Below are 1,153,433 nucleotides of genomic sequence, written 5' to 3'. Positions count from 1 at the left end.
GTCACTCTGTGTGGAGCTGCATGAAAGGAAAGAGCAGCTGTTTCCGGGCTGGAGCGCTCCACGTCCACACGCCCCCTCAGTCTATCAAAATGTTCGATTTCTCCTCAGAAGCACTGTCTTCTCACTGTCAAAGACCTACGCAAGACTAATTTCCTTCTCTTCTTTACTTTTGCCCAAGGCACGATGTTCAGTTTAGAGTTCGATGCTTTTTTTTAAAAACTTCTAGATGCGGCTGAAGCCACAAGAGGTAATTGCTTCACTTGGGGACGCGGAGCGTTTCCCGCCTCTCACCAGCTGGCCTGTGTACTGCATTGCAGCTGCGCACTGCTCATCTGAGTTTCCAGACAGAGGAAGGGGCCCGGAGGCTAAGGAGCTTGCCTGAGGTGTGATGGCATATACTAACGCTCCCCAAGTCCCAAGTGAAGGATGCTGTCCATATTCCCCTTCTTATTTCGGAGGAAAGTAGAATCCCAGCGCTACACCCAAGCTGCTGTTTGGCAGGATGGTGAAAACATTTGGTTTGGGGTTTTCATTTGCCAGGAGATCAAGACCCTTTCTTTTCTCTCTCTCTCTCTCTCTCTCTCTCTCTCTCTCTCTCTCTCTCTCTCTCTCTCTCTCTCTCTCTCTCTCTCTCTTTCTCTCTCTCTCTCTCTCTCTTTCTTTCTTTCTCTCTTTCTTTCTTTTCGAGACAGGGTTCCTCTGTGTAGCTTTACACCTTTCCTGGAACTCGCTTTAGAGACCAGGCTGGCCTCGAACTCACAGAGATCCGCCTGCCTCTGCCTCCCGAGTGCTGGGATTAAAGGCGTGCGCCACCACCGCCCACATAGCTCAGCCGTTAAAGGCTAGGCTCACAACCAAAAATATAAGACCCTTTCTTAGAACAGACCTGATCCCAGACCTTTAAAGTGACTCCCTTTGTGGCACAGAGCGGGTTATAAGCCACAGCTCTGCTTTCTCACGCTGCAGCCAAGTAGTGGAGACTCAGTTACAAACTACCATCGGGGCCAGCAAGCCCAACAAGCAAAGACACTTGCTGCCCAGCCCGAGGACCTGGTTCCATTCACGGGTGCACCAAATGTGCAAAGAGACAACTAACTCCTGCCAGTTGTTCTCTGACCTCCACATGTGCCACACACACACACACACACACACACACACACACACACACACACACACACACCACACACACAAACGTACACACACATGTGCACACACGTATACACATGTAAACACACACATATGCACACGTGTACACACACACACCAAACAAACAAATAAATGCAGTTAAAAAATAGAGACTAACGATAGGTACAGGTGAGTCAGACGGCTCAGCAGGTAACTCCGTTGCTGTGCAAGCTTGATGATCAGAGTTCAATCCCAGAACCCACATGAAGATTCGAGGAGAGAAGCAACTCTACAGAGCTGACCTCTGACCCTCATACATGTGCTGCGTAATATAGATGTCTGTAAATCCATGTGAACGCACATGATAATAAAGCTTTAAAAACATTTTTAAAAGCACCAAAGCTACCCCTCACTGAGAAGTTTTTAGGCAATAAGATTTCCATTTTATTTTTGAGAATTTTGTGCATTGAGCAAAGGGGAGACAGAGCCGGTCTGATGGGTGGGATGACGTGTCCTGGTGAGGGGTCCTTTCTCATTCCACCCCAGCGCCTGGAGGCTGACTTCCAGAGTGGTCACTGCTGCGTCAGTGAATGACTCAGAGCCTCAGATTTTAAAGGAAGCATTAAATAGACCTTCTTTGACCTCAGCAGAAGCAAGCCGTCTCGGCATATCCCTGTGCTCCGAGCAGGTCTCTCGTCCTGTGACTCCTGTCCTCAGCAGTAGATGGGCTGCACCTGGGGAATCAGCTCTGCGTAAAGTCGGCCTTCACCCAAGGCGACTACATCACTTCAGTTGTTCCCTCCCTGCATGCATGGCAGGAACACAGAATTCCGGCATCAGCAGCAAGCCAGAGGTACCCTGCTCAACCTCATGTTGGTACTTAAGCTCTCATGCACACTACTTTCAGATTCACTCAGTGGGAATCGCCCTAGCCAGGCTTTAAGGCTAATCCCTTCTTTCCAGGGGCTCTGAAAACTGGGTGGCTGGCTGTTCTTCTATTCTATATATTGAGACATGGTTTTATGCTGGAGGTGGAGGGGTAGAACATTTGCAGAGCCCGAGTGAGACCCTGGCCCACATCCCCAGCACAGCAAAACCAAATGAAGTGGCCAAGAAAACAAATAGAAAATGTGTTTAGAAGGAAGAGCTGTCTGCCTGTCCATTAAGACTGGACATCGCTGTCTTGGAAACTGCTTGCCATGCAGGTTTTAACAATTTATATGTACTAGGTAGAACTGAATCACTGAAGCCACAAATAGATTCGCTCAAATGTGACTTCTAGGGAAAAGATAACTTTTCTTATTTGAGGTGGCTGATCTCATTCTTTGGGACAAGACCTTTTGCCTTCTTGAGGTAAATAAGGTCACAGAAATCCTTGGAGTCTGTGAGGAAGAAAAGGTAAGGAAAAAAACTCTAATCCTTTCTCATCTGCCTGCAGCCAAGTCTTTAGAAATATGGTCTTTGGTCATTGTTAATACATCAGTTCATGTTGAAATGATTTTGTAATGTTAATACTGATTTATTTTAATGAACTAGAATCTTTTTCTTCTACTGTATGATTAAAGTCCTGTTAAATCAGAGAGGCCTTTCATGCCTCAGGAGACACAAAACCAAAGAAAAAGTCACTTTGGAAATGATGCCCCAAAGCAAAGAGAAAGGAGCCACATAACCACAGAATGGGGGAGCCACGTAACCACAGAACGGGGGAGCCACGTAACCACAGAATGGAACCAATAGGATGGATCTGTAAGACAGAACTGTTCAGCTGGAAACTCTACCTTGACTCCACTCTCCCTTACCTGGCACGTTCACCTCCTTGCTTTAGTTTGTAAAATTGCCCCACCTCAGGGAGGCCCAGTTAGTACCAATTAGTCTGGTTTCAGCACCAATAGTAGAAAAATAATGGGAGGCGTCTCTCAGATGCAGTCTATGTGAGAAGCTTAAAAATTTATGATAAGGCTACACATGGTGGCCCATGCCTTTACAGAATGAGTTCCAGGACAGCCAGAGCAGAGTGAGACCCTGTCTTGTAAAAACCCAAACCAAAACAAACACCTGGATAGAACTGGACCTGTGGCATTAACCAGGAATTCCAGCCTTGGAAAGGTAGAGGCAGAAGCAGATAGAGGCTAGCTTTGGCAACATAGTGAATTCAAGGACAGCCTAGGCTACATTAGATTTTCTCAAAAAACAAAAGAAAAACAAAAATTTTCAAGCATGGTGGTCATTATGCCTTTAATGAAAGCACTTGGGAAACAGAGGCAGAAGCAGGAAGATCAATGCAAGTTGGAGGCCAACGTAGTATGTATATTGTGACCTCCAGATCAGGCACAAGTGTAGAGCCAGACTCCCTCTGTCTCAAACAATAACAGCAACACACACACACACACACACACACACACACACACACACACACACACACACACTGATCCAGATTTCACATTACATTATGAAAGCTGAATGTGAGGGCTGGGGTGGTGGCCCTGTGGGTAAAAGTACTTGCCACACAAGCTTGAAGACCTGAGTTCAAACCTTAGAACCCATGTAAAAAGTCAGATAGGCTGAGTATAGTGGTGCACACATTTAATTTCAACACACAGAAGGCAGAGGCAGGGAGGTCTCTGTGAGTCCCGGGCCAGTCAGGACTACGCAGTGAGTCCCAGGCCAGTCAGGGCCACACAGTGAGATTTTATCTTAAAATAAATAAATAAATAAATAAATAAATAAATAAATAAATAAATAAATAAATAAATAAAAGCCAGATGGAGTGGTGAGGTTCTATAATCCTAGCTCCTACAGCAAGATGGAGCTGGAGACAGGAATGTCATGGACCAGCTAAGGTACACAGCACAGCAGTGGAACCAAGAAGGACCCTGCTTCAATCAGGTGGAAGGCAAGACAGTTACAAGCCTGCCATGCTAACTAGAGTCCCTTGGTGCCTGTGACTGAGAGAAGGCCCTTGCCCAAGGACTCTGGATAATAACAACGACCCCAAAGACTCTTGCTCCTTATTCTTGACAATGAAGCGCAGGTTTACAGTGTTTATAACAGTAATGATATAATATAATATAATAACAGTAATGATATAATAATATAATGATGTCATTGTCAGGTAGAGGTCGGGGTACCTGGTAACACTTGTTTTGACTATACATTCAACAGTTGTTTTGGTTCTATATCTTGGCATGATCAGGCTCGTGGAAAGTCCTGAATGTGATACGAGAGAGACATGACTGTTCAGGGATGAGGGGCTAAAAGGCACAATAGAACCATGGCAAGGACAGGACAAGATGGTGTTACCTCAGCCATCTTGAAATCATGAAAGCGGTCCTCTTATCTCCACACATGTTGTATACAGAGTGTGTGTTATGAATTATCACTCGGGGACTGGGAGGGGGACCCTGAGGGTACCCCACTTGTGCAGGGGAGCATGCAGGCAGATGCAGCGGCGGGCTAGGCAGGTCCACGCTGTGTGGGCAGGGCAGTGGTGGTGGCAGCCAGTAATTCACAACCAAGACCTGCATCCACATGAAGAGTTCATTATAATAGAGAGATGAAGAGGCAGAAAGACAGAGGGGGAGGGACCCTCACCTCGTGGGAGGAAAAGCAGGAGAGAGAGAAAGGGTAGAAGTTCTTCCTTAAGAAGAGGCTTCTACATCCGGATGTAGTATGGCCCCAAGGGGCGGGATCAGAATATTAACATTTCTCCATTTTGATTATCATAAAAAGAGGTGAATTATGGGAAATCGTGACAGTATGTATACAAGTATGCCCCCTCGGCTCCTCCACGTGAACATACACATATGCATACAACAACAAACTCACAAAGCCAAAACCCTAAACATAAAAATAATTCAATTCTAGAACTTAGAATAGAGAAATGGTGGTGTTACTTGGGAGTGGAAAGATTGATTCAACAGAATGTAAGGAAAAGAAATGCTAACCAAGGAAAAGATTGACCATGGAACTTCAGCAAAATTAATAGTTTTTATTATTAAAAGACAACATTAAGATTAAAAAGACAAACCACAAAATTGAGGGAATGCATTTGTAATGCACAGGAATCACCAAGGCCTTGTGGCTGGAATACTTAAAGAACCACTGATCAATATGGAAAAGACAAAAGACTTTAACATGTAGGCTAGGCTGGCCGGCCAGTGGCCCAGGACTCAGCTGCTGCCCCTGCTCCCCAGCACTGGCATTGCGAGTGTGCTACCTTGTCATGTTTTTAGAAGTGGGTTCTGGGGCTCAATTCAGGTCTTTGTGCTTGCAGGGCGAGCATCTGCTATTTGAGGCATCTCCCCAGCCTCTGCTTGGATGTGATTGACTAAAGTACGCCATAGCATTGCTGCATGACTGCATCCAAAGAGGCCAGCAGAGTACAATCTACCCAACAGTGAGAAAGATGAGATGCAGAAATAGTAGCAGAGTATCTGACACCTGTGGACCTGAAGGAAACAGCAGGCATCTGCAGGAGAAGAGAAGAACACTGTTGGTACTGACGGAATAACAAAAGACAGGATGTGGAGGGTGTGGTTCAGCCAGGGGGGACAATCACGGATGAGCATGGATAAGGGTAAGGACTCCAGGAGCTCACTAATGTTTTTTGTTTGGTTGGTTTGGTTTGGTTTTGGTTTTTCAAGACAGGATTTCTCTGTATCCTTGGCTGTCCTGGAATTGACTCTGTAAGCAAGTTGGCCTCAAACTCATAGAAATCTGCCTGCTCTGTATCGCATCTAATGCTGAGATTAAAGATGTTAGCCACCACTGCCGAACACTAATGGGGCGTTTTAAGAAGGAATCTTGCCGGGCGGTGGTGGCGCACGCCTTTAATCCCAGCACTCGGGAGGCAGAGGCAGGCGGATCTCTGTGAGTTCGAGGCCAGCCTGGGCTATCAAGTGAGTTCCAGGAAAGGCGCAAAGCTACACAGAGAAACCCTGTCTTGAAAAACCAAAAAAAAAAAAAAAAACAAAAAACAAAAAACCCAAAAAAAAAAAAAAAAAAAAAAAAGAAGGAATCTTTTGGCTTATAAAATAGGATGAGCTGTAACAGGTCTTTCTTTGAACCACCAACTCCTTACTAATGACAAAATTAATTTTTATTAATTATGAAAGCTTGGCCTTATCTTAGGCTTGTTCCCAACTAACACTTAAAACTTAACCCATCTGTTTTCATATACATCTACCCTGTGGCTAGTTACCTCTCCTTAGTACTGTACATTTGTCTTTCTCTAAATCTTGCTGACTCTCAGATTCTTCCTCTAAGTTATTTTCTCTTCTTGGAAGTTCCACCTACCCTCTCCTGTCTAGCTATTGGCTGTTCAGCTCTTTATTAAACCAATCAGAAGGTGTCTTAGGCAGGTGAAATAAAACAGAGATACAACATCGTACAGTGTGATCAAATACCCCTCAACATTTCCCCCTTTTTGTCTAAAAAAAGGTTGTAATTCTAACATAGTTAAACTATATACAATAAGAACAATTATGAGAGATATAAGAACAGCATTCATAACATCTGGTCCATTTGTATTTGGCAAATTTAGAGAAAGTACTCTATTATCTATCCTATCCTGGTGTGTCCAAAGTTTTATACCTAAATCACTTTCTTCATAACTTGTATCACCAGTCTAAAAATACCCTTTTAGTCCTTAAAACATTTTCTTAGATAAACAATTCAAGCTTTTATGTCTCTCAACCATTATAAACTTTACATCTCTTTTGTGAGTTTCTTTTCTGAATTTGGTAACAAGGAAAACAATAACTATAACTATCTAGTCTTCAATCCCATCAGAGACCTGAGAAGGATAAAATATTACATGAGTAAACAGGAAGGGCAGAGCAGGCAACTTCAAAAACTATAGAAATGACAGAGACAGATGACTGCCTGGACAGTTACCCAAGGATCCTCTGCAATGTTGGGACATCCATCTTCAGCTTACAGGCCTGGAATATCTGACAGACTTTTCTGTGAAGCAGAAATTTTGAAAGACTATCTTACCTTGTCTTGACAAAGTTCAGCAGTTAACTTCCTTTGTGTCTTCCTTGTCTAATTTGGACAGCATACGGTCAGCAGTCAAGGCAAGGGTAGTTTCTTGCCCAGTGGCTGACTTTGCCACAATAAAAGTAAACTCTATATGGAGTGTCTTTGATTCTCATCATCTTCTCTGAAGTAGATTGGTGCTTCAAGAAGCAGATGTATCTCACTGTCATGAAAAGCCTTATGATACTAAAACATTTTAAATTTCATATTATGTAGACCTCTGGCACATTTGAAGACCACCTGTCTATCTAAAATACATCTCTGTTTAACCTTGAAAACATACTGAACATGACTACAAGTTTGATTGTTATAGATGATTAACTACTAACCTGCATTTCTTAATCATCCTAAACAATTTATAATACTAGCTTTCAAGGACTAGAACTTTACATTATATTTTTAAATGAACCACATAGGTACAATACCTTAAATAAGAGTAGGTACATACAGTATGTTATAACAAAAATAACCTTAAATTTGTATCAATATATAAAAATCCATACCAATTTAAAATATTTGAGACTAGTAGTTGCTTTTTAGTTTAAAAGTAGATTCAATTATCTCCTCTTTTATCATATCATTTCTATATCCCTCCCTTTTTTACTAGATAGGAGAGAAAGGATAGAGGAAAGAAAAAGAAAGAAAGAAATCCCTTAATTTAACCTCCTTTGTTTAGTTTCCTCCCTGAGTCCTTGCAACCACCACCACCACCCCCACAAACAATGACAGACATCCATAACCTACCAACCAACCAAAAATCACCCATTCCACCTCTCAAGAATGTGGGCATTGTGTTCTCTAGACTGCTTCCTGTTGTCTGGGGACGACAGCATCTTTAGGGGACCCTGAGAAAATTGAGATAACGGTAAAGTCCTGGGGCAGCTAGCTGTGTCGTTTGTTGTCCAGTCTCTGTGTGATGGGAAAGGGCAGGGCTTAACTAACGTCCTGGCTGGACTGGTCTGTGAGGCTGCGTCATCTCAGCAAACAGCTTTGAAGCTGTTCTGGATGCAGAATTTTGAAGAAACTGCAACAGAGGCATTCTGAGAGGTTGGATCACCTAGGCTACCTGTCTTCATTGATGTTGGGTCCTTTTGTTCTGAAAACAGACAAACTTTTAAAGGTAACATACATACCTGCATTAACACAAGTATGGAATGTGTGTGTACAAATCAGATAAAGATGATTCTCTGTTCTATGTTTGAGCAAGTAAAAGGCATCTATCAACTTTATAAGTCCATTTGGACTACATAACCAAACTGTAATATGAATTTCCATCCATTCCAAATGAAAGGATGGCATGTAATAAAAAGTTATGAGGACTCTGTAGCCAACAAGATTTATCATGTCTGATCCAGTCTCAGAGCTGATCCTATGTAGGGGGATCAGCATATGTGTCACCTGTCCTGTAGTCTTTCTTGGTTTCTTCCTTCATATCTGCAGCCAAGAAATTCCAGAGGTCTCCCCCAGTCGAATATGATCTTTATTAATTTTGAAGGAATCCATAGCTTTTTGTTTCCTGTGGAAACAAGGCATAACCTCTCCCCCAATGTAACACATTTCCTGACTTCTATTCTGAAGTTAAGACATTCTTAAAATATGCAGGGTGGTTTAATTCAACAGTTTTTCTACTATCCAGTGTCTCTCAGTAGCTGTTGTTTTTTGTCCATTAACATTAAAAAAATAAAGTTAATAAAGCACTATATAAGGTCTAAACATCCTGTGTTATAATATTTCCCATCTTGTTCTTCTTATATTACTTTACTCTCTCTTTCAAGGCTTTAACCTTAGTCTTTTTAAACTACTATTTATTTTTTGACAATATATACCCATTTTCTTTTCTTTCTTCAGCACTTAAGCACATTGTTAAGCATACTTACCTGTTCAGAGGTTTTCACAATCTGGACCTGGATTTCTGCATGCCTGTAGCCTGTCTCTAATCGTGTGAGCCAAGCCTTAAGGCCGGGACACCTCTGTGTGTCTGCAGGCTCCTTTTGTGGCTCAACTTAGCACGTGGCACTGGCAGCTGGCTCTGCCTGCCTTAGGTCGGTAAGAGGCAAGCCTCATGCCCATGGGCATCAGCCAGCAGCCATCCCAACTCACTGCATCAGGTGTTTGTTCAAGTGCTCAGCTGCACAGCAGGGCCTCTTAAAGGAGCCACACCTCTGTATGCTGCAAGCCCCAGACTGCCTGAGACTGCAGTTGCTAGGCTCTAGTTTCTTAGGCCCAACGCTTGGATATATGTGCCTCCATGTTGAACACCAAATGTAACAGGTCTTTCTTTGGACTGCCAGCTCCCGAGTAATGACACAGAGACTTTTTATTGTTTATGAAAGCTTGGCCTAGTTTAGGTTTGTTCCCAACTAGCATTTAAAACTTAACCTGTTTATATTAATCTACATTCTGCCACGTGTTTGTTACCTCTCCTCAGTACTGTATAACAGTCTTCCTTCACATATGACAGGCCAATCTCTTGCCTCTCAAATTCTTCTTCCCCTGAGTTCCTCTCTCTCCCACTGGAAGTTCCCACCTATCCTCTCCTGCCTAGCTATTGGCCATTCAGCTCTTTATTAGACCAATCAGAAGGTGCCTTTGGCAGGTGAAGTAAAACAGACTTGGTGTGAAGTAAAATTTTACCCGTTGTGATCAAATATCCTGCAACAATGACCATTTAAGTGGCTATTGCCCATGTGTTTTCAGTGAGAAGGTTCAGATAAAATGAGAAGTCAGGGCTGATGGGGTGGCTCAGTGCAAAAAGGTGATTGTGGCCAAGACTGAGAACCTGAGTTTGATTCCTACATACCATGATGGCAGGAAATCACCCAATGAGAGACCACAAAAGGAGACTCAAGATGAATTTTGAAGACTATCAGTATCTAGGGATGTGTTGTATAGTTTTTTGTCAACTAGACACAAGTTAGAGTCATTTTGGAAGAGGGAACTTCAATTGAGAAGATGTTCTCACTAGATTGGCCCATGAGCACCCAGCCCACTATGAATGATGCTACCCCTGGGCTGGTGGTCCTAGATGCTATAATGAATCAGGCTGAGCAAGCCATGGGGAGCAATTCAGTAAGCAGCATCCTACATGCACAGGCAAGGACTTAAACAACACCTTTGGATTGGCTGGTAAGGTAGCAAGCAGGTGGTCTTTGGGAAAGTCACTTTAGTTCAGGAGTGAGACAAGAGACCAGGGAGATGACGGGAATGGGGGAAGGGGTGTGGTCAGTGTCTAGGAAGTGGGATGAAGAAGGGCTAGGAACAGAGTTTCCAAGTGTCATTGCTTCTCACCATGTTCAAAGCTTGTAAGGCCTCAGTTTAGAATTTTCCATTGAGGAAGCCAGTTAGTTTACCTTCTTACTAAAATGAGTTTGTGCTAGTAATTTACTACGAAATTAAATTATTTTGAGACAGGGTCTCATGTAGCCCAGGTTAGTAGCTAAGGATGACTTTGAATTCCTAGTCCTCCTGCTTCTGCTTCCCTAGTGTTGGGATTGCAGGCACGCACTGCCACAGACAGTATATGCAGTGCTAAGACTGAATCTGGGCCTTGTGGTGGTTTGAATAAAAATGGCCCCTACAGACTCATAGGGAGTGGCATTATTTGAAAGGATTAGGACATGTGGCCTTGCTGGCAAAAGTTTGTCTTTGGGGGTGGGCTTTGAGGTTTCAGAAGCTCAAGCCAGGCCCAGTGTCTCATTCTCTCTTCCTGCTGCCTGCCGATCCAGATGTAGAACTCACAGCTCCTTCTCCAGCACCATGTCTGCCTGCATGCTGCCATGCTTCCTACTAAAACAATAATGGACTGACCTCTGAACTATAAGCCAGCTCCAGTTAAATCTTTTTCTTTGTAAGAGTCACTGTGGTCATGGTGTCTTTTCACAGCAATAGAACCCCAAACTAAGACAGGCCTTGTGTATGCCAAGCCAGTTCTCTACCCACTGAGCTACATCCTCAGGGCCATTTCCATTTTTTTTTTTTTTTTTTTGTTTTTTGAGACAGGGTTTCTCTGTGTAGCTTTGTGCCTTTCCTGGATCTCGATCTGTAGACCAGGCTGGCCTCGAACTCACAGAGATCTGCCTGGCTCTGCCTCCAGAGTGCTGGGATTAAAGGCGTGTGCCACCACCGCCTGGCTGGCATTTCCATTTTTACAGCATCCTTTCAGGCTGTGTGGACTGAGAACTGTCCACATCGCAGGTGGGGCTGTCAATCCCGACAACTCTTTCCTGCAGCCACCAGGGCCTGTACCGATGCAGACAACGGTCAGAACAGGGCTGGATGCAGCCTTCCTTTAATCAAGTTGCTGTGTGGGTTGCAAAAATGTTGCAACAGGGTGAAGAGCGGCTTTGGAGTCCCTCACACGGTTTTCTTTGAGATGGAATTGTGGGCAGCATGTGACTCGGATTATTTAGTTGTTTTCCTCAAATGGAATTATTTTAGAAGCAAAATGTCATTGTCGTTGACGAAAGGATAATATCTTTGATCTTTTTAAGGGAAAAAGTTTCCATCATCGCACTGTAATTGGGAGGTCAGGGAGGATCTGTTCCCACACACGCCGCCTGCACTAGACTTTCTTACTTGTGTTTGGATCAAGTCCCAGTTGGCATCAGACAGAACCACAAGCCCCCCCATCCCTTTGTGAGCTATCAAGATCAATTTGTGAGTTGTAAATACCCAAATTCTCTCTAAAAGAGTCCGCTGAAGTTGCCCTGGGGCCAAGGGATGAGGAATTGCTTAGAATTCCTCCCAGGTTGAAATCTAACTTTCAAAAGGAGCAGGAAGCAGCCTGGCCACCATAAATCACCAGGAAGCAAGTGTTCTGAGGAGGCCAGGCTTGATATTAATAGAGGCCATGTTTTGTTCATGCAGAGGAAAGACCTTTCAGTGTGTTGGGCACAGAGAGACTCAAGAATCGCTCTTGTTTTGTTTACTTGAACACGTTGCTTCCCTAATTGGAGCTGGTTGCATTCAAATAGCCCAATTACGTGCAGCGTCTGTAAGCTCCACACATGTAAGGCCACCCAGTCTACTTTTGTTTCTATGTCAAGGCCTTTGGCTAATTCAGCTTTTATTCAATGGAAATAAAAATGTAGCATGTCAAAGGGCTAGTGTTTGGATTCTGCATAAAAGGTCCTTTCTTATTTATTTTCTCCTTCTTTTCCTCCTCTTTCCCATCACCCCCCTTGCCTCTCTTCTTGCCTCTCCTCATCTCCTTCTTCCTCCTCTTTTCTGGTTTTTTCTTTGAGAGGGGATCCACTATGTAGTGCACGCTGACCTCACACTCATGACTTCCTAAGTGCTGGCATTACAGATATGCACCACATGGGCTCTGCAGATACTTTCTTAGTTTAGTGTTAGTCATTAGACAAGAAAAGGCAGAGGCTTGGGGGTCAGAGAGTTGACTCCCGACTCTCTCTCTGTGACTTCCAGTGATGGCACTGATAGATGAGCGAACCTCTGTGGATCAGTTTCCTCGGCGTTCACAGGCAGGTTCGGGGCCGAGGCTCTGTCTAGCACTTCGCTGATGTACAGGCTGCTGTGGCTATGTAACTATTACACCAAATTGGTTGGCCTAAAAGAACAATCATTTTTTTACCATACCACCAGATTCAGTGGGTCAAATACCCACACAGGTCTCAGCTGGGCAACTCTTTAGCTTCTCGAGTCCATAATGGATGTCACTCAGAGGTGGACAGCTGGCAGATGAGCTGTGCTAAAGGGCTCAAGACAACTTCACTCATAGTCAGAGCCACAGATGAATTCATCTGTCAATCAGAGTGCCTGGCTACTGCCTGATCCTTGTGGTGGTCTCTCTAGCTGTTAGCCTCCAGTGGTCTAGCCTGGGACACGGCTCCTCACAGGGGAACATCCCAAAGGAAATGGATAGTTGTGATGTAGTCTTGGAAGCCAGAGTTTCCTTTCCACTGCCTGTATTCACTAACCTTGGTGTTTCATGGAGAGACATTTTACTATTTCCCCACTCTGTTTCATTGCTTTGTGGCGGTCACTGACTTCGGGAGGCACATGTTTGATGGTTAGGGGCTGTAGCCCTGCTGGCTGAGTGCTTGCATACCACAGGAAAAGCTCTAGACTGGATTCCTACTCCGCATAAACCAGGGATGGTTTACACACCTGTAATCCTAGCACTCAGGAGGTAGAGGCAGGAAGATCAAAAGTTCAAGTTCTTTCTCAGTTAAACAGTAAGTGTGAGGGAAGCCTGAGCTACATGAGACTCTGTCTCAAAATAAGTAAATACATAGATAAATAAACAATGATGCTGAGATTACAAAAGCTTATTTTACACATTATGATCTGCATGATAATATTTATAAAATTCATGAAATGACAAAGTTATAAAAATTGGGACTGGATAGGTGGTTTCCAGGAATTTCCAGGGACTAAGGATCAAGAGTGAATGTGTGAGACCACGGAAGGGCAACAGGAGGAATCCCAACCATGACAGACATGGTGTTCGTCTTGACTTTAATGTCTAAGACCTAGTTGTGACTTTTTGTGCCATGGTTTTGCAATATGGCATCCTTGAGGGGAATTTGATGTAGAGTACACAGGATCCCACCCTGTGTGACTTCTTACAACTGTATCTAAAACAAACAAGGAACTACAACCCCGCATAAACCTAGTTTGTCAAGTATTTAGACATGCTGTAGTGGGTGTGGCTAAGCATGTTGTCTGAGATTCATGTTTGCCACTATGATTAAATATCCCAACAAAAAGCAACTCAAGGAAGAAAACATGTTAAATCACAAATCCATCATATCAGGAAGCTGAGGCTGGCAGGAGTTTAAACTAGCTAGTCATATCCACAGTCAAGAGCAGAGAGAAACCAATGCATGCATAATCAGTACTCAGTTTATTTCCTCCATTCTTATACAATTAAGAACTCAAACCCAGGGAGGGGTGGCCCAAGGTGGGTTGGGTCTTTCCATATCAATTAATGTAATCGAGACAATCTTCCACAGACATGCTCATAGGCCAACCTGATCTAGCCACACACTTTCTGAGGCTCTGTTTCCAAGTGATTCTAAATTGTCACATTGAAAATTCAAGCTAACCATCACACCTGTCTCACAGGTCTATAATATAACTGAGTGCCTTTAGTGAATCGTTGACTTGCCAATCAGTATTTCCATTTATGCAGTTTTCTACTGTGTCTGTGTGTTGTTTCACATTGTACTGGAAGAGAATGCCAAGGTTGTTCATCTGCGTGCCCTGTGGAGCCAAATGACTGAGGAGAACTGATAGGTCAAACGATCACAGCAATTAGAGCTGCAAGGAACCTCAGGAGATGAATGGGTCCAGGTTCCTTATTCCCCAGATGAAGAAACTGAGGCTTGAGTACTTACTGTTGCTTTTGGACTTCATGACGTTGAACACTGGCAGTCTACATGGATTAAAGGAAACAGTAATGGCTCTCTTGCAAACAACCCTGTTCAGAACACCCCTGCGGGGTCCCTGCCCCAGCTTAGTGAGCAGTTACTCATTCTGCGGATGACACTGTCCATCTGTCTTAGAAGCCAATGTTCACCCCACAGGCTCTCACTAACAAGTGTCCCCCAATTTTACCCACCTCTGTGTGTGTCTTTGCTCCTTGACCTTTAAGACTCCCTGGTGCCAGAGCGTCTGCAGCCAGAGGATCAAAGACCCTCAGAGAAGTAACCCATGCTTAAACAAGATGAAGATGACTGGGTGAGTTATGAGGAAAAGGCAGCTAGGGGCCCCAAAGCCCTTCCTCATCTGGAAAATGCCTGAACTATATCCCAAGAATAAACATCAAGCCTCAAGACCTAAACACAGGATGAGTCATAGGCAGAGCTAATATTAAAAGCTCGTACCTCCTGCCTGCGGCTCCATGCTCACATGCCATCCCCTTTCCAAAAGGTTTCAATGTGGCTGACCCAAAGGACTCAATCAATAGCTTTGACAAAGATGAAAGAATGAAACAGCTTGTAATGGAAGATAGGAATGGAAGATAAAGAAGGAAACAAAGAGAAGAAAGAGTTAGGTATCTGAGTCCTAGAATTCCATGTCGATTCTGTCTCAGCTCCCTGGCAGGCACAGCGACAAGAGTAACCATTGCACTTGGTGGTTTTCGTGTTGTAAGAGAGCCCAGCTGGAGAAGCGCTGTGCTCTCTTTCTATTTCTCTCTGGGAGAGCTGAGTCCACTGGAAATCTTGAACACCAAGGCATCTTTATATTTTGAGGACGTCTAAAGCTTACTCTCTGGTTCATGGTCAAAGTGCTTTTTGGTAAGCATGATGTCGCCGCCGCCCCGCCCCCCCAGTGCTGGCTGCGGAGTCTACTTAAAGAGGATAAACCCATTTTCATTCCCATTCTGTCTGCTTGCCACTGCCCTTTCTTTACAAGCCCCAGCCAGGCCCCACTGTTTAGGCTCAACCTCAGAGCATTCCTTGAATATTTCCTAAGCCCTCTCTGGTTACCCAGGCCCTTTCCCTCCCCAGTCACACAGAGCTAGTCACTAGGATATTTTTGCAATCTACTACACTCAGCGGGGCATATAATCCTTGGCCATGTTATCTCAGGCGCCCCCTTAAGAGTCCCTTGACAAATAAAGTAACCTGAGTCAAATTAAATCCTTGTTGATTGATTGGCTTGAGCGAGGTGCTCTCGGCTGATCCCCCTCCTGTCCAGGCTGCCTGTTGCAAATAGACATTCCTTCATATCTGTGGCCAAGCTCTGTGTTTTCCTTCACGTTGCTCCCTTGGTCTGTGATAGCATCCATTTCTCTGTCTGAAGTCATAATTCCATTGAGCTTATCTTTTTCATGAAATTTGCCAAACAAAGCATGTGAGGGCTTAACATTTTACACTAGTGCGTGTATTTTAAGTCCCAGGATTCTGGACATGACAGCTAAGTTTGGCTCCTTTGTTTCATGTGTGGGAAAACAGAGGCCTGCCCTGCCCCCCCCCCACCCCCCCAGGGGGAAAGGCTTTGCTTTCAGCTCTTTTATTGGTGTGTAGTTTGGTCAAATTTCTTTATGGTTTATCTTCTAGATAATCTCTGTTTTATGGGCTGGAATTTTTTGTTGTTGTTGGTTGGTTGGTTGGTTTTTTTTTTTTAACAAGTATTTATTTGTGTGTGCACATGTTCATATGTGTGCATATGCCACAGCATGTATGGAGGTCAGAGGGAAGCTTGCCAGTAGATAGTGTGTCCCAGGGATGGAACATGGTCTTTACACTTAGTGGAAAGTTCTCTCCCCCAGTGAGCCTCTTGCTGGCCCTTGGGCTGGGAGATTTACTTTTCAGAATCAATTTGCCATATTAAGAAGACACAATCTGGTGCCCTATGTATTCTTAATCAATAATAATTCAAGAGCTAAGTGAAATCAGTTATCATTATTAACTTTCTATTCCCCTCCAATCTGAAAGGAATTAATGACTTCATAAGCCAGGGTCACTTTTTAAAAACGTTAGCCACGTGGGTATTCAAGGCAGAATTCACAATAGTAAACTGCTTCTCTTTGTTGAGCGTCAGTCTTCTTAGAACAGAGCCAGTTCCAGTCTCTCTCGTCACCTGCCAAGTCCTACATTGCCATTCACAGCTTTAACATACGAGTTTAAAGCTGGAAAGAGTTGGTACTATAACCATGAAAGGCCCAGCAAAGTAAAGACTACCCATGCGGGTGCATCCCCTGTCCCTAGGCTGCCAAATGAGCGACGGAGTCTTGTTCATAAGAAGGTGGGTTAGAGAACAGACAAACAAGGAGCTTTTGTAGGAGCTTCTGCAAACAGGAGGTGGGCAAAGTGTTCCGAACAAAGCAGGGTCATCCTGGAAAAACCCAGGAAGCTTTGATCTTCCGCCTCGCCTAGAGCAAGGTGAAAGGGTAGTTTGCAATGAGTCTAATCTGTGTATTTAAGTTAAACAACACTTTTAACCTGTGTGGACAAGCCTGAGGGCTATTCAAATGGTGACAAACACAAGCCGCAGATTTGTGATCAAATACACCAGTGTAAGATGAATTCCCTTTCCCTATAGGGTTAACTGTAGAGGATCAGAACTGCTTAAAGGGAGAGATCAGAGAGCAGAAGAATGCCAATTTGGCAGAAAAATAAAACCTCAGTAATTGTGGGCATTTAAGTAAAATTCTTTCTCTCCTCTCTAGATTTGCTATGCTCCCTGGCCATACAACAGCTCAAGCTTTCAATAGATCTTGGGGATAGTGACTCATTTAAGACATGTTTCTGCCCCCCCCCCCAAAAAAAAAAAGGGTGGGGAGGAGAAGACGAGAAGACTGGGTTTTGAGCCCTCCTGGGTATGGGTACATCTCTCAGCTATGTGTGACTTTCCCAGACAGCATACCTGTCTCTGCCCCCCACCCCCCACCCCCCACCCCGTTACTGTAAAATAACCCCCTGAAACCCAGATTAGGTGGGCCGCCTGGTACTGGCTCAGCTGCTGCAGGGTTGATCGGGCATGAGTGGGACAGTCCTTGTAGTACATCACCCCATCAAGGAGGCTAGGAAGTGGCATTGTAAAAGCGATTTAATGTCAATTGTTTTTTGAAATATATGTTCAAGTGCCAAGGAGCTGTCATCTTCTGTCTTACCTGTAGTCAGTGTTTGGTGGCTTCTGCTAACTTCCAAGAGGGGCTAAGTGGGTGGAGCAAAGAAAAATGACAAAGTTCTAAAGCTGTGCCTTACAGCCGTCTTGCAGTGTCTACATGGGGTGTGACAAAGGGAACAGACAGTTACAGGAAGCGGCCACCAAGCCAGTGAGCAGAGGTGGACCAGCAGGCCATTCTGATGCAGCCTCTCTATGTGTTGGCCAGAGCCCTTGAATCCTTGACTTGATTCAGGGCTGGAGCAGTAGATGGGACCCAGGCCAGGCTCTGCCATTGGGGAGGCCAGCAGCACCACCACAACTGTGCACACTGTACAAGGTCATGTGGCCAGGCTGACGCCTAGTCCAGGGCTCCTGTTCACTGAGCCAACTATGACCTGTGTTCACTGAGCCTCCTGTGACCTGTGTTGGGGCATTGAGGGCATCTTTTTGTCAGTCCTGAGAAACGATCCCTATGTGTTTGGGGATAGCCACTCAGGAAGCTGATTTTGTCCAAGCCTCATAATCAGGCAAGTTCTCAGACTTAGACTTCTGAGTGTCCCCCACAAGGGGGGTGGGTGTTCACATCCTCACAGGACGACTTAGGAAAGTCTGGACATCCGCTCCAAATTGTGCCCAGGACAAGGTCTTTACAGCTGCTTCTGCTGGGCTGAAACGTCCCCTCTTAGAAGGAGGAGGGCAGCTCAAGGAACTCACAGGAAGGTTCTAAGTCTCAGGAGGATCACATAAGACTCAAAGCTGATTCCTCACCCTCCAAGTTTATATAAGTGAGTGATAGCCGAGGAGAGAAGATGCTCCTGTGGAGGTGCCGGCAAGTTGTACAGGGACTTGTACGCCCAGTTTCTTCGGCTGCTATTACCCTCTCCATCTGCGTGAACAGACCTTGATGTGCACATTCCAGGTCAGTGCAGCACAGAGCCCTATTGCTGGTCCCGGGACCGCGGCTTGAGTCAGAAAAGCCCGCCCATACCAGGATTGGCAGTTAGGCACGGAAGCAGGTTTTAATCTTAATTCCTCCCCTTGGACCAGCCATAGGACTGACAATAAACAGTAGCGGACCAGGCTGTAGACACTCGCCCTCTCCTGTTCTCTCCCCCGCCCCTCCCTGCTGTGCTCTTACGCCTCGGCAGATTCTGGGGCTCACCAGCTGCCAGGCCTCGCTAGTCATTTTTTTTTTTCCTTCATGGATTGTCATTGCTTCACTGCATTGCAAGAAAATGATGTCATAGTGTGGGGCCCGGGTCCATTTCCGGGCTTTTAACCCGAGACTCGTGACCTTTCTCAGCTGTCTTGCTCTTGGAGAAAATGAAACACATTGAAATGTACAGGCCAGCAAACCTCAGAAAAGCCTCTGCGCCTCCAGGATGCCGCTAACTTCTGCAAATACATTAATGACCCAAACACCTTATCTGGGTGTCACATCTGGGACATGGCATGGACCCCCGTCTGTAAAATGGAGAGGAAATAGGCTTCAGATTGTGTCTGCAATTTCCTGGCAGCAGCCCTTTCTTCCCTACACTGGGTTTAATTACTAGCGACAATGTTCGGTGAAATCCGGCCTCCCGGCACGGCTTTTGCTCTGAGTTTTACATTAAAGTCTGAGCGAACTTAAATCTTCCACACTGCACTTGTGCCTCCGTGTCTTAGGTCGGGTGAAACCCCAGCCCGAGTGACGTTATGGAATTATTTCCTGGAATGTCAGGGCTGAAACTGCCCTGTCAGGAATGACTCTGTTCTTTCAGGACTGAGAAAGCCAGGCTCAGACTGCATCCTTGTGCCAGGAAACCGGGGCTCTCGGGTCATTTGCATACAGCCAATGAGAGCCATCTACTGTTTTGAGGAGGTCTTGGAGACTGTATGACGACATCCTGGAAAAATCTCAGCTGGGGAAAGGGGATTTTTCCCCCCTTTCCCTCAGCCCCATTTTAAATAGTTTCCTTCCCACAGCCCATGTGTCCACACTTGTAACCCCGCCCATTTTCCTGCCCAGGCCCCTGCCACTAGCTCAGGAATCTCAACAGCCACACAAAACTGGAAATGGGCTGTTTAAAACAAAGGTGCCATATTCGTTCCAGTTCGTAAACTAGACATTTTTGGCACACAGTGGGGGAGAATTAACCCTTTTATTTCACCCAAGCAAGGGCACAGTAAAATAAATGCCTGTTCTTTTCTGCGTGACCAGAATGGCAAGCCCTAACGTGTTGATACCCAGTGTAGTTCTTAACATTATGAATGGGGTTCTGGTTAACCTAAGCCACTATTGCACGGTTTCACATGATACCACAAAAACTGGGTATGTTTCCTGACTCTCAAATTGTGCACATTTTCTACAAATGTTCTTCCCTCAGTTCTAGAAAGCAACTACTGAACTGTCCAGGTCTTAGAGGGGTGTGGTAGCAGCCAGAGATCTGGTTTGTTGATAAAATGCCCAAGGGTCACCTTAAATTATTTCAGCATAGAGTGGGACATAAATAGGAAGGAAGATGTATGCATATAAATAAGCAGGGTGTCCAGTGTTTAGGGGAAGCTCAAACGTTATTAATTTGGACATTATACTGACAAGTATAGAGTCCCTACGTGTGCAATCACCAGACCCATGGCTAGAAATCTTATCATTCCATTACGAGACAGATAACAGTGTGTTGACTGAAGACCTGGGGCCTCGGAGGCGTGCACTGGATTGCTAGATAGCGATGCCTCAGCTCCATGCCCTTGAACAAGTCATGAAGCCTCTCTCAAGTGCAGATATTGCATCTGTGAGATGAAGGTGTTTATGTCTTATGTCTAAAATGTTATGTCTAAAATGTTTACTCTGAACTTGTCTGTTTTCAAATGAGTGGAATCCATATTGGCTGACGTTTGAAGACATCTACTAAATGTGTTAAATGGAGTTCAAACCCTAAACTTATTCTGTGTGTGTGTGTGTGTGTGTGTGTGTGTGTGTGTGTGTGATATAGGCATGCATGTGCCACACAGTGCATGTCTGGAGGTCACAGGACAACTTTGTGGAGTCAGTTCTCTCCTTCCCCATTAAATGCATTCTGGGAATAGAAATTGGATCAACAGGATTGATCACGGAACAACCTTACCATCTCTGGATGTTTAGAGAATCCCAGGTGTATTGGGCTTTCTGCTGTCCACTTTGCTACTGGAATCTCCTTGGTTTCTCTCAGCAAGATTATGAATTAGCTACTGATAACCCCCTTTGGACCATGAGGAAATGGGAGAGTCTGCCCTAAAATGACAAGGAGGAAGTCTCCCCATGCAGACACTTTTCATTCCAAAGATCTGTCCATGTTCTGTTACAGAACACCTGTGTGTTCCAAACTGTGCTATGTAATGAAATCATCACAGGAAGGCTTCCTGGAGCTGATGGCTGGGATCGAACTATTCCCAGCTCCTACAGGTTCCCAGGGCTGCAGGTGGTACTAAGCTGAGTCAATGACTCAAAGCCCACCACACTGAGCTGTGGAGAGCCACAAACCAAGACCAAAATGGAGAGAATCTAGGAAGCACCTTTCTGATCCAAGTGAGAAAGAATGTCTCCATTGTCGTCGAGCTACAGCTGCAGGGGGGCCTCTTGGGAAGAGCCGTGCTGTGAGGGGCCACACAGATCCTGCAGCACTTATTGAGAAATTGGCCTACCATGGATCTAAGGTTCCTTCTAACTACAAAATGATTTTTATTCGTTTGTGTGGTTGGTGGTTTTTTTTTTTATTGTAATTAAAAACTTATTTATGTGTGTGTCAGAGAGAGTTTAAAACAGTGCCTGTGTGGAAGACAGCAGACTGTGTGGGAGCTGATTCTCTCCTTCCGCCAGCTGGGGCCCAGGGATTGAACTCAAGTCCTCAGCCTTGGTAGTAAATGTTTTTACTGGCTGAGCTGCCTTGCAGGTCTGCTGTTGGGATTTTTAAAACGGGGTCTCACGTAGCTCAGGCTAACCTCAAACTCACTATGTGACAGAAATGGCCTTGAACTCCTGCCTCTCCTTCCCGAGTTCCGGAATCACAGGTGTCACTGTCACACCCAGTTCTGTGGAGTGCCAGGGAATCAAACCTAGGCCTCACACATGCTACAGGTGAGGTGACCGACCAATGGGGGTGCATTCTCAGTCCGTAAGTGGATTGTTAGGAGAGCCCAAAACAAGAATGGGAAGAGGGGTGCTGAGTGAGAGGGTGATGTCGCCCTGCAGGCCACAATTCCGTGCTTTGTGTCTTGAAGATTTAGAGTCACATTGGTGGTGGCAATGAAGAAAAACTGAGAGAAATGTCACCTAATTTATGTGATATGGGATTGCCATCAAATGAAGCTCCACCCGAGGAATAATAAAAATGAAAACAAATCATTCATTGGCTATACATTTATAACATAGACTTTCGTATTTCTATGGCAACAATAATATTCAGTTTCTACATCATAGTGTGAACATTTCACAATGTTAGTGGGAGGACCAAAATACACTGTTGTTTCCATTTTATGTCATAAGAACATAGAGGGGGTAAGTTTAGAGAACACAACTGCTTGGTAAATATTTCAAAATAATGACCACAAATAAGGCCAATTCAAGGGGAACACAGCTCCAAATTTATTGCTCATTCTTTCCACCCTAGGAAGGAAGAAAAGGGAGAACTATTTATTTGTACAGTTTATCAAAGAAAATTCATTTTTGCTTCTGACATTTAATTCAACCATTTTTATGTCCCAGAAACACTGAAGGATGACTCAAATAACAGCATCAGGGAACCACTTCAGGATTTGAGGGGCATCAGCAGAGAGAGTCAGAGTGGCGCAAAGAGTCTCAGAAAGGTATAAAAAAGAAATACATGCTCAATAACGACAGGGCAGGGGCACAGCGCACCAGGCTGCGGTTGCCGCTGCGGCAGGGGCTGGATGAGGGAATGCCGATTGCCGCTAAATATTTCTTCTGGTCATTTGCTGTTTCTTCCGTCTGGATTGGCGTGGGGCTTTTCAAAAACTAACAGGAGATTAAAGGGAACTTTCGGAAATCTTTAATTGGGAGCCAAGAACTTGAATTTGATTAGAAGTGAGGGAAGGAAGCGAACATTTCTTACGCACTTCTCCAGGACTGCGCGGGCCTTCCTGGTCTCACATTAGAAATGATGCCATCCTCGGTGGTTGAGGATGGGGCTGGCTCCATTTTCCAAAGAGGAAAGTAGGCTCAGGTGATTTGATTCCGAGTTGCTGAAAGCTGCCCCAGTACCCAGAAGGGAGGGGTTAGAGGAGATGATTAAACCCCAAGCTGCCCAAGGAGGGCTGGGTAAAAAGCCAGGAAAGGCCGCAGGTGCCTTAACCCTCGCATTGTGGGGTGAAGACAAATGGACCCTGGGGCTCACCTGCCTGCCAGCCTAGCCAAAACCAGCAAACTTCCAGTTCGGTGAGAGATGAGACATCTGATGTGACCTCTGTTCTGTGTGTGGGAGCGCGCGCACGCACGCACGCATGCGCACACGCGCACACATGCACACACACTCATATATATGCATTCCCACCCACACACTGTGCCACAGAGCGTTAGTGCTTCTCTGTGCACCCTTAATAATGCTAAAGCAGCTCTGCAGACAACCACCGCTCCTTGAGTAGAAACCCCAAACCATCCCCTTATATTCCTTCCTGGAAGTTTTTCTTGAGAGCAAGGGCATAGTAAATTCCCTGCAACACGCGAATTGTCTTTCGACTTAAAGTATGACTACCTGATTACCGCAGGCTTAAGTGAGAGCTCAGCTATAGCTAGGAGGACGTAAAAACGTAATCGAGGATTGCACGCTGCTACCCGTGTGACCCCGTGCTCCTGTCTCGCTTTTCCGGCCCCTTTGCTTTGATGACCACCTTTGAATACACTGTTCTATTTTTAAATGGCGTATGTCATTTATTCTCTGTCTCTCCTGCTCGAAGGTGGACTGTATTCTTGGTGTGTTCAGTGCATGTCAAACACTTAAAAGAGGGACTGACACGTTTTTCTGCAAGGAGCGAGATGATGCATATTTTAGGTTTAACTGGTCACATGGTCTATGACACTGACACTCTTGCCTCTCCAGGGGACAGTAGCCTCGGACAGGGGTGGCTGTCTTCTAATAGGACTTTGTCTATGGACATGGAAATCTGTGTATGATGGGACGTTGAAGTGTCATGAAATTTTGATTCCTCCCTCCCCCAAACATTCAATATATATATATATATATATATACACCCTTGTTGTTAAGCAGTGTGCTAAAAGTACAAAAAGCAGGATCATGTCTTGGATTTTTTAATAATGCTAGGAGAGTACACAAAAGAAGAAAAGTAGCTGCGTTGGACCCCAAAGACTGGGGTGAACTGCTTTCTTAATGTCCAGTGTCTTAATATTTGGTGAAATATGTCTTTAAAGTTTAAAGGAAAGTGGAAAATTAAATTGTATTTACACTTATTTAGTCTACATACGGAGGTGGAGACATGCATGCCGCTGTGTGTACAGAGGTCAGAGGCAACTTTTGGGAGCTGGCGCTCTCCTATCATGTGGGTCTTGGGGACAGAACTCAGGTCGGTAGACTTAGCAGCAACCTTTACCTAATAAGCCTTATCTCTGGCCCAGAAATTAGACTTGAGAATTAATGTTCTTTAATATAATCTATAATAATAAATAATAAATAGAACTATTTTTTAGAGCAATAATTTCCTAAGGACAGAGTTTCTGTTTTGTGTGATGGGAAAGCCCCACAAATGGACAGTAGTATCAAGACATAATATCATGAATATAATAAATCAATACAATTAATGAATATAAATATAGTTATTGAATGAATACTATGAATGTAATCAGTGAATACCACAAATGTAATTAATATCACGAGTGTAATTCATGCTACTGAATTGTGAACTTAAAAATGGTTAGAACTGCAAATAATATGTTTATTTAAAGAAATAAGGTGGAATGTAATAAAAAGAATCAGGTGGAGTGTAATCACCATACATTATATGTGTGTCTGAAATTGAAGACAGCGATGTTCTAAAATAGGAAGTGGTGATGGTGTCCTGGGCCTATGAGGATGCTGGACTAAAGTCTATCAAATTGTGCAAACAGGCAAATTGTGTACTATGTGAATTATTTGTCAATAAAGATTTTATGAAACTAAAAAACAACTATTTTTAGCTTTAGATTCATAACTTCCCAGAATGCAGTTGGTCATCTCTAGCCCATGGTCTATAGTTTGCTAACCCCTGGTCTAGAAAATAGTGCCTAGAACAGAGTAGGTGCCTAGAAAATGGAGTACACTGTGATTGGCCGAATGATAGCCCCATGAGGTTTCTATCAGATTCCCCATCAATAACCAGCATAGTAGGTGCTCCACACTGCCCTCCAGGTCTGAATAGCAGGCAGAACCCTGAATGTCTGCATGAGCCGGAAGGGACCTCTCACACATCCCACATAACGAGACCTTTTCCGAAGTCCTCTACGAAGAAGCCATCGCACCATCGAATTGTTTGGATGTCTACTTCAAGTCCATCTATAACACTGACAGTAGGATTATGTGTTTCGGCAGGGTTATGGCGCGGCAAGACCGTGAACCCAGTGCCGAGGAGGCAGAAGTGAGGGCTCCACCCTGAGTAAAAGGCTTGACTCTGGACTTTGTCTCCCCACACTGAACCAGTTCTCTCTCACTTTATACACAATTGTTTGGGGTGTAGAGACAGCTCCGTTGGTAGAATGCTTGCAAGCGTGAGGACTGAGTCCCATCTCTATAAAGCACATGAAAACAAAAGCTATGGATGGTGGCACTTGGTCACCACAGAGCTGGGGAGGCAGAGACCCGATGAAGCAAATGCACATTATTATTAATGCATTTATTTTTGATGTAATCGTAAATAATTTAAACTACAATAAAATGATGAGATTTTTATTTTATTTTTTTATTTTATTTTTTTATTTTTTTTGGTTTTTCGAGACAGGGTTTCTCTGTGTAGCTTTGCACCTTTCCTGGGTCTTGCTCTGTAGACCAGGCTGGCCTCGAACTCACAAAGATCCACCTGGCTTTGCCTCCCAAGTGCTGGGATTAAAGGCGTGCGCCGCCGCCGCCGCCGCCGCCGCCGCCGCCGCCGCCGCCGCCGCCGCCGCCGCCGCCGCCACCACCACCACCCAGTGAGATTTTTATTTTTTATGAATGCTTTTACTCTATTTTTCTGTGCTTAGGGTTTTCATGAGATTGTTCTTCACTGTGAAAAGACTTTGGCGGACCCAAACCATCTAGATTACTTTGTTTATGGAAGAGGAGGCCCCACAAGAGAGCGGACGGCTCAGTTGGTCAGAATTAGGCCTGGGTTTCCTGGGCTGGGGAGACAGTGCAGGTGGTGGAGTATTTGCCTCACAAGAACAAGAACCTGAGGTCAATCACCAGACACCTTGTGAAAACTCAGAGCTTCCTGGTGCACACTGGAGAGGTGTCTTCCTGGTGCACACTGGAGAGGTGTCTTCCTGGTGCACACTGGAGAGGTGGTCTTCCTGGTGCACACTGGAGAGGCCTCTTCCTGGTGCACACTGGAGAGGTGTCTTCCTGGTGCACACTGGAGAGGTGTCTTCCTGGTGCACACTGGAGAGGTGGTCTTCCTGGTGCACACTGGTGAGGTGGTGGTCTTCCTGGTGCACACTGGAGGGGCGGGCACAGGAGGAGCCTGGTGCTCACTGGCCAGTGGTCTAACCTGCTTGCTGAGCTCCCGGCCAGTGAGAGCTTGTCTTAAGGGAGGTGACTGGCATTCTTGAGGATGACACTCAGCATTGTCCTCTGGCCTTCATACACACACACACACACACACACACACACACACACACACACACACACAGAGAAATACACACGTCTATACATTGAAATAGGTTTTAAAAACCTCAGGTTTGCTGACCAACTCTCAAGAAATAACTAGAAAGAGCCGTCTGTACTGTTGTGTTGCCACTTATGAAGACTTAAAGAAGACAGATTTCCCAGAAAGAATGAAATCCTTGTCATTAAATCTTGCCATCTTGCTTGGGCATTTTCTTGAACTTGCTTTGTTGTTGGTATTTTACTCTTTTGACTCCTTCCTTCCTTCATTTCTTCCTTCCTTCCCCACTTCCTTTTCCCACCTCTTCCTTTAGACAATCCTTGCTATATGTCCCAGGCTGGCCTCGAACGCAGTCCAGGTTGTCTCAGCTCTGAAGTGCTGGGATTGCAGCATATACTGATACATACAATTTGAAAGTTTTTTTTTTAATAATTTATTTTATGTGCATGGGTGTTTTGCCTCCATGTACATCTATGCACCATGTGTATGGAGTGCCTGTAGAGGCCAGACAAGGGCATTGTAGGCCCTGAAACTGGAGGTACAGATAGTTGTGAGCTGCCATGTCAGTGCTGGGTATGGGTGAAATTATTAAGGCCACTCCACGTAGTTAAAAGGGAGGCTTATTTTGTGGGGTAACTTACAAGTGAGTGGATAGTTTACAGAGTCTGAGAAAGTCGCAGTCCCGCAGTGTTCTCTGGAGAACTCTGCTCGGTCTAACTCCAGCATCCAGGGTCCAGAAACCAAGCAAGCCCGCACACCTGGATCTCAGGTCTTCAGGGTCCTCTCTTGACCCTGCCTTGTAGGCGTGACAGTTACCGAAGCCTCAATGGGGGTTGGAACTTGCAGATCAAAGCTGGAATGGCTACCCACTACAGCTGGGTATAAAACCTGGGTCCTCTGGCATAGCAGCCAATGATCTTGACCATTGAGCCATCTCTGCAGCCCCCAACTTGAATTTTTAAGCATGCAGTCATCCCTTAGTAACCCAGAGGATTGGCTCTAAGGCTGCCTTTGGATACAAAAATGTATGCTACTCAAGTCCCCAATATAAAGTGATGATGCTTCCCCCACATTTTTGATTTGAGAATTTGGAGTTTGAAAATTAAAACCCATGTCAAATGAGAGACAACGATATTATTTGTAAAATGAATGAGTTGTCAATAATATTTTGAGACCTAGGGCCCGGATGAAAAAAATCAATAGAGGAGATTTATTGGTTCGCTTAACAATCCCCCAAAGTGCAATCTTTTTTAAAAAGTTAGTTTTAAGATCAGATATTATCCTGGGAGTGAGAAATCAGAAATAAATCAGTGTTGAATTGCCATGGCCTCTTCCATCAAAATTTGAAGCCTGTCAAGATGCCAAACTTCCAAGAAAATGTTAAAGGCACATCACTGGGCATCCACATGGAATGCAGAGTTAGCACAATCTGCTTGGTCCAAGAATGGCTGGAAGGGAAACAACCTCACTGGCTCAGCCCTAAAGAGGACAACTATGTCACACCCTTTCCACTGCAGTTCCCGGAACATCAGGGAAGAGGGAGGGGAGAGACAGTGAGAGACAAAAGTCAGAGGACCACTGTGAATCAGCGTCTTCTGGGCACGACAGGGTCATTGAGCTCATAAACTCACAGCAGCTGTGGTTGCCTGAAGAAGACCGATACAAGAGCTAGCCAGTCAACACTCCAGCATGGATGAGAGGTGTTCGCAGGGCCCCACCCCCACCCGAGGAGCTACTGGAAGTTGATGGCTGTTGGGGAAGAGAGAGCCAGTTTTCTTCGAGGTTGATGACTACGGTACGTTTACCCGAGCTCCAGTGGATGACCCAATACCTATGTGCACACAGGCAGCACTAACTAAACGGACTCAGTGAAGAGGAGCAGGGGAGGAAGGGGAGGAGGGGTAACGGAATTGGGAGGGGGTCTGGGAGGAGGTGGAAAGTAGCAGGTGCATATGATATAAATACATTGTGTTCATGTATACAATTACAGAAGAATTAAAACAACAACAACTTGTAGTGAGGGTAACAGAGACAGCCCCCACTTACAAGAAACTCAGACTCAGAAGAGCTGAACACACCAGGCTGTGTCAGGGCTGAGGTCTGGATGGTAGCTTGAGGATGAAGGGGTGGCATAGAGGGATATTGTCTTAGTTCTTTTGCTGTGAAGAGACACCATGACTTCCGCAACTCATATAAAAGAAAGCATTTAATTGGGGCTTGCTTATAGATTCCGAGGTTTAGTCCATTATCACTATGGCAGGAAGCATGGCAGCAGGCTGGCAGACATGGTGCTGGAGAAGGAGTGGAGAATTCTACACCTGAACCTGTAAACAGCAGGAAGAGAGAAACTCTGGGCTTGGAATGGGTTTCTTTAAACCCCAGGGCCCATTCCCAGTGACACACATCCTCCAACAAGGCCCCACCTCCTAATCCTTTCAAATAGTGCCACTCCCTTATGACCAAGTATTTAAATCTATGAGCCTATGGGGGCCATTCTCGTTCAAATCACAACAGATATAAAGCCAGGGAATGATTAAAGCAGATTTGAACTTGATAGAGATCATTCTAGAATCCAGGTTCTAGAATGGACATAAAGGACAATGTTCTAGAGAGAGAGAATATGGAGTGTAGAACCTGACTTAGTAATCAGTGTTTCAAGAAGACAATGGAGACTTGGTAGCTGATCTCAGGTGTAAGGAGTCTGGGAGAATGTCAGGTCTCTGACTGGACCCAGTGTCACAAGTGCTGGGAACTGAGGTGGAGTTTACAGAAGAGGAATGGGAACCTGAGAGCAGACCCCCAGAGCCCCAGCAGCATCTTGGGGATCAGTTGATGCTCCTGTGAACACCTGGAGGTGGTGTCCAGGAAGCAGGCAGCAGGCAGCAGGGGAGGGGGAGGAGGAGAGGGAGAGGGAGAGGGAGAGGGGGGGAGGGGGAGGGGGAGGGAGGAGAGGGTATGGCTCATTAGAACAGGACAAGGGACTCAGCTGTAGAAACGGACTGTGAGGCTGAACAACTTGAAGGTTGGTAAGGAGGCCCCATCCTTAGAGGTAATCTAAGTGAAGGAGGGGAGACTGGGAAGAAGTCGTGGAGAAAAGGGGGAACCATGGGTTGATGCAAGGACATTGAAGGGGAGGTGCTCTAGGCAGAAAGTGGTCAACGGTTTCTAAGGCTGTGGAGAGGTCAAGGAACACACACTTTGGCAAGCATCCATCGAACCTGGCCACCTTTGAGTCCTTGCCTGAGCTCTTCATCATGAGAGAAAAGGAAAGCAGAGATAATTGTGATGGTTAATATTGTCAATATGACTGGATCATCAACAGACAGGCCTCTGCACACGTCTGTAAGGGAGTTTCTAGAGAGAGGTGGAAAGACACACCCTAAATGTGGGCAGCATCGCTTCATTGGCAAGGACCCCACACTGAATGAAAAGGAGAGAGAGAGAGAGAGAGAGAGAGAGAGAGAGAGAAGCAGCGCAATTCATCTCTCTCTGCTTCTCCCTACAGGAGCAGAGTGGTCAGCCACCTCACACTTGGGTTATGATTCCCCCACCGTACCCCGAGGCTGGGAGCCCAAACCAACTCTTCCTCGGGCGGTCTTTGCTGGGCATTTTGTCATAGCAACAGGAAAAGAAACACGTACACGAATCATTTCATAATACTGAGTTAAATTAAGACTCTTACAGCCCATGGCACTGAACACTGGGTTTATTATGAGTTCAAGGGCAAGGCACCATTTGTATGGACTGTGTAAGCAACTCAAGTCTGGAGTATTCCAGGGCACCTGGGGCTGGCCCTGCTGGCCTCTGCTTTCTCTCTAGTACTCACAATGGCTTTTTATTAATGGTAAGAGACTTGGAACTGTTTACCCCGTAAAGATTATGACTCACATTAAAGTCTGTCATTCAGTTTCACCTCTTGTGATCCTTTTGCGTCTGTATGCTCCTCTGTCTCCACGGTAACTGTTGCTGAGTCCTCTAGGTTCCACCTTCTGAATTCTCTGTGCTGCTGAATCTTGGTTCTCCACCTGGCTGGATTAAAGGCCGTCCAGAAAATTGGCAAATCATACTTCTGGGCATGGCCGTGTGGTTGTTTCCAGAGAGGATTAGCCTGTGGATCAGTGAATCCAGGGGGAAAGACCTGCCTTGAAGGTGGGTAGTACGGTCCAGTGGGCTGGAGGCGCAGATGAACAGAGATGGGAGAAGCCTGTGCGCATGCCCCGCCCTACTGAGTGGGCACCCTCCTTGCGGCTGCTATCAGACTCCAGACTTTTGAGCCTTTGAACATTTTGCAGACTCTCGGTGGGGCCCGCCGGCAGACCTTCAGCCTCATACTGGAGCTGGGTCATTGGTCTCTTTGGTTCTGAGGCTTCTAACTCCTCGGACTCAGCAGCCACTGCTTTCTCTAGCTCTCTAGCCTCTGACAGCCACTGTGGGGCCGGACTATTCAGTAGTTAATCTTGTAAACCCAGCTTAACATGATGTGTAGGGTCTGTTGGGCTTGTTCCTCTGAGAAGTCTGCAGAAAACAATCTCTAAAATGTGCGTCCTCTTCCCCGCTTCCACAAGGCATCCCTACACCAGACACCGCTGTCTCTCTCCTGGACTCTTGCTCCCAAGTCTTCTGCTCCTTTAGTCTCCGTTGGTCAGTAGAGCGCAAGGATGCATCCCAGGTCTCTCTTCCTCTAGCTTTATTGTAATTTGCGGTGAGTGCGTGGTGGGAAGTGAATGTGAATGATGAATATCTGAAATAATACTTGAGTTTATGAATGTGGACATTGAAGAGGAAGACCATCTTCAAAAGGTAAATAAAAGCTCTGTCAAAGAGGCTCTGACTATAGTACAGCCCGATGCCACAGCCCCTTTTCCACTTGTGACATGAGGTCACCCTATGGTGACTTCCATAATGGCCACACTAGTTTACATTTCCACCGCAAGTACAAGGGTTTCTCTTTCTCCTAATCCTCACCAGCGTGTGTTTTTGATGATAGCCATTCTGAGTGGGGTGAGATGGAATCAAAAAAACAGCTTAATCTCATGTTTCCTCAATGACTAAGGACACTGTGTATCTTTTCAAATATTTATCGCATATCTGTATTTCTTCTTTTGGCGACTGTCAGTTCATTTCACTGGTCCATTTATTGATTGCATAATTTTTTGGTGTTTAAGTTTTGCGTGGCTTTCTATATTCTCTATACTAATCCCTTGCTTGGTGCCTAGTGGGCAAAGACTCTTGGCCATTCTGTAGGCTGTCTCTTTTCTCTGTTGATTATTTAGGGAAAGTATTTTAAAACAACCCTCCTCCTCCTAGTCGTCTCACAAATAAACTGGAGACAACATATCCCTTATCTATCCAAAAATATAGTGGAAAGTTGTTGTTTTCCCAGACAGCCAACACAAAAATTCTTGTCAGTTGATATGACAGATTGAATATTGGGTAAAGAAAAATTTTGCTCTGAAGTGGTTTAAGTAGAAAAAATTTTAAAATAAGAAAGTGGTTAGAGTGCTCTGGGAGCTGTGAGTAGACATGTGCTTCTCACATAAGTAATGCTTCTAGTGTGTCATGGGCTGATGCTGTAACTCAGCAATATGATGTAACCTAGGGACACATCAGTGTATTCAAACAGGGAAAGCGCCATGCATCCCTTAAAACAAAACAGAACAAAACAAACAAACAAACAAACAAACACCTCTTTTTCTACTTGCTTTTACACAGTGCTCCCTTCTGAGGTCTCAGAATACTATGTCTGAATAACGTGTCAGAAGAAATGAAATTTTACTTCAAAGTCATAAACTGTGAGAGATCTGGAAAGCTCTCTGGAGACTGGCTGTCCAGAGCCCCTCCAAAAGATGAGCCAACTTAGGCCACAAATGACTGATGTGTGCAGAGCACAGCGATTCGGCCCACACAGTCCTCCCATGTCCTCAGGCCAGGGAGAGTCACGGTCTCACTCCTTATGCCCATGCTCCATTTCTCACCCTCGTTGTGTCTCTGGTTTTCTTCCTCCTTGATTGTGAGGCATGCACTCAAGTATCCTGGGATACCTAGCCAGGATTCTTTAACATAATGTAAAGTAGGAAACCCACATTGGTACCTTCTGACTAGAACTGGATTCCTTTGGTGTTTTTTAGCACCATTATAATCACCCAGGAATCTCTGGAAGTGTAACCAGTGTTCATTGAATTCTTTCACACTTCTTTGGGTTTTTAAATCAAGATTCTACCTTGTGATATGAGCATATTTTATGTACATGTGAGTGTGAGTGTTTGTGTGTGCACACACATGTTTGAGTGCAGAGGTGAACATTCTCCTGTGTGTGCATACCTGCGGATGCCAGAGGTAAGGCATTGAGTGTCTTCCTCAGCCACTGTCTACCAGCTTGCCAATCCAGCCAGCCTGGCACATCAGTAGGCTGAAGAAATTGGCCTGTCTTCTACCTAATGCCGGGTGGGTACAGATGTGTGCTGCTGCACCCAGATCTTACAGAGGTGCTGGGTACAGATGTGTGCTGCTGCACCCAGATCTTACAGAGGTGCCGGGGTACAGATGTGTGCTGCTGCACCCAGATCTCACAGAGGTGCTGGGTACAGATGTGTGCTGCTGCACCCAGATCTCACAGAGGTGCTGGGGTAGAACTCAGCCCCTCATGTTTACATGACAATAGCCATACTGACTGAGCCAGTACTCCAGTTTCCAAATTCTTCTTTTTAATGACAATAATAATAACAATAATAATAATAATAAATCCTATCGTTTTAAACGTTTTCTCCTCTTCTTCCTTTCCTCCTCCTCTGCTTCCCTTCCTTCCTCCCTTGTTTTTGCACTCAAAACTGAACCTAGGCCTCAAGCACTCTAAGAGTTATATCCCAGGGGTTCCTCTTCACCTTTTAAAGCAGGGCTTCCCTAGGCTGGCCTTGGGTTCACTCTGTAGCCTTGAACTTTCAGTCCTCCAATGGCAACCTCCCAAGTAGTGGCCACCAGCTCCTGATTATCTTTTAAATGTGCTTAATATCTATTCAAACATGTATTTGTTAATACTACTTTACATTACGGTATGATAGACAGGAAAATAAGTCTGCAAGGCTATTTCAAGTGAAAAGGTGAAGCTGTGGGCATGGCAACTGACAGCAGGTTTCTAACCTGAAAACTGACCAAGCTCACTTGTCAGGGACCCAGCCCCCCTCCAGCCATCCCACCCAAGTCTCCTGCAAGAACCACATCCCTCTCATTTCCCCTCTCAAGCAGCTGTCATCTTTGGTGTGTCCCCACTGATGAAGAGAAATACAAGCATCCTAAGAACATCGAATGTTCACTAGTGGGAAGCCTCAGAAAGACTGCCACTTGGGAGTGAGAGAAGTATGTCTCTGCAAGGTCACAGGATTGATGATACTCTACCTGAGAGGGTACGGTGGTCAGGGGCCTGACTGACCCTGCAAGAGTCAGACTGGACCAGAGTCCAAACTCTGCAAGAGTTTATGGGGCCACCTCAGTATTCTCATCTGTGAAATGGGCACATAAACTTCTGAGTATTGAGGGACAAAGAAGCAAACACATGTAGATAGTACCTGTAGCTAGCTAGTAACTACACCAACTACCTGCAGCTAGCTAGTAACTACACCAACTACCTGCAGCTAGCTAGTAACTACACCAACTACCTGCAGCTAGCTAGTAACTACACCAACTACCTGCAGCTAGCTAGTAACTATACCAACTACCTGCAGCTAGCTAGTAACTACACCAACTAGTACCTGCAGCTAGCTAGTAACTACACCAACTAGTACCTGCAGCTAGTGATTACACTTAGTAAATGGCTGGTAAACAGCGCCTACTATTCCTCTCCTATGACGGGGCTTCATGTTGCTGCTCTTTCACAGAACTTGAAATTGCAGAAATGGGAATACCTGCATCCTGATTCTGTCTGTTTGTCTGTCTTCTCTCCCTTCTTTCTCCCCTCCCCTCTCCTCCTCTTTTTCCTCTCTGCCTCTCTTCTTCCTCTCCTCTCTCTCTCTTCTTCCTCTCTCTATCTCTTCTCTCTCTCCTCTTTCCCGTCTATTCTCCCCTTCCCCTCCCTCACTGCGGGGTGTGTGTGTGTGTGTGTGTGTGTGTGTGTGTGTGTGTGTGTGCCTGCCTGCCTGCATGCCTGCCTGCATGCATGTGCAGGTACCATAACCTGTGTGTGCACATGTGGAGGCCGGAAGCTGATGTCCGCCAGTGTCTTCTATCTCTCTCTACCTTGTCCTTTGAGACAGGTCTCTTACTGAACCTGGAGCTCAGTTTTTCTGCTAGACTGGCTGGCCCATGGGTCCCACAGATCTGCCTGTCTCTGCATTAGCAGTTTAATCACCCCAAAAGCCATCTCCCCAGCTCTGTGATGATTCTTCTAGATTCACACTTCTCTATTGACCAATCTGAAGACAATGCAATAGACCATAAGAGGGAGAAATACAGTGGACTCTGAGTGTACGTGGACCTATCTCAAGCCTGCTCTATCCGCCTAAGGAGATTCTGCTCCCAGTATTCCTACAAAGATCTTACTGGAGTTCAGTTTGAGGCCTCAGGCCCTAATACAAGAGTTATGAATGAAACCCCTCACCCAGGTTCCTGTAAGCAAACCCAATTAAACTCATTGAACCACGGAAAGAACTGAAAACATAAAACCTGAAGGGAGCCACTGGGAAGAGGAGGGGTTTAGTGGGAGGGGACAAGGGAGAGTGATGGGGGGGGGGGTGATCAAAGTGGACTTGTCACATATGAAAACATCACAACGAAACCCGTGAGTAATTACCATGAGTGATCACATGAGTACTAACAGAAATTAACAATAGCTTCCGGTGAATCCAATTCAAAGAACTTTTGCAGAAGCTGTGTGTGGTGGACCACACCTGTCATCCCAGCACTTCAGAAGCAGAGGCAGGAGGATTGCTGTAAGTTCCAATCCAGTCCCATCCACATAGTGAGGGCCTGTCTCAAAAATATATCCCTCCCAATACATTTATATTTGTAATGAGGCAGAGAAATCTACTCACGCTTTGGGCCATTGCGTGGCAGCTTATTTATCTTCTACTGTGGGAAAGAGCCGCCCATCAATAAATATTTTGCTCAAGTGTCTTTAAATTGCACGTGAAGGGTTTACCAGCATCTTTTATGTGAAGCAAATACATCTCCATTCATTAAAAAAAAGCAAAGCCACCATTCACATGACAAGGGGGGGAAATGTTTTCCTCCCCCTTTTCATTAAAAAAGCCACAAAACATAACAAAAAATAATGAAAGAAAAAGGAAAGGTGCCATCGCACCTGGCGGGGGAGGGGTAGATCAGCTGCAGGACCTCCTGCGGGGGGCCAGCAGTCGGTGCTCCCCTTTCTCAGAACTTCATTGCTGGCTGGAGCAAGACTGCAGGCTATTCTGCTTACAGTGTTTCTGGCTTTGGTGTCCTACCTAAATTGTGTGGTGCTGTGTGGGGCAGCGGTCCACCCTGTTTGTGCAGCCCAGAGTCCTTCCCAGCAGGGCATGAAGTCAGGAGGGCTGCCCATGTCTTTCTAAGTCTTCAGATGCTCCATGCCTCCTTTTCTCAGTGTGTTTGGTTGGGACTGAGCTGCCCTTTCTCCGTGTGACCTGTAACAAGATCACCTCAATTCTATGAAAGACAGTTGTGGAGGAGGGAGGGGGTGTGGTGATGTCCTAGGAAGTGCCTGGCTCATTTCTGAAAACTCACAGGAGAAAACCTCAGAAGAATGTTGGTTGGTAGAGAACAAGTGTGCCCCCCCCACACACCGTGTTCTCCCATCCCCTTCAAATCACTGTTTTCTTTACCTTTCTTTGCTTTTCAACATAATAACAATTATTATTGTGTACATTAACAATGTGCTTTGATTGTTGCTTTCTCTTTTTAAAAGACAGTGCCTCCAACTCTCACAATGTGTGATAGTGCTGTTTTCCCAAAGAACAGCGGTGTTCAGAGTGACACTTGAAATTGCCATTTTAAAGAGTTATCAATGTTTTACTTGTAAGAAAACAAAAGTACCAGCCAGGAGCATGTTTCATGAGATGCATCATAGTTTAAATGAAAATTTAGGGTATTATTAGGAAAAATAAAAACAAACAAAAAAATTACTCAGTCACTTTCATTACGTAGAGAATCTAGCAATACAGGCTGGTGGGATGGCTCAGTGGGTAAGGGTGCTTGCCGCCAAGCCTGAAGACCCAAGTTCCAATCCCGGAATCCACACGATAGAAAGAGAGATCCAACTCCGGGAAGATGGCCTCTGACCTCTACGTACACATGGAGTGTATTACAGTTGTCCTGGGCACCTGAGCATACCCCCAACAAATAAATGTAACAAAGGGGAAAAAAATCTACCATTGTAACTGTCGGTGGGCTCTTCACAGATGGAGGATCTACCTAGGTAGATCACTGTTTTCTTCTAAGCCTGTTTTCTGAAATTTTGATAATATATTAATTTCACTGCTGGAGATTACATCCAGTATTTTGAGATGTGCATGGAGACAGGCTGGCTTGGGCTGTGCAAATGTGGGTAGGGGGCAGGGTCCCATTGTGTCAGCCCCACAGAGTGGCTAATGAAACTCGATCTGTGCCATTCTGGATAAAGCAAGGTCAAATCATCCAAAAATGCTCCCAAGGGAAATGTCACTTAGTAAATTTATCTAGATGTTTACCTAAATGTGGTGCTGCATTGTAGGCAGTTAGGGAAATGGGGACTCTGTCCCGAAACCGCCCTAAGAAGAGACTCTTTTATAAAGAATGCGGTAGAAGGGTCTGGGGATGAGCTCAGTCCATAGAGTGCTTGCCTAGCATGCAGGACACCATGGGTTCAATTCCCAGCACCTCATAAACCAGTGTGGTGGTTCACATTTGTAATCCCAGAATTTAGGAGGTCAGGGCAGGAGGGTCACAAGTTCAAGGTTAGCCTTGGTTACATTGCAAGTTCAAGGCTAGCCTGGGTTACTTCATATCTTGTCTTAAAAAAAAAAAAGGAAGGGAGGAAAGAAAGAAATAAGTTATAATGCCAACTCTGACATCTGTGGTCATTAGACTTTCCCAGGATGTGTGTTATAAATGCATATTGTCTGTGCTCTTCCCCAGAATTCTACATTGCAGAGTCAGGTGGGGTCCAGAAATTTGTTTTAATAACCCCGAAGGCAGGCATATTAGAGCCTTCTGTAATGACAGCACCCTGGAGGTGAAGGCGGAGGACCAGGGTCATCCTCGGCTATGCAGTGAGTTTGAGGCCAGCCTGGGCTGCAGGAGATGCTATCTCAAAGCAAGTAACAAATGGTCTAACCTGCCTAAGAGCTTCTGATGTCATCTGCCCTGAGAAATCATTACAGTTGTCGTGGGCTCTATGGACCGAGTGACTTCCATGTTGGCGCTCTTTACCTCTGGCCCCATGGCTCCCACCCTTCCCAATGCTGTGACCCTTTAATACAGTTCCTCCTGTCATGGTGAACCCCAACACAAAATTATTTCGTTGCTACTTCCTAACTGTGATTTTGCTAGTGTTATGAATCATAACGCAAATATCTGATATGCAGGCTATCTGACCTGTGACCCCTGTGAAAGGGCTGTTCCAGCCCCGAAGGGATTGAGACCCACAGTTTGCTGCTTCTGTTTCCTGTTCGTTTTCTCTCTCCAGGGACTTCAGGTAGCCTCCCGGCACAGTCTCTGAGCTCACTTACCAAATTCTGCACCCAGGTTTTTTTTTTTCCTTTCTCCCTGCCCTCCATTTGCTAAATGCAGGTGTCCTGAGCCTTCTGCATAAGGGGGGCAGCCATGTGCCTAGTGAATCCCCTATGGTGGGGAATTATACAGCCAGTACTTCACTGGCTCTCATAGCCATAGGTTACATCTGACAAGAACTCTAGAAAATGTGGGCTGTTCACCACCTGGGTGGAATCTCAAGTCCTGAGTTCCCAGGTGCCCTAGCAGTGCAGGGAGGGAGGTAATGTGGGTTGGCTTGCCTTGACTTGGCAAGCCTCCCTGTAAAATCAGCTCTGTTCTAGGAATGGACAGGATTTCCTTTGCAGACTTATGTAGAAGCCGAAGAGGACGGGACTGACTCCTGTATCAAGAGTGCCGACTTCCCGTATTCCTGCTTTGCTGGTTGGAGTACACAGAATAGAACTGGGAGAAAATAAGGCAGCATTGCCTGACCCCGGGAGATAGACATCCCACAGGCGGAGTCGGCAGTGGGAGCATTTCCGCCTAAGGAAGGCTTTTCCACGGCAGAGGATTAACAGAGGCCACGCCTGGAAGAATTAGGAGCAGAGGTGGCTTTTCCACCTTGAGGTCTGCTGCCGTGGGGCTGGGGCTGGGGCCAGCAGGCCAGCAGTAGCAATGGAAGCAACAAGGCAGGCCGAACTAAACGGGCTTGGGAGGAAGGTGCCTGGGTTCTGAACTGGGTTCTGTCCCTAAGCTGAGTGATCTAAGCAAGTTGTGTTTTTCCTGGTTTGTTTGAAACTGGTCTTATGCACCTCACGAGGGTTGAACTTGTTATTGAGCCAAGGATGACTTTGAACTCTTCATCCTCTTGCTTCTGCTTCCTAAGCTGGAATTACAGATGTGTGCAAACCATACCCCATTTTTGAGGTGCTTGGGATCAAACCCAGAGCTTTGTGCATACCAGGCAAGTACTTTACCAACACACTATGCCTTTAAATGAACCGGTTAAGCAGAACATACAAACTTTAAGATGTAAACAGCACCACACAGTCCAAAGTTGGCTAAGACCGTGCATTAGTGTTATAACTAGCTCTCTTGGAAAAAAAATAAAAAAGCGCAGCTTGGTTTGGGCTATACGAACTTCTCTTTCATAGCCCAAACAAAAATACTGGGTATTGTTTAGCCACCAAATTAAAGCATCCACATTTGACTAATATTTAAGGCATAAAGGATGTTTCTACAATCAGATTCCACAACGCTCTTAATATTCTCTATTAGAAAAAAATGTCTATGGTAAAGCTTAAGTGGTAAAATAAAGTAAATCATTAACTTTATTCTGTTTAAATTGGAGATGTACAATAAAATGTGTTGGCAAATATATTTCCAGAATCAAATTCGCGAGTCCGTCATCAGTCAGCTCACATGTGACTGTGCATGTTTGAATATGTGCATTTGCATGGTGAGAACGTTTAAGACTTACTGCTTAAGGAACCCGGGGAGACAGCTCAATGGGTAAGAGCACCTGCTGTGCAAACCTGAGGACATGGGCACCCCATAAAGGCTGGGTGGAGACAGGCAGATCCTGAGAACTCACAGGTGTCGGGGTCAGCAGGAGACCCTGTCTCAAAGGAGACCGGAGGGGAGCATGGAGAAAGACACCTGACATTGTCCTCAGGCTTCCACATGTGTACATGGGCATGAGCACCTCCAGTTCACACATGCACACTCACAAGATTTCCTTCTGAAGACCGGATGTGTTGGCATGTACCCACAATCCCAGCATTTGGAAAGCTAAGGTATGAGGATACAGAATGTGAGGCCAGCCTGGGCCAAGTGAACTCATGCATGCACATACGCATGTACACACACACACACACACACACACACGTATGCACATGTGCACATATACACACATCATACACACTCGCACACACATGCACACACACAAAGACATGAAAGTAGAAGGGAAATTAATGGAGAAGGGGCTCAGTGGAAGAGAAAAGGGAGGCAAGAGAAAGAAATGTAAGGTAAACATGATCTAATATATACATGTATGAAATTGTCAGTTAATTTAAAAATTAAAAAAAAAAAACCTAAAAGGAGATAATACCAAGAGGTGAGAGTATTTATGAACCATTGTCTTATTCCTATGCACAGCTTTAAAGTTCTAGGTTGAAAAAGAAACTGTCAAGTGGTGCCCACTATTGGAGAATAAACCAGTTATAAGCTGGACCCTGGATACCATGGCAACAGATAGAGGGAGACCAGGCAGGGATCCCACACAGTCCTTCACCGTTCAGGACTGAGCGAGGCCCAGTCTCCCTTTGTTGGAACTCACATGTATGTGTCCGTTCCGCAACAATCTTGTAGAAAGCTTGATGAACAGGCCGAGGGACACACAGAAGAGGGTGAAGCTCAGGCCCAGGTCCAGGGCTTGAAGTGCCAGGTGGTATTCTTCATAGTGGAGGGGGTCCACACAGACTGACGGAAACTTCGTGTACGGGAAAGGAAAGGCGACTGCGTAGCCAACGTAGCCGGTCCCCGCAGCCCCTGAGAAGGAGTAGAAGCAATATGGACCAAGGAGGGCAGATTCCAAGGCTATTGCAAAATGAAGTGGACATCCCAGAATGCTCAGAATTACAAAGGTGAAGCCAGCTTCCCACTGAAAATAAGCAGAAACAAACTGTCACTTAGAGGAAGAAACCACTGTTACTGGAGGCCATTAATCTCCTCTACCTGGAAGAGGAGAAATACACACAGCTTTCTATCCCATCTACACTCAAGACTGAGTTTCCTGTAGCCCAGGCTGGCCTCAGATTTCTATGTTGCTAAGGTTGGCCTTGAACTCTTGGTCTTTCCTGCTTCTACATCCCAAGTGCCACACTGGATTACCCCCCACCCCACCCCACCCCACCCCATGCTGCCATTTAAAATTTAGACCTACGGCCTCTGTATGCCAGGCTAGCACTCTGTCCCCGAACTCCACCGCTGGTTCCCTCTACCTTCCTTTTAGGATCTGCTGTTCTCCCTGCTGCCAATCTATGCTACAGGAGAAAACCACACAGCAATGTGAGCTAAAATGAAATCAGTTCAATAAAGTTTTACTTGTTTATTTCCTATCATACTCAGAGTGCCTGTTGATGTTGGGAAACACATCCCCTCTTTGGACCTTGCGACTCAGGGTGCCATCTGCGGCTGGGGAGCATGACGCTGCTGAAGAGCCTCTCAGAAAGGCTGCCTTTCAGACCTCATCCGGACCTTCTCAGTCCGAGCCTGCGTTTTAGCTCAGGCTCCAGCTGACCTGTCCACGGCCTTGGCCACGGAAATGAGGCTACAGTAGATACCACACTCTTTCTGTAGAGAGGGAAGAGCTGACTCGGTGCCGTTCATACAAGCTGGCTTGGAGTTCTCATCCTTTCCCAGATCTGAGAGCTCGGAATGTGACCTCCATCCGAGGAGTTGTTGAGGCTGGGGGTAGAGTGTTTGTCTAGCAGCACTGAGTCCGGGGTTCACTCCATACCCCCCAAACACACACACACCATGGGCACTTACATTATTGAAGCAGGGGAGCCTGTTCTTTAATTTCTACAACATTAACTCAGGGCACTGACACGGGCCCAACAGTAATCATGAACTTAGAGAAATGATTTAGAGTAAAAACTGGATAAAATTACATTTTAAACATAGTTTATAAAATTGGGCAAGGTGGCACATGCCTGTAATCCCAGGACCTGGGAGATGGAAGAAGGAGGATTAGAAATTTGAGGTCATCATCATCAGCGCGCGCGCGCGCACGCGCGCGCAGGCACACACACACACACACACACACACACACACACACACACTCACGACTGTCAAATCTGCTGTACCATCCCTGCTGACATTTTTGTATTTACCAAGTGTCTCTGGGTCCACTTTCTGTGAGCAAGCAGTACAAGTGCCCCAGCTGTGATGGCCTGTGAAAAGAAAATTGGAAAAAAATAACATCCACAATCGAAGGGACCTCTGCAAAGAGTTCAATCTGCCTCACAGCTTGACAACTTTATCACAAGCTAGAAGGCAGAGCAAAGGGTGAGACGGATTTATGACTCTGATCCTTTCTTCTTGTGGGAGAGGAACTGTGTGGACAGGGAGGAGACTAAGACATTAGAGTCACCAGGACGTGAGTCACGCCAACTCATTTTCCATTCTCTGTTGCCTTTGCCGTCATGGCCACCACCTCTGCTACGGTCAGGGTGACACCATTAAATTTGCTTCACAGGTCTTGCCCTGCGCTTTGTGCCATGGTTTGGATGAGAAATGCTCCCGTAGGCTCGTGGATTTGAACACTTGTTTCCATGTTGGCGGCACTGTTTGGGAAGGGTGTAGACCTTTAGAGCCTTGCTGGAGGTAGTGAGTAACGCCCACTGGGGCAGGCCTTGGTGCTTACAGTCTCGCCCCACTTCCTGCTTGCTCCCTTGCTTTCTGTGTGGGGTGACAATGTACAGAGCCAACTTCCTCCCCCTCCTGGCATGCCACACCTTTCCTGCCATCATAGACTGGAACCCTCTGGAACCATAAGCCAAGTAAACTCTGAAGTTGCTTTTGGTTATGGTATTTTTTAATCACAGCAACAAAAAGTACCACATGTACAACTTTTAAATTTTAAGGATTTTTGACATTTATTTATTTTTATTTGCCTCTCTCTCTCTCTCTCTCTCTCTCTCTCTCTCTCTCTCTCTCTCTCTCTGTGTGTGTGTGTGTGTGTGTGTGTAAGTCAGATAAAGTGATGGGATCGGACCTCTCCTTCTGTTCTATGAGTCCCGGGGACTGAACCCAGGGTGGCAGGCTTAGCTGCAAGCATCTTCGGACCTCTCCTTCTGTTCTGAGTCCCGGGGACTGAACCCAGGGTGGCAGGCTTAGCTGCAAGCATCTTTACTTACTGAGCAATGTTGCCACCCCAACATCCTGTTTTTCATTTTTCCATCAACTTCATAAAGCTGCAAATAGGACAAACTGAAATGGAGACCTGTCTCCATGCCCCAAATCTTCCCTAGCAGGGGTTTGGTCTTTCACAACCCGCTTTCTTTTGATTTGGGGGCCTTGACCTGCTGATGGGATACAGACACATGACCTCTGTTTCCTAAATGACAAAGACAGCCATTAAGATGGATGTACATGGCAGGGCATTTAGTGTCGTGGGTGCAGTCATGTCCACTTTTATGAAGAGTTTTTCTCTATAGTCCATGTTTAAAGAAAGAGGCCCAAAGTAGAGAATGAAAGTAGTTAATAAAGGAGGAAATGGAGTGTCCAGAATGTTGCAGTAGATAATGGAAAAAGAATCTCTGAGCTCATCTTGGATTCATCATGAGGTCTGATGAAGGAGCCGTTTGTGGTAATTGGGACTAAGAATCACTTATCCACAAACCACAGAAATCCTTACTCTCAATCAAAGCGTGGGTTCTGAGGTCCAGATAGAAAGCCGGGAGGAGATGATTGGAGTGCAGAAAGGTTTAAAAACAGCACAGTTTTGATTTTGACAGAGGAATAAATATGATGGCATGCACAGAGCTGCTGGATTCAAGAGGGGAATGAGAGATTCTCCCGTGTGATCTAGTGGGATGCTGCTTGCAGAGTTCCAAGTTTGGTGTATTTACCATTTTGAAACTTGAATTTAGAAACTGGGAGAAGGAAACTCCCGCTCATGCATGGCTCCGGTTGCCAAGCCCAAGATCGCAGACTTGGCGTGGGTCTACCATGAATGTCCCGGGGATAAAAACAGGACCATCTGTAGTCAAAAGAAGTTCCTGGCTTGATTCTGCAAGAGGCACCTTTCCAGGGGATGTTCAGGAGGCAGAGGCGGCACACGCAGAATAGTTGGGGAACTAAGGCAGAGAAATGGAGCCCTGGTGTCTAAGCGTCCAAACTGACACCTCGCTGCCTGTCAGCAATCAGAGAGTCAGAAGCAGGAGACTTGCAGGCTTAGCTCTGGAAGACAGCAGCCATGATGGGATGCTGAGACTCTAGCTTGCCTTAAGTGTGCTGGCAGCAGTTTCTTTCCTTTTCAAAGTTGAAAAACGCTGCAGAATTGCAGTTTCCTGTTATTTTGCTCACAGCAGCCAACTTGAATTTTGCCTTGTTTACGCACAGCTCTGAAAAAGCTCTTTCACGGAGTAGCAGCCTAGGATACGGCTGTTCAGTAACTCATTAAATCCACTTGGCTGATGGGATGGGCTGCCAGAGCTGAGCACACCCATCTTCCTGATGCTGTTCCTGAATTTAGATAAGAAGAGGGAAGAATGAAAGGGGAAGAGATCTGAGGGTAGGGAACGGAAGTCAAGAGGGAAAAGGAAAGGAGGAAGGAGCGGGGTGTTTGGGAAGTGCAGGGCTGGTTGATCAGTGTGGTTTGAGGAAGGGCAGGAAGGCCGGAGCCTGGGGTAGGAGAGAGCACTCCTCCCTCTGCCGGGCTGTCGGCCTGCTTTCTGGGGTAATTGTGAGCCCTCCACTGGACCTTCATGCTGCTTACAGACAGTACGCAGTTCCCAGAAGCAAATGAATTGAAGGAAGCAATTTCAGAGGCATCACATGAAGATAGGATATACAGCTTAGTCACTTACAAGCATCTATTGTGGGTCTACTACAAGCAGTGAGGTAATCACGATGCAGATAAAGTAACAATAGCAAGTCTTCATTCTGATTAAAATAGGGCAGACACGGTGGAAAGCACTCCAGTGTTAACACGCTGAATCGACTCAACGAGGCTGAAGATGTAGTTCTGTTAGCAACGTGCTTTCCCAGCACACAGAAGCCCTGATTGTGGGCATGGTGGCACACACTCGTAGTCCTAGAACTCAGCACACAGAGGCAGAGGATCAGAAGTTCAATGTCATCCTCCATTACACAGAGTCTGAGGCCAGCCTGGGCTGATTGTGACCCTATGTTGGTTACTTTCTGATTTCTATCATAAAATACCCTGACAGAAAGAGCTTAAGAGAGGGAGGGCTACTGTAGCTTACAGTCCCAGGAGACACTTTCTGCCGTGGACGGGAAGACGTGGCGGAAGGGAAGGCATGGTGACAGACAGGGAAGGCGTGGTGACAGACAGGGAAGACATGGTGACAGACAGGGAAGGCATGGTGACAGACAGGGAAGGCATGGTGACAGACGGGGAAGGTGTGGTGACAGACAGGGAAGGCATGGTGACAGGGAAGGCATGGTGACAGACAGGGAAGGCGTGGTGACAGACAGGGAAGGCGTGGTGACAGACAGGGAAGGCGTGGTGACAGACAGGGAAGGCGTGGTGACAGACAGGGAAGGCATGGTGACAGACAGGGAAGGTGTGGTGACAGACAGGGAAGACATGGTGACAGACGGGGAAGGTGTGGTGACAGACAGGGAAGGCGTGGTGACAGACAGGGAAGGCGTGGTGACAGACAGGGAAGGCGTGGTGACAGACAGGGAAGGCGTGGTGACAGACAGGGAAGGCGTGGTGACAGACAGGGAAGACGTGGTGACAGACAGGGAAGGCGTGGTGACAGACGGGGAAGGCGTGGTGACAGACAGGGAAGGCGTGGTGACAGACAGGGAAGGCGTGGTGACAGACAGGGAAGGCATGGTGACAGACAGGGAAGGTGTGGTGACAGACAGGGAAGACATGGTGACAGACAGGGAAGGCATGGTGACAGACAGAGAAGGCATGGTGACAGACGGGGAAGGTGTGGTGACAGACAGGGAAGACATGGTGACAGGGAAGACATGGTGACAGACGGGGAAGGCATGGTGACAGACAGGGAAGGCATGGTGACAGACGGGGAAGGTGTGGTGACAGACAGGGAAGGCATGGTGACAGACAGGGAAGACGTGGTGACAGACGGGGAAGACGTGGTGACAGACAGGGAAGGCGTGGTGACAGGGAAGGCATGGTGACAGACGGGGAAGGCGTGATGACAGACAGGGAAGATGTGGTGACAGACAGGGAAGGCATGGTGACAGACAGGGAAGGCATGGTGACAGATGGGGAAGGTGTGGTGACAGACAGGGAAGGTATGGTGACAGGGAAGACATGGTGACAGACAGGGAAGACGTGGTGACAGACAGGGAAGGCATGGTGACAGACAGGGAAGGCATGGTGACAGACGGGGAAGACATGGTGACAGACGGGGAAGGCATGGTGACAGACGGGGAAGGCGTGGTGACAGACAGAGAAGGCATGGTGACAGACAGAGAAGGCATGGTGACAGACAGGGAAGACATGGTGACAGACGGGGAAGACATGGTGACAGACAGGGAAGGCATGGTGACAGACAGAGAAGGCATGGTGACAGACAGGGAAGACATGGTGACAGACGGGGAAGACATGGTGACAGACGGGGAAGGCATGGTGACAGACGGGGAAGACATGGTGACAGACAGGGAAGACATGGTGACAGACAGGGAAGGCATGGTGACAGACAGAGAAGGCATGGTGACAGACGGGGAAGGCATGGTGACAGACGGGGAAGGCGTGGTGACAGACAGGGAAGACATGGTGACAGACGGGGAAGGCGTGGTGACAGACAGGGAAGGCATGATGACAAACAGGGAAGGCGTGGTGACAGACAGGGAAGGCGTGGTGACAGACGGGGAAGGCATGATGACAGACAGGTAAGGCATGGTGACAGACAGGTAAGGCATGGTGACAGACAGGGAAGGCGTGGTGACGGCAGGAGCAGGCTGTTCATGTTGCGTCTCTACTCACGATGCAGGCAGTGGACAGGAAATGGTCCTGAGCTACAAGGCCTCAACATCTGTCCTGCGTGACTGACTGACTGTCCAGCAAGGGTTCCTGTCCCAAAGCTTCCAGGACCTCCTCAAATAGTGGCACTAGCTGGGGCCGAGTGCTCTAACCCCTGCACTTTGGAGGGACATTTCACATCGAAACTAGACTCTTTCCTAAAAATAGCATTAAATAAACTGACGTGGAGCTGGTCTCCTGCTTTTCAGAAGAGGCTAAGAGGCTGTATAAGATGAAACAGGGCACCAAATAACCGCATGAGTCATGATTCCAGCTCTCACTGGAATTTGCAGTCTAGATAAAAAAACATAATGTGCACATACAAACGTCCCCATTGAAGGGACTGAGGAAAGATGGCTCAGTACCTAAGAGTGTGTACAGCTCTTACAGGGGACCGGAGTTCGGTTTCCAGCACCCATGGCAGGCAGCTCACACCTGCCTGAAAGGCCAGCTCCAGGGATAGGATGCCCTCTTCTGGCTTCTGAGATACCTTCTCTCTGTGTGTCTCCCCCCCCCCCCCTACACACATTAAAAACAAAACAGCAAATTTACTAAAAAAAAAAAAAAAAAAAAAAAAAAAAAAAAAAAAAAGCATAACTAGATAAGAATGAGAGTGTGGCACAAGAAGCATTTGGGTATCAAGTTTAGGAGGACAAAGAGAGCCTGGAGCAAGTCTGGATGGCTTTGGTTTCCATGGCCATGACCAGCGAGGGCGTGCCTGGCTGGAGGGCTCCCCTGGCTGGAGACCGTCATCTGCAGAGGTGAGGAAGCGACACTGAGCTTGGGGCACAGACAGGGGGAGCCAGCCTGCAGCAGGGTGGGATCTTGGTGGAGAAAAGCAGAAAATGAGAGTTCAAAGCTGTGTTACGCAGGGTGAGGAGGACCTCAGCAGTTACATGTGGGGTTTGTCTGGGATGGTCAAGCAGCTCTTTGAAGAAGCTAGCCTGACTCACACGGGTTTAGACATCTGAGACAGATGTTTCGTGCTGGACTGGAATGGGTGTGGTCTCGGGGTCCCTGCAGGACCCTGGTCTTTAGACTTCAAACTCCACTTAGATACAAATCCTTTTTTTTTTTTTTTTTTTTTTTTTTTTTTGAGACAAGGTCTTGTTACCCGAGTTATTAGAGTCAGATCCTGGACCCTGGCAGCACTAACAAGCCATATCAGCCACCCATTCTCCCAGTGGGGAGAACAGAGAGGTCCATCCCCCTCTGCCAAGTTCATCTGCAGGACCTTACTAGGAGGTTTAGGTTTAAACAGAGAGCCAGAGGTAGGCAGGCATAGGTGAGCATAGGTGGCTGGTCAAGGTGTGTTCCTGCCGTTGTCCCAAAGTTGTCTGGGCTTCCTGGGGACACTGCAGTTACTTACAGTGCATTGTTCCGGTGGTCTCACAGTCTAAAGGTAGGGCACGGTGTCTCTTTAGAGCATCCTCACTCCTTCTAGGCAGTGTCGCGGGACTCAGGTCGGCCTCCAGCTCAGCGGAGGAGGACTTGGAACTTCTGCTCCTCCTGTCCCACCTCCCAAGTACTGAGATTCTGCACCACCATGCCAGTCTGTGTGGTGCTGGAGAACCAGACTGGGGCCTCACAAGCACCCTCCCAACTGAGCCACAGCCTGAAAACTACCAGTCTAATTTTATATCTAATACATTCAGTGCCACAGCCTCACTGTGCGGCAAACTCTACCATTCTCTATTCCATTGTATTCTATTCATTAAAGCTGCTGTTAGCTACCCAATACGGTTTTATAATCTGCTAATGCATAGATCCCTAAGGTTTGACCTTTCAGGGTTGCCTAGACATAAAATCTTAGCAGGGTGGAAAAAGGGAGGTGCACAGTGAGGAGGAAGAGGAAGATGTACGCTGGGACACGTGTTGGGAAAATTTATCGTCCCTTGACAGGTGATTTAAGCAGGGCTGGTCTAGGGTATTGCTCCACAGTGCAGGTCTGGAGGTGACAACACGACATTCTCTGGTTTTACCAGTTTTTAGCGCCAAAGCTTGGATGTTGGCAGGATCAACAAGCTAGACTAGGCCAGCTGTCCTCGAAAGGCCAAACAAAATGACAGTAGAGAGAAAGGCGATCAATTCAGTGTGGTCATGTTAGGAGGAAGAACAAGTATAGACCCTCCAAACCCACTTCTGGTCCCCACATGAAGTTTATCTTCAGATAGATGGTAAGAGGTGTGAATAACGGGGCACTCTTGTTCAGGCTGTGCACCCACTATGACTGACCCATCACTCTCTGAATTCACATCTTTCTATCAAGTGGTTTGACAGGCTGTAGAAACTGTGTGGAACCTTCTTATGGAGGTGGGTTACAACCCTGATGCACCTTTTCCTTCCTTCTCTCAGCGTGGGATTCCTGGGGGAATTCCAATTCCTTGGGGTCCATTGTTTCCATAGCTTGATGGCCAAAGGGAGGGGCAAACCTATTTGTCTTTAGAATCTCTTCCCTCTTGCCAGAAGTGGTAAGTGGGAGCTGCCTAGCAAGCACTGCTGAGGCCCCACCATAATCCAGTGCTGACCCTGCCATCCACAGATCCCCAGCACTGACCCTGACATCCACAGATCCCAGCACTGACCCTGCCGTCCATAGATCCCCAGCACTGACCCTGACATCCACAGATCCCCAGAGCTGACCCTGACATCCACAGATCCCCAGCACTGACCCTGCCGTCCACAGATCCCCAGCACTGACCCTGTCGTCCACAGATCCCCAGCACTGACCCTGACATCCACAGATCCCCAGCGCTGACCCTGACGTCCACAGATCCCCAGTGCTGACCCTGCCGTCCACAGATCCCCAGCACTGACCCTGACATCCACAGATCCCCAGTGCTGACCCTGCCGTCCACAGATCCCCAGCACTGACCCTGACATCCACAGATCCCCAGAACTGACCCTGACATCCACAGATCCCCAGCACTGACCCTGCTCTCTCTAGATCCCCAGCACTGACCCTGACGTCCACAGATCCCCAGCACTGACCCTGACATCCACAGATCCCCAGCACTGACCCTGCTCTCTCTAGATCCCCAGCACTGACCCTGACATCCACAGATCCCCAGCACTGACCCTGCTCTCTCTAGATCCCCAGCACTGACCCTGCTGTCCACAGATCCCCAGCACTGACCCTGCCGTCCACAGATCCCCAGCGCTGACCCTGACATCCACAGATCCCCAGAACTGACCCTGACGTCCACAGATCCCCAGGGCTGACCCTGACATCCACAGATCCCCAGCGCTGACCCTGCCGTCCACAGATCCCCAGCACTGACCCTGCCGTCCATAGATCCCCAGCACTGACCCTGACATCCACAGACCCCAGCACTGACCCTGACGTCCACAGATCCCCAGCACTGACCCTGACATCCACAGATCCCCAGCACTGACCCTGACATCCACAGATCCCCAGCACTGACCCTGACATCCACAGATCCCCAGCACTGACCCTGACATCCACAGATCCCCAGCACTGACCCTGTCATCCACAGATCCCCAGCGCTGACCCTGACGTCCACAGATCCCCAGAGCTGACCCTGACATCCACAGATCCCCAGCACTGACCCTGCCGTCCATAGATCCCCAGCACTGACCCTGCCATCCACAGATCCCCAGCACTGACCCTGACATCCACAGACCCCAGCACTGACACTGACATCCACAGATCCCCAGCACTGACCCTGACATCCACAGATCCCCAGCACTGACCCTGACATCCACAGATCCCCAGCACTGACCCTGACATCCACAGATCCCCAGCACTGACCCTGACATCCACAGATCCCCAGCACTGACCCTGCCGTCCACAGATCCCCAGAGCTGACCCTGACATCCACAGATCCCCAGCGCTGACCCTGCTGTCCACAGATCCCCAGCGCTGACCCTGCCGTCCACAGATCCCCAGAGCTGACCCTGCCGTCCACAGATCCCCAGCGCTGACCCTGCCGTCCACAGATCCCCAGCGCTGACCCTGCCGTCCACAGATCCCCAGAACTGACCCTGACATCCACAGATCCCCAGCGCTGACCCTGCCGTCCACAGATCCCCAGGGCTGACCCTGTCATCCACAGATCCCCAGCGCTGACCCTGACATCCACAGATCCCCAGCGCTGACCCTGCCGTCCACAGATCCCCAGAGCTGACCCTGACATCCACAGATCCCCAGCGCTGACCCTGCTGTCCACAGATCCCCAGCGCTGACCCTGCCGTCCACAGATCCCCAGAGCTGACCCTGCCGTCCACAGATCCCCAGCGCTGACCCTGCCGTCCACAGATCCCCAGCGCTGACCCTGCCGTCCACAGATCCCCAGAACTGACCCTGCCGTCCACAGATCCCCAGCGCTGACCCTGCCGTCCACAGATCCCCAGGGCTGACCCTGTCATCCACAGATCCCCAGCGCTGACCCTGCCGTCCACAGATCCCCAGGGCTGACCCTGTCATCCACAGATCCCTAGCACTGACCCTGACATCCACAGATCCCCAGGGCTGACCCTGTCATCCACAGATCCCTAGCACTTAACCTGTCATCCATACACACCCCCAGTGCTGACCCTGCTCTCTCTAGACCCCCAGTACGGACATCGCTGTCCATAGATGCCCAGTGATTCGCACAGTCTGAAAAGTCTACTTTAGCAGAAAGAATTGAGTCAAAGGTCATTCTTGGTTTGAAATTGATTTCCCAACACAAAGAAAGGGAAGTTGGAGAAGAAAGAATTGGTTTGGATGACTCATTTGTTTTTAGACAGGCTGACTATAAAGAGACTTAGACTACTCAAGTGGGAAACTAACCATTGACAAGGATCAATTTGCTTACCCCGACTTCAGCCAAATCACCAGCATAGCACTTCCTTTTACAATCTCATTTGGGGGCCTGTGAACGAGACGGCTCAGCAGGTGAAGGAAGGCTCTGGTGACCAAGCTCCAGACCCGAGTTTGATCCCACATGGTGGAAGGAGAGAACTGGCTACTGAATGTTGTTCTCTGACCTCCACAGGTGCTCAGGGACACCCATGTGCATTCATACACACAGTAAATGAAGTGAAGAAATAAAATATGGTAATAGATAAATAAAAACTGTTGACCAAGACCTTTAGCCAGCAGCCCATCCTCCAGGCCAGTGGTGTTTGATTAACACCTTGGTCTCTCTGTCCTTCAGCATCACCCTGTAGACAATGTCTGATCACCTCGTCTGTGCTCAGCAAAAACCCCATCATTTCTCCTTGCTGTTTCCGCTTAGTAATTTCCTATCCACTGCCCCACACCCTGCTCCTTGACCTACATTCTGTCTTGTGCTTTAGTATCTGGAGTTGAACTTGGCCCTGCACCGAGGTTCCTTTCTCCATTCTGCCTCAGTATTGAATAAACCCTGGCTTCATTATTTTACCCACTGCCAAACATTGTCTTTCCACTGCTACTCTCTGGTAGATGGAAGTCCCATGACTGCTAAGCCTCCACCTAGCCAGACCCCTTCTGTGACAGTTAGAAGCCTGCCTCAAGCGGAACCCTGGCCTTGCATTAGCCAGGCACCGGGAGCAAGGCTGTGGCTTGTTTCAGGCCAAGACCCTAGACTCTCTAGATATGGGTCCTTTGATGGAACTCACGGGATCCAGTCTCTTCATCGGAGATGGCTCTGCAGGCCATGTGTTCCAGGATTACTAGGGCTCTGCCCTGAAGATGCGATGACCTGCTGGCTGCATGCTCCATAGCAGCTGACGCCTATAAATAACCTTGCTCAGACATCCCAGGAAAATCGTGTGCCATGAGGCTTTCAGAACAGAGTTAGGAGGGTGTGTGGACCAGAAGGTGGGCCTGACTTCAGAAAGTCTTGACTAAAAGCTTTGAACAAACACAAGGGACAGGGTAGGGTCAGCACTGGGGTATCACATGCAAAAGAACCCTCTTCTACATCTCCAAAGAAACATGGAGTCATTTGTAAAGGAAGTGACAATATGATTGAAATATACAAGGCATCTTTTCACTGGAGGAGGATGTGTCTCAGCAGCAACTGAAGAAGTGATTGGCAGGGGCGGTGTGGAATAAGGCAGGGGCCTTCTGAAGCTGACCTTCATCAGACAAAGCTGAGCTTAGCAGGAAACTCAAGAGGAAAAAAATATTGTTGTTGGAGGAGTGAACACTCCATGCTTTCTCTCCCTGGGGGTTTCTCCTGCCCAGACCAGCCTCAAGTGGAGTCCTGGCAACCTAACCAAAGTTCCACTCCATAACACAGTCTGTGTCGCCAGAAGGCAGGGCCCAGGAGTCACCTACTCAGCCCACAGTGGCCATCAAAGGCAGCAGGCGGCTGTCTTTGTTCTAAGCTCTGGAGATAGAGTAATAAAGAAAACAGAAGCAGAACCCTAATCTTGTCCGATGCACAGTAGGTAGTTAAGTTATATCGTAATGGAGATGGGGTGGGACCACAGGATTGGGAACTGCAGGTCGAGGCAGGGGTTACAATTTTAAAGATGCTTTTTACATTTGCTTTATTTGTTTATTTTGTGTGGGGCTGGGGCAGTGAGCACATGGGTACCACGGCGCATGTGTGGAGGTCAGAGGGCCTCTGATGGGAATTGGTAGGTTCCAGGTATCGAACTTGGGTCTTCCAGCTTGGGGACAAGCACCTTTACCTTCTGGGTCATCTCTGCTGGCCTCTAGGAGGCTGCAATTTAAAACAGGGTGAAAGAGGGAAGACTTAGGTGGAGAGGGACATTTGACTGGGGGCTGATGGGGGGCGTAGCTCACTGGGGTGCTTGCCTGGAGGCATGAAGCCCGGCTGGACCTCCAGCGCTGTGGAAGCTGTGTGTTCTGGAGCTGGCTTGTCCTCCAGCACTGGGAGACTGGAAGTAGGAAGGTCAGAAGCTCTCGGCTTCATGGAGAGTTCTGGAGCAGCCGGAGACACATTAGATCCTGCCTTTGAAAGAGTGGTTGGTGTTAGCATTTAGGCATCTGTAGTGGCCTGTTCTTAGGGTCCTGACAGGTTATGTCCTCGGCTTTATCTGCAGAGCACCTCTGTGTGCTTTCACTACATTTCCTTATAAAAGGCAGGCCCTAACCACCTCTCATCTCTTTCTTTTTCTTCGAGTCTCTGCCCCCTTCTCTGCGCTCCCCTCAATAAACCTCCCACGTGGGCCTGTTGTATGATGTGACTCCTTCCCACATTTTTAAAATACAACGGTTTGGGAGCCAGCCAGGTACAGGAAGATTTTAGACAAAGATCCCCCAGAACAAAGGCTCTGGGGTAAGACACCCCTGGGTGTTCTTGAAATGGCAGCCACGAATGCGAAAGGGCATTAGGCCCCGGAAGCTGCGCTCCCAGGAACAGGATGGCAGAGCTGGCAGCCACTGGGTAAGAACAGAGTTTGGACAGGGTAAGGGAAAGGCTTGGTGCTAGCTAGCAATTGAGTCCAAAGCTCTGGTTAGCAGTCTGCTCAAATTGCCTTCATCCTCACCAAGTATCTTAGGATTAGACAGTTGTTCACATGCTCTCTTTCTACCCATGAATGTCCCCACAGCACAGGGGGAAAAGCAAGAAGGAAGTCGTTGGATGAGACTCCTGCTTCAGACCACATCGTAAGACCGTTAAAGTCTGACATTGAACACAATCTACTTCCCCACACCTTGCGTCTCTGACTCCATGCCCAACCCCGGCTTGCCTGCCTCCACCTCCTGAGCCACTCAGTAGTAGCTTGCCAGGGACACTCATGTCGTTTCTCTTGGCCTATGCCTAAAATTCACCTTCAGCCTACATCAAATATATATAATCTTAGTCAAAACTGAGTCCAGTGTGGTGACATTAGCTTGTAAGGGATGGACAGCTACATAATAATCAAAGCCTCACTCGTAGCCCAGGCTGACTTCCAGCTCACAGTCCTGCCTCAGTCTTCTGGGTGCTGGGGTTATAGGTCTGTGCCACCGTACCTCATAAGAATGTTTCATTGTTGTATACATGACATACAAACACACATGAAACAATGCTAAGAAAAATCATGTGCTTAAAATTTAATTAATAGAAATTCCTGCTCTAAATTCAGGATTATGATTTTCTGCAGGATATAGACGTCTTTGAATTATTGGAAAACTCTGAACTGATGTATTATTTTACTTCCCCTTTCCTCTCAACTCCCTTTACGTCAGTATGTTAATGAAATATGCCCTACCAAAGCCCCGTTCCAGATGGGACAGGCGATCCAAACGCTCCATCCTGTGTACCAAAGCTTGCAGGAAAAGACGGGGAAGAAGGCCATGACTCCCGAGAAGACACTGAGGCTCCCGAGAGTAAGCAGGGTCCGGCCAGCAGCCTGGTAGAGGCCCTTCATCTTCCTCTGTGACGTGAGTCTTTGCTCTGAGATATTTGTTACCAAAACACGAGGGTGAGCCAGCCCTCCACAAACATAAGTTTCTAAGAGACCGTGGCTGCGATGTCTGCAAACAGGAGCAGCGAGGTCCCGCAGACAATAGTCATTGTCTCCAGAGGTGAATGGAAGGAATGATAGAGCTCTGGGTGTAAGTTAGGCAGGATAAACTTTAACGCGTCCTTTTTCAGAGAGAGCGGGCGACTGATTTCTCATTTTGGAGTGGCTGCCTTGACTCCCTTCGTTAGCTGTGTCCTGGGGAGTGACCGCTTCCTGGCCTAATCAGATTCAAAGGTTCACTGACTGAGCTAATTGTTTCTGAACTCAACCTGCCTGGTGGTTCCAGCATAAAGCCACATCCTCTGTGCACAATAGAGCCACATTCCCAGCAAAAGTTCCCACAAGGCAAGGCAAGGATCACACACACCATTACTTGTCGCTTTTCATTATATTTAATTTAAACGGTTTAAGCAAACAAGTCTTTCCTTTCCAAGTTTAATTCCATACAGTTATTTATCATTATTATTATTATTTTAGACAAGGTCTGGGAACTTGCTATGGTGATCAAGTTGGCCCTGAATTTTTGGGGATCTTCCTGCCTCTGTCTCTGAAGGGCTGATATTATAGGCATCATGCTCAGCTATTTTCAATTTTTTTCTGCTCTTCCAGAGAACCTGGGTTCAATTCCCAGCGTCCATTTGGTGGCTCACAACTGTCTATAACTCTAGTCTCAGGAGATCTGATACCCTCTTCTAGCATCCTTGGGCACCAGGCATACATGTGGTACACACACATACATGGAGGCAAAATAACCATATACAAATAATACATTTTTAAAGTAATTACATCTATCTGCTATGTGTGTGTGTGCATGTACATGTGGTGTGTGTGTGTGTGTGTGTGTGTGTGTGTGTGTGTGTGTGTGTGTATGTGTGTGTGTGTTGAAGGGGGATACTCATGCCATAGTATGACAACTTGCAGAAATCAGTTCTCTTCTCCCCTGATGTTGGGTCCTGGGTTCGAACTTAGGTCTTCAGACTTGGAGGCAAGTGCTATCTCATTAGCCCAGACCATGGGCTTGAAGTCAGGCAGAGAAGAGGCTGATTCTGGTTTTGCCCTCTACTAGGTTTGTGTCCTAAAGGAAGAATGAGCTACTTAATTTTTCTGAGTCTGTTATCTATCACCTTGGGGACATTAGGCTTGACTCTTCCTGACCAGTTTGATAAAGTTTCCAAAGGGCCCTCCCACGTACAAGAGAGGGACACCTCTCACCAGTTCTCCGAATTCCCCCCAACCTTTCTGTCTTCTGATCTCTAATAGCCATTCCACACGTTGACCCAGATTTCGAAGCTGTTGCATCCAGATACACAGAGTCTGGGAAAACTGCTCAGACTGTCTGGCGTGGCCACTGTGCCCTGGGTCCTCTCAATGCCGTGGGCTAGATTTTCTGATTGTTTTCTTTCTACATAAACTAGAGATGTTCCTGGAGGGCAGAGAACTTGTGAGTCTTCTGCACCCAGAAAATATGCATGACCTCTCTGATAGCGTCTATGGAGCAGATCCACACTAGTAAATACTTGTGGGATCAATTCATGGAGATGTTAGCTTGTCCAGTCTGCATCTGGGCCCCAGGGAGCTGCACAAGGGTGAGCGTATGTGAGTTCAAGTTCACCAGAGCTAATGTCGAGGCCAGTTTGTTCGCTCATGCCGGGGAAAGGGTCTGGGGGAAAGACAGATTTGTCTGCATTTGTATTTGGTTGAGCTGTTTTGACTTTTCCCTTCACTTCTTATCTCAAGATTACAGCTCTGTGGTGAGCTAGCACATTCCGGGTCAGCCCACTCTGCTGTTTGCACGTTTGGAAAACAGTCTGTTGAAATCCCCCTGTTAAATAGGACACAGTACAAAAGATGGCAAACAAAGACAGAGTGTTTTCGTTTAATTTGGGGAGACTTTAAGTGCCTATAACATTCTGAATTAACACAGACTTTGTCAATGTAACTTCATTAGTGGTTAAAAGCTGTTACCACTAAATATGACCAAGAAGAAGTAAGGTGGAACTAGGGACATCCCCCGCCCCATGATTTCCAGAGAGGCTGGACTCATGTTAACTTTGGTAAAGCAGGGACGTCTTTCAGTGAGAACGGAGGTGGATGTGTGCCTGTTCCCAGCTTCCACTCTATCAACCACAGCTCTGTACCTGGGCACCAGCAGTTACCAGCGCCTTCTCCTTCTTGGCACCAAAATTCTAGAACAGGAATTCTGTAAATTCTAGAAGGAGGCAGAGTCAAAACCTTCCCTTCTCTCCAATTCAAAGAAAGCCCAAGACCTTGGCTCAAGAGAAAATGGTGGAGGCTCCACAAGCACTTCAATCCCACTTTGCCACTAAAGACAAAATGAAAAAGAAAAAGAAAAAGAAAGAGAAAAAAGAAAAAGAAAAAAAAGAAAAACAGGCGAAAGCAGTGTTGGGTGTGGGAATGCCTGTAATCCCAGGACTTGGGCAGCTGAGGCCGGAGGATCAGTACTCCAAGATCAGCTTGGACTACACAGTGGATCTCTACCTCAACCCTCCCACAAACAAAACAAAATAAAACAAGCAAACAAAAAAGCTGACATTTGAATCCAGCTCCCTCCTGCACACTGCGCACCATCGAGCAAGGGATCCTAGACTCACCACGGTTGGGTGACGGCAGAGATGCTGAGGGAGATTCTGATCCCACCATCCTGTACCTTTTTAAATAATTCCTTCGCATGTAGTCCCTGTGAATAACAACAGCCCCTCGGGTGCTAGAGTTTTAGAGTTTAAAAGGGTTCAAAGCTACAGGAGAGATTCATTTCTATTAAAAAGAAATGTGTTATTTTTAGTATTGAGGAGTAGTCACCCATATAGTCGACAGAGCACACACATTCTGGTGTCAGAAAGACCCCAGTTTGCTGGCTTGGGGGCGCATTGCCTATAATCCCAAGGGAGGCAGAGTTAGAGGATCCGGAATTCAAGGTCACCCTTCACCAAGCAGCAAGTCAGAAACCAGCGACATGAGACCTGTTTGAAAGTGGGTGGCAGTGATGAGGATAGCCCAGTAGATGAAGAGCTGATGAGTACAGACCAGGACTGGAATCCCCAGAACTTACATGTGTGAGTGTGTGTGTGAATATGTGAGTGAGTGGTTTTTTTTTTTTGTGTGTGTGTGTATGTGTGTGTGTGTGGATTGTGTGTGTATGTGAATGTGTGTGAGTGTGTGTGTGTGTCTGTGTGTTATTGTATGAGGAATGTGAGTGTGTGTGAGTATATGTCTGTGTGTGTGAGGAGTGTGAGTGTGTGAGGGATGTAAGTGTGTGTAAGTGTGTGAAGAGTCTGTGAGGAGTGCATGAGAATGTGTATGTGTGTGAGTGTATGTGAGTGAGTTGTGTGTGTGTGAGTGTTTGTATGTGTGTGTATGTAATCCTGATATTCACTAGGCAAGATAGAGACAAGAGAAGAGTATAAGAGAATTTCCTGCAATCAATCAAATACCAAAAATTAAAAGAAAATAACGCTGGTAACGGCAGCGTAGTAACTGACTGCAGCAGGTTCATCAGAGGATATTAAAGGGAGAGAATGGCGGTGGAGTGTGTTAGTTGCCATAGTAACAAGTGGTCAAACTATGACCCATAACAGAACAGACCGATATCACTGCCTCCTGATACGACAGACTGGCCTGCACAGGGTCACCTGTACTGCATTTGCGCAAGAATATCTCCATGGAATCTACAAAAAGGAAACAATTAGATAAATTCGGGTACTAGGGACATTTTATAAATGTCTGAACTCTTCAGCATTATTTAAATATTAAAATCATGAAAAAGAATAAGAAGGAGGTTGGGACAGTTCTGGAGGTTTGAAAATTTCAAGTTAAAAGTTGAGTGTGAGGGCTCCGTGAGCTTTGATGATGTGGATGGGCTGATGGCGCAGGGATGCGCGGTTCCGTGAGCTTTGATGATGTGGATGGGCTGATGGCGCAGGGACTCGCGGTTCCTGAGCCTCCTTCAGCAGCCAGCGGCAGCCTGCGTTCTAGCCGAACACGGAGCCTGCACACTGCGGGGGCACACTGCGGAGGCGACACTGCGGGGGCGACACTGCGGAGGCGACACTGCGGGGGCGACACTGCGGGGGCACACTGCGGGGGCGACACTGTGGAGGCACACTGCGGGGGCGACACTGTGGAGGCACACTGCGGGGGCGACACTGCGGGGGCGACACTGTGGAGGCACACTGCGGGGGTACACTGCGGGGGCGACACTGCGGGGGCGACACTGCGGGGGCACACTGCGGGGGCGACACTGTGGAGGCACACTGTGGAGGCACACTGCGGGGGCGACACTGTGGAGGCACACTGCGGGGGCGACACTGCGGGGGCGACACTGTGGAGGCACACTGCGGGGGCACACTGCGGGGGCGACACTGTGGAGGCACACTGTGGAGGCACACTGCGGGGGCGACACTGTGGAGGCACACTGCGGGGGCACACTGCGGGGGCGACACTGTGGAGGCACACTGCGGGGGCACACTGTGGGGGCACACTGCGGGGGCGACACTGCGGGGGCGACACTGTGGAGGCGACACTGTGGAGGCGACACTGCGGGGGCGACACTGTGGAGGCACACTGCGGAGGCACACTGCGGGGGCACACTGCGGGGGCGACACTGTGGAGGCGACACTGCGGGGGCGACACTGTGGAGGCACACTGCGGGGGCACACCTCACACTGAGAAGTACCTTTTCATAGACTTCAGGTCCTTTCCAAAGAGCCCATTTCTCAACCATTCAAAGCCTTTCCGGTGTTCGTGCACAGCCTGTTTCTTCTGCTTTTCCTCGTTGGTCAGGTTCAACTCTGAGTAAACTCTCTTTCCTCATAAGAACCGGGTCTAACAGAGGGCAAAGTTCAATGTTCTTAACCCTAACTGGAAACTGGCAAATTTCAGTTTTAAACCCTCCAGTCTGTAGGATATTTGGACCTACTTAGAGATTGCTGCACCGACCTGTGCTTAACCTAATTCCAACTATGTCTGCTTCCAATATATGTCCCCTCAAGTGTTCTGAAATCATCTGGACTGTTTTTTCAGGGCAAGACAACTTGACTGTCGCCAGCAAGCTTGGACAGCTTGTCGTCTGTGTCAGCCCGGTCTCTTCAGGGCCTGGAGCAGCTGTGACTTGTGCCTTGTCCCAGCCAGCAGCCTCCTGCAGGCCACCCTGGGCACTGTCCTCTGCAAAGGGCACTCCCATCTGCCATGGAAATGGAGAAATCACCAAAGGAGCGGTGCTGTGACGGAGGAGGGGTCGGGAACTCAGGCAGCGGGGAGGGAGAGACAGGACGGTGTCTGAGGAGAGAGGTGTGGGAAGATGGAGAGGGCAGGAGTGAGTCAAAGTGGACCACGAGGAAGACTCCAAGTCCGCATCTGGAAAGAGCGGCTCTGGGGACACAGGAACCGCGGAAGCTGCAAACTGCTGTGTGCAGGTCACGAAAGGCTTAAACAGTGGGGGAAAGGGAAAGAAACAGAAAAGGACCAAAGTGAGCAAATCCAAGGAGGAAGACGCTCCAGGAGCCCTGAAAACTCCCAGATTTTGTTTGTTTTAAAGATTGCTTTAAGGGAGGAAGCTGTGATTCACGTGTGTATGCAAGCACATGCTTATGTATGTGTGTGTTTGTATGCGTGTATATATGTATGTATATGTATTTCACCATATAGTCCTGACTGGCCTGGAACTAGACACGTAGACCAGGCTAGCCTTGAACTTGCCACCCAAGTTCTAGGATTACCCCTATGTACCACCACCTGAGGCTTAGCCCATCATTTCACTCCTTGTTTTGACATGTTTAAAACAAAAACTGAGAAAGACCCAGATTCCCCTGTGAGCCGGTGGCAGCGACTCATTGCGGGCACCTGAGGCATTTGGTGTCAGGGAGTTCTGAGTTCTGCTTTCTTGACTCTGGAGGTGGAAGCTTTTGTTATTGTCCACTAGGTTAGTGTGTAGCTGTTTCTCTGTCTCTCCCTGCCCCTCCCGCGCCCCACCCTGTTGTGTGTACGTGTGAACATTTTCCCAGGCGTGTAGAACGGCTCGGGCTCGCGTGTCTAAGCACACACGGGAGGAAATGCTGACACACGAGGGAAACCAGAACATCAGATAATGAGTTTACTCCCACATTCTAAAAGGAACTGAGCGAAGAGACTCCTTACTGTTTCTCCATGCCACTCCCACCAAAGTCTGTTTCCACACACAGATATTCACGGCCAGGTACATGGCTCGCTGAGAAAAACTAAAAAAAACTAAAGGTAAAAGGAGAGAGCCAGTTCCAGAGTCATCTTTTTACCTCTGCATGTACATCACGGCATGTACCCCCACTGATAATAACTCATACTATCTCACTCAAAGTGTGTGTGTGTGTGTGTGTGTGTGTGTGTGTGTGTGTGTGTGTAGGTGTGCTTGCCTGTATGTATGTGTGTGTGCATGTGTGTAGATGTGTTTGTCTGTGTGTATGTGTGTCTGCATTTGTGTGCAGGTGTGTTTGCGTGTGTGTGTGTGCATGTGTGTGCACGCGCGCGTGTGTAGATGTGTTTGCCTGTGTGTGTGTGTATGTAGGTGTGCTTACCTGTATGTATGTGTGTGTGTGTGTAGGTGTGTTTGCCTGTGTGTGTGTATGTGTGTGCACGCACGTATGTGAATAACTTTTAACTTTCACCTGGAGTATAGCCGAAGACCAAGCTTCTCAGTACTTCAGTCCTTGGTTCCTGCCCTACATATGAACATGGGCTTGAATGTCTGCTGTATGGAAGTTTCCAGAATACAAACCAAAACCTCCTGGTGGAACGAGAACAGAAGAATGACCTCCCGTAAGTTCTAACCCTTCCTAATCTTGGTATCCTCAGTAAAATGTGGAGCTAGGATTTGACAGTTTCTGAGATGCTCTGAGTTTTTGCGGCTTAGGTCCCCGGGAGCAGAGACACCTGTGCCACCCACTGCCTGCCCCTAAGAAGCCTTCATTCCTCGCACTGTGGTCTGGAAAGTGGAGACCAAGTCACTGAGCTCCTCTATATGCAAGCCAAAGGCAGCAAGACCTGAGTGCACTGGGATTGGACCAGTTTCTCCTTGTGTGAGACATTTCACCCAGCATTCCTAGGAAGAAGCTTCCCGTTGACCCTGGGGGAACAGTGGCAGCCACGGCAGCCAGCAGCTGCCTCTAAACACATAGTAGCTTTAGCATTGCTAGCCTCAGCCATGGGCTAACGGTTGTCTGTGCTGTAAAGAAATCAACACATATGAGCAGACATAGAATCACTACTCTTTTCCATCTTCTTTAAAAATTTTTCTTTTATTTTTCTTTTATGTGTATTGAAGGTTTCACTTGCACGTCCACCTGTGCACCCGTGTGTGCAGTTCCCACAGAGGCCAGAGGAGGGCATCAGATCCAGGAAGGACCAGAGTCACAGATGGCTGTGAGCTGCCATGTTGGGGGGAGGTGCTTTCCCCAGCTTCTTGAGAAGAGCTTAAAGGCAAGTGGCTGGCACAGATTGGGTAGAACAAACCTCTAGGAAAAATTATGATAATTTTGTACTGGTTAATTTTGTTATTTGACAATTTCATACATGTACACAGTATATTCTAATTACTACCTCCGCCACGCCCTCTCTTATTTCTGTCCTCTCCCTATCCCCCACCCCACACCATCACAGCCCTTCCCGTCCCTTCCCAGGCTCACGACTTTGGGTTTTGTAACCTATTTAGTTAAGCATCTTTGTGGCTGTTGGATTGGAAGTGTCAGTGGGTCTGATGGGGTCCTCGATGGATGAAGGTGGTGATTGCTCCCTGATTCTATTAGAACAGTTCGGCAGTGGGGGGTAGGACCCGAGCCCTCCTCCATCTGCACCTGACCACTGAGTGCGGGCACGGGCAGCTGCTGAGAGCTCGGGGTTGCCACGGCTGTGTCTTGCTCAGAAGTGGAGATTTTTGCGGACATTCTCCCTGCCTTCCAGCTTCCTGCAGTGTTCTCTGAGCCCCAGAAGGGACCATGTAAATGTCTTATTGGACCTCTAGAAGTTTGCGATCAATCTGGAAACAAAGTCCTCTTTCTGTGCTTTTCAAATAGTGTTAAAAATACCAGAAGCTCCACTTTCCTGTTTTCACACAGGTGGGGAGGCCAGGTGAGGTACAGGTGTATAAACAGTTGTTCCAGCATCTCACACCAGCATCTCTGCTCAAAGCTTTCACCCAGCTCTACCCACTGTTCATGGGGCTCTAGTGTTTTTTCCTGTTGTGACCGAATAACTGACAGAAAGCAAGCGTGAGGGAGGGTGGGCTTGTTGGGGTCACAGTTCAAGGTGACACAGTCCACTGTGCTGAGGAAGGCATGATAGCAACCGTGGAGGCAGCTGGTCACCCTGCACCCACAGGCAGGAAGCAGAAGGGGATCAGAGAGAGGGACCAGGCTGTAAAATCTCCAGGCCCGCCCCCAGTGACTCCCTTCCTCCCATGAGGCTCCATTTCCTAAAGGTTCTGAGACTCAGCTGGGGACCAAGCATTTGGACATATGAGCCTGTGGGACACATTTCATACTACGACACAGTTTTATCTCACCTGATTTTAGCCTTAAAGTTCTTGGGTTCTGTGTTGATTGTGTGTCTTCCCCCACTAGAGGGAAGCTCTGTGAAGGCAAGGCCTTTATTTTAGTTACCGCAGACCAGATCCGAAAACCATGTCCAGCCTGGAGTACAGGATCAGGGCGGCTTGTTGGACTGATAAACTAATGAATGAATGAATGAATGAATGAATGAATGAATGAATGAATGAGACCACTGCTCCTTACAAGCACTGGTACATCTAAGGCATCTGCCATAGAAGCCAGCTCCACAGGTCTCCCCTGAGAAACACGGGGTACTGGGTCCCTTCAAGCCCTCCAGCCTCTTCTCCCCGAAGCCCACAGAGAAGCACAGGGGTTGTCTTCAGGGAGAGGAAGGACTCCACTGTACGTGGAGGACTGCGCTGTACGTGCAGCACAGGCATCAGATACAGGCACGGGAGGAAGAGCACGGTGGTGACCGGGCTGGGATTGCCTTGGCCTCGCTGTGAGACACAGGCTTGTAATCACATGACTTGGTGTTGAACAGAAGACTCAAGGTCAGACTAGCCTCCCAAGAGTACAAGAACTTTCACCCCGAGAGAGAGAGAGAGAGAGAGAGAGAGAGAGAGAGAGAGAGAGAGAGAGAGAGAGAGAGACAGAGAGACAGAGAGACAGAGAGAGAGAGGGGGCTCTTAGGTGTACTTCTTTAATCCATCAGCGGTGCTGATCTGTGAATCAGGTCTTGCTCATGATAATCACATGGGGCTGTGGACGTCAGTTGGTAGGCTGTTCACCTAGCAAGTATGAGCCTTGGGTTCCACCCCTCCATTGCACAAACCTGGTGTGGTGGTACACACGAGTAATCCAAGCATCTGGGGGTAGAAGCACAGGGATTAGGAGTACAGGGTCCTCATCAGCTCCATAGTGAGTTCAAAGCAAGCCTGGGATGCCTACAATCCTGACAAGAAAGAAAGAGAGGAAGGAAGGAAGGGAAGGAGGGAGGGAGGGAGGGAGGGAGGGAGGGAGGGAGGAAGGAAGGAAGGAAGGAAGGAAGGAAGGAAGGAAGGAAGGAAGGAAGGAAGGAAGGAAGAAGGGGGAGGGAGGAAGAGAGGAAAGGAGGGAGAGCGGGAAGGAGGGAGGGGAACTGACTATGTAAACTCCTTCTCCCATCTCCAAACAAATGGTATCGTGATCTCTTCTGAGACACAAAAGCTGACCGTCTGAATACACCCTTCGTGTGTAAAGAGTTGGGTCTCACGGCAAACGTCACCTCTGGTGACAGCTATTGCATGAGCGTTGTATAGGAAGGCTCACAACAGGAAACAGGAGCATCTGTGAAGCTTCTAAATGACAAGGGCCTCCATCTCTTCCTCCCTGTCTGTCCAAAGCACACTGACAAAGCAGTGGCCAAGCAAGGCCACCTTGTCTAACAGGCAAGTTCACTACAAAGAACGTGTGTCACCAACAATGGGAAGCGGGGAGGAATAAGCCACCTGAAGAGTCACAGACAGAGCCAGGGGGACATTAACAACTAGCCACGCTGAGCCTGTCCGTCCAGGGAGTGAATCCGTAGTTAAACTCCCACGAAAAGGCATCCCCTGGCCGCCAGCCTCGCCTTCAAAGGGCCTCCTGTCACCACGCCTCTGCTGTGTTCGCGGTTAGCACTAGGTGCTGCTCTTCTGCTGTTTATAGACACGGTTTTCTTTGCTAGGTGGCAGGAGCCTAACCTCCCAATTACACTCTTTCAGTCATCCTCTGCCCGCACACCCAGTGTCGAGTTCAGCCTCCTCTGAATGGAGGAGATGTGACATGCTAATCCACTGAAGAGCAGCCCTGGAAGGAACGATCCATACATGCTAGGAAAGGCTACTCCACAGTTAGACTTTTGTAATTGTCCTAATTCAAATATTTACTTAAACCCTGTTTTTATATTATGCACAGTTCAAGGGGAATGACAGTGTCAGCTGTGTGTTTCCTGGAACTGACCGTCTGCCGCAAGGCCACAGATAAAGCTTGTTTATGGAAAAACAAAATATGAAAAAAAAAAAAAAAGACCCTGCTCTTTGGGGTTTATACTCCCACACATACTTGAGTGGGAGAGAGGACAGTGTTCCAGGACCCTTCCCTCTGGTAATGAAAGGCAGAACTGCTTTCACTCCATGCGGGGATGGATGCACCAGGGCTCAGACAACTCGTCAGCGGCTTTTCTCACTGCCGGACCTGACACCTGCCGGATGCAGTGTGAGCAAAGACGCCTTTGCTTGGCTGATGGTGTAAGGGACTCCAGACCATCATGGCAGGGAACACGTGGTGATATGAGGGGACATTCCCTGTCATCCTGTCGTCGTCAACAGCCAGGACGCAGTGACGAATGCTGGCCCTCAGGTGACTTTCACCTCCTAACTAAATCTTGGGACCCTAATCCATGGAATGGTGTTACTCACATTTAGGGTGGATCCTCTGACCTTAACTAATTCAGTGTAGAAGCTCCCAGATAAACTCAGATATTTGCCTCCCTGGTGTTCTGGATCCTGACAAGTTGGCGATATTAACCACCGCAGAGTGTTTAGGAAGAGAACAAATTCTCAGTTCACCCTTAAGTTTTAAAGAACCAGTAGTCGTGGTTCTTCAAACCAGATGAGGCAGGGGAATGGCTGTGAACCCTCAGCTACAGTGTCTCAGAGTAGCAAGTAAACAAACGGACAATCGAATAACAACACGTTTTTTTAAGACTCAAAAGTCCATGTTTCTGCCAGGCGGTGGTGGCGCACACCTTTAATCCCAGCACTCAGGAGGCAGAGCCAGGCGGATCTCTGTGAGTTCGAGGCCAGCCTGGTCTACAGAGCGAGATCCAAGACAGGCACCAAAACTACACAGAGAAACCCTGTCTCGAGAAAAACCAAAAAAAAAAAAAAAAAAAAAAAAAAAAAAAAAAAAAAGTCAGTGTGTCTGCCCAAGCCCTCGGGTCGCTGCTTGGTTCTGTGGAGTTAGATAAACTCAGGTAGGTTTGGCACGGCGCGGAGATCCAGGGCCTACAAGTGGCTGTACGTAACAAGACAGCACACAGCTTATTGCTGCTGTCCACACTGTTTTCTTTCTTTATTTTTGTTCTTTACCGGTAACTATTTACAGTAGCAGCAATCGGGCAACATGCTCATAGCACTCCTAGAGTTTGGCTTTTATTTTATTGTTTAGTTTTGTCAGTGCCATTGGATCTTGAAGCTTTATGCAGGTCCTTGTGCTAAGCAGGAAGACCTACCTGAGTTCCAATCCCAGCATCTGTATCTAAAAAAAAAAGCCTGCTGGTATCACAGGAATGTGATACCAGCGCCGGGGAGGCACGGGCAGGAGAATCCTTCCGGCCGGCTGCCAGCCGGTATAACTGAGTCAGTGAGCCTCAGGTTTAGTGCAAGAGCTGGAGAGCGACTCAGAAAGGTACCTAATGTCAACCCCTGGCCTCCACACACGTGTGCACACACGCACACACATACGTGCACAGACAGACAGAAAGGGGGCGGTAGGAAGGGGCCTGAGAATGTAGCTCAGTCAATAGGGCGATTGCTAGCACAAAGCCCCAGGTTGACTCGTCACTTCATAAAACTGGCCTGGTGGCACATACCTGTGACCTCAGCACTCTGGAAGTGGGGGCAGCACGGTGCGAAGGTCACCCTCAAGAACGGGGAGCTGAGCCACAGGCCAGCCTGGAATAGATGAGATAATGTCTCAAAGATGTTTGGGTGGGACGAGAGAGGGAGGGAGGGAGGGAGGGACGGAGGGAGGGAGGGACGGAGGGACGGAGGGACGGAGGGACGGAGGGACGGAGGGACGGAGGGAGGGAGGGGGAGGGAGGGAGGGAGAATCGTGGAAAGACTGAAATCTTAATTTTATTACAGAGCTTGGAGGACAATGGAAGGAAGCCGTGAAGAGCTAGCTGCTGGGACCACAGCACAGACCCTTCAGTCTGTTCTGAGAGGATTTCTTCTCATTTTTACAGTGCTGGCCTAAGGGTTGATGGAAATAAATACTTAAAATCTGGCTCTTTAACAAACTCTTCTCCTGGCTTTCTCTGGCCACAGACGCGGCCCTTCTTTTCTGAACATTCTATTCACTTCTGTCATTTGACGATAGAACGGTGTGCTGGGGTACTTTGTGGGGATCAGTCAGGACGTTTAGAAATGGAGTAGGCTTTGTCTCCATGCCGTCCTTGTCGAGTCCTTCCCCCATCCCCACAGCCCGGGGACACACACATGAGCAGAGGAGGGACGCAGAGAATGTCGTCAACCCTCCTCCACTGCTTTCATGACGTGGCTATCAAAGGTGGCCAGAGTGGCCAGAGGTCAGCTCCTGACCCTGCTCTCTTCAGCCTCCAGGAAAAGATGTTTATGTATCCATCAAATTATCGATTTCCTGTAAGAACGGGGAGAGAATTTCTGAAAGAAGTCATTTTGGAGATAAATGGAAGATTAATGAGAGAGAATACAGAGTGAGTAGGCTGTGCCTGCTTGGATAATGTGACTTCTGCAGAGCTAGGGCTGTGGATGTGCTCACAGGGGTAAGAAATGTGGAAGCAGGATGGGGAGATGGTAAAGTCTATGCTACTAAAGCGCGTGACCCTTGTGCGGCAGTTTGGAAGAAAATGGTCCCCCAAGGGAGTGATACTATTAGGAGGTGTGGCTTTGTAAGAGTGGGTGTGGCCTTGTTGGAGGAAGTGTGTCACTGTGGAGACAGGCTTTGAGGTCTCATGTATGCTAACGTTACAGCCAGTGTCTGAAGCCATTTTCTGTTGCCTACAAGTCAAGACATAGGACACTAGGCTCCTTCTCCAGCACCATGTCTGCCTGTGTGCCACCTTGTCACACCATGATGACAATGGACCAAACTTCTGGATGTAAGTCACCCTAATTAAATGTTCTTCTTTTATAAGAGTTGCCATGCTCATGGTGTCTCTTCATAGCAATAGGAACCCTAACTGAGACCCCTCATTGGGATCCCTGGCACCCACATGGAAGCCAGACACAGAGGCTTGTGTTTATAACCCAGGACTGGGTGAGCAGAAGCAGGATGTGACCCCTGGGGCTCTCTGGTCAGCCAGGGTAACAGAACCTGTAAGAGACCCTGTCTCAAAAACCAGATGGGAAGCTATCGAGAGGGCTCCTGACACTGACCTCTGGCTTCTACACACGCACACATCTAGGCACATATCTGTGGGCACCTACATACAACACACATAAAAATCCTGTGAAAATCGACTTATATTTACACATATGACACACCCACAAATTACCTAATATTTCCTCTCAGGTGTTCTTTCTGCTAAATTGATCAAAGCTGTACAAATCCTGGTGTGTGGGCGTTTTAAATGTCACCAATTAATCTCCTCCATCCCTTTCTATCCACCAGCAGGTTCATTTACATAATTCCGGGCGGTGACTGTGAGTCTTAGTCACTATTAAAAGTTAGTTACAGTATGGTTTGACAACGATTTTCCAATTTTATTCCAAACTTGAGACAAAATTTCATCTACTAACAGTGAAACAAACGCCAACATTCCTATCCTGTTGCCTCATTGTTTTATTATTCCCTTCCCTCATAGTGAATTTTATAAATATTGAAAAGAAACATGTTCTGCGCTACAGAGGCAAGGCTACACACATGCTATCCCAAGCTGCAACCCCCAGAAGACATCCACTTCAGGCCACATAGAATTCTCCCACTTCCTTAATTCAGAAAAAAGCAATTCCAAAATCCAATGACATGCATTTGGGGCCAATATGAAACCATGGATGGACTTTGTGTGTTTCTAGTGCTAACGACTGAGTCCAGAGCCTCCTGCCCGTGTGGCCGAGACTCTGCCTGTTACACTCTCCACACCCAACCAAGGATTTAATGGAGTTCAGCCCCGGGGACTGCTTGATGTCAGGTAAGAAATGAAATCTACAAATCATAGACTTAGTGATGAGAACCAACCATGTTATCACAGGTGCTACTACAGGGGCTGAGATGCTTGGTCATTGAAGGTGCCTGCTGCCAAGACTGGGCACCTCAACTGGGTCTCTGGGATCCATGTGGTGGAGGAGAGAACCGACTCCTGAAAGCTGTCCACACTGGGGCCATGGCACATTTGTGCCTCAGCCCCACACCAAATAAGTAAAATATTTTAAAATATATGTCCACAAAGAAAGAAAAAACTTGATAGAATTATGCATTATCCAAGTACTTTTTTCCCCCCAGACAGGGTCTCAGGTGGCATAGTAGTGCATTCCTTTAATCCCAGCATTTGGGAGGCTGAGTTCGAGGCCAGCCTCATCTACATAGTGAGTTCCAGTACAGCCAGGGCTGCACAGTGAGACCCTGTCTCAAAAACAAACAAAGGAACAAACAAAAAGAGACAGGGCCTCGTAGCTCAGGCTAGCCTTGAAGTCCCTGTGTGCCTGACTCGATCCTCTGCTTTCAACCTCCTGAGTTCTGGAGCTGTGGGCATGGATCACCAGGAGTGCTTGCCAGGAGTGTTTCTGGGTTGTTAGGTGAACCAAGGGCTTCATCATGCTAGCGAAGCCCTCTACCAACTGAGCTACAGCCAAGCCTACATTGGATCTTGGTAAGTCAAATTTCCCATTAAGGAATGTGGAATAGATTTATCAAACTCTACACTTATTATAGTTTAACTTCTTGGACGTTTTTACCTAATTTTCTGCTTTATTGAAACCATTATAAATATTTAATCGGGCGTTTTCATGCAGTTTCTACCTGCAAATTTAATGAACACAGTATTTAAAATTCCCACCTAAGTTGTTCAATGGTACTTCACCCAAGACTGTTCCCTGGGTGCTTGACTCCTCCTCCAAGCTTCCAAACTAAGGGGATATGAGCACAGGAAAAAGGAAAGAGTTAGGTATAGGGGCTTATGCCTGAGGAGGCAGGAGGGTCACAACTTCCTGGTCTATAGAGTGAGTACTAAGACAGTCAGGATGATAGAGATGCTGTGGGGAGGAGAAGAGGGGAGGGGAAGGGAGGGGAGGGGAGGGGAGGGGAGGGGAGGAGAGGGGAGGAGAAGAGAGGGGAGGGGAGGAGAGGAGAGGGGAGGGGAGGGGAGGAGAAGGGAGGGGAGGAGAAGAGAGGAGAGGGGAGGGGAGGAGAGGAGAGGAGAGGGGAGGAGAGGAGAGGGGAGGGGAGGGGAGGGGAGGGGAGGAAAGGAGAGGAGAAGAAAGGGGAGGGGAGGGGAGGAGAGGGGAGGAGAGGAGAGGGGAGGGTAAGGGAGGGGAGGGGAGGAGAGGAGAGGGGAGGAGAAGGGAGGGGAGGGGAGGAGAGGGGAGGGGAGAGGAGGAGAGGGGAGGGGAGGAGAGGGGGAGGGGAGGAGAGGGGAGGGGAGGAGAAGGGAGGGGAGGGGAGGGGAGGAGGGGAGGAGTGGGGAAGGGAGGGAGGGGAGGAGAGGAGAGGAGAGAGAAGGGGAGGGGAGGGGAGGAGAGGAGGGGAGGGGAGGGGAAGGGAGGGGAAGGGAGGGGAGGGGAGGGGAGGGGAAGGGAGGGGAGGGGAGGGGAGGGGAGGGGAGGGGAAGGGAGGGGAGGAGAGGGGAGGAGAAGGGAGGGGAGGAGAGGGGAGGGGAGGGGAGGAGGGGGGAGGGGAGGAGGGGAGGAGTGGGGAAGGGAGGGAGGGGAGGAGAGGAGAGGAGAGAGAAGGGGAGGGGAGGGGAGGGCCGCTCTCTTCAGCGGTATAACATTGGAAAGTTACCTACCTTTTTTTGAACAGGGTTCACTCAGTGTGTGGCCCAGATGCTGTGAATTTCTCGCTCTTGCTTCAAAATCCCCAGTGCTGGTGTTGCTAGGATACATTAGCGCCCATGCCAGACATCCCTGGTAAAGACCGATGTGGGTTTTGTTTTCATGCATGTCTATATGCAAGTGTGTGTGTGTGTGTGTGTGTGTGTGTGTGTGTGTGTGTGTGTGTGTGTGTGGTACCTGCCCAGGCCAGAAGACAGGCACTGGATGCCCTGGAGCTAGAGTTACAGGTGGTGGTGAGCAGATAGATGTGGATGCTGAGAACCAAACTGCGGTCCTCTGGAAGAACAGCAAGCACTCTGAACTGCTGAGGCATCTCTCAGCCCTGCAAATATTTCTGAAATTAGATCCCTGTGGTCTGTAGGACAGAGGAGGCTGAGTGCTGGCTTTGCATTGAAAGAACAAATGTGAGCTAGTCACGATGCAATTTCAGCACTTGGAAGTTATAAGCAGAAGAATCAGGAGCTCAAGGTAACCTTCAGCTACAGAGTGAGACTGAGGCCAGCCTGGGATACATAAAGTGTGTGTGTGTGGTGGTGGTGGGGGGGCAGCACAGTAACCATCTTCCATTCTGCAATTGTAAGGACCAGTGTTTGGATCCCAGCATCCATTTAACAAGCCGGTCATTCTGCAAACACCTTGTAACTCCAGCTCAAAGGGGAGCAGAGGCAGGAGGGTTAGGGCAATTGCCAGCTTCCAACAAAGCTCGGAAAAACCTGAGCTCCAGGTTCAGGGTGAGATGCTACCCCAAAGGAATAGGCAGAGTGATAAAGGATGCCTGGCACTCTCTTTTTATCTGAGTTCATGAAAAGTTTTCATGCCTGCACACACACTTGGGTGGACACAGATGAAAACAGATAAAACACAAAAAATGTTAATGAATCCTTCTGTTTGAATGCAAAGTAGGAATTGAAAATTGGGATAAAATACAAGCATGAAATCAAACCACACACCAGCACCTCTTAGTCCTCTCACATCTCACAAGGCCATCCTTGCTTGTGAGATGGTCTTCAACTACACCTAGACCTTCATCACTTATTCTCCATGGCACATTTGCCAGAACTCTGACCCAAAAGCACTTTCCTGTCTCATTCCTTGTCTCCTCTGCAAGTCTGTAGGGTGGGACTAGTACATGGGCCTCAACTGTGACTATCTTCTAGACGGTTTTCCTTTCAAGGTTGCTTTTCCTCCATTGAACTCAGTAGACTGAAACGTGGCTTTCTGCATTTTTGCCAACCAATGCTCAGCCCTAGGCATAAAAAGGGTTTTGATTTTTACATTCATGTTGGAGTTACTGTTGCTTGAGTCAGAATCTCAAGCAGCCCACATGGTTCTCAAAACTGTATGTAGCCAAGAATGATCTTGAACTTCTCATGTTGGAATTGCAGGCTTAAGCCACCATTCCTGGGTCAAGCTCAAATTTTAATTATTTTTTCACATTTTATCAGTTAAAAACATTTTAATTAATTTCACAGTATTTTATTATTTAGTTGTACTATAATTTACATAAACATAATTATAAAATTTTTATGTGACTTCTACTTTTATACTATAATTTTCTTTTTCCTTCTTCCTTCCCCTCCCTCTCCTCATTCCCCGTCTTCCTGCCTTTCCTTCTCTCTCTCTCTCTCTCTCTCTCTCTCTCTCTCTCTCTCTCTCTCTCTCTCTCTCTCTCATTTTATTGAGGCAGCGTCTCATTATGCCCACGGTGGTCTTCAAGTCACCATGTGGCCAATCCTAATCCTTCTGACTGCTCTGCCTGCAACTCTCAAGTGCTGGGATTACAGGTTTGTGCCATCAACATTGGCATAATCTTAATTATTTTATGAACTGGTAACTACTACCTTAGTATAAAAAAATCCCACAATTGAGATTTTTAAGACAAAACATTCAGAAAAATATCTTAAAGTATTGCTACATTAGCTTGAAGAACTTTCCAAATATACAACGGTCCAAAATGATAGGTTTTACTTTATTTATATTTATATTTCTCTCTTTTTTTTTTTTGTCTGCTTGTTTTGTTGACTTTTTTTTTCTGATAGAGTCTCTCTATTATGTAGCCTTGGCTGTCCTAGAACCTCACTATGTAGACCAAACTGGCCTCGAACTCAGAGATTCACCTGCCTCTGCCTCCTGAGTACTGGGATTAAAGGCATGCCCACCAAGTTGGTTAAACAACTCACTGGTGGTGGCTGCCAATGGAGGAGAGTACTGATCAGAAGAATTGGAGGCCATGGTTACCTTTTTTAGAGCTTTATTGGGAGAGATGGGGGAGAGAGAGAGGGAAGGAGGGAAGGAGGGAGGGAGGGAGGGAGGGAGAGAGAGAGAGAGAGAGAGAGAGAGAGAGAGAGAGAGAGAGAGAGAGAGAGAGAGAGAGAGAGAGAACAGGATGGAAGGAGCAGAAAGGAAAGAGAGGGATGCACAGGGGGCCCACCCGCTTTTTAGGCTGGGACGCCATCGCAGGCTGATGATGTAAATCCCAGACTTTCGCTTATTATAAAAAGCAGGTAGATGGGAATAGGGGCATTGTTCCTCTCAAAAACTGCTTCCAGCTGACAACTGGACATCAGTTGGCTCTTGGGGGAGTCATCCGAGGTAGACAGGCATTGTGGGATGCTGTCTGTTATCTGTTTGCTCTGGAGACATGTATCCCTCTTGGCTGTGGCTGGGAACTTTCTGTTTGACAAGATGCTGGTGACACAGAAAAAAACTTAGAGAGATAAAAGAATCATTATTATTTTATGTTGACATTTATCTGAGGTAGATCCAGCCTGTGCCTATGGATTTTGAAACATGTTAAATTTTATCAAAGACAGATTATTTTAAAGCACCTGTTTCCTTTATTAGTTTGGCATCCAGGAGACAGGTGATCAATTGTTAAAAGCATCTGACAGTAATAGATGTTTATATTAAAGTCTTTTTATAGTGCCCAGATGCTTTTAGGTCTGGGGGTGTAAATACCTTTAGCTGTTACAGTTTCTTACTTGATGATCTCTGGACTCCGGTTCTGTGGTGGTCCTGTACCATTAGCTGAACAGTGAGTTAGAACAGGGAACTGAGAAGAGAAAAGCTTGTGGTGCATGAGAATTTGTTTTTTATATTTTGGAATTAGGGACAAGGCAAAGATCGGGGCCCTGTCTGTATGCACATGAGAAACACAGGCAGTGGATCTGGAGTGAAGCAATGAGCTCTTATTTTAGGTGGAAATCTTTTTTTTATTAAGTAACTCTGAAAATTAAATCTGGTGAGGTGGGTAAGGCTGTCCTCTGTACCGGACAATAAAGGAGAGGTGGCATCCCAAAACTCCCAGGACTGAGTCAGTGGCTCTGGTGTTCAGAAGGAAAGAAACGGATCGCTTCCCTGCTGTGTTCTGGGTTCCCTGCCATGTCAGTAGCCAAGCCTAGGTCTGTTGGAGGTCTTAGCTTGATGTGCCCATGCATCTTGGCGCCTGGGGGCAGTCAGCTGACTGTCTTTCTAGGTGGCACTTTTAACAAGGCTGTTGATGGCCTGGCAGGGCATTCGCTAGCCCATGGCCTTTTCCTCACTTAAAACAGGGACCCAACAGCTTTTGGGAATCAGCGAGTGCCAGCACTTGGCAATTTTGTTTTCGGGCTTTTATCTCTTCCCTGGCACACCTTAAATGCCACAGATGACTCTTTTGCCTGTGGGGTCAGGAGCCTTGCTCTCCAGATGCTTAAGTTTTAGTTGGGGAGATCTGGGGAACAAGAGACGGATTTTACTCTGTGTCCTGAATTTTTTTTTTTCCTGATGATTGATGGCTTAAGGACAGCTTTTGGAAGATCTGCCAGTAGGCAGACTATAAACCAATCCTTTTGGAAGACTTGTCTGAGGCTATAAGCTGATTTTTTTGGCTTAAGAACCATCCTGACTACTGTAAACTTCTTTGTATCTTAGCAGCTTCCAGACCCATCTGTGTCTCTCAAGGCACTGTGAGAATGAGTGGGTAGAATTAAGGTAAGTTAGGGTGAGTCGTAGAGCCTGCCCACTGCTGTGGATATCGCTATATGTAAATAAATCTGATTGGCCAATAGGCAGGACTAACAGAGGAAAATTGAGGTAGGAGGAAGGAGAGGAGAGACTGCCTGGAGCTGCCGCCAGGACAAGGAAGATGTAAGGTACCAGTAAGCCATGAGCTACGTGGCAAAGTAAAGATTAATAGAAAAGGGCTAAATATAAGAGTGAGAGCTAGACGATGATAGGCCTGAGCTAATGGCCAAGCAGTTTAAATAATGTAAGAGTCTGTGTCTTTATTTTATAAGTGGGCTCTGGGACTGGTGGGACTTGGTGGCGGGAGCTGGAGAGAAATTCTATAGCTACAGCCCACTGCCGGCAGAAGTCAGACAGAAAAGGTTGCACGTGGCAGACGCAGAAGTGGGGAAGGAGAAGGGTTCAGAGCTTCAGCAGAAAGCTTGGAGATAAAGTAACTCATTTGCCCACTCGCTGGCAGAAGTTCCCACGATGCTGGTATGCAGCCAGGTTTACTGTGCCCGCCCCTATCCTCCAATGTAGGTGGCAAATATATTTTATCTGCCCCTTTGTCTCATGGCTGTAGTTGAGAGAAAAATAAAAAATTAAAATAACAAACCAGGATCAGACTACACTCTCGGACGTCCCTGAAAGTGGAGAGAAATCTAAGAATCAGCTCAAGTCACGAGTCCTCTTCAACAAGGGATCGTGAGGGCTGCTACTGTACTGTAGTTGGTCCACAGTTGAACCCTAGACAGCATTTACTTCCTCATCAGGAGCAAAATGTGCCTGCCGTTGCCAGTACAGCCCGAGGACAACCCCTGGGGTGTCCGTCGCAAAGAATATAGCTCAGACTACAGCCGCGAGAACAGCAGACTCACTGTGAAGAATCATGGCGGTATCAGTAGTGGTAGCTGTGTGTGGGTCCAGCAGAGGCGGCGAGGGATGCACATGCCCTCACGGTCTCGCGGTCTTGTTGGATGGGGGAGGAGGCGGCAGGTGGCAGTGGTCATAGCAGGTCCTTGGTGCTCAGTGGTGTATCCGAGTCCGAATGGCACCAATGTTGGTTAAAACGGTGCTGCTCGTGGCTGGCCGCCACCTGCAGCGGCCATGCTGGTCGAGGAGAGTGCTGATCACAAGAATCATAGCCTTGGTTACCTTTTTAGAGCTTTATTGGGATGGGGGTAGAGAGGGAGAGAAGGAGAGAGAGGGAGAGAGAGGACAGACGGAAGGCAGGAACAGAAAGGAAAAGGAGGGATGCACAGAGGGCCTACCCGCTTTTTAGCCTGGGACTCCATCCCAGGCTGATGACATAATTAAGGACAGAATCCTTACACACCATGCCTTATTTATTTATTTATTTATTTATTTATTTATTTATTTATTTATTTATTTATTTATTTATTTATATTTGAGACAAAGTTTTACACTGTAGCCTAGGCTGACCTGGAATTCCAGCTAATCCTCCTGCCTCAGCCTCTGGAGTGCTAGAATTGTAGGCCTGAGCCGCCAAGCCTGGACACTCAAACAGTTACTTCATACATGTCCTTGGATCCTGGTCACCCTATGTCACCTCTCTGGCCCTGCTCCTGCCTGTCCCTGTCTTTTCCTCCTTTCACGTCATTCATTTTCTAGAGTTTTGTTTTTGTTTTTTGGTTGTTTTTTTTTTTTTTTTTTTTTTAAATGTCTGTGTCTGTGTCTCTGTGGGCAGATGCCCACAGACTCCAGAAGAGACATTGATTGCTCACAAGGTAGAGTTACCAGCAATGGTTGTTAGTTATTTAGCTACATTGTGTTCTTACCCTACAAGGAAGTGTCACAAAACATGACAGAATCCGCTTATAGAGTTTATTAGAGATAAAGGGATAGAGAGTGTGCAGGCCTGTGGGAGAGACTCGTGCGTGGAGAAGAGGAAGAGGAGAGAGAGAGAGAACCGGGAATATGGCACTCCGCTTAAAAAACCGGCTGGGGGCGTGGCCAGGTCACGTCACTACTCCACTTGTGTGCGTAGATCACATGGTCACGTTGAGCGCTTACGTAGCCATGTAACATCACAGATTCTGGTCACGCGAGATGCCTTGGCCAGAACTTGCTAGGCGGAGGTGTCCGGCCTGACCGGAATTGGCTAGGCGGAAGTGTCCGCCTGTTATATGCGACCGTGGGGGGGCAGGGGGCGTGTTGTGAACCCTTCAATGGTGAACCACCTAACGTAGGTGCTGGAAACTGAACTCTGGGCCTCTGAAAGAGCATCAAGTGCTCTTACCCGCTGAACCATCTCTCCAGTTCCCCCATTTTTAAAAAATAAAATCCAGGTTCTATGTATGAAAGAAACCATGCAATCTAGGGGCTTAGCTACATTTGTTAAAAAGCACCAACTCCTCCTCCCTTGGGTCCATGAGGTCTGAACGCAGGTGACAGGCAGGCATCTGTGCCTGCATGTGGTTACTGAATACCCAGGGTTTGGGGATTGTACTACGTCCCGTGTGGAATATCTGGGGGGAAAAGTCTATGTACACTATGCTCTTATGTCTGTTAACTTTGTTTCTCTAAGACAAAATTCTGTCAATACAGCTACAGCTCTGTCAAGCATTCAGGATGAGAATAAATATAGATACACCAAGCTCTTTATCCATTTACTTTATTTCTCTGGAATGAAATCCTGTCTCCATAACTTCATTTCTGTCCAGTTCCTTAGCTCGTAGTTCTGCTAACTCCTATGCTTCCAACCTCATCTTCATCCTCTGTTTCTTTATTCTCCATTTCCACTCCTGGCACTCAGAAAACTCTACCCGAGATCTGCTTACCCTCTGTGGAACCTGTCTTCCTCTCTTTTTTTCTGGCCATGCCCTTCTGTCCATTTCTACAAAAAATGCCTGTCCTCCTCTCCCTGGCCACACTGGTTCTCTGCCTCTTCAGGAATGTTCCTCCACCCTACCTTCCACCTTGATATGTAAAAACCTTTTTTGTTCTCAGTCAATTGCTCTGGAGAGCCACTAGGTCTCAAGGGGAGGGATGGTCTGAGCTTCATTAGCACAAGAAACAAAGCTATGCATCTCTAGCCAGCTTGTCTCTTAGGCTCAGCAGGGGAGTTAGTTACCTAGAAGTTCAGCAGGTCTGGAAATATTTGGGCATGCAGGAATTTCATAGCAGAAGACAGCTGAAATATTAAAGGCTGGATCCCACCAAATATTCATAATAAATGGCTTGCCTCTTGACAGACCGTTGGCTGGTCAAAGTATAGCTTTAATACACAGCTGAATCTCTATAAAGGCATTGTTGTGCCCAGATCGTGACCCCCAGAGAGACCACCAAAGACGAGCATGCCGGAATGCAAAAGCAAGGTTTAATTCTGGATATCCAAAAGCAATACAAGCCTAGGCAGGGACTTCGTCCAATACATCCAACGCAGTGGAGGCTGGAGGAAGCGCCCACCTGTCTGCAAGCTCAGTTTTTAAAGGGAAAAGTCACAAGGTTACATCATTTAGGGGTGCTAGTACAGGTACAATTCTGATTGGCTCGCTTCTAGGGACTTCTAGAAATTACTTCTAAGGGAGTGGTTGCCCGCCACCATTTCTCATTGGCTGCCCTCAGGTGGGGGCATTTCTGTGGTCAGTTACCCTGGAAACCAGGGAGAGGACATTCCATAGTCTGGCAGGCATTACCTCGTGACTATCTTGTGGCTCTGTACTTTTACACTTCCTGGTTTCTGGAATCTGAACTGACTGGTCTCAGTAACTTCTGGCCTGTTCCAGTAACTTATGGCCTGTAGCTAAAAGGAGCAGTCTTAGGCCTTTAGTTTTGGGGTGAGAGCATTTTGGTCTTATTTTGGTTCCACATTTCCCCCTTCTCATGTGCCTAATGGAACCCAATCATGGGTTTTGGACAGTTAGCTCCTAAGTATCCCTCTCTAATAATGGCCATGTATAGTTAGCCATCTTGTCTCTATGCCAGGGAGTTTTCTTTTGACCCAGCATTTCAGCCTTTTCTGAACAGGGAACATGGGTGACGTTCTCTCTTCTGGAACTGCTTCGAGCTGGCATTGGGGCGCCGATGTCAGGGGGCCCCAAAAGGCTGAAAAGCTAGTTAAAGACTGGGCAAGGGGGCATTTGTCAGAAGCATGTAGCTGCCTGACCCCATAGGGACAGGGAAGAACCATGTTAGCTGGGCTGGTCCATGTCAGCTTTTAGCAAGTCTGGAGCTCAGTCGTCTGGAGCAGTGGAGTCAGCGACTGAAACCTGGAGGTGACTGCCAGCCAAATGGAAATCTGTTGAGACAAATTTAAACTAGGAACAGAAGTTAAAATTTATGAACTTATTTGGAACCCTTAGGTCCATACCCTTAGTAATGGGAAAATCAGTAGTCCCAAGACCAGGAGAGAGGAAAAATACCATCTTTAGGAATACTTATCTGGGGTCCTTTTGACCTCTGCGAAGTGGGTCTAGGTTTTTATGACTCTTTTGATCCTTTAAGGCCTACTTACAAAATGACATAAAAGTTTTAGATACATTAGTATTACCAATCTATACTGAAATCCATATTGTCTGTAAAACACCAGAAGTGGACTCATGCCTTTGAGTTCCAACAAGAACTACAGATTTGGGTTAAAAGCTTGTGCATTTTCCTTCTGTCCAGAAAGCCAGGTATAAATTGGACAGAGATTTTTGGCCTGGTGAGAGGCACTTTTAGGTTTACATTTATACATATTTAGATGACATCTAAAACAAATCCAAAATATTGAGCTTGTGACTGAACAGTAAGTAGTCATTGCTCTACCAGCTCATCAGGACTCCTAAATGTTAAGCTCTGAACCACAGAACAGGAGAGTAATCTGAAACTTATCTCATTTTGGACTCATATCTGAACTTTTATGACTTACTTACACTTTTATATCTTAGAACATTTTCCTAAAAGTGAGCTAACAAGAAAGCTATAGCCTTGCATGAGGATCTGGTTGATGCCGCCATGCTGGCCAAGTTAGAGCTAGCCTGGCCATCAGTACTGTCAGAGATCTGAGAAGGATAAACTATATCTGAGTGCAGACCAAGAAGCTTCCAATCCTATAAATTACAGGGACCAATCCCTACCCAGGTCTCCATACCGTTGGAGGCACCAGTCAGAACAACATCAATCTTCTTCCACCATCAGGTCCATAAGGCAGAGTAAATACTCTGTAAATATTCCTGTGGAATAGGGACATGGAAGACTGACCTTGATCAGGCAAAAGGGTGTAATCAATTCCAGTGTCCTACTGCTTGTCCACAGTCTGGCCTGGGTCCTGGTGGCAGGCATTTCACTGGGGCATCTTGCCCTGTGGTCAGCGTTGTCATAATCCAGGCAGAGACGTTGTGGTGCCTTGTACGTAATCTTCTTTGGAGACCTTGGGTCACTGCTAGGATCTGGAAGCCTGTCTGATATAGTAAGCTTTTAGATCAACATTTAAATGCCATATTCTGCAGGTCTCTGAAGTATGAGGGCTGTCCAGGCATATCTGAATAGACAAACTTTGTTTCTAATTACTTGTTTCAAGCTAAACCCTGAAAACATATGCAAGGGACTGAGTAAATGAGTAAACTTACATCAGTACTTACTTACCCTGACTACAATTAAAAAGCTTGATTACTTATGACTGACTATTTATGTTCTCTAACAGTCTACAATAAGTAGCCTAAAAACAATGCTTTTAAGTTGAAGCTCTTCTAGCATCAAATACAGGTTCAGTAAAGAAACCAAAACAAAATATCATTATACAACATTCTTAAGCCTGAACGTACCTTGGGTAAGAAACATTTTTTAAGCCATTGGTTTTTAACTATAAAAACTGTTCTTAAAAGACTGATATCTCTCAAATGTCATCCGCCACTGCAACTAGACTCTTTTTGGAACTCTAGTCCTGCCATACATTTGCAAACCTCAGCTGTTTCCTATGATTCCTTTATGTTGCAAAGTTTGGCTGCCAGAGCAAGGTATATTCCTGTGTATAAAAGCATTGATGTGCAGCTTTAATATTAATCAAATAAACATATGTTGCCATCTATTTAAATTCTCTAGAAACTTGCTGTTGAACACTTGGTAAAGACATAAGTATTAGGTGTTAACCCGAGTAGATCTTTATAACCTTAGTAAAAGATGGCTGCCAGCCACATGGCTGCCCATGAGGTCACCAGCCAAGATGGAGGGAGCCACGTGGTTGCTGTTCAAAGCTCATTTTTCTAAGCAATAATTACTTGCACACATACACACAGTTGGATCCAAGTTACACACATACATACATACAGTTAAAGCTTGCTTACATTTTCAAGTCACATGCCTGTATACATACACACATAAGCAGTTTGCAAAATCATTAGCCATTCTTAAGATGAAAACCAATAAGAATTAACTTTCAAATTCAGTATTTGCAGGTATAAGAAACCATAACAAACAGTTTACATCACATCCCCTCTGACCTTCTACAACCTTCCATGTACCCTCAGTCCGTTCCTTTGATCCCTCAGACATTTACTCCAGACAAATTCCACCTTTTTTTCCTTCAAAACAGAAACTCTTACCAAAGTCTTTCTTGTGATTTCCCTCAGTACTCTAGAATATATTGTAAAGTTACAGTATTTAAAACAACAACAGAAATACATGCATACACCATAACAAGAAAACTCAATTTGCATCAGCACTGTACAGACAAACTGTTGGTGACATTCCATTCTTGGAGCCAGACCTTGATCAGGTTTTAGCCCCAGGGCAGGTCTTGGGAGCCCCACCCAACAGCTTGGAAGAGGAGGACGGGGAAAGCGGGGGGGGGGGGGGGGGGGGGGGGGGGGAAGCATGCACCATGGAGACAAAAGATTGCTGTTAACCTCAGATTTTCAAGAACATGAGAATGACAGACTGAAAGTGACTCCACGCCCTGGCTGGGCCCACAGACCTGTAGGCCACTCCTCAGCTGTGACCCTGGAGGGGCAGTTAGTTCTCCACCAGCCCCCACACTGAGCTCCTTGAGGCTCCTGCTGGCTCCTGCCAGCTCTGCCCCGTGTCCACACAGGAGCCCAGCCAGAACCTGCCGGCCATATCTGAGCCCCACAGTGTTCACAGCCCGCTCTAGCACAAAGCCATGCCCAGTTCCCATGCAGCCAAGCCTCTACTCCACAGCTTTTTGAGTGAGCTGGGGCCCCGAACCCACTGCATCTAGACCCCGTGATGCTCACGGGCCGCCTAGCCCTCTCAGCGGTGCCCTGGGTCCCCGAAGCAGCAGCTGTGCGGCCGCTGCCTGCCGGCTGCTGCCTGCTGCCTGTGCTCTGGTCAGAGAGAGCAAGGAAGCAATGTTAGGTTAGTCTGTGCCAGTTCAACCACCGAAGGGGTCTCCATCCCTTCGGCTGGCAATCCGGATCACAAGTCCCAATGCACACACAAGCTCAGGCATAAAACACTCACACATGTGGCCACAGTTCTCACACATTTATACATTTATGAAGGTATAACAAATAACACTGACGAACAAGATAGGCAGACAAAAAGGAAGAACAAGGGCCCTACAGATGGTCCAGGCAGACAGACGAGAGTCCAGAGAGGGAGCCTCAATAATGCCAAAGACCTACAGATGGGACAGGGAGAATTCAACAGAGTCTCCCGATCCCCAGATGGATCCAAACAGACGGACCCCTCATGGGCATCTCCCGATCCCCAGACGGATCCAAACAGACGGACCCCTCACGGGCATCCTAACAGACGGACCCCTCTCGGGCATCCTATGACGGGGGGACCTGTAAGGACCCCCGCGTCCTGATGAGGGGTTGGAACGTCTTCCAACTCCTCCAGGTCACCTTACAGGCGCGTCCGCCAAGGTGAGCCTGTCAGATTCAACCGCCGGCTTCGGATAAGAGAATGAAAGTAACAGGAAAACACAGACAAGAAAATGGAGCGCTCTTACCGATCGGTGCAGATGGACCTCCGGAGCTCTTAGGTGTCCCGGCGGGGGGTCTCTGGGGATCCCGGACGAGCCCCCAAATGTTGTGCCCAGATCGTGACCCCCAGAGAGACCACCAAAGACGAGCATGCCGGAATGCAAAAGCAAGGTTTAATTCTGGATATCCAAAAGCAATACAAGCCTAGGCAGGGACTTCGTCCAATACATCCAACGCAGTGGAGGCTGGAGGAAGCGCCCACCTGTCTGCAAGCTCAGTTTTTAAAGGGAAAAGTCACAAGGTTACATCATTTAGGGGTGCTAGTACAGGTACAATTCTGATTGGCTCGCTTCTAGGGACTTCTAGAAATTACTTCTAAGGGAGTGGTTGCCCGCCACCATTTCTCATTGGCTGCCCTCAGGTGGGGGCATTTCTGTGGTCAGTTACCCTGGAAACCAGGGAGAGGACATTCCATAGTCTGGCAGGCATTACCTCGTGACTATCTTGTGGCTCTGTACTTTTACACTTCCTGGTTTCTGGAATCTGAACTGACTGGTCTCAGTAACTTCTGGCCTGTTCCAGTAACTTATGGCCTGTAGCTAAAAGGAGCAGTCTTAGGCCTTTAGTTTTGGGGTGAGAGCATTTTGGTCTTATTTTGGTTCCACAGGCATAAGAAGCACGAGGGAGTATCTGTTAACCTACCCTATCTCATCCCTCTTCAGAGCTGATGACACAAATATGCCATTGTCCTGAACCATTTCCAGTCAGGTTCCAGAGCAATCTCTCAGCTTCCAGAATCAGCTCAATCAGCAGGACAGACATTTCTCAAGTAAGAACAGTCCTATGTGATCAGAAGGCTGCACCCTGAGCACAGCAACCTGGAGGAACCACACTGGTCCCCTTTGTGATGGCAGTTAGCAATTAATCCAGCTGGGTCATAGCTGATGCCTTTCATCCCAACACTTGGCAGGAAAGGCAGAAGAATGGCTGTAAGCTCCATGATAGCTTGGACTACATGAGGTTTGAATGAGGATGGCCCGCACAGGCTCACTTCGAGCAGCACTGTCAGGAAGTGTGTCACTGGGAGTGAGGTTTGAGGTTTCAGAAGCTCAAGCCAGGTCCACTGGCTCTCTCTCTTCCTGATGACTTTGGATCCAGATGTAGGACTCTCTGCTCCTTCTCCAGCACCATGTCTGCCTGTGTGCCACCATGCTTCTCACCATGATGACAATGGACTAAACCTCTGAACTGTAAGCCAGCCCCAATTAAATGCTTTCCTTTGTAAGAGTTGCAGTGGTCATGGTTTTCTTAACAGCAGTAAACCCTAAAACAGACTATAAAATGAAACCTGCATCAAAACAGAGGAACAAACCCAACCACCTTGCAGGACCAAGCTGAGACAACAATGGATACAACCACACCTTGATAAAGACTGCTTAGTTCTGTACACCTCCTGGCCCCTACAATTCTGTTTAATGCAAAGCTCCTGTCAGCATTCCAAGACAATCTTGAGATCGCTGTCTCCCTTCCCATCTTCATCTTCTCAATGCGTTGTGCAAACTTCCTTCCTTTGTTTTCTCCGTCGCTTACCTGGCTGCCATTTGTTTACTTGAGACAGGGTCTCAACATAGCCCCAGATAGCCTAGAACTTGCTATGCAGAAGAGGCTGGCCCAGAACCTTTAGTGATTCTGCCAACGCCTCATGTGCCACAATGCCTGACATCATGCTCATTTCTTTAGTTGGCATGTTGGGATGGGTGCCTGAGCCTTGCTTTGGGGCCCTGTAGAAGTGGGACTTGAACCCCAGTTGTATCATTTGGCTTTTTTATTTTTCACTTAATGCAGTTATCTCCATTGCCATCCTTGCTCCAGCAATGATAGAATTTTCTTCTTCATTATGGTCAAATAAAACTCCATTGTGTATGTGACTGTTATTCTTGGTTGTCAACTTGACTATATCTGGAATGAACTACAATGTAGAAATGGAGGGCACACTTGTGATCTGGATCTCAAGGCAGGAAAACATATGCCTTTAATCCAGATCTTGAGGCGGGAAGGCACACCTTTAATCTGGGCCCCACCTTCTGCTGAAGTCTATATAAGGATGTGGAGGAAGGAAGGCTTCATTCATTCTTTATCTGCTTGCTCTCTCCTTGTTAACACATCCGTTCCTTCACTGGCACTGGAGCTGACTTCTCCAGGATTCCAGCACATACAGAAGACCATCTGAGACACCCAGCCTCACGGGACTGCGCAACTACTACATTCTTGGACTTTCCATTCACAGCTAGCCATTGTTGGACTGTAGCCTTAAGTCAGTCCAATAAATTAATATATATGAATGTGTATGAATAGGTATACATATGAATATGTATATGTATATGTGTGTTTCTATCTAATATATATATATATATATATATATATATATATATATATATATATATTCATTCTGTAATTTCTGTGACTCTAGAGAACCCTGACTAATGCAGTGTATATACACCACATTTTCTGTAACCATCCCTCTGGGCATGGGTTCCCTACCTGGGCTACTGTGAATAGTGCAGTAATAAACATGGGTGGGCATGCATCTATCCTGAGACTAGGTTTTTATTGTTCTTACTTTTGTTGTTTAGGATATTTTTGTTTTTGTTTTTTGTTCTATCATGAACTTTTGGCACACACATGCACAGACATACCCACACTTTGCACACACACACACACACACACACACACACACACACACACACACCAGTGTCAGTGTTAGAGGAGCGCACCACCATGTTAGTTTGTACTGTGCTAGGATTTGATCCAGGGCTTGGGCAGCTAAGTAAGTACTCTTCAAACTGGCCAAGCACCTTCACACCCTGCCCTGTTTTGATCAATGTCTGGGGTGTTTGGCAAACAGACCACAGCCTGTTGGCACCCATTGGCCTGTAGGGCCACCACCAGCAGTTTGTGCTTCCACAGAAGCATGGCACACCAGAGGCCTATTAATACTTGATGTCGATGGTGCTTCCCAGTCACTCATCCCTGTAACGTATCAATTCCCAGACACCTCCCAGGGCGGAGTGGGGGCACCTCCCAGGGCAGAGTGGGGGCACCTCCCAGTGCTTGTCCAACCCATTTACCAGCCAGTTCTTCCTTTATCACAATGAACCCTTACGTCGAAGCTCTTCACTTCAAGGATGTTATGAGTGAGAAAAATTGAGAGTTGGCTGGATTCTCCTTTTTTTGCCAAACTGAGGCTTGCAAGGGATGTCCTCACTCTTCCTTTCTTTTGGGCCACAGTGTAGACACCACCCACAGTCCTGATCTAGCCTGGAAGGGGCAGGTTTTCTAAAACAATGTTTACTTTTGTTGCTTTGGCTCTTTTATTTTATTTATTTATTTATTTATTTATTTATTTATTTATTTATTTTTATTTAACAAAGGTCATAGATCCCAGACTAGTCTCTAACTAACCAAGGAAGACTTTGAACTCCTGATCCCCCTGCTTTGACCTACTGCATGCTGGGGACTACAAGCACGTTTCACCAGGTAGTGCACATTGAACATGGACTTCGCACACAACATTCTCCTGGAATGAACGAGATCCCAGCCCACAGGTTTCCATTTGTCCCCTCTGCCCTCTTCCTCACTACAAGCACATGAGTCCCTCATTTAGAAAGTCACAATGCAGCCTCTCTGAAGACGGTATTTCTTTGAAGGGACTCCATTCATTTTTGTCTTCAGTAGTAATGTGAAATTTTGTTGACACAGAAGTAATTAATGCAAGGCTTTAAATTTACATTGCTTATTATCCACATGGTCTTACTGGTGTGCAGCCAACTGACTGAACAGAGACAAACACTAACAGAAAAGGAAGAGAAGGAAGTGAAATGACTTCTCATTTGCTACTACTAAATCCGAACTGTTCTTAGACAAACATTATAAAAATCCACCACTCTTAAAGACTAGCCTGGCTATCTTTTTTTTAAGTAACAGATCTTTAAGTAAATTTCTACATTTGTGTCCTGGTACATGTGAATGGTGTGACTGGCAAGATGTGTGTGTGCAATCAAAGAACAACTTGATTCTCTCTTTCCACCATGGGTCCTGGGCATCCAACTCAAGCCATTGGGCACTTTGCCTTTGGAACCATCCTGCTGCCCCAATTTTCATGGTTTTCAATTTATGCATACTTTGTATGAAATCAACCTATTTCTATAGGTTGTAAGCCTGTAAAGTCTTTATATAGTAGGCAAAAGATTATAATCAGTGTACAAAGGAAAGATTGCTCACGATGTAAATTTCAGGATCTGAATTCAAACCCCAGAAGCCAACTAAACAGTCAGGTATGAGAGCCTGTGGCTGTGACACCAGCACTGGGGACAGGGATGGGGACAGAGGACAGAGGTGCTCTGGAGTGTGCTGGCTGCCAGTCCAGTGCGGGTTCACACAGAGAGATCCTGACTGAAGCAACAAGGCAGAAGACCACAGCAGAGACCCCATGTCCTCCTCCGGCCTCCTTGCGGTCACACATAACCAGGTAGTCACACATCTACAAAAATATGAATAAAATATTTCTCAAGAGATGCATTTATGTTACTTGTAAAATCAGAACTCCTAGATGTAAATATGAAGCTATGCAATTCAAAGGACAGAGATGATTTCATAATCCCCTGCAAAGTGGGAAGAAAATATTAGATGGTTTTAAAACATAAAAATTGAAATATTGCTTGCTACTTTTTTTCTGTTATGGGTCTTTATTTTCATAAAAATGCAGGTCTCCCCATACACAAGTATTCACAAACACCACTTGCTGAGTTTCTTTTGTTTTGTTTTTGTTCTGCTGTGGTTTTTTTTTTTTTGTTTGTTTGTTTGTTTTGTTTTGTTTTTTGAGACAGGGTTTCTCTGCGTAGCTTTGCGCCTTTCCTGGAGCTCACTTGGTAGCCCAGGCTGGCCTCGAACTCACAGAGATCCGCCTGGCTCTGCCTCCCGAGTGCTGGGATTAAAGGCGTGAGCCACCACTGGCTGGCATCTGCTGTGGTTTTTGAAACAGGATCTCACTAGGTAGTGCAGGCTGACCTTGAACTAAGCATCCTTCCTCAGCCTTCAGGGTGTTGGAACTGCAAAAGTTTGCTGCCCTGCTGAACAAAATATTAAATACTTATCACATCTTTTGATTGACAAAACCATTATGCAGGGAGATTTCAAAAGATATTTTTACTTTTTATGTGTGTGTGTTTCCTATTTTGTTTTTATGTTCTATTTTCCTTGGCTGAAACAGGCTGAGGAGGGAAGGGTTTATGGGACAGATTCTGTTGTCCCTCTTCAAGGGAAGTCAGGGCAGGAGCTCAGTGCTGGAACCTAGAGGCAGAAAGAAACTGAAGCAGAGACCTGGGAGAATGCTGCTTAATACTTTGCTCTCCGGCTTGCTTAGCTCTCTCTCTTACTACAGGCCAGGCCCACTTGCCTAGGGATGGCACTCCCCACGGCTGGGCCTCCTGCATCAACTAGCCATAAATTTTAAAAAAGTACTGAGAAGTTATGCCCACTGGCCAATCTAATGGAAGCAATACTTCAATTAAGAGTAACTCTTCCAGCAGGGTATGGTGGCACATGACTTTAATTCCAGCACTCCAGAGGCTGAGGCAGGTGGATCTCTGAGTTCAGGGCCAGCCTCATGTACAGAGAAAGTTCCAGGACAGCCAGAGCTACACAGAGAAGCCATGTCTCAAAAAGCCAAGGAATTCCCCTGTCCATGTGTGTCAAGGTTTGTGTCAGAATGACAAAAACTAACCAGCACCGTGTGTGTGTGTGTGTGTGTGTGTGTGTGTGTGTGTGTGTGTGTGTGTGTGTGTGTGTGTGTGTTGGAAGGGAGGTACATACCATGGCATGTATGTGGAAGTCTGTGGACAACTTTTTAGAATCAGCTCTCTCCCTCTGTCATGTGGGCAGGAGTCTAATGCACATCAGTGCTGTGAACAAAGCACCTTTACCTGCTGAGCAATCTTGCCAACCCTGTGGAGACATTTCGCTAAAGTGAAAACAATAAAAATAGTGTAAGGGAAACAATATAGGAACCAATATGAGCAAGTAATTTTGGAAGAATCAAACTGCACAGTATGGGATGCAGAAAAAAATCATATAGCTCAGGCTTATGCTAGAATCTGCTTAATTAAATACTACAAGCACTGTTATACCTATAATTTGATTAAGCACACATGATCAATGGTGGAGCTACCAAGAAGTCAGAATATTTGTTGAATGGCATGGCAGTAATAGGCAATGCTTGTTACAGGTATTTAGTTAAAGATGGAGCTGCAGACAGATATGGGCTAGCCTTGTACAATGAAGAGCTGACTCTCATGCCCTATTAACTCCAACAAAAAACAAACAAAACGAAACAAACAAATAAAAACCACCTTAGTTCCCGAATCCAGAATCTAATCTTACTTTATATATAAGCTCAAAAATGTTGTTTGTACATACGTATTGCATTTTTTTCTGAGATATGAAACTAGTGTATAAATTGAGGGATACTGTTTTATTTGTTTGAGAGAGTTGCTTAACACCAAGTCTTATTTATTCAGCAGCCAAAACTGTTCATAACCCATTTAGCAGCTGAACCAGGGTTGAGTTGATTTAGGGTTGTTTTAAAAATCTGGCACCGGGGCTGGAGAGATGGCTCAGAGGTTAAGAGCACTGGCTGCTCTTCCAGGGGTCCTGAGTTCAATTCCCAGCAACCACATGGTGGCTCACAACCATCTGTAATGAGATCTGGTGCCCTCTTCTGGCCTGCAGACATACATGCTGGATACATAATAAATAAATAAATCTTAAAAAAAAAAAAATCTGGCATGGACAGCAGTGCTTTCTCAGTGTGAAGAGGAGAAGAAAAACGCATACCCTCTTCCCCTTTCCAAAGGTGGTCCCTGGTCCCCGGCTCAGGGAGCTCAGTGCTCCCCTAGTTTGGTGTGAGGCTGTGTGCTTGGTTCCTTGTTATGCAAAATAAATGCAAAAACCAAATGTGCCAGGCTTAGTGGCTTGTGCCCTCAATCCCAGCATTTACTAACTGCGGAAGTACAGCTGAGTTTCAGGCCCATCAGCTCCAGACCCCCAAGACCAAGTTCTCAGCACAAAGGGGATTTACTTGCCTCAGAGGGACAGAAGGCAGGGAATAAGAGACAGAGACAGGAGAGAGGGAGGAGGGAGAAGGGGACAGGGACAGGGAGAGGGGGAGGGATTGTCCTGGAGTGGTACAAGGACCGCCTCTGGGTAGAGAGGAGGCAGACGTGGCCCATAGGAAAATGGCGGTTTGTAAAGGTAAAAGGGGAAACCTCCGTGTTAGGATGAGGTGTTTAATACCCTGACGGGCATGTTAATTAGGGTGGCCGCAGAGGGCTTTTGATTGCTGGACTTCAATACTTTGATAGCTGGACCTTGGTGGTCAGCCTCAGGAGGAGGGAGTTGTCAAATGGTGGTGGCCTTAGGAAGGTAATCTAATGGTTTTTTAGCAAGGCAGACGGAATGCAGACAAGGCCTGCCAGAGCCCTGTTCACCATGTTCAGGACAGCTACAGTCCCTTCACCTTTTCTCAGAAGAAACAAACATAAATAAATACACAACTTCAGACCCTAGGCTAGCAATCACTCATGTGCTTGCTAGAAGAAACCCACCTCAGACCCATGAATCAGAATGTGCATTTGATTAAATTATTCGAATCCACAATTAATAAATTAATTAATAGTTTATTGTGTTCTGAGAAAGGGTCTCATCCAACCTAGGCTGGCAATAAACTCAATGTATAGCTGAGGATGACTTGGAATTCCCACCCTCCTGCCTACACTCCCAAATTCTAGAATTAGAGGCTTGCTCTACCTCCACTGCGTCATGGGTTGCTGAGAATGGACCCCAGAGCTTCGTGCATGCTGAACACTGCACCAAATGGGCTATATCCCCAGCTCCCAGAAGCCACATTGTAATAAGAACCACCAGTGTAGGCACATATAAATATAAGAGGTAAACAGCAGTTAGATGAGAATTATACCTCTCACATCAAGCCACATTCATCAGACACAGTGCAGACATCTGGCTCCCTTGTTATACAGAGTGGTCGGCAGATAATTTTGCAGATACTCTGTTTTATTTTAACTCCCTTTCTGTAATTTCTCTTTTATTATCAGTGTGTTATGTTCATTTTTGAAAGGATGAGTTAATTTCAAGATAATAAGGGAGATAGTTCCATTAGAAGACACACTGCTCTGTAGAGCTGAGGACCAGGATGTAGGCAGAAGTTTCTCTCCCACCAGCACTTTCAAATAAACACACTGAGGATTATACTAATTACAAATACTCGGCCCATAGCTCAGGCTTATTATTAACTAACTTACATTTTAAATTAACCCATGTTTCTTATCTATGCTTTGCCATGTGGCTTGGTACCTTTTCTCAGTACGGCATGTCCATCTTGCTTCTCCCTGCTTCTCAAGACTCCTCAGAATTTGCCCTTCTTCCTAGAATTCTCCTAGTCTGGCTCTCCTGCCCAATCTCTCCTGCCCAGCTATTGGCCAATCAGTTCTTTATTAACCAATGAGAGTAATACATATTTACAGTGTACAAAGACTGCTCCACAGAATTTCCCCTGTTTGGTCTAATTAAAAAGGAAGGTTTTAATTTTAATATAGTAAAATTATGTGCACAAAACAGCAATTAAGTAAGAATTACAATTACAATATCTAGTCCATTTCTATTTGGCAGAATTAAGGAAAATACTCCATTATCTATCTTATCTTGGTGAGTTTAAAATTTTACATCTAATTTACTTTTTTTTATCATAACTAAGGAAAACAATAAATATAACTATTTAGTCTTCAGCTCCATCAACATCATCAGAAGGATGAAATGTTACCTAATGATAGGGACATCAGGCCACCTGGGCAGTCACCCTAAGTTCTTCTGTGATGTTGAGGCATTCAACTCTGGCCTACAGTCATGGTATATCTGACATGCTTTCCTGAGAAGCAGAGAGTTTTGAAGGATTGTTGTACCTTGTCTTGGCAAAGTTTGATCGTCTCCTTTCTTGAGTCTTTCTGGTCCAGTTTGGACAGTAACTGTCAGCAATTGAGGCAAGGGCAGTTTCTTTGGCCACATGGCTAGTTTTTGCCATAAAGAAAGCAAACTCCATATGGAGTTTCTTCAGTGCTCATTATCTTCTCTCAAGTAAATTGGTGCTGTCAGGAGCATACATGTCTCATTGTCATAAAAAAAACCCTTATGTTATCAAAGCATCATAAATGCCATATTCTGTAGATCTCTGAGGTATTTGAAGACCACCTGTCTATCTAAAATGTATCTCTATTTGATCTTGAAAACACACCTAACATGACTGTAAGTTTGACTATAATAGATTACTATTAATCTGTATTTCTTAATTATATGCTATATTTTTAAAATGAACTGCATAAACATTATACCCTAAACAAGAGTAGAAACAATATAACAAAATTAAGTATAAATTTGTATTAAAATATAAAAATCCATACTAATGTAAAATATTTAAGACTAATAATTGCTTTTTTGCTTTAAAAGTAGATTCAATAATCTACCCTTTTATTCTATCATTTCTATATCCCCTTTTTCTTTTCAGAAAGAGATTCTTGAATCTAATCTCCTTTGCTCAGCTTTTTTTTTCTGACCATTACTAATAACATCTTGTAACCAACCCCCTTTAAATGATGACAGATACCCATAACCAATCTTTTGGGATTGTGGGCATAGTTCTCTAGACTACTTCCTGTTATTTGGGGGATCTGGTAATTTTTGGACCCTGAGAAAATTTAGAATATTGGCTAAATCTTGACTGTAATAGTCTGTGAGGCTGGATCATCTCAGCCAGCAGCCTTGAACTGTTCTGGACGCAGAACTCTGAGGAAACTGCAACAGAGGCACTCTGAGAGGTTGGATTACCTAGACCATCTGTTTTCATTGGTGTCTTGTCTCCTTGTTCTGAAAATACATAAACTTTAAAAGGTAATATACATATCTGTATCAATACAAGTACAGACTGTACACTGTGCACAAGTCAGCCAAAGATGATATTTTGTTTTATGTTTGAGAAGGTAAAATATACCTTCTCAATAAAATATATTTCTTGTAGTTTTTTCTAGGTTTATTTCTTATGTTTGTAGCCAGGATTTGGAGGGGGGAGGTTTCCTTGATCAAACCTGATCATCTTTACCTTTAATGAATCCACAGCCTTTTATTTTCTGTGGAAATAAAACCAGAATCTCTCTCTCAAAGTAATATATATTTTGACTTCCATTTTGAAGTCAAGACATTTTAAAAATATGTAGGTTGGTTTAATCCAGCAGCATTTATAATCAAAAGTCTCTTAGCAGCTATCGCTCCTTCCTCAGCAGTCAAAAAATTCAGAGACAACAAATAACATACAGTTTCCGAACTCTCTGTGTATTTTCTATCTTTATGTGGCTTTTTCTTTTATATTACTTTACTCCCTTTTTAGGACTTTATTTATCATTTTAAAATTATATTTTTTAATCTAAGACTGTATATACACTTTCTCTTCTCTCTCCCAAGCCTATGTGTGGTGGTAATCTAATTGTATTGAAATATTATTCTGATTTGTACTGAAATATTAATTTGATTGTATGTTAATAAATAAAGTTGTCTGGGGGTCAGAGCTATTAGAGCCATAGCAAGAGTGTGGCAGTGGTGGCACACGCCTTTAATCCCATAGATATCTGTGTGTTCAGAGTCAGAGCTATTAGAGCCATAGCAAGAGTGTGGCGGTGGCGGCACACGCCTTTAATCCCATAAGATCTCTGTGTGTTCAGGGATACAGCCAGCATTGGAGACATATGCCTTTAAGACCTAGGGGGCTGTACATTCAGACAGTGACGAGGCAGTCATGTGTTTGGGTTTACAACCAATGAGAAGGCAGAACAACATACTTTAAAAATACGAACGGACAGGAAGTAGGTCTCTTTTCGCGAAGCTGGGACAGCAGGAGGAAGGGTGAGATTTTAGCTCTGAGCTCTGACCTCTTGGCTTTCTCTTTTACATTGTTTCTGTGTTTCTTATTTAATAAGACGGTTGGTTACATCTACACCTATGTATATTTTTAATCACACTGTAACCCATTTAGAGGTTTTTTCCCCCATTTGACTCTCTCTTTATTGCGTATCTATAATCTTTTTCTGACTGCATGAACAAAACCCACCATGCAGCATGCTGGCGTAGCTTGCACTGGCAGCTTAAGCCCACAGGCAGCAGCTGAGAGATGTCTCTGGGTACCATCACCTGTGTGAGAGACTGTGGGAAACCCCCAAGCATCTTAGTTCACGAGGTACTGGAAGCTGCCAGGAGATGTGTCTCTGTACTGTGGCCAACATGAGAGACACCAGACTAGGAAGCCAAGTTTGGCTTTGTTTTTGTGTGTTTAGAACCTTTTAAAAGCTTTTTCAGGTCTTATGTGGATTTACACAGGATGGTGGGTGCTATTTGTAGGTGGAGTTTTCTTTCCCAAGTAATCACACAGAGGCTTAGCCAATAGCTCAGTCTTATTAGTGACCAGCTCTTACAATTTAAATTAACATATTTCTATTAATCTATGTATTGCCACGTGGCCCACAGCCTTACCCGTCCTCCAGCATGTCTTGCTCCCTCTGTGTCTCCTGGCAACTCCCCTGACTCCTCCCTTTTCCTCTCAGCAGTCTCCGTTTGGCTGTTCCATCTATACTTCCTGCCTGGCTACCAGACAGTTAGTTCTTTAATAACCAATGAGAGTAACACACATTCACAGTGTACAGAAGGATTATTCCACAGCACCAGGGAAGAAGGGGAAGTACACTAAGGAGGAAATGTATCACCTGTGCTCAGATTTTGAGAATAAAGAGAGTGTTATGCAGACAGGCTTATGCAAAACCTGTGCCAACACAAGTGAGGACAGAATGCTACTTTGGCTGCAGTAAATTTTGGATCCTTGGATTTTGTAAATAGCACCATAAAGCACTCCCATTGCTTTAATTCAGTGCACAAAACTCTTGCAGCAAAGATACAAAGTCAGGAGTCTGAAAACGGCTATCTAATGTCACTGACAGAGTACTAAGGTGCACAGACCGAAGGCTGTCTAGGCAGCCAGTGAGACAGCATGTCTAGGTATGTTTGTGAGGGTGTTTCCAAGAGAGATTTGCATAGGAGTCCAGTGACTGAGTAAAAGTCACTTAGCAGTGTCTTAGTTTGGGTTGCCTTTGCTGTGATGAAACACTGTGACCAAAAGCAAGTTGGCGAGTGTGGTAGTGTGAATGTAATTGGCCCCCATAATCTCTCAGGGAGTGGCACTCTTAGGAGGTGTGGCTTTGTTGGAGTGGGTATGGCCTTGTTGGAGGAAGTGTGTCACTGTGGGGGCGGGATTTGAGGTTTCCTATGCTCAGGTTGTCACCCAGCATCTCAGTTGACTTCCTGTTGCCTGTAAGATGTAGGGCTCTCAGCTATTTTTCCAGCACCAAGTCTGCCTGCATGCTGCCATGCTTCCCACCATGATGATAGTGGACTAAACCTCTGAACTGTAAGTGAGTCCCCTCAATTAAATGCTTTCCTTATAGGAGTTGCTGTGGTCATGGTGTCTCTTCACAGCCATAAAAACCCTAATCAATAAGAGGAAAGGGTTTAAGTGGCTTATGTTTCCACATCACTGTTTATTATTGAAGGAAGTCAGGATGGGAACTCGAGCAGGGCAAGAACCTGGAGGCAGGAGCTGATGCAGAGGCTGGGGAGGAGAGCTGCTTACTGGCTTGCTTCTCCTGTCTTGCTCAGCCTGCTTTCTTTTAGAACTGAGGACCATCAGCCCAGGGATGGTACCACCCACAATGGGCTGGGCCCTCTTCCATCAATCACTAATTAAGAAAATGCCTTGTAGGCCTGCCTATAGCCTGATCTTATGGAGGCATTTTCTTAATCAAGGTTCCCTCCTTTCAGATGAGCCCAGCCTGTGTCAAGTTGACATAAAAACTGTTCAGCACACAACAGTTTGGTGTGTCCAGCAGAAAGAACAAAATGGCAGGGGCATGACTAGTTGAGTCTCTCTGAGGTGGGACCTCCATTTTCTGCTCTTGGGTGCCTGCATGTCTGCTGGATCCAGCCAAACTTTCAGACAGTCCTTGGTATAGGGGAGTGTGGATTGAGAAATAGAGACATGGGAAATAGAGACATAGTGTAAAGGAAAAAAACAGACACACAGACTAGCATAGGAAGGGCTCTGGGTCAATACCACAGTCTCCCCGAGTTTATTCCTCATGGGATTTTTATACACCAGCAAGGGGAGAGGCAAAAGAGCTCGCTCTCTATCTATCTATCTATCTATCTATCTATCTATCTATCTATCTATCTATCTATCTATCTATCTATCATCTATCTATCTATCTATCTATCTATCTATCTATCTATCTATCTATCTATCCTTCTATATCTCCCTATATCTATCTATCTATCTATCTATCTATCTATCTATCTATCTATCTATCTATCTATCTATCTATCTATCTATCTATCTATCTACCTACCTACCTACCTACCTACCTACCTATCTATCTATCTATCTATCTATCTATCTATCTATCTATCTATCTATCTATCTATCTATCTATCTCAGACACTCTGGTTCAAGGTACAAAGTACAGACAAGTGTAAATACTTCCTTAGTTCTCAAAACATCTAGTAGCCACACCTTATGGCAAAATATCCTGTAATTAGGTTTTGAAGTATAAGACACCTGGTAACCATGCCTTTGGCCAAAACATTCTATTATGCAGTATTGCTGGGCAAAACAAGCTCAGACTCTCTGACCTTGAGTCAAGATGGAATAGGCCACCCTATGGAGTCTCTGTGGACCTCCATGCATGTCTTGTTGAGAGCTGGGCATGAATTGGGACTTAGCAATTGCCTGGAGCTGTTCAGTCAGCTTTCTAGCCTTTGGTTTGGGAATAGCGCAGTGCGGAACTTCTCAGCCTCTGTACTGTGTAAGCCACTTCCTCCTGGTAAATCTATATCTGTCTGTCTGTCTGTCTGTCTACCTATTGGTGTGTGTCTGTTTGTCTGTCTGTCTGTATGTGTATATGTGTACAGGAGTTGTTTCTCTCCTTCCATCATGTGGGATCCTGGGATCAAACTCGGGTTGTTGGACTTGGCAGCAAGTCCCCTTATCACTGAGTCATCTCACAGGCCCCTAAATCTATATTTTGTGTATCTCTATATAGTCTATTGGTCCTGCTGCTTCTATGGGTATGGTCTATAGTTAAGTGTCAAAATATTAGTCAAATAACACACACACACACACACACACACACACACACACACACACACACACACACACACCATGCACCCACGAACACAAATTTTTCTGTTTTATTTTGTGCTTCCCAGGAAGTCCTGGTTCCCAGGAGTAACATGAACTCATCTGAAACAGAGAGGAGACTGACAGGTGCTGTTCCTTCAGCCGGATTGTGTAAGAAAGCTGCCTTGACTACCTTACAAGCTCAGGGCATGCATCTGAAAACATGGTTTTGTGTGCCCACAAGGTCCACGTTTGAGTGGGAAAATGAAAATTATGGCAGAGATGAAAATGATCTCTCTCCACCTTGGTTGTTAACTGATGTTTACCAATCAAACACTGCCCATGATTCTCTGGAGGTCCAAAAAGATGAAAAAGTACACAGGCAGGGACCCAGATCAACCCTGAAAGATGCCAACATCACTAAGGGAAACTTGTAGATGTAACCAACCGTCTTATTAAATAAGAAACACAGAAACAATGTAAAAGAGAAAGCCGAGAAGTCAGAGCTCAGAGCTAAAATCTCACCCTTCCTCCTGCTGTCCCAGCTTCGCGAAAAGAGACCTACTTCCTGTCGGTTCGTTTTTTTTAAAGTATGTTGTTCTGCCTTCTCATTGGTTGTAAACCCAAACACATGACTGCCTCGTCACTGTCTGAATGTACAGCCCCCTAGGTCTTAAAGGCATATGTCTCCAATGCTGGCTGTATCCCTGAACACACAGAGATCTTATGGGATTAAAGGCGTGTGCCACCACCGCCACACTCTTGCTATGGCTCTAATAGCTCTGACCCTGAACACACAGATATCTATGGGATTAAAGGCGTGTGCCACCACCGCCACACTCTTGCTATGGCTCTAATAGCTCTGACTCCCAGACAACTTTATTTATTAACATACAATCAAAATAATAATTCAGTACAATTAGATTACCACCACATTTCCCCTTTTCTATTTTAATAAAAAGAAAAAGAAAGCAAAAGGTTATAACTAACAAAAGAAAAACTATATACAAAAGTACAATAACTATATACAATATATACAAGTAATAAATACCTAAACAGGTATTTGACAAATCAGAGAAAACAATTCCATTATCTATCCTATTTTGGTAAATCCAAGATGTATCTAATGCACTTTCTATCCTAATTAATTTTCAACTATAACTAACTAATCTTCAACCATAACTAACTAATCTTCAACTCCCTCAGAGACCCAAGAAGGGAACAATAGTAGCTAACAAAAATAAAAACAGGAAGTGCATGCAAGCAACTTCCAAAAAATTTTGTGAGTTGACAGAAACAGCCAGCTGCCTGGGCAGTCACCTGAGGTTTCTCTGCAGTGTTGGGGCATCATCTTCAGCCTATAGGCTTAGTGTATCTGACAGACTCATTTGTGAAGTAGGATGTACACAAGGTCAACAGTTCAACCTCACATTGGGTGAGAGCAGTCCACGTACCAGAAACACCTGAATTCCACTAGTGTCCTGTCATGATTCAGGATTTTAAATTCTGGAAATTGTTGACAGTTTTTTAATTCAGCTGTCCATTCTTCTTGGCTGTGTATATATGGCTTCATCTCAGCATCCCCTTCTTCTCCACATCCCTCTATTAAATGCCAGTCTACTTTTGAGAGGCATGAGCTTTCAGCTGCTGTTCCATTGTACAACAGAATCCATCGGCCCTCTGCCTGTTAAGCTGCCTTCGAAGAAAAGGGCACCGTACCTTTTCCGGATGCGAAGGCCACTTCAGGGATGGGGCCATATTGTCCTGGCCTCAGAAGATGCCTTTTGATAAAGCCATAACCACACTTGTTTTGGCAAGAATCAGTAGTCCCTTGTTTCGTGATCTGTCTGTCCATTTTGTCCTGTTGATTCGAGGATACTTTGTTGTCCAGTGGCTAACTTTTGCCAGAATGAAAGTTGACTCCATATGCAGTTTCTTCAATGCCCATATTTTCTCTAAAGTAGATTGGTACTGCCAGGAGCCGACATGTCTCAAAAAAGAAAAATTTTCTAAGTTATTAAAACATTTTAAATGCCATATTCTGTAGATCTCTGAAGGGTTTGAAGATGACCTGTCTAAAACATCTCTGCTCAATTTTTAAAACATATCTAATATGACTACAAGTTCTATGATAATGTCTAACTACTAGCTTTCATTTCTTTATATCCTAATAGTTGATAATAATAACATTCAAGGATCAGAAATTTGCATTACATTGTTAAATGGATGGAATAAATACAATTAGAAATATACATATAGCATTTTCTAACAATATCAGTTTCAAATTTGTGTACAATATAAAACAATTCAAGCCGGGCGTTGGTGGCGCACGCCTTTAATCCCAGCACTCGGGAGGCAGAGCCAGGCGGATCTCTGTGAGTTCGAGGCCAGCCTGGGCTACCAAGTGAGCTCCAGGAAAGGCGCAAAGCTACACAGAGAAACCCTGTCTTGAAAAAAAACCAAAAAAAAAAAAAAAACAAAAAAAAAAACAATTCAATCCAATGTAACGTATTTAAAACTAGTAATTGTCTTTCTCTTTTCTTTCTTTTTTTTTCTTTCTTTCTTTCTTTCTTTCTTTCTTTCTTTCTTTCTTTCTTTCTTTCTTTCTTTCTTTCTTTCTTTCTTTCTTTTTTTTTTTTTTTTAAACAAGAACCTTAAATCTAATCTCCTTTGCTTAGCCTTTTTCCTAACCCTTGACAATAACTTGTAACCAACCCCCCTAAATACTGAAAATTATCCCAGACCCAAAACCCATTAAAAAGACCAAAAAACCACCCGCCCCACACCACCTCTTTGGGAATGTGGGCGTCGTATTCTTAAAATTGCTTCCTGCTGGGTATGGGCAAAGTTTTCTTTATCCTGAAAGAAAAATTTTAGGTTAATTGTCAAATTCTAGGAGAGGTAACTATATCCTTCATTATCCAGTCTGTGTATAATGCCAAAGTTGAGGGTTTATCTCAAGTCCTTATTCAAGTAGTCTTTGAGACTGGATCATCTCAGCTAGTCATCCCAAATTTGCTCTGAGCACCTTGTAGTTCAAAGCTGATCTATGGATGATGTTTGTCAGCTTAATGATATTATTATTGTCCAAGTGGAATTGTTGTTGTTGTGGGGCCCCATCTTCTTTCTGGAGACTTCAGTTGATGTTAGGCCTGGCCATGATTTCCTGCAGAAAACTGATAAGAGACTCGAACACAAAAACATATATATGCAGCTAGCCTTTTTTCTAGAATTAGTACTCTATGTGACCATTCATATCTTAACAAAGTTTAAAATGTATATATATATATTAATCTTGTAAATTTTGATATAAAATTTATACTTTGAGAAAAGTTTAAAGAATCAGAATAGAATCAAAGAGTTGAGATTAGTAATAGAATAGTCCCTTAATTAATTTTGCTTTTGTCCTGTACCATAGCAGAAGATGGCTCTTATTCTGGCATGATACAGGGAGTTTGCATTTACCTTTTAACAACATGCTTGATTTTAAAGAAGGAGAGAGCCATTCTCCAACTCCAAAGTCAGCTTTAAATTTTAATTGAACTGGGACTATTAGAAAACCAAGAGTGTTAAATCTTTAGAGAAAAGCAGAAACAAACATTTAGGAAGACATAAAATTTTTTTAGATAATATATACCCATACACCGTTTCACTCTGTTTCTTGGGATAGATGATTTGTCCCTTTTCTTCAGTTGTCTCATTTGTCCAGTGTTCTTCAGATTCCTTAACCTTCATTCTCCTAAAAGACAAAAACAAAAACCTTTCCCCAAGACTAATTTTGGGGATGTTTCCTTTTGACAAGTTATTATCTGATTAAATGAAAAGGCATGTTTTATTGATACAAGTTAGTTTAAATTGGATGTTCATGCTGGTTGATGAACTATCACCTCCTCTAATTAAGAGGTCTCTCTTGTTCAAATCGAACCTTTATCAATTTTGATGGTACCCACAGCTTATCTTCTCCTGTAGAAACAAAAGCAAAACCACGTCCCCAATGTAATACATACCCTGGTTTCCATTCTGAGGTCAGCACATCCTTAAAGTATATAGGCTGATTTAATTCTGTAGTTTTTTCTATTATCCAATGTCTCTCTGCAGCTGTTGTTCCTTTCTCATTGGCATTCAGAAAATTCAAAGTTAGAAGAGCATTATGCAGTCTATTTCTGGGGGTTTTTGTTACCCATTTCTGTTTATTTAGCATATCCTTTAGAGTTCTGTTTGATCTTTCTATAACTGCTTGACCTGTAGGATTATGTGGTATGCCTGTAATATGCTTTATATTGTAATAAGCAAAAAACTGTTTCATTTTAACAGAGACATATGATGGAGCATTGTCAGTTTTGATTTGTGCAGGTATACCCATGATGGCCATAACTTCTAGCAAATGAGTGATTACAGAATCAGCTTTTTCAGAACTCAAAGCAGTTGCCCATTGAAATCCTGAATAAGTATCGATAGTGTGGTGTACATATTTCAATTTTCCAAATTCTGCAAAGTGAAACATGTCCATCTGCCAGATTTCATTTCTCTGAGTACCCTTTGGGTTACATCCTGCTGGTAATGGCGTCTGATTGTAGAAGGAACAAGTAGGACATTTCTTTACTATTTCTTTGGCTTGTTGCCAGGTTATGGAAAAATCCTTTTTTAAACCTTTACTATTAACGTGATGTTTTTTATGAAATTCTGAGGCCTCCAGCACATTTCCTATCAATAATTTATCAATTTCATCATTGCCTTGTGCTAGAGGGCCTGGCAGACCAGTATGGGATCGAATGTGAGTTATATATAAAGGATGATTCCTTTTCTTGATTGTATCTTGTAATTGAATAAATAGTGAAGTTAATTCTGAAGCATCAGGGATAAATTCTGCAGTCTCAATATGTAACACCACTCTTTCAGCATACTGAGAGTCAGTTACTATGTTGAGAGGTTCTGAAAAATCCATTAATACCAACAGAATAGCATACAATTCTGATTTTTGAACTGAATTATACGGACTTTGAACCACTTTACTTAAATTTTCTGATTTGTAACCTGCCTTTCCTTCTTTGTTGGCATCTGTATAAAATGTACGAACTCCAGATATGGGTTTTTGCCGTACAATTCGAGGCAAGATCCAATCAGCTCTCTTTATAAGATCAATTCTATTGCTTTTGGGATATTTGCTGTTAATTTCTCCCAAAAAATTACTGCAAGCTCTTTGCCAAGGTTCACTTTCTGTCCATAATTTTTCAATGTCCTCCTTAGTTAATGGTACGACAATTTCTGCTGGGTCTATGCCTGCTAATTGACGAAGTCTCATTTTTCCTTTGTAAATCAAGTCAGAGATTTTTTCCACATAAGTTTTTAATTTTTTATTTGGTTTATTTGGTAAAAATATCCATTCCAATATAATATCTTCCCTCTGCATTAATATTCCAGTAGGAGAACGCCTAGAAGGTAAGATAACCAAAATGCAATCCAGCTTTGGATCAATACGATTCACGTGTCCTTCATGCACTTTCTTTTCTACCAAGGCTAATTCTTTCTCAGCTTCAGGTGATAATTCTCTTGGACTATTTAAGTCCTTGTCACCTTCTAAGGTTTTGAACAAATTAGTCAGTTCATCATTTTTTACCCCAACAATAGTTCGTAGATGAGAAATATCTCCAAATAATCTTTGAAAGTCATTAAGAGTCTGTAGTCTATCTCTCCGAATTTGCACCTTTTGGGGTCTAATTTTTTGTAGCTCTATTTTATATCCTAAATAATTAATAGAATCTCCTCTTTGTATCTTTTCAGGAGCAATTTGTAATCCCCAGCGAGGCAAAATTTTCTTTACTTCTTCAAACATTATTTCTAAAGTATCTGCATTTGAGTCAGCTAGTAAAATATCGTCCATATAATGATAAATTATAGATTTAGGAAATTTTTTACGTATCACTTCCAATGGCTGTTGTACAAAATATTGGCACAGAGTTGGGCTATTCAACATTCCCTGTGGGAGGACCCTCCATTGAAATCTTTTAACCGGTTGAGAATTATTATAAGTAGGCACTGTAAAAGCAAATCTTTCTTTGTCTTTTTCTTGTAAGGGTATTGAAAAGAAACAGTCTTTTAAATCAATAACTATGAGAGGCCATCCTTTTGGTAACAGAGTAGGCAAAGGCATCCCAGATTGTAGAGAGCCCATTGGCTGAATTACTTTGTTAATTGCTCTAAGGTCTGTTACCATTCTCCATTTACCAGATTTCTTTTTAATAACAAATACAGGAGAATTCCAAGGGCTGGTTGATTCTTCAATATGCTGAGCATTTAACTGTTCTTCTACCAGCTCTTCTAAAGCCTGGAGTTTCTCTGTTGTTAAAGGCCATTGCTGGACCCATACAGGCTTGTCTGTTAACCATTTTAAAGGTAGAGCTGTTGGTGTCTTTGGAAGATCATCAGTTATTGTGCCCTGTTCTTGTATAATATGGATGGCTGGTGACCACTCATTAGAACAATATCTTCTAATATTTCTCTCAGTAACATGTGCTAGTTTATGATTTGTTTCTGAGATTGGAGGGATGTTAATCTGAGTATTCCACTGTTGCAACAAGTCTCGACCCCACAGGTTCATAGTTATGTTAGCCACATATGGTTTTAATTTTCCTCTCTGTCCTTCTGGACCTATACATTCGAGCCATCTTGCACTCTGTTTCACCTGAGATAATGTCCCAATTCCTAACAGTTGAACGTTTACCTCCTGAAGAGGCCAAATTGGATGCCAAAATTCTGGTGCTATTATGGTAACGTCCGCACCTGTGTCTACCAGACCAGACAACAAAACACCATTTATTTTTATCGTTAATTTTGGTCTTTGTTCATTAATAGAAGTTTGCCAAAAAATTTTCTTTATGTTTTCTCCTGAATTTTCTATTCTCTCTGTTTCATCATTCTGACCAGCATGATTTATTCCAATAGGCATTTGGTTATTTAATCGCTCTCCAGAGCAGGCATTTCCTCTATGGCTGCCGGAAAGGTTTGAACTGGATTTGCACTGGGGGCCTGCCTGAGGCCCCTCTGGGAGTTTCCCGAAGACTGAGGCAAAGGATTACCCTGTCTGTCCTTTGTTGATCTACATTCGTTGGTCCAGTGTTTTCCCTTACCACACCTTCTGCATACTCCAGAAGGAAGGGGCATTCTGTTGCCATTGTTCCTTGAAGAAACATTGTTTCTGGAAATGACCTGTCTACAGTCCCTTTTCAAATGTCCTTGCTTTCCACATCCAAAACATCTAACACTCCTCAAACCTTTTGAAATTACTTCTCCTACCCATGTATCATCATGCTCAACAGCTTCAACATTAATTGTTTCTCTAATCCAATCTTCCATAGGTGCAGATCTTGCCCTTAATGGCCTGATTATTCTTTTGCATGCTGCATTCGCATTCTCAAAGGCCAAAGATTCAATTATTGCCTTACCAGCTTCTGAATCCGAGACCGTTCTCTTTACTGCTGAAGCCAGTCTTTGTAAAAAATCTGTAAAAGACTCTTTTGGGCCTTGCTTCACCTTTGTAAATGACTCAGATTTTTTTCCTGGTTCCTCAACTTTGTCCCATGCATTCAAGGCTGCCGTTCGACATAAAATTAGGGTTTGGACATCATATAAACATTGTGCTTGTGCTGAAGCATATTGGCCTTCGCCCATAAGCTGATCCTGGCAAACTTGTATTCCTTTATCCCTCCATTGTTTTTCTATGTTTTTAGCCTCCTCCTTAAACCAAGTCAGAAATTGAAGTCTCTGGCTGGGTTCCAGAACACCTTGTGCGAGGTCCCGCCAGTCCTGTGGTACTATCCTATTATATGTTGACCAAGTGTTTAACATTTGCTTTACATATGGGGAATGCATGCCATAAGATACTATTGCCTCCTTAAACCTTTTTAAATCCAACATTTCAATTGGAGCCCAAGTATTTTGTGTAGCCATTTGATCAGGCATCTGCTGTACTGTTACAGGATAAATTAAGGGTGACTGTGTGAAAACAGGCTTTCTTTCTGCAACCTTATGATCCCGACTTGAAACAACTTCACTGTTAATTTCTTCTGTCTGAATTTTTACAGGTTTAACAAGTTCTTCTAAAGCTGTTATCCTGGCACTTAAATTGACTATCTTTTTAAATATTAAAATGTGGATTATTATAGTGATAAGGTGCATAATTCCACCAATACTAATATTATATAGTTGTTCCATTGCCAGACTGCCTAAAATTTCGAACAAAAACCAATTTTCTTCCAATGTACACATAAAACCCATTTGTTTTTTAATGTGGAAAAAATTCTCTTTTAGATAGTTTCCTTTAAAATATCTGATATATTATGACTTACCAAATCTGCGTAGAACAGTAGAAATCCGAGGGGATTTTCAAAGCAGCCACCTAGTGTCCCAGGTGTAAATCCAAAGAGAGAGAGAGAGAGAGAGAGAGAGAGAGAGAGAGAGAGAGAGAGAGAGGAAAGAGAGAACGCACAAGAAAGCGTAGCTGGCTAAAGCTTAAATGCAGCCACGTGTTCCCTCTTGTGCCGAGTCAAGGCTTGGGTCTGGCTTCCTTAAGCTCTGACCACGTGCGTTGGCTTTACAGGCAGGGCCCTGTTCGGCAGGGCAGGTCTGAGTTGTTTGTAGCACCGGCTTTAGGCAAGCTGCTCACAGACCTAGGCCCGGGCTAGAAGTTGCTACCCGGACTAGGACGCTGGCAGCTCGGACTAAGAAGCCGATCGCCGCCGGCCGCCGTGTGCCGCTGCCGCCGCCGCTGCCATCGCCGCCGCCGCGGGCCACCTGCCGCCCTTGCGGGAAAGCAGACCTGCCGCCAAGCCAAGCAGTTTTTAATGGATTCTTGTCACGTTGGGCGCCAGATCTCACTACAGATGGTTGTGAGCCACCATGTGGTTGCTGGGAATTGAACTCAGGACCTTTGGAAGAACAAGCAGTGCTCTTAACCTCTGAGCCATCTCTCCAGCCCCCTTTTTTTTTTTTTTTTTTTTTTTTTTTGGTTTTTTCGAGACAGGGTTTCTCTGTGTAGCTTTGCGCCTTTCCTGGAGCTCACTTGGTAGCCCAGGCTGGCCTCGAACTCACAGAGATCCGCCTGGCTCTGCCTCCCAAGTGCTGGGATTAAAGGCGTGTGCCACCACCGCCACACTCTTGCTATGGCTCTAATAGCTCTGACCCTGAACACACAGATATCTATGGGATTAAAGGCGAGTGCCACCACCGCCACACTCTTGCTATGGCTCTAATAGCTCTGACTCCCAGACAACTTTATTTATTAACATACAATCAAAATAATAATTCAGTACAATTAGATTACCACCACAGAAACTTTATGACAATCCATACCATTTCTAGTCCTTGTTTTAATTGAAAACATTTGCTGGTACTGCAAACATGATTTCCTAAATCTGAACTAAATCTGGAGAGTGTGAAATCAAATGTTTGTGGAGATATTTGCTTAGGAACTGTAGAGTGTTAATGTGTAACCATCTTAGGGTAGATGATTTCAAGACCTAAAGGTGTGATATTGGCTTTCCAACTAAAACATCTCATCTTATTCTCTCTTTATCTAGGGAAGATTGAATCACAGCTTGATGGGAAAGAAAGTTTGTCTTCAGGGCCTATCAGACAGCACAGTGGTGGAGGCTGTGTATGCAGGCTTGATGGCCTGAGTTCCATCCCGAGACCTGAGGTAGTAAGGAGCAACTCCAGAGAGATGTTTTCTGACCTTCACACATCCGTACTTTGGCATGTGAATATTGTATGCCCACATTCCACATACAATAAATAGATACAATTTTTAAAAGAAAAACTGTCTAACTTTGGAACAGAGTGCAGTCTGACACACATATTAGCCTAATGGTAGAACCACAGGTCAGACTGAAAAGACAAATAGAGCATTGTTTAGTGAAAGTTTAAAAATGCTGGCTCTGGGAACAGCTCAGTGGGTAGAGTCTGCGTGTAGCTTGCCTGAAGCTCTGGGTTCAGTCCCCAGCACCGGGAAAACAGAGGCATGGTGACACATGCCTTTTATCCCGCCGCTCGGCAACGGTGGGAACACGGAGCAAGGTCGTTCTCAGCCACATATTTAGTTGAAAGCAATCTGGGGTACACGAGAAACTGTCTCAAAGCAAAAGAAACTAACAAAAGCAGTAACGGGACTTTGGTGGCTCACTGATGTCTCTCCTAGTTCATCCCTCCATTGCTCAAGGGCTTTTAACCCCAGCCATCTCTCCAGGCCCTATTATTGATTTGGTTAGACAAATTCTCACACTGTAGTTCAGGTTGTCCTGGAAATCAGTGTGTAGTCCAGGCTAGCCTCAAACCTGTAGTAATCTTCCTGCCTCAGCCTTCCAAGTGCTGAGGTCACAGATAATAACCATGATATGTGGCTTATGGCGGTTTTTGTTTGTTTGTTTGTTTGTTTGTTTGTTTGTTTTCTGCTCACTTCATGGAATTTTTCTGGGAACTGGCCACAGTTGCTTTTATAGTAATTTGAGTGCAGCTGGAGTAAGACATTGGCATACAACTGTTTTGCTCTAAAAAGCTTACTCACTTTTAAATGTCTTCATGCATATTTGCTTATTTAATATTTATCTTAGTTTGCCTAAGTGTGCAAATCTTAAACATACAGTTCAAAAAGTATGCCAACAGCAGAACTTTGGATGCTAGTTTATTTATTTATCTGTTTTTGAGATTGGATCTCAAGGGGTCCAGGCTGAGAACAATTCCCTTTGGGGCTAGGATGATCTTAAACTTCCTAATCTCCTGCCTTTACCTCCCAAGTTGTGGGTCACAGGTCCATGTCACCATGTCCACCCTGAGACTCTTGAACTGTCATTAGATAGGGGGAGTTGGATCTCTTTGGGTCTTCTGGATATAAAACATCCACAGGATTGACTGTGGGGAACTAAAAGACTTCACTTGCACATATAACTTTTAGAAGCAGGGTGTCACATGATTGACATCCCACAGGCTGCCTGTTAGTACAAGAATTTAGGAAACTTAGAAACGTTGTACAGAAAGCTAAAATAAGGTTATAGTCAGGAACCTCCCTAGGCCCTTGTAGAATATTATTTTAAGGTGTGTTACTTTTGTTTATGTTGCATTTGTTTAACTCTGTGAAGCTGTGTTGCTGTGCCTGTCTAAAACACCTGGTGGTCTAATAAAGAGCTGAACGGCCAATGGTGGGGCAGGAGAAAAGATGGGCAGGGCTGGCAGGCAGAGAGAATATGTAGAAGGAGAAATCTGGAAGGAAAGAAGGGGCAGTAGCCAGAGAAGGAGGAGGACTCCGGGTCCAGCCACTCAGTTACACACAGAGTAAGAGTAAGATTTACAGAAGGAAGAGAACGGAAAAAGCCCAGAGGCCACAGGTAGATGGGATAATTTAGGTTAAAGAAAGCCTGCAAGAAAAGCCTGGGCAATCATAATTAAGAATAAGCCTCCATGTGTGATTTATTTGGGATCTGGGTGGTGCCCCCCTAAAGAGCAAAGCCAACAATACACCCTGGCAATGTCTGCACCATTTCTCACTCTCTCTGGAGGCTTTGAGTCTTTTTCATAGCTGTTTCTGTTTTTAAGTTTTGGTTCTCAGCATGTGATTCTCTTCCATTCTCTATGCCCTTGTGGTTGAAGTGACTCATGCTAGCAGATGACTGAGGAGAAGAGATCTTGCTCTACACCCTGTGTCTCCAGATAAATATGTCCATATTGCCTAATTAACATTGATTTTGGATACACGGTCTCATGTAACCCAGGCTAGCCTCAAATTTGCCATGTAGCCAAAGATAGCCTGAAGCTCAGGCTCTGCTGTCTCCTGGGTGCTGGGATCCAGGTGCGCACTCCCGTCTTGTGCAGTGTTGGGCTTCGTGCATGCTGGGCAAGCGTGCTGGGTAAGCGTGCGATCACGGAACCGCACCGCTACCCCTGATGACCATGAATAATGAAGTGCCTGTGAGTGAATGAAAGGTGAAAGCAGGTGGGATTAAATAGAATGACCCCCATATAAGTCTTGACCCCGTCAGTGGAGCTGTTTGGGTCGGATTAGGAGGTATGGGCTTGTTGGGGTGGGTGTGGCCTTGCTAGAGTAGGTGTGTCACTGGGGGTGGGCTTTGAGGTTTTAAAAGCCTGTACCAGGCCCACTCTTCTTCTCTCTGCATGCTCCTCGGATCAGATGGAAGCGCTCAGCTACTGCCTCAGGGTCGTGCCTGCCTCCCTGCTGCCAGGCTCCCTGCCAGATGATCATGGACTAATCCTCTGCAACTGTGAGCAAGCCCCTGCTTAAATGCTTCCTGCTATAAGATGCCTTGGTCATGGCGCCTCTTCATAGCAACAGAAGAGTAACTAAGACAGGAGGAAGAAAGGGAAGGAAGAAGGAAGGGGGGAGGAGGAAGGAAGGAAGGAGGAAGGAAGGGAGAAGTGCAATGAATGGTTGTTTGGTGGAGTGGGTGACTTGGGGATCATGAAGAGTATGCCAGAGAGAATCTAGGGGACAAGCAATGGCTTCGACTCTCCGTGTCTGAAGGAGAAAGATACCAGGGCTCAGAGTCAGGGCAAGGCAGGTGAATGGCAACACCAGACAGGCTCCAAGGAGTCAAAATAAAATTGGGAAGCCCAGCATCATGGTCTTGGCTATACAGTGAGTTCAAGGCCAGCTTGGGGTAACTTGAGACCCTATCTCATTAAAACAAAACACACAGAAAGCCCTATAGTTGTCTTTTGGCTCTTCTCTTGGGGGGCATGCCACCTAGCTCCCTAATAAATCACACACAGGGGTTTATTCTTTTTTTTTCGCCCCCAAGATAAAGTTTCTCTGTGTAGCTCTGGCTGTCCTGGAAATCACTCTGTAGACCAGGCTGGCCTCGAAACAGAGATCCACCCACCTTTGCCTCCCAAGTGCTGAGATTAAAGGCGTGCACCACCACCATCCAGCTAATTCTTAATTATCAATGCCTGGCCTCGGCTTGGCTTAGTTTCTTGCCAGCTTTCCTTAACTTATTCTGACTGCCTTTTGCCTCAGGGCTTTTCCCATTCTCTAGCTTCTGTAAATCTTACTCCATGGCTCCCTGTGTAGTAGGGTGGCTGGCCCCTGGAGTCCTCCTCTGGCTGCTAGCTCTCCAATCCCTCTTCCAGATTTCTCCTTCTGTTTGTGCTTTCTGCCTACCAGCCCCACCTATCCTTTCTCCTGCCTCACTATTGGCCAGTTCTTTATTAGACCATCAGGTGTTTTAGACAGGCACAGTAACACAGCTTCACAGAGTTAAACAAATGCATAAAGAAAATATAAAGAAAGGTAACACACCTAAAATATTCTACTACAAAGCTCCCTTCAACTTATAGCTGGGAAATCTGCTGCATCACCATCTCTTGGTTTCATTAACGTCTCACTGATAAGCAGTAGTGCTAATCACTGTTCTCTATATTTATCGACCATCTATATCATTTGTTCAGAATGATGAGTCTGTGTTCATCACCTGACTTCTCTCTCTCTCTCTCTCTCTCTCTCTCTCTCTCTCTCTCTCTCTCTCTCTCTCTCTCTTTTCCTTTGAGACAGGATCCTACTATGAACCTCTGGCTGGTCTGGAATTCACTGTATAGACCACACTGGTCTCAAATCTGTAGCAATCCTCCTGCTTCTGCTTCTGTGGTGCTAAAATTACAGATGTTCATCAGGATGATCAACTTATTTGTGTATGTATTGACTGATTTTGTTTTAAAGTTTTCTGACATTTTTTATTTATTGGGGAGGGAGGGAGAGATGGGGGGGAGGGGAAGGGGCCGGGATGTGCCATGCTGCAGATGTGGGAGCACTTGTACATGTGGAGGTCAGAAGACAACTTTCCCCAGGGATGAACTCATTTCAGCAGCTTTGGTAGTTGTCTCATTTGCTTGATTTACTGTTGTTTTGAGACAGGGTCTCCTGAAGCCCAGGCTTGTTTGGAATTCAATACAGAGCTGAGGGTGACCTTGAACTCCTGATGCTCCCACCTCCACCTCCCAAGTGCTAGGATCATAGTCATTCACCAGTAGGCCTGGCTTTGGAGAGTACTTTTGTAGTATCAGGGAGTCTTTAAAATGTTTATCTACATTGGTTTTCTTTTAACAATCTACCCGAAGAGTTAAGGGATCTTGACCCAGGTGATAAAGCCAGTGTTTTTCCCAGCATCATTTGTAAACTGCAAACGATTCTCAAAGTATTCTAGAAACCATAAGGAGGTAGTTATACTCTTCAACCATTTAAACTATATTTAAACAAAGTTTAATGACAATTAAACTTAATTTATAAATAGTGAGAAAAAATGATTCAAAACTGTCTGTATAGTATTTTTTTCAGCATACTAAACTTCATATGATTTATTTTAAAAGATTACTGATTCCAGATAATTAAAAACCACAAACTGTATGGCAGCAACTATAATACACAGGTTTTATTTTTTTTTAGGGTTTCTTTCATTATCACATAACATTGGAATATAATTTTTAAAAATACAAATGGCATTTATAGCATAAGGCTCTGTGATAGAATCAGCAAATTAAAGATAAACATCAGAAAAAGGTTCTGAAAAGTGAGGCGTGTCCTGTTAGAATTGACTTCTTCCTTTCTAACAGTGACTGATTTACAGATACTAGTAGGTCCAAACAAAAAGTTCTGGAACTCCTAGAAAATAATTAAACTTCAGTAGTAGTTACTAATGAGGTTGGACTATCATGGCAAGCTAACATTTAACCTGTTGGTACCCAATGGCTCCTTTTTAGAGTTTATTACACTTGAAACAATATGGCAGAAATCTCAAAAGTTTACTCATTAAATATAGTTTAATTTTTTTACAGATCTCCTTTTGAAAATTAATTCATATATGCTGCAACTTCAGAAGTTTGAATTCAAACTCAGGTGTGAAGGCAGTAGCCGGGAAAGCCGTATCTGGGTGCTCTGTCTGTTTTCTGTACCAGTCAGTACATGGCTCTCCTGTGATACAACACAAAACGGTGATCCTAAACATATTAAAGTAAAGGCAGAAAATACATTGCTAGTTGAGGCAGATCATGCTAAAATATAATTCACAATGATTAGTTTGTGCATTTATGATGGTTAATAATAGTTTTAATCAATGAAATTAATATAAATTAGATTTGCAGCATTTTTACTGTCTTTTGTACGAAGCATAAGTTGCTTTGAAAAATAAGACTGGAAAAAGTGAATGACTCACTCTTTTCTCTTCATGTTACCCATCCAGCCATATAACTGCAAACAAATCAATACAGTACCAGGATTCTTCACATTAAATGAAGACAAACACAAAGGAAGTAGATAACAGGTGAACTGCCAGTTACCATCAACTCAAGCTTTTTAATAACATGAAGATTACAAGCCAAAATAAACATCTAATTTAAAACTGCTACTCAAGATAACTCGGTTGTCCTTTTACACTTTGAGACTGGTAAGAACTAGATCTTTAAAAACCTGAAGAGGAGTTTGTCAGAGGAGAAAATCCTCCTCTGCTTTAAAACAATTCAACTGGTTAGGATCCACACAACTCTTGCGCTTGCTGGCATGGAAGCAGGTATTCTGTCAGAGAAACAACCCATCTCCCCAGAAGCAGTTTCTTCCAGCCAATGTACACCAATATAAATCTGCTTACCCATGATTGAAACTGCAGTGACCCTCCAAAGAGCAGCTCGGGACACGTCACCCGAAACGATCTTCCAAATCATTGCTAGCTGAACTGCTGCTGGTCATGGTGGTTGGTGGCTGTGCAAAGTTCTGTGGGTTAAAGAAGGGATTTCCCTGCATCCCAAAGGCAGCCTGGCCCATCACATTCACCTGTGTGCCCACTGCTGTGCTGCTCATACCGGGGAGCCTTGAGGAGGTACAAACTGATTCAGCCACTGATTGGGTTTCTGTTGGGAGAGCTGGTTCATGCTAACCTTGGGTTTCTGAGGGCCCAAGAGATTATTAAGGGCAGACCTAAAGAAGTTTTGGTTCCGACTGACCAGCATGTTGAACCCTGAATTCTGAAAGCTCATGTTGGCATTTAGGCCATTTGTCAAATTTCTCTTTGTATTATCAGTTGGTGTAGAAAACATCATGCTGAGGCCCATGGAAGGAATGGACGTGAAGGTACTTGAAGCAGAAAGCTGAGGAGTGCTAACAGTAAGGCTGGTCAAAGAGGTCACGCTGTCCATCAGCCTATCTGTCAAGTTCTTAGTCTGTTTGATGGGTGCCATGGGCGTGTGGACTTGGGGCTTAAGCAGCTGCTGGCTTTTCAGCTTCTGGGCTTGCTCCTGTTCTTTTGCTAATTTCTGTTTTTCTTCAAGTGTAAGTGATGCTCTTTTCTGTTTATTCTGCAGCCCATCTTCTTTATTTTCTGATTCACCACCAGTTAGAACCTCTGCTCCAATGTTGTTGAAGACCTCGTCAGTCTGACTTCCAGCATGTGTAACGTTTGTCTCCTCAGAAGCATTCATTTGATTTCCTATGTCCAAAGACCTCTGCTGCTCCTGCATCACGTGAAGCTGCTCCAGCTTAGGCCTGTGTTCAGACTCCAGTCTGCTCAGCATCTCCTTTATGACAGCAATGAACTGAACTGATTGAGATTAAGGTTGTTTTCAATACTCAGGGGTATGAGATGAGGCAGTACTTTTCCAGCCAGCTGCTCTTTGGTGATTCCCAATTTCTTATGAGTAAAAGTACATTAATAAATAACTATAATTCCCATGAGGACCACAGGCTCCTTAGAGGAAATATGTTGTAAGAAGGGTAGGATATCATCAAGGACAAACCATTCATCCAAATATTCCAAAATCTTTCCTAAACACACTAATAAATTCACACGGACAGCAATGTTTGTAAACAGGTATTTTTAAGTCTTAGAATCAAAGCATTTTTCATGGAAGGGTAGTCTATAAGATTTGCAAAAGTTGGGATGATGTTTAGATAGAGCTCCTGGATCTGAATGGAAGGAGCCTCCAGGGCTCTGTAGACCATGGATAGGACACTGTTCTTTATCTCATGGGGGGGAGTTGTTAGGAGTAAATCCACTTTTTGTAGAAAATTAACAAAATCTGGATTGGCTCCTGCTGTTTAAATACAGGACCAAATTCAGGTAGAATTAATTTGACATATTCTTCTTTGGTACATTCCTCAGCAACCAGTGAAACATTAGGCAAAACAAAGGGGACCATATCCAGGTTTACAAATTCTGAAGTCAAAGTATCCAAAATTCTCTGCATGATGACACGCTTAGACAGCTTTGGTAGAACCTTTGGCAATCCTTTGAACTGTGATTTCTGAAGATTATCTCTTTGGAATAAGGTATCAAAATATTGAAGTGTGACTACACCAACATCACCAAAGGAGGGAATTTTTGTCATTTGATCTGTATCAGTTCTTACAGTTGGAGTTACATTTAGCAAGAGTTTCACATGTTCACCAACTTCCTCAGGTATACTTGTAAGGGAACTAGATCCTAAACGACTCAACTGATCCAGCTGTCTACTGAAACTCTTATAAATATCTTGCTTGTTGACTTCAAATATAGTTTTCCTTTATTAAAGACAGCATACATAACAGTTCCTAAAGAGTACATACACTGGCTGTTTCACAGCTCACGGAGAGGGTGTGTTCAGAAGCCAAGTATTCAGGATTTGGAAGACACAATGATGGTAAGTTTGGGTCCCACTCTTTACAAGGAAACTTGGGCTCTTGCTCAGAAGGATTGCTTAATGACCCACAAAAATCAAAACCCATTATTTTCCAGGCTCCGCTTTTATTCAAAATTATGTTTTCAGGAGCAACCTTTCCACGAACCATTTTCACACTGCTATGCAGAAATGGTGATCGTTCAGAAACCTGAAGCAAGCCGCACTTCGTTTCTGCGTCATAAAGTTTATACTCCTTAATGTCTGGCGATATTGAAGAGGGTAGATTTCCCAGTTACCAAAAACATTGGCTAAACTGGCAAAAACTGCTTCTGTACAAAATGCCAAGCAATCCCTTGACTCTTCTGAAGGATGCTGGACAGTAAGAAGTTGAGGGTGGTGTATGTAGCCTGGTGAGCTGCTGGACTCCTCGTTTTAAAGAATCAATGATTTGATCCTTTTCAAATTTTTGGTATTTATCAATCAGCTTTTTATCAAAGACAAAAACAGCCACTTCCTGTTTTGTTGACTTCTCTGTGCCATTACAAATCTTCCATGCCAGCCCACTGCCGCCACTGGCAATGTGTCGCCCACAGCAACTTCTCCACTAGTGACATCAGCACTCTTCAATTTATTAAGCATGGACACCGTGGCTGCAGTACTTGGGAGTTCAAGTTACCTTGAAGCCCGCTACCTGGAGGGGCGGTGCTGGGGCCCGTCCCTGCCACCGAATGCTTACTCCATCTCCTCTGGCACTCACTCCCATGGCCGCAGAACACTGAGACTGAGGAGTAAAGGGGGAAGGGAGGGAAGGGACCAGGGACGGGGAGGGAGCGTAACAGAGGGGGAAGAGCACCGAAAGACCTGCCTGGTCCGACTGTCTGTATAGTATTGTGCTAAGGTTACAACACTTATGCACAAAAGAGAAACTTAAAGGAAATGTCCCCACATGTAAAAATGAGTGTGTATGTGGGAACTGTATATTATTTTGATTAAGTTTTTCCTAAAGAATTACTGCCTCCCTCAGGTTCTCCCATAAAGGTCTCTAGGGGTTTAAAAGAAAATGGTCCCCAAAGGGAGTGGCACTTTTAGGAGCAGTTACTTTGCTGGAGTAGGTATGGTCTTGTTAGAGAAGTGTGTCACTGTAGGAGTGGGCTTTGAGGTCTCATATTTGCTCAAGCCACTCCAGACTCAGACCACTTCCTGTTGCTAGTGGGTCAAAATGTAAGGACTCTCAGCTCCTTCTCTAGCATCATGTCTGCCTGCATGCTGCCTTGCTTCCCACCATGAGGATAATGGCCTAACTAAACTTCTGACCACAATTAAATGTTTTCCTTAAGAATTGCCATGGTCATGGTGTTTCTTCACAGCAATAGAAACCCTAATAGAAGCTGGTACCGAGGACTGGGGTGTTGTTATGATAGGCTTGACCATAGTTTTGTTTGAAGGAATATGGTCCTTGACACTGTGGATTAGAAAAGCAGTTGAATGTTTTTTTTTTTTTTTGGTTTTTCGAGACAGGGTTTCTCTGTGTAGCTTTGCGCCTTTCCTGGAACTCACTTGGTAGCCTAGGCTGGCCTCGAACTCACAGAGATCCGCCTGGCTCTGCCTCCCGAGTGCTGGGATTAAAGGCGTGCGCCACCACCGCCCGGCGCAGTTGAATGTTTTAAGTGCTGCTTAATGGGCCATCCTAGTAGGAGCCTGGAAGACAGTAGTGCTGAGTGTGCTCTGATGACCTGTGGAGGCCTGCCTGCCTCAAGAGGCTTCAGAGGAGATGAATTTTAGTAAGTTGCTTAGAGGACCTTTTTTTGTGTGTGACATTTTTGGTGAAGAAAGTGACTGCCTTTTGCCCATGTCCAAAGAGTCTGCCTGAGGCAAAAGTGAAGAAATTTGGGTTAATTCCCTTGACAGAGGACATCTCAAAACAGCCTACTATTGACTTTGTTATGTGGTTAGTACAGGTCACTCTTACATAGATTTATAATAAAAAAACAGCAAGAAAATGTAAACTTTGTATAAAAAAAGAGCACCAGGAAGTGGAATGGAGCTAAACCCTGTGTTCAAGGAAATAAACAGATTAAGAAATGGAATAAAGGGAGTGGTAACCTCAGGGCAAGACCTCACCCAGCTAAATTTCCAACTTGAGCAAAGGAATTAAAGAAAAGTTTAGAGCTGGGTGTGGTGGTGCACACCTTTAATCCCAGCACTGGGAAGGAGAGGCAGGTGGGTCTCTGAGTTTGAGGCTAGCCTGGTCTACAGGTCCGGTTCCAGAAGAGCCAAGCTTGAGCAGTGAAGGAAACCATGGAAAAGAAAGCTGGTGAGGATTTCGTTGAGTGAGGGGGCCATGTTCCAGCCTCAGGAACCCGCAGAACTTGGCAGCTTTGGCCATGTCCTTCTGGCTTTAGAGTGAAGAATAGAAGAACGGGGCTATGGAATCGCCCTCCACAGCTGAGGAAAGCTGCTGAGGCCAGGCCTGTGTCAGGGATGTGCCTTCATGGAGGCCCAGAGAAGCCTTTGTGTGAAGCTGTGAAGTTGAAGCCTGGATTACCTTGGAGACCCCAAGATTTTAGAAATGCCACAGTCGTGGGACACCTGCCAAGGAGAGCTGCTAACAGGGAGTGGAACCAGTTCAAGAGAAAGAAGTGTGCTGCAGTCAACAAAGCTGAAAGGAGTTGGAGATCTGAAGAGCGTTTTGACATCAAACTTGGAGATGGAGAGGTTAGAGTTTTGGTCTTGTTTCAGTCCAGTATCTCCTCACTAGGCTCCCTTTCCTCCCTTTTGGAATGGTAATGTATATCCTGTGCCGTTGTATGTTGGAAGTATGTGATCTGCTTTTTCATTTTGATTCTATAGGGGGTTACAGTGAAGAGATTGTATGAGTCTCAGAGACTTTGAACTGAGTACTTTTAAATGATGGTAAACTGTGGGGACTTTTGAAGTTGGACTGAAGGCATTTGGCATTATGATATGGCTATAAGGCTATGGGGGCCAGGGAATGGACTGTGGTGGTTTGAATGAAAATCCCCATAGGCTCATTGTTGGTTAAATGGCTGGCCACCGCTCACAGCGGCCATGCCAGCGGAGGAGAGTGCTGATCGGAAGAATCAGAGGCCATGGTTACCTTTTAGAGCTTTATTGGGAGGGAGAGGGAGAGAGAGGGACACACACACACACACACACACACACACACACACACACACACACAAGGAAGGGGCGGAAAGGAAAGAGAGGAAGGGGGAAGGGGCGCACAGAGGGCCCACCCGCTTTTTAGGCTGATGATGTAATTTAGGACAGAATCCTTACACTCATAGTGACATTACTTGAATAGATTAGGACTTGTGGCCTTGTTAGAGTAGGTGTGGCCTTGTTAGAGGAAGTGTGTCACTAGGGATGGGATTTGAGATTTTAGAAGCTCAAGCCCGGACCAGTGGCTTGCTCTCTTCCTGCTGCCTGCCAATCAGATATAGAACTCTTGGCTCCTTCTCCAGCACCATGTCTGCCTGTGTGCCATCATGCTTCCCATCATGAGAACAGTGGACTAAACCTCTGAAGTGTAAGCCAGCCCCAATTAAACGGTTTCCTTTGTAAGAGTTGCTGTGGTCATGGTTTCTCTTCACAGCAATAACCCTCTAAGACAGAGCTCATTGCCCGAGGTAAGTCCACAACATCTCTGAGGACAGTAGCAATGATCTATGGCATTCTAGTTTGTCTAAAACTCACGTTCGCTACAGCTTCACCTCCCTGTTGGGTGACAGTACTTGTTTTATTTATAGTTACAGTTAACAGAAAGAGCTATTGTTATGTGTTAATGGCAAATGTTTCCATGATGACTTCTAAGAAATCAGGATGTAATTTTACAGCCTGGTGCTTTCAACCAAACACCTCACATTATCTAAAGACAAGCTTGAAAGAGTGCCGTGGTGCACAGGCCCACGCTTATCACATCCCTGAGACTAACAAACCAGAGAAAGGGAGGAGGAGGAGGCGGCTCGCGGGGCCTTCCAGTTACATGCTTGTCATAATCTTGCAAAACTCCTCTTAGGCAATACCCTGTTTGCTCAGAAGGCTGTGCATATAATTGCAAAAATCTGTCAGAATCATGGGATTCTAAAGACATCAATTATTTATGTCAACAAGGAGAGGGGGATGGCTGCATGATCTTGGATCATTAGGAGTGATGTGCTCAGAAGAGAACGCAGTTCTCGAGGGCGGGGAAGCTGCAGGTTACAGGAAAACTGAGCCCCACACTGTAATTTCACCACCCCTCTGTCTGGACTGAAAGATTATATTTTTCATTTCGTGCGCTGCCATGGACATAGTAAGACATTATGTAACTGGGTCTGTCTCCCTGTGTAATAGTCAATAAACAGTTTCAAAAGGTCGATGGCGTTAGTAGTTTGATGTGCAGGGAACTGTTGCATCTCTGGGCATGGCTGGATGCTGTGTTGTGCAACCAACTTGGAACCGACCGGTATTCAAAATTATATTCCAAAAGGGTTTCTATTCAAACCACATGGCCACTGGCTTTGATGACGACTATCTTAAGTGGGCCAAATAGCAGAATCGCTATTTGGACAGTTCCATAGGTATAATGGGAATTTCTCATGTTTTCCTCCCATTTTATTTTTATTTTTCCCTCTAAGATTTCTGAATTAGACCCAGTACTGATGTCAAGTGGGACGGAGAAGTGTGGGTGTGGGGTCTGGGCAGTGTGTGAGCTCCACCTGGTCTTTATAGCCAACCAGGTGTGTAGCAGAGACCTATCTAAAAACAACAAACAAAACCACCCAACCTAACTGAGCACACACACACACACACACACACACACACACACACACACACACACACACACACATGCTCAGCGAGGGTGGGCAAGGAGGAAAGAGGGGACTGGAGGGGAGATTTCTATCTTCTGCAATCCTAGCTGGGCGGACAGGCTGGTTCCTCCACTCTCTCCAGACTCCGATTCCTTACTTGTAAACAGGCGACAGCACCCACGGTCGGATTAGCAGGAAGGCCACAGTTGGCCTCCACGAAGCCCCGTGTTAAGTTTGCCCCTTCAGGCTAGGAATATTTCACCCGTTGGCTTGCTGTTGGCTTGTAACATGCGGCCGGCCTTGGCGACTAGATGTCATAGACATGAACCGGACTCAGAGATGAGGGAAGTGAACTTGGTAAGAACGACGCTAGCGTGCGCCCCGCGGATAACTGCGGCTGGGTTAGGAAACTTGGGGAGAAGAAAGTGTAAGAACCGAGGCAGTAGGAAGGCCGGCGGCGGCGGCGGAGGCTCTGTCACCGCGGCTGGCCGGCGCCGCCCCGCCCCACCCAGCAGACGGGCTGGCGAGTTCCGGGCGGCCAGTCCCCGCGCCTCCCCCTCCTCCAGCCGCCCCAGCTGTGCCAGCTGCGCGGGACCCCGAAGCCACCGCCGCCGCCGCCGCAGCGTGTGTGCCCGCGCCCCAGGCCCGCAGGTAGGAGCCGCCCGCCGGGGCCAGGCTTGCGGGGCTTCCGAGCACGCAGGGCGTCCCGGCCCTGGCGCTTCGTCCCGCCTCTCCTGGCCCTCTTGGAGTTGATCTCAGCAGCCGTGTCCCTGGAGGTTCCTCCTCCCATCTACATCCCCCCCACCCCCCCAGTCTTAATTCCTGCAATGTCTGCGCTGGCGAGAGCGGTGCACACTGTGGCCGCAGGCGAGGACGGCTGCCCGGAGTACAGAGCCGGGTCAGCTGCTGGTGCCCTAGACCCACTGCACCCTCAAGTTCCTGCAGATCCCGGGCGAACTCTGCAGGATGCACCCCACCCCACATCCTCCAGCCAGGGTGCAGTGAACCTGTACGCTCCCCCTAACTAGATCGTCTCGCGCTCCCCGAGCTTGTTAGCGCTGTGGGCTGACAGGGATGGCGATGGCACCAACATCCCGGGCCAACCAGGAAGTGCTGCATTCCAGCGGCTTAGAGTCCAGCTGAAGCGCAGTCCCAGCCACTTAGCCACACAGCTGCTGCCTGGGGCCAAAGATGTGCGGTGTTGACGTGGAGGAGCGACAAGGGTAGCCGCGAAGATTTCACAGGGCCTGGGTTAGAGGGTTGTTATTTTAGCTCTGACCCAAGATATTTCAGACTGAGTTCTCTGGTCAGGGAGTGAGGTCCTCCAAGTCACGGGACTGTTTGAAACAGTCTCTGTAGCCCAGGATGCCCTTAAAGGCTATGTAGCAGAAGATGAGCACAGTCTCTGTAGCCCAGGCTGCCCTTAAAGGCTATGTAGCAGAGGATGAGACTCCTGGTCCGCCTACCTCCACCTCTCAAGTGCTGGGATTACAGGTCAGGACCTTTTACGATTTTGCCAGGCCCTTCCCCAGTACCCTGGGGCTACCTGCAATGCCTATGTTGGCACACACACACACACACACACACACACACACACACACACACACACACACACACACACACACACCCTGCCCATCTCAGATCACTGCCTTCTTCCTTTGTGAAGCTCGAAATACCAGTACTATCTTAAGGACCCCAGGAGCTCCCGCATTTGACCACTTCTAGGTCTGTCCACGGAATGAACAGATCTGTCCATTAGCCAGGCCCACCCGGTTCAGCTTGGCCAACTCCTTATGGCCTTCCAAGGGCCCCTGGAGACTAGTTGCCCAGGAACATCAAGCGAGGTATGTTAGTGGCGCTGGTAGGGAAGCCTGAAAGGGAGCAGGGAATCTAGTTTGAGCTATTCTCTATGACTATTTATGCAAGAATTTCTTTCCATAGTCAATGCTTTGTGACACACAAGTGAATTTGTACTCAGTCATTTAGCTTGAATTTGTAAGCAGCCTTTAAATGGTGTGTGGGACCTTTTCAACTATTATGTAAGCTAGTATCTGAATTTTTATGAGCCAGTACAATTAGCTTTCCCAATAAAAAGTGAGTGGTGAAGGTTTTGAGGTGGTATCCTTGCTGGTTTGTTTCTGGCGTCAGTGTTGACACACACTGGTGTCAAGTTCGCTACAGGCTCACTTAGGTTTATTGGTTTACTGATACCTACATGAGTAGTATGTAGTTAATTCAGAATTCTGCTCATCAGAAGTTTAGTTAGTATGTATTTCTTTTTTTTTTTTTTTTTTTTTTGATTTTTTGAGACAGGGTTTCTCTGTGTAGTTTTGCGCCTTTCCTGGGACTCACTTGGTAGCCCAGGCTGGCCTCGAACTCACAGAGATCCGCCTGCCTCTGCCTCCCGAGTGCTGGGATTAAAGGCGTGCGCCACCACCGCCCGGCAGTATGTATTTCTTAATCTAAAATTGTAAGTGGTCTTACGTAACCCTGTAAAATAGACACATCACAGCAACAAAATCCATCAACCTTTAGCTTCAACATATTTTAAAGATTTACTTTGTTGTCCTATTTTTATTTTTTCTCTTATTTTATTTTACATTAAAAATGTTTTTTTCATTTTACATACCAACCACAGATCCCCCTCTCATCCCTCCTCCTGCTCTCCCCACTCCTGCCTCCCCCGCCCCACCCCTTCCTCCAACAGGGTAAGTCCTCCCATGAAGGGACAGCTAAGCCTGGTACATTCAGTTGAGGCAGGACCCAGCCCCTCCCCCCTGCATCAAGGCTGTGCAAGGTGTCCAGCCACAGGTAATGGGATCCAGAAAGCCAGCTCGTGTACCAGGGATGGATCCTGATCCCATTGCCAGGGGCCGGCCCCTCAAACAGAGCAAGCTACACAACTGTCTCCTGTATGCAGAGGGCCTAGGAGGTTCCACAGCTGTTGGTCTAAAGTTTATGAGTTCTTTGAGCTTGCTTCAGTTGTCTCTGTAGATTTAGACTACTAGCAATAGTGGTGAGGGTGCCTGAGCTGGCCTACCCTGGTAATCAGATTGGTGAATACCCTGTCATGATAGAACCTTTATCCAGTAACTGATGGAAGCAGATGCAGAGATCCACAACGAAGCTACCAGGCCAAGCTCTGGGAGTCCAGTCGAAGAGAGGGAAGAGGGATTATATAAACAAGGGAGGTCAAGATCATGATTTACTTTATTTTTAATTTATTTAATTATTCACATTTAATTATGTGAATATGTTTGTCCTGGTGTGGGTGGGTACATGCCTGAGTGCTGTTGCCCAGCTGGGTTCTATGAACTGAACTCAGGTCCTTTGCAAGGGCTGTGTACTCTTAATGCTGAGCCACCACTCTAGTCTTGCTTCTACAGGGTTTTAAAAAAGCTTTACATTTTACTTTTACTTTGTCAAAGTACGCGCATGACTTTGCCATCTTAACAATTTAAAAATATGTGTTTGTTTGCACTCAATGTGTCTGTCCCGGTGCTCATCCACTTCACCCCCAAGCACGTCTCGGCTTCCTTGCAGGGATTAATAACACTTAGTAATCATGATTACATTGCAAGGTTCAGTTTTCTCACTGAGTGAGGTCGGATTCCTTTTTCACAGCTTTCTTTAAATGCACTTGAAGAAAATCTGTTTTGGGGATATGGTTTCTTGTATGACCCTGGAACTCACTATGTAGGTGAAGATGACTATGAGTTACTCCTCTTTCTGCCTCTGCCTCTGCCTCCCAAATGCCGGAATTATAGGCCTGCACCATCATTCCTAGCTCAAGAAATCCACTTTTCTTTTCATGTGGCTCAGGCTGGCCTTGCTGAACTTGATGGGTTGCAGATGACTTGTGCCTCTGAACCTCCCTGCTTCTACTCTTAGTGCTGGGGTCACAGGCGTGCACCACCATACCTGTCCACCCCGAGTGCTGGGGTCACAGGCATGTACCACCATACCTGTCCACCCCTAGTGCTGGGGTCACACACATGCACCACCATACCTGTCCACCCCGAGTGCTGGGGTCACAGCCATGCACCACCATACCTGTCCACCCCGAGTGCTGGGGTCACAGGCATGCACCACCATACCTGTCCACCCCGAGTGTTGGGGTCACAGCCATGCACCACCATACCTGTCCCCCCCCCCCCCAGTGCTGGGGTCACACGCATGCACCACCATACCTGTCCACCCCGAGTGCTGGGGTCACAGGCATGCACTACCATACCTGTCCCCCCCCCCCAGTGCTGGGGTCACACGCATGCACCACCATACCTGTCCAACCCCCAGTGCTGGGGTCACAGGCATGTACCACCATACCTGTTTTGTGTTGTACGTGTCAACTGAGCTACAGCGACATTCACTTTTAAAGAGGAGTGATAAAAGCCATAGCCAGATAGATGGTGCTTAGCAAACCTTACCTCCAGGGGTGAGGAAGTCTGTTTGAGAGTCAGGTGGTAAGTTAATTTGAGTTTGCGGTGGAAGCACTTTGTGAGTCTAGCTCTCTAGAGGTAGGAACAGGGAAGGGAGTTATTCTTAGTACTTCCTCCTCTGGATATGTAACAACAACACAATCTCACTCACTTTGTCCGTTTTAGTAGTACAGTGTGTGAGCCCAGGTAATGACACATTTTTAGTACCAAAGACCTTTCTGATGAAGCAAGTCACTGGATTTAGCAATTTCCCATCCTCCCCAGCCATATGCTAAAGATAGTGTCAGAGGACCCAGCCATGAGATATGGGTCTTTAAACCTGTGGTTCCACTGAGTCACCGTGTGCAGGAGAAAAGCAGTCCTATGGAAGGCCAGCTTTGTGTTTACACTCCTTTAAATCTCAATGGCACAAAGGAAATGTATTTGCTAAGGTGTGGTTAAAAGATGTTTCAGGGTTCAGATGAGGAGCAGAACCTCAGCTTCCGGTAAGCCTGGGACATTTCTGATTAGAAAGGGAATCACACGGATTGCGTCATATGGTTCAGTGGGAATGCGTTACAATGCTGTTTTCCCTGAACTCAATGCAGTGTCAAATCTGGACCCCAGATGTTTTGGTGATGGGTTATTTGACAGCAGCACATGTCACATAACTGTTCCACAGGATCACAGTTTTTTTCCTGTTGTGAAACTTTATCAAGTTTTAGATTTATTGAATAAACATTAAAATGATAAATTAAGATAAATTGATAATTTAAGCAACACTTACATGGTGTCCCTTGGTTTTGGACACACTGAAGACATCTCCTTTACACAGCTAAGGCAGTTAGAGGCAGCAGAGGTCACAGTAAGCGTGAGGAGAGCTGGGCTCCAGCCCAGGCCCCTCACCCTAGAGCTTTTGTATTGCTGTTGCCCTAAGAGATTTAGTCCTGGAGTCTACCTCCCTAACAAGCCACCTTGCTAGGTTTTGTCTCATTTTGTCCTTGTTCTTAGGCATTAATAACATGTCAAAACTGCAAGCATCATGCAGCTTGCACAATCAGTTCAACTCCTTTATTTTTGAAGAGGGAGGCACAATGGAGTGTGGTCATGTTGCTGGTGGGAGGCTGTGTCTACTACTGGACCAGGTTGCTCTAACCCCTGGCTGTGAGGAGTAATTAAATTATCTCATCTCATCTCATCTCTCTATCTATCTCTCTATCTATCTCCCTATCTCCCTATCTATCTATCTATCTATCTATCTATCTATCTATCTATCTATCTATCTATCTATCTATCTATCTATCTATCATATAGGCCAGGCTGGCTTTGAACTTGATAGCTGTGAGTTTTGAGCTTTGTAGTTCCTGATGACTTCTGATCCTCCTGTTTCCACCTCCAAGTGCTAGGATTACAAGCCTTCCTCACCATATCATGGTTTTATGCAATATTGAGAACTGAACTCTGGGCTTTAAGCACGATAAAAATGCATTCTGCCAACTGACTGCACCCCTAACACACTCCAGTGTGTCAATAACTGTTATGACCACACTGGAGCCCATTTGCTAAGTAAGGGCCCAGGTTGTATCAAGAGGCCAGAGTGGACTCTTGCACTGATTCTGGGCCATGGAGGTGTTGCCCCAGATTTCCAGTCTCCTTCCCCAGATGCTTCATGGTTGGTGACACTGGGCTGTCTTCTGCATGAGGGGAACTTCTTATTTTGTACTTAATCATTTTTGAGCATTTGGGATCTGGAGTTGGAAACTTTTTGAAAGCCTCTGACGCACAGAGGAAAATCAGCCAAGAGCAGCAAGGAGTAAAAATAGCCTGCGTTAGTTCTTCAGAGGTGAGTGAGAGTTAGTCCTGCCGCTAAAACTTACAAACTGTGCATGTATATGTATTTGGTTTTTCAAGACAGAGTTTCTCTGTGTAACAGTCCTGGCTGTCCTGTAACTCACTCTGTAGACCAGGCTGGTCTTGAACTCACAGAGATGCACCTGTTTCTGCCTCCCAAGTGCTGGGATTAAAGGCGTGCGCCACCGCCACCCAGCACAAACTGTATATTGAAAACAGAAAATGTTTATATTAAACAGTGACTCTTTTCAAAGCGAGCTTCTGCAGACAGCACCTTTAGAAAAGGGAGGCTGAGCATCAGCACAGGAAGGAGAAAACAGCTATGGGCACACAGTGTGGAGTGGAGGCAGTGTGACGGAACCTTTGACAGGTCTCTGGGAAAAGCATGGGGACGCCCAGGAAGGGCCAGGCTTGGGAAAATCAAAGGCATTGACTGTCTTCAAGTGATCTTAATGTTTAAACTGTTGCTACTTATCCTAGTTTGCTTTCTGTGATAACCACCACCACCAAAAGCAACTGGGGCAGGAGAGGGCTTATACTTTATAGTATTACTGAAGAAGTCAGGGCAAGAACTCAAGACAAGAACCTGGATGCAGGAACTGAAGCAGAGGCCACAGAGCCATGCTGCTTACGGACTTGCTCAGTCTGCTTACTTCTTTCTCCTCCTCGTCCTCCTCCTTCTCCTCCTTCTCCTCCTCCTCCTCCTTTTTCTTATTTTAAATGTATTGATTTTACATCCCAGCTGCAGTTTCTCTTCTCTCCTTTCTCCCCAGCCGCCTCTGTCCCTACTCCCCAATCCACTCCTTCATTTCTGTTCGGGAAAGGGCAGGTCTCTCATGGATATCAACAAACATGGCATATCAAGTTGCAGGAAGACTAAGCATGCCTCCCCCCATGTATTAAGGTGGGTCAAGGTGACCCAGTATGAGGAGCAGGGTCCCAAAATCTAGTAATGGTCCCACTGTTAGGAGTCCCACAAGAAGACCAGGCTGCACAACTGTAACATCTATGCAGAAGACCTAGGTCAGTCTCATGCAGGCTCCCTGGTTGTTGGTTCCATCTCTGTGAGCCCCTGTGAGCCCAGGTTAGTAGAGTCTGTGGATTTTTCTTGTGATGTCCTTGACCCCGCTGGCTCCTATAATTCTTCCTCCCCCTCTTCTGCAGGACTCCCTGACTTCTGCCTAATATTTGGCTGTGGGTCTGCATCTGTTTCCATCAGTTGCTGGATGAAGCCTCTCTGATGACAATTGGGTTAGGCACCCATCTATGAGTACAGCAGAATATCATTAGGGATCATTACATTGACATTTTGTTTTTCCTCCAGTTATGTTTGGTTCTATTCTAGGTCCCTGGGTCATCCAGCCTGTGGGTCCTGGCATTCCAGGCAGTGTCAGAGGTGGGCTTTCTCTCCTGGCATGGGCTTTAGGCTAGACTGGTCCTTGGTTGGCCACTCCCTCAATCTCTAGGCCACCCTTACCCCAGCACATCCCGTAGGCAGGACAGACTGTAGGTGGAAGGTTATGTGGCTGGGTTGGTGGCCCACTCCCTCCACTGGAAGTCTTGCCTGGTCACAGGAGATGCCAGTTCAGGCTCCACATCCACTATTGCCTGATTTCTTATACAACCCAGGACCACTGCCCACAGTGGGCTGGGCCCTCACGTCCATCATTAACTAAACGTGCCCCACCGGCCTATCTGAGGGAGGCATTTTCTCAATTGTGGTTCCTCTTTCCAGATAACTATGAGACAACAGCAACAAGCTAACCGGCACGTTAGTTAACCAACAAAAGCCACGGTGGAACCGTGTCCACATGTCCCTCTCCTTTATGCCGCCGTTGTCCAGGCGGGTTTCCGGATGGCGTGATGGTGTTGGAATCCCTTCATCTGCATTGATTGCTGTCTGAGGCCAGTGCAGTCCTGGAGGCCACAGATGGCGTCTTCTACATAAACAGCAGTTTACTCACCATGGGTGCTGAATGAAGCGGTCAGTTAGTGGTGAAGGGAAGTGGCCAATCACTGGAGACCCACGGGCATGTCAGGCAAATTAGAGTGTCACGTTGGTGTTTTGCTTACCTGTCCCTCACGGTGCCCTTTACTACTGTGTTCTGGTTTTGTTGTTGTGACAGGGTCTCAGAATGCGGAGACTCACCTTGAGCTAACTCTCTGTATCAGCTGAGGCTGACCTTGAATTTGTGATCCTCCTGCCTCCACTTCCCATGGGCTGGGATTGTAGGCACAAACCTTTATACCTCAATTATATACTGTGTGTGTGTGTGTGTGTGTGTGTGTGTGTGTGTGTGTGTGTGTGTGTAATTTCATCATTATCACCATTTTTACAATAAAACTATGTAAGCTAAGGTAAAGTAAAGATACAGGATTTGGGGGAAAAGTAAGACTATTTTATTTTTTGATCCTAACATTGCAGGGTTGTCAAAAATATTTTTTAAAAAATGGAGAGAGGGATGTGTTAGAAATCCACCCAGCTCCTGTTACCCCAAGCAGGAAAAACTGCCTGTTAGGGTGCTGATGATGGTGAATGTGTTATAATATTTATTATTGTGGGGTGTGTGTGAGTGTGTGTGTGTGTGTGTGCGCGTGTGTGTGTATGTGTGAGTGTGTGTGTGTATGCGTGTGTGTGTGCGCGTGTGCGTGTGTGTGCATGCGTGTGTGGTGTGTGTGCGTGTGTGTGGTGTGTGTGTATGTGTGTGTGTGTGGTGTGTGTGTGTGGTGTGTGTGTGTGTGCATGTGTGGTGTGTGTGTGTGGTGTGTGTGCGTGTGTGTGTGGTGTGTGTGTGTGTGTGTGTGGTATGTGTGTGCGTGTGTGGTGTGTGTGGTATGTGTGGTATGTGTGGTGTGTGTATGTGGTATATGTGGAGTGGCGTGTGTGTGTGTGTGGTGTATGTATGTGGAGTGGCGTGTGTGTGGTGTATGTGGAGTGGTGTGTGTGTGGTGTGTATGCAGTGGTGTGTGGTGTATGTATGTGGAGTGGCGTGTTGTGGTGTATGTGGAGTGGTGTGTGTGTGGTGTGTATGCAGTGGCGTGTGTGGTGTTTGTATGTGGAGTGGCGTGTGTGTGGTGTATCATGTGTTCCTATGCGTGCCTGCAGAAGTCAGGCAGCTTTTGGGAAGCGGTTCTCTCCTTCTCTGGCCTGGGGAGATGGTCAGTGCATAGAAGCATTGCCGCAGAAGCTTGGGGCCATGAGTTCACCCTTGACCACCTTGCCTGGCCAAAGACAGTAACTATCTCAATGTGGACGTGTGTAGCCACCATCTCACCTCCAATTCCGTGCCCAAATCTGCCAGTGACCAGGCAGGACATATCTGGGTGTCCTGTCCGTGTCCTCACGGGAAGCGGTGACTTCAGGCCTCCAATAGCCGGTGGGCATGGGGTTCGATCCTGAGAGCTCTTTTCCCAAACTCATTCACATATGCCTCAGTTTCCTCACCTGTATAGTGAAGATAAAATAGCCCTCTCACAGCACTCTCAGGAAGTGCAGGAAACAATGTCTGGGCAGCGTCTAGAGCCTGGGACATTGAAACGGCACCATAAACGCTGGTTTCTCCTGTTTCATTCGCTGTGTTCTTCTCAACCCCCACCCCCAGTCTAGCAGGAGAAACATGAAAATAAACAAGCTAAGTGGAGTCTGTGCTGGAGTGGACAATGGAGTATGGCCCGTGGGCATGTGAACTCAGCAGAATTAGTGTGTTCAGGGAAGTTCTTGGGTGAGAGTGGGCTTCTCTGAGACTCTCGTGTAGGAGTCAGGGGAAGATTCTGATGGCAGAGCTGGTCACACTGAAGACTGGAACCACGTGCCTTTGGTGATTGCAGTTTTAGGGTCTGAATGTTGACACTGGCCAGATTTTCTCTCTCTCTCTCTCTCTCTCTCTCTCTCTCTCTCTCTCTCTCTCTCTCTCTCTCTCTCTCTCTCTCTCTTTTTTGAGGCAGACTCTCACTATGTAGCCCAGGCTGTTCTCAAATATGTGGCTAGCCTCCTGTTGCTGCCTCTCAAATGCTGGGATTACATGTCTGTGCCACCAAGCCCCACTTAATTTTCCTTAATCCATAAAGATATCATAGTATTTAATTGAATGAGCGTGATTCACCACTGTTTTCCAGTGTGTGTACATATGGACATGTATTTTTCAAGTGTTTCAAGAATAAAAAAAACAGTAGGGTGTACTGTCGATGGAAGAGTGAGCTGGCTCGGGCTATCTTGAAAACACTCTCTTCCTATTCTTTAGCTTCATGAGAAGACCGCGCCTGGCAATATCAACTTCCCATTCCCTGTAGACATTTTGAACCTGTCTCCTGTGTGTTATGTGTGTGCACTGGGGAGGGGTGGTGGCTGTCCTGTCGCTTCATCATGGCTGGCCTTGGCTGTACTGTAACAAGGGGAATGCCACGCCTAGCATCCGCCCCAGATCCGGTTCCAGGGATGGCAGGGTGGAGGTGGGGAGCAGAAGTGACCCTCCCACTCAGGACACAGCAGGGAGAGCTAGTCGCCAGGGCTGTAGCTCAGGGCACTTGCCCTGCCTTCGTGAAGTCCTAGGCTCCTGTCCCAGCACTGGAGTCCCCCCTCCTCCAAAACAAAACAATAGGATTTCTTCTTTAGGTCAACAAATCTAAATGCAAACAGAAACCACGGTAATATCTCGTGGCAGAATAGAATCCATATGATCATTTCACAAAGAAACTTGGCAATATGTTTAATATAGGCAAGTATTTTGATTAGGGAATATAAATGGAAATAATCCAAAGGAAATAAAAATGTAGAGGAGAACATATTTGTTATAGTATTTTGTAATAACGATTTCTTACTTTTTGACACAGAGTCTCATCTAACCCGCATGGGCCTTGAACTCACTGAGTAGCTGAGAATGACGTCACTCTCCTGAGTCCTGGCCTCTACCTCCCAAGTGCTGAAATTACAGATGTGTGGCAATTTGTACCAATTTAGAACAATAGCATCGAAGCTTTTGTAACTGATAGAATTGGTTCATTCGGAGAACTGGTTTTTATTTTTCTCAGGAATTTGATGAGCTAATTGTGAAAGCATGTTCTTAAAAATCAAGATTTCTGGGACTGATGAGACGGCTCAGAGGTTAAGAGCACTGGTTGCTCTTCTACAGAACCTGGGATTGATTGATTCCCAGGACCCACATGGCAGCTCACAGCTGCCTGTAACTGCAGTTCCAGAGGATCCAATGCTTTCTTCTGGCTCCATGGGCACTGAATGCACATGGTGCCTGGACTTGTATGCAGGCAAAACACCCACAAACATAAAAAACCCAAAATTTCTGAATTAAAATTCCTAAATTTACATTAAATAAATTATATTGACAGCAAATGCTACAACTTCTGAAAACCCATCTTTTACTGGTTATTACACTCACTGCTTTCTGTTTTTCTGAAATTATATATGTTGCTTTTGTGTAGTAGAGATGCTGTAAGTACTGCCTATGCCTCTCCCAGCTACATGTTCTGTAGTGATGTACTGTTGGTAGCTTGAGAATAATTCTGGTGGGAATGTGTACATCACGGAAACTGGCGAACACTACAGCGAGGCTGCCCTTCCCCCTCCACCTGGGTATTAAGCATGTGTCGGCAACCCAGGCATGTTACCTGGGTATGACACTGGAGCTATCCACTTCCTGCTCCTGCTCCACGGGCCCAGTTCTTTTCTCTTACCTGTCATGGTGCTTTTGATCTAGAGATGTGGTTGGCTAGAGAGGAGTATGTGTAGTTATGCAACATTCTCTTCTCGTTTTCTACCCACTGGAACAGGAATAACAGATACTAAGGATTTTAGTCCAGCTCAGCCCTCAGTTCTGCTGGTCCCATTTGGAGGCAACAGGATGCTTCTGACCCGCTCTTTTCCCAGGAAAAGCTCTTACTCACCTCAGTGTTTCCAAAGTCTTCCAAAGAAGTCAGCAAGGAACTTATCAGGATACAGAGATTCCTCCAAGTCTCATGGTGCACCCATAAAATGGAGATTCTCAGCGGTGGGGGATGGGACTCAAAGGAGTACATTGTAAGTTGTTGTGAGATTTTGGCCACCCCTCACTGTCTGCTTGGCCCCTTCTGAGGGTTCTTCCTAAGGAGGCCCCTGGGCCTGTGTGCCTCTCAGCTGACTTGAGTGCTGATCTGCCTTGCTTGATAGCCTCAATTTTTATGTTTAGATTCAAATTCTGGGCCTGAGAAACTGTAACGAGAGGCCATTTGTGCGTTACCCTGTTACTAACGCCAGGCCTTGTTCCTCATGCTGACTTCTTTGGAGCACACATTCCTCCCTCAGGCACCAGCCTGTGGTGATATTGTGTCCCCCTATATATTGTGTACCCTAATATATTTATCTGGGGTCAGAGAACAGAACAGCCACTAGATAGATATAGAGGCCAGAAAATGGTCACACACACACACACCTTTAATCTTAGCATTCTGGAGGCAAAGATACATCTGTATCTCTGTGAGTTCAAAACCACACTGGAAATAGCCAGGCATGGTGGCACACACCTTTAATCCCAGGAAGTGATGGCAGGAAGCAGAAAGGTATATAAGGCATGAAAACCAGGAACCAGAGCCCTTTAAGCTTTTAGGCTTTTAGCAGCAGTTCAGCTGAGATCCATTTGGCTGAGGACTCTGAGGCTTGCAGTTTGAAGAAACAGGGTCAGCTGAGGAGTTGATGAGGCGAGGTGAGGAAGCTGTGGCTTGTTCTGCTTCTCTGATCTTTTAGCATTCACCCCACTATCTGGCTCCGGGTTTGATTTTATTAATGAGACCCTTTAAGATTCCTGTTACACTGGCTTTTGCCACAGGTGGAGATCAGCCGGGAAGCGGGTGGATTTCCATTCCTCTGCTGGACAGCAGTTGGTTTTGACTTGGCTGCAATGCAGCCGCCTTTCTCTTTCAGGAGGGGTCTCCTCTCTTACGTCACGCTGTTCTCTCTTCTTTCTGATGGGAGCATCTCACCCCCAGTTATCTGCACAGCTTGTTTTTTGTGTCCTCTGGATCAATGACAAAATGGTCAAATGTTATGTTCCTAGAATAACATTGAAAACTGCCTTCTGTCGCAGTCCACACTGATGTCCACTGCCTTACCTGATTTTAGCCTTTTGCCTCGGGTTATTTCAGTGCTAGCCATTTCCACACAAGAACTTGAGCTCCGTGAGAGCAGGAGCCTGCTGTACAGTTTGTGTCCATTAACTTTTGTGAGATGAACCTGCCTGACTGCATATCATTAGATGTGTCCAATATAAGTCTTCACCCTGGGTTCCTGAGCCACACATCTGCTTCTCTCATCTTCCTCACAGATACTCAATGCTGAGAAACTTCTGCAATGTGGAACATGTACTGATGTCAATGGACAAGAAAGAAAACCTGGGATTTTCTCTGTGGATGCCACCTTTCATTTTCAGGAAACTCACAAGGACTTGATTCAGTCGCCCGTATTTGTCCTGTGGGTAAGTAATCTGTGATGGGAGGGATCGAGTGAACTGGAAACAGTATGAAGTCACTGTGACAGGCTTGCAGACCTTTTCCTTTCTCGTCTTCTAACTAGTTTTTAGTTGGGATGTTTCGGATTAGGAGGCCATCTCTCACTTATGAACCACCAGGAGGCTAGAAGTATGTGTTGGTCACATGTGTCCTGACTCACCTCAGCAGAGGAAATAGAATCAGGCTGACTAACGGTGAGGTAATTTCTGCAGATCTGTTGCAGACAAAGTTAATAGATTACAATGAAAGCCTTCATCCTGCATTCATAGGGGGCCCTGCTCCTGCTGGCATTGGGAAATCTACCAAGCAGTCTTTGGTGCCGAGCACTGTTAGGTGCCAGTGAGTCTAAGCAGTGATTCCTGCGGGGTAGTGCTGGCAATCTAGAGCTTGCAGATGTGAACGACCTCTGGCCTGTGGGCTGCATGTGGCTGAGAACAGATACGCATTCAGCCCAACACAAATATGTAAAATTACTTGAAACAGGAGAGATTTTTTGAACAGTTCTTGGTAGTGGAGTTTGTAGATGATGACATCATACCAGTGTTGGGATATCATAAGGCTGGGTGTACTGCATGCATCCATTGAACCAGGACTGGACTGTGTAGACGAATCAGGCCAGACCACCTGAAGTGGGCTGGTATTTTGACCTGATAGTAGAGTTCATCCTTCTTTGGTAGTGATCTTCAAACAATATGATGAGCTTAATGTTTATTTTTCCCTAAGACTGATGTGTTAAAATCCCCACCCTCAAGGCTATGGTGATATCAACTGGCATCTTTGGGCAGCGGTTAAATTCCGATAGCTCTTCATGAGTAGGATTATTGCCTATTCCAGGGTACAGTGGGATGGGACCTCATACACACAACAATAATATGTAAAGTATTTTTTATATACTAAAAAATTGTGTTTGTTTTAGATCTACAGATAAGTTATGGAGGAGATAGAGAATGTCCCCAAAAGGATACCAAGGGGTGTTAGCCTTTGGCTTCTCTGGATACATGGGTGAAGGTCTCTATTGGGCCACACATTACATGGCTCCTCTGTGTATGGTCATCTGTAATGTTGTATCCCATCACTAACTAAAGTTCTTGCTCTGCCTGTGTCCTGTCTAGGACACCACCTCACAGTTGGCAATTTAGTAGTGACCCGCTTCTGGGCTATGCTGCCCCCCTTTCCTTGTTTCTGATGACCTTGGCAGTTTTGAAGAGTACAGCCTAGGTGTTTTGTTGAATGCCCATCATTTGGGTTTCTTGATTTCTTATGAACAGACTGGGACTGAGGGTTTGGCGAGGGAAATCACGGAGGTGAAATGCCATTCCCTTGACTTCAGAACAAGACACACATGATCAGACTGACTTCTGAGTGACACTGACCTTGACTGCTGCCTGAAGACTTGTTTGCAGCTGTTTCTGTTATGAAGCTATTTTCTCTGCCCTGTTAATGGTGCACACATCTTGTGAAAGCAGTCATGTTTGGGGGCAAGGTGTTACTGGACACTCCTTAGGAAGATGAGTAGCTACTGAAATGTGGTGATATTTTGGTTGTGCTCTCACAAATAAAGCTTGCCTGGAGATCAGAGTGGGGAGCAGACCACTAGAGGCCAGGTAATGGTGGCACACACCTTTGACCCCAGCACTTGGGAGGAGGAAACAGGAAGTGATATGGCTGGGAGGAGAGAGGAAGTGATAAGGTGAAGGGGAGACAGGATCTTGGTCCCTTTCAGTCTGAGGATTCCTAGAGGTAAGAAGTCTTTCTAGTGGTTGCCGTTCTGCTTCTCTGATCTTTCAGCTTTCACCCTGATATCTGACTCTGGGTTTTTATTATTAAGACCAATTAGAATTCATGCTACACTGAACTTTGGGATTGTGCATAGAAGATTTGTCTTAGAACTCATTTACTTATTTATTTATTCAATTATTTATATGGTATGAACTAATGCTATTTATCTTATGCTTTGGGCTATTATCCAGGGCTATCTTTCTAATTTAGTTATATTTTGCTTTTGAACAACTTTTTTTTAAATTCTACTCTGGTGTGTGTGTGTGTGTGTGTGTGTGTGTGTGTGTGTGTGTTTTGTTGGGGTGAAATTCAGTATGTTAGGCAAGATTTCTACTACTAAGCTATATCACCAGCCCCTGTTAAAAATGTTAATTATTTCTTTTTTATTTTTAAGATTTATTTATTTATTTATTATGTATACAGTGTTCTGCCTGCATATATACCAGATCTCAATATAGATGGTTGTGAGCTGGGAATTGAACTCAGCACCTCTGGAAGGTCAGTGCTCTTAACCTCTGAGCCATCTCTTCAGCCCCATTAGTTATTTCTTAATATGATAACTTCTTCTTAGTCCAAGGACTCAGAACCTGTGAGTCTTCTGTAAACAGAATGATCACGTGTTTAGTGAGTAGGAATGACTAGAAGTGATGATTTTTACCATCACCACCATTATTAATTATTGCAGGGTCTTCTGTGACTCAGGGTGGCCTTGAATTTACTATGTTGAAAATAATGATTTTAAACTTCTGATCTTTCTGCCTTTACCTCTTTAGTGATAACATTACAGGGGTGTATCATCATACCTGGTTTATGTGGATTGGAGGTTGAACCCAAAACTTTGTGTACTCTAGGCGAGCACTCTACCAACTGGGCCATGAATCTAGAAGTCATGAATCTTGTTTTATTTCTTTGTCGTAGAACATAAGTTAAGCTGGTCTGGGAGAAGGTCAGAAGCTGTATTTAAATAAGGCATGGATTTCATCTGGTCTGTGGTCCCTGTGGCTGCAGCCCTGGGAGCTGATAGGGAACAAGGGTGACGTCAAAGCACCAGTAGAAAGGTCTCAAGCTGACTGGGCTCTTCAGACCCTGAACTGGCCCCTGGGCTCCTCAGCTACCCTGGATCTTCTTCCCCTCAGGGGGCATGCCTGGAATTGTTTCCCCAGAAGGAGGCTGACAGAAAATGCAGGCCCAATGCTCGGGGCTGGGACTTGCTTTAGCAGAGGATGTCCAGGTGGCTGATCCCTGGGCAGTGTCCTCTCTAGCTCTTTCACAGCGTGGCCTCTATTTCCTCTGTTTCTGGCCACCCCAGCTCCTGCCCTTCTGATTCTATGGTAGGCCAGTCTCACTTATGTTACCTGGATTTGGTGGCCTGAGAGTGGTCTCCTTACCTTAAAGTCTCTTTCAAGAGTCAGTGACATTTATATTTATCTGTTATTTGACAAATGAACCATAGAAAATGATAACCTGATGGCACTTTTGAAGAAAGAGAGCACTTAAGAGGCAATGAACCTCTCAAATATTCTAGCACTGGAATGAAGAAGAATAAATTTAGCCAACTTCAGTTCACTTTACATAGGAGACCCAAAATAAAGAAGTTTAAAAACTTATTCATGGTGGTACATGCAACCCTTTTCCCATTAGTAAGATGCTTGTGCATGCCACTTACCTTTCTGGTTGGTGTGACAGAATCCTTGAGAAAACAGTGAAAGGAAGGGGGGGGGTTGTTTTAATTTGAGGGTGCAGGCTGTCATGGTCGGACAATCACTATGGCAGGAACTTGAGGCAGCTGGTCATATGGCATCCACAGTGAGGAAGTAGAGAGTGAGGAATGTTAGTGCTCAGCTCCCTCTCTCCTTTTTATGCAGCTTGGAACTCCAGCCCATGGACTGGTGCAACCTATGTTTAGGTGGCTATGGAGGTTGGAAGAGGATGTCAGATCACCCGGGGGCTGTAGTTACAGGCTATTGTGACTTGCTGAACATGGATGCTGGGAACTCGGGTCCTCTGCAAGAGTAGCAAATGCTCTGAACTGCTGAACCATCTCTCAGGTCCTGATAGCTATAATTTCATGCTGAGGTTTTGGACTTTGTCAGCAGCATAACGGTGTTTATGGACAAGCATAGTGTAATGATGGTTGACTTGAGAAGAAAGTGATTCCAGGAGAGCAGTTAAGAATTATTTAGACAGCCCAACCCAAATGTAGGATGGACTGAAGAAGAGCCCAAGGTAACATGCAAACAGAAGTTTTCCTGTGTCTAGCAGCCACTTCCAAATAATCACTCAGAGGCTTATATTAATTACAAATGCTTGGCCAGTAGCTCTGGCTTATTACTAACTAGCTCTTACATTTAAATTAACCCATAATTTTGTTCTATGTTAAGCTACGTGGCTTAGTGCCTTTTCTTGGTGTGGCATTCTTATCTTGCTTCCTCTATGTCTGGCTAGTGTCTCATGACTCCACCCATCTTCTACCCATCACCCTTTGTTTGGCCACCCCATCTATACTTCCTGCCTGGCTACTGGTCAATGAGCATTTTATTAAACCAATTCAAGCGACAAATCTTTACAGTGTACAAGAGGATTATTTCACAGCATTTCCCCCTTTTTGTCTAATTAAAAAGGAAGGTTTTAACTTTAACATAGTAAGATTATATACAACAAAAACAGTTATTAAGTGAGAATTACAGTAACACTATCTAATCCATTTGTATTTGGTAAAATTAGAGAAAATACTTAATTATCTTATCTTGGCAAGTCTGAAGTTTTATATCTAATTTACTTTCTATTATAACTAAGGAAAACTATGATTACAACTATTTAGTCTTCAACTCCAGCAAAGCCCCCAGAAGCATGAAATGTTACCTAATGATAGGGACCTCAAGCTACCTGGATAGTCACCCAAAGTTCCTCTGCAACATTGGGACATCCAACTCTGGCCTACAGGCCTAGCATGTCTGACAGACTTTCCTGTGAAGCAGAGAATTTTGAAAGACTGTCCTACTTTGTCTTGGCAAAGTTCAGCAGTTGTCCTTCTTGTATTCTGCTGGTCCAGTTTAGACAGTAACTGTCAGCAATTGAGACAAGGGCAGTTTCTTTGTTCACATGGCTAGCTTTTGCCATAAAGAAAACAAACTCCATATGGAATTTCTTTGATGCCTATCATCCTCTTTGAAGTAGTTGGTGCTGCCAGGAGCAGATGTGTCTCACTGTCGAGAAAAGTCTTCAATTATTAAAACATTTTAAATGCCATATTATGTAGACCTTTGAAGTGTTTCATGATTGCCTATCTATCTGAAATTATCTCTGTATGACCTAGAAAACCTAACTAACATGACTATAAGTTTTCTATTATAGATAACTATTAATCTGTATTTCTTAATTATATATTACATTTTCAATGAGCTACATAAACATAATACTCTAAACAAGGGTAGAAATATACATACAGTATAACAAAATTAACTTTAAAGTTGCATCAATAAACTAAAATCCATACTGATGTAAAATATGTAAGATTAACAGTTGTTTTTTGTATTAAAGTAGATTCAATAATCTACCCTTTTATTCTATCATTTCTATCCCTCGCTTTTCTTTTTAGAACAAGATCCCTGAATCTAACCTCCTTTGTTTAGCTTCTTTTCTGACCATTACCAATAACAACTTGTAACCAACCCCCCTAAACAGTGACAAACATTCATAATTTATTTTTGAGAATGTGGGTGTAGTGCTCTAGACTACTTTCCTATTGATTGAGGGCACTGATAATCTTTGGAGGACCCTGAGAAAATTCAGGATTATGATTAAGTCGTGGCTGGAGTAGTCTATGAGGCTGGGTCATCTCAGCTAGCAGCCTTGAAGCTGTTTTGGATGCAGAACTTAGAGGAAACTGCAACAGAGGCACTCTGAAACATTGGGTCATCTGGGCCATTCTTTACCATCAGATAGTTTTCAGGGTGTCTTCCTTGATCAGACCTTATTTTTGTTAACCCAGAATGAATCCATAGCCTCTCATTTCCTGTGGAAACAAAGCATAACCTCTTCTCCAAAGTAGCATATCTTTTGACTTAAATTTTTCAAGTCAAGACATTTTCAAAATATATAGGTTGGATTATTCTAGCAACATTTATAATCAAATGTCTCTCAGCAGCTGTTGCTCTTTCCTCAGCTGTCAAATAATTCAAAGGCAACACAATAACATACAGTATCCAGACTCTCTGTGTACTTTCCATCATTAGGTGGCTTTTTTTTTTTATATTGCTTTACTCTCTTTTTCTTTTCTTTTTTTCCCAGAGCTGAGGACCGAACCCAGGGCCTTGTACTTGCTAGGCAAGTGCTCTACCACTGAGCTAAATCCCCAACCCCGCTTTACTCCCTTTTAAAGGATTTTATTATTTTAAAACTATATATTTCTTTTTTATGACTGTCTATACCTTCTCTTTACTCTTTCAAGTCTATGTATATTTTTAAACATACTGTAAATCATTTAGAAGGTTTTTTTTTTCCCCATTTGAATCTGTCTTTACTGAGTATCTCTATCTTTTTCTGACCACATGGGTCTTTAAATTGCTAAGCAGCTAGGACTAAAGTGACAGCTTTGGCAGCTGGCTTCACCCAGTTTCTTGGTCTGTGAGAGCTTAGCATCATGGCACAGATACTGGCAGGAGTCATGTTTACTATCCCAACTCTGGGGAGTTTCTGGGTCCACAGTGTCACCAAGTAGTATGCCACCTGCTGCTCATAAACTCCATTTAAGTGTTTGGTAGCAGGACCTCCCAAAAGAGCCGTCTGTGCTGCCAACATGAACGGAGGAGCAATGTCTTAAAGGAGCCACACCTCTTTTTGCTGCTAGTAAGCAGCCTACACAAGAAAATGCTACTACCAAGAAACTGTGCTTAACTCTGTTCTTTTGTGTGTTTAGAATCCTCTTTTTAAAGCTTTCTCAGATTTTATATGGAAATTCTTGCTCCATGTTGGGTGCCATACATAAATGGAGGTTTTCCTGTGTCTCACAGCCACTTTGAAATAATCACTTAGAGGCTTAATATAAATTATAAATGCTCAGCTAGTAGCTCAGGCTTTTACTAACTAGCTCTTACATTTAAATTAACCCATAATTCCCATCTATGTTTAGCCACATGGCTTGGTACCTTTTCTCAGTACAACATCTTCATCTTGCTTCTCTGCATCTGCCTGGTGACTCCCTATTCTGCCCTTCCTCTTCCCAGCATCCTTAGTTTGGTTGCCCTGCCTGCACTTCCTGCCTGGCTACTGGCCAATGAACATTTTAATAAACCAATTCAAGTGACAAATATTTACAGTGTACAAGAGGATTATTCTGCAGCAGTGGCAAGTACAAAGTCCTCTGGTGCACCTGCAGCAACTGTGGGGATTGCTTCTTCTTGGTGGTGAGGGTGAGATAAGGTCAAAGGAAGGAAAGATGTAGTCAGAACTCCTTATTTTCAGAAATATTTCTATAGACTGCCACCAAAGTAATACGCAATTCCAGTGTTATCCCCAGCTCCTTATGACTCTGTTCAATTTTCAGGAACGTTATGTGTAAGATGTTAAATGCTGCAATGATTTAAAACTAAGCACAATGGATTATATTAAGTCTACAGATGACAAAGCACTCAGAATTTCATGCTGCTTTATGATTTTACATCCTATTAATGCCTCTGCTCTCAAGGACACTTTTGTCTATTTTTCAATGTAGAAACACTGTGTACCATGCTGCCACATTCTCCCCGCTCTCCCATAGGCTGAACTTGACCATGATGGGAGTGCATCCACGTGGAAACTGAAAAACACTCTACACCACAGTTGGTTTTGGTTGTCGTCCTAAGAAGGTGATGGGTAAAGTGCTGACGGGATGTGTGGTGCCTGCAGTTGTCACACTGTGGATAAACAATTGAGGAGTATTCTTTTAGCAAACGGATTCATAAGCCAGATGCTTAGTGAACACCTGAGGCTCAGGAGTGTCCCTGGCTTCACAGGTCCATCTCACACTAAAAGGAAACATGGGGATCTTCTTTTACCATAGTTCGGCTTTGGATAAAAGAGTTCAGCAGAACCTAACAGGACCCAGTAGAATCAATTACTACATAAACTTTATAATGAAGACTATTTTATATTTTATTATTTAGAAATTGTACACTACGTATTTTTATCTAAGCATCTTTACAATAGACGTGTGCATACAGGTACACATAACTACCTATGTTTCTCTGTGGAGGACTAATGATAGATAGAGCTGAGATGTAGAGCATGTGCCTAGCATGTACAAAGGCCTGGCTTCTAGCCCTAGCTACACTCCCACCCAGTATAAACCAGGTGTAGTGGCACACTCCTGTAGTCCTAGCTTTTGGGAAGTGGTGACAGGAGGGTCAGATATTTAAGGTACCAGTTTGGGCTACATGGTGAATTCAAGGCCAGCCTGGGCTACATGAAACACTATCTCAAAAAAACACAAACAAACAAACAAACAACAAGACAAAAACCAAATCACAGTAGCCCCCTGTGTTGGCCTCCTTTTTTCATACCTTCAGATCCTCTCACATTCACCTTTGACTCCCACCGTTGCTGGCAGACAGTTCTATGAAGAGTCCTCGCCGTCACAAACAGGGCCACTAATGTGTCACTGTGGTGTTCCCCCCCCAGAAGTGGGGGAGGGGCACTTTTAACTGATGGCAGAAAGCGGCTGCTCCCTTTTCTTCTCTAAGTGAGCTGTTCTGAGAGGCATCACAGAAAGCTTCCCAGAGGATCCCAGGGTTCCAGCAGCCAGAGGTTCCAGCCTAGGCCATTGCTACAGAACTTCCCTGTGCGGGACCGGCCCCCATCCTTGGCCACCCGCCTTGGTCCTTTATCCTGTTTCCTGTAGCCACCTGGCATAACTCGCTGACACACAGGAGGGCACAAGCTCTTCATCACTGCAGAAGTAGTCTCCTGATCAAGGCCTCTGTTTCCCTCCCTTCCACTTCCGTTATGCCACACCTGGTCCCAAGGAGCTTAGAGTCTTGCCGTCTTCGGTGTTCTGTTCATGCTAGTCCCTCTGCTTGGAATTCTTTTAGTATTACTATTATTAATTCATTTTTATTTTACATGTATATGTGTTTAGCATGCATGTGTATATGTGTACCACATGCATTCCTGGTGCCCAGAGATGACAGAGGAAGGCATTGGTGAGCTACATGACATGGGTGTTGGGAATTAGACTCCAAGGGCAGTATAGACTCCAACCATTGAGCTATCTCTCCAGCCCTGCTTCCAAGAATTTCAGTGCTTAACAGTGTTTGGGAAATTATGGGATTCTGTCATTATCTACAACCTCAATATCCCAAGAGAAGAAACTGAAGCTCTAAGTGGAGAGGACCAAAGTTTTCAACACTGACTTAAGGCAGAGCTGAGCCCTTTCTTTTTAGGAGCATCTGTTTCTGGCTCCTGAAGTGTCCACGCATCTTTCCACTCTGGTCCTGGGAGTCTATTGAACTAAATGTTTCCTCCTTCTACATCCCAAGATGAATGGAGTCCATTTCTACTGGGATTCTTTATTGCCTGAGACATTTTGTTGCTCTCGGAAGATCAGACAATAACTTACTTTTACTCAACAGTTGAATCTGGTCCCTCCAGCATGTGCTGACTCTGGTTTTAGTTTGTTTGTTTGTTGTTTGTTTTGTTTTGAGATACGCTCTCAGTGCACTATGTAGTTCTGAAACTCCCCCATGCAGATCAGGCTGGTCTCATAATTCACAGAGACCTTCCTGCCTTTGCCTTTTGAGTGCTGGAACTAAAGAAATGTGCTGCCACACCCAGCTTTGCCAACCAGTTTTTATAAGTATTTATGATGAATGCAGTGGAGGACAAACTGAGGAAGAGTTGTTCCTTATTGAGAAAGAGTTCGTAGGTACTGGAGATTTAATTCAGTGGTAGAGCTGGGTTCAAACTCAGAACTACCACCACTACCAAAATCAGAATGCAATAGCAAAGAGAGAGCTGTTTATGCATGTATATACCATACATGGTATGATTGGGATGTGAAAACAGATATATGAAATATCTGCCCTACTATAGAAAATACGCCTAGCTCACTTGCTAAACAATGCTCACATTTACAGAAAGAGAAGAACAATCAACATGTTAGGGAAATGACACCCTGATGTCTACAGCTTCCATTTCAACAGCGTGAGGAAGTTCTTACAGCCAGGTCCTGTGGAGCTGTTCATATCCAGAAGACCCAAAGGGACCCGACTCCCTTTATCTAGTGACGCTTCAAATATCTCCAGCCAAGAATGCTGGCACGGGCCTATAATTCTCGCACTTGGGGGGTGTAGACTGGAATATCAGGAGCTCAATGTCACCTTCATTTTGGCTTTGCTAAACTCCTGTATCCATAGCCAGCTTGTGATTAACAATGGGTGAAAGCAAGTCCCCTGTTTCCTTTTCAGTGTAAGGATGAAACGAATCTGAAGCCGACACATCTCGGCTCAGTGTTCACCAAGCATCTTGCTTAGGAATCCACTGGTTTTCTAGAAGAATACTCAATTGTTTGTTTATTCACATTGTGACAACCACAAGGACCACACGTCCCCTCCGCATTTTGCCTTTCACCTTCTTAGGAGGACACAGAAATCAGCTGCGCACTCCAGTGTTTTTCAGTTTCCATGTGGACATGGTCAGCTTACGGGACAGCGGGGAGATTCAGCAATGCAGTGCCCAGCGTTTCACACTGGTAAACAGACCAACGTGTTCTCGGGAGCGGAGAAATTAACAAGATGTAATTCATAAAGCAGCAGTCAATTCTGAGTGCTTTATTGCCCCCAGGCTTAATAAAAGTTAGTTCAATTTAATTTTTAATCATTGCTACATCTAACAAGTGACTCGTAACATTTCCAAGTTTTCCTCCAGAGCCCAGGACACCTTTGGAGTTGTGTTTGACAAGATTACTCTGGTAGCAATTTGTAGAGATGACTTGCAGAGGAGGGAAAAGCCTGAGTGAGAGTTATAAGGGGAGAACATGAAATGGCCTTAAGAAATGTCCCCAGACCCCACTGGCATGAGTTTAAATGAAGTCCAGGTTAATAAAGAACAGCATGAAGATCTAACTGTAGCACCAAATCCTTTCTGAGGCAAGATCTTATTCATGTAGCCCAAGCTGACCTCCAGCAACTCATTCTTGTAACCATTGCTGGCCTTGAACTTGATCCTCCTGCCTCTGACCTCCCAAGTGCTGCGATCTCAGGTATGTGACTCCAGAGTCCTCTTTGAACTTAATTTGTTCTTGAGACAGGTCTCATTGCATAGCCCAATCTGGCCTCAAGCTTGTTATCTCCCTGCCTTAGCCTCCCAAGACACTGTGATTTGCATACATGGATCCACCCCCCTCCCCGGGCAGGACCTTTAATAAAACTCTGCTCTGTGTATTCTTGGTGATGTCTTGGAGCCATCTCACAGTTCTTGGAGCCCCACCCCATTCGCAGTCTTTTGCTTTGCTGTCTTCTTGGTGACCGTCCACCACCTAAGCTGGTCAGCGGTCAGGACTTGCGTTCTCAAGTGTGAGTGTTTGTGTGGGAGGACTCTAAATGATGCCGGGATCTGTCCGTGCTCGGCAGCACGGTCCGGTTCCCCATGTGGACAGGAGTCTGGAGGTGCTGGGTTTGGGTCTCTGTGACTCACATCAGCCTGGGGAGAGACGAATTCTTTCTGTGGCCTCTTGCTGCAGTAGCTGCTGGAGTCTGCCATTGGGCAGGAACACAGCCTCTTCCCCGCTCCAAAGGTCCTCACAGGCTCTGGGCTTAAAGCCCTCCCTCTCCCTTTGCAGCTCCCCAGGGACACCCTGGTGACCAGGATCCCAGGCCCATTCGCGCTACTGGAATGTAGGCAGTTCCTTTTGAGTTGTCCCACACCCCCCTACGTGTCATAGACGACATACAGACAAGAGATAAAGATGCGACTGTGGCCCTGGTTGCATGGTGGGCCATGGCTTCAGTTGGAATGCCGCTTCGGCTCAGGCATTGACAAAGAGGGAGGACCGCTTTGAGATTCGAGGTCATATTTGATTTGAACTTGAAGTAGATGCCTGTGGGAATCCAGAGGGTCCTGGGTATTCCGGAGAGAGAACAGAGGGAGGGTGGTGGCGTTTGGAAGAGGGAAGCTTTGTCTAAGTTTACAAACGTCTCCTAGACTCCCCTCTCCGTGGGAACACAGAATGGCAAGAGACTTGGGTGCCAGGACGACTTAAGGAGATAGAAGAACTCTAAGCCACACCAGTGTTGAAGGGAGGGTTTTGGCCGAGAACCCGGGCCTCCCCAGCCAGGACCCCTGCCGAGGAGAGCTCTGAAAGGAAGCAAGCAGCATAAACCAAGGGTGGGCCAGCACTGTGGCCCAGGCCGGGAACAGGCGAGCACTGTGCTGTTCATCTATTCAGCGCCGGATCACAGCCTGTGAATCCCTCCCTCCTGCCCCCGAGATTTGCTGCAATATGGGGAATGGCCTGTGAGCAAGAGGACATTTGACACCTCTGTACCCTGCCATGCTTTGATCCAGCTTTGATAGTCAGCCTTAGGAACATTTACACAAGCTGAAGGATGGGAAACGTCACTGTTTTCCCTGTTTGATGTCTCTATGGGACTCATCTGTCGTCACTACATTTCCCCCTTAGTCACGGGCCTGATATGTCTTTCCTCTCGTTTGTCTCCTGTCTGCTGTGTCTGGCAAATTCTTCACTGTAATTTAGTGACGCCGTAGATCTCAAGCTGGCCAGATTGTGTGTCACTCCTGGTGTTTATGTTACCAGGCATGGAAAAAGACCCCCGAGCAGATAGGCTTCTGAATGGCTACACGGTTGAGTTGGCATTCAGCAAAAAGCAAGCTGGAGAGGTGTGAGATGGTTCAGAAGAGTAAGGTGTGTGCCACCAAACCTGATGGCTTGATTCGATTCCTGGAACCCACGTGCTGGGAGGAGAACTGACTGCCATGGGTCTCCCTACTTATGCTGTGATACATAGAGAGAGACTCACAGAGACACAGAGACACACACAGGCACACAGGCACACATGCACACACATGCGCACACACGCGTGCACACACACGCGCGCGCACACACACATGGACGCACAGGCTAAATAAATACATTTCATAGCATGCCCTGGACATGGTTGTTGGTTTAGGAAATAAGATGACTCTAACATGAAAAAGACAGAGCCTTATCTGGAGCTATAGCAGAGTAAATTTTCTACAGCCAGATCTGTTGTGCGGGCGAGTTTGGCTATAACCACAGGCTTGCTGTATGAAATTCTATTCCATGGGAATTAAAGTTTGTGGCTTTGTAAAGGCATTTATTGAAGATGGTAAAAACTTTTCTCATATTCTTTTGCCAAAGCCTAGAAGCGTGGAAAAATAAGGATGGCCCTTTTGCTGAGGCTGTGTGTCTGCTCTCATCCCCTTAAACATTTAATGTGTGCCCTGTGCACCGCAGAGAAGTTGAGCAGTGCTATTCCGTATAACGTAGCAACTTAAATGTAGAAGTCTATTGCTAAGAACATGGGAAAGTCAGAGAAGGACATTTAGGAATGGCGTTTTTCTGAGTGTCACAGGTCCCAAGGCAGTGTTCAACTTCTCTCACAAAAGCAGTTTAGAAGCAGGCACTTGAGAGCTGGCATGGTTAGCACTAAGGGACCTTCTGCCTCTGCACCTCTCCAGTGCGATGTCTCCAAGGTGTGGTCCTTGTTGGAGACGGAGTGTGGTGCTTGACGCGTCCACTTCACACTGTGGGCAAAGACTGACGTGAAGGCGAGGGGAGGTCCTAGCTCCCAGGAAGGGCCCGTCTCGTCATTCTTACATGGTCACGTCTCACTAGCCAGAGCTTGATCACCCCAGCCGCTCTGCCTAGCCGCACTCTGAATCTCTCGGTTATTTTGCACGTGACTTTCAAAAATTTAAGTAACATTCTTGTCTTCTCTTTGTCATTGTAGCCATACACTAAGAAAGGTCCCCCGTGGAAGGGACTTCTGGGTGTCTTTCTGAACGATTTCACATCTTTGCTGGGTCCTCTCATCTGTAGTAATTGTATGTCCGGAGCTGGCTAAGTTTGCCACAGATGTGGGGTTACTAAATTACATGTATTTAGGGGTTTATTACAGGGGAGTGATGTACTCACCTGCAGGCTTGGCTAGGCAGCTAGAAAGAGGTAGTGCAAACAGAACCAGCGGAAGTGGGGGACCGGAGTTGAGGAAGTGTGCAGGTCCTAAAGGACTGTCAGCGGATAACTTCAGCCTTGTCAGGGGATGACTGTTGACTACGGAATCTCCAGGATCCCTTCACAGCAGCTGACTGGAAACTAGGGAACATTTTGTGTGTGCTCATGTGTGTGTGCTCATGTGCACACACCATAAAACGACTGCTGCCTCCTTCCCTGTGTGGCTCTGATGAGACAGTGATGTAGTGGCTGACCCTGATTAGATACACATAAGAAAGGGCACTTTGGGGACTGTGGTTCATCCCAGTGATATCAACATGTCACATATTACTATTTAATTGCCAAGGAATGACAGATATGGGGTAAAACCTAGTCAGGAAATGAGTATTTCCTCATTTCCGGGCACTGACAGAGCTTCCCGGATGCTATTGTAGTTATTGCCTCTGACGGTGATGTGGAACTAGTTGCGCAGCTGGGTCTTTTTACAGCTTTGTTCTATTTTCCGTGTATGGGTAGTTAAGACTTCTGTTTCTATGTTGATGAGATGAGTGAAGAGTTTCGAGGCTCATCTGCCATTGTGAACACGTCCAATGCAGCAGTTAGCATTGTTTTTATAACTAATAGAAACACAGCTCAGTTTTTATTTTATTATTATTTTTTTAAAGATTTATTTATTATGTATACAGTGTTCTGCCTGCATGCCAGAAGAGGATGTCAGATCTCATTACAGATAGTTGTGAGCCACCACGTGGTTGCTGGGAATTGAACTCAGGACCTCTGCAAGAACAGCCAGTGCTCTTAACCTCTGAGCCATCTCCCTAGCCCACAGCGAAGTTTTTAACTGCTCAAATGTTTCTCTTTATTATTTTGATATTCTGTATACATATGCTAATTGATCTTGTTCTTTATTTTTTAACATTTGTTTGTGTGTGTTCATGAGTGTGTGCATGTGCATGAGTGTGTTTGTGTGTGTGTGTGTGTGTGTGTGTGTGTACTTGAAATGCCACTGTGCTTCTGGGGAGGTCAGAGAACAACTTTTCAGAGTCAGGACCCTCCTTCTACCATGAGGGTCCCAGAGGTCAAACTCAGGCCATCATGGTTGGTAGCAAATGCCTCTGCCTACTGAGCCATCTCGCAGACTCATTCACGACTTTCTCATGATAAACCATACATTCACGATGGGTAAAGCCCTTTTAGGTACACTTCACCATGTGCAACTAAAGACTAACATTGTAGGCAGTTAAAACATTGTATGCAGCAAATGTTACCAGGCATTTTCTATCAACAGACTGTTTAAAATACTCAGGTTGCTTTATTAGTTCAAAGTTTAAAGCAAAGCAATCCTCTATAGTTATCTTGAATGTTATTCCTTTAAAATAATCCCATGCCTCCATTCTTGGGTGCCAGAAGTATTGGGTAGAAATACAGCCACTTAGATAATGGAAACTGGCATTGAGTCAACATTTGGGAGGTTTTGGGGTCCAGTTATTTTTGTTTGCTTATGAAAAGTGCAAGTCAATGTTCTATCAGATTTAAGTTGCTTTTCTTTTTTTCTTTTTCTTTCTTTCTTTTTTTTTTTTTTTCTCTTGAGCCTGGGCATCTCCACATAGCCCTGGCTGTCCTGGAACTTGCTCTGTAGACCAGGCTGGCCTTGAACTCACAGATCCACCTGCTTTCTGCTTCCCAAGTGCTGGGATTAAAGTCATGTGCCTCCATGCCCAGCCCTGTAAGTTCCTTTTTAATTGCATTTCTATGTACTTGTTTTTTGTGTGTGCCACAGCAGACACAGGGTGGAGAGGAGCTTGCAGGAGTCTGCTCTCTCTTCTACCCCAGGAGTCTGCAGTGATGCATGTGTGTGCTGCAGCAGTCACAGGGTGGAGAGGAGCTTGCAGGAGTCTGCTCTCTCTTCTACCATAGGGGGCTCTGCAGGATGGAACTCAGATTCTCAGGCTCTGCACTCGGGTTTCCAGTGCCCATACCTGCTGAGCCTTCTCACAGCCCACCAGATTTAAATTCTTGGAAAAAGAAATGAGTAACTAGTTGCAATTTTTTTTTTTCATGCAGAGGTGGTCCGTTAGTTTGGGACTTTCTGCCCTATCTGGGTCATTTCTTCCTTCAGGTGCCGTTCTCATTGGAGGAGGCATTTCACATTCGAATCCCAACAGCTCTCAGCCTGTAGTCAGGATTCCATCTTTCCTGTGAGCTTACGTCATACGTGAGTCTCTCCCCATGTACAGACCATGTCTTGACCCAACTTTCCTGTAGCCTTTCGCCCTCCTGATTTGGCCAGCCTGTATGAAAAACGTTCTTGCGGCAGCAGCCTTACCTCAGTGCTGTGTCTCCCCAGCTCCCTACCGTCTCCTGGAACCCTGGCCTCGGGATTACCCCGCCCGAGCAGCAGTCTACGCAGCTGTCTGGCTGCCTGGCCTGCTGGGGCTGTTGATTGCCTTCTTTCCTCCCCTGTGTTCTTCCCTGAGCACCATAACACACTCTGCTCTTATGCGTCTGGCCAACTCCTCTTTGGCTCAGTGAGTAATGTGGGTGCTGACCTTCCTGTCTCCCCGCCTTTCTACTCCACTAACCCCTTCCTCGTATGTACCCCACATTTCTCACTGCAGCTGTCAGCCCTGGACCTTTTACCTCCTAGAGCACTGCTAATTTCCTGCCGCCAGATTTACAGTTAGGAGGACTTCCCAAAACTCAGATTTGAGCTTAAAACCTTCTACGCTCCCCATTCGGTCCAAATCTGCCTCCCCCACGTCCCCTGTCTTCCTCTCCAGGGGCTAGCACTTGCCTTGTGCACTCTTGCCCCAGGGCTCTTTCGGTAGGCTGTTCTTCCTTTCTTGTAGATAAGCATCCTGTACCTTCGTAGAGTCTACCTTGATGCGCAGTTTCCTGCGTGCTGAGTCATTTCTACTCTCTTCCCTGTTCCTAAAGTTCTGTGCTTTACATACTGTAGGTGTAAGTTTCTCCGCTGCCTGCCTGTTCCCAACTACTCATCAACCGCTTCCTAGATAATTGACTTGGAGGTTTACTATTTACTTGTAAATGCTCAGTGGGTAGCTCAGGCTTATTACTGAGTAGTTCTTACACTTAAATCAACCCATAATTCTTATCTATGTTTAGCCATGTGGCTCAGTACCTTTTCCCAGTACAACATTCTCATCTTGCTTCCTCTGTGACTGGCTGATGACTCCCAACTCTGCCCTTCCCCTTCCCAGAATTTTCCTAGTCTAGTCACCCTGCCTATACTTCCTGCCTGGCTATGGCCAATTCAAGTGACAAATATTCACAGTATATAAGAGCATGATCCCACAGCAGCATGCCTTTGTTGGTTGGGCCATGGACACCTCCTCCTCCATGAGTTCTCTGGCTTTTTGAGGTCCATTTCTTTGTCAACCTTGATCCTTCAGAGTCTACAGACTTTCCAGCACATAGTAGGTATTCAGTGGTGCTTGGAATAAAGGGTCTGTTTGCAGATGCAGAGCTTGACATGGTGGCTCATACCTGTAACCTCAACATTTGAAACCAAGGTAGGAGGATTTCAGTGTGTCAGAAGTCAGCCTGGACTATGTAGTAAGTTCTAGGCTAGGCTCAGCTACAGGGTAAGATGCTGCCTTAAAAAAACCCAAACCCAAACCAAACCAACCAGCCAACCAACAAAAAAAGATGCAAATTAGTCCTTCTGGTAACAGAAGATTTTTATCTATTATTACTATTGGTTGATTTAGACAGGTCTCAATTTGTACCCCAGGCTGGCCTTGACCTCCCAAGATCTTCCTGCCTCAGCCTCTAAAGCACTGGGATGGCAGGCCTGTGTCACACCCTTAGCCGACAGCAGAGAATTTGAGTTCAAACAAGTCAGGAGTAGCCCGGGCAGGAGAAGCAGCTAGATGAAATGTAATAAATGCTCCTCTTTGTCTTCTCAGCCTGGGCTTGACAGTGGGTGCTTTGATACGTGTGGAAAACCACTGGCAACTCTCAGAGCTCTTTGTTCCATCAGGGTCCCTGCGGTCTTTTCCTGGTCAGTTTGCAGGAGACATGACGGGTTTCAACAACATTTCAGCCACGGTAAATAAGCATTTGCCGCGTTAGTTTAGCGTTTGCAGATTGCCTGTTGCAGTGGTTCTCAACCTTCTTAATGCTGCCACCTTTTTATGCAGTTCCTCATGCTGTGGTGATCCCCAACCATGAAATTATTTTCATTGCTACTTCATAACTGTAATTTTGCTACTGTTATGAATTGCAATGCAAACATTTTTGGAGATGGAGGGTTGCCTCTGGGGAGAGGAAGGCTGAGTCAGTAGACGTCAGCCCACCATCCAGGGAGCAGCATGTAAAACCAAGAAACACGTGGTGACATATAGGTTAACAGAAATTGGCTGAGTTGAAGTGTAAGAGCTAGTCAGTGGTAGACCTGAGCTAATGGCCAAGCAGTTTTAATTAATATAAGCTTCCGTGTGTTTATTTGGGTCTGAGCGGCTGGTGGGTGAGAGAGATTTGTCCTGACTGCGAGTCAGGTGGGACGCAGGAAAACTTCAGCTACTGTTGCCAAAGGGATCTCCACCCACAGGTTGAGAACCACTGGCCTACTGGGTTTCCTTTTGCCCCAGTTTGTGTGTGTGTTTGAGACAGGGTCTCTTGTAGCCTAGACTACCCCTGAGCTCCTGATCCATTGGCCCTGTCTATTGGTTCTGATTTATATTTGGGAAGTGGTAAATGGGTTAGTAGGGAACCAGTATCAAACCAAGTGGTTTTTTGAGTCCCTTGGTGAATGAGTTCAATTGGACAAGGGGTCCTGGGATTCCATGCCTTTAGGACCACTCCACACTTCAGGGTGTTGGTAGCTGGTGAACCTGGCCTCCCTTTCTCAGCAGCTGGGAACCTGAGCGTCGCGCTTGTCACCGCCCGCTGTCACTCTTTTCAGAGAGAAAAGGCAGCTGTACTCCAAGCTCAAAAGCTAATTTTGTTCTTAAGGCTCATAGTTATAATAGTTTCTTTTCAAAAATCATTGTCAGGGATGGGGTAAAACTCAGCGATCAGGGTGTTTCCCTAATGTGAAGGAACACCTGCATTCCATCCCCAGTACTACATAAGTCAGTCAATAGTAGTAGCACCCACCTATAATCCCAGACTCAGGAGGTAGCCATGAGAGGATCAAGAGATCAAGCTCAATGTTGGCTGCAGAGTAAACTGAGGCCAGCTTGGGCTATTTGGGACCCTTTCCCAAAGGGGGGTGGGAATCTTTGTCTTCTTTTTAGAAGCCAACTTAATTCTTATATCTAAATTTCATTAACTTATCAGGGGAATATATTAACTTTCCTCAAATGATAATCCAGGGATACCTTTATTACTATTATCACCCTTATGCTCTTTGCATTTATGTGTGTGTGCGCGCACAGGAGAGAGAGAAAGAGAGAGAGACAGACAGACAGACAGACAGAGACAGAGCAACTACTTCCTGGAGTCAGTTCTCTCTCTTCTCAGGCAGGTGGAGCTCAGTGATCAAATTCACCATGTCAGTGTTGGTGGCAATCCCTCCTACCTACTCAGCCGTCCTGGCCAGCCCCCACGGATATCATTCCTGTTACCAGGAAGATGGCTTCTGTCTGTCAACTTGTGATAGCGTCCTCTATGATAGTCTGCCCACCCCTCCCAGTGGGCATACTCCATACCGTGAATGTTAACACAGGGAATGGTCTTTATTTTCTTTTCTGGGTGTGGTGATGTGAGAATGAGTCATAGCATGTGCAGATGTGTTTCAGAAACCTTTCCAGGTGTGCAAGTCTGTCCTCTTTCCTCACAGGTAAGCATTATGTATGACTAAGAGGCTGGTTTTCTGTGTTTGTTTGTTTGTTTGTTTGTTTTTGTATGGCTCTTATAGTAGGGGTGGGAGATAAGTATTGGCCACTTGGGAGCCCCCAGGCATTTATTTCACAAGGACAATGGAGATATTGCCAAGGGAAGAGGAAGAAAGGGCAAAAGAACTCAGGGTAGATGGTGTGTTCCAGTGCCGGAACCCAGCCGACAGGCCTGTATTGAAGGCAGATACCCATAATCTAATGAATCCTGACTCAATGGACAGAATCACTGAAAGCCTGGCCAAGTGATGGTTCATGGGAACTTCTGCATGGCAGGCAGCGTTGGGGACCTCCGAGGAAGCCAGAGGTGAAAGAGCAGAATGGTCGTGATTGGCCAGCTTCCCCAGGGTAGGGACCACATCTATTTTTGACCTGTGCGGGATGCCTAACACCCTCCTGAAGTTATGCATTCATCAAAACTGTTTAGCAAATTGCTGGATGGAGGCATGGATGCAGGGGCTGGAAGGCTTGAAGTGATGATAACTCGCCAATGAAAGGAGTTAGTGTGAGGCATTGCAGGTGCTGAAAATTTACTTCAACTTCTAATGAGGTGCGGAGTGGTAGAGCAGGACTCTGAATCTTTCCCAGTGGCCTCTTTGTGTGTGCATACAAGCACGCGTCTTTGTGCACACGAGAACACACACATACACACAAAATTTTAAAAATAAAATAAATGATGAGAATACACTTAATGAGGATGGGAGGGGGGTCTGGTCTGTCAGTAAAGTCGCAAGCACAAAAAAACTGAATTCCATCCTCAGAACCCACATTAAAAAGTCAGGAATGGCGCAGTTTGTGATGCCAGTGCTGGGAAGCGCGGTCAGGAAGGTCAGCAAGGCTCGATGGTCAGCCAGCCCCACTGAAGCTGCAGGTTTCAGGCCAGGGAGAGACTGTCCCGAAGAGAAAAACACCAGACAAAACAAGAGAGAGGCCATCCCCTGAGGATAATAACCCGAAGCTGACCTCTGCACCTGTGCACACACCACATCTGTACACAGGTATAGTTGTACACACACACACACACACACACACACACACACACACACCACTAAGATGCACTTAATTTAGCTACCCTACCGAACCACACAGGACACTGCAGAGTACCCTGATCACATGGCGGACAAGAGTTGAGGAGGGCTGCCCCTGCCGAGCATCATTAGAGATCATTTGTCACTAACCCAGCAGGAGATCCAAATCCAGAACTGGAAGGCCAGTCACTATTAAATGCACTCGGCTTTGACATCGTGGAGAAGCTGAGGAAATGGGCTTGAACTGTGTAAATGGAGGACCGTCTTTGTGAATGGCCGCAACCTGTTGTGAGAGTTGGGGAAGGAAACCAGGTTGTCGTCTTTCCTTGTATCTGCTGTATATGTGCATGTATGCTTATATAAAGACCCGACCTTTACTGGGGTGAGCAGACAACACAGCATCCTTAAATAGCATCCGGTCACATATTTCTGTGGGATGGAACATTAAAACTGTCCTTTGTGCTTCGGTGCCCTCTGACCTTCCGCGTTGTTTAATTACCCACCTGGCAGATGGGGCTCTAAAATGTAGACTCCGAGTCCTGTGCCTTGATGTGGTCCTTGGCTGTCCCTCCTTGGCTCAGAAAGATAAGCCAGGACTGGGTCTTTTCTTTAGTTCTGCGGGTTTGCAAATTCACTTCTGCTGATTCAGCCCAGCACAAATGAACCATGGATTTGTTTAAAGTTAAACCGAGGGCTGGTGAGATGGCCCAACAGGTAGAGGAGCTTGCTGCCAGCGGGCAACCCAGGTTTGACCCTGGAACCCACGTGCTGGAAGGAGAGCTAGCTCCCACAAGTTGTCCTCTACGAACACCAGAACACACACACACACACACACACACACACACACACACACACACACACACACACACACACACACACACAGAATACATAAACTATATTTTAAAAGATTAGCCACCACATTTATGATTATTCTCTCTGCCTCTCCTCCTATCAGAATTCCAGCAAACCCCAACCGTGTTAAAACAAGCTCACACAGCACAGCTCTGAATGTTTCCCAACAGCTGAGGATGCCTAGAAATGCTCACACAGCTCTGATGATGTGCAGTGGGGCATTTCCCCTCCGCCCCTCACCTTTCTCCACTCAGCACTCTTTGGCAGTCACATCATATCCCCAGTGAGTCCATTGTCTTATCTTCCTTCTTATCTTTGTCTCTTCCCCTAAACCTACACTTGCTCCTTTCTTTCTCAACTAAAGATCTCATGTGCTATGGAGAACTTGGATGTAGTCAACAAGAAGGACCCTATCTCCCCCCCCCCCCACACACACACCAAACCCTCCTGTATCCATCTGTCATTCTGGTCCTCTAGGCCCTGGTCTTTAACATGGTGTGTTCTCCTGAGTTACATGTATCTTACCCCAGGTACATCAGTCTATTTCTGCCAATTCAGAATTCCACCTCCTCCTACATCTAGCATCATTAGACTTCCTTAGCTTTTTTGGATCATTTTTATTTTTCATAGATTCCATAGCAGCCTCCTTAAATATCTCTTCTTGAATCATGTTAAATGAAATAAGCTAGGCACAGAAAGACAAATACCACTTTTAAAAATTTTTTTTTTAACATTTTTTTGTTGTTGTTGTTTTGGTTTTTCGAGACAGGGTTTGTCTGTGTAGCTTTGCGCCTGTCCTGGAACTCACTCTGTAGCCCAGGCTGGCCTTGAACTCACAGAGCTCTGCCTGGCTCTGCCTCCTGAGTGCTGGGATTAAAGGTGTGTGCCACCACTGCCCGGCTAAAATTTTTATATAAAAGCTAAAACATAGATGTCCTAATGTAAAAAGGAGACTAGTGCTTCCCTGAGCCCAGGAAGGGTGCTGAGGGGAGAAGACAGAGAGACGAGGATTAGCAGGCACCAGGATGCATTTCAATGGGAATATTAACATCTGTATTCTCTATATAGTACAGTGGGATAATTAGGGTTGGCATCAGTTACTATTGCCCTGATAATGGACTGGAACCTGTAATCCAAATATACCTTTCCCCCAAAAATTGTTTTTGGTCACTGTTTTATCACAGTAATAGAAAGCAAACTGAGACACATGGCTTTTTACCCTTCTTCATTAAGTCTCTCGAGAGGGGCATTTCCCCAGAGAGGCCTCCCCTGAGAATGACACCTGAAAAGTGTGCCACCTCTCTGCTCCCCATTGTTCTGACTCCCCTTGCTCTGCTCTTCATGGCATGGAACATGGCACGGTTTTATATTTATGTCTTTCTGTTGTTGTTTGTTTGCTTGTTTTCCTTTTTACTGCCGAGATCAAACCCAGGATCATGGCCTGCTAGGCAAATGCTCTACCACGGAGCTGTATCCTCAGCCTGCATGCTGTAATTTTTGTTAGTCTGTTTTCCCTCATAGAACATCATCTCCCTGAAGGCATGGGCTTTTGGTTTTGTATCATTAATTCTAGTAACAGTGCTTCTTACTACATAGTACATGTTAAACAAGTGTTGAATGAATGACCTCGGCCAAGACAACATTTCTGGCTTCATTTTCTTCATCTGAGAATGGAGATAATAACAGTATCTATCATATTGGCTGAACATGAGTGGAAAGTAAGATATGGAGTATGGTGCATATTGGTGCTATCACATTGCTTATTTTGTGCCTGTCAAATAATAGAGACAACTTAAATTGCTTAGGATCAATCGATATAAATGAATGCCATGGGGGGTGGGATTTGTCTGTAATACACTTTACAGGGATTGCCTTCAGAGGTTTAAATTGGAATCCACAGGTCCTGATGTCTGCACAGATGGCCCTGATATATGATGGCCTCACCTAATAACTTCCTACTTTGTGACATGACTGTACCCACAGGCCATCCTGTTTTCTTTTAGTACAGTATTCCTTAAATGACAAGATATTAAATCTTTATCATAAAGTAGGCTTTGTGTTGTTTGACTTTGCCAAACTCTAGGCCTATGTTAAGTACTCTAGGCATCCTTATGATAATAAGTTAATGATAATCAAGCCAAATTAAATAGAATGGGGCACAAAAAATGGTAGGGGATTTGTTGGAGAAATGGGTTTTGTAGAAGAGGAATGAAAAGATAGACGGGCAGTATTATCAGAATATATCATATATTAAATTATGAATAAATAGTTTCTGAATTATAATGCTGTCCGTCTAGCTTCCTTTTGAGGCAGGTCTGACTTCCATTCTTTTTTGAGACAGGTCTCATGCAGTCGAGGCTGGCCGTCAACTCACTGTGTAGCCAGTATGACCTAGGATTTCATGTGTGTACCTGCGTGCTTCGTTTGTGTGGTGCTGGAGACCACACCCAGGGCTTGGCTCATGCCAGGCAAACAGTCTCCAGCTGGGCCACGTTCCTAAGCCCTAGTCTGGGGTCATGTACTTGACTCTCAGCATTTTCAGTGTCACCAGGTCTGTTGGGAGGTGAGATGGCGACGAATCAGGGGACAGCTGATACATGGTGTGGGGGGTTAAGTGAGTAGGCTCCCACAGGCTCGTATGTTTCAATACTTGTCTCCAGTTAGTGAGACTATTTGGGAAGGATTAGGAGGTGTGGCCTTTTGGAGGAGGTGTGTCACTGGGGTGAGCTTTGAGGTTTCAAAAGCCCATGCCCTACCTACCCAGTCAGATCTCTGCCTCATGCTTGTGGATCAAGATGTAAGCTCTCAGCTGCTGCTCCAACACCATGCCTGCTGCCTGCTGCCTGCCGTGAAGGTCACGGATTCTAACTCACCCGCTGGAAGTGTAAGCCCTAGAGAACCTCTTTCTTCTCTGAGTTGCTTTGGTAATGGTGTCTAATCACAGCAATAGAAAAGTAAGTAAAACACATGGAAAGTTACGTGCTATGCCACATTTAAAAGGCCAGTCTGAGTAATGCAAAAACCTGCACTCGGCTTCTGGCTAAAGAGCATGGGCAACAGGAATCCCTTTCTTAAATCGTGTAGGGAAGGAAGGAAATGATTCTGAGTGACTGGCTGAGAGGAGAAATTATCCTGGGCTTGTTGCCCGTTGAGTTTGTTCTTCCAGAGAGGGCAGGGCCTGGGTGTTACCGCTTCCCCCTTCCTGTACAGCCATGTAGACTGCATAGTGTTCAGGCGCCCAGAGGAGGGTGCAGCTCTTCTGTTGCTGGAGCCCAGGAATATAGCTGACTGTGACCTTGAAGTTCTGGTTTTCTATCCTTCACCTCTAAAGTGCTGCAGTTACAGGTGTGTACCACCAAGTCCCACTTATGAGGTGCTGGTGGCCAAAGTTGGGGCTTGGCAGAGGCTTTGTAAGGATCCTACCCAATGAGCTGCATTTCCCTTCTGCCTTTTATTTTTAACTCATAGATTGCCCTATGGGTTAAAGCGAAATCACCATTAATGTGAAAAGAAAGTATGCATAATATATGAGCAGCCTGTGAACTGAATAGTTTATTTTAAAAAGGCAGGTTACCTAGTCAAACTTGAGACAAAATTTTCTTGAAATTATACTGTTTTGTATAAAACTACAGTAATATAGAAAGGTTAAAGAGACCAGAGAGATGGCACAGAGCACTTGCTGTTCTTTCCGAGGACCTGATCTTGGCTCCCAGCACCCACATGGCAGCTCACAATCATGAGTAACTCCAGTCCAGAGGGCCTGACAGAGGGCACACACACACACACACACACACACACACACACACACACACACACACACACACACACATACTCAAACATATCCACATAGATCAAAATAAAACAAACCTTAAAAAATCCCAACATCTGCTTTAAAGAGTTTTACACAGAAGGATTTTCAGTTTTGTGCGATCAGTCCTGCGAAGATGGTTACACTTCGGAGGTTAGACTAGGTATCAAAGTAGTTAAGGAAATAACCCTGTGAAAGTAAGCACAGCAAAGTAAGGTCCACGAACAGGAGGGACCAGGACAGCTGCTGCAGACAGGGTAGACACGGCGGCGGAGACAATGAGGAGCATTGTCCTTTCTGGCCATCCTGCAACACGCGTCACAGATAAATAACAAATGCCAGTTGGCGGGCACAGAGAGGAGAACAAAGCCCATGCCAGCTAGCCCGTCTAATTCCAAACTAATTGCTTTTGCAGAGGCTTCTGTTTGGGTTATGGACGATGGAAAATTAAGCAGGTATATACTGTAAATCTCATGATTCGCACGTTGGAAATCAGAAGAGCTGTGGCTAGAAGCCTGGGAGAAGGGTGGGGTCATCAGTAAGCTCTGCACTCACTGGGACTTCTTATGATGGGTTCTGACTGGTGTGGGGGCGAGGGTGGGCTCTCCTGTGTTCATGGACGGGGATCCACTTTGTGGGTGACAGATACCCCAAGCCAACAGGTCTGGTCCAGTGTGGGGGTCAGGGAATGGTATTGTCTTACGAGGCAGCTTCTGCTGAGGTTCAAAGCAGGCTGGGATGCCTGTCTTCCGGTCTGAGTGCTGCACAGAGCTGAGGAGCTAGAAGAAGTGGAAGTAGGTTGTTTCCCTCAGTGAAGAGATGAATATTTTTATTAGGGTATGCAGTCAGGGATAGAAGCAATGTGAGTTAGGAACCCTGCTTTTGGATTCTGAAACTGAATTCTGGCTTCTACTCACACTGGTGTTTTCTCTTTTAGATTTTTATTTTATTTTTGTGGACAAAGCATGCTATGGCATACATGTGAAGGTGGAGTTAGTTCTGCTCTTCCACCTTTACACGGTCCTGAGGAGCAAGCTCAGCTCACCAGGCTTTGAGGCAAACACCTTGACCCGATGAACCACCTTGCCACCCTGGGGCTCCTTTTCTAAGAGTCCTTTTTTTTTTTTTTTTTTCAACACAGGGTTTCTCTGTGTAGCCCTGGCTGTCCTGGAACTTCCTCTGTAGACCAGGATGTCCTCAAACTCACAGAGATCCACCTGCCTCTGCCTCCCGGGTGCTGGGATTAAAGGTGTGCCCACCACACCTGGCTATTCAGTCTTTTATGACTTCTCCTTTTGTTTTTAAACATTCTTTTTCTTTTTTACGGCAGGACTCATGTTACCCAGGCTAACTTCTTTGAACTTAGTATTTAGCTCAGGATGGCCTTAAACTTCTTTCTTTCTATCCCCCCCCCCCCCAACAAGATTTCTCTTTGTGGCTCTGGCTGTCCCGGGACTCCTGCCTTTCCCTCTCAAGTGCTGGAATTCCAGTCATTCTCCTCCACACCACATGATCTTAACCTTTTGACCCTTCTGCTCTTCCCTCTAGAGTTCTGATGTTACTGGCATGCACTACCACACCTGGTTTATGTCTTGCTGGGGACTGAACCCAGACCACGTACCTGCCACATGCTGAGCCACGTATGTGCCACATGGGTGCTCTACCAGCTGAGCCACCGCGGCCCTACAGATCAAAGCCTTCTGTGTGCCATGGGGACCTTTGACATTCTAATAGAGCTAATGAATCTCTTCAAAGAGAATAAAGGGATTCATTAGCTCTATTACTGCATAGAATTGAATGTGTTAAAGTGCCTAGGACTACAAAGTAACTCAGTAACTGAGAGTTGCAGATCCGACAGGAAATACATATTGCAATCAAATCCTGTGGGATCCTCTTGTTTAAAGTGCACAGTGGCATCGAGGTGGTAGGTCTAATGACCACCTATTGAATTTATGATGCATGGGCACAATACTCTGAGATTTTAGTGACAGCTGTGACATGTCCTGAAGTCATCTTTGACTTCTGTTAATGACAAGTTACAAGAAAGGATGCTCTTTTTAAGTCAAGACCACATTGATTGATTTATTTGGTCATGGCACCCATACAGAAGGCGAGTACAGCTATGTTGAATCACCTGTCTCCTCCACCATGTAGGTCCCTGATAGACCTCAGGCAGTCAGGATTAATGGCAGGCACCTTTACTGGCTGAGCCATCTCCCTGGCCTGAATTTGGTGCATGGCTGCAAACATTTGTTATTGAAGGAAGTACTAAATCTCAATTCAAGATCAATGAAAATAAAACAAACTTCAAACCTAGATCTTAAATTTTGTCTGAGGGCCTCAAAACCCAAGGGCTGCCTACAGGAGTCTCAGAACTCTAGGTCCACTTACAGGAACCTCAGAACCCTAGGGCTACCTACAGGAGCCTCAGAACCCAAAGACTGGGTACAGGAGCCTCAGAAACCCAAGGGCTGCCTACAGAAGCCTCAGAACCCAAAGACTCGGTACAGGAGCCTCAGACTCCTAGGGCCATCTACAGGAGCCTCAGAAACCCAAGGGCTGCCTACAGGAGCCCCAGAAGCCTAGGGCTGGCTGGAGTCAAACCTTCCTCCACAGGCTGCTCTGTCTTGGTTGGGCTTCCAGCTGCACACCTGCCTGGCTGGGTGCAGGACTGGAGCTGGAGCCTCCTGGGCCATACTGGACCTTATCTTTGGGAGACAGCAGGACCTGGCCTTCCACAACTGTGCTGTTCACGGCCACCCTGGCTCTCCTTGTTCCCCATCCTGTTCTTCTTGTGCTCCTTTGCTCTGTGAACAATGTTAATCCTCTGCTCAGCTCAGCTCAGCTCAGATCTGTGTTCCTGAGGGAGCATGGTGCTATCAGGCTTAGCTCTGCAGCCTCCTTTTTCTATGTTTCAAATGGGTTTAGATTTGTGTGTGTGCGTGTGCGTGTGCGTGTGCGTGTGTGTGTGTGTGTGTGTGTGTATGAATGTATGATGTGTGAAGTGGGGGAGGCTTGGAGGTCACGAGCCCCCGATGTGGGTGTTGAGACCTGACCTGAAATCCTGTGGAAGATCAGGACGCACTCTTAACTTCTGAGCCATTTTCCCAGCCCCCAGCCCCTGTACAGCCTTATTTATTATCAATTTATTTGTATGTATATGGGTGTGTTGCCTGCATGCATGTCTGTGCACTACGTGGGTGCTCAGAGGCCAGGAGAGGGCATTGGATCCCCTGGAACTGGAATTACAGATGGTTGTGAGCCACCATGCAGGCGCTTGATGTGGATTATGCTCATTGTTAATAATAAAGCTGATTTGCTGATGGCTGGGGAGGAAGAGATTGAGCTGGAGAGTCAGACTAGGAGAATTCTGGAAAGAGGAAGGTTTGTTATGAAACATGATGTAATGTATGTGCTATTTAAAGAGTTGCTATGTCATGGAGTGACTGTCTTATAGTATAACAACAATTATGCTGTGAAATTGTAATTCCTTAGGGATAATGGCAAGAAAAAGTTCAGACATGTTTAGTACAGATATGTTTTCCTCACAACTCTTCTCCATCTGAGGTTGGTTGACCCATAGATGTGGAGGTTCAGAAGCTCATGGTAAGGACCAGTGACTTTCTCTCTAGGCCTGACTCTGTGGCTGTGTGGCGTCAAGACACTCGTCCTTGGACAGCTCTGCCCTCTGGAGTTCACCAGGTCCAGTTTTGCATTGGGCACCTGGCATCCATCCCCGATGCAGCAGGATCTTCAAACCTGCATTGCTCATTTTAGTCAAATCTTGAGCTTGTTTAGATGTTGCATCCCAGTGTAATTTCATTTTGCTGGGTTTTAAGTATTTTCACCCTCACGGAAGTTGCCATCAGGCTTGGATTTTAGAAACATTAACTTATATGACACTAAAGGCAAGCATACTCCTGGACACACCCGTGGAGGTCAGAGGACAACCTCTCAGGCGTGGGGGTTTATCGTCTACTTCACCTAGCCTGAGAAAAAGTCTCTGTCCCCTGGTCCCCATCCCCTTGTGCTGTGTGCCCGGCTGGTTGGCTCCTGAACTATTTGGGATTCTTTGTTTCCATGTCTTTGAGAGATTATAGACATGTGCTACCATGTCCTGCTTTATGTAGCGTCTTGGGATTGGAACCCAGATCCGTGTGTTTGCACAGTAGGCACTTCACTGAGCCGTCTTCCCAGACTGAATCCTTTCCCCTGCATCATTGAGACAGTCTGGAGTAGCCCAGGCTGATGTCATACTTTGTAGCTGAGCTTCGGTCCCCCCTCCTCTTCCCTCCCAAGTGCTAGGATCACAGGAGAGCTACCACACCTGCTGATTCTAAGAGCAAACCCAGAGCTTTGCACACTCCAGGCAAAGCTTCCTATATCTCCATGCCTAGAAGGAAATAAATTCTGACAGAAAAGATAAGTCCTAAAGATAGACTTTCTCTCTTAAGATAGGGTTTCAGTGTGACCAAGATCCTCCTGCCTCTGCCCCCTGAGTACTGGGATCACAGGTGTGCGCCACCACACTCGGGGAGAAGAAACTGCAGGATGAAGGAGGCACAGTCCCACCACCAGCTCACCTGGCTGCCTTGGGGTCTATTTGTACATTTCTGTTTCAAAGCTGGTGCCAGGGCGACAACATGACTTGTAAGGGGAGAAAAAAATTATTACAAGATAGAGGTGTCCATGGGAATACAAATCATCAAATATGTTGGCCAGCTAGAGCCACATAACAGAGATGGCTTTATGTTTAATTATGTTTTGGCATCAACATTCTGGAGAAATATTCTACTTTTGTAGGTGAAAAAATCTTAATGATTCCTAACAGCACATCACTTGTGACACCAATGTTGTCTTGACTGGTTCTTCCTTCCTGTTCTTCCAGCACCCAGACTTCCCCTGAGGTCTGTTACCACAGTCCTGGCTTCTCTTGTTTCTGCCAGCAGGTGGGGTACTGGCTCTTTTTAAACCACGAGCTCCTTACCTGCCAGAGGCTGGTTTTCCTCTCAGTGCCGGGATTCTCCAGTTAAACCCTAGCCTGGTGAGGGAGATGGAGGTGGCTGGTAGGTCTGAGCTGTGTCTGGGTTTCCTGCCTGCCATTGTTGAGCTAATATGCTCAAATCCCTTACGTAGGTGTTGAGTAACTTAGTTTTAGCAGAAATCCATATAAGTCTGCTTGGCAATGAGTTAATCAGTTTTTTCTTGTCCTGTTTAAGTCTGTGTTACAGTATGGAGAAAATCTGGATCCATTATGTTAAAGTAGATCTTATTTAAATAAATTAGAACTTTATTATAAGAAAGTAGCTAGTCCTTGAGATTGACATTGTTCCTGGGGTTGAAAAGTAGGGGTCACTTGTATTTATTGTGAGTGCACTATGTTAAAAAGCTGAGTGAGCAGCATTGTGGAACTATATTGACTCTGTTTTATGGTTTATCCTCTTGAAAATTATCAATTACATTTTTGTAGAATGAAAACTAAATTTAGATTGTTTATTTTGAGACCATAGTATATGATATTGAAAGATAATAATAAAGTTAACAATATCTCTAACATTTTATCTTTTGTGAGTCCACATGCGTTGGAGTGAGTCTGACCTTGTGAAGGTCAGGGGATGAGCCCAGGGAGTCAGTTCTCTCCTTCATATTTGGTCCTGATCAGTCATCAGGTTGGCAGCAAGTGCCCTTCTGGAGGAACTGTCACCCTGGCCCCTTGAAACAAATCTTTTTCGGAAATGATAAACTGATGTGACAAAGTTGACTTATATTTGCGGACCTGACTTAGGAAGTCCTTTGACAGATTTTCCTTGTGAACAGTATTAATTTTTGAGCTTTTGTAAGTAATGTGGTTTTAAGTTTCTTCTATATTATGTGAAAATTGAAAGCTAGCGATAGTATGAGTTTGATTCTCAGAAACAATGCCGCCATACATCTCTCTTATAAAACATGAAATTACAGTGCTGTATGGTTTCGTGATCAGCACCACTTATAAAAGTCATTTCATGGCCCCAGTGGGGGTGGGGGGAGACTGTATTGCCCTTGTTTAACGTGAATCAGCCCCTTAATGCGGTGTCTGGGGGAGAAAGGGAATGAGAGTTCTCTTTGTTTAAGTGTGTACATGGCTTTTCTTAGGCGACCAGTGCAAACCCGAAGACTCCCTAGCTCCTTCTCCGCCAGGCTTTTCTTTCACACAGCAGTGTCTATTTAGCATATGGGGTGTGGTTTCGACTTCATTACCGAAGCTTATAGGCTAAAGTGCTCAGTGGGCGTGGCCGACTTGAATTGCTTTTAGGGAGCCTGCCAAAGCTGAGCCTGGAACAGGACGGCTTTCCCTGTTTATGTGGATTCTTGGGGTAACAGTTTCCCCCCATCTCGACTTTCAACTGCTTTGGACATTAGTTTATAGGAAGGATTCGTTCTTTAGAGTAAAATGGAGCGACTCTGTTTGCCAGGGGCCTCAGGTTAGTACGCTTTGAACTTTCTGTTTTGTGTCAGATTTTCTTTCTGTGACGGCAGGGAGATGGTGGCCCACAGGAGGAGGCTGGTGCTGTTGCTGCTTTAGAAGAATACTTTTGAGTCCCCTGATCCTGTGGGGCTGGATGTTACATTCTTCTGACTAAGAAACTTTTCTGTCAATCTAAATGGAGCCAAGAGGAAATAGCATATGTGTGTTGGAGTCGTAATTTAAAGGGTTGTAATTATTTGTAAGCATTTTTTATTTTGTCATGACTTTCTCTGTGTCCTTCAAGTACAGCTAGGCAGAACTCTGATTTTTATGCATAATGATTTTATTTTAGTTTTTGAGCTAAGCAGTGTGTTGTATTCTAGTAAGCCTATTTTCTCTCATTTTACTTGCTGGATGCAGTTTCCCCTGGGGCCTACTCCTCAGAGTTACAGTGGATCAGGTGTCATTTCGTTTTCACTCTAGAAACCCTGGTGCTTTTCTAGACTGCCTTGTGAAATGCCTACAGAAAAACCGATGTGGATAGAGCATCCCGGTGGGCTCAGAGGGGACCCAATTTCTCACTGGTTTGCTGTTGTTTTCATTCACAAGTAGCTCCCTAAAATATGAGGTCACCCTAAAAAATAAATGATTGTAAAATTGGAGTATGATGTGTGAGACATGAAAGTCATGTTGATAACAATAAAGAAATGAAGCCAATAAAATTAAGTGCCAAGAGAATAGCTCTCTCAGTTTCCCAGAGTTACAGAGGTAGGGAGCAATTTTGCCTCTGTTCATTCGCCCTGGAGCCATCTGGCATGAGACCACTCTGCAAGAGGGCTTCCACTGGACACTGCTTGAAAGCATGTGCCTTTGGGAACTGTGGCTTCTCCGCATTGTATGTGTAAGCATGCATCGGTTCAAGTGGCTAAACTAATGTTTTAAAATATGCTAATATATGCAAATATGTGTCTATCATTGCCTCTCTTCTCTTTGTGTTTCAATGGGACAGGCAGTGAGTCAGCATCTTCTAACATCTTTTTCTTTTTATTATTTTTAAAGATGGAGGGAAAAGGGAAGCAGAAATGCGTGTGTGTGTGTGTGTGTGTGTGTGTGTGTGTGTGTGTGTGTGCGTGCGCGCATGCGCGCGCACGCGCGCGCCTTTAAGGTGCTAAACTTAAAGACTCTTGATATTTCTTGTCTATGCTGAAGCTGATGCTGTAAAGTGTAGGCTGTGAGTCATTTCAGATTATAACCCTGTACTTTATACCCCTCAGACAGTGCCACAGTTACATTATTGTCCCCACCTCACCAGGGACTTCCTTTAACCTCAAATTCACCAGGCAACTTTAGCTTCCTAAAAAGACCAAGATCGCTCTGGCTTTCCTATACTGCAAGATACACTGTGTGTATGCTCCTACTGCATACGGCCATGCTGTGATACACTGTGTGTATGCTCCTACTGCATACGGCCATGCTGTGATACACTGTGTGTATGCTCCCACTGCATACGGCCATGCTGTGATACACTGTGTGTGCTCTCACTGCATATGGCCATGCTGTGATACACTGTGTATGCTCCCACTGCATATGGCCATGCTCTGATACACTGAGTGTATGCTCCTACTGCACACGGCCATGCTGTGATACATACACTGTGTGTATGCTCCTACTGCATACGGCCATGCTGTGATACACTGTGTGTGCTCCCACTGCATATGGCCATGCTGTGATACACTGTGTGTATGCTCCCACTGCATACTGCCTTGCTGTTGTGTAGTTATTAGTTATTAAATGGGATGGTGTTCTAGAGAGGGTTTCTCTGTGTAGCCCTGGCTGTCCTGGAATTTATTCTGTAGACCAGGCTGGCTTTGAACTTAGAGATCCGCCTGCCTCTGCCTCCTGAGTGCTGAGATTAAAGGCATGAGACACCATGCCTGGCTAAATGCTATTAATTTAAATCTTAAAGAGAGCATTTATCAATCTGATTATTGATACCTGGTGATTTTTAAAGAAAAATATCAAAGTCATTTCACTCATTGATGACTTAACTGTGCTAAGTGAGTATGCATAAATCTTCAAGCCTTATCTTATGAGTTCTGGCAACCTCAGCTTGTTCCTTTGTACTTGTGAGCTTTTTTATCCAGCAATGAAAACAGAGTAACAATGCACCTCTGGTTGAAAATAGAAATAAGCAAAATGACAACTAACTTAATAAGTGGGAAAATACCTACAAACCAGATTTTAGGGGCTTTTTCAGAGCATATACACATGAAAGTACGTGTTCTCCAAACATAAGGAAGGAGTATGAAGGCTATGCAGCAGAGTGTTCAATATCTGAAAACCAGGGCTGAACTATCTAAGCAATCTAGACTTACACCTTATAGCAGTCATATGGTTCTCATCATCTTGGCAGACTGGTCTAGCACACCCTATATATATATATATAGCACACTGCATATTTGGCTCAGGTTAAGCAAACATCAGCATCTGGCTGGTTCTATACCATCATATCTCAAGTTGAGCTTTGAACTGGTTAATTTTTATCCCACATCTGGTTTCCAGTCAGGGTGCTGGAGATGTCCCATGCCCATGAGGCAGTTTATGACCCAAGCGATGACCCAGAAGCATACAATGTTAGTTTTTCCTTTAGAGTGAATCTAAGTCAAGGTTGGAGACAGTCCACGGGCAAACTGTCCCACCTCAAGCCAGCCACACCGGAAACACTGAATCTCATGGTGCCAGAAGGAAAGGCCCAGACGAAAGGCGTGACTAGCGGAGAGTGTCTGTGCTGTTGGACGGCTTTCGTCAACACATCTCACTTAATCACGGAATCCCGTTCATTCTTCAGATCACCCCCTTCCCACAGCTGTACAAGATCTGGGAGGCCCTTGAGCCACAGTGTGTGGTCCCGTCAGATTTTATTTGGGGACCAGAGTAAACATTGCCATCCTTAACCCCACGGTTCTTGCCCTTCACCCTGCTTACTCAAGACACTAGCACGCAAGGCCTTGTGCTCATACACCAAACATGGAGGAACAGAGTAATCCCATCCACCCAGGGAATTCACTGTTTTCAGAATGACAGTAAGAACTAACTTCCCAGGATCGCAAAAACTGAGAGTCTGTCGGGGCTTAACAAGCCACGCCCTTACCAGCTCAGAAGGATCTGGAGAAAGCTGGAGCTGATATGTCCTGGAGTGGTGACAGGAATGGTCACGTAGGAGCAGTAACAGAGGTCATAGCAATGATAACTGCCCCTCAAAAGGCAGTTCCTGGTGTGGCTGCTCTTGTGAGCCTTTCATTCCAATCCCTATCGACTGCCAAAAGCTTGGTTATCTAAATTATCCCCATTTACAGTTAGCCACTGCCCCAGAGAGTCCAGAAGGGCCGAATCAGCCACAGTGCTGTGTCCTAGATGAAGTTCTGTGCTGGGGAAGACAGGTAGGTTCCTGTCTTCCCTGCTGTGTATTAGTAATGACAAGTGATCACGTAAGTGCTGACTTCTGTGCTGATATTCCCATCAAAGGTACCTCATCGGTTAACCGCTGTCACTCAGGAAGGCATGCCCTCCTTGTCCTTTCTCCTCTTAGGTACGCGTGAGTGTGTGCTGTGCCTCCCTCCCTCCTTCCCCTGTTGGTGACAATGGCAGTGACTAATCAGAGTGTAGAGATTGTCTGTGGCCAATAAATAAGGCCAGTGATGGGCTGGGGAGATGGCCAGTTAGGTAAGTGGTTCTCACAAGCCCGAGGACCTTAGCAGTCATGAAGGGAAAGGAAAAAAAAAAGCCAGACCCAACTGTGCTCACCTGTGGCCCCAGCACTGGGGTGGCAGACACGGGAAGATGCACTGGGTTTGCTGGCCTGCCAGCATAGCCAAATCAGTTCAGAGAGCAAGTAAGGAAGATACCTGACTTCGCCTCTGGTCTCCAGAAGCTCCCATGCGCATGCTCACCCCACCCCCTCCCCAAACACTGCCTAAGCTAGAGGTGGCCAGTTGGTGTGAGAATGAGCTCTACTGGATTGCATTCTGTCTTCTACTGACCAAAACTAGTCTTGGAAATTCTTAGACTTTTTAAGGCTAACGTTATCAAATCACTAAGACTAGGAACTTTTTCTTGTTTAGTTTTCTGTCCTCTTCATTCCTGCCCAGCATGACTTCCTGCTGATACAGAGAGCTTGGGTTACCTTGCCAGTCCTCTGGGTTTCTGAAGCCCTACAGAAAGCCAAGAATATGAGATGCGAAGTTTCCTTTAAAATGCAAAAATTCATTTAAAAATGTTGGATGAAAAACTTATGCTTGATTTAGCTAAAACATAAACATTTGGCAATACATTAGAAAATTTAATGAAACATGGTGGTGTAGTCTGAGTAGATTTGTTTGTATGTCTCTGCCTTTCAGTGGTCTGTCTGTCTGCCTCTCTCTCTCTGTCTTTCCCTCCCTCATTCTGTGTGTGTGTGTGTGTGTGTGTGTGTGTGTGTGTGTGTGTGAGAGAGAGAGAGAGAGGGGGGGGGGGGGGGAGAGAGGGAGAGAGAGGTGGGGCTCGTGTATCCCAGATTGGCCTCAAACTCAATATATAGCTAGAATGGTCTTGAACTTGTGATCCACTTGACTGTCCCTCCTAAGTGCTAGAGTACAGGTGTGTGCCACCATGCTTAATCCACACAGTGCAGGGTCTGAGCTCAGGGCTTCATGTGTGTGAACCAAGTTCTGCCAACTGAGCTCCCAGTCCTGGCCACAGGAGTGAGTATGGTAATCTCAAAATTTTAATTTAAAGTTTTCCCTCCTTCTCCTCCTTCCCCGTCTCCTCCTTCTCCTCCCGTTCCCCTTCCCCTTCCCCTTCCCCTTCTCCTTCCCTTCCCCTTCTCCTTCTCTTCCCCTTCCCTTCCCCTTCCCCTTCCCCTTCCCTTCTCCTTCCCTTCCCCTTCTCCTTCCCTTCCCTTTCCCCTTCTCCTTCCCTTCCCCTTCCCTTCCCCTTCCCCTTCCCCTTCCCCTTCCCCTTCCCTTCTCCTTCCCTTCCCCTTCCCCTTCCCCTTCCCCTTCCCCTTCCCCTTCCCTTCTCCTTCCCTTCCCCTTCCCCTTCCCTTCCCCTTCCCCTTCTCCTTCCCTTCCCCTTCTCCTTCCCTTCCCCTTCTCCTTCCCTTCCCCTTCCCCTTCCCCTTCTCCTTCCCTTCCCCTTCTCCTTCCCCTCCCCTTCCCCTTCTCCTTCCCTTCCCCTTCTCCTTCCCTTCCCCTTCTCCTTCCCTTCCCCTTCTCCTTCCCCTTCCCTCCCCCTTCTCCTTCCCCTTCCCCTTCCCTTCCCCTTCCCTCCCCCTTCTCCTTCCCCTTCCCCTTCCCTTCCCCTTCCCCTTCTCCTTCTCCCTCTCCTTCCCCTTCCCTTCCCCTTCCCTTCTTCTTCTTTTCTTTTTGAGACAGGATATCTCTCTATGTAGCCTCATCTGCCCTGGGACTTGCTGTGTAGATCTGGCTAGCCTCGAACTCACAGAGATACACTTTCATTAGCCTTGCAAGTGCTAGGATTAAAGGATGTGCCACTGTGCCCAGCTAAGTTTTTCTTTAGTAGGGATTTTATTATTATTATTATTATTATTATTATTATTATTATTATTAGTGTGTGTGTGCAATCCAGCTGTCTGTGTGGCCTGTGTGGAGGCCAGAGCTTGTTGTAAGGATGGCCTCCTCCATTACCCCTCCATTTTGTGTCTTTCTATTCTGAGTCCCGACCTCACTGATGCTGGAGCTCACTACCTTAGGCTATACTGTGGCCGTGGACAGCGAGTGTGAGCCCTCAGGACCCCGTTATGCCTGCAGTGCTGGGGGGACAGGTTCGTGCCACTGCCTGGTGTCACATGGGAGCTGGGGATCCACACTCAGGTCCTCATGCTTGCCCAGCTTTATCCCCTGGATCATCTCCCAGCCCAAGAATTGATTATTTTATCAGACAAGTCAAAACAGATTGAGGTTACAGGAGAGAGTTCAGGTAAGATGACTTTGTACAGGATGGGAAGATTTTACTTAGTACTTGAGACATCAGCCTAGGAAACACCTTCGGGTGTTTCCCACACAGCCAGTGCATTGTTTGGTCTGACAACAGTGATGACGTCCTGAGGCATCCTTAGAGAAGGTGGGATAACGAAGGTGGGAGACACCTGGGAACAGCCAGCTTTCTTGTTCGGTGTTCCCATGTAATAGAGGTCACTGAAGGTCAGGGGGAGTGCGCCCTCAGGGCCGCAGGTTCCAGTACACTCCTGGGAGCTTCGAGTTTCTTCCGCGTCTCCTTGCTGCTGTTCTACCCTTCCCTTCTGTCCAGTCTAACGCACTTCCCTGCCAGCGACGGAAGCACTAGTTCTGTTTATTCCAGCTTGGGAAAAGCCAAAATCAAGTCAAGTGTCCAGCTCTTACTGACGTAGTAAAGGCCATCCACCACGGCAATCTGCTGCTGTTGTAGCCAGGAAATGCGGCTCCAGTCACCAGTCTGCTCCTCGGGCAGCAGCCAGCTGCTCAGGCTGCAGCCTGGTGGGAATTTTCTTCCTGCAGGTACCGGCTTTGTCGCTGCTGCCAATAGTGAAAACCTCCTAGTTTAGAGAGGTTGACTAGCTGACCTTCTCTCTTTGCTGTGTCTCCAAGAGAGTGTCCTTCTGCTCTGCCAAAACAAAAGAACCCATACTGCACAAAGTCCCTCCCTACTACTTCCTGTGTCTTTATAGTCTTCCAGGTTTCCCTACAACTTTCTGTGATTACTTTCTGAACTCAGCCTTCTGACCCAAGGTTGATTTTATTTAAATTAACACAAATGCAAATGGTGTTTACAGAATTTTGAATATCCCACAACACTCAAAGGATGGGTCCGTGAGCATGTCCTTACTCTGTGGGTCTCTCTGTTTTGGTGTCTGGAATGGTGAGAGTAAGAAAAAGGATACAGTGTTGTCACCTGTTTTACTAGATTAAGTCATTTTGTCTTTAAGAGCTCCAGAATTCCTTCCCTATTCAATTTTTTAAAAAAATGAATGGGGATAGATAATTAATATGAGATGGTTGTAGGTTATGTTGTAAGATTGTTGGGTAGACCACTAGTATCAATTGTCACCTTGGATAAATGACCTACTCTGGAAGGTTCAATCACAGTATTTCTAAAATAGAAATAATAATACCTGTATTTACTTCAGAGGGTTTTTTTTTTAATGACATAAAATGCTCATCACAGTGTTGATGCATTACATATATTGAGCAAGTATTTTCATTGAAAATAAACTGGTGGGTGCTATTTTATTTCCTTTGTTTGGAGTTTGACTATATTCCACTAAGGATCTGAGTTAGTTGCAAGGATATCTATAGACTACTAAATACAAACAAGGGAAGGAAATATGTAAACAAGCAGAACACTGTCATCAAGGGAATATGTAAACACTAATGACAGCAATATTTATAAGATTTATGTAGCTGGCTTTCTTTCTTTTTCTTACTCCTTTCTTGCTCCATTCTCTTCTCCCTCCCTCCCATCCTTCCTCCTTTCCTCTCTCTCTTTCCTGGGGTGCTGGTAGTTGACTCTAGGACCTGGCACATGCTAGGCAAGTGCTGCTGCCACATCGTGTCCTCAGCTCTTATCCAGGTGTAGGCGGACTTTTCCCCCATCTGCCAGTTCCCAAATAACATACACGGAGACTTAATATTAGTTGTAAATGCTCAGCCAATGGCTCAGGCTTGTTACTAGCTAACTCTTACATTTAAATATTAACCCATATTTCTTATCTATGTTTTACCCTGTGGCTTGGTACCTTTTCTCAGTATGTATGGCACACCCATCTTGCTTTTCTCTGTGTCTGCTGCACCTCCTTTGACTCTGCCCCTATTTCTTCCCGGTCCTTAGTTTGGTTGTCCCACCTATGCTTCCTGCCTGGCTACTGGCCAGTCAGCTTTATATTAACAATAAGAACAACACATTTTCACAGTGTATGGGATTATTCCACAGTACCCAGAAACCTTTTCTTTTTCTTGTTTTAATTATATTATTAACTAATTTTGTAATTGTTGTTGAGATAGGATTGAGACAGGCCTGGAACTTTTGGTGTAGACCACTAGGCTGGCCCTTGTACTCAGAGAGAACCACCTGCCTCTGATACCCAAGTGCTAAGATTACAGGCATATGTGAGCATGCCCAGGCACAGCAGGTTTTCTGCAAACTTTTCTTTTAATATCTTTCCTTTTGAGACAAGAGAATAATGGGCAGACATGATCAAATGACAGCCCAGGCTGGGAGAAATGTTGAGCATGTTTAGTCTGTTCTCATACCCATAGGGAGTTCAGCACATAGTGCATGTGTGTGTGTGTGTGTGTGTGTGTGTGTGTGTGTGTGTGTGTGTAGCATAAGCACTTGTGAATTAACTAAAATCAGAGCCCAAACTGTCTTTAAAACTATACCATTAGTAATTAACTTTGCCTAGTCAAGACAATGAGTTTTCCTGATAATAGTTCTGGTTCATAGACGGTACTCACACACACTCTCATTAATAGCCCGTCTCCTTGATTCTCATTATACTTTCTGCATAGAAACACCAACTCCTAAACAGACAGACCCCTGTCACAGTCCTGGCCTTCTCCCTCCACTGCACTTGTTCAAACATTCACAGTCTTGCTTATTGTCTTTTGAGTTATGAATTCCAACCTACCTGCTTTGGTTTCCTGGAATGTACTTTTTATTATGGATGCTCAGTAATCTCCTGTGTGGCTTCAAGGCCTCTTTACAATGTCCCTTTCTAGGGGCAGACTTCCCGAGCATTTGGATTGAACAAGTAGTACAAGTGTGTGCTACTCCTACACCCAGAACAGGAGCACCTGGGGATTAAAGCTGTCAGGGCCTTCTCTTGAGCTCGGCGGGTTGTGGATTGACGTCCTGAAGGAAGCAGTGGGCTTCTCTGTGGTACAAGGCTGGGCCCCACCTACCACCTTTGCTCAGAGAGATTGAGATGCGATTAGCTAGACGTTTGACAATGTGGCCAGATACCAAAGTTCGTGATAGAGTTAACTACCAGTGTTTGAATCCATGCTGATGAGCTATAGTCCAAAGTCACGTGTCTGGATAACAGTCCGACTTGAGCAGCAGCTCATGGAGTATGGACAGAGATTGTTGCTTGGTGGATGGAGGGTCCTTCGAGAACAAGTGTGTTACTGAGACAACAAAGGAGACAGTCTATCTGAACAAGAGTGGTTCTCACCGACTGTTTGCTGTAATACCTAAAATTTTGTTCATGTCTTAGGGCTGGGTAGGTAGATGAGTTGGCCTAGTACGAGGACCTAAGTTTGATCCCTGGAAAAAATACACTTACACATACACGTACACACACACACACACACACACACACACACACACACACACACAATCACATACCTTGTTCTGATCTGGGTTCAGTTCCCAGCACCCACTCACTGGCTAACAACTATCTGTAACTCCAATTCTAGGCACCTGGTGGTCTCTTCTGGCATCTTCAGGCACTGTATACACATGGTGTGCAGATATACATGTAGGCAAAATACCCATATAGAAAAAAAAAACAAAATTAAAGTAAATCTTTTAAGAATTAATTGATTTGGGGCCCAACTGGATCACTGTCTATGGAATGAGCCCCATACTAGTGGTGGCACACATGGATCTTCTACTCTGAGAGCTGACCCTTGAACATGACTATTCTATGAACCCGAGAACCCCACAGCCCAGCCTCTCTCCCTGAGTTTCACTTGGCCAGTCTCCTCGACGTAGCCTGAGTCTGCCTTCCCAGGCTCTTGCTGAAACGCTAAACCCTGGCAAATGCATCTTCTTTTTCCTTCTGTCCTGGTGGGTTGGGAAGCTACTTCTGCTCTGAGTGGTCCCCAGAGGACTGGCCCAGGTCTGCGGGAACATGGTTGCTGCAGAATTCTGGAGCTAAAGTGGATGCACTTTCCTCTTGGAAGTGCTTACATGGATGACACGTTGTATTTCCTGATGCCAGCTCACTCTCGGATGTCTGGCTGGATGACTCTGCTGAAATACTCACACTGTGGTGGCTGGGGTAAGGATGGCCCCACCCCATAGCCTCATGTTTGCATGCTTAGTCATCAGGGAGTGGAACTACTTGGGAAGGATTAGGAGGTGTGACCTTGTTGGAGAAAGTGCATCATTGGGGGTGGGCTTTGAGGGCTCAGAAACCCATGCCAAGTCCAGAGTCTCTCTCTCTGCCTGTGGATCAGGAGGCAGCTCTCAGCTGCTGCTCCTGCACCATGACTGCCGCTGAGCCCCTGACATGATGATAATGGGCTAAACCTCTGAAACTGTAAACAAACCCCCATTATGTGTTTTCCTTGTGAGAGTTGCCTTGGTCATAGTGACTCTCCACAGCAATAGAACAGTGACTAAGACACACTCTATTTTGTCCTCTGGAGCCACAGAGGCAGTATCATACAACCCTAGCTTTGGGCTATTGGAAAGGCCTCTTGTTTTATTTCAGCTGAATGGCCCCAGACGCTGCCAACTGCACCTTGTAATACTACAGCTTTCAGATATTGATATTACAGCTTTCAGATATTTCAGCGTGATGGCTCTTCTCAGACTATCTGTGGTTCCCTCTTTGCTGTTCCTACTGAATGCCATGTTCCAAGTACAGCTAGACTTGAGGCCTGGTTTCTCAGCTGCTTTTCAGGGCTATGGCCTGCATTCTAATTCATCCGTAGTCTCCATCAGCACTGAAAAAGCAACACTATTCACACGTGCCACTTTTTATAGTTACAAATTTGAGAGAGGGAGGGAATCGAGGGAGTGAGTTCATGTCGTCAGGCCTGGGGGCAGGTGCCTTCACCCACTGCGCCATCTTGAACATCCCATTGCGAGGCTTTAGTAGGGTCTGTTGCTGGTGTTGTTTGGACGAGATTGTGGGGCTGGTATTGAGACTCATGAGTGTGGTTTCTTCCTGACATTGCCCTGACCTGTAGGCTTGCCAGGTCAAGGACTCCTTCTCTAGTTAATGTGTATCTGGGTTGCAGTGGCCTCTGGACTTGGCACTGAGTCAGATTCCTTGGCTACACTGCCCCAGATCTGCTTCGTTTCCTGATGGCCCTTCAACTTCAAGCTCTACTGTGATGCAGTTCCCAGATAATCTCAGAAGCCAAAGGACAACTCTTGACAGGTTAAGAATGTGGAGAAGTCAGGGGCTGGGGAGATCATTCCCGGGAAAGAGTGTTTACTGTGCAAGCTAGAAGTCCCGAGTTCAAACCCCAGCACCCATGTAAGAAAATTAGACATGGCAGCTGGGACCTGTAATTCTAGTGCCATGGGGAGCAGAGGGGGAAGGGTCACTGGCACTTGTTGGCTGCCAGCGAGAATTTCTTCCTGTATATTATGCCTTTTCTTAGTTCCAAGAAGCAGTCTTGTAACCAAAAAATAAATATAATTTATTTTATTAATGCAATTTAAATAAATGTGATTTATTTTTCTTAATTTTATTTTATCTTTAAGGCAGGGTTTCATGTAGGTCAGGCGAGCCTCAAACTTGCAATGTAATTGAGGATGACCTTGAACTTCTGATCCTCTTGCTTCTACCTCCCAAGTGCTTGGATTATAGGTATGTGCTACCATATCAGATTTTATGCGGTGCTGGGATTGAACTTGGGCCTCATGCATATGAGGCGGGCACTCTATGTCCTCAGCCTTTTAAAGTGAGAATGAAGAAAATGGCGAGTGAACATGTTCCTTGCAAGGCCTCTGTAGGCAGAGCTCACAGTTTGGTCTCCCCACTAAAGAGCTGAGCTCAGCCAGGTGCTCCTCTAGCTTCTGACTCACCCTCTCATAGAGAGGCAGCTGCCCTTAGATTTGACACTGAATTTCCTGTCTCAAGGTGACATGCCACTGAACTTTATTGAAAAATATCTCACTTAAATCCAGTATAAATTGAAGCTCAAGTTAGGCTTACTATTGCACATGTGTTTATAAATGTGTACTATTCAAAATGGTGGCTGGTGGCGTGTCCTTGATAGGAAGTAATTCCTGCAGGTGAGGAGGGTGATGTGCCTACACCATGAGCTGTCAGCGTGCATAGCTCTGTGTCCCTGAGGGCCTTCCAGAGACGTGTGTGTGTGTGCGTGTGTGTGTGTGTGTGTGTGTGTGTGTGTGTGTGTGTGTGTGTGTGTGTTGTGTGTGTGTGTGTACATGCAAACTCCCCATGCTGATGGGGAGGCTGGGGGCCAACTTTGGTCTTGTTCTTTGGAGTCCTTTGTACTGTATTCTTTTCTTGTTTGAGCCAGTCTCTCACTGGGAACTCAGGCTCACCGATTAGGCTCGGCTGGCTGGACAGCAAGCCCCAGAGATCTGCCTGTCCCTGCTTCTTCCCAAGCGCTGGGATTCCAAGCATCCACCTCCATGCCTGACTACTTACTGGGTGCTGGGGCTCCAGACTGAAGCCGACAAGTGCTTTACCAACTGGGCCGTCCCCCTAGTCCTGGCACAGTATACTGTTGTTTCATGAGGCTTCCAAGACACAGGTATTCAACTTTCAGAACCGAGTGCAATTATAGAACATTCCATAGACACGATGTGGTGTTTTGGTTTTGATTTTGTTTTGAGACAGGGTCTCTTCCGTGTTACCCAGGCTGGCCTCACACTTGAACATTCCCTGCGGATCAGCTCTTGCTCTCTTGTCAGTTCCTTCCAAGGAAGGTCTCTGGCAGCCAGGCAAGCTGGTTACAGTCTCTCTAGTGCCCATCTCAGTCCCTCTTCCTTCTACATCTCTCTCCCTATTTTAAGGAGGTGTGTCACTTTGGAGCTAGTTCAAATCACCTCCTGGGAACTGAAACTGATGTACACATAGTCCCTGAGCAGCACCTTGTTAAAATGTGCATTTTGGTTTTGGAATGTGGCTGAGATCCTGCTTTCACTATGAGTGACTGGGAGGTCTGTGTGCTGCTGGCCAGCTTCTCGGGAGACAGGGCTGGACAGCATGAAAGCTTTCCTTCTCACTGGTCAGGGAGCCTCGTACGTTTACTGACCACTCTGATTACTCTGGCCAGTTCCTAGTGGCCATGTCCACTGAGTATAAGACCTCTTCCATCCTGTCAGCCATTGAGCAGAAGAATCACACATGTCTGTTAGTAATCTCTGCAAAGCTTGACTTGTTCATCCAAAACATGCACACAGTATGAAAACATACTTTTTAGTGTTATCGTGCTGATTAAATGAAATGTTGAGTGTAAAACACCTGCTAAGTGCTTGCTGAACATTAACAATCTAAGGAAATTCAGGAAGCATTTATTGAACACCTACTACATGAGTGTAGTAGCATGTAAAGAGTAAAAGTCAACCATCTAACTTTGCTATGGCTTTTGTTTTAATTTGTGTTGTTCTGTTGGGACAGAGTCTCATGTAGCCCAGGCTAGCCTTGAACCTCTAACCCTCTATCTTCTACTTCTAAGTGTTAGAATTAGAGTTTTGTGCTACCATACCCAGCTGGGGAGTTTTTGGTTGCTTTTTTTTCTTTTAATTTAAAAATTATATTTACTCTGTGTGTGTGTGTGTGTGTGTGTGTGTGTGTGTGTGTGTGTGTGTGTGTACATACATGTGCCTGTTATACCACACATGTGGAGATCAGAGGACAAATTATAAAAGTTGGTCCTGTCCTTCTACCATGTTGGTCCTGAGATTCGAACTCAGGTCCTTGGGATTGGTGATATGCATTTTCTCCCACGGAATCATCTCACATGCCCTGTTGTGTTTTTTGGAGACCAGTTATGTAGCTCAGGCTAGCCCTGAACTTGTGATCCTCCTATTTCATCCTCCTAAATCAGATGTAAAACTTGACTCTAAGGTCAGTTCTCTTTCTGTCTGTGATGGCTGGCAGTTTCTTAAATTGAGAGGCCACATTAAAACAAAGCTTGTTGTCGACCAGCTTTAACTGCATGAAACCCGTGGGCTAGAGGACAGTGGACGAAACAACATCTAACTTCAGAAAGTTTTTATTAGCATATGTGTCAAGTCAACACAATAACATGCTGCACTATTATAGTTCCATACATGTGTATAATGTATTTTGATCATATTCAGCCCCAGGACTTTCCTCTCCTCACACGCCTGTTGATTCCTTCCTCTTCTGTACTCGGTCCCAGCTGCTTTCATGCCTTTTGGATCTAACTTTTAAAAACAAAATATCTCTTCCGTTTGGTTCCATGAGTTTGAGAGCATTAGCTCCAAACATAGAAGTTAAAAGCTGGTGTTTGTTTCATTCCAGTTTGCTTATGCGTGGTCTTCTTGCTCGAGTAAGTTGGGAAAGGACGGCCTGGTCAGGCTCTTCTCTGCTGGATGATTGGCACACACCTTTTAAGATGGTTTATAAAGGCCCTGCCTTTGCTGACCTAATGTCCCAGCAACCTTGCAGGCTGCCTCTGTTCCAGCAGCCCAACCGCAAAGTCACACAGGCGCCCTTTGGGAGCTGTGATCCTCTGCTGTTACCAACCTCTGGTACCTTTCTTTGGAACCCTGTCTTACAAAGGAAATGACCACTGATTCGGAATTTTTTTCTTCTTCTTTTTCTAGTCATTGAGACTTATATGATGCTCTTTCTAAACTTTTCATAGTGCGCTGTGTGATAAAAACTTAAAAAGATACTAGTCTGGGGGAAGCACCCCAGCATGATTCTGTGTTGGGGAGAACACAGTGTCTGAGCAGCGTCTTCAGCCACTACCTCCCTAGTGCTGAGATTATCTTTGAGCACCACCATGCCCAGCTCAAACTGTTTGTCAATATTTTTTTCCTCTTACATAGTTGAGCAGATAACAGAGACTTTTTTTTTAATGATTTATAAATGTATTCTATGTGATGAAAATAACATCAGATCAAGAAATTATTTCTACATTGGAATAGTCTACAAATTGCTATTTGTAAAGATACAAACAAACAGAAGGTATCCAGGAAGGCAGGAAGGAAAACAGATGTGGAGATTTAAGAATCCAGGGTTGCTGGAGATACAGCTGTGGGTGCTGGGAACTGAACTCTGGCTGTGAGCCTAGCCTTTAAAGGCTGAGCCATTGCTCCAGCCCAATGGAGAACTTCTAAACTCTCTTAACGTATGAAATTTCCTAGTTACCTTGTGACTTTTTATTAACTTTTTATCAGTGCTGTTTTCAGGGATGATCAATAGTCTGTCAACTGTGTCTCCAGGTTGGTAAGCCTGGCACTTCCTTTACCATGTTTCCAATTGTTTCTTCTCTCTGAGGTCATGTTACACACCCCGACCTCTTGGCAAACACACCAGAGTTGAACTCTTGTGTCTGTGTGTGTGTGTGTGTGTGTGTGTCCCTGTCCATCTGTGTGTATGTACGTGTGTGCAGTGTCTAGAGACCAACCTCAGCTGTAACTCATTCCGTAGGTGTCGTACACCTTGTTTTGAGGTCTCTCATGGACCGGAACTGCCAGCACCATGAATCTCCTTCCCCAGACTTGGTATTACAAGTTCATGCCTCTATGCCCGGCTTCTTGTATTTGTATCATGAGTTCTGGGGATCAAACTGGAGTCCTCACTTTTGCAAGGCAGGCACTTTGCCAACCGAGGTCCCTGAGTCTGCCATCACAGGCCTAGAACTGGACTCTGCTGACCCCTCTAAGGCATTGGTCTGCACAGCTGGAGGTCATCTGGAAACCATTCTCCCTGGGAGGGACTTGGAAGGCAGAAGGAGCTGGTTTTCTGCTTAAGCAAAGAATGTTTCTGTATTTGTGAGTGAACATCATTGTTTAGAAGGATAATAAAAAAATAGGCAAGTGAAAGTGATGTTTCTTATTCTATAAAATCCCATTCTGAGCAGTCAAAATTTTCTTGCTGAAAACCATTTAGCTGCAAGTCCTCAGGACCAAGACCACCCTGCTGAGGTCATTGGCTGTAAGACCCTAATACCACCTGCCCCTACCCAATGCCTAGCCATAAAACACATTCTCTTATGTCCTTAAACCTGCTGTGCTGAGGGAAAGAAAATATTGTGGTCGTAGAAGAGATATTTAGCACTGGGCAGGACTTACCAGCCGTTTGATACAGAGAATTAGGCAAAGAGAATTGCTAAGAAGGAGTCCCAAGATTTCACTCCATGAAGCTGGGCAGATGACACTTCTAAGTTATTCAGGAAGCGAGCAAAAGAAGAGGAAATGTTTTGTGGCTAGAAGATGAAGAAATCTGTTTTGAGGCTTGGGCTGTGACTTGGTAGAAAGCTTGCCTTGCATAAATGAAGCCATGGCTTCAATCCCCAGCACCACATGAACTGGGTGTGGTAGCTCAAGTCTCTTACTTGGCAGGTAGGGGGAGGAAGATCAGAGATTCCAGATCATCTTTGGCTACGTTCAATTATGTCACAAAATAAAATAGGAAATAATGAAATCTATCTTGGGCATAGTGAGATGAGATAACTTATAGAGTTGGCAGCGGGAGGTTCACAAGCAGGTAGATGTTAGGACTGACTCTAGGAAGCAGAACATGATGAGACAATTACTTAGGAAAAAGGCTTGTTAGGGACAATTACTGAGAGTCCAGTGGGCACCAGTAGCTGTCAGCACAGAGATGGCGTCTGTCCATAGGAGTCTGCTGGGGGACAGAGCAAGTGGAAAGAAATGCACTCTGTGGTCATTTCATTTGAGACCATAGAGGCACCCATAAAAGGGAACACTGGGGTATATTTTCACCACTAAAGTGGAAGACATCAACTGGAGAAGTGTGCAGAGTAATAAATAATGAGTCCAAAGTCTTGAAGAACCTTAGTGTGCAAATGCTCTACAGCATCATTGCAGCTGCTGGGAGGGAAGAGGAAATCTACAGCATTGTGGGAATCCAGCTGAGGGAGGGATGTGAGCAGGGTGGAAGCAAGACTGCAACAATAGAAAGGCTCCATGAGACAAGCATGGGGTGGCAGCCTGCAGACTTTGCAAGTCCGGGTGGCCATGACCTTTGATGCAAGATGTTTGGTGGAGGGTGAAAGTGGAGAGAGATAAAGTAGAAGGACCAAGGAGGCACTTCCTTAGGAGATCGGCCTTGGGGGAGGGTCGAGAGAAACATGGTGGAAGGTCCACTGACTAAGGGCTTTCCCCAGCCACACTGAGAAGATTTGGGTATGGGCCAAGAAGGCAGATGGTTGCATTGGGTTGGGATTGGACGGGACAATAGGACATACAAGTGGAGGTTTGGGGCAAGAGAGGATGATGCAGTTGGCTCCATGAACAAGAGCATACTGATGGAGAGTCCACAGCTTGTTGGATTCTCAGTGTTGCTGGGTATCAAGGGCATTCTTAGATAAAAGTGGCCTGCAGAGTTTTACTACCATATACCATTGTGAGTTTCTGGTTTGAGGTGATGTGTGTGTGTGTGTGTGTGTGTGTGTGTGTGTGTGTGTGTGTGTGTTTTACATCTATCTGTCTGTATGACTATCAGTTGTCTATCTGATGTGTTTGTGACTTCATTCTCATGAGTAGTTTGGTTAGGTACAGGTCAGGAGACTGATTTCCACATAGCAGGTTTTGATGAGGAGAGTGTAAAGGGAATCGGCCCACCAGAATCTGGAGGCAACAGAGAAATCAGTGACCACGAACCTCAGAGGTCAGGATCTGGGTCTCAGGCCGGCTGACAGTGTCACCATAGGCACTTTGAGCCATCGCTCCTACAGATGGAGGGAACTGAGAAGACTGCTGTTTTCCCAGTTCAGTATAGACATGAGAACTGCACCTGTTCTCTGTCCTGCTCGTCCCGCGACCTCTAAGCCTTGTTTGCACCCATCCATTCCCTGTTTCACACCCAAACTGTGACTGGGGGCCAATAGAAACCAGGGACCTGGGACCTAGACATGGCCTTTCATTTGAAGGGGCTCAGTCTTCTAGAGGGAACAGAGCCAAGCAGAAATGCATGCATCCACACTCAGAAAGGCATGCACTCATACTCCAAGGACTCACTGGGTTGTGACAGAGGCATTAAGGAAAGGCATATGACCCTCAGCCATGCCCCAGGAGGCTTCCTGGAGGAGGAAGCATCAGATAGGTCCACCCAGATGACTGAGTCTTATCCGACAAAGTGTTTAATTGCCTGAGATCCATACCCCAAACCCATGTTTAAAAAAGAAAAAAAAAAAAAGCTAGGCATGGTGGTGCCATCCTGTACCCCTTGCTGGGGAGGTGGAGGCAGGCAGATTCCTGGGGATTACTGGACACTAAGCCTAACCTCTTTGATAAAACCCAGGCCAGAGGGAGACCCTGTTTCAAAATAAATAAGGAAAAATGAAAAAGAATGGCTCCTGAGGAAAGACACCAAAGGTTCTTCCACATACACAGTGGTTTAATGGCTTCCACATACACAGACATATGTGTGCACATGAACACATATACAACATACATGCACACAAAAAAGGGGGTCTAAAGAAGGCCAAGCCCTTCCTCCCTGGGGGGAGCGGGGGTTGCAGTCTATCCAAAGGCTCCGGACTGCAGAGTGAAGCATGTCTGGTCCCGTCCAGCTGAGCAAGGGAATGGATGCTTTCGGAAGTGTGACCGTGGAGTCACAGTAAGAGAGTATGTTAGTAGAGGGGATTGACCAGGTAATGGGTGCTTAAGTTTTTTTGTTTTGTTTTGTTTTTGTTTTTCGAGACGGGGTTTCTTTGTGTAGCCCTGGCTGTCCTGGAACTCACTCTGCAGACCAGGCTGGCCTCAAACTCACAGAGATCTGCCTGCCTCTGCCTCCTGAGTGCTGGGATTGAAGGTGTGCACCACCACCGCCCAGCAAGCGTGCTTAAATTCTAAGGGATGAGGGAAAGCCAGGAAGGGCTAGAAACAGTTCTGCGCAGCAGAAACGGCTCCTCCAGAGGTTTGGTAAGGAAGTGTTCATTGTCCAGGTAAGGTGGGAGAGGGAGAAGTGTCATTCCCAGAGTGCCCTCTCCACTGCGAAATAGAAGAAAGACGTTGGTCATTCACATCCCGACACAGTCTGGTGCTCAGCACTTAGCGTCTGCTCAACACACGGCTGTGCTGACAGGAGGCTTGGTCCCTCCTTAAAGTGACCAGGAAGCAAGATGGTGCTGCAGCGGGCTGGAGAATACTGACCCTGTACCATTGGTTTGACTACCTGCCTGCCTGCCTCCCTCCCTCCCTCCCTCCCTCCCTCCCTCCCTCCCTCCCTCCCTCCCTCCCTCCTTCCTCCCTGCCTCCCTGCCTCCCTGCCTCCCTCCCTGCCTGCCTCCCTCCTTCCCTCCCTCCCTGCCTGCCTTTCTCCCTCCCTCCCTTCCTCCTTCCTCCCTCCCTCCCTGCCTGCCTCCCTCCTTCCCTCCTTCCCTGCCTCCCTCCCTCCCTGCCTGCCTGCTTCCCTCCCTCCCTCCTTCCTCCCTGCCTCCCTGCCTGCCTCCCTCCCTCCCTCCTCCCTCCCTCCTTCCCTCCTCCCTCCCTCCCTGCCTCCCTCCCTCCTTCTTTCCTTCCTCCCTGCCTCCCTGCCTCCCTCCCTCCCGCCCTCCCTGCCTCCCTGCCTCCCTCCCTGCCTCCCTCCCTCCTTCCTTCCTTCCTCCCTCCCTCTCTCCCTGCCTGCCTCCCTGCCTGCCTCCCTCCCTCCCTCCCTCCCTCCCTCCCTCCCTCCCTCCCTCCTTCCTTCTTTCCTTCCTTCCTCCCTCCCTGCCTCCCTCCCTGCCTCCCTCCCTCCCTCCCTCCCTCCCTCCCTCCCTCCTTCCTTCCTTCCTTCCTTCCTTCCTTCCTTCCTTCCTTCCTTCCTTCCTTCCTCCCTGCCTCCCTGCCTGCCTTTCATCCTCCCTCCCTTCCTCTGCCTTGGTTTTCTTTCTGTCTCTGTTTGTCTCCCCCTTCCCAGTCCCCTTCCCTTCCTGCTCCTATTTTTGGAAATCGGGTCTCTCTTTGTAGCCTAGACTGTCCTGGAACTCACACTGGAGCTCAGGCTGGCCTTTAACTCACAGCAATCTTTCTGCCGTAGCCTCCGAATACTGGGGTTATGGCCCGAATCCCACACCTTTCAGAACTTTCTGAGTGAGCCTCCTGACCTGTCTGTGAAGAAGGCTGTTCTCAGAGTAACTCTGATCCTTAACCTAGTGAGGGACAGTGACACTTCTTGAGGGAGGACTGAACTGGTTCTTTCCAGTAAGCATCCTGTCTACACCCGCTGGGTGGAGTCTGGAAGCTGAACAGATTAAATCAGCTTCTCCTGCCTGTCTGGTTGGCTTGCTGACACATTTGCAGAGGTGATTCAAACTTAGGCTTTGGAAAGAATGCACTCCTGAAACGTGTTTGGGCAGGTAATGTGTGACGAGGCCAACGTCTGTTCTCTTCTGTTTCTTCTGCATGGCTCTTAGCCTCTGTCTTCTCAGGACACTGAAGGGAGTTGGGCTAAACACATGCCCGGGTCATTACGTGTGCTGGCTCTAAAGAATACAAGGGTTGCTTACTGTGGCTGACTAGCAAGCCATGCTTCCATACCTTTGAAAACGTGGGCTCTAGGGATTAAACTCACATGCCGCAAGGCAAACCCTGTAACTCAATCACCTCCCCAACCCTAGGCTAGATTTCCTTTGGAGTTGATAGCGTTTATAAAGTTTGGATGCAAAGACTGAAGAAAGAATAGTAGTGGGATCAAAGAAAAAAATGGGCTACAATCCTGTAGAGATGTCTACCATCAGGCGCCCTAAGGGATTCTGGACAGAATTTTCCCTTATTTTCATCTCAGGTTCCTAGGGCGCTCACCACACAGTAAGAGTGAAGGAGCCATGAGCAGGTTACCCCAGTTCAGTCAGGAAGACTGCTTGCTGGATTTGCTTGCTGGAGCCGGAAGAACAGCGGTTCTAGGTTATTTTTCTGTCTGTTCGGCACTGAGGAAGCAGGTCTGTCAGTTGGTTTTAATTTTTCCCTTCATTTGACTGGACTGTTAGTGCCCAATGATTGACATGCTGTCCCTTTGGTGACAGTCATTGCTAACTGTTCACACTCACCTGTGCTGACGTCAGACTGTGTCGGGGACAGGGGCAAGTATTTTATATGTACTATTCCATGAGGTAGGGTTATGCTAGGATGAAAAAAACCAAAGCTCAGAGAGCTTAAGCAATATAATGTGGTGTAATATATGACATAAAAAGTGATACATTATAGTATAAATGAAGTAATATAAAAAGCAATGCAGTACACCATAAGTGAAGTAATATAAAAAGCAATGCAGTACACCATAACTGAAATAAAAGGGTGCAGTTCCACCACTAACGAGTCAGCCTCGTTGGGAGAGTGCTAGAGTAGCATGTTGGAAGGCCCAGGGTTCTAACTCCAGAATTACATAAGCCTGGCATGGCTCACTCCTGTAATCAAAGCAATCAGGAAGTAGAGGCAGGAGGATCAGAAGTCCGAGGCCATCCTTCCACACGTACGGAGTGCAAGGCGAGTCCTCACATTGGTTGTGAATAAGCCTAGTAGTGTAAGGATGGATGAGAGGCTGAGGAGAGGCTCCACTCAGTAGATTCAAAGTCTTGCCTTGAATTCAATTGACTAGTATTTTTTTCATTCAGAAAATAGTTTGCTATGCACTTCTGTGGGGATGATCCAGCTGCCCCCACCCCCTGAGTTCACAGAAGAGGTGGAGGCTTGTCCACACTGACGTACAGGTGCTTCCAAAGCGCTTCACTGTGGAGTGCAGTCAAGGGCGCATTACCATCTGCTTTCCAGGAATGAATGCAGAAAGCAGAAAGTCGTCAGGTAGATGGGTTGGGGGGGTGGGGAGGTGGAGGGGGGGCAGGGGCAGGGGGTGTTTTAATGTGTTAGAAAGTACAAGGGTGATGGGAAGAGCAGGCCCGCAGGGACAGTGTGATGGATGATGGTACCTCATTCACCCAGTTAATCATTACTCAGATTATGAAATAGCCGTGCGTCTCCCGGAACCCGCCCCACTCACACCTCAACCCTAACCCTATGACGTGTGTTTTGAGCCACTTTTAGCTGGAGGTTTCACTGTATCTTTATCATTTCCCTATTGACCTCTAGAGTTACTTCTGTTATTGCAACAAAATACCTTGTGTATAATCCTGTCTCTGAAATCGGCGTGCTGGGATTACAGGTGTGTGCCATCACACCTGGCTAAAACATAATTTTGCTGTCTTTATTTGCTGCATAGCTTTTTGTTCTTTTGTTAAAAAAGTACCCCTTACACTTTTGGGGGGGATGTTTTTTTTTTTAGACAGAGTCTCTGTATTAGACAGCTCAGGCTGTCCTGGAACTCACTATGTAGACAAATCTGGCCTCAAACTCAGAGAGCTCAACCTGCTTCTGCCTCCTAAAGACCCCGTTTTGGTTCTTTTCTTCTTTTATTTTTGTTCTAAGACAGGGTCTCGTGGAGCCTGGGATAGACTCCAATGTTCTATATCTCTGGGGACGATCTTGAACTTCTTGACACTTCTAACCCTGGAGAACTGGGATTATACCCATGTGCCACTTGTGTATGATGCTTGGCCCTATAGGGGGTTGTCTGCGCTCATGGATGCGTGTTTTACTTATCCAGTTACTTTTGATGTGTGTTTCAGAGCCCATTTGAATATCCTCCATGAATACCCTCATGGAGGAGATGTTTCATGACTGTACCTAAGGGAAGACTTGTGGAGCGGTGGGTTGTGGCATCTTTAGGTTCCCTAGCTGCCACCACATTGCTTCAGCAGGGTTGTCTCAGCTCACATTCTGACAGCAGTGAATGAGTTTCGTTTCCCGACGAGTGTGCAGTGGCTGTGGGCTTGCAAAGTGGGGAAATGGCTGTTGTTTTGGTGTGAACACTACAGCCAGCAAAGGCTAACTGACCGGAGAGCTAGTTCTCTGCCGCTACTTTCTTGAGATGCTGATATGAACCCAAACCTACCTGCTATTTATTACCTCTGGATCTTTTTCTTTCATATTTATAGAAATTTTTATGTTCTACTTCTCTTTTCTCTCAATCTGGGGATGCTTTTTAAATTTATCAGGCTTTAAACTTCAGTCTGAATTGCTCAGCATTTCCATGGTGACTTTTCTATTTGTTGGTTTGCTGGTTGATTTTCTGGAGACAGGGCTGTGTTACGTAGCCCAGGCTAGGCTCAGATTGGCTTCACTTCTTCTGCCCCTTTTCCCCTGAATGCTGGGATTAAAGGTGTGAGCCCCCATCCTGGGTGTGGTCTGTGATTTTTGTGTTATGCTAATATCCCTTCTCTCAAGGTCCTAATAGCATTTTTTTATATTTTATTTAAAAGATTTAGAATTTTGTTGCATACATTTAGACTTTAATACTAAAAACACATGTTGTCTACACAAAGGACTATAATCTGGAAGTGTTTTATGGGAAATCTCAGGGAAAGAACTAATTTTACTTAATATTTCTTTATGAATTGTCAGTTTTGACATCACTTACAGAAGAATCTAATCTCACTAAAGTGTTCCATCATTGTCACATTGAGAAGCTCATATTTACATGCCGGATTGGGGGATCTTTATTGGTTCCCAGTTGTTTTAATATACCTTTATATTCCTCCAGGCTTGTAACAATTATTAATATTTATACACACACACACATATGTATGTATTTTAGAAGAAGGCACATCTTATCTGCTTATTTTAAAACTTCTAACATGAGGTTTAGTATTATCAGGGTCTGTGGGATACTATATGGAATTTGAAATAGTAAATTAACATTGAAAAGCAAACATTCAAGACCACAGTTTTTGAACATCTGGGCTTTCGTTATCTTGTGCCTTCCATTTGTTTATTCTTTTGGTTGTTCTTAGGTTTTGTTAAATGATCGTGCAAAACATTCCAGATAAATAAGTTCAACTTTTCATTTATTATCACTGTGTATGCACACACATGTATATATATGGGCACCTGTGGCATGGTACATGGGAAAACGAAGGACAGTCTGTGAAATTGGCCTTTCCACCCGTCTTTATGTGGGTTCTAAGATCTAACTCAGTGGCCAGCCTTTAATGGGAAATGCCTTTACTTGGTAAGCCATCTCTATGGCCCCTTAAAAAAATGAGTTTTACTCTTCATCTCCTCCTCTTTATCCTTCTTAATCTAAGTAGGGTACTCCATGACTGTGATGTTAGTGACTACACACAATCATATAGGATGTTCCTAGGGTACTCCATGACTGTCTGTGATGTTAGTGACTGCACACATCATGTAGTATGTTTAGTAGGGTACTCCATGACTGTGATGTTAGTGACTACACACAATCATATAGGATGTTCCTAGGGTACTCCATGACTGTCTGTGATGTTAGTGACTGCACACATCATGTAGTATGTTTAGTAGGGTACTCCATGACTGTGATGTTAGTGACTGCACACATCATGTAGTATGTTTAGTAGGGTACTCCATGACTGTCTGTGATGTTAGTGACTACACACAATCATGTAGTGTGTTTAGTAGGGTACTCCATGACTGTCTGTGATGTTAGTGACTGCACACATCATGTAGTATGTTTAGTAGGGTACTCCATGACTGTGATGTTAGTGACTGCACACATCATGTAGTGTGTTTAGTAGGGTACTCCATGACTGTCTGTGATGTTAGTGACTGCACACATCATGTAGTGTGTTTAGTAGGGTACTCCATGACTGTGATGTTAGTGACTGCACACATCATGTAGTGTGTTTAGTAGGGTACTCCATGACTGTGATGTTAGTGACTGCACACATCATGTAGTGTGTTTAGTAGGGTACTCCATGACTGTCTGTGATGTTAGTGACTGCACACATCATGTAGTGTGTTTAGTAGGGTACTCCATGACTGTCTGTGATGTTAGTGACTGCACACATCATGTAGTGTGTTTAGTAGGGTACTCCATGACTGTCTGTGATGTTAGTGACTGCACACATCATGTAGTGTGTTTAGTACGGTACCCCATGACTGTGATGTTAGTGACTGCACACAATCATATAGGATGTTCCTAGGGTACTCCATGACTGTGATGTTAGTGACTACACACAATCATGTAATATGTTTCTCAGATGCTCTCACACCAAGTTTGGGTGTTTGTGTATTTTTCGGGGCTGGGGACCTTATCCAGGGCCCCAGCTTCCATCCCAAGCATCACATGGAATTGGTCTGGTCGAATATGCCTGTAACTCTAGCACTCAGGAAGTGGAGGCAGGAGGATCAGAAGTTTAAGGTCATCCTCAGCTACATAGTGATCTTGAAGGGCTCTTGGGCTCCATGAGACCATACTTCAAAAACAAACAAACAAAAACAGCAATGCCAACAACGAAAGCCTCCTAGATCCTTCCAGCATGGAGTCCAGTGTACTGATCTGTACCCAGTCCAGCTGGACACTGAAGTTTTCCTTATTGTTGTTCTTCTTATCTCTGACCCTTGAGTGAGTGTTTTTGCAAAACATTTACAGCTTATTCCACGATTCTGTGTCTGTGGTGGAAGTGGGCACATGTGTTACTTTAATCTGTTCTGTTCCCAGATGTTGGTGGCAGTGCTTTGTGGGGTTTAGTGGGTTGGTTTTGTTGTTTTTGAGACAGAATCTCTCCATATAGCCATGGCTGTCCTGAAACTCTGTGCAGCCCAGGCTTGCTTCAAACTCACAGAGATACCCCTGCCTCTACCTCCCAAGTGGCAGGATTGAAGGCGTGCACCATTTCGCTCAATAACACTGTTTTCTCTAGCGCGCAACACCAGCTCATCCTCAAAATCCAACCCTTACTGTAACATAAATTGCTAAATGGTCTTATTAATAAAACAAAAACAAAAACAAAACCCAGAGCCAGACATTGGGGTGAAAGCTGAAAGATCAGAGAAACAAGCCAGCCATATTCTTACCTCTATGAAATCCTCAGCCTCAAGAGAGTGAGTTCCTATTTCCTCACACCTTATATTCTTTTCTGTGTCCTGCCGTATTACTTCCTGGGATTAAAGGCCTGTGTCCTTCCCAAGCAAAGATGTGAGATCTCAAGTCCTGGGATTAAAGGTGTGTGCCACCACTATGTCTAATCTAGTGGCTGGCTCTGTCCTCTGATCCCCAGACAAGTTTATTAGGGCACACAATATATTGGGGTACATAACACATCACCACACCTTACTGCCGTTTCCTGTGCTTGGGCAGAGTCTCATAGTTCTTAGAAGAGCTAATGCCACAGAATGAAGCTCATTTTAACCTGGGCCTCTTTCACACACAGGATACAGCCCTGTTTGCTTTCTGTTGCTATGACAAACACCGTGGCCCAAGCAGCTTTGGGAGAAAGGAAAAAATTATGTCTTTTTTTTTTTATTTATTTTTATTTTATTTTATTTTTTTGAGACAGGGTTTCTCTGTGTAGTTTTGGTGCCTGTCCTGGATCTCGCCATGTTGACCAGGCTGGCCTCGAACTTACAGAGATCCACCTGGCTCTGCCTCCCGAGTGCTGGGATTAAAGGTGTGCACCACCACAGCCCCACAAATGATGTCTTCTTACAGTCCATCATGAAGGGAAGCCAAGGCAGGGATGCAAGCTGCTTTCTGGTTCGCTTCCCTTGCTCAGCCAACCCTCTTATACAGCCCCGGATGGGCTGCCCAGTGATGGCGCTGCTGAGTAAGCTGGTCCTTCCCACATCAGTTATTAATTAAGACAACACCCCATATACACCCCCACTGGCTGATACGACAGAGCCAATTCTTTCATTGGAGTTCCCTCTTTTTCGCTGTTGTTGTTGTTGTTGTTTTTCAAGACAGGGTTTCTCCAAGTAACAGTCCCAGCTGTCCTGGAACTCACTCTGTAGACCAGGGTGGCCTTGAACTCACAAAGATCCACCTGCCTCTGCCTCCCGAGTGCTGGGATTAAAGACGTGCACCATCACCACCACCACCTGTCTTGGGGTTCCCTCTTCTTAGGTGTAGCAACTGTGTTGTCTCAAGAAGCTTCAGTAGATGTTTCTGTGTTTACCAGCACTTGTGACAAAGTGTGAGAGCTAATTAATTAGCACCAAGAATGCCCGGAAGACGTGGAACCTGTGAGTGTGTCGGCTTCCTTTGGGTTGTAGGTGACCTGATGGGTCACTGAGAGTGCTCTCCAGCACTTGGGAGGTGGAGGCAAGAGGGTCAGGAGTTCAAGGGCAGCCTAGGCTACTTGAGACCCTGCCTCAAAACAGTCTTAGCAGCTAACCAGCCAAACACCCCTCCCCCCTTATCCTATGTGTATATGTACATGTTTATTTGCTTTTCTCAACAGCGTGAGGTCTGCAAGGAGTAAGAAAATGAATTGTCCACACTGTGCTTGGTCCAGCTGCGCCAGGTCCAGGAGTCTGGCTTACAGTTCTCAGTTCTGAGCCCCCAGGTTCTGCCAGAGCTCAGCTGCTGCTGGTATTGAAGTTGTCCAGAGCTGTTCTCTCTTGCTCAGACATGTGATGGGAACAGTGTGGGGGCTGCTTAGGATCTCAGAGCTGCATCCCCTTCTCCACGATACCAATCAGCCCTGACTGCCAAGTACGGGCCAGTGTGACAGCAGCTTGCGCAGGTGGCAGGTGTGGCTCTGGCTGCTTTGGCCATCGTCACCACCATTCTGGCCACACCCTTCATCATGCGTGCTTACCAAAAAGTAGCCCTCTGCTTCAGAAAAACCGATTTAGTGGATTTTCTGAATCACTGAAAGGAAATAATTCCTTTATGCCATCTCAGTGCTGGTGCATGCTATTTGTGTGTTGAGGGGATGTATTTATTTTGTCCACCCAAACATTGGTGGGCTAGGTTTATTTTGTTGAGATGTTTATATCACCTTGCTTAGTATAACTTTTCCCACGAGTAAAGTCTTTTCCCATAAATTCACCTGCAGTCATCACCCTTTCTTGAAACACAGTGTGTGAATATTCAATTCTTGACCATAAAAAGTTGAGTACTTATTTATGTGGTAATCTGAATGACAATGAGCACCATAGACTCATATGTTTGAATACTTGGTCCCCAGTTGGTGGAACTATGTGGGAAGGACTAGGAGGTGTGGCCTTTGTTGAATTGTGTGTTGCTGTGGGCAGGCTTTAAGGTTTCAAAAGCCCATGCCCTATCCAGTTATTCTCTTTCTGCCTGGTGTTTGTGTCTCCAGATGTGAGCTCTTAGCTACCGCTTCAGAGTCATGCCCACCTGCCTGCTGCAGGCATTCCACCATGATAGCCATGGAGTCCAACCTTCTGCAAGCATAAGCCCCAAGTGAAACACTTTCTTTTTGCCTTGGTCGTGGTGTTTTGTCCCAGCCATTGAACAGTCGCTAAGACCATTTAGGACAGACAGGTGTGGTGTTCTGAAGCTTGAGCATGGTTTTTCGTTGTCAGGTATATAAAGAATGTGTTTGACCACTGCAGTGGTTGGCCCAGAGCAGGAACTCAATGAATGTAGATACCACTTTCCTGTAACAGCTGGATGTGCTCTGGAAACAAAGCCAGCTAGAACTGAGACAAACTGGAATCAGCTGGTTCCTGCAGAGAGGGCAACACTTAGATCTAGATACACCAAATTAAAAGAATTGGAGAACTCATGCCAGGTAAAATGCACCTGAGATAGCCGGGCAGCAGTGGCGCACGCCTTTAATCCCAGCCCTCGGGAGGCAGAGCCAGGCTGATCTCTGTAAGTTCGAGGCTAGCCTGGTCTACAGATTGAGATCCAGGACAGGCACCAAAACTACACAGAGAAACCCTGTCTCGAACCCCCCCCCCCAAAAAAAAATAGCACCTAAGACACCTGAGATGTTCAAAAGGTTATCCAAGTAGGTCCAAGGATTTAGGAAATTTGGTGGTGAATCAAGAAGCATCTTTTTTTTGCTGCCTCTAGGGTTGTCCCTTTTGGAATCAATGGCATCTGTGGGAACTGATTGCTGTTTCTATGTCCCAAAGCTGCTGTGGTTGCTTGGGATCAGTATCAACAATGGTTGTCAGGGATCATTATCACAAGTATGCAAATGACATACAATACCAATTGAGATTTGCTAATGGAAAATTAAGCATGGACATGGAGAGGTAGCTCATTGGTTAAGAGCCCTATCTGCTTTTCCAGAGAACCCAGGTTCAATTCCCAGCACCCACATGGTGGTCCACAGCTGTCTGTGACTCCAGGCACAAAGGATCTGATGCCCCCTTCTGGCCTCTGTGAGCACTATGTAGTTGTGCTGAGCAGGTATACATTCAGGCAAACACTGACACATAAAATAAAAATAAAATCTCAGAGGAAGAAACTAGAAAATGAGCCATGTAAACACCTCCAGGTCACTGTAGGCATCCTTGTGTCTTTAGCTGGATAAGAGAAAGAGTGTATCTTCTGGCTCCTGGGCTCACAGGATCTGAGTTCAGGTTACTTATCACCGTCTTCTCCAGTCTTGACACCTTTGGGGGAAAATCATACCGTTGTTAGACATTTGCTATGAAGGGTTTACCATGAAGCCTAGGGAGAAGGAATGGAAGGTCGCTCTGGAATTGCCACATCAGATTTGATGTGGAGTTCTGAGAGAAGACAGCTCTAAGTGGAATCACACTTAGCACCAGCCAGAAGAGCAAAGTGCCCACCCAGGCTCTGGGCAGGAGAGGGATGTGTGATTCCACGGCACATCATCCGCTCTTCTTGGCATGGTTGCAAGGGCAGGGCACAGTTGAGACGGGCCAGTGACTTTCAGGTCAGCCAGAGCTCAGCTGGTAGTTGGGATCACGAGAGTCTCAGTAGCACTGGTTTGTGAAGCTCTTGTCAGGACTACTTGAGGTGGCACAGGAGGAGCCCTTGGCAAAGACCTGGTGTACTAAGTTCCCATGGCAGTTCTCTGTGTTGGTTGCCAATGACCCATGCCCTTCATGTTGTCTTCTCAGGGCCTTTCCCAAACCAGGTCATTGCATCTGAGGGCCTCTGCAGTTTAGGAGGAAGACATTTTCCCAAGGTCTGCATTAGATGGCCTGTAGATGACAGAGTCTCTGTGGACAGCTCACTGATTAAGTAATTTAGTAACAAATAATTGCTGAGCATGTGTTCTGTGAGATCCGAGTGGTCATGGCATTGCCCCATCCTTCCCCAGGAGTGCCACATCTCCTGGAGGGGACAGATATGTCCACCCTCAGAATGTCACTTTAGTTCAGTGGACAGGGCTTCTTAATGTGTGCATCATAAAAGGACACTCACAGGCCGAGAAAAATATATGCAAAATGCTGTGTGAGCACACCTGTGCATTTTCCCTGGGGCTTTAGGCTTATAGGTATCACCAAAGTTACAAAGAGGACTGGACTCCCACGTTAGTTACTTTTTTCACTGATGAGACACTTGGCAGAAGCCACTTAAAGAATAAAGGGCTTATTTGGGTTCACAGTTTGGGGGTACAACCCATCATTATAATGAGGAGGCAGGCGCTTCAGGTGAGTGGTCACATTGAGTCTGGAGTCAGGAAGCAGAGAGAAAAGGATGCTGAAGTTCAGCTTGCTTCCTTTTCTTTATTCAGTCCAGGCCCCAAGCCCATGTGTTGGTGTCACTGACTCTGAGGGGTCCTCTTCCCAGCTCTGTTAGTCCTATGGAGAAACTCCCCTCCCCCACAGACATGTCCGGCTTGTGTCCCGGCAATTCTAGACCTCGTCAAGGTAACAGTTGGTATTTCAGCACTGCTGTGAGGCAAGCAGGAGACACTGTCATGGCAAACAAGTGGACAGTCCCATTTCAGGACGAAGCAAGACTTGCATGAGCAGAAGGGAGGGCAAAGGCACAGGCCAGGGAGGACGAGGGGTCAGGGTCTTGCTGGCTTCTCTACAGTTCGTGTGGTGCAGTCCAGAAGTCAGAGGACTTGGCCGGTAGGCAGAGCTGGAAGGACAGCTGAGAGGTGGCATGTTATCTTGGGCGGCTAAGTAGAGGTGCAAGGCCGGACGCTGCCTATGTCAGCCTTGAAGACTAATACAACCAAACACGTTTACCTGTGCATAGCTTCTCAGTACATTAGAGGGCACACTTGCAGCCAGGATCACCCTTGCCTGCCTGTCACAGCTCCTCAGCTAGGAGGGGTGATGGAGGACTCAGAGGTGGCACTGACCTTCTGGAGTTGATGGTGTGGGTCGGCCGCTGACAGTGAGGACAGAATCACCATGGTCATCTGACATTTAATTTAAAATGTTAAAAATTAATTTTACTATTTTCAGTGTATGGGCATTTTGCCTGAATGTATATCTGTGTATCATATGCTTGCATTGCCTGTGGAGGCCAGGAGGGGGTGTCAGATCCCCTGGAACTGGAGTGACAGGTGGCTGTGAGCCACTAAGTGGGTGCTGGGAATTGAACCCAGGTCCTTGGGAAGAACAACCACTAAGCCATCTCTCCAGCCCCTGACATTTAATTTTTTGATGAAAGGACTTAGTAGGTTTCCCACTGATCTTTGTGGATATGATATTCTTAAAATTTTTTAAGATCCAGCTGGGTGGTGATAGCGCATGCCTTTAATCCCAGCATTCAGGAGGCAGAGCCAGGCAGGTCTCTGTGAGTTCAAGGCCAGCCTGGTCTACAGAGTGAGATCCAGGACAGGCACCAAAACTACACAGAGAAACACTGTCTCCAAAAAAAAAAAATCTAAGATCCAAGTAAACATTAAAGTTTTTTTAAACATGTTTTATTTTTTCAAAACATATAGTTTGGGAGATAAAATGTACCAATACTTTATTCAAAGTCAGCTAACCTCAAAAAATATTTATTCAAGGCTCACTGTATCACTGGAGATTTAGGTCAGGTTTTGAATTTTCAGTTATGAATTTTATGCTTTAGGGAACATCAAGTCTGTTCTATATAAATAACTTCTGTGTACTCATAGGGAGGTCTGTGATATGGATGGTCCTGTCATCATGACTTATGGGAGGCCATAAATCCTTTTAATTAATATTCTTTCCAATGGTTTAATTATAATTCACATTCATAGTTATGACTTGGTTTTGGACTCTGAAATCCATCATGCTTATTTCTCTTGCTAAGCACAAATAACACAGAAAAATCATGGAAGGACCCTGTAGATTATACAGGAAAAACATGGAAGAACCCTGTAGATTACATGGAAAAAAAAATGGAAGGACCTTGCAGATTACTCAGAAAGAAAGCAGAAACCAAGACACTGCTGTCTTCACAGAATGCAATGCTAGAGCTTTTACTGCTATTGTTCCTTTTTAAAATTAGATTTATACTTGTTTTCTTTTTTCTTTCTTTTTTTTTTTTTCTTTTTGGTTTTTCGAGACAGGGTTTCTTTGTGTAGCTTTGCGCCTTTCCTGGAGCTCACTTGGTAGCCCAGGCTGGCCTCGAACTCACAGAGATCCGCCTGGCTCTGCCTCCCGAGGGCAGGGAATAAAGGCGTGGCCACCACTGCTGGCTTTACTTGTTTTCTATTAAATTTTTTCATATAATGTGTTTGCTATGCTTTAATCATATTCTGAGTAAGAGTCTCTCAGTGACCTTTTCTCCTCTGCCTCTAGTGGCAAATGGCTTCTGAACTTGGAGTTAAGGGTTGGCTCCTTCACTTCCTGCACATGGGACTCTGTCCTCTTTCTTAAGCCACTCTTCAGCGTCTGGCTGCCAGTGGGGCCCAGCTTGTGCCCCAGATGGCTGTGGAATTGTACAGTGCCTGACTTGTGGGACGTACTCGGCAAATGTTAACTAATGCTAATGTTTACTTTAGCATCAGTAACTACGGTTGGCAATATTAGTGTTATTTTAGCTAACAGAATGTTTATGTGTTTATTGTGTGAGAAGAAAAATAACTGATCTCTTTCCCAATCCTGTTGAAAATTAAAGAAAAGCAGTGGCGCACACCTTTAACCCCAGCACTCGGGAAACAGAGGCAGGTGGATCTCTGTGAGTTTGAGGCCAGCCTTGTCTACAGAGTGAGTTCCAGGACAGCCAGAGCTACATAGTGAGACCCTGTCTCAAAACAACAACAACAACCATCAATTTTCAAGAATTTGAAGAGAAAACCCTATTTCTCTGCTTCCTTCACTGAATGATGAAAATATTAAATGGTTGCTACAAAAAGTTTTGATTCTAATATTCAAAACCAGAAAAAAGAAGAATGAAAACAACCTTATTTACCTCCTAGATAACATGCAAACTGATTCCAACCCAGCTGCTCTTACCTCCTCTCTGCCTCACCAACTCTTCTTTGTACAGAGTGAGCTAAAGACCCACAGTTCAGACTTATCAAGAGAAAGAGAACCCACTGTGTTATCTCAGACATAAACACTAAAGGGCTCACCCCACTGCTGGGCAACCCCAGCTGTAACTATGGCAACTGCTCTCCTCCAAGATAGATGGCTCTAATTGAAATCACACAGAGGAACAAACCTGGCCTCACTGTTGATTCTGAATACAGCAGTAAAATTGTGGGATAAAAACTCATGAAATGGTGTGGAGTCCAGTAAAGCAATGATGCTCAAGTCATGTCTTCTATTTCCCACTGTTAGTGCTAAATTTTTCACAATCTGATGTGTCCCCAAATTTTAGGTCCCCCCAAATTTCTTATCCTGTGTTATAAATCATGGAAATTCTGGAAGCTTGCCTGACATGTTTCCATCACTGTAGTGACCATGGGTTCAGATGATCCTCCCCAAGGTGTGGTATTTAAACTAGAAGACATCTCTTATTGTCACATAGGCTTCATAGAAAAGATTAAATTTCTAGTCATTCAAGCCATAAAATAAAACCAATGCTTGTGAGCCCCAGTAACCAAGTTTATAGTATGTTAGAAGCAGCCAAATCCACTTTAAACAGTCAACCCTCCATAGAAGAGACCATTCAATGGTTAGTTAGGAGCCAGTGGTGGTTTAGGTAAGAATGGCCCCCATTTAGCCAAATTAGGCTAATATAGTTGAATTCTTAGTCATAAGGGAGTGGCACTACTTGAGAAGGATCGGAGGTGAGATCTTATCGGAAGAACTGTGTCACTGGGGGTTAGGCTTTGAGGTCCAGTGTCTCCCTTCTCCTGTAGTCTGTGGATCTGGATGTAGGACTCTCAGCTACTTCTCCAGGACCATGTCTGCCTGCATGTCACCATGTCACACCATGATGATAATGGACTAAACCTCTGAAACTCTAATCAAGTCACAATTAAATGTTTTCTTTTGTAAGAGTTGCCATGGTCATGGTGTCTGACCAAGACAGAGCATGTTTACTCTTGCAGAAGACCTGAGTTCAGTTCCCAGCAGCCATGTAGGGTACCTTACAACACCTGTTATTCAAGCTCCAGGGTCTTTCTTTGGTGCCTTCTTCTGGATTCTTCAAGCACTTGTATGCATATATTCATATACAGACATACACATATTCACATAATTAAAAAGTAAATCTTTAAAAATATAAGAGGTGACCCTGATACAACTTGAGTGCCCTTGGACAAATACCTAAATGTCATAAAACAATCATACCTCTGAAGTATTAAGTAACAAAATTGTGCTTATCATACAATAGATGCTTTATACTAAATAATGTGGGTTTCTTTCTTTTACTCTTTCTGTTTTTCTTTTTTTCCTTCAGTTTTCACGTGTTAGCTTGCTTCTTTTCTCTTGGCTTGAACCAATGCTTTTCCCCTACTTACCCCAACTTATAGAATAGTCTTTGTATATTAATTACACTTTATTTTTAGTCTACATTTTTTTTTTCCCAAAAGGAAGGTCATTTGGAACAGCCTCCCTTTGCTGTTGGGAACAACAGCAAAGACTCCCTTTCCTATGATGAGGAAGTTGGGAAAGTTAAACAAGTCTATTTAATTAATAAGTAAAAATCTCTAAAATCTTTAAAAGTTAACAAATGACAATAATATGATGTAATTTCTGATTTGGTTTTCCTTATCTCAGTTCCTCTTACTTCTCATTACCTTGTCTTTGAAATAATGCAAACTTGGCTCATGGTTGGTTAGCATCTAACAAGTGGCTCTTTGTTGAATTAGGAGAAAAGGAAACACGTATTTTAATTGTGGCCCAAGGCAACACCTCCCCAGTGGGAGCTGAACAAACATTACTTAGATAATTCTGGCTGGAAGGCATTCAGCCACCTACTCTCTTATTTAAATGCAAAACTATCTGGAGTAATTCCTGGAGATAGGAAGATGGTTAAGTCAGTTATCATGGAGGCTAACCAACTTCATGGCATCTTTTATATATAGTTAAAGCTTTATTGTTAAAACAACCCTAGGGATGAGATTTGCAGATGAGGAAGCTAAGACCCTGAGGACTGAAAGGGCTCTGTCCTGTGAACACTAAGTTGTAGGAAATTTCTTTTCCTGTTCATGCCATTGCAGTCAGCATTTATGTGTGAGTATCACTTTCAAGGCAATTTACACATTTCCCAAAATTAGAAAGATAAGATGGAAATGAGAGAGAGAAAGAGAGAACTGAAAGGAAGATATACAGGCAACCATAGCCCAATAATTTGGCAACAGTTGGGGTTGGAGAGATGGCTCAGTGGTTAAGAGCACTGGCAGCTTTTCCAGAGGTCCTGAGTTCAATTCCCAGCACCCACATGGTGGCTCACAACCATCTGTAATGAGATCTGGCGCCCATGCTGGTGTACATGCAGGCAGAACACTGGATGCATAATAAATAAATAATTTGGCAGCAGTAAGGTGTAAATTTAGATGTAAGCTTCCTTACAGTCAACAAAAAGAAAGGAGAGTGCCTGGTTACTCAGTTCACAGGAACTCGGATGTAGAATCACATGCACAGGGCAACCCAGAACCTCCTTCCTCTACCTGTCTTTGTATTTCCAAACAAGGTCTCTACCAGCCACAGCCACGTCAGAGGCGGTGGAGACAGTGTGTCTAGGTTTTGGAGACTTGTTATCTTAAGAGCTGCCTAAGTTGGCCCACATGGCATACCCAGCCTCTCCGTGGGTATGCCACGGAGGAAAGAATCCAGCCAGGTGTCCTCCTTTCGGGAAGTTCAAGGCCTTGGAGCAGGCCTGGGATGAACTTGAGGTTATGTAGCTGTTTCCCTAACCCACACAGCAGGTGTTCCTTGACTCATCTGCACATTTCCTAAAATTTGTATTTGACCTATCAGTGTATACATGTGAGTGTGTGTGTGTGTGTGTGTGTGTGTGTGAGCGTGTGTGTGAGTGCCACTGCACACATGTGGAGGTCAGAGGATGACTCCTAGGAGCTGGTTCTCTCCACTGTGGCTGAACTCAGCTTTGTACTTTGACTTTATTCGCTGAACTGTCCACTGGCCCCATCTTTATTTTCATTCATTGCTTCTCACACACAGTGAATGCTAAGTTACTGCTTGTGAGCTGCAGTAGACAATGAGCATGTGCAGAACAGTTAGCCTCGTGAGACTCCTCTCAGCTTAGGCCTGGTTCTATCAGAGATAATTTCTATATTGGGCAATATGGACGTTCCATCCAACTCTGACAGCAGTGCTCAGGGCTTAAACTTCCGCATTTTAAATGGAAAATAAAATCTGTGTGCAGTCTTCTCCCTGGGTGCTGATGTGCAACGACTCGTGTTATGAAGTGTCAGGATGAAATAGAACCAGCTTTCATAATCCCAACACCTCTGGTATCTTTAGGAACAGGTGTATTAATCTGTTTCCTTCCAAGACACGTACACCACGGCTCATGCATGGTCATGTCCAAAGCCTCACATCTCCAAGTGAAGTTAGCTCCCAAGAAAATGTAGGCAGGTTACACTGTCATGAATTTTATTTTCTTTATTGCGTGTGCGTGACACGTGTGTCAAAGGACTTCCGGGTGTCAGTGCTTGTCTTTCCAGCGTGGATTCTGGGGTCTAACTCAAGTCATCAGACTTGGGTGACAAGTTCCTTTACCCACTCAGTCATAAAAATGATTTTTACATCTGAAGGTTTGGATGTGGACATTTCCCTTGATTTTTTTTTTTTAGGAACTTGTTGATTATTTTATGTGTATTTTACATTTTACATGTTTCTCTCTCTCTCTCTCTCTCTCTCTCTCTCTCTCTCCTTCCTTCCTTCCTTCCTTTCTTCTTTCCTTCCTTCCTTCCTTCCTTCCTTCCTTCCTTCCTTCCTTCCTTCCTTCCTTCCTTCATTTCTTCCTTCTTTCTTTATTTTGGGTCTCACTATGTAGCCTTGACTGGCCTGGAACTCACTATGTAGACCAGGCTGGCCTTGAACTCACACAGTGCCTGCCTCTGTCTCTAGAGCACTGGGATTAGAGGTATGGGCCACCATACCAGGCTATTTTGTGTTCTTAGTTTGAATATATTTTGTAAACAAGGAGGCATGTCTTTGTCTCTGAAAAAGCATCCCCATCACTCTCTAGAGTCTCTCCTCATCTGGTCAAGTGTATAACATGTGAAGAGAGGAAGGCTGGCATTTTGTTCCAGGTCGAGTCCCTTTTCTTTCTTTTCTACAATTGTTTTGCTCCATGTTAGCCAATGAGGTAGGAACTGTTTAAATGTGATGCAGGGAGATGAACAGAATGGTTGTTTGGATATGCAGGCCCCACCTATACTTGGTGTCTTTGTCCATGCTGTAGCTAAGCCTGGTTTTGAATTGTGTGACAGGGATTTCCACACAACCAAATGTGTCTGAGTGACGCCTCTTCTTCCTCCTCAGCCCCTCTGCTTCCCTGTCAGAAGCCAGCATGTCACTGAAAAGCGAGTCCAGGGTAAACACTTCGGCACTGCAGAAAATCGCCGCAGACATGAGCAATCTGATAGAAAATCTGGACACCCGGGAACTCCACTTTGAGGGGGAGGAGGTGGAGTATGATGCATCTCCTGGAGACCCCAAGGCTCAGGAAGGTAAGGGCAGATGATGGAGGGGTCAAGACTTCCTCAGGGTTGGTTGCAGGGCACAGTGGTAAATAACAGAGGGAGACCACCGTCCTTGGAGAGAGGGCTTCCAGAAACTTACTTATATTAACTATGATTTTTTTTTGATGTTTTGTTTGATCATGAGTCTGTCTCTTTAAGACATTGGTCACTCTGAATGACCAGATCCCCACAGTCTATCTGACCGGATCCCATGTCCTCCAGCAGCTCTAGGACAGAGTCAGGCCATGCTGTCCTGTGGCTTCACAGCCCCTACTTTATGGTTCTGCCCAGTGTCTGGCTTATGTCCTTGCTGTGTAGGCTAACCCAGACTGAATCACAAGGTGTGAAACTTACCCAACCGTGGGAAGGATACAGATGTCATTTTGTTCCTTTATTGTGTTTCTCTGCCTGCCTTTCTCTGGGTTTCTCTGTCACCCTGTGCTGGTCAGCGGCCACCCACTCGTCCGTCCTTTTGTTTATTTGTTTGTTTGTTTCTTGAGACAGGGTTTCTCTGTATAGTTTTGGTGCCTGTCCTGGATCTTACTCTGTAGACCAGGCTGGCCTCAAACTCACAGAGATCCACCTGTCTCTGCCTCCTGAGTGTTGGGATTAAAGGCGTGCGCCACCTGCACCTGGCTCACCTACTTTAAACTACACCTCCCCTGCCCAGACTTTAAGAGGCAACCTCTCTTCCCCTTTAAGGCTCCATCATGAGTCTCTGATCTAATATAGTGTCCTTAAATGCTCTCCCACCTCAAGGCACAGTCATGGCTTCCTTGGTCCTGAGGCCCTCTCTCCTAATAAAGCTCATTCCTGGGCAGTCAAGTTTATGTCAGCTCCTTTCCTAAAACAATCCTGCAGCTCTCCTGGATCAAACTCAGGTCATCAGGCTTGGCGGCAGCGTCTTCACCCACTGAGACCTTTCATCAGCCCCATCTTAGGTTTTAAAAGGTGCAGGCCTGGAATAACCCTTCCTCTCTGTTCTTTGCAGAGTACATCCCATTCTCTTCCATTTACAACACTCAAGGATTTAAGGAGCCCAACATCCAGACCTACCTCTCCGGCTGCCCCGTGAAAGCACAAGTCTTGGAAGTGGAGCGCTTCACGTCTACCACGAGGGTCAGGGCACTTTGGGTTCATCCGGTTTGGGTTCTTGCCAACTGTGTCAATAAACAGCCCCGACTCCAGATTCCTTTCTCCCAGCTGTGATGCTATTAGTTGAGCTTTAGTTACCACTTCCTGTAGTTGGGGGTTTTTGTTTGTTTGTTTGTTTTTGCTCTTTGCCCTTTGGGGGCCTGCCACCCAGCTCCCAGTCACCCAGAGACTTATTCTTACTTACAAATGCCTGGCCTTAGCTTGACTTGTTTCTAGCTAACATTTCTGAAATTATCCTGTCTACCTTTGCCTCTGGGCTTTTATCTTTCTCTATTCTATGTATCTTTCTTTACTTCTTTCTCCTTGGCTGCTTGTGTAGCTGGGTGGCCGGCCCCTGGTGTCCTCCTCTCCTTCTCTTGCTCATCCTCTTCTCTTTTTCTCCTTCTGTTTATTCTCTCTGCCTACCACTCCTGCCTAGCTATTGGCCGTCCAAAGTATCACAACTTCACAGAGTTAAACAAATGCAACATAAAAGAATGCAGGACATCTTTGCATCATTAAACAAATGTTCCACCCCCAAAAACAAATGCAACACATCTTCACCTAATATTCCACAACAGCTTCCAAGTTCTCCCCACATCTCAGGATTGCACCTCCTTCTCATATACTCTTCATTATTAGCCTCTTCTTTTTCCCCCTTTATGAACTGTCTCCTTGTTGTTGGAGATGGGGGTCTCATGGAGACAAGCCTGGCACTCATCTCTTGATCCTCCTTCCTCCGCCTCCCCAGAGTTGAGATTATAGATAGGTATGAGCAGCTATACGGCTACAATGTTTCTTAGTTTTAGTTTGGATAGCATTCAAGGGCAGGTGAGGTGGTTTCACAGGTAAAGGTGCCAAGCCTGAGACCCTAAGTTTGATCTCAGAACCCAGGTGAGGGAGTGAAGAACTGTTCCCGGGAGTTGTCCTCTGACCTGCACTTGAGTTCTGTGACATGGGACATGCCCACAGGCACACAGACACTTACAAATACAAGAAAACACAAGAAAAGAGACAAACAAATAAGAACAATATCATTCAAGGCAATTTATTGATTTAATAACTGGCAAGATGCCGCTTTCTCTCCAGTTCTTTTCACTTGGGCTTTTGGGTTATATTTATCAACTCTCAATCCTGACAGATGGCTAACTGGGGTGCCTGGTTAACACATCAGAGCAGAGCTGGCCCCCAGGCTCTCCCAGCATCCCTCAGTGCCCACCTGTTACAGGGTATGGCTGGCACACCCTGTGCCCTACTGCTAACTTCTCCAGCCCAGGGCTGGGCTGCCCTTCCCTATATAACCCAGCCATTTGGCTACCCAGCCTTCTTTGTCTACCAGTTCACTCTCCTGGCTTTCCCCTCCCCCGCTCTTCACAGGGCCTGACTCAGGATCGTGTTCACTCTGTATTTTCCCAGATGTCCCTGCCTCTGACCATGCTCTCCCTTTTATCTACCATAAACCTTCTCCACCTAACCTAGGAGCGTCATGTCCTTCCTTTTTATTTCTTTATTTCATTCAAAGTCCATTCTAGCTGAAGGCCACGTATAAGTCGAGAGAAATTATACTTTTCCTAAGGCTTCTTTAGCAAGAAAATCTGAATGCTAATTATCTCTTAAAAGAAAAAAAAAGTCTGGATATTGGATTGTAGATGCTAGATTCAGAAGCACTGCTGAGAGAATTCTGCTGGCAAATGTCTGATTTGCTTTTGGGACCCCCTCTTCAGCTCCCTGGGTCCCACCCATGCCCCCTACATGTCACCCTCAGTCCCTGGAGCTCCACCCTCAGTCTGGGACTCGTCCTTTCTGTAGACTGTCCTTGGGAGGCAAAGCTGAGCCCTCAGAAACAGACCGGACCAGGAGAGGGTCGGGTGGCTGCTTGCTTGTTGCTGCTTAGATTTCATAGTAGTCAGGTGACCTTTGTCCCCCAGGTTAAGTTCTAGTCAAGATTGAGTTGGCCACCACTGGCTTCTGCCTCCAGGGACACACAGAGTCATAACCTTTGTCAGGGGCCAGTTGACTTCCGCCTCCCGGTCTCTTGAGGGCAGCTGGGCAACTGTGCTTTCCTGATGGTTTGGAGGCATGACCTGCCTGATTCTGCTTTGCAGACTCCAGTTTACACTACCCTGGTGTCTAGCCTCTGCTCTGGCCTCTTTTCTTTCCTTCCCCCTCTGTCTCTGTCTCTTTCTCCTGCTCTTCCTTTCTTTCAGAGATAGTCTCATGTAGCTCCAACTGGCCCTTAAACTTTTGACATATTATTGCTATGTACCTGAGAGAGACCTTGAACTCCGCCTGAGTGCTGGGATTCTAGGCCCACATTTCCACAATGGGTTTTTTTATTCACTGCAGGGCTTCTGAGTGAAAGCCATGCTACTGAGCCCTGCTTTAGGCTTTGTGTTAGGGTCACATCTCTCTGACGAGCTGTCTCTCAGATGCTCTTTGCCTCTTCTCCGCCGCCAGATCTTACATGGCAAGGCATGCTGTATTGGGTCTATGCCCACGCTCTGGAGCGACTGCAGGGCTGAGTTGGTGTCTTTGCTCTGAAACCTTGAGCACGTTTCTGATCCTCTCAGTTCCTGCACCCTCACCCGAACACTGGCTCTAACAGTGATCACCCTCTGTTTTTCCTATTGTTAATCCTATTGGTCAAGAATAAGACCACTACTACACTTTAAGGTCAAATTTGAAGCAAGCTTTAATTAAATACTGGCCAGGCTGATGGACTTTCTGGCCAGGTCCATCTCTGGTTTCTCAGAATATGGCACTGAGCACATTTTTGCAGGGGCTTAAAAAGATAAAACTCATAATTCAGTGTATTTCTGATGAGGTCCAATCAGGGGCAAGAATACATCCTGACTTACTTCCTGCCTGCATCCTTCCCACCTACACCCAATCAGGGGCAAGCGTACATCCTGACTTACTTCCTGCTCATGAACCTCCCACCCAAGTGTGATCAAGCACATCTGGTGCAGATGTGTTGAACAAACTTGTGGCTTGCTATCTCCCATAACAATGGCCTCCAGCATTTCAGGAACTCTGTCCTTGGGCTTGTAGATTAGAGACATTTTTGTTTCATGAACCGCTTAGGCATAGTAACTGAAACTCAAAATGTAACTTTGGCTCTCACACTGTAAGGACTTAGCACTAGTACTGACAAGATCATGCTCGTGTTATGTGCTCAAAATTACAGCAGCTTTCTCTACCCAGTGTTCTTGAAGCCTGGCAGTGCCTCAGGCAGGGGTTTGGGTAGCCAAGGCTGGACCTTGGGATGTTCTTCTTTAGAAGAAGGGGCGGTATCATGGCGTGTGTCATTTGTTTAAGACAGAGAGGGCTAAGGCAGTGGTCCCACCTGCCCTGAGACCCTTTCTCCTGTCTTCTCTCAATCTGTCCATGTGTGACCAGGGCCGTCGGTGCTTATCAGGGTCTCACTCACTCCTTCATTTCTGGTGTGCAAATGTATGTGGGTGTGGTACAGCATCTATACATTGAGGGGGAAGGGGGGAAGGGTTGGCAGGGGTTTGTCTGTGTGATACAGAGCTTGTTTCATGTAATTTATCATGTGAACATTTAAGAAAATATTTCTATAATTGGTTACTTTGGAAAAAAAAAAGTTACGTACAAAGGTTCACAAGTCTCAGCTCCCTAACGGAGATGCTCTGTACAATGAATAGCCACTGGGAAAGTGGGAGTTGGTTTTCTTTAAGGGTGTGGTACCTGGTATGCCCATGACGCTCCTGTGGGTGGCCCCCTCACATGAGCATTTGGGCACAAATTGAACTGGGTGGGTTATTAAAAAACAAAAGAAGAAGAAGGAGGGAGGTGAGAGGAGGTAGAAGGTGGGGAGTGGATCCGGGAGGAGTTAGGGGGAGGGTCCAGGGGTGAATATGAGCAAAATATACTGTATGAAATTATAAACAAATTAATAAAGATAGTATAGTTTAAAAATGCTAAATACTGACACAAAATAAGTAGACTGAACTTAAGTGTACGCTAGCTGTTGTTTGCTGAGAAGTTACAGAACTTCCCCATCGAAGATAACAGCCATTTTCACAACTGCCATCTCTGTAGGTGCCGAGTATCAATCTGTACACTATTGAGTTAACACACGGGGAATTCACGTGGCAAGTGAAGCGGAAATTCAAGCACTTCCAAGAGTTTCATAGAGAGCTGCTCAAGTACAAAGCCTTCATCCGAATCCCCATTCCTACCAAAAGGTAACACAGCAGAACTAACATAGTTACCCCACTGTGCATGGATGGAAATGTGTTTTATTCTTTCCATAGGCTACCTATTCCACTTGGGGCAGACCTTTTCATTTGCATAGCTCTTTTAAAAGTAAGTCACCTCAGCTGCATGCTTTGGTGCAAGCCTGTGGTCCCCAGTGCATGGGAGGAGTGGACAAGAGGACCAGGATTTCAAGGCTAGCCTTGGCTACATAGTGAGTTGGAGGCCAGCCTGGACTACATGAGAACATTTTAAACATTGACAGGAATGAAAATAATAAGCTCTGACATGAAAGATGATATGAGAAAGTCAAAGTTTAGTCTAACAGCTGCTTGTATTGTATGTGTGTCTGTATTTTAGACATACTTTTAGAAGACAAAATGTCAAGGAAGAGCCCCGAGAGATGCCCAGTCTGCCCCGTTCATCAGAAAACACCATCCAGGAAGAACAGTTCTTTGGCAGGAGGGTGAGTCTTTCTTTCCCTGTTCTGCTTCTTTGTGAAAATGTAATTTTGTGTCTGTGTGCATGTGTGTGCATGTGTGTGCATGCGTGTACCCAAGCACACATATGGCATGTATGTATAGTGATCAGAAGACAACTTTGTGGAGTCAGTTCTCTCCTTCCATGTTTTCACGGCTTCCCAAGGTCAACCCCAGGTCTTTAGGCTTGTGTGGGAAGCCCCTTTACCTGCTGAGCACTCTCTCTGGCTCTTGTGTGGTCTTGAAAATCCTTTCTCAGCACTATAAGGACCTAGCACCTAAGGAGGGGTGGAGCAGCGGCCGTCCCCACCCCCACCCGCTGATGGCTGTCTTGGCTTCTCTGGAAGTTAGACATCTCCAGGTCTCCCGAGCCAAGGAGGAGGCAGAGTGCTTGTTAGGTAGGTTACGGAACAGCGTCCTCCTGATGGAAGCTTGCTAGGCATGAGGGGAGATGAAGACGCAGCATATGCTAGTAGGTTTTGAGATCCACTCCTAAAAAGCAGCCATTCCCACCATTTATTCGATTGCTAAGAGCTCATTTTAAATAATGTGAAATCATATTCCTGCTCCTTAGATGTGGTGGTTACGGTCTGAAATCAGCAGGACGGAGTACAGACACAGGAGAGAGAAGACACAGGTCTCGGGTGTTTCTCCCCCCACCCCCCCATGACTGCTGCTACCAAGGCAGGAGACAGATTTGTATTAGTGTATTAGTAATTCTGTCATTGTTCAGTCTGGTCTTAGAACCTGAAATGTGTATGATGCAGAAAACGGAGAACACCCAACTAGTCTATATGAAACCCTGTTTTAAATTAAAAAACAAAGCAAAACCAAAAAAACTTACAAAACCACTCAGCTAGGAGGCAGTGACGTGAACCTTTAATCCCAGCAGCCAGGAGGCAGAGGCAGGTGGATCTCTGTGAGTTCAAAATCAGTTTGGTCTACAAAGCAAGTTCCAGGACAGCCAGGACTGTTACACAGAGAAACCCTGTCTCAAGAAAAACAAACAAACAAACAAACAACCCACAAAGGCTTGTTAGCCTAAGGTTAACACTGCCACCTGACAGGGTCTCTCGGAGAGCAGCCTCTGCCGGCAAGGGTTCTAGATTAGGTTTGCTGATGAGTCTCAGTGCCCATGGAAAGAACAGGCCTCTGGCTGTGAGTGCGGCGTGACCAACCGTGACCAACCACCCCCATTCCTGCCACCAGACTTTCTGCTCCACAGTGGACTGTGTTCCCTCAAACTGCGGGCCAGAATAAACCCTTTCCTGTTGGGTATTTTGTCAAAACAATGATGGAAGTAACAAATGCAAAGACCTAAGCATACAGAAAGTTAAATATTACTAGCAGGAAGAGGTTTAAATAGCACCCCAAGAGAATGATAGGTGTTATTGTTGTATTTTAAAAGAACAGCAGGAAGGAGTCATACCATACAACAGTGCCTATGTGGGAGATTTACTGAGGGGAGGGCAGAGAGAAGGGGCAGAAAGGGGGGCAGGGACCAGTCCCTGGGGATGAGAGCACAGGGAGGGAGGGAGGGGGAGGGGAGGGGAGGGGAGGGGAGGGGAGGGGAGGGGAGGGGGAGGGGAGGGAGAGGAAGAGAGAAGCCTTTTATAAGGAAATGCAGTGAATGTGCACAGGGGTACTCTTAGTGGCTGCAGTGGGATGTATCCTGTCAGCACCCTAGGGGCAGCCAGTACAGATGCCTGAACGCTAACAGTTACACCTTACTGCCTAATGGTAGAAGATAATAAAATGACTGACAGAAATTAAAATGAGACCTGATCTCATCATTGTGAGCGTTGAAATTTTCTACAGTCATGATTATGTTTAACTGTATCCAAAATATTTTTTATTGTAGAAGCAACTGGAAGATTACTTGACAAAAATACTAAAAATGCCCATGTACAGGAACTACCATGCCACGGTAAGTGCCCTTCAGGGATCTTGGAGGGACCTGTAAGGTCCTAAACTGTAGCTGACTTTGAGTGATTTCATGAACATAAGCGCTTCTGGTTCTTGAGCTGTACTCAATTATTAAATACAAAATTGCTTTGGCAGTCGATCTGGATCTGGTTCACAATGATGACATTGCTGTTTTTAAAATACTGAGTAGAACTTGGTATGTCTGTAGCAAGAGATTCAAATCAAGTTGGAATGCTTCTATGGGCTAGATACCTAGAAATCAACCCTCTTCTCCCTTCAGATTTTTAGAATGAAACCAAAAAAACACTTTAACGCAAACTGTCGATCAGGGTTGCAGACATCCAGATTAGTTGGAGCATAATTTCACGGCCGTCTGATTGGTGTTTTCTTCTGAAAGTGAGAAGCATGGGAAAACCAGGTACAGAAAGAGGTGTTGCAAAATGTAAGAAAAGAGGGAAGAATGTTTGGCCTGAGAAGAGCCACAGAGAGCCTGGAAGGCTGCAGCCCGCCAGCAGGAGGAAGCGGGCTCTGCAGTGTCAGCAAACAGAGAGCTCTGCTTCTGAGAGGCCCTTGAATGGGGAGTGGAGTGTTTTTAAAAGATTCGCTCTCAGTTCTGCTGAGGTCTGAACAATGGCAAATGCCTGGATTATAACATTTCTCTCTGGTAGCACGGACTGTGAGGTTGTCCACACGGAAGTGCTGCATGTGGAGGGCATGAGTCTGCGCAGGTGTGACCTGGCCTTTGAGGATGGTGGCGCATAAACAGGGGACTGAAGAGCGGGGAGGAAGGGAAAGTGCCTGGCTCCGCTGTTTCTGTTCAAGAGCTTCCCTTCAGCTGTCTGCTGGCCCGAACATACACCCAGATGGCCCGGGAGCCAGACTTCTGATGCTTCTGCAGTGGCCTGCAGTGCGGGGTCACAGACTCGAGCCTTTCGAGGTTTGGTAATCCTGGCAACTCAGCAAATCCAGCCGTGTGGGTTTCACCTGCGGCTCTCAAGAGAAGGATGCCGGAGGTCTTACTCCATGTGGGATTTAGGAGTCTGTGGTGTCAAGGAACTCCACTGTTTAACCAGGAAAGCAGTTCCCAGCTGTGTTCTCTGAGCTCAGGAGTTCTGTCCCTCCACTGCAGAGCTGAGCCACTCTGACCTGACGGCCGGACGCACTGCCCTCTTTCTCTTGCTCCTCTGCCCCGGACTTGACCTGCACCATTTCTTTTGGCTTAGAAGCTCTTGGTCAGCTCAGTCCTCGCTCGCTCGTTCCAGCTGCCTTATTACATTTTAGATTGTAATGTGGAGTAAAGGATGTGTATATTTTAAAAAGATGTTTGGTTTAATTACTTTTCCAGTCACAGAAATCTTTGCAAATTGAAGCCACATTATATTTATAAACCCCGGGGTGCCTTATAAGCACTACTTTCAGAGGAGAAAAACTAGCTCCCAACCTAATGAATGGACCCTTCCTGCTTGTTTCTGATGGTTGACCAGATAGTCCCTCCAACAGCTGCATTCTCCCTAACGATTCAAGCAAGGCTACAATTGATCTTAATTTGCTAACATTTCCGTTCATGGTAAATTTCACCCAGCCTGAAGACTAGATACACAGACTACATATCATTTTGTAAAATTATATTACTGTCTATGTTTTTCCTGTAATAACTGAGAAATATTTAAAGTCCCAACTGCAAAGGGCATATTGCAAGTTATTTATATATTTTACAATGTAACATGCTTCTACTTTATAAAGCAAGCCTGTTTGGAGCTAACTCAAGTCTTCTTCTTTTGTGTGTGGTATATACATGTTTAGAGGTTTACTTGTGTGCATGTGTAGTGACCAGAGGTTAACATCATATGTCCACCTCTGTCTCTCTCCCAATGACTTTTTGAGACTTGATCTCTTACTGAACCTGGAACTCACCAATTAGCAAGGTTGGCTGACCATAGAACTCACTCCTTCCAGGTCTGGGATGACAGGCATCTGCTGCCATGCCCAGGATTTTATATAGGTGCTGTTTACATGATAAGTACTTTACCCACTCAGCCATCTCCTCAGCCCTTAACTCGGGTCTTTAAGACAAACCCTGGGCCACAAGTTATTGAATTTCTCACCAGTACCTGCCTGGTGGTGATTACTCCCAGGGTCCAGAAGAGATGCTACTGGAGGCTGGAATCTAATCTGAGGGATATCAGATGAATCTAAGCACACCAAGCTCTTTCATCCATTCACTTACTCTTCTAGGTCAATCCTGTCTTCACAGCTTCTTTTCTCCTCTCACACTTAGCTCCTCTCTGTCCCTTTTGCTTTCTCTCAGTGTTCTTAGTTCTCCCTCCAGTCTCTATATACACATTTCCAGTCTATATACACATACAATCAGCAATTCTCTGGCCAAAGCAAGCTCACAGGGCTTGAATTTTTCAGGGTCATTAAGGCAGATAAGAGTTTATACCAGGCAGTGACTGTCAGGCTTTCTTTATGACTCAAGGATGAACTCTTAAAGGGAAAAGCTCAAATGAGAGGGACAGGGACCTAGAATCAATCTTGGAAAATCCAAGAAGGGAAAAGGGGGGATCCGTATATAGTATTGCATTCCTAAGTGTGGTTAGATAATGAGCTGCTTAGTAAACCGAGATTCGAGTAAAAGCAGTTAAACATTTGTTAGTTTGAGGCAGCACTTTCCTATCTGCTGGCAGGGGAAGTGTTCTGGGTTGCCAGGCAACCTGCATCACAGCAAGATGCACCTGGTTTGTAAAAGTCCTTTCCTTCTGAATTAATGCTAAAGGGGGCATCTTGAGAATGAGTGATAACATTTGGGCTATGGGAAAGAGGAGAAAATTAAGCTTAATTTGCACAAGAAACAAAACTTTGTACCTAACATCCACCTGGCCTTGGTGGGTTGTCTCAGTGAAAATATTTACCTTATCTCAGGAACTAACAGATAGTCTGAATGCTTATCCATCTGCAGTCGGTCCTTGGGCGTCTGAGAAGTATCTCAGCTAAAATGCTTTTGTCTGGGGATGGCCCTGGCCAGGTGTTGGCTAATGAAGATAATTACAGAAAGGCTGACTTCTGAGTCTAATGCTAAGAGGGAGAACAAAGGCCTGAAAAAGGGGGTCTTGACTGTGTGACTGCTGTCAACACAGTTGGGAGAAGTTACCAAGTACCCCAATAGTATAGGGGAAATTGTGCCCAGTGAGTGATCAAGCACACTGTTAGTAGTTCTTGGGAAAAGAATCAAATGGGAAAGGTACAGTAACACACAAGAGATATGCTGTAGGAAACAGCAAGTACATTCAAAGCCAGTATCACCAAGACTCCGGGAGTCTCGGCTGTCTCCTCTGGAACAGTTCTGGACACTCGCAGATAACAGCTTTTGCCATTATCAGCTGAATTCCTACTTCATGTCTGCGGCTCACAGCAGTAAGTTAAGGGATTGGATAGGATGTGTGTTTAACTCTAGGACTGTGCAGATCTGTATATAAGGGCTGGGGATGGGCACTCAGTCGATAGAGTGCCTGTTCCTAGAACTACACAGACCAGCTCTTGTGGTGCATGCCTGTAATCCTGGTAGTCAGGAGCCAGAAGAAAGCAGGAGAATTACAAATTCAAGGTCATCCTCAGCCTCATAGTTGGAGGTCACCCTGGGCTAGTTTCACAATGATGAGACTCGCACCTCAAACAAACCTACAAACAAACAACAAAATAAACATTCTGTCTTTGGAACCTGTATTTTTTAACAGAAGTTTGGGTGATTCTCCTCAAGAGGATTTGGGAACTAAATTATTGTGCTACGGCATATTTTGGCACAGGTGAAGGCCTTCAAAGGCCCAGGAAAGATTTGCTGTTAACAGTGCTGGCTTAAGAGGATTCACCAGAGGGAGCTGGCTGGGCCTGAAAGTGCTCGGTCTAGTTTGCGTAGAGGTTTTGAAGCTGGCCATTCCCTCTTTCTTTTACACCATCCTTTGTTGATTTTGTGTGCAGAGGACTACCTTTCCTCCCAGGATATTGGAGACTTTTTTTTTTTTGTCTTTATTTCCTCTTCCAGCTCTGACAGAGTAACCTAGCTTTCAATGTCAGGCTCCCCAGGGGGATTGCTCATTAAGTTCTCCTTACTAATTTGTACAATGGCCAAATGTGTGTGGATGCAAAAATGCAGTGCTCACCTCAAAGGGAATAACAGATTATTCTAGAGTCAAATATGAGTGATCACGTGGTGGGATCTGGCTTCCCCAGATGGCACGTTCCCCCGTGGAAGTAGTGATGTGAGATTTCAATAGTTACAGAACAAAGAGAGTCCTCAGGAAGGCAGGTAACCACAAAGTGGGGACAGGACATAGTTTTGGGTAATATTTGATGAGTTTCTTAGCCTTTGGACTTATGGGAGCTAGTGGTTGGTTAAGTTTGCACCTTGAAGCCTTGATAGTCACAAGGAAGTCTGGTCAGGCACGGGGATGACAATGACTGGCTTTTGAAGGGACACTAAATAGTCCAAGATAATTTGGCTCTGGTCTGCAATGTTCTGTCTCGCCATAATTCGTCATTTGTGGAATCTTTAACTCAAGGACAGTGTTTCCCTCTTTTCACCATCCTTTTTAAGAACGATCACAGAGTGTTTCACTTCTATTGACATAAACGCACACATGTGTATACACACACACACACATGTGCGCACGCACACACACACACACACACACACACACACACACACACACAGTGGCTATCTGACTGAGCTGTGCGACACCACACAGAAAACTGCAGGTCTGAGATTGTTCTGGGATTGGGTGTCGCCCAGAATCCACAATTGGGGCATTTTAGGGGCTGACTGGGAAATGCTTTTCTCTCAGGAAATAAAGGAAGTCGGGTAAGTAACAGTAAACGTGTTGTTCCTCTTAAGATCAAAGTCTGGACGTAGAACACAAGGCCCAGTTTCTGAGACAAGTCCCCAACTGCTGGGGTGGGCTTAGCTTGAAACCTTACATAAAACAAAAACACCTCTCAGATCAATAATTCTGAGTTCATGTCTCCCTCCCTTCGTAGGGCAAGTAAAATTAACTGGAGAGGAGGAATAGGTGAGGAATAAAGAGATACAGTTTCCATAGCAACAGAGAGAAGCTGTGTTGATGTGAAAGGCCGCATTTTCAAATTGAGTGGTTTGTTATGTTTCCATGACTGCATCTCAGCGGGGTGGACACGGGACCTTTGTGGACCTCCTTCTCTCCATAGCTTGGACTTCTTAGTCTTCTACAGCTGTGTAAGCCGGTTTATACAGGAGAGAGGCAGCTGTCCTTGGAGTGCCTGGGCATGCCTCTCCCCATGTCTACCCACATGTGGTCCTGCTGGAAGCTGTGGCATCCTGTCTTACAGCTTCCTGTTCGGCCATCTTTTCAATGTTGCTACTTGAGGCATGACGGGGGCCTCCTTGCTTCCCTTATAATACAAAGATGTCCGAAAAGGACAATGTGGACATGCTTGACAAGTCATCTCCACAGCAAGTTGACATGGAAACCTTCATACTCCCTCATTTCCTTCATTTTGCTGGCTTTTAAGTATCCAGTTGGTAAGGCACAGTGGCGTTTTGTGCCAGAGACCCCTTTCTGCCCAGCTCCAAGAACATTTGTAATTGAATTGGCTGCAACCGCTTCTTCCAAAATGAAACCAAGACAATATTGATTAGTTTTTTTTTTTTTTAACGCCCTGTGGGATACTCTTGGGATAAATTGGTTTTAAGTCTTAGTTTGAGACGCACCTGTCTCATTGGAGGACTGAATTCTTACCATTGACGAAACACCGAGAAGGTTAAACAACATAATCCTTTCAACATTTATGCTTTTTTTTTTAACCTCCCACTTAAGCCCTGCACATTGTACATTTGCTTTCAGTATGACTAAGTCTATATTAGAAAGCTCACGGCCGGACCAGCCGCTCCTCTCTGGCTGTGCTGGCTCTCCCTCCAAATCTCTGGTCGGCCTTTCCTAAGATATCAAGACCCGCCCCCTTTTCTTTTGGTATGCAATGCAGCTTTGAATTTATTTTTTAAACGTGTGTGTGTGTGTGTGTGTGTGTGTGTGTGTGTGTGTGTGTGTGTGTGAGAGAGAGAGAGAGAGAGAGAGAGAGAGAGAGAGAGAGAGAGAGAGAGAGAGAGAGACACTTTGGGCATATGTGTTCCACCACACACCCATGAAGGTCAGAGGACGACTTCCAGGTGTCTCTTGTCTCTGTCGTGGGACCTGGAGGTGGAACTCCGTCCTTAGGCCGGAGCAGCAAATGCCTGCGCCCACAGAGCCATCCTGCTGGCCCTTCTCACTATGCAGCCTTGGCTAGTCTAGAATTCACGGTATAGACCAAGGTGACCCGAAATTTGTAGCAATCCTCCTGCCTCCGTTTTCTGAAGAAACTTCTAAGTTTTAAATTAACATGCAAATGAGATGGCTCAGTGGACAAAAGTGCTTGCTACCGAGCCTTATCTCCAGGTCCACACAGCAGGAGAGGCCCATTCCCACAAGCTGCAGTCTGACCAGCACAGGAGCCGTGGCCACTGAGGATGCGCACACACGCACACACCCCAAATAAACAAAACTATTTTTTAAAAAGAAAATATCTATGTATTAATGGACACATGGTTCCCTTAGGTGTTTGAGAGGGTGTCTCCATGTCTCATGTAGCCCAGGCTAGCCTCATGCTTGCTATGTACTAGAGGATGAACTTGGCTGAGACCAAGCTCTGGAATTACAGGCATGCAGTGCCACACCTGCTTCCTGTTTGTTTATTTATTTTTGTTGTTGGTTTTTGGGACAGAGACTTGCTGTGAAGTCCTGGCTGACCTGTAGCTTGCAGGGATCTTTCCCTTCGTCTCCTGAGTGCGGGGATTACAGATGTGTGGAGCGCATGCTGGGCTGCTTTCCTGGATCACTGCTTCCACATCTACTCTTCCATTTAGGAGCTCTGTCAAGTCAGACGAGCTAGGTGTCCCTCAGTAAGGCTTTCTCCGGAGGCAAACCAGGACAGGCATTATCTGTCTGCTCCTTGGAGATGAACTGAAAAGCTGAGGTTCAGGATTCTGAAAGATTTTGGGTCTCACATTCACAATCTGTCATTTCTAAGTAACTACATTTTCCAATTGATTTTTTTCACAAATCAGACAGAATGTGTAGAGCGGAGTCATCATGTTTTATATAAGAAATGAAAACCCAAGCCCTAGACTTTCAGAATCCTTAGTTTTAAAAGTGTTGTGTGTAGTCAGTGGGGAATTTTAAAAAGTTATTTAAGTCCTTTTAAATTTGAAAAGTTTACTTTCTTCAAGAAAGACACTCAAGAGTTTGACTGAATCTCGAAAGTCCTGACAGATCTGAGGCAGCTCTTTTTCTTTTGCAGGGCTGATATTAGATATTTTTAAATACATATAAACAGCTCAAGGAAAACCACTGTTTCCTTTTGTTAATCCCAGTCAGAAGCCAGGTACGGCTTCCTCTGACGATCCAGCCCCACCCTGTTCTGAGGTTTTAGGACTGTCATGTGACTGGCTGAGTTTCCCACTGGACTCTGTTGCTTGTGCAATCCCACATCTGCTTCCCCGCCCTGGGCAAACAGCTTTTCTGTCGAGGGTTTCTGTTTTGAATACACTGTGTGTCCAGAGACGAGACTGAACTTGTGATGCCTCTGCCTGCCTCCCCAGTGCTGGGACTGCAGGCGAGGCGAGGGCAGAAGCCAGGCCTCTGCCCGCCGGGCCCCTTCCCAGCTTATCTGTTCCCATCTGCTGTGGCTGACATGGCCCAAGCATCTCTGCCACACCTGGGCTTAAGAGGCTTTGAGGAGAAACCTGTGAATTGGGAGTGTTCCATGTTTAATGCTAGTTGTTGTGAGCACTTTTCGAGACAAATCCCGGCCTGTGTTAAGCCCTGCATGCTGGAAGTTCCCGTTTCCCTGCCTTCTTGTGTGTTTGCAGTTTGCCCCCACTTCACTATTGTGTGCAGGGAACTCATCTGAATAAGATAAATGCGGAGCTGGGGGTGGTGGTGCGCACTTGGTTCCAGCACCCAGGAGGAGGAGGGCATGGGGTTTGAGGTTATTCTGGGCTGCCTAGGTAAGAATCGTCTCAAAATCAAAACAACAGCACAACAACAACAACAACAACAACAACAGAGAGAGAGAGAGAGAGAGAGAGAGAGAGAGAGAGAGAGAGAGAGAGAGACTTTGGTCCGACTGGATGTCAGTTCTACTACCCCACGCTATATGGTCTTGGTGACTTAGTTTCCCTAAACTGTGGATTGGCGGATCAGAATCTTTGTGCCAATTTTTTTCTCTTTCTTCTTTTTGAGACAAGGCCTTGTGTAGTCTGTGCTAGCCTTGAACTCACTATATAGCTAAGGATGACTTGGAATTTCTGGCCCCAGATCTCACCTCCCCAGTACCTAGACCTGGTTTTATATTTCTGGCTTGTATTTACAGTCTTGCCAGCTACAGCCCACCCACTTGTGTATCCCCCAGTCTGTGTTCACACTGCAGGGGGAAAGTTGTGCATTTGTAAAAGGCGTCAAGGGCCCACAGAGACCAGAATATTTGTCTGTTTTTGCTGTTTTGATGCAGAAGAGCTCTGCCTGGCCTGGCTGTTAAGCGTAGTCTCCTTTTGAAGTTGGGAAAAGGCAACCTCAAAGCGTGTTTAAGAGAACTTGTGAAGAGCCACCTGATGCGGTGTAGCCTGCAAAAAGCCCTTAGTAATGGTATCGGTGAGAGTCGTCATCTCACCGAGCAGTAATCCCACCAGTGGGGCTCTAGCTCAGGCCTGGAAGCCCACATTCTCCAGAACCTGAGGAAAGTTCGAGGCCTGGCGGTGTGGTTTCCATCACGCCTTCCTCCTTTTCTCTGCATTCTCTGTCCTTTCCCATCCCTCGTCCCCCTCTTCTGCATGCCCAAGATTAGCCTACCTTCCTTCTAGAACACTCGCCCTCCACAGGCTCCGAGTGTCCCGTCTCTCCATCCACAGCATAGCACTTTCTTAACTGCGTGTTTAATATGCAGTTCCTTTCCTTTTTTTCTTTTTGGAAACAGAGTCTCATGTATCATGTAGCTCAGGCTGGCCGTGAATGCACTTCACTGTGTAGTCAGCTTGACCTTGAACTCCTGATCATCGTCACTCCTCCTGCCGAGTGCTAGATTACAGGTGTGCACTGCCACGCCATGCCCATGCGCTCGGCACTTTCTCTGCGCGGTGTTGACCCGTCCAGTCTGTAGAGTGAACTGAAGCACTTACACCCGGTGGCACCTCATACGTGGCTCACACAGCCCATCGTGTCCTCTGTTCCTCCCTTCCGTCTCCCTCCCTCGTGTTTTCTTTCCTTCTGATTTATTTTGTTTACTAAATGGTTTTTTGTGGTTTCTTTTTTCTTTTTTTTTTAGACAGAGTTCCTTGATGTAAGCCAGCTGTCTTTCATCCATGATTTGGGACCAAAGGGCCTGTAAGTTCCAGGGCTGGGTCTTTACAGGGAAGTATAAAGAAGCTGGTGGGTATGCATGCCTGATACCACAGCTGGAGGAGGATGGGGCAGCTAGGTCTTCCTGGGGCTTCTCCCGCCAGACTAGCGTGAGATGCGCATATGACACAGAGTGCCCCCTGCAGGAAGCAAGGGTGGCAGCTCTCTCATCTTGCTGGTGTGCTGACACTGCCCCTTGTAAGCCACCAGTGGGAACGGTCAGTACACAAAGTATCCTCACAGCGGTGAGGGATCTAATGCGCAAGACGCCTCTCCCGTCACTTAAGCAAGCTGTTACAACTCCTTTTGAGACAGGGTTTCTTCGTGTAGTTTTTGGTGCCTGTCCTGGATCTCTTTCTGTAGACCAGGCTGGCCTCGAACTCACAGAGATCTGCCTGCCTCTGCCTCTTGAGTGCTGTGTTACAACTCCTTTTAATAAGTATTTAAAAGTAATACTTTGTAACACATGCTGTATAAATAGATAGGGAGTTTACTCAGTGGCTACTTTTCCTTCTCAATATTAGGGTTTGCTCATATAAAGGGTTTACCCTTTTCAATGATTATTTTTTATTAGTTTTAATTACATGTACATGTATGTTAGTGTGTGGGTAGATGCACTAAGTGCAGGTGCCTCTGCAGAGTTCAGAAGAGGGTGTCTGGAGCTGGACTCACAGGTGGCTGTGAGCCGAGTGATGTGGGTGCTGAATCCTCCACAAGAGTAATGGGTGTTCTTACCCGTGAGCCATCGCTCCAGCCCCAGAGCTTACACTTTTCATTTTAGTTAAGTGCAATCCTAGTAGCTATCAAAATTATTTTTTTAAGTTATTGTTATTGTACATCTTTCAAAATAAAGATTTTTTTTTGTTGTTCTTTGGGTTTCTTTCTTTCTTTCTTTTTTTTTTTTTTTTTTTTTTGAGACAGGGTCTCATGTTGCCCAGGCTTGCCTAGAACTCTTTTATGTAGCTGAGGATGATTTTGAACTGCTGATTCTCCTGCCTCTACCACCCAAATGCTGGGATGATAGGCACATGCTAGTATGCCCAGATAAAAGTATCACCACATGCATAGCCAGTAGCTTTGGTCTCCTTTTTCATATGGCCCTATTGATACAACTGCATGTGAAGCCATGTGGAATGTGCTAGACTCTGGGGAGCCCCCAAATCCCATCTCAGCTGCAGCCACAGTGGCCGCAGGGAGGATTTAGCCTTGAGATCCAGGAGCCATCGTGTATAGATCCTACGTTGTATCTGACAGAATCATGGCCTACAAATGCCATAAGGGCTACATTTGGCCGAGGTGCCTGTCAGGGCCTCTGCTGATGTGCCCAGGCTCATAAAGGGAGCTGTAAGCAAGTGGAGGGTGAAGGAAGGGGGCGGGGAGTTATGTGAGAGGTGGTTTATATAGTCCCTGGCTGTGAGGCTGAGCAAGGCAAGTGTGAACTGTAAATGTGAACTTGATGGCTTAATGTGATGTCTCCTTCAGGGAGGGGATGATCATGAAAAGATCCGGGGGACACAGGATACCAGGGTTGAATTGCTGTGGCCAGGGAAGAGCCTGCTACCGATGGTCAAAAAGGTAGGAGTTGGGAGTTTTGTGTATTTGATTGAATAAACTGAGCATTTGGGTGTTTATATACTACTGGCTTTGCTGGTTTTGTTTTGAGGTGTAGCCCAGTCTGGGCTCAACCATTAGGTGTCTAGGTGAACCTTGAACTCCTGATTGTAACAGTACTTTCTTATTGGGACCGCCAGGTCACAAATAACAACAAAGAGACTTATAATTAATTATTAATCTCAGCTTTAGTTTAGGCTTGTTCCTAACTAGTTCTTATAACTTGAATTAACCCATATTTTCAGTTCTGACACGTGGTTTGTTTCTTATCTCCATACCGCCCATCCTGCTTCTTCCGCATTGGGCTGCCATTCTTCTTCCCAGGGTTCTCTCTCTGCCCAGAAGTCCCGCCCACACCTCCTGCCTAGCTTTTTATTACACCAATCCTAACAGTACATCCTCACACAATGTACAAATACCACACAACACCTGGTACTTGCTCCTCCATTTCCCAAGTGGGGCATTACAGATGTTTACCACCACACCCGGCTCTCACATGTGACCTTGCAGCTCCTTAGAATGTAAGCAATGGTGTAGGAAAGCCAGAAACTCCCATTCGAGCTGTCTTCTTACCCTCAGCTGTACAGAACCTCAGGCAGAGGCCGAGCTAAGGGCGTCAGGGTACAAGGGAGTTTGTTAGAGAGATGTGAGGAAGCAGCAGCGGAGGAAGACAGGTAGAAAGAACAGGGAAGGGAGCTCCAGAGGATCATGGGTAACCTAGCCACGCACGCAGGGAGAGGATGAACTTGCAGGGCTTGGCGGCCGTCAGCGCATCTCTTCTCCTCCTCTCCTGGAGGTGGTTTTCCCAGCCTCCTATGGCTCTACTGGCCACTCCTCCTCTTTTCCCCATGTCATCTGCTGTGAGCCAGACACAGCTTTCTACACTTAAGCTTTGAACCCCAGTGATTTTTTTTCTTCTTAGAGACTCTGGGCTGCCAGAGTTCTGCAGCGTGTGAGCAGACTAGACTAGAAGAATTAGTGGAGTCATCGGTGGTCAGCACCACCTTGTTGGGATGACTCAGACTTGCCAGTAACTAATGATTGAAGGAATCAGCTGACACTTGGACAATGTGACTGTGGGTGTGCTGTCACCTACCAAAGTGAAACAGCCCACGTGATCCCAGCATCGTACATTGGACACAAAGGCACACACAGCAGGAGAACTCAACATTTAAAATGAGTCCATGGATGAATTCCTACTGAGGCTGCTAGACACTGTAGAAGCAAGCCCTTGGGCTCACGGAGCTCTGGGGAAAATGAGATCATATGTAAATGGGGAGGTAGAAATGGCGTGGATTTAAGTGGTGTTGGGGGTGATGTGGGAAGACCCAGGCACTGTGATGACGAGGGGTCTGGGGTCGCAGCATCGACTGTGGCCCCAGGAGCCCAGTCAAAGGCCCCGAGGATCCAGTTCTGAGTTCACTGCCCTGGAGGAGCACTGACAGCAGACAGGACGGGAAGATTTTGTTACCCATGTAAACTTTGGAAGGAATCATGTTTCAGTCGAAAAGCCGTGATTCTTCCTGGCAGGAAATTCTGTCATTTTAAATTTGGTAAATGTGTGGGTAGATTCTCCAGCCTCACCTCCATAGTTGCATGTCCTGAGTCACAGCTGAAGAATTTCAGGTATCAGACATGATAGACAGATGGCAGCCTTCAGAGGACAGTGTGGGAGTCTTCCATACAGCTTGGCTGGTGTTTAGAAGCATCAGGAGTTACTTCTAAAGGCGACATTCATTCACAGTGCTTAGTTCTCAGTTTTTACACTTTTGGCTGGTCATGGTGGTGCTTGCCTTTAATTCCAGCACTGGAATTGGACTGGAACTTACAACAGTCCTCCAGCTTTGTCCGCCCATGTGTTGAGATTGTAGGCATCAGCCACCACACACTGCTGGGGCCTCAGTTCTTTTTTCCATGAAAGCCTAGGAGGCTCAGTTCCCTTTGTGTGCCGTGCCCCCAGGTGCATCACCCTAGTGGATAGCCGCAGGCTTGCTCTGACCTTGATCATTTTCCTTTAGTTCCTGTATCGTGCACCAGTACTTCCTTTACTGTAGGCTGTAGTCGCTTGTTTGTACTCATACTCTTTGGGGGCCCACCACCCAGCTCCCAAACAATCACATGGAGACTTATTCTTACTTATGAGTGCCCAGCCTGTGCTTGGCTTGCTTCTAGCCTGTTTTTCTTACATGATTCTGTCCACCTTTTGTCTCTGGGCCTCTCCCTTTCTCTGTTCTAGGCACCTTTTACTTCTTACTCTGTGGCTGGCTGTGTAGCTGGTGGCTGGCCCCGTGTCCTCCCTCCTTCTGCTTCTCCTGTTCTTGCTCCTTCCTCTTCTCTATTCTCCCTGGCTGCCAGCCCACCTATTCTCTCTTTATTAGACCATCCGGTGTTTTAGACAGGCAAAGTAACACAGCTTCACAGAGTTAAACAAATGCAACATAAAAGAATGCAGCACATCTTTGCATCATTAAACAAATATTCCACAGCATAAACAAATGTAACACATCTTCAACTAACATTCTACACAATAGGGAACCTGCCCCATCTCCTTGTGCCAGTTGGGAAAGAGGCAGCCTATACGAGAACCCAAATGAATACAGCAAGACTATATAGAAGTCAACGGAGATTTGTCTACATTGTCTGTACTCATAAAGCCCACTGAAGTACGCCATGGCCAGTAGTTTTAGTAAAGAACTGTTCTAGATTTATTTTACATTTATTTACTTAGTTTTTGGAGGGAGGAGTGTGAGGGGGAGGGCGTGTGATCTTTAGCTTTCAGCCCCTCACTGTGGCCTTAGCTCACGTCCTGCTGTCATTGAACACACACTTGTCCCCGAACTCGAAGTGTTCCTTCGCTTCGGTATCTGCTTCCTCTCCACTCTGCAGGACAACCTTGGCCCTGCTGCACTGGTTGGGATCCTTCCTACCCTCGATCGGACCCTTTGCAGCGGGGCCGAGGTGCTCCTCCTGCACCGCCCAGTCCTCCTCCCCTCTAGCACCTACCCATTTATCCAAAGAGGGTCCTGGCTTCTCCCTCCAGGAGGCTCGCTCGCCAGCTCCCCTGGGAACAGATATCTGCATGCTTTCCGTTGGAGAGATGTTTACACTGCCGCCCACTGCCGCCCGCTCCTCCATTAGGAAGCTCTTGAGCGCTGGATTGAACGAAGTGCCTCTGAGAGCTACTTGTGCACTGTTGAACATCATTCATTAATGATCCTTCAGCCAGAAATACTTTGAAATGAACAGCAGAATATGTGGAGTATTGGATGTAGCTATTAAATTTTCTAGACTCAGTTGCCTTTATGATGGTTTATGTGAGCAAATACCACTCCATTCTTCAGTAAGGGGCTCTTCAGTGCTTCCTGTTGACATCAGGGACATTCTTCCAAGAATGAATGAATGAATTCTTTTTAATTGCTTGGTGTCCACACACAAGCACAACGGAAAGGCTTGTTTTGGAGTAATTACCCTCCCTCCTGGGAATCAGACCCTGTGCGTGCTAGGCGAGCGAGCATTGTGCCTTTGAGCCACGGCGGTAGTTCTTGTTCCATGGCGGTCTTGAAAAGGCACAAATGCCCCAGGTGAGACATGACATCAAGACTTGAGTAACAGTTCATTCTCTTGCTGCAGCCCTGAAGCCCCTGTTGTCTCCTTCCAGGTGGTTAATAGTGAAAGACTCCTTCCTGCTGTATATGAAACCAGACAGTGGGGCCATAGCCTTCGTCCTCCTTGTAGATAAAGAATTCAGAATAAAAGTGGGAAGGAAAGACACAGAAACCAAATACGGACTTCGAATCGATAATCTTTCAAGGTAGAAATTTCTAATGTTTAAAACTTATTTCTTCCCCTGTCTATTCAAGGCCAAAATTTTCTCTTACCATGAAAAAGGAGTAAACTAGATTTAAATGTTTGTAATTGTTGCTTGGAGCTCCTCAATCAGAAGTAATAGAACTTACGAGTGCATGAGTGTGTGTGTGTGTGTGTGTGTGTGTGTGTGTGTGTGTGTGTGGTAGGTGCATATGAATTAATACAAGTGCTTGCAAAGGTTAAAAGGGGACATTGGATGCCTTGGAGCTAGAGAACAAAGTTTGGCAACCCATCTACCAATTTGTTGAATGAATCAATTGGTAGTTTGCATTTTTAAAGTAATACAGTTTTATATATTTAAAAATTAATATATTTTGTTAATGAACATCTTTAGAGTGATTTGATCTGCAAAATTTTGTCTGTGTACAGATTTTGAGAAAGATATCTTAAGAAGATACGAAATGTACATTTTTATATATTTTATTAGCAAATACATTATGTGCTGCTGTAGATTTCTTTCTGGCAGATGTAATACCATGAAAAAGTTGTGTGTGTGTGTGTGTGTGTGTGTGTGTGTGTGTGTGTGTGTGTGTGTGTGTGTGTGATCACTCTCATCCATATAAATAGTCATCATTCCTCTTTGCACAGTTACAATAGGCATGTATCTCTCTCTTTAATACGTGTGTGCAGCTGTGTGTGCCTGCATGCATGGTTGTGTATGTGCATGTGTGTGGGGTGAGGTGGGCGAAAACAACATGGAGCTTCCTCCTTCTCTCTCAGAAGGTAACTTTCAGGATTGTTATGAAATGCCTCCTTATCTCCACTGGCCACACCAAGTAGATCTGTCAAAATCCAGGCTTCTCCTGTCTCCTTGTCATTCCAGCCAACAAGACCAGCTTCGCCTTTTACTTAGGGCTACTGATCTCTGTTTCGTTTGTAAACGCCCCTACTGCAGCCTTTGGTTCTGGGTTGGCAGTTCTCTTTGTAATCCCTCTCACATGTTTATTTTTTTGCCTCCTCCCTCTTGCTCCTTCTATTTTTTATTCATCCATTTATTTGTGTGTATGTTTGAGTCAGTCCTTTCCTTCCACTATGTGGGTCTGGGGGATCGAACTCAAGCTTGTCACGAAGCTTGATTGGCAGGTGTGTCTACCCACTGAGCCATCCCACTGGCCCTCCTATTTTTAAAAAGTATTTTTTTATGATTATTATATACATGTGTGTGGTGTATGTGTGAATAGGGGTGCACGTGTGCCACATCACACATGTGGAAGTCACAGGGAAACGTTGTGAAGTTGGTTCTCTCTTTACATGGGTCCCAGGGATGGAATTCAGGTCACCAGGCTTGTCCTGCATGCTTTTGTCTGCTGAGCATCTGCCTGGCTCTCAGTCTCTTCCCCTCCTCCCCCACTGGGCTGAGACTCCTCTCTCCCACACAACCATCTTCCCAGAACAGCTCTGCCCCAGGGGAGCTTGACCCCAGGCGACTTCTGAGCCCTCTCTTCTGTCCGGCATGATCCATTGCTACACCTGTTGGGGATGCTTCTCTCCCTCCCCAGCCCCTCTCACCTCCCTGTCCCCACACCCTACCAGCCCTTCACTGGACGGTAGCTCTCTAAGGCCAGCGCCGCCTGTGAAGTATTGAGGGGCTGTTTGGACACCTGTGCTCTTTATAAATAATTAACTGCAGAATCTGTGCATAGGGCCCCTTCCTTGCTTTCCATGAGAACTGTTGTGTACCCCCCCACCCCCATAATCAAACCAAAGCAGAGCTTGCTCTGCCTTCTCACTGGGTCCTGTTTCTCAGCATGGCGTAGGGCAGCCAGTGCCTGCACCTTGACCTTTGACCTTCAGCGCTAGGTAACCTGTCTTCACTCTTGGTAATAGCCATTCACTCTGACACTTGGGATAAAGTTTTGTTTTTTTCTTCCTGTAATCCACTAGAATTTATTCTCAGTATTTTTAATTCTGTAACAAGTTGAGGTGGCTTGCTCAAGTGATAGAAAAGCCTAATGTAAACTGGCTTATTCCAGGGCAAATTAATTAGCCATGTTGGGCGATTAGTTCTCAAGATAAATTACACCATTAAGACACATTTCCTAGGTTTCCTTAGCTCTGGAATCTGCCTCATCCTCAGACCAGTCCCCTTCTAGCCACAAGAAGGCTGCTCACAGCACACTCAGCAGGAGGGAGGGAGGGAGGGAGGGAGGGAGGGAGGGTGGGTTTTTTCATACCACTCTGTTCTCAGAGCTGCTCTCACTGGGTGGGACTGGCTCTAGTGCCCTTGTCCCAGCCCACTAGGATGAGAGGGGTAAGGGATGCTGCTTTGTAGAGCTTTGCTGGATTCCAAGGAAAGAGACATCCCCTAAGGACAGCCGAAGCCAGAGGAGTCAGTGTAAAGCGACCTGGGCTGGAGGAACTCCGGCAGAAGTGTGACCTCACTCTGTACCTTCTCCACATCCCTCCTCATCTCCCAAGCAGTTCAAGGTCTACATCAAACGCCTTCCTGTGTGTCTGCCTGCTTGAGTGAGTGGGGAGCCTGACAAGGAAGTTCTGACCCAGTGAGTGTCCTGAGGAATTCTACCAAGGTGTTTAGAAGCTTGCTTTTTCAAATGTCCATGAACTAAAAATGTCAATTCATGTTTGCTGTCGCTTGTTTAATCTTGAAATTTGTTTTAAGAGCTAGAACTCAGAGTAAACCCCCAGCACCTGCTTTTGCTTTTCTTTAAAGGACACTGATTTTGAAATGTAACAGCTACCGGCATGCTCGGTGGTGGGGAGGAGCCATAGAAGAGTTCATTCAGAAGCACGGCGCTGACTTTCTCAAAGACCACCGCTTCGGTTCCTACGCGGCCGTCCACGAGAACACTTTAGCTAAATGGTGAGGTATTTTTGCTCACAGGTGTTCATCTACTATTATAATGGTTTAAATTTACCTGGAATCAGTCTCAAAACTAAACCAGTGGGTTTTTTACTCAGTGATGGATCTTACTTAAAGGTATGATCGCAGGTCAGTCTTTCAAGTTTGGTTTTTTGAGACTCTTTAATGGTGAGCTTACCTTCCTTTAGATTTTGAAGTTTCATTTGTTTTGTGAGATAGGATCTTGTGAAGTCCAGTCGGACCTTGAACTTGCAATGTAGCCAAAAATGACCTTGAACTCCTGATCCTCCTGCCTCACCCCCAACACATGATTGCAAGCCTGCTTCACTGTACCTAGATAGAACTCTGATTTCTAAAATCAACTTCAGGACTGGGTACATAGCGAAGTTACAGTGTTTATTTAGAATGCATGAATCCCTGGTTAGATCCCCAGTACCCCATAAAATCAGGCATGGTGGCACTGGTTTGTAATCCCAGCAACTGGGAATTGGAAGCCAGAGGATCATTATTTTAAGGTCATGTTTGGCCCCGTAATCAGAGGCCAGTCTAAGCTACCTGAGACCCAGTTCTAAAAAGAAAAACAAACTCTAACTTTATGTATCTCTTAAAAGTACAATGGAAGTTTATTTAAATCATTTATGTTTTCCACCCATGGATTTGAGTTGGTCTGCTTTTAGGCTCAGCTGAAAAACCTGTATAACAAGAAGGCTCATGAGAGTGATTGACATGCTGTAGTCTAAACAAAGAAGGCTGAGTCTATCTCCTAACTGCCTTTCCTAGGTAATAGATGGAGGCAAGATCATGTTGTCAATCTTGTCTCCAGTTACTCAAAGGAAAATGGCAGTATGTAGACTAGGTAGAGCCCTCTACGCTTTGCCTTAGCCTAGGATGTGTTTACTTTACTTTACTTTTTTTTTTTTTTTTTTGGTCTTGTTTTATTTAAAAAAAAAAAAAAAAAAGAAAGAAACGAAGGAACAAAACCTTTGTCTTCCAGGTATGTGAACGCCAAAGGCTACTTTGAAGATATCGCAAATGCCATGGAAGGTGCAACAGAAGAGATTTTTATCACAGACTGGTGGTTAGTATCTGTCCACGAGAATGTTGTCCGGAAGCATCTCTGTTTAGAAATGTGCTGTTGGAGAATTCCACACTATGGAAACCAACAGTAGCCATGATGGCTCGACTAAGTCTCAACAGCTAAGTAGCAGACTCCAGCAAAAGACGTTTCCAAAACTGTCCTTCAAATGTTATGTTGGCTGCTTTTCTAATTGCTGTGACAGAAATAACATGAAGAAGGGCTTGTCTTGGCTCGCAGTTTGAGAGCACAGTCCGTCATGCTGTGGTAGGTGGGCCTGGTGAGAGGCACGTGAGGGCACTGTCACTTTGTATGCGTGGTCATGAAGCAGAGGAGATGACCCCGTGTCCCTCACACATTCTCCTCTTTATTCCGTCTGGGATGCCAACCCGCAGATGATGCTGTCCTGTATTTAGGACAGCGTCTTCCCATCCAGTTAACCCAATCTAAAAACTCCTTCACCGAACTGCCCAGAGTTTTGTTTCCTAGGTGATTCTAGATTCTGCTAAGTTGACAATCAGCGTTAACTACTGCAAGTGTCTTCTGAAAGTATTCAGCTTGAACGGTTTTGGAAGCAGACATGCAAATGTTTGTGTTGGTATGCTCCTGTGCAAGCATGGCTGTGGAGATGGCAAGTCCATCCTCGTTTAGCTGTCGTCTTCCCATCCCTTACTGCCCCTTCACTCGATCAGGGAACAGCTCCTGCACTTCCTCTCCGACACTCAGACAGCTGCTCTTGCTCCTGCTGCCGAAAGGGCCTGGGCCGCTCTTGGCATTCCATCAGATCTTAACCTTTCACCTGTGGTGAAAACCGCCACGGGAGTCATGATGCTCACTTTACCAGTCACTGGAAATCTCATGTCTAAAGCTCCTTAGTTTTGGGGGACTTGGATCTGTGGAGTTGGTGTGGGCTTTGTATGTGTGGTCTAGACTTCAGTTCCAGCACCGTCATCTTAGAACACTGCAGCCCATCACAGATGCCAGCGTGGCTGAGATGGAGATGGAAATGGCCTGGACTCTGATACCCTCATAGGAACTGAAGTGAATTTCTAAATCCACTCTACCCTCTTTGAGAGACACGGCCGTGCTTTGAAACCTGGGTTGACTGGAATTCACGGTATGGCCCAGGCTGGCCTTTAACTCACGCAGTCCTGCCTCAGCATCCTGAGTGCTGGGATTGCTGACTGGAGCCATGCCTGGCTCTGAAATTCTGCTTTTGTCTCCTTCTTCCTTCTTCCAGGTGTTCTTCGTATGCGAAGCTTGAAAACAGCTTCCTGATTTAGTGTTTTAGTCCTAGATTGGGGGACAGGGGAGAGTGGTAGAAATGTGAACCCATTTTCTGCTTCTCTTCAGTTCTATGGAAATCTGAAGCTTGCTTCTCCAGATATAAAAATGTCTTCTTCTAAGCTTCCATACTCAGGCTTCCCTCCACATCATCTTACATTTTCCTAGGCTAGTTTCATAGTTTTCAATATTTTCCCTCTTGGTTGTTATATCGAATAATTTCCTTTTTTCTAAATTTACATTTTTTACTTATTTTGTGTGCATGTGTAGGTTTGTGTATGTACATGCGTGTGCCACAGCCACCACACGTAGAGGTCAGAGGATAACGTGCAGCAGACAGTCCTCTCTCTTCACCATGTGGGTCCCAGGCCACCAACTCAGTCATTGGGCTTGGTGGCCTGTGCTTGTCCCTACTGAGCCGACTCCCCAGCCCCAGTGCTTGATGATTTCTGGGCAGCTACCTTCTTAACCTTCATCCTGGCATTGAGCTTATGAAGCAAAGTTTGGTGTTTTTGTTTTTTCTATTTTTGTGGTGATTGTCTTTTTATTTTAGAATTTTATGATTCTCAATATCTTCTGTTTCCCTGAGGATTTTCCTCTTCTGTTCATCTTTATGTATAGTTGCATTTTTAATAATATCTGATAAGGGATTAAACTAGATAATCAGTCCAGTAAGATGACTCAGTGGGTAAAGGCACTTGCCACCACCATGCCTGGTGACCCAAGATTCAGTCCTCTGATCTCCAAATGTGCACTGGACGGGCGCATGTGCACACATGCATGCAAGAACACACACACAAACAAATAAATACAATTTTTAAGAACATGTGATGTAAATAGTGATAATCTCAGCATCCACAGTACCTATTGTTGTTATTTATTTCATGCAAGTTGCTTTGTTTTGTTGTTGCTGTGTGCACAGTATTTTTTTTAAATTGTATTCTAGAAAATTTGACATGCTGGTGTAAGACTTGGAATCTTATTTAAATCTGTGGACAGTGTTTTCTTTCTTTTTTTTTTCCATTTTTTTTTTTGAGACAGGGTTTCCTTGTAGCCCTGGCTGTCCTGGAACTCACTCTGTAGACCAGACTGGTCTCAAACTCAGTTCTCACAGAGATTCTCCTGTCTCTGCCTACTGAGTGCTGGGATTAAAGGTGTGGGTCACCACCAGCCGGCCTTTTTTTTTTTTTTTTTTTTACTTTTTTGAGACAGGGTGTCTCTGTGTAGTTTTGGAGCCTGTCCTGGATCTCGCTCTGTAGACCAGGCTCGAACTCACAGAGATCCACGTGGCTCTGTCTCCCGAATGCTGGGATTATAGGCATGCGCCACCACCTCCCAGAGAGAGTGTTTTCTTTAGCAGGCCATGGCCTCATTTGGATTAGACAGAAAGTTCCAAGCAGCATTTGGAGTGCTTAACAATTGTTTTTAGATTTATTTATTTCATTTTGTGTGTATGAGTGTTTGCCGGCATGTGTGTATGTATGTATATGCATGGTATGCTGGGGCAGAAGAGGGTGTCGGATTTCCTAGAACTGGAGTTTTGGATGGCTGTGAACTATCATGTGAGTGCTGGGAACTGAACCTGGGTCCTTTGCAGGGGCAACAATCCCCTTAACTTCCAGGCCATCTCTCCATCCTCTAGGGGTGGGGTATTGATACCAGTTTAGCCTTTGCTCTGCTGTTGTCTGGGCTATGTAATGTGCGCCATCTGGTGGTCGATCTGGGGCATGGCCGCAGTCTATTAGTTCAGCACCTGGAACTCCTTAGATAAATTTTGCTGTGGTCAAATCCCCTCAGGGACAGCCTGGGAATGAGCCAGGAGACCATAAACAGCTCCATGGGACTGCTTTCCTGAGCTCTTCTCTCTCCACTGTCACACAGCTGTTTTCTAATTCCTCACAGCTTCCCTTGTTAGTACACTCTCTGGAAATGGGAGTTTTGGCTCACCCAGCCCTAACATGTGATCCTGAAACAGTGCCAATGTAGGGAGCCCTTGGGGACTTAGGTCACCCTCTTGGGATCAGTTCTGCTCTAACAGGAATCTTCTGTGCCTGTGGGCTCTCTGCTGCTGCCCCGGCCTCTGCAGGCAACCCTGTTCTTTCTTGTCAAGCTGGAACCAGAGTTCTCTGTGCTAATCCCATTTCCAGAACAAATGGCCAGTAAACTTAGCACTGATTACACAAGCTTCAAATTCCTTTTCTGCCCTTCACTGCGCCTTTCAATTAATGAGTATTGCATGGTTCATTTCATTTTTTTAGTAGTGTTTTGTACTGATCTGCATCGAGCTCTTTATAAAAGCACATGTGTGTGCTTGTGTATGCGTGTGTATGGTGTGTATGGTGTGTATGCATGTGTATGGTGTGTATGGTGTGTATGTGTGTGTATGTGTGTGTATGGTGTGTATGGTGTGTATGGTGTGTATGCGTGTGTATGGTGTGTATGTGTGTGTATGGTGTGTATGGTGTGTATGCGTGTGTATGGTGTGTGTGCTTGTGTATGTGTGTGTATGTGTGTGTATGGTGTGTATGCGTGTGTATGGTGTGTATGGTGTGTATGCGTGTGTATGGTGTGTATGGTGTGTATGGTGTGTATGCGTGTGTATGGTGTGTATGGTGTGTATGTGTGTGTATGTGTGTGTATGGTGTGTATGGTGTGTATGGTGTGTATGGTGTGTATGCGTGTGCCACAGCACCCAGGTGGAGGACGGAGGAGAATTGCAGAGTCAGTTCTCTTCCAGCACACAGGTCCTTGGGATCGAACTCAGGTTGTCAGGCTTAGCAGCAAGCAGTGAGCCGTCTCACCAGCCCCTGGGGGGCGGGGCGGGAGTCCTATATGTACAATTTGATAAATTCCTTAGTAAGCACTTCAATTTTTAAAAAAATATTTATTTTTATTTTTTGTACATTGGTATTTTGCCTGCATGTGTGTCTGTGTAAGGGTGTCAGATTCCCTAGAACCGGAGTTACAAACAGGTGTGAGCTGCCTTGTGGGTACTGGGAATTGAACCCGGGTCCTCTGGAACATCAGCCAGTGCTCTGAACCACTGAGCCATCTCTCCAGCCTGTACTCCAGTTTTTTAGGGTCATTGTAAAAGGCAGATTTTTGTACATTGGCTTTATATCTTGTGACAGTGCTAAATTCACTTATTAGTGATGGCAAACTTTTTGTAAATTCTGTGGGGTTTTTCTCCTTACATGACATGACCTGTGAATGAAAATTATTTAACCTCTGCATTTCAAATTAGTGTGCTTTATATTTTGTACTCTTGTCTTAATGCATTGGGTAGAGTCACCATAAGATGCTGAGTGGTCGTGGAAGCATTGCTACCTGCCACTCAACATTAAGAGAATTCAGACTCTTACAGGGACATGACATGGGGGCACATATTTAACACGTGCTCTTTATTGAGGAAGTTCATTTTTTATTAAAAATCATTATGTGTATATGTGTACGTGTGTATGGAGGGGGGTGTCCACATAGACTGGAGAAGGGCATCGAGACGGAGCAACAGGCAACCGTGGGTCCTCCAGCGTGGGTGCTGGGATCTGAACTGGGTACTTTTCAGCAGCAGGGGGTGCTTGCCCTGAGCTGTGAGACATCCCTCCAGCCCTGAGCGAGCTTTCTATTTGTACTTTGTTAAGAGTTTTGATTGTGAATGGATATTGAATTTTCTTTATTTCTGCATGTTTTGTTCTGGTTTTAATTTTTCTTCCTTTTTTTCCAGCTAATGTGAATTACACTAGTTTTCAAATTTTAAAAATAGCTTTCTTTTAATTTTTAGGCAGAAAACTTTTTTTTTATTCTTTTATAGACTTTGAAGGTTTTATTTTCTAATGTATATTTTCTCTTGAGAATTATTTTTTTTTTTTCGAGACAGGATTTCTCTGTAGCTTTGGTGCCTGTCCTGGAACTCACTCTGTAGACCAGGCTGGCCTCCAAATCACAGAGATCTGCCTGGCTCTGCCTCCCGAGTGCTGGGACTAAAGGCATGTGCTCTTGAGAATTTTATACATGTGCACAAAGCATTTTTACTATATCCCCCTCCAATTCATCTTAGCCCCTCATTGTATCTCAACTTCATGGCCTCTGTTTTTAATCCACTGAGTCTAATTAGTGTCTATCTGTCTCTGTGTGTGTAGAGATGTGGGGCTCCCCTCAACTTCATGGCCTCTGTTTTTAATCCACTGAGTCTAATTAGTGTCTATCTGTCTCTGTGTGTGTAGAGATGTGGGGCTCCCCACTGGAGCTTGGCTAATGCCAGGGACCACACCCCTACAGAAACTGGACTCTCCCCAGCAGCCAGCAGCTGCTCCTCATCTGGGGGTGAGCTTTGTGACCCCTACCTCTACTGGAACTTTGACTGGCTTGATATTGTGCCTGTGACCACAGCTGCCGTGAGCTCCCGCTGCAGCCGGCCTGTCTGTCCGGGGCACTTCACAGCAGTCACGGCTATTTCTGCCCACTGAAGCTGTTTCTGTTTGTGGTGGTTGAAACAGGGCATGCACGAGATTTCCTCCAACCCTATCTCTTACCCATCCTGCTGCTTTCACTCATGTGAGGACCTCTTGGAGGCCTGTGTTCCAGTACAGAAGGCTGTGGGATTAATCCTCCACTTCATCCCGCTCCACCAGGCCTCCCATTTGGGGGGAGACCCCATTACAGAGGAGTTACATCAGATGGAGACTGGGCTTAAGTTGCCTTTAGACCCCAGCAAAGGGGTTGTGGAGAGTGTGACTCTGGAGGTATCCTTAGATACCTTGTGGCTGGACTATAAGGGAGACGAGCACAGGGGTAACTTTCACCTTCACAGAATTTAACCCACCTCCCAAATGTTGAGATTAGGGGTGTGGGTTTTGAATTGGTTTGATTGGACAGAGTTTCCTCTCTGAAGCTGTTCATGGCCTTGGGGCAGAGATCTGCTGCAGCAGACTTGGTGGCATGTGGCTAAGGCTGGTCTCCGTGGCACAGAGAACATCATCTTGGTTTCAATCCCTTTCCTTTTGGTTTGTGACTTCAGGTTAAGTCCGGAAATCTTCCTGAAGCGCCCAGTGGTGGAAGGCAACCGCTGGAGGCTGGACTACATCCTCAAACGGAAAGCAGTGAGTATTTCCACAGTGTTCACACGAATGTTTTTACAGTCCTCATGTAAGCGTGAGGCTAGCTCATAGCTGGAGTGCTTGCTTAGCCTGTGTGAGGCACTGGCTGGGTTTTATTCCAAGGAGCACAGAAAACCAGTTGTAGTGACACACACTTTTAATGACAACACTTAGGAGGCAGAAGAAGGATTAGGAGTTCAAGGCCAGCCTTGGCAGTATGGCAACATCAAGGTCAGCCTTTTCAAACTCTGTCTCAAAATATATTTTTTTCAAATATGCCTGTAACTTTTTACTTTAGAGCTGTGGTTCTCAGCCTTCCAAATGCTGTAACCCTTTAATACAATTCCTGATGTTGTGGTGATCCCAACGATGAAATTATTTCCATTGCTACTTCATAACTATACTTTTGCTAGTGTTATGAATCATAATGTAAATATCTGATATGCAGGGTATGTGATATGTGACCCCTGTGAAAGGGTTGTTCAACACACAGGTGGAGAACCACTGCTTTAGAGCTTACAAACCAACACACTCACACAACACATGCACACACAAAATACATACATGCACATGTGCACACACATGGGGGGGACTTCCTTTTTTCCAGTTCATTTTGGAGAAAAGGATGTGGTTGGGAGTCAGGTGTGGTCATGTGCACCTGTAACCCTCGAACTGTGAGGCAGATACAGGGACACTGCTGGCTGTTGTTGCCTGCCTGGCTCTGGGTTCAATGAGAGATCCTGTTCCAGAGGAATAAGATGGAGAATGACAGAAACGAGACATTGATGTCGTTCCCTGGCCTCCACACACATGCACTTTGGCATATGCACTAAACAAGACCTCCTCCCAGAACACCCATTACCCCCCCCCCAACACACACACACACACACACACACACACACACACACACACACACACACACACACACTCACCTATCAGGGAAGATGTTAAGGACTGTGGGTTTTGGGTCTAGGCGGAGGACAGTGAAGCTAGCCCATAGATTCTAGGTGAACACTGAGTATGTTCTTTTTGTTATGAAAAACGAACAGTTGAAGCAGTGTAGCTACATTTATATTGTTAATGAACTCTGTTTATGTGACTAAATTAGAGTAAACCTGATTTATCACTAATCTTCTAATTAGGAAATGCTAACCCTTTTGCTCTGGCTTGAATCTGTCTTCCTTTTTTTTCTCTTGTGAAGCCTGTTCTCACAGATGTTTGGAGTCTGAGTTACTGAGAACAGCATTTCTACTCCTGGAGTCCCCACACCTCCTTCCTCCTCTCCCCTGTCTCTCTAGCTCTCCACCCACCCTCTTCTCATCCCTTCTTTCACTGTCCTTCCCTTACCTTCCAGAGAGTTTCCACAGGCATCAGTACACAGACCTCAGTGCTGATCCTGAGGAAATATGACATTTCCTTCTATCTGTCCAGCATGGCTTTGATGGATAGTGTAATCTATTCCATTCACAAAACGGGAAACTCTGAGGCTGAGAAATTTAATTCACATATTCCTTAAATAGCTCAGTGTATCTGTGATGAGCTATGTAGGATGCAAATCACCAGGAAGCCTATGATGGCAGATGTCTTGCCAGCCCACCCCAGCTAGCTCTTACTGAAGACTCATGTCCTAGGCTGAGACCTAGCCTTACCAACCAATTTCCTATCTGGTCAAGAATCTCGAATACTCCCCGCCCCCCCCCCCACACCACACACACACCATTTTTTTCTCTGTGAAGCAGCCCCTTTCCTAATTCTCCTTAAGATTCCATGTCAGCAAACTTTTCTAGGCTTGGCCAGCAACCTTCACTCACACTGGGAGACCCTCCCCCATAGTGGTTGTCTGGACATTAAATTTCTTTAGTTTTAGTCAGCATGAGCTTGTTGAATGCCTCCCCATATTTAGGAGCGTGACTGATCATAAGGGCGTGTATGATAAACTGTGATTCTTAAGCTGGGGAGGCGTAAAGATCTACACACATGTGCAGCTCCCCTGTGATCCACACGTGTGCAGCCCCCCTGTCCTATAGAGAGACAGACTTAGCAGACACCCCGGTCTTCTGGCTCTTAAGATCTTTCCGGCCCTCCTTCCATGATCTTCCCTGAGCCTTAGATGTGGGTTTCATTGCAGATGTCGCTCTGGTACTGGACAAGCACACTCAGCTGTTCTCTGTATCATAGCCTGTTATGGCTTTCTGTAATAGCCTCCATCTGCTACAAAAGAAGCATCTTTGATGAGGGGCAAGAGTAACACTTATCTGTGCATATCAGGATGATTTGTTTAGAATGCAGCTAGACATTGTGCTGGTTTAGGAAAGTGGCATTAGTATGTTCTTTGACATCCTCACTAACCATGGGTAGTTAGATCTACAGGCCATTAATGATTGCTGAAAAAAGCAGAATCATTTTTCCCTAGAGAAGAGCCAAATGGTCATTCAGTACCAAATGGTCAACCCTAGACACACATACAGATAAGTGACACTCAATGGACTCAACAGCTTCTGTGTGTGTGTGTGTGTGTGTGTGTGTGTGTGTGTGTGTGTATAACAATAACAAGGAAAAACAATAGAGATCATATATGACATTAGAAGGAGGGTTTGGAGGCCGAGGAGGGGAATAGTGTGATGGGGGCAGAGTGTGATAATATGGAATTGAAGATGATCAGAGTACATCACACTAGTGTGAAATGTCAGAATGAAAACGCTTTAGTTTGTGCATTTAATAAATGCTCATAAAATGAAAATGAAAAGGAAATCCATAAGCATATCAAAAGAGAAAATAGCCACATTCAGGGGGTGGAGAGAGAACACTAGGCAGGCCCCTCAGGAGCATCTCCCAGCTGAGGGCTTTGGGCAAACTTAGGGTGGGCAAACTCCACAGGTGCAGCAAACACTGAGAAAACAGGGGTGCTCTGTTAGAGCAAGGTGGCAGGGTTGGCCGGGCTCCCCCTGGGGCATGGCTGCAGCTGGGTGTGGGGCTGAGAGCCACGCCGTGGAGTGGACTTCCTGATGAAGTTAGGATGTTTACAGGTGGGTCAATAAAGTGGGATTGGGATGTGGTAGAGTGTTGTTAGCTGTTTTTTGTTATCTACAATGGCTGCCACTTAAGCAATGGCTTTGGCCACAAGGGCCACAGCCTGAGGGGATTTTGTTTGCTCAGGCACCAACTCTTTCAAAGATACTAAGGGAACTTATCTAAATTTAAAGAACACACGATTCAACAATTTAGGTGGAATTTTGCTTGTTCGGAGAGACTGAATAACTGGTAGCTAACCTTCTCCCTTTGCTGGCATCTTTTAAAAAAAAGCCCAGCATCCTTCTCTCAGCCTCCACTTAAAAAACCCTTCCTACATGTGGCTCCTCCTTACCATGTCCTGTCAGTTACTTGCTGACTCAGTCTCCTGCTCAAAGGTTTATTTTATTTAATCAAAGACATCTTTGAATTGTTAATAAGAGCAGTAGGAAAAAAAATGTAACACACTTTCAAAATCGTATTCCCTGACATTTCCCCCCTTTTTTTTCTAAATGAAAATGAAAGGTTTCAACTTTAACATAGTAAGACTGTTTACAATAAGGACAATTATCAAGTAAAGATTACATTCACAATGTAATGAATTCCAGTTCATTTGTGTCTGAAACATTTAAAGAAAATACTCCATAATCTAGTCTATCTTTGTGAATCCAAAATTTTATACCTAATTTACTTTCTATCATATCTAAGGAAAACTACAACTATAACTATCTAGCCTTCAACTCCATCAAAGACCCCAGAAGGGGATAGTATTATTTGAGTAAACAAAAAGTGCACGGCAAACAACTTCCAAACACTCTAGCAATGACAGAGACATCTGACTGCCTGGACAGTCACCCAAAGTTCCTTGGCAACATTGGGGCATCCCTCTTCAGCCTACAGGCCCAGAATATCTGTCAGACTTTTCAGTGAAGAAGGAAATTTGAAGACTGTGCCACCTATGTTGGCAAAGTTTGTCAGGCACTTTCCTCTGTGTCCTGCAGAATGTCTGGCAGTTTCTTCTGTGAAGCAGGAACCCTGAAGGACCATCCCACCTTGTTTTGGCAGAGTTCAGTGGTCACTTTCCTGTGGGTCAGGTATGTTCAGTTTATACAACATACTGTCAAGCAGTCCAGGCAAGAGCAGCTTCTTGCTGAAATGGCTAGCCTTGCCACATTGAAAGCAAACTCCATAAGGACTTTCTCTGATGCCCATCATATCTGAAGTAAATTGGTGCTGCCAGGATCAGATGTGTCTCATTGTCTAAGTTAGCAAAAACATTTTAAATGCCATATTCTGTAGGTCTTTGATGATCATCTTTCTAAAATATATCTCTATATGATCTGGAAAGCATACCTAACATATCTATAATTTTGATTGTTATAAATGACTAACCACTAATTTATATTTTCTGATTATCCTATATAATTTATAATAATGGCTTTTAAAAACTAGAACTTCACCCTACATTTCCAAATGAACTGCATGGGCACAATACTTCAAACAAAAACAGAAACACATATACAACATGATGTAACAAAAATAATCATAAATTTTTATCAATATACAAAAATCCCCCAAACAAGAGCAGAAACACACATACACTGTGTTGCAACAAAAATTACCTTAAATTTGTGTCCTTACAAACACAAAACATTTTAGATCAATAGTTGTCCCTTAATTTATAGTAGATTCAATAATCTACCCTATTATTTAAAGTAGACTAAATAATCTACCCTTCTATCTTATCATTCCTATATCCCCCTCTTCTTTTTCTTTTTCCAAAGAGATCCCTTAATGTAATATCATTTGTATAATTTCCACCCTTGCCAATACAAGTAATAATTAATAAACAACCCCCCAAAATGAAGGCAATCACCCATGAAACACCAAATGACCAAATACCATTCTCCCCACCTCTTAGGGATGTGGGTATTATGCCCCCAAAATTACTTCCTGTTGTCTGGGGGTGATAATACCCTGAAAAAAACTGAAATATTGGCCAATCCTGAGAAAACCAACTGCAACATTTATTGTCCAGCCTCTGTGTAATAGGAAAGTGCAAAGCTTATCTGAAATCTTGGCTAAAGTATCCTATGAGGCTGGACCCTCTCAGCAAGCAACTTTAGAGTTGTCTTGGCAGTCTGATGCTGATCTTTGGGTTGTTCTTCTCCCTTGAATGGCAATACCACAATCCCTATAGAATCATCATTGTGGGGCCCCATCTTCTATTAGAGAAGTCAAAGGTCACTGTTACGAATGGTTATGGTTCACTGCTGACAACTTAAACATTTTAAATGTCATATACAGAATAGTCATAATTTATAGCTAATATTTACATCTATGGAAATTTTTAAATACTTAAAGCCAAAGGATTATGAAATTATTGACAATAGAAAAGTCCCTAAATTTTGGTTTTCTTTTGTCCCACATCAGGTTGCTCTTCTGACATGAGACAGACATTTTGGATTTTCCTTTAAGAAACATGCTTGGGTTTAGAGAAGGACAGAGCCATGCTCCAACCCTAAAGCCTGCTTTAAATTTTAATTAAATTGGGACTATAAAAAGACCATTTGCCTTTTATAGATGTAAAGGACAACAAAAACAAGTATTTAGGAAGACTTAGGAAATTTCATCCTGTTGGAAATATACCATACCATTTGGCCAGTTTAACTCTTAGCTATCCCTTCATCAGGATGGCTTTCCTGTTCAAATCTCTTCTTTATCGATCTTGATGGTATCCATAGCTTCTCTTCTCCTGTGGAAACAAAAGCAGAACCTTTCCCCTAACATAAAATATAGCCTGGTTTCCATTCTGAGTTTAATACATCTTTAAAATATATAGGTTGATTTAATTCATCATTTTTTTCTTTATCTAATGTCTCTTTGTAGCTGTTGTTCCTTTTTCATTACCATTTAAGAAATTTAGAGTTAATAAAACATTGTGTAATCTACTCTGGGAGGTCTTTGTTATTCCCTTCTGTTTATTAATCATTTTTTTAAAGTTTGATTAGACCCTTCTATAACTGCTTGTTCTGTGGGGTTGTGTGCTATACCTGTAATATGATATATGTTATAATATTCTAAAAAGTTTCATTTCACTAGACAGATATGCTGGAGCATTGTCAGTTGTAATTTGTACAGGTATACCCATAATGGCCACTGCTTCTAATAGATGTGTAATTATAGAATCAGCCTTTTCAGAACTCAAAACTGTTGCTCATTGAAGTCCTGAACATGTATCTGTGGTGTGGTGTACATATTTTAATTTTCTAAATTCTGCAAAATAAAATACATCCATTTGCCAAATTTCATTTCTCTAAGTACCCTTTGGGTTACTTTCTGCAGGTAGAGTTTAGTTACATAAGGAACAAGTAGGATATTTTCTTGTAATTTCCTTGGCTTGTTGCCAAATGATGGAAAATTCCTTTTATAAACCCTTGCTATTGACATGATTTTTTTTAAAAATTAAACTCTGAGGCCTCCAGCACATTTCCTATTAATAACTGATCAATTTCATCATTATCTTGTGCTAAAGGACCTAACAGACCCATATGGGATCTGGTATGTGTTATATATGAGATGATTCCTATTCCTGACTATTTCCTGTAATTGTATAAATAACAAAGTTAATTCTGACTTATCAGGAGTAAGTTCAGCAGTTTCAATTTGTAAGGCAACTCTTTGTGCATACTGAGTCAGTAATTATATTAAAAGGTTCTGAAGAGTCTAATAATATTATGAGAATAGCATTTAATTCTGATTTCTAAACTGAATCATAAGAGCTTTGAGCCACTTTACTTATTTTTTTCTGATGCATAACCTGCCTTTTCTGATTTATTTGCATCAGTATAAAATGTAGGGGCTCCAGAAATTGGGGTACCTTTTACTATATGAGGTAAAAATCCAATTAGTTTTTTTTTAATATAAACTGAAATTGCTTGCTTTTCGGATAATTGTTACTTACCTCTCCAAAAATATTACTGCAACCCTTTGCAGTCTTCATTTTCTTCCCCATAAAGAAGCAATTTCAGCATTAGAAAAAGGCACTACAGTTTCTGTTGGGTCCATTCCTGCCAACTGTCGAAGTCTTAATTTTCTTTTTAGAATCAACTCAGAGACCTTTTCCACATATGTTAATTTTTACCCTGTTTGTATGGTAAAAATATCCACTCTAAGATAGTATTTTCCCTCTACATTAAAATCCCTGTTGGGGAATGCTTAGAGGGTAAAATAATTAGAATGCAATCGAGCTCCAGGTCCAAACAATCCACATGTACATCCTATAATTTCTTTTCCAACAAAGAAAATTCTCTCTCAGCCAGTTGATAATTTTCTTGGACTATTTCAGTCCTTGTCACCTTTTAAAGTTTGAAACAAATTACTCAGTTCTTAATTTGTTACTCCAAGAGTGGGCCATCGATAGGAAATGTCTTCCAGCAATTTTTGAAAGTCATTAAGAGTCTGCAATTGATTTCTCCTGATTTGTATCTTTTGGGGTTGAATTTTTGTAAACCTATTTTATATCCTAAATAATTAATAGAATCTCCTCTTTGTATTTTTTCAGAAGCAATTTGTAATCCCCTGTAAGGCAAAATTTTCCTTATGTCTTCAAACATTTTCTCTAAAGTATCTACACTTGAATCAGCTAGTAAAATATCATCCATATAATGAGTGGTAAATTATAGATTGAGAAAATTGTACATGAATTATTCCCAGTGGCTATCTAACAAAATATTGGCACAGAGTGGGGCTGTTTAACATCCTTGTGGGAGAACCTTCCTTTGATATTTCTTAATGGACTGATAATTATTTTAAGTAGGCACCATGAAGGCAAATTTTCTCTATCTTTTGCTTACTAAGGTATAGTGAAGAAAGTCTTTTAAATCAATAACTATAATAGGCCAGGAGAGAGATCCTGCAAGCCTGGCCCTCTACCTCTTGTTGCCCGTTACCTGGCATGCATTTGTCTTTTTCCCTCAAGGTCCCTGGCCTTTTACATCACTGGAATGGCTTCTCATAGCTTTCGACCCACAAACCCTGCTGCGGTCTCTAGTGAATGAACATTACAGCTTGATGATAGTGTTGTGTTTTCAGATTAGATGCTTTCTGTAGCTTGTAATCTTAAATTGTGGGTAATGATATGTTTTAATTTCCTGAGAAACAGTGATACTATGAAGGGTTAATGGCTCCATGGCACATTTAGTGGAGTGTTCTCCTTCATCTCACTGCACTGAATTTGTACTTTGCTCATAAAACTTTTAACATTTGGACCATTCCAATCTGATATGTCATGTGCACATGAACATTGCTTCTCATACATAATTTAGCTTCTGAAAGCCACATGCTAAATTAAAAAAGAACAGGGTGTGACATAATATTTATTTATCTATCTATCTATCTATCTATCTATCTATCTATCTATCTATCTATCTATCTATCTATTTAGGCGGGGTTTCTCTGTGTAACAGTCCTAGCTGTCCTGGAACTTGCTTTATAAACCAGGCCAGTCTTGAACTCATAGAGATCTACCTTCCTATGCCTCCCAAGGGCTGGGATTAAAGAGGTGCACCACCACTGCCAGCTATTTTTGTATTAGTGTGTCACAGAGATCCATAAGGTTGATTAAAATTAAACATTTCTCTTCTTTGTAAAGTTAATTTTTTAATATTTTTAAGAAGAATCTATAAATCTGTCTGCCTTATAACTGATATGTAGGTCAACATCTCTTATAATAGGGTATTTTGTTTTTCTGGTGACAACTAAGTTGATAATACCATCTATCCTAGGCCTTCTGATATCTGATGTTGTCATTAGTGCCAGCCAATCTTGACAGCACATTGTTGATGGCTCAGGTACCCTTGCCTCTGGTTACCACAGCTCTGCTGTTAGGACACTAGGAACTGAGAACGTAAGTTGCCTAAGTTATGGTAACCAGAGCTCTGCACCACAGTTGTGTATGTTTCAATCTTAGAAATATGAGATTGACACCAAAGGAATTTTCCAGAGCAGTAAGCTGGCAACAGTCACAGGGTTTGCATTTCACACTGAATTTGTCATCCACTTGAATTTTTTTTCCTCACAAGACTGCAGCTGTAGTCAGTTGTCAGAGGGAAAGATGTCCGCACTAGAGAAGGGAGAGAGTGATACCCTTCTACCCAGAAAACCGGTGGGATCCTCAGTAGGAGGCTGGGATGGCTTACAGGGGAAGAAAAGGAGCATCTTTAACCTCCAGGACCATATTTAAACAAAACTGGATAAAAAAATACATAGGTATTTGTGCTATGGTAGCCCAGTGTTTCTTATCTTTAAATAGTGAGGATATGATTTCTGCTTTTAAAATTTTTTCTTAAATTCTATTTTAAATTTATTTGTGTGTGTACACACATGTGTGGACGTCAGAGGACAACGTGAGGGAGTTGTAAGATTCAAATTCTTGGAGGCTAGTGCCTTTATCTGAGGAGCCATCTCACAGCCCCATGCCCCCCTCCCCACTTTTTTGAGATGGAATCTCATATAGCCCAGGCTAGCATGTAAGCCCTGATCCTCCTGCCTTCCCTTCTCAAGTGCTGGGATTACAAATGAACACCACCACACAGGGACTTTAACATTCATCATTTGGTTCTCCTTCTCCTACTACTGCACCCGAAGGGAAGTTCTTGGCAAACAATGAATTCTTCCTCTGGGAGGGTTGTACAAGATAATGACAGGCGGCAGACAGACTTGGCTGTGCTTTGGAAATGCTTGGACCATGCTACTCTGAATAAAGAGAAGAAGCTGGCCATGAAATGGGGTCCTTTTGATTGCCACTGTATTTTTTTATTGTTTTCTTGTGTGTTCTGTGTGTCCAAAGCCCCTGAAGTTCCCCTGTGTTGGTCCTGTTGTGCCACAGTATCTAACGACAGGCTCCTTAGGAGGAGGACTGAATGTGTGTCTGCAGTTCTTCAATTCACTCTAGAACTTTGTTGCCTCAAGTTCAGCAAAGATAAGAAATGGGTTATTTCACAAAGGTCCCTCCAGAGAGCTTTCTTAATTATTAATGGTGCCCTTCTTCTTCTCTGAGAAAAAGCAGTTTCCTAAAGGGTCTTACTGTGTAGTCCTGGCTGGGCTGCAACTTGTCATGTAGACCAGGCTGGTCTCAAACTCACATAGATCCACTTTCATCTGCCCTGCAAGTGCTGGGATCAAAATCCCGCCCACTGTGCCTGGTCTGAAGTTGATTTTTATGTAGGATGAGAGGCCAGGATGTAGCCGAAAGTTTTCCTTGTCCTGTCCAGCTCCTGCAGCCCTACAGTCTGCAGTCGCTCAGACCCAAGTAAACACACACACACACACACACACACACACACACACACACACACACACACACACACGCACACACAGGCTTATATTAATTAAAACTGCTCAGCCATTAGCTCAGGCTTACTACTGACTAGCTCTTACATTTAAACTCAGCCCATTTCTATTAATCTATATGTCTCCATGTGTTCTGTAGCTTTACCTGTGTGTCATTACATGCTGCTCCCTAGACGGTGGACTAGCATCTCCTGACTCAGTCTTCCTTTTCCCAGAATTCTCCTTGTCTGTTTATCTCACCTATACTTCCTACATGGCTACTGGCCAGCCAGCATTTTATTAATCAACCAATCAGAGCAACACATTCACAGTATACAGAGCAATATCCACAGTACTTCCCCCTTTCTTTTTTTTCAAAAAGGAAGGTTTGAACTCCAACATAGCAAAAGTACAGATAAAAAAATATCAAGCAGGAATTACAGTTACAATATCCAGTCTATTTATATTTGGCAAATTCAAAGAAAATATTCTATTTATCCTATATTTGTGAGTCTAAAGTCTCATATCCAATTTATCTTTTATCATAACCAAGGAAAATTATAACTATCTAGTCTTCAACTACATCAAAGAGCCCAGAAGGATACAATATTACCTAAGTAAACAGGAAGAGCATTGCAAGCAACTTCCAAAAATCCAGAATGACAGAGACAGCTGCATGCCTGGACAGTCGTCCAAAGTTCCTCTGCAACACTGGGGCATCCATCTTCAGCCCATAGGCCTAGAGTCTCCAAGTCACTTTTCTGAATGTCCTGTAGAATGTCTGGCAGTTTCCTCTGTGAAGCAGGAACCTGAAGGACCATTTTGTCAAGCAAAGTTCAGTGGTCACCTTCCTATGGATCCTGTATGTCCAGTTGATGCAACATTTTGTCAAGCAGTCCAGGCAAGAACAGTTTTTTGCCCAAATGGCTATTTTTGCCAAGAAGAAGATAAACTCCATATGGAGTATCTTCAATGCCCATCTTTCTTTCTGAAGTAAATCAGCACTGCCAGAAGCAGATGTGTCTCACTGTCCAGAAAGTCTAAGTTTTTAAAACATTTTAAATGACATATTCTGTAGGTCTTTGAAGTGTTTGAAGATTACCTTTCTAATTGAAAAATATCTATGTGTACCTAGAAAATATAACATGACTATAAGTTTGACTATCATAGAAGACTAATTATTAATATGTATTTCTTAATTATCCACTACAATTTCAAATGAGCTGCATAAACATAATACCTTAAACACAAGTAGAAATATACATATGTATAACAAAATTAACTTTAAATTTGTATCAATAAACTAAAATCTATACCAATGTAAAACATTTTAAACAAGTTGTTGCTCTTTAAAAGTAGATTCAATAGTCTACCCTTTCATCCTATCATATCTATATCCTATATTTCTATATCACCAGGATCTAGTTTCATTCTTCTACATCTTGAACCCAGTTCTCCCAGGACCATTTGTTGAAGAGGATGTCTTTTTGCCAATCCTTTTTTTGTGGATGTTTTTTAATGTTTTGCCACAAAGCAGATGGCTGTACTGTGTGACTAACTCTGGGCCTCTCTCCTATTCCACTGAGCTGTGTGTCAGTGTTTTGTGCCAGTCCCCTGTGGCTTTCCTTCCTCTTGCTCTGTGGTGTAACTTGGAATCAGACATGGTGATGCCTCAGGCATTGGTTTTTTGTTCAGCATTGTTTGGTGATTGAGGCCTTTTACACTTCTGTGAATTTTATGAATTTTAGAATTTTTCCTTTTTTCTGTGAAGAATGTCATTGGAATTTTTGTAGTGATTGTTGTTGAACCCATAGGTGGCCTTTGGGGACACAGCCATTTTCACAAAATAAACTTTGCCAATCCTGAAACATAGATCTTTCCCCTTTCTTCTCATATCCTACCATCTTATATATCCCAGGCTGACAGTGAACTCACTATACAGCCAAGGATGACCTTGAACTTCTAATCCTCCTGCTTCATGCACCACCACACCTGATTTATGCAGTGTTGGGGAATGAACCCAGGGTTTCCAGAATGCTAGGCAAGCACACTTCCAACTGAGCTACACCACTAGCTTGTTGTCTTTAGTGAATTTCCTTAGAGTTTTAAATGATCACTGTAGAGGACTTTCATTATTTGGTTAGGTTAATTCTGAGGTAATTTTTTTCTTTTAAGCTTTTTTGTTTGTTTGTTTTTTGAGACAGGATTTCTCTTTGTAACAGTTCTGGCTGTCCTGGACTCACTCCTTAGACTGGGCTGACCTCAAACTCACAAAGATCCACCTGCCTCTGCCTCCCGGGTGCTGGGATTAAAGACGTGTGCCACCACCACCCGGCTTCTTTTATGAATAGCACTGTTTTACTGATCATTATCTCTGCACAGTTGCTGTTGGCATATAGGAAGGCTACTTCAAAGAATTACTTTTAAATTACAAACTTGGCCTCCGTCTTCTGTAGATTTGGCTTTTGGTTTACCAAAATAGCTTCCTTGGTTTTATAAGCCTGCATTGTTACAACAAAGCCAATGGCCTTATCACAAAGGAACGCTTGCCTTTGCCATTTATGGAGTTTATGGTTATGCTATGATATGGTGCACACTTTGCCATTTATAGAGTTTATGGCTGGGTTGTGATCTGGAGTGCATTTTGTCAACTATGGAGTTCATGGCTGCCCTGTGATATGCTATGCAAAAGGGAAGAAATCACTGCTTTATTATTATGTAGTCTTACAGGTAGAAGCACAAGTATATAGGACAAGCCCCATCAAAAATAATATTTATATAATCACTTCCTTATTAGTCATTGGTATTTAAGATAAAAGGGGGCAGAATTCAAGTGAGAAAAGACATGGTATGGAAGAAACTACCAGGTGTAATATTTGGAAGGTGTTGGTGCAGTCCATGAGAGTTAGCATCTTTATCTCAAAAATCTACCAGTTAACCTGCTGAGTGGGAAACTGCAGGTTTTAGACCAAGTACCCAATTTGCAAATACTGTGCTTCATGAATATTAATATTTTAAGCTCAAGAGGCAGAATTTGGAGGTGCAGTGGCTAAGAATGTTAGCTATAAAACCATGAGGGCCTGAGTTCAGATCCATGACCACAGGGAACAAGCTAGGAAGGGTTTAGTGTGGACCTTTTACCCCAGTGCTGTAGAGCAAGAGACGGGGGCCTGCTGGGGGTATAAAGCAGGCTGCCTCAGGGAATGGGGAAGACAGTGATAGAGGGGACACACAAAGCCTTTCCGTGTTGTTCACACACAGGCAAGTGCATGTGTGCCACACAGCACCACACCTATGGGCTCCAGTGCATGGGAATGCATGTGTGCCACACAGCACCACATCCATGGCTCCTGTGCATTGGAATGCATGTGTGCCACACAGCACCACATCCATGGGCTCCTGTGCATGGGAATGCATGTGTGCCACACAGCACCACACCCATGGGCTCCTGTGCATGGGAATGCATGTGTGCCACACATCACCACACCTATGGGCTCCTGTGCATGGGAATGCATGTGAGCCACACATCACCACATCCATGGGCTCCTGTGCATGGGAATGCATGTGTGCCACACATCACCACACCTATGGGCTCCTGTGCATGGGAATGCATGTGTGCCACACAGCACCACATCCGTGGGCTCCTGTGCATGGGAATGCATGTGTGCCACACGTCACCACACCCATGGGCTCTTGTGCATGGGAGTGCATGTATGCTGCACATCTCCACACTCATAGACTCCTGTGCATGGGAATGCATGTGTGCTGCACATACACCACACGCACCCATACTCACAAAAGAATTAGAGAAACACTCTCTAAAAGCAAAAGCAGAATTTTATCCACTTGAAATAAATGAACCTCAGGGAATGAGGTCAGGTTTATGCATATATTACCTAGGTTGAAATTTTGGGTTATAAACTTTGAATTTTACTTTTCCCCCCAGAGACTTCCTTTTAGCACTGGCCATAGTTCAGTGATAAATTTTAACATATTTAAATAGAAAAATATAGCCAAATGCTAGAAGGGGAATAAATAATCTCATTTTCCCTGCCTCAATTAGTGTTTTATTACAGAGCACTGACTGACCCAGGTCATCAAAATCAACCTGTTCCCTTCTTGCCTACATTTTTATGTCCTTATTTCTTTATTCAAACTATATATTTCTGATTATCTTTTTAAATGTGTTCACTTTTAGTTTTTAATTATGTTTGTTGGGTAAACATGTATAGATATGCATGGTGCCTCAAAGGCCAGAGAAAGGCATGAGATCCCCTGGAGCTAAGCTCTCAGCTGCCTGATATCACACTCTCACCCTCAGCAAGAGCGCTACAGGCTTGTAAGTGCTGAGCCATCTCTCCAGCACACCATTCTTTAAAATATACATGTATTAGTGTGTGTGTGTGCCATATGTGTGTGTGTCTGTGCGCACGCGCACGTGCGCGCGTGAGTGTGCACGTATGCTGTAGTGTATGTGTAGAGGTTCTCTCCTACCACAGGGGTTCTAGGGATCAAACTCAGGTCATCAGCCTTGGCAGCAGTCACCTTTATCTACTGAGCCAGCTTGTCAGCCCCGCACTTTCACATTTGATTGCACTAGTAATTGAATAGTTATAGTGAGCGATAAATACGTTCTGAAGGCCAGGCGTTAACTGGAGAAATGGAATTATGTATGTGTATGCACATGCATGTCCAAGCAAGTGTATGAAGCATGTGTGTCACACAGATTAATTTTGACTATTTTTTCCAGAACAACAGTGCATGTTCTAATACATTGAATAAACACCTGGTTGTAAAGCTAGCGACCTTCCAAAACCGTCAACTCATCTCAGGCATAACTAGCCAGTGAAGCGATGTGGTCTTATAAGGAATTCACACACTATTTAGTGTTGGCAGAATAACACTGGAAACTGTGTATTTATTCCCATTTTCTGTTGCCTAAAAGCATGGACTCTTCCTGTCATTTGAAGTTGTATTGTGAACACATGGCTCTTGCTGGTCAGATGGAACAACTCGGTAGGAGTTCCCCGGGCACTTGCTGATTTACTGTGACATGAAATGGCCCCAACAGCCCTGTCTGTTTTTCTTCTGACCCACAGTCCAGGGGCAGACCTGTGTTAATTTGTGTGTCCACATCACAGCTGCTGCTACAGTGAAGTCCTTTTGCTAGTAACACGGACATTAAGAATCTAGTTGTGAGTTAAGAGCTAGCACATTCATTTTTGAAGGTTCAAAAGTGTCTCCTTCATTTAAACCTTTTTTTTTTTTTTTTTTTTTTTTTTTTTTGTGGGCAAGAAAAATTCTACACAGTCTCTGCCCTGAGACATTTAGGACACATTTGGCACTAGCTGCTGCCTCAAAGGCTTGGGTCACAGTTCTCCTGAATGACAAGCACTTAGGGGTGTCTAGAAAGGCACTCAGGCTGCTGGGCACCTTCAGGTGCTGAGGTGTTGGTCTCTGCATCCTGGATTTACAAGCAGTCCAGCACCAACACTCTTGGATTGGACCTATGGGAACGAGGGTGGTTTTCTTTTGAGATAAGATCGTATGTAGCCTAGGCTGGCCTTGAACTCCGGTTCCTCCCGACTCCACCTCCCCAGTGCCGGAATGACCAGTATTTGACACCACACCTACGTTTCTGTATTTCCTGTTTGTGTCTTGACATGATACATGCCCTTGCTTGCACTGTCCGTTCACTGACTATTTTCGCACCAGTTTATAGAACGAGGGAGCTCCGACACCGGGAAGGGGGGAGGGAGGGAGGGAGGAGCTCTGACACCGAGAAGGGGGGAGGGGAGGGACTCCTGGCCCTCCAGGCACTCATTCCTCTTTCCTTTGACAGCAACAAGGCGTTCGGATTTTCATAATGCTCTACAAAGAGGTGGAGCTAGCCCTCGGAATCAACAGCGAATACAGCAAGAGGACTTTGATGCGTCTGCACCCCAACATAAAGGTACCGGGTACCAGTGCTCACTGTGCCACAGGAGCCTTCTCCATATAGATTCCCTTAGTCTTCATTTTTGAATGCACAGCACCCAACCCTCAGAAATGCAGTGTTACACTGTGTTGTTTTGCTTTTCTTAGCACACAAAAGGATGAGTATCTCATACCTTGTTTCTGTTACCTCCCTCCCCATTTCCTTTGCGCAGCCTCCTTCCTGCTCCCCCTCCCTTCGTCCTCATAGCACCCTTTATTTTGCTTTTATGTCACATGTATTTCCACACCCTCTTTCCCTCTCCCTGTTCCCTTCAGACTTCTCTTCCCCTCTCATAATCCCGTTTCAGTTTCTTGACCCTACCCCCCCATAGATGTGCACATTTATGAATGTTTAAATCTAGGATCCACACATGAGAGAAAACATTTGGTATTTGTCTTTCTAGGTCTGAGCTACTTTACTTAATATAATAGTTTCCTTTTCCATCATTTTTCTGAAAATGTCATTATTTCATTTGTTACTACTAAGTAAAATTCTGTCATGCATGCCCCGCCTTCAGGGCTTCAACGGGTTCTCAACCACCTTATGGAGGGAATGTAGGGACAGGAGATACAAAGGAAAGACACCAAGTCTAGATTCTGATCAAGGTGCAACTTTATTTCTCTTCCAGAAAGGTTTATATAGTTTCTGCAGGGTGGGGGGAGCAAGAAGCTGTCATCTGCATAAGGTGGGGCAAGCTAACAGGATGTTTGTATAGGATGTTTACAGGGTGAGAGGGTCAAGGGCTCTGACTCAATGTCCTGTTGCTAGGCAACCTGACTGTAAGATGATCTAGTTCCCTGTCTTATTGGGGGGTCTATATTTTTCCACTAACTAGAGATTCTGTCCTTGTCCCTGACACATGCATACATACCACCTAGTCTTTATTTATCTATTGATGGGCATCTGGATTGGTTCCATTTGCTTGCCTTTGTGAATAGAACAGCAATGCACATGGGTGTACAAGAGTCTGTGCGGTGTGGCTTAGTTCTGTGTATGCCCAGGAGCACAGCAAGCCCCATGGCAGCCTTCATTTTAGTCTCTTCCCTCTCTTCCTTCCTTCCTTCCTTCCTTCCTTCCTTCCTTCCTTCCTTCCTTCCTTCCTTCCTTCCTTCCTTCCTTCTTGTTTTTTTGAAATATGTTCTCACTATGTGGTCTAATTGGCCTGGAGCTCTCTGTAGACTGGGCTAGCCTCTGACTCACAGAGGTTCTCCTGCCTGTCTGCCTCTCCAGTTCTGGAATTAAAGGCATGCACCACCTCTCTAGGCTTAGTTTTCTAGAGAGACCTCCACACTGATTTCCACGGTGGCTGTACCAGTTTACCCCACCAGCAGTGACTGAAGCTCATCTCTCCCCACATGCTCTCCAGCATTTGTTGTTTGTTTTCTCAGCTCTTCCACCCAGCCAAGATGGAATCTTCAAATGGTTTTGTGTTTCTTTGATGACTAATGATGCTGAATGCTTTAAAAAATATTTTTTTTTTCTGGGCCGGGCAGTGGTGGCACACGCCTTTAATCCCAGCACTCGGGAGGCAGAGGCAGGTGGATCTCTGTGAGTTCGAGGCCAGCCTGGGCTACCAAGTGAGTCCCAGGAAAGGCGCAAAGCTACGCAGAGAAACCCTGTCTCGAAAAATCAAAAAAAAAAAATTTTTTTTCTGAGACCTGTCTGTTCAGCTGAAATATTTCCTTATACTCCCTCTGTTGATGGGAGTGAGTAGAGCTTACATTTCTCAACCTAACCCTCATAACTGAAAATGAAAGTTGAACAAAGAACTTGCTTCCTGCACTGTTTTATCGAGTTCTGTCTGCTCTCCACACTGCCAAACCACTTGGACGTAAAGTCACCACCCAGTTCTCTGATTGCTGATAGCAATAGAGACTTCTTCTAGGATTTGAAATTCTGTAGATTTTTAGATCAACAGTATCTAGTGTGAAATATTTGGAAAAGCTCCTTGAAATCTCATTAGACCTAAAATCGATTGAGAAATATTATTCAGCCATTAAGTCACAAGACTTACTTTCTAGCAGGCTTCAAATATGTAACAATTATGTGTCTCACTTGGTTAAAAACCAGCCAAGAGGATAAGAGGATAAGTCACCTTGCAGCGTCTCAACACTCATTTACCAGGTGTGATTTCATGACACTAGCAATTGAAAAGAATACAACATTGCAGATTCTCAGAAAATAGATCTACCTCAAGACCTAGTGTAGTTGGAAGTTTTCCTGTGTCCCGCCCAGTCCTGCAGCTGCTCAGACCCAAGTAAACACACAGAGGCTTATATTATTTTTAATCTATATGGCCCAAAGGCTCAGGCTCCTTACTAGCTAGCTCTTACATCTTAAATTAACCCATTTCTATAAATCTGTACCTCACCACGTGGCTTATGGCTTACCGGTACTTTACATCTTGCTTCTCCTGGAAGCATCTGCTTCACTCTCCTTTCTCCTCCCACTGTCTCTCCTGGATGTTCCCACCTGGCTCCATCCTGCCCTGTCATAGGCCAATGCAGCTTTATGTATCAACCAATCAGAGCAATACATATTCACAGAGTACAGAAAAATATCCCACAGCAACCCAGTTATCCCACTCCTGGGCATGTACCCGATTCATCCTATCACAAGGACACATGCTCACCTATGTTCATAGCAGCTTTATTCAGTATAGCCAGAAACTTAAAACAACCTAGATGCCCCTTAACTGAAGAATGGATACAATATGGCACATTTACACAATGGAGTATTACTAAGCTGTTAAAAAAACAGTGACATCATAAAATTGGTTAGCAAATGGATAGAAATAGAAAAAAATCATCCTGAGTGAGGTAACCACTCAGGATGACAAACCCAGAAAGACAAACATGGTATGTACAGACTTATATATAAGTGGATACTAGCTGTAAAATAAAGGATAATCATCCTATAATCCACAGATCCACACACACTAAGTAACAAGGAGGGTAGATGTGGGGGTATGCATGGACCTCCCTGGGAAGGGAGATAGAATAGATTTCGTGGGTGGAGTGGGGGTGTGTAGGGATGGGAAAAAGGAGGAGTCAGGTGTGGAAGAGATGAAGGGAGCGAGTACTGGGAGAGGCAATTGAAATGGGAAGGCATTTTTAGGGATGAGGTGTTGTTACTTTCTTGTTGGACTATCTTTGGATATATAGTCAAATAATGACACAAAGACTTCTTATTAATTATGAAAGCCTTAGCTTAGGCTTTTTCTCAGCTAGCTCTTATGACTTAATCCATATTTTTTAATCTAAATTCTGCCACGGGGCTCGTTACCTCATCTCCATACTGCACCTCCTGCTCCCTCTGTGTCTCACTGGTGAACCCACCTTTCTTCTTCCCAGAGTTCTCCATCTGATGGGAAGTCCTGCCTTTTCTCTCCTGCCTAGCTATTGGCCATTTAGCTTTTTTATTGCACCAATCAAATGGCGCCTTGGGCAGAGACACATCTTTACAGTGTAAACAAACATTCTGAAACAGTGAGGTGGAAACTCCCTGCAATCCACTAGGGTGACTAACCCTTGTGAAAAAAATGGAGGTGGGGGAGAAAGAAAAAAATAAGAAAAAAAATACAACAAATGACACCATCAAGGACATGAAGAAGCAAACCACAGAAGAGGAGAAAATATTTACAAATCATAGATCTGAGAAGCAGTGTGTTTCTAGCCTATACAGAGTCCTTGTACAATTCAACCATTAGAAGACAATTTAAAATGAGCCAAGGCTCCGAAGAGACACTTCCTAAGATCCCAGTGGCCAAACCACACAAGAAAACATTACTAAGCATCAGGAAAGTGCCAATCAAAACTCCGGTGAGATGCTGCTTCACACCCACTAGGCCAGCTATAATCAGCGATCAGGTAATAGCTAGTATTGCTGAGACGATATGGGGTGTACATGTTGATGGAGTGAATAATAGTACAGCTGCTTTGGAAAACTATCTGCTAGCTCCTCAAAAGTTAGGGATACAGTTACCGTATGATCTAGCCATTGGGCCTCTAGGTCTGCACCCAAGAGAAGTGAGACCAAGATCTATGTACAGACAGACTCGACTCACATAGACATGTGCTAGCCATAGTGCTCCAGTGCTCGTGACAGCTAACAGACATGGACAACTGGAATGCTAGGCAGATAATAAGCAGAGGAACAGAACTCCGCTCTTTGTTGTTCAGCCATAGACATGAATGGACTACTGAAAGAAAGATCCCCAAGAGGGAGGAGCTCCTAGAACATTACAGGAAGGAAGCTGTCAGATGCGGCATAGCGGCTCACCCCTGTGATCTCAGTGCTTGGGAGGCTGAAGCAGAAGAAGAATTGCCAGAAGCACAAGACCAGTCTAGGCTATGCCCTAAATTCTAGATCAGCCAGGGCTGCTTAGCGAGACCCTCTCAGAAAGGGGGGTGTTGTGGGGGGAAAGAAGAGAGAGAGATATGCACTGCATGTCTTGTGGAAGTAGGGGGCTTATCTGTGGTCAGGAAGATGGTCAGCAAGAAAAGGGAAAGAGAATGAACGAGAATAATGTATGACATTTACGTAGAACAACTTCATCAGGAAACCTATCACTCTGTATGCTAACTTAAAAAATAAAATTAATCCAGGTAGTAATGGTACACGCCTTTAATCCCAGCATTCGGGAAGCAGAGGCAGGTGGATCTCTGAGTTCAAGGCCAGCCTGGTTGACAGAGTGAGTTCTAGGACAGCCAGAGCTACACAGAGAAACCCTGTCTCAAAAAAACCTAAATAGATAAAAAAAAAAAAAAAATTAAGTTTTTAAAGGAAGAATTCAGGCTGACATGGTGGCTCACTTCTTTAATCCCACCACTCAAGGAGGCAGAGGCAGGAGGATCTCTGTGTGTTTGGGATAGCCTGATCTATATGATGAGCTCTAGATAGCCAGGCCTATATAGTGAGCGTCTGCTGGAGAAGGAGAAGACATCAAATTTGTCCTTAGAGTCAAAGGAAAATAAAAGAACATATCAAAGCTCATAGGACTTGGCAACAACAGTGTAAAGGGGAGATGCTTAGCGCTCTGAGTTCTTCATCAGAAAAGAGATAAGGTCCCCAAATGTCATTTAACGTACAACTAAGGATCCAGACAAAGGAGAACAAAGGAACCCTAAAGGCAGCAGGAGGAAGGGAATCCAGATGAGAACACAGATGTGGCACAGCCAGAACAAGGGGAAAAAGAAAAAAATCATCCACCAAAACTTGGTTCTTAGAAGGATCGTCCAGTTCAAGAACCCTTTAGTCAGAAGAAGAAAGAGAAAAAGAAAAACCTCTAGTTTCTGAAGACAAGAAGAGAAAGTGGGGCTAGCATGAAAAGTGATGGGAAGGATTCTAAGATTACTGTGAACAGAGGCATGCTGGGTAACCAGGTGAACCACACAAAACCTGCCAGAGCTAGTCCAGGAGAAGGCATGAGATCTGGATGGGCATAGCTAGGTAGGAGATTGTGATCAGCAGCTGAAAAACCTCTCCCATGGGAAAAGCATGGGGTCCTTGTGATTCCATCGCGGTGCCCTGATGAGTTCCACCCAGCATTTAAAGAAGCGTTAATATCAGTCATTCTCAAGATTGGCTAGCTCAATACCTTGGTAAAATGGCACATCAAAACTGCTAATGCAGTAAATTTTGTGTTTTATGTATTTTACTATAGTAAATAAAAGCATTTGCCAACATTTTTGGTGTCTTCCTACTTACAAACATAAACATAAGACAGATCCAATAGGATCATGTAGGGAATCACCCTGAAAGCGGCTTCTCAGTGTCTCCAAGCACTTTTACATAAGGAGTTGTACAGGTATCTGTGTGCTCATATCATCGGAGTACAATATAATTTACTAAACGTCTTTCCATAAATGCATGTTGGCTAAATATTCTATTTATTTACTTATTTATGCCAAGGGTAACTATTGGAGGGGATGGAAAGAGAACTCTAGCTGTTAACTTGATAGCCTTAATGATTGCCCTTCAAGTCAAATGCCAGCTCCCTCAAACCACTTCATCTGGCTGAGGACTTAAACCAGAAGAGGGGGGATGTGGGGCCCACGCTTGGAATGTCAGGGACAAGAGGATCTCAAAAGACCAGCCAGGTTAGTCCTTAAAAAAAGAAAGGAAGGAAGGAAGGAGGAGAAAAGAAAATAAAGGAAAGGAAAGACTGGATAGAAGTCTTTCTCTGCTAATACTGAGAATAAAATTTGAAGTTTGAGGGACTTTCTTAGGCATATGTAGAACACATTTTTGTACCTGAATTTTATTTTAATGTTTACAGGGAGAAAGCAGACCTATTTTATTGTGATGTAACAGACATTTATAAACCACCTTCTCTGTGGATTTCTCCAGGTGATGAGGCACCCAGACCACGTGTCATCCAGTGTCTATCTGTGGGCTCATCATGAGAAGCTTGTCATTATCGACCAATCGGTGGCTTTTGTGGGTGGGATTGACCTCGCCTATGGAAGGTGGGATGATGATGAACACAGACTCACAGATGTGGGCAGTGTGAAGCGAGTCACCTCAGGACTGTCCATGGGCTCTCTCACAGTAAGTACCTGTCACCTCTGTGGGACAGCACAAAACGGACAGGCTTGTCTAAACCCATATGAATAGCATGACTGACCCCGTGATTCAGAGGTGGCATCCAAGAGGTGTGATGGACATACCCACTAGCCTGCTCTACCTGCCTAACCCGGAACCCGGCCTCGTTCAGCTTCTCTCCCATAGGGAGAGAGAGCGTGAGGTCGGTGTAGCGGTTTAGTGTATGCTATTTCAATCAGCTCCCTGGTTTTCTGTTCAAAGTAGGAATTTAATTTTCTATTTGAGAGAAGATGTTCATGAACAAAAATGTGTGACAGTTGGTACTTAGGTTAAATAAGAGTAAGAAGCCCATCCCAGGAAGCTTCCAGAGCTTCGTTTTGTGCACTTCACTTATAAGAGTGTGTGCATTTGTTTTTAGCATTTCCCTACTTACGGATGCAAAAATCAGCAGATCAGTTTGGGGTCACTTAGAGTGAATTGGAGCAGGAAGTTACCTAATAATTTCCCAGAGCCCTGCTAATCAGGAGCTGCCAAAACACTTGTTCTGGGTTTCAGCTCTCCACTGCCAAAGTGCTGTATCCTATTCAAAGATGTCGTGGGCTCTTCTTACTTACTGATGGTTACGTTGTGCTGGCTTCTGAGGGTTGAGAGGAAGAACAATGTACCGCCTAGACAAACGGGTTAGCTTTTCTCATCGAAGTGACCCAAGACTGGACAAGGGACGCAAGGGAGGTGAGGCTGCTTGGCCACAGGTTAGGTACAGTCCATGCTGCTGAAGGTGTGGAGGCAGGAGCTGGACTCCTGCTCGTCCCATTCCAGCTGCAGTGAGGAAGCTCAGAGAAGACAAGCCCTCAAGCCTCAAGGCCCTCCCCCAGTGGTTCGCCTCCCCCAGCAAGGTTCCACCTCCTAAAGCCTTCCAAAACACTGCCACCAACTGGGAGCTAAGTGTTCAAACAGCCTGTGGGGAACATTTCTCGTTCAAGCCACAGCAAAGGGTAACAAAGAAAATGATTGACCGGGCAGTCAGTTCAGTAGAGCAGTTGTGTAGTTCAGCAGTGGATTTCAGTAGTGTAATTAGTGTGAGGTAAAAGGGTCAGAGAAGGAAATTTTGAGAATTTTAGCTAGGTGTGGTGGCACGCACCTTTAATCTCAAAATGTGGGAGGAAGAAGCAGGTGGATCTCTGAGTCTGAGACCAGCCTGATCTACATAGAAAGTTCCGGGACAGCCAGGGCTATGTAGAGAGACTCTATCTCAAAAGCAAAATAAAAACAAAAGAATCTGACTGCAAATCCCCACCACCCCATGGCTGACCTGAGACTCTAAGAGTTTGTTCTGAGGGAACCACCACTGTCTGTAAACCTCCTCTCAGCTCTACTGAAGTGAAAGCCCATTGCATGTCACACATTTTTTTTTTAATAACTTTCTCAGGCAGCAACAATAGAGTCTATGGAATCCTTAAACCTAAAGGATAAACACGAACCTCATAAAAACGAGCCCGTCATGAAGAGTCCAGATGAAACAGACGGCAAGCTGAGAGGGATAGGAAAGCCCCGGAAATTCTCCAAGTTTAGTCTCTATCGACAGCTGCAGCGTCGCCATCTACACAGCTCGGACAGCGTCAGCAGCATCGACAGCGCCTCCAGTGAGTCACGCCTTTGCTGGAACGTCTCGGGGCTGTGCTGTGACCCTCGCAGCCGGGCCTTGGCCGACCGCTTTTACAAAATCTGTGGTGGCATTGAGTGAGTAATGCCTCAAGATGGCCATGCCGCCCCATGTGACACCACGGCACCTCTGGCACTGTTTTTATTTTGAGACAGGGTCTCACGTATCCCAGGCTGGTCTCAAACGCACTATGTGGTAGAGACTGATCTTGGGGTCCTGTCCATCCCACCCTAGATCACAGGCAGGCACCGAGATGCCTGTTTTATAAGGTTCTGGGATTTAACCAAGGGCTCTCTCTCTGCATGTAAGCAAGCACACTACCAATTGAGGTCCGTGTCTGGTTTCCTCATTTAAAAATGTATTTATTTATTATCAATACAAAGTAGTCATAACGACCACTGTTGAAACTTTTGATGGTCCCATAATGACTAAAGCTTTCTAAAATATGACACACTATAAAGGGAAAAGGAAGGCCTTAGGTATACTTTACAAACCTTATGTAGAAGAAATGTATTTCTCTTTTCATCCAGAAATATATCAGTAGACATCAGATATTCTATATCTTATGAGTTGACTATTCTTTGCAAATCTTGCTTAGAGCTCTGTGATTTTCTATCACACTAGCTCCCATGGCTGTTTCTGTAGACCTGTTTATTTTAAAAATGGTTAAGCTTGCTTTCAAGTTTAGAAAATTTTATATAGATACATACATATATATGTAAACGTTTCTTTGTAAAACAAAAGAGAACTCTCAACTTTCTCCAGGTTATTCTAACCACTATAGAAGCCACCAGAATCTAATCCATGGTTTAAAGCCCCACTTGAGACTCTTTCGTCCTTCCAGTGAGTCCCAGCAGGGGCTGGCTGGGCACAGCACTGGTAAGTGACTCGCTAGTGTCAGGAGCCCACGGGCTTCAGCTTCTGTTGCTTCTCCTGCCATGTGAGCACAGTGAGTGTGTGTTCAGAACGGCTTGCTGCTCAGTCTTCGTGTCCCGTGTTAGGTAGGACCTGCTCCATGTAAGTGCAAGCTCTGTGCTTCTGAGAACCTACACGCCAGTGGTGGAGAGAAGAAAACATGCTGAGCAACCCTGGAGCACAAGGCATGCATTCACAAGCACACACACACACACACACACACACACACACAGGTGTACAGTTCTGTGCAAGGCCCTTGCTGACCCAGAGAGATGTTTCCAGTAGGGAGCTTGTCCTCTGGGTCTGACAGTGAGGACGGGAAGCTTGAGGGGTAGGTGAGGATGGGAAGCTTGAGGGGTAGGTAAGGATGGGAAGCTTGAGGGGTAGGTGAGGTCGGGAAGCTTGAGGGGTAGGTGAGGATGGGAAGCTTGAGGGGTAGGTGAGGACGGGAAGCTTGAGGGGTAGGTGAGGACGGGAAGGTGTTGCAGGTGAAGGGAATGATCCCAGCAAAGGCCCTGAGATGGAAAAGACCAACATTTTACCGGTTAACAGGAAATGCCACTTTCGGCTGAGACGTGGTGACGGGTGTTAAGAGGACACACTGGGGCACAGAGTCCCCGAGAAAGTGGGGAAAATATGACTTGATTTGTTGAAAAAAATCGTGAAGGTTTTGGTAGAGCTATCATGTTTTCCACAGGATGAGTTAGAAAATGTTGTCTGATTCCTTTTATGAGAAGAATTTATCAGGGCCTAAATTATGGAGGTGGGCATGGAGATGATTTGGCAACTCCTCTGACCTAAGGATGAGGAATTAGCACAATAAACCAGCAGCCGAGTGTTCAGCTGCTCCCACACTGCCCTGGATGCCTGTGATGCCTGACAGGAACATGATCTCCTTGTCACCGATGAGAAAACTTGACCCTGATGGCAAGAGACTCACTTACCCAGTGTAGTCCCAGTTCATCCGCGTCTCACACTCAGTATTTACGTGTGGAACTTAGCAGAAATGCAAACACCTGGTCCATTTGACCTCGGCTTGATCCCAAGGCTAAGATTTTGTTCTGCTAGATTAAGATGTGGGAGACCCACTGATAGGCCGGCATGAATCTCCAGGGAACCTGACTAGTAGGGCTGGAACTTAGAGAGTGGCTCCAACGTTCTTTAGGAATCCAGCTTTTAAATTGTTTTGAATTCTATGTGTTTATTTTTGTGTGTACATATGAGGGTGCCTAGGTTACTATGGTGACTGTGCGGAGGTCAGAGAGGACTTGTAGGAGCTGGTCTTCCCTTTCCACTAAGTGGGGCCAAGGGAGTGAACTCAGGTCTCCAGGCTTGGTAGCAAGCTCCTTTATCTGCTGAGCCATCCCATGGACCCAGACACAGCAATTTTTAAACTGCATTAACTATATGTAATGAACCAAAGCTCAGTGTAACTGTTAATCTTGTAAATTCTATTGATACCCACTTAAAAATAGGAAACGTTATATGGGAGGTGTCTCAGTTATTTAACATAAGGCTAGTTCTTGATTGGCATATAAGTTCATGGCAGCTTTCATTTTTGTCTGTGCCTGTGTGCACCTCAGTGTTCTGAGGTCTGGAGGCTTCCGGGTTACCGAGAGGGGACAAAGACAGGACAAAGACCTGCAGCTCTAAGTATTAAGAAGCATTCTTAATTAAGCAGGCCTGGAGAGCGGCCATTCTGGTGTGTGTGTTTGCTGCTTTGTAAGTGAGGTTCAAAGTGGGATAAAAGAATGAAATTGCTGAAGTGTGAAAGGGTCTGCCCCTTGACAGTCAGTGGGGGGCAAGGGGTGGGGGTGGGGGTGGGGAGCAGGTGGAACTGAGGCACATTAGGCCAACCCTGGCTGTGGGTGTGAGAGACCCACAGTGATGCTGCTGGGAAGTGTCCTTGACAAGCATTTACAGTCTCCTCCACTCACTGACTGGAGACGTGTTTATTTTAAGAGAAAAGAAGGAAGTAAACCACCCACATTTTAGCCTCTGGAATTGATAAGGAAGTAGGGGTTGGGTCATCCTTAATGAGACAGAGCAGCCATTAAAGCAGAAACTCACATTGTTCTTTAAAGATTTATTTTAACTTTAATTATGTGTATATTTGTGGTGGCTGCAGGAAGCCAAACTCAGGTCGCTGAAATAACAGCATGCACGCCTAACTGAGCCAGCTCTCCAGCCCCTTGCATGCTTAATTGAATAAATGTGTACTGAGCCCTATGCCATGCCAACCACCGTCCTAAGTACTATGAATGAAATTAAGGTAATAAGGATGGATGTTACACACACTGGCCGTTGCTTGTAGTATATCAAGCAGTGATAATTATTACAGTGGAGACCAATGGTGTGAAAGCAGAGGGGTGAATTACTCTTCTTAAATAACCTGATTAAAGAATGATATTTATGGGTTGAGTTTGAACTAGACATCAAAAAGGAGAGGAGGAGAATAAGAAACTTTGGGGAGGTGTCCTAAGCCAGGAGCAATAGCAAATTCAAAGAGTGCAAGGCAGGGGAACGATTGGGATGTTCTAGAAATGTGGCTGTGGAGGTGGGAATGTTAGACAAGCAAGAAGGTGGGGACTGGATGGATTATAAGCAGCTTTGCAGGCTACTGTAAGAATTTCATCTCTGCAGAAGTCAGTAAGTCATGACTGGAAGGGAAGCCACATGGAAGGGACTCCCAGGATGCCTTGCCGTGCGTGCAGAGGCCAGTATGCAGGGTACAGGTGTGAGGGGTCCCTGCAGGTGTCCAGGCAGGGGAATGAACTGCATGAAGAGATAAGTATGAAAACCAGGTGCAGGCTGACTTTGTTAACCTGGATCAGACTCCAGGGAGTCTAAAAAGAGACAGTTTCTCTCCAGTGTACTTAAGCCCAGTATAATTTGGAAAAAAAGTTTCTTGATGGAATACAATCCCCTGTGCACAAAGAAGCATAATTACATTGAAACTCAACTCAGGGCACACGTCATTTCCTCCAAGAAGATGGGTTCTAGAGATAGGCTGCCTGTACTAGCTTAAGGGCCTAAAGTTCTGACCTGGTCTGGTCATACAGATAGTGTAGACGTCATTTGGGCTGTTAGGCACCGTCTGGTCCTGATTGTATGAGTTCCGGGGAGCCGCTGGCCATGACAGTCATTTAGATTCCTAGTCACCTCCAGTCCTGGTTGTAGGAGCTGGATACACCTGGCCTAACAGGTAACACAGATCACCCTACTGTTTATCACTCCCAACTCTCAACTTTCGGGGTGGAAAAACAGGTTTTTCATCTTTCTTACTGGAAAGACAATCCTGTGTGCTTAGCATTCCTGGTTTCTCTGGAGATCTGTGGGTGCAAGGGCCTCCTTGCTGTGCTTCCAACACAGGTAAGATCACTGCAGGGTTCATGCAGAAAGACTGCGCTAAACTTAATTCCTCTTAATGAGGTCAGTAACCATGGTAGATTCTGTAGTAAGTATTTTAATTCAAAGAGCATTCAGCCCCCCTCATGGATTTTTTGCTTTGTTTTGTTTTTGTTTTTGAGACAGGGTTACTCTGTGTAACAGCCCTGGCTGTCCTGGAACTCACTCTGGCTGGAAACTCACAGCCTCAAGGATTTTTTTTTTTTTTTTTTTTTTTTTGTCTTTTCAGAATTATGTTCTAAGGGTGGTGCCAGGTTTCTATTGCTTTGCTTGACACTATTTTAAATACAATATTTGATTCCTCTTATACTTGGGAAACATTTGCTGAGCTTTCTTTTGTAAGTAATATTGAGCAGATCAGTAAGCAGGATTTCACATTGATGGGGTGGTAATGGTAAGTTAAGGCTTCTCCAGACTTCTCTGGGCTGCAGTGCACCGGGTGCATAAGACGCCATGTTCCCTCAAGAAGCTTAGCTCAGGCAGGCATGGTAGCACGTAGCTGCAGTCTCAGCTTTTGGGGAACAGGGCCAGAGGACTGTGGCAAACCTGAGGCCAGCCTGGCTTCCACAGTGAGTTTGAAGCCAGCTAAGGCCAGATAGGTCTTGTCTGAAAACAAAACAAAACAAGACAAGGAAGAAAACCAGCTTATTGTCTGATAGCTGATCGTGAAATAGTTTGAAATCTTTTACTGATTAGCATGGTGGTCAGCACTCTTGCTGCAGGTGAAACCTTCTTGACAGACTCAAGACAAGGTCGCAACCCTTCCCACACACTTGGAAATCTAGAAAGCTTGAAGACTGAATATTTCAAAAACACATAGCTCATTCAGGACCTGGATTGGAACTACCCTCAGATATGAAAATAGGTTCAAAATGTAGGGTATTGAGAATGTAGCTCAGTGGTAGAGGCCTTGCTAGCACACATGAGGCCCCAACACTACAAAAGACTTGGAAGGCAGAGACCGAGAAAGGAGAGAACAGTTGTTTCGGGATAATGTTCTATCTTAGGGCACAGATTTGAAAATGAATACTAAAAGAACTTATTTTCAGTTTTCTTTTTTTTTTTTTTTTTTTTTTTTTTTTTTTTTTTTTTTTGGTTTTTCGAGACAGGGTTTCTCTGTGTAGCTTTGCGCCTTTCCTGGAACTCACTTGGTAGCTCAGGCTGGCCTCGAACTCACAGAGATCCGCCTGCCTCTGCCTCCCGAGTGCTGGGATTAAAGGCGTGCGCCACCACCGCCCGGCCCATTTTTCAGTTTTCAAACTTAAGTATGAAGTGGGACAAACCCACAGAGGTCTACAAGAAACCCTGGAGTCAGACATGGTCCAGAATCTAGAACGTGCTGGGATATAGAAAAGTGATGTCACATCCATGGCCTGTGTTATGTGGCACTCACACCAGGCTCCAGCAGTCCAGGGCGTGTAAGCAAACTGTACATATATGGCCTGAGCCGGACAACGCAGTCAGGATAATCTCACATCAGTTCAGGTCAGCTTCTGATAAAACATGAACCGGGAACACACCATCGCGCTTTTAGAGTTTGGGAACTGGGAAGTTGTGGATTCCTTTTGTTAGGTCCAGGATCACGAAATAATGGAGGACAGACTGCCAAAGTCTATTAAAACAGGAGCAGACTTTATTACAGAAAAAACAGAGATAGAAAAGAAAATCACCCCAGGCCACAAAAGCTTATCAGCTAGCTGAGACCACAGCCAGGGGTCGGGATTCTGAAGCTGTGGCAATGGAGGTGGGTTCTGGCCCCCTTTTTATAGCAAGAAATAAGCATTAGGCATGGACAAAAGAATTTGTAGAGCTTTTAGAGACAAATTGCTTCTTAGGTTTTACAGTTTTCCGTTAACAAGGTTTTAGAGGGTTTCATCTAAATGATCGTATATCCCTGCAGCCCTTCCTGACACAGTAAATTGATGATTGTCCAAACCTGCAACTTTCCCTAACATAGCTGAGTTCCCAGAGCGGGAGGAATACGAAGCAATGCAAAGCAGGTTGTCACGGAGAACTCGTTAAAAGTTAACTTTGGCTTTGGTAATGAGTGGTAGGGGGCTACCGAAAAAGAGCTAACCCCAGGACTACAGAGGGCAATCTTTAGTAAGAAAAAAACCTAACATTTGGGTTGCTGACAGAGCTGCCCATCATAAAACACGGAAGGGCCCAGGTAAAGGTTAATCCCCATTTGCTAGCAAAGCTGACGACTGTCGGCGTCCATCTCTTAAGCTTATAATTTTTTATTCCTATATTTTTATCTTACTCCTATATTTCTGGACCCTTCACTTTGAGTAGACTGGGCTGGTGGAGTCTGTCTAGGTCAACTTATGGAGGCTCCAGTGAGTCAGGCTGAAATCTTCTAATTCAAAAAATGCTGGAGAACACCATGGTGGGGTGTAGCTGAAGTTTCCCTGTGTCCTGGCCAGTCAGCGGTCAGGACAAATCTCTCTCACCCGCCAGTCCTGCAGCCGCTCAGACCCAAGTAAACACACAGAGGCGTACATTAATTATAACTGCATGGCCGTGGCTCAAGCTTTTAGCTAGCTAGCCCTATATCTTAAATTAGCCTGTAACTATTAATCTATGTATCACCACATGTTTTGTGGCTTTACCTGTGTGCCATTATATGCTGCTCCCTGGATGGCAGTCTGGTGTCTCCTGACTCAGCCTTCCACTTCCCAAAATTCTCCTTGTCTGTTTATCCCGCCTATACTTCCTGCCTGGCTACTGGCCAGTCAGCATTTTATTTATTAATAATAATAATAATAATAATAATAATAATAATAATAATAGCAATGCATTCACAGCATACAGAACATCCCACTACAGTGGAGGGAGGGGGTGGTGGTGGTTAAAGGTAAAGATTCTTTGAAGGATATACTTGATGTAAAGGGATCCAACTAGGTTGTGCCAATGTGCTCAAGACTGAGGTAGATGGAAATTTCCTGAAGAATGATTAGACTATCCTTATGGTTTCAGAAGTGGTGATGGGAGGAAGATAGTTGGGCCGAGTAGTGGAGAGCAGCACAGGCCCTGAGAGGCTGGAACTGAGTTACCCATGGAGGGATTGATGCTGCAGGATGCTGGCAATTTTAGTGTTAGGTGTGACAAAAAGAGGTGACCTCAGCAAGGCCTGGAGACTCCTGGCAAGAACAGAAGATGCCCTTGTGCAAACTTTGGCTGCTGGCAGACCAGGGCATAGAGAACTGGCATGGGGCACCAAGGAGAGAGACGAAATTGTGATGATGTCATTCGGGAGCCAGATGTGGTGCTGGTGTGCCTGCTCACAGCTGTCCACGTGTGCACAGCTGCCTCTGTGTGTCTTGAGGAGGACTGCCTCCTCAAGAGGAATAGTTGAGACTTGGCTAGAAACAAAAGCATATTTGAATTGCGGGCATCTGAATTCAGTTACTGTTAGGGTCGTTTTCTGAGACTAGAAATTTACTTTCATTTTTTTTTCAAATGATAACCACCTATCATAATATTTCAACAAGTGTATGGGTGTCTGTGTTAGAATCTTAGCTTCATTTCTCAAGTTGATGAAAATAAATTATATTTATACATATGTTTGCAGTCACCACACACAGCTAATACTGTGTCTCAAACTTAATAGTTACATTTGTGTCTCTTAATTTTTTCCTACAGGGTGGGGGTGGGGGTGCACCCATGCGCATGTGGCATGGCAGGCCTGTGGAGAATAGAGAACAACTTGAGGGAGTCAGTTCTTTCACCTTGTGAGCCCTGGGATTGATTCAGGGCCCCGGGCTCAGTTGCAGGGACCTTTGTCTACACAGCCAGGTCTCTGTTTCTGTGTTTTGTCAGTTTGGGATCGACTCATCATTTATTTTATGTTCTCACTCTCTGTCCCTCCTTCCTTACCTCCCTAGCTCAAGTCTCCCTTCCCAACAAGATCCGTGCTTGCTATGAAGCGCCTGCAGTAGCCCGCAGCCCACACATGCTCTTTCCTTTCAGGTGTGCACAACAGGAAAGCCAACAGCTGGGAGAGGACAGTAGAGGTCTGCTTCAAGCAGTAGTTGCTTCTGTTGACATTGACACTTTAAACCATTTTTCATTCAGTATACTTAGTGACCTTTGGAAAGTTAATTATTAATTTTGAGATAGAATATTAGGTGTGTGGTGACTGAATAAAAGTATTTGTTCTGCAAACATTTATTAATTACTTCCTGGATACTGGGAGCCACAGCAGATGGTGAAGGGATACGGTGCTGACTCTGAGGAGGGAAATCCACTCAGCATTTTATGCAGTTGCATGGCCTGGTCAAAGGCCTGGGGAGGGCATTTCCAGACAGGACAACATCAGTGCTGGTGACGCCACTCCCTGAAGGGGTCTGCTCTGTCTCTCTTGAGGTTGGGATGATGTGGCCTATAGTGAACGACTAAGAGATCAGGCCAAGGGAGGGAAGAGCATTGTACACAGAATGGGTAACACGCAAACTGCACAGAGGCAGGGCGGGTCAGCCTGCAAAGTATAGTGAAAACTAGGGCATGTTGAAGCCTGGGGCCAGGTGAAGGGAGGTTGGGGAGAAAAAGACAGATGGCTGTCGGATCGGGAGAGACTCCTACATACGCTGATCCCTTAGTGCTTGAACCACCTGTAGAAGGGAGCTGATTCCAGAGAGGGTTTTCAACAGCTTCGCATTTCACCAAGACAGTCCTGGGGTGATACGGCAGTGGAAATGTGGGGTGGCCAGTAGACTCTCACTGGCCTCTTCAAGTGGTACTATTATTATTCATTCACCAATCATTCCCGCACCCCACGCCTGCCTGTCTGACGCCTCTTTTGTGCCTAGCACTACCTTTGTGGTTTCTGTTCGGCTTCTCCCCTGCTTCGTTGTCTTTACGACTGACACATCCCTGAGACCTTTGCACTGCTTAACTTGAGGTGTCGGTTCTTAAGTAGAGTGGTCCGCTAGGCTCCTTGTGGAATGCTGCTGCAAACTGCCGCTTTGGTGCCTCGATTGTGAGCTTCCGTCTGTTCTATTTCTGTGGATGATGTTTGTGATTTTAGGAGTATAGAATGTTAGAGACTGAAAGATCATAGCTGTCATCTAGGGCAAATCATACTTTCTACATGGAAGGCTGTATGACCCCCAAATGTAGAAGCCTGGTGTCTATAGCTAATTCTGGGGCTGGAACATGGACTGCCTCTAAATATGAGACTCATGCTTTTTGAGATGAGAAAGGCATGAATATCCACCATATTGGGAAGGGAAGAGGTACCTGGCTCCTGTTGCCTCTGTCTAGTGTGTTCTCATCCTCATCTGGCTGTAGTGTTCTTGTGGCGCCCCACATGGGGAATTCTTTCTTTACTCTGTGGTCTAGTCTCCCTGGCCTGGTAGGCTTTGAGAATAAGCTACTCAATTGCCAAGAACATTAACTTCCACGGTCTAAGGACGACTCTGGTTAGAGCCTACATTGCTACCTAAAGAGAGCCTCGAGAGGGTTGATCAAATGGACACAGGCTGTCCTAGTGACAGGATCCGGGAGGAAAAGTGAGGGACGCTCTGCGGGCCGACCCAGCTCACAGTCTCTGAGCCAATCTTGCACTGTTCACAGACACTGGCTCCATCCGAAGTGTGCAGACAGGTGTGGGCGAGCTCCACGGGGAGACCAGGTTTTGGCATGGGAAGGATTACTGCAACTTTGTCTTCAAGGACTGGGTTCAGCTGGACAAGCCTTTTGCTGGTGAGTATCGGGAGGAGGGTGGCTTCAGGCTCTGCTGTGTTTTTCACTCTGAGGCATCTCAGCAAGTACGCATGTACATGATCCAAATGCCTTCTGTTTTGTTTAAGGTTTTTATTTGCATTTATTGACCATATGTACATTTTTGTACATGTATATGAAGTACTTTGGACCTACCCACCCCCATCACCCTTTCTTCTCCCTCCCGTTCCCATTGGCCCCCTTCTCTTCCCAATGAGAAACCCTTCTACTTCTGATGGTCCAGTGAGTTTAATTAGGTTTGCATGGGTAAGGGGTCACTTACAGAAGCACAGGTGACTCCCAAGTGGCTACACCACTGAAGAAAATGTCATTTCCTTCCCTGGCTGCCATTAGCAACCTGTAGATCCTCGATGAGGAGCCGGGGCCTCATGGCTGTTTATTTTTGTCTTTGAGGTTTTGGTTAAATTTTAGAGATCTGATTTGGTCATTACCTGTATGAGCTTTTTGTTGTAGTGGTAAGAAAAAAAACATAAAACTTAAAATTTCCCACAGGTATATTTTAGGGTAATAAACTGAAATTTTCCATCAGAGGGTAGCCTTCTTTTGGTCATGTCCTTTTGTATTTATTTTCTCTGTCTTTTTTTATTAGAGGATGTATCTTAGATAATGATTGTGCTTATATCTAAGAGGTGGCCAGTATGGTGTTGTGCATATAGATAGCCTGCTGTTATTGCCACAGATCAAAAGGAAAATCTTATCAAGCATGCAGGCTTAGATTATTTGTACCAATTCACATCTTGCCTTGTCTGTAGATTAATACTGAGTATATATTAGGGTTAGTGGAGTGGGTAGATGACTGAATTTCTTGATTGAAGATCTGTGTTTGCCTTGAGCATGACTATGTTGTATCCTGGTTGAGTTCAGAGTGTTTTTGTCCCCTGGCGCTGAACTTAGTGATGTGTCCTTGCCTGGTGGCCCTGGGCAGATTTCATTGACAGGTACTCCATGCCCCGGATGCCTTGGCATGATATTGGTTCTGTGGTCCACGGGAAGGCAGCTCGTGATGTGGCTCGTCACTTCATCCAGCGCTGGAACTTCACGAAGGTATCAATGTTGTTAGCACTTGGCCCACATTGGTCCCTGGCTGAGGAGAAGCTCAGAGGCTTGGCAGGAAAGGACTGCTGTGGCCACATCTGTGACACCACCTATTGCTGGGGATATCATTGTCATAGTGTTGGGTTTCCGAGTACTACAAAAAAAGGAAGCTGTCTTTTGGAGTATTATGACAGACAACTCCAGATGTAAAGGGATAAATGCGGCAATCACATCCTGTGAATTTAAGCCTTTGAACCCCGTAAGCAGAAGTGTCAAGTATTTGCAGAGACAGGGCCAGTAGGTATGTAGACAACTACTATAGAATCTGCAGGGCTGTTTAGATGAGAGGCTCAGATCCTGTGCTGGCCTGGCCCACCGCTGGCACAGGACCGTGGAGCTGGCTCTGAGCAGGGAAAGCAGAAGCCAGAGCCATTTCTTTCCTCCAGATGGAACCCACTTACAAGCTAGCAAGCAAGACCCTAGCATGCAGAAATTCAGCCTTGTCATTGGTGCTGTTAAGGCCCCCTACATTAACTTAAATAATGATGCTGTCTGCTCTGATAACCTGGAAAAGAGACCTAGTTGAGTTACTTCCATGAAAAACTTAGGGTATTAGTTTACTTACTATTCATGTGAAAGTTACAAAAAAACATCAGTGCAGTATTTTAAATTCAAGTTTGGAGGGGATACCTGAGTAAGCAAAGAAATATTACTTTTTTTTTTTTAGTTTTTCAAGACAGAGTTTCTCTGTGTAGCCTTGGCTGTCCTGGAACTAGCTTTGCAGATCAGGCTGGCCTTGAACTCACAGAGATCCCCCTGCCTCTGCCTCCTGAATGCTGGGGCTAAAGATGTGCACCACCACTGCCCGGCACAATATTAGTTTTAATCTACTGTACTGTCAAAAATAAAAATATTGCTAATATTTACAGTTGCTATGCTCCCATGCCCTGATCCTGGGAGGATAAATTAATACAACACCCAATAGTATTTTAGGTATAAAATCTTTTCCTGCTGGGCGGTGGTGCACACGCCTTTAATCTCAGCACTGGGGAGGCAGGCAGGCGGATCTCTTTGAGTTTGAGGCCAACCTGGACTACAGAGTGAGTTCCAGGAAAGGCACAAAGCTACACAGAGAAACCCTGTCTCGAAACCGCCCCCCTCAAAAAAAAAAATTCTTTTCTCAGGAAAAGTATTTCCACATCACTTCTGATGGTTCACATACAGCCAGAACTAGTTAAAATGCTAATTAATGGTACTAAAAACATTGTTTTTGAGACAGGCTTCCTATGTAGCCCACCCTGGCCTGGACCTCACAGTATTCCTCCTGCTTTAGCGTCCAGAGTTATAGAGTGATAGATGAGCTCTGAGTTCCTGAGTAATATGATCAAATCAGGATCCTTAGTCCTATTTTACTGTGAAGATGTTTAAAATGAAATCATGCCTAATTGCTGTGGTAAGACATTTACAAAATAGTAAGACAAAATAAGAATTTCATTTTTGCAATTTTATATCGCCGTCACTGTGGGTTACATCTAGTTTTCTCCTACAATATAAAAGCATGTATGCCTGCCACCAAGGCAGAAGAGAAAGAGGATGCAGGAAACAAAGGCAGCTTCCAGCTTTTAACTTAGAAAAATCCGTTCATAATTATTTTGCTTCCAAGGGACCTGCATTTCTTTTCTTGCATCCAAGTGAGGAATAATGGATCTTGTTCCTCGTTTGTAACTGTTTTGAATTTGCCTTTTCTGTTTCAGATTATGAAGCCAAAATACCGCTCCCTTTCTTACCCTTTCCTGCTCCCCAAATCACAGACCACTGCACATGAGCTGAGGTATCAGGTGCCTGAGGCAGTCCCCGCCAGAGTGCAGGTGAGCAAAGGGCTGCTGGGTAATGTCCTTGTGACTGCCACCTTGGCTTCAGATTTCCCAATAAGCGTTTTTTTTCTGAGGCATGCCTAAGTGGATCTTTGAAAATTCAGTGCTGTATTTACTCTTAGTGAATTCAGTTCCCCATCTTTCCAAAACTCTTGCATTATGTCTAATAAATGCATGACCTCATAAAGGCCACAGTGCAGTCATAGCTGCTCCTATAATCCCTTGAGGGGTTCCCAGAATTCCTTGAGAGGTGACCCTAGCAACACTTACACAGTAAACCTGGGCTGGGGCTGCTTAAGCACCAGGGATGATGCTGAAACTTGGAGTCTGGGAAGGGAGTTCTCATTCAATCGATTTAGTGCTTAATTAACCAAATACCTTTTAGAGGCCCTTTTAAAAGAGTAGGAAGTTGTTTAATAGAGTCATAAAATTTTACAGCTTCCATTACAACCTCTCAAATTACAAACAAGGAAACCCATGACCAGCAGGACTCTGAGGTTTATCCAGGGCCACCCACTGCCATGGATCCAAGCTCTGGCCCAGTTGTACACAGTTGGCTCCCTTTATCAATGACTTCTCCCTTGTCTTGAAGTTATCCAGGGACAGAATGAGGGTGGGCCACCTTTGGCTTTGCCTTTGCAACATCAAAAGCATTGTTTCCGCCAAAGCCCAGTACCCTGCTCGCTGTTCTTGTCTCCAGTGTAGATTGACCTAATTCAGACAGGGATTCTAGTGACCGTGCTTTTATAAATGAAGTGTCTAAATCTGTTCCTTTGCACTATGTGCAAGCACAGGCGTGTGCCTACCAAAAGTAAAATCACAACAGAGACAAAATAACACAGTAAAAAGAACAAACCAGGGTGGAGGAGATAGCCACACAAGCAGGAGGCTCGGAGTGTGAGCCTCAGAACCTCTGTAAAAAGGCTGGGCATTAGAATGTGCGCTTGTAATCCTAGCACTGGGAAGGTGGGGACCGAGGATCCCGGGGCTCACTGGCCAGCCAACCTAGTGAGCCACAGGCCAGTAAGAGATGCTGTCTCAAAAAATTAGGTGGCTAGCTCAAAAGCAATAATACCCAGGCTTGTCCTGTGGCCTCCACGTGAATCACACGTATGTGCACGTGTACCTACCCACACAAGGGTAATGCACCTAACCACCCACATGCAAACACACAAAGAAAAATAAAAAAAAAGGACAAACTTGAGAAAAGCTCCTCTAGTAGATATGTGCTCATCCCAGTTTTCAGAGAAAGTAAGGCCTTCAATTTGGAAGCACAGAGAGCTATACACTTGCATACAGGTTGATGAATACTTTATGAACCTATTTAATTTATTCTTTGTAGATAAGGAGAGCTTACTCATTCTGGAAGATGAAATAAGGATGCTGGTATTAAGAGAAAATCAGGATTTAAGATTTGAACTTGCAGCCGAGAGGCAGCGGCACACGCCTTTAATCCCAGCACTTGGGAGGCAGAGGCAGGCGGATCTCTGTGAGTTCGAGGCCAGCCTGGGCTACAGAGCGAGATCCAGGACAGGCACCAAAGCTATAGAAAAACCCTGTCTCAAAAAACCAAAAAAAAAAAAAAAAAAAAAAAAATTGAACTTGCATTAAAATTGGTGTGAGGGTCATCTTACTGAAGCTAGCTTCTGTTAAGTATTGGTCAAAAATGTATTGTTGATCTGCTGTGGAGATGGCATGAGGTGGGAGTGTCTGCTGCCACACCTGATGATTTGAGTTTGATATACTACACTCATGTGGTGGAAGGAGACTCCTGCAGGCTCTTCTCTGATCTTCACATCCTTCCTGTGTCAAGTGTGTGCCCACACACGTACACACGTCATTATATGATTTTATATAGATAGATAGATAGATCTCTCTATATATATCTGAGATATTTTTATCTCATTGCTGATTACATCAAGACTCAGCCAGCATGTTTAAATACCATATGTTTTATATAAGCATATGTTTAAGCACCATCTGTTTACACTGTAAGCCATCATTTGCGACCTGAGAGGAGGGGATAAAATACAATATTTGCTGCCTCTGGAAACATTGTTTCCTGGGAAGAGACAGTAGAAAATTCTTTTGGTAACTCCTCTGAATGTCCAAAGAGCTTGCTAACAAGGAGGGACAAGGCTGGTTCTTGTGCCTGAGGAATGAGACCACCTGCTGTAAACCACTGTCCTTGGAGAGGGTAACGGAGCTAGCTAGTGTAAGGCCAGAAGAGGGGTCTGAAGATGACGGTCAGTGACCTTGAACTTGCCCATCACCAGTGAAGATTAACCTATGACAGCTTTCCTAAACTGGCTTTTGCCTGTGAAATGCTGATAAGGATTTCACAGAAAATGGTTTTCCAAGGCTTCTTCACTAACAAAAAACAAACAAACAAACAAAGAGAAGTTGTGCCTTCATTATGCTGATATGTCAAGGAGCCACTGAAGGGCTTATGTGCCATGGGGCCATTTTCAAAGTTTATCGACCTGATTTCTCATTTTATTTCTTCTCATCTGCTTCGGTCTGAATCCACTGGAGCTTGAGGCTCACAGGTATGAAGAGCTTCCAGGGAAAGCCAGGGTGGTGGAGACGCTGGGAGTACTAAGGGCACTGTGGGGCTAAACCAGGAATGAAGGCAGGGACGCGACCGAGCAGACGCAGACACCCTGAAAATGAGGGCAAGGGACTGAAATGGAGGAAAGTTAGCTAAATGTCGCTGTCCATCCCTCCACAGGACCAATAATGGGTAGTGAGGAGTAGAAAAACTAGTACACTGAGAGTGCTGGAAGGCAGCTATGGGGCTGTGCTGGGAGACTACACTTGCCTGGCATCATTAAGTCCTGGGCTTTGATCCGGAAGACTGCACAGTCCCTCAAGAAAACTGACTTTCTCTCTCCCCGAAGCAGCAACTGCCAATTATCCCCTTAGCTTTGTGACCACCACATGCCCATGCTAGGATGTTGTCTGGCTTGGTCTTATACATGTAGTTACAGCCACTGGGGGTTCACAGACGCAGCTACCCCTGTGTGTGGAGAAGACACGATGAGACAGATGTCCTGTGGAGGGCTGAGCACTCCACAGCCCCTCAGTCTCTGCACATTGATCAGAAAGGCTACCTACTGTCCCGTGTGTGGCTCACAACCCTGGATATACTGGCAGCACTAGGGGGACACAGTGGGTCTCAAAAAACGCCACGTGAAGTTGGGAGGGAATGGTGTAGCTAGGGAAGGGACTGGAGGGAGGGAATGAGGAATCGACTTGATCAAAGCGCAATACCTGTGTATATTAAATCCTTTAACAATTAAACAAACACAGCATGGTGGTACACACCTATAATCTTAGCACTGGGAAAGTAGAAGCAGAAGGAGCAGAAGTTCAAGGTCATCCTTGTCTACCTGATGAGTTCAAATCCAGCCCGCGGTATGTGAAACCCTGTCTCAAAACAAAGCCAAAGAAACAAAGATCCACTGCTGGGCAACTCCTCATGGTTCTGCCGGTGTCGGCTCTTGATGTTCTCTCTACCCAGTGCTTCTCACCCTTCCTAAGGCTGCGCCTGTCATACAGTTCCTCATGGGGTGGTCATCCCCAACCTTAAAATTATTTCTGTTGTGACTTGTAACTGTAATATTGCTACTGTTGTGAATAATAATGTAAATATCTGATATGTGGGATAGCCAATACCCCTAGTAGAGTATCAGAAGGGTTGTTCGACTCCCAAAGGGATCATGAGCCACAAATTGAGAACCATTGCTGTGATATTTCAAAAGTTTTCAAGGAAGAACTTGACTTTGGAATCATTAGAAGGGTTCTAAGTCAAAATCCTTATGTCTTTTATTTATTGAAATGGAGAAAAAGAATATTTGACATGGTAAAGTAAATAATTGAGAAAATTCATTGTAAATGTATGTTTCCTGTCCTGACCACCTAATCCCAAATAACTTAGAGGCTGAATATAAATTATAAATGCTCTACCAATAGCTCAGGCTTGTTACTAGCTAACTCTTACACTTAAATTAACCCATATTTCTATTTATGCTTTGCCACATGGCTCATGCTTGCTACCTCTTTTTTTTTTACATGTCCTGCTTGCTCAGCAGCTAACTGGTGTCTCTCCTCACTCCACCTGCCTTCTTCCCATCATCCTCAGTTTGGTTTTCCTGCCTAACTTCATGCCCAGCTGACTGGCCTGTCAGCTTTTCTTAATCAATGAGAGTAATACGTATTCCATAGTGTAGAAAAGGATTGTTCCACAGCAATTCATAATTAGCCATTATTCATCTGCAGAAAGGAACCCAGGTATTAATATGAAAACCCTTGCACACTCTTCCACAGAGGAGTGGTGTGGCCAGGCCAAGGAGAGGGGAACTGCACCTTGTGGGATGGAGACCCATAGGCACTGTCACTTCTGAGAAAGTCACCCAGACCTGAGAACTGACTCCAGCAGCTTCTACCAACTCCTTTGTGTGGTTCTCTTTAGTGCTGAGAATTCTAGGAGCCTTCCCAGGACACTCGGAATACACAGCAGAGAAAGGCGGGAAGACCTGGGGAGAAGTGAGTAGGTAGGCTGGGATGCCTGCTCACAGAGGATAAAAGGGTCTTGTTCTCTCTCATAATAAATAGACCACTCCCATTGCTGTTTGAGATGCATTAAGACAGGGGTTGCTTGGCATTCTTAAGGTCAATGAAAATGCCCACTGCATGTCAACACCACTGATCCTTTTTTTAAAAAATTAAATTGGGCAGCTTATCATTGAAACCATTTTAGACAATCATGCTGAAATCCCTACATAGATGGAGACAAATACCTCCTGCCTACAAGGAAGGGGGAAACAGTGAAGGGGGAAGAGAAAGAAATGGAAAAGAAAGTTTATAGGCAAGTAAATGACATCCAAATTATACTGCTGCAAAGTTGTTCCCACAGTTGGGCTAAATGTCCAAATCACACTCGGTGGATGCGTTTAGAGAACAAAAAAGGTGTTGTATTGCAGGTGGGTACAAAGCAGAGCAGGAAAGGGGGGGGGTAGGATCTGAACACAGCACTGATGCTTGCTCTCCACCTGGCCATGCTATCTGAAGAGGTGCTGGAAACTGGGTGCTAGGTTCCTGCTGGAGGAGGTGGTCACCGGGGGCATTCCTGGGCGGTTATACCTTGTCCCTGAGCCTTCCTGTGTGTCTGCTTCCTGGATGCCGCGAGGTGAGCAACTCTGCCTTTCCACGGGCTCCCTGCCCCGTGCTCGGCTGCACCATGGCCCAGAAACAGTGGAGCCGGTCTGCCTAGACTAGAACCTGTGAAACCATCAACTGGTGTCAGTATCTTCTCCTGTCACTCATCCTTACGGGTGTCTTGATCACAGCTAAGAGAAAAAGCAGCTGTGTGCACTTACATGGATGGCAATTCCCTGAATTCATGGGGTTGGTTTTCCATTTACAAGCTAGGTTTTCATGGATCACCATGTGCGAACATGGGTCTTGGTGAGCAGCAGCTGCTTCTGAACAAGGAAGTTTTACTCCATGGCCAGCACTCGGGACTGCTTGTAGATTCCTTATTTATTTTCAACAATGTATGAGAAGTACTTCTGCCCAGCTCCGGTCTTTGCAGATATCGGAACTAAAGTTTGGTAGTTTGAAACAAGAGTAAATGATACAGACATGGTGGTGCCGGCACTTAAGAGGCTGAGGCAGGAGGATGCCCACCAGTTCAAGACCACTGTTGGCTATAGAATGAAACCCTGTCTCTCAAAACCAAACAAACAGCCTGCATGGGTCAATGATGAGAATGGACCTTGATTCCCTGCAGTCTGGCTCCAGCTCTGAGGTTATAAGTGCTAAAGGTGGACACTGTTTCCGGTATGTCCTAGGGTGACTGTAACCACAGAAGCCCCAGCAAGGTGACAGTGCTTCCTCTGTCACATCCTTTAGGACCATCTCCCATTGCCTATCTTTCTTTTGTATCTTTTTGGTTCCCCAAAGCACCCAACCATACATATCCGCTCCCACCCCACCCTTACCCAACCATACATATCTGCTCCCACCCCACCCTTACCCAACCATACATGTCCGCTCCCACCCCACCCTTACCCAACCATACATATCTGCTCCCACCCCACCCTTACCCAACCATACATATCCGCTCCCACCCCACCCTTACCCAACCATACATATCCGCTCCCACCCCACCCTTACCCGACCATACATATCCGCTCCCACCCCACCCTTACCCAACCATACATGTCCGCTCCCACCCCACCCTTACCCAACCATACATATCTGCTCCCACCCCACCCTTACCCAACCATACATATCCGCTCCCACCCCACCCTTACCCAACCATACATATCCGCTCCCACCCCACCCTTACCCAACCATACATATCCGCTCCCACCCCACCCTTACCCGACCATACATATCCGCTCCCACCCCACCCTTACCCGACCATACATATCCGCTCCCACCCCACCCTTACCCGACCATACATGTCCGCTCCCACCCCACCCTTACCCGACCATACATATCCGCTCCCACCCCACCCTTACCCGACCATACATGTCCGCTCCCACCCCACCCTTACCCGACCATACATGTCCGCTCCCACCCCACCCTTACCCGACCATACATGTCCGCTCCCACCCCACCCTTACCCGACCATACATATCCGCTCCCACCCCACCCTTACCCGACCATACATGTCCGCTCCCACCCCACCCTTACCCGACCATACATATCCGCTCCCACCCCACCCTTACCCTGAATGTCTCTTTTTTTAAACACTGTTTTCTTTCTCTCCTTCAAGACTGCCTTCTTCCTTTGGCTCTGGTAAAAGGCTGTTCTTGTGAAAATTGCCTAGCCAGTTGATCAGCAGGCCCTCACAAAGGGGTTGTTAGAGGGAGCTTGAGAAGGAGGCAGAGGCCTAGGTCCATGTCTTCACTTCCTTGACTGTGGTTGTTTTTAGCCCAGACTGGAAGAGCAAGGCTCAGTCTTGGGAGCGCTTCCTTTTCTCCTCAGACTCTGCCACTTGGGGGCATCCTCAGGAATGGATGCCAGCCTCACCCTGAGGGACAGGCACACACACACACACACACACACACACACACACACACACACACACACGTTTTTGTCCTAAGCAATCTTTGTCCATAATTCACTTGGACACTTAGGGAAGTAACAAGGAATTAAAATACATATTATATTAAATATATATATATATATATATATATATATATATATATATATATATATATATATATAATGTGTGTGTGTGTGTGTGTGTGTGTACATACCCACACTGAATTTACAGGGAATAGAAGCATTCTGGTGAAAAAGGAAAAACTTGGTGCAGACACTAGGAACGTCCTGAAAGTGTTTGTGGGAGAGATATTTCTATTCTTTATGTATTCCTCTTAGGCCCATTGTATGGGAGGGGAAAGGTTGTGGTTAATGAGGAGGCTATTTTTAGTTTAAAAAAATAGGACACTGTGCAAAGGAAAATTTCCAGTCCTAGTTATGATTTTGTCACTAAACCATCAAGTCCGATTTATGCCATTTTCATGTTGTGTATTCAAATTTGAGGTCTGAGAAGTGTAAGCTAGATCTTACTTCCAGAGCATTTGGGGAATTATTTTGCATGTGAGGGGATGGCCCCAGGGCTTGTCTCTGTTACATTGTTTCAAAAACTGAAACATGAGACAAGCTGGGAGGCCGATGAAACAGAAGGAGCAGAATGATTCTTAAATAGAAAACAAACAGACCCATCGACACATGCTTGGTGCTCTTGCCTACTGAGAGAACTTTCCAGACCATCGAGGAGGGAACGGATTACAGTGGCAAACACGTAGGCAGGGCCGAAAGGAAATTAGTTTCCATTGCTCTTGGGGCAACAGGCAAAGTTTAACTAATTAGAAGGGTGAACGACCAATAATCCCAGGTGATTTTTTTTTTTCTTTTGCCTCTCTTGCTTAAAATCTAACTTTCAAGCTTGTCCCCAGATGATGACTGCTCTTTTTTTTTTATTTTTTATTTTTTGGTTTTTTGAGACAGGGTTTCTCTGTGTAGTTTTGGTGCCTGTCCTGGATCTTGTTCTGTAGACCAGGCTGGCCTCAAACTCACAGAGATCCGCCTGTCTCTGCCTCCCAAGTGCTGGGATTAGAGGCATGCGCCACCACTGCCCGCCCCCACACTGATGACTTTTAACAAGCACTAGCTTCGCATTTCCTTAGGCTGGTGCCTATTATTTTAAAATTACTGTTTTACCAGACCTGTCTATAGATAATATATGTGGAACTGATTGTCTCCTGGGTTAGGTTCTATAGTCTTACTTCAACCGTCCTCTTAACTTGAGATTTCAACTGACTCTGTGAGGACCGGTTTCAACATTCATTTCAATTAGAAACAACAAATCTAGCTCTCTAGTTCGGCTCCCTTCCTTCCCCTTTCACCCCTCCCCCTTCCTTTTCTTCTCACTCCTACTTCTGTGAGACAGGGTCTCCTCAAGTCCAGGCTTGTCTTAAACTCACTGTGTAGCCAAGTTAAGACTTGAACTTCTGAGCCTCCTGCCTCCACTCTCCAAATGCTGGGCTCTCAGGTATGTGCCAGTGACATCTGGTTTATGGGGTGCTAGGGATGGCAAACACTCTCCCAACTGCTATATGCTCAGGCCTCTGATGATTCTTCTGTGATGATATGCAGTTGCTTAAGAAAACCAAGATGTGTATACTAAGTGAATGTCATACTGCACCAGTTAAAATCCTGGAAGGACTACCAAGTGAAAGTCATTTAGTGTTGGGAAGGCCAAGGGATGCCTCCAGCGTTCCCCTGCTCCCCGCGCCCCCCCTCCCCGCCCTGCAGCCATGCACTGCCACGGTCTGCTCTGTATCATCTGATCTGCCATAGCTCAAATGCACCTGCTAATGCTGTCATAGTTGGTCAACAGTTGCATCCTGTTTACTAGGTATGAGTCTTGCTGATACACATGTCGTGGTCATTAATCTCGGCCCTGCAACAGGGTCTTTGACCTGTATGCAAGTGCAGCTGAAGGACTGTCACAGGGAAAGAGGATGAAGTTGGTTGTAGTGACCCGAATAAGTCTTGAAATATTCCTCGTAGGAGCCACAACTTAAGTCTTTAAGTTTCAAATGAAAATGATCCTGGATGGAAGGGTGTTATTTTAGTTTGCTTTTCTGTTGCTATGGTAAGTGCCATGGCCAAAAAGAAATTGGGAGAAAAGGGTTTATTACATCTTACAGGTTTCAGTCCATTGTCCAGGGACGCCAAAACTCGAACTGAAGCAGGGACCACGGGGAATCAGCTTACTGGCTTGCTCCCTGGCTCCCATTCACACCATTTTAATACAGCCCAGGCCCACCTGCCCAGGGGTGGCATTGCTCACAGCGAGCCTGGTCCTCCTACATCAAGTAGAACTCAAGGAAATGCCCCAGAGACGTGCCCACAGGCCAGTGTGATGCGGCAGTTGTTCAGCTGAGGTTCATTCTTCCCAGCCGTGACAAAGGACAAGATTCGCTGTCACAAGGGTATTGTCCGAGTGTGCTCTAACGCTCCCTTGTGTCACGTGGGACTCGAGCCACGCTAGTCATTGGTTTAGAAGGAAAGGGAGCGACTCTGTTGTCTGATGTTCGCTGGCTGCTGATTTCTGTCTTGCAGCTGCTCCGATCTGCTGCTGATTGGTCCGCTGGGATAAAGCACCACGAGGAGTCGATCCACACTGCCTACACCCATGTGATAGAGAACAGCAAACACTACATCTACATTGAAGTAAGTACGTCAGCAAGTCAGTTAGGCCGCCTGCCTTCCAAGTGTCTAAGTTCCCAGTGCTGTGACAAACACACGACCCAGAGCAGTTTGGGGGAAGGAAAGAGTTTATTTGGTTTACATTTCCACGTCACAGTTCATCGTTGAGGGAAGTCGGGGCAAGAAGTTAAGCAGGGCAGGGACTTGGAGGCAGGAACCAAAGAGACCATGGAGGAACATGGCTTACTGGCTTACTTCCCATGGCTTTCTTACACTACCCAGGAATACCTGCCCAGGGTTGGCAATGTGACAATGCCCCATTGAAGGACTGGATGCTCCCGTATCAATCATCGATCAGGAAAACGCTCCACAGAATTACTTGCCCATGAGCAATCTGATGGAGACGTTTTCTCAATTTAGGTTCATCTTCCTAGACAACTTTAGTTTGTGTTGAGTTGGCTAAAATCTAAGCAGGACACCAAGTATCATCTAAGACTGTAGGGACCCCATTTCAGGAGTCCGTATTAATAAGCATAAGTTGAGTTATGAAGGATTCCAGGGAAATACTGATTGAGGTCATTTGTATTTCCATCTCCCAGCATACCTGAATTCACTCTGCACCATCTTTAATTCAAGACTAATGGAGTCTTGCAAGCCCTTGTAGTACTAACATCTATCAGCTTATATATATATATTTTTCCTGGAACAACCCCAGCATGGATGTGGAGTTTTTCACTGGGGTATGGTTAGAAAGTCTAGCACGAAGCATGTGCTATTTCAGGAGAGCACACACATGCACACGTGCTCATACACACACACACACACACACACACACACACACACACACACACACACACGTACGTGTGCTGTGGGGAATCCTGGTGTAGGGAAAGACAGGGAAGGGAATGTGGGAATGGGTGATGTGAGGACGTTAAAACTGAGAGCCACTCTTCATGATAAAGCCTTTCCAGACCACAGACTATGTTCATGAGAAAATCTGAGAGCATCAAGATTTTACTGTGGGAACTTTAATTGAACTTCAAAGTAGATACAGAAATAGTACAAAACTCTTTGGAACCCCTGAGAAAAATAAAGAATCCCAATAATGGGGGGAGCAGACCAACACTTATCTCCATCCTTTATCCTGGTTTTATTTTTCCATTGAATAAAAATAGAATGTTTAGCCAGAAATGGATTGTCGGGAAAACCATGAGCCTTGTTTTCCCTCTCCTGGAGTCCTGTTACTCTTTCTTCCCTTACACAGAGTGACAGTTGATTAAAGAGCATCAGCAAACAGTTGTAGCTTTACTTATTTCTCAGACCTGGAGAAAGAAAGCTAATTCAAAATATTAGCAGCCTAAATGCCTGTGTGTCCCACATGGGATCATGCCGCAGATAACAGACATTAGTGGAAACCGGGGAAGTCCACTCAGGGATTTGATAGAACATTTGTTATCATTAACTGTGAGAATGATGCTGTCATTGCAAAAGATGTGACAGTTGCCTCATCCAGCATCCAGTCATTTGTTTCTTTTTTTTTTTTTTAAATAGCCTTAATACCAGCATCTTAGTTACTCTTCTTGTTGCCATGGTAAACAGCTAACAAAAGCAATTAAGGCAGCAAGGGTTTTGGCTGGTGGTTCTGAAGGCTACAGTCGGTCATGGCAGTGAAGTCAGGCTACAGGAGCAGGAGGTGTCTGGTCACATGACACACACAGTCAGGAAGCAGGGTGATGGATATGGGTGCTCAGCTCCCTTGCCTTTTTAATCAGTCTGTGGTCAGTTTGTGAAACGGAGCTGTCCACACTTAGGGTGTGTCCTACCACCTCAGTTAACCTATTCTATATAAGCCCTCACCAACATGCCCATGGGCTGGTTTCCATGGTGATTCTAAATTCCATCAAGTTGACCGTCATGACGATTACAACCAACTTTTCTTGCTCATGCCAGCATGGCATTGAATGAGGTCAGCAATGTGGCATTCATGTGGGCATTCATGATTATGGGCATTTCTGTGGGTGATACTCATCAAGGTAAACAGTTAGTATGTACTTTAATCTTCAGAAGAAAAAAAGAAAGAGAAAGAAAGCAAGCCATGGCATGTGGCAGTCTGTTCTTGTAGCTGATGAGGCATGCTAACTTTCTTTGTAGCAAGAGTTGTTCAAATCGTGTCCTCAGAAGAGGGTCTGCACAATGCCTTCCTGCAAGTTGTCTCCTGGAGCCATTGTGCCCATGTGTTCCCTGCTGTGTAAAATCCTGTGCACTCATAAAAATGGCACTGCTGTCAAAGGACGCAAATTTACTTCAAGTTATTCCTTGAGATGATTAGAAAATATTGCTTGAAGATTCATTTTGTTAGAAAATTACAGTTGTGTTGTAACAATCTGGATTCTATTTCAATAGGCAGTACTCATAATATTTATTGGTTGTTTTTAACATTCTTTTATGCAGCAATAAAAATCCTTTGTATCATTAGGATAATGTAGCCATTTTCTAACAATAGTTTTAAAGAATATTTTATAGATCAATGAATAACAGAAGTGCTTAAAAGAAATAAAACCCTTTTTTTAATATATATATATATATATATATATATATATATATATATATATATTAGAGATTTCAAATATTTTTTATATATATTTGAGAGCCAGGGAGATTACCCCCTGGAGAAAGTCCTTTCCATGTAAGCTTGAAGGATTAGAGTTCAAATCCTTAGCACACACATAAATACTGGGTGAACTAACTTCCTGGAAGCCTACCCTCACTTGCAAAGTAGAAACAGGAGATCCCCAGAGCAGACTGGCAAACTCTCAGCAAGTTGTGGATTCAGTTATTACTGAATCCAGTGGATTCAGGATTAACAGTTGCCTTGTTAATAAGGTGGAGAAAGATTAAAGGTGACTCCTGAGGCAGGCTGGAACCTCCACAAGCACACATGGGCACTCTGACCAGAACAAACACATGTGCATACACACATGACCATGCACACCACACAGAAAAAAAATTCCTTGAAAGAGATTTGCAACTGTTTAAGATAGATGTTCAGGGTCAGGAGAGACCCAAAGACAGAAGACAAAGTGAAAGCAGGTGCTAGGAAACACTGGAGAGACCTGGGCTGAATGAGCAGGACTTCTGTCAGTCAGGATGCTTGTCAATGTAGAACAATGTTTATCACAAGCATGTGCACGGTGTAGGAATCAAAAGGAAACCTAACTTAGAAATGTCCTTAGCATTCTAAGAATGTAATTTCAACATTTGTGTTAGGAAAGCCACATAGCCTTCGACTTGAGGAAGATGTGCTATTCACAGAATGACGTAATGCTCATGAGACCTGGGATCACATGACACTTTCCATACCCAGAGCCATTTGCTTTCCTCATGGGGTTCTCTGGCCTCAACATATCCATGTGTTAACCATTTTTTAAATAATCAGTATAGTGTTTGTTCCCTCATTCTCCACAGCTTCCAGAGAAAACAAGGCCTCATACAATGTCTTATTTTTCTCACAGAACCAATTTTTCATAAGCTGCGCTGATGATAAAGTCGTGTTCAACAAGGTGGGCGATGCTATTGCCCAAAGAATCCTGAAAGCCCACAGGTAAGGTTCGCTTTGAACAGCACTTGGAGCCAAACTGCTGGAGCTGCTCTTGCTTTGGTGAGGTGGTTACAAAAGCTTGGGTTGGGATGGACTCTGCTTCAGCTGTCTTGGGAGTCCGTTGCTGTGAAATATACAGTTTATCTTGGTGGGAATCAGAATTTTTCCAGGATGCAATCAGCTTCCTGGCCTGCCTTTTTTTTTTCTCACATATGGGGTTTGTGTTCTGACTTAATTCATGGCAGATAGTGAACTATGCTCACACAAACCAAACAAAGCAGACAGAAAACGTTGCCACAGGGTTATATTTCAATTCTTGTTCCCAAATGTCATATTTCTTTAGCTCATAGAATTATTTCTCAACAGTCTTATTCTGAACATATCCATATAGTGTGCAATCCCCCCAATAAGCTGAATAGTTCATCAGCTTAGCGTATTCTCAAAGTAGATGTCGCTCAACCAGTTTTGTTATGTTTATTTTGATAATGATGCTACTATTGCTTATGTGTATGCACATGGTACCCATACACCGCACATGACATCATCCATGTGTGGAGCTCAGAGTAGAGCTTCCGTGAGTCAGTTTTCTCCTTCTTCCATGTGGGTTCCCAGGATCAAGCTCAGGCGGTTAGGATTGGCAGCAAGCACTTTTTCTCTGGCAGCTTTTTATGAGTATTTTCTTCCATGAATTTGTTTTCATTTAAAAAAACGTTTTTGTTTTTAATTTGGTGTGTGTGTGTGTGTGTGTAGGTGCACATGCCCACGGAGCTATCTTACTGTCCCGATAATTTTTAGTTTTATCTGGTAATATCTGTGTCTTTGAGTCCCTGTGAGTTGTTTTTGTGTTTTGGGTGAGTTAGCAGCCCACCTTCACTGTGTTTGTGGAGATAGAGTCATGCCTTAGCATTACTGGTTGAACAGACTGCACCATCCCTAACGCACCCCTCCATGAGTTGTTTTGGCTTCTGGGACAAATGGTTTTGTTTGTGGCTAATTTGAACTCCATGCAAAAGTAGCCAAATCAGCAGAGCCATTACACCTCACTATTTAAAGCCTTTGAATGTATGCAGTGAAAAATGTCACATTTATACACAGTTGGAGACAAAACCATTTTTCCATCTTTTTTCACATAATATATAGGGATTTTAGAATGAATGACATCTTAATGGTAATTATCAATATTTTCTCTCTTTCATAGTTTTTATTTACATCATCTTATTGAATCTTCACAATTGTGGAAGTGGGTCTGGTAGTTGTGGATGCTCAATAGATCATATGATTTGTGCTGTTATTTATTTTTCTTGTTGCTATGACAAGAATGCCTCCCAAAGCAATTTAAGGCAGGAAGGCTTTGCTTTATCTCATAGTTTGAGGATCCAGTCTGCCACAGCGGGGAAGGATGGCAGGATGTGAGGTGATGATCTGTAGTCAGAGGCGGACACTGGTACTCAGCTCGCCTTCCTTGTTTTAACTCAGCCCAAGGCCCCAGTCAATATTAACCATCAATATTAACCTAGTCAATATTAAACGTCACACTTGTCTAGGTTGCTTCTCAGCAATAGGCCACACTAGCTCCAAGCCCCTAGTCTTCGGGATTTTGAAGGACCAAGTGCTTCCTGATAGCAAATAAATATGATCTATAGATGGTTAGGAAGGAAGGTGTGTTTACCTCATGGGGTTTCCTCGAGTGGAGATTACTGGGGTGGGCCTCTATGGCTCTTTCCTCTTCACCAGTCACTCGGCATACTGATCCCAGAGATGGGAAGGAATGGGCAGGTTCCTTTGGCCCAGGAAGGGTAACATCTGGAGAAGGCTGTCACTGTGAGTCTGCGGCCAGACCTCTCAGCAGTGGGGATGGCTGTCTCCACCCCGTGCTGAGAGGGTCTGGCTAGGCCTGCATTCTGTGCATCTTGTGGGTGGCTCAGCACTGCTCACTCTGCACTGCTCGTTAGAATCCCCACCAGGCTTCTGTCAAACTGCACAGTGTGTCCCAGCCTCGCATGGGCTGCATTGGATTACAGTTTCCTAGAGGGAGGCCATTGGATTGTGCATTGCTGCAAAGATGGCCCCAGGCACAGCCAATTGTGTGGCTCTCATCTGGAACACTAGAGAGCTGGGAATAACCGTATCTGTGTCTGGCTTCACAAGTGACATTTACTCTTTACTCTCTGGATACTTTTTAAAGACACCAGAAAGGATTTATAAACAGCCTTGCTTGCAGTTGGGCATACATATGCACACAGAGATCTCTCACATTCCTGGTCTCCCTAGTCTCTGGAGCAATTGGGGGAATTTGAAAGAATTCATTATTTTTCTATCAGCTTCAACATTTCATTGATGCAGAGGTGCCTGCTTTATTTAGAAAGCACATTTGGCAAAAGAAAAAAACAACACATGGTCTTATGAAGTTGTAGTCAATCACAGAACAGTATTAAGTTGGCAAATGAGTTTGTTGCCATGAATGGTGGGTAGAGACTTTTGGAACTGTGATTAACTGATAAATGCGATTGAATGAACGGGAACGTTCATCTCTTAGTTCCCTATAGGTACCTGCAAGCTGGGGTTGAGAGCCTAAGAGGATATTTTTCTGTGTGTATGTGTACACGTATGAGAGTGAGTGAACGTGTGTGTGTGTGTGTGTGTGTGTGTGTGTGTGTGTGTGTGTGTGTATACAGGCCAGAGGATAGCCTCAGCTTCCATTCCTCAGGTGCTGTGGGCTATCACTAGACAAGAAGATTGAATAATTGATTAAAACGTATAGAAGTATTCAAGTCAGAAATGCTTTAGAGTGTCAGTACTTCAGACTGAGTAGAGGAGGTAAAAGACCTCAATTGAAAGTATGTCCAAGAGAAAGGTTGAACTTAAAAAAAATCAAGACCAATACTGAAATAAAATGTTTACGTTAAGCCAGGCATGGTGGTGCATGCCTTTAATCCCACCAGAGGCTAGCAGATCTGTGTGAGTTCAAGGCCAGCCTGGTCTACATAGTTCTAGGATAGCCAGGCTATACAGAGACTGTCTCAAAAAAAAAAAAAATTAGGTTAACATTGATGCTTCCTCTCTCTCTCTCTCTCTCTCTCTCTCTCTCTCTCTCTCTCTCTCTCTCTCTCCCTCCCTCTCTCTCTCTCCCTCTCTCTCTCTCTCTCTCTCTCTCTCCCTCTCTCTCTCTGTCTCTCTCTCTCACACACACACACACACTCTCACACACACACTCTCTCACACACACACACACACTCTCACACACACTCTCACACATACACACACACTCTCTCTCTCTCACACACACACACACACACTCTCTCTCTCTCTCCCTCTCTCTCTCTCCCTCTCTCTCTCTCTCTCTCTCTCTCTCTCACACACACACACACACACACACACACACACACACGCTATCTACCTACCTCTTTTTCTTTTTACTTTTCTTTCTTTTCCTTTCTTTCCCTTTCTTTTTCTGTTTCTCTCTGTCTCTGTCTCTGTCTCTGTCTGTCTCTGTCTCTCTGTCTCTGTCTCTGTCTCTGTCTCTGTCTCTCTCTCTGAGGCAGTTTCTTACTAGTCTAAAATTCACAAAGTAGACGAGGCCGGGTGGCCAGTCAGTCTCGAACATGCATCTGTGTCCACCTCCAGGCAACAGGATTAAAGTCATGTACGATCTCACCTGGCCTTTTGAAACGTGAATTTGGGGGTTGAACTCAGGCCAGGTCACCATGCCTGAAGGACAAGTCCCTCACTGATTGAGCTGCTACTGCAGCCCAAGAACATTTTTCTCTACCGTTTCAATTCTCATCTAGAAAGTTGATATATTCCTAAAATTCTAGTATTTTAGAACAGGGAAGAAAGAATTCATGGCATTTTCTGATCACACATTTCCCCAGAGATCCTGTGAGCTGATTCTGAAGGGAATCCTAAGAGTGTGGAAGGCAGTGTGTTAGTTATTTAGCTGCGTTGTGTTCTTATCCTGCAAGGAAACGTCACGAAACACGACAGAATCCGCTTATAAGAGTTTATTAGAGTTAAAGGGATAGAGTGCGCAGGCCTGTGGGAGAGACACGTGCGTGGAGAAGAGGGGCTGGGAAACATGGCGCTCCACTTTTAAAACCGGCTGGAGGCGTGGCCAGGTCATGTCACTACTCCACGCGTGTGCGTAGATCACATGGTCACGTTGCGCGCTTACGTGACCATGTAACGTCACGGACCCTGATCACGCGAGACCCCTTGGCCCGGAACTTGCTAGGCGGAGATATCCGGGTCCGCCGGGTATCCTAGCTACAAGAGACGCCTTGATCCGGAAATGGCTAGGCGGAAGTGTCCGCCTGGTAAATAAACCCTTCACAGTGTCTGTCTCAGACTGTACCTTTTGATTTTACTCAATAACCTGAAGTCTGTGGGCTAGTGTTCTTAGGCAAGGTCACGACAGAACACAAAGCCCCATTTGCAGGCTGCCTGAGGTGGGGACCCATCTTGCTTTGTCCCTGCTCCTTCTCTTCCTTCAGAGATCTCCCTTGCCAAAGACACATTCTTAGCAGCATGTGTAGCAGCATGTATTCTCAGTGGCCAGAGAAGGACTAGACGAGACCACAGAGCAGATGCGTGAAGTGGCAGCCAACTGCCAGCCCTGAGCAAGGAACATGGGCCTTAGCCAGGGCCCTCCCACCTCGGGTCGATCTGAGTCCCCAAGGTGCCACCTCTGCTAGGCTGTCTTATTTCTCTGCCAGCCTTGGAATGGAGCCTGGTCCCAGTTCCCCAGAGCCATTTACTTCTTATCCGCAGCCATCCTTCTTCAGAGAAACAGGATTCTGCCAGGTCTCCGTGATGTGGTCCATGACCTAGATTCTCAGCCCATGTTCATTCCACAGTAAATGAAGAGAAGCCCGGGGAATTGCTGCAGAAAACATCATGTCTGCCCTAATACCTGAACCTGTCTCAGAGTTGGAAGCAGCCCCAGCCCACTTGAAACGCGCTTTTGACAACCCAGATGTGTCTGGGCAGGCAGGATAAGTCATAACCCTCTGTTTCAAATCATCTCTACCATGTCTGAGTAACCCAAGGGATGGACATAGACCAACTGCTACAGAGAGGAACATTTTAAGGCACTGTCTGCCATGAATGAATGGTTCCTGGGACCACCTCGGGCCTGCCTATTTCGACATGCAGAATTTCCCTGCTTTGGTAGAAAGCCAGGGGGTGAGAGAGTACATCTCCTGACTGTCACCAGGAACATGATGCACAATGACAATGGCAGTTGACTTGTGTCTGTTAGAACTGACCAGCATTGAAAACCGTACTGTTGAGCTGCTTTTAAAAACACGCAGTTTTTAATAATTGTTTAGCCTTCCCAGGTGGTTCTCACAACTGTGGGGAGTCATAGTTGGCAAGTGAATGGCTGCTATGAGTGGCCAGCAGTGAGCTCTAGCATCCTTGGGACCAGCTGTCTGGGGACCTAGGGCGCTTTCCTACTGTGCTAGCCACAGATACTCAGCCGCCTTTTCAGTCTATTCGATTGTTTTTCTAATGCTGCTTTTTCATCAACAATAAGAACAATGCTACATCTACATGAGTGTTTATGGTATCAGTCAGGTGACAAAGCACCAGTTAATGTGACGCCATTGCAGCATTCCAGGCCCATGTCATCTGGAAACACACTACATACCTTAAATCAAGAGTATAAAGAGCCATAACCGCTAAATCAAAACTCTTATTTGTACTAGAAACAAAGATTCCCACTAAAAAATGTTTAATCTTCCCTGTTTTAAGTTGTTAGATGCATACTATAGAATAAAACTTGCTTTGAAAAAAAAATTATTTTTAATTAAAAAAAAATCTTACTTTAGTTTCCAACCACTGGCTCCCAACTGAAGTGTTCCGCTTTTGGGGACCAGCCGGAACTGTAGCAGATTTTGCTTTCTAGCTGACTTTTCTATTTCTCTTTTTAAAATTTTTATTGTGTTTATTTGTTTGTCTATGTGTGTGTGTGTATGTGTGTGGTTACACACATGCCACGTACATGTGTGGAGATTAGAGGACAACTTGTGGGGGTCAGCTCTCTCCTTCCACCACACGGGGGTCTTAGTCAGGCTTGGCTGCAAGCACCTTTCCCCACCAGACCGTCTTGCAGGGATCTCTCATTGAGATGCCACACCTCGAGGCATCATGAAGTACTTTCCAGCGCTGTCCTGTCAGGTCAGTTTAGTTCTGCCTTGGGACAGGCTGCTGCCCACCCTGTCATTCTTGGGTGATACAAAGGTAACTTTAATTTTAATTGAATTAAACTGTTAGGGGTCTCTTCTGAGTCTTTCTGATAGGTGCTTTTCACGGATTGCTTCATTCAGTCGTCAACTTTTGGGACTGGATATGGAACGCCTCTCCCCCTGGAGAGGAGGCATCTGAGACTAAGTTACTCATACAAGGCTATTGATGGGGGTACCGGGACTCAAACCCAGTCACCAGGTACTGTGAGATGTCTCCCACAGGCTCATGTGTTTGAACACGTGGACCCTACCCTTGCTGTTGTTTTGTGCTGTGGGTCCTTTAGAAGGCGGAAGCTCAGTGGAGGAAGTGGGCCGCTGTGTGTAGGAGTCAGTGTGGTGGTGGTAGTTTGACAGTTTCTCATAGTCAAGATGAACCTTTATCTCACTGTGTAGCAAGGATGACCTTGGGTTTCTGATCTTCTTTCCACCCCTCATATCCTGGGATTACTGTCATGTGATACCAGACCTGATTCAGGCCGTGATGATAATCCAACCCAGGGCTTTATGCATGCTGGGTAGGCATTCTGTCCTGTGAACCACACCCCTAACTCAAGCCTTAAAGTTTTATAGCCTGGCCCTGCTTCCTGTCTACTCTTTCTGACTGAGGAGGCAATGTGACCAATGCCTTAGATCCCTGCCACCATGTCCTCCCCACAAGGGACTGTGTGTCTTCCCACCATGACGGACTGTGTATCCTCCCACTATGACGGACTGTGTGTCTTCCCACCACGACGGACTGTGTGTCTTCATATTGTAAGCAAAAATAAGTTGTTCCCTGTGGTAGTTTGAATGTAATCAACCCCCATAATCTCATAAGGGGGTGGCACTATTCGGAGGTGTGGCCTTGTTGAGTAGGTGTGGTCTTGTTGAAGGAAGTGTGTCACTGTGGAGGCGGGCTTTGAGGTCTCACATATGCTCAAGATGCCACCCAGTGTCTCAATCTACTTCCTGATGCTTTCTGATCGATATGTCGCCAGCACCATGCCTGCCTGAATGCCACCATGCTCCCCATCATGATGATAATGGACTGAACCTCGGAACTGTAGACAGCACCTCCGTTGGATGTTTTCTTTTAAAGGAGTTGCTGTGGTCATGGTGTCTCTTCACAGCAATAGAACCCTGACTGAGACAGTTCCTGAAGTAGCCATTGTCGGGTCTTTGGTCCAGCAATAGAAACGTAACTAGGTCTCCAGGACTTTAGCGTCTTCTCCTCAGCACCAAGCTTCCAACTTCCCTTGTTTCTAAGGAAGCAGGCAGTTTTTAATAGTTAAGCTTTCAAAAAAGCCAAGAGAGCTATTTTATTCAAAACCATACAAATATTTTGTTTCTTAAAGTAATTATTTGGTGGATAAAGTTTCTTTCAGCAGAGGATATCTCTATCCTATAATTTTCATATCCTGTAATTTTGTGCCGTGGAAAGGCATGCCAGACAGGGTGCAGAAGCCTTGTGCTGAAGAATCGGAGCTGTCGTTATCAGAAAACGAAGGGAAACATTTTCAGTGTGACAATTGCTAGCTCTTCTTTTTTTCCCTTGTGGGCTATCTCCCAAGCTCTAGAAAATGTTTAGAGGTTACCCCAGGGCACAGAAGATAAACCCCGCCAGGAGATCATTTGAAATCATTTTCTTGCTTTGATTTTATTCCAGAACAATCTTAGGAATGGTCATCTCGGTGTCTAGATATAAAAAGGAGACAAGGCTGGGCCAGCAATCATTTTGAGCCTGAATTTGTGTCCCGACTGAGATGGGACAGGATGGAGAGCAGTGAGGCTTAATGATTTTGTGGGGTTTCTTTTGGGGATATGTCTTACCAAACGTTATCAAACCTGGGGAAAAGGTGAAGTCAGATATGCTGGTCTAACCCAACCTGTTTACATTTCAAAGCTTGCCATTTTCAGCCGGGTGGTGGTGGTGCACACCTTTAATCCCAGCACTTGGGAGGCAGAGCCAGTCAGATCTCTGTGAGTTCGAGGCCAGCCTGGTCTACAGAGTGAGATCCAGGAAAGGCTCCAAAGCTACACAGAGAAACCCTGTGTCAAACCCCCCCCCCCCCAAAAAAAAGCTTGCCATTTTCAAAAGATGAACTTGAAAATACCCCTGTGTGTGTTTCAGGTATAGCATGATCTATCACAGCTTACACAGCCTCTTCTATGGTTGGTAAAGATCAGTGTGAAGTCATGTTCAGGACATTCCAGCATACTGGTAGATTTAGGCCAATTCCCTCATCTACAAATGGGGGTAGGGCAGAAGGATTTATTGCATCTTAAAAGATTTGCCAAACACAAAATTAAAAGGGTTATGCCCCGAACTTAGAAGAGGCTTCAGATCTCAGTCCAGCACGACTGATCCCACCACAGTCTAAAGTTCCCTCTCTACAAAGTCCAGAGGCGCCCCAGCTGCAATTGCTCCCATTTCTGGTGGTGTTCATCATTGCTGCATAGTTCACATCCTCAGTGTCTCCCAGTTCACAGTAAGGAACCTCCCACCTCAGCTGCTCATCCCTGCAGAAGCATGCTGAGCTTCTTTGGGGGTTTCCCTACACGTCCTGAGACCCAATCCGAGCTGACCCGCTTCTCCAACTGCTCTCCATGCTGCCGAGGGGCTCAGGCAGCAGGGAGGAGGGGTTGAGAAGGAAAGGGTCTCATAAAACATAGAAAGAACTGGAGGGGAATGGAGAGACCATCACCTACGAGGCGGGACCACTCCTCTGCTTTTAAAGGTGCAGACAGCTTTACAACAATAGGAATATTCATCTTCAGCAGCCCACAGCCATGGGCTGGAGAGAGAGCTCACTGGGTAAAGTAGTAGATTGGCAAGCATGGAGACTGTTCACATGTCCCCACAACCTACAGAAAAAGGCTGGGTGCAGTAGTGCAGGCTTGTCATCCTATTGTTGGGGCTTCGGAGACAGCCGATCCCTGGAGAGCGCTGGCTGGCCTCGCCCGGCTGACAAGTTCCAAGCCAGGGAGAGACCCTGTCTCAAAGCAAGTGGACAAGGTTCAAAACAATGACACCTGAGTTTGACTTCTAGCTTCCATAGACATATGTGGACACATGCATATGCATTCACAAACACACACACACACACAGAGAGAGAGAGAGAGAGAGAGAGAGAGATGGGGGGAGGGAGGAAAACTTGCAAACATACAAATAAATGCAAAAAAAAATCATATAAAATAAGTAAAAAGAAAATGGGCTGGGGCCTGCTCTATTTCCTCTGGAATTCTGCTCAGGATGGAAGAACAGTTTTCAGTAGCTCGCTCTTACTTCTTTTATTCTTAATTTAAAAAAAAAAGACCTACTATTTGTTTTTTGTTTTTTCAATTCAGGACTTCTCTACACAGCCCTGTGGCTGTCCTGGAACTCACTCTGTAGACCAGGCTGACCTTGAACTCAGAGATCTGCCTGCCTCTGTGTCCTGAGTGCTGGGATTAAAGGCATGAGCACCACTGCCCAGCAAGACCTGTTTTTATGCATGCATGTGTGTCAATGTGTGTAGGGAGTTATACATGAGTGCTGTTCCTGTGAAGTCCAGAGGAGGGCGTAGGATCCTCTGGAACTAGAGTTACAGGCTCCTCTGAAGGAGCAGCGCACACTCCTAACCCTGGCACCATCTCCAGCCCCTGTGCTTACGTCTTCATCCTCCTGCCTCAGCTCTCAGGGTCTTTGTCTAGCTCCCTCATTCTGAAAGGACACTTTTTTGTGTCCTGGTTCCTTTCTGCATCACCACCCTAGGAACAATGCCTGCTTCACAGTTCCAGGTACCGAGTAAGGACGTTAGCACATGCAAGAGAGTTGGCTGGGCGTCGAGGTTAGCTGCCATGTTTGTGTTCTCTTACTGCTTTGCTTGGGCCCGTTTTAAACATGGCACCTGAAATATTTTGCTATTGAGCGGTTCTAGCTGCTATAATGTAGCTTAGTTGTCTTTCTATTGTTGGACATTTATTTCCATTGTTTAGCTCTTATATGTCACATTGCCATAAGAGTTCGTGAATTTTAGAAGAAAAATTCACTTTAACAAGAATCTTGAAGATGGAATTTTATAAAATTATATCTTAACGCCAGTGGGGAAAGCAGCTGCTTGCTTGACCATTCCTTACTCACGGCTCGTTCTCCACCCGCTCTCATGCTGCTTTTAAATACAAGTCATCCTGCAAGTTAGGGACTTCTTTCCTAGTGGCTGCTGATGCTCTGGGGGTTCCGTGCTTCCAGAGAGATTAGAACCCTAACAGCTGGAACCACAAACTGGACATACTGACACACAGGGTTTCTCTTCTTTGACTTCCACTCAACTTCAACCTTGCTGGTGAAATTCCAGAGCCCCCCCCCCACAACTTATTAACAGCAGTGAAATATAAGTCATTTTCCTAGTTTGAGGGACATGCTTAACATTTTCATCATCCAGGAAGCTAAGAACCACCATGTCAAAAGCAGCCAGAGGCCTCCATAGGACTGAGAGAGAGCAGGAAGCAAGGTCATGTGGATGTAGGGTCTCACAGAGTACAGACTGCAAGGATGCTTTACGGGACTTTCACATGAGTTCTCCATTTTAAAGTCACTCTTTCATTGTAACAACCTCAGGGACCACAGGGAGCCATTTCTTACAAACATCACCACCTAGACTGGGCCTTCAAGAGTGACAGTGTTGAGGAGTGACTTATGTTGCACAATACTATCTATCTATCATCTATCTATCTATATCTATATCTATCTATCTATCTATCTACCTATCTATCTATCTATATATATATATATCATATATATAGAAGTAATTGTTTCACATACTTAAAAAAAAAAGTCAGCAACAATTTCACTTCCTGTGACTAGAGCGGTGATTTCAACATTAAGGGTCAGCTGTGCAGTAGACTGTCCTGCCTCCATCATGTTCTCCTGAGGAAAGGGTTCTGGGACGTACTATTAATGATAAAAAACAACATTCAGAAGTGTTCACAACATTCTAACCTTGTGTGGAAGAGAGGAATACATACATGTGTTTAGATCATGGACTACTGTGTCTACAGGACCACAGAGGTCACTGCGTGCAAGACTCCTCAGGGACAGGAACAGAGGTTGGGACAAAAGTAGGGGAAAGGTTTTGGGGTTTTCTCTGTATAATCCTCTTAGATTTTGCATTGTATTACTCACTGGAAAGTAGGATTTATTTTTTGGTTCCTCTGAGTACTAAACATAGAATAACCACATGACTCAATGCTTCCATCCTTGAGTATGTACCCAGAAAGAACTGAAAATGGGTCAAGCACACATGATATGTCAATACTGACAACTGAACTTGGTTTTTGTTTTTTGAGGTGGGTCTTTCTCTATTGCTCAACTCACCTAGAACTCACACTATAGACCAGTGCAGCCTGGACCTCCCAGACATGGGCCTTTCTCTGAGTTCTGGGATTAAAGACATGTACCGCCGTGCTCTGCCTAATAATGCAGCTCTGTTTCCCAACAGCCACGAGGCAAAGTCAGCCTGAATTCCCACCAGCAGACCCAAGTGTATGCATAACACAGGATACTGTCCGGTCACAAAGGGGAAGGAACCCCGACACATGCCATACCGTAGATGGACCTTGAGAGGACTATGCTAAGAAAAACAAGTTAGACCTAAAATGACCCTTATGTGCAAAATCCAGACAGGCAATTCATAAAAACAGAAAGTAAGTCCCTAGAGATTACCAGGGACTCTGGGAAGGGAAATTTCTATCTATGATGAAGAAAAGCTTTGCACAGGGGAGGTAGTCACATAAAATTATGAACACAATGATGAAGAATCATATATTTACAATGGCCAAAATGCCCAGTTTTTTATTTTATATATTTACCATAATGAAAATTAAAGTTAAATGTAATTAAGGAAAAAATACCAAGTACCTACAGCTTGACCTATTCTCCACTGAAGCATTCTTTTGATGTTACCCCCACCCTCACCAGCTAACAGTACTCACTGAGAGCATGGGTACTGATGATGCCTAAAATAGAAAGCTATGTGGACATGCACCCTGTGTGTTGGAGCAGGTCAGCCACTATGGAGCGAGGCACAGAGCCCGTGGGTCAACCTCCTGGCCACAGTCTGTGGGAAAGAAGAGGCCAGTGTGACCCGCTTCTGACCGAGGTTTCAGGAAGCCTCACGGACCAAGGTGACCTAGATGTGAAGTCCATCCTGGGCTAGGAGCTGAGAAGCCAAGCTTCATTAGCAGGGGTGGGGCGGGGTACAGTGGCCATCACTGGGGTGGTTGTGGAGGGTCTCGCTGGAATATGATTTTATCTTGAAAAGCAGTGGAGGCTAAATGGTGTGGTCCTTAAATATCCATTTTGCACACATCTGGACTTTTAAATGCTGCTGTGGGGAAACGGCTTCCGGCTTCCTGCTCTTTTCCCTCGTCCTGTTTACCGTTTAAAGACTGTGCCTTCTCTCCTAATCAAGCAGATAACTCAGGCTGTTCATGTTTTCTTTCCAACCCAAACTGTGTTTGCCATCTAGTGAGTAATCCTCGACATTACAGCAGCCTACTTCAAATGCCTCATTTCTCAGCCCAGCCGCCAAGCGAACTCCACACTCTGGTCCCAACAGTCACTGACAGACACTCTGGTCCCCTGACCGTCACCGCCATGAATATGTGGACATTCAGGCACATTCAGCTCTGAGCCATCCGAGTAGGGATATTCTCACGAGAAGGGGCACTTCTGCTGTTCATAAGATGTTCTGACAATTAAGTGTTATAAAAGGTTTAAGCAGGACGGCACACGAGAATTAACCAGCAGCGAAAATATACTCAAGCAAACTTTTTGCGCACTGAGGGATCCTCGCTCATTTCCAAGTTTTCTCTTCTCCCTGTGTGTTCTACAAACAATTCCAGGGGCCTCAGCTGTCTGGGACTCCCACAGTAAGAGCTGCCACATGAGCTATCCGACCTGTGGCCAAGGAGAGCTGCACACACAGCATTGAAAGGGAAATGAGGCCTGCAGATACTGTGTTATATGTGCTGGGGGTTGAAAATGAACCTGGTTGGGGCTGACTCGGTGGGTAAAGGAGCTTGCCACCAAGCCTGGTGACCTAAATTCGATCCCTGGAATCCATGTAAAGATGGAAGGAGAGGACCAACTGCATAGAGTTGTTCTCTCCATACATTGGCTGTAGCATAAATCACACACACACACACACACACACACACACACACACACACACACACACACACACACATTTAAAAAAATAAAATAAAAATAACACTAGTCACTCAGAATTCTTGAAGAATCCCTGGAAACAGTCTGTGGCTAGATCCTTAGAATTCCTAACTAATGATGACTATTGTGGAAAACATCCTGAATCCCGTGTGCTTGCTCCTTAGACATGGGCCCTGGGAACCCAGTTATAAATGGAATGCCTACAACTTGCCGAGCTGTGAACTGACTCCATATGGCTGTAACTTGTTTTATATGTGTCTATCAATCTATATTTACACGTGTGGATATGTATATTTAAATAAGGTAGAATCTGACTTAAAATCACACACACACACACACACACACACACACACACACACACAATCGTTGTGATAACACCTTTTCCTTATCTTTGTTGTAAGCTGCTTCTGACACCCTCTTCCATGAGATCCAGCAAGACTTGCTTTAAACCACCTTCTGTCCTGCAAAGGACTACAATATAGAAAAGAAAGCAGACACAATTCCAACTTCACTGCCAAGTTGAGTTTATCGTTCAGCATAACAGCGATAACCGGGATCCAAGAGCCATCCGAGTTGAGCAGAGGCGGCTGTGTGAAAGCATTCTCGTTGTCTGCAAAGCCCCGCGACCTGCTTGACTGATGATGATGTAACTGTTACTTGGTGTGTGAATTTCTGTGCATGTGGCTTTTGCAGGGAAGGCCAGAGATACCGGGTGTACATTGTGATACCACTGCTGCCGGGATTCGAAGGAGACATTTCCACAGGCGGAGGGAATGCTCTACAGGCAATAATGCACTTCAACTACAGGTGCCCGATTCCAAACCCTCTGCTTTGATCTTTGCATCATGCGTGTGAGCCTGGGAAGCGAGCTGCAGGATTTCCACACATTTGTTCAGCATTTTACTTTCAAACTTTAGTCTTTTCTAAGTGGTAACATTCAAATGTCACAGTCATACATGATGGTTCTGTCTGTCTGTCTGTCTGTCTGTCTGTCTGTCTGTCTGTCTCTCTCTCTCTCTCTCTCTCTCTCTCTCTCTCTCTTTCTCTTTCTTTCTCTCTCTCTCTCTTCCTCCCTCCTACTCTGCTATCCTGGATCTCATTTTGTAACACTGGCTGCCTGGAACTTGTTATGTAGACCAGGCTGGCCTTGAACCTCAGTGTCTCTTTTATATTGATTTTTAATACACGATATTAATGAAAGAATATCTTTATACCACTGATCCCTTTATTTTTTTCTGTAAGTAGAGAAAAGTAAAACAAGAAGTATAAGTGCTAAAAAAAAAAAGTCTAAGTGCTAACATGATACAATTTGAGTGCATTCAGTTAAACGGCGCGGAGATGGCAACCGGAATGTTTCCTTATAAGTTTCACACTTTTCTAGTCTTCCTTTTTGACGCAGGAGGGGAGAATGAGACTTTACAATGGACCAAACAGAGAAGGGCTCAGTGCCTTGGTCACACTTGGGTGGAGGGTTATATGCCCCATGCTTGGCTTCAGAGAACCCCAGCTGATCCTGATAGCACGGTTTGAGGGCACTATGAACTCCCCACAGCTGAGGATGGCTCAATATCTGATCTTCTTGCCTCTACCTCCCCAGTGCTGTGGATTAAAAGTGTGTGCCGCTTGCCTGGTTTGCAGGTCTGGGGATGAACCCAGGTCTTCACGCATGGGATTACAGGCATGCACCACGATGCCCGGCTGTTGGTTTCTTTTTTCCACTGGCTCTTCCGACTTGTGTCTGCATATCTGCCAGAGTTTGAAGTAAATATTGGTGCTGATGCGGTTATCCCAGGGGCCAGTTCACCTAGTTACAGTGAACACCTTTTTTCTACATACTGAACTGAAGATGGGTCCATATCTAACGTTATCTGACTTAGTACATAACCAAAAATGTTTTTGTGCGCACATGTCACTAACATGATGTTTAATTAATTGCTCTCTATCTGCTTTCTTGGCAATTCAAATATTGCTTTTGGAATATTGTCAGTTTTGAGCATTTCCTATGACTATTTCTTTGATTTTTGAACCAGCTGAAAGACACATTTGGCTGCTGTTCAGCAACCCAAACCTTTTGTTATACAAAAGCATCTCTATTTGCTAGTGTAGACTTTAATAATATCAGCCTTTGCAGGCATAGCTGTATTTTTAATTACATTCATACAACAGGCAGATGGGACATAGAATTTTGGTTTTTTTTTCTTTTAAAAAAATTTATCATCCAGCTCAAACATTTTCTACTTTAATTTTTAAAGTTTTTATTAGCATATGCTAATTATAAGTGGTGAATTTTTATTATAACATTTTCTTACGCACATACAATTTTAATCATATCCACTCCCCTTTATTCCCTTTTGTCCCCTCTCACTTCCCCTCTCTCTTCCCAACTAGTCTCTCATCTGCTTTCCACCCCCACCCCCCCACCCCACCCTCCACCCCACCCCCGCCCCTCTCATGAACCAGTGAGTTCCATCAGTGCTGTTTACAGGAGCACACATGAGAGGTGTTTTTTGGACATGAGTCTTCCCAAGACTGCGCCACTGAAGAAAATGTCCCCCCGGAACTGTGTAACCCTAGGGCAGGGGTGGCCTCCGAACCCCTTGCTTTTCCGTCATTTAGAGTCATCAGTATTTAACAGTCTCGAGGAAAAAAAACCATCAACAGAGCCGTTATTTAAAACTTGATTTTTCACATTTACAGATTTTGCTTATTTTGATGGAAATAACCCTGTATAATAGTCTGCTTACTTCTTGGTGCTCTGACGAGCAAGGGTTTGCCCCTTTCACCCCAGAGAGCAGGACGATTATGTAAACGCTCTTATCTTCAAAGACTCCTCAGTCTTATTTTTGCTATCACAAAATTTCCTAAGGGAAAGTTCATTCATAGCCCATCTCTCTTTTTGAAATCTGGTATCAATTTTATAACTCTTCTATTGACTCACATCAAAATAATTATGTCTTCTCAGTAACATTACAAAAGTATTTCCTATTGTGGTTTTAACTTTTGAAAGTGGGTATAGCATTTTCTTATGAAAGTACTTGTCTTGTTTTTGCTTGGGTTAGGGTTACATCCACAGGTATTGCTGTAAGACTTGGTTGTTGGAATGTCTGTAACTATTCCTTTACATGCTTTCAGAACCATGTGCAGAGGGGAGAACTCTATCCTTGGACAATTAAAGCCAGAGCGTAAGTAGTTTTTCTTTTCTTCTGTGATTGTTTCTAGGAAACATCAAGAGTTAATAGGACTAGATATGAAGATAAGGTGGCAGCATCTATTAAATATTTTCCTTGTTTTGACCAATATGTGACAAAGTAGCTTATGGGAGGGAGAGGTCAATTCCAGCTTACGGTTTGAAGGTGCAATCTGTCATGGCGGAGAAGTCATGGCGGCAGATGCTGTGGAGGCTGGTCACATTGAATTCAGTCAGGAAGCAGAACAGGATGAATGCTGGTGTACCCTTTGTTTTTTTGGTTTTTCGACACAGGGTTTCTCTGTTTAGCTTTGCGCCTTTCCTGGAACTCACTTGGTAGCTCAAGCTGGCCTCCAACTCACAGAGATCCACCTGACTCTGCCTCCTGAGTGCTGGGATTAAAGGCCACCACTGCTCGGCTCCCTTTGTTCTTTTTATTCAGTCTGGAACCCACTCATGGATGGTGCTGCTCACACTTGACCTTCCTTTAACTAACGTCATCTAGAAAACCCCTCACTCACACGCACCTCAGATCGTAAACAAATTAACTGTCGTGGTATCCATGACTGTCCATGTAGTGTTCTTATAGAACTTTGTTCACCCAAGCTTCTTCCCAAAGTGCTCAACTTAGGTAAACCACGTTTTCTCATTAAATTGCCCAAGCCAACATTCAAATGAAAACACTTTGCATGAGGTGTATGGAGGAAAGAGCTCTGCAATGTTTTCATTTCTATCATTTCAGTGATAACTGAGGAGCCTCATGAGGACTGTCTACTTTATTCTCAGCTTATCCACTACCACAACCCCATATAGGTCATCCCTGTTGAGAATTATCTGTTTAAGTCTGTACCCCATTTTTAATTGAATTACTTGGGTTTTTGATGTCTATTTTCTTGAATTCTTTATATATTTTAGTGATCAGACCTCTGTCAGATAAGGAGATGATCTTTTCCCATTCTGTAGGCTGCCATTTTGTCCTATTGATAGTGTTCTTTGCCTTACAGAAGCTTCCCTGTTTCAGGAGGTCCTATTTATTGATTGTCAATCTTAGTGTCTGTACTACTGGTGTTATAGTCAGGAAGTAGTCTCCTGTGCCAATGTGTTCAAGGCTATTCCTTGCTTTCTCTTCTATCAGGTTCAGAGTAACTGGATTAATGTTGAGGTCTTTGATCCACTTGGACTCACGTTTTGATAGATATGTGGTAGATATGCATCTATTTGCATTTGCTACATGCTGACATCCAGTTATGTCAGCACCATTTGTTGAAGATGCTTTCTTTTCTCTATTGTATAGTTTTGACTTCTTTGTTAAAAATCAAGTGTCCATAGATGTGTGGATTAATGTCTGGGTCTTTGATTCAATTCCATTGATCAATGTGTGTTTTTTTTGCCAATACCAAGCTGTTTTTATTACTATAGCTCTATAGCAGAGCTTGAAGTAGGACTGGTGAGACCTCTGGAAGTTCCTTTATGCACAGGATTCTTTTAGCTATCCTGAGTTTTTTGTTTTTCCATATGAAGTTGAGTATTGTTCTTTCAAGGTCTGTGAAGAACTGTATTGGACCTATAGATGGCTTCCGGTAAGATGGCCAGTTTTGCTATGTTAAACCTAGTGATCCATGAGCTCATAGTACTTTCTTACAGCCTATACCATAACCATTTTCCATAATATTTGAGACAACTGTGGATAAAGAAGGAAACAAACCAAGGTACCCCCTTTCCCTGCTGTAGTTCTTTCTAGAAGTACATTCTTTTTTTTTTTTTTTTTTTTTGGTTTTTCGAGACAGGGTTTCTCTGCATAGCTTTGCGCCTTTCCTGGAGCTCACTTGGTAGCCCAGGCTGGCCTCGAACTCACAGAGATCTGCCTGGCTCTGCCTCCCGAATGCTGGGATTAAAGGCGTGCGCCACCACCGCCCGGCTTAAAAGTACATTCTTAAATGGAGGAGAGAAAAAGAAAAAAGAGTGAGAGAAAAATATTCGTTCATCATATATATAAGGGACTAGTAGTCAACTGAAAGAAGCCAGGCACAATAGGCCATGTACCGTATATGGTTACATTTTTTATGAAATGTCTTTAATAAGCAAATCCATAGCAATAGAAAGTTCTATAGTGGTTGTTAAAGCCTGGGGAGAGTAGGTAAGATCAGATGCCGATTAGATGGGCCTGGGAGTATAAAATATCTTAAAATTAAGTAGTGGTGATGGTTATACAGCCTTGCGAATATGCTTTTTAAAAATCTACTGAATTGGGCCTGGGAACGCAGCTCAGTTGGCACAGTGCTTGGCTGGCTGTATAAAGTCCTAGGTTCAATCCCAGCACCATATAAACCTGTAAAGGTATGCACATCTGGAATCCAAGCATTCAGAAAGTAGAGGTAAGAGGTCAGAAACTCAAGGTCATCCTTAGCTATGCAGCATGTTCAAGGACAACTTGGGATACATGAAAGATGAATCTCAAAAACTCTGCCTAAAACAAAAAAATCTGTGGGGTGTGGCAGTGCTAAACCTTTGATACCAGCACTTGGGAGGCACAGGGGTCTCTGTGAGTTGGAAGCTAGCCTGGTCTACATAGTGAGACCTTGTCTCAAATAAATAAACTATAAAAAACGCCTATTGAACTATGCACTTTTTGTTTGCACTTATGGGATTGAATAGAGAGGCTTACACACGCATATAAGCACTCTGCACTGAATCCACATCCCCAGCCCTGTGTATACAATTGGAATGGGGGAAGTTTCATGCTATGGAGGTTTTGGAGACATTTATAGACTTTTATGACTTTTTAGGGGATTTGGTAGCTTTGAAAGCCATGGGTTTAGCTGGATGTGGTAATCCACATCTTTAATTCCAGCACTCAGGAGGCAGGGGCCGGTCTCTATGAGTTCAAGGCCAGGTTGGTTTACATAGTAAGTTCCAGGACAGCCAGAGCTGCATAGTGAGACTCTGCCCCCCCATCCAAAAAAATAGATCGATGAAAGAATAAATAGGTGTAAACTTCCCCACAGCAGTGGTTCTCAGCCTTCCTAATGCTGTGACCCTCATGTTGTGCTGACCCCCAACCATAAAATTATTTTCATTGCTACTTCATAACTGTAATTTCACTATTATGAATTGTAATGTAAATATCTGAGATGCAGGATATCTGATATGCAACCCCTAAAGGGGTCCTGACCCACAGGTTGAGAACCACTCTCCTGCAGGTATATTATGTATGCTCACATGTGTCTATCAGTGCTGTGTATTTAGGAAGTTTTCACTGACTGTCTGTTCAGACATAGTTATGCACATCACCTAACTACCCAGGAGAGAGCAGATGTCCCAGAGTATCACCTTCATCTCTATGGGCTGATGAATCAATCTATATAAAAGACATATTGATACGGCAGAGTAGGAAAGGCATCCCAAGCTGCCTGATGGGGGCTTGGAAAGTGAACATGAGATTATAGGAGAGTGAGGAATCAAAGCACGATATTGTTTCGTTTCTCAACTGTGAAATGTCCTGAGCTTAATAGAAAGCGCTTTCCTTGGCTCCAGCCCCCCCCCCCTTTTTTTTTTGCCTTTGCATTCAGGAGAAATAAATTGGATTTTAACACAAGAAACAATTTCAATGGCAAGCCTGCTTGGGGGAAAGTTTCTAAGCACGCTGGGAACAAGTCAACATAGGGCGTCTTGGTGGGGGATGTCCAGATCCTGAACACGGGGAGAAAAGACTAATTACACAGGGCCCTTTTCTGACGCAGAGGGTGGCGTTGTTGGTTTGGCTTGTTAGTGCTGGTGGGTTTGAAGGCCCCAGCAGCCTGGCTGCCCTCTGACTGGGTGGCTGCCCTCTGACCGGGTGGCCTGCTCTCTGACCGGGTGGCTGCTCTCTGACCGGGTGGCTGCCCTCTGACCGGGTGGCTGCCCTCTGACTGCATGGCGGACTGCAGTGCCCAGAGGTTGGCGCTCCAGTCAATTTGAATAACAAAACTGCAACTGTGAGGAAGTTAAATGTCCTGAAAAGAATTCCAGCCCCAGCCAGTCTCCAAGCCTATACTCTCCAGAGACCTAATGTCCAGTTTAAAGCATTTCCTTACCATTTTTATAATTTTTGTAAATTATAACCTTTTAGGACCAAGTAAATTAGTGGCCAGGAGTACTCAAACAGCATTATAAACTTCAGACGTCACTCTGAACCCTAATTCCAGCCTTATAGGACAATTTCTGGGGCTCTATCTGTCCTTTCATCCTGTGTGTCCATCTGCTGACATTTTATCACCCCCCACGTCCCTTCTCCTCCACTGCTCTCCTCCTCTTTCCCCTTCCCTTCCCCCCTGTAACTTCCCTGGGGCTTTAAATACCTCACCTGAACCCCACATGCAGCTGTAATCTGCCTTTAGCAAGTCCTGCGAGATGAGTGAGGACCTATGTCTTAAAATGTTACACTCTGGATCACACGCCTGCCCTAGATGATACAGAGAAATCCAAAGTTCAGGCACTTATGATGCCAGGCCGTGTGGCACAGTGCTGGTGCTGGAGAAGTGTACTTTACAGTGCCTGTAAAAATCAGGCCTTTGTAGAAGTACTTTCCAGAACTGTATGGACACAAAGGACTTCAGGGAGGACATACTCCCTTCTTTTTAATCAGAGGAGATGTTTTGTTTGTTGAGACAGGGTTTCTCTGTGTCGCCCTGGCTGTCCCGGAACTTAGAAATCCCCCTACCTCTACTTTTGAGTGTTGGGATTAAAGACCTGTGGCACCATTGCCTGGCCAGAGGAGGTTTTCTAAAGGAAGTAATGGTCCATGTCCAGCCTCTTGATATTGCCACCTGCAAAATTCATGCTCAAGAAGTATGGAATTAAGTTACAAAAAATTGTGTCTCTGTCCCATCCCCCCCAAATCAATGTTTTAAGTATGTTTGTGATTTGTGTTGGGCCTTGTTCATACTGTCCTAGGGCTCATGAAACCCACTGGCTGCAGGTCACACACACCTAGAACTTAAACGTTGTTCTAATGTAACACTAATACGTGGGGTGTAGAATTTGTGAATATTTAATGTCTGTAGAGCTTTCAGAAGTAAAAAGCACCAGTGCATCAACACAGCTCTGAGATCATTCACGTACATTCGGAGAAGGTGGTCTGTCAGTGATGGACTCCCTGTGAGTACTTAGGAATAACTTTCTTTCCAACATACCTGAACTGAAAAGAGCATCCATGGCAAAGTAGAAAACCTAAGTAATAAATGGGGCTCAGCAAACAGAACCTGAGTTACCAATGGACCTATTGCCATAATCTCCTAGAGAAAGATACAGTCTCAACTTTTCTTTCTGTTAGAATTCATGACAGCTTGGCTCCTCTCCATTTGTTCTGAGTCTCAGACTTTGTGCAGGACACCTGTGAGGGAGGGGACCATACAACCTTGTGACCGACACTCAGACCATGTAGTGACTATAGTTGGTATAGAATGCAGTTCTTCTTTCATGGCAAGATGAGTGAGCAGCTATTTACAGTACAAACCTGCTACTGTTTGCTTGAAACAAAATCTCCCAGTGTCCAGCATAATAAAGCTTATTTTCTTTTCCTAATATTGATCTTGAAGGGAGAATTTTTAAAAATTCTTTGACAATTGCACACATGCATATGATGTATTTTCATTTCACCCTTTGTGGACCCCTCCCATCTCCTCCTCCTCAACCAATCCCACTCCTGCTTTCATATTGCTTAGTTTTTAGTGACTTGCTGAGGTTAGTCAGCATTGCTTGCAGGAGCGTGGGCAGCTTAGCAGTGGTTACCCCCTGAAGAAATGGCTGCTCTTTCGCCAGCAGCCAAGCCCGTAAGTGCCAACAGCTCTGGGAGGACGGCGCTCTCGCGAGACCCTCCCCCACCTATGATGGGGTGTTGATGGGGCCCCTTCCTGTACAGGAACCACAGTGACTGAGTTCCTGAGCACAGTGGCCCTGTCGTGAAGACAGAAGTTCACGGCACTCCGCCCCATCCTGGGGAGGAGTATTTAATTGGCAACCGTTCCAGGTAGTCAGCCGACTTAACTGCCACCCAGGACTGTGCTACAGTCATTCAATGGTTTTGACAAGCACTTGTCCTCTGGCTAAAGCTGCAGCGGGTGTCAGCTGAGACAGAAGCAGCCGTGACACTGAAATCTTGTGTTGTCCTTCCTGCCTCCACACATCAGTAGTTAACTCACCAAATCATGGAAGGGCTCTGATTGGAGTAATTTCTAGATTGCCTCAGCCAAAGGCAGGAGACATTCCAATATGATTTTGTTGTAATGTAGTCATTGTCCTAGTTAGCTTTGACGACAGCCTAGAGTCGCCTGAGGAGGAAACCTCAGTTGAAGAGTTGCTTACCTCGTGTTGGCCTGGGGATGTGTCTATGAGGGACACTGACTGTTAGTTGGTGTGGGGAGTCCAGTCTGATGCGGGCTGCACCAACCCTGGGTGGTGGTTCCGGGATAGATATGACCTAAGTGTAAGCCAGGAAACAAGCCGGAGAGTGAGCTGGCCAGCATCCTTCCTCTGGCCTCTGCTTCAAGTTCCTGCCTTGAGTTCCTGCCCTGACTTCCCTCAGTGATGGACTGTGACCTGGGAGGATAAGTCAAATAAACCCTTTCCTTCCCTAAAAATTCTTTGACAGAATGTTTTGTCATGGCAATAGAATAAAACTAGGATATTCATTCAAGTTAATAATATAATTCCCTTTATCATAAAAATTCCTGGCTAAATTTTGCAAAAGATTACACACACACACACACACACACACACACACACACACACACACACACACACACAACCTGCTTAAATGGTCTATGTGTCTTGGAAAGCAAAACTGACGCACCTTTGTTGGGCGTGGTCATATTGATCTTAGCGTTTTCTTCTTGGCCCCCAGTTGGTAACCAGTGGATAAACTACATATCGTTTTGTGGGCTGAGAACACACGCCGAGCTGGAAGGGAGCCTGGTCACTGAGCTCATCTATGTCCACAGCAAGCTGCTAATTGCTGATGACAGCACAGTTGTTATCGGTAAGTATGAGGTCTGTGCCCACACTCCTGCGCCTCGCTTGTCCTTGCTTTTCCGGGCGTCCGTGGCAGCTGAGATTTGTCATAGAACACCTCCACTGTTTCGGCGACATCCTCCCTAACCTGTCTTGTTATTTAACCTTTCCAGAATTAGAGATCCAGAGCAACGAAAGGGACTTTGTGCACTCACAGTATTTAGAAGCAGAGGCCAGCTTGAGTGTGTTTCCACCAAGAGGGTCCTGGAGACTGAACTCCAGTCTTCAGGCTTGGCAGCAAGTGTCTTTATCTGCTGAGCCATGCCACTAGCCCTCATTTGATTAATTCTTTAGTATTCCCTTATTTTTCTTTGAGTCCAAGTGCCTAGAGTTCTGGGATCAGGAGGACAGGAAATCAGCAAGGGAACATTTCAAACAAGAGAAGCTTGTGTGTGGTCTGTGCTGATCCCACATCATCTGACCTTCCCTACAGATCTAGGGTCAGGTCACAGTCAAGGCCGGAAGGATGCTAAGGTCTTGCTGTCAGTGTGCTTACCGGTACTTTTCCTATGTTTATGTTTTGGATACTCTCAATCAAGGTGTGGAACTGTCAGCTTTGCTGATCCAGGTGGAAGTGGAGGGAGAATTGTGTTTTAGTAAAATGACATAGTCCTGTTTTAAGATCAATGTCCATTCTCCACTGAGAAAGGGAAAAAAATCTCATAACTAGCAGTAATGAGATGTCTTATCTAGAATATAGTTTGGAAAAATGTATTTCTGAAGCAAGGGTATGTATCTCAGTGTGTATATAGGTGCATACATGTATTTAAATGTCTGTAAACATAGCTTGAATATCTGTATACATATACACACATAGGGAGGAAATGGATTCTTTTTTTTTTTTTTTTTTTGGTTTTTTGAGACAGGGTTTCTCTGCGTAGCTTTGCGCCTTTCCTGGATCTCACTCTGTAGACCAGGCTGGCCTCGAACTCACAGAGATCCGCCTGGCTCTGTATCCCGAGTGCTGGCATTAAAGGTGTGCGCTACCATGGCCCAGCTTGGATTCTTTTAATATTTGTGCAGAACTGTTTTTTTAAAAAAGCATTGTATTCCAACATCCTCTACTCAATAGCAATGGATCTCAGCCTGTGGGTTGTTCCCCCAAATTTGAATGAGCCTTTCACTGGTGTTACCTAAGAGCATCAGAAAACACAAATATTTATATTATGATTGGTAACAGTAGCAAAATTACAATTGTGAAGTAGCAACAAAAATAATTTTATGGTCGGGAGTCTCTACAACATGAAGAATGAAAAGGTCATAGCACTAGGAAGATTGAGAACCACTCTTCTATAGTGACTTATTATACTGAACAAAACATGACTCCAGACAGACCAAAGACCTCAACATAAAACCAGGTAAATGGATGGAGCTATGAAAAAAAAAAAAATCATCCTGAGTGAGGTAGCCCAGATCCAAAAAGACAAATATGGTGTGTATCGAATTATATGTGAATGTTAGCTGTTAATCTTCAGTAGGCAGGCTACAATCCCTATAACCATGGGAATTAGGGATAGAGTAAGAGGCTAGCAGGTAGGGATGGATCTCCCTAGGAAGAGGACATGAAATAGATGATTATGATGGACAAGGTGGGGACTAGAACTGGAGGATCAAATGTGGAGGAGGAGGGAAGAGGTGGATGACGGAGGGAATACAGGGAGGAGCATCTAAACAAGGGCTGCTAAGGGGTGTACAGAAACCTAATACTGCAGAAGCTTCCCAAAATATCTACAAATACGGAGGTGATCTCATCGAAATCGCCAAATAACGGGGAAAACGGAGCCCCAGCTGGCGTCTCTCATACCCAATGAAGCCTCCAGTACTGTGTTCCTCAAAAGGCACCCAGAACCTGTAACCACTCTATGTACCCCATATCCCTCCTTCCTCTTCCTCTTTTTTATGTAGAAATGAGGTATGCCCCAATCCTGCAACTCGTTTTCTGAGTTTGATTTTCAGAAGACAGAAATATTTAACAGAAAGACTGGATGTAACACACTTATCAGTCTTTCCCTGTTAGTATTGTTTATTAAGTTCATCTAAGATCTGGAGCCTAGCTAGGCAACCTGCCCCAGGACTGGCTGTCTCTGCCTACCTTACACTGGGGTTGCAGGTGGATCTCCGTGCCTGCCCAGCATTTACATGGGTTCTGGGGATGTGATCACTAGTCCTCATTTTATCAAACCTGAGGGTCACAGCCTGTGCCCCAAGCCACACTCCTTAACAAGTCAATTAAAAGAGCCAGTTTAATAATGGAAAACAGAGAGAGAGAGAGAGAGAGAGAGAGAGAGAGAGAGAGAGAGAGAGAGAGAGAGATTGATTCAATGTGGCCATCTTAGAGGGAAAAGAGACCCAGCAAAGCCCCCAAGTCCATCTTCAGGGTTCTGCAGTAAGACTGAGTTTTAAATAGAGAGCCAAGGTTATGAACATCTAAGCACTGGCCATCAAGGTGCAGCCCTGCCCACGCTGACTCATCACTGTGAGCTTCAGTCTCGTGTTGTAAGGTGCTCTGATAAGTTGTAACAGCCGTGGAATCTCTTGCCAGGAGACAAGTTCCGGTCTGGGGTGACCTTCTTTTTCTCCCAGCATGGGATTTCGGGCTGGGGGCCGGGGGGGGGGGGGATTCCCATTTCCTCGGTGCCCACTGTTTCTACGGCCATTTCTATAGCCATGTTGAGAGACCTGGCATCTCTGGGGAAGATCTTCCCTTCCTGCTAGGCCTGTTAGGCTGGCTCGTGCAGACAGCACTTGCTTCTGTCTCCGACATTTCACAACGCCAGGAATGTACTCCTGTACTCCTGCCACGGGAGTAGGGGGCAGCTGCCATGGGAGGGGGTTGGGGTTAGTGGATAAATATGTGGGGGCTCCAGGCTGGCTCCCACACCACAGGGTTCTGATCTTGGCTAGAGAAGCACCACCCACCCAGTCCTGCAGACACAGTCTCGGAGTGGCCTCTCTTAGGGCAGAAGAGAGCCAAGTCCCCAAAGAGCATCACGGGAATTCTGTTCAGACACCTAGGAAGGAATGCCTGGGCTAGAGAGGGGGATGCTGTGTTCCAGTAAATTCTCCCCACCTGCAGCCCTGGTCTCCCCAACACGGCTGCCTAAGTAAGACCTGAACCAGCATAACACCTAACATGGGAGGGAAGTCTCACAGGGAGAAGTCTCTTGCCTAAACAAAGAACCGCAGGCATCTAAGGGATGCTGAGGGTGGGAGAAATGGTCCTCTCGTGGGATCATCACTGGTTATCCAGTACCAAATGGTCAGTCCCGGAATCATATACATTCAAGTAACACTAAATGGACTAAGCGGGTTGTGTTCATGCATTTATACATCCAACAGTATCATTATTGTTATAGGTATATGCAAATACAACAACTGAAAAGAGGCCATAAATTTGAGAAAAGACAGTGGGAGGGGCATTGGAAGGGCTGGAAGGAGAAAGGGAAGAGGGGAAATCATGTGCTTATATTTTAATTGAAAAAAAGCTGCCAAACCTCATGGTGTAATCCTAAAGCTAATTAGTACATATGTATGCCTTACCGTGATCCACTACTGTATTTCTTCTATTGTGAGGAATCAGGTAATAAAAAGAAGTCCAGAGTACACATCACAAAATAAATAAATGAAAGCTTAGTCCTTCTCAACTGAAAGTCAACATCCTTGGTGAACTGAGGTTTTCTCTTTAGACCAGGCTGGCCTGGAACTCACAGAGCTCTGCCTGCCTCCCGAGTACTGGGATTAAAGGTGTGCACTACCTCCCTGAATTGAGGTTTCAAAATAGAAGGAAACTGATACCAAAGCTGCTGCCTGCCACCCAGCAGAGGTGGAGAGTCTCGGCCACCAACGGCAGACTGTATTTCAGATTAGCCGGTGACTGTGAAAGCTCTCCTGCCATTTAACATCCCTTGTTGTGTAAAAGCTGAAGACCAGAAAGCTTGTTCTTGTGTTTTGGTTTTTGTTTTTAAACAAAAACAAAACCCCACCAATTTCTAGACTGAACTGGTTGGTGTGCCATTTTCTTTTAACTCCTTCATGATTCAGTTAACCAGCATCCTTTGGGATGCAGGTAGAGAACTACGTGAAACAGTCAGGAGAACGTTTTGTAAACAATAGAAGAAAGCTCTAGTGTTAACTAGAGTCTTCCGGGTTTTGTTGCAGCAGGCTTTGTCAGACTGCCAGCCCCCGTATTATGATACCGGGACTTAACGTTAGTTATGAAAGCTCAGCTTTACCTTATGCTTGTCCCACTGGCTCTTAGAACTTAATTTAACCTGTTTCTCTTGGTCTTCATTTTGCCTCAGGGCTTTTTACCTTTCTTTCATTCTATATGTCCTTGTCTGTCTGTCTGTCTGTCTGGCCCTGAGCATCTCCCTCGATTTCTCCCTCATTCTCTCCTTTCTTCTCTCGTCTCTCCTCTCTTATCCTCTCTGCCCACCAGCCCCGTCTATACATCTCCTGCCCAGCTATTGGCCACTCAGCTTTGTATTAGACCAATCAGGTGCCTTAGGCAGGCAAGGTGAAACAGCAACACATCTTTACATAATTAAGCAAATGCAGCATAAACAAATGTAACACACCTTTTCCTAGTTAAACAAATGCAACACACATTTACATAGTTAAATATTCTGCAACATAAACAAATACAGCATATCTTTATATAGTCAAAGTAATATTCTATGGCATTCTGTAGGTTTTTTACAATTATTTTCACTTATGTGTATTGTGTGTATCTCTGTATGTGCACACATGTGAACAGGTGTCCATGGAGGCCAGAGGGAGGCATCAGGTCCTCTGGGTCTAGAGCTACAGGATGTTGTGAGCCACTTGAGGTGGCTGCTGGGAGTGGACTTGGGTCCTCTGGAAGAGCAGGAAGCGCTCATCACTGCTGAGTCGACTCTGAGCGTGCTTCCTGCCCTTCAGCCTTGGCTTGTTGGGTCAGCCCCTCATGGTAGAAAGATGGCTGTAGAGGGAATCTTCTGGAGCCAGTATCCAAGGGATGGGGAAGATGATAGAAAGTTCTGCTTTCTCAGACGCCCTTGGAAACTTTCCTTCATGTTGTGTGGTCCAGAACCATGCCAGGTGCCATCTGCTAAGCTAATCCCTGACAAAGAGGGTGACATTGTGATTCCAAGCTGCTTTAGAATAATCAGGGCCACACTTGAGCAAATCCTGAGGAGGCCCCTACCTCCCTAAACTACACCTTCCCTAGATAACTTTGACAAAAGTGGGGAGTCATGAGCCAGAAGCATGGAGTAGGGCCGGCCGGCGGCCATGGCTGTCATGAGAACTCGTTCTTTTCTGTTCTTCCTCCTGTTAGGTTCTGCCAACATCAACGACCGGAGCATGCTGGGAAAGCGAGACAGTGAAATGGCCGTCATCGTGCAGGACACAGAGACGGTCCCCTCGATGATGGATGGAAAGGAGTACCAAGCCGGCCGCTTCGCCCAAGGACTCCGGCTGCAGTGCTTCAGGTGAGCCTAGAGCGCCAGGCTTGTTCCTAGTTCACAAGCGCAGTGCTGGGGCTCCGGTGACCCCTCCCCCTTGGCACTCCTGCTGTGCCAGATTCTTTTTAAATCTAGAACAATGTCTCTCAGAGCGCAGGACATACGCACGAGTATAGAAAATGACTCTAAACATACACACATTGTTTTAGTAGCCTGCCGTCTTTATGGATAATAGCACAAACGACCATTTTAAAGGTAGTCAATTTAAGGTCAGTCCGGATCAAACCATCTAGGTGGCATTTGTTTAAGTTTTTAAAGTAACTTCACTTTTAAAATCTAAACAAACAGGTACTTCCGCAGGTAAAGGCACTCCCCACCTAGCCTGATGACCTGACATCAATCCTCTCAGCTCACAAGGTGAAAGGAGAGAACCTTTGTCACTCACACATGGGGTCCACATGGTAAAGGAGAGGACCAATTTCCACAGGTTGTCCGCTGACCTCCACATGCACTGTGACATGAGCATCTTCAGGCACACAAAATAAATTGTGAGGATATGATAAGTATTGCTAAAAGTATTTTAGTGGCTGCTGGCATCAGATTTAAGTGTGAATGCTACATTTCCCAAGTGTAGCACAAATCTTAAATGGTCTTATTAATAAGAACAAACCTGGAGCCTGGTATTGGGTTAAAGCTGGAAGATCAGAGAGACAGAACAAGCCACAGCTTCCTCACCTTACAACTCCTCAGCTGATCCTGTTTCCTCAGACTGGAAGCCTCTGAGTCCTCATCCAAATGGATCTCAGCTGAACTGCTGCTAAAAGTCTAAAAGCTTAACCAGCTTAGTTCCTGGTTTTCATGCCTTATATACCTTTCTGCTTTCTGCCATTACTTCCTGGAATTAAAGGCTCTGTTACCACAGCTGGCTGTTTCCAGTGTGGCCTTGAACTCACATAGATCCAGATGGATCTCTGCCTCTGGAATGCTAGGATTAAAGCCATGTGTGTCACCATTTTCTGGCCTCTATATCTAGTGGCTATTCTGTTCTCTGACCCCAGATAAGTTTATTAGAGTGCACAATATTTTGGGGAACACAATATCACCACACCCAAGTTTAGAAGGATTCTAGACATCAGAGATCCCTTGTTCTCTACAGGACAGACAGGCTACTGAGGGCTGTGAAACAAGGACTGTGTAACCCTGAGGGATTAAGTGGGTTCTCGGCTCTTCGGCTCCGGCTAGGGTTAACTGCCCCCAGCTCCTTTAGTCTATTAGCAACAGTGGTCCTTCTAAACCTTCTGGATCATCTCACTCCTTTGCTCACTACCATGTAGCTCCTTACCTCAGAACTAAGCAAGGACCAGGTAAAACCTTTCCAGATGTATGAATCTGTATGGTCTGTCAACACCTTGTCCTCTCTCCCAGCTGTAGACCTGGTCAGGAGGTCCTGAGGATTCTAGAACTGCCTTTGCTGTGACGTCACTTCATTTGTGACCTATAGGGGTCTCTGTGACCATCAGGGTGCCAATCTGAGTAAGGCAAGAAGGAAATCAGGTTCAACATGACTTAGCCAGTATTGGTTCAAACTACCCTGACCCTGAGTAGTTTATTATAGGCATATTTAAGTACAGTGCAAGTGTGAAAAACATTTCCTGTTGTAACACAATTCCTTGTGCACAAGGAGGCATAATTACATCAAAGAAACTCTTCTCAAAGTGCGGCACTTCTTCCATCAAGGTGAGTTGTAGAGATAGGCTACATGTGTTATCTGAAGAGCTAGAGAAGGATCGGATGTGGCCTCAGTACACAGATAGTGTAGAGGTCATCTGGGCTATTATCCACCTCTTGCCCTGTTTGTGGGAGCTCGGGGGAGCCCCTGGCCATACAGATAATGCAAACATCACCTAGACGATAAGCCACTTCCAGTCCTGCCTGTGGGATCTTGGTGTGGCCTGTCGCTACAGAGATCATAAGTCACCAGGTTATTAACCAGCTCTGCCCCCAGCCTTCTGGGTGAAAAACAAGTTATACATCTCTGCCATCAAAAAGACAATCCTGCATTTGGACATTCCCTTTTCCTTAGTGCCTGTCTGTGAGAGCAAGGACCTTCGAGCTCCCAGTAGTGGCTCCATGGTGTGACGCACCAGTGCCCCGATGTAGCCAAGGGTTGTGCCTTGTGCTGCTTGGGGAGGGGATGCCTGTGACACCATTGTTAATGTGTCGTTGGCAATGACACCATTGCCTCCATGTGCTAATGGTCCATTTGGCGACTGGCTCACACCCGGAGAGGACATGTGCTAAGGATGCTGCAGTCCTCGCCAATACAACAAGCTGTCTTGATGGCCATCCTGCTTCTTCCTACAGTTCTGGCAGACATGCTCCCCAGATTTAGCTTCATTCCAGACAGATCCATTCTTTGCTCTCAGCTCAAAGGACTCGGCAGAGCCATGCCTCAAAATACGTCAGCCCCTTCCACCACTTTCACTGATGTGTTTGTCCCTTTATCACTGTGTGTTTGGCCCCGTGAGAATCCTTTCAAACCATTGGCTTTACAGAAAAGCGCTGCTGGGTTGTTTTGTTTAGCAGGGAAGAATTTAGAATCAGTACCCTGCTAGTCAACCCACTGGCTTCCCATTACAGCATATACAAGGAAATCATCATTTCACTTTTTAAGCTGAAAATGTCATGTCCTTTCCATTGTGGGTGAACCTAAGTATTCTCTTTAGAGTGGCAGGCTTCTTTATACATCTTTAGGCATACACTAATATAGAGGGACAGGAGTCTGCTTTACAACCAATTTTCTCTTGTAGAAACTTGGCAAATATAAAATACCATCAAGAAGGTAAATTCATTTGTAATTCCACCACCCAGTGCCAATAATTTTTAGCTTTGATTACATAAATTGCAAAGGTTTATGAATGTTTTTGTATATGTGTCCACTGAGTAATATCTAGATTAGTGTGAGAATAACTTAAAATGTTTTTGATACATGTATGGAATGTACATATGTGGAGGTCAGAGAATAACTCTGGGGAGTTAGTTCTCTCCAGCACCTTGCTGAGGCAGGGGTCTATTGTTTCTGCCTTGGTGAGCACTCCACAGTTGCTGACCTGTGAGCTCTTGGGAGACTCTCCTCTTCCCCCTCCCGTGTCACTGTAGGAGTCCTGGGATTAAAGGTGTGCACCACTGCATCCTGCTTTTTAAATGGGTTTCAGAAATCAAATTCAGTCAGCAGGCTTGTACGGCAAGTGTTTTTTCTGATGACCATCTCTCCAGCCTGAGCAGATGTATCTGCTCAAGCCTCTGACCTTTCTTGGTGATGAGAACATTCAAAATCCTTTCTTCTAGCTTCTGGGAAGCTAGTCCACCATCCAAAGTCTCCCATGAAGCACACCAGAACATCTTACTCCTGTCTACAATGGCTTAGTTCCCTGTGACCAACCTGGTTTCATGACCCCTTCCTTGATGCCCCGGCACTGGTGACCATCATTCTGTTCTCCAACATCTGTTTGGTCTTTTCCATATTCCATCTACGAGGTCAAACCATCCCTGTCTTTCCATGTGGCTCATTCCTCGATGATCGCTAGTTCTAGCTGTGTTGTCATAAATGACAGGATTTCACTCTTCTGTGATTCAGTAGCATTCATTTGGATGGACAAGCCACATTTTCCGTATTCACATATCAGCTGATGGACACTTAGTTTGTCTCTGATTTTTGGCTCTTCTGTGTAACGTCGTAACGAACATGGGAATGCAGTTGCTCTGCATACTGAACTAACTTCTCTGGATATAACACAACAACATGGGTGGGATCATACAGTTCTACCTTTAATTATTTGATGGACCCCTGGATGGGTTCTCATCCCTAGCAATACAATAAGGGTTTCCTCTCCACAGCTCACAGTATGTTGACAGTTTTAACATTTGCCATCTAGCAGTCTACTTTTTTGTCCACTCCTGTATTAATATATATTCATCTATTTTTAAAAACAAAATTTGAATTTTTCAGGTCCAGAATATTCTTGATTTTTAAAATTTATTTCTTATTTGTGTGCACACATGAATGTGAAGGCCAGAGGACAACCTGTAGGAGTCAATATCTCCTTTCAGGTTGAGGGTCCTGAAAATCAAACTCAGGTCTTTAGACTTGAAGGCATCAGCTTTGCCTGCTGAGTTATCAGGCCAGCCCCTGAATAGTCTCTTTTTTCCCTTTCCTTTCCCTTCCTTTCTCCTCTCCTCTCCTCTCCTCTCCTCTCCTCTCCTCTCCTCTCCTCTCCTCTCCTCTCCTCTCCTCTCCTCTCCTCTCCTCTCCTCTCCTCTCCCCTCCTCTCCTCTCCTCTCCCCTCCCCTCCCCTCCCCTCTCCTCCCCTACCCCACCCCACCCCACCCCACCCCCCCCTCTCTCTCTCTCTCTCTCTCTCTCTCTCTCTCTCTCTCTCTCTCTCTCTCTCGTTTGTTTGTTTGTTGTTTGGTTTTTCCGAGACAGGGTTTTCCTGTGTAACAGCCCTAGCTGTCCTGAACTCATGTTGTAGGCCGGCCTTGAATTCACTTGCCTCCCAAATGCTGGGATTCGGCCCCTGAGTATTCTTTATTATTTAAGGGCCACACATGCTTTTCCATGTCAGTAAGTGTTATCCTGTAGCATTTTAATGATTGCATCATACTTCATGTGTGTATGCCATAATTCCTTAAAAACATACCTGTATGTTTGACTCAACTTTTTGCTAATATGAAAAAAAGGTAAATATTTTTGTTTGCTTCCTTGTTTTTTATATGAGCAAAAGAAGGGACAATTTTTCTCAGACAAAGGAAGCTGTATCTGCCCCAAATTCCTTCTTAGGTCGACTACAACTTAACGGCTCATTCCTTCTATTTCTTCAATATCTCTTATTGCAGTTCATCTTAGCCAACTTTTAATTTCAAGTGGAATTTTTAAAACATGTGTTTATTAATCAAGAATACTTGATCTTTTGTGAATTTGTCTGGCCTTTTCATGTTCTTTGCCCATTTTTCTGGACTATTTAACTTTCTTTTAATGACTACTTGTTTTGTTGAATATGGTTGAGCAATTTCTTCTTACTCCTATTTAAAGTGAAATTATTAACCCAATTTCCTAATTTTTTCCTTTACTTATTTGTCAAGAATGTGTTCCCTAGCCTAAGATCAACAGTTACTCTGGGATTTTGGTTTTTTGCTTTTTTTCCTAGTATCTGTTTCCGTTTTGTGTTTTGCATTTAACATGTATAGCTTCTTTTCTATTTTTTCTTACAGGGTCTTATTATATAACCCAAGCCGACTTTGAACTCAAAATCTTCTTGTTGGTGGTTGTTTTTGTTCTTTTGGGAGTCCACCACCCAGCTCCTGAATAAATCACACACGGAGTTTTATTCTTACTTATGAATGCCTGGCCTTAGCTTGGCTTGTTTCTAGCCAGCTTTTCTTAACTTAAATTAACCCATCTGCCTTTTGCCTCTGGGTTCTTTCCTTTTCTTACTTCTGTAATCTAACTTTCACTCTTACTCTGTGGCTTGCTATGTGGCTGTGTGGTTGTGTGGCTGTGTGGCTGGTCCCTAGCATCCTCCTCTCCTTGTTCTCTTGATCTTTCTCCTCTCCTCCCAGATTTCTCCTTCTACTTATTCTCTCTGCCTACCAGCCCCATCCATCCTTTCTCCTGCCTTGCCATTGGTCATTCAGCTCTTTATTAGACCATCAGGTGTCTTACACAGGCACAGTAACACAACTTCACTGAGTTAAATAAATGCAACATAAAAGAATACAACACATCTTTGCATCATTAAACAAATGTTGTACAGCATAAACAAATGTAACACATCTTAAAATAATATTCTACAACACTTTCTGTCTCAGCCTCTTTCATGGTGGGACTTCAGGTGTGCACCACCATGCCTCTCAGAGTAGCATGTTTTAATGTAAGAAATGAGACAGAGTCTCTAGATTTTCTTTCCCTCAACTTGTCAAGAGGTGTGTGAAGTAGTACGGTTTACCTACTTGTTTTTAAACATTTGCTGTTGTTTTGTTTGTTTGTTTTTGAGACAGGGTCTCCCTATTTAGCCCTGGCTGGCTTAGAATTCATAGAAATCTGCTTGTCTTTGCCTTCTGAATGCTGAGTTAAAGGCCTGTGTCACCAGACCTTGCTAAAATAGATAGATAGATAGATAGATAGATAGATAGATAGATAGATAGATAGATATTTTTTGATAGAATCTCATGTAGCCTAGGCTGGCTGGAACTCACTGTGTAGTTAAGGATGACCATGACCTTCTGGTCCTCCTGACTCCACCCACCAAGTGCTTGTGTGCTAGGTGTGTGCACTGCATTCAGAAGTTTATCTGATCTTAAATCTTCATGATACTGGCTGTTGAAATTCCTGGCCACTTCCCCAGCTACATGACCGTGCATGCACTGTCTAGTAGCCAAACAAGAGGCTTAGTCATCCCAGGGCCTTACTTCCTACATAATCTGTGTGCTGTGTGATCACGTAATTTGCGCACAATGTGATCACGCAATCTATGCGCATGTGCAGGAGGAACCTGTAAAAAAGTGGATTCTGTCTATCCCTGTCCTCTCTTCTTGCAAATCATTTCCCATAGGCCTAAGCACCTCCTTCTATTTCCTCCCCTAATAAACTCTTACAGTGCGTTTTGTTGTGCCTCGTGGCTTTTCTTCCATGGTAAACAGTGCCACTTAATGAATAACATTGCGCTGCATAGTAAATACCACTGGCAATGCCATGTATTTCAGCTTTCCTCCCATCTCCGTCACAGCATACTGAAATCAGTTTCTCACAGGCCAGTGTGACATCATTTTCATTTTTGTGGCCTCAGCTTTTAACGTTTCTTTTTGTCACACTGCTTCCTCACTGTAGTGTTTTCTTTAGAACAAATTTGTCTATTCTAAATGTTCATCCTTTCTCATGTACTTTAGAACTACTTACTCAAATTCTCTCATGTCCTCAGTTTTCTTTTTAACTGGCAATATAGCAGATTTATAGATCAACACAAAATAATTGATGTCTTTGTAATATCAAGTCATCTTACTGAAGAAAAAGGAGTGGGCCCTAATTTATATGGTGTTTTACTTTCTGCTTGTCTTTGTCTGTCTCTCTGTCTCTCTGATGTGTGTGCATGTTCATGTGTGTGCATGTGCCTGTGTGTGTGCAGGTACCCATGTATGTGCAGGGGCTTGTGTGTATGCATGCATGTGGAGGTCAGAAGACAACTTCACGTGTTCTTCCTCAGGTGCTGTGGAGGGCTTCACTGGCCAGGATTCATGAATTAGGCCAGGCTGGCTCCAGCAAGCCAGGTCTCACTAGCCTCACCAATTACACCAGGCTGTCTGGTCAACCAGGAAACCCCTGGGGTCTTCACCCCTCCAGCACTGGTTACCAGCACACACCACTGTGGGTGTGGGGGATTGAACTCAGGTCCTCGTGCTTGCAAGGCCAGGCCTTTACCAACTGAGCCGTCTCACCATGCCCAGCTCCTTGTTCTTTACTCAGGTTTCAGGATTTTCATAAGGAGGATTGATCTTTAGTAAAACTTCATTTTACCCCTTTATGATGATCCTTTGCCTTTCATGAGAAATTAATTCCAAGGTATGTTATTTTTCCTGGACATTTTTACACTGTCTTCAAAAGGCAGTTGTTCTTGAACAACAATTTTAACTTTGCCTCAGTGGCAAATACAGATAATATATTAAAAAGCACCACACACACAAAAAAAAATCATGTCAGTTTTCCCTCCCTTTATTGGAAGTGTTCCCAAAGGTAAATATTGTAGCCTAGGGCACAGCCATTTTCTCACTTTAGCATGCAGCTTCAATCCATTTTCCATCTGGGCTATTTTTGAACAGAAATTGAGAGACACATTTCAATGTGAAATCAATTCTAAATAGAGACAGAATCAACCACCAAGGTTCTGCACTGAATGTCACAGCTATGTGCCAAACAGCCCATTAAATCCTAGGAAAGTATCCCAGCTTTACAGATCCAACCATCACTCACCAGAAGCCATGGGCCACACAGGCAAGCTCAGGACCACTTGAGATGACAGATGTGCAGAATGGGAAGAACAGAGGTAGTTTTGGGCAATGTTTCTGCCTCCCTAATTTTGTGGTTAAATATCAAATGCATATAGACATAGAAGCAAAGTCATTTTCTTTCAAATCTTATCCTCAAAAGATCACCCAAACTTCATATATTTATGTTGCTCATTTTCATGTAGTTAATGCTGACAAGGGAAATACTCTAGAACTTAGTACTGCCTGTTACAGACTTGTTTAAATAGCTTTCCTACAAACAAGTCATAAACTGGTGGACACATGATCTCACCTCTTATTAAAGAATGAACTCATGGGAACACCTCACATGCTTAACTTTCACTGTCTTCTGTGTCCCAAGTACTCTTCTAATTAATTTATTGTCATAGCCTCTCTGTTCTTCCGAGTTGGTGACTCAAGTTCTGCTTGGATTCTCAGCCGCTAGCCAGGGCTGTGCAAACATTGTGTGGGTCGTTTCTTTTTTATAGTTATTCTCATGTAATCAAAAGAAACATTATTTGAAATAGAAATGGAATTTTTGAGGTTATAAAATTTAAGAATCCTAGTATACCCCGGTGCTAGCTCCATTTGATTTAGAGAGATTTTATGTAGCAGAAAATCCAGAATGAGATGGAAGTGAGTTGCCTTTAATACCTGTGAAATAGACTGAATTTTTGCGCAAGTTTTTGTTGTTGATGTGAGGAGAATGTATGGTGCAGCATAATTTCAAATTCTTTTTCCCCTCCTCCCCCACTCCAAGACAGGGTCTCTCTGCAGCCCCGGCTTTCCTGGAACTCTTTGTAGACCAAGCTGGCCTGGAACTCAGAGGTTGGCCTGCCACTGCCTGCTGAGTAGTGGGATTAAAGGCATGCTCCACCACTGCTTGGTTCTACATATTCTTTAACCTAGGAAACTTTCATTCTGGAATTTCTCCAAATGATCGTAGAAAATCACCAAATGTTACATATTATGTCTAAATTGCATTCATTATGATGTTTGCTCATAATAATAAGAAATTGGAAACGATACAAATGTCCATCATAAAATAATTGGTTACATAAACTGTACGTGCTGGGAAACTCTGTATCTATTAACAATGATGTAAATCTGCATTTGTTAAACACAGAGAGGATAACAGCTGAATGGTGTCCGCATTATTAAATCACAGTCATTGTGCTGGTTGACTTTCCTGTTGTGGTGACCAGACAGGTGACAAGAAGCCAGGCTAAGGGAAGGGGTTTACTTTAGCTTACAGTTCAAGGGACACAAAGCCACCATGGTGGGAAAAGCTAGCAGCAGGAACATGAGGTGCCTGGTCCCATCCTTTCCCTTATCAGGGAGGGAGGGAGGGAGAGACAGACAGATGACAGATAGACAGAGAGGGAGAAAGAAGGAGAAAGAGAGAGAGAGAGAGAGAGAGAGAGAGAGAGAGAGAGAGAGAGAGATAAGACCCACTGAAGTGACCCATTTCCAACAACACATTTCCCCTCCTAAAGACTTAGCTCTTGAAGATCCTACAATCTTCCCAAGAAAAACCACGACCCCGCTGGCAGCCAAGGGGTCTTATGCCTTATGTCATAATTGCACAAATGCATGTAATTGCACAAATTACAGGTAATTGCACAAATGTGTGCAGGGTGGTCACACAATCAGCGCACACGTGGCATAGCTCTGTAAGCCCACCTGCTCATGTGCAGGGGAATCCTTAGGAAGCCGGACACAGACTCCTCTCTCCTCTTCTGCTCCCCCCCCACCTCTCTCTCCTGCACATGTCCCTGCCCCAGGCTTGGCCACACTCTCCCCCGCTTCCTCCTAATAAAGCTCGGATACTGGGTTTTGTCGTGCCTCTGACCTTTCCTCGCACAGTAACAGCACCACTTATTTAAACCAACACTCACAGAGGGATGAGAATAGCCAAGCCATACTCTCTCAAACAATTTGTATTCTATTGTGACAAAAGGACCTGTTGAAAATAATGGCATAAAATATTGCAAGTTCTCCAATAAGAACAAAGCACGTCAGGAGAACAGCGGGAAAGTGCTGGGCTCCCAGCATCCCCTCAGGACCAGCAGAGGGCAGCTATCCTGTTCTGGATCTTAAAACATCGAAGCTGCTTTGTCTGGACTTGATGTGATGGCTTTTGCTTTTCTTATTATTTTTTATTTTGTCATGTTTGGTTGTTATCTCTAAGGAGAGACAGAAAGGGAGTGGATCCAAAGGGGAGGGGAGGGGTGGTGGGGAGGAACTGGGAGGAGAAGAGAGAGGGGAAATTATAATTAGCATATATTTGTATGATAAAAGAATCTATTTTCAATAAAAAGGGAAAAATGAAAACAACAAAAAACAAAACCGCTAGATCCGGAGCTGGTAACCCAGTGGAAGAAGGGAAAACCTCTCTGGCCATACCCTTCTCTCCTTTTCAAAACACACTCTGTTTGTGACAACTGTATTTAACTCTGCTTGCCAGGGCTGACTGTTCACTCTCATTCACCAAATTTAACTGTGTAAAAGGAAGTCATGCTTTTCTTACTCACTTCTATATCCAAGAGTTGAGCATGGTGCTTGGCCCAAGGGGTGGGAAGGAAGATAAAAGGGATGGGTAGAATGGGATCCGGGGTGGGGGTGGGGAGATAAAAGGGGTGGGTAGAATGGGATCGGGGTGGGGGGGAGATAAGAGGGGTGGGTAGAGTGGGATCTGGGGTGGGGGGAGATAAGAGGGGTGGGTAGAGTGGGATCTGGGGTGGGGGGAGATGAGAGGGGTGGGTAGAGTGGGATCTGGGGTGGGGGGAGATAAGAGGGGTGGGTAGAGTGGGATCTGGGGTGGGGGGAGATGAGAGGGGTGGGTAGAGTGGGATCCAGGGTGGGGGGGAGATAAGAGGGGTGGGTAGAGTGGGATCCGGGGTGGGGGGGAGATAAGAGGAGTGGGTAGAGTGGGATCCGGGTGGGGAGGGGGTGTAAGAAGCAGGGAGGGAAACAGAAGTCCCCTCACAGGACCTCTTACCAGCTGTATGAACCTGAATAGGTTTTGTAATCTGCCCCACTTTAATTCCTTTATCTGTAAAATGGGCATAATTACAGCTGGCATTTAGTGAGGTAATCCTTGGAGAGGGGCTTTTCACATTGCCTCCTGGCCAGTGTTTGGGTATGACCCTGGGTTAAGGGTCCAGCAATCTTGGGTCACATTACAAGGATTTTTCTAGAACAAAATAAGGCTTTAATGGGTTTAATGGCCTCTTTGTCTTTCCTTGCCAAAGATCCCTGTCCCTGTGGTTGAACTGCCTTGCTGTTACCACTGGTAACATCTTCTCGTCACTCATTTAGAAGGCTCTTGTATTTCAGGCTCGTCCTTGGCTATCTCTCTGATCCAAGTGAGGACCTTCAGGATCCTGTGTGTGACAAATTCTTCAAGGAGATTTGGGTTTCAACAGCAGCTCGGAATGCTACCATTTATGATAAGGTGAGACTTACTTATCCCTCCTCACCCTTTTTCTTTCATTCTTATCACAATTTTATTGATACAGATAGAATATTATTAGTATAAAATAATCAATATACCTGCCTGTTCAGTCCCCGAAAATGGGGAGAAATAGAGAAAAAAGACATTTTGGTCATAATGGGCTAAATCTGCACATGACCCTGTGGAATTACATCTCTTGGGTACAGGAATGATGCTGATTCTGTAAGTTCCTGTCCTCCTTTTTATGCAACACCTACTGAAATATACAGGGGTAAAGTGCTGTGGTGTCTGAACCATATTTCAGTTAGCAAAGCGTTACATGTTAACAACTGTTGACATGTGTATCTTTCAAAATGAAAAATTAGAGAAACAGAACTTGGAATTTTCCCCTTAGCCAGGCATGTCCAGGGAAATTCAGGGATGGTTATTATGTTACAATTTCCTTCCTAGCAAGCATTTCTTACTGCTAGTTTGTCTCTAGTCTGTGCCTAATGCACACCACAGATGATAAAGGAAGAAGTGGGTGTGGCCTTTTAAAATGGAAACAAATCTAACAATTTCTTTGTAGCATATAGAAACAGCAACTGTTATTGGCTGGTTTGGTTGGTTGTTTGAAACCAGGACTTACTACATAGCCCAGAGGGTCTTAAATTTAGGATTCTCCTGCCTCAGCTCCCATGTGTTAGAGATTACAGATACATGCCACTACACCCAGATGTAAAGAGTAACCCTTAAGCCTGTGCTTTGACATACAATTAATGCTTCATAAGACAAAGGTTTTGCCTGTTGCAATGAATATCTTCCATAAGGAACACGTGCTTGTTTTTAAATAAATAAATAAATAAATCAGTTTCCAATTTGTATTTTAACAGGTGTTCCGTTGTCTTCCGAATGATGAAGTACACAATTTAATACAGTTGAGAGACTTTATAAGCAAGCCCATATTAGCAAAAGATGACCCCGTTCGTGCTGAGGAGGAGCTGAGGAAGATCCGAGGCTTCTTGGTTCAGTTCCCTTTTTATTTCTTATCTGAGGAAAACCTCCTGCCTTCTGTAGGAACCAAAGAAGCCATGGTGCCCATGGAGGTTTGGACATAAGACAAATTCCGTTGCAAGTCAAGGATTTCTAACCTGAAGACCACATTGCATATGGTGACTTCTTAAGGACTTCACAGCCAAACTCAGGCCTGATGCACTCCTGTGACCAACCCACTGGACTCTTTGGAGTGAATGAGGGGTCAGTGGTCACACTGATATAAGGACTCTCTGCATAAGCAAGCCTTTATCATGTGTCCTGCCTGTCCTTGAGAAAAGTGGCTATATTCTTGTTGATAGCATATGTTCAAACAATACCAAACACAGATGCAAATTACATGATACATATCAAAAACCCGTCTCCTTTGCTAACAAGAATCTGCCTGTAACTGTGATTCAAACTGCCAAAAGTTGCCTGAACTCTCTTGTTCTCTGATGCTAATTAAGGCAGCTGGGGCCCACCAGGATGCCCTCAGCTTGTCCATACAGCCCTGTTTAAGAGACTGCTGATCAATGAAAGATGTGGAGAGCCAATTTGAGAGTGCCAAGGTTCCAGACGATGCTGGAGCCACATGGTTCTACACGAGGGTGTTTAGTAATCCAAGAAGGTGCTTTCTGTTCCTTTTCAGTCACTGCAGGGACAGAAGAGGCTTTGCCTAGCCACCTGCACCAGGCGCTTCTGAGGCAGCAACAGTGGCTCTTGACAACAGGAAGGCATCAAATTCCAATACTGAAGAAGAAATTTCCCTTGGTTCCCAAAGATATTGCCAAGCTGTGTCCTTATCATTGAGCCCCCCTGATAATATCTGTAAACGTGTGCCAGGTACACCAAAACATGGCAACCAGATAAACACAGATAAAACCTCCAAGGTGTCAGTGGGAATCCAGTTCAGATCAAGGACAAGATTCCCCACAGTCTGTAGAATCCCTGCACCCTCAGCCACCAGATTGACGACAAAGCTGGATTTCTCCATAAGCAATCCAATGGATGCAATTTGTCTTCCAAAAGAAGCAGAGGTGTTATAATGCCTTCCAGCTGACAAGCAGGAGTCTGACCTTATTTACCCTTCAGTCTTTCTGCTATGTCTTCTTTAGGGAAAAAGTAGTTGATTATAAAGATGAGCTACTTTGCTTGCACTGATAACTATGCAGTAACATTCCAACATGGCTTCCAAAGAAGTTGCAATAGTAATTCACGTTGTCCCAGTCTGAAATGTGGATATCCACTTTCCCTTTCAGATGGTATGGTGTCCTTTATAGACCAAATTTCAGGGTTCCTCTCACATCCTAGGAGCATCTGTGGGTTCCTGGAAGCCTCAGGTCCTTTGGGGTTCTCTTCAAAGCAACTGCCAACCCACGTTTTCATGAACAAATATGCTGGTTTAAAAGATGACATAGGACCACAAAACCAGTGTTATGGGTTAATAACAAAGTGACAGTCACATCCAAGGGAGGATGTCACCCCTAGGGAACATTCCACAAATGAGGTGCGATTTGTAATCAACAATGGAAATCAATCTGTTTTTATGAATAAATAACTTATTTCTTATATGGCCAAGGATGGTGAGATGATTTCATTCTATAGTTGTAGTGAATAAGACCCTATGCAGACAAAGATCACATTGCATTTAAAATATTCAATGTGCATGGAATATCTAAAGATCCATTGTGTTTTATTTAAGAAAAATTTTAAAGTTTAAAATGGTCAACTAGCTGATTCTTGGTTTTGTGCCCAATGTTCTGATACGATCCTAACGGACTGGCAAGAACCCCAATGAGTCATTTACTCTGACCCTTCCCCACTGTGTAGACGAGGACACTGAGCTTGTATTGGAGGAAGGAATGATGTAAGCCTGCCCAACAGATGTGCAGTGGGTTGCTGTGGCCAACATCAGCCTCTCTTCACTTCATGCTTACCCTGGACTGAGGACATGCAGCTGTCAAATGGCTAACTTATGCTGTGAATCCTGTGATCTGTGTTATTTGTCTCCACCTACTAGAATGGGAGCCGTAGACAGCAGGAACTCCATGGGTTGTTTAGTTTTCAGAGCCTGAAACAGTGCCTGATGCAAAGGAGATGCTGATGAATGTCTGTGGAGTGAATTCATGATCCAACGAGCTGAAGACCACACTGACTCTCCCTGCTGGTTTCTGTGGAAAGTTTTCCTACTGCATCTTCTCAAAGATAAGATGCTTACCTGCAAAGAGATGTACTTGGAGGGGCCTTGTGGGAAATTCAGTGTAATGAATACCTTCGTATGGTAACTGTTTAGAGTTCAGCTGTCTACCAAGATGCCTAGGACATGGTCTCCACCACAAGCTGACTGCCTGCCATTCTCTGACACCACCCCTGCCTTCTAGAAATTACATTGCCATATCTGAGAAAGACTTTAAAATGTGACTAGTTTATGCCCTGAAAAGCTAGTTCAGATCTGCTCAGCATTTCTGATTAACCACAATCTTTTTAAATGCCGGTCAGCACTCACCTGATGTTCTGCCAATCTCTGTAACAATCTTTGTTTTCAAGAAGCAAAAAAGTCTATTGTTAGAAGAAGTGGAGTAGGAAACGGTCAGACCTGGGGGAGCTGCTCTGGACATGCACCAAGCCGAGGGCTGTGGTAGCGAGTGGGATGCAGCAATCCCCTTCAAATCAAGTATCCATGAAGTGGGGTGGCCTTAATCCTGAGCCACAGTGCAGCACAGAGAAACTTAAGGGACTGATTATTGTGCGTCATATTGTGAAATAAAAATATTTGTTTTTAAAGTGCTTTTCAAAGACAATTTTGTCAGTAGGTGGTCAAATTCTGTACAGTAATCTCTTATGTAAGAACTTGGGCAAACTGTAATACACTGGGAATTAACACAGCTGCGAAGACATTTGCCAGAATGAGTTGGGAGAGCTGATTTTCTGTGTAGATGGTAAAGTGTTTGCTGCATAGACGTGAGGCCGGAGTATGGGTTTCCGGTACCTACACGAGAAGATGGGCAGGGTGGCCTTCATCTGTAACCCTGGCACTGGTGGGAGGAGACAAGTGGTCCCAAGGCTGTTGGCCAGCCAGTCAACTCATTCCAGAAGCTCCGGATTCAGTGAGAGACCCTGTTTCAAAATGTTAGGTGGAAATCGGAAGGGGAGACTCTCCAATGTCTTTGGTACTTCCAGACATACACTTGTATGTACACACACACACACACACACACACACACACACACACGTGTATATTCATGTACACACACACAGAGTCTACATTGCTTTTAAAATATTTTTAGGTCAGTATATGAAGTCATGGATTTTCTCCTGACATGTTCATGCACAGGTGTCATTATACTTAGTTCTCATTTGTCCCCTCCCTCACTGTGCCCTCTGTCTGGCTCCCGCCCGTCCTTCCCCAGCACATTCCATTACCCTCTATTTCGTCCTTTAAGAATCTATAGTTTTTCCTACAATCATTCCTTGTCTCTAACCAGAGCGCCTCTTTTTAAGAACATTTTTTTTTTAATTTTATCTGTATGTAAGTGTCTATGAGCATGACCATTTGTGTGTGAGCCTGTGGAGCCTGGAAGAGGGCGTTGGATCCTCAGGAGCAGGAGTTACCGGTGGTTGGGAACTGCTTCTTCACATGTAGAAACCATTTTAGATGACAAGCAAGTTCCCTGGGAAAACAGAGACCAGGCCTGGTGTTTATCTGCTTAGACCGCAGAAGTCCGAGATCAGAGTCGCAGCATGGGCGGGTTCTAGTCAGCTCGAACTCCAGGCCTGGCAAAGGCCACCTGTCACCATGCGGCCTCTTCTTGGTGTAAGCAAGGGGCTGGGGTCAGGAGAGGAGACGAGAGAGGGAGGGATGGGGACACACACACACACACACACATGAGAGAGAGAGAGAGAGAGAGAGAGAGAGAGAGAGAGAGAGAGAGAGAGAGAGAGAGAGAGAGAGAGAGAGAGATGCTGCTTTGCTTCCTGCTAGGCCTGAGTCCATCGCAAGGCCCTCACCCTCATGACGTCTAACTAATGACCCTCCAAAGACCCCTCTCCAGACATCACACTGCAGGTTGGGGGTTCAGCAGAAGAATTTGGGGAAGGATTCAAGCGTTCAATGTAGAACAGACTTCTGAAATTGATCGTGTTTAGCTTACACTTTCAGTCACTGATGATCACTGTTTTAACCCGGACTTGCTCTTCTTCCCTCCCTGCCTCAGATTAGCGTGTTAGTGTTTCAGCTGCTGCCACCCTCTGTGACAGAGCTGGAAGGGACCCTGCATGTCTCCTCGGCTCCCTCTACCCTTCCTCCCAGGAAATGGGGGAGAAAAGGGGATTTTGAGTGAGTTCATGAATATGTTTTCATTTCCTCAGAAGTCTCTCTGAGGTCAGTTACTCTAGGCAGTTTGCAGATCTGAAGTGAGCTGACCCAGGCCTGAGCCTTGGACACTTGAATCTGGAAATGTGCTGGGAAAGGTGCTCAGGGGCGTCTGGCACAGAATAAAAGTCTGTGCATGTGTATGTGCAGGTGTGCTCACTAACCCATGAGTGCACGTTTAGGATGTCTTATTTTATTGCCCTCCACTGTTTCTTTTGTTCACTTATTGATTTGTCTTTAGACAGGGTCTCTCTGGAACTGGTGGTTGCCATTTTGGCTCGGACGCCGGTCAGTGGGCCCGAAGATGCACCTGTCTCTGGCTGTGCATCAGCACCGGACTTTTACCCGAGTTCTGACTGGCTGAGCTCAGCTCACCACGCTTCCCAAGCAAGCACTCTACCCACTGAGCATCTTCCCAGCCCTGATTTGAGTGTGAAGAGATGCTAAAGAAGAGCAAGTCCATTATGTGATTCCTCATGATAATTTTATTCACACATGAAACATCCCTGCTTCTCACATGTTTGGAAGGACTCAGCACACCAGGGCAAAACGTTAGACTCCTGAAATTCCAGCAGTAGAAGCAGAAGGGTTGCTTACCCCACAGTGAGGCCAAGGCCAGCCTGGGCTACGCAGGACTGGCCTCAAAAACAAAAACCTAAAAGCATCAAACTTTCCATGCTTGAATTTAGATTTATTTCATCTTTCCTTTTTACCATTTATGACTATTAATTTTAAAAGCAATCAAACATTGTATAAAGGGAAATTTGTTGCAACAGTCACTTTAAAGTCAAGTTGGATAGAAGTCCAAGCAAACCATGGATTTGATTACCCTCTGTTTCTAAGCAACGTTATTTTTCACTTTATTCTAGATGGATGCGGTTCACAGTGTGTTGTTCTAGGCCTGCTGGATTCCGGGAAGCTGGACGTCATGTCCTCCTCCTGACTATTCACTTAGATTAGTCATAGAAAATGGCATGAGCCCCAAACACCAACCCTCCAGTGTTTTCAACACAAAGCTGATGTCCTGCAGCTGGAGCGCACACACCACCAGCAGCAAATGCCAAGTGGCAGCGTCACTGGACCTGTCAGGCCTCTGGCTGGAGGCTTGTCGAGTCCAGACTGACCTCCTAGTTTTGATCATTGGCTTTTACTAGGATGAACCCACACACAGTGCCTTACATGCCGAGTCGACACCCCATAAATAATAAATGTTACCTGTCCTTAGGGAAAGGCTTTCTGGTCCTTCTACAGAAGATGCAGGGGGACCACCTTGACCAACAGATTCAGGGGCTTTTCATCTTCTCCATCAGCTGAGTTGTCCAGCTTCCCTGTCCCAGGGTCCAGAATTTTGCAATGTGTTTGTCTTAGGAATGCAGTCACGTCCTTTGGGGAAGGAGACTCACATGGTTTGGGTTCTGGAAAGATGGGCTTGGCTGAAGCAAGCTTCCCCAGCTGAGGGCTTGTAAACAGTGCGTCTGGACATGTGTGCAGCTGGAACATTGCACTGGGCTGGGTTTGTCTTCTGAGAACTGAAATCAGGGACGTCTGTGTCCCTGAGAGTGTCCATGGGCACCGCAGATGATACTAACATCTGGCTTTGCTATGGATCCAGAGTTTCTGCACATAATACCTCGGCTAGTTTTTGTTGTTGTTGTTGTTGTTGCTGTTTGGTTTTTTTGTTGTTTTGTTTTTTAGGATAGAAGTATGCATTCATTATACAGTTAAAATTGTGGTACCAGCAGCATCTGTTTGAAACTGATTTCCCATTCTGTGTAGGGATATCCAGAGTCAATAGGGCTGAGATAGAGATGGCACCACGTGTCCCTGACATCGTCCTCTCCACACAAGCAGAGCCCCAAGGAAGGCCAAGTTCAGAATCACAGCACTCTCTGTACCACAGGCTTCTTCCATGGGAGGGGCAATGACGCAGGGACTAACTCTAACCTAATCCTTCAGTTTATTCTAAAAGATGATTGTGGCATCCAGTGATGACACATCGAACAGCACCCCATCAAGGTACTGGGGAAAACCAGTGAACAAGTCAGACCAGGGCGCCCACTGCCCTGTGCTCAGCAAACGGAATGGAAAGTTACTTCCACTCTCTAAGAACAGTGACCAGAACAAGAGGCACCTGAATGCACGTGGAGGCACGTGGAGAGGCACGTGGAGAGGAGAGGCACGTGGAGAGGCCAGCCCAGACCGGTGTATGAGGAGCACCATTCTCTGAGGACACCAAGGGAAGCATAGTCACCGCCCACAGAACAACTGCTGATATGAGGAACTTCTTGGGCTGCAGCCTCCTCAAAACACTTCACACTGTCCGTGTTTTCCCGGACCCCCCCCACCCCCCCCTTTTCATCTCCCTAACACTTGGAGGTACAGGAATGTCCCCCTTCAAGCTCATGTTGATACTGAATTTCTGTTGAACCAACATGAAGAGATGGAACCTTCCTGAAGAGATGATTGATCCCCCAGAACTCTGCAGCTGTGAGTGGATCGATGCCATTTCCAAAGGGCAGGTCAGCGACAGCAGGAGTGGGTTCATGAAGACGGAACACAGTCAGTCCAGTCTTCTCTTCCTGTCTCCAATGAGCTCATAGCCCTTCTGCAGTGGCCTAAGGCCAGATGTTGACATGTGTTCCTGGACTTCCCAGGCTCCAACACTGTGGACAAGTTAATTTGTATCGTTGATAAATTTCCCACTCTCTTTCTAGTAGCAGAAAGTGGAAATAAGACAGCAATCAAATGATAGTAATCTCCAGGTGAGGGGTCTAAGCTGGAAGGCAGACACAGGAGACTGAGGTAAGAAGATATTAGATGTTTTTGTCTCTATTTCTATTATGCATCCATTGTTGATGGTAGAAAGAGTCCAAGCCAGGTGGTGGTGGTGCACACCTTTAATCCCAGCACTCGGGAGGCAGAGGCAGGCGGATCTCTGTGAGTTCGAGGCCAGCTTGGTCTACAGAGCAAGATCCAGGACAGGCACCAAAACTACACAGAGAAACCCTATTGAAAAAAATAAAAAGAAGAGTCCAAACTGATGCCTTACCAGCTGGAGAGAGAGAGAGAGAAAGAGAGAGAGAGAGAGAGAGAGAGAGAGAGAGAGAGAGAGAGAAAATTTTGAAATTCTTCTCTACTTGTTTTAAGTGTCTAGGGATAGAGCCCAGGGCCTCAGAGATGGCAGCGAGTACTTTTCTATGAGGTATATTCCCAGACTACCTTTCTACATTTATTCAGAGAATGGGGATTCCTGTTATTTTCCATTTTGTTATCTGGTACAAAGGTTGTAAGCAGGCTCACAGGCCATGCCTAACCCACAGATATGTTTAGCTGAAGCGAGCAATGTTGTCTAACATTGAGGATTAGCTGCCAAATACAAATGGGGGATTCCATGTAAAATTTTGGTTATTGGGCTTATGGAAAAACCAAGATATCTAGATGTAAATGACCCACAGTATTGATTCCTACAGGAAATGAATACTAGTTCTTCCTTTTATGTGGATGTATACCAGCCAGGTCAGCAGAGAGCTTCCCATTACCTTTTGGGTGCTAGACATAGGACTTCCTTTGACAGATGTAAATTGATGTGAAGATGTTACAAATCTTCGCATCCAGGCTCTGAGAGAACCATAGCATCCTCTCTTAGTGTCTTGGAGTGATGCCACCATGAGAATGAGAGACCGTGTGGAGAAAAGGGGGTGAGATGGCAGCCGACATCAGATGCCAGATGCAGTGAGGAGGCCATCAAGGCCACTTCAGATCCAGCCAACCTGCCTAGGAGTCCACTCAAAGGATGCTGCAGCTGAACCCAGCCCAAACTGACTCACAGAATTAGGAGCAAGTAAAACTGGCGCTGACTTAATGCTTGTGACACCACAGTAGCTCACACATAGAGACAGATTTCGTCATGACATTCTGATTATCCTTTTACACATTTTAATTTCTCCAAGACCTCATGTTATTCAGCGTCTAGTGCTGCTACCTAAACTAACCCACATAATTTTTACACTTTTTGTATAACACATTTATAACGGATGAACATATTATAAATGTACAACTTGATTAGCTTTCACAAGTTGAACGAATACATGATCAGCACCCACATCAAGAGAGAGTGAGAGAAAAAGGAAAGAGAATGAGACAGAAAGGATTAAAGGAAATTTTAAAAATTAAAGAAAGGAGAAAAGGGACATGGAGAAAGAAAAAGGGAGAAAAATGAACGAAGGAAAGAGAGGAGAGAGGGAGGAAAGACCCCACTTCTGTTTGTCTGTGTTCACAACCACCCACCCGTCAGGTCCATTACCGCAATCAGAGTTCCCTGATGGCCGCTGTGCCTGTGGTGAGACCAAATCTCAAGCTGGCTATAATTTGCTCTGTAAGAAATTCCAATTAGACTCACTGGTTCACAAGTTAGACGTGGACGGAACTTTTTATTCGAGCTGTCATTGCTTTGCTATCTTGAATGGAGAGAAGTATAGATAACCTTGAAAATGTCAAACAGAACTGTCACTTTGGGAGTTCCCCTCACACGACTTCAGCCGGCTGTCAGGAGTCGGAGAGGGATGGAGGAGGAGGAAGGGTACCAAGGGTGAACATGAGAGGATCCGCCCTGCATGGCTTCAAGTAGCCAGAGGCAGGCTGAGGGCTCATGCAGCGGGCATCAATAGCATCAGGTAGAGTGATAGTTAGTATAGCCATTACGGGCAATAAGTGGCTTCCTCAAAGAATTAAACATAGAGCTGCCTACAGTCCAGCAATCTCATTTTTGGTATGCTGGATATATATAGAGGAAATGAAAGCAGTGTATATTGTGGTTTGAATGAGAAATGCCCTCCATAGGCTCACATATTTGAACACCTGGTCACCGATGTTGTTTCAGAGATGGGGGGGGCGGGGTGGTGGTGGTTAAGGAACCTTTAGAAGGCAGAGACTTGCTAGAGGAAGTACCTCACGAGAGGCTGTGTTTGATAGCCTTGTCCCACTTCCTGTTCCTGCTGCCAGCCTTCCCAGACTTTAGGGACTTTGTCCCTCTGGAACTACAGCCAAAATTAACCTTGTTCTCCTCAGCATTGCTTATCAGGGCATTTGATCACAGCAATAACACAGTAACGAATACAGTTCATCAAAGAGGTATTTGCACCTCATGTTTACTACGGTACTATTCACCAAGGCTAAAGTCCAGAGTCAGTCTCTGTGTCAACCTATGACAACTGTCTCGTTGTCAACTGAATTGCCTCTGGACTCAACCAAAACCTAAGCTGCAGATGAGCGGGGGAGCTTCTGTAAGGGGTTTTCTTACTCAGACCATTTAAAGCAGAAAGCCCACCCTAAATCTGGGGAGCACTTTCTGGGGGCTGACCAGCTCAGAGGCCATAGAAGGAGGAATCTTCTGCTTTTTGCCTGGTTGTCTTCACTCTTGTTGGCAAATTTATCTACCCTGTTCCTGTGGCCAATAGTGAGTACAACTTACTCAGGATTCCAATGTAGACTGAAGACCAGCAGCTCTCCAGGAATCCTGTAGTACTCCAGTGTCTAGATTGGGACTGCTGAGACAGCCCAGTGAGCTGAATTCTAAGCCTTTCTGTCCTGAATCGGTTATTGTTGGGCTACTCGGACAATTGCCTGTAAGGCAATCTAATAAATATAATTCAATTGATGTATATTTATTCTATAAGCTCTATTCCTTAGATGCCCCTGAATGATACAATACCTATCAACAGATGAATGGGTTAGTGAATAAAAAGACTTTATATGTATATATCACACTACACATGCACATTGTGTTGGCTAGTTTTATGTTAACTTGATACAGGCTTGAGTCATTTGGGAAGAGGGCATCAAAAATGCCCTCACAGGTTTGCCCACAAAGCAATCTGATGAGGGCATTTTCTCAATTGATGATTGGTATGGGAGGGCCCAGCTCACTGTGGGTGGTGCCTCCCCTGGGATAGTGGTCCTGGGATGTATAAGAACGCAGACAAGTGAGTTGTGAGGAACACGTCACTAAGAAGCACTCCTCCACGGCCTCTGCTTCAGTTCCTGCCTCTAGGTTTCCGCCCTAAGTTCTGCCTAACTTTCCTTCAGTGATGGAGTGAGATGTGGAACTTCAGGCTGAAATAAAACCTTTCCTCCCCAAATTACTTTTGGGCATGCTGTTTTACCACCACAGAAACCCTAACACACACACACACACACACACACACACACACACACACACACACGTTATCTGACCATTATAAAGAAGGAAATCTTGCCATTTGTGGCAATGCAGATAAGTAGAATCTGCTTGTCAGATGCCAGGCATGGGGAAGATGGGAAAGAACTGGCCAAGGTCACAAACTTTCAGTTAAAAGATGAATTTCTGAGAACCAAATGTACCACGTGGGGCTGTGGTTGTTTGAGTGAGAATGACACCCACAGGCTTGCACATTTGAATACTTGGTGTCCACTTGGTATAGTTGTTTGGGAAGGATTAAGAGGTGTGGCCGTACTGGAGGAGACATGTCACTGGGGATGGATGTTGAGGTTTTACGTGCTGTCTTTCTTTGCCCCCTACTCACAGGTCAAGATAAGAGCTCTTAGATGTTCCTCTGCTCTACCATCATGGACTCTGACCCTCTGAAACCATAAACCAAATTAAACACTTTTTTTTTAATGAATTGCCATGGTCAATGTGTTTTATCAGAGCAATAGAAGAGTAACTAAGATAGAGCTATCATAAATAACAACTATGTTTTATACTTAAGAGGGTAGATCTTAAATGCTCTCACCCACAAGTACTCATGTGAAATAATGTATATGTTTGGCTGTGTTAATCATTTATTGTGTCTATGTATACAAATTATCATATTATATATCTTAAATATTCACAATTTATTTTATTTTAAGATTTTTAAAAAAGTTTTCTGTGTACAAATATTCTGTCTGTCTGTCTGTCTATATGTGTTCCATTTTTGTGCCTGGTGCCCATGGAGACCAGAAGAGGGTGTCAGGTCCCCTGGAACTAGAGTCATAGACAATTGTGAACCAATCCCCAGTGTTCTGCAAGAATATCAAGTGCTCTTGACTGCTGAGCCATCTCTCTGACCCCAATACACACAGTTTCTGTTTGTCACCTTTCCCAAGAATCCTGGTGGCAGCAGAGGGTGGGGGAATATAGTAACTCTTATCTATTACAGGTATCGCCTCCTTTCCCTGAAGGTACTATCTTCCTTTTCACACTCATTTAAGTGGATTATAATGCTGAGCCTGTTGCTCTAAGAATGTGAAAAATGAACTGAAAGGTTACCATCTTTCCCTTCTCCTCCCTGCGCTTAGGATACGTGAGGCTGATTACACCCATCCGTAAAGCTTGGAGCAGAATCTGAAGAAATAGGAGCTGTTTTTCTTGTTAGAATTACGCAATAGGGAGTGGATTGTATAAATCTTTCTTTGGTATTTAAAAAGCCTCAGTTGTTATTTTTAAATTGTGAAATGTTGTTAACATTATGATAATGGAATTAAATGTCAGGTCAAAAATCTCATTTAAAAGATTATGAAAAATGAAAATGAAATAGTTTTCCCATGATATTGGCTCTCTACTTTCTAGACAATAGGCAGAAGGGCTGGCCTAGATCTGTGCCAGCAAACTGTGTAGGCAAATGCTCAGTGATTTGGGAGAAGCAAACAGGAAGTCTTTGCAAATCCAGACATGCTATTTCCTGAACTTCTTTTTCATAATGTTTTCTCATTCACAAGAAAGTTACCATTGAGTTCTCCAGGCAGGTATGCAAAGACCCCCCATGTAAGGTAAAATGAGGGGTTCTTGAGAGGCAGCTGGACTTTCTGTCTCTCTATGCCTCTTCTTCCTACTGTTCTGCCCATAACAATGGCCCAGCTCTCTACACAGACCTCCCTATGCTTTCAGATTGGTCTGGGGTGTCACTGGATGATAGCCTTATCTTTTATCATTTTTGTATGCTTGGCTTTTCAATATCTGGATTTATTGTTCCATCCCTCTCTCTTTATCTCTGGGTGAACTCTGCACATGGGTCTCCATTGCAAAGGATTCAGTTAGCAATAGTCTACCACTCAGGAACTATTAAGATCTCATTTCTTGCTTGATTTGCTTTTGTCTTGGTACCCCAGTCATTTCCCCCCTGCCATAAGGGACATTTCTATGAATTTTATGTTTATCTTTTCACTTCAATATGTTGCAAAATGTATAATGTTTTATAAATTTTGTTCACACAGTGGTATACATCACATCCTATTTGTAACATAGAATTGTATCAAGATTCAACTCCTTAAGATAGGCAACTCTGTTCTTTCACATTAACTCACTGTGTTTTGTGTTGTGCAATTAGCACATTTTCACTCAGTAATTCCCAAAAATTGACACCCAGGTACCTCCAATGATGCACCACCAGAAACGCACTAAGGTGAAGATCTTTACACCGTGGGGCTGCTCGAGTGACCTCATAACATGGTGGCTGGCTTCTCCAAGAATGAGTGACCTCATGATGCGGTGGCTGGCTTCTCCAAGAATGAGTGACCTCATGATGCAGTGGCTGGCTTCTCCAAGAATGAGTGGTCCATGAGGGGAAGCAGAGCCATGTGTCTTTCATAACCTAGTGTTGGAAGTCACACATTATTTGGAGTATGACATTCTGCTTGTTATACTGGTCAGTGAGAGAGCAATGTGCAGCTGTGTGAACGGAAGGAGGAAGGAGCATGGTAGTCTACATGGAATCTAGCATCCAAACGATGCCCTTCCACATTAGAGCACTTGCCTTGTTCGAGTATATGGATTTCTTCCCTTGTCTTTGTGAGTTGATGTTCCTTGGGAGTCTCCTGCTTCCTCATTGTGCACTTTCTTCCCGTGTTTATAAAGCCTCAAGCCATAGTCTTCCTGTTCCCGTTGGGTTCTCTTCCAAGGACAGTCAAAGAACTGCGAGTCCCAGCCTAGCCAGGTGGATGCGCTGAGCCCCAGGTGAGCTGGGGCCGCACAGAAGGAATCTGTTTCCAAAAAAATTAAGTTCATTAGATACAATATATATTAATGAACTATGTGGCCTTTCATTAGATGTCAAAAGAGAGAAAGGGAGGGAATTGGCTTTGACGTTTTATGTCAGGGAAGCCACAAAGAAGACTTGCCTTCTGAAAGCAACATTTCACTGCAAACAGAAGTGCTGCGTGGAAACACTAAACATCATGCTTTCCTTTTGTTTCTGCTAATTTGAAGCTTCTGGGTTGTTCATGGTTTGAGATAGTGATGTATATTGAAAAATACTTATGGTCAGGAATAGTAGCGATGTCGTGGAGAACTAACTATCTACTTTATCACTCACAAAAAATAAGGTGTATGAATTTATGGCTATTACTTTTTAACCTGGTGAAGAAAAACTGCTGTTCAGCACAGATGTTGGTATCGCATTCAAAGCTGGAATATACGGGAGTATTAAGAGCCTGAGGAAGAGTAAAATTCTCCCCAAGTGTTCCTTTTGTGATATCAGCCAGAGACAAATGAACTGAGACTCCCACCTGAGTTTACATAATGGCCACATGTGTCCTTGGTGCAGAAGTCAACCACTCCAGCATAGCTTTTCAACTTGGCCCCTCATTTCCTCTTATTTCCACATGCCCAGTATGTTTGAGTCCTTCAAAGATGACTGAGAGACCATTAACAACACCCTAAGAAAACCTGCTTCCAGGCAGGCACACTCTCCACTAGTCAACGTGTGTCTGATCTGGAGACAGGAGCCAAGAGACCACCAGTCTATACTGTCCATAGACAGCACCAAAGCCAGTCCGCCTTAAGCCAGACTAAACAGATTATGTGTGTGTTGCTTGATTTTTAGTTAGGGATGAAAATGAGAAGACATGAAAAAGCTGACTTTCCATTACAGATCAGGTTTCTGATTTTATTGTTGAAGGAGCTGAAGCAAGGACTTCTGGTAAGGAATGGATCGATCAAGCAGTTTAACCAAAGTGCTAAGAAAATTGCCAAAGTTGGTGTTAGCTACTTTTTGTCACTGAAACACCTGAGCTAAAACAAAATTTTGTCTCACACTTTGTGGCCATTTCTGTCTGTGGTCTATTGGCACCATTATTTTCGGGCCTGTGAGGCAATGAATCATGACAGACAAACAGGGTAGCAAGCTGCTTGCTCTATGGCAGTCAGGAAGCAGAGGGGGAGGAAGAGGAGGGGCCATTGTCCCCCATATACCCCCAAGAGTTTACTCCAAACTTTTGATTAGGTTTCAATAGCAGCAATGGGAGACTAAGCCATTATCACATGGACTATCAAGGAACATTCTAGATTTAAACTATAGCAAAGCCTATGTCCAGGGCTAGAAACTGCTTCAGGAAGATCTCAGAGTTACTGTCTTAGATGTGGCATGTTTGAGTGACAGTCACCCTGAATTTCCTCTTGTAATTTATTCCTCTGAACAACAGCAAAGGAATCGGGGCCGAGACAGTCCAGGCCTCGTGACGTGCTACGGCGCAACAAGGGTGGTTGTGGAATATTGTTTTAAAGTGTGCTGCATTTTCCCACTGATTTTGTTAACAGTGCAAAGACGTGTTACATTTGTTTGATGAAATACAATTAACCTGCAGTCAGGAGGCTGAGTCAGCATGTAGCTGACAGGAAGTGGTACAGAGGAGCCATGTATAGCAAGGGTTCTTAAGTAGGGGCTGAGCAGAAGGACACTCAGTGTTTTGGGAAGACACCAGCAAAGGGAGAAGGTTAGCTACTTGCTATTCAGCCTCTCTGAGTGAGCAGAATTCTCCCTCAACCTGTGAATCTTGGGTTCTTTAGAGGTGAATTGACTCATCAGTTCCTGGAAGCCAGGAAGTATCACCGTCTGTTATCTGCAGATAAAAGAAATACCGAAGCTAGTTATAGAATTCCATTAGAGACAAAGGCCTGTGCACTCAGGGGAAAGCTCAGGGATTATTTGTATTAGTTAGTTTTCTCACTGGTATGACCAAGTTACCAGACAAAAGCAATGTAAGGAAGCATTTGCTTCGGCTCACAGTTTGGAAGGATACGGTCCACCATGGGAAGGCCAGGTGGCAGGAACAGGAGGCATCTGGTCACACTGTCTGCAGTCAGGAATGACTGAGAGCTGAATGCTGGTGCTTCACTTACTCTACTGTTATTAAGTCTGGGACCTCAGCCCACACTCAGGGTACACCCACCCCCTTCAGTTAAATCTCTGTAAATCCTCTCAGAGGCATACCCAGTGATGTGTTTCCTGGGTGACTGTTGTTGGGATTCTGTCGCACTCCAGCTGCATGACCGCACATGTGCAGTTTAGGAGCTGGGCTAGGAGTCTTACATCATCAGTGCACACTGGTGATTGCATGCTATGTGTGCAGCATGGTCACGCAATCTGTGCATGCATGGCATAGCTCCATAAGCCCACCTGTGCATGTGCACGAGAATCCTTAAAGAGCCGGACACAGACCCCACCCTCTCTCTCTGTTCTGTTCTCCCCCCCCATCTCTCTCTCTCTCTCTCTCTCTCTCTCTCTCTCTCTCTCTCTGCTCTCTACATGTGTCTCTACCCCAGGCCTGATTCTTCTGCCCCTCCCCCAATAAAGCTCTGATACTGGGTTTTGTCATGGCTTTTGACCTTTCCAGGCAATAACCAGCACCAGTGACCAGCACTGCTTATCATTTTTAAAACCATCAACTGTAAATCTCACTGAGTTCACGATGAAGACGAACTGTTGCAGGCACATGGTCCTCAGCCTTTGCTTTGTGCAAAGCATTAATGATATGCATGATGCTGGCCCCTATACATAAGAGCTGGTCACTTTTAGTCAGTTTGCTGATTCAAATGCTCATTTCTTCCATAACCACCTCCACATACACACTCAGAAACCGAGTTTTACCAGCAATCTGTATTTCTCCTAACCCAGCCAAGTTAACACATAAAAATCAACTACTAAGGAAAACATGTTAAAGAACAACTATGAACAGCCTGGTTACTGAAGTGCCATTGGACTCAACAACACAGAGGACGTTTGATCTAGAGGAGACTTGGAAGCCCATGCCTCCCAGTGGATGACATCACATCCATGTGCATATGGACAGTGCTGATGGGGTTCAGTAAGTTAAAAATAAATAATTATACAAGGGGAAAAATACTAGGAAGGGAGATGTGCTTATGAATCCTGGAGAAAGCTGGAGTGAGGAGAGAAAGTAGATAAGATCAAGGTTCATTCTATACACATATGAAATTCTCAAGCAATAAATAAAAGAAAACCTAATGGCTAACTTTTTCTCTGTGTGATGTTTGCCACTTTGACACAGCAGGAAAGAGGATTTCAATGGAGGGATTGCCTCCATCAGATTGGCCTGTAGGCTAGTCTGTGGGGGCATTTGTTTGATTAATGATTGGTGTGGGAGGGCCTGTCCCACTGTGAGCAGTGGCATACCTGGGCAGGTGGGCCGGGCTGTATAATAAGGTGACTGAAAGGAAGCAAGCGAGTGAGAAGCATTCCTGTGTGAGCTCTGTTTCGTTTCCTATGTTCGGGTTCCTTCCTTTCGGAAGTTCTTGCCTTGGCTTCCCTCCGTGATGGACGATAACCTAGAAGCCAAATAGACCCTTTCTTCCTCAAGTTGGTTTCGGTCAGCATTTTATCAAAGCAAAGGAACCAAAGTAGAACGTTCTGTCTGCCCCCCATCCCTCCATCCATCAAAGCAAAGGAACCAAAGTAGAACGTCCTGTCTGCCCCCCATCCCTCCATCCATCACTCCCCCCATCCCCCCATCTGTCACTCCCCCCACCCCCCCATTCGTCACTCCCCCCATTCCCCCATCCGTCACCCCCCCCATTTCTGTGCGGCACTGGGAATCAAACTCGTAGCCCTTATGCATGCTAGTCAAGTGCTCCACAACTGAATCACAACTTCAACTCAAAATTTTATATTTTATTCTCTCAGCCTCGGTCATCTATAAGTCCCACTTGAAACATAAAGATTTTTTTATTCATTTCTCCTAACTTTCATCTTTCAGATCTTCAAGACAGGGTTTCTCTGTGTAACAGTCCTGGCTGTCCTGGAACTCACTCTGTAGACCAGGCTGGCCTTGAACTCACACAGATCCACCTGCCTCTGGCTCCCAAGTCCTGGGATTAAAGGCGTGCACGCCACCACTGCCTGGCACCTTTCAGATCTTACAATGCTTGACTTCTTAATTTCATTGAGCCTCCCAACCCTCACTCTTGTGAATTCATTTTTAGTCACCCCTAGCATGGAGTCTACAGTGATTTTCAGGGTTTTAAGCTTCATGCATCTTTACAGTCTTTTTTAATGTATCAAATATATAACAGGGGTCTGAGATATCCCAATCACTATTCTGAGACCTAAGAATACAGTTAGCAATGGCCAAAACAGACCAATCCTTGCACACAGAGTATAAAGAGACAGACAAAGCTAGAAGGTAATTTCAAGTGGGACAGTAATATAATCTATCATCTCACTTAGGAGGCAGGGTCAGGAGGATCAGTTGAGCCCAGTTCAAGATCATACTGGGTAACATCACAAAGATACCATTTCAAAAATGAAAAAATAATTTCAATGGGACGTAAAGTCTGAAAGTGAGATAGCAGTAGAGTGTGGGGAGTACTGAGTATGTGTCTCCCCAAAGACAATGTGCTCTTGTGTGATCCGGGAGAATATCTCCTGGGAAGTGGCATGTCACAGACCTGGGTGTTGAGAAGGAGCCAGGCATGTAAAACTGTAGATGGAGATGTTACAGCCAGAATGGTAAGTGCTGAGCCAGGGCTGAACGAAGAAGCAATACTGAGAAACAGTGTTGGAGACGTAAGCCAGGTAGGGTTTCTAAGTCTTATTTCAGAGTCTGAATTTTATTCTAATTTTCAGAGAGGAATGAATTGGTATTATTATGATATGATGGAATCCCAGTGGCTGGTGAGGGGCAGAAAGGCTTGGGAGGCAGTTGGTTGGGTTGTCATGGTTGACACATTCTTGAGAGCAGACCCAAGTAATAGTCTTGGGTGCAAACAACTTGTTTGGGAGATGATCCCAGGAAACAGAACAACATGCAGGTAAGTGAGACAGGAAAGAAAGCTTGAACCAGCAATCCACCACCCCACCCCACCCCACCCCACCCCACCAGGCACAGCAAGGCTCTTTCCCACTTCAGATGTGTCATTTGTGGCCTGAGAAAGACACAGAGAGGCTTGGTCACTTGAGGAGAGACACTTAGTGTGCATGAGATGTGTCTCCAGGTAATTAGAGGGGAGCTTGGACTGCCGGGTAGAAATGTCTACATGTCTAGGCTGTAGTTTCATCATTCAGTCAACGCTCCTCTGGGGTCACCATGAAGATATTTGCAGAGGCAAGAAAGGTCATCCCCAGTTGATTTTTTTTAGGAAGGGAGAGAACCCCAGAAGATCTGAGTGAGCTGAGTTCAATCAGGTAGCAGAGGCCTGTAAGAATGGGACACTGTTGTCACAGATCAGAAAATCTACAGGAAGTAGCTGCTGATACTACTAATGCTGGCTGGAGGAACAAAAAGGAGGGGTAGGTTTATGAAACCTAGATTAAAGGAGAGGACAGAGAAGCAGGGACCAAGGGCTCTGCAAGCCCTTCTGGTGACTGGAACCCCGAATAAGGCTCCTCACCTTTCCTAATGGAGATACAGCAGTCTGCCGGTTTTTTTTGAGAATGGTGGCCTGGCGTTCTCCACATCACTGGATCTTTTAAAGCTTTGCATCTGTCACAAACCTGCCCAACCCAGGATGAGTTTTTTACTGTAATGTTTTTGATGTTCATTGCTCTCGTAGATCTTTCAAGTAGTTCATTCACTTTGATGACCCAACCATATTCCACTGAATAGCATACCAAAATACATTCATTAATTTCTCCGATGGGCATTTGAGTTGTTTGTACCCACTAGCCATTATAAACAATGAGCATCTCTCTGCAAGTTCTTTGCAAAGGCATATCTTTTCTTCTCTGTTTTATTTTTTCTTAGACATTCACTTGGAGGTGGATGTGCTGTCACATGTTAACCCTGTATTTGACTTTTTGAGGAGACAGAGGACTGCTTTCAAAGTGGCTATATGATTTTCCCTTCTCACCGACATGTATGAGAACCGCACATTCTCACCGACATGTATGAGAACCGCACATTCTCACCAGCACGTGTTACTACCTCTCATTGCCCTGACAGCTGTCCTCGTGGCTACGAGGTAGCGTCTCAGTGAAGTTCTCAGGGGACTCTCCTGGTGGCTGGTCAGGTGGGGCATCTTTTCATTTGTTTATTGGCCGTCAGGTATCCTCTTTAGAGAGGTACTCATCCCAGCAGTCTCTCATCTTTAAAACTGCTTTGTCTCTTAATGACTGAGTTCCACACGCACTTTATATGTTCCAGATGCATGGCCTCTGTGCTCTAGACATTGTTTCCCTGTTCTGTGATGTGTGTTTTCACTCTCTAGATGGTGTCCTTCAAAGCAGGAGCTTCTACTTTTGATAAAGTACATTTTATCTTTTCACTGTTGGTTGTGACATCAGTGCCACAGGTGAGGATCCATTGCCAGTCCCAGGGCCACAGAAACTTGCCCCAAGGCTTCTTTTTCCTACGAGTTTCCCGACGTCGGCTTTCATGTTGGTCTCATCCATTTTTGGTTTCCCTGCAGATGATGTAAAATCAGGGTTCAACTGTACTCCTGTGCATGTGGTTGTCCTGCTGCTTCTGCACCCTTTGTTGAAAGATTCACAGGGTGCACAGTAGGTGTCTTTCTTTCCCATCATGAGAGTCATGGCTGATTTTCTGTTAAAGGTTAACAAGAAGAAAACATGAGTTTATTTAATCAAATACTTATATACATGCGAGCCCTCAAAATAGAAGAACCAAAGACTTGGGGGAAACTTTCTAGTCATTATGCTTTGAGAAATTTGTGCTGGTGTGTGCTGTGGATATCGCTCTATATAAATAAACACTGATTGGCCAATAGCCAGGCAGGAAGTATAGGCGGGACTATCAGAGAGGAGAATTGAGGAAGGAAAGGGGAGACTGCCTGGAGCCGCCGCCAGGACAAGGAAGATGTAAAGTACCGATAAGCCACGAGCCACATGGCAAAGTAAAGATTAATAGAAATGGGCTAAATATAAGAGTAAGAGCTAGACAATGATAGGCCTGAGCTAATGGCCAAGCAGTTTAAATAATGTAAGTGTGTTTATTTTATAAGTGGATTCCGGGACTGGTGGGACTTGGTGGGAGCTGGAGAGAAATTCTCCAGCAACAGGTGTGACTGGGTAAAAGGCTGTGATCTAATGATGCAGTCCTCAGAGGATGGCCTCTGCCTGTCTACTTAGATACTTCTTGAACTTTCTGTGTAGCATTTCTTCCTTCTGCTGATAAAGCAGGGCCCTTTCTGGAATGAGGGTCTTGGGATGTACTCTCAGACAAGCTAGGCCAGAGGATGATGCATTGGCAGCTCCCATGGAGACAGGCAAGGGAAGACTAGAGCACTGTTTCTGGTTTCTGGGACCCTCTCCGGGGAAGAGGAACTTTGGTTTCTGTAAACTACTTTGGGGTGAGACAACCAGGCAAGAGGTCAAAGGCTGCTGCTGAAGCCTCCTTTAGTTCAAAGTTCTCGGTGTGGCAAAGCCAGATTTGGGGGAATCATTTTTTTTTTTTTTTTGGTTTTTCGAGACAGGGTTTCTCTGTGTAGCTTTGCGCCTTTCCTGGAACTCACTTGGTAGCCCAGGCTGGCCTCGAACTCACAGAGATCCGCCTGGCTCTGCCTCCCGAGTGCTGGGATTAAAGGCGTGCGCCACCACCGCCCGGCGTAGGGGAAATCATTTTTTGAGCCCTAACAGACTGCTCTCTTCCAGCCCCCTGGCTTTGTACTCTTGTTGAAAACCAATTGCAAGCTATCCATGAATTTTTCTCTGGCCTTCAATTCCGTTTCACTAATCTACATGCCCATGTAACTGTTGCTTTGTGGCCAGTTTTGAAACTGGAGGTGAGTTCTCCAAATTTTCTGGTTTTCCCAAGACTATTTCAAATACTTTGGATCCCTTACCTCTACATAAATTTAGGGATCTGCCTTTGATTTCTACAAAGAGGCAGCTAGCACTCACATGTAGGTTACATGGATTCTCTAGTTGAGTTTGGAGAGTGAGACCCTTTGAACACTAACTACTAAGTCTTTTGTTCCGTAAATAAGAGATGCCTTCCCACTTACTTCCATTTCCTTCTTCTATTGGGGTTCCACAGATTTTCTCTAGTTTTAGGCTTTTGGTTAGATCTAACAGTACATATCTTTTTCATGTGTATATTCCTCATCTAGACTTATTCTAAAACATGGGACATAGCTATACTTAAAAACTATTCATTATCTGTCTGAAAAGTAAACTTAATTGGGCAACTCCATTTTATCAGGTAACACTGCTTTAAAAATCACCAAAGAGCTCAATGAATCACGTGAGCAGAGAGCCACGCTGGGCATCCAAGTGTCCAGGGGCTGAACAAAATAAAAAATATGTGGTATTATAGAGAAGCAAAGCTCCGCTCATCAGAGCTAAGGCCAGTTCCACCACAGAAGCTGCCTTCCTCCTGGGAACGGCTCTGCCTTAAACTTTACTCTGAAATCCCACATTGCTTTGAAGAAGAAAGTAAACATTTTGGAAATGAGTGCTGTTAATCTGTGCTTTCAAAAAAAAGAAAGAAAGAAAGAAAGAAAGAAAGAAAGAAAGAAAGAAAGAAAGAAAGAGAGAAAGAAAGAAAGAAAGAAGGAAAGAAAGAAAAAGAAAAAGAAAAAGAAAAAAGAAAGCAGGAAAGAAAAGAAAATATTTTGGCATTATGTGTCCAGAGCAACAACTGTCATCAAAGCTGCCTCCAACCTTCTTGGCAAAAGCTGAAATTGCCCATGTTGTTTTATGACATATTACTATAGTTACCCACTTGAGCTCTCCTGAGTATTGCTTATGTTTAACAGAAAAAATTAATGATGTATCTATTAAGAAATAACTCCCAAGGTCAAAAGCCTCATCTGAACATGACCGTAATTAACATGATTGAGAATGAACAGAGTCGACAAAGATTAAAAGGTGATGGGACAGAGGGCCTGGGGTGTGGTTTCTGTGCAAGCATGGAGGCCTGCGTTGGAATCTCCATCACCCATGTAAATAGCTGGGCAAGGCAGTAAGTGGGCCTGCAACCCAATGCTGTGGTGGGGGAGGCCAGAGAATCACTGGACCTGCTGGGTTGCAGCCTGGTCCAGGTTCAATAAGAGCCCCTGTCTCAAAGGAATAAGTCAGGAGTTATATAGCAGGACATCCAGCATGGTCCCCTGGTCTCAGCCACCACACACACACACACACACACACACACACACACACACACACACACACACACACGGATGATGGGGCAGAGAAGGCACGTATGCAGTGAGCACACACAGGAGAAGGAATGTCGTTTTAGAGAACACAGGGGCCTATCAACAGGAACTTTTGTAAAGCAGGATGGAGAAAACAAAGACATCTTTGCAACTAACTTTACAAAACAAGATTTAGGTGATCTGGATGGAGCTGCAAAAAAAACCATGGCTAGTAAGGACCCTGAGACAAAGATACAATATCTCAGGCAGGTCAGCCCAAGACAAACATACCAAGAGCCTCATGGAAATGAATCAACAGAAGTAGGCAATGCTCTTTAGCAGGGAATGAACTAGACCTTCAACAAGAACTCTTCTCTAAGTTACATTAAGAGTCTTACCAGCCTTGAGTGAAGGAATGCTGTGGGTGGTACTGTACACACTTAATTGTGCCTATGCTGACTTTAGGGGGGATTTTGTTCTCTATATATTTGATTTGCATGTCCAGGGACAAGAGATAAGTAGCAACCTGCAGCCCCATCAGGAGACACAGGTCAGATGTCAGTCTCTTTCCCTCTTCCAGGTGTTTTGCAGGCAGCCATCTTTGCCAGGTCCACACTCACGACATTGAGCCATTTTACACAGACAGACCTTAATGTCTAGGAGAGTTCATCTTTGTCCATGGAGATCAGTGCTTATTCTAATTCAATGAAAGAGATTTCTGTGGGAGCCCAGCTGGAAGACTGGCTCCCACATTTTACCCCAGGGTACTCTTGAGGAATGAGGGATAAGAGATTTAGATAGAAGGATACAGAGGAGAGAAACAGAAACACAGGATAGCCTTGGGAGAGCCTGGATCCTTATCCACCAGCCCCACCTGACTCTTCTAAGGGGCTATTTATAAGAATGTCCAAGGGTGAAGCAAAAGATGCCCCCCCAGCACAGCCAAGTGTAGACCCTTTCCAATTACCACACGTGGTAACCACACGTGTGGTCAAGCAATCCTCTAATGTAGCCCTGCTGGGTAAAGCAAGCTCAAATCTCACTAGGAAACTTTTGTGGGCCTCTGCAACTCCCTCTTCTTGATATAAAAAAAGGGGGCCCCAAGCTCCTTAGATAGACTGTGCCTGTCTTAGATCATCCTTCTTGATTAATTTTACATTAATACATTAGGAAGTTATCAAGAAAAAAGTTGCCTGTCTTTGGCTACCAGCCTCTGTTAAGGGGGGGGGTACTCTCTGACCCAGGTCTCTATTAAGAGCTTGCAAACACCCACAGTGATCTCCATAGCCACCACACCTCCTAGTAAAGGAGTAGAGGATAACAAAGATGGCATATCCTTATTGGAATGTGTCTAAGATGACTACAGCAGTCTCAGCTGCACCAAGCCTTTTTCGTGGATCAAAACTCTCTACTAACAGATGTTCAATAAAACTGTAAAGAGACTATTTTGATTCCCAAGAGAAAACGGTCATTTCAAATCATTTCAAAGTATCCACTCAAGTAAACATAAATCCCATTCTAATTATAAAGACACTTTTACAAACTAACTCAATTGTGGGAGGCCTATCCCTTTGTGGGAGGCCTACCCCTTTCTAAACAGAAACAGGAGTGGAAACTTATAGAAAGAAGACTGAAAAACTCCCCTAATTATGACATCTTTGCTTAAGTTTTCCAGGACCACTGAGATCATAAAATTATATTTTAAGCTATCATTATATTTGAAAGTAAAAGAGTAATAAAAACTCCAAGATGCTTCTAATGTCACTGACTTGGTTTATCCTTTAAAAATTAATTTTATCTAATTTGTCTGGACTAGACAGATATTGATGGAGTAATAAAAACAATTCTAGTATTAACTTACATTTAACCTTTACACATTTTACAAACTTACATTTCACAATTACACTTTTTACAAACTTATACTCAAAAGGAAACTCTATAGGACTATTTTCCAGACTTTAGCACATATCAAGAAGAGATTTCTTAGAACTCTTTACCAAACTTATATTCAAGAGAAAACTCTAATAGCAAACATCTAGAAAGAATCTCTTAAGAAAACTAACTCATTTTCTTTCAACAAGACAGAGAGTATTCAAATCATGAGTTACCATAGGAAAAATTATAAGTAAACTCAACACTGCTTTATTTCTGAAAGTTCAGAGTTCATGGTCAGCTTTAATATCATTCAGAAAGTTACTCCAGTTCTTCTGGAGAAGCATCATTGGAGCTGATATTTCTCTGTTCCACACATCATACCAAACTCAGGCAGCCAGCAAGCTTCTGAGAACAATTTCCCCCTTCTTAATTTTTAAAAGCTGTTTCTTAAGATTGCCATGGGCTCTTTCCACTATGCCTTGCCCTTGAGGATTATAAGAAATGCCTGTTTTATGTTCAGTTCACCATCTTGCTTTTTCAAAGCAAATATTCCCACCTGACAGGCAAGCTATTTTCCTGTTTCTCATTCCTTGGAGACAAGCTAACAAAGATTGTGGAAAAAAATAGCATTTTCAGCTGAAAAACACTGAAAAAAGAGAGTTTGGGGGTAGTGTAGTACTGGCATCTCTGTTACAAACTTCATTTCCCCAACTGCCTTTCTTATATCATCACTACATTTCCCAAGCTACTTTTTGAACTACATTTCCCAGGTTGCCTTTCTAGGTCTGGGAGAAAACTTCCATTCACATGGTCTGTATTCAAGTTTTTGCTTTTACCACAGGAGGTTTTTGAGTCAAGATTTTGCTTTTTTACCACAGAAGACTTCTGTTCTCCCTGTGCTGGCATTGATAGGTGTATTTCCTTCACCTTATATTGTCCCTGGAGCAGGCTGCATCTGTCTGCTGCACACATTTGGACAGGTGTTTTGGTGCCAGAAGCAAAAACCCCTCAGGGCTTGCTCCCCCTCCTTGCTGGATCAGTGAAAGTACTTGCTATAAAACTTTTTCACCTTTTCAGAGAGATTCCCTCCTGGATAGATCTTTGTCTTGTCCTGGCTTGTCTCCTCCCCCAGATACAGAGTCCCTGCTACCACCACACTGCTCAGGCTCTGCTAGCTGCTTTTTCCACACCAGCACCCCCAACCAGGTCCTGCACCACCTCTGCTGTGGCTCTGCTGGGCTTTCTGCCTGCACTTTCTTGGGTGTAGACTCTGGTTGCAGGTGATTATGGATGCTGTTTTTTAATACTGGCTTGAAGGAGAGACAGGACTAGCAGAGAGGATTTGCGATATTCCAAGAGTTTTTTTTGTTTTTTTTCTGGGGCAATTGCAGGTGATTTGCCCATTCTGACAGATATTTCCAGGTGAGTTAAATTTTTGCCCTTACAAAATAAGAAAAAATATGAGAAGAAAAGACGTGAAGAGTTTCCAGTTTTTTAGAGAGAGAATACTAGGTTTTTCCCAAGAAAGCTTTCAGTTTTTGAGAGAAATATTACTGAGTTTTTCCCAAGACTTAGATTTTTCTGATTCTTCCCAGGAGTTTTCATTCACAGTCTCACAGTTGGAAAATCAAGGACATAGTTCCTCTGTCTTGTTGCTTATCTTATCCTAAGCTTTTTCTTACCTCATATTCCTAATTCTACTCTTATTCTAAATTTCTTCTTACACTATATTCCTATAGTCTACCTTACATTTTTTCTTAGTTTTATAGATAGAAATTAAGAGAGATAAAAAGAGAAAGAAACCTAGATAGAGAGAAAATATACGCTGCAGCCTCACTTTTCAACTTCAGCATTCCACCATCTAACTTTCACTCCTGAGAATAAAATACCATTGCCTTTATTCTTAATTCCTTATCAGGCATAACTCCTTATACCCTGACACCCCCTCTCCCTTTTCACCAAGTCTCTGTCCCTGTTCATGGCACTATCTGTGGGAGCCCAGCTGGGAGATCAGCTTCCACATTTTACCCCAGGGTACTCTTGAGGAGTGAGGAATAAGAGATTTAGATAGAAGGATAGAAATAGAAAGAAACACAGGATAGCCTCGGATGGGTCTGGATTCTTATCTACCAGCCTCTCCTGTCTCTTCTAAAGGGCTATTTATAGGAATGCCAAGGGGTGGAGCAAAGACCTCCCCCTAGCTCAGCCAAATGCAGACCCTTCCAATTACCTAGAAACCATGAACATGGTCAAGCAATCCTCTAATGCAGTACTGCTGGGTGAAGCAAGCTCAGATCTCACTAGGAAACCTTTATGGACTTCCACAGATATCTAAGCAAAGTATCAAGCTTTATTTATTCTGTAAAATGATTTTAGAGTACTAAGTAATGGCTTTCATTACGTCATTTATCTATGTAATATATTGAATTACACTTTGCTCATACTTGCTCCCCACTACCCTTTCCATTTTTCCCTTCTTGATCCCCTTCCTCCTGCAAATAGTCCCCTCTGTGCTTTCTTAGCACATACACACACTGATATGTAGATTATACATTAGAAAGCATCAGTATTTTTTCTTTCATCCCTTTATTACTCTCTGTTCCCTACCCCTTTGTTCATCTATATATTCCACATATGAGAGAAAACAAGTCAACTCTTTCTGAGTGTGGCTTGATTTCTTTAGCTTGATAATCTATAGTTCCACCCATTTTCCTGCAAATGCCACAACGTTATTTTTCTCTATGGCCCAATAAAACTCCATCATGTATGTATCTTATTTTTTTTTAAAAAAATATTTTTTGTTCATTTTACATACCAACAACAGCTTCCCCTCTCATCCCTCCTCCTGCTCACCCCCTCCACCACCTCCTGACCCACCCTCTATCCCTTCTTCCTCCTGTGGGGAGTCAACAAAGCCTGGTACCTTCAGTTGAGGCAGGACCAAGCCCCTCCTCCCTGCATCAAGGGTGAGCAACAACCATAGGTAATGGACTCCAGAAAGCCAGCTCATGCACCAGGGATAAATCCTGATCTCACTGCCAGGGGGCTCTCAAACAGACCAAGCTATACAACTGTCTCCTACATGCAGAGGGCCTAGTCCAGTCCCATGCAGGTTCCACAGGTGTGGGTCTAAAGTTTGTGAGTTCCTACAAGTTCGATTCAGTTGTCTCTGTAAATTTCCCCATCATGATCTTGATAACCACCCCCCCCCCCACGCTTCCCCCCCCCCCCCCCCGTACCCGTTCATATATTCCCTCTTCCCTCTCTTCGACTAGACTCCTAGAGCTCAGCCTAGTGCTTAGCTGTAGATCACTGCATCTGCTTCCATCAGTTACTGGATGAAGGCTCTATGATGACAGTTAGGGTATTCACCAATCTGATTACTGGGGTAGGCCAGTTCAGGCACCCTCTCCACGACTGCTAGTAGTCTAAGCTGAGGTCATCCTTGTGGATTCCTGGAAATTTCCCTAGCACCATGTTTCTTCCTATTCCCATGATGTTTCCCTCTATCAAGATATCTCTTTCATTGCTCTCCCACTCCATTCCTCCCCCAGCTCCATCAGTCCATTCCCTCATGTTCTCATCCCCCATCCCCTCTCCTCTATTGCCCCCCTTGTCCCTGGTTTACTCATGGAAATCTCATCTGTTTCCCTTCCCAGGGTGATCCATGTGTTCCTCTTAGGGTCCTCCCTGTTTCCTAGCTTCTCTGGAGCCGTGGGTTGTAGTCTGGTTATCCTTTGCTTTACATCTAGTATCCACTTATGAGTGAGCACATACCATGTTTGTCTTTCTGAGTCTGCGTTACCTCACTCAGGATGATATTTTCTAGTTCCATCCATTTGCCTGCAAATTTCATGATGTCATTGTTTTTTACAGCTGAGTAATTCTCCATTGTGTACATGTACCACATTTTCTTTATCCATTCTTCAGTTGAGGGGCATCTAGGTTGTTTCCAAGTTCTGGCTATTATGAATAATGCTGCTACGAGCATAGTTGAGCAAGCATCCTTTTTATTTTTATTTTTATTTTTTTTTTTGGCTTTTCGAGACAGGGTTTCTCTGTGTAGCTTTGTGCCTTTCCTGGAACTCACTTGGTAGCCCAGACTGGCCTCGAACTCACAGCGATCCACCTGGCTCTGCCTCCCAAGTGCTGGGATTAAATGCGTGCGCCGCCGCCGCCGCCAAGCAAGCAAGCAAGCAAGCAAGCAAGCATCTTTGTGGTAGGATTGAGCATCCCTTGGGTGTATGCCCAAGAGTGGTATCTTTGGGCCTTGAGGTAGATTGATTCCCCATTTTCTGAGAAACCACCATACTGATTTCCAAAGTGGCTGTACAAGTTTACACTCCCACCAACAGTGGAGAAATGTTCCCCTCGGTCTACATCCTCTCTAACATAAGCTGTCATCAGTGTTCTTTATCTTAGCCATTCTGACTGGTGTAAGATGGTATCTCAGGGTCATTTTGATTTGCATTCCCCTGATGACTAAGGATGTTGAACAATTCCTTAAATGTCTTCCAGCCATTTGAAATTCTTCTGTTTAGAATTCTCTATTTAGATCTATAGCCCATTTTTTACTTGGGTTGTTTGGTATTTTAATATCTAGTTTCTTATGTTATTTATATATTTTGGAGGTCAGCCCTCTGTCAGATGTGGGGTTGGTAAAGATCTTTTCCCATTCTGTAGGCTGGTGTTTTGTCTTATTTACTGTGTCCTTTGCCTTACAGGAGCTTCTCAGTTTCAGGAGGTCCCCTTTATTAATTGTTGCTCTCAGTGTCTGTGCTACTGGTGTTATATTTAGGAAGTGGTCTCCTGTGCCAATGCTTTCTAGGATGCTTCCTACTTTCTCTTTTATTGGGTTCAGTTGAGGTCTTTGATCTACATGGACTTGAGTTTTATGCATGGCAATAGATATAGATCTATTTACAGTCTTCTACATGTTGATATCTAGTTATGCCAGCACCATTTGTTGAAGATGCTTTCTTTTTTTTCCATTGTACAGTTTTGGCTTCTTTGTCAAAAATCAGGTGTTCATAGGTGTACAGATTAATGCAGTATCTTCGATTGAATCAATGGAATTCAATTGAATTCCATTGGTCCACATGTTGGTTTTTATGCTAATACCAAGCTGTTTTTATTACTATAGCTCTATAGCAGGGCTTGAAGTCAGGGATGGTGATGCCTTCAGAAGTTTCTTTATTGTAAAGGATTGTTTTAGAGGTCCTGGGTTTCTTTGTTTTTCCACATGAAGTTGAGTATTGTTCTTTCAAGGTCTGTGAAGAATTGTGTTGAGATTTTGATAGGGATTGCATCGAATCTGTAGATTGCTTTTGGTAAGACTGCCATTTTTATTATGTTGGTTCTACCTATCCATGAGCATGGGAGATCTTTCCATTTTCTGCTATCTTCTTCAATTTCTTTCTTCAAGGACTTAAAGTTCTTCAAGGACTTAAAGAAACACAAACCTTTCGCTTGCTTTGTTAGAGTTACCCCAAAGTATTTTATATTATTTGTGGCTATTGTAAAGGATGATGTTTCTCTGATTTCTTTCTCGGCCTGTTTATCATTTGTATATAGGAGGACTACTGCTTTTCTTTTTAGTTAATCTTGTATCCTGGCATACTACTAAAGGTATTTATCAGTTGTAGGAGTTCCCTGGTAGAATTTTTGGGGTCACTGATGTGTACTATCATATCATCTGCAAACAGTGAAAGTTTGACTTCTTCCTTTCTGATTTGTATCCTCTTGATCTCCTTTTGTTGTCTTATTGCTCTAGCTAGAACTTCGAGTACTATATTGAATAGATATGGGGAGAATGGACAACTTTGTCTTGCTTCTGATTTTAATAGAATTGCTTTGAGTTTCCCTCTATTTAACTTAATGTTGGCTGTTGGCTTGCTGTAAATTGCCTTTATTATGTTTAGGTATGTTCCTTGTATTCCCAATCTCTCGAAAACCTTTTGCATGAAGAGGTGTTGGATTTTATCGAAGGCTCTTTCAGCATCTAATGAGGTGATCATGTGGGTTTTTTCTTTCAGTTTGTTTATGTGATGTATTACATTCACAGATTTTTATATGTTCATCCCTGCATCTCTGGGACGAAGCCTACTTGATCATGGTGGATGATTCTTTTGATGTATTCTGGATTCAGTTTGCCAGTATTTTAGTGAGTATTTTTGCATCAGTTTTCATGAGGGACATTGGTCTGTGATTCTCGTTCTTTGTTGCATCTTTGACACACATGAATCTTTAAGAAAATTAAGGAGCTAGGAAAACAGCTGATAGATTCCTTTGACTGAGCAGAGAATGGAAATTATCTCATTCTGCTCTCTAGGTGGCGCTAGAACCCAAACTTGAGCAGCACCCTGGCCTTCCAAGTGCCTAGTGAACAAGATCGTGGTTCCCTAAGGGTTTGTTTCTATGGGAAGATTTCAGCCAGCCCATGTCTTCTTAACTCCAGAGGTTCTCTTGAATTAACCTTGCTACACAATCAACTCCCGTTGTCTTCCAGACTCACTCAATTTCTTTTCACAAATTTTCTGAATTTTATTGGCTAAACCTTCAAATTAAAGAGGTTCAGTTAACTGTGGACAGAATAAACATGGTAAAAAAAAAACCACACAAAACTAATTACTGTATTGTTTAGGAATGGACATAGATATGGTTGAAATAATACAGAGCAAAACAACAACAACAACAACAAAAAAAAAAAAAACAACACCTCATGAAAATTCAGGGGAGTGATTTCAGCTATTTCAACTTGAGTGACCTAAAGGGCAGATAAGCACTTAATTATTCTTTAAATTGCATATATTAGGAAGTTGTATATATGATAGATATCACAATAAACAAATATTTCAGATTAGTTTTTCTGTCCCTTACAGCACTGATCATGCTAAGTACATTTCTAAGAATCCCTCTCCTTCAGGAGCCGGTGATCTCTACCAGGGCCTGGGCCTGTTTGGGCTCCACTTCCCACTGTAACCAGTCCTCGGCAAATGATGGATCAGATCAATCCTTTGGCATCCCACCAGGCAGTGGTTCAGCCATATGAAACGCTCACCCACTCAACCCAAGATGGCTTGCTGCACGAAGCAGGAATGTTCTACCAATGTAGGCCTCAGATTTCAGTCTCTGGAGCCAAGGACTGAGACACAAAAGTCTCCTCTCCACCTCGACCTTGTCTTTCTTTAGGTAGTGTCCAGGGCTGGGGCAATAGCTCAGCTGATAAAGTCCTTGTCATACCTGAGTGCAATCCGCAGCACCCACATAAAGTGCTAGGCATGTGCCATGTGCTTGTATTTGAAGTGCAGAGGAGGCAGAGGCAGCAGGATCCCTGAGGTGTGTGGGTCAGCCGACATGTACTATTTGACAGGCAGCAGGCCAGTGAGAGCTCCTGGCTCAAAACCTCGGAGCTACACCTTCAGATGACCTCTCAGACACATAACTGCACATGCACGCACATACACACTTTTTCCCAGTAATGTCCACTCTAAGTTGGGTAGAGCGCATCTAAATGTTCACCCAGTGTGCTGGACCATTATTGGCACAGTGACACAAGCTGGTGACACATGCTCAAGGCTATGTGCTTTTCTGGAGGCCTAAAATAAGTTTGAACTTGTGGAGGTCTGGTTCTTCTCCAGGGCACATTTGGAATTCCTTTTAAAATATTTTTTATTATTATTTTTAATTGTGTGTCTCTGTGTATTCAAGTGCAGTGCCTGCTGAGGCCAGAGGCAGTTGATACCCTGTAGCTAGAGTTCCAGATAGCCGTGGGCCACAGACAGAGCTGGGCACTGAACTCTGGTCTTCTGCAAGAGCAGCAAGTGCTCTCAACCACTGAGCCATATCTCTAGTCCTCACCCACTTTTTAAGGACAAGGTCTCATGTATCACAGCACTCGGGGATGGCCAAATACTATGTTGCTGGAGGTGACCTTGAACTTCTGATCCTCCTGCCTCTGCCTTTTGAGAGCTTGGATTACATGTTGAGGTAGTGCCCGCGCTACCACCACCCGTTCACCATGTCCGAGCGAGGGGCTGTGGATTAAAAAATAGAGACAAGAGACAGCGGGTCATTTGCCTCAGCAGAATCCCGAATGCCGTTTATTGAAAGAGGGAGGAAACCTTAAATACAGGCTTACAGCACAATGGAGGATCCCCGGAGGGCAGAAGTTCACTACCCAGTGTTCTACATTCTTGCATCTAAACTGTTTACACCAAATGCAGGATACACACAAAGAACCTCGGGTGAGGGTTCAGGAACAAGGAAACCGGCAGGGAATCAGCATAGGGAGGACATCTGGTCAAGGTCGGCAAGCAAGGCAACAGCTACCCAAAATGGGGGGCCAGGGCCCTACAATTACAGACTTGTGCTACCACACTTTGTTTATGGGGTGCTAGTGATTGAACCCAAGGATTTGTACAGATTAGCCAGCTCTGGGTGTCTCTATCGAGTTGTAGTTCTAATACTCTCAGCACCTGAGTGCAAAAGTAGGTGAGAGAGAATCAGCTCGAACTGCTTGTTGACCGTCTCACCAAGAGAGGCAATAGAAAACACTGGCCACATCGGGGAAGAAATGCAGTTGAGTGTCCTTGCCCACAAAGTCAGCTTTGGTACTGGCTACAGAAGTCCGGGCCGTGTGCAGTCTAGCCCCAGCTCAACCACTGGGCTGGTCTTAACCCTGCCAGGAGAGAGTGCCTGCCTGCAGGCTGGTGATAGGAGCTTCCAACACCACACTCAGGGGTTCAGTTTGGTCCCTCGCTCTGTTCCTCTCCAAGGAAGGGGGTAGAGAGGGCATAGTTCACCTATTGTCCTTCACTCAATGAGTTCTCAAAGTATTGGATGCCGAGAGAGCCAAGAGCCCGCAGCACAGGGCACGTGGGCCTGTCTGAGTGGCAGGGACACGCAGTGCCATTATCTGCCACCCTGACCTCCTGCACAACCACTTCACTGTCTCCATGGGTGGCTGGGTTGATTTTTCCAGAAGGTTTGTGTCTTGAAACGAGGACTGGTAAAGCCGTAGAGAACCCCGGCTGGGAATCGCACAAATCCACTACTGGGTCCAGAGAACTGCTCGCTAGTGAAGATATCTCCTCCAAGGGAAGAACTTGAAAAACTGCTCTGTCCTCCTGGAGCCCTCTCTGGGTGGAAACAAATCAGCTCTGAAGAATACAATGCCACCACTGCTGTAAAAAGGTGCTATTTAAGCAGCATGGGAGTAGCCTAAGAGAAATTAATGCAAAATCAATGCGGGCCTGTAATTTACATCTGCTGCCTGATTCAGAACAGCTCCCTTCCATAACTGGAAATCTATGGGCTGAATTCTGGGCTGACTGGAAGGAGCTTTGTGTCTCCCAGCTTGTAGCTGAGCAATCTGTCACCAGGAGGGTAAACCTGTAACCCCCAGTCAGAAGAAGCTGGGCCCTAGTATTAAAAAAGAAAGAAAGATAGAAAAACAGAAGGAAGAAGCAGGGAGAGGGAGGGAGGAGGGAGGGAGAGAGACAGAGAGAGACAGAGAGGCAGACAGAGAGGAGAGAGAGAGAGAGAGAGAGAGAGAGAGAGAGAGAGAGAGAGAGAGAGAGAGAGAGAGAACACATCTAAAATCCACACCCAAGGACTCACGCCTGTTTGCGGTCTAGTGCTCAAGTCTGACCTTTACCCTCGCCTGCAGTCTCCCCGCCCTCCATGTTCTGAACTTGATATAGTGCCTAGAAATCTCGAATTGCTCCGTGTTGAAGGTCAGCAGTTCTTGCCCCAAGAAACACAGTCATGTGGCCCCTGAGCTGAAGCTTGGCCTCTCACCAGGTCCCTGGACCCACACTGACCTGCAGTGGGCCTTGTTGCTGCCCTTCAGCATTCTGGGCACAAAGTAGATTTGTTTTTGTTTTTGAATATTTTACTTTTACATATTTTTGTTTGCGGGTTTCGTGTCTGTGCAGGTACCCAGGTAAGGCAGATCCTGGGGAGCTGGAGTTACAGTGGTGTGAGTCATCCAACATGGGTGCTTAGAAACCAAGTTAGGTCCTTGGCAGGAGTTTCACAGGGCAGAGAGGAGAGGACTAAGGAGAGGGCTCTGACGCCAGCTGGTCTGGCCTTTGCTGAGGTACCGTCCACCTTGGAAGCAGTGGGGTGAGCAGGGACAATGTGGGGTGAAGGGATGAACAGGCAGGGCCACTGACCTCTCTGCCTGTGTCACAAAGGGAAGTGGGTAATGCCTGGTGGAGACATCAGGAGGTTTTCACGCTGCATGGTTATTTTCCAGCATCCATGTGTCAGTCCAGCACTGATACCCAAGGAAAGAATTCTGACCTCACTCAAGGTACTGTCTTCCTAAAAATGACTTAAGATAGGGATTCAGTAAATATGTGTGGAAGGAAAGCAACCAGGTATCCCTCTGAAGCGGCCATATAAGACCAGGAAAATCGAGGTCCCCTCTTGGGGTTCATAGTCTCTTAGTGAAAGAATTTAAGAATAGACTCAGACAGACACTTGAGGACAAGTTACTTATCAGAGTTTAAAAGGAAAGTCCCAAAGCAGGTAACCTGTGAGTCTCGGCCGCCAGATGGAGGATGGGCAGGGAAGGAAAAAGCAGCAAAGAACAATGCCATTTGAGTTAAAGCAACATGGACGTCAGCCACGTGACAGACAAGTCACCACGTGGTGGGGGAGAGAGCTTCAGAGAGGGAGTAAAGAAACCTACGGTACCAGAGGAAGCAGTCGGGCTCTGGCCAGGATCAGAAAGAAGGAGAGAGACAAGAAAAAAGGGACAAGTTTACCTGAGTCGGGACTAAGACAGACAGACAGACAGACCAACAACTCTCTTGGCAGCTTGTTGGGACTGCACTAAAAGGCTGGAATCTGGAAGGAAAAGTACACCATCTCATTAAAGGGATAATTGCTCCCCCTTCTCTAGTGTGGCTTGAGGTGAACCCCATGGGATGGTGGTGTCCACATTTAGGGTGACTCTTCCCTCCTCACATAAACCTCTCTGGAAATCCTCTCGTAGACAGACCCAGAGTTCTGTCTTCCTGGTGATTCTAAGTCCCGTCAGCTGGACGCTGAGAATCGGTGGGCACGGGCAGTAAGGCGTATTGGTAGGGTTCGGAAGTGACCGGCCTGGCTTAGGGGTCTGCGCTGGGCTGCGGCCTGGACGGGCGGCTCAGCAGGTAAGAGCTCCTGCTGCCTTTGCAGAAGACCCTGGTTCAGTTCCACCCGTGTCAGGTGCCTCTCGAGTGCTTATCACTCCAGCCTCAGGATGAGCATCTGCCATGTTCATTCTTGAGGGTACTGATGAACACATACCTACACGTGAGTGTGTGTGTGTGTGTGTGTGTGCGTGTGTGCAATTAAAAATGAAATCTCTGTTATAAATTATGCAGTGAGTCACTTCACATTTCTAACTCTCGGTAGAATTTCTACCCCGTTTCTCTAGAATTAGAACAATGGCTTGAAACCCCCCCCCCCCAAAAAAAGAGTTCTTGACTATGGCTTCTTGTCTTCCTGTCTAGGCTGTTATTTGGGGGGGGGGGCGGTTATCACAGGAGCCTTCTATGTCCCTCTTTCTCAACTGTGAGTCTGCTGTCATTGATACCACTGCAGGAGAAACTTTCTTGTCCTTTACAGTCAGCGGGAACACAGATCCTGGACACCCACCTGGCCTCCAGTGTCCACACGGACCACTGACCTCAGCATGGTCTCCGGTGGCAGCCCAGCCCACAGACATCCACATGGCCTTCTGCAGGAGCATGGACCGCGGACATCCACATGCCCCTGGTGAAATGTTTCACCAGCTTCTAAAACAAGTAAGGCTTGTTCCCTTGAAGATCCAGGGTTGAAGGAGCTTAGGAGGAGAGGGTGATGAAGTTGTTTGTCTTTTCCTAAGGTCAGGTCCTAAATTCATGTGTCTCTCCCTTCCTCATCTTAGGCCTTGAGGCAAATCACATGGTTCTTGTCTCCTTTTCTTTAACTGAAAAAAAAAAAGAAGTGGGTCTTTTTTTTCATCATCTCCCACCTGCCTTTCAGTGCTTGAGGTTTTGAGACCAAACTCCATTTATACCTCCAAATATTCTGATTTGTCCTTTCATTGGGAGTATTAATCCTTTCTAGAAGCAGGGAATAGATGAGCGTTCTCCAAGTGGTTCCAGCAGAGCTCAGCACCAGGGCTCGGCACCAGGGCTCGGCACCAGGGCGCAGCAGGTCTCGGGCCATGTGACTTGGGCTATCAGCAATGTCTAGACATGTTGGGGTTATGGAATTAACCAAAGAGGAAGTGTAATGACAGAAGGGAGAGATGTTGCCAAACACCTACCATGCATAGGACGGTGCCTGCCACAGCGAACGATCATCTGGTTTAAACAACAACTTCCCTTCTCGACTGACGAGTGGAGCTCTGCTAACTACAGCAATGTTCACCTCTAGGGGCCCAGAGCAGCCAAAGCCCTCTGTACTGTCTGTTCTCCTCAAGGCTCCCTCCTCCATTCCCTGCAGCAAGCTGAGCTGAAGTGTGTGCGACTCCCAGGCTCTTTCCTCGGGGTGGGGATTCAAGGGAGCATTGGGGCCTTGCTTGTCATTAAGTTCCCACGACACAGGCTCATCCTGAGATGGCCCTTCCTACAGGACTGTCTGCCAAGTCTGCCTTCTGTTCCCCGTCTGGTGATGGTATAGCATCAGACTTACCTGGTTAAAGAACAATGTTGGCTTGCTGATTTCTTCACTGGGGACAAGCCCCAGACAGTTGCATCGGGAAAATCCTCTGAGCTTGCGTCCTCGTGGGACACTCATAGCCTCAAGCCCCACAAAGACCCTGTGCTAATGGGGTGGAGGTGGGAGGCACAAAGTCCAAAGGAAAGCTTCCCCTTCCTCCTTGACTGTTGACTCTTCCTCTCTCTTCATCCGGGTACCATCTCCTGCCCTCTTCCTCACACTCTCCCCGACAGCAGAAAATCCCCTGAGGACGAATCTTCCCATGTCCTTTGGGGACCGTGTGCTGATCACTGCAGAGAGCTATGGAAAGACGATGCTTAATCCAAAGCTATGACCACCCTGGCGGTCCTTGGTGTCCCCAAGGGTCTGACAGGCCAGATGGTGACTCGGTGGTGACCACTTGGCTGCCTCAGGAAAGGTTGGTATAGAAAAGCAAGCAAACAATTCACCACACACTGTTCCACATTGCCTCATGGAGCTCACTATCCCCTGGTATTCTTTTTTGTTTATTCATTTTCTTAGACACAAACATAGCCTGGCAGGTCAGATTGTCTGTGGAGCTGAGAACGACCTTGAACTCCCGGTGCTCCTGAGTGCTGGTCTCATGAGCATGTGCCACCTTGTCCAGTCTATGCAGTGCTCTGGTGAAAACCAGGGCCTCCTGCATGCTAGACAAGCACTCTCCCAGACAGCCACATTGCCAGCCACACGTGGTACACTGTTGGAGCAACCGGGTAGCGTAAGATTGTAGGAGGGAAAAATCCAAACAGCAAACCCAGACCAAACAGAAGGTAGGAAGAATGGAATTCCTCTGTGTGTTTTATTCACTTGCTTAGTTGAAGGCAGCGTCTCAAGTAGCCCAGGCTATCTTGAATTGGTAACTGATGATTGACCATGAACTTCTGATCCTCCTGGCTCCACCTCCCCAATGTTGGCAGTCTAGGTCCTTCAATCTCCTTGCCTTATTTTCTATCACACAATGGCTCTCATAAGTGGCATACACATTTCCTAGGTCCATATTTCATTTTATATCCATCTTGGCATACAGCCAAATATATTCTGTGGTTTTCTACATCTGTCCCTCACACCAGTGTGCAGTGGTCAGTGTTATCCCAATTTTAATATAAAATAATGGAGAGAGAATAATCAGCATAACCCAGAATAATCAAAGACTTCAAGGAGGCAGAGGCGAATCTGATCCCAACTGTAGCTGTGATTAGAAGGTTACATCACGACGCTTCCTTCACAGTATTTTGTGTTCGGTGAATAAGTGCGCCTCTTTGTCAAAGACATTTACAATAATGTCAGTCCAAAGAACAAGACAAGTGTCTTCTGGGTCAGTGGCTTTCTCTGCTGTTCTTGTCCCTGCCTCATAGTTACGGAGGTAACCATAAGAGGCCTGGAATAGAGGGACTCCAAGTTTTGTCCCCAGAACAGCCACACCATCAGCTTTTAGAGCAACTGTTCTCAACTTTGTGGGTCATGACCCTTTGGGGGATAAAATGACCCTTTCACAGAGATTGTCTAGGAGCACGGGAAAACACAGATATTTACATTATGATTTAAAACAGAAACAAAATTACAGTTACAGAGTAGCAACAAAATAGTTTTATGACTGGGGGCCACTACAACGTGAGGAACTGTGTTCCAGGATGGCAGAATGAAGTTGAGAATCACTGTCTTAGACACTCATTGGAATCCAGTGTTTTCTTTCCCTTCCTCCTTCGTCTCCCTCGGAGACAAGGTCTCATGTAGGCCAGGATGGCCTGAAACCCATGTACAGCCAGGGATGATCTTAAATTGAGTTTCCTGTGGATTCCTCCCAAGTGCTGGAGTTACAGGCATGAGCCACCACGTCCAGTTCATTCGGTGCTGGGGGTAGAAACCAGGGCTTCCAGCACACTGGGCAGGTACCATGGGCTACCGTGTGAGCTGCCTCTCAGTTCAGAATTCAGTTTCTTAAAATATCACAGCCTGTGTTCTGACAAAGCCTCCAGGTGACTTTAGTGCTCTAGACCTTGACAGTCACCGACCTGGGAATATGTTGTCGCTACATTGCCCTAAGTGTGAGGTGGGGACAAGAGCAGTGGAGGAAGCAGGAATTAGAACCAGTGCAACTGAATCAGAGGACGCTTTCATCTGAGATGCGGGGGGCAAAAGGGCCCAGCTATTTACTGTACACAGAACTGTGTGAAGAACACGGACTACCCCTACATCGAATTAGCTGGAAACTGAATGATTTGCCCCTGATGTTCAGTTAACCTGTCTTTGTCCTGCCTGTACTGTGCCAGGACCGTCCCTACCTCTCATGACCCGCGCTCTTCCAACTCCCATCATCCTCCCATTCCCATGTTAACTCTTTGCTCTGATGTTATTGTGTAGCTTCTGGAATAAAACCCAACTCCTTAGTTTGACATTCAAGAACCCTGAAAATATTGCACTCTGAATATCTCTCTCTCTCTCTCTCTCTCTCTCTCTCTCTCTCTCTCTCTCTCTCAGGATGGCTTGGAATTCCTTATTTAGCTGAAGGTGACCTTGAACTTCTGGAGCCTCTACCTTTTAGGTGCTACAATTACAGGTCTTAACTACCATGTCCAGTTGGTGCGAGGGGACTGAAGCCAGGACTCTCTGTCTGCTGGGCAAGCGCTCTACCACCTGAGCTCCACCCCAGCCCTGAGCCTAGTTCTTATTCTTACCTTTAAGCACATGGCACTAAATCATGCAGTTTGCCACAGACTCAACTTTCCTACCCCACAGCTTTTGTTTATACAGTTTCCTTGGACTAGAATTGCTCCATGCCAATCCTTCCAGGTTGGCAAAGGCTGGCTCCCATATCACGTGCTCCAGGACTCTCTCTTGATCCTCCTAACTACGGACTTGTTCACAGGATTTGTCTTTAATTATATGCTTGATCGTGAACACGCTTTCTGTGTCTCCCACCTGACAGCAGGAAGACAGGTGTTTCTCCCTTTCCACCGTTATATTTTCTACAGGGACTCCACATTGTGGCAAAGCTCAACACACCATTGATGTGTAAGTGTGTGTGTATGAGTATGTGGAATATGTGTGTACATGTTTGTGTGTGTGCATGTGGGACTCTAGAGGCCAGAGGTTGGTTTTGAGTGTCTCCTCAGTTACTCTCCACTTTATTTTTCGAGACAGACAGGGTGTCTCACTGAAACTGGAGCTCACTTGCTCAGGTGGACTGGCTGGCTTACAAGACCAGAGATCCCCTTGTCTCCTCCACCTCTCCGGTGCTGGGATTTCAGGCATGTGTTTTTACATGTGTGCTGGGGGAATGTTACACACACACACACACACACACACACACACACACACACACATACACGAAAGACTTTCCATCTCTTCTTTTCCTAAAAGTTCCCATCAAAATCAGTGATACTGGTTTTCTAACAAACTGTTGTCTATTCAGGTTTCAAAATGAGGCCAGTGCTTCAACACAAAGTTACCAGTGGAGAGAGCATCAGCTGAAGATGATAACTGTTCCCACGGTATCTGCAGTTTCCGTACCAACATAGAAGGAACTTTCAGATTGTGCTGCTAACCTCCGGGAGGAGCAAAATGGAGAGCCGAGCCCTGGCTCTTCTCCTGCCAAGCGAACTTAAAGCAGAACAGACTCTCCAGGGAAGACTCGGTGGAGCCTTGGCCGTCTCCAGTGAAAATTGCTGCCCTGGCTTGCATCCAAAGATGGAGAGAGAGGGGAGAGAGAGAGAGAGAGAGAGAGAGAGAGAGAGAGAGAGAGAGAGAGAGAGAGAGAGAGAGAGAGAGAGAGAGAGATTTTCTTCCTAGACAAAATTAGCAATGTATTTAATGGAACCCCTTCTGCTCCATCTCGACATTGCCATTCGGGAGACTTTCCTCATGTGGGCTAAAAGATGAGCAAGGGACATAGCCTTCAGCCACGAGACACTGAGCAGAAAGCAAACGGAGGCCCGAGTTTCCCTTTCGGCAGGGAGTCAGTTGCCATGGTGAGGCAGAAGCCTTCCCCGGCTTCAAGAGCAGAGTGGTTCTGATTGGTTCAAACAGGCCTGGCAACTCCAGGATTAGAGCGGCATCTCCCCAGTCACAGGCTCCGGGCTCCCAGCTCCAGCGGGCAGGCAGGCGGGCGGGCGGGGCTGTGGCTCCTCGGCCTCAACAGTTGTGTTTCCTGATAGAAATTCAGCAGTCTTCCCAGCACTTCCGTTTCCTGTTGACCTGTGGTGGGTCTGAAGGAAGAAGGGGGAAACGGCCTAGCACCCCAGGCACCGACGCCGGGTTCCTCTGCCTCTGCCACCCGAGCAGGACTCCTTCCTTGCCGATGAGAAGGGAATCTTCCTGCTTTCCTCAGTCCTGGCTTTCATGTGTTCTGGCTTTGAGAGATGAGTCTCTGGGAGATCCTCTCCGTTCATTCAGTGTTGAACACTTGCAATCCCAGAACTGAGGAGGAAGAGGCAAGAGGATGATGGTGAGTTTGAAGCCAGTTCAAGCTACATAGAGAGATCCGATTTGAAACACAGAAAATCTCTACGCGTAGCTAAGTGGTAGAGAACCTGTGTGCATGGTGCACTGGACTGAGAGCCCAGCAGGAAGAAAGAAAGAAGAAAAGAGAGAGAGAGGAAGAAAACAAAGAAAGAAACCTTCCACCATACAGGCTAGAGAAAATGCCAAACACTTTCAAAAGTTTGCATTCTTTACACCAAAGAGCTCTGGAACCCACAACCCAATCACGAAGGGGCTCACCTCAAACCTCCTTGAGCATCAGAACAGTGAAGGGTGAGCCACACCTGATCTGAGGAAATGCTGCAGTTTGTGTAAAGGACAGCTAAGCACTAGGGAGCAGACTGAGAAGTGTGAGAAGCAGTGGAAAGGGTCGTCTGGTCCCCACAGCACTAAAGGAGATGTAGAATACGCTCCCAGAATTAGGGCACTTCAGACCATACGAATTATTCATAATGAAGTTGACCCACTCTAAATATAAACTCCCTTCTTTAAAAAGCTCCAAGCCAAAGTTTGATGCAGTGTATTAAAAAAAAAATTGATCTCTAGGGACAGGGACTGGTCGATAGCATTTTAACTTCAGTGGGTGGCCAGAGTTGAAATCCTCTTCCCTCAATTCTCAGTAGACACTGTTACACGCTGGCACTGTGCTCCCAACACATCTGTCAGTGTGAGACTGGACCATAGCTCCGGTTAACCCCAGAAACCGGCTCTTCTTAAGAGTCTATCAGATATTCAATGTAAATTTGCTTTTTATTTAAGCCAGCTAATCATTTTTAAAATTACACCTAAGGACCTTGGCCCACACAAAGAGTAGCATCTCTGATGCTGAAACAGAAGTTCTCTTCTCTAGCTGTGGTTTATCAATTTCTCCAATAATGTTTGACATCGCTGACCTGTTACATCTTTCCTAAGGCCTGTCCAGACATTGGGCATTTTGTTACCATCCCAAAACTCAAGGTCCCAGCCACTCCCTTTCTCATTCCTCCTTCCGTGGTGTCTAATCTTCCCAACTCAAGATGACCTCATTTAATTCTGGGATGGAGGTGGACCTATCTCCAGCCCCATCTCTCCCTCTGACACTCAATACCTTCATATCTGGCATCTAGGCAGACACAGCATCTGCTGTGGGACATCTCACAGTGGATTACTCAGACTTTCCGTCACTGGGACAAACACCTGAGCAAAACACCTGCAGGGGGGAAAGATTGGTTTTGGCACACAGAGGTTTCAGTCCTTCATGACAAGGAGGGTGTGACAAAGTAGAGCCACTGACACCTTAATGGCTAGGAAACAGACAGAGAAATTCTTGCAGATCCCCCTGGAAGGTTTTGTTTGAAGGCAACCCCAAACTCATAGACGTTGCCGGCCTTCCTAGGCTTTCCTTTGAAATCTGGGTGGAACCCATAATGATTCTGTAAGCTCTCTGTTGCCTATTCTCCAAAATCAGCATCGCGTGGATGAAGCTGAGATCTATGCCGAGATCTGGGCGTGCCGGGGATTTAAGTCACACATGGAGATCAGCCAGTGACTAGTGTGAGAAGATGGGAGCTGGCTCTCGTGCCCTGAGTTAATTCACACTGACTTGTGACAGTGTTGACATGTGATCTGACTCCAGAGCAATCTGTTTTGTTGGTATTTACCTAAAATTTCACTCTTGCCTTGTGCCTTCTTCGTCCGGGATCTCAATTCTCTTACTGGAGTCTTGATTATTCAGTTACTCAGTGGCCCCCCCCCCTTAGAGGTCTCAACTAAAACCTTCAGATTCCCATCCTCTATGAACCTGGCCATCATCTCGAAGTGGCTGAGACCTCTTCAACCACAGATATTGCCGGTGGCTTCCCTTTCTAGACTGCGTTATCCTGCAGGTTCTGGGAATGATATTCCTCCTCCTGCTTCCTTTGGACTAGAGATATAAGCTGTCTGTTGGTGCTGTTGCTTGGGCACTGATCTCTTAGCCTTAGCAATATATCCCAAGGGGCTAATGGGGGAGAAGTAAGGGTGATGAATGTGGGGATGGGAAGTATCCCCATAGGTTCATGTGTTTGAACACTTGGTCCTCAACCAGCGGCACTGGTTTGGAAGGTGGGGCCTTGTTGGAGGATGTACATCAGTGAGTGAGCTTTGAGGTTTTATAGTCTGGCTCCACTCAGCTTCTTCCCAACTGCAGGTGACATGCGACCAGCTGGCTGTTAAACAGAATCCTTCTCTATTAAGCTGGTTTCATCTGAGTATTTTATCACAGCCACAGATAGGAAACTGACCTGGGAAAGCAGGTGTGGGGCTGCCACAGTCTTCCTGCCTGGCTTGGGCACTGGCTCAAAGCAGGGCATGTAGTTTATGGCCTTCGTATAAATGAATGGAATTCAACAGAACAGCTGAGGCTGGAGGTTTGCTAAGGTCTCACACTTGGGTTAAGGATGTATACTTGAAGGCACAATCTGCATTCAATCTTAAAGTTTTATTACAGTGTGAAGCAAAACTAGCTTATTTTCACATTGAAGCAAGTATTTCTTGGTAGTTGCTATGAAGGTAAGTGACAGCAAGTTTTTGATTTGTACATTCAGGTTGGTGAGAATAACTGAAGGGATGTTCCAGGGGCATAGTGCCAGAGATCTGATCTCAAGGCATATGTAATAGGATTAGAATATTTTCATCTCCAGCTTCCATTTGTTTGTGAATTCCTTCACCTTATGTCAGCATGCGAAGCTATCAGTAGTTGAATTCTAGTTAATTAAAATTTGGTGCCAGTGACAACTGGATCTGGTAAAATTCTTTCAACTGTATTTCAGCCAAGATCTTAAGCCTTTGTGCCCCAAAGCTCATGCCCAGCTCCCAAATCCTTAGTGACAGACAAGTCACCCGTTTTCCCGAGTGCCGGCTGAACTGGGTGCTAACTGTTTCGAAGGCTGTCATCTACCTGGGCTGTTTGAGAATGTTTCCTAATTGAGCATGGATCCCCAGATGCTACGGCTTTGTCTTTCATTTTCTCTACCTCTTTGTTTTTCTCTAAATAGCCTAAATGCTCTACAATTACACCATGAAGATAGTGCTTCTGATGTATATTCTAATCAAATGCCCCAAAGACAGCGTGTGTGTGTGTGTGTGTGTGTGTGTTCTCGTGAATGTGCATACATATCAAGTCTAGATATATCAAATCTAGAGGGCAACCTCATGTGCTGGTCAACAGACACTGTCCAACTTGGGTTTTGTTTATTTATGTTTAGAATATTTTAAAAGATTTATTGGCATTTATGTTTCATTGACGTGTATATGAAAGGGTGAATGTATGTGTGCCACATGGCCAGTGGCCACGGCCAGAAGAGGGCACTGGATCTGAGCTGGAGTTGCAATTGGAAGCTGCCTGACATGAGTGCTGGAACCAGAACTCTGGTCCTCTGGAAAAGCAAGCGGTGTTCATAGCTGCTAAGCCATGTCTCCTGAACTCATTAGTGGGCAAATCTGGCTGGCCACTGAGCCCCAGGGACCTGCTCTGCCTCTCTTTGTCTCCTTAGCACAAGAATTACAAGCGTGTGTCCACATGCTCAGATTGTTTTTGTGTAGATTCTGGAATCCATCACAATCTACAAGAAATTCACAAAATCTACAAAAACAAAATCGGGTCCTCGCCCTCGCAAGGCAAGCACTTTCCTGACGGAGCTATCTTCCCAGCTCATTTGAGAGCTGCATAGGGAGACAGTTTAGGGGTCTCTGTGGCCTCAGTCTGTCCAGACTAGAGTGATGTGGACAGAGGTGCTGCTCTTCCACCTGACAGAATTCTGCTTGAAGAGGAACGCAGCATGAGAAATGAGCTCCGGGCATTTGCTCCTGTACTAATCTTTCTGTTGCTGTGATACAACATCATGGCCAAAGCAGCTTAGAAATGGAAGGCTTACTTTGAGTGTCCAGTTCCGGAGGGATACCTGTCCATCACTATGACACTGGAGGAGGGAGCTCCCATCTTGATCCACAAACAGGAAGCAGAGTGACCTCATGAGGACAGTCTTTTGAAACTTCAAACCCCCGACCCCAGTGACATACCTCCTCCAGCAAGGCCACACCTCCAAAGGCTCCTCAAAGAGCCATGGACTGGGGTCCAAGTCTTCAAACGCCCAGACTGGGGACATCGCATTCTAACCAGTGCAGCCCTCTCGTTGACATGCTCTCTTCCTGTGTGGTGCTGCTGAGTCTCTTTAAAGTGGGAGGCGCAGTATGAGGCTGCTTAGTGTGTATCTGTCTGTTTGTTTTTTTAAATTTATTTTTAACAATGAAAATACTTAGGTTCTGTCTTTCCCAGCATGGAACTTTCTCCCATAGAAACCCCTTATCAACACAGGGCAAAATCTTGAGATCTGGGCAACACATTGCAACTTTTTCCAAGAACACTTTCAAATCTAGTGGCTCTCAGTCCATCAGTAGATTTTTTTTTAAAAGGAGATAATAATAAGGGTATGAAAGAGTTGTTTTTCTCAAGTATTTATATTAATAATGAATATGAGCAGGTGCTTATCCATCATGCATGGCTGGGAATCTGAGATTTTAGTTGTATGAAAAGAAATCTCTACCCGTGGCACTCTACTGTTCGGCAGTATCCAACGCTCTCTCTCTCAATAGTTAAATCTGAAGCATCCTGGACAAATGTTCCCACCTCCCTTATGCCACTGAAAGTTTTATTACAAGCAAATTGAATGACACGAGCTTGTTGTCTTTGCTTAGAGCGATGTCATCATTTGCTGAAAAGGAAAGTTGACTTCATGAGCTGAGACCAGGATGACCTCAACAGCACTGTGACAGCTATAATGACACAGAAGAGAGAAGTCTCTGGAAAATGAGAAGATGGGATATTTGGGCGGTGTCTAAAGGGACACCATGACTGAGGCAACCCTTAAAAAGAAAATGTTGAATTGAGGGCTTACTTATAGTTTCAGAGGTTAGTTCATTATTTTCATGGCAGGGATCATGGTGACTGATGGGTAGACGTGGTGCTGGAGCAGTAGCTGAGAACTGCATCCTGATCTGCAGGCAGAGAGAGACAGGGACTGGAGCAGGCTTGTGCGTTGGAAACCTCATAGCCCACCCCACTAACACACTTCCTACCACAAGGCCACACCTCCCAGTCCTTCTCAAACAGTGCCATACCTTGATGACTAAACATTCAGATGTACGAGCCAAGGGGCCATTCTCAACCAAACCACCACAGGCAGCAATCTAGGAGACACTATGCTCCCTTTGTTCCAGTGGGGTGGCCTGCTTTATTCCTGGGGGGAAATGAACTATTTGAGAATGAAGAGGTGTCAAGCGGTGGTGGCATATAGCTCTGACCCCAGCACTCAGGCTGGGATAGAAGGAATGGCCACCAGTTAGAAGCCAGTCTATTCTATACAGCCAATTCTGGATCAGCAAAAAGCCTATCTAGTGAGCTCCTGTTCAAAAACCAACCCACAGTGGGGCTGGAGAAGAGGCTCACCAATTAAGGGCACTTGCTGTTCTTGCAAAGGATGTGAGTTTGATTTCCAGCACCCACACTGAGTGGCTCATAACTGCCTGCGACTTCAGCTTCAGGGGATCATGACATCCTCTTCTGGCCTTTGAGGGCACACACACACACACACACACACACACACACACACGCGCGCGCGCGCGCAATAATAATAAAAGTAAATCTTTTTTGTTTTGTTTTGTTTTTCTAGACAAGGTTTCTCTGTGTAACCTTGACTGGCCTGAAACTCACTATGTAGACCAGGCTGGTCTTGAACTCAGAGATCCGCCAGCCTCTGCGGGTCAGGATTAAAGATGGGGGCTCTCATGCCTGGTTAAGAATAAATCTTTAAAAAAAAAAAAAGCAAATGAAAGAAAGAATGGAGAGGGGGAGAGGAAAGGATGGAGTAAGGAAGGGGAGGGGGAGAGTTAGGGAGGCAAGGAGGAAGGAAGAGAGGGAACGAGGAAGGAAGGAGAGTGATTGGTAAATTATTTCTTATGTGGCTCATGGAACCCTCCTAAATTCAAAGCTGGAAACTCTACAGTTAAAGATTGTTCTGTGATGGGCCTCTCATCACAGACCACGCCTATCTGTTTGGTCAGCAGATCCTTAAGAACACTCATCAGCTTGGGTCATGTTTAAAAGAAATAAACTGTAATACATATATGTTCAGACACAAGAGAAAATTCTAGGTGCCAGGGAGCTTAAGTTTACTAAAAGGAAGCTTTTGTAAAAGAAGCTGTTTTCCCTGCCCTCTAGGAGTTCCACCCGGACCTAAGACCACTTTAAAGACAGAGCTCTTGTGTGCACATGTGTGTGGTGGTGGTGGGGGGAGCTCCTGCGACACAGAGCTGCTTTGTGAGGAGAGCCTGTGCCTTGGACACCCTCAGCAGCTGTGTGCCCTTAGGTCACTGAGCACCAATCCCCTGCTGAGGAGGAGCCCCAGCAGATAGCCACGCACAATGCCCACAACCAGGCCTGAGCTCACTAATGGCCAGATGTGCTAAAGGCCCAGCAGTGTGGGGATGTACGAATAGGATCCTAGGTTTTTAAAGTTAAATTCAAGGGAGAGGGCTGTGGTACCCACTGCATTTACATCCTGTGACCTCCTTTGTCGGGGACCAGCTCCCACATTTATTTATCCCAGGGACTCTTGAGGAATGAGGGATAAGAGACTTAGGTAGAAATAAAGAGGGGAGAGAAATGGAGAGAAACACAGGATAGCCTCAGGTGGGCCTGGATCCCAGAGATTTATTCCAAAGGGCTATTTATAACAATGCCAAGGGGAGGGGCAAAGGACCTCCCCCTTGCTAGTTTCAGCCAAGTGTAGACCCTTACAAATACCTGGTGCTCGGGGCTGTGGTCCAATCATCCTCTTATGTAGGCCTGCTGGGTATAGCCACCAGGAAACCTAGATGGCTCCAACACTTCTCTCTCTTATTATTGATTCAAGTCTTTCTCCTGAAGAGTGTCCTTGCCCTCAGCCGGCCTCCCTGAACCAAGGAGATAGAATTAGAAATAAGTCAGCAGCTTAAGCTGCATAAGATCACTTCCTATAAACAGGAGCTAGAAGAGACTCTCTGTGACTGGAATGGAGAGCGGGCTTTAGGGGATTTATAGGAAAAAGCCTAAGGAGATGACGTCATCATGCCCAGGAGGGAAGAGTCTGGGAAGTATAAAGACCTAACTCAGAGCTGCAGAGTGCTATAACTCTCTTGCCTGAGTGTTGAAGCCCAATAGCCCTAGGCTCTACACTACCAGGTATCAGAGTTAGGGCAGTGTCACAGATGTTCTTGGCCGGGGATGGCAAACTTCAGTGACTAGAGGGGCCAGGAAGAGACAAGAGTGAGTGAAGACCAATAGAGAAAGGTAACAAGGGACGAGGGGCTATTATAGCAAAGCTGAAGGCACATGCCTTAAGAAGACCACGCAGGGAGCTGGGAAACGTCTGTTAGCAAAGGACTTGCTGGCCAAGCACGAGGACCTGAGTGCAAAACCCAGAAGTCATGTAGAAAACAAAACAACCATAAAGCATAGAGCAGAGCAAACCCAGTTTTCCCGGCTCTGGAGAAGTGGAGGCAGGAGGATTCCTGGAACTTGCTAGCCTAGGCTGCTTGATGAGCGGCAAACAGGTAGGAGACATAGTCTTTTATTATTAGTCATTTATTTTTCTTCTCTCATACATTACATCCTGACCACAGTTTCCACTCCTCCCAGTCCCTCTTCCACCCTCCCATCTCCCCCAGATTCACGCCTCCGTTTTCCTTCAGGAAAGAGCAGGCCTGCCAGGGATATGAACCCAACACGACATAACAACTTACAATGAGACTAGGCACAAACCCTCAAATCAAGGCTGGGCAAGGCAACCCAGTAGGAGGAAAAGGGTCCCAAGAGCAGGCAAAAGAGTCAGAGACAATCCCCACTCCCACTGTTAGGAGTCCCACAAGAACACCAAGGTATATAACCATAACAAACATGCAGAGGACCTAACTCAGACCCATGCAGGCTCTGTAGTTGCTGATTCAGTCTCTGTGAGGTCCTATGAGCCCTGATTGTTCTGTGGGCCATGTTCTCATAGTGTCCTCAAATCCTCTAGATCCTGCAATCCTTCTTCCCCCTTTTCTGTGGGGTTCCCCTGACTCTACCTTGTGTTTGGCTGTGAGTGTGTATCTGCCCTCATCAGTTGCTAGATGATGCCTCTCTGATGACAGTTGGGCTAGGCATCGATCTATGAGTATAGCAGAATATCATTAGCAATCATGTCATTGACTTTTTTTTTCCTTCATTTTGCTAGTCCTGTTTGGTTCTATCCTGGGTCTGTGGGCTATCCTGCCTCTGGTTTCTGATCATCCTGGCAGTGTATGGTAAGGGCTCCCTCATATGGCATGGGCCTCAATTTGGTCCACACATTGTCTGGCCACTCCCACAAGTTCTGCACCACCACCACCCCAGCACATCTACAGGCAGGGCAGACTGTGGGTTGAAGGTTTTGTGGCTGGGTTGATGTCCCAGGCTCACTGCTGGCAGTCTTGCCTGGTCACAGAAGAGGCCACTTCAAGCTCTGTACCCCCATTTCTAGGAGACCTCACTAGGGTCACTCTCACATCTCAGGGAGTTTCCACTGCACTAGGTTTCTACCTAGTCTCCCCAAATGCCCCCAGTACTAGTTGTCTCTCTCAGTGCGCTCTTCCTCTAACCCCCCTCACCTGATCCCATCTGTCTCCATCTTCACCTGTCCAAACCCGCCTGGAAGATCTATTCTAGTTCCTCTTCCCAGGGAGATCCATGTATCCCCCTTGAACTTCCTTTGTTACTTAACCTCTGGGTCTATGGATTGTAACATAATTATCCTTTACTTTACAGCTAATATCCTCTTATAAGTGAGTGCATACCACATTTGTCTTTCTGGGCCTGGGTTACCTCGCTCAGGATGACTTTTTTTTTCTAGTTCCATCCATTTGCCTGCAAATTTCCTGATGTCATTGTTTTTAACAGCTGAGTAATACTCCATTGTGTAAATGTACCACATTTTCTGCTTCCATTCTTTGGTTGAGGGACATCTAGTTTGTTTCCAGGTTCTGGCTATTATGAATAAAGCTGCTTTGAACATAGTTGAGCAAGTGTCCTTGTGGTAGGATGGAATGTCCTTTGGGTATATGCTCAGGAGTGGTATAGCTGGGTCTTGAGGTAGATATATTACTAATTTTCTAAGAAACTGAGATATTGATTTCCAAAGTGGCTGTACAAGTTTGCACTCCCACCAGCAGTGGAGGAGTGTTCTCCTTGCTCCAAATCTTCCCAGCATGAGCTGCCAGTTGTTTTTGATCTTAGTCATTCTGACAGGTGTAAGATGGAATCTCAAGGTAAACAGAGGCTTTTCTGTCCCACCTGGTCCTGTAGCTGCTTTTAAAGTAATCACTCAGAGGCTTAATATTAACTATAAACTATTAGGCCTCTTACCACTTAAATTAATCCATTTCTATTAATCTATGCTTTGCCACGTCTCATGGCTTTACCTGTGCTCTAACACATATTGCTCCTCTGGTGGCTGGCTGGTATCTGCTCCTGGCTCCACCCTCCTTTTCCCTGTATCTCTGCTTGGATTTCCCACTTGGCTCTATCCTGACTTGCTATAGGTCAAAGCAGCTTCTTTATTAACCAATGGTAATAAAACATATCCACAGCATACAGAAAGACCATCCCACAGTATCTCAAAGTAGTTTTGCTTTGCATTTCCCTGATGGCTAAGGATGTTGAACATTTTGTTAAGTGTTTCTCGGTCATTTGAGATTCCTCTGTTGAGAATTCTCTGTTTAAATGTCTACCACATTTTTTAATTGGGTTATTTGGTTTTTGATGTCTAGATTCTTGAGTGTTTAGTCCTATTGATGATGTCCTTTGCCTTACAGGAGCTTTTCAGTCTCATGGTGTCCTATTGATTGACTGTTGATCTTAGTGCCTGCATGATAGGTGTTCTGTCCAGGAAGTTGTCTCCTGGCTATTCCAGTGTGTTCAAGGCTATTCCCCACTTTCTCTTCTATCAGGTTCATAAACAGGTATCTGTTTTATGTTGAAGTTTTTGATCCACTTGGACTTGAGTTATGTGCAGGGTGATAGATAGGGATCTATTTGCATTCTTCCACATGCCGACATCCATTTGACAGACCATTTGTTGAAGATTCTTTCTTTTTTCCATTGTATAACCCTGACTTTGTTATAAAAAAAAAAGTCGTATGCCCATAGGTGTGTAGATTTACATATGGGTCGTCGACTAGATTCCATTGGTCAACTTCTCTGTTTTTATGCCAATACCATGAAGTTCTTACCACTATAGCTCTGTAGTACAGCTTGAAATCAGAGATGGTGATTTCTCTGGATGTTCTTTTATTGTACAGGATTGTGCTGTGGGATGTTCTGTATGTCCTGTGGGAGCCCTTCTTGGGTTCTTTGTGGTGTTACCCAGCAGGTCCGCATAGAGGATGATTAGGACCATGGGCCTGAGTGCAGGTGTCTGAGATGGTCTGCACTTGGCTGTACTGGGGGATGGTCTGTATGTCAAGTTGTTCTGATTGATCAATAAATAAAACCTGATCTGCTGTGGCTAGGCAGGAAGGATAGGCGGGACTAACAGAGAGGAGAAATAAAAGGACAGGAAGGCAGAAGGACTGTCTGCCAGATGCCGCCATGACCAGCAGCATGTGAAGATGCCGGTGGGCCACCAGCCACGTGGCAAGGTATAGATTTATGGAAATGGACTAATTTAAGCTATAAGCACAGTTAGCAAGAAGCCTGCCACAGCCATACAGTTTGTAAGCAATATAAGTCTCTGTGTTTACTTGGTTGGGTCTGAGCGGCTGTGGGACTGGCGGGTGACAAAGATTTGTCCTGACTGTGGGCAAGGCGGAAAACTCTAGCTACAAATGGCGCCCAACGTGTTGGCAAGAGTTTCCATCTAAAACTTGAGAAAAAAGATTCTAAAACGGAGCTAAAAACAGTTCCTAATTGTCTCTCTCAAATGAGCGGCAGCTGCCGGTTTGAGTTACTGGCGGGTTCCTGGCGTGTGCACTTGACCTGCAGTATGGCGGGAATGAGGCCTCTGCAAATGGAACATTAAGCAGCGTGGTGGATTTAGCCTTTGCTAGTACAAAAAAAAAAAAAAAAAGAGGTTTCTGGGCTACACACTGCTTGGATAAAAGTGTAGACCCACTATTTCTGAGACTTGATGGCTCCCGGCTGTGGGACTGGCGGGTGACAAAGAATTGTCCTGACTGTGGGCAAGGCGGAAAACTCTAGCAACAGGATTGTTTTAGCTATCCTGGGGTTTTGTTTTCCCACGAAAAGTTGAGTATTGTCCTTTCAAGGTGTGTAAAGAATTGTGTTAGGATTTTGATGGGGATTGCATTGAACCTGTAGGTTGCTTTTGGTGAGATTGCCATTTTTACTATGTTAATCCTACTGATACCTGAGCATGGGAGATCTTTCCATCTTCTGATAGCTTCTTCAAGTTCTTTTTTTTTTTTTCAAAGTCATACAAGTCTTTCACTTGCTTGGTTAGAGTTATCCCAAGATACTTTACATTATTTATGACTATTATGAAGAGTGTTATTTCCTGGATTACTTTCTCAGCCCCCTTTTCATTTGTGTATAGGAGGGCTACTACTGATTTTGTGAAGTATCCAACCACTTCACCAAAGGTGTTTATGAGTATTAGGTTTCAAACTCTGGGAAAAATGGCTGAGGTGTCTACTTAACATATTAAAGTGGGCCTGGCTGCCAGGTTCTTCCTGCATCCCTCAGGCCCTACCTGTCATAGTCCGTCCCCCCCCTCCCCGCGCTCCCCCCCTCCCCCGCTGGCATAGCCTGTGCCCTACCCTGAACTCTCCAGCCCAGGGACTGGGCTGGCCTTTTCTCAGCTGCCCTTCCCTGTATAATCCAGACATCTTGGTTCCCCTGTTCTCTTCTGGGCCTCCTGGCGGCTGTACCTGGTTCCCCTCTCTCCTCTCCCTCCCCCTCCCCTGTCTTCTCAGGGGGCTCAAAGTCAGGTCCACTCTGGACTCTCTCAGATGTCCCTGCCTCTGGGTATGCTTGCCCACATATCCATAATAAATTTTCTCCTCCACATACCTAGGAGTAGTCATGTCCTTTCCTTTCTCTTTTATTTCTTTTTTATTTTTCTTCATTTAGTGTCAAAACCCAGGATTGAACTAGGGACTTTTAAATGTAAGAGTTCCCAGTAGAATTTTTGGGGTTGCTTATGTACACTATCATAGCATTCGTAAAAGACAATACTTTGACTTTTTCCTTTCCAATTTGCATCGCCTTGATTTCCTTTAGTTGTCTTATTGCTCCAGCTAGAACATCAATTACTATATTTAATAGATATGTGGAGAGTGGACAACCTTTGTATTGTTCCCAATTTCAGTGGAATTGCTTTGAGTTTCTTTCCATTTAATAATGTTGGCTATTGAATTGCTGTAAATTATCTTTATTATGTTTTGATATATCCCTTCTTCCCCTAATCTCTCTAATACTTTTATCAGAAAGGGGTGTTGGATTTTGTCAAAGGCTTTTTCAGCATCTAATGAGATGATTGCAATTTTTTTCCTTTCAGTTTGTTTATATGGTGGATTACATTGACTGATTTCCATATGATGAATCATCCTGCATCTCTGGGATGAAGCCAACTTGATTGTGGTGGATGATCTTTTTGATGTGTTTTTGGATTTGGTTTACAAGTATTTTATGAAGTATTTTTTCATGTTCATGAGGGAAATTGGTCTGTAATTCTCTTTCTTTGTTGAATCATTGTGTGATTTGGGTATTGGAGTGACTGTGGCTTCATAAAATGAATTGGGCAATTCTGTTTTCAGAATTGTTCCTTCTGTTTCTATTTTATGAAATAATTTAAGGAGTATTGCTTAGGCATTGATCTATGAGTATAGCAGAATATCATTAGCAATCATGCCATTGACTTTTTTTTTCTTTTTGCTGTCCTGTTTGGTTCTATCCCGGATCTTTTCTTTGAAATTCTGGTAGAATTCTGCACCCAAAACTTCTAGCCCTGGCCTTTTTTTTTTCCCCCACTGGGAGACCTTTAATGACTGCTTCTGTTTTGTTAGAGGTTATAGGTCCATTTAAATTGTTTATCTGATCTCAATTTAAGTTTGGTAAGTGATATCTAGAGAGAAAATTATCCATTTCTTTAGATTTTCTAATTTTGTGGAGTACAGATTTTTAAAGTATGTTCTAATGATTCTCTGAATTTCCTCAGTGTCTGTTGTTATCTTCTCCCTTTTCATTTCTGATTTTGTTAATTTGTATAGTCTCTCTCTGTCCTTTTGTTAGTTTGTGTAAGGATTTGTCTCTCTTGTTAATTTTCTCAAGGAACCAACTCCTTGTTTCATTAATTCTTTGTATTGTTCTTTTCATTTCTATTTTGTTGATTTCATCCCTCAGTTTGATTATTTCCTGCCTTTACTCCTCTTGGGTGTGTTTGCTTCTTTTTGTTCTAGAGCTTTCAGGTGTGCTCTTAAGTTGCTAACATGAGATCTCTCTAATCCCCTTATGTAGGCACTTCATGCTATGAACTTTGCTCTTAGCACAGCTTTCTTAATGTGTCCCATAAGTTTGGGTATGTTGCACATTCCTTTTCATTGAAGTCTAGGAAGTTTTTAATTTCTTTCTTTATTTCTGCCTTGATCCAGTGGTGATTCAGTAGAATGTTGTTCAATTTCCATGAGTTTGTAGGCTTTCTTTTTCTCTTGTTGAAATCCACCTTTAATCTGTGGTAGTCTGATAGAATACAGGGCTTTCTGAATTTTCTTGTATCTGTTGAGATTGCTTTGTAACTGAGTATATGGTAAATTTTGGAGAAAATTTTGTGAGGTGGCTGAGAAGAAGGTATATTCTTTTGTGTTTGGGCAAAATGTTCTATAAATAGCTGTTAGGTCTGTTTGGTTCATTATATCTATTAGCTCCAGAATTTCTCTGTTTAGTTTTTTGTTTTGTTTTTGTTTTTTGATGACTTGTCCATTGGTGAGAGTGGAGTCTCCCATTATCAATTTTTTGAGGGTCAATGTGTGATTTAAGCTTTAGTACTATTTCCTTTACAAAGGTGGGTGCTCTTGCATTTGGGGCATAGATGTTAAGAATTAAAAGACCATCTTGGTGGATTTTTCCTTTCATGAGTATGAAGTGTTCTTCTCCATCTCTTTTCATTAAATTTGGTTTGAAGTCTATTTTGTTGGATATTAGAATGGCTACAACAGCTTGCTTCTTGGGTCCATTCACTTGGAAAATCTTTTTCTAACCCTTTACTCTAAGATAATATCTATAATTGATATTTAGATGTGTTTCTTGCATGCAGCAAAATGATGGATCCTGTTTTTTACACCCATTCTGTTAGTCTTTTTATTGGGGAATTGAGTTCATTGATATTGAGAGATATTAATGACCAATGATTGTTAATCCATGTTATTTTGTTGTTGTTAGTAGAGTTGGTAGTGTGTGTGTGTGTGTGTGTGTGTGTGTGTGTGTGTCCCTTCTTTTGGTTTTGCTGGTATGAGATTATTTTTTGTGTTTTCATGGGTGTAGTTAACCTCCTTGGGTTGGAATTTTTATTCTAGTACCTTCTATAGGGCTGGATTTGTAGATAGATATTGTTTAAATTCCACTTTGTTGTGGAATAATTTGTTTTCTCCATCTATGGTGATTGAAAGTTTTTCTGGGTATAGTAGTTTGGGCTAGCATCTGTGGTCTCTTAAGTCTGTAGCACATCTGTCCAGGCTCTTCTGGCTTTTAGACTCTCTGTTGAGAAGTCAGGTGTAATTCTAATAGTCCGCTTTTGTATGTTACTTGTTCTTTTTCACTTACAAATTTTAATATTTTTTCTTTATTCTGTGTGTTTAATGTTTTGATTATTATGTGGCAAGGGAAATTTCTTTTCAAATAGGCCCAATCTATTTGGTGTCCTGTATACTTCTTGTACCTTTATAGGCATCTCCTTCTTTAGGTTAGGGAAATTTTCTTCTATGATTTTGTTAAAGATATTTTCTGGGCCTTTGAGCTGGGAATCTTCTCCTTCTTCTATTCATATTATTTCTAGGTTTGTTCTTTTCATAGTGTCCAAGATTTCCTGGATGTTTGTGTCAGGAGTTTTTATGTTTATTATTTTCTTTGACTAATGTATTCATTTGTTCTATCATGTCTTCTATATCTGAGATTCTCTCTTCCATCTCTTGTATTCTGTTGGTGATACTTGTGTCTGCAGTTCTTGTTCAATTAACTAGATTATCTATTTCTATAATTCCCTCAGTTTGTGTATCTTTATTGCTACATTTTCAGGTCTCGAAGAGTTTTATTAATTTCTTTCAACTGTTTGTGTTTTCTTGACTTCCTTTAAGGGATTTACTCATTCCCTCCAATTTCTTGTTTGTCTTTTCCTTATTTCTTTAAGGGACTTATTCATTTCCTCTTTAAGGACCTCTGCCCTCTGGGTTGATTATAGGTCTAAGTGCTGATTTCTGAGTTTGTCTTTGTTGGGTGGGTGTTTTTTCCCTTGGTTTCCATTTCCTTTCTGGTCTTCCAGCTGGAATGGCCTTTGATTGACTTGAGGGTCTCCACCTGAGTTGGGGACTGGAGTTTTGATGGCTGAGATGACCTCTGGTCCAGTTGGGGTTCCTCTGCAGGAGTAGGGGGCCAGCATAAAGTGATGGGGAGGGCTGGGCAGGCACTAAGGGAAGACGGTGATCAGTTAGGTGGACTACCTGAGATTCTGGTATCCTGTGTGGCCTCTGGTCAAGCAGGGAGCCCCCACCAGAGCTGGGGACAGGAAACTGACAGAGTAGATGGGAACTGATAGTGGGGTTTGTAGGGGCTGCCTATCTGGAGTTCTAGAGAATAATGTGGCTCTGATGAAGCAGGGTGCCTCCACTGGAGTTGGAGGCCAGGACATGATGACAAGGAAGGGAAGGCCAGCTGGGGGTGGGCGGGGTGGGCACTGAGGTCGTGTTGGTGGTCTGAGGGAAGGGTGGCTACCTGGGGTTCTGGCTGCCACTGGGGCCTCTGGTGGATCAGGGGGCTTCTGCCAGAGCTGTGGGCTGGGATGTGGTGACACGGAGAGTGAAACTTAGTTTTGAAAAGGAAGAAAGTTGGACAACACCTGATAAACAACTTATAGAGTTCTGCTGCCCCCCCCCCACACACACATTGCTGCTTGTAACATATAGATAATCCAAACTAATTTTGTGAATGAAGAAATAAGGGCTCAGAGAAGTGAAATGACTCACTGAAGTCATATAGCCAAGTCCTAGCAGTAATAACAGCCTAGACCTTGGCCTTCCTACAGCACCATGCCACCTCTGCAGCTCCTTGGGTGGAGGTGGCCTCACTGGAGAGCCCCTCTTCTTGATTATGGCCGCCAATGTGGAGCATTTTACTGAGATCTAATAACCCATTCCAGTGATTCCACACAGATTCCAGTTTGCCTATCAAGTCAGGCCAGTCATGCTAGCTCACTCATGGCCTTCCTCACACCTGCACATCTCCCTTTGATAACATATGAAGAGGTTCCCCTTACTGGAGTCTTTCCTGGTATCATTAGGAGCCAGGGAAGCCTCAGTATACGACATCAGGCAACAAAGCCATCACCTGCATGGAAAATTACGGAGCAAGTTGTGTTGATCATCATTTCAAGTTTGCTGGAAGTTACCCTTACATTCTCTCTAGGACAGTGAAGGCGTTGAAGTAGATGTGAAGTGCTTCAAAAATTAGGAATAATAGTGGGTTGGAGAGATGATAGTGTAAGGATTAAGTCCTTAATTACGTCACCAGCCTAAAAAGCGGGCGTGCCCTCTCTGTGTGTCCCTCTCTTTCCGCACTCTCTCCTTCCATATTCTTTCCCCACTATGCGTGTGCACACGCGGCCTCTCTCTCTCTCTCTCTCTCTCTCTCTCTCTCTCTCTCTCTCTCTCTCTCCCTCTCCCTCTCCTTCTCCCTCTCTCCCCCTCCCTCCCTCCCTCCCTCCCTCCCTCCCTCCCTCTCTCTCTCTCTCTCTCTCTCTCTCTCTCTCTCTCTCTCCCTCTCCCTCTCTCTCCCCCCTCCCTCCCTCCCTCCCTCTCTTCCTCTCTCCCTCTCTCCCAATAAAGCTCTAGAAAGGTAACCATGGCTCGTGACTCTTTTGTCACAGATACATCAAGCACTCTCCTCCTTTGGCATGGCGCTGTGGGCAGCAGCCAGCCACAAGCACCGCTGCTTAACCAACAGGTGGCTCAGTAGTTAAGAGCACTAGCTGTTTTTACAGAGGATCCAAGTTTGGTTCCCAGAACCCATGTCTGGTGTCTTATGACCACATGTAACTCCAGCTCCAGGGGATCCAATGCCCTTTTATGGCCTCTGAGGGTAATGCATGTGTACGGTGCATATTCAGACAGGCAGATATGTATAGACACAAACAAAGATTTAAAACACTTTTTTTGTTTGTTTTAGAAAGAGGGGCTGAAGAAATTAGTAAAATAGTTTATAACACATTCCACTGAAATGCCACTTAAGATTTCTGTAGTTTTAAATGAGTCCTTCGGCCTCTCTGGGACCTGGTTAGCCCATGTTTAAAACCATAAAACTCTAGTTTCCCAGTGAGCACCCCAGCACCAGCCTTCTCCTGCTGCTTCTGAAAGAAGCCCTAGATCTAAAAAGAGAGACCTTCCTTTCTCCCAGTACTCACGCTTCAAGCTGTTGCTTGGCCACAGCATGAGCACATGACCTAAAGAGACCCAGGCAATGTTGTAGCCTTCTTTAGCAAATAAAATAAAAGAAAAAGAAAAGAACCACTTTGAAGTAGCAGCAAATGTCTTAAACATGATAAATAAATACATTTCCAGTTCTTTCCACCAAGGATTAACTGGTACAAAGCTAGAAGACCAGACAAAATGGGACAACCGTTTGCAAACTTTGGACCATGATAACGACTTCTAAGAGGACAGAAGTGTAGGACGCAAGCCTCCCTCGATTGCCATCGTGACTGTGGTGGTGGGAAAGAGACCGGCCCCCACAGGCTCTTAGATTTCAATGCTTGGTTGTCAAGGAGCAACACTGTTGGAAAGGATTAGGGGGTGTGGCCTTGTTGGAGGAGGTGTGTCACTGGGGTGGCTTTGAGGTTTCAAAAGCCTAAGCCAGGCCCAGTGTCTTTCCCTTCTCTGCCCCAGATCAGAATGGTAATGGACTCAACCTCTGAAACTGTGAGCAAGGCCCAGTTAATGCTTTCTAACAGTTGCCTTTGTTACAGTGTCTCCTCACAGCAATAGAGCATTGACTAAGTTCCAGCCTGGATTGTTAGATGCGGATCAGGTGAGAGAAGAGGGGAGGGGTGGGGAGGAGGGAGGAGAAGGAAGGGGCAAGTAAGAGACTGAGATTGCAATCAATCAAGCTATAGAGAAAGGTAGCTCAAACCTTTGCTGATACTGAGCATGTGTATGGGGAAAATATGAGGCTGAAAGCCTGGGAAATGTCCACTCTCCCATAAGTTACGACAGACTAGTACATCAGGCACTAGGAGGTGTGGAGAGGGAATCTGTCCCTAATGAACTTAAATTAACCCTGAAACAAAAGTTCTTCTGGATCTAGTCTACCAAAAGCAAAACTTGAAGGAATCCAATTGCTTTCAAGTAAGTTAACTGCCTGTTAGAATGAAGTCCATTATTTAACGACAAAGACCTCCCCCACCCCAAATAAAAGAAAACAAACAACAAATTCAGTGTCTACACCTAAAAAAAACAAGTAGGGAAATATGACCCATGGTGATGATGCCATTAATCAGCTGGATTGTAACACTGGATGTTACAGAAATCGTGGAGTCCGAGGAAAAGACCACGAGACTGCCCTTCATAGGAGAAGACCGCCACCAGTCCTCCTTTGTGTTATAAGTGTAAAATTATCGAAATCTGATCAAACTCCACCAATTCGGAAAATGATATTACATCATGACTAATGACAATTATCCTGTTGTCATTTACTGTGGCAGTGTTAAGATGACCTATCCACAGAAGAATAAGTGAATTCATTAAAGATATTTATCATCTAAAAAAAGGAAATGTTAGCTATGAAACCCAGGAAAAACCACAGGTCCTGTACTAGCAACACTTCCTACAGAGCTTGGGAGGAAAATATGCCAGCTGTCATGGAGGCTTGCTGGAGCCTCCGGTGCCATGCCTGGGGACCTGTGACTTCAGCTGCCGTTAGTGGATGACCAATGCCAGCAGCACTCTTCCCATAAGAGCTCAGCATCCCCAGGAGACTAAGTCACCACTCTCCCAGAATACAGGCCCTGTCAGGTGTGCTGATGTCACTCAGCCCTTTTGACCAAGATGGAAAAGTCACATTCTAAAGGTCCCTGGGGATCCCAAGCTGAGCCTGGATCTTAGCTGAGTCCATTTCAGGCCACTGCTTTTGAGTCCTGTCTCCACATTTCCTTCGAAGGTTCTGCCTTAGCTGCCTCATGAAATCACTCAACTCCTTCTTAGGCACCTTGGAGGAAAGCTGACCTAAGGTGGTTGATGCCAGGACTGACCTGGGAATCATCTTCGTAAGGGTGATGGGATTCTGAAGTCTGTTCACATCGCACTGACTTGAAACCTAGAGAGCAAGAAGGAGCGATGCTGCATACTTTGGGAGAGGCCTTTCCATGTCAGCAGTGTTGATCATAATCCCGGAAGACTGCAGTCTCAGAAGCTGCAATGCTAAAAGCCTCAGTTCCCATTGAAAAGAAGGCTACAAAGAGATGAGAAGCCTAGCTGGGGTCGGAACGGGGAGTAGTGCTTTTCTGTTGTATCCAGGATAGAATGCACCGTGTTAGGCAGAGTGAATTACCTGGAAACCAGGTAAATCACTGTTGGGTGTGCTGTGAAAATGTTTTGTTAATCCCACTGATTGAGAATAAGACTACTACCACAGTTTAAAGTCAAATTTGAAGCAAGCTTTAATTAAATACTGGTCAGGTGGATGGGCCCTGGCCAGATCCATACCCAGCTTCCCAGGAAATAATCCAGAATTAAAATAACCCAGTTTGCAGTAGCTCAAGAAGGAAAACCCATAATTCATTGCATTTCCCATCAGGTCCAGTCATGGATAAGCTTACATCCTGATCTAGCTCCAGTCTACATACCTCCCCCCCCCACACACATGATCGAGTCAAACAAACTTGTTTAGGGCAATGAAAAGCATGTGGCTTGCTATCTACCATAAACAAAGCCTCCAGCGTTTCAGGAACTACCTGTCCTTGGGCAAGGAGCTTGCAGATCAGAGGCATTGTTGTCTCATGGATCTCTAAAGCATAGTAATTAAAACTTAAAATGTAACTTTGGCTCTCACAATTTCCCCAGGGAATCCATGTAAGGATTTGACTTGACTAAGTGGAGAAGATACACCTTCAATGTGGCAAGTCCACTCTACTCTGAGATCACAGAGAATTGGCATACTGAAGTGAGGTTAGCATTCAGGCATCTGTACTGGCCTGCCCTTGGGGTCCTGACAGGCTACATCCTCAGCTGCAGCCACTAAAAACACCTCCTGTGCACATTCTATGTTTCCTTATAAAAGGTGGGCCTTGTACACCTCCTGTCTCTTTCTCTTCCTTCCCTCTCATCCCCAGCGACTGGTCTCTGGCCCTTTCTCACCTCTCCCCTCAATAAACCTCCCACATGGGCCCTGTTGTATGGTGTGACTCCTTCCTGCCGTTTTTAAAATACATTTGGTGCTGTGACTGGGATAGGCTCTCCTAGGAGTCTGAGATGTGCTGGGACCCTGGAACCTGGTCCACATGTGACAGCTCTACTTTCCCACCTAACGGATCACTGGGACTCTCTATCCAACACTGATGAATGGTAAGACCCCCTTCTTCACTTCTGGCCATTTCCTGTGAATGAGGCTTTGTTTCTCAAGCACGGTCCTCATCTTCCGGCTTTTCTCAAAGTCCTGGTACCAGGTGACTGTGTCTCACTCAGGCTCTTAGCTGTTTTGGATGATGGTCCACTGAGAAGCCTGTGCCTTCTTGTCAGTCCTTGCTGAATTTCTGAGACACTAAAGATTCCAGCCCTTGGATCTTCTCTTCCTGATTCATGGGAAATGCGCCTACTTAAGGGCCAAGCCTATCATTTCAAATGGCCTCTTTTTGGCACATCATATCCTGGTATTTCACGGGGCCTTTGCAACTTCTGCCAGCTCCAATAGATGGAAGGGGTACCCTGTTTTCAAGCTTTTTCCAAGTCCTCTCTCTTCTTTCTTCCTGCTCTGCTCTGCTCTCAATAGCGCCGAAGCCTGCAGCTGTGAATCCTGTTAAGCTGCTTTCCCCTGCCCAGCCTCTGCAGTTACCTCATCACCTGTCTCCAGGTCCTTTTCCACGGCATGTGCACCTTTAGAAATGCCCGCCAGGCAGAGCTCATTCTCTCTGCCTCGTCTCGTGCCCCTTCCTCCTCTCCTTGCCTCCCATCCCCTCTCTTGCCTCCTCTCTCTCTCTCCTCTTCCTCCTCTCTTGCCTCCTCTCATCCCCTCTCTCTCTCCTCATCCTCCTGTCAGCCTGCCTCTCTCAAGTCCCCACTCCGATGCAGACTTTCACTCTTCCACCTTCGGCCTCCCCCCCTCCCAGTAAACCTCTCGTACTAACTCTGTTGTGTGTGGCGTGTTTGCTTAGTGGCATATGTAGCTGAAATTTTCCTGTGTCCACCTGGCTCTTGCAGCCGCTCAGACCCAAATAAATACACAGATGCTTATATTAATTAAAACTGTATGGCCTAATTGCTCAGGCTTCTTGTTAGCTAGATCTTACATCTTAAATTAGCCCGTTTCTATAAATCTATACCTTGCCATGTGGCTTGTGGCTTACTGTTACTTTTACATCTTGCTTCCTCTGTGTCTGGCTGGTATCTCCTCCCTCAGCCTTCCTGTTCCCAGCATTCTGTTCTCTCTTTGTCCCGCCTGTACTTTTTGCCTGGCTACTGGCCAATTAGCACTTTATTTATTAACCAATCAGAGCAATACATTCACAGCATACAGAGCGATATCCACAGCAGCATACCTTGGCAGGGTCCACCACAGGTACCCACTTCACGCTGTGACCTTATCTGCCTGCTCCACCTGCAGCAGATCTGTTTTCTTCCACCTGTAACAAATCTGTTTTCTCATTCACTGACAGCTTTGCCTTCCATTCTCCGGTGGGGCTGCCAGCCTCTGTCCATTCCCCTGGATGTGAGACTGGCCTCAGTATTCCTTAGACTAGGCAGTCAGGGAACCGAGAAAGAATTCTCCGCTTCCTTTTTCTTTGCTCCAAGACCTGCTTCTGTCTGTCTGCTTTCTCTTTCTAAATGTCCTGTCTAGGTCTGCTGCAATGTGGGAGTCAGAGATGGAGAACTCAGCTTTGTCTTGCTTAGCACTCACCAGTTTTCCCTTTCTTTTAATTTATTCAACTGCTGTTTAATGTGTGTGTGTGGGAGACTTGGATTTAACCCTATATGTGTAAATGTAAGTGGGGTTTAATTCTGCATGTATGTGTATGAAACTTGGATTCAACTCTGTATATATGTGCATGTAACTATTGTTTAGAAAAACATGTTCTAAACAGCACAAATGTGGCTCTACTCCATCTCAGCTGGTGACCTCATCATGATGTAAGCAGCCACATGGCTGGCAGCCATCTTTTACTAAGGTTAAAGAGTACACCTCTTAGTCTGTTCATTTTATCTCCTTCTAGAGTAAGCAAGCAACAAGCCTCAAATATTTGGATTAGTGTGGACTTTTTGTATAATGATAGAAATGTAAAGCTATATCTGATTCAACTCTGGTTTATAATATACTCTATATGATAATAAAAATTTAAAGTTATAAAGATCTATTCAGATTAACAAAAGCTAACTTAGAGATTTACACCCGTGTCTTTGCCAAGTGTTTGACACCAAGCTTCTAGAGAATTTAAACAAGTGGCTACATGTTTGATAAATAAGGTATTAGATAAACAAGATATATATCCTATAATGGAGTTTCTGGTCCCTGAGAGGGTCCTTTCCCAAAGTTGGACGTTTGGGCAGAGGCCCCCATGGCCTGTCCAGGGCAATGCTGGCCTCTGCTCTCACAGTCCCTACTCACAGGCCCTTTTCTCCTGCTCCCATTAGGCCCTGGGGATCTTTCCCCCATCACTTTTCCTTGCCTCCTCAGAAGACAGCCATATCAGTTTGCTACAAACTTGTTCTGTTTTCACCTATGGAATGGCTATTCTGGTTCTTTACCAGATCAGAAAAAAGATAAACTCAGAACAGATCTCAATGTAACTTTTTACTACGGACTGCCCTCAGTAACCAACCACCTGTGTCTCCTGGTACATGGGATAGAAAGAGGGTGTCAGAATGATGCTGTTGTGATGGGAAAGGACCAGGTGCTTTAAGGCTTGTCTATGTGACGATAGGAAAGCTTAAGTGCTGATAAGAAGAAAGTGATCTGAGATGTATAAAAGAATGAAACATGTTCCAGATTTCTCTTTTGTTATGTTACTATTCACAACCTTGACATTAATTGGTGGATATTAGTCTAGCTTTGGCAGAGTAAACACTATACTCCACCACTATAGTATCATAGCCACAAGTTCAGGATTTTAAGTTCCCTTTGGCTGCTTTCTAATGTGTCTAAAACTTATCTCATTTTGTAAACTCAAAGTTCTTGTGAGCTCCAGGAAGTCGACTTGGGTCTACTTCGAACAACATCTTGCCAGGTCCAAGCAGCACCAGACAATTCCACAGAGCCCAGACAGTGAAGTGGAACAGCCAGCTACCCCAGGACATGCACCCTAGCTTTCTCGGGTCCCCAAAGATGATCAACACCCCCCAGGTCAGTAGGAAGCAGTTTTGAGAAGACGGCGTTCTCATCCTGGCCTCACCTGTTACCCCTTTCTAAGTCCTCACCTTTTTATAATAAATAAAAGGGAGGAAGGATTGTTAGCATTCAGGCATCTGTACTGGCTGCCCTTAGGGTCCTGATAGGATACAACCTCAGCTGCAGCTACTAAGAGCATCCCGTGTGCATTCGCTATTTCCTTATAAAAGGCCGGCCTTGTATACCTTCCGTCTCTTTCTTTTCCTTCCCTCTCATCCCCAGGGACCGGTCTCTGGTTCTCTCTCCTCCCATCAATAAACCTCCCAGGTGGAACCTGTTGTATGGTGTGACTCCTCCTTGCTGTTTTTTAAAATACAACAGGTAAACTGGTCTCCCCAAGATCTGGGAGACCAGTTAGCATCCCATCTTCTCCTCCTTGGATATCAGAACTCAAGGCTCACCAACCAGCATCTGGACTCCAGTGTTTAGGGCACTGCCACCAGAACCACCACGACTTGGTCCTGAGGCTTTCAGCACTGACTCATCATTTTATTACGGGTGTCCCTGGTCCTGAGGACTTCAGACATGGACTCACCCGTACCTTCATACCATCAATACTCAAAGGCCACTGTGTAGCATGGTATGGCATACATGGTACATCGGTGTGCCAAGGGTGACTGCCAACAAGCCAGATGACCTGAATTGGATTCCCAGGACCCTCGTGGTAGAAGAAGAAGAGACCCAATTCCTGCCATTTGTCTTCTGACCTTCACACAGGCACTATGGCATGCACATGCCCCTGACTAAATAAGTGCAACAAAATGACCAGTCTACTCTTTGAAAAAAAATATTGAGACTCCCTTAATAAGTGACAGATGCCTTTTTTGTTTTGTTTTGCACATTTTGAAGCAAGATTAAAATGTCTTGATCTCTGCTCATTGGGCGGCTGCATGTGTAAGGCAACTTTCACATTTTAAAATCAGTCTTATTAAAAAACTTAGGTTGTCTAACATGTTGATTCAGATGGTCACAGTTATAAACCTAGGTGCACACAATTACTAACCATATAGATATGTGTTGGTTCATTTTACTAGGTGTTGTAGTTTAAAAATAGCAGAAGGCGACCTTAGCGGGTTGGAGCCCGGGCCACCGCAAATCACACCATACAACAGAACTCACTGGGGCATTTGTTGGGGGAAGGGAGAGAGTAGGGGCGCAGAGATGGCCTCTGTTGACAGGAAGTGGCAGGGAAGAGAGAGCAGGAAACGATGGAGCTTCCTTTTTATAGGGGGTTTAGCACATGCACCTAGGGAGAGCGCTACGCCGGGGCAGAGCACAGCTGCTGAGGTATTCTGTCAGGACCCTGAGCAGGCCACTGCAGATGCCTGAGTACTAACACTAGGTCTTTAAAAATTGTGGTGTGTGCGTGTGACTATGTGTGAGTGTGTGGATGTGTGCCTGCAAGTGCCCAAGGAGTCTAGAAGAAAGCTCCGGATCCCCTGGAGCTAGAGTTACAGGTGGCTGTGAGCCACCCAAGGTAGGTGCCAGGAGCTCCAGGCTTCTGCAAGAGCAATACATGCTTCTATCTGTTAAGGCAACGCTCCAGCAGCTCTTGCTTTCTGACCTCCTCGTTTAGATAATGGTTCACTTGTTCACATCTACTGCCTTGGGCAGGAGAGTGCTTGTACTTGCAATGTGTCGCTGCTTTCCATTTTATTGTTCACAGTGCCTTGTAGGTGTGCTCAACTTGCAGCCTATGGGCCATGCATAGCCAAGCACGGCTATGAATGCAGTCCAACACAAGCCCATAAGCCTATTTTTTAAAATTTGACATATTTTTGCAATGTTCTTTGTGACTCAATTGCACAGTTCAGGTATGAACTTTGTAGATGACAATATGTCTTCATGTCAAAAGGTCGCACAACCCTGAAAGTGTTCGATCATAATATATATATATATATATATATATATATATATATATATATATATATATTTATATTCAAACACTCCCACCTTTTAAAAATGAACCCAAATATATTTTAACAAGTTCTTAAACTGTTATTTTACAGAATAACATTTTTAGAAGTTTGATCTTTGGGAATCTTAGGCTTTTTGAGAATCTTAGCATTTGGAACTACAGTGAAAACCTATGTGTCAGAGGATGGGAAAAAATATCCAAGTAAAATTCAAGGCTTCCCTCTCAGTGAGATTCTGGAGGTGCAGTGGTTCAGGGCACGCTGAGGGACTTTCAAGAGTGCAGACCTCATTATTGTATCTGGACCATCCAGCAACCAAGAAGGAGCCACTGCACCTTGTGGCCCCTTTGGATTTTAAAGTTGCACATTCTCCATTTGTGTGTGTTGCCCTGTGAATTAAAAAACTTAGTTCTGAGTGAGGCCCAGGACAAAGCAAGGTTCTGCTAGGCAGGCTTCTAGGTGAAATTCATTGTCACTTGAGGTATAGCATCTAGCAGATCCTTGATGTCAAAGACAGAAGAATGTTGGTTGGAGTCTTTGAAGTGTCCCCATAGGAGAAATGCAGCAGGGGACCTGGGGACTTTGCAGCAAAACCATGCCATCCTATATAGTTAACTTCCCTTCTCCTTCCCCTTCTGTTTAGAAATAGTACTTTGCTTGCTGCTAGGCCTTAGAAGAGCCTGAACACTTCCCATGGGTCATAGAGTCAGCATGCAACGTGAGCTGCCAGTCATGAAAACACTGCTTAATGGGCCATAGAGTAGGAGCAGGGAAGGCAGGTGTGGTAAGAGTGATTTCACCTGTGGGGGCTGGCTCAAGAGGTATCAGAGGAGAAGAATTTTAGTATGTTGCCTGGAGATTGTTCTGGTAATATTTTGGTGAAGAAAGTGGCTGCTTTTTGCCCTTGTCTAAAATGTCTGTTTGCTCTTTGCCCTTGCCTGAAGAGTCTGTCTGAGGCTAAAGTAAAGAGTTTTGGATAAATTCTGTTGGCACAGGAAATCTCAAAACAGCCTGGGATAGACTCTGATTATTAATGGTAACTCTAATGAAGATTTATAATGAAAAGGAGCAAGCTGAGCGGGGTAAATCACAAAATGTAAAATCTAAGGAGAAAAGGAGCACCAGGAAGTGGAATGGAGCCGAGTCCTGTGGTTCAAGGAGATAAACAGACTAAGAAGTAGAATAAAGGGATTGGTGACCTCGGGGTAAGAGTCCACTCAGCTGAGTTTCCAACTTCTGAAAAGGAATTATAGAAAAGCTTAGAGCTGGGTGTGGTGGTACAGGCCTAAATACCAGCACTCCAGAGGGCAGAAGCTGGAGGATCTCTGAGTTTGAGGTCAGCCTGGTCTACAGAGCAAGTTCAAGGACAGTCAAGCTTAGGCAGTGATGGAAACATCAAAAACATGCCTCTGTGGCTAAGGAAAGCCACTGAGGTATCAAGAGTGTCCTTGGGGGTATCCCTGCATGGAGGCTTAGAGAGGCCACTTCATGAGGCTGTGAAGGTGAAGCCTGTATTGCCTTGGAGACCCCAAAATGTTAGAGATGCCAAAGCCATGGGATACCTGCTGAGGAAACCTGCCAACAGGAAATGGAACCAGCCCAAGAGAAAGAAATACATTGCGGTCAGCAAGGCTGAAAGGAGTTGGAGATCTGAAGAGTGTTTTCGTGTGTTAGACATGGAGATGCAGAGTTTGGAGTTTTCTGTCCTGCTTTAGTCCAGTATTTCCTCACTATGCTCCCTTCCCTATGTTTTGGAACAATAATGTATATCCTGTGGCATTATGTGTTGAAGGTATGTGATCTGTTTTTTGATTTTGATTTTACAGGGGATTACAGTTAAGAGATTGCATGGATCTCAGAAGAGACTTTGAACTTTGGACTTTTAAATGAGTTTGAGACTGTTATAGACTATGGGTACTTTTGAAGTTGGACTGAATGAGTTTTTGCATTATGATATGGCTACAAGCCTTTGGGGATCAGGGAGTGGAATGTGGTGATTTTAAAGAAAATGGCCCCCAAAGGGAATAGCACTATTAGGAGGTGAGGCTTTGTTGGAATAAGTGTGGTCTTTTAGAGGAAGTGTGTTGTAGTGGGTAGCCATTCCAGCTTTGGTCTGGAAATTTCAACCCCCACTGAGGTTTTGGTAACTATCACGCCCACAAGGCAGGGCCAAGGGAGGGCCTGAAGACCGGAGATCAGGACATGCTCATGCTGCGCTCTCGTGCTGCTGGGAGCCCAGACGCTAGAGGTGGACGGAGGAGAGTTCCACAGAGAACACCGCTGGACTACTGCTGTGTCTTTCCCAGAACCCTCAACCTACCTATCCCTTCATTTGTAAGTTACACCATTAAATAAATCTCCTTTTAACTACGTGGAGTGGCCTTAATAATTTCACCAATAGTGTGTCACTGTGGAAGTGGGCTTTTGAGGTCTCATATATGCTCAAGCCATACCCAGTGAGACAGTTCACTTCCTGTTGCCTTTGGGTCAAGTTGTAAGGACTCTCAGCTCCAGCACCAGGTCTACCTGCATAGTGGCTTGCTTCCTGTCATGACAATAATGGGCTAAACCTCTGGACTGTAAGCAAGCCACAAAAATTAAATGTTTTGCTTCATAAGAGTTGCATGGTCATGGTATCTCTTCACAGCAATAAAAACCCAAACCATGATAATTGTACCAATTATCTTCAAAGAGAAACAGTATTTGAGTGATTTGAGCACAAAGATGCTCCAAAGGAAAAGTAAGTCATGTGAAAAAGTGGACCAAATTCCCAGGATCCTCACTTCTGCCTCTTTCTTCCAGCATGCACCTGAGGGGCATTCATACAGTCAGCTGACAGAGAAAAGGAAGAGTCAGGTCAGTTTCATACATGGTCTGACCACATGTACCCAGGCACTGCCTGAGGGGCGGCAACGCTGAAGGTCACCTGCTGTGATAGTGTCAATTATCAACTTGACAGGCTCTAGAATCACCTGCAATGGACCTCTGGGCATGCCTGTGTAGATGATTATGTAGATGATATTAATTAAGGTGGGAAGATCTATCCACTGTGGAGGCTCCATTCCCCGACTGGGATCCTGTTTGTATAAATGGAGAAAGGGTGCCGCAGGAGCACACATTCCCCCTCTATGTTTCTGGACTGGATGTGATAAACTGCCTTGATGTTCCCACCATGATGCACTGTAACTGAACTATGAGCTGAAATAATCCCCTTCTACCTTAGGCTGCTTTTGTCATGTACTTTCTTATCTAACAAACCAAGAAACTAAGACTCCTGCAGGATCACCATGAAGGGACTCTTCCAGCTGGGCACTGCTTCAAGGTTGTTTCCTTGGCTTGGAAGAAGAAATGACCTGGTGCATGATTATAGACTGACTTATGGACTGTAACCAAAGGTTGGAGGGTTAATCAAAGACTTGGAAGGAACATGCGTGGAGAATTGTTAACAAAGAAATTTAAGGGTGATGAGTATGGATGGGCAATAGAGGTGAAGAGATTTGCTCCAAGCTAACGTCCACTCAAAGGTGGCTGGCATGGTGTAAACCTGGCTGGATGAAAGTATACTCAGGTTGCTAGTACAGCATGATTATCCTCAGTATTCCCATCAATTACTCTCAATGTCTCCTTAAGCACTGAACACATTCCTCTGGTTTGGTATCTAATGAACATGATTGTGGTCTTCTGCACCAAGTGTGGCTGGGAGGGTGTGCTGTTTGTTCTATGGGCACCAAGACTCACAACGAGCTCCGAGAACCCTTGGGCCTTCAACTTTAGACTGAGGTTTAGACTGTTAGCTTCCTTTATTTTGAGGCCTCAGACCTGGAGTGAGCCATGCTGCTAGCTTGCTACCCTTACTGGTGAGGTGCGGGACATTGAACGCAAGCTGGATCTGAGCTGGAAGTTTTCACCCTGCTAGCTAGCTTTCATGATGCCCAAAGGAGCTATGTATGGATGCTGCTTGGGGAGAAAAGTCATCAACAGTGCTTTTCAGCTGTGCATCCCACAAACTACGACCTGCAATGTATGCTCATGGGGGTAATAGAGGAGAAACTACCCTGAGGGCATCCAACTGCTTCCTGATCAGATTTGAGGCCCCCTCCATAGACAAAATTAGCACCTGGTGCTGCAACCTGGTAATGATCCTGCAGTTGGAAAGGTTGTAGGCTTTAGGGGAGAACCTGCTACTCTTATTTTACTACAGGACATGGCTTCACACTACTTTCCACTTTTATACCTATACATTAGCGCTGATCTCAGAATTCATCAGAGAAGCTTCCTTTTGCAGTGTGAAGCAGTTAATAAAGAGACTCATAACCGATCAGTGTCAAGAGTAAGTGATTGTGGAGCCCTACGTGGGGCGTCTGTATCAGCCTATGGCTGGGGGAAGATCGTGGAAGAAGAGGTGGAAAGAATACACGAGCCACAGGTTGGGATGGAATGCTGAGAAATGGGGTCTCCTGGACACGATGCTCATGCAATCACTGCAGCATTGTAGCCCACACAAGAGTGGCCCATCATCATCTCATCACGAGACCCCACCCCGCACTGAGAGTCTGTGGGGAAAAACCAGGGCTCCAGAGATAGCTCAACAATTGAGAGCATACTGGTCCTGCAGAGGATCCAAATTTAGTTCCTGGTATCTGAGTTGAGCAGCTCACAACTGTCAGGCCCCAATGAAACTCTGGACAAAAGGCCAACTGTGGTGCCTATCAGCATAGCAAAGCGTGGCTCCTCTCTGCTCTTCTCATCCTGCCCTTTACTACAAAAGCTCTCCAGCCCAGGGGCTTCAATTCCCTTCCCCCAGCTTTCCTTTCCTGTACAACCCTGCCATGTGGAGGTGTTCTCTTGGCTGTCCTTGCCTTGATTGTTCTCTTGTTCTCCCCCCCACCTATCCCTCCTTCCCCCTTCTCTCCAGGCTCTCTCTTTCCCATCTCTCTTCTCTTGCCCCCCCCATTTTCTCCCCCTGCCCCCACCATGGCCCAATTCAGTCTAGACACTTCCAGATGCCTTTGGCAGTTCTCTCCCTCATACTTACAATAAAATCCTTCTCCTCAGCCACACCTTGAAGCCATCATGCCATCCCTTCATTCAAGGACCACCTCCAGGGAGATCTGATGACATTGGCCTCTGAGGGCACCTACAGTCCCATGCATAATCTCACACAGTGACATATATACATACACATAATTAAAAATACTAAAAATACATCTTACAAAAAAGACAACAAAGTAGGAAGGGATGGTTGGGAAGAAAAGGGCTATAAGGGAAAAGAATGAGGGGGAGAGAGGATGACGGGGGGGGGGTAGAAATATAGACATGCATGAGATTGTCAACAGGGAAAAAGGGGATTAGGGATAAAACCCAGTTACATTTGAGTGCCAGTAAGCATAATCCTTAAGCTACTACTCCTTAAGGGTAAATTTAACTTATTGGAATTTGTGCTCTTCCAAGTGGCAACAAACAGCCCAGATTTTTTTTTCTAGACAAAATGAAATAAAATAATAAAATATAAAATCACAAAATTGAAAAGTTGTAATGATAAATTCATTGGTTAAGTTCCCCGACTATTTCTAGAAAATTATCACATTTGCAGTGGTATTGAGAACCCCCACATTACAGAAGGCCACGTGACTTGTTGACCAATCAGAGTCAGAATGTGTAAAAGCAAAATCAGCTTCCTTAGGGTTTTAGGATTGCCTTTCTGAAGACACAGGTTCAGACTGCAGCACTAAAGCAGTGTTCTAGCAAAGGTAGGGAAAGTGGAAACTTACACAGACAAGTCAGTGTGGTGGCGCACGCCTTTAGTCCCAGCACTCAGGAAGCAGAGGCAGGTGGGTCTCTGAATTGAGGCCAGCATTGTCTACAAAGCAAATTCCAAGGACAGCCAGCGCTACACAAGAAACCCTGCCCCGAAAAACAAACAAACAAACAAAATGAGTTTGTTAGGACAAAGTACTTACAATTGTTGTAAGAGAAACCTCTATTGACCTTGGAAAAGAAAGCAAAGGCTTTCTTTAATTAAAGGTGGTTTTATCAGAATTGATTTGCAGTACACTCAGTTGGTATCATCCCAGTAAGATCTACTGGAGAACAAATAATTGTGGAATGAAATGTCATTTGGCAGACTATTAAAAATCAAAAGGGCCGGGCGGTGGTGGCTCACGCCCTTAATCCCAGCACTCGGGAGGCAGAGCCAGGCGGATCTCTGTGAGTTCGAGGCCAGCCTGGGCTACCAAATGAGTTCCAGGAAAGGCGCAAAGCTACACAGAGAAAACCCTGTCTCAAAAAAAAATAGAAAAAAAAAAAAAGAAATTGTAGCCGGGCGGTGGTGGCGCACGCCTTTAATCCCAGCACTCGGGAGGCAGAGGCAGGCGAATCTCCGTGAGTTCGAGGCCAGCCTGGGCTACCAAGTGAGTTCCAGGAAAGGCGCAAAGCTACACAGAGAAACCCTGTCTCGAAAAACCAAAAAAAAAAAAAAAAAAAAAAAGAATGTAAAAATCAAAAGGAACTATTGTAGAATATTATTTTAACTAGGCAAAGATGTGCTACATTTGTTTGTGTTGCATTTAATTATATAAAGATGTGTTGCATTTGTTTAACCTTGCCTGCCTAAGGCACCTGATTGGTCTAGTCAAAAGCTGAATGGCCAATAGCTAGGCAGGAGGAGGATAGGCAGGGCTGGTGGACAGAGAGAATAAGCAGGAGGGGAAATCTAGAGAGGAGAAAAAGGAGAAGAGAACAAGGGAGGAAGAGAGGGACATGCCTGGGCCAGAAGCCAGCCAGCCAGCCAGCCAGCCATGGAGACAGCAGGAAAGTAAGATATATAGGAAGAAAGGTAAAAAGTCCCAAGGGGCCCACCTGCACTCAGAACATCCCTACTCCCTAGGTTCAGATACCAAAGACCCAACCCAATGACACCCCTTTCCACCCCACCACCCACCCACACTGCCAAGCCAAGGCCCTGCCCCCACACCCAACAGATATCTTCTGCTGAGGTGCAGACCATGCCAGTCTGAAGAACAGATAGGTAAACTCAGAGACACCCTACCAGACCATAGGCCACCAGAACTCCAGATAGGTGGCCTACCCATGGATCTCTTCCACTCTCTCAGTGCCCCTGTTCAATATCCCGAATCTTCACTCCCCTCCTCCTCATCATATCCTACCTCCAACTTCAGTGGAGACCCCCCCACTGGACCAAAGGCCACAATAACGACCAGAAATCCAGCCCCCAACTTGGATGAAGACTCCCTGCTGGACCAGAGGTCACACCAACTGCCAGAAATCCAGCCACAAAGACCAGAAGACTAAAAATGAAACAGAAACCAAGAAACAAAACGCCCATCCAACAACTACAACTCAGAAATCAGCACCTATCACCCAGCACAAAATTCAAGTACAAGTGGATCAAAGACCCCCAACACAAAACTAAACACACTGGGCCTGACTGAAGGGAAAGCAGGGAATAGCTTTGGATGCACTGGCACAGGCGACAACTTCCTGAACAGAACACCAATAGTGCAGATCGACAATTAATAGATGGGACCTCATGAAACTAAAAAGCTTCTGTAAGACAAAAGACACTGTCAATAGGACAAAGTGGCGGCCTACAGAATGGGAAAAGATCTTTATCATCTCCCTATCTGACAGAGGGCTAATGTACAAAATACATAAAGAACTCAAGAAACTAGACATCAATTTAAAAGTGGGGTACAGATCTAAAGAGAGAATTCTCAATGCTACAATCCACAGACCTAGAGAGGATAAGTAACAAGTAACAAGGAGGGCTCAAAGGCTCTAGGAAGGGGAAACAATAGATTTCAAGGTTGGACTGGGGGTGGGTGAGGATGGGAACAGGAGGGATCAGGTAGGGGAGGGGATGGAGGAAGAGAGTACTGGGAGAGATTACTGGATTTGGGAGCATTTGAGGGATGAAGTAGAAACCTAATGCAGTAGAGACTCCTTGGAATCTAAGAGTGACCCTAGTGAAACCTCCTAGCAAGAGGGGTTATAGAGCTTGAGGCGGCCATCTTCTATAACCAGGCGAGGCTTCCACTGGAACACCAACCCAGCCACAAAACCTTAGACCTGCAATTTTTCCCTTCTGCAAATTGTGCTGGGGTAAATGTGGTGCAGAAATTGTGGGAGTGGCCAACCAGTAAGTGATCCAGATTGAGACTCATCCCACGAAAGGGAACCCACAACTGAGGGCCAGAACCCAGAGGGTGAACAGCCCGGAGAGTCAATGAAATGATTCCTAATGATATTCTGCTATACTCCTAGACTGGAGCCTAGCATAATTGTCATCAGAGAGGCTTCACCCAGCAACTGATGGGAGCAGACACAGAGACCACAGACAAATGTTAGACAGAGCTTGGAGAATCCAATGGAAGAGGGGAGGAAGGACTGTAGGAGCCGGAGGGCTTGAAGACAGCACAAGAACACAACCCATGGAATCAACTGAGCAGGGTTCATAGGGGCTCACAGAGACTGAAATGTCAATCAGGGAGCCTGTACAGGTCTGACCTAGGTCCTCTACATATAAGTTATGGTTGTGTAGCTTGATGTTCTTGTGGGACTCCTAACAGTGGCAGTGAGGATGTCTCTGACTTTTTTTTTTTTTAACTGTTCTTAGGATCCTTTTCCTCCTACTGGGTTGCCTCACTCAGCCATAATATGAGGGGAAATGCCTAGTCTTATTGTAACTTGTTAGGCTATATTTGGTTGATATCCCTGGGAAGCCTACTCTTTTCTGAAGGGAAATGGAGAAGGAATGGATCTGGGGGATAGGGAAGGTGTGTGTGAGGGAACTGGGAAGAGAGGAGGGAGGGGAAACTGTGGTCAGAATATAATATATGAGAGATAAATAAATAAATAAATAAATAAATAAATAAATACATAAATACATAAATACATAAATAAATAAATAGGAGCAAACTACCAATACATGTAGTAATGAGAATGAGTCTTATATCTTGAATGACAGAAGTCAGATAGGAAAGGGTCAGACTTGAACTAAGCCCTGAGTTTCAGTCAGTGGAAAGGGTAGATGTTGAACATGGGTGGGAAGGGTGGATGCTGGACATGGGTGGGAAGGGTGGATGCTGGACATGGGTGGGAAGGGTGGATGCTGGACATGGGTGGGAAGGGTGGATATTGGACATTGGTGGGAAGGGTGGATGCTGGACATGGGTGGGAAGGGTGAATGTTGGACATGGGGCAGGCATTTTCATTTGGAGGAGTTTTTTGAGCAAGGGTTGGAAGTTGACAAGTGAATGAAAATGCTAGGATTGCAAAGTGAATCACCTGCTATCCTGGGATGAAGGGTCTCTGGGTGTATACACTTGAATGTGTCCATGTGCATTCATATGCCTACATGTGTGTGTGCCTATGTATAGCTAAAAGCATATGAGCCTTCTTTGTTTAAAAAGTATGTCAACAGATGCCAAGGATTTTACACAAAATTCTTACCAAATTCTATTGCTTCCAAGTATTTGGTCTATTAAACTAATCTCAAGTGGATCCTGCCTAGTCCACTGTAGACAGATAACATGGACTACACTACCAGGGAAGTCTGCACTTTTCCATAGACACCACAACTTGAATACTTACACCATCAAACAGGTGGAGCAGGGAACTGCTGAAGAATCCATGACATGGGGATTCATGTCATTTAAGAGGATGGTTGGCCATCTGAGCCCATGCAGTTTCCTCTAGAGGCTTTTCATCTCAGCAAGGTGACTGCAGGCAGTCAGTCCCTCTGTGCCGTCAGGGCTGGCCTTCAGAGGGAACAGCTGTAGAACATCTTCTAGAGAAAACGTTAGGAGGGCTTCCTGGTGTACAGACTGGAAAACAGCCTCCTAGTCTCGGTCAGTTCAGCAGAAAATCAATTTTGTTATGGTTTAGCAGGGAAATACATGAAAGACTCATGCCTAGAATGAGTCTAACTCATGCCTTCTAACTTTGAAGGAGCCTTTGGATATATATCCAAGTTCCCAACATGCTGCAGCACATTCCAAAACATATTCAGGTTGCTTTCTTCCTTTCTTCCAAGGCTCCAATAAAATTAAACACTTGATCTGATGTTGGGTGTGTGTGTGTGTGTGCACGTGCATTAGTATTTTGCTTGCACATATGTCTGTGTGAGGGTGTTGGATCACATAGAACTGGAGTTACAGACAGTTGAGAGCTGCCATGTGGGTGATAGGGACTGAACCTAGGTCCTCTGGAAGAGCAGCCAGTGCCCTTAACCACTGAGCCATCTCTCCAGCCTCATACTTGGTATGATCTTAATGCTTGTAGGAAAGAAAGAGGAAAAGGGGGCAGGCAGGAAGGCAGAAGATACACTCTGTTGGATATAATGAGAGTAACCCACCATCTACATTGCCTACAGAATCGCTCTAGCCATAAGAAATTGTGTGGCAAGGAGCCTGGTCCTGGCTGTATGTACCCTCTGCGGGTGTGCATCCTGTTTCAAATGCTCTGGCATTTTAGATTCTTTCCTACCAGAAGGTCCATTGCACGAGAATGAGTTCACACTTAGTATCTCAGTCTGGTGGCTCATCTTGGACTTGGATTGGTGTGTCCTGAAAGGGCTCTGTTATCAGGGGTGGTCTGGAGGGCAGGCAAATAGCTGGTCTCCAGAGCAGGCAGAGCTAGCTCCCCGAGCAGGCTGCCTGAGTCAAGTATGGCCTAGTCGAATGCTCTTTGGTTTTATATTTGGAAAACTCTGTAAGTTTTTTTATTTGTTCTAACTAATGGATACTTAACAAATACTTATTGCCTTTCTTTTTTTTTGGGGGGAGGACCTTTGAGACAGGATTTTTCTGTGTACCTCTGGCTGTGCTGGAACTCATTTTGTAGACCAGGTGGACCTTGAACTCACAGAGATCCTCCTGCCTTTGTTTCCTAAGTGCTGAGATTAAAGACATATGTCATCACCACCCAGCATTTTTTAGTCTTTTTAAAAAAAGGAGAAATTGGGGCTGGACAGATGAGATGGCTCAGTGGTTAAGAACACTTGCTGCTCCTGCAGAGGACAGTCATTGGGTTCCCAGTGTACATACTGGGAGAGTCACAATTGCCTGTAATTCCAGCACCAGAGATCCTGTTTCTGCCTTGCCCCCCAGGTTCACAGATGCACGCCACAATGCCTGGCTTTCCCCTCATGCTAGGTTCACAGATGCATGCCACAATGCCTGGCTTTTCCCCTCATGCTAGGTTCACAGATGCATGTCACAATGTCTGCCTTTCCCCCATGTTAGATTTATAGATGCATGCCGCAATGCCTGGCTTTCTCCTCATGCTAGATTCACAGATGCATGTCACAATGCCTGGCTTTCTCCTAATGCTAGGTTTACAGATGTATGTCACAATGTCTGCCTTTCCCCCATGCTAGATTTACAGATGCATGCCACAATGCCTGGCTTTTTTACATGTGGCCTGGGGATCCAGCTCAGGTCTTCATGCTTATGCAAACCTTACTGACTAAGCTATCTCTCTTTGCTCCTTGTTTTTCTCTTTAAAGACAGCATATTTAACACATTGCAGATGCATTAACTTTGAAATCACAGCAACATGGCCCAAACAATCACCTGACGTTCATATTTTCCTCATAGTATACATCATGTCCTTCTTGACCTTATGACCTCTAGATTAAGAAAAGGATGATATTTACAATTTACTAAATAGAACAAGAATAGGATGATATTTAAAATACAAGTTGAAACAAGAAAGCAGAGTTTCACCTTCATTTGACCTTAGCTGGCAATGTACTTGCCAGGCGATGCAAAATTCCCAGCACTTGATTCCATTCCAGAATAATCATGAAGGTACTTCAGGCATTAACTTGGAGCTGCAATACACATGGAGTCTGCAATAGTGAACTGAACATGCACACTTGTAGTTCACACTCTGGGAAAACCTCCCTTTTATTCATTCTCTTTCAGACTGCCAAGGAGGTGGTTGGTTGTCATGGCAATGTTGTGAACTTGACTGGATCTAGGATCACCTAGGAGATAAACCTCTGGGCGTGTCTGGAAAGGAATGCTTAGATGGAGGAAGAGCCATCTGACTGCATGCGGCACCATTCCATGGGCTGGGATCCAAGACCGAATAAAAGGGAGAGTTGAGTACCAGCATTCATCTGTTTCTGACTCCCGACTCCAGGCACAATGTATGTGCCGCTTCATACTCCTGCTGCCGAGACTCCTGCACATGATGGGCTATACTTTCTAGCTGTGGGCCATCTTTACATAGTTCTTACTACAGCAACGAGGCCAAATGGCTAATACACCAGGTGTAGTGACTTTTAGATTTTAGAGGCCTTTGGGGTAATCACGTGACCATTTTCATACTTCCTAACTTATCAGCAAATAAATTTCTCAGTTCAAGTCTTTGTACCTACTGAACTGGAAATCTCTATGAGACGTGACTGCTGCTGATGTCATCAGCCACTCAGTATGAATGGATGAACCTGAGAACTGTCCATGTTAGGGAGACCATGTGGGCTGTGGAAAGGGAAGACTTGGACCCAAGCTTCCTCTATGAGTACCAACCCCTTTGTCTCCGTACTGCCTCAGTCATAAAACCACCTTCTACTTTTTTCTCTCACCTTAGTCATGACCTCTGCTGTGCCCCCAACTCCAGCCATGAGCTCTATTACTCACTTCAAGCCTTAATATAAAATAACTCTCATCAGTTCAAAGTTAGAACACATGGAACAGAATAGATTTTCCTCTCCCAACCGCTGCCTTCCTGCTGTTATCCAGACAAAGGTGAACCCACACTAGAATATAGTATCACTCCCCTTTGCAATTCCGTTCTTTTCTCTCCGTCCAGTAAATACACGTATATAGTTAACCCTTCATGTCAACAGCTCTGCCTTCCAACCCATCTGCTCTGTTTCTCAGGCCTCAGCCACTGTCAAGCTCCATTGGTGCTATGCCATCTCTTCCTTCCACTCATCCCATTTGTAGATGAAATCATTGTCCTAAACTCATTCTGCCCAGGTCCAGTAAGTGGCTGGAATTTCCCATTACACAATACTTCAAGGATCTCTTTTGTGGTGTTCAGGGACCTTTACAATCTTGGTCAACTGACTTCCTCTTCTCTCCTCCCATAGAATCTCCTGCCAATCATATGTTACCATGATAAAACAGAGGCCAGCCTGATTGATTTGGATCAGTAGGATTAATATAGTAAAAATGGCATCTTACCACAGCAAACTACAGATTTAAGGCCATCTCCACCAAAATTCCAACACAATTCTTCACAGATCTTGAAAACAATTTTCAGCTTCATGTGGAAACACACACACACACACACACACACACACACACACACACACACACACACACACACCAGGATAGCTAAAACACTGAATAATGAAAGAATTGCTGGAGGGATCATCATCCCCAACCTCAAGTTGTACAATAGATTTACAGTAATAACAACCACATGGCATTGGCACAAAACAAACACATTTAGCCAATGGAATCAAACTGAAGACTCTCACTAAATCCACACATCTATGAACACCTGATTTTTTATATAGAAGCCAGAAATACACACTGGAAAAAAGACAGCATCTTCAACAAATGGTGCTGGTCAAACTGGATGGCCGCATGTAGAAGAATCCAAATAGATCCAAAGCCTTGAACTCATTAGCATAGGAAAGGAGTTTCTGAACAGAGTACGGGCACTAAGATCGACAATTAATAAATGAGACCTCACAACACTGAGAAGCTTCTGCACAGCAAAGGACACCATCATCTGGAAAAAGTGCCTGTCTTCAGAATGGGAAAAGATTTTTACCAGGTACACGTCTGATACAGGGCTAATATCCAAAATATGTAAAGAACTCAAAGAACGGAGATATCAAAAACAACAACAACCAATAACCCAATTTTTTTTTAAAAAAAGAGTACAAATCTAAACAGAGAATTCATAAAAGAGGAAACTCATATGCCTGAAAAACACTTAAAGAAATGTTCACCATTCTTAGTCATCAAAGAAAGGCAAATCGAAACTACTTTGAGATTTCACCTGTCAGAATGGCAAAGATGAAAACCACAAGTGACAGCTTGTGCTAGTGAGGATGTGGCATGAAGGAACACCCTCCAATGCCGGTTGGGATGCAAACCTGAACAGCCACTATGGAAATCAGTGTGGCGGTTCCTCAGGAAAATGGAAATCAGTCTACCTCCAGATCCAGCTATACCACTTGGGCATACACACAAAGGATGTTTCATCCTACCACAAAGACACTTGCTCAGTCATGTTCATTGCTTCTTTATTTTTAATAACCAGAAATTTGAACCAGCCTAGATGCCCCTCAACAGATGAATAGAAAATGTGATTTTCTTTATCACATTAAAAATGAAGTCATATTTAAAAAATGAAATTCACAGGTAAATGGATGGAACTAGAAAAAAAACATCCTGAGTATCTAGGGCCTAGAAAGATAAATATGGTATGTATTCACTTTTATGTGAATGTCAGCTGTTAAGTCAATGATAACCAAGCTACAATCCACAGAACCACAGAGATTAGGTATAGAATAAGAGACTTGAGGTGGGCATATAGATCTCTCTAGGAACGGGAAACAGAATGAATAGTTATGGATGGATGGGAAGTACTGAAAAGGGAGGATCTCATGGGGAGGGGGAATGAAAGAGGAAATATGGGGAGAGACAGCTAAAATTAAGGACCATTTGAAGGCTAGTATGGACACCTAATGCAGTAGAAGCTTCCTAAAGTATCTACATATATGAAGGCGATCTAAAGGAAATTGTCAAATAATAGGGGAGCTAGAGCCTCAACTGGACAGCTCTTGTCACCAAATGAAGCTTCTAGTACCAGGATTAGGTTACATCTAATTGAGTTGTTGACTAAAAGGGTCCTCTGGGAACCCCCAAATAGCTCAGACTATTGCCAAGACTACAGGTTGCTCTCCACAAACTGACATCAAGGCCCTATTGCTGAAGAGAACACTTACACAACTCATTGAACATGGAGAAGTCAAGCCAGTGCCTTTAAAGAGCCTTCACACTTACGTCCTAGCATCTTTGGTATGGTACGATACCCCAGCCTAACTGCAAACCCTTTGCTCTACAATGGTGACCTGTCTGCAAGATACCCTAGGGCAACGGTGGCCAAAGCTGGTGGGAGTCACCAACCAACATCTGGTTTGACCTAAGGCCCACTCCACGAGATGGAACCCACACCTGACACTGCCTGGATGACCAAGAACCTAAGACTAGCTAGCCCAAAGACCTAGGTAAAACCAAATATTACTATTCTACTAAAAGAACATAGCAATAAAAAGAATGCTAGTGACATTCTGCTTTACTTACAGATTTGTGTCTTGCTCAGTCATCAATCATCAGAGAAGCTTCCTCCTACAGCAAATGGAAACAAATCCAGAGACCCACAGTCAGACAACATGCAGAGAGTGAAAGACCTTGGAATACTCAACCCTAAACGGATGTCTCCATCGAATGCCTTCCTCAGGCTCAGGGAACCCTATGGAAGAGGAGGTAGAAAGAGTGGAGGGGACAGAGGACACCAGGGAAACAAAGCCCTTAAGGCAGCAGGATCAATGCACCTAAGAACTCAGAGACAGGGCAGCACACACCAAGCCTTCATGGGTCAGCACAAGAAGGGTCTTAGAGCTAACAGAAGTGGGCACATGCCCAGAAGCTATCTCCAGTTGACAACCACTCTCAAATGAAAGTTGAGTTTTCTCTAAGGGAGTCTCACTGGAGAAACAACTCTTAGGGGTAGAAGACATGCCCAGCAGCAGACCGCCACCAGACAACATACTCAAGGGCATCTTTGGAGGTGCCTTGTCTCATCATGTCATCTCAGGGCTTTTTAAATTTTAATTTTTAAACAAATATATATATATTTGAATGTTTTGGGGATTCCTGAGTGTGTGAGTGAGTGAGTCTCTGTGTCTTTATCTGTTTTTTGTGTTTTTTCTTGGGCTCTTTTCTTCCTGCTTGTTCTTTCCTGTTCTGATGTGTTAGTTCTTGTTTTATCTTATTTTATTATTATTCCTCAGAAGCTTGTTTATTTTCTAATGAGAGAGAGAAGGTGCGTGGATCTGGGTAGGAGGAGAGGGAAGGAGGAACTGGGAGGGGGGGACTGTAATCAGCATATATTATATGAGGAAAAATATCTATTTTCAATAAAAGGAAAAAAAGAAATTCTGAAAGAATATATCTAAAACTTAAAAATAAAATAAAGCCAATTATGAAAATACAGCAAGACCTATGTGTCCTTGAAAAATACTCATTTTCTCTTTTTGGCAGGACCCAATCTTATCTTCCTGGCAGGGTCTGAAGTGGGGAGGAGCATCATAATTATGCTGCCATTAATCTTCATGCACTGGTTCCACTCTCATCAGCTGTCTTGATAACCTTACAGTGGGGTTCACTGCTAAGGTTTCATGAAGCTATTTCATGAAAATGTGGACTTTCTGGATGAGAAGCCTCCAGCTTCATTGTGTGTGCTCTCACGGAGCTGAAGGCACGTTTTTTACCCCATTTTAATTTCTTCTTCTTTCTCTTCTCACCCTTAGGGATTTTAGATAACAGACTTTATTAGCTGGGTTCCCGGGCTTGTCTTCCTCAAAGCGTGAACTCCTCTTCAAACACAGCCAAGGCCCTGCCTTTGTGCGCATGCCAGTTACAGAAGCCCAAACAGGCAGGTGCGGACGGTTCAAGTCGGGCTGCCTGTAGAAAGCTTGTGAGCGAGTCCTGCTACACACTGGCATGACATTCCCAGCAGCAGAACAGAGAAGTCATGTCCATAGTCTGCAGATAACGCTGCAATTCTAAACACTGACCAGTACAGAAAACCTAATCCTTTATTTTGTTTTGTCTTGCTTACTTGAAGATTAAGTATGCCTGCGCCGAAAGAGGCTATTTATCATGGTCTAATCTTCATTCCACTTAGAAAGACTGTTCGCACATTGTGTACCAAAAGGAATGTGCTTAATTAGAAGGTATTTGTTGCTGGAATGCGCATTTTATCTGTGGTATCTAAATCCTCAAACACATTTGTAACCATCTCAAGGATGTGCACGAGGAGCTGCAGATGGATAGCTCAAAGGGCATCATACAATGTCCTGCAGGAGATCCCGGAGAAGATTTCACCCCCCGCCTGTGTCCACGCCTGCCATTGATCACGTCATTGATCAGAAATTGACTTCTTGACTGACAAAAACCATGTTTGTCACAGAATTATTTCCTGACTGTGAGGTGGGAACTCTGAAAGAAGTCACTTTACTTTGCTGAAATGGGGATACGAATTCCAGCCTTGGATTTCTTTCGGGTAGCTTTGAAACTCAGATGGGAAACTGTCATGAAAGTATATTGATGGCCAGAGCCAAGCCATCTGCCTGCCGGTGTCCTGTATGAAATTCTTCCTGACTGGCCAGGTGTGGTGCTTCATGCTCAGAATCTCAGCACAGGGCGGGGCGGGGGGGGGGGGGGGGGTCCTGACACAGGAGATCTGTCCTGAGGCCACCCTAGTCCACATGAGGAGGCTCAGGATAGTTAGAGGAAGATCCTGTCTCAAAAGACCAAAGTCTTGGGCTGGAGCAATGGCTCGGTGGTTAAGAGCGTGTTCCAAGTTCTGTTCTAAGCCAGCCTCACAACCACTGCGACTCCAGCCCCAGGGGTCCGACGACATCCCTGACCTAAGGCACCTGCACACATGTGCACACACCCCGCCCCCAGACACAGATGTGCACAACATTAAAAATAAAATACTTTGAAGTAGGAAGCCCTTACTGATTTAAAGAAATGCACACTACATAGTTCATTTGCACAACTCCATCACCATCTGTTTGTGAGCCTTGATGTCCTTCCTATCTGCAGCTCTGCTGGATAAGTAACCAGGGCAAATCTATGAGTACATCTTTTCGTGCACTGAAAAGCATGGGACATGACTGCTCAGAGTGCATTAAGGTTAAAATATTCTAGAATAAGAGCTTCTGGTCCTTTGATTAATGGACGTCTTTATTAAGAAAATTCACTTGCTGTTTGGAAAGAGAGCAAGACAGAGAGGCAGTCTCTGCCAACAGGCAGCTAGCGTGGCTGTGTGTGGTAATTAATTTTAAGTGGTTTATACTGGCAGATCAAAGGAGCATCCTAAACACAGCAGATACGATCCTAGCCCAGGTGAAACTGGAGTGGGCTGAAACCAGCCCAACAAGCCAGATATAAAGAAAATTGAGAAAAAGACTCAGGGCAAACGGGAGGGAGACCAGAAATCCTTAGGGCTTTTGGCTCAGGCAGGCCTGCCTTCCACAGGCAAATACCTGCTTTGTTCTCAGAATATTAAATATGCATGTTTGGAACAAATGCATGAGTTGGCCTTCAGTAGGACTTCAGTAAGGTGTACTTTACTTTAGCAACACTAATCTTTGCATTTCACTGACGTCCTGGTGTCGGGTTGAACCTGCCACCTCGTACAATCCTCACAGCATTTCTATTGGGTGGCAGTAGGGGCCGTGGCTGCAATGGGCACGTATCCTGCCTGCCCGTCTGCCTACCTACTGTTGTTGAATGAACCACTGAACTCAGGGCTTTAAACAATGATTTCTTATTTCTCACGGACCTTAGTTAACTGGGCTTAGATGAGAAGTCCTCCTTCAAAGCAGTAGATATTGGTTACGCAAAATTGCCAGAACTAGAGGTATCTGGTAACTCCACCGGTACCTGGTGTCTACACAGCCTTTCATGCTTGGCTGTCTTCTAGCTGAGCTAGACAGACCATCTGTGCCCCGCTGCTTCAGCAGCTTCCTCTCTCCAGGTCTTTACACGCTTCTGGGTTGCCTCAATTTGAATGTGAAACCTTCCGCACAGGTTCCTTTGTTTGAATGGGTGTGTGGCACTATTTTGACAGGTTGTTGGAACATTTAGGAGGTGGGGCCTAATTGATGGAATTGGTTCCTGGAGGTGAGCCTGGATGTTTTACAGCCCAGTTCCTCTTCCCGTTTGCTCTCTCTGCCTCCACTTGGGTATGAGCAAACTCCCGTGGCACAGCTGTGAACATTCCCTGCCACCATGCTCTCTCTACCACAATGGACTAGGTCCTCAAATCATGATTCCAAGTTAATCCTCCTCCCCTAAACTTCCTGTCAGGCAGTTAGTCTCAGAGGTCAGAAAAGCAACTAATGCCACAGCAGTCTCAGAACACTGGGCTTCTTAGTAAAAGATCCAAGGGACCAAGGGGGAAGCTGCGGGGCCTCTTTTAATCAGGCCTCAGAAGTCTCTGAGTCACTTGTAGCGATTCTTTTGTGAATTCTAAGACAAGTTTATTGGAGTGTAGCAGAAAAAGCACCCCAGGGCAGGTGAGCTGTAAATCTCAGCAGCCGCCTAGAGGAGGAAAATGGAGAGAGGAAGAACAAGGCCTTGCTGTTTGAATGGCCAGAGTGAGGTCTGTCTCAAGGCAGCAGGCAGCCTCCCGGCAGGGTGCGGAGCTTTGGAGAAACAGTAAGGCAGCCCAAATTATCAGAGAAAGCATACTTCGGTTCTGGTCAGCGTCAGGAAGGGACAGAAAAGGAAAAAGGCTGCCCTACACCTTTCTGAGTGCTGACTGATTCTCTGGGTCAGAAGTTAACTACAGGGCCAGGACCAAGGAGGAGATCTGCAGCACAGATGTAGACTGGAGGAGGTATGGCTCACCCAAGGATGGCTGTCTTAGTTTCTATTACTGTGATGAAACACCATGACCAAAACAACTCAGGGAGGAAAGGGCTGACTTGGCTTACACGTCCATATCACTGTTCATCCCTGAAGGAAGTCGGGACAGGAACTCCAACAGGGCAGGAACCTGGAGGCAGCAGCTGATCAGAGACCATGGAGGGGTGCTGATTACTGGCTTGCTTCTCATGGTTTGCTCAGCCTGCTTTCTTATAAACCCAGGACCCACAATGGACTGAGCCCTCCTTCACTGATCACTAACTAAAAAAATACTCCACAACTAGATCTTATGGAGGCATTTTCTCAACAGAGGCTCCTTCGTCTCTGATGACTCCAGCTTGTGTCAAGTTGACACAAACGTAATGAGCACAATGGTCTTTTAAGACTAGCAGTAGCCAGGTGGTGATGGCGCACGCCTTTAATCCCAGCACTTGGGAGGCAGAGACAAGCGAAGCTCTGTGAGTTTGAGGCCAGCCTGGTCTACAGAGTGAGTTCCAGGACAGGCTCCAAAAGTACACAGAGAAACCCTGTCTCAACCCCACCCCCCAAAAAAAGACTAGTAATGTGTGTGTGTGTGTGTGTGTGTGTGTGTGTGTGTGTGTGTGTGTAGAATAACAAGTAAAAATATACATTGTATAGCAAATCATGTACAGGTGAGGAAATGAATGCTTTTCAAAGTCATGTGTCCAAAGTCAAACACCTAGAAAGTAGGTAAGAAGACATTCAAGTCCTGTTTTCTATGTAATTCCTGTATGCTATGCTTGACCTATGAAGCAAAACTACAGAAAATGAATTAATTTACAAAACAATATAATACTTATTAAAGTGCCATACAAAAGTGAGGGAGGGCTCTGAGTAAAAAAAGAAATAAAAAAAGGAACTGGTCCTGGGTTCCAGATGAATAAAAAAAAAAGAGAGAAATAAAGGACATGACTGTTCCTATGCATGGTGGAGGAGAAAGTTTATTGTGGATAAAAGGGAGAGTGTAGCCAGTGGCAGAGACATCTGGAAGAGTCCAGAGTGGTCATGACCCTGAGCCATGTGAGGAGAGGAGGGGAAGGAGGCAGGGAGAGAGGATGAAGAGGGAAACCTAGAGATCAAGAGGCCAGGAAATCCGAAGGAGGATGGGGTAACCAGAATGGCTTGATTATATAGGAGGGGAAAGCTGTTGTGGAATGTTCTTTTCACTGTGTGAAGATATGTCATTCTGATTGGCTTAATAAAAAACTAAACAGCCAATAGCTAGGCAAGATTTGGGAGGCAGAGAATGCTGGGAAGAAGGGCCGAGAAGTCAGACAAGAAATGAGTTGGACACACAAAATGAGATGGAGGTAAAAGCCATGTGATAGAATGTAGATCAATACAAATATGGGCTAATATATGTTATAAGAGCTAGTTAAAAACAAGCTTAAATTTTGGGCCAAGCTTTTATAATTAATAGTAAGTCTCTGTGTTTTGATTTGGGAGCTGGCAGGAGGGACAGAAAACTCCACCTACAAAAGGCCTCTTGGGGAAGGGGAGCCCAGCCCTTGGATTGGGGTAGTTTAGGTTAGGGGATGGAATATGGCAGCCAAGAGAGCCCTGTAACAGGTAGGGACTGAGAGATGCAGGGAGAACCTGGTGGCCAGCACCCACTTTGATATATTAATGGGTACCTCAGTCATTTGTCCCACACTCCAGGCCTCTAAAACCCCTGGAAAGCTGAAGTTTAAAATAAACAACATTGGGCTTTGGGTTAGAAGTCCAGATTTGAGTCCTCATCCTACAGCCCTGGTCAACTGATTCAATCTCTTTGAGACTCAGTTTCCTCAAAGATAAAGGAATCTTTATCTTCAGCAGTCTTCCTCTGGGAGTAATAAAAAATATGTGACTCGAGCTTGTTCTTCTTAGTCATGGAGTATTATCTGCATCGTGGGCTTCGGTCAAGAAGAAATCACAGACCAATAAAAGGTGAACCATAGGCAGGTTAAGACTTGATGGGCATAAGCCAAGAGGGCATCAAAAGTGAGCTCCGCCATCCTTGAGGTCTTTTTCCCGCTACCCCATGGAGCTTTTTCCACCCCACTCTTACTGACACTATGTGGTCTTATGAAATTAGAACAACCTGCAGCTCTGAGGAAAATACTTCTTTCACAGAATGGCAAGACACTGTTTTGTTAAGGACTAAATAGTGCACGAGTGTTCAAACAAAATCTTGAAATTCACTCCTTAATATCTGTTTTTCTTACCTTGACTTTGAAATGCTGGATGTGGATAGATATGCTGATAATGCTACAGGGGAGCTACAGGGAGCTACAGTTGAAGCTTGACTTCACGTCAGATGAACTGGAGTCAGAGTCCAGTAGCAGAGTCCTGCAGGTGGAGATGGGTGGGGATGGAGGACAGTTCAGTCAGGTCCTTTGCTGGGCCGTTCAGCCATGTCTGAAGCTGAGAGAGTGCAGCAGCTACAGATTTCAGTTCAGACTCACAAGGGCTTCCTGGGGAACAGGCAGTGTGGCTGTCAGGACCAAGGGGTAAAGACAGGTAAAGAAAGATCTGATCTGTTTCTCCTTTCTTCCTGGCACTCTTTACACTTGGCATGTGGAAGACTAGCTGGGTTCTAAGGTGTTACACGGGACGGGACGAGGAACCTTTGGACTCTGCACAGCGTTGTGAAAGCTACCTTGCTTTCCTGCAGGTGGGTAAACATACGACACAGAGCAGCTGACTCAATATAATCTGTGCATAGTATTGTTTCCTGGACCACTCTTCAAGGATTTGTTTCATTCCTTTTCCATGGAAGCATCGAGTGGTTAATATTACCTGTGAAACAAATGTAGCTTTTTTAGACTTTAAGAAATGTTAAATACCAAGTCAGTGGTTTTTTTTTTATATATATATTCCTAAAGTTATAATCACCATCACTGACTTCATGGCATTTTATCACACAAAAATGAAACCTTTTCACAGTCACTCCCCACGTCCTGAGCCCTGGTCCTCAACAATCACTAATTTACTTCATGTCTCCATGGATTTGCCTATTCTTGGTGTTATATATAAATAGAATTATATAATAAGTGGTATTTTCTGTTTTTCTTTTCCATTTAGTATGGCATTTTCAAGACTCACTCATGTTACAGGCTATATAGTCTGGATTTCTCTCATTTTTTATTGACAAATAACATTCTATTTTATGGGTAAATCTATTTGTGTTTATCCATCCACCACTTCACAGACATTTGAGCTGCCACAGTTTTGGACTGTTTCCAATAATATTTCTGTGAACACTTGTGTAAGAGTCTTTGTGTGGTTATATGTTGTCAATTGTCTTGACTATATAGTGTGATGGTTAATTTTTGACAGTCACCTTGATGTGATTTAGAATCCCCAGAAGACACATCTCTAAGAGTGTCTGTGAAGATGTTCCCTGTGGCAGGTAACTGCTGAGAAGACTAACCTGGGATGTAGCACCATCCCATAGGCTAGGGTCCCAGACTGAGTAAGAAAGAAAATGAATTGAACACTAGTACTCACTTCTGCTTCCTGACTCAGAAGATGCCTTCCCACCATGTGACCAGCTGCTTCCTGTCCCTGCCCCATGCCTTCCCACCATGTGACCAACTGCTTCCTGTCCCTGCCCCATGCCTTCCCACCATGTGGCCAGCTGTTTCCCACCCCTGCCCCATGCCTTCCCACCATGTGACCAGCTGCTTCCTGTTCCTGCCCCATGCTTTCCCACCATGTGACCAGCTGCTTCCTGTTTCCTCCCCATGCCTTCCCACCATGTGACCAGTGCTTCCTGTTCCTGCCCCATGCCTTCCCATCATGTGACCAGCTGCTTCCTGTCCCTGCCCCATGCCTTCCCACCATGTGACCAGCTGCTTCCTACCCCTGCCCCATGCCTTCCCACCATGTGACCAGTGCTTCCTGTTCCTGCCCTATGCCTTCCCATCATGTGACCAGTGCTTCCTGTTCCTGCCCTATGCCTTCCCAACCATGTGACCAGCTGTTTCCTACCCCTGCCCCATGCCTTCCCCACTATGATGGACTACACTCTCAAAACCTGAACCTAAACAAGACTTCCTTTCTTAACTTGTGTTTGTCAGGAATTTTGACACAGCAACAGGAAAAGCAAGTGATATAGAAAAGCAGCTCCAGGACTGTGTTGTTGCTAATATTAACCTGCCCATGTTGTTCTTGGGCCTTTGGAACTGGTTTACAGGAGGAATGTGGAGGCTAGAGAAGCCTTAGAATTCTGGAATCCCAGTCTGATGGGTCACTCTGGGGGCAGCTTGGAAGACCATTAGGCTGAGACAAATACAAAGAATGGAGGTCCAGCCCATGAGGTTTCAGAGAGGAGCAATGACTCTTTCAGGAACTGGGCTAGGAGCTATTTTGTTACATTCTGGGAAATAGTATTGTTTTATTTTGCCCACGTCCTGAGAACTTGAGTGAAGCTGAATTCAAGAGTAGCATTTGGAGGAGGAAATTCTAGGCAAGAGAGCATTCAGCATATGGTATGGTCCCTGTTCACTGCTTACCCAGAGCCACAGTGAGACAGAGTAACAAGTGGGGCAGAAAGATGTGAGAACTGGCCAGATTGGTAAGGTCAGGAGCCTGAGAGACTCTAAAATTGGACACAAAGCTGGTATAACAGCAACCCTAACTGTGTAAGGTGTGTATACAGCAGTCCCAACTGTGTAAGGTGTGTATACAGCAGTCCCTAACTGTGTAAGGTGTGTATACAGCAGTCCCAACTGTGTAAGGCGTGTATACAGCAGTCCCAACTGTGTAAGGCGTGTATACAGCAGTCCCAACTGTGTAAGGTGTGTATACAGCAGTCCCAACTGTGTAAGGTGTGTATACAGCAGTCCCAACTGTGTAAGGTGTGTATACAGCAGTCCCAACTGTGTAAGGTATGTATACAGCAGTCCTAACTGTGTAAGGTATGTATACAGCAGTCCTAACTGTGTAAGGTATGTATACAGCAGTCCTAACTGTGTAAGGTGTGTATACAGCAGTCCTAACTGTGTAAGGTATGTATACAGCAGTCCTAACTGTGTAAGGTGTGTATACAGCAGTCCTAACTGTGTGAGGTGTGTATACAGCAGTCCTCACTGTGTAAGGTGTGTATACAGCAGTCCCAACTGTGTAAGGTGTGTATACAGCAGTCCCAACTGTGTAAGGTGTGTATACAGCAGTCCCAACTGTGTAAGGTGTGTATACAGCAGTCCCAACTGTGTAAGGTGTGTAAACAGCAGTCCTCACTGTGTAAGGTGTGTATACAGCAGTCCTAACTGTGTAAGGTGTGTATACAGCAGTCCTAACTGTGTAAGGTGTGTAAACAGCAGTCCTCACTGTGTAAGGTGTGTATACAGCAGTCCTAACTGTGTAAGGTATGCATAACAATAGCCCCAACTGTGTAAGGTATTAGCCCATTTAACAGAAACCCCACATTCTTCACTGATGCAATAGGAAAGGTCCTCTGAAGCTGAGACCTTATTGACTAATTACTAAAGGCACTAATTTATAATTTGTAAAAATGTAAACTTATTTGAAAGAAGACACCTTGAGCTAAAAATGCTAAAGGGGTTCTCTGCTCAAGAACAGCTTCCTAGGAAGTGTTTCATCAGTTTACCTGCACAGAAGCCACTCCAGCTGCAGGAGAGGGCCAGACTCCACCGTGAGATGGTGGTAGAGCTTGGCAGTATTATCCACATGGTGTAGGTTTATAGGCTGCACAATGCCTAGTACAGGGTCATGAAGACTCCAGCCATGGTCTCTAGAAAGCCCATGAGGTAATGCCATGTGGAGCAGGGTCAGCTGCTGTAGGGAGCCGCCATTCTAAGATGGCGCTGGCTTCCTGGTAGCCTAGCTGTAAACAACTCCATATTTGGCTATGATGCATGAGTATGGTAATTGGCCTTATGTCCTCAGCCTATCCCGTGGCTCCCCGTGTTCGCATTCTGGCGGGACCCAATCACAGTACGGCACGTTTGCCTGATTCCCTATATAAGCAGCTGCAGTTTAGTCCTCGGGGCCCCTCACCTCCCGCTCTCCCTTAGTCAAGAGGCGCTCCAATAAAGTGTGTTCTGAGAAGGATCCTCGCATGGTGGTCGTTCTTCCTCGCTGGCCGAGGAGCGCGCCGCAACTGGTGCCGAAACCCGGGAAGGTAACTTCGGACAGCAACTGGTGCCGAAACCCGGGACGGGAAGGAAACTTTGGACACCAGGTGAGGGGTCGAAGAGGATTCAGAACTCAGCACACGGAGCGGTGACATCGGTAAGTTCTCCAGGAACGGTGACGTCGGTAAGTTCGCCAGGAACGGCGATGACGTCGGTAAGTTCTCCAGGTATGCTGATTGTTGGGATAAATCCGTTTGTGCTTGCTTTTGTGTTCATTCCTATGACAATTGTTGTTCTTCTTTGCTGTTTTGTATATGCATGTCTCAAGGAAGAACGCAATGTGGAAATCATTAGAAAGGGACGCAAGGCATTAATTAAGCACCAGGATAGTCTATCAGAATCAGACGTTAAAGGGGAGAACTTAAGTAGGCCTAAAAAGGAAGGATATCCAGTATTAGACGGTGAGTTAGACCCTGATGAGGAGGAGGATTTAGAGGAAGCTGCCGCTGAATATGAGGAAGAGAGACATGGGCGGCAGCGACCTCCTCCTTATAATGTTTCTGCTGGGGTGAATGTGGAACCAACGGCGCCTTCGGGACCACATCCACCCTCGGCAACACCTTCGTATCCGCAAACAGGTGGAGGTTGTCATTTTATCAGGAGAGACACCTGGGCGCGGCTAGTGTCTGCGTTTCCAGTCTTTGAAGATCCGCAAACAAACAACAGATATCATGAACCTGTGCCTTATAAACAATTAAAAGGCCTGGTAGAGGCTGCTCGAGCTTACGGAGTAACAGCCAGTTCTAGTGTGCAGTTTCAGAATGGTTCCCGAGCAGTGAATTTGTCTAAACGAATGTCCAGTTATCTTATAGGAAATTGGTCCGGAGAATTTGAAGAGACCTTGGAGAAACTGAGAGTGGCGGTGGTGACCATCAACTCCACACGAGTGGACCTCAGCATGGCAGAGGGACTGTCCTCCTGGATTGCTTCTACCTTTTCCCTGTTTAGAATGGGTGGGGTAGGGTATATTTTTGGCATGCTGCCTTGGAGGATGCATGTTTTGTCTGTGGTTGGTCTGCCGTTTGCGAGCACGTACAAAAAAGGACAAGGTCATTATCACTCAAGCATTAGCCACTTTGGAGTGTGGCTCCTCCCCCCAGATCTGGCTTTCTGCCTTAAAGAACAACTAATATCCACATAGCCTTTGCACCCCTGGGACTGGCAGTCCATTGCACTCGGGAAGGTATGTGGACAACTTTCACATACTTGTATTGAGCACAGGATGCCAGGCTCGTGCACTGCACTTGAAGTGTAGGACATTTTCCTTCCTTCAAGGAGAGCAGGTCTGACTGCATATGGAGTCACATAGCCTTTGCACCCTTAGGACTGGTTAGTCCATTGCACTTGGGAAGGTATGTGGACCATTGTTACATGCATAGCCTTTGCACCCTTGGGACTGGTTAGTCCATTGCACACGGGAAGGTATGCGGACAATTGTTACATGCATAGCCTTTGTACCCCAGGGACTGGTTGGTCCATTGCACTCGGGAAGGTATGCAGGCAATTATGCACAGTTAACTCATCCTCGATCGGTCAACACATCATGAGGTGGGGACCTGATCGGATGAAATACTTGTGCTGCAGAAATCAGACCTATACTCTCTCCTGCCGCTTAATTAATAAAGAGGGGGGAGATGTAGGGAGCCGCCATTCTAAGATGGCGCTGGCTTCCTGGTAGCCTAGCTGTAAACAACTCCATATTTGGCTATGATGCATGAGTATGGTAATTGGCCTTATGTCCTCAGCCTATCCCGTGGCTCCCCGTGTTCGCATTCTGGCGGGACCCAATCACAGTACGGCACGTTTGCCTGATTCCCTATATAAGCAGCTGCAGTTTAGTCCTCGGGGCCCCTCACCTCCCGCTCTCCCTTAACCAAGAGGCGCTCCAATAAAGTGTGTTCTGAGAAGGATCCTCGCATGGTGGTCGTTCTTCCTCGCTGGCCGAGGAGCGCGCCGCAAGCTGCCCTGCAGTGAGGCTATGGTAGTTTGAACAGTAATGGCCCTCACAGCTCGGTATGTTTGAATACTTGGTCCTCAGTTGGTGGAAGATTAGAAGCTGTGGCCTTGTAGGAGGAGGTGTGTATCTGGTGGTGACCTTTGAGGTTTCAAAGGTTTCGCTGTGACCACTGTTCTCACTGTGCCTCCCAGCTGTGGATCAAGACATGAGTTTCCAGCTGTGCCTTGCTGTCATGCCCTTGTTCATCATCATAGGTTCTAACTCCCTGAAACTGCAGACCAGTTAAATGTTTTCTTTTATAAGTTGTCGTAGTCGTGATATTTTGTCACAGCAGTAGAAAAGTAACTAAAACAGAGTCTCCTAGGGACCATTGCTTGAAATTATGCAAAGGAAACCCAAGTTTCGATGGGAATCCAAGGGGGTTCAGCTTTGATATTCAATCTACATTATAACTGGTATTTATCTTCTTCCTCTCCTGGGTGCTCCGTTTTGATTCCTCTATCTCCTAAGTAAATTTTTCCCTTAAGAAGTAAAGAAAATTTATTTGTGTAAGGATAAGACATATGGACACATGGAAATGAGTAGTTGTAGGAAACAGTTAAGTCCTGAGTGAACATGTGTTGTTGACATAGGCCCCTCCGTGTATGTCAAGGGCCCCAATGCCTTAGACCCAAGAGAAATGGCAGAGCCTTTCCTCTGTTCTAAATGCTAATGTTGATAGTGTGTGCAGAAAATAGCTAGGGTAGCCTCCCCAAGGTGTCTACGGCCTAAAGTCTGCTCCCCTCCAGAGACTGCTTCTCTGAAGACTAGCTAAACCTGCCTTTGGGTTCAGCCGTATACCATAAACCCTATCTCCTTGATTTAGTTATATCAATAACCCCACCTCCCTGTTAAATCATGTATAACAAACACACCCAGCTTCTGGGGTACTGAGGATACTCCATCTGAGATCCCAGTCCATCTAATCCCAGATGTCCTGTGCACTGAAGAATCAGGCATTTCTTCATATTTTTGCCACTCCAATCAGGTCAAGTACCTGGAGCCATGCTGGACATGGCAAATACTTATCCTTTCAGGGAAGGGCCGTTAACTCTATACGTAGCTTCTGTTTTATCCCAGTTTCTTTTCCAGCTGCTATGACAAACACCTTAACAAAACAAGCTGAGAGAGAAAAGGCTTATTTGAACTTACAGTTCCAGGTTAGTAGTTAGTCTGCCATTGTAGAGAAGTCGAGGCCACAGGACCCTGAAGAAGCTGGTCACTCCCACAGTCAGGAGAGAGTGAATGCATGCATTCTTAAGCTTGTTTACTTTTTCAATGTTTATATTCCATGTTCCAAATCCAGGGAATGATGCTACCCTGAATGGACTGGGTTTTTCTGCACAATTAATGTAATCAAGACAATATCTTAAAAACATGCCCATATGCTAACCTGATTTAGTAAATCCTTCATTAATACTTTCTTTCAAAGGAAGGAAGGGAGGAAGGAAGAAAGGAAGGAAGGAAGAAAGGAAGGAAGGAAGGAAGGAAGGAAGGAAGAATAAAAAGACTGGACAGTGGTAGTACATGCCATTAATCCCAGCACTTGGGAGGTAGAGGCAGGCATATCTCTGAGTTCAAGGCCAGCCTGATCTACAGGGCAAGTTCCAGGACATCCAGGGTTACAGAAAAACTTTATATCAAAAAACCAAAAAACCAAAACCCAAAACAGAGATTCTCTTCCAAGGTCAGTCCAGATTGTGTCAATTAACATAACTATGACATAATTATTCTTCAATTCATTCATTTGTTGGCCAATCAAAACAAAAAAAAACCAAACCAAACCAAAATCCATAATTTCCTATGTGAAAAAATGTTTACCTGAGGGCTAGCTTTATATTCAGATAAAATTAATACATAGGTCTTGCATTATAAAATATCTATCTCCAGATATGTATACAGAAGAACTTAGTATAGCATATAGTAGCAGTATCCTCGGGGCAGGATGAGAAGGTGGGTGAAGGAGAGCTAGAATTCCCCAGACTTCCTCAGAGGGGTAGCCGTTGAGCTGAAGAAGGTTGATGGAAACATGGAGTGAACATTCCTAGAAGAGGAAATCCATAGCACAGCGCACAGAAGGGAAGGCCTGGCGCCAGCAGAAGCTGAGGCTGGAGACACTGTTCGGGCTTCTGAGCATGGAGACCGGTGTGGGGCTCCATCATGGGAACAACGGAGGACCAGCAAAGAGATGGACTCCGAAAAGCAGCAGAGGACTTGAATTTTATGCAGGAAGCTTGCTGTGGTAAGGTTGTGGAGGATCTCCGTCCCAGCGTGCGAGGGACACGGGCCGCTAGGAGGCTCTTACTGTTGCCACAAGCAGGTTCCAGACAGTGGTGTGTGTTTGGGAAAGAGAAACTGGATTCTAGCATGGAAGAACCATGATGAGATCTGGGAGTGGAAGCTGATTGGCTATCGGAGAAGTGTGTGCTTGCACATGTTCAAGCCAGAAAAGAACACTGGACAAGAGGCTGCTGGGGAAATGACTCAGAGGTTGATGTGCTGGCTGTGCACATATGAGGACTGGAATTCATACATGCCTGATGGGTGTGTTTGCCTGCCTGGCATTCCTGTGAGACTAGCCGGCTCAGGGAGCTTTGGCTTTAATTGAGGGAGCCTTCCTCAAAGAATAAGGTGGAAGGTATATGAAAGATGAATCCGACATTAGCCTTGAGCCTCTACATACACATGCACATACATATACATAGTTCACATACACACAAACATATGTGCATGCACACAGAGTCACAGACACACACACACACACACACACACACACACACACACACACACACACACACACACACACACACACACACACACTATGGACAGAAGGTGGGAGTGTCCTAGGGAATAATGTCCAGGTCTGATCACAGAGGTGTTTGAAGGCCAGGCTGGGCAACATAGATTGTCTTCCCATTCCCCAGATGGCTATCTTTATGGGAGGCATTTGAAATGGGAAATAACAGCATCAAATGAAACTTCAACCAGTTTGGAGAATGTGGAGAGTTCCTCTTGGGTCTTGGATATTTGTTCAGGTGTGGAGGTCACTGTGGTCACTGGAGAGCACAGAGGACAGCGGCTCTCCTGCCAGATCTCTCCTCCCCATTTATTATATCCCAAGTCTAAGGTAGCAAAAGAGACTCTTGGTTAATGTCAAACCAGCAGATTGGACCACTGAGCCCCCGAGAAAGGACTACAGCACTCTGAGTGACATGCCACCCACTTACTAGTCCAAACCAGTTTCAGCTGTTTGTGTGTGTGTTTTCTTCTGTCCTGTGTGTCTCCCTGTGTGGTGGAGGCTGGCCTCACATTTACTAGGTATCCCAGCCTGGCCTTTAATTCATGAGTCCCCTGCCTCACATTCTGGAGAAGTGGGCATAAACCTAAGTACTGCCATAACTGCTGCTTCGACTAACTTCTTCAGAGTTCGTTGAGGCGCTAGTTTACAGCGTGCGGCTTCCTAAGTCTGCCTGCTAGTCTAAGCAAATGTTCCCTTTCTTCTATCTCTCTTCCACACGCTTCTTTAACATGCAGGGCGTCACTCTTTCTCTGGCGTGCCCCTCCCCACACGTCACCACGTGGCTATCCCCCATGACGGGTTACCTCAAACAGCATGCCTTTTCCTCTTGCTTTGCTCCATTTTCCTCCAGGAAGCCTGGCCTGGGTTAAACTCCAATAAGATTGTTCTCGAGCTTCAAACAACAAGACATATGTCAACTCACAAAAAAATTGATGCTGCTGGGTATGATGGCCTGCATGAGCTATAGCAGACAAAATGAAGGAGAAATGAATGCAATCAGCAATATATTTATGGGCTGTCAGTCTTAAACCTTGTAGAAGATCCAAGTAACTCTCTTCAACTGCATTCATGTGGGAACTTTAAGTCAGTTCAACGGGGGACTTGGCAGCCATCAACTAATCTGGATGTTTCTATTTTGCCTTCTTGGGAAATTAACAAGCAAAGAAAGGCTAGCAGACAGAGTAGCTGGAGTGACTGGAATGTGAGCAGCTCAGTACCTGTGGTGGTTTGAAAGAAAATGGCCCTCAAAGGGAGTGGCCCTACTAGGAGGTGTGGCCTTGTTAGAGGAAGTTTGTCACTGTGGAGGAGGGCTTTGAGGCCTCATATATGCTCAAGCCACACCCAGTGAGATCACTTCCTGTTGCCTGAGGATCCAGATGTAGAACTCTCAGCCCCTTCTCCAGCCCCATGTCTGCCTGCATGCTGCCATCTCCATCCATGATGACAATGGACTGAACCACTGAACTGTAAGTCACCCAATTAAATGTTTTCCTTTATAAGAGTTGCCTTGGTCGTGGTGTCTCCTCATGGCAAAAGAAACCCTAAGACAGTACCCAAACTACCTTAGCTAAGGAAGCCGTGGCTCTTTAATTCTAAGCTCCCTCTACTGATTCTGAAAGGAGACGTAAATGACAGAAGAGACCATCAGCCATAGAATTCCCCCTTTCAGACCCTAGGAGGGAGCAGGGGCTTCTTTCCCTTCAGTTTCATTTCCTTGCATACTGCTTGTCCCCCAGAGTCCCCCTTCTACAGTGTGAGCTTGTAGTGATGTCACTGGATTCCTTGCTGTATCATTTTGGTTGACTACCTGGTACTTACCAGCTAACGGGTATCCACATGAATGTTCAAGCCAAAGCGAATGGGTTTACAACAGGTTAAAGGCCCTGACATTGAGGTCGGTGCTCAGCTATATTGCTCACCTGTGTTTTCATGGATAGGCCATACTTTAGCCTTTCTGAATCTTTGATTGATCATATGTGAGGCAGTTGTGAGGTTCCACTCACTTTTTAAGGCAGAAAGGGCCTGTATTGTCTACACCTAATAAGAAGAGTATGAAAGCAGGCAAGTTGGGAGATGAAGCCTTCTCGAATGTTAGAACAGCAGAGTTCTAGCTTCTGCCACAATGTCCAAAGGAGACAAGACAGAACACATCACTTCCATTTCTCTGCAATTGGCCAGTTCTCAACACTTCGTGTTTACAGTTTGGGTGCAAATGGTGCGCTGTCTCCTTCCCTCCCCTTCCCTGGAGAGCAACTTTTAAAGCACAGCCCACATGTCAACACATTAGACTAAACAGGACCTCACACTGCTAAGTCAAACTAGTGCGCACCCATCGCTGATGCACACCCTCGCCAAGTGCGCATCCATTGCTGTGTGCTCATCCATCACTGAGTGCGCACCCATCCCTGTGTGCTCATCCATCGCCGTGTGAGCATCCATCGCTGTGTGCATATCCATTACTGTAGATTTAATTGCATCACACACACACACACACACACACACACACACACACACACACACACACACACCATATCCAAGTCCTAAACCTTGATGCCTATGATCATTAGCTCATTCTGGATAGGGCAGCTTCCAAATCCAGGTGATGGTACTTCTATAAAAGAAAGAAGAGGATTTGACCAAAGACACAGACACATCCAGGGAAGAAGATCACATGAGTAGAGGTGGAGACGGGCACTCGGATGATGAGGCAGCTAAAAGTCAATATGCCAACAGTTGCCAGCAACCACAAGAGGCTAGAGATGGGTCTGCTGAAACTTTGATGTCAGGATTCAGGTCACCAGAATGTGACAGAATAAAGTCGTGTTGTTGTGAGACACCAGATGTGTGGTAATTTGTTATGACAACCCTTGAAAATTCAGAAACCTGCAAATGGCTTTTTTCCCAGGGTGCCCAGGGTTTGTTCTTAGCCCTCCCTGGGGAAACTTTCATATCTAATCTAGAATATGCATTTTTCAAGCAATGCTTCAAAAGAATGAGATTTAGTCTTTATGGGCGCAAAGAAGGGACAAACGAGGATGAGCAGGAGTTAAGAATAAATAAAAGAGATGACAGCCAAGAGCCAAGCAGGTCAGTAACTGTGGGCACCAGCAGGGTGACAGCTGGTAGCTTGGCCGGCCCCTACTTCTAGCTGAGGGGAACTAGGTGGGACTGACATTCCCAGCTGCTGCCCAAGACAGGTGTCCTAAAACCAGCCTGCCTTGGACAGTTGGAAAGGTCACCCAATGTCAGGACATAAGCCAAGGCTGTAAGTACCCAGATCAGGGTCTTGCCAGGCCTTTGGTCCCTCCTTCTGTCTTGCCTCGCCAGGGCTCTGCGTTTGCTTTTGTTTGCTGAGGCTCAGATGGAATTTCCTGAAAAGTCCTCTTCAGCCTAAGTTCCCAGTTTCACTCTGTAACCAGATCTCCACTCAGCCATTAGAAATCATTCCATCTTGTCCCCTCTGCTCCACCGTCTATATCCTATGATCGAAGACAAGTTCCCACTAGAAAGTCAGGCTCCCCCATGGCCCTGTTGAGGTGAACAGGAATGTGGACATTCCACTGGCCATTCAGAGAAGTACAGGGGAGCAGCAATTGCTCCTCCCTCAACCTTAGATGAGGAGGAGAAAACTAGGGACCATGAGCAGTTTTAACTAAAACTTCAACCTATACACAGCCAGATCCAGAATCATCCTTGAAGTCCCTCTAGGCACAGGGCTCCAAACAAAGCCTCTGGGATTTTAGAATTCGGGGACCCTCTGGATGTGACTGAAGGGACAGGAAATGGCCAGCGAGAAGGCATGTAGAGAAAGAATCTACTCCACAGACTCTCGAGGCCTGAGACAGTCACTCTGCACTGTCTGCTGGGGGAGGGGGATGGAGAAGAAGACATAGGAAGAATGAGGCTTTCTCTCTCATAAAGACCACAGTCAAAACACAGTCAGCATTCACAGCCAGCTTCAGGCAACACATTCCACCCTCTTACTTCACCCACTCCCCTTCACTTGACCTCTACTGTCAATCATTGTAAGATAGGATCTCCCTGTGCTCCGAAGGCATAATCCCAGTGCAAATTTAATGAATAATTTCGAGGCTCTTGGTAGTCATTTCCAAATTACTTTTCTGAAGTAATACATGATCAGTGTAGGAGAGTAACCACATTGTCCCTCCTTTTCAGTGTTGAGTATTGCTTTTCTTTATTATTTCCCCACATGTTTTAGATAACTGGGGTTTCTGGTGAGGGTCATTCTTCTTTTAAGTATAGTCATTGGGCTGTTCAACATATCCAATTCATCTGCCCTTGAAGACTTAACAGGTTGGGACGGATTGTTACAGGAATCTTAAAAGTTCTTATTAATAATATCAAACCCGAGGCCAGTTATTGGGGTCAATGCTGGTAGATCAGAGAGACAGAACAAGTCATAGCTATCTCACCTCACCAGTTCCTCAGCTGGTCCTGTTTCCTCAGACTGGAAGCCTCTGAGTCCTCATCCAGAATGAATCCCAGCTGAACTGTGCTGCTTCAAAGCCTGAAAGCTTAACCAGCCACATGCTTACCCAGCCAAATGCTTCTAGTTTCTGGTCCTCACGCCTTATATACCTTTCTGCTTCCTACCATCACTCCCTAGGATTAAAGGCTTGCTTCCTGGGATTAAAGGCGTGAGTCACCATGCCTGGCTGTTTCCAATGTGGCCTTGAACTCACAGAAATCCCGGATGGATTTCTGCCTCTGGAATGCTAGGATTAAAGGCGTGTGCTATCACTGCCTAACTAGTGGCTTTTCTGTTCTCTGACCCCAGATCAGTTTATTAAGGCACACAATATTTTGGGGAACACAATACTACAATGAATTTCTCCTCCAGAGCTAGTTTTGGCCACAAGACTTGCTTTAGCAGAGAAAAATGAAGAGTCAAGAGTCAAGCCGTGGCTTTGCACATTCCATACTCTCTGTCTGTATGATTAAAAAGGAGTCAAGATGGAGCTTCCATCATCCAGGGACCCTGAGTGAGCGTGGTGACCAGAGTTCTTCAGCCAAATCACGCTTGGAAAAAACCTGGGTGGAAATAAACCTTAGACATCACGGAAACTCAAAATCAGCTGTTATTGCAGCATCACTGATAATAGCCTGACTGATGCAATTCTGTGTATTTGTGTGTATGTGACAACTAGGTAAATGACTAATCAATATCATTTGACTTTTGGAAAACACGTAAGTTAGTACCAACTGGAAGTAATTCTAAAACCAAGGAACGCATATGCCTTTATGACCAATGGCTTCTCAATTTGAAAAAATTTCACAATTAATTTTGATAAGTAAAGTGAAGAAATGAACTTATTTGATTTATGTGATGATTCACTTTAATTTTCAGCTTGACACAACCTAGAACCATATGGGAAGGGAGACTCGATGAGAGATTGCTTACACTGGGTTAGCCTGTGGCGTATCTGTAGGGACTAAGTTGACTGATGTGGGAAAACCCAGTCCACTGTGGGCAGTACTGTTCCCTAGTAAGGGAGTCCTGAACTGTACATGAGTTGAGAAATCAACGAACAGGCCAACAAGGGAGCAGGGGCGCAGTCATTTCTCTCTGCTCTTGACTGCAGATGTACCATGACCAGCCATTCAGTGTTCCTGCCTTAACTTCTCTGAGATGATGAACTGTAACTAGAATTATGAACCAAAATAAACCCCCTTCTCTTTTAACTTGCTTTTTGCCTGGATATTTTGTCACAACAAAAACTTCCATGATTAAGGTAAACCATGAGAAAATACCAGAAATTCAGAAAAGAAGGAGCCGGCCAGCGCTGAGACATTGAACTTACTACTATCCGTTCCTATTTCTCTCCATTACTGCTCGTTCATAGGATCCATTTCTATTTTGCTCTGTGGCCTGCTGCTGCTGCTGCCCATGGAACACTGCATTCAGTGTGGTTTAGCCAGCACCAACCCCCCCCCCCCCAGTCTCATGAGGAAAGGTTTTTTAGAAGTGTCACAGAAGACGTCTTCTGGCAACCAAGCTTGCTTCTGCCAAGGAATGGAGCATTTTGTGTTTGGATCCCAAGTAAGAAGTTACTTTTCTTTTCAAAAGAAAGAGACTAAATTATCTTTCTCAAGGCCACCGGGGCAAAAATACACCCAGGAGGTGTAGAAGATCAGGCCAAGCCACAGCAGTGAGAGAAGAGAAGTTACAGATGTAGCAAAAAGGAGCTATGCTGTACACCATAGGGTTTCTGCACAGACCAGAAATCTACCAGGGGACTCACGGATGTCGGAGAGGCGAATCTCAGCACTAGGTCTAGGATCTGGGGTCAGAATCCAAAGGGAACCACAGAGCTTTAACAATGCAAAGAGGAAAAGATCACTCCCAAGACAACTAAGCATTCCCATAATCATAACGATGACAGAAATTTCAGCAAGGACAGGGAAGGGGCTCCCAAGGCCCACCCCCAGCTAAATAGCTAAGGGAAGCTGCTGGCTGCTGGGGAGAGGGAGTCACTTTGCTTCAGAGGTATGGCCCCTAGCAGGTCATGTATGGTCCAGATGCTCCTACACCCCTGCACACACTGGGACCACTAACTGGACCAGCTTAACAATAGAAAGGACACAAACTGGGGAGGAGGTGCTAGTGTGGGGTTCGTGGAGGAGCTGGAGAGGGAAGCATGTGCAGGGGGACATGATCAACATACACTGTATGTATGTACGAAATTCTCCAAGTAAATAAAAATTCAAAAAATCATGATAGATCTCTCTCCTGAATGGCACTCTCTGTAGTTAGACATATATATGTGAACATATTCCATATATGTATACTTCATTCTCAAAAGTTGTTTTTCTGTCTTGAAAATTTTCAAGTACCAGAAATATTATGGGTATTGTTCTATAGAAATCTAAGATAATTGGACTGGTAGATTCTTCATGTGAGTGCTACAGTGAAAAGTCTAGTTTCATAATGGATAGCACACCTATGTACTATGTCTGTGTACATGTGTCTCTGCTAAACCACACCCTGGGAAGTGGTGTTACGGTGGAGGCAAAGAGTTATGGTTGAAGCCTGATTTGTCCTTTGCTGTTGCAGCATCTACAGAGGCCTTGATGTGACTAATAGAGAAAATAATCAAATGTTAAAGAAATTATTGGAAAATTATAAATAGAAACAAGTTTTAGGTTCAAATTTTGAATTATGAACACACAGTTTTTACATAAGAGAATCACAGGAAGAATTTATGTGGCCTGATTTTTAAAAGCTTTCATTTTAAAGCCATTCTTAATGAACATAAAAGGGAATTTTTATTTTTCAAAGTCAGAGCATCAGTTGGGCCGTGGTATAGCTCAATGACAGGACACTTATCTAGCATCCATGCAGGTAGGTTTGCTCCCTAGCACTGGAAAAATGAAACCAAGAAGATCCTGAGAAACTTGTTGGCTAGGTTTTGCGTAGTCACAGAATGTCTATTAGACAGTGTGAGGCACAGATAGGAAAAGAGACTACAACTCTGCTCTGCAGAGTATAATGAAAACCCCAGAAAACATGACAAGTTCTCCTCATGTATGTTTGTAAAGTAGGACCTGCTCCTAGGGGTCCTGGCATTGACTTTGAAAGGTGCCTTAACACTGATCTTTAAGATTTGTTGAATATTGTTACATGACAATTTACATATGTCACCTTTACCTAACTGTGTCAAGTCAGGTAGGGTAGACTCTTATATGATGGTTCTGACTTAATCCCCCTCCCCAATGTTCATAGCCTCCCATAGCCCCTCCCACACAGACTCTGGCCTTTGTCTTGCGATTTTGCTTGGCTAACTGAGACACTGGAAACAAAATACAAGCAGAGGCTGGAAAAATGCTAGGACATTACATTTGTCCTCTCAAGACCATGTTGCTACCACAGAGGATACAAGATGCTCTGTAGAATGAGAGGCCATGTTGGAATTTCCTTCCAAGCTCCAGCTGAATGTTGCTAAGTGACACATACAAACAAAGCAGGTTGAAGAAATCCCAACCTACAGAATAATAAAGCAGAAATAAATCATTGTGGTTTGAAGCAGCATGTAGGCGGAGCTTTTCGTTGGGACCACCGGTCAGCTTTGTCCTGCCAGCCAGCTCCCAAATAACCACACAGAGACTTATTAATTATAAATGCTTGGCTGGGCCCTCTGGATAAGTGGGACAGATGTTTAGCTTGAACTGTTTAGGGGGCCTCCAGGCAGTGGGAATGGGAACCATCCCTAGTGCATGAAATGGCTTTTTAGAGCCTAGTGCCTATGGTGGGACACTTTGCGCAGCCTTGGTGAAGGGAGGAGGGGCTTGGACCTGCCTCAGCTGAGTGTACCAGACTCTGCTGACTCCCCATGGGAGACCTTGCCTTGGAGGAGGTGGGGATGGGGGAGGACTGGGGGGGAAGGGCTGGGGGAGTGGGAGAAGGGAGGACAGGGGAATCTGTGGTTGCTGTGTAAAATGAATAGAAAATCTCTTAATTAAAAAAATAAGTGCACAATAGAAAAAGTAAATAAATGCTTGGCTGATAGCTTAGGTTTGTTTTCAGGTAGCTCTAATAACATAGATTAATTAATTTTATTAATATATGTGCTGCCCCGAGGCTCATTTACCTCACATACATACTTCCCATCCTGCTCACTCTGTATCTCCTGGTGTCTCATCTGACTCTATCTTTCTTCTCTCCAGCACTCTCTTAGTCTGGTTCTCCCATCTACCCTTATCCTGCCTAGCTATAGGCCAGTCAGCTTCTTTATTAACCACAGTAACATATATTCACAAAGGAATATTCCACAGCAGCACACTGTGGGGTCATTTGTAATATAGCAACAGACATCTAAACTATGAGCAATACAATTTAAAACACAAAGATATGCTAATTGGGCTCAGGTACAGTTGCGATTTTTCTTTGGGCCACCAACCAGCTCCCAAATAAAGACATAGAGACTTATTATTAATTATGAATGCTCAGCTTTAGCTTAGGTTTGTCCCACTAGCTCTTTTAACTTAATTTAACCTCTTTCTATTCATCTGCATTTTGCCTCGGGACATTTTACCTTCCTTTCATTCTATATGTCCTACTTTCCTGCTTCCTCTGTATCTGTCTGTCTGGTCCCCAGTGTCTCCATTTTGTCTCTTTTTCTTTCTTCCCTGAGCCTAAATTCCTCCTCCTACTTACTTTTCCTGCCCACCAGTTCTGCCTATAACTCCTCCCTCACTGTTGGCCATTCAGCTTTTTATTAGACCAATCAGGTGCCTCAGGCAGGCAAGGTAAAACAACAACATATCTTTACATAACTAAACAAATTCAACCCTTCTTTACAAAGTTAAACAAATTTTCCACAATATAAACAAATGCAACACATCTTTACATAGTTAAACAAAATTCATTGTGAGATATTTTACTAAGATTTGTAGCTCCAAATATACTCCAAAGTTCCCTGGTTTTTTTTTCCCTGGAGGCTCCCCTAAATTCCAGATCTGCATATTTCCTTGGACTTCTCATGAGCATCTCAGATCAAACTCTTGACCTTCTCCCTCTACCTGCTATTCCTCTGAGTCCTCCATCTCAGAACATGGCATGAGCACCCTACTTCTTACACAGGCCATAAATCAGGACTTCTCTACTTACATAGAGCCAATCCCCAGGAAATCCTGTCAGGAGTGATGTCAGAGCACACGTGTGAATCTGATCCCTGCTGGTCACCACCCTCCTTGATCACCACGGTTCCAGCTAGGATGAAGAGCTACTACAGTAACATCTAGATATTCCGGGAGACGGAGAGGGCGAAGAATGGTACCGGGAGGACAGAGGGAAGATAAAACAGCTCTTGAAGAAACCCTGCCCAGCACCCTCTCTGATCTTCAGGAAATGAGGCTGGGGTCTGTCAGAAAGAGAGGCCTGCTAGCTCTCCCTCCTCCTTCACAGAAGCTGTACTCATCTCAAAAATAGCACAGTGTGGGTGTCTATGCCGCACAACCCTTGCCATCAACTCAGAGAGAAGGAAGGTTCCAATCGGAGGTGACAAAGGTCCTGAGCAGGCACAGGCTTTCTCTGCACTTTGAAGTATTTCCTCACGATTTTAATGGTCTCTTCCTCAAGAGAGGAGATCCGGACAGGGGAAGGTTAATTGACTAAAGGAGGCCATGACTTCCAATAGAGAACATTCTTTACAAAAAGAAAAGAAAAGCGCCATGATGTGTGAACCCAATAAATAATTCATTGGACTGTCTATTCACAGACTAATAGAAAAATATTGGAGTAGGCCTGCATGCCAATCAGTCTGCGGCTAGTTAAACAAACACCCTGTGCACACATGACCTGTAAAACCCAGATTCATACACTAATTGTATGTTTTACCCAGGAAAAGTACAATGTCTAGTAACTTCACTTTAGAGACTATTAAAATCGCATGGCCTTGAAAAGGTTGCCTTATATCTTGTAGGCCAGATCCAGGGCTGCGTAGACATGTCCCTCCCAGTGTACATGCAATAGCCAAACACTCAAGTGTCACTTTGGCTACATTCACATTCGTAGCCCTTACGGAGGAACACCGAGAGCTATGATGCACGTGGGCCTCCAGGAACCCTCCAGACTTCAGCGGGGCACAGCCGCAGCAGCAGAGGCAGAGTGAGCTTCTGTCAGCACCCCAAGTTCAGTTCCAGCAACTCTCACTTACACCAAGTCCTTCCTTCCTGGCTTTGTAGGACTTGAGGTGCAAATGGAATATGGACGATACAGTCCTAGGATGCTCTAGGAACTGTGCTAAAGGATTCATATACCTTTTATTTTCCCTCTCGGTCCCCACAGCAGCCACCATCCTTGCTAAGATGACAAACTGACAGAACCGGGGTCATAAAAGGAAGCATCCAGGGAGAAATTACCGCTCTGGTTTCTGACAAACCCAAATTGGGGGACATTCTAAGAAGGATCTTGGCTGTGCTTTTGAAATGTGTCAAGCTTGTTAAAGAGAGTGACACTGTGAATCGACCTCAGATCCAGGGGACAGCCAAACAATTCAACAGAACACAGGCTGTGGCCCGGACCAGGTGCTGGACCAGAAGGAAGGCATTCGCGAGCAGGACTCAAGCGGACCTGAGACCTGCAGGTCAGGAAGTGAGGTCTCACCAGTGCTAACAGCTGCTGATGATCATGTCACTGCGGCAGGAAGTTAATGTGGGAACCTATGAAGGCCATTAAGAAATTGTTATGTCATTTTCTAATATCACAGTCTAAAGAATTACTTGAAAATAATGTTGTAAATGGAAAAAGAGGAAAAAGTGAAAGGAAAACACAAATCTTGCTATGCACCAGGGTTTGGGGATCCTGAGGAGGTGTGACCAGATTCAGAAAGATGATTGTCTTACAGTAGCTGAGGATAGCGTCTAGAGTTTGTCTCTGGAGTGTCTTATCTAGAACATCAGTTTCTCTCAGGGATGCATGGCTGTTGGAGTCAGAAGGGAATGCAGAGGGGCTTTGAGAGAACAGAGGGAGTCTGCAGAAAAGACACTGGAAACCCAGAAAGGCGTGGGATTCGTGTCACACTTACTGTTAGCAATTAGAAAACTGATATTAGAAACCGGGCATCCCTTCTGCGGCACTTTCCATTCCTGAAAGGGCGCATCAAGGCGGAACTCAAGCCTGGAGTCTATAGTGTGAGCGGCCAACTGGTCATGTGACCCGACCCACTGGCTAGAGAGTTGCTTCTAGAGCCAGAGCATAATTCACTTATTCCCTCCTTCAGGAGATATTTTATCAAGAGTCCCCAATGCCATGTACTCCTTGAAGGACTAAAGAGACAGCACTTATCCAAAACACAGTCTTCCCACCCTTGTGGACAGATCTGGGTACTGGGCTAGCCTCTGCTACAAGTGACCTGCAAGGCAGACCTGGATAGAGCATCAACCCCACAGCAAGTGACCCGAATGACCTTGGATACATCCCAGCACTTCTCAAAGCCCCCATTTGCTCTTCCACAACACAGAGAAGACACAATTATTCAAAAGATGTTCTGACTGTTAAATAAGAAGGGACATCTAAGCTCTTAGCATAAATGCCTAGCATGCAAGCAGTCATTAAGTGTTACTTGTATTCTTTTCTCCATAGCCTGAGAACTATTTCAACTATAGTTGTTTGTGGGGATATCCCGGTACACTCAGAAATTCTGTGGAATATTTCTAAATGCATCGAAAATTCACATTTAGAAAGGTTGGCTTTTCCAACAGAGTAATTTTCCATTTCCCACTCCATTTCTTTGTTAGTTTCCAAAGTAGATAAACAATAAAAAGAAGGGCAAGCAAGGCTTAGAAAATTGGTGCTGGGAGAGGAATTCCAATGGGGGCTGTAATATGCAGAATGTCTGATAGGTTTTGTCTAGATTCAAATGAGCCTGTTTGTGGAGGCCGGGCATGATTTGAATGCTGCTTCAGCCAACCCTTGATCCTTTCCACAAATGGAAAGAATAATAGATAACCGCACACACAAGCAGCTAAGCAGAACCTTCTAGTGCTGCTGGGTGCAAGCTTCCAGCTCTTCCTTCTTTGGTACAGTGCTCTGACCTTTGCCCTCTTTACACATTGCTCATTGGCTGGCTCCCCAGGAGCAGGGGCAGACGGAAACTTACTTTCTTCCCCTCCCCGCTCCCATAACACTCAGCAAGAGGGCTTTAAACAAAGGATTTCTTCATAAACTGTAGGTTAAATTCATTCTGAAGAATGAAACCTTTGGCACAATCCTAGGTAAAGCCCAGTGGCAGTGAGGAGCAACCCTGATTCACTCAGAACCTGATCTCGTCATGTACAAGTGATCAAAAATCATACGGGAAAAAGTTCACCATTTTAATTGTCAGGGAACTGTAAATCAAAACTGTTGTGAGTTGCCATTCTGCCTGAATGGCTTTACCAAAAAGGAAAAACCAGTCAAAGCTGATGAGGATGCAGAGAAATGAGAAGTCCTATATATTGCTGACTGGAATGTAAACAAGTAAACTGTTATAGAAAAAGGGTATGAAAGTTTCTCAATTGAAATCAGTATATGACTCAGCAGTTCCAGTCAGCGTATCGAAGAGACAGGATAGCCCCAGCACTCCTTGCAGTAGCTGAGATTCGGAGTCAGACAAAGGGTTCCCTGTCAGATGAATGGATACAGAAAATGGGCTCTGTACGCACAATGGAATATCATTCTGCCACACGAAGAATGAAATACTGTCATCTGCAGCAGTGTGGATGAACGGAGGAGAGTGTGAGCGGCAAGCCGTGCCCAGGAAGTCTCGCTCTACATATCACCACTCACATGTGGAAACATGAGCTTGTCTCAGCAGCAGAGAGAACAGCGACATCATACAGCTGTGCCATGTGAGGGACAGGAGACAGAGGGAGTCAGACAAGAGTCACCAAGTTAGAGAGGTGAACTGTTCTAGACTTCCATCCTACAGTAGGGTGACTCTGCTCAACTACCGAATACTCTTTATATGTTTTATGTTCTGATTCTGTATTTATGCAGAGTATGGAGGACACTGGTGTGTCGGGGTTATTGGACAACTTTCAGGAATCAGTTCTTTCCTTTCATCAGGGGCTTCCAGGCCTCGAGCTCAGCCCATCAGGCTTGGTGGCGAGCGACTTAACCCACTGAGCCACTTCTCACAACTTTTATATATTTTATAGAGAACTGGAAAAGGGGAGTTCAAAAGCCCCAGTACAGAAGCAAATGTTCCAGGAGATACACCAATAGCCTTGACTGGATCATTACCTACTGTCTACATGTACCATGCTATCCATCACATTTTACTCCACAAGCATGCACAATTACCATGTTATATATATCCCCATTAATTCTGATATATATGAATATATATATATTCATATTCCTTGATATGCACAGGCAGTTGCATATTTTTTTAAGTGCCAGATGATTAAATGGGACATGTAGCTGGAGAATTTCTTTCCAGCTCCCGCCAAGTCCCACCAGTCCCAGAGCCCACTTATAAAATAAACACATAGACTCTTATATTATTTAAACTGCTCAGCCATTAGCTCAGGCCTACCATTGTCTAGCTCTTACTCTTAAATTAACCCATTTCTATAAATCTATACCTTGCTACAGGACACTGAAAAAAAAATGACCAAGAGACTCTAGCCCTGTTGGCTGAAGACAGATGCTCCAACTTTACAAAGGAACATGAGGTGACTGTCCAGGCTGTCAGCTGTCTCTGTCTACCCTGCAAGACTCCCGAAAGTTGCTTGCATCTTTCTCCCATTTCTCAGGTAATATTATATCCTTCCAAGGTCTTTGATGTGGTTGAAGACTAGATAGTTGTAATTTCCTCAGTTATGATAAAAGATAGGTTAGATATAAAACCTTAGACTCACAAATATAAGATAGGATATCTTCTTTCATATTGTAACTGTAATTCTTGCTTGATAATTGTTTTGTCATATGTAATTTTACTATGAAAGTTAAAACCTTCCTTTTTTTAAAAAAAAAAGAAAAGGGGAAGTGCTGTGGATATCATTCTATATAAATAAAACACTGATTGGCCAGTGGCCAGGCAGGAAGTATAGGCGGGACAAGGAGAGAGGAGAATGCTGGGAAGTGGAAGGTGGAGTCGGGGAGACACTGCCAGGCGCCGCCATAACAAGCAAGATGTAAAGATACCAATAAGCCACGAGCCACGTGGCAAGGTATAGATTTATAGAAATGGGTTAATTTAAGAGTAAGAGCTAGACAATGGTAGGCCTGAGCTAATGGCCGAGCAGTTTAAATAATATAAGAGTCTGTGTGTTCATTTTATAAGTGGGCTCCGGGATTGGCAGGACTTGGCGGGAGCTGGCAATGTCTCCCCCACTCCGCCTTCTACTTCCCAGAATTCTCCTCTCTCCTTGTCCCGCCTATACTTCCTGCCTGGCCACTGGCCAATCAGTGTTTTATTTATATAGAATGATATCCACAGCAGGACAGCTGGAGCTAAATCATGGTACAGGTATTTTACAGTCAGGTGCCCCACCTCGTAGTTCATGGCATTTGTCAGGCCCAGATGTAAATTCTTGGAGAAAAGAACCTGTGTGACTGAGGTTGGGTCAGGGATGTTCTTCAGTTCCAGCCAGCCTGTCGTCAGCAGGAGCCCATAATACAAACAAGCTTCCTGAGGTCCCATGCCTGTGACTGCCCAAGGCAGTGTCTACAGAGAACACAGGGAACTCTTACATCGTAGACAGGCACTTACACATGTTTTGGAATAATGAAAGACAGCTTGCAAAGATGTAAACCATGCAGGACTTTTAGAAGCAGATATGTGAGGAGGTGGCCTAGGGAAGCAGGTATGGAAGTCAGGTGAAAAAGAGGTAGGATGGGCATCCCCAGATCATGCTATTAGGAAGATGGAAGATATTCAAAATCTGGCTATGAGCTACCTTGCAGCTCATGTGCACATGTGTAAGCACACACACTTGAACATGAACACACACACACACACACACACACACACACACACACACACACAAACACACACACACCAGTGCATGCCATGCACATGAAAGAAGAATGAGGAGAAAGGGGGAAACAGAGGGAGTGAAGGATGAATGAAAAATGAAGCATGCAATTTCTCTATCCCAATCACCACCAGAAAGGCAAGTTTCTTTGAAAAGAGAAAGTTGAGGAAGGTGATTTCTCAGTCACCTGGCAGTGCCCAATCTGCGGCTAGGTGAGCAGTGTTCACTGACCACCCTGCAGCAACAAGGACAGTGAATTGATCTGGCCTCCAGCCAACGCCGAGTGCAGTGGGAAGGGAGAGTAGAGAGGATGGATACATGTGTTCACCGTGGGTGCTCAGAACACTGAAGTCAACATCAGTCAGAACCATGTTATTTTTTGAAAAGAAATCCTCTACTTAAAATTTCCCTTAATCCCTCTCCGTCTGTCCTCCAGCTACAATCCCTCACCCCTACCTTTTATTGTCAAAGTTGGGTTGTTTACTCACATACAAACCTTTTAGTTAACTAGACAGAAACTACATCAGGGCTAGTCTTAACAGAATCCCAATGAAGTTGTTTGAGGTTCTCTGTTTAACTGACAGTGTGAGATGTGGAGGTGAACTGGAAGGGAACTTCTCTTGACAGTCAAGGCTCCACCATTAGAACTCAGTTTCCAAAAGCCTGTATCCTTATACTCCTCTACCTAAGCCTGTCTCTAAAGCAGATGTCTCCCAAGTTCTGTCCCTCTAATAGGTCCTCGGCAAATAGGTAATGTCTATTTCCTTGAATTGTGTAGAGTCAATCAAGTAAATAAACAAATCTATCCATCACAAACACACAAAGATGGAAGTGATTCAGCTGCCTATTTCCACAATGCATAAGCAGTGGGAACTGAAGTTGTGTGTGTGTGTGTGTGTGTGTGTGTGTGTGTGTGTGTGAGCAGCCACACCCATGTTAAAGATTCTACAAGGCCAAATGACTGAACTTTGTGACCAAGAGCACTAGAATATTGCACACCAGAGGCAAATTATCTTGGGCTATTTTTAGTCACCTTGAAAGTCACTCATTGTCTTCCCCTATATCTGACCTAACATCCTTTTGACTATCAAAATCTTTAAAATGTATTCTTAAGAAGCCACTTGCTTCTCCCAACCCAAAGGCTGAGAATGTCATCAGAGCATCTGAGGCCTAAGGCAAAGATGTCCTCACTTACTGTAACATGCTGTCTTCCTTAAGGTTTCTATTGTTGTGATAAAACACCATGACCAAAAGCAACTTGGGAGTGGGGTTTGTTCTTGTACTACAACCCATCATCAAAGGAAGTCCGGGCAGGAACCCAAAATAGGAGCCTGGGATGAGGAGCTGATGCAGAGGCCTGTAGGAGGGTTGCCTACCGGGTCGCTCTTCATAGCTCCCTCAGCCTGCTTTCCTTCACAACTCAGGACCACTCAAGGTTGGCACTGCGGTCCGTGAGCTGGACCCTCCCGCAGACTTGCCTACAGGCCAATTTGAGGCATTTCCGCTTCCCAGATGACTCTAGCTTGTGTCAAGTTGGCAGAAAACACCAAGCAGGACGCCTGCCTACTCAGTGTTCCCACCAAGTTCTTTATTAAGTGCCTTGAGAGGCTGCAGAGACAGTCGCTAAGAAGACACACTGTTCTTCTGGAGGACCACAGTTAGTTCCCAGAACCCATGCATCAGTAACTGAATCTCCACGAGGGATCTGATGGCCTGGCCCCCAAGGGCACCTGCACTCACATACACTCACCCTCTTCCCCCACCACTCACAGGTAATTACAAATAAAATAATTTATAAATGATTTGATTGGTGGTGCCCTTTGTTTTGTCAATGAAAAATTTCCTGAGACTGTTCCTGCATTGGAACATAGTATTAGGGCAACTGGACTCCATGTTTCCTGGCCACGGTTACTCGTGTTTGTCTCCAGAATAAACTAGTTTGAGGCAAGCGGTGTTTGGGGGTTGACAATAACTGCTCATGCATAGTTCTATTTTAAGAGCACACCCAGACCCAGACTTTCCCTTCTCCTATAACATTTACTGGGCATACTGAGCAAGTTTTGGTCACTCCAAGGCACAGAAAAGGAGACAGTGGCCTTGTAAGGGCCTGGGTCTGAAAGCCAAACAGGCCCAGATTGAGTCCTACCCTGCTAAGTAATTCAACCTCCCTGCCCTCCCAGTTTTACCTCCTCTGAAATGGAAACCTGAATGCTTCCCTGTTGAGGGCAGAGATTATATCAAGATCAGCAACACCACTCAATGCTAGAATTCCTACAGGCTGAAAATTGAGACCTCTCAAAGTAGGAGGCCCTCTTCAGTGAAGGCGATTACCCCATCCATCCAGCAATCTATTTGCAGCTTTGATTTCATTTTTCTGCTCTGTTCCAAGTCATGGGAGCAGCTCTTCAGTCAAGGCAGGCAGACATGGAGAATGTATGATGCGAAGCAAGCTTCCTCCTGAAAGCCTTCCTCCACAGGCCTCATTCTGTGCCGCTAGAGAATCATGCACAAGGCTCCTGGTTCAGCATCCCCCAAGCACTTGAACAGTCAGAGCACTGGAAAATGGGAAAGGAGTCAACCTTCTCCAGCAAAGGAGACCCTGGAGGCCTTCACAGTCTTATCATCCAGATTCTGGCTCACAGATGCAGATATGCCCTTCTGTGCTCGCCTCACCATACTGCAGCTCAATCCAGGTACATCTTTCACATCCTGCCCTTTGGAACTTGTAGGGTTCCAAGGCTCTTGCCTTTGTGGCCTAGGATGGCTGGCCCAACAGTCTTAGGACTCTTGCCCTCCTTCCTGAGAGGACTGGCTCTGTTCTGGCCACCCAAATTATGTATATTTGTTTTTAATACCTGGGAAATTTATGAAAACTCAAAGAGAAAATGTCTTGTAAACTGCCCCATCTAGAGATCCATGAGGCCAGCTGAAACCCAAGCTGTCTGGTAGGTAACACACATGCATTCTTTATCCCCTTACCCAAAACAGAGTGTCATGCCATATCATAGTGTATGAATTTTCACCTTAAAATACCTTATAAACATTTTCTCCATGCCATCATGCACTTCTTTTCATTCTGTTTCGGGCTCTTCCTTGATCGGACCTAGGATGAAGGCAAGAAGCTAGAAATTATGGGTCCCACCTGGCTAAGAAATGACTGTCTTCACCTGGATGAATTACAAACTTCATCTTAGCCTCAAAGGCTTATGACTTCAAGCAAAGTAGTGTTGTTTGTTTTTGTTCTTTTGGGGGCCTGGCACCCAGCTCCCAAATAAATTACACATGGAGGTTTATTCTTAATTATAAATGTCCAGTCTTAGCTTGGCTTATTTCTTGCCATCTTTTCTTTCTTTCTTTCTTTCTTTCTTTCTTTCTTTCTTTCTTTCTTTCTTTCTTTCTTTCTTTCTTCCTTCCTTCCTTCCTTCCTTCCTTCCTTCCTTCCTTCCTTTCTTTCTTTCTTTCTTTTGGTTTTTTGAGACAGGGTTTCTCCATGTAGTTTTGGTGTCTTTCCTGGATCTCACTCTGTAGACCAGGCTGGCCTCGAACTCACAAAGAGCTGCCTCACAGACATCTGCCTTTGCCAGCTTTTCTTAACTTATATTATCCCCATCTACCTTTTAACTTTCTCTATTTCTGTATACTTTCCATTATTTCTTACTCCATGGCTTGCTGTGTAGTTGGGTGACTGGCCCCTTGCATTCCTCTTCCTTCTCTTGCTCTTTCTTCTTCTGTCTCAGATTTCTCCTTCTATATATTCTCTCTGCCTGCCAGCACAACCTATCCTTTCTCCTGCCCCACCATTGGCCATTCAGCTCTTTATTAGACCATCAGGTGTTTTAGACAGGCACAGTAACACAGCTTCACAGAGTTAAACAAATGCAACATAAACAAAAGTAACATACCTTAAAATAATATTCCCCAACAAAGTAGGGGGGAAAGAGCATTGAGAGACAGACTCTCTGTGATGCTCAGGTTCTCCCAAGCTCACACACATATAATCTTTATAAGGACAATGGCATGACCTTTGTAATGACCATCCAGGGTCTCCATGCACACCTACGGTTACTCTGCTACAATTCATAAAATTTTCATCAGTTTAGATCCTAATATTTCAAGGATTATTTCAAATTAAAATATTTTCTAATTTCTTGTTTGATCTATAGGTGATTAAAAAACAATGAAAATGGAGATAAGATAACCAACTAGCATTGCCAGAAGAAAATGGGGTAACTATATCTCATCTTTGTCTATGCCACACACACCACTATGCACAACATGCAACTATGTTGATAATAGTTTCACATGTCACATTTTTCCACAAAATACTTTAGTGAAATTGGTTGCACAAGGTTTAAAATCCAAAGAGTACCTGAACATGGGATCCTAAGGAAGACATTGAAGCCCTCAATTAAAAAAGAAAACAAGACACTGTGCATGCGTGAAGAATTGAATGAGAAAGTGAAAATAAAAGCAAACTGAATATGTGGCATGCAAATGTAGAGTAAGAAAGACAGGTTTTCCATTTTAAAATTTAATATATGAGAATTTCATATATGTATACAATGAATTTTGATCATCTCCCCCCTATTTCCTTCCTTCACCTCTCTCTGGATCTTCCCATTATGTGCCCCCTCCCAACTTCATAGTGTGTGTGTGTGTGTGTGTGTGTGTGTGTGTGTGTGTGTATCCCCCTGTCTGTTCAGCTAGTATTGTCTACATGTGCATGTGTATGGCACCCTCTACCAAAGCATGGAGAACTTATCAGGACCCATGTCCTCAGACACCCTATAGCTCCTCGGTCAGGAAGGCCTCAGAAGGCCTTTCGCTCATCCATGTCATCCATGCTGGGGTTTGGACTGGCTTGAACTTGTCCAGGTCTTGCAGAGGTAACCACATCTGCTATGAGATGTGAGTGTAACAGCCTGACATGTCCAGCAGCAGACAGCAGATCAACTACTCCCCATCTTCTGGCTCTTACATTCTTTCTGATCGCTCCACCATGGTGTTTCCTGATCCTTGGGGTAAGGGAGTTGATAGAGCTTCCTCACTGAAGACTCTAGGACATAAAACATGCAAATTCCTTTGAAAGGAGAGTGCTTGAAGTAGGCATGGCTCTGGTGCACTCTGCTTGAACTTGACCATACAGGTTTTCCCAAGTACAGCTGCGTAAGCTCTCGGAGGCCGCTGCAATGTACCGACATCCAAGGAGGCAAGGGTCCACCTCAAGCTGACAGCAGAATTTGACATTGTCCACATGGTACCCTTCTCACAGTTATTTATAGTGTAAGAGTTCAGATGCATGGAGGCTTGTCTAAAGGAGAGAGTAAAGAATCCAATGATACCACACAACATGTAGCAGGGCTCAGCTCCCGGCATTGAGGCTCTGCCGAGCCTAGTGCATGGAGCTGTGAGTTGCAGTAGAGACCCCAGGATGCTGATGATGCCAAGAACTTCCACCAAGGATTGTTACAGGCATCAGGTTTAGTCAGCTTTACCAAAAGCCTATGTGTGCTGCGGGCACCAAGACAATAGGGTCAGGGACCCAAGCCCGTTAGAGGGCAGGCCATGCCGCCTAAGCTGTAGATCTGGACACAGAGCTCCAGATTTGGGTGCTGTCCCTTTGGTACTGGTGTTCCTTTGGTTTGGTTTATGTTTACCAGCCCCCCAGTCCTCCTGTTGAAATGGGGGTGCTTACTGTGTGCCACTGCAGAGTGGCTGTAACTTCCTTTAACGACATAAGGATTCTGAGAGTTAGACTACATGCATCCGGCGTGATGAGATGGTGGAGCCTGTGTGTCCAGGAGTGCTATGGTACAGTTTGAGTCTTACATGTCCTCAGCAGGTTTATTTGAACATTTGGTCCCTTGGTGTTTCTTTTTTGGGAGATTATGGAACCTTTGGGACATGTGGCCTAGCTGGCAGACTCAGGCCACCAGGATTAGCCTTCGGCACTGATAGCCCAGGCCACTTCTGAGCCAGATCACTGGTTACTAAAATGTGACGAAGCTGCCTCACTCCATCACCTTATGATGGCGCTCTCCCAGCAGCCACACTGTCCAACCATGAGGGCCACCTCTGAACCTGTGAACCAAACCCATGAGCCTCTCCTTCCTTACGTTGTTTCTGTCCAGTGTTTCAGTCACGTGATGAGAGAAGCACTGTGACTAATGTGGTAATAGGTTTTCCTGATGAGAGCAAGGACAGCGCTCTGAACAAACTGGATGGAAACACATATTTAGTCACATAATGATAAGTAAGCCACCATAGTTAAAACTGCAGTCCTCCTTGATTTGGGATAAAAAAAAAACGATGTTATGTTGATAGGAAAAAGTTATCTTTTACCTTAAAACAATAATATTTATTACTTTATACAAATATTTAGAACACTAAGTCCACAGTGGAAAAATAACAAAAAGGATTCTCAGGGCAAATTGCTTCTAACTTTTGGATCACCTAATGCTGACTTTATTTACTTAGTCATGTTTCACTTCAATGATTAATATGCATTTCCATGAAGGCTGAGGCAGGAAATATGTGTGAGCAGACAGCTCATTTATTTTAGACACCTCTCAGATGTATGACGGATTGCTAAACAGTCTGATTAATAAAAAAAAAAAAACAAACCCAAAAACCTGGAGCCAGATATTTGGGTGAAAGCTGAAAGACCAGAAGAGCAGAAAGAAGCCAGCCATGTTCTTACCACTTGGAGATCCTCAGCCAAGAGACCTACTTCCTGTATACCCTCGCTTATATGCCTTTCTGCTCTGCATCTCACTTCCTCTCTCTGCCCAGCTACATCACTTCCTCTTTCTGCCCAACTCTGTCACTTCCTGTCTGTCTGTACAAACCTCCAGACCTGTAGTGTTGGAATTAAAGGCATGTGCCACCATGCCCGGCTCTGTTTCTAGTGTGGCCTTGAACTCACAGAGATCCGAATAGATCTCTGCCTCCTGAATGCTAGGATTAAAGGCATGTGCTACCATTGCCTGACTTCTATGTTTAATATAGTGGCTGGCTTTTTCCTCTGATCCCCAGATAAGCTTTACTAGGGTGCACACTATATTGGGAGAGACAATATATCACCACACTTGGAAACAGCTAGAAAACTGTAAGAAGTAAACTTCCCCTACAAGAAGCTGACATGGGCTGGCATTTCTGGAGAGCGGAGGACACCAAAACCTCGTCAAAGGGGAAGAGTTTCTATGGGACAGTGACTCTTCATTGTCTACTTGACTGAACTTAGAGTCCCCAAGGAGATTTACCTCTGGCTGTTTTCAGAGATTTAATTGATGGGATTGTGGGGGCCCATACTGTGGGCTAGGGATCCAGACTGATCAAGAAGGAAAGCGGGAGGAAGCGAGTCCACTAGCCCTCTGTCACTCTGCTCCTGACTGTGGTGGCACTGTGACCACATGCCTTGAGCTCCTGTTCCCACACTGTCCACCATGATGGGCTGAAACCCTTGTAAAACCGAGAGCCAAAACAAACCCTTCTTCCTTAGCTGCTTCCACCAGGCATTCCACTACAGCAGCGAGGGAGGTCAGCACAAGCTCCCTGCAGGATTGCATTCAATCCATTCTCCTCTTTCTTCTGCAGTTCTAGGCTCAAGAACCCAGCCGAACAGCCTTCCATGGCTACAGAAAAAGCCCCAAAGCCTATGAGTCTTCATAACACAAAGGAATCTGTACTTCTGGTAACAGAAAACATGGCCCCATTGGAAAATAGGTTGACAGTTTCCAAACAAATTAAATTTACAGTTCCCATACGACCCAACAGTGGGGAGATTGGAAAGGTATCATAACATGAAAACTTCTTACACTAGCACCATTATTCATGACAGGGAAAAAGATGAAAACATCTCCAAATCTCTACTTATGAATGTGTACATAAAATGGGTCTGCCTAGCACGCTTATCCGGCCGTTAGGAGGAGTCAAGGGTGGGGAGACGGCTCGGCAGGCGAGCAACCCTGATGACCTGAACCCATGTCAGCCAGCTGCAGTAGCCTCAGCTGTAATCCCAGCTGTTACAGTGAGGGAGGGAGATGTGGAGGCAGGAGAATCCCCTGGAAGATCACGTGCCAGTCAGCCGGCACACAGCACGGAAGAAATGACCTGAGAGTTTCTGACTTAAAACCAAGGAAGGAGAGAACCAAGTCCTCAAACTTTGTTCTCTGACTTCCATGCATGATGCTGTGTGGCACATACAGGTGTGTGTACTTACACACACACACACACACACACACACACACACACACACACACACACACACACACTAAAATATGATCAGATAAATTTTCAAATGAGAGTGAAGTACCCAGACATGAGACAAGACACAAGCACCTTGAAAACACCCTGTGATGTGGAAGAAGCCAGGCACAAAAGCTCACGTATTCGATTTACAGGGAATGTTCAAAATAGGAAGATCTATAGTTTTGTGTACAAAAGTTCTGTGATGCAGAGAAGTCCATTAGTGGCTGCCCAAGGCTAACAGTAGGAGCAGGCTTTCAGGCAAGCGTCTCTGCATCCAACATTTTGAACTTTAGAGTTTTTAATCAAGTATTTTAAGTTGATTTAAATGTTCTCTGCTGTACAACTGAGGAATAATAATAAGGCAAACCCAGTGTGGTGATTAAATTGAACAATGGAAATAAAGCTGCAGACATAGGGCACAGAGTAGGAAAAGGCTGTCATTGCCACTGCTGTGCCTGTGGTTATCGCTGCAGAGAAAGAACATGGGGTGATGAAAAGGACACGGGGTGCAAAGGGCCAAGCAGCAGAGAGTGGGCGCAGATTCGGGCTGCAGTACCCATGCCTTTGTCTGTAATTTGATTATTATAAGGTACAGAGGTCTGCTTGAATTACATTCCAACTGTCAATACAGAAAAATGCGTGTTTGGAAAAAGCACAATGAAAATGAGAATGTGCAGGAAGAACTGAGCAGAACACAGGGCTCATTTCTGAAACGCTGCAGAGAGACCTCAGCCCCAGAACCTCAGCCTTGGAATCACGTACAGGACCTCAGCCCCAGAACCTCAGCCTTGGAATCACATACAGGACCTCAGCAGAAGGACCTCAGCCTTGGAATCACGTGCAGGACCTCAGCAGAAGGACCTCAGCCTTGGAATCACATTCTATGGAGAGTGAAGTTTCGCGGACATCTCTGGCAAACGTCTGCAGACATTCTCATTTAACCCACACGATAGCACCACAAGGTCAAGAGCTGGTGTCCTGATTTAAAAGTCGGGGAGGGAGGGATCTCGAGGTGGTTTCGTGGGTAATTTGCTTGCTGTGCAAGCAAGAATGAGGACCTGAGTTCAGATGCCCAGAGCCCAGGGAAAGCTGGACCCAGTAGCGTGCACCCATAGTCCAGCATTCCATGGTAAGATGAGGAATTCAAACAGGCTAATTCCCAGAAACTCACGGGTCGGGTAGCCTATGCTGCAGTGAAGTGAAAAACAAAAGATCTTGTCCCAAAGGTGGCATGAGGCCAAGATTGACACCCTAGGTTGTCACATCCATAGCCACACCATGACATATGTGTGATTGCACCCAGAAAGTGCCAGCATACACTTACATACACACACACACACACACACACACACACACACACACACACACACACAAATAAACACACACACACACACACACACACACACACACACACACACACAAAAAAATAACAATAATGTAGAAGTGAAGGGTGTGGGTCAGTGGCAGAGTGCTTACCTAGCCTGTATGAAGCCTGGGTTTGATCCTCAGCACTACCAATAGTCATGCATTTAGAAGAATTTATATTTAGAAGAGCCAGTTACTTTCCCAAAGTCATACACCCAGGAAATGCTATACTACAGTGGAAATGCAAGTCTATCGAAATCCAAGCAAATGATCTGGGGAAAAAAAAAAAAAAAAGCATTGTCGGCCATAGGGGAAGGTGTAAAGATAATTCATCCTGAAGAACGGGGTTAAGCATCAGCCAAGACTGGGACCTTGCACACATCTCAGCCTTGTTCTTTTGTGTCCACCATGCTTAGCACCCAAGGGACAATATAACAGATGTACACTGTGAGACATCCCTGAGCAGCTGCCCACGACTGCTGCATCCATGTAGGGGAGGCAGAGGCGCACAGTGTGTGTGGTGAGGGTTGGAAAGCGGGAAGAAATGGAAAAGTGGATCCTGGAGGATGTGACAAAGAATACAGTAGAGATAAAAAAGGATCAGGCGTCAGTACCCAGCAGAGCCCGGCAGTCTGGAGAGCTGAGAGTTTGGCTCATGAGGAAGGGAAAAGAAAAGGTTACCTTGGTCCTGGAAGCCTGAGAGGTTGATAGTCTAGATCAGTGGTTCTTAACCTTCCTAACGCTGTGACCCTTTAGTACAGTTCCTCATGCTGTGGAGACCCCAGCCATAAAGTTATTTCATTGCTACTTCAGAACTGTAGTTTTGCTACTGTTAGAAATCATAATGTAAATATCTGCTATGCGGCTGCTGTGAAAGGGTCTTTGGACTCCCAGAGGGGTTCTACTCCCAGGTTGAGAACCACTGGTCTAGAAGGACAAAGTATCCCTTAAAGGTCCCGTGTCTGAGCAGAACAGTGCTGTGACGTGGGAGAATGGGAGAGGAGGGTGGGAGAAAGCCACAGAAATGCCTCACCGACTCCGCAGGTTCACCAAAGACGATGCTGAGTGCTTTTCAGTGCAGAGTTTGTGTGGGAAAGAAAACAGATCAGTGATTGGCCTTCTCAGTTCAAGAACCAGAATGCCGACAATTGTGATGATTGGGTGATGAAAGTGATAGTGTGCCTTAAGTTCCAAGCAGGCAAGAGAATCCTGCAGGGTTCTTGGTTTGTTTGTTTTTTTTTCTCTATGATTGGAAAGAGAAAATTAACTGTTCTTTTCAACCCAGAGTCATATTAGTGTTGTTAGTAAGTACGTGGGTGTAGGGCCACCCACAGGAGAATGGGCAGCTTTCCAGGGTTCATATCCTAGAAGAAAACTGACTCTCTCTTCCCCAGCAAGAGTCAACTGCAGGTTGCTTCTCAGTCAGGGGTGTGGTCTCATGACCACCTCCTCCATCCATGCTGGGATTTTGACAGGCTTGATCTTGTACAAGTCTTGGGCATAAAACCACAGCAGCTGTGCACTTAAGTGTGCAACAGGAAGTTGGAAGGCAGATGTGGTGGGGTGATCATGGCAGGAGTTATACATGAATATATACAAAATTCTCAAAGAATAAATACAAAATATGTATTTTAAGAAAAAGAAGAGAAAGGCCCACCCGGCACCAGTCAGCTGGGGCAGGAGCCATTATGATGAGCAAATATATGGTGAAGACATGGGAGAGAAAGAGAAGCGCAGTGCGTCACGTGCTGTGGAGGGAGTTGGAATTGAAGAAAGTGGTTAGGAAGAGGTTGATGTGAGTGTCCGTCACTGCAGCCTGGAGCCACGGTGATGTCCTGGCCTGGGCTGCTGCTGAGTGTGGTGATAATGTGTTCCCCAATATATCATGCACGCTAATAAACTTATCTGGGGGTTAGAGAACAGAACAGCCACTAGATATAGAGGCCAGAAAATGGCGGCACACATGTCTTTAATCCGATCACTTGGGAGGCAGAGATCCATCTGGATCTCTGTGAGTTTAAAGCCACACTGGAAACAGTCAGGCATGGTGACTCACGCCTTTAATCCCAGGAAGTGAGGGCAGAAAGCAAAAAGGTATGTAAGGTGTGAGGACCAGGAACTAGAGCTGGTTAAGCTTTCAGGCTTTCCAGAAGTAGTTCAGCTGAGATTCATTCTGGATAAGGACTCAGAGGCTTCCAGTCTGAGAAAACAGGATCAGCTGAGGAATTGGTGAGGCGAGGAAGCTGTGACTTGTTCTGCTTCTCTGATCTTTCAGTGTTCACCCCAATATCTGGCTCCAGGTTTGATTTTATTAATAAGAACTTTTAAGACTCTTGCTACAGCTGAGAGCCATGTCTCAGTCTATGGCCCTGCCTCAGCTAGGGTCTGTGTTGATGTCATGGCTCCTGTTACCACTGAAAGCCATACAGGATCTGGACACCACCTAGGGCCATGTAGGGTCTAAAGAGCCATGCTGCTGCCAGGATCTTGATGATCTGAGTGACTGTGCTGTCACCTGGGGCCATGGTGATGTCTAGGCCCAGGCTGCTGCCAAGGTCCATGTCTGGCCCATGGTTTTGCTACATCTGGGGTATGTGCTGATGTCCATGGCCCATGTTGCTACTGGGAGCTACATGAACCATTCATATTGAAAACCAAGGGCCATGCTGAGCTGGCCCTAACCTGCCCTTGCCTGGCCCTGAGATAGCTGGTCTTGCACCTCCCACCCCTCATCATGGGTGCCAGAGAGCTGAACCCAATGACGAGGGCTGGATCCACCCCTGGCCTGAGGAGTATGGTCCTGGTGGAGGTCCTGACTGACCAACTTAGCTATCATCCAGGCCCATATCTAGTGCTTTGAGTTGACACTCCCCAACATCCACCCCATCTATGACCTACTGGAACGAGTGAAGAAACTGGTCATGGAGAACCATAGCCACGGGATCTCCATGAGTTGGGGCAACAGCAGAGTATCCAAGAGGAGTTTCAGTGAGGGTCCAGTGATGATGGTGTACCAGAAGTCAGAGGCCTAAAGACAGACCAACAACTCATTGCCATGAACATTTGCAAGTAAAGCTGTTTGTGACACACCGCCGCTCTCAGGGCCACTCAGACAGATGAAGAGATGATGGAGAGGCAGGAAAGATGGAGGAGTGGAGTGGTTTCTTTTAATTAATTTTTGTTTGTTTGAGGGGCACTGCAAGGGGTGAAGGGCAGATATGAAGGGACTGGTAAATGGGTGGGATTAGGGTGCATTCTGTGAACTTCCCAAAGAATCAATAAAAAATTATGTTTAAAAAAAAAGAGAAATGAGAAGAAAATGGAAATGGGAACATGCTTCTACTTACAATGTATAAATTATCCCTTGCTCTCCAGGGAGAACTGGCCCGAGACCCTCCTTATGGATAAAACACAGAGGGGCTCAAGTCTTTTATATAAAATATTGTAATATTTGCTTATAATCTGCACACATCTCCCATGTTGTGATCTGGATATGAAGTGTTCCCACAGAAGACTCCTGTCTAGCTGGGGCACCATTGAGAAGTATTTGAATTATGAAGTCTCTGAACTAATCAATGCCCACTGACATATTCATAATTGGACGTCATTACTGGGAGGAGACTGAAACTAAGTGGAACCTAGCTGGAGGAATTAAGCCACCAGAGGCACTCCCTGGATAGAACACAGCTCCCCTGGCTTTCTCTCACTGCTTCCTGGCTGCTGCGAGGTGAGCAGCCTCCACCATCTTGTTCTCCCCCCACCACGGTGTTCTGCCCAGCCTCTGGTCCCAAGCAGGGGATCCAGCTGACCTTGGACTGAAGCTCCTCCTCCCTCAAGCTGTTTTCTCAGGAGCCTGGGACACAGCAACCAGAAGTAACTGACAACCACCTGATGGATGGTACCCACTACAGTGCTGATGTCGTACAAATGGCTGTCATGCTAGGTGATGGGGAATAATGTTTTCAGTCTCTATGTAAACAGCTCAGAGGCATTTTTGCCAAATGTTTTCACAAAGGGCTGGAGGCTGCAGGAAAAGGGATGGAGGGCCAACTGCATTTTTAATTTTGGAAGGAATTATCTCCACTCACAAGTCAGCTTGATAGTAACTTGTGGATTTCTCCTTTGACTGTAAATTCCAGACTATAAATACCTCAGCATACCCGGAGGCCATTTCCTGTGACTCCCCTACACCAGTCAGACCATTTCATATGGTTTTGAAAACTCACCAAAATGAGTGATGGACAAGAAAAGCCAGTCTCAAATTCATAGATATGAAAGCTTTGTCTCCAACTAAAATTATAAGAATATTTTAGCTAATTATAAACCTGAAAATCAAATCTGAAATTTCTAAAAAATTTCAAATTATTATTTTTTTTAAAAAATGATCTTAAGAAAGGTAGATTACTTGAAATAAAAATTTGACGAGATATATTCATAGAAGCTTAAAATCCAATTATACATTTAACAGTGTATTAATAAATAAACATTCAAAAATACTTTGTGATATCACCTATTAAATAGAGCTTTCAAATCTAAGCTATCAACCAAAACCATTTGAAAGCTAACATGCTTTTCCCAGTGTGAGAAACATGCTGTTGTTGTATTGTTGTGGAGATGGTGTGTGTATGTGGTAGGGTACAGTGTATGTATGGGTGCACAAGTATGTACAGGTACATGTTTATATCCTGTGGGTGGAGGTCAGAGGTCAACACACGGAACCTTTTAAGTATCTTAATTCAGATCTCTTAGAAAATATGGAGTTACAGACTGGCTGGGCTGGATGGCCAATAAACTCCATAGATCCATTTCCCACCACCTCCCATCCCCCACCACCTGCTACTACCGCTGTCCCTCACCCCCCCACACACACCGGCCACCACCCCTGAAGTTACAGATACACTCCCACTGCACCTGGATTTTAGGAGGATTTATTTTTTAACTTTTAGCTTAGGCTGGCCTCAAACACAGAAGTCAGCCCAACAAAGCTAGAATTGTTCCCCCCGCCCCCAGAAGGGTGATGATATCAGGAATCTTAACATGCACCTCATGTTGTACAGCACACATTACCAACTGTAGCCTAGACCTTGCCGTAGAGATATTTGTCAAAAGTTGTTATACAGTGATTAATATTAGTATTCCTGGCTGAATAATGCCTAACAGTTCACCCAGCTATTTCCTATGTATTCTCCATTTTTTCATTATGTGTGCTTGAGCATGTCTGTGTGGGGTATGTGTACACTCCCACACCATAGAGTTTCCCTTAGAAGACAGAAGAGGGTATTAGATCTCCTGGAGCTGGAGTTACTGGCAGTTCTGAGCTGCCTGACTGGGAACCAAGCGGTCCTCTTCAAGAGCAGTAAGTGCTCTTAACCACTGAGCTATCTGTCCAGTCGCCTATACATTTTTTTACCCTCACAAAAATGTCAACATTATTAGGCAGCTCTGCAAATGTGGAAATTGGACAACAGAGTAAAATTCTTAGTTTTCAGATTTTTTTGGAGCTTAGAAATTTCCTATTAAGAAGTCAGCTATACAGAATCAATAAGGACCAAAGTGTGTACTCTTTCAGGCCCATGCAACTGGGACGTCACTTCCACGAAGTGCCCTGATACAGCCAGAAGACCACCATTGTCATCTGAGGGGAAAGAGCGTGGGTTACAGATCGAGACAAGCCTGATTCTGAAGCCGGACTGAACGTTCATAAGTCAAATATGAATCAACAGAGTATTTCTTTAGCTGTACTATTTCACCGAAATTTCAGTCTCCAAATTTGTAAGGCGAGAATGATAGTTCTGTAGGATTCTCCCAACTATAAATTGCTAATGTAAAGCATTGTCTCCCTAAAAAGCTGGGTGATTTTCTAAAAGATTGAAAGATTCTTGCAGAATCTAGGTCTTCTGCTACCAAGGCTAAGGTTTTTCCACTACATCATGTGACTACAGACTATCTTCCCTGCCATGTCCATGGGTCTTGGCAACACACAATGTTCTCTTCTACAGAAACAAGGGAACACGCAGATCCTATTGATAGTGGCCTCCTTGACCACAGCAGAGTGAGAAAGTGCCATGTGCTCCAAATCCAGGTCCTAGCCTTCAGATGGGCCTCAAGTACTCCATGAACAAAAATGATAAATGTGCAGATGTGCATTTTTCTCTAGTGATAGGGTCAGTAGTGTCCAAATGATCAAAAGCATCCAGCGAACAGAGTTCAGAACTCGTGAATTGAGTACCTGCTCTGATCTTCATGGAGTTTGACCTTCCTTTGGTAAAAAGAGCCCAGGGGCTGGTGAGGTGGCTTCCTCCTCAAGCCTAGAGACCTGCTCCTCGGAACTCACATACAGGGGGAAGGTAAAACATCTCCCTAAGCTGCCTTCTGACTTCCACACACACACTGGCAGGCGCATCCCTCACACACCGACGTATACACACGATAATACTAAATAAAGAATACGAGCTGTGTGAGAACATCCTGAGTTGTTTTTAAAGAGTCAAGGCTTGCCCCTTGTTCTGTTCTCCCTCCCCCCCCCTCCCTTGCTCTTCCTTCTCTCCTCTCTCTTCCTTCCCCTCTCCGGGCTCTTCACCTCTCTCCACTCTCCTTGCCCTCTCCCCCTCCCTCCCCCCTCCCTCCCTCCCTCCCTCCCTCCCTCCCTCCCTCCCTCCCTCCTTCCCTCCCTCCCTCCCTCCCATCTCTCTATCATCTATCTCTCTATCACTATCTATCTATCTATCTATCTATCTATCTATCTATCTATCTATCTATCTATCTATCTATCGATCGATCGATCGATCTATCTATCTATCTATCTATCTATCTATCTATCTATCATCTATCTATCTATTGTCTCCCTTCACTCAGGTTCTTGTTATGGGCCACAGGCTGGCTCTCACCTTACAGTCGCCCTCCCTCAGCGTCCTGCATGCTAGGATTACTGGCAGATACTAGAGGTCCCTCCAGAGATCGTCAGTCAGGGTCATCCAGTCTCTGCCTGGGAGAAGGCTCTTTTCCAAATTTTACTAAGTTTAAGAATAATCTAAATACAGCAAGCAAATAAAGTGTGGCTGGACATTAGATAACACTAAGAATGAACCATGGTTGTTTTTGTTAGGCGGTAGTAAAGCAGAATTTGTCAATAATTTAATTATGCACAGAAGAAAAAGTTTTATTGCCATAAATCGTGTGTACAGTGCAAGGAAAAGGCCGTATCAAGTCCATTTTATAAAAAGGGTGACTGGGGCAATGCCTGAGAGAGTCTGAAATGAAAGAAGGCCTGACGTTTGCTGACCTGAGACTGGGAGCCAGGTTGATAGTCAGAATAACCCTTAATTTAATGTTCATCAGGAAGGTGCTTGAATCTCCAATTGTGGTGCTAATATCTCTGAAGAAGGTAGCTCTGAATAAGTCATGCAAAATATTCTCTCTGAGCTGGCTTAGCATCGCATTTCCTCCTCAGCGTGACAGCGACGTTGTGGTTTTCCTGCCCCTCCTCGGTTGCGCTTCCAGACCACTGAGAAGTCATGAAGATGTGGCCCAGCTTCCTACACGCCCTGGCATTGGTGACTCTTCTCATCACTGTGACAAAATAATCCCGAAAGCATCAAGGAAGGAGGGCTTACTTGGGCTAACAGTTTAGGAGGACAAACTTTCATGTTGTGGAAGGCCTGGTCACAGGAGCTGGAGGCATCTGGTCGCATATCTGCAGTCAGGCAGCAGAGAGGAAAGAATGCTGCTGAGCTCTCCTCTTTCCCCTCTCCTCCCCTCCCCTCCCCTCCCCTCCCCTCCCCTCCCCTCCCCTCCTCTCCTCTTTCTCCTCTCCTCTCCTCTTTCCCCTCTCCTCCCCTCTCCTCCCCTCCCCTCTCCTCTCCTCTTTCTCCTCTCCTCCCCTCCCTTCCCCTCTTCTCCCCTCCCTTCCCCTCCCCTCTCCCCTCTCCCCTCTTCTCTCCTCTCCCCTCCCCTCCCCTCCCCTCCCCTCCCCTCTCTTCTCCTCTCCTTCTCTCCTCTTCTCAGTTAGACCCCTCTGGAAATGCCCTCATATGTCCCAAGGTGTGTCTCCTAGGCGACTCTAAATGGGGTCAAGTTGACTGTGCTCAGCACCACAGCTCTGGACCCAGGCTCTCTGACTGTGGACACATTCTATTATTCCGACTGTGGACACGTCCTATTATTCCGACTGTGGGCATGTCCTATTATTCCGACTGTGGACACATTCTATTATTCCGACTGTGGACACGTCCTATTATTCCAACTGTGGGCATGTCCTATTATTCCGACTGTGGGCATGTCCTATTATTCCGACTGTGGACACGTTCTATTATTCCGACTGTGGACACGTCCTATTATTCCGACTGTGGACACGTCCTATTATTCCAACTGTGGACACGTCCTATTATTCCAACTGTGGACACGTTCTATTATTCTGACTGCGGACACGTCCTATTATTCTGGGACAGTTACCGAAATGAAAGAAGCAGTGTGGGTGTGTCGCTGCTGACTGACTTACATGTCTTACAGATTCTACTGGGACTTTGCTCATTGCAACACGCAGCAAGCCCTTCACAATGCGCCATCCCACTGACGCCGCCTTTGGTCCCGGGTTGGGCCAGTGTTTGTTGTTAGCTGCGCCTCTCCACTGTGAAGCCGCTACCTCCTCCTCTCCCTTCCCAAACTCTGGTTTGGAAGGTCTTCGCTCAGCACAGCCTTCATTCAAGTCTCTCTCCTTTTATTGAGATACATACTGAAATATTTATAGATGAAATGATATGATGTCCAAGATTGGTCTTCAAATACTCAACCAAAAAAGTGAAAGCATGTGTGGGGCGAGGACATGATGGAAACGAGGCATCGTTGCTGCTGCCTGTTGAAACTGGTGGTGCCAAAGAGAAGCTAGATAAACTCACGTCCATCCGAAAACAAAGCGACTGCAGGCTGTGATGGAAGAGGGTGGCTCGAGTGAGCTGCGCCATCTGTTTGGGAGATTTAACAAGACAATGCACTATGAAATGTGCTCACGACTAGCCCCTCCCCCACCGTAACAATCTGTGAGCAGAGGATACTGCAGGTTCAACCTGTTAACGTTCCACATTCTTAGTGCTGCTTAAAGGTGACGAACAGCCCGACCGCAGAGAAGCCAAGAGCTTTAAACATCTCCCGGCAAAGCTGAGCTACTTTAGATGGGCGATCTTATTATAGTCAAGCTGTCCTATCACAGTGCCCTAAACAAGGTGGCTTAGAAACAAGCTTATTTTTCTTAATTCGAGAGAACAGAAAGTGTAAGAGCAAGGTACCAATAGGTCCAGTGTCCTGTTTGAACCTGTTCCTCAGTGGCACTTTCTTGCTGTGACCTCATGTGGTGGAAAGGAGGAACCCTCTTTCTGGAGTTTCTTTCCCAAAGACACTGATCCCATCATGAAGCCCCACCCTCAGGACCCAGCAATCTTCCCCAGAGCCTCCCCTTTATGCTGAACAGTAACAATTCAACATGCAAATTTGAGGAGGCACACACACACACACACACACACACACACACACACACACACACACGTTGTTTGACCCAGCAAGAGTCTTTGGTATGGTTCTGCTAGAGCTTCCAAAGGTCCAGCGTGAGGTGACCGTGCCGCCTACAGCGTCCATGAGTTTCTGGGTAGAAGACAAACCTATGCCACTGTCAGCGCTTGCTTCCTGAGAGCTCGCCAGTAACTTCAACACAAATCCAGAACCTCCTTCCAACCAGATTTACATCCTAGTTTTCTTCCTGAGCATCCCCAACCCTGCTCCTGAAGCTCTCCTCTGAGCCCAGCCCTTCTGTTCTGCCTTAACCTATGTTTCATTGTGTTTATCTCTAAGACTGGTTTCATCTCTTGCAGAGGTATAATCTCCTGTTACTTTTATTATTTGCTGAAGGTAAACTAATAGGGCCTTGCTTATCAGAAGTGCTCAATTCTCTCCCCATTACTCATCTGTCATGTGGTGGCATGAGGGAGGAGAGCTGGCCCTGAGGTCAAAAGGGCAGAAGAGCTGACCCTGCCTGCTGCAACACTCGGGAGAGCAGGCCCTGCACCTCGCCTGGGCAGCACAATAGAGCCAAGCCTGTTGGCAGAGGTGTGGGCGAGCCAGCCCCAAAGTTGTTAGCATGAGAGAGCTGTCCCCATTATTCATCTGTCACATGGCAGTATGGACAGGAGAGAGATGCCCTCACCCCCACCCCCTGCCCATCAGCGTCTGAGGCAGGTGGGAGAGCTGGCCCTGCTCCTCAGCAGCAGCAGCAGCAGCAGCAGCAGCAGCACTCGGGAGAGTGGTCCCTATGCCACACCTGGGTAACCCAGTAGAGCTGACCCTGAATATGTTGGTATGGAAGATCTGACCCTGGGGACGGAAAGGCAGGAGTACTGGCCCCTCCCCTTTCTCATCTCTGCAAGGGGTAAATTTGTCAAAGCAATGCAGGAGAGCTCACCCTGGTGGTGAGGACAAAGGAGAGCTGGTGGGCTGACCAACCCTGCAAGTACCCAGGCCCAGAACTAGAGTTATGAGTTGGCCCACTCCAACATCCACCCTATCTGTGATCTGCTGGAGCATGTGAAGGGACCAGTCCTGCAGACCCAGAGCTGCAGGATCTCCACAACACAGAGCAACAACAGGACATCCAAGAGGAGCCCCAGTGAGGGCCCAGCATCAATACTGTAGAAGAAACCAGAGGCCTCGAACCAGACCAATGACTCTCTGTAGTGAACACTCACAAGCAAAGACACACGGATAAAAGGGTCTACCGTGTGACTCACTGTGTCACGCTGCAGCTTCCATGACAAGGTTGATTTTTTTTTTCCTTCTCTCTTTTCTTCTTTTTTCTCTTAAATTTTACTTAATTGGGGGGCAGGGGAGTTGCAAGGGCAGAAGGTGGACACAAAGGGACAGGGAAATGAATGGGATGGAGATGCATGATGTGAAAGACACAAAGAATAATTTTTTAAGTGCTTGCTAAATATTTAGGAATGAGGAAGGAGACACCTGAGCAGTTACTCATTTAAAGGCAAAGATTCTGTAATCTTGCTCGCCAATATTCTGTGAATCAGTGTGTTCCTCGAGCCTTGATCCCTCTCATGATGGAATGCACCATGTTTAGAAATACTGTGTAAATGAAAAGAGCAGAGAGTATCTCGATGACTTGTATTCAAAGTGTGTTTTGATGAATGGATATGCACACATGCAGGAATTTACAATTTTTTAAAAAGTTGTTTTTGTTTCTTTGTTTGATATTTGGATTTTGGAGACAAAATCTCATGCATTCCAACTTCACACTTTTTCTTTTGCATATGTGTGTCCATGATCACACATGTGTATGTCAGTCTGCATTTGTGTAGGGGAATTTGTGTGCTAGTGCTTGTACTTGTGTGTGTGTGGCAACCCAAGGTTATTCTCCATCTTAGACATTGAGTCAAAGTCTTTTACTTGAACTGGAAGCTCACCGACTGAGCTAGCCTGGCGAGGCAGCTTGTTCTGGGAACCCTGCCTCTGCCTCTCATACTGGGTTCCAGGTGGATCGACCTGGATTTTACAGGGTGCTGAGAAATTAAACCCTGGTACTCATGCTTACACAGAAAGTGTTTTAACCACTGAGCAACACCCCAGCCTTGGATTTAGAGTTTTTGAAAATGATGACTCTTGTGGTGGTATTCTAATTGTACTAAAATGTGATTTTGATTGTATGTTAATAAATAAAGTTGCCTGGGGGTCAGAGGTATTAGAGCCATAGACAGAGTGTGGCGGTGGTGGCACACACCTTTAATCCCATAGATCTCTGTGTGTTCAGGGATACAGCCTGCATTGGAGACATATGCCTTTAAGACCTAGGGGGCTGTACATTCAGACAGTGACGAGGCAGTCACGTGTTTGGGTTTACAACCAATGAGAAGGCAGAATGACTAGAAAAAACGACTTACACACAGGAAATAGCTCTCTTTCAGGAAGCTGGGACAGCAGGAGGAAGGGTGAGATTTTAGCTCTGAGCTCTGACCTCTTGGCTTTCTCTTTTACATTGTTTCTGTGTTTCTTATTTAATAAGACGGTTGGTTACATCTACAGACTCTAGAACTGATTTGTCTTTCTCTCATGTAGCCCAGGCAGGCCTCAAACTTGCAATGTAGCTAATAATAGCCTCAGACTTTGAATCCTGTCTCATCCACCCAAGTACTGGACTTACAGGTGCGCCGCACTACGTCCGGTTTCTGTTACTCGGTATGGAACCCAGCATTGCGCACCTTAGGCAACTCCTCTCTCCACCACTGAGCTACATCTCCATTCCAACAACTGATGTTTATTGGCAATTTTGGCATAAGTTTAGCCAGGGACTTTGGTTTATTATTAGAACCAATTAGTTGTACAAAATCACAATTTTAAAATGTTGACATTTAGAAAACTCAAGACTTATTCAAAACTTATTGGCTTCAAAGTGACTAGTTCTTTCTGCCTTTACTGGTTACTTCACTAACCGCATACTTTACTAGTTCACTTCTTAGTGAACACTTTTATCAAAGTGCTTATTAGAGGCATTTAATATTGCAAACATTAGACTAGACACTAGCGAAATAGAGATGAACTCAAGAAATATCTCTGTAGTCAACAATTCCACAGCAGAAGAGAAATCAAGACTACAATATAGTTGTCATTCTAGGGCTTTGAGATGAGTTCTCCCATGTCAGCCTTAAGATGCATGCATGCCGCCGCTGGCGAGACTTTGATGGAGCCTGAGACTTTTCTTCTGCCCCTTTGGCCAGTTGATCAGAATAATCCCTCTTTGTTCCTTGGCTTCTTCGGCTTAAAGAGCCCACTCTGCCAAACTTCCTGGGCTCCATTTTCGGCACCTCCTCCCACACTGGAGCCACAATGGCAAAACAACGCAGTTAACTTGGCACCGTGAGGCAGCCCACACATGAAGGGAAATATAGCCAGTTGGGTATCGCAGTTTCCTTAGGATAAAAAGCACAGCACAAGTAGAGACAACCTTCAGTGTCTGGGGCACAGTGTGGTCATGTGGAAGGAGCAGGGGACGGGGAATCTGGTGGGAAACAACAGTGATATAAAGACAGTCTTGCTTTTTAAGTACCCCGCCCCGAAGCCTGCAGGCTTTCTCAAAGCGCTTTCCTATATGAGCTCCAGGGCACTGACCCCTATCTCCTGGTGTCTCTGGACCTTGATTTCTTTACCTGTAAAACCCAGGGGTTGGACTTGGCTAACTCCAAGGTCTCTTCCAGATTTGATAGAAAGTAGATATAGCATATCTACTATAGAACTTAATGTCGAGGTCCAGCTGGGCTCCCGTCCCCGCCTGAGCTCTGGATACCACATGGAATTGTGTCATTACTAATATGTGGATATGAAATAAAAAAGTAAAACTCATTTTCTGTGTATGGCTGAATCAGGAAAAACTTAAATGTAAAATTAAACAGGTAATGGTTCCAAAACAGGTTATGGGGTGGGGTTGGGCACTGGGGTGGCAGGAACACAGCTAGTGACGGAATTAATGCTGTTTCATCATTTGTATTAGCGTGTGCCTGGTCATGGGGCAGACATGTGCGGAAGGCTTGCTATCGCATGTGAGGTCCTAGGATTGCTGGGAGAGAAGCTTGGCTAGATCACAAGTGAGCTTAAAACTTACTTAGGACTTAAGAAGAGCAAACAATGGCAACAAAAGCATAAACAATTAAAATTCTGTAATAAATATTGAAGGATTCCAGCTGCATATTAAAATTTCTATGCATATTGGTTGTTAGGAAATTCTCAGGGAATGAAAACAGAAAATGACATTTTGAAAGTGCTTGCCAAATTCCTAGTAAAAATAGTGTTCTGTATTTAGAGAAAGTGTAATACTGGTATTTTAGATAAAGTGTTGTGTTTGTCTTTGGGATTCATAGTGCCAGATCATTAAGAAAATTGCTCCAAACTCATTTAATAAAAAGAGATATATTCACAGAGCACTGCCATTCCCAATGGTAGGTAAGAGATTTTTTTAATAACATCTGTCTATCAACCATCTATTTATAATCTGTCTACTTATCTATCATCTGTTTTTATATATCATCTATCTATAATCTAACATCTATCTCTCTTTTGCCTACTTATAATCTACTGTTTTTATCACTCATCTATCTGAAATCTATCTATCTATCATCTTTGAGGAAACAGGAAAGAAACAAAACAGTCATATTATTTCTGTTTTAAAATTTAGCCTCAGGCAAGTCCATCTTTAGGAAGTTTGTTTTCTTATCTGGGACTGGATTATCTAGCACACAGTACAGAACCTGTAAGTGCCAGCACAAGACAGATGAAGAAAGCCAAAGAGGTCAAAGCAATTGGAAAATAAGGCGGAATTCTCCAAGCGGCTCTTTGAGAGGCAGAAGATAGAAGTAATGCCAGAGGGGGGCAGAAGAAGCGTAGAGCAAGCCTAGGACAACAAGAGACTGGGCCTTCCATTTTTAAAAGAAGTGCTGGTCAAGGTGATGATAACTGTCTCATCAGACCTCTGGGAACAAGTTTCCGTACACCAGCGAAGAAGGTCTAAAAATTGTGGATTTTATATTTATATGGCTCTGTCACACATGTGGGAAAATGGTCTGAAAATGTGGCCTCTGTGATGTCTTTTGAAGAGGGGTTATCAAACTTTATGGCTTGGTCAAATCTCTCAGTCTGGAGAGCTGAAAACCATGTATGTTCTTAGTTTGCTAGGATTGGTGTGTGTGTGTGTGTGTGTGTGTGTGTGTGTGTGTGTGTGTGTGTGTGTGTGTGTGTGTGTGTGTGTGTGGTCTGCTATCAATGTCTGGTGTCTTCCTTGGTTGTGGTTCACCTTATCCTTTGAGACAGGATCTCCTATTGAATCAGGAGCTCATTGGCTGCCTGGGCTGTCTCCAGCTGCCCAGGGCTGCTGTTCCTGTTTTGCCGTGGATGCTGGGGATTGAACTCGGGTCCTCATACTTCTGTGGGGCCACTTTACCTACTGAGCCAATCTCCCCAGTCCTTTGTTTCCCACAACACAGTGTTTGTCTTTTAAGGAGGAAGTTTATTATCTGTACTATGGATGGTTGTGGATCTTTGTGCTAGTCACCATCTACTTCAAATAGAGTTTCTCTGATGAGGATTGAGAAATGTATCAATGTGTAGTGGAACAAGAAGTCACTAGAGTTGGTTCCATGTCCATTTAGCAGAATAATAGTTCTTCCCTAAAGCCCATGACTGGAGTAGCCACAGGTCCTAGGCCTGATGATGGATCCAGGTAAGGGTTTCATCTTGTGGAGTAGGACTTAAGTCCCCTCGGAAAGTAGATCAGTGTTCCCACGATAGTCACTCCACAGTTGTACCAGTGGGCATGTCCTGCCAGGCCAGTCATTACTGTAGTACTCAGGCTTCACAGATGGAGAGACCGATGGTTACTTTCCTGTCAGGTGGCACGCATGGGCCCACAACCAGTCGAGGCACAGAGACCACGGCACTGAAATAGTCAGGCCCAAATTGGGCTTCTAGATCACACCGTCTTCTTCAAAGGGTCAAGGATCACTATGCAAGAGCGGGCAGGAAGGGTGTGAGAGTCAGCGCTGGAGGATGACTACAGGGAGGCTGTTCTCAGAACACAGCAGAGCAGCAGCACACAGGAAGTCAAAGCATTTGTGACAGCGTGCTCAAGATCTGTGCGAGCTCAGGACAGAAAATCGCAGCGTGGAGTGTGGGGTGGGAACGAATCTCAGCCCTAGCTGAGGTGCTATTGGCAACTGGTAGCTCTGGGGAGGTCCGTTTTCTCTGAGAGTGTTAGCCCAGGTGGGTCCACCACACTTCAGTGGAAGGCCGCCTGTCCAAGAATATTGGGCTGATGAGTTTTTTTAAAAGACACAAAATAGGGTAGATAGGGAAAGGGGAATCTGGGGAAATTGAGAAAGGCGGGTAATCAAAACACATTGTAGAAAATTCTCTAATAACTAATAAAAATGAGGGAAAATAATAAAAAGAGAGGAAAATTTAAATATGTGTCCTTATTTTAATACACTTGCGCTCATACCTGCTATACCAAGCAACTCCTAACTCTGGCTAATGAGAACAAAAAGAAAGGCTTCTGGACACATAAAGTGAGAATATAGCTTCAAGAGCATGGTAGGTTCTGTCCCCTAAAGTACCATAGCACTGACTTCTGTCTGGCTTGCTTTTGTCATTGTGACTAAATGCTCCTTCCATTGCACCTGGGAGGATTTGACAGTGGTAGGATTCAAATCCCATGACTTCTAAGACTCGGTCATAAGAGAGAATACAGTCTCCCTGGTTCTCATCCCTGCCTTTGCACTGCAGCTACTGGGTCCGGGAGATCCCTGACGTTCCCCAGGAAAAGACGAGGATGCACCAGCAGAGGAACTGGACCTCCCCGCCGTCATCCCTGACTGGATAACCTGATAGCCTAGTGTCAAACTGACGGGAAAGTGGATGAGCCAGGTTGTAAACAGGCCCTCCAGCGCCCATAGAACAAATGAACTTCCTCTCCAGTCCTTACTCAGGTTGTAGGTTAACCTTCACGGTCAGCTCAACTAGACTTAGAATCACCTAGGAGACACATTCCCGAGAAGGGTGTTTCCAGAGATGTTTAACTGAGGGTGTAAGATGCACCCTAAACATGGGTGGCACCACTGTGGGCTGGGGTCCCAGCTTGTACTAAAAAAAAAAAAAAGTCAAAGCAAGCTGAGCACCAACATTCCTCTCTCCCCACGTCACACTTTAGACACAGCCTAACCATACCCTCAACACTGCTACTGCCACGCATTTCCTGCTGTGATAGACTGTACCTCAAACTGGAATCCAAAATAAATCCGTCTTTGGCTGGACAGGAGCAGGAAGCAGGACTTCCCATTCTGAGGGGATGGGAGGCTCTCCCTTGGAGGCACCTGATGTGTGTGAGGTGCTGGGACAATAAACTCTAGCCACTTCAGTTTGCTGCTTTTCTTCAGCTTCAGAATCGGTGATGGGGCGCCCACTGTCTCAGCATTAGACATTGCCAGCCAATGATGGGAACGCTGAGTAACAACCCCAGGAAAAGAGGCAATTGCTGTAAAGGAATGCGAATGAGGGAAGGGTATTGGTTTTTATAATCTCAGCTGTAACAGCGCTTCAAACGTAGTGGCTTTAAGCAACACAGACAGGACTTCTTTAGTACACGCATTAGTTGTTTTTCTCATTTCTGTGACAAAACGTTTCACAAATGCAGCATCAAGGAGGAAGGATCTATTTAGGCTCATGGTTTGAGGGTACAATAAATGTGGTGGAGAAACAGGCAGCGTGGCTGGTCACACCACATCTGCATCAGGAAACGGAGGGACGTAAGTGCTGGCTGGCTGGCTGGCTGGCTTTCCCCTGTCTTCTCTTTTCTCAGGGTAGAGTTCATTTGTTCAAAACGGTTTCACTGTGAGCAGGACCACATGTGTTTCTGCTTCTTTGGGGAACTTGGTTCCTCTCTCTTTCTCAGCTTGAGGCCTTTCATATTCCTGGGCTTGGGCCCCTCTTCCTTCACTTTTAAAGTTTGCATTTTCTGGTTTCTTTATGTGTCACATGAAATGGGAGGTGGACCTTTCTGTCCTGCCCACCCCACCCCCCATCATAGCTACCAGTTGCTTCCCGAATTACCACACAGAGGCTTATATTAATTATAAATGCTTGGCCAGTGGCTCAGGCTTATTACTAAGTAACTCTTACATTTAAGGTAACCCATATTTCTTATCTATGCTTTGCCACATGGTTAGTGGCTTGTTACCCCATTTTCTACATGCCTTGCTTCCTTGGCGGCTGGCTGGAAGGCATCTGCTGACTCTGCCCTTCCTCTTCCCTGTGTCAGGCTGTCTTGATCAATCTCTTCCTGCCCAGATATTGGCCAATCAGCTTTTTGTTTTTCTATCTATCTATCTATCTATCTATCTATCTATCTATCTATCTATCTATTATTTTTTTGAGACAGAGTTTCTCCTTGTAGTTTTGGTGCCTGTCCTGGATTTCACTCTGTAGACCAGGCTGGCTTCGAACTCACAGAGATCCACCTGCCTCTGCCTCCCAAGTGCTGGGATTAATGGCGTGTGCCACCACCACCAGCTCAATCAGCTTTTTATTAACAATGAGAGCAATGTACATTTACAATGTACAAAGATTGTTCCACAGCAGTCTGTCTTTTTCTAGATCCCTTTCTGCCTCTCATTTTCACTCTAAAGGAAGGTCTTGATTACTTTGGGTTCATTCTGATAAATAGGAACATCTCTCAGATTTGGGGACTTATTCACACCTGTGAAAACCTCTGACTTTTAGGTAACATAATCACTGGTGACAAGGACAAGTGTGAACAGTGTGAGGACTATTGTCCTGCTGACTGTAGCAGAAAAAAGTAGAATGGATGCTCTAGGGATTTAACTACCTAAAAACATGGCTGTTGCTCAAATTTTAAAATGGTCTTATAATAATAAAAAAAAAACCAGTGCCTGATATTGGGATAAATGCTAAAAGATCAGAGAAACAAAGGAAGAAGCCCAGCCACGTCTCACCTCACCAACTCCACGAATCCTCAGACTAAATGTCTCTGAGTCCTCAGCTGAAAGGGGTCCAGTTGAAAAGGCCTCCAGGATAAAGGGCTTATGCTAAAAAGCTTTAGTTCCTCTCTCCTCACACCTTATATGCCTTTCTCTGCCCAGCCATGTTCCTTCCTAGTGCTGGGATTAAAGGCGTGTGATTCCCAAGTACTGGGATTAAAGTTCTGTGCCACCACTGCCTGGCTCTGTTTCTGTCCTAGACTGAATCAATCTCATGTAGTCCAAGCTGACTTTGAACTCACAGAGATCCAGATAGATCTCTGCCTTCCAAGTGCTAGGATTAAAAGTGTGTACCACCCCGCCAGGCTTTATGTTTGATCTAGTGGCTTGTTTTGTCCTCTGATCTTCAAGCAAATTTTATTAGGGTCCACAATGTTTCATCACACATGGCAGTATTTACAGTACTCATTCTGCTTTATGTTTTTTATTTTATTCTTTTATGAAACCTACTGGGTAAACTTTCCTGTTTTTTTCTATTAAAACAGATTGCCCATAAACATTCCATTTATATTCATTTATGTGGGGACCATTACAGATACTATGCACCATTAGCATGTATTTCTGTATTTAGAGATGATACTATTTATAACCTTGAGACAAGATGAAAATCTTGTTTTGCTTTTTTTCTCCTTTCTCTTTTACTATCCTATTATCATTGTCTGTAGTTTCTCTTTCTCTTTAATGCTTGAATCAGCACGATGAGGAATTAAAAGATATGGGTTGACAAGACGTCTCAGTGGGTAAAGGTCCTTGCCACCAAGCCCCATGACCCTGAGTTTAATCCTGGGTCCCACATGGTAGAAGATGAGAACCAAATACTGCAAGCTGCCCCCTGACCTCTACATGTACACTATGACCCACACATACACACATGCATATAAGTAACACATATAATTGAAATTTAAAAAATTTTTCATTTTCATTTTTGTGTAACAAGAAGGATTTGGCTATAAATAACTAAACCAACACATGTTTGAAAAGTGGGACCAATATAATCCACAATAAGAAATTCAGACAGATTGTTCCAGGTGGGTGAACTGAGTGACTCTGTGATGTCACAAAAAAGTCCAGTGCTCTGCATTTTTGTTTGTTTGTTTGTTTTCTCAAGCTCTGTCCAGCTAGGAAAAAGACTTCTGTAAATTCAATGACTGTATCTTCATACAACCCTGTCTGAGGATAACACATTAGTTCTCCCTCGGGCAATCAAATGTCTCAAAACAACAGCACATTTTATCTCTTGTGCTTTTGGGGTATCAGGGGTTTGGGAGCAGGCTGGCAGGGTGGCTACAGCTCAGGGTCTTTCCTGAGACTTGCCATGAGAATGAATGGTGAGTGCCAACACCTTTGGCCTTGACTCAGGGTGGAGGTCAAGTTCAAGATGATTCATTCACATGGCTAGCAATGTGCATGAGTGTCAGCAGGGTATGGTGGCCAGCTTCCTCTAGAACAGTGTGGCTCACTGAGGGTGATTTCTATTCATCAGGGGACCCTTTATGGTTTTTTTTGGTTCTCACAATTGGGAAGGTGACATTGATGTTTACTGGGTCAGATAAATGATTCTGGTTACTCTCCTCTACTGTCCAAAAAAGCCCCCTCCCACAACACAGAACACCAAGCCTCAAATGTCAGCAGAGCTAAAGCTGAGAAACTGTGTTACAGAACAAGTGATTTGAGAACAAGCTAAAAGTTGGGCATATCAGTGCCACTTTGAGATCTCTGGCAGCAATTAACCATGCACCTCACACACAACTGAGCTGGTATGATAATGAGTATTCAGAGACAGGTAATACCTGGGGTGCACTCACCAACCTAAGATAGAGCACCTGTGTGGCCTGGGCAGGTGTCTCCATGACGGGTAAGATGATCTGCTGACGTCCCACGCAACCCAAGTCAGAAGCTCATTTTTTAATAAAAGGAGGACCTGCAGGGCCCTGGCCCCCGTTTTGGGTAACTGTTGCCTTGCTTGCTGACCTTGACCTTGATGTCCTCCCTATGCTAATTCCCTGCCAGGTTCCACCCTCCTGAATGCTTAAGGGAAGTTCCTTGTCTGTGTATCCTGAATAATGGGTGTTAACAGCTTAGATGCAAGATTGTAAAACATCAGTAGCCAACTTCTGCCCTCCGGGATCCTCCCATTGTGTTGTAAGCCTGTATTTAAGATCTCCTACCCTCTTCAAGAAATGACATTTGACATTTAAAATTAAACATATATATATAATATATATATTATATATATATATAATTGAATGAATACTGTGAATGTAATCTATGAATACCACAAATGTGATTAATATCACGAGTGTAATTTAAAAATAAATAAATTAAAAAAAAGTTGGGCATATCTTTTATTTCCTAGCTTTGGAGGGCTTCTGTGGTCTGTCTTGGAAGGATTCATGGGAAAGTGTGAATAGTAGGAGACTCGGAGCACTGGGAGCCATCTTGGGACAGATACCACCACAACAAGCTTCTCTCGAGTGTCAATTACCTTCCCTTGTTCTCCCCATATGCTCTCTTGTCATTTTGTCTTTAAAAAAGATTTATTTATTTTTATCTTATCTATGTAGATGTTTTGGCTGCATGCATGTCTTTGTACCACAAGCAAGTATATCTAGTGTCCCCAAAGGGAGAAAAGGATCATTGGATCCCCTGGAACTGGAGTTACAGATTGTTGTTAGTTGCCACGGAGATGCTGGGGATCCAGCTAGGGTTCTCTAGAAGAGCAATCAGTGCTCTTAAACTCTGGTCCATCTCTTTAGATTTTTGCTATAATTTTCCAAGAGAAAAACCATGCCTATAACTCTCCACAGACTTCACCTCTCATTATCCAGTGGGATAAGCATATGTTTAGACCAAACATAAAGAGAGAGAATAGTCTTTTGGGGTTGAGCTTGGGTCTTTGGAGCTGGGGAGAGCCTATACTTGTAAAAATATTGAGAGTAAATTTTCAAAATCAGTTTATCAATAATGAAGGAAGAGAAGAGTTTTGAGTGGGCAACAGAATTGTCTGGACTAGGGTAGCTCAGTGGTAGAGTGATTATCTAGGATGTGTGATGCTCAGGTTCCTTTATGAGCCACTTTCCAAGTTTCCTTGTGTTGCTGTGATAAAATACCCTGGAAACAAGCAACTTAGGGGAGAAATGGTTTATTTTATCTCACAGTTCCAGAGTACAGTGCAGAGGCCACAGCAGTAGGAGCTTGAAGCGGCTGGACACATCATATTCATAGTTAAGAGCAGACAGAAGTGAACGTGACCATGTTTACTTATGCTTGCAAAATTCAGACTTCTCTGTCACCCTTGATGGGCTGGATCTTTCTACATTTATTAAGGGAATAAAAAAAATTCCTTACAGGCATGTGTTGCTGGAGGGCTTCTCTCCAGGTTCCACTAAGCCCCGCAGTCCCACAATCCACGTATAAAATAATCACTCAAACGCTTATATTATTAATAAACTGTATGGCCGTGGCAGGCTTCTTGCTAACTGTTCTTATATCTTAAATTAACCCATTTCTATAAATCTATACCTTGCCACGTGGATGGTGGCTTACCGGCGTCTTTACATGCTGCTTGTCCTGGCAGTGGCTGCAGTGTCTCCCCCTCCTTCTTCATGTTTCCCCAATTCTCCTCTCTCTTTGTCCCACCTATACTTCCTGCCTGGTCACTGGCCATCAGTGTTTTATTTATATAGAGTGATATCCACACCAGGCATGACTAAAGGTCAAACTGATCTAGGCATCTATCATTTAATCTCTCTCTCTCTCTCTCTCTCTCTCTCTCTCTCTCTCTCACTCACACACACACACACACACACATCATACATGCACACACTCATACACACACATACATACACATGTGTTGCTTTTCTTATCCCTGTCTTTTGTATCACATATCTTTTTTAAAGATCTTTTTTTGTTCTCTTTGGTGGAACACATTTTCTAACAATAACTTCAAGAATGATCATTTTCCTAATTGATTTCAGCTATGAACTTGACACAGCCCAGAGTAAATCTAAGGGAGTCTCAGCTGAAGGGTAGCCTGGATCATATTGGGCTATGGGCATATCTGTAGGCTCTCTCTCTCTCTCTCTCTCTCTCTCTCTCTCTCTCTCTCTCTCTCTCTCTCTCTCTCTCTCTCTCTCTCTGTGATTGATTGATTGATTGGTATGAGAGGCCTCTGGCCAAAGTGAGTGGCACCATACCTAGGCAGCTCTGTATAAGAAAGATAAATGAGCAAGCTAAAGGGAGCAAGGCAGTCAGCAGCATTCCTCCATGGCCTCTGCTTGATCTCCCTTAGTGATGGACTGTCATCTGGATGTATAAAGTGAAAAAAATCTTTCCCTTCCCAAGTCACTTTTGGTGGTGGTGTTTATCACAGCAAGGACAAAGCAGACTGGAAGAGTTAGTCCTCTGAATCCTCATCCACCTGAAAATGCCCATCACTGTTTTGTGCTCCCGGTCAAGTAGAGTTAGGTAAAGCATTATAGTTTAAAGCATCTCCCTTAGGACCGCTGGCTCAGGCTATCTCAGTGCTGGTGAGAAGTAGGCGGCCCAGTTAGCAGTTCCTTGCGGCTTCATGCTCTGGAATTCTACAATGATGTGTTGGAGTGTGACATTCTGTTACGCTTTTTGTTGGGTACCAAGCAAGAACTTTCAAACCAAGGCACCGGAACAACTTCTACTGTGTTTTGCTCTTTATCCCCCCCCCCCCCCCCCCCCCCCCCCGTATATGATACCCATCTCCGGTTAGATGCATATTGGAACTTCCGGATGTGTCTCCATGTTCTTAGGTTTTCTGCTGTTGCAACAACAACAAAACAAAAACAAATGAACAAACAGCCGGGCCTACTCTCTATCATATACATTTACCCCTCCCTTAGCGTCAGTGTCACATGGTGGTGAAGGGCCTGAGTTCAAATCCTGACCCAGCCACTTATGATTGTGCTGCTCTGGGTAAAATTAAACCTCTCTGTTCTTCTGTTAGTCTCATGCAAAATCTATATGCTAATAATGTTGGCTACTTCGTTAGGCAATAAGTATTAAATATGTAAATACCTGGATGTTTTCTTAGTCCACGTTGACTACCAAAATAAACTGCCTCAGAGTAGGTCATTTTAGATACTACAGAAATGCATTGCTTATGTGCAGAGGCGGGAAAGTCCAAAACAAGGCACCAGCACTGGAGTCTGTTAAAACTGCTCCTAGAGAGGACGCCTTTGTGTCCTCAAGGGCACAAGGGCACTGCTTTCCTTCACAGGGCTCTGCCTTCACGTTCTCATCACTTTCCAAGGTCACTGTCTCTTCACACCATCACTGTTGAGCTCATTCTTCAACATTTAATATTAAGGGTTCCACAAATATTCAGGCCACAGCAAATGCTTAGAAGAATATGTATGATTTATTATATTGATAATAAAATTATTATCTTAATCCACACAATTATATTAACAATTACTTGTTCAATCTACTATGTTTTTATCTCAATATCGTCTTTTAAACGTTTTTAGGTGTTTGTGTGTGTGTGTGTGTGTGTGTATGTGTGTGCGTGTGTGTGTGTGTGTGTGTGTGTGTGTGTGTGTGTGTGTGTGCATGTGAAGCACAGAGGTCAACATGGGATGCATTTCTCAATCACTCTCCACCTGATTTTTTGAGACAGGGTCTCTCCTTGCTCCTGGTATTTGCTGATTCAGCTAGACTAACTGGCCTGTGTGTCCCAGAGATGCTCCTGACTCCACTTCCCCGTACTGGGACTGCGGTATGTTGCTGCAGTAAGCCGTTTTTGCATGTGGGCACTGGGATTCAAATGCATGTTCTCAGGTTCCTGCAGCAAGCAGTGCACCCGCTGGGCCATCTTCCTAGCACCCATAAACCATGATTAAATAATCCTTTAATTAGTTTTGCAAAACACCATGTTTTATGAATGCATGTCCTGGATTATGCCTGGATTTAAAAGTGCACATTATAGGACTTTCTTGGCGTATTATCTTGGGTCTTGATTCAGTTTGTGGATTGAAGGCAGTGTCTTTCTTCTCTAGTAATATATTCCAGTGAACCATCGGTGACTGGGAGGTTGCCCATGTATGCTCATCTTTGTGTTCAGAACTCACTCGCTTATCTGTGGTGCTGTTCTGATTGTTTGCTTTGCTGTGTGTGGTCGAAAGAGGACTGTACAGGGCTTGGGGCATGCAGGCAGTTTGGGGTGGCCTTGTGTGTTCCTGTTTCTTCCAGTAATTGGGGACCAGCACCCAGCGCCAGCTTGCCTGGCTGGTCCGAGCACCTATGCTCAGTGCTGAAGCCGAGGGAGGAGTGTGCAATGCATCCCCAGCTATCACTGTATGCTTGAATCACCTTATCCTTGACCGCCTACAAGCTTGTTCGTCTCTGTGGGGTGAGGGCTTCGTGTGACCCAGGCTCTTCAGGGCCTCGCATGCTTTTTCACAGAATGATCTCCATGAATGGATCAGTGAATCAATGTTGTCCCTGGTTACTCACCACAATACTCACGCCTGTCCATGTAGCCTCAGTCTGCCCAAATCTTACCCATACAGATGGCTGCTTCACGGCCATCCAGACTTGCTGACTGAGGTCATCCAGACAGTGCTCTGGATAGGTGGCCAGTTGATGTTGCTTGTTTTAGAATCTTAATGTATGTTTAAAAATATTTTTCTGAGCTAGACGTGATGGCTCAGCACTTGGGAGGACCAAGAGTTCAAGGTCATCTTCAGCTATGTAGTGAGTTAGACGCAAACCTGGGCTACATTTTCAACCCTACACATGTTGTTTCTGATTTCCACATTGTGATTTGAGTTGGCACATGATGTATTAGTAAGCAACACTGAACGTAACAGGGAGAAGATGACCTCCTTTGACTTCTCTCTTTTAGAAATACTTTTAAGATACAACAATATTTCAAATACGTAAACATAACAAGAGCAATACATTAAATGCCCATCACTTGCAATCCATGTTTAACAATTCTGAGCATCTAACAGTACTTGCTTCAGCTTTTCAAAACAAATCAAGCCTGGTAGCTACCACGTGCTTCCGTGCCTTCCACCATTTCCTCTTCCTCCTCCTCACTGCCCAGTTGGTCTGTGCCCTTCCCGCTGGGCTGTTGTTATCCCATGTTACTCCACAGATAAACAGCAGCCCGGCTGCTTTCCTGGCTCTTCACGTAGGCCTGAATGGTCTCGGCTCCCCCAGTCCCTCAGATCTGTCAGATCCCGATGCCCATGTCGCTTTGCTGTTCTCTTTCCCCTGCCAGTTATCATCACGTATCTACAGCCGTCTTGGTTGCTGGCCCCTCGTTCCATGCTTCCTGTCTGCCTTTGTGAGGCGGGGCTTTCATGTTACCCAGGCTGTTCTGGAAGAAACTCAGAGTCTGGCGGAAGATATAGTCAACCAAAATGTAATGGTAGAGATTTCAATTCCATTATATTTAATTGCATGATTTCCTTTCTATAAGAGCAGGTGTGTTTAGTGTTATGGAGTATTCACCAGAGAAGACAGCGTGGACACGGGTTAAGCCAACAGAAAGTCTTTACTAGTCAGCCAGCAACTACACTGGGTGTTCCGGATCCCAGTGTAGCCCTGAGCCTTTCTTGGGGTGAGTTTTTAAGCATACACACACACACACACACACACACACACACACACACACACACACACACACCAAACCCAAACAAACAAACAAAAACCATGTCCTAGGTTGACACACCTCAGTTAACAAGAATAGTTAGCCAGAAGCATAACTACAGAAGCCCAAAAGCAAGGTTAGTCCATTCAGAGACTATCTCTATGGATGATGGACTTTGATGGATCGGGTCTTTGCTTTAGTTTTAGTTGGTGGTGCTGTTTACGTGCTGAGTTTTAGAGCCTGAATGGTACTTCTATCATGGAGTGGCTTATGCTAAGGTCTGGGGACTTCTTTTTACAGTAGTGATTTATGCTTTCTTTTAAATTAGACAAAAGGAGCCGGGCGGTGGTGGCGCACGCCTTTAATCCCAGCACTCGGGAGGCAGAGCCAGGCGGATCTCTGTGAGTTCGAGGCCAGCCTGGGCTACCAAGTGAGCTCCAGGAAAGGCGCAAAGCTACGCAGAGAAACCCTGTCTCGAAAAACCAAAAAAAAAAAAAAAAAAAAAAAAAAAAAAAAAAAAAATTAGACAAAAGGAAAAAAAAACTGTTGATAAGAGCACAGATTGTATTCGGACGGAAAGAAATGAGGCCATTTATGGTGGAACAGCTGAAATCTTTAGGTACCTGGTCTAAAGAAGGGAGTTTGATGTTCCTTCATAGGGCACGCAGAGCTCCGCCCAATCCCACCTCAGTTTTCACCTGGTCCCAAGATGTACCACCCTTCACCTGCGCGGCTTCCTCCTCCTCACTGTCCCTTACTCTCTAGGGTGGTTGCCGATCCCTCTTTAAGTAGCCAACTCTCCTGCCTAAGCCTGACTCTCAGGCTTCCTCTCTGGCTCAGAGGCGGGCCTTCCTCAGTAGCAACCACAACACTATGTACTATCCTGAACCAACTCTACACCAAAGGAGAATTTTGTGTCAGTTATTAGGGCCAGGGGAAAAGATCTTTTTTTTTTGGGGGGGGGGGGTGATGTTTCCAGGAACTCTGTATTAATTTTCCACAGGAAAAAGTGTCTATCTCCTATTTTCAAGTTTGAAGTTTTACACATCAGCCTGCTTAGGAATTTCAGTACCTAATCTAAAATGGCTTTCCTTCACCTGGAGACATGTCACCTGCTGCCTGGATGAAGGGTGAGAATAAAAAGATAACACACAAGGGCAGCAGCGGTGGTGGGAAAGACAGCCTTTATCCATTCCTTCACAGTGGCTCAGGGGTCGGCACCCAGTACCTGAGCCGAGTGACTTCATCAGGGGGTTCAAAGTCAGATAGATCCCTTTAGATATTTTAAAACATTAAAAAATGCTCAGCATATAACCTTCAGAGGCGCAGCTCCCCGACCACTGCTGACATTTGCATGCTATGGGAACAGCCTTCTTAGCATCATGGTGCGGTTCTACCGAGCATGGATTCACCAGAGTGAGTCCAGGACAAAACAGGCCCGCAGACCCTCGCTGCATTAGCAGGGTCCGCTCGTTGGTTCACTTGACGTATTCTGAAGCTCAGTTCACAAGTCATGATTTAAGAAGTGGCAGCAGCTCCGGTATTGGTGTACACTTGTAATCTGAGTACTTGGGAGGTGTTTGCAGAATGAGTTCAAGGCCATCCTCTGCTCCACAGTGGATTAGAAGCCACCCTGAAGTACATGAGGTCTGGTCTCATAACCAAACCAAGCTAACCAACCAATAAAATAAATAAAAGGAGCCTCTTCCCCCACCCCAAAGAAAACAAAACAGAAAGCAGAGTCAAAACCAAAACCCGCAATGCACTTGGCCTCTGGTCTTAGATGTGAAAGGACCATTCTCCGAGCTACTGGATTGAAGGGAGTGGGAAGAGTTCAGTATTAATGTTTTCTTCAAACGTATTTTGCCGGGCCGACCCAGGAGGGAGGAAGGTCTGCGCGGGGGCTGGGGAAGTGACTTCACACTTTTGATAACAGAAAGTCCTGTTATCACTGCAAACACCCAGCTTTTGAGTGAAAAAGCAGCGGGCCAAGTCAAATCGCTCGCATGTCACGTCTTACTCTCCCCAAGCCAAACTTTCTCCGTCAATCCGGGTAGGTCACTGGGGAAAAGCCGCAGAGAAGGAAACGCTGGCTTTGGCGGCAGTGTGTCGCCCAATTAATGTTGGTCTGGGAGTCACCTGAAGCCTTCGAGCTACTGCACCCAGGGAGCAAGCTTGCTTTTCAATTCGGTCATTTCCATGGGGAATTGCGGCACGCGCAGGTCCTGGGTGTGGCGATGTCGAGATGGAGCTCACATCTCCAGGCTTTCCACCTTCTGGCCAATCTACCCAGCTGAGAGAACCACGGATGATCCGGGCCTGCCTTCCTGCAACTCGGGAACGGCAAACGACCGCGACCCCGTGGCCACTGCCCGGTGCCAAAGCCGGGCTGCGCGCTCCGAGCGTGTGAGCTTCTCCCCAACCGGCTCTGCGCCGGGAGGCGGATCCCCTTCCCTGCGCACAAGTCCTTATATGCACCGGTTGCACCGGCCCGCCTTTACTCCAGCCCCACAAATAATTAATGGGGGACGGAGGACGGTGCTGTCTTTTCCCGCTGCCTCTCCTCACCACCTTTTCACCATTAGAGCATCTGAACCCAGTCAAGAAACCCCAAGATGCGATCGAAGGGCCATTTTGGTGCATTGCACAAATTGGACACATTAAAAAATAGCCTTCGGGTCCCTGCACAGCGAGGTTCAAGATCGGCTTTTCCGATTCAGCACTATTAACCCGCAAAAGCTGGGGCGGAAAGGGTGCGCGCCCCTCCCCCACCCTGGCTAGTGCAGAGGGACCCGGTCAGGAAGCGCGGCCTCTCCCCAGTCGGAGACCACGCCTCCTCCCCCCCCACTCCTCCCAGGAAGCGGTGATAGACAGTTCTGTGTGGTTCTCCACCCCCACCCCCCCAGCTGAGTGGAGGAGTTGATATGTCTCATTATAACAGCCAATGCAGCCGCCATCCACGCACAAGCAAAGAAGCATGTCCCATTTAAATACACCCACGCAGCCCCAGCGCCCTTAGCCGATCAGGGCGCGCAGCCCACACGCACCGCGGCTCCGGGCTTGGAGATCCGCGCAGGTCGGGCTCGGGATCCCGCGGATCGACGCTCTCGGAAGATCGGCATCGGACTCTTGTGGGGCCCGGGTGGGCGGGGGAGGCTGGGCCCCGGGCCTCTCTGGCGGACAGCCGCATGAGGACGCGAGCGAAATAGACCAGGGTGGAATTGCCAAGGCAGACGCTTCGGGGTGGTTTGGTCCATTTCTCCCGCGAAGAGTCGACATGGCGAGCGACTCCCCAGCTCGCAGCCTGGATGAAATCGATCTCTCCGCCCTGAGGGTGAGCAGAACGTGTTTTCTCCTTTCTTTCCAATGGTCTGGGGCTGGGCGAGGGAACGTGCCCTGGCTTCCTGTCCTGATTCCGGGGCAGCGGATGGGGTTCTAGGCTGAGCCTCTACCCCTACAGCAGGGGCTGGGCTGCCCTGGTGCTCCTCGGCTCTTCCCCGGCTCCGCAAGGAAGCTGGTGGAGCTTATGTCAGTTTCGTCTTCGGTCGGTGTAAGAGAATTACATGAAAGGCGTGTGTGTGTGTGTGTGTGTGTGTGTGTGTGTGTGTGTGTGTGTGTGTGTGTGTGTGTACCCGAGCAACCGTCTCCTGCCAAGGCGCGAGACCCGACTGCTCCTGGATGCAAAAAGAATCTCTTCAAGAATAAAGGCACTGGCCCCTCAGGGTTGCCAGCTACCTGCAAGATGCCATCGTGAGCCTAGCTGTCCCCACCAGCCGACCCTGCCTCTCCAAGGGACAACAATTGCTGTTCCGGGCTGGTCTGGTAGATGGCCACTGGCTGGCCTCCCGGGTTCTGCCTCCCGTGCGAGGGCTCCGGCTCCGCGCTTCCCCAAACGCCAGTGTGCACTCACCTTTATCTGCGGTTTGAACTCAGCCCTGCCTGTGCCTTTCTAGCTCGGTGACTGTGACCTTTCAGTTTTATGGCTGAACTTCAGCAGGTGAAAGGGACGCTTTAGCTGCTTCTCCCCACCACACCGGAACTCCCTGGAGAGACTGTGTGTGAGTGTGTGTGTGTGTGTGTGTGTGTGTGTGTGTGTGTGTGTCTCCCGGGTCTGTGACCAGTCCTTTGTAGAACACCTTCCCTTCCCCCAGCTCCTCTGCTTTGCCTTTACCTTCTCCTGAAACACCTCAGACGTCGTTCCATTGTATTGAATACGACTTTAGTGATCTAGAATCCATTTTGCTGTTGTTTGGAGATCATACTGCCAGGAATCCCACTGCAGCTTCGACGCTTCCCCACCCCCACCCCTAATCCCAGCACACTCCTTCGGGGAAGGGAGCCCAGCGTTCTTGCCATTTTAATTAGATGCTGCCTGCCAGGAAGGGGGTAAGGAGGGGTGGTGGCGGTGGCAGCAGGGATCTGAGGAAGATTGGACACCAATCTCAGTACGACTAGTTTCCTCCTCTCCCAAACTAAAAATAAAATAAAGAGCCAATGCATATGTTCGATGCCCCGAGGGTAGGTGAGACTGAAGGCAGGTGGCTCACGTCACCGACTGCCAGGATGGGGGCAAGTTCAGTGGTCCTCCGGAACACACTGTTAGACCGATGCTCAGTCTTGGGGCCGTTGATCTGTGTCTCCTGCCCTTACCTCTTTCTCTACAGACATTTATAAATGCTACCTACCTGTCTGATCGAAGTGGTACTTTTTCTTCAGGCTCTGTGAGCCTCTGTTCTGCCCACACCTTGAATCCTTGGCCCTTTCCTTATCTTTTGGTCCAGAGAGACAAGGATTCGGAGAGGCAGTGCTCAGGTTGAGAACGGACTGCCCTTTGAAACGGGCTGCGGTGATAGTGGGGCAGCAAGAGCTCATTCATGCATGATTACAGTAAGCTGACTGTTTCTCTAGAGCCCGAAGGCCACATCCAGAACCAGTGGGCAGCCGAGTGTGGGGGCTGGGAGCAGAGTGGGTGCTTCGGGCAAGCAAGTGTATGTGTGGCTCCCGCTTGCCCACTGTGCCCTCCTTTACTCTCTCCGGCTGGGAGTTACTGTGGGTGAGTTAACCAGGTGGACCAGTGGCCCAGACTTGGGGGAGAAGGAGTGGCTAAGAGGTAGGCCTGAACAATGAGCCAGGCTTGTGATTTAGCTGAGCCAGAACCATAGCATCATTCTCCCTGACGTGATTCTTAAGTTGAGGGGGGGGGGTTGGCTCCTGTGGGCAAGATGCCCAGCACAGAAGCTGCCATCAGAGCTACTTGGTTCACACCCCGGGGAGACCTGTGCCCTGCAATCTGTGTGTGGAGCAGGTATCTTTGCATGATGCCCTGGGATCGCTCTTTGTCACCCAGGAAGCTCAATGAACTCTCTGCCTGCACTGGGGTATGCCTAGAGCTCGGACTACAGCTCCTGGGGAGTCTGGGGAGCTGCTGGCTGGAAGACTTATGCAGATGGGCAGACACTTGTACTCAGCAGGCCTGGGAGCTTCAGGCAGTCTTGGGGTGGAGGAGGCCTGCAGATAGGTTTGTCTCCCAGGGCTAGTGGGTGGGCCACACACATCAGAGTGTAGAAGGTGACTGGCTCCCCAGATTTGGAGACGTTGATTCCTGAGCTTGCAGTAAAGCCTGTAAGCGATCACCTCCTGAGGAAAAGCCTGACCCCTGAAATGCAGGCAAGGTCAGTGAGTCAGCCTGCCAGCCCCTCCATGTTCCTGTGGCTCTTTAATGTATACAATCAATGCTCTTTGTAAACCCTGCGCTTGGGGATTTAAAGGCAGCTCCTGTCTAGAGAGGCCTTTCCCCTTCTGACTTTGGGGGCTCATTGTTCTCAGCCAGTGATCCCAGACTGGGCCCCGTCTAAAATTCCCCCAAATAGCAACAATGCATAACTCAAACCAGAGCAGCCAGTATCCCTACCACTTAAATCACACAAGATTTGGGTGTTGGGTTTTGTTGTTGTTTGTTTTGTTTTGTGCGTGTGAAATGAAGTGGGATCTTTCATTAGAAAACAGACCATCAGAATTCAACGTATTGAGTCCTCATCTCAGGGTTCATGAAGCTCAACTGAATCTTGGGTGTTGGGTAGGGATGGGTTCATAGATGAACGCTGGAAAAGAACTGGCCATTCCTCTCATGTGTCATCCAGGAGACTGAAGCCCAGAGAGGGGAAGTCTGTTGTCCAAGGTCACACAGCCAAAGGGGAGATAAAGCAGCTGGAGCAGAGAATCTATGGTTCCCGAGTCCTCAGTCTTCTTTCTAAGACACATCATCTGTAGCTGAAAAGGAAATCAGTGGCATGTCATCTGCTTGGGGGTCGGGGGAGGGGGAAGCCAAGAGAAGTCATTGGACCAGGGTCAAGGAATTTTTTTTTTTTTCATAAAAGTGAACAACCTGCTAGAAGCAGAGAACTTACCAATGCAGGTGAGCAGAGCTATTAGGCACCTTTGGAATTTATCCTGTCCTGCCTTCTTTCAGTCCCTTCTTCACAGGCAAATGGCAATCTAAATCACGTAGCACAGACAGTTGCCCTGCGTGGATAGCCTCTCAGTAACCCATCTCCATCTGAACATGTCCCAGGGGTCCTTCCAGACACACACATTATTCAGATGCCTCTGTGTGTGAGGTTTCTGGCGTTCATGCATGCTTTGTACAATCACTGTAGATGCGGATATTACATACAGTATTATGGACATAAACTCTGTCTATGTGGGTGTATGAAAATGTGTGTACATGCACACTGACTACTGCAAACAATCCCCTATTCAGACCTGGGCTTGAGTCATGCCTGCTTGAGACATCCCTGTATTAGAAGATGAAATTATCCACCATGATGCTCGACTGCCTCTGAGCGGAGCTGGCCAGAAAGCTTTTTGAAGATTAGCATGCTTCTGAACTGGAGCACACTGGCTCTCCTCAGCTTGGCCCACGGTGTCAGACATTCAAGGTCAGGGTGCTAATCCTGTACTTTCAGCTTGGAGCAGGACTCAGACACACTTTTCTGTTCGAACAGCATGAGATGCCTTACACCCACATTTCTATGCCCCCTGCCTTCCTGGCCTCGCCATTCTCAGTCCTCTTCCTCTCCTCCTCCCCATATGTGTGTGCAGTGTAAGCATATGTAAGTTGGTACATGCATGTGCACAGGTGTCATGCATGTGTGTGTGCATGTGAATGTAGAGGCCAGAGGTCAAGGTCGGGTAACATCCTCTATTTTTCTTACCTTTTTTTTTTTTTTAGTTAATTTTTTATGTATTCATGCATGCCAGTGCACCAAGTGCCTCTGGGAGCCTGCAGAGGAGGCCAAAAGTGGATGTCTGATCCCTAGAGCTGGAGGTAGAGATGGTTGTGAGTTGCCATGTGAGAATCACACTCAGGTCCTTCAAAGAGCTCTCATCTCCCTTTCTACTCTCACTCAACCTGGAGCCTACTGTTGGGCAAGACTTGCTCGTCCCCAAGCCCCAGCAACCTTCCCATCTCCACCCTGCCTCCATACCCATCCCTGCCACAGACAGGTGTTTTTCTGTGTGTGGCTGCTGGGGATCCAAACTCAGGTCCTCATGCTTGTGTGGGAAGCACTTGACCAACTGAGCCGTCTCAGACCCTAACCATGTCTTCCTCCATCAAAACCCAAATTGAAAACTTGATCTCACTTGGAAAGCTTGCATCTCTTGACTGCAGACTTCATACTTGTGTTACAAGGGGTGTGAGGTTCTCTTTTTGCCTCCTCACAAGAGGTTTGTTAAGGGCCATGGAGTCATTTGTGTTTGGATGCCTCCTTAGTTAAATAAATGACTGGGTGAGTGGATGAATGAAGGGCTGAGTATATGCGTGAATGAATGCATGTGTGAATGAGGTGGAATGGCCACGAGCGTCCGGATTCTCTGTGCACATCCTGTAAGTTCTGTGATTTGGGGCATGCCACTTAAGTGTCAGCAGCACAAAGATGGAAGGACAGCTGTTTGTCTTCATCCCCCTGGGGTCTAAAGTCAAAGACTCTATGGCAGAGCATCTAAATCACAAGGCAGCAAACAAATGGGTCATTCGATAGAACTTTATGGGAAGCTCCAACTCACCAACATTTGATCCCAGTGACTACGCCTGGCAGAAGATGCAGAAGGATGCTTTTTGTTTGTTTTTTGAGACGGGTTATTAAGATACAGCCAAGGATGGTGTGAAACTCACTCTGTAGCCTAGACTGGCCTTGAACTGTGAATGCTTCTGCCTTAGCTCCTGAGTGTTGGGAGTACAGGCATGTGCCCACCGTGTCTGGCTTAGAAGGCACATCATTTGAGTGTGTGTATGTGCATATGTGTCCATGCCTGTGGAGGCCAGGGGTTGATAACAGGTTTCTTCCTCAACTGTTCTTCAGTGAAGATGCCTCTTTTCAATAGCATTGAAACATCATTATGTGCTCACGTAGCCTGGTACACTTTTCTCGGGTCCTCAGTTGAGCTTGGTTCTAGGATAGACATCCATTCTAGAGGAGAAAGGACACTCAGAAGCCTTTTAAAGATTACTGTGTTTCTGGACTAGTATCATTCATCAGCCTTATTTGTGAAAGCACTTTCTCTTTCTTGTCGTTTTGTATGGATGACCCATTATTCAAACGCACACACTATATCATGTCTTTTCATAGTTTTTCTTTTTCAGAGAGAATGGAATGGAGTGGACACTTAAAAGATGATACATTAATAGCCTTGTGCTTAAAACCTGGTCAGGAGTCTCTTAGGTCTTAAAGAATTCTTGACACTTTATTAATTCATTGCCCCAGAGCACTTTATTAAATTTGGTCTACAATAGGATTTTGGTAAAGTTGTATGGACTGAGAAGGGTATCTTAGGTTGACAGGGCACAGCAGTTTCCCTCTAGATGACTTTGTTGTTCCTCCCAGACTGTGAAATATACTTTCTTTGCAATGACATGGCCTCTTAATAAGATAGGATGTATCAAGGGCTGGAGAGATGGCTCAGTGGTTAAGACCACTGGTTGCTCTTCCCGAGTATCCGGGTTCAATTCCGAGCACCCACATTGCAGCTCACAACTGTCTGTAACTCCAGTTCCAGGGGACCTGATACCCTCACACAGACATACATGCAGGCAAAACACCAATGAACATTAAAAAAAATAGGATGCAGCATCAGTTAGCAGAACATCAGTGAAATAGGCGTAAGCATTTTTAGTACTCATTATTAACCGGAGTAATCTTTAATACAAGGTCTAATACAAGCCTTGGTTTGCTGTTTGCATAATTGTCTACTTAGGAGGTCATGGGGAATTTCATTGATGAAAGCACTTCAGAAGCTGTTCCTGCTTCAGGTATCCCCTCCCCCCATCTCTAAGGCCCCCTGAAAGCTAGTCACTCTGAGTCTTGCTGGTTGGCCCTTTCTGCCTTCTGCTCCGAATGAATCCATACCCTCCCTGCTTTGACATGGCTCCTCTTTCAGGGGGAGCAGTCTTTCCGGGCTGCTGTGATGGAATCCTGGCCGTCATGCCCAGCTGGGTGAGGCATTCTTTATGCTTCTGACAGAAGCTGGGATAACTGGAGACTGAGAGATGCTTGAATGTCACATTGCTGTTTCCATCCTGGGGGCCAGGGTAGTTCTTTTAGAGGGAAATCTAAGCTAGTTTGTTAGCATTATGCTGAGAACTTCAAGAACATCTCCATGATATTTTTTAATTAAATGTTCTTCTGTGCATATAAATGTGAGGTTCCTATGCGGAAAGCTTGTGGACCTGTGGGATGGTTTCTCCCATTAGGATTAGAAGTTTGCTACCTTTAGAAAAGATAATCCCCTCTGCCTCTTCCTACTTGTTCAGCCTGAGCCCAGTTGTCCCAACATATCCTGAATCCTGAAAACAAACTTTCCCTCCACTTCAAGCATCAATATTCTTTCTGAACATCTGTTGTTTGATCCGATTGTCTCTGCTCTTCTCTGTAGCTCGTGGAATGAATGACTCTTCCCTGGGCAACACTCATGACCAGACCCACCTCCTACGTCTCCACCCCAGCCTTCCCCTGACCAGCCTCATCACGGCAGCCATGTCTGTCTTTTAAAGCATGGTCTGTTTTTTTTTTTTTTTAAATCAGGCCTTCCTTGACTTCCTAGCCTATGGACCAAAGTCCACACTTGAGCAAGGTCTAAACTAGTTGCCATTCAGCTGGTCTACCACCATGCTCTTTCATTTTAATAGCCAGCTTCCTACCAACACAAAGAACAATTCTTCCACCTGATAGAGTCTCCTTAGGGCACATCCTACCTTATTGTCCTTCCTGGTACCTGCTTCCCCAATAACAAACATACACAGGCCACAATTTTTAAACAGGTGTCCTTTTCTTTTCTCAAGTACAAGTTCTCTCTGCCACTTACAGATCTGACCTCATGCTTCTCTCCCAATACTCAGGATGTGCCTTCTTAGATCACATCTACTAGACAACAAGCCTCCTGAAAGCAGAGTGCATGTTGTGTCTCCCAGGGAATTCTCTCCAGGGTTTCTCACACAACGAAAAAATAGACATCATATTGACAACTATACATGGGCAGTCCTTTTAGAGGATCTGGAGGTGGGGCTGCCTACAGAAGATACAGAAACTTCAGAAAAGCAGTCCCATACTGGCCGAGGCACAGTCTCAGGGAACGTGCGTTCAATTATGCTCTGTAGGTAGCATGACTTGAGGGGACACTTTTTATGGAGAGTACACCTCCAGTGGATGCCTTGATGCCTGATACATACAATGCAGTTTTAGAAACAGTAATCATGAGAAATACAACGCCAAATCCTGTGTAGGAGAGTCCTTGTTTCTAGAATTTTCTTATCTCAAAAATTGCTTCAATTTCTTCATATTCTATCCTGAGAGATTTCATATTCTGAGAGTTAGAATCTAAAGGCTGGTTGTGTGTGTGTGTGTGTGTCCACATACTCACACCAAGGTGTTTTCAGTATTTTTTTTAATATCTTTGTGATGTTTAGGACAGCTTTTTATTGAAAAATAATAACAGGTAGGAAGGGTTATATTTCTGGAAATCCACTGGAAGATGACCTTAAATTTTTATCCTGACAGAGATAGCAATGGGTGGAAGGGGCTTGGAGATGGTAGGAGGTCTGTACAGGTTGGTTTTTGTCAAACTTGACACAAATCTAGATAAATCTGTGAGGAGGAAATCTTTGTTAAGAAAATGCTACTATAAGTTTGCCTGTAGGCAAGTCTGTAGGGCGTTTTCTGGATTTAAACTGATGTGAGCGGGCCAAGCTCACTGGGGGCAGTGCCACACTTGGGCAGGTGGTGCTGGACGGTCTAGGAAAGCAGGCTGAGCAAGCCTGGGGGGCAAGCCAGTATGCAGTGTCCGTCATGGCCTCCTTCTTCAAGCACTGCCTTGGCCTCTCTCAGTGGACTCAGGATATATATGTCAGAGGAACCCTTTCCTCCCCAACGCTGCATTTGGTCGTGGTCTTCATCATAACAATAGAAAGGGAAGTAGCACAGACTCACAGCGTCATGCTGGAGCATCCTTGTGACATGGCAACGCTTTTTCCCAGACAGAGTAATTTCAGTGGACAAGATAAAAGCAACGGTCTTTGAGGATGTTGTCTTGGAAGTAACACATCACAACTTCCTGCTTTCTTATCTGTAATTCAGGTTAGCCTTAGTCAGTGGGGAAGGGCACTACATGGAGTCATGTTGCCAGAGCCAAGCATCACCAAGTGCCTACAACAGAGGTTTGCTCTGATGCATTATCTCTTCAGATTGTGAGAGCCATGTGCTGACTCAGGGGCAGGTCTTTCCTATTTATCTCTAAGTCACCCACCCTTTGAGTATTTAATGCAGGTTTTTATTGTCTTTAAAATAATTATGACTATTTAGAATTACAAAAAAATATGTGCACCCCACTGCATCTAGAGCTTTGCTTTTAAAGAGATCTTGCTGTATGCATTATTCCTGGTGTTTAAAACATTGCCTGACACATGGCACATGATAAATACTCAGCAAGTAAATATTAGTCCAATTCATGAAGTTAATTATTTTATGTATAAAGGATCATATTTATTCATGTTGCCTCACACATCCAAAAAAATTGTGTGCCAGTTTCTGATAAAAGTAGACCACAGGCTAAAGCCATTGAATCATTCAGCTAAGGAAGGATGAAATGAAAATCCACACATCTGTCTATCAGTCTTTCTACCTAGTGCTTAGTGATGCATCTTATCTCTTCTGTAAGTAGGCACTGGAGCTCAGAGAAGTCCCCTCTCTTGCAGAATGAAGCCCCCAAAGCAGAGCTGGGGTCCGGTTCCTCCACATCACTCAACTGGTTTGCTAACATCCAGGCCATCTTAGAAAATCTGTTTTTCCTGCAGTACAAAAATAAACTTGGCAAAGTGTGGCCACAAAGATGCTGGCAAAGTTGCTTTTATATAGAAATAAAACATTCTCACTTGTTAAGCGTTCAGATCTCTGTAACTGTGGGGCGGAGGAAAGCACAGCCAGGTTCGTAGTATAGGTGAGTATCTCCCTAGACCGTGGTGCAGGCTCACCGGCCAGGAGGCTAAGACAGAATGTTTACAAGCTTGAGCCCAGTCTGGACACAGTCTTTACACCCTATCTTAAAACAAAAGAAGTTGTGCACCAGGGGCCCTGTAGCTCAGTGGTGGGGAGCTTGCTTAGTGTGAGCAAGGCTCTGGACCCTGTCTCCCTCATTGCATAAGCAAGCAAGCAGCCCATTAAATGAGTAAATGGCTAATATTTATGTGCCAAGAGAGTCTAACTTTAAGAGCTTGAAATACGTGTAGGGGCCAAGCCCTTGTGTGATCAGGGCGGCCCAGGGATTCCAGTGTCCAAAAACGCAGACTAAATGTGAGCAGAAACTGCTGGATTGTTAAAATTTTCTTTAACTGAAGAAACAAAGTTTCCTCTTCATTTCATTATAAAAGCAACTCATGGCCATTACCCAAAATTTTGTAACAATGAACAAGCAAAAAGAGGTTCCATATGGTTCTCATGATGACCACTGATATACTTCGATATACGAATTAGTAACTTTTCTTATGTATAGCTAAATAAATAGCTTTAAAAGAATTAAGATTGTATTTCATATATTAGCTGAAACCTGTTGTGTTAACTTAACCATCATCAAGGCCTCATGGTACAGGCCTGTAATCTCATCTACGTGGAAGGCTGGGGCAACATCGTTACAAATTCAAAATCTGCTTGAGCTACAAAGTGAGTTCAAGGCCAGTATGGGCAGCTTGAAGAGAGACTATGTTTCAAAATAATAATAATAATAAAAAGGTGGCTGAGGATACAGTATGCTGGTAAGTGTGGGCAAGGCACTCAATTCCTTACTTGCAAAACAAGCAAGCAAGCAAACACACACACAAACTGAGTCATCAAGCTTTCCCCATGCTATTGATGATTGTCTCTGATATGGTTTTTTAAAAAAATCCTCCTTTCTTGTAGGGTTTGAAGGAAAAAGACCCTACAAGCTCATAGGAGCAGAACTACTAGGCAGTGTGGCCTTTTTGGAGGAAGTGTGTCACTGGGGTGGGCTTTGGGGTTTCAAGTGCTCAGGCCAGGCCCAGTGGCTCTCTCTCTTCCTGCTGTCCACTGACCCATATGTAGAACTCTCAGCTCCTTCTCCAGCACCACGTCTGTTTGTGTGCAGCCATGCTTCCCGCCATGATGATAATGGACCAAGCCTCTGAACTTGCAAGCCAACCCTAATTAAATGTTTTCATTTATAAGCGTTGCCATGGTCATAGTGTCTCTTCACAACAATGGAAACCCTAAGACATTACTATAGGATATTTTAAAGTTACATAAAATCGACAGAATTCTGGCATATTAGTACTTGGAAAATAATTGGGCAGCTCCTCAAAATGTTAAATTTTAGAATTATGATTTGACTCAGCAATCCACTTTTAGTATATACCCAAGTTAGAACATGTATCCATACTGAAATGTGTATGGATCTTTAATGTAGCTCTAAGAAGGAAACCAATCTCCTATCAGTTAATGAGTAAGTAATATGCAGTTTATCACATGTTCATAGTTTTTATTGTCAGCTTGACTCAACCTGGCCCTAGAGTCATCAGGGAAGAGGGACTTAAATGGAGGGATTTCTCAGATCAGATTGGCCTGTGAACATGCCTGTCTCCGTTGAAGGTTAACGTGAGAGGGCTTACTATGGAACCTGTGGGCAGTACCATCCCTAGGCCATGGGTCTGGATTCTGTAAGAAAGCATGAGCCAGTGACTAGGCCAATACAGCATTTGTCCATGGTTTCTGGCTGAGTTCCTGTTCCAGCATCCCTCAATAATAGACCATGACCTGGAACTACAAGTTTTTTAAACTAGGTTTTCCCCTAAGTTGCCTTTGCCCATGGACTATCACAGCAACAGAGAGCAAAGTAGAACAGCATATGATGGAATAGCCTTTAGCAATAAAAGAAAGTGCTGATTTGTGCTACCATATGGATGAGCATTAGCCCAGTAAAAGAAGCCACACCACCTGTTGTATGACTGCATTTCTGAGAAATTTCCAGACTAGGAAAATCCATGGAGAAATAAAGTGATTTAGTGATTGCTGGAGCTGATGGTCTAAATACTCTTATTCAACTATGTAAATACAGTAAAAGTCACTGGTCCACTTCAAGAGAGTGAACTGTATGCAGTTTGAATTAAATCTCAAAAATACTCTTATTAAGAAAACACACACACAAAGTTGGTAAATATCTCTGCCTTTAGCATTCCTCATGATGAATCATGTTTCCACGGAGCTCCTTACCACTTCATCTTCCATATGATCTTGAAAAATCATATTATTTCATTTATAAAGATTTTAGTATTTATCTTAAAAATTCATGTCTAGAATTGTTATCATAACTAAAACATACTTAGTAGACTTTTAGTCAATGTTTAATTTTCTAATCATATTTTTAGAATATTTAGAATTTTACTACAAAGATGTGTCATAATATTTAATTCTGATTGATGAAGTTGGAGACCATATCAAGCTTTTTGACCCTTATAAATAGTATTTCAATAAGCATCTTTATAAATAAGTTTTTTCGTGCCTCCCTTTCCCTAGTGTAATTTCTTGGAAGTGTAATTTAGAGTAAAAGCAGGAAGGTTCTCAACATTGCTAATTTCTTTTCCAATTTCCTAGGATGTATGTGATATCATTTGTAAACAAATATGAAAAGCTTAGAAAAAGCAATTAATTTACCAAAGGAAGGGTACAGCGCTGCTAAATGGCTGAGCATAGGGCTGACTCGTGTCCCCAAAGCCACTTCCCCACTGGCACCCACGTAGCTGTCATTTCGTGGATGACCCTGGTCAGAAGGTCAGAACTAGGAGAACTCAGTGTTGGGCACAAGTTCCGTCTCGCTATTAGAAGTTATTTTCTGAGGATTTCTTCCTTATGATGATACTGTTATCTTAACCAACAAACACCAACTCAGAATGCAGACCTAATCACACGCTGATGTTCTCTCACCACTCTCCCTGTGCAATGCATGAAGGAGATGTTTACAACAAATCTGCCGTTATTTTTGGAACGTCCTCCAGCAAGTTTGTTTTAAGTGACTTGTGGTGCCAGATTCAGAGTTTTGTCATTTTTAGGAATCGGAGAACGCTGCATCTGGGGGTTTGACTTAAGATCGCATATGATCCAGAAGCCAGTAGAGAGGACTTTATCTCCCAGAGAGTTATTTAAAATCTTGGTTATAACATACTTTTTATAAGAATTTAAGTATTTCAGGATTACAGTAGAGGGTTTAGAGTATAGTTTAGGTGGAGAATTTGTAAGGCCCTGGGTTTGATCATCAACTCTGCAAGAAAAAAAAAGATTACAAGGAGAAAAGGAGAAGATGGAGAAGAGAGAGAGAGAGAGAGAGAGAGAGAGAGAGAGAGAGAGAGAGAGAGAGAGAGAGAGAGAGAGAGAGAGAGCTCGCATTCTGGAGTACACCCTGATACTCCGCCTGGTTTATAAGTAAGAAACTATTAAAACTGGAACAGTTCTATGGCTGTCAGTCATGTGGGGCCAACTGCTTTGATTTACTAGCTTTTATGAGCCAACCCTCACCTTAAAATGCCTACAAATTATTTACGCCCAGGGTAATATGCAGAGCTTCACATGGACATGGTTTCAGCATTTTTACCTCTAGGTATTTTTGAGCTGCCTGTAATCAAGTTATAGCAGGGAAGAGGGTGGAATAGGTTGTAAGCAGTAATTGCAAACTATATTTAAACAATAATAATAATATTTAGCATTTGTGGGGTACTTTATATCTTCAAAGTAGTCGCAAACATTATCCAATTAAACACCCTCTCTGATTATAATCTGGATAGAAAATGTAGTTCATTCCCGAACAGAGCATGAGAACGCATTTGGAAGTTGGTGCTGACTATTCTTTGGAAACCAATGCAACGCTAGGCAGTTAGAGAGTGAGGTGTTCGGGGTGCTGGGTTAAGCCTGATGGTGGCCTTGGCACACACCTGCACTTCATTGATGCCCTTGCTTGACCCAGCTGGTTGGGGTGATCTGCTCATGTCAAGACTCATGTCAACTGTGACTCTGGTCCTCAGAGATCTGAAACACAAACAACACTAATTTAGAGCTGAGTTCCTATATTCTAGTGTGTGCCCTGGCCTGAGATCAAGCTGCTGTAGTGAGTTAAATGGAGTAGAGAAAGGCACGGAGGCATGACTGTGCCCCGTGGCTTCCTAATTTCTTTTGGTAATAGACTAGATGGCACAGTCAGATACATCATAAAGAAATGCATCGAAGAAATGAAACATCTCTAACGTCTCCAGTTTGACTGTGTTAAATACTTCTCACTGCTTAGGACACAGGTCTGAGCATTGTCTCCTTATGGGTATAACTTCATGTTTGCTGAATTTTGACAGTGATCAGAACAAGGACCCATGCAGTTTACCCAGCAGGGAACAGAGAACTCAGCAGCGTGGATTCTTAGTAGATGGTATCCTGTGCATTATTATTTTCCCTTATCCCCCTCTTTTACATCTAGTGCATTTGTGCATATCATTCATGTAGATCTGTGTGAGGGGGTATGTGTGCATGCATGTGGAGGGGATCTCCCCACCGTAAATTTAATGCAGGGTTTCTCACTGAACCTGAAGCTCACAAATCCAGCTAGATGGGCTGATGAGTGAGTGACGCTAGGTGCCCACCTCTCCCCACCCCCTTCCCCAGTTCTGGTGATACAAATGCATGCTACCAGGCCTGGCTTATTACTGGGGTCCTGGGAACCAAACCCGGATGCTCATGCTTGCAGAGCAAGCACCTTACTGACTGAGCCATTGCCCGGGCAATGTTATTTTGTTCAGTAAGTTTATTCAAGATGCAGAAAAACCCTAGCTTCTCACGGTTAAAAAGATGTAACCATCTGGTGTCAATCTCTTCATGGAAATAAGGATTTAATTTAAAGCCCCAGTAGGTGTTGACATTTGCCTGAAGGCTAAAGTAAAAATTAAAAAAAAAAAAACAAAACTTCTGGGCCAGCAATATAGCTCAGGGAATAAGGGCACTTGTTGCTAAGCTGACCTGAGTTCAATCCTGGAGCCAGCATGGTGAAAAGAGAGAATTAACTCTTAAAAGTTGTACTCTGACCTCTGCATCCACATGTACATGTTCATGTGCACATACATACACAAACATAGACAATCATTCAATCAATCAGATGCTTAAAAATGGAATCAATATTTGCATATTCTCAGCCCTACTTCTACTTGCAGACTGTGATGGTTGCTAATTGTCCACCTGACTAGAATCTCCTGTGAAGGGAGTCTCCAGTAGGGATTGTGTTGACTAAGCTGGCCTGTGGCATGTCTATGGCGATTATTTTGATTAAATTAATGGAAGTAGTAAGACCTACCCCCTGTAGGCAGGGGATTCTAAACTGGGTAAGAGAGGAGTGTAGCTGAAGTTTTCCTGGTCCTGCCTGGCTCCTACAGCCCCATGGTCAGGACAAATCTCTCTCACCTGCCAGTCCCACAGCTGCTCAGACCCAAGTAAACACACAGAGGCTTATATTAGTTATAACTGCTCAGCCAGTTATAAGCTCAGGCTTATTACTGACTAGCTCTTACATTTAAATTAACCCATAATTCTTATCTATGTTTAGCCACATGGCTTGTTACTTTTTCTCAGTTCTGCCTTGTCATCTTGCTTCCTCTGCGTCTGGCTGGCAACTCCTGACTCAGCCTTCCTCTTCCCAGAATTTTCCTCATCTGCTTATCTTCTCACCTATACTTTTCATATGGCTACTGGTCAATCAGCATTTTATTTGTAAACCAATCAGAGCAATACATATTCAGAGCATACAGAACATCCCACAGCACTTTCCTTTTTTTGTCTAATCAAAAAGGAAGGTTTTAACTTTAACGTAGTAAAATTACATGTAACAAAACAGTTACCAAGCAAAAATTACAATTACAATATCTAGTCTATTTGTATTTGACAAAAATACAGAAAATATTCTATCTATTCTATATTTGTGAGTCTAAAGATTCATTATCTAATTTATCTTTTATCATAACCAAGGAAAATTATAACTACCTAGTCTTCAGTTGCATCAAAGACCTCAGAAGGATATAATATTACCTAAGTAAACAAGAAAAGCATTGTAAGCAATTTCCAAAATTCTGGAAATGACAGAGACAGCTGTCTGCCTGGACAGTCGTCCAAAGTTCCTCTGTAATGTTGTGGCATCTATCTTCAGCCTATAGGCTTAGAGTTTTTTAGTCACCTCTCCATGTGTCCTGTAGAATATCTGGTAGTATCCTCTGAGAAGCAGGAACCTGAAGAACCATCGCATCTTACAAAGTTCAGTGGTCATTTTCCTATGGGTCCTGCATGTCCAGTTTATATAACATACTGTCAATCAGTCAACGCAAGGGCACTTTTTTGCCCAGTGGCTAACTCTTGCCACAAAGAAAGCAAATTCCATAATGAGTTTCTTCAATGCCTATTATCTTCTCTGAAGTAGATTGGGGTTGCCAGGAGCTGACATGTCTCAATGTTCAGAGAGTCAAAATTCTTAAAACATTTTAAATGCCATATTCTGTAGGTCTTTGAATTGTGTTCGAAGATTATTTACCTAATTGAAATATATCTATGTATACCTAGAAAACTTAATATAACTACAAGTTTGATTATCATAGATGATTAACTATTAATCTGTATTTCTCAACTATATACTACAATTTCAAATGAGTTGCACAAGCAAAATACTTTAAACAAGAGTAGAAATATACATACAGTATAACAAAATTAACTTTAAATTTGCATCAATAACTAAAATCCATAGAAATGTAATACATTTTCACACAAATTGTTGCTCTTTAAAAGTAGATTCAATAATCTACCCTTTTATCCTATCACATCTATATCCTATCCCCCTTTTTTCTTTTAGAAAGATATTGACTATGACCAATAACAATTTGTAACCAATCTCTAACAAAGACTAATATCCATAATTTACTTTTTGGGAATGTGGGCAAAGTTTTCTAGGCTACTTCCTGCTGATAGGGGGTGCTGGTAGTCTTATGGGGATCCTGATAAAATTTGAGTCAAGTTCTGGGAATACTGGCTATAACCTTTGTTGATAGGTACCATCTGTTAAGGTTCAGGAGGTCTGGCTTGATGAAATCTGATCCATCTTAACCTGGGACAAATCCATAGCCTCTTGCTTTCTGTGGAAACAAAAGCAGAGCCTCCTTTCCAAAGCAACATATCCTTAGATTCAAATTTTGAAGTCAAGATACCTTTAAAAGGTCCAGGAAAGGCTCAAAGCTACATAGAGAAACCCTGTCTCGGAAAAACAAACAAACAAAAAATACATATTGGTTTAACTCAGAAGCCTTTATAATTAAATGTATTCTGAAGTTAAAAATCCCAAAGACAATATAATCCAGACTCTGTGATTTCCATCTTTACTTGGCTTATTTTTTATATTACTTTTACTTTCTCTTTAAAGACTTTATTTTTTAAAACTTTATTTCTTTACATAACTGTCTATATTCCTTCTCCTCTCTCTTCCAAATGTATGTAAATTTTTACACACATTGTAAACCAATTAAAGTTTTATTTCATCTAAATCTGCCTTATTGTGAATCTAGTGCTTTTAACTGCAGTGGTTAGTACTGAAGCAGAAGCCTTGGCTGCTGACTCCACCCACTTCAGCTTCCCCATATGACCACCAGCTCTGGGAGCCATGAGTATCAACAACTCTTGGAAGCAGTGAGTGTATGCCTCCATCAAAGCAGCATATAGCCCAGAAACCATTTTTTTTTTTTTCTGTACTAGCAAAGGCTAAATACACCACACACCATGCTGTGTGGCATGGAGATGCCTCTGTGTACTGTAGTGGGAATCCACAGCCATGCTGCTTACTGCTTAGCTCATGGCAGCTGGCGGCCAGCTCCATCTCACAGACCGCTGTCAGGAGATGAGTCTGTGCTGCTGCTGGTATGAGACTGCGAGACTAGGAAGCCCAGTGTGGCTCTGTTTCTGTGCATTCAGAATCTTTAAACTTTCTTAGGTCTATATGGCTCAAAGCCCCACATTGGGCACAAGATGTAGCTGAAGTTTTCCTGGTCCTGCCTGGCTCCTGCGGCCCTGTGGTCAGGACAAATCTCTCTCAAGTGCTGTGCGATGTCTTTCTGTATGCTGTGAATAAGTGTTGCTCTGATTGGTTGATAAATACAATGCTGATTGGCCAGTAGCCAGACAGGAAGAATAGGCATGAGGACAAGCAGACAAGGAGAATTCTGGGAAGAGGAAGGCTGAGTCAGGAGTCACCAACCAGACACAGAGGAAGCAAGATGACAAGGCAGAACTGAGAAAAGGTAACAAGCCATGTGGCTAAACATAGATAAGAATTATGGGTTAATTTAAATGTAAGAGCTAGTCAGTAATAAGCCTGAGCTAATGGCCAAGCAGTTATAATTAATATTAGCCTCTGTGTGTTACTTGGGTCTGAGCAGCTGTAGGACTGGCAGGTGAGAGAGATTTGTCCTGACCATGGGGCTGCAGGAGCCGGGTGGGACCAGGAAAACTTCAGCTACAGAGGAGAAAGGGAGAGAGCAGCAAACATGCATGTATTGCTGTCTGTTCCGGATTGTGGATGCCATATGACCACCTCCCTCCAGCTCCTGAGTCTTTGACTTCCCTGCTATAATGGATCATAACCTGCGACTGAGCTGAAATAAATCTTTTCGTCCCTAGGTTGCTTTTGTCAGTTTTTGTTTTGTTTTTGTTTTTGTTGGTATTAGGGTTTGAACCTAGGACCTTGCACATGCTGGGCAAGCATTTTCCTAGTGTGCTACATCTCTAGGCCTTGTCAGCTGGAAAAGACACTAAGTCAGAGCCTACGTCATTACTGCTTTGTTTGTTTTTGTTTTGACCAGGATAACAGAATGTGTCTGTGGATTTCCTTATTGAGAAACCCAGTGAATCTCATTGTAACAACCCATAAACACTTCCATCTCAGTCCCAGAAGTGCCCCATGTTGTTATTCAATCCCCAGTTGTTAGATAAGCAAACTGGTTATGTTGCCTGTCCGTTTGTTTGGAGGGAATTTGATGCCAATGATGGTTGTCAAAGCAAGTGTATGTACAGCTTGACACTGACTATGCATCCAAACTTTATTTCACACACTACTAAGGAAGTTGCTTTTGGAAAGGCCAATTGATGATCTCTTCTTAGAACATGTTTATAAAAGGGAAAAGGGATGGTTTGTCATGAAAATCAAATCTTGTTGAAGATGACTACATCCTCCCCAATATTGGTGACTTGGGGGAAGAGTTCCAGCTTTCTTAGATATTGAAGTGTCAGGGAGTTAGTTGCTCAACCATTTTTCGTCAAGACTATTAGCTGCTCTCAAAGAGGGTAGCACATTCAGTCCCCTAAAATATCCCGATGGGAACATGGGAGGGATAGTTATTTTCTAGTGGCAGTGACTTCACCGGAACTTGATCTGGACTCCCTGTCGCTCCTGGTGCTTGTGATCTCTGTAGAAATAATTCAGACTATACAATAGTGCTGAGTGTAGAGTAGATCACATTCCCAAGGGGCGAGAATGGACAATGGCCAAAGAGGCCACTGTGCCAAACTACATTTTAGGCAGGGTTTCTGTTATTTCGAAAGTCTGCCCGTGGGGCTGGGTTTTGTTGCTCAGTTGGTAGAGTGTCTGCCTAGCAGCACAGAGACCTTCGTTAGATCACCAGTACACACAGATCAGCTGTGGTCATGCATGCCTTCCCTCCCAGCACCTGCAGGAACAGGTTGTCCTCAGCTACACAGCAAGTTCAAGGCCAGCCTGGTCTACATGAGACCCTGTTTCAAAACAGTAACGATGGAAATGCCTGCCTAATGTCTCATATGTTTTCCTTATATCTGACTAGCTACCTAACAGTGATGCCACAGGCCTTGTGGGAGGAAATGATGCATTTGAAACTGCTGCAAAGCCTTTTGCAGGGTTCTGGTCCTGGGGCCTAGATGCTAAGCAAAGTCAAAACCAAGCACTTTCTCTTCCCAAAATTCCAGTCCCCTCTTATCTAACAGCAGGCCTAGAATCAGGCAGCGAGAACTCCACTTTCTTTCTGGGCAACAGAAAGAGCTCTGTGCTGCCTGCGTGGACTCAGCACCCAGGCGCTGCCTGGGTCAGCCATGGCCCAGGTGTGTTCATCCTCTCTCCTAGGGTGGCTATGAATTTGGCCCAACACAATTATAAGCTTACTATGTTATGAGACTGGAGGGCTGGGCTCTATTTTGTAACTTGATTGCATGTTACTCAAGCATGAACTTTGTAGATGGCCATGTCATCATGCCACAAAGTCCAAAGTTTGTATGTGCCTGGAATTTGGGGTCTGACCATAGTCTGTTTTCTCAGGGAGTACTTGAAAGATGTAACTGGCACTAGTATTGGCTGTAGCCATCATTTCTTGAATCTAATCAATTTTTGTTTAGGGAGGAGAACTATAGGTGTGGCATTTGGAAGGTCACGTGTTTTAGAGGAGGGACTGGAGGAAAAGGAATAGTGTTTCTTTAAGTCTTCATAACTCACTCCCAGTTTCTCCTTGTTTTTCTCGAGTGACTGAAATCTTAGGGGACCTGCCCAGCTGAGCACCTAATCCTCCCTGTCACCAACTGCACTCCTAGGTAATTACTTTAGGTCCTCACTGCTAGAAATGAGAAGGGACCCTCCCCAGAGGAAGCACCTCTGTGAATACAAGGAACTGTGCAAGTTCAGTGGAATAGGGTGATACTTGAAATAAGACCTCAGTGAAGCCAACACGGGAAACCTCACCCGGCCCGGACACGGACAGGATTGACAGATTGATAGCTCTTTCTCGATTCCACAGTGGTGGGTTTTCTGTGTGGGAAGAGGGTGCAGGCTTTGCCACATCTCTCGTAATTCACGTGAATGTCTGCAAAGTGATGGCTTTATGTTAACTTGACACAAGCTAGAGGTATTTGAGAGGCAGGAACCTCAATTAAGAAAATGCCTCCATAACGTCAAACTGTAGACAAGCCTGTAGGGCATTTTCTTAATTAGTGATTGATGGGGGAGGGCCCAGCCCATGGTGGGTGGTGCCATCCCTGGGCTGGTGGTCCTGGTTCTTTAAGAACACAAGCTGAGCAAGCCATGAAGAGCAAGCCAGGCATTAGCACCCCTCCATGGCCTCTGTATCACCTCCTACCCCCAGGTTCCTGCCTGTTTGAGTTCCTGTCCTGACTTCCTTCGATGATGAGCAGTGATGTGGATGAGTCAGCCAAGTCAACCTTTTCCTCCCTGACTTACTTTGGTTGTGGTGTTTCATCACAGCAACAGTAACTCCAGCTAAGACACAAAGGGGGCCTGGTGCATTCAAAGCTTCCTGTGACTATTAGGCTCTCTGTCCTGTGAGGCCAGGCCTCTATTTTCTTTTCTGCATGTGGTTCTCTATTTTGTGTCTCATCCTCTGATACAGAACTAACAGTCTCAGACTCAAAGAAACTGGCTTCTGACCTCCTGTGCTTGTGGGTAATTTGTAGGATTCACAAGCAGGGTTTTGTCCTCTTTGGGACTCTGTTTCATGTGTGAGGCACATTCTTGTTTGTCTTGCTTGGCTCCTTGATAACTCTCTTTTGATAAATGTTTTATCCCTATGATTATTACCTTTGGCACTGACTTGGTATCACCATTTTAAGTATGCTTTCAAATAACGTAAAAAATGCATTAAAGGGTAATTTGGAAGGTGAATAAATTGTGAGACTAAGTGAACTCTGCAGTTCAAAGGTCATCTTTTTTTTTTTTTTTGGTTTTTCAAGACAGGGTTTCTCTTGTGTAGCTTTGCGCCTTTCCTGGAACTCACTTGGTAGCCCAGGCTGGCCTCGAACTCACAGAGATCCGCCTGCCTCTGCCTCCCGAGTGCTGGGATTAAAGGCGTGCGCCACCACCGCCCGGCTTCAAAGGTCATCTTGACCAGACCTCAGCTATGGTGCATCCATAGCAGAAATATAGATGAATTTAAAGGTACAGCAGACCTTGGAATGTGGATAAACTGGTAGACTTCTGTGTTACAGAGAGGATAATAGCGTGGGCCAATACCTGGGAAAATAGTTGGGCTTATTTTTGAAAGATTAAATGGAAACTTTCTATGCATGATTCCTGTTCTAGATACCTACATAAGCAATGTGAAAACATACCGCCTTTTAAAAATGTGGACATGACTGTTGGTTGTAGAGTTAATTCTTATTGGTGAAAAGGTGGCAAAACCCCTCAAATATCTTTCAACTGACAGAAAGGGCAATAAAATATGATTCTAAGCAATGGAATACTAGTTGGCAATAAAAAAGAAGTGTGGATACATACTGCAATGTGAAAAAATCTTTTAAAAACGCCACAAAGGGAATGAAACATGGATGTTGCTCGTCATGTGATTCTGTTTGTCTGCCTCTTGGAGAAAAGGCAAACCCAGAGACGGAAAGCAGGCTAGGGTGAGGACAAGACTGCAAGTGGCATGATGGATCGATCTCTGTAGAGCAACAGAGACGTGCCAAAATGATACGAGCGAGTTTGGTGGCATCTAAATTACACCTGAGTCAAGCGGGAAGATGGACTGTGCTGGACTGCGCTTTACATCAGGACCAGCTCCACTGCTGCATGGGCAAATCCCCTATCAGACCACGAAGTGAAATTTCCAGGAAGTTCACCTCTTCACCACCTGAAGGGGGCAGACTCTGGTGCCGCCTTGTGCTTATGTGTGTGTGTGTGTGTGTGTGTGTGTGTGTGTGTGTGTGTGTACATATGTGATTGCACATGTGTAATAGTTATACTGTTGCACAGGACATTCATAATGTTACATGCATTATAAAAGGTACAGATTTTAGATCTGTTTGCCATTCCACACACCCTGGACCACTGTTTCATTGAGTGTCAGTCATCTCACTGCAGCTGCATTTTACAGTCACCCACGAATTGAATTTTAGAGATGTGGAAGCTGACGTGTGCGTCAGGCAGCTTTGGATGTTGTTCCTCAGGTGCTGTCCACCATATTCTAAGAGTCTTCCATGGACCTGGGCTCACCACATAGGCTAGGCTGGCCCACTTGAGCCCCAGGATCCCATCCATCTGTACCTTCTCAGCCTAGGAATTACAAGTGTGTGCACCTGGCTTTAAAAAACCAAACACAACATTTTCTTAAAAACAAAAGGGCTGGGGATTGCACTCAGGCCTTCAAGCCTATGTGGCAGGCGCTGAGCTATCGACCACTGCTGCTTTCTACTTGCCTGCCTGGGATCCTGTGCTCCTGAGAGTGTGTTGTATTTTACAGACAGAATTATGGCTTCCTTCAAGGTAAGGAACTACAGACAATGAAGCCTTGCTCAGAGGAAGCAGGGCTCTGGAGCCAGGACCAGGATGCCGTGTCTGCGGCCATTCCTTGCTAGCTTTCTCCTTTCTTCCTTTCTCGGTGGCGGGTGCAGCGTCTCCTCTCTGCTGTCCCTCCAGCCTGGAATCTTCTCTGGACCTGGTAGTACCAGGCCATTTGTCTCCCGCTCCTTTCCCCTGAAGGACATTGTAATCCCTCGGAAGGCAAACTCTGTCTGCGTCCTTCTGTCTTTTCATTCAGGAAATGAATACTTCTTGTGACTCACAGCAGAAGCTCAGCTCCCACCTTGGCAAGTCCTTCTGTGAGCTGACCACTCCCCACCCCTCTGTGGTGTCAGTATCTCCCACCTACTCTCGCTCCATAGGCAAATCACTGTTCCTTCTGTAGTTTTCAAATCGTCATGAGTTACAGAGTGAGTTTAATGTGTTGTAAACAATCACCTCTTAGGGAAAAAATTAGTTGTACTACAGTAGAAGATTCCCACCATGTGTGCTGGTTAATTGTCAAGTTGGCACAGCCTAGGATCAGCTAAGAGTCTCAATGAAGGACTGTCCGCATCAGAGTGACTTGTGGATGTGTCTGTGGAGCATTGTCTTTATTACGTTAATTGATGTGTGAAGAACTGCCTACAAGTGAATTTGGGTTTGAGTCTTGGATTATGTAAAAAAATAAAATAAAATAAAAAAGGGAAAAATGAGCCGAGGAAAGGCATGAATGCATTTATTTCCCCCTCTCTGCTGCTTGACTGCAGAGATCATGTGACCAACTGTCTCAAGCTCCTGCCATTGTGGCCTCCCCAACAGTGAGGGCCTATAACCTTCACTCGTGAGCTAAAACCCTTTCTCATAAGTAACTTTTGTTGGGGCATTTCATCTCAACAACAAGAAAGGAAACAGAGTCACTCTGCATCTATTGTGTATCACTTTAGCCTGTAGATTCTATTTCTTATGGTGATTGCTGGCCAGATGTTTGGATTTTCACTGTTCTTGCTTTAGCCATAGACCGCGTAAGACTCAACTAAGGCATCCACTTTACAAGCTGTAGCTGAGGAAATCACACCTGGAAGCTACAAGTCTGTACCCCTGCAGCATCCACCTGCATCCATCTACAGTGCCAGGGAACTGTGATCAGCCCACTCCTGCTGCCTGTCTAGCACACTTAGGTCTCTTACATCTCCTAAAGGGTAGGCATGGTGAGGGCTGGCAGCCAGGGACACACGAGCTGCCGTTTATCCAGAGGTGGAATGGTGTGTCCTTCTGTTGAGAATCCCTCACCTGATACCAGCTCTGTCTCAAATGGCACTCCATATTTTAAAATTTATTTAGCTTAGAGGAATTAGATCCATTACTTGCTACTTTACATGACGTTCAATGATGTTTGATATCTGCATAGCGATTCCAGGAGGACACGATGCTCAAAGCAGTTCCTTTCATTGAAGCAACAGCAATTTCCAGTGTTCCGGGAGCAGGAGCCCTGTGGGTCACACTGGAAGGTAGCAATCACGGGGAGATGTGGGGTGGTAGCTCTGGTAGGCCAAGGGAGCTGTTGTGGACCGTAGCAGCCACTGTGGTCCAGAACCCCTGAGAAATGAGGGAAGAGGAGACTCAAGCTGTTCAACAGCTGGGACAGAGCTGGCCAGGAGTTTGGTGCCAAGGACCACTGTGGTCTTTCCTCCAGACTGGCAGAGTTCTGAATAGAACAAGCAGACACAACGCTGTCTACGAGGTATGGAGATACTGGAGAGGCGGGGAGAACTGAGCCCTTACTGCAGAGTAGTTAGATGGCAGGAGGTGCATCGAGCTAGCAGAGACTCAGGGACCGTCTGTGCCAGGTGCTGGTGCAGGGCCTGGCAGGCAGGTGGTTTAGCCAAGAGCTCTTGTCTCAGTTAGGCTAGGGCGGCCATGCAGTGATCTCTGCTCCTGGAGTTGGTCATCAGCTCTGCAGTTCTTACATCGAAGGAACACATGACTGTACTCAAATTGATCTGCAGTAATTCATATAGTAATGATAGAATACTAAGACTTACTACAATAGTAATAACGGCAGCTTTATTATTCATCACTATATTTACATTATAATATTCCACATGTTATAAAAGGTACAGATATGTTATACCATTTGCTGTGTGATAATTACTGGACTAACCCCATAATAGCCACTGAGTTGTCTTATTGATGGCATATTTTGAAGTGATGTGCTATTCTAATTTTATAGGTGTAGAGACAGGTGTTTCCAAAATGATAGACCCTGGTTTTGAACCCGAGTTGGGATGAATTTTAAAGCCTAGTAAACGCAGACATAAAATGAAAACTCTGTGTTATTGTTATACCCCATTTTAAAATTATATAGTGGAGGCACCTTTTTAGTGGCAGAACTTTGGTGGGCATTCCAGGGAAGTGTGTTCTTTGTTTAGGAGAGATTTGGGACTCTGGAATTGTATTATGGAGCTGAAATGAGGCGGGAAATGAGCCTGGAACATGAGGCCAGAATAGTGGCCCCAGCAAGGGAGCAGCTGGGATGTAGTCAATGCTCCACACCCTAGCTTCGCCCTGATCAGCTAGGAAGCTCTGTCACTTAGACACTCTTGTATTAACATCTCAGCTGCAGTGGTCCTCAATCTGATCCCCAGGGTAGTTGTAGACTTTTTGTCTTGCTCTGTTTATACTGTGTCACCCGCTTCTCTCATTTCACAGCCATTTGACTGCATAGCCATTAGTTGTAGCTAGAGTTTTCCTGCCTTGCCCACAGTCAGGACAAATCTCTGTCACCTGCCAGTCCCACAGCTGCTCAGACCCAACCAAGTAAACACAGAGACTTATATTGCTTACAAACTGTATGGCCGTGGCAGGCTTCTTGCTAACTGTTCTTATAGCTTAAATTAATCCATTTCCATAAATCTATACCTTGTCACGTAACTCATGGCTTACCGGCATCTTTTCATGCTGCTTGTCCTGGCAGTGGCTGGCAGTGACTCCTTCTGCCTTCCTGTTCTTTATTTTCTCCTCTCTGTTAGTCCCACCTATACTTCCTGCCTAGCTACTGGCCAATCAGTGTTTTATTTATTGACCAATCAGAGCAACACATTTGCCATACAGAACATCCCACAGCAATTAGTGCCTTTAATGATGAGATTCCGAAGGGCAGGGCTAGTGTGGATTGACATCTGTGTGTTCCATCACTTGATCAGTATACAGTTCACTGTGGGGAACATCTCCTGTCATCCCAGTCAGATTCTTCATCCTCTTAAACACCAAGTGGAGAGGGCACTGTTGTAAAGTGTGATGTGTCCTTAACCTTTAACAGGAGGGATTGTGATCTCATAAAACTGGACCTTGAAATGGTGTGGGGACTCCTGAGAAATGGAAAGACCCTGCCCCAGGCAGCATTTGACATCATTCTTGGCTCTGTAGAAACTCCCTAGGCCTTTGCATGCCAATGATAAGAAACAGAAAGGGTTCTCCAGGTGGTAAATTGGCCTTCGAGCTATTTCTGTTTCCTCTTCAGATTTTATGGTAGTTCGTTAACACAGCATACCATAAAACCAAGTGTGGGCTTCATAAGGGTTGCATAGGACAAGATGCTGTGAGTGAGAAAGTTGTGTTCATTGGATTCTCCAAGACCTTGCCTGAGATTCAGCTTTCCTAGGCCCCAGCAAGAACAGAAAGATGGCTGTGCCTCCTCACGGTGTAGATAGTGGCTGGCCAATTAGCTAGCTGCAAATTGGTGACTTCTTTTTTTGTCTGTCATCAGAGTATACTGTAGGCATCCAGAGTTTTGTTACAGGAAGTCATCTGGAACCTTCTAAAGCAATGATTCTAAACTTTCCTAGTACTGCAACTCTTTAATAACAGTTCTTCATGTTGTGGTGACACCCCAGCCATGAAATTGTTTTTGTTATTACTCCCTAACTGTCATTTTGCTACTGTTATGAATCATAGTGTAAATATCTGTGTTTTCAGATGGTCTAAGGTGACCCCTGTGGAAGGGCTGTCTGACCCTACGTTGAGAACCACTGCTCTAAAATGTGCTTCTTAGAAGTCTATGGAAGGGATAGGTGGTATTTCTCTAACGCAGGCCTTCACATGGAGTTCGAGGGTGGGCCTGGTGTGGAAGGAGATGGCTCAGAGGTTTCAGACACAGGCAGGGGTCAGATGGTGGTTCTAAAGGAGCACTGACTCATGGGCACCTCCTGGCTGCTGGGGGAGACAGGCCTGCATGCGGCCGGTGTGTTCTGGGACAGGAGAAGCCCACCTTGTTCTTGGCTCTGGTGTTTGAGTGCGCAGAACCGCAGTCCTGGAAGGCTCTGAGTCGCAGGCTTTAGCTATGAATCAGGTTCCAGGGCTGGTGTAAGAGCCCCTTTTCTTTGCCTGTGACGACACTTGTGTGTTTCTTTCATTTCTACCTTCTTGGCTTTGGTAGGCTTCAGCAAGACAATACAACGTCCTGTGATCTCTCTGGCTATAGGAGGAGAAGGCTGGGCTGTTTAATATCATTCCTGGCACAGGGCTGCGTGGTGGAAGCTTTAGTAGCAGGTCTTCAGAACACCATTTAGTGTAGAAATCTATCATGCCTCCCATGCTCCCCGCCGAGTCCCCCTTGTTACACTCCCTCCTTTTAAAATGTAGAGAGGTCTGTGCTTCACAGTAATCAACTGTGACTGTAATAGACTAGGGCTTCATTGGCTAGAGTCTTTGAAATCAAATGTATTAAATCAACTCTTCCATTCTCAGGTATTAATGAATAGAGATTTCACTATAAACATGGGATTGATAGAATCCAAGCTTTTATATGTTTTGGGGCAGCAATAAAAGGAGTGGGAATTGGCATGGGTGTGGCTACACTTATTTCATTATTTTAGGAGATTGAGATTACTGGCAACCTCTCTAAGTGATCCCGGCCTGGTGAGTGCAGCGAGGGTCGGGTAAGAATCCAAACAGGAAGGTTGAGGCCGACGCAGGCTCCACTGCGGATTTGTGCAGAAGCGGCTCATCTTCAGCCTCTTCCCAGGCCTTTCAAAGCCAGGCCAGCAAATGACTAATGATGGCCCTGGTGGGGCTGGGGTTCTCCAGATGACAGCCTGCCAGGGAACTCTGCTAGACTTTTTTTTCCCCCAATTTCACAGAGTCACCTACGGGAGAGGTGGCCATGAGATAATTTGGACTCACTTGTGAACTTGTAGCTGATCTCATTTCTTTCAAGAGGCCTAGGATGCAGAATATTTTAGAGGGTCCATCAAAGTGGGACCCTGGATCTTCATATGGGCATTATAGCCTTTACAGCCTGCAACTGGTGTTGTAAAATCTTTTGGCTTTTTTTATACCTGTGTGATGGACCTAGTAATATTTGTAGCCATAAGGCTACTGCAGGAATTAAAAACCTATGTCACAGGACAGCATTTATATAATGCAGGTATATAATAAATGTTTAATACATTCAATGCCAGTATTGCTCTTTTAAAAAAAATTAAAATTTTTTTGGGAACTTTGTTCATGGACACTATATCTATATCATTCCCCACATCAGACTCCTGTGTCTCCCCTCCAAATTTCATGGTCTCTTCTTTATTGTTTTTACATGTATGTACATACATTCTGCTCACATGTATATGGCTTACTGAGTCTGCTTAGCATCGCTCGTGTGTATGCATGTCCAGGCCTGACTGCTTGGGATTAGAAACCTATGGAGGAGATCGTCCCTGGAGGAAACGGGCTCTTCCTCTTGCAGCAGCCATTAGCCATTCGAGCTCTTTATGTAAGAGTGCGACCTCTGTCGTTTCCACTCCGCACACTGGCATGTCAACTGTTGTCACTATACTGATCTTCTGCGCAATCACATTGTGGAGACGTCATGGGAGCGTCTTCCTTGTCATGCCTAGGGGACACTGGCCACAGGTGTCCAGCTCCTGTGGCTCTAGCAATCCTCCTGCCCCTCTTCTGTGGTGTCCCCGGAGCCGTGGCTGCAGGGTTGTGTGGCGGATGTATCAGATGCCCCTCTTTTGTGGTATTCCCAGAGTCTTGCATCCTACAGTCTCTCCCGCTCTGCTTTTGGCCAGTTATGGATCTCCGTACTAGTCTCCACCTGTTGCACAAAGAAGCTTCTTTAATGAGGGATGAGAGCTAAATTTATCAGGCTGAGCCAGCCCACAGGATGTGTGACCCAGACTAAGCCAAAGGTTGGGGTCTGTGCAGGCGGGTGAAGGCCAGGAGGATTCACCAGACTGGGCTGGTTCACAGTCACCTCACTATCCCTACCCCTTAAAAAAAGTTTCTTTAGTGTGTTTGTGTGTTTACACATGTAGCATGCCACACAGCACACATGTGGAGTCAGAGGACAACTTGTGGAGTTGGTCCTCTCCATCTACGTGAAGCCTGGTCATCGACCTCGGGCTGTTAGGCTTGGCAGCAGTCTACGGAGCCATCCCCCAGTCCCTTGTTCCTTGTTAGCTGAGCTCAGGATTTCCTTTTGGTGTTTACTCTTCCAACATGCTGGGATGGGGGCAGAAATCCCCCTCCCAGTAGGGAGAAAATAGAGGAAACCATGACATTTATAATGATTCCATTATCCTCTTGATGAAGGTTGTAAACATTGACTTAGTTTCTATTCTGTGATAAACACCATGAGCAAAAGCAACCTGAGGAGGAAAGGGTTATAGACTCTGGGTTACAGTCCATTAATGAAGAAAGCCAAGGCAGGAACTCAAGGCAGGAACTTGGAGTCAGTAACCCAAGGAAAAACCATGGAGGAACACTGCTTACTGACTTGCTCCCCAAGGCTTGCCCAGTATAATTTGTTATACACCCCAGGACCCCTGCCCAGGGGTGGAACTGCTCACAGTGAGCTGAACCCTCCCACATCAATCACTACTGAAGAAAATGTACCACAGATAGTTTATATGTCAATCTGATAGAGGCAGTTCCTCAATGGAGTGTCCCAGACATGTCTAGGTTTGTTAACAAACCAACCAGACAGCAAGTCATGTGACTCAGCTGTTTATCTATCTACCATCTGTCTATCTGTCTATCTGTCTATCTATCTATCTATCTATCTATCTATCTATCTATCATCTATCTATCTATCTATCTATCTATCTATCTATCTATCTATCTATCTATCTATCTATCTATCTTTTTTTTTGAGACAAGGTTTCTCTGTAGCCCTGGCTGTCCTGGAACTTGCTCTGTAGACCAGACTGACCTCAAACTCTGAGATCTTCCTGCCTCTGCCTCCTGGGTACTGGGATTAAAGGTATTCACCACCACCCAATGACACAAGCTGTTTAATCAGGGAATGGGAGGAGCCTCAGTAGATGCTCTTGAGAAAGTTCTCCTCACTTTTATATGTGGACTTCTGAAAAGAGACTTTCCCTGATTGGATGTGGGTCATCTATAAAATCTGATAATTTGCTCTGGTTTGTGGCAGCTGTCTGCTAACCATCCCTGATGAGCCCAAAGAATCACAGAAAAACCAACACAGGTGCCACCTTGGTCAGCTCTACTGATTGTGATTCAATAGCCAAAGCTGTGAATTTCTAAGGAAAAGACTTTTGGTTCATGATTAGGGAGGGCTGAGTCCGAGGTTGAATGGTCTCATTGCTTTGGAACTCTGCTGGAGGGGCATGTCATAGCAAGAGCACACAGGAAGAAAACTATTTACAGTGTGAGTGGAAGCGAAGCCTGGCTGAGAGATTGGGGTCTTCCTTCCCTTCAGGGGCCGAACATCAAAAGACCTCATATATACCTACCTCTCAAAGATTCCCTCAGCTCCTAATCATGCTTCCCGAGGGAGCAAACCTTCATATGGACTTTTGGGACATCCAAATAAACCAGGTCAGGTTCCTCAGCTGTTGATCAGCTAACCCAAGGGACTCTGGGACTGATCCAACTCCAGCATCCTGTTTTATACTACAATGTTAACACTGTTTACATTCTCTTCATTGTGCTTTCTATTACATGCAGTTGCAAACAAACAAAGAAACCTTAGTTAATATGTGTTCATGTTAAAGAATGATACAAGGGCATCAGAGTTAAGATAAGGACTGATTATTAATATAACAATTATTATTATAAACTTAGCCATCAAAAGAAGAACATATATCGGAGAAATAAGAGTAAATAGGAAGTAAACCAAAACAATATTATGAATGAATAAAAACATTTCCATCAATAATAATTCAGAAATATAACTGGATACAAAATAAATATATTCAGATCAACAGCATTCTTTTTTAACTATTTTTTTGAGGTGGGGTCTCGAATAACAAAAATTTTAGTAAAAAATCTTCAGGCCCTATATGAAGAAAAGAATTAAAGTCTGTAAAGAGACATAAGGAAGACCTGAATACATGCAGGTATTACATGTTCCAGAACAGAGAACATAGAGATGCAACGTGTGTGTTCTTCCCAGTTCTATAGGGATCTAATGAAAGCAGCAGGTAGGGACTGATGAAAAGGACTTTACGTTTCATCTGGAAGGATAAGGTAAGGGTGTTACCAGTTGTGGTGGTGAATACCTGTAACCCCAGCATTTGGAAGATGAGGCAGGAGGATCAAGAGTTCAAGGTGACTACATAACAAACATGAATTTCTTCTTTTTTCTTACACAGCTCCTTTAACAAAATCCAACTTGAATATATACGCCAACTGTCACTTAATGTGCTCAATGTACAGCGGAATTTAGTGAGACTTCATTTCTTACCATGATCTCACGCTTCTCCTGGACACCCCAGAACTTTATTGTTTTGCCTGCTATCAGTTTAATGTTATATGCCCTCTTTAAAAAAAAATACTTATAGCTTTAAATTAAATTGTAGAGATGTTGGACTGGAGCACAGCTCAGTAGCAGAGTACTTGCCTTGAATGTGTGAGGCCCTGGGTTTAGTTCCTAGCAGTGTCCCCCACTACCTTAGTAAGGGTTTTGGATGCTGTGAAGAACACCATTACCAAGGCAACTCTTATAAAGGAAAACACTTAATTGAAGTGGTCCTTACAGTTTCAGAGGTTCAGTCCATTGTCATCACGGTGCAGAGCATGGTGGCAGGCAGGCAGATGTGGTGCTGGAGGAGTAGCTGAGAGTCCTACATCTTGCAGGCAACAAGAAGTCAACTCAACACTTGGTGGTAGTTGTCTTGAGCATAGGAAACCTCAAAGCCCACCCCCACAGTGAAACACTTCCTCCAAACAAGGCCATACCCACTCCAACAAAGTCGTACCTGCTAATAGTGCCACTCCCCATGAGCTTATGGGGCCAATTACAATCAAACTCCACACCCACTGAACTCCAAGTATACAAAACCAGAAATGAAATGAGAATAGTAAGTTGAACACATGCACTGTTTTTCAGGGCACGTTTTGCCTTTTGATTATTACAGAGTCTTCATTTCCTGCTGTTTTTACTTCAGGTCTCTGAGGGTTGTTGTTGCTGTTGTTTTTCACTTAGCTGGCATTTGTCTCTTGCCTGATTTTGTTTTGTGGTCATGTTTTATATATGTGTCATGTTTTATCAATGCATGTATAGCTCAATGTTTTTTCTTGACTTTTTTCCTGAGTAATAATTGGAGACTGTAGTCATTTTGTACATTACCGAACTTTTAGGTGGCTCATAGGTGTGTGTTGTCACCCACAAAAAGGAAGTGTATGGTTCCTTTGATAGAGTACATTGGTGTTAACTTGGTTTTCTGTCTAGTTAGTTGTAGGGATTTAAAAAGCAGTATTCGAAGTTACTTTTGTTGTTGTTGTTGAGTACACATATACTTTCCTTCAGCTGTTTTGATTAGAAATCAGTCCATGTGTGTTCCCCAAGACCTGAACTTGGTCTCTTAGCCTTTAGTGTTCTTGGTTTTAGCTCCGTTCCTGTGTTGACTTTCCTGCTGTTAAATAGTCACTGCTGAGTCTGTCTCCTTGGACTGCATGCTCCTTATGCGTTGCATTTTTAGGTTTTTGTGTTTTTTTTTTAAATTTCTGGACACACCTTAATCTTTTTTTTCCCATCTCAAGGAGGCCTTCCTTTTCATAGTATTCCTCCTTGAGAATGCTGGGAAAGCACATTCTAAAAGATGTATTTATTTAAAACATACTAAATTACTTTGAGTCAATTCTCTCCCTCTACCCTGTAGGTGTAGGGGATAATGATTTCACTCTTCTCATTTTTGTGTGGATTGAATAAACGACACATAGAGGTAGAACTCAGCTGTAATGCTATGCTTACATATGACAAAAACGTACCCTTTAATATTTTAATATTTTAAAAGTTAATGTGTGAAAATAACAAGTACTATACAAAAGTGTCAAAAAGTCTATAAACCCCCATTTTGAGGGGGCTTCTATTTACTTTTTGGCATGCCCATTTCATCTCTATTCATTAAACAAAACAACTATATTAAAAGAAGTCCCTGTGTGGAACCTTGGACATTTTGACAGTAAAATGTTGTGGTGATATATTGTGTCCCCCAATATATTGTGTACCCTAATAAAGCTTATCTGAGGATCAGAGGAAAAAGCCAGCCACTACATTAAACATAGAAGTCAGACAATGGTAGCACACACCTTTAATCCTAGCATTTGGGAGGCAGAGATCCATCCGGATCTCTGTGAATTCAAGGCCACACTGGGAACAGAGCCAGGTATAGTGGCGTATGTCTTAAATTCCAACACTAGTTAACCATAAAGGTCTGGAGGTCTGTACAGAGAGACAGGAAATGGTAGACCTGGGCAGGAAGAGGAAGAGATGTAGCTTGGTGGAGAGAGGAAGTGAGATGGCAGGAACAGAAAGGCATATAGACGTGGGTGTACAGGAAGTAGCTCTCTCTCTTTGGAGGCTGAGGGTTGATGAGGTGAAGTTGGCTGTGGCTTGTCCTATTTCTCTGATCTCTCAGTTTTAAACCCAATATCTGGCTTGGTTTTTTTTTTTTTTAATTAATAAGACTGTTTAGCAAATTGTCTTACAAAATTCTAGACGTTAAGTTTAGAAACTGATGTGAAGACCCAGCACAGTAATTACTACTGTATTCAGCCTGAAGCGAGAGAACCAGGAAACACAAGAAATACTAATTCCAACACATTTCCAGTGTTGATCATTCTTTCTCTTCGTGAGATAACGTATTTATTGGGGTTGTTTTATTGAATTTTTCTTAAATATGGTCGTTGAAAGAGGCAAAATGCACAGAGCGGTCCTGATGTCAGTTTTCTGTTAGTGCAACAAATTTCTGAACAATGGAGCTTTAAAGAGCTGGCTTTTGCCTTGACTCCCAGGGTCGCAGATTTCTGCCTCTCATTTACTGACCTCTGTTGCTCTGGAGAACGTGATGAGACCGCAGATCCTGGCCGAGCACATGGAAGACGGACTCACTCACCTGGGTGACTAGGGCGGGAAGAGGAAGTGGCTGAGGTCCTGAGACAGGCCTCTCACGGCCACACCTTTTAAAGGCCTCACCCTGAGCCTTGACGCCTGGGCCTCCTGGAAATACTCAAGATCCAAATCGGGGCCATGGCTATCTTTAAGTATACGTGGAACTCGTCTTTACTTAGTCTCTGGAAGCAGATGTTGAGTTCAGGGGGGCTTGGTTCTGCTTCCCATTTACACTTAAGGTCTAGTCTTGAGAGGCGTTTTTATTTAGTCACCATTTGAATTCATCGTTTAAACACTGCCTAAAAACTTCACAACCTTTTTTCTGAAGTTGAAACATAAAAGAAATACAAAGGAAGAGCCTTTCCTAGTTTAAACAGTAGTAACTTGGTTATGACTAATAAAAATTATTTATTTACTTAATACATACTTAAATGATCTTTTGATTAAATTAATGTTAATTTATTTTTGTTGATTCCTGGTAAAAACAAGGGTGCTTTTGTTATTTAGTTTAATGGCTTTTTGCTTTATTTTTCAAAAGCAAATGCTTGGAGATCAAATTCACCTGGTGTTTAGGTTGATGAAATTGCTGGAAACAGCATTTGTACAACTGGTTTCCAAAGAATAACTATGTCATGGATAGAGCAGTTGGCCTTGTGTGCATCGTGTGTCTGGCGAGATAAAGCTTGTGAGGGAGGGTTTCTACGGCAGTGCTTCTCAAAGTACCACGGTTAGTCTCACCTGGAGCGCTTCTGGAGTCGTCAGTCGGTTTAGTGGAGGGACCAAGAACTTGTCTTTCTACAACGCATTGCTGATGCTCTGGTCTCGGGCCGTGGTTCTAGTCACTGCTGGGGTCACACAGGGATAAGGAGAGTGAATTCTGGGGTGTACTGAGGAGGAAAGCTGCCAGCCGACTTGCTTGGGATGAGTGTGTCAACAGCTTCCTAGGAAAGGTGGGGTTTGAAGCCGGACTTTGATCTGTGGGCGGCATAGGAGAGGAAGGGAGACCTGGAGGAGTCAGCAGCCAGGGGACTGTGTGACAAGGGTGTGGAGGGGCGGCTGCAGAGGGCTTGTTGAACAGTGAGACCCTAAGAAAGCAAGCTGCTGCCTGAACAGTAGGAGAGGACAGGACAGGACAGGCTGCTAGACACTGGATTTCTGAAGGGCACGTATATCCTCAGGAGCTGGGTATTGTGGGGTCAGGTGGTTGTTCTATTTGTAGAGTTTTTGAGGAACTTCCCATGCATAGCTGTCGTAATGTTCCTGTGAGGGTCATTTGAACAAAGCAGTTGGCTGTGGAGGGACAGTGAAGACAGAGCACGTAGCTTGTCTTGGGGCGTTTGCTAGGAAGGCCACAGAGGTGTGGCTTGTGGTTGTGGGTGTAGAGCTGGAGCTCAGAACACAGGTGACAACTAAATGCAGAAGCCCAGTGGGTGACAGACTGACTGGCCTGTTAACTGGTCACCGAACTGGGTGCTGGAGCTGCTATTGGAAAGCCGTGGAGAACCTCAGTGTAGGGTCTTGCGGGTGCAGCCTAGAGGCAGAGAGGGAGTTCAAAGGATAGATGCCTAAGAGAAGAGAAGGAAAAGGAAGAAACAAAGAAAACAAGACAAACTAGGGAAGGAGGGATTGAAACCAATTGACAGATCTTACCACGAAGAGAGTTTTCAGGAAGGAAATAGTTCCATAGGACTAAAGCGTTGTAGCAGACTCACAGGCAGGGAGGAGTGGTTTGAACGCTCCCCTTGCCCTGCAGGGGTGTTGCTGTGGGGAAGGAGTGTGGTGGGCGTGGTCCCGGAGGAAGCCAAGGCAGCGGTCACACAGCGGTTTTGCAGGAAGGTGTAGTGTCTGGTTGAGGAGTGATTAAGGCATCAGCTTTCACAGGCTGGGTTCTCTTCTGAAAGTGGCAGGAGCTTTGGGGCTGACTGTCAGGGACAGGAAGCCGTGACAGGCAAGATAAGGCCTCACCCTGCTGTCTGGCTCATTCCAGTGACCAGCTTGTCTTCTTTGGAGTGCCTCAGTGCCCAGTCCTTGGGAGCCGTCTTAGACTCTATTTGTTTTGATCATTAGATCTATCACCAAATCCTGATGGCACAGTATTCCCTTGAAACATTGACTCAGGATCCGACTGTTTCTATTGCTCCCAACCAATCACTGTCTTCTGTCCTGGATTATTGGCCCTCGACTTCCAGCTGGTCCTTCTCCTTCCTTGAGGCCAAGTATATTCTATTCTCAACAGAGTCTAAAGTGATCCTAATAAGCTTAAGTTGGATCATACAATTGATACAATTGCATAAAATCTCCCAGGGATTCCTTTATCACTCAGCAAATGCACTTTTACCCACTGAGCCGCACCAGGACCTCAGTGCCGAATTCCTTACCAGTGAGTGATAAAGCGTCCTCAGGTCAGGTCCCACCCACCCCCCCTTTCAACAGCACACCCCGCACTCATTCCTGGGACCCTCTAGGCTGGTTCCGCTCCAGCCTTTCCCAGAATGCTCTTCTGCAAACACGGGCATGGTTTCTCACTTCTGGAGAGTCTTCGTTATCTGTTTTAGAGGGCCTTCCAGGGACACGCCTTGTAAATCATAGCTCCACAGGACACGACACCTTCACTACTGTATCTTTAGCTTTGAGTGTTTTACTGTCTGTCTCTGCCTGGTAGACTGTAAACGCTGAGAGGGTAGGAATGTTCTGCTTGATTTTGTTCATCACTTCCCTTTCAGTGACTACAGCATGTCTCAGAACTTAATGTGTGTGGAGAAACAAGGATACGGTAGCTAAGGGAGATTGGTCTTAGGGTGTCCTAAGAGCTAGTGCTTGTTATGTGATTACTAGATGGCATGTACTTTAATATCATACCTTAATATAACAATTTATTATTGAATAATACCATACCTTAATTAAAATTTTAACTTATATTAGATTAAACATTATATGCTTTCAGTTTTATTATTGTTCTTTAAAAACTATATATACGTATACGTCTATAGGGTATGTGCACAGAAAGGCAGGTGTCCTTGGAGGCCAGAGCTGTTGCATTTTCCTGGAGCCAGAGTTACAGGCACTTGTGAGCCTGTTGGCATTGGGAACCTAATGCTGGTCCTCCACACGAGGAGTAATTCTCTTAGCCACTCGGCTCTCTCTGCAGTCCCCATGTTTATTTTTAAACTGATGGTCAGAAAACGCACCAACAGGATTCTAGACATTGTGTAATGTTTAAACCTTTGTCTCTTCAGTGCTGATCATTTCTATGTGGTGAGAACTTTCCAAATCCTTTCTTCCAGTTCTCTGATGTCCAGTACATAGCTGTCATCTATAGACACTCTACTATGTACTGGTACCCAGAGCTGCTCAGACCTCTTCAGTACCCAGTGATGCGGCAGACACCCTGGATGGTGCTGTGTTTCAGTCTAAAGCTGCCTTGTGTGGATTCACTCCACTCCACTGCATAGCTAAGGAAACCGAGTACTGGGGAGGTGAGGAGACTGTGAACTCGGCTCCTGTGTCTAGGTACTTTATCCCTCTGTCCTGTGTATGGTTTGGAGTGGCTGTGGTCATTTCACTGACCCTTGAGGACCTTGCACGTGCTTCTCATTTCTTGGATGATTTGCTTATTGTCTCAACTCCTCACTCAACGATTCTTGCGGGTAGAACACAGCCAACATCTGGATTCCACTCTTTATTGATTGACCTTCGGTGACCTTTGCCTCTTCCCACCTCAGCTTCCTGGACTGTGGCTGGACTTCAGAAGTCTGTGGTCCCGTCAGGAAACAGCACACACTTGATAGTGCTGGGGTGTGGGGAGAGGGATTAATGGACAGGAGCCAGGGGACAGGGAGGTGGGGGGAGGGGACAGCAGAGGAGGCTTGGGAGAGTTTAGAGAAGACAGGATTCACAAACTTTTTTTTTTTTTTAATTCTGAAAAACATTACCAGTGGGCTATTAAAGGGTAAGTACTATGTGGTAGGTAATATGGTATCTGAATTTGTATTTGTTGCAATTTGTAGATAATGTAGGTATGCATGCTTCTCTTAAAAAGGAGCTTCAGAGACACTAAAGAGTTGGCAGTTGTATAGATGTGAACTAGTGTTGCTATTTATATTACCAGCATGCATTTATCTGAGAATTATTAATATATGCACCAGGCTTTTGGTATTTGCCATGTTATTCATTTACTTTGTTTTTGTGTGCATTGATGTTTTGTCTGCATGTATGTCTGTGTGAGGGTGCCAGATCCCCTGGAACTGGAGTTACAGACAGTTGTGAGCTGCCATGTGGGTACTGGGAATTGAACCCGGGTCATCTGGAAGAGCAGCCAGTGCTCTTAACTGCTGAGCCATCTCTCCAGTCCCTTGTGAGGTTATTTAAAGTACAGTTTTTGAAACTGGTTTATGTGTATTAAAAACAAGCATTAATTTCATTGTTTTCTCAGAAACACAAATTAATCATTTATTAATTGAGCCGCACTCAAATGTATCATTTCAGCTTTTGTAAATTGAAGAGTTCGATTTCAAAGGACTTGAGCGATTGCAGCCATTTTCCCTACTGAGTACGGCATGCCCAGGCTTTGACAGCTGTGCAATAAAAATGTCGCTGCCATGTTGACACAGTGTCACACACTGGCTCACGTACTCATTGGCAAGGCGTCTGCCACTGTAGCCATGGCAGCTTTGATAGCACAGGCAGGTTCATCCCGGGCTTCCGCGGTGGTTAGAATCACATGTTTTGGTTGGAGGGGATTTGGGATGGGCCAGGCAGATGGACTGCTTTGTCCAGAGTTCCAATTTGTGCAGGTGAAGATGCCAGGGTACACAGGTTCCGACTGTTAAAGCCAGTGGCTTATGAACCGCTAGTATGTGGAGAACTCAGCCCTTTTTACTCAAGGCCAGGATTAGCCCAGCCCCAGTGATGTGCTTCCTCCAGCAAGACTCTGTCTCTTAGAGGTTGGGTAACCTTCTTAAACAGTGTCACCAACTGGGGACCAAGTATTCCAGTCGGTGAGCCATGAAGGACATTTCTTATTCAAACACAATAAGGATTTCCAATTTATTTGTGTGTGCACATGCATGCATGCAGGAGTGGTCGGAGGGTAACGTGTGAGAGTTAGTTCTTTCCTTTTACGTCTTGGGTCTCAGGCATTGAACTCAGACTGTCAGGTTTGAAGGCAAGCTACCTTACTGGCCCATGTTTCTTTTCTTACAGTTTCACTGAACTATGAGCTCACTTAGGGTCCCATGTTATGTATATTTGTATTGCCATGCCTAGAAGTCTTCATTAATAGATCTATTAAGAATTTAATGAATGCCTTGGTCCTCAATGGAAGTTTATTTCTTTGTTTCTGAAAACAGTTCTTAAGACATGTATGAAAAATGCCCCCTAAAAGCCATTTGAGAAAGTAGAGCTTAGAAAACAAAATGAGTACGTGAAGTTCAAGCTGGTCACTCAATTCGTTCTTTGAATACATTAGTATGTTTTTATTTATAGTCTCGTTCAGTAGTTCACAGCGGTAGATGGTCACTTGTCAATGGCGGTGTGATTGTGTGCGTGTGTATAATATGCAGATAAGGACTTTTACATCTTTGTGTGCCTAATGCTAATTAGTCCACACTGTCTCAAATGAATGTTTCCAGAGTGCACTGAATTCTGTGTTCTCTAAGACTTCCAAAAAGAATTCATTCAGTGACAGTGTACTCACACCATCTTTCCAGAATGTTCTACAGTTAGTTCAAGCTGAGTTCTGCCCTTTTTACTCATGCTCTGAATTCAGTGTTGCAATTCAGCACAAGGCCCAGAGAAGTTAAGTCTTTCCCACAAACTTCCTTCCATTAATTGGGAGAGATAGGTTTTCTAGATCCATGTCCCTGCCTGTTTTCTAGTAAAACAGGCTATGTGTGAGGTTAGCATCTCCGTGTGTCAGCTACCGACCTGGGGCACAGGTGGCAGTGAGGTGGATGTGGCCTTCCGACAGGTGCAATGGCAGTGTCCTTCTGCAGTCACCGAAAGGGGCAGTGCACACCGAGTTCAGTGACGGCATCCCCTCCACAGGGGGATAGAAATGGCTCCAGAGAGAGGGGGGTGCTTCCTCGCTGATATCTGGTCACTGTCTCCCAGGAGATCCAGTGTCACAGTGATGCAGTTGCCGGGATTCTATTGTGTAGCCTCAGGTACTGTACTTTGTTTCTGAGGTGAGCTGTGCTCACTCGTGAGTAAGCAGGCATGTGCTGGCAGGGTGCAGGTTCTACAGCATGGTTAGCAGGCATGTGCTGGCAGGGTGCAGGTTCTACAGCATGCTTAGGACCTCGGCCAGTTTCCTAGTCTTCCATGGAACTGGCAATTTATGCGTGTCCTGGTCAGTTTTTATTGTGAGCTTGACACAGCCTAGAGTCACCTGGGAACAAGGAACCTCAATTGAAGAATTCCTCAGATAAGATTGGCCTGTATCCATGTGCTTGAGAAATTGTCTTGAATGATGATTGATGCGGAAGGGCCCAGTACCCTGAGGGTGGGACTCTCCCTAGGCAGGTGGGTCTAGACTGAAGAAGAAAGCTAGCTGAGCATGAGCCAGTGTGAGTCAGTAAGCAGCATTCCTCCATGCTTTCTGCTGGAGTCCTTGCCCTGCCTTCCCTCAGTGACAGACTGTGACCTGGAAGTGTAAACCAAATAGATCTTTCTTCCCTGAGTTATTTTTGGTCATGGTGTTACCCATAGTAATAGAAACCAAACTAGAACAACATACAGCACACAAGTAGTGTGTGAGCCCTGCTTCCTCAGCTCTGGAGGCGCCTCCCTGCTTTACTGGCTGGTTGGTGGGGTTGCTCCACAGAGCTGGGAACAGAACTCTCATGTCTCACTCTTGGCCCAGAGTTCTTGCCGTGGTTTCGAAGTGGAAGTTGACCTCAGCCATGCTGGGAGAGATGAGTCCTGGTTTGAATGTTGTATTTTTCTGTTTGACTGCCTCCTTCACCTACCCAGCAGCCTTACTGATTGTTCGTTCCATGGTTCATCAGCACAGTTAAGGTGGAGGTAAATCTGAAATTAGTTTAGGCTAGAAACCTGGAGTAGGATATTCAGATACTTCTCTTCCCTGTGTGTATTCCCAGAGACCCAGAGATAGATTGTTCGATCTCACCAACACTTACCAAATGCCGGTTCGGTAGAAGGTCTTCATGATGAGGGATGGAGTACATAATCAGTCAGTGAGTAGTGAAGACTTGCTCTAGGCACAGCCCAGTCCTCGGAGTATTCTGACCACCTGGAAGTCTGCTGTAGTCATCCATTGGAGGCAGATATCTAAAAGCTGTACTGTTTTTCCCCTTGAGTTCCAACCATATCCATGGTGCAACAAACATTGTGGAAAGTGGTCCTGGCTCTACTGGAAAGGGACAAATCAATGTTCCCTAGGGTGAGTGGATGGCTGCTATCAGGTTTACACTCAGGTATTTATTTGTTTGCTTGTGTGTGCATGTTTGTGTGTACGCATGCACCATGAGATGAGCTGAGGTCAGCATTCAGAAGTTGGTTTCCCCTCCATGTGTGTCAGGGACTGGGCTCATGTTCGGCCTAACCCCAGGGACCTTTACCCTCGGAGACATTCGCCAGCTCCAAGGTCTCAGCTTTGGAGCTGGTTCACTTTACAAAACTTTAGTCTATGTATCTCCTCTAGAGGTCTGGACATGGCTGGACATGTTGGGCACTGTGCTAACTGTCGTCTAGTTTTCTGCCAACTGATGGAGACTGCACACCTCCCCCAGACTTCTGGGTTTGGGGAACTGGAGAAGCAGAGCCAGGCTTGGGCCTCTACAGCTACTGAACGAACCCAGGGCTTCCTTCCAAAGGTCTTTATACTCCCATCCTTGGGCAGTCATCTTATGTGTTATCCATTTATCACTTTAATAGCTTTATTTAGACAATGTGAAAACTACCCACTCGGATGACACAGTTTACCAGCTCTTTAGTCTTTTACAGAGATGTTCAACTGCCATCAGATCAATTTTGTAATGTTCTCATCACACCCCCAAACTGCAGACCCAGCAGCAGTGGTTATTACATCTCCTCAGTTCCCTTCCACTCCAATCCCAAGCAACCAGCAGCCTGCTTCTGTTTCTCTAGATCTGCACATTACACATGGCAGTAGGTGACCACCTTCCACCGAGAAAGAGAGGCCTCACCAGGCTCTCACTCTGTCAGTCTTCATCTGCATTAGTCTTCCAGACGGTGCAGCAATCACGTCTGTTATATAAGCTGCCCTTTCTGTAGTATTTGCTATGACAGCTGACTAGTACATGCCCTATATCCTTTGTATGATGAGATAGTATACTATTACATATGGAAATACCACATTTTGCTTATTTTCTTAATAGTGAATGGGCTTTTGGTTATATCTCCCTTCCATTTCTTCCTCCTCCTCAAACCTACCCTTAAGCAACCACTAATATACTTTTTACAAGATTTTAACTTCAGTTGTGTCTGTGTGGGGAGTTGTGCACATGAGTGCAGGTGTCTTAGGAGGCCAGAAGAGGGCATTCTATCCCTTGGAGACCAAGTGACTGGAAGTTATGTGTGGGTTCTGGAAATGGAGTTCAAATCTTCTGCAAGAGCAATACTTGCTCTTAACCATCTCTCCAGCACTGTGAATCCACTTGTTATCTGTATAGAGTTTCCTGTTCCGGACACTTGATACAAATAAAGTCATCTAATATGTGACACAGGACCGGTCTCTTTCATTTATATTGTTTACAAGGTTCATCTGCATGGTAGTGTTTATCAGAACTTCATTTTTATGACTGAGTAATATTTCACTGTATGGAGATTTAATATTTGTTTATCTCTCCATCAGCTCCTAGACATTGAGCTGTTTTTGCTCTTTGGCCATTATTAATAATTTTTCTAAGAATATCTATGTACAGATTATTTGTATCTGTATCTAAAAAAGAAATTGCTGTATCATGTGGTTTGGGTCATGTTTCAGTCTCTTGAGTGTTTTGTTGTGTTTGTTTGTTTGTTTGTTTGTTTGTTTTGAGTGTCAGTGTTCCCTGAGCAGGCTGAGCACATGCTTTATCACTGACCTGCACCCCATCCCTGAATCCTCAAGGTTGTATAAACCCTTCTGTAAGTTGTCAGAGTACCCCAAATACATCAAGATGGCAAACTAGTCTAACTGCTTTGTTTCACAAGTGAGGAAACCTTAATGTCCTTCCCAGGTTGTTCTTCTGGGAGGTGCCTGGGCCAGGATCAGATGCGGGATCTTGTTTTCTCCCAGGCTGTGCCTTGGGAGCCTCTCAAGCAGGGGCAGTTCTTAGAGGTTTGATCAGTTGCTGAGGTTAAAGCCACTTACTGTATTGTTTGCTGTTGGCTGAATCTATTCAGATTGACATTGCAAAATCAGGTCAGAGTGTTTTTTTAAGGAATACCTTAGGGAAAGCTTGCCTTTCAAAGCACTTAGGTTGTGACAAGTGGTGAGATGGGTCCCCACTCCATGGTGTTCTTGGGCATTGTCACAGAGGGGTGCTAGTACACGGTGAGAGACAGTGAGCAGCCTTGACTGTAGGGAGGTAGGTCAGAAGGAGCCTGATGACCCTGGCATTTAGAGAGGTCAAGATGAAAAGGGAAACAAAGTAGAAGTTGAAAAGTGGAAAGAAATTAGGATGTTACCATAAGATGCTGCCTTTCACAATGCTCCAGTCAGTTCAACCATTGTTCAAATAAGTAACTGTAAGAGTTCTTGAGGAGGGTTGGAGGACAGGATAGAAAAGGCTGCTGTAGATCCTGGTGCCAGCACGACCTGTCAGGCAGTGTGGTGACACAAGGCTCTTCAGCAGAGATGGATGAGAGCGTTTACAAGCTCCCGCTAACGGCAGTCCGTACCATCTCAGCTTGAAGTAAGGCAGGATGCCCATCTACCCTATCATTTATCCAAGTTTTATTTATGGAAAGATTGCCTTGACTTTCCCATTTCTATTTCTTCAAAAATATTTCTTCACTCTTGTGAAGAGTGATTTATTTTTAAGAATTTCATGAAATGTTTTTCAGAGGAACTTGTAAAATCTCAAATATATTAGTTCTTTATAACACTTCATAGCATAGCACTATTTAGAACCACTTAAAAACTCAAGGACTTAGTCATTTTGGGTGTATATTAGAATAATTAAAAAAATTCAACACCATTTATTAGCTATGTGCCCTGTGTGAGCCATTGTTAGTCAGCCTCATAGAGGGAGATCAGCCAAGTGTCATTCTTACTGTCAAGGAATTAATAATTTAGTGGCTGAGGTAGCTTTTAATAAGAACTTCATGACATGTTATTTTTGAAGGGGCACTATAACATACACCACAAAAGGCAGGCTTAGGGAGCACAGTTTCCATGATCATCTCATTTAAAAGCATTTATAAAGCCCGTCTCTTCCAGTTACGTTAAAGACAGCCTGTGGAGGCTAAGTCCTGCTGTTTGGGAGCCAGATCCTACTGTGACGTCCACACACAACAAAGGACGTTATAGACACAGCAGTGCACAGTGACCGCCATGACTGGTGGGCAATGACCAGGTGTGTACTGCCTAGACAGCTGGAGAAACTGTCGGTTGACATCCAACCCCCTGTTTCTTAATTTTATGGTCCCCTGTCTCCCTTGCGATCCTGGATCTAATCTCTAATCCAGTGAATTTTCTCTTTTTTTCATCTAGAAGAATCCTCTGGCCTTCGTTTTTCCTGACATGAACTTTTAACGTTTAAGGAACCCTGGGGGGGTGGGAGGGCTGCCTTGTAGAATGTCCTACATTATAGATACAGGATCTTTCCTTCATGACTATGTTGAGGTTGGAAATGTTTAGCAAGTGTACTTCATAGCTGGTAGTAGGTAGCTAGTGCCAGACTAGGGCCTGTGAGGTAGTTCTCCTTCACCTGGAAACTTGAGAACTAAGGTGGACTTCCTTTACATTCCCTTTCCCCATTTCTTCGTCGTCGTCGTCTTCTCCTCCTCCTTCTTCCCATTTCTTTTCTCTTTCCTCTTTCTTTCTTTTTTATCCCTTCGTTCCCCCATCTCTCTTTCTTTTTTTCCTTTCCCCACAGGGTCTCATGTAGTTTTGTTTTGCTGTTGTTCTTTGGTTTTGGTTTTTCAACAGCGGTTAAGAGCATTGACTGATGTTCCAGAGGACCAGGGTTCAATCCCCAGGCCATCTGGTGTCTGCTCATGGAGTTTTTAATTTGTGAGGTAGTGGAGGTTCACCATGAACTCCCCATTCTCCTGCCTCTACCCTCAGTGCCAGGATTACAGGCACCACCACGATAACCTAGGTAATTTATCTCCTCACTTTCCGCTCACCCTGAGGTACCCATCTGGTAGACTTGCCTTAGCCAATAGCCAACGAGCAGCCTCTTGGTTGAGAATGCTGGCCATTACTGAAAAATAAAAATAAAACAGTCTTACCACATGAACGGCATTAGCACACAGAAATTGGACACAAGGCTGTTTTGGCCTTAGGAGTCTTCCTCCCTCCCTTCCTCCTTCCCCCCTCCCTTCCTCCCCCCCCCCCCCCCCCCCCGCCTCCTTCCTTGGAATCTAACCCCAACCCCAGACTCTGCTCATGCCTATGCTAATACCTAACAGTGAACTATATCCTCAGCTGCTTTTATTGTTAACATTTTTATTCCATTTATTTATTTGCTTGTTTAATGCTTGTGTGTGTGTGTGTGTGTGTGTGTGTGTGTGTGTGTGTGTGTGTGTATGAGAGAGAGAGAGGGAAAGAGGTTAGAAGACAGTGCAGAATATTTTCTTTGTGTCCACTCTGTGGGGCTGGGGTTGCTTTAGGCTATCAAGCTTGAGGGCGAGCGCCATTAGCTGCTCAGCCATCTTGCCTATCCTATTTTTATTCTTTTAATTTCGTATTAGAATCCTTTCAAGTGATTTTAACAGGGAAAGTTATAGGCTCTGTTTCTTCCTCAAAATGTTTTTTAAGAGCTTCCTTGTGTTAGCCACAGCCCTGGGCCGGAGAGCCTGTGGTGAAGAGTAGGAAGCCCAGTCTTGGCCAAGCTTCCATTCTGTGTGTGAGAGATTAGACCCTGGAGGCCCTCGGGGGCGGGGGGGGGGGGGAAGCAGCAGGGGAGTGGCCCCAGGTGTGCTGGGTGTCCGTGGACCCGATGGTTGATGTCCTCTCTGGGGAGGTGACATTGTGCAAAGTTATCCTCGTGATCCTGAACAAGTCAGGACTGGGAACAGCCTCTTGAGCAGTCTGAGATGGGAATGACTCGGTGTCTATGGAAGGACCGAGCAGCGAGCCGGACATCTGGAGACAAGTAGGAAAGGAAATTTGTGCCCAGTTTGGCGACAGAATCCCAGGAGGCTGGATTGTATCTTTTTATTTTACCACAGGAAGTCAACAGTGAAAGACCTGGGAAATGACTGGTATGACACGGAGCCTCTGCTTGTCTCCACTTGGGGTCTGCTCAGACACCACATGGGGTCTGCTCCGCACTGTAGCTCTAAGAGGATACTGCAAGCGTTTCAGCAAAAATGTAAAATAGCAAAGTCTTCCACTCCTCCAGCTGGACATCTCTTTGTAACGATGTACAAATAGTTTAAAATGCCCTGGGGCCTTAAGGCTAGTATTGAAATAAGAGTTGAGAAGTCTTAAGTTAAGAACCAGCAGCTTGTTATGTGGGAAAGCTCTGGAACTTTCTCCAGCCTGAGAATCCCCCGGTACCATGCTGAGAAAGGTCCAGAGTACTGTGAGTACTGAGTGTCTGATGGGAAGGCTGGAGAGATGGACTTTGTGTCAGCTGTGAACACTGTGTGAATGTAAAGTACTCCAGGAGTTCCAGGGTTTATCACCAGTTAGACCTTCAGTATAGTTTTGCTAATTAGGGCTGACTGCTACCAATCTTTCATTTGAAAATGAAGAACAAACAGTTATTTAAAAGTAAAATATTTGGGGCTGGAGAGATGGCTCAGTGGTTAAGAGCACTGGTTGTTCTTCCAGAGGACCCTGGTCAGTTCCAGCACCCACATGGCAGCTCACAGCTGTCTGTAACTCTAGTTCCAGGGGATTTGACACCCTCACACAGACTTATGTGCAGGCAAAACACTAACACACATGAAATAAAAATAAATTTTAAAAAATTTAAAATTAAAGTATTTCCTCGAGTGCAGAATCTGACGAATGTACTTTAAATGACCCCATGGATTATTCAGCAGTTCCCCCAAACCCATGTGTGAACTGGGGCAAAGGTCACTTTACATTCTCCTTTGAGGCTGCTGGATATCTTCATGCTGAACGAGAGTCCACCATGCTTTTCAGGGTTGGGTTAATAAACTAGAACTGCTTTGTGTGTCTCAGAGAAGTGAAAATCCATCCCAGACAATCAGCAGAGACTTATTGAGTCTCTAACAAGGACGGATAGACAGATGGACTGGTGGGTAGCCTGTATACCCAGTGCCGTGGTGGATAGGGAAAAGAGGCTATGGGTAGTACATGTAGTGTGTGCTGCTGTCACACTGCTGTGACCAAACAACAGTCTAAGGGACACACAGTTTATTCCGGCTCACAGTTTAAGACAGGGACAGGCCAGACGATGGTGGCGCACACCTTAATCCTAGCACTCAGAGGCAGAGGCAGGCCAAACTCTGTGAGTTCAAGACCAGCCTGATCTACAAAGTGAATTCCAGGACATCCAGGAGTGTTACACAGAGAAACCCTGTCTTGGAAAAACCAGAAGAAAAAGAGGCAGGAGAACAGGTCATCCATCATGGTGAGAATGTTACTGTTGGAAGCTTGAGATGTCTGGCCACATCATGTCTGCAATCAAGAACAGAGTGAAGAGGGAGGAAGAGAGAGGGGGGGAGAGAGAGAGACAGAGACAATCAGAGAGAGAGATAGAGAGAGAGACAGAGAGAGAGACAGAGAGAGAGACAGAGAAAGAGAGAGAGGAAGAGGGAGGGAGAGAGGGAGGAAGAGAGGAAGAGGGAGGAAAGGAGGAGGGTGAATGGAGAGAGGGAGGAAGAAAGGAATAAGGGCCTCCCTTCCTCATTTTTATCCCGTCTAGGACCCCGGGCATTGGCACGGTGCCACCCACATTCAGAGTGGGTCTCCCCTGCCCAGCTAAACCGTTCTGCAAACAACCTTGTACAAATGTCCAGATGTGTTTCCTGGGGATTCTAAATCCTTGCAAGCCAACAATGTGTGTTAACTATCACATTTAGCTAATACCATTTAGCACTTAGCTATGCCAGGCAGGAATCCTCTTCTTGCCATACATGGTAACTTCAGTTACTAGCTCACTTTATGGGGGTGGGAGTTATGTTTAACAGATTAAGTCACTCCTCAAGGTCTTCCACCCAGAATAGGCAGCACTGAGATTGACACCAGCTCTCCCTACCAGCCTGCTCTTTTTCAAGTTGTTGCAGTACACTGAGGAAAGATTTCCTCCCCGAAGGAGGCTCACCAAACTAAGGTCAGAAACAATGCAAAAGAGAAAGCCAGACACGTCAGAGTCTAGAAGAACTGTGGGCAGAATGGGCCATGGGGAGCTTCTTGGAAGATGAGCTCTTTAGCGGGGTCTTGGCAACGAGGGCTGGGTGGACCGATGGTGCACCTGTCACTCAGCTCTGGGAGATACAGGGGGAGATCCCAGGAGCTTACTGACCTGCCAGTCTAGTCCAGATGGTGAGCTTAGTGAGAGACCCTGCCTCAAAAACTGAGATGGAGAGCACTAAAGGAAGACACCCAACATCAGCCCTGGCTTCCTTGTGCATCAAACACACTGGTGAGAGCACCTGTGTGCACACACACTCACATCAACAAAATATATACACTTTCTGATATCATCACCTACTTACGCATGCTTAGGTAAAAAGTAAAAGGGAAATAAACAACAATTGCTTGACTCACAATCACAGATTATAGAAACTCTCTCGGACTTACCCCAGCCCGTTTTCACAGAGTAGTCAAGGTTGTGGCAAGGGAATGTTCTCCAAGATGCCTCTCCTGTGGTACGGGGATGGACTGCTCATGTTCTCCATGCTTCTGAGTCTCCTTCTTCTTCATGGCCTTCATTATTTTGGTTTTCCTGTTTTCTATTTGACCTCTGTAACAAAAATATCTTCCAATTACTTAAAACTTACTGTGTTCTGAGAGGTTTGTGACAAGGAACCAGTGTCACATGGCCAGCACAGTGATAGCTGGAGTTGAATTACCTGACTTCACCTAATCCCAAGAGCTGTGCTCCTTTTATACTTTGCAGGTAGAAGAGAATCATCTTTGCCCAGCCCAGCCTGTTGCTTCTAAGTGCTCTGGGCAAACAGGGTCTGTTCTCCTTAGTTGTGAAATGGGGGTTGGTGATAGTTTCATAGTGCCCAACTGATGTATTAGAGAAGTTCAATTAATAGCACTTTGTGATTTGTAAAACAAGATTTATTTTTACTTCTGTGTACCTGTCTACACAGGTGTCTGCCCCCTGTGTAGGGGTCCAAGGAGGCCGGGAGAAGCCATCAGCCCCTGAAGGTAGAGCTATGGGCGGCTGTGACATGGTCAGCATGGGTGAACTTGCGTCCTCGGCAAGAGCAGCCAGTCTATGTTTCTAACCGCTGAACCAACTCTCCAGCCTCCTTTCTGTGATTTGTAAAAATCATTATTTTCTGTCACCAAGTCCTTCTGTTGGCGTTACATGCTGGTCTGCAGGAAAAGGCTTCAGTGACGGCAAAAGGAAAGAGGAATGTCTTTGAAAATTCGTTTCCATTTGTGCATATTAATTTAAAGACTCTAATTAGCTCTGTATTTATTCCCTGGGATTTTCTTAACCCAGTTTCCACACGGGTGCTGTTCACTCTCTTCTCTCTGTGCCGTCAGCACTGATCTCAAGCAGCGCAGCTTGTATACTTAATGGTGGCCAAGCAAGAAGGAACCGAGCTCCCATCCGGGCCGGACCACAAGAGGGGACAGGATTCTGATCAAAGGAAAGCGGGTTGCTAGACTCATTCCTCAATATTTTGACCTTGCGAGGCAAGAGTAGATTTAAGTTGGATGGTTGGGGTACTGAAGGAGTTTTTCAGCAGATTTGATATACACTGTTATAAAATCAGACACTCAAGGTCAAAACCCCCTGTTCTAAGTAGCAGTTATCAAGAAGGGGACAAGAAAAGATTCTGAGAAAACTAATTCCCATGGACTTAATAGTCACTGGGAACTGGAAGGTCCTCACCTTGTCCTTTGTGTGTTCTTCCAAGGCCCAGAAAATCAGAGCTATCCATTAACACGTTGCTGGTGGGGATGCAGCTCTGTGTAATTGCTAAGTTGGCCTTTCCCTGAGCAACTCCCTCCTTGCCTGGCTTTAATGAGCCATTTTATATGCAGATATATTCTATGGTACTAGTAGTATTGATTTCTGGTGCTAATTTAAAATAACCCAAAGTTATCCTGCTCCTCTAAATGAATATTCACAATGAGAATTCAAATGCAGCGTGGCATCTCCAGTGCTCTGAAAATCTGTCTGTGATGCCGTAGTCATCTTTCCCTTCACCTGGAAGCCCACCTGGGAGGATGAGCTGTGCAATCTGTCAATGATCGGAATCTGAAGTGAAACCTATTGTGCCTCCGTGTGAATACTAACAGCATTACACATTACCCAGAAGGCTTTCTTAAACGCGTGTCATAAACATGTAAGTTTGATTACCATCAGCAAACTTGGGCCATTTATTTCACTTTTCCTAATAACATCCCCATCTTTCTTAGAAGCTGGTAGCAAAATGAAAACACTTGAAGTAAGTAAGTAGTACAGGTGAGCAGTGCCTCTGTCTTCCAGTGTTAATCTCTTCCTGCCCCTGGGGAGCGGGTGTTTACATGTGCACAGATCCAGCCCACAGGGCTTCACTCTGCTGTGGCTTAGTGATAGAGGTCAGACCAGGCTATCTCAGCATTTAATACTGACTGTCCAGTCAAGTCTTCCATTGGGAAGTTAGGCCTGTGCCGTTGCCTGGGTCAATGACTTTGTAGACATTTAAAACATGTCAGTAGTGCGTCTTTAGCAGCTTTGTGGCAAAGTCTTTCAGAGGATGGAGCTGTCATTCTGTGCTCTGGGAGCAGCCAGCTGCCCTGGAAGAAGTGTGACTACATTGAGAACACCATACTGCAAGGAAGCCCAAGAGACTCACTTGGAAAGGCTGCATGGCGAGAGACGCCAACCGGGCTTCTCAGGAGAGGCAGACACGCAAGAGAAAAAGCTTTCAGATAATCCCAGACTCCAAAGCCATGAAAGATAATAAAACTGCTATTTTAAGCCATTTTGGGGTGTGGTGTATTTTCCAGCATCTGAGAAGCCAGGAGATGCCTGACTACTCACAACTGTGTATTTCTGTTTCTGCAGTCAGGTACTGGGATCTCTTGAGTGTGGCTTTATCAGGGCATATATACATTGCTACTTTTCATTTGAATTCCAATTTCCTTCAATTTTTTTTGCCTTGCTTATTTAAACAAAATTGTTATAAATAGAGATTTCTAGTTCTCTGGCATGATATTCATGTAAAGCTACTATTGAATATGTAATAGGGAACGCTGGTTTGGAAACGGAGGAAGAATTCATATCCGTAAGTTGATAAAAAGGAGAAGAATAAAATGAAGATGAGGTGGGCAAGGAGTTAGAGATGAGCTAATCAAGGAAGCTCAGCTTGGTGGCTGGGTCTCCTGGTGGACAGAATGTGCCTTTGTGTTTAGCATCCTGGAAGCTGCCTCTGGGCTCTTCCTGCCATGAAGCTGAGGTACCACAGATCTTGCCGAGTTGACACACGTGCACTATAAACGGCTCTGCATCCTCAGAAGACCCTGGCTGCATTATAATATCATTTGCATTGTGATCTTTAAATTCTTCTGTAGGCTTCTCAAGAGGATCATGGGTAGAACCCTAAAAGGGAGATCTAGATTATCTGCCTTGATTTTGACTTAATGAGTACTTTGAGTTTTTCACTTCATAAGAATAAAACTTTGTTTACTCTATATGAAAACAATCCTTTGGCTTTTTTTTTTTTTAACAAGTAGAATGGAACAAAGCCCTAGTGTGGTATTTTAGCTCTGTAGCTAGACTTCCCTTCTCTTTAATGACAGAACTTTCTCAAGACACAGAACATAAACACAGTGTGAACAATGTTGTGTGCACTCCGTCATCTTCCCGAGGAGTTGATTTAATGGATGGGTATAATGGAAAGTAGGTCTTGTTACGATTCTCGTTTTACTGTGAGACAGGTTTTTCTTTTATCTTTAGCCATTTATGGACATGATGACATCAGCACATGTGCTTCAGAGTAGATGGGCCATTCTGCATGTTATGAAAACTGACTCAGAACAGAGACTGTGGACGCAGTCATGCGGCCCTGAGCTCTTCGCCTCCCGGACCACTAAGTGATGGGTTTTTGCTTTAGTGAAGCCTCATGGTTGGGATTGCATTTCCAGCTCTTGGAGTCATGTGTGTTTCAGAGTGGCAGGTGTTGATGTGCCCCTGGGTCAAAATTGGGAAGACTGACATGGAACACGAACCTAAAAACACCTGTTACATTAAAAAACATTTAACCTTTGGATGGTTCTGTTTCTCTGGAAAATGGAGACGTGAGATCTTTTGTCTTCTGACAGACATGTGCTGATTTGCAGAAGGTGCAGCTGCCTGTCTCTTCTTCTGTCAACCTTAAAAAGGGCAGGGGAAGACAGGGGAGGGCAGGGAAGGGCAGGGGAGGGCAGGGGAGGGCAGGGGAGGGCAGGGAAGGGCAGGGAAGGGCAGGGGAGGGCAGGGGAAGGCAGGGGAGGGCAGGGGAGGGCAGGGGAGGGCAGGGGAGGGCAGGGGAGGGCAGGGGAAGGCAGGGGAGGGCAGGGGAGGGCAGGGGAGGGCAGGGGAGGACAGGGGAGGGCAGGGGAAGGCAGGGAAGGGCAGGGGAGGGCAGGGGAGGGCAGGGGAGGACAGGGGAGGGCAGGGGAAGGCAGGGGAGGGCAGGGAAGGGCAGGGGAGGGCAGGGGAGGGCAGGGGAGGGCAGAGGAGGGCAGGGGAAGGCAGGGGAGGGCAGGGGAAGGCAGGGGAGGGCAGGGGAAGGCAGGGGAGGGCAGGGGAGGGAGGAGAGGGAAGTGAGAGGAGAGAAGAGACTCCCAGATCTTGGGAGGGCTGTGATCCCAGCACTGGTGGAGGTCATCTGTCTTCATATCCTGCTGCACTTAAACAAATGCACTCTCTGTTTTACAGCGACAGGATTGTCACCTGGTGGTAGTAACTGGAGGGTTTGCATTAGCGGCAGCGTCCCTGCGGCTCAGCGGGATGGATGCTTGCTCCTGTGACATCCCTGCCACCGCTGTCCTTCTCCCTTCTGTCGCCTCCCCAGAGTCTCAGGTGCAGGTGTGGTTTTGAGACATCACGGAGCAGGCTGCCCAGGCTGGTCAGCCAATGCACTCCTTCGCTATCCTTGCTTCTCATCACCGAGATTACAAATGTGTGCGCTACCATGCCTGACTTTCTTATGTGGCTTTGGGGATCTAATTCAGGTCCTCATGTAGGCAGGTCAAGCACTCTCCCGACTGGACCATCTCCCTGGCTGTCGGCTTTTCTGGGGTCCTCACTTGCCCCCTCTCTGGTTGCTTTATACCACACACCTGCTAGTTCCCATGTAGCCCCTTCTGAGCTCTCATCAAACTGGTGCTGTTTTTATCTACGTACATTTTTATTTTAAATAGTGCTTCTCAGCGAGATATTCTTTTCTCTGAAGATTAAATTTCATTTAACAGAACTGTGGGCTGAAATTGTAGAGGAAAGCATGCTAACCTCTTCCTTGGTTCTCCATGGTGTGCGCTGTAACCTGCTCCACAGAGCACAGTGGAGTCAGTTTCTCCATTTCCACCTTTAAGCTAGTTTAACAAAATGGACCCACTTCTGGATTGCTCCTCCGCACAGGGCTCGGCCTCTGTGCTGTTCCTGTTGTTGTCTTTTCAGATATTTACTTCTTTGTGTGCTCCCTTCTTTAGCTTTTCAAGATATCATTAGTAAGCTAAGTGTATGAAAAATACCATCCAAACAAAGCACGTGAAAGTCTCATTTGATAATAATAACACATTGCCACTAGATTATAACACTGGTAATTTATTATACACCTATCACTTGAATAATTTAAATCCTGGTTACTTTTTTTTGTTTGTTTGTTTGAGACATCATTTCGCGATGTAGACCTGGCTGGCCCAGAACTTGCAGTATAGACCAGGCTGGTCTTGAACTTTCAGTGATTCCCCTTCCTCTGCCTTCAAGTTCTGAGCTTACAAACATGTGATGCCAAACCTCACAATACCGATGACTCTGAAGGAGGGCTGGCTGGCCACTCCATCTTAAATATGTTACATAGTTACTCTTAAAAACAAAAGTATCTTATAGGGACACTGGATTTAATCTTATAGAACTAAAGAGAGTGTTTCATTGTTTGTCTGAAGCATCCCACCTACCAAATGTTCTCCTTATTTATATTTACTCCATTGGACTCCTGCTCCTTGAGTTAGACGGTCTCCATTCCAGTTCTCCACTCTCACTCATGTGGGACCTTAAAGAACACGTCACTCACCCTTCCTCTGCTCACACTCAACTGTAGAAGCGGAAATGGTGGTACTTGCCTGAAATTGCTATTGAGAGCATCAGATCAGCCAGTCTGTGTGAAACGCTCTCCCAGCTTCATTGACTTTCAAATCCTACTGTGTTGAGGGCCATTATACCTGACCCACTGATTTAAAAACACGAGGCTGGGGTTCAAATTTATAATTATTATATTAGAGATTTTAATTGAACCGAAGTGCTGTTGGCTAGGATAGACGAGCTGCCATCGATAGCGAATATCCTAGTGGAGTGGAGAAATTGCCCAACTGGCAGCCAAACAGCTCCGATTTTACTCCGACTTCTGTCAATTATGAGGTTGGGGGGAAATCACTTAACTGCTGTGGGCTTTAGACTCCTCTCTGCGGAAATGGGCAAAATAATATTTTCCTTGCCAGGCTTATCGGACTCTTAAGAGAATTAGTTAGCATAATCAATGAGAGAATATACACACATATATATTTAAGAACGGTTTGTTATTCAACTGCACACGCTGCAGTTGTCAAGCAGGAGGCGTGGCTGAAGGCTGGCAGGGATTCTAGATTTCTCAAATTTTCTTTAGCTCATTTGTTTTTCATTAAGAATTTTAAGGCACAAACTATCTTTAGCAATAGCCAGACATTTGTAAGGTCCGATTGCTCTAGTTCTTCTATGTGTGTTTTAGAGCTTTGTTAAATTTATGAACTGAGGAGCGTTATCTGCTCCTCACAGCAGATCTTAGACTTCTTCCAAGGAGGTGAAGGGTAGTCATGTTGGCATTTGATGGAGACGGGTTAGGAATCCTGAAGTCTTTCTGGTACATAGTCTGACTTTAATAAAGTTCTCAGGGTACCCCCGTGAGAAAGGACTTACAGCTGATTCTTATGGATATGCGCACGTCACACTGCACGTGCTCACCACAGCAATGTGACCAGGAGACAGAGCCATGTTTCACATGTCCATCAACTGCAAATGCTTCCACCCCCATCTCACTTCCCGAGCTGAAGCTGTATTCTGTGACCTCTGTGCCTTGATTCTCTGCGGACGGACGTGTGTGATGCAGACAGCAAGGTGCAGGTCAGCAGCTGTCCCTGGGAAAAGAAGAGGCATGGCTGTCAGCCCACCGTGGCTGTGGGAAATGGCAGACACCCCTAGTTAGTCTTAGAATTTACGGCTTGTTTTTGAACAGGCAGCATATTCCCGGGTTTGAAAACCAAGGCATCAGAAGGATGTGCTACTTCAAGAAGCCTCACTTCCGCCTTGCCCTAATGGATCGTTTTTCCTCCCCTGCTTCTATAACATGTCACTTGCTGGTGTCTTTGGCTTCCTTGTGCAAATGGCTCTGTTCCGTTCTCTACTCACCCCCTTTTCTAACACAGAAGCACTGTCCATGGTTTGTTAACAGTCTTCTCTCCCCTGATCTGCCTTCACATTCTTCCTGACGTCTGGCCTGTCCTCTCATAATGTCTTTAGCTACAGCAGGCAGGGACCCACCTCACCTGCTATCCCCTCTTTTATAGTCTCTGCTCAGGTCCATTCTGGACTGCCTGACCCACGGCCTGCCTTCTTGGGGTGTCCTTCCACCCCCATGTGGACCTCTCATTTGTTGGCATGTCCCTTCATGTCCACCAAACATTTTGTTCTTCTTTATTTACTTGCTTATTTTCACAGTGTGTATCTTTCAGTAGCTCTCACAGAAGGGGTAGAAATACTTTAGACACTATATCTTTGAACATAATTCCTGTGTGCTCATGATGTTTTGTTATTCTTATAGAGAACTCAAGATTACAAGTTAGACTTTACTGGCAGCATATAGAGATAGTCACTAGAGGTAGTAAGAAGCTAACACATTTTCCTAGCTATTTAAGTTTCTTCCCTAAATGGGATCGTGGATGTATGTGTCCTGGTTATATTTCAAAATGATTCTACCTATAATGGAATGCAAAGAATGATTTGTCTATACAGAAATGCTGAAACTTGGAGAGACATTCTTCAATTTGGGTCTCGTGTCTTTTTTTTTTTTTTATCAAGGGTGCCTCTTGAAGATGGATACAGTTCAGCTGGGGGACTAGATCTTACTGAGAGGATGACAGTTTAGACTTTATTCATGATGTCACTCAATTTAGGAAGAAAAGCCTCCATATCTGCTGCCAGTGTTTCCGTTAGTTCTAGAAACCCTGAGTCGGGCTGCCTGTTCTCCATTCCTTTTCACTTTCCTTGTCTATGCTGGGTGGTTCACAGCCGCACTGTGGAGCCACTGCCGACTTTGAGAAAGGATGGTTGGCATGTCCCTGCATGTCTATCCAGCAGTGAAGACATTCCCCTTCCTGAATACTCCTCCCTCCCTCCCTCTCTCCTTCTCTTTCTGTGTGTGTGTGTGTGTGTGAGAGAGAGAGAGAGAGAGAGAGAGAGAGAGAGAGAGAGAGAGAGAGTGAGAGAGAGTCTCATACTTGCTTCTTAATTCTGTTTTCCCTGTGTCATCTCAGTCCCCACAAATCCTTTTTGAATGAAGTGGGGACAGCAATAATGGACTGTAAGTTCGCAGGTATCTTGTCGTCCCCCCCCCCATAACTTTCACATGGGCTTTCTGAAGAAAACATTACTTTCCACTCAACTAAAAAAATTATTTTGTGCTGACGTATTTGTCATAAAATAGTACGTTATCTCTAATCATTTTCATGTAACCACTAGCTAGTCAGATGTAGTAAGTGGGATATAGAAATACATGGTTGTTAGCACCTTCTGTTTAAGGGGTTTCGCACCCCATAAAGCTTGTGACGATTCCTCTGTTAACATGTTGACTTATACGAGTCCCCAAGAGAAAGAGAACAGACGTGATATTTCAGTTGGTTCTAGGAATAAATGGAAGCCGCGGCAATGACAAGCTAACATTCATGGCGTTCACATTCGGAGTCAGATGCTGGCCTGTGTTTCAATGCACCGTTTTACTCTCCCATTGGCCTCGTGAGGTTGCACTGAGCTGCTTCCTTGCCCTGCAAGTGCCTGAAGCTCCCATTTATAGATTCATCTGCTTCTTATTTGCCCTTAGCCTGCTAAGCGCTGCTAGGACTCACCCCAGGGTGCACCTGGGCACTATGCAAACCCTCATTCTGATCTGCACCAGAGACTCTTCTAAGCCTTGTGGCTCCTGGAGCCTGCTCCTCCTGCCTTCTCTCCTGGATCTTTTTCTCTTCTAATGAAGAGCACGTCTGCTCTTATTCTGTTCTTCTAATTGGTAGTTCTTTTTAAAGAATCGTGTGTGTGTGTGTGTGTGTGTGTGTGTGTGTGTGTGTGTGTGTGTGTGTTTGTGTGTAAAAACAACCTCAGGTGTCAGCCTTCACATCCATCCTGTTTGAGACAGGATGTCTTGTTCAGCACTGTGTGAGCCAATCCCACCGAGTGTCCAGAGATTCTCGCATTTCTCTCTCTCCCTTCTCACTGCAGGGTCACGGGAATTGAAGGCTGGTGCTCTCCTGCACCTGGCTTTTCTGCATGTGCTGGGGATCTGAATTAGGTGGTCAGGCTTTCAAGGCAAACACTTTACCCACCAAACATCTCCACAGCCCCTAGATGATGATAATTGGCATCACTGGGCATGTGCACCTGGGATGTTTGGCGATTCCTCGGCCTAGCTTGTGTCCCTGAAGAAGATGGCTTCATGGGCCTGTTTTAGAGACCAGGAGACTCATGTGGGTTGCCCGCTAAACAACCACTGGTCATGGCCCAAAGTCAGACTGCCCCCTCCAGCCAGGCTTCATCTCTCCACTTCCAGCCCCTGTTGCCTTCTTTTCTTAAAGGCTACATCACTCTGCCTGCCGCTCTTTCTACTTCTGAAATGTTGACTGTCCTCCCCACCCTCTGCGCCCCTTGCTGTAGCTGAGACGTGAGTTGGGATTTATTCCCCCTCACTTGGCAAGGACCTTTCTCCAGAAAACCCCTTGAAGAGTTTACAGTGTTCAACTTGTCATTCCGACATTGTCATCCCTAAATCTCACTCATCAGAGCCCTCAGCAATCACATTTAAGGGATGCTCTAGGACAGCAGATGTGCATGAGTATCACCAGGAAGAAACGCCTCTGGCAGGATTCTGAATCCAGGCTTTTCCATGGGCAGATCGAGGAAAACAGCAGACACTTGGCATGATGTGTTTAGAAGCTCATTGGTCAGCTTTTACAGCACAACACAGATTTAGGCTTTCTTCTTAAGCGGGGAGGTGACTTTGGCTTCCAGATGTGGTTTCTACCAACTCTAGAAACTCCACAGATCCCCATGTCCTCTTTGAGTCTGCGAAGCCTCTCAGAAGCTGCCTAAAGGTCTAGAACCCCACTGTGGGTGGACTCCTGAAGATCCTGCTGTGGAGGAGTGGGCAGCTTTCTGTACCTCTCAGCAGGGTAGCTCAGGGCTGAGCCTGCTTCTTACTGGGTTGATTTTTTTTCCACCCACATGGCCAGAGTCTCTCCCCTCGCCCAGTACTAAGTAAAGCCTGTGAGAAAGACTCCTGGAAGAGAACAGAGAGTAAAACCGTCCTCCTGTCTCCGCCATTGCCTGCTCAAGTCTGACACCACTGAAGCTGCTGGTGGATCTCCACCACCGTGCCCTGAATTTGTGCCAACAGTCACGTGCGTGCTTTCAGCAGTGGAATCTGGGTCAAACTGTGTAGTACTGCCTGCTCTGTTGTTGTTGTGCTTTGGTCGTGGTCTTCGCTATGTGGTGATGAGCATGGTTTTGTTTTTAATGACTGCCTGGCATTCTATCATGGAGGTATTCATAATTTATTTAACAAATCCCTAGTTGTGGAACATTTAGGCGCTTTCCAATTTGTGCACTTATGAATAAATAATGCTACATTTAATAACCTTGAGCACAATTGCGTGTGCGGAGCTGATTATTTCTTTAGGGCGTGTTTTTAGAAGCTGAATGTTGCTGGGTTTCAGGACAAAATCAGCACTTGTGATTGACTGCATTCTAGTAAACCACCACAGAGGGAGAGGAGAGGGAGGGAGGGAGGGCGGAACACTGAGACTGAGATTCAGGGGCTCAGGATGGTTTTGCTTCAGATCCTCTAGACAAGGACTTGAAAATTTTTTCCATTCACCACTCATTTTCACCTGAGATATCTTTATGAGACAGTGGACATATAGATATATAAAATATATAGATATATAAAACACAAACTGAACATTAGTGATCATAAAATTGTACTGCTTACTGAACAGGAAGTAAATTTGTACTCTAATGAGATGGATATGCTTGTTTATTTTTACATAAATAATTAAATCCTGGCTGAGGGCTTGGCACTGCAGGACATGCAGAGAATCTTCAGCATTTCAGAGTTGATCAATCATTGATTTTATGACTGTCAGTGCTGAGGATGCCACTTCACAGGAGTATATAATACAAAACAACAGACGTATGTTTAGGGGCATTTCAGAAAAGGTCGGAAATTCCTTCCTAATCCTAAATCAAAACTCATATAACAGTTTTTCTTATTGTTGTTAATGACACCCAGATTAGCATCTTAAGTAGAATTTTTAAAAATCATCTTTTAACACAATCCAATCGAAAGATATACTACTAATTTGATACTAGAGCAATGATGATGGGGATTAATAAAAGTATTTTCCATAATTAAACTGTTAGAACCCTGTAAGAGCAGAAAGCTTTGTGTGTACAGTAAAGCACTGCAGGGCATAGCATCCAGTCGTCCAAGCTGAGCAGAGTGTTTTAGGCAGCATGCATTGGTGCTGAGCATCACCACGGCATGTCCTGTGCCAAGTATATGTATTGTGTTCCCAAACAAGAGTGGGGCCAGCGACATAGCTCAGCAGGTAAAGGTGCTTGCTGAAAACCCTGATGATCCCAGTTCGATCCTCAGTCCCACACAGTAGAAGGAGAGAACCAGCTTCTACAGGTTGTCACTGACGTGTGTCGTCCTCTCCTGCCCTCAAGAAATAAATAAATGTAAAAGCATTAAGGCTGCAGCGAAGTCACGTGAGCTTTGTCGGGAGTGCTTTGGGATTCGTTATGAGCTTGATTTTGAGTTCAATCTTGGGCATTGCAGGTTCTGAAAACTTTTGCTGTTAATTTTTTTTCATGACTTCATTTGGAGGTCACAGGCCACAGTTTAAGAATCAGGTTCTTGACTGTATGGTGGATTTCTGAAGAAGGCTGGAACATTTTTTCAGTAGTCTGGATATTGGCAGCTGGGCCACAGGTGAAACTGGGCATGCGTTCTCAGAATGATTCCACATTTGCTAGTGGCTGTGTCCTAATTTTTGTTTTGTTTTGCTTTTGTTACCATGATAAAATATTCTAGCAAATACCAAATTGGGGGGAAAGGTTTCATTCAGGGTGTAAGTGCCAGGTTATAGCCCACCACTTTCGGGGGAAGCAGTGGGGACTTGAAACAGCTTACCACATCATATCCACATCAAGAGTGGAGAGAATGAATCATCAGTACTCCCTTGCCTGTGCTTAATTTGGTTGCCCCACCCTTAAAGAGTTCAGGATCCCCTGCCTAGGGCTTGGTGCCACCCACAATGGTCTTGGTCTTCTCACATCAATTAATTTAATTAAGACAATCCCCTAGCGCAGGCCGACCCAGCGCTGCCCGTCTCTCATTGAGGCTCTTCCAGGTGATTCTAGGTTGTGTCAAGTTGTCAATAGCTGACAGTCACGGGCTTCTCTTCTGAGTTTTCTTAGTTCCTTAAATGCTTTAAGAAGTGTTGAGCTCTTTTCAAAAGGAGCAATGGCTCTAATTTTGTTTTTGCTGCTGAGATAACACTGACCGAAAGCAACTTACTGTAGAAAAAGGTTTATTTGCCTTACATTCTCATACACAGTGCATCGTGGAGAGAAGTCAGGCAGGAACTCAAGGCAGACATTGGAGCCGAGACCATGACCTGCTTACTGGATTGCTCCACATGGCTTGTTCAGTTTTCTATACAACCCAGGGTCATCTACTCAGGACGGTATCATCCACAGAGGCCTGCATCATGTACATCTATCATCAATCAGGAAAACACTCCAGAGACATAACCACAGGCCTGTCTGATGGGGGCTTGTAGCTACAGTTTTCCTGCCTTGCCCACAGTCAGGACAAATCTCTGTCACCTGCCAGTCCCACAGCCGCTCAGACCCAACCAAGTAAACACAGAGACTTATATTGCTTACAAACTGTATGGCCTTGCCAGGCTTCTTGCTAACTGTTCTTATAGCTTAAATTAATCCATTTCTATAAATCTATACTTTGTCACATGGCTCGTGGCTTACCGGCATCTTCACATGCTGCTTGTCCATGGCGGCGCCTGGCAGTGTCTCCCTCCGCCTTCCTGTTCTCTCAATTCTCCTCTCTGTTAGTCCTGCCTATACTTCCTTTCTGGCTACTGGCCAATCAGTGTTTTATTTATTGACCAATCAGCAACACATTTGACATACAGACCATCCCACAGCAGGGGCTCCCTATTTCCATGTGACTCCAGTGTGTGCTCAGTTGACAAAAGTTAACCAGCATGGAGGGGCTGTTCTCTGTCAGGCACTGCGCCCTACCTCTTGACTCACAAGAAAATGAGCTCTTGGGCATCACACGTGCAGTGCCGGACACAGGAAGGGAAAAGGCATATGCAGATCAGCAGTGCTGTGGGTACAGTGAAGAGTCTCCAAGGACAAGAAACCCTGTGCTGTGCTGGGCTGTGGTGGTGACATTGATGCTGAGTCTTAAAAACCAGGAAACGTTTCTTTCATGGTGGTGGGGAAGTGTGCTATGGAGAGGGAACACTGTGTTTAAATGCATGGGATTGTGGTAGTGAGTGACCCGTCGGGAGCACAGCAGCAAAGGCATTCCTCGGGGTGCACTTGGGCAGATGTCCAAGCTCTGCTGTACCAGAGGCTGTGTCTGTGCAGACTGTGACCCCTCAGACCTAGGCCTTGAGCCTCCGTCACTGGTTGGTTCATCCACTTACCTCACATGTCAAGGCTCACATTACTCTGACTTGTGTATGTGGTCTAAGGATAATGGCAGCTGTTGGAAGCTGGACAGAGTACAAATTGTGAAGGGCTATGTGGGACAGACAAGAAGCGTCTGGGTTGCTTTGGCAGCTATTTGGGGACAGTTGTTCCATCTATGACAGAACCGCTATGCGGAGATGGAGGGTACGTGTCCTCATGTTGTGATGAACACAGTAAGTTGCTGTCGTCTTCTGCTGGCCTAACAATCCCACGGTGTCTGCTCCCCTCCCATCCACCCCCAGAACGCAACCATTTGCTATTAGCTGTGTACTTCTCTACTTCACACTTCTTGGAGGAAAATATTGCATATTGGAATTAGGCAGTGGAAGCTTTCGCTTTCTGAGTCTGCTTCAGGTTGGCAAAAGGTGACAGTCTAAGGAGGAATGATGTGAGAAGTGCTAATGGTGAATCGTTACTTATCTTGTGTCTAAAGTGCTCGCTGCTTGCTGTGACTGGTGTGAAGAGAGTCAGCAAATGGGAAAATTGTGTTCTGGCCAAGGTAAATTAAAACTCCTCATATCACAGTGATGCTTTATTTTCTTTCTCCAATACTCCCTGGTCATTTATATCACTTTCATCTAAAGCAGTATGATTAAAAATTGAGTAAAAATGCTGGGGTTTCTATTGGAGAGTAGACTGATTTCCTATTTGTTTTGTTTTATGTGTTTTTCTAACAATTGTAAATCTAGACAGAACTACTAATATGTAGAAAAGAAATGATCGGGTTTTTATTACATTGTAGAAATCCTTTCATAAGTAAACTTTACATGCTAATGTCTGGGAATTATACACACTTTCATCTATAATTGATTTATTCTTTGAAATGTAAATACATTCTATAAACACTGTTATATTTCTGTGTTTCAAATATAAACGTAGACTTTTTCGTAATTGGTCATTTTTCAGGAGGTAGTTTATTTTATAGTTTATTTTTCTGTCTTTTTTAAACTACTCGAGCTTCACTTGGGATTAGAACATGTAGTTCCCAGGAGCTGTCTGCATATTCTAATCACAACAGGGAATTCTGAAACCCTGCTTTCCAGAGCCTTCGCCATACTTGGCAGATCAATGGTATCATCTGAGTCAGACACCCGGACTTTCCCTGTTACCATTCAGATGCATTTCTGTATCACCATCTTCTCACCCCGCCCCCACTCTACACAGCTAACAGGACGGTAAATGATGTGCTCATTGGTGGGTCTCCTTCTCTGTCCGTCAGTCAGTTTATGGCCCACACGAGAGGTGTGCATCGACCTGTGAAGAACATGAACATGGTGGTACTCAGTGGGAAAATCAGAGTCCGGTGCCCTTTGCATGGCTGGACAGGAGGGCCCAGTGACTGACACGCAGAGCTGTGGTGATTGTGTGAGTGGATGGGTTTTGCAGGTGTCATGTTTCAGAGGCTCCAGGGAACCTGTCACCCCTGTCTTTCTTCCTTCTTCCTCACTGTCTCTTGAATACTCCTGAAAATTCAGACTTTTGGTAGAGAGTACAATTCTTATCATTTTTATGAACATAAAGGAAATGACAATTAAAATTGACCATGCTTAGTGGAAATATCAACACATTTCTGTAAATTCTCACTCTTGGTCCATTATTATATTTGACTTTCAGTGGTCTTGTCACCTAAATAATGGCCCACAAACACAGTGAACCAAGTCTACAAAAACAAAAACAAATATCTTTAGAAATGGCATCCAAGAGAATGGCCAGGAAGGGAGGAAGGCTTGGTGTTATGAGGTTCACCTCTCACCTTCAACAGCCAGAACTCTGAAAGCTGTTGCCTGCCCATCTGTGAGCTATTGGTGTGTAACTATTAAAGGTTGATAAGATTTTCTACAGGCATCGATGGTCTGCACTTGGCTGGGTAGCTTGGTTTGGCAGCCTAAAGCATTTGATACTTTAATCCCTTGGGCTTCCAGGAGTAGTGAGCTAGTAAGTCTAGCCCCTCACATGGTTAAACAGTTAGCACAGGACTGGGTGATACTGCTTTTGGCTAGTCTGTGTACAAGAGAAGTGAAAACTTACAGATACACAAAGCTTCGCGTACAAATGTTCGTAAATTGTTATTTTTGAAAGACAACAGGTAGAATCAACCCAAACGCCCATCAACTGAAGAACAACAGATAAAACAAAGATATATATATGATATATATATATATATATCATATATATATCATATATAACAGGTAGTTATGTATTTGTCATGAAAGAGAAATAAAATATAATAAATGCTACTGCATGAATGAACTCGGAAAACAATATAGTACATGAAGGAAGGCAGTTACAAAAGCCTGTAAATTGTAAGATTGCATTTGTGTGCAGTGTTCAGAACAGGAAATGTGTAAGGAAAGTGGACCAGTGGTTGCTTAGGGCTGGAGTGAAGAGTGTTAGGGATGTAGGATGACAGCAGAAGCCTGTGCTGGGCTTCTTAAAAATTGCTTGTGACGGTCACATATGCTAAAATTCACTGGATTATTTACTTCAATTGAACGATGGTGTGATTTGTGAACTGCATCTCAATTAAGCCATTTGAAAATAAAGCAAGAAGTGATAAAATTGAAAAACCTAAAATTCAAGCTTTTTTGCATAGGATGTAAGGTTGGGGCATATCAAGGAGGGGCATCGGAAAGACTCGTAGTGGTAATATGGGGTTTCTAAGATGAGTTACATACATGTTCCTTTGTTCAATTTGCTACTATTTGTATTTAAATTACACACGTACATCATAAGCACTGTTGGAATTTATGATGCATTTCATGAGTAAAAAGATAGAAAATCATAGAAAAAATTGCAAATCAATATAAAATTAAACAATCATTCTGTGGGGATACAATATTTTATCTGACTGTCGTTCCTCATCACCACAATCTCCATCTGCTGTAATTCTCGAATGCTGCATACATCTCCAGTTTCCTAGTCAAGAAAACCGGTCATAAGATGTGGTCTCTGTCTCAAGAAGGTATTGGTAATTGTGTCGTAACTGAGACTGTGTTTGGGACCTGTTACAGGAGCTTACTGTGCCATCTTTAATCCTATAATGACGTCATGAGTGGGGTTCACGACCTCTTTTTACTAAAGTCAGAACTAGGTCTTGGAGAGATGAAATGTTCAGAATAAAAGAAGGAGTCAGTGGAAGATCTTAATTAAACCTGTCTGTCAAATGCCTGAGTCTCTGCTTCCTCCATGACGATCTGTTAGCGTGTGTGATGCTCATGTTTGGTGAACTGAAACCCACCCTGTCTTGACATACTTCATAAAAATAGCATGTCCCTCTTTCAGTTGAGAGTCACGATCTTTTTTCCTTCTTCATCAGACAAAGTGACTTTGCCAATCATTGCCTGGTTGATTTTGTAATGCAGGGAGGATTTACTTTTTAGATATGAAATTATACGGCATATGTGTTTGTGGATGTTTTTATATTTCCCTTAGAGTTTTAGCCATGTTCTCTCCTCTCCTCTGACAGACTCACCTGTAGATTTCTAAGCCTGGAATATTTGCCAAGCTGAGGATCTATTTCTGAAAAAGAAGCATCACCGTAGAGGAGCAGAAACTTGGGTGGTTACTCCCCGAGCACAGACTGTAGAGGCCAGCACTCTTGCTCTCTCTCTCTCTCTCTCTCTCTCTCTCTCTCTCTCTCTCTCTCTCTCTCTCTCTCTCTCTCTCTCTCTCATTCTCTCTCTCTCATTCTCTCTCTCTCTCATTCTCTCTCTCTCTCTCTCTCTCTCTCTCTCTCTCTCTCTCTCTCTCTCTCTCTCTCTCTCTCTCTCCAGAAAAATGATGCTTGAGTCTGAGTCTGGAGGATGCAAAGCTACTCTGGCTGTTGCTGACCGCCACATGTCCAGGATCTCATGAACCTAGAAGATGATGTTGTGAGGTTCACTCATCCCTCTTCCCAGTACTCAGGCTTTGATCTCCAGTTCCTTGAGAGGCAGTGTGTGTGTGTGTGTGTGTGTGTGCAAGGGTGGGGGTAGTGTAACAGCACTGTCGTAAAGTATAGCAGGCTGAAGACATCCAAAGTAGACATTTCTTGATTCCATTAATTGAGGTGAGAAGACCTCCCGTTGAATGCTGACTCGATCTCTGTGTTTGGGTCTTGGATTGCTTAAATATGTCTACATGAATTCTCTCTTGGCTCCTGTCTTGCTGCTTCCAGTTGCTGATGCCTTAACTTCCCCACAATGATGAACTAAATGTGTGCCAAATAAACCTTTATCCCCCAAGGTGACTTTATCATGGTATTTTGTCACAACTGGGAAGGGAACTAAGACACATCTTTTTGGTCTGTATTCAGGGTAGAGCTGGAATAAACAATTACTGGAGAAATAAACACTACACTCAATCTCTGAGTCAGAACTTCCCTTAGGTGGGCACATTTTGAAAGAAACCTCTGGTCGATTCCCTGGGGCCCTTGCCCTTTTCGTAGGGGCGACAATCATCCCTCATAGAAAGAATTTGGGGTAAAAACAGATTTGAGAAATGAAGAAACACTTGTGAGAGAGCAACACTATTATTTCATTTCTACTTCAATCTTAGCCATTGAAGGTGTGTTGTGGGGCCCACTGACCCCCCACCATGGGACCATCGTATAGTTCAAGAAATAGAGTGTAAAAATCAGTGAGAAGGTCACCTTATGCTTGAAAGAAATCTACAGGGACAACTTAGAGGTCAGCCTGGGAGACCTCACCAGGAGGAGGATATGTATCAGCACCGTGGCAAAGGTTCGCCATGCCTGCTCTCTCAAGCCCCAGTTGGGTGTTTTTCAGATCTGGGTCCACCTTGTCTGTTCTTCCCAATACCAACTCAGTGGGATTCCAGCCAGGAATGTGTAAAGACAAGGGCAGCTGAGTCCGCCTTGACCTCTAGATTACAGTGTGCTTCTAAGGCTGTTTGGCTCCAGTTCACACCGTTTGCAGGGCTTCTCCACAGGCAGAAGGCGGCAAGCAGGCCGCAAAGTGGAGATGCATTCTTAGCATTCTCCACGTGTTTGTGCTTGTGCGGCCCAGGCAGAGTCGGTGCTCTGAGCTGGGAAAGCGCTGGACCGAGGTGGTGGGAAATGCCGTCCCCTTAGCATAGCAAAGTGGCCTCGTCTGTCCCTGGCAGTTCCTAGAGATGTGACTAGACTATGCCACACCATGCGGAAGGGGGAAGGCCTGCTCTTTCTATCGGAAAATATGACAGAAAGATTAGGGACCCTCTTTCCTTGGAACAAGTTAGGATGGTTCTGAAGCCCACTTGTTTTGGCTGTGAAAATTCAGTCAAAAATAAATCCACTATAGATAACTAAAAGAAAAGAACAATTTTAAACACACACACACACACACACACACACACACACACACACACACACACGGGAGTAGACAACGAATTATAATTTAAGAAGGAAGTTAGCATTTGGAGATTATATACAACCATAGTAAAACATGATGGATCACAGAGATGTAACAAGGGAGAGGATGAGCTTCGGGACTACTGGGGAAGTGCATTGTGGGAAGACAGAGATACTAGAGAAGCTAATAGAAGGCAAGGGCCACTTCCCCAAGGCTAATTTGTGCAGATGTAGGCCCCTGCCGCTTGCAGCGAGAGGCCTCTGTCCTTGGCAAGGGTAGCAACCATGGTAAAGAGAACTTCATTCCCTGTTTTTAAACAGATATGGAGAGGGTAGAGTTTCTTCTATATCTGTCATTTTCCTATTGCCTTCTGTTCAAAATTATCCTTATGCCAAAGTACCAAGTTGTGGAGTGGAAGACCTTGGTTCCCTTCAGTGCAAAGGTTTTTGCTTCTAGCTCATGCATGTGTGCACACTCCCTCTCCACCCCCTCCCTGAAAGACAGATAAAAATAATTTCTCTCCCAAGGCCTGTCTAGGTAAAGACAGTCACCCCAGCGGTGGCGATCCATGTCTATGAGCCTTGTTCACGGCACATGCTTTCTCTGGAAAGATGTTTCAGAGTGGAGAGGGAGACAGTTACATGTGTTCTTAGGCTGCCCTCTCTCAGAGCTGTAATAGCTCAGTTTGTTTCTTCCCTTATAAAATGGAAGTGAATGCACCACCTCTCTAGATTGTGTTGAGGGTCTGTTGAAGGGTCAACGAAAATTCTATTAGAGTGCTCTGTGAGAATCAATGCTTGGACTTTGTTCCCTAAAACAAAAAACACACAGACACAATATCTAATTTCAGGAAGTTCTCAGATACCAGAAAACAAAGGATAAGAAGTATGATATTGAATATAGCTACAGCCTCAGAGCAAACAGCGTCTGGACATTGACCGCATGAAGGATAGGTGGTGAGATTATCATGCATGCTCTCAGCCATGCAGGAAGACAGGGTGACAGGCTTGGACCCTGGTAGTTTGATGGCTAAATATGCCAAGAGATAAGACCATCATGTCACCCAGCCTAGTGCCCTCTCTCTGGAAGCCTATGTCTAGCCAGGCATGGCAGTTTCTTGGCGTCTTCTGCTAACCTAACTGATACATTTAGTTCTATTAATTGAGCGGCTGTGTGGGAGACCCCATGAAATAGGGCCTCTTCGGAAGAGTTTGTAAACAGTAATTGCTCCATCCACTGTGGAATGAAGGAGAGGTTGGAAAGCCTAAGGAAGAGATCAATGGCAGTTAGAGCAACCAAGGCATCGGATGAAGTGGCAATCCTGCACTGTTATTACTTATTATCCACTTTGGGTCCTTTGTATTGCTTTCAAAGATGGTTATTAACACTGAGCAGAGGTCTGACGGGAGCATATCCAGTTAGGTGGCATTTTAACAGATCCGTGAAAGTGCTGAGAGTCATTACACAGCCTCTTTTACCCAAGGCTGGCCAATAGGACAGCCTGGCGTCTCTTTAGTCATCAGTGCCGGAACACCAGATGTGCTGGCAAACTTTGCCACCAAAGGTGCATGGAAGCCTTAAGCACTCTTCAGATCAGGACGTTGCTCATGCTCAGCTCCTGGGGGACCGTTCATGGTATACTTCCATCCTGTTGTAGTGTATGGGAGTAAGATTTGCACTAGTTATCTGTCTGTGACAACATGCCCGACCAAAGCGACTTGAAGGAAGGTTTTTCTTGGCTCACAGTTCAAAGGAACCTTGTCACGGGGAAGTCTTGATGGGAAGAACTTGAGGCAACTGGTCCCATTGTGTCTACGATTAGGAAGAGAGCAACAAATGTTCAGTTCATTTTCTCCTTTTTATTCAGCTCAGGATCCAGCCCATGAAATAATGCCACTCACAATTACACTGGCCTTCTCACTTCAATTAATGTAATCGTGATACTCCTTGACAAACATGCCCAGAGAATGACGTAGTCTAGGTATGTTCAGTGGCTCATCTCCTTGGTAACTCTAGATTTTGTCACATTAACAATCAATATTAGCTACCACATGGTTCTTGGGGTTGGGTTCAGAGACTCACCAGCTGCTAGCTTCCAAATGGAGATGATGGATTGAGAGAAATGGGGTATCATCTCAGGAGATGCTGCTGGGGTGTTTTTTTTTTTTTTTGTTACAGTCTAATAATGAATGGCTTTTAAGTCTTGTGACCCACTGCGTTGCTAGGTGACAGCCGTATCACCGTCTTACCATCTGACTGGCAAATGCTGGTCAATCCCCTAAGTACCCTTCTGTAGGGACCCATCTGCAGCCACCCCTCAATTGTCATTTGAAGTTGGCAAGGGAAGGACATTATCCTCCCCAGACACAGCCTCAAATGCGTGACTCTGTGTTCCATTAACAGATTCATTGGCCCCTAATGATGAGCTTAATGGCAGTGTAATATCTATCCATTACGAATGTTTACCTGGAGGCGCTCAGAAGTTCTCACAGCAGGCCCTCTGCAAAGGTTAGGTCTTCCCAGTGTTCACTATTGAGAACTGGGGTTGTGACTTTTCATCCCCGGAGTCCCAGTGTGTCACACAGCTGGTATACAGCAGGAGTTTGGAAAACACTTAGAGAATGATTAATGTCCTATTGAAAAACCATTCATGAATGCTGACACCAAATGTGGGGAAATGGTCTCCCCACCGTGTGTGTGTGTGTGTGTGTGTGTGTGTGTGTGTGTGTGTGTGTGTGTGTAGAGGGAGAGAGAGAGAGAGAGAGACCTGTCAAGGATACTTCTTAACATTTATCAAACTTCACAAAGTAAAGTAGCTTGTTCACAGTCAAGCAGGGAATAAATGATGGCAGGGCATGAACTCTTAACAAAAATGATATCTACAATGCTGATGCTTCTTCTACCTCCCCTTTTTGGTGTGTGTGTGTGTGTGTGTGTTGTATGAATGTTAGCATGTGTGGGCACACATGTATTAAGGTACATATGTGTGGAGGCTAGAGGTGGACATTGGGTTTCCTCACTTTACTTACTGAAGCAGGGTTTCTCACTGAGCCCAGAGCTCACCATCATTTCAGTAGGTTCACCTAACCAGTTTGCCTTGAGGATCACCTGTCTCCATCTTTAGAGGGCTGGGATTATGGGAAGACACTCAAACCTACTTGGCTTTTTACAATAATAAAATAAACACAATGACAATTGCAGTGAGACCTACCCAGCGTTGAACGTTCCTGTCGAGTACAGCCATCTGGCTTATACCATAGAATTCTGGCCACCAAGAACTCTGTACCCACAGTACCATCTCCCTAGCCCCTTTCTACCTTTTTATACCTAATTCTAAAAATGTAAGCTCAAACATTTAGGGTACCTTAGTTACTTCTAAGTACTCTATCTTTTGTGGCACAAGAAGAGTCCTTGTTAATACTGTATCCCCATGGGAAGTTATGATTATTGTAAAAGCGAGGCTTCAAGCCCTGTACTTCCAGAGCACAGGTTTCTAGAAAGACAAGACCTCTCTGTCTTCTCCAGCAAGGTCATCAGTTAGGAGAGATTAACCTGGCCTTTTGACCAGGTGGGATGAGTTGGTACCAGGACCAAAGGCAGCCCCATCTCTGTCCCTGGCTACTGTCTGTGTGGGACACTAAAAGCTCATGGGAAACACCAAAATGCATGAATTCAGCTTAATTATCTCATATTATTTTAGGAGATGCTTAAACTAAATGGAAAGGCTCATCAAACTAAATAGTTTATTCTTTGGAACCTTTGGGAAAATCTACCTCCTTCCACCTTCTCCACCATGAATTATTCTGATGTTACAGTCATGGAGAGGATGAAAACTAATAATAAAGTAAGAATAATGATAGTAACTGAAATAAAGACTCTACCCAGGGTTTACCTTTCCCTTCAGAGTAAAGCCAGTGTCTGACCAGTATGAGGTCGCCACGCGACCCTGATGCTCCCTGTCTAGGTGGTCCACAGATGAGCATGGGTAAATCCTCAGCAGGGAATAACACAGAAGCAGCCCAGTGGCTCAGAACTTGGACTCTAACAGAACTTCTCCCAGTTCTAATCAGAAACTATAAATTGTGATTGAACATGGGTGAAATAAGGAACATTTGCTGAACTCAAAAATGGGGATACACATGGTACAGAGGCACCATGTGGTGCTGAACGTGTTTGCTAAAATAGCCCTGTTGGGGATGCTGAAAATCAGAGACCCTAGAGACACGGGTGTGTTGACTGATAGGTGTCCCTCGGTAGCTTGAAACTCATTAATCTCTTTGTGTTTGATTTTCAAAATGTTACCAACTTTCCCATGTTTAATATATTTGAAAGCTAACCACACACCAAAGTGCCTGTGGGAAGCAGGCCTTCATGGAGGATGGTCTGTTTGTGGCTTCACAGATGCTCTGTCATGGAGCTGCATCTCTCCAAAGAAGGAAGGCACACATATCTTCTATGGACATTTCTTTACTTGACCAAGAGAAAACATGAATATTCCCTATCTTTCCTGTTGATCTTGGTCAATTATTAACCTGATTGACAATCCTTAAATGCCTCTATGGCCTGGCACTGTGACACTATCATAATTACATGAGTCCTTTCTCACCTATTTCCCTTTCTTTGTGTTGTGTATGGCATGTATGTGTGTGGTATGTGCACATGTGTGTAGGTGTGTGTGATTACACACAGGCCAGAGGAGAACATCAGCTGTCCTGCTCTGCCGTTATCCACTTTATTTCTTTGAGATAGGGTGTCCTATGGAATTTGGAGCTAGGCTGGTGGCCAGCAGGCTCCAGTGATTTCCAGCCTCTTTCCTCCCTTGTACTGGGATTACAGGCATGCATGGCCACACCAGGATTGTTATGTGGATACTAGGGATTTGAACTCAGGTCCTCTCATGCTCCAGTGAACATCACTAAGAACACTAGGATGATGCTCAGCTTCTGATTTGGGGGGAAGAAAAGTATAATAAAGGAGGAGAGGCAGTCGCCAACACATTGTTTCAGCATTCTACATTGATATATCTGCTTCTTTGTTGCTGGCAAGGAGTGTAACTTTAAACAGAGATTTGTTTTTTGAAAAGACTGGCTTTGATTCCTCATGCCTTGTGGGTCTTCCAGTTTGCCATGGACATGTGTGGTCAACATCCAGAACCATTTTCCTCATGAAAGAGTTATGGCATCACATTTTCACATAATCTAAAGTTATTCATCTTCTAAGTGATGTGATTCTGGGCTTCAGTCATTTTCCATATAAGGGAAACCTGCAATTAACACTTTTGGTTTTGTCAAAATAATACCAGTGAAGGGCAAGTTCACTCCTCACTTACCCAAGTTCTGCTTGTATTTCAGAGGCCAGCAAGATGCCACCTTTCCCTTCAGCCTCTATTGACTATGTCTCTGTCAGTCTGGTCTCTTCTGTCATAACATTTCTGCTTGGCCGCCTGCTCAGAGTGCAAATCCCAATTACCACCCCTGTTACTAGCTATATTTAAAAAATATATTAAACATGGAAACATGTTGGTATCAATTTTAAAAATAAAGCTGAAAGTCGCTAGTGAATTTGTTTAGAGTAGGGCTCTTGAGAAATAGTTTATAGCAGTTATCAGCCAAGTTCCTCTACGTTCTGTGAGAATGATGCCCAACACTGCCCTTCTGTCTCAGGCTCCTGTCCTGGCAGCCCTGAGCGTCCATGGTTCTGGCATTATTCTGGGTGCTGAGGGCCCTGGGTCTACTGGGAATTCCTTTTCTCTTGGGGCCTGGCACTGGCATCACTTTCCAGTGCTCTTCCCCATCTAGGACAGCCTCAGCTTTCTTGTTACCGTGTCGAAGCAGGGCCAGTTGTGCCCTTAATAACTCTCTGCGTTCTCCATTAAAATCCCACCCTAATTTCATGTACTCACTTGTTTACTTGTTTGTGTGTGTGATGGTGACATCTTAGGGTTTCTCCTGCTGAACAACACCATGCCCAATAGCAACCTGAGGAGGAAAGGCTTTCTTTGGCTTACACTTCCAGGTAACAGTCCATCACTGAGGGAAGTCAGGGGCAGGAACTCCAACAGCAGAAACCGGGGGCAGGGGCTGATACAGAGGCCACGGAGGCGTGCTCCTGACTGGCTTGGTCTCTGCGGCGTGTGTAGCCTGATTTCTTAGACAACCCAGGACCACCTGCCCTGCCGAGGGCAGCACAAAAGTGCAGGGCCTTCACACATCAATCACTGGTTGAGAAAACACACCATAGGTTTGCCTGTATATCCATCTTGGGTGGGGAGGCGTTTTCTCAGTTGAGTTTTCCTCTTTCCAAATGACTCTTGTGTCAAGTTGGCATAAAACCAGCCAGCATAGAATACGTGAATGTTAGTGTGTGGGGGTGCATGTTTGTGTGCAAGTGTATGTGTGTGTGTGTGGGGGGGGGGTCAGAGACCAACTTTGAGCATCATTCCTCAGAACCATCAACCTCATTTTCTGAGAAAGGGTCTCTCACTGGACTCGAAGCTTGCTGATTAGTCTAGGGTGACTGGCCATCAAGCTGAAGATCCTTCTTTCTCATCGTCCCCAGTGCCACCAGGAACTGTGTGCCACCGTGCTTAGTTTTTTTTTTTCTTTTTTTTCTTTTTTTTGGTGGGTGCTTGGGTATTAAACTCAGGTCACGCTTGTGCAGAAAGCATTTTGCTGAATGAACTGTTTCCCCAGCCCTTTCTACCTCCAATTCCTAAAGTGGGTAGACGGTGCATTATCCTGCAGTGGCCTAAGTGTGGGCTTCTTCATCTAGGTGTCCTTCAAGGGCAGCCACCTGTGAACAGGGTCTATCTGTGATGGGCATATTTTATGCTAGTAATAAATGATAAAATGGTACCCAATTATTGCTTTGTATTTGGCAAAGTCCTGTCATCCTTTTTATTCATTTCCATTTAGTGCAGCTCAGAGTCAGGCAGCCTGCCAATATTCCTCTTTCTGTTTTATCAGAAAAGAAACCAAGGGCTAGAGGATTTGAATAGATTTGCTCAAATGTCAGAGAAATTGTAAAGGATGAAGTTAGTTTTGGTCATATGCTCTTTTATGCTATAGTCTTTTCATAGTTCTTCATTCATATTACATGCTTCATCAATTGATCATTACTAATTAGACACACTCTTTGTTACAGTGTCTGAAACCTTTGTGACACTGAGCAATTATTGCCATCCACTTATAAGAGTTTTGAGTAGTGCCCTGCCTGATTCAGTGAGAGTCCACTCAGCATTGTCCACAAGTTCCCTTTCCTGCCATTTCTCCACTGGGTAAAACTTTGCCTGTATTTTGGAAAGATTAATATGTGTTTGAATCATCTGGGATTAGGTTAGAATATTCCTTCTGATTCAGCAGGGTTGGGTGGGGACAAGTCATATCTTACCAGAATCCCAGGTGGGGCAGTTGCTGCTGACTACGGACCTCACTTTGAAAAGAAATCTCAGGTTAAGAAACTCCAAGCTCAAAGAGATGGCGATTTTCTAAAAATCACCTATCCGGTCCTGGAAAGCCCCATTTGAACTCCAACTTTGTTCTCTAGGGATCTGTCTTCTGGGGCAGTGATAGATAGCAGACAAGGCCATCCGTGGGCTATACTTGAATACAAAATTTACATTCAGAGAAGAAGAGGGGAGGAACTTCAGCATGAAATATAGCTGTTGCATTTTTTATATTTTCTGTATATCTCTGAAGCAATAGAATATGATGTTTGTTTTTCAATATTTTGTTGAAATATGTATTTCTTCATTAAATAAAGAACCATGTTCTGAGTTAGACCTAGGAGAGTGGGGAAAATCTTTGATTGACAGATGTAATGCTACTTAGTTTTTGCCAACTTGACACAATTAGAGGCACTTAGGACCTGAGAGACCTTCAATTGAGGACTTGCTTCTATCATCTATCAGATTGGCCTAGAGGCAAGCCTGTGGGCCTTCTCTTTATTCATGATGGATGTAGAAGTGTCCAGTCTTCTGTGGGTGGCAGATTGGTGGCCCTGGTTGTATAAGAAAGCAGGCTGAGCAAGTCATGGGAGCAAGCCAGTGAGCAACACTCCTCCATGGCCTCTGCTTCAATTTCTACTTCTAGGTTCAAGGCTTGAGTTCCTGCCTTGGCCTCCCTTCATGATGGAACAATGGAGGTGTATAAACCAAACAGACCTTCTCTTCCCCAAGCTGCTTTTGATCAGGGTGTTTATCTCAGCAACTGAAAGAAAACTAAGACAGATGGGATCAATCTGGATAAGAGGGGAAAAAACAAGAATAAAAATAATTCACAAATTGGCAGGACATACCCACTGAGGTTGTGGCTGATGCTGGAGGAGAGGTATGCTGTGGGTTTAAACACAGGCCTGAGGTTGGAGATGGAGTAGCCAAGTGAGCCGCTGAGAAGTTTAAAGAGGGTCCATGATAGCACACCGTAGGTGTGCAGGAGATGAGCACAGTCCAGTTTAGTGTAATCTAACAGATCCATTGCCCAGGGCACAGCACTGACATGCCCATAGCATTCTCTGGCTTGGGTATGGACCTGGTATAGACCACTGGATTAGTACATGTCAACCTTTACCATCTTTAAGACTAAGCCTTTATTGCACTTACAGCAATAAAAGATATCCTCCCTGCCTTCCCCCTTTCTAAAAATTTCCAGGCTAAGAAAAGGCTGTTTTTCTGCAGGCCAGTAAGAAACATTTTTAAAGGAAGCCTTGTTCCTTTAGCAGTGCTTTGCAAGGGCAGAGTGGAAAGCAGTCAAAATGCAATCCGGGCTTGAATGGAGCCTGGTTCTTTTCTTTGTGAGAATAACCAGCTTTTCAGTCAGGTTGCCACGGTGGTGAGGAGGCTATCTTAGCTGCTAGGTTACCTTGACAGTGACTTAAAAAGCATGTTTTGAGTTCAATGGGCAGTCAGAAGACTTGTAGTTCTCCTGTTTTTTGTGGGGTACAGAGACTACAAGACCCAGCATGCTTTGCTCTTGACCCTATAGGATGTTGTCAGCCATGTAAAAGCAGGTACCATCTTTTGAGTTTTTATGGCTGTCTTAGTAAGACTAAGTCTCAGAATTTGTGTGTTGTTAGTGAGCTTGGCAAGGGTTTTCTAAGACTATCTTCACATGCTGTAGGTTGGAGATAGTAGGACCAGTTTGGTTATTGGATGTAGTCTTAGGATTTTTCTTTTCTTTCTTTCTTTCTTTCTTTCTTTCTTTCTTTCTTTCTTTCTTTCTTTCTTTCTTTCTTTCTTTCTTTCTTTTTTTTTTGAGTAATTTTCCTCATAAGACTGATGCAGAGGTAAAATAACAACTTTCATGAAGTGCCATCTATAGTTTTTAGGGCATACAAATATTTAGTGAATAAGTAGTTTGTCTCAAATACTGTTTTGGAGACCAGAGAGCACTATACAACATGTCTATTATTATTATTATTTTTTTTTAGATATTTCTGTCATGGAGAATGACCTAACTTTTGCTAAGATAACAAATTATCTTAGTCATTTTCTCCAAGTGAAGTTTAGTTTTTGACCATGCCATATTGTGATCGTGGGTGAGCAGAGGACACTCTCCCTCAGGGCCCCGAGGACACAGACCGATGGAAGCTCCATGTGCAATGCATGTCCATAGTCATCACAATAGCTCAAAGTGGTTCATCACCCCCTTTCACAGTCCACCAGCAGAGTGAGTCATGTGTCCATACCCAGCTTCAAGAAGTATTGGGAGAGACTAGAGAGATGGCTAATCACACTTCTTGCTCTTGCAAAGAACCAGAGTTCAATATCCGGAATCTGTCTCTGCTGACTTGCTCACAACTGCCTGAGACTCTCGCTCCAGAGGACCTGATGCCTCTGGCCTCAGAGGTCACCTTTACTCATGCACCCAGACCCCCACACAGTCACACATATATACATAATTTAAAAATAAAGTATTTTTAAAAGCTCAGGAAAATGCCATTTCCAATACAGAGAAGGAGGATATGACATATTTGAACAGTTGTAATGACCACCACTTCTACTAAAAGACAAAAAGGCTGGTGTGCAAGAAAAGTGTAAATAAGCATGGCTCGTTACATAGAGGTAAATTTAAACCCTGAGCAACCATCTTCAAAGCAGATCCATTAGAATCTACCTGCACCAGATAGAAAAGCAGACTCTTAGGCTAGGAAGATATTTTACCTCTCTCTTACAATGAAGTCAGACACAGGCAGACAGTGATGACATGGAGAGTCCATGGTCATCCGAGTCTTAACTCTGGAATATGATCTTCATTCTTAATTCGCCTCCGGATCAGAAGTGCCTACAGGGTTCCAGGTAAAACATCTGTATTTCAGGCATCTGGAAAGAGGAGGGGAAGGGGAGAGGCAAAAACCGCCCTTCTTTAGCTGCTTCAACCTCTGAGCAGTCCTGTAGAATGCCCTCCAATAAATCCGCTGCTCTGCCGTGGTGGTTAATATAATCAACCTGACAGGATCAAAAATCACTGAGGAGACAAACCTCGGGGCGTGCCTGTGAAGGAGCTTCTAGATTCGGTTAACGGAGGTTGGATGACTCACCCTCAATGTGGGTATCACCAGGCCTTGGGTTGGGGTTCTTGACCAAAAGCAAATGAAGGGCCAGTAAGTCCCAGGGATCCTCCTGCCTCATCTCCTTAGACTGGAATTCTAGGACATGCTGTTGTGCTCCACTGTCTTGTGTAATGTGGGTACTTCAGCTCTGAATTCAAGTACTTGGATTTGTAAAGCAAGCGTTTTGCTGACTGAGCAATCTCTCCTGCTGCCCAAACTTACCTGACAAGGGAAATCTAATATTTTATAAATTCTATGAAACTTATCATGACACAAGGAAATTAAGCTATACCTTAATTTGCACAAACTTGCCTTCAGGTGCTCATCAGATAATACAAAGTTTCCTATTCCATTATCTGTCTTGCAAGACCAACAAACCACACACACACACACACACACACACACACACACACACACACACACCCCATACTAGCTTAGCCACAAGCACAAAAGCTTTGGGTCAGGGGGATCGAATACAAATGAGGCCCTACAATCAGCCAACAATCTGTCTGAGTTGATAACCAGCCATCTGTACCATTAATGGTGACATCAAGTGATGTACTGGGATTGGCTTGTATCTTCTTACGACAGATGACAGGCCCTTCCCCTGGTATCTGTTGACACACTCTCAGCTGTTCCTACATGGCCCTGGGCCATCCCAGTCCTCCCAGGATGTGAGAGAATCAGAGGAGACCCAAGCAATCAGTTTTTGCCTTTTTGAAGACCCCAGAGAAAGGCCTGAATCATTGGCTTCATGGCTGTGTCCAGTCTGCCCATCTTGGACCCTTACTGTGGGTCCTTTCTGTGGTCAGGAGGGGTCTATTGGGATTATATCTCCAGCAATCTATGGAGTCTATTTAATGAGCAAAGGAATTTATTTGGTAGTTAACTCACAAGACAGAATAAAGGAATTTGTCGCAGGATTTTGGAAAGGTGAGGCATGGTCAAGTGCTGTCCTCTGGAAAACTCTGCTCTGGTCCATCCCAGCATCCAAAACCACAAGGTAGTGAAGAGAAAGCTCATGTGTGCATCCCGGGTCTTAAGGGTCTTGCCAACAGCCATGCCCCAGGGGCAAGTACCTCAAGGTCATAGGCAGGTGCAACAGTTACCTGCTGCCTCACTGGGGTGGTGGCTTCAGGGCATGGCTCAACTACCCACCTCATCTCCCCCTTTTGTCTAAATAAGAAAGTTCTAACCTAACACAAAACTATATACAATAGGAATGATTAAGTATTGTCCAGGAGAAATAAAGGGTAATGACCTAAGCAAAATGGAACTACACCCAACAAAAACAATACCAAACAAGGGACACATATTAAAATCCAGAGATGTCCAGAATATAGGTAAATGGTACGTTAGAGAGGTTATTCCAAAAGCTGTCCTATCCTGAAGGATCTGAATCTAATACTTAGTATATTCTAGTTAAGATACAAGAAGATTGTAACTATAACTATCCATCAAAGACTTGAGAAGGAATATAATAATGCCCGAGAAAACAGGAAATGCATGCAAGCAAGCAACTTTCAGAAATCTTCTGAAAACAGGGACAGCTGGCAGCCTGGACAGTCACCTAACATTTCTCAGCGTTGTTGGGGCATTCAATTTGGCTACAGGCCTAGAGTGTCTCTGTTAGACCATTTTTAGAAGCAGGAATTTTGAAAGACCATCTTACCTGTCTTGGCAGAGTTCAGTAGTCACTTTTCCTCGTGTCCCACTCATCCAGAAAGGACAGCGTTCATACTGTCAGCAGTTGAGGCAAGGGCAGTTCTTTGCCCAGCAGGCTGTTATGCCGGGAGGAAGACAAACTTCCAAACGAAGTGTCTTAAAAGCCCAGCATTTTCTTGGGATCAGATCGGTGCTGCTAGGAGCAATTGTGTCTCACATCAATAAGATTCCAAGTTATTTAAGTGCCATATTCTCTAGGTCTATGAAGTGGTTGAAGATTACCTGTCCATCTGACCTATGTATCTGTAAATCTGGACAACCTAACTAACATAACTATAGAAATGACAAGCATGGGTGACTATAAATCTGTAAGTCTTATCTACCTAAATAACCTAAGGACTAAGGCTTCATGTAAACAAGGTAAACAGTCTGTAAGCAAATGTACAGTAAAAGAACAATGACCTTAAAATTGTGACAATACACAAAATATCTTAAACAGGGGCAGAAATGTATAGTGCAATATGCAATATGACAACAATATGTATCAATAAACAAAATATCCTAAACAGAGGTAGAACATACATATAGTATGACAAATAAAATTTTACATTTGTATCAATATGCAAGGTATTTCAAATAGGAGTAGAAATACATGTACAATACAAGAAATATAGTTTTGTATTTGAATCAATATACAAATTAAATGGAATATAAAAATAGTTTACATTTGTATCAATATATAAACATTTGTCACAGGATCTTAAAAGAATGAGACATGATCCAATGCTGTTCTCCGGTGAGCTCTGCACTGGTCCCTTCCAACATCCAAAACCACGAGGTAACAAAGAGAAAGAGCATACATGCATCCTAGGCCTTGAGGGTCCCCAGGGGCCACACCCCAGGGGCATGTACCTCAAGGTCATAGGCAGATGCAACAGTTGCCTGCTACCTCACTAGGGGCGGTGCTTCAGGGCATGGCTCAGCCACCACTGTAGGGGTCCGGGTTAAAAGGCAGTCAAGGGTGGCTTCCACCAGCTTCAGCCAGTCACTAGCTGTGTGGAGACTTTGGATGTGGGAAGAGCTTGCTGTACAATACTTTCAAGCAAATATTCATATAATGGGTTTGCTATAAGCAGGTGGTAAATGAGTAGCTTTGGGCGGAGTGGTCCAGCGACGCTTCTCCTTTCCAAAGGAGAGCTTGGGATGCCTTCCTAATCTTCCTGACTTAATTATTTAGGCAATCAGTTCTTGTCTTGAAGTCCATCTGCTGCAGCTGCTATCTTCTTCCTTCATCTAAGCATCTCTGCAAAGGCACGATGCCAAAGTCTTTGTGAGGCTGGTTCCCATCGTTTGGACCTTGTGTTGCTGGAAATACAGGAAAGTTACCCTGTCCTGACAGGTCTAGAGGAACCCGATGTTTGCATATCTCTCTAAACCTTGCAATGCATTTCCCCAAAAAGTTGTATTATGTCATCTCCGAAGGAGCTTACTGATGGAGGAGACTGAAACAAGGCCCTTTGTGTGCAGATCAGTCTTCCAAGCAACTTGTGTTGTGACCTTCAGTGGGCTCTGGGAGAGATGAGGATACCTATTCTTGTCCAAAATTTGCAAAACACTCATGAATTTTTATCTTGCCCTGCTTTCCGGAATCAGCCTGCTGTTTTCCGACTCTGAATGTGTTGGAAACAGCCTCTGCATACAAATCTGAGCAGACTCATACCCCGTATTCCATGTATCAGTGTATGCATATGGCAGAGGGAACTTCAGTGTGTGTATGTGGCAGGGGGCACTTCAGTGTGTGTGTGTGTTAGGGGGCACTCAGTGTGTGGATGTGGCAGGGGACACTCAGTGTGTGGATATGGCATGGGAAACTTCAGGCAAAGGAGCATGAGAAGACTAGCCAGTGAGTCTCAACAGTGGCCAAAAGCTTAAAATAACTAAAATAACCAGGCCCATGCTGAAGAGATGTCTCAGTGGGGAAGGGCACTTACTGCTCTTGCAGAGGCCATCAGCTGGCAGAGGCACCTGTAACTCCAGTAACTCTAGTTCCAGGGACTCTGTCTCTCTCCTTTAGTCCCCAGGAGCACCCACATGCAGGTGGTATATATATTCAGGCACACACATAGACAAATAACAAAACAACTACACATCAAAACCTGAAGAAATATTCAAACGTGTGTTATAAATCTTTCTTCTGTTGTTTTCCTCTTAGCTTTGTGTTCTTAACTGTATATGTCTATTTCCCAATGGAAGTCAGTGAACAAAATTAGCTTATGTAGAATTTTTTGTTTTCATTGGTATGGAGACAATATGGAACTATGTTAATGATGGGTATGAGTATATAAGGTCTGTGAACAGGGAAAAATATATTTTGAAAATAATGACTAATCCCCTATATTGATATTTATGTATGCCCACCACATGGGTATCTCAATGATATAAAATTAATTATATAATAAACCATGTTTTATGAGCTCTGTGCATAAATTAATTATATTTTTCAAATCAAGCAACTAGAATTTCCAACCGCCCACTATGTCCCTCATTATCCCAGAGGAACTCTTCTAGGCCCCCTGTTTGGATGGCACAGAGTGAACCCTTTAGTCTATCAAAGGCCTTCATTGAACAGAAGGAAATGCAGAGGAGTGGATTCTGGAGGTTATGACTCAGTTCTAGCCAGCAATACCTTGGACAAGTCATTACAACTCTTTTGGTAGAAAACCTGCTGTTATGAGTGTATATGAGTCCTCACTGAGGGCTTCCAGTGATCTCCTGGAAAATGACAGGAGAGGTCTTACTGACCCATGTTAGAAGTTGTTGAAGACACAGCACAGATCTGGGGCTCTCATTCCCCTAGCATTCACTGACTGTTCATAATACATGATCTAGATCCCCAGAATTCTGAATTAAACAAATGACAGCTATGCAGTTTTGGATCAAGAATTTTTATCACACATTTTTTGAGAACTTAAAATATGTCAGATATTACTGTAATGCCCTCTATTATGGATACTATTATAGCTGAGGCAATAGAGGCACAGAGAGATTAACAGCATGATCAAAGTTCCCCAGCCCCTAGGCAGTAAAGCTGAGGGCAGAATCGGGCTTTTTAGCTGAGGAGTCCGTGTTCTTAACTACCAAACGCTGCTGCTTCTCACACGAACTGATTGGCTAATTCTGAGTAATTAGTCTTCATCTCGGAGAATGGCGAAGTGTGTTGGGTGGGTGACTACTTCAGACAGAAATCTGAGTTGCTTGGTTCCTCCTTCAGAGTCCCTGTCACCGAGGGATGGAACTGCCATGGACAACCAACTTTGTGTGTTCCCAGCCATGTGGCAGATTTGAGCTGTTTGGCTTGAGGTTGCGGTCCCTTTTCTGACTGCACTGTGAAACCACAAGGTCCTTGCCATCTTCATAGCCCTGCATTAATTTAGTCAGGGGCCATTTGTACAGAAGTGTACAATAGTTTAAAACACTGGATTCAAAACATTTAGATGAAAACACTAGATCCGGTACTGACCAATGCTGTTATTGGCCTGGGGCAACTTTAATAGTCCAAGCTGTTGTTTATTAAGCACCACTATGCATTGTGTTAAATGCTTCACACATGTTGTTTTATATCCTCAGCACAGTACTCCAGGGGAAAGCATTTTTACCCTTACCTTTTTGTAAACCCTTGCTTCATACTCCTGACTGCTATCTCTATGCTTTACTTTAACCATGGACAAGTTATTTTATTCCTGGGAGCCCTAGTTTTATTATCTAAGTTCATAGCACTCTTTCCAATATTGTTATTGAATGACAATGAGGACATGACTGCTCCTAGGTATGGATGAGGAGAAGGTTTTTATCGTAGATATGAGGAGAGAACAGCCAGAGGCATCTGCAAGAGTCCAGACTGAACATGGCCAGCAGAATAGACCAGTCATGAGAGGAGAGGGAGAGGCGAGCACAATAGAGGGAGAGAAGAGAGAGGGAGCCAAGGAGAGAGGGAGAGAAGAGCCAAGAGATCATTTGACAAAAGAGACTGAGTTAGAAAGAAATCAGAAGCTGGGGGAAAGGAAGCAAAGCCCAGCTCTGGGCAGGAGAGGTTCAGGGTAGGGAGCAGTGTGACAAGTGCTGAGAGGAGCCTCAGGTACTGAGTGAGACCTGTCGCAGGCTTCTTTGGGACCAGACAGTCCAGCTTTTTGTTAATGATAAGGAATTAAGCAATCTCTTCTGTAACTACTTCCTGTTAAAATCGGGACGTCGTCGTCATCGTTGTTGTTGTTGTTGTTGTCATTGTTGTTGTTTTGTTGTTTGAAGGTCAGGAAGGCTGGAATGTTGGTCAAAGCTGGCAAGGGAGAGAGGGATGCAGACTGTGGACATCCATTTCGCTCACTGCCTGGATTCTGTGCAACTACCTAGGGCTAGCCACTTTGGAACAGGCTGGGATGAAGAGGCTCAGGCTGGTTGGAAATTCTGTCAGAAACATCTGGAGCTGGTATGTTTGAAGCAGTTTGCAGTCTGCAGTTGATTGGAAACCTTTTGGGACAGATATATGCTAGGGACTGAAGGAAAAGTTAAGGAGTTTAGGGGAAATTTTTTATCTTGGGTGTGAAACTTCTATAACCATGGTCCTGGTATTTGGGGGAGGGGAGCCCACCCCAGGGATAGGCAATAGGAGGAAAGCTTAGGCTATTGATTAACAAGAGTACTTATCTGGAGTCCATTTGACCTGTGACAGATGAATTCAAATCTTACAACTCCCCGAAGCTTACAAGAACTTTCTAAGTTTACAAAAAGAGATAAAAGTTTTAGACATATTAGCATTACCAGTGTTTGTAACCTGTACTGAAATCCACATTGTAGAAAATGAGTAGACTCGAGCCTTTGAGTCATAGCAAAATACTGGAGACCCAGAAAATGCCCCTGAGTAAAAAGCATGAGCCCTCTTTCCAGAGGGCTGGATGGGTAGATTGGACCAAGATGTTTCCAGAACAATGAGAAGCATTTCTAAGTTGATACTCAGAAGACAACTAGAGGACACTTTAAATTTTTAGCCTGTGACTATGATAATAGTTGCAGTGTTGTCCAGGGCTAGACTAATAGTTATGAGGATTCAGCCGGGAAAATGTATGGAAAACACATAGACCATTGCCTATCTCCAGAATAGCACTAATGTCTGTTACAACTCGAAACACAGCCCAAGCCCTTACAGCTGTTAACCTGAGGAGCCAGATGTGAAGCCCAATTCAAAGGCCTGCCTTTGTGAAGTCCCGCTTGAGCTGCAGAATAGTGGGCTGTTGGGTGAACAGTGGTAGGCACTTAGAGAGCTGGTTCTGTTGCTGGCTCTGGACCATTTGAGATGGAACTACACCCACAACAATCCAACCAGAAGGTCAGGACTTCGGGTTCTTCCCTCAGATCTACTAGCCTTGTCCTGGAGGCCTGGGAGTTGTTATGTTGTAACCCTGTCAGGGTCGGCTGGGCGTCAGGCATTGGTAGAAGAGGACCTCAGTCTAGGGACAGATGGAGATCTGGAGTCACCTGACTCAAGACTTCCCAAAAGACTCTGTCTAACACGAGACTCTGGGGTGTTCACATGCAGGACACAGCCTTGCAGAGAAGGTAGGCTAGTTAGTATTGCCCATATTAAAGATGGTGACACCAGACTATGAGAAGTTAAACAACATTAACAAGGTGTAGATCCGGATTTGCATACTGTTTTCAATCAATGCTGTGAAATGTCTGCATAGTTTAATTTATCCCCTATAGAGATGATCAAATAAGATAAAGCAAGAGTTTTATTTTCACACACACACACACACACACACACACACACACACACACACACACACACACACACAAAGCTATTATCCCAATCCCTTATTTTATACATGATTCTCCTTGGACTTTCTGCTCCCAGTGTCTGGCTTGGGCCAGCATGAAATGAAGATAAGTTTCTGGCCTATATTTTGGATATCCTCAATGGAGTCTTGGAATAGCTTTTCCTTCATACCACTTGTCATTAGAGTTTAATGGCGGATTACAGCTTCTTACTCAAGTCCCCTTTCCTCCATCAACTGGAAACAGTGTGGCTTCCATTTTGAATAATGAATAACACAGCAGGTGACTGTGGATGGTGCCTGTGGATATTAGAGGTTGAGTAAACTCTACTGTGTAAGGCATGACCTTTGACTCCTCTGTCACCCCACTCTTCTGAATTAGAAGGGGAACAGGAAGTAAGAAGTTGCTCGGGAATGACCTGTCCCCACTGTGAGTGTGGCAGGGACTAGGATCTAAGGATACTGAGTCAGCCGGACACTTCCACACACTGTACTGGCTTTGGAAGGATGGTATGGAAAAAGCCCGGAGGCTCCAGATAACTGTGGAGTGCTCTCCTGTTCTGTTTGCTTCATTCTGTTTTGCTTTTGTAAGCATATGCTTGTCAGTTAGGGCTGAAACCCAACAAAACAGCTGCTAAGTGTGGCTCTATGGGAAATAACATTTTGGTCTTTTTCAGGCCAGTAAGTTTAGAGTAAGCACAGTTGTCTGGCAGATGTCAGTGGGCAATCTGGGGGTAGATGTTCTAGGAGCTGTATCAACCATCCGAGTTCTTTTGGGGTCTGTTTACCCTGCCAGAGGACTAGGGCTCCAAGCAAGAGATTCTGCTTAGAGTCTTACGTTGTGTCTAAAAGTAGTGTTTTAGAGAAGGGCGCCCAACTTGTTGATATCACATTGTGGTCTGCAAGTATGCTGGGACATGTTCATAGACAGACAGGGACTCATGTGGCCCACAGGCCCATAGGTTGGACATCCTGAAGGACTTGGACCATTCCTTATGATCACCTCTGGTGCTTCCTCCATCTCATCCTCAAAAACTGGGATGAGGAAGAAAAGGATATGTAGCACCATTTACCATACACAGGAAGCGGTATCCTCAATGGAGTCCCAAGAGTAATTGTTCCAACCCATGAGATGTTACTTTGCATTCCAGTAAATCTAGCATCATTCAGGGGACCTGGAAGAATGAAAGTCTAACCCAGGGACTGGGAATATTAATTTCTAGATCTTAAATCTCTTCACCAGCGGCAGAGTCAGGCCCAAGGTACCTGTGCTACTAAATGTCATCAGCTGATGGAAGAGTAGATTACCCATTGGCCCAGGAGCCTGGAAGCCTTAATGAGTCCTTTCAATCCCCACACATTTACAACAAGATGTTCGTTTGTCCATAAATATCGAAACCTGTTTGCTAAGCCTGTGCTGACATTATTGATTGAAAAGCAATAGGTGTTCTTTGCCTGGCTGTCCTAGTTTTATGTGCTTTTACAGCTAGAAATCCATAAAGGACTGACTGGATTTTCCCATGGCATGTTCCTTGTTTATTAACTGAATTCATTTTAAAGTATAAAAAGGAAAAGAATGGAAGATAATGGATGTTTATTGAAGTGTGATTCTGTATCAGATCCTGGGCTGGTCTAGAAACTTTCATAATCCTCACAACGGCCCTGGAGGGAGGGAATTAAGTCCTTCTTTTAGAATGAAAAGACTAAGGCTCAGAGCATCCAGAGAAATAGTAGGTACTCAATTGGGGCGGAGAATCTGATTCTTGGTTGTGCTTCAGTTTCCCCACCTGAAGACCATTCAAGGAAGCATTAGCCATAGCAGTTCAAGCCTGGTGGTAAAGGTGTGTAGTGTAAAGCCAATGTCAAGAGACTGTAAGCTCAGGGCTTGCCTGCACGATAGCTCAAGTTCAAGCCTGGACCTCTGAGACCCAAAAAGTAGGGCCTGGGGCTGTAGCTCAGTTGGTAGAGTGCTTGCTAGCATGCACAAAACTCTGGGTTCCATCTCTAGCTCTTTGCAAACAGGGGATGGTGGACTATGTCTGGAATGGAAGGTGGAGTCAGGAGGACCAGAATTCCAAGGCCATCTTTGGCTACATACTAAATTTGATGTTAGCCTCAAATATATGAGACCAAGCCTCAAAATAAACAAGATAACATCAAAATAAAAAGTAAAAACAAAGACTGAAGTTATAGCCCAATGATAGAGCATTTGTCTAGCATACATGTGACCCTAGATTCAACTCCCAGTATCGCAAAACAAAAACAAAAAGCATCAGCCATTTGACAGAGTTGTGATAATTAAATACTCCATTTATAGAAGATGCTGAGAATAGTCCCCTGCACAGAAGTGGTCATGAAATGTTAGCTATTACTTCAATTTCTTATTACAACAACTAATCAAATTGCCTTTATCAGCACTTGCTGAAAAGTAACATTTTCTTCCAGGGAACAGCCTGCCTTTTGATATGTAGTTATATTTTATTATGAAATAATGTAAACTACTCTAGCTTGGAATTAAATTCTCTTCTGTGCGTCTCAGTAAAGGTTAAGATCTGAATAAAGGCGTGTGTAGGCAACAGGGATCTTCCCAACTCTGTAAATGTCAGTGATTTGCTCTTTTCTCCAAAGAGTGTGGAACCCTCTTCCACGCTGCCCAGCCCGGCTTTAAGACAGCTAAGCAAACAGGAGAGGGAGAATGAAGCCAGCTCTGTCTCTCTGCTAGTTTGTCTCTGTAACATGATTATTAGGGACAGCATTCCCTCCTTGTGGCCTTACACACAGCCACGTCCTGACAGCCTGTCACACCGGTGGGCTTCATGGACGTGTTTGGAGCAGGGAACACTACAGGGACTTCTGTGTGTGACAGCTCTATGTGTTTGAGACAGGTGTAGCATGGCTGGGAGCTGATGGCATCGGTGACTGTAACAGCTTATTGAGATAGAAAACAAATGATATGGTTGCTAGACCTTTGGCTCTACATCCTGATCCTTTTACACTTTTATTTTATTTTTCCCCCAACTTCATCTACACAATTTGGTGGATAATTGGGCATGGAACACCTCCCTCAATCAGTAGTTACAGCTAGCAGTTATGAATGGGGTGCGAGCAAGTGCTAGGAAATACTGAGGTAAATGTGACAGTGCTTCTCCACACTAGGCCATTTGTAACTCATCAGAGGACAGAACCGTGTAAGGGCAGCAGTTCTGAGGACACGTGGGCCCGCCAAGGTCTGCACAGTGCAGCAGATGCAGGCGGATCTAGTGCATCACGGAAGGTCTCATAGAAGAGCCATCATGGGCTTCCCGGGACAGCTTGGTTGCTAGGGAATGGTCAAAGGGATGCTTGTAGAAAATAGACATTGCTGTACTGAGGACAGAGCCTAGTGTATTAGCTGGGAAATGGCAGGTGGCTGAGGTTCCATTTGGTAACAGCAGAGAATTCTCATGGGGCTGGTGACAAACGCTGGGTCTGAGAGTGACAGGACCTTGGCTTCTATTCGAACCATATTGGCTGTGTCGTGATGAGGAATGTTTATTTTAGAAGGGCGAGTGCAGTGAACGGGTTGAAAAGAGGCAAGAACTGACTAAAAGCAAAGTCCCAGGAAGAGGTGGTAGGCCTATTGCATGAACTGAGTTAAGTGGGTAGATAAAGCGGACGGACGTTTGGAGGTAAGACCATTAGCATTTAGTGAACAAAATGAGGGGCTGGGGGGATGGGCAGGGGTGGAGCCTTGCCACGGTGGGCAGGAGGAATGGACTCTGAGAGGGTTGAATGATAATGGAAGGTGAGTATTTCCACCAACATTGGTCTGCAGCAGGGTAAATGGTTCCCAGGGGAAGGGCAAGACTGAGAAGAGACCACGAGGCACAAGGATTGAGGTCATGGTACGGCCTTGGAAGAAGTTATTTGGGGTGACTGCCAGTGTGCAGGTAAAAGCCAGAAGCTTGCCCCATTTCTGCTGTGCCACAGGGAGACAGCCAGCAGTGATGCACATCTGCCCAAAGCCTGCTCTTCCAGCACTCAGATGCAGGAAAATGGGGAGAAAGCTTCTGTGGGATCTGAGGAAGTACTGTGTCTACTACATGGCTGGTCAAACCCTCCTTCCCTCACTCCCTGAAGATGTGGTTTCCAAGACGCTCTAATAAACCGGCTCTGTGGATATAAATCTGAAATTTCGAGTCTTTTTTTTTTTTTTCTAACTAGATTCTTCTCACTGTGGTGGCCTCTTCAAGGCCAATCACTAATGAGATTCCTTAGTTCCTTTGACCTTTGCTTCTGAGTCCTTTGGATGCGTCTGGGAGAAGGCTTTTCTCTCCCGCAGCCATTGGAACTCTGTATGGCGCCTCCGTGGTACTGATTGGCTGGGTCATATGTCCATCAGTGCATGATGCCGGGAGAGAGAAGGGCCTCTGTAGTCAGCTGCCCAGACACTCCCAGGAACCAGCTATTAATCCCACCCCTAAGAAGGGCTCCAAGAGGGAGACTTGGGTTTGGAAGCAAGTGCATCCACCCATGTCCTCCCCCGCTCACACCTTTGATTGACTCTCAGCCCCCTTAAGCAGCCACGGTCACCACCCTGCTTCTGTCCCTCCCCTTTCCACACTTGTTTTCCATCTCACTCTCAGGCCCAGACTGTCCTCACCTGCACATCACTCAGTCCCCCGAGTGCTGGGATTGTAAGTGTGAGTTACCATGCCTGGACTCTCCCCTCCCCTCCCCTCCCGTCCCGTCCCGTCCCGTCCCGTCCTGTCCTGTCCTGTCCCCTCCTCTCCCCTCCCCTCCCCATCCCCACTTTTCCTAGTTGGGATAGTTCAAGCACCGGAAGCACCGCTTTCCAAACACGTCGCTGAAACACCACTGAACACACAAACTGCTGGGGGACACAGCTTGGAAACAAACAGCAGCTGCTCCCATTTACGACCCCCCCTTTATTTTCTTCTAATCATATTTGTCATAAAACTTGCCGTTCTACATGGCTTAGGAACTTGACAAACTGAACTTTTCTCTCGTGGGCTCCCAGGTAGCCCAGACAGTGTCTTAGGTAGGGTGGCGGCCCTGCGCTGGTGTCCTAACACTTTCCCCCTCTTGCTTCTGGTCTGTGGACCAGGTGGGCGGGGCTGGAATTTCTGGCGTCTTCTGTCGTTTCCTTCTCTGATTCTGTAAGAGTAGTTAATGCTAACTCCAGTTGTTCTCAGTGACCCAGAGTTTCCTGTTTCAGACTTTATTGGATATGTATTGGAGTGTATGTATGTTTGCATTGTGTGTAGGCACATCCACGCATGTGCTTATGTGTGTGGAAGCCAGAGGTTGACATTGACTATCTTACTGGTTACTCTTGTTAAAATTCCTTCCCTGGGGCCTATGTAAAGCAAAGTCTACCCTTCTCCGGAGATCCCAAGGATGAACTAAGGCATGAATCTGTGCAAAGTTCACTGGGAAACTAAGGAATTTGCTGTGCTTCCTTACTGAGCCAAGGTGAGGGGTTAATTATGGGGGTGTGGCCACTCCTCTGCAAACAGGCTGCACCTGGGAAGCCTTACCTAGCAGGGATGCAGGCTTTCCCACTAGTCATCCACATGGAGTCCATGCTCTCGTGTCTCCCGGCCTCTATACACTCTAGCTCCTCCCCGAGGCCACGTGCATCCTGGCAGGGGTATGAGCAGGGATTTCAGCCTACAATCTCGTGCCCTAACCTGAGCACTTATTCCGGGTAGGGGTTGTGGACTGTCAGCCAGTCTAGCTGTGGTTATCCTTGGCCGTTTCCACAGTTGTCTCCCCAACATGGCCGTTGCTTGGCTCATAGGGCGGCCTCCCATGATGCTTGCCAGCTTATGTATAAAGCACAGTCTAGCACTTGACCCCAGAGCTCACCAACTCAACTAGTGTAGTTAGCCAGCTTCCTCGGCGATTTCCCACCTCTGGCTCCCTAGTGTTAGGATTACAGCTTGGTCACAGGTCAGCCTGGCATTTTTCATGGCTGCTGGAGACCCCAACTCTAGCCCTCACATTGCATGGCACTTTACCTGCTGAGCCATCTCTCTGGCTTCCTAGGTGGAGTCTTGGAAAGATCCCTAACCATTGGCTTGAGGGGAGCAGTCTGGTTTAGCATAGACTAGTTTTCAAGAACTCTAATTTATTTGCCACCTTCCTCAGGAATATTAGAGTCGAGGCCCTGAGGCAACCTCTCTTCCACCTCAGAAACACCGTGGGGTAGCACGCAGGATAAACGTTGTTACTGGGGGCAGGGTATGGCTCAGTTCACAAAATAACTGGCCATCTGTGGTGTCTGTGAGCATACCAAAGCACACGCTGGCCTCAGGGCTTTCTCAGTGTCACAGCTACCCACGGCTCTTCTCAGCTCTTCTCCCTGGCCCGACTCTGAACTTCTCTAGCTTACGGGCCTCCCTTTGCCAGTTTCTCATGCCTGTGTAACCCTGCATTTTGGCCATGCACCCTCTGGGTTTCCTTCTCGCTTCCTCTCTTGGTGCTCTCTCTCTTGGCCCTCTCTTACCCTCCACCCCCAAGGCCAAGTCCATTCCGCTGGCCAGATTTCCTACCACTTTCTCTCCCTGCTCTGGACTCTTCTAGATGCCTCTGGCTGTTCTCTCTGATATCTACAACAAAGTCCTTCCCTTCAGCCACACCTTGGAGCTGTCGCTCCTCACCTCTTACACTTTCCTAACACAAGCCAAAGCCCTGGGTTCTAACCCAGCACCACATCCACTGGGCATGTGGCATAGACCTGTGATCCCAGCACTTGGAGGATCAGGGTGGAAGGTCATCGTGAGTTAGAGGCCAGCCTTGGCTATGGGACCTTGTCAAAATCCCGAAGTGGCTACTATTAGCTTGTCAACTTTTCATGGGGTCATGGCAGGGGAAAAGTCACCTGTGTTTTACAGGCTCGGACACCAGCCTGTGCCTCCAGGCCCTCCCAGGGTCACATAGCACTCAAGTGAAGGCAGCATTTCCTCTGGGTATGTCTGAATCCAAGGCTTGGGCTGGTCCCCTCCTCCCTGCCAGCCCACCTGCCAATACATACATCAGGTGCTCCTCTGTGTGCCAAGCTCTCAAGGTAGGCTCCACTCTCAGGTTTTTCTCACCTCTCAATATTTTTTTAAGTTAAATTAAGTGACTAACACTTAAAAATTAGATCACACCTTAAAGAAAATGTCTGGGTTTTCTTGAGAAATCATTAGACCCGGCAGTTTTGTGCTCTTACGCTGGCAGGGCAGTAATTAGTTGTGCTAAGGAGCTCTTTTTTCCCCCTCCCTGTCCCACCTAGTGGAGGAATGGCTTGTGCAGTCGGCCACTTCACTCCTTGGTCTAACAGGATCATGCTCGGGACTCTTCATTTATTCCTTTACATTTTAGAAATTATGTGGGTTTTTTTGTGCGTGTGTGCGTGCGTGCGTGCGTGCGTGTGTGTTCAGAAGACAGCTTGCTGGAGGCTGGCTCTTTTCATCCACCAAGTGGTTCTGGGGTCCTCACGTCCTCAGGCTTGCTGGCCTTTATCATTTGAGCCATTTTTCTGGTCTCAGTTTATTTCTTTAAAGAAGCAATTTCCAGCCGGGTGGTGGTGGCACACGCCTTTAATCCCAGCACTTGGGAGGCAGAGGCAGGCGGATCTCTGTGAGTTCGAGGCCAGCCTGGGCTACCAAGTGAGTTCCAGGACAGGCACAAAGCTACACAGAGAAACCCTGTCTTGAAAAGCCAAAAAAAAAAAAAAAAAAAAAAAAAAAAAGCAATAGCAATTTTCTTTTGGTTAGGAATCATAAGGATAAACGCCTTGAATTTTATGGATTTTGGTGGATTTAATGGATCATTTTCTTTTCCACTTCTTGGGACTGCAGCTCAGCAGTATCAGCTGTGGCTGTGGACAGTCACTGAGCCCATGGCACTTGGTTGGCTTTGAGGGTTGATAGGACCCTGTTTGCTGCCGTGAACTTCCATAGTTCGTCTCTTTACATTTACCCTGTGAGTATTGCAAAAGCGTATCTGGCAGGGCCAGCGCTGTAGGGATGAGAGATGAAGCCAAGGAAAAGCATCCTGGGAGGTGGCTTTCTAGCCCCCACCCCCATTTCTTTCTTGGAGACTGTAGAGTCCCATAAAGAAGATCGCCTCACACTTCAGGAACACATTGTATCAGGTTGCTGTGATAAACACCATGACCAAAAGCAACTTGGGGAGGACAGGGTTTATTTGGCTTCCATGTCCTGATCACTGGCCACCATTGAGGGAAATCAGGGCAGGAACTCAAGCAAGAGCAGAGACATGGGGAAAAGAGCAGGAACAACAGAGAAAAGCTTTCCATGGCTTGCTCAACCTGCTATTTTCCCAACCCAGAACCAATGCCCAAGGGTGGCATTACCAATGGACTGGGCCCTCCTACATAAATCATGAGTCAAGAAAATAACCCACAGACTTGCCTGCAGGCCAATCTGATGGAGTCATTTTCTCAATTGAGGTTTCTTTTCCAGATCACTCTTGCTTATGTCATTAAAAAACAGACAAACAACTAGCCAGCACACCTTGTTTTCTTTCCAGTATCCACCCTAGTAAGTGGTTTAGATGTTTCAAGAGAAATAGTTTAAAAAAAAATAGAACTTCCTCTAGATGATCTGCGCCTTTCATGTTACCTCAATATTCCTGCAAGAGCACCTTGATTCCACAGTGAGAAAAATGGCAATTCTTTTTTGTTTGTTTATGGGTGTACACACATATGGACAGAGGTGTGGTTTGTATGTGGGTGTACACACACATGGACAGAGGTGTGGTATGCATGGACATGTGTACACATGTGGAGGCCAGATGTGGATGTCAGCCATCTCCCTCAGTCACTCTCTACTTTATGTTTTGAGACAGGGTCTCCTTTCTCTCACTGAACCTGGGACTCACTGATTTGCTAGATTAGCCAGCCGTCCCAGGAACCCTCTTGTCTCCAGCCCTTAGTTCTGGGATTTTAGACTTGTTCTGCCAAGCTTTAAAAAGTGGGTCCTGTGGATAGAACTCAGGTCCTCTTGCATGTATGGTGTAGTGAGTCTTTCTCTGTCCTGCCAGCCAGCTCCCAAGTAACCACATGGAGACTTATTATTAATTATGAAAGCTTGGCTGATAGCTCAGGCTTGTTTCTAACTAGCTCTGATAAATTAATCCATTTCTATTAATCTGTGTGCTGCACTGGGGCTCATTTACCTCATCTACATACTGTCCATTCCTGCTTTCTTGCTTCCTCTATGTCTCTTCATGTTTCCCTCCGTCTTCTCTCCAGCATCCTCTGTTCCTGGAAATCCTGCCTAGATATTGGCCATTCAGCTTTTTATTAAACCAATCAGAGTGCCACTTTTTCACAGTGTACAAAAAGATTATTGCATGACAACATGATAAGGACTCTATGGACTGAGTCATCTTCCTAGCCATCCCTTTTATTGTTTTAATGTAAAACAATTTCCTTTTTTCTATTTAAATTCATCATAAAAGTATGAAAAAAAGTGACTTTGACTAACTTCATAGCTGTGGTTTAATTAAACTTAAAAAAAATTCATACTATTTGGTAGTTACACCTAGAAGATGCCCTCCCCTCAAATTCAAGTGATTTATTTGCTTATTTTGAGTAAATATTTGCTTTTGAGGATGACAGGTTCTGAGATGGTGTTTTAAATTTTGATTTTTGGTTTTTCTTCAGGACCCTGCAGGGATCTTTGAGTTGGTGGAACTTGTCGGAAATGGGACGTATGGTCAAGTTTATAAGGTAAGAAGGTTAAGCTTGAGTATGGCTTGTGTGTGGCATGGGTTTCTGCATGCCAAATAGCAATGCTGTCCATACTTGTTCCTAAATGCCTCATCACAGCAGATATCAAGTGGAACTGGTCATTGGTGGGTTCACTCTCCATCCTTTTGGACAGAGCTGTGTTTGAACTGACTATGCAGGGTTCTGTGGCCTGAGTTCCCCAGCAGTGTTTAACACAGTGTTTGTACTGGAAGCAATCTTCAGGTATCGCTTATCTGAAACTCGCTAAGTGGCTAGATTCCTTCACAGTAAGCACTGCCAAGCTGGTTTCCAAAGGAGCAAAGGACACCATTCCCTTTCAAAATTCAAGCGATTAGACTACCGCAGCTGCAGAAGTGAATTTGTTACTCGCCCAGGGCAGTAATCAAGTGAGCTTCCTTGCAGTGTTAGGAGAAAGCTGGCTAGCTCACTTGCTCACAAGTGGAGACCCAGGATCAAGATGAACCCTCAAGATAGGAAGTAGTGAGATGGCCAGCTTGAATTGGGATTCGACTTACGCTCTTTTATTAATTCTGCCTACAAATTCATCCAAAAATGTTTAAAAGGAGTCTTTCTCCCTAATAATTTTTTTTTAAAAAAAGATATAGGTTGATTCCTCTTTTGATGAGTGAAAAGAAATACAGGTGAACTGTTTGGGGACTAGAATTTGGGGGCTTTTGGTAAATGAACTGTTAAGAATCCTTCAAAAACAAGCCAATGTGTCCTCTGGATTATTTCCAGGGAGCAGTCATCATTATTCTAAGTGGTAGCAATATGGGATGGAATTTTAAGTACAGATTATTTCTCATTGTCCTATTTTTTAAAATTCCTTCTTTGCCCTAAACTTCTTTTAACTGATTCAAAGTGCTGTAAAAGTCATGCAGACTGTAATATTCTCAATTCTGCAGAATGTCAAGTGCAGGGATGCATAAGGTATTGTGAGAATCTGGTTCTCAAAGCACTACTGTGAGTGGCTGTGCATGGATGCTTTGACTTGACTAGGAAGTAGTTTTTGGTGCCCGAAAGAGTGAGAGACAAATTCTCCCTTACAAGAAGCAACCATTTCCTACAGTGCCAAGCCTTTACAAGAAGCCAGACTGCAGACTCCATGAGCTGCTCACTTGATGTTGGTCCTGCCCGACACAGAACGAGATGTCTCTCAGAAAGTGCTTTTAAATACTTGCAATGAAGATAATTAGGTTGGATGATTGTGTTATCGCAGCTTGAGAAATTGGATTGAACTTGCCATGTAACGTGGCTAATGAAGGAAACTCTATTCCAGGCAGAATGACTCCTGACTTCTTGTCAATGTGGTGGAGCATCAGTAGTGTGCCATTAGTTTCAGGATAGCACTGGAGGATGCTTCCCACTGTAGAGTAGACATTGGGACACACTTACCAGCTTCATCATCTAATCCAGCAGGTAGCACTGTACAACCCTGAAAGAGGCTAGAACAAAGGTATGTGGTAGTCATCCCGACAGGGTCCAGGATCGCCTAGAAGATGAACCTCAGGGAATACCTGTCAGGGAGTTTCAAGATTAGGTAAACTGAAGTGGGAAGCCTACCCCAAAATTGGTGGTGTTGTATCATTTGTTGGAGTTCTAGACTGGATAAGAAGGAGAAAGTGAGCTGAGCACCAGCATTCATCACTCTCTACTTTTGACTGGGGACGCAGTGTGACCGGCTCCCTTGCATTTCTACAGCACATCTCCTCCACCTGGAGGACCGGAGAAACCAAACTGTGAGCCAGAATCAATCCCCCCTTCCTTAAGTTGCTTCCCCACAGGTATTTCATCGCAATAACGATTCAAAAAAAATGCAGCATTCAATTTTAAATGAGAATTTTTGGAAAATCCAGAATTATCTCCAATTTCATGACAGTACCTGAAAAACAAAAACAGAAAACCAGTTAAAAGCTCAATGGGTGTCAAAGAGTCTCATTCTTTTCTCGGAGCAGGAAGGTCTGCAGCACACACACAGGTAGAGCGGGAAGGTCTGCAGCACACACACAGGTAGAGCGGGAAGGTCTGCAGCACACAGGTAGAGCGGGAAGGTCTGCAGCACACAGGCAGAGCAGGAAGGTCTGCAGCACACAGGTAGAGTGGGAAGGTCTGCAGCACACAGGCAGAGCAGGAAGGTCTCCAGCACACAGGCAGAGCGGGAAGGTCTGCAGCACACAGGTAGAGTGGGAAGGGGAGATTGCAGATGTCATGGTTTGGGCATGTGACCTGGGGACAGGAGATATGGTCTCTTTCACAGTCCTATTCGCTGTTTTGTGGCTCACATTTTTTCATACTTGAGTCCAGTGAGAATGGAGTAGGAGACTGTGGGGCTTGAGCTGCCTTATCTAAAGAATTGTCACTTCCTAGTTAGTTCTAGGCCACTGGGTTGTGTTAGGTGGTGTTCCTCATGATCCGAGATGGTCTGTTTCCTCAGGACCAATGCAGTTCTGCTGCCTAACTGCCTAACACAGCAGCAACATCTGAATTTACAGAATGAGAACCTTCAGCTAAGTAAATTGGGAACTGATTTTTCACACCATGCATTTATAATTTTTGTGGACTAGGCACGTTGCAAAAATAATGTAGGCATATATAGAAATTTTATAGCCTTGGTTAGGAATCCTTCCACATAAAATTGTATATAAACGTTTTCTTTATATTAAATATTAAACCTATTAATTGTAATTAAATTAATTTTGTGAATTTACCCATAGGTGATGCTGAGCTTCACAAAGTAATGTATAATTTTATGAGTAACTGAGTAACCTTTATTTTGTGGAATATTTATCATAAGACTTTTTAATAAGCTCTCTTTACAAGAGTCATAGTATAATTTTATTTTCAAGTAACATTTAAGAAACATGTCATATGATGAATAAAAAGTACATATAGCCTTTAAAAGTATTTTCTGAGCTGCATCTGTATCAGAGACAGATACATCTAGCTTTGAAAAAGAAACATTCATTTTGTATAAAAGTCATTAAATAATGTGTAGCTTTCCAAAACTACTTCCAGCCTCATTCCCAAGTCTAGTTTATGGTTACATTGGTTACATGCTCTCTGGAAGAATTATCTTTAACAGTTTGGTCTCAGTAATCAAGTGATAATTTGATTTAGTTTTATTTGTAATTTTATTTACTATTTGGAATAGGTTAATAATTTAAAAAATACTTCTCATCTTTTTCTTTTTTCTTTTCTTTCTTTCTTTCTGGTTTTTTTTTTTTTTGAGAAAGGGTTTCTCTGTATAGACCTGGCAGTCCTGGAACTCACTTTGTAGATCAGTTGGCCTCGAATGCAGAGATCTACCTGCTTCTGCCCCCATTGTGCTGGGATTAAAGGTGTGCACCACCATGCCCAGCTCCTTCTGTTCACTGCCTCAGTCACAGTTTTATCACAGCAGTGGAAAAGGAACTATGACATTGGTTTTCTTTGATCCTGACGTAAGGTTACTGGAGTGAAAGCTAAGCCAAGCACTTTCTAAAACCTTAGGTGTTCCAGACTGATTCAAACTTACATAAACTAAGATAAAGAGCAAAGTGTCTTGACATCAGATGTGATGGCCACCCGACTTGAGCTCCTCATCCAGTGTTTTTATTTGGCATGGTTATGATTACAGTATGAGGTTGCTCAAGAGCTGGAAACCAGTACTGTCAAGACTAAGCAGGTGAAGAAGAAAAATCAGTCTATTGTATGTAATTTCCTTAAATACATATATCACAATGTCTTCATTAACTGTCTGCTAAAAATAAAGTGTTTTCATAATAAGCCTCCATGAAGCCAGCAGAAGGGGTCAGATTACTTGGAACTGGAGATAAGGACAGTGGTCAGCTGCCACCTGGGTACTGGAAACTGAACCTGCATCTTCTGCAAAAGCAGCAAATGCTTTGAACACTGAGCCCTCTCTCCAGCCCAGACATTTATTTTGTTTTGCTTTTTAATAAAAATTTCCAATATAAGTAATACAGTGGCCGAGCGTTGGTGGCACAGCCGGGCGGTGGTGGTGCACACCTTTAATCCCAGCACTTGGGAGGTAAAGGCAAGTGGATCTCTGTGAATTTGAGGCCAGCCTGGTCTACAAATCAAGTTCCAGGATAACCAGAACTGTTACACAGAGACACCCTGTCTTAAAAAACAAAAAGCAAACAAACAGAAAAAAAGAATCCACCTTTGCACACTTCTAAGTTCCAATGATAAAAACTCTGTGCCTTGTGTAAGAATGAGGAGAGGAAGTGGAAGCAGTCCTCACTCTCAAGAAGGATGCGGTTACATGATCTAATCAGGATGCTGCATGACCATTTTTGCCCAGGGTTTTGTGGTTCCTGTCTTGCTATTTTAAACTGTGGCTATGGTCCCATTTAACAGGAGGAAATGCCTTTACACCTCAGCACTCCAGATCTTCTTTGTTATAACAGCTGTTCTGGGTAGTAAAGAAGGCTTACCAGAGTGTCCTTTGTCTCTAACTCACAAGATGCTAGTGCCACCTCCAAGAGGTGGCAATCAGAATGCTTCCGGACTCTGCCAAACAGCCTCAGAGGAACAGAATCCTCCACAGTTGAGAGCCATTGCTCAAGGACAAGAGAGTTGCAAGAGTTGTAAACTGAGGTACAGAGACACCCGGCTCGTACAGTGCAGGCCAGAGGACAGGGTTAGATGAGGGGTGTTCTGGACATGCTGAAGCTGCACTGGGGAGTATCATTCAGCATCTTCATAAAGGGAAAGGATTTGGGAGCAGTCCTGAGCTGGCATCTCACTGTGCCTCTGCTTTGTTCTAGTCGTGTGAAGACAGCAGCTTGGTTATTCTGAGTTTGCATTTCTTCATCTGTTGTTAATAGTGCAGGATAGGGAGGTTCTGAAAATTTGTGTGTACAGTTCATGGAAGCCCTGACACACACACAGCAGCTTGTGAAAGACCTTTTCTTCTTTCTAAACATGAGTGCCAGGTCTTTTCATGATCTTGATTTTAGAAAATGTTTTATGAGCTGAAGAAAACATTCATAGAATAGTGAAGCATCATTCAATGCTTGACTAGTTTCTGAGATGCTCAGAGCACCAAAATTTGTTGTAAAACCAAGGATCAATGCTTCTTGTGTGGCATTTGATGACATAATTGTCATTTAAGTGTTACAATTTATCTTGAATATTTATTTATTGTGAGTGTATGCATGTGTATATATGTGTGTCTCTGTGCATGCATCTGTGTGTTTGTATCCCTCTGTGTGTGGGGGTAGGAAGGTGGTAGGTGATGGTACTCTGTATACTGTGAATGTGTTTCTCTGATTGGTTGATAAATAAAATACTTATTGGCCAGTAGCCAGGCAGGAAGTATAGGTGGTATAAGCAGACAAGGAGAATTCTGGGAAGAGGAAGGCTGAGTCAGAAGATGCCAGCCTACTTTCCAAGGAGCAGCATGTAATGGTACACAGGCAAAGCCATGGAACACATGGAGATTAACATAAATGGGCTGAGTTTAAATGTAAGAGCTAGTCAGTAATAAGCCTAATCTAATGGCTGAGCAGTTTTAATTAATATAAGCCTCTGTGTGTTTACTTGGGTCTGAGCAGCTGTGGACCAGGTGGGACACAGGAAAACATTTAGCTACAGGAAGGTGTGAGTACACATACATATATGTGCATATGGAGACCAAAGGACAAGCTGGCCGTCATTCCTCGGGTGCTGTCCATCATTGGTTTGGAACTGAGTGAGCTGAGGCTGGGCTGCCTGGCCGTATGCACCAGGATCTGCCTTTCTCTACCACTCCACCACTGGATTCGCAGAACACATCAGCTGGTAGATCCATCTCGGGTCTTCTTGTTTGCAAGGTCATCATTTTATTGAATGAGCTATTACCTTGAGTGGTCAAAAATGACAGTTTCCCAATAACTCATAAAGAGAAACTTGGTCATTAGGGGGAATTATCATTGGCTCCAGCATTCTAAAACTTTGATAAGGTAAGAGCAATTTTTGTATAATATTATCATTTTATAAATTGGAGGGGAAATCAATAGTATTTCCTCCTTAGCTACTGAAAATACCCAGCCTTAGTTTGTCTCAGGTGACGTAGTGTCGGGCAGAGGAGCTGAGGACGCTTGCAGGGCTTTCTCTACTTCCTTACTGTCTGGTGTGTCACAGATTTCCTTGGAGGCTCCATTATCCTGACATGTAAGTTGAAAACAACCCGCCCTTTATACACCCCACGAGGCCATTGTGAATTCACGTCCATGAAAAGTTTGTCAATATGAAGTGCTCACCGTCTCCAAGGCTTGATTTACTGATGTCTCTCACTAGAAAGGCTCACAAAGGTGACAGAAGTAGTTTGTGGGGTGTGTGTGTGTGGGGGGGGTCTGTTTCCATGTTGCAATCTCTCCTCTTCACTCTTGGGTTCACTGTGTTCTGTTTTAGTGGGATACAGTGTTCCCTTCGGCGTAATCCAGCAGCAGCTACAGACTCAGTCTTAGCCTTTCTTTCCTCTCTTTGTAAGCAAGAGGAGTTGGATCAAGGGGGAGGCCTCTGTGCTTGTCTTCACCTTGTTGACATTTGCTATGTAGTATTCGTATCTCTCAACGTGTGTTCAGTGGCACCCAAAGGTGGCTGTGTGCAGAGTGACCAGTGACCAGGAGGCTCCATAGTTCCGCTGACCACACCCCCCTCTGGAGGGGACACAGTGATATATTTGAAATGTTTTGTTTCACCCGATATTTTTCCCAATTTCTAACTCTGGAATTCTTTTCTTTCCTTGCAAGGAACTTCTCCTGCACTGGAGTCAGGCTCTCCAGTAGGACACAGATATGAGAGAGGCTGTAAGGGGGGCTTGTTCTCACTGCAGCAACTTTCTGGCCTGCCACCCCGCTGCATCTGGAGGCTCTTTCCGTGAACACGGCTTTGGGGCTTTCTCTTCTCTTTCCTAGAAACCAGCTGGTGGGCCAAGTGTGGGATGCTGATCCTCAAAAACAGTTTTTGTGCTCTCTAGCAGAGGACACCTCACCTGTTCAAAGCAATTAGTGAGAGTACTAAGGTTATTGGATGGTTACATTCAAACAGCCAGCATATTCAAACACTGTCCCGGAGTAGAAAATTGTACAGTTTTTTTGCGCACAAAGCTTTGTTTATAGTTTAGAGAGAGATCTGGATTTACTTAGGCTATTGTTGGGCTCAGATACAGTCTGGATAGAAAGCCACAGAGTCAAGACCTTGACCTCTCAGGTGGTATGCATAAATACACACACACACACACACACACACACACACACACACACACACACACACACGCGCACGCACGCACGCATGCACGCACACACACACACACAGATATATACACATACACATATACATATAAAACTTTAGGGATGAAACCTGACCCTCTTTTACTCGTTTTTTTCTTCTCTTTATTCATTCTTTGTGTCTTTCACATCATGCATCTCCATCCCAGTCATTTTCCCGTCCCTTTGTGTCCACCCTCTGTCCTTGCAACCTCCCCCCAAAATAAAATAAAATTTAAGAGAAAAAGGAAAAAAAGAGAAGGAAAAAATTCAGTCTCATCATGGAAGCTGTAGTGTGACACAGTGAGCCATGCAGTAATGCATGCAGTCATGCAGTAAACCCTTTTATCTATATATCTGCTTGAAAGTGTTCATTGCAAAGAGTCAGTGGTCTGGTTCAAGGCCTCTGACTTCTGCTACACTAATGATGCTGGGCCCTCACTGGAACTCTTCCTGGATATCCTGCTGTTGCCCTGTGTTGTGGAGATCCTGCAGCTTTGGGTCTGCAGGACCGTTCCCTTCACGTGCTCCAGCAGATCATAGATGGGGGTGGATATTGTGATGGGTCAACTCATAACCCTGGGTCTGGGTAGTTTCAGGGTTGGTCAGCCCTCCTGTTCCCCCTGTCCTCAGCACCAGGGTGAGGTCTCCTGCATTGTTCTGGCTCGTTCACCTCCTGCAGAGATGAGCAAGGGACAGGGCCAGTTCTGCTTTCATGTCTCCAGGGTCAGACATCCCTCACCTACTCCTTCAGGGCCTGCTCTACAGTGCTGCCCAGGTGCCCAGGGGCCACTCTCCTGAGTGCTGAAGCTGATGAGGGACTGGACCGGCTCTCCTGCTCTTATGACCTCAGGGCCAGCTCTTTCCCTGCTCAGGCATCGATGGGGGGATGGGGAAGTGGTCATCTCTCCCCCACCCATGCTGCCATGTGACAGATGTGTAATAAGGACAGCTCTCCCATGCTCACAACTTCAGGGCTATTTTATGATGAATTATAAACCCACACCTCCACCAGTGAGGTTGGCTCTGTTATGCTGCTGATGTGAGGTGCAGGGCCTGCTCTCCCAAGTGCTACAGCTGGTGAGGGACAGGGGCAGCTCTCCCACATGCCTCAGGCATTGATAGGGGGACAGCTTTTATTTCTAACCTAGGGTTTAAATACATTTATACACTTTACAGGTTAAGTTATAACCGTACCCATCTTCATAATAAGCATCACAGCATTTATGCACGTGGAATAATCATGCTGTCCAGTCTTCAGGAGGCAGGACAAGTCAGTTACTTCATGTGTGTTACAGGCTCTGCAAGAGCAGTGGCACTTCTGTGAGAGCTTCCTGTGGAGGTCTGCTTGAGTCTGAAGAGTCGATAGATGTATATAGAAAGGGAGTAAAGGACTCTCGGGGATAAAGCAGTAGTAACCAGGGCCTGATGGTTGTTGATTGCCCGGTTCAGGGACAATGGCAAAGGTGAAGCAGGACTAGGTGTAGGTGTAGACAGACGGTTCTTCTAGTGTCATGAGTGTGTGTACCTAGGAAACTTACTAACTTTTCTGTGACTTAGCTTTAAGGACAAATGGTCTCTGATGTGAGTTTTCAGTTCCACAGAGGTGTGAAAGGGGTTCTTTCAAATAGCTACACTGTTTGTCATGTTTGATGCAATCATCAATATCATGAGATGATCCGTACTGTATTGTAAAATAGGCTTTGTGTTAGATTTTGCCCAAGTACAGGCCACCGTAGCTGAGCACGACTGCAGCTGTGTTGCTCAGCATATTAGTTGTGTGAGATAGAGTTTTGAGTTAGTTTATAAGGATTTAATCCATTGTAAGTCAAGGAGCATGTATATAATGAATGGACTGTGCTGAAATGGTCTCTAGGGTTTCTTCTGACTACAGAATCATTAGCAAGATAATGTGTGCCAAATGCCTTTCTGTCCTGGTGGCATCGCTCAGAGCAGCTCTGTTGAAGGTGCAGACACAGGAGCCTTTTGTCCCACTTGCTCACTTAGACACACCAAGTTTCAGCAGGTTCCCAGTGCCTTCATGAATGATACTTTCTATTTTCTTCTTTGTGGTGCCAAAGAGAAGAAAGTCAGGGCGCTACCAATGGGCCGCACTCCAAGTCCATAAGAACTTGTATTTTTTGATATGAAATGAAAAGATGATGAAGCTTCCTATCCGGGCCAGACACAGATTGACACTTCTGTGCCCACTTCAGCTTGTGTTAGTCCCAAATGCTTTCTTGCCATTTTCTAGCAATGCATGAATTAGAAGGTAAGAACACACAACGCCCTCATGATACTGTCTTCGGATCTCTGAATGTCTTGGTGATTGTAAAGTATTGTCAAGTAATTAAACATCAATAGTTACTACCACACAATGACCTCTATTCTTGAGTTGTTGTTTGTAACCTGCAGAATGAAACTCCATCAGGATTATAGGTGCAGAGTTTAGAGCTGTTCAGTTTTGAGTGATTTGTGTATAGAAAACATTTTAGGCTCTTTACAAAGAACAACCAATTTCCTGAGCACTGAGATTGAATTTGTTATCTCTATAGTAAGTTTAACCTCAAATGTATTTTCATAAAAATCCACTTGGATATTTTTGGATGTGTGTGATAAGCAAATGCAGTTCATATTTTCCTTGCTGAGGGTCTAGGGTGAGGAGAGTAGCCTAGCAAGGGGTAGTGTTGGGGTGACTTCTTCTGACGAGCTCTGTTTCAGCAGGATTTGAGAACCATGTCCTGTTGCTCCATTTCCAAGGTGATGCATGGATTTTCCAGTCCATTCCCATTTGCAACAAAGGAATGAAAAGATGGTAGCTGGCTTCCCTTGGACCCTAAATAAATACAAACAAGCTAGCACAATAGTAATTACAACACTAAACATGTCTGTGCACACTACAGGGAAGAGCCAGGAACTAAATTGTGTGAAGAGTTCAGTCTCCCTTAGGGAGAACGCACTCTGTTTTAGGAACTCTGACCATGGTTGCATAATACCACCGACTGGGACATAGGGCCTTTGGCAGGCCCTTAACATGTTGGCTGGCTTTCCTTAAAGGCTTTCTCGTGAAATTGATTTTGATCTGTGCATCGTTTTCAAGGAGGCAGAGTATGGAACTCACTTCATCGTCTCTGCTGGGTACCACTGCCCTTCCAGCCCCACTTCTTTCCTTCTGTTCAGAGACATGCAGAGTGCAAATGGAGCCATTTTAGTCACTTTTAAGGACAGCTTCGAAGGCGGTAACATTATTCAGTTCATTCATTGTACGATCACAACCGGCATCTGGCTCCAGAAGTTTCTCCTGCTTCCAAACTGAATTCTTTATCATGATTCATCCAGTCTCTGCCTTTCCTGACTCTTCCCTTCTCTCTCTCTCTCTCTCTCTCTCTCTCTCTCTCTCTCTCTCTCTCTCTCTCTCTCTCTCTCCCTCCCTCCCTCCCCTTCCATGTTTCTCATTCTACTCACTCCCTCTGGCAGGGTCATGCTGTATAGCTAAGGCAGGCATCAAAGTCACAGCAAATCTATTATGTCCTCTGCTTCCTGTGTTAGGCTTATAGGTGTGTGCCACCATGCCTGGTCATGAGCATTCTCTGTCTGTCTCTCTGTCTGTCTCTCTCCCTCTCGTTCTCTTTCCCAAAGATTTATCATTATTTTAAAAATGTGTATGTCTGTTTGCAGGTAAGTATGTGTGTATGAGTCTAGGTACATGAGGAAGCCAGAGGTATTGGGTTTCCCAGAAGCTGGAGTTATAAGCTGTTGTGAGCTGCCCAACATGGATGCTGACATCTGAACTTGGTCCTCTGCAAAAGCAGTATGTGCTCTTAACTGCAGAACCATCGCTCCATCCGTGTGTGTGTGTGTGTGTGTGTGTGTGTGTGTGTGTGTGTGTGTATGCACACGTGTGTGTGTGTATGTGTGTGTGTATGCGTGTGTGTGTATGAACACGTGTGTGTGTATGCACACGTGTGTATGCGTGTGTGTGTGTGTGTGTGTGTGTGTGTGTGTGTGTGTATGTGTGTAGTCCAGAGGTTGACACCAGCTGTGTTCCTCAATCACTTCCCACATTATTTTTTGAGACAGGATCTCACACAGGACTCTGGTTGGCCACCAATCCCTAGGGACTTTCCTCCTCAGCACTGGGATTACAGTCACGTGTTGGCACCCCAGCTTTTTAAGTGGGTGCTTGTGGCAAGGCGGGCACTTCACCTGCTGCACACTCTCCCAGTTCCTAGTCCCGGTTTACAGAAATGGAGACCTGGTGAATTTTGGATCCACAGCACTGCATCTCTGACAGGCCTGCTGTGGACCTGCACATGGCCAGGCCTGATGAGGGAGGGCATTCCCTAGGCGGCACGTCCAAACCCACCCTGTCTGACTGATGATCCAAACCAGTTCTGCCTCTGTGTTCAGATGGAAACTGGCTGTTTCCCCTCCCAGTGCCATGACCTTCTCAGGTAGAGACTAACCAAGTCATACAGCTGTTCTATATTGAATCCTTAAAAGGATTGTGAGCACTTCTGTATGAGAATGCTCTGGACTGTGGTTAATTTCATTACCATTTTAGGTAGCTGAAGCTGGCCTTGAACTCCTGATCCCCCTGCTTCCACCTACCAAGTGCTCTGACTATAGGCATGCGCCACCATGCTGGGCTTGGCGCTTGGTATTGTTTGAAAAAATGAGATTCTCCTTCATCTTTACATATATCTTGAAATCAATTATTTTTTAGTAGTAAAACATTTATCCACAGGACACTCCAGTATTTGATGTAACAGAAGAATGTTCTTGAAGGAAGATAGTTGGGGGTCTACCTCTACTCCCCTTGCCAGTGCGTGGTTGCCTGACATCTACAGGCCCCATCCACTGATGCCTCATCATCCAGGGACAACAGATCCATATTGCTGCTTTTATGACCTGACCTCTGCTTTCTCTCCTCATCTTTTGTCACATCCTGGCTCCTGCTGGCTCTCCCATGGGAAGCATACTGTGTACATTTGTGTATGCATGGTCTCTCTTGATAAGTGCCGAACCCTTTCCTGAGCTCCACCTTCTTTTGGCAAGTGCCCCTATGAGCTTAACACCTGCCCCAGGCCAAGGCTTTCTGGTGGGGTACTGGGTCCTTCTGGCACCTTTCTGGCTCACTGACCTCACAGTCCGGTGTCTCCTAATCTAGCATGGAGCTCCCTCAGGTCAAGGGCATTATCCTACTCTTTCTCTAGTACTGGTACCGAGTAAGCAGATAAAAGGACTAACTTTTTTTTTTTTTTTGTTTGTTTGTTTGTTTGAGACAGGGTTTCTCTGTGTAGCTTTGCGCCTTTCCTGGGACTCACTTGGTAGTCCAGGCTGGCCTCGAACTCACAGAGATCCGCCTGGCTCTGCCTCCCGAGTGCTGGGATTAAAGGCGTCCACCACCACCACCAGACTAGGACTAACTTTTAAAAGACCATACCAGTTATGTGTCTAGTTGAGTCTGGAGGGCCTAAGCTCAGTGGGGTATGCATAGCTTTTTTTTCAACCACATCAGTTTGCATGCCCTAATCAAGGAGACTGACCCTATAAAGACCATATTTAGTAGGCAACAATAGCCAGAAACCTAGTAACCCATAAAATGATGCCTCCTATTGTTTATACTAGAGGAGAGCAGAGTGAAGAAATTCTGCTGTCCTTGAAAACACGTTTCACAAACATGATTCTAAAACTGTCCATGTAGCGAAATACAAGATAAAATTCACAGCTCATGTGAACTTTAGGACCCTGTTACACACTCTGGTAAGGGAGTACACGTTTCCCGGGTGCCTTCTCCACCATGTCTTTGGGACTATAGAGTCAACCATTGGTTTTGAGGATTACAGAGGCTTTCATAAAAATATGCGATATTTTACTTAATCTCAACATTGACTCCATAAATTAGAGGAGATAGGATTATGCCCATCTTAACAGCAACAGACTGTGGTCTGAAGACTCACTCTGGCCTTTATGGAAGCCCTTCAGGGTCTGACTCATAGAGGTTGTTTAGGTTCTCTAGCTACACAGAGAAAATTTCCTACAAGAAATTCAGATAAAAATTGTCTTAAATGTTTGCCCATTTCCTTGCATTGCATTTTTACAATCTTTATTCAGTAGATCCTGAATATGTCTGAGTTAAAAATAAGAGTAATCTCATCATGGCAGTGCATACCTGCTACCCCAACACTCAGGAGGTTGAGGCAGGAGGATCATGAGTTGGAGGCTAGACTGGAAAACATAGTGAGACTCTACCTAAAATGCAATTTAAACTGAAAATATGAGTGGAGCAGATGTCACAATTTATTTCAATATATAATTCTTCTAATCTTTATGTCCAAAATACTGACGTGTGATGAATAGCTAGGTAACTGATCACAGATTTCTTAGTACTTGGACACAGTGTGTTTTTATATAACACACAATAAAAGCAATGCACTTGCCTGTCTCCAATGATGGAACCAGCATATGTGGGCATGTTCCATGTTAGCACAGGGAACTTACGTGCCGGTTACATGCTGTGCCCAGTGCTTCTTTCTCACGGTTTTACACATGTTTGTTGAATGGAAATGATTTCTTCTCGGAGCTGCAGTTGTGTGCTTTTGTGAGTGGATAAACTGCACTCCTCTGGAGTCCATGCAAAATCTGCCAGGTGAACAATCTGCCATTTTGCTCTATTCTGAGCAGATGGAAGACCACTAACCTGCAGCTCCAGTGGCCCTGCAGGGAGCTGCCTGCTCTGTGACGCTGTATTTCCTCTTTCAGTGAAGACACAAGCTCTGCATTTGGGGTCAAGGGCAACAAGGAACAATGGAGTAGGGTGGAAGGAAGGAATTTTGAGCATTGCCCTTGGAGGTCAATTGACTACAATATCAGGGAAAAAACTATTTACTAGATATTTTCACAAAAGCCAAGTAGGAACACCCACGGCACAGATTCCCATGTTGGCTTCTGTCAAGGGCCATGTGATTCCTTTTTGATTTGGCTGTGTGGTACCCAGGGACACCAGCGATGCTCTAAAGGCCATTATCAGACATTTCGATGACAGCTTCTGGGGACATTCACCTCCCTCTTTCTCTTGATGTGTCACAACAGTGGAAGTTAATGAAAACACAGGACAGCCGTCCTCCTCTTTGGAGGGAGGCAGAGTTATTTGTATTTGCTCTTAAAAGGGGTTTAAAGGAAGCAGGTTCTGATTTCCCCCAGCAGCCCCCTCTTGTGATTTCAGCTGGAGGAAAGGAATATTCAGACCTAATTTTTGAGGACATTTTGTTCTACCATTTTGTACCCAGTTAGGTGCTTTGCAAGGTTCTTCAGAACTTCCACAGCCACTCATTCCCTGAGGAACCCTGTCACAAACTCCCCACCTCCCTTCTATGAGTGCTCCCTGGGAGGGGATGCTGGGTGCCTGGCCCTCTGGATATGCTCAGCGTTCATTGGATGGGGAGGTGGGGAGAGCAGGAGATCCTTAAGGAGCCTGGTTGCCCTTCTTCTTGGGGCCCCCAGTTTACCTGTTGTTCAAGAAAAGGCTTGTGTGAACAAGACTAATGTCTACAGTTAGTCATTGGAGTAAATATGTCATAAATTAAGATGTGGCCAAGAAGGCCATGTTGATAGAGGGTTAAGGAGAACACACACACACACACACACACACACACACACACACACACACACACACACACACACGCATATGTACACCCACATGCACACACAGCCTGCTGACAGAAATGCAAGCTAGTGAACTCCCAGACAAAAAGCTCATTGTTTGACTATTGTTTTCTGGTCTGGAAGCATTTATTTATGAGTGGCTTGTTAGGTTGATGAGTAATACCTTGGTCAACTGTAACCTTTGAAGTTTGGCCTAAAACCTGTACAACTTCCAGGCCTCTGCTACTGAGCTTCTGGTCATTAGAGTGGCAATGATGGCCTTTCCCTCTGCATCCTGATCACCATTTACTTCATTCCCCTTCCACTGTCTGCCCCACCATCAAAGCTGAGTTGACTCCACTCCATGTCTCTGTCTCCAGGAAGGATCTTTGAATTTCTGCACATCAAATTCAGACATTCACTGGAATTGTGATACCCATTGCTGACAAAGGACACAAACCTTTTAGGATTTTGCTTCTCAAGAAGGGCAAGGGTGAGGACACAAACAACGTTGGTGCCAGACTCTCGTCTTGTGCCCATCCTGTGTCCACCAAAGTCTGGAAGAGCTAATTTTGGCTCCCACGGTCTTGAGAGGTTTCCTTCCCAGGTTTCCTGGAAGGGCCAGGCCAGTGCTCAGATTTCAGTCTGAGTCTGGGAGCACTTGGGGACAACTTCTTTATGGCTAGTACTTCCTTCTGTAATAAATAAGAGTGAGACTGCCCCTGCACACAGTCAGTGATTTAGATAAGAGCAGACATAGTAGAAGTGTTTAAAAAACAAGGCAGTGGGAAGAGTTAGGCTGCGAAAGTGCATGTGTGTTTCTACAGCATCTATGTCTATACCTGCACCCACAGGTCTATCTACAAACTGTATAATGTGTGTGCGTGTACATGAAACCCATCATATATTTGTGGTCTGTCTCAGTTCAGTGTTTGGACTGACTGAGCTCTATGCTTTCCTGGATCGGATTTTTCTCTATGATAGTGGCAGTTAAGCCATCCATTTTCTTTATAGTATACAGGAGTGGTTAAGAGTTGGTTGTGGGGACTGGGGAGGGGCTCGTTGGTTAAGAGCATGTACTGCTTTGACAGAGGACTGGAACTCAGTGCCTAGCACCCACACTGGCAGCTCACAACAACCCGTTAATTCTAGTGGCTTCTTGTGGCCTTCATGGACTCCCATACTCATGTACACATATATGCCATACACAACACCTACACATAATTAAAAATTACTCTTAAAGTTCATTCTGTAACAGAAACCATAGTTCTTACTAACACTTTCACAGTGGGTTTGGAGGTAGAATATATTTACAAAAATTCCCCCATGCTGGATACGGGTTCCTGGAAGAATGGCTGAAGCAGGAGATTGGCAGGGTCAAGGCCACCCTGGGCTACATTATAGGACCCTGCCTCCAAAAGTGAAACAAAAAATTGTCCTCCAAATTAAATTCTAAGGAATAGTAAATACCTGCATTTTAACAGTTTTAAAACTGTACACATTATTTCCCATTTTTACTGTTAGAAGAAAAATAAACCATTTTAGACATGGTGAGGTGAAAAGACTGGGCACCCCAGGGAAAAGCCCCGTTAGCCTAGGAACTGAGAAGCAGGCAAAGAATATTAACTGCTTTCCAGACTTGAACTTGAGGCGAGCTCTTGCTAGGATAGCTTAAGGACCCATCTCTTTGCATCCCGTGGTCAAGACTATCACATTTTTAGTGTGTGACTTGGGTGGCGGTTCTTCTCTTCTGACTTCCGCTTGATGAGTCTCTTAAGGGGCAAGGGCTGGCAACAGATTAGACACTAGCCTGTAACATGTCTACAAACGTATGTGTGTTGTATGTATGGACAATTGCTCAGGCTTCCGCACGGCAGAATGGGGAGCTATTTAGCATTTCTGCTTTGCAGATGAGTTGGCAAATGAAATTCGACTTGTCCTAGGCCACTTTGGCAATAGAGTACAACCTGGAGTTGAACTCACAACTTTTTGACACTGAAGTCTTGACAGCTATGATCAGTTTACTTGCTTGAAAGAGCAGCAGTTCCTGCTCAGCTCAGGTCTTCAGTGGCCTGATCTTTGGTTAGTCTTTCTAGTTTAACATAGAGCTCTTTTTCTACAACTGAGAATCCCTCAAAGTGAAGGAACTACCTGCTAAGCTGCGGCTCATCAGTGTTTTGTCATGCTTTATTTCTCTTCTCAGGCAAGTTAAAAAAGGGAGGTAAAGGCTATTTGCTATTTACAAATCGTCAGCCAAGTAATGGTGCCCATAAGAGATGAATTAAAGATAAAAACCTAGGCAAAATATCTTGCTATTCTAGAAAGTTCTTGGGTCAGGCCAATCAAATAACCTTGACACCACTTCTACATTTCTGAGTACATTAAAACCTCATTAATTTTCAGAGGAGGCTTGGGCTGAAACATGACCTTTCAAAGAGACCTAGAATGACGAATTTACCAAGCAACTTAAGAGTATAAACAGAAATTTGAGAAGTTTGTCGAAAAGCTTCTCTCCTTAAGTGTATCTTAAACTATTATTTGTTTATCTTTATTGATATGCTAATGAGAACTAATTCTTCAATGGTCAAGTCTTTCCTCTAAGGAACTTATCCTTCTCCTTAAGCTGATTTTCTGCATCTACTTGGCCATTAATCTGTGCAGCATTTTCCGCTGTGTCCATAGTGGCAACAACTTGGCATCTAAAGCAGCCGGAGCTGGTGAGTCCTTTGCTGAATGCTCATGTCTGGCCATTTTGGAGACTTGGAAATCGTTGGCTGCTTGTGCTGTAGATGTTTGACCTATAGAGAACACACAGCTAAGTCTTAGAATGGTTGCCTTTAATATCATGCATGGAGATGTGGTCTACCTCTCTCCATAAGGTGAGATAGCCTTGTCTAATCTGAAAGCTTACGCACTGAGTCATCTAAGAATGGAGCAGAGATTTGTGAGAATCGTTTTTAATAACACATGCAGTAGGGAGAACTCACAGATCATCCTTTATTATTGGAGAGCAGAGCGAACATTTCAAGTAGCAGAATCCATATTCTCTTGGAAGCAGTCATTCCTCTGTGGACTGGACCCTCCTCATCCTAAGTGTGGCCTGCTGTCCTACAGGATGTCTGCCATTACCTGGAAAATGGTTAGAAATGTCATCACCCAGGCCATCTCAAGGCTGCCCAGAGAAGCCTATTTTAAAGAAGACGTCCTCTGATTTCTATGTCCATTTCCATATTGGAGACAAGGAGTGAGGACATTGTCCTTGACCCAAGAACTACAGATAGCCTAACTGCAGAGTCGCTTTCCTAGATAAAGAGAGACATCCATCTAGAGTTCAGGATGGGCAGGATGTGAAGAATGAATCAGTCTATCTGTTTAACATTTGACTTCCCTGGAAATGAAGACAAAGCATTGGTGGCCAGTCCTTGTGGGCTTGTATCTGAGAGCTGAGTCACCTTTGAATAATATATTGAATCATATATTATGATTGTTTTCAGAAGCAGTGATGCACGCTGTTAAGAAAGTTAAGAACCATTTTCAGTTGGGACAAAGCAACTCCCTTTATCAGCCCATGAAATGATCCTATAACTCTCCCATTACATGGACAGAAGCAGATAATTGATAAAGATTCCCCACATTGATAAAGAGACAAGTTATCTCAGCTCGGGCACTAACTGCAACATTGAGAGGAAATCTGTGAAGCCAGACTGGAGACACTGGCTGCTAGGGTGCACTGAAATTACCCTGCCATCTCATGAATTCAGTAAGTGTCCTAAACCTCATCCTTCAAGGTGTGCCAGAACTTAACCTGGTGCTCTTATGTTTTGCCTAAAATGAATTATAAATAAAAGAACACGGGAATGAGGATAAATGAATTGTCTTCCTTTTGAAAACAAGATGTAATCAGTGCATCTCATGAAAATACAAGCATGGGATATAATACACTTTTTTTGGAGCAGTGTGTCATGTGGTCGATCATGCTGAGTATCTAAGATGGTTTTCTTTCAAGAGATGAATCAGGTCTTGTTACAGAGGCCAGATTCATCCACAACCTGTGCACTGTTAGAACTCAGGCCCAGCCCCTTGAAGGCAGTACCCACTGCTAAGGAGCAGATCTCTCCCACAGCCTAGAGAGATCAGGGCAGGCCTCCCTGCAGCTTCTGGACCAACCCTAGTGAAGTTGTCTGTATAGCCAAACAGGAACCCCTGATTTACAGTCCTGTCCGTCACCCGTCACCTGGCTCTCCCATGGTCTTTGTCAGGAATATGGTGAATATCACAATCATATAGTGAAAACTTCCTGCCGCCCTTCAACAGTTAGAAAAGTCAGATGGTGTTTTTGTCTGGGATTTTTTTTTTTTAAGTTTTTTTGGGGCAGGTCTCTAACAAGACTCTCTGTCCCGATTCTTAATTGTGTTTGTCTCACATTTATTGTACCTTCTTATTCTACCTATGGTTGTTGGCGATAGTAATATATAATGTGCGAATGTGTGAAGAAGGCGTGAGGCAGAGGAAAATGTCCAGTAGTTATTATTGTTGTGGAGGGGGCAGAGGACTAGTGCTTGCGAGCATCAACTCTGGAGTCCTCCTTCTACTGAAGACGTTAGAGCACCGACTGCATCTCACTAGAGCCCCAGCCGATGGCACGTGGGGGTTCCCATCCTCCAGATCTTGAGACACTGACTTCTATTGTTCAGGACCTCCCCAGGGATTTGTATAGCAAGACTCATGGACTAAGACAACGTTGTCTTATGATTTATAACTATTCTACATGTTTCCTAGAAATGCATCAGATATTTTTTGAAGGAGACAGGATCAAGCCTTCTAAAAGCTATATGTGGCCTTCTTGCTCTGGGAGCAGGTAACCCACACCGAGAAGAAAAGCCACCTTAGAATCCGCTTTCAGAGGATCCTGGGTACCACTGACATTGTCAGGTCACAACACTGAATTCCCTTTCCTGGGGAGTAAATTGTGCTTTTATGAATTACTTTCAAATATTGGGGAGGAAATATATTTGTCTCCATCCAAAATGCAAGGAAATGGAGTGATTATGGGAATATTAGAAATATAGAGCTGGAAAATTATTTTTTTAACTTTTTGTTATCTTGTTTTTTTTTTTGTTTTTTTTTTGTTTTTTTCGAGACAGGGTTTCTCTGTGTAGCTTTGTGCCTTTCCTGGAACTCACTTGGTAGCCCAGGCTGGCCTCGAACTCACAGAGATCCGCCTGGCTCTGCCTCCCGAGTGCTGGGATTAAAGGCGTGCGCCGCCACCACCGCCCGGCTGTTATCTTGTTTTAATAGAATCCTAGATAGGCAGTTTGAGGGCAGTGTGTGTAATACATGCAGATCAAAGCTAAACACTCTACTGGGTGACCTTGCCTCTTGGAACTTAGCAGCCAGCCTTCTCTAGACCCCAGCTGATTAGCCCATGCCCTGAGGCTACTTGATCTTTGTGAAACCATCCCAGCTGGTAGCATCCTTCGCTGATGTCATTTCTGTGTGAATGTCTTTCTCTAGTGGGGAATCTATCAATTATCTGCTTCTGTCCATGTGATGGGAGAGTTACTATAGGATCATCTCATGGGCTGATAAAGGGAGTTGCTTTGTCCCAACTGACAATGGTTCTTCACTTTCTTAACAGCGTGCATCCCTGCTTCTGAAAACAATCATAACATATGATTCAAAATAGAATTATGTGATTAGAGAATTCTGATTGCTCCTCTGGATCCATGCTGCAAATTCTGCTAGTATCTCAGTAGTCTTTGTCTTTGGTGGGTTTTTTCTTCTTTCTCCTAGAAGATGAAGGTAGCTCATATACTACATGGCACTCTTTATGGCATTTTAGCTAATCCCAGTGCTACTCAAGGATCAGCTGTGTGAATTCCAACTACATGATTTGTTGTTATTGTTTCCAAAGCCTATAGTTTTTAACTAAATTTTTCTGCTGTTCCTGATACCCAAAGTGGCCCAGCTTTGCCCATCTCACCAAGAGGTCTAGGAGCTTAGGATAACAAGGGAGATTGCAAAACCAGAATATATTTGACATCTAGTCTTCTATCCTTAACATTCTGATGGATTTCCCCTGGGCACTGTGAAACTGTGTGGTCTCAATTTAAAATGATTTTAAGATAATTCCTACAAAAGTATAGACTTACAACATTCTGCATCTTCCTGCTGCTGTTTGCCACGGAGAGGTGTGTCTCCAGGAGGCAAACAATTCTATAGCGTTCTGGTTTGGAAGCACAGGCAGGAGGCTAAATAATACATATGTGCTTGTGCTCAAGGTAAGAAACAGAGTTTATGGTGGCTGTATTCACTGTCAGCAGCAAGAAGTAGCCTAGCACTCTGGTCACGGTTAGGGTGCCTGAATCCATCAGAGGTTCTTCCTGGAGGGACATACAAGGATCCATGCAGCTTCATTCCATTTCTAGATCATTTATAACCACATCCTGGGATCCTGGGCATGATCTGGACAGCAGCTCTTTTTAGCCAGGACGAGGAGCATGTCTGCACAGGCGCTAAGCCTCATCTGTGTGCCTGCTCCCTCCTGAGAAGTCATTTCCCAAGGTCTTCTTGGTAGGAAGAAGATGGCCTTCCTCTCCACCCTCATTAGTGTTAATGAAGGACGGACTCATAGAAAGGTTTGTTTGTGAGATCAGATCTCTGACCTTTCGTCCCCACCCTCTTCAAACCTAAGTGCTGCACTTGACATTCTTCCAGACCGCTGCTGGAGCTCCTGTGGATTATGTGTTTTATGGTGCTCTGTTCTATTCTAAAAGCATCTTTGTGGGGCTGGAGAGATGGGTCAGCTGTTAAGAGGACCTGAGTTCAGTTCCCGGCACCCACAACTGTCTGTAACTCCGGCTCCAGGGGCTCTGACACTTTCTTCTGGTCTCTGCCGACTTCTGCACCCATATGCACATACCCACACACCAGTACAGATAAGTTAAAAATACCATTTTAAAAGGGATCTTTGTTGTATGTTCTCTTGAAAAGAAAATGTTAATGAGTCACCCACTTGGCTGATTTCCTTGTAGGTATGATTAGCAAAATGTCATCCTAATGGAGTCCAAACAGAAGGCGTTGTTTGGCATAGGGGCTCATTTCTCTCGAGTCTGATGTCGTCTGCTGACCTCGCAGCCAAGGGCTATCAAGCTGCATGGGCACCGTGACTTCCACATCTAGGATCCAGACACCACTTAGCAACCAGCCTGGCCACCAATAAGAACAGAGATTTTCTGTACTAGGTGTTTGGTGCCTGAGCAGGGCTAGGGTTGGTTTTTTTTTTTTTTTCCTACTCAAGCACATAAGGAAATGAATGGAATATTATGACTTCAAAAGCCAAGTAGGAGTCCCCTAGGAAATCATCATGTCCTGTACTGGAGCCCATCCCCAAGACCAGCTCCTTCTATTTCTTAAATAGTTTTTATTTCCCTTGCTATTTTCAGGGTCAAGGCAGTGGACACATCTCTGAATGCCTGCAGCGGCCTGTCCACTGATATCACCGTACAGTCCCTGCTCTCTCTCCCATTGTGCAGCCAGTGGGGTCACCTCACCGTGCTTATTTGGTCCTATTTCTGTACTGCCTAATGCCTCCCAAGTGGTGTCCAGTCTAGTCAAGACCATGCAAGACCCATTTTCTACCTGACCCCAGCCTCTGTGTCCAGAGGAGCTCTTGTGCTGCTCGTCATCACTCTCCCGACATAGCCAACTCTGTTTGCTCCCTCCCACTTCCGGACCTTCTGCCTGCTTTCTGGAATGTTCTCTCCTCATTAGTTCCGTGTCCCTTCCTTACAAAACCTTTCCTCGTACTCTGGAAACCTCCAGGCACTGTTTTAGCTACCACAGTCCGGCACTTTCACTGTGTTACATACTACCCTCCACAGCCTGTGAGTCTGTGAGGGTGCGGACTTGTCCGCTCTGCTCACATCGTCTTCTCAGCCCCGGGACTGTGCCTAGCTGGAGCTGTAAGTGGAGGGAGAGGGTTGTGCCTGGTTTACATGCCGAGTGTGTATGTGAACAAATGCATTCAAATGACCAGAGATTTCATTCTGGCTCATATAGGCGAGAAGGTTGTGTAACACATTTTCAACAGTTTTCTGCATAAATTGTAAAATCATTGCTCTGGACTCACAGGAGAAGGTGTTGATGTGTGGTGACTTTGTACTGAGAACAATGGTTACCTTAGTGGGGTCGCATATTGAGTCCATGTTCACGAGGTTTGCCCTGTGACTCTTTCAATTCTGAGCTGTGCAAAATGCATGGTGAGGCCTGACCATGTAGTACTTAGCTAAAATGAGGCCATCAATAAGTTCTTTCTTGCCTGAAAGTGTTTTCAGCGTCTGAATGGCCATATGTCCCTGTCATAAAATCTGCGGCATTAGGGAAGCAGGAGCGTGAACACACACATGTTCACCTCACCGGTTCTGACCACCCAAAACCTCTACACAGCAGTAAGTAGCCTGGAAGGACTATGAAGAGCGCTAGTTAAAAGGCTGTTGCTCTTTTAAGAGTACTGAATGCAGGTCCTCTGTAGCTAATCTTTCTCCCTCTGGGTGCCTCTCCTTCAGACACACATGCCTGCCACTTGCTCCAGATCCTGCTTAAATGTCATTTTATTAGAGAAGCATTCCCCGACTGTCTCAATGACAGTAGCAGCACCCAATCTTCTGTTTGTTTTCCAGCTTACTGTGCCTTTTTTTCTGGTAGGACTCATTACCATCTGCCATTCATTCATGCAATCATTCATTCTTCATCCCACTCCCTGCGAGACTTTATTTAAGGATAAGGATTCTGTTTGGTGAGTTCTCTGCCCTTTGTACCGAGAACAATGTTGAACATCTGGGGGACACTGAAAGTGGTTTCCAGATGTGTGGATGATCGTGGTGAAGAAAATGCAGTATTTTATGTCTATCTCTTTAAGGGAAAAGGAGGGAGAAAAGCGCATTTTTCACTCTTTGACCTCTGCTTGCAATTTACTATGATTGCTGTGTATGTATTTATTTATTTGTTTGTTTGATATCGCGCTCCCTGGGGTTTCTTCCCTTGCCAAGCACCTTGGTGGGTGGAGTGGGAGTGAGGGCCAAGTTCCCACACTACTAGATTGTGTTGTAGTAAAAATCTTGAACCTTCTTTAGAACTCGAGACTTTGGCTGGGAGGGAGATGGCTCAGTTAATACCGTGCTTGTTGAGCAGGCATGAGGATGGAGCGTGAATCCCTACGTAAGTCGCCAGCACTCACATGAAAGCCCAGACGTGGTGGTGCACACTCAGAACTCCAGTGCTGGTGGACAAAGACAGGCGGATCATGGGGTCTTGCTGGAGCCGTCAGCTTCAGGTGCTGTGAGAAACTTCATCTCAAAGAGGGGGGCAGAGAAGCAGCAGGGGAACATGCTTTGGTTTTTCACATGCAGTGGGTGAGTGTACACACACACACACACACACACACACACACACATACACACATACACACACACAGGCATGCACGCATGCACGCACTAAATAAATTTTTATAGAAACCCTTGGCTTTTTGATTCTGCTGCTTCTGGAGCTTTCTCATATACCCAAGGTTCAGCTACAACCACCCACTCTTTCGTGTGGCAAAAGTTAAATGTACACTCACATAAAACCCAAAAATCAAACAAGTTTTGGGGTGCTTTTATCCCCCAAATAGCGATTTATCCTTCATTAAGTGCCAGCCGAGCTGGCTGTTGTGTTCGGTTCTTCTCCAGGAGATGTGATATACAAAGGCAAAGGCTGGTGGTCACAAGCCAGAACACGGCAACGCTCATTAGGTGCGTGGAAAATGGGAGCTGGGCTCTGGCCAGACTGCCAAACAGAGAGGCAAGAGCTTGTTCCCCAACTGACAAGCTGATGAGTGAGGTAAGAATGGAAATCATTTGGATGAGTGAAGGGGGAAGACATCAAATGGAACACTATACAATTAAGACATATCTCCAGCCCCGTGAGGGCTGATGCACATCAGCTGAACCATGGAAATCACTGTCCGCTCCAGCCCTGAGAGGAATTTATTACCTCCTAAAAGAGGATGAAAAGTCAGATTCAGGGACATTATGGATAGTGTTGGAGTCTGGGCCACTCCGTGTGCTGTGTGCACAAATGAATTTGCGTTCTCTCTGACTCCTGAGTTGCTTGGTCATCTGCGAGCATATTGTAAATCAGAGTTCAAGATTTTTATTTTCAATAAAAATAGCATAGCATAGCATAGCATAGCATAGCATAGCATAGCATAGCATAGCATAGCATAGCATAACATAGAATAGAATAGAATAGAATAGAATAGAATAGAATAGAATAGAATAGAATAGAATAGAATAGAATAGAATAGAATAGAATAGAATAGAATAAACAGCATCCATACTTTTGACAAGGTGACAGTCCTGAACCAGCTCAGCAAGTTTATTGTAAGTAAGTGAGGATGGTTTTAGGAGGAGGAGTCCATTCGGAAAAATGAGCGTTTCTTAAGACTGACGTGAGAAAAGTTAATTTAAGGATATGCGGGTTAAACAATGATTATCTTAGTGGATGGCATATTGAGTCCATGTTCACGAGGTTTGCCCTGTGACTTTTTCAATTCTGAGCTGTACAAAATGCATGGTGAGGCCTGACCATGTAGTGCTTAGCCAAAATGAGGCCATCAATAAATTCTTTCTTGCCTGAAAGTGTTTTCAGCGTCTGAATGGCCATATGTCCCTGTCATAAAATCTGCGGCATTAGGGAAGCAGGAGAATGAACACACACATGTTCACCTCACTGGTTCTGACTATCCAAAACCTCTACACAGCAGTAAGTAGCCTAGAAGGACTATGAAGAGCGCTAGGGATGGGCACAGGGGCTGAGAGGTTCCTAATATGCATGAAGCCTAGTCAGTCTCTAGTGACACAAAACAAATTAAAAAAATAGAAAGAATACTTGTCTATTAAAAAATTTCTGCTGGACTTTAGAGATGAAACCGTCTTTTGGGATGGACTAATAAGTAGAGTTACCCACAGAGAGTCACACACGCACAGCTTCCCAGACATCAAAGTACAAAACAGAAATGAAAACTGTGCCGTGATTGGGAAGAGGAGAATGCAAAGAGAGGCAAGATGTGGGCACCAGAGGGCTTTGTTCTTCTTTTATGAGAGGGAAATCATAGAGAAGATGAGAATAAAGCAATATTATTTCTAAGAAGAAATACCATTTAAGAGCTGAACTGAAGAAGAAGGAAGCACATTTGAAATGCTCATGTCTTCTCAGATGTGTCGAGAGCTTTCCCTGTGACCTTCTGGAGCAGGAGTCTATGGGAAAGTGGCTGCCTTTTTGTTCTTTCCTGGTCTGGAGAGTGAACCCAGAGCCTCATGTATGTTACACCAGTGTTCTACCAGGGAGCCGCACCTCAGCCCATCACGGGCTGACCCTTTGATACCAGTGGAACAGGTGAGGCCTCTGAACTCACTGGTGCCTTCTTAGCATCCATCAGACAGCTTCTTAACAGCTGATGCAGTTGAAAGACTGTGCCGGGACTGAGATCAAACCAAAAGAAAAGGCGTCAGGACACCAGCTGCCGCACATACCACACACTCGGGACAGCAGGAAAAAGTCAGATGGGATGCTGTAATTGTTGCATGCAAAGCAGGCAGGCTGCTCAACAGGACGTCCAGAGTCCATAGAGTCTGCAGAGTGGAGGCTTCCTTCCGAGAGCACATGGACAGGCACCGTGGCAGTCCTTGGTACTGCTCGACAGCACCCCGTGTTCTCTTCTTTGGGCCACATGTTGACATTCCATGTGGGGGGATAGGGCCTTTCAACTAGATGGCACCTCATTTAATTATTGTGAAGTTCTATCAGATGTTTCCTTCACTTGGTGGAGGTGATCAATAAATAGTCTGGGAGATGGTTATTAAACTGCTGTTTAATAAACATTGGTGTTTGGGTTTTTTTAAAACGATAATGTTATTGCATCTGGGCCTTTTGGCTAAGAACAAGTGTGGTATCTGGTCTCAGTTCAAGCCATAAAGATGATTTTCTCTGAGAGGGATGAGTACCCTTTCACTCTGCCAGGACCTTGTCTTGGACTTCGTTCATTGTCACATCTCCTCAGTCTGTTCTTGGTGATGGCAGTGACTCCCATGGCCTGGTGTAGATGACCTTCATGTGTTGAGGAATTCTAGCCAGGAATTTTCTGGGCCTTTCCTCAGTAGTGGTAGTTGTATGTTTTTCTCATGATTATACTTGGCTTGAGGGAAGAAGAACATAGAAGTAACATGTTTTATTTTGTTCTATTGAGGTTCAAATTATCAATATGACATCATGGGGGGGGGCTGGCCTGGCTAGCATACTGCTTGTCCAGGTCCCTGCTGTGTTTACCTTCATTCTATACAATATTTTTTGAAGGATATTTCTACTCCAGGCCATACCTAAGAGTGGGAGCTGTATTCTCCCACGAGGGCAAAGAATCTACCTAAGTTATATGTATTTTTAACTTGATCCCTTTTGTTTATTTACTCAGTCATTTATGCAAGCAGCCTGAACTCATGGGCATCCTGTTTTATTCTCCCGGTTATACTCCAAGACTGCATTATCCATCCATCCATCCATCCATCCATCCATCCATCCATCCATCCATCCATCCATCCATCCATCTATCTACTTACCTATCCATCCATCCATTTTTTCATTCATTTAGTTAGTTAGTTAGATATTTATTTATCATTTTTTGAGACAGGGTTTCTCTCTGTATCCTTGGCTGTCCTGCAGCTAGCTCTGTAGACCAGGCTGGCCTCATACTCATATATTATTTTATTGCTCAAACTCTTCTAGTTCTAGTTGACTCAGTTACCAGCTAAGTTCTTTTTTCACCAGGCTTCCTTCTGTTCACCTTCCTCTTCTCTCCTTCTTTTCACTCTCCCTCCCTTACTCATTCTCTCTCTCTCTCTCTCTCTCTCTCTCTCTCTCTCTCTCTCTCTTTCCTCCCTCCCCCCTTGACCATCCCTTCCCTATCTCCCTCATTTTTCTTTGATTTCTTTCTGCCTCCCTGTGAGGAGCAGGCTTCCTGTTGAGGAGGCAACTGTGGTAAGATTCTAGAGTGGCTTGTTGCAGAGTTGAGCCCACACATGGTCCTCAAAACCCAGTTCTTAAAAACACTTTGAATCCCAGTAGTTGGTTCCTTCTTAGTGCAGACACAGTGTTGCCGCACGTGTTGATGTGGAGGAGCGCTATCTGTAGGTCGGGCGGCTGTGTCTGCTCTGCTGGGGTCCGGTTGTCCAGCTTCTCTCGCAGCCGTGCGCCAGCTTCTGTGGTGTCTTGCTAGGTCACCAGTGATCAGTGGCTGGAGTGTGTAGCTTGGTAGCCAAGCATTTGTGCACAAGGCCCTGGGTTTGATTGCTAGCATACTACCACAAAAAAGAAGGGAAGGAAGAGGAGAGGGGAAAGAAGAAGGAAAGAAAATGTTCTTTACTGTCCAGTCCTTCCACCATTAGACAGCACCCATGATGAAGATAGAGATCGGGTGTCCTGTGTCATCGGGTGCAGGAGCAGGCCGTGGTATACACCAGGCTTGAGCTCGGGGAATGTTTGGGGAGAAGTCACAAGAATCCCACATACCATCATGGAATTTCTACCTGACCTACACACCACCTGTGCTGTTCTGTTTTTAACTATGTATATCTTTGGGTGTAAGGGTATGTGCAGGTGCCCAAAAGGCCTAGGGACTCTGGATGCCCTGGATCTGGGGTAACAGGTGTCTGTGAGCTACCTGCGGTGGGTGCTGGGAGCTGAATTTGGCTGCTCTGCGAGAGCAGTGCACTCTCTGAACTACCGAGCCATCTCTTCAGTCCCCTATTTTACTTTCTAAATTAAAACCAAACCTGATACACAGTGACTTCATTGTATACAGTTACTGTTGATTGACTCGATTTATTCTTTGGCAGTTTCATGTGTATTTACTGAATTTTCACCCCCATTACTCTCTCTTGTCCCGCTTTTTTCCCACTGAGACCTTTCTTCCCAGCAACTCCCCTCCTGCTTTCATGTCTCTGTGTGTGTGTGTGTGTGTGAACACGTGTGTGAGCATGTGTGTGTGAGCATGTGAGTATGTGTGTGAGAGCATGTGTGTGTGAGCATGAGTGTGTGTGAGCATGTGTGTGAGCATGGGAGTGTGTGTGCGAGCATGTGTGTGTGAGCATGTGAGTGTGTGTGAGCATGTGTGTGTGAGCATGAGTGTGTGTGAGCATGTGTGTGAGCATGGGAGTGTGTGTGTGAGCATGTGTGTGTGAGCATGTGTGTGTGAGTGAGCATGTGTGTGTGAGTCTCACAGACTTTTAAATTCTTTAGTGTATTTTTTGTGGGACTAACAGGTACATTTAAACTATACTAAGTAAACTGTGTTTTTAAATTGACTCTAGCCCATTTAGGCTTTTCTTTGTTAAGTATTTCTAATCAAGACTAAAATCAGTGCAAATTTATTAAAACAGACATATTATCCACCATGCTTACTCAACTGACTTCTCCTGAGAAACATTTCAAAGGGTCACCTACTCCATGTGGCCTCTCAGTCCCTGGTTAGTGGCGGAACGTTGAGTGGATCTAGGCTGGGGAAGGCAGAAGGTCAAGGTCGGCTCAGGATGAAGGAAATCTACATGGTCTACGAAACTCACCATGGCCCAGCCCATGCTATCCACTGTATGAGCAAGATCCCATAGTATGTGAGACTTTGGTGACCCCAGACTGTGGAGATGGGTCACTACCCCTCTCAAAGAGCTCTCCTCAGAGAGCTTTCCTTCTTCCTTTTAAAAAATACTTACTTTGTGTGTGTGTGTTTTGATGGCATATATGTCTGTGCACATTGTATGTGCAGTGCCTGTAAAGGCCAGAAGAGGGCATTGCATTCTCTGGAACTGGAGTTTCAGACAGTTAGCTGCCAGGAAGATGCTGGGAACTGAATCCAGGTATTCTGTGAAAGCATCAAGTCCTGAACCATCTTTCTAGCCTCAGTTTCTCTGTTCTCTTAAATATCTTTACGCCAGTGTGAGGAAAGGGACAGAGGAGGAACCTCGTGACCAACGCCCAGAGGGCTAGACAGCATCAACTGGACTGCGGATGTTTTCCAGAAGCACGCTGGCTGCTTTGGAACTCATTTGTGTACATGGAAAATCAATTTGTACAGGCACTTGTGACACATCAGCTCCTGTGCTACTGCCAGTGAGGCCTTCGAGGAACGTCCTTAGGGAGCTAACTGGGAGCCTTGTGGGAGAAATGAGTAAGGCCACACTTAAGTGTAATTAGCAAAATGTGATGAAGGGTATTCCAGAATGCTTCGGTTGCATCATGTGATCAGGAAGCAGGCTATTTCATCCTATGGGTCTGATCACTAGTTTGAAATAAAACAGGGATACATTAAAATACAAACTGGACATGTCTGATTTATTTAATGGTATTTATTGGCAACCAGAGGCTAGTGTTTCACAACCGAATAGCTGTGACGCTTAATAGGTATTGACTAGGTGCACTCATATCTGCTGCAGGGTGTGTTTACAACACTACATTTACTATTGGTGAAATTATTATGGCCACTCCACATAGTTAAAAGGAAGATTTATTTAGTGGGTAACTTACAAAAAAGGGAAAAGTAGGTTGTGGGGTCTGGGGTAGGTGTATCGCAGTCCAGCGGTGTTCTCTGGAGCTCTGTTCGGTCAACCTCCACTGTCTAGGGTCCAGGAACAGAGAGCGAGCTGGCCCATCCAGATCTCGGGTCTCCAGGCGCCTCCCCTGGCCCTGCCTTGTAGGCGTGACAGTTACCGAAGCCTCAATGGGGGTTGGAACTTCCAGATCAAAGCTGGAATGGCTACCCACTACAATTTACTGCTTCTGTAGTGCTATAAAAGTAATAATATATGCTTCATATGGAAATTTAGGAGTACACAGACAAATACAGGCAAAGCATCTTAATCACCCCAGTCCAACTCTGAAGATTGCGGCTGTTGCTTTTTGCTTTAAAAAATGATTTTAAACAATATTTTATTATTATTTTTAACATGTGTATCTATGTGTGGTTATGTGCACATGAGTACACATGAGTTGTCTGCAGTGACCGGAAGAGGGTACTGGATTCCCTGGAACTGGAGTTATAGGGCAGTTTTGAGCCATGTGATGTGAGCGCTGGGAAGTGGATTCAGGTTTTCTGCAAGGGCAGCAAGCACTCTTAACTGCTAAGCTACCTCTTCAGCCACTTTTAACTTATTTCCTAATGTGTTTTCTCACAGTTTGAATCCTGTTGTATGTATATAGAATATTATAACTTTTAAAGCATCATAGTCATCTTTATGTCATCACGTCATTAGACTATTTTGATGGCAGATTAAAGCTCATTGTGTTCATCTGCTATACTATGCCTGAGCAGTTTCGTGACTTATTCCAGTTTCCTGCTGGAATGATTGGCTTCGAATATAGACCTTGAAGTTCTATATAGTTCTTTTTCTTTAATTGTGTAAGAACATGTCTGCACATAACGAGACAGGAACTAACTAACAGAATCAAATGAGGCCGACTAGAAGGGACGGAGAACTGTCTGTGTGCTGGTGTGTGCAGGCACACACCCTGTGCGTGCTCCTTGGAGGATGTGCTCTGCCGCACAAGGCACGTGATCTGACTGGAAGTCTTATGACATCAGGGCATCCAGGGAGCTGTAGCATCTTTCAAAAACATGCCAAGACTAGAAGAAAGGGTATCTCGGTATTCTAGCTAGCAGGCGCACAGCCATGAGCCAGTCTGGAGCTCAGTCTGTCTGACCAACAGCCATTATTGAGGACCTGCAATATATCAGAAGCTATTCTGGGAGCTTAGGACATGGCCATATTCTAACAGATGTGGACAATTGTCTTCTTGAGACAGAGTCTAATGAAAATCTTCCATGGGTGAGGATTGACTAAAAGAACTTAAGATGTGGTTCTAGATGAACTGGTAGGGAAGAGGCAGAAACCATTGTGGTCCTCTAAGGTGCCAGCAGAAGCTCAGGATTAGGGCTGAGCCTCAGAATGGACCACGGCCAAACAGAATTGAGATGACATACCCAGAGGTGCATCTTCCCGGCCTAGTGGCACACTGCTCCACCTTGGCCTGAAGCCTGGCACCTGGATGCAGACACTGGTTGTGGGATACTGGAAGAAACAGAACCAGAACTGGAGATGTTCACAATGTGTAGCTAGCTTCTGAGCTCATGTGTGTCATGAAAGCTGTCAACAAAGGTTTGTCGAATGAGTGCAACTCTAAAAACAAAGAAAGATGAGCGTTGCCAGAGAAGCATGGAAGAGAGACTAGTAATCGGAGCTCTAGTTGAGTCAGACCTAGGTCAAAATGTTAGTCCTATTTTTTTATCTTTGTGAAAGTTTATATAGAATTTTGAGTTTTACTTTCCTAACCTAAAATCTGGGCTAATAATAGCCTACTTCATTATAAGACTTAGGCAACTCTTGTAAACAAGCTATAAAGATAGTAAGCATTCCATCAGTGTTAGTTAAAGAAGAAAGTAATGCTATTTAAATACGTGGGGCTTGGGGCATGCTGTCAACATTTCACTCGCTCTGTGGTGAAGTCAAGCTTTCCTTTTGATAAATACCATGACTCTAGAAAATTGAGGGAATTTATGACTTTGCTAAAGACGGTGGAATTTCATATTCACCCACTTAGGCACATCAGCTGTCTTCTTATTGGAATGAGACTCCTCCAGCTTAGAAATAAAACAAGAAAATGGGGAGATTTGCATGTGTCATACCCTAAACAACCATTGTTGGTTGACTGGAAATCGCAGGTGTCGAGTGGGAGAGTCATGAGATAAATGTATCTTGTTCATTCTCTCAGACCACAGTAATTACAGAAAATAGGTTTATGCAGGGAACCTGATGAACTTAGAGCCTCCACATGGTTCACATTCCACACAAATAGCTCTACCCTTCACTCTGTGGGAGCAGCTTCTCTCCAGCCTGCTCCTGGGAGAAACGGAGATACAGGGAACATTATCTGTTGCTATTTTGGTTTGGCTTATGATCATTGAAACTGTTGATTCCTGTGGCATCTTGCAGTTCCTCCTTCGGGTGAGTCTGGCTAGCTGAGTTTCAGGAAGCGAATCAAATGGCGAGGGATTCACGTGGGCAGAAGAACTTTACCCTCTGTGGCACTCCTGCCTGTATAAACTCAGGAAGACGCTGCCACGATGGCATACTCGGTGGGTGAGCAGCATTTAGATAGACTTCTGTTTTTGCGGATGAAGGACATTGCCGGAATTAAGGAGCTGGTGTTGTATTAGAAGCTGTGCTGACTCCAAGCTCTAGAATGAAATGTGGTATCATATCCCTGAGATAGGAAGTCCAGGTTCGAACCGCTGACATGTTTCAGGTGTCCGCCTTGAATACCAAGGACTGTGGTTTCTTTAGGCTCCACACCTCTGCTTTCTCTTTGCTCAGAAACTGCTTTCTGTTCTTCCTGTGACTTCCTCTCTCCAAACACCGAGAGCTCTTGGCCTCTCACCCCTGGTAAAGGCTGTTTTCCCTGAGGACCTCTGCTGGACTCGAAGGCTGCCCTGGCCTCCTGCAGCTGGCCGTATTGCTCTTTACAGAGTCCGCTCACATCTCTCTCGTGTGTGCTTGGCCCGGGATCTCTGAGTGGGAAGCCCTATGGTGACACTCATGTGTAAGATGAGCAAACTACTCGCAGAGAGGTAAGGCCTTGAAGACTGCTGGGAATTGTGCACTACCTCAGAGTCCAGAACTTCCCACCCCACAAACATGCTCCTCACCCCAGGCGGGGTCCCCCACGAATGTGTCTCTCCACACTGGGAGCAGTGCTGTTGAAACTGGCAGAAAAGAAAGTTGGGGGGTTATTTTTCTAAGACACACTAGAGAACAAGGTCTAGACGGCTGGCTTTGCTGGCCTTGAATAGACTCCTGTTTACTTGATATCATTTATGTCTGTAGAACTTTAAAAAAAAGTAAAATGAAAGGCTTTCTTGTGTATCTAGAAATACTGACAGAGATTCTCTCCTCAGATTCTGGGGACACTTGACTGACACCCTCTATCTGTCAGGCAGAGCCCTGACCTGGAAATGAGCTGTAAAATGTATGTCACCACATTGCAGAGGTGACTGTGGGCCTGATTTCAGGAGAGGTTTCCAGAGCCGTTATGCCGAGTTTTGACTTAGATCTAAAGCAAGGATGAGGGTGTACAGTGGGGTGCTTTGAAGATGGGGTTTAGGTGTGCACAGACAACACAAAGCTGCTGGTAGTGGCTTCTGAGAGGAGAGGAGATGTGTAACCAGAAAGTCAGACACCAATCCTAGCAAGAAACTCAGGCCTGGGAATACAGCTTAGTGCCTAGCACACGGGAGTCTCTGGGTTCAATCCCCAGGGCAAGAGATTGGGGAGAGAACTCAGGTGCTTGCTGGGAGGTTAAACATGTTTGGGTGGTGGGGTGGTTCCAGCACAGTATAAGGGAGGTTGGGAATGAAAGTCCTTAAGTTGGCAAGAAAATAGTCATGAGATTTTGGGTGTCAAACAAGGTTGTAATTCACTGTATGAAACTTTCCTCAAAAACAAAAGGAAACAGACATCCATTTTTTTTAGTCTTAATTATTAACAAGGTCATTTATGGATATTAGTCCAAATATATCAAAATACAACTGAATTGTGTAGTTTCAGTTTCTATCAGAGAATTGATGATTGGATTTACAGTGTATATAAAGGTATATATCTATATCGATAGATAGATGCATAGATAGACAGATAGATAGATAGATAGATAGATAGATAGATAGATAGATAGATAGATAGATGATATACACATCATTGGGGAAAATTATGAGGAATATAAGTGAGATTAAAAAGATGTACAATATCAAGTGTTGGCAACAGCAACAGGGAACTGTAACTCTCACTGCTGATGAGAATGTAGAATACTACAGATACTTCAGAAAATACTTGAGTAGTTTTCCACACACTTGTGTAACCTGTTCTATCTTCTTGTGAACATTTATTCAGATATACTGAATGTGTACTGATGCGATGAACTGTGTGTGAATATTGAGGGTAATTTTATGGAACAGCCAAAATTTGGGCATGATCTTATTGTCTAACAACTGGTGAGCAGAATAATCAATCTTTATACATCTGTATCAGCAATAAAACAAAATCTTGTGTCATTATCCTATGGGAAAGAAGCCAACTTCAAAAGACTACACCCCAAGTGATTCCATCAATATCACATTCTAGAAAAGGCACAACTATAAGACTAGAGAGATGACCATTGAACAGGGATTTAGAGGGATTCAACTATAGAAAGGCATCAGACAAATTTTTATAGTTGCTTGCTGTAGGGGCTACTTGACCAGATACGTTTATCAACGGTCATCAATTTGTGTGTTTAAAAGGGGTAGATTTGAGTACATAAGAGATAAACCTCCAGGAAGAGATGAGTTAATGGTCAAGAGGTCAAGCACGTGCTGCTAGTGAATTCAGTTCCCAGCACTGACCTTAGACAGCCCACGATGGCCAGTTTCCAGTTTCCTGGATTTGACACCCTCAGCTGACCTCCATAGGTACCCGCGTGCGCACGCGCACACATAATTAAAAATAATTTGAAAGCTTAAAAACCAAATCTTGTATTAAAACAGAAATTTGGAAATTGCATTATGGAATAAACAAACAAACAAATATTTTATCTGCCTCACCTTTCAACAAAACATTACTGCATACAGATCAGAACTGAGCGTATCTGCTCATTGGAGCAGAGGTGTGAAGGAAGTGTGATCTTGTCTTTGTTACATTCAGATCTACATCATTCTACCTTAGAAAGATTCTCCCATATTAATCTTGTTAGAGTTTGGGATTTAGAAGAACACTTTTAAATAAGGAAGAGGACACACTACTGTTTATCTCTGTCCTTAAAAAGATCCCCAAAGTCCCTTCAGATGCAGTGATCTCTTGTGAGAGCTGGTATAATAGATCGCAAGAAATTCTGGGGAAATGTATTTTATGCAATGAGTGTCAGCCATCCAAGAATCACTCTTCAAACTGAACTCAAGCTATCTGCCTTCCGTTTGCCCCTTGTTCCCAGGGACATTGCTGGGGCATTTGGGGCCTACACGCAGGCTGTGGCCCCCCTAGAAACAATCTGGCAATGTTAGCTTATCAAGTGAGCAATGCCTACTCAGGGCTCTGGAGTCTTGTCCTGTGGTGACTCTGGCATGGTCTGAAGGTGGTTCATCTTCAAAAGAAAGAGAAAGGAATGGACTGGAAGGCATCTTGCTCTAGACCAGGGATCGGATAACCCTCCCACGGGGGTCACCTAAGACCATCAGAAAACACAGATGTTTGCATTATGATTTGTAACAGTAGCAAAATGACAGTTAGGAAGTGGCAATGAAAATGATTCTATGGTTGGGGGCCACGGCCACACGAGGAGCTGCATTAAGGGTCCCAGCCTCAGGACGGGTGAGAAGCACTGCTCTAGACTATTTTAAGAAGGCTCCTCCACACGGCTCCTGATGTCAAGTCTTTGAGGCCCTTGCATGCAGCGGCATTTCTGGATCCCCGCGTGTGGCTGGGAGTCGGCTCTAGTGTCCCCCAGTCCTCTCAGAACCCCGGTGCCCTCTGTGAGCCTGCTCTCTCCTCAGTCCCTCATCCCACCATGCCCAGTTCCCAGCATTCTCGTCCACTCACTGGGGTCCTCTGGTTTCCACAGTCAGTGAGGGTAAATGGGGAAAGATAGGGGCAATGTGGGAGAGAGGAAAAGGGGAGAGGGGGAGGGAGGGCGGAGAGAGAGGTAGAGACGGAGAGAGACTACAACAAGCAGAATTCTAATGAATACTTCCAAAGCTGGAGCTGATACTTTTCAGGTGTTCAAACCCTTGTTTCCTCTCTCCCTTTTTTGTGTTTTTATCCTTCAGATAGAGCCAACCTGTCCTGCTGTGGGGTCACAGTCTTGGCACTAGCCTCTTTTCCACACCTGTGCTTACCTGACAAGGCAGATGTGACTCAACACCTGTCCCACACGGAGTCCTTTTCTTCTTCGTTGTTTTTGTGTGTAGAAGGCGTGCTCCCTGCAGGGCTTCCCTCTGTCTTTTGGGTGAAGTTCCCGTCAGACTCTCCTGGGCCTGGTTCTGTTCTGGACCTCTTCTCCTTCCCAGTGTGGAGGTGGTCACTCTTGTGCCTTGGCTTACGCTCCCTGCTTGTGTCTGGTACAGCAGTTATTCGACAGTCCTAGTTTCGTGCTGACCCTGTAATTTTATATTTTGAAGTTACCAAGTTGTATCCCTGCAGCTAGCGCAACGTGGACACATTAATGCTGTATATCCAGGAATATATCAAGGAACAAACAGTAATAAGGAAATAGGGCTGTCTTGCTGGTTCAGCTGGCAAAGGTGCTCACTGTCAGGCCTGATGACCTGAGTTCCATACCTAGAGTCCCCTCTCCCCCGTAAAAATAAATTCAAGAAATCCGGAAGTTATGGGTAGGAGCAGACAGTACCTGTTTTCCCGGGCACAGGTGAGGTAGCTGATTTTTCCTTAGTGCAGCTGTAGACTGGGGGCGAGGGAAGCATTACTAACCACCGCTGCACAGTAAACGTGTACGGGGCCTGTCTGGTGTGACCCAGGAAGGACGTTTCCTCAGTTCTGCAGTCTAGACTCCGGCCGCTGTGTGAAGTCTCGTCACCCCCACTTTACAGGTGGTGACTGGGGCTTGACGGGACTGAGCACCACCATCAGGGCAAAGGCCGAGGCCAATGCCCGGCAGGACCCACTTCCTTGCAGATTTGCAAAGCTACCTGACTTCTTTTTTTGATCCTCTGCTGTCGGGTGGCTTCTTGGTGTTGGGCTTTGGTGGGTTTGGGGACGTTCCTTTCTAGAGGGTAACCATGGGAGGTGGTGGCGGTGGTGGTAACGACCCTGTTGGGAAATAAAACCCTGCCGTAGGCTTTCCCCTCGGGCTTCAGAGAGGACTTCGAAGTTGTCCAGGGCAGGTGAGTGAGGATGACCAGTACACAAACAGACTGGCCCAGGGCGGAGGCCGCCTCTGATAGGAGGGGGCCCTGTGTGCTCCCCCGCTTACTGCACATGCTGGGAAAGACGGAAGCAAACCCGTCACGGCCATTTTAGAATTTCCCGTCTTGAGAATGGAAGGCCTTTGCCTATGGTGGAGCTTCCAACTTTGGATGCTCACAGGACCAGGTAGGTGATGCTGAGTGAAACGGCCAGTCGCTTAGCCCCAAGGAGGCAGCTCTGCTTAGTTCCTTCTAATTGTTGCCATGGAAACTGTGGCCCTGTGTTGCTAGGTCTTAGAAAAAAAATTTTGAGAGGAGCCAGATTTCACATAAATTTCCTACATTATTAAATTCGAGCTGAAAATCAAAAAGAGATGTGGAGACTTCTCCTGCTCACCCTCCCCCCCCCAAAACTATTGTTAGGATCAAACAAAACCTTCAAGCAGAATTTGCCTTGAAGGCCTTTAGCTGGGGCCTGTGTCCTAACAACTAGGGACTGTAGCATTGAAGAGCGTGCCCTTTCTGCCAGCTTCTCCAGAATGCTGCTGCTTTGTAGGGAATTTGCGTGCAGACTTCTAAACCTCCCACCCCTTAGTCCTGTCCAGTATTGCCTCCCTGTCATTCTGACAGACAAAAATGCTCCAAATTTGCAAAGAATTTCCAGAAATCTATTCTTTTACTCCACTGAGGTTTGTTTGTTTGTTTGTTTGTTTTTGGTTTGTTTGTTTGTTTTCCACCGTCAGTATAGACAGTACCCTCACCCTGGGGATAGATCTTTATTTCCTTTGCTGGGGACAAAAAAATGACACTACCTCATTGTGAAATCTTTCTTTGTGTCATCCTTCCTTCTCTGTGGTCTCACTGGGTTTTGTTTGGGTGAAGGCACTTGGCTTTGCCTCCGGCTGGATCAGAAGTGGGTGGCTGGTGAGGGATCACCCAGAGACCCAGAGATACCGATGTACCTTCTGCCTTTCCATGTGGCAGCAACCCTGATTCCAAAAGACATTCTGTCCTGGGGCTGTTCCCAGCGAGGACCACAGTGCGCTAAGTTGACAGCATTGTGGCCAGACTGGAAGTTACCATAAATGGTGGTGTTCGGTGACCCTTAATTTCCAGGAAAAGGTGAATTTTCTAGAAACCAGATTGACCATATCTGAAACTGTTCATCCAGTTCCATCTCTGAGGAAAGTTTCAAAAATATGAGAAGGCTTTATGTACAATTCTCTTCTTTATATAGCTATTTCCAAAAGCCAACAAATAAGTGTGTCAAACAGTTTACAGTAGAAGGAGCAGACAAATTCTGGTGTAGCTCTGTGATGGAATGTGTGATCTTTCAAGAGGAATTCGTTTTAGTGGTAGGTCTGCCTTCTTCCCACAGGGCCTGCGATCTCCTGAGCCCTGGGATTTTGATTAGGTTTATAACTACCAGGTACAAATTCCCCATCTCCAACCTGATTGGAAAGTTGGTGGTCGCCCCAATACCTTTATACCGTCATTACACCAGTGATAGCCTTTGGAATAATGAAAAATACCATACTAAAGAAAACTGACTTTAACCTATGGACACAGACTAGGACACAAGTATAGACATGTAGACTTATTTTATAGATAGTTTTCTTATATATTTTTAGAATTTTGAAAGTATTCTACAGTGAAAAATAAATGTTACTTTTTTTAGTTTAAGAATAGTGTTAGGTTTGAAGAAACCTGGCAAGGGCAGTAGAAGTTTCTGGGATTCTACTTTACCTTTGCCTGATTTCTCTGATATTTGCATTACTTTTGAAACTCAGAAGAGCTTTTATTTTAAAGCAGGGTCTAGGCTGGGGCTTTGGTTCAACAGTGAGGCACTTCACTAACGTGTGTAAGGCTCCGAGTTCGAGTCCCTTCAGCACAGGCGTCCAAGCAACAGAAACAACGAAAGGTTCTACAGTGTGCATTACCACGGGGTAACTTTCCATAATTACTTGGGTTTATTTGAACAGAGGCTTCCCAGAGGGGGGAAAATGCATCTTTGAACAAAAAGACATGTGGGACATAGTCTATTTAATTGCTGTGGTGAGAGTGTAAACACAGGTTTCTGCATGTGTATGATGTGTGTGGAGGTCAGAGGTCATTACTGGATGTCTTCCTTAGTCACCCTTCACACTATTATTATTATTATTATTTTGAGATAATATCTGTTGAACTTGGGGTTTGTGGATTTGACTAGCTTGGCTGGCCAGTAAGCTCTAGGAATTGTCCTTTCTCAGTCTTTCTAGGGCTAGGATTACAGGCATGGGTCACTATAAAACTGGTTTTTTAGGTGGGTCTTCGGAATCTGAACATAGGTCCTCAAGAACACAGTAAACACTGGGCGCCCCCTCTAGCTCCATTCCATCAGAATTCTAAGCATTTTTGCTCATCAGGAATGGAGCATTGGAACAGTCAAAAACCCAGTTTCACTTCAATATTCGTCCCGAAATGATTTCAACAGATCTCTTATTTCTCATAGGCTTACCATGGAATTTGATTAATAGTGTATTTGAAACAAAAGAAGTTATGCATGCCTCTTTTTTTAGGTAGGTGATTATTATTCCTTCTCAAACTTCCTTCACTGCATAAAAGCCAGTTTTAGATGAGTGAATGGTGAGTTTAAGACGCAGTCGTCTGAAATTGAGTTTACCAAGTCAATGCTATTTTAATACTGTTTTGACTGATCAGCTCACCAAAGCTGGAAGCTAAAAATAATAAGCACTGTCATTTTAGCAAGCCAAGCTATCATAGGGATATTAAGAAATGGCAGCAACTGATATTTAGAGGATTCTCTCATTGTCATGCTCTCCAGTGGGAACCCTTCTTCAAGTAAAGGCCAGGAATTGGCCCTGGAATCAAGTGGGGAGGGTGGCTGGGTTTGGGCTTGAATCTGGAGCGATATTGGCCAAGGCCTTTCTTTATCAGGAAGAACAGAGCTGGTTCCGGCCGGAACCTCCCAGTCATCCCTGCACTCCTCCCACAGTGATGGTCAGGACATGGGTGCTGTTTCAGGGCTCCACAGCCCCCGTTGTCTTGTTCCACTTTTGAAGGCCTATTCTGTTCAGTTTGAAATTTGAAACACAGAAACAGAGCTGGAGTCCCAGTAACTCGTGTTTCTCTGATATTTTGAGGTATGACCGTCTGTGTCTTTTGTCTCCATCTCTCAGAGCTGCTCTTCGCTCTCACATGGCACACACTTATCTTTAGGTAGGCTTCTTTGTATGTTATTACTGAGGGGGGGTCTGTAGTATCATGATGAAAAGCTTGGTGCCTGGGTTCCCCTTGATCATAGTCAGGACTGCAGGTTTGAAGGGCAGAGCGGTGGTTCTCATTTAGACTTGGTTGTCGAGTACAGTGGAAATATGGAGACGTGATACATGTGAAGATTCACCCAAGAATCTCCTCAGGTGCCTGGGTAGGGTATTTTCAAGATACAAGGTCCCTGTCTCCTTTCTAAGTCGAGTTCTCCATTGGAAGCAGCAAAGACAGAACCCTGTTCTTTCATGGTTAGTGCCCGTCTGCATCTTCTCCTGCCTTAGCATCCTTATCTAAAGGGAAATCTATATATTTTGTCTCTAGGAGGTCAGCGAAGAGGGAGAAGAAAAGAAAATTAAGAGACGATTTGGTTGGCTGTCATTAATCCTGTCCATTCCTGTGGGAAAATGAGCCTGCCTTCTTTCATCTTTGTTAGCAGGTAGATTGAGTTAAAGAACACTGTGAAAAAAGGCACTGCTCTCTCTGAAGGTCCCCGGAGCAGCTGCCAGCGTTTTCCCATCAGTTAAGTCTCGTTCTGAGTCTGTGGTGCTTCTCACCGGAGACAGGGGAAGTGGCCATCGAGCGTGCTGTGCTCTGAGGAAAAGGCAGCAGCTAGGCACCCTCCACATGTCCACTGATACTTACAAAGGGAGATGCTGGGGCTGGGGAGATGGCTAGAAATGGACAAGCATGAGGACCCTGGTTCTAATCCTGAGTACCGATGGAAAAAGCCACATCGCTAGGTGACATGGAAGAGACAGGCTGGCCTCAGGAGTCCATTGCCCATCCAGCCCAGTGAGTCGGTAAGCTTCAGGACCAGCTAGGACAATGTCTCAAAAAACAAGATGGAAAGCAAGTGAGGAAGACATACTGTCTGACCTTTGGCCTCCACACTTACGAACACACACACACACACACACACACACACACACACACACACACACACACACACATTCAAAAACACTCCTTTGTACACCTTCAAATGCTGATACATGATGTGACCCCTCAGCTGGGGTGGTCAGTGCTGCCCAGTGGCCCCTGCTTAACTGAATGCAGCGAAAGCCTGTTTCCACCCAGGCCCGCCCCTTTTGCCACCAGCCATAACCTCGGAGCTGGCATAGACTCAGTCACACTGTAGGATTCCCTCTGGAGACCTTTTAAATGATGCTTGGAACCACACCCACATTTTCCTGTTCCCGAAAGCTGGAAGCCAGGAAGGGAAGCTGCCTTGAAATGAACACTTTCTGTGGAACTGGCTTCTAGCAACTTCACTTGTTCATGGGAACCAAAAATAACCAGAAGTAGGTCAGGTTGTGGAAGCGGCTGGGCCTCACTTCACATCCTAGTGACCTCACTAGGCCTTTCCTCACTCACAGTGGCCGAGGGCTAGCTAATGCCTGGCATAAATAAGGGGGTAGCCATTCTCTTATTTCGTGTGTGCTGGCCTCTCCTGCCTTAGGTTACCGAGGGGCCTGCTGTGCACGGAGTTCTGACTGCCAAGCTCATGACAACCTTGAGTTCTGAAATGTGATCCTTTGATGTATGAGAGAATCGGAAGCTCATAGAGTTTACACTGAAGTGTCTCAAGGACACAACTCACCAGTAATGGAGCTAAGATTTGCCCATGTTTCTCAGCCTGGGAGTTCTGATGTTACTGCCTGCATTAACTTAATGTAAAAATTACATGTATATGTATAGATATATATATAGTTATTATATATAATATCTTAGTGAGTAATCATTTGAATCCACATTAGCAGTGTTAGTAAGACAATGAAAAATGCGATTCTATTAAGTCATTTTTAAAAATAACAATAATGAGAAACTTACTTGAATTCAGTATTTAGTATGCACCAGGAATTGTGATTGAGGGAAACAAACAAAATTCGATTAATCAAAGTGTCCAATGGCAAAACTGCTGTGGAGAAAAAGAAAACACGGTGTGTGTCGTGTGTGCACTCATGTGTGAGTACATGTGTGCACTCATGTGTGAGTATATGTATGTTCATAAGTGCAGTAGGGAAGGCCTCAAAGATGGTGTGAAACTTACACAGACCACAAGGGATGTGCGAAAGCAGCTCCCTGTCAGCCCGAGGAAGATGTGGCAGAAACAGCGAGTGCAAAGGCCCTGAGGCGAGCTGCTGCTGCTGCTGCTGCTGCTGCTCTCAGAACTCAGAACTAGCAGTCTCCACAGGGCTCCACTTCCTCCGGGATTTCCAGCCTTTGCACATCTGTTCTGTGACAGCGTTTGTTCTTAGGGGTCCAACCTTTTTAAGGTGCACAAGCAGACAGTAGCTGTCTCCCAAACTGAAGAGGTGAGGAGCCTCTATATTTTTTTAATCTCTCTGTCACATGTAAGATTCTCAAATCATTTTTAATTGAACATTTAAAGCCTTCTCACCAAAAGGTATTTTAGGCATTTGGCTTTATTGCCAATTACAGCATCATCTTAAAAGAGAGGCTTTTAAATTAATTAAATCCATTACACCTGAATATTTGATTTCAGCCAACACATAATTTAAAGTTGTCACTTCAAAATAAGTTGGGAAGGGTTAGTGAGGCTGTCAGACCTTCAGCTGCTCCTGGCGTTAGATGCACAGAGGGGACAGTGGCCCTTGAGAGGCACTCCCCAGCCTCACGCAGGCAGCTTGCTGGCTCAGACTCTCTGGCTGACATAACAGAGATGCCCTGAACCATGCTTAGCCCCTTGCTCAGGAAGCTGGGACTGGAGATGAGTTCATCCCCAGATTCACTCTCTCCTGGTGTTCTCACAGGCCTGCCTTGGAGCCAGGGAGATGGCTCCAGGAAGGCTTGCAAAGCAAGCCTGTGGATCAGAGTTCTGATCACGTAAGCTCATGTAAATGCTGAGTGGGAGTGGTAGCTGGCTACCATTCCAGCTTCTGACCACAGAGGCGGATCCCCAGATCAAGTTGGGTGGGAAGACCAGCCATGTCAGTGAGCTCTGGCCTTCACTGAGTTACTCTTCCTCAATGAATGAGGTGGGAAAACAAAATTGAGGATGATCTTGACATTAACCATGGCTTCTATGTGCATACAAATGTTCATATACACCCACAGACGTGTTTACACGCCTGCTAACCATGCATACACATGAGCATAATGCACACACTGTTCACACACCTGCTAAATTAAATAAGCGTGCACAGAGGCATAACACACATACATTCACATACACATCCTTGCACACACACATGCACATATACACTTTTGCATACAATACACACACATGAATACATACATGCACACACACACACATCCACACACTCACACGTGTTCACATGCCTGCTAACCATGCATACACATGAGCATAAAACACAAATGCACACATACATGCACACACACACAAAGACTACCCCCAGATAGGAGGGTTTTCTCATGGTCTCTCAAAGTCCTTGTCTCCTAATGCCATCGCATTATCACATTCATTCACTCAGTCTAGAGCCGCAGTGTGTCTTCTGCTTCTCTTTGCCGTCGGCTCACACACAAGTGGGCTGGGGAGATGAGTCCAGGGGGTAAAGACTTGCTAAGCCAAGTTTAAACCCTCGATCCCATATGGTGGAGAGAGTGAATTCCTGCAGTAAGTGAGGAAGCAGTAGGCCAGTCAGCAGCATTCCTCCGCGGTTTCTGCTTCGTTTCCTGCCTCCATGTTCCTGCTCTGAGCCGGTGCCCTGGCCTCCCCTCACGATGGAGTGTGACTGTAAGCCTCGTGAAACCCTGTCCTCCACACGTGGTGCTTAAGATGTGATGCAGCCTCACTCTTGTGATTTGGTAGTGTGGAACAGGCTCAGAATCGTGGAACAGGCTCAGAATCATTTTGTTGTTGTTGTTGTTGTTTTTCAAACAAATTGTTTCCTTAGTGAATCAAGCTTGGGAGCCGTTGATCTCAGGTAAGTTCTCCGGAATACAGAGGCCTGGTGGGCTGGTCTGGCTTCAGTGCAGACAAACCATGGCTGTGCCTTCTCTCATGTGGCAGTGTGAGTGCAGGCTCGCCCTTGTTCCTCTGAGATAGCCTCACAGTTGAGTGGCTTCACACTCTACACTGTTGTTCTCATGCAGAGTTGAGGGCCTGCCTTCTAGATTGGCAGTATCCCATCAAACAAAACCCTCAACTTCATGGCAGCTCCCTTCCAGTCACACTGTGACCTCCTCAGAGACTTCCTGCCCAGTCCGCTCAAGTGAGAGAGAGGCTTCCTCTCAGTGGGCTGCCTCAGGGACCTGTCCTATGCAACCTTTCAGCTTAGGTCTCTATCCTAGAGCCCCTCCTGGATGCAGAAGTCATTCCCCAGACTTACAGATTCTCTGGATGAGGTGCAGGAGTCTAACTTGGAGAGTCTACCAGCTGTATGGATGCATGCCTGTTCGAGACTCACAGGCTTAGATTTTACAGGATGATTAGAGTTTTATCAAAACCTAGAGAATTAATGGGAGTTTTTCCTCTTTCTTAAGAGAGAAATTTACAGTTTTTCAAACATTCATTAGAGAAATGCCAATCCTTTCCATAGATGTCTGCCTTAATTGTTATTGCCAGCTTACAGTATTCTGAAGTGAGAATCAATATCCAGAGAGAGAGAGTTGAAGGTACAAGTACCTAAGATAACCATTTTTTAAAGTAAACTGCATAATTAACCTGAAAAGCAGCTAACCAATTTTTAAAAAAATTACATTTATTTAGTATGTGGGCACATGCATGTGTGTGTATATGTGCATGTGTGTGTGTGCAAGCACATGCATGCACCACAGCATATGTGTAGAGGTCAGAGGACAACCTGCAGGAATTCACTCTCTCCACCATATGGGATCGAGGGTTTAAACTTGGCTTAGCAAGTCTTTACCCCCTGGACTCATCTCCCCAGCCCACTTGGGTTCTTCATGAAGCCCCATTTCTTTCCAGCTTGCCCCCAGCTTTGGGCACCCATTCGTCCCCCTCTCTTGCTGGTGGTCTTGCTGATCCTCTGCTTGCAGAAGGAAGGCTGGGCTGTGGAAGTGGCACCAGCCACTCTGATTCTTCCCTTTAAGCAACTCTTCTGTCCTTGCAGCCAGGCTCATCTTCCCAATCTGAAGCTCCGTGACATTTGGGCATTTATGAGACAAATCCATGGCATTCTGCAAGCTGAGCTAATTGCAATTCTCCTGTGTTATTATTATTATTTTAATCTTCAGTGAATCACCAAACCTCACTAATTCTCAAATCGAAGTCTGAGGCAATGGTAGCCCATCTAATTACCAACAATTAGATGAGTAAGAACACCTGACCCCCCCCCCCCAATTTGGGTTCCAATGAGACTCCGGTTCAGACAGCGTCAGCTAGAACCAGACAAAATAGGCTGGATCAGAACAGAGCGGGTGGCGGCAGAGCAAAGTCGGAAAGTCATTTTGTTCTTTGTGTCCTAGATTCCTGTGGCTGCTTCGCTCTAGAGACCTTTTAGGCTTGTTTAGTTCGCTATGAAAGCAACAGGAACATAGAACAGGAAGGAGCCATAGGAGGGGGAGGCTGACCTAATTTTAATGTCCTCAGAGTTCAGTTGCTCAAAAGAACTAAAGCCTTAAAGGGACAGGGCCGCTTTACCCACACTCCCGCAGCTGGGGGCGGGGCCACTACCCACACTCCCCCACCCAGACTGGGGGCGGGGCCACTTTACCCACACTCCCCAGCTGGGGGCGGGGCCACTTTACCCACACTCCCCCCACCTGGGGGCGGGGCCACTACCCACACTCCCCCACCCAGACTGGGGGCGGGGCCACTTTACTCACACTCCCCCAGGTGGGGGCGGGGCCACTTTACCCACACTCCCCCAGCTGGGGGCGGGGCCGCTCTACCCACACTCCCCCAGCTGGGGGCGGGGCCGCTTTACCCACACTCCCCCCACCTGGGGGCGGGGCCACTTTACCCACACTCCCCCCACCTGGGGGCGGGGCCGCTTTACCCACTCTCCCCCAGCTGGGGGCGGGGCCGCTTTACCCACACTCCCCCACCTGGGGGCGGGGCCACTTTACCCACACTCCCCCCACCTGGGGGCGGGGCCTCTTTACCCACACTCCCCCATGGGGTGGATTTGCAGAAGACTGGTGTAACCTTCTTCTCGTCCTCCCCTCCTCCTTTGTACTCTGTGTGCAGCTCTCCTGTGTTGTAGCATCGTGCTGGTTTTCCCTGGATGGAGCTCTGCTAGGGAATGAATGCTTTGCTTTGGGGATAACATAGTAGAATGGGACAGCTTGTTTTGGTGATTGTTCCCTTTATGACAAAGGATGGTCATTAGATGTACTAGATAATTAGTCATTTTGTTTCTCTTTGCTATGGAGGGTCTTGGATATAGAAATTTGATTAGAAATGCAGAAAATGAAATTTAATCTTTCAGTGTGTTGAGGGTGGAGAGCATTAACCGTTTGACGTTAACTGCACACTGGGTTGTGATCCTGTTTTATCTGAGTCAGAGTTTGGGGACACAGAGGCAGTGGGAGGTAGCAATTACCTCTCAGTGGCACTTGCTCTCCTGTGTAGTAACTATGCACTTTTCTTTCTTTCTTTTAAGAATTCCAATCTGAATGTACTGAAATTACTTCCAGCCTCCTCACCACCCCAACTATATTCTGTCCCGTGATTTCTGCTGTTTTAGCTTCTCCCAGTTGAAAGGAACAGACCATGCAGGGGTCCCTGAGGGCAAGGAGGGTCTGGTCCATCTGTTGACCATGGAAGTACCAATGTCTGGGACAAAGTAAGTGATCAAGAGCCCCATGAGAGAACCAGAGTGCTGCAGCTGCAGCACCCTTTGGAATAAGCAGATTTTGAAAAATAACTGCCATTTTTCTTGATGCTGTGACTAAATACCTATGAAGAAGCAACGTAAAGGAAGAGTTTATATGCTTCATGGTTTGTAAGGGACACAGTCCATCCTGGGGGGAAGGAATGGCAGCAGAAACCTGCTGCCTCTGGTCACATTGTGTCTGTAGTCAGGAAGCAGGAAGCAAACAGGAAGTGGAGCCCAACTACAAAATTTCAACACCCCCCCCCCCCACAGCCCCAGTGACTCACTTTGGCCGGTAGGTTCCATCTCTTAAAGTTCCATCGCCTTCCAAAATGGTGGCCAGCTTGGAGCATGCTCAAACACATGAGCCCACAGGAGACAGTTCGCCTTCAAATCACAGGGGCGAGAAGAGTTCTCTGAAGGTCACGGAGAAGGAAGCAGGAGCTGTAACTTGCCTGTTTAGCAGGCTGTATTAAGACTGCTTTCTGCTTTCTTCAGCATGCTTCTGGCCATTTTTCCCCACTGAAGAAGTGTTCAAGTGAATGTGAAGAAGTGGTTTCCTGGTGAGACGGTAGAGAGATAAAACTCATATCATAAAACAGAGGTTGTCAAACTCATTCAGTAAAGGACCAGATAACAGATGATACAGGGTTAGCGCACGAGTGTCCCAGAATGCCCAGGTGTTAATGGCTAGCCCCCAGGCCAGCACCATTTGGAGGCTATAGATGTGTTAAGCTGACACATCCTGACTCCCCTTTGTTTCTGGCCATGAGGTGAGCAGTTTTGTTCCTTCATGGTGTCCCTGGGTGTTCATGGGTGTTCATGGTTTCCCTGAGTGTTCATGGGTGTTCATGGTGTCCCTGGGTGTTCATGGGTATTCATGGATGTCCATAGGTAGTTCATAGGTGTTCAGGTGTCCATGGGTGTTTATGGGTGTTCATGGTGTCCATGGGTGTTCATGGTGTCCATGGGTGTTTATGGGTGTTCATGGTGTCCATGGGTGTTCATGGTGTCCCTGGGTGTTCATGTCATGGGTGTTCATGGATGTCCATAGGTAGTTCATGGGTGTTCATGGTGTCCCTGGGTGTTCATGGATGTCCATAAGTAGTTCATGGGTGTTCAGGTGTCCATGGGTGTCCATGGGTGTCCATAGGTAGTTCATGGGTGTTCAGGTGTCCATGGGTGTCCATGGGTGTTCATGGTGTCCATGGGTGTTCATGGGTGTCCATGGGTGTCCATAGGTAGTTCATGGGTGTTTATGGTGTCCCTTGGTGTCCATGGGTGTTCATGGTGTCCATGGGTGTTCATGGTGTCCCTGGGTGTTCAGGTGTCCATGGGTGTTCATGGTGTCCCTGGGTGTTCATGAGTGTCCATGGATGTTCATGGGTGATCCTGCCATAATGTTCTACCTCACCACAGGCCCAAAGCAACAGGACTAAACAAATGTGGCCGGAACTTCCAAAGCTGTGAACCTATATGTCTTAGGTGTTTTATTACGGTAAGGGAAGGCCGATCAATACCATGAATGTCCCTATCTTGTAGAGCAGGGATGCAGCCACAGACAAAAGCATAGAGCAGGAACCACGGCTGGACTTCAGTCAGACTTCAGCTACAGATCAGTACACGTGAATTTCTTCTGTCTCAGACTGTGAAATTCTACTTAATTAGAAAATTTCCATAAAACATCTGACAATATGAAGTCTGTCTTAACTCATTGTACTTCATGTGTGCTTGCTATCAGTTCCAGGAGCTATTTAATAAAGTGGCAAAGTGCCTACCCCAGAATTCAGATTTAAGATGTGATTGTTAAGGGGAAGGCACTTGACCTTGTTTTCTGAATCAGTTGATGATTTTTTTAAATAAGCATGATTCCTATATTATTTGCAGAATTAAAATTAGTTACTTAATTATGTCATATTTAAAAAATTACCAGTCTGTTTCTGTGAATCTCAAACATAATTGCCCTATGGTTTTTAACAGTGTTCATATTGATCTTTTCTGAAATGTAACTTTTGGGAGTGAGTGGTGTTTGTTTTATAGGAGGAAGAGAAAAGCAAAAGCTATGAAACTAAGAAAGGGACTGGTGGGGTGGGGAGCGGTGGGGTGGGGAGCGGTGTGTGTGTGTGTGTGTGTGTGTGTGTGTGTGTGTGTGTCTGTGTGTGTGTGTGTGTGTGTGTGTCTGTGTGTGTGTGTGTGTGTGTGTCTGTGTGTGTGTGTGTGTGTGTGTGTCTGTGTGTGTGTGTGTGTGTCTGTGTGTGTGTGTGTGTGTGTGTGTGTGTCTGTGTGTGTGTGTGTGTGTGTGTGTGTGTGTGTGTAGCGGTGAGGGTGGGGAGTGGTGGGGGTGGGAGGGGAAGATGAAGACAGGAGAAAGAGCAATCAGAATACACTACTCATGTGATGTTAAAAACCAAATTAATCAATAAAAATTATGTAAACTAGAGTATCTGCCCAGGCAATTGGTGTTAAAATAAGGGAAACACGTATCAAATCCCCACAAACCGTGTGGATTCAAGTTAGAACGCAGCTTCTGCCCCCACGTGTTACTAAAGCACAGAGGACCCCAAGAGCAGGTGGTCTATCTGCTGGCACCACTGTTGTATTAAGGTTCCACTGGATTTTCAAAGACTTTGATCACATCGGAACTGACACGTATGCTGATTAGCTGGGTGGAGGGGTGGAGGGAAGCAGGTAAATTGATGATTGTGTGTTCCAAACCGTGGTCTTTTTAGAAAATGGTGTCTGAATACTATTTGGTTCTATATTATTTGTCAGTAATTTCCTATCTTCCTATGCCCGTGCCTGGTGTGTTAATCTGGTGATGGAAATCTGTTTGGTCTGTCCTGGCCTAGCCTGTTTTGCTGTAGTCCATCTGTGTTGCGGGAGGGGGAAGTGACTTTCAGATAGGGCTTGGTGGATAGTATGAATCTGTAGAAGGGAAGAAATTCCTTGAATAATTTAGTGACCAAATGTCATGGGGGGAGGGGGATTGCTTTGAAAATGAATATTCCTTCCAGCTTTATAAATCATAGTGTGGCTTGCCTTTCATATGTGCAAATCAAATATCAACTTGGATGGATGTTTATGCACCTTTATTTTTAATTTTTTGCCTTACCTACTAGAACAAGGAAGCATCTATAACATTTTTGTTTATTTCAGTTAAAAACAGCAACAACAACAACAACCCAACCAACCCCCAAAGCCTCACAGTAGAGTAAGCAGCAAAAGAAAGTCCTTGTTCTCAGAATAACAGACACTGCCCTTGACCTCGAGGTTTAAGGGCAAATCTATTCTTGTTTACATGTCTTGAATTTCTTGGATTTGCCAGTCTGAAGACAGCCTTCAGGGTGAAGTGCTTCAAGTAGATGAGTGAGGAAAAGCAAATCCCTGAGCAGCTGTTCCTGAACAAATCATGCTTTGTCCATTTTCAGTTCACTAATATGTAGAATTTTAAGAATTAAAACAAAAAAAGGCACTTTTAATTGGAAGACTCCTAGGCACAGATGTCACAGCTTGGGTGTCTGCCTTCCCATCTGACACCCTGCCTCCCGATGAGGACATGGAGTTTCCAGTAGGATGCATTTGCTTTGCTTGCCCCCATTGTCTGGTGCTGGCGTGAGGAAACACAGCCAGTGCTCTGCGGAGCCAGCTAGCCGCACCGGCCCACGGATCAGCAAGCTCCTCCGTTCTCTCTGGCAGCCATTCTACAGGGAGGGTCAAGGGAACTGGCGGAAGCTTTGTGAGAAGTATGAGGGCCAAGGGAGATTACTCAGCAGGAAGTCTGCCCACATGTGGTCCCTAGTCTTGGTGGGCAGGGGCACTGGCAGGTTTGTGTCTTCCAAATTGAAACTCATGGATCGATACACAACTCCAGCTTTTTACTTCTTTTCTCAACAGTGACGTGTTGAAAAGTCAACCTTTTTGCTGTTGTCGCAGGTCTGGTCATGGAACCCTTGACCTTGTGTGTGTTAAACATGCTTGTTACCGACGGGAAATGCTTATCTTACCTTTGAGCAATGAGACTTAAGAAAAGACTTTATGGTGCTGCCACCAGAAGTCCCGTTCCCTTGAAATGTTGTAAGAAGCATTGGACTTCCCTCCTGCCCTGCATTCTCAGCAGAAGCATGGCCATGTCAATCTCTTTGTTTCCATTTGCAGTAATTTCACTGTGTATTTTCCTTTTTACCTTTTTGGTGTACTTTTTCATTTGTGGGATATTATATGAATCCCCTCCGTAGAGATTTAGATAATTTTATTAGCCAATTTCTAGGCAAAACGCATCTTAGAGGGTCATCATGGGGGCTTTGCTTTATTACTTCTGACTGCTAATTAAAGAACTGGAATGCTACTGGAGTACAATGGGCCAAGGTGGCAGAAGCCAGAAGGTCCATGGAAGAAGGTCCCCCTTTTTCTGGCTTGATCAGCACTGGGGACATATGCACAAGGCAGATTATCTCCCTCTGGGAATGTATTTGTTTGTTTGTTTTGTATTTTTTGCTTTTGTTTTTGTGTTTTTGTTTTTCAAGCCCTAGCATTAAGAGTAGCCACAGAGTGATCGATCAGTCCTCCACATATGCTGTACGTAGAGTGATGATTGTGGACAATCCAAGCAGCCTCTTAGAACAGGGCTGATGCTAGCGTTTCTGATACAGAACTGCAAGGCGGTAGCTAGAACCAACCGTCTTCTGAAGGAATGCTTCTGGGAAACTTTATGGGAGTGTTCGGATATTTGGCTCCAAGGGGGCAGATATAATCTTTTGAGAAATACCTTAATCTTCTTGGGCATTCTCCTTAGTTTTTGGTACCTTAAAAAGGTTTCAGTTCTTTTGGTTGAATGCCTTGAAAAGAACTTAAAGAACTTAGGGCTAAAAAGGAACTTTAATAAATTAGGCTCTCTAGTCAACTGCTCATAAATGTATTTTAGTGGGCTAAGTATCCCAGGCAGATGTTAACATGTGTTTATCCATCAACCGATCACTGTGCTAACTGGCCATAAAAGCTCTGCCGTTTCCCCTTAAAACCCTCCCAGTGCTTTTTACAAACACCAGGAAGGGCAGTCAAGTGTCCAGACCACCGCAGCTGTTACCAAACAGGAAGAGGAAACAGCGCCTCCTGCTTTAAGTTGCTTTTATGCTGAATCCCTTTCAAACTCAGGTTAGAGCTTCACTATGCAGAGTTCTTGCCCAGCAAGAATATTTTCTACAGAATTATGGAAAATTGCCTGTTTGGAACACTCTAAAATAAAAAGGACAAAACCTTCCTCAACATGAAATTTTATTCCAGTTGTTTTTGCAGGTAGCTCATTTTCCTTTGTGTAGTGCTGAGGATGGGCTCCCATAGCTTTAAGCATGCCAGGCAAGCACTCTTCCCCTGATCTACACTCTCATGTCAGCCTTCTTATTTTTAGCTTTGTGAGTCTGGAACAAATCTTCATTTGCACCCACTGGTATATTTATAGGGCTGTTGATAACCTTTGGAGTCCACTCAAATTTAGTATGCAGCATTAATGTTTAAACTGCACACACACACACACACACACACACACACACACACACACACACACACCTCACATCTATACTTTGTGTATATTAGATTTTTGAAGCGGTTTTTCATGTAGTGCAGGCTTGCCAACAACTTGCTATGGAGCTTAGTCTGACCCCGAACCCCTGACCCCACTGTCTTGCCTTGCAAGTCCTAGACTACAGACGTGTGCTACCATGTTCAACTCTGAAGTTAAAATAATGAAGACTTATTTTATTTTCACGTGTGTGTGTGTGTGTGTGTGTGTGTGTGTGTGTGTGTGTGTGTACACATGCCTGGGTGTCTCTGTATGTGTGTATGGGTTCAGTCCTCTGGAAGAGCAACACACACTCTTAACCCTTGAGCCATCTCTCCAGCTCCTAAAGAAAAAAGAATTAAGAGCCTACAAAAGAAATTTGAATCCTAATGTGTTTCCGAAGTCTTCTTTTTTAGTTTTTAATATATATTTTGCTGCATTGCCAAGAGGAGAAAGTCCACAATCCATGTGAAAAATGGGAACTCCAAGGCAATCAGCTCACAAACATCTACTCTTCACTGTGTGATGAAGTGTGTCTAGGCATTTTCAGGAGTATAGGCGATTTATAGTATTTCTCATTGAAGGCTAGATTATTTCAAAAATAGGAATTGACTTTCAATTTTTTTTGCATGATATTTTCTTCAAACTTTTCTGTGTCCTTCCAAGATTTCCTCAAAAATTGAAGACTGCTTGTATTTTGGAAGATGATTTCTCTTGGAGTTGATTTGGGGCTGTATGTACATTGCCTGTGTGTAAATTATGCTGTGCCTGCATTTTGACCAGATCCTGAGTAACTGGGACTCTCCTACTCAATAATCATACAGACTATCTTAACTTAGAAAACTGTTCTCCTAAGCATTTCTGTCCTTTCAGAAGACCAGGTTCAGCATATATGAGTCATGAGGACACTCCTTTCTACATTGAGGGGCGTTGGGGTGCAGACTACTCTGGTTTAATTCTGGGCCTTTTGCTTTTTATTTACTGGATTTTACATATGTAAATCCTCTGAACCTTAAGAAGTGAGCACTTTTTAAATCTCAGATACTGTACTCAGTATAAGAAATACTTTCCTTTGCCTCACCATAGGAATCTGGTTGCTGGCATGAGGGAGCTTGACCTCACTGGCCTCTTTGTACTGTCTGGAGTGGGTGTTCCCAGGTTATGAGAAGGAGGCGCAGAGCATCATGGAGCAGGATCATCCTTGGCTGGCACCCACCTCCTCTCAGTACTCCAGTGTGTCTGGTGCCTAGCTATGGGGTAGACATAATGCCAGGATTTAATAATGCCATGAGCAGAGGAAGCACAGTCCTGACCCCTCTAGTGTCACATAGTCTAAATAACAGAAAGGAATGCAAAGTGGGACCTCTGGAGATTATCTCAAGAGTTTTCTCTGTTTTTCCTGCTTCTCCATCCTGGGTACTTCAATCTGTCCAGCCACTCAATCTCCTATCTGCCCAGTTATTTCCTTTGGTGGGAGGTCTTACATAATGAATATTATTGTAGGTGAGTAGTTAAAATTCTTCTAAGAACCTTTGCATGATGACCAAGGACTTTTGGAGGCATCCAGACCATAATGGTACCTTTTTGTCTGGTATTTTTAGCTACTGATCAGACCACCTAGATAGCCAGGCTATTGTCATAATTTGCTTTCTATGTTGTTGTGATAAACACCGTGGCCAAAATCTACTTGGGAAGGAAAAAGTTTATTCTAGTTTACATTTCCAGATCAGAGGACATCATTGAGGCAAGTCAGAACAGGAAACTCAAGTCATGAATCTGGAAGCAGAAACTGAAGTGGACATCACAGAGGAGCGCTGCTGACTGTTTTGCTTTCTGGCTCACACTCAGTCGGTTTAGTATGCAACCCAGCACTTCCTGCCCAGGGAATGGTGCTGCCCACAGTAGGCTGCGCCTTCCCACACCAATGAACAATCAAGGTGGTTCCCCATGGGCCCAGGCCAGTCTGAGCGAGGTACTTGTGACTCCCTTGGGTAACTCAAGGATTGTGTCGTATTGACAGCTGAAGCTAACTAGGAGAGGCGTGTTTCTCGGGTCCCATATAAGGGTACACGTTCCCACTCAGATGTTCCAGATGAGTAGTGAGATGAGGATAAGAGACAGTGACCCTGCATCAACTCATTTAGGAATATTATAGTCTGTGCACTTGCTAGCCTCAATTGAAAGCCAAAGAACCTAGCTTTGCTCAGAAGCCTCTTCCTTATTATCTTGGCAGCTAAGTCACCTGTTTCCTGGGGCTTTGAACCCAGGTCAGACAGTCTCCTGAGAAGAGATCAAGGGCTGATGACATCACCCTATTTAAGTGCTTCTCTGAGACGATCTTTAATCACAAAGGGCATGCGATTAGTTATATAATTTCTATAGCAGAGCATTTGTAATAAATATATCACACAAGTAATTATTAAACTGATGTGTAATTACTTGTATATAATTCTCAGTGCCTTGAGCAAATCAAAGGAACAAGTAGTAGATGCTCAGGAAACAGAACACTCGAGTACTGTCAGGACTGTGGCCGAGGTAGGGGGATGAAGAGGGATCGCACGCAGGAACCATTGCTGTGTCTGTTTCCTGTGTAGCGTGGTCGGCATCATCATTTCTTTTCTCAGTTCAGTGGCTTCTTACCATACCCGGAACAGCCTGGGCTCACGGACTCCTGTGAGCTGCCTTTCTTCCCCCTTTTATCCAAAGTATTTTCATATCCCTTGGTAGCCTTTGCTCCAACTTACCTGATCTATTAACTATCCCCCAGAGTCCGCACTTTCTGTCTCTAGGCCTTTGCTCATACCATTTGGCCAGCAGGGTATAAATTAAATTCATTCAGTCATCACGTCCTGCTGCTCCCATAAGACTGAGTTCACACATCTCCTCTTTCATGTCCCCGTGAATCAGAATCAGTCACTTCATCTTCTCTGTCCCTCACTGTTAGCCTAGCGTGTGTACCACTATTACCTAGTCAGGATTTTCATTCCTACTGGATCTAGTTAATCTGCTCATTCATGTACACACTTCAGCAGTTATTTCCAAAGAGCTTTCTTCCTGGCCCTTTGCTGGAACCTGGCAGCAGAGAAGCAGAGATGGTGTCTGTTTCTAACACCATCTTTAGATAGGGATAGACACCGAGGACACAATTAGATTCACAGAGATAAACGTGTGTGTGTGTGTGTGTGTGTGTGTGTGTGTGTGTGTGTGCACAATGCATGCAGGCTTGTGTGTGTGTGTGTGCGCGCGTGCGCATGTGCACTGGGATCAAATCCAGAGCCTTGCACATGATAGGAAACTGTCTACCACCGAGTTACATCTCCAACCTTCAGACCTAGAGCTAAAACTGTGGCTGTGATCTGACCAAGAAAGACAGATACACAGCTCTATCTAGACTGCGAACTGCTGGAGAGCAGTAAGTGTTCTGGTTGGTAGGGAAGACCGTAAGATAAACCATCCATGACTGCATAGCTGGGTATGGGCTTCCCTGATGTCCAGTTCCTGGGAAAGCTAGAAACAGACCCACCACGAATCTGTAAGACAAGGCTGTACAGGACGTGGCAGCAACCAGAGGTTAGGGGAGAAGAGCCGTTTAGTCTGTGGGACCCCAGCAGGAGCCAACCCTGGTGACACCGTAAAACCCCCAGCAGGAGCCAACCCTGGTGACACCGTAGGGCCCCCAGAAGGAGCCAACCCTGGTGACACCGTAGGACCCCCAGAAGGAGCCAACCCTGGTGACACCGTAGGACCCCAGCAGGAGCCAACCCTGGTGACACCGTAGGATCCCAGAAAGAGCCAACCCTGGTGATACCATAGGATCCCAGAAAGAACCAACCCTGGTGACACCGTAGGACCCCCAGAAAGAACCAACCCTGGTGACACCGTAGGACCCCAGCAGGAGCCAACCCTGGTGACACCGTAGGACCCCCAGAAGGAGCCAACCCTGGTGACACCATAGGACCCCAGCAGGAGCCAACCCTGGTGATACCGTAGGATCCCAGAAAGAGCCAACCCTGGTGACACCTGAGTCTCAGATGTCTAGCTTAGAATGGTAAGAGAGAACAAGTCTGTGTTTAGGCCCCCAGGGTGAGGCGCTTTGTGCTGGCAGCCCTGGAAGGCTGCCACCCTCTACCAGAGGATGTACACATGGCTGACACACACCTCAGGGCACTCATATGTGGGCCTGTGAGTGGACGTGGATGAAAAGAAGAAATGATAACTGGGGGACTGTATCTGCTCCCCTCTGTGGCCAAAGACCCAGATAAGCTCAGGCTGTTGACTCTGTTCTGACTAGTAAGAGGACTGCAGAGTTCACAGCAGTTGTGGAGGCTGATGCAATGACTAATTAATTGCCCAGGAGCAGGGCAATTAATTGTATGTGAGCTGGGCTTTTCAAAATAAAGTTGTGTTTTTGTCGCTGTGGCTAGTGAGTGGTTAAATAGACCGAATCACTAAATATTGAAATAGCAGTGAGTTTTCCCTTCCCTGTACTGGACTGTCTCTTCTGACGTCACCCGCATTCTCCCCTTCTCTTCTGACGTCACCCACACTCGCCCCTTCTCTTCTGACATCACCCACACTCTCCCCTTCTCTTCTGACGTCACCCACACTCTCCCCTTCTCTTCTGACATCACCCACACTCTCCCCTTCTCTTCTGACGTCACCCACACTCTCCCCTTCTCTTCTGACGTCACCCGCACTCTCCCCTTCTCTTCTGACGTCATCCTCATTCGTCCCTCTGGTTGTATTAGTTATTACTGTGACAAAATGTCCAACATAAGCAACTTGAGGATGGGATTGTTTTGTCTCAGTTTGAGGCTGCAGGCTCATGGCAGGGAGACTTTCTGCATGGCAGCGGGTACAGCTGACCACATTGCACACTTCAGGCCAGAGTTTGACCATGGCACTGTGCCACCTACATTAAGACTGGGTCTTCCTCTTGCCATTAAACCAATACAGAAACTTCCTCATGGACATGACTCAAGGTTTGTCTTCCTTTATTTTAGATCCTGTCAACTTGACAATAAATTTTAACTACCGCAAAGGTACAGCAACAATTATAGTTTTCTTGTTACGGCTATTAAAAATATGCTGATTTTATATCTTTAGAGTATTTTACAACTGTTGCTTGAGTTCTATTACTCCTAGTATTTAAGTGATTTGGATTTATAAAAGGAGTGGAAAGTTATGATAGAACATTGCCTGCTTCTGCTTCCAGACCCTTCTCATCCTTCTCCCTCCTAGATTCATCTCACTTCTGGCTTCAGGCAACACCACTGTAACCCCTCAGATCTCATGAGGCTCCATTGTGCCTCATAATATGGAGTGCGGTTGGGTGGGGTCTCCCGGGGTGGACTGTCGGTCAGAGGATGGGTAGCCACACTTACCCTGTGGGCATACAGGAGTCGTTTCTTGAATTGGGGAATGAATAGATGAGTAAATGAAGTTTCTAGAGCTGAGCGAGGGCAGGAATTGTTGGGGCTTTTAGCAGCTGATCACTTCTCATTCCAGTGTGTGTGTGTGTGATGCATGTTTGCATGTGTGTGGGCATACCTATGTGTGTATATATGTATGTGAGCATGAGCAGGCTAGAGGTTGATGTCAGGACTCTTCATAGTTCTGTTCCCACTGAGGAAGGGTCTCTCAGTGAAACCCAGAGCTCACTGTTTTGACTACTTTCTATATCTAGCTTACTCTGGGAATTCCCATCTCCACTTTCCTAGGCTGAAATTACAACTGGACCACCATGCCTACTATACATTTATGTAGGTTCCAGGGATCCAGTGGTCCTCACACTTGCCCGACTAGTGTTTTAACTGCTGACTCATCTCTCCAACACCAGCATTCCATTTTATACATGCAAGATGTGAAACTCATTGGTAGTTTTTTAAGTGAACCACAGGAGCCAGGAATGGAACAATAGCACCAGCATGGAGAACTTCCAGGACAACCATAGCTTATGGGTGGGTCTCTTGAGTTTCCTGTCAATGGGATGGTAAATTATATTTCTGTGTATATGCATGCATGTGTGTGTGCGCATGCATGTGTACATTTAAGTGTTTGCACATGTGTAGAGGCCATTCATCCCCTGCCTCCACCTCCCCAGCAGTGGGATTACAAACACACCGTCTGGCTTGGGTTGTGGTTATTTTGAATATGGGTTCAGGGGGTCAAAGTCAGGAGACCTGTGTGCTTCTGCAGCAAGCGTTTTATCAACTGAGCATGGGCGCAGCCTGAGTTAGACTTTTCAAGGCCGTCTTCTTGAGACCATTGCTTAGTGAGAGTGGCCGGAGGTTGGTGTTGCCATGGAGGCAGCCCAGCAAGGTCTCCGTAGCTGAGCTTAGGCACATAGTTAAAGTCAGTGCTCTCCTAACCCTGAAACTCTCTCTGATCCAGGATGTCTACAGGGTCTTTCTTAAGGAATGTGGCTGTAGATGACTCTAGCCACAGGGAGAAAAGGTCTTGGTTTTCATCAGTTTTCTTTGAGCATCCTGTGATCTGGCAGTGAGCAGCCAACACCCATGGGCATGGCGGGATCCATGATGGAACCCTTGTTTCCTTTCGCCTCCTCCAGCCCCCAGCTTTCTCTTTGTGTTCGACGGCCCCATGGAGCCTCACCCCTGTCCAGCACCCCTCTGTGATCACAGGTTAGCAGGCCAGAGGAAGCCGCTCTCCGGGCACTGGCCGTGGATCACAGCCCAAAACAAAGAGGAAAGATCATTTGGAGCAGCTAATTAGCCCAAATTAACTCTGATTTGGAAGAGCTGATGCATTTTCAGAGAGAGCGTCCATGATCCTTATTCTCAAGGTCAGGCAAATGGGGTGCCAGCCCATAGTGTGACAGGTCTGCCCTTTTCCTGTGTGTCCCCACATTAGAGAAATGTTGATCGTGCTTTTCTTCCCCTTCTCCTCGGAGCTGGACTCTTGCTTTAGGAGACAGAGCCACATTCCTGCTGTGTCACATTAGCTTATTTTCAATCGGAAGTGAACTTTGTACTGTTAGATTTATTAGAAGTGAATTTATCACTGAATATTTTTGCTTGCAAGAATATTTCTTGCTGAATATCCAATGACTGTAGGAGGAACTGGCGGCTTTGCTTTCTAACGGTGGCAGGGAAGGAAACCGAGCCCTTCCCTGGAAGCCTCTGCCTCTGATGCCTGACTGTCTGTGGGTCTCACATGCTCAACTCCCTCATCGGCACAGCGAGCAGCTTGGAGTTAGGATCTGTCAATTCCTTCTTGCCCCTTTGTTCTGTTGAGTCTGGCTATGTTTAATTCTAGGGGTTTTGTTTTGTTTCGTTTTTTCTAAATCTGGAAAATAATAAACAGTTCTAAAATAGTGACAAAAGATAAATCTTTAAAAATTGAACACATGAGATCTTTAGAGGCCATATTCCTGGTTTTGAGTCTGTAAACTGCCTGCTGGTAAAATTTCCTGAGTTGTTTCTAAACATTTGCATTGTGTGATTGTGATTGTGATTGTGATTGTGTGTGTGTGTGTGTGTGTGTGTATGAGTGTGTATGTGTGCATGTTGGTACACATGAACCTGGTCCATTTTCAAAACACTGAGTGACTGTGAAGTTGATTCCCCAGAAACATAACCTCCCACTCCTCGCACAGCATGCTGGGAGAATGAGGAACACACACGGAGAAGTTAAGTACACTCAGATCTGGAAGGTCAGGAGAACGTTGAATGACACCCTAGGGCCCGATGCCATCATCCTTAAGCATAGTCACTGCCATGAATTCTCACCCCCGTGGTAGCTGTTAGATTTGGGCCATTAGCCATAATTCAAGAATATGCAGTCTGTGAAAAGCAGGTATTTAGTGTTGTCAGAGTAACGTGGTGTGCTCCTGAATCAACCAGCTGGCCCAGGTTGCTCTTGATGACAGAATGAAGCTTCACTATAACAGCTGAAGGAAACGGGTACATTTAGTAGCTATAGTTTAGAAAATTTAAAATATACAATGAGGCAGGAAAAAAAATGCTAGTTAAAAGAAGACATCTGACACAAAATGTGAGAAGCACTCAGTTAAACAGACCGCTGTGAGTACTTACCAAGTGTGAGAAGCACTCAGTTAAACCGACCGCTGTGGTACTTACCAAGTATGAGAAGCACTCAGTTAAACAGACGCTGTGGTACTTACCAAGTGTGAGAAGCACTCAGTTAAACAGACCGCTGTGGTCCTTACCAAGAAAAGTTTGGAATGGGCATATGCAAAGCAGCTTTAAAGCCTCTCCACCATTATAGTCAGAAAACAGTCACTACGGGTCATCAACTTTATCATGCTCTTGAGCCGACTTCTTCTCCTCCTGCGTGCGTGTGCTGACCCTGTGTGTGAATGAGAGACCTGAAGCATCTCCCTGGATAGCTTTCTTCTTATTGATGGGATGTTTCTCAGTTGAATCTAAGGCTCACCCATCTGCTAGTCCCACTAGCTTGGTCTGGGAATCCCTGTTGCTGACTTTTGAGAGCTGGGATTGCAGGTGGCCACTATGCCTATCAAGCTATGTGGTTCTGGGGACCTGAACTCTGGTCTTCTGGCACAGCAAGTGCTTTATCTACTGAGCTATCTCATCAGGCTGACAAGGAAATAATTAAAAACCTTATGTTACACCGGGCGGTGGTGGCACACGCCTTTAATCCCAGCACTCGGGAGGCAGAGGCAGGCGGATCTCTGTGAATTTGAGGCCAGCCTGGGCTACAGAGTGAGTTCCAGGACAGGCTCCAAAGCTACACAGAGAAACCCTGTCTTGAAAAACAAACAAACAAACAACAACAAAAACCCATATGTTACATATAGTTGCATAGTCATTTTTCTTTTTAATAACAGTTGTGCATGTTACACATGAATAATTTTTGGAACAACAAGTTGGACAATACAAAAAGAGCTTGTAGTTGGAAATTATACTACCTAGAGATAATTTTTTCCTAGCCTTTCATTTTGGTGTATCACCTTTTAGTCTTTTTAAAAACTCCATATTTTGTCATACCATATACACACTTGTGCACACATCTTTAAAATATAATCAAGCTACTGCCCACTGTATAACCTTATTTTGATCTGGAGTTACCTGCAGGGGCAGAAGTGCATGTCAGTGTCACAGTCTCTGCCCTTCCCCCACAGCCCAGACGGCTGCGGTTGACTTGGATGGAGAGCGTTCCTTGCTGGAGTCCCACTTCCTATTTATGCCAATACAGCTGTAAAGGCCTACATGGCGAAGCTTTTTAAAAAATGACCTCTTCTTTGAGATTATAATAGAACTGCATCATTACCTCTTCCCTTTCCTCCCTCCAAAGCCTCCCATATGCTCCTCCTTCCTCTCTTTCAAATTCACAGCCTCTTTTGTAATTACTGTTACTACATGCATATATACATATAGATATAGATATTTCTAAAAACATAAATACAACCTATTCAGTCAGAAACTACACTCATAAAGTCTCTCCAACATGGCTACCTAAACATGAGCTGAACAAGGACAACAATACACATGCTAAACTAGACAGTGGAAAGCCCTCAAGACTACATAAAGAACTATAGGCAACTAAAGACTTCTGGGAGGAGGAAAAGTTGGTTAGCCAGTACCAAAGGGTCAGCCCTGAAAACATATGTATGAATGACGTTGTACATGACTGAACTTTCCTCATCTGAGTGAAGTACAGGGGCATGGTGATGAGACAGAACAATATTAGCAGTGGATTCTGCTCTCTGAATGTTTTAAAGAGCCTATCATTGTTACAGTGTTCACTGAGTGCAGTATCATTTATTACGTTATTCCACTACACCTGTTGAAATCGCACAAATGCTGTAGAAAGGCCCCAGGGGAACCTTCTCAGCTCGTGTTCGTGGGTCAGCTGATGTCTGAAGATGCTTGTTTCGGGGAGGGTTCTTGAGACAAAAGATCGCTGCGAGGGGAGACCGTAGTAGAGGGGCATGGCATGAATCATAGCATCAGACAGGCGTGGAATGGACTCCAGCTTCATTTTTCTCCTTCAGTCTTGAACAAACCACTAACCCTTCCTGAGCATCAGTGTCTGTCTGGAGACCATAGGCAGCATGCATGCTTCTCATGTGTTCGGGGTGTTGAAATGGAGTCCCTAGTGTGCAGCAGGGCTCACTCGTGGCCTTGCTTCATCTTCTCTTGTTTCTGTGAAGTTTGCAGAGGAGATCCAGTTCACAGATGAGTCAGTAAATGATGATAATGGCATGCTAATATTTATCCAGTTAAGCACTGTGCACAGAACTATTTATATCATGTTTGTATAATCAGAGGAAACGGTTCTCATACATTATAATGTGAATTTTCCTGCTTAGGCTCCTGGTAATAAGATGTGGGTGAGAAAAAAATCTCTGAATTGAAAAAAACATATAAAACCTTTTCTGGAATGTATGTGGGTAACATGCTTTTATATTCGTGAATAGAGTTTGCAGTTTATCTTTGTATTAGGTGCTCACCACAAGAATTCTAATGAGTGGAAGTGGTGGGTGGAAACTGGCATTCGAGAGCCACTTTGTGTTTGAGCTAACAAGATATTTATATCTGGAAAACAGATTAGGATCTGAAATGACTGGGTAACACAAATGCTTCAGAAGGGCTCAGTGTCTTTCTGGAAGAAAATGGACAATTGGGCATTTTTTTTTTTTTTTTTTTTTTTTTTTTTTGCTTTAGGCTGTGTGGTGGTTTGAAAGAAAATGGCCCCCAAAGGGAGTGGCACTCTTAGGAGGTGTGGCTTTTTTAGAGTAGGTGTGGCCTTGTTGGAGGAAGTGTCACTGTGGAGGCGGGCTTTGAGGTCTCCTATGTGCTCAAGCCACACCCAGTTTCTCAGACCACTTCCTGTTGCCAGTGAGTTAAGGTGTAAGGACTCAGCTCCCTCTCCAGCACCATGTCTGCCGACATGCCACCATGTCACACCATGACGACAATGGACCAAACCTCTGAATTGTAAGCCACTCCAGTTAAATGTTTTCCTTTATAAGAGTTGGCGTGGTCATAGCGGCTCTTCATAGCCACCGAAACCCTAGCTCAGACAGGCTGTGGGACTCCTCTGAAGGATGTGTCATCTGCCTTCTGCTCAGCTTAGCCACATGAGTACAGTACTAGTGGGCGCTTCTACTGTCTGGGGGACATTACGATGATTGCAAAGAAAAGTTTATTGAAATAGTAAATGAATATACAATAAGAGATTGCTTAACAATGGTGTGGAACAAGAAAAAGAGTTGAGGAATTTTCATGCAGAAAATTGTAAGAATTTAATGAAATTCCTATTTTTTTCAATTTGTGATTCCCCTCCCCCTTGATACAAGGCTTCTGTAGTCTAGACTGGCCTTGAACTCAATCCTCCTGCCTTAGCATCCTGAGTGTGGAGAAAACAGGCATGAGCCACCATGTCTGGCTAAAGGTCTACCTTAGGAATCCTCTTCTACTCCTTATAATGTGTTGACAATCCCCTTTATATCTTATTACAGTTTATCGTGTGCGTGCAGTGTGGATGTGTGTCAATACACACTCATGTGCCTGTGCATGCCGTACCTCATGTGTGGAGGCCATGGGACAACTTATGACAGAAAGTTGTCTCCTTCCATCATGTAGATCCCAGAGATTGTGTCAGGCTTGGCAGTAATCACCCTTTCCCAATTATAGGTACCCTTATATTCTTAATAGCATTGAAGACTGCACGAATATTTTGCTTGGATGGACTATCTACCAGCTTTATTATAGTGTCAAAAAACAGGGTTTTCTTAAACACAGTGAAGAATGTTTTCAAGCATAAGAACAGTAATACACAAATACACTGTCCATTAGCTGCAGCAATGGTATCGTCTCAGTCTGGTAAACTCCACCGTACAACTGTCGGGGTAAGAGTGAAAAGAGCATGTTGATGTCATCATATTGATATGTGAGAAGGTCCCAAGAGACTCAGAAGACCTCGGGCATCTCCTAGAGCAATTCTAGTAGCTTATGTTAGATTGGGGGAGAGCGGTCGTGCTGATTTTGTCCTTCCTGGATGAGTGACAGCGTTCACAGGCTTCAAAACAAAGAAGGCTGAATTTCCCAATCGGCCTGTGGCCTGGATTGGGTACTGCAGGAGCACAAAGAGAAGAAACTCAGCAGAACTTTGCATCCGCTGTCATTTTGTAACCGTTTTTGCACATTCTAGGGTAGGTCTGAGTCTAGTGAAGAGAGTGGGTGTATTTTAGTCAAACTGAGTTAGGAACTTCTGGCCTGTTGTAGTAGCCAGACATGGGTTATGTGCAACCTCCCAACTGAGGGACACATAAGAGTATTCCCCTGGGCTCCTGGCTTGCTTGGCTCGGGCGATATGATGGCAAGCCGACCGTGACTTCTGGTCTTCATAGCTCTGCTCAGAGAGCACACTCTGCTGCCAGCAGCTTGCTCATTAGCCCCTCCCCTAATAAATTTAATAGAAAAGAACGAAATGCAAAATCAGCTCAGGCAACCAGGCAAGGGTGGTTTTAATATGGCCCTACTTCTTTGGAGAGGACCGTGCCTTCTCTCTTTAAAAAGATTTATTTTTTATGTTCCGTGTATGAATTTTTTGCCCGTGCATATATCTGTGCACCATTTGTGTGCCTGGTGCCTGTGGGGGATGGAAGAGGGTATCAAATGCATTCTATCTAGTTACACAGCGTTCTGAGCCACACACTAGTGCTAGGAACCAAACTAGTGCCTTCTGCAAGAGCAGCGCGTTTTCTTAACTCTGAGCCATCTCCCCAGCGCATCTCCCCACAACCGTCCTTTTTAAATTCGGCCTCTGACAGTGGCCCCAAATCTCTGAAGGTTTTCCCTAAGACTCGCACTGGAGAAGCCTCCTTAGAACATGAAGCCTGCTGCTGAATCTGTCCTTGGGCTGGCTTCTGCCGAATTGGATTAGTCAGCCCCATCACTGCTGGCTGAGGCAGTGGAGCACACTAGCCTTGACCAAGGAAAGCCCAGTGGGCATTGCTGGGCATCTCCTTCCCGCTGACCACTGGGAGCATATTTCCCCTGGCTGCCGTTTCTCTTTCCAACTTCCTGTGGCTCTAGGTCTTTCCATTTCACTCTTTAACAAAAATCCATTTGAATGAAACGCTTGGCATCTAAATGTTTTTTTTTTTTGGGGGGGGGGGTAGAGTCATTATTTATAATGAGTCTAGATGTTCAAAAGTTTCCCTGTCGGTCACCCAAACGGAAGACCAAGTTGAGCTGCCTAGTTGTACTTCTCGAAGCCTGCAGGCATCTCCCTGTTTTCCTCTTTCACTTGCTACTCCACACCTGCAGACCTGTGATCTTGAAGCTGGAGAAAGAATTCCGCAGGTTTCCAAACATGACGTTCTTTGGAATGGGCAAATATATAATGCCTCGGGTTTCCTGCTGTCCTTGTCCACCTCATTGGCCTTTTCCGTTATGGTGTGGTTGCAGAGATTGGATGGAGACGGAATAGGGTGGGTGTGCTCTGGAAGTGGCACATGAAAGCCAGCTGCTACTTTAGCTCACTGTGTTGTGCCCGCTGGGAATCGGCTATTTGTTACCATTAGTCTCAAGTCTCTTTCTCGCTTAGAGCTTGCCCATGGCTCCGTTGTCTGGACTCCTCTGCTGACACTGTCCAGCTTTCATGTCATTGGCACCTATCAACCTAACAGCAGGCATTGATATTACTCAGTTCTACTCAAGCTGGGATCATGTCACATTCCTGAAGACATACCAAGCAGTGTACCCCTTTTCCCATCTCACCTCTATATCCTGAGAGTCTGATCCACATGGTACAGCTTGTCTCACCTTCCTTTTAGGACCATCCTCAACTGATGTGTGACCCCGGTGACAGGCTTGTTTTCAGCTGTCTGCACATACCCAGTGAGTGCTCTGGAAGCTGCTCCTTGCCAAAAGCTGTCTTCATAATTCCCCATCATTTACAAGGAAGGTGTTGCCCCCATCTGAGGATGGGGCCTTAGACCAATAGTGATACCTTTCTTATGACACCACAAAGCTCAGGTAAAATGATACAGGGCATGTACTAGTGTTCAGAGAGCTTTATTACAACAGTGAAATTGTGTATTTGACAAATGAGATTTGAGGAGAAAATATGTGAGCTGAAAAATACCTGCCCAGGGGCTGGAGAGATGGCTCAGAGGTTAAGAGCATTGGCTATTCTTCTAGAGGACCCGGGTTCAACTGCTAGCACCCACATGGCAACGAACAACTGTCTGTAACCAGTTCCAGGGGATCTGACACCCTCACACAGACATGCATGCAGGCAAAACACCAATGCACATAAAATTAAAGAAAAAGTACATGCCCAGGTCTGAGTTGTATATTTGAAGGTTATGTCCTGTGATGCCATACATTCTTTAGAGAAAGGTAAGCATTAAGTCATGGAATCTGAATATTACATTTTTTATGTATTTTTTATGTATTTGTACATATTTTATACACTTAGAAAAAGAAAGATTTGTGCTTTTACTTATGCTGATCAGTCAACACTGGTATCAGATACTGATACTTGAATATCTATATTTCTACTCAACACATAATGTCAAACAAAAGTTATAGCAAGAAATTACCTCCTCGTGCCATCATTTATCTATGTGGTTGGTGCCATGTACAGGGGTCACATATAATCTTGAATTTGGGGTTGAAGTGTGGCAATCCTCGCCCAGTTGCAAAGGGAGGTAGCTCTGTGGCTTCCTATGCCAACCTTTCCCAGCATAACTACCTAATTACTTTGCACCACAATTGAGCAATAAATGAAGAGGGAAGTTATTTTTATCTTGTTTAGCTTTAGTCATGTGATACAAACAGAAAGCTGATTTTCTTTGATTTTGAATTTTGTGTTGGGCGGGGTCAGCACCTTTGTTACATCTTGGTTCCATGTCATTATCAGACAACCTGTAAGGAAGAGCAAGTACTTTGTAGTGTGAATCTGATTTTACAGTGGACACAACTGCAAAGCCTGTTTGATCTTCTAAGGACCCAGTGATGTGAGAGAGGCTAGGGTGGGGGGAAGCAGGTGTGTAGGGGGCATGCAGATGCTTCTCTGTAGTAAGGACACTCCCTTGAAGAGTTTTCTGTAGGTGCAAAGGGCAGTGAAGAAGGGTGGGGCCTGGGCTTGGAATTCTTACTACTTTACATGCATAAACATCTGTGTTCTTTTCTCTCTCTTTTTTTTTTGCTTTTATTTTATTATTTATTTATTTTAATACAAAGCTTTGGCATTATTCTTTTCTCTTTTAATACCAAGATGTTATTTACACAGAGCTCATGATTTTTGCTTTTAAAAGTACAGAGCCAGGCAATGGTGGTGCATGCCTTTAATCCCAGCACCCGGGATGCAGAGGCAGGCAAATTTCTGAGTTTGAGGCCAGCCTGTTCTACAGAGTGAGTTCTAGGGCATCCAGGACTACACAGAAAAACTGTGTCTCAAAAAATAAATAAATAAATAAATAAATAAATAAATAAATAAATAAATAAATAATAAACCCTCCCATATACCTCATCCCACTTTCCTTCAAATCCATAGGCCCTTTTTTCACTGTTATTGCGCGCGCGCACACACACACACACACACACACACACACATATGTATATGCATGCACATATATTCATAAATAGTGTGACCTTCTCAGTCCATATAATGTTATTTGTGTGTGTGTTTTCAGGACAGATTGGTTGGTTGCTCTTCCCTGGGGAGGACCTCCTCTCCCCTCCCAGCCTTCCTTGGTTGCTGACAGTTCTTTGTTTAGTGTTGAGGAAGCACCATGAGGCCTCTTTTCATTGCTGTGGTTTGTTTCTTTGGGGGTTATTTTGTGGTTGTTGTTGTTGTTTTGAGGTAGGGCCTCTCACTGAACCAGGAGCTCACCAAATAGCCTAAGCCTGCTGCCTAGCACACCCCAGAGGATCCACTTGTCTCCACTGTGCTAGCACTGGGATTACAAATACGTGACACTGTGAATACAAATGTGTGCCCCCACACCCAGCACTTTTTTAAAAACCTTGGTTCTGGGGATTGAACACATGCCTTATGCTCACAAGGCAAGCTCTTCATTGACTGAGTTGTCTTCATAGCTCCTCCCCCTTTAAAGAAGATGTAATCCATGGAGCAAGTTCTTAAAAACCATACGATTTTTTTCAATCTGTAAATGCTGGATCCAACGTTTCAATGTCTTTTGGGACATTTTACCTGTCTTATTATTATTTTGGTAACTTCTGAAACCCCGTTCTTTTGTGTTAACACCACTGGTTACCACAGGGAGCAAGGAAGCACAGGAACATGGTGTTCCAGGGCAGAAATAGCAGCAGGATGCCAACCAACCAAACATGCATCCCATTCAGCTTGTGCTGTTTCTGTCTGGATCATGCTTGGAGCAGAGAAGGGCCTGGGTAAACATTGTGGTTGCGAGAATAATAAAATGAATGCTTCACAATTTTGTTTTAATTAGTTCTAACAGTTTCTGCTTAGAACATGAGGCTATTTCCCCAAGAATAGGCTGGTTGTTTGAGGGCTTCATTAATGGGAGCTGTGGTTTTGCCAGCAAGCAGCATTTCTTTCCTCATTGTCATTTATATTGCAATCACAGATTTCCTTCTTAGAGTCCTTTGTCAAGAATCATCTTTAAAGTAACATATTCCAAACGCAAGGAAATGCCATTCTTCTTCCCAGAAATAATGTCAGGTGTAGTGCACTTCTCTCTTTCTCAGAAAACTTTTTCCTTACACCCATCGAAGTGTGTCCTGGTAGCTTTGGCTCTAGTGAGAATATATAGGTCTGATGGAAACAGAGCCATGCCACCTTGAGCCTTGAACCACGGAATGCCGTGTAATTGCCGAAGGAGAAGCTGTGTGGTGATGTTCCACTTAACAAGTCCAGTCAATTCATAAAATTATAGATTGGTTCAGATCCAAAGATTCATGAGACTGAGATGTAGGGTTAGTTTTTAACTGTCAGCTTGACGTAACCCAGAGTCACCTGGGAAGAGAGTCTTAATCAAGGAACTGTCTAGCTCAGATTTGCCTGTGAGCCTGTCTGAGGGGATTGTCTTAATTATCAGCTGATGTGGGAAGACCCAGCCCCCTGTGGGCAGCAACATTCCCTAGGCAGGGGTGGGATGTGGGTCCTGAATGGAGTGAAAGTTAGAGAAAGCAAGCAAGCAGGCCTGCATGCATTTATTCCTGCTCTTGATTGTGGATATGATGTGATTCCCTGCCACTGTAGTTTCTCTGCCCCGACAGAATGTAATCGGGAATTATATATAAGCCAATAAACCATTTCTTTCTCTTCTCAGATGTTTTTCATCTGGGTTTTTTATTACAGCAACAGAAATAAAAATACAACAATTTCCAGCCAGAAACACTGAACATCTTAGACAACTCTCGGTTTATGTTTGAATGTGTAATTTTATTTGTCTGTGTAAACCCGCTTTTCCACACAACTCCAGCAGTTAACAAACACATTTCTATACAATTCACATTTACATGTATGTTTAGTAATATTTGGTAAACTAAACATCACCACATTGTTTATTTAACTTGAGGGAAATTATTCATCATGGGGATAATATGCTTCTAACTCACTGGTTTAGCAAAGATACAAAATGCCACACACATTATGTGGTGTGTCAGGGTGTATTGATTTTCTCTATGGGTTATGCCAAAGGCTGTGGTCACTACTTGGTACATTCCTGATTTCACCAGATGGTTCTACCACGTGCCAGAGATGAGTGCTTACTGGTTGGAGCCACCAGTATTTGCTAACCAGGAGGCCAGTTTTCCAGAATGTTAAAGTTGTGGTTGGAGACTGACTAGCTTGTTTGAAAGTCTTAATCAAGGAATTGATTAAGATTACCTGCAGATTAGAAATTGATTACCTTCAGATTAGAGAGCCCCAACCCTGCTGGATTCCCATTTCATTCTTTCTGCATCAGGAGGACAACTCAATACTAGATCCTCTGAAGCTGAACAACCAATTGTATTCCTAAGTCTCTTGGTCCTGTATCTAGTGGTAGATTGGTCCCTAAGCATCAGTGGGGGGATTGTAGGGCATCTTCAATGCCTACTGTCCCCATTGTGTGGGACATCATCTTCAGGGCTCACTGTCCCCATTGTCAGAGCTTTAGCTAGCAAGGCAATGGTGAGCTCAGGAGAATTCAGACATGTGTTCTTTGCACCTGCCACAAGAGCCTGTCAATGTGGCACCAAACCTCTGACTCCAGTGTCTCATACATAGTGACACCAAATGCGAAGCCAGGTGACAAGTGGCTGATGATAAGTTATAGGTGAATAGTTTTATAGATAAGGAGCCTGCAGCTGTGCCCTTAAGGGAATGGGACTCAGGATGGACTCATTGAAAAGAGGACATGGGTGGAAAAGCCTGCCCACCACAGTCTGGTGTTATACTTTCATTTCAGGACAAATTTCATGACATCCTTCCATGACCAAAATGGGATGTTGGCAGTTAAGCTACATGGTCCATATGGAAATATCCAAGGTGCCATGATGCAGCAATTCTCTGTCTATTACCCTTCTCATCTATTGGCACAGAATCAAAGCATCTGGACTTATGTGAAGCTGATGTGGTGGGGATTGAAGGGCTGGACTTCGGACAGTTGACCTTAACCCTGAGTTTCTAGGATAGGATTGATGTTCAGCAGGAGCAAATGTCGCTGCCTTCTGGTGGCTTCCCATTCAAGGCTGGTTCAAGAGTTTGAGGTGGTCCTGTAGCTCAGTCAGAGAGCAAGTAAGAACTGAGCCATCTTGTAGTTACAATGCCTGTATCTTACGGCTTCTTCCACTGACCTTGGCAAGAAAAGACAGCCAAGAGGTGCTCTACCAGTTCCTGGAACATGCCATGACCCATGGCACATATATGGGAGGTCAGAAGACAACTGTGATGTCAGTCTCTTCCTCTACCTGGGGCGCAAACCCAGGGGGTCAGGCTTCACAGCAGCACATTCATTTGTTGAGCTATCTCACTGACCCTTGAGTTAATATCTTTGCAAGTGACAACTGACCTCAAAACGTTGTCTTTGTGAATACATTTTACATTCTACAAAAGAGTTTTCTAGGAACTGTCCAGAAAGGCTGTAAAGAGTTGGAGAGGCAGGGGATAAAACTTGCCCAAAGGCAAGATGGGCACAGGCAGGTGATACTGCAGGTATCAACAGTCACAGACAACCCATGCAGCACTACTTAGAAACCAAGACTCGCTTTAACCTTGAGAGATTTTGACAGAGGTTAGGCAAATCTTTTTTCACTTGTTTTCTGTTGTGTTTATGATTCTGGTAGTTAGCCTTAGAGCCTGGCTCATACTGAGCCACTAAGCGATGTCCCAGCCACCCCGACCCCATTTGTTTTGAGAGATAGGCTCATTAAGTTACCGGGCTATCTCTGAACTCAAAATGAGCCCAGGCAAGCTTTGAACTTACCAGTCCTCCCGCCCTAGTCTCTTACCTGTCAGCCTATGGACCTCGACCACCAGTATGGTGCATTTGTTCATACTAAGGAGAAAACAAGTGGTAGTTGAATGCTCATCCCAAGCCATCAGGGACACGGTTACGTTCTGGAAGCTTCAGATCCACCAGGTCCAAACCCCTGTGTAGCTGGAGGAAATGTCAATGTCAAGATTACAGGTGCCAAAGTGCGACTCCCACAGAGGAGGTATAATTGCTGCTCCTCTGAAGTATGAAACAAGAGAACATAGCAATTCGAACTGTCATTGTGCATTTTCTCTGACTCGAGGATGATATTAACTAGCTTTAAATATATTTTTGACCTTTACTTTGGTATGATTATTAAATTTTTAGCATACAACCCAAACTGATTTCTTTTATTCTTTTTGTTTTTTTACATTTAGAATTCCTTAAAATTACAAGTCTAGGTCTACTCGGCTGACGAAGACAAAGGCCCAAAGTAATAAAATTATCTTTAGAGTTGATTTTTTTTCTCAAGGACATGGCTCAGATAATTTGTGAGTTTTCTGAGATACTCTAATAATAATAGATATGCCAATAATTTATTAGGCTCTGATTAAAACATATTATTTAAGGGAAGGCTTTTAAAACTACTTTCTCCCAACCGTACATCACTTGAAGTCCTGAGATCAATTACCAGCAAGTATTCTATTGAATAAAGTTGAGGGAAACATGTTTATCCTCCCTCCACTGTTCAAGCTCCAGCAGCAAGGCATCCCCTTTCCCCATTGCTACCTGTTGAGAGGGAATGTGTGCAAAGGCAAGGTGAGAGGGGCTCCACAGGTCCCCCTACTGTGTGTGTCCCTCTCCATATGTGTTTGGAGAGCCCGTAGTGTGAGGACAGAGTCTGGCTGGTGCTGCAGAAGGAATTCTTCTCCTGTCCCTCCAGCACCCATCTCTCCCCTTCGGGAAAAGGGAGATAGCTGTGGTATTTCACAGTGATCTTTGCAGGACACCAGATTACACCATGTCCAGATTCTCAGGGTCACGTCTGGACTAGGAGAGGCAAAGACAGGCCTGGGGGATGGCTCGGCAGTTACCATGCTGGCTACTGCACGCAAGAACAAGAGTGAGGACCCTGAGAACACATAAATGTGGGCTGCATGTGATGACCTGCCTCTCGTTCTATACTCAGAACGTACTTCCAGAATGAGCAGGCATGTTTGCAAACTCCGGGATCAGGCAGAGGCCGTGGGTCATAGTTAGCTTTACTTGTCAACTTGAGAAGAACCTAGAGTTACATGTTAAGAAAGAACTACAGGTAAAGAATTGACTAGATCACACTGGCCTGTGGCCACATCTGTCAGACACTTTCTTTGCTAATTGATATAGGAGAGTCTGACCTACTGTGTGCAGTATCATCTCTGGGCAGGTAGGTCTGGCTGTATAAGAAAGATACCTAAACAAGCCAAGGAAGGAAATCAGTAAGCAGCACTCCTTCCTGGTCTCTGCTTCAAGCTCCTGCCTTGAATTCTTGCTGTGGCTTCCCTGGATGATGGACTGTAACCTGTAACATAAAATAACCCCTTCCCTTCAGGTTGGTTTTGGTTCCTGTTTTACTACACCAACAGAAGTAAATTAGCACACCCTGCTCAGTAGATAAAGTAGAGATACTGAGGAAGACCCCTGAGGTTAGCTTTAGGCTATCACATGCATGCACGAACATACAGACCCACATGCATGCAAGCCTGGGTTCATGCCACATACACATGAAAGGGGGAGGTGGAGGAGTGTGAGTGTCAGGAGACATACAATATAAACTAGGAGTCCAACTGTATATAATAAGCTATACCTTGCTCAACCAAGGAGTCCTTCAAGAGGAGCCATTTTTCAAGGAATATTTTATGTTATTCAGCTTTTAATGTATGTCAGCTGTCTTCTGCTGTAAAATTCTTATGCACTCATATACTGCTAGGCCATAAGGCAAAAAGTATAAGGCTTCTCAGACCTACTGCTGATGAACTAGGTAACATCCCTACAGAGCCTAGGAGACAGGCTGACTGTAGATGCATAGCTTTGTTTCTTGTGCAAATGAAGCTCAGACTTTCCTTCCCCAGACCAGTCAAACGGCATTCCAGAGCATTTGACTCAGAGCAGAGGGTTTTTGCATATGCAGGTGGGAATGAAGGCTGGGGCAGAATTTCTGGGCCAAGCAGAGAGTGGCATGGCCCAGAAAGGAGCAAGGCAGATCTTTGTAGAAATAAGAATCAGGTGAGGAGAGGAGAAGAGGGAGGGAAGAAGGAGGATGGAGGAACAGGGGTGAAGATGAGATCGAAAGCAGAAGGGCTTTGTTAGGGCTGTGAGAGGACAGGAAAGTGCAGAGAAGAGCTGTGAGGACGGAACTGAAGCTGTAATGATAGAGTTTTGTCTTAGAGAAATAAAGTAAATGGACAAAGAGCATGGTGTATGTAGATTTCTTTCTTTCAGATTACCTCACACCAGAGGTGGCGTCTTCCCCAGGACTCTGGGAGGGATTTTCTGAGGGCAGACCCCTGGGTAAATTCTGATATCTGATGCTCGAACAGGGATTTGAACCCTGGACCCTGGGAAAGTTCCAATAAAGGAACAATCCAATACACATCAGGAACTTGATTCTCACTCAGTTTGAGCAGCTGAAGACCAAAGTCTAGAGAAGTAAGGTCAGGCTGTTGTGTCGTGAGCATAAGCAAACAGGCAACCTAAGGGACATGTTCCACATTGTGGCAAACAGGAACTGCCGACATATTTTCTGCCATAGAGAAGGAAGTTGTTCTGTGAAAGAGGACTTGGAAATCCCACTTACTTTAGGAATTCCTTATGGAAAAGTTCAAACTAGCCTGAAGGAATGGAACGAACTGACTTATGCTTAGCTGGTTCTCAGCATTCATCCTACTTTGCCCATCTTCCGGCGGCGGCAGCGGCGGTGGCTGCAGCTGTTGCTGCCCCCTTTGTGTGTTGGTTGGAGAGCTTGGAATCAAGTCTTAAGCTCCATGGAAAGTAGCTTGCTCCAAGCCTTGTAGGTAGAAAGTCAAGACTGTAGTCAGGCCCCAGAGTCCACTCATGTGGACATAGGACCTGGTACTGGAGAAGACTGTGAAGATGCTATTGGACACGACACTCTTATGGCCAGCAAGATGACAAGCTCTCCCCAACCCCTCCTCCTTTAAATTCAGGAACTGCAGATATTTTTTCCAAAGAATGAGAGTGTCTGTTTGCGGAGGTCATTTCTGCTAGTGTGGCATCTTGCTGATAGACTCATGAGACACCAGTGTGCTGCAAAGACTGCCTCTCCCCCAGACATATTTATAGAAATGAACGTCTGCACACACGCTCTGCCCACAGTTCATAGGAGCTTAAAATAGTGAGGTCAAGTTCAGGTCACAGCTGAGGGAAGGCTTAAGTTGTGGGGTTGTTTCTTCCAGTCTGTTCTGGCAGAGTGCAAAGAGTTACCTCACGTTACAGTGTTTTGGAAATAACTAAAGAATTGACACTTTCTGGCTTGTGTTGTTTAAAATTATACTTCTTAAAAACATCAATACAACACAATGTGAGTGCCTGCTCATGCTGGGGTGGTGTGGACAATATTCTGAATTCATTTAAGTCTTTATGTGGTGCTGAGACCTATGCTAGATTTCTGTGAGCTATGGAGATGGGAGGTAGATGCGGCGGCCAGGGGGCATTCTACTTTTAAAGAGCACTCTCTCTCTCTCTCTTGGATCCTGGGTGGGGATGGGGCCAAAATGTTCTAGAAGTGGATTGGTGCAATGGCTGTGCTCACACAGGAAAGACTCCACCCTGATAGAGGGACATGCTCCCGGTCATCCGTGGCCCAGCCTCATCTGGCTAAGCCATGTTCAAAACAACTGCCCAACTTACACAGCCTCTGTATAAGATATTCTTAATTTCCTCGAGGGAAGGAAGGGAGAGCTTTCAATTAACATTCACACAAGTATTATTTCAAGGAGCTAATTGCACTCACAGAGCAAGGTTTTGTGGGGAAGGTGAGAATAGGATTACATTGTTATTATGAAGCTGCCAGGAAGGTTAGAGCAGAGAGGGACTAGGAAACATAGGTAGCTTGTATCTGGCTTTAGGGGGTCAGAGATGGGGGTGGGGAACTGATCTGGACAGAGCATGTGTGCTGGCTAGTTTTATGTCAACTTGACGCAAGCTAAAGTCATCTGAGAGGAGGGAACCTCAATTAAGAAAATGTCTCCACAAGATGGGGCTGTATACAAACCTCTAGGACATTTTCTTAATTAGTGGATGATGGGGGAGGGACCAGCCCATTGTGGGTGGGGCCATCCCTGTGCTGGTGGTCCTGGGTTCTATAAGAAAGCAGGTTGAGCAAGCTATGGTGAGCAAGCCAGTAAGCAGCACCCCTCCATGGATTCTGAATCAGCGCCTGCCTCCAGGTTCCTGCCCTGTTTGAGTTCCTGACCTGTCTTCCTTCGATAATGACCAGTGCTATGGAATATAAGCCAAATAAACCCTTTTCTCCCCAACTTGATTTTTGGTCTTGGTGTTTCATCACAGTAATAGAAACCCTAACTAAGACAGCTTGTCTGAGGGATGCCTGGCTAACCCTTGCATTATTTGGGTAGAAGCCTAATCGTGGGGGCTTGGAGGCAAACCAGAATGGAAGATGTTAATATCCAAAGGCATGATTACCAAAGGAAGGGAGGTTTCTGAGGGCTGGTAGCTTCCTCTTTTCCTCTGCCCTGAAGTGACATAACCCGTGTAATAATTCATATTGACTCTCGGTTTGGCAGCTAACCCGCTGGGCATATCTGTGAGGGAGTTTATAGACTGAATTAATGGAGGTGGAACGACCCACCCTGCGTAGGCCGCAGCCTTCCATGGACGAGGGTTGCAGACTAAGTAGACAGGAAACAGTAAGGTAAACACCATAGCTTTTCTCGCTCTCTGCTTCATGCCTGAGGTGAGAGAGGACCAGCCACCTCACACTCTGCTGCCATGAGTTACCTGCCACGGTAGAACATACCCTCAAATTGTGAGCCAAAATCTACTCTTTCGTTAGTTGTCTGTACCAAGTATTTGTCACGGTACCAACAGTAAGTGATACACCGGTGCGTAGTTCCTCAAACATGGAGCTCACCCAGACTCACAACTCTTTCCTTCCTACTGTCAGAAGTCGACCATTTCCTGCCCAACCTCACAAGGAAAGGTGGCCAAAGGCCGAGTTGCAGCCAGGAGAGCACAAACCAAAGATGAAATTTCTCCCGAGCCTCCTGCAATCCTCCCACACCTTCTACTGTCCACTTCCCTTTCTCGCGTGTCCTCTGCTCGCACATGTGCAGTTATCCTCTATTAGAGACGGAGGCCTTGCCATGCTTAGTTCCCGGATGAACACAGGCAACTGACTGCAGCCTGGAGATGTCCAAATTGTGCTATAAGGTTTGTCAAGAGCAAGAAATAAATTCTGTTATGTTATGGTACTGAGATTTGAGTTGAGAAGAACAAATATTGGTTCCAGTGACTAGAATTATCTATGATACTACAACATTTTCCCTGTTTTTATCTACATTTTACCTATACTGTCACTTTGAACTTTTCTTAAATCAATTCACTGTTTTGTAATTTTTCAAAGAAAGCAAACAGTGTATCTTTTCCATGAATGGAGAGCAGCAACATTACAAGTAGAAGTCAACTAGAAGTAGCAGAATGATGTTGTTCCTCTCCGTCTAGATATTACTGCCTGAAGAAATTTCTTCACATGAGCGCTGCATAGGAAAGGAGAAAATTAGCCACTATTAAAAGGTGTTAAAGGCATATTAGCACCAAGCTGAGATTTGTTCCTTGACAGAATCAGAAGAGTTGAAAATACTTGAGTGTGATTTGGTGCTGTTTAGTGTGGTGCCTAGGCCATCTGAAGCCATCTGTTTTCGTCAGTGCTATGATACCTACACTTGGGAATGGAGACTTTTTAAGCAGTAACTAAGAATGAAAATGAGTTGAGATGCACCATAGAGAATGCCTATTTGCCAGAGGAGGTAAACGGCTGTTTCTCTGGTAGAGGTGGATAAAGCAAGTCTCTGTAAGCTCAGAAAGATGGCAACCTGTAGTTCAGCATTAGAAACTTGATTCTTTGAATATACAAATCTATCATCCATCTATCTATTCATTCTTCCCAACTGTTTACCCACCTGTTTGTCTACCTATCTATCATCTATCTACCTAATATCCATCCACCTATCTGTATCTATATATCTATCTATATGTCTATGTATCTACATACATACATACATACATACATACATACCTATCATCATCTGTCTTTATGACATCTGTAGTTTCTACTTCTAATATGATAGGTCCACTCAGAGCATATTAAGCTTCCATAGACAAAAGACCAAAGAAGTCACAACTACTTGTTTCCAAGAGGAAAAACAAGGTAGCAGGTTTTGTTGACAGGACAATGTAGAAGACAAGAATAGTCTGTTTCGCAGCTTTGAGGCTGAAGTTGTAGCCTGGCACAATGTACCTAAATTGTGATAAAACACGGTTGTCTTTATTTCTCAAGTAACAAGAAGACTATGAATATAGTCACTTGAGAATGAAGAGTCAGTATCAGAAAAGGAGAAAGGGAATTCTCTGTTCATAGGTTTGCAATTGCTCGCCTTTGGTGACCCCCGGAGGGTGTGTGGACTGGACAGAGTCACACACAGACAGTGACTCAAGCACTGGACTAGATATCCTGCGGTTTGAACGAGACCCTGTCATGTCGGAGGAAGTTGGAGACCCTTCCAGAGGTACAGCATTGCTAGAGGAAGTCCGTCATGAGTTTGAGGGTGTGTAGCACACTCCACTACGTGCTGCCTGTGCGCTCAGCTTCCTGTGTGCAGCGGAAGTGTGATCTTTCAGCTTCCTGTTCATGCCCACCACCATGCCTCCTCTTGCCTGCACCACAGTGGGCTGTAAATGCCTCTGGAACTGTAAGCCACAATGAACTCTTCAGTAAGTTGCTTTTAATCATGGTATTTTATCACAACAACAGAAAAGTAACCCACACAGATCTGACCTGTTGCTTACAGCAAACCAAGATTACATTTTCTGTAATACATCATAAATTGCCTATTAAAAATAGATGTCAAAGCTGTTCTAAGGAATATGACAGAATCTGGTCTCCATACCAGTTCTCACCATGTTCAGAACATAATCTACAATCACTGTACTTGAAAAAGAAGAAAATTAGAAAACTCTGACCCATTGTCAAGAGAAGATAAAAATAGAAGCTGACTTCATCCAAATGGCAAACTATTAACCAATGGCTTTTAAACAACGAGCATGAATGAGTTCAAAGGAATATTCTTGTGCAGATATGTGAAAACAGGGGAGATTTGGGTAGAACAACAGAAAGCATTAGAAAAAATGGAGACTTTCTAGCTAGGTGTGGTGTCAAGCACCTTTGATCCCAGCATGCAGAGGCAGGTGGATCTCCGTGAGTTCATGGCCAGCTTGGTGATTCTAGGACAGCTAAGGCAATTACAGAGAGAAACCCTGTCTCCAAAAACAAACAAACAAAAACAAACACAAAAAAGCAAATGAAAGGAAAAAAGGAGAATTCTTAACTAGAAGAATTGTATCTGGAATATTAAGAAAATTTAAATAGTGCAATAATAGAAGTCACAGGAAAAAGATTCAGGATCCCTCCTGAGAAATGAATAGGAATTATTTCCGATGTAAGAAGGGAAGAGATTCTGAAAAACAAAGAGTCGCAGGAAGAAAGTTAAGTTCTGATGGACATTTCATTTTTCTGAAGGAATGGAGAAAAGGAATGAGGGAGAAGAAAATAGTGTTGAAATTGTGACCAAAATTTTTCCCAACTTCATGAGGACCATAAATTTACAGATTGATAATGCTCAATGAAATGCAAACGGGCAAAGCCATGTGGAAGCACATGATAGTTAAATTGTCAAAACCTAAAGCCAAAGAGAAAACCTCTGGGAGAAAAGAGCATGTTCTACGGATGGTAACTGACTTGAGATGGCCATGAACTTCCCTTGGGAAGTTATGAAGACCAGAACAAAGTAAAGTGTGTCGCTGAAGGTCGACAAGGAGAGAGAAACCATGTCAGCTCATCCTGAAAAATCTAAATCTAGAGATAATCCCCTTTGAGAACAGAGGGAGGAAGAGTAAGAAAAGACAGCAGGTGGTCTTCTCTCCAGAAGGACAGAGAGATTTCACGGAATGGTGGGAAACAGTGTAAGGGAAGCCTGGACTTTTCAGGAGGGACTGAGAACATTAGAATGTTGTTAAGTGGGTAAAGCACAAGTATGGGGTCCTGAGTTTGGCTCCCAGCCCCCACAAAAAACCAGGCATGGTGGTGTGTACCCATAATACCAGAGCCGAGAGATGGGGTGGGAAGATCCCAGGTCCTCACTGGTCAGTCATCCTAACCCATCAGTGAGCTCCAGACTCGGTGAAGGACCCTGTCTCACACAAACACATAGGAGCAGGGTAGAGAAAGGTACTTGCTGTTGACCTCTGCCTCTGCACACTCACAAACAGGCACACCCACTAGCACTCACAGGTTCTCTTCCTCCTTTCTCTGTCACTGTCTCTCTCCCTTTCTCTTCCTCCTGCTCTCTCTCATTCTCTGTGTCCCTCCCTCTCTCTATTGCTTTCTCTCTGTCTCTGTTTCTTTCCCTTTCTCATTCTGTTTCCCTTCTACTTTCTCCTTCCCTCTCTGTGTCTCTGTCTCTGTCTCTCTCTCTCTGTCATACACATACAGAGTTGGAGGAGAAAGAAACGCAGAGAACTGTGTAAATAAAAGCAATCATGCATTCTCTGCGGTTATTGTAAATACATATGAGGCTCTATAGGAAAAAAACCCAGCAGTATCTTGTATAGTTTATCATGTAGATGAAATGAATGAGGTATTAATGTAGTATGAAGTACAATACCAGCATGTCAAATGAAGAATCTACTTAAACAGTTTTCCATGAAGTGGAACAGTATGTGTCTTAGGCATGAAAGGTTAAGGGTGCACATCACTACTTTTAGGGCCGTACCTAGGGGTCAGATATCAAGAGGCTTACAAAGAACAGTGTGTAAATTTGAACAGAATCTTACAAGAACTGGACTGATGGTGTGGCTCAGGGATAGAGTGCTTGCCTAGCATGTTCAAGGCCTAGGTCCAGACTCAAGTACTGCATAAAACATCAACGAAAGCAAATCTAAGTGCTCTTGACACAGATAGACTAACAAGCAGGGTGTTTGGGCCTTGGAGTTTGCCATGGAGGTTCTACTGCCTTCTCTCTTCTCTGGATGTTTTTACTGAATCGACTGGTTTCATAGTACCTCCTGGATGTTGCTAACAATGTTTTTCCTTCTTCCTAAAATTATGTGTATTTCATGTCAGGGATGAAGACGAGGGTTTGGAAGTTTCAGATGCAGAAAAAGAAATACTTAGCCATGTCTCTGATAGACTGGCTTTTTGTATTTATAAGTCTCTGAACACTAAAAGCAGAGATTGCTTCTGGAGGCTATTAGATATTATTAGAAGTAGACACATGGAGTCTAAGTCTTCAGAGTGAAAGCCATATTTAATTCATAATAGTCACTAGGACTTCTTAGATACCATATGGACCAGTCCTAACAGGCCCCATATAAGCTGTATACCACTTAATACTCAGGTAATACCAATAAGAAAAACAAGCTGTCGGGTAACAAGGTAGTTGAATGATGGTCAGGGGATTGAAATCCCAGTTTGGTTAGATTTGAGTCCTTCCCATATGTCATGTCTTTTCCAATCCAGAGCTGATCAGATTGAAGCATTAGCACTTCCTTCATAACTGCCGTTCATCCATACATATCTTTTGAGCACCAACAGCACACAAGTTGCTCCCGGATGCAGGATCCAGTGTAAATGGTGGGGGGAGTGCACGCCTTTGCAAGAGCCCAGTGTGAGAGAAGCTCTTCCCCCATCCTCCTCTGCTTTTGTCTTAAAAGCATCAGCCCACGGTCTGACAGCTCATGCCAGCAGGGCTGGTGATTTTCCCACTGTATAGAAGAATAACCTTGGGCTCAATTGAATGCTGGGTATGAAGCTACTTCTCAAAAATTGAGGCCTCCCCTTACACTTTAAACTTGAGTCTCTCCTCTAGAAATTGAGTGGTAAAGGCACGTTTTTGAAGTGTTCCAGAACTAAACTGGCTCCTGGCAAAGTCAGGCTAGTGAGAGGATGAAAATAGAATCTCACCAGGCAGCCACATCTAGAATGTCATGGCAGGAAGTCATATTGGTAGTGACATTTACAGGGACCAAACATTTTAACTGGAGAGATGGAGGGGTTTTAAGACCTTATTGAAGCCAAATTCTCAAGTTCATACCTTAGCCTTTCCCCTTTCTTCTCTGCCTCCATTCCTTCCACACCCCATCTTACAAGACAGGGTCTATCTCTTCAGCTTAAGCTGGATCAAACTTGCTATAGCCCAGTCTGGCCCCAAACACATGCTCTTCCTGCCTCAGTTTCCCAGATGCTGGTATTGTAGGTGTGTCCCATCATATCAGACTCTGACATTACTGTCCTATAAAGATATGAAGGAACTTAAGAGCATTAATCTCAGGTCATCTTTTTATAGGTCTTTTAAAGCCAAGAGGGACTTAATGTATACTCGAGAGGAGAGTCTCAGGAAGCTAGTTCAGAACCCTGTATCCTGTTTCGGGGCATACCTCAGCACATTTTAGTCTCTCACTTTTCTGTTCTGAGCTCTGTCTGAGGATTCCTTTTATGTCTCTTGACTTGTGGTTCCTAAGAGGTGCTATAGATAAAAATGATAAAAATGTGCACATTATAATTTAAGTTGCTGCCCCGTCTTGGAAAAAAGTTATCATGAGAAGACTATTAACAAAGAGGGGAAGAAACATAAAGGAAGAAATTGAGTGACTTTGATCCTGTGAAATAGCGTTAGTGCGGTGAACAGTGACTGAACCTCACACTAAGCATTCCAGACCCCATTTGACCTGCTGCATGTTAGATATAATTAGAGTCGAAAGGCAAAATCTTTTAAAAGCCACATTATCATGTAATATGGTATAATTCCTAGTCAGGTTCTAAGCCATATATCAAAACATGACATAGCATATAGTTTTTTAGAGGAGATCAATGCAATTATTCTAAGTTAAAGATGGCACTCCATTTTATAATCAACAAGGCCAAGAATACTACCAAATTGTAGTCCTCTACAGCATGAGTGACATTACAAATTCTTACTCTAGACTCTGAATTAAAACCAAAGAACAGCTGGAAAAGTAATTGATTGGATGGATCTAAGGCCATGTTTTAGACATATTGAATTATAGATATAGTATATTTGAACAGGATCATGGGTGATGGAATTTATTATCCTATTTTAACCTAACAGAGTTGAGACATTTCTCCACAAGGAGGAAAATTATGCTCAGTTCTTGAGATGGAAAAGGAAATTAAAAATATTTTCAACTGCGTATGATGGTCAGTGTCATTTCAACCATCCTATGGAATGCAGGGGAGGCTGCTTCCTGCTTCAGCATATTCTTGGAAACAATACCACAAAGAGATTTATTATAAAATAGATATGGATTTATTTGTTTGTTTGTTTCTTCTTTGAGACTAGGTCTTCTGTATACAAGACTATCCTCAAACTTGCTAGGTAGCTGAGGATGACTTTGACCTTTTGATCCCCTGCCTTTAATCCCTCAGGGCTAGGATAGAATGCAGCTGGTCTATACTTTGCTGGGGCTGGAACCCAGGGTTTCATAGATACTAGTTGGGTACCCCCGGAACTGGTCTGCATCCTCGCCCTAGGCATGTTTTGCTATGAGAACAACGTTGTGATGTGTAGCAGCTTTCCTGACCAGTGACCAGTCATCACGTGATCTCGCTAGCAGCAACCACGTGAGTAGGTCTGAATGCATGTGGTAAAATTCTAGCATCCTGACACTTCTGTAGCAATTGCTTTTTACCAGTGCTCCCCATGACAAGGAAGTGGTACCCAGAGCTCTTCAATAAAGCGCTGCATCCCCACACTACCATGTGGAGGAAGAACTTTACGTGGCTCTGATTTATCTTTGCAACCAGGTGATATCAATGGATCCAGGACAAATGTCAAGCAATTACTTTCTCTCCAGTGATATTTATGCCTCTAAAACTTCATGTTTCAATTAAGTATATATTCTTGTCTTCATAGACAATAAAAGAATGGCTTAGACTGTGAAGTATGAGAAGACTGAGGCTTCCTACGGAGATAGCTGACTAACTTCCCATCCACACCTCTGTCACACTAAGTCCTCATGGGCCTTCATGAGATAAGCAAAAGCTTTTCAAATTCTTCCTCTATTCACAGTTTGTGTCTAAGTACTGTAATGTGGACCCATAGGTTATTGTAGTGGATGGGGCTCGGAAAGAGGGAGGAGGCTTTGGAGAACCATGAGGCATCCTGGTGTCTGTGCCTCACCCTGCCGTCCACGTCGGTTCAGAAGTACTGTGTCACTGGGTCGTCCCTGGACGTGTTCCCTGTCACCTCCTAGCAAAGAGAACAAGGAAATATCAAATTCTTTATTTCTCTTTTGTAATCACAGGCGACACCAAGTATCTCCCAGGAATGGTAAGACTCCCAAGGCAGTGTCCTCCTACTCTTGAAGTTAAAGGATACATCAGAGCAGCACCTAAAGGTCCATTCTCTAGTAGAACCAGTTTGCTCCAACTCAATTTCCATAAAGCACAAAAACACCCGGAATACTGTTTCTCAGAGCTCACACCGCACAGATCACAGCTACTGTGAAACCCATCCCCAGACACTAGGATACAGCTGTTTCATGACGAGGTGGCAGTTAAGAATAAAGGAAAAATAAGAGGAAAAGAAAATTCTCTAGAACATTCTAATGTACAGCCAGGATTTAGAACTACTAAGATAGAACCTTACTGTCTGCCTAATAATAAAGAAAAGACTGTTTCATTTTATTAACATCTAAGAGACTACAAGTGAATATTGTGTTCCTTGGCTTGCTAATTTTTAGCAAGAAGATGTTGGAGAAAGGGGTCTTTCAGTGTGTTTCTTCTGTTGACATGATGTAGGGCGGCCCAGCCTTGGGGAGCCAGCCTAGAGAAAAGGGTCTCTCAGTGTGTTTGTTCTGTTGACATGATGTAGGGCAGCCCAGCCTTGGGGAGCCAGCCTACATGGTAACTGATGATTGTGTTGATGCCCATCAGTCACACATACTGTGTACACTGCACCTCAGCCCTTATCTTAGAAAGGAAGAAACAGCCCTGGGTGTCAAGGGGGCTCAGTCATGATACTGTAGCTGCAAACCTTCAAATCTATCTCTTTTCCTAAAAGAGTTCATCTCTTTTATTCCCCCACACCATCTCTGTGTTCCTATATTCTTGGCCTCTTTTCTTTGTGTAAATATGGTTGAAGTCAAGCAGGCTAACGTGTATTAGTGCTGCTAACAAGCTCAGTGGGCTGAGCATTGCTCAGGCATTTCAGTCTCTGTGATTCTCTTGGGTAAAAATAGCACATTATCAAATACATTTATTTTAAGGATTGGAGAGACAACTCAGGACTTAAAAGCACTTGACGCTCCTTCAGAGGACTGGAGTTCAGTTCCCTGCACCCACAGTTATTTGCAACTCCAGCTCCAGGGTACCTGGTGCCTCCTTCTGGTCTCCATGGGCCCCTGCACACACATGGGCTCACACACAGACACAGGAATATAAAATAAATCTTTAAAAAAAATTATCAAAAGCTTATCTTCTTCAGTAATGGTGAGATGTCTCATCAGGTGACAGTACATGCTATATAAGCTCATCCAGACATGAGCTGGGTCTCCAGAACCCAGGTAAACACAGAAGGGAAGAACTGACTCCTAACGTCATTCTCTAACTTCCACATACATGTCTATGTCGTGTACATGTCCGCATTCACACAGAATAACAAAATAATAAATATAAAATTCAAGCAAAAAGTTGATTGATTTGATTAAGGATGGGAAGGTAGAGTCTGTACCCTTTAATTTATTAAAGGAATATTTCATGCTACCATTCTGCCATGGCCTAGTTTTTCATTCATGAAGTTTGAACCTAATATTTTATAGCAGGCTGCAATGCTCTTAGATTTCAAGGAAAGAAGGTTTGGCAGATCTTCTCTGCCCTCCACTTCTCTTACCCTGCTTGGGGCTGAGTCCTCCCTTCTGTTCAGGGTCTGTGTTCTGTGACTTTGCTTGTCATTTCTTAAAGCGAGTTTTCTCTGCCCCCACCCATGCCCGAATCTGTGGAAAACCAGACTTTACTGGTTTGAGTGCCTGCTCCCAGAATCCTGAGTGTCTACATTGGCCAGAGCCTGAGGACGGTATGTGGGGTCCTTTGCATGCCACAAAAGTCAGGCCTTTAAACAGAGTGTGATGGGGCGAGTCTGCAAAGGTTGACGATGCAGTACTGCTTTACAGAGGATTGATGTTAAGTGAAATTACTCTATGTGAACGTCTTTGAAGAGAGGAGAGGGGTCTTTCTTCAGGCACCTGTCTGTTGCCCAACAGGGGTTTTCAGGCCAGTTTTTCAAGTGAAGGGGTGTGTCTGACTCCTAGTTGGAGTCGCTAATGCTAGGGCTCTTTCCTACAGTTCAGAACACAGAGTAGAATGTGGCTGAGAAGGTGAGTTCATGATCAAATTCACAGGTGACAGCATTCAGCAAAGCCTGGTTTGTGGAATGGGCCTCCCATTCATCCTGCCTGGATAATGCCCTGCTGTGACTTGGTTTGTGGAATGGGCCTCCCATTCAGCCTGCCTGGATAATGCCCTGCTGTGACTCCCCTCATGTCAACCCAGTGATACTGGTCTAAAGAACATGGGATGCTTCCAAAGGCTCCCAGTGCAGTGTCCGGTTGCCCCGACAGTCTTCTGGCGGTTGTTCCTACGTTGTATCCCAGGCCTCACCTTGCCTGCCAGGTGGAGTTCCCAAAGCTTCACTCGGCAATCTGGGAAGGAGCTCTAGTGACGGGGTCCATGTTGGGGATTCCAGCTCCTCATCTGCTCTTCTATGGGGTTTCTTTCTACCTGCCTGGGCTCTGACCTCCTCTTGCCTTTGGTTTGCAAGAGGTGTGTCTTCCTGTTTGTTTTTGTTTTAGTTTTTTTTTTTTTTCTCCTGACCCGATCCTTCCCAAGATAGAAGTTCTGGATTTGGAGAGGTGGGCATTTTGTAGTGGTGGCTGTTTGGAAGCCCTCATGTTTGAAGTTCTCCTGGGTGACTCTGAAGTGTCTGTTCTTTGATTCTCTATTTCTGCTGGTTACAAAGTCTATGTAACCCCTATTCCCCTGGGAAACAGCAGAAAGGGAGGATAGTCTCTTCCTGTGGAAAACAGCGAGAATGCAGGGGACATTCAGCGGACTCTCCTTTCTCAGACCCAGGAAATTCAGGACACGTTGGCCAGTTGCTAACATTTCATGAATCAGTATAACCTTCAGCTTCTCTGTCCCCACGCCTTAACAAACCATGAAAAATACCCTGTTTTCGCAATTTAGGAAGTAATGGTTTTATTACAATCATTTGTTTTTATTAAATATTTGTTTATTTTTATTCTGTAGATAATGAGTGTTTTTGGCTAAGTGTATGTGTGGTCATCACGTGCTTACCTGGTATGTTCAGAAGCCAGAAGAGGGTGTGAAATCTCCTAAACTGGAGTTGCAGAGGGCTGTGAGCTGCCCTGTGGGTGTTGGGAAATGAACCAGGGTCCTCTGCAAGAGTAGGAAGTGTTCCTAAGTGATGAGCCATCTCTCCAGGCAAAAGGACACATTTTTTTTTCCTGAGTATCAGCCTTGTTATTTTTGTTTGTTTGTTTGTTTCTTGGTTTGCTAGTTTTTAGCAGGAAGATGTTGGAGAAAGGGGTCGCTCAGTGTGTTTGTTCTGTTGACACGATGCAAGGTGGCCAGCCTTGGGGAGCCAGCCTAGATCACTCTACTGGTGTCCCTAAGAACAGCGCTTCAGGTCTGCTTTAAGTTTAGGTCTCTAACCATGCGGAGCCACCACCCTGCTCCCCTCAGTCACTCCCAGTTTTGTGTTCTAGTTTTTCTCAGTGTCTTCCACAGGAAAGACAATTGTCTCTTGTCCTCTTGGCCTGAGCAGCACTGGTTCACAAGCTTCAGAGGCTAGTTCTGAATCCCCATTCTGATGCCTCTAGTTTTCTTTTTCGTTTCTATTTATTATTTTAAAAGGTTTTGAGATAGCATTAAGAAAACCCACAGATAGTCCCTTTGGCAGAGATCTTGGCTACAAAAATCCATTTGGCCATGTACCAAGGCAGTGACCTATAAATATGCACACTGGCTCTGTTTCTCCTGCTTGTGAATCTCTGTTATGGAGATCTTGGACTAGTGCCTCAAAGAAAATGTTATTTTGATGATAGCCAAAGGCTTTATTCTGTACCAGAAATGAAGATGCTGATTATAGACTGGAGGATTCCTTCTAGCCCTACAACTTATTCTCCAACAGATCCATGCTGAGTGGGGGCGAGGACAACTCATGTAATCATTGGTAGAAAGTTGTCGTGCTTTGGCAATGATCAACAGTCTTACTGGCCCATAGGGATGGTGACTTTAAGAGCACCATCTGAGATGCCTACAAAGTGTGTTTGTGTGTGAGAGAGTACAAAAGAGTGTATACTTGTTACAGTTCTCATATTAACTTTGGGAATATAGATGATATCAATAATATTCCAGATGTGTTGCTGTTAAGCACTGTACTTACCCAAGGTAGTTTCATCCTTGCAGCAGCCCAGTGACATGAGTTCTCCACTGATGGATTAGAAAACTGGGACTCAGAAGGATTTAAATGCCTGGCTCATTATTTCGTGGCTGGTGACTAATATCAGATTTAACCCACTTCTGTCTGATGTACAAGCAAAGTTCTTACACTTCACTAGCCTAAGGAACTTCTGACTGAATCTGCAATATAACGTGGTCAAAACTGTGGCCTGTAGACCATGTTCTCACCAGCTTTGGGTCTTTCAGATGGAAGGTACAGAGAGGGCTAGCCTGCTCTACTCGGGGCTTTGCGTTCACACCATTTTCCTGGCTATCCTGTTCTACTGTAGAACCACAGTTAGCATTATGGTAACAGTAACATCCTCACATATAGCAAGAGAGATGTCTATTTCTTTAGTTTAACTCAGGAATTATTGTTGAAATATACATTAACTATGATTATTAATACTGAAATCAATATTTAGATATACATTCATACTGATAATTGACATATTTGGATGACAAATAATGAAGCATTAGTTCCTTTTCATAGTAACTACATTTCCCTAAGGTCTACAGATGTGATATTAAGAAAATTTTGATACTGTTGTGCATTAGCATTGATTTTCTTTAAAAGGATGAATGTGTTTAATTTAATCTTTGGGTACATCTTTATTATGCTTCTGAAAGTAATTTTAAAAGAGTTTAGACCACAAATCATGTTGATTTTCAAGATGCTGTCAGATGGGAAGAACATTTTCTGCATCTGAAAATAATAACTTCAGTTTTACAAAGATTTACCTTGTGCTCTACCCTCTTCTAAGCCTCTTAGCCCAGACCCTTATATCAACCCTGTGGATTTTTAGGGATAGTCACAAGGATTTTTTAATTCCAGCTTCACAGATAAAAACACTGAAGTTCATAGAGATTAAACATCTGACCCAAGGGCCCACAACTGCTAAGTAATGGACCCTAGGAACCAGGGCTTTGTATGTCTTGCTCACTCATCTCTTAGGACTTGAGACTCCATGATTCTGGACCAGATGTCTCATCTGCTGTGATCTCTTAGCGGTGTTAACTGCCGAAGCTCATGTGAACAGGCTGTGGGCAGTGGTAGATTGGTGTGATACAGGGAAGTGATACCTTATCATTCATGAACAGCACATGTACAGGAAGAGATGAGCAGACATAGCTTTTGCTTGAAAACAGAACAGCTTCTGGAACATTCCTGGCTAATTGTAGTTATGTAAGCTGACCTCTGTGGAACTTTCTGAGGTCAGCAATCGATGGTGTTCTGTCTAGTCTCAAGGTGAATCTTCTTCATTACAGTATGTGGGTGATTACCAGGTTGTACAGTGTCTTGTGAGCTGTGGAGGTTTGAATGAAAATGACTACTATAGGCTCAAGTATTTGAATGTTTGGTTCCCACCTGGTGGACTGTTTAGGAGGGATTAGGAGGTGTGGCCTTGTTGGAGAAGGTGTGTCCCTGGGGATGGGTTTTAAGATTTCAAAAACCCAGCCCAGATCCAGTCACTGTCTCTTGAACTCCTGCCTCCAGATCAGAATATAAGGTCTTAGCTACTGCCCCTATTCCATGCCTGCCTGCCTGCCTGCCTGCCTCCACACTCCATGCTATGTTGGTAAACTGTAACTGTAAGCAAACCCCCAATTAAATGTGTTCTTTTGTAAGTTGCCTTGGTCATGATGTCTTCATAGCAATAGAACACTGACTAAGACAGGTGATAAGAGATTCTGAAGAACTGTTGACCCAGACTGTCTGAATTTGGACCCTACTTTTTCCTAGATTTTTTTGGTAGGCTTGGACAATGTATATATCTCGCAATACTTCAGTTCTCTCATCTATAAACTAGAGGGGCTAATTTACAAAATAAAACAAAAACAAAAAACCTTATAAGGTTATTGTGCTAATTAAATGAGACCATGCGTGAGAAATTCTTAGAGGAGATGTGATTCGGTTCTGAATGGCCTCTTTCTTGCTCCTGTCAGACGTCAAGTGCTCTCAACAGAGGCCTCAGACAGAGCATCCAGCAAAGCACTTGAGAGACTAAGAGCCACTTTGAGAGTCCCTAGAACAATGGTACTGGAAATGGATGCTGCTGAGCTAGGGTGAACCAGGAGATCACACATGGCACAGTGGGGTGCTGTCAGGAACCGGGCAAATTGCTGCCATCCTAGGAGGTCAACTAAGAGATCTGTTAACCACAACTCCCAAAACGACCTCTTCTATGATCTAGTAATAATCATAGGAACAACTCAAATGCAGAAGATATTAACAATGTGTAGAGTGTCATGTTTGTGACTACAGAAAACCTGATAGTAAATAAGTGAGCAAACTACAAATTTAGAAAGGACCTCTTTAAAAAAAAAAAATCTTCATAGAAAGCTTCAAGTTAGTTTCTTTAAAATCAGGTTGAGATTCCACTTCCAAGATTGTCCCCATCAGGGCTGCGGCCTTTTCCCTAGACATTTCCTGGAAACTTCCTGCTAAATACTAAAAAGCAGGAGGTACTGCTGGAAGATTGCTCTTGTACAGAGAAGGCAAGCTTAGGGGTGTGTTTGGTTTTGACCTTCACTCTCAACATAGTTTCAGCAGAGTCAGCCCTTGGCCTTGAGGAGGAACACTGCTATTTTAAAAATGGCTTCCTTGGCCATCATCAGTCAGTTTCTTTCATGTCTGCTCTTTCTATAAATCGAGTTTACCATGATGCAATTTATTTATATTTAATATTTAAAACAATTGTGCTTATTTTACTTTGTGTACATGGGGTAGGATATGTGAAGGTCAGAGGACAACTTGTAGGAGTCAGTTCTTTCCTTCTACCTTGTGGGTTCTGGAGGGTAAACGCAAGTCTCCAAACTCAGGTCATAGGAGGTGCCTTTACCCTCTGGACCACTTCAAGAGCCTCCTTCAGGAGATTTAAAGGATTGTCCTTCGTATCCAAAGAACTGTGATGAAAAAGATGAAGGACACGGCATTCAGGCTGGCATCTCTGTTTTTGTTTAAAAAGTATCTGTGGGATGTCTTTATTCTCTTCTGCGTAGTCTTTGGTTTGGAATTGCTGAATCCTTGTGCTAGGTGATCCACACTGAGATCCAGGCAACATTCACTCTGATGTGAACATGTAAAGAATGCTCTTTATTTATTCCTAGGAAATCCCCCAGCATGTGGAAATGCAAGGGCTTAGACTGGCTGTTTTATAAATGGCCAGGAGCTTGCCATGTACAGAGAGATCTCCCATGAGTACCACTGACACCCTTCAAAGAAGCCAGTAGTAGACATTAAGTCCTGAGGCATGTCACACCTATTCTTAGTAAGGGAGTCCTGTGTTGGAGGGTGGGGAGAGCCTCACTTGGAAAGTGATTCTTTGAGAGTCAACTTGACAACAGATAACATTTTTTTTAGACTATCTATGTAACAAATCAGGGATCCATAACCTTTCCTGCAATGGTAGTGAACAGCTTACCCTCTATAGGCTGTATGGTTTTCTACAATAGAAACAACCTTGCAGCCAGCAAAACCAAGCATAACCATGTTCAAATAAAACTGTATTTACCAGACAAGCAGGGAACAAGGCTGTCAGTCACCCCGGCTCTAAACAGTCACTTCCCAAATCACTCCACAAACACTAATTTACCTGGGGAGTTGCTGAAGAGGAAATTATACATTTACAATATTATTTCATTTAAATTTTTACTAATTTTAAGGGAAATAATATTGGAATACTTTGAAAGCACCAAATATCAATGAACACTTCTAAGATCTCTTTGTTAAAAAGTGATTGCTTCTCTGTCCTTGTGTTGTTTGTTCTGGATCCTTCCTTCACATCCAAATAGGTTTTCCCCGTCTTTGCTGATTGTTGGAATGCGTTTCCGTTCATAAGAACTACCGTTTAGAGTCTTGACTTTTTAAAATTAAGTTTGAGGTACTGCCATGTGCACCATCTCTCTTTGCTTTTTCCCTAACGAGGCGTATGGCATCTTGTTTTAATCTGTCAAAAGGTGGATTCTAAAACTTGAAAGATCAATAAATACTACTTTGATTTGTTTGCAGTACAGCCTGTGATCAGTATAGCTCAAAATTCATGTTGTAGAATTTTCTATCTTCATGGATTTCCCACCTTTCTGTTGCCTGCCTTTTTTCACCTTCAAATACTGATACCTATCCACATCAGCTTCACCCCAGATCTCCTTCCCAAACTCTGCTTCTCAAACTGGCTTATCAGTCCCTGTGGAAATGTCCTTCAGTTCCACCATAGCCCCCAAACTATCCTGGAATTCCACCCCCCTACTGTACTTACCTAGCTTTAGTTATAGATCTAGGAAAATGTCCTGTTTCCTTAGCTGCTACCCTTCCATTTTCTCTCTGACATGGAGAAAAGAGATTTGTTTAGACTTCTTTAGGTGTCCTTGTGTGGGTTCTTGGTGTGTGTGTGTGTGTGTGTGTGTGAGTTTTCCTTTGAATTGTCATGAGTTTTATGATTTTTAATGTCTTAATTGTAGTGAGGTTATATGAAGATTGAAAAACAACTCCACTTGTATGGTCGATCAGAAATCATCATGCTTTGCTGTGCTGCATTTTGAATTGTTTCAGACAGTCTTTTATTGGGTTGTCAAGTTCTCTGAGCCCTTGACCTTTTGGAAGTGTTCAATGAATAGGACAGGTATAGAATTCAAGATCAGGTAGCATCCCTTGACTGGCACAGACATTTGAGGACTAAGGGCCACAGATGGGATGATGGGATGGAGCGGGGAGGGCTCAGCTGGAGCTTCATCCACCGAGGTGGCTTTCTCTCAAGGAATCCCATGTGCTTCCCCCACTTCTCCTGGGGTGTTGTTTTGAGGACTGGTTTCCTTGACCCTTTGCATGGGTTTCCTTCCAGGAGGTCCCCCTCGTGCGGCTGAATTGTGTGCCGCTGTCATTTTCAACCTCTTAACTTTAGTGACACTCATCGAAGTAGAGGAGATCAGCTCCCATTATGCCTGCAGTTTGAACTCGTATTGGACAATACTTTCTCTCGCTCTCTTCTCGCACCCATGTCTGTGTTTGCGTGCAAACTTAATCTTCACTGACGTGAGAATTAATCAAACCTCGCGATACTAGAAGCCTGCATCATGTCATGCCTGCTGCTTCCTTCTCCTCTCCTCTCTGTTGGTGGGATGCTTGGCTCGCACAGGCTAGAGGAAGTAGCACTTTGTTTTTCATGCAGTTGGGAGCTGTGAGTTGCCTCCAAGGTGATCTGCAGGACTTCTTGCACCCAGTCTCAGGAATGCAAAAGTTCACCCTTAAACAGCAATAAATTATATTTTGGTAAGTTGAAGTAGGCCACGTGTGATGGCATCTTTTTTTAATTTATTTTTTTACATTTATTTTTATTGTATGTCTGTGATTGTTTGCCTGCATTTATACATGTGCATCAGGTGTGTGCAGTGCCTGTGGGGGCCAGAAGAGGGCAACAGATCCATACCCTGGAACTGGAGTTGCAGACAGCTGTGGGCCACCATGTAGGTACTGGGAACTGAACATGGGTCCTCTTCAAGAACAGTAATTATTCTTAACCACTGAGCTATCTCATCAGCCCCATGTCTTTCTTGTTTTGGTTCATCAAATTCCAGACCCTCCTCCCAGCCAAAAAGGAAAAAAAAATCTCAGGACCAATGAAGTGGGAATATTCATGTATCTTATATGTGCTTTCTCCATTTCTCTGGATGCTTTAAAAAAAAAAAGATTTCTTGGCTGGCTTCCCTGTGGAAATTGGGCCTCTGGGGGTGCTTGTTTAATTGTAAACACATAAATAGGCATTGGTTAAAAACAGGGACCAACTCAGGCCCCATATCAATGTATGTGTCTGTGTTCTGTGTGTTCTGCAAGGCAAGGGGGAAAATCTGGGTGTTCATGTCTGTACACTTAGCCCGTTAAGAAGACTTATGAATTACTCATTTTCCAGACTTCTTCATGAAAGTTTAAAGTAAATAAAGCTGTTAATCCCCAGGTTTGCGCACTCTGGTTTCCCTCCTGGAAGAACAAAATCATTTCTGTGGCTCAGTGTCAGCTGTCAGGGAGCTCATCACCCCGTGCCTCTCTTTAAGGTTACCTCAGTCCTTAACAGGAAATGTGGCAGGGGGTGGCTGCTCTTGACGCCCTACTGCGTATAAACAACCTGTAAGTTGTAAGGCTTCCGGGGTCAATAATTATTATTAAGCTATAGGTTTCTGTTTTTCCAAACTGTGCTGAGGGCCTGTAAGATTCCTCAGTGTGGGAAAGGCGCTTGCAGCCTCACCGGAAGCCCTGAGCTCAGTTCCAGGGGTCACACTGTGGAAGGAGAGAAACAAATGCTTTATGTTGTCCTTTCTCCTCTCCAACATACAAAATACATATATATGTAATACATACATACATATGTACATACATGTAAAAGCATTAATGTGAGGGTAGTTCTCATATATACATACATACATACATACATACATGTAAAAACATTAGTGTGAGGGTAGTTCTCTAATACATACATGCATACATGTAAAAGCATTAATGTGAGGGTAGTTCTCTAATATATACATACATACATAAATGTAAAAGCATTAATGTAAGGGTAGTTCTCTAATACATACATACATACATACATACATACATACATACATGTAAAAGCATTAATGTGAGGGTAGTTCTCTAATACATACATACATACATACATACATGTAAAAGCATTAATGTAAGGGTAGTTCTCTAATACATACATACATACATACATAAATGTAAAAGCATTAATGTGAGGGTAGTTCTCTAATACATACATACATACATACATACATACATACATACATACATACATGTAAAAGCATTAATGTGGAGGGTAGTTCTCTAAGCCATCTCAGGGCTCCCAGGAGGCTTCCCTGATGAACGCCTTGTGGTGACCCTTGACACAGAAGATGAGGAGCTTCATCCAGCTGAGCTATTGCCTTGTTGTGGATTAGCTAGGAGACATTCCCCAGCACCCATCCACAGGGGCTTGGTCACAAACAGCGACATATTGGTCTGGAATTTTGAGAGTTGAGACTAGGTGGGAAAAAACGAGGTGACTAGGTGAACTCACATAAAGCGGGTGTTTTTACTTTATGCATCTCCTGAAGCCAGTCAGCTCTGTCAGGTGTTGGACGTTTTTCTGCCACATGTTCTCCTTCCTGTGAAGTGTTGCTCCACCATGGATCTGGAAGCGAGAAGGCCAGGAGATCATGGACTGGAAACACAGGAACAGTGGCCCACAGATCTGTTTGCTGGGTCATTTGGTCAGAGAGACTAATGCCTTGTGTGTGAGTACTTGTCCTTTCTCCACACCTATGTCTGCTGTTTAGAAAAATGACCAAAAGAAGATGGCTCATTATCCCCTCTCGGCTCTTAGTGACTTTTCAAGGTGCTTTTCCAGGGCGCTGATGAGCCGACTGGTCTTCACAGAGCCCGACATGCCTGGAGAGCTCAGGGACCTTTCTCGTAACCTGGAGATGATGGGAAAGCTTCTAAGTGGTGACTTGTCCCTAGTGTTTCATGGCTTTCTGATTAAACAGGTCACTTCTCTGGGATAGAAGAGTCTTCTGGGCAAAGGGCATACTCTGTGGCTAGTCAGCTAAACTCCAAAGGGAAATAACGGGTTGAGTAAAGGGAGAAGGCCACTTTCAAGCTAACACCCACCACAAGCTACTCTTGTTCTGTGATGTGACACTAAAATTTTTCATAAAAAAAAAAAGTACAGTTGACTCTCCAACCAGGAGACGGCTTGCTATGACAGCCCTGGCTTCAGTAGGTTCCCCTAATACATGGAAGAGAAAAGGTGCCCATGAGTTTTTTATTTTTTTTTTTAGAAAGATGTGACACTAAGGAAATCCCAGCTGGCCCCCAGACAATTACTTTTACTGTGTATTTACTTATTCATTGAACATTCTTCTGCCTAGGATGGTTTTGTATGAAATGGTGTGACTTAAATATAGGTCACAATTACTTCAGGATACTGATTAGTGCTGATACTGGAAGGCTGTGAAAATAAATTTAATGCAGTACAAGTATAATAAATAATGTTAGTTATATTATGGTATATAACTATAATATATATTGTACATAGTAGAATATATACTAAGTTTATTATGGTGCAAACTGGGGCATACAAGCCAACTCAGTATGCTCTATGGTGAGCCTCTTTTATCACATTTAGGAAAATAAATATAAAATTATTCTAATAAGATTTGAGAACATTTAAATATGACTTTAAAAACATTTGATTGAAAAAGCCACCTTGTAAATACAATGAAGGGTAATTAAAATGTATTACTATGTTATCAATTTTTACTTTCACTGAGAACTATGCTTTGAATATGATTTGAGTGTGTTCCCCAGGGCATCATATATTAAAATTTAATTTGTATGGTAAGGTATTAAAAGCTTGGAGACTTAATTCTTTTAGGATCTCTGGGAAGGAGCATAGGATTAGGGCAGTGGGTTGGAGTAGAGCCTCATCATTGAATCTTTTTATGTAAAAGACAGACTAGAAGAAACATACATGCACATGCTTCTTACCTCTTGCCACGGGATGCCCTCTGTCTTAGGAAAATACTCTGGCAGAAGCAACTTAAGGGAGAAAGGATTTCATCTGTCCTCCAGGTACAGGGAGATCCAACACTGTGGGAAGACATGGTATTGCGCTCATTCCCTGGGCCTCTCAGAATCTTCCTAAATTTCTCCTTCCTTGTCTCACGTGGAGGAGCTAGCCTGATGATCATCCTTTTAAAAGTATAAAATGAAACAAAAGCAAGACAAAAGCATTTAATGAAAGCGCACACTATAGCCAAGTCTGAGTGAAGACTGCTTCTATTGTGCATCAAATGTCTGCAGTTTTCCCCCCAGCCTCTGGTTTTAACTCTTCCAGATAGAGGATCTGTAAGCTTGTATCAGAGTACAAGTGATTCCCTTGGCAGGAATTCCCAAGTGTACCAGTTAACTCTAGTTGATAACACAAATGCTCATATGAACAAATCATTTCATAGTTCATATGTGGCTATAATTTTTTTAAACATGGCTCTTATGTAGCCATGGCTAGACTGGGACTCACCCAGGCTGGTTTCACACTTCCAGAGATCCACCTGCAACAACATGCCTGGCCTTATGACTGTACTTTATTTCTCGCCTCAGGTCCAAGCAGGAGTTCCTTTTAGTTCCTTGTGGAAGAGCAGCCTTCCCTTGGTGACTGTGGGGCCTGTACTTTCTCCATTTTGTGGCGCTGCCATCTTTAAAATGCATCTTAAAGCACTCATTTGAATGGAACCCTTTGAAAAGTCTTGGCCAGGAGTTAGGACAAGCATGCTAGCGGGCATGATTGATAGAGACCGCCAAGGTTGCTTGCACTCAGTTCTGTTCAGGTTTGATTGAATAGAAACAGGTGACTATTCTCTCTAACAAAGATGTGAGCTGTTATCGTCTAATCATAATCTAGATTCAGAACATATGGTCAGTTTCTATCAAGATTTGTGTGTTTTTAGGCTATGTAGATCTTGATATAATTCACAGCTGGCTTCTTACATTAAGCTTCCCCTTCCTTTAGAGTGTGTGTACATGTATGTGTACGTGTATCTAAGTGCGTGTGTGTGTGTGTGTGTGTGTGTGTGTGTGTTATATGCATGCTGCTTTCTATATTAAAAATAAAGCATCAGACCACCAAAATGTATGTTTAAGATGACTCTTGTTCCTTTTAGTTATTTGCTGACGGCACCTCCCAGACTCTACGGGACTGTAGAGAGTATAGAGATGCTCCAAAGCCAGCCAGTACTAGTTCTGCTGAGTGTTTGAATCTTTTCACAGCCTTGAGTTGATTGACAGTTTGTTGAAAGCTTCAGTTTGGCCATATGATAGTATTAACATCATGGAAACTGCTAAGTATTCAGGATCTTCCTCTTAGAAAGCCAAATGTTAGCATTTCCCATTACATCCCTGGAAACTTACTACCTAGTTCTTGATTTGAGACCAAACTAGATGGTGGCAAGACATTTTATCAAAGCCTGATGAAAAACCACCCACCATCAAAATATTAAATGATTCACATATGCTTTGGTTTATAGGATTTTTCACTTGTCTGATTTCCACCTTGTCATTTGGAGAGTAAGTTTCAGGGATTCTCTCCCCTGGCTCCTCACTTCTCTCCATGTAACATGCCATCTTAGGAGAAGTTTCTTAGCTGAAATACACTAGCTGATGTTTCCAACAGAGAAAGCTCCTTCCCACCTGTTGAAGGCCTGGCCTCTAAGTTGACATCTTGTTTACCTTCTCTGGAAGCTCTGGGAATCCAGGCCTTGAAATGCAGATTCCAGCAGGAAGTAGGATGGGAGAAAGCCAATGGTAGTCTGCAAGTGATGCTTGTGTTCCCATGACAACCAGAAAGAGCAAAAGGACGAGTTCTGCCTTTCTTCCCCTTATCTTTATCATCCCAAGGAAATGAAACCCTTAGCTTGATCTAGTTTCCTGAACTTTTCTGGAGAGAAACAATTCAGTAATTAAATTCAACAATGTTTTCTGAGTGCCTGTTGTATGCACAATGCGTTAAGGCATAAAAAGGAGATTTTGAAGCTTGTAATTAAATATTGAAGCTAAAGCAAGTACTTAACACTCAAGGGTAATTCTGAGAAAAAAGCTTAATTGAAATTTAATAAATTAATTAAAATTAAATTTGTATGTAACAGATATGAGTTGTAGCATCCTACATGTCAATTATCTTTTCTCTTTTTGATCCAACTTAAATAATTATGTGCATTGGTCTGTAAAGTACTGATTGAGGTATATCAATGGGTACAGATATGATTTAGAAACAGTTCCTTTTTTTAAAGTGTGTGTGTGTGTGTGTGTGTGTGTGTGTGTAATGAAAGTCAAAACAGTCACAAATACTTTTAATGAAAATGGCTTTTTTTGCAAAGAATTCTCTGAGACTCTGTAGAAAGTAGAGCTTAATCTTCAAAGAAAAAACTTTTAAAGAAAGAAATGGCATTTGGGGTTGGTCCTTAACAAGAAATAAAATGTTGAGAGGTGAACATGAGCACTTCTAGGGCAGAGGCCAGGCTGGAGCACTGGCCAGACAGGTGTGCATTAGGCAAGCCGTGGACATCAGAGTAGGATGTGGATGCTCTGCCATGTTCCAGATCCTGTCTCAGAACACTTATGGTTAATGAGAAATGTTCCCCAAATTCAGCTTGATACCAGAAGAAGATGGTGGCCACATGAGCATTCTAATAAAGTAATTGGCAAGGTACAGCTTTGGAATAAACTTACAGGCAGAGGATAATAATTTTTTAGAAACTATCTATATAGGTCAGACTCTGTTGTAACCAACTATTTTACATACATTAACTCACTTCATCTTCTTAATGGACCTATGAGGCAAAATTGGTTGGTTATCATCTCCATTTTAAAGATGAAGAAGATACTGAGGCCATGAACATGAAAGTGATTTCCCCAAGATTGCCTAATTGGCAGTAGCGGAACAAGGATTCAAATCTGGTGTCACATTGTCAGTCTGTACCTGTCAAGTGAGCTGGATTGGTAGGCAGGAGTGAGGCGGAAGCCAGGTGGGTGGACACAGTGTTTTGAGGAGTGGAATTAGCACATGGAATGGTGTGGGGAAGAATCAGGAGGGCATCTGGACACCGGAGAGGATTTTCATCAGGCTGACTTTGACTTGGACATAGGAATGTCATTGAGAAGATGCCTCTATTTTAAAGAAGTTACTGAGTTTTCCCCTTTGACCTCTTTCCTTTAATGCTGACAGACATTCTACATGGCATCTCATGTGTCTCACATCTCTGGAAACAGCTGTCCATGAGGTCTGAGGTCCAGTGCAGGTGTTTAGCATTTTCTCAGTTCTGCAGTTCCTTGTGAATAATCATGAATAATCGAATGGCATTTGAAACAATTGATCCTTTATGACTAAAGCACTTGACCTCAGCCCTTATGGAATTTACAGTTCGGAGGTTGTTCAGCCTAACCATGGCAGCATCCCTAACCCCACCCCCGTAGCTCCCCACTACTGTGGGGTATCTTTCCATAGCTGTGAATATGTGTTGCTCTGACTGGTTGAGAAATACAGCCATTTGGCCTATGGCAAGTCAGGTTACAGCTAGGCAGGAAATTGAAGAAAGAGACAGGAAGAAGAAAGGCAAAGAAGAGAGATGCCAGCCTGCTGCCCAAGGAACAACAGGCCAGCAGACCGGTAGGCCATAGAACACGTGGCAAAACATAGATTAATAGAAATGGGTTAATTTAAGATATAAGAGCTAGTTAGCAAGAAGCCTGCCACTTGCCATGCAACTGGTAATTAATATAAGCCTCTGAGCAACTATTTTGGGGACCGGAAAAACCTTCCAACTACACCCCCCAAGCATGGAAAGATGGTTACCCAGGGAAACATAGGAACACCAACAGTTTACAACCAGGAATTTAGCTGTTCCATAGACGTGTGACTATGTGTGTGTGTGTGTGTGTGTGTGTGTGTGTGTGTGTGTGTGTGTGTGTGTGTGTGTGTATGTGTGTGTGTGTGTGCCTGCCAGTGGAGATGAGTGTAAATAATCTCACAGATGAGAGAGAAAGAAAATCTTCATAGAGACTCAGTAGTTTCTGAAGATTTTTGAAATGTACTTTAGATCAACAAAGGAAAATCCCCCATGGCCTTTAACTTAGGAGAGTTGCCTTAGCTTCTCTAGCCCATAAAATATTTTCATTCAACCATAATGCAGAATTGGGACAAGATTATTATGGCAGTGATTGTCACATTACCTTCTCTGTGGAGGTGAGAACAAGGAGAACACCAGCCTTCCTAGAAGAGTCATTTCAATGGCCCTTTGAATAGCACATTCTTAAAAATGCTAGTCATGGTCACGGTTTGTGGCTTGACTGTTTCATAATGTAGAAAAATCATATTCTGAGAGAAACAAAAAAGTATCTTGCCTGTGGTTCTGTTTTGAATGGTAACATTGAATTAAAGCTATCCAAGGACATTAAATTTGGAGGTTGGGGGACATTGTGTGGTGTATGTTGACTGGATGACTAAACACTCAATATAACATCAATCTATAATTTGTATGACTACAAATATTATTGGCATCAATAATTCATGTTGTTGCTTTGTATTCAGTGGTTAACAGTGTCTTTGTCATTTTTTTATCAATCACGATGCCATTGCAATCTTGCTCATTGTGTTTAAAGAATACTCGGGGAAATGTTTCAATTGTGTGACTGGATGGTATATTGTATTTATTCATTTAGTCAGATGAGATGAAAGAGAGAGTGTTTAATATGCATGTCTGCAATGTACTAGAGCCTCTAAATTAATTACAGACAGTATTATTCCCTTTCATTCTCAGAAAAATTATAGGTTTTTTTTTTTTTTGCAAGTAACCAAAATGCTGCCATTTTGTACATTTAATTTCAGTTTCTTTGAAGACTTCTGAGAATGTAGCTGTTAATGGGAAACCTTTGGTAACTTAAATGGCTACCTTAAGTGAAAGTTGAGTTACTCTGAAGTGGAATACAAAGTAGGTCTCCTATGCATGGCTGCATGGCGGAGCTGCTTTCACAGAGTGTCAGTTGCTGTGACACACCCTTGCTTCCGAGTCTGCAGCATTCCGTGTAGTGCCCATGCTTTTGGCTTTGGAAGAACTTCTGGAGCTGCCAACATTTGCTTCAATGGCTTCCTCCATCTTCTTCTCTTTCTTACTTCCTGGATCTTTAATGCATCCAGTGTCTTCTCTGGCCACTCCACAACCAATGGCCACTTGTAATAACCACCTTCTTATATCAGTTTCTCCCCCAAAGAAACCGCAGGTCCTTCCCACAGCTGGCGTCTGCTTGAGGTTAGATCTTATGGGATAATGCAAGCAATCTGTCCAGAGGTGTGCATGACTGGTGTCTAAGACAACCAGAGCCTAAGCAGTTAATGAAATAAAAAACAGATTTTATTCAGCACAGTTGTACTGGGTAGAAAGAGACCTCCGGGATGAACTGGGCTCAGTGTTGAACACAACAAAATGGGAAGATTTCTAATTGAAGAGCAGAGGTGGGGTTAGGTCAGACGATGTAAGCTTCTTGTTAAGTTGCTAGAGAGGATTCCTGCTGAAGGCAGCAGTAGTCAGATGTTCCCTGGAGGATAGCAGAGGAGGAAGAGGGTCCTCAGATAATAAGTGTAAAGGATTCTACCTAGACAAATTTGGTAGGACTCATGCTAGTTTTGTGGTACAAAGACAGACGTGCAAATCAAGAGTGGAGACTTAGATGGAAAGAGAATTGAGGACCTATCTGCAGTTTAGTCAAGGAGAAGAGCTCACTAGCAAGCAGGATCTTTCTAAGGGAGGAGGTGCAGTTTAAATGTGGGAAAATCAATTCCAAATGGAGTTCATGCCATGGATGGTTTTCTGGGAGGACCAGGATGCAGGCCTGCTCTGGCGCTGTGGAAGAAGAGGGTTGCTGAAGACTGGGCCCATCACTGAGAGTGAGACCGGGCAGGGATGGATGTGAAGCTAGTGTTTGTATCCTGGAGAACCCTCCCTGCCCAGTAGTCTGACATAAACAGTGGGAGCTTAGCACACATGCCACACGTGTTTCTTACACGTTTCCCATCTGTGTTTGCTTTTCACACCAGAGGTTTTTGCAACCCCAGGTATGTAGATGCATAAAATAGTCAATCAATCATAAAGAACCTCATTTTAAAACAATTTTGTGATATGGATATAATGTTACCACTTATTAGTGATTAAAGAAACTTGGCGTATTAATGAGATGGATGGGTATATTTATTTTTACACAAAGAATTAAATCATAGCTGAATTGTGGAGCATCTTCAGTTTTTTTCAGAGTTGACTAATATGTTGATGTGGGGGGGGGTGTTTGTAGAGACGTGTGTGTGTGTGTGTGTGTGTGTGTGTGTGTAAAGGTACGTTTGCATGTGTGAGCACACGTGGAAGCCAAAGGCCAACCCTGGCTGTTATCCCTGATCATTCTCTGTCTTAGGTTTGAGTCTCATCCACTCAGCTAGGCTAGCCAACCAATGCGCTTGTCCTACCAGCTCCTCCAACTAGGGTTACAAATGTGCACTACCACTGCGCCCTGCTCTTATGTGGGTGCTGGGGATCTGAATTCAGGTCCTCATGCTTGTGAAGCAGGCACTTTATTGAGTCTACCATCTTCCCAAAACTGATATTTTGATTTTTAATTATAAATGCTGAGACTGCTGCTTCACATAAATACGCAGGAAAAAATGACCAAAGTGTGTTTAGGGCCATTTCAGAAACTGTTGGACATTCTGTCCCAATCTCAGGCAAATTCATTTAGTAATTCTTCATAATACTTGTCAGAAGTTCAAATGGTATTTTTTTAAGTCAACCAGTCTAACTTAATATAATCCAAAGATACATAAATTTGATACTTACATGTTGAAGAGGAGTATTAGGAAAATATTAAATCTTTTTTTTCTATAATTAAACTGTCATGTCTGTAGAAGAGCAGAAAACTTATATACACAGTGAAATTCATATCATTCCATACTCTCAAATCTGTTCTGAGGTATTCCAGGCAGAATTTGAGTCACGTGGTGTGATGGCTTGTCTGGTGTGAAGGGAATGTGCTGTGTATTCAGGACCAAGGCTGTAGTGAAGTCACACGATGTAACATGGGCAAACACTTCTGGAATCACCTTGGATGTGTTACCTGTTTGAATTTAAAATGACTTTTAGTGACTGAGCATTCAGAAACCTTTTACTATTTCCAAGTTTGTGTGTCCCCTCTTTATCAGCTCAGCAACCCTGGATGGGGTTTTGAGGCACGGTTTGTGGAATTAAGTGTTAGATAAATGAATGGGGTTCACAAATGAGGAATATGACACAGATGAGGAATATGACAGGAGACCTCTGCGCTGCTCCCTGTCTTGCTTTATCTAATAAAAATTTACCTTTATTTATTCACCTTTATTTCTCACCCTATGGCAAGGTTATGGTCATGGGTGATCCACAGTCCTTTTATCATGGAGGATGCTATAATTTTTCCAAATGACTATTAAGATAATGAGCATAAAGGCTTGCAGTCTATGGGATCAGAAATATGAGGACACAGCACTTTGCTCCATGGGTAGCTCATCATAGCAGTGAATTGCCTTGGCAGGAAGACTGAGCTCGTCAGCGAGTGAACCTGCAGCCCATGGAGAGACACACAAATCAGGGGTATCTGCATCCCAAGTCTGGCTCCGTTAGGCCTCAGCAATCTGCTCTGCTGAATTAAGTATGCTCCTTCCCTGGATCTTATTTCAATTTGGAAAGTGTTGGCCTGTGTCCCCTCAGAACCTGCTGAACCAGGCACTCTCCGGTACTGTATTGAACAAAGCTGGATGACGAGTGCCGCTCTGCACCAGACGCCTTGGCTGGGCATCTGAGAACCCCTTGGCACAGTGCTGCACGATGTCAGCTCTATACTTACCAGTGATTCATTCCACCCCATGGTGTGATTACTACTGTAAAACAAAGGTGGTTTGGTGAAACGAGACACGCTGAATAATTTTTAAATTCACGTTTTTATGAAAGTGTATCCCAATGCGTATAGCATGGATTCGATTCGTGTATTCTAATTTCCATCACTAGAAAAAAATTCAAGTACACCAAAAATGCCATTTCCTGTATCTAGGCTTCTCATTATATGAGAGGTGAGTAGAATGCAAAGGTTTTGGGGTTTGCACTGGCCCGGCTGTTCTGAACAGACTGAGTGAGAATAGTCCAATATGATGTTTAGGGTGAACAGAAGGAAGCCGATTTAACTGAAGCTGGAAGGATTTTCCAGCTGGGAAGACATTGGCTTCTGGTGTCTTTGCAAAGACCGGATGATGGGAATACTGCCGAGGCAGTCTATCATTTGTTCTCAGGTTCTTTTTCCAAACTTCTATTTGGTTTGCTTTGTGTGAAATGTCCTCTCTTTCCTTCTCAGGCCCAGTTCTCCTCATGCAAGTGTCCAGATTGTAAAATAGGCTTGGAGTGGACACTTGGCACATCTCCAAAGTGTGAGGGAGCAGGGCCGAGTTCTAGTCAGCAAAGGAGTGGTAATGAGGGTAGAGAGAGACCCGGAGAAGCATTTCAACTAAAGAAGAGCCCAGCCCCTTCTTGTGTGCCTAGGTGACAGAGTAAGGGCCACCTGCTTCAGACATTTCTGCCAATACTGAGAGGGGCTGGAAGGAAGGCGGTATGGGGAGGGGCTTATAGATCCTTCCTCTTTGTAGCCCAGGTTGTCTTGAAACTCTTCAATCCTCCTGCCTCAGCCTACTGAGTATTGGGATGCTTCACCAAACCAGACACCAGATTCTTGCTCTCTTTAATGCCCCTGAGTGTTAGACCCTAACACAGGCTTCCCCTTGCTGTTGTTGGCTTTACAAAGGGTGTAGTGGGGAGACAGAGCATATGTATACACTAATGACTCCGCCAGTGATCCTCAGGACTTGGTTTCTGCCTTTTTTCTATGTGCCAGGCAACCTTGTTTAAATTAATACTGGTCATTCCATCTTTGGTATCCTTCACAAACCTGAATTCCTGTATGAAGAGAATTTTAACCATGATTATCTCTCAGCCTTTAGCTCTTCTTGCTTATGTGCTTGTTGGCAACATCTATTTGAATCGCAAAGACTAAGAAAATGCATAAGGAATTGTCTTCCGTTTTTTGGCTTTGGAGATAAGGTCTCATGTAGCTCGGGCTGGTACTGAACTCATTATGTAGCTGGGGTCTGGATTGAAGATTGCCCAGCTTCTGTCTCATTGGTGCTGGGGCTGCAGATTTGTTCCACCATGCTTGGTTTGAATAGTGCTATCGATGAGACCCAGAGAGAAGTGTGTGCCAGGCAGGCATTCTTCCAACTAAACTATATTCCTAACCTCTAGTTTTTTTTCCACCTGGTTTGATGTCATTGTCTGCCAGAATGGATGGAGGTCTGAGACCACACAGACCTGTTACATCCTTAAAGACAAAATAATCAGCTTCTACAGTGGTCCTCTGTTCTGAGAAGTCAGAGGAAGTTTTGGAAATGAGCACTGGAGTTGCAAAGATAGCTCAGTTGGTGGACCGCTGCCCAGTTCAGATCCCCAGCATCCATGTAGAGAGCTAGAAGTGGTCCTGTCCATCTGGGACTCAGTAGTGATGGAGGGAGTAATGGAGATGGAAAATTGAGAAAGACATTCAACATTGACATCAGTTCTCCTTATATATGTGCATCTACATCATGCATGAGCACAAACATGCACGTGTGCATGCTCTCTCTCACACACACACATACACACACACACACTGAACATGTATCTTCTTTTAAAGATACTTTTCTTTTATGCATAGACGTGTTTTGTCTGCATGCATATATGTGCATCGTATACAGGCCTCAAACCAACTGAGGTCAGAAGAAAACATTGGATCTCCTGAAGCGGGAGTTACAGATGATTGTGAACTATCATGTAGGTGCTGGGAACAGAACCTGGGTCCTCTGCAAGAGCAACAAGTGCTCTTACCTATTGAGCCATGTCCCAACCCCAAAGGTTTTCATATTTTTATTTAAGGCGTATAAGTGTTTACTTGTATGTATGTGTATGAGCCACATGTGTGCAGTGCCCTTGGAGGCCAGAAGAGGGCATTGGATCCCTTGGAACTGGAGTTAGAAATGGTGTGAGCTGCCATATATGTGCTAGAAACAGAACCTGGGTACTCTGGAAATGCAGCAAGTTCTCTTAAACTGCTGAGCCATATCTCTCTAGCCTTTATTTATCTTCTAAAACAGAACATTATAAACTGAGAAGTTGCAGTCCACATTGTTCCATGCCATGTCCCTTTAGACTTTCTTCTATTGTTAGAAGTAGTCTCACTTTTTGATTCTTAAGTGACAAAGAGCTATGCCAGTTTTCCTGGGTGCTGTCATTCACCAGGTTCTCACCGGAAACACACTCCATGCGTCACATTCTGCTTTCTGTGTCTACATTTGGACAAGACTCAGGTTTGTTTTCCCATGATAAAAGTGCATATAAAAGAGCAGGAATCACTAATCTCTCTATAAATCCTTACTAGTGCCCATTCTGGGTACTATACCATGCCAAGTATTAATTGTCTTGTCCTCATGGGACCTCTGGTTGAGGCAAAGTAAGGAACCCTATTGTCTGTAGCTGACAGCCAACAGGAAGATAACCCTGTCACCACCCCCAAAATAGCTCTTCTTTGTCCTGGTAGAGGTCTGGAACATCAAAAATGACCTTGTAGAACATTCTACAGCTTTCTCAGGCCTGTGTTTCCATACTTCTTAAAGTTAGCCTATCTCGACTTGTTTCTGTGATCCCAATACAGTTGCTAAACTTCATCTTCATATGTTTCATGTGTCAGGGATTATGTCCTTTAAAATACACAGCTATAATTTAAACCACCTTCCTTTATCCATTCACGTCCTAGCAGAAGCTAGTCTGGGGAGATTCCTTCCAGACGGAGGCCACCAGAAAGCAGCAGCAGTCAGGAGCTGGCTCCTTCAGGCTAGATGAGAAGAGAGCTTCTGTAGACACTCTATGCTGTCTCCTAGTTTTTCCAAGTGCTGAGGAAAGACCACATTCCCCTTAGCCTGCCTCATGCAACCCGGCTCCGACTTTCTTCTCTCTGCGCCCAGCACCCTGCCTCTCACACATACTCCAGCCTGACTGGAACACTGGTTTCTCTTCTGTGGACCAGGCCTACCTCCACTCCCACCACATCTTCCTCAGGGAGACTTGGCCACCACCCCTCTGGCCCAGATTAGTCCCCGTGCCTTCCTTCCCTCGCTCAGGCTTTCCTCTAATACTAGGTCTTGCTGGACATACTGCAGTGCGCTTTTCCTTCTAAGCCATCCTCCCGGTTCTGTTCCCTTCCCAAGGGACACTTCCTACATCATTGCACTAGGCATTGCCTGCTAAATAGTGGGTGCTCCTTCAATACCCATTGAAGGTGTGAGGGTATAAATGGGTAGTTCCAAAAAGTTTAAAAGTAATTGAAATCCTTGTTCCATTGCTGACCTTTGAAGGCTCCAAAATATCCCTGTCAGTTAACAGAGCGGTGACTTAATTCCAAAAGTTAAGTTTGAAAACTTTAGGCCAACAAATCCCAATTCATATCCTATGAGCAATGATTCCCTAGTAAGTATCTGGTAACTCAGCAGGGATTTTATGTACACTATCACCAACATCAGTGTTGCCTCTGCTACCTAAAACAGCCCTGAGACGGGCCTATTGAGAAACCCACAGCCCTTGAGATGGGAAGGGTCGTCGTGTATATATGTGCTAATGTTAGAGACTGGGCATGCCATGGTGACTTTTCACAGTGGCAGGGGTGATTAATAGCTGGAAGGCTTTCAGTTTGTCCTCAGGTAGGTCTCCTAGACTCTCAGAGTGCCTGAGGATGTTGTCAGCGAGACAACGTTCCAAGAGGATTTCTAGAGCTATTACTTTCCATTTCACTGACTGAGAGATAGTACAACCACCTTTAAGCCAATCATCTGCCAGAAGGCTGAGATCATCAGGCTAGGTCACCGTGTACTGCAGAAGTGGGAAGAGGGTCAGACCATCGAGGGCTTGCACCTGGGACAAGTGTGGTGCGCTCAAGAATGAAAGGAGAAGGATTCTTTGGTAATTACCTGAGTGCTTAGTAAGAGGTCTGGATTCCTTCACAGATCTCCATATCTACATCAGTGTAATTGTCTTAGCTGCAAGTCCGGCAGCATTAGGAAGAACTTCAAACTTAGAGATGGATGACTTTGCCTCTCACCTGTGGGTTCGGCACTGAAGTTACTTCCAGGCACTGATCTTCCATCTCCCAAAGTATTTTAAGGAGTCATGGAGGATTTTTTTGTTTTATTTGCGTACCTGGTAGAAGGAGGCAGCAGATTGAGACATAAAACACTAGCTTTTGTTCTTTCTGTCAATGTCCAGATGGAAGTGATGAGGAGTGAGTGACAGTCAAGTTCTCTTCAGAGAGGATGGGGGGGCGGTGGGTGGAGAAGACATGGAAAAGACAGACAGAAGTGCAATCTGATTCGGCTGCTCTATTAAAAGGTCAGTGAGATCAAACAGAGCTGGCAGTTTGTAAACAGAACTAAAGAAATGTGAACCCCAAGCTCAGCCACCGCTGCTGCTATCTGGTGGCTGATTGGCACACTGCTGAAAAATTCCCTGGAAAGACCTGTAGTGAATGAGCTGGACCCCAGCTCAGTCTTGGTCCCACTGACCACTGTTCCATTGACACTGTGGTTGTCTTAGCATTGAAAAGTAGTATTTATACTTGACTTCTGTTGTTCCTAGAGCAGATCTTGTTATCCAGAAATCAGCTCCATATCACCTCTCAGCATTTTCAACTGATACCAACAAAAAGCTTTGTATTCCCTTCCCACAGTCCACCCTGCTCCCATGTTTTTACCTGATAATCTTCTGACAACCATGTATCACCCTCTGGAATGATGACGACCTTCATTTGTTTGCTTAACATGTTTAAACTTCATTAAAAGAGAGGCCTTGCCTGCCCCAGCCAGTGGTCTAGCCCAATAGTTAAGACAGTCACCTATTAGATAGATGTTGATAGAGGGTGTGAGTCATACTTTAAACAAATAACACTGGAAGTTAAAATAGATTACCTTGGAATGTGACAGGGCCATCTGCCCTGATGCTGGCAAAGATGATACTCATTTATCCACTGATCCAACCAAGCAACACTTCTTCATTACTCATTGGGGTCTCCCCTTAGGGCTGAGGCTCCTTTCTGAAAGCCAGTTGACATTTGGTAAGGGAGAAAACATATAAATAAGCAAGTATTCAAATGTCAATATCAGGGTTTTATCATCCTAAGGACTGTAAAGGCAACCAATTCTTCCTGAAGAAAGACTTATATGTAGAATGTGAGTCTTAGGCTGGAATGGGAAAAATGGGTGACTTTTCCAGACCAGAAAAAACGGGGAGGAGCTGGAGAGAGCAATTCTGACTGGAAATTCATATGAACCAAGGTGTAAAGATATGACATGCAGGAAATGAAATTCCACAGGGAGAGATTCCATAATCAAGTGGTCGAAGAACAGCGAGCCTTTCACAGATCTCCATCTAGGGAGGGACCATGGGACCAAAGTTGAAGCTAGGACCAGGACAACAGTTCTGTGAAGGAGGAGATGTACATTACACTGAAGATTTTCACTTTTAATCCATAAACTATGAATAACTATTAGGAAACATTTAAAATAGTCAACATGACTAGCAGGGTTGTATTTTAGCGACATCATTAGTGAAGATACACTGATCACACAAATGTAGAGCTGGTATGATTCATGGCTTCTCACATACTGCTTGAGTCACGGCCATCGCTCAGCAACAGTGATGAAGATGTTATAGACATAGGAACTAAAGTTTTAGAGAAGACAAAAGTAGTGGTGATCACTAATGTGTGGGTTGAAAAACTTCAAATGGTTTTAACAGCATGGACACGCTATGAAGTACAGTGCCATGGCACTGGGAAGAATTTAGCACCCTGAAGTCTACTGAACTAGTTAAAAAATGGAAATAACTAGTGATCTGAAACCTGCCTGGCCTCACTCACCGTTACAGGGCAGTGAACAGCCTTGCATGGCCTCTGCCCCACATGAGGCCTGGGTTTGGGTCCTCAGAACTGCAGCAGGGACACTGACCACACTGGCCATACTTCAGCAGGGTAAACCAGAAGGAAATTTTGGGGCATGTGGTAGCCCCCACAGTTCACATGTGTCTTCTCACCTCAAGCAACTCAATTAGAAATTCCCTCACTGAATTCCTACAGGATAAGCTAATCTTGATAATTCTTCATTGACACTCCATAGTAGTCTAGATTGTGTCAAGTTGACAACTGTGTGTAACTGTCACTCTCAGGATCTGTTGGATATTCATATGTGTGTGTTAGTGTATCTGATGCAGAGAATCTCAAAAGAGACTGGACAAGTAGCCAGAGAATTCTAACGGACCTTTTTTTGTCACGGTGAGATATCTTCTGCTGAGATTTTGCTAACTAATAAGATTCATTTGTTTACTTTGAAATAGAATATTAGAGGACTACTGACTTTGGAGTGAGAACTTGTAACTTGTAAATTAGGTTCTTATGCTAAGTTGATCCAATTAAAAAAGACACTAGTGGTATCTGAGCCTCAGTTTCCTGTGCTAATGGGAGGTTGAACTGTCAGTGATTTTCCCCTGTCTTCTGTTGCTGAATAGGTTCTGAGTCTCTGAATAAAGTTAGAAATAATGATGGAACAGGCACTATTATGTGTGTCCTAAGAATGACTTGCTTCAGAGATGGTATTCTAGTTTCACTTCTGTAGCTGAGACAAAAAGCAACTTGTTAGAGAACATGTCTACTGAGCTTACAATTCCAGGTATAGCCTATCATAATAGTCACAATGGCGGGAGCTTGAAGCAGCCAGTCACAGACATGTTCAAGGGCAGTAGGGAATAATTGCATATGTGTTAACTTCTTATGCTCAGCTCTAATTCTCTTTTATACAGTATACAGCTTGGGACACACACACACACACACACACACACACACACACACACACACACACACACACACCTTTCTAGGGAATGGTGCCACCCACAGTAGACTGGTCTTATATCAATTAACTTAATTAAGACAATCTTCTCCACACACATGCCCACAGGCCAAACCAATGTAGATAGTCCCTCATGGAGACTCTCTTCCTGGGTGACACTGGGTTGTGTTGAGTTAACAGTTAAAGCAACCATCACAAATGAGATTCTTCTTGGAAATTTATCTGGCCCTTTATTACTTGCAGGAGATTTCAGGAGAAGCTCTGTTGGTTTTGAACACGGCCCTTGAGTAGACTGCATTTGCACTGATGTTGAATACTTCCAGTGGTTGTGCTGGTCTGCATGTAATGAGAAAGTGAAAGATTAATTTGCTTCGAAAAAACTGGGTCATGTAAAGAATGTGCACTTGTGTTTGTTTAGAATAACTAAGTTTCTGTCACTACCCCCCAAAGCAAAACCAAAAAACTTTTAGACAAAAATATCACAAGTAAGAAATGATTCTGTGACCGTCAATGGAGTTGGTGATTGAAGTAACATAAGGACGTGAGGGTGAGAAGGTTAACCTCTTGAGCAGCTGAGTGAAATATGCCTGCCACCATTCTGGATTCTCTATGTGAGCTTCGCAGTTCATAACTCTGAGGACCAAGCACAGAAGGGGATCTGAGGCTCACAGTGAACTAATATCCCAGGATCCCACAGCTTAGTAACTTCATAGAAACAAGGGAAGATGAAACAAGGTTTTCTGTTCCAGTGAAGCAATGTGCGACTGCAGACACAAGCCTGCAGCTAGACTTCCTGTGGACAGTGGGGCCTACAGTGTCCGTGAGAACAACCAGAATTTACCAATTACATGTCTGGTTCTCCACTGAACTGTCATCTCCTCAGAGATTAAGAGACTACCTGGTGGTGTAGGCTGGTGATCCTAGCTACTCAAGAAACGTGGTAAGGCCGTGTTTAATACTAAAAGGTGAAAAGGAGCCAGGCTCTAACTAGCTGGTATTTAAGCACACATGAGGCCCTAGGCTCAAAGATGCGGGCAGAGGCAGTTGACAGAAAGTTGTGAGCACTACTGTTCCACGGAACTTTAAAGTAAAATGACATATGTTTGCCTGCTCATCCCCCTGCCTCCACTGCTTCTCGTCATTGTTGGCTAGTTTAGAGGAGGGTTTGCGATCTAGGGAATTGTCTTACAAGGACTCTTGCTTCAATCTACCATTCTCTATATTTTTTCTCCTCCATGTTCCTTTTGTGTGTGCTATGCATATGTGTGTGGGTACATGTTCCTGTAGGTGCTCATGTCTATGTGGGCATACATGTGCATCAATGAGGATGATGAGGGTAACCTTTGTTCTCATTCCATCTTGGCTTAAAACAATTGTGTGTGTGTGTGTGTGTGTGTGTGTGTGTGTGTGTGTGTGTGTGCTTGCACAGGTGAGCATGTACACATGTGGAAGTCAGAAGACAACTTGTGAGAGTCTATTTTCTTCCTCCACCGTGTGGGTCCTGGGAGTCAAACTCAGGTCATCGGGCTTGGTGACAGTTGCTCTTACCTGCTGAGTCATCACTGATGCCACATTGTTTCCTAAGACAAGGCCTCTCACTGGCCTGGAGCTTGGCAATTAGGTTAGGCCGGCTGGTTAGTGGGCCTCAGGGACCTGCCTAACTTTGCCTTCCCAGCACTAGGCTTCTGAGAGAGCACCGCCATGTCTGACTTTTTTCTGTCGATTCTGGGGTCAAACTCAGACCCACATGCTTCTGCAGAAAGCATTTTAACAACTAGGCTATCTACCCAGATCCAGGGACGAAGGGGGACGAGGGCCATATCCAAGAGAAGGTCCCCACAGTGCCACACTGGTGAGAAGGTTGATGACCACTGCTGTGTCTGCTGCGGTCACCCACAGATTCCCGCCAGGACTCGGCACCGCAGAGCGGTGGGTTTGCATTAGATTCATACTGAAGAGGCTGTTCACGGGCTTGCAGGAGCACTGACACAGGCCTCCTGTGCCGGGGGCTTTGCTAAATGCTGCACACTCCAGAACAAAAGTGAACTGGTACTTCTTACTGTGACTCTGGCTCCACCCTCCCCAGAATGCTTTGCACGTGGCATGTATGAAAGCAGAAGGAAGGAAAGCAAGCAGAATCAATGTAAAGTATGACTCATCAGCTTTAAAGTAATCTATTCTTACTGGTCTTAGATTTTCATTAAACACATTATATAAAATAAACTCTCAATGTAGGAAAAGATTTGAAAATGAAGACACACAAGATTGCCACAAGTGTAGTTATTTGGTGAGAAGCTGTTAAGATTATCTTTCAACAGTTGCCTTTGGAAAAACACCCAATTTGACCCCACGGAATTTTGTAAAGCATTTACCCACTAAAGAAATGGAAGGAAGTTCTATTGAGTTTTCTAAATGGGCTATGTGAGCCCATTTGTTTAAACCAAACACAAAAGTGTCTTAGGTTTTAATGAATCTAACTGAAATTTTAGCTAAAAACAACTCATTGGAAACCAGATGGCACAGCTACCACTGTGAGCCAAGTTTAACTCTCTTGTTTTCTGAAGTGTGGATCCATTTAGCTCCACAGAACTCAGAGTACGAAGAGGCCATTAATTCTGGAGTCCCTGTTCCATAGTCTCTCTCCACCCACCTTGGCCAAAGCAATGGTTTGTCTTTTCTTGGAAAAAGTACCTGTGTGTGTGTGTGTGTGTGTGTCTGTGTCTGTGTCTGTCTGTCTGTCTGTCTGTCTCAGTGTCTCCCTGTCTCTTTCCGTGTGTGTGTGTGTGTGTGTGTGTGTGTGTGTGTGTGTGTCTGTCTGTCTGTCTGTCTGTCTGTCTGTCTCTATCTCAGTCTCTCTCTCTGTCTCTGTCTCTCTCCTGGTGTGTGTGTGTCTCTCAGTCTCTGTGTCATTCTCAGTCTCTCTTTCTCTGTCTCTATCTCTTCTTGTGTGTATGTGTGTGTCTGTCTCTGTTTCAGTCTCTCTCTGTCCCTTTCTCTTCCCATGTATCTGTCTATCTGCTTCTGTCTCTGTTATAGTCTCTCTCTCTCTTCCCGTGTGTGTGTGTGTGTGTGTGTGTGTGTGTGTGTGTGTGTGTGTGTGTGTATGTGTGTGTGTGTGTGTGTGTGTGTGTGTTGGTCAGGAAATGAACAAGTGGGGAGAGGGGATGTTATTTCATTTCTTTGAGCTTTTATTTTGTTGTAATTATGTGTGTGTGTGCGCGCGCGCGCATGCATGCGTGGATATACACTCACAGACGCCAGAAGGTGATAGCCAGTGTCTTCCTCGGTTGATCTTCATTTTACTTGTTGAGGTAGTCTGTCACTGAGCCTGAAGCTCACCAGTTCTCCAGACTGCCTGGCCAATCAGCCCCCGGGGTCCACCTGTCCCCACCTGTCAGATAAAGAATTATAGGCACATGCCACTGCATCTGGGTTTTTATGTGGGTGCTGGGGACTTGAACTTATGCTTGAGCAGCAAGCACTTTGTCCACTGAGTTATCTCCCCAGACCTTCCTTGTGCTTTTAACTATTGAAGAATACATTGTTGAATAGTTCTCATTAGAGCTTGCTAAGGCTCATTTGATCAAGAGCATCAGGAAAGATATGATAATTACTGTAACAATTTCTTGAATAGGAGAATGATTTGCCTCAGTCTCTGAATATGGCACAGGCAAGTACAAACTTAGAGAAAAGGACAGCATAGCATCAGTAGAAACAAGGGTAGGAAGGCGGACCCTGGACTGAATTATTGCTGGAGACAGACCAAGCTGATAAGACACCAAGTAGAGAAGACTGAGGATGAGAAACCTGGTAAGCCATGGAGGAGGGTCGGATACCCAGAATGAAGAGTTCTGCTGGAGCGAAGAGTGGAGTTCTTGTGCTAAAACCAGACTGTATGAAAACGTGCACACGTGTGCTTGGGAAAGGGTTCTGAAGCCTGGCTGCTCCTGACCAAGCAAAGAACCTTTGTCACACCTTCCTACTCGATGGTGTAAGAAACCAAGCTATGTGCTTTAGTTAGGGAGGACAAGAAGAAAGAGAAAAGGCCATCAAAAACGCAAAGCAAGTCATGCCTGGATTAGATCTCTAGAAGAGCTTTGGGTGAAGGCCAAGGACATCACAAAGAATTGGGAGTCCAGTGCCAAGGTTCCAGGCAATAGTAAAAGTGCAGGGCTAGCCGGGCGGTGGTGGCGCACGCCTTTAATCCCAGCACTTGGGAGGCAGAGCCAGGTGGATCTCTGTGAGTTCGAGGCGAGCCTGGACTACCAAGTGAGTCCCAGGAGAGGCGCAAAGCTACACAGAGAAACCCTGTCTCGAAAAACCAAAAAAAAAAAAAAAAAAAAAAAAAAGTGCAGGGCTTACACCCATACACAGTGAGTGTGTTTCCTTTGTGTGCAGTGCTGTGCAGTTTCTCCCTCTGTTTTCATGAATTTATCAGCCTTGGCTAGGAAGTGTATGAGGTAACTTGTTTCTCTGCCCTTCGGGTCCCGAGTCTTTTCCTTCCACGCGTGGGGCAGTGGAACTAACCGTAAGGCACACGAATGTTTTCAGCCTCCTTTGCCCAGTGCTTTGGGATTGCGCCCTCTTCAGAGCTTTGATGAGGCTAGACTCCTTGGCTGGCAGGGTCATCTTCTAAGCCACCGGGTAGTGATGTCAAACTCTCAGTTAAAAACTGCCAGTTCATCCTGAAACCTGAACCTTATCCCATCACCCATGAGAGCTTCCTCAGATGACTGAATTCTCAGAGAGGAGAAAGGTTATGCTTAAACATTAGAGCTGTCCTTGAAATTCGGTGTCAGACCTCTGCCTGAATGAAACAACTAGCTCTAATAGTGATTCCCCAGGCTCCTCCTCCTCCTCCTCCTCCTCCTCCTCCTCCTCCTCCTCCTCCTCCTCCTCCTCCTTCTTCTCTCTCTCTCTCTCTCTCTCTCTCTCTCTCTCTCTCTCTCTCTCTCACACACACACACACACACACACAAACACACACACAGTTCTGTATAAGCACATGGCTATTGACTTTGAGGAATATAAGCTGTGCATATATGATCACCAACATAGATTACCATGACATATTCTAAAGGAGAAATCAAGCTCAAATGACAAGTTTTTGTCAGTGTGCACATGTGTGCTGTGTATGTGTTTAATAGCAAGAGTGAGTCACAAGCTCCTAAGACATCTAATGAGAAAACAGAGATAATTATTAACTGACAATAAGATTAAGATTGTTACATTGATGTTTTACCTGAAGCCTTACCATGAAGATAGACAAGTCTCCCAAGAAGATCAAGTGAACAGAAAGAGAAATCATGAGAACCACGCTGAATGGGCAGAAGCCATGTCTAGGCATGGATTTCCTAGAAAAAAAAAAAAAAAAAAAGGAAGAGAAACCATAAATGGGCCTGACTTGGAAGAGGTTCCTTCAGAGTCTGTTGTAACTTGGCATTTGGCTGACCGCAGCCAAGAGAAGCCTGGATTCGACTTGCCTTCAATGGGATCATAGATGGCGTGGGCAGTTGCTATAAGTTGTTACTTTGAATACAGGTTTGCTATTGGCTCAACTTTCCTCGATGGACAGGGGACTTTGGAAATAGGTGAGGGAATTAGAAAACAACTGGAGGGCTGAACAGATGAGTCACCTTCCTGTCTCCTAGGCCTTTATAATTGGCATTTCCTCTCTGACAGTTGTTTCTGTCAGTAGGAAAATCATTCCAGCCGGAGTGGGTCTTTAAGGATTCCTTATCTATTGGTTCTGAAGGTTTTTGAATTGTTAATTCTTTTTTTTTTGTTTCTCCACAGCAGTGGGAGTTCTCAATGAAATATTAATCATAAAGATTTTTAAAAATCATTTCTAGTTGCCCAAAGACACTAAGAGTTAGAGCCACAAAGCCTTGGTTCAGTTATATGTTACTGCCCATGTGTCTTCCTGGAGACAACACATATGCTTTTCATTTTGCTGCCATAATTCTTCATGAGATTGCAGTGTATCAGTCATGGCTGTGATGAAGAAATGAAGACAGCGGAGAAAGAAAGCACTTGGAATGTAAGCACGAGGTGATGTGTTTGTCTGAGGTGACCAGGGGCAATCTGCACAGGAACCAAAAGAGGCTCCCTTACCATGGGAATCAGATTCATCAGCAACAAAACCAAAACTTCCATCACTCGGGATTCAGAGATGTTTGGGTAAGCTGGACCAGTGCAGCAGTGTAGAGATGGCGCTTCATCTTCCCTGCGCGTGTGATGCGACCAGCCGGGGCTGGGATGAAGGATTAGCAATGCCTGAACTTGATGGAGCCCCATCAGCTGCAGCTTGACCGATGGCAAAGACGAAGGAGTAGTTAATGCCCCCAGAGAAGGTGCCCCGGGCATGTGCCTTCCCTAGAGATTATCAGCTATTGAAGACCTTAGCTTGACGTCCTGTAAAAGGAATTGGTCCTGGAGTATCTGACATGTCCACCATGCCTCTGCTGCCATCTGAATGTTCTTCTCCATTCCAAGGAGCTTGAGCAAGGACAAATTGTTGTGAAGAATATAAACACAATTTAACATAGAGATACTGTGATCAGGATAGTTAACCTTTCCATAAAGATCTGTCATACAGATGCTTTCCCAAGTCCTATCAGGGAAGAGAGGTGTTATCATTCTCAAACAGGGGCACTAAGGTGGTTCAGGTGCCAATGGTTTGCGAAGGGTAGACCTTGGAGTATTTTTTAATTGTATGTGTGGGTGTGACTCTATGCATGTGACTGCACATGTGTACACACGTGCGTTCGTATGTGTGCGTGTGTATGCATGTGTGTGTGTGTGTGTACATGTGTGTGTGCATGTGTGTGTGTGTGAGCCCCGTCTCCACTGCTCTAGCTCTGGCATTTTCGTGTGAGTGCTAGGGATACATACTCATGTCCTTCCGCTGGCTTGACAGACAGTGGACTGCCTAAGCTGTCTCTCCAGCCCGAATTAACCTCTTTCTGGATTGTGCTTCCTCCTCTTGTTTTGTTTCTCAGTTAGATAGAATTTCTCTGGGCCCTGGGCATGAATGGTGGAGCCATTTGTTGAATATCTGTCAGTGTAAGAGTGTCTAATAGCTTTTGCTGTCCTTATGCATACTGAATCCAGCAGAGGCAGAGTCAACACTCGAGGGGAAACAAGTCTCAGGCAGGCCCTAAACAACAGCCATGCCCCCAACACGCGAGGGCATGAGCTCTGGACACAGAGCAGGTGAGGGCATGAGCTCTGGACACAGAGCAGGTGAGAGCATGAGCTCTGGACACAGAGCAGGCGAGGTGTGAGCACTGGACACACTTTGCTTTTGCCTCATTGGGAACTTCAATTCTCTTCTTTTCTCTTCTGTGTCAAGATCTGTAAACATGTCTTACTGGCTCTCTGGACACTTGTATAATTCTATGCTACTACCCTTCTGTTAGTTCCCCCTGGGACCAGACTCCGCCCTGTGCCACCAGTGATCCCAAGAAATAGGACAAATCTCACAGCCGTAGAGGCCTTAAAAAGTGCTCAGAACTCTTTTTGTGACTTTTTAGGCCCCTGGCCTGCCCCCAAAAGCTCTGGAATGCTGAATGACAGCCATAATATCTGAAAATGGGAACTAAAAGCTTCAGCTTTGCTGAGGCAGGAGTGATGTCCCAATCTGTAAAATGCTTCCCGCCTGAGCATCAGGACCCAAGTTTGGATCCCAGCACCCAGGCACAGTGATTCGGGCTAGAGAAACTGAGAAAAGTGGATCCCTGGACTTGGATCCCACCGTGCCTGGCTGAACCAGTGAGTTCCACATTCAGTGTCAAAAAATGAGGGAGAGAAATGAAGAAAACTAACATTGGCCTCTGGCCTGCACATGCACCCACATGTTTGCACACCCATGTACACATACCCCCCACACACATACATGCATACATACAACACAGATACAAGTTTTGTTCCTTTGAGCATATGGTATCAAATACTCTTTTGTCAAGACTTAAACCCTTCAGCTTGAACTTGTGCTATCTCCAATGCATTAGACCAAACCATGCTTAGTCTCTACCCCTTTTTAAGTAGTGGTATGGTGGGTAGATGCCTCAGAAAGAGGTGGGGCTGGAGAGCATCTCCTCCAGATGCAGTTTGTGGGGCTTATTTTGCAGGTAACAACAGCTGCTAAGAATTCAGGGGAGCAGAGTATCCTCCCCATCTGCAGGCTCTGGCTCTCACATGCCTGGCCCTTCTCTTCTTCGATGTCCCTGAGCCTTAGAGAAGGGGGTATTGATAACTGATGTCCCATTTGGGACTGAGTGATCACTCAGCTTCTCATTCTCAGCGCTTCAACCATTATGGGTCTGCACACTGACTTCTGTTAAAGACAATTAAAAAAAAGAAATATAAAAGGAATATAATCTGCTGCTTTTTTGAGCATTGTCTAGAAACAGATAATGAAAAGCACATGATTCTTTTTGTTTTTATGCAAATGACGGAAGGCCCTCTAGTCACACTCTTTGTCCGACTGACTTACTCAGAAGTATTAGTGACTAAAATCAACGCCTGGCATTTTCAAATCTTTGAGATGCCATTTTAAACTTCGTTGTGTGTGTTTGCTTCTTTAAAGGAGTGAGCAGCTGGATTTGGTTTTGGTTGATAAGGGTACCCTTTGGGAAGGTTGATTTTAAAGAAAGAAAGAATGAAATTTATTATTCATATTTACCTTAGGGTCTTGGTAGCCCAGCCAGCTGAAAGTCCTTCACTATTATATTTGAGAAAACTTCTAGAAAGTACCTTCTCATTTCTTATATTATTAAAAGTAGATGTACAGGAAGGGAGTTAAATTTAGCCTCCCAACCCCCACCCTTTCTTCCTCTCCCTCCACCTCCCTTCTTCTCCTTCCCCTCCCTCCTTCTCTCTCCCCTCCCTCCCTCCTGCCCTCCCCTCCATTTTCTCCTTTTTGAGACTAGGTCTTACATTGTAGCCCAGGCTGGCCCCAAGCTCATTACCCTTGTGCCTGGGTGTCCTGAATGCTGGCTAGTCTTGCACAACCGCGCGGCACAGCTCTGTGCTCCACAACACAAAGCCCGTGGAATGACGGGAACACCCCGAGGCCTCATTACACTGTCTGTAGCGAGATTCAGCAGACAAATCAAACTCTAGAGAGGAAGAAAGTTGCTGCGCAAGGCACTTAAAATCAAACCTCAGGCTCACAGGCCGGGAGAGGGGATGCTGGAGGTCATGGTTTCCTTCTCTCAGGAGCTCCATTTACTTCACCAAACTCAACAGACCAGCTTCCTTCTACCCAGAGAAAACCGTGCACTGTAAAACATACAAGATGCCTCCATTCACCCCACACTCTTTAAATTTTCTAAAATACCCATTTTTTTCTTCCTTATTTGGTCAAATCCTAGCCAGTGTTCACACTCTGTAGAATTCAGATGGCATCCCAAGGACTGAATGAAGCCCCTGGCCCAACCCCCTTCCTGGCTCTAACAAAGTCCAGATTAGATACTTTCTCCTAAAAAGATGGAAGTAAACAATACCCTCTCACAGAAAAGGTGCGATTGTGACTGTCTGGAAAGTAGAACATTATTCTAATTTATCCCAGGGTGGTGGGGTGATGGTCAATGTCTTTCCTTCTCAATGGGGAGAGCCATGCAGAGCTGAGGTAGTTATCTGTCAGTGCAGACACCCCCATCTTGATTTCTCAGGAGACAGTTTCTTAATGCTGAAAGGGAAGATTTATGTCACCCTGGAGGAATGCAGTTCTCTTGATATTCTGTTTTTCGATCCACTCCACTCTGCCTCTCCCAGGCTCATTTGTAACCTTCCCTTAGAAGTAGTCCCCGTGGTTCCTGTTCTCAGGCTTAGGAGATTTAAGCAGAGGGAAGTTCTGAGTCCTAAGCAGCCGTTGGCTCAGTGCCCCCCACATGCCCAACACTAAGTTGCTCCCAACAGCTAGGACAAGGCACACACAGAAGCCTGGGTGGGACTCACAGTGACAGGTGGAGCAAGACTTTCCTTCCTTTCCCTCTTCGTTTTGGACAGAGAACTCCATCCACTTCTTTAAAAATGTTGTGGTGAGTGGGAGATTTTAAAAAGTTTTAAACAACTCTTTAGAAAGATTGCTGGGCAGCTAAGAGCACTTGCTGATAAGCAGAGGACAGGGTTGACTCCTCCTCCTCCGCTGCACCCACATCAGGCACCTCTGCTGTGGGATGGTCTATATGTCAAATCTGTTGCTCTGATTGGTCAATAAATAAAACACTGATTGGCCAGTGGCCAGGCAGGAAGTAGGTGGGACTAGGAGAGAGGAGAATTCTGGGAAGCAGAAGGCTGAGGCAGAGAGACACTGCCAGCCGCAGCCATGATCAGCAGCATGTGAAGACACCGGTAAGCCACCAGCCACGTGGCAAGGTATAGATTTATGGAAATGGACTAATTTAAGCTATAAGCACAGTTAGCAAGAAGCCTGCCACGGCCATACAGTTTGTAAGCAATATAAGTCTGTGTTTACTTGGTTGGGTCTGAGCGGCTGTGGGACTGGCGGGTGACAGAGATTTGTCCTGACTGTGGGCAAGGCAGGAAAACTCTAGCTACACACCTCACAACCTCTGGTAGCTCCAGCTCGAGGGGTCTGATGCCCTCTTCTGGCCTCCTGGGTACCAACATACATGTTCTTAAACAATAAAATAGTCATTGTTCCCATAGCCTACAAACTGGGTTCTGCCTTCTCTGGGTGACAAAATGCACAAGCCATGAAGTAGTAGCTGTTTGGTCTCTTATCATTTCAACTTTCCCCAGTGGATATATCTAACGATCCCCTCTCCCCCTCTATATTAGTTTAAAATGCTATCAGATGCAAAATATCAAAAATACCCTAACAGATGGGCCATGATTCGTTTTCAGTACTCAGAGGGATGTGAGGACAGCAGTTTCAAAATGACTTCAGCATCAATAGCGTTAGTGTCTAGAGACACAATCCACTTTGAATACAACCCTGAGTGAGTGGCCTCTGCTCTGCCCATGACCTTGGGCTCTACTACCCAAAAAAGGCGGTGCTTCTTGCCTTTGTACTGGACCTCTTAAAAGGAAAGGGGGAGGAGTCTGGAGGGCCTTTGCCTGCTTCCTGCTTCCTGGTGTGATCTAACGACCAGGTGGGTGTGCTCCTGGTCTGATCAGAGGATGACTTCAGCTGTTTACTGGGTTCTGTATTTGTGAGTGTATTTCCTCATTTCATACCCTACCCTAATAAATTCCCTAATACTCCTTAATCGGACTCCCGTGAATTCCTCGCCTTATACAACCCTGGTGGTTTTAAGTAAAACTGAATATATCGTTTATTTTATTAAGCATCATATAGGTTCTGTATAAAACTCAGGTGCGTGTATGTGTGTGCATGTGTGTGAGAGTGTGCCTGCTTTAGTGTGAGGAGACCGGACAACAACCTCAGGCTCTATTTTACTTTTGGAGACAGGGCTTCTGATTTCTAGGGTCCCCTGTGCCTGACTACTTTGGGAAACCAAGGCTACATACACTATCATTTACAAAGTTGACACTCAAAATCTATGCAATTGAATTATAAGAAAAAAGAATCCCATAACGCTTTAGGTCATTCCATAAATTTAGGTTGGGCCACTCTTGTAGCTCTCTTTGGCTGCATGCTGTCACATTGGCCACAGGCCACAGCTTGAACAAGTGTGGGTTAGATCTCAGAATTTTTCAGGGACTGAAGTTATTTAAGCCAAACTTCATGTCTTTATTTTATTTTATTTTTGTTTGTTTGTTTTCTTTTGTTTGAGACAGAGTTTTGCTATATAGCTCTGGTTGTCCTAGAACTCACTATGTGGATCATGCTGGGCTCCAATCGCAGAGATCCACCTGTCTCTGCCTCTAGTGTGCTAGCATTAAAAGTGTGTGCCACATGCCTGGTTCTGGCATGCTGGCATTAAAAGTGTGTGCCACATCCCTGGTTCTGGCGTGCTGGAATTAAAGCACTGTGCAGTATGTCCATCTCTAAACTTCATTTCTGCCAAGACCCATTTGGAGTCTCCAAGCCCATTCCAGTGAATGTTAGAGCAGGCACCAAGCTTCCACCAGTGAAGAGCTGGAAGGCAGATGGACAAGCTTTTCCTGAACCCAGCCAGAGGAGCTGGGACTAGGACGTTGGTCAGTAGTAACAGACAGAGGCACCCGGGCAAGGCCACGAGCCTGGCCCTTCTCACGGTGTGATTTGGTGACTGTACCTCGCTCTCTTCACATGTGGAATGGGGGTGGTCATGCTGCCTCCTTCACCTGGTGACTAAGTGGTGATCTGTGCAAATCTTGGCCTGGTAAGCGCAAATGCAGTTACAGTAAGCTGTTACCACGTTGGCGTGAGACAGGAAGTGTGGCTGGCGAGCACTGCTAAGGCGGCTTCAGCAGGTGAGATGATCCCACCCGGCAGATGCAGACCCTGTCTGCCTCGAGCATGAGTGAGATCAGTGTTGGGGGAATATCCATCTGTGACGATGGGTGAAGAGTGTGCTCCCCACAAGCACTGTAGATAAAGGGTGACACTAGCTGAATCACAGTACAGTTGGCATTTAAGAAAATTTAAATTATGTTTATGGGTGTTTTGTTTGTATATATGTCTTTGTACCATGTACTTTCCTGATGCCCATGGGGGTCAGAAAAGGGCGCCAGGTCCCCAGGGACTGGAGTTACAGACAGTTGTGACCCACCATGTGGATGCTGGGAAGGAACCTGTGTCTTCTGGAAGAGCAGCCAGTGACTGCTTTTAGCCAGCCACTGAGCCATCTCTCCCGCCTCTGCCTTTTTTTTTTAAGGAATTATTCCAGATGGAATTTTGCTGATGTCTACTGCCATTACTCCACTTGACTCTGTCTTTAAAGCTGTAATAGTCTAAGGGCTGCCCAGGACGGCAGAGCGGTACCCACTGCACACGAGGCCCCCGATTGCCATTTCCTCCTTGCCGCCACACCTCCTGCACCCTCCGGATGAGCAGCAGGTGTTCCGTCTCCTTTGGTAAAGGCGATGGAGGGCCTGGAAGGTACTCAATCAAAGGAAATGACAGCTCCATCTGCCACTGAAGGAATCTCATATTCTCGTTGGCATGCCGAGATGTACCTAGTATGGCTTTATCTTCCTAAATCACTTCGCCGGTGCCTTGGACTTGAAAGATAGTAGGACCTAGTAGAAAGAAATAATGGTAGACATGCCTTGTGGGTCTGGGTTTATGTTTATGGAGTAAAATGAGTTCTCACTATTTTTGTTGCTTTGCTGGCTAGCTAGTTGCCTTTAATGCAGATGTGATAAGGGAACACTATACAAAGATGCATCTTTAACAGAATTTTATAAGCTTCCACACTCGACGTAATAACCAGAATACTGAAAATAAAACTGTCACTTCTTCTCATATTATAAGTCAGATTTACAGTGTTCTCTCATTTATAACGTTGTCCTAGACTGAGAGCAAAATCACCATTTTATTATTTTGTATTTGAAGATTGAAATAAAAAGATACTAAATGAAGTGGTTTACTATCAAAAGATCACAAGATTGGACAGCCAGTGCCTACATCAGAGCCTTGACTTTGGCAGAATCTAGCTGGGGTTTTGAGGAAGCCACCTGCTCTTGGCTTGCTTATGAAATGATAAACATTGAACTATCTCTGCATGCATGTTGCTTAGGAGGACACTATTCTCTCATGGCTGCTACTTTGGACTTAGCAAGGCTGGGGTCCATTCTGCTTTGAGTTTGAATTGGAATAAATCTGAGCGCATAGCCTTTGATGCCTCTGGCTTCCATTCCACTCCCGCACACCTGCTCTTTGATCTTCAATAAGCCCTCTGGTCTCTTTTGTCAGCTTCTCGGGCTTCATGAAACTTTAATAACTTGTCTTTCCAGCCTTAGGCCTCGTGATTCTCCAGTTCAATCATTCTTCGCCAACGTGCACTGTCTGCCTCGTCCTTTATTCTCCCAGATCATCTTCCTTGCAGACCCTCTACTTAAGCACTATCCAGACGTCTGGCTTTTTCTGCACTTTAGCTGTCCGGCTCCACTCGGCACCAAGGATCGCCTGCATTTACCCATCAGCTGCTTCTCCTGGTCTCAGAGACACTCAGCTGGAGGCTTATCTCTCCTCATCCATTCCTGCTCTCTTTGTACTGTGCAGAGGGACGGAACCTCTTAGAAAAGTGACACCTTTGGGCTCCACCCACATGGACAGAGCTTTTTCTTGCCCACCGTGGTCTTTTCTTCTTCCACCGCTATCTTGGCACAAGTCTTTGCCCTCTGTGGTTGAGAAAGCTCTCCTTTTCCCATCTCTGGTATCTGCTGCCTGACTCTCTAGGCGCCTTCTTCCTCCGTTTCAGACCCTAACTTTTTTGATAGTCTCCAGATCGCAATGAAGGATACATAGCTACAGTCCTGGACTTGGCGGTGGCGGGGGTGGCAGGGGTGGTGAAGGTGTGGGGATGATGGTGACTCGGTGACCCTTCTAGATCCAAACTGATCCAGATTCCTATCTGAAGCCCTCCATATGTGCTCCTTAGCCTGTGCATTAGTGAGTGACTTTGCTCGTTCCTGGGATCAAGTGTCTGACAAGGAGGGAGCATCTTCGAAGGGCTTGGGCTTGTGTTGACATAGAGTTTAGCGGGTACAGTCCACAGTGTTAAGGAAGGCGTGGTGGTGGAAAAAGAGACAGTTGCTCATAGTGTCTCTGCAGTCAGGAAGCAGAGAGGACACAGACAGGAAGTGGAGCACGGCTATAAAACCTCAAGATCTGCTCATACTGACACCTCCTCCAGCAAAAGTCTCCTCCTATAGTCTCCATAATCTCCCACAGCAGCAGGACCAGCTGCAGAGCAAGTCTTCAAAGGCCGTGAGCCTATGGCAACATTTCATTCAAGTCCTCTGTCATTTGCGTCTCCAGCGTTAGCCCTCCTGCTCTCCATGTGTGTTGATCTCACAGCCTTACACAGACTCAACCCTTCCCTGGTCTACTGACAGTGGCGTCCCCAGGGCCTGACACATCCTTCCTTCCCTTTCCAAGAGCTAGTCTTCCTGACCATTTGGAACTAAATGAAAAGACCCATGTTTGTATCACTTTGTCCCTAGCCTCGTTGGCTGGTCCAGTTCCAAGGCATTAAAACTGTGGGCCTAGTTAACATGTGTGGGCCTCATTTCCCTCTCTGTAGAAGAAGGACATCAGGAACACTCAAGCTGCTTCATAGTTTTCTATGACGGGTTAATGTATGTATAATGTATTTGTATGTGCATGTATGTATGTGTATGCATATATAATGTACATGCATGCATGGGAATGTATGTGTAATGTATGCAGACATATGGGTAATGCATTGTATGTATGTGTATGCATGTGAAGTACTAAGAACATTGCCTGGCCTGCGGTTAGCCTTTAATCAATTTCATGGATTAGCTGTGATTACCATACCCAGCTTATTGCTCCCAGCCTCCTATTTTTCTGAAGTAATTAGAATCTGTCTTGTTTGAAGAAGACATACAGAGGCACATTTTATTTATATTTTGTACTATCCAAGTGTTCAGTGGCATCTCATTTATTATAGTTGGTGAGCCATCTTTGTTTCCATGGTAACCTCACAGAGTCACCTGCTTGTTGGACTTGGGAAGTTTGGGGCTCAGAGGATGGAGCAGAGAAGACTAGCCTGGCTCTGTCAACCTTTCTCCTGTGGCGTTTGTTCCTTCTTCCTTCCATCTGTCCCGCGTCCCCTACTCCAAGCAGTTTTCCCTCATCTGAATTTGTACAGTTCACGTATCTTCTTGGTCCTCTGTGCATCCAGTCTATTCCACCACCTGCTTCTGTCCGTCTTGTCCAATTGCACAGCTCTTCCTTTCCTTACCATTTCCATCAGGACATCGCTGTCGCTTACATTATAATATCCATGGCATTAAAAACCCGTGACGAAGAAAACCCAGGACTCTCATTTCCGTGAGGGAAAGAACTAGTAGTTACTCCTGCTTGCATTTGCACAGGATTTGGTAATTAGTGAATGCAGTTTGAACAGAGAGCAGGTGATCTAAGACACTTCTAGGCGGTGAGAATCTCCACACAGACTTTCATTTTTAACTTAACCTCTATTTCTCTTACACTTTAGATCAGTGTAACACTAAATAACCAGACATTGAGAGTTAAATTTAGTTGTAAAAATATCCTTAAAAAGAATTCTCAACTTTCCTTGTTGATCATAATGCTTTAGCAAACCACTTGTCAGAAATTTACATAAGAATATTAATTTTTTTAAATTATAGTTTAAATCTATTATGCCTCTAATTTTTAAATAAATGGGGCCAGCTGTTCCAGCAACATTCATAGATTTGATGGCTGTTACATGTTTTTACTCAGCCTATCCCCTGGGTTTTAACAGAAATCATTTCAGCTCAGTTTCACAGGATCTCCCCCACCCTACTCCATTCCACTTTGATGTAGGCTGTGGGATTTGTGTTAATTACGTACATTATTACCCAAGTGCAATGTTGAAGGGTCAAGTCCAGAGTCTCTGATTTATTGGGCTCCAATCCCTCCCTGCACAGGCTGCACCTTCAGGCACAATTCAAGTAGAAGACCCAACAGACTGAGTTACTGTGTCCATAGACTCCAATTAATTTTTCCAAGGCTGTATTTCTTATGAATATCTGGGATTAGAAATATGGAAAGAAATTATTTACAAATTATTGTCTGCATAATTAAATCCAAAGTATTCAGTAAATGCAAAGTTTAAACAAGCTTTTTAAAGTATCTTCTTTATGCATTTTAAAAATAATCTCACAATAATTTTAGAATTTTTGTTCAAAGTGGATAAAGCCCTATGACAGAGCCAGCGTTGACACCATGTTACGATTCAGTTGGCTTTTTTTTTTAAATCATGCACTCCATTATATAGAGTGTACCAATTATTACAGGGCAATAACAGTTCATTTCTGAAGCCAAAACACTGCTAATTTTCCTCTTCCCTCCTCCAGGCTAGGGGTAGATCCCAGGGCCTTGCACATGCTAGACAATCTCCCATTACAGGACATCCCCAGCCACTGTTTCATTACTTTTTATTTTGAGACAGAGCTCAGTGTGTTGCTGGCATACTGGTATTTGAGGTATGTTGTGAACTGCTGTAAATGCATTGTCAGGGTTAGACAACCACATGGAATTTATTATGGACAACGTAAATGAAATGTTGACTCGGTAAGGCGAGCCATAGGAACTTGCTTGATCTGGGCACTACTGTTTGTACTTGAATCTTGTAAAGGAAAAGGGCATAGCAAGCATTTCTGTTTCCCTTCTTTATGAAAGTTAAAAAGACTTGCTTATAGCTTTATTGGAAAATTGAAAAGAGATCAGAACTCCAAAAAGAATGTACGCATTTTCACTCCTTTGGCTCCTGTCTTCTAAAGATTTCTCATGCCTTCCCAATTTGTTTTCTGAAATGTTTTCTCCTTAAAGGGAGATTTTAGGATTGTAAAGGAAGTAGTATACTGTCTCTAAAAAGAATACTCTGGCCTTTAAAAGCAACATATACCACTTGCTAAGTATTTGTAAGTATTCATATGTGTAGAATGTCCCTCAATGTTTGATATGTGTATGTGCATATTATTATTGGCATTAAATTACTGCCCCTGGTTTGTGGCATCTAAGATAGTTTTGGGTTGTTTTGTTTGTTTTCATGACAAGTGTTTTCTTTAGGAGATTGGGAATGGTAGATGATCCTATTGATATTTCTTAAAGACCAGCAGTTCATTTGTATTACTTAAATGAGCATTGACTTTCTTTTCTTTTCTCCTGTGTGTGTGTGTGTGTGTGTGTGTGTGTGTGTGTGTGTGTGTGTGTGTGTATGTATGTATGTGCATGTGTGCTTGAGTGTGTCTGCATGTGTATAGAGGCTACAAGCCAATCTTAGGGGCTGTCCACCTTGGTCTTTTGAGGCAGTCCCTCCCTGGAACCTGGAACTCACCTGTTATGCTGGTGGTCAGCCAGCTCAGTGGTCTTCTGTGTCCTTCCTCAGCACCAGGATTGTGAGCACAGGGCGGAGGAGTCGAGAAAGGACCCCTGTGTTTCCTGTCTGGGACTTTCCCTGGTTGTGGCCTGAAAGGCTTCATCAGTAGCTGGCTTCATTGTTTCACACATTGCTTGACACTGTCAAGGAAGAGCTGCCTACAGCAAATTTCCCTGCTTCTCCTTAACCTGCCTCCCACTGCATCTGGCAAACGCATCGATTTATGATGTTCTGTTGTTTCCCGGTTATACCATGTTGATGCAGATCTTCCACATCGGGATCCATCATTGAGGGTGACCCAAATCTACTCTCCTGGGCTATGGTCACCCATGATTGAGTGAAAATGAACTATCTCCTATTTCCTTGGGGGGAAAAAGAAAGAAAAGGTTGTCAAATGTTCTTTCTGGTTCTAAAAGCACTCTCTTCCCTAATTGCTACCTGTAAGGCTTAAATGTCAGCTCCTGCTAGAAAGAATGTAATTTGGGGGTGTGGCCACCTCTGCTTCTATGCTTTTTAACTTTTCAATAGTCCATAACTTTTCAATATCCGTGTTGCTAACATTTAAATGAAATAATTATATATTTACATAAAGGAATCGTCCTGGATAGAAAATATATGTTAATTATGAAGCCTTTATTTTATTCCTTAAGCTTTGGAGAGGGTGTGAATAGAATCAAGAGGAAGACAGTCTTTCCTGTTTCCTTGCTGGGACACAAAGTGAGCTGTAAGGCTCCAGCCACGGCGGCAGATGCTTTCCTCCCAGGGTCTCAGTGTCCTTTCTTGATGACCATGCTTGCTCTACCTGGGTTACTATGCCTTTAAATAGGAGATTCGTGGTGTGTGTGTGTGTGTGTGTGTGTGTGTGTGTGTGTGTGTGTGTGTGTAAGAGACAGAGAGAGAGAGGGGGGAAGAGAAAGAGGGAGGGAGGGAGGCAGGGAGAGAGAGAGACAGAGAGACACAGAGAGAGACACAGAGAGAGACACACAGAGAGACACACACAGAGAGAGAGAGGTGTTTCCAGAGAATTCATGCCCCAACACATGGTGATCGAGTGGTCACACTTAGGCACTGAAATGCTTTTTAAGGTGTTGTCATGATCAAAACCCAAAGAAATCCCTGCCCTCCAGACACTTCTGTTAGAAAGCAAAAGATGCCTTATATAGGTAATAGATACATGTGATATATAATGAATGAGGTGACCCTGAGGCAAGGGGAAATGTTGGTAAGAATCTGGGGGGAGTTGAAATTTTCCTACAGTGTCCAGGGGAAGGATGTAACATGAATTGCTAAACAGTCTTATTAATTAAAAAAAAAACCCATAGCCAGATTTTGGGGTTAAAACCTGAGAGATCAGAGGAATAGGAAAAGCCATGTCAACCTCACCTTACCAGCCCTCAGTCTCCAAAGAGAGCTACCTCCTGTATACCCATGCCTATATGCCTTTCTGTTCTGCAATCTCACTTCCTCTCTCCACCCAGCTACATCATTTCCTGTCTGTCTGTACAGACCTCCAGACCTTTATGGTTAGTGCTGGGATTAAAGGTGTGTGCCACCACACCTGGCTCTGTTCCCAGTGTGGCCTTGAACTCAGAGATCCAGGTGGATCTCTGCATCCCGAATGCTGGGATTAAAGGCCTGAGCTACCACTGCCTGACTTCTATATTTACTACAGTAGCTGGCTTTTTCCTCTGATCCTCAGATAAGCTTTATTGGGGGACACAGATACAATGTCACCACAGAAGATTCTTGGTGACACTGGTACCCAGGGCATAGGCCTCAAGGCAACACAAGCAGGCACAGCAGAAGGAAGAGAAGTAATGGCTGTGACACATTTGATGAGATGGAAGGGGGAACAGGTTTGTGGTATGGTGCAAGGACTTGGGGACGCAGGACAGAGGCTAAAAGTGGTTCCCACAATGCACCAAAGCCCCTGGGATTTCCCTTTCACTTACCCAGGCACCCTACCAACTGCCTCCATACATATTAATTTAATCTTTACAGCAAATGAGTAAATCAATTTTTTTTATCTGTTTTACAAATGAGCCTATAACCAAAAGTAACTCTAGCTCCCCTAAATCACGTAAGGACATCTTGTATCCCCAATCCCTTCCTCTTAGGCACCATTCTGCTCTGTAAGACCTGCAAAGTTTAGACAACAGAGCTGTGATTGTCTCTTGCCCCATGTGAGAGGAAAAGGTGGCTGGAGAGTTAGTCATGTGCTCTCCCCCACTTCCCACCATACTTTGTCAGCGAACTTTAGGATGAAAATGTAGTCCAAAGAATTTCACTGGAGTCAGGGAAACCTCACTCTCTGGCAGAGGAAGCACCTAGCAGGGGAGTCATATTGCTGCTATATTTAGCTGTCAGTCAATGCATTTATTAACCTGTCAGCTGTCTCCCCATTCAGGCCAGCCCAGAGCTTGGGCTTGCCTTACTTATTAAAAAGAACCCTTGCTGGTCCTCAGGTTGTCCTCATATTTCACTCATGTTCCTTACCCCAAGACTTCAGTCCAATCTACTCCCAGAATTGTTGTCGTGTAAGAGAGGACACATCAATGAGGCGCTGTGTCCTTGTTTCCAGTGCCTAGCTTCCCAGGGGTGGGTGTGATTGCTCTCCAGTTGCTGTGGCCTCCCACTTTGAAAGAGTCATCTTCCATTCATAGCACAAGCTTTAGTTTTCTAGTCTCCATTTGGCTCTCACCTCCTAATGCACAGAATGGCATGAAGGTCAATGCTTAGAAGGCACGTAGCTCATGTGGTCTGTGCTGACACCCGAGGGTCGAGGCACATTTCAGCCCTTGTAGAAGTTTGGGTCTTCTGTTACTACCAGCCAAAGAATTGCAGAGCATAATCATTTTCTCTACACTCTGGAAGATGGACACATGGTTGCTACTGTTCTTTGAATAATTCAGAGAAATTTCAGTCCTTTAGTTTGTAAATATCTAAATGGTGGTAAAGTATGGTCACTGTTGTGAAATAATACTGCATATCTTGCCGGGCGGTGGTGGCGCACGCCTTTAATCCCAGCACTCGGGAGGCAGAGGCAGGCGGATCTTTGTGAGTTCGAGGCCAGCCTGGGCTACCAAGTGAGTTCCAGGAAAGGCACAAAGCTACACAGAGAAACCCTGTCTCGAAAAACCAAAAAAAAAAAAGAAAAAAACAACAACTGCATATCTTACTTTTGCTGAAAAGAACTGAGTCTGCATTTTTTTTATGGCAGGAAACCCCATGCAGCAATTGCAAGGTCAATACTCTTGCTTTGAAGAACTCACATTAAGAGAAGGCAGACACCTTCAGTCACATATATCTTTTTAGCTTGGGGTTTTATCATGATTTATATTTTGATCAAACATTAAATGTATTCTTTTTGAAAAATTATTTTATTTTTAGTTAAGTGTATGTCTGTATGAGGGTATTCCCACTTAAGTACAGATGCCTTCAGAGGCTAGAAGGGAGGCGGACCTAGGATCCCCTGGAATTGGAATGGGTGCTGGGAGCTGAACCCAGATCCTCTGCAAGAGTGATACACACTCTCAACTGCTGCCCCATTTCTCCAGACTCATTTCTTCTTCAAAGAAAATATACTGTAATGTATTCTTGCATCAAATTGTCAATTATTAAAATCCATAGACGTTTGAAATGATGAAAAATATACATGCACAAATTATGAAGATTTTTTTAATAACTCAGTATTTGGGAAAATTGAAAACAGGATAAAAATACCTTTAAAGGGTGAGTGAGTTAGGGTTTTTATTGCTCCTGATTAAACACTGTGACCTAAAACAACCTGGGGAGGAAAAGTTTATTTCTCTTACACTTCTACATCACAGTCCTTCGTCACTGAAGGAAGTCAAGGCAAGAACTGAGGCAGAGGCCCTGGAGGAACGCTGCTTGCTGGCCAGCTCCTCATGGCTTGCCTTCTTACATAACTGAGGACCACCTACCTAGGGATGGAGCCATATACAGTGAGCTGGGCCAGCCTTCGTCAGTTATCAATCAAGAAAGTGCCCCCAAAACTTGCCCAAAGGCCAATCTAGTGGAGACATTTTCTCAATTGGCGTTCCTTCTTCCCAGATGTCTCTAGCTTGTCTCAAGTTGACATAAAACTAGCTAGCACAAAGGAACATATTTTTCCAAAATTAATATCCTTAACACAAATTGTCCCTTTGTGTCCAAGCACCACAAGCCAAATTCTCTTTAGTCTTCATATTACATTATCATTAGCCATGTTTTAAAAAACTGGAATATGACATTCAATTAGGAGGCAATGAAGATCTTTTAAGTATACAGTTACACACAAAAATCAGAAGAAATTGGTCCCAGAGGTCATAGCACTGGGAATTAGTATTACCTGTGTCCTAAAGACCAAAGATATTTGGGATTTGAGAAGTACTGGCTCCATTTAAAAAAAAATAGTGTCTTCTATTACATTGTTCTGTGTCTCTAACTTTGTGTCAGAACCATGATGTTTTTGTTACTATAACTCTGTAGTACAACTTGAAATCAGGAACGATGGTAGTATCAGCATCATGCTTTTTGCTCAGGACTGCTTTGGGAATATAGGCTCTTTTGTTCTATATTAACTTAATTTTTTTCTATTTCTGCAGAGATTGTCATTGGAGTTTTGATGGGAGTGAGAAGGCTGAGAAAAGGGAGGGTGCAGGGAATATGTTCAACACACAATATATACTTGTACGAACATTGTAATAAAATTATCTGTGAGATGCTGCTGAACAAAGAAAGAACACTGCCATCCCGCCTGTCCTCTCCCCTGTCCACCACCCATGAGGTCCTTGAGGGAAGGACTTATCTGGTCATCTGTGCCACTGCTGGGCTTGCACATACTTCAATATTCACTGGGCTGCTACTGAATGTCAGACTCTAAAGACCAGATTCTTTCCTTGTCCCATTGACATTTAGGGCTCAGTAATTGTGTGTTGGACAAAGGAGAATATCTTTTACAATATGGAAGGCTTAACAGCATACCTGGCCCCTTCTCACTAGATGCCCATATTGACAGTCAGTCACAGCAATCAGAAGTCCAGACATGGTCACATATCCCCAGGGGTGAAATTGCCTTGCTGAAACCACATTTTAAAATGCCTGAGGTTGAGTCTAATTCTTAGGTATTTATTAGGGTAAAACATATGCTATTTTAAAGTCCCTCTCCTTTCTAGATGACTTGGATAGTATGTAAGTCCCCCCTCCTCTCTAGATGGTGTAGACAGTGTCTAAGTCCCCCCTCCTCTCTAGATGGCGTAGACAGTGTGTAGGTCCCCCCTCTCTAGATGGTGTAGACAGTGTGTAAGTCCCCCCCCTCTAGATGGTGTAGACAGTATGTAGGTCCCCCCCTCTCTAGATGGTGTAGACAGTATGTAGGTCCCCCCTCTCTAGATGGTGTAGACAGTGTGTAAGTCCCCCCTCTCTAGATGGTGTAGACAGTGTGTAGGTCCCTCCTCTCTAGATGGTGTAGACAGTGTGTAGGTCCCCCCTCTCTAGATGGTGTAGACAGTGTGTAAGTCCCCCCTCTCTAGATGGTGTAGACAGTGTGTAAGTCCCCCCTCCTCTCTAGATGGTGTAGACAGTGTGTAAGTCCCACCCTCTCTTGATGGTGTAGACAGTGTGTAAGTCCCCCCCTCTCTAGATGGCGTAGACAGTGTGTAAGTCCCCCCCTCTCTAGATGGTGTAGACAGTGTGTAGGTCCCCCCTCCTCTCTAGATGGTGTAGACAGTGTGTAGGTCCCCCCTCTCTAGATGGTGTAGACAGTGTGTAAGTCCCCCCCCCTCTAGATGGTGTAGACAGTATGTAGGTCCCCCCCTCTCTAGATGGTGTAGACAGTATGTAGGTCCCCCCTCTCTAGATGGTGTAGACAGTGTGTAAGTCCCCCCCCTCTCTAGATGGTGTAGACAGTGTGTAAGTCCCCCCTCCTCTCTAGATGGTGTAGACAGTGTGTAAGTCCCCCCCTCCTCTCTAGATGACATAGACAGTGTGTAAGTCCCCCCCCTCTCTAGATGGTGTAGACAGTGTGTAGGTCCCCCCTCTCTAGATGGTGTAGACAGTGTGTAAGTCCCCCCCTCTCTAGATGGTGTAGACAGTGTGTAAGTCCCCCCCCTCTCTAGATGGTGTAGACAGTGTGTAGGTCCCCCCTTTCTAGATGGTGTAGACAGTGTGTAAGTCCCCCCCTCTCTAGATGGTGTAGACAGTGTGTAAGTCCCCCCCTCCTCTCTAGATGACATAGACAGTGTGTAAGTCCCCCCCCTCTCTAGATGGTGTAGACAGTGTGTAGGTCCCCCCTCTCTAGATGGTGTAGACAGTGTGTAAGTCCCCCCCTCTCTAGATGGTGTAGACAGTGTGTAAGTCCCCCCCCTCTCTAGATGGTGTAGACAGTGTGTAGGTCCCCCCTCTCTAGATGGTGTAGACAGTGTGTAAGTCCCCCCCTCTCTAGATGGTGTAGACAGTGTGTAAGTCCCCCCTCTCTAGATGGTGTAGACAGTGTGTAAGTCCCCCCCTCCTCTCTAGATGGCGTAGACAGTGTGTAAGTCCCCCCCCCTCTAGATGGTGTAGACAGTGTGTAAGTCCCCCCCTCCTCTCTAGATGGCGTAGACAGTGTGTAAGTCCCCCCCCCTCTAGATGGTGTAGACAGTGTGTAAGTCCCCCCCTCCTCTCTAGATGGCGTAGACAGTGTGTAAGTCCCCCCCCTCTAGATGGTGTAGACAGTGTGTAGGTCCCCCCTCTCTAGATGGCGTGGACAGTGTGTAAGTCCCCCCTCCTCTCTAGATGGTGTAGACAGTATGTAAGTCCCCCCTCTCTAGATGGTGTAGACAGTGTGTAAGTTCCCCCCTCTCTAGACAGTATGTAGGTCCCTCCCCTCCTCTCTAGATGGTGTAGACAGTGTGTAATGATGCACACCTTCTTACAGAGGAGGCATTTGAGTAAGAGCCCTCACGACAGTCCTTTTCCCTCTTGCTTAGGAATCATTATGATTCCAGTAAATTGCTCACTAAATTTCATCTGTCGCCCTTGGTCCTGCTCAGATTGAGCTAAAGCCTGTTGAAATTGATTTTTGTGTCAGCTGTACAGCAGAGATTCAGTAAGGACCAGAGAGCTTCCCTTTCATTACTGTCTATTTTTTTCCTTCTGAATTACTTTAGATTTGGTGGGCCCTAATTATATTCCAGAGATTTCCTGGCTGACATTTCCTTTGTTTTAATGAAAACTTGTGGAGGTTTGAGGACATTGTGGGAGAAGGTTTATGCAGCAGCAGCCGTAAGAGTGTCAAGTGGGTCCCCATTTGTGCTCCTGGGTCGGGAACACTGCGGGCCCTTGTGGTCTGACCGCGCTGGGTGCACAGGGCTGCTCTTGCTGCCGCTGCTGCTGCCGCCGCTGCCGCTGCTGCTGCTGCCGCTGCCGCTGCGGGTGACTGAGACACACTGGGGGTGACTGAGACACACTGGGGGTGACTGAGACACACTGGCGGTGACTGAGACACACTGGCGGTGACTGAGACACACTGGGGGTGACTGAGACACACTGGGGGTGACTGAGACACACTGGGGGTGACTGAGACACACTGGGGGTGGACAGCTTCCTCCCAAAGCTCAGTGCTGTCCTCCCTAGCCCCTCTCCTATGCCTCGTGGTCACAACCAACCTCCCTCCCCCACACAAGGCTGTAAGCCGCTGACTGTAGGGGTCAGTGTGGGGTGGAAATGGCAAACCTGTGCAGGGCCAGGGAAGAAGACATCATGAGGGTCCTCAGTGAAGCCAGTGAGACGATGAACTGTAGCAATGGGGCTCGCTCAGGCCTCCAGGGCTCGCTCCTTCAGTTTGTTAGTTAACACTGAGAAGGAAAAACAAAAGCCAAACCTTCGTAGCAATCCTCCCACGCCTCGCTGCCTCCAAGGCAGGTCCTTCCCCTGCCAGCTCTCTGCTGTGGAGAGTGCCACCTCCAGCTTCTCCCAGGTGAAGCCCATGGTGGGTCACTGATATTTTTACTCATAGTGACGGAGGCAAAATACACAGTTCACTAAGCCTAGAAACGTTGCATTTCTTAGCATGATTTGGAACCTATCTTTTGTAAGAAGCTGTCCTCGGCTGGGGTAGAAGATTCCATGGACAAGGAGGAGCTTCTGTTCTGGGGTGTAGCGGCTGGGCTACCTTTAGGGCCAGAAGCATTTGGGCCCTAGGGACTTGGGAGAGAATGGTGTCCCTGTGTGTGTCTCACAGGCAGCTCATGTGTGTCCCTGTGCAGCTCATGTATGTCTCACAGGCAGCTCATGTGTGTCTCACAGGCAGCTCATGTGTGTCCCTGTGCAGCTCATGTGTGTCTCACAGGCAGCTCATGTGTGTCTCTCTCACAGGCAGCTCACATGTGTCTCACAGGCAGCTCATGTGTGTCTCATAGGCAGCTCATGTGTGTCCCTGTGCAGCTCATGTGTGTCTCACAGGCAGCTCATGTATGTCTCACAGGCAGCTCATGTGTGTCTCACAGGCAGCTCATGTGTGTCTCACAGGCAGCTCATGTGTGTCTCACAGGCAGCTCATGTGTGTCTCACAGGCTGAGCACTATAGACATTCTCTCTCTGCTGTTGACAGGTAACACCAAGAATTCTCTATCTCAGGGAATTTCTAGCTCTCTGTAATCACCATAGCCTGTTACCTGAGAACAACTTCTCAGACACTAATTTCACCAGGTGTCTACAGAATGTTCCATCAGACACAGCAGAAACCAAACCAACCACTGGAAGCCAGCAGCGGGGTCTGAACTTTTAAGTTTCTTTTTGAATTTTGAGATTAGAATTATATAATTTCCCCCTTCCCTTTCCTCCCTCCAAACCCTCTCATATATCCCTCCTTGCTCGCTTTCAAATTCATGGCCTCTTTTCTCATTAGTTGTTACACACATATGTGTACATACATATGTGCCCTTAAATAGAACCTGCTCGGTCTGTCTAATGCTACACGGATGGATGCTGGTTTCAAGGGCTGACTACTTGCTGCTGGAGAACCAGTTGCTGTACTCTTCTCTAGGGAGACTTTGTCTCCCATTCCCAGCATTCCTTAGTTGCCTCTACTTCTCTGTGTAGGGCTGATGTCTCATGGGCTTTCTCCCATTCAGTATTGTTGTGAACGTTTAGGTTTTAAGAATTAATATTTAACTGGTAGATATTTTAATATGAATTTTTCATTTTTAAATAACAACTCTTACATGCATTGGACAGCTTCTGTTTTCTGTGAGTTACCATGAGGTCTTTCTTTTCCATATTCCACAAAATTCCTCTTGGACAGAACTCGAGGTCCCCAATGCCATTTCTGTCCCCCAGGTGCCACTTTTTTTTTCTTTATTTATTATGTACACAGAAGAGGCTGAGTTCTCCCAGAGGGAGCAGAGGAGGATTACAGATGGGGGGCGCCATTTCATGGGTTGAATTAGACAGAGGCCAGGAAAGCTCTTGATTCTTTGCTCTTTGGGGGATGGGCAGGAGGTGACTGGGAGTGTGTTCTTGGCTTGAGGCCAGGGCACAGAGACGGGTTATGCTGCCCTCCGTTCTCCTCACCCCTCAGCTTGTCTGCCTTGTGGCTCCTGTCACTTCAGCTGGGCACACCATTCCTGAGCACAGACATTAGGCTCCCTGCCACAGAAACTGCATACATTAACCATTGTCTGCAAAAAAAAATCGTGACGGATTCGCCTCCCTTGAAGCATCCATTTTGATTTATAAACTGAGCCATGCTGGCAGCCACAAAAACTGAGATGTCCTAGTTTCCAACAAAGAGAAGGGAGGTAGTATCTTGTTTCCCACCAGGAGTCTATAAGAAAGCCTAGGCTCTCAGTGCGCCCAGCCCTGAATAGTCTTAAGCCTTGGAGAAGCTGGGCAGAGGATTGGTGGTGTGCGGTACTGAGGGAGAGGGCAGTCTCATAGTGGCAGTTCTGGGCCAGGGCTTTGTTGACTGTCCCACAGGCTGGGAACCATCAGGAGCCAGGTCATAGTTCTGCAGATTTGCCAAGCAGAGCTTTGCAAGTCACCAGTGAGTGTCTCGTGACAAGCGAAGAAACAGTGGTTGTCTTTGACCTGGAGAAACCCTAATAGTAGATGCTGTGCCAAGAATGTTCCATGAGCATTTGTGATTTTAAGGTTCTTTGGAACCATTCCATAGAATTCTCTTGCATAACTCCCCTGCCTCAAGGCATGTTTCCACTCCAGGATTTCTTTATTTTTATTTCTATGTGGATAGGTGTTTGAGGCTGTGTACGGTGGGCATACAGTGGCCCTGAAAGCCAGAAGAGAGCATCAGGTTGCCTGGAACTGGAATTATAGATGGTTGTGAGCCATCATGTGGGTGCTGGGAATTGATCCGAGTCCTCTGGAAGAGCATCCAGTGCTCTTAACCACTGAACCATCTCCAGCCCTCTAACAGCATGTTTCTATCGAAGGACAGTAGTATTCCTGAGGAGAAGGCCCTGACATCTTGAGGATGAGACTGACAGGTGTCATAACTGGGAGTGGGGGCTGCGTGGGGGCTGGGGTATGCCCTTGACCTCCTTGTGATGTGCAGAGGTGAAGCTGAATAGATATTTCTACTTCCCCAAGATCTGCAGAGGGTTCCTGCAGTCTCTCTGGAGAGTTGAAAAGAGCTTCACTTAATTCATTTTTACCTTCTCTTCAAGCAAAGCAGTCACATTCACTGCCTGAAGCCTCTCTCAGTCATCCAGTCCCATACAGTTTGCAGCTAGACAGAAATACAGGGGACCCAAGGAGACTGATGTGGAATGTGAACGGTCCCAAGAATGGAAACACAATCGTCACATCGCGCACCTTCATCTAATGTGCTAGTTATCGAATATTGCCTGAGTCCCTTCTCCATCACACCTTTAGAGGCTTGGAGGGAATCTGTGCCTAGTTGACTCTCGGGTCCTTTATCTCTAGCCCTCTGCATGTCTCTGGGCTCTCTGTCCATCCCTCACGATCTAACACTTCCACCCTGGTCCAAATTGTCGCCATTTTCAATTGTCTCCAGATGGGAGCTTGGCTCTGGGCGGGGTACCCCTTCAGCTAAGGGCAGTTTTAGAGTGTGTGTGATGGAGTTGAGAGCTTTCTGGGGCTTCCGTTTGTGGTGCAGACTCTAGGTCAGCTGTTCTCAACCTGTAGGTCACAAGCCCTTTGGGGGTCAAATGACCCTTTCACAGGGGTCACATATCAGAAGCCTTGCATATCACATATTTACATTAGGATTCATAACAATAGAAAATGCATTTATGAAGTAGCAATGAAATAATTTTATGGTTGGGGGTCACCACAACATGAGGAACTATATTAAAGGGTCACAGCATTAGGAAGGCTGAGAACCACTGCTCTAGATGGTATACTGTGGCACTAGTGACTGATGGACAGACAGACAGATGGACAGATGTAGATAAATTTAACCAGAATTGATCTGTGAGACAACACTTGCCATACTACGTGTTCTACACTCTTATCTTCTCTTTTTTGGTGGTTAGTATGGATCTAGGGCCTTGCGCATCCTGGGAAAGTGTTCTACCACTGAGCAACACTCTCAGCCCTTCTATTTGTTTGATTTGATTTGTTTTCATTATTCTGGAAATGCATATTTGAAAAAGAAAAGAAGATCACAGCACTGGCTGGGACCAGCAGGGGTTAGCATAGAATGCTGTGGAAATACAAAGGCGGCACATTCATTTGCTACTGAATTTGAATTGAAGATGCTCTCCTTCATAGAGGGGAATTGTCTTGAAGGCAATTCAGAAGAGAAGGAGCCACTCTGCTGTGTGAAGCCTTGGATGGGAGGGTGAGATGCACTGAAATTGGCTGATCTGGCATGTGTGCCTCATTGGGGAAAAATGTATTTTGGTGACCTAGAAATGAAAGCCCTCTCTTCCAGGCTAGCCTCAGGCTGGCAGCTCCACAGCTGGCTTGCTGGTCTTCAGAAAATAGCACCACAGAGGTGATGCTTCAGCAGCCGTTTCTGAGGAAACGGCTGTTTTCCCCTGCATTCATTTTCGGGAGGAGACAAAGGGAAGCCTAAGCATGCTTGAGTGGGTCACATTTTGTCTTGGTATTGAATTATTTTATACGGAACAAGAATCAGCGTAGTTCTTTACATCAAAGTGACGCAGAAGAAAGGGGAAAGAGTGGATTTGTGACTGTCTGATGGGCCCACAGGCCTCAGCACCTGTGATCTCCAAACACCTGCGCGCGCGCGCGCGTGTGTGTGTGTGTGTGTGTGTGTGTGTGCGCGCGCGCGTGTGTAAGGCCAAGGTCAATGCTACATTTCTCCCACCATAGCTCTCCGTATCTTTTGACACAGGGTCTTTCCCTGAGCCTGGAGTTCATTGATTCAATTGTCTGGCTGGTCAACAACTCCAGGCACCCACTTGTCTTTGCTGTCCTCTAAACCAGTGCCAGGGTTAGAGATGTGTGCTGGGGTGCCTGGTATCCTTTGTGGGTGCCTGGGTCCAGTGCGCTGGGGTGCCTGGTATCCTTTGTGCAGGTGATAGATCTTGTGTTCATTCTGCAGGCTCCTAGCTCTCCCAGAAATCCTTCTTCATCATTCTTGGCAGACTTTTTCTACACCTTTTTTCTTTAGCACTAAGATTTTGGTTGGTTTTTTTTTTTTTCTAGATTTTAGTCTGTTTACTAACTTTTGTTACTGTTAAATATCTCAGTAGGAAACAAAACACTTCATGCTTTTATTCAGAAATGATGCAGTAGTTGCAATCCGACATCTCTATTTTTTGTGAAGAATTTTATTTAACTCTTGCCTCCATTTAGAAGACTGTTTTCATTTCATAGAAATCTAATTTTCAATTTTTTATTGAACTTACAAATTAGATTCAAATTCAAATGATGTCTATATTTTTATTTTTAATTACTCTTAAGAGTAGAAATAAATTAAAATATTGAAGGGAGTGTGGAAATTTCACTTAATTATTCCCTGTGGAAATAAGGTCCGCCTTTGTTATCCTGACTCCAAATTTTTTAGACCATTAAAACAACAAAAAGAAACATATTTGCAGCAGAGATGAACAGATCAATGTTGAGCTCATGTGAAACATGATTTTTTTAAAAACATCATGTAATCCAAGCATACAGCACTTGTGATATAGAGGCAGGAAGATCGTGAATTCAAGGTATGCTTGGCTCTATAATGAATTCAAGTTCAGCCTGAGCTACCCAAGATTGTCTCAAAAGGAACACAAGAGGCCGGGGAGATGGATTCAGGAGTAAGGCTCTGCCTGCACACAACAGGACCTGAGTTTAAATCAGCACACTGTAAACCTAGTGCTCCCATAGTGAGATGGAAATGGACACAGGAGCAGGAGAACCCTGCAAGTCCATAGACCCACTAGCCTGGCACACAAAGAAACAAGGAAAGAAGAGATGTTGTCTCAAACAAGGCAGAGAAGGTGAGGACCAACACCTGAGACTGTTCACACACACATATACACACACATATACATACGTATGTGCACATACATATGTGCACATACATATATACACACATATACATACACTCATACACACATACATACATGCATACCATATATATATATGTGCAATATTTAAGAAAACAAAAATCATTTTCAAATTTCAACAGTACAGATTTGTAACCCAGGTCCTGGGTGGCAGAAATGAGATAGAGAACACTATATCCTAATATATGGGTCTCATTAGCTGTGAGATTTGGGCCTCATCCCTAAAAGAACAGGATTGTTTGGATGCATTATGGGGCTGTTCTTATTAATTTACTCTTGTTTTTATGATGTGGCTTCTTTGAAAACTGTCTCCATCCTAACTGTGCCTCAGGTTTTTAATGATCTTGAAGTCAGCTGACTGCTCACCATTCCTCAAAGGTCTGCCTTAATCTGGATGGTAACCAGCTTTGACATCCTCCAGTGATGTGAAAGGCAGCTCATGCTGAGCAGGGTCCTCCTTGGTCCTTTGTGGTCCTTCCTGACCATCAGAGTCTGACAGCTAGGCAGCATCCCTGCTCCAGCTTGAGGAGCCTCTGCCTGGGCCTGAGCCGAGGCTGGTCATTGTTCTGTTTGCAGAATCTCACTTAAGCCCGGCCTGCCTTCATAAGGAGGCATCAGCCATGTGACAGCTCCATCAAAAGCCAAACTCTCAGCTTGAAGTGAAATTCAAAGTGAGTGTAGAGCTGTTGTTTTATTTTCTACATTCATAGAGAACTCTAAATGAATGAAGCCACAAAAAAATCATATACCCTTAATTTTTAAAATAGCAGTTATTTTATTGATTTCAAACCAAGAATTTGCCAGTGCCTTCTGTGTGAAATTTAACAGGGTTGATTTTCTCCTCTGTTCTCTGGCCTTAGGCCAGCACCACACTGTCGAGTAGCTCTATTCTGTCCCAGCTGCTGCTCTTTAATTAGACGTTGGGGTACCCTTGTAACAAATTATTCACTCAAAGAAGATTCAGTGCGCTGGGGTGCCTGGTATCCTTTGTGGGTGCCTGGGTTCAGTGCGCTGGGGTGCCTGGTATCCTTTGTGGGTGCCTGGGTCCAGTGCGCTGGGGTGCCTGGTATCCTTTGTGGGTGCCTGGGTCCAGTGCGCTGGGGTGCCTTGTGCGTAGTGTCTCAGATTCTATGTTGGGAGAAGTACCACATAGACCTCCATGGGGAGAAAGGAACTCAGAATGTGTCTTGACTTGGATAGCCAAGGTCCTGAGCAGAGGAGATCCCATGAAGGTCTGATTCCAGGGGTGATGCTGCAATGATGCCAGAGAGGAAAGAAAGGAGAAAGAGACAGAAGGGAGAATGTTGATACAGTGGGCACCAAGCAATGGTGGAAACAGAATGTGTTCCTTGGTAGTGGAGAGGTGAGGTTTGATTGAGAGGAAGAGAAGTGATACTTTAATTAAATTTAGAAAAAAAAAAAAAAACTAGACATAGTGCAGGATCAAGAAGGCAAAGACCTAGAAGAGAGACCATTACAGGGGCTAAAAACAATAGTGTTTAGAGAACTTCAAACAGTTGGACCACAAAGCCAGTGGGCTTCTATCAAGCTGATTTTCACAAAGGAGGCCAGCCCTTGGAGAGTGCTATTAGCTACTTGCAAGGACTGACTTTGCCCAGCCCAAGGGGACCAATTCAGAGAATTCTAACAGAGTTGAGTTGGATGATATCAAATTGACTCATGTGTTTGTCTACAGGTGCCCTTTGTCTTTCAGTTTTCAGAGGAGAAACATTGTTCTAGATGTGGTTGGCAGTCTTTCCAGCTAGCTGTGGTCTCTCCCTGAAGACAGTAGTGCAGCATCACAGTATTCCTCAGACCTCCAGGACTCTGACAGCTATCTGGGACACACCAAGAGAGTGCTGTGGCTGCTGCATCTTCCTGTGACCTTGACTGTTCCAACTCAGAAACTGAGTCCCCAGCCATGAGTGCTGAGTCCCAGCAGCACTGTTCCCCTCCGTCACTGTGGAAGTAAATGTCCAGATGCTCCTGGGGATGAAGAGTTGAAAGTGGTCCCTGCCCCCCTTTCCCATCACCAAGTGTTGGCTCCACACATTTACCAGTGCCCAGCTGACAATGGCCGTTATAGCCAGTTGATTTTGTTGATTGATATTGTTTTTTCAGTCATGAGGATTGACCCTAAAACCTTGTGTATGCTGGGCTTGTCTCTACCACTAAGCCATATTCCTAGCCCAACATGCAGAATGTTTTAAGAACTGAAAGTAAGTCCCTTCAGTTCCTATTTACTGAGATTTCCTCATCCCCTCCATCCAGACTGGTCTGTACTTTGTGTGAATCTGCCACTCACACAAGCCCTGGTTTAGTGCTTTTGATAGAAAGAAAATCGGATTGTCCAACATTCCCATTTCATTTACTTGATGACCCCCTGTGAAAATGAGTAAAAAAGATGACATAACAGGGAATGTTTTTAAAAAACAAATACTAGCCAGGCAGTGGTGGCGCACGCCTTTAATCCCAGCATTCGGGAGGCAGAGCCAGGCGGATCTCTGTGAGTTCGAGGCCAGCCTGGGCTACCAAGTGAGTCCCAGGAAAGGCGCAAAGCTACACAGAGAAACCCTGTATCGAAAAACCAAAAAATAAATAAAAAAAATAAAAAATAAATAAATAAATAAATAAATAAATAAATAAATAAAAACAAATACTAACTAGAATTAGGTCTTTAAAACATTTCTATTGTCTATCTATGTTTTTGTCTGTCTGGTTTCTGCATACTGGAATATTGATCTAGCCATTGATCTTTATGTGATTGGAATGGAAAACTAACATTGTTCATCACAACTAAATCTTGTTTTTTTTTTCTTACAGGGTCGTCATGTCAAAACAGGACAGCTTGCAGCCATCAAGGTTATGGATGTCACAGGGGTAAGGCATTTTTATCACATCATCTCATTAGCTATATAGTTGTAACAAAGAAGTGAGTGACAGAAAAAAAACATTTGCCAGAAAAGTGATCTTCCTAAATACTCCAGATCCTTTCCCGTTTGTGATTCTTGTGAAGAAATATGAATCTCCACAGCCAACTGAGCGGGCCATGAATAAATCACTGCGGTTAAATTCAATACTACACACTGCCTTAGGCTGTTAGACTGGATAATGTGTGCCAGTAATTTACATAAACATAACCATGGACATTTGCATTTGAAGGCAAAGTAAGGATTCCAAAGTATTAAAATTATAACCCTGAAATGACAAAGAAGAGATGGACCATAACTGTTTCCCTAAAGGGCTGCCCAACACGGGAGTAGAGGAGATCTTGGATAGTTATAAAATCTTCATACTACACTTAATATGAACATTTTTTAAAATAAAATATTTGTGACCAAATAATCACCCACAAATTCCTATTTATTAAAGAACAACTCTAAACCAAACTTCTGCGTGGATGATCAAACAATCTAATATTCCTTTAGACTTTACATTAAATATAATCAAATGCTTTCAGTATTTTTGCTTGGTCTAATTTAAAATATTTTAATGACTTTTCAAGATTGTAGAACAGAAATCAGATTTTAAAGGATTCATAGGACATCAAAACATGTTATTAATTTTCTATTGTTCTGGGAATTTCTCCAAGATGTCTGTCTTTTTATGTTGGGCATAAAAGCTAAAAGACCAAAGTCTCTATTTGGCCAGAAGTAAAATACTGAATGTAAACAGACATCAAGTGAAGGAGTCACACAAAGATATGTGTGACTCCAAGAAACAGATTTTAAAAAAGAAAAAGGGCACACTGTCTGCACATTAGCTGTGAAACCCCCCTTTAGATGGTCTGTTAACTTTGGTAAATACCTGTTGGAAGGCTCTTCAGAAATATCCATGAATCCATAAAAATCACCAATATCCATACATATCAAACATAGTATTAATTATTTGTTTACTCATTCTTTATTATTGATCTAAACTTCTCTCTAAATTATTCTTTTCAATTTAATGAAATATAGGAACAAGATTTTCCTTCTATTACCAGTTGACTAACACTAAAATGCTTATTACTAGTTGTGTGCTTTTGTGTTTCTTTTTACTGTCCTTGGTATATTTTTTTTCAATTTCAGTGTTGTAAACTAATTCAAATATTTGACCTCAGTTAGTTCATTAAGTCACCTGACTAAGAAATGCACATGGATTATCTAAATTAAAGTTATATTCTGTCACTTGAAACAGAGGGTTAAGCATGATAAAAAGTGTCTTTTTTCCATCATGTTAAAAAGAATGCTTAGTTTTAATTATGAAGCTGATAAAAATCTAGAATCTCTGGAGAGACAGGCCTCTGCGCATGCCTGTGGGGAGAGGTGTCTTGATGGTATTAGTAGAGATGAAAAGACTTGCCCACTCTGGGTAGTACTATTCCCCTGGCTGGGATCCTGGACTGTAATAGAGAAAGAGAACTGAGCAGCAGCTGAATCCATCACTTTCTGGTCCTGATGGTGGATATCATGTGACCAGCTGCTCCAGACTCCAGCCACCATTACTTTCCTCCTATGGTGGGCTGACCCCTTGAACTGTGACCATGATTAAACCATTGTCCCTTAATTTGCTTTTATCAGAGTATTCATCACAGCAGCCAGGAGAGAAATAAAGACAAGAGTGTGGTGAGTCAGAGGATGCTTATCCATCCTCTGCTCTGTCACTTTACCTCACAGCCTCCCTGCCTGTGAGGGTCACTTTGGAGTTCGGTGTAACCATGGATTTTATTCACCACTAAAAAATAAGGTGGCAGAGGGACACAGAGAAGTTCCTTCCAATGAAATATTTTCCTCTTGAATGTCTAACAGTGTATCTAGTTAAAAGTTCAGGTTCTGTGGAAAGGGCTGCATGAGCCCTACCCCGACTGAGGCTTCTGGGGAAGGGAGAGTCAGTTTCCTTGGAGGAATGGCTCCCGGTAGGTCGGGCCACACTCCAGAGGATGGCTCCACATCTTGGAGTCTATGGAGAGCCCAAATTAAAGGAGGACACACAAGTGGGGCGTAGGGATGGGGAGTGAGTGTGGGGGGAGTTAAGGGAGAAATTTGGGGCAAATATAATCAAAATGTGATGTATAAAATTCTCAATGAATTAACTTAATTGTTTTTTAAAAGAAGAAAAAAGTAGGTCCTAAGAGGATCCAGAAGGAATGGGAGGGAAGATGTGTAGGCTGTATATTATCTAAATACACTGTATGCTTATAAGAAATCACCAGAAAAGAAAAATATATAGCTGCTATAAGTCAGAAGTAAAAAAGTGGATATTGGAATAGTGAATTAGCTGGATATGACACACAACTCAAAATCTGGTATTGTGAGCCCCTATTTATAAGCTCATACTAAATGTATAAGCCTTTTACAAAGCCCCATCTACAAAACGAATCAGAATTTGTTTAGCAGATTTGCTGTTATCCTTGGATATCCTTGAGTCACACTTCTGCATAATAAGATGTGCTTGGTGTCTTAGTGACTAATGGCTGTGATGAACCAAGGTGGCCACACTGTGGATTGAGTTCTGTTGTGTCTCTGTGACAGCTGAGTTTCACTGACATCACAGCCAGGGGTACATAAAGCTGTTTATTGATGTGAAAGTGGGACTTGAGGACAATAAATATCACTCTTCTAGTTCCTGGTTTTCCAGGCGAAGTTTTAAATTATTCTAAGAACAACTGTTAGTACTCCTGGGCTACCTTACTTGCAATCAAAAAATGTTACTCAATTATATAGCCTGGAAATGCATTATATATATATATGTGTGTGTGTGTGTGTGTGTGTGTGTGTGTGTGTGTGTGTGTGTGTGTGTATGTGTGTGTGTGTATACATATACATATATATATGTATATGTGTATATACACCCATACATTTTCAGGTTAAGGAATATCAGCTAGTCTTTCTCACTGGATTTCTGTTGGCAAGCAAACCCTTTGAAAAATTATTTGACAGCTTTTCCCTCAATTGCCCCAAGGCTAGTAGACAGAGAATACCATTCTACATGTTTCAAAGTGCCAGCCTGTTACATAAAACAGGCACTTTACAGTATATGAGTTCTGTTCTCTTGGAGAACCCATTTTCAGAAGAGCTGGATGCAGTTCTGAGATTTAGTCACAGCTTTGACTCTTACTTAACCACTGACCCTCAACAAAGGCAGATGTAGTGTACAGCAGGAGATGGGTTTATTGTTGCCCTGCTGTCTGAGGCAGGAGCCAATGAGCTTTGCGTCGTCACGTCCCTGCCTGTCACAGTCGGCAACAGTTTTTCCTGTTAAACTCTGATGTTCCCTTTAGAAAGCAATTGATCCCATCCCGTCACGTTGTCTTTTGTGTGTTGGGGAATCCGGTGCAAATGCTTCTCAACAATTATTTTAATTGTGCTCATTATGGCTGTTCTGTTCAAAGCTGAGATGAGTTCTCACAGGTCGTCTTTGTTGATTGTTCCGTGACCTACTGCGAGGCGATTGCAGTTCATTGCGATGGAACTGATGAGGACAGAAGCCTGAAATTCATTTTCAAATTCTTGCTTTTAGTCTATATTGCTTCCTTTTATAGAAAATGGTCACAAAGAGGGCCAAATGCAGAGTCTGCATTCTTCCAGTCTTAGCGCTGAGACACCTCAACATTGGCCAGATTGGCTTCAGAATTCCTGCCTACACTCCATCTTGGTCTTCAGAGTCCTTGTAGGTTCCTGAATCATTATGAACATTCTCCCATCTCATTGCCTTGTGAGAATTCCTTCACCGCTGCATTTGAAACTCCTACAGGAGCTAAGCGGACCTAGACCCATTAGAGTGGTATTTGTCCAAGTGTCAGCAAGTGGCCCCTCAGTAGCTCTGGGGAGTCCACAAAACATGCAGATTCCCAGGCCTGCTGTAGAATCCCCACTGGTTCTCCCCTTTTTACAATTTCCTTAGGAGATGTACTAGGGCTGGAGCCATAGCTCGGCAGTTAAGAGTTTATAGTGCTCTTCCAGAGGATCTGGGTTCGGTTCCTTGTACTCACATTATCGACAACTCACAGCTGCCTCTGACACCAGCTCCGGGGTTATCCCATGTCTCTGACCTTCGCGGGTACCTGCATTCACATACAAGCACCCACATGAAGACACACATCATGTTTGTCATTAAAAATATAAAGTAACTCTTTAAAAAAAGAGAAAGATGCCACACTACCAAAGGTACGGCTTTCCTTTCCTGGTATTTTGTGTCTACCTTTTTCTGGCCCCCAAATATGATAAGACTGGGGGTCTTTGATTACAAATGTTCCCCACTTTCAAGTCAAAACTATTGGTGTAAATTAATCCCATTATGGTGACAGCCTAAACTACATCTAAGATGTAATAAAATAATAACCAATCATGGTTTCATTAATCAAGGCATTTTGAGTTTTATTATTGTTCCCGTTGACACTAAAGGAAGCTGGAAAAAGGACTTTACTAGCTTGTGTATTTTTAAAACACACACACACACACACACACACACACACACACACACACACTCACAAAACTCAGCGAGGTCCAGAAGCACATGTGGCAGGTGGCATGATGGGACTTCTGTCTCTGGACTCTCCTTTCTGCTCTGACGTCCTCTTTAGCATGACTCCACTGCTGGAGTGAGTGTGTGTGGCCTGTCTTGAATCAAGAATCTCAGTCTCTAGATCTTTCCAACTGCATCTGGCTTGGAAACCTGGCTTGAAAGTACCACGGGGAAGGCTGATTCTCAAAGGGAGTCTGAGAGCTAGTGGAGAAGAAGCAAGGATGGATGGTGTCGGATCGACAAAACTGGAATTCCATTCACATCCACCCATCAGGCTCACATCGTCCATCATGTCATATCTTGACATCAGAGTGAGGATGTTCACTTAAATGTCCTTCTAGTTACATTTTTATATTTCAGCCCCAAATAAATAATACTGGAAGCTAACATTGATGCAAATTTTCCCAAATTGCTTTAAATGCTGTGTGTATGGATAAATATATACATATATATATGTGTGTGTATACATATATTCTCATATATAGATATATATTTGATTCCCTCAATAACTTAAAAATGGGTTAATTAGTCCCATTTCAGAGATGTGGAACCAAGCATATTAAATACCTTGCTCTATGTAGCATGGTTATTAAAATGATATGCAGTTTAATACCATCCTTTATTTATACCCTTTTGACTTTATAGCTATAGGTCTACAATTAATGTAGAAAGTTATTTACTGTTTAATTTAGAGTGAATCCGTTTCCTCACTGGTATATTTAACAAACATCCACTACTACATTATGACAGGTCCTGAACATTAAAAGGTGAAAACTTGGGCATTCATTTGAAGAGGACATTGTGGTAGCATAACCTTACCCCAAATGTCTACAAAGTTCTTATAAAATTGATAAATAGAGTTATCTGTCATGTTTGAGGGGTCAGTCATCTGAACCTAACCCCGGGATGTCAAACAGGCCCTGATTCCCAGCCAAGGATGCAAAGTGTGCACAGGGCTGAGGCTACATGTTCTGGAAATTGTGCTGTCAAGTTTTGATGTTTAGAAATACCAAGAAGAGATTGATACAAGATAAATCTGGACAGGGTCTCAAGAGGTAGCTCAGTGGTTAGAAGTCCATGCTCCTCTTGGACCCACATTTGGTTCCCAGCACTCATGCTGGGTAGCTTTCAGCTGAATGTAATGCCAGGTCTAGCAGATCTACTCTGAGAGCATCTGCACACAGAGAGAGACACACACACATGCATGCACACATATACACTTGCATGTGCAAATGCATACACACACATGCACACACACATATGTAGGCACGCACAAGTACATGCACATGTGCATGCACACACACAATTTAAAATTTAAAAAATAATAAGATAAATAGGGACAAATTGGTTCAGATCATGAGTGAATTAAATACTAAGACAAGGGCTTTATAAGGTTTTCAAGGGTTTTTTGTTTTTTTCTTCTTCCCAATACACCACTTCAATCAAATTGTCCTGAGGAAAACTCAATGTGTACATGAGTTAAAAGAGGTTTTCTCTTGTTAAACATTGAGTTGAGAAGCCCTTAAGTCTTTATCTCCTTTCCAAAATAATGCCAGAGCCTCCTCAGAGAGCAGAGCGTGTCAAGAGCAGGGGACTGTGCTGTACCGCCCGTGGGATCTCCAAAGCCCAGCTTCCTGGAGTCCCCACCTCCACCTTTATGGGTCCTTGTAGATGCAGTCTGTGGCCAGCACCCCCTGTTTTGGAAGGCTATCATAGAGGCTTCCCCTGTAGTCCTGGTAGAATGCTTTGCACATTGTCAAAGGGCCCAGGGAATGTTTGCTGAAATGACCAAAAAGTAAAATAAAAACATCTTAGGTTGCTGGGTAGTCAAGGAGACATGCTATCCCAAATACATTTGGTTCTTTGCTCCCAAAGTGGGGACATTCTATAGAGTGATTAGTAGCCTAACACACACTAATAATATATTAAGCACAATGGCCCAGAGCAAAATACAATGTCTAACACTGGGTGCTTGCTTTGAGCCAAACACTCAATTCTTAATACACAACACTGGGAAAAATCCCCCAGAGGGATATTGTTATTATATTCATTTGACATATAAGGAATTGAAACTGTAAGGCTTAAGTAAGTTACCCAAACTCAACAGATAATAAATGGCAGAGGTGATAATGAATCCAGGACTCGGGGTGTACCCCCATTTCCCTTAGCTATCTTATAGGATGGGAGGCAGAGGCGCAGTACCAGTGCCTTGCCTTCAGAATCAGGGGTTTCCTCTATTAGGTGGGTATACAGATGTCTCAAGCTTGGCTTGAGGCTAAAATAGTATATAATGTGCAGTGCATGATACATATTCCATCCTCGAACATGGTTGTAATTAGTCCTGGTGAGAACTTACTGAACGAGACAGGGTGAAATAAGCATGGAAAGTGTTTAGAGTGTGCCCTGGAATGTTGTACTTGTCCTGTAGTAACCTGTCCCGTGATCTACATGCCACACTTGGTTAGTCAATATGTGGGACGACCTTGTGCTCAGCCCTAGCTTGGTCACCTAAGTTGCTGGGTTGCTAGTCTCGTTGTGTATAAATAGTATGCCTCTTTCCAAAGTTAAGCACCATGATGGGGTCCGATCCAAGAAATACAGCAAGGCCACATTCCAGAAACTGAACGCCAAGACCACCCACTCATGGGAAAGGGTGTCAGTACTGGGTGATTGACAGGGACACCTTCCAAATCTTAATATTCCAGCACCCTCAAGAGACTCAACACTTAAGCAGTAACCTTAGTCACAGGGTCAGTTCGCTTTTAAGACATGTACAAAATATTGAGGGAGAATTCAAGAGGAAGCCACCTGGGCAGTAGAAATGCCCCTTGATAAAAGGACAGCTGCGAGAGAGTCACAGTAGGAGAAGGCCTTGGTTAGAAAAGAAAAGGAATTCAGAAGTGCATTCCTGTATATGGAACCACCCCCAAACCCATCAATTCCCTTCTGAGGCTCCCCTGCAATAGAGATCCCTGAGGACCTCTTTTGAGGGTTCTTGAGGTCTTTAGTAGACAGAATATTTCAATAAAGTACATGATGAAAACTTTGAAAAGTGAAAAGATAAATACATTCCTCTTTGTCTCCATTATACCCTTTCCCTTTGAGACAATTTCCCATGATGTGACTTTGGTTTTGTACTGCACGCATAAACATGGGATGCTTCTTTAAAAAGGGAGTTGAGCTGCCCACTCCATATATACATCAGCATCTGCCCTTATCACTGGTACAGACTGACCACCTCTGGTGGCTTGTGTGTGTCCAGGTCACCTCTGGTGGCTTGTGTGTGTCCAGGTCACCTCTGGTGGCTTGTGTGTGTCTGGTATCTGCACAAATTCTTGCATGCTGAGTGCATGGCTTCCATTTGGGGCTTGCTATGTGTGCATGCCCACATGGTAGAAATATTGCTTACGACAGAAAGACAGAGTGAGGCAAAGTAATGGAAAGAGAGGCCCCTGGAGTCTAACACCTCCAAACTAGAAAAGAAAAGAAATGCATTTTAAAAACATTTTCCCCTGATGATTTGTGCCTTTCATTTGTTGACCTCCAAGAAGTAGATCAAAATTCTAGGACTTCTCTTGGCTCTCGAATGGTATTCTCAAGTATGCAGATGAGGAAGTTGGCAAATCGAAATTCCAAGGCTTGGAGTCCTTGTCCAGGGCTGTTCAGATCCAGGTCTTCAGGAAAGCTCCTCACAGTAAACATGGGCCTGTTTACAGCTTCATGCCCCTCGTCTGTGGTGCCAATACTCCACAGGCTCCTTTTTCTGACCCCCCTCTTTTCTGGGCTCTCTAGTTTGAGGCTCTGTGAGTTCTTTGTGGTTTAATTTCTCTAGCAATGCTTTGACTGTTCTCTTAATGATTTGAATCTTCTGTGTTTCTCTTTATGAAAGTTCTCTCTCATTTAAAACCTACTGACTGGAAAGAGTTCTCCAGTCAGAAACAAGGACGGTGTGCTGCCCTTCTCTGTAGCCAGTCACAGACTGCCAATGGAGAGCCTGAAAAGAGCAGAAAACTGGACCAAGGTACAGGTCACAAAAAAATGGGCAGCTACTTTTCCTGACAGCCAGAACCAAGGGGAGAGAGATCGACAGCCATGCTTCCACAGGTGGAAAAGGCCACCCATTTCAACTCCCATAGCTGGTGGCTGAACTGCGGGTCTAAGATGCCGGAGGATACAAGGCACCTCATTTCCAGTGGACCGAATGAATGACATCATTGCAAGGGCTGAAAGAGACTGATGAAAAGAGAAAACCCTACAAATGATCACTCTTGCCTCATCAGACATCTCCACCTGAGATATTTTAGGACATGCTGGACCTAACGCTTCCCTCCTCTTTGCTACACCACTAGGTGTAAATAATACTTCTTTCATATAGTCAGGCTGAGAATCAAACCTATTCACTTGTAAAGTGCTTTATATGAAGAACACGGTGGCAGTTCTGTGTCTCTTGCAGACAGATGTTCATCTTTTTCTCCATGGCATGATGGCCCTCTGAGGAAGTAATACACAATACCCCTAGCAGCATAAGGGCCTTGGAAAACATAATTTTTTCTGTCAGAGAATGACTTTATTCTCAATCACATATCTCATGCTCTCTCCTTCTCTCCACCAGTGACATCACTGCCATTTGATCTTGAACTCAGCTCAAACTTCTGTTTCTTGGTGCCAATGAGGTCAGCTTCTACATAGCCTCATGAAGGCATTTGTTCGTGTGTTTCATGTGCTTTCTCACTCTTTGTTTTATATATATTTTTAATTCTGATTTATTTGCCTGTTTCTTTTCTAAAGAGAGAAAGAAGGCATGGGATTGGATGAATGAAGAGATGGAAAGGATCTGGGAGGAGATGAGGGAGAGAAAACCGTGATCAGAATATATTATATGAAAAAATATTTTAGATATAAATAAATAAAAGCAACACTCAAACTACATATTATACATCAACTTTGAGTACACCAAAAAAAAAAAACAAATGCCAGTCTCCTTTTGGGCATGCTTAGGCAGCCCCACTTGTATACAGAATGCTCTTATGTATGAAGACTCTACTGAAATTTCCAAGCAAACACTTTAAAAATAACATCACTTGCAACTATTTAAGGAAATGTAAATTTTTCTTCTATATTTGGATATGAAACAAAACAAAAAGATAGTAAGACATGAGAGGCAATATGACTTTAAATTTCCTAAGACTGAATTTTACATTTCTTTGTTGTTGTTATTGAAGATAATTTTTTCATATACTATATTATGATCATGGTTTCCCCTCTCCTGACTCCTCTCAGATCCCCCATCTCCCAACCCACCCAACTCCACACCTGCTTTTTCTCACTTTAGGAAACAAACAAGCAAAGAAAAAGCAAACAAAATGGAATTTAATAAAATCAAAAATATTAACAAAGAGACGGCATAAGACGTGCACACACCCAATGAAAACCCAAAATCAGAACCCATAATATACAAACAAAAGACCAGTAAGAAAAAAAATTCCAAAAGAGATATGAGACAAAGTCTACCAAAAATGTCATTGAACTCATTTTGTGCTGGCCGTCTATCGCTGGGCACGGGCCTGTCCTTAAGTGTGGTTAACATACCCAGTGCGACTCCATTGGAGAAATCTGATGTCAGTTGAAGATAACTTCTTGGTTAGGAATGGGAGCTTATGTCTCCTTCTCTTGCTCAGCACTGGGGCCTCATCTGGCTTGGACCTGTGCAGGCCCCGTACATGTTGCCACAGTCTCTGTGAGTTCGTATGTGCATCGTCAGTCCTGTGTCTGAAAGACACTGTCTCTTTGGTGTCACCCATCCCACCTTACACGGCTCTTACAATCTTTCTATCTCCTCTTCAATGTATGCCTGAGCCCTGAGGGGAGGGCTTCAATGAAGGCATTCCATTTAGGACGGAGTGTTCCAAGGCCTCTTGCTCTCTGCACATTGTTTAGTTGTGGGTCTCTGTATTAGTTTCCACCTACTGCAGTAGAAAACTCGGATGATGCCTGAGCAGGACACTGATCTATAGAGATAACAGAATGTTGTTAGGAGTCATTGTATTTTCTATGTTCTTTTAGCAGACAGCAGTATTTAGTTTTCCCCTTGGTCCATCCATGGCCTATCTAGTCTTAGGTTCTTGGCTACCAAAGCAGTGTTAGGCAAGGTTCTATCTCACGAAGTAGGACTTAAGTCCAATCAGATAGTGGTTGGTTACTCCCACAAGATTAGTGCCACAGTTGCACAGGTGTATCGTGAAGGGAGGTCACCGTTGTAGATCCCAGGGTCTGTAGCTAGGTTAGTGGTTACCCTTCTTCTCTGGTAGCTTGCAGAGCACCTTCCAGAACCACGAACACTTGTCAGTAGAGGTGAAGACTCTACTGAGGCCCTGGCTTGACTTTGTAGTATTCAACAAGGTATGTAAGTGTTGTCTTCAGCAACAGGGCCTTGTCATCAGTTTGTAGAGAGCAACCAATGGCCTTGGTGCTCATGAATTGATTGGGAATTTCCATGTGGCCCCTTTGGCCAATGACTCAACTAGATACAACCCATTTCTAGCACTGGATGTTTCACTTTGTGGTGAGGGACTTCTAGTTGGGGTATTGTCTCCCCCATTATTTGTCAACTCCATCTAAATCTTACATTTCTTTTCCCCCGTTTTATTAAAAATAGGTGCTTTTCTTATACAGTATATCATGATTATAGTTTCCCCTCCCTCTGCTCTTTCTAGTTTTTCCCCACCTCCCCTCCCATCCAGATCCACTCCCTTTCTGTCTCTTATTAGAAAAGAACAGGCTTCTAAGAGGTAACAATAAAACAACAAAATAAAACATAATAACATCATATAAAAAGCATCACATCATAGTCTGTTTGACAAGGCAAATTAGCAAAAGGAAAAGTGCTCCCAAGAGAAGGCACAGGAATCAGAGACCCACTCATTCACACACTCGGGAATTCCATAACAGTTCTAAACTGAAGGCTGTAATGTGCACCCAGAGGACCCGGTGCAGACCCATGTAGGCCCTGTGCTCACTGCTTGAGTCTCTGCGAGTTCATACGAACTTTTCTCAGTTGACTTAGAAGGCCTTGTTCTCCTGGTGTCCTCCATCCTCTGACCCTAACACTATTTCTACCTCCTCTTCCAGGAGTTTCCTGAGCACTGAGGATTGGGATTTGATGGAGACCTTCCATTTAATGCTGAGTGTTCCAAGGTCTCTCTCTTTGTACAATGTCTGGCCGTGGGTCTCTGTACTTGTTCCCATCAGCTCTAGGAGGAAGCTTCTCTGGTGATGGCTGAACAAGGCACAGATCTATGAGTATAGCAGAACATCATTAGGAGTCATTTTATTGTTAATTTAAAAAAGTAGTATTTGGTTTTACCCTAGGTCTTTGGCCTCTCTAGTCTCTGTTTTTGGTTACCCATGCAGTGTTGGGGGTGGGTTCCATCTCATGGAGGTGGGGCCTTATGTCAAGTCAGACATTGGTTGGCCGCTCCCACAAGCTTTTGGTCACCATCACACTAGCATATTTTGCAGGCAGGGCAGGTTGTAGATCAAGGGTTTTGTTGCTGGGTTGGTGTTTACATTTTTGATAGCCTGCAGAGTACCTTCCCACACCACAGACACCAGAACATAGGGGTGAAGGCTTTGTGTAGGCACCAGCTTGGCTTTTCCAATGATGAGTTGTGTAGTGTTGTCTTCAGCAATGGGCCTTGCTGTCAGTTTGGGGAGAGCAACCTATTCTCTTGACAACAGCCTGGGTTGTTTGGGAATTTATCCATCCATGTGATTTTTACTTCTCTATAGACTTGGCACAGTTTTATTCTTGTTTCATGGGTTGAGAGTTAGACATTGGGCAAATTATTTGTTTTAGAGCACAAGAATATGGGACATTTTATTGACTCCATTTTAAATTCCCCATATAGAGATACTTAAGCAACATTTCCCTGTAATATAAATATGCAATATTAAAATCCCCCCTTGTTCCTTGAGGCTAAGTAAATAGTTTTGTACATTAACACGCTCCTTTCACTGGGGGAGCAGAGTCAGGTCCTCTCTACCCAAGTGAAGTATGTTTCTAGGCTCCTTCTATTGAGTGCTTTGGTTTAGTCACCATGGGTAATTGTACATGTCTGAAAGGTTTCTGTAGGAAATTCAGATCACTGGCCTTGGAATCCTGACAGATCTAGAAGTGAATCAGAGCCCTAAATTTACAGTGAGTCTGCTGGGGGAGTTACTTAGCCTCTCCAGGTCTTATTTGTAAAGTCAAATCCTTAAAAACAGCTCCTTTCTTCAGCCGCTTGGGGTCATTAAGAACACTACATTAGGGCCAGTGCAGTATCTCAGAGAGCAAAAGCTTAAACTTTAGTCCCTGGAATCCATACAAGAGAAGGAGGAGAGGACAGCTCCACAAAGTTGTCCTCTAACCTCCACATGTGCGTGGTGACACAAACATGCTCATACCCATGCATCAACACACACATGCATGCCACTGCCCCTGTTTCTACCATCACCAATAATAAAATGTATTAATATGGCACAGATGTGCTCTGAATATTAAAATAGTGCACATACAGCTCCTGGCACACAATGAACATTACATAAAGCTGGTTTTGGCTGCTAAAATTTTAGAACCATAATCCTCTGCAAGCTGCTGGAGATGGCTAGCCTCGGGGTTCTGCCAAAGCCCATTTCTCAATACCCCATTGGCTGTACCAGCTCTCTGCCAGGCTCAGCTTCAAGAAGAGGAATGAACTCTTGATTGGAGGGGGGGGGAGCCAAATGCCATGTTCATTTCTTTTCAGTTTACCACAATTACTAACCACTGAGTAGATCCTTCTGATTCTAAGGGGCCAAGTGGTTTTTACATTGCTAGGAAGGGTACACTCAAGTAATCAGTCCATCCCTTCTGAAGCAGCTTAAGTAGGTTTCCTGTTCACATCCATAGCTGAAGGTAACTGACCCTGGGAGAGCTGGAATGCCATGCCTGGAGTGAACACCATGGAACAGACTGGATCTTGAAGTCTTCTGGTTCAAGTGGTAGATCTTTGCAAAGGAACCTATTGCTTTACAAGCTGAGACAATTTGGTGCCATTATTCTATTTTCAGTGTGGTCCAGCAGTCATTAGTTTCTTGTCCCCTGTGCTTATGATTTAAGATGTAAGAATAGTTCATTTACAAAATAGAGTAACAGTGTCCCACTAACAGTGTCCCACCACTAGTCTAAGGCTGAGGAGGTAGTTCAGACGAGTGCTTATGTTGCAAGCATGAGGACCTGAATTCATCCCCAGAACCTATGTTAGTGTGGTAGCATGGGCATGTAATCTCAATGCAGAGGTAGGTTGATCCTTTGGGTATGCCGAATAGCCAGCTTAGCCTGTTTGCCCCAGTCCAGGCCAGTGACAGACCCCATATGAAAACCAAAAGGTGGGTAGAGTCTGTGCAATGACACCTAAGGGTGTCCTCTGACCTCCACATGCACACAAGTGTGCACACTAACACACACAAAACAAACAACTAAACACAAATCTTGCTGCATCTAATTTTTGCCTCAAGTGCTCTCTTTATTTTAGGGGGAGTGTTGTGCCTCCCTGCCCTCACTGGGACACACTGTGAAGCTGAAGTGCTTGTGACATAGTTGTGTAACTTCTGGTTGTCAGTTGTAGCCTGGAAGCTGTGATAAATGGCATGCTCACTTACAAGGCCTTAGAAAGTTGAGATCAAGGTTATGTATTGGGACTAATTAACCATGACCCAGAGGCCCATAACCATGTTTGGAAACAATGCAATATAATCTTAAAATTCAAGTGACTGATATGATGCTGGATGAATCTTGTTATCTATTGACTTTGTTGTCATTGTTGAGAAGACTGGCCACCATGTTTATTTTTTATCTCACTTTGTGACCTTCATATACCTTATGTAGTTAGCACAAAAACTCAGCTTGTAATATCTGCATTTCATTGTAGTTGGGAAACCCAGGTTCCAAAACAGTAAGTTGCTGTTCTAAGATCTTATGACTCAAAAATGTCAGATTCCAAACTTGGCATGTACGTTAATGACCCATCCAACTGTTCCAACCCCAAAGTCATATTTATGCTTTCTCTGTGGCCATAATTGGCTCAATTTACCTTTACATAGTTATATAGACCTTGTTTTGCCCCCCATTCTACTTATTTGAGGCCTAATTGTGTACTGAATGACAGTGTGGCTTAACTTTTCTTAATGGCATGATAAGCCCTCTTCAGGCATATCCATCACCCATGATCTTGTTGAGGACCCAGGAGGCAGGCAGCAAATACTTGTAGAACTTGCCTGGCTTCCAAGGCTGCCTAGAGTGAGGCTGTCAGGTGCAGTTGGAAAGTAATCTACATCTTTCATTACCTACATAATTCCTTTTTTAATGGAAGTAGCCACCAGTACCCTCAGTATGGTTCTTCCTCTTTATAATGAGGCTCCCCAAGTAAAATGAGGCTCACATCCTACATAGAGAATTAAAAGAGCTGATGTCTACCACAGTACAGTGAGGCACATGCCAGGACCCCCAAGAACTTGAGGTTCCGTAAAGGTCATTCTCTCTGCAGGCCTGTACTGAAGTGGTGGAATCTTTGTAGTAGCTGCAGGAAGGAATGCCTGGTCAGCAATGTACCATCCACCTCCTGCCTCAGCAACCAGCCCAGCTCAGTCCCCTAAGTCCCCCTTCTCACCATTAGAGCCATGCCTTAGCTCAGCACCCCAACTCTGTGATCTATTTCGAAATTATCTAGTTTTGTATCTAGTTAAGCTACATGATGAGTAACGTGCTTTTGTTCTAAGCCTACAATTTTCAGGTTTTTTTTCTCCCAGTAAACTTGCTTTTTGTTTTGGTTTTGGTATGGTTGGGCAATGACATCATTTCATCACTCTGCTCCTTCTAGTATCATCTGTTCATTGGGACAACCCTACTGCGGCTCTTAGCGTTGGTCCACCTGCAGGCATCTGTTCTTGTATTCACACATAAACAAGATTTTCCTTGGTACAGGGGATGAAATACCAAACAAATACTGGCAAGATGTCTGTGGTGATGACGGATGGGTAGGAGTTGACAAGCTGATTAGGTGCCACAATGGGTCATGTGATCTAGGTGGCTAGTACCAAGTACAGGCAGATCAGGAGGCACTTCTGGGAAGCAACATTGGAGTTGATGTCTAAAGTGGAAGAGAGTAAAGCCTATGGAATAGACACCCAAGTGTCAGTATAAGTACAGCACAGTGTCACACACACACACACACACACACACACACACACACACACACACACCTCATTCAGTGTGAAGAATCACAGGGTGGTGGGGTCCTGACTCAGGAGTGGGGCCCTGACATTGCCTTGGAGAATCAAGGAAGACAGCCCTCCTGGGGAGTGGAAATGAAACTTCATCAGTATTAACATGCAAAAGTTATGAGAAGGGAGGAAGACAGCCCCCGTGTGAGGTTCTGGAAGGATCCTGTATTAGCACACATGTAGGCTCACAGACGGAAGGATAAAGGTGCAGAGACACATGGCATGGTTCCTTGATCATGATAACATGACATCTTGCACTCAACGGTAGTCCTTGCTTACACCTCTGTCTCAGTCTCCCTGGTGCAGGACTTCCCACTGAATTCAGGAAGGAAACACTGTTTTGGAGTCCAACTGGAGTGCAGACACACATAAGGTCAGATTGTGGAGTGCACACACACATAAGGTCAGATTGTAGAGTACACACACACACACACACACACACACATAAGGTCGGATTATGGAGTGCACACACACACATAAGGTCAGATTGTGGAGTGCACACACACATAAGGTCAGATTGTGGAGTGCACACATACATAAGGTCAGATCGTGGAGCACACACACACACATAAGGTCAGATCGTGGAGTGCACACACACACATAAGGTCAGATCATGGAATGCACACACACACATAAGGTCAGATTGTGAAGTGCAAACACACACATAAGGTCAGATCGTGGAGTACACACACACATAAGGTCAGATCATGGAGTGCACACACACACAAGGTCAGATCGTGGAGTGCACACACACATAAGGTCAGATCATGGAGCGCACACTTGTGCCCTCCAGGACCAAGTCAGTAGACTCTAAGTGGAAACTGAATGAGTCTTGTGCGTCAGGAAACTGACTCTGGAGTCTTTTTATGTCCGCACTGCGTTCCCCCTCTTCTTTCATGTTGAGCTCCCCGAAGGTGATGAGGACTCCTGCTTTGTGAACTCCCTCAGATCTCGGAACTCGCCTTGCCCCCTCTCCATCTGACTTTCATTGGCTTCAGTCAAGGCACTTCAATAAAAGGACACCTCAAAGAACTGAGCCTAACAAAATGTAAATCTGAGCCCATGTGTTTTCCCTTTCTTTTCCTGGCCTTCCCTGGGTGTGATCAGGTGAACATCAGAGGAAAATGCTTCCCTGAAGCCGGCTGCAGGTTTATCTGGCAGCCTCCAGGTGACGCAATGGACTTGCTTCTGTCCTCCAGCCGATGGCATGCTCTGTCTGTTAGCGATATGGCGTTATGTAGACACAGTGAGCAATAGTGTTAGCCCCTTTGAGCTGCCGGTGTGCTATGCTGTGAACATTTTTCATTTTAACCAAACAGCATAATGATCCTCTTTAAACAACCAAAGGAAAGACTAATAATACATCAGTCTTTGCTGCCAATAGTATTGAAGAATAGAATTCTCCCAGTAACTGGATTTTCATGACCACTATTTATTGTTCTAATACAGGATGAAGAGGAAGAAATCAAACAAGAAATTAACATGTTGAAGAAATATTCTCATCACAGGAACATTGCAACATACTACGGTGCTTTCATCAAAAAGAACCCTCCAGGCATGGATGACCAACTGTGGGTATGTAGCACTATGCAGATATGCGTTTCTCTTTCCCCCTGGCAAGACTTGATGGAGTGACTTCACATTTGAAATACTTAGCCTGTGATTTTCATAACGTTCTATTTTCAAGGTTTTCTCCCTTCTTCTTGAATGCATATATCTATTCTTCATTATCTCTAAATCTTTCTACTATCTCTTTACAAATAAATTTACTCATTTATTAGTGGGCATGTGCGTGTGTTTGTGGATGCACACGTGTATGTACAGGCACATTGAGGTCAGAGGTCAGCATCAAGTGCCTTCCTCTGTTAGTGTCCACCTTGGATTTTTCTTTTTCTTTTTCTTTTTCTTTTTTTCTTTTTTTTTTTTTTGACAGAGTATCTCCCTGTAGCTGGAGCTCACTGGTTTAGCTATATTGGCTGGCCAGGGAGCTTGTGAGATCTCTCAACTCACTACCCCAGGGCTGGGGTTAACAGGTAAAAATCACTTCATGCCCAATTTCTTTCATGCTGGTGCTGGTTGTCTGTCCCCCCGATGGCAATTGACAGGCACTACCCCCTCTCTGCTCTCTGCTGTGTTCAGGGCAGATTGTCCTTTTTCACCTTTGTGATCTCTGACACTGGGACTTGTTATTCGCTGGGTCCTTCAGTGGGTACAGTGCCATCTCAGTCCATGACATTCAAGGGAATTTACCTCTTTCACTAATCTTATTAATCAGCCTCAGTGTGGCCCATTCAGTGGAAGGTGGATCACTTGACCTGCTTCTCTTCATGTTTTGAGTCTCTGCTCCTCTCATGTGATGCTGTAGGATTGATGGCTCTGGAACTTGCTCATCTTCTGGGGCTCTAGTTAGTGTCCACCACATGAAGTCCCCTGAGCAGGCATCTGGCAAATGCCAAAGATTGTGATAAACTGTGTGCCTCCAGCGCTGAGCATTCCATGGACATTTCTCCAGGCTCAGTCTGGGATAGAAGTTCCTCTGCTGATGCATATGACATTTGAAATCCAACTGAGATGGCAAAAAAAAGTGCCCAGTGTGTGCACATGCTGACCAAAAGAGATGTGATGACGTCAGCTCAAACATCAACCAGATTGCATTCCATTGATACTGAACATTCAGCATGTGGAAGGGAAAAGATCTGCTGGGAAATTCCCCTCAGAGGGTCCATCTCCAAATTTAACGTAAAGGTACACTATAGGGCAAATGAAGTATGATGGCAATGATTTAATATGTCACGTGGTTTCAAAGAAAGTTCCGTTTAACTTAACAGTAGTCTCTACCTGTACAGTAATGTGAATGTGAAGGTTGGAAAATACAGTAATGGGAGAAAATAAATGTGAATGTACACTGATGGGACATGACAAGGAGGTAAGCTGCAAAGCCAACCTTGATGGACTTGACTATATGACTTTTCAAAATTATTACAAAAAATAAAATAGAGCTGTAAGTCACTAATTTAGGAAAGATATTCATTTTGTGTATGGTGAACAGAGTGTAGCAGCCTTCAGATAGGAGGGATTTGCATAATCACTTGGGTTAAAGTAGGAAAGTACTAGAAAGGTGAATGAAGGCCAAGGCAGCAGCTAAAACATTAAGAATCAGTTACCAATAAAGATTTATTTTTAATGTTACTCCTGTAGATATTGTAAACTCAGAGACCTCAGCAAGAATTCAGTGCAATTTCCCACCTACAAGATTAGCAGATAGTTTTTGATAAACTACCATTCATACCTAAATATGGAAATGCATGTTGCTACCATTTAACCCAAGGACAGTTAGAATACACACACAGTTCTCTTTCTCTCTCTGTCTCTCTGTCTCTGTCTCTCTGTCTCTGTCTGTGTGTGTGTCTGTCTGTCTGTCTCACTCACACACACAAAGAGAAATATATATATATATATATATATATATATATATATATATATGTTTGTATATACACACACATGCATATATATTCCAAAGAAAATACTTTTGTTTTGAACCAGTATTTCTTTAAGCAGAAATTTATTAAAAGGAAAAGGAAATATTTACATAACTACATAAATATATTAGCCAATAAGAAATTTACTTAACTATACAGTTAATTAAACTAAATATAGATTTATTATTATGAATGGATGTACATTAACTATTGTGGTAAGATTATAAATTCTTTCTTAAATGTTATAATTAAATATATTATCTTTTCATTTTTATAAGAAAGAAAAACTATATGTTTTTACATATGTTGACAAGGTTGAAATCTCTGGACTAAACACACAATAATAATGAGGAGAATATTTACTTTTGTGGGTCATTTCAATCTTTTAATTTTTAATTTTATTTAATTTAATTTTAGAGACAGAGTCTCTCTGTATAGCTCTGGCTGCCCTGGGCCTCACAGTTTAGACCAGGCTGGACTTGAACTCACAGAGATCTACCTGCCTCTGATTCCCAATTGCTGGGATTAAAGGCATTAACTACCACATCCAGCTATTTTTCATTTTAAATTTATTATTTAAAAAAGTAGAAAATTAAAAATAATATTACACACCCAAATTAACCAGACCCCCAAAACTCAACAACTTGTTGAATTTCTATACAATTAGAGTAGCCATTGGAGATGGAGTTATGGAGCTTCACATTGGATTTTATACTTTCTCTGTTGAATATATTTTTATGCACATATCACCACCAAATCAAAATGTCTATGATACAGTTAGAACTAGAAAAACAATTATCCTCTTTTATAACTCTTGGCCTTCACCTGCATTTAGTCCTTCTGTATCCCATAATATTTAGACTTTCTTGTTCTGTTCTACACGGTGTACTGTACCCATATGTACAACAGATGACTCCCAGAGAATGACACTTGTTTTTCCCAGTTAATTGCCAGACTCTGGGAGTACCCCTGTGCACCCTTAAAGTCTTTGTTACCCCAGAATGAATGACTAATCCTCTCACAGGCCCTGTGCTTGTGAGGGAATCCACTGCCTTGTGCAAGATGGGCAAGAACTCTGTTGTGACTCCCTCTGCCAGGTCTACCGAGGTCTAACTGGCAAACTTTGATAGTATTGGTGAGGACGTGGAGCATGGGGAACGCCTGCAGGCTGCTGGCAGGGCTGTCAGTCAGTGCAGCCATTGTGGAAAGCCCGTGGCGCTATCATCCAACAGTTCAGTTTTGTATGTAGCTGCAAGAAACGACGTCATTGTGTCCAGGAGACATCTGCACACCCATGCTCCTTCGCTGAAAGTGTTACATACAATACAGGAGCGGAGCTGGCAACTTTATGCAGGCTGTGGTCAGGACTGTAGTGCCAATTAAGCATAAAAATGTAGCTCCATAAAAATGGGTCAAGCTGTCGATTTTCTTGGATTTGGGCAATTTTTTACAGATTGTCCACTTAGGAAAGGAGAGGGGTAATCCAGCAGACTTAACTCATTTTCACTCTTTTCCTAAACCCTAGACTTTATTTTTATCTCTTAAAAACAGCTGCCATTTATTGAAAACATATTGCATGCCAGGCATTGGACTGATTGTTGAAACAATCCCTTTTCAAATTGATATATAATTCTTAGACATAAAATTCAAATTTTAGAAACATATTTCATCATTCTTTTATATTAATTTTCTTTTGCAGCTGGAAGGAAATTTCACTGTCATTCTCTTGCTGGGCTCCAATGAAGCTAAAAGAGGTGTTGAGGAAGCAGGGTATGGTGGAGGTGGGAGAGAGGATAGTAGAACACATGTAACTGATGTGAAAACTGAAAGAGACTCATCAGTCTATGCTGGGTGAGAGGAGGCAAGGAGGGGTGGGTGGATATGGGGGAAAGGAGAGGGAAGAAGAGCAGCTAAACAAATTGTGTTGGAAAATGTCACAATGAAACCTAATATCTGTATGCTAATTAATATAGCTATGTATTATACACAATACATTATACCATGCAGCATATGCACATGTAATAATTTATCTGTGTGTTTATGTGCATATATTAGGTATTATGTGTGTATATTGTCTATGATAATTATATATGTGTGGGGTGTGTGTGTGTGTGTCCCCATGTTTTTCCTAAACATCTTTAGGTGATCTTAAGTAGGCGTTTGAGGAAAGCAGCAAACCTTTGCATGTTACGGTTTGTCTGGAGGTTGCGGCAGACTGTGGAACTGGGTTACTGCTTGCTCGTTCTCCTCCTGGCCAGTTGCTCTTCCCATGGAGATGGCTGTGATTTTTGAGAACCAAGAGCTTGGATGTATATATATTTTCACTGATTTGTTCCTCAATCATTCTTTCATTTAACATGTACCCACACACATACACAACATATACATGTACACACATACACACAAAGACAACATACTTATGAATGGCGAGGTACATTTCTAAGTACTTGTGATAATCGGTGAATAAAAGGGCTTCATGGCTACACTTCAATGCAGCTTGCATTCTTGCTGCAGATCACAAACAATAAGCATGGTGAATAAGGCAGATGCAGGAGATGCTGGGAGCTCATGAGTGCCTGATAAACCAGGGGAAAGTTAGTGGAGTGCAGGTCAAAGCTGCAGGATTCCATAGGATGGATTTCAGAAGCCCCCCAGTTGACATCTTAAAATCGTACCATGATTACGTTATATTAGGAGGTAAGGCTTGTTTGCAGTGCTGGGAACCAAACCTGAGGCCTTGAACTTGCTAGACAAGCCCTCTGTCCCTGAACCATGCTTCCAGCCTATGAGAGGCCACGGTTGGGGGGAGAGCGGTTAGGTCATGAGCACAGAGCCTGTGTGATGGTACTGATGCCTTATAAAGAGAGCTAGTAAGCTTTTCCACTCTCTTGTGTAGAAATCAGGAGATGTCAGGTGGAGGCAAGAGAATCAGAAGTTCAGGGATATCCTTAGCTATATAGTAAGTTTGAGGCCAACCTGGACTACAGGAGACTCCACACCTAGCAGAAGAAGAGGAAGAATTTTAAGCAACCAAAAAAGAGGTCAGCAGTTTGTGACCAGAAGATAACCCTCACCAGAGCCTGTCCATGCTGCCTCTGGAATTGTGAGGTAATTTTGCTTAGCAAGTTGTCTAGCCTATGGTATGTGGTGCTTTGTTAGGATAGTGTGAATTAATACATGGTGGTGAGTGGTGTTGTCCGGGTAAGCCCTGCTGTGGGTAACTTGAGGAAAGGCACTGGAGGCCTTCCACTTCTTGAGAACAATGATGAGTCACTGTGGCTGGGGAAAAGTGAGTACAAGGTAGATATGCAGGAGAGAGACCTGAGACCAGATCCTCCATGGTCTTGCTTGCCATTGGCAAGACCTTGGCTTTTATTTCACCCGAAGGTGGAGAGCCTTTGGAGTGCTCTCCGGAAGAATAGGATCTGATGCACAAAATGAAGCCATCCTCTTGGTTGCTGGGTTGAGATCAGACTGGAGGGAGTCGAGGTAGGCATGAGGAGGCCAGTTAGGAGGCTGTTTTTCTTAAGTGTCCTGATTACATTTCCATTGCTGTGGTAATCACTAGTCTAAAAGCAACTTGGGGGAAGAACAGGTTTATTTGGTTTACAGGGTACAGTCCATCCAGGAAACCAAGCCAGAACCTTAAGGTGGGCCCTAAAGGTGGGAACTGAAACACGTCATGGGGGAACGCTAGTTACTAACTCACTCCAAGTGCACTTTCAGCTCCCTTTCTTATTGGCCCAGGTTGATCTGCCTAAGGGGTGGCACTGCTCATGGCCAGCTAGGTCCTCCTACATCATTTGGCAATCCAGAAAACACATCACAGACATACCTACAAGCCAGTCTGATGGAGGATACTCCTCAGCTGAGGTTCCCTCTTCCCTGGGGTGTCGAGTTGACAACCAAGATTAGCCACCACAGGAAGCTAACCCCTTTCTTGAACTTGGTAAAAGGAGAAGTAATGGCAGGTGTCCCAGGGTGACCAGGAGAATGGCCTCATGTGAGCTGGGTCAGAAAGCTCCGTTGTTCCGACCACCCCACTAGCAATCTCTGACAACATCTGTCACTAAGGATGAGATCAGGCCAGGAAAGGTATCCTACGGCAAGAGCATACTTTATTTTTATAATTGTACTTGTATGTGATAAAAAACTGAGTAATTGTGGGTCAGTCTAGGAACAACAGGAAGCTAGTATTAGATCATAATAGTGATTGAAACTGGTTACAAAATATAGTAGTGCATACATATTTCAGGGCCTCTGCCTTGCTTTATTAACAAGAACAATGGTTTACAACACTTCCTGCCTACTTACCAATATGCCAAGTTCTGTTACTATACTATAATGCTATAACAATGTTAGCACTGCCATATTATTTAATTAAATATTTGTGGCCAATTTACAAATTAAAGATTATCATCTCCATTGTACAAATTAACAAATTTGTTCAAGGTTTCAAAGCTTATCAGTCATGAAGACAATATATCTGGCTTACTCTGGGGTATGTGATGTCAGAATCAAGCCATTAAACTTAGTGTTTTTCCCTTTTTGGTCATGAAAAAAAAGGGTTTTGATATCAAAAGTTGGTGTCCTGGGTAGGGCTAGAGCTTTAGGTTTCAATAAACTCATTATGAGATCTAAGCATGGTGGTACTGGGAGGCAGAGGCAGAGGGATCTCTGTGAATTCCAGACCAGTCAGGGCTACATAATGAGATCTTGTCTCAAAATAATAAATAAAAATTTAACTTCATCTTTGATCTTTCTTTCTCACTTTTTCCAGTGTTTAAAAGAATAGTAAAACCTCTGGGCTATTAAAAAGGCTGCTATGAAGCATAAGAAATACATGTGTGGGAAAGCACACTAAGCCTTTGGGGAATGATTTATCAAATAATTGCAAAGGTCAAAGATAGTTGATTCTTCAGACTGTTGACATTTTGCAAGGATCGTGGTAGTATAAAAATGTGTTTTATAGAGACATGGACTCCACAGCCAAGAGTAGCGTGTGTTGCCTGAGGTCGGCCTGATTGCATGAAATATTCCTCAGATACTCCTTTGGCCATGGCTGGAGTTCAGAGGTCTGAAATATATGTTTCACCAGGCGACATGTGTTGTTGCAGGCTTCTGATTGAATTGTAATCTGTGAGGATTCTATCAGGCCTGTTGTAGAGATAAACTCTTGTTTGGTATCAGCTCCACAGAAACACAACCACTTCTGATAATGGCCAAGCAATTCTCCTTTATCAACTGCTCGGGCCTGATCCGGAAATCAAAAAAGGGAGCTCTTTCAATAAAGATTCTCATCTCTGAGAAACAGTGATGCTCTGACACACAGCGTCACCATCTCATCTCTCTCCCACATGCCAGGCCGGCCAGGCTCTCCGGGTTTGCTATAAACCATTCAGATCCTAGAGGGAGGGAAAGGTGCTGTCTATGAAATGGACGAGTTTCTCAACAAGAACAGCATGAAATCACACATATTTTGCCATCCTTTTGATACTATCACAACATTCACAGATCTAGATATTTTATGAAAGGAAATAAGTTTCTAATTAACTTCTGAAATGTAGAGTGGTCCAGTATGATGGCACATGATTGGACTGAAACAGCAAAATTAGCCTCTCACTAGATTGCAGTGATGTGGGTTTCTAGAGCAGAAAGTTAAGATGTTACGTTGTGGAGCTGGGGAGATGGCTCAGTGGCTGGGTGCTTTCTGTACAAGCATGAGGAACTGAGTTTGGATCGTAGTACTAAAACAAAAAGCCAGGCGTGCCTGAGTGCTTGCCTATAACCCCAGGGATACAGGAGGTAGAGATGGGAGGACCACTGAGGCTTGCTGCTTGCCAGGCTAGATCGTGTTCAGTGAGAGACCCTACATCAGGGAACAAGACAGTAGAAAATGACCAAGCAGAACACATTTACCCACACACGGAAACATGCTCTCTTGCACACTGTGTATACATAGCAAATGCACACAAGTTATGTTGTATATATTTGAGGATCTTTCTAATGGTTGGATGCAACCTGGTCTGATTATCCATGGATCTGGATTCTAACCTCAGGAGAGGCCAGGTCTCTAACATGCAGTTTCTATTTTGTAGAATGTGAGTTGGGCCAGGTCTGTGTGTTTGCAAACTGACAGACTGGAGGCTGAACATACTTAGTTTGGTCCCCATAAGGTAGTGATGTTTTAATTAAGTCAATATTAGAAAAATTGAACAGATTCATATGGAAGTCTGGATTCTTTGAAGAGTTTTGAAAATAATCAAATGATCTAGAAAATATTGGGCTTGAAATCCCAAATAGCGGCAATATGTGGAAGCAGTGTGCCAGCTGCCCAGAATTCATAGGTGTTGCTGCGGCCTGCTCCACAGGCCCCGGCCCCTGGTTCCATGGTATACATTCAACTCTATGCCTTGCATTCATTACCCACCCCCACGGGAGATCATCACAGAATAAGGTGTTGTAATCACTGAATGCATGATGTCATTTAATTACTCAGTTTGGCCACATACCTAAACCTAAATGTGCTATATTTTCAATTTATATTGCTACTGCATTGTAGCAGAAACCAACTCCTTGGGTTGTTTCAGTCTTTTAGTGTAAGTCCTACAATAGGACACCTCTATCACAGCCTCATCCCCACAGAGCTCAGGGAGCACTGTAGAAGAGGGGGTGGGAAGGTTGTAAGAGCCAACGTTGGGGAGGGAGCTTTGAATCAGTGTTCTGGACCATGCAAGGCTGCTGCGCTCAGGAGCTCACAAAAACTGTGGTCACCTGCACAAGACAAAGTCAGCCAAAATCCCAGTGTGGATGGGACAGAGGCTCACAAAGCCCCGGTCCTAACTCAGGACCTTGGTAGTTGAAGATCTGCTGGTAGAATGAGGCAGTTTGCTTCAGGAAAATGGCCCCAAGGTAGGTTGCCCGTGCTCCAGGGCATGGTCCTAAACTCCCTGTAGACAACAGTGATAGACTCAGTGGGCTATGATAAAAGAGCGTATAGTTGGGAAGGGAACACTGAAAGGAGGGGAGTGGGGGGGGCGGGGATTGGGGGGGTCTGTTCACAATACATTTTAAACATGTATAGAATTCTTAAAGAATGAATGAAAAATCAGCCACCTGGAGCTAAGCCTTTGTAATGGGTCATTAAAATTTTTCTTAGTTCCAAGTATCAAAAGTGAGGCTTTCCCTTTTAACAGGAACGTGTTTTAATCGCTGGCTATAGCTTCTGTGAGGAGAGAGCTTCCTTTGCAGACAGAACAGTCATTGGTCTGGGGAAGCAACTGGGACTTGCTGGAGAGCGAGCCTGAGCAGCAAGCGCTAGGCCAATGGGGGACCTTGTCTCAAAAAGCAGGGTGACAGCTCTTGTGGAATAACATTTGAAATTGTCTTCTGCTCTACATGCATCCCCCCCACCCCGCCCGCCAACACATACACACATGGGGACTTTACACACACAAACACATACCTGCATCTACATATACACATGGCCAGAAATCTCCAAGGTGGGGCTTTGTAAATACGGGAATCTAAACCGGTCAGAGGACTAGCCGTGAGGAAGCAGCTGCTGCCTCCTGTCCCTGTGGAGGTAATGTCAGCAAGGGACGCGGGTGTCAACACAGCAGCGCCAAGCCCTGAGTGCGAGTCTGCAGAGCCCTGAGTGCGAGTCTGCAGAGCCCTGAGTGCGAGTCTGCAGAGCCCTGAGTGCGAGTCTGCAGAGCCCGGGTCCAGACCGAGGGAGTCACTGACAAGATGGAAACCCGGTTCCTTTTGTTATCCCAAGGAATTTCATTGAAATCGTTGGAAGTGCTTTTCACCTTAACAAAAGAATGACTTTGTGTATGCCCAAAGCTGGAGCTTCTGGTTCCATTTTTAGATGAGCTTTGACCTAATGCTTCTATTCACACCATGCTTCGAAGGGCCTTTAACTGCCTCAGTATTCCATCCTGAATACTGGAAGTCTAGGGTTTTTTGTTTGTTTGTTTGTTTTCCTGTTTTGGGGTGGGAGCACTGAGTGTGCATATTCTGTGTCCATCCACACGCACCCATCTACACAGGTGACTGCCTCAATCTGTTTCCACATTATTATTTTCAGGATGAAGTCTCTCTCTAATCCCAGTGCTCACAGTGTAGGCGAGGCTGCCTTGTGGTCTCCCATGACTCCCTACATGACTGTGCCCCAGTGCTTGGGTTACAGCCACGTGCAGCCTGGGGTTTACAGGGGTGTTAGGTATTAGAACTCAGGTCTTCTTGCTTGCTTAGCAAGTGCTATTCTTGCACATTGAAACATATCCCCAGCCCGACGTTCCCTATTTTTAACCTGTCTAAAATCTTACTCCTCTCATTCCTAATTTTTCTGTTTGAGTTTCACATTTTGAGATGTAGAATTATATATCACTATCATTTGTATGTGTATATGTAGATGCAGGTATGTATTTGTGTGTGTAAAGTACCCATGTGTGTATGTGTTGGCGGGGGGGGGGGGCAGGGAGATGCATGTAGAGAGCAGAAGACAATTTCAAATGTTATTCCACAAGAGCTGTCACCCTGCTTTTTGAGACAAGGTCTCTCATTGGCCTAGCGCTTGCTGCTCAGGCTCTCTCTCCAGCAAGTCCCAGGTATCTACTTGTCTCCACTGGCCCAGCACCCTCTGCCTATATTTTTATGTGAGTTCCAGGGATTGAACTCGGTTCCCCAGGCTTGTGGGGCAAGCACTTTACTGGCTGAGCCGTTGCCTCAGGCTACATTTCTTCTGTCTTTGAGGTTAATTCCTTTGTTTGGATTTGTGGAGCTCATGTGTATGAGATGATTCACTCGTACTAAAAAAACTGTGCAGGAGCCCTGGCATGGCTACTTGTGAAATGTAATGCTGCCACCCTGGCTCAGAGATTCCTGTCTGCTTGGACATGGATGACTGATGGCCCATAGTCTTGGCCTGTAGGCAGGCTTTGGTTGCTAAAAATATGAAATTGGCTCAAATTATTCCAAATGCCCTTGTTACTCACAAAGTAAAAGGTTGTCCATAAACCTTAGGGACAAAGTTTGGGTCACTTGGCATTCTTTTGCCTTTTTATAACTTATACTTCGTTTGAGAAGTCACAAGTCTAAAACTAAAATCAAAGTTGTCTTTTCCTCAGTGCATGCTCATTTAGAGGTGAATACACAAGGCTGTTAAGGTTGATTTTGTATTTCTTCATGAAGGCATTTCTTAGTGTGCGGTTAAACTTCCTGTGGTGAATGAAGCAGCTAGTTCTTAAGAAGCTGCTGAATTTGAGTTTGCTTCACACCATGATAAATCATGCAGACAGGATCTGTGGCTATTCCCAACCATGCAAGATAAAAATACCTTGTGCTGCACTGAGGTTTCTAAACCTTCAAGGTCACTAGGCTGATTCTTTGTGGGGCTGGGAGTTCTTGGATGTTGCTTCTACACCTTTTCTTAGTGGCTTCAGCTACCTGGTTCATCTTCAGGAGAATTCCATCTGCCTGACCCTATTCGAACCCCTTCCTGCCAACCCCCCCCCTTTACCATTGAAGAGAACGGATCTGTTTGTTAACTGTTGTTTATTCCTGTGGGGACTGACCAGTGACATGTGAGAGGAATGGGTTCCTGTCCAGGTATTCTGGGTTAGCGCCTACAGCATTCAAGTGCCATCTTAAGGCCTTGTTCCTTGTTACAAGATCTTAAAGCCAATTAACTAGCAAGTGAGTTTCTCTTAGGGACAAGGGAAGCACCTCAGAATTAACCTTCAGTTCCCTCAGAAGTCACTGGGGTTGTAAGGAGAAGGCGCCTGTGTTTTGTGATTCTCTTCCAAGACCTGTGCTCTGTGCCTTGTGAAGACTGAAGTCAGGGCTGACTCTAAGCTACAGTCACTCCTGGGAGACAGAGACTGGAGCACAACCCTTAGCCATTGTGTGTGTGTGTGTGTGTGTGTGTGTGTGTGTAAGGGGGAGAGAGAGACACAGAGAGAGCTGTGTGTATTCTGTGTGTGTACATTAGAGAGAGAGAGATGTTAGAACCAGAGCTTCCCACATGCTCTACCACTAAGTAATACCCTCACCCCATACCACTAACGGACAATATTATGTTTCTTAGTAAGGTGAGACAACTAAACAAAATCTATAGCAATCGACCATGCGAATTGTGAAATATGTCAGGACTCAGTTCTTAGAAAACAACTTTTTTTACTTAGACAGACATAATTATCCAAGTAATCCAAGCATTTTTTTATAATCTGTTCACATTATACCATGCTCTTTTTAGACTACGTTCTCCAGGCCCCAAGCCAGTCCCCATCTGTCTAGGCACATTTATCTCTCTCCTACGTTCAATTTCGTCTCCTTTCCTTCTTCCCAAATGGTGTGAATATTCTTTTAGTTTCTGACCCAGTTGTTCAGATGATGTTGATGAGTTTTAAGTCTCAGATTGTTTTCAGCATCCTCTTCTGATACTCACATCCCTGCCATCTTCCAGACAGAATGAGCCATTGTCTGGAGGGTAGACCGTCTCCTTGCTTTGTAGTACAAAGCAAAATGGCTCGGCATCCTTCACTAGATACTCTAGAAGCAGCTACGCTCGGTACCTTCTAATGTCACACAAGGGAAGTGGACATCCAGAACAGAGTGACACCGTCCTGCAAGGCAGAAAAGAACTTGTATGTTTTGAGGATTTGAGTTACTGTCAGCTTTTCGTTTATTAGTGAAACTGATGTTCACGTCAGATCTGTAAGTCGATGCTTTGTGTATTGGTGGAAGTTAAGTCAACTCCACATAATTTAAAGGGAGGTTCATTTTTGGGGGTAACTTACAAGTAAAGGGATAGGTTACAGGACCCAGGAGAGGTGAAGTGCAGTCCGGCGATGTTCTCTGGAGAACTCTGCTTGCTCTATATCCAGCATCCAGGATCCAGGAACCAAGAGAGCCAGCACATCTGGATCTCAGATCTTAAGGGCTCCTGTCTCAGCCCCACCTCATAGGCGTGACAGTTACTGGAAGCCTCAATGGGGGTAGTACTTCCAGGTCAAAGCTGGAACAGCTACCCACTACATTTGTGTGTATGCATGTCAATTTATGTGTAATGTACCTGCACATGTGTATATTAGCGTGTAGAGACTGGGAGTTGACCTATTGTGTGTGTGTGTGTGTGTGTGTGTGTGTGTGTGTGTGTGTGTGTGTGTGTGTGTTTGTATATATATATACAAGTTGTGGGGAGGTGTAGCTAGAGTTTTCCTGCCTTGCCCACAGTTAGGACAAATCTCTGTCATCCGCTAGTCCCACAGCCGCTCTGACCCAACCAAGTAAACACAGAGACTTATATTGCTTACAAACTGTATGGCCATGGCAGGCTTCTTGCTAACCATTCTTATAGCTTAAATTAATCCATTTCCATAAATCTATACCTTGCCATGTGGCTTGTGGCTTACCGGTGTCTTCACATGCGGCTTGTCATGGTGACGGCTGGCAGTTTCTCTGACTCAGCCTTCCACTTCCCAGAATTCTTCTCCTCCTTGTCCCGCCTATACTTCCTCCTACCTGGCCACTGGCCAATCAGTGTTTTATTTATTGACCAATCAGAGCAACAGATTTGACATACAGACCATCCCACAGCAGGGGGGTGTCTCTTATTCTACCTAATTAGGTCCCCAATTAAGTTAGAATGCCTGGCCAGCAAGTTCAAGAGCTCTTGCTGCCTAGCACTCTATTACAAGTGGATTTACCACACCCAGCTTCACCTGGGTGCTGAGTGTGGAACTCAGGTCCTCATGCTTGGTGACAAACACGTCAAAAACTGACCATCTTCCTATTCCGTGATGCTTGTTCATTAAATCTTGTCACAGTGGAAAGGGGGCAGCGCAGAGTCTCCGGTGGCTAGGGAGTGGGTCTATGGTGGCTACCATTTATTATTACTTGACAGAATCTAGAATCACCCAAAAGAAAATGCTCTGGCCAAGTCTGTGAGGGAGTATCTAGACTAGGTTAGTTTCTGGCCATGTTTGTGAGGGATTATCTAGACTAGGTTAGCCTCTGGCCATGTTTGTGAGGGATTATCTAGACTTGGCTAGTCCCTGGCCATGTTTGTGAGGGATTATCTAGACTTGGCTAGTCCCTGGAAAAATCTGTGGTTTATCTAGACTAAATTAACCCCTGGCCATGTTTGTGAGGGATTATCTAGACTAGGCTAGTCCCTGGCCATGTTTGTGAGGGATTATCTAGACTTGGCTAGTCCCTGGAAAAATCTGTGGTTTATCTAGACTAAATTAACCCCTGGCCATGTTTGTGAGGGATTATCTAGACTAGGTTAGCCTCTGGCCATGTTTGTGAAGAAGTATCGTAAGTTCATTGATATAGGAAGACTTGCTCACTATGGGTGACACCACTCCATGCACTGGAGTCCCAAAGACAACCAAAAGCAGAAATCCAGCCGAGCATAAGCATCTTCTTGCTCTGCTTCCTGACCATGGACCAATGTAAGCAGCTGCTTCAACCTTCCAACACTTTCTAACCATGGTTGGCTGTGCCTTATCTACTGTAAGCCAAAATAAACCTTTCTTCTTTTTGTGAGATCATTTTATCACAGCACCAGGACAAGTAACTAATGCAATGTCTAAGGTCACAAAGCTGCATGATAGAGAATGTTTTTAACCTGCTCTGCATCCTTAATCTGTGTCACTATGGGTAAAACCAAAGACCATTTCCAAATTAATAACTGAACTGATAACTGAGAGAAGGAGAGTCACAGAAAAGATTTCTTCGTTTATTTTTTGTTATTGTTTGTTTACAAATCACCAAATTGTAAGAACCCAGCACATTAAGTTCTCAATTAGTGTTGTGTGTCTCACTGCCCAGTATAAACTCTTAGAAAATTATCTTTCAAGGGCAATATTAATGATCCGTTGCATCTTGCTTGTGAGATGTGAAGTGATTGACTTACCGCACTCAGCTGGGCTTGCCATGGTAAGCTCTGAGGCCATTTAGTAAAAGGATAGGGAAGGTCCCTGCTGTCTGGTGGCAGTAATTATCAGTGTTGCTGTGTGGCTGCAGGGACCCATTGCTAGCAAGTTCTGATTTCTTTCCACTTCTTTCTTTCTTTTTTTCTAGTCCTATTACATAATTTAACAATCATTTTGTTCCTTAGTGAGATGAAAAGAATGGAGCAGCCTTCAGCTGGAGCTGAATGGAGAAGCAGATTATAGACATCATTGGTGCCTGGCTAGAGCCCGATTGTTTCCCACTGAATATTTGAAAGTGTTTTGTCCAATCTAATTTTGAAAGGCTGGAGTTCTGGGTTTCCACTGCTCTTCCTGGGAACTGCAATTATGTGGCCTAATAGTAGGACATTTTCTCCCAGCGACATGGCCACTGCTGGTGCGTCCCTGGGAGGTCTTGCCACTATGTGATTGGGAGAAAGGGTGAAGACATGTTTGGCTCACAGGGAAGACATTCGTATCATCTGTCTCAGCAAGTGTTTTTGATCCATCCTGCTGGCATTGAAGCGTGATTTTCTACAGAAGGGCATTTTCTTTAAAATAGAAAATGCCTCCAAATCACAGAAGTAGACAGAACTGTACTATAAGAAGCACCTGTGCAGACCCTGAGCACAACCATTAATAAATGGGACCTCTCAAAACTGAGAAGCTTTTGCAGGGCAAAAGACACAGTCAATAAGACAAAAAGACAGCCAACAGATTGGGAAAAGATCTTCACCAACCCCACATCTGACAGAGGATTGATCTCCACAATATATAAAGAACTCAAGAAACTAGACATCAAAGCACTGAACAGTCCAATTAAAAAATGGGCTAAAGAGCTAAACAGAGAATTCACAAAACAAGAACTACAAATGGCTGAAAGACATTTAAAGAAATGCTCAACATCCTTAATCATCAGAGAAATGCAAATCAAAACGACTCTGAGATACCACCTTACACCTGTTAGAATGGCTAAGATCAAAAACACCAATGACAACCAATGTTGGAGAGGATGTGGAGCAAAGGGAACACTCCTCCACTGTTGGTGGGAATGTAAACTTGTACAACCACTATGGAAATCAGTATGGCGGTTTCTCAGAAAATTAGGAATCAAACTACCTCAAGACCCAGCCATCCCACTCTTGGGCATATACCCAAAGAATGCTGATACATACCATAAAGATACATGCTCAGCTATGTTCATAGCAGCACTATTTGTAATAGCCAGAACCTGGAAACAACCTAGATGCCCATCAACGGAAGAATGGATGAAAAAAATGTGGTACATATACACAATGGAGTACTACTCAGCAGAGAAAAACAATGAAAGCATGAAATTTGCAGGCAAATGGATGGAACTAGAAAATATCATCCTGAGTGAGGTAACCCAAACCCAGAAAGACAGTTATGGTATGTACTCACTCATTGGTGGAGTCTAGATATAAAATGAACAATCAGACCACAACCCATAGAACCATAGAGGCTATATATATATAGCATGGAGGTCCGTAGGACGACTGTGGCATATAATAAATTTCAGTTTTACTCAATTATTGAAAAAAAATAGCCAAATGAATGGAAACACATGAACTATGAACCAAAGACTGAGGGGCTCCCAGCTGGATCAGGCCCTCTGAATAGGTGAGACAGTTGATTGGCTTGATCAGTTTGGGAGGCATTTAGGCAGTGGGACCAAGTCCTGTGCTCATTCCATGAGTTGGCTGTTTGAAACCAGGAACTTATGCAGGGACACTTGGCTCAGTCTGGGAGGAAGGGACTGGACCTCCCTGGACTGAGTCTACCAAGTCGATCACAGTCCTCGGGGGAGGACTTGTCCTGGAGGAGATGGGAATGGAGGGTGGGCTGGGGGTAAGGGGAGGGCGTGGGAGGGGGGAGAATAGGGGAACCCATGGCTGATATGTAGAACTGAATGGTATTGTAAAATAAAAAATATATATCACAAAAAAAAAAAAAAAAAAAAAAAAAAAAAAAAAAAAGAAGCACCTGTGCACTCCAGCTACCCTGGGCAGCCTGCCCCCACTGTCTAATCCCCTGCCTCCCACAAGATCCTTTGTCCTCCACTCAGGCCTTAAAACAATCAAATACACTTAATTCTGGCAAAATATATATAGTATTAGATTACTTCAATTTTAGCTACTTCTAAATTAGTAACCCAGAGGCATTCAGTATATTGATTGTGTTGTACAAAGCACCCCCACTCCCTAGTGCCAGAATTACACCCCACCCGACCCCACTCCCAGTCAAATCTATATCCATTAGGGAGTCACTCCTTCTCCACATGAGCATTCCCAGGAAACCTCTGGACCTGCTTCCACTGCTGGAGGGTCTGTGTCATAGGAATGGAATCTATCCAGGGCCGCCTTTGGCTCTTCTTTCCTTCGCATACTGTCTTCCCAGTCCCTCCCTGATGAATCAGTCATTCCCATGGCTGAATAACAGTCTGTTGAATGGGCATACCACAGTTTGTTTCATCTATCTGCTCATCTGTTGAGATTTTGTTTCCAGCTTCTGGCTTCTGTAAGTAGCACTGCCATAAATATTCTTATGCGGGTTTTTGCTGAACATCAATTTTCAATTCTCTGTGTATAAATCTGCAAGTGAAACAACTGAGTTTTATGTTGATTTTACTTTTAATTTGCTGAGAAATTCACAAACTATTTTCTAGAGTTACTGCACCATGTATTTAATCATTAGCAATGTGTGATGGTTCCAGTTGATCTACATTTTTAAAAATTATACTCATCCTTATGGGTGTTATATCACCTCAGTGTGCCTTGATTTATGTTTTTCTCATGACTAATGCTGTTATCAGCATCTTTTCATGCCATTACTGGACATTTTATATATAATGCTGTTATCAGCATCTTTTTTTTTTTTTTTTTGGTTTTTCGAGACAGGGTTTCTCTGTGTAGCTTTGCACCTTTCCTGGAACTCGCTCTGTAGACCAGGCTGGCCTCGAACTCACAGAGATCTGCCTGACTCTGCCTCCCGAGTGCTGGATTAAAGGTGTACGCCACCACCGCCCAGCTTTATCAGCATCTTTTCATGCCATTACTGGGCATTTTATATATAATGCTTTTATTGGTATCTTTTCATGCTATTGCTGGTCATTTCATATATTCTTTTTTTTTAAGGTTTACTTATTTATTTAAAGTTGTTTTTTCCATTTTGCATACCACCCACTCTTCCCCCTCCCTCCCTTCACCCGCTCCCCGCCCACCTCTCCCCATCCCACCCCCACCCTCTCCTCATAGGGGGTAAGGCCTCCCTTGGGTATCACAGGCTGGCATACCAAGTTGGGGCAGGACCAAGCCCTTCCCCCACCATAGGGAATAGACTCTAAAAAGCCAGTTCATGTACCCAGGATAAGTCCTGGTCCCATTGCCAGGATAAGGGAACCTAGAAACACATCAAGCCATACAACTGTCACCCTCATTCAAAGGGCTTAGTGCGATCCCATGCAGGCTCCCCAGCTGTCAGTCCAGAGTCCGTGGGCCCCCACTAGCTTGGGTCAGCTGTCTCTGTGTTTTTTTCTCATCATGATCTTGACTCCCCTTGACCCTGTACTCTCTCCTCCCTCTCTTCAACTGAACTCCAGGAGCTTGGCCAAGTGCTTGGCCTTGGGTCTCTGCATCTGCTTCCATCAGTCACTGAATGTAGGTTCTATGATGACAATTAAGGTAGATACCAATCGGAGTACAGGGGAAGGCTAGTTCAAGCACCCTCTCCACCATTGCCAGGAGTCTTAGCTGCGGACATCCTTGTGGGTTCTCGGGGATTCCTTTAGCACCAGGTGTCTCCCGAACCCCATACTGGCTCATTCTGCCAAGGTATCTCTTTCATTGCTCTGCTTCTCTGTCCCTCCCCAAACTCGGCCATCTCGAACCCTCATGTTCCTACCCCCCATCTCTTCCCCTCTACTCCTTCTCCCAGTTTACCCAAGAGATCTTAACCCTTTCCCCTTCCTGGGGTGATCCATGAGTGTCCCTTTTATGGTCCTCCTCTTTACCTGGCTTCTCTGTGATTGTGGATTTCAGTCTGGTTGTCCTTTGCTTTGTGTCTAATATCCACTTATGAGTGAGTGCATACCATGTTTGTCTTTCTGGGTCTGGGTTACCTCACTCAGGATGATTTTTTTTAGTTCCATCCATTTGTCTATAAATTTCATGATGACATTGGTTTTTACTACTGCATAATACTCCATTGTGTATATGTGCCACATTTTCTTTATCCGTACTTGGGTTGAGGGACATCTAGTTTGTTTCCAGGTTCTGGCTATTATGAATAATGCTGCTATGAACATAGTTGAGCAAATGTCCTTGTGGTATGATTGAGCATCTTTTGAGTATATGCCCAAGAGTGGTATTGTTGGATCTTGAGGTAGGCTGATTCCCATCTGAGATACCGCCATACTGATTTCCAGAGTGGCTGTACAAGTTTGCACTCCCACCAACAGTGAAGGAGTGTTCCACTTGCTCCACATCCTCTCCAACATAAGCTGTCTTCAGTGTTTTTGATCATAGCCATTCTGACAGGTGTAAGATGGTATCTCAGAATCATTTTGATTTGCATTATCCTGATGACTAAGGATGTTGAGCAATTCCTTAAATGTCTTTCAGCCATTTGAGATTCTTCTGTTGAGAATTCTCTGTTTAGCTCTGTAGCCCACTTTTTAATTGGATTATTTGGTATTTTGATGTCTAGTTTCTTGAGTTCTTTATATATTTTGGAGATTAGCCCTCTGTCAGATGTGGAGTTGGTAAAGATTTTTTCCCATTCTGTAGACTGCCATTTTTGTCTTATTTACTGTGTCCTTTGCCTTACAGAAGCTTCTCAGTTTCAGGGGGTCCCATTTATTAATTGTTGATCTCAGTGTCTGTGCTACTGGTGTTATATTTAGAAAGTGGTCTCCTGTGCCAATGTGTTCAAGACTACTTCCAACTTTCTCTTCTAGACCAGGTTCAGTGTATCTGGATTTATGTTGAGGTTTTTGATCCACTTGGACTTGAGTTTTGTGCAGGATGATAGATATGGATCCATTTGCAATCTTCTACATGTTGACATCCAGTTATGCCAGCACCATTTGTTGAAGATGCTTCCTTTTCCCATAACTCTAACCAAACAAGACCTGTATGACAAGAACTTTAAGTCTTTGAAGAAAGAATTTGAAGAAGATATCAGAAAATGGAAAGATCTCCCATGTTCATGGATAGGTAGGATCAACACAGTAAAAATGTCAATATTACCAAAACCAATCTACAGATTCAGTGCAATCCCCATCAAAATCCCAACACAATTCTTCACAGACCTTGAAAGAATAATATTCAACTTCATATGGAAAAACAAAAAACTCAGGATAGCCAAAACAATCCTGTACATTAAAGCAACCTCTGGAGGCATCACAATCCCTGACTTCAAGCTCTACTGTGGAGCTATAGCAATAAAACAGCATGGTGTTATCATAAAAACAGACATGTAGACCAATGGAATTAAATCGAAGACCCTGCCATCAATCCACACACCTACAAACGCCTGATTTTTGACATTTCATACATTCTTTAGACTCTAAAGTTTAGAGAAACGTCCATCCAAGTTCTTTGTTCATCCTTACTTCATTTCATTGATTCATTTACTTATTTTTGAATTGTTTTTTCTGCCTTTGAGACAGGTGTTCACAGGCTGGCCTGGAGATCACTCCAATCCTCCTGCCTCCACCTATCAGGTGTACATCACCACACCCAACTCTCATGCTCATGTTTAAGCTGGATCTTCTTGTTGGCTTATACAAGTTCTTGATAAATTCTGGATGCTATATCCTTATCAGGTATAAGTTATAAATAGTTTCAGTATGAGGCTGGAGTGGTGGCTCAGAAGTTAAGAGCACTGGCTGCTTTTCGAGAGGGTCCAGGTTCGATTCCCAGTACCCACATGGAGACTCACAACTGTCTGTAACTCTACTTCCAGGGGATCAGCTGCCCTCATCTGGTCCTCCTGGACACTGCACACACATGTGGTACACAGATATATTTCCTGCAAAACAACCATATACACAAAATAATAAAATGAAATGTAAAATATTTTTCTTTATTTTATGACTTCTCCTTTCTTAATAATGTCCTTTACTGCCTAAAAGTATTTCAGCATTTATGTTAAAACTATGAGATTTTTTATAACCAGAGAATCATCACACTAAAAAAAAATTTCATCTATATTTCCTTAGTCTCTTCAAATACTTACATTAATATGAAAAGTTGTAGTTGTTTAAACTAGCAGCTGCTTTTCCTGGCTTAGTTTTCTTCTGTTTGTTTGGTTGGTTGGTTTGGTTGGTTTTTTGACAAGGTCTCCCTGAGTTGCCCTGGCTGTACTGGAATTCACTATATAGACCAGGTTGGCCTTGAACTCACAGAGATTTACCATCCTCTGCCTCCAAAGTGCTAGGATTAAAGGTGTGCACCACCTTACCTGGCAAACGAAACAAGCAAACAAAAACTTTAGCAGCTACATTTTAAAATCAGTTTTCAAATAAATACTGTCCATTGCAATCTCAACCTGTTGATGTATTTAAAGAATTTGAAGTCTATAGGTTTCTCTTCTATCATCGCCCCTACCCCATGGGTGATTGACTACAGTCTGTTAGTTTCTTAAGAGGTACAAAATAGTGGCCTTCTGATTCTATTACATCTCTCATTATCAGGTAGAATGCTTACTCTTATCAATAGTCGTTTTCTACTTTTTGTCTTTTTGTTATTTAAGTATCCAGTGTTAAAGTTATATAAGAAAGCTAAATCAGGGCTGGAGATGTCTCCATGGGCATGAGTACTCGCTGTGCAGGAATAAGGACCCGAGTTCAGGTCTCCAGCTCCATGGGCACGAGTACTCACTGTTCAGAAATAAGGACCGAGTTCAGGTCTCCAGCTCCATGGGCATGAGTACTCACTGTTCAGGAATAAGGACCGAGTTCAGGTCTCCAGGCCCATGGGCATGAGTACTCACTGTTCAGGAATAAGGACCGAGTTCAGGTCTTCAGCTCCATGGGCACGAGTACTCACTGTGGAATAAGGACCGAGTTCAGGTCTCCAGCTCCATGGGCATGAGTACTCACTGTTCAGGAATAAGGACCGAGTTCAGGTCTCCAGGCCCATGGGCACGAGTACTCACTGTTCAGGAATAAGGACCGAGTTCAGGTCTTCAGCTCCATGGGCATGAGTACTCACTGTTCAGGAATAAGGACCGAGTTCAGGTCTCCAGGCCCATGGGCATGAGTACTCACTGTTCAGGAATAAGGACCCAAGTTAGGTCTTCAGCTCCATGGGCATGAGTACTCACTGTGCAGGAATAAGGACCCAGGTTAGGTCTTCAGCTCCATGGGCACGAGTACTCACTGTGCAGGAATAAGGACCAAGTTCAGGTCTTCAGCACTCATGTAGAAGCAGAGACTTTGAGAGCCGAAGGGTCTGGGTGGAGTTGGGCTGTCTTCAGGACATGTGATTGCCCTTGCAATCACAAACACATAGTAGCCATGATGGCCCACAGGGAATCTGAAAAGGAAAGCAATAGAGGGGGATGGAGGAACAGAGGGCAGAAGTGAGAACGGTTGGAAAGACAAAAGGAGAGTTAGAGAGGAGATCCCTGGGGTGAGTATGATACAATGCAGCGTGTATAAATATAAAATTAACGATTTCATTAAAAGTTTTGGCAGCCCTCTGAGGAACCAATTAATAAAAGAGAATAAGTAATAGGAGATACAAAGCTAGGCGTGGCCATATACACTTGTGACCCCAGTGCTGGGGTGGGGACAGGGCAGAGAGGCTGACCCCTGGAGCTAGCTGTCCCAGCCGAACAAAACACCAGGAAGCTCCAAGTTCAGTGAGAGACCCTGTCTGGGGGAGTAAGGCAAGAGCTGTAGAGGAACACACTCTGTCCTCCAGCCGCACGCATGCGTGTGCCCCAGGAGGTGTGCGTGGCACAGGGACGACAATGCTAGGACACGCTCTTTGTATAGTCTTTGTTTGCACTTGACTTCGGAGTATCGTTTAGTTCCTCATCTTCTAACTGTGTCAGTCTTATTCTCTGTGAGTGCGTGATTAGTGCGTTCTGTTTCTAGGCAACACCGTTGCTTTGCTGTCATTGTACATTATAGCAGTTATCCTAGCTCTGACCTCTGCGTGCGTGTCAGATTGACCCCTGGATCCTTGGTGTGATTCTGTAGTCTTTGTGAGCTGCCTGGCCATTACATATGGAAGAATTTCAGCTCTTCCTGATTGGAATGTAGTGTATTCTACACTTCCAGATTTCCCTACAGAAGTTTCCTGTAAGTCTTAACACATCTACTGGCTCTCTGGGAAAAATAACAAGAGTTTCCTAGGAGAGCCAGCTTGCTTCCAACTGTAAGTCAGATCAGAGCAGGCTCTGGAAACTCAGGCATGAAATTATTTCGTGTGTTTTTGTTCGTTTGTTTTCTTTTGAGTTAGGGTCTCACGGAGCCCACGCTGGCCTCAAACACCCTATGTAATAGAGACTAACCTTGAACATCTGATCTTCCTGCCTCCACCTCCCAAGTGTGCATCTTACAGGGTGCTGAGGATCAAAGCCGGGGCTTTGCACGTGCTAGGCAAGCACACGACCAACCGAGCTGCATCCTCAGCACCATTTTGTGAAATTTTTTGAGCCTCTATCAGATATGCAGATAAAAAAGGAATGCAGTTGCACAGTTGAATTTCTGCCTAAGGAAATTTTGCACCCAGTTGGGGATTTTTTCTTCCGTGTGTGTGTGTGTGTGTGTGTGTGTGTGTGTGTGTGTGTGTGTACATACATGCACATGTGCACATGCATGTTTTTGGTGTGTTTTGCATGTCTGTGAATATGGGCACCTATGCATGGGGAAGACTGAGCTGATGTCAGATCATCCAGGATCTCTCTTAGACATTATTCACTGAGGCAGGATCTATCAGTCAAACACAGAGTTCACTCATGTGGGTGGTCTCACTAGGCAGCTGGCTCTGGAGATTCCCATCTCTGTCTTCTGAGGCTGGATTTATAGACAGGTAGCCAAACCCATCAGCATTTCCATGGGTCCTGAACTCTGGGTCCTCACACTCTCTCAGCCAGCACGTTCAACTCTGAGCCATCTCCCTGAGCTCTGGGGTCTTTTAAGGACCTAATGACACAGAGCTGATACACACATGTGGATTCTATTATGCCTCTGCTTTGTTTCTCTCTCTTCTATCAAGTTGGGGGTTGATTACTAATTATTGTAAGTTCTTTTAATTAATTGCAAAAGGCAATGTCCTATCTAACTAAGGGGGCTTTGGTTGAAGACCATGTAACAGAGAAAGGCTGGAATGAAGGTGCTTTCTCTAACCCTGGGAATGAATGGGAAAGCTCTGGTTCTAGTCTGCGGCAATGCTTACCCTCTGCCCGCTTGATAAAGTTGCTGAGTGCTGTAATGAGTTTATATTTATAGACTGCTTGGAGGTTTTTGGATGAAAGGTGCTAAATTAGAGTTTATTGTTTATTGGATTTATTTGATGTGCCCAACCTCCTGGGAACACTTACTGAAGTTAATTAAAACCAGACAGTCCGCGCTGTGACAGCTTACAGTGTCACATCCAAACCAACAACATAAACAGCCTGCATGAGTGGTGTCCTAGCTAGGGATTTCCTGGGTTCCTTGGACAGACAAAGGCTCCTGCTGTGTAGGAGACACAGGTACAGGTGTAGGTTCAAGTCACAGAGACGGCTCAACTTGTCTGAGTTGTGGATCTGCCCCTATTTCACAAAAGGGAACAAAGAAACAGGCCTTCTTGGAGAGTGTTCTTCATTTCTGCCTGAAAAATACTGCTCAAAGTATTTTTTAAAATAATAATAATGTTGGGCCAGCGAGATGGCTTAGAACACTTGCTACCACGTCTGATGACCTGAGTTTGATATCTGTGACCTACATGGTAGCAGGAGAAGACCGACTCCCTCAACTGGTACTATTTGTCTTACCTATATGTGCATACACACACATAGATACTCATGCACACAATAAAAACTAAAATATAATAAGCTTTTTTGCAGATTTTAATCCACTTTAATTGAGATTCTGAAATGTCAACACACCATGAGATGTGGCTTTTGTTCCAATAAAACGTGGCTCTCTGGGATGCTCAGTATACAATATCAACACATTCTCAGCAGAACAATCTAGCTGAGCTGCCTCTTCCATAACATTATGTTGAATGTGACATTTCACTGTTATTCAAGTCCCTCATCAAGGTGGACAAAACAATTATAAACAACTATAAACAAGTAAGAAAATAAAAAAATAAACTTTTAAGGTTTTGAAGTTCAAAAAGTTTATGCTAAATTATTTTCGAGAAAAGGGCAAGGAGGAGTGGATGTTGGTAAACGGTGCCTGGGACGTATTGGACGAGAAAATACTCTAGTTACAAAGAGAAATCTCCAAGTTCAGTGGCACTTCCTCCACCAGCAACATTAAAAGTAAGCTTTCCTCTTTATGATTTCCACGAGGACTTAATAGAAGAGACCGTGGTTTAAATATTGTTTTATGATTGCTACCTTTTCTTTGCAGGCCTGGCATTCAGAAACAACAGAGGGCAGTATGGTTCTAAGCCAGCTTAGTGAGGGAGTGCAGGCACGCAGGGTTGTAACAGTGGCTCTTTCCTTCTTTTGCCAGCTGGTGATGGAGTTCTGTGGTGCTGGCTCCGTCACTGACCTGATCAAGAACACGAAAGGCAACACACTGAAAGAAGAGTGGATCGCATACATCTGCAGGGAGATCTTGCGGGTAGGTGACAAGTGGGCACTGCCCCCTCCAAGTTTCTTCAGTAACACAGAATGTCTTGGGAGATATTCTACACTCTTCTGTCTTTCTAGTGAAATTTCTAAGTATGGTAGAAATGTATTTAATGGCTTTATCCTAACAAGCTGGAATTGCAGTACACATTTGTAATCCCAGCATTTAGAAGGCTGAGGCAAGAATATTGTGAATTCAAAGCTACCTCGTATACACATGGCCGTGTTTCCCCAAAAGAAAGACAGATAGATGATGAATAGATCATAAATATACAGGTAATGGAAAGATAGTTAATAGATAAACAGATGATAGGTAAAAAGATACATGATGGATAGAAGATAGGTAGGTAGGTAGGTACATACATACATACATACATAGATAGATACATAGGTAGATAGGTAGATAGATGATAGATAGATAGATAGGTAGATAGATAAGATAAGAGATGGATAGAGGATATATGTAGATGTAAACAGATGATCAATGAATGGTTTATTTGAACAGTGATGTTGATAACTGTGGTTTGGAGGTAGGGCAGCATTGATGGGTGGAGGACCATTCTAGATGGTCAAGGTCATATGTAATTTCATTTGGAAGATAAACATTGCGTGATTTCCACAGCAAAACACTTGGTTTTGATGGTGGTTTTTTTTTTTAATTAGAAATCTGACTGTAGGTCACAATGTCTCTGTGTGGAATGGATTAAGAGATACACTGGTTAGTCATTCAAAGTATCTATTTTCATTAAACTAATATTGTAATACCTACTCACCACATAAAGGGACTTTATTCATGTCTGTGCATACAGGCTAGTTTAAGTGTTTGTACCTTAAAAAAAAATCTTTGAGGCTTAACCTCCTAAATGATGATGCTTGGATATGCCTGTTCGTTCACTTTCCCATGCAAATCTCAGGTCAGACAGTGAAAGAACTGAGCTGTATTTGCTCAGCTTAGTTCAGGAAGAAGGCACCTGGGAGCATTAAGTTCACTCAGGCTAGTTTAATTTTCTCTTGCTACAAATGTGGAGGCGAGTGTGCTTCTACTGGGCAATTCTACTACATCTGCCCAACAGTCATTGTTTACTTATAAGCTCTGCCTTCTTAATTCAAGGGAGTAGAAGGTAAAATTCACTGTGTCCAAAATATGGCCTTGAGAGACCTATTGTCTTGTGGGTGGATGAACATTGAGAAAGAAGAAAGATCTAGAATGATATGCAGTCATTACATGCAAACCAGTCCAAGCAGGACAAAGAGAAAATGAAGCTTAAGTCTAGCATTGGCCATAGGACGAGACAAGTCAGACATTTAGAAGTAAACCTACAGAAAGAAAGAAATGGCTTCCTTTCTCATGTCTATACTGAGAGAAACAAAGGAAAGCCTCAATAAATGATGGCATATGCAGCTTGTGGTCAGAACTCAGAATTTATTTAAGGTTGCTAAGTAACAAGACTAGACAGGATCAAGGACATAGAATGAAGAGTCCCTGAACAAATCCATGTTGTATAGACATCGGTACATGACAAAGAAGAGTCTAATGTGGGGGACTCTTTTTAATCACTATCCATATTGACTATTTAATATGACAATGTGAAATTAGCACCTGCTTTAAGCTATGTCAAATATTTTACCTCAATAAATACAAATGGTAAATATAGGAAATGCTGATTTTATTTATTTATTTAAGATAGGTTATCTTGTAGTCCAGGCCTGCTTTTAATTTGCCATGTAGTTGAGGATGGCCAAGAACTTCTGACTTTTCTGCCTCTAACTCTTAAGTGCTGAGGTGACAGACATGTGCCACTACACCTGTTTTTAGGTGCTATTTTTTGTTTTGTTTTTATCTTCGTGTGTGTGTGTGTGTGTGTGTGTGTGTGTGTGTGTGTGTGCTTGCCTGCATGCATCTGTAGTGTAGATCTCTGTGTGTGTTTGTGTGTGGATACACATGCATGTGGAAACCAGAGGTCAATCATTTGCAGTGTATCTCAGTCACTATCTGCCTTATCTTGGGTGTATGGATACATGATGTGGGAGGGTCTTGTGTCATGACTTACATGTGGAGGAGTCACGGCATACAAGTTTATGGAGTCAAGGCTCTTTTTCCACCACTGCATAGACATGGGGGATCAAACTTAAGTCACAAGGATAATGCAACAAGCATCTTTGCCTTGTGACCTTCTTGACACCCCACATCATCTTTGAGTCAGGCCTCTCCCTAAATCCTGTGCTCACCAGTTTGCTAGCCTCGCTAGGCAGCAAGTTCTTGGGATCTGCCTGTCTCTGTTCCTGTTTGTATAGGGATTAGAGATTCAGACTCGGGTCCTCATATGTTCAGCATGCACTGACTGAACCATCTCCCTCACCTTTAGACTCAGTTCTGAAAACCTAGAGTTGTTATGAGAAAAGGCAGGATTCTACAGTGTATAGCTTGGGGTAGACAGAATGATTTCTGAAATAAAAAATGAAAACACAACTTGAGAAGAAGCAAGCTGAGGCTACTGATTTCCATGTTTGCTGAAAATTATCTCCAAGGCTTTGTCTGCCGTTAGCTCCCTGTGATTTTCTATCTGCTGCTCGGTCAGAGGAAGCATGAAACCTTTAGTACCTGAGGCCACCCGGTGGGCACCAAGAGTCCACGAGGCCGCCAGAGCAGTCCTGCTCACCCACCCACCCCATTTTTGCCCTGCTAGAACATCCAGCAGGGAGCCAATTATTTGTTCTCAGGGACCTAAAGGCAGCACAGATATTCACCGTAGACATTTTAAATGCATGTAAACAGCGTGTTTCTTGCCCCTTCCAGTACATTCTCTCAGATGATGTAAGCACCTGGCATGAGAGAACTCATAAGAAGGAATGTTTGACCACCTGGATGGTCCCTTGTCACAAGAATTTTCGAGTTGACCCACTGTGCACTGCACGGACTTTCGCTCTTGTGTGTGCTCTGATACACCATCCCACCCATTTGGTCCCAGATAAAGGGGGTCGTCAGGCCTGCCAGCGCTTGCATTGTGTGCTATAAAAGAAGGCATTTAAAGCTGGCCACTGCCTACCTGGAGCCAGACGACCAGATGAAAAAGGAAGTGTGACACCAAAACAGTGCCTCACACCGTCCCTTCACACGCTCTTAGGCTGCTTCTTCAACCAGGAAAGTCAGTGTGTGTGTGCGTGTGTGTGTGTGCGCGTGCGCGCACGTGCCTTACCTTTTATATAGTGATTGTGGTATTTATGGAGAACAATTAAAAGAACAGAAAAATTATAAATAATAAAATAACAGCACTTGGGTGCCTGATGGCATGACTTCATAAGTACTAGACCAATGGATTTTGTTTAATGTCACAGAACCAGCAGTCTCAAAATGATCAGTTACTGAGCGACATGACAGATGCCAGCCAAGGGAATGATTTCCTTTCTGTGTCTGTGTGTGCATGTCTCTGTATGTGTACATGTCTGTGTCTGTGTGTGCATGTCTCTGTGTGTGTACATGTCTGTGTCTCTGTGTGCATGTCTGTGTCTGTGTGTGCATGTCTGTGTGTGCATGTTTGTGTCTCTGTGTGTGCATGTCTGTGTGTGCATGTCTGTGACAGTGTGTGTTATGTCAGTCTGTGTGTGCATGTTTGTGTCTCTGTGTGTGCATGTCTGTGTCTGTGTGTGCATGTCTGTGTGTTTGTGCATGTCTGTGTATGTGTGCATGTCTGTGTCTGTGTGTGTGTGTGTGCATGTCTGTGTCTGTGTGTGCATGTCTGTGACTGTGTGTAAGCTATAAGGCTACCTCAGCTGTCATTCCTCAGATGCTGTCCTTCATCACTTTTTAGAGCCAGGGTCTCTCACTGGACTGGAAATCAACAACTTTGCTGGGCTGACTGTCCAGTGAACCCCGCTCCGCCCCGGTCTACCTATCTCTGCCTCCCCAGCATCATAAGCACGGCCATCGTGCGTGGCCTCTCGGTTGTCATGATATCTAACGCAGGTCCCCATGCCAAAGGCAAGCACCTGACAGCTCTCTCCTGCCCGTCTTCCTTTTTTAACATGGTCCGTACTAAGACCAAAGAGAAAGTCCTCGACTGGCCTGAAACACGTTTCATTGTGCTTAATTAAAATTGAAGATAACTTGTAAATTGAAATACATTCCCAAAAGGTAAATTTGGTGAAGCCAGGTTAGTTTTCTATGCAAACTGTCAATGTGCCCATTACAAATTAGCCCATATAGGCAGACCTCACTTCTTACAGCACCGTGTTAACTGAAATTCGAGCAGAGAGGAACCCATCCATACCATCATGCATGCAGTTTGCTGTACTGCTGTCAGATCTGATGTGTTTAGTTCAGCATAAAGTTATGTGTGTATTTCAGTTGGTACCAATAGTGTCCTGTAGTTTAACTCAGCAGCATGAGTGTATGACAATGAGAAGAGACTCCTGTAAGTATCTCTAGATAAGTTGTTTGAGGGTGATTGTCAGCATTCAGAAATGTGACTGTCCTGTTAACTCTCTCACCTCTCCATTCCAACAGGGCCTGAGTCACCTGCACCAGCACAAAGTGATTCACCGAGACATCAAAGGGCAGAACGTCTTGCTGACTGAAAATGCAGAAGTTAAGCTAGGTACGGACCGCGTCCATCAGCCACAGCACTGCTGGAGTCGATAGGCGTCAACAGTCCTTTTAAAACATTAATGTAAATCTGTTGCTGTTGGCTTGGGGGGCATGTCCCCAAAGATGAAAGGGAAAACGTTCTTTGTCTATTTGTAAAGCCTTTTCCCAGTCCCTCCAGAAGAGTGACCTGTGTGGTGACTGGAGCCCTACACTGAAGCACTGTGTAGTGACCCGCCTTGGCATCACCCAGTACTTGAGTCTGCTCGTGCCACTGCTGTTGTGAGGAGGCACTGATGGTCCCAGGGGGTTTTTGGGGTGTTTGGTGTGTGTGTGTGTGTGTGTGTGTGTGTGTGTGTGTGTGTGTGTGTGTGTGTGTGTGTTTTCAGCAAAAACATTTACATTGGAAAGTCTTTTGAATAATCAAGTCCTGCTAACTTCCCAGGGGCTTGAGTTATACTTAAATTTATTTTATTATTCCCTACAGTGCCTGTACAAAGGGAATTCTCGAGAGTCCATTTCGGGTGCACCCTGGTCACCCCACTTCACCCTGCCAGAGTTGGTGGTGGGAATCCTTTTCTTTGGCAAATCCGTCAGAGTCTGTCCCGGTTTGCCCTCTGCTGCTGTCCTGACAGAAGGCGTCTCAGCAGAGGGAGGGGCTCTCTTGGCTCACCCTTCCCGATGACAGGCCATCACTGGGGGCGTCCAAGCAGCAAGAACTTGACGCACCTAGTCTCATCACACTCACATCCAGGAACGGAGAGACAGTGAATGCATATGTACTCACTTTCTCCACTCTGAGACAGCCCAGGACCCAAATCTAGAGAATGGAGCCACTCACGGTGGGCTGGGTCTTCCCACAGGCCAGCCCCATCGAGACAAACTCTCAGAGAGACTCTCTTCCCAAGGCGATTCTAGACTGAGCCAAGTTGAGAGCTAAAACTATTCCAGAGAGAGCCTTTCACAAAAACATCTGGGAATGCTCTCATTTTATTATCAAGAAGGGTTTTGCTGTCCATGGGACTGCTTATTTCCAAAGAGATTTGAACATTTGCCCTTCCCTTTTGTTACAGTATGTAATTTCCCATCCCCATTTGGATTTGGAGCCAAGCAGTCATCACATGAACATTTGCTTTTAAAAACAAGAGCATACATTGTACAGGCTAATGGATACATGTCTAGAGACTAGGTGATCTGGCCTCAGAGGACTTCCTGAAGCTGATTAACAAGCACTTGTTAGGAATACAATGGATGCCACATCTCTGAAGAGACACCTGGATTGTCTCCTGTAAGTGAGGTCATTCTAGGTTGCCATCTTCATCTTTATATTGTAGATTTGGAAAACCACACGGGGGTGGGTTGCTTGCCAGTCACATGGCTAGCCGGTGGCAGCAATGGCATGTAAATTTTGGCAGGCTGACACCACCCTTAGGTCTCAATTACAGGTTTGTGTTGCCCTTTGTGGCCACAAAGACTATCGTCTATACAACCCCTACTTCGCTGTGTGTCTCAATGGAGCCTTGATGTAATCAAATACAGCAATTTGTGATTTCCTCACTGGTGCATTTATCTAGTTAATCATTCATTTCAAAAGCATGTATTCCCAGTATAGAAATGGTAAAAGGGACCCAAATGCCCGTCACCAGAGGAAAAGATAAAGTGTAGACATGGAAATTTAAGGGGAAATTATTCAGCATTAAAAAGGAAGAAAACTGTAACATATGTTACACCTGGGTGAACTTTGAGGGCATTAAATTAAGTGAAATAAGATGCATTCTGTGTGACTCCGCTCATTTCTGGGATAGTCAGTGTCCTGGAGAGGGCCGGGGACGGGGGTGTTAAGGATGGGCCACAGGTTGTAACCTCACTGGTGGAAGATAAAAGTGTTCTGGGATGGATGGTGGTGATGGTGGTGCAATCTTTAAGGACTTTACTGCCCCAGAAAGTGTGTGTGGAAAGTGGTTAAATCTATCCTAAGTACGTTTCTATTGCTGTAATAAAACACTGTGAACAAAACCATCTTGGGTAAGACAAGGGTTTATTTCAGTTTATAACTCAGGTTACAGTCCATCACTGAGCAAAGTCAGAGCAGGAACTCAAGGCAGGGATTAGGAGGCAGGAACGGAAACAAGTCGTGGAGGGATGCCATTTACTGGCTTGCTCAGTTTCTTCTCTTATTCTCCCCATGTCCAGGGATGGCTCCGCCCACAATGGGGATAGCCCATCCCATATCGACCATCTATCAAGAAAATGCCCTTCAGACTTGCCTACGTGCAATCTGATGGAGACATTTTCTCAGTTCAGGTTCCTCTCTATATATTGTGTCAAACTGACAAAGAATCAAGATAAAATCATAACTTTTATGTTACACATATTTTACCACATGAGGAATGCACATCATTTTGTTCTCACATCCAGCCTTAGGTTCTGATTTATTCCATTGTCTTCTCATCATTAGTGGACTTTGGAGTGAGTGCCCAGCTTGACCGAACAGTGGGCAGGAGGAACACATTCATTGGAACCCCATACTGGATGGCACCGGAAGTCATTGCCTGTGATGAGAACCCAGATGCCACGTATGATTTCAAGGTAGGACTTCTTCCTTGTGCTGTGAAGCCATGTCTGGCCCCTGGTCCTCAATTTTGCAAGGGGTAATTCTCATAGGCATTTGTGATTTATGTGACACATGGGAGAACGGGAAAACATAATTGAGATCTAAGATTGTAAGACACTCAAGTAAGAATTGTTCAATGAATTCACCCATGATATTTGATTGCCCATTTACAAAATGATATTAACGTTATTTCATATGGTTTTGAATTTGTGCTTCCATCTTATTCTTGGGAAATAGATTAGGTTGATGTTTTTGGTTATAGTTTAGTTTTGGCAAAGTATATAATCTCATTATCTTTTTTCTTCTAACTCATTTGATCCATTTTTTGCTGATACATAAAAACATTCCAACTGTACATATGAAAGAAGTTCCGAGGAGTATTTTTCACATGTGCACACATACACAATGTTTGAATCAGGATAAATATATGTATCTGTTAAAATATCATATTTTTAAGGTTAAAGGTTTCAGAGGTCCCAAAGAGATAGCTCAGTTGGTCAAATGCCTGCCTTGCAGGCATAAGGACCCAAGGCAGCCTTCCAGAACCCATGTTAAAAGACCAGCTGTGGTGATGCAGGTTTCTACCAGCTCTAGGGAGGACCCTGGGCCTCACCGGCCAGCCAGCCTGCCTAGCTTTCCAGGCAAGTTCCAAGACAATGACTCACCCTCTCTCAAGAATCTAAGCTCCTGAGAAATGATACCCAAGACTGACCCCTGGCTTCCCCATGCACAGCACACAGGTGCAGAAATACATACACCTGAACATACATGCTCACTCACAAACATTTGAGAATCTTTCCATATATATAGGCTTTTCGAAACAGGCTTTCTCTGTGTAGTTTTGGTGCCTGTCCTAGAACTTGCTCTATAGACCAGACTGGCCTTGAACTCATAGAGATCCACCTGGCTCTGCCTCCCGAGTGCTAGGGTTAAAGGTGTGCACCACCACCGCCCGGCTCCTTCTAGCTTTTTTAATGGGCAGCATATTATTGTAATTACACTTGCCTACCATGCAATAGCACACAGGAACTCCATGTTCCTATCCAACTAGAACACAGCACCTGTTATGCCAAAATATGAATACTGGGGGTTCTTTTTGTAGTTACCAGACATCATGTGCCACATTTCCACAGTGCCAACCTTTGATAGTCTGAAATTTTCTCTCTGTAGGAGAATGACATGGGGTCGAAATGTATGCTAGTGTGGCATGGCATTTCACAGAAGTCTGATGTATCCTTGTTACTTTAATTATAGGCTGGAGGTGCGCAGCTAAGCTCAAGCCACATCCAGTTGGCTTCTCCTGGCAGCTCTCGTTGACTCAGTCTCTCTAGCCATCTAGTCCCAGTTTCAAGCCCCTGGAGGGCTACAGTGTTGATGGCATTGCTTTTGTAGAAATCCCTGTTAAGAGAAAGTAGAACTGTGGACAGTGGAGGCTAGAGCAGCTGCAGAGCTCCCGGGCTGTGCACGAGGCAGAGACGCTGTGTGGGCAAATGCAATATTGTCTGGGTTTGGTCTGGGAGTTCAAGAACTTTCCCTCAAGACGAGTGATCGCCTCTCAATATCCTATGAAGGGGGAAACCGAGGGCAGATCTCCACGGGTGAATACCCAGTTGGTGATAGTCTCTGAACTTTAACTTGAACATGGGTCTCCCAACTCTTTGTTCAGCTCTCTGTGATCACTTGTCCCCCGCCCCCACCTGTGAAGAAGAGTCTATCTAGTGTGGTTTTGTTGTGTAAGTGAAATCTGCATCATGAGGGCTCTCTGGAAAAGAATCCACAGGACTCTTTGTAACTGCAAACTGGTCTTAGGAGACATTTGCTAGGCTTCCAAATAAATCTCATAGATCCCATACAAAGAGTATATTTGAGGAATTTCTCTGTGAAAGTTCACTTACTTCACATTTGGTCATATGGAAGTCAGGTTATAGCGTCGCAAACAGGGCAGTCTTTGAGACCCAGTGTCTCTGAGTACTGATGAAATTATTCACCTCTTTAGAGAAATGTAAGCTTGAAGGTCTTGAAAACATCGTAATCCCCTCCTTCCTTCAAAGTTTGTCCCTCTAATAACCTGACAGCAGTCTGTCTGAGCAGCTGCCGTGTTAAAAATTAATCCCCTGCCAAGTAAATGTCATTTATTTAAACTGTTAATGATCAGCACATTTAAATAGCTCCATTTGCAAATCTGCCAGAGAACCCACTACAAAATATATATCCCAGATGAGATATGCATATTTTAATTGGCTGTAAGCAATTCTTTAAACTGTAGTTGTATGTAACAAGTTAACTAGTCTACATCTGTGCCATAGATAATTTGAACAACTTCAAAATATACCAGGAGAGACTTGGCGGGGTGGGTCAGAAGTTAAGAGCACACGTTGCTCTTGCAGATGATCTGAGGGTTTGAATCCCAGCATGTAAGTGGTAGATCACAACCATCTATAACCCCAGTTCCAGGGCATCTGATGTCCTCTTCTGACTCCCAAGGGCACCATGCACATGTGTAGTACACAGATACACATGCAGCAAAATACCCAAACACATAAAAGAAATGAATCTAAATTTTAAAATAAGACACATTATACCAGGAAGAACCAGAGTGTCTAGATTTTCATTCCTGTCTGAATCTTTTATGTATTGGTGTGGGCTGTGTATTTTCTCTGTAGCATAGACAATACCCTTGTAGCTGGCTTGTTTTTAAGAGAGTAACTAGAATAGTTTTTCCTTTTGGCTAACCCAAAGCTTGAAATGAAGTTTAATCTTGGGCTTCTTTCTCAGACTATTGCTAAAAAATATTGTTTAGAACTGATATGATACCTGTATGTTAAGAATATTTAAAAACCTATAATTAAACAAAAAGAATTCTCACAGAGAAAACAGGTTCAACTGGGTCAATCATTTCGACTACAGCATGAACTTGACCATCAAGACTTTCATGTATGCAAGTTGTTCACAAGGAAGAAAGCCCCATGCCTAGGACGTGAACTTTGCTGTTCACCAGTCGTGGGCAGGAGAGGCTTGTCTGAAGTGTGGGTGAAGAAGCAGAAAGGGAGTCTGGGGAGATTTATTTTGACCACTCCATAATCCTACAGAAAAGATGGTAATCTTTAAAGCCTCTCTGGCACTGTATCTTACCATGCTTTCTGCTCAGTGTGCCCGGGAATGTGGTCTGCCACCAGGGGACGGCTTGACAGCAGGCTGACTTTGCATCTCTTCAGTCGGTCACTCTGTGTACGTTTACTGAACTCCCGCTGTGTGTGTGTGTGTGTGTGTGTGTGTGTGTGTGTGTGTGTGTGTGTGTGTGTGTGCAGGCGATTAGCTGAGCTCTCTCTGCATAAACCATTTCCTACTGGAGACCTATCGAGCCCAAGGATTTGGTCTGTGTGTGGGACAGTCCATTTGAGCCGACGGGAGTCCCTGCCTCAGCAATGACCTCCTCATGTTAGCCTCTCACATAGATTAAATGTATGTGTCCAAAATTTCCCAGTGATGGATACTGAATAAAAGATGCTTTGGAGCCGGGCGGTGGTGGCGCACGCCTTTAATCCCAGCACTCGGGAGGCAGAGCCAGGCGGATCTCTGTGAGTTCGAGGCCAGCCTGGGCTACCAAGTGAGTCCCAGGAAAGGCGCAAAGCTACACAGAGAAACCCTGTCTCGAAAAACCAAAAAAAAAAAAAAAAAAAAAAAAAAAAAAAAAAAAAAAGATGCTTTGAACAGCACTGGATTCTGTAAGCTTCACCAAGAAAGCTCTGGCTTTAAAATGAAGGTAAAATGGAGAAAACAAGTTTGGTTTGGGTATGTGATTTAGGACTTATTATTATTGATCATTATTTGATTTATTTTAAAATGCTTTTAAAGACTGGCAGAAGTTTCTATTTTCCCAATTCCTTTTTTAAAGATTTTTTTTTTAGCGATGTGTATGTATGGATATGCAAGTATGTGCACATGATTGCATATGCCTTTGGAGGCCAGAAGAGGTGGTCAAATCCCTTGAGTTACAGGTGGTTGGGAGCTACCCATTGGGGGTACTGAGAACCGAACCCAGGTCCTCTGAAAAGCAGTTCGTACTCATAACTACTGAGCTGACTGAGCTGTCTCTCAAGTCTTAGAAACTGACTCCCCTAAGGGCCACTGTGGGAAAGCAGTCTGTAGAGACGAGATTTCCCTGCAGTCTGGTTTTGGGTGGAGTCTGACGTGTGCAGGAGAACCCACTGAATGTGGAAGAGAACCTAAGCTGCATTGCCTGGTATGCTGGCTCTCTCCTGTGGGCCCTTCCTTTCCTGTTTTCAGAAATTCTGTCAAAACACTTCAAGCAAAAGGAAAGGTTTCATTCCCTGGTAAGTACGCAGGGCAATAATGAAAGCTTTCCCATTTAATAATAAGCATTCAAAAGATTTGAAATTAATAAAGCTGTTCAAAACTCCTAGGCTGTTTAAACTGGCATTTTTAAAACTTACTGTGAATTATATTTCAGTAGGATGGAATCTGACAGGCATTTTATAGTCCTACGTATTGCCTTAACAGAGGCACTCACTGAAGAAAAGTCTATGTGGCCAAGCCCATATCCATTGAAATCTGACTGAGCAGAGACCTAATTCTCTATCCAGTGGAATACTATACACTACTGAGCAATGAGGCATTAGAGCTGGATGTGTTTGGTACCCAAATGTTGAGTACCAAAACATCTTCCTCTTACTATAGTCTCACTCCCACTCACCTGATGTAGAAACACTACACACACACACACACACACACACACACACACACACACACACACACACACACACACGAACTCACATGTACATGCACATATATGTGCATACACAGTGTTAGGGGTGGGCAATCTGTAAATAGCCTGGAAAGCACTGAAGTGTTTGGCCTCTGAGCACGTTGACAATGCATTCTTAATTCTTATTTTCTTTGTCTTTCTGTCCTGTTTTGATGTTTTTGCATCAAAATTTGCTCTTATAATTAAGCTAGTGAAGTGATAAAGGTCCTAGAAAATGCCTTGTCCCCCACACCCCGTGCCTAGTGGGTCACTTGCTTTGGGGCTGACTCTTGCTGACCCTTTGTGTCATTCACCTGCACTGTATTAAGAGACTTGTCCCACATCAGTGGCAGATCTGCGGTGCAGATTTCCTCTGGCTACAAAGAAATCGCTCAGCTCCTTCGGTATCCCAGGCATAGATTTTATTCAGGCAGGGTGGAAATGTTCCTTTGAACAAGAGGGTCAGTAGGAAGTCAGGTGAGCTGCTGTCAAATGGGAGAATCCCTTGATGGCAGGTGCCACCAAGTGTGGCGATTCTACCTGTGGACATGTCCTGTCCCTGTGTGCTGAGCTCCAAACGTGAGTCCCTCCAGGTCACTCAGAAATAACAGTACAGACCGCAGCAGGCCGTGCCGGCAGGTGGCGCTGTCTCAGCAGCTCCAGCTGGTCCACTTCCTTCAGCTACAACACCGATCCCACGGACGATAAATCTTCCGGCAGTTTCCTCTACAGCAGATATCAAGTGTAGGGAAGCAGGGAAGGGAGGGGGCGTCCATGTTTTCTTTGTTTTCTCTGTGAAATGAGATTGTCAAGACCTGCGCCCTAGACAGCCTCCCTGACCCTGACCTCGGTCCTATTTGGATAGAAGTGAGTGAAGTGTGAATGAGGACGAGAGGAAGTCACACGAGACCAGTAGAAAACAGCCCGTGCCCCTCACTCCTACATCACCTCCAGGGGCTGTTTAACTTTTCTGGGCCTGTGTAAAATGTGAAAAATCTATTATACATCACAAGGTTGCAAAACCACTTTATGGTGGTATTAAACCACACACACACACACACACACACACACACACACACACACACACACACGTACGCACGCGCGCGCACACACACACATGCACACATGTGATCTTCCCAATTGAAATATTTTCAAAGAATAGACAAACCACAAGTATGTTTCCAAATGGAAGACAATTTTTGTGTCAGCGAGGCATTGTAGAACCCAGGTAGTTGTACTCGTTACTAAGCTATCGTCTGTCTCTCTGTAATACCACGATGTGGTGTTATAACCTTTTGATATTTATGAAGATATCACACAGTGTTTGGCATATGGTAAGAATGCTCTAGAACAGCTTTGTGCTCACATATCTCATGAGAGTCTGGTTCTTGTGGCCATTTTTGTTGACCTAATGAAACAAGTGATTTCATGCAACTCAGCTCTGTGTGCATTGCCCATCTCTAGTTACCTCCTGCTGAACTCAAGTCCTCCTCTCTAAATCTCTAACCACTAGATTAAGTTAATCTCTGTAGCAACCACACTCGGCATATGATTCCCTTTTTTACCCCAGTTGAAATATTTTAGAAAGAATAGACAAATTGCAAGTACATTTCCGAATGAAAGACTATTTTCATGTCTGTGAAGCACTGTAGAATCCAGCTGGTTATGCTCATTATCAAGCTATTGTCTGTCTGTCTAGACCACCATGCTGCCCCTGCTTTGGGATACTTGGGCCAGCCCCTTTTCTGTTTGTCCATCTGATATCTGATCATGCTCTGCCAGTAGGGGGCCACAGTGGGAGACTCCAAAGACGGGAAGAAGTCAATGTCCAGTCTCCTTCCTCTGGGTTCCGTTTCTGCCCAGCCTGCCTTATGCCATTGGGTTATGAGGCTCATTGCCCTTACTTAGCTCGTGTATACTGACTGAACTGCCAGCTGGCAATCATTGACCCCCAAAAGTCTGTCTACCGCGTGCTTGTGCACTGGGCCATGTTAGGACTGTGGAGCTTATCAAGTTACTGAATTCTTATATCAGTCCCGCAAACCATACATTACCTAAGCATTGTGGTTGAGGAAAAGGTCTCTGTGTCAGAGCTCAGAGTCGGAGCTTCATCCACGGCTGCAGTGGAGCACACTAGACTTCTAGCTACGCCCTCCCTCTTCTTGAACGGCAGTTTATTGTAGCGAGGCTCTCTTCCACTGAGCTGGGCAGGCCTGTTCAGAAAGAACGTTCTTTTGTTTTGTGCAAGCCACTGTGTGCCAGCTGTCCCCAGGCCTCAGCCAGAAGCTGTACCTTGTGCCTGCCTTCTCAGAGGCACTAGAATTTGTCTCTGTTCTGTTTGTAATGCACACAGGGATGGGCTATTAATCATGCTGCAGGCCGGCGGCTCCGCACCGCTGAAATAATGAATTGCCCAACTCCTGCCAAAATGAGTCACACAATGGTCATGAAGGAAACTTGTCTCTGCCTCACTCTCCCATCGTGTTCTGCTCTCTTCCTGCCCGTCTCCAGTGATCTGTCTCGCCAGTAGTGATGGGAGGCCCCTCTCCTTTGTTTAAGTTCTGAAGTGTCTTTGGGATTCACTAATTTATCCAAAGGTTGAACAGGGCCTGTCAGGGACAGTTATAGCTTCCCAACACAGGCAGTTAAGTAGAGCTTACAAGCAACTTTGGGAATATATGACCAAGAATTTAAGAATATAAATATTTCCCTTTGGAAAACGGGATAACTCCAGTTCAAAATGATACTGATAATAATATGAAATAAAGTCTTCAACAAGCAATAGTCAGATGACTGGCCAAGGCTACACAGGCTGTTTGTTTGGATGGTATGATAGGGGCTTTGATTTAAAAAGGTGTTTTTAGGAAGGCTAACAAAGAGAGACATCTTTTCTTTATTAACCATCCTTGCTTCCTGTGGTACAATTCCAAGAGGGCCTCGCAGGTGAGACCTCCCGTTTCCTACAGTCAAACTCTTTCTCTTTTCCCTCCTACTATTGCTGTGTAGATAATACATAGATGTATACATGCTACATGTACATACACACACATCTATATATATACACACATATATATATACATGCATGCATGTGCACACATGTACACAAACATAAACATACATATATACACATACATGGGATCATTTGCAAATATCTTTGGCTGGAATCATGCTTATTCCATCACCAGAAATCTAGCATCATGTGGTCCAGAGCCGATGTGATGAGCATGGATATCTCCAGAAACTCTGCCTCCTCCCTCTCTGCTCTGGCATCATTCATCAGTTGGCATATTGCCTCAGGTTTCAAGATGGATGTTGTAACTCCAGACACCATGTTTTTACTCAAGACACTAAGAACTTGAAAGGAGCTTGCAAGACACCAGCTGCGTTAGCTCCCTATTTGGGGAAAAACACAAGCGCCTGGCTTTGTTTGCGTGTCTCTCATTGGTCATAGCTCTGGTCACAAATCTAACTCACTGGGGTGCCAGGATAAGCTAGTGCAGCTTTGGGGTGCTCAGAAATGGAGGTAGCAGTGGGAGTGGGGTTCAGGTTAGCCAACAAATGATGCCTGCCACAGCGGCATGGAGGGAAACCATGACAACCAAATGGGGAGGCCAAGAACCTCACCCAGCAGTGCAGGCAAAGAAATCCATATGCTCGAGGCCCATGGGCACCAGATTTTGTGCTGGGCAGCGTGCCTGAAAACAAGCATGCCACCAGCACCTCCTGTGCCATTGAGAAAGCTAAGCTGGGCAGCATTCTGCAAGTCACTAAATCAGGAGCATGGACTGTGTCTGGCTGTGTCTGCTTTGAAAGCCTGTTCTCCCTACCAACCTACATTTCCTCTGGGAAGCTAAGGTTGGCTTTGAAGCACAGGAACAGGTCCGCGCTGAATCTCTGCTCCTTTGTTTTGGCAACACCTCCGTCACCTGTGGACAGAGAATCAGGGACAATGATTTGTGGGTTTCTGACTTAAAGTAAAGATGAATACTCAAGACCTGCGCTGTGATCAGTTAAAGGAGAAATGGCAATGGCCGTGGGAGAGCCAGGGCCATTTTCTATGTGGCCTGTGTGATCTGGGAGAAGATCTGTGAAGGCAGCGGGCAGCCTGGACCATCGCTCCTCGTTCATTCATTCAGCAAATCTGTAATAACGACCTACTGTGTCCCAGTACTGTTCAGTCACCAAAACAAAGACCTGTGACACAAGGGCTTTTTGTCCCCCCTTCCTCTCCTCTACCTCTCCTCCCTCTCCCCCTCTCTCCCCACCCCTCTCTCCTCCCTCTCTCCCTGAACCCCCGCCCCGAGTGTGTGTGTCCTGAGGCAAAGTGTGTAAAGAACACAAACTACATTGAACTAGTGGTGTGTCAATAGACAGCATGGTGGGAGCCACCACCTGTGTGAGGGGCTAACGTGAGGAACGGCCAGTGGTTGGCACAGCACAGGAAGCTGCCGGGATCCAGACTTCTTCAGGTGGGGGGAGGAGACAGGAGAGGCCAACTTGCACATCCCCAGGATTGGCCCTCTTTGCCATGTACCTCTCCCTCCATGTAGGGAAGTTTGAACAGAACCTCAGAGACAGAAGTGAGCCTGGCTGCAGTGCATCGTCTCTCTGTCTAAAGCTTGGCCTGGAGCCTTCTCAGCTCAGTGCCATCATTTCTCTTCAAGCGTGTGACCTCTCACACCAGCTCAAGACTCACTGGGTCTGACGGCCATTTCAGTCCACCCCTGCCTGGCAGCTGGCAGCAGAGAGCGTGCCTTCCTCATGCTCCAGAAATGCTCTGTTCATAGGCTCTTGGGAAGCTGCTAGAGGAAACATCAAGTCCTGAGGACACTGGAATATTATCAAAAGGCACAGGGACCTCTGATGCTGACCCTCGACTTCCGGCTCTTTGCCCAGTTTCCTGTCTGATACCTTCTGTACAGGGAGGGGCTTGTTCTTTCATGTTCCCAAGCAACTGTCTTGGTCTGCCGACTGTAAATGCAGGTACAAGAGAGCTGTGTTCTCATCTTTGGCGTGTTCCACTCCTGAGCCAACACAAGAAACAGTCCTTTGCTGGATGCACATGTACTGCAAGGAATGTGTTGTCTGGAGCTTTGGAAGAAATCCAGAAAGAGAGCAGAGAGAGAGGACAACAGCTGACTTCCTGCACCGTTGTGTTGGCCTCTTAGCCCAGTGCCTCACTGTCCCCATTGCTACCTGCTCTAAGCTGATGGCACTCTGGGTGACAGGCTGGGCACCCAGTACATCCCTTTGTACCTTGTAAGGAACTCTCCTCAGATACTGAGCAGGCTGCCAGTCATTCACAGGCTACTGAGAAATTCCATTTGAGGAAATGACTCAGCATGAAGTCCATGGCTCCCTTCCAATTACACCCTTTTACTCCCACCTTCCGGTGCCCTTGACATTTGTTTGGTGGGGATAGCAAGGAAGCTTCACTTTGATCTCTATAATTTGAGTAAAGTTACAGGGGAGAATTTTGAATAATGTGCGTGAAACTCCAGAAACCTAGGAGTGAGATGGCTGATGATATCGGAATGCAGTCCCTGAACCGGACCTATATTAGGTGTTCTTCCCCATTGGCTGAGCGGAGGGAACAGCAAGCGTCCTTCTGGGCTATCTCATTGGTTTCCTCCATGTCTTGATGACATCAGTCATGCCATACTTACAGATCACCTCACCTGGATAGAGAGACCTGGAGATTCCGTCCAGTGAAGCGGGGAGCACTGGCAGTCAGTCCAAACATAAGAAGGCAGGTTAGGACTTAAGACCTGTCTTCCACAGCAGTGTGTAAGGGAGCTGGAGAACATCTGATCGACTGTGCTGCAATGTATGCGCATGTCCCCATCAGAATATCCCATCCTCTTCCTATCACAGTCAAGGATAGGTTGTTGTGTGTTAAACAGATTGGATGCGATTAATACCTACTAAATTCGCCACTGGTTCTACCTGTTGGTATTTATTCAGAAGTCATAAAAGCTTGTACCCAAGACCTAGACACCAAGGTTTGTAAGCATTTTGTACAGGATAGCCCAAACTGGAAACACTCCAAATATCTCTCAACACCTGAGATCAAACCCCAGCACATCCACTTAATAGAATACTACTAAGTGACAAAAGTCAGGAAGTATCAACACGTGATCCAACAAGGAGGGCCTTTGAGATTGCTATCATAGGTGGGAAAAAAAAAAAAGGCCACCTGCTGTTTCAGTCCTTTTCGATAAATTTGGAAGATGTAGTCTACATTGATGGAGCAGATGGGTAAGTTACCCAGAGAGTGGGAAGGGAGACGGGAAAGAAGGGGAGATGTGAGGGGGGAGTGCAGTCCTCTGGAGGTGAGGTTTCTGCCTTGATTGTGAGGGTGGGGTCACAGGAGTGTCACACCTTATCAAATGGTATACATCATACATGTGCAGTTTACTGTGTAGCAATTAGAGCTCAATAAAAACAGTGAAAGAAAAAACCATGTGAGACAGGAAAGTAGACGGGGGAGTATGTGGGAGAAGGGAGAGGACTAAAGCATGGAAGGGGAAGAGAGGGGGAGGAAGAGAGACAGGAGGAAAGTACACACTAGGCCGATGCAATAGTAAGTATCATGAAACCCATTATTTCACACACGTCAAAAAGATTGAAAACAGCAACATTTCATATGGTCCCACTGACACATACATCTCACTAATAAATTAACTTTTAAAAACCTTATATATTTCTTATACATTTATTGGAAACATACCATATGCCAGGCACCAGGAAAAGTGTGTGTACTGAAAAGTGAATGTGATTCCTCTGGCTCTGCAGCTGGATGGGGAAATAAGTTTGTAAACAGACAAAGGATTGACTTCCCCACAGGCACTTCTGCAGTAATTACCAGGTTTAACCAACTGTCCTCTGTTGATTGAATTTGTGTGTGTATCTGTGCTTTCTCGTTTTGCAGAGTGACTTGTGGTCTTTGGGAATCACCGCCATTGAGATGGCAGAGGGCGCGCCCCGTAAGTTCCTTCCTGGGTAAAATCTGCTGCGGGCTGCTTCTGTGGGTCCTGCGGGCTCCTGCCAGGGCTACGCTTGCTCTCCTTCTGCTACACTGAGCCCGGCATGGGTCTGATGTGGTATATTTAGAAAGCAGAGGCATCTTAAATCAACCAGGAATCTGTTGGTTTCAGAGCAGTGTGTGGATCTGTGTTTTGCTGAGAAAGAGGAAAGCAAACTTTGGGGGGGGGTCTTTCTTTCTCACCCACTTACTGTGTGGCTCATTCTTGTGGCCCTCTGCCTCATGCAGAATTTGGAGCAACCACAGACAATGTCAACTCCCATGTACAGAACTCCAAAGCTGAATTCCTGGGTGCAGCTTTCAAAAATACCTGAACTCAGAGGCTGCCTCTCTTCTGAGAATATTAGTATTTAAGATATCCCTGCCCCTAGCCGGGCGGTGGTGGCGCACGCCTTTAATCCCAGCACTCGGGAGGCAGAGGCAGGCGGATCTCTGCGAGTTCGAGGCCAGCCTGGGCTACCAAGTGAGTTCCAGGAAAGGCGCAAAGCTACGCAGAGAAACCCTGTCTCGAAAAAACCAAAAAAAAAAAAAAAAAAAAAAAAAGATATCCCTGCCCTTATAGGAGCAGTGTCTCAGACGCTTGCAATCTTGAGAATGCCCCCCCCCAAGTCTCCTGAGACTTTAAGCACTAGCACCATAGAAGACCTCTGGCAGCTATTGTGGTGGCCTGGGGGACTGAGACTGGACCTCACAGACCTCCCCAACTCTCCCTATCAGTGCCAACTCAGTAGAGACACCAGCACACTCTTTCCTGAGAGAGGTGGATTCACTTTGCAAGCTGCTGTGGTTCGAGCATCACCCTGATACCTAGCCGACCCAGCCTGGGGGACTACAGGACAGTCTAGGACCCACCTTCCCTCCTGCACCCAGGGCTAGCATTGCGTGACAATGGCGTGGCCCTTTGCTGGCTCTTCTCTGTCTCACTCAGACAGGAATTGCTCCCAGTTGTGTCCTTGTGTACGCATTCACACACTGCCACACCTTCTCATCTGCTTCTCACAGGACCAGGGCTCAAAAGACCTGCAAGGACCTTTAAGACAGTTCATTCTTAGACTTGGGACTCTTGAGTCATCACTGTCCTCTTATTTTTCTTAAGTTCCTTGAATCCATGTGTGGCATGATTGACTTGGAGTGTTTATTGACAAAATTTCCTTTGTTCACAATGACATTTTTGAGTCAGAAAATTCAGATACCACAGTGTTAAAACTGTGTTATCATCCTGAGTGGTAGACGAGACTAAAAATAAACTCTACCCACAGAATCCTCTGGCATCGAGGGAGCATATATTCTCAATCTTGGTACCAAGAAAAAAAAATGTATTCTCACTGTTAGAAAGTAAGCAATAAGATATGTGGATTAAAATAAGAATGTAGACTGTGTTCATGAGACATGATTACATCATGTTTATAAGCTGACTTCACCCCCTAGTCATCCTGGGGTTGGAGGGTTTAGAAAACAAGGCACACCACGCAACCTGAAAGGCTGCTAGGGACATTTGGTGTCCTGGCAGAGTACCAAAAAGCCTAGAAATGTGCATAGACATCAGTGTGTGCATAAAGCCTCCAATGGAAGACAGAGCTGCGGCTGCTCAGATCCCTTTTAGAGTGCAGCTTAGGCTTTTGTTAAAGAGCATCATCTCTGCCACACCAATCCCAGCTGTCACCATGCCGTTTGTTTTGAATGGCAGGTGGCTACTTACACAGGAGATGGCTAGTCATTGGCCCTTTAACTTATTTTCCTTATGACATGAAGATATGGACCCTAGGAATGTTAGTATCTGTTTGAAATGTGCATTTTATGAGATTCAACCAATTAGACATCAGCTCTTTGAAATGTTTGCCGAACAGAAGCTTCCAGATCTTTGACTCCTTATTCACAAGCACCTTATAGACATGTGTCCACGTGTGTAGCATTTCTGTACAGACAGGATGGTAGTGTGGGCTTGGTTTCTGACTGGCTCTGGTCCTTGTTTTTGGTCTCCCACAGCCCTCTGTGACATGCATCCCATGAGAGCCCTCTTCCTCATACCCCGGAACCCAGCACCTCGCCTCAAGTCGAAGAAGTGGTAAGTTTGCCCTTCAGTATTTTGAAGATCTGAGGGTGAAGCTTTCCTGTGATCTTTGCTTTGTCTTTCCTGTGTGTGTGTGTGTGTGTGTGTGTGTGTGTGTGTGTGTGTGTGTGTGTGTGTGTGTGTGAACATGTGTCTGCAGGTACACATTTGTGTGCTCGAGTGCAGAGGCCGGGGTTGACCTCAGTTATCTCTTACAGTTGCTTTCCTACCTTAGTTTTATGGACAGGGTGTCTCATTAAACCCAGAGGTCACCAATTTGTCTAGACTGGCTGGCTAGTGAGCCCCAGCCAACCGACTGCCTCAGTTTCCATAGCCCTGCGATTACAGGCACATGCTACCACACCTGTCTTTATGTGAGTACTGGAGATCTGAACTTGGGTCCTTCTGGCTGGGTTGAAAGAGTGCACACCACAGCTGGTAGGTGACATTCTGTGTGCTGCCATTCATCCTGGACTCCCAGCTTCGTTACCTGCCGTCTGTACAGCAAGTTGCTAACCCTATCCTCAAGGCAAAGAGCTATTAGCCAAAATAGAGCAGGTAATGCACAGAGACGCTGTGACTTATGACTGTGGTGTGTTCTCCCGACTGCATGGCACATTTCATCAGAGACGGTGATGATTTAGAGTCAGCCCATTAGACTGGCCGGCTTCTACTCCTCAAGACAGTGGTTCCCTGTGCGCCCACACAGACCTGCTAATGGTCCATGTGATGTCTCTGGCTTGGGAAATCGTGGTTCTTTGTGGAGTTATTTTTAGTCCCTTTCTCTTTATGACAGGGCATTCTGGCTTCCTATTTTGGGGAGAACAGTATAACCTTTGTTCTTAATAAACTAATCCTGACAAAAAGGTGACTTGTTCTAAAGGGAGCTACTCCGTGCACACTGTCATGAGGAGGCATGCTGGGCATGTGGATGGTGAACGCCCAGGTGAGGTTTGGAAATGGAGTCCTCCCGGTTAGGGCCGTATGTTGTCTGTCACTCTCGTGGGTAGTTTTATCATGGTCTTTATGTCCGTTTCCCCTTCCCTGCTGCAGAAGTGGCAGGACCTCCTGATACATTCTTATATCTCTGGTTCCCCCTGCATTAGAGTTAATCCCTGCCCACCTGTGACCTCTTACTGTTTTTCCCACTAGGCATAAGTCCTGGGTAGTCCGACTAAAAAGGAGCAAGCCATTTGTCCCTTTTCCTATGACTTAAGGCTCAGGCCCTTGACTGGCATCCTGTCTCCCACCCACAGGTGCACACCCACCACCCAGAGCAGGCGTAATTAGTACAGTCAGCCGTAATGACATAGCAACCCTGGCTGACAGAGGAAAGGCGCGCTACACAGAGGGAAGGAAACAGAAAAGCCACAGCAACGGTGGCGGTCTCTAAGCTGCCAGACCTGCAAGGGGGGGGGAGTTGCTATTGGTAACCGGAGGCGAGGCTTCCCTGCTCTCCTTCCTCTCAGAGGGTCACTGTGGTACCAGAAGTGTTCTCTCCCCAGCAACAGCCTTTCATTGGGCACCAGAGAGCATGTGCACAGGAGGGTCCTTCCTCTCTCTTCTGAGATTTCTTCCCCCCCCTCCCCGCCCCGATCTGACTCCTGGAGAGGGGAGCCAGCTCCGTTCCCTCCCCTGGAAGCGATGGTGACATTGCGAAGCCTGCTGCCTGCCAGATTGCGGCTTGGAATGTGCCAAGCTCCCCAGGAGAGCCTGCTGTGTGCCATGGGTCTCACTTCCTGTCCCCTGCGTCTGAGCCTCCTCCTGTCACTTCTGGGGTGATATTGTGAGCTCTTCCCCAGGGGAACAAGCCGGTCTCCCAGGCATGTCATCTAAGAGGCTGCATCGGTCACTTTATCATTTCCTGACAGAACTCCTGACAAAAGCTCACAATTAGAAACAGTCCATCATGGCAGAGAAATTAAGGCGGTGGGGACGTGACACAGTTGTCACACTATGTGAGAGAGCTGGATGCTGCTATTCAGCTGTTTTCTTCCTCCTTCCTTTTGATTCAGACAGAGATCCAATCTGTGCACAGTCAGGATAGATCTTTCCTCCTGGATTGAGCCTATCATCCGGCCACGCCCTTACTGCCACACTCAGGTGTGTGTCTCCCAGGTGATTGCAAGTCTAATCAAGTTGGCAATGAAGATGAGCCATCACGAGTCCACCCCTGTCAACCTGTCGCTTTGAACTTTAACATTCCACTCCTGGACCTCAAAGGCTCATCATCATCTCATGAGGCAAAGTGCATTTAGTTCATCTATGAGAGTTTCCCAAATCTTAACAGTTTGAAATCCAATTGCTCAAAAGCCTGAAGACTCTTGTGATACCCACATCAGTCTCTTAATTGTGAAGACCTGTAAAGTTAAAAACCAAGTCACAGCTTTCCAATGTACAATAGCACAAACTAATCATTTTCATTCCAAGAGGAATAGAATATGGACACAGAAGGGAGAAATAGGACATAAGCTGGCTCTGTGCCTAGCCTGGGAAACAGCACCCTGCAGTTTCATTTCAAGCATCTCGGGCTCCTAGTAATGTCATCTGGTCCCCGCTGGCCTTGCCTCTCCTGCTCTGCCTCTAGCACACATAGCCTCTCTTAGAACGGCTCCACTCCATGCCTGTGACTTTCCTCAGTGGACATCCCACAAGCCTGACTCTCTAATGTCCTGAGTGACACCTCACTTCACAGCCCTATACCATGCATGGCTCATGGGACCTCCTTGAAGGAACTCGGCCACTCATTGTCCGACCTCAGGAGCTTTTGCAAGTCCTCACTGCCCACAGTGAGCTGGGTCCTCTCAATGTCAATCACTAACCGAGAAGATGCTCCCACAGACTTGCCTGCAGGCCAATGTGACAGAGGCATTTCTCAGCTGAAGATAGCTAGCTATTCTCCAATGACCCGGGCTTGTGTCAAGTTGACCAAAAAACTAGCCACTCTCAACCCCCAGTAATTTTCAAAGCTCCATGCCTGTTGTCAGGCATTTTTGTTTTGAGAAAGGACAAAGGGGTGTATGTGTGTGTGCATGCGTGGTGTGTGTGTTTGTGTGTATGTGTGTTCCAAATAAAATCCAAATAAAATTATGATGACATAAAGTAGATGTCACAAAATATTTGAAATAAATTGAAATCTCGTTTGTACTGTGACTGCACACTTCATCAAAATCAAACCCAAACTGGAACACAGGCTATGGAAATTAACCTTTTCTGTTCAGTTTTCCCAAATCAAATACATCTAGAGCAAGTCCCTTAATGAACGTTGTGCAGTCACACGCTCTATAACATGTTGGTTAACAATGCACCAGGCCACCTGATGACTCTGGAGCCGCCTCAGCTAAGCAGATATGTTCTGTGATATTCCCACAATGATAAAAACCATCTTCCAAACATCTCCCTGTCACCGACAGTGCCCCATGGGGCCCATTTTATTCAACAGAACGGGGTGGGGGGGGCTGGTTAGCCATGTCTCATTTCTGTGTCGCAGTCCTTAGGAAAGAATTTTCTCTTCCTTGAGTCCAGTGATGATCAGAGAATGGTCAGATGTCCCTGCAGTATGCCAGTGCTAATCAAGAGAGGCATTTTAAAGGATTTCACTTATTTAATCACTGCAGTGGTATTTTGAGATAAGTCCTGTGGATGTCTGTATTTGCAGACGGGGAAAGTTAAGTCATTTGTCCTGAGCCATACAGCAAGTGATGAAGCCCAAGGCAGAGAAAGGGGGTAGTGAGAACTGGCACAGAGCCACACAGATTTTCAAGGCTGGAATTGCCCTCCAGATTACAATGGCTAATGTAAGCAACTTCAGTGTATAACCAGCATGACTCTGTTGAACGTCAGACTGTGAGCACCAAACACTGGCATTCCTTCTCCATCCAAAAGCATCCATCACCCTGAGCATCAATCCTTGACATTTGCCACTGCATCCAACTCTTGGCAAGGCTGTATTGCTAACCTTCCTGCAAGTTGTTATCTTTTTTTTTTCTTAAGAGACAAAGCTAAGCTACCAGCAGGACCATAAATTTACTTTGAACCCATTGTAACACCCAGCGAGCAGGTATTCAACACCTGTGAAGTACTTTCACTTGTAATTAACTGTGCAATTAAATATATTGATTCCTCGGTCACACTAACTTAGAAAATTAGTGTGTCTTCTTTGAAGACGTGGGAATTTTGTTTTGTTTTTGTTTTGTGGAGACAGGGTTCCACTGTGTAGTCCAGGTTGTCTTCAGATGCATTATATAACCTATAGCCTCAAACTCATGGTTATCCTCCTGCCTCAGCCTTCCAAGGATTATGGGAATGTGCCATCACACTTGGCTTGAGGATGTGTTTTAAGTGAGCCACATTTTCTCTTCAGATGATGCCTGTGCAAAATATATAGACACTTCAGCTGCTTTACAGAGCTCTGTGCCCTGTCTCTGCCCTTCGGATGCCAAGCCATTCTCGGAGTCCTTCCCTCCAGCAGAGCCCTGCAGAGGGAACTCTCAGAGCTGGTTCCGTTAATGGAACACAGTTCTGCCTGGAGAGCTGGAGGGTTTTCTGGCTTTTTTTTTTTTTTTTGGTTGTTTTATTTTCAGATGTCAGTGTCAGAGAAAGGAATGCACAGTCTATTGAGGTCTGGATCTCATTTTTCAAATTGGTTGTGATTGCTTTTATTTATCACCCTCTAATTAATAGAGGAGCGCTTTACAGTAAAAAACAAGCACTTCTTCCTAGCTGCCAGTGAGAGAACTACTGTTTCATTCCTTGTGAATATTTCATAGGTCTCTGTCGTGAGTTGTGTTGTCTTCATCTTTTTGATGCTGATTTTCCTCCCCAGAGCAGCCCTGTGTGGAGTCCGCCAGGTTTGCGGCTGCCTTTTGAGGTCATTAGAGCTTCTGGTTTGTTCCTTAGATGAGTCTGTTCTTCAATACTTTTTTTATTTGATTGATCTGGGATAGAAAACATACTACTCCTTGCAACCAATCTCTCTCTCTCTCTCTCTCTCTCTCTCTCTCTCTCTCTCTCTCTCTCTCTCTCTCTCCCTCTCCGTGTGTGTGTGTGTGTGTGTGTGTGTGTGTGTGTGTGTGTTGTATATGAATGTGGACAGGGGCACATGCACATTTGTGCACACATATTTGGAAGCCAAAAGGCAGTGTCAATCACTTCCCATTTCACATTTGAGATGTTCTCTCACAGAACCTGGAACTTTCTGATAGGCTAGATGAGCTGGCCAGTTAGCTCAAGGCTCTGCCTCTCCTGTCCCCCATTCTCAACACAGGGATGGTAGGTGCACACTGGCGTGCTAGCTATGTACATGAGTGCTAAAGGTTCAAATCCAGGTCCTCATGCTCGCACAGCAAGAACGTTGTCCACTGAGCCACCTCCCCGGCCCCAAGACCTCCCTTTCCATTCCTCACAAGCACAGACTGGACTGGAGCCAGACCACAGCTGGAATCAGTTCTTCCGTGTGTGCATCCATCCATTCATTCACCAGACATAGCGCAGGTAGTCACGATATGACTGGGGCATTTCCTGACACCTCTGAAAACCTCCAGGAAGGAAGACATCACAAGCAGGTACATAGCTCTTCTGTCATATTTCTACTCCATGGTATAGCCAACCCTAATTCACCTGTGAGCGAGGCAGTGGCTAAGGATGCTGCATTGCTTTTAGATGTATGCAAGATACTTTCAAGCTCGTGCATAGTTTAGAAATGTAGGAAGAAAATTTATTACTTGAAAAACATGGAATAAGTTAAGAAATTGCTTAGATGTAGGCAGAAGCAGAGAGTATCCTACTCTGGCATTATTTTCTATGCATATGTAATACATAATATTTATTTATTCTGTGTGTGTGTGCATGTACATGTAAGTGTGTGTGTGTGTGTGTGTGTGTGTGTGTGTGTGTGTGTGTGTGTGTGTACAGTCAAGCACATACCACAATGCACATGTGGAGGTCAGGGGACAGATTTCAGGAGTTGGTTCTCTCCTTCAACATTGTTGATGTAGGGTTTCTCCTGGTGCTTCTGTCTCGATATTCTTCTTCTTCTTTTTCTCCTCCTCCTCCTTTTTCATCTTCTATCTGCTCCGGGAGAGCTGGACCCTCAGCTTAGGAGACTTCTTTTAGGTCTCCACCTCCCATTGCCCCCCTTACTCGAGGATGCTGATAACAGCTGCTCACTATCCATCAGGCTTTAGCTGCTGCGCCCTCTCCGCCCCGTCTCTTGCACTTGGATGCTGGAGGACATGCTGCACGTGGTGTTCTATGTGCTGAAGATACTTCTTGAGCCTGAAATACGCACATTCTGGGAAGTGTTCCTATTGGAGAATTGAGAAAGCCATTCCTTCAGGAATCCACAGTGCAGCCACAGAAGGGCGACAGAGAGCAAAAAACAGCTCCCTCCTGAGTAGGCAAGGCGCTCAGAGGCCAGGGGTTCCACCGAGATCTCAGGAGAGATACACTGAGTTGTCTGGACAGCTCCCAAGGCACTCTGGGAAGCTGTGAGCTAATCACTTCTGACTCCTTGGAACTTTCGTCAAGAACACGCATGCCCCACCCATAAACCCTGGCTAATGTCAGCAGTAACTTCTGCTGCATTGTGGCCTTGCTTCCCTGATCACTGCTGTGGTAGCTGCCTCCAGGGATTCCGTGCTCCCAGACCTTTTTAGCACAGAATTTATCTAGGAGGAAATTGGCTTTCTAGGGGGCGTATAAATGAAGTGCCTGTGTGCTTCCCAAAGAGATCATTTCCCCTTCATTCCTTCAGACTCCTGTGTGAGGCTGTGTTCCCTGTATGAAAATGTCCCCATGCATATGATAACTACCATATGTTACCTTATGTAAATGTTGATTGTGATTTGACCTTTGAACTTCATTGTACTAATGTATTGATACTGATTTGCGATTGGTTGATCCTTATGCTTACAGAATGGACTTTTTTTTTTCTTTATAAGGCCATATTTCTAAAGATGTATTTGCTTTTCTCTTATGTTGTCATTTTATCTGTGAATTCATCTCTTTTGTTTGGCAGGTCAAAAAAATTCCAGTCGTTTATTGAGAGCTGCTTGGTAAAGAATCACAGTCAGCGACCAGCCACCGAGCAATTGATGAAGCATCCGTTCATACGAGACCAACCTAACGAGAGACAGGTCCGCATCCAGCTGAAAGACCACATCGACAGAACAAAGAAGAAGCGAGGAGAAAAGGGTCAGTTGCACATTTGTACTTCGGAGAAGGAAACGGAAGGCAGAGTGTTATGGTCTCGTGTGAGGGCTGCCTGTTAGGTTGCAGCCTTGGGCGTCAGTGGAGTGGAATCACCGTTTGAAGGCGAATGGAAAAAATAGATCTGTAAGCAGCAGGCCCTCTTCTAGGCACCAAACAAAGCCATGTCGAGTGAGACTAGGAAGCACTTTAAATGACAAGTGATTTGTCTTAATCCAAATGAATATTCACATTTCTGAGAGTGACATCCACACATCAGACAACCTACAGAACTTATCTAGTTGACATTTTTCTGTATTGACGTCTTCAGCATTTATGTTTTTATGCCCCGAGACTTGTTTCTAATTCAGTTATGTACAAGTCAGAATTCCTTATGGTGTCTGTAATAGAAAGGCTCATTAGCTTGCCAGGCTAGCAGCATGGCATCAGCTTTTGTGTGGAAGGTCCTCAAGTGCACTTCTCTATTTTGTAGATGCACAGATTCCTCTCCATAGTCCTCTCTGTGTCATGGAAAGTACAGGAGCCCAGCTTTGAGACCCTGGGACCATGCCCAAGTTGTTGGAGTGGTGGCTTACAGTTGCATGTTCTGGTGCAGGCCTCATGGCCAGCGGAGCATAAGGCAGGAAGGAAGGGAGGCGTGGGCATGACAAGGAGGACTAGGATAAGCAGGAAGAACTCACTCGCGGGGAGCAGGAGGCTCTAGGAGTGAGAGGCAGTTTCAGGATAGAAGATACCCACTGAGAGTGTATGAGGGAAGACAGAGCGGGAGGCCAGAGGCTAGAGTAGGTGGGAGTGGTTTTCCTTGACTCCTCCTTCTCACCCCTCCCCTGTCCTTAGTATAAAGGGCAGCAGAAAGTAGCCGACAACACAGAGAACAGGTTTTTGAAGTATGACCTGATGATTCTCTGGATTTCCTCATTGTCTGTTGTTATGTCTCCCTTTTCATTTCTGCTTTTGTTGATTTGGATGCGCTCTCTCTGCCTTTTAGTTAATTTGGATAAGGGAGTGTCTATCTGCATGGAGAGACAGTTGTAAATCTTGATCTGCTTGGGGGGCCCCTGGCGGTAGGATTAGAATCCATCCCTGGTTCATGAGAGGGCTTTTTGGAGCCCACTACCTATGACGGGACACCCTTGCAGCCTTGAGACAGGGGAAGGGCTTGGACTTGCCTCTACTGGATGTGCCTCCCTATGAGAGGCCTTGCCTTCTTGTGGGAGGAAGTGGGGGGTAGGTTGAGAGGGGGAGGCTGGGGGGGGGGCGGGAGGAGGGAAGAGGGGGATCTTTGATTGGTTGTGTAAAATGAATGAAAAAAATTTCTTAATAGAAAAACATTGCTCTTCCCCTACATCCGTATCTCTAACATTTGCTGTCATACTTCTTAGCAGTGGCCATTCTGACCTGGGTGAGGCAGGATTTCAAAGTAGTTTAATTCCATTTCCCTGATGACTGGGGATATTAAACATTTTTTAAAAATTAAAAAAAATTAAATATTTATTTTATTTGTGTATGAGTGTTCTGCCTTCATGTATGTATGTACACCACTAATGTATATGGTACCCACAGAGGCTAGAAGAGAGCTCCGTGTTACAGATGCTTACAGGCACCACTGATTCTCTAGACGGTGGTCATCACTGCTAAGCGACCTCTCCAGCTCCAGTCTCCTTTTTTTTTTTTTTTTTTAACCTTTTCCATTAGATCTCTTTACGAGTAGCTTTTGGCAGAATTGAAGAGTTTTATTTTTTATGGATTTATATAATCCTGTAGTGCAAAGGCAATCAAGCTCGGTTCTGATAAAATGTTAACATCAAGGAGACTGACAAGTTAAAGTTTTACTTTAGAAACTAGAAGCAATTAGAATAATTGTGTGCTTCTTTTGTTCACTATAGTTTCCTTTACTAGGTAAAAAGTTCTACATGTTATTTTGAACTCTCTGCTTTTCCATTTTGAGAACACATCATTTTGGTATGAATTATAAACACTCTATTGCAGATTCTTTACATTTGGTGAAAGCGTACTTTCAAAATAGGTAGCCTGAAAAGTTCCTGCTCATCTAAGTATATGAGGCTTACTTGTGATTTTACAAAATACATTTGAACTCCTCATGCTTCTGTTTCCTTCATTGTCTCTCTAATATTTACATAGACTTTTTAGCCAATCTGGTTTTCTCATTGAGAATACTGCCTCCTAATGGAAATAAAGCCAAATTGCAATTTCAGTCCAGTTGACGGGTGCACAAATGTCTTCAGGCTAGTAGTTAATAACCCACAGCCGTAAAGAAGTGGCGGTCCTGTGGCATCTTCTTTTGTTTCAAAGGCCTCTCGTCCCCTATGGAAAAGTACTGAACACAGCACATCCGGGGTCCAGGAGTCACTGTAGCCCTGGTGGCCTTGGTCTCACCATGTGGGAGTCACTGTAGCCCTGATGGCCTTGGTCTCACCATGTGGGAGTCACTGTACCCCTGGTGGCCTTGGTCTCACCATGTGGGAGTCACTGTAGCCCTGATGGCCTTGGTCTCACCATGTGGGAGTCACTGTACCCCTGGTGGCCTTGGTCTCACCATGTGGGAGTCACTGTACCCCTGGTGGCCTTGGTCTTGCCATTTGCTTTTCCACATCCAGACACCCAGCTTCTTGGCACTCACTGCTTCTCGGCTTGTAACACGGCCAGCCATGATGGAGGCCTATCATTCATTCACAGTGACATTGTCCATCCTTCCAGCTGCTGCCAGCTAAAGGGCCACTGGCTTCCAAGGCCCAGCTTCTTACCTCCTCAGTGGTTCACGACTTCTGCTCCTCCATTCTGAGCACGAGGAGACAGCTGCTCCTCCTCTCACTTCCCACTGCCCTGTGTGTGCTTCTGCTCGGGATGGAATATGTTGGGGGAGACACTGATTTTCACATTGAAACATCTCAATGCTGATTCTAAATATACCTCCCAGGTTGACCTTTTATTAATATGAAGGCATTACTAGTTTGTAATCTGACCACCTCCCTTATTTCAGAGATTATTATCATAAGTAAGTGAGAGAACAAATCTAAAATATTTAACACTATTTGCTCACATGTAAGATGTCTACTAAACATTCATTTCCTTTCTTCATAACCATGGAAATGACAATCATACATTCCATTTGTGCCTTTCTCATTTTATTTTGATCATGTCTAAAGCAAATATTCAATCTTACTATTACACATTAACATGTTTATTATTTTTACTGAGGTAAATGAATGTTCATAACGAATCAATCACACTTACCTATTCTTTTCTGTTAAACCAGGAGTGGGGTTAAACTTGGGACTACCTGCACATCACATGTTCTAGGCTTTTAGTGCAGATTAGTGGAGAGATCGTGTGTTTCTATCAAGTAGTACATATTGTAATGCTTCTGTGTCATGTACTCTCGTGTGCTGGCATAATTATACCAGCCCTGCCACAGACAGGTGAATCCTGCCTTGCTCTGTGGAGTTAGGGCAGCATCAGTGTGACTAGGTAGGCAGAATTTTCAGCTCCATTGTCTTATGGGATTGGGGCTACTGATGAGGTCCACTGACCACAGTCCTGTGGCTCATGAAAGTTTATGAAGCAGAGAGATGGTCTTTTCTGAACAGCAGCACCATGGTCTACACTAACATTCTGTGATCTCTCTCAGATGAGACCGAGTACGAATACAGCGGAAGTGAGGAAGAAGAGGAAGAAAATGACTCTGGGGAGCCCAGGTATGAGGAAGAAGGCTAGGCCTTCCCACTGCCAGTTTGGACTGGGCTTGCTCAAAATGCACTTCCCTTTTGATTTATGGCTCTGTTGTGAGGATGCGCCAGGAGTGAATGCATTGCCCACATACATACTCATTAATGTGTGAAATTTCCCTTAGGCAGACTCTTATAAAAAGTGTGGAAATCAGCATATTCTTTATCTTGTCCACCAAGATGTATGGCCTGTATTCATGACCTTGTTTCCTCACACATGTAGATATAGAGTGGGAAGGAAGCAATTATCTGGCTAATGCAGTGCTAAAAATGTTTAAAATTGCAACTTTGGGGAGAGTTAGTGACATTTCAGATTGGAGTCATTCAGCTTCTTGTTCATCCCTCTGAGAAGCCCTTTCAGGTCCTGCCATGTGCCTCGATGTTTCACACAGACCAACCCTGGAGGAGGTGATTCTAGAAAATCAAATTGTCCTCCAGAGGTGAACCCTGATAGAAATGTTCACACCATTCCTGTTGTCTCCACGGAACCCGGTGCTCTTCAATGTTGTCGTCTCCACTTGGAGGCTGGCGTGGCTTTGACCCCAGCTTTCCTCCCATCTGTATTTATGGGCAATTGAGGCGGGCGTGCTTGTGGTGCTGGGACTGCAGCCCTGTGCATGGACCGCAGCCCTGTGCATGGGCCGCAGCTCTGTGCACCCCGTGGACGTGCACTGTTAATTGCAGAGAGAATGCACAAGTGGAAAGGTACTGGGCATTATGGGTCCATGTCCTCCAGCACTCCAGGGTATCCAGCCCCCCTCACATGGCAGCACAAGGACCGATTGCTGTCTCCCTGGCACAGAGTGTCCTGGTGTGCTGAGGGACCATGCTGTAGGAGTAAGCTAGACACCACGTTTTCCTCTTCCTTCCTTCCTTCCTTCCTTCCTTCCTTCCTTCCTTCCTTCCTTCCTTCCTTCCTTCCTTCCTTCGTGTGTGTGTGTGTGTGTGTGTGTGTGTGTGTGTGTGTGTGTCTAGCACATGTGTATACATGTGGAGACTATCCTACTTTGCAGTATTATTGCTGTGATTAAAACCCTGACCAGAAGCAGCTTGGAGAGGAAGGGTCTATTCTGTCTGGCAGATTGTAGTCCATTGTGGAGGGAATTCAAAGCAGAAACCTGAGGGCAGGAACTGAAGCAGAGATTGTGGAGAAATGCTGCTTCCTGGCATGCTCCCCATGGCGTGTTCCCCATGGCGTGCTCCCCATGACGTGCTCCCCATGGCGTGCTCCCCATGGCGTGTTCACCATGGCGTGTTCCCCATGGCGTGCTCCCCATGGCGTGCTCCCCATGGCTGCTCCCCATGGCTTGCTCAGTCTGCTTTCTTAAACAACCTAGGACCACCTGCCCACAGTGGGCACTAATCCCCACAGACAGGCCTAACGGTCAGTCTCATAGTGACAATTTTTCAGCTGAGGTTCCCTTTTCCCAGGTGATCCTAATTTGTGTCAAACTGACAAAAATTAACCAGCACAGACTTTAAAGGACAACCTCAGCTATCATTCATCAAGCACTATCTTGTTAGTATGTATTTATATTGAAAATGTATTTTTTCATGTGTTATATTCTGATCACAGTTTCCATTCCCAAACTCCTTCCGGATCCTCCCAATCCACCCAACTCCATGCCCTTTCTTTCTTTCTCTTTCTCTCTAGAAAACAAACAGGCAAGCAAAAACAACAACTACCACAAAACATAATAAAAAGAAAAGAGCTCAAGAAACACACACAGAAAAAAAACATAAAAGCACAAAATCAGAAACCATAATATACAAGCAAAAGGTCATTAAGACAAAGAATATGAGACAACAAGTCTACATAAGTTCCATTGACTTCACCTCTGTGTTCTGAAAGAAGGGCTCCCACGGGCCTGGTACTCGCTGACTCGGCTGGGCCAGCTTCCCGGTGAGCTCCTAGGAGCCTGCCGTCTCCACCTTCCAGCACTGGGATTACAAGCATCTGCTACCACACCAGATGTTTTCACCTGAGCTCTGGAGATCAAATTGAGGTTCACACTCGCAAGGCAATGCTTTGCTGATGAGCCTTCTCTCCAGCCTCTCGTTCTCTTCCTGAGCCAGCAGTTCTCAGCTTGTCTGAGCCGCATCCCCTTCGGTGGTCGCATTTCAGATATCCTATACACCAAGTGTTTACATTCCAATTCCTAACAGTAGCAAAATTACAGTTATGAAGGGGCAAAGAAACAACTTCATGGTTGGGCTCAGCACCACATGAGGAGCTGTATTAGGGTAGCAGCATCAGGAAGGCTGAGAACCACTGTGTGAAGTCAGCATCACCCGACAAGCTCGGTTCTTGCTAAACTACCTGGGAGGTTGGGACTGAGCTCACAGGACATTAGTTTTTATCTCTTATCTGCCACAGGCTTTCCCAAGGCCAATGACTGAAGGAGAACATTTCCTCCCATCAGAATGTTAGCTGCCCTCACTTTAGCTGCATAGGGCAATGGCTGTCGAACGGTGACGTATAAAATGAACATTTCCTTAGAGCAAAGGACCCTGGTCCCTGCTCACAGAGAAGCCACACTCTGCTCCCAGCCCGGAGACTGTGCCAGGCCTCTGTAGTCTGTTCTTTAAAGATCTGAGAAATCCAGTCTTCCCAAGACTTTCTGTGTGTCAGGGGTCACTTGGTGAGACACCAGCTGTAATTATAACATGTCATTATATCACAGGAAGATAATGCACCAAGTCTCACTGTTTGAACAAGTCTAATTAGTCTTCTTGAAATCCTAAAATGTAGAAAAAGATGATGGTTTTCTCATTTTAACATGAGACAACAGCTCGAGGATGTCACCAGGTCATACACAGAGTTAGTAATTGAGTCATTAGTACAACCAAGGTCTCCTGGATTAGTTCAGTATCAGTTAAGATTAATGGGGCGTCCTCATGTGCGTGTGACATTGGGTCCCCAACCTCATCACCTTTGCTCATAGCATGTGACTTGTGTGTACAAGCACCACCATTTGGAAGCTGTTTTAGAGTTTGACACAGAGACAGCGAGTTGTAGAGGGGTTCTCAGGGGACTCCTAAACTGCCTGTGGGGTGCCCTCAGGGAAGCTCTTGGCCTTGTCTATAACAGCATCTCACACAGATTCCAGTAACTCACCAAAACCAAACGGATACCCTTGCCAGCTGCCAACAACCTGCCCTCCTCCTGCCACCCTCCCTCCATGTCTTGTCACACTGTCACCAGCAGCCCAAATGAAACTGCATGCCATCCCTCACCCTGGACTTCAGATCTTTCTACGGGCTTCATTAATTCCATCCCCAGATACTTCTGAGGTCACCCCACTGCTCCTTGCTGGGTCAAGTCTCCACCATGAAACACCATTAGCTAATGTACTCTCCTGTACCATGCAGATGACCGTCCACTGTCAAAACAATGCGTGTGCAGGTATGGGTAGGGTGGACATCTCAACCATGGGCGCCATCCTCCAGAAGTCAACCTTGCCTTTTTGAGACAAGGTCTCCTTTTGACCTAGGGCTTGCACAGTAGGCCAAACTAGCTGGTAAATGAACTTCAGAAACCCACCTGTTTACATCTCCCCAGCACTGGGGTCACAAATGCACACCACCACACTCAGCATTTTATGTGCACTCTGGGGCTCAACTCTGGTCCTCAAATTTGTGTGGTGAGCACTTGACCAAGTGGGATATTGCCATATCCCAAGCCATGGTGTTTTGGGTTCCCTCATATCTAACTCCTTTTGGAGACTAATCAGGATCCATTATTGGATTGCTCATAGTGTTGGCCAGTTCAGAAGTGAGGCTGATTCTGGAGAGCTGGGGCCTGGGTTTCACAATAGCAGTTAAACAAACAATGGGAATATGCTGCCATTCAGAACTCCTTCCTCTGAGATCCAACCCCATCTCTATTTTCTACCTAATAGCTAGTGGGTGTGATCTCCCTACAGCCTGTCCTAATACCTGTTACATAGCACAAACAAGGAATTATTTGGCCAATGAGTTTATTTTAGGTGAAACTTTCACCAACATTTAAGGCAGTGGTTCTTAGCCTTCCTAATACTGCGACCCTTTAATACAGTTCCTCATGTTGTGGTGACCCCCACCATGAAGTTATTTTCATTGCTACTTTATAACTATAATTTTGCCACTGTTACAAATCATAATGTAAATATCTGCTATGCAGTATATCTCATATGCAACCCTGTGAAAGGGTCATTTGTCCCCAAAGGAGTTGTGACCCACGGGTGGAGAACCACTGATTTAATGGGGTAGGTGTAACTAAACCTAAGGGAGCCATCCTCGTCTCCCTGATAGATGGCTGTGAAGAACTTTCTGTTGGTCACCTGCAGTTACATTGGCGTTGGGAAGCCTGGGACCACCAATAACAATGCTGTAGTTTATGTCCTCTGTGCGCACACACACACTTAAATATACTATGTTAAACATAACCTAGGACTTGGTCTCCTCAGGTACAGTCGTCCCAAGTACATGCTTTGTGGCTAGAATGATGCCCTTCCACAGGGATGTGTTTAGCCAAGCCCTGGGCACCATGGGCTGCACGAACTTGGCCTGAGATCTTGGCTCATTGTCAACCTTGTCTTAAGCCTTGTTTCTCCTGGTCCATTTGATCTTGCCCTGAGCAGCGTGACCTCTGCCTCCTCAGGCCTTGGGGTGAGCGGTCAAGGAGGTGCCTGTGAGGGCATCTGCTCCTGTGAATAGAGTAAGACCCCTCTTACTCCTCTGCTCTCTCGCTGTGTGTGTGTGCGTGTATGCGCGCATGCGTGAGTGCGTGCGTGTGCACACATCTGCATATGTGTGCACGAGTATGTCCATGCACATGTATCTGTGTTGTGCTGCGTTGTGTGAGTATGCATGCATGTGTGCACAGCATGCACGTGTCTAAAGGTCAGAGGACAGCCCTGCTGTTGGTCTTTCCTTCCCATCTGGAGACAGTCTCGTTGTTGGTAGCTATGTACACCAGGCTAGCTGGCCTCCAAGCTTAGGGAATCCTCCTCTCTCTGCCTCACATCTTCCCAAAGACTCATGTGCTGTTGTATCCAGCTTTTGTGTGTGTGTGGGGGGGGGGCGCTCTGGGAATATGAATTGAGGCTTATGCTGGTGTAGCGAGCTCTTTAGCCATTGAACCATCCCCATAGTCCCTGCTAGCTATTCTTATATGTAGAGATAAGCTTGCCTAAGGTTTAGAGCTTGCACACTCATTGAAGTCTTATGACACACATCTTTGCCATGCACTGGGGATGGAGTGGTGTGACAGTCCTAGAAAAGGGTGTGGTATTCCTTTAGGACAGCATATGTATGGAATAGTCATCTGGAAAGGGGGCAAAGCCTGTTCTGTTGCATTCGCCCCAGGACGCACAGTTGCAATGGCCCTCATCACACGTGTTGAGGGCCTAATGTTCTTTCCTGTCCACAGCTCCATTCTGAACCTGCCAGGAGAGTCAACGCTGCGGCGAGACTTCCTGCGACTGCAGCTGGCCAACAAGGAGCGCTCAGAGGCTCTGCGGCGACAGCAGCTGGAGCAGCAGCAGCGGGAGAATGAGGAACACAAGCGGCAGCTGCTGGCAGAGCGCCAGAAGCGCATCGAGGAGCAGAAGGAGCAGAGGCGGAGGCTGGAGGAGGTGAGTACCACAGGGCCACCGCAGCCACCTCAGGGGTGGCACCACCTGCCCGGTGCTCATGCTCCATCTTACAAAATACACTCCCTCACTCTCCGAACCGGGCCACGGCTTCCACCCTCCGCCCATCTGCCCCTCCTAGGCGATCCTTGACCATCTTATTAAGATAACATCCCTCTCCTTGCCAGCATATTCTACTGCTTATGTCTATTGGCATGGCTCTGACCAACTTCAGACACTCTATATTTGGTTCCAGCTCCCCATTGGAAAGGCCGTGGGCTTCTTTTCTCCCCTGGCCTTCTCTAGTGCCTAAAAGAGCATGTCACATATATTAGACACTTAGGAATATTTGTGGAATGAGAAAATAAACATGCAAATTAGTGAGCCGAAGGCTGAGAGTGAAAGATGAGCACTAACTAAGCCATAGTGGACAGGCCGGTCACCACATGCCAGGAAAACCAGACCCTTCTTCAGATGCTCTTCTGACACCAGGAGCCACGTTCCTCATGCTCCCTCCTGCCCGGGACACTTCCTGCAGCTGGCAGGCATGATCTGCTCTCAGCAGCAGATGCTGTGCTGCTGTCCTCTGGACAGGAAACCTCATCACTGATCGTGGGCTCTTGGATGTTACGTCCCACACAAGGTTCTCACCCTTGTAAACTATAGATCTTTGTTTAATTCTTTTTCCTGGAACTTCATCCACATCTCCAAGCATTCCTCCTTCTGCCAGATAAATGAGAGCCTCCAGGTCAGTAAGAAACTGAGATTGTTCAGTCAGTGGGGAAATTGGGAGGCAAGTGAGAGGGTCCACAGCTGTATGGGAGCAGGGTGGTAATGTTAGGGGTCTCCCGAATTCCAGTCTGCTCCTTGCTCATGGGTTCCTTGATTTTTGCTTTTTAAAATGGCCCACTAGAGAGTGAGAGGTTGGGGGCTACAGGATCGGATCACCTTTTTAACAGCCCATCATGGTCCAGATTCCCTCATTTAAGTCTATGAGGACCTCAGGTCACTTTTCAGTAAATCCTGGCAACCTCATTAGGACCCTGGGACATTATTTTCAGACCTTCAACAATAATCCTCTACACTTACAATGATTTGTTTATTGAGTGACTTCTGTGTTCAAGCTACCATGCAGGGAGTTGCTTAGATGTGGAATCTTGTATTTCATTTTCTCTCAAGAAGTGCATTTTCTGTCTTTATTTTTTCATTTTTCCTTCTCTTGTACCTGCTATGAGATATCTGAGGTTTCTACCTTTATTTATCAAGTGACTAAGTGACAATTTCTAGTGATTGTGAAGCACTGACCACATGACATTGACAAGGAGACAATGAGGAGTGAATATGAGCAAAGTACATGATATGTGCATATAAAATGCTGTAATGAAAACTAGTATTTTGTGTGCACACTTTTTAAGCTTTGAAAATTAAAAAGAAAAGAAATGGAAAACAAAGAGGACAGTGAGTGAAGAGGGTCAGTAACTGCAAAGCAGGGCGCATGCTGGTCTCTCCGATCCCAGTGTCCATGTGAGGGTTCCGAGACAGGTGTGAATCAGAGCCTTGAGCGCTGGTCCTCAGAGGTGGACTTTGAGACCTTCTGTGAACAGCAATCAGGACATAATGTGCTTTCCAATCTGTGGGTAAGTTCAGGACACTCGTGTAAAGATTCCCACCACGTGAGGGTGTAAAGTCCCTGTTCTCTTCTCTTGAGTCTGGTAGATGGAGGCCCCGCGGTAGCGCACAGGTAGAGTGTACATGTAAGGTACAGAAGTGACCTCTGGTCCCCCCTGGGGCACACCCGAGAGTCTTAGATGCTGGCAGCTCTGCTGAACTATCACTGCCTGCAACCTGCCCAGGCCACCCACGGCTCTTGGACTGGCCCCCAGCCAAGGACCACAGTTTCCTTTAGTCTCTCAGAACTCTGGAACACCACAGACTTTGCTCCTTGGACTTAAGACCTCCTCCTTCTGGGTGGATTAAACCCTCTGCTGAACTGCTCCCTGAACATTGGCTGGCCTGTTTTCCTTGGTGGGGCATTTCCCAGGTTCCGCTTCCCTGGTATGACAGTCTCCCCATTTCCCAGGTTCCGCTTCCGGGGTATGACAGTCTCCCCATTTCCCAGGTTCCGCTTCCCTGGTATGACAGTCTCCCCATTTCCCAGGTCCCTGCTTCCGGGGTATGACAGTCTCCCCATTTCTCAGGTTCCCGCTTCCGGGGTATCACAGTCTCCCTTGGTGGGGCATTTCCCAGGTTCCTGCTTCCCAGGTATCACAATCTCCACTACTTCGGCTCCATTTGGTTACTGGTTCATTATCATTGGTTTCAGGCTAAAAGCACTGGCCAGGGAGCCCTGGACAAGCCACACTACCAATGAGCATTTAAAATTCACAGGATTCTCACCATGTGAAGAGCAGATGTGGCCTTCACGTTTTTAAAATGTTGGTGTGTCTGTATATGTGTTAGTGTTCATGTGGATGTTCACATGGGAGTGCACATGCTCATGTGTGCATGTCTGTACAGGTCAGGATGGAACCTCAAAGGGCATTCTTCAGGTGCTGCCCATCTTTTCTCTGGTGATGGGTTCTCTCACAGGCCTAAAACTCGCTAAGCAGGCTAGGCCAGCTGGCCAGGAGGCCCCAGGACCTTCCCATCTCCACCCACCTAGTGCTGGCTTTACAAATATGCACCAGGACGCCCAACGTTTTTCATGTGGGTCCTGGGGATTGAACCCGTGTCCTCTTCCTTGTAGAGCAGCACTTTCCTCGCTGAGCTATCTCTCCAAACCCAGTTTGTTTGTTTGTCACATGAACTCTGGGCTGTTGAACCCAAGTTCTTAGTCAGTATGAAATCCTCCCCGAGGGCAGCTCCAAACTAAATCATGTGTCATGTTCGGGGGCTTCGCTGCAGCGTCTTGCTTCATGACACTGTTTTACACCCTAGCCCTGGCTTGTAGCTCTGTGGTAGTTTGCCTTGCACAGCTGGTGATCTCTGGGCCATGGCAAACAGCTGTGCTGAGCAGGTGTTCAGCGTTGAACTAGGTTCTCCTTCACACACCAGGCCAGTGCTACCACAAGGCCTCCTCGGTGTTCTTCAGTGGCATTTATGGGCGCTTCTTCCGTGGGTGTGAGTAAGGCACTGTGCACAGAGAGATACCCTCAGCTCCATGGCCTGAGTGGAAGGTGTCCGCACGCCTGAGGGCTGATCCTCCTGCCGTGCGATGGTCAGTGGGAACCAGGCTTCTCGGAAGAATCGGGAGCACGTGGAGTTGGTCATTTACACTGGCTTTATCTTTGTGGACCTTTCTCTTGCCCTGGGTGTGTCCAACCAGCCACCCACAGACAGGCACATGAGGCCACATGCAGCCCAGAATTGCTATGAATGCGGCCCAGCCAGCTTACTTAAAGCGCCCTCAGTCTGTGTGTGTTTTTTGTGACTCTGTTGTGGTGTTGTCAGGAATAAACCTGCAGATGTCAATGCTGTGTCCTAATGGTAAATGCTATAGCTTAAGGGAAGAAAGCAGATTGTCACATAATGGGTTGGCTGTAAGTGCTGAACCTGGATCACAACAATCCTTGCTCCCAGAGGATTGTATCCCTCTCCTTATCTGCCAGCCTAGCCTGTGGTAGACACTTGTGTCTCTGGTGGCTAGCACAGGAACTTGGGCTGCATGGGCACATAGAAACTGTGTAGTTCTGCTTGAAAATTTAGCTTCCTTTGGTCATATGGGCTTTTGTGGGCATGCTGGGAATCATATTCCCAATTCTGAATAAAGGCCTCGTGGCTGCCTACCTGGTATCACAGGAATGATGGGCTGGAGCTCTCGTATTTGGTGACCTCAGATGTCAGCTCCCACCAGGGGCCCCTAAGGACACTTTCTGTGCCCATTGCTTTTGTTCTGCGCCTGCGTGCATACGGCTGGGATCAGTGTTGGTAATTCTCAGAAGGACCTTGACTATAGCTCAATGTAGTCATGGATCTGCTTAGACAAGGGCATGGCCTGGGGCTGATTAAATGGTGGTAACCAGACCAGTTTTGACCATTGATAGAGGAAAATACACAAGTAAGTTCCAGGAACTTGCTGAAACTCAGTCAAGGTGAGTCAGTTCATCACTAGTGACAAAACTACACAGGGATCCTCTCTCCTATTTTTCCAGCTCAGTAAGCATTTTTATTACTCAGCTGGGACAAACCTCCCCCTGGCACTGTGCATCAGAGCAAGCCGGCCCCTGGAAGCGCTGTGGCCCTGCTCTGGAACAGACTACTGAATTTTGATCAGGTCCCTGGCGCTGATTGATCTTGCATAGGATTTTTTGAAAAGACCAGTAGTTTCTCTCAGCTTGCCATCATATTAATGGAAAAATTTAAGAGTCAATATGTAGGCGCCACATATTGAAGCTCCGCTTCAGACAATGAAGTAGAAGACTATTGAGAAGGATGCAGTATTTTAGTCAGCAACATCCACTACAAGAACCAGATGTGATGGCCCACACCTGAAATCTCAGTATTTGGGAGTCAGAGACAGGAGGATTGCTATGAGTTCAAGGCCAACCTAGGATGCATTTCAAGACCCTATCTCAAAAACAAAACACAAGTGAATCAGCCTCAGCCCCTCGTGCTGCCAAGACCAGGATCCTGGCTTTCCTTTTTCACTGTGTGACTCTGAGTGCATTCATTAGCATTCCTCTGCCTCAGTTTCCACACTTCTAAAACTCAGGGTAACAATAGCATCTTATGCAGCTATTAACCAAGCAATTCCCAGAAACCTCCAGCATATCGCCAACACGTGGCGTTCCGGGGGCAGTAACTGTTGCTGTTCTGACTAAGGCCAGAGGAATTTTCAACGTTTGAGCTTCTTCCTATACGCAGCGAAAGCTGGAGTTTATGAAAAGAAATGGGCCAGAAGGCAAGCACCTTCTCAGGCTTTGGAATGAACACTTGTTACAACACCCCCTCAGAATGTGGTGGGAAGGGAAAACGGTCTGGTAGGTGAGTGTGAGAGTAAACTACCCCAGCTTTGTAGGCCAGGAGGCCAGGTTTAATTCCAGCTCTGCGGTCTTGGGAAGTTTACTTAACCTCTCTGAACCTCAGCTGCTTTACATGTATATTCAGCACAGTTATATTGACTTCGGAGGATCACCGTGGGAACTATGTGAAAAACACGCCTGACACAAGACATAGGCTAAGATTTTTGTACTAATGTTTTGTTGTATTCAGGAACGGCGAGAGACTAAGTCACCAAGGATCGTTTATTTTACTTTTATAGAGAAGATTTTTTTATTCTATTTTCACTAATGTGCCTTCCCTGTCCACCCCTTTGTGGTGGCTTTTTCCTTTCTGTCATTGTCTTAGTTTCTTGTTTGTTGCTCTGATAAAACACCTGACCAAAAGCATCTTGGGGAGACAGGGGTTTGTTTGTCTTACAACTTCATGCTGCAGACTATCATGGGGGGGGGGAATAAAAGCAGAAACTCAAAGCAGTTAGTCTGATTAAATCTGTAAATCAAGAGCAGAAAGAAATGCATCCATGTTAGCTTGCTTCTTCACCTCCGCTGTCCAGGGCGTCTGTGCAGGGAATGGTGCTGCCTGCAGTGGGAGGTCTCCCCACAGCAGTCAACAGTCAGGACAGTCCTCCACAAACATGCTCACCTGGTCGAGGCAAGCTTCCTTCCCAGATGATTTCTAAGTTGTGGCAAGTTGACATTTAAAACTAACCACCACAATCATTAAGTATAATCCCTGCATTACTATCAAGTGGTTATATGAAGGCTTGTCTAAGATCTAAACAAGACCCGTAAGATAGAGATCTTCCCAGGTCTGTGTAGTAAGCCTCGGGCAGGAGAGATGCAGAGCCCTAGGAGTGGTTATTCACCAAGAAGACGGGCACATTAGCTTTGCTGCCAATCTCTACCCCTCCATTTTCTGCCTTAGTCATCCTGAGCAAATCCTGATTTTGTTATTCATCAGCTTACTCATTTACAAAATGGGATAATAATCATTTGAGAGATTGAGTCAATTCATAAAAAGAATTTATAACAGTATCTAGTGATCTCTGGCCACGGTGGCATGTGCCATAACAGTATCTGGTAATTGCTGGGCATGGTGGCATGTGCCTGTAATTCCAGCACTTAAGAAGCAGAATTCTCCATAGTTCAAGGGTAGTATAGTAGACACAGCACGGTTGAGGCCAGCCTGGGCTACACAAGAGTGTGTCTCCGAAGACAAACATGAAGGGAGGGTGCCCACTACTCAGTCAGTCCCAGAGAGCTTGCTTTTGCAGCAGGAGGTCTGGCTTTGTGTGCGGTGCCTCTGAGCCCTGTGGAGGGAGGGTTTTAAACCCTGTACCGAGGTTAGAGATGCTGCTGAAAGGTGTCCTCGCTTTGTACAGACCCCCTCCTGTGCTTTTCAAGAATGGAGAGGACTGCCTGGTATCTGGTGCCTACCACTTCTAATGTTACAGAGCAAGATCAGAGTCAGGCACTAACCCTTGATTTATCTAGAGTGCCTTTGATTACATACATGCAGAATTAGTAAGTAGTCAAGGCCTGCCTGAACATGCATCATGGGTCACAGGCCTGGCCTCCATCATCCAGGGTCTTCTCACAGCCTCTGTTGTTATGACCGGTCCATGTGCCTTGTAGTTCACAGTTTTCTTAGTTATGCCTTACCTAGGAGATCTGCAATAAAATGGTGTCATTGGGACATTCATTCACAGGACACTGAAATGGGACTGTTTCCATTTCTACTTTTGTTTTCTTCGGTGAGCCACTTGAGTAGACCATCGCCTACACAGTGATCTCAGCCAGCTGCTCTCTAAAAGCAAGAACAGCGTTGGTCAGACAGACTCCCTGACTTCCCTGTGGCCATGCCTCCTTACAAAGCCGTGGGCTTTGGCAGCACATTCCTATTTCTTTCTTAACAACTCTAATGTTGGAAAATTTGTCTTGTTATTGACTCAGCCCTTGTGATATGCTACATTCAAATACATTCTGCCAAATATCCAAAATGCCTTCCTCATCAGCACAGGAAGTGTTTGAAGAGTTCTCCTTTCCACAGGGGATGTAAGTCGGCACCTTCAACATCAGCTCAGACACCCTGGAATGGCCCTCTCTGTGAATGCAGTATCCATTAACTCACTGATAACACGCTTGTTTCCATGGCACTCAGTCCCAGGCTCTCTCACTGGGGCTTTGGCGTGTTAGGGCAGGAATTAAAGGGTTTTATCTGCACTTGACACTTATGCTAAGCCACAGAGTCTTGTGTATTAGAGATGACCACTGCGCCATTCCTTTCCTCCGTGTGGTGCCTGGAGAAGCCCTAGTTCCTGGAGAAACCGAGACTTGGGATATAACCGGGAGCTCATGAATAATCACGTTTACAACCATTCATGGCAGAGATGGGATCTGATTTCTTCATTAAGGTTGCTCAAGGCAAAATCAGCCTAGAACCTTCCTTTCCCCTTTTATCCGTAAAAGAGCAGCTTGCACGTGTGTTCTCAGGGAGCTTAACCATGGGCTGCCCGCTGATCAAAAGTGCCTTTCAGTAGAGACGAGGCTTCCTTCCGGCCTCGGATTAAAGCAAAAAGAAGGGGTGGACTATCTCTAGCCTGTCTAGCCTCTCCAGGGCCCTCTGGTTACTGTTTCTATAAAGAAAGGGTCAAGACAGAAAAAGGACAATTGGCAAAACCACAGACATGGTTCACTTGGTATACATGCACATGTCAGAACTATGCAGAGTATATGCCCTGTTGGTATACATGCACATGTCAGAACTATGCAGAGTATATGCCCTGTTGGTATACATGCACATGTCAGAACTATGCAGAGTATATGCCCTGTTGGTATACATGCACATGGCAGAACTATGCGGAGTATATGCCCTGTTGGTATACATGCACATGTCAGAACTATGCAGAGTATATGTCCTGTTGGTATACATGCACATGGCAGAACTATGCAGAGTATATGCCCTGTTGGTATACATGCACATGGCAGAACTATGCAGAGTATATGCCCTGACTATCCGCTTACCCCGGACTGGACTCCAGTAAGATGCAGGCTGGGTGTGGTGCTGTCCTTAGCTGCACACAGAGTGATGGTGTACTTGTCTCAAAAGGAGGGGAAACTAGACAAGGTAACAGGAGTAAAAGCCTTAGAAATGTACATGATACCACAAGAGGTGCATGGTGTCATAAACTCGCAGACCTTTGATCCTTATTTGGCATTATTATTCCTTTCATTCTGTTTATTACACTGGTGTGTTATAAAATCAGAGGTGCCTGGCCACTTCATCATTTTTGTGCCCTGCCTATTTTTAAAAAATGCTTGGACCTCTACTTTTCATGACAAGGCACCCATGCCCTCCTTCTGCAGTGGTTATTTTCCAATGGTCTTTCCCAAATTGAAGCTTGGGCAAACACTAGACATAGAATGTCCAGATGTGTATGAATGCCTTTGTCACAAGTACAGCTCCTGGAAAGCTTGAAGTGAGCAGTCCTGTTTAAAGTAAGGAGCATGTGTGATGTGTAGATGATTCAAAGGACCACAGTGGCCCTTTCATGAAGAGCACCCTTGATCACAGAGCCCTGAACTGAAGGGATGGCTTGAGGCCCTTGCTGAGAAGCCAGACATCATCCCGAAGTAGCTGCTCTCCAGTCCTCTATAGAGCAAGCCAGATCTGTCATGGTCCTCGTGGGGTCTCCTCTCACCACTTCCAGGAGGTCACTCTGGAACTCTCCAAGGGCAGCCCATCATTTTTCATTCAGAATCTTTTTTTTTCCTTTGCAAGGCAGCACATCCTGGCTCAGACCCTTTGAAGGTCTACAGGGCCACTGTATTAGAAGTTTAGATGATAGTACCTAATTCAACATACAACACTGACTCTCTCATTAAATGTTTGTAGAGAATGTATTTTTGATCCAGTGTTCTATCTCCAAGCCTTCCTGACTCCTCTCCCTACCCCACTACATGAACATTACAATTAGGAAATATTCTCAAGTGTGGGTGTCTCTCTGGGCTCATAGGATGAAAATGTGGGATGTATAGAAGACAAACATAGAAGCAAGGGTCGTCTGTTGTCTACTATTTGTTATGTTTCTCTGTAACTTTTCTTCATTCCAAAAAGAGAACTTAATATTGCTTATAGTGGTTAATACAAGTAAAAATAAAATTTATAAGAAAATAAAAAGGAACATAAAATAGAAGAGAAAGATGAGTTAAAAGCAGGAACTGGGCTGGTTCATTGAATTCTTACGTAACGTGACATTCAGTCATAACAGCTGGCAGATGTGGCCATCGGTATGGCTCTGAGCATCCTGGCACCTAAGAAGCCCAGCAGAGATCCCAGTTGTCCATCAGAGGAGAAGGTGTGCCCCGTAATGTCACTCAGGAGTGACTGTGTGTCCCCACGCCTGTGAGAAGTCTGTCTGAGGGTTGCAGTGACAGCCTCTGGCAGGAATGTGAAGACTGGAAGCTTTAATACTTCCTCACCGAAACTGACTAACCAGCTCACTTGCAAACACCATCCACCTAGGAGCGTCCTAAATGGACGGGCAAGCGGAGGATCAGAACCTGCCCGGGGATGGCTAATCTTCCTTGTCGACTTGACTGGATTTCGAATCACCTCCAGGCATATCTGAGAATGTCTCCAGACAGGTTTAGCTGAGGATGGTGGCACCAATCCCTGGGCTGAGGGTCCAGAGGACGGAAGGAAGGAGAAGGCAAGCTGAGCACCAGCTTCCATCTCTCCACTTCCTGACTCAGTGGGACCAGCTGCCTCCCACTCCTAACTCCACGCCTCCCTGTTCACGATGGACATAATGTCCATGACGCACCGTCAGACCCTGAGCAGAGAGAAGCCCTTCCTTCCTTCCTTCAGTGGTTTTTGTCAGATGTTGGGCACACTGAGGGGAAATAGCAATTTCTCCTCTCCCCGGTCGGTGCAGCGCCACAGAAGGCATACGTGCAGGAAGGACCACATCTGCACCAGATGATAAGGCCCCGACTGTGTCACCCGGAGAGCATGCAGGGCACTGCTTTCCTTCACTCCAACCAGGAGAAAAACATTGAAACTCTGTTAAGAACCAACTGAATTTCTAATTTTAGGGAAATCAACTGTTGGCAATGCCTCCCAGAAGATACAGATGAGAACTTCTAGCTCACTCCTTGTGAGTGGCATTAGCTGCCAAGAACTGTCATCTGGCTGGCTAAAGACATTCTCTCTAATGGCAGGACCACGATAATCATTAAACGTAATTCAAATGCAACCTAAGAATACTGCTTTAATCTTCCTCCTCATTCTTTCCAGCTCAGGTTTGCAACCTTATTTTATTTTCATACTTTTCTCCAACATGGCAAATAGTTGTGTCAGGACCAATTGCAGGCCACTGTGGTTTGGTTGCTGTTTGGATTTTGCAACGTTCTCAATCTCATTTGGGCATTCTGTGAAGGACTTCTAGCCTGTGAGAGACGCCTCAGAAGGGCAGGTCTGATTTCAGTTTCTGGAAGGCTTCCTTGCACTCAGTCATAGTTTTCTTTCTGCTGCTGTGACGAATACCCTGACTAAAAAGCCACTATGGAGAGAAAGGGTTTATTTCGCTCAAAAGTTCACCTTGCCATCCATTATTGCATAAAATCAAGGCGGGAACTCAAGTGGCCGGTCACATCACATCCACAATCGAGAGCAGGGAGAAACAAATCAGCAATGCTGCTTGCTTTCAGCTAGCTTTTCTCACTCTGTCCAGCCCACCCCATGAAGTGGTGCTGCCCATAGTGGGCTGAGTCCTCCTCCATCAATTATCAAGACAGTTCTCTACAGACACGCTCACAGAGCAACCTGATCTAGACAATTCCCAAATTAAAACTCTTGTCCCAGGTGATTCTAGGCTGTGTCAAGCAGACAGTTAAAATCGGCTAGCACATTCCCCTTGGGTTGTTTTTCTGGCCTTCAGTCATCAATGCAACAAATATGAGCAACGACCCAATGTGTGTGAGAAACATACAAGGCAGAGCTGGAGGCTGCCAAGACGGCTCAGCCATTAAAAGGGCTTCCTGATCTTGCGAAGAAGCGTGGTTCAGTCCCTAGGATCCACACCGGGTGGCTAACGGCTGCCTGTGACCCCAGTGCAGGGGCATCCAACACCCTCTTCTGGCCCCTTAGGGTGATATGTGTGTGTGGTATACATAAATTCATTCAGGCACACATACATACACAAATAAAAATTAAGTAAATAAATCATTTTTAAAAGATAAAACCTAGAATGGAGACACAGTAGCTTTCAATCTAGATCACAAAATTGATAAAACTAACACAAAAAGTAATATAAATCATGATGCAATACATGTCATTTGTACTGATTAGAAGAAAATACCAAAATGCTTTAAAAGAATAGTGTGTTAGTGTCTTCTCACCCCGCACCCCCGTCCCAAGGTTTTCGTTCTGTTGAGTTCCAGATACTTTTCCTTTGAACAGAGTCTCATTCTATAGCCCTGACTGATCTTAAACTCCTGGTATTCCTTCTGCCTCAGCCTTTCCAGTGCTGGGTAGGATTATAGCCACACAGCATCATGTCTAGCACAACACATCACTACATGTACCTGCCGGGTACCATGACCTATACGAGGCTGAAGCTGAGCAGGAGTTGAGCCATGGCCTTGTCCTCTAAGAGCTGCTTGTAGAGAGAGCCACCAAAGGCAGAAATTTTCTTTGACGTGTTTTGATATGTCTCTTCCAACAGCTCCATGCCCAAAAGGAGAGACCATAAACATCTTTCTAGGAAAGGCATCAACCTTGAGACACACAGTTGGAAATTGGCAGGGTGCCCTCGGAAGGCTGGGGAGGTAATTTATTTTTCTAACTTCACAGTGGGAACCGAAGCCCTGGCAGATGCCTCCATGTGTGACCAGTGACTGATCTGAGTGAGATCGTTATTAATTATTAGCCACTTTTGAGTGTCTTTCTCAGAAGCTGCAGAACACTTGGGAAGCCTACCTTCTTCCATTGCGATCAATACTGTGTGTGCCTTGTGTGGGAACCTGAGTGGCATGTAATTATAAAACAGTATTGATTCCTGGCAGACGGACTGAAAACGGACAAATCTTCCACATAAGATTCAGCTAAATCTTCAAAGGGCTTGATTATTTTTTTTCCTCAAGAAAGAAACCAATAAGAGTAACAAACTTGAAATGTTAGCTAAATGAGGACTATTTCCTGCCAGGAGCCAGATCAGTACACATAATTATTTTATTCTCTGGGCTGGCGCTAATTCACATCAGCTGAGTGTTGGAAATGCCACTGATTAGGGTCTGCAATCCAAATTATTCAGCCAGTTCCTATGATGATGTTTTCCCCTTGTGTTCCTCTGAATTATTTTTTCTGTGAAACAAATAATTGCTTGTCTGGGATCAGCACACCCCTGTTTTTCCTTCTCTTTGTTACAGGATACAGGATGCTCCTTACCCCAGAGCTCCGCCCATTCTCAAGTCCCCGTCAGGAGAATCTCCCTCTTTTATGTTTGCATGCTTAATTCCTAAGTAGGCATCCAGGCCAGCCGTTTGTTTTATTGACTGATTGACTTACTTATTTATTTTGTTTTTTGAGATAAGTTTCTCTATATAACGCCCTGGCTGTCCTGGAACTCACTTGGTAGCCCAGGCTGGCCTCGAACTCACAGAGATCCACCTGTCTCTGCCTCCCGAGTGCTGGGATTAAAGGCGTGCACCAGTCACTTTAGAGTGGCTAGAAATCTGGAAGCTTTCTTCCTCTGTGCAACTTCTCCTTCCTTAGCAGAAAGGATAACAGTGGTACCCAGCCTGCCCTTGTTACATCATCAATGCCCTCTTGGCTCATGTCTAGACCTGTACGAAGGCCTCACCCTGCCTTGTTAGTGCCTGAGAGTTGGTGGGAGCTTTTTGAAAATGCAAGCCCTATTGCGTCATGTGGCTGCACACAGGTCTGCAGGGGCTGGCTTCTCATCGCGTACAGGACAAGATGGATAAGCAGTTGTCAAGTTTGAGTCCCAAAGGGGAGCTTCTTTCTGAAGATTCTGAGGTCACTGATAGACAGCACACACTGGTGAACTGGAAAAGCTAGAGAAACAAGGCTTTCGCCCAGCATCCTTGGCGTTTGGAGGGCCTGTGGCAGACAGCTGTGGCAGAACGGCTCTTTCCCTGGTTTGCAGGACTGACTTGTCAGTGGAATGGAGGCTGTTCTCTCTGGAACATCTCACCCCTCCTCACCAAGCAATGAAGTGTTGTGAGAATGTCACAGGGAGTGAATGGTCCCTGGTCTGTTTTCTCAGAACCTCCTAACTGAGGAAAAAGAAATCAAAGCCAGTACAGGTCTGACACAAAAGGCCCACGGCTGTTCCCCAAGCAGATGCTACCAGCAGTACTGGAGAGCACACTGTTTTAAATGTGATCCTATGCATTGCAAGATGTTGGTATATCTGCCCCCATGCTAAATGCCAGTCATGTGGCTCCAGTTACTAGGACAGCCACCAAAGGCATTCACATGCCCCTACACACTTTCTAGAGTATTCTGGAGATGGGGAATGGTACCACCCCTACCCGAGGAGCACCTGCCCCTGAGCTTGGTTCTCAGGTCTCCTAAGCACCCCCTCTCCTTTTCTGAAAGCAGAAAGAGGAGCCAGGTTAATTTGGGGTTTTCTGCTACATTTCCTCTCTCCCTATCTACAGAAGAGTTGAGTTTAGGTCCTGGAGCATATGGCTGCCTTTGAAGTCTAGCTCTGCTATTTACTGGGGCAGACCTTAAACAGTAACAGGACTTTGAACAATTACGCTCCCCATGCCTTAGATTCGAATATAAACTGGGGATAAACTGGGCATCTACTTCAAAAGGCATTTTTGAAGATTAAATAAGATAGACACGTAGCATGTGGATCACTCTGTCCACTCTTGGGCAGGGCAATTGTATGAGGTGAGGATGGTGAGGTGATGACGGTGTTCTCTTAGCATAGGGTCTTACCTGAGCAAGAAGGTAACATCTGCATTTACAAATGAGTCCTCCAGCAAACAGAGAAGCAGCTTGGTATGAGCAACAGAGATGTGGTCTGGGCCAGAGTCTATAAGTTCTGTTCAGTATGTGGCCTTGAATATCCACTCTACTTATCTGAGTCTTGTCTTTGGAAATCTTTGTATGGCATGATATCAGAATGACTGAAGGATGTAAGTATTGCAGTGGATTTCAAGGGTCTATGACAGCTCAAAGACGGCTGGTGTTTTGTAGCCTGGTTTGGCAATCCCAAATGGCCACAGAAAGATCGTGTTTTGGTGAGAATTCACATCCATAGCAAATGTCGACGTGGTCTATGTAACTCCAGCTCTCTTGATATCCCCCCCCTCCCCGTTCCAGTGGGTCCCCCAGGAGCCCAGGAGGAAAAGCCTTGAGCACTCGGGTATCTATCTGTCCTTGAGAGCTCATGTCTGTCACGGGACAGATCTGGTGCTAATATCACCAGGGCCCACTGCTATCATAATGTCTGTCACCCACAGCAACAAAGGCGAGAGAAGGAGCTCCGGAAACAGCAGGAGCGGGAACAGCGCCGGCACTATGAAGAGCAGATGCGCAGGGAGGAGGAGCGCAGGCGCGCAGAGCATGAGCAGGTATGGGGAGGTGGAAAGTGCTCCCCCAGCGGGCCCCGTGGGTACTACAGCACCAGGGATTTCTGGGATGTGGAACCTACTAGTCTCCAAGAACTGTTCTAGTATGGCTTTTGCTTTTTCTCAAGCGACCAGTTCTCACCTATTCAAACAGTCAAGTGCACAGCTCGACAGTGCTCATGCTTCCTACCCAAGCCAGGGCCTCCCCTGACATACCTAGAACTTCTGACTCCCCTGCATTCTTCCATCACTGAAGATGAGCCAGGCTACTCAGGCTATTTGTGCTCTCCAACTCCAACTATCTGTGGCCTCTCTGACCGATGAAATCACAATGTGAGCTCCAGGATGGATCTATTACAAAGCCTGTGAGCACACTAGCCTTGCGCATATGTTCTATGCCTGCTGTAGGCTTAGAGCCTCAGAACTTCACAGCACTGTTAATTCCGTGGAGTCTGTAAGGGAGGAGCCTACCGACGAGCTTTAACTTAGAGCTGGTTTCATTAAACCCGAATAGAGACGGTGAAATGCCGGCCATCTCAGTCAGCTGCTACTGCGAGGGGGCTGTGCTCTTGACTGCATTGAAAGCCTTGGCTTTGCTATGGCTGCTCTTCCTGTGTGGTGAGGTGTTGGGTACTTTCCCTTCCTTTCCCCTGTGTCTCACTGGGACGCTCCTGTCACCGGTGCAGTTACTGGTTCTCTCTCTCTCTCTTCCTCTCTTTCCATTCTCCCCACTTCTCTGCTGCCCGCCTCTCCAGGAATACATCAGGCGACAGTTAGAGGAGGAGCAAAGACAGTTAGAGATCTTACAGCAGCAGCTCCTGCATGAACAAGCTCTACTTCTGGTAATGGGACAGTCACACGCCAGCAGACCTGCCTGGCGTTCCCCCCGAGTGTGTGCGTGTGCGTGCGTGTGTGTGTGTGTGTGTGTGTGTGTGTGTGTGTGTGTGTGTGCGTGTACGTGCATGTGTGCGTGTGTGTGCACTTGTCTGCATATATATGTCTTTGTGTTTCCTCCTCCTAACATGCCAATTAAAAATATGAGGTCTTCCCTTGCAATCTCCTAGACCTCAGAATCTCACAGAGGCCCATATAATTTCCTGAGCCCGTTTGCTAAGTCCTCAACCATTTAGCACACTTTATTAACTCCCTCTATTTGCGAAACTTTAGCATGAATCCAGCCTTATTATAAGTTCAAACTGCATTCAAGCCCCACTGTGTTTATTGCAGAGTAATTTTTAAAGCCATTGGCAACATGCTGGAATACAATCACAGCAAATGTACCTCGGCTCTAGAGCCTGCCCAGCCCTGCAGTCATTTCTCATTTGCAGGCCGTTAGTCCTGCCCTTACAACGGGAACACTTTGTTTCCTGCTCATGCCGTATCCGCTGGAAGAATTTTTATTATCACTACTCTATAGTTCTCCAAATGGGCTTCTTGGTGCACGCTCTTTCATTTTTTTTAATGCAATTTTTTACTCGATGGCATTCTGTTATTTGTTTTTGACTTTGTACATAAGCTTGCTAATAGCTTTAGTTAGTACAGGTTTTATTTAAAGGGTGGTGATCTCTACTTGTTTATTTGGTTGTACACTCTATTATATATGCTTGAATGACCAAACTACCAAGTTAGGAACTCCTAGAGCAGAGATCTGAGTTCCCTGCATCTAGGTTGCAGTTCTCCAGGGACATGTCACTTTCCGTGGTGTTCTGTAGACACTGCCGTTAAAGCACCCATGTTTTTCTTGACATATTCTTGTGTGGGACTGACGTGAGGCCTGGCCTTATTGGGGTACCCTTTATCCTTCTTGGAATTCCATTTGTTTACAGCTCCCCCGTGCCTCCACTGCATGTTTTGTCGCCACTGCTCAGTGTGGTGATGTGGGTCCCTGTGGTCATGTGCCCTTTCTCTGCTCTTCCGCTCTGGGTAGGAATACAAGCGCAAACAGCTGGAAGAGCAGAGGCAAGCAGAAAGGCTTCAGAGGCAGCTGAAGCAGGAGAGAGACTACCTGGTCTCCCTCCAGCATCAGCGACAAGAGCAGAGGCCCCTGGAGAAGAAGCCACTGTACCACTACAAGGAGGGCATGAGTCCCAGCGAGAAGCCGGCCTGGGCCAAAGAGGTAAGGGACGAGGAGGTGCGGCGTCCACCGGGCAGGTTCTCCGCTGGGAGGCCGTTCACTGGGAGCACGGAATCCCATTGGTGCTGTACAGTCTGAAGACATGAAGAGAGGTGCACTTCATGTCTGGAGGCCAGAACGTCACTGCAGAGCTATGGTGGTGTACCGGGGCTGTTCCTGTGTGTTTCCTCTGCACCTTTTCGAGTAAAGTGGGTTTTTATAGGGAAAAACAACAAAAATTTGTTTTCCTTATAAAAGTCTATTTAGAAGAGCTAGGGAGATGGTCTGCTCAGACCTTGCAAGCACACGGACTTGAGTGTAACACCCAATACCCACATGAGAAGCCAGGCATGGTGGAAAATGTTTCTAATCCCAGAAATGAAGGGGAGGAGTCAAGAAGATATCTGGGGCTCACTGGCCATCCAGCCTGTCCTGATGTTTGCAGCCTGAGACCCACTGGCAGACTGTCACAAAGCAAGGCCGTGGCAGGCACCTGGGAAGTGATAACCGAGGCTGGCCTTTGGCTTCCACACACATGTGCATGTACACACACATCCACACACCCTCCTCGCTCCACATTCACACAAAGAATCCCATTGAGTATGTACCCTGAGGGCTGTTAGTGGAAGAACATGATTTACATCTTACAGGATTCTGGGAAGGATCATATCCTGCCCATAACCCAGCTGCTGTTCTGAGACATTGGCATACGGCTCACCCTGCCTTATTCTATGTGTTCTCGGAGGTGTACAGTGGGATACACACATGTGGCTAGGATGTGCATTTCAGATACAACCAAAGTAAGAGTCCTTCACTTTCTCAACCCTTAGACTAAGGTAGGATTTTAGGGTATGGCTCTGTGATGAGCTAGTTATAAAATATAATTTGAAACTATTTGGATTGAAGAAAAAGTAAAGGGGTTATAACCAAATGGATAAAGAAAAATCAGTAATCCAGACAAGATTGACGACCATGCCAGGAGTCACTGAGTCATCTCACATACGGGGTACATCAGTCTCCAGATCTGTCTTTCTGACACCACTGACTTCCTTGCATCCTTATGAACATATCTAATCACTTAGAGTGTGTTTAGGGCTATTTCTTATTTGTAAGAATACCTAGGAAATGTTTCTTTAGGTATTTATACCTAGAATGTTTTAAAAAAGTTACCAGAACCAGAATGAAGAACCTATTTTTATTTTTTTATTTTTTCTATCTTATCTTACTAGTTTAGAAAATACTGCAAATGATGCCCTAATCATGGTGGCTAATGAGAGATAGCAATCAAAGAATGATATTTTCTGTAACGTTTTATACCTTTATATACTGTTTGAATCCATTGTAATTGACATTCACTATTACAGTGAAATAATGTTTTGAATGTTCAAGAACTCAGTCTATACAGCAATCATTTTGATTAGTGTAAGGAACATGTTGGACCACTTTCTGTTACAGTCTATAAACATGACCTGTAGTGACCTATGGGGAACTGCTGCTGCTTTTCTGAGATCAATAATTTGGTTTTGTGATAGAGCACTGAACCAGCTGTTAGTTACTTCTCTCCTTGCTGCGCCAAACTACCGATGAAGGTAGCGTGAGGAAGCAGGAGCTGAAGTCTGTCATGGCAGAGGAGGCATGGCAAGAGGCAGCTGGTCACCTTGTGTTCACACCCAGGAAGCAGAGAGAGAATGTCTGTGCTCAGCCCCCGTCTGGAATTCCAGCCCATAGCATAGTACCACCCCATGTAGGGTTGGTCCTCACAAAGCACCTTATTCACTGAGCTGTATGCCCACCCTGAGGATAGCCCTGTAGTTCCTTCCCATCTTTCTGCAGCAGGAGTCCGGAGAAGACCCTCTACTACCTGACCTTCCTCTCGAGCAGATGGAAGTGGATCCGGACTCTGCCCCCTTTTAGCTGTGTTTATCTTTGCTCCGGGGATAAGCCACTTTTTTGTTTTTGTTTTTCCAAGACAGGATTTCTCTGTGTAACAGTCCTGGCTATCCTGGAACTTGCTCTGTAGACCAGGCTGGCCTCAAACTCACAGAGATCCGCCTGCCTCTGCCTCCCGAGTGCTGGGATTAAAGGTGTGCGCCACCACCGCCTGCCTGAGTCACTTCCTTTCTCCCCCCATAACTACCTTCAGTTCAGTTAGCAGACAGAAGTTGTCGGGGCACAGCCCCTGCCTGGTATCAGAATGATCGGCTTCTAAGTATACTCAGCTTTCTCTCTGTGAAATGTTATTTCCAATGTCTGGTTTGATGTCTTTCCTCCAGTAATTAAGGGGAAGTTTTGGTGCAAAGCACATCTGTGTTCCAACCTTCCTGAAGGGTTTAAGGCAAGATTTTTTTGAGACAAAAATATAGTCTGGGCCAGCAAGAAAGCTCAGCAGCTAAAGACAGTTGCCTGGCAAGCTAAGCCCTGGCAGCCCAAGTTCAGTCCCTGGAACTCACACGGCAGGAGAGAGCTGACTCCCAGAGGGTGTTCTCTGACCTCTGACATGTGTTGTGGCACACACATGTGCATGTGCACACACACACACACACACACACACACACACACAGCACACAAATAACTATAACAATCTTCTGAATGTGTAGCTAAATGCCTCCTTGTTACAACCTTCTCATGGATTTATCCTTTTGTTATCCAGACTCCTGCTTAGGAAATTTCAGCACATTGACCCCTTTTGACATCATTGACTGGGAATTAACAACTGGTTATTTATTTCATATGACATAGATTCTTTCAGGTTAAGATACACTAAGGGTAGAATCTAATGCATGAACTGATTGAAAGCATTGAAAATTTATCCAGGAGTTGCTTAGTAGCCTCTCTGTACAACTAAAGGCACACAAGTTACCTGTGAAAACGGGCATTCACTTTTTGCCCTGTATTTGACAGTTAAAACTAACACTAATAATCATTACAAGTATATTGATGTAACCAACCGTTTTATTAAATAAGAAACACAGAAATAATGCAAAAGAGAAAGCCGAGAGGTCAGAGCTCAGAGCTGAAATCTCACCCTTCCGCCTGCGGTGTCCCAGCTTCCCGAATGAGACTCTATTTCCTGTCTGTTTGTCTATTTAAAGAGACAGAACAAGCCACAGCTATCTCACCTCACCAGTTACTCAGCTGGTCCTGTTTCCTCAGACTGGAAGCTTCTGTGTCCTCATCCCAATAGCTCTCAGCTGAACTGTGTTGCTCCAAAGCCTGAAAGCTTAACCAGCCAAATGCTTCTAGTTTCTGGTCCTCATGCATTATATATCTTTTTGCTTTCTACCACCACTCCCTGGGATTAAAGGCTGGCTTTCTGGGATTAAAGGCGTGTGCCACCACCGCCACACTCTTGCAATGGCTCTAATAGCTCTGACCCCTGGGCAACTTTATTTATTAACATACAATCAAAATCACATTTCAGTATAATTAGATTACCACCACACAAGTATGCCTCACTCTGAATACATTTGGTTCTGAACACATGAATACAGGCTCACTCCTATACCACCAATGCACTCTGAATTTGGGATATTGGGTGGCCAGGGTATGGAAATCCAGGTATTTCTCTGAACTGTTTCTACTCCTCAGGCAGGGTTCTGAGCTCAACCATGAGTGGCGTAGGTGGTACAATTTAGGGAGTGAGGAAATAAGGATTTGCAGTGGTCCAAGAACACACTTTCTTCTCTCACAAGAAGTCTGCCATTTAGAGTGGTGCTGGACTTGGCTGCTGCCATCTTCTTGGGCCTTTCAGGTCTTGTAATGACAGCGGGCTTTGCTCTTCTGCTCAGTACAATACCGAATAATTATTGCTGATACAATGTTTTATGCACTCACAAAGTAAACATTTCCTGGTTTATATTCCTGGCCTTTTGTAGTGAGTATAATTTGGTGTGTGGTGAGTTTCTAGGACTTAGAATTTCAAAACCAAAGTCAAGTAGAGGCCAATTGGATATACCCCACAAAGCCATAGTGGGGGAGAGGTGGTCAAATTACAGCTCCCAGAGGCAGGAGGGCTGTTTCCTAGTCTACGGCTTAATGAAGCATGTTTAAATGTTTGAAGTTAAAACAGACCTACTATGAACAGGAGATTGGGCCCGTCTCTAGAGAGATTCAAAATAGAGTAAGGAAGATGAGAGGGAGTAGGACTTTAGAATTTTGTTTCAAATCAGTCAGCAGAAAGAAACTTTAAACCTTAGCTGAAACAAAAATATGCAGACAGACCCAAATATTGAGTCAATGGATGTGAGTTAAGGACTCCACTCTAATGAGCCAGGGGGGAGAGTGGGGAGAGTGGTGTGTTGACCCTAAAGAAATACAGGACAGTGTAGGACAAACCCAGAACAAGGCTTAGCCCTTTGGAGCTAACCAAGGTCTTCCGTCTTGTCTGTCGATGATGTCCACCTTGTTAATTTAACTTTCAAGTCCCCTGTAACAGCCTGTCTGCTGCTATAAATATAGACTGACTGAGCGTGACTTTTTATCTGTTTAAAAAGAGCCCCTTGTTCTCTGAGTTTCTCCTGGGACGTCCTTAGGCTGAGAGAAACCCCAGAGAATAAGACAAGATGGGAATGAAGTGGGTTGGGAGGGGAGAAGGGGGAGGAGAGAAGGGAAGGGCTAGAATGTGGGCCGCAGGAGGCGAGTCGGAGGGAGCGGGGCAACAGAGTCCATGCTGGGAACAGAAAAAATGGGAGGATCAGTGTATTTTGGGTAGCAGGGAGAGACAATTGAAAGGAAAGGGCCCTGAAGAGAAAAAGAAAATGATACAGGAAGTCTGGGTAAGACAGGCATGTCATTAAGCAGCATCCAGGACGCCCACGTGCCTATCAGCGGCATGCAGAGAAGAGCAGCGTTCCTGTGTGCCACCTCTCCCTCGCCAGTCCTTGGGTGGCTCTTGTCCCCTGTCTCCTGAGTCAACCCAAAGCAAGTTTCTATTTTCCCCTGTTCTGTCTCAATGCCTACTGTAGCCCCCTTTGATTATCTGTGGTGCATGCCATTTCCGTGCCTGCTGCCATGGCTTCGTGACTAATCAGTGGGATATTAGCTCAAGGAACCCAAGACCAACTCTTAGCAGGCTGTGAATGTCCAGTTAACTGAAGTAAATAACTCAAGCTGATGGGGAACGTAAGAGCAAGGGCTCAAGTGTCTTGCGTGTCTTTGCTTACTGCAAGAACTTCCAGGAGAAGGAGAAAGTAAAAGAGAAAAGAAAAGGAAGCAGAGGACAAAAAGATCTTGCTGCAAAAAAAAAAAAAAAAAAAAAAATGGCAAGTTTGGGCTCTTTGAATTCATTCGAGGGACAAAAAAATGCCTGTGTGGGTGACTACAGAAAACTCTCGCTGGAGAACACACCAACTTTTGCCATTGAGGCTCCTTTGTCTTTTGACTTCTAGGTAGAAGAACGCTCAAGACTAAACCGACAGAGCTCACCTGCCATGCCTCACAAGGTTGCCAACAGGATCTCTGACCCCAACCTGCCCCCAAGATCGGAGTCCTTCAGCATTAGTGGGGTTCAGCCTGCCCGGACACCCCCAATGCTCAGACCTGTTGACACCCAGGTATAATGTCTCTTCTGTTCCAGTGAATATTTGTGCCCAGGAAAGCTTATTAAAAGTCTAGAAGATTCTAGCATGGCATAGGACCAAAGAAGTAAAGACCCTTAGCATAGCATTCAGAGGGACAGAAGCCTCTCTGCATTGAGAGAAGAGGTAGAGCTATTGACCTTGAGTCAACTTCAAAGTCCCTTCTTGGTGAAGTGGCTACTGTGGAGATCCATGCAGGTCCTGCAGGGTGGGACAAGCATTCTTGTAGTCACAAGCAGAATTCCAATTCACATGCAGACCTCTGAGGCAGACTCTTTACACACATCCCTCCCTTCCTTGAAATATGGGTGGAAATCTGACCGGGAGAACTCAGGTGGGCTTGGTGAGGTAAACATGTGCCTTCTGAGCCTGTCATTCTCCAGACATGCTCCAGGCCAGCAGCCAGCGGCACCCATGACCTTGGTGAAAATGCTTCCTCCTGTGTTGTTTCAGACTCGCTGACCAGAGACTCGGGGTGAGGCCTGGCAGTCTGACTTTAAAAGCCTTCCTTCCAGGTTGATTAAGGTGCCCCTTAGAGGCTGAGAAGCCCTGTGTGGAGATATTTGGTGAGGAAAGATTATTTCACTATTAGGAAAGAAGCTTTCTGGTTAGTTCTGCATAGATGAAATTCAAAGTGAAATAGAATATGGAAATTCCATGGGGGAAAAAGGTAATACAACCTTTCTCACACAAACATCTTAAATTTCTTCCCAGCACCAGCTGTGGTAAGCTTCTCCAGTGTATTTTCAGGTCACCTTTGAAATATGCTCTGTTGTTTGAACTGGAGCTTAAAAGAGTAATGATAAAAATCAAGGCTTTTTTTGTGTTTTAAGCTGGCAGTAATGAGCAAAATTCAAAATTTCTCAGCACTGACCAGCTTAATACACCTTCCCCTGATTGTTTTTATCTGTATATAATTCTCTCTTGCAGACTCTTCAAAAGAGGACATTTTTACAAGGGTTACCCTTCTTTGTAAAACCTTCTGCTTTGACCTTATAATGAACCTTTGCCCTATTAAAGGGGAGCATTGCAGGGAAGTACCCCTTCTGAAATGATGGGGAATGAAAGTATAGACTTTCTATGAAAGCGTTCTTTGAGTGCTTCCGTTTTTAGGGGTGCTCGGAATGGTCTGCTAAAGTGGGTTTGGGTTTTGTACTAGGTGTGTTAATGTGTTTTTGATGTTACCTAATACATGTATGATATTTACATCAGGATGAACGTTGCAAGTCTATTCTGGATGAAGCGGAACACTCACCAAAGCAAAGCTTGCTTGCCACCATAACACTCCAGCAGAAATTACAGACAGGAGAGGGCTTGGCAGGCCACTGTACAAATGCAGCAGGAAATCAATACTGCTTGAATTAGCAGTTTAATTTAGGAAGCACTCTAGATCCCCGCCCTTTTTTAAGCCATGATTTATGGCTTACAGGTCAGGCCCAAAGATGGACTCAGGCTCCAATAATGAATACCGTATACACCCTGAGGCAGGATAGGCTTCAATATTTACAAGACTCACATGAGCATCATAGTGGTGAAGGAACCCCTTGTACCCTGGATTTGGGTGATTTTTCTTAAGAGGCCAAATGAAAATCCCAGAAGTCATTCCTGCATGAACAGCAGCACTGTGTGCCCAATTGTTGAAATAACTCAAGAAACATCCCAGTGTCAGGGGATGGTGTATATTCTCAGTGGTGATGGCCCTGTATAAATCAGGATACTGCAGAGCCTGAGGAGATGGCCCATTCAGTACAGTACTTGCCATGCAAGGACCAAGTTCAATCCCTAGAATACACATAAGAAAGACAGGCATGGTGGTGCATGCTTGTAAACTTAGCACTGTGACAGTGGGTACAGGGGAATCCTCGGGGCTTGTTGGCCAGCCAGCTTAGTCCAACTGGCAAGTTCCAAGCCAGTGAGAAACCCTGTTTTAAACAAAATGAGGGCCATGTGTGGCACACGCCTTTAATCCCAACACTCAGAAGATAGAGGCAGGTGGGTTTCTGTGAGTTGTTAAAGGCCAGTCATGCCTACACTAAATTCCCGACCAGTTTGAGTTATACAGAGAGACCCTGTCTCAAGAAAGAAAGAGAGGGAGGGAGGGAGGGAGGGAGGGAGGGAGGGAGTCGACAGACTATAAACCAGGTAAACTTTCTGAAGTTGACCTCTGGCCTCTACACATACATGTGCACCTGCATCCAAACACACACGCACACACAGGGTTGGGAGAAACACCTCAGGAAGGAAAGCGTACACTGCAGAAGTGAGATGTGCAGGCCCTGGGGGCGGAGCACTGGCTTCCAGCTCAGCTGTGAAATCAGTGTGGCTTAGTCTCTTTCCACCCGGGATTGCTCCCGTCTGAAAGAAGGCTGGTTGTGTCTACCCCATGGTGGACTAGGGGAGTTCAGAAAAAAGGAAGACATTTAGAGCACTCAAAGCTAAGGACTTGACAAGAGGGAGCTTGAGATAGCTTATAAAATAGCTCGTGTTGCTGTCCACGAAGTGCTGGATAAACGTCATTACTGTTACTACTCCCACGCTATTCCTTGACTTCTCAGCAGTTCCAGCGAAAGCACCAAGCCCACTGCCGGAAGCCCTGAGGAAGCCCTGTGTGTTTTCTACATTGACGATCCTGAAGGGCTGTGAGAAACAGGCTGTGCAGCCGTGTACAGCAGGCGTGTCTCAGCCAGTGAGGCTTATCCCAAGTGCAATGATGGCTAGCTGGAAACTACCCTGTCAATAGCTCTGATGGGTTCCAGTCCTGCATACGGAACTTTTTGTCCCTTCAGCCTATGGGCTTCTAATCATGCCGGCCCTGTGTTGTGTGCTTAGATCCCTCAGCTGGTAGCTGTGAAATCCCAGGGACCTGCCTTGACCGTCTCCCAGTCGGTGCACGAGCAACCCACCAAGGGCCTGTCTGGGTTCCAGGAGGCTCTGAATGTGACCTCTCACAGGGTCGAGATGCCACGCCAGAACTCGGATCCCACCTCAGAAAACCCTCCTCTGCCCACTCGCATTGAGAAGTTCGACCGAAGCTCTTGGTTACGACAGGAGGAAGACATTCCACCAAAGGTAGCATCAGTGCCGCCACCGCCATGTGTCTGCATCTCCGCCGCCATCCGTGCCCACTGTTCCATCCCCTCCGCAGTTTGGAGAACATGGCTGTGCCTAAGAGCACGTCACTCCTCACACTTGTCATGGCCCCTTCTTTAAGCTAAGTCCTGAGTAGTCGTTCATCATTTCGGATCTTTGTTTTCCCACAGGGGCAGAGACTCAATATGAGTGTCAGGGAAGGGCATGTCTTCATAGAGAATTAGAACTCTCAACCCCAAACACTCTAGGCCATTTTACTCTTCATGTTAGGAAACAGACTAGTGGATATGTTCAATGATTATTGCATCTATAGCTAAACAAACCAAATAAATAAAAGAAAATTTAGGACCCCGGCACTCAAGAAAATGTCAGGCATGGTGACATGTATCTATAATCCTAGTGCTGAGGAGACAGAGACAAGAGGATCCAAGGCCAGATACACTAGCTAAATTGGTGAGACCCAAGTTCAATGAGACACTCTCTCTCTCTCTCTCTCTCTCTCTCTCTCTCTCTCTCTCTCTCTCTCTCTCTCTCACACACACACACACACACACACACACACACACACACACACACACACGCACATGCACAAACGCACACACTCAGGCAGAGGCAGAGAGATATTGAGGAAGATACCCAGCATTGATCCCTGGCTCCACAGGCATCCATGCACATGGCTATCACACTCATATGCACACATATGAAAACACATGTATGCAAACATGCATGCTGGCCTTGCCTTTAGGCATTTAAGTAGGCTCCACATAAAGAATGCTCCTTCTAGGCCAAGGAAGGCTCTTCCCAGCCTTAACCAATCAAAGGGTTGAACTTTAGAGTGGATGGCTAGCTTTCCCCTCTACAGAACCACCGTGAACTCTTTCATTTCCTTTTACCTCACTGAACTGTGGTTTGTCCCCAGTGATGTTCTGGAGTGTGTCTACAGTCAACCTGGTTGTCTTTAAATGCTGCAGACATTTTGTAACGAATTCTTCCTGGTCCATCAATCTCTTTTCTCCTGAGCTTAGCATATGAAACTGGGATAATTGAAATGCCCCGTAATTTCCTGAAAATATTGTTATTAATTCCAGAAAAAAAATGAAATAGTTTTTAATGATTTACAAACAGTTATCATCTCCCTCTCAAGTGGGAATCACAGCAAGACTGCCATTATTTTGACAATGAAACAGCAACAGTGCTTGAGACCTGAAAGAGGAAGTGGCTGACCCACTCTCTAGAAACATCCAGGTAGATGTGTGTAAAGCTAGGAAGATACATAGTCAGGGTCCTAGTCATCTACTGAGCCCTTCTCTACAACTGTTTTTATTTACATAAATAAAAGTAGGAATAACAGCAGTAGTACTTAATTTGAACAGGTGTTATATAAATTTGATCATTTTGTTTTGCTTCCTTGATTCGACTTTATGTTAACATTAATTATAACAGAATTTTTTTTCAAAATAAAGGATGACACTTACATTGAATGTAATCTTCTGCACTAATATTCATATGTTTCTTGTAAATAATGGACTCCCCTTGCATAATACCTGACCCCACAAGCAGGTGTCTGTATGCTTTATGAGAAAAGCCACATTTGAATTCTCCTCTTTTCCCAGCTGAGCTAGAAATACATACTCCTGCACTTATTATACTTGCACAGGCATTTTGAATCCCCTTCCAGTATTTTCAATATTAATTCTGTTTTATAAATAGCATTTACTAATTAGCCACACAAACATGGTGTTTGCGGTTTGGGTTAGGAAGTATAGCGGTCTGTGTTCCCACGCTGTAAGACTGAGAAGAGCTGCAGAGGCCACCCAGTGCTTAGAGCACTTCTGCTTCTGAGAGGGCCCTGGCTCATTTCCCAGCACCCACACTGGGTGCCTCACAACTCCCTGTAACTCTGGTTCTAGGAGATCTGATGCCTTCTCCCAGCTTCAGTGGGCACCTAGCACGTACATGATATTCATCCATCCATGCAGGGATTCACACACACACACACACACACACACACACACACACACACACACACACACATATTAAAGAGTAAATAATAAAGGGATAGGTTCTCCAGGCTCCCCAGCATGTGATTTATTGTCCAAGGTCTAGACTGGTACCCTAGCTTTTCACTAGCGTTCACAATCGATTTGTTCGTTGTGATGAGCTAAGATGTGGCATCCTCCATGCAGCTCCCACATAATGCACTTCTGCAGAAGTAAGGGCACTCACTCCAAAGAGGTTTCTCTGAGCCACTACTTCCGTTCAAACAAGAGAAAGTCATTTCTTGTAGCTCAGTAAGTCAAGATCATTAGTGCAATCTCCTTTGTTTTTAAGATTTAAATTACTTTAATGGCTGTGGACCATCCCTCCTTGACTTTTGACAGCAGGTCATCCTTTGGCTTTGTTTGGGATTTATTGTCTCACAGAAGGGTGGAGGGCAGTTCTTCCCTAGAGGAGGCAGCTTCTGTAACTTGTAGCCAGTCTTCCAAGAAGAGAAGGCTCCTCAGAGAGTAGACCACCTGTATATTATGGGAAATATTTCTCATTTCTGGTTTTCTTCCAGGTGCCTCAAAGAACAACTTCCATATCCCCAGCATTAGCCAGGAAGAATTCCCCTGGGAATGGCAGTGCTCTGGGCCCCAGGCTTGGATCTCAACCTATCAGAGCAAGGTAAGGGAAGAGAGGTCACCACGATTATCCAAGATAGCTGCTTTCCTAAAGAACGTCCCTGATCTTTTCTTCACTTCTCAAGCTTGTCACCTGTACTGTCAGCTCTGGTGGCCTTTGATAACTTCAATATGACAGTTTTGAAAATCTGGGCACAAACTTAGAAATACAGATGTGGTCGTGGCATTGCAAACCATTGCTTACAGATGTGGTCATGGCATCGCAAAGCATTGCTTTGGAGACCATTCATGGAGCTGGTAGAAGGAAATCAGAGTTGAATTGTAGCACCAGGTCAAGACCCAAGAACTACTGAAACATCACAAAGCCGTTGCCTAGGAAACAGGAAGTGACTCCAGAAACGCTAAAGCCTGGCTCTACAGGCCCCACATTACATTGATCAGGAAATCACACCAGTGGCATTATAGAGGGTCTCTGAAATACAGTTATGCCTCTGTGATTTACTCTGTTCTTTCAGGATTTTCCATCCAATGCATATTCCTACAGCAGGAGGTTGCATCCAACTTCCACTGATTGGTGCAGAGGTCTCAAGGGATGCTGGGAAGTAAACAGTATGCAGAGTATCTGGGCAGACTTTATGTGGCAGCAGATGCTGTTTGTCGCTGCTGTTCATCAAGTTTCCTTGGATTTGTCATGATGAATGCATCCTTTTTTAGGATCCACTGAAATAGCAAATGGCCTCTGCTTAGGCTATAAAAAGGATGCACCAGGGCAGGCTGTTTTCTTCTTCACTGTGTTCATGACGAGAGAAAGACCATGAAGAGGAAGTGGGGTGGGCACTCATGGTTTTGTTTGTATACAGAATGCTTTTGATCATAACACATTCTCTTTGCTCTTCCTTTGAAAGGCCTTAGGAAGGGGTCATTACCAAAAGGAGGTGGTGCTCAATTTAGAGTCTCTTTGGGGGAAAGAGTCCAGCTTCATTCTAAGTGGAGTTACAAACTGTAGGAGTCTATGAACCCCTTGTTCTTCTGTAGCTCATCAGATCTGTGCCTGGCTGGTGGGGCTGAGAAACCCTAGGCTAACTGGAAGATGCTGGGGAGCAGAGACAGGCTAGCACTGGACACAGGCTGAGCTTTATCGGTCCTCAGTTATCAGCGCCTCCTGATCTTTTGAACCCTGCTCTAGAGGCTATTTTTATTAGGTCAGTTGCTTAGAATCTGGCTGCTTAGATGAAGCATCATCCCAGCCTTAAGTACTTTTCTCTTCTGTCAACCAAAAAGAAAGACCTGCTGTTACAGTCAAGAAAGAAGCAGTCGCTTAATTTCTTGGAAATGCTGTTTTTAACAACATTAGGGCCTAAGACAATGAGTATTTGATGTCCAGTAACTTATAAAGAGGTAAGGGTTTCCTTTGGGACACTTAAATGCTATATTCTGTGCAAAGAACGTAAACTTCATGAGAGATTACCAGTGTCTATCTACTTACAGTGAAGAGGAAGTGAGCTAAGAGTTTGCAGTTACCCACTTACAATGCCCATCCCAAGATTTGGAGTGAGATGGTGGAGACTCCCCATGCCCTCATGTAAGACAATCTGCAGAACACTCTTGCTTCTGCCAACATTCATCTCCTCGTGACCAGCACTTAAAATGTGAATCACTGGCTGGTGGGATGGCTCTTCGAAGTGGTTAAAGGCAATTGCTGCATATTCCTGGCAGCCTGAGTTTTTTCTCCAGAAACCATATGAAATTAGGAGACAACCCCTCAAAGTTATCCTCTGACCCCCTCAAGCTTTCCATGATATGTGGAGACATCAATGTTCAGTGTGTTTCTTGGTGGCTCCCATCTTATTTTTGAGGCAGGGTCTCTCACGGAACCTTGAGTTCACCGATGCAGCTTGGGTGACTAGCCAGCAAGTCTAGTCTACTCCCACCCCTGCCTCCCCCAGCACTGGGATTGCAGATGGCACTACTGCCCTTTTCAGGTGGCTGCTGAGGCTCCAGATTCAGGTCCTCACCTTTGCATAGTAAGCGCTTCACTGACGGCGCCGTCTGTGAAGTAAAAGGCTCTAACACTTGGTTGACCTGAAGGGGACTGATCATGACTTCTCACAGTTCTGCAAGTGAACTAAAAAGTTCTCCTGTGATCTGAGCTCATTCATGCAACTTCCCTGAGCTGCCTGCTCAGCTGTATCTCTTAGTCCCCAAGCTCTTTCCTCTGGGTGTGCTCAGTTTTGTCCATCTCGGATCAGAATGTCAAAGAGAAAACCACAAATGCACAGGGTTTTTGAAGCCTTCGCTTAGGTCATCTCCCCTGCCTTCGAGTGGCTTGCATGGCCAAGCCCTGGGCATGGAAAAGAGCTTCACAGGGGCATCAAAACTGGGACGCATGCCTCCTGCCTTGTCTTATCTGCCTTATCACTCATCAATGGAGCCTCTAAAAGGGGGAGGTGCTCTTAAGTGATTTGAGTATTTTATAATGCTCAAAGCTGTATTTTCTATACTCGGTCAACATTCCTTTTATTTCTTTACCATTTTTTTAAAGTGATTCTCAAGGGAAACTAAAAAACTAGCAGAGTTAGAGTAGATTCCAGTGAAAATTACAGAGCATAATAGTGAACAGATTCAAGACATTTTATGTTCTTTGTTATTTTGTTTGCTAGAGTTAACTAATATACAGCAATGCCATGCTATGTGCAAGACTATAATGTGGTCTTGGAACCAAGTGTTTCCCATGACCAGCGACAGACACCAGGGCTCAAAGGTCTAAGTATACTTCATGTTCTTTGGGCTACACATATTTTGGGGGATAAATTAAATCTTACATCTCTTTCTTACCTTGCTTTGGAGTCAGTATGTAAATGAACTTGCTTAAAGAAAGCATAAATTTAATACCTAGAACCCATATCAAAATATCAGGTGTGGTAATGTGCTTACAATCCCAACAGTGGACAAATACAGACTGGAGGGTCCCTGGGGGCTCAATGCCCATCCATTTTAGCCAATTATGGTGAGCTCCAGGCCAATGAAGACCCTGTCTCAAAAGAGGTGGACACTCCTAAGGAACAACATTGGTGGTTGTACTCTGGCCTCCATAAACACACACATATATGTTCATCCACATGCACACAAACTCTACATACATACATACATGCATTGTTCTTAAAAGGAAGGTTTCTCTATTCTTTATGAACAACATAGAAACCCAGAGTTCAAGATGGTAAAGCTTGAACGAAGTAGGACCCTGGCCTCTATGTCACCACATAGGAAAGCACCGCCAAGGAAGTGGTTCTCCTTGTCCATATTCCGACGTGAATAAGAAATGAACTGTGTGCTGGGTGAGCAAAAGAGGGAGAGCAGGCAGCCTGGAAGTTAAGAAGCTTGTACTTTGTTTCCTTCACTTACAACAGTGGATCCCAGATCCTAAGGGCAAGACGTTCCATAGGAACTGTCAAATGTGAGATATTCCATAACAATTTGAAAACAACAGGTTTGAATCAATGGCAACTATGTAATGCCCTGAATGGAAGAATCTGGAGTCAGAGTGTGCACTTGAGTGTGTAACTAATACAAGCAAGTCAGAACCTTACTATTCTAGCTACACTTCCTTCTCATAGGAATACCCTCCATTCTCTTACTCCTTTGCTGTCTGAGGTCAGCAAGTATTTGTAGGCAGGCCTTTCAGAACCTTGTCTTCTGTTCCTCAGGCAGTTTATATTCATTTCAGTGTTTAATAAATACCTCTTGAAGCACTGTGTATGATATAATATTTTCATTGTATTAAAAATACTCTTAATTTATTTGTGTTGGCAGGGGGTGAGGGTGGTCAGAAGACACCTCAGTGGATTTGGTAATTTATGGGTCCCAGGGATTAAACTCAGGCTGCCATGATTGGGCAGCAAGTGTCTCTACCCACTGAGCCATCTTGCCAGCTAGCATTCCAAATATTAACTATTTAAATCATATAGCGATTCCAAGGCAAGGCTTTTCATCACCCTCACTTTATAGATGGGAAGCTGAAGTAAACAAAACAAATTGCCCAGTGTGTCAGAGGAAGAAGTGCTTGGACTGGGGTTTGAACACTGGTAGTCTGCCTCGGGAACTCTTGCCTCTGTGATTGACAGGACACTGTTTTGCCTCTGCCCTTCTCACCGTGTAGTTTATAGGTCTGTTAGCAGTCGCTCCTAACCTTGAAGGCACTGCTCTCCACCCTGTTGCACTATCCTTTAAAAGGTGGGAGACCATGGAACTCATTTATCCCCCAGTGCTTCCCCGCTCCTCTAGGAACCCTGCCAACAGCTCCCTCTAGGGGTGGAGGTGGGCGGTGGCACAGTTTCCTACTCAGGAAATTGGGGATTGCTTAAGCTCAAGCTCCACAGGCAGGTCCCACCTGCTCCTGGATACCAATGGCCTCACCTATGAGGGTGGTCAGGAGAGTTTAAAGGAAGGTTGTAGTTGATTTTGTAAAAATATTGCTATTTTCAAACTTTAATATTTCGCTTTGATCCATGTGTTCTTTTTAAGCCAAATTAAAAGTTTGCTCAAACAAGTACTTTTGAAATATGAAAAGATTTAAATTGTCAGAAACACCCAGTCTAAAAAAAACCAGTGACTAAATGTTTAGTCCCAGAAAATAATTCCCTGCCCCATCCCAAACATATCTTCTTAGGACTAGTTTTTTCTTATTGGCCATGTTATCAAAGAACAAAGTAAAGAGAATTTTGGCAGTCAGCCAGTTAATTAAAGACTTGGCCCAAGGCTTTGGAAACAAAATCACTTTGTAATCCTCATTTTATGTTTTGACTTTTTATACAGTTCAAGTAGATAGAGTAATTGCCACATATTCTCTCAATGTTATCTTATAGAGCAAACATCTTTATTTGCTGGATAGAAAAAGTGTGAACTAAAAGTTAGCATTTAAAGAAATGTATTAGGAATTTTTAAAGTTTCTGCATGCTTGGATGCAAGCAGTCTTAGTTAATATGTGAACAATGGAAACCTGTTACTTAGTAGAATTCTGAAATTGAACCTCTCTCTATGAGCATTTATTTCAGATCCCTCAGCCCATAAGGGACATTATACATATATAATAAGGAAGAAAAAATATCATATGGCATTTTCTCACATTACTCATGTTTTTAAGAAAGGGGAAGTAAGGTAGAAAAGACATTAAGTCCCCTTATTTCTCTGTGTGGTGATAGAGACACTAAATATTTCTTTTAGTGTTCAGCAACAAGAATGAAGACCGGCACCTGTGACAGGGAGCTGGGGTAGAGAGGACTTATGCTAACGAGCCCTAAGTCAGGAATTTAATGCTCATGGGATCTAATTAGTCTCACACAGGAAGAAGCTCTGAGTTTCATCAAAGATGCATGTGCATCCCAGATAGTTCTGCAAATAGCCAAGACCCCTAACATGCCCACAGCCTTCTGTCTGTTCATGCTTTTCTCCTAACCAGGCATGCACACCGGGCCACCATGGGAGGCGGGTAGCAGACCTTAACAGCTAATGCTGTCCGACCACCCTTCTCTTCGGTCCAGCTGACTTTCTGTTTCCTACCACAGACTTGGTGAACTGCCCTGCTGACCTCTGCTTAACATCCATCCACATGACATGTACAAGAAGGACACCAGCTTTAGTCACCACACAGGCTATATCCAGACTTTCTGATACCATACCAAATCCCAGTAGGCTCACTCCTTTACAACACAACCCACACCTTAATGTGTGTGAATTTCCCCAAACACCAATGGGATATATACTCTCTTTTCACACTACTTCCGGAGTTGCTATTAACTGTTAACTCTTGTCTCTGTCACATACATCTTATTGCCATGGCGATAGTGGATAGTGTCACTTGACAGGACACCTCCTGGCCTGATCCTGATCTAATAAGACTCAATTTAGATGTGATTCAACAAGAATTTGACGGAGGCATCAAAGGAAAGGTAAATAGAGCACGTAACCGAATACTGTCACGACACCACAGCACCTTCAAGGACATCTCGGGGCATGTACCCTGCCATTCTCACAATACTTCCCGAGTACAAAGAAGATGACATCATTACTCCACAAAACCTAGCAGTATAAGAAACTTTAGTGCAACCCACCACTCTCGGTCTATAATATATTTGGTTAGTAATAAATTTAACAACAAACAATTTAGTAATTTATTAATAATTTCCTGACCACCACTGTTTCATAAAAGAGAGCAGTGGGAAAGAAGCTGTTACTTGAGGATTAGAGACAGTTGTCTTCTATGAAAAAATAACAAATTTATCATGTAAGATACTTAGGAAGGAAGTAGTGATCATTTTGAGTATTTTCTAATTTAGGGGTATTTGCACATGAGACCCAAATGTATTTCGACCCCTTAGATACAAACAGTTCTCACAAAAATAGTTATGTTCCATTAAAGAGTGCTGTTAGTATAGCAAGAATTCTTGATTTTCATGAGCTTCACCAACAGTCACTCTGCAGTCGGCTTTACTGGTGAGTTGATTTAGCACCCACTTCACCCACAAATGCCTTAAGAGTAAATGTTGTCATAAATTCTAATTTCATATCATCAAAATTGATCAATTCTGAGACATGATTATTTTTACATATATTTGCCACTGAAGTTACACATGGTTGCTAGCCACTTCGACTCAGCCATGAATTGGGCAGACGTACAAGCATTATGAAAATGCCAAAATGAAGCCCATTACTTTTGTGTGCTATCTCTTTAAAAATGCACTAACAAAAAAATTGTATGTGTTACTTTTGCTTACACAACTAGACGTTTTGTGGCAAGGCCATCAGTAGGGTAAGCTCCCAGTGCCTCAGCATGAGGACCGTGTTATTTTCCACTCTGTATGGGACACATCTGGGACCAGTCAGAGCGGATGAAAGCATCATAGTTCACCTGAAGCAGTACGTCCCGCATCGGCACGCTGCGTCGCGGCGTCTCCTTCACAAAAGTGTTCAGGGCCTTTAGAGAACTAGAGCTGCTGGAAATGAGGGAGACGGGGCTCCCACGGTTTCCCTCTCAGAAAATGGCTGGCAACAGTCTGGAGCTTTGACTCTCACGTATCACTCATTATCCCTGTCCAGAACTGTACAAATCTAATGGGCAAGTGAAGAGAGGTCTTAGTTATAAACCAAAAGGGAAAAACATTACAGAAGCTCAGAATGCTGTTTCTTATTAACAAAATCATAAAAACTTCCACAGCTGCCTCCCACCACCATTGCTAGAAGGTTCTCTCTTCCCTGCTCATGTGCCGTCACTCGGGGTGACGGGGTAGGCATCCTCCATGTTTACCCGTCACCCTGTCTTTCACTGCAGGATAAGCAGCAATGGAAAGATCTGTGTGCCTAGCTAGATTCACAGAGGACGTGCACAGTGTGCCGCCACTGTTCTTTCTCAGCGGCCTGACTGTTCCTGCCATGATAACACTGCGGGAGTGAACAAATGCTGCTCTTTGTGGTCAGTAAAGAGGGACATGAGGGCCTGAAGAGATGGCTCGGCCGTTAAGAACACTGGCCATTCTTACAGAGCACCAGAGTTTAATTCCCAGAGTCCACTTCAGGTATTTTACAACCACCTGTAACTTCAGCTGCAGGGTGTTTGACACCTACTTCTGGTCACCAGTCACACACTCACACACGCACACACACACACACACACACACACACACACACACTCACACTCACACACACACACACACACACACATACACACATATACACAAAAATTCAGAGAAAAGAATGATCACATAGTGAAAATTGCTAAGACCATTATATATCTGCATACATATGTGTTCACAGAATTCATGACATTTCAACCAAGAATTCTAAAACTAGGAAAGAGAGTTGAGCTTCAGTGTGCAGACAGATGGTTAGTTCTGTGTTACTTGTCACAGAAATGTGTTGGAAGCCCCATAAATGACTAACACTGGAGGAATGACCAAACAAATTTGTCTATATGGTGGGTTATTTTGCAGCCAGCACTTTTCAGAGCATAATAAAGTGCTCACCATACAGTGTTAGGAAGCAAAAAGTAAGAGAGAAAACTGAACATTCGATAATTTGCCAAATAGTTAAAATACGGTTGACTGTTTCCTAGCTTGGGAATTGTATGTGTTGTTACTCATTTTTCCTTTTTATATATTTCAAGTTGTCTACAATGAATCCTGGGAGAGCTGTTTAAAGGAAGGTCTCCTCTTAGGGCTCCTTATCTGAGAGCTGGTACTTTTAGTGTGTTGACCCAAGAATTGCATTTGGAGTTCATCCTCCACCCTTCCAGCGTCTACCTTCCCGGCGTCTACCCTTTCCAGCATCTGGTCACAGCTCCACCAGGAAGGCATAGTTTCCATCTTCCCTTGACTCCTTTGCTTCAGGATTTCAGAAGTCTCTACCAATAACAAGTCACCCACAGCCTTATTAATGTATACAGAATTAAAATTACATATATTTATATTTACCATGTGATATTTTGATGGATGTATAAATTGTGATGTGAGCTCAAATAGTTACCAGTTTTTGTGATGAGAACATTTAGGATCTATTTCAAAGCTATTTGTGGTGCTGCAGTGATCTATATAATGAGATCTCTTCTCAAAAGAAATTCTACTTTCATCATACATATTCAATAAAGGCACCACAGTTTACAGTAGATCTCAAAAGCTTGTTTATCCTGTCTAACTGAAACCTTTCTTTGCTTAACATCTCACTGTCCCCACACCAAACCTTACAGCTGCTAATGGTCCACACTGTACTCTCTGCTGCTCTGAGTTGTACCTATCCACATGTAAGTGAGATCATACAGCGCATGTCTTCTTGTGGGCGTGACATATGTGTAGAATATATATGCCATATATATGTGATATATATTATATCTCATTTTCTTTATCCATTTGCACATCAGTGGATATATACTGATTCTATCTTTTGCTGCTATAAATAATGCAACAATGAATACATCCATCTTTTCAACACAATGACCTCATTTCCTCTAGATATATACAGAAGCAGAATTATTGGGTCATGTTGTAGCTCTGTTTGTAATTCTTGGAGGAATCACCATAACATTTTCCATAATGGCTACACTAATTTGCATCCTACCAACAGAGGACGACAACGAGGTTATCCTTCTCAGCATCCTCAGCAGCAATGGTATCATTCCTCTTTTTGAGAAAAACATTTCAATAAGTGTAAGGTGATGCTGAGCATTTTTATGTATGAGTTTTTTTTTTGTTTGTTTTGTTTTTTTGTTTTTTTTTTTTTTAATGTCTCTTCGAGTCCTTGGCTCATCTGGTTATTTATTTTCTTGCTACTGAGTTGTTAAGTGAGTGCCCTGTGTATTGTGGATGTTGACCTCTAGCCATGTGTTCTTCTGTCCATGCAGTAATCCTGATCTCCGCAGAACAGAGCCCATCCTGGAGAGCCCCCTGCAGAGAACCAGCAGTGGCAGTTCCTCCAGCTCCAGCACTCCCAGCTCCCAGCCCAGCTCCCAAGGAGGCTCTCAGCCTGGGTCACAAGCAGGATCTAGTGAACGAACTAGAGTTCGGGGTAAGTGTTCTCCTAACTGTCCCCATACTCTTATGCCTAGGAGGAAAGCTGCAGACAGAAAGGAGTGGCTACTTCCTAACTCTGGCAGCAGGGGGTCCCATGCTTGTAGCTCCTGAAGGAACTGGGCTACTGTCCCTCACTGTGCATAGTCGTCCGAGTATGAACCACAGTCCTGTCTACTTTCAGCTTCTAGTGTTCTCCAGGCAGATATCCAGGAGCCGTCTTATTGCAAAATGTGGTAACTGAACAGTTCCCCAAATGTCCGTTTCCATTTCCTTTTCAGTCTCGTGCACCCCACTCTCTTGTTCCCAAGGCGCCAGACATCCCTTCCAGGATTCAAGCTTCATAATCTTAGGTATTTCTCAAAATGAAATTTCCTAAAAGCCAATATAAAATAAATACATGAGAGAGAAGAAAATACCTTTGCCTTAAAGACATGTGGTTGATTCTTCTAGTTGTTCCCATCAGATAAATAAAAACTAGAGCCTAATATTTAGTTCAAAGCATTTGTCATTGCTTAGTTTTCACTAATGAAGAAACCTATGGAAAGACTATAGTACAATTAAATACCTAGCAAAGCCCTCCTCTAACTAGTCCAAATTTGCTCTTTTTTGAGTCACTTCTGCAGAGGGTAAATTTGCTCACAGTAATGCCAGACTGTCTGAAGTACAATTTGATAAATACTAATATGCTGATAAATCACTCTCCCTTAAGAAAACCACCAGTTCTAAGTGGCCCCTTTAGTAGACACAGCAATAATTTGCCTCCTCTATTAATCTTCTAGGTGTCAACTAAGTAAAATCTCTGTATATCCAATTTGTTTAAGCTTCAGATTTAACATGTGACACACATGACTGTGAGCTAAGATGTGGGTTGACCCACCACTGACCACTCAGTACTCCTCTGACATCAGTGGCCTAAACCAGAGCGCCGTGTGTCTTTGCAGCACTGATCCAGACACACATGTTCTTACCCTAGAAAACTGCCAATCCATCAACCTTTTTTCTGTTCACTGGAGTCTTTGCATCCTTAGAGAAAATCATAAAGAAAATCAGGATTACACATACCATGTTAATTCTAGTTCAGGCTTAACTCTTACATTCTTTCTTCCACCCTCTACTTTTCTGGTTACAAGCAACCTCTGCCAGAGAAAGGCCACATTCGAAACAAAGAGATCCTGAGCTTTCCTGCTGCCCCACCTATGACATAAATGACATGGCAGCCCTCACTCTGTGACTGCAGGGAGCCCCCATCCTTGGCCACAACTCTATTCTTGCCCTTCACCTTATCTTCCACACCTTCCTCATCCTGCATTATTCTCTGTTGTCGTTTGTTTCTGCTCGTTGGTGGGGTCTGCCACCCAGCTCCCAAATAACTCACACACAGAGGCTTATTCTTAATTATAAAGGCCCGGCCTGAGGTTGGCTTGTTTCTTGCCAGCTTTTCTTAACTTTAAATTATCCGAACTATCTTTTGCCTGTGGCCTTTTCTATTCCTGTATACCTTTCTTTGTTTCTTACTCCATGGCTGGCTGTGTGGCTGGGTGGCTGGCCTCTGGAGTCCTCCTCTCCTTGTTCTCTTGCTCCTTCTCCCTTTCTTCCAGATTTCTCCTTCTGTTTCTTCTCTCTGCCTGCCAGCCCCACCTATCCTTTCCCCTGCCTCACTATTGGCCGTTCAGCTCTTTATTAGACCATCAGGTGTTTTAGACAGACACAGTAACACAGCTTCACAGAGTTAAACAAACGCAACATAAACAAAAGTAACACACCTTAAAATAATATTCCACAACAATTCTTTCTTCCTTAAAGGTCTCAGACACTTCTCAGCCCCCCCCCCTTTAAACTTGTTCTATCAAATAAAACTCTTTTTATTCTTCATAAACTTCAATCAGAATAGCCTGTTCTTATGAATAGATGATAAAAGAAGAAAACAAGCCTAAAATTTATAAGCTCATTTGAAATAACGATTAAGAAGACTTTTAAAATTCAGAAAGAATCCCAACTAAATCCATGACTTCATTGTCGCCTTGAGCTCGCTGTGTCTCTGCTCATCTGGAGAATGAGGAAATGGTGCTGCACCATTGGCTTGGAACAGGGATTAATTGGAACAATCGACAGAAAGCGTTCGGGCTGTGCCTCATGCACGGTCAGCACTCGGTAGTGACTGCAGGTTTTCGTTTTCACTGTTGACTTCTAGGTTTCAGGCCTCGGTTGTCTGACTGATTTTTGAGCATTTGTAGTTTTTCCATTGGTGTCCACGGATTTGCCTAGTGTGTAGTCCTTCCAGAGTCACTTAGAATGTGGGGCAGCCTCTTCTAATGCATGTCCTGTCTTTCCTGTCCCTGTTCTTTTCTCTAGCCAACAGTAAGTCAGAAGGATCTCCTGTGCTCCCCCACGAGCCCACCAAGGTGAAACCTGAAGAATCCAGAGACATCACCCGGCCCAGTCGGCCAGCTGTGAGTGATTTCCTTCCTAAGAATTTCTATGTCTTTCCTTACCTGAGAATCCTAAGATAAGGTAGTTGGGGTTACATTCATGACTCAGAGCAAAAAACTGAGGATAACTAGGAACACTGTATGCTAGAAGCATCTAAAAGGAAGTCATACCTGATGGGGTGGGGGACTGAACGGATCTTGGGCTGCTTCCACTGACTTTGGACCTCCTGAAACAAAGACATGGTTGCAGGGTGGGCATAACATGGTGGTCATAACAACAGGTAGTCATAGGTGGTCATATAACCTTTTGGAACAAAGGTAGGGTTGAAAGATAGTTATTAACACTTTTTGAAACACAGACATGATGGCCATTCCTGGAACATGCAGTACAGAACCATTTGTAGTTAAGGTGACAGGTGGGGCATTGCCCAAACCTTGAGAAACTGATTTAACCACAAACAGGAATGAGCCTAGTTGCCTTTACTATAAGATGGCTTTCAAGCCTAAGATGGAGGCAGACTGGTTCTTCACTACTTGTCCTGCCTTATGGACTAGTCTTTTCTGGACCAAAACTTAATAAGTATGATGTGACACAGACTTGAAATCCAGAGTCATTGCTGGAACATGAAGGACCCAAGTGTATAAATTGAGGGCTGACTGCTCCGAGGTGTGTTTTCTATTGTAGATATGAGGAGAGAACAGCCAGGGGCATCTGGAAGAGTCCAGAGCAGGGAGAGAAGTGGTACACTGAACATGGCCAGCAGAGTGGACCGGGCCCTGAGAGGAGGGCGGGGGAGAGTGATGGAGGAGGACAAGGAGTGCAGGCAGAGGACCCTAAGAGAGGAGCAGGAGGGCGGCCGAGCGGGAAAGACAAGAGCACCCAGCGGGAACGGCGGGGTTCTATGGGAGTGAGAAGCCAGAGGAAGGAATCCTGGGAGCTGGAGAAGTTTGGGATAGGACAGGCTGAGAAGAGCTGAGAAGGGCCCCAGGGAGTTGTGGTGACAAGAGAGCCTGGAGGCCAGCATGCGGATAGGCACCGCAGACACCATTTGTCCCCTCTGGCTGCTTTGGTAGAGTTTCCTTCGGACCTGACACCAAGCAGCTTGAGAGAAAGACAGACTATGGGATAGGGGTGTAGTTAAGTGCTCATTCTGCTCACATGAAGCCCTGGATTCGATCCCCAGCACTGCAGAAAACAGGCATGATAGGACACCTTTAATACCAGTGTGTAAGGCAGTCAGAGGTTCAAAGTCATCTTTGCCTGAATAATGAGTTCAAGGCCAGTCTAGGATACATGAAATATTGTCTCAAAGAAGTAAACCCTAAAACTAAAGGATGAAAAAAGAGCATGCTGGCTGAAAGTAGAAAATGAACCTGGACATTCTGAGACGCTGTTCTGGGAATGGATGTCACCTTCATCTACTGCCTCCTTCATCTGAAAGTAAGGAGGATGCTAAGCAATGAAGGAATGTGCATCGTCTGCCTTGACCTCTCTTTGCCTGTTTGTGTGAGTTTTCTACTAACTGTGCCCATGTTGTGTCTCACCTGCTCCTTTCCTTCCGGCTCTCCCTGCCTGTGGACTCTCTGGACTGGTCTCCTCTGGTTGTCACAGAGCTATAAGAAAGCCATCGATGAGGTCAGTACCACCTTTCCTTGGTCCTGCTTTCACGAGATATGAATATTAAACCCATTTCCTGATGCGGACATTCAGAAAAGAGGCCAGTGGGATTGTGGAAAGCCCTCTTATATATAGCTTTGTTTGGGGGGGAGAACCCCTTCAACAGAGCCAACCTGAGACCCTCAGATGTACCCATAGAAAGCTTTAGAGTCCTTCACTAAACAAAAACACTGCTTTCCCAATGTCCCATCTGGGCAAACAACAGGCATTAGTGTTTTGTTAATGGTGTGGTGTCTCCTTCCGGTACCTTCTGATAACAAACCTGTGTTCAGCATCCTTGCTAACAAAACAAAGAGACAGAATTCTAGCACACCCCAAATATCTAGTGTGTGATTTGTGAACAGGAGTTGAAGCGTACTGTTAGATTAATTTTGTGGGGCACTCACAACACCACAAACAATATCAGCCTTAGCTGCTGAACCTGGGCGAGTTGAGAGATCTAGGTTATCTGTGGAGACATTTCCTACGAGAAAAGCACATGGCTTTGTCCCTCCTAGACAGCTTGCTGAGGACGGCCGCCCCGCTGGTTGTCAGGCCTGCATGAACACAGCGCAGTGGAATGGTTCCAATCAGGCAGGCCTCCAGAGTCCCGGGTGCATGGAATGTGAGGCTCACCGTTATGGCTTTGAGGCTGTAGCTCTGCAAAGTACATTTTGTGGAATTATATGGAAAAAGCACTGGCTTCAGGGATCAGCAAGCTACATTTGAAGTTTGGTTCCCCTCAGTGAATGCTGGCTAGGATAAGTCTCATAATCTCAGTCAGTTTTCTGGTCTGTAAAATGGGAATAAAAACATCAACCTGCCTTTACCCACTGATTCTTTGGGGTCCTAGGCTCTGTGTACAAAGGCATTTTTTAAAGTGGAAAGTGCTATGGAAAGCCAATGTAACTGTTCAGATTTGAGCCATAGGCAGAGAACTAACTTTGCAAGTAGGAAAATTTGATTCTGTGAAGCTGTTTTTCACCAAAGCTGTGGCCACCACACCATTCATAGTGATTCAGAAAGTCACTTTGCTGGTTAAGGGGTTGCTGTTTATAAAATAATGCTCCCCCACATGTCTACAGCATGGGACTGTTTATAGTCACTCTGCACCATGGCCTTGCTTTTCCCTCATAGTGGTGACAAGATGGAGGGACTATCCCAACTTTTTATTCGTCACCCAGAGCAGGTAAAGAAAAGAAAATTATTTTCTGGTCCTGGGTACTAGAGCTGCCAATAAAGTAGTATTTATATGAACAACTTACGGGTCCAGACATCCGTATGGAGGTGGCTTCTATGAGGAAAAGAACTCTCTTAGGTCTCCTCTGGATGTTGCAGGCTTTTTGAAAATCGCTTCATTTATTTTGGTCTGCTCTACCACACCAGGTAGAGATGAGAGAGTAGACAACTTCATACCAAAATCTCCGGAGCTGTGTATCAGAGCCAATGCCCCTGGTCAACTGACAGCTCTGACTCTTGAGTATCCCTGGCCTGGACCACTCAAAACATAGGAAGATGGTCCTGCCTAACCCTGCAGCTCTTAGCCATGATTGCTGCCCTTCTTTTACGTAGGAGCTGCTCCCAAAAATCTGAAGTCAACTGTAGTTGTTACACTTAAAAGTAGGAGACGAAGCTACCGGCAGCGTGGGTACATGGAAAGGGTGGACCTAAGGATCCTACAACACACGGGCAGTTCCCCACCTGGGCCCACGTTACAGGAGCCACTGGTGGGAAATCTTGCCCTCAGCTTTGCCACCCATCTCCATTCCTAGGTGTTGATATGACTTGTCTTCTGCAACTGTTTTCCTACTTGGATGACCCGGAATGAAATTCAAATGAGTCTTTAAATGCCTTTTTAAAATGTATTTCTTGTTATTGGTAATTCATTAGTTTAATTTTTCATAGCAATAAATCCCAAAAAGTAGCCATAAATTTAACATTACTTTCTACTGCACTGTGAAATTTTGCAACACTATTATTTAATACAACTTTTGTAAACACACACCCTTTACATTCCCATAACTGAATGTGTAACATGTAGTCTATGTGCAATCACTGAGGTGTGGGTTAGGTTTTTATTGGGATTTAAAAAACTGAAAATTATAAAGTCACTTATTTTTATTGAAAAATAAGTAATAATTGGTGAGCTGGACTCTTTTTCCTTCAGATGAGCCTGCTGAGGTTAAGGACGAGCTGGTATCACTCCTTAGCTTTCCTAAAAGGGGGAAAATATAACACATAAAAGGAAGGCCACATTAAAATTCTCTAACAGTACAATGGCTCAACCAGTTGAAGTAAAATTTGACTCAACTATATTATTTCAAAAGAAGAAACCTAAATGAGCATATTTTAAAGCAGGATATTATATAATTGTCCGAAGAAACAAGCTCACCAGGATGAAAAGTGAGGTCCTGGGGAAGGCTAAGAAACGCCGCCCCCAGACCCTTTGGACTCGAGCCGCCCACTGCCTTCACGTTAGCACTTTAGGGAAGAAGAATGAAGTATTTTGCCATATCTCTCCTTTAGTTAATATGTTCTCAAATATTTTCATGCTAAATAGCACTTTTATTCCCCTTTTTAATGCTTTTTAGCTTCAGGCTTGAGACAGCCAAGCAATAAATTACCATGAAAGGCTCATTAGATAGAGGAAATTGGAATTGTCAGAGAATAAAGTGCATGAAAATGCATCCAAACCCAGCAGTGACAACACCGCATCATGTCTATCCCTGCAACTCCAGTATCATCCAGTGGCTTCATCATGAGCGTACAGGAACAAAAGTTCAGCCAGCCTCAGAGGCGCCCGGCAGTGGGAGATTGATTTTCTTCAGGGGCATCGCTTTTGATTACTCATTATTGCTACCTTGAAATTTTCATTTCTGTCCCACTCTCCAAGCTGTTACCAATTAAACTGAAATAGATTTGCAATTTATTTTTAATGTTTCAGGAAAGAGCTTTTTAATAACACAGAAATAAAAAATTCTGATTAAAACCAAAATTATAAAGCAGGTCATAATTTTAAAGTGTTGATAAATACAATATTTAGGGAAATGTAGGTCATTTTAACAAGTGAAACTTTCTTGAAGTTGTTATTGGGTTATGGACTTACTAAATAATTCTAAATAGATTGGATATTTTTTCATCTCTCTCTCTTATCTTGTCCTGAACTGTCAGAGATAAGGAAGCCATGCCTGGGGGAAAATGTATCATTAATTTAAATAAGTCATAGTAGTAGTATTATATTTTACTCAGACTTTTTGATAGTAGAAACAAGCTCCTTTAAACCATATTCTCTCTTTAAATTATAATAAAGCATAGTTTTTAATGATAAGTAACATTTTAAATATCAGTTATATTCTTTGATAGTCTTACCTTATAAAAATCTACCTATGCAATCAATGTGTCTGATTTGTCATTTTTGCTAGTTGGGAAGCTCACCATGTCCTCTTGCTTTCAGAGTCTTGACAAATCTGTCAACAGTTTGTCCCCATTGTGCCCATCTAGCATGTTCTTCATACTCTTTTTGTTTGATAAAGACGAATGTGTCAGCAGCAATCAAGAGGAAATATGCAGAAGGGTGGAAGCTGGATGTTAGCCTTTCCTGGTCGGCTGCATTGCCTAGGAAATGAGAAATAAATGTGCATAAAATTCTGTGTGTGTGGAGGATCTCCCTTTCCTAGTATGCTTTCTCTAAACATTGCGAAGCCTTGTGGACCCGACTCTAGACTCACTTTCACAGACGGCGGAGACTGGGGTCTATGTGTGAGGGAGTACGCATGGCTGGGAAAGCCCCAGCAAGTGTGTTCCCGAGGAGAATGGGCAGGTGGGATTCCCTGCGACCTCCCCTTCATGGGGCCTTAGTTCAGGAAATATTGCTTTCCATTTGAGACATTAAAAGGAAACAACTCTGACTCGTTCACTTGACAGCTTGAATGCTCTAAATTTCAGTGAAGCACTGAAGTGATTGCTCTGTGAGTGTTGACCTGCCGTGCGGCCGCAGTGCACAGCACATGGCGTACGGGGCCTGGAAGTGAATTACCATTAACTATGCATGTGTACCAGAGGGTTTCTTCTAATCGGGATCAATGACATAACATCATTTATGTCACTGAGATTAATCATACATCAGGTGAATTAGACAAATACATTTCTGGACTGAAATAAAGAGAGAATATGGCCAGTTATTTTTGGGGGAAAAATGTGGGATTTAGTATTTTTCAATGAGTTTCTTTCTCCCTAACTCCCTGTCTCTCGCTGAATGCTCTGATTCCCACATGGGTCCCTAAATAGGGAGAAATGGTAAGACCAATGTCAAATTGCTTTTTCCTCATTTGCATGCTTCGTGCCATGGGCATTTTAACCCATGCAAAGTAGAGCGGCCATGCTTCTGCAGAACTGCCTCCCTCCGCCTTGCTCTGAAAGCATGTCCATTAAAGGTAGTCAGACGTTCGGCACACTGTCTTGCACTATGCCTGGTGACTCAGTCCTGCCTCATCACATCCATAAGGCTAAGGTTTCATCACACTCATGGAAAACTGGAAAACTATCTCTTCCTTTGGGTGTTTAAACATTCATTTCAGCATTTCTTGTAAGGGTTTCTGCCAGGTGACTGGAATTTAAAACTTAAAAATGAAACACCTGTCGTTCTGGAAGAGAACTGATTGTTGTTTGTTTGTCTGTCTGTCTGTTGTTCCTCTTGATTAACTTATTCCTGTGACTCTAAATTTCAGTAGCACTAGGATTTGGGGTGGGCTATCACTTGATGTGGTACCTTTGTTCTTTGGGGAATGACTTCACACCAAATGAACTTTGGCAACTGCTCTGTTCTATGATTGATGCTAGATTTTGGTCCAGTAGCCCTCACAAGAGAGGAAAGGCCACCATCGGGGCTTTGGCCAGGAAATCCACAATACTTGGGGAACAAATTTTAATCCCATTTATTTTCCCATTCAACTCTGGGGGCAACCAACCTCACCCTCTCAAAATAAAACACAGTGTTTGTATGTATGCGCATGCACACAGCACGGCACGCACATATATGCACAGTCAGTCCTGGTCTAACACACACATGTGCACAGTCAGTCCCAGTCTAGCTATTGTTTTTGAACCAAGTTTGAATTTATTTTATCTCCCGTCTCTTAGCTTCTCCACACCACAAGCATCATTTCCTTAGTTCCATACGGTAACTGTGTTTGTCACAGTTCTCTACAGAGCTTCTTTCTTTCCTTTTTCTTGTGGCTTAAGCTGGAACAATGACTGGCTGGGAGATACAGCTTTGGTTGTAACTACGCTTCATGTGCTTACAAACTTTTCTTTCGTAGGATCTGACGGCATTAGCCAAAGAATTAAGAGAACTCCGGATTGAAGAAACAAACCGTCCACTGAAGAAAGTGACTGATTACTCCTCCTCCAGTGAGGAGTCGGAGAGCAGTGAGGAGGAGGAAGAAGACGGGGAGAGCGAGACGCACGATGGGACGGTGGCTGTCAGTGACATCCCCAGACTAATGTAAGATGCTGTTGTTGTTGTTATTGTTGTGAGATGGAGTGTACAGGTTGTGCCTGAGCTCGCCCTGAATGTCTGTGCTTGAGCTATCCTCCTGCCTCAGCCTCAGGAGTAGCTGAGACCTACAGATACACAGCACCATGGCTGGATCTATACTGTTTCTCAAAGGAAGACCAGGAAGGGAGTGAGTCTCCAAACCAAAGCGTGAGAAATATTAGCTAAATACCAATCACACATAGGGCCTGACAAAGTGAAGTGGCTTTGGGAAATTGTGTTCTTACTGGAACATAGTTCTATAGCTCTCTCCATAGATTGAGTCACCTAGAGCACATAGCGCTTCTAGGCCTGTGTGTGCCCTCCCTGCCCATTGCTATTGGATTTGCTGTTCTTCAGGTGGCTCTTTCCTTTTTGTTTTCCTCTCTAAGACAAACAATATGGACAGCAAGACCACTGGCACATGTCTCTCCACCTATAAGCAAGAGAATAAGATCATGGTCAGTGACATTATGAATAGGAGATGTATACTCTGCCTACACCATGGCCACCAATAAGCAAAAATGAATGCACAGGGCAAAAGGTGCAGCACCCCAGAGAAATAATCAGGAGGCAAAGAACCACTCAAGGACATTCTAAGTGTTATTGTTTTTCACTCCATCCTCTTCAGCGTCTTTTGCATTGATCCCTTTTCTTTCTTCTTTGTATGTGTATGTATGCACCTACATGTGTGTTGATGTTGACATGTGTGCAGTGTGCATACTACCCATATGTTCATGTCCATATGAGGCCAGAAGTCATCACTGGGTGTCATTCTTCAGAGCTGTCCACCTTCTTTTTTGAGACCGGTCCCCTCATTGGCCTGGTGCTCACTGGCGCTCCTGGCTCCACCTCCTCCACGCCAGGATGACAAGTGTGCCCTGCTGTACCTGCCCCCATGCTTGCCTGGCGCACTTCGCCCTCTGCGCCATCTCCCCAACTCAGTCCTCTTCTCTGTCGCCAGCATCTTCACGTGCTCTTGTCAAATTCTTCACATCTTATGTTTGCGCACTTTTGTCTCTGTGTACGTCTGCCTTGATTTCCCCAAATCAGACCGCTTTTTACTTTTCTTTCTTCCCTCAGCATGAACAGGAAACTCAGTGAGTTTTGTTCATTGGAGTGGATTCTTGGGTTGGTTCTTCACATTCCACTCTTTTTCTGCTTTTCTAACTCCTCCAAAAATAACCATAAGTTGTCACTACCCTGGGTTGCCATAACGTTGATGAAAGGTAATGCTGACTTTCCCGTCTTCACTTTCTTCCCCTCCATTTCTTTGGATTAACTATCAGTATTGATCACCAGGACATACTGACTCTACTGAAAAAGGATGTCATCAGATCATAATTATTGTCCTGCTTAATAGACTGGAGAAGGACAGGGATGGGCAGTGTGCAGAGGATGCCCCCCCAAGCAGTTTTGAGAGGCAAATCCAACAGCCATCATTATCAATCCATGCTTGTGTTGGCTGTACAATTATTGACAACTATAAGAATGCTAAGATATGACACTTTGAAACAAATTGTGCTAAATTGTCTTTTAATAGCAAATAAAATTGTTCTAGAGGCAAAACTACTAAGCCAGAACATCTCTACAAAACATGCTGATCTTTTCCATTTTGTCTTGACTCAGCATTGTTCAATTCTTCTAACAGATGCTTAAAGTTCTCTCTAAACACTGGGCATACAACTGCTGGGATAATAGCTGGTGACGAAATTAAAATATTCCTACAATTCCCACTACATAGCAAATACTGTGCTGAGGGTCTTGAGGCATTTGGAGAGCATGAACTTATATTCTGCCTTCCAAGTTTATATTCTTCTTTAGAGAGATAAATTATACATGGAAGACATATCTAATCATTTGGGACAACCAAAGATAATTTGTGGAAAAGTATAAAGAACACTCTAAGCCTCTATCATACTTTGTAACTCTATGAATGATGTTTCCCCTCCACCCTCTAGAGGAGAGTTAGAACTTATCCTTCAGGACAAAACGTCCATCTTCTAACATTCCCCAAAATAGATGGCATTGTGCTTCTCTCTGCCGTCTGCTGTCCGCCCCTTTAAAAATCACCTACCCCCAGCCCAGCCTGCTGTGACGAGCCATCCATTCCTGTCCCTTCCTCCCCCTTCTCCAGTGTCACTGTTATTTCCCCAGCAGCCCTAAGTTTAATGTCATACCTTGAGTCGGGATTGCTGCCATTTTTATCTCCCTCTTTGATGGTGGTGGTCTCTGAGGATGGAATAGTGGCTTGTCCATTTCTCTAATCTGAAGACTTTGTTGTGTCTGGAATCGAGCAGCTTTACAATAATTTCCCAAATTAACCATGACTTAATCACACTGGGTCCAGACCTCAGAGAGCAAGCAAGCCTGTGGCCTGATGCAAAGGAAAGACAAGCATGTCAGTAACCTGAATAATAGTCAGGAAGACAGATAAGAACACAGAGTGGGACTGGAAGCCCAGGCCGAGGGAAGAGTTGAAGAAACCCAGAAGACTGAGCATGGTATAAACATGAGGGCTGTGACAATGTGGGAGAGAATCTGGGTTAGAAACACCAGAGCAGTAGTGTGCAGGTTAGCACGCAGCCATGGGAACTATCTGTGTCTTGAGCCAGGGCATTATGTGACCAGTGCTAGGTCTGAGGAAGGGTATTTCAGTGGGACAATTTGAACATACTGGTAAAGACATGCACAGGATCTGTTACTATAACTCTGGTAACAAATGATAAACTGAAGCTCTTGTGGGATGCTTACAATGGAGACAAGACCTGATGTTGTTCTTAAAGACTTGGAAATTTTAGATAGATTGAAATGATTGTCCATTAAAAATAGTGTGTGTATTTAAAATAGTGCATATATATATATATAGTGTGTGTGTGTGTGTGTGTGTATGAGATATATACAGAAAAAAGGCAATAAAGAGAGATAGGTGTGTGTGTGTGTGTGTGTGTGTGTGTGTGTACCAGTTTGGTCTGAACAATAGATGTATTTTCATGAGCATTAAAAACAGATACAGTCTGTTCTCCTCCAACACAGTGCTTATACACCTTAGGAATTTCTTACTATTAAGACTCCATTATGAAACAGCTACTTATGTACAAACTGAATGCTTTGGGGCTAGTCTCTTTGTACATGTTCTTACCACCTTCATTTTCTTTTGTTCAGATAAACTTTTATGTTTCATGCTATGTAATTTTAGAGAAAATAAAAGCATATTGTACCACAGTTCACTCCTGCAAAGTGCACACAGAGCAAGCTTCTTGGAAACGGAGGCCAGGCTTTCACACAGCAGCCCTGGATTCCAGTGTTCAAAGAGGAGCCTTGTCCTTAGCACAGCTTCACACGACAGCCACGTCCTCTGCAACAGTGTACTTGACGTTGGGTTCCCTAACCAGCTGACTGCATCACCTCATGGGGGGCAGGGGTAGAAGAAAATAGAGCACCAGAAACTACCCCTGATCTAAGAGTTGTGAGGAACTCTTATTACATGCATATCACCACGCATATGATAGACACGGACTATTCTTATAATCAGGAAAGGTAAAGGGTTGACATAATGGGAAGAACCAGGTCAGTTTGCATCCTGTGGAGCAAGCCAGCCAAAGAGGCGCCCTTTGTGTCAGTGCCCTCCCCGCAGTCCCATCCAGACTTCAGACAGTAAGGCACTGGCTGTGGGTTGACCAGATGGCTCAGTGATTAAGAACCTTCACCACTCTTCCAGAGGGTGGAGTATAGGCTTGATGCTTACATCCAGTGACTCACTGTAGCCTGTAACTCCAGCTTCTAGGATCCAACACCCTCTCCTGCCCTCCACAGGCACCCACACAGATGGGGCATACACTCACAAATACACATAAATGAAAATAATTTTTAATAAAAATGTAAGTCCAAATGGTGACCATGTAGTCCTAACACAGTTCATTTTATCAGCCTCACGATGCCACCTAGAAAAAGAAGGTCATATAGCTTTCTTTTTCCTCCTTCTGTTCTCACTAAAACACCATGGTTCCAACCCATTGCCCACTTCCTCAGCTACTACAGTGCTTCTTTGTAAGTTCTTTGCCCTCCTGTGCATTTTCATGCTCTAGGGTGACTGTTCATGCTTTATCCCTAAGTCCCTACAAACCCTTGTATTCCTGCAACCAATGATTGCCCTAACACATTCTAGCCAAACAAAACTGGGGCAGCCATCAAATGCAGTGCCTTTTCCAGTGTCCTTTCCTTGGAGCCATGAAACCCAGCCGACCCCTTTCTTCCTGAAGTCCTCCCTTGTTTACGAATAGATCTGTAGCTCTCCTATGCTCTTGGTGAGGCTAAGCGCTTTCGTTGAGGAATCACATGGTCCCAGATTTTCTATCCACTACCCTCTACCAAACCAAGGATCTTCCAGAAAGCAGGTGCCCCAAAAGCACGTATTAAATTGAATTGAATTGAATTAAATCAGTACCTCCAGGAGCACTTGGACAAATCCAATTAGGAGGAATTATTGTTCCAAACCAGTACTCTAATTACAGGAAATTTCCTGTATTTTTTTCATTTGAATCAATGGTAGGATTTTATTGCTTGTTTTGATTTGATTTGCCTTTCACAATCTTCATAGAACTTTGGATAGCTAAGTTTTCCTACCCAATCTCTATATGAAGGAAAATTACTTCTAGAATGATGGAAAGTTAACACGGTAAGAGGTGATATTTGTTGTTCTAGCCGTATCATTTTTGTTTTCATTTTCTTTCCATTCCTTTATTGTTGCAGTAGTTGCAGATTTATAGGAAAATCAATTGGTAACAGAGTTCATTGCTTCTGCCCCGTCACAGTCTCCAGGAAGAATCTCTTACATCCGCATTGCATGTGTTCTATTAGGGAGCAGCCCTGACATGGACTGGCCAGGTTGGCCAAGCCTGCTTTAGCTTTCATGGCCTTCTCTCCTACCTCACTGCATTTAGTTGTCACCACTTCCTAGACTCCTCTTGGCTGAGAAGGCTTCTCAGACTGTGTTCCTGTTTGGGAACAAGTGTTAAAGATTAATTAGGCGTATGGTCGACTGCTCCTCTTTGGGATTCTGAGGTTGCTTAGGCCAGCGCCTCTTCCCCGCTTCCCTCTTCATTGAAGTAGTTCATATATGTCTAAAACAGATGCTTGTGTCGCAGTTTACATACTTACTGGAAGCCTTTAACCTCATTTTAAATTTACTGATTTTTATGTTTTTTAGATTTATTTACTATTTTACACATATGCATGTTCTGCCTGCACGTATATTTGTGCACCGTGTATGTGCCTGGTGGAAATCAGGGGATTTAGGGATGATTATTAGTTACCATGTGGGCACTGGAAATTGAACCCCAGTCCTTTGAAAACTCTACAAGTACACTTAATCGCTGAGCCATCTCTCCAGCACCAACCAACCCTGTTTAAGTGTATATACCTTAGAATTAATTCTTTGCCCTCTAAAGTCCTATGACTATCTAAATAGAATTATTTTGCTTTCCCATACTAACCACTGGATTTTCAAAAATTATGTTGGTACATCCTAGTGAATCCAGTACCAAAGATGCCCTTTTAGATGTAAGATAACAGAAGTCGGCATTGGTTGCATAGTGCATTTAAGCATGCTAGTAATTATCTTTATAGCTAGTCACTCATCAATTTACAAAAGACCTATGCTTTGACTCTAATCAAAACCCAGAATAAAATCACTACTAGGGGCACTAAGAAAAGCCTTCCAGTCATGTACTGAACACTCACTAGGTGCCTCTTGAATGTCACACTCATCACACAACACCGAGGACATATGCACGGATGAGATCTGATTGCTGAAGGACCACGTGTTGATGTAGTGGTAGAGATGCTCAGAGAACTACATGGAAACAGAGCAGGGAGCCATCTGAACTGTCCCCTGTGCTTAAAAATGTGTTGTCTAAGGGAAGGCAGAGGATAAGAAAGAAGGGGACTGGGAAACAGATCAGACCTGGACCACTCAGGGTTTTGTCATATGATATGCACAGAAAACAACTGTAAGTTAAATGTTGCTAGAGTTAGAAGAGGACAGGATTTGCTTTTAAAGTTCCCTTAGAGACAGGGACCCGATGATACCTTTAAAGCTATCGTAAAGATCTTTAACTTTTAACCACAGTTGACAGAGAGCTACTGAATGTTGGAAGAAATAAAAACACAGTCAGTTGTGCAGTGAACTTGAAAGTGAAGACTGCCATTAATGAAAGCGAGGAAGCCAACCTCATTGAGTCACTTTAAAAGAAGAACAGAAAATATTTGAGCTGCAGTTAGGAAGCACAATAGGAAGGCCTGGGTTGAACATGGGAGAACCAGAGAGGGGGTCAGAATGAACACAATCAACCAATGGTTTTAAAGTTACTCATTCAAATGACTACTACCCAAGAAAGGTCATGACCCCAGCTGCCACCCGGTATATAAATACCCAAGTGGAGGCAGAAAAAGTAAGTGACTGGTCATAATCAAGGCCATAGATAAGAGAGCATGCTAAAAGATTACACAAAATGAAACAGAGTCTCAGAGACCCCTTGCAGTTAAGGACAGCCCACAAAGGAAATGGGCACAGAAGAGCAAAAGAAAAGGAAGACCAGAGAAGGGCCAGGGAACAGGAAGAATAAGTGACTGACTCAGGGCTGCTGTGTGAAAACAGGGTCTTCAACCCCTGACTGGGAACTGTGGGCTGGGCTTTGCCCTTTGAAAGGAAATGTGTAGGGAGGTGATTTGAATGTGTAGAGTCTTGGAAATTTCTTGCAATCAAAGCCATTACATTATGTTGAACACATGGTGGTGTCATGGCACATGCAGAGGCAATTAATATAAGAGGCACAGAACCTAAAAATATATATGCAAAATGTTCATAACCAAATGATCCTATGTGGCAGGGCTGTCTGGGCCACCTAAAAGGAGTTGTTTACTGTATTAGAAGCAAATAAACTAAGGAATAAATACAGATTGCCTTTTATTCCATCTATAGGGAATATTTTTGATTGAGATAATATAAACTATAACTTGAAACAGTCTAAAATTTATAACAGGTGAGTCAGTGCTGTCCCAGAAAAGTCCAAGTGTAAAAACTGACTCAAGCAAAAAAATGTAGTCTCAGTTAAAAATGTTTAGCAAATATTAAAATAAACAGTGGGTGATGGTATGCATGATAATATTTGCTATTGACTAACAATTGACAAATAAATCTTTTCAGTAAAATTTAAACCTTTAAAATAGACCCACCCCCACCCCAGACCTTGCCACTGCTCTTGATTCCCACCAGAACTTGATGCTAGGAACCTTTTGCTAAAGGTACCACACACTTTGATCACAGAACATGGATAAATCAAGTTGATACTGACCTGGGTGTGTATCGATAAACAAAAAGACAAGCATGTGTTCTAATGAAGGAGGAAATGAAGAGATTACAGGCTAAAGAACTGAAAATCTTGGGGACCAAGGGGATAGTTCATTCAATAAAGCGCTTGCTTGCACGCGTGAGGACCTGGGTTCAATTCCCAGAACCCATATAAAAATGCAAGGCATGGTGGCACATGCTTCTAATCCCACTTCTTGACAACAAGAGGCGATCCCTGGGGCTCACTGACCAGCCAACCCAGCCTAATTGGTGAGCTCCAGGCCAAAAGAGACCTTGTCTCAGAAGAAGTAGATAACTTTCTTTAGGATGAAAACCAACTCCAGCTCCTCCCACATGATAAGTGTGTGTGTGTGTGTGTGTGTGTGTGTGTGTGTGTGTGTGTGTGTGTGTGTTTCTTAAAGAAATCTGAAAGGCATTGCAAATGACAAGAAGAAGAGTGAAGGTTGGTGGACTGGATGTGAGTCTTGAGATGGTGTTCCATAAAGTATCTGTCTCTCAATAAAAATGGAGGAAAGAGGAGCCAGCCAAGAGCCAAGCAGAGGGTAGCGAGGGCAGAGGTAGGTCAGGGTGCCCATTCGTCACAGAAGGTCGTGGGGCCAGAGGAGTCAGTAGTGCCTCAGAACCCTGAACGCTGATTGCATCAGTTTTTCCTTGGAGAGCAGGAATAGGGTACAATATAGGTCAAGATCCCGCAGAAACAAACTCCGATCTAGGTGTGTTAATGCAGGATGTCCTCAAAGTCACTGCAAGTCACACAAATCATGTAAATGGCAAATGCCATGCCATGCACATTTGCTGCAGTGAGAAGTGGCTGTGGGCAGGAAATGGTGTTACATTTCATGGGATTCCGTTGTAGAATGAGTTTACACCTTGTCTCGTGACCACTGTTCCTTCTCATCTCAGACCAACAGGAGCTCCAGGGAGTAACGAGCAGTACAACGTGGGGATGGTCGGGACGCACGGGCTGGAGACTTCGCATGCCGACACCTTTGGCGGCAGTATTTCAAGAGAAGGAACCTTAATGATCAGAGAGGTGAGCTGGTGTACAGCCGTCACAAGGAAACGCAGTCCTTAAGTGGTTTTCCTGGTCAAGCTTTTGGATAGAAGCCTTATCGCATATATTGTAAGTGGCTGGCTGGGGAGGCTGGGAACCTGTGCTTCTAAGCGGTTGAGTGATTTTGTCTGCCATCTCCTTTCCTCTGTCCTCCCAAGTTTCTGCAGAGTGACTTAATTTCACTAGGCCCAATTCTTCAATAGGAGCTATGCAAATCAGAGTATCAAATCTGAGCCCGAGGACATAAAACTGGAAAAACGCAGATGTTCCAAACACCAGGAAAACAGAAATGAAGGCCCTCTCTCGATAGAAATGGTGATTTTGTTAGCCTCTTCCCCCGTGATTTCACCCTTATGCATTTCATGTAAAATGCTCAGTAGTTCCAAGAAACTGTGCTATCTTTGTATCTCATTAAATTAACATTTGAAAAAAAGATAGTAAGCAGCTGGGGCTAGAGAACACAAAATTCAGCTAAGAAGTATACCTTTGTGTTTATTTTCATCTTTGAATTTTGAGGGATTTTTAAATTTTTATTTAGTTATTTTTTATATGCATGGGTGTTGTGCCTGTATGTATGTCTATGTACCAGGTGCATGTCTAATGTCTACAGAGGCCAGAAGAGGGATCCCCTGTGCCTGGGTTGCAGGCAGTTGTGAGTTGCTGTGTGGATACCGGGAATGGAAACCAGGTCCTCTGGAAGAACAGCCAGTGCTCTTAATGCTGGGCCATCTCCAGCCCTTAGAAATGGCTTTTGTTCATTAAGTGTGGACATGATTTCATTTGGTGGGAAGCACCTGCTCCCTTTCACCTGTCCTTCCACTGTGCCCTGGTGGTGGCTTTGCTGACCTGAAGTGCTCCAGAAATCAGAACCTATCTTCTCTTCTCATTGCATGCAAGTCTGAGAAGAAAATCATGGCGAGGAGCATTGGGTAACATCACCACCTCTTTCCTACATCTGTTTATCCTCTGTGAAATCTCATAAATAGGTTACGGAGATAGCCCAGTGGATAAAGTGCTTGTCACACAAGTCTGAAGACAAGAATTTAGATCTCCGAGAGAGAGAGAGAGAGAAAGAGAGAGAGAGAGAGAGAGAGAGAGAGAGAGAGAGAGAGAGAGAGAGAGAGGAGAGAGAGAGCGAGCCACACAGGTGTGGCAACCACTTGAAATCTCAGGAGTCAGAGACAGGAAATCCCTGGTTACTTTGACGAGCCAGAATTGGCAAGCTCTGGTCAGGAGACAGACCCTGCCACAGCTAACAAAGAGGAGAGAAATCAAAGAAAGTACCTTGTATCAATTTTACACACACACACACACACACACACACACACACACACACACACACACACCTTCATAAATAATACCATCCCTATCTCGAAAAAACAAAACAAAACAAAAAAAAAACACCATAAATAATACCATATGTTTTGTAGGATGATTGACAACATGAAATGGGCTACTTAGTAAATTTAGGTATTCGGTAAAGGTTATTTTATTTCATTATCACCAAAAACTCCCGACTCCTCTTGCCTCTTATTACAACTCACTCTTGCCTCTAAAGCATAAACAGACGACATGGTCATTCCCCCTCTTCCGACAGGATAGGGCTAGGAAACTCCATTCACAGACTGTCCTCTCCAGGAAGGCAGAGGGCCTCTCTCTAGTCAGGAAGAAAGAAAGTGTAGTTTCGAGATGAATGAGGCCTTTGAAGTAAAATTTGCAGTGCGGCTATAACTAGATGACTAGCTCGCACAGCAGCTTGCTAGATTTTATTTTATGGCCATGTCGAATCTTTGAAGTGGACTTTAAAGGATGTTTTCACGTATGCCTGCGATAAAGAACAGACTTGGCTGGCAGCGCTGGCATTGTGTGCTGCAGGTATATAAAGCTCCCGGCATCATGAAGGGTTATTTTAATACCAGGGTAGAGGGTTCTACCAGAGCTTACCACACAAGGGAGATGCTCTAGAGTGAGTTACTCTTTAACTCCAAATGGAAACAGCGCAGTTCCTAACATGCCTGGGTGTTTACAACAGTCAGTATCTCCAAGGAGACATTTAGAGCTGCATATTCATTTCTGTTGCCAACCATACCCAGTGATTCCATATTATTCAAAGCGTCCAGCATTTGAGGACCACAATCACCAGCACTTCCAAAGTCACATGCACCTGTGTCTTGTGTGAAGTTTATCTGTGGAGGGACCCTCAGTTACCAAATTCTGTTTTTACCAAGTATAGGTTTTTAGTTGGTTTTTTTCATTATTATTATTATATGTGCATGTAAGTTTGTGCCAATGCATATGTACATATGTTGAGGCCAGGGGACTACCTTGGGTGTCTTTCCCCAAGTGCCATCCACTTCTTTCTTTTTTTGAGACAAGGTCTCTCACTGGCCCAGGGCTTACCAAATAAGCTAAGCTGTCTGGGCCAACAAGCCCAGAGGCCACCTGCCTCTGCCACCCAAACTCTGAAATGGTATCAGTCTTGGGGATTGAACTCAGGTCTTTTTGCAAGGCTAGAACTTTACCGTCTAAGCCATGTCCTCAGCCCCTCAGCCCCAAAGTGTGGGGTCTTAGTATAACAGCCATATTAATCAAGATACTGTATTTATATGTATGTATGTATATAATATATGTGTGTATATGTATATGTGTGTATGTGTGTGTAGATAGATAGAATATATATATATATATATATATATATATATATATATATATATAGAGAGAGAGAGAGAGAGAGAGAGAGAGAGAGAGATTATGGGAAGGTGGTTTGTGTGACTGTGGAGGACAAGAAGTCTCATGCCCCCTGCACCTGTGGTCTGTGGTAGGATGACTCCCAGTGCAGAAGTGGGTAAAGATGAGATCCAATGTCCCAACCCAAGTTGAAAGCAGGGACTGAGAATAGGCAAGTCGTGAGCTGCAGGCACAGCTCAGCAGGTCAAAAACATTGGCCACACCAGCAAGAGGACCTGAGTCTGGGACTCCAGAACTCCCCTTCCGGAAAGCCAGAACTGATAGCATGCACATGTAATCCCAGTGCTTCTATGATGAGATGCGAGGCAGGGGCGAGAGAGCCCCCAGAGGCTGGGGCTCAGCCAGCCTGGACCACACAGCACTGACCAGCGAGAGACTGCCTAACTAAGCCGGAAGGTGAGGACCGGCAGCCAAGGCTGTCCTGTGACCTCTATAGGCAGGCCTTGTCACATAGGCCCACCTTCACAAATATACCCACACGTATCACATACTACATTTATTTCTTCTGCTGCCCTTCGTTCTATTATGGACCTCATGGTTCTTATTAACATAATTTGGGAATGATAATCTACCTACCAACTCCGATTCAAAAGCTTGTCTCCTTGATGCTCAGAAACAATGTGACAGACACACCCAGAAATAAGGTTTAATCTGGGCACCTCATGGCTCAGTTCAGTTGGCACATACAGTTAACCATCAAACAAGCCATAAGGTTAAAAAAAAAAACATTAAAAACATATGTATTTAAAAAATTAATTGAGGCTAAAGTAAAAAAAATTAAACTTTGTCTTATTATGGCAAGATTTAGCTTATAGGACACTGTGAGTTCACTTCCACAGGGTGGCCATCAGGAACTCACTCAATTCATTCTTGTGTGAGTAGAAGAGAAAGTTCTAGAAGACTATATTGGCCATACTCCCTGTGCTTATATCACATACAAAGTGCCCTGTGGTGCACACCCTGGCAGCTCTCTTTCCCCTGCCTCGTCTTACACTTCATAGACCCGTTTTCTTCCCCACTAGAGCGAGCCACCTCAGCTCTTACCGGCCATCTTGTCTACCATTGCCTGTCTCCTGGAAGCATTCTCCTGCTTTTCTTCTTCCCATCCTTTTCTGACCCAGCTTTTCCTTCTGGAAGCCTTTTCCTGGGACCCAGTGGACCTCTGTCCATAGTACTTTCCTGAAGCTATTTGTGTTCTGTCCAGTATCTATCCACCTACCCAACTGAATGAGAACACTGGTTTGTGCCATGAAGCCTCTTTTTATTAGAAATAAAAAAGATAAATAAAAAAGAAAGAACACACTTTTACAGAGTTTAAGGGGGAAACGAGGGGAGTTGTAGACAACACACAAAGGGTTAAAATTCACCAACCATTTACATGCATATTCCATGGAAGGAACTCAAAACAAAGTGAGTGGGGTACCTGTGTGGAGGTGGAAGCTGAAGCTAAGAAGAGCCGCGGGCTTAGAGGCTGCCTGCCTCTCCTTGCCCTCACCTTCGCTTGCCTCCTCCCCTCTCTCTTATCTCTCCACAGACCCGCTTTCCCCGCTCCACACACTTGTGCTCTCATCTCTTCTTACACTGTTACAGATCCTCACCACAGCCCAGTCTGGCTGCTAACAAACGTCGGTCCTCACGGTCAGTCAGACTGGGAATTTGGTCCCTGTCACAGGTTCCACTCCTGGGTCAGGAAGCTATCACAGCAGAGCTCCCATAGTGCAACAGTGCATCCCAGCCCTGCTGGACTCCACCACCACACCGCCTAGACTTCAAGCCTTGAGAAAAGTGACTTGGCCGTCTTGCACTGTCCTTTTCCCATCTGTAAGGTGGGGCTGATGAAAGCTAGCCCATGGTGCTCCTATGAGGAGTCAGTGGCCCCTGGTGCAGAGTGTTTAGCACAGTACCTGGCGTACATTGGAATACAGAACATGTTTGTGCTCGTCCTCATGGGAATGGTGAGGCTATCAAAATCAGAGAGGTTGAGATTCTCTTAGCAAGGGTCAGTTACTTTCTGTTCCCAGGAGACAGCACAGAACACAGAAGGCATTTCTTGAGAGGATGCAGGCTGATTGAACCGAGAGATGATGACTCCAAAGTGGGTAGATTCAAGGGGCATTGCTCCAGGCGTCTCAAGCTCTGAGCTCCACCTCTAGCTAGCCTTTCAAGTCTTTCCTTAATAACCAGTGTGTCTTCATCAATCTCAAGACCTGGGAGAAAATGCCAGTGATAGAAGAGAAACTGAAAACCTCTAAAGTGACAAGGTGTGATTTATGCTTTGGGGAAGTTGGGGGGAAATGTCAGAAGCTTTCCAGTGCCGAATGGAAGTTAGAAGGAAGAAAAGCTGTGTAGCAAACATAAAAGGCAGGAACGCTAAGATGGATGAGAGCTGAACTCCCGAAATGTCACTTAGAAGATGAAATGCTCATCGCTGAGCATTTGCACCCTTGCGGCTCCCAGTGAACACTGTGACAAAATGGATTGAGAAAAGGACCCTCGTTGGGACAGTTGGTAGTCCAAGAAACAGATGATGCTAAGCTTTCCGGTCATTTCTCAAGCTTCCTTATAGATGAATCACACTCCTTTGGGATCTTGGGAGTCTGTTTTGTCTTATACACAACAAAGTAGCTACTTATATTTCCTGACAGAGGCAAGTACGGGCCAGAGACTATACACTGTGCTCCTGCACTGTGCACCGTACACTGTACGATGTGTACATACACTATACAGTGTGCAGAGTCTGGGGAAAGCTGAGTGTGCTCACTTCCTTTCACTCTGACCAAGTGTCTGAGCAAAGAGTCTCCTGAGTGACCCCAAATCCATTCGGGTTGATGATGATATCGTCACACTGGGCCAGGGAAGGGGCCAAAGAAATGGCATGCCTTCTTGCCAATACCAACCCTAAAGGGTGGGGGACATACTTGCCGTATTCCCATCTCTTCCTGTTAAGCAAACCCGTTCATATTTAGTAGGCACTCAGCAATGCTGAGCTAGGAGACAGGGAAGGAAAGGAGACGGGAGTGTGAAAGGAAGAGGAAATCATTGCTGGGGTCTGCCCTAGGAATCCTTAGTGAACTGGTTACACACAAACTTGAAAGTGAAGCGCTGTGCACACCAAAGGGCGTAGTTAGCCATGGGGGCAGCCTACAGGACAGGGACGCACTCACCAGTGTATTTACATCTGACAGTTAAGGAACTCAGAAGCCACAACAGAAAAATAACAATAATAATTTGTAAGTGGACAACAGGGATTTTTTGAAAGGGCATGTGTAAATGGCTACTGGACACATGGAAAAATATTCCATTATTAGTTGTCAAAATCATTAGTTGTCAAGGAGATGGAAATCAAAACCAAATAAAAATAAAAAAATAAATTAGAGTGGCTATTATTCAAAATACTGAACGTAGCGTGTTCCAACAAGGATGTGGAGAAAGGGACTAGGCATATTCTTGATGTAATGTCATTTAATAATTAAAAATAGAACAACCATGTGACCCAGAACCCTACTACTGGGGGACCTTCCAGAGCAGATGAAATCAGTGTCAAAGAGCCATTTTAATTCCCATGCCAGCACGATTCTCACCTGCCAGAGAGTGAAAACCACCTAAGTGTCCATCTCCTTAGAAACTGACCAGGAAGCTGTGGTCTGCACACAAAATGCAAAGCTCTTTAGCCATAAGAAAAGTGAATTCTGGTTACTTATGACATGGTAGGTGGTATTGGGGATCATTATATCAAGTGAAATAGTAGTCACATGCTCTCTCTCTCATATCTGGAAACTAAAGCAGTGATCTCACACAAGCTGAGACTAGAAAGATCCACCAGAGACCGGATGGGGCACAGTTAGCAACATGGAGAGTGGTTGATCTGTGAGTGCTAAATTACACTCAGGGGAGCAGGGGTTACAGAACTAGCCAATGAGATGCACAGGCATTGGGGGTTTCCTCTGAATCCTTTTTGTTCCCTGGATTTAGGAGGAGGCTGATTTCTGGAGCAGTGGCTTGGAAACATTTAACTCACACACTCCTATCCATAACAATTTTAGATCATATTCATAGAACGTGTACATAGTTCTGTCCCACTGCATCATATATGCATTTTAAAGTACCTTTTAAAAGATTCTTTTTGTTTCAATCATGTGTGTATATGTGTGGGTGTGTGCACAGGAGAGCAGGTGCCCACAGAGTTCATATAACATTGGTGCCCACAGAGGTCATATAACATTGGATGTCCTCAAGCTGGAGTTACACACAATTGTGAGCAGCCACCTGGTGTGGGTGCAGGGAACTGAACTTGGGTCATTTGCAAGAGCAGTATGCACTCTTAACCACTGAGCCATCTTTCTAGCCCCACATTATACATCATCTGGAAGGGATGTTCAAAGGAATGCTATGAACAGTATTTCAAGTCCCTTTCCGGTCATGATGACTAACTCTTTCTTGCCTACGTCTCAAGGTGCAGCAGTCATTTGCTGAAAGGGTGGACGCTAATGAAGGGGAGAATTGAAGTCTCTATTTCAAATGGTCTGCTAGGTCATTTCAGTGATTTGGGACTCCTGTCAGACCTGATTGATCATTGTTTTGACTTTATGAATGGCAAAGAACCCTGTGATTTGGGTAAATAATACCTCTGCATCTTCTTGAAATACAGGTTCTTTGTGTGTGTGTGTGGGGGGGGGTATTGGTATTATTTCACTCCAGTGCTTTTTTTCAGTTGGATTTGAGCAATCGGTTCTATATAATCTGACAGTATGGTCTGTAAATCCAGTCATCCAGTGATGCACACATGCATACATGCTGCAGAAGAGAAATTTGGCAGATCTGGTCCTGACTCTGCCCTCCATCTTATGGCATCCCTCACACAGCAGCATAAGTCCTGAAAGTCGGTCCACTTACTAAATATTAACAATTCTTCATGTCTTAGACAAAGTAGAAATTTCAGTACTACCATCCTATACTCCTAGTAAATCAATTTGGAGGCCCTTCATCTGTGGAGAGGTATTGATCTGTGTAGCATCTTATATTCCCTGGTAGATCAGTTTGGAGCCTGTTACACTCGAATGTGTGGAGTGACGTCACTCCTCAGTTTGCTCTCTCTCTCCTCTCTTCTCATGGCCTCTGTATGCTGTCCCCCTCAGACGGCTGAAGAGAAGAAGCGATCTGGCCACACTGACAGCAATGGCTTCGCGGGTCACATCAACCTCCCAGACCTTGTGCAGCAGAGCCATTCCCCAGCCGGGACTCCCACCGAGGGACTGGGTCGTGTCTCCACCCATTCCCAGGAGATGGACTCTGGAACTGAAGTAGGTGCCCGGAAGTAGCCATGAAAGTTCCGTTCTCCTCCATGGGGCTCCAGGCCTTGATGTAGTCAAACACCACGTTCTGTCAGACTCTGTGTGGTTTCTGCTGTGTAGCTACTGATGCCAATACTCAGAGAAGCCACACAGATACAGCAACAAAACGTTCCCACACATCATCTGGCCGGGTTCCTGTGTTGTGGATGGTACTAGAGTGTTGAAACTTAGAGAGGTTGGATGACTTGTCCAGGACACACAGCTAGTTACAACAGTGCTTGGACCTCCCGTGTCCCAAGCCAGTGGGAGAAACTATAGACGAGTGAGGTTTCAAAGCCAACAGTTGTGACTCATATTTCCATTGGTTTAGTCAACCTAATAGTGACCTGAATAAAGTGAAGTTGAAATGGTTTGTTTATGAAATATAGGTCTGTAGCTGGAGTTTTCTCTCCAGGTCCCACCAAGCCCCAGCAGTCCCTTAGCCCACTTATAAAATAAACATACAGACGCTTATATTATTTAAACTGCTTGGCCATTAGCTCAGGCCCATCATTGTCTAGCTCTTACTCTTATATTTAGCCCATTTTTATTAATCGATACTTTGCCACATGGCTCGTGGCTTATTGGCACCTTACATCTTCTTTGTCCTGGTGGTGGCTCTAGCAGTCTCTCCCTTCCCTTCCTGTTTCCTCAGTTCTCCTCTCTGTTAGTCCTGCCTATACTTCCTATCTGGCTATTGGCCAATCAGTGTTTTATTAATATAGAGCAATATCCACAGCATAGGTTTCTACTGTTTAATAAATGAACAAGAGATTGGCTCTTTCTCCAAGTTGCAGCAAGAAGATGAAATAAGATGTCTTACCTATGTGGGAGCAGTCCTAGGAGAACCTGAGTGAGCACAGGCAGTTCTTGGGCATCGCTGGATGAATTCAAGGCTGTCATGTTTCATGGTGGTCCTGTGACTCACACATAAGGCCCTCAATGTTTTCACAGAGCATGTGCACTGTTGGCTTTGACATTACCCCCACGCTGGATTTCTGTGATGTACATGCTCTTCACATGTCCCAAGGACAGGAACTCATGAGCATCTGGAAAGCACAGCTCCTGCAGTGTGGCAGCCATTTTCACCTAAAGGCCCCTGCAGAACTCTGGTCCAAATGCTGTTGCCTTTCTGGCTCCAGGAGGAAATGTTTTATCATCTGCTCTCTGGACTCCTAAAGATGAAAGAGAAAATGTGCAGGACTGCTTTGTGGAGGGGCTAAATGTGAGGAGGGTGGAAGGAATTTGACTCCAAAGGGTAGAGGGAAAATCTTGAGGGGAATCAAGTAGGGTCTTTTGGAGTTAGGAAATCAAACTGGATATTTGCAAGTTTATCCTTATATGATTAGGGCTTAGGAATGTTGCTTTATTTTAAAAAAAACCCTCTAATAACAAAACTAAAAATGTGTGTCTAAAATAGGAATCCCCACAAAGGGTTCTCCAGATGTTGAATACTGGTGTTTGTGATACTGAAGGGGTGAGTGGGGAGCCGGGGAGACGGCTCTGTTGGTAAAATGCCCGCCTCACAAGCATGAGGACCTGAGTTCTGATCCCCAGAATGCATGTAAATGTGGTGGCGTGTGGCTGTGCCCCAGCACCAGAGGAGGGGGAAGCAGAAAGTCTCAATTGGTCAGCCAAGCAAGCCATATGGATGAGCTGTGAGCTCAGTCAAATGCTATCTCAAAAGGTGAGGTAGATGAGGGATAAAGGAAGACACCTGATAGGGACCTCTGACCCACACATATCACACACACACACACACACATACATACACACACACACACACACACACACACACACACACAATGGGTACTGTAGAAGGAAAGATGATAACAGACAAAATGGGCAAATAGTTATAGCACCTCTTTTGACAAATTCAATTACATTATGACACCAAGTACTAATATTGAATATATTATTCCCCAATCTAGTTCTGATTTCATGCCTTTATGGTACAGTCTGAGCCCTTAGGATTTATTTAAAGTAAGCCTTCAAGGTATAGTGCCTACAATATACCTTCTGGAGACTAACCAGAACTAGGAGAGACTGGACAGAGGCCCACGCTCTGCCTGGAGAGTGAACGGCCAGCACAGAGGAGTCTGGTCAGTGGCAAAGCCGGGCAGAGCAAGGCCAGTGCCTCCTGTGCCGCAACACTGAGTTCTCCTTCTCTCTTTGATCAGTATGGCATGGGGGGCAGTACCAAAGCCTCCTTCACCCCCTTCGTGGACCCCAGAGTGTACCAGACGTCACCCACTGATGAAGATGAAGAAGATGACGAGTCATCCGCTGCTGGTAAGCAAGCGGACCCTGGCTGGAGTTTTAGAAACAGGTTTCCTTTCCTGTACACCCCAGGGACAAGACTCACCAACTCGGGTTACACCATTTATTGCTGATGCCCTGTCTTAAAATGGATTACTTTGTGGAACTCCAAAAGCAAATTATTTTCTCCCCCAACCCTGATTTTTTTTCCTATTATGTTTCTGGAAGAAACACAGAGGTATCCCAGGATACTAGGAAAAGCCACCCCGCAGCGATCTCCAAACCTACCACATATTTCTCAAAAACAGTTTCTGGGTATAATGCTATGCTGGAAGTAATGTGGTGCTGAGCACTCCATAAATGCTTGCTGAGCTGGGTTGAGTTCCAGGCGTGCGCTTCCGTCACAGGTCTGGCTCACTAAGAGGATGGCCTTATTCCTTGCCTTCTGCAGCTCACTAATCATTGAAGTCAGCTTATGTGGAATCTCCCAAAGGACTGCTCCTTGTTTGCAGTTACAGGAATGGTGTATTTGACTCTATTAGATTAATATTAATTTTCTACACCACCCAAAGGCGTTTTGCTTCTGTGGATGACATGCTTTATCCTACTAAAACAAGTCTAAAATACTCATGATTCCTGTGCCTTCACTATAAGACACCCCAAGCCAAGCCCTCCCCCATGCTTCCACTGGCTGGCTGTTAAGATGCTATTGACTTCTCTCATTCTTTCTCTCGAAGCCCTGTTTACTAGCGAGCTTCTTAGGCAAGAACAGGCTAAACTCAATGAAGCGAGGAAGATTTCAGTGGTAAATGTGAACCCAACCAACATTCGCCCTCATAGTGATACGCCGGAAATCAGAAAATACAAGAAACGCTTCAATTCCGAAATACTCTGTGCAGCTCTGTGGGGTATGTTGGTTTGGTGGTTTGTTCGTTTGTTTGTCGTGTCCCCCCCCCCCCCCCCGCACGCGCACGCGCGCGCTCACTAATCAGCTTACCTTAAAGTGTTAAAAAGCCTATGGCTTTTATCATCAGAAAACACTAGGATAATCACAGGTGTGAGGGAACTGGTGTGGGACGCCTCAGGAGTGACCAAAAGTAGGTTTTATATATGAAGACCTTGTACTCAAGATGGCATGTAGAGCACTGAGTAAATATCAACCACAGAACCAGCCACCCCTTAATACTCAGGCACTATGTGTCTAGCACTGCACGTGGCACCCCATGTTCGATCTCTGTGATCCATGTAGCATTACAGGTGAAGAACAAGCCCAGCATACTTGGGTGACTCACCCGAGGCCCCGGACTCAGCAGTAACTGGGTGAAACTTGAAAAGAGCAGCAAGTGGGGAGCCTCCCTCTTCAGTTGAGAACATCAGTGTGAAGTTCTCATCAAGTAGATCTGAAGACACTGGCTGGGTTCACACCTAGTGTAGGTGGGCGAGAGTTTATCAAGGTCTTAAGCTATATTACTTACAGCACCAGAAAAATCAGGATGTGGTCCAACTGAACCATCTCCATTGCCAGGCTTAGATTGGGATGTCATAATTTTATAGGATTAAAGGCATTTGCCAGTTAGCAGGGACAAATATTGAAGTCTAGTAATTGTTTCATCTGAGACACAACGGTTCTGCAGTATGAAGATGAGATTTGGAGAACAAAATAACCACATTTAACATGATGGGGCTTGACAAGTAGATATTCATGTTTTCAGAAGACAGATGTAGACCAAGAGATGTTTAGGACCAACTGCACAGTGAATGTCTCGATGGAGGTACATCTTAACAAGTGGATGACTAATTTTTAGGTATGAACTTCTAGGATTATACTTATCCAGATGAAATTACTTATCTTCTAGCTTTAAGGATAAGGACCACTGCTTACAGAGTGCTGGGTAGAATTAGGTAACTGAGAATTCTTTAAAATCAGTATTTCTATGACTCAGCTTCGCCTTGACTGGCTTATCAGTTTCCCCTCCTAAGACCAGAACCTCCCGTGTATGTGTAAGGACGAGGCAAGGCTTCCATGCTGACAGGGTACAGAGGTGGAAACTTCTGTGTTTTGAAGGCGGCTGGCTAGGTCAGCTGCTCCAAAACCACTGGATGAGTAGATGGGGGGGGGGCTGTTCTAGGAAGAAAGAAGCTGAACATCCAGGGAGCACCAAGGAAGAAGAGACTCCATAAGGGGAAAGAGCAATTTTGCTTATTTACCCACCTCTGCCTGAGGCTCCCCTTGGCAAATACTCTCTGTAAATGGACAGGTGTGGTGTATTGCTGCTTCCACTTCAAAAATTAAAATTGTACTTCTGTTATCGGAGGAACAGGGATGTAATTAGTGAGCTGGACCTTCTGTCTCTACACTATCAACCATAACACTTACTTGCCCGTTTGTTTACATTGGCATGAAACAGTTTTCTGGGCTTCGTAGGGATCCAGGTAAAACTGGTTGAGGCCCATAAAAACCCAGTTCTTGTGTGCTTCTTAAATTTGCAGGTGTGAACCTTCTGGTGGGAACTGAGAATGGCCTGATGCTTTTGGACAGAAGCGGCCAAGGCAAAGTCTACAATCTGATCAACCGGAGGCGGTTCCAGCAGATGGACGTACTAGAAGGACTAAATGTTCTTGTGACGATATCAGGTATGTTAGCAAGCTGAGCTGCCCCCAGGTGTGCTCAGGTGGGAAGGTGGCAGCCTGCTCTCTGAAGACTCCCTGCCCAGCACTGTAGCTGGGGGAGATCACCCATGCGTGTTGAAATGCTGGAGGGCCTGGCCTCCACAGGAGGACTTACCTGTGCGCATTAAACCTGAGTGAGGCAGACCTGGTCACAAAAGCTATGTATTTTGGCTTTTGCATCCCTTAAAGCTCAGGCAGAATCTTATTAAGCTGTCTGCACTGCGGTACTATCCTACTCTGAGATGAAGATTACCAAAATGAAGGCTTCTGGGAGGTGAATTAGCAAGCAGGTGTCTCTGTTTTCTCAAGATGTCTGCTTATAATCCACTGATGTTCTAAGGACAGTTGTACTTCTCGGTTACCTATAGAGAGGATAGAGTGGAGACATCCTCACCAGTGCATGTTTATACCATCAATAGCTTCTTAAATGGGGGAAAGACCTTGGTAGACAAGTAAGCCTCATTATTAACCAGTGAAAAAATACAAGTGGAGTCTCTTTATTGATAAGAAGGTGTTTTTTTCTTCTTGATGGTGTTTGAAAGAGTTGAACAAATTACACTCCTCCCTTTTTATTTCATCAGCTATGAAACCACAGTACTACTTACATGTTAGAACCGCTTGAAAGCTGTGATAACCCAAGCTGCCCCCTAGACCACAGTCAGTCTCTGGGATAAGGTGCAGGCATTCGGTATTGAGGGCTCTGACACTTTCCCATCATGCAACCTACATAATACATGGTTTATGAGCTCTACTATTCATGTTTATTGTGCAAAGAGGCCCACGTAGGACTTCTGGGTTGAGCCCTGACGATGGAAGTCTCACTCCGCAGGGGTGCTGCGGTTTGAGAAAACGCAGTCCCTTGGCACGGATTTCCCTCTTTGCTCTCCTGAGTGTTTAGATTCTTGTTGTTGCAAATAAAGGTTAACCAAGTAAATTGTTCTTATACTGTGACTTGAGTTGAATTCTATGTGTTTTTTGTTTCTGGTCAATTGCTTCCTTGATTTCTACACTCCCAAACCAAAACAGAAACAATGCATCTGTCTGTCATCTATCCAAAGTGGAAATGCTACCAGAAAATTCAAGCAGGCTCTATTTTGCTGCTAATGACAAGTCTTCATCCTTCAGTGTAGCACTATTTGTGCTTCTCATGGACACAAAGGGAGAAAAGAGATCATCAAAATAAGAAAGGAGATTCTTGAACTGTTCAGGTCCTATTCTCCCCAGAAGATGGAGCACTGGTTCTGCTCCTGGAGCTGTCCTGAGCACCTGGGCTCTAGGCTTCTGCTTACACAGACAAATGGCACTGTGTGTGTTTCCCCCAGAGTAAGCCTTGCTGCAGTCCTCTGTCCAATCAGTGAGGGATGCTCTCATGGATTCAGTGAGGGACGCTCTCGTGGATTCTCTTCTAGTGCACATCTTGTCTGTAGAACAGAAAACCCCCTTAAAGGAATGGAAAATACTGAGAGAAAGAGGGCACCAGCCTAAATTTCTCATTAAGAAAGAGCCATAGAGATGTGCATTTTCTCTCTGGTACTCAAATAACCCAGTGGAGTGGATTCCTTTTGCTCTCCATAAGCCTTGTATACCATCAAGTTTTATCTTCCTGAGAAAGGGAACTTTTAATCTTTTTTAAAAAATTCCAAGTCCACATCTTTCCCTTCTTTGATGTTTTTATTTAGTATTCTTTTTGGTGACCTCAACACCATAACTTTGTCCAATATCGTTCTCTAAACTCAAATTGCTTTACTGAATTTTTTTTTCTTCTGTTAACTTCCTTTGTCTTACCAGCTAAATGAAACTTTTAACAATTGTCTTTGATGTGACAGAGGAGGTAAAGAGAGGGGACAGAAAATTAGAGGACACACATAGGTAGGCTAAAATGCCCATTTGTCAACATGCCTTCATCAGATTAGCTCTAGAATGTTCTGGAACTCTGTTACAGAGTTAGAACTTATCACATTCAGCAGACCTGGGAAGAGAGAGTAGAGTAGCTTCCTCAAATGAGAAGTTGCTTAAAGGTAAAAAGTACAGTTAGTGAGTTTTGACCAAAACAGTAGGGTCTGTTGTTTCAAGTCCTGACAGAGGTGGGTGTGAGGCAGAGCAGGAACACGGGTTAATCTGCCCTCACAAACACACGGATACCAGCAACAATCTAGATGAGGTGAGGGAAGATGGAGAAAAGGTTATCACAGAGCTTGAGTTGAAAACTCTGTTATTCCAACAGGAAAGAAGAATAAGCTCCGTGTTTACTATCTTTCCTGGTTAAGAAATAGAATACTGCACAATGACCCGGAAGTGGAAAAGAAGCAGGGCTGGATCACAGTCGGGGACCTGGAAGGCTGTATACATTACAAAGTTGGTAAGTCTCAGTTTGGGAGAGTGAGAGTCCCCGGTTGTTTGGTGCTTTCTATCTGCTGGGGAAGGTGTGTGTGTCACCAGTTTAAAATGTAGCTGGACCCTAAAGTGTACTTGAATTATTACCCCCAAAGCCACATTAATGAAACACAGGTAATGCATTTAGAATAAAATGCAAGGCTTCAGCTTGAATATTTATAAGTGCTTCTCCCAAAGTTCCCCAAAATGACAATAAAAAAATTTAAAAATGCAATAAGCCCCCAAGATTGAATAGATCAAGGGAAAAGAAGCCAGCAAATAAGAGATGGCCAGGAGTGTGTGTAACTGGGTCAGAGAGAGCAGAGCAGAGCAGAGGCTGCTGCATTCTTAACCTACTGTGGGGAGCATTATCAAAATTAGCCATCAACCCCACAGAGCCCAGAAAGATTAGAAACCCAGGCAGGACCACAGGCTAGAGGCACATGGCAGAGCTGAGAACAGGACTGCTGAAAAGAGAGGAAGAGTCTTTGCTACAAGCCACAATAATGTCAAGTAGGATTTCGGCTGATTATGCCAACGGCCTTCCAGAGGTCAAGCTGAGGCTCAAGGAGCCTTGGTGATATTTGGCTTTTGATTATTAGCCATTTCCTGCTATGAGCTTCTCGTGTGCTATTGTAGCTTTTCCAGCATTCTTTGGTCACAATTTCCCTTCTATTAAAGAAGTATTTGGATAACCTTCTGAGCAGTAACCAGCCAGGATCCCTAATTGCAGGCCTTTCTGTAATTATCGTCATTGACAGCATCTGGCCAGGACCATCCCCAGAGGGATGAAAGTATCTTACCAGAGACACCTCTGTACTCTCTAAGAACAGACCTAAACATCCAAGGCCAAATGAAACACCTGTCTCCTAGGTCAGGTGGATAGCTTTATTTCTTGTGCAATTTAGGGTGAGACCCTTCTTCCTTATACAACCTTACTAATGGACCCCTAACTTCTTACCTAACTATTTCTAGGAATGTAGACAGAGCACACAGATCCCCTTTTTGACATACTAGCCAGTCATTAGCACTCAGTTGACCTCCTCCTTTACCACTCCCATTTTGGATTGTAAAAGAAGGCCTGACAGTCACTGCCTGAGGAAAACTCTTACCTGCCTTTATGACCTTGCAGGAATTCAGGCCTGGTGACCTGGCTGGAGGGGGAGGATTACATATTGTTTGGGTTTATAACTGTAAAGCTAGAGACTGAGAGAGGATTAAAGAAATGGACTAAAGAGCTCTGTGTGCTGAGATTCTTTTTCCTGAAAAAATAGTTCTCTCTGTTGGTAGTTTCTCTTCTGAGCCCCTGGGAAGTATATTATTAAGGCCGGTCCTTCAATAATGTACAAGAAGTCTTGAGGGCCTGACACCTCCCCCACAGGCAGGCCTCAGCCCTGCAGCAAAGGAGGAAGAGTTTGCACAGCCTGTGTGCTGGTAAAAATACTTGTGAGGGCACACACATTCACCTTCACACACACATAAAAACAAGCCTTCCCCAAATGGCTCCCCAAATGCTGCCAGTGTGTTTTATACTCCCAAGAAAGAGTTTGAAAAAGTTGCCTTTAGAAAAATTAAATGTACAGATACTAACTTTTAGAGTAGTGGGAGAAAAGCTCTTTACCTTCTTTTTCTAAAGTGACTGATGGCAGCTGATTAGCCCACCAAGACCAGAGGATAGACAGGTAGATCTCATGTGTGGGAAGCAGGGACAAACAGGAAGTAAGGACATCAGAGGATGAGGCACCGGAGAAAATTCAGGAAGGAGGAAAGAAAGGAAGAATCTGTATTTTACAGAGATTGGAAAAACAGTATTTCTAAATAAAGAATCGGGGTATTTTTAATGATAGAGTAGAGTTGGAGAGATCAATGAAAGACAAAACAATCTTAGCAGGAATCCAATAATATAAGCATTTAAAGATGAGAATGAAGAACTTGCCTATGAGGTAGAACTAAAACCCTGCACAGCTTCAGGCCTGACCTGACCAGGGTGACGGGAATGGAGAAACAGCAGACACATATCCAAAAAGGCTCAGGTCTGGTGCGCTCTGCATTCTGATGGAGAAGCGCCAGCGTCCAGGAAACTCCGTGTGTCTACTTTATACATCTCTTATAAATCTCAATCTGGGGAGCAAGTTTCTTGTAGAGAGCTAAAGGAGGAGACCAAGTTGATGTGTACAAGGGAGCAAGGAAGCGGGTTTCTCTGTAGTCTCCACAGGGGAGCCGTCTTTGACTATAAACATCCCGGAAGAGGAAGCAGGGTTCCCTGTAGTCTCCACAGGGGAGCCGTCTTTGACTATAAACATCCCGGAAGAGGAAGCAGCCCATGGTTTCTACACACACTATTAGCATCCACAAATGGATCGGGGAAGGCTTTGCAATTTTGCCTGAGCCTGACCTGAGGAAGGCTTGCTATTTCCATGAGTCTAAGGCATTGGGGTCTTGGACATGGCCTTGCCCATGTGAACAGTACGTATTCAGTAGGGCCTTCACCTTCCTCCTACAGGCGGCTAGAGAGAAGACTCAGGGGTTAGGAGCACTTACTGCTCTTCCAGAGGATGGAGTTCGGCTCCTAGCACCTACATTAGGAAGCTCATAACCACCTGTAATTCCAGTTCCAGGAGATCTGACACCATTCTGGACTCCACAGGCACACATATGTGTGCTGCACACAAACAGACAGACAGACAGACAGACACACACACACACACACACACACACACACAACAACAACAACAACAACAAAAGTAAAATAAATCATTTTAAAAAGAGGAGAAAGAAGCAGACACAGGTAGGCCTGCAGCGGCGGCCCGCAGAGGTAGACGGGCCCGGTGGCAGCGGCCGACAGGGACATACAGGCCCGGTGGCAGCAGCAGAGGCAGACAGACCCAGCGGCAGCTGACAGGAACATACAGGCCCAGCGGTGGCGAACCGCAGAGGTAGACAGGCCCAGGGACGGAGACAAGCAGACGCAGCTTGGAACAGGGACGCCCCTAACCCCAACACCTGGGGAAGAAGCTATCTCCGTGGGTTGGAACCAGAACGAATCTGAACACTCCGTCTGAGGACAACCCAGGGCCCAGGTGCTGATCCTGTGAAACCCAACAACTTGGAGGTGTTGGTGAGACTACCCTGCTCAGCTGAAACCCATCTGGGAGAGGATTCAGATGCCTACAGTTTGAAGTCTGAAGAAACAAGATCAGCTGAGGAGTTGACAAATGAACAAAACGTGACCTGGGAACACAGAAGAAGGCGTGACCCAGCCACCAAACCAGATCACCAGAATCATAAGTATATATAATTCACCGACTGAAATCATTTGCCCCTAAGGAAATAGCCCAATAGCACCAATTTAACCAAGAACCCCTACTAAACCAAGACTAAAAATTAGAACAAGAGAGGCACTCTCAGACACAGACACCACCTGCACCGCACAGAGTAAGAGATGAGTAGACGCCAGTGCAAAAATACAGGCAACAACATAAAAACCTATATGGCAACATCAGAACCTAGTGATTCTACACCTGCAAGAACTAAACATACCATGACAGAAGAAACAGAAGAAATCAACCCTAAAAATGACTTTAAGAAGATGATAGAGGCCCTTAAAGAAGAAATAAAACATTCCCTCAAAGAGGAAATAAAAACTTTCCTTAAAGAGGAAATGAAAAACTACCTTAAAGAGGAAATAAAAACTTTCCTTAAAGAGGAAATGAAAAACTCCCTTAAAGAGGAAATAAAAACTTCCCTTAAAGAGGAAATGAAAAACTCCATTAAAGAGGAAATAAAAAAACTCCCTTAAAGAAATGGAAGAAAAAACGAACAAAAAATGGGAAGAAATCAAATCAAGCCAAGAAAAAGCAATTAAACAGATGAAAGAAACATTCCAAGATCTGAAAAATGAATTTGAGACAATAAAGAAAACACATGCTGAGGGAATGCTGGAAATAGAAATCCTGACTAAACGAACAGGAACTACAGAAACAAGCATAACCAACCTATTGCAAGAGATGGAACAGAGAATCTCTGACACTGAAGACATGATAGAGAAAATAGATTCGTCAGTCAAAGAAAACACTAAAGACAAAAAAGTCGTAACACAAAACGTCCAGGAAATTTGGGACACCATGAAAAGACCAAACCTAAGAATAATAGGGATAGAAGAAGGAGAAGAATACCAACTCAAAGGCACAGAAAATATATTCAACAAAATCATAGAAGAAAACTTTCCTAACCTAAAGAAAGAAATACCTATGAAGATACAAGAAGCTTACAGAACACCAAATAGGCTGGATCCAAAAAAAAATCCCCTCGCCACATAATAATCAAAACACTAAACACACAGAATAAAGAAAAAATATTAAGAGCCGCAAAGGAAAAAGACCAAGTAACATATAAAGGCAAACCCATCAGAATAACACCAGACTACTCAATAGAGACTATGAAAGCTAGAAGATCATGGACAAATCTCATGCAGACACTAAGAGACCACGGATGCCAACCCAGACTATTATACACAGCAAAACTCTCAATCACCATAGGCAGAGTAAACAAAATATTCCAGGATAAAACCAGATTTAATCAATACCTGTCCACAAACCCAGCCCTACAGAAGGCACTAGAAGGGAAAATCCAACCCAAAGAAGCTAAACACATCCATGAAAAATCAAGTAATAGATAATCCCACACCAACATACACCACAGAAGGACAACACAACACAACCACAAAAAATAACAGGAATTAACAATCACTGGTCATTAATATCCATCAATATCAATGGTCTCAACTCACCTATAAAAAGACACAGGCTAACAGAATGGAAAAGAAAACAGGACCCATCCATTTGCTGCATACAAGAAACACACCTTAACTTCAAAGACAGACACTACCTCCGAGTAAAGGGCTGGGAAAAGGCTTTCCAAGCAAATGGACCTAAGAAACAAGCTGGTGTAGCTATCCTAATATCTAATAAAATAGACTTCAAACTAAAATCAATCAAAAGAGACCAGGATGGACATTACATATTTATCACGGGAAAAATCCACCAAGATGAAGTCTCAATTCTAAACATTTATGCTCCAAATATAAAAGCACCCACATTCATAAAAGAAACACTACTAAAGTTTAAAACGCACATCAAACCCCACACATTAGTAGTGGGAGATTTTAACACACCACTCTCACCAAAAGATAGATCTACCAGACTGAAACTTAACAAAGAAATAAAGGACCTAACAGATGTTATGATTCAAATGGACCTAATAGATATCTACAGAATATTCCATCCTAACACAAAAGAATATACCTTCTTCTCAGCACCCCATGGAACCTTCTCAAAAATTGACCACATGCTTGGACACAAAACAAATCTCAACAGATACAAAAAAATTGGAATAACCTCCTGTATCTTATCAGACCACCATGCCTTAAAGTTAGACCTCAACAACAACAAAAATTATAGAAAACCCACAAACTCATGGAAACTGAATAATGCCCACCTGAAACATCAATGGGTCAAGGAAGAAATAAAGAAAGAAATTAAAGAGTTCCTAGAATTCAATGAAAATGAAAGTACAACATACCCAAACTTATGGGACACTATGAAGGCAGTGCTAAGAGGAAAATTCATAGCTCTAAATGCACACATAAAGAAGATGGAGCAATCCCATACCAATGAATTAACAGCACAACTGAAAGCTCTAGAACAAAAACTCACCCAGGAGAAATAGACACCAGGAAATAATCAAATTGAGGGCTGAAATCAACGAAATAGAAAACAAGAGAACAATACAAAAAAATCAATGAAACAAAGAGTTGGTTCTTTGAAAAAATCAACAAGATAGACAAACCCCTAGCCAAATTAACCAAAAGGCAAAGAGAGAGCACCCAAATTCACAAAATCAGAAATGAAAAGGGAGACATAACAACAGACAACGAGGAAATCCAGAGAATCATCAGATCATACTTCAAAAACCTGTACTCCACAAAAATGGAAAACCAGGAAGAAATGGACAATTTTCTGGATAAATACCACATACCAAAATTAAATCAAGACCAGATAAACCATTTAAATAGACCAATAACCCCTAAAGAAATAGAAACAGTCATCACAAGTCTCCCAACCAAAAAAAGCCCAGGACCAGATGGTTTCAGTGCAGAATTCTACCAGACTTTCAAAGAAGAACTAATACCAATACTCTTCAAAGTGTTCCACACAATAGAAACAGAAGGAACACTACCAAACTCTTTTTATGAGGCTACAATTACCCTGATACCCAAACCACACAAAGATGCAACAAAGAAAGAGAACTACAGACCAATCTCCCTCATGAACATTGATGCAAAAATACTCAACAAAATATTGGCAAACCGAATCCAAGAATACATCAAAACAATCATCCATCACAACCAAGTAGGATTCATCCCAGGGATGCAAGGATGGTTCAACATATGAAAATCAATCAATGTAATACACCATATAAACAAACTGAAAGAAAAAAAACCACATGATCATCTCCTTAGATGCTGAAAAAGCCTTTGACAAAATCCAACACCCCTTCATGATAAAGGTCTTAGAAAGATCAGGAATACAAGGAACATTTCTAAACTAATAAAAGCAATTTATAACAAGCCAACAGCAAACATCAAATTAAATGGAGAGAAACTCAAAGCGATACCACTAAATTCAGGAACAAGACAAGGCTGTCCACTCTCCCCATATTTATTCAATATAGTACTAGAAGTTCTAGCTAGAGCAATAAGACAACAAAAGGAGATCAAAGGGATACAAATTGGCAAGGAAGAAGTCAAACTTTCACTATTTGCAGATGATATGATAGTATACATAAGTGACCCCAAAAACTCTACCAGGGAACTCCTACAGCTGATAAACTCCTTCAGTAAAGTGGCAGGATACAAGATCAACTCAAAAAAAAATCAGTAGCCCTCCTATACACAAATGATAAAAGGGTTGAGAAAGAAGTCAGAGAAACATCACCCTTTACAATAGCCACAAATAATATAAAATACCTTGGGATAACACTAACTAAACAAGTGAAGGACCTTTTTGATAAGAACTTTAAATCTCTGAAGAAAGAAATTGAAGAAGATATCAAATGGAAGGATCTCCCATGCTCATGGATAGGTAGGATTAACATAGTAAAAATGGCAATCTTACCAAAAGCAATCTACAGATTCAATGCAATCCCCATCAAAATCCCAACACAATTCTTCACAGACTTGGAAAGAAAAATACTCAACTTTATATGGAAAAACAAAAGACCCAGGATAGCTAAAAGAATCCTATACGATAAAGCAACCCTTGGAGGCATCACCATCCCTGACCTCAAACTCTACTATAGAGCTATAGTAATAAAAACAGCTTGGTACTGGTATAAAAACCGACATACGGACCAATGGAATTGAATTGAAGACCCTGACATTAATCCATGCACATATGAACACCTGGTTTTTGACAAAGGAGCCAAAACTATACAATGGAACAAAGAAAGTATCTTCAACAAATGGTGCTGGCATAACTGGATGTCAACATGTAAAAGATTACAAATAGATCCATATCTGTCACCATGCACAAAACTCAAGTCCAAGTGGATCAAAGACATAAACATAAATCCAGTTACACTAAACTTAATAGAAAAGAAAATAGGAAGCACTCTTGAATGCATTGTCACTGGAGACCATTTCCTAAATAAAACACCAACAGCACAGACCCTGAGCACAACAATTAATAAATGGGACCTCTCGAAACTGAGAAGCTTTTGCAGGGCAAAAGACACAGTCAATAAGACAAAAAGACAGCCAACAGATTGGGAAAAGATCTTCACCAATCCCACATCTGACAGAGGATTGATCTCCACAATATATAAAGAACTCAAGCAACTAGACATCACAGTACTGAACAGTCAAAGTCCAATTAAAAAATGGGCTAAAGAGCTAAACAGAGAATTCACAAAACAAGAACTACAAATGGCTGAAAGACATTTAAAGAAATGCTCAACATCCTTAATCATCAGAGAAATGCAAATCAAAACGACTCTGAGATACCACCTTACACCTGTCAGAATGGCTACGATCAAAAACACCAATGACAACCAATGTTGGAGAGGATGTGGAGCAAAGGGAACACTCCTCCACTGTTGGTGGGAATGTAAACTAGTACAACCACTGTGGAAATCAGTATGGTGGTTTCTCAGAAAATTAGGAATCGAACTACCTCAAGACCCAGCCATCCCACTCTTGGGCATATACCCAAGGAATACTGATTCATACCATAAAGATACATGCTCAGCTATGTTCATAGCAGCACTATTTGTAATAGCCAGAACCTGGAAACAACCTAGATGCCCATCAATGGAAGAATGGATGAAAAAAATGTGGTACATATACACAATGGAGTACTACTCAGCAGAGAAAAACAATGAAAGCATGAAATTTGGGGGCAAATGGATGGAACTAGAAAAAATCATCCTGAGTGAGGTAACCCAAACCCAGAAAGACAGTTATGGTATGTACTCACTCATAAGTGGATTCTAGATATAAAATAAAGAACAATCAGACCACAACCCATAGAACCATAGAGGCTATATATATAGCATGGAGGTCCCTAGGACGACTGTGGCTTATAATAAATTTCAGTTTTACTCAATTATTGAAAAAAAAAGAGGAGAAAAATACAAGGAAATAAAAGATCAACCCAAGAAGTTCAAAATATGAGCTTCAGTAAAAAGAGAGAGGAAAGTAAGTCAAGAGGAAGAGCACTCAAGAGAAAGGGTAGAGACAGGCCTTGGCATTCCAAATTAAAACAATTCTGAGAACTCAAAGAGAAAGCTCACAGTAAGCTGTACCACTATAGTATACTTAAGTATACAATAAATAAGAAAGTCCTTAAAATTCCCAGGTTATAAGAAAGTTAATAAACAACATATGTAAAATAGGCCCACAATCAGAGTATCTTGGGGCTTTTCAAAAGCAATACTAGAACCTTAGAAAACAGAGCCAACAAGGCTCATATTACAATTTGGCTTCATATTCCAAAGGGAAAACTGTCTTTAGCTGTGGTTAGGGTGCAGCTATGTGGTATGGTCCTTGCCTTCTACACACACACCCTGAGTTCAATCCTAGAAATGGATAAACTCGGTGTAGTAGTGCAGGCCCCACACTGGAAGTGGAAGCAGGAAGATCAGATGTTCAAAGTCATCCTTGTCCTTACAATACATGAAACAATCTCAAAAGATCTTTTCAACCCACATTATAACACATAAAATGGAGTGTTGTTAGAGTTAGACACCCCTCCCCAGTGAAACAGACTTGAAATGTAGACAGAGACACAGACTCATTATCAGGAATTAGCTCTTTGAATTTTTGAAACTTAGAAGTCCCAAAAATGTTCAGTTGGGAATCTGGAGACCTAGGAGAGCCAATTGTGTGATTTAATTCAAGTTCAAAACCCTGGAGACCCAAAGAATTGACGGTGTGGTTCCAAGCAGAAACCCAGCAGGGCTCCAGACCATAGAAGATGTGACAGTTCATGAGTTGGGGCAGAAGGACTCAGATCTTGACTGAGGACAGGAGGAGGCCTCGGCCTTTTTCTTCCATTCAGATCTTCAAGTTCTTAGCTGGAGCCTGCTGCATTCTGCTTTATCCAGGCTACTAATTCAAATATTACTCTCATCAGAAAAAGTCTTATAGAAACACCTAGAATAATGTTTGACCAAATGTTTGAACATGATGTGGCCCAGTCAAATTAACACATAAAATTAAACATTATACAATCAAACTGTGCATCAGTTTTAAGAGCAGAGGGAAGACATTAATAGGCATACCATATCTCTGGAACATTCCATGTCATACACTATCTCTTTGAAAGCTACTGGAGGATGTGTCCCTCTAAAATAAAAAATTAAAACTTGGTAATTCAGGGAAAAGATAAAGGAAATGCCCAGAATAATGGCCAAAGGAACCTGATACCAGTTTGCCTCAGGCCTGCAGAGCAAGACAGTGTAGCATTCCAAAGGACTGGCACCAGGAAACCAGTGAGTAGAATCAAGAAACAGCCGTGAGTAGATCATGGCTGTGTTTGACCATGCTGAAAGACCCTTCCTAGCAGAAAGTTCACATCTACTTAGATAATTAGAAAGCAAGGAAGTAAAGAAATGAGGAAGGGCAAGAAGGAAATGTGTCATCGTGATGTGCTGCATGCCTTAGCTGTGAAGAGAAATGATCTGAACTCTTCAGACTGCTTTAATCAAAACTTGAGAGTGAGTACGGTCAGGGTATGAGGTCGGAAGTGGTGTGTGTGTAATAGCTGTGAGTGGGAGCTGCAGGGAAGAGGAAATGGTTTTGAAAACTGATTCTTTTCATGCTGTGAAATCAGGAGATACTGTCCATACTTGGAACTGAGTGCCTTTTGTGAATATTTACCTATAAAACCTGTCAATTGAGAATGGAGATGAATAAGGACATTTCTGAAGGCTTGTGAACTATACACAGTATTTAAGTCTTGTTTTTAATCTGAGAAATTACAGTAGAGGTGTGGCAGCGGAGCTTTAGACATGGCTCCAAAGGCGCCCTTATGCACTGTACAGGTCTGACACTGTCACCTCTAGAGTCAGTCCAGCCACATGGCTGAAGGCAGAAAGTGGGACAGGAGTGCGGGGGATGCCGAAAAGTAACTCGGAAAATAAGAACCAAGTTATTCCTGCTGTCCTGTCCTGAACCCCTAGTGTGTGATCCTTTGACAGCTGGAGAGGTTCCTATTCTAGGACAGTCTCCATGCCCCTTTCCTCCACCTTCATTCCAAATGACCGTCTTAGACACTAGAAACCCGGACTGGTGACTAGGAGACCCAAGTCAGCCGCTTCCCTGTGTGTGTTGCACCCTGAAGAAGTCTTTGTCATCTTATAGTAGAGTGGGCTTATTTATGTGCACTTACTTAGAAAAAATAAAGGTGTGATGAGGGAGCTGTAGATGAGGTTCATAAGCACATCCCCACAGCCCTGCCCTGTCTGCATTGCTTCCCAGCAGCTTGTACATGCCAGGCACACGGAAACCTGCTAAGCAGTTCTTGTCGAAGGCAGGCAGGATGTTGAATGGACACAGTACTATTCAAACCAGACCACATGGGGCGTCTCTTCTCCATAGCAGTCCCGTGACACTTGGGCTCCACTGGTGCTTTTGCTTGGGGACCAGAATGATTTGGTCCTCTCTTGTCATCTTCCGAAACTGCAATTTTCTCTTACCTTAATCTGATTGTATGGCAAAGTATCACCAAGTATCCCAGCCCACATCGTTCCCACCCGGCAGCAGCAGGCCGCTTCCTGTCCACATGCGTTTCTCTCTTGAAGACAATCTGTTTCTTTACTGCAAAGCCAAGCTTGTTCGCAGAAAAAAGCAGGGTGGTTCAAGGGTGACTGTGGGAAAAACATGGAAGATTGCTTCTAAACATGGCTCTGAAAAAGCTGTAGAATTTGCTTTAAGTACAAGTATTTTGCTAGTATTCTTTGACATTTAGTAGCCCGAATATTTTAGTGATCAGATTTCATTACACAAACTAAGACTGTGTAATCATAAAGCCATAAAACTACAAGTGAAGATCCATAACATTCTATTTTCATAAATAATGAAAGGGTTTGTCAAAGTACATGAAGCCTTGAAAACAAGCCACTGACAGAAGCCAGGGCTCCTGTTATTTAATCTTTCATTAGCAATATAAACAATTACCTCATTTAATCATTAGAATTCATGTGAATTCTAGATTAGAATGTGAATAATAAGCAAATAATAGTACATGATAAGCTTATGTCTCTACAAGTTTGTTAATCATTCTAGCAGCTTGCCATAACTACATTCAAGTAAACACGCAAGACATGTAAACTATCATAAGAAAATGGCGTAGGTCCTTACCAAAGTGAATATCCATATCAATTAACATAAGAAAATGGCGTAGGTCCTTATCAAAGTGAATATCCATATCAACTAACATAAGAAAACAGTGTAGGTCCTTATCAAAGTGAATATCTAATCTAAATATCTAAACTGATATGGATCTTTAGATGAAGAAAAATCCTTTAATATAAACCTAAAAACTTCTAGCATTATGTCAACCAGGTACACTAAAGGAAGTTAAATGTGTGTGTGTGTGTGTGTGTGTGTGTGTGTGTGTGTGTATCAACCTATTCCAAGGACAATAACCTCAACTGCTGTGGAGACATGATGTAGACAAGTACATGTCTTCATCCATGTCTTCATTCATTAATACAAAAATTCTTGGATAAATTGATGTCATTTCTAAACTCTTACTCTTCTTTTCCCTTTCAGTTAAATATGAGAGAATCAAGTTCTTGGTGATCGCCTTAAAGAATGCAGTGGAGATATATGCTTGGGCCCCTAAACCTTACCACAAGTTCATGGCGTTTAAGGTAGGCACAGAAGTTTCTTGTTTAATTCAGTGTCCATCAGAATTCTATTTTCCACATAAGCCAATATCAGTTTTATTATATACAGAAAAACTTGTTTTAAAAACAATTCTTGAATTTATTATTTTAAAAGACTCAAGTATTAAAAAATACTATCCAATTCATCACATTCAGACCTGTGATTGTCCTCCTCCATTGGAGGTCTATGAACTGTGGACTTCAAGAAGAATTTAGTTGGGAATAGTTACCAGGAAAAGTACCAAACACATTACACACCAGTGTCTGTGGCAGAGCACTGACAGTCAAGCACTGGCTGGTGCTTTGCCTGAGAAAGACAGGTCTGTGGCAACACTGTGTCTCCAGATCTGCCCATCATCACTGCATTTCTGAAGAAACTCCAAGCTCAGTTGATTCTTTGTCCACTCCTATTGCATGAGGCCGTCTCTGAATTAAACGCTGAAGGCAGTCACTCACAGAGAAGACCTCATCCTTCTGCAGTGCCATACTGATTGTCCTTGCAAACTGTTTACCTTGTTTTGATCTGTGCTCATCACAGATGGGTTGGGTCCTCATGAGGTTCAGCTTGGGCGGGATGCTGTTGTGCTTTGCCCCATTGATCCCAGATGATAAAAGATGAGCACCAGAAGAACCGTTACTTTCAGTCACACGGATGTGTTAGAACCACATAGCTTAGCCATATCCGGTGTGAATTGGTCTCCCCTTCTCTCTGCATTTCCCACTGACCCTCATTTCCCTGCTGTGTGACTATAACTGGCTTTGGGGTTTTTATCTCTTCTTTATTGCCACCTAGTTTGTATGTAAAAACTAAATATGTCCTGGGATTTCCTCAGTACTTGCACAGCATGACTCACTCCACCGCCATCTTAATTCTTTCAGTTCAAACGCCCGTTTGTTATATGCTGTGGATGACAGATCCATCAACAGACACGGGGTTTCCTCCATCGGCCCACTTTACTGCAAGAAATTTTTGAGTTACATTATGTTCATAATAACAACAAAAGGCTGACTTCCAAAGCTAATGTGGTGCTACTTTGCTGCCAAAATCTCTCTCTAGAAAGTCTTTTCACTCGAGGTCCCCTTCCCATTCCTACTCTGAAGTCACAGCCCTCAGGGTCCTGGCTACAGCCCATGAAAGAAGACACTCCCCTCAGCAGATCAGACCCAGCCTAGCAGAGGAAGCACAGAAGTGGGAACTGGAATAGGAAAGACTGGCTAGACCAGAGGCAGAACCTTCCCTAGGACAAAGACAAAAGGTGTTAACTTCCTTGTGCTGTGAGAAGGACTATAACAGCCCTGGGGAGCAGTGTTTGATGGCAGCTGTGGTTTCTTGGACCTTCCCCTAGAGCTCAGTATGTGATAAAAGTACAGAATCATGACAAAGGTAGAGAGACTGGAATTCTTTCCAGCTATGGAGCTGAGGGCCTGCATCCATTCCTACAGAACTTTGATAAACTTGCCTAACGCTCTCCACTTTTGCTTTCCAGTTAAATCCTTGGAGACAAGCCAAGCCATGAGTATTATGATGCGTCTTCCACACCCCCTTTCTTAGGCCCCAAACATAACTCTCCAAATACAGTATAAAGTTTAGAGCAATTGACAGCCATAGTAGAAAATCATAGCCAGTGTACACTGACTAAACTCCAACAGATTCAACAGCGGTGCTTCCAGACTCTTCTTGACGGCAGTAGCCATAGATGAACCTGGGTTCCACACGGGAAAGAGGGAGCTATGGAGATGGTTGCACACTCTCTAGAGGACAAAGGCCACCTATACAGGAAAGCAACAGCATCCCAGTCACCAAGCTTTTAACACAAAATGCTGCCATCAAAATTGACAGCTGTAAACTGTCTTGACTGTGCAAGACAAGAAAGGGAAAGAGGAGAACAAAAAATAGACAGTACAGCTTCCCTCCTGGGGTCAGATATGAATGGACCTAAGCCTGAAGGAGAAGTGTTTCCTGGCTTTTCATTGGAAAAGCTCCACGTCCTTCTAACAGTGGCTAAGTGAAACACGTAGGAGTAAGACAATCTCTTTTACTGCCGTGGATACTAATGAGGTGATTTTTAAAGTCTTTTGCAGATCTTCAGCATAAGCCTCTGCTTGTTGACCTCACAGTGGAAGAAGGTCAAAGGTTAAAGGTCATATTTGGCTCTCACACTGGTTTCCATGTAATTGATGTTGATTCTGGAAACTCCTATGATATCTACATACCATCCCATGTAAGTTTCAGGAATTGGACTGTCTCCTGCCCCTGCATGACAGCAATTTTTCACTTGAAATCATGCTAATCTGTAAAAGTTGTGAACTTTAGGTATCACTGAGTAAACCGAATGTTCTTAAATGTTTTATTGCTCCCTCAAGCTAAGTAGCACAAAAATTACATTATTTTGAAGATATCATCTTGTTTCTTTGGATTTCAAGTTGAAATGCATATGTTATATAGGAGCTGAGTTCCCATTTTTGGTTTTTGAGTCTATGCAAGAGAAAGACAATGATTAGATACTAAATTCTTGGAAAAATCTCTTTTCTGCTATTTCCAGTTTTTCTCATCAGCCTGAGGGCAATGGGATGTAGTGGAGCAGATGAACTAGATCTCATACCATTTGTAAGATGTGTGAACCTGGCAATGGCAGGCATTCTAGGCAACTTCTCCAACTATAAGATGGAACTTCAAGTACCTTATCATTAAATTGGCTCAGGACCCAACATATTCAAGTTCCTATTAATAATATGATATTTAAATCACTATCTGACACATTTCATAAAACATTATCTTAAGGGAAATGCTACATAGATGCACATATGAGAACCAGTGTGATGTAATAAGCTATGTTTCATGAATCCCAAGGCTAACAACCTCTCGGGATAGTCTGAGGCTGGTCCATGGCTGACTGGCATTTGAGACTCTAAAGAAACCCAGTCCTTACGTATGTGTTTTGATGCATTTACATACATGCAATTGTCAACTGCTGTTGCATTTATGCTTTTTTATTTGCATGTCTACATCAAAGCTGAGACTTGGTCACCACTGTGATTGTCTTCAAAGCCCTGTCTATCAATCACATGTTGGAATGACATTGTCAACCAGGAGTAGTAGCACCTCCTTTCCATAAAACCAGTCAATGTATGCTTATTTCTGCAGTGTGACTAGTGGTGGGGTAATTCTACTTTTCCCCCCAAAGAAATCACTAATTTAGAGCATTCTGGTGTTAGAGCTCCCAGGTGAATATTCTGAGTACTATACTCATGACCTTCTTGCAGGCACCTGACATTCTTACCTTTTGTGAAAGCAGTCATTGTAGTGGGAACCCATGAATTTCAGTGTCAGGAAAACATGCTCAGAGCCTAGGTCTATCACCAAATACTCATGTAACTTTGGTCAAGTTACATAACCTTGAGATGTAGTTCCCTCATTTGCAACAAAGCTTTCTATGATGATGAACTCGTTGAAGGACTAGAAATGATGTATCCAAGTGGTCAGCTGACTAGCACACTCCATACACTCAGTGTTACTGTTCTTCAGAACCAATAAGATGGATTCTGGATCAAGTAACTGTGTATAGCGGTGCATTTGACAAGAGAAGTGATTAAATCAGAGTAGATTTCAATCCCTATGGTGAAAATGACAAAATTTCATTTGCAATTCTTAACGATAGAAGTCAAGAGGTTTTCGTACTTTTAGGTCGAGTAACTCTTGGCCTTCTTTGTCCTCTAGATTCAGGGCAACATCACTCCTCATGCTATTGTTATCTTGCCCAAAACGGATGGAATGGAAATGCTGGTCTGCTATGAGGATGAGGGGGTGTATGTGAACACCTACGGCCGGATCACGAAGGATGTGGTGCTCCAGTGGGGAGAAATGCCCACGTCTGTGGGTAGGTTAACCATTCCTTATCTCCTTCAGCAGTTACACCCCCCAAATGAGACGAAAGTCAAGAAATGTGAAACAACCATTTGAGTACACAACAACAAAAAAAAAAAATAAGAAAGAAAGAAAAAAATATCTGTGACTAACACTGTAAGACTTGCTTTGTCTGTTTAATCTCAAGTCCTTTGTCCTTTTTTGTGGTTAAGATGTGAACAGATGCTGTGAGTTGTTGCCCATCTAATGTTTTTAATGCAGTTTTGGAAATTCCTTTTGACAGCCTACATTCATTCCAATCAGATAATGGGCTGGGGCGAGAAAGCTATTGAGATCCGGTCAGTGGAAACAGGACATTTGGATGGAGTATTTATGCATAAGCGAGCTCAAAGGTTAAAGTTTCTATGTGAAAGAAATGATAAGGTAAATCCGTTTCAACTTTGCTTTAGTGTTTGCATTTTAAGAGACCACCAGGTACCTGTGAAACCTTCATTTTCCTTTCTGCTGACGAGTCACCTCCGTGTTAAATGATCAGTCACTCTCTTGAAATGACATTATTGGTTTGCTTCATGTGAACATTCAGAATATGACTCATGCATCCAAGCCAACATCAAACATCTAAAACTTCCTTGTAAACTCTCGGTAACTCCTGTGGCCTGAGGGCCTGCTGGTGATTTAACAGCCATCTTAGACTCTCCTATGCATTTAGAGCAGCTGGCTCGTCATTCATCATCTCACGGCGGTCAGCCTTAGGTTTTTACTTTTAGGCCTTTCACGGAGACGCTACTGGGACTTAGCTTTCATATTATATTCACCCCTAAATGTAAAACATCTGACATGTAGAAATATGAACTTTAAAAAATGTCACTCATTCCCCAGAAACGAAGTCACAAACTCAATTCCTGCCATGTCCTGTCTCATTCCAGCCATGTGTCTCCTGACATGTCACAGGGGGGCTACGTTCTAATGTCTATCCAGCATGGTCAGTCACCCCAGGAGTATACTGACGTGGTCATGCTCTACCTCGCCCTCCTTGTTGCTGATTGCCTCAGAGACAATAGTCAGCCTGCCAGCCATGTCCCTGAAGCCGCAGATATGAATACCTGTAGGAAGGAATGTGATGGGCTGAACTGTTTACATCTCTTTGTTCACCCCAGTTCCCCAGAGGCCAGGCTGGTCTTCATCCAACCCTGATAATATGGGTCTGGATTGTTTGACCCTGGCTAACTGCTTCGGGCCTAGTGTGGTCGAGTGGGTAGTAGCTGTGGGAGACAAGGATGGTTACCAGGACTTACCAGACACTGACTTAACAAGTAGGAGTCCAACACCTCTACAGTCCTAGAACCTAAGACGTGAAATGTCTGGGTGTGGACGACCACGCTGCTGTAGTTCTTGACGATGCACCCCTGCAGGCCTGGGCCAGCCCATACTCTCAGGCTGGGGCCTCTAGTTTAGTCCCTGAATCCACAGCTGGGGACAAGCAACCCTTTCCTCTCAGCAGCACATCCTCACCATCATCCCCACTTCAATTCTCTGACCACCTAGAGTATTCCTATGTAGCATTAGCTAAATGTCAGGCAACTCCACAGGCTTCTTAAGGAGCATGGGGACAAAGTAGCACTCGTGACACACACACATTCCTCAGACCACAGACACTGGCTGACTGAAGGGCTAATGCACAGCTCCAAATATTATTTTCCTAGGGCAGTGGTTCACTGACATTCAGCTCAAGCAAGCAGTAATTAAGTTATGCTCACTCCTGGGGCCTTTGATAAAATGATTAAACTGGCTTGGACCTAATGGACTATGGTTCTGCTTATTGATGCCATTATCTCCTTTGGCTTAGGATGTGCCAGCATCAGCATAGAGGCCCAGCGCCAACCCCTGAAGCGCCAGACTGGATAGGCATTCAACAACTTAGCCTAGTCAACCATAGCCACTCTGGCGTCTTTGTTTTCAAGTTTGAAAACTGAACACTCAAGTTGTACAGCTGTCAGTAGCCCCCAAAATCTCACCCATAACTTTGGGAATTTAAAGGGATTCTCTTTCATCTGCCTCCATGTCACTTACAAGGGAGAGAAAGATTGTCCCTGTACCTTTTTAGAAATCATCATTGTCCCAGGCCAGAAGTCCAGCAATAAATCATCATGTTAGAAAACGTAAGGGCAGGAGGTCTCCATACAACGCCTTCCTCAGAAGTCACTATAGACACTGGCCATAGGAACTTAGCTGACACATGGCAAGGACAGGACATGTGAGAGAAAATGGCTGGACAGGTGAGAAGAAAAGGGGGAGGAAACCCACGAAGCCGAACTAACTTGTTTTTAATTTCAAACAGGTGTTTTTTGCATCCGTGCGGTCTGGAGGAAGTAGCCAAGTGTTTTTCATGACCCTCAACAGAAATTCCATGATGAACTGGTAACGGAAGAGCACTTGGCACTTATCTTCACGCGTTCTTTCTAATGTAAAAGAACATAACCCATGTGGACGTGTGCCAGTCTAGAGGCAGACCCAGAAGGCCTGGTTGAACATACCGCTTCCCTGTTTCCTCTCCCCCCAGACCTCCCAATAGAGTCCCCTCTTTCTGTGTTGCAGCCTGGTTGAGAAGGAGAGAAAGAGGTGGCAGGAATGTCCGGGAGACCCCGAGGATGCTGCATTGTCTCTGGACAGAGTTGGACCTTGTGCCCTTCGGAGTTAGGGATAGGAACAAATATCGTGTGCTTTTATGGTTAAGCTGTGTTTGTGCTGGGTTTTCAGTTCTTTTGGTTTGGGGTTTTTTTAACTTTTTTTTCTTTACCCCCTTGTTTTGTAAGAATGGGGAAGAATGCATACTGGGAAATTAGTCTTCTTCTTCTTCTTTTTTTTTAATTCTGTCTGCCTGCTAGCTTTAAGTATATGGTATGTTGTAAAATTTCCAATTCCCAGTAGTGAGAGACAGCACAATCAATGTACTTCTCTCCCTGCACTGAAGGCCATAACCACATTGTCGTGTAATTTAAGGACTCTCTTGCCTTCCCCAACCCAAGAGGCTGTTTTGTTATTTTTTTTTAATTGCTACTGGCTAATGAATTTTTGAAAGAGAACAAAATAGCTGGTTTTCTCCTCTCTGGGGAAAGAGATTTTAAATGGCTAAACTGCTAGCCTTACTCTAATAAAATCAACTACCACTTTTGTGAGTCTGACAGGCCGTATTTTGATATGGCCCTTTCTAGAATGGAGGGTGTTGAATGGGACAGAGATGCCATTGAGTTGAGTGGGCTTGTGTTTGGGGAGGGACTTTGGGGTGCCATTGTCCCTCAATTATTATGCAACAGATCAGGGCAAAACATGGATGACAGATGTGTCACCCAGAAGGAGCGTCTGAGCAATGAGCTAATATGTCTATGTAAATACACACATGTTCTTTCTTCAAGGTACAAAGTCTCCCTGCTAAGAGGTCCCTTCACTTGGCCTTTGTTAGGACTGAGACTGATCGAGATCTTTCCTGGAGCTGGGGTTACATGACAACCATGCTCTGGAAACCCAGTTCCCTCCCGAGGGTGCCACTTTCTCAAGATAAAAACTGTGACAAAGAAGAATTCCTAATAAATGTTTCTGAGCTGCCTGTGTTCTCACTGGGTAAAGGGACTAGACTCTTCCGCCTGCCACAGACACAGCAGGCACCAACAGCTCGGATTTTAGGGAACCTGAAGGCAAGGCTTTGGCCAGAATTCTGAGACCCTAATCACGTTATGTTCCTCCAAACTTCCCAACATACTGTTAACAACATCTGTGCAGAGGTGTGTATGTGTTTAGTTCAGGTTGACTTGTGTCCTTATAAACCCTTACTCGAATGATTTGATCCTTTATGTGACTGGCTGGGATTTTTCCCAAAGCTGTAAGCATGGCCGCCTATGGTATCCAGGTGTCGCAACATGGTATCTGTGCTCTGCTTCCTGTTTTAACCTACCTCGTTTTGTTGGTTTTTGTTTCTCTGTTCATCACAGCAGTGTTAGCTCCAGGAGACATATAGAGAGCTCAACGGGGCAATCTCAGCTGTATTGAATATTTTCAAAACAGTAGTTGACCAAATTGTTCTTTAAAAATTGGAGGGAGAAAAAAAATAATCTCCAATGACAAAAACCTGATGAGGTTTGTTTTTAAAGAATACAATTACTGGAAATGGATCAAAAAAAGAAAAACAAAAACTGTGATCCTACTGATTTTGCCTAAATAAATGAGCAGCTAATGTACTATTAATGAGAACAAAACATATGTTAGGGAATTGGTACCTTTTTAATCTGGTGTTTTGGCCAAAGGGGGTGAGGAGGGGGAATATTCTGAGTTCTGAATATAGCTTATTCTGTACTCCCCAAGGGTGATGGTCATTTGCAGTCATCTGAGCAAGTAACACACAGGATGTAACGAGGGTGGCCTTCAGCTGACCACCGGCCTGTACCCATCAGGCCCTCTAGCTCTCCAAAGCAATGCAACCCTGCGTTCTCATTTCTACTGCTGCTGTGATGCTGCTGAACCACGGTCTTCACAAATTGCGTGGGACAGATTCAGCAATAGCTCTGGCTTGAATTTAGCAACTACTGAAATTGGATGCTGATGTGGACAAATAATGTGGGTTTGGGTCTTGTCTCCAAATGTGATTGCCACCAGCTCTTTATATTGCTGCTGTGACATTCTGAACCAGAGGTTTCTTTAAATTGCGTTGCAAACTGATCTGTTTTTATGTTTTGTTTCGTTCTGTTCTTATTTCTAAGTGATACATCTGAAACACACAGCTTTAAATGATTTTTTATTGTGGGACTTTGGGTACAGTAAGAAATAAAAGGGAATCATTGTGTTTAAGCATAAGGTAGTTTGTGAATGTATTTTTTAAAATCTAGATTCATTGGAACAAAAAATCATAAGAAAACATATTAACGCCATCTTGTTTACAGTATGTACAGTGACATAACATGACATGAGCTTTTTCTGGTGCCAACAAAATAAAACACAGACGTTAAACATCAAGCCATGCCTTTTATATTTTTGTACGAATAGTTTGCACTGAGCATAAGGCAAAACACCAAATTTAAAAGAGGCCCACTAATCTCTGCTCCTTAAAATACATTTAGAGAATTCCTTGAGGCAGTTACCTTCAAAAGTAAATATTCTGGCATTTATGATGGGTCTCAACCCTAACACCGTGAGACCTTGGTCATGCAAAAATATATCAGAATGGTTCCTTGGGGTTCATTATACAGTTCCCAAATTTGGGGGTGGATTTCCTTTTGTTTGCTTATTTTTTCTGGTGGGTGAGATCTCTTTACTTAGTGTAATTTAAAATTTCTTCTGTTTTGATCTTTCCTTTAAGAAGGTTTTGTTCATAGAAATTAATCAGGTTTCTATTTTTCTACAAGGAAAAACCGCCTTCCCCCAAATTAAACTTTAGTAGACCTGCCCATCCTCAACACACTAAACTGCTGACCATTCAGCAAACTAACTGAACAAGGCCACACCATAGCTTTGGCTGGGACCTAGAAAGAGACCATCGTGCTTCAGTGCTGGCCAGGATGTTGTAGTTTGGATTCCTGTATCCAGTGAATGATGGAGATGGCTTGATCTGATTCCATTCAGATCGTATATGGCCATCCCACAACATACAAACAACAACTTACATTAAGTACCACAAGAAACTTGATAGCTCTAGTTAGATGGAGCTCAGTGAATTTTCTTAGGGAATTTTAAACAAACTTCAAGACCTAGACTTGCTTGTATTATCATGATTCTTATTCAATGGGGTACATTAAGATTAGGGCAAACTCTCACAAGGCCACTTAGATGGGGTTCTGTGCCTCTAACATTACCCACCATCGCTTCCTGGGGTACACGCCTAACAGACCTCGCACCAAGTGCACATTTTTCAAAGTCACTGTAGTTTCTGGTTGTCACTATCTGCTTCTAACAGTTTTCTGTCTGCTCTCGTGATGCACTGACCGTTTTGTCTCTGGTCTCTCCTGTGCAGTCGTTTAGAAAGAGGGGTGATGCTCAGGCCTGAGCCATTTGGGTTTTGTCCATTGACAAAGAAGGGCCAAAGTCTGACTCCACAGTCACAAGGTTCCCTTTTGAAACTGCTTTCCCTGCTACTGTGTGTACAAGTTCATGTCCCCGTAGCCTCGAACCGTGCAAGCGCTCTGTGTGTGCTGTCTCGGAAAGTCCACGTGCACGGGCACCATCGCCTTTATGCTGACTGCTTTACCATATACAGTGTGCTGTGTCATTGTTAAGAAGGAAGATATAGGTGTTGATGAAACTTTGACCATAACACATTGCAGGAAAGCATGAGAAAATCTCCCATGCTCCAAACACTCCAGAGACTCTCTGGTACTATGTTCTGGCCATCTCAACAGTTGTAAATTAATAATTACCTTTTAGTTCATTCCTGAAAAATGAAATATAAATGTCTCAGACAATGCATACGAACCATCTGACAAGCCAAGAACTTGCTTTCCCTGAGACTACATAATTATAACACAAAATTTAACCCCTAAAGTCCAATTTTTTTTATTTACCTGCTGGAATTTCTCATAGATGCCATTGTATTTGGCCTTGCTCACTACAGCAGTATTAGGGACCCTAAAATGAGCTGTCTTCCCATGAGTCTCACACAGTGTCAACTTAAAGGATCTCTTTTCCAGAGCCCAACAAAGAGTAAAAGCTTTTCACAGTTTGCAGGTCCCCAGCTGACAACATGTACACTTTTGCCAAGTATTTTCTAGTGTTGTGTTATTTCCATACTGCGTCATTGTTCTGGAAATCCCTCCATAGACATTTGTGATAGTCAACAGTTTGCACAGCATTAAACAATCTGAGATCATGACACTGTGCACTGAACTTCATTCTTCTGCACACAACACAGAACAACAAAGATCTCCCCGAAAGTTTCTAGACAGAAGATCCCTGGATAAGGTTTGTACTATTTCAAGTCAGATCAAAATCCCGCTAAACATTCGGGTGAAATCTAGAAAACACAATTGGAAATAAAAACAGTTCCCCGGCTTTCCGACCTCCGGCCGTGTGTGGTCGTCTTTGCACCCACTCACTCACCTGCGTGAGTTTGGTGTTGATGATTTATCTCTGATGGGCTCGCAAACAACGCTGTCAGGAAGGCAGTGCCGTTCCCAGCCATGGATCCCTATTGGTCCCGGCAAACACCCGAGCCTCAGCTGCACCTTTGCTATGCCTTCCCCCAGGCTAAAGCACGCTGTGGTTTGTTTGAGGAACACGAGACATTTCCCTAAGTCAGACTTTCACGCGTTGGGGAAGGACAGCAGGCTGAGTGCATTTCAAAACTGCATGTTTCAAACAGACTTTCCCTCTTTACATTTCAGCTGTAGAGAGATAGCAAGTCTGTAATACTAGGAGGGAAAGTACTCCTTTGCTGTGCCTATGATTGCTTACATTTTTAAACCTCTCATTTCCAAATGTGTTTTGAATGGTTGAAAGTCTGCAAAACTGGATGAAGTTGTACCTATGTATCTTCCTGAAAATTTCTTCCAGTTGAAACTTTGAAGTATTTGTTTTCCTTCACTTCTACAACAGTTCTTCAAGAAGTACTTTCTATGATGCTCATGCTGCAGTCAGGAAGACTTTGGTTAGCTCTACACCAAAGATTCCCTAGACCCACAACCTGAGACCTGCTATGTTCCGTTGTTACAGAGGAAGTATGTGTGATGGACTATTAATAGGAACAAGACACACGATAATTCCTCGTTTCCAGATTGAAATTCACCTTGCTCTTCCCAATACCCACTCCTCTGAAGCCTTTCGTCCCCTGAGAAGGTCCCTGAGCACCCCCCCAGTCCCGTGTTGCTCACGTATTCAGCCCTTAGCCCCCTGCCATTTCCAGCACTGCCCTTCTGAATGCTTGATGGCTTGGGTATCCATTTAGACACACCTACAATAACCTGGCTTCTCATTGTCCTGATCTCGGCTGGCGAAACTTATTATCAATGACTGTAGACTATAGAAGCTCCCAGAGCCATAGGGGGAAGCTCTTCCGGTGGCCCGTGGTGTGTCTTACACATCTTTCCAAGACAAAGGCTGTGCTCCACCCAGACCCCTTTCCCTTTAGCACACCAGTATCTCCCACTCCGCGGGAGGAGTCCACCCACTAGTGACACGGTGTCCTGGGACACCCTCTCCTCGGCCCCACAGCTCCACTTCACTTCCGTTTATTGGTCTGCTCCCCTGCAAAGAAAAACTGCCCTGGAGGAATTGTGTCTACGCACTAACTGAATTTCTTTCCTTGGCCTTTTGAGCTATTTTAAATCAGTCTTTCATCCCCAGGACAGAGGCTTTGCTAAGGGTGTTAGTGGCTGCCTCCCTGTCCAGTGCAGCAGCCAGGTCTCTGGCCACATGCTGCTTATCTGTGGCCTTTGACACAGCCAGGAAATGCTTCCCGAGATCGCTCCTGTGCACTGGAATTGCCCCTTTGTCGGCAGGTGCTAGCAGCTAGTACTGGTTATCCCCTTTCCAGGTGAATCTCTTCCATCCTGGAGCCTTAAAAATCACCTATATAATGGCATCAGCCACATCTTCATCCCCATTCCCGGCCTCCTTCCTGAAGGCTGGATTCATATGCTTAATTTTCTAATAAGCATCTTCATTTGAATGTATACTGTGTCCCAAAACAGCAATTCATGGTCTTCTCCAGATCGGCAAAATATTAGTCCTATCCTTCCATCCTGGAAAAATCTCATTATCATTATCAATCCTAATTTTTCTCTTTCATATACCATATTTTAGAAATGTGGCCCTTCTTAGATATGGGGTATATTCATGATCTGATCTGGGCCCAGGTCACTTTTTACCTGGCATAATGCTTTTAAAACACTAGCCAAAATATGCCACTCTTCCACGAAGCTCCACAGTGTCTTCCCAGTTCACTCAGAATAACATATTCATGTGGTCAGTAAAGCCACTGAAATGATCTGCCGTACCTCCCCAACTACCATAATTCCTTCTCTGACCTGTTTTCTCTGTTCACTTGAATCCAGCCATGTCCATGCTTTACCCAGAATACCCTCAACGCATGCCCCTTCCTGATGATAACCAGTACAGGAATCACATACCTGATAGCGTGCTCCTTCTCTTCCTTTAGATCTTGTTCACAATATTCCTTTGCCCTCAGAGGGCTATATTATAAAGGCCACCACCCACAGCCATTTTCTGCTTTCCCATGATTCATAGCTCTTCTTGCCAGCTCCTTTGCTCCTGGGTCTGTCTGTGAAGTGCTTTGAAGCTGAAAGTAGTTGTACAGGGAATGTTTATTGGATGAATAAATGAATGAAAATAAACTGTTTCAGAATCAAAGTGGCATAAAACTATGTGGTTAGTTTTGATTTCTATACCAAAAATAAGCTATTTTCAGAAGCCATAAAATCATAAAACATAGTTTTACTTTCATATAAAAATAGAAAACCCTGTGGGTTTTCATTCCTGGCAGAAAAAACAGCTGACTTTGACCCTGGCTATCCTTTCTTGTTTCATCTTCACAAATCCAGCTTCAGGAGTAGAGGAGAAACTATTACCCAGACCATGAGGAGAGCAGCATTTCAAGCCTTTTAGACTAACTAAGCAATGGTCCCAAGCTGTTGTCACTGCGCCAAAAGAAGGTAGATTTGGGCTGTGGGGAGAGGATTCTTAATTTTGTTTTATGAAATAAATGTTTAAAAGCCACGACAACAGTCAAAGACCTTCTGCCAGCTGTAGCTTCCGAAATGCCTGGTGACATTTGGGCCTGACAATCCTTCAAGTGGCAGGCGCTCGGAGGCCTCCCTGAGCAGCCTTCCATCCGTATATACTCCACATCATTGAATGTTGTTGCATGGACTTTCATAGTAGGATACTGACACACGCCTTCTATGGATTTGTTGTTTCATCAAGTGAGTAAAGGGCACACCTTGTAGTTCAATTTTTTCAATCATGTATTTATCTCCTCCCTTCATAAAAGCAAAGATATTTAAAAAATGAAAAAGAAGTAAGTGAAATGATGTCACAAAGGAAGAATTGTCCCTCTTATTCTGTGTCTTCTCACAAAGATGCTGAGACAAAGACTAGCCAGGGTCAAGGTCTTCATCTTTCCAGGACCACAACCACGTGGGGACATGTGGTGCTTAGTTGTGGATATCTGAAGTCCTTTACAAATGAATGATTCAGGTATAGGTAGGGAAAGTGAAAAGGAGGCTCAGAAGTATCCAAAATGTTACAGTAATTGAGAACAATCTAGAAACCAGAAACTTCCATTGTTAAAATCCAATAAATGTTTTTAAAATAAGTTTTCAATGATGTACATGAAAGTATCTTATTATTCACTTTCTTTAAAAGTGTATCACACCACCTTGACTGTATGCTTTCATTTGCAACAAAGAACTCGGTCCACGTTTTATGACAGTAACAACTTGAGACAGGCCAAAAATAATTACCTTGTTCCAAGTCAATTTACCAAGTGACGTCATAAGGACAGGGTTGGTAGTCTGTGGTTTGACCCACATTTTCAACCCCTCACTAGAGGCTGCATGACTCCAGGTTTCCTTTTCCTCTCCGCCAACTTAAAAAAGAGGTATTGAGAGGTAGAAGACATCTCTGGAACAGAACGACAGAGTCGGCACTCATAGTCAGAATCCAAATAGTCAGAGTTCCCCCATTGTGGAGGCAGAATGACCACATGGGCTAACACAGCGAGCGTCCTATCCGTCACTTAAAGACGACCTGTGCTGGTGATCCAGCATGCTGGCGTTCAGACAAAACTGAGGCTGAGAGACACCTGCACATTGCACTAAATGTTCCCAGTTGGCCCCCTTTAATATGGGCGGCCTTTCCTCAAATTTCACAAGATTTGGTCTTGAGTGAGGGAGGCTTCAGTTTTGACTTTGACTTTCACTGGCTAGTGAACTCTAGGAGAACACAGGAGCGCTGCCTGAGGATTCATGAGGGTCCAGACCTACTTCAGTACAGAAATACATTGCCCTTCTTAAAAGTTGTGGGGAGAAACCCTGACGTCATCCTCTCACACTGGAGCCCAGCATGTACTTGCCCAGGGGTCTCTTAAGCTGACCTCATCGAGGTAAGTGGTAGTAATCTCTATGTGTGCCAGTACCATCAAAGGGTAGCCATGCTTGAGACAGAAGTCACCACAAAACGCACCATATTCCAAGTGCCTTGTCAGACTGACTTCCAAAGTTTCAAAATATGATGGATTTCTGTCATATACACCAGAGAACTTAAAAGCAACCAAAGTTCATAAATACTTTAAAATAAAACTTTATTTTATAAGAAATGTTTCCACTTCATTAACACATCTACAGACAGTGCTCGGTGGACATACCATGCAACTGAACCCTTGCCTGCAACTTCCAGTTTTGCAGAGGCCCTTAAGACCCCCACTTGTCTCTTCATTGCGTTTTATGACAATGTCTTTATGTAGGTAATGTACTAATGGTCATTGGTTTAGTTCATCTAATAAAGCTGTCTTAATCACATTCACATGTAAGAGGACTCAAAATGATGATGTTTTTATTTATATTTTTTGACCAGTCCATACAACATCTGGAGGCAACCACGATCTTACTAAATCATGGCCTGCCCGTTCTATGCATGTCAAGAGTAAGCAAAGCAGCCTTGGTTTATCAGCTGCCTGTGCTACATACAGCCAGCCCCACACTGGATGCTGAAGCAGAAGCTAAGCTGCTGATGAAGAAATTACCCCTGCCCATCCCCTTCTCCTCCCGCCAGGAGCAACGGTCTCCTAGGTAGCTGAGATGAAGACGGCAGAGGGGCAGGAAACATGTATTCTCAGGCACTAACAGGGTAGTCTAGCCTTTGACAGAGGGATGCAGAAACTTTGGAGGGAAGTGTTGTCTGAGTTTTCCTGGAGAGACACAGTATCTATTCACCCAAGGTAAGGCCCTAGCAGCAGACCAAAGAGTGAGGCCACCCAAGTCTAGCTTAGAGCACAGGTGACTTTGTTGTGGTTACAGGGGCACAGATGACTCAAAAGTACCTGCATCACTGGGAAAATAGAGTCACAGTCCCAGAGTTCAGTGCATAACTAGCAGTTTGGCAGGTTGGAGGGTGCAGTTCTTCTTCATAGCAATTGTTACTGGTTATGTAACCTCAGGGGAGGCCTTATAAATGTTTTAAGATTCAGGAACTTCCTAAGCCTTTTAAGTTTCATTTATTTCCCGAGTCTTAACAAGCTCCCCACAGAGAAAATTTTTCATTATGGAGGAGATTGCTTTGGAATTGTTATGAAAACTGTAAAGAAGTACCCTTCCTTAGCATGTCAGAACAGAAAACAAGAAGGAGGCCTTCAAGGTAGCCAGAGCAGTTGAAGCAAAGGCCCAGGGGATACAAAAAAAAAAAAATGGCGTGTAGTTCAACATAACCAAGAAAGTGTTGGTAGAGCAGCAAAGTAATCAGCTGACTGTGAGTGTTTATCATGTCTTCTGGGGCCCATGCTCACCTTTCTCCCAGGCCACAAGGGTTCCAGATGCAGTGATAGCACACTTCCTGGCCTCTGGTGAGAGAAGAACATGTTAGGACTATTGATGATGTGTTGATGGGTTGTGCTCCTAAGCCCCTACCCCATGAGTGGATCACTGTGCCTGTAGATCTGAGCATTCTTTTAGCTGCTTTCAACACTAAACACCCCAATTTTCCTCAGGGAGTTCCAGCTTTGCAGCATGGAACTACCCTGCTGCCCCACTAATTCAAATGCTCCTAGTAACTCAAGTGCTTATTTCCAAGGAAACATGGTGACCACACCTCCCCACATAAGCAGGAATCTGGTATGCTGATGTCACCATCCTGGACAACCCATCAAACCTCAGAGAAACAGGACATTTGGACTTGCACTCTGCACAGTCGGGCTTTCCAGTGGGCACAGAGACCAAATGCCTCGGGTCATATAGGATAATCCGTTAGTAAAGTGTTCTCTGTGCAAGCATAAAGACCTGCATTTTATCTCCAGAGCCCATGTGAAACCAAACCAAAACAACAACACCACAAAAACAGACATTGTGCTTGCTTGTAATCCTAGCACTGGGAAAGTGGAAAGAGGTAGATCTTGGAGCTCACAGGCAAGCAGCCCAGCCTAGCTGATGAACTACAAGCCAGGGAGAGACCCTGTGTGAAAAATAATGTGCATGGCACCCAAGGAACAACACCCAAAGTTGACCTCTGGCCTCTACATGCACACACATCTGAGCATGCATGTACCCCCCCAAACACATGAACACACACACACACACACACACACACACACACACACACACACACACACACACACTCATATCAATACACATATACATAAGAAATCAAGTCTCCAAAGCACTACTTCCTCATGCTGTACAGGCACGTTAGCTACCATCTTGTCCTGTGTAAGGCTTTGAGAAGAGAGGCTGGAGGATGATTTACCTGGCCACCTGAACCTCGTATCCTTACCCTTGCACCTCACCTACAGTTAAAACTCCTGAGTGGCCTTAGCGCTGGGAACACCCTCCTGCTCCATCCAGCATTGCTGCTCCTCGGGCCTGTGGCAGGTCAACTCGGCGGGAAGACTGCCAGGCACAGGCCTCAGGCCTCTGGGTCGATCATTTCACTTTGTCCTGAAGCTAAGTCAGTGATACCTTCCAATGTGTAGAAAATGTTGTAAAAGCACATTGAATGCCTGACATCACTCTGAACTGTTTCTTTGTGTTTACTGTCTTATTATTGATCTTCAAACCTGCATTTATTTGAGAGTAAAAATTTATTTAATACTCATCTTTATACATGACTTGTTTTTCAATCTTTTTGCCTTTCCATCTTATTTCACAGTTGTCTTTATTTCTACTTCTGTGAGGTTCCAAATCCCTCATTTTGTTCTCACATTCCTTGAGTATTTTCTATGTAAGCTTCTGCATTCACCTCTAGGTGTTGTTTTAACTGCTCTTGCTGTCTATTTACATTCTGTCTAGTTCTTTTTTTAAACATAGACTATGTTCCCTTGCTCATACCCCTTTTCTCTTAGTGTTCATTCTTTTATCTGTTTCTACTGTTTTGATTATATTTCTGTGACATTTAAATTTCTCTCTCTGGTTTTAATTTTAATTTGTAGCTTACCCATGTCCTACATTATCTTATAAACAGCAACATAGACTGATCAAGAGAGCACTTGCCCAGCGTGTCCGGCTAAGGGTTCTGAGTAAGAAGCCATTCCTGTTTATCACCATCACACCAAAGGGCAAAGCGTCCACTCCACAATAGCTCACCGAAATGCAGTGGCGTCAAATCAGTGTTACAGATGTCAGTGGCAGCACCGGGAGCCGCTTGGTCCTCGGCCTTTGTCTAAAAGGAACGTGAAAATAGAATGGAAAGAGGACAGGTGCTAAACAACCGGAAGAACAGACTTCTGAAGTCAGGATGCCTGAGAGTCGGGCGATGGCGCAGACTCAACTGCCGCCAACCTCTGATTCTTGTTCTTGATGCAGGGGTCAGCTCAACCATCCCTGACGGCATCTACCCCCTCCTGCATCTGGATAAGAGCTGTGTGATCTTGGTCCACAGATCTTCTTACAATGTGCCATAAGACACAAGAGAGAGTTTAGAAGAGTCTTTACTTAAAAGAATTATAATTTTAAATCACAGTATAGATAAAGAGAAAGCTGTGTGTTTATGTATGTGTGAGTGTGTATTTTGTGAGTGCATATGCACCTATCTGTGCATGTATGTGAGTGTATGAGTGTGTGTATATGCCTGTATATTGTTATATATGCTCTTCTAAGTAGCCAAGATGAAACGTTTCCCTGTCCCCATACATTTTTAAACACCAAATAACTTTATCGACTATCTGTTGTTTGGTGCATATTCCATCTGGTGACTCTGGGTTTATATTCCTGCTACATTACATATGAGTCTGCCTCACCTGGTAAGCTTTAAGTTTGTTTGTTGAACATAACTCTACTCTAATGTAAGATACTTTACAAGAAGGAAAAAGAAAAAGCCCGCTCTTCAGACTCAGTTTCGCCTGTCAACAGGGCAGCTTTCAGTGCAAAGCCACAGCGTCTCCCGAGATCTCTGTCTTCCTCCAACACTCCAGGACTAACAGCAATCTTCCCGGGAGCTCACAATGACAGCAGACAAAGCCTTGCCTCCAACGGCTGCTACTGAGATGCACACGTCTCTTACTCCGTAGACGTTTCAAATGTCAGTCTTTGGGACCTCAGCATCTGGAGCAGTTGTCTCTTGGTGGAGCTGACTCTGCTCAGCAAGCCAAAGGGCTAAAATGCTAGCGGGCTTTCACAGGGCAAGAATCCATAAAGCAAGTGTGTGAGTCTGTGATAAGGACAGAAGGATTCGAAGCTACCTCTTGTGTTGTATGGCATTTTGTTTGTGTTCTGATAAATAAAGCTTACCTGGAGATCAGAGGGCAGAGCTAGCCACTAGTTAATCATAAAGGCCAGGCAGTGGTGGCACATGGGAGGAGGAAGCAGGAAAATCATGAGTTCAAGGCTACCCTGGGCTACACGAGATTGAACCAGTCTAAAAGAGAAACAGAGCCAGGTGGAGTGGTACATGCCTTTAATCCCAGCATTAGGGAGGTGGAGACAGGAATATAAGGCCAGTGGAGACAGGGTCGCCCCCTCCCCAATTTGGTCTGAGGATTCATAGAAGTAAGAACTCTCTAGTGGTTGCTTCTCTGCCCTCTGATCTCCAGGCAAACTTTATTTGTCAGAACACAAACAAAATATCATACAACACTCTTGCCGGAGTTATCTTCTCCAGAAATGAATACAAGAGAATCTGTCACTTGGGTCCCCAACCCTACACTTGAATCACTAAGGTTCCTAACCCCAGAGGAACACTTGAAACTCTCTTCATTCTTTAGAATGAAGTGTTGTTGATTATTTTTTCTCTTTTGGGGGACCACCCAGCTCCTAAACGAATCACACATGGAGACTTATTCTTACTAATAAATGCCTGGCCTTAGCTTGACTTGTTGCTAGCCAGCTTACTTAAATTATCCTGTCTAGCTTTTGCCTTCAGGCTTTTACCTTTTTCTATTTCTGCATACCTTTCATTATTTCTTACTCCGTGTCTGACTGTGTAGCTGGGTAGCTGGCCCTGATGTTCCCTTCCTTCTCTGGATACTCCTACTTCTCTCTTGTTCCTTGATCTTTTTCTCTCAAATTTCTCCTTCTATTAATTCTTTCTGCCTGCCAGTCCTGCCTATCCATTCTCCTGCCTCACCATTGGCCATTCAGCTCTTTATTAGACCATCAGATGTTTTAGACAGGTGCAATAACACAGCTTCACAAAGTTAAACAAATGTAGCATAAACAAAAATAGCACACCTTAAAATAATATCCTCCAACAGTGAAGTGTCAGCAAGAGACACAACCCTTATCCTCTCATGCCTTTAGAGCATAAAAGTGACCTCCAGAGAACTTAGTGCCTAACCTGCCGGTGCCCACTACCTTATGGGCCAAGTAGCTCAAGTGGTCCAGAGGCTGGAGCAGGGGAGGAATGCAAGCTTGGTACCTGATCACCCAGGTCTGTACTCCTTTCATTTACCTCACTCTCTTCCTAGACATCCAGCTCTCTACCTGGCCAAACATCAAGCCATTTGTTCCCATGGGTGTTGGACAGATCCTTGCAGATGGCCAGAAAGAACAAAGCATATACCTTGTGCTTCCATTACAGAAAGAGCCTCCGAAGGAGAGTTTTTTAAAGACAGAAAGACAGTGCAATCCCAGGCTAGACTGCACACTTCTGGAAGTGAGGATAGCTAATCCATGCCAAGGTTCACTCTGCTGCAGCCAGGAACTTCCAGGGGAGCTCACAGTCTGCTCAAGGAACACAAAGCTGCAGTGTCAGCCGCGGTGACCTTGGCTTCTGATTCAAGCCTTGCGTGGATCTCTAAAGAACCTCTCCTCCTCCTCAAAAGCTGCCTCCCTACCCCAAACACCTCATAGTGCTTGACCAAAACCCACTTGCCCTGCTCCAAGGCAGGAGGTGACTCCACATTGTGAAGGAAGGGGACAAGCTATTTGGGCTTAGTGTGCTAATGGTGCCTCTGATGCTCAGGCTATCTGCAGAGCTGCATTCTGTGTTTGCACACACATTTAGGGCTTTCTGGGGAGGGCAGAGCTAATGAAGTTGGTTGTTTCTCAGAGATCCACGAGACAAAGGAGCCCTTGGGTCAACAACTTGTCTACCCGGGATTGCACCATCTGCTTGTTCCCGTACATTCCTGGAACTCCTGTCTCCTAAACAGCTGACAGGAGACTCCTCCGGCCCTGACACTGCTCCTTTCACTGGTGACCTGTTGGTCAACAACACTGAGCAACATTGTTTGCTAACCCTCAACAAGGACCTCATGATCTTCGCTCCCATTTTTTATGTCCACCTCATCAGCTTCCCTCAGCAGCCTGCAAATGAACTGCAAATGCTTTTCAAGGCAATGGCAGGAAGGAGCTGAAACAGTGACTGAAAATGATTAACCTGAGGACATTAAAGAAACACAAACTCATATCAGAAAGATGCCCTGCAGAGCACCATGTCCTTTTAGGCACATTCAGCTGGAAAAAGTGGTTAGGAACAGAGCATTTTGATGACTTAATTTAAACTGGGATGATTCAAGGATTATAAACAAAACTTTCCTGTGTGTGGCAGTAGCATTCAATTAGATTAAATTGCCTGGTGATTAATTAATTGAGGACAGTGCTCACTGAGAAACTGCCATCAATACACATCTGTTAAATCAATTTGCCACAGATTGTCAAACCTCTGGGGCCTAGAGAGTACAAATCCAGGGACACCCATTCAGTAAGTGACCCCTTGCTCTTCTAATTAAAAATTCCATGATGGCCACATTTCACAATGCAGATGGAAAGAAAGAGCAGCTCATGTAGCTAGCCAGCTCAGAGGTCCCCAGGAATCCATGTGAGCTGTTGGAGAGGGCCTTCTATTGAGAAGGAGTCACAGAAACTGAGAGCATCCAAACACCAGGGAGTGATCACTGCGTGCCTGGATTTGTGCTGAGCATCACATCTAGATGAGGTTATTTCATTCCTCCAGCCCACAGAGCTCATGCTGTTCCCATCTTGCATGAGGAGATAATGACAGCTCACCTGGGTTGTCTTCCAAGTGATATCCAAAGAAGTGAAGCAAGATTTGTCCATGCTCAAGGACCCAGCCCCTGCAAAGGACAAAGCCAGGCCTCTCCTCCCTGGAGTCATGTGCTCCAAAGTTTTGTGAGCATGAATCCTATTTCATAAGATACATTTCCCTTCTTTCTAAACCACATTCAGCAAGTTTGGGGGTCACCAGGGGATCATCCGACCTGGGAAAAGTAGTGAGGCATCTGGTCCCTCCTCTTGCTGGATCTTAAGCAAGCAGGAGCCTGTAGTGCTGGGCTAAGGCATCCAGACACTTGGGCTGGGACTAAGAAACTGTAAATTATTTGTGGATTTCTGTGCCATACTGAGGGAAATGTTTCAAAGGGCAGGGTAGATGGAACTACAGCAGCCAAACTGAAACACAAGAGTGATTTGTAAGGAGAAGTCTGGGCTGGAGGTGGGGGCAGGGGCATTGGAGTGTGAAGTGCTGCATGTCAATAGCCAACAGGAACCTCTTGTTCATCAACATATGGATAATGAACATGTGATACATTGACACAATGCAACTGTATTCAGCTGCAAAGAAAAATAAAATTATGAAAATTTCAGGAACTGGATAGATCTGAAAAACATATTAAGCAAAAGTAACCCAAACACAGAAAACCAAAACCACAAATTGTCTCTTCTGTGCAGATCTTAACCTGTTATGTATACGTGTGTGCATGTGTGCATGTGTGCGTGTGTGTGTGTGTGTGTGTGTGTGTGTGTGTGTGTGTGTGTGTGTAAAGCCTAAAAAACTAGAAAGGAGATCAAAAGAGGATAAATACAGGTGATGAAGAAAGACAGGGTAGACAAAGGGGGCACATGGAACACAGGAGAAATGGGGGGGGCTTACAGGAAGGGATTAAGGAAGCAGGGGTTTTGGAGAGCTCCGGGAGAAAGAAAATCCACTAAAGCAAATCGTCTGAAAATGGCATAATGATATCTATCTAATACCTTCTATGCTAAATTTAAAATATATATATTTTAAAAAGAATAGGTCTTATGTTAACCATTCTTGCCACATTTTTTTTAATAAAATACCCGAAACACTTGGTACTATTCAAATGATAATTTTTGTTTAGGTGAAATAGATGAAGATTAATAAACTATAAAATTGAATGTATTGTGTCCTTTCAACATAATAGCACATATGAGGTGCTGTATGGCTTGGAGCATCTCTAGAATATTAAATACTATTCTTGTATGTGTGTGCATCTTAAGTTATGGTTCAAGAGTTTCAACACAAGAGGAGCAGAATTCTAGTAGTTCTGAGCCTGGTTTTCTTGTTATCCACCATTAGGAATGAATGCTGAGCACTGTGCACTTGACAGACTATAACAGTGACAAAGTACTGGAGCTAAAGAACCTCAGGGAGAAAATACTTATTTTTCACATAATTACAGCAGTTTGGGCCTGTTGTTGGAGAAGGGGGTTGATGGAGTACTCACACCGTAACACCCTCGGGCTACTCCCTCCTCTTCCTTTTATTCCAATTGGGTCTCCAGGCTGTAGGATGGTGCAGGTTAACTCAAGTCTTTCTCCATAGTTGTTCTCCTTTGAAAAAGACCCTCAGACTCACCATGAAGTGTACTTTATAATCTCCTTGGTTTCTGTGGATAGTGGATGAAGTCTTGAGTTAACGTGTATTGTTTGACGTGGGAATAACCATACAAAAGACCCCAATGCCTCAGACCTATGGAAGTAACAAAGCCTTCCCCAGATGTGGCTCAGAAGGATAGCAAAGTCTTACTCTGGTCCAAGTATGAGTGTTTACCAATGGCTGACTGGTGTGCACAGAAACTATCAATTACTTCTTCCTCCTTCAGGATGTTTACAGCCTGAGACTCCACTCTACACAGATCTACTGAAACAAGCTAAGCTGTTCCCTTGCCCACCTGTATACCATAACCTGCCTCCTTGTTCTGCTGCACATAATAAGGTATAAGTAAATGAATGCACCAAGCTTCTGGGTTGCTGTTGCTGTTGGTGCCCTTCATCAGGGAGAGCATAGCCCACCAGATCCTAGCTTTCCATATGTCTGTCCTTTCTTTATTCCCTCATTGTCCCCAGAGATGTTCAGAGCACAGTAAGTTTTTCTTTATCAACTCAAGTAGAAAGTCAAGATCAGCCACCACATTATGCACATCATGATGGCCTACAAGAGTCCAAGCCATACCTACATTGAGTTTCTCCTATTAAATGGCATTAAGAGAAAAGCAAATCTCCAGCCAGTGTTAAAATTGGTGATTTAGTTTTGAACAAAGCAGTTTTAAAAATATGACAAACAAAAGAAACATTATTGCTTTTCCCCACTGTAACAGGTTCCTGCCATATAGGACAGCACATGATTCATTAATGTTTTTTTTTACTTTGTGTCATTTTCCAGATCATGAGAACATTGTGCCTCCCATTTACACATGTAAATGCATTTATGCATATAATCATATATACATTCATCCTTTACAAAGCATAATATTAAGAAAATGCTTTGTAGCTGAAAGTCTATACTGTTTTGGAGGAAGGATTCAATCTTTTTATTCTTCTCTTGTTATAATCATTGCTTCTTCACACATTCTGGGTTTTTCTGTTGTTTTGTTGTCGTTCTGGTTCTGGTTTTATTCCTTCAGCTGTTCTCAAAAGGAGCCTGAGAGCTTCTCTCAGGGTTGTTGCCATTTTGAACAGGTGAGCAACTCCACATGCATGTGGTATAGTAAACGCTCTTGTTGATTGCATTGTGACTGGTGGTCTTTGGGGACTTTTCGCAGGCCCTAACATAAATGTCTCTCCACAGTGGTTGAGAACAGTTATTAATTGTTCAATAAGAGGCCTAGAGCATACAAATGTAAAGAGGACCAAACATTCCATAGTGTGGGTCACATGAACGATAAGATCTGTCTTTTCCAGCAAAGATAAAGCAGAAAAGGCCACAGAAAAATCCCAGTTCAGCTAGCTCTTCGGCACTCCCTAACCCTGTGACTTTGAACAGATCACTGAACTGATGGAAACATCTGCTTCTGCACCTGTGAAGTGAGTACTGTAACACAGCCCATGTCAGAGGATACTCCCCCACCTCCCAAGACAGCATTGTTCAAAATGTGAAAGACTACATGATAACCTTTTGGGAAATCACTCTTAACACAAGTAGAACTCAAAACAACCAGGTTCTAGTGTGTTTTGGTTCAATTATCTTAATCTAAAGGAGTTGGAACTCAGGGGGGATCATTTACTATATGTGGGTGGGTGGATGTGGGCAGGAGAGGCATCTGTTGTAGGTGGAATTTGTGTAGTCTACATTAATTATCCTTCAGTGCTCTACTTTGAGGCTGCCCACTTTCATTGAAATAAGCCTCTGGGCTCCCTTCAAAGTAAGTCCATATCCCACATGGAGCAGGTGGGTGGAACCCATAGCACTAAGTTGAATCCCTTAAATGTACCATCCTGATATTGGGTCATCAGCGCCTCCCTCCCTCCATGTGGTGTGGGAAAGCTTTTCTAGAGCATTGGCACAACCCAAGGAAACAGACACACGGTTAAACAAAGTGCAGCTAAGTAATCTGAGTTACACAGTGTAGTTCACTTTTCATTATCTAAATCAGTAGGCTTACAGTTATCCTCAGAGGACCAATAGAAGGCAGAAGACAAGCTCAGATGACTGCTGTTCTCAGGTCCTCTGATTCTTCTCCTCTTCTTTCATCATGGCTTCACCAGTTCTGGAAGTACTGAAAGAATAGCCCACCAATAATGCCTGGCTTACCTTTGCTCTGACCACTCTGGCCTTGGATGGTGAAACCATCTGGACCCATCTAACTCTACCACGTAGGAGCAGCTTCTTCACTGGTCACGAGACCCATACACATCTCTTACTCTCTGACACAGAGGCCAAGAACATGGCGCCATTACTACTAATATATACTGTTATTTTTTCCCTCAGTAAAGAAGAATATATGTCCAACAAAATCAGGAAACCAAAATATAAAGCAAGAGGACCTTGCATTTTGAAAGAAAATGTAAAAGCATATTCGTGGAGACAGTTGTAGGTATGTGCAAGTGAATAACACAGCATCACAACTAAGCTGAAGGAGAGTGTGTAGCTGCTTTCATCCTCTGTTTTGCGCGCCTGGCTCTGACAGTCACTTAAGCGCAGTTAAACTCACCAACATTTTTTGGAAACTTCTGTGAGCTTGAGGGTAGTATCTATCTTCTTCACAGCTGTCCCTATAGCATGCAAGCTCTTGCATTTAGGGAGTTTTCAGTAAATATTTGTGGTCACCAAGGTTGTTGTTCACTGTTCTAAAGTGTTCCTGTGAGAGCCCACCTCAGCTCCTAACAAGTGGTCACTTAGACAAATTCAAAGTACCCTCAACAGGATCTAAACGTTGACCTCGGCTCCTACAGAATGTGAATTCCTAGAGGATAGCATCTTTCCTGACCAGGTCACTGCTGTCTCCGATCTTGGCACCTAGCTGATAATCTGCATATATTTGTTAAAGAACCAACTGAAGAACGGTATTCTGCAACTGATTAGACCCAGAATGTGGTCATCAGCCGATCCTTAAATGCTTTAAGCTTTGGACTTCCTTCTGCTAATAAGAGAAAACTCTTACTCATTCTCGGCCTGGGCATGGTGAAGATGAAGACATGGCACAGTGAAGTTGTCAACTCTAATGTGTGTTTACTGTGGTTTAGAAACGGTCAACTTTAATCTGTGTTTACTATGGTTTAGAAACAGTTGGTAGGGTTCTGGGTGTTGCTCACTATGCTAATTCCTGGCTTGTTTCTGAAGCTACTTTTCACCCTGATGACCAATTATCAGGGTCTCTCACTGTCAAGAAAGACTACAGAGAGAAGATAGTTATGTCCAACAGGGTCTCCATGGTTTCAAGGTACTACTCAGGAGCCTTCAGTGAGAAGTCTGTGCTAATCAGTTACTTCTACCCTTTCTCATCAGTGGGCAAGAGGTGATACTTTGAACTGATTCCCAAGACTAATTCTACCTGCCATGGATTTAAACATGGAATAAATAACTTCTATTCTTCTCAACCAGGCCAAGGAATTGCTCAAGCATCTTCATTCCTTGGGATATGTTTGCATTTCCAATATCCTTATTGAAAGTCTTCAAGAGGAAGATGCCATCTCTTGAATATAATCTATGTTACATACTGCCATCAAAAGCAGAAAATACTTACTGTTGGTCTGGAACTGATCCATGCACTCTGTATATACTGAGCCACTTAACACTCGCTGTGCAAGAGGGACCATGTGATGTGCCCTAAATGAGGAATCTATGATACAAAGAGTTTAACTGAAGTACTGAAGGTAACATAATAAGATGGAAGTGGGATTCAAACACAGTGTACTCCAGGTATAATATAGAAAGGAGCTCTGGAAAACTGTGCATATTGCCTCACTATAAATAAACCACAAAAGCAGTACTTCCTAGAAAACTGCACATGAGTAAGTCAGTCCTCTGTGTGTGTGCTTACTGTACTCTAGGGACTAGGACGTCACCAGTGGGAATGGCGAGTAGAGACCAGCCCCAGAAAGGTACTCGACAAATGAGTATGGACGTTAACAAATACAGTGAGCCAGTCACCAGAGAGCAACTATGAAAGCAAGGGACCAAGGGCAAAACAAGACAGGTCTCTACAAAAGAATAACTCAATTCAGGCCTAAGTTATGTAGATGGAGCACCCATCCTTGGAAAAGCTGTCCAGACATTAGGGAGCTAACTTGTGCTAACAAGGGATGCAGCAAAATGAATAAAGATGGGGGCAGGAGCTATCAGAAAAGCAGTACAGGCCTTCGGATGAAGCTAATCTTTTTTTTTTTTTATTGATTCTTATTTAAATGAATAGCATTTGGAGAGTTCCAAGTATAGAAATGTGGTCAACAAGCAGCTAGTGGCCAGATGCCCACCAGAGAAGATGAGCACAACCTGCTGGGGCGGGGGTGGGGGTGGGGTGGGCGCGAGTAGACCCGAGGCCCAGTCAGACACAGGCCCATTGCCACACTAGTGCCCCATCACGCCACACCTTCACCTGGCCCCACACCTGCCCAGCAACCACGATGAGGGGTACAATAAGCATGGTAAAAATGCCTTTTAGACATGTGAAAACGGCTTGGTCAGGATCCCCACCACACCCAAGGCTGCACCTGATAACCAGAACCCAGTGACATCAGTCACTCAAGGCAACCAGACACAGTCCTAGAACCTCATGACACCCACTGGACAGTATGTAAGCAGACATCAAGAGCAATGCTCTGTCTGCTCTGCACATCTGGAGAGATGCCACCTTGATCTGCCCTGTGGCTGGAGTCTCCCCCAGGATCCTGACCCTCTAATCAGAGACTTCTGTTAGAGACTGGACCTGACCTTCAGCTAAGAATTGATGCAGGTGAGCAGCCTTGGGGAGACAGGCTCAGGACTTCAGAATTAGGAATTTGGAGTGTGAGCCCTGCATGATGGCCCTCAGTTTAATGAAATACGACTTTTGTTGTGCTAACTATGCATATCGACCTTCCTGCCCAAGATGAGGAGCTACAGGGAAACTTTCAAGAGTGACTTTAGGTCAACATAAGATGGTGGTGGCCACCAGCTACTGCACAGCAGCTCTGAAGAGCCTGAGAGACCTGTGGAGGCTCTGAGGGCAGACTCAGCTACAGCAGAGGAGTCTGCAGAGCCAGGAACAACAACCCAAAAAGGCATGTCTTATGGGAAGGTGCTCTTAAAAGGGGACTCACGAAAGTGCAAGGGAAGATGGCGGAGCAGATCCATGAGTGGAGAAGAGTGATGAAATATCGTGGGCAGTGGAAGGTATGGTGCTGGGCTACAGCAGACAAAGAACGCAGCAGTACTGAACAGGGCAGGTCCTCAGCCTGAGGGCCAGCTGCAGCATGGAGACACCACTACTACCTGCCCCGCTGGGAGGAGGGCACGGGACCACAATGCTGCCTGCAGGCTACAAAGCACAACAGTTGTGCCTGGTGAGTCTTGGGGAGGATGGCACCAAGGGTAGGAAGACATGAGGTAGTCTGGAGCTTGCTGAGATCCTGCCGCCGGTGCCCTGCCTAGCCAAGATCACCCTGACCCTGGGCAACAGCAGGGTATTCAAGATGAGTCTCTGTGATGGTCCAGTATTGATAGTGTTTCAGAAACCAGAAACTGTAGCTGGGGAGCTTCTCTCTGGGTCCCGCCAAGCCCCCACAGTCCGACAGCTCACTTATAAAATAAACATACAGACGCTTATATCATTTAAACTGTTTGGCCTAATGGCTCAGGCTTCTAGCTAGCTGTTCTTATACCTTAAATGAACCCATTCCAGACCAATGATTCATTGCAATGAGTATTTGCATGTAAAGTTGTTTGGGTAAAAAAATATACTGAGTGACACACTGCAGTTTCCAGTGCCACTATGATGGAGAGGTGGGGAAGATGGAGGAATGGGGTAGCAGGTGTGTGGTGGAGAGGTGGGGAAGATGGAGGAATGGGGTAGCAGGAGTGTGGTGGAGACTGTGATGGAGAGGTGGGGAAGATGGAGGAACGGGGTAGCACATGTGTGGTGGAGAGAGATGGAACTAGCACAATGGCAGTGGCAGGTGTGGGAGAAGTCTACTGTGGAAAAGGAGCATGTTGTTGCTGAGTAGAGCCAGCAGGGTAGCATCCAGCAGCAGGGAGCTCATGCCAGCTCTGCCCCTGAACTCACAGCCCAGGCGCCTGGTCACACTGGCTCTGAGAAATGCCTGGATGTCCAAGATGGAGAATGGCTCATTTTCTGGATTGGGACTCCTCAACAGTCCATGGTCTGTCCTGCCCCCAGAAGCTGTGTTGACATTCGTGGTCCATGCTACAGCTGAGGGGTGTGCTGGTGTCTGGTCCATGCTGCTTCCCTAGGCCATGCTGATGCCTATGCTCCATGTGGATATCCACACAGCATCTAGCAGCAGCGTGAACCACAGACCTTGGCATGATCTCTGGTGGCTGTACAGACCACGGATATTCACACGGCCTTCAGCTACAACACAGACCATGTATTTCAACATGGTTTCAGGCAGCAGCACAGACCATGAACATCCATGCAGCCTTTGGTGGTAACATGGGCCACTGACATCAACATGGCCCCTGACTACAGCAGGACCACAGACAACAACCTGGCCTTCAGCTGCAGCATGGACCATACAGTTTCCATGTATGGTCAATGACTACTCTATGGATAGCATGATTATACAATATCCCAATACCCAACACCCATCCTGCCTGTCTTAGTTAGGGTTTCTACTGCTGTGAAGAGACACCATGACCACAGCAACTCTTATAAAGGAAGACATTTAATTGGGGTGGCTTACAGTTCAGGGGTTTAGTCCATCATCATCATGGTGGGACATGGAGGCATGCAGGTAGACATGGTGCTGGAGGAGTTCTGCATCTCGATCCACAGGCAACAGGAAGTGAACTGTGTCTCTGGGTGTAGCTTGAGCATATGAGACTTCAAAGCCCACTTCCTACAACAAGGCCATACCTACTCCAACAAAGTCACACCCCCTAAGAGTGCCACTCTCTACAGGGGCCACTTTCTTGTAAACACCTGCCCTGCACTGTGCTCCTCTTTCCAAGATTTCTACGATATCCCACAGCCCTGAGTTTCAATATCAGAAACTGAACACTTCAGGAGCCTCCAGTAATGCAGCTAGTGAGTCCAGCAAGTGGATTTTTTATTTCAATTAACTTCAATTTAAGTGATCATGGGTAGCTAGGGGCAACCATCTTGGACAGCACAAATTTGAAACACTTTGCTAGCACAGAACATTCTATTAGACAGTGTTGGCTCTCAAAACCATTTTGATGAGGCCAGCTGAGGCATGAGTATTGAGAAAGCAGAGAAACAGCCCAGAGCTGGCTCCTGAGTTCTCTTAGTATTTAGAAGCTTGGACCAGAGAAAGTCTGAAATAAGAAGCAGTAACTTTGAGGTTAAATTATCAGGATGTGTGAAACCAAAAGAAGAGTGTTCTCAGAAAGGAAGAGGTGGTCAGCTGTTCAAAACTGGCCCACTACACTAAGTCTTACAAAGAGAGGTAAGGTGGTGGACAAAAGAGATTGAGAAAAGAAAGAATAAGGAGAGAAGGGTGGGTATCAGGAACTTCCAGTAAGAAGTCTGTGCTAATCAGTTACTTCTACCCTTTTCCATCAGTGGGCAAGAGGTGATATTTTAATCTGATTCTCAAGACTAATTCGACCTGCCATTGATTTAAACATGGAATAAAAAATTTCCAGTCTTCTCAGTGGGACATTCATAAAAGAAATTTAAATGCATTGCCCCAAAGAAATTTGATATTTGCTAGGGAAATTTTTTTTTAAAAACTACAATGCACTTCTGGGCATAGTGGTACACACTTTTAATCCAGCACTTGAAAGGCAGAAGCAGGTAGATCTGTGAATTCAAGGACAGCCTGGTCTACATAGTGAGTTCTAGGAAAGCCAGAGCTATATAATGAGACCCTGTTTCAAAAAAACAAAAAAAAATAAAGTAAAATAACATATACAATAGAAGGCGCAGACTTACGTCTGTCTTCGTGTAAGAATGTTACTGCTTCTATTCCGGCTCCGTCACTTACAGTAGGCTGTGGGTCTCCTTCTTCCTCAGAGATCGTTGGTCACCAGTACCTGAGAGAGGAGGGAGTAGGGGTGGTCAGCAAGGTTCAGACATCTTGTGGGTATGACGGAAGAAGCCCTTCAGGAGAGGGTTTCAGTGTTACAACTCAGATTTATTCCAGAATGAGGGGGATATATGGGATGGGGACAGCAGCTGGGCATCACCTGACTTCTGCTCAGCAGCATGGTCCTACCACACAGCTGAGAGCACAAAACCCAATTAACACATGGGGGCATGCGGAGAGCATCTACAGGGATCTGTGTCAACCGTCTTGCTTGAGATCGGTCAGGCATCCACACTAAGGACAGCTTCCAGATAGGGTCAGACCTCTGAGCCTAGAGACACTATCCAGGTAGGGAGGAAGCTGGAAAGGGAGTCCTCTATTTTGTGCTGAGCTCAGAGAGCTGTCTGGACATGGTGAACTGCAACCTTAAGTACAGGGTACTCCAAAAGTAGGCCTCATCTATCTTACAAGACAGCATCAGTTCTCTGTTCCCTTAGGATAGCAGTGGTGTGGTACCTCTTAGACACTCCAGTGATGATACTGAGTTGGCTATTGATACCTAATCATCCTGAGTGCTCAGGGAGACAGCTATGGGCTCTTTGACCATTTTCTTACCTTTACATCATGCTTCTACATATGATGGACCAAACTACAGAAGAGAAAAACAATTGTTTCTCAATTCATGTATGCATGAGCTATGGAAAAAAGAGTGAGGAAGACCTGAAGTTGCAACATGGGGAAGTTATGTTAAACAACATAAATGTTCACACTTGTGTTTATATGTGTTTTTTTCATGTATGTGCATTTACATGTGTACCTGTGTATGTACTAGTATGTATATGTATATGTAGTACTAGTAGAAGCCAGAAGAAGGCTTCCTGGGTGACGTGGGTGCCAGGAACAGAGCTCTGGTGCTCTGGAAGAGTAGCAAGTACTCCTTTTGTTTTTGTTTTATCAAGACAGGGTTTCTCTGTGTATCCCTTGGTGCCCTGGAACTCACTCTGTAGCCCAGGCTGGCCTCGAACTCACGGAGATCCCCCTGTCTCTGCATCCCGAGTGCTGGAACTATAGGTGTGCACCACCACTGTCTGGTGTTCTCTTAACCACTGAGTCATCCCTGCCAAATACAACCTTTAAAACCGAGTCCATTTTCCCCCTTGTCCTGTGTTTGCTCATCTGTTCCCCTTGTTTACGTTTCTTCCCTCAAAGGTCTTTAGACTGTACACCAGGACCTCCGGGAAGTTAGACTAGATACCCTTGACCAGCTCCTCTGCCGAGCACAGCACCCCAGGACACTAATGGAAGAAGACAAATACTAGAGGACGACGAAGTACATTTTTGAATTACTTTTATAACTGCTTTATTCTGGCTAACTACCACCAACAATAAGCTCAGTGGGCCCAACCTGTGCCTGGGCCCACGGGAGCCTAGACTTCCACCTCATGAGGCTGTAACAACAACAACAACAATAATACTGACATCTATAATTGGCCACATGCAGAGAATGAGAGACTGTGGAGCCCTCAACTCTAAATGAGACAGCTGTATCACACCCTTCCCCCTGAAGCTCAGGGATCATTTCCAAAGAAAGAGCTGAAAGACTGTAAGAGCCAGGGGTGGATGTCGGCAGACAAACAGTACTTGCTGGGCATGTCAGCACTGTTGTCCACATGATAGCACTTGTAGCTGTGAACGTATGCACAAGACTTAATCAAGATCAAGCCAATCAACATCTCTTTGTGGATGGGGAAGAGCTCACAATCTCACCTGTAGCTGGCCAGAGTTGCTAGCAGAGAAAGTCAAGTCTCTGGGGATGTGGACTCCAGAAGGCTACCTATCCTCCAGTAATGGTCCACACCCACGCTCATCCCATAACCTGGTGAATTTTTTAAAAGGGGCTTTGGAGCTAGAGAAATGGCTCACAGTGGAGAGCAAGGGCTGCTTCTGCACAGGACTCAAGTTCAGCTCCCAGTACCCACATGGCAGCCTCAACCCCCTGTAGGTCTAGTTCCAGGGCATCCGATTCCTCTTCTTCCTCCACAGATACCCTGTAGACACTGGGTATACACACATACGTGCCATCAAAGTACTCATACATAAAAATAAAATAAATCTGTATGAAGTTGGGAGAGAAAGTGGTAGCTGTGGGGATAAGGGAGGAATTGGTGGAGAAGGAATGGGGGATGGAGGTTTGATTAAAACATATCATATGAATATATGAAATTCTCAAAACCAGCAATAACAAAGAAAGAGACCTGAAATCTCTGCCAGGATGGTGCAAGAGAAAGCCAATGGGAAGTCAGTGTGTTCAACTGCAGTATAACAAAGCTCTGGCTGACAGTATCATCAGGAAACGCTGGGAAGCCAGATTTCCACTGTCACCTGCAGTAACAAGGCGCACCCCTCATTGGGGAGTGGTCAGAGGAGGTGTGGTGGAGAGTTAAGAATTCACCATTTGTCCATCATTGATAATGGCTATTTCTACCATGGTGCCCTAAATACCACACTGGGAGCTAGAAAGCCCATGCTTACCCAGCTTTCCTGAGAAACTTCCCCTATCCTGGTGTCAACAGGAGCAGAATCGGTGACTTGGGCTTCAGTTAACACTGGCAATAAGGAGCAAATCCAGTTATAACTGTAGACTTCAGCATCCCTATCTGAACTGATAGAGCAGCTACGCTGAAGCCTCAGGGAAACCATCACTTCAGAATCTCTAACGAATGCATGGGCATCTAAATACAGAGCACAGGATGAAAGCAGGATAGAAAACAGGGAACAGGGGAACGGAGCGGGAGGCTTCTCCACCTTCGGATCTGGTGAAGCCCCTCACCAGCTGAGTCAAGAATTTCTGCACAGCTAACATTTGCTGTGAGGGTTGCCTACATGGAAACAACATCTGTTCTAGATAGGATTATTCTATATTAAAAATATTAAAATAGGAGTGAACCATGCTTCAGGCCTAAGCACATACGACCTTTGGGTGTGGCCTTTTTTCCTTTTCCAGATGTAAACCTAGACTAGGAATGCCACAATCAAGATGACAAACTTCATTTTCAGTAAGAGACTTGTCTTAATCCTCTTGTGCAACCTTGTGCTCCGTGGTTCAGCCTTATTAGATTGTATTCCTACCCAATGCACCTCAGGAAACACCTCAAGATCTCAGTTACTGAAAAACCAAATTCCATAGCAACCCTTTAAGATCCAACTTCAGAAGCCACCCAAATTATACACACAGCGACGGTTAGGCACTTGGCACAGCTCTCTAGAGAAGCACGTCCACGCCTACTGTGTATCCCTCGTTCCCTGCGCTCTTTCTACTAATGCCCATTCTTCAAGCTGCTTAAAATCTCGGATAAACTCCACCTTGGCTTCATAGTGACAGTTCTGCTGTTCCTGTCTGCCACAGGTCAAGAGTCCCAGCTTCCGCTGAGTTCTCTGCGAAGACCTCCAGCTGCCGCAGCATCTGCCTGCAGGTGTGGCTAGTTCCTGCTCTTGCTGCTGCTGACATAATGCTCTCTACTGTTTCCAAGGAAAATAGAACTGCTTGTAAACATAACAAAATGCATTCAAGGTTTGGTCCGCCAGAAAGGAAAAACACTAATCAAAGAAATCAGAACTGATTACATAAAATGTGTTTATGGGTTGGGAGACTCAATATAGCAAAGATGTCAGTTCATGTCAAGTACTACACAGGCTTAATTCAATCAAAATCTTTGGACAGATAAAGTTTATTCTAAAGGTTTTGCAGAAAAGCAACAAAACTAAACATTTTCAGAAAGAAAAACAGAGTGGAAGGAATAAGCCTTCCAATGTCAAGATTTGTCATATATATGTCTATAGCAATCGAGACCTGGTGGTATTGGTGTGGTGGTATTGTGTTCTCCAAAATATTGTGCATCATAATAAACTTATCTGGGGTCAGAGAACAGAACAGCCACTAGATATAGAGGCCAGAAAATGGTGGCACACACACCTTTAATTCTATCACTTGGGAGGCAGAGATCCATCTAGATCTCTGTGAGTTTAAAGCCACACTGGAAACAGCCAGGCATGGTGACTCATGCCTTTAATCCCAGGAAGTGATGTCAGAAAACAGAAAGGTATATAAGGCGTGAAAACAAGGAACTAGAAGCTTCTGACTGGTTAAACTTTTAGGCTTTTGAGCAGCAGTTCAGCTGAGATTCATTCTGGATGAGGACTTAGAGGCTTCCAGTCTGAGGAAACAGGATCAGCTGAGGAATTGTGAGGTGAAGAAGCTGTGGCTTGTTCTGCTTCTCTGATCTTCCATCATTCACCCCAATACCTGGCTCCAGGTTTGTTCTTATTAATAAGGACTTTTAAGATTCCTGCTACAAGCTGGGTGGTGGTGGCGCATGCCTGCAATCCCAGCACTCGGGAGGCAGAGGCAGGTGGATCTCTGTGAGTTTGAGACTAGTCTGGTCTACAGAGCTAGTCCAGGACAGGCTCCAAAGCTACAGAGAAACCCTGTCTCGAAAAACCAGAAAAAAAAAAAAAGATTCCTGCTACATATTGGTAATAAGACGACACAGACCAATGCTATTGAACAAAAAAAACTCACAAATAAACCCACAGACAGATGTCCAACTCACTTGGACAAGACCTTGGGTTTGATCCAATATGCAGCAAGAGGTAAAGATGCTTTGCCATCCAGCCTGACAGAACTGAGTTCCATCCTCAGGACTCAGGTGGTGGCAGGAGAGAACAGACTCTTACAAGCTGTCCTCTGCCATGCACAGGTTTGCCAAAGGATGCACCCGCACCCCACAACAAACAAACAGACAGACAAACAGACAGACAGACAGACAAACAAATAAATAATAGAAAGGCAAGATAAAACAAAGCAGAAGGCACCAAAGTCTAAAACTGCGGAAGCAGTTGAGCGGAGGAGGCGGCGGTGCTGGGACAGTGGACAGTGGCAGTTCCCAGAGGGACGGGGAACCTCAACCAAGGTCTTACACTTTATTAAAAACAAAATCACTCAAATGGAATTACAGACATGAAAACAAGTGTAAAACCATAACATTTTGGGGAAGTGAGTGATACAGGAAAAAATGACATGAAAACAAGGGCTATGTAAAGATCTCAGATGCCATGTCATAAAAAGAGATATTAGTACATTGATTTCATTCAAATTAAAACATTTTGCTTGGAAAACTCCCACTAAGAGGATGAAAGCTAAGGAGTAGGAGGAAATATTTGCCAACTATACATCCCATAAAAATCTAGTATATAAAATGTGTTAATAAACTGTCAGAACTCAAAGAAACATATAACAACAACAACAAAGATCCAATTATAAAGCGAATCAAATGGGGCAGGAAGACAGCTCAGCAGAAAAAGGATACAGCCCACAAAGGAAGCAGGTAAATGCAGCTGCTTTCTTAACAGAAAGTCACCAAAGAAGATAGACAGATGTCAAGTCAAGGACAACATATTTGGTATCGCTGGCCTTGGAAAAGTCTAGTTCGGGGGCTGGAGAAAGGGCTAGTGATCAGGGCACTGGCTTCTCTTTCAGAAGAGCCAGGTTCGATTCCTAAACCCCACATGGTAGCTCACCACTGTCTGTAACTCCAGTTCCACAGGACTAACACCCTCTCTGGCCTCCCTCCACGGGCACCTGTCATACATGTAGGCAAAACACCCATACGGACAAAATAGTAATAAAATAAAAAATTACAATTGAAACCAAAATGAGGTATCACTACACATTCTTCAGAAACGCTGGATTTTTTTAAGTCAATATCAAGTTTTGGTGAGGTTGTATAAGAAAATGAGGACACTCAATCATTTTTGCTGGGAAATATATAACCAGCATATAACTCCACAACAATATTTTTCCAGAGAAAGATGTTCACACAAAGGGTATTTTTAAATGAAGTATATAGCAGCTCTATTCTTAACCGCCAAATATTGGAAGTATTTCAGACATATATCAAGGACCCGTCAGCAGCATGTGTCTATACCGTATCTACACCGTGGCATACTAGGCAGCAGGGAGACCTGCCGACACACAGAAGTGGGGCAGCTCTGGAGGGAACTGTGCTGAGTTCAAAAAGCAAGCACAAAGTCTGATAATGATGATTTTTATATGACAACTTGCCTAGATCATAAACGTCCAAATGTTCAGTCAAACATTGTTCAGAATGCCTCTGTGAAGGCGTCTTTAGATGAGACTTGCATCTCCACTGGCAGATCTCGAGTAAAGCTGGATGTTCTCTTAGGTTTTAAATCACCACGATTAAGATGGTAGAATCACTACAACTAGAGAAGAGGGGGATTGCCCGGACTGAAGAGTCTGGAAGTGTAAGAGGAACATGGGCATGGCTACAGAAGACAGGCTGGGGATCCTTGTGTTTCCAGGGGTGAACTGGACCTTGGCCACTCATGCTAATAACCTGGTCATGATCTACAGCCATGGTCTTACATGATGTCTGTTAAAAGGGGAACCAAGGCAAAGTGCACATGGGCTCTCCATGTTGTCTCGAACTGCATGAAGACTGATAAATGCCTCAAAAAGTTTCATCTCTTACAAAGTGGAGCAAAGTGCATCTGCTTCATTTTTATGGGGTCCTGGAGGAAGCTCTGCATCACTACTCAGATGACTGAACCTCTAGCACCTGCAATTGTAAATGTGTCTGTTACCCCAGGTTAGCAAGCAAGAAAGTGACTTGTCATCTCCCGTCCCTAGTTCTCCTAAATGCAGTTATATGCAAGTACCGTTTTCTTTGAACATCCAAATATACCTTGAGTTTTTTACTTCTCTTTCTCCCCTGCCATCAGTTCTGCAGTCAGAAGCAGGCCTGAATCGTCACAGCGCGCTTGTAAATTGTCTCTCCCTTTCGTTGATGCTCCCATCCAATCCACCCTGCACACAACAACGGGGATTATCTTTTTGTTCTGTTTGGGGGTTCTCACCATTTTTTTTTGAGACAGGGCTTCATGTACTCTAAGTAGTCTGGAACTCCCTAAGTAGCTGAGGATGATTTTGAACTCCTGACCCTCCTGCTTCTGCTTCCCGGGCATGGGGATACAAGCATGTGCCACCAGAGCCAGAGTTTCTGAGGTGCTGGGGATCATCTCTAACCGAAGCTCTGTGCAACCAGGCAAGCACTCTGTCCACTGAGCCACATGCCCAGCCATCAGAAAAAAGAGCTCCAACACTGACTGTAACCGTCAGGTATGGTAAAGAAAACAAACAAACAAAAAACAAAAACAACAACAGAAAACCCAACAACATAAAAAAGAAGAGCTCCAACAGAAGTACTCTTAAAACAAACAGTGGATCATAGTACAGGTGATTTCCCATTGCCATTCACGTGGATTCTAGCCACTCCTATGGTCTACAAGGTCCTGCGTGTCCATGGCTGCTGTCGGTCTCCCCAGTACTGTGACAGACAAACCGGAGGCAGTGGCTGAGTCCTGAGCAGGAAAGACAGCCTCAGAATCGGACCTACCTCAAGGGGACCTACCTCTCAGGGCACAGAGCAGAGGAAGAGCTCCCGGATGGCCGGGGATGCTAGAGCTCTGGGGACTTGCAGGCAGGTTTCATGATGTGATTTAACTTTTAAAATCAATCTTGACTTCCACATCAAGAAAGTGCAGTTGGACCAGAGGACCAGGGAGGCCAGGCAGGGGGACCCACCCTTCAGGACTGAGCTCTTCCCGTGAGCCCTTGCCCTCTTGGTTTGGCCAAGCTTGCAGGGGTGCCTTTTGCCGTTACGGGCACCTGACTCCATCGGAGAGGAACGCAGCAGAGGAATGCTCTGGGCCATTTCCTCTCATTTATAGAGAAAACAAAAACTAAAGCTAACTCCTCTCCCTTTACTAAAAGGGTAAAGAGGGAAGTGAGGTCATCATTTACAGTTCTTGGCATTTCCTCTCTTAATTAATGATGTAATCAGAATGTGACCCGAAAGGTTTAAAAGTGTAAAGCCAGGTCTGGGGAGATGGCCTAGTGGGTTTGAGCATATGCTCTGCAAATATCAGGACTTGAACCCAATCCCTGGGACCCAGTACTGGTCGTGCCTGCCTGAAACCTCTGCACGGGGCACTAAGACAGATGGAAACAACGCAAGGCTGCTTTGGCAGTGCAGCAGGGAATCTCTGAATAATTATGAGCACTCAGTGAGGAGACGTCATCTCAGGGCAAAGTGCAAAAGGCCAGGTTTCATTTCCAGACTTTATCCCACAGAAGCCCACAGCTCCTCAGCGCCCTGAAGCTACATCAGCCGCTCAGCATGAGGCCCGTCTGTGGTCTGAGTTCCCCTGCCAAAATCAACCTGTGCAGTATGCTCCCTCCATCCTCAACCTGCAGGTAGTTTCAGCCCACCCCCAGCTGCTGAATAGTCGAGATGAGTCGCATCTCCAATGGGGGAGGAGCTATGTCCCGGGGCACCAGGCTGGAGAAGCACAGTGGTGGTGGACCCCAGCCACAGCTACACAAGGAAGACAAACGCCATTACTTCAAAGCAGACTTCAGAAGACAAAGGCAGAAAAGCAGCGCAGGGCAGCTCTCCTTCCTGACAGCAGCACCGGCGTGCTTTGTACTGAGCCAAGTCAGCCAAGGCATCTCCTCTCAGGGCCATCCGTGGTGCTGAGGACAGGACTCCTGAGCCCGCACGTCATGGGGCGCTGTAAGGCCTGGCGCCAAAGACGAGCGCCACCACCTGGAGCACTCGATGGTTAAACCAGTCAAGCCCCGAGAAGTGCTGACAGAGGCAGGAACTCTGTAAAGATTAATGACACGCTATCAACCCTCACGCGCCTGCCTTAGGAGACTCTCAGCAGGTTGTGTCCTCACTTTAAGTCCTCGCAAGATGGGGCTGCGTCTCATCTGCCGCATGTTAGAGAATACAACCATGCTGAGGTCCGCTGAAGTTTGGGCTTTGAATTTAATTATTTGCTTCCTAAAACTGGTTGCTTCGCGTTTTCACCTTCCAGAAATGAGGGCCTGAAGAGTGGGTAAGAACACTTGTGAAAACCGGAGGGCCTGGGTTCAAGTCCCCAACACACATAAAAAGTCTGTGCCTATCATCCTGGCACTGGGGTGGATGGGGTGAATACCAGGAGCTTTCAAGTTTTCTGGGGTCCTGTCTCAAATATCGAGGTAGAGAGTAATAGAGGGAGATACTCAGCATCAATCCCTGGCCTCTGCACAGAGGAGTACACACACATGTGCATATATACCACACATGCAGGGATGGAGATGAGAAATGAGGACAGGAGGGGAATGTCAGGCAAATCGAGTGCAGTTCCCACCCTGGTTCCTGTCCTTGCTGTTGCTTCTCACAGCTCCTCTGCTGCTCCCCGTGGTCTCTGGGGAGCCCAGGCTGCACAGCTGCCAGTCAGTGAAAGCCAAACTAACTTGCTATCTCCTCATCATTTCTGGATCAGATGCATTGGGGATTCCTAGAAAGAAACAGGCTGAAGACATAGAAGCCGAGTCCATTGAGAACCCAAGGCTATCATACAAGGTGCACTCTCTCCCCCAATCAGGGTCTCTCTGTGCAGCCAAGGCTAGCCAGCAACTCTCATGTAATCCAATGGGCCTCCAACTCACAGTCCTCTTATGGTGGCAGTGCTGACATTACAGATGTGTGCCACATCTGGTTCTGCAATCACATATTGAAACACACTGAATTAATAATAATAGAAAATGTGTCGCCATCATCTATCGAGAGCTTACTTTGTGCCAAACACATACATGTTATCTCCTTTAACCCCCTCAACAGAACAAAGTGTGTGCATGTTTATCTCCTTTTTATCAGGTCAAAAAACAAACAACAATACAAACCTAAAGTGAAGAAAAGTCACAGTGACTCCCTTTCTTAAGGTCACCCTCAGTAAAATACTGTGACTCAAACCCGAGCACACGCCTCTCCACAGCTCACTCAGGTGACTGATGTCTCCACAGTCTTCAGCCACAAAGCCGTCTCTGCAGCACAAGCCCACGGTACTGGTTCTCTGCAGAGCACACTGCACACACCTGCCCTTGTCTTCCCACAACACAGCGTATCTCAGCTTCTGCGGAACACCCCACGGGCTGCTCCTTTGCCACACTTATCAGCCCTTAACATGTGCCTGCCTCTGTGACTTATACCTACTCTCATTTCTTTCCCAGGGAACAGAGACACTCAAGCCACAGGTCACCGAGGTAAAGGGCATATTGATTGGCGTCTCATCAATACTCTCTAACCTTGGTGAAGGTTAGAACTCAACTCTGCTTGCTCCTCCTCCTCCTACAATGTATAACCAGGCAGCTGAGGACTCTGGCTGGTCAGCTACTCACCCACATTCAGTACAGGACCTGGGATTAAGAGGACAACTCCACACACACAATGTCAGGAGACAAGGTAAAGCAACCTTGGGTTCCTTTGATTTAGTTTTGAGGAGACTGGGAATCTGTTCAAGTGAGCATATAAAACTGTGGGTGACCCTGGATGCAGTTAGCACAGCTCCAAGCTACCTCTTTACTTGGCCAGTTACTAATCCACTCAGCTGCTAAGCAAACCCGAGTTCTTATTCAGTAATCGGAGTTTTAAGGATATTTGCTGGTTAGTCTGCATAACTTTCCCAAGGGCCACTGTATAGCCTGACACTGGAGAAATGTGCTACCACCCCCAAGCCTGTGGCAAGTTTACCGGAACCTAACCTTGAAGTAGATCTGGAATGTTCAAAAATGCCCATGTAGGAAAGGCAAAGGGAAAGACTGTTCTAGATTAAGAGATCGAGAGCTGACGGCACTGTTGTGGGTGACCTCAGACCACGAGAAGAAAAGACCTGATGGAGCACACTCTGGAGAATCTGGCTTTGGGCTGACTTAGCTGACATTGGCACACTCTATTATATCCCTGGGTGAGAATATCTCTATCAGAAAGGAAGAGGTCTTTGTTCTTAAGGAAAGTACTTGTTGAAGTCATCAGGAATGAGGTGACACAGGTAATCTGCAGCTTATTTTAAATGGTTCAACAATACAGATTATGAAATAAATGTGGTGAATGTTAGGTAATCACCGGTAAGCAAAGGGAAGGCCATGGGGTTTTCATTTCTCTGGTATTTCAACATCTCTGTAGATAGTCCTTTTCCAAATAAAACCTTCAAAAGGATATGTTATTCTCCGTGTCTACAAGCTCTCTCAAACTCCTGCATACGATAATAGAAGTTGATAAATCTGTACCCCTGTTAAGAGTGGGACCCTTACATACTGACCTGAGCATTGCTTCATGAATGACACCAGGTGCTGTGAAACTAGCCAGGCTTGGATGTGGACTCTAATGCTATGTGTGCTGCTGAAACTCAGATTAAATCAACTGAGCATTGAGTTTTCTATCTTATGATAAAATGATGATTCTTGGGGCCTGATATGAACTATCTAGGCTTTGTTTTGGGAATCTGTGAACGAAGCAATCTCTTCAGAGTTTGAGAGTAAGTAAAGGAAGGCTTAGAGGGCAGATGTTTAGATATCAGTTATGCATGTGTACAGTGCACATTTAAAGAGTGGTCCTGGGTTCATGATTCTGTGAGTGCTGTAACTCAGGATGGAGCTATGGTAGGCAGAACTACAATGATGATGCGTGGGTGAATATTAAATTAGTAACTACAGGGATGGTGCGCAGATTCAGCAAACATGATAAGGCAGCATCCATATACCTAATGTCTAGAAGATGTTGTCAAAGGGGCGTCCCAGAGCCGAACTTCGGGCTTTGGTAAATTCCTCCGGAAATTCCTCCGGTGCTTTAGAGACTAAGCTGTAAGAACGTTGGTTCGTCAAGGAACTGCCTGAGAACAGAACACAGAGCTGTACAGACTGACATAAAGAGAGGGCTTTTCAGTTTTGTCAACCACTGGAAGTTAAAGGATGACCAGAAATGGTGGCTCCGGAGAGTTAGTGTCAGTCTGGACATACCCACAATGCACAGACGATCAGACAAGGGGCATGGTCTGTGAGTCCTCCTCTTCTTCCGTTAGTAAGTGGAGGTATCAGACGAACATCTGTCACTTTGTAAATTCCTTTCAGTCTGAAAATTCTATGGTATGAGAAATATTTGGTCTTTTTCAAAATTGGATGCAAAAATCACCTTTGGCTTGGCTTTTGGAAGCATGTGGAGGCAAATCATACATTTTCCCCTTCCTTGTCAATCGATAGTTGCTGCTTTCGGAAAATCTGCTTTCTTATTTAACAGTGGAAGTTTAAATGTTCTGCACTAGGATATCTGCCATAGACTAATTGTGGTCAGGCACAACCCTCTTAACGCTCCCTGAGCATGGCTTCCACAGTGCACAGCTGAGATCCTGTCTGCTTTTCATGTTGTTTTTGGATATTGTTAGTGAGGTATGAAAAGTTGGTAGATGGTTGCTTCATAGACGCAATCCATGAAATGTGGTGATATGGATAGAAAGGCATTTGCTGTGTGCCCTCCCTCCACTTAAAGGGGAGCACATTATCGATCTTCATTTTTACAATAATCCTGTCCAAGGCTCCTCCTGAGCACAGCCACAGCATGCCAGCCTCATAATCCCACCCATTACCTGTCATTACAGCCATTTCCAAGGTAGAGAAACTGAGGCACAGGGATACTATAGAACCCCTTTCTAAGTTTTCTGACTTTCACAACTACTTGTCTATGCCAATATATGACATATGACTTCTAAGCCACAAAATAAATACCACATTTTGTTTCAGGTTAAAGTTCAACTACTTCCATATTAAGTTTAAAAAATTTATTTATTTTGGTGTGTGTGTGTGTGTGTGTGTGTGTGTGTGTGTGTGTGTGTGTGTGTATGGATGCACACACTCCTGTCACAGTGCACAGGTGGAGGTCAGAAGACAACTTTCGGGAGTCAGTTCTCACTTTCCAGCACGTGGGTCCCAGGCATTTAACTCACAAGCTGGCCAGTACCTACCTGCAGACACCGAGCCGGCTCGCTGGCCCCATGCTGAGCTGTTCTTCCATGTTTATCTGCCGTGCGTTTTAAATTGAACATGGGAACTCATTTCTCTAACCAAAATGCATTAAACCCCAAATACAATTGATCTTTAAAATGTTTCCAGCTTATCATGCCATGGCCTGTGAAGAAGTTTAGAGAAAAGACTTGAAGATTTCCCTTCCCTTGCCTTCCGTACAAGTTACTTCCATTTCCACATTTCCTTGAGTGTGAGATGATGACTACCTGCAGGGTCTTTGAGAGAACAGGCAAACCCTTTAGGAACCCAAATTGTGGACTGAGTGAGAACCCCTCTGAGTCCTCACTATTTGTCTTAGCTCTATACAGATGCCATGCCAATCTCTTTGCCATTAGAATGGGTGGATGCAGGGAGGTGGGATTGTTTGTGCTTAGTAATTTTCACAAAATTTCCCTGTCATAAACAAAACTTTTCCAGACTATATATACCTAGATAACTTGGATGGATATAGTATCTACTAAGGGCCTTGAGATGGAGAGATAGTCTTGGCTTACTCAGAGGTGTTAAATCTAATATTATACATTCCTGAAAGTGAAGAATTTGTCAGGATCTGAGAGATGCAATCTGACATGGATATGACCTGTCATCATTGGCTGTAAAGACGGAGGAAGAGCATGCTAGCCTCTGCAACTGAGAGGCCCCCAATTTATAGCCAGCAAGAAACCTCAGGGTTGTACCACCACAAGGAAGTGAATTCTACCATCAACTCAAATTTTCTTCTCCAGTCTCAAAGGGAACATAGCCTGCTAACATATTGATTTTAGCCTGTAGAGACTCAGACCAGACCTCTAACCCGAAGACCTGTAAGATAAATTAGGTTGTATTGTTTCAGCCACTGGGTTGCTAGGAATTTTTTATAGCATCAGTGAAAAATGAATGGTGGGAATAAATGAGATAATCCATATAAAGGAGCAAGTGGGCATGCAGGAAGCATCCTCAGCTCTGGGCTCTGAAGTTGTGTTTATGTGATGGAGAGGATGTCAGAGCCCTCCCAATGCACCTGGTTCCTCGCTGCTGCTGATAACTATTTTCTGTAAACAAAAAGAAATCCTAATCCTTGGGAACAGCTTGAGAGGGGAGATGACTTGAGGATAAACCATTCACCCAGCAAATGGAATCCCATCCTAGATTTTAATTTTTTGAGTTCCAGATGTCTTACTACATTTTAGAAAGTCATTCAAAACCTTGCATAAGTCTATACATTATAAGCCATATAGTAAGTATGTGTGTATGCATATTTTAAATATTACTTGCTTGTGTATAAGATATTCTTATGTATAAATATGTATATATTCTTTGTAATAAATATATAATACATGTGATGTACATGAATATATGTATGTGTCTTCAGAGGAGAGAGACAGACAGACAGACATCTTTGCATCTCCTGCTGTCCTTTCAGGACAAAGTTGCTGACAGTGGCCTCCACAATGGCCGACTACAGCTATAAAAAGAAGGGAACTGTGGAAATCTACAGACTGCACACACCCAAATGAGATTCCAATCCAACAGAAGGACTTGGGGTGCTCTAGAAGCTACACAGATCCTAAGCCCCAGAATAGAGTCTTGTTTCAGAGTCACTGGGCTGGAGAACTTCTAGGGTCCCTAGAAAGGTCCGTGAGACTTTGTTGATGACTGAGCTGGAGTTTTATTAGAGAATCAGGGTCCTGGATAATTATTTATTCTTCATGCTGGAGTGCAGAGATTTACAATCTTACAATTCAGACAAAAACCGAAGATGCTATAAGGGAAATAGGCAGAGTCACTTAAGGATAAAAAAAGAAAAAAACAACAAGGAACCAAAATCCATGCCGATGTGACCCATTCATCCACCCAACATAATGCCTGTGCTGCCTGGTTGAAACTTTAAATTATATGATAACACATACAATGTTTCCCTATAAAATACCTAACAGCATGGATTTTAAAAATATTCCTTTTACCTCTACTTCTCCAGTCTTACAGTCTTCTCAAAAGAGTCACTTTTGTATTTATTCTTCAATGAAGCATTGTATGTACAAGTCCAATACTATTCGTGTCTACGTCCTTTTCAGAGCATTAGTGAGCTAAGGCTGTAGCTTACAGGTGGAGTTTCCCAGCATGCAGAAGGCACCAGGCCTGACTCACAGCACTGTGAAGCATCAATGAATCAATCATGTGACAAATCATTCAGTGAGGTTTACAATTTCATTTACCATTTAAAACAAGCCGAGCTGAGTTTGGTGGCCCACTCCTTTAATCCCAGCACTCTGGAGGCAGAGGCAGGTGGATGTCTGTGAGTCTGAGGCCAGCCTGGTCTACATTATGTGTTCCAGGCTATCCAGGGCTACAAAGTAAGACTCTGTCTCTAAACAAAAACAAACAACAAAAGCCAGTGTATTTGGTCACATTATTCTTTTGAGTTGCTGCATAGCATGTTGAGTGTATCTGATGTGTATCATGATGTGACTGAATCTGTTTGGCATTCTTGTTGAATGACAGTTCTTTCTACAAGCTGCTGTTCTAAGCACCCTGACCTGTGAATCTGCATGCATGATTCCTGTCAGCTGACTGGATAAGTAACTAATTGTGAGTTGAATGCTCTGCAGTTTTAGGGTAACTTAACTCACACCTCCATGCTCAGCCTCATGAAAATTCTGAAAAGCACTCTTGCCTGGATACAGGTACAGATCATGATAACCAGGATGACTCTGAGTGAGTCCTAGGGTGTTTCTGCACAGTGGAAATGTCTGGAAAGCTCCCATCTCTACTGATGCTACCGCAGGACCATTGTTCTGAGCTGGCAGTTCTTTTTCCCTTCAGCAGCAATTCTAATTCTCAGTTCTGACTTTGAATCTTGAAAAGATATTGATGTGGGGCTGGGGATTAAGCTCAGTTGGTGAAGCGTTTGCCTAACGTGAACAAAGCGTGGGCCTGCCCCTAGCAGCCCACACGCAGGGTATGGTGGTGCTTACCTGTAATTCTAGTTCTCTGGAGGGGAGGTCACGGAGACCAGACATTCAACATCAGCCTCAACTGCAAACCAGGGGGTTCAAAACCTGCCTGGCCCATGGTTTCCACCTCTCCTCTCTGTCCCTCTCTCCTCCCCTGTCGTGTGTGTGTGTGTGTGTGTGTGTGTGTGTGTGTGTGTGTGTGTGTATACACATGCACGTGTGTATAAGACACAAAGAAAAGGGCTGGAGAGATGGCTCAGCGGTTAAGAGCACTGGCTGTTCTTCCAGAGGACCTGGGTTCAATTCCCAGCACCCACATGGCAGTTTACAACTGCTTGTAACTCTACCTCCCAGGGATCCGACATCGACAGACATACATGCAGACAAATAGCAATGCACATAAACTAAACAAATCATTTTTTTAAAAAAAGACACAAAGAGAATGTTGAGTTTGTACCCTGGAACAGCTATCCTGCTGTGTTTTTTCTTTTGACTTTCAGCTTTAGCAATAGGAGACAATGGTGAACAGCGTTCACACTCTCCTAGACTAACACCTGCCCTGTGAGCACCGGGCTGCTGTGGTTGGCTGTGGGAGGGGAAGAAGCAGAGCCTGGGGGAGTCCATGTGGCGGTCAGGGGCAGGAACTGCTGCTTCCCAGCTTTGTTTTTCATCCTCAGATCACAGGGACGTTGGCTTTCACTGTCTTCACTGCCGTGCTCGGTTCCTTCCAGTTTGGCTATGACATCGGGGTGATCAACGCACCTCAGGACGTAAGTGAAACAACGCAGTTCTTTGGGGGCAAGTCCTGTCGGTTCTTCCTGCCCAGAGTATCATATGTTCCTCACACACTAAGATAAACTGTCCACGTGAGAGACATGGGGTGAGCCTGCCTGGCCAGGTACAATGTGCATTGGTTCACAGCTGGTATTTTGGCCTTGACTCCTGGGTTAACAACCCTGAGTCAAAAAGAGCAGTGCACAACTTTTTATCTCTGACACTGCTGTTCTCTGAGCTCAGAGAAAATGCTAACTTAATGCCTCCTGTTCAGGAGGTCGAAAGGCAAGAATGCCTTGCAGCATTCGGTCACAGCTGTCCCCTAGGCATGAATGAAAAACACCAGGGAACCAGGCGGAATGACAGAAGGATGTGTCCATTCAATGCACAATAACATGCACCAATATTTGCATCAGGCTTTCCACCACCAGATTATCCCAACCTTTGACTCATTTCTGTGGCAGATTAGAAACTTTAGGGGCCAAACACTAAAAAGATAGCTGTCCTTCCCTCTCCTTGTCTCACACAGACCTTCAGCACAAAAACTACAAACATTAGCTCGGTAGTCAAGAGGTTCAAAGAGTTTGGATCTTCTTCACTGTGAATGGAGAAAGGACGTGGCACTTTGTAAGGAAACATGTCAGAGAATTCCTACTGTTTCTGGGTGCATTCTGTGTATCTTTCTCTGTTATGCAGTAGGTCCTCAGAAAGACCTCACTCTTCCCAGATGCCACAGCCCTTTAGTTAGGGGACTGTGCCACGTCCTTGAGCTCCAACTCAGACTGGGAGAGAATATACCTAGGGAAGGGATGCAATGAGGAAAGCGCAGGGTGTGTGGAGTGCTCTGAATACATCCATCACATTTCATCATTTTATCTGCTTTTCTTACAGTTCTGAGAAAAGTGTAAGACACCACAGGCTGTGAACACTGGAGTGTGTGCAGACCAGTCCGACACGGACTGCTGCTCAGCTCCTAGGGCTGAGAGATGGTTCTTCATTAAGAGCACATCATCCTTAGCATGTCAATCCTCTTGTTCTGGCTTCCAAAGAATAATGCTGGAGCGAGGGGAGGGGATGGGGCGGGCAGGAGACTAGAATCACATATTTTTCTGTGGATGATGAAAGAATGTGCTGATTTGTTCAGCCTCCTAAGATCCAGGCCAATCTAGAAATCCTTCCTTTCTGGAAGTCCTTTTCACATCCCTACTAAAACCATCCTCTCTAGTCTTACCAGAGAGAATAGACTGAGATATCCCCTCCTTCAATCTAAGCCTTAGCCAGAGCTGAAAACACAGACCCCTACCGGCATTTTCTACCAGTTGAAGAACATTTGAAGGTATTTTTAAGACACAGTTTTTCATGAGCATAAAAATTACACTTGCCCACTGCAGAAAATAGAAGATAAAATCACCTGCAATTATTTCTATTCCATATATTAAACTGCTAAGAACATTTTGTGTAATTCCTTCAACCTTTTCCCATGCCCGCTATCTCTACAGGAGAGCCATCTATGAGAGCGACCTTGCACAGAGGATGGCGAATCTCCCTGTGGCTCAGCTTGTTTTACAAACAGGACTTTATTCATAACTGGGAAGAGGGAGCAGCAATGGTCCAGATCCTCGTTGGAGAGGAACTACCCAGCTTATGGGGGCTGAACAGGGATGAATCAGTGCTGAGAAGGATGGTGTGGAGGGGGAAAGGCTGCGATGCATCTTCATGGCTACAGCAGCCATATAAAATATGGCTAGAAATTTAGCATTGAGGACTCTTTCTTTTGGGAAATACTGACCTCTCTGAGGACCCATAAGAGAAGTCTTTATACTTTCTCAGTTCTATCTAAGCTGTTTTTATCTCAAAATTTCATCAACTCTAGACTTGACCATTTGAATCTATTTGCATTAACTTTTAGGAAGTCTGTGACTAAATTTATAGCTCACTCTACCAAGGATATAACACCAGGTGCTAGAATTTTATATAGTTCTAACTTTAGTTTTTACTCTGAGCTTTGCCAGTAGTTTTTTTTCCTTTTATATTACTATTAAATCCTTTGTGTAATACTAACACTCATATAAAAATCTGTCTTCTCTACTTAAAGAATATCTTCAATGTAAGTACTTGTCAACATAAAAGCCAAGACCTCTGGCAGATATTAAAAAGCAGAGGCTACCCATTAGTGAGCCTTTTCTTTCAGCCCCCTTGCCCAGCTGGGGGCAGAAGCTATCATGCCACAAAGCCAAGCCCTTGCGGCCATCAACCTACAGCAGAACGTACTTCGGGAGCTGCTTCCGGGTACTCTATACTTACTTCCGGCGCCTCCTCCCACCCTGCTCCATTGCCTGTGTTCGTCACCTCTTTTTTACAGGACATGACCAACTACAAATCAGTCTACCCATCTCTGTATTGTACAGCTCACACAATTAGGCCGCCCTGTTTGAACACCTAACAGACGTTTAAAGGGACGTCATAGGCTATCTGTGCAATGCTGAAGTCATGGACGGCTTTCCCTGTTTCCTCAGGTCATAATATCCCATTACCGACATGTTTTGGGTATTGCGGTGGATGACCGAACAGCTACCAGTAACGATGCTGTCAACAGCACAGACTTCCCACTCATAGTCACGCCAGCACCTGAGACCACACCCCCCTGGGCTGAAGATGAAGAGGAGGCTGCAAGATCTGCCACCCTCATCACTATGTTCTGGTCTCTCTCTGTGTCCAGCTTCGCAGTGGGTGGAATGGTTGCCTCATTCTTTGGTGGGTGGCTAGGGGACAGGCTTGGAAGGTGAGTTTTATAAATTAATGTAAACACAGCTTTAATATTTTGTTATTGCTTTTTATAGAGAGACACCATCTTCCCATTTGTGGGACAGTGTTAGAGTGGTTTTCAACTTAGAATCCTGTGAGCTAGGTCACTGTTGGCCAAATCAATAGAAAATGTTGTTGCAGTCAGCTAGTAAATCCTGGTCACTGTGGAAGGGTTTGCAGAAAAAGTGAATCTGATGTGTGTTTCTAGAGACTTTGTTCCTCTGGCTTTGTAAGTTTTAAAACCTGTGAGGAAAGTGCCACCAAATTACACCAGGTCTCAAACATTGTTTTCATTTGTAAACTAAAAATTGACACTTGTATTAGTCAGTCCGATGGTCACCTTCACATCCTGACAAGTCGCCACACCCTGGGCACAGGGCTTCTACTTCCTGCTGCCATTCCTGCTAAGCTCCCAAAGCTCCACCAGAGATCACAGTAATAGAGCTTCCCAGCTCCAGGTCCTATTGCACGCTTTGAGGAGAGCCATGGCTCAGTGGCTAAGAGGCAAGACTGTGCTTGCAGTGAGCCCGAATTTGGTTGCCAGCACCCTCTCTACCTGTACCTCTAGCTACAGGTGACCCAGTTCACATTCACACCTGCACACACCCACCCCCAAGACGCATACACACATACTCAAAATTCAAAACAACTTTAAAAAACTACATCAGTGGAGTCAGTTCCTTCATACGCTTGCTAAGAGGTATACCAAAGTTGGGGCTTCTGGTAAGTTAGAACAGCAAGTTATTGTTTTTTACATTGATTTCCTGTTAATTGAATCCAATTTTGTGTGTTAATTACCTTTTATTTTCACAATAGAATTAACACATGCCAAACAGGGAAAGTTCAGAAAATGAAAAAAAAAAATTGAAAAGGAAAGAGGTAATTTGGTAATTAATTAGCTTAATAATTCTGGGTTTGATTCATTTCATCTTTCCATTTCCTAACATAAACTGTTGCTTTGGAGGCACTAATTAAAATACCGATACTTTCTCTACTGAAATTGTATAAAACACAAGAAACAGTAAAAATGTAGAAACTGACTATTCACGAAGGAAACTCCTTTTCGAGTACACAGTAAAGTTCAGGTTATTGTAATATCCTCAGTTAAGAAAACTCCTGCTTTATATGTGATCTCCCAGAGGTCTGCCTGCCTTGGCTCCCTACCCCGGCTACTAAATAATTTTAAATTATTTAAGTTTTAAGCGTGTATTAATTATACACAGTAGTGGGTCTCGTTATAACATTTCCATACATGTACACCATGTATTTTATCATGTTTACACCCCCTCTGCTTTCATCTCCTCTCCTTTCTTTTCCTTTATTCCTTTCTTTTTCTTTCTTAGTGAATGAGTTTAATTAATGACTTACACAAGCATGGAGGAGGGGCTGTTTGCGGGAGCGTGGGCATCCAACGGTTGTTAGACCACGGAAAATAACCTTTCCCCTTCTTCCAGCAAGCATTTGCTGTCTATAGACCTTGGGGAGGGCAGAGGCCTCAGGGGACCCTTGCTCCAGCAGGACTGACTGCTGACTGGCCCAATCTTCTATTTTTGTCTTACCCTGCCTGACAGAATAGATGCTATCAGCTGGTAACAACTTCTTAGGGTAAATAAACCACCATTAGCTTTGTGCATCCTCTTTCCTCGCAAAGACAAAAAGCATTTCCTGGCAGTCTGCGCCAAGAGCCACCCTAACGGGGTCCCTGCACTGCAGCCCCAGGGCTAGCCAGCGCTGGAACACTGCCTGCTCTTAAGGTAGTCCAGGATTTCCTTACACCCTCTGGCCACTGTGATGAATTATCACCAGCCTAGTGACCCAAACAACACGAATTAATTTTCTTTCAGTTTGAGGGTCAGAACTCCAGCATTCATTATATTTGACAAATGCCAAAAGGTTAGCAGTGCTGATTCCTTCTGGAGACTCTAAGGAGCAAATCCCTGCCTCGTCCTCTCTAGTTAATACCATCCCCCTAATTCCTTGCTCATGGCCCCCTCCCATCTTTGAAAGTCCCATAGTCTTTACAAAAACATCTTAAAATTCTGTCCCTTTAACACATCAGTCTCTTTAAAAATCCCAAATCTCTTTTAAAAGTTTGAAATCTCTCACCTGTGGGCTCCTGTAAAAAATCAAAATTAAGATAAATACTTCCTTACTTCAGGAGTTAAGAGTGATAACCTGAACAAAGCAAAAGCAAACTCCAACTATACAAATAACTGCATGCCCAGTGTCTGGGACTCACTCACCACCTTCTGGGCTCCTCCAAACAGTGGCTTGGGTCACTTCTCTGACTCCACCCTCTGCAGCACACACAGCTTACTCTAAGCTCAGGCAGGCTCCACTCTACTGCTGCTACTGTTCTTGGCAGTCATCCCGTGGTACTTGGCATCTACAAAATGCTGGGCATTTATGCCACAACTGGGCTGCACTTTCACCAATAGGCCCTCCTAGGTTCTCTTTGTACTGCCAAGCCTCAACTTCTCTGCATGACCCATTCATCCCTGGGTCTTCAGCTGCCACTATGGCTGCACCTTCACCAATGGTGTCTGTCTCCTGGCCTTTCAGTGCCAAGCCTCAGCTGCTTTCCATGGCCCCTTCATGCCTTCAAAACCAAAACCACCTGGATGACTCTTAGACTACCAAGTTGAGCTGCCAGCATGAGTTACAACAGTGGCCACTGTCTTTGGGTTTCTTTTGCTGTAAAGAGACACCATGACCATGGCAACTCTTACAAAGGAAAACATTTAATTTAGGTGGCTCGGTTACAGTTCAAAGGTTCAGTCCATTATCATCATGGTGGGACATGGCAGCACGCAGTCAGACATGGTGCTGGAGAGGTAGCTGAGTGTCCTATATCTTGGCAACAGAAAATGGTCTGTCTCACTGGGCATGGCTTGAGCATTATGTGAGACCTCAAAGCCGGCCTCCACAGTGACACATTTCCTCCAACAAGACCACACCTACTCCAAAAAGGCCACATCTCCTAATAATGCCACTCCCTTTGGTGGCCATTTTCTTTCAAACCACCACATTCCACTCTCAGGCCCCCAAAGGCTTGTAGTCATATCATAATGCCCAATGCATTCTGTCCAACTTCAAAAGTCCCCAAAGTTTATCATAGTCCCAAACTAATTTAAAAGTCTGAAGTTCAAAGTCTCTCTGAGATTCATGCAATCTCTTAACTGTAATCCCCTGTAAAATCAAAAGCAAAAAGCAAATCACATACTTCCACCATATAATGGCACAGTATATACATTACCATTCCAAAACATAGAGAAGGGAGCATAGTGAGGAAATACTGGACCGAAGCAAGACTGAAAACCAGCTGGGCAAACTCCAAACTCTACATCTCCAAGACTGATGTCAAAACACTCTTCAGATCTCCAACTCCTTTCAGACTGCAACACACTTCTTTCTCCAAGTTCCAAGTCTTTTTTGGCAGGTATCCAATGACTCTGATATCTCCAACATTTTGGGGTCTCCAAGACAATCCAGGCTTCAACTTCATAGCTTCACACATGGCTTTTCTAGGCCTCCATTCAGGTACACCTCTGGCACATGCCTGGCCTCAGTGGCTTCCCTTAGTCACTCCTTGACTCTAAAGCCAGAGCCGCATGGCCGAAGCTGGCAAGTTCTGCTGCTTGCTGAGACTGGAACATGGCCCCCTCGTTGGATTACATCTTCATCAGCTTTCTGTCCTTCACTGCCTAAGCTTGACTGTCCTTGAACTTGCTCTGTAGCCCAGACTGGCCTCAAATCTCAGAGATCTGCCAGCCTTTGCCTTCAGAATGCTGGGATTAAAGGTGTGCACCACCAAAAACAAGAAAAAAAAAAAGGTGTGCACCACCAAAAACAAGAAAAAAAAAAAAGGTGTGCACCACCATACCCAGTTCTAAACTTTTCTTTAGTTCCTTTTCACACATTGGAAACTTAGCTGGGTGGGATCTTGCCCTGAGGTCACCACTCCCTTTATTCCATTTCTTTTTTTTTTTTTTTTTTTTTTTTTTTTTTTTTTTTTTGGTTTTTCGAGACAGGGTTTCTCTGCGTAGCTTTGCGCCTTTCCTGGAGCTCACTTGGTAGCCCAGGCTGGCCTCGAACTCACGGAGATCCGCCTGGCTCTGCCTCCTGAGTGCTGGGATTAAAGGCGTGCGCCACCACCGCCCGGCTCCATTTCTTAATTTGTCTGTCTCCTTGAACATAAGGTTTAGCTTTATTCCACTTCCTGCTGTCCCTTTTCTCAATCTGTACATTTTGTATTTTATTTGCTCAGCTTGCTCCTTTTCATTATAAATCTTCGTTAGAGTTACCACTAATAACCACACAACAGAGTCTACACTAGGCTGTTTTGAGATTCCCTCTGCCGATGGAATAAATCCAAACCTCTTCACTTTAGCCTCAGGCAGACTCTTTGGATAAGGGCAAAAAGCAGCCACTTTCTTCACCAAATATCACAAGAACCACCTCTGGGCCACATAGTTACGTTCTTCTCCTCTGAACCCTCTTGAGCCAGCCCCCACAGCTCCAATCACTCTGGCACCACTGCCTTCCATGCTCCTATTAGTATAGGCCATTAGGCAGTGCTTAAAGCATTCCACGGCTTTCCTAACCCAAACTCCCAAAGTCCATATTATTTCAAACAAAAACATGGTCTGGCCTATCATAGCAATATCCCAGTCCCTGTTAACAACTTCTGTCTTAGGGTTCTTCCCTCTGGAAGACAGCTTCTGTGTGTACTCAGGAAACACTTCCCAGAAGATTTCACTTCAACAATGCTGGTCTCTTTTTTTTGTTGTTTGTTTGTTTTTGTTGTTTTGTTTTGTTTTTTGAGACAGGATTTCCCTGTGTAGCTTTACGCCTTTCCTGAAACTCACTCTGTAGCCCAGGCTGGCCTTGAACTCACAGAGATCCGCCTGCCTCTGCCTCCCAAGTGCTGGGATTAAAGGCGTGCACCACCACCGCCCGACTGCTGGTCTTTTCTTAATCACCACTAAATTCTCAGCTCCAGCTAAGCAGCATCAAGTATCCCAACAAAGCAAAGGTTTCACTTCAGTAGTTCTGGTGTCTTGTTAATCACAGCTGATTCTTCAGCCCCAGCTAACCAGAACCACAGACTCTTAATTGAAAATGACAAATGGCCCCAATAGAGTCTATAAACTTCCCTCTGGACTTCACAAGCCAGCCTCCAGCTTCTGCACTGCATTGTCCTCAATGTTTATCTTTCAAGCTCCTAAGGAACAGCTCACCGAATTCTCTACACTCAATGACTTTTCTACCCCAAAGTTCCAAAGTCTTTCTGTAATCTTCCCCAAAACATGGCAGGTCTGTAACAGCAGCACCCTACCCCGGTACCAACTTCTATCTGTGTTGGAGCGACTATTGCTGTGATGAAACACCGTGACCAAAGAAACTCGGGGAATTAAGGGTTTTTCAGCTCACACTTCCACAGCACTGTCCATCTTTATAGGAAGTCAGGACAGAAACTCAAACAGGGTGGGAACCTGGAGCTGATGCAGAGGTCATGGAGGGGTTCTGCTTACTGGCTTATTCCTCGAGGCTTGTTCAGCCTGCTTTCTTATAGAATCTGGAACCACTAGCTGAGGGACGGCACCACCCACAATGGGCTGGACCCTCCTCAATCACTAATTTTAAAAATGTCGTTACAGGCTTGCCCACAGCCCGATCTTAAGGGGGCATTTTGTTAATTTTCCCTCCTCTTGGATGACTTTAGCTTGTGTCAAGTTGACATAAACTACCCAGCACACCATCTTAGAAGGGCCTCACTCCATTCTCCTCTTCTGTGATGTCTTCTCCTTCTCTTGTGCCTTGCTCTTACAAAGACACCTGTGATTTCATTGAGTTTATCTGAATATTCCAAGACACTCTTCCTGTCCAGGACTGCTATTGTAATCACATCCACAAAACACCTTTTGCTGGATAAGGTGATGTTTACAGATCTTGGGATTAGGACTTGGGCTCTTGGGGGACACCATTAAGCCTACACATGGCTGCTAGGCAAATATTACTGTGTAGACACCTAGCTGTATTCTCTAAGGAAAAGGTGTGTTTGGTCTTGAAGATATGTGCTTAGAAACAGCCCGCTTGTCATCAGAGTCTGAAACCCTGATAGGCAAAGTGACCACATGAACACAGCAAGGGATGCACATGTCACTGGGGCACAAACACCGCCAAACCTGTCTGCTCAGATTCTTGTATCGGCTTTATTATCTTTGACTTAACTTTCAAGAAAGCCTGTGTGTGATTTCCACATGGCCACTTTGGTTAGTGATGTTTTTATTGCTTTTGTCAGCTTTAAAAAGGTGCTTTACAGTAGGTGGATATGGTGGGTCATGCCTATACTTCTAACACCCAGGAGACTGAGACATAAGAATTGCCACAGGTTCAAGGCCAGGCTAGTCTGCAGGCAGAGTGAATTCTACACTAGCCTAGACTCTGGAATGAGATCCTGTCTCAAAAATAATGTAATTCCTTAAATTTGGCTACTATTAATTCATAGATTTTACAAATAAATATGCTGGCTTTGTGTGAAAATAAGGATAATTATAATTATGACAGATTTTAGAAAAGTGTTTTAATCTACTTCCAAAAAATGCCCACAAAAGGAAAGTTGACTTCAAAGCAGCAACTTTACTATCAACAAAACAATAAAGAGACAAATAAATGATGGATAGCAACTACACAATCAGTTTTCAGTCACCAAAACACTGCTCATTAAAACAAACTAGTTGTAGAAAAATCAAATAACTGAATAAGTACCAGAAGTGTCCCCTTAAGTCAAACTGCTTAGGCAGGCCTGGTGGCTCATGCTATAATCTCAGCACTCTGGAGGCTGAGGCAGGAGAATCTTTGAGAGCTGAAGGATAGCCTGAGCTACAGAGTAAGGTCCAGTTAGCCAGGGCTAGCGAGTGAGACCCACATCTCCAAAACACAAAAACAAAGCAAATCAAGGGACTTGTCTCTATGAAAATAAGAGACAGGTAGACGAAAGTACATTATGAATAGTACTCAGTGCTAATACATCAGCTCACAGATAAGGAAGCAGCAGACATGCTTCAAGAATCCTGAACTAGCTTTTCAGTAAAACTAAAAAAATTATTCATCGGTAAAAATCTCAATAGGGTCTGAAAACAAGTAATTTCTTCATATTTTGGGGCTGAATTTAAAATTGTTTTTAAATTTTCAGAATCAAAGCCATGTTGGCAGCGAACAGCCTCTCTTTGACTGGAGCTCTCTTGATGGGGTGTTCCAAATTCGGACCATCACACATCCTCATCATTGCTGGAAGAAGTGTATCAGGACTGTACTGTGGTGAGTCACACACACACACACACACACACACACACACACACACACACACACACACACACACACACACGCCATCGTCTGAAAGTCACTCTAGGCAAAGATTTGTGGAGCCTAACAAGGCATCACAGAGGGAAGGCAAAGGTGGGAAGAAAGAGTGAGCTGTGATGCCATGCGTGTTCCTGTCCCCTCCAATAACATCACTTCTAATTGTTTGATCTCAGACAGATTACATAACTGGTTCTCTTTCCTAATCTGTGAAATGAAGATGACAATAACATCTGCCGCTAGTGCAGCCATTCTTTTTGTTTGTTTTGGGGGTTGGGGGGTTTATTTAAAAGAAATTTTTTTTATTCATTTTACATACCAACCACAGATCCCCCTCTTCCCTTCTCCCGCCCGTCCAACCTCCTTCCCCAATCCACCCCCCCTCCCCCAATTCCCTCCTCCAACAAGGAATGGCCTCTCATGGGGAGTCAGCAGAGCCTGGTACATTCAGTAGAGGCAGGTCCAACCCCCTCCCCCTGCCTCAAGGCTGTGCAAGGTGTCCCACCATAGGTAGTGGGCTCCAAAAAGCCAGCTCATGCACCAGGGATGGATCCTGATCCACTGTCAGGGGCCCCTAAGCAAATCAAGCTACTCAATTGTCTCACTTATGCAGAGGGCTTAGTCCAGTCCCATGGAGGCTCCACAGCTGTTGGTCTAAAGTTCATGAGTTCCTACTAGTTTGGTCTGGTTGTCTCTCCAGGTTTCCCCATCATGATCCTGATGCACTTGTTCATAGAATCCCTCTTCTCTCTCTTTGACTGGACTCCTGGAGCTCGGCCTGGTGCTTGGCCAATGCTCTCTGCAGCTGTTTCCATCAGCTACTGGATGAAGTCTCTATGATGACAATTAGGGCACTCACCAATCTGATCACCAGGGTAGACCAGCTCAGGCACCCCCTCCACCACTGCTAGTAGTCTAACGTGGGGTCATCCCTGTGTATTTCTGGGAACTTCCCTAGCACCCAGCTTCTCCCTACCCCCATGATGTCTCCCTCTATCATGGTATCTCTTTCATTGCTCTCCCACTCCATCCCTGTTCAGCTCAACCATCCCACTCCCTTATGTTCTCATCCCCCATCCCCTACCCTCGATTGCCCTCCCACCCCCAGTTTACTCATGGAGATCTCATCTATTCCCCCTACCTAGGCTGATCCATGTGTCCCTCTCAATGTTCTCCTTGTTAGCTAGCTCCTTTGGAGCTGCGGGTTGCAGTCTGGTTATCCTTTGCTTTACATCTAGAATCCACTTATGAGTGAGTACATACCATGTTTGCCCTTCTGAGTCTGGGTTACCTCACTCAGGGTGATATTTTCTAGATCCATCCATCTGCCTAGCACCGCCATTCTTAACCTGTGAGTCGTAACCCCTTTAGGGTTGAATGACCTCTTCACAGGGGTCACCTAAGACTATCAGAAAACACAGATATTTATATTACAATTCATAACAATAGCAAAATTACAGTTATGAAGTAGCAATGGAAATAATGTTATGGTGGGAGGTCACCACATATAAAGAACTATATTAAAGGGTCACAGCATTAGGGAGGTTGAGAATCACTGCTCTAGAGGAACTGGGGAAATACATTGAAAGTGTCCAGCATAGCATCTGGCAGACACCACGTGAAGCTAATCACCAGCTGTTGCCACTACTCTGGTGCTCCATTCTGGTGGCTCCGGGCTGCCATTTAACCTGCTTTTACAAATTGGAATTGACCTCAAAGGCACAGATACCCATGAAGGGTCAGGAAAAACTGATGAGGGTACAAAATTTCTCTATGATTACTTCCAATCCTTTTTTTTTTAAAGATTTATTTATTTATTATGTACACAGAAGAGGGCACCAGATCTCATTACAGATGGTTGTGAGCCACCATGTGGTTGCTGGGAATTGAACTCAGGACCTCTGGAAGAACAGTCAGTGCTCTTAACCTCTGAGCCATCTCTCCAGCCCACTTCCAATCCTTTTACTTGAAGAAAATATTATAATTCCATGTGTCTTCAAAGATCAGTTGAAGCAAAAGTGTAACTTAAATATCTCTCCTTATTAATGTGCACTGTTGACACAAACAGTAAAAAGAGGAGAGTCAGGCTGATGTGGACCACACCGTGGGTTCAGAGGGAATCAGTTCTGGCACCACCTCTACCTTAGACAGATTAGTTAAGGCCCAGCCTCGGTTCCTTCTATAAAAGATGAATAATAGCACTATGAAATAGGCCCAAGTAGTCAGTCTCTCTCTCTCTCTCTCTCTCTCTCTCTCTCTCTCTCTCTCTCTCTCTCTCTCTCTCTCACACACACACACACACACACACACACACACACTTTTTAACACAGTGTGGAAAATATTCCTCTATTTTCAAACTAGAAAATAAAGACAGAGACGTGTTATGTGGTAGCACAGAGCTGGCCCCACCAGGGGATGTGGACCGTCCACGGTCATTACACTCATGTCTTACTGCATTCCGAGTGTTAAAGTTTGCTAAACATGACCAGAAATGGAATTTAAATTCAAGTTCCTGTGACCTCCTCAGACCTAGGAGCTTATTTCTGTCATCCTTTCCTTGAAATACAGAGAAAGGGACAACTAGGTGACTCTCTTAGGCTCCACAGGTCACAGGTCAGAGTCACATGTAAAATTCCGCAGAAGTGTAAATGCCATACCAACCGTGTGAGTGTTTAAAACAACGTGGATTCTAAAGTTATACATTAATTAAAAATAGTTGACAAGAGTACCTTTTGTCAAATGACCATCTATTTTCATTTAGAAGGCAGGCATTCTCAAAGAAGTCCATAGTAAACCTTATTTTTAAATTTTGTTTTGTTTTGTTTTTTTCAAGACAGGGTTTCTCTGTGTAGTTTTGGTGCCTGTCCTGGATCTCACTCTGTAGACCAGGCTGGCCTCAAATTCACAGAGATCTGCCTGGATCTGCCTCCCGAGTGCTGGGATTAAAGGTGTGCGCCACTGCCGGCCGGCTTATTTGTAAATTTTTAAGGAAACACTAAACTCTGCAATTAGCAAATGTCTCAATATGGCACTATTTACAACATACCTAATTGCCTATATGTTTAAGAAAGCTACAGGGGGTCTAGAGTGATAGGTAGCTCAGTGGTTAAGAGCACTGGCTGTTCTTCCAGGGGACCTAGGTTCAATTCCCAGAACCCACATAGCAGCTCACAACCATCTGTAACTCCAGTTTCAGGGGATCTGAGGTCATCCTCTGGCCTCCATGGGCAATAGACACACATGATGTAAATGCAGGTAAAACACTCATACATATAAAATCAAATGAAATATGCCTTCTAAGAAAGAAAACTACAGGAAAAAGAGAGAGAGACGTACAGCAAGTGAAACACTTGTCACGAGTTTGACAATCTAAGTTCAACTGTGGGGTCCCCCATGGAAAGAGAGAACAGACTGACACAAGTTACCCTCTGATGTTTACAGGGACAGATGGACACACACACACACACACACACACACACACACACACACACACACACACACACTGAACAAATGGATGAATGGATGAATGAATATATAGAAAGCATAATGGCTCAGTACTTTTCAAAATATTTGTATTTAAATCTTTTTTTCAAATAAAATCTGTAGATTGCTTCTGGTAAAATGGCCGTTTTTTAAAAAGTTTATTTATTTATTATGTATACAGTATTCTGTCTGCATATGTCCTTGCAGGCCAGAAGAGGGCACCAGATCTCATTACAGGTGGTTGGGAACCACCATGTGGATACTGGGAATAGAACTCAGGACCTCTGAAGAGTAGTCAGTGCTCTTAACTGCTGAGCCATCTCTCCAGCCCCCCAAAATGACCATTTTTACTATGTTAATCCTACCGACCCATGAGCATGGGAAATCTTTCCATCTTCTGATAGCTTCTTCAATCTCTTTCTTCAGAGACTTGAAGTTTTTGTTGTACGGGCCTTTCACTTGCTTGGTTAAAGTTATGCCAAAATATTTTATTTTGTTTGTAGCTACTGTGAAGTGTGTTGTTCCCCTGATTTCTTTCTCAGCTTGTCTGACATTTGTATATAGGATGGCTAATGATTTCTTGAGTTACTCTTGTATCCAGCCACTTTGTTGAAGATGATTATGAGCTGTAGGAGTTCCCTGGTAGAATTTTGGGGGTCACTTATGTATACTATCATATCATCTGCAAATATAATAATACTTTGACTTCCTCCTTTTCAATTTATATCTCCTTGATCTCCTTCTGTTGTCTTACTGCTCTGGCTAGAACTTCAAGTACTGTTTGAATAGATATGGAGAGAGTGGACAACCTTGTCTTGCTCCTGATTTTAATGGAATTGCTTTGGGTTTCTATCCATTTTATTTGATGTTGGCTATCAATTTGCTGTATATTGCCTTTATTACGTTGAGGTATGTATCCCTAATATCCCTCATATCCCTAATCTCTCCAGGACTTTTGTCATGGAGGGGCGTTAAATTTTGTCAAAGGCTTTTCAGCATCTAAAGAGATGATCATGTGGGTTTTTTTTTTCTTTCAGCTTGTTTATATGGTGGAAAACATTGACTGATTATCATATGTTGAACTATCTCTGCATCTCTGGGATGAAGCCTATTTGATCATGGTGGATGATCTTTTTGAAGTGTTCTTGGATTCACTTTACAAGTATTTGAACCTAAGATTTTTGATGCAGTAATGAAGCTATGTAATCCTTCCTGGGACAGCTGGGGAGGAGCCCTCGAGGTCCTTACCCTCTTCCCTCTTCTGTACCTCACAACCACCCAAGAGAGATCTTGAGGTATTCCCACGTGATGTGGACTCAGCTAGGCATGGAACCTACATGTGGCACTCTACTCCACTGACTCTGGGAGAGTCATTTCTCACCTCTCTTAGGAGCTTGGCTTTCCTTTGATGTGATTTATTTGTTTTATGCGCATTGGTGTTTTACCTGCATGTATGTCTGTGTGAGGGTGTCTGGAACTGGAGTTACAGACAGTTGTGAACTGCCCTATGAGTCCTGGGAATTGAACCCGCATCTTCTAGAAGAGTAACCATTGCTCTTAATCACTGAGCCATCTCTCCATTCCTGACTTTCTTTAATCCTGTAAGTATGGATGAATACTAAAACATCCCTAAGTTCTTTTCTCAAGACAACCTTAGCCACTATGTAGCAGGAATCTTAAAAGTTCTTATTAATAAAATCAAACCTGAGCCAGGTATTGAGGTGAACTGGAAGATCAGAGAACCAGAACAAGTCACAGCTACCTCACCTCGCAGGATTGTCAGCTGATCTTGTTTCCTCTATGACTGCAGGAAAGGTCTGAAGTGGATTTACTGTGGGGGCCTGCCTGAAGCCCCTCTGGAAGTTTCCCGAAGACTGAGGCAAAGTATTACCTTGTCTGTCCCTTGTTGATCTACATTCGTTGGTCTAGTGTTTTCCCTTACCACACCTTCTGCATACTCCAGAAGGAAGGGGCATTCTGTTGCCATTGTTCCTTGAAGAAACATTGTTTCTAGGAATGACCTGTCTACAGTCCCTTTTCAAATGTCCTTGCTTTCCACATCCAAAACATCTAACACCACTATGATATGAACTCAACACTAAGACCAAGGAAATTGCCAAATACATAACTAAGCATTTCTTTCCATTAATATTTCCAATTACATCTTCATTTAGTATAATATCAGCCAAGGATTTCTGCATGAATTAATATCAACCAAAGCTTTCTGCAGCTGGGCGTTGGTGGTGCATGCCTTTAATTCGATCTCTGTGAGTTTGAGGCCAGACTGGTCTACAAAGTGAGTTCCAGGATAGCCAGAGCTGTTACACAGAGAAATCCTGCCTTGAAAAACCAAAAAAAAAAAAAAAAAAAAAAAAAAGGAGGAGAAGGAGAGGGAGGAAGAAGAAAAAGAGGAGGAAAGAGGAGGGAGGAGGAAGAGGAAGAAGAAGAAGAAGAAGAAGAAGAAGAAGAAGAAGAAGAAGAAGAAGAAGAAGAAGAAGAAGAAGAAGAAGAAGAAGAAGAAAAAAAAGAAAAGAAATGTTTTCTACATAAACTGTGCCCATGGTTGGGACAGTGACTCCTTTAAAACGCCTGGGGAGTGACTCTCAGTAAGGGTGCTGACTGTAATTGAATACATAATTGTTACTGAAATGTCTCAGGTTGCATTTTAACATTTCCATGTTTATGTCTCACACAGGGCTAATTTCAGGACTGGTTCCAATGTACATTGGTGAAATCGCTCCAACCACGCTCCGCGGTGCCCTGGGCACTCTTCACCAACTGGCCCTTGTCACAGGCATTCTCATTAGTCAGGTGAAATCTCCTCATCCCTGACTTTAGCCCCCTCTACCTCATCTCCCCTCCCCGACCCCCACTTCTCTCTGCCCACTACCATGTCCCGGGAAGGAGGGGTTCAACAGTGGAAAAGAGGCAGTGTGAAAAGCCAGCTTTTTAGCTCAAAGGCGAATTATATCCACTCCTTACATCATACTTGGAGCTATTGGTAAGGTTGGCAATACATAGGAAAGTCCCAATGCTATCCTAGAATTAACATTTGAATTTCAAGAAATAGCCAACTCTAGATTTTTAACTGTCTGAGTTTTCTTTGTTTTGAGTGAGCTACCTGAAAATTTAAATTTAAACAAGTATTATAAAAGCTTTTCTTCAGCTGGCGCTCTCTTTCCCCTCTACCCTCTGGCCTCAGAAGGATCTTTGGAACCCCACACTTAAGATATCGAAAAGGAAGTCTGTGAACCACCGCAATAGGTATCATAAACCTGTCGGCATTATGTAACAGTGTCATAAATCTGTGCGTCATCACATAATTGTTCTATGAAATATTTGAGTTCTATATAACCTAAGGAGCGGTTCTAAAGCAAAGCTGCAAGTCATGCCTCTCCCTCTGTGTGTGTGTGTGTGTGTGTGTGTGTGTGTGTGTGTGTGTTCACACAAGTTCACATACATGTACAGTATGCGTGTCTGTAGAGGCCAGAGGCTGATATCAGGTGTCCTCCTCTGTCATTCTCCACCTTGTTTCTGATCTGCTGAAACTGAGCTGGCTGTTCGGGTCGATTGGCTGGCTAGTGAGCTCCAGGGATCTGCTTGTATCTGTATTCTTCCAGGGCCAGTGCTACAGACACACATTACCACACCTAGCAGCAATTCGAACAATATAATTCCATCTGGATCTGGTTGCTTCCAAGAACCCTGTGTTTTGCTTTTGATGTCAAGTTCTTTAAAAGTTGAGTTGATCTTCAGCATAGCTGAGTTCTTTACGAACAAATTGCTCTTGATTTAGTTAAAATGGGACTCACTAATTACAGCCTTGCCTTTGTGCCAATATGAACTAACAGTCAAGGATCACTATTAAAAAGCCAATGCATTTTCTCTGAGTTGCTATAGAAGGTAGGCTCAAAGTACTGGGTGTCTGATATGCTCCTTCCTTGTCTTTTCAGATAGCCGGCCTCAGCTTTATCCTGGGCAACCAGGATCACTGGCACATCCTACTTGGACTGTCTGCTGTACCAGCTCTCTTACAGTGTCTCCTACTACTCTTCTGTCCAGAAAGCCCCCGGTACCTTTATATAAAGCTGGAAGAGGAAATCAAAGCGAAGAAAAGTGAGTGTACAGGGAACTCCTGCTTCTACTATTGAGGAATTAGCAGCTAATACCGAATAGTACGTGTGAATGGCTGCTCATAAGATCAACATGAGGACTTTGTAGATGAAGGCGATGATTGCTCAGAAGAACACAGATACGGCTGCTGTGTAGTTTGACTTAGACATACCTGGCACAGTGTGCATTTGCTGGGCTCAACCAGAAGCGCCTAATCCACCCTTCTCAGAACTGTGCTTTTGTGATGAGGAGCATAGTTTTCTCTCTCTCTCTCTCTCTCTCTCTCTCTCTCTCTCTCTCTCTCTCTCTCTCTCTCTCTCTCCAGATGAAGTCAGATGTTCTGCTTTTCTTTCTTTAATCAAAGAACAGTATTTAATTTAACCAGAGAAGAAGAATTGCCAAAGAAAGGGGCGTGCAGATCTGTAGCACCTTTGTGACCAGAAAAAAAAAATTTATTTTTGTCTGACCTGGGTTGTTTCAACCTGTTTTGGGGGATCAGGCTTGAAGAGACTAAGAGGAACTGAGGATGTCACCAAAGATATTAATGAGATGAGAAAAGAAAAGGAAGAGGCATCTACGGAGCAGAAGGTCTCCGTGCTACAGCTCTTCACAGATTCCAGTTACCGACAGCCCATCATAGTGGCACTAATGCTGCACATGGCTCAGCAGTTTTCCGGAATCAATGGCGTAAGTTTAAAAACTCCTGACATTAAGCGAGCAAAGGGAGCCGAGACAGAAAGAAAGAGGCTTAGGTTTAAGTTACTAAAAGATATTTGTAAATGCTGACATCAAGTATTATTATAATATATGCTTGGTAGTACTTGATTTCCCTTGATTTGCTTCAATGGTTCTCTAAAATTAGCTCAATATTTTAAAATGTCAACAATCAATTGAACTTTGGGTCCATTAAGAAGAAGGCGATGGGGCTGGCAGATCACTACAATGTAAAGATCTGAATTCAGAGCCCCTCACCCATATACAAAGGACCTACATAATTGCACATCAGAGCTTGTGTTTTGAGATGTGCTGATCCCTGGATCATTAGCATACTAGGCCAACCAATCGGTGAACTTCAGATTCCAAGAGACCTTGTGTCAAAAAATAAGGTGGAGAGCGATTGAGGAAGACATCCATCATTAACCTCCTCCCTTCACAGACGTGCATGCACACTCAAGTGAACACATGCACAAATGCAAACATGTACACATGCATATACCAGACAAGGGAGGTGGGGTAGAAGTGAAAGGCAAAGTCTATAACAAATGCACAGTGAGAAAAGAATACTACTTAAGCTACCAACCCCCAAACCTAAATTAAAAGGTTCTTAGAATATGAAATCTCAGATTTCTAATAATTTACACAAAAAGGAGTTCACAGTTCCATTTGGATGGTATACTTCAGATGGATAAGTAGGTAGGTAGGTAGATGATAGATAGATAGATAGATGACAGATAGATGATAGATAGATAGATAGATAGATAGATGATAGATAATTAGATAGATAGATAGATAGATAGATAGATAGATAGATAGATAGATAGATAGATAGATAGATAGATAGATAGATAGAATTGTTATACACACCAGTGAAAATATAAAATTTGTATTACTTTTTGGTTACTGTTGGGCAGCATCTATATCAAAGCTGAATTTATAACAGACATTATGATTCAGTGATTCAAATTCTGGGTATAAATACTCACATATTCCATCAAAATAACTGCTAAGAGTGTATATCTTCCAGGAGTGGTAGCACATGCCTTAATCCCAGCACTTGGGAGACAGAGGCAGGTGGATCTCCATGAGTTTGAGGCTAACCTGGTCTACATAGTGAGTTCCAGGTCAGCCAGGGCTACATAGAGAGATGCTGTCTCAAAATACAAGAACAAAAAGTATATACCAAAGCAGCACTATTCAGAAACACCCTAAAAGAGCAGTCATCAGTAGAATGGGTAACTAAAGTGTAGTAATGCAGGTATATTAGCATACCACATTTGGATAATGAAGTGTCCAAAAAGGTTCTTCATGGAGACAATGTCTAGCAAAAGAAGTCAAAACAAGAGAGTGTGTGTGATGCATTAACATCAAGTACAGGACTTGGCAAAATTCATCTATCATGTCAGATGTTAAGTGAATGATTCCCTTAGGACAATGGATAAAGGGATGGAGGGGTTCTGCAGCATCAGAAATGAGTTAGTCCTTTACCTGGGTTCTCTTTACATGGTTGTTATCAGTTTTTAACACAATGGAGCTGTTCGCTTATGTGTACATGTTATATGGTTATACATTAACAAAAAGTTTAGAAATTAAACAAATAAAGGAAATGAAGTAGTGGAGTTTTCAGCTAAAGCCAAGAACTTTGAAGCAACCAGGAGCTTTAAACACTGAAGGAAGTCTTGTCTGAGGAGAGGGTGGGGTAAACTTTAGAGGATTCTAGAGAGCATGGTTCCACAAAAACTAAAAATAAGCAGCCATATGTCTTGCTCTGGGGACCTCAGCTGGAGGCCCCCCTTGAGATGGCCTCTTCTTATCCTGCAGATATTTTACTACTCGACCAGCATTTTCCAGACGGCTGGGGTCAGCCAGCCAGTGTATGCCACCATAGGCGTGGGTGCCGTCAACATGATCTTCACTGCTATCTCTGTAAGTCACTAGCCCGTGTATGCCACCATAGGCGTGGGTGCCGTCAACATGATCTTCACTGCTATCTCTGTAAGTCACTAGCCTGTGTATGCCTCCATAGGCGTGGGTGCCGTCAACATGATCTTCACTGCTATCTCTGTAAGTCACTAGCCAGTGTATGCCACCATAGGCATGGGTGCCGTCAACATGATCTTCACTGCTATCTCTGTAAGTCACTAGCCTGACGAGCACTAGGCCCGTTCTTGGCCCAGGAGTGCAGGTGGGATGGTGGCTTATGGTTACAGTATCAGCAACTTTGTCCACGTGCATTGTGTGTGAACAGATAAGTGAACAATGGGGAAAGTCCTGTGCATGCACCAGCCACTGCTCTAAGATGAGGCTGGCTGGGATGGTGAGTCACTGGCTCTCCCACTGTGGAGGGTGCCAGCCATGCATTCATTTGGTGAATTAATAACTCACTGGCAAGACTTTCTCTCTCTGTGAGACTCTAGGCTCTGGTTCTTCTCTATTTAAACAGCTCAGGGCCGGCTGACAGCTTGCCATCACAGCAACATTGGGCACATTCCCTAGCCTCTCCCTGACTGGTGGAGAAATTTCATCCTGGTATATTGGGGAAAACATTTAAAAAGCTAATAGATAACTAAGCTTGTAAACAGAATTAAACAAACTTGGCAAATTCCTATGATGTTAGATCACTGGTCAGAACTTCCAGGCAGTTCACAAGTAAATACTCCTGGTGATACATTCCAATATGTAATAAAAAATGAACTTTCATTGTCTTCCCTATTCCAACAAAAGAAAGAAGTTATTTACTTTTTTAAAGCCAAGGACTAGTTTGATATTTTGACATAATAAGAAGTCTTTGTACTTCTCAACTAATGAAATTCACTCAAAATGAAACTAACTTGACAGATTCTTACCTTTGAATACAACATATTCAAATGCTTTTGAGTTTTAATGTTGGTCGGAATACTATAATCAGCTTATTTTGCCACTTGGTTTCTTGTTGTCTGTATATGAACTTTAACTATTACCTTGGGGTGGCCAATAAATTACAGGCTGGCTCCCCAGACCTCGTCACACAGTGCTGGATCTTGGAGAGCAAAAGGAGGGTAAACCAAACAGAATACTGTGTTTATACACTCTCCACTCCAGAGACAGCACCATCCAAGCCAAAGGCTGCTGCAATCAATAAAGGCCACTACTGGGGCACAATCCAAGGGACTCTTTGTCCTTTTTTCTCCTGAAAATGGTATTTTTTACAAAATAGACATTATTATTAAAACATGTTGCTTAAAATAGGATTTGCTATATAAAGCATCATGTTGTTAAGATTGGGTAACTCAATTTGTGAGGAAAAAAAAAGAAAAGAAAAAATTGTGCAGAGTTTTATTTCTTCCCTCAGTACCCAAACTCATTGAGTGGAGGAGCAGTTTAATCAATAATTATTATAAATTATAAACATAATATGCATCTTAATTGTTTTGAATATGGAGCATTTTGAGTTCATTCTTTTCTTTTACAAAGGTCTTAAACTAAATGGCTGACACACAAGAAAATCAGTTCTAATCACTTCATTAGAACTCCACAATTTTAGAAAGCATTGAAGTGTTTGACTTAGGTTTTCCATATAGTGGTAGTAGACACTTGTGATCCTAGCACTCAGGAGGCCGAGGCAGGTGGATCTCAAGTCCATGTACAGCAAGGCTCCATGCAAGACATTGTAGTAAACCAAACCATAACAAAGCCCAACAAAGGAGATTAGTTTTGTGTCCCTGAACTTGAAAACAAGTTGTGCAGAAAGAATCAGCACTCGTGGATTTTTTTTCACTCACTCAGGAGCAACATAAATCATCTAGCCCATTTTTTCTGAGTGCTTGAGAAACAGAGACATTCCCAACTACACTGTGAATGATGTCCCGGCTCTATGCTTTCATCCGTAGTGATGAGCTGATGGAAGGGCGCTTATGATCTTGAGAAAAGAACAAAACAGGAAAAAAGAAGGGGGTACTGGGAGGCAGGATGGCTCTTGGAGCAAAGCAGCAGCTGCGCAACTCCAGCAAGGCACCAGCACCCAAGGGATGTGCAGACTCGGCAGGAATGAGGGCTGTGGTCCAGCAGATGTCCCAGTACTGGACCCTGCTTCTCCACTGCTCATGTGCATTTGAGTGTCACCTAGCCTCCAGGAGAGAACGCAACTCAATTTTCAACACACACTTTTTTAGCTTTTATTATCCAGTTAATGTTTTTCATAGACAGAAGAAACAGATATTCCTGCAGAAATATTCCTGTTTTCTCATACCCTGATAATACTATGTCAACATCATGTATCATTCCTCTAGCTTTGAAAGAGCCAAAAATGTATGAGGGCTGGAGAGATGGCCCAGTGGTTAAAAGCACTGAGTGTTCTTCCAGAGGGCCTGAGTTCAATTCCCAGCACCCCCCACCCATCTTCTTAGCTCACAACCACCTTTAACTCCAGTTCCAGGGGACTTGATGGCCCGCTTCCGCCTACAAGCACTGTAGGAATATGATGTGCAGACATACAAGCACATAAAGCACCACATATGTAAAATGATATAATTTTTAAGAAATATATAAAAATGTTTTTCTCACTTATTTCTTAGTAAGTAAATGTAGGTGCTCAGCTTGTCGTCCTTTCTAGAGTGCTCTGAAATACAGGTCTGAATGCGCCTCTGAAATAAGGGCTTTCACTGCAAGTGAAGACCAATGCTCCACAGATGTCTGTAGGCACAGAGCTCAGCATGCTATGGGTGTTGGTTTGCTGTTGACTCACTTAGATTGATGAGCATGGCCAGGTTGCTCACCAAGATGGGAAATTATGGTGTGTGTGTGTGTGTGTGTGTGTGTGTGTGTGTGTGTGTGTGTGTGTGGCCAGTGTTGACAAGGTCCCAAGGGTCAGCTCTAGTCAAAAAATGTTGATCTTGGCTAATAGTCAATCTTACTGATTGATGCAGAGAATCATAACTCAAAGACTGAGGACAGGTCTCCTCGGTCACCATGAAGAAGCACTGTAACATCTTGCTGTGATGTCTTCTCTTTCCAAATACACAGCAGTTCACTCCCACCACAGGTATGTGTAAGCACACCAGGGAAACACAGAGCTCACTGTTTTGGTACAGTGATCAGATTCACTGTACATCCTCAGGTAAGCAGTCATAACCTGACTTCATTCAACACTGAGAAGCTGGATGAGAAAGGTTGACATCTGAACAGCTATACTGTCTCAGATGTCTGTGGCACATGAAACCTGGTAATGATTAAATGAGCAAGTCAGAAACAGGGTCACCGTTTCCTTTTTAACAGCTCTTCTCCTTGAATCCAGGGCCTGTGCCTACGAGGCAAGGAAGCTGCCCCTGAGCTACCACCCCAGCCCTGATAAATGTAGATCTTTCACAGCTTCATTGTAGAGATAGTCCTGTGAGGCACCAGGATGTGTGGCCTCTCACTCCTGAATTCAAAGGGATGGCCCCAGAGTGTTGAGAACTTCTCAAATCAATGTGGTGAAATGAAGGCCATGTTTAACCACCACTGTCTACCGAGCCTAGCACCATCATCACACACAAGTGTCACCTCACCTCAATTGCACATCTGTAAAATGGGGCCACAGCACTGTCTCCACCCCACTCACTACATACAATAAGACAAGCTCCTTACTGGGAAAGTGTACAAGTACAGAGACAGCATTGCTTGGCACAGGATACTGAGATGATACGTTAACTTCCTAGGTACTGCTTGTGGAGAAGGCCGGGCGGAGGTCCCTGTTTCTAGCTGGAATGGTTGGGATGTTTTTCTGTGCCATCTTCATGTCCGTGGGCCTCGTGCTGCTGGTGAGTTTGCTCCCTGGCACAGGCAAACCTCTCTGGCCTCCAGGTTAGAGAGCCTTACACGTGACAAGTGCTGGAGACTAACTTATGAAATAAACGAAGAGGAGAAATGGAAAGGAAAGGGGAACCATGCTCTTGGAGTTAGAGACTGGAGTACCAGCATGCCACTTCCTGTCCAGGGCGGCAGAATTGCTGCACGGGGGGGGGGGGGGGGGGGGGGCGGGGCTGGGGGGGGGGCTGCCTGAGGGTACAACCATGGGCGCATCCCCGAACCTCCCTCCTAGCCTAGCGTCTTCACCCTGCACTTCACAGGGAGTCAACCCTGTCTGGCCATCTTGGTAGAAGATCTTCTTGATTGTCACAGGGAAAGACTAACTATGGAACAAAATTCAAAAAGCCCTAATGCGAGGGATTGGCTGGGCAGGGGCTCCAAATACGGAAGCAAGATTTGGGTTGGACTAACTTGTTTCAACCAGAGTAACTTGAACTTGATAAAAAAAATAAACACGTCAGGTTAGAGAGCTGCGCCCAGCTCTGCGCTCAGCCTGAGAGAATTCAGAAGCTGCTAACCTCAGGGAGGCTGCAGCCGACGGCCGCCTGTCCCACTTACAGCTTTCTCTTTGTCTCCAGGACAAATTCTCCTGGATGAGTTACGTGAGCATGACTGCCATATTCCTCTTCGTCAGTTTCTTTGAGATCGGACCAGGTCCAATCCCGTGGTTCATGGTTGCTGAATTTTTCAGCCAAGGACCCCGCCCCACTGCTCTGGCCCTGGCTGCCTTCAGCAACTGGTTTTGCAATTTCATTATCGCGCTCTGCTTCCAGTACATCGCGGTAAGCACCCACACTGTGCAAGCCCGGAGGACCCCGCAGGCCGTGCAGCTGCTGACCACATCTGTTTGCTCTCCTTGCAGAATTTCTGCGGGCCTTACGTGTTCTTCCTCTTCGCTGGGGTCGTCCTGGCCTTCACCCTGTTTACATTTTTTAAAGTTCCAGAGACCAAAGGAAAGTCTTTTGAGGAAATCGCTGCAGAATTCCGGAAGAAGAGTGGTTCGGCCCCACCACCCAAAGCTGCTGTGCAAATGCAATTCCTGGGGGGTTCGGAGACGGCCTGAGGGTGACTGTCTAAAGCCCAGGGACAGAGAGGGGACCACGGGGTCCCTCTTAACCAACCCCCTCAAGAGTGTACGCCTACACCCAAGAGTTTTGTTTTATATCTTTTGAAGAATTTGTAGACTGATCGGAAATGTCAACAAATATTGCTAAAGAAAGTATATTTTTTTAACTTAGAGAATCTATTTTTTTTGACGGTAAAACGCCTAATAAAGTAAACCAACGGGGCTCTTGTTATTTTGGTACTCTACAGGGAAAGTGTGTTACGATCTTACTAGCCCTGTCCGTTTTTTTTAAAACTGAAATTGAAGTGCTTTTGATATAACATATCATTGCTTTTTGAAGCATGTGACTACTGAAGCTACAAGTGATATCTATATATTTAAACATAATTAAATTGGAATTTTCTTAGTCATAGATCTGACACTAAAGGACATGGCTGTGTCCGCAAGGCTCGTGTTCAAACTGACATTACTGTTATCCTTCCTCGGCCTCTCTCACTGTATTAGCGTTTGTGTTTTGCTTAAAATTATTTCCCCATATTTTTATATAGGATAGCTGAGTATGTTAAACTATATTTGTGATGAAAAACTATTTTATGGCTACCAAAATCTTCCTATAGTAAGAGAAAATATTTTAGTTTCTTTGATGTAGTTTGTAACTAACACTCGTCTTTCCTAGCTGCAAAGCCTAGATTATCAGTTAATATTAGCGTCTAAACCAAGTTAGTTCCTCATCACTTCAGTCTTTTGTGCTCTACTTCTTTTTTTTTTTTAATTGCCCACTAGTGTTTTTGTCTGAGGTGTTATAAGACACACTTAAACCATCAGGAGTCAGGCATTTTGTATCCAAACTCTTATAAACTGGATCAATCTCACAGGGAAATTTGGAGTAACAGGTTGCTCTACTTGTTTTAAATTTTTTTTTAAATTAAGATTTGTCAGAAGTTGATTTTCAGACCTAATTTAAAAAATCCCTCCTTAATTTCTCTGGAAATACCAACTGGGCTCCCTGGCTCACAACAGTAATTCATTTTCAACTTTTTCTCTGTCTTGACCATGCACAGGTCCTTTCTTTATAAACTACCCTGTTGTTGGCACTGACATCCACTGTGCCCTCATGTGTGTGGACAGATTGGAAATACTGTCCCTAACTACAGTTAGGGACACACAGGCAACCAAAATGTCTCCAAGCTGTTTTCCCTACAAAGTAGAGCAGGAGAATAACCACTCATGGATGGCTGGATGGCTGGATGGATGGATGGATGGTTGGGTGGATGGGTGGATGGATGGCTGGATGGATGGATGGATGGATGGATGGATGGATGGATGGATGGATGGATGGATGGATGGATAGATGGATGGATGGATGGACGGACAGATGTATGTTGGTGGAAAACTATTAATTTTTTCACTGGGGGATCAAGTCATTGTTTCACGCAGCCTAGTCTGGGCTCTTGAACTCCTGCCCCTACTTCCCAAGTGCCAGGATTACAGACCTGTGCCACCAAACCCACCCAGTGAAAAGCACCTGTAAAAAAGGTACTCCTGACACATGGAAAACCTCACTGAACACATCTCTTTTCCTCCTTCCTGTCTCTCTTCCTTCCTCCCTCCCTCCTTCCCTCTCCCTGCCCCATCTCTCTATTTGTTTAAGAAAGGGTTTGTGTAGTGATCAGTGATCTGGAATCCCTGTGTAGACCAGGCTGACCTCCAACTTGTGGTAATCCTCCTGCCTCTGCCTCTAGGGTGTGGAATTACAGGTGAATGCCACCATGCTTGACTCTTTCTTGTGCTTTGTTTGCTTATTCTTGGTCAGACTTGCTCACATACATGCAGTCCAAACCAACAGGAAATTATTTCTATCTTTTTTTAACTTTGATTTTTTTTTACTCCTTTGTGGACAATTTGGGTGACTTTTTTTTTTTTAACTTGAAATTTCAGGAGCCAACCAAAAGTAAGTTTAAGCTGTGGAGACTTTTTGCTAGGCTCTCTCTCTGTGAGGCATGGTTCTAATCCTCTACTGCATTCAGAATGCTGACAGCCTCTGGGAAGCTCATAAGTTCCAATAAGTGGTACAGGAGCTGAATATTTTACATGGATGGATGTGCTCTCTATCAAATCATGGTCCCTGCCCCATTCTCTGAGAGAATAAAGTAATAAAGTTTTTCAAAGGAATCCCAAAGATCACTTTTAAGTTGTAACTACTTATTTTTATCTGACCTCAAATTCAAGATATTCCAGTCCTCAAGTTTTCTGTCTCAGAAATGAAAGTATCCTACATTGTACCCTGGCTAAGATGGGTATTCCCCATTCACACTGCACATCTCAAGACCAACAGATGCTCAAGGCCTTAGAGAAAGTGAAACATCCTCCATAGATCCTAAATCATCTCTAAATTTCCTAATAGACAATGTAAACACATGCAAATTGTCACTACGCTCTATTGTTTAGAGAATACTGCTGAGAAAAACATCCGTGCATGCTCATTGCAAATGTAATTTAAAACTCCATGTGAGGATGCAGAGCCATCACTATCAATGATCAACCCTATTCATGTGCTGAGGAAACAAAGTGAATAAAGCTTTAAATGATGGTGACCAATGTACCAGTTAACATAATCAAAAAAGAAAAAAGAAAAAAAAAAAAAACTACTGGCCTTCAATGGTAAACCACAAAGCTGCCACTACTTACATTAATTCCCAGGAAAATTAGATGTGATTTTGAATGTTCAATTTGAGGTATCATTTTTGTAATGCTATTTTCATACTCTACAGTCTTTACAAAGGTGATTTTTCTCTCACCTTGTCTGAAGTACAACTGGACTTCTTGGTCTGGCCACATAACTGTTGCACCTCATTATTGTCTGCTGTCTGGGCACCCAAGAAAGGGTTTTGTCTAAGTTTCTATTCCCAGCCTTCCTGGGCACAATCCACTCTGTAATATGTTCTGAGCTGTAGTGAGACATTGTTCACACACTTTATGGAACTTACCGTCCAATGGAGACTTAAGAACAAGGGAATCCATGACCCATGCATGCCTTTCACTTTCCTTCAGATGCATTCACTGAAGGTACGTGATATCATCTCCTACTTCAGCACACAGACCTGAGGATCAAATATAGAACTATAGGACCTAGGATAGAGGGGTGCTCCACAATGGTACTTAGAACTGGTGTTCACAGAAATGCTGCCGAGATAAAGACTGTGACATAGAAGACAGATCCAGTTGTTCTTTTAAATAAATGGAATTTATGAGTTCAAGATAATATTTTCTTACTTCAAGGGAAAAATATCACAAGTCAATGATAAAATACCATGGAATCTAACTTAAGAGTTTTTATTTTGTTTTTAAAACATGTTTTTGTCTAAGTTATATTACATTAAGTGGTCTATATGTAATATTATTTCTTTGGATAATATTAAATACAAAATAAAATGCTGCATATTGTATTTAAATGTTATATATATACATACATGTATATGGATTACAATCGCAGGACAAAAATCAAAGCTTGTTGATAATTCCTTAAAATTGTAAAAATGTTATTTACCAGTGTGTATGTGCCAAATATGTTTTTTTGTCACCTTGTTGCACAAGCAGCAGATAAACAATTGTAAGGCAATATCTGTGCATCCAGTGTCCTAAATGAAGACAGAGCATGAAGTGTGAGCTACATGTTCCCAAGGTTTCCACTGTATTCTACATTGGGATCAGCAGCAGGAGAGCCAGCCACTCTGATCCCTCTAACGGTGTTTGTATTGATTTCTAACTTGTTGTACATTTTAAAAATTATCATAAAATGAAACTGGCCTTAAGTTAGAAATTTACATACAACTAATATTTTTTGCCCATAAGTACATTTCTGAATGCTTGGTGCTGCTTTAGTTTATATGGAAAATACCCACGCTAATAAAAAAATTAAAAATTATATTGATTAACTGTGAATTTTTTCTCAAAGTATTTTTCCTTACTCTTATTTTAGGGATAAAAAATGAACTATTCTTTAAGCCCAAATCTTCCTTCCACCTGGCAGCCATTTTGTCTTCAGTTAGGACAAAAACTGACTTAAAGGCTGGGGGTGGTGGGGGAGGAAGGATGGCTCCTTTTGGTGAAACACATTAATTCAATAACTTTATCTGAACTCTTGTTATGAGCAGCGTGTTGTCTGAGAGGCCTGTGAACTGCACAAAGACTGGAGACCGTGGCTCCCCTTTGCAGGCAGCGGCACTCTCCTCACAGGGCTAAGGCTCACAGCCACAAGGTTCCGTGTTATAAATAAGGGCAAACAGAGGAAAAGACAAGCTGGAACCTTCAGGCTTCTAATGTGACATCTTCAATTTCTCATCTTACGTTTAAATAAGTGACAAGGATGCAACTTTCCAGAACATGGTGTATATCGCCATTAAAGCTCCTCTTCTCAGGGCTGACAAGACGCCCCATGAGCCTGAAGATCTGAACTGTATTGCCAGAGGTCAGGTAAAGGGGAGAACCAACTAACAAAGCTGTGTTCTGACCCCCCACACACACCCGCACATACACACATGCTGTTTGTTTATGTGCACAATAGATATATATATATATAGAAGTAAGTACTGTATCCTATTCAATGAGATTCTAACATTAGTAATTTGTTACCATCAATGACTGAAAAACAAACAAGAAATCCATGTACATAAACACGCTTTTCTCCTGTCTCTTTTTTCATATTATGCTATCATTGTGAGGACTATGCACAAACTTTTCTCTAACAGCTATAAACTTTATTGTATTTTTATTACCACTTCGCCTTAACTTATTTCAAAATATTTTTTAATATTTTGCATATGATTATAAATAACTGCAACAAAAATATCTATAATTTTAACTTTAAAAATCTGTTGTGTCAACCCAGAAAGACAGTCATGGTATGTACTCACTCATAAGTGGATTCTAGACATAAGATAAAGAACAATCAGACCACAACCCATAGAACCATGGAGGCTATATATATAGCATGGAGGTCCCTAGGACAACTGTGGCTTATAATAAATATTGGTTTTACTCAATTATTGGGAAAAAATAGCCAAATGAATGGAAACACATGAACTATAAACCAAAGGCTGAGGGGCCCCCAGCTGGATCAGGCCCTCTGAATAGGTGAGACAGTTGATTGGCTTGATCAGTTTGGGAGGCAAATAGGTGGTGGGACCAAGTCCTGTGCTCATTGCATGAGTTGGCTGTTTGAAACCTGGAGCTTATGTAGGGACACTTGGCTCAGACTGGGAGGAAGGGACTGGACCTGCCTGGACTGAGTCTACCAGGTTGATCACAGTCCTTGGGGGAGGCTTTGCCCTGGAGGAGGTGGGAATGGGGGGTGGGCTGGGGGTAAGGGGAGGTGGTGGGAGGGCGGAGAATAGGGGAACCCGTGGCTGATATGTAGAACTGAATGGTATTGTAAAATAAAATAAAATAATTAAAAAAAATCTGTTGTGTCTACAAAGAAAAGTGTTAAGCCATTTTTTTTCTGGATTGTGTTGGTATGTATGGTTATTACCAAATGCAGCTGTTGAAAACCCATACTCTTGACAAAATTAAACTTATCAAATCTTCAGTTGTTTTCCAAATTTATCTCAATGAGAAGTATTAGGAGTTAGGGGTGTGGCCCAGTTTTTTAGTAGCAGTTTGGCACACACAAAGCAAGCATTATAGAAAAGAAATATGAGGGAAAGGAATGAGTTTATGTATTCTTGTGATTATTTTGGACAATCTTTTGTCTCCTTTTTGCTCATGTCTAGTTCTGACTTCACATCTCTTTGACTACTAGGTAAAATACATGAACTGTATTAACTCAGGAGACTACTAGTTTCTATGAACCCAAACCTACTTTCAGGTAGTCTAGGAAACCTCCACCAGGAGGTTCCCTTCTCTGTTGTAACCCAGTGTTCCATCAGTGAAGGTGGTGGATACACTGACTCAGGGTTTCTCCCGATGTCCCATCAGTGAAGGTGGTAGATACACTGACTTAGGGTTTTTTTCTTTTTTTGGAAACAGGGTGTCATAGAACCTACTATTGTAGAATATTATTTGAAGATGTGTTACATTCGTTTATGTTGCATTTGTTTAACTCTGTGAAGCTGTGTTACTTTGCCTGCCTAAAACACCTGATGGTCTAATAAAGAGCTGAACAGCCAATAGCAAGGCAGGAGAAAGGATAGGCAGGGCTGTCAGGCAAAAAGAATAAATAGAAGGAGAAATCTAGGCTTGAGAGAAGAGGAAGGAGGAAAAAAAGAAGGAAAGGAGGATGCCAGGGGCCAGTCACCCAGCCAGCCACGGAGTAAGAAGAAAGACAGATAGAATAAAGAAAGGTAAAAAGCCCAGAGGCAAAACATAAAAGAAGAGAAACAGAATAATTTAAGTTTAAAAAAAAAGCTGGCTAGAAACAAGCCAAGCTAAAGCCAGGCATTCATAAGTAAGAATAAGTCTCCATGTATTTATTTGGGAGCTGGGTGACAGGCCCCCAAAGAGAAAGAAAAAAGCCAACTACATCTCTGCCTTCCAAGTGCTGCGATTAAAGGCATGTGCCGCCACCACCTGGCTTAGAACTAGAATTTTTTAGTTATGATCAAATTATCTTCTCAGGTCCCTTAAGACATGTTTGTCAACCATTTAAAGCATGAGTCAAAACCAACCTAACTAAGCCTTGTGTGCTTTGTTAAGTCTGGGTTATTAGTGGCGGAAGAAAAATATGCCAACCACCAAGAGCCAGAGACGGGGTTGATAGACACCTCAGTGGACAAAGTGACTGCTACACAGCCTGGTGTGCTGAGCGGGATCCCTGGGACCCATGCAAAGGCGGGAGGAAAGAACTCCCTCCACAAAGTTGTTCTCTGACCTCCACATGCATGCTGTCACACACACACACACACACACACACACACACACACACACACACACACTTCTGTCTGTCTGTCTATCTATCTATCTATCTATCTATCGATCAATCTATCTATCATCTATCATCTATCTATCTATCTTATACACACATACAGATATACATATTCTCTGTCTTGGTACCTCTCTCTCTCTCTCTCTCTCTCTGTCTCTCTCTCTCTCTCTCACACACACACACACACACACACACACACACACACACACACACATTCTGTCTGCTTACCTAACACACATGCACATGTACACACACAATTTTTAAATATAATGAAAAGGAGACAACCATAAAAGAAAACGTAAGCTTCTCTTCACAATCTCTGCACTGATACTGAAACAATTTTTTCCAGCTCTGCCAAGGAGACTTGCCTCATTTCACCATCATTTCAAGACCTCCCAAAGTAGTCATTAATAATTAATAGCAAAAGTAAAACATCAGAAGTACATGAATTACAACTATATGCTGTAAAATTCTGGGTGACTGAGAACTGAAGAACCCCAGTCCCATTCCCCTTCCTTACCCACCCACCCCGACCTCCCCATCACACTGATCTCAGGGTTGACAGTGGCTGGGCTGGGTCCATTGTCACTGGTAATCAACACTGTCAGCACTGAGTGTTCTAAGAACATCTGATGACCAGTCCAGTTCAGACTTGTTTCCCAGTGACACCAGTGATTATTTTTATCTCCCAATGTTACAGGTTAACTAATTCACTAATGATTAAGACAGTTGTAAAGACTGAGCAAGCCCCACTTGTTAATGGCGATTGCACTTTACTTACCATGCAAAGGACGGACGTCTGCTTCCTGCTGTCAGCTAATCACACACTCTAATTAATAACACTTGGAGAAAGTGTCCTGTCAGCGGGAGCCCAGAGGTTGTTTTCCTAACACACTAAGATGAGCTCCATCAGGCCTCCTCTGTTGTCTCAAACAAGTTACTGGGGCTATCCATCTTCCGATTCTTTAATTTTAAAAGTAATTTAGCTCGCAATTCAAAACTCAAAGCAGCTTTTTCATGAGCGCGTCCTCGAACTGGCCTGTGCTGTGTTGTTCCAAGCGTACATCCCAATCTTACTTACTCACCTCCAACTCTGCCCTGCAAAAGCATATCTACCTCACCACAAGCGCTCCGGCAAGCAGAAGCCCGGGGGAGTCAGGCCAATGCTTCATGTTCGGCTGCTCACTCATTCATATATATGCATATGTTCAGACATATGTAATCATAGCACACAATACACTATGCATATTTTGACATGATATATGAACTTTTCCTGTATTGTCCCATTACTCTAAATCGGTAAAGAGCTGGTTTCACATCCGGGGAGACCAACCTGGGATATCTGAAGCAATCAACTGTCGCATCACCTAGCCCCACTCTGCTGGACTCTGAAACAGGTGGTGAGGACTTCTGAGAAGAGAGCAGTTTGGTGGAGCAGCGGCAATACCTGCCTGTGACCAGTGATGGGTCTCTTCTCCCATATGATTGCCGTCACAAAAATATTTCCCGAAGCCTGTGCCCATCTCTGCCACCCTCACCCTGCTCATCTCATGTTCCAATAAAGAGGTACGGCAGACGTAAGGAGAGCCTGCCCTCACTCTCAGCTTCCTGAAGGGAGGAAATTTCTAAATGAAGCAAATATGGAATGACCGAGGCGGGAAGGGGAATGAGCTGCGTGTGTTGTGGAACAAGAACTGTTACTCCGGTCTTCTGAGACGGTATAAAACTTCCCTTTTAATCCAGTTAAAAGTAGATGTAAAGAAGCCTCACCGAGAAGCAAGGAAGAAAAGAAAGTCATTTCCTGGTCAAAGTTAACCAAACTACATGGCCCAGACTATATATTGAGACTAAAAAAAAAAACACAATATATTGTAATGGTATCTATTCTACACTAATTCCATGGTGTCCTATCCTACACTACATTCCATGGTGTCCTATCCTACACTAATTCCATGATGTCCTATCCTACACTACATTCCATGATGTCCTATCCTACACTAATTCCATGATGTCCTATCCTACACTACATTCCATGGTGTCCTATCCTACACTAATTCCATGATGTCCTATCCTACACTACATTCCATGATGTCCTATCCTACACTAATTCCATGGTGTCCTATCCTACACTACATTCCATGGTGTCCTATCCTACACTAATTCCATGGTGTCCTATCCTACACTACATTCCATGATGTCCTATCCTACACTAATTCCATGGTGTCCTATCCTACACTAATTCCATGATGTCCTATCCTACACTAATTCCATGATGTCCTATCCTACACTAATTCCATGATGTCCTATCCTACACTAATTCCATGGTGTCCTATCCTACACTACATTCCATGATGTCCTATCCTACACTAATTCCATGGTGTCCTATCCTACACTACATTCCATGGTGTCCTATCCTACATTAATTCCATGGTGTCCTATCCTACACTACATTCCATGGTGTCCTATCCTACACTAATTCCATGGTGTCCTATCCTACACTACATTCCATGGTGTCTTATACTACACTACTTCCAATTTCCCAGTGTAAATTTCTACATAGTTCCTAGGTATTATATTAGTTTGACTCTAAAAATAATTTAATTTAAACAATATCTCCTAGGAATAAATACACTCTAGTTATATAACACAGGTTGCATCTTGGGTGTGAAAAATATCATGCAAGAAAGAGACCTGTCCCCTGGCCAGCCCTTCCCTGTTACCAAATGGCCTGTTTACCACCAGCACTAAGAGTCTAGCCAATCCACTCCCCGGATACACTATTGACCTCTATTGATCATCCCTCTCACTTCCACCAAGGCGCCTCACAAGCAGTCATTATTTTCTGGCATCTAAGGGCCCCATGAATGGTAAATCAATTCAAAACTGATCAAAACACGTCAACTTCTACATAAAAATCTATTCCAGAGCATAGTGGTTCTCCATTAGTCCAAAATGTCACTAGGAAACCCACGGTGACAATCTTGCTCAGCAGCAAGCACATTTAGTTCACTTTAGCCCTGGAAATGAGCTTAACAAAAGGTCACACAGTTCCTTCTGTCTTATTTTCAGTGTATGTCAAGTGCAGGATAATATTTTGAAGAATGTTTGATAGAAGGCTGTGTGTGTGTGTGTGTGTGTGTGTGTGTGTGTGTGTGTGTGTGTGTGTGTGTTAGTGGGAGCAGAGTTTATCCTGAGAATTACAGGGATGTTCGCTTCTCTGTAGGATTCAGCACAAGCTCATGTGCACGTGTTCTCATGCCAATCTGTAGCCTGAAATTTGGCTTCTTGCCACTCTATGGAAAAGCAAAGTTGAATGTGCTGTTGATGTTCATGTGCTTTCCTAGTGCATTCCAGAGTCCAGAGTCCACTTGCTGTCCAGATAAGACCTGAAATCTATCAGTGTGGATTTTACCCAGGCGATTCTGCAACTAAGTGTCTGGTTATTTTGTCTTGTGAAATCACTGGATCTCACAAAGAATTTTTTTTGGAACAGTGAAACTAGCTACTCTGTCCCACACTCTACTGGTAGATAGTACATCTGTGATGTAAGCACCTTCAGATGAGCACAATTATTGTCCCAGTAAGACAGTTGTAGCCCAAGCATCCTTTCCTTTTCTCTTGCTATCTGGCCCAGAAAATACTTGTCCCATTTCCTTGGTGGACCAGTAAGTACAATTCTGAAGCCAGAGGACGAAGTTTGATGACATGCTCGCAGCTCTGGGAACTTAGATGCTCTCCCAGCCTTGGGTTTCTCAGCTCTAAACAAACTGCTGAAAGGAAAAAATAGACATGTTGGTAAACGTCTGCTCATTTATTGCAGCTTCCCTTTCCAAAAAGGAGGGAGTCACTGGTTGTGAACACAAATGATTCTGGCCACCGCAGAGTAGCCAGAACTCCAGAACTATAAGAAATTATAGATGAATTGTTAATAAAATGACAATTTTTTAAAAAAAAACTGTATTAATGCAAACAATCCATATTTTATAATTGAGTGGAGAAAATAAACATATTATAATGTGAAAAGTTATTTTTGAGTTCCACCTACCCAAAAATAGTACCCACAAGTCAGAACCTCAAGTAATGCTCTAATTCCTTCCTTCTTCACCTCTGCAGAGGCAGAAATAACTCAAAAAGACACCAAAAATCAGAACAGACATTTCACAAAGGAAGAATTACAAATGGCAAGCCAGCATGTTGAAGGAAAGGTCTAGATGATAGACATCATCGGCATGAGGACAACCTTGGGTGCCGATCTCTTCCATCAGATTCAGTGGGTAAAGGTGCATGTCACTAAGCCTCCCAACCGAGTCAATCCCCAGAACTCCCATGATGAACAGGTTACCAACGGCTAACAGTTGTCCTCTGACCCCCACACATGACAGCCTTGTGTCTCAGGAGGAGCGGGATTAATGAAAAGCAGTAACGAGAATTCATGAGAATGAGTATTGTAACCCTAGCACTAGAGAAGAGAAGAAACTATTCCTAGTGAAATCGGGAGCTGACAGAGAAGGAAATCTTCAGGAAGTTACTCCACAGCAGTGTCAATCACAGTAGCATTCGGGACAGGGAATTCCTTTGTTAGACCTTGTGAGACTCTGATAGAAGCCTGGGAATAAGAAGCATCTGAAGGGATCCAGAGAAATAGAGAAACTGCATCCCTGCAATTTCTTCAAGTTACACGACAATAATAAGGCAAGCAAGAGTGGAGAGCTGCAAAATTCAAGGCTCCCATCGCAGTCTGCTCCAGATGTTTCCTAAGAGTGATCTGCATCCGCGGGGCTTGCCGGTTCAGCTCTATTTGAGAAGCACTAGCACCCCCTGGTGTCAAGATCCCAGAACAACCCCAATAGTTCCAAAGGTTTTTCTCATTCTTTCCAAAGTTTCAAAGATGCATAAAAATGTGAAAGAGTGCTACAGTAAACACTTTTTTATCTTCAACCATGCCTATCAGCTATTTTTCCATATTCCTTCTGATATGTGTGCATATATGCTAGACATTTGCAAATAGACTACAGACATTAAAATGGAGTGCATACTAATTATGGGGTAATCAATCACTTTCTAATTAGGTTTAAGTCGGGCTTAGAAGGAGGAAATGCATGTCTGGTCATTTTAAATCTGACAAAGAGTTAAGATGGCAGGGAGCTCGTCCACTCCAGGAGTGAAAATACTACTATTGTTTGTTAATGGACTTAGGATCAACCACCCCTAAGTGTCTATTGTTTTACCCATGGGTAAGTGGAGCTTTCAGTCCCCACCAGAGACGTTGTTTTGTGTAGTGGATGGTGTTGACACAGAAACTCACAATTAGTCAAAACATGGAGAATAGGGGTCTGTGGAATGCTCACCCACAAATGGAACATCTATAAAATAAAAAGTGTTTGTAAGTTGTGAACTCAGGATGTAATAAAACTTTCTCCTTTGTACTTATGTCTTCAGAGGTCTCTCTCAATTTAGAAAAATTCTCACTGCTTTAGGGAGCTTGGACAGCACTACCATTTTTAAGGTTGGTAATCCTATAAAATGTCCCACTCTCTGGATCTGTCCAGTCACCACACCATAATTAAATTAATAGGAAATATTTTGGCAAGAATCCTCTGTGAGTGAGTTTTCACTGCATCATCTCAGGAAATGTCTTGCTAGACTGTGCTGCTATGGGTACTGCTGTTTGCTCATTTGGCTAAGGCGGTGACCTCGGAATCCGTAAACCAGTGTCCTAAGTGTTCTACTTAGAGAGTGTGGGCGTCTTCTCTTTAACACACTTTTATGCAAGGTTTTAGCATCTGTTGATGATTCTTACTTGAGTCAATTGTGACACTGGGACTTGGAAGACAATAGTTTTCTATTACAGGCATTCCTTTAAGATGGATGATTTAATAGAACAGATTAGCCTAATTGTAAATCAAAATGATAAAACAGAGAAGACACCTGTGGTACTGACTTTAGCAGAGTACTCTCAATATCCTGAGTGAAATCTGGTCTCCTGACCAAAAAAAACCAAAAGAAACCTTAGTATATTGTGTGTAATCACACCAGTATTATAATCTTGAGATTATTTTATGTGTGCTGTAAAAACAAAGCAAACAAAAAATTTTCAAAAATGCACATAAAATGAGGTAGAGACCAACACTATGATACTTTGCACTTGAAAACTGTATAGATCACAGAGGCATCTGGAACAGGGAAGTACTTTATTATGCCTTGTGAGATGCAATTAATTATCAAATATGTATGTGTGGATGTTTTCTTTCATTCTAAAATCATACTACTAATTTTTCTATGCTCTTAATGATAAATATTTAATTATGATGTGACCGAATTCATCGGTTTTGAGCTAGGCATAGTGGTGCACATGCTTAACCCAGCACTCAGGAGGCGGAGGCAGGTGGACCTCTGTGAGTTCAAGGCCAGCCTGGGCTACAAAGCAAGGTCCAGGACAGCCAGGGCTGCACAGAGAAACCTTGTCTTGAAAGGCCAAAAAAAAAAAAATCTGTTTTAGTGACAACCACTTTTCCATACACTGCCTAAAGATTTTGCCTACCCCCAAAGACAATTTAAATATTTTTAGACTCTTTATAGGTTTACTTTTTGTGTATAAGACGATGATTAGTCTCGATTTCTGTACGGTGTGAGACAGGTACTAAGGCTCTTGTGTGGATATTCAGTAATTACACAATCCCTAGTTGAAACGCTGGCCTCTGATTCCTTCGGAGAGCTGGAGAAATGCTCCCTGGCTAAGCGTGTGCCCTCTTCGCAGAGGATCCAAACAAACTCGGTTTCCTGCACCCTTTTCAGGCAGCCCTGAAGAGCACGACAGCCTGCTGCTAAGCCGGTCTTCCTCCAAGGAGCAGGAACATCTGGGGCGGACCCCCCCAACCCCCCACCCAAAGCTGGGCTCAGGGAGAGAGGGGCTGGAGTGGCAAAAAGACTGTGCTCAGGGCTGGTTGTCAGGGTGCAAGCAAATGAGGTGGGAAACAATGAACAGGCAGGGGCTCCGTGGAGAGCCCTGCAGCCGAGAGGGCTCCCCTGGGGCTGTGCCCCCCTCTCCCCCACCCACCTCTCCGATGCGGAGGGGCAGGAAATGTAGGCAAGAACAGCAGGACACAACTCCATGTGTGTGACTTTGGTTCTGGTCACAGCCCGGGTTTTGTGTTCAGAGTTCCTAGCTACCGGCTACAATCACAGCCAGCGCCTCTGTCATCTTGCGTCTTTTTAATACATAAATAAATTGTTTAATTTTAAAATTTTAATCTTACTGTCTTTTATTTATCCTTCTTCAGATTGAATTCTTAGTAGCCATACAGCTGCTACAATATATCTCTAATTTACGATTGGATATTTTCTATTCTGCTTCTCAGTCTGTAGAGTCAATCACCCCCACCCATTGAACATACAAACTATTATTTTAAGATCTACATATAGCACGGTGGGAGACACTAGCTTCGTTCCTTTCAAAAACAAAGCAATTAGATGGTTATCCATACGTGAAAATAATCACGAAAGGACTCAAGGGTCCAATTAAGAAGTGCAGCAACAGAGTGGAACAAAAGACAGGAAAAGTGAGCAAACTGACCGGACGATCATCATACACGCCATGTCTGGTGAAGAACAGGGAAAGGGGGATACTGGTATCCGCTCGCGTCGCCACATTCCCCAGGGGCCTGTCCTACAGCAGATACTGACAGTTCTCATCACTGACACAACCAAAAGCCATTGTTGCCACGAGCACCACAAAGAAGCAGACACTACCACACAGAATCCAAAGAAGAACTCATGTGCCAGTGAAACTGACACTTTGCAAACCCAGCCCCGTGTGCATCCTGGGCCCTGGAGCTGTGGCCTTTCTACAAACACCCTTGCTGCAGACACTCGAGCTACGGCTGTCACAGGCAAGGCTTCGCTGGGCCATACACTGTCACCGCTCTGAGTGTGCCCAAACCACAGGCCGTGGCGCTTACGTCACACTCTGAACACCCAGGCCTCAGACATCACAGTCGCTGCCACAGCGAGGGAGCCTGCACCTGGTGCCTAGCGCTGCCGTCCCTGGTGTATCTGTGCTCCAGACTCCACTGAATGTTCAGTAGATGAGACGGGACCCACTCGGGCCCCCAGAGCTGCAGTCTGTGTGCGCCTGGGCTTCGGGCACTGGTTCCACCACATCCCTGTGGGCACATGCTCCCTGCACGGCATTACGGTTCAGCAGTCAGGGAGCCTGTCTTCCAGACACTCATACTACCACCTCCCTCTGCAGCTCGTACAAGCTTGCCCATGCTCCAAACCTTGGCTCTGTGGCCACCACATAAAAACCACTCATCAGACACTGGCACAATCCCTGCCAATAATCTGGACTCAGCACCAAAAGAGACACGCCCAATCAAGACTTCCCCTATGGGAGGAAGAAAAATCAGAAGGATGACAATGGCCTTTGCTATCAAAGGCCTCCAGAGTCCCTGCTGCCATGGATACCCTTGTGGACATCCTGAGGACCCATGCAGGCTTCATCAATCTCAAGAGACAGAGCTGCCTAGAGACTACAGTGCTGTTCCCTCACAAGAACCAAAGGTGCCATGTCCCATCTAGCCAACACCCTCACACCCACATAAGGATGAAGGTCTTTCCCATTGAAATCAGTCCACGAGGCCTGAGAGAAACAATGGCTCCATTAAATGTACAGACATCAGATATAGCAAGTAGAGCTATGAAAAAACGAAATATGATACCACCACAGGAATACTGTGATTCTACCAGTAACCAACCTGGAAAACACAGAAAGTAACAAGCTGCTGGACAATCAATTAAAACAACTAATTTAAAATTAGCCTGGGAAGTGCCTAAGGAGTAAAAGTAAACAATAAAAACCACAAAAATAATATACATGATTTTCAACAAAGATAGATACAATTCTTAAGGATTTTATCTTAATTCTTAAGTGTGTGTGTGTGTGTGTGTGTGTGTGTGTGTATGCTTGTGTGTGTGTCTGTCTGTGTGTGTGTATGCTTGTGTGGGTGGGTGTGTGTGTACAGGATCATAGGAGCCAGAAGGGTCATCAGATTCCTTGGAACTGGAGCTACAGTGTTGGTTAGCCACTCAATATGGATGCTAGTAACCCACCTCCAGTCCTCTGCAGGAAGAGGAAGCACTCTTAATTGCTGGCCCATTTCTCCATCCCAAGAAACAACGTTTTTAAAGAAACAAACAGAAATCCTGAAATCCTGGAATACAATGAATGCCATGAAAACTATACAGTGGAAAATATCAACAGAAGACTTGATTAAGGAATGTATGGATTCAATTCAAGTAAGTCATCAAAGGAGGTGGGGAGAGATAAATAACAATGAGGTTATTTCAATAAGCCATAGGGCAACATAATGGATAAGCTTTTAAAAACACATACAATGCTTGTGCGTGTGCGTGTGTGGTTGTGTAATAAAGTTCTAGCACACAGGGTGATAATGCTGCCCTCAAGAGCCATAGACTATCTAACAAAAATCCTAGGACCAGGCCGGGGAAATCTTCCTTCAAGTGTTTCCTCGGGAGAGTCCAAGAGAGCCCCGAACAGTATCAGCTACTACACTGCTCTTGGTGGCTTCCCAGGATGCTGTTTTAGTCAGGGTTTCTATTGCTGTGATGAAACACCATAGCCAAAGCAAGTTGGGGAGGAAAGCATTTCTTTGGCTTACACTTCCACATTGCTGTTCATCACTGAAGGAAGTCAGGACAGGAGCTCAAACAGGGCAGGAACCTGGAGGCAGGAGCTGATGCAGAGGCCGTGGATGGGAGCTGCTTACCGGCTTGCTCCCCCTGGCTTGCTCAGCCTGCTTTCTTATAGAACCTATGACCGACCACCAGCCCAGAGATGGCACCCCTCACCATGGGCTGGGCCAACCACCGTTGATCACTAATTGAGAAAATGCCTTACAGCTGAATCTCATGGAGTCATTTCCTCAGCTGAGGCTCCTTCCTCTCTGATGACTCTGGCTTTTGTCAAGTTGACACACCAAGCCAGCCAGTCCAGATGTGAAGGTAAGACTCCTGCTGAAGACATCACACACTTTGGACAGAGGACTTGGCAACTGAGCTGGAACTGAGCTGGAACCTCCTCCCTGAGGACCGGCTCTCAGAGCTTCTGAAAGTGCTATGGAAGCTCAAGGGAAAAGAGGACCTGCCAGTCCTGCACAGCTACAAAACCCATAATCCCCAACTGCGACTGGGCTAGCAAGGTCTCTCCAAGGGTGCAATCATGGCACTATTATTTTGGGAGTAACAAACAGCTAGCTAATTGGATCTAAGAACTGCTTAGTAGAATTTGGCAAATTCTGTCATAAATTAAGACCTATATAAAATGAGAAATATATTTGGTTCATGACTGAGCTGACTCAATGTTATTAAGATATTAATTCACCTTAAACTGATTCTTAAAACTAACTTAATATAACCAAAATAAGTTTGATAAAGAAAAGCAAAGTTGAGAAAATTCATGTCTGGTATTGTCATCCTAGCCAACTACTCATAGCTAAAAGGGTCATAGACCCTAGAGGAGAACTACCATTGCCATTTTAACAAACCAATATAATTTCTAAATTATATTCTAAATACTATATTCTAAATACTTATCCTTATACCCACAGATAAATGTAGCTCTCATTCCTCATCAAAGATGTTTCTTTTTGCAGCAGATACAGGATACTACAGAAATCCACAACTTGTCAAAATGCACAAAATAAGTGACCATGGGTGCCCAGTCCCACATGGTAAATCTGCAGAGTAACCCCTTCACGTAAGGCTCCGGGAACTTCATGGAAAGATTGTTAGAGGCAATGGACCAGGACATCCACTGTTAGACATGACAGGGTGCTGCGCCTGTGACATCTCACCAGTATGGTTACATGAGGAAGACTTGCATGATGACAACACTGGTTGACATGCCAACTTGCATGGGGGACATTATGCAATGCTCCATCCTGACCTGGACAGAGAGACCATGACTGCTGAGAGTGGGCTGTCAGCCTTCTCCAGAAAAGACCGAAAAGAAATGGGGAAATCAGAGATTATGGAATTCTACCAGGAAAACTAACATTCGAATCCTAAAATTATAGAAAGGAAAGAAATACAGAGACACAAAGTTTATTTAAATAAATAATGAGTGATTTCCTAGCCTGGAGAAAGACAGGAATATTTAGGTGCCTGATGCTCAAAAGCATCCAACCAGACTCAATCAAAAGATTTCACTATGGCACATTATCTACAAATTGTCAAGTATGAAATATTAAAAGACTTTTTAAAAACTGTATGCTTGTGTGTGTGTACCCATGGAAGCCAAAGGAAGACATCAGAGCTGAATTTTCAGGCAGTTGTAGAGTTCCCGACATGGGGCTGAGAACCCAATTTGAGTTACCCTACAACAGTTGTACACTAGCACACCAGCAGGCACATCTTCTCCGGCATGTGACAATTGTCTCCTAACACTGCATGGCATTACAACAGATAGTCAGCAGAAGAAGAAACTTTAATCCCATTTGTGGTGGTTTGAAAGAAAATGGCCCCCAAAGGGAGTGGCACTATTAGGAGGTCTGGCTTTGTTGGAACAGGTGTGGTCTTGTTGGAGGAAGTGTGTCACTGTGGAGGCAGGCTTTGGGGTCTCAAACATGCTAAAGCCATGCCCAATGTCTCAGACCACTTCCTGTTGCCTGCAGGTCAAGATTGCAGGACTCTCAGCTCCTTCTCCAGCACCATGTCTGCCTGTATGTTACCATGTCTCACCATAATTATAATGGACTAAACCTCTGAAGATGCAAGCCACCCCAATGAAATGTTTTCTTAATTATAAGAGTTGCTGTGGTCATGGTGTCTTTTCACAGCAATAGAAACCCTAAGACACCATTCCAAGACAGGTTTCCCCATGTCCTGTAGCAAAAGTACATGATGTGTTCAATAATAGGGACTTACCATTTAGTCTTGGCATGCAACTAACAGCAATGGCAATGTTCTTTAATTCACTGGGAGGAAGCCCACTGGTAGTATTTTGTTTTGTTTCCCAACAAAGTTACGGCTCCTGGAAGTGTCCTTTCCCACTAACACAGATTGCCTCCGTTTAAATTCTTTAACTGCTATCTTACTATTCTTTCAGGTGATTTTACAAATTTCTAGTGAATTTTTTATCAAGGTGGAATGATACAAGATTAATATGCAAAATTAATTAAATTTCTATTCAAAATGGCCATTCTTGCTGTATCAGAGTTGATTGAGATATACAGACTTCAGGTCTGTCTAATTTTGGTGTGTGACTTTTTTTATTTGAAAGTTCTTTATAATAAAGTTTTGCTGTTGTTTGGGTTTTTCTGGTGTTTGTTTGTTTGTTTGTTTGTTTGTTTGTTTTTTGATTTTTCAAGACAGGGTTTTTCTGTGTAGTCTTGGCTGTCCTGGAACTCACTCTGTAGCCCAGGCTGGCCTCAAACTCACAGAGGTCCACCTGCCTCTGCCTCCTGAGTACTGGGATTAAAGGAGTGTACCACCACTGCCCAGCTTTATAATAAAGTTTAAATGAAATTTTTCTATAGGGGGCTGGAGAGATGGCTCAGCTATTGAGAGCACTGGTTGTTCTTCAAAAGGATCTAGGTTCAATTCCCAGCACTCACATGGTGGCTCACAAACATCAACTCCAGTTCCATGGGATCCATCGTCCTCTCCTCATCTCTGCTGGCATTGGGCATGCATATAATCCACAAACATACATGCTACAAAATACCCATACATATAAAATAAATAAATAAAGGTTTGTTAAAACTCTATAAACTAGGAGCAATAGTCAAGAGAAAAATTTTAAATCACTAAATATTTAGAGATAAACTAGTACACTGAGATCTCCAGAATATTTCTGCCATAAAATTAAGACCTGAGTAAACTAATAATATCTTTTGTTAATGGGTAGTCAGGTTCAATATTATTAATATATCAGTTCTCCTTAAACTGATTCTTAAAACTAATTTCTTATAGTCAAAATAAGTTTGATAAAGAAGAGCAAAGTTGAAAGGCTAATACTAGCTGATTTCATTAATTATTTTAGAACTACAGCAATTAAATTAAAATAGTATTGGCAAAAGAAGGTAACAGTATAGATTGGGAACATAACAGTGAGACCAGAAACACATCTATGTATATGGAGATGACTGATGAGCAAAGGTTAACGGCACACGGTGGAGAAAGCAGATTCTTTCCAGTAGACGAAGAATAACAATATCCATCTGCTTAGATTGAGTTTGTGACCATACCCTTCACAGTAAACAAAAAATAGAGGGGGGAGGGAGATAGGGAGGGAAAAAAGGAAGGAGGGAGGGAGGATACAGAGAACTGCATTACAGAACAAAATGGAAAACACAATACTGAAAAACTTCCGGAAAAAGCACATGAGAAAACCTAGCCAGGCACAGTAATCCCAACTACTTGGGAAGCTGAGGCACAAGGATCACAGCTCAAGGCCTAGGGTAAAGAGAGGCAGCTCAGTAGTTAAGTTCACACTGCTCCTCCAGGGCACTATGGTTCAGCTCCTAGTACCTATGTCCTCTCACAAGGGCCTGTAAACTTCAGCTCCAGGGTATCTGATGCCCTCTTCTGGCCTCCAAGGGCACCTTCACTGGTGTGCTCATACATGCACACAAACACATGTGCACACAGACATAAATAAATGATCAAAAATAAAGCTGGATGGTGGTGGTGCACACCTTTAATCCCAGCACTCAGGAGGCAGAGGCAGGTGTGTTTGAGGCTAGCCTGGTCTACAGAGTGAGTTCCAGGACAACCAGGGCTACACAGAGAAACCCTGTCTCAAAAAAAAAAAATCAAAACAAACAAAAAATCTAAACAATAAGTTCAAGGACTACTTGGGCTATGTAATAAGTTAAGGCCTGCAACTTAGTGAGACTTTATCTCAAAATTAAAAAGGAATAAGGGCAACATTTAGTGGTACAGTGTTTATCCAGCAAACACAAGGTCCTAGATTCATTCTCCAATAGTAGACAAAAAAGTATATACATAAACATACAGTTTTATGTATGCACACACACATATGAAGAAATCTCTGTGATCCTGACTTGGGCAAAGATTCCTAACTCTGACACCGAGAACACAACACATGTAAGGATAAATTAACAGGGCTGAGAGGATGGCTCAGTCAGTGAGTGCTTGCCATACAAGTGTAAAGGACTGAGTTTTAACCCCAGCACCCACATTTTTAAAAAGGCACAGCACCAGCTGCAACACTTGGGAGAGCAGGCCCTGCACCTTGTTTGGGCAGCACAGTAGAGCCAATCCTGTTGGCAGAGGTGTGGGTGAGCCAGCCCTGAAGTTGTGAGCGTGGAGAACTGTCCCCATTGCTCATCTGCCATGAGGTGGCATGGGCTGAGGAGAGATGCCCTCCCCCCACACACACCCATCAACGCCTGAGGCAGGTGAGACAGCTGGTCCTGAGGTTAGAAGGGTAGAAGAGCCTGTCCTGCCTGAGTGGCAGGCCCTGCACCTCACCTGGGCAGCAGAGGTGTGGGCGAGCTGGCCTGATACTGTGAGCATGGAAGAGCTGTCCCCATTACTCACCTGCCATGTGGTGGGCATGGGTGGAAGGGAAATGCCCCCATCGATGCCTGAGGCCGGTGGGAGAGCTGATCCTGCCCCTCATCTGCTGTGGCTCCCAGGAGACTGGCCCCTGCACCACACCTGGACAACACAGTAGAGCTAGCCCTGAAAGTGCAGGTGTGGGAGAACTGACCCTGAGGACATGAGAGCAGGAGAGTGGCCTCACCCCCTGCTCATCACTGCAAGGGGTGAACTTGCCAGGGCAATGCTCGAGAGCTCACCCTAGTGGTGAGGACAAGGGAGAGTGGGTGGGCTGACCAACCCCTGCAAGTACCCAGGCCCAGAACCAGGGTGAGGGGCTGGCCCACCCCAGTGTCCACCCCATCTGTGATCTGCTGGAGCAGGTGAAAAAACTGGTCCTGCAGACCCAGAGCTACAGGATCTCCACAACATAGGGCAACAACAGGATATCTAAGAGGAGTCCCAGTGAGGGCCCGGCATCAAAAGTATAGCAGAAACCAGAGGCCTCAAGCCAAACCAAGGGCTCTTTGCAATGAACACTTGCAAGTAAAGATACATGGACAAAGGGATTTACTGTGTGACTCACTGTGTCACACTACAGCTTCCATGACGAGATTTCTTTTCTCTTTTTTTTTCTCTTCTTTTTAATTTTTTCTCTTAAATTTTATCAGGGGCAGAGGGTGGATACACAGGGACAGGAAATGAATGGGATTGAGATGCATGGTGTGAATAAATAAAAAGAATAAATAAAAAGAAAGTTAAAAATTAAAAATAAGAAAAAATTTAGAAGCATATACACCATATAAACAAACTGAAAGAAAAAAACCACATGATCATCTCCTTAGATGCTGAAAAAGCCTTTGACAAAATCCAACACCCCTTCATGATAAAGGTCTTAGAAAGATCAGGAATACAAGGAACATTTCTAAACGTAATAAAAGCAATTTATAGCAAGCCAACAGCAAACATCAAATTAAATGGAGAGAAACTCAAAGCGATACCACTAAATTCAGGAACAAGACAAGGCTGTCCACTCTCCCCATATTTATTCAATATAGTACTAGAAGTTCTAGCTAGAGCAATAAGACAACAAAAGAAGATCAAAGGGATACAAATTGGCAAGGAAGAAGTCAAACTTTCACTATTTGTAGATGATATGATAGTATACATAAGTGACCCCAAAAACTCTACCAGGGAACTCCTACAGCGGATAAACTCCTTCAGTAAAGTGGCAGGATACAAGATCAACTCAAAAAAATCAGTAGCCCTCCTATACACAAAGGATAAAACGGCTGAGAAAGAAGTCAGAGAAACATCACCCTTTACAATAGCCACAAATAATATAAAATACCTTGGGATAACACTAACTAAATAAGTGAAGGACCTTTTTGATAAGAACTTTAAATCTCTAAAGAAAGAAATTGAAGAAGATATCAGAAAATGGAAGAATCTCCCATGCTCATGGATAGGTAGGATTAACATAGTAAAAATGGCAATCTTACCAAAAGCAATCTACAGATTCAATGCAATCCCCATCAAAATCCCAACACAATTCTTCACAGACTTGGAAAGAAAAATACTCAACTTTATATGGAAAAACAAAAGACCCAGGATAGCTAAAAGAATCCTATACGATAAAGCAACCCTTGGAGGCATCACCATCCCTGACCTCAAACTCTACTATAGAGCTATAGTAATAAAAACAGCTTGGTACTGGTATAAAAACTGATATACGGATCAATGGAATCGAATTGAAGACCCTGACATTAATCCATGCACATATGAACACCTGGTTTTTGACAAAGGAGCCAAAACTATACAATGGAAAAAAGAAAGTATCTTCAACAAATGGTGCTGGCATAACTGGATGTCAATATGTAAAAGATTACAAATAGACCCATATCTGTCACCATGCACAAAACTCAAGTCCAAGTGGATCAAAGACCTAAACATAAATCCAGTTACACTTAACTTAATAGAAAAGAAAATAGGAAGCACTCTTGAATGCATTGGCACCAGAGACCAATTCCTAAATAAAACACCAACAGCACAGACCCTGAGCACAACCATTAATAAATGGGACCTCTCGAAACTGAGAAGCTTTTGCAGGGCAAAAGACACAGTCAATAAGACAAAAAGACAGCCAACAGAATGGGAAAAGATCTTCACCAACCCCACATCTGACAGAGGATTGATCTCCACAATATATAAAGAACTCAAGAAACTAGACATCAAAGTACTGAACATCCACTTAAAATATGGGCTAAAGAGCTAAACAGAATTCACAAAACAAGAACTACAAATGGCTGAAAGACATTTAAAGAAATGCTCAACATCCTTAATTATCAGAGAAATGCAAATCAAAACGACTCTGAGATACCACCTTACACCACCTTACACCTGTCAGAATGGCTATGATCAAAAACACCAATGACAGTCAATGTTGGAGAGAATGTGGAGCAAAGGGAACACTCCTCCACTGTTGGTGGGAATGTGAACTTGTACAACCACTGTGGAAATCAGTATGGCAGTTTCTCAGAAAATTAGAATGGAACTACCTCAAGACCCAGCCATCCCACTCTTGCTGATTCATACCATAAAGATACATGCTCAGCTATGTTCATAGCAGCACTATTTGTAATAGCCAGAACCTGGAAACAACCTAGATGCCCATCAACGGAAGAATGGATGAAAAAAATGTGGTACATATACACAATGGAGTACTACTCAGCAGAGAAAAACAATGAAAGCATGAAATCTGCAGGCAAATGGAAGGAACTAGAAAAAATCATCCTGAGTGAGGTAACCCAAACCCAGAAGGACAAACATGGTATGTACTCACTCATAAGTGGATTCTAGATATAAAATAAAGAACAATCAGACCACAACCCATAGAACCATAGAGGCTATATATATAGCATGGAGGTCCCTAGGACGACTGTGGCTTATAATAAATTTCAGTTTTACTCAATTATTGAAAAAAAAAGTAGGTTTCTGTGTTTCTTTTTACACACCCTTAGTTGTTAGTTGTTAGTTATATGTCTCCCATCCCCTCTTTTTCTTTATAACACTAGGTCAGAGTAAATTTTAACATTTTTTTAAAAAATTAATCATCTGTGACTGATATGTAAAATTAAATTATAAAATAAAAAAATTTAAAAAAATGAATCCTTAAAAAAATTAAAAATAAGAAAAAATTTAGAAGCATAGTAGCATAGTGGTGTGCACTTGAAATCCCAGGGCTGGGAAGGTGGAGATAAGCATACTTCTAGCCAGGTAGTCTAGCTTAAGGTCGGTGAGAGATAACATCTCAAAAACCAAGGTGAATAGATTCTGAGGCCTGACAGCCAGGGTTAACTTCTGGCATCTATCCACATGTCCACACGCACATACATACACACATTCCTGTGCACACAAACACAAACACAATTGCCACAAAAACTAATAAATTGAACTTTATCAAAAATCGCTTGAGCTAGCGATATATGTGACTGGTACAGTGCTTGCCTGGCATGCATACGGCCCCATATTCAAATCTGTAGCACCATTTGAAAAGGGGGTGTGGGAGAAGGATATGTTCAAAATACAATTAAGACTTAAAGGATAAGCCACAAACTAAAAGAGAGTTTAAAGAGCAAATCTGATCCAGGGCTCTTATGAACAATAAGAGAACAGCTGAATAAGAATGTAAATGCAGATGTGAGCAGACACTTTGAATCCAGCAGCTATATTGAAAGAAGCAGCGCCTTCATTATAATGGGAATACAAACAATATCTCAAAAATGCAGGGTATTAGTTGTATCTCTGTGATAAAATGCCCTGAGTAAAAGCAAGTTGGGAGGAAAGGGTTTACCTCAGCTCACAGTTGTAGTCTATCACGAAGGAAGTCAGGCCAGGGATTCAAGGCAGGAGCCTGGTGGCAGGAACCTGGCGGCAGGAACTGCAGCAGAGACCGTGGAGGAGGAGCGCTGCTTCTGGCTTACTCAGTTTGCTTTCCTATAGACCCAGGGATTAGACCTGCCCAGGGATGGCACTGCCCTAGTGTGCCATTAACAATCCACAACAATCATTAAGAAAATGCCCCACACAGGCTTGCCAACATGCTAATCTGATGGGAGCATTTTCTCCATTGAGATTCCCTCTTCTCAGATGACTCTAGCTTGTGTCAAGTTGACAAAAATTAACAACAGAATAGCCAAAATAAAATATTCAGTTATTAGATATGCCAATAAGAACGTAGACTCAGTGCTCATTCACAGCTGACATGCAAGTCTTCATAGCCACTTTGGTAAACATCTGGACAGTTCCTTCTGAGCACAGGACCCAATCCCAGTTACATTTTCAAGAGAAATGAAAACTAGTGCTCACAACCAAGTTTATACACAAACACCTTTAGCTCTATTGTGGGAGACCAGATCCGACGTTTATTTACCCCAGGGACTCTTAAGGAGTGAGGGATACGAGATTTAGATAGAAATATAGAGGAGAGAGACAGTTAGAAACACAGGATAAGCCGGGCGGTGGTGGCACACTCCTTTAATCCCAGCACTCGGGAGGCAGAGCCAGGCGGATCTCTGTGAGTTCGAGGCCAGCCTGGGCTACCAAGTGAGCTCCAAGAAAGGCGCAAAGCTACACAGAGAAACCCTGTCTCGAAAATCAAAAAAAAAAAAAAAAAAAAGAAGAAGAAACACAGGATAGCCTCCACAGGTGGGTCTGGATCCTTATCCACCGGCCCCTTCTGGATCTACTAAAGGGCTTTTAAAGGAATGTCAAGGGGTGGAGCAAAAGATCTCCCACAGCACAGCCAAGTGCAGAGCATCCCAGATACCTGGTGACCAAGCATGTGGTCAAGCCATCCCCTAATGCTGCCCTGCTGTGTAAAGCAAGCTCAGATCTCACTAGGAAGTTTTGTGGGCTCCCATACTTTATGAATAATCTCTAAAAACTGAACAGCGTCCTTCAGCCAATGGATAAACACAACACATTCAGAACACGAAATACTGCTCAATAAAAGGGAACACAGAATTGATTCTTGTGGCTAGATACATTAATCTTACATGCATTTTGCTAGATGAAAGAGCCAGACAGACTGAGAAAACTACTATGGCTTACGACTCTATTTATATGACATTCTGGAAAATATGAAACTACAAGCATGGGGAACAAGTCAGCAGTTGGCAGAGGACTGAAGAAGGGAAAGCATCTGATTACAGAGTGACAAGAAAGGGAGCCTTAGGGCAATACAACTAAACTGGGTGGTTTACACATTTGCAAGAGCCACCAAACTGTGTAGCATGGGGGAAATATTACTGTGGGCTAGTATTTAAAATTCAATCAATATTTCTGGAGACTTCTAAGATATAATACAGACTATAAGGAAAGAATCCAACTGGATTATAAAGATATAACTTGGCTACAGCAGCTCCAGAATTAAGGAGCTGAACTAAGGAATTACAGGAAACAGAGTTGCAGTGGGGTCTACAAGGCTGAGACGACAGAAGCGATTGTAACAAAATCAGGACCCTAGTTGGTGTTTCTCACAGGAGCACACAGTAACTTCAAAACTACTTTACATATATAGTAGAGTTAACAAGCGAATACATTGTAGGTGACAGGAACACTGTGTCTCACTGTCAGAGAAAGAAGCAATGAGAGCGCAGAATAAATCTTGTATTAGCCAGAGATATGAGCTCATGTTTAATACATCGATGATTAAATGAAGTAAGTATGTCTGGATGGATGTGCAATGAAGGATTAGTACAGGACTATTGCTCACCCCTTCCTATTCCAGAAGGCCCGCTTCCATGGCTGTCCTCGTTTTGCTCCTCAGGTTGGAGTCCCTGCAGTGTCCTGATGAGCACTTTGCATACTGGGAAATTTGAAGTCCTGCAGTACTTTGTTGGGATGATGTGTGCAATCAAGGTAATCTGTGCAATCAGTGTGGTTTATGCTAAATTCTCTCCTTTCACAGATGTGGGACTTTAGAAACGGCTTGCTCTGTGAGTGTGCATGACTGACTCCCAATCAGAACTCTGCATTTCTAGGCTCAGGCAAACTTCCTCACAGACAGCACAGTGAATGTTACTGGGTGGTTATGGTGCATTGCTGGAGCAATCAGCTCTGCATTCTGTGGCCAACTCCCGGGAGAAGTTTTCCACTAACTTCCTCCAGGCTTCATTTCAAGATGGTTTTTCTCTTTGCTTATTTTCTAATCATGGGTACGGTGACTTCTGAGTTTTACAAGTATCTCTAGCAAAGCACTGAATGTAGATACTTTTGGGAATGCCCAACACATATGAAGTATACATAGTTGGTTTAATATATCTACCTTTAATTCTTTTGTACTGCCCATTGAAAGGGTCTAGAAGCATGTCTGGTAGCAACAAGGTGATGTTTATAAGTATATATCATTGTATTTGCAAATTCTAACTATTTGATCACAGGCAGGGAAAATGCAAGACAAGATGAGTTGGGTGCAGTGTCTAAGCTCAGAAATGAAGGGAGGGAGAGGGAAAGGGAGCGCTACAAAGTAAGGAAGGGGGAGGAGGGAGAAAAGAGGGAAACAGAGACCGAGACCCTAGCCTACGGCCAGAGTGAACAAGATAAAAGGCCATGCTGTTGAAATACACACCAAACGATAAAATAGATACCCTTGAGAACATACTGATCCAAATACATGAAGGTACTTTGGTGGTAAATCTTTACACAGAATTTCAAAGGCCAGCAGGATAGCTCAATGGGTAAAGGCACTTGCCACCAAGCCTGATGTCCTGAGTTTGGTCCTTAGAACCCACATAGGGGAAGGAGAGAGAGGACTCCTCCACGTTGTCCCCTGATCTCCACACATGCACCTGTGATACACCCCTTACACACAAAATAAATACATATAATAATTTTAAAGAATTTCAAGTAATAAATGAAGAAAGGAAAATAAAAATGGAATATCACTAATCAAAAACCACAATAACAATTTATGTTACAAGACCAACAGGTGAACACTGTTACTAAGAAACAGAACATATGTATAGCACTGAATATGTACCTCAACATATTTGTTACTGATCCAGCTGTTTCTTCAATATATCCACAAATTATTTGATGTTTATTCCAGTAAGAGGTAGATTTTAATTTCTCTTCTTCAATACATTGTAGCCAGAAGGTTCCTCAGTCCTGCCCGGCCCACAGTCCCTCAGCTACGTATAAAATAATTACTCAGTGACGTATATTAATTACCAATTGCCTGGCCTATGGCTGGCTTCTTGCTAGCTAGCTCTTATATCTTAAATGAACCCATTTCTATTAATCTATGTCTTGCCATGTGTTCCATGGCTTTACTGGTTCTTCCACATCTTGCTTCTTCTGGCGGCAGCTGGTGTCTCTCTCTTCTGCCTCTCTTTTTCCTGTCTCTCTTTAATTTCCCTCCTTGCTATAACCTGACTTGCCATAGATCAAATAGATTTATCAACAAATCAGAACAATAATATTCACAGTGTATGGAAAGACATCCCACAGCAATACGTATTAGACTTTGTGGTTTTGCTTCCAGTAAACAGACTATGAAAAGGGAAAATACCAGAGGATCACGAAAGGTATTACATTAACCAGTGCTTCAAGGTTAACATCACAAACATAGGCCACACTGAAACCATGTATCCCTAAAATTACAAGAGCGCATCACCCCGTGGTACTCTTTCTTTCTGACTGAAAACGGGAGTCTTAGGAGTTGTTCCTCAGGTATCACACACCTGGATTTTGTTTTCCTTTGCTTTTGTTTTTTGTTTACTTTGTTTGTTTATTGTTTTGTTTTTAACTCTTTTTATTTATTCTTTGTGTCTTTCACATCATGCATCTCAATCTCATTCACTTCCCCTCCAAAATAAAATAAAATTTAAAAGGAAAAATTCCATCATGGAAGCTGTAGTGTGACACAGTGAGTCACACAGTAAATCCTTTTATCCACATATCTTTACTTGCAAGTGTTCATTGCAAAGAGTCATTGGTCTGGTTCGAGGTCTCTGGTTTCTGCTACACTGTTGATGCTGGGCCCTTACTGGGACTCCTCTTGGATATCCTGCTGTTGCCCTGTGTTGTGGAGATCCTGCAGCTTTGGGTCTTCAGGACCAGCCCCTTCACATGTTCCTGTAGATCACAGATGGGGTGGATGTCAGGGTGGGCCAGCCCCTAACCCTGGTTCTGGGCCTGGGTAGTTGCAGGGTTGGTCAGCCCTCCTGTTCTCCCTTGTCCTCACCACCAGGGGGAGCTCTCCAACATGGCCCTGGCTAGTTCACCCCTGCAGTGATGAGCAGGGGGTGGGGCGGGGCCAGTTCTCCTGCTTTCAGGTCCTCAGAGTCAGCTCTCCCACACCTGGACCACCAGGGCAAGCTCTACTGTGTTGCCCATGGGAATTGCAGGGGCCACTGCAGCTGGTGAGAGGCAGAAACAGCTCTCCCTCTTATGACCTCATGGCCAGCTCTCCTACCCACCACAAGGGTAGGCAGTGAGGGGGGTGTCATCTCTCCCCCACCCACACGACCATATGGCAAGTGAGAGATGGGGCCAAATCTCCCATGCTCGTGTTCTAGAGGGAAAATTCACCTGCACCCCACCAATAGGGTCAGCTCTGCTGTGTGGCCCAGGCTAGGTGCACAGCCACTTTTCTGAATGCGCAGCTAGTAAGTGGGAGGGTCAGGTCCCTTGTATATCGCAGGTGGCAAAGGATGAGGGGGGACATCTCTTCCCTGTCCACACCACTGCATGACAGATGAGTAGTGGGGACAACTTTCACACATTCCCAGCTTCGGGGCTGGCTCATCCACACCTCCACCAACAAAGTTGGCTCTACTGTGCTGCCCAGGTGAGGTGCAGGGCCTGCTCTCCCGAGTGCTGCAGCTGGTGAGGTGCAGGGCCTGCTCTCCTGAGTGCTGCAGTTGGTGAGGTGCAGGGCCTGCTTTCCCGAGTGCTGTATCTGGTGAAGGCAGGGGCAGCTCTCCCGAGTGCTGCAGTTGGTGAGGGCAGGGGCAGCTCTCCCATGCACTCAGGCATGGGGGAAGGAAGGCATCTCTTCCCCGCGCATGCCACCATACGGCAGACAAGGGGCAGGGCCAGATCTCTCATGCTCATGTTCCTGGGGCCCACTCACCTGTGCCCCTGTAAACAGGGTCAGCTCCACGGTGCTGCCCAGATGAGATGCAGGGCCCGCTTTCATGAGTGTTGCAGGTGGTGAAGGGGAGGGTCAGCTCCCTCACTAGCTGGAAGCAGTAGGGAAGAGGGAGGAGGGCATCTTTCTCTCACCCATGCCAATACATGACACATGGGATGGACACAGACTGCTCTCCCATTCTCACACCCTCAGGGCCAGCTCACCCATGTCTCTGCCAACAGAATCAGCTCCCTTGTGCTGCCTGAAGAGCCCTAACTTAACATTAGTGCAGCCACGACAGGCTGCAGACTAACAATACTGGGACTAGGCCTCATTATTACAATAACCAGGAAAAGCCACAAACTGTACCCTGTGAGAGACCAATCAGAATTGAGACAAGTACTGAATGCTCCAGAACATTCAGGACAGCTTACATAATCTGCACACAGATTGCCAATTTCCTTGCAGCAATGCCAGTTCCGATCACCGTTTGACAAAACTTCCGTTACCTCACTCTTGCCCAATCAGGAGTTCAACCCCCATCTGAATCCGAAATCTCTTCCCCTCCTCCCCCATTCCTTACTCCTTAAAAACCCTGCCTCAACTGAGCTCAAGGCTCTCCCTGATCTAACTGCTGTCAGAACAGACAGAGAGCCTAAGCTTGAGCTTGTAATAAAGGATCTTTGCTTTTTGCATACAAACTTGGACTCTTGATGGTCTCTGGGGGGCTCATGACGTGGTCCTAACACTGCCCAGGTGAGGTGTAGGACCCTCTCTCCTGAGTGCTTCAGCTGGTGAGGGGCAGCAATGAGGGGTGCGGCCAGCTCTGTAGAGCCTTGTTCTCTCTACCTTTGGTGGTATCAGAAGCCACAGACACCAACAGAGACCTTGGCTGCATCAGAGCCATGAACCCAGACATGGGCCCCAGCAACAGCCCAGGCCAGACATATCATGGCCCTGGGTGGCAATGAAGCCACCCACCTCAGACTGCTCCTCACCTCTCTCATCTCTTCAAATATGCTTCTGTCCACAGGACATGAACCATTCTGTCTCTCTCATGAACCATCTCTGTCTTCTCCCATACCACAACATATATTTGCTCACCGTAATAGTGCCAGTCTGCCTGGTGCCTTAAAGTGCTAGTCGGCCCGTATTTTCTCCTGGGAGCCTGAGGCAGACTGCCCCAGGTCTGTGTGTGGATCTCTTTGTCCCATTCAGTTGGTCATGGCACTGGGCAGGACCCTGCTTCCTCATCACAAATAGATCATAATAGTGCCAGGTGGGCTCCTCATTAGTGTAAAGTGTTGCTGGACTCCTCTTTTGGGCTGGAGCTAAAAACCCGGGCTGCATTAGCTGAGTTCTGCCTGCTCAGCTGCATGGCGTGGGGTGGAGGTGCTGCTCTGGTTTGTTGTTGTTGTGGTTTTAAGATAGGGTCTCTCATTGCTCTGGATCTCCCTGAAAGCAGACGAGGGCTGGCTAGTCAGCAAGCTCCAGAGATCTACTTGTCTGCCTCCCACTACTAGCATTACAGGTGTCTGTCACACATGGATTCCTTGTGTAAGTTCTGGAACTCAAACTGAATCATCTCTCCAGCCAAATTTTTAATCTTTCTTATTGAAAATAATGTTTTTCATATAGTATATTCTAATCACAGTTTCCCTCCCCGGTCTCTTTCCAGATCCTCCCCGCCTCCCCACCCATCCAACTGAACACTTTCTTTCTCTCTCCCCCTAGAAAACTAACAGGCCATTATAAACAAACAAACAAATAAACATAGAATTAAAAAATAGGAAACATATGCAGACACACACATGTACATACACAAAACCCATAAAAATAAAATTGGTAACCATAATAGACAAGCAAAAGACAACTTAAAAAATTTTAAGCCCCCAAAAGCAATATGAGACAAAACATCTCCAAAACTATCATGGAGTTTGTTTTGTATTGGTCATACTGCCGGGCCTCGGGCCTCCCAAGTATGGCTTGTACACCCAGCTAGACTCCCTAGGGAAAACCAGCTTTTCCTTTACGAGTGGTTGACAATAATAGAGCTGGGTGAGGGGTGGGGCTTGTGTCCACCTCCTTCCCCAGCACTGAGACCTCATCTGGCTTAGTTCTGTGCATGATGCAACAGTCTCAGAGTTCATGCGTGCATCACTCTTGTGTCTGGAAGGCATTAGTTCCTTGGTGTCTTCCATTCCTCACTACTGAGTCCAAAATTTTAAAACTTTTCAACAAAATGCTTCTTTTATTTCCTACCTTTTGTGTTACTATACATACCTTGTTTACATATACAATGCTCTCTAGAAGAGCGGTTCGCAACCTTCCTAACACTATGATCCTTTAATACAGTTCCTCTTGCTGTGGTGACCCCAACCATGAAATGATTTCCTTGCTACTTCATAAGTGTGGTTCTGCTACTGTTGTGAATTGTAATGTAAATATCTGATATGCAGAATACCTGATGCACAGGTTGAGAACTGCTGCTCTAAAATATGATGCAATGTGTTTTAATTTTTGCTTTAATCCATCATGTCTTAAATCAATAAAAAAATAAAATCTTTCCTATTTACCTTTTTACTTGTCCTTTCAGAAGTTTCTCATCCTTCTAGTACATTTCCATTTCCAGCTGTTTCTGGCATTAAGCAATTTATAACTCTCATCTTTGTACTTATAAAAATAGCAATTAAAACTGATTTTATGTACAGTTTTAATTGGTTCTTATTTCCGGTTACAAATCCAATTAAACATGATAAAAATTATAGATTGTACTGAAAAGTGACATACACTCAGCCAGACCTGGAGGAATATGGCTTTAATCCCAGCACTCTGGAGGCAGAGGCAAGTGGATCTCTGTGAATTTGAAGCCAGCCTGGTCTACACAGTGAGTCCCAAGTACAGGTAGAGCTACATAGTGAGACCCTGTCTCAGAATGAAAGACCCCCGGCTGAGATCTTTCTCCGGGAGAGACCCCAAACCCAAGGAACACACCGAAACCACAGATCAGATGCAAAAGCAAGAGGGTTTATTTAGACCAGGTACCTGGGGCGAAGTCTCTTGGAGGACTTGCGCGCCTTCCTAGGGCAAGGGGGACTTTTTATGGGACCCCAGGGGCAGAGGCGCGGTTACAGAAGCGAGAAGCATAGTTACAGGGTCCCTATTGGTTGTTTCAAAGAAGGCCAGGGTGAACTTGGGGTCATATGTGTGTGGCTGATTTGGCCTTGTCCAGGCCAGCTGCTTATTCCTCAAGGCCAGGGGGCCAGCCATAAAATATCAACTGTCTTACTCCCAAGGCTGCTGACCACAGTTATCTCTCTCAAGGCTGGCCATAGCTATCTTTGTCAAGGCCGGGTAGCTGGCTATGGCTGTGAACTCCTGTTTTTCTGATTCCTGCAGAATGGCGTTTCTAAGGCCAAGTTATTGGGGGGGCATAACATCGGCCCAACGCCCCATATCCTCATAATGGAGCGGGGGTCTTTCAAGAACAAACAAAAACATTGGTTTGAGCTGGGCGTGGTGATGCACAACTTTAATCCCAGCACTAGGGAAGCAGAGGCAGGTAGATTGTGAGTTCAAAGCCAGCCTGGTCTACAAAGTGAGTTCTAGGATGGCCAAGGCTACAAAGAGAAACCCTGTCTAAAGAAACCAAAACCAAAACAAACAAAAAAGTTCAATACACTCAGTTTTGGGGAGAGTGTGTATGGGGAGCTGGGGAGGAAATACAGTGGAGATGTGCGTGGGTGTGCCTGTCCATGTACGTGTGTGTGTGTGTGTGTGTGTGTGTGTGTGTGTGTGTGTGTGTGTAGACTAGAGGACAATTTTGAGTGTCATTCCTTATCATCCACCTTGCCTTTTGAAACAGTCTCTCGTTAACCTCAAACTCACCGGGTCCCTTGCATTGGTCACATGACCTCACACTGCTTCCTATGTGTGCCATAAAGTGATGTGGCCATGACGGGGCCCTCACCGGAGCTGCTGTTTAGAATTTCAACCTCCAAAACTGCTGAAGAAATTCCTGTTCATTCTAAGTTCCCACTGTAGTAATGGAAGTCTGATTCAGGCCCCGTTAAAGAACTGGTCAGGCCACCTGGAGCTGAACCTGCTGTACTGAGGACCACATTTGTTGACCCTATGTCCAAATCTGCTTGGCTCCTCTCCGCCCATTCTTCCTCCTTTCCCTTAGCTGTTGAATGTATCTCATACTCCTCCACTAAACTCCATTTTTTCTTTAACTTTAAAGAAAACTGGTTTTTACTTGCAACCAGAGTCCCAATTTATCTACCTGAGTTGAAGTCATATATCTTGCAAAAGTGATTATTTAGAATTGGACAGAACACAAAATTTAGACTTAAATTTGTGTTGAGTGTGAGGAAGTCAAAAAAGGGGGAAGGGGAACATGACAAAGGAGCGTGAAGACACAGACCTGCACCTTTAGGTCAGTTCTCTAGGACAGGCAGAAGCATCGGTTTGTCTCTCCTGACAGCTCTCAGGTTACGGAAGGACCTGGCTCTCCTGTCCTCTTTGTCACACACTATGTTAACTAAATCATGATGTGAAACCTTTTGCCAGTCCCTGAAACTTCTAAAAGTCTGATTTTTCTTTTTTCTTGGGATCTGTTCTGGGGACTGAATCATTCCAAAAAGACATTTCCTGCCCTACCATCTAGTTTCACTGGCTGGCTGTCTCTCCCTCCCTCCCATGCTCATTCTCTCTCTTGACAAAGCTCCTCTCCATGTTTAAAAAGGCTCTTCTTCCTTCTAGGGCCCCGTCATGTTGAGACTTCCACACACTGAGTTGTTTCTGTGTAGTTCTCTCCTTCCCACCATGTCTCAAGGCCCTTTCTCCTGATCAATCGCATCTGAAGGGACCTGGGTGTCGCTTCCTTTCCGGCCTCACAGCTGCTGGTTCATTAGCACTTCTGTTATCATATCTAATAGGGAAGTGATGGGAAAGAGAGAGTAACGGTATCCATATGACATCAGAGTATGAGAGGACGACCTAGGGGGATGAAGGGGACCAGCGTGGAGGAGGCAGGGCAGATGAGGGAGGGCAGTGGGAGAGGGAGATAGATAAGGACAAATGCAATGACGTACATTTACAAAAACGCCATGATAGAACCCTTATTTTGTTTGCTAAGTTTGAAAAGTTAACAGAGAGAACTGTACAGTCAAGATGGAGTAGAAAATGCTCCTGTTTCTTAAAGCTCCCGCTATGAGGCAGAACACGGTGGTCGGTACCACCCAGTGATAAAACAGTTCAACCAATCACTAGGACTACATGCTGATGAAAAGAGAAAGCACTGCTTGAGAGAAAATGGTGGCATTGCCATGGAATAACAAGATGGCTGGGGAGGTAAAAGCATCTGACAACTTGAGTTCAACTCAGGGACTCACATGTTAAAAGGAGAGACTCGATTCTGGCTAGCTGTTCTCTCACCTACACACACACACACACACACACACACACACACACACACACACACACGCACGCGCACACACACATGCACGCACGCACGCGCGCGCACACACATGGGGGACGGGGGGCGGGGACAGACAGACAGACGAGACAGGGAGACACAGAGAGATCAATAGAAATGTAATTTTGTGAAGGCTGACTTGATTTGAGGATCAGGCTTTTCCCATGTGCACTGATGATAGCATTAGACCTCACTTGTAAACCCAAGGTACTTAATGTGGAAAGAACTTTCCAGGATGAATGGGGGATACTTGAAAAATAGAAGATGAGATACCTCACACTGTCTGAAAACACTACCTGACTGAGAAGTCCCTGCCTTGCCTGACAACATGGTTACTCCCTAGGGAGGAAGGCAACAATTCCCTTACAATCAACCCTTCACTGTTACTCAGTCCAGAATCAAACTCCAACTTAGAGACTGGAAGTAAAAGTGTAATTGTCACAAAAATAGTTATAGGTCTCTCATGAGTTATGTATGTAGTAGTCCCCTCTTCTCCACGGGGCCATGTTCCGAGTCCTCTAAGGAATATCTGATCACAGGTAGGACCAAGTCCTACAGCGTAATTCCTTCTCCACTTGACTGAACACTCCATACCCTGGCTGTCAGTCTCACAGTCTAAGATGGTAACAGCAAAACTAGCGTAGATTTCCTTCTCTGTCTTCACAGTTTCAAGGCTGGGAGATTGTTCTTACCATCGATCTTAGTAAGCACAACATGCAATTGTTTCCTTTCTTATCATTCAAAAACTCTCAGCTTTCCACTGAAAGGAACTCCTTTACAACTCGGGATACCCAAATTGTTAGCATCACTATTCTTAGGTGGTAGGGCCATCATCAACTGAAATAGGATTTCTACACTCTGATACCTCAACAGTCAGTCCGATACTGAAAATGGCTGCTTACCGGATAGACCAGACAAAGGACTGCTTCATGTCCTGGGAAGGAGGAAGCAGGACAGCCTGAGACTTCATTACTCCACTCAAAACATCCTACAATTTAAAACTCATCAGTTAAATGCTGTCTCAACTCCATGTCTATGTTTCCCTCTAACTCGTCCTAAATACAAATCAGAATTCAACTCCTTTGTCAAGTTTTGATCTCTTTTGTATTTTTCTGTGGCTCTTGCATTGGATTATGGGTAATTATTTTGATTTCTATTTGTTTCTTTCATTTTGGTTTTTAAATTAAAGGTTACATTATTTAAAAAAATAAAAATAAAAAATAAAGCCCATCAATTACTAACTTCTGAAATTTTTCATTTAATATTTTCAACCATGGTTGGTTGTAATTAATAACTAAAATGCAGAACGTCATTGACTGTGGTAAGGGCATATAACCATATTTAAAAATGGAAATTGTTTGTGGAAACAGAGGGTGCACAATCATAGAAAGATTCATAGAACTCAACTAACTTAATTTGCTGATGTGGGGGTATCAGTCAATAGTTTCAATAGTTGTGCACCACATTGGTTCTTGACTATTCCCCAAAGGCCCACTTGTTAAAGGCTATAATACCAGGGTAGCAATGGTGAGAGGCAGGGGAAGCTTTTGTAGTGGGGCCTACAGGGAGGTCTTTAGGTCACTGAGGATGTCCTCTTGAAGGAATTCACCATCTTTTGTTTCTAGGCCATGACATAAGTGGCTTTGTTGTACCACACAGTCCTCCTAATGCATAGCCTCATAACAGACCTAAAAGCAATGAGGTCAATTCATTAACTGAGACCTCCAAAACTGTGGGCCAAAATAAACCATTTCTCTTTATGAGTTGAGTATATACATTATTTGTTCTAGTGACAGAAAGATAATATACTGATTTAGTTAATACTATTTAGAAACCTGTTCCATTCCATTTTTTTCTCAAACATCAATAAGGCAGAAACTCGATATAATACAGAGTTAGAAAGCTGACCTTCGGAACAAAGTGCCTTGTCAAGGAGTGGCTAGGAAAGCAAAGCTAAAGTCATTGGAATTCCATCTTCTAGAACATTGGTTCTCAACTGTGAGTCATGACCCCTTTGGGGGTGGGTCGAATGACTCTTTCACAGGGGTTGCCTAAGACTATCAGAAAACACAGTTAATTACATTACCATTTATAACAGTAGCAAAATTATAGTTATGAAGTAGCAATGAAAGTAGTTTTTTGGCTGGGGGTCACCACAACATGAGGAATTATATTAAAGGGTGGCAGCATTAGGAAGGTTGAGAACCACTGCTCTAGAACATTATTTCTTGGGATCTCTCTACTGATACATAGTCTGCTTATTATAATGATATCAGATGAGATGGTTCTCATCTGAAATGAAAGGGTTGTGTGGTTTCTATCCCTGCAGGCTTCCCTTCAAAACTGGGGTCCTTTTGTAACATTCTCTTATACCAGGGCTGGAGAGATGGCTCAGCAGCTAAGAGCACTTGACTGCTCTTCCACAGGTCTCGAGTTCAATTCCCAGCAACCACATGATGGCTCACAACCATCTGTAATGGGATCAGATTCCTTCTTCTGGTGTGCATGAAGACAAAGCACTCACATACACAAAACACATGAATAAACATTCTCTTACACCTGCTTTCTGTTTAAATTTGTTGTTGCTTACCACCTAAGAAATTCAATATAGTTTATTCTCTTAATGTGGTGGTTTGAATAAGAATGGCCCCCATAGATTACCATTTCATAATTGCTTACTACAGCTAGCACAGTGGAGACCCTGACAGCAAAAGTAGCTACCACAGTTAGTTAATCTTTCATTCTATTGGGCATGATAAATTTAATTCAATAGTTATATACATTTTGTTTGGCTTTGAAAATTATAAATTTATAAACTCAAGTTCCATTTGCTTCTGGGATACCATCTTACAAGGACTCCAATTTGCAGTAAGGCTCATTAAGGAAGGGAATGGCTCAGTTGCCTTTAGCCTACTGGCTATGGGTGGGTTAGGACTTCTGTTGGTCTTTTCTGTGCCAAACACACAGATTGAAAGCCCACCGCCACTTTGAGATCTTTGGCAGCAGTTAACTCTGCAGCTGACACATGACTGAGCCTGTATGATAATAAATATTCAGAGACAGGTAATGCATGGGGGCATTCACCAACCTAAGATAGAGCGCCTGTGTGGCCTGGGCAGGTGTCTCCATGATGGGTAAGGTGACCTGCTGACGTCCCACGAAACCTAAGTCAGAAGCTCATTTTTTAGTAAAAGGGGGACCTGTAGGGCCCTGGCCCCCATTTTGGGTAACTGTTGCCTTGCTTGTGGACCTTGACCTTGATATCCTCCCTATGCTAATTCCCTGCTGTGTTCCAACCTCCTGAATGCTTAAGGGAAGTTCCTTGTCTGTGTATCCTGCATAATGGGCATTAACAGCTTAGATGCAAGATTGTAAAACATCCGGTAGCAAACTTCTGCCCTCCGGGGTTCTCCCATTGTGCTGTAAGCCTGTATTTAAGACCTCCTCCCTCCTTCAATAAAGGCATTTGGCATTAAAAAAAAAAAAAAAAGAATGGCCCCCATAGGCTCATATGTTTGGAAACTTGGTCCCCAGCTGGTAGAATTGTTTGTGACATACTAGGAAGTGTGTTGGATGTGTTATGTTACTGGGGCGGTGGCCTTTGAGGTTTCAAAAGACTCCTGCCAATGTGCTCTCTGCCATTTGAGATGTGAGCTCTCCACTGTTCCGGCCACCATGTCTTCACTCTGACGCCATGAACTCTAACCCTCAGAAGTTGAAGCTCAAATAAATGCTTTCTCTTATAAGTTGCCTTGGCTGTGATATTTTATCACAGCAATAGAAAAGTAATTAAGACATCCTCCTTTGGGTACTCCTTAAACATGTTAGGTTCTCTCCTTGTACTCACTGTTGTACTGGCTAGTTTAAGTCAACTTGGCATAAACTAAAGCCTTTTGGTGAAAGGGAACCTCAATTGCAATGCCTCCACCAGATTGGCCTTTGGGTAAGCTAGTGGTGCATTTTCTTGATTGATAATTAATATGAGAGGGACCAGCTCACTGTGGGGAAGTACCACCCCTGGGCTGGTGGTCCTGGGTACCATAAGAAATCAGGCTGAGTAAGCAACACTCCTCCATGGCCTCTGCTGCAGTTCCTACCTCCAGGTTACTGTCTTGAGTTCCTGCCCTGACTTCCCTTTATGATGGAATATGATTGTGGAATATAAACATAAATAAACACTTCCTTCTCCAAGTTGCTTTTGGCTATGGAGTTTTGCTGGAGTCCAGCTCCAGATGAGGGCAGGGTCTGAAGATGGGTGGATGCAAGAGTGGCGACGGAGGAATCAGACACAGGATACTTCTTAGTTTCATTTTAGGAGAGATGGACAGAGAGGAAGCATACGGGAGTCATCCCCAGTGGGACAGGTCTCAGCAGAGAATGTAAGGAGTCGGCAGGGGAAGGAAGTGAGCCAGGCCATGGTGGTTGGGAGAATCTTGCAGCCTGACTGACTAGCAGCCAGAGTATTCCTTTATTTATATAGAATTTAGTAAGCAGGGATACATTTACGATGTTCCAAAACGTAGATAATATCATTTTTGGTTTTGGACATCTGTTTCACTTCATTTTGCTCATCTTTTAGTCATCATTAATAAACTATGACAAAACAGAGTTATCATTTCCAAACATTTTCCCTCAAGTTTTGACATCATTAATAAGCAGAGTTATCACTCTTACTCATTAACCCCATAACCCAATTTTCAAGAATCTAGAGGCATATGATAGCCTGTTCTCAGGCTGGTAGCTTTGGTTGCTTCAAGGACTCTAGACTAAAACAAAATCGTCAAGCCACCCACACATTTTGCCATGTCCCAAGCAGTGTATTATTAACTCTTAATGGTTAGAGTGCCCAGAAAAAATCCTCAGGCTAAAGCTGCTGCAGTTGTTATTCAAATTCTGGCATAATACAATGTTCATATTTATATCTTTATAGAATTGTCTATATGTCTAATCCTGGCATTCCGTTGTTCCTTGGTCATATGACATTATAGTGGCTCTTCATGAGCTAACTTTTCTAAGAGAGGGAGGTCCTGACACCTCATACTTTTATCATTTTCCACTCCATATTTTGCTCATCAATATGTCTCTGTGTAGGGCAGAGATATATACCATGTAATTTGTCTGAGTGTACAGTGGGAAGAGGCTTATCATCTGAACTGTGGCCAACTCCTCTAGCCCACTGAATCATGTTGATCCATTGGAGTTTACTTTGTTTTGATTATCTTGTTCCTGTGTAAGTACAGGGACAGATGTTTCAAGAATGTCCTATAGCTTCATGAAGAGACTTCTGGCTTCTTTATGTGTCACAACCTCCAAGGTATAAGGAATACCTTCAAGTAGACAAAGATATCTCCCTAAAAGCGGGGGGAATAGTATGTTCAGGAAGCTTAGAAGCAATATTCCTGGGAGAAGGCATAAATGATACATAAGAAATTTTCCATCAATCCAATATCCCCAAATTGTACAAATATTAGAAGTGCCCCAAGTATGCAACAGGTGGAGATGAAAACCAAAGGTGGCATGGCAGCCATCATGTGGCTGAGCTCTGCTGGATCTTTGTCAAGCAGCTGTGCTGGCTTTATAACTTCTGCCATTCCATTCAGATATGGCTGTGCCAGAGTTTTATCAAAGCAATAGAAAATGGTATGAGGTCATGAGATTTTGCTGTGGTAGACCTGATCATATGATTTGGGGAGGAGGATAGTGCTAGCATTTGAACTTGAAACACAAAGCCAACAAGTGCCCGAAGCTCACTGGGCTGTCTTATGGGAACCTAGGAGATGAGCAGGTCGAATGCAGTAGAGGCAATGGAGGCCTGGCTTGTGAGGTTTCAGAGGGAAGTAAAGACTATCAGCACTATTTATATGATATCCTGAATTAAAAATCTGGGCTCTAGTCAGCTAGAGCTGAAGAATTTGACAAGACCATGGTAGTTTGAATGTAATTGGCCCCCATAAGCTAATAGGGAGTGGCACTATTAGGAGGTATGGCTTTGTTGGAGTAAGTGTGGCCTTGTTGGAGGAAATATGTCACTGTTGAGGCAGGCTTTGAGGTCTCATATATGCTCAAGCCATGACCAGTGTCTCAGTTCACTTCCTGCTGCCTTTGGATCAAGATGTGTAATTCTCCCAGCACCATGTCTGCCTGCAAGCTGCCACACTCCTAGGCTCCATGCTCTCCAGGCTGATGATAATGGACTAAATCTCTTGAAACTGTAAGTCGTCACCTCAATTAAATGTTTTCCTTTATAAGAGTTTCTGTGGTCATGATGTCTCTTCACAGCAATAGAAACTCTAAGGCAACCACTAATGTGAAACCTTTGCTTTGCTAGTACAATTGAAATCTTCTGGGAAATGTTTACTGAGGGTCAGCCCACAGAAGCTGTGGTCCAGCAGCGCCAAAGCTGCATCCCATTTTGGCAGCCAAATTTAGTAGTGTAAGAGTCTCGCAGGTGGTCCTAGTTTGGAAGCCATGAAGGGGTGTCATGAAGGGCAGCTGAGGAGGTACCATAGGAAACAGGTCAGGCCACTGGTGAGGATGCAGACTCCAGAGCAGTAAAAACCCCAGGACGGAAGTGGTCATGGAGAACAGCTGAGGCCTGGCACCATGTGCCATGGTCTGAGTCCCCATGAGAGGCTACTGATGCAGTGCAGTGGAGAGCCCCAACATTTTAGAGATGCCAAGTACCGTGGTACCACCACCAATGACGCAGCAGCTGTGGAGTAATGCCAGGCTGAACCTAGAAGATAAGCTGGGTGTGCTGTAGATGACAGAGCCGGAGAAGTGACTCAGGCCCTTTGGAGCCCGGAATGTGCGTGTCCCAGATGAAGCACTGAACGTTTTACGATGTTGATTTTGATTTTGCTTTGACTGTGACTGTGTCCTGGGCCTTCCCTCTTGGAGTAAGAACGCATTTATTTTGATTTTACAGGAGCCCATAGTTGAGAAACTTTGAACTTCTAAGGAGACTTAAGAGTTTTAGAGAAATTGTAGGCATTTTAAAGAAATTTGGAACTTGGAAAGGGACTTTGGATATTTTAAAAAGATTGAACTTTTAAAGTGTTTGGAATTTTAAGGACTGTGGGACCTTTAAAATTACTTATCCCTTATATCGTGATATTAGCATGTCATCTTGGGGGCAAACGAGAAAGGAAAGGTCCTAGTAGAATAGTGATGTGTCTGTGTCATATTGACAAGGAGTTAACTGTGCTTGCTAATTTTATGTCAACTTGACAAAAGCTAAAGTCATCTGAAAGAGGGAATTCTCAACCTAGAAAACGCCCCACCAGACTGGCCTGTGGGCAAGCAGTGCATTTTCTTGATTAATGATGAATGTGGGAGGCCAGAGAAGTGTAGGTGGTGCCACCCCTGGGCTGGTGGGCCCAAGTACCAAAAGAAAACATGCTGAGCAAGCCATGAAGAAGCCAGGAAACAGCACTCCTCCATGACCTCTGCATCTCTCCCTGCTTCCAGGTTCCTGGCCTGACTTCCCAGGATCATAGACTATAAACTGTAAGCTCAAGTGAGCCCTTCCCTCTCCAAGTTGCTTTCGATCATAGTGTTTCACCAAGCAACAGAAGCACTAAGACAACTGTGCCGACTTACTCCAAGGTAATTCATCCACTATCACAGCTAGAACCATCACACCTTCACGTCCATGCTGGTGATTCTCCAGTGTAGATCTCTATTTCAGAGCCTACTTCCACAAGGATTTTCAACCCAACGTGAACTCAACTCACTTGAAACGTGCTTCTTCTAAATTTTCCATCTCAGTGGATGGTATATCAATGCCATAAAAACAATGTGTCTTCATTTAATTCTTTACATCCTGTGCCTCTCCATCTTGACCTCTAACATTCAATTATGACTTTTTCCCCATTTCCCCCTATAACTCTCTTCTGAATTAACTTTTTATTGTTGTGGCCAAAATACTTGACAGAAAGAACTTAAAGGAAGAAGCATTTATTTTGTCTCATGGTTTGGCCCCATGTGCTTGGTCAGAACATCATGGCCTGGGAGTATGTGTCAAAAGCATCTGCTCTCCATTAAGGACTGGAAGCAGAGAAAAGACAAGAACAAGATAACATCAAAGGCACACCTTTAGTGATCTACTTTGTCCAGCTATCTCCCTCCTTCTAAAGTTTCCAGAAATCCCCCAAAATTGTGCCCCAGCTGGGGATGCAAGCCCTCAGTCTATCAGTCTTTTGGGAGGAACTGCATGGTTAAACTTGAACAGCTTCTTACTACTAGCTTCTAGATCTCAAATTAGATCACCACCTCCAGGGAAGCTAAAGCTATACTTTCCAATCTGTGATGTTCACAGACAAGCCATCAGCCACATACAGCTTACAGTGTACCTGAAATGTGGCTACTCTAACTTTAGATGGTAAGTGAAAAACACACACCAGACTGTAAAGATTCAGTAATAATAATAATAATAATAATAATAATAATAATAATAATTTTTAAAGAATGTACAATACCTTAAGTGATTATTTTATATCGGTGGCATGTAAAAGAATACTTAGACACATTTATTAGGTTAAACTGAACATATTAATGGGACGTTAATTCCAACTTTTTCAAAACCCTTCCACCTATCTGTAGGAAACTCAAAATTACATGCAGATTCCTTCTACTCTACCTGGCCGACACCTAGGCTAAACAGGAGGAACTCCTTTTGTCAAGGCTTTCTAGTTGCTGGTACTATTTATCTTTGAAAAATGACTACTGATGGACTACGAGCAGCTTATGGACAAGGGACTGACTCTACCTGGGAGTTCCCGAAGCAAGGGTGCAAAAATAAATATTCAATAAATATATAAATAATAAATTAATTAAACACTCAAGCCTCACTATTTTGGGATTCCGCATTTATGGATCTGCATACACACACAAAAGAATACTCAGTAGTAACCTAACCAACACATGTGCTTTCTAGGTCATCTGTGAATGTGCACATTTTCCTAGCTGAGGTCAAATACAGCAGTGTTCTCTTTCGTGACATCAACTATCAGGATGCACATAAGGCTTCTTTTCTGTCTATCTACTACTTCTTTTTGAGCTTTGTTCTCTGTTCTGCATTTTATGTCTTCTGCTTGAAATGCCCCCAAATACCATGCTGAAAAGTTCTCTAGTATTCCTACATACAAGATTGTGTTGTGCCAAATAGAGGTGACAGGTGTGTAGATAAAAGACCAGGTTTGAATTATAGTCCTGCTAGCCACACAACCAATGTTAACCATATATATGAAACAAGGTGTCTTCAGTAGAAATAAACATGACAGAATCTCTCATTAACAGTGAAAATGTGATTACAGGAACCTACAAGGAATGCTGTAACTCTCCTAGAAACAAGGGCTCAGAATGTGCTACCTCAGTGTTCTACAGACTTCCAAAGAAGGCACTGTATTTGTTAAATGGGGGTGATTATATATTGACTTTCTTTTTCAAAACTCATGGAACTAAAAGTAAGCTTTATTTTATATAAATTCCAACTTTAATCTTAGTTTTAAAAAACAGTAGTAGTCAGGATGAAACAGTACACTGTCTATGTAATTCTTACTTAAATATTAGCAGCAATAATAATAATAATAATAATAATAATAATAATAATAATAATAATAATAGGGATAGGTTAAGCAGCATAAGGAAAAGCAGAGGAAACTTAATGGCCTCGGGTTCTAAGTTGGCTCTTTCACATCTTAACAAGAGGCAGAGTTTACTTTACGGAAGCCACACACTTATTGCGTCTAAACAACACAAGTGAAATATGTTCTGCATATGTGTATACATGAATATGACACTGGGTTTGCTTACAAGACGGCAAGACCAAGTCACTGAACGACATGAACTGGGTTGTGTGGTGAAAAGCTAATTACCTAGATTCTCTTCAAGCTCAGAGAAATGCAACTATGATGAAACTGAACGGGAACCTCCCTTCTGAAGAATCTGTCTTTAATCCTTAGCAACAAACAACAGCAAAACCCCAAATTCTAGGGCACACCAATGCCAGGAAGACCGCAGGGCAGAGCAGACAGTCTCTAGGCACATGGGTTAGTTCACATCCTGAAGGATTTCCCACCCCTGGGAACACCGCTGACTCCGGCCAGGCTGCACCAGCACCTCACCACAGGGTGTCTGGAGGCCTCTGCCGGCCTACAACGCAGTCTTGAAATAACACGGCACCTGGCCCTTCGAGCTCCAAGCATGGACTGGAACCCCTAGCAGGGCTGCAAGCTGTGCCAGAGGCTTGAATCCAAGTTCACTCCACTACCACTCGGGACACTTGGAAAATCCGCAGGACTTGAGAGTTCTGAAGACCGTTATGTGACGGCAGCCACGCACCTGCGTGCCAGGGCCGATGGCTATCCCCAAGGTCAGCTGGGCCCAGAGCCGAAGATGAGGATGCATCGCGCCCGGTATCACAGCGAAGCTTCAAGCGGTCGACTGCAGCCAGCTCTGCACGCCGGAAGTGCACTAATCCGCAGCACGTGGGGTTGCCAGGGCGCGCTTCACGTGACTGGGCGGGGACTCGGGAAGCCTCGAGCCAATGGGAGCCCTGAGGGCGGGGCCTGCGCCGCGCCCGGGCCTATCCCGGAAGTGTGGAGCGCGGCGGGGCGGGCCCTGGCGGGGCGGGCCGGGGCGGGGAGCCGGGTGTGGGAAGCGTGGCGGCCCCGCCCCGTCTCCTGGACCAGCCGCGGCCGCCAGCGCCGCCGCAGCCGCAGGGACCGGCGGACGCAGCAAAGGCGTGCGGTGCGGGCCCGAAGGTGAAGACCTGGGGCCGGGCCGGCGGGGCGGGGGCTTCGGCCAGCGACGCTGGGGTCCGGGCGAGGGGAGGAGCCGGGATGCACGGGAACCTGAAGGCGGGCGAGCGCGGGACCGCCGGGCGCAGGCCCCTCGCCGCTGGGCCGAGACCGGGTTGCCAGGGCGGCGCCGCTGCGGGTGCTAGGCGCGCTGAGGGCCAGGTGCTGCCGGCCGGGCGCCCCTGTCCCAGCCTTCCCTGGACCTGCGGCCTGGCTGACGCCCGGGCAGCGGGGATGGGGTGGAGGCGCCGGGCCCCGGAGCCCGGCGCAGGAAGGTCGTGGGCACTTCTTGCGGTGGGGTGGTGAGGATCGGACCTGCTGGCCCGGGGCTGGTGTCGCCTTCTCTCCCCTGCGAGCTTCTCTGCGTCTGCCCTCCCTACCTCCCACCAAGGGCTGGAAAAGTTTTTAGAGGCCTGAATGGCAAAGTATCCATCACTCAAGAGTGGGTGTCCTATAAATGCAAGTATAACGGGCCAGTGATGCTCGTTGTTACCTGCCCCCAGAATGAGACATGCCCTTTATTAAAAAGCAAACAAACTTTTTGCATAGTTCCCGCAGAAAAACCTCACATCTCCCCAGCCCATCATGGCAGACGAAATTGATTTCACTACTGGAGATGCAGGGGCGTCCAGCACTTACCCTATGCAGTGCTCAGCCCTGCGCAAAAACGGCTTCGTGGTGCTCAAAGGACGACCCTGCAAAATCGTGGAGATGTCAACTTCCAAGACCGGGAAGCATGGTCATGCTAAGGTAAGACCTTCCAGGTCGTTCTTTGGCTTCAGCGATAATATCATTTGTGTTTCATTCTACATCATGAGGTTTCTATATTTAACATAACTTTTTTTTCATCCATTAGTCTCTGAATGATCACCTATTAACTCTGAGTGCTCTCCTTTAATTGAGTCCTTAGAATGTTTCATTAACTGGAAACTAAAACTTTCCTGAATCTGGTGATCCAAAACATCTCATTTACAGTTGAAACAAACCTGTTCTTAGAATTCTAAGAGACCCGGTCTTCATTTTCTGTGGACTTTTGTAATTGAAGTGCTGAGGTCTGTAGTGTGTTGAGTTTTGATTCCATGAAACTGTCAGGTGTTTACTGAACCCCAATTCTATGACCACTGCTACTTTTTTAAAGAAAATAAGATGACCTTGGAAAGGGGTGAAAGAATCCATTCCCATCAGTGTTGGGGTTGTGCCCTGGTGTAATGAGCTCCTGACAGATCAATGTGTTTCCTGTTCCCTGTGTTAGGTACACCTTGTTGGAATTGATATTTTCACTGGCAAAAAATATGAAGATATTTGTCCTTCTACTCACAACATGGATGTTCCAAATATTAAGAGAAACGATTATCAAGTGAGTACTGATTTCCTTAATAATACTGTTTCAGATGTCTTGAACACCCGATTTAGTAGGAGTTGGACAAGACCTGAGAGTAGTTTTACAGGGTCCTTTGCTCTCCAATTTTAGTAGACTCCACTTATCTTACAGGTTAGAGAAATAGTGTTTTGTTTTATTCTTGATAATATTTGTGCTTTTTTTTAAATTTTGAAATAGGGGATCCTATATCCTAGACTGGCCTTGAACTCATTTGTCATCCAAGGATGACCTTCAATTTCTGATCCTCCTGTGAGTGCTGGGATTACAGGTTATGCCCTGTTATGCTGTGTTGGGGATCAAACCCAGGGCCCATGCATGTTCTAGACCAGCACCCTACCAATCCTGCTGTTCCTCCAGCCTCTGCCCTGCATTGGAAAGGCACTGTATTGGACCAGTGAGATGGCTCCGTAAGAAAGGCACTTGGTGTCAAGGCCTGGCCCTGAGCTCAGTTCCAGACGGAGACAACTGATTCCTGTGTCCTCTGACCTCCACACAGGAGCTGTGACACACATGTGCCACATACATACATCCACTAAATAAGTAAATAAATCTAATATATAGTAAAATTACTGTTCTCTCTGTTGTAAACTATTTCAGGTTTAGATAAATCCTTCCTAAGTGTGGTATTTCTTTTCAATGAGCAGACCTAAGACTTCCAAGACTGGAATTCATATTCCTACTAACCAAGTTTTTACATGTCAGAATCTGGTATTTTTGAAAGTATTCTGGTATTCTAGGAAGTAACTTGAAAACCATAAATATAAAGTGCATGGCCACTGAGTACAAGGAGAAAAGTTTTAGTTCCAGTTACCCCTGGAGACAGGTCATGTCTAATGATAGCATTTTACAGTTTGGAGTGTTGATGGTAACTGGCCTTCTAGAATGTGGGAAGTTCTGATTGATCATGGCTAAGCAGTTCTTGTACCAAACGTGGAGTAAAATAAACTTTCCATCTTCTCTGTGTGAGCTTGACCCTTAGCCTTAAGCTGGTCTGCCTGCACCACTACAGAAGGTTTGGGAAGGTCCACATCACCTCGTGCACTCAGTGACTTCCTTTGAAGCTATCCATGTGTAAACATTTTCCTAGTTTTAATGTGGTGAACAGTTTTGTGTTTTCACTGTGCCACTTATATTTTCTGTATTGAGTCCACACAAATTTAAAATACTTTCATAGTTCTGTCAACACCAAAGCGAGTGGTGTTTTGAGTCAAGCAGATCTAGGTTGGTCTGGTCCTGGCACTTTCTAGCCAGGTGGTCTTTACACAGTGTGTTTCCCACAGTGTGCAGCCTTCAGTCTACAAACCAAGGGTGATTTGGAAAGTGTGTGACCATAGCAGCTGTGTACGCCGACAAGTAGTTCTGTTCTGCTTCACATGTTCTGTGTCAGATTCTACTTGATCATCTCCATGTTCTCAGCTCACTGGCTTTAGATATGGTATGTAGTAGGCTCTCAGGAAACAGTTAAATGGATATGTTTATTCAGTGTGGTGGTGTATAAGATGATTAAGGCTAAGTATAGAATTTACTTTTGCCAAGATGGATTTCTTTTCTCATCCTGTCTGGTGAATGTCTTGAATACTCAGTATTCATCGTATTCAGTGGTGTTTCCCCATGTTCCTACCTGTTGATACTTTGTCAAGCTGACACCACAGTTCACATAATTGCTATGGTCAAATTAGTGAATCATTGATTGAAGCTTAAAACTGAGCATAAAAGGACGAATTTGGTTCAGGTTTTATGTGGGTGTTTAGTAAGGTCCGAGTGTGCCCCTCGCTTCCTGTGCAGAAGTTAAGCAGACAGGTCTAATAGCAATGCCAGCCATGTCGCAGGCCTAGGGCAAAGGGGAGAATTACTCCTGTCTCCACTGCGGATGTTCGCTTTGCTGGTCACGCAGTTTGTGCATTCTCATTCTTTCTCTTTGAAGTGTTCTGTGGTGGGGGTGCTTGGGTGCCTACTCAAGCATGCACCCAAGAGGTAGTATTTACTTCTCCCTAGTCCCACCCTTAGTGTGTAGTCCACATGGCACAGTGGATAGTCAAGGATGGTGTCAGCCGATTGGATCTTGGTCTGTTTTGACACTTATTACTGTGTGACCTTGGTTGGCAAGTTACTCAGTCTCTCTGGTCTCTTTTTCATCATAAAATTGGGATGTGAATAACAAGCTTCTTACGGGACCGTTTTGAGGCTTGGTGAACACTCAGGACCAGGCCTGGCATAGGAGGTCAGTGAACACTCAGGACCAGGTCTGACATAGGAAGTGCCCAGGGTCTGCAGCTTCCCTTGGCATTGAATGTTTATTTCTAGTCGTTCAGTTAGGAACTTGGTTCTGTGAGCTTTCTAATATGTTTATTATACTCTTGTGGTCCTCACTCCCCTCTCCAAGTGCCTTGGTTAAATCCCTGCTTCTGTTATTATCTGGCTTTCCTATACCAGTTCCTTTGCATCTGCTGAATTCATTATTTTGAGTCCCAATTTGACTGCCAGCCAAAGTAGATTGTGTACATCTATTCATTGTAATAATTTTTTAAAAAATGGGAGAAGAAATATGTTAATATTTACAGATGTAATTTGTGTATTCTTAAAATAAATTCAGGATGCAAGAAAGTGTCTCCTGACTCCCATTCCAAGATTGGCCCAGATTAGAATTGCTAATTTCCATTAGTTTTCTCAAAAGAAGTTATAATTGTCTGGGGCCCTGTGGTGGTGTAAAATAAAAAATGCATTCAGGCCCTTCGGGAGAATTCCCAAATTGTCAAACGTAGAACTGGCTTGTTTAGGTTATTCTTTGGAGTCACTGTTTTAGAATTTCTGTGGTGTTGTACACTCTACTACAGAGTCAGTGTTTTCTGGACTTGCCACACTTTTCTGTCGTTTGAAGACCATTCCTCGTAGGGGAAGCTCTTAGTACACGACATATAAAGTGCATATCATAGACCCTTAGGTGATCAGTGGACTGCCAGAATATGACTTTTGAATCCACATTGCATTTATTTAGCGTTGTGTGTGTGTGTCCCTGCATGCACACACGTGGGGAGGTCAGAGGACAATTTTCAGGAGTTGGTTCTCTCCATCTCTCATGTGTGTCCTAGGGATGTAAGGACTTGTAGGCAAGCACCTTTATCCCCTGAGCCATCTCACAGCCTCCATATTGCAAATTAAAATAATAGTAGTAAAGAAAATAATGATGCTATGATTCCCTGTGCTTGAAAATCTTGTTATCATTTTAATCTGTTCTATGAGTGCCTTGTGTTCTTCAAGGAAGCATTCTGTCTGTGAGAATGGAAGACCACTAAACCAGAATTTAGGGAGAAGGGGCAGGTATATTGCTACAGGATCATTAGAGATAACAGTGAAAAGAGCCGTGATAGGTTGTTAAGCCAATGGCTTCTACCTACAGGAAAAATAGCAGCTTGTATTATATTGTAACCTGTAGAACAGTACTCGAGGCCCACAAAGTGGTATCCAGCAGTAACAGTGTTTCATCTAATTAAGAGCCTCATTTACAGCTGGCACCCACCAGTGAACATCTGCTTTCATTTAGAGAGGTCTGTGCATAGACCACTACCCTAGAGCTCATTAACAATTTTCCTAGCTTTGTTTTTCCAGTGTCCTCGACCTTCCAACCCAACTCTTGACTCTGCCCATATGCAGTAGCAACCAATACAGTAGAGGTCTCCCCAGCCCCACCATTTGTCACAGCCCTGTCTGCATGGTCCCTCCTATCTTTCATGGCCACTAAAAATGATTCTGAAGTTTCTGTTTTCACAGAAAGAATTCCCCATCAAGCCATTGGTATAAGTTCACGGGGGGAGAAGTGGTCAGTGTGGGGGAAAGTGCTCTCTGAGTCTGAGCCCTATCGTGTTATCTTGTGATGCTTCTTCACTTCATGTGGCCTGTGCATACCCAACAGAGTGACCCGCCGGGTCAGGTGACCCGCCAGCCGATGCTCATCTTACTGATTTAGGTGATATAATAGTAATGTTTAAGAGCTCCCTTCACCGGGGGCCAGCATATTCTGGGAAGTAGCTGAAGGTGCCAGGGAGAGAAGGCTGAAGTTGGAAGAAAGTCTCACCTTTCATAGTGACGGCTGCTGGTTTTGAAATAGAATGTGAAGCCAAATTCAGAAACTGGGGCTAAGAGCACTCGTAGTGACAGTCTTCCCCGCCACCTGCTGTGTATTAGTAATACAAACACAGGCAGAAAACAAAACAGAGCCACCCTTCCCTAACCCCCGTCTCTACGCTCTGCCTTATTCTGGGCACATCATTGGCAGGATCTGTGGTCACTAACGGCCCCTGCACCCTTCCGATTATCTCGTCCTCTCTCAGCCCACTGCGTCTCCCCGCAGCATTTATAGTTCCAGTGCTCTCGCTTTCTAGAACTCTGCATCTTTTCCCTGTGTACTTTTATTATTTCTCTGTGTATGCATGTATGCACACTCACGCCATGGTAGTAGTCAGTTCTCTTCTTCCACATGTGGATTCCAGGAGTCAAACTCAAATCATCAGGCTTCTGCAGCAAATGCTTTTCTGCTGAGCTGTCTCACTGGCTGTATTTTTCTTTTTGATGTGGAATTTTCTGAGTATCAAAATCCCACATACATATCACCTGGATTTGATACTTATCAATATATGATACCTCCTACTCCTTTGAAAAGCATTTCATTTATTCTTTGGAAATTTCATACATGAATGCAGTGCAGTTAGATGATGTCTACTCTCCCTCCTCCAGCACCCCCAGGCCTGCCCCTCCCACGGCTCTCCCCAACTTCACATCTCTCTCTTTATTACGTAACCCACTGGTCCAGTAAGTGCTGCATGTGCACTTGGGATAGATAGATAGATAGGGCATCATCCGTAGGAGTGTGGGAAACCAACTAGGGCCCCTGCTGAACTCAGGGCCACATGCCTCTGCCTCTGGGGTGCGAGGATTAAGGGGTTAAGGGCATGCACCACCACACCCAGCGGAATCTTAGGTTTTTCTGTAACGTTATTATATATATGCGTCATCATTGCCTCATTCCATTCATTTCAAGGAAACAAAGCAATGATCCGGTATTCCTCCATTTCTTTGAGAGCCAGACTACTTCTGTGGAAACTCGTCATCGCTTGCTTTGTTTACCTTGAGGACTAGGGCACACATCTCCTGAGTACATTCTCATGCATGTGTACAAATACACAAGGAATAAATACATCACTCTGCCTTTCGTTACCAGGGATTTTAACATTTAAAAAACACCTCTCCCTCTCCCTCTCCTCTCTTCTCCTCTTCTCTCTCTCTCTCTTTACCTCTTCCCTATCCTTCTCTCCCTCATTCTGTGTGTGTGTGTGTGCATGTGCGCATGCGTGGGTCTATGTGTGCACACAGGGACACACACACACACACACACACACACACACACACACACACACACACACACACACACCACGATGGAACTGTGGAGGTCAGGAAAACTTGAGGGACTTGGTTCTCCTACTGTGTAATAACTGAGCTCAAATTGTCAGCCTGGCAGCAAGTTCCCTACCCACTGGGCTCTCTCACCTGCTCCCATATCAGTTTCTGAAACGATCTGTTCCAGGTGTGCACTGAAGATAACCGATAAACTGACCTTTACTAGGAACTCAGACAACAACATATTTGAGTTTCAGTACATTATCTTTGTCTTCCATATTAATTTCCAGGTGGTTTTGTTACTGGCCAAAGTGAGCTTAGTCACACTAATTCCTGAGTCCCTTTGGACTGTGCCTAACAACAGTCTTGATAGTTCCTTATACTCTAGTGAAGTATGAGATTCATTATGTACACTAACCACTCTGAATGTGAAATCACCTGGTTTCCCAAGTAGCCCTTGATTATTTTAGTAAGACCTTTTAGTAAAGAGAAGACACCACATTTCAGTGCCAGTAAGTCTCAGGTGCTGGTCAGCAGTCTGGGACACCAACTGCGTGTATTATATGTGTTCTAATCCGAAAGGCTTTGAGAATTTAACAGTAACACCATTGGCTTCTTCCTTCCTTTTGAGAGAAAGAACCATATTTAGACCATAACGATCTTGCAGATACCACCTTAGTAGCCAGGTGGTCAGGGTTAGCATCTCTATTAGTGTGATAGGTATATTTGCCTTCTGGTGTGATTGGTGATCCACCGATACATCATTTAGTTTCTTCCAAAAATACATTACATGAATTACAAGGTAACAAGGCAGACCCAGACTGAGCGACATTCTCTAAATGAAGTCAGTGTCAATGTCTTGACAGGCAGGGTGATAGAGCTGCTCCACATTATAAGAAACAAAACCCACACAACAGCAGAGAACTTCAGGGTGTTATCCAGGCACGGTAAGTTGCTATCAGACTATCAGGACAAGTGGCACATTTGAAGATAGGTAAAAGATTAGTTTGGAAAGTTTACATAAGAGTGTGTCCGTGTTTGGGGGGTAAATGTACTGAAGTGTTTATATCTGAAAAGTCGTCATCTGTGAAACGTGTTCTCAAATGATTCAGTAAAAAACAAGAATGTATAGCAGTGTATTTTGTATACTGTATGTGTGTACACACACACACACACACACACACACATACAAAGACATACACAGACAGTTTAGGTGCTAACAAGGGGTGAATCTAGGTAAAGATGGGCACTGTTTAAATAATTTCCTTAACGTTCATGTATGTTCGGCTTCACTGCATGCTTATATTACAGTTATGCATTTTTGTCTTGAAATACTTCATATATTTCACCGCAGTTCATTTCATGAATTCTGACTCTTAAAACAATATATTTGTAAATAACTATAAGATCCCATTGTTATTATCTGGCTCCTGCGTTTCAGTCACTGGTAGCAATAGGAACCCTTCATCCTGAAGTATGGCACTCTACCTCAGGAGCCGCTGAAAGGGGACAGTCTGCCTCCTGTAAGCGCCTCTCCTCAGAGATGTAAACACTGCCTGCGCCTCACACTGCTTGTACTTCACTGTTTTCCCAGCTACTTCCCCAACACTTGAGTGACAAAAAGTCCATTGTTGTAGATTTGTACACTGGGCGAAGATGTGTTGCTGTGATTGGTGTAATAAAAAGCTGAATGGCCAATAGCTAGGCAGGAGAGAATAGATGGGATTTCCAAGGACAGAGAGAACTCTGGGAAGAAGAGAGGCAAGCAGACACCAGGAAGGTGCAAAACAAATTGGAGATACAGTACAGAGGAGAGGTAATCCAGCCATGTGATAGAAGGTAGATTAGTAGAAGCCGGTTAACTTGAGTCATAAGAGCTATTTAAGAAAAAAGCCTAAGCTAAGGCCAAGATTTCATAATTAATAATGTCTCTGTGTCGTTATTTATGGGCTAATGGTCCCCACAAGAAAATACTGCTACAGTTCATAGTATTCACTGTGTAGAATCAAGGCTTGACTCTCCTATGCATAGCAAGCCTGTTAAGTGGTGTTCATGGAACACTTTGACATTCCTATATGTTATGCTGGCTTATATCATAGAGCTGGTTACAGATGTCAGAGCCCATGTCCCATTACACACACACACACACACACACACACACACACACACACACACACACGCACGCACACACGCACACGCACATGTGTATGTATTATGTATTATGTATGTATGTATATATGTATGTATGTATATGAGCAGCTGATAGTCCAGATGAGTGGTTTTTGCAAAGTGTCTTGGAATTGTAGGCACACTGATGGTGAGTACTTGCTGTTTTCCTCACTCCTGTAATAAAAGAGTTGATATGGGGCTGGAGACAGAGCCCAGCAGTTAAGAGCAGGTACTACTGTTCTGTAGAACCCAAGTTCAGGTCCCAGCTCTCACATTGGGAGGCTCACAACTACCTTAAACTCTGTCTCCTGTGGATTCTGCCACCTCTGATCTCTTTAAGCTCCTATACAGATAAACACACAGATGCACACATGCACAGCTACACATAATTAGAAAAATATTTTTAAAGCATTGTATCAAAAAGTGTGCTTTTTTTACGGGTTAGATTATGACTGTAAGCTAAGGTAATGTTAAGAGTCTGTCACCATCCCTCCCTGAGGGTCTACAGACAGTCAGTGGATCCTAGTGGAAGGAGAGATCTCTCCTTCAGCGGTGTAGTGCCAGAAAGCTGCAGCAGACTCCTCTAAACAACCCTCACCCATGCTCAGTAAGCAACCCTGATAGCTCACCAAGAAATGAGAAGACTTGAAAATAGAAGAGGGGCTAGTTGAGATCAGCTGCAGGGGAGGAGGGGTCAAGAGATGGTAACGTGGAAATAAGATCAAAATACTATATACTATAATATATATATATATATATATATATATAGAGAGAGAGAGAGAGAGAGATATGATAGAGTATATTGTATATTTTATATATGTATGCATTTGTGTATAGACATATAGATGCACGAAAGTGTATTAAAAATCTGTTAACACTGGTCTAAAGACCAAAAAATTTCCACTTAATTTTGCTTGTAATCAAATTATAAAATGCATCATTTTAATAGTGAAAAAACTAAAAATAACTTTGATGTCCACTAACAAATTTTTGCATACAGTATGTTCATGTACATGTGTGGTGATTAAAGGAAAATAGTTATATTTTCTGATTTGCCAGGTTTCTAAAGCATCTTGCTAAGAAGTTTCCTGCGGTGTATCATTTCCCTAGGAACAGCTTTGTCGTATTGTGTCTAACTATGAATGCCCTGGCAGTGCAGGAAGTGGCGAGGCTAGCCCAGGGACTGGATTACACGTCTTCTGGGGTATTACACATGCCTGAATTTTACTCTTTTTTTTTCTTTTTGAAACAAGGTCTCACTATTTAGTACTGGCTGGCCTGGAGCTTGCAATGTAGACCAGGTTAGCCTCTGCCTCCCAAGTGCTAGGTAGAACTAAAGGCATGAGGCATGTTAGCATTTTGAATGCCACAAATCTGTTCATGTATTGCTGTGTTCTTATCCACCCTAATGTGTGTTGCAGTTGAACTGTGTAAACATTACAACAAAGAGGATATGATCTAATCGGTATGCACTTGTAATTTCTTCTAATAGCTCATATGCATTCAGGATGGTTACCTTTCCCTGCTAACAGAAACTGGTGAAGTCCGAGAGGATCTTAAGCTACCAGAAGGTGAACTGGGCAAAGAAATAGAAGGAAAATACAATGCAGGTGAAGATGTGCAGGTAAGACCAATGGCAGACTCTCGAAGCCATGTTTTTAAACTAGCCCTGAACAGGTCAGCATAAAACTATAGGTGCAGACCTCAGCTTCCTGAGAGCCTCTGCTTTGCAGGGGTCATTAAATGAACACCTTGCTGTCTGTGTGTTTCTTCACCTTTAATAAAAATAGTTTTCATCTGTTCACACACACAACAATAATTCATAAAATAAATTCCAAAAGCTGTGAAATACAACTTGAAAATACACTGAAATGTTGAAATGATCTCCATAAGGCAATTTCCATGGCATCCTTACAGACCTATTACCAAAGAAAGCATCAGGTTTGGAAGGTGCTTTTGTTTGTTGGTTTTCTTTGTTCTGGATTGACATGGAACTCCATACTTATTTTAGATCTACCTATGAGTTTAAGGAATGAAAGAAGTACAGAGGGGAAAGATGGACTCCTTGTTCTAACTCAGAAGTATAATATGAAGTAACTGTTGATAGAGTGTGTCCAGTTTACTTGGAAGTCATTCTGAGCTACCATCTGAGGAATTCTACTCTAGAAAACTGTCCTGAAGATAGGCTAACTGCTTTGGATTACCCCTTGACAAATTCATTATAAAAGAAATCCACAGGTCTACAGTATTGGATGAACACAACACATCTTTTCTGCGTATTACCTCCTGAGTAACTCTTTGCTTGCCTTTCCCCTTCTAGGTGTCTGTCATGTGTGCCATGAGTGAAGAATATGCTGTAGCCATAAAGCCCTGCAAATAGACAGGACCATCTGCACGAGCAGGTCCATTAGGTCTGGATCTAGTTGTCCCAAAGCTATGGCCTTCATAAGCAACCTCACGTTTTATTTTTGTTATGTGTCTGTTGTTTTGAAATTGTGCTGGCTTAGTTTTGCAGGCAGTTAGCAACTTGAAAAGAATATATCAAGATATATAATTTTATAAGTATCTTTCCTATAACATTCCTGCTGTTTTCAGTATGTGACCATAAGAAACAGATAAAATAGCTTCAGTAGATGTCACTTGTCTGAGCAAATCACTCCTGAACTTAAGTGGTTAACAAACCAGGGTTTTAATTCAACAATGTAGCATCTAGTGCAATCGAAGTTTCATGCATTTAAGTTGAGTTGTTCTTTGCTGATTCCAGGCTTAATATCTAGAATTCATAGATTATAAGATGGAATTGTCAAAACTCCAGGCTCTGTGTGGCAAACACACTTCCTGAAATTAAACTCATCAAAAAATGTCGTTATCTTGGTGGCCAAGTGTCCCATGTATCACCTCCATTATGGTTTTCTTTGTCAAATTGGTGACAGACCTCCATAGGGTTCAGTACCTGTTGTGGTTGGCAGAGGAGATAGAACTCCGGGGTAGATCTGAGCAAGTGCTAAGGAAGACCCAGGACAGTGGCCAAGGGGGCAGTGGGCGGTGGGCTTTGTTTCAGACCTTCCAGTCAGCACACAAAGTAGAGTGGGCTCTAGTTATGGTTTTGCCTCTGGCTGTGTCCCCAGCCCCTGCCCCAGCACCAGAAGGACGGGCCTTACAGGGACTCTGCCCAACTTCCAACCATTATTTGTGGGTGTTCATAATGTTGGTGATCCAGCCCTTCTCACAATTTTTTAAGTATATTTGTTTTTGACGTTAGATATGATTAGGAATTCTTAAGTTGCTTTGGAATTGTTGCTTTGGAATTCTTTTTTTTTTTTTTTTTTTTTTTGGTTTTTCGAGACAGGGTTTCTCTGCATAGTTTTGCGCCTTTCCTGGAGCTCACTTGGTAGCCCAGGCTGGCCTCGAACTCACAGAGATCCGCCTGGCTCTGCCTCCCAAGTGCTGGGATTAAAGGCGTGCGCCACCACCGCCCGGCCGCTTTGGAATTCTTGACTTGATGTTTTAAATGTCTCTATGCTTTTCTAAAGTGAAATAGATGTAAACCATGGAAGAAGTATTACCTTATTTGAAAATTAACTTATTTTAAGTGTGTGTGTGTATATATATATATTCTCTTGTGACTTCTGTTACTGATGTAAATCTAACCAGGAAAGGATTCTGTGAACTGGATTATTTCAATATGTTGTGGGTGATGCCCCTCCATTTCTGTTTAGATTTTTGGATTGTATGTAGATTGTGTCCAGACTCATAGACATAGTTCTGGGTTTGTGAAGAACTCTGACAAAAATCACAATCATCGCATTGGAGTGCAGCTTAGAACAAAATCCTGTAGCCCCTGATTCTCTGACCCTGGCTCTCGGGTCTCTTCCTTGTCTGCACCCGCAAAGTCCTGTGTTCCCATCTAGACACACCTCTGTGACAGTGCAGCTGATCTGATCAGCAGTGGGGAAGAGCAGTAGAAATGCCAAGATTTTAGTTGCTTCATTTGTATGCAGTTTTAAATTTTGTCTTAGCCTCCACAAACCAATCCAGAGAAGAAGAAAGATACTTTAAGAGAAGTTCCAGGAAGAGACTTCTAAAGCACAAGAAAAAATTCAAGTCATAGCCAGGTGACTTTAGTGTGACCTTTTAGCTTTTGCCCATGCAAAGCACAATTAGGAATTGGGCTGAAATCTTCTCAAATATGTTCTACATACTGCTTCAGATTTCCAGTGTTTTTGTGTGTACCTTAGTTGTACTGATTGGTGTGTTACCCACAGGAATTCCAAAAAGTTATTCCTACTGTTTCCTGGTCATTTGGCCAATTAATAACCACGCCGATGTTTTGATTTCATATTACTTCAGGACTAGCATGCCCTTGTTCTTCCTAACTCGTCAAATTTCACATGAATCTCTATTTTCCTTTGCAGTGTAAGAGTGAATAGCAATGTATCTCTAGCTCCATACCTTGAATGGCGAAAGTATTTCATGTTAAGTACTCTATGAAGTAAGTGTACATACTCCACTATGTATAGATCTTAAAGATACAGGACTGTTTATTTTCACATAAATGTTTCTCTTAGAGCAAAATATTTCATTTAGTACAGGGAAGCAGGGAACATATATATTTTTAACATAAACCAGGAATGGCGTCTTTGGACATGAGAGAAATGCTAACAGTTGATCCCTAGTGCTGGCCGTGCTCTTGTAGCAGATCTCCAGTTTCACAAGCACCGTGAAGAGAATGGAGACTCATTGGATGTCACTGCAAATTCATGTCTGTACAGTTTTCTTTCTTTCTTTGCTGTTTAGACAGTATGAACAGGTTGAATGTTTTCATTCTAGAACAACAGACTGTATGTCTACTGTGAAGATTTTGTTACACTGGTACAGTCCTTTGCCCTCTGACCCTTGGTCCTTAACTTGGCCTTCTAATCCTTGATGCCCTGAGGGGGCTGCCAGTCACTTGGTTACCAACCAAGCTCTTGACTCTGTTCCCCCTCGTAGTACAGATTTTTGTGCCAGTGCTTTATATCAGTGACCAAAACTCTTGAGGCCAGGCGTGATATCTTTAGCAGAAGATACTGCAATATGATATTTAGAATATTTGGGGACACATGCTTTTCATTACCACATGGTGTGTGTGTGTGTGTGTGTGTGTGTGTGTGTGTGTGTGTGTGTGTGTGTGTATAAACACACTTAGCTCTGTTCTTTTCTCAAAGTCCTTCCAACTATTAAAGTACTGTAGTCTGTAGTGCCTCAAATGTTGGGTTTTTTAATAAGTTTTCCAGAATTTGATTTTATACTTCTAAGGTTTCCCAATTAGATTGTTTCTAGTTGAGCTGGAATTTGGATGCATTGTTCTCAGGGCTGTTTGTGCTAAGAGCTGCAGTGTTGTTATTTTAAAGCTAGCTGTCTTCAAACAGATTGCAGGTTTTTCTCGTCATAATACTGTAATACATATAAACAGAAATTCTTGTATAACATAATTAAGCTATATGGTAAGTACTTGAGAAAAATGGGAGCATTAGTAGCAGCTGTACTGGGATCTTCCCAGTGGCCTTGCCTTGAAATCTTGTTCTTGGTTATGTATCTGTTAGTATCCTTTTGGCATGGACCCCAAAGAGGGTTTTGGAGCTGGACATTGATGCAGTGGGTCTCAGACACATTCAAAAACAGACAGGAAATCCTAACTCTTTGGGTATCTTAAAATGTTTACATATTGAATTCATATTTGCCATGAGAAAATGCAGATCTCTAGTATGAAAGCAAAACTATCAAAGCATATTTCCATAAACAGTCTATTGTGCCGATGAACCTTCAAATCTTGTGATGTTCAGGTATAATGTTTCCTAGTTCTCAAGCCTTTGTTTCTCTTAGCATTCTGATGAGTATAGACAACAAAGATTTTTTAAATCTATGGTAGAAAAATCTTAAAATTGAATCTATTAACTTAAATCTGTGAAATGTGTTCTCTGAATTGGACAAACAGCATTATTATTTGATTGTACAGGGAACATTGGGATTTAGCTATGGAGCACAGATGTTCTGTGGAAACACAGTTTGGAGTCACTGTGATTTAATTTGTCTATTAACTAAACACTCAAACACCAACATAACTACCAGTGAGGTCAAGTGCCCGAAGAGAGCTGTAAACATCTGGTAATCTGTCTCCTTCATGTGGAGGGTACGTCTTCGGGCTGTGCACACAAGGCCATCACCTGCTGGAAACACTTATTGCCAAGCTTTTCCATCGCTGCTGGCCACATCATAAAACAGATCTGACCCTAGTAAGTAACAAGGAAGGTTCTGTATTTATATGAAGTTCTTAGAGACCATTTCTTGATGTTGGTGGGACTTGGTTCGTCTTACTTTGAAACTGTACTCTTAGAAACACTGGATACTAAACTATTCCGCAGTGACTGAAGAGCCTAGTAAGGAGCACAGCTGCATTCATGAGCTGATTCGTCATCATGATAATGGACAAGTACGCACTCACTGTTATTATGAAGTATACTTCAAACGACTAGTTCTAAACCACGACTTGAAATGACTAGCTGTATATGATCATGGACTTTGCCCTCCTCCCAGAAAAAAACAGAGCAGATGACGTTGTCTAACCCATTGGCACTTTGTTAGTTGTGTATTTTTTTTTTTTGTCTGAAATATAGGATACTTCTTGAATTTACTTGCAAATGTTTTGGTTAAAACTAAAATTGTAAGATCTGGATATTATAATTGTGTGTTTTACATTTTAAAAATGAGTAAACTTTGAATGTTAAATCCAGCTATACTAAAATACCCTTTAAAATGCAGAATCTTATTAATGATAACATTTTGTTACCTTAAAATATATGTCTGTTAACTTCATGTTATATTAAATGAAAATAAACTTAAGAGTGCACAATTCTTATATGTGTACATTCTTAAAATATTTTTATACTACAAAATTGTATTCACTGTGTATAGAACTTCTAAAAAAGGCCTTCCATTTTTATTGTCTCATGTGCTAGGACCTTACTTGTGGTGTATACCTTTATGGCTAAGAATAATAATCTCTAACTTTGAGTTCCAGGCTAGGTATGAACTTGTCTTCTTTTTAAGTTCTGAAATTCTTTGCTAGCCAGGCATGGTGGTACACCAGAGGTTGTAGCAGGAGGGTAATCCTGAGTTCAAAGCCAAACTGGGCTGTGTAGCAAGCCCCTGCTCAGATAACGGAGAGCCATCCTGTAGATCTGATGCAGTGGTTGCAGTCATGACCTCACAGCTGTGAGCACCTCACTGAGCCCACACAGACCTGGCCCGTCAGTCATGGGAGAGGCTCCCGGGCCTCCTCTTCGCTGCTGAACTGCACTGGCGTTAGTCCCCAGCAGAGGGAACCATTGTCTGCTCGGCCACTGCTGAGCCCACTGGGCTCCAACTCCAGGCTCTAAACCCACAGGCAGTGTGGTGGTCCTGGTTAGGCTCGGAAAGGAAACGTGAACATGAGGGACGGGTGGTGTGGGGTCAGGGTACAGGAGCGAGAGTGCTTGGTGTGTCTTACATGTGGGTGTCAAACCGTCAGGTACTCATTACAAATGTATGTCTAAAACTGAAAGTGCTTTGGTTTGGTTTGGATTTTTGTTTGTTTAGGAGGTTTTGGAGTTCTGTTTGGCTTGGTTTGTTATGGGGTTTCCTGGTGTAGCCTAGAATAACTTGAATTTTGGGTCCTCCCTCCTCCAGTTTCTGAACGCTGGGATTGCACTAGCACCACAGGTGGCCATTCACTTTTAAAGTGTGTAAAGTAGTGACTTGGTGCAGGGGTCTACAGGGAATAGAAAGTACCTTGCCAGCTTCCTCCCATTCTCTCCATCCTTCCAGAACATGTGCCAGAGAGGTTAACGGTCCATTCACCCCTGATGTGCCAGGGCCTCGGTCCATTCACCCCTGATGTGCCAGGGCCTCGGTCCATTCACCCCTGATGTGCCGGGCCTCAGGTGTCCCTTCCCTGCCAGCTGGGTTTGCTGTGCTCTCCACAGTGGCCTAAGTAGAGTGACGAGTCCTTGAATGGAACCCTCCATCCTTCCAGTTCTCACTCTGAACCATGTGACCAGGTTGACTGTAAGTAGCTCAGTGCTTTCTCTCGTTCATGTCCTTTCTCTGGCACGTTGAGCCATGCCAGGTTACCATAGCAGTTACCTCTTTATATATATGATCATTATTACCGATAATCTTAGCCTTCCAGGTCTACAAGCCCGAGTTAGACAGTAAAGAGATCCCCAGTTAGACATCCGTCCTCCGCCCCACACTTTGCTCTTTCTTGCAGATACTAAGATCCCAGCTTCCAAAGTATATGTCAGCGGGGGAAAGATGAAAAGGGTCGATGATAGATTATATCATAGTCTTAGTGTCTCTCTACTCCCTCATGTTGACATCCAAATGGGGACTCTGTAGAATCACCACATGTTAAGATCACGAGGCCACGCCCCTACGAAATTAAAACATCCCATCCCACATTACATTCAGCAGACATTGGTAACTACGGTCAATGGCTGTGCATTGTCTCAGAAGGCTAACTAGCAAGGTCTTATCTGCATCCTGGCAGTTCTTTCTAAATGTAATCAAAATAATATTCTAGCCACTCCCAGAGATGGTTCCCAGTACTCAAGTGACATGTGTCCTGAGTTCAGGAAAGTCCAAACACTTGGCAAGCTTTGTTACCATCAGATCCCAACACATTCCCAGAGGGAGAATGGGCAGATGTTTAAGCAACATTCATAGTACATCCGTCTTTTTTGTTCTTAGTTATGTGCACACTTTAAATGGTCAGCGCCACCGTTTTCATTTATGTATAGGTGCACACCTATCACTAGCATCCTGAATTAGAGAAATGCCTTTCCTTCAAAGTATATGGAACTTTGACAAACAAAATACTAATATTGAGATATTGAGAGCACAACATGATAAGATTCTATGGAGATTTTAAAATTAAGTGGACTAGAGGGCGCTATCACTGTAACCCCAGTGCTCCTGAGTCTAAGGCAAGAGGATGGTGGGTCCAAGACCACCCTGGACTACGTAGCAAGATCTTGTCACTCACATGCAACTTGCATTGTGAAACCAATTCCAAGTAAAATTAAAAACAAAACTAGAAAAACAAAGGAGTTTCTGCCTGGAAAACTTGAAACCTACTATAGAATAAAAGGAAAGTCTGTGAAGAGCTCCTCAAAGATAATGAAGCATTATATTTCAGAATCTCTAATGATGTAGCACCAGAAAAATTCATCACATTAATGTCTGTATCAATCAAAACGGAACCATGAACATGAATGAGTTTATTCCTGAATCTAACAGCAGCCAACAAACCAGAAAGAAATAGCAAAGACAAAAGCAGAAACAAGTGAGTTGGAGAAGTCCAAGGAAACTTCTGGTTAAAAAATTGCCAGGCTGGTCTACATATCAAGTTCCAGGCCAATCATAACTACATGAAAGAAAGCAATAGATAACTTAAAGAAAACAAAGAGGGATGGTATGGCAACTCAGCAGCCTAATGCCACCAAGCTTAATGACCTGACTTGGACCCTAAGACCCACATGGTAAAGGAGTCAACCCACAAACTGTCTCTGTGCCTTGGCAATAATGTGCAGTTTTATAGATGACAGTGCAGAAACATGAAGCAAGTAAATGGGGTTTTATAAATCGACCTATAGCAAATAGATGGGGTTTTAAGAATAAGTAAATTACAGAGGCACAGAGACCATCTGCTCTGCATGCCATAGCACAATCCTTGGTACAATGACTGAGACAGAGTCTTTTCAGAAGAGGGCCCTCCAGAAGAACATGTACCTTCTACTCTAAGAAATGTCACCAGACTCAGAAGCCCAGGACACACAGAGCTGCAGAAAGGCTGATGCGGGAATACAAACGGATCACAATGAAGGCCCTGTTCGGAAATCTCCTGCCTACCTTCATAGCAGTTTTTTAGGGAGCAAAATGCATATCCACATACATGCAAGTAGTTATTAGATTGCTTATACATATTTATAAGCACCTTATCTTTCCTTATCAGTACAGATAGTAGTGTGGCCTTAATGTTTTCTGTTAATCAACAAGACCTGTGTTTTGCAGATGTACATATCTTTACCATGAAAAGTAATGAGGGTTATAAGGATTCTTTTTCCCACTGTTGAGAACTGCTTTTACCATAAATGTCAGGCACCCATGCACGTCTGGAAACTCTCGTCACGCATCTAACCACAAAGCACTGTTCTCCTGCTGCAATTAAAGTGTCAAATGTCTCGATTTCATAGGAAGTCCTCCTCCATTTTTCTTCAAATCCAGCTTCTCTACTCTGGTGTCTTTGTGCTTCCATGCAAACCTTAATTGGTTTGTCGAGAAAGCAGGTGATGAGCATAGGAAGCTGTTGCTTGAGATCACATTTGTCCACAGTTCTGGAGAACTGGCTTTACTGTATTGGACTTTCAATCCATGAGCGAGCATTGAATTTTTTTTTAATTTTATTGATTCTTTGTGGATTTCACATCATGTATCTGATCCCACTTATCTCCCTGTCCCTTCAAATCCACCCTTTGTTCTTGCAACCTCCTCCCAAAAGCAAAGCCAAATTTAAAAGGCGGGGGGAGAGGAATCTTGTAGTAGAAGCTGTAGTGTGGCCTGTAAGACACACAGTTCACCGTTTAGTCTGTTCATGTTTACTGTTCACTGGTCTGACTCGAGGCCTCTGGTTTCTACTACACCACCAATAATGGGCTCTCACCGGGGCCCCTCTTGAATAGCCTGTTGTCCTGTGTCATGGAGACCCTGCTGTTTGGGATCTGTGAGTTTGTCCCCTCCACACGCTCCAACAGTTCATAGATGAGGTGGATGTTGGATGGGCCAACTCCCTTGTTCTGGACCTTGGTGGTAGCTGGGTTGGTCAACCCACCAGCTTTCCCCTCATCCTCACTACCCAGGTGAGCTCCTCAGCACTGCCTCGGCTAGCTCACCCAATGGAGCTTGCAGCAAGGAATGGGACCAGTTCTGCTCTCCCGCCTTCAGATCCGGGTCCCCTCATTCATATCAACAGGGCCAGCTCTACTGTTCTGCACAGGAGAGGAGCAGGGCCCTCTCTCCCGATTGCTGTAGGGGCATACGAGGTGGGGCCGGGTCAGCTCTCCTGCTCTCACACCCTCAGCGCTGGCCCCCTGGTACCCTGACAAATGGGTCAGCTCTAGTACTCCAGTGCTGCCCAGGCAGGGTGCAGGACTTGTGTGCCATAGCTGGTGTGGGGCAGGTCTAGTTCTCTCACTCATGGCCCCAGGGGCCAACTCTCTTACCTGCCACAGGAACAGAGGGAGGGGGGCATCTTTCCCTTACCCATGCTGTTGCATGGCAGATGAAAGGGGCGGGGTCAGCTCTGTTGCTCTCATGCCCTCAGAGTTGGCTCACCTGCATCCTGACCTCAGAGTCAGCTCTAGTGTGCATACCTCAGGTGAGGTACATACCTATGTGAGGGGTGGGGCCATCTTTCCAGAGTGTGGCGGCCAGCTCTCCCCTGAGGGAAGGGTCAGCTTGCCTGCTGCAGGACCAGCCATCCTAGGGCTAGTGAAGGGCAGGGTCGGCTCAGCACATGGTCCAGTGACCTCCGTGCTAATACAGGCCATGGACATCACTTCAGACTCCAGCTGAAGCAGGACCACCGACCCAGACATGGCCCTAGGCAGCAGCTCCGGCCAGACACCACCACACCCTGGTAGCAGCACAGGCTCCTCAAATCCATACGGCCCCAGCGGTAGAATGGCCCCAGGGCATCCACATGGTCCCCGGTGGCTGCCCAGACCCCAAGCATCCGCAGAGCCCTTGGTGGCAACTGGAGTCACGGACACCACCCTAGACCCAGGCCTCTGCAGGGCCATGGACCCAGACATGGCCCTTGGCAGTAGCCCTGGTCCAGATGATACCATGACCCCAGTTAACAGCCCTGGTCACCCAAATCGGCCTGGAACCGGCATCAGAACAGCCCTTGGACACCAACATGATCACAGGTTGCAGCCTAGACTCTGAGCATCCACATGGGGCCTATTGGCAACATAGGCCAGGGACATTGACACAGACAGCAGCTGCAGCAAGCCCACAGACCCAGACATGGTCCTTGGCATGGCCCTAGGTGGCTGTGCAGGTCACCCAGATTGGTATGACCCCTGTGGCAGTGTGGCCCTCGGACACCAATGGGGCCCCAAGTGACAGCCCAGATCACCAGCCCCTGCACAGCCTCCAGTGATGACAGGAGCCACAGACACCAACACAGGCCCCCTCGGCTGCTCCAAGGCCCTGGATCAAGACCTAGTCCTTGGTCATAGCCCAGGCCCAGAGAACTCCCTGGACTTGGGTGGCTGGCTGGCATTCCACACCAGCCCATTCCTCCCCACCCTCACCGCTCTGGGTCCACCTCTCTCCCCAGCCCACAAACCATTCAGCCTCCCTCTCTCTTCCACCTCCCATCCCTGGACTCTCTCGCCACAACGATGTCCAACTGCCCAGTACCAGGGCTCTTGGTTGGGTCACAGTGGCGCTGTGTTGAGTACTGCCCATCCCAGCCGTAAGGGATGGCATGCACGAAGTTGTTGCTGTTTGTTTCTCTCTCCTGTGGCTGGGCCTAGAGACCTTGGGCAGTATTTGTGGTGCATGGTACAAAAGTCTGGGGGTGGAGGGCACCATCTACATCTAGCTGATTCAGGCCTGGGTGAAGCCAGTCATTCCAGGTTGATTTTGGCCCCTGCAGACACAAAAGTCGGGAGTGGGGTACCATCTGTGTCCACCATTCAGTGAGCATTGTATTTTTAATTGACCTCCTTTATCCAATTTCTCTCAATTACATTTTACACTTTCTTCATACAAATCCTGTATCTCTTTTGACACCTTTCCCTTGGGTGTTTGCATATTTTGTGCTGTTGAAGATGATACATTCTTCAAATTCCATTTTTTAATTTATTGCTGTTACAGAGATATGGTTTTGTATATGAATTTTGTATCCAGCATTCTTAACAAACTTGAGTACCAATTCTGACCATTTTTGCATAGAATTTGTTAAACTTTGTACAACAATTATTTAAATCACACATCACAATATAATGCCCAGTTTGCCGCATGCTGTATGGTTTACTAATAATTTACCTGTGAATGTGGTGGTGGGGGGGAGGTGTGTAGCAAGTGTTTGCACAGCAAGTGTTCTTAACTGCTCCCTTTGTCAGCTCCTAATTTGTTTGTGATCTGGAAGTTTGTGTAAAATTCCTGCCATTGCCTATTAGCATATGTAGCTGGTTTACTTAGGAATAATCTAAGGTAACAGAAGTTAGGAGCTGGCGGACAGCAGAAGCAAATAGCAATCCCTAGGGACCAGCAAGGCACAGTCGTGCAGAATGCACTTCTGAACTGCAAAAATGTAGCTTTCCAGGACCACCCTGCACACCACTCACTTCTACCTAAAGGTTTCTGGGACACGAAACATGGAGTACTCATGGCAGCTCATACTTCCCGCCAGACCCCACCCTGGCAGCCTGAAAGCACACGGCTAACTCCTTAAGGGCTGCATTTACCCTGGGAGGGCAGGAAACTGGGCAAGCGACTCTCTTTTCTGGAAAGCAGGAAACTGACAAATGTGAGCTTGAACACAAAGCTGATGTAACTGGCATTATTTCTTCCTCAAATGCTTGGTAAAGTAACCAGTGAAGCTATTGACTGTTTCTCTCGTTGGGAGGTTTTTATTTACAAAATGAATCCATTTAAGAGATGCAGGACTATTCAGATATTGTTTGTTTGTTTCTTCTTTTATTCTTTCCTCATACATTACATCCTGACTGCAGTTGCCTCCCTCCTCCCTCCCATCTCCCCACACATCTGCCTCCTCTCCCCCAGATCCACTCCTCCTCTGCTTCCCTTCAGAAAAGAGCAGGCCTCCCGGGGTGTGGACAGAATGTGGCCTAACAAGTTACAATAAGACTAGGCACATACCTCATATCAAGACTGGCGGAGCCAACCCAGTAGGAGGAAAAGGGTCCCAAAAGCAGACAAAAGAATTAGACAGTCCCTTTTCCCACTGTTAGGAGTCCCACAAGGACACCAAGCTACACATATTCTGTTTGTTCTCACGGAAGTTCCGGTAGGTTGTATTTTCCTGGAAATTTTTCATCTACTTTACCATATTTTCCATAAGATAGCTGGTGTTCTCTTTTAACTGTTTTGATTCACATGTAGCATTTGGGGTTTTGTGTGTTTGTTTTGTTTGTGATGTTTGACACAGGGTTTCTCTGTACAGCCCTGGCTGTCCTGGAACTCACTCTGTAGACAAGGCTGACTTAGAACTCAGAAATCTGCCTGCCTCTGCCTCCTAACTGCTGGGATTAAAGGTGTGGGCCACTACACCTGGCTCCATGTAACATTTGTACGAAAATAAGCATCATAATTACATAATTTACGGCTTAATGAGTTTTCACAACTAAAGATACTTAGTAATGTAAATGTATCATCAAGATGTATAAATCGAACGTTAATTAGAACATTAGTTAATTAATAAGAACATTAATAGCACTCTAACTCACAAGCCAGACATGACTGTCTCTGCTATGTCCAATTGGTAATCTTTAGAATTACATGCAAATTAGTAATTGTTTTTTGCTCAACATTTAACACATCAGCCTTCTTTCTACCATTATTTTCTTTGTTCTGAAGTCCATCTTTCAGAACTCCCTCTGAAGATATATGGGTAGGAAGCATGGAGAGTGGTGGTCTGAAAATGTCTTAAGTGCATCTTCAAGTTTTCTTCTTTTGTTTTTTAACTTTATTTTACAATATAATTTAATTCTACATATCAGCCATGGATTCCCTTGTTCTCCCCCCTCCCTCTGCCCTCCCCTTTCCCCCCAGCCCACTCCCTATTCCCTTCTCCTCCAGGGCAAAGACTCCCCCGAGGATTGAGATCAACCTGATAGACTCAGTCTAGGCAGGTCCAGTCCCCTCCTCCCAGGCTGAGCCAAGCATCCCTGCATAAGCCCCAGGTTTCAAACAGCCAACTCATGCAATGAGCACAGGACCGGGTCCCACTGCCTGGAGGCCTCCCAAACAGATCAAGCCAATCAACTGTCTCACCTATTCAGAGGGCCTGATCCAGTTGGGGGCCCCTCAGCCATTGGTTCATAGTTCATGTAAGCAAAGTGCTAGAGAGGCCCACAGAAATCCATAAAGATGCCCCCACAATAGACTACTGGCAATGGTCGAGAGACAGCCAGAATTGACCTACTCTGGTGATAAGTTGCCAAACACCCTAATTGTCATGCTAGAAACCCCATCCAATGACTGAGGAAACTGGATGCAGAGATCCACAGCCAGGCCCCCGGTAGAGCTCCAGGAGTCCAATTGGTGAGAAAAAGGAGAGTTTGTATGAGCGAGAATTGTTGAGACCAAGATTGGAAAAAGCACAGGGACAAATAGCCAAACGAATGGAAACACATGAGCTAAGTTTTCTTCTTATAACTGTCACTTTGCGGCCTTTGTTATTGCTGGGGACAGGTAGCAGGTCCTCTAGTGGATAGTTTGAATTTTCCCTCTCTGGGTCTTTGGAAATAATTGTGTTTTTGTGTCTTGAAGGCTCACTAAAGTGTAGATGGAGGACTATCTCTTTTAAATTGTTCTGCTTGGGGTTTCTGGGCTTCCTGAATCTGAGAATCCAGCCATTTATCTGTCTTTTCCCATTCTCTCTGCTACATCTGACTGGACCTCCCAGCGAGTGCCATTTAGAGAGAGGAGGACCTCTGGCATCCCTGTCTAGAATCTGTTCTGTGTTTCTACAATGTCCTTCCTTGTTTCTTCGCTTCCTTCCTCCCTTCTGTTTTCCAACTTCATTTTATTGCTGGTGTGTGCGTGTGTGTGTGTGTGTGTGTGTGTGTGTGTGTGTGTGTGTGTGTGTGTATGCGTGCGTGTGTGCATGCCTGCGTGTGCGTGTGCATGTGTGTGTGTGCGTGAGTGTGTATGCGTGCGTGCGTGTGTGTGTGCGTGTGTGCGTGCGTGCGTGTGTGTGTGTGTGTGTGTGTGTGTGTGTGTGTGTAGTGCTACATGTGTGCCTGCTACCACATGTAAGTGGAGGTCAGAGGATGGATTTGAGGAGTATGCTCTCTCCTTTCACCATGGGCTCTCGAACTGATCTGCTCAACAGGCTTGCAAAGAAGCACTTTTACCTGCTCAACCTTCTACTCAGTCCCCCTCCCCCCTCTGTCTTCTACTCAGTCCCCCTCCCTCCTCTGTCTTCTACTCAGTCCCCTCCTCCTCTGTCTACTCAGTCCCCTCCTCCTCTGTCTTCTACTCAGTCCCCCTCCCTCCTCTGTCTTCTACTCAGTCCCCCTCCCCCCTCTGTCTACTCAGTCCCCCTCCCCCCTCTGTCTTCTACTCAGTCCCCCTCCCTCCTCTGTCTTCTACTCAGTCCCCCTCCCTCCTCTGTCTTCTACTCAGTCCCCCTCCCCCCTCTGTCTTCTACTCAGTCCCCCTCCCTCCTCTGTCTTCTACTCAGTCCCCCTCCCCCTCTGTCTTCTACTCAGTCCCCCTCCCTCCTCTGTCTTCTACTCAGTCCCCCTCCCCCCTCTGTCTACTCAGTCCCCCTCCCCCCTCTGTCTACTCAGTCCCCCTCCCTCCTCTGTCTTCTACTCAGTCCCCCCCTCCTCTGTCTTCTACTCAGTCCCCCTCTCCTCTGTCTTCTACTCAGTCCCCCTCCCCCTCTGTCTTCTACTCAGTCCCCCTCCCTCCTCTGTCTACTCAGTCCCCCTCCCTCCTCTGTCTTCTACTCAGTCCCCCTCCCTCCTCTGTCTTCTACTCAGTCCCCCTCCCTCCTCTGTCTTCTACTCAGTCCCCCTCCCTCCTCTGTCTTCTACTCAGTCCCCCTCCCTCCTCTGTCTTCTACTCAGTCCCCCTCCCTCCTCTGTCTTCTACTCAGTCCTCCCCCTCCCTCCTCTGTCTTCTACTCAGTCCCCCTCCCCCCTCTGTCTACTCAGTCCCCTCCTCCTCTGTCTTCTACTCAGTCCCCCTCCCTCCTCTGTCTTCTACTCAGTCCCCCTCCCTCCTCTGTCTTCTACTCAGTCCCCCTCCCCCCTCTGTCTACTCAGTCCCCTCCTCCTCTGTCTTCTACTCAGTCCCCCTCCCTCCTCTGTCTTCTACTCAGTCCCCCCCTCCTCTGTCTACTCAGTCCCCTCCTCCTCTGTCTACTCAGTCCCCCCCTCCTCTGTCTACTCAGTCCCCTCCTCTGTCTTCTACTCAGTCCCCCTCCCCCTCTGTCTTCTACTCAGTCCCCCTCCCTCCTCTGTCTTCTACTCAGTCCCCCTCCCTCCTGTGTCTACTCAGTCCCCCTCCCTCCTCTGTCTTTTTTCTCCTTTTTCTCTGTTGTTGTTGGTTTTTTCAAATTCTCAAAGTGTTGTCTGCTCTGGGAACCACGGGATCCTGCTATAGCCTCCTGAGTTCCTGGTAGCACTCAACATGCTCAGCTTCTTTCCCTTAATGGTCTCTTGAACTTTAGTCGCTGATTTCTTAATTTTCTCTTCAGCTGTATCTAGCCTCTTGTTTAGCATAACTTTTTAAATTCTTTATAATTCAGCCTTTGTATTTTTAAAGCACAATAAATTCTTCTTGTAGCTTATGTTTTAAATTCTGACAAAATTTAACTGTCTCTGGTTCCCTCATATTTTGAGATACACTTAGCTCTTAATCATATAAAAATACTTATTTTATTTTTTGGATATTTCCAATATATGCAGGCTCTGTGATCTGATTTTATAGGTATGGGTGATTGATCTTTATTCACAGTGGTTGTTTTTCTATGTTCTTAGTGACTTAAAAAGTTACCAGCTCCTTACCCCAGTAATTAGATCAATGAATACTCTCTCATCATAGAGACTCCATCCAGTAACTTATGGAAGCAGATACAGAGATCCACAGCCAAGCACCAGGCTTAGCTCCAGGAGTTCAGTCAAAGAGAGAGAAGAGTGATTCTATGAGCAAGTGCCTCAGGATCATGATGGGGAAACCTGGAGAGACAACCAAACCAAACTAGTGGAAACTCATGAACTGTGGACCAACACCTGTGGAGCCTCTACGGGACTGGACTAGGCCGTCTGCATAAGGGAGACAGTTGTGTAGCTTGATCTGCTTAGGGGGCCCCTGGCAGTAGGATCAGGATCCATCCCTGGTACATGAGCTGGCTGTTTGGAGCCCATTCCCTATGGTGGGACACTTTGAACAGCCTTGATGCAGGGGGAGGGGCTTAGATCTGCCTAAATATACCAGGCTCTGCTGACCCATGGGAGGTCAGCCTTACCTTTTTGGAGGGGATGGGGGATGGGTTGGAGGGGAAGGTTGGAGGGGGTGGGACGAGGGAAGAGAGGGGGATCTGTGGTTAGTATATAAAATGAATAAAATTTTCTTAATAAAAAATATCAATGATTATTGAAAAAAAGTTGCCAGCTCATATTTCTGGAAGCTTAGCTCAGGAAATTCTTCCTGACTAGATCAAAGGTGCATTTCTCCAGAGAGTATTTCTACTTCTCCCTGGCATCAATCCAAGAACGCATTAACTGTAGTTTCAGACTTTCAATTCTATCTTTGCAGAGCTAATTCATACTCCAGATATGTATGACCATAGTTTGCCTTTTGACCTCCAAAATGTTCATTTACTTTGCCATCAGCTTAACTATACATTACAAGTCATTTATAACATTGTGTTTTAGGTATTTTAGGTGGCCATATAATATGGAGTTTTACAATAAACTTAATCTACAATATCCTGTTGTTGTTTTTAACTGATCCAGCTATTTAGAAACTAATATCAAGTAAATCCAATAAGTTTATAATTTGTTAGAAATATATCTGTCCACCAGGTATGGTGGTACACACCTTTGACCCCAGCACTTATGAAGCAGAGGCTGGAAGATACCTGTGAGTTTAAACCCAACCTGGTCTTCATGCTCCCATGACAGCCAGGGCTTCACAGTGAGACCCTGTCTCAAAAACAAAGGAGGGAGGAGGTGTTTGTCATGTACTAACTTATTTTCAAGTAGCTGGGACTGCGCATTTGCTCTCATTGTTCTAATTTGTCTTGGTTTTTTACAGCTAAAAACAAAAAAACTGAGATGTGTTAGTTTGAATGATAACGGCCTCTATAAGCTCCTATATTTGAGTCTTGGTCCCCAGTCGGGAAGGATAGGAGATGTGATCTTGCTGAAGATGTGTCACTGAGGGTGGTCTTTGAGCTTTCAAAAGCTCACACCGTTCCAGGTTAGTCCTCTCTGCATCATGCTGGTGAATCAAGACATAAGCTCTCAGCTACTGCTCCAGTGCTGTGCCTGCCTGCTCTATGCTCCCTGATCTGATGGTCAGGGTATCCCTCTCTGAAACTATAGGTCAGTAAATAAACTTCCTTCTATAAATTGCTTTGGCCATGGTGTCTGTACAGCAGCAGAATAGTAACTAAGACAATGTACACTTTGTAGGAAATCCAAAGTTTGGAAAGAATTATTGATAACATTAATTCTTGCTATTTGCACAATTCTGGTTAATATTTTTCTAATCACGAGAAAATAATAATAATTTTCACCCATTATGTTTTCTAATGAAGTATTTGGGGATTATTAGTTATTTAGAGTCACATATTTTTATGTCTCCTTCACATAAATGGCTTAATAGTTTTAAAAATGTTTATTGTTAGGACATAGAAAGTTGCCAAGGATAAGCAACACAAAATTTTAAGATGTCAATTAATGGCTTATTTTCAAAGTATCTAATAACACAAAAATCATTTTGCTCACAGAAGGGAAGCCCTTGAGAAAGAAATGCGAATCCCTGTCCCCGTCATTCTTGTGGTTCTTGAGGCAAACAGATTTTTGAAAATTTAATGAAATTGATTTCTTCTAGAACTCCAGCACCACTAGCTCTATGTCCTACACTGTATTAACCCTATAACTAATTGCTTGTAGGGCCTTTTCCAAATCCACAACTAAAGTCCAGCCCATCTCCTGCCCCTAAATCCTAGAGTCTCACGTCCACAGGGACTTGTTACTGATAAATACCAACAGGCATGCCAGTTTTCTGGACTGGCCATCAATTTACAAACATTCAAAACTCAAAGGCTCTTTTTCTTTCTAACATCAAGATACCTCCATCTTACTGTACTTGTAGACATTGGTAGTTAGGTCTCAGCAAATTGTGAAGCCAGTAGAAAACAGAATAAACTATGCAGCCTGGTCTCCAAAGCGAGTTCCAGGAAAGGCACAAAGCTACACAGAAAAACCCTGTCTCGAAACACCAAAAAAAAAAAAAAGAATAAACTATGCCCATCCTCTAAACCCAAAGTGTACTCAACGTGGTTTTCTCAGAAAGACATCCTCTACCGTAAAATCCTAGACAAAACATAGAACTTTTTCTCTGGAGGATTAAAATCGCAATCGAGAGGGCAGCACGATGACTCCTGCACCATGAACTACTCCACTCTGCTTGTCAATTGCGAAGCCCGCGGCCAGGAGCGGAGAACGAGTTCAACTCCGCTGCCCGCTAGATGGCGCACGCGGGAGCCCAACGCCCGCGCCTCCGCGCCCCCGACGCCACGCCCCTGTTCCCTAGGTGACTGGACGTGCCCGCCTGCCTATATCCGGTTCCGAGTTGCGGCCGACTTGCGCGCTCTGCGTATGACGTCACGCTTCCATATAAAAGCGTGCGCGCGACGGAAGCCCGGTCTCTTCCCACGGCCGCGGGACAGCATGGCGCCGGTGAGTGTCCGGGCGTGCGAGCTCGTTAGCGGGTGCAGGTACCTTTTGCGCCTCGGTCGGGAAGACAGCGCGCGGTTGGGCCGTCGGGGTGGCCACTGGCGGGATAGGATCGGGGTTTCCCTGGCTGCCGTGCGGCCCGCGGAGCTGGACGCGGCCCGGCGGGCCGCCTGGCCGGGTGAGGCCTCGCGAGGTCGGTCGCGGGGCGCTCGATTTCTTACAGGCTCCTGATGACCTTGCACTACGGTGCGACCGCAAGAGGAGAGGTTGGGTGGCCGGTCCGCGGTTGTGTGTGTTAAAGTCGTGACCTTAGCAATATGAGAAGCGTGGTTTAAACACTTTGGAAAGTCATTTTAACCAAGTAATTTTTTAAGAAATTGCTGAGCTAGGATTCAAAGCTGAGTAATTGGCTGACACCATAAATCCATAGGGATTCCGCTCATGAGTAAATCGGGTTTCATAATTCGCTCAAATGCTACTTCCGGGTTTGTGATAATTGGGGGGAGGGGGGCAGTTTACAAAGCTACCTGAGGGCGGAGACTTACTAATTGCAGTCATTTGGGTGGATCTGTGCGGACGAACTGGAACAGCGTAATGGAACGCATTACTCTGTATATGCTGGCTTAAATATGCTGTTTACATTTAGACAGACCCAGATGGGTGTTTTGATTTGAAATTGAAAGTATGTTGGTTTTTTGTTCACTTACAGTAGGAAACAGTTCTTTGTAATTAAGCCAGTCTCACTATGTGTTCTAATATATAGCTTTACATTTGTGAGGCATTTAGTGGCAGAATTCCATAGGAGTTGTCAAAAATGTGGTTTAAACCAAATTAATAAGTGACCTTTTCATGCAGTACAGGTTCCTTTAGGTATTGAATAGTATTTCTGTGTATAACCTTATTATAGAGCATAATTCAGTTCATAATTATGTTTGTAGCAGAAAGACAAGAAGCCTAAGAAGTCAACCTGGAGGTTTCATTTGGACCTTACTCATCCAGTAGAAGATGGAATTTTTGATTCTGGAAATTTTGTAAGTGTCTTTCTTACTATAATTGTATCGTTCTTGGCATTTAAATGTAGCACTTGATATTAACCTAAGCTGTACTCCTAGGGTACCTTCCCTAGTGACTGTCTAGGGTTTTCTTCCCTAGTTTTGCATTTTTTCTGTTTGAAAACAGGAACAGTTTCTACGGGAGAAGGTTAAAGTCAATGGAAAAACTGGAAATCTTGGGAATGTTGTTCACATTGAACGATTGAAGAATAAAATCACAGTTGTTTCTGAGAAACAGTTCTCTAAAAGGTTAGTTACTGGGTTTTAAATTGTAATGGAATGTTTTGTAGGGTATATAAGATGTAGCATTCTGCTAAAATTCCTGTTAATCTGTTTTAAGGTGTTTGTGCAATAGAGACAGGATGAAGAGGCTGTCGCTGCTGTTCTACCGATAGTTTCAAACAAAGAATAATAACATGTTGTGGGTAGAGGGACAGCAGATTTCATGGGATGTAAATTATACATAGGATTGAGAGACTGCTCTTGTCCTTATCTGCTTCTTAGAAATAAAGACTAGTGAGTTTGGGAAGACGTGGCAGTGTGTGCCTCTATAGTGGGAATTATATATCTTAATGAAGTCATGGTTTTGTCTTAAAGGTATTTGAAATATCTTACCAAGAAATACCTTAAGAAGAATAATCTCCGTGATTGGCTTCGTGTGGTTGCATCTGACAAGGAGACTTATGAACTTCGTTATTTCCAGATTAGTCAAGATGAAGATGGGTCAGAGTCTGAGGACTAACTAGTAGACTTTTGTAGACTTAAAAAACAACTAAAATTGGATTTTGTCAGCAAATAAAAATCATTGTACACTTAAAACAAGTGTGGTTTGTAAATTTTCTAGGTACCAGTAGGGTGCCTAGAAAATGGTTCTGTTAAGTGACTTATACCTTGTCTAGGGGATGCTTTTAATTAACAAAAAGGCTCGTTGTGAACGAATTCTATGCCTATTGCCTGAGAAATCTAGCTGGGCCACTGGGACCATGACTGCTTGCCCACAAAATGGACTGGTGCCGACCTCATCTGAGAAAGTTGCTGACTTGTCCGGTTGGGGTCTTGATTTACCACCCATGTCTTCAGGTTGCCCTTCTAAGGAGTATACCTGACGGGCCCTTAATCCCTAGCAAAATGGGAGGTGAGGCAGAAGCAAGTGTCTTCTGACGGCCTCTGGTTTCCCAGTATTCAGGTGCTTCCCTGGGCCCTGGCACAAGCAGCATTAGCAAATGTCTTGACCTGCTTTGTAAATGTGAATGGTTGGCTCTGACTGGGGGTCAGGTGTTCGCCAGTTTTCCTGAACTACTCCATTGTGGCGATTCTCTTAACTTGGGGTCCTATTTACCTTTCCACAAGAAGTTAGGTAACATGCTTTTCTCCAGGCACTGGGCAAATTGGTGTTAAGATGGCAAACATCCCATTAGCTTTTATTCATGAGTACTACAGGGTATTGGAAAATAATTCAGTGCTAGAAAAGAACTTAAATTATATCAGGTAAGGTATAAAAAAACCTTGAATCTGTCGTAAACAGGAAACAATAGAGGGGAAGGGAAGTAGTCTAATCAAGTGGAATAACGCTTAGAGTGATCCCAGTGTATTGGTTGGGATCTGGTAAAGATGTCTCTAGATTCCATTGTGAGACCAATGACATCTGATGGGGCCAGGGTGAATTCATGAAGGGTCTCTTGCAGTGTTTTGGAGAAAAGGTGGAAATGAGTGAATTCAAGTTTCCAGAGAATAAATAGTGAGACAGTGATGTACTGGTGTACACAGTAACTGACCTTGCATCTTCTGTGGCGTAGGCAGGGTCGGACTTCTGGGTCATGGAAACAAGTATATGGTAGAAGATAGGGGTTAAGTGTCAGGTTTCATAGGAAATCCTACTCTACCTTCATACCCCAGCCATTTCTCAAGGCCCCTCCTGTCACTCAAGGTTTAGTGTTGTCCTGGGAAGTGTTTCAGTTGAGGTTGAGATGAATGTGACATGCTTTTGTCATGGCCAAAAGAAGTAATTAACTATAGGCTTGGAGCCTTGGGGATGTAGGTTAAAGATCTAACCTTCACAAAATGGCATGGTGGATCAGTCCTGTAACCAGTACTTATGGAAGTGGAGGCAAGGTCAGACATTCAGGGTCATCTGGTTTCATAGAGTGAGGCAAGGCTGTGTGGGCTACATCAGACTATCAAGAAAACAAGGAATCAGAGAATGTAGACAGGATCAAGCAAGGGCTTCCACATACCATTTCCTTCATGCCTTCTCTACAAGAAGCTTTTGAAAATGCATCTGAGGCTGGGCGGTGGTGGCACACGCCTTTAATCCCAGCACTCGGAAGGGAAGGCAGAGGCAGGCGGATCTTTGAGTTCAAGGCCAGCCTGGGCTAGAGTGAGTTCAGGAAAGGCACAAAGCTACACAGAGAAACCCTGTCTTGGAAAAAAAAAGAAAAGGAAACGCATCTGGTAGTCATGTATTAAAAGCTTCCAAATTAATTTTACATTAATATGTACTATGCTATATAAGATAACTCATGGTTAAGGATTTACAAGTATTTTGTTATTTGGTAGTTTCATGCTAGGTACTTTTTTGGATACTGCCTTAATCATAAATTCCTACCACCATTAAACTTACAGTCCAGTGTAGGAGGACAGAAAAGAAAAATAGTGATGTCCATGTTTCAGGACAGTTTGCTATGAAGAAAAAGGCAGTGAGGAATGGAGGGCCCGGGAGAAGGGATTGCTGTGGGGATGGGAAAGACCCCTCGCAGTGCAGTCCTAACGGAGATACTGCCTCCAACCAAGTAGACATCTGGGAGAGAAGCGTTCCAGGAAGAGAAGAGCCAAGGCCCTGTGGCTGGAATGCCCTTGCCACCTCCATCGAACCCTTTCTGATGGCAACAGGAAGCCTGCAAGGTAAGTAGAACACTGGAGAAGTCAGAAGATTGCTCAGGGTGGAGTGCTCTGCTAAGGTAGTAACTTCGACTCGAGTTCACTCGTGGTGAGACTCAAACCACCCCAGGCAGCCTCGCCGAGTGGCTGTGGCTGAGGCTCTGAGTTTCTAGACTGTGGTCCTGTGTGGTCAAATGCCGTTGCTATGACAAAATACTATATAGCAACACCTTAAAGGAGGCAAGATTTGTCCTAGCTCAGAGTGGCAGAGGGTCACTGGGGTCCAAGGCTCAGAGCCGTACAGAGGCAAAGCATGAGGACAGTAGTAGGTGATGGAGCAAAAGCTATTCATCTCACAGAGGCCAAGAGGCAAAGGCTGAGAGGAAAGCAACAGAGCGAGATGCCCATCAAAGACGCTCCCCAGTGAGTTGCCCTCTGCAGCCAGATTCTACCTTCCACAGTTTCTCCACCACACAAGAGTCAAGTCAGGTTGTGAATCTCCCACTGCTGAAAGCGAAGCCCTCGTGATCCACCCATTTCCTCCTCTCAAAACATTGCAGCAAAGCCTGCTCTGAGCAGTGCTTCTAGTGGAGATGGAGCCTTCAGTAGATGACCCTTGATGGGGGATGCTTCATATCCAAACAGCCTGGGCTGCAGAGAGAGAGGGAGGGAGGAGAGGAGAGGAGAGAGGAGAGCGCTCATGCCTGTGTAAGTGGAGGCCACAGGTTGGTGTCTTCCTCCGTTGCTTCCCCACCTTGTTTTTTGAAACAGTGTCTTACTCAACTTGAAGCTCACCATTTTCCTGTAGTCAGGCCAGTCATTCAGGGATTCTGCTGTCTCCACTCCTCAACGCTATAGTAGCAGGCACACACCACCACATCCAATTTTCACACATGCTGGGTTTGAACTTAGGTCCTCATGTTTGAACAGCAAGCAAGCACTTTACACACTGACCCATCTCCTGGTCCCCATAAATTTTGTTAGAGCACAGCCATGCGTGTGTGTGTGTGTGTATATATATATATATATGTATATGTATAACTGCACAGTTGAGTGCTATCTAGCTCTTTAAGAAAAAAGTTGGCTTTGGATTTGATGGGGCTGGAGAGGTAGCTCCCAAGCACACCCATGGGCTGCCAGCAGAATCCCTATCCTTGTTCTGTGGCCTTGGGCTGCTGGGGACACACCAGCTGGTTTCCCTTCCAGGGAGAAGACCAAGATGGAAGCTGCTGTGTCCTCAGAGTGATCTCAGAAGCAACACGCCAGCCTTTTGCTTTACTGAGCATACACTGTTCTTAGAACAAAGGGGGCACAATTCCCAAAGGACAGGAGCCTGGGAGAAGGGGGTGTCCTGGGTTTTGGAGGCTGGCAGGTTACAGAAGCAGAAAACCAGTTAGCCATATCACAACAAAGCAGATGGTCACGCCATATATTTCTGGAGGTGGTGGGGGGGGGGGTCATTGAGTCAGGGTTACTGGGAACTTTTCTTCCAGGAACTTGAAGTCAAGTTAGGCTGTTAGGGATCAAGATGGATGCATAATATAAGAGTTTCTTTAGCCATCAAAGTCCACATGGGTAGAAAGTAAAAAGCTTCTTAAAAGGTATTGTTTGTGGCACAAATGTTGCAATGAAAGATTCCCAATGATACATTTTTGGAAGTGTGTAAATGAATCTCTGTGGAAAGAACAAGCCTCAGACTTTCTAACCACACCACCAAATTCTACCTACTAACCAAGGTTTATTCTCCCCTTCTTGTGGGGCGTTTACCCACCACCCCCACAGCTTCCCAGAGTTTTCTTGAGTGCGAGCAGCAGGAAATATTAGATAGAAGGATTTATAGCGGAGAATGTTGCGGAGATAAACAGATAGAAAATAAAGGATAGCCTCGAGAGGGCCTGGAACCTATTCCAACAGGCCCCGACTGTCTCTGGTCCAGGGTTTTTATAAAGACGCCAAGGGGTGGAGCAAAAGACCTCCTCCCCCAGCACAGCCAAGTGCAGACCATCTCAGACACCTGCACTCAGGCCCGTGGTCCTGATCATCCTCTATTTGGACCTGCTGGGTAAAGCCACGAGGAACCCCAGAACGGGCTCCCACAGGTCCCCCCTTCTTAATATATAAAAAAATAACTATTAATGGCTTACAGCAATCTCCATAGCTGTTACACCTCCCAGTATGGGAGTAGAGGATGATATAAATGGCATTTCTCTTTTGAATTAGGTCCAAGGTGACCACAGCAGTCTTAGCTGCCTCAAGCCCTTTCTAAACCAAAACTCTTAAGGCAACTACAAACTTAAAGAATCCCTTAGCTTCATCATTACCATTAACAGGTTAACATAAATATTGCTATACATAGTCACAATTCTCTCAATCTTACAACTCAATACAAACTCTTAACAGAACCATTTGAATTAGCATATATGGTGCTATATATAGTTAACAATTTTCTCCGTCTTACAACTTTAACTCAATCATTTGAATTTTCTTGTTAACAGAACATAGGAAAAACTTCGATGTATTCACATCAAACTTAAACATTTTCTTAACTCCACAAAACCAGGGTGCATTAATATCAATAGGTTTCTGCGAACATAATTCAATCTCATAACTCCTCCTTTTCTTTATAATTTTTTAAACAAAGTCTCAAACCTAGTTAGAGGAACCCAAACTTATCTGTTTGAACAGTTCCATTTGTAACACAAAACCAGTTCCATAAGTAATTCCATTTTTACATAAACAGTTCCACAAAACAATTCATAAGTCACCAGTTAATAAAGCATAAATGCATACACAAAATTGCATCTTGAGTCTAAGTAGAAATACATTTCTTCATTTAAACAGTTCCATTTTTAACCCAATTCCAGAAAACTGTTCCTAGGTCATTACTATAAGTAAGCTCAAAATTGTCCCATTGCAATGAAATCTCTATTGTTCATTTCATTTAAGTACCAAAATTCAAATGATAAATATTGGTACTAGCCTTCCAAATTTGAAGAAATCTATAACCAAAATGTTTTTGTAATTTTTTTTCATTTTAAGTTCAAAAAGTTCAAACAAGAAAGAAATTCTGGTATCAGGCTTTCACTTCCAAATATGAAGAGACGTTTTTCAACCAAAACTTTTTGCAGTTAATAATTTTTGTTCAAACAAGCGTCTCTGCAACTTTTGTTCTCACAGACAGACCTTTTTAGTATAGTAATATTTTAAACCGCACCGTTTTTGCTGTTAGCTCAGGTTTTTCTGTGCTGCGTTGATATTTCACGGATCTCAGCTGCGGATGCCTTGTGCTGGTTCTGGCGTCCGCCATTCTTAGCTTCTTAGCGGCTTCTGGAGCTTTTGAAACCATTCAGACTGCCTACTTTGCAGTCTATTAGGACACTATCTCCTATGTCTCAGGTGTTTTCACCATTTACATTAATAGACTCACACTTAACATTTACACTTTTTCACAAACTCACATATAACGTTTTTTTTGCCTTGCAAAGCATTTAGACTCATATTCAACATTTACACATTTTTACAAACTCACATACAACATATTAACATCTACTTATTTATACTTTATAGAACTACTTTAGCAAATATATTTCCTATTAATTCTTATATACTTATCTTATTTCTTATTTAAACTTACATTTACAACTAGCATCTTACAAGCTTATTACTACATGTCTTAAGACTACCTTAGATACTTCTTACAAGCTTATATTCTTAAGGAAACTATAGAACTACTTTACAAACTTATATAGGCTACCATTAGCATATATCTAACTTAGCAAACACCTAAAGATTTCTTAACACCGATATAACAAGACAGAATTTCTACAAACTCACATATCTTATTTTCATTTTTCTACTTCTTACTCTTAATTATTATCACTATCTCTATTATAAAGATTCTCTTAACTAGACAGGAAGTATGTACATCATTTCTAAAGTTTACAGTTTATAGTTAGCTTTGTTATAAAGCACTGGGATTTAGTGAGTGTTGTCATTATAGAGTTGTGATACTTGTTGCTAGGGGATTGTAACATTCTCAGGACAAAGCCACACCCCAAAGTTGCGAGTTCTCTCAGCAGTTCCGGACAGGCAGAGATGCACTGTCAGCGGTAAACGGTTTTTAACTAGAGGCTGTCCCTTCACCCAAATTCATAATAGCTCCCCTAAGAACTTTAATTCAAACAAACATTTCTATTACAGCAGTACTTTTGGTTTGTTCTACTGAAAAACTTTATGCTGAGGGTGAAATTATATTTAGCTGTTGTAAAGCTCTTCGCCAAAAACTGCACAGCTATTAGGTGGTATTTTAAGGATTTTAAAGTGACTTGTTTGCTCTTATAGGTAGCTTTTTGTCATCCAACTACCGTAAAAACTTTGCACAACTATTAGGGTAAATAAGGCATTTTACCAAACCGCGAAGCGCCTAGTTCCGTATCCTTTCAATTTGTTATTGGAACTGACACTTAAACTTAGATGACTTTCCTACTCATTCTTTTTAAAGTCTGTATTTTAAAGTTTACCATGAACGTATTTTCGAGCTGACAAAAGTGTTTCAGAGCAATGTCGCCATCTTTAGCAGAAAAACTACCTTTCCCAGAATGCATTTCCCTTATATCAGTCCATAATAATATCAGTCCCTTATATCAGTCATTTCCCTTTTTTTTTTTTTTTTTTTTAAGATTTATTTATTTATTATGTATACAGTGTTCTGTCTGCATATACACTTGCAGGTCAGAAGAGGGCACCAGATCTCATTACAGATGGTTGTGAGCCACCATGTGGTTGCTGGGAATTGAACTCATGACCTCTGGAAGAACAGCCAGTGCTCTTAACCTCTGAGCCATCTCTCCAGCCCCCCATATTTCTTTTCGGGTCTGAGAGTCAACTGGTTTCTCTTTTACTAGACTTGCTTACAAATTCTTGCCCGGGAGGTTTGAACAAAGTTTTTTGCTTTTGCAATGGGAGATTTGAACAAGCATTTTACATTTTCAGCTATGGCACATTGGGAGATTCCTATTCTCTCCTCAGCTGGCTTTAACAGGTGTTTCAACTTCATCAGACACTGGCCCCCGAATCAGAACCGCACCTGCCTCGTTGGCCGGCATTGAGGCTGGCATTTCTGATAGCAACTTTGCTCGGGGCTTGTGTTTGTCTTAGCCAGTCAGTGAAAAACAAGATCATTTACAACAGCTTTTCCATAGCTTCTTCAGAGATTTTCTCCCACTGATCTTATTCTCATTTTGCTTGTTCCTTCCCCCCCAGATGCAGAGCTTCAGCTATCTGTCTGCGGCTCTGTTCCTCTGCTAGCTGCCTTTGGAAGAAGGGGCTTTTCTCCCCCTGAATCTGCCTCAAACTCTAGCAGCTTTTTCAGGTCATATTTTCTGGGGAGGATTATGTCCCTTCTCTGTTTCTTCAGAGTCTTTCTCCCAGACAGTTCCCAGTTTGGTCTCAGTTTATCCCCTCTACCCCAAGAAACAGTTTCCAATACTACAGTGGCGACTTTCCCTGCTACTGAAGGTAGGGGTTTTTTGTCCGTTTCTGTTTTCGGGGTCTGTGTGGTTTGCATACAGACTGAAAATCTAACAAGGGAGGTTTTTGCCATCTCTAAACTCCCATTAGGACAGGTGCTTTGCCTCATCAGGCCTTCACCTGGCCCAGTCCCCCAGTGGGTTGTGTTTTCTTGTCTGGGTGCTCAAGGACAGAGCTTATGCCAGAGGCAATCACCCCTTAGGGCTACACTCCCTCATCTCATCGGGAGTCAGTTGAAACAAAGCTTTCTCAAAGAGGTGCTTTCTCTGACAGAAAAGAAAGCTTTACTCCTGGATAGTTCTGTTCTGCCCTGGCTGGACTCTTTCCCCAGACAGCGTTCTGACTCAGCAGCACGACTGCTTCAGACACAGTTCAGCTTTACTCTTTTCCCAGAAAGGTCCTTTCTCTGATAGGAAAGCTTTTCTCAGATTTCTTTTTGCAGTTGTGGACCTATCAAGCCGGGACTTGTAGGAAAGTGGACAATTGTGCCGTTCCCACTGGCTTTAGCTTTGTTTTGTTCATTAGCAATCTTCCCCTGGGTCCTGCACCTTCCTGCCTCAGCTCTGTGCTCCAGGAAGTTTACAACTGCAGGAACCCTAGTATCCCCGAAATGCACTCCAACTCAGAGATGCTGGCCAGTCACCTCTGGGTTTTTGGTCAGAAGGGAGGATTCAATGCTAACAGTTTGCATTGCTTCAGGGGATCTTTGCATTAGGAGGATTAGGAGCACCTTTTCATTCTGAAATGCTCACTCAAAACCTTTGCTGCCTCAGCTCAGCTGTAACTGTGAAGCTTGACTATTTTGCTTTTCTCAGGCAAAGTTTCCTGCCCTTTTGGGCTCTCTGTAGCTATTCACCCTTGCTCTCCCCAAGTGTTTCCTTCAGGATACTCTGACCCACTGTCTTTTACTAGCTTGAAGAGACAGAGCTTAAAAGAGGTTTTTAGGAACTTGTCCCTGCCTCCTGCATTGCAGGGAGGATTTTTAAAGCTCGAAAGAGAACTTAGAGGTTTTGCTGTCTTAAGTTTGTTATTTTCCCTTAGAGCTAATCACAGGTGGTCCCCATACTAAAATCTTCAGGTGATTCTAATTTTTGTCCTTCTGAGAAAGTTAAAGGCTTTAGTTTCTAAGTTTCTTAAGAGAGAAAGATTAAGGCTTTTTAGAGAGATTTTCCCCCCAAGTTTTCCAAGGAAAGCTTTAGAGTTTAAGAGAAAGATTTTTTCCCCCCAGGAGAAAGACCAATTTTTCCCAAAACTTCCCAACTTTAAACTTTGACTTCTTACACCCCCATTTTTGCCTCAGGGAGAAATTACTTTCTCCTGCCGCTTGGACTTGGCATTTCAGCTGTCCCCAGGTCAAAAGCTTCCATAGGAAACTTTTTCTTCCCCATAAGCTCAAAGAAGAGCTTTTTTACTACCCGTAAAGCCCAAATAAAGATTTTTTTTCCCCAGTTTGCTTTCAAAGCCCCCAAAGTTAGAAAATTGAGTTTTTCTGTCTAGTTGCCTTACTTATTTTTTCCTACACAATCTTATACTTCTAAGTTTTTCCTAAACTATATTACTACCCTATATCTTATACTTATCACAGATAGAAATTGAGAAAGGGATAGAAGATAGAAAATTTTGACAGAAGAGAATTTCGCTGCAGCATCGGACATCCTTCCAGTCCGCTTTCCTTTTCTCTCGAGGATAAAACGCCTGCCTTCCCAAAAAATATATATAAATATATATATATATTCCATAACACCGGCATGCCTTTCCACTGGCAGGGCTAACTCAGCACTTTCACCAAAAACTCTGTAATAAAACTATTATTTTCCTTTATCTTTAGTCCCTATTACTTTGTCTTAAGTCCCTGTTCATTTGTCTTTAGTCCCCCTTTTTCTTTAATCCCTTTTTTCCCCTTTCTTTAGTCCCTTTTTTCCCCTTTCTTTAGTCCCTTTTTTTCTTTAGTCCCTGGTTCACGGCGCCATTCTGTGGGGCGTTTACCCACCACCCCCACAGCTTCCCAGAGTTTTCTTGAGTGCGAGCAGCAGGAAATATTAGATAGAAGGATTTATAGCGGAGAATGTTGCGGAGATAAACAGATAGAAAATAAAGGATAGCCTCGAGAGGGCCTGGAACCTATTCCAACAGGCCCCGACTGTCTCTGGTCCAGGGTTTTTATAAAGACGCCAAGGGGTGGAGCAAAAGACCTCCTCCCCCAGCACAGCCAAGTGCAGACCATCTCAGACACCTGCACTCAGGCCCGTGGTCCTGATCATCCTCTATTTGGACCTGCTGGGTAAAGCCACAAGGAACCCCAGAACGGGCTCCCACACCTTCTCTGCTAGCTCTCTCCAGCCCTATCTGCAGGAGCCATACGAGCCTCCTAAAGCCAAGAGAGACAGGCCTTAGACTGTCCGATACAGAGAAACCCTGTGTCTCAATGTTAGCCACAGTGAACAGTGAGCATTCTGGCCTGGACATAGCTGCAGTTGACTTCTCAGTGAACTGTGAGTTCCTCACATTTCACAAGCCACATTCATCTCTGTGTGTGTTCCTAGATAAACAAATCCAAATAACTCCGTAATTAAAAACATTACCCATCCCTCATAAATGAAGAAAGGCAACCCACCAAGATCACTGAAATGAGCAAAGCCAACAGCATCAAAGGATAAGATGAGGATACATGGGTTAAAACAACTGACCTAGAAAAAAGTCCCCCCCACACCCCCACAGCTGACTGTAATCCAGGAAGGAAGAGAACAGCTCAAAGTTGATACTTCCTGAAGAGATTTCAGTACTCTAGAGGCTAAAGAGAACATGCCCACACACAAACAAAAAGTGCCCAGTGGGAACAGGAAACAGAGCAAAGTGCTTTACCTACAAGAATCTTCCTGCAGCCTACTCAATGCAAGAGTGCCTAGCCCAGTCTTGCCAATCTCCAGGCTTTGTGCCCTTTGTAAGTTACGAGACTGGATCAGCTGGCACTTGGCATTTTACCTGTTTTATTTGTTTGTTTGTTTGTTTGTTTTGGCTTATCTCTTGTAAATCCATTTACTGAATTCCAAACCTGACCTCTTCAGGCCACTCTACTCCCTGACTCTGCAGGACCCCCAGCTGGTTCTTACTGCCTCAGACTCAATTGACTAGCATGTGAGTTTATACCTAGACACAGCTGATTCATCAGCGCAGTCCTGTTTCTTAAGAACAAGAATATCGGGGGTGGGGGGGTGGGGTGGGGGGGGGGTGGTGGTGGACCGAAACGATGCCTTGGCAGTTTAAGAGAAAGAGTTCCCAAATGCACTTTTATTTTCCAATTGAAGAAAACATACTGAGACTAGCTCTAAGTACTGTCTTAACAAAACAACCCCTCAAATAACAAACAAAACAGTGGTTAAAGCACATGCTAACTGCCACCAGGAAAATCTGATGACCTAGATCGAGAGTTCAAACAATTCTTACAAGATCAATAGCCAGCTTCTTCTAAGGAGTGTATTTGTGGCATTAATAGAAAGGAGTGGAGTGCTGGGCGGTGGTGGCTTACACCTTTAATCCCAGCACTCGGGAGGCAGAGCCAGGTGGATCTCTGTGAGTTCAAGGCCAGCCTGGTCTACAGAGTGAGTTCCAGGAAAGGCACCAAAACTACAAAGAGAAACCATATCGCAGAAAAAAAAAAAAAAAAAAAAAAAAAGTAGACATTTTTGATAGGCAAGCAATATTAAACACAAACCAGCTACTTTAAAAGCAAAAATTGCTGGGTATGGTGGCACATGTCTTAATCCCAGTACTTGGGAGGCAGAGGCAAGTGGACCTCTGATTTCAAGGCTAGCCTGGTCTAGATATCGAGTTTCAGGCCAGCCCAGGCTACACAATGAGACCTGCCTCAAAAACAAAAAACAAAAAAGTAAGAATTACAACAAGCATCAAAGAATTCACAGTGGAGAGAACCCTTATACATGTTAGCATTGTAGAAAAGCCTTCACCCATCACAGTGCCCACTATTCTTGGGGAAAAAAATTCTGTACTAGAGAGAAATCCTATGTATGTAAAAGATAAGGAATAGCATTCATTCATTCTATGACTCCATGAGAGAATTCACAATTGAGAGAAACCTACACGTAAGCAGTGTGGAAAACCATCACATATTCCACATCCCTTCCCAAACTCGAAAGAGACTCAGTGGGCAGAACTTACACCAGTGAAGTCATGACAGTGTCTGTGACCAGCTTGCTTTTATTGCAAGGCGTGGAGGGAGTATGGACAATGGCACTTGCCTCCAAGCCTAGTGATCTGAGTTTGATCCCGGCCCCCACCTTACATGATAGAAGTAGAGAACTGATTCCAGAAAGTTCTCCTCTGACTTCCACATGCACACCATCAAATGTGCACATGTACAGGCACACACAAATAAATACGTGTAACTTTTAAAACAGTAAAAGAAAGCTGTGAGAACATGAAATCAGACCAAGTGCAACTGCACTCCTAAAATGCAAGTGAATACAGACTGAAATGGGTTAGAGATGGCTGGGAGCCACCGTGTGGGTGCTGGGAATCAAGTCCAGGTCCCCTGTTGCACCGCGTGTGGTAGTGCACGTCTGGGATTCTATATCTGGGGGTCGGGTGGGGGGTGGGGTAGAGATATAATATGGGATAGGGTGGGTTCAAACACTGCTTGGGAGACTGGTGATTCCAACCAGATGAATCCCTTAACAGTGAAAATGTAAATATCTTGAGCAACTTATTTGTGTAGAATATTCTTGAAAATAAACAACCTGCAACGAGTGTAGTTTCAAAAAGAAAGAAAGGCATCCAGGTGATGGTGGTGCACGCTTTTAATCCCAGTACTCGGGAGTCAGAGCCAGGCGGATCTCTGTGAGTTCGAGGCCAGCCTGGTCTACAGCGCGAGATCCAGGAAGGCACCAAAACTACACAGAGACCCTGTCTTGAAAAATAAAAAATAAAAATAAAGAAAGAAAGGTAAAAAAATAAGAATTAATCATTTTTAAAGTAAAAGTTAAATTTACTGGGTATGATCATGATATTACACTTATGTTTTTATTTTTTTTATTATTTATTTATCTTATTTTATGTGTACAGGTGTTTTGCCTGCATGTGTGTCTACACCACAGTGTGTGCCTGAGGCCCACAGTGATGGCAGAGGGGAATCGGATGCCCTGGAACTGGACTTCTGGACAGTTGACTCCACCACTGGGTGCTGGGAACTGAAAGTGGTCCTCTGGAAGAGCAGTCGGTGCTCTTGAGTGCTGAGCCTCTCTCCCTCTCCTGGATTTTCAGGCCTGAGACATGGTCTGACTGTGTGGTCCTGGGTGGCCTGGAACTTGCTGTGTGAACTAGGCTGGCCTCTGAAGGGAGAGCTCCGCCTGCCGCTCCTTTGAGTGCTGGGCATAAAGCAGTGCATCAACTTGTCCTGTATCTTTTTAATCTGATAAGACATTTGCACCCCCTGCTGGAGAAATAGCTCAGCTGTGAAGAGCACCATTGGTCTTCCGGGGACCTGGGTTTGATTCCCAGAACCCATATGGTGGTTCACTAACTCTATGGTATTGTCTCTAACTCCAGTTCCAAGGGAGCTGGTGTCCTCTTCCAGCCTGCCCGGGCAGCGAGCACAGACGTGACACACACAGTGATACAAAAGCCACACATAAAATAAAATAGAAGGTCATACATTCACAAGTGCAGTGATAGAATGTGTGGGATTTTCTTTTAAATGGATGCTACCAACACATTTTTCCCTTGATAAAAGAAGTCATGGCATAGGTCTGTTAACTTACAAGTATTTGTTGTCTTTCACACTTTGGATTTGTATGTGTTATGTAAGTTCTACATTTTATAAAATGTAATTTATTGGTTTTTTTCCTTAGATTCACAGATGGATATATACATTTTTTTAAAAATGTCTTTTTATATGGCCTGGAGAGATGGCTCTGCAGTTAGGAGCACATATTGCTCTTGCTGGAGTCCAGCACCCAAGTTAAGAGGCTCCTATTTCCCTATAACTCCAGCTCCAGGGGATCCTCTGACCTCCACGTCCATCCCACACACACACATACACTCACACACAATCAAGAAATTTTAAGTCTTTAAAAATAAAAAAAAAACAAGCCAGTTTTCATAATAACAACAGTATGTTGAGAAGTAGGTCTTGCTCTCCCTCACCTCTAATGACCTCCTCTTCCTGAGGTGGAGTGTCTCCAGTATTTACCTGGAGGCAACTTTTGCACGTGCACTTATGTGTTTGGAAATATCTCTTTGAGGATTCCCAGAACCCATATGGTGGTTCACTGCCACTCCTTGATGACTAAGCATTCAATACATGAGTCTATGGAAGCCATTCTTACTCACCACCCCCAGCAGTGGAGAGTCTTTCTGACTTCCCACAGTCTGTCTGTCTGTCTTAGCAGATAAGTCTTTGGTGTCATAGCTTTAAGTGTTAGCAGATGCTGTTCAGTTGTCTAAGGACATTTGTGTCATTGGCTCCATTTGCATATGTTGATCTATATCACCATGCTCAAGAACAGCACATTGGTGCATGAATAGCAGTGTCCTCAAGAGGAGAAGCCGTCAAATAAACTGCCCTTTGGATATAAACTGTTCTTATAAACATCTACAGGAAGGGGGCTGGGAGATGGCTCAGTGGTTAGGAGCACTGGCTGCTCTTCCAGCTGGACTGGGCTTCAATTCCCAGCACCCACACGGCAGCTCACACCTGTCTGTAACTCCAGTTCCAGGGGATCCAACACTTTCATACAGATATACATGCAGGCAAAACACCAATGTGTTATGTGAAATAAAAATAAATTAATTTAAAAAAAATCTCAAGGAAGACCCAACTTTTTAAAATATGAAATTAATAAGAGAAATGTTCACTGAAATATGTTTAGAATTGAGGGTTTTCCTTTCTAGCCAGTGTGACACATAAATAAAATTGGGGAAAAATACATTCCACAAGGAAGCTTGGGTTTCCCTTATTTAACGAGACAGCTATCAAGAGGAAGTCGGAGTTTTGAAGAGATGGATTGCAGCTGTGAGGTCCTTCCTCTGACTGTCTTCTGGTCCATCTCTGTTCGGTCTTGCTATGGCTAACTCCCCTCTTCCTCCTCCCCCCTCCCCCAGCGGGAGGGCTGGAAAGATGGCAATAAGAGTGGTAATGTTCTTAGCCGGGCGGTGGTGGCGCATGCCTTTAATCCCAGCACTCGGGAGGCAGAGCCAGGCGGATCTCTGTGAGTTCGAGGCCAGCCTGGGCTACCAAGTGAGTTCCAGGAAAGGCGCAAAGCTACACAGAGAAACCCTGTCTCGAAAAACCAAAAAAAAAAAAAAAAAAAAAAAAAAAAAGAGTGGTAATGTTCTTAAAGAGGACCAGAGTCCGATCCCGGCACCCATGTAGGCACCTGTACCCATGTCACATACCCAACCCCAACCAATACACATAATTAAAAATAAATCTGAAATTAAAATCTACTCCCAAACTACCTGGCAAAATAGCTCCAAACCCATGCTTTGGTGTGTTTGTGCATCCCCCTCCCCAAGCAGAAAATAAATGAAGTGTAGTAATTAAAAAACAAAAAACAACTCTCGAGCAGGCTTTGTTTTGGTAGATCAGAGTCTAAAACAGACAATTTGGTTGGGAACTAGTTTGGGGTCATTCTGGGGAACACACTGGCACAAAGATACAGGTCCTGAGGAGGACACCTGAGTATAAGGTTGTTAAAAGGGCTTACACTGGGCGATTTGGCAAAGGCTTCAAGGTGGTAGGGACTTGCTCAGGTTAGGGGTTCAGTAGTCCTCCTCTGAGTGGACACTGTGTCAGTCAGGGCTCTCTAGAGGAACAGAACAACGGAATGAATATGTATTCTAAGGGGGCCTATTAGACTGGCTTACACAGTATGGTTGGTGTAGCCCAACAATGGCTGTCTCACCCCAGAGAGGTGAGAATTCAGTAGTTGCTCAGTAAAGGCTGAGTGTCTCAGTCCTTCCAGGCTGTACTAGAGGCCTGGAAGATTCCTGAGAGCTGCTGGTCTTTGGCCTATGTTGGAAGCTGGTAGGAGCTGGTTATTAGCAAATGAATCAGTAGAGATGCCAGGCACAAGCAGATGAACCTGCAGTGAGCGTGGAGGAGCCTGCAGTGAGCGTGGAGGAACCTGCTGCAGTGAGCGTGGAGGAACCTGCTGCAGTGAGCGTGGAGGAACCTGCAGTGAGCGTGGAGGTAAGCATGAACAGGAAACTTTCCTTTTCTATGTTCTTTTCTGTGTGCTGTACCAGAAGGTACCCTCCACATTTAAACTGGTCTTCCCACTTTAAATAATCTGACCAAAACGCCCTCACTGAAGCACCAGTGGCTAGCTGATCCCAGATCTGGGCATGCTGACAGCCAAGATCAGCCATCACAAGCATCTTCCTCTGTTGTTGTTTTGTTAGATTGTTTTTTGAGACAGAGTTTCTCTGTGTAACAGTCCTGGCTGTCCTAGAGCTCACTTTCCAGGCCAGGTTGGCCTTGAACTCACAGAGATCCACCTGTCTCTGCCTCCCAAGTGCCAGAATCAACGGTGTCGCATGGCATCATCACAAGCATCTTTGTGGTTTTACCTCGGAGGTGGGAAGACGAGCCAGAGCTGAGCTGTGGCGGTAAAAACAGCAGCAGTTCCTCATATTGGCTAAGAAGGGATAGATTTTGTTATTTTTGTGGGCTTGTCAGCATTCCTGACTTTGTGCTGAGACACGACTCTAAATTGCTTTATTTGTTATTGCTTTGCTTTTTCACAGAGCAACTGTGTCTGCGGGCACATCTTATAAAAACGTTTATGTTCAACAGAATACCGTGATGTCCCCGTGAGGGCCAGGCTGGTTCCTACCTGCCCTTCTGTATCTTGATGGCTAAGTGTCAATAAACTGCAGGGGACAGGAAATCAAAACAAAACAAAAACAACAGCAACAACCAAAACGCCAACCTGACAAGCAAAGGGTAAGTTCAGGGCTGAAGTCTCTGTGGTTGGAGCCAGGCCAGGCCCCTAAGCCAGTCCTGGAAGTAACCAATAGTAATCCAATCATAGAGGTCTGGGTGGTGCCTCCTTCCCTCACCATGTGTGAAGTGGGAGAGGGAGTCTGCCCTAAGGAAACCAAGAGTCCATTCATTTTCACTAAAAAACAGAACAAAACAACAAACTGAATACTGAAATTTATACAGAAAGATTAAGGACCCATAGCAGTGAAAACATTTTGAACTATCTTACAGTGGGAGAGAACAATGTGCCTGATTTCAAGACTTGTTTTCCAGGTACGCGAATCAAGACTGTGTGGTGTTAGTGGAGATGGTAAAGCCCAATGCTATGTACAAGACTTTCTATATATTATCCTATTTGTGTGCACTGTGAATTGTGTGGATATGGGTGGGCGTGTGTGTGTGTGTGTGTGTGTGTGTGTGTGTGTGCGCGCGCGCGCGCGCGCGCGCGCGTGCGTGCCTGTGGCGGTCAGAGGTGTTTTTCTTTGTTGTCTCCACCTTACTTTTTTCTAAGATTTATTTGTTATTTTTGTATGCATCTCTGTGTTTGCCTGTCTGTATGCATGTGTGTACCTGGTGCCCACAGAGGCCAGAAGAGGGGATTGCATCCCCAGAACTGGAGTTACAGACAGCTGTGAGTTGCCATGTGGGTGCTGGCAACCCGCCCTGATCTGCCTGTCTCCAGGTCCGCTCTCCTCCATCCCTCCCATTTCCATCCATCCTCCTTATCTTCTGCTACAGCCATTCACAGCCAAGCCAGCCTCCTCGTGGGCTCTGGGCATCCAGAGTCTGGCCCTAACACTTGTGCAGCAAGCCCTTCCTCACTGACTCGTCTTTCTAGCTCCCACTGTCCTGTTTTCCATGGATCCATCTGTCCACCATTAATTTGTGGTGATATTTTGTTTGTGATCTAACAAATAAAGCTTGCCTGAAGATCAGTGGGCAGAGCCAGCCACTAGTTAACCATAGAGGCCAGGCAGTGGTGGCACACACCTTTAATCCTAGCACTTGGGAGGAAGAAGCAGGAAGATCAGGAGTTCAAGGCCACTCTGGGCTACACGAGATTGAATCTGTCTAAAAGTGAAACAGAGCCTGGCAGTGGTAGTGCATGCCTTTAATCCCAGCACTAGGGAGGTGGAGACAGGATTTTAGGTCATTCAGTCTGAGGATTTGTAGAGACAGGATCTCGAGCCCCTTCAGGCTGAGGATTCTGTAGAGGTAAGAAGTCTCTCTAGTGGCTGGCTGCTCTGCTTCTCTGATCTTTCAGCTTTCACCCTGATCTCTGACTTTAGGTTCTTATTGTTAAGACCAATTAGAATTCACGCTACATTACTGTTTTATTTTTGTGAAGAGGCACATGACCATCGCAGCTCTTATAAAGGAAAGCATTTAATTAGGGCTGGCTTACAGTTCAAAGGTTTAGTCCATTATCATCATGGTAGGAAGCATGGTGGCATGCAGGCAGACACGGTGCTGGAGAAGGAGTTGAGAGTTCTACATCTGGATCTACAGGCAACAGGAAAAGGGAGAGAGCCACCGGGCCTGGCTTGAGCTTCTGAAACTCAAAGCCCCCCCCCCCCCCAGTGACACACCTCCTCCAACAAGGCCACGCCTCCTGCTAGTGCCACTCCCTAGAGCCTATGGGGGCCAATTGCATTCAGACCAACCACCATCCAACGATGAACTGAGACGCGTGACGATGACATCACGGCTGGAATCTGAAGCATGACACCAGTCTGGCTCCACAGTCTCCTCTACCACTTCTAGTCTGTGAGGTGAGAACGCACAGAAGGAAGTAGAGCTGCAGACAGGCATGAATGGAAAGGAGCTGGGAACCGAGAGGAAAAGGCGGCGAGTGAGCAGAAAGAGGGCAAGAAGTTGAAACAGAAATGAGTGTATTTTTATAGGAAAATGAAATGCTGCAGGTCGAAAATATCGTGCAAAGTATATTAGTTGGAGAGACTAATTAGGAAAATGGCTTGAGAAATTAGCAAAAGGCTAAGAAACATATGAGAAAAGAAAAAAAAGAAAGATTATAATGGTTACTCATGTGGGGCTGTTGGTTTTTGCGGTGCTCTTACCCTGGAGGAAAAGTCAGGAAACAGGACAGAATCCACTAACAAGAGTTTTACTTAGATAAGGGAGAGGGACAGATGTGCACAGGCCTGCGGAAAGACATGTGAGTGAAGGGGGCCTGGGAATCATGGCGCCGGCTTATAAAGGCTGGGCTGCGCCTGCGCACACAGGCCCATGTGGCTATTCTATGCATGCGCATAGACCACGTGGTTGCATTGCGCGAGCTTTATGCAACCGAATAAAGCCATGGTCCTGGGTCATACAAAATGTTTGACCGGGAAATGACTAGGCGGAAGTAACTAGGTCCTGCCAGGCATGTGCAACCATGCCCAACTGTGGGGGTGTGTTGTGAATTCACATCAAGGACTAGTCAGGATTTGTCTCAACATGCTACACGTTTGTTTTTTATTTTAAAATTTTGCACAAATTTATTGAGTGCTTACTATGAGCCAAACATGATATATATGCTCTACCCACATGGATCTCATGCATATTACAACAGGATTTGACCATGGGATGGAGAAAGGAAGGAGGTGGGGATAAAATTGATTACAAATTTAACCTCAAAATTAAGAAATGAGTACAGACTCTTATTTCTGACCTCATATCACTGAGTTTGAGTTTTAAATATATATATTTTTCTTAGTGGAAAGCTTTCCACACAAAAGGGCAGCAGGAGAGACAGATCAGCTGGTAATAGTACACGCTGCTCTTGCAAACCGGCTTGGTTCCCAGGACCTACACCGAGTGTCTTGTGGTCTCCTGTGACTCCAGCTCTGGATCTGATGCTCTCTCCCTCCGAGTACAAACCCCCATGTGTGCCTATGCCCACAAACACACACATACACATAAGTAAAAATAACAACCAGTTTTTAAAATGTAAAAGAATGAGGAAGATCACTACTGCGATTTATGCCCGAGACTAACATCCTAGACGACAGAACCATTTACCTCCAGCCGGCCCTGGTTTCCTCAGTGTAAAATATATGTGCTGTCTTGGAATTTGCTTTGGAACAATGGAACCACTCCAGGGAGATTCCACACACTGTACAAGCCTGGCCACTCCCTGACGACGTGTACAGGAATATGTCAGTCAAGGGTACACCTTTTTTTTTTTTTTTTTTTTTTTTAACACTTTCTTAGCTGGTTCCCAGACGGGGTATGGAACCCCAAATTTTGATAACTTCTAGTGCCCCTTCCTTCTCTGATTCTCGAAATCAGAAAGTTAAACATTGAGGATTCTACTGTGTAGGTAAATGGGGACCTGACGGCTATACATGACAGAAACGTATTAACATCTCATAGTCCAACCCATGGGAAGAGACTCCTGTAAGAACGAGACTGGGTATTCTGAACCCCAGATAACTACAAAAAGGAGACGTACAAAGGGGCATCCAAGTCTGTGCATGTGGATGGTCTGCACATGGTATTTTTACTAAGGGTTTGTAGTTCCTGGCTCCCTGAGGGCTGCAATCACATATTTCTGCCATTAGGTGGGGCTATAGCTTTGACGCAGCACAAATTTGAGACAGTATAAGAGGATGTTTTATAGATAGTGAATTTTAAAGCAAAACAGGAAAGAATTGCTTATAAAAATGCATGTCATAAATTGTTTTTAGACTATCATGTTATTTCAAGCATTTGAAATATCTTGAATCATTAATCTGGTTGGCTTTGCTGCAGATATAAGCATATTTAAAAATTTTTTACCTTTGAATCCTTTCAAAAGGGATCCAGTCACTCTAGGAAGAGTAGTCTTAATGGTATTTTAAGGCAGGTGAGGTTGCACATGCCTTTAATTCCAGCACTCAGGCAGAGGCTGGAGGATCTCTGTGAGTTCAAGGCCAGCCTGGTCTACAAAGTGAGTTCCAGGACAACCAGGGCTGTTACACAGAAAAACTCCATCTCAAAAAACAAAAACAAAACAAATAATAGTATTTCAATTAAGACACTTCTAGATACATTTTCATAACCCTTTATTTACAACTCAAAAATCCAACAAATCATATTCTGAAAGCAAAAAAAAATTACAGTCAAGTTATACTTGAATTCCAGATATTGATCCTTCTTAGTGTGTATTAGGTTAATACTTGGGATGTATGTTAACAATTATTTACCTCCCAACCCTCTTACCACACACAACACAAATGAATCAAACAAAACCAACTATTTATTATTTATATGAAATTCAAATGTCACTAGGCATTCTCCTGATGATTTTTGAAACTATCTAAAAACTGAAGTTTTTTCTTATAACTATTAGATTGAAAAATATAACTTAAATTGACATAAAGTTCTTCATAGCCTTAAATCAGATTGTATTAATGCACACATCATAATAAAGATACTGCTTTTGATTAATGAAGATTACACGAATAATATTGCATGATTTCTTATATTTGTGCCATGTACACTCATATATTTCAGTGTTTATATACAGATATACATACATGACTTTTTTTTAAAAACAGTGCTTCTTTTTTAAAAATCTTTTAAACTTAAAATATTCTTTCAGAATTTCATTTCTGTGTATACTGTTCTTTGATCAGAGTCGCGGCGTTGCCCTCTCCCCTCGCCCTCACTTCCCCAAGCTCCTCCTACTTTCATGGCGTATTTGTTTGTTTTGTGACCATGCACTTAGCATTCGATTAGGATTGTCTGCAGTAGCTCCGGTGGGAAGTTATTTCCTTGAGGGAGGCCCTGTACCAGTGGCCACACCACTGAGGCCAATCACTCTTCTTCCCACAAGCCCCAGTAAACACTGACTTCCTACAGCTCCTGGGGAAGCTTGGGTCCTCATGAACCCTCTCCTCTCCCCCATTCATGGTGGAATGTTAATGGTCCAGTCTTGGCAGGGGAAAGAATCTCTTTCTAGCTCAAGCTGGTCTCAAACTCGTGATTCTGTGTACTACTCTAGAGTTAGAGGCATATTATGTCACCATGTCCAGCTCCATATTATCTTCTATTAAATGTGCAAAATACTGGATTCCAAAATGTTATTGTCTCCAAGATGTTTGGATGCAGGGGATTGTCTTTATTGTGGGGAGACTCACAGGCTGAGCCCTGAATCCTGTAAGAGTAAAGGAAGCTAGCAAGCCAACAAGTAGGGAGCAGGGCTGTATTCATTCCTCCCCCCTTTAGACTTGAGAGTGGTGTGGCTGTCTCAAGTTCTTGCCACTGATTTCCCTGCAATTATAACCTGGAATATAAGCCAAATAGACCATTTCTTTTCCTATGCTGTTTTCTGACAGGATATTTTATCAGAGCCACAGACATGAAACTGAGACATACGCTAGCCTTAAACAACTAATTCACCACACACACTGATCACAGGACATTGGGAAACCAATGGATACTGACTAGGGAGCTTTTGTCCTGCTGGCTTGCATTGTGTCAGGTCCAAAGGGAACCCCCACCACACACACTCCCCAAACACACGCACACGCACACACACACACACACGCACGCACGCACGCACGCACCAACCACCACCAAAAGAGGCAGGCCCACTTGCTTGGTCCAGAACGACCATCAGGGTTCAGCTCAAGCTGGACTGCAGAAGCTTTGCTGGTGGAGAGAGGTGTACCTGCCGTCAGCATTCCTCAGGAACCTGTGAAACCGGTTTCTGCTGGCAGAAAGAGCCACTTCCCTTGGCTTATACCCTGGTTAATATCTAAGCCCTCGCTCTAGAACCTTTACAGTCTTTGTGGTGTTCCCAAAAGGTCTTTTTCTGACATGTCTTTTATACCAAACAGATTCCTTCTAATGAATTTTTAAAAATAGGGCTGAAGATCTGGCTCAGTGTTTAAGAACACTGCTACTCTTGCAGAGCGTCTGGGTGTGGTTCTCAGAATCCATATGGCTGTTTACAACTGTCTGTTACTCTAGTTCCGGGGGATCCGATGTTCTCTTCCAGTGTCTGAAGGCAGTAGGAACACATGTACTGCACATACTGCACATACTGCACATACAGACGTATAGGCAAACACTCATGTACATCAAATAAAAAAAAGAATTAAGGTTTTTATAAAATATATTACCTGATGTCCTGACTTTCTTTTACATATAAACACCCATATACATTTTGTTTCTATCTTCCAACTTTGTAAAATAAACCCACAGTCTTATTAAGTGCATTTGTGATGTCACCATATATGTTAGACTTCCGTTGCTATGTCCAAGTACCTGAATTGAACTTGAAAGCGGGAGGATTTGTTTGGGCCCCTGGTTCAGTCCATCTTGACGAGAGAAGGTGTGGCAGGTCATCTCAGTGAATAGCATGGCAGCCAAGAGCCCGAGAGAGGCAACGCCAGTACCTGGGGTTTTTTCCCTCCTCCTCCTCTTTAGTTCCACGCAAGCCCCAGCCTGTGAAATCGTGCCGTACACACTCAGCACAGATCATCCCCCTTCGGTTAGTTGTCTCTGGACATGCCTTCGCAGATGCCCTCAGGAACAAGCTTTACTAATACCCTAGGCATGCTCAACCCAACCAGTTAATGCAGTTAACAATCTCAAGTCCATCCACAGTTTGACAGCTTATTACCCAAAGGCATGTTCTTTTCTTTCTTTCTTTCTTTCTTTCTTTCTTTCTTTCTTTCTTTCTTTCTTTCTTTCTTTCTTTCTTTCTTTCTTTCTTTCTTTCTTTCTTTCTTAAAAAAAGATTTATTTATTGGCTGGGTGGTAATGGTGCAGAAAGCCTTTAAGCTCAGCACTTGGGAGGAAGAAGCAGGCAGATCTCTGAGTTTGAGGTCAGCCTGATCTACAAACTGAGTTCCAGGACAGCCAGGGCTACACAGAGAAAACCTGTCTCAACAAACGAAATAAATCAATAGTAACTTATTTATTTATATGACTTATTTATTTATATGAATGTTTTGTCTGCATGTACATTTGCACAGCACAAGAGGGCATCCGATCTCATGGGACTACAGTTACAGATGGTTGTGTATGCTGGGAATTGAACTCAGGACCTCCGGGAAAGCAGCCAGTGCTCTTACCCACTGAGCCATCTCTCCAGCTTTATTTTCTTCAACCAAAGCTTTCTACCCCTGGCTCACAAAAGGATCATGTCCAGCACTCCATAGCCAAGAATTGCACTGGTCTCAGCAGCTCAAACCTTGTTCAAAAATTCACACCCCAGATCTCTTCTGAGACTCAAGACAACTTAGCTGTGAGCCTCTAAAAACTTAAAAAGCAAGCCACAAGCTTCTAGCAAACAAGAAATAGAAGAATTGGAACCAAAGTCGGATCCAGATTCGGCAAGGCTAACATGAAATCGCATAAACGCATGCCATGTAAGCAGGGCACTCGGTAGTCACTCCAGAGATTTGGCATTTTCTGCCCAGTGGCTCACCACTTGAGGTTTACTCCCTGTTCTCTCCTCTAGCTGGCTTGAAGTGTTGTCTGTGGCTTTGCTAAGCAGACATTCATTGTATGCTTTAGGCACTTGTAGCTTCCCGGGATCTTTGTTTGTTTTTAGCTTCCCTCTCTTGCTTCCCACATCACACTCAGGGACTGCCTGCAGGAATCCCGACCCTGGTACACACTGCTTGACTCAGGACTTCCCGTGAAACCCGAGCTGAGACCTCTATCACCTTGTGACTTTGGTATTTTGTAAAATGGACCAGCCAAGGCTTGCTGCTGTCTCAAATTGTATCAGTGTCTCCTCTGACCACAGCTACAGCAGCTTCTGGGTTCCTGGGTGGCTGAGAGGAAGGAAAAACTCCCTAAGTTGCTCCCTGCTGTCAGGGTGCCCTGGAGCAGCTCACTTCTCAATTGAAAGTCTTTCAAATGCATTTTCTCTCTCTCTTTTTTCATACCCTTGAGCTTGCAGTGAGTAGAGTTTTCTCAGTTCTTGAGATGTGCCATTGTCCTGATGGAAAATTCGTGACTGCTTTTTAATGGTCTTGAACTTTTTAGAAACTGGAAAGGCGACTCAGTGGTTAAGAGCACATACTGATCTTGGAGAGGACCCAAGTTTGGTTCCCAGAGACAAATGGCTTTAAATCTACTTTCTGGTGAAGCCCCTCCTGATTCCTCTTGAGCTTGGCTTCATTTTCCACATTCTCAACAGTGTTCTACTTGCCTGTTTCCCCCAGATTTTTCCATTGCACTTTTCTCATAGCACACGTGTGTAACACGAATTGCTAAATGGTCTTTAATTAAAAACAGGGAGCCAGAAATTGGGGTAAATACTGAAAGATCAGAGAGACAAAGGAACAAGCCACCTCATACCTCTAGAACTCTTCAGCCTGAAAAGCTTTCCTCAGCCAAACGGACTGAGTTCCTGTAGTTCCTGTCTCCTCACGCCTTTTCTACCTTTCTCCGACCACCCAAACAATTTCCTGTCTCAACTTTCCTAGTGCTGGGATTAAAAGCAGGTAACTCCCAAGTGCTGGGATTAAAGGTGTGTGCCACCACTGCCTGGCTTCTATGTTTAATCTAGTGGCTTGTTCTGTTCTCTGATCTTCAGGCAAATTTATTAGGGTACACAACATATCACCACACTCATGGCTTTTTCTTACACATATTTCTCAACTTCTCTAGTCCCTCTGGCAAATCAGTTCCAAAGTCCTGAGAACCAACCACGTGGAAGGCTTATCACAGCCCCCGCGCCATCCTCTGCTGCCATTTCCCTAGGGAAGTCAGCCTCCTTGTCACAGGGACAAAGTCCCTTTCTAAAACCTTCATGGAGAGGTGATTCATTTTGGTTCACACTTGCAGACGTTTCAGTGCATCGTGGAAAAATGTAGAACACAACAGTTCACATTATGGTGGTCAGGAAGCAGAGAGAAAAATGTCTTCATTGCTGGCTTTCTCCCCGCCCCCAGCCCATCCAGACCACAGGCTGTAAGACAATGCCATCTATATTCAGAAGAGTTCTCCCTCACTCTTAGTTAATCCTCTCAGGAGACACCTTCACAGAAACACTCAGAGGTGTGCTTTCCTGATAGTCTAAGTGCTTCTAGTTACTCTAATCACATTGCAAATTAAGATTAGCCATCACAACAAATTTGCAGTGGTCTGTCTTGGTAATTAAGAAAATAGTCCATTGCTTATGACAGTGATCATATCAAAAGGGAAACAAGACTTGTTTAGAACCACTGTACAAAGTATTTTGTTCACATAACACACACACACACACACACACACACACACACACACACACATACATTCAACCCAGATTTTATCATACTATATAAATTTTATGGCTTTTAAAAGTTAATAGTTTTAGCAGTTATCTCATATAAACTTAACATAATTCGCTTAAATAATTCCTCTGTTATTGAAAATTTAGCCTGTCTAAAATAATTTTACCACTGTATACAGTTTGACAAAGAACACAATGTTTCAGTTAAGAACACTTGAGGTTCTTTAGGCTAGAGTTCCAGCAGTTAAATTGATATTTAAATGAAAGAAGGATAATTCTTGATCTCTTGATATACACCCCCATTTTCTTCCAAAAGAATTGTGTCAAATAATATTTCCATAAAATATGTGAAAGTGGGTCTTGCTGGAGTTGTCTATACTTAAATAAGAAAATCTTTTTCTTAATATTTTTGATGAGTCTTCACACTACCCAAGACTCCAGCCGAAGACCTACTTGTGTGTTCAGTCACTTTCCCACATCCAAAGAAAAGGACATGAAATATAAAATGGGAAGACTGATTTGTTCATAGTCGGGGGCTTGGGAATAGGTCCTCCTCCTGGTCCCAGGGGCCAGAGCCTTCAGAGATGCTCACTCTGATTTCAATGTGACATTTTCCAGAGTGAGAAGTAACTAAAAACAACAATTTCTTTAAAATCCTAATTTCAAGGTAATGCTATTATAATTACTTAGTATTTTTACTTCCAGGTAACTAAAGACATTATCTTAAAATGACTAAATCTATGTTGCAATGAATTATATGTAGTTAAATTCTTTTCCTCCTTTTTATTAAAAATAGATTTTATTACAGTTTTCCCTCCCCCTCCTCCTCCCAGTTCCTCCCCGCCCATCCAGATCTACCCACTTTCTGTCTCTCATAAGAAAAGGCTTCATGGATAATAATAATAAAATAAAATTGACTAAAATAAAACAATGTCCACATTGAAATTGAACAAAACAAACAGAAGGAAAAGAGCCCAAGAGAAGGCACAAGAAGCAGACCCAGTCATGCACACACTGAGAAATCACATAAAAACACTAAACTAGAAGCCATAACGTATCTGCAGAGGATGCGGTGCAGCCCTGGGCAGGCCCTGGGCCTGCTGCTTCAGTCCCTGTGAGTTCACACGAGTTTCGATCCTGCTGATGTAGACAGCTTGTTTTCTTGGTGTCCGCCATCCCCTTTGGCTCTTACACTCTTTCTGCTTCCTCTTCCACGGGATTCCCTGAACTCTGAGAGGAGGGATATGATAGAGACATCCCATTTAGGGCTGAGTGTTCCAAGGTCTTTCACTCTCGGTATAATGTCTGGCTCTGGATCTCTGTATTTGTTCCCATCTGCTGTAGGAAGAAGCTTCTCTGGTGATGGTTGAGCAAGACACAGATCTATGAGTATAGCAGAATGTCATTAGGAGTCATTTTATTGCTACATTTGTTGTTGTTGGTGGTGGTGGTTATTTTTAGTTATTTTTATTTATTTATTTTTAGAACAGTAATATTTGGTTTTTCCCTAGGTCCCTGGGCTATCTAGTTTTAGGTTCTTGATCACCTACGAAGTGTTGGGTATGAGTTTCATCTCACGGAATGGGCGTTGAGTCAAATCAGGTAGTGGTGACTCCCTCAAGCTTTGTGCCACTATTGCCGTAGCATATCTTGCAGGCAGAACACCATTGTAGACCAAAGGGTTCATGGCCGGGTTGATTTACGTTTCTCCTTTGATAGTGTACAGAATTCCTTCCTGTACCACAGGTGCTAGCATGGAGGTGGGGGGGGGAACCTACATAGACACCAGCTCAGCTCCCCCATGGTCAGTAAGTTGCATGGGTGCTGTCTTCAGCAAGGGGGCCTTGCCGTCCATTTGTGGGGAACAATCTATAGTCATTGGCAATAGTCTGGGTTGTTTGGATGTTCCCATGCGATGCCTTTGGCCAACAGTTAGTTAAACCCTTAATGTGGATCCCATGTGATGTATTCATGTAGAGTCGGAAGTGGAGAGTTTCTGATAATCATAAATCAAAATGGCCAGTCCTGTGCATCCAGGCACACAGAGAGCCTGGCCGACCTCGGTAAGCACAGAAGTTAGGGGGGGACAATGTGCGTGCTCCGGGTTAAGTGCGCACTGCAGCTCCTTGTGGTGACCACTCAGCTTGTTGCTTGATACTCTGTTTCTCTTTCTGAATGTATAATGAAATCATTTGTTCTTTTTACTCCCCTTTGAGGTGAGCAGGGTCCCAGTGCTCTGGTTGATGAAAGAGCAGTGACAGCTGGTGAGTGGAAATTCTGAAAGCTGGTGTGGATGTAGTCACTTCCCTCCTCATATGCCCGCGTGACTGTGGAAGCCGGTGCTGCGGTGGAGACGCCACCAGCCATGTCCCTGATGGACTGTAGGGAACGGAATACGCTTCTCAAACCCTGACAGACTCTGACAGGTGTATAAATGCTGGCAGGAAACAAACGTTTGTTATCCTAAGCTCCTGAGAATTTTAAATGTTCTTTGTCTCTGCAGCAAGTTCTAGCTTATACAGACGGGGTGCACCCCGACAATCCAGCTGCTCCTGGGAAAACGGACACTCCTCACGTAAGGCGAGCATGTGAGTAGTCTCACTTCTGTGGGGAGTTGTCCAGGAGTTTCCACTTAGCTCCTTTGCAGGTAGCAAAGAGCATAGGGTGCCTCTTCTTGTGATTACGCTGTACCTAGATTTCCTTTGTTGGCTGTGTTTCCTCTGTTTCAATGCAAGAAAAAGAAGTGGTTACCTGTGTGTAAGGGTGTAGCTAAAATCCGGGGTGTGGCAAAGGGAAAAAGCCCTGGTGGTTTCCCCCGGGGCCAATTCCTTCTAGTGAGCCCATCACTGGGCTGGACTCTCGCTTGTCCTGGGTCACTCACTACAGCTGTGCTCACTCCTAACTCAGAAGTAAGGGAACTCATGAAAATGCAGATTTTTTCTGTCTCTCAGCTGCAGATTTTGAAGTGTAGCTTCACTTCTGTTTCTGTGATAAAGTACCCTGACAAGAAGCAACTTAGGGGAGAACGGGGTTGCTTTAGTTCACAGTCCCCGGATGTAGCCCGTCATGACGAGGAAGTCAGTGCAAGAGCCTGGAGCAGCTAGCCATGTAGGATCCGCAGTCGTGAGCGGAGAGAAACGGATGCGTGCACGCCGTCTTGCTTCCTTGTTTGTGCTCAGCGTTATTTCTCCATGCTTAAATAGTTCAGACCTCTTCCCTAGGGAACAGTGCTGCCCACAGAGAACTGGGTCTTCCCACAGAAGTTAACTTAAGACAATGGCCCACAGACGTGCCCATCGGCCAATCAAGTGCAGAAAGTCCCTCACTGAGACTCTCTTCCCAGGTGTTGCTAAGCATTGCTAAGCTGACAAGTTCAGCACGGGAATCCTTACCGCTTACGCTGCTGCTCCCATGGCCCATCTCAGACAACGCATGCCTCTATCTTTATAGAAGTGCTGGCCGTTAAAAACATGGTTCAGGGCGTCGGTGTCTGATGCTGAAGTTGCTCCCCTTTTTGTGTGACTGAAAAACAGTACAGACTCACAGCTTATCTATGTGTGTAAAAAGGAGCTTCTAAAGTAGAATTTGCCTTGAAGATGTTCTTCTTCATTATTAAAAACAAATAAAAGCGTAACACTGTGCTTCTTTTCTGTCTTGCATTAAAAAAAAAAATCCAACCCTGGAGAGATGGCTTATTAGTTTAGAGCACTGGCTGTTCTTTCATAGAACCCATGTTGGAATTCCACTACCCACATGATGGCTCTGTGATTCCAGTTCTGGAAGATCTGATGCCCCCTTTCTGGCCTCCATGGATACCAGGCACACACGTGGTGCACATACATACATGCACACAAAACACTCATACATATAAAGTAAATTTAAATACTTTTAAAATATTTTTAAAAAACCAAATCTGTGTATAAAGCTATCCAAATGTTGATTGTTGGACATTTCACACTCATTTGTGCGAGGTTTATATAGAGACCTGTCGACTGTACAAGGAAACAGATATCATTTGGTGCTGAAGCTCTGGACAGAGCCCAGGTGTGTGTGTGTGGCCTTTCTCAATGTAAACTGAGAACGATGAAACCTGTCTAAAATCTTGCAACAGTATGAACAGAGCCAGAGAAAATGAGCAAGTTGACATACTTTCTTCCCTTTTAAAAGAGGGTCTTTAAATTGCTGATAACTAGGCCAAAATGATACACATGGCTATAGTAAAGATGACGGTGTTGTGGAATAATCTTTTTGTACACTGTGAAGATGTGCCACTCTGATTGGTTTAATAAAAATCTGAATGGCCAATAGCTAGACAGGATTTCCAGGCACAGAGGCACGGGAAAGAAGAAGGCAGAGGCACCAAGAGATGCAGAACAAAGTAGAGGTGACTGAGCTGTGTAAAAGAGCAAGATTAAAAGACATGGGTTAATTAAAATTATAAGACCTAGTTAGAAACAAGCCCAAGCTATTGGCTGAGCTTTCATAATTAATAATAAGTCTCCATATTGTTACTGGGGAGTCGACAGTCCTGCTGAAAAAGACTGTCTACAAATGGTGTCCAACATGACGCCACGTATTTCCACATAAGACCTGAAAAAGCTTTAAAAAGCTTCCAAACTCATAAAAACAGAGCCAAATGCAGCTTCCTAGTCCCACACTCTCTCATGCAGGATGTGTTGTACAGAGACAGGTTTCCCGGCCACTGCCTGCAGGCTTTAGACACCAGGGTGCCGTGAGCTAAGCTGTTTGGCTGTTAAAAGTTTTTCTCATGCAGGCAAAAAGGGTTACAAATAAGCAATAAAGCAGATTCAGATGGAAAAAAAAAAACCTCTGAACAAGTTACAGTGTGTTTAACAGTGTGCATAGGCTTAAGAAAGAAAAAAGAAAGAAAGAAAAGGGGTATAGACAGTCATAAAAAATAGTTTAAAAATAATAAGTAAAGTATTTAAAAATAGAAGTAAAGTAACAAAAAATAAACCATGAAGGATGGGAAATATTATAAAACAGGGAGTTTGGATCTTATATGGTGCTTTGTTAATTTTGAATTTTTGAATGCTAATGAACAGACAGCAGCTGCTGAGAGACACTGGACTGTGGAAGGGCCTGCTGAATTAAACTTACATACTTTAGGAATGCCTTAACTTTAAAATGTAAGTAAAAAAATGTATTATTTTGGGGACGAGGTTATGCTTTGTTTCCACAGGAAATTAAAGGCTATGGATTCCATTTAGGTTAATAGAGATCAGATTTGACTGGGGGAGACCTCCTGAGTGTCTTAGCTACAGACATGGGGAAGGAAGCAAGAAAGACTACAGGACAGGTGATGTTTAAACTGATCCCTCTACCTGGGAACAGCTCAGAGACCAGATGAGACATGATAAATCTTGTTGGGTACAGAGTCCTCATGACTCATTATTACATGCCATCCTTTCATATGGCATGGATGGAGATTTATATTATAGCTTGGTTATGCAGTCCAAACAGACTTATAAAATTGACAGATGCCTTTTACCTGCTTAAACATAGAACAAAAAATCATCTTTAACTGACTTGTGCACACCACACATTCCATACTGTGTTAATGCAGATATGTATGTTGCCTTTAAAAGTTTATGTGTTTTAAGAGCAAGGGGACCAGACACCAATGAAAACGGGTGGCCTGGGTGATCCAGCCTCTCAGATGCCTCTGTTGCAGTTTCCTCAGAGTTCTGCATCCAGAACAGCTTCAAGGCTGATGGCTGAGATGGTCCAGCCTCATTGAATACTCCAGCCAGGACGTTAGTTAAGCCCTGCCCTTTCCCATCACACGGAGACTGGACAACAAACAACACAGCTAGCTGCCCCAGGACTTGACCGTTATCTCAATTTTCTCAGGGTCCCCTAAAGATGCCGTTGCCCCCAGACAACAGGAAGCAGTCTAGAGAACACAATGCCCACATTCCCAAGAGGTGGGGTGGGTGGTTTTTGTCATTTAGTGGATTATGGATGTTTGTCATTGTTTAGAGGGATTGGTTACAAGTTTTTATTGGTAATGGTCAGGGAAAAAAAGCTGAACAAAGCAGATTAGATTCAGGGATCTCATTCTGAAAAGAAAAAGGAGGGATATAGAAATGATAGGATAAAAGGGTAGATTATTGAATCTAATTTTAAACTAAAAAGGAAACTACTAGTCTTAAATACTTTACATTAGTATGGATTTTTGTATATTGATACAAATTTAAGGTTACTTTTGTTAGACTGTATATATGTTTCTACTCTCTCTCTTTTTTTTTTTTTTTTTTTTTTTTTTTGGTTTTTTCGAGACAGGGTTTCTCTGTGTAACTTTGCACCTTTCCTGGAACTCACTTTGTAGACCAGGCTGGCCTCGAACTCACAGAGATCCACCTGGCTCTGCCTCCCAAGTGCTGGAATTAAAGGCGTGCGCCGCCGCTGCCGCTGCCGCCGCCACCGCCGCCGTCGCCGCCGCCGCCACCACCACCACCCGGCTTGTTTCTACTCTTGTTTAAGGTATTTTTGTACATTGATACAAATTTAAGGTTATTTTTGTTAGAACATAGTGTACATACGTTTCCACTCTATTTAAAATATTGTACCTGTTCAGCTCATTTAACAATGTAAAGTAAATTTCTAGTCCTTGAAAGTTATTATAATAAAGAAGTGCAGGTTAGTAGTAGCCACCTATAACAATCAAGCTTGTAGTCATGTTAGATATGCTTTCAAGGTCAAACAAAGATGTATTTTAGATAGACAGATGGTCTTCAAACACTTCAGAGATCTACAGAATATAGCATCCAATGTGGAGGCAAGTATTTCCACATACGACTTGAGAAAGCTTTAAAAAAAGGTTCTAAACACACAAAATGGAGTCAAATGTGGCTTCCTAGTCTCCCTGCCGCTGCCAGCAGCTCAGCTGATCGGAGGTTTCAGATTTTGCTCATGCAGACAGAAAAGATTAAAGATACACAGTAAAGCAGATCCAGACAGGAAAAAAACAGGTTATAGTGAGTTTTAAAAAAATGTGCATAAGCTTAAGGAAAGAAAAGAAAATGTGTATAGACAATCATAGAAAAAATAGTTTATAAATAATAAGATGAAGTCTTTAAAGAAAAATAACTCCAAGTCCTGCCTCTCACGATGAGCGCCAGCCACGCGGGGGACGCCCATGATTTCTGGATGCAGCTATGCTGTTGCTGCTTTAGGAAGACAACTCTGTAGCTGGCAGTGTTCAGGCCTTGATGGACATCTGCTCAGCCTGGGCACTATGCGGCTCCAAACACAGTTGTTCTCTCACAATCCTTAGGGGCTCCGTTGCACTCTATCTGTGCCAAAGATAACATCTCCATCAGCTATTTCTCATAAATCACTGGAACATGAAACAACCAGAAAAAAAAAAAAAACAGGAATTCAATAATAAATACAGCAAGGCACACAAACAAGAGGATTGGAACCAGATGAGAAGGAACCTTTCAGCCAGAAGGCGGGAACGCCTTCCCACTCCCTCAAGCCACAGAATAATCCCCAATTGTGCCTTCTCTCAGCCATCAGCTTATGTGCCAGGTCGGTTTGAAAATATTTTTGTGGTGGATTTAGGGCTTTAACATATGACCAAAAAATTACTATAGTTTGTACAAGGCCTTAGGCCATATGCATTGAGTGGAAAATTGTGTTTATTTTAGAAGCATAGTGCTTATATGCCTTGAAATATGTTTTAGATATGTTTATATACATATAGCCAAATTTATGCTGTATTTGTATACTTGATTATGAAGTCTCATACTTGCTAAAATAATGTGACAGTTTGCCTAAAAACAGATACTGTAGAAAACAAAGTAATAAAATAGGGTTGATATCCTCTCTACATAATTTATCCAAAATGTAAAGTTGAATGTTGGGATGTTTTCCAGGGAGAGACTTTGTTCTATCTTATAAGAAAGCCTCATTTTGTTCCATATTTGAATATTTCAATTTAATTTGAAATGCATAAAGAGAGCCACCTTTAAAGACATCCCATCTGATGCCGCTACAGCCTACTTGAGGCAGGTGCTCACAGGCACAGAGCCCAGGGCCCTCAGCATGGAGAGACAAAGCATGGTGGCTTATACCTGTAACCTAGAGGGAGGAAGTGGAGGCAGGAGGATCACAAGTTCAAGGTCATCCTCAGTTACTAGTTCATATGAGGCCAGTCTGGAATATGTGATTCCTTCCCTCAAGAACAAAACAGAAACTACTTATTAAATAAAAGGCATCCCAAGCACTGTTACAGACTAAAACCTATTTATCAGTAGTCCACAGCAGGTTCAGAATTACAAACACTTGTATACTTGTCTTCAAAAATCTGAGTGAGCCAGGTAGGATGGTACATGCCTTTGATCAAAGCACTCAGGAGGGAGAAGCAGAAGAATGTAAGTTTGAGGGCAGCCAGGGCCTACAGTGCAAGTTCCAGGTGCCAGCCAGATCTAAATAGTTAAACCATGTCTTTAAAAAAATCTGAATGCTCATTTGAGGCATTTTTTATGGTTAAATGGAATCATTTTTAAAATACTCAGGCAATTCCTTTTGGTTCCTTGCAGACCACCATAAATTCCTTCTTACCCTTGGAGTCAGTTCTCTGGAGTAGGCTGTTGAATCATTGCATCACTGGTTGTATCCACTTTGTTAAGTCTCCCTTGAAGGTAATTTCTTCCCATGCTGGAATATATTCAGAAATGGAACTCCATTTTGTGTCTGGGTTTCATGCACGTGGCTTGGCATTTGCTCTATTATGTGGCTAAGTCTTTGGTTCTGAATCTGGTGCAAGACCTGGCTCTTCTCTTTGCCAATCATGCATCAAATTCAATCTGCTTAGTTGCTTAGCTGTCCTGTGCCTCAGTTTTGTGGACAAAATGGAAATTAGTGTACTCCTACCTTATGGGATGTAAGTCTTACTGAATTCCATTAGTAGCGAAGGCCTTCTGCACATGGCAAACCTCAGTAGGCATTTGTCATTTCTGGTCCACTGAAACAAAGACAGAGTGTGCCTTCCTGCTGTGCAGATGGCCCTCTGTCCACCATGGGCAGGAAACAGTTTTTAAAACTGTATCTTACAGGCTCTGTAATTTGTGTAGACCTCATTCTTGTCATCAGTCCCCAAGAATACAGGAAGCAGCTGTTTATATTCCACTTAGAGTGTATTAGGTATTGCAGGTGATTTAGAGGTGATTTAAGGTACTGGGAAGGTGTGGAAAGGAAAGAACATGATGATGGAGAAGCACTGAGAGACTCCCAGGAGGAGACTCACCATCCCGAGAATGACGTAGGCACAGCTTGCTGCTGCCTGCGAATGTGCATTTGGTTACTCTTGGTTATAAGAGAACCAAGACCTACGCCAAGAACTTGTCAGACTCTGGCTCCTCAACATTTTTACTACAGAAGCACATTCTTTTCTTTATCTTCTCTTGGTCACACAACACTGTTTTCTCTCAACTTTAATAGGTGTCCCTCAAAGGGGGATTTTTATTGCTTCGTCTTGATAGGCCATGACGTTCATGGCCCATCTTTGGAAAACTTACCAAGGGCTCGTTGAGCTACTGACTGCAATTCCAAAGACGCCCCAAATGAAGTCTTTCTGCTTTCACAGCTTCTGACTTTGAACTGATCAGCGTATGCAAGGGACTTGAGTGTCTGTGTATTTTGGTAACTGTGAAGTCCTAGAACCAGTGCCCCAAGGATGTTGAGAGATGATGCTACATGTATTTTTCTTTTTAAAGTAAGTTTATTTTTAGCTGATATATAAAATATAAAAATGGTACATATTTATGAGACAGCATGTGCTATTTCAATATGTATATATAATTACATAATGTTTAAATATGGATAAATGTATCAGTCACTTGAAACATTTATTATTTCTTTACTCTGAAAATATTCAATATTTTTTCTTCTTGCTTTTTAAAATATATGGAAACATTTTTTTTAGATTTATGAATGTATAGAGAATACTTTTCTATGTCTGTGAATATATTTTTATAGCTGATAATATCCATTTATAAATGTGCCATAGTTTACTACATTAATTCCTTACATTAAATATTTATAGTTTCTAAATTTTTACTGTTACAAATAATATGACAACCTTTTCCATCTCAGTTTCAGGGCTGGAGAGATGGCTCAGCAATTGAGAGCACTGACTGCTCTTCCAGGTTAGAGTCCAGGGCAGAGTCCCAGTAACCACATGGCCAGGCTGTGGTGGTGCCACCTTTAATCCTAGCACTCAGGAGGCAGAGGCTGACAATGCTCTGTGAGTTCAAGGCCAGCCTGGCCTACAGAGCCAGGTCAGGGCTACACAGAGAAACCCTCTCTGGAAATAAAAATGGAAATTTTCACAAGCTAGATACCTTTTTAATTCTTCTTTTTCCCAAATTGCTTAGAAGAAATGTATCAATTCACATTTGCATATATAGGTTACTAGAGATATTAGGACCAAAGCCTGGGATTTGGTTGGCCATGTCAGCAAGTTATGGTTGGCCACCATTAGCCAAAAAGCCTTCAAGAGAAAAGTAATAAATAGTAAAAGAAGAAGAAGAAAAGAGAAAAAAAGAAAGAAAAAAGAAAAAGAGAGAGAGAAAGGTTGTTGGAACATGGTCCAGGAATAGAGTCATGGGCTGGAGAGATGGCTCAGTGGTTAAGAGCACTGACTACTCTTCCAGAGGACCCAGGTTCAATTCCCAGCACCCACATGGCAGCTCCCAACTGTCTGTAACTCCAAGATCTGACACCCTCACACAAACATACACGTAGGCAAAATAGCAATGCACATAAAATAAAAATAAATATTAAAAAAGAATGAAGTCATACGATGAGAATTCTGAGTACTTGTGAAAATACTCCAAGAAAACAAGAGTCTTGTGACCTCAGTTCCTTCAGAATATGGAATTGTTCTTGGAACGCGTTTTTGTGCTCCTCCTAGTGCAGCAGACAGGAGTGAACTTACTTCAGATTACTCATTACTGCTTGCTGCTCTTATTCAATTAAATGTTTATGCCTCTCTGGAAAAACATGTTTTTGTCATGTGTGGCTTGTTCTTGTGATTGTATACAGTTCAAACTCATGAGAATTTTACTCATGTGATTTCTCTTAATCCTCAGAGTATAAACTGTCTGAGGCACTGAATAAAGTTGACTATGGTCTAAGACTTTAGTCCGCCTCATTTATCTCCCAGGTCCTACTGCCTTTAGAATGGTGACAAGAGGGGATTTATTGAATGTGGCCCCAGTGGGAAGAGGAACCAATAGAGAGGCCCAATGACCTCCCACGTCCATCTTCAGGTTCAACAGGACTCCCCTTCTCCGTCTGAACTTATTTGGACAGTGTCTCTACGCTTAGATGCCTGATTTTATTTGGAGGGTGACTCTGCACAAATAAGCAAATAGAACTCAGCACATAGGTCCCTCTCATTTCTCCCGCCCATATGATAATTAGATGCTGTGTTATGACCAATCAGTCCTTCTCTCCCACAACCCTAAGATTCCTTATATACCTTACCCCTGGGATAATAAATGAGCTGTGTCTCTGAAGCTGATGCTGGGAAGGTCTTTCCTTCATGCTCACAGCTGTCTGAACCCTAATACCTGCTTCTGCTCCCTTTGCCTTCGCAGGCCAATGGCCCATGACCCACGAGGAAAGGAGAGATTCACAGAGCTCTCTGAGAAGGGGAAATAGAATATATTTTGCCAGTGGACTGGGGGCAGGTGAAGATGGGAACAGGAAGGATCAGGCTTTGAGGGGATGGAGGGAGAGAGTACTAGGAAAGAAGACTGGAATTGGGGCACATTTGGGGGGCAATGTGGAAGCCTAGTGCTGTGGAATCTCCCTGAAGTCTTTGAGAGTGACCCTAGTGAAGACTCTGAGGAATGGGGGATATGGAGCCCAGGGGCCATCTTCAATAAACAGGCAAGGCTTCTAGCTGGACACCAACCCAGCCTCCAAACCGTCGGTGTTCTCATGGGATGGAAGAAGAAAAGCCCTTCAGGATGTGGTAAAAGCAGCAGGGAAATCAGTCTCTGTGGACCAACTGACCAGAGCTCTACAGAGCTCTTTTTATTGATACACAAAAGGCTTTCTAGCAAGTCAATTTCCACATACCAAATCTTTTGTGTGAACTAGAAGTTGCCTTAAGGAACCATTACCTAAGCAAACACAGTCACTATAAGAATTCCAGGTCTGCCAGGAACATCTTATGACTAAGGTTATGCTAAGGTTCTGAAATTCTCAAAAAAGAGCAACCCCACAAGTCTCAGATAACAATCAGTGATATTTTCAAGAGATTATTTCAAGGTCTAAGTGGCCATCACTCCAGAGTAAATGCCAGGTGCAATGGCCCTGCTAACATTCCACTACACAAAACCTTTGACCTACAATCTGTCCTGTCTTCAAGATGTGCTGTGGTAATGGTGGCACAGAACTTGTGGGAGTAGCCAACTAGTCCAACTTGAGGCCCACACCACAAGGAGGAGCCCACCTGACACTGCCTGGAGGGCCAGGAACCAGAGGCTGGGCAGCCCAGAGACCCAGGATGGAACCAAACACACAGCTAGGGGGAAAAAATCAGTGAAGTGATTCCTAATGATATTCTGCTCTACTCACAGATTAGTACTGAACCCAATTGTCATCAGAGAGATGTCACCCAGTCACTGATGGGAACAGATGCAGAGACCCACAGTTAAACAGTAGATGGAGCTAGGAGAACCCCACAGAAAGGGGGGAGAATTGCAGAAACCAGAGGGGTTGAGGACATCACAAGAACACAGCCCACAGAGTCAACTGAGCAGTGCTCACAGGGGCTCCCAGAGACTGAACTGACAGTCAGGGGGCCTGCATGGGTCTGAGCTAGACAGATGTTATGGTTGTGTAGCTGGGTATTCTTGTGGGACTCCTAACAGTGGGAGTGTGGGGTGTCTCTGACTCTTTTACCTGCTCTTAGGACCCTTTTCCTCCTACTGGGTTGCTTCATCCAGCCTTGATATGAACAGTTGTGCCCAGGCTTATTGTAACTTGTTAAGCCATGTTTGGTTGAGATCCCTGGGAGGCCTGCTTTTTTTCTGAAGGGAAATGGAGGAGGAGTGGATCGGGGGAGAGGGAAGGTGGAGGAGAGGACTGGGGAGAATGGAGGGAGAGAAAACTGCAGTCGGCTGAGTTTCTCATTGCACAATTGTGTGGCTCACAGCAATTAAGACAGAAAAACACCCAAATAAAGCAACATGAGCCAAAACATCTACAAACATATCATTGAGTTCGTTGTGTGTTGGCCACGTTACATATACAGACCACACTAGTTCCTACAGCTGTCATGGGGCCTGCCCTTAAGTGTGGTTAATAACCCGGTGAGACTCCACTGGTGAAAACTAAAAATTCCTTTCAAGCGGTTGTTAATTAGAGATAGCTTGGTTAGGGATGGAAGCTTGCATCTACTTCCCCCTCTCGGTGCTGGGACCCCATCTAGCTTGGACCTGTGCAGGCCCTGTGCATGCCGCCACAGTCTCTGTGAGTTCATGTGAGCATCAGTCCCTTGGTGTCCTCCATCCTCTGGCTCGACAGTCTTTCTGCTCCCTCTTCTGCCCAGCTTCCTGGGCCCCGAGAAGAGGGGTTGATGAAGACATCCCACCTAGGACTGAGTGCTCCAAAGTCCCTCACTCTGCACATTGTCCAGTCATGGGTCTGTTTGTTCCCAACATGTAATAACAATTTAAATCCGGGGCTAGAGGCATCAAGGATAAGCAATTCTGATGCAGGTGTGGTCCCGCCTGCCACTGGCTTTCACTCTAGTCTCTCAAATTCGGCACTGAAGAGGGACCCCGAGATAGGCTGTCGGGCTGAGATGTCCATTAGACGCACTGACAGGAGAGACAGCACGGTGGTGGCTCTGAGAGGAATCAGGCCCGTGTGCACATCCCTCTACAGGCTTCCGAGGAAGGTTTCAGCAGGACCCTGCACTGAAGCTGTCACATTCCAAAGCAGACAGCAGGGGAGGGGCCAGAGGGCGAGGTATGTGACCAACAGCAGTCCCTCCACGTGTCTGAGCCTGTAAACACCCTTTCCCAACTCAGAAACCATTGTGCCTGGAAGATTCAATTCATCAGCACTGCCCTCAGTTGGGGGCCTGTCAGTACCTGTGAAAGGGAAGCAGGGGTTGGGGGGTGGAGGAGAGGTAGGGGTGGGAAGGGTGGGGGGCAGAGGGTCACTGGAGTGGGGTGGTGCTGCCTTTATTGCAGTCTGAGTACAGTCTGGCCTAACAAAGCACTTACCATGCTGATATGATGGGTTTGACCCCAGGAACCCACGTAAAGAACCAATCCATACAAATATCTGTGATTCCAGCTCCCCTGCCTAGAGACGAGGCAGTGATAGGGACAGCTTCTAGAATATCCAACCCAGGAGAGGAAATAGCAAGAGAAACTCTGCCTCAAAGTGAAAGCTGAAACATGACTTCTGAAATGTCCCCTGATTTCCACATGCAGGCCATGGCGCATTCATGACTGTTCTCTCTCTCTCTCTCTCTCTCTCTCTCTCTCTCTCTCTCTCTCTCTCTCTCTCCACACACACACACACACACACACACACACACACACATTTAAAATGTGTATATTGCTTATTACATATAATATATATCTGACAATCAGGAAAACCTCTGATTACCCCCAGGAGAAGTAGCAGGTGGAGGTCAGATACAAGAGCAGATTCTTTCTCTCTGTCCTTTTGTACTGATGGATTTCAGAACTTCGTGAATGTAATATGCATTCAAAAGTAGAAAAGGAAAATACATGAAGACTTCTCTGCCAAGGGAATATCTGTGCTATTCCTTAATTTACACAGTAGTACTGATATTTGGGAGACGTTCCTGCCCTACATTGTCCTATTAGCATCCATGACCCCTGGGATTAAAAGGAATTCTTCGGACAAAAAGTTTATTGTAAATTTCTATTATCTACAATCTGAACACAACCGATTTCTATCATTTAAAACCTTCCAGATGATCTGCATTTTCATTTTATACAGAATAAAAATGAAGGGCTTGGGAGCGAAGGGCACACTTGCTTCTAGATTTCGTGAGATCAGTGGTAGGGCTGGGAAAGAAACCCTGAACTTAACTTTCCTTTCCTCTCCACCACAAGACAAAGCTCATGTTTGGCCACCCACAGCAATAGATTGTGAAAACATTTGGTCTTTGTGTTTTAAAAGCACTTTAATAAAATGCAACCCAATGGTTCGCTTGGACAAGTGGTCTTGGCAGCGAGGAAAACAAACACTTGATGAGAACATCTCTAAGCTTAAGCCTCCTGTCTGTCTTCTATACTCACTATTTTCTCAGAGTCCGGGGTGAAAGGGATACACAAGAGCCTCCGCAGGGGCTCCAGGAGAACTCTCCAAACATCACAGGGTGGGGTCCCCAGTGTTGACCACGTCCTCTCTGACTGCGGCACAAGGCCTGCCTTGTGGTGTGGACAGCAATGTCTGGCCCAGTGCATTGTGTTCTAAAACCAGCAGCGTGTTCCCTCGGGTCCAGCACAATATCCTCTCGTCTCTGAGAGAGCGTCCATCGATTTCCCAGAGAACCAAGCATCAACAGCCCATCTCGGTTTAAGTCCACTGTTCTGAGTTGAGTCTTAACCCCTTCTTCATCTTAGTCCAGCTTTCAGGATCCACTGCTGCTCACCCATTTAATTTATCCAACACAGGTACAGAGGGAGAACCAGGGGACACACACACCATTAGAAATCAGAACAAAGCTGGAGGCAGAGGCATTCCTTGTTGGTTCTCCAGATCTCAGAAAGCCAGGGGTGGTGTTGGAGGCGTGTAATTCCATGACCGAGCACAAAGAAGCCTTTAAATTTGCAGGGGTTTTCAGAAGGAAGTAAACAGTGTGAGGTGGCATGTTAATGGTGATAATGATTGTATCAAATGAAGTGTTGGGTAGCTCCCATATTCTTCTGTATAATCTAATCCTTTTTGTACTTTTCAAATTTCCTGCTGTGAACTCACTATTGGGCAGATCTATAAGCTTGAATGGCCTATAACTTTTGGGATTTCATTTGAAGTCTTTAAGATGGAGACAAGAGTCTAAACTTACACCCAACGGAGAAGCAAATGAAATTGTAAACACGCAATGCCTGACATGATGTTGCTCAGTACACACTAGTCCCTGCTCTTTCACTCTTAATCTCCTTCCATTGCAACATCAACAGTTTGATTTAGGAGAAATTAGAACGGTTGCCTCTGTGAGAGAGGATCTGCCCACTACCCTGGTCGTCTTTCCTCTGTTTCAGAACGATTGTGGGGGCTCATCGGGGATACTGCTGACCTCTACATACCTATAATTACCTGGTCAAAATTCAGAAGTCTTCTCTATATATGGATCTTTGGAGTTAGCCAAGTGATCACAGAACACTTTCTAAACAAAACTTCCACACCGATGTTTATAGCAGCTTTATTCATACTTGCCCCAAATGTAGAGGAAGTCAGGATGTCTTCCACAGGTAAATAAACCATAGAGCACTGCTGCTAGATCAGGAACTTGGACTCAGAACTTACAAGCCAGAGGACCTTACAGAGCAGAGAAACGATTTACTATGAAAAGGCTTAGAATAAACTTGAATGCATTCTAAGAGAATGGAGTCAGTCTGTAGGCTGTGTTCTATATAACTCTATGGCATTCTGGAAAAGAAAATGTGTGTGGAAAATACAAAGAAAGCCTTGTTCTTGCCAGTGGCTGTAAGGAGAGACGACGACGAGGTGGAACACACAAGATGTGTAGGGCCTTGAAAGCATTCTTTGGATATTAGGATGGTAGATTTACATCATGCTACATTTGTCAGGGTCCATATGTCCATATGTTTGCTTCTCTGCTGTTGTGATAAGACACTGAGAAGAGACAGGGCAGGGCAGGAAAAGGTTTGTTTAATTGTGCACTACATCACTGATGGAAAAGCAGTCGGGACAGGAGCTTGGGAAGAAACCACTGAAGCAAAGAGCTTGTAGAATGCTGCTTCATTCCTTCCTTTTCTTAGATAGCCCAGGGTCGCCTGCTTAGGGATGGTCTAACCCACAATAGACTGGGACCTCCTTTATCAGTTAACAGTTAAAAAAGTGTCCACAGGCCAATCTGATGGAGACAGTTTTTGAACTGAGGTTTTGTCTTCCCAGATAGGTCTGTTGTTTTTATCTAAGTTGTTCTATTTACCAATAAAGACTCAGGAGTCAGATGTGGGGGTGAAAACCTGCTCGATCAGAGAAGCTGAGAAGCAACCAGCTGACCTTCCTTCTTGGCTGGTGCCCGCAAGAGAGTGTCTCTCTCTACCCCTCCCAAACCAAAACTAAATCCCTCCCTCCTCCTTCCTGTGCGTCTGTCTCTCTAGCCATACTCCTGGCTCCTCTGTCCTTTGTATGGCTAATTCCTGTCAACTAGTTGCTGGCTCCACCCCCTGATCCAAGGTAAATGTAATTAATACAGTCTCAGAGTTTCACATATCCTGTAACATATATCAAGCTGACAACCAAGATTAGCCATAATGCCACAGAATACAAAACACAAGTTTGTCCTGATGTGAACCAAAGACGTTGGGCAGCACTCATGTCATGGGAAGTTCATCAGTTCTAATGAATCCTCTGGTGTGCAGTGGTTCCTAACTGGAAGCCTATGGACTTGCCTGGTGGGTACTGTATGGGAAATTGCTGTACCTTCTGCTCAATTTGATTATGAAAGTGAAACTGTTCTAAAAATTAAAGTTAAAAAACCCAACAAAATTCTCATTTATTTAAATAACGAAGGCCTTGTTTGATTGTTCATTCTTTTTGACACGTGTTATATTTTAAATTTTATTTGTGTAGGTGTCTTACCTGCGAACATGTCTTGTCACCATGGGCATGCGGTGCCTTGAAACCAGAAGAGGTTGTCAGATCTCCTGGAACTGGAGTTGTGGCCAGCTGTTAGCTGTCATATGGATGACAGGAATACACATCTGGGTCCTCTGGAAGAACAACAGTGCTCTCAACTGCAGGGCCATCTCTCCAGCCCAACTCTGTGGATTTTTGAAATAGGAACTCATTCCACAGCCCCTGCTGTCCTGGAAATTACCATGTAGACAAGGCTGGCCTCACATTGTAGTGATGCTGTCCTCAGGGTTCTAGGATTACAGGCATTTGGCACCACACTGGCCGACTGTTCAGTCTCAGCCCTGAGTCAGTCAGCTTTGAGGTAGACTAAGGTTTGTTTTCTTCCTTTTCTTTTGAGATGTCAGTGTTCAAACTCAGGCCTTCTGTGCGCTGGGCAAGGGAACATGCTCCACCACTGTGCTAGATCCTCTGCTAGCTTCCTTCCTTTCTCCCTTCCTCCTTCCTCCCTTCCTTTCTCCCTTCCTCCTTCCTTCCTTCCTTTCTCCCTTCCTCCTTCCTTCCTTCCTTTCTCCCTTCCTCCTTCCTTCCTTCCTTTCTCCCTTCCTCCTTCCTTCCTTCCTTTCTCCCTTCCTCCTTCCTTCCTTCCTTTCTCCCTTCCCCCTTCCTTCCTTCCTTCCTCCCTCCCCCCTTCCTTCCTTCCTCCCTCCCCCCTCCCCTCTCTCCCTCCTTCCTTCCTTCCTCCCTCCCTCCCTCCTTCCTTTCTTCCTTCTTCCTTCCTTCCTTTTGACAAGGTCTTTCCCTGGAATCCAAGCTGACCTGGAAATCCCAGTTCTTGCCTCCACCTCCCTACATGAACTGTGCTGCCGACCAGGGAGGATTCTAGACCCTAGAAGGTAGCAAGAAAAAGTTGACTTCAAATTATTCTAAAGGCAACATCTGAATTTCTCTCCCCTTTTGTCTACCTTTCTCCTAACTCCCACTTTTTTCTGGTTATATAAACCACCAAACTATTTCTCACCTTCAAGAAATCACGAGGAAGCAATACTATATGTTTTTTGCCTTACATATCTATTTTGGTTAGTCACCTAGAGAAAGAAAAATAGGGAATCTCTGGGTTATTAATATGAACTTAAGCTGGTTTTTATTTATCATGTTTATTTATTTGTATGTGTATGTGCATGTGTGCTTATGCACAAGTGTACATAGATGTACATCCATGGTGCATGTATGAAGGTCAGAAGACAACTTTTGGGGGCAGTCATTTCTCTCCTTCCACAATGTGGGTCCCAGGATTGAACTCAGGTTGTCAGGCTTGGCAGCAAGTGCCTTTACCCTCTGAGCCATTGCACTGGCCCCAATTCTTTATTAATAATAGAAGGACGGCCCCTTTGATGATGGATGCTAAAAAAGACTGGGAATACTATAGGCTCCCTGGTGCCAGGGAATGTTTTTTATATTTAAGGTTTGTTTAATATTTTTACCAATATAAACATTTGAAAAATAAATATTCAGGAAAACGGCTAAGGGAAACATCTCAGGTCAGTGCAGGGAAGAGAAGGTCAACTTTAGCCTGAAGCCAAGAAAAGCCTTCCTTGTCTTCCTCAGCGGTGGAGCACTGAGGTTCTCCTCTTAGGTGCCACGAGCCCCTGAAGTTGAATGCAAAATGCTGTGTTTGCTTGTGTGCATTTTCCTGGTCAAGGGTCTGTGGCTATCACAGGGCCTTCAGAAGGGTCATGGCTCAGGAAAGATTTTAAATTTTGTTATGTTGATACATAACATATTATTGGTCTTTTATGGAAATATATAAACATATCTGTATATAATTTAAATTTTTGGAAACTTTAGCTCTGCTGTCAACTTTGGCGAAAAGTATCTCGGTTTACCATGCTCAGTGGCATCGTACGGAAATAAACACCCATAATATAATGGTCTATGTCAGCAGTTCTCAACCTATGGGTCACCACCTTTTGAGGTTCAAACAACGCTTTAGCCGGGGTCACCTAAGACCATCACCAAAGACCACCAGAAAACAAATTTTAATTCATAACGGCAGCAAGATTACAGTCATGAAGTAACAATGAAATAATTTTATGGTTGGGGTCACCACAACATGAGGAACTGCATTAAAGGGTCACAGCATCGGGAATAGTGAGAACCGCTGGTCTATGTGATGGCTGATCTTGGTTGTCAGCTTGTCATACCTAGGGAAAGGGAGCCTCAGCTGCAGAAGAGCCTCTATCAGATTGCCCTGTGGGGGAATTTTCTTGATTGCTAATTGGTTATGATCCAGTCTGCTGTGGGTGGTACCATCCCTAGGCAGGTGGGCTTGAGCTATATAAGAAAAGCAGTTGAAGGTGAGTCTGAAGCAAGCCAGTAAGGAGCATTCCTCCATAGCTTCTGCTTCAAGCTCCTGCCTGGAGTTCCTGCCTTGGTTTCCCTTGAAATAAACCCTTCCCTCCCCAAGCTGCTTTTAGCCATGGTGTTTATCAGCGCCTCAGAAAGCAGACTAGGACAGCCTAGAAACAAACAAACAATTTTTTGCCCATTTGTATAGGGGTAACACATTGCCATAAATATGTAAGAACTTATCCATGTGGGTTTATCACAGTCGCTAATAAAGTTTTCTCTAAATTATAAGAAGACACTGCTGGCAGGGCTTCTTGGATCAAGAAGCCCATTTCTTGGAAAAGAAAGCCAAGTGTGGCAAGGAAGAGTGGGCTGGTGAGTGGTTACTGAAAGAGGAGTGAGGAGTGGTCTCCTGCAAGGTGCTCCCCCAGCAGCCACTGTTTAACTTTCCTGATCGTTAGCACAGAGGTAATCATCAGCTTCCATCAGAAAGCTGAATTGTCATGTTCGATGGGATGCTTGCAAAGCTCTTAGAATGGTACTTGTTGCAAAACAGGTGCTACTAAGTAAGTGGGGTGAGTAATAGTAGATGTCAAGGTTGCCATCTGAGGGGACTCAGAGATAGGTACAGAGCATCAGAAGTAAAAGTCTTTGGCACACCGTTGGCCCCAGCTGAAGGATCAGTGGTCTCCCAGTGAAGTAGGGACATTTCTTACTCTCTTGACCAACAATGAAACTAAAGCTCATTTCCAAGAATTTCAGGGGACTTTTTATGGTGCATTCGCTATTAGAGAGTAATTTCTGCAAGGGGAAATTGCATTTTTGACATTACATACATATATCAACTTCTCTCCTTTTGTGCCTTGCAAGGAAACACCATGTTTTCCAAGCATCTAGCCTGCAAACCAGTTTGAAAAGCATTGAGCAGGTAGTATTTAGGGAAATACCCAGAGGCTGGGCCCTTCAGTCATCTGGGTCTAAACTGTGTTCTCCTTTCTCAACCAATGCCTATATTAGAAGAGACCATTTCCCTCTTCTGTGTTCCTTGTGAACAAGTTTGGTATCTAACCAAACACTTGGCTAAGAATGTAAAACCATGCAGCGGCTGGGTCCTAGCACCCCAGGGATTGTCAGAAATGGGCTCACTCTCATGACATGGGTCTCAGGCTGGACTGGAGAAAAACAAAATGTCAATGTAATGATGCCTAACAATATTCTGCTGTACTGGTGATTGTGGGAGGTCACCTGGGAGACTGGCTCTTACATTTTACCCCAGGGTACTCTTGAGGAGTGAGGGAGAAGGGATTTAGATGGAAGGATAGAGGGCAGAAAAACAGATAGAAACACAGGATAGCCTCAGGAGGGCCTGGATCCTTATCTACCGGCCCCTTCTGTCTCTTCTAAAGGGTGTTTTATAGGAATGCCATGGGGTGGAGCAAAAGACCTCTCCCTAGCTCAGCCAAGTGTAGACCCTTCCAATTACCTAGAAACCATGCACATGATCAAGCAATCCTCCAATACAGCTCTGCTGGGTAAAGCAAGCTCCGATCTCACTAGGAAACCTTTGTGGGCCTCCACAGATGATTATCCCAATTGTCATCAGAGAGCCTTCATCCAGTAACTGATGGAAAGAGATGCAGACCCACAGCCAAACATTAGGCTGAACTCAGGGAGTCCTGTTGAAGCAAGGTAGGAAGGATTGTAGGAGCCAGAGATGTCAAGGACATCAAAGAAAACCCACAGAAACAACTGACCTGGCTCATAGGAACTCACAGAGTCTGAACCAACAACCTGGGAGCCTGCATGGCAGTGACCTAGACCCTCTACATATATGTGACAGTTGTGTAGCTTGGTCTACTTGTGGGACTCCCAACAATGGGAGCAGAGGCTGTCCCTAATGCTTTGGCTGGCTTTGGGGACCCTATTCCTCATACTGGGTCACCTTGTCCAGCCTAAATACAAGGGGAGGTGCTTAGTCTAACTGCCACTTGATTTACCATGCTTTGTTGATAGCCATGGGAGGCCTGGCCCTTTCTGAACAGAAACAGAGGAGTTGTGGATTGGTGGAGGGAGGGGGGTAGGGTTGCAAGAGAGAAAGTCGGGGGTGGGGATGTGAGGAGAGGAGGGAGGGGAAACTGCAGTCAGGATGTTAAATAAATAAATATAATTTTTAAAAAGAATGTAAAACCGTAATATCTGCTCATGAACAAAATAATAACATAAAAATATTTTCAAATATTTTGTTTTCTAAGAAAAAAGTTGAAAATAGACTGAAACTTGAGATACTATTTTGATGTAACTCACGCTGTCGGGGCTGATGATAACACTCAGCAGCAGTGTTTACTGTTGGTTCCAGCTAATGAGCCTCAGTGTTTTTAGAGTTCCTCCTCTTAGCCAAGGGCCTCAGTGGGGAGCTAGGCCCTTGCTGCTGAGAGGTGAGCTGTGCTGTTAGAAATGAGAATCTCAGATCCATCCCACACTTGCTGAATAACAAATGTACATTTTGTGGCATTCACGCACTTGTGTGTATGTGTTTATGAGTGTGTGCTTGTGTGCCTTTGCTTATGTGTGTGTGTGCTTGTGTGTGTGCCTGCCTGTGTGTGTTCATGTGGAGGCCAGAGGAGGACAATAGATGTTTTGCTTTCTCACACTCTACCTTTCTCCCTTAAGACAGGCCTCTTAGGGAACCCAAAGCTTCGCTGGTGGCCAGTAGACCCCACTGGTCCTCTTATCTGTGTCCCCTATGGCACTATGGTCACAATCATGTGTGGCCACACCTGCCTCTGTGTGTGTGTGCATGCCTTCTGCCTGCACACTGAGCTCCACCCCCAGATCTGACGTTGTGGGGCTTCGGGTGACTCATGCACTTCCATGTTGAAAAGTCATTTCTTTTGCCCACCAGAAACCCGTTGCAGATGGCAGTTTCCCAGTGTGAAGGTAACCTCCTGCTTGTTGCTTTTTTCCTAGTACCCAGGCACCTCAGTGGCACCCTAACTCTTTTCTTTGTGGCTCATTGCTGCATCCCAAGGATGTGTCCCACTTGAATCAGCATTCATTTCCTCCATCTCTTGAAAAAGCCTAGCCAGGCAGAGGCCATTTCTGGAGTAGGTGGCGTTACAGGCCCATACTGTCAAATCCAGCCTTTCATCCTTTCACAAGTGTTAAAATTAAGAAGCTGTGGTTGGCACGCCCAGCAGGGAGTCTTCAGATGAGGAAACGTTTGGATGCTCAGAGATCTGTGGGAGCATGCGCTGTAGGGCTGTGTTTGGGTAAAGGATGCTCACAGCCAGAGACTGTGGCCCTGAAAATGCAATGGGGTGGTGTTGTCTGAGTTGTTCCCAGAACAGAAGCAAAGTGTCAGCAAATGATGACAGCTTTCACGGGAACCGGCGCTGTATGGACCATGCGCTGCCCTGGGAGTTTGGAAGGTCCTCTGCCAGCAGACTGGGAACTCTGCTCCCCGCCCCCTCTGCATTTTGTGTTCCCTTTGTTTGCTCCTCAGAAACTCTTTTCTTCTTTCTCAGGTTCTCCGTGGGTGTGAAAAGAAACTCCTCCCAGCAGTGAGGGAAATGTGTGAAACAAATATTTTGGATGTATTACAAATCTGTTGTTTTCCTTTTCCTCTGACTACATCTCCCTCCCTTCCTGGCTTCAGTGGGGATGAGGATGGGGACCTTGAAGTCAAGCCCTGAGCCATAAACTAGATCACAGATGACTCCACAGCCCCGAAACATGATCAGTTAAGAGTGCCGCTAATATTTTCATCCGGGCAACAGGCTTTCAAAGCATCTGAAGGAGACAGAGGGATAAATGGCTTTCTGCCAGCTGTAGCCAACTTTGTGATGTGACAACTTTGTAGTCATTTACCGTTCCTGAGGCTTTGAGTCACCTTGTAGACACTAATTTATGTCTCACTTTATTTGTGTGTGTGATGGAGAGAGACATCAAGTGTCTTCTTCAATGGCTTCTGCGTCTCGGTTTTGAGACAGAGTCTCTCACTGAGGCCAGAGTTTGCAAAATTGGCCATTGAGCCCCTAACATCCACCATCTCTGTCCCTGGTGCTAGGACAGCAGATGTGGTCTGCTGCACCTGGCCTTTTGTGAGTGCTGGGGATCCGAACTCAGGCCTTCACGACTGTGCAGCACGACGTTTTACTGACTGAACCATTTCCCGCCCCTTACTTATGTAAAACCTTCCTTGTGAAGTACACCTGTAAAGGAAATTTTCTCTAATGGACATGGACATGTTATACTACATGTCCATTACATGTTATAGTACATCTGTGTAGTTATTGTCCATCTTTGGAGCATTCCCAGTTTCTTATTAATATAAGCCATGCTGCTATGAATATCTTTGTGAACAAAAGTGCCGTCTGCCTTTGTGGCCCTCTCCCCAGGACAGTTACCTCCCCATGGGCCAGATGATGTGAGCACTTATTTGGGGGGAGTCTTAACACACACTCCAGAACATTTACATTGTCTTTCTCCTCCACATCCACGCTCCTACTTTGTCTTCCCTCCCACTTGAGTTTTAAAGGGTCAAACAGTGGAATACTCGTCCAGGACCTGACAGTTCGGAATGACTGACGGACAGAGCTGAGGCTGTGGTCACCGTGGCCTCTCCACCTTCTTCTCCCAGACTCATCCGAGGGGTCCGGCCCCAGGCTCCTCTCTCCTGTGTATCACCTGCTCAGCACCACTCAGGGATGTTCCTGCAGTGTGTCCCCGAGGGACTCCTTCAGACACTGACATATTCCTCGAAATCAGGGCCATTAGACGGTAGGTGGCTTACAGGTTTTTCAGCACTGGATTTTCATTCATAACATAGTTCTGATCTCAACCAACCTGTGGGGTAGAATCCCTAGAGAGCTTGGTAAAAGCAAAGGAAGCAGAGCCTTTGTGGGTGGAGGGTAGGGCCTGGGTGGCAGTGAGGCATGAGGACCACTCAAAGCAAGAGAAAGTCATCTGGAATGTGCAGGTGCCATGAGGGACCTGGTGATGGACGTATACAGACACTGGGTGCTTCTTCTAATGCTACTCAAAGATGGCAGCGGAAGCGCTGGGCGGCCCTCAGTCCTCAACACGTTGGTCAGTATTCCCAGTGTTCCGCCAGCTGCGGAGGCCAGACCTATCCTCAAACTGTGAGAAGGCCCTGCTTCTTTCCGGGTCTGTTATAGCTTCCATGGTACCAGCCTGAGGGAGAAACGATCTAAGTCACCGCTAGCAGTCTCTGGCGGCAAGAGGCCGGCTTAGAACCAAACCCAGGGCGGAGGACTTCACACTCCTCTGTCGTAAGCTGGTCTGTAAAAATTACAGTCAGTGCCAGGCATGGCACACATGCGTGATCCCAGCCCTTGGGAACCAGAGACACGAGTATGTTTGTGTGTGAGGCCTGTCAGGCTACAGAGCAGCTGGTCTCAAACAAACAAACAAACAAACAAACAAACAAACGACTGCCATCACGTGCTGAGATGATTCATTTTGTACCCCGAGGAGCTGACTTCTCACCTTATTCCAGAGACTCATGCCTGTGCTGAGGACACAGCGTAGCTGTAGAGTGCCTGCCTGGCATGCACGAAGCCCTGGCATGATCCTCAGCACCCGATAGACTGGACACGGTGGCGCACTTATAATCTCATTACCTTGGAGGTACAGAATCATCAGGTCAGCCTCTGTTACACACAGTTGAGACCAGACTGAGATATGTGAGAGCCTGTCTCAAAAACAAAAAGCTCCCCCACCCCCACTGACTCCCACCACAAGCCACATCTGTACTCTGATCAGGTACCCTAGATGGGGTGTGTTCTCAGCTCAGCCCTGGAGGAATGTGGCTGCATCTATTCATCATTTTATAAATATTGATGAAAAATGGTAAAAATGTTTTAAAGGAAACTTTATCTGAGGGAGTGTCTTGGAATTCAGCTTTCCCCGCTTCCTTCCAAAGTCTTTTAGATGTCCTATTTTGACACTGAAAAACAGCCAAGGTGGGTGGGCCAGCCCCCAGGAACTGTTCACTATCGAGGCACCCCAGATTCTCTGCAGAGTGGGCCTGAGGAATGGGGACCTCAGGTATTATAGTTGCCACAGTCAACCCTTGTGGCCTAGGTATGAGAAATACTTAAAATCCTAGTGGCTCCCCAGAAGGACGTGGTGAATTGTCTGGCATTTTGTGAATGCCCTTCAGTGCAGGGATGTAAGAGGAGGAACAGCTCATTCTGTGGCAGAGATGCTGAAGTGAAGAAGCATCGGCCAGCTCTTCACGGGTATACACACAGTGGCACAGACCAGGACGAGTGGGGGTCGTGTCTTAGATGGTTGCGCCACAGTGGAACCTACTTCTTCCTGTGTCTCCTCCGTAGTCCCTCGCTTAAATGTCAGAGAGGGATGAGAATGTAGCCCTGTGGGTAGAATGCCTGCCCAGCATCCATGAAGCCCTGGATCCCTTCACTAGAACTGCCTGTCATCTCAGCTCCCGAGAGGTGGGGACAGGAGACTCAAAGTGAAATCATCCTCAAGTTCAAACTCACTGCTCCAAGGCTCCTCCGGTGCGGGTTCTCCCTTGGGTTTCTATGTCCTTCTGGCCGATGGCTGGCTGCTCTGTGGGTCTCTCAGGTAACAGAGAACTGCCTGCAGCCATTTCAGCCCACCTGCCTGGCTGACCCTTCTAGCATCCCCTGGTGCAGCCCTTGAGAGTCATCCCTGCTAGCTGCTTCCTTCCTGAGCTCCACCCAGATGCCCAAGCTACCTGGGGGTGTTTGCAGTAATTCCCTTCCCCAAAACCAGCTTGCCTAGGGCAGATATGGTCTCTTCTGGTCTCCGTTGGCAACTGCATACACACACACACACACACACACACACACACACACACTCAGGCCCACATATGTACATGTAAAATAAAAATATTAAATCATTTTTGAAGTGTAAATTTTCTTATAAAAAGTCTCATATGGTATTCTGAACTGTTAGCATCCCCCACCCCATCCTTAAAATTGCCCTCGCCTTCCTTCTCCACTCACGTGGAGGCTTTCTGGGTACCTGGTAATGTCGAAACTAGGAAAACAGCAGAGGGGATAGGTACCCTTTGGCGACTGTGGTGAAACATGGCGCTCTGGGCATCGCTGAGCTGGTGACATCTTAATAAGAACAGCTTCAGTTGCCTTCAAGAGACAGGGCCTGGTGCTTTCCGCAGGGGATGGAGAGGGCCATTGGTCCCGCACCTGAAATTCCGGTCACTTGCTTCCTCCTGTGCCTGACCACAGCTGCAGGGGGTCAGGGACAACTGCAGGTGGTCTCCGGAGATGGCAGAACACACAGGAGGCAGAAGGCTAACTGAAGAGGGAACCCCGTTATCACAGCTTTGGGGAGGTCACCACCCACACTGAATTGATACTTTTTGGTGATATGGTTGTTGTGGGGTCACCCGTAAGTAGACCCTCGTCTCATTCCTGTGAGTAAGTTCAGTAGGCTCAGTGGTTCTTTGTGCATCCCCAGGAAAGGTTAATGCAGCAGTAACTAAAGTTGGAGTTGGGGTTTGTAAATCCTTGACCAGGACCGGAAGTTTGTGAATAAGCAACGGATTTGGAAGACTATACTTGAAGAAGCGGGGTGCTTACCCCACAGACACAGAAGGTTTCCTGAGTAAAAACATGAGGAACAGCACTTGGGAGGAGTCTTAGGGAAGGGAGTTACTGCAAACACCCCCAGGTAGCTTGGGCATCTGGGTGGAGCTCAGGAAGGAAGCAGCTAGCAGGGATGACTCTCAAGGGCTGCACCAGGGGATGCTAGAAGGGTCAGCCAGGCAGGTGGGCTGAAATGGCTGCAGGCAGTTCTCTGTTACCTGAGAGACCCACAGAGCAGCCAGCCATCGGCCAGAAGGACATAGAAACCCAAGGGAGAACCCGCACTGGAGGAGCCTTGGAGCAGTGAGTTTGAACTTGAGGATGATTTCACTTTGATTCTCTGGTCCCCACCTCTCGAGAGCCAGGTCCCCTGGGACTGGAGTCACAGAGCCACCCCTCTAGTCCCAGGGAAGCTGTGCACCTCCCTTCTTCCTCTCTGGACGGACAGAGCTCTGACAGTGCAGACACTCCTCACCAGGTGCGTTCACTGCCTGTGCTACCTTTGTTGCCATCTTTGTTATGACGTCATCACCAACTGCCAGTTGGGAAAATGGAGACGTAAGGAAGCTTCTGTTTAAGGCGTCTGTCCAGTGACTGACGGCTATCACTTGGGCATCACCAGGCTAGCACCTGTGGAGCAGACTGCAGGGACTTCGCTGCTCTCTGGCTCGTCGTGGTCCCCAAAGTCTTAAGTGAAATCCTGGAAGACACAGATCTCTGAGGCTAAATTCAGAATCTTAAAACATTAAAATCCTGAGAACATCAGTTCTCATGAAGAGCAGTATAAGAGGGGTAGAAAACCGAATTCTGAGGAAGGAATTGGCCAAGTGATTTGGCAGCAACAAACGGTCTGGCTTAAAAAAGCGTCTTTGGGGCTGGAGAGATGGCTCGTGGGTAAAGCACCTGCTAGGCGATCTTGAGGACCCGATTTCCAGCGCTCAGCACGTACAAACAGCTGGGGACAAGGGCAGGTACCTGAAATTCCTGCGCTGGGGAGGTGGAGACAGATCCCCTAGCTCACTGGCTGCCCCATCTAGCTGAATCGGGGAGCTCCAGATTCACTGAGAGACCCTGTTTCAAAAAACAAGGCGGTGAGTGACTGAAGATCACACCAGCTGCTGACTTCTGGTCTCCACACACACAGGAAGGGGCTCAAGCAGACATTCACAAACACATGCTCACACTTTAGAAAACACACGCTCACATACCCCAGAAAGGGGGAGAAGGAAAGGAGGAGGCGTGAGGGAGGACAGGAGGAGAAGGAAAAGAAGAAGGTGCTTCATCTGTTTGCACTGGCATCCTTTCCAGATGAGGAAATTCCAGCAGCATTTACTGAACGAAAGCTGGTTTTCCCTGAAGACAGCAGGAGAATAAGAGGACACACAGTGTGTGTGCCTGTGCCCCAACACTTGGGGAGGAGAGACAGGAGATAAGAAGTTACGCTCATTTTTGGCTATGTTGAGTTCAAGGACAGCCTGGGCTACATGAGACTCTGTCTCAAAAAAAAAAAAGAAAAAAAAAATGAACAAAACAAACACCCAAAAGTAAATAAACAAATTCAGGGAAGGTAGCTCAGTGGTACACGTTTGCTTTGCATGCAGTAGACCCTAGTTTCGATTGTCAGCAGTACAAATAATAAATTAATTAATTAGTATTTATAAGTAAGTTTTAAAACTGCCTTTCCCCACAGAATTTCACTTTTTTTCTTTTGGATTTTCAGTACTTCACTATTTGGAATTGTGATATCCAGCTTTGTTCTTTTAGGTTTATGGTACAGGCATGTTCTTCTGTGTTCTTACTCAAGTGTTTAGTTTCCATGATCAAAGATGCAAAGATTCTCCAGGCCCACTTGAAGGCCTGAGCCTTCTCCCACATGTGTGGTGAATATTTATTTTTTAAAAAGTTATTGGTAATGTTTTTACAGGTGTTCAGAAGTCTGTTGTTTAAAGGAAAGATGAGGTTACAGCTCATGATGAGAACCTGACACTCGATTGGCTCACTCTTCAAAGGCAGCCTGGGGTCCCCATTGGCTTTACTAATCAAAAGGCAGCAAGTCTGTAAGATCCACTTCATAGGAGATGCAACATCCATTCCTGGGTGCGCGCAAAATTTTACAGGTCCGTTCAGGAGCAACACCTGGGGAGCAGGGAGATCCGTGCTGGTTCACTGCCTCTTCCGGAAGGAGGGAGGGGAGTTGATTTTAGATGGAGAGTGTTAGTGAGGAGTGTAACACCAATAGCAAGGGCTACCAGGGACAGGGCCTGTTGTGACTTCTGAACCAAGGCTGTAGAGAAATCATGTGATGCAACATGTGTGAGCACATCTGCAAACACCTGGGACTCATTGCATGCCTGACTTTGAATTAATATTGATAATTAATAATTAATAAATAATTAATATTTGTTCATAGGGCAGTCAAAACCTTCTCCTGCTCATTTTTTCTCAACTCTTTCATGGTTACAAGGCCCAAGATAGAAGGCACAGGGTCCAATTAACCAATAGACATTAGTTTTGTTATACTTCTGCAGGCTAGAGGTCCAAGACCACGGTGTCCTTGGATTTGCTTCTGGTGAGGACTGAACTGCACTGCAGACAGCCACCTTCTGGCTATGTGCTCACATGGCCTCGTTATCAGACCACAGGGAAAACGTGAATCTTCATCTCTGCAGAAGGATGCCAGTCCTCAGATTGCCCCACACTTAGTATACTCACCTAGCCTTAATTACCACCCCTCCCCCGCCATGTTCCATCTCCAAATACAGTCACATTGGGAACTGGAACTTCAATATAGGAAACTGAGAGGTTGAATGAGGACACAATTCAATATTTAACACTTTTCCTGCTCCAAATACTTCTGATCAGCTATCACCTGCTAGGTAGGCTCTGTGCTGGCTAGTTTTATGTCAACTTGAGTCATCAGAGAGATGGGAACCTCATTGAAAAATGTCTCCATAAGATCAGGCTGTGGGCAAGCCTAAAGGACATTCCTTCCTTAGTGATTGACAGTGGAGAGAGGGCCCAGCCCACAGTGGATGGGGCCATTCCTAGGCTGGTGGTCCTGGGTTCTCTGAGAAAGCAGGCTGAGCAAGCCATGGGGAGCAAACCAGTGGGCAGCATCCTCCACGGCCTCTGCGTCAGCTCCTCCAGTTCCTGCCCCATTTCAGTCCTTGCCTGACTTCCTTCAATAATGGACGATGCACACGGAAGCATAAACCAAATAAACCCTTTCCTCTCCAAGTTGTTTTTCGTCATGGTGCACAGGAATAGCATCCCTTGTTTAACATTTGTTTAACTCTGTGAAGCTGTGATATTTTGCCTGTCTAAAACACATGATGGTCTAATAAAAAAACGGAACAGCCAATAGCAAAGCAGGAGAGAGAGAGATAGGCAGGGCTGGCAGGTAGAGAGAATATATAGAAGGAGAAATCTGGGAGGAGAGGGAAAAGAAAAGTGATGCAGGAGTGAGAGAAGGAAGTAGCCAGAGAAGGAGGAGGACTCCAGGGGCCAGCCCCCAGCCGCACAGCAAGCCTCAGAAAGAGTAAGATTTATAGAAGTAAGAGAATGGGAAAAGCCCAGAGGCAAATGGTAGATTGGATAATTTAAGTTAAGAAAAGCTGGCTAGGAACTAAACCAAGCTAAGGCCAGGTGTTCATAATTAGGAATAAGCCTTTGTGTGTGTGACTTATTTGGGAGCTGTGTGGTGGGCCCCCAAAAGAGCCAAAAACCAAACAACAACAATCCCTAAAACAAGCTTGGTGCTAGGAAAAAAAAATAATGTAAGAAAATATTGCAAACCCCAATTTAAAGGAACTCACTCTAGACACTGACTCCCTAGCTACTCACTTGGCGGAATGGTCTGAAAATGCTGTGACTTACAGCGTCCACTTTCCCATGGCCTTTCCTATGGTGCTACCGTGAGCACACATCTCTACAAACATCCCAAGGGAGTGGAAGGGATTGTTTTCTTGATGCCACAGAGCTGCCCTGAAGGGTCCCAGTGGAATGAATTTCTGGGCATTGGAAAGCAAGAAACTGGTATAAACTCTAGTAATTGGAGCAGCACTTACAGTGAATTTCACTGGGCTCTCGAGGTTTATCTGGGACAACTTCCCTGATACACGGCCCCATTCCCTATCTTACACCCACAGGGCAGAACCAAGACGCATCTTGGCAGGGAGGCTGTGGCAAAGGCTTTCTGAGGAAACAGGGGTGCGAGTGAGTAGCGGACAGGGGACCAGGGGATGGGAAACTTGAAAGGACCAAGCAGATGCCTTAACAGGCTGCTCATTCTTCTCTCAGAGATCAGGCCTCAAGTTCAGTTTCCTGAGACTGAGCAAGCAGTCTCTGGAAGAGGCGTGAACAAAAGACATAGCATAGTCCTTGCAGTAGCTCCCTTTCTGCACGTACTCTGACTGCTCAAAGTTCAGCCAGATGTTTACTGTCTGGGACCCCTCACCAACTTAGAGTTATGTGCATGAGTCAAGGACAGAGCCTGGACCACTGAACCAGCCCCCACAGTCAGTACGTGCTAGGCCAGCCAGCCCCCATGGCGGCTCAAGGACAAAGCCTGGGACTTGTCCCAGACATCCCCCAAAGTGATAATTGTAACCACCAACCAGTAAACTCAAAGGTTACATACCCTCACCCAATTAAAAGAGAGCAGAGATAAAAATAAAGCAATCTGAGTTGGACCTGTGCAAAATCCCCCAAACCCCTGAAGGGCTTGTGGTGTTTGCCTTTAAAAAGCCAGCCACACAAAGAAAGAGCAACTCCTCCCTGCCTCACTGTATTGGGTGTAGGAATGAGTTCCCTGTCTAGACTTGTATCTACAGAATAAACCTTGCTGTTGCATTCTGGACATCCAAGGTCTTCGGTGGTCTCTTTGGGGTCACAATCTGGGCATAACAAAACTCTGCTGAAGATAAACCAAACAGAGAAAGCTGAGATTCTGAGACATACCAAACACTTTTAAGCTTTTCATTAGCTGCACTAAGCTTTCACATTGCTGCCCCGAATATCCTCCACTTGAGATTGATTGTTTGGGTTAGCAAGAGAAACACAAGTCCTGGGAGTGCGATTACAGGGAACTCACCACCAGAGGGCACTCAGGTTTTCTGTCCTCAGAAGAGGAGCTGGGAAGACCCGCACTATGAGGGATGGTAAGGGAACTGGGTAGGTAGGACTTTGGAAACTATTGTGCCGTTTTGGCAAATGAGGGGCACTTAAGACCCAGTTATTAAAGTATAGTGTGTATTATTAACCTGGACATCTCTATAAACCTACTCGGGTATAATATTCCAATTCACATAAAGATAACTTTCTTGTGTGTGTTTTATATCACAAGGGAGTGTATATTACACATGAGTGTGTGTGCATACGTGGAGAGGCTTCCTTTATGACTTAAAGAAATTTACACATGGTTTAAATATTGCTTCAAGTTTAAAAAAGATGTTGTGTCCAAATCACACCATTTTTTCCCTAGAAGATTCAGTGGCAGAGAAAAGGCTGCGTAATTTCAGAAAGCCTTTAAATTTCACTGGCATAGCAGTTGAGGCGGCTAAAAGCCAGCAGAGTGAGTCACCAGCCTGGAGACATCAATTAGAGCTGACACCAGGCCCCAGTTAAAGCCTTCCCCTGTTCTCTCCTTGACTATATACCAGTTCAGACTTGTGGCCTGTGCCATTTACTGCTGGCCTCCAACTGATTACCTACTCTGCCTTTCTCTAAGGTCTTATGGCCACTGAAAATACCTTTCTTTGTGTTAAAATATTTATTATTATTTTAAAGGTGTGTGTATTTGTGTGTCTGTGTATGGGTTTGTACATGTGAGTTCTAGTGCCTAGGCCAGAAGGGGGCGTCAACCCCCAGAGCTGGAGTGACAGGTGGCTGTGAGCTGCAGCTCTGGGTGCTGGGAACTATGCAAAAGCCTTAACTCTTAACTACTGAGCCAAGTTTCTGGCCTGTGCAACCAGGTTTCTTAACTTCTATATTTAGCAGGTAACTCTAAGGACCTCCTTTTTTTTTTTTTTTTTAATATTAGGGGCTGTGGAATAGAAAGATGAAAAGCACAATGCAAATTCTCTTGATTTCCTCTCACTTCATCTCTAGGAAGCAATAGTCATAGAAAGAGGCTAGACCAAGGCCAAGGGCACTAAGACATTCCTCAGGCTAGACCAAGGCCAAGGGCTAGACCAAGGTGGGCTAGACCAAGGCCAAGGGCACTAAGACATTCCTCAGACAAGAGACAAAATTTGCTTTGCTGTTATTTGCCTCATTCTGTGGCTGAGGCAACTATGACCAGAGAAGCCAAGTGCCCTCCCACAGCTCTGGGATTTGAACTCAGATATTCGAAGTTAAATTCTAGCTTATTGTCCAGCCTTGGCTATAAGAGTTAGTTTACCCAAACCACCTGAAATGAAGGATTTTCTAGTGACAATGACCATGGCCAGTGATGTTAATGACAATAGCAGCTGTTATCACCAGTTGACTGATGTGCAGAACACCAGAGCTTGGTTATCTTCAGCCCTCTTGAGAGCTCTCCCAGAATACCATTACCAAGTCACAGCCAAGGCTTGACCTTCAGGAATGTCAGAAACCAAACCAACCAAAACGTACAACCTCAGAGAAGGTAAAACAACCTACCTTTGGTCAAGTTCAGAATTAGACCTAGGTTTGCTATTCAAACCACTCTGCTATTCTGTGCATAGTGAAAAATGTTCGGGCATATGAACTATCTGCAGATTCTTTTAAAACCTGAAACAATAGCAAAGGGAGTGAGTGACGTTCTAACTTTATGTGGCATGGTACAACGATTCAACTGAAGAAATACTAATACGTGCTAACACAGGACGGTAACTCACCTTCCCTGCCTAGAAAAACAAGCAGCTCTGATTATTTCCAGTTACTTTGTCCTTGAACTGGAACCTCTGGACGTCTGCTGTAATTGCACAGGAAGTCAACCTGGACTGGTTCTGTTTTTCAGGGCCACAGCATTTCATCATTGCTGGGACTAGTCCACAGACTCATCACTAGCAATCAAGTTCATGCCTGTTTCTGGTTCAATGAATCCTTCTGGTAATTAAAGTTGAGAGAATGAATGGCTGTTTTATTGCGAGTTGCTGACATCTGGCTGTAAAGCCACAAAAAGGGAAGTGTTCAGAGAAAGTGAAGGTGTAGTTGCCGCTGAACTTGAATTTATAGGTCTCGGCACATTGAACTCGAGTCAATAGCTCTGCTGTGTTAGCGATGATGAGAAGTTGACTTCCCTTCTCATCAGTGCCTTGGAAAGAATCAAACACCAGACACTCCAGCGACTAGTCAATGCTCCTTAGAGAATATTTTACACCTCCCCCCAAAACTTGAGCATTTCTCTAATATCATCGCTAAGAACGGACACCAGGAGGTGGTTATAAGCGAGAACCAGATGGGTTTCATGAGCGTATAGAGGAATGAACAGTTCTGCCAGTCGGTGAACTGAGTGTATGGTAGCTTGTATAATTTCGTTATGGAGATGGGCACAGGAGAAGAGACCAAGGCACCAGCCCAGGGAAAACTCACTCTAGATGGCAGCAGTGAACGAGGGTGTGGAAGAGGCTCAGGAGCGGCATCTTGGGGTGGGGTGGAGACAAGGGACACTAGATGTTAGATCAGGTTGAAGACTGCAGTAGGGGGTAATGATGCACTGTGCGGCCCTGGAGTCGTGGAAGTGAGGAGTCAGAATCAGGAAGTCTTTCTTTACTTCTGCTTTGGCCTGGCTGTGACACCTGGAGACTCACTTTCCTGTGCACTGCACCGCCACCCTGGTGTGACACCTGGGGACTCACTCTCCTGTGCACTGCATGGTCACCCTGGTGTGACACCTGGGGACTCACTCTCCTGTGCACTGCACCTTCACCCTGGTGTGGCACCTGGGGACTCACACTCCTGTGCGCCGACACCCTGGTGTGACACCTGGGGACTCACTCTCCTGTGCACTGCATGGTCACCCTGGTGTGACACCTGGGGACTCACTCTCATGTGCACTGCACCTTCACCCTAGTGTGACACCTGGGGACTCACTCTCCTGTGCACTGCACCGTCACCCTGGTGTGACACCTAGGGACTCACTCTCCTGTGCACTGCACTGTCACCCTGGTGTGACACCTGGGGACTCATTTTCCTGTGCACTACACGGTCACCAACTTCCTCATCAGATAGATGGGACAGGATTGGAAGTCATCCTGAGTCCCATCAGACCTCATATGACTTAGAACCTGAAGGTGCTTCCGACACACTCACTGCCCTCTGTACAATAAATGACCTTGAACTCATGGGGGCTGCGGTGGAGACAGTCACACATATTCCCCAGAGACAGCATGCCCTTGTCTTCCTGACAGAAGATGCTCGTACACTCACCTTCACAGACAAGCCCAATTCTGTCCTAACAGTAGCAAGGGCATTTTCATATGGTTGACTGCATAACCAGCTCACCTACACCCCCTCTTATGCAGGCCCCCTTTATTCAGCAGCTCTGCCCACAGAGGCCACAGCTGTCAGCACTGGCTCCCAGCCAAGTGAGCTTTGGCTGTGCCATGATGGCCAGATTGTCTTTGCTCTTTTACTATGTGCGGGCAGTGTACTTAGCACGGCTCACATACACGCACCTCTTTCCCTTTAGTATCCTTGCCGTGGGCCAATCTTAACATAACGGGTGTGGTTCATTCTGTACCAGACAGTGCTGTAGCCCTTCACATACACGAGCCTCTTCAACCTTCAGGACAGCTCGGGTGAAGACTAGTCAGCAGTGTGATTTACGGGCAAAAGCTGAGGCCTAGAAGGGCTTGTGGCCAGTGCCATGTGGCTGACAAATGCCAGAAACAGGATTTGAACCCTGGCACCTCCCTCTGGGATCTTACAGATTATTGTGCTTTAAAGAGGGCTAGTAATCCACACATAAACCTTCTGTTCTTCTCACTAGATTAAAAGGAGGCCTTGGGGTCTTATTTTCCTCAAATTAGGGAATGTTATAATCTATGATCTTGATTCTCTTGCTAGGATTCATGGTATAGTAATGTCATCACAGTGATAAACCAAATTCTACCAAAGTACTGCATTCACACATTTCAGGGGGAGCATGGGGGGAAGAGAGGAGAGGAGGGGAGGGGAAGGGAGAGGAGGGGAAGGGAAGGGGAGAGGAGAGGAGAGGCAAACATCACCAGATCAAAAGAAGCAGATGTAGCAGGCTTTCTTGGACCACCAACCAGCTCCCAAATCAAGAATGGAGACTTACCAGTTATGAATGCTCAGCCTTATCTTACGCTTGTCCCACTAGCTCTTATAACTTAATTTAACCTGTTTCTCTTCATCTGCATTTGGCCTCAGGGCTTTTTAGCCTTCTTTCATTCTGTATGTCCTACTCCATGTCTGTCTGTCTGGCAGCTGCCTGGGTGGCTAGTCCTGGCATCTCCCTCTCTTTCTCCCTTGTTCTCTCTCTCTTCTTGAGATCCTAGATTCCTCCTCCTACTTATTCTCTCTGCTGGACAGCCCTGCCTACCCCTTTACTGCCTAGCTATTGGCTATGCAGCTTTTTACTAGGCCAATCAGGTGTCTTAGGTAGGCAAGACAACACATCTTTACATAGTTAAACAAATGCAGCAGAAACAAATGTAACATACCTTTACATAGCTAAAGCAATATTCCACAACAATTATAAACAAATGTAATACATTTTTACATAAAGTAATATTCCACATTCCCCCTTTTTAATCTAAATAAAAAGAAAGGTTTTAACTTTAACATAATAAAATTATATATAATAAGAATAATTATCAAGTAAGATTACATTTACAATGTTCAGTCCATTTGTATTTGGCAAATTCAGAGAAAATACTCTATTATTTATCCTTTATCTTTGAGTCCAAAGTTTTGTACCTAATTTACCTTCTATCATGACTAAAGAGAACTGTAACTATAACTATCTAATCTTCAACTTCATCAAAGATCTCAGAAGGATATATTACCTGAGTAAGCAGGAAGTGCAGAGCAAGCAACTTCCAAAACTATAGAAATGAAAAGACATCTGGCTGCCTGGACAGTCACCCAAGGTTCGTCTGCAACATTGGGGCATCCATCTTTGGCCTAAAGGTCTAGAGTATCTGGCAGACTTTTCTACGAAGCAGGAATTTTGAAGGACTGTCCCTCCTTGTTTTGGAAAAGTTCAGCAGTCTTTTTCCTTTGTGTCTCACTTGTTCAGTTTGTACAGCATTCTGTCAGCAGCCAAGGCAAGAGCAGTTTCTTACCCAAACAGCTAGCTTGGCCACAATGAAAGCCAACTCCATATGAAGGTTCTTCAATGCCCATCATCCTTTTATGAAGTAGATTGGTGCTGCCAGGGGCAGACCTGTCTCATGTTAATGAAAAGCCCTATGTTAACAAAACATTTTAAATGCAATATTCTGTAGGTTTTGGAGTGTTAGAAGATCACCAATCTATATAAATTATATCTGTTTAACTTTAAAAACATATACTATGACTACAAGTTTGATTATTATTAGATGACTAACTACTAACCTGCATTTTTTAATTATACATTACATTTTTAATGAGCTGCATAGGCAAGCACAATACCCCAAACAAGAGTAGAGACATAGTACAGTATAACAATAACTTCAAATTTGTATTAATATACTGTAGATGTAACCAACTGTCTTATTAAATAAGAAACACAGAACCAATGTAAAAGAGAAAGCCGAGAGGTCAGAGCTCAGAGCTAAAATCTTACCCCTGCAGTGCTCCTAGCTTCCCGAAAGAGAGCTACTTCCTGTGTGTAAGTCTTTTCATAGTCTTTTGTTCTGCCTTCTCATTGGTTGTAAACCCAAACACGTGACTGCCTCGTCACTGTATGTATAGCCCCCTAGGTCTTAAAGGCGTGTGTCTCCAATGCTGGCTGTATCCCTGAACACCCAAAGATCTACCTAGCTCTTCTACCAAGTGCTGGGATTAAAGGCGTGTGCCACCACCACTGCCACACTCTTGCTAGGGCTCTAATAGCTCTGACCCCTGGGCAACTTTATTAACATACAATCAAAATCACATTTCAGTACAATTAGAATACCACCACAATATACCAAAATCTATATCCATGTAAAATATTTGCAGTTACTAGTTGTCTTTTTATCCTATATTCCTATACCCCTCCTTAAAGATGAAAAACATCCATAACCCACTGAATGACAAAACCACTCACCCCACCTCTTGGGAATGTGGTGTTGTGTTCTCTAGACTGCTTCCTGTTGTCTTAGGGTGATGACATCTCCAGGGGACCCTGAGAAAATTGAGACAATGGTCAAGTCCTGGAAAAACTAGTTGTAACATTTGTTGTCCAGTCTCAGAACTGTTCCCATGCAGAGAGATCAGTATATACATCACCTGTCTTGTAGTTCTTCTTTATTTATTTCTTTATGTCTGTAGCCAAGGTTTTCAGGTCTATTAACCTTGAATGAATCCACAGCCTTTTGTTTCCTGTGGCAAGCATAACCCCTTCTCCAATGCAGTACATTTTCTGACTTCCATTTTAAGGTAAAGATATCCATAAGGTATCTAGGCTGGTTTAATTCAGCAGTCCCCTTTACAATCTCATGTCTCTCAGCAGCTGTTTTCTCCTTATCAGCATTCAAAAAATTCAAAGTCAACATAATATCATACAGGATCCATACTTTCTGTGTATTTCCCGTCTTTACATGGCTTTTCCCCTTTATATTGCTCTACTGTCTCTTTAAAGACTTTACTAATATTTTTATAAACTATTTTTTTTCTATAATTGTCTATACCTGTTTTTTTTTCTCCCTTAATCCTGCAAACATTTTTAAACACATTGTAACCTGTTTAGAGGTTTTTCCTGTCTGGATGTGTCTTTATTGCATGCCCCTAGCCTTTTCTGACTGCATGAGCTAAACCTTAGGTTGCTAAGCAGCTTTGCCCTGGAGCTGGCTCTGCCCTGCCTGGGCTCATGAAAGCCAAGCTTCACACCCACGCGCCTGGCTGAGAGCTGAATTTAACTGGGGAGCAGTGTCTAACCAGGAGCTGCATCAACCTCCCCTGCTCTAGAAGCTGTTGTTCTGCACGGTGGCAGGCGTTTTTACTTAGCTTTCTGTTTCTACTTAGTGTTCCAGCAAGGCAGAGCCTCTTAGAGGAGCTGTATCCTTTCTCTCTCTCTCTCTCTCTCTCTCTCTCTCTCTCTCTCTCTCTCTCTCTCTCTCTCCCTCCCTCCCTCCCTCCCTCCCTCCCTCCCTCCCTCCCTCCCTCCCTCTCTCTCTCTCTCTCTCTCTCTCTCTCTCTCTTTCTTTCTTTCTTTCTTTCTTTCTTTCGCCCTGTGTGGAAATTCAAGCCCCTATATTGGAATGTCAAATGTTGCAGGCTTTCTTGGACTACCAAACACCTCCCAAATCAAGACATGATTTATTATCAGTTATGAATGCTCAGTCTTATCTTATGCTTGCCCCACTAGCTCTTATAACTTAATTTAACCTGTTTCTCTTCATCTACATTTGGCCTCGGGTTTTTTTTTTTTTTTTTAACCTTTCTTTCATTCTGTATGTCCTACCCCATGTCTGTCTGTCTGGCAACTGCCTGGCTGGCTAGTCCTGTTGTCTCATTCTTTTTCTCCCTCATTCTCTCTCTCTCTCTCTTCTTGAGATCCTAGATTCCTCCTCCTACTTATTCTCTCTGCCAGAAAGCCCTGCCTATCCCTTTCCTGCCTAGTCATTGGCTGTTCAGCTTTTTATTAGACCAATCAGATACCTTAGGTAGGCAAGGCAACACATCTTTACATAGTTAAAAAAATTCAACATAAACAAATGTAACACACCTTTACATAGTTAAAGTAATATTCTACAACATGAACAAATGTAACACATCTTTACAAAGTTAAAGTAATATTTCACAAGCAGATGCCTTTAGCATTAGGTTGTAGGATTATGTGACAGGAGAAGTGTAAGGATTAAAAAAAATGTCCATAACCTGAATGAATCCCTTACAGTGGATTAAAGAGATGAGAAAAGATGAAGACATTGATGCTAATAATGGAGCAAAATCTTAAACCCAGCATCTCTTGGAAGAGTGTGACCAGGGGCTGGGGACGTGGCTCTGTTGGTAGCGTGCTCGTCTAGAGTGTAGCAGGCCGGAGTCCCACTCCAAGCACTGATTCAATCCACTGGGATGGTGCAAGTCTGTGATCCTGGCTCTCAGGAGGTGGAGGCAGGAAGATCAGAAGTTCAAAGTCATCCTTGGTTACATAGTGAGTTTGAGACCAAGCTGAGTGACATGAGACCTCTCCCCCACCCCCCGTGTGTGTGTGTGTGTGTGTGTGTGTGTGTGTGTGTGTGTGTGTGTGTATTTATCTGCCTATCTGTCCATCTGTGTGCATACCTGTAAAGCTGAAGTCCTCAGTCCCAGGGAGAAGTCTATGAGTTTTCCATGGCTAACTGAAGGACACTCAGATTATGCTTCTAAGGCAGTGGTTCTCAACCTTCCTAATAATGTGAGCCTTTAATACAGTTCTTCATGCTGTGCTGATCCCCAACCATAAAATTATTTTGTTGCTACTTCATAACTGTGATTTGCTACTGCTATGAATCATAATGTAAGTATCTGTGTTTTACAATGGTCTTAGATGACCCTGCGAAAAGGTCATTTGACCCCAAAGGGTCATGACCCACAGGTTGAGAACCTTTGTTCTAAGGCTTCTGGTTTAGACTGTAGAGAATTGGCGTACCTGACAGACACACCATTTACTATCTTTAAAGGCTCTCTCTGTGGAATTGGGCTTGTACCACAAGCTGGCATCCATTTTGAGTACAGAGACAAATCAAGGTTTGGAAATGGGTAAGAACATGGTCTATTGCTCAGGCAGCTGACTCACCTGGAAGGCAGCTCTGTGGTCCTCTGAGAGTCTTCTCTTTCTATCTTGCCTCTTTTTTTTTTCAAAACAGGATTTTTCTGTGTAGCTTTGTACCTTTCCTGGAACTCACTCTGTAGACCAGGCTGGCCTCAAACTCACAGAGATCCTCCTGGCTCTAATCCCAAGTGTTGGGGATTAAAGGCATGCTCCACCACTGCCTGGCATATCCTGCCTCTTTATTTGAGCCTCAGGATAGACTCAGGTGTTTTACAATGTGGGGTTGATGTGAGCACGGAATATGGCTTTGTCATATTTTGTTCAGAATCTAATGTGTCTCAGAGGTTTTCAGATTCAAACTTGGAGCCAAATTGGCCATTGGCCAAGGACTTCGGTTTCTTCAGAGAAAAGGAAGACTTTACTGAGCAGCCAAATTCTTTTATTACTAAGGAATTCAAATCCCAGTCTATCTCTATTCTTCAGGGAAGAAACTAACAGAGGCTAAATAACGGGTGTAAGACTTCCTTATTTACCTGATACCGTGTGGATCACATGTCCTAGGCCCAGTGACTCTTGGCAAGTCCGAGAGGCTCTGTCCAGAGTGAGACTGTTTGGGTTGCAGCTGTGCTGACTGAAGGCTCATGCTGTGTCTCCCATACACAGCCCTCCCCAGAACTGCTCCTTGAAGGAGGTTGGTACAAAAGACACATTAGTCATGGGAGCAGCTGCCGCACCAGGGGACTGGGCTGGCACCGATGCAGCCTGAGATGAGTCATGAAGCCTTTAGCTTGGGAAGAAGCTACTCAGCAATTTCTGTTTTTCATTCTCCTTCAAAAGTCCCCAAAAGGTACAAGGACAACTGGTGAGCAAGGAGACAGCTGTTACTGCCCGTAAGACATCTTAACTTACAAGACTGCTTTGGGAAACTTGGCAATAGCGCTCAATCATTTGTCATTCATTGTTCTGAAGTCTAGACTGTTCCTTTTGAGGAACTCATGTTCTACAGGCATTGGTTTAATGAGGAATAATGAGAAACACTAGTGGTGTTTTCCCGGGATTTTACAGCCTATCAAGCTCTTCTAAACACACATTTCTTAGAGTTTCCATCATAGCTACGTGAAGTAAGTTATTAATATTTCTAACTTGTTGTCTAGACAAGAAAGATTAGAGAAGTCGAATGGCTTTCCTAAAGCCACACAGGCGGTAAGCCTCAGGCCTGGCACTTCACTTGAAGATGTCTAGCTTCAAGGCCTCCAGATGTTGACTCTGGAGAGAGCCGCCATCACTAGTCCAGGGTAAGGTCACAAGTGTGAGCTTTCTTTACGGTCCTGCCCTCGACAGCATCTTCCCAGGGAACAATCCCCCAGGTCCCAGCTTTCTCTGAAAGTTAACGGTCAGAGTCACCTTCAGTTACATCTTGGTCTTCATCCTCTTACCTAGTGGAAAGCCAAGTGCTCAGGGAGAGAACATTTTCCTACGGAATACCGGTGAAATGGGACAGACATTCCTCCTGTTCACCAGGAGGACATGGAGGGTGGCCTTGTATCAGGACAGGGCAGCTGTCAGATTCGCTGTGGTGCAGAGTGTACATCCCCAGAGGTTTGTCTTCTTGTCCCTGGGGACAGCTATCACCGGCCCATCTCTCAGCCTACCCCAGAGCTCCGTTGAATGTGCACACCGCACACTACATCCAGGAAGTTTCAAGGTCTTCTCAGCTCAGGTCTTCCTAACACAAGGATGGCTTCTTTTCTCTGTGTTCATTAGTCCCCGGTGGCATCAGGATTGCTGTCTAGACGATACTTTCAAAATCAGGGGATGAGTTTATCTCCCTCCTGTGGAGAACAGGTGAGGTCCTGACTGAAAGTGTGTTGTTGACATGAGCACAGCCATGTCGGGGACCCCAGTGCCTTAGATGGGGGACAAGCAAGGCATTTCCTGGGTCAGGCGCAGGGAAATGGCAAAGCCGTCCTTCCTCAGGTTTGGTATGAATATTGAGAGTGTCTGCAGGAAGTATCTATTGCAGAGACCTTCTCCAGGATGTTTACAGCCTGAGACTGCTCCCCTACAGAAACTAACTAACCCTCCTCTTCCTGCTGTATAATAAGCACACGGAGTTTCTGGGTTGCTTAGGAGGTGCCCTCCATCATCATGAGCACACCCCACCTGACCTTAGCTTTTCTCTCCATGTATCAGCTGATGCTTCTTCACTCCTGGGTTGACCCCCTTCCAGGACCAAGCCGCAGAGGGTGTGGCACCTTAGGGTGGTTTGTGTTACACAGAATTATTTTATTATGAGTTACTGAAAAGATTTATTTGACAATTAGTCGAGCCCATCAGGTTAAGCTAACAAATATGGATGCAAATAAATTATATTATGTGTAAGCATCAGTTTTGGATAATGAAAGGATAGAAATCGGCACAAAACACCCAAGAGTGTTCTCAGAGGGGACAAAAGGCAGGGAATAAGAGACAGAGACAGGAGACAGAGGATGAGGGAGAGAGGGAAGGGGACAAGGGAAAGGGGAGGGATATTGGTCCCAGAGAGACTAAGGACTGCCTCTGGGGAGGGAGGAGACACGTGGCCCACAGGCAAACGGCAGTTTATAAAGGGTGAAAGGGGAAAACTCCTGTTAGGATGAGGTGTTTAATTTTAATTGGGCATGTTAATTAGGTGAGTCAAAAGGGGGCTTTTGATCGCTGACTTCAGCCCTTTGATAGCTGGACCTCTTAGTCAGACTCAGGAGAAGGGAGTGGCCAAATGAGGGAATAGACCTTGGCTAGCTTTTACGGATGTAATCTAACAGTTTAGCAAGACAGAGGGACTGGGCAGGAAGGACAAAGCCTGCCAGAGCCATGCCTGCCATGCTCAGGCCGACCAGAGCCCTTCAGATGGAAAAGGGCTACATGAAATCCGGAACAGGGAAGAGGGAGTTGGCTCTGCAGGGCCGAGAGCCACTGCCCCAGTCCCCACTGTTCCCGACAAGCCAACAATCACTTGCCCATCTCAGACATTTTTCGGACTATGCCTCAAGGTGCTCATCGTGGACTATGGCCCTCTTATAAACAGCACTGTGTGCCAGCATCCTAGTGAGTTCTTACCTCCTTGAAGGTTTTCTAGGCTAACTGGAAGACCTTCCATGACTGTCCAGCCCGATGCTGATCACAGGAGCGGTTTTTGTCCCATCATTGGTTTTTCTATGGGAGAGAAGTCCGACCTCTCCCACAGTGTTGTGACAAAGATGAAATGAGCTGACATGACAAATGCAAGCAGAGCGACCGCTTCACAGCGTTCACGGTGACATTAGGACTTCCCTCTTGGTCTTACATCTTTTTCTCTAAAAATTGCTTCCTTGGACTAAATTCTTAGGACTGTTGTTATAAGTGGAAACAGTGAAGATGTTTTATGACACTCACACCCCCAAAGGGTCTCACTCTTGGGAATATCTTTTACCTGTCCTTTGACATTTTCATACATGTGTGCGATGGATCCCCCTAGAGCTCCTTCCATTCTCCCGTCACCCCAAACATCCCCCTTCCACCTTAATGTTCCCTCTCCCATTTTTATATGATCCACCGAGTCCAGTTAGTGCTTCCTTCTGGAATGTATACTGATTCTGTTGATGTGATCTTGTGCAGGTCACCATAGCTACAGTGTCTGGGGGAGTTTTTAAAAAGTCCACTGATGGGGGTCTTTGAGAGGATCAGTGGGTAAAGTGCCTGCGACCAAGTCCACAGACCTGAGTTCATTCCCAGCCCCACATAGTGGGAGGAGAGAACCAACTCCCAAAAGTTGTGTCCTCTGATCCCTCCGTGCATTCTGTGGTTCACATGCCTACACACACACACACACACACAAAATAAATAAATAAATAAATAAATAAAATTATTAAACTTAAAAAAAGTCAATTGATGATGCTTCCAGTACAGTATGAAAATGTCAATTTTACTAAAATCTCCAGATTTAGATATAGTTTTAAAAATGTATACTAGTTTATTTAAGGGGTGACGATGCTTAACATTAATATCTATCTATCTATCTATCTATATATATATATATTTATATATATTTCTTTGATAAGCATGTGCATACTTACTATAGGAAGTATACCTTCAGTGAGTTGTTTTGTTTTGTTTTTCTCCAAGACAGGGTCTCACTATATAGCCCTGGCTGTCCTGGATCTCATTCTGTAGCCCAGGCTGGCCTCAAACTCACAGAGATCTGCCTGCCTCTGCCTCTGGAGTGCTGGAATTAAAGGCGTGGACCACTACACCTGGCTGAGTTATGGTTCTTAGAGATACACTTAATGTCAGTATTATGTAGCAAAAGCAATCTTAGTCTATGTTTGTTGGGTCTTTTCTGTGGGCTAGCATTTGCCCATCTTTTGACCTACCATCTTTCAGGAAGTACTCTTTTGGCACTGAGCACCTGCTCTCTGTTTTTAAGTGGTGCTATGGCTTCTGTAGGAGATGTCCCCTAAGTTTCCTTCTTCCACCCTCAAAGCATCATCGTGATGTGGGGCCTCAGGGAGGGGGCTGGGTCACAACAGCCCTGATTCGGTCAGTGGACTGATCCACGGCTGGAGCGACAATTTGACAGCATTACTGGCAGATGATAGAAAGAGGAGGAGGGCTTAGGGAAGATGTAGGGCATGGGACACTGGGGACACAGACCTTGTGCCCACAAATCATTAGGGAAACCAGGAATATTAAACAGGTAGGGGCCTCTCCTGAGTAAAGAAGATAAAATACCTGCATTCCACCCAGAAAGCTGAGTGTGGACACTGTTAAAGACCTGGGGACCTTTGCTATCTGTAGAGGCAGACCTCACCCAAATCCCTCAGAATGTTTATTCTAGATACTTCCTCCCTCAGCCTTTACCTTTAGCTCCCAGCCAATAGAAGCCATCATTAGGGGAGATGTCACGTGTATTTTATGGCCTGCTGATCTCTATGCCGTCTCTGTCAGAGACCACACCAGATTCTAGACCTTTTAGCTGTAGAACCCATCTTCATGGTCACACGTAGAACCCACCTTTGCAAAGATGTGTCTATGTTGTTGGACTTTAAGCTTTATGGTGCACCTGTTATTGGAAGGTGTTGGTAAACGGCGGCGCGCTGCTCATGGCTCAGCGGCCATCCGGCGGAGGAGAGAGCTGATCGGAAGAATCACAGCCATGGTTACCTTTTAGAGCTTTATTGGGAGGGGGGAGAGAAGGGGAGAGAGAGGGAGAGAGAAAGAAAGGACTGACAGAAGGAAGGAGCAGAAAGGAAAGAGGCGCACAGAGGGCCCACCGGCTTTTTAGGCTGGGATGCTGGCACAGGCTGATGACATAATTAAGGACAGAATCCTTACAGAAGGATTGTTGCCTGGAAACCTGTTTCTAAATTATGCTGTGTTTCATGGAATACCCAGGGTCCAGGGGATTTTGCAACGTCTGGGATATCTGAGGGAGAAATCTATGTACACTATGTTCTTATGTCTGTTAACTTTATTCCTCTAAGACAAAACCTTATCTACACAGCTACAGCTCTGTCAGGCATTCAGGGCAAGAATAACTCTAGATGCACCAAGCTCTTTGTCCGTCTACTTTATTTCTCTGGGATGAAATCCTGTCTACATAGCTTCAGTTCCATCTGGTTCCCTCTCATGGTCCTGCTAACGACTAAGTTCTTATGCTTCCAACCTCATCTTTGTCCTCTGTCTCTTTGCCCTCCATCTCTATTATTCTCTACTCCCAGCTCAAGAGTTCTGCCTTACCATCTACATTACCTCTGTGTTCTTCTCTTCTCCCTTGACATGCTGTTCTGTCTCTACAGAAACTGCCTGTCTTCTCTTCCTGGCCACAGGGTTCTGGCCTCCTCAGGAAGCTATGCTTCCCTGCCAGCTTGTCTTTGCCTACCTGACCTTATCCAAGTGCTGGTCCCAGCAGGGAAGCTAGTGTCCTAGAGTTCAGCAGGTCTGAGGAGCTCAACTGTTTGACAAATGGTCTGGGCATATCTGGGCATGCAAGAATTTCATAGCAGAAGACAGCTGAAGTATTAAAGGCTGGATACCACCAAATATTCATAATAAATGGCTTGCCTTTTGACAGACCCTTGGCTGGTCCAAGTATAGCTTTAGTACACAGCTGAGTCTCTATAATATATTCTTGTGGCCTGCCACAGTGTTTAAATATGTTTATAATGAACTGCCCAGCGTCAGACTCTCTGGATTCATTCTCACCTCTTCAAGAATCACTTCCCTGCCTGCCATGACACCTGCAGGGACCCTTCAGTGACACATCTCTTGTCCCTCATTTCTGCTATCTCCGCTTCTTGGCCAGCACAGGGTGGGTGTCTTTGCCTCATCACTTGCTCATGTCCCGATGTCCTGCCTCCCATGCCTGCAAACACTGGAGCCCACTGACCACAGACTGAACTCCTGACACTGGGAGCCAAAATGGGTCTTCGGTTGTTCATGTCAGGCCTCCTGTCCCAGTGACACCTGACACAGGGTTGGAGTGGAGAATAAATGTGTGAACACATGAAACTCTCAGAACAACTTCTGCACACTGGAGACACTGTGTAAGGATTTGGTGTTGTAGCCCCTCCCCCACCCTTTGAGAAAAGGTTTCATGTAGCTCAGGCTAGCATCATACTCATTACATAGAAAAGGATAGCCTTGAATTTCTGATCCTCTTGCCCACACCTCCTGATGGTTGGAATTACAGGCCTGAGTCGCCATACCTCGTTGCTGGGACTTGAACCCAGAGCTCTGTGTAGACTAAGCAAGCACCCTGCCAACTAAGCCCCTTCCTCAGCCCCTGAACTCTCTACTTCTGGTAAATCCTGGAGCTAAATGCCTTGTTCTGTGTGGCTCTAATTCTGCTTTCACTGTCTTTGAAGGCAGCAGAGCAGAAAGCCAGCTGCTTTCCCAATAGACGTGCTGGCCTCATCCTCTCTGCTGCATGCATTCTCCCAGAGTGAAGATGCTAACGTGTGCAATGGGAGATGCGCTGTTGGCAGTGACCTGCAGTGATCTGCACATCCCAGACGCTGAGATGAAGCAGTCGGCTCTTTCTTTTGTTTTTTCCTTTTATGTTGTGTGTATGCATGAGTGTGTATATGTGCACCAGCGATGTGCCTGAGCCTGCAGAGGTCAGAAGAGGCATTGGGTCCCCTGGAACTGGAGTTACAGGTGGTTGTGAGCTGCCATGTGGGTGCTGGGAGTCGAACCCAGGTTCTATGTAAGAGCAGTAAGTGCTCTTAGCCACTGAGCCATCTCTCCAACCCAAGCTTTCTGTTTCTTAAGAAACAGTCCCTTGCATTCTAGAAAGCCTTTTTGAAGCCAAATGGACAACTGTTGTGATGTCTCCTAGTTAAAAAGATCATGTGAAAAGAAAACCATTATTGCCTGTGTGGAGGCTCCAGTAAGATTTAAAAGAATAAAGATATTCTAGATACTTCTTAAAGAAACAGGGGAAACATTCTGGTGATCAAGACTTGAAGCATACAGAGAAAATTAAAACTGACATTTCTGGACACCAGGCAAGTGCTTAAGAAGGAAGAAAACTATTCCTTCCACCCTCCTCTAATGGAAATACTAACAAGCTCTGGCTGGCTTGGAATGCATCTCCGTGGCAGAATGCCTTCTTAGCAGTTATGAAGCCCTGGATTTGAGTCCTAGCTCTGCAAATGATACATCCACACACATGTGCATGCTTGGATCATTCATTTGCGAGTTTTTCCTACTCCATTGAAATGAACAGGCAGATGAAAGGAAACATGTCAGGCATTCAGTTGTCCCTCAGAAAAAGCTAGTAGCTGATGAGATGACACAAATCTGGACCGTTGGCAATGCTCTCTAGAATCTCACTGCTGTGCTCCCCAGAGACTTTTCTTGCCTCTGTGTTAATGATTCCTGTCAGTGAGAAGACTGGCCTGTGTTTAACCTGGGCTTCAGTGACATTGAACTTCTGGCATTTTTGCTAGGCTCACACTGGCGCACCTGTTAGTGCTAGCTGCTGGCTGGCACTCTCAAGGACTTCCTGGACATCCATGAGTACCATCCTCCTAGCCTGCCACAGCAGATGCGGGTGAAGCCTGTGAGCTCCTGAGGTGGCATCCTCACCAGAGAAAATTGCCTAGCAGAGCCCTGCAGCATTTCCTGTCCAAGCTGCCCACTGGCTGTTTAACTTCTGTACTAACATAGAATTACAAGGATGTTTGTGTGTGAACAAAGTGAGCACATTCAAAAGACAAATCTTGTGTGGATATCCTAATTGATGAGCACCCCACGGCCCATAAGCAGTGTTCTATGTACAGGGTCTCTCTATATAGATAGCCCTGGCTGTCCTGAAATTCACTATGTAGATCAGGCTGGCCTTGAACTCACAGAGATCCACCTGCCTCTGCCTTCAAGTGTTGGGATTAAAGGTGTGCAACATCATACCCAGCTTTAAGCACACTTTAAAGAACACTGGAATTTTTATTACCCTGCATTTTGACTGTAAAGAATATTCCTGGTTTTTCTTTTACCTTCTTCTAGTCTTTCCAGTAGCAAGAACTGGGCATACATACACTCACTTACTTCAAATGACCAGAGACTAATGGTGACTTACTCTTAGGAATAAATAGAATGAAATTTGCATCCTCAAGCTCAGGCATTGTGGGAAGAGATGCTCACCAGGCTTATGGGGAGAAGAGAAGAAAGGTGCATGAACCTTTCAGGCAGGCACCAGTGTGGTCCAGAGGCTGAGTTACAGGGATGGTCCCTTCACAGCTGAACCACCAATCCAAACGGAGGTGCACCTCAGTTACCCTGCCAGCCACCCTCTTCCTCATACACACGTCTTCTCCAGCGGCTTACTTCAGTCCCTCTGCTCCCGTTTGCTCTTGGCTCCCTTCTATCTGGTCTTCTCTACCTGTTCTTCCCCCCACCTCCTCTTTCTATCCTCTCTGTCCATTTGTGAGTGGGACTGGATAAAAACAAGTGCCGAGGTAGGGGTGTACGCATGTCTGTGTGCATGGGTGCATGCACAATATGTGGAGAGCAGAGTTTGACATCAGGTGCTCCTCTGTCACTTGCCACCTTGGCTCTTGGGACGGGGTCTCTCACTGGACATGGAGCTCACTATTTCAGCAAGACTGGCTGGCCATGGAGTCCCCAGATCTGCCCGTCTCCACCCACCAGCACTGGTGTTGCAGACACACACCATCACACCCTGGTTTATCCTTTTCTGTAGCTTCTTCCCTTCTAATAGCTTCTGACTCCTTAACCTTATCTATCTGCTCATGACCTCAGCAGCTGCCCAGCCTCTGCTTACTCCCCATGTGTGACGGTAGTGATAACTGTCAACCTGGAAGACAGAGTCACCTGCGAGTTGGACCTCTGTGCACGCAAGGAGTGAACTTCTTATGTCTTCATCCAAAGTGGGAAGACTCAACCAGTTTTGGTGGCTCCCTTCCCTTACTTGAGTCCCCTTCTGTGTAAGTGGAGAGGGACAAGGAGCAGCATACACTTGTCTCTCTCTGCTTGTTGACAGCAGTTGCCGAGTCACCTGCTCCCCCAAGCTGCATCTGCTGTGACTTCCTTCCCTGTCATGATGGACTGTGGCCCGGAACTAGGAGACAGAATAGACCTCTTCCCTTAAACTGCTTTTTGTCAGAGTGTTCTATGTAGCTGGAGTTTTCTCCAGCCTCACAGCATACAGAACATCCCACAGCAATTCTATCACGGCAGCAGGAAGAGACTGAGACACCAAACTCAAGTTCAAATTATAACAAAAGATAACCACATTGGATCAGATGTCTCATGCCAAAGCTTGATCTGTTCCTTAGATTAAGCTGTGATGTGCAAAAAGAATTAATGTCATTATTTAGACACACTGTATGTCTCTATGTGAACGTGTGTGTGTGTGTGTGTGTGTGTGTGTGTGTGTGTACTCGTGTGCCGTGTGTGTGTGTGTGTGTGTGTGTGTGTGTGTGTGTGTGTGTACTCGTGTGCCAGTGTTTGTGGAGGCCACAAGAGGCGGTTAGGTCCTCTGGACTTGCAGTGTTACAGGTGGTTGTGGGCACCTGATGTGGGTGCTGGCAACAGAACTCTGTCCTCTACATGAGAAGCAAGCACGCTTAACTGCTGCTGAACCATCTCTCCAGTCCCTTGTCCTACTTTTAAAACTTGATCTGGAAAAAAAAAGTGACAGCATTTCTTCTTTAAAGTCAGTATGTACAGTTTTTTTGTTTTTTTTTTTAACAAAAGACCTGGGCGACCTCTGAGCAGTGGATTGAAGTGGTCTTGACTTCATTTCCTGAGCAGCAGAACTGCACTTCACGGAGCAGCACATGAGGTGATCACTGCTGGGAAGTGTGAGCTGATGCTGCCCGTGATTCTCGCCGTGTGTGTGTGTGTGTGTGTGTGTGTGTGTGTGTGTGTGTGTGTGTGTCTGTGTGTGTGTGCATGTGTGTGTGTCTGTGTGTTATAAAAGCTTGCATTATTCATCATTGTGTTGAGTCCTTTACACTCCCCTCTCCCCAGAGTTAGTCTGTCTCCTGACACAGGTCTTTGCCTCCCTTCAGTTAGCAATTTAATGCAAATAGTGTGTGTGTTTCTGGAGAGGCAACTCATGGAAGTGCTAGAAATTTCCTGGTGCTGTACTCTTTAAAACTGGAATGTTTTGGGAGGTTATCCCGTGAGTGACACAAACCCAGGGTATTCCTGTATGCTAGTTTCACCCAGAGGCCACCCTCTGTGATCAACTTGAACATGGTCCCAGGGATGGCTCCAGGAAGATCACAGTCAGGGCTTGGCATCAGTCAGTTACAAGGATCCAAGTTCTATAACTAGAACCCATTTAAGAGAAAAGCCAGGCATGGTGGTGTAGGCTTGTGGTCCCGGCATGGAGGCTCAGACAGCAGATCCTTGGAGTTTGCTGGAAAGCAAGCTTAGTTTATTTTCTGAGTTCTAGGCTAACGAGAGACCCTGTCTCAAAACAAAAGGTAGATAGTGTCTGAGACTGACACACAAGGGTGTTCTCTGGCCCTTTGCACACATATATACACATATACACAGGGCAACCACACATGCACACACTCACACTCACACACACTGACACACACACACACACACACACACACACACACACACACACACACACACTTGGAGGTAGTGCCTGGCTCGAAGCAGGAGGGAAGTGAACTCTCAGCACAGAGGAATGCCACAATCTACTGCTAGATGAGCCTCTGAAGAGACAAGGCTAGAAAGAGTCACTGCCAAAGGCTCTTCAGCCCCCACTGTGTTGGGAAATCCAATAACCCATCTGTGATTTACGACTTTCTGGCGTGAGCAGCCAGAGACGTTACTACCTAGAGAGGGAGCAATACTTCAGCCGTGACATTATTACACGTAGTGATTTACAGTCGGCGAGAGAAGCGGAAGGGCAAAGCCTGGATTTTCTTCATGCCAGGTGCTGTTTCTATGTCCAGCTAGGGAAAAGAACGTGTATTTTATGGTGGCTTAAAAAGCCTTTGCATCATAATCTGAACACTCTTGGCTATAGGACTTATGTGGTCCTAAATTCTATCTACTCCTCCCGGTAAGGGTAGGGTCTGCTCTCCTCCTTGAATCCGGTGGGCTGGTGGTTACATTGTAGAGTGCAGTGTGTCAAGGGGACCCTGCCAGTGCCAGACCTCTCTGATAAAGCACAGGCAGCCTCCTCCGTGGGTTCTCAGAGCCTTGGCTGTCATGTCGGAACTGTAACTAACCTACCTGAGAAACCACACAGAGAACCCTGGGCCTGCGTGGTGGCCAGCTAGACTTAAGAGTGAGAGGCCTTGGGCTATTGAATGTAACACGAATTGCTAAACGGTCTTATTAATTAAAAAAAACAAAAAACAAAAACCCAGAGACAGATACTGGGGTTAAAGCTGAAAGATCAGAGAAGCAGAACAAGCCACAGCCAGCCTCACCTCACCAACTCCTCAGCTGATCCTGTTTCCACGAATCTTCAGACTGAAAGCCTCAGAGTCCTCACCCCTGAGGGTCTCAGTTGAATGAATTGCTGCTTAGTTTCTGTCTCCTCAGACCTTATATACTGTTCTCACCCAGCCAGGTCACTTCCTGGCATTAAAGACCTGTGTGTTTTCCAAGCAAAGGCATGAGATCTCAAGTGCTGGGATTAAAGGTGTGTGCCACCATGTCTGGCTCTGTTCCCAGTGTGGCCTTGAACTCACAGAGATCCAGATGGATGTCACCCTGCCCCCGAGTGATAGGATTAACGGTGTGTGCCACCACTGTCTGTCCTTTATGTCTAATCTAGTGGCTGGCTCTGTTCTCTGGTCCTCAGGTAAGTTTATTAGGGTATACAATATATTGGGGTACACAATATATCACCACAATCTAACACAGTCCCAGGGCTAGTGAATGTGTCTAAGAGACCCAAACGGCATCGTGCTGAGCAGAACACTTGTCCAGCTAAGTGCTGCCCAAATTTCTGAATTACTATAGCAGGTGAGACTGTGAAATATTCCTGTTTAAGCCACTCAGTGGTTTTTAATGTGGCAGTAGATAATAGAAATACTCACATTATCAGAGAAGGAGTCCGGGAGGGCTTGCACCTTAGAGAAGAAGCTGGAAAAGTAACTGGTAGCTGACTCCTAAGAGGACCACCTCAGCTGAGCACTGAGAATCCTGGGTCGGACCACAGTGCCTGACGTAAAAGCAGCAGCTGTACAGCACCAGGGCTTCAGAAACCGGAGACCCCCAGCCACTGATGGCGTCAACGCTGGTAGGAAGGACGTTCTAAGGAGGGGTCAAGGTCACAATCAGGTAATGGGGTATTATGACTCCTGCTTTTCTGATGGCTTGTTTGTCCCCCAAAGGAACAATGTTAAATCATGGAGAGAGTCTCGGGCTTCATATAAACAGCCTGGATGCCTGGAACAGAAGCCACCTCCCAAGGGAGACCCAGAAGACAAATGAAGAGAAAGACTCAATCATGCAGTGTATGGAAGTAGAGAGTGACTCACAGAGAAGCTATTCTATTCATAACAGCTAGAAACTGGAAACAAACTAGATGTCCCTCAACAGGTGGATTTAAAAAAAAAAAGTGGTACATTTACACAATGTAATATTACTCAGTCATTAAAAAAAACCGAAATCTCCAGGCAAATGCCTGGAACTAGAAAATAATTATCCCAAGTGAGGTAACCCTGACCTAGAAAGACAAATATGATATATACTCACTTATATGTGGACATTAGCTGTTAAGTCAAGGATAAGCAAGCTACAATCCATAGAACCCTATGGTGGTATTTTATTTGTACTGAAATGTGCTTTTAATTGTATGTTAATAAATAAAGTTGCCTGGGGGGGGGGTCAAAGCTATTAGAGCCATAGCAAAAGCTAGGAGTTGGTGGTGCACACCTTTAATCCCAGCACTTGGAAGGCAGAGCTAGGTAGATCTCTGTGTGGTCAAGGATACAGCCAACATTGGAGACACATGCCTTTAATCTCAATACCATAGAAGACCTGGAGGGCTGTACATACAGGCAGTGACGAGTCAGTCATGTGTTTGGGTTTACAACCAATGAGAAGGCAGAACAGAAAGTCTATATAATAAAGACAAACAGACAGGAAGTAGGTCTCTTTCAGAGAGGTCTCTTGGATTAAGAGGCTAGCTGCAGCAGGCGGGTAAGGCTCTTAGCTCTGATCTCTTGGCTTTCTTCTTTGCATTGGTTCTGTGTTTCTTATTTAATAAAATGGTTGGTTACATCTACAGAACCCCACAGGTTAGGTACAGAATAGGGACTGGGGAACACTGATCTCCCTATGAAAGGGAAATAGAGTAGATAGTTACAGATGGATGGGAGGGGAGAACAGGAGGATCAAATGGGGAGGGAAGGGAGGAGGGGAAAAAGGAGGGAACACAGGAAGAGACAACTAAAATGAAGGGCCATTTGAGGGTAGTATGGAAACCCAATACAGTAGGAACTTCCTATAGTATGTACATACATGGAGGTGGTTGGTGCTTAAATTCTAATTGGTCTTAACAATAAAAACCCAGAGTCAGATTAGGGTTAAATGCTGAAAGGTCAGAGAGGCAGAGCAGCCAGCCAATAGTTCTTACCTCTATGAAATCCTCAGCTGAAAAGAGACGAGCTCCTTTCTCTACCCCACCTTATCACTTCCTCTCTCCACCCAGCTCTATCACTTCCTGTCTTTCTGTACAGACCTCTATGGTTAACTAGTGACTAGCTCCTCCCTCTGATTTTCAGGCAAGCTTTATTTGTTAGAGCACAAATAAAATATCGCCACAGGTGGTCTAAAAGAAATTGCCAAATAATGGAGGATACAGAGCCTCAACCGGACATCCCTATCACTAAATGTAACTGTCAGTCTCGGGATTCGGCTATATCTATTTGAGTTGTTGGCCAAAGGGACCCCATGGGAATCCCCAAACAACTCAGGCTTTTGCCAAGACAGGTTGCTCTCCACAAACTGATGGCAAGGCCCCATTGCTGAGTCAACACCCACACAACTCAATGAACATAGAGAAGTTGAGCTGGTGTCTACATAGAGCCTTCACCCCTACATGCTAGCATCTTTGATACAGGAAGGCATTCTGTACAAACCCTTTGATATACAATGGTGTTCTGCCTGCAAGATGTGCGAGCACAATATTGGCACAAAGCTTGTGAGAGTAACCAACCACTAACTGATTTGACTTAAGGCCCATGCCATGAGATGGCACCCATACCCAACACTGCTTGGGTGACAAGAACCTGAGACTAGATGACCCAGGAATATAGGGTAAAAGCAAATGCTACTGTTCTGCTAAAGGAGTATAGTAATAAAATGATCCCTGATGACATTCTGCTACACTCACGGAGCAGTGCCTTGCTCAGCCATCATCAGAGAAGCTTCCTCATACAGCAGATGGGAACAAATATGAGACCTATAGCCAGACAATATACAGAGAGTGAGAGACCTTGAAAAACTCAGCCCTAAATGGGATGTCCCCAATAAATATGTCCTCAAGGCTCAGGGAACCCTACAGAAGAGGAGGTGGAAGTGTGTAAGAGCCAGAGGAGATGGAGACACCAAGGAAGCAAGGCCCATTAAATCAACAAGATTGACATAGTACGTATGAATTCATAAAGACCTAGGAAGCATAAACAGAGCCTTCAAGGGTCTGCACCAGATGCGGTCCTAGAGCTGAAAGGAGAAGTGGACACATGCCCATCCCTCACCCAGAAACTATCACCAATTCATAACCACTTGCAAATGAAAATTCAATTTCCTCCAAGGGAGTCTCAGAGGGAAACAAACCACTCTTAAGGGCAGGCTGCATGCCCAGCAGTAGACGCCAACAGAGAAGGAACTCAATGGCATCCTTGGAGGTGTCTTATTGGATAACGTCATGTCAAGGCTTTTTTATTTTTGTTTTGAATTTCATCTTATGTTTTATTTTATTATTTTTTTTACTATCTTTTTACCCTACAGGTCCTTTGGCTTCCTGTTTAGTGTGTTTATGGGATTCCCGAGTGTGTGGATGAGTGGGTCTCTGTATCTATCTGTTTTTTATTCCTTGGCTTGTGCTCTTTTCCTTCTGTTTGTTTGTTTTGTCATGTTCTGGTGGATTTGTTTTCCACTGAGAGACAGAAAGGGGTGAATCTGGACAGTGAGGAGGTGGGGAGGAACTGGGAGGAAAGAGGGAGGAGACACTTAATTAGAATATATTATGTGAGGAAAAAACTTACTTTTAATAAAAGGAATGAAAAGAAAGAAAGGGAGGGAAGGAGGGAGGGAGGGAAGGAGGGAGGGAGGGAAGGACGGAGGGAGGGAGGGAGGGAGAAAGGGAGGGAGGGAGGGAGGGAGGGAGGGAGGGAGGGAGGGAGGGAGGAAGCCAGTGTTCCTTGCAAGGTTGACTCTTAGTTGTTATGAAGAAACTGGGATTAGGAAAAGAGTCTACTATGTCTAGCTATTTATACAATCAATAGAGATTGTACTAAGAATGTTCTTTGTTCTGAGAGTCTGGAATGTTGATGTGTTAGGTGACCTGAGCTGATGAACCCTGGAAAACATTCCACGCAGATTGTCATGACTCCTTGCTGGAGGAATTGGCCATGTCTCTGTGACTCCGCTGGGAGATGGAGGATTCTTGAGCTACTTGACTGACTCTACTAGACACCATGACATCATCTCATGCGCCTTCTACTTTGTGGATTTCACTTTGTATCTTTTCATTAAGATAAAATTGTGGCTGTCCCCATTACTCATCTGTCACGTGGCTGCATGGGTGAGGAGGAGATCCCCGCCCCCATCGAAACCTGAGGCAGGTGGGAGAGCTGGCCCTGCCCACCACTGGCTGCAACACTCAAGTGGGAGAGCAGGCCCTGAAGGTGTGAGCCTGGGAGAGCTGTCCCTATTATCCATCTGTCATATGGTGGCATGGGTGGGGGAGAGATGCCCTCCAGCCCATCAATGCCTGAGGCAGGTGTGAGAGCTGGCCCTGAAGGTGCAGGTGTGGGGGATCTGACCCTGAGGACCTGAAAGCAGGAGAACTGGCCCCGCCCCTTGCTCATCACTGCAGGGGTGCACTCACCAGGACAATACAGGAGAGCTCACTCTGGTGGTGAGGACTAGGGAGAGCTGGCTGGCTGACCAACCCTGCAATCAGAGCCAGGATTATGTGTTGGCCCACCCCAACCTCCACCCCATCTGTGATCTGCTGGAGCACATGAAGGGACCGGTCCTGCAGACCCAAAGCTACAGAATTTCCACAACACAGGCCAACAGCAGGGTGACCAAGAGGAGTCCCAGTGAAGGCCCAGCATCAATAATGTAGAAGAAACCAGAGGCCTCGAACCAATTACTCTTTGCAGTGAACACTTGCAAGTAAAGATATGTGGATAAAAGGGTTTACTGTGTGACTCACTGTGTCACACGGCAGCTTCCATGATGAGATTGATTTTTTTCCTTCTCTCTGTCTTTGTCTCTCTCTCTCCTCTTAAATTTTATTTTATTTTGGGGGGAAGGCTGGATACAAAGGGACAGGGAAATGAATGGGATGGAGATGCATGTGAAAGACACAAAGAATAAATAAAAAGAAAGAAAAGGAAAAAAAGATAGGATTATAGCTATGACTGCGTTACGTGTTGAATGATGCAAGTCCTTTTAGTGGATCATCTAGCCAGGGATGGTATAAAGGAGTCTCGTTAAACTTTTGGTGTAAAGCCGGGCATGGTTGCACACACCTTTAATCCCAGCACTTAGGAGGCAGGCAGATCTCTATGAGTTCAAGGACAGCCTTAATGTACTTGCTAGTACCAAGCCAGACAAGGCTACACAGTGAGACCCACCACAAACAGACAAACAAACGTAACAACAACATTAGGGAAACTTCAAGGATGGTAAGGTATTCACCACTAGGGACAGCAGGAAACTATGAAGGAGGCAGGGGGAGGCAGTTACCAGACATCAGAAACAGGGACCTATGGAGAAGCCTTAGCACATCTCTGTCTCTTCCTGCCTGACCTCTGACACTTGGTCCTATACTTGGCTGCACTCTCCTGAGAATCACCAGGTCAAGTTCAGAGGCAGTGTGTGTGTGTGTGTGTGTGTGTGTGTGTGTGTGTGTGTGTGTGTGTGTGTGTGTACGTGTACTGGGCTACACTTTAGCTTTTTACTGAAAGGCAATATTTCATAACACCACATTCCCCAACAGCTCTGGACAGGCCATCATTGCATACACAGAAATACAAATCCAAATGATTCAGCATGGATTTCAAAACTTTTCTAAAAAAAAAAAAAATGAATCCTCAAATTTTATTATAATCCATCCCACACTACAGTCTGCTGCTGAGCAGTTGAAGTGCATATGCAGTATATGAATATTAAAATTAATCACCAAAATTATTTACTAAAGATTTTGCCAAAGATGTTAGGATTGAGGAAAAAGCCATGAATAGGAAGCACTTCAAAGATTAGCAAGGTTTGTATGGGTAAGAGGATCATGGATGATTTAAACTTTCTCTAGTAACAACTTTCACAATTAGTTCACAACCAGAAAAAACAACTATTAAATAGTATTTAAGACATTAGACAATTGGGTTGTCACATATCAGAAAAGGCATCTCACTGTCTCTTTGAAGGATCCATTTGAACTCATGATTGATTTTACTCAGTGATAATTATTCAACCTTTGAATAAAAAAATAGTCTCCCCAATTTCATTTTCCCTATTATCCACAATAGCCAAGGACCTCCCTTCCAGTTAATGACACTGTCACGTGGTGTCATACTAAATTAAACTCTCAAAGCCCTTTTCAAGCTGATCAAAGTTTAGTTCCTACTCTGTCTTAGGGTAATCATTGCTGTGACAAAACCATGACCAAAGAACTTGGGGAGGAAAGGGTTATTTGGCTTACACTTCCACATCATTGTTTATCATTTAAGGAACTCAGGACAGGAACTCACACAGAGCAGGAACCTGGAGGCAGGAGCTGATGCAGAGGCCTAGGAGGAGAGCAGCTTAATGTCTTGCTCCACATGGCTTGCTTAGCTTGCTTTCTTATAGAACTCAGGACCACTAGCCCAGGGTGGTACCATCCACAATGGGCTGGGCCTTTCCCCATCAATCACTAGTTAAGAAGATGTCCTACAGGTTTGCCTACTGACCTTATGGAAACATTTTCTCCATTGAGGGTCCTTCATCTCAGATGACTATAACTTGTGTCAAGTTGACATGAAACTCGCTAGTACACATCCCTTTGCCTCCCACTCCACAATTCTATTTCCCTTGTCTGCATCTATCAGCCATCACTTTAATATCACACCATCCAGTTACTATCATATTTCATTGCCCTCTTCCTTGAATATTGTATGTCTCTTCCTTGTTATTAACGAAGTCCTACAAATCCTCCAGAAGGCAGCTCAGCTGCCACACTACTTGCAAAGCATGATGATTGGTTTTTTTTTTGGTTTTTCGAGACAGGGTTTCTTTGTGTAGCTTTGCGCCTTTTCCTGGAACTCACTTGGTAGCCCAGGCTGGCCTCGAACTCACAGAGATCCACCTGCCTCTGCCTCCCGAGTGCTGGGATTAAAGGCGTGCGCCACCACCACCCGGCTGATGATTGGTTTTTAACTGCAAACTTCACAAGACCTGGGAAGAAAGTCTTCATTAAGAGATTGTTGGATCAGGTTGGCCTGTCGGCATGGCTCTGTGGCTGATTGTCTTAACTGATGTCGACCCAGCCACACTGTGGGGAGCACTGTTCCCCAGGGTAGAGAAGTGAAGCTGAGCACAGACAAGGGAGCAATCCTGTCTGAATTCATTTCTTTCTGCTCTGGACTGTGGATATAATACAACAAGTTCCCCTGCTTGACTTCCATGCATAGTGGACTAATGACCCGGAAGTGTAAACCAAATACTAGAGCTCAAAACCTCCAACTTCAGCCACTCTGCAGCAGACAGACTGTTCTTGGGCTGTGGTCCTGTCCAGTGTTGGGTCAGTGCTCTTCTTTCCCAGGCTCCTCAGTTTGGGGGTGTAGGCCATGGGCATTAGTTAACCCAGGAATGTCCAGTGAGCCATCACACATTGGTTTATCATGTTTGGTAAGACTCCAAGTTGTTGCTCTGGTACTAGTACTTGGATACTTGGTACGCGATACTCGATACTTGAAAGCTGACTATCACACTAACAATATAAGTTCCAGTCTTGTGTTTCTGTGGACCCCAGAGCAGGACCCTCTCTACAGGCTTGGCACAACTCCTTTGCAGACTGATACCGCATATTTTACATGTCTTTATTAGGTGATCATCTTGAAGACAGTACCTGATACATAATTGCTTTAGTACTTTCCATGTTGACTAGGGCAGTGAGTACCCAATATAAGCTATTGAACTGAATTAATATAAATAAAATGAGTTGAATAATTTCATTATTTTAACCTTCTAGGAAATGAAGCCCTTAAATATGTTGTTTGTTGGTTGGTTTTGAAACAGGGTCCCATTATGTAGCCCAAGCTGGCTCTGAATGTTCTATCCTCCTGCCTCAGCCTCTTAAGCACTGGGATTATAGATAAATGCCACCACACCCAGTGAGACTGATTTTAGCAGACAAAATAAATCAGCCATTTCAGAAAAAAAGGAGAAAGTTTCTGAATTATGACTTCCCCTTCATTCAGGGATAACTGAACACAAGCTCACAATTTGTAAATTTAATGATAAATCAGATTCTTCAATTCTTAAATTAAAAAAAAACTAGCTTAAAGTTATTACCAGAGATTTAAAGTCACTCTGGAAGCTATTTTATATGTGCATGGGCTTTATTTATTCCTTTCCTAAGGCCATGTGGAATAAAAACTTGATTAGAAATAAATTTTTCATATTCTGGTGGGTGGTTGCCTAGCAACAGGAAGTGAAACAATGGGGTCAGTGCATGTAAACCAGCCAGACACTCCACCTGGAATTTTTTTTTCATCACAGTTGATAAGGTGGCCAGATCATAAATATGACTTGTCAGGCAATAAATTCGTTTTGGAACAAAAGGACCAATGGAAAGGAAATTTTTACTTGATTTGGCTGTGCTTTATAGCTTCATACTCAGTACAGATGAAAGAATTTTAAATTAGGTATTCTGCAAGCCGGTCATTTAACATCCCCACACTTTCGGGGAGCACACTGAAGTGTGGTGGACACTTAGCTCTATAGTCTGTTCTGGAAACCTCCTTGGTCAAACGGAGCCACAGGAGAGTAACAGCGGTAGTGCAATCGGGGAGCCAATTTACAACCCCAGTTAAGCATCTAGTGATTGACTTATCTCAAATATACACACAATATGATGTTATGTCACATGTATTACTCATTCCTAGAAATGAGTAATATGCTTATAAGCCTAGAAAGACCTTGGTGTGTTTTTCTTTTAATTTTTTCTTAAACTTTATACTACAGTGTGAGAGTGTGTGTGCATGGTGTGTGTGCTTGTGCATTTGCATGTCTGTGTTTGTGTGTGTGGAGTTCAGAGGAGAACTTTGTGGAATCAGCTCTTTCCTCCCACATTTACTTAGATTCTGGGCACAGCAGGTGCTTCACAGGTTGGACCATCTTGACAGCCCGTCATCATGCCCAGTTTACTCAGTGCCACTCAGTCGGCAAGCTTATAGGATCAGAAGGATCAGCCTGTGAAAACATAATTCCGTGTTGTTGATGCGTGTAGAGTTGTGCACCCTTCAACACAATCTCATTCCATGTAAGTTCACTCCTGTAACACACACTCACGCACACACGCAGATGAAATTAGCCGTCACTCCTTGTCTTTCTCCATATTTTCTGTGTCCATGGATTTGCCTACACGATCCATCCTCTTGCGATCGCAGTGTATAAACCCTCGTACCCGGCGTGCCCATGAAGCCTAACATTACCGAAGCCTACCCATGCTGTAGCATCAGTACATAGCATATTTTTCTTTCTCTTTGGTTGTGTTTGAGATAGAACTGAGGGCCTGGCATATGGTAGCTAAGTAATCTATAGTCAGCTCCACTACTATCCCACTTCATACCTTTTTTAAAAAGTAAATTTAATTATTAATTTTTATTTTTGTGTATGGGTGTTTTTCCTGTGTGTAGGTTAGTTTTTTCTCAACTCGATACAAGAAGGAACTTCAGTTGAGAAAATGCCTCCATCAGAGTGGCCTGCAGGCAAGCCTGTAGAGCATTTCTTGGTTAATGATTGATGTAAGAGGACCAGTCCACTGTGGGCGGTGCCCATTCAGGACAGATGGTCCTTCATGGTAAAAAAAAAAAAAAAAAAAAAAAAAAAGCAAGCAGGCTGAACATGCCACAAGGAGCAAGCTAATAAGCAAGCAGTGTTCCCCCATGGGCTCTGGGTCAGTTCCTACCATCAAGTTTCTACCTTAAGTTCCTCTCCTGATTTCCTCAATGACTGACAGTGATCACGGTGTGTAAACCTAAAACCCCTTTCCTTCCCAGCTTTTGGTTACAATCTTTATTACAGTAAAAGAAGCAAGCTCCCCTCCCCAACAGTGGATGAACATTCCAGGTTCTCTATATTTCCACCAGGACTTGCTATTGTCTATTGTTTTTTCTCATAGCCTTTAGAGTAAGTGTGAAATGATATCTTTAAAAATTAGTATTTTATTTATTCAGTGTGTGTGTGTGTATGTGTGTGTGTGTGTGTGTGTGTGTGTGTGTGTGTGTGTGTGTGATGCATGTATGAGTGGATGCTCTCTTCCCTGTGGGAGCATGTGGAGGCCAGAAGTCAACAGCAAGTTTCTTCCTCAGTTGCTTCTCTACCTTAATATTTGAGACAGGGTCTCTCACTGGACTTGGAGTTCACACTCATTCACTAGGCTGCCTAGCCAGTGAGTCCCAGGGCTCCTCCTCTTCATGTATCCCCAGCACTGAGAGTACGAACACACGCCACTGTGCCTTGCTTTTATGAGTGCTGGGGCTCTGAACTCAGGCCCTCATGGTCTCATAGCAAGCACCTTACCCACTTACTCACTGAGCCATCTCCATAGTGCCCTTTGACTGTCTCGATTGTAACATTTGAAAAGTGAACATTTTTAATCTCGATGAACTTCAGTTAGGTGTTTTGTTGATGCTTGTGGTTTTGGTGGTGGCCTTGTCTTAGAATCCATCTCATAACCTGAGGTATAGAGGCTTACTCATATTGACTGTTAGCTTCATCTTAAAGCTCTTCCACGTAGGTCTACAACATTTTCAGGCTGTTTAATTTATTGTGAGGTAGGAATCTGATGTCATTGTTTTTCATATTTATATTTTAAAATCCTCTATTTCATCGTTTGGTGACCTTGGCATCTTGTTGAAAATCAATAATAATAAATGCAAGAGTTTACTTATGAACTCCCAATTCCCTTCTTATCCTCAAATAGCACTGTGTTGATTAATTTATCTGGATATTGTTAAGTCCTTAACATTTTTGTTATAAATTTTAGAATATCTTTGTCACTTTCCCCAGAAAATTACACTGGGTTTTTTTTATTAGAATGCATCAAATCTAAGAGCAACTATAGAAAGATAGTGATATAAACCAATATTGTAGTCACTGGTTATCTTAGTTATTGTTCTATTGCTGTGAAGAGACACCATGGCAAGGCCACTTGCTGACAGTTTCAGAGGTTTAGTCCATTATTATGACAGAGAGCGTGGTGTACCGGCAGACATGGTGCTGGAGAAGTAGCTGAGAGTTCTACATCCTGATCTAGAGGGGAGAGAGAGAGAGAGAGAGAGAGAGAGAGAGAGAGAGAGAGAGAGAGAGAGAGAGAACCTGGTATGGGTTTTTGAAATCTCAAAGTGCCCCCCCCCATAATAACTTCCTACAACAAGGCCACACCTCCTAATCCTTCTAATCCTCTCAAACATTTCTACTCCCTGGGGACTAAGCAGCTAACACATGAGCCTGTGGGAGTCATTCCCACTCAGATCACCAAACTGGTCCATGACTAGGGGATATCTTTTCCCTTAAGTATTTTTCAGAGTATCTGGAAGTGTTTAATGGTTAAATTGTAAGTCTATTTTGATAAATTTATTTGTAAGTGTTTAGGAATGATATCAATTTTTAAAAAAACCACTCATATGAGTTGTTAAAACACAGTAGAAAGCTCAGAAGCAGATTTTTATCAACTTTATTAGCTGACCTCTGACAAATCAGCAAAAATAACACCATGAAGAAAGGCTTGTTTTCCAATAGCAAAAAAATGAGCCTGAACAGAAATCTGTGCAACATAAACATTGAGTAAAAATTAATTTTAGACATAAAAGTCTAAAAATTAGAATGTCTTGGAAAGAGGAGAAAATTTGCTTGCCTTTGTGACTGTGATGGATTTGAAAATAAAATATCAGATGATTAAATTCAAAAATAGCAAAACAAATGCACAGTGGTGTCCCCAGAGAAGACACACAACAGCGAATACGTGTATGAAAAGAGGCTCAGCCTCGTTTGTCACAAGGGCATTGACGTGTAGCAGTGACCGCTGCACACCTCTTAAAACTGTGGAAACCCTAAGACACACCAGCTGCCAGGAGGCAGACAGGCTGCAGGAGGCTTTCATGGCTGGAATACAGAGCCACATAAAAGCTTTGCAAGGCAGCCCCACTGTTCCCATAAGAACAAAATGGGACTGAGCGCACCATCACCATCCAGTGACCTTGCTATGAGATATTTACCCAACTAATTTAAAACATGTCTACACAAAAGCCCATGCATTCATGCTTACAGCAGCATTTTTATAATAAAAAAAATTCTGGAAACAGAAACAAGGTCTTCCAAGAGGTGAATGGGTAAATGAGCTCCAGTATAGCCACTCAGTACGACACTGCCTGATGATTAAAAGGGATGAGCTACAATCAGTCTCCAATGACTATCTTGAGTGAGAGATAACAGTCTAAGGAAGCTTTGTGTTATATGGTTTCAGGTGTGTGATGTTCTGAACAAGGCAAGAGTGTCAACTGGTGTCATTATACCAGTCTTGTTTAGGCATTATATGTATTTTCTATAACTATTATTGTTACATATATACACACAGACATATATATATATATATGCATATATCTATTGTCTATAACTATTACTGTTATATATGCATCTATGTGTATATATGTAACTAGTAATTATTGACAAAGAAGTCCTGCATTTGAGAGGGAGTGAGGGGAACAAGAGGAGGTGGAGGGAGAGAGGGAGGTGTGGAAATGATCTAAACGCAGTGTTCATGTATGAAATCCTCAAACAGTAATCTGAATTGAAAACTAAATCTTAAAGAATGAAGTGGGAGGATCCTAGAATGGAATATGGAATGTTGCACAATAATCAAGCGGGGGTGCAGAGGAAACCTGATCTAAGAAACAAGTAGATGGTGCAGAGCTAGAGACTAAATAAACCACACGGGAGCAGTTCTGCAGCTGCGGGGGCTGTTTCCTGCAAGGTTAGAGGTAAAGCCCCTCTACTGCACACTGGAGTTCAATAACAAAGCAGGAAGAAGCTCAGACAGCAGTTTGGACTTAGGGACGGACACGATCATGTGTCGAAGTGTATAGAAATACATATACCTGTGTATAAGGAAGTACAGACCCCAAGAGATGGTGTACAGGTACATCTAAGCCCTGTCAGCTGAAAGGGCTTAAAGGAACCTCAACAACAACACACATTGTGTCCAGATATCGTCTCCCAATAGAATCCTTCAGTCTTTGGAGAGCTTCTTACTTGTAGGACAGAACCAGGAGATGGGCTAAGAACACCTCACGGTGCTAGAAATCATGAAGTGTTTAAAACAGAACCTGTGGTGAGGCAGAGATGTCAGAGGTCACAGCAATTGATTGGGAAAGTGCTGCTTGGCAAAAAGGGAAAAATCTGAACAGCCTAGTGTGTTGAATTGTAACTCAAAGACTATAAAATAAATATCTATAAGTCTGCATTGACATAAACACATGATGGAACAGATAAGTAAGTGTGGAAAAGTAGATAAATCATCTTGAGCAGAAGCATCACAAATTATTTATTCAGACACTGGATGCTTGAGATGGGGCAAAACTCACTTGTTAGATGGAGGTTGTTCACACAGACACTGCCTTCTAAGGAGCAGGTTGATGGGCTTGGATGGGACAAGCTTATAGGGCAAAAACCAGAATAGAATTGCTACAAGCCAGGCGACATGTCATGTTAACAGTGGGGGCCTTTCATATGACAGGATGAAAATGGTACTTCATGTCTGCGGCCCCTCCCCCAAGTCTGTAACCCCAGAGTCATCATCACAAACCCAAGACGAATCCAACAGCACACGTGAGCTGCTCCTCGAAACACTAAAGGTTTCCAAAGCAAGGGCTGAGAAACTGTCCGTCAGAGGTGTCTGAGGGATGCTCCCTTTTGGGATCCCAGAACAGTGAAAGGATATTAGGGGGAAAGTGAGGAAATGTGGGTAAAATATGGACTTAATAACAACCAATGTTTGTTCGTTATTTTTGAAAAGTCTCATATTACTGAAACTTCATAGTAGGGAAAATTGGTTGTGATACCATGCAATAATTCTGTAAATCCAAACCTGAACTAAAACAACATTTATTTGGAAAATCTCTAAAGATTGAGTTGAGCTTGTGAGATGCTACCAAGCTTGTGACCTGAATTCAATCCCTGAAAGCCATATAAAGGCAGGAGGGACTGATTCTCCTTCACAAAGTTGTCCTCTGATCTCTACACACACACTCCGGCTCACACACAAAAACCATGGAGCATTCTCTCTCTCTCTCTCTCTCTCTCTCTCTCTCTCTCTCTCTCTCTCTCTCTCCCCCTCACACACACACATGCTGTGGCACACATGCATGTAAATACACACTATATCATATATGCACATGTACACACATGCACAACACAATAATTGGTATATAAAATGATTAGTATATAAAGGTGCTGAAAGAACAATATTGAAATAAGATTTCTGCACAGGACAGAACAGTAACTAATATTCTACAGGAAAACAAAACCATGTCCACAGGACTATTTTTCTTTTTGCTGGGTGTAAATTATTGCAACACATTAGTCATCTGTATGTCAACACACAGTGCACAGACTCTGGCCCTTAATCAATAGCAAATACTAAATCAAGTAGAAGTGCATTGGTTGGTTTTCTTAAAAATCCAGACAGCACACAGGAAATGTTTTAGGCTTTCAGGACATTTGGTGTGTATTGTAACTCTGGAATTGCTAAATCACAGAATAAAAGCAGCCACAGACTGTCTGTCTGTCTGTCTGTAATGTGGTGGTATTCCACTCACTGAAATTTCATTTTACAGAACAGTTGGCCAGCCTGTGAGCCAAACCATGGTGTCCTCTGCCCTTGAATATGAAATGATCTTAAGAGGATCAGAAAATGTGACACCAATGGACTTGCTGTACCACTTGCCTTGTCTCTAAGCTGGGATATAATTTCTCACCAGGGCCCAAGTAGTAGTCTGCATTGAGCAGGGAGCGCTTCAAGACATAGTCGATTCTTTCTGTGATGTTTTACAAACATGAACATACTTTGGTAGAGGCTATTGCCACTTGTAGAAGTAACCAACTGTCTTATTAAATAAGAAACACAGAGCCAAAACAGAGATGAAAGCCAAGAGGTCAGAGCAATAGCTAAGAGCTAAAAACCTTACCCTTCACTATCCCGGTGGTCCTACCTCTCCAAAAGAGATTTACTTCCTGTGTGTCTGTCTTTATAAAGACTTTCTGTTCTGCCTTCTCATTGGTTGTAAACCCAACCACATGACTTCCTCATCACTGCCTGTCTGTATAGACCTCCAGGTCTTCTATGGTTGGTATTGAGATTAAAGGCGTGTGTCTCCAATGCTGGATGTATCACACGCCTTTGATTGAACACACAGAGATCTACCTAGCTCTGCCTACCAAGTGTTGGGATTAAAGTCCTGCGCCACCACCGCCTGGCTTTTGCTATGGCTTGCTAATAGCTCTGACCCCCAGGCAACTTTATTTATTAACATACAAATAAAATCACATTTCAGTACAAATAAAATGTCACCATAGCCACTCATTGACTCTCTGGTCAATGCTGTGTGCCCTCACCAATGTTGAATAAGTCTTGACTCCAGAGGGAGAGTGGGTGTGGATCCAGGTAGAGAAAGACCCATATCCCATGGAGTGGGGTGACCATTACATCCCAAGTTTTCATTCTCAGAAGAGCCGGTCTTTATTTTTTTCAGTGCTTAAAACTGTCAAAAGAATTGAAGCAGTTCAAAGGGGTTTCAGAGTTAAAATTCCAAGCTGTGCTTCTCTGGCCCAGCCTCCTTGGTCCACACTGGCTGAAAGAAAGGTTTTGACTTTCAAATCCTCACTGAGAATTTTTACAGAATCAGACTCCTCCTCTTTACTTTCGGGATTCAGGGGTCTGATGTCTTGCTTTGGCGTCCTTGGCAGATCTTAGCATCGCTTGTTTTCTGATCCCCTTTCATTTCCCCGTCGCTGTCCCCCATCCTGAGTGGTGACCCCACCCCTCCTTCTCTCTGTCACCCTCCCTTCTTCAGAGCATCACAAAGTGAACAACTTCCTCAAGGTGACCGTGTGTGAGCTCGAAGAAGCTTGCTCCTGGTGTTCCTCGAAGGATGGAGCAGTTGATGGAGCCAGGAAGGGGGAGATGGAGGCTCACAGAGACAGCATGTTGCCGAGCCTCAGTTGTCTGGAACAACTCAACTCCGGTCCTGAGTTTGCAAATTCCTTTCAGTGAAATAAAGCTCACCTTCTGGGATGGCTATTCTTGGTTCAATTTGAATACTTCCGGAATTAACTAAAACCCAAGCAACTGGGTACACCTGTGAGGGAGATCGTTAAATCATTAGACATAGAAACATATAGAAGCATAGGATAGACTCGGGAGGGCCTGAATCCTTATCCACCAGCCCCTTCTGTCTCTTCTTAAGGGCTATTTATAGGAATGCCAAGGGGTGGAGCAAAAGACCTCCCCCTAGCTCAGCCAAGTGGAGACCCTTCCAATCACCTGGTAACCATGCACCTGGTCAAGCAATCCTCCAATGCAGCCCTGCTGGGTGAAGCAAGCTCAGATCTCACTAGGAACCTTTGTGGGCTTCCACAAGAAGGATGCTGGCTCTCTGCCTGCTCGCCTCCACTCTCCCTGGCGAATCCATTCCTCCTCCGTCATTGGAGCCTGACTCTTTGGGATTCTGGTGTGTACTGAAGAGCAGCTGAGACATCCAGTCTCGTGGACTGAACAGTTAGGGTAATTACTGGATTCTTGGACTTTCTATCAGGTGGTAGACATTGTTGGAGTAGCTGGACCACAGTCTGCAAGCCTCTGTAATAAATTCCATCTCTCTCTCTCTCTCTCTCTCTCTCTCTCTCTCTCTCTCTATATATATATATATATATATATATATATATATATATATATATATATATACAATCTGCCCTGCTAAGCCCTTCTGTAGGTAACTTCCATACATTTTGTAAGACTCAGCTCATCAGATATTACATACTAACTTAGCCGACAGCTGGGCACCTCTGAAATCCCATGGATATTCTGTAGATAACACTTAACTGACTGTTGAATTATTTGTATGGCTATCCTATAATGCTGGGAGCAGTCGAAATGACCATTGTATCCTCTGCTTCTACAGTCTTGCGCCTAACACACAGTTCAAGTTCATCAAGTGTTACTTGAACTAAATTGTACTGAACTCTCATACTACTGGAAACTTAAACATAAATTATAGTAGATTTAAAGAACTATTTCTAAGCTTAATTAACACATTTTGTCCCAGATTCTCGTTAGCATGGCTGACATTATCTTTCCATACAATCAATAACATTATCTATGTGAATTTAGGTGCTTTCTGGATAAATGTGTAGGATGTTTTATCAAGGTGCTAGCTCACTTAGCTTACACACTCCAAAAAAATGCCAACAGCAAAACATCCGGTAGGTTTTGGTAATTCTTCTGCATTTCCACTTAGTGTCCCTGATGCAGAAAATTGCTAACTGCTACCTGAGGAATTTGAAAGCACAAATACAGCTCTCAAAGAGCCCTGCGTGTCCCTGGGAGGAGATGTGTTGCTTAGGAGAATGGGTGGCACTAACTCTGGTAATGAATCAGAAACAGATGGTTGCACAAGCATTGTTATACCAGGAGCTTTGAACTCATGTGACTGATGTATGAACGAACCATGGGTATACAATACAAACAGTGGTACAGGGCCGGAGAAATGGCTCAGCCGTGAAGGGTGCATTCTGTTCCTGCAGAGGGTCTGCGTTCAGTTCCCAGCACCCACACTGGACAGCCCACAATCATGCAGTTCCAGCTCCAAGGATCTGATCCCCTTTCTGGCTTCTGTGGGCACCTGTACTCATGTGTACATACTCCTTCACACACACACACAGCAAAAACCAAGTCTTTTAAAACCATTGGTTCTATGTGTGAGAGGAAATGGTGAAATGTCAGGAAACTTGACCCCGCCCAATAAAATGGCATGCATGTATGCATATTGTGTAAGTGTAATTGAAACTGAACTTTCATTAAACAAATTGTGTCTTTATTTTGTAGCTTCTATTAAGTTTCTAATATATAAAATGTTGAAGGAATTGCTTGTTGAAGACGATCAACTTCACCAGGTACTTTTCACAATCCAAATTAGTTCCAGACACTTGAAGACACTTTAATGCTCTGCTTCACATGTATACTAGAAGCTAGAATTCAAACTTTAAGTGTTTTGTTAGTGTATATTAATTACACACAACAGTGGATTTTGTTAGGGCTCTTTCACACGCATACATGATTTCAGTTGTATTCTCTCCTACCCTTCTCCTCTACTTCTACATTCTGCATCTTTTTTGGTCTTCCATTTTCATGTGTTTTTTCATGGCCCCATGAGTTTGAGTGAGCTTATTTAAAGAAATGTGAGCAGGGGTGTTTATAGGCAAATGTGTGCCTTACCGGTGCCTACACCAGTGAAAAGATGCCCCTCCCTCCCTCATCAACCCTTACCTGTGCATAAATCCTCATGGGCTGGGAAGGGGTATAATTTAATTTTTTAATATTTATTTTTATTATTTGTGTGTGTGTTTGTGGGTGTGTGCACAGAGTGCAGTGTCCATGAAAGGCTGAGATGTTGGCTCCCCCGAAGCTGGAGTTACAGGCAGTTGTGAGCCACCTGATCTGGGAACTGGGAACCAAATGCTGGTCCTCTACAAGTGCAGTACACACTCTCAACTGTTGAGTGGTCTCTCCAGCCCATCAGCTCAGTATTTTTATGGTTCTCTGTTCCATGTAAAGTTTGCTTGTTGTCAAGGGCACAATGGAAGGAAATAACAGGCACCTGGGGCTCTCACAACTAATTGGCACTAACTGAGCAGCTTAAAAAGCAGAAGGATGTTCTTTCCAGGCTGTGGAGCTCAAAGTCTGAAGTCAAAGCCCAGACAAGGGTGAATCCATGGTCTAAAGCGGCACCGTAAGAGACTATGCCTTGACTTAAAGTGTCCACTTCGTTCCCGGAACTTGCGGGTAGACAGTGGGGGAAGAAGAGTGTGAAGTGTAGAGTCAGAACTAGAAGAAATCTTCTTCTGTAGCAGATGTGTACAGCAGTGAGTGAGCTGATCCATTCTGCGGGTCAACACTTGGCCAACAGATGTGCCCTCCTACCAGGATCAATTTGGTTATGAAGTATGCATAATTATAAGCACACCACACATATTTTCTTCTGATGTAAGTTGAACAGAGTTGAATTTGTTAGGGTTACTGACTTTCTAACCCAGGCTCATGATATCAGTATTGCTAGCTTTTTACAATTAGGGCTATCTTCTAAATTCTTGTCTTTCATTTAGCATGCGCTATGTGCCAAGTGCTTTATTGGTCAGCAGAGATCCATGATGAACACAGGCAAAACCATGAAGACCTCACAAAGTTGTCAGATGGTCTCTGTTAGAACAAGGGGCCTGCAGAGGATCCTTCATGGTGGGCCTCTGTTGATTTTCAAAAACCTACAAGTGGCCAGGCCCTGGAAGACAGCAGAAACAAGAGAGCCTGGTTATCAGCTGTTCACAAAACAGGTAAAACAAAGTAGAAACGGTGCTTCCCAGTGGCTCTGCAGGTACACGCTTGCCATGCAAGCCTGGTGACTGAGACCCATGACAAAGATGAAGGACAGCAACTGCTCCTTGACATTTTCTTCTGACCTCCACGTACTCCAGGGCACCAGCATGCCTGCACATCATGCACAATAATAATAGGTAAAAGTCAATTTAAAAAATTCAAGACAATTAGATCTTGAATTCCTAGAAATTTGGCCCATTTTTATCTGAATGAAGTTTACATAGAAATGATCATGATGTATATAAAGTTTCTGTATGCAAAAAATGAAGTAAATCAGGATAATTTGTCATAAAATCCTGACACTGTTGTGCTAGAGACATAATTAAATGTGAGCATTGGCCAGGAATTTGCCTCTAACCCAAAGGCCACGAGGCTATAAAGCTCTTCTTGTTATTCCACACAGGGCAACACAGAGCATGTTAGAATAAAAAGACCAAAGGACAGGACAACAAAATGGCGTGTCATTTAAATAGAGAAAAGACTTCTCTTAGGTAGTAAGCAATTGCAGCTGGCATTTGCAGAATGTATTAAAAAAATAAATCTTCTTAAATTCCAGCTTGCAATGAAGGCTTAAAGAATGAATTTAAAAATCATTGCCACCAAGAGATTTGTGAATTCTCTAAAATAGCATTCAAGCGTCAGCTGTGAGGAGGAAGCCAAGGAAGGAGCCGCTTCAAATGCAGATGGTATAAGAAAGGTAAATACCTTCACTGTGACACAGGATCTGTAACCTGACAGTCAGTGGAAGAGACATGTCCCTGACACCTTCGCTAAAGGTTGCACAGCATGTAGTTAACAGGGGACTGAAGGGTTGGAAGGGGCTACCAGGGGCTACGCAGCTTGTTCTTGTTTTATACCCACAACTGCACACAGAAATGGTTGTGAATATGGACAGACACAAACAGAGGTGAAGATAGACAGATCCACAGACATATCAGCCTTTCTAGAAGGACACTGCACACTTGGCCTTGTAGCTTTATGCATCAAACTTCTAAAAACACACATATACAAAAATACAGACATTAGTAAGGACATCAGCATAGACAAAGGTACCCTGCATAGTCCTCCCCTCTATCTGAAAGAACATATTCCAAGACCCCAAATGGATTTCTCAAATCATGGATAGCACTAGATCCTGCATACAAATATCCTATACTTTCTCTACTCATGTTAAACTTTCATTTCTAGATTAGGCAGAGTAGCAACAAAAAATAATAAGATTGAAAAAGTAACAGGCTGCAGTGAAATATCTTACAAGACAAAAATACCTCATATCTTAGTAATCTATGTTTTTCTTCCTTATTAAATTGAGGTGTCTTTTTTTTTTCATTTAAAGGAGGTACTTTGTGGCCTCTCTTTGGCAATCTAAATTCCCAGTACCAATATTTTGGGGTTTAATTATTAAGTAAAATAGGATTGTTTAGCACAAGCATTGTGCTCAAGCCATGTACAAGTTGACAATTTAAAAGGCTACTACGATTGACAGAAAGGTAACATATACAGCATGGATACACTGGATAAGGGAATAAATTATGTCTTGGATGGCATAGAGTAAGATATTTTGAAATCTCATCTTACTACTCAGAATGATGTGAACTATAAGATAAGAATTACTTATGCAATTTTCTCTTCATTATTTTCAGACCCCAGTTGACTATATAGGTAACAGGCTCAGAGAACAACAGGTCTATGGTGACTAGACACACAGTTGAAAACCTATCCACAATGGAAGGACTACTGGATGCTTGGTCTGTAGTTTTATGCACCGGACTTGGGACACACACACCCATACCCACATGCTGTGTGATGTGAGTAGCAAGTAAAGTGTATTGCTTTAGTTTTTATTCCGAGTGAGTGTGGCCAGTTTTGTTTATTCTTTGTTGTTGTTACACAGCCCCATCTTCTTCTGAACTCAAAAGACCTTGACATCAGCTATGGTTTTAAAACCTGATTTTCCCATTTTCCAGTCATGAGATCTTAGGCAATTTGCTTAATCTCCAAGCTATTAAGGTGAGTGGAATAAAACTGGTGTCCAAGGCTTCTGTGAGGATTAAATGATATAAAACATGTAAAATTTCTCTATCAGAGATTCACTGTGTGTATAACCCTAAGAGAAAGTTTTGCCCAGTTTTTCTGCTAGGAGGGATTGATCCACCATGTCCAGACAACACGACCAGCTTCATGTTCCAGTTTCACCCCAGGCTCACCCTCGGCTTTCAGAAAGGAGGTGGCTCTCAGCCTCTGGGCCAGCATCTCCCGGCTGCACAGCAGTGGCAACTCCACTGGCCTCTGCCCTTCCTCCCATCTCATCTCTCTCCCTGAAGTTCAGGATGTCCGTGTTTCAGCTGGTATGCGTGCTCTGGACAGTATGATGGTCTCCTGTGCAACTCACAGGCGTTCAAACTATCACACAATTGGATCCTCCAAACACACTTCATGAGTAACTGCCCCTCTGTCTCTCACGCTGGCTGAGCTAGCCATTGGTCCTCTTTCCAGAGAACACTGGAGAAGGTGAGAATCATGGAAACCAAGCAGTGACAGTTTCCTTTTCCTTGGGAGTCTTCAATTTATTTTTCTCTTCTCACATTTTTATCACAAGCAACAAAGAAAAACCAGACTGTACTTTCCACACTTGGCTTAGGAAATCACGGGAAACAAGTATCCAAATTCTTTGCTTCAAGCTCTGCTTCTGTCGACCAGAGTGCAAGTCAGCCAAGTCCTGTCACTGTAACAAGGATCACTTTTCTCCAGTTCCCAAACACAGGGCCTCGCTTCTCTGAGACTTCTCCACAGCGCCTTTAACAAGGCTATTTCTGGTAACATTCTGTTCATGGTGCAAAACACACTCCCTGAAACAATGCTGCTTTCTCTACAGCCCTCCTCTTCTCCTCCCAGGCTTTCTCCAGAGCCTCCTGTAATGTGCATATTTCTACCAACGTCTCTCCAAGGCAATTCATGCTTTTTTAATGCCAAATCTCAACTCTTCCAATGCTACCCAATTTCAAAGCAATCCTCATACATTTGGATATTAGAGTATAACTCCACTTTTGGTACCAAAGTTTATTTAAATTTCGAGGGCTGTCCTAACAGTTCCATAAACAGAAAACTGGTGTTTCACAGATCTGCATGAGGTCAAAACTGAACTGTTGAAAGGCAGCTTCTTCAGAGGGGTTGAGAGAAGTACTGTTCCAGGATCCCTCCTTGACTTGTGGATTTCTATCCCTTTCTGGGCTTGTCACAGTTCTCTCCCTCTATGGACGCCAGATTCCTTCAGCTCTGTGTCACTGGGATCAAATCCAGGGGCTACTGAATGCTAGACAAGTCAGCCACTATACTTGACCCCCAGACCCCAGTTTCTCTTTAGTCTGATGATATTAGCAGTGTTGGACTAGGTGACTGCCCTGTGCTAGCACTGACTTAATTTTAAATATTTCTATAATGTCCCCTGTTTCAATTAAGGCCCTATTCTAAAGTGTATGCTTTCAGGGGAGGGGGATACAGTTTAACCCCAAAGCCAGCTTCATCTTCGCAGCAGTTGAGGGGGATACAGTTTAACCCTAATACCACCTTCACCTTGGTAACAGTTTCTTAAGTCAAAGTGGGGACCAAGTGGTCTGTGATATTGCCTAGAATGACGAGGTAATTCTTTGGCTTTAACGTCTAGAGGTGCCTAAAATATTTGTAGAACTGAAGCTAAAAGAAACATGGAGGAAGTCCTTTAGTTGGATAGCAGTTCCCAAACAAGTCAGTTAGGTAGCCCAGCAACTCTGATTTTAAATAAACTGAGGTGGCTGGTGAGGGTAAGGATAGAAGGCATAAGGCAGGGACAGGAAGAGACCCATAATGCCACACCAGGGGAACAGTGAGAAGTGGAGTTCTGTGAAGACAGGGCACCAGAGGAAAATGGATTAGTCTGACAGCTGAAGTCCTCAGAAGTCTAGAACATGGTGCTAAACTCTGAGACAGGGTCTTACTGTGGTGTCTTCCATGACCTCTATTTCCTCACTATCTCCTTCTTGCCCTCTCCACTCCACCAAAAAACTGTTTCTGTGAGCCATACTGTCTTAGTCACAGTTCTGTTGCTGTGAAGAGACACCATGACCCAGGAGACTCTTAGAAGACATTTAAAACAGAGCTGGCTTACATTTTCAGAGGTTTAGTCCATTATCGCGGTGGCAAGCATGGTAGCGTGCAGGCAGACATGGTGCTGGAGTAGGAGCTGAGAGTTCTACATCCGGATCTCACACAGCAGGAAGAGAGAGAGAGAGAGAGAGAGAGAGAGAGAGAGAGAGAGAGAGAGAGAGAGAGAGAGAGACTGAGCCTGGCACAGGCTTTAGAAACCTCAAAGCCCGCCCCTCAGTGACACCCTTCCTCTGAGAAGAACAAACCTACTCCAGTGAGGCCACACCTATTGGAGCCTTTGGGGGCCTTTCTTAGTCAGGCCACCACAAAGACCAGTCAAACTCCAGAAACCCAGTGGAAGCAACACCTAGATAAGCTGTGGCACAAAGCCGTGTTAGCAGATCCATGCCTACCAGCTCGTAGGTGGGTGGCTGTTTGATTTGCACACCCCCAGCCGCCTAAGCAACTTTCCTTTAGAGCAGGTGCTATATTCACCTTCTCACTGTTGAATCAAGGCCCCATCCAAACTCACTGTCTTTTGGGAAAGTATCTTTTAGATGTATAAACCTGGGTGCAGGCAATAGGGTCTCTTACATTTCAGAGCCCTCACCCTGCTCGTGACTGAGAAGGGAGGCCATCACAGAACAACCAGCCTTTCTTCCCTCTAGGCTGCAGGAGCAAAGGTTGGAGAAGAAGCTGATGAGAGAGAAGATCCAGCTGACGGTTGCTAAGCAACCTTTGTTGGCAAAAAAATGTAAAAACAAGATTCAAGGAGCTTTTAATTGCCCAGATATATTAGAGAATATTTATAATTCCACAGGGGTTTGTTTTCGGAACATTTCTTTTTTTTTATTGAAACAGTTAATCATTTATTTTAGAGATAGCTGTCATAATTACATAAAATTCCATCAATTAAAACTAATTTTGGAATGTCACTGATTGAATCCTAACTATGTGCAGAAGCTACCCTAATTATTTTATTGAAACATGCACCAGAATGCAGAGTGATCATACAGCCTTCCACATCTGTTTCAGGTTATGCACCTCCTGGCAGCTGATACAGCCCTGGGAATGGGAGGGTCGCTCCTAAACTTCCTGCTTATATAATGATGCTCTCTGCAAGAGCGATCACTTCATAGGATCGCCCAGAACTTACCGAGCTTTGGGCTGAAAATCCTGTGTCTCAGGAGCTCCTTGAAGTACGTGTTGGTCACCTCGTCTCTGATCTCAGGTGCACCTGAGATGATTAGATTTGGTTTGAAATGGGTCCTGGGATGGGAGTCCTCAGGAAGTCCTCAGGAAGATCTCCTGAGCACAGTGGGGCATCCTGTCTGGGAGCTCCCCTAGGATATAAGCTAGTCTGGACTTGAGGTTTTCCCAACCTTGGAGAAATCCAAAGAGAGAAGAGCTGAGTGGAACCATTGATCCCCTTGAGAATGAATGTGAAGCCCATCCATTTCCCCTCCATTGATGAGTTCTCTTAATCTATGCTACTGGTCCATATCCCAAAGCCTAATACTTGCAACACTTTTTAGGCCTCCCTAGGTTCCTGTCAGTAGCACCCACAATTTCAGAAATAAGTCTCGGTGTTTGAGATGTAGTAGATCCTGTGGCGGTGGTACCCATCCTTGGGGCAGGTATATCCTCTCACACAGACATGGGACAATTCTCCAAAGTCACACCAGAGGTGGGGCAGGCACAGGAAGCTGGACAGTGGTATTCCGTTGTCCCAGAGGCTCTTCCCAGAGAGCAGTTGACCTGTGTCCTATTGTCTAGAGCACAGAATATTTCTTAATTTAATTTTTTAAAATTTATACATGAAAACTATATCTCCATCATTTCTACCCCTCCCCTCCAACTCCTCCCTTATCCTTCACTATCAAATTCATGACCTCTTCTGTGATGCTTACTGTTTTATTCATACATGTATTCGTGTGTACACGTATACACACACACATTCAACCTACTGAGTCCACTTAGTGTTGCTCCTGTGTATTTAGGACTGACCACTTGGGACTGGATACCCTGTCAGGGGCATGTCCCTGGACACTGATTCTTCCTTTCTCAGCAGCCACTGACTACCTGTGGAAGAGCACAGAATCTTAGGTCAGAGGAACGTGCGTGGCTGCAAACCGAACACAATGTGGGAGGCTCAGGCCAGAGGCCTCTCTTGTGGTTTGGTTATGAAGTATCCTCCACAAAAGGCTCAGGCATTGAAAACTCAGCCTCCAGCTGGTGAATCTATCATTGAAGTGGTTTGATCTTGGGGCTCTGACCTGAGCAATGGGCCCATCCACTTGTGGATTCATAACATGAAAGCATCATTGGGAGGATCTAGGATGCAGACCCAAGTGAGGAAAGATGGTCACTGAGCACATGCTTTGAAAGGGTCTATGTTGTCCTCAATCCCTCTCCTGCTTCTCTCCAGCTCTGCTTTCTAGATTGTTGTGGTAGCGCCTGAGCTACCACCACCCGTTCACCATGTCCGAGCAAGGGGCTGTGGATTAAAAAACAGAGACAAGAGACAGCGTGTCATTCACCTTAGCAGAATGCCAAATGCCGTTTATTGAAAGAGGGAGGAAACCTTAAATACAGGCTTACAGCACAATGGAGGATCCCCGGAGGGCAGAAGTTCACTACCCAATGTTCTACATTCTTGCATCTAAGCTGTTTACACCAAATGCAGGATACAGGAACAAAGAACCTCGGGTGAGGGTTCAGGAAGAAGGAAACCGGCAGGGAATCTGACTAGGGAGGACATCTGGTCAAGGTCGGCAAGCAAGGGGCAGCCACTCACAGTGGGGGGCCATGGCCCTACACTAGATACCATGAGAAGAACAGCTTTGTTCCATGTTCCACTCTCCACCATAAAGTTCCTCCTCACCTCATGGCCAAAGTGATGCAGCCAGGTGGTTGAGGACTGAGCCTGTAAGTCCAGGAGCCAGGAACAAACCTTTCGTCCCTTAAGTTGTTTGTCTCAGGTATATTGTCACAGTGATGAGACGGACTAGCCCAGCAACCAGGATGAATAAATAGAGTGGGAATAAGATAGTCAGAACGCAGGTAATCCAGCCTAGTGGGAAGATTGAAAGCCCGAGATGATGACAAAAATGGTAAGCGAGCATGCAAGACATAGGTGGGCTATCCTGGCATTCAACACGACATGATTCCATGCCGTGCAATCTGACAACACAGGGACCCCCGCGGGTCTAAGGCTAACAAGACCTTTCTCAAGGCTTGGCGTGACGATTCTGTGTTAACAGTTCATACATTGCAGGAGAGGCCCTAGATAAACGTCTCACCTGGAGTTCTCACTGCAGTGGTTTGTGTCTGTGAGCAAATAGCTGAGAGGCCGACAGAGGAGGAAGGATGTGAACTTAGCAGGCCGATTTACAGCACCCTATTAGGTAAGAAAGTTGTGGCAGGGAACCGAGTAGAAGCTTTTAATATATCATTAGTCAGATGGCTAAGCTATTTTATCTTTTGGTGTGCTGAGGAGGGACAATGGTTTTGTATTTTTAACTAATGGTGAGGGAGTTATAAGTGCTTTGAAAGGAACAGATGGGATATTTGGAGGTAGAAAAAGGTGGATACAACCAGAGAAAAAAGCAAAATAACAAAGCGTTCTCATAAAATTCTATTCTGGGGAAACAACTATGCCAACTTCTGGGTTGATTTGCTTACATAAACTGAAGAGTGTGATTTATTTTTCCTTTGGTGATTTTGGGGCTCAAACTGAGGGCCATGAGCATGCTAGGCAAGCACTGTGCTGTTGGGCCAGCCCCAGGCCCAAACTGAAGTGGTTTTCAAAATGCAGACCATGATCTGTGCTCATTAATAGGAGGCAGGAGGTGCTCTAAGTCACAAAATCTTTGTGAGTCAAGCAACTGTGGTGCACTCGAGTGTGTGTGTGTGTGTGTGTGTGAGAGAGAGAGAGAGAGAGAGAGAGAGAGAGAGAGAGAGAGAGAGAGAGAGAGAGAGAGAGATGAGTGCAGATGCTCACAGAGGCCAGAAGAAGGCATTGGATCCCCCAGAGCTGGAGTCACAGGTGGTTGTGAGCTGTCCAGCCTGAGTGCTGGGAATCGAATCCTAGTCATCTTTGCTCATTCTACCTGGCGCTTACGTGCCTGACACACATAGGGGATCTGTGGATCACTGAGTCTGTTTTCCCCACACCAAGCTTTATGTAAGCAGGGATTGACCAGCTTTTCCCAATTTTATCTCAGAACAGTTCCTGGCAATGTATGGAAGCTCCATACACACATGAAATAAAGATTAAGGGGAGGGGTTTCTGTGGGGCTTTATTGAGGTCTCCAGGAGTCTCTCTATTGATTTAGAGCAAGTAAGGTGTGCACTGAGCTGTGGCCTCTGACTTGTGGACTTGCATTAAAAGAGGAGACCCTGGAAGCACTCCAGGAGCCCACTGGCGCACAGAACACGAAATGCTTCCTGGAAGCAGAGCCTTTCCTCTTTCAATAGGCGAAGAAGTACAAATACCTTGGTATGGGCGACCAAGGGTGATGCTCTTCCAACACTGAGTCGTTGGGTTCATTGAGGACCCTTGCCAGATGTGATTAGCTCAGAGCAACCGACACACTGTTCTTTAGGCCCCGACTCTTGCCACTCACTCCCAGCAGCAAATGGACGTCTTAGTTTGACAACTTACTTTTTTCATCTGCTAAAATTTGGAAAGGGAAAAAAAAATTCCTTAAAAGGGGTTTTGAGATCTTAGAATAACATGAAAACAGGTGGCCCAAAATTAGGTAATAGAGGGGGTGGGCTTTTTGGAGTCAATTAATTGAATAAGTAAAACATTCCACTTGGTGTTTGGATTTGATCCATGGAACACCCAAACTTTTATAATTCCCCGCTGACTACTGTAGACAATTTGCATTTTTATCTAGAGTAAATGGCCCAGTAGATGAAATCTCATCAGGCTAGTTTAGCACTACAAAATTGAATACTAATTGGTTTCTCCCACACTGAGATTTAGGACATCGGTGCTTAGGGGTAGGAGGAGCCAGCATATTTTTAAAATGAGCAATATCTTCTCTCCAAATCCAGTTGACTTCAGTGGATCGCTATCCTCAGTCCATTCAGGCTGGGAAACAACATTTTCCCCTGAAAAACTTGTTGATAACGCTTCAGAAGTGGGCTTCAGAGTCAGATGTGGGTTCAAATCCAGGCTTTAATTAACCTGACATGTAAAAATGAAGACAACGGGGTTGCTGAGGACTGAGAGTGTGTGTATGAAGCTCTTAGCATGGCTATCTGCCCCTCAGAGTGTTGTGACCGGTGCTGTGCAGACTGCTCAGGAGAACGGTCTTCAACAACCTGGTTCAGATGTGGAACCTGCCCGCTGAACTACCGCCTGTCCGGGGGGATCCTGCCCGCTGAACTACCTCCTGTCGGGGGGGATCCTGCCCGCTGAACTACCACCTGTCGGGGGGCGGGATCCTGCCCGCTGAACTACCGCCTGTCGGGGGGGATCCTGCCCGCTGAACTACCTCCTGTCGGGGGGGATCCTGCCCGCTGAACTACCGCCTGTCGGGGGGGGGGGATCCTGCCCGCTGAACTACCGCCTGTCGGGGGGGATCCTGCCCGCTGAACTACCGCCTGTCCCGGGTGTGTGTGTGTGTGGGGGAAACTGCCCGCTGAACTACCGCCTGTCCGGGTGGATCCTGCCCGCTGAACTACCTCCTGTCCGGGTGGATCCTGCCCGCTGAACTACCTCCTGTCCGGGTGGAATCTGCCCGCTGAACTACGGCCTGTCCCGGGGGGAACCTGCCCATTGAACTACCTCCTGTCCGGGTGGAATCTGCCTGCTGAACTACCGCCTGTCCGGGTGGAACCTGCCCGCTGAACTACGGCCTGTCCGGGTGGATCCTGCCTGCTGAACTACGGCCTGTCCGGGTGGAACCTGCCGGCTGAACTACGGCCTGTCCGGGTGGATCCTGCCTGCTGAACTACCGCCTGTCCGGGTGGAACCTGCCCGCTGAACTACGGCCTGTCCGGGTGGATCCTGCCTGCTGAACTACGGCCTGTCCGGGTGGATCCTGCCTGCTGAACTACGGCCTGTCCGCGGGGAACCTGCCCGCTGAACTACCGCCTGTCCGGGTGGAACCTGCCCGCTGAACTACGGCCTGTCCGGGTAAGACACGCCCACCTGGGCTATAGTCCTGAGTCTATGGGGGGTAACCAACCACTTTCTAACTGGACCTGGGGCCTGCACAGGAGGAAACTCACATCTGGTACTATACGCCTAGATAAAGCCTGCAGCTGAGGAGGTCTCAGGCCCTAGTGGGGAGGTTAATGTTGTTTTGCTAACTGGACATGTTGTGCCTGTTCATCTTCTAGATGTTTTTATGCCCATAAGCTAATGCTGTTTCATCTTTTGCTTATTCTTTTTAAATTTTACTTCTTAGATGTGTATGGGTATTTTGCCTGCATGTATATCTGTGCATTCTGTGCATGCCTGGTGCCTGCAAACACCCAAAGAGGGTATTTGATCTCATGGAACTGGAGTTACATCAGTTATGAGCCACCATATGAGTACTAAGAATTGACCCTGTGTCATCTGGGAGAGCAGCAAGTGCAGTTAACAGCTGAGGCCTCTCTGTACCCCATAGGGGAGTGGGAAGCGATCACTGTAGCGACTCGAGACTGGTCAATAACGGACTGCTGAAAACTGAGCTTTGCTTGGGATGTCTTACACCTTCTCCAGGACTCATTGACTATCACAGGAAGCGAACAGTGCTGTGGAGCACTTTCTTCCTGGCTAGACTGGTCATCGCACTGCTGAACTCTCAGCATGAGTACAAGACCTGCTCAAGGTGGAGCCCATCAACATCGCGTCACGGATGGGATCGTGAGGCCTCATTCTTCCTTCGCTGTGGATACAAGTGTATTAATGGTTGCTGGAGGAGGGGGAGACATTTTTTTTTCAGTTGTGTAGCCATTGGTAAGGTTCCTATATTCCTGTAACTCATTAAACTCAGTAGATCACAGAAAGAAAGATATGAAAGAGGGAAGAAAGGAAGGAAGGAGGGAGGAGGAAAAGATGGCAGTGGAAGAGACTGGAAAGAGGAGGAAGATCAACAGGATGGGAAGGGGACACGAGAGTGTGTAAGGGGTTAAATATTTTCAAAATCTATTATATATATATAATATATATAATATGTATATATTTCATATATATATGAAAACTCTCAACAAATGCCTACCAAATATAGAAAATCTGCCCCTTCTCTGCCTATTTGAATTCTACCCATTTGCATGAGTTCCTTCCCCATTTTACCAATTGTGCATTTTTTTCTTAAACTTAAATAGCTATCTAAGGGATATTTGGCAGATGGCAGCAAAGTCATGTCCAAGACAGAAAGGTCACCTAAACAAAAGGTGAATTGTACCTGGCAAAGAAGGTCAATAATTTTAGAATGGCTTCAATATTTGCTATTACTTTAAAGAAAGTATTCCTCCCATGGGGTCAATGAGAAGAGGCCACATTTTTATGCAAAGCCAGATTAGACACCTGCTAAACTGAAACATTTTGCCTCATTTCTGTCAGAGGTTTTGTTACCAGAGTTTTAAACCCAAGAGCTAAGTTCAGCAGTCCATCCCCAACAGGCCAATTAAAGAGAGAAGTAGTGAAGAGCAGGAAAGAATTATTCACTGTGGGATGTTCTGTATGGCAAATGTGTTGCTCTGATTGGTCAATAAATAAAACACTGATTGGCCAGTGGCCAGGCAAGAAGTATAGGCGGGACTAACAGAGAGGACAAAAGAAAGAACAGGAAGGCAGAAGGAGACACTGCCAGCCACCGCCATGACAAGCAGCATATGAAGATGCCGGTAAGCCACGAGCCACGTGGTAAGGTATAGATTTATGGAAATGGATTAATTTAAGCTATAAGAACAGTTAGCAAGAAGCCTGCCACGGCCATATAGTTTGTAAGCAATATAAGTCTCTGTGTTTACTTGGTTGGGTCTGAGCGGCTGTGGGACTGGTGGGTGACAGATTTGTCCTGACTGTGGGCAAGGCAGGAAAACTCTAGCTACAGTGTCACATTGGGAAAAGGAATGAATAGGGATGTCCAGTGGCCCACAAAAGCATCTTCAGTGTCCCGAGATGAGAGGCAGATGTAGATGGAGGGCAAGAGGCACG

The 1,153,433-nt window shown here is 44.6% G+C and overlaps 7 protein-coding genes, 2 long non-coding RNA genes, 1 other non-coding gene and 1 pseudogene across 20 annotated transcripts; 8 read left to right on the top strand and 3 right to left on the bottom strand.

Annotated features, from left to right (window-relative positions):
- The first annotated feature begins 23,970 nt into the window (after positions 1 to 23,970).
- Positions 23,971 to 24,140, top strand: LOC121830639 (small nucleolar RNA SNORA81). The gene has a single exon (XR_006073856.1). It is a non-coding gene; the product is annotated as a small nucleolar RNA SNORA81 (small nucleolar RNA).
- Positions 24,141 to 39,547: 15,407 nt separating this feature from the next.
- Tmem212 (transmembrane protein 212) lies at positions 39,548 to 55,453 on the bottom strand. The gene is made up of 3 exons (XM_042278870.2): positions 55,160 to 55,453; positions 42,144 to 42,203; positions 39,548 to 40,909 (listed from the first exon to the last, which is right to left on the bottom strand). The coding sequence occupies exons 1-3, from the start codon at positions 55,316 to 55,318 to the stop codon at positions 40,544 to 40,546; spliced, it is 585 nt and encodes a 194-aa protein (XP_042134804.1). The 5' UTR covers positions 55,319 to 55,453; the 3' UTR covers positions 39,548 to 40,543.
- A 10,251-nt stretch (positions 55,454 to 65,704) lies between these two features.
- Positions 65,705 to 67,980, top strand: LOC121830405 (uncharacterized). The gene is made up of 2 exons (XR_006073612.2): positions 65,705 to 66,330; positions 67,839 to 67,980. It is a non-coding gene; the product is annotated as an uncharacterized LOC121830405 (long non-coding RNA).
- Positions 67,981 to 113,572: 45,592 nt separating this feature from the next.
- Positions 113,573 to 115,877, bottom strand: LOC107401848 (SCY1-like protein 2 pseudogene; annotated as a pseudogene).
- A 4,857-nt stretch (positions 115,878 to 120,734) lies between these two features.
- Positions 120,735 to 332,063, top strand: Pld1 (phospholipase D1). 5 transcript variants are annotated; one of them, XM_076573953.1, is made up of 28 exons: positions 120,735 to 120,751; positions 133,974 to 134,123; positions 203,624 to 203,811; positions 204,815 to 204,942; positions 209,023 to 209,168; positions 209,539 to 209,644; positions 211,519 to 211,584; positions 220,971 to 221,029; positions 222,527 to 222,619; positions 226,314 to 226,466; positions 229,194 to 229,343; positions 230,338 to 230,421; positions 236,720 to 236,801; positions 252,982 to 253,092; positions 259,468 to 259,668; positions 261,092 to 261,305; positions 262,091 to 262,204; positions 271,226 to 271,354; positions 272,319 to 272,437; positions 274,183 to 274,296; positions 283,954 to 284,064; positions 287,553 to 287,641; positions 301,766 to 301,879; positions 304,205 to 304,254; positions 311,140 to 311,274; positions 316,624 to 316,777; positions 328,148 to 328,265; positions 329,138 to 332,063. In XM_076573953.1, exons 3-28 carry the CDS (start codon positions 203,652 to 203,654, stop codon positions 329,360 to 329,362), a joined length of 3,225 nt encoding a protein of 1,074 aa, XP_076430068.1. In that variant the 5' UTR covers positions 120,735 to 120,751; positions 133,974 to 134,123; positions 203,624 to 203,651; the 3' UTR covers positions 329,363 to 332,063. The 5 variants fall into 5 exon arrangements, with proteins under 5 accessions (XP_076430068.1, XP_076430069.1, XP_076430067.1 ...); XM_076573952.1 differs by lacking the exon at positions 120,735 to 120,751 and adding an exon at positions 120,915 to 121,045; XM_076573954.1 differs by lacking the exons at positions 120,735 to 120,751; positions 262,091 to 262,204 and adding an exon at positions 120,905 to 121,045.
- Positions 332,064 to 364,083: 32,020 nt separating this feature from the next.
- Positions 364,084 to 375,992, top strand: LOC121830096 (uncharacterized). The gene is made up of 3 exons (XR_013052012.1): positions 364,084 to 364,190; positions 373,542 to 373,603; positions 375,788 to 375,992. It is a non-coding gene; the product is annotated as an uncharacterized LOC121830096 (long non-coding RNA).
- A 104,049-nt stretch (positions 375,993 to 480,041) lies between these two features.
- Tnik (TRAF2 and NCK interacting kinase) lies at positions 480,042 to 898,629 on the top strand. Of its 4 annotated transcripts, XM_076573947.1 has the most exons (34): positions 480,042 to 482,201; positions 577,720 to 577,785; positions 725,442 to 725,498; positions 742,875 to 743,000; positions 768,572 to 768,682; positions 773,195 to 773,285; positions 775,731 to 775,861; positions 787,583 to 787,637; positions 789,683 to 789,761; positions 796,765 to 796,940; positions 800,605 to 800,671; positions 806,115 to 806,319; positions 820,821 to 820,931; positions 821,684 to 821,770; positions 822,856 to 823,044; positions 828,429 to 828,593; positions 831,447 to 831,686; positions 834,268 to 834,374; positions 843,717 to 843,880; positions 846,238 to 846,335; positions 847,927 to 847,950; positions 853,290 to 853,474; positions 861,780 to 861,909; positions 869,814 to 869,978; positions 872,189 to 872,300; positions 872,496 to 872,582; positions 873,005 to 873,175; positions 874,758 to 874,901; positions 877,162 to 877,296; positions 889,645 to 889,745; positions 891,833 to 891,982; positions 893,479 to 893,638; positions 893,909 to 894,048; positions 895,964 to 898,629. In XM_076573947.1, exons 1-34 carry the CDS (start codon positions 482,145 to 482,147, stop codon positions 896,045 to 896,047), a joined length of 4,170 nt encoding a protein of 1,389 aa, XP_076430062.1. In that variant the 5' UTR covers positions 480,042 to 482,144; the 3' UTR covers positions 896,048 to 898,629. The 4 variants fall into 4 exon arrangements, with proteins under 4 accessions (XP_076430062.1, XP_006971230.1, XP_015856266.1 ...); XM_006971168.4 differs by lacking the exon at positions 872,496 to 872,582; XM_016000780.3 differs by lacking the exons at positions 821,684 to 821,770; positions 872,496 to 872,582.
- LOC121830097 (uncharacterized) lies at positions 896,471 to 931,656 on the bottom strand. Of its 3 annotated transcripts, none has more exons than XM_076573948.1 (7): positions 931,352 to 931,656; positions 921,362 to 921,462; positions 911,775 to 915,523; positions 907,914 to 907,989; positions 906,125 to 906,178; positions 904,086 to 904,245; positions 896,471 to 902,902 (listed from the first exon to the last, which is right to left on the bottom strand). In XM_076573948.1, exons 3-6 carry the CDS (start codon positions 911,880 to 911,882, stop codon positions 904,157 to 904,159), a joined length of 327 nt encoding a protein of 108 aa, XP_076430063.1. In that variant the 5' UTR covers positions 911,883 to 915,523; positions 921,362 to 921,462; positions 931,352 to 931,656; the 3' UTR covers positions 896,471 to 902,902; positions 904,086 to 904,156. The 3 variants fall into 3 exon arrangements, with proteins under 3 accessions (XP_076430063.1, XP_076430066.1, XP_076430064.1); XM_076573951.1 differs by having other exon boundaries at positions 896,471 to 900,040; XM_076573949.1 differs by lacking the exon at positions 896,471 to 902,902 and adding an exon at positions 902,911 to 903,602.
- A 43-nt stretch (positions 931,657 to 931,699) lies between these two features.
- Positions 931,700 to 967,447, top strand: Slc2a2 (solute carrier family 2 member 2). The gene is made up of 11 exons (XM_006971166.4): positions 931,700 to 931,828; positions 938,051 to 938,143; positions 940,664 to 940,929; positions 948,151 to 948,275; positions 954,496 to 954,611; positions 955,754 to 955,916; positions 956,413 to 956,600; positions 958,452 to 958,556; positions 962,306 to 962,407; positions 963,035 to 963,238; positions 963,319 to 967,447. The coding sequence occupies exons 1-11, from the start codon at positions 931,814 to 931,816 to the stop codon at positions 963,517 to 963,519; spliced, it is 1,578 nt and encodes a 525-aa protein (XP_006971228.1). The 5' UTR covers positions 931,700 to 931,813; the 3' UTR covers positions 963,520 to 967,447.
- A 42,813-nt stretch (positions 967,448 to 1,010,260) lies between these two features.
- Positions 1,010,261 to 1,026,285, top strand: Eif5a2 (eukaryotic translation initiation factor 5A2). Its single transcript, XM_076573946.1, has 5 exons — positions 1,010,261 to 1,010,414; positions 1,011,000 to 1,011,200; positions 1,011,703 to 1,011,807; positions 1,020,884 to 1,021,015; positions 1,021,712 to 1,026,285. The coding sequence occupies exons 2-5, from the start codon at positions 1,011,036 to 1,011,038 to the stop codon at positions 1,021,769 to 1,021,771; spliced, it is 462 nt and encodes a 153-aa protein (XP_076430061.1). The 5' UTR covers positions 1,010,261 to 1,010,414; positions 1,011,000 to 1,011,035; the 3' UTR covers positions 1,021,772 to 1,026,285.
- A 13,749-nt stretch (positions 1,026,286 to 1,040,034) lies between these two features.
- Rpl22l1 (ribosomal protein L22 like 1) lies at positions 1,040,035 to 1,042,021 on the top strand. Of its 2 annotated transcripts, none has more exons than XM_006971163.4 (4): positions 1,040,035 to 1,040,150; positions 1,041,086 to 1,041,178; positions 1,041,327 to 1,041,448; positions 1,041,797 to 1,042,021. In XM_006971163.4, exons 1-4 carry the CDS (start codon positions 1,040,070 to 1,040,072, stop codon positions 1,041,939 to 1,041,941), a joined length of 441 nt encoding a protein of 146 aa, XP_006971225.4. In that variant the 5' UTR covers positions 1,040,035 to 1,040,069; the 3' UTR covers positions 1,041,942 to 1,042,021. The 2 variants fall into 2 exon arrangements, with proteins under 2 accessions (XP_006971225.4, XP_006971226.1); XM_006971164.4 differs by having other exon boundaries at positions 1,040,117 to 1,040,150; positions 1,041,089 to 1,041,178.
- Positions 1,042,022 to 1,153,433: the final 111,412 nt, after the last annotated feature.

The sequence above is a fragment of the Peromyscus maniculatus genome, chromosome 6 (genome assembly GCF_049852395.1).
Source record: "Peromyscus maniculatus bairdii isolate BWxNUB_F1_BW_parent chromosome 6, HU_Pman_BW_mat_3.1, whole genome shotgun sequence".
NCBI lineage: Eukaryota > Metazoa > Chordata > Mammalia > Rodentia > Cricetidae > Peromyscus > Peromyscus maniculatus.
The sequence above is the reverse complement of the archived record's forward strand: the minus strand, read 5'-3'. Positions and strand labels throughout refer to the sequence as shown.

What these genes read in the sequence shown, in the direction of transcription:
- Pld1 (XM_076573953.1), top strand. Translation starts at nt 203,652, where the DNA reads ATGTCACTGAAAAGCGAGTCCAGGGTAAACACTTCGGCACTGCAGAAA. An exon ending in AGAATCCTGAAAGCCCACAG is followed by an intron (nt 287,642 to 301,765) that starts GTAAGGTTCGCT and finishes TGGCTTTTGCAG; the next exon opens with GGAAGGCCAGAGATACCGGG. An exon ending in ATGCTACCATTTATGATAAG is followed by an intron (nt 328,266 to 329,137) that starts GTGAGACTTACT and finishes GTATTTTAACAG; the next exon opens with GTGTTCCGTTGTCTTCCGAA.
- LOC121830097 (XM_076573948.1), bottom strand. Translation starts at nt 911,882, where the DNA reads ATGACTCCAGGGAGGAGAGGCCTGGCTTTGTCCTTTGCAGGGGCTGGG. An exon ending in TTTGACGCCACTGCATTTCG is followed by an intron (nt 906,179 to 907,913) that starts GTGAGCTATTGT and finishes TTCTCTCACCAG; the next exon opens with AGGCCAGGAAGTGTGCTATC. An exon ending in CCTTGTGGCCTGGGAGAAAG is followed by an intron (nt 904,246 to 906,124) that starts GTGAGCATGGGC and finishes GTTCTGTTCCAG; the next exon opens with AGATGTCTTCTACCTCTCAA.
- Rpl22l1 (XM_006971163.4), top strand. Translation starts at nt 1,040,070, where the DNA reads ATGACGTCACGCTTCCATATAAAAGCGTGCGCGCGACGGAAGCCCGGT. An exon ending in CGCGGGACAGCATGGCGCCG is followed by an intron (nt 1,040,151 to 1,041,085) that starts GTGAGTGTCCGG and finishes TTATGTTTGTAG; the next exon opens with CAGAAAGACAAGAAGCCTAA. An exon ending in TTTTTGATTCTGGAAATTTT is followed by an intron (nt 1,041,179 to 1,041,326) that starts GTAAGTGTCTTT and finishes GTTTGAAAACAG; the next exon opens with GAACAGTTTCTACGGGAGAA.
- Eif5a2 (XM_076573946.1), top strand. Translation starts at nt 1,011,036, where the DNA reads ATGGCAGACGAAATTGATTTCACTACTGGAGATGCAGGGGCGTCCAGC. An exon ending in GGAAGCATGGTCATGCTAAG is followed by an intron (nt 1,011,201 to 1,011,702) that starts GTAAGACCTTCC and finishes TCCCTGTGTTAG; the next exon opens with GTACACCTTGTTGGAATTGA. An exon ending in ATGCAGGTGAAGATGTGCAG is followed by an intron (nt 1,021,016 to 1,021,711) that starts GTAAGACCAATG and finishes TTCCCCTTCTAG; the next exon opens with GTGTCTGTCATGTGTGCCAT.
- Tmem212 (XM_042278870.2), bottom strand. Translation starts at nt 55,318, where the DNA reads ATGAAGGGCCTCTACCAGGCTGCTGGCCGGACCCTGCTTACTCTCGGG. An exon ending in CCATCTGGAACGGGGCTTTG is followed by an intron (nt 42,204 to 55,159) that starts GTAGGGCATATT and finishes TTCTTTTCACAG; the next exon opens with GCCATCACAGCTGGGGCACT. An exon ending in AGTGGACCCAGAGACACTTG is followed by an intron (nt 40,910 to 42,143) that starts GTAAATACAAAA and finishes GCTTATTTTCAG; the next exon opens with TGGGAAGCTGGCTTCACCTT.
- Tnik (XM_076573947.1), top strand. Translation starts at nt 482,145, where the DNA reads ATGGCGAGCGACTCCCCAGCTCGCAGCCTGGATGAAATCGATCTCTCC. An exon ending in ATGCCACGTATGATTTCAAG is followed by an intron (nt 775,862 to 787,582) that starts GTAGGACTTCTT and finishes CTCGTTTTGCAG; the next exon opens with AGTGACTTGTGGTCTTTGGG. An exon ending in TATGTGAAAGAAATGATAAG is followed by an intron (nt 894,049 to 895,963) that starts GTAAATCCGTTT and finishes AATTTCAAACAG; the next exon opens with GTGTTTTTTGCATCCGTGCG.
- Slc2a2 (XM_006971166.4), top strand. An exon ending in TGATCTTCACTGCTATCTCT is followed by an intron (nt 958,557 to 962,305) that starts GTAAGTCACTAG and finishes TTAACTTCCTAG; the next exon opens with GTACTGCTTGTGGAGAAGGC. An exon ending in TCTGCTTCCAGTACATCGCG is followed by an intron (nt 963,239 to 963,318) that starts GTAAGCACCCAC and finishes CTCTCCTTGCAG; the next exon opens with AATTTCTGCGGGCCTTACGT.